General features: G+C 46.7%; 2 protein-coding genes and 1 non-coding gene across 3 annotated transcripts in view; 2 read left to right on the top strand and 1 right to left on the bottom strand.

Moving 5' to 3' along the window:
* BBS1 (Bardet-Biedl syndrome 1) overlaps window positions 1–90,723 on the top strand; it is a 591,426-nt gene extending 500,703 nt beyond the window's left edge. The window contains exons 16-17 of the mRNA XM_086938512.1: window positions 39,985–40,071; window positions 87,420–90,723. Coding sequence (XP_086794638.1) covers window positions 39,985–40,071; window positions 87,420–87,506 — 174 coding nt within the window. The 3' untranslated portion in view covers window positions 87,507–90,723. The remainder of the gene's footprint in view (window positions 1–39,984; window positions 40,072–87,419) is intronic.
* Window positions 90,724–286,739: 196,016 nt separating this feature from the next.
* CTSW (cathepsin W) lies at window positions 286,740–822,811 on the bottom strand. The gene is made up of 11 exons (XM_086938511.1): window positions 822,677–822,811; window positions 747,455–747,518; window positions 618,883–618,996; window positions 602,124–602,263; window positions 601,152–601,245; window positions 530,800–530,886; window positions 397,841–397,960; window positions 348,454–348,518; window positions 312,161–312,248; window positions 311,273–311,346; window positions 286,740–287,606 (listed from the first exon to the last, which is right to left on the bottom strand). The coding sequence occupies exons 1-11, from the start codon at window positions 822,767–822,769 to the stop codon at window positions 287,505–287,507; spliced, it is 1,041 nt and encodes a 346-aa protein (XP_086794637.1). The 5' UTR covers window positions 822,770–822,811; the 3' UTR covers window positions 286,740–287,504.
* Window positions 780,135–780,248, top strand: LOC147692259 (U5 spliceosomal RNA). Its single transcript, XR_015300206.1, has one exon. It is a non-coding gene; the product is annotated as a U5 spliceosomal RNA (small nuclear RNA).
* Window positions 822,812–1,153,433: the final 330,622 nt, after the last annotated feature.

The raw sequence follows: 1,153,433 nt of genomic DNA, 5'->3' as shown, positions 1-1,153,433 counted from the left end.
GCATGCTGCGCAAGGTTTTACCCCTCCTCCCTGAGCAAGCCAGACCCGAAGTAGTGCGAAGTACCATCCTAAGTCGACTCGACTACTGTAACGCACTACTTCTGGAGGCCCCGGTAACACTTCTGGGCAAGCTCCAAAGGGTGCAAAATATGGCTGCCAAACTCGCCCTCTCCCGCCCCTACCACAGCTCTTCCACGGCAGCGTTACAGGAACTCCACTGGCTGCCGGTCCATCTACGCGTTCGCTACAAAGCAGCGTGCATTGTGTTCAGGGCTATCCATGGCCTGGGCCCAATCCCTTTGCGGAGAATGTTTGCCTCGTACCTTCCATCCCGAGCTTTACGTTCCTCTTCATCCAGGCTACTAATAGTTCCGCGCTTCCAGAGAGTGAGGATGGGTGGCCGATCGTTCAGAGTAGCGGCGGCCAAACTCTGGAACTCCCTGCCAATATCCCTGAGAAGTCTTGAGGATCTCTTAGCCTTCAGAAAGGCGCTGAAAACCTACCTCTTCCCTAGGACAGGCTAAGCTGCTGAACTTGCTGGATCATGTGTCAAAGCGCCAGGATGCCCTTGGTGGTGACAGGTTTGCGCTATATAAGTATACCACAGTACAATATGTATTGACCCCAACACTCGATGGGCCATTGCACAGTGCCAGCGACACGTTCAAAGTTGGTGAAGAAAAAGTCTGAGTTTTCTCCTGGCTGATACTTTTGTAGCACGGAACTCAGTACGTTGGGGTGTACCTTGCTTCTGGTGATGGTATCCGTGAAACGTTGGATAGCGATGTCGTGTACCACTTCGTTCTGGGCAATGAGACTGGCTTGTGCCTGAAGGGCTCCCGTAGATGTTCCCGGTTTTTTTGCGCCTCTGTGGTCTGCCCTTCTACCACCAGTTGGAGATGGCGCTGCTTTGCGGCTAGCTGTTTCAGCATGTCTCACGACTAATTGTTTTGGTCATGGTGTTGTCAGGTGACGGGATAGTAAGGTAAATCCCACTTCTGACACCACTTGTCACGTAACAAACAACACAGGGGGAAAGGTATGTCTTTAATGTACTATGGCTGGTAAGGTAGTCTTACAACTAAGGGGAGGGTCTGCTCCGACCTTCTCTCCGGCTGCCTTGGCTCTGTTCGTCGGTTTGTCTCTGCCGTCTGTCTTCCCCTCAGGTAAAACACATGGGAGAGGTGATTTAATATCTTATTCGGCACTAGCAATTCCTACTAGTTTTCATCTGCTCCTTCCCTGTGCAATTCTGCTCCCTCCCTGTTATTGCACTAGGGGTGTCCTTGTGGGCTAACTGTGTTACCTCACGCGGTATGTGGTAGTGCGGTACCGGGCAGTGGGGTTGTGCGTGGAGGGGAAAACAACGGGTGTACATGTGGCGTACTATCAGGGCCTCTAACCTGCCCTGATAGTCTATATCAATTCTCTGGCCTGTAAAAGGCTTTCTAAACACACCCGTTTTATGGGGAAACAACAAAGCGACCAGTACTTTACCCTGGAGTTTGTGGGCCGCTTATTTGCCCAAAAGGAACACCTGGGTCAACACCCACCCTCTCAACAGTCTCCCTGTCACACGGGTCACTTGCCTGTAGCTGTGGCCCTGTGAAAGAGACACGGCTGCCTCGTCCAAAAAGACTTCCCTTGGGTCAACCTCGGTCTCTGCATGGTGGTTCCGGCCCTCCTTCTCTCCTGGGATTAGGGTCTGCGTCTCCCGGTCCTTAGCTCCTGTCTCGCTGTTGGTTTCTGCGTACGCTTCCTCCTTGTCTCTGACTACCTCTGCTGGTCTTGACCTCCCTTCCTCCCCTCCTTCGCTTACGTCCGTCTCTTCTTCCAGGTCCGGGCTCTGCCCTTCGGTGGACGCAAAGAGGATCTCTGCGGTGCCCCCGGGGCTTCTGAGGCCGGCCTCCGGAAAAGGTGTCCTGCCCAAAGCCGGCACAAGCTGTTCAGCCTCTGCGTGGCCAGGGACGGGGGAACCAGTGCCGTGGTTCTGGGGGCCAGAAGGCAGGCCAGTCCACCACAGCCCCCTCTGCAGCAGCCTCCAAACCCTCCTAGTCCACCTTTCAGGGCCACCAAATGCCCGTGGGTGGCAGGACTTGTCATCACCTTCACCACAGACGCACCATCACATCGGACAGGTGGGTTTTGAAAATAATCCGAAGGGGCTACTCCCTCCCCTTCGAGACTACCCCTCCATCCATGCCACCTCAGTACCATTGCATGTCGGAGGATCATCTAGCCCGTCTCCAACAGGAAATTTCGGCACTCTTGGCCAAGAGCGCATTCTGTCCCAGAAGTAGGTCGAGGTTGCTATTCCCATTACTTTCTGGTGCCCAAGAAGGACAAAGGCCTGCGTCCTATCTTGGATCTCGGTAACGTCAACCGTTTCCTCCGGAAGGAGAAGTTCAAAATGTTGATGCTCGCTCAGGTCCTTTCTGCCCTCGACCCTGGAGACTGGATGGTAGCGTTGGACTTGCAGGACGCTTACTTTCACAGCCTCATCCGGCCGGCCCACCGGCGTTACCTGCGGTTCACCGTAGGCCACGAGGACTTTTGATTTACCCAGCTCCCCTTTGGCCTTACCAGTGCCCATTGGGTGTTCACGAAAGTGATGGGTATGGTCGCGGCTCATCTGTGCTTATCAGGGGTTCCAGTCTTCCCCTGTCTCGACAACTGGCTGTTGAAGGCAGGCTCGCCCCAGGCTGTTGTCTCCCACCTACAGGCTATGGCTGACCTTCTGCATTCACAGGTTTCTCCATCAACGTGCCAAAATCACACCTGACTCCCTCTTAGAAGCTCCTCTTCATCGGAGCAGTTCTGGACACAACACAGTTTTGGGTCTATCCTCCTGAACAGCGAGTCCGGGATATTCGGGCTATGATTCCGATCTTTCAGCTCCTATCCCGGGTTTCGTCAGGATGACCCTCAGGCTACTGGGCCTGACGGCCTTCTGCATCTTGCTGGTGGACCATGCCAGATGGCATATGCGGGCTCTGCAGTGGGACGTGATGTTCCAGTGGGCACAACATCAGGAGAACCTGTCTGATTGCGTCCAGATCTCGGAAGGCACTGCACGCCAATTGCAGTGGTGGCTAACAAACCAGGATTGGGTCGTCGAAAGATCCCTCTCCCTTCCCCAACCAGAGTTCCCAGTGGTGACCGATGCATCACTTCTGGGATGAGGCGGCAACATGGGGGAGATGGAGATCAGAGGCCTCTGGTCTCCGGCGGAGTCAGGGCCCCACATCAACATTCTGGAGCTTCGGGCGATTCATCTTGCACTCAAAGCATTCCTTCCCTCTGTCCGGGGAAGAGTAGTGCAGGTGTTCGCGGACAACACCACCGCCATGTGGTACTGCGACAAACAAGGCGGGTGAGATCGTGGACCCTATGTCAGGAGGCCGTCTGCCTCAGGACATGGCTGGAACATCAGGGCATATCCCTGGTGGTTTAACACCTGGCAGATTCACTGAATGCCAGGGCGGACGAACTCAGCCGCAGGTGCATGATGGATCACGAATGGCGTCTCCACTCGGAGGTGGTGCAAGGTCTCTTTCAGCAGTGGGGAGAGCCTTGGTTAGATCTATTCGCCACCAAAGAGACGACTCAATATCAGAAATTCACCGCATTGGAATTTCCAAGGCGGCACTCACTAAGTCACGCTTTTCGTTGCAAGTGGAGTTGTGGTCTTCTATACGCCTTTCCGCTAATACCACTCCTGCCCAGAGTGCTGAAGAAGATCAAGCGCGGCCGGGCCAAAGTCATTCTTGTGGCTCCGTATTGGGCACAAAATATTCTGGTATCCCAAGGTGCTATACATGGCCATCGATCTTGTGATCAGACTGCCTCTTCTGTAGGATCTTCTGTCGCAGCAGCAAGGGACTGTCCTCCACCTCTTTGCGTGGAGATTGAACAACAGCAGTTGATGTCGTTTGACCTGCCTCCCGTAGACTGTGATGTTATCTTGGCAGCCAGGCGTCCTTCGGTATATGCCTGCAGATGGAAGAAATTTGTGGCATGGTGCGCAGGAAAGGCTGTGGATCCACTTTCCGCCCCTCTTTCTGAGGTTCTCTTGTTCCTACTTTCTTTGGCCCAGCAGGGCTCTGCTCTGGACACTCTAACGGGTTACCTCTCAGCATTTCAGCCTTTCTTAGGCTTCCTTAGATCGTTTGCCTAAGGACATTACTCATCTTTTTCCTCCTGTTCCTTTCGTAATGCCCCAATGGGTCTTGAACTTGGTTCTTACATATCTTATGTATGCTCCCTTTGAGCCGCTACATAACTGTCCACTCAGGCTTCTAACTTTGAAAACTGCTGTCCTGGGGGCCATCACCTCTGCGCGCAGTGTGAGTGAGCTACAAGCTCTTTCTTCCAAGCATCCCTTTCTGGCTGTTCATCCGGAAAAGGTCGTCCTCAGAACTAGACCTTCCTTTCTTCTCAAAGTGGCTACTTCTTTCCACATTTGTCTAGCCTTCACTTTGCCCACCTTCTTTACGCCTCCGCATCCCTCAAAAGAGGAAGAGAGGCTCCACCGTCTGGATTCAAAACGTGTGCTTTCTTTCTACTTGGATTGCACCAAACAATTCTGGGTGGACGACCAGCTATTTGTTGGTTACGTGGGCGCTAAGAAAGGTAGGGCCATGCACAAAGGGACCATCTCCAGGTGGGTCGTTTTGTGCATCAAAACCTGCTATTCTTTGGCTAAGAAGGAGCCTCAAGTGGGACTGCGCCCCCATTCCACCAGGGCGACGGCAGCTACCACTGCTTAGGGACGGGGAGTCCCCCTTAATGACATCTGTCAGGCAGCTACGTGGGCATCGCTGCACACGTTCACCAAACACTACTGCCTGGACAGCCAAGTCCAGAGAGACGGCTTCTTTGGCCGTTCTGTTCTCTGGGGACTTCCTGGTGTGAACTTAGTTCGCAGACCCACCTCCGCGGTTGGTATTGCTAGGGTATCTATTCTAAGGTAAGGAATCTATAACTGTATCTTTCAGATGAGGAAGTTACTTACTTTCGGTAACAATATATCTGTAAGAAACATAGGTTAGTTATAGATTCCTTACCGCCCCTCCCATTCTCCCCGTTCTGCGAGCTGACTTCTAGGGTTAAGGACTTCCTTTCAGGGCCCTAGTTTTGTGCACCAGTGGTCAGTGTCTTGCTTGGCTCCGCGCTTCTGGCGTGGAAAGTCGTTTACAGAACTGATGTCAGCGCGCAAGGGCGGCGTCTATGCAGCTACCGCGACGTCATCCCGGTGATCAAGACGCCAACGACGAACGCGGAGGCGACCAACGCCAAACTTTCCGGATCCAGTCTGACGCCAGGGGTAATTCTAAGGTAAGGAATCTATAACTAACCTATGTTTCTTACAGATAGATCATTACCGAAAGTAAGTAACTTGTTCATTATGAGTGCTGGTTTATATGTGTTCTGAGCATTTGCCACAACTGGCATTATACTGGTGACCCAGAAGCTTCTTTTGGTGGCAGTAATTTATTTTGGATGGGCAGATAAGCTGTAGTTGACATCCACTGTGGAATATTGTACAGTATTGCACCGTGAGAAAATGTTTGGATCACTCTATCTGACTATCTACCATATGCTCTGTGCTTTCGTTTAGGTTAGAAAAATAAAACACAGTCTCTCATTTGTTTAAAAATAGTCACCTTCCTTGCGATTGGTGAATGGGTGGCCAATGGAGGAGCTGCAATCCCGGTACCTCCTTCTGTAGTTTAGTTGGCAATAATGGATACCACTTTCCGCATATTAGCTTGGATGCTTTGCTTTGATCTAATGATTGAAAAGTTTCAGTTTGAGGCATATGGGCTGAAGATTACACACTAGTGCATAGATCGCCATCTGGTGGTGGGCCCGGATGATTACACTTTGTTGTTGTCCTGGAAGAGTCTTTGGTAGATGACTCCTCCTGTGGAGCATAGTGCGCATGGGCATCGACTCCATCTTCAGATTGTTTTTTTCCACCATCGGGCTCGGATGTGTTGATCAATCTCCTTTCGACCACCATTCCTTGATTCTACCATTGGTATCGTCTTACTCGCGTCAAAAAAGCTTGCACTTCTTGAATCCGGCGATCATCGGGCCGTTGGGCCCAGATGCGCCATTGGGCCTTTGGCTCATGGAAAGAACACCCTTCAAGAAGTGCCCTCAATGTGGACACAAATTTCCCCACACTGATCTACATGAGGTGTGCAATCTGTGCTTGTCCCCAGAGCAGGAAAGCCGAGATTGCCAGGCCTGTGCTTCGTTCCGGTCTAAGAAAATGATCAGAGACCATCGAGCTCGAAGAGCCATGGCACAATCCTCTTCAACGGCACCAGACATCATCGTCGAAGTTTGTCCAGTCGATCTAGAGTCCAAAGAAGAACAGCAGGAAGAAGTTGTTGTTTCCGGAGCAGAGGATTCAGCTTCCAGAGCCGAAGGACAATCAGACGATGACGATTCTCTTTCAGCTGGTCAACAGGTCGTGAGTACAAGCGTCGACCCTGTTCACACCCTCATACCGGGCCAGGCTTCAGTTCCACCTCCACCTTCGGGTCCAGGTGCACAGCGACCGCAAACTTCCGACGCCCCGCCTTCCAGCTCAGCAACGAAGACTACCAAAAAGCCTCTAGGCGACTCGGGCTCGAGTCAGCCTGCCGGTCCAGATAAACAAAAAGTCCTTAAACCAAAACTAACTCCGGCACCGAAGCAAACCTTGGTACCCAAACCGGTCGAGCCGAAAACAAGCTCGGCACCGAAGACAATTTCCACACCAAGGACTATCGAACCGAAGCCAACTCCGGTACTGAAACAAGTCAAACCAAAGTCCACTTCGGCTTCAAAAGACACTTCAGCACCTAAAGTTGTCGAACCGAAACGTGCCTCGGAACCAAAAACTCTGGATCTGAAAACATCCGATCCGAAGAAAAAACGCAACACGAAGAAAGCTTCTGACCACATGTCTTCGGAACCGAAACCAAAATCTGCTCCAAAGACTGTAATAGACACTGCTAAACCTTCAAAGCAACTCGGCCCAAAGCAAGAAAAGTCGGTGCCGGAAAAGGAAACTTCCACAGAACAGATTTTCCATCTAGACCCAAAACAAAAGACTCTTCTTATTCATCCAAAGACTGGACATGTCATTACTGTGCCTGAAAAAAAGAAGCTGGACCCTCCCACCACACCTCCAGTCCCTCTCAAAAAACATGCTCAGACTTCTCCTATAAGGGTACCTTCACCACTTCCAGAAGTACCAGACCTTGACATTTCCCCTGCACATTCACCATTCATCCCACACAGCCCTGCACCAGCATTTGATGGTGAGGATGATTATTCAGGGGGGATAGAAGAGGAGTAACCCGTAGATGACCCAGAAGATATTCCTGGACCATCAGTTGATCCTTGGGATGATTATAATGTGCCAGATGCCCCAGATCTGCCACAAGATGATGCATACCCTTCTAGGCCATCTCCTCCAGATGAAACTATAGGGTTTACACAACTCCATCACAGAGCAGCAACCTTTCATGGGGTCGATCTACACACTGACCCAGTAGAAGACGACTTCCTTATGGACACACTATTACCATCACATAAAAACCACAACCACATTACCAATGCTTAAAGGGGTTGTAAAGCATGCACGAGAGGTATTCAAAGACCCCGTCAGGGTAATTAATCCCAGATTGGAGAAAAAGTATAAAGCAGCTCCAACTGACCTAGCCTACATCATAGGCCAGTTACCTTAGACTCATTGGTAGTCTCAAACGCCAGGAAAAGAGCTAATTCACAGACCACAGGGGATGCTCCACCCCCTGATAAAGAGTCCAAACTTTTAGATGCTTCAGGCAAACGCACCATCTCACAGGCAGCCAATGTTTGGAGAATTGCTAACACCCAAGCTCTATTGGCAAGGTATGATAGAGCTCACTACGATGAGCTTGAAACCCTTATGCAACATTTGCCAGACAAATATAAGACCAGGGCTTCTGACTTAATACAGGAAGGTAAGGTCATTACTAATACTTCCATTCGTTGTGCTTTGGATACTGCTGATACAGCCTCAAGGGCAATAAATACAGGCCTAGCTGCGCATATCTGGTTTCAAACCAGAGGTACAAACCAGTATTACTAATCAAATTTTTGACCAGCAACATCTTTTAGGTCCTACAGTTGAAAATGCTCTAGAAAAAATGAAAAAGTATACTTACACTGCAAAGCCCATGGGAGCTTTACAAACTCAGACTCCCAGAGCGTCCTTTCGTCACTCCTCTTACACTGGTGCCTCCGAAAAATTTCCAATAGATAACGCCTCCTCTTCTTACAAAGCACCCACCCAATCCTCACCCAATAGAGGTCATTACAGAGGAGGATATAGAGGTAACAACACTAAAGGTAGAGGCAGAGGTAAGAACAACCGCAATGCCTCCACTCCCAAGTAGTGACTTCCCTCCCCTCCCCCCACACCATTCCACTCCTGTCGGGGGGAGATTACAACAGTTCCTACTTGTCTGGAACTCCATCACAACAGACAGGTGGGTACAACAAATAGTTCAGCCAGGTTATTGCCTGGAGCTCACTTCCACTCCTCCAACAATACCACCCAGACAGCGTCCAATATGACAAGAGCAAGAAGTTGCCTCTCTACTGCAGAAGAATGCAATAGAACCAGTTCCAGTACACCATCAAAACACAGGAGTTTAGGAGTTTACTCCCTATATATTCTTATCCCCAAAAAGGACGGCTCCCTCAGGCCTATACTAGACCTGAGACCCCTAAGTCTTTACATACAATCCGACCACTTCCATATGGTCCATCCTCTGTTAAAACAGGGCGACTTCCTTGCTACCCTAGATCTCAAGGACGCCTACTTCCACATTCCCATCCACCAAGCTCACAGAAAGTACTTTCGGTTCGTACTGGACGGTCAGCATTACCAGTTCAAAGTCCTCCCTTTCGGTGTGACTACGGCACCTCGAGTTTTCACTAAGTGTCTTGCAGTAGTGGCGGCACACTTGAGAAGAGACTACATACATGTCTTCCCATATCTTGACGACTGGCTAATAAAAGCCAAATCATACCACCAGTGTGTGCAGCACACACACCAGACCATTCACCTGGTACACAAGCTCGGGTTCACTATAAATCAAACAAAGTCACAACTCCAACCATAACTATTTCAACAGTATCTGGGTCCCACAATAGATACCTCCAAAGCATTTGTATCCACCAATCCAGCAAGAATACAAAGTATGCAAGCTCTTATACAAAAATTACAACCGCAACACTCACTACCAGCTCGAGTGTTCATGCAATTAATTGGAGTGATGTCATCTTGCATGTTCATAGTACCACACACAAAACTCCAAATGCGCCCCCTGCAAGAGTGCTTAGCAAGCCAATGGAACCAGGCTCAACAACAATTAACAGATCTGGTGGTGGTGGACAGCCGGCCCCATCGCTCTCTGCAGTGGTGGAACACCAAAAACCTTTCCAAAGGACGGCTGTTCATAGACCCAGTTCCACAGGTGGTGCTAACCACGTACGCATCCCTTACCGGCTGGGGAGCTCATTTAGCAGAGTACTCAGTACAGGGCACATGGATATCACAGCAAGCTAGCCATTTTTCTAGCTCTAAAGTAATTTCAACATTACCTATCAGGCAAGGCTATATTAGTCTGCACCGACAATATGACAGCCATCTAACTACATCTAAAAACAGGGCGGAACACACTCCTTGCAGCTCTCCCAGCTGGCGCAGAGCATATGGAGGTGGGCCATTCCTCAAAAAATCTTCCTGTTAGCAGAACATCTACCAGGAGTTCATAATCCGGTTGCGGATCTGTTAAGTCATCCGAGACAACAGATACACAAGTGGGAACTTCATCCTCAAGTTCTTCAACCTTTCTTTCTCAAGTGGGGCCAATCAGAGATAGATCTGTTCGCCACACACCTCAACTCCAAATACCCATGCTTCGCCGCCAGGTATCCACGCCCATTGTCCAAAGGCAATGTGATATGGATGAGTTGGTCAGACAGATTTGCGTACGCTTTTCTGCTTCTCCCACTCATTCCGTTAGTGATGCGCAAGTTACAGCAACACTCCCTCACATTAATTCTCATTGCACCAACGTGGGCAAGACAACTGTGGTACACCACACTACTAGAGCTCTCAGTGGTACCACGTCAGAAACTAAAACTCTCTCCACACCTGCTAACACCGAACCGTGGAGAGATCATTTTTCCAGACCACATGCAGCTCAACCTGAAGTGTGTGGCTCACTGGTTAGAGACGGCAGACCCGAGAGCAGAGGACGGCCCGGGACCAGGGTTCGATTCCCGGCGCGGCAGGTTTCTGGACCAGGGTCAGCGGACTCGATAATTCTCTCGCCTCGGTGCCCACTCTGATCAGCGATCACACTCGGCAACTCTGGGCATTAGCTTGCCTCATCTTCACTAACGGCCCCACCAGACCGCCGGGGATGCCTGGTCTCACCCTGGAGATACCCATTAAGGGACCATCTCTCAGGGAAGCCAGGAAGGGTTTCGCAGTGGTCGAAGCGCCTTGGGACCCTACGGGTAAGTAGTGCGCTATATAAATGCCTATACATTTACATTTACAACCTAGCGATGTGGCTCCTGAGGTCTTAGAATTTGGATACCTCAATCTCCCGCATGATTGCATGAATGTTATAAAAGAAGCTAGGCGTCCCACCACTAGGGAATGCTATGCAGCCAAGTGGAAAAGGTTTGTTATGTAACAACATTAACCCACTAGATGTTTCCATCCAAAACATCATATGTTACCTGCTCCATCTACAAAGATGTAGTTCGGCATACTCCTCAATCAGGTTACATCTTGCTGCTATAGCAGCTTACCTTCAAAACAGACAACATCTGTCATTATTCAGAGTACCTGCCATCAAAGCATTCATGGAAGGCCTCAAAAGAATAATTCCCCCCAGAGTACCACCCTCCCCTGGATGGAATTTAAACATTGTTCTCACTAGGCTTATGGGTCCTCCATTTGAACCCTTGCATAAGTGTGACCTATAATTTCTTTCATGGAAAGTTGCTTTTTTAATTGCTATTACTTCACTCAGAAGAGTAAGTGAGATCCAGGCATTAACAATTCAAGAACCATTCTTGCAACTCCATCGCAACAAAGTGGTCCTAAAGACAAATCCCAAATTCCTTCCAAAAGTCATTTCACCATTCCATCTCAATCAGTCTATTGAGTTGCCAGTATTCTTCTCCCAACCTCAAACAGTTGCTGAGGGAGCTCTCCATATATTAGATGTCAAGAGAGCTCTCCTCTACTACATTGATAGGACAAAGCCATTTCGTAAAACAAAACAGCTTTTTGTGTCCTTTTCTCCTCCACATAAAGGTAATCCCATCTCAAAAACTGGCATTGCAAGGTGGATTGTCAAAGGCATTCAAGTTACCAGAAAGCAAAACGCCCTCTATCCATTCCCCTAGGGCTCATTCCACCCGTAAACGAAGGGCATTTATGGCATTTTTAGGGAACATACCCTTCGATATCTTACTTGGAATGGTGGTATAGGCAATAGGGTATAGGCGCCAATAGGTAATTCCACTAAAATGTATATGGCTTTGTTCTGAGTAGTGACGGAGCTGAAGGGTTGAGAGAACCACTTGCCTCCCTAAACCTTGTGGCCTAGGCAACAAAACAACATAGTAAACATTCCCCAGCACACGTGATATTAAAAAAATGGCAGTTTCCAATGTTATTCACTTATAGCTCAATACACGAAAAATTGGTCAGTTGTTTCTTTTGTCTTTTTATTCTTTCTTAAAGCCTTTTAGAGAGTGAACTGTTCTCAAGCCAACACGTGTTTCCTCGCCTCAGTAGAGTTGTACATGCGACTTGTTCACGGCTCAAATAGGTTCACTGATTAGCAGTATCTAATGTGGCGATAATTCCAGGCCACACTAATCCTGTGGCGCAAGGTGGAATATAAAATCTCCTGGGCTTATGATTCTTTTTTTACCGATTCTCCGGTGTTCTTTTCTCCCGAATCCTAATGCCAAGTCGCCGATCCGCATCCTCGCTCCTCACGCCGCTTCTCCTCAAATGCGCAAGTCGCATGTACAACTATACTGAGGCGACGAAACACATGTGGGGCATCCTCCGCGAGGATGCCCAGCTTCAGTTCAGCGGACCTGCTGTGTCGGGAAGGCCCGGCACGCACAGAGGACTTCAATGCTCGCCAGTGAGTATTCATGGCATTACGGCTGGCATTATGCTTCAGGCAGACATTGACTCACTCAGGGATTTATTTATTCAACTTTCAACGAAGACAGCGCCCACATGGGTTTGATGTAATGTTCGGACCGCTGATACCATAATGCTTTGCAGCTTACGCCGGAGAGGGCATGAGATCTTGCCCACATGGGTGGGACCCTATTTAATCAATAGCAGGTGTTCTGAACTACGCTGTGTTTGTTGCATGATTGAAAGGCTTTGGAAGAAGGATTTACATCCGAAATGAGTCAGCCAATTTCAATGTCAGCATGAAAAGCAGAACCCTGTTGTTGACCTCACTGCATGAGGTAACGTTGTCGAGTGGGCATTCTCACAATGGGAAACCTATGTTTGTTGAATTAGTTGCGGGTTGCCCAAGCCGCGAGGATGCCACGCCGCAGTTCAGCGGACCTGCTGTGTCGGGAAGGCCCGGCACGCACAGAGGACTTCAACACTCGCCAGTGAGTATTCATGGCATTGCGGCGGGCATTATTCTTCAGGCAGACATTGACTCACTCGAGGTTTTATTTATTCAACTTTCAACGAAGACAGCGCCCACATGGGTTTGATGTAATGTTCGAACTGCTGATACCATAATGCTCTGCAGCTTACGCCGGAGAGGGCGTGTGATCTTGCCCACATGGGTGGGACCCATTTAATAAATAGCAGGAGTTCTGAACTACGCTGTGTTTGTTGCATGATTGAAAGGCTTTAGAAGAAGAATTTACATCCGAAACGCGTCAGCCAATTTCAATGTCAGCATGAAAAGCAGGAGCCTGTTGTTAACCTCACTGCACGAGGTAACATTGTCAGGTGGGCATTCTCACAATGAGCAACCTGTGTTTGTTGGATTAGTTGCGGCATGGCCCAAGCCGCGAGGATGCTCCGCCACAGTTCAGCGGACCAGCTGTGTTAGGAAGGCCTGGCACGCACAGAGGACTTCAACGCTCGCCAGTGAGTATTCATGGCATTGCGGTGGGCATTATGCTTCAGGCAGACATAGACTCACTCGAGGGTTTATTTATTCAACTTTCAACGAAGACAGCGCCCACATGGGTTTGATGTAATGTCCGTACTGCTGATGCCATAATGCTTGCCAGCTTACGCCGGAGCGGGCGTGAGATCTTGCCCACATGGGCGGGACCCCATTTAATAAATAGCAGGTGTTCTGAACTACGCTGTGTTTGTTGCATGATTGACAGGCTTTGAAAGAAGGATTTATATCCGAAATGCGTCAGCCAATTTCAATGTCCGCATGAAAAGCAGAAGCCTGATGTTGACCTCACTGCATGAGGTAACGTTGTCGAGTGGGCATTCTCACAATGGGCAACCTGTTTGTCGGAGATATATATATATATATATATATATATATATATATATATATATATATATATATATATATATATATATATATATGTATATATATATATATATTAATGAAAGCACCCTATTGAGAACTGTACTGCACAAATGGAAGAAAACACGCTATTAAGCATAACTTTAATTCCCGAGGCACGTTCACAAATGACTCTCAAGGTGCGTTCTGTGGCCTGTGGTATACTTCTGCAGGCATGTGACCACTAGGTTTGAAAATAAGTACGCTCACCTGTGATCAAGGCGATTAGACGCCGAAACGCGTAAGGATGAATTGAGCGTGATGTGTTCATGTGCAGAGGAATAAAGTCAGCAGCGCCATAAACCGATGTTGGGCTCGTTTTCTTTTCGGTGGCTTTCCCGCATTTACCAGGATCTCCATTCCTGGTTATGAGCCCGCCCTGCAGGACCGGGGGCCCCCAGCAAAGTGGAGGTGTTGTTGTGATATATATATCACACACTGACGAAGGCTAAGAGCCGAAACGCGTCTGTGGCACGCTTGTGGTGAATAAAACTACTGTGTGAATTTGGTACCCCCCCCGAGTGCTGTCTTTTCTTCCTTGGATTCGCAAGGTTGTTTGAGCGCAATATATATATATATATATATATCAAATCCAGTCTCCCATGTGGGGGAGTTAGTTCCTCGTGCACTCTCGAGATTCTCTTTCGGAAATATACCACACGTTTTGTAAATCAATCCAGTTTATTTTCTTATTTTCAGCAAGCCAGCAACACCTTACGCGTTTCGGTCTCTACGGAGACCTTGCTCACAGGTGAGCATGACCAAGCCGTAATGGCGAAACGCGTCGTGGAACTTTTCTCATCTGCCAAATAAACTCCTGTATAACTGCAGCTCTGGGTGTCCTGTCTTCATCATAATTTTGATGTGTTGCGGAACGAATTTACACAGCCAGCTGGTGGCTGCAACAGGACCGCCCACGCCAGCTTTTCTCCTAACCAGCGGTGGTGGGAAGAAATATATATATATATATATATATATATATATGCGGAAACTCCAAACACCACTTCCGAGTCAGACAGGAGTCAGACCGGCGAGGAAACATAGGAGACGGACCACCAAATGCGCTTCACAGGTTCTTTATTGCAAGGAAGTCGGTAGGCAAGAGGGCACTACGCGTTTCGGGCTTGAAAAGCCCTTGTTCACATGCAAGTGAGCCAGTTAGAATTTTTTAATTTTATAATGCAGTGCACACCCAATCAGCCCGCCCAGTCACATGATGTCAGAATGTCACAGAAATGAAAGACATACTACTCCTGTCTGTGGGAGTGTAGTGCTACATACGGGCTTTTTACATTTCGCAAATAGTGTGTAAATCAAAATAGACAAACATTCTAGATGCAATGAAATACAACACTATGCAATAAAAGTGCAATATAGTTCCACAAGTATTATTTGTGATGATTTCATATAATCAATTCCAGGATAAATCCATTTAGAAAAAACCGTAAAATTCACACATAATGTATTTAAAGTGACTGGAGGAATTAAGGCTGATTTATAAGTGCAAATATATACAAATTAGACTGGTTCCAAGCCTGCGTCAAGTGGAGTATATTAAAGTGCATAGGGAAATAAGGGGAATGGGGATAAAGTGCTAAACCCACATATTGCAAAGTATCCTGTGTATTTAGTGCATAAATGCAAACAGTAATAGATAGGGCACTGTCCTTCTATATATCTCATAAAATACTGTAAAAACATTTGATACTAGATAAAACTACAATATGTAAAATTCATTATAACTAAAAACACCCAGTGTAAAAACAGTGCTGGTAAATATCATACAAAATTTGATAAAAGGTGTATACAAAATATTAAATAACAATATTTACAAAATTGGAGAAGGTAAGGAGTTACTTCTATCGATGGAAAAATGGCCAACAAGGAACTTGACTGGCCAAGCAAATGGCTGACTACACAAGTACTATTTCTGGTCACCTAGAAAAGAGTATTTGGCCCACTAGATAACAGGGAACCTGACTATCTAGAGGGAAGGACAACACGATTCAATAAGTATATCAAAAACTCAGTATTAAAGACAAAAAGCATATCACAAAAAATGACGAAGATCCTCTGTAATGTTAAGCCCATTCGGCCATTTGCTGTCAAATTCGAGGATCATTCGTGACTCTAATTGTCGAAGTTTGAGCTCACGATTGCCACCTCGCCTCAGTTTGGGGACTGAGGCTAATACATAGTAAGATAAGCAATTGATATCCTTGTTGTGTGAGCTCAAAAAGTGGCGTGCCACCGGATATGCAGGATCTGAATGCAAAATGGCCCGAATATGCTGCAAAATTCTGACATGTACTGGCTGTTTGGTACTGCCTACATAATTGAGGCCACAAGTACATGTCAGTACATATACTGCATATTCCGTTTTGCATGTATGCTGGCCTTTAATGGGAAACTCAGTGTCGCTGAAGGGGGTTTTATAGTGTGTCTTATTAATTCCGAAATTACATGCTCTACAGGTAGAGCATTTCCGGAATCCCTCCTTGATTAGCCAGTTTGGTTTACATTTGAGCTCCGGAGTACTCTGATCGAGCACAGCACCCATACTCAGTGCCCGACGAAAGGTGACCAGGGGTTTATCAGGAAGCATATTACCCAATACATTATTAGTTAGTATAGTGGGCCAATGATGGTTGATAATTTGCCTTATCCTGTTTTGTTGGCTGCTGTAATTGGTGATAAATCTGGGACATTCCTGTTTGGTGATATCTACTGTTTCATCAGGTAATTCAGTATTCTCAGGAGCTTGACTTAGCAGACTGGCCCGTGTTCTGCCCTGGGATTTTGCTAACGCTAGGTTAAACATTTTTTCTGTGTATCCTCGGGCTTTCATGCGACTACGCAGGTCATTAACACACATCTCAAAGTCAGTAGCAGTACTACATATTCTTTTCAACCTGAGAATTTCTCCATAGGGAATACTTTGGATCGTGTGCCTGGGGTGTAAACTAGAGGCATGGAGGGTAGTGTTACCTGCAGTGCTTTTACGATGGAGAGTAGTCTGCACCCTGCTGTGATCATCAATATACACAGTGACATCCAAAAATTACGCTTGTTTGGTACTTATTTTAGAAGTGAATCTAAGGTTAAATGGATTGTCATTAATTGCATCGATAAAAGCACAAGCTTCTGTTTCATCACCTTGCCAAACTATAAAAATATCATCAATATAGCGAAGGTATCGAACAATTTTTTCTCGTACCCACACTTGATGCGTAACGTTGAGGACCCGCTCCTCCCATCAGCCAACGTGCAAGCACGCATAGCTGGGGGAGAAGCAGGCCCCCATCGCCACGCCCCTCAGTTGCCTCCAAATCTCTTTACCAAATAGAAAATAGTTGTTATATAAACACCATTCAATTAGGCCCAGAATCACTTTGTTATGCTCATAAAAGTCAATTGGCCGACGGCCCAGAAAATGAGAAACTGCATTCATACCATCAGTGTGTGAAATGCTAGTGTATAGCTGTTCAACATCCAAAGTAATAAGCAGCATGTCATTTGCCATTCTAGATCCTCTATTTTAGCTAGAAAATCTCCAGTGTCACGTACAAAGCTAGGCAGGCTGCTTACCCATTTTTGCAGAAAAAAATCCACATATTGGCCTACTCTTTCTCCACAGCTGTTTATCGCAGAGATGATCGGCCTGCCTGGCACCGGTGATTGTCCTTTGTGTACTTTAGGGATTAAATACATAATTGACAAAGTGGAATGTTCATTGAGCATGAATTGATACTCCTCCTCCGAGATTAGGCCCACTCTGCGATGTTTCTGTAGGAGTTTGCTTAAGTTTTCATTAGCCTTGGTATATTCCTTGTTTGTAGATTTTTTGTAACAAACTGGATCCGATAGCTGTCTTTGGGCTTCCAGAATGTACGCTGCTTTAGGCCAAATAACGATGTTTCCACCCTTATCCGCCGTTTTAACTACGATGTCTGGATTGTTCTTTAGTTTCTTCATCAGTGCATAGTATTGCGCCTGTTTCACATCATATTTCTTTCTTTTTTTGTGGATGTTGCTAGTTTTATGCAGTTTTTTCATTTCTGTAATGACACAATCCTGGAAAACATCAACTGCATCGCGAGTCATAATTGGTACAAAATCAGATTTTCTCTTAAATGGAGTAATGCCCGCTCCTAATTTGGATATATTGATTCTTTCGAGTCGGTTTCGTGTGCTTACCACTTCACTTTCATTAATTGTTCCGCTGCTATCTTCATTCGCTAAATCATGGATGGCAAGAAGCGCCGGTGCATCTGACACTGATAAAAGCTGTTCCGTGTCAGTGATATTCAGACTAGCAGAATTGTTGGTGCCAGCAGTGGCTTTAAGACGTTGTAAGGCGAAGAATTTGCGTAGCTTTAATTTGCGGATGTAACAATAAACATCCACTCTGGTAGAAGCATAGTTGAAGTTTTGGTTGGGGCAGTAGTTTAAGCCTAAAGCAAGAAGTTGTTGCTCCGCTTTAGTAAGGACCACATCAGATAGATTAATAATGGATCTATCCATTATTGTTTCTTTCTTGTGTGGCAGTGCTTCTGTTAAGGCTACCTGTTTGGAATATGAATATGAATATATATATATATATGTTTATATATATATATATATATATATATATATATATATATATATCCGTAGAGACCGAAACGCGTAAGGTGTTGCTGGCTTGCTGAAAATAAGAAAATAAACTGGATTGATTTAGAAAACGTGTGGTATATTTCCGAAAGAGAATCTCGAGAGTGCACGAGGAACTAACTCCCCCACACGGGAGACTGGAATTGATTGATATATATATATATATATATTTATTTATTTTCTCCAATCCTGTCGTTTACATCAGTAAACAGGCGCTGACTCCGTGGGGTCTTATTTCAGAAACAAGTTTATTTTCTTAAGTGCTCAGATTGACGCGTTTCGACGGATACAACCGTCTTGCTCACAATATATATATATATATATATATATATATATATATATATATATATATATATATATATACATATACAGAACTTCGTTGTCCACCCCAAGGAAACTGGAAACAGAATAACGAAACGGACCCAATCAAGTTAGTTTCAGCGCTTATTTTATTCTTTGTGCACCCTCTTGTCCGCCATGACGCGTTTCGGGCCCTGGAGCCCTTGATCACATGACATGGTCGCAATTCACCTCGTGATTTGTAGTGCAGGAAAAGTCACATGCTCCCAAGCCTATAGAAATAAACAACATACTTCAGCCTAATCCAAAGTTTTTAAAAGCATTCAAAGAATTATTTACAGTTGCATTTTCGTTTGCTTTTCCCATTATTTTCTTAACCATTTCCTCATTAATTACTACTCCACAGACGTGCAAAATTCACAATAAATAGGGTAAATATTTAAAATATATATAAATGTGCAAAATTGCAGTCATAATATAATAAATATTTATCACCGTATCAGTTATGACATCTATATACACCAACATCAATTATAATATTTCATCATATATACACACCCTTAAAATATTATGGAAATTAATTTTGTATGAAAAGATAATTTTTGTGCAAAGTTGGCAAAATAAAGTGCATATTTGGTCACTGAACTCTCTTCAATGTGGAATTTAGTATAGTAAGAGGATTTAGATATATAGCCCCAGTGGGCATTGTTAACTTTAGGATTACTGCTTCTATACTGCTTGGGAATTTTTGTGTTGTTCCTGTACATCTAAAAAAGAATTATGTGGTTTCCCCATAATGTGTAATTAAACTAATGATTGTTAAAAACCTGGCAGTGCTAGATGGTTTATCCGTTTGACGACTTTGGTACCCCAGAATTTCTTATTGGGCATATGCATCTCTTGACAATTTCATACCACTTGTCTTCTTATGTTTTTCTAGTTACAGACATGTGTATAAATCTTCCGTCGCATTGAGGCCATATGGTGTCTTGGTATCGAGCTCTAAAATATAACGGGTTTCCAGTAATCTTAAACGTGCTTCCCTGTTGCCCCCTCTTCGTAGTGGCTGTACCATATCAATTGCATAATATTTGAGGCAGTTCACATCCCCCCTGTGGCATAAGTTCACATGTCTCGCCACAGGGTAGGCTTCATCTTTGTTGGTTACTGCTCTCATATGCTGCAATATACACTTATGAACTTGCAGCTTGGTGCTACCCACGTAACACAGCCCACAAACGCATTCCAGTACATAGATAACATGGTCAGATTTGCATGTTATCTTTTTAGTGATAGGAATTTCAGTTTCACTAAATGGAGAACTGTATGTTGTTTTATTTTTACCTATGGTACAAGCCTTGCACACGGCACACTTTAGGAAACCCTTGCTTTTTCCTAGCCAGTTATCCCTGATTGATACTTCTGGACTGCTCTTTACCAGCATGTCATTCATGGATCGGGCGCGACTATATGTTATTGCTGGATAATCCGCCACCGTTTTTCCAATCACAGGGTCCCCTGTGATTATACGCCAATTCTTCTTGACAATATTTTGTAATTGCCTGTGTTGGCGACTATATTCTATAATGAGTCTTGGTTGGCAACCAGCATTTTTTGTCGCTATATGTTCTGCCTCCACATCTGCCTCCGCAGGGGGGGTCATTTTTACTTTATTGGCCCTTTCCATTGCTTTTAGCACCAAACTCTCTGTATAGCCTCTTTGTAAGAACCTTGTTTTGCTCTCATTTTGTGCTGTTAGGCAGGCAGCATCTGTACTACAGATTCTTCTAATCCTCAGCATCTCCCCGTAGGGGATGCTTCGGATTAAATGGTTGGGGTGCTGGCTAGACGCATGGAGGATTGTATTGTCCGCAGTTTCCTTACGGTGTAATTTGGTCTGCAGTTCCCCTCCTTCTATATATACCTCTACGTCTAGAAAGTTGACTTTGTTCTTACTTATGGCCCCAGTGAAGTTTAAGTTTAATTCATTGTTGTTGATGTCACTAATGAATTGTTCTGCTTCACTCGTTGACCCCTTCCATATTACAAAAAGATCGTCTATGAATATGTACCATGCTACCACTTTGTTGGACATGATCTCTTCAAAGGCATTGCTCAGGACCTGCTCCTCCCACAGCCCCATGTGTAGACATGAGTAACTGGGGGAGAAGCAGGCCCCCATTGCCACTCCCCTCAGCTGCTGGAACATTTGATTTTGGAAAAGAAAATAGTTGTTATTCAAACACATTTCCAACATCTCTTACAACATTTTGTTATGCTCCAACATACACACCGGTCTCTTGCTGAGAAAATATTTAACTGCCCTCACCCCATCAACATGGTTAATGCTCGTATAGAGAGCAGTTACATCTAGTGTGATCAATAGATATTCAGTTTTCCACACTATTGTTTTAATTTTCTGCAAAAAGTCCATAGTGTCTCTGATGTAGGACGGCAGGGATTTTACAAACTCTTGAAGGAAATGATCAATATATCGGGACACATTTTCAAATGTCCCACCGCGTGCCGAAATAATGGGCCTGCCCGGTGGTTTAATACTATCCTTATGGATCTTTGGGATCAGATAGAACACCGGGATTATCGGATCGTTAGTCTTTAAAAATTTAAATTCATCTCCACTCAAGAGTCCTTGGCCTCTCCATGAGTAAAGTTTTGTATTGAGTTTTTCCCATGCCAGTTTAAATGCCTGTCCATCACTCCTGCTATAGCACAATCTGTCGCTTAGTTGTTTAAGTGCTTCCTCCAGATATAAGTGCATTGGCCAGAGGACAATGTTGCCCCCTTTGTCTGATTGCCTAATTCCTGTCTTCTCATCCTCTTGCAGTTTTTTCATTAGGCTGCCAAAAGAATTGTTATACTTTGTTGTTCTTTTGTTTTCCATCATAGTTTTTTTATGTAATTTCTTAATCTCAGTTGTTATCATGTCACTGAACACATCAATATTATCATGTGCCATCACCGGGTTAAATGTCGATTTGGGCTTGAATGGGGTGTTCCCTGGATTATTCGTTACAGTTGTGTTCACCGTTTCTTGAATATTATCCAAATCCCCTTCATTTAAAAGGTCTTGTAAGTCGCATTGCAACTCATATTCCCTTACCGACAAGTTTGTTCCCTCCACTGTATTTATGTCTGGAGGCTTACGTGTCTTTTGTTTATTGACCAGAAATAGCTTCCTAAGTTTTAATTTTCTAACAAATTAAAAAATGTCCATTCTGGTCTTTGCATAGTCAAAAGTACATGGTGGACAAAAAGATAACCCCAGTGATAGTATTCTCTGTTCTTTGGGACTTAATCGCGTATTAGTTAAATTCACAATAGTCATATTTTCACTTACTTGTGAATTTAGCGGCGATTCCATCTTTTGTAAGTTTTCTTTTTTGCTCCTTGATTTGGCTGTCCTGCATTTTCTCCGTTGGTTGCGCTTGGCATTGTTCCTTTGGTTGCGCCGGAGTTGGAGGCATGGGATCTTAGCGATTTCTTGCGGTCGTGTTGCAGGCACTCCACCTCCTGACCTAACGACCGCTTTGTAAACCCCAACTGCTCCACTGTTGATCTCTGTTCTGCCTCGGAGTCACTGCTGGGAACCGTACTGATGTCTGTGGAGGATATTGAAAGCTGTTTCTGACTGGTTATCGCTTGTGCTTGTTTCAGCATTTTATTCGTTGCTGGGGGATCAAACTTCCTTGAAAATGTGTAAATACGCCCATTTTGATAGTCCAGTTTGTCCCTTTGAAATTTAAAAGTTTTTCTTTTTAATTATATCTTCTTCCTTAGCCAGTCTCTTTGTCATGTCATCTCTTAGTTTTTTCTCCAAATCCCCCCCTCATTCAGTGCTTTAATTTGATCATTTAATTCTCTGATCTGTATCTGGAGTTTGGCACCATCACTTTCAGCGTACTGTACAAGTATCCGAATTAGGCGACTTGAATTGTCCAGATTGCATTGCGCCCATTCATGGAGCATTTTCGGGTCGGGGTTTTCAAAGCTGGGAGCCAGCATAATCCGCAAACCGCGCGGAACTCTCCCCACCTCCAAATATCTGGTGAGGGATTTCTGTTTTGAAAACAAAAAGAGAGAAAGGAGTTGCGTCCGTGGTAGCCGGACGGGGAATACTCCTGATTCCCTGGTCAAGGTATCAAAAGAACAGATGGAGGAGTATTACCCGATGAGGGTAAATGAAGGCTTTTGTCCAAACTAAGGAAACACTGTTCCTTTGTTAGTAAACCCCTCACTCACCACCTAGTGGTGACTTGCTTCATCATCGGGGCCCACCCAAGTGGCCTAGCGTCACTTGGGTGTGCTTCAACACCTGAGTTACAGTGGAGCAGGTAGTGAAGTGTGGGATGCGAACAAAAAAAGGTGTGAGTGTTAAAATTGTCCTGGTTAATGCTTTTATACAATTTTTAATAAAAAAGTAACTGGACAATATTAAAAATGTGGACGAGATAGTAGTAGGGAAGTTACGGCCTACATATCTCAGTTTATGTGTTGGTCGACATGTTTCTACCATATGGGGAAATCCCCGGTATTCCTCAGGACCAAAACAAGGAAGTGGGTGGTGTGCGCCCCCTAAAAGACGCACCCAGTCCTAATTCCTTGGTCATCCAGAAGAAAAATATACTTCTGGGTAAGCACTCCTTAAGATATAGGGTGCAGATGAAAACTGGGGTGGAGCTCTAGTTGAGCTGCATCAAGCAGGAGGTGGGCGCTTCGCCGGTTACAACATGTTAGTTGGATGTGGCGAGCAAAGGCGGATCACCTACGTCTCCCTGTTCGCTGCTTGGTTGCAACCAATATATATATATATTGTCGCTCCAGGTTGTCCACCTTTTGAGTAGCACAAGAACAGCAGCTTGATATATGTGTAGGTGAGGACGGGGATCCGCTTGTAGATGCCGCTCCGTAATGGATCTGCCCGACGCGTTTCGAAGCTCCATCTGCTTCTCTTCAGGGGCTTTAACAGAAGCGGTGTGCGCACCCGTTGACACACTTCTCCAATTTCATATGACTCACCCGCCGATGGGAGGCTCCAATGAGACTGTGCATTCTGGGAAGTGTGGTGCGGAAAGCACACAATCAAGTCCTGTATGGACCCCACAAGTGGGCCAGTCCTCGATCCCATGTATGGCTGCTGTTTCACTTCCGTGACCCCCAAGGGTAACGGGGTGGTGCATACTCCGCGGCTGGACTGCCGCGTGTAAATTGTCGCTCCAGGTTGTCCACCTTTTGAGTAGCACACAAACAGTAGCTTGATATATGTGTAGGTGAGGACAGGGATCCGCTTGTAGATGCCGCTCCGTAATGGATCTGCCCGACGCGTTTCAAAGCTCCATCTGCTTCTCTTCAGGGGCTTTAACGGAAGCAGTGTGCACACCCGCTGACACACTTCTCCAATTTCATATGACTCACCCGCCGATGGGAGGCTCCAATGAGACTGTGCATTCTGGGAAGTGTGGTGCGGAAAGCACACAATCAAGTCCTGTATGGACCCCACAAGTGGGCCCGTCCTCGAATATTATATATATATATATATATATATATTCAATCCAAACAGGTAGCCTTAACAGAAGCACTGCCACACAAAGTTTTTCAATGAGCATGTTTATTTGAATCCATTTCACTGCTCGCTTCCCAGCAGATTTCAGAGTCTCCTTCGAACATAAAAGCCTGACGCGTTTCAGGGATGACCCTTTCCTCAGAGGCAATGTTCGTGAAGGTCAATCAAACAGTTTCTGGTAGTGTCTACTCAAATAGCTCTCACCTGCCTCTATGGGCGTGTCTCAGGCGCACGGCATCCTGGGCTGTGTAGTACACTGTCCTTTAACCCACAGTGGGGCTGCTTCTTCAACCTTGCAATTGGAACCAATGTTCTCCCAGTGGAGCGAGGAGGGCACTGGAACCTGACTGGAAGCGCACTTGCAGCAATGAATTTGTGTCCAAGGCAGCACCACCTGCGTTGGCGCTGCGCCTGCCTTCGTTCCATGACTGCAAGCTCCTACCACAAGCCTGCATGGACCCTCATTCAAGGTGGGACTTGCTTCCCGACTGGGCAACAGCCGAAAATATTCAATCCAAATAGGTAGCCTTAACAGAAGCACTGCCACACGAAGTTTTTCAATGAGCACGTTTATTTGAATCCATTTCACTGCTCGCTTCCCAGCAGATTTCAGAGTCTCCTTCGAACATAAAAGCCTGACGCATTTCAGGGATGACCCTTTCCTCAGAGGCAATGTTCGTGAAGGTCAATCAAACAGTTTCTGGTAGTGTCTACTCAAATAGCTCTCACCTGCCTCTATGGGCGTGTCTCAGGCGCACTGCATCCTGGGCTTTGTAGTACACTGTCCTTTAACCCACAGTGGGGCTGCTTCTTCAACCTTGCAATTGGAACCAATGTTCTCCCAGTGGAGTGAGGAGGGCAATGGAACCTGACTGGAAGCGCACTTGTAGCAGTAAATTCGTGTCCAAGGCAGCACCACCTGCGTTGGCGCTGCGCCTGCCTTCGTTCCATGACTGCAAGCTCCTACCAAAAGCCTGCATGGACCGTCATTCAAGGTGGGACTTGCTTCCCGACTGGGCAACAGCCGAAAATATTCGATCCATCGATCCAAACAGGTAGCCTTAACAGAAGCACTGCCACACAAAGTTTTTCAATGAGCACGTTTATTTGAATCCATTTCACTGCTCGCTTCCCAGCAGATTTCAGAGTCTCCTTCGAACATAAAAGCCTGACGCGTTTCAAGGATGACTCTTTCCTCAGAGGCAATGTTCGTGAAGGTCAATCAAACAGTTTCTGGTAATGTCTACTCAAATAGCTCTCATCTGCCTCTATGGGCGTGTCTCAGGCGCACTGCATCCTGGGCTTTGTAGTACACTGTCCTTTAACCCACAGTGGGGCTGCTTCTTCAACCTTGCAATTGGAACCAATGTTCTCCCAGTGGAGCGAGGAGGGCACTGGAACCTGACTGGAAGCGCACTTGCAGCAGTGAATTCGTGTTTAAGGCAGCACCACCTGCGTTGGCGCTGCGCCTGCCTTCGTTCCATGACTGCAAGCTCCTACCAAAAGCCTGCATGGACCCTCATTCAAGGTGGGACTTGCTTCCCGACTGGGCAACAACCGAAAATATTCAATCCAAACAGGTAGCCTTAACAGAAGCACTGCCACACGAAGTTTTTCAATGAGCACGTTTATTTGAATCCATTTCACTGCTCGCTTCCCAGCAGATTTCAGAGTTTCCTTCGAACATAAAAGCCTGACGCATTTCAGGGATGACCCTTTCCTCAGAGGCAATGTTCGTGAAGGTCAATCAAACAGTTTCTGGTAGTGTCTACTCAAATAGCTCTCACCTGCCTCTATGGGCGTGTCTCAGGCGCACTGCATCCTGGGCTTTGTAGTACACTGTCCTTTAACCAGGAACTGTTTGATTGACCTTCTGACTACGGGAACCGTCCAAGAAGGATCGCTTTTGGATTAAGGATATATATATATGCTGGTTCTGTGGGATTTGTTAAATAAATAACATCTTGCTGACTTTTGCTGGTCCGTCCCTCTTTTTGCTGGCGTGGAAGCGGTGTCTGCGAGTGCAGAGCGTGCTGAGGAGGAGCCTTGTTTCCATATATATATATATATATATATATATATTCACTGAAAAAAACATAGGTTTCAGGGCTGTTATAGTTAGGTGGACATTTCACTCGTACAAAACCATTGAAATTCCTCGGTTATAGTTAGTTCTGCTAACTATAACTCGCGCGGCCACAATGCGCTGCTGATGATGTCCCATATTACATCATTCATGACATGGTCAGTGACATCACTATTGACATCACTGATGACATCATCCAGTGAATGTGGTTTGGTTCGATAGTTAAATATGTATTATATTTATAGCAGTCTGCATTGAAGAATGAGTGGATGTATAAGTGTCTGGATGGAGGATTTAGTAGCAGTGTGATTGACTGTTTAAGTGACTAATTTAAGTGTCTCACTAAATATATGGGTTCATGACTAAACTGTGTGAATGTTTGTATCACTCTGTTGTTGTGTAAACTGCTGCATCAGTTGGTTACTAGCTACATGAAAGTCTATATTAGTTATTGAATTGTTAGCTGAGTATTTGTATGGGAGAGTGAATGTGTGTGTAGTTGGGTGGGGGTGTGTGACTGTGCAAAGATGTGCGAATAGTTGATTCAGTAGGTATATGAGGTTAAGAGTGCATGTGGAAACAGTTGTTTGGGTGAGTGAGTGTCTTTATGGGTGTGGTGATGAGCAAATATATCTCTCAGTGGTACATGTCCAACAAAGTAGAAAAATAAAAGGCAGTGTATGTGACAGTTGTTGTATATAAATAACTATACATAAGACTCAGTGATTGTGTGAGGGACTGAATGGATGACTGTATACTTGTAATAGTGATTTTATAAGACACTAAGGGGCACATTAGTATGGCGGGCGGACTTTGTCCGCCCATCATACCAGTGGGAAATGGGACCGCCCTCCATCGGTGCGGGGGTCCCGTTGGTGGTATTAGGATACGCCCACAGCAGTGGTGGGCGTATCCTGCATTCCTAACATTGTGGCGGGCGGTGCACTCAGCACCGCCCGCCATAATGCCAGGAAGGCATGTTGTGCACTTCCATGAACAACATGGCAGGCACCGCAATGTGCCTGCCATGTTGTGCATGTAACTGATGTGGGGTACCAAAGGTAACCCCCATGTGCACCCCCACCCCCCAGAGTCCCTGGGGGCCTGCAACAGGCCCTCAATGTCAAACACTGCATGCCTAACACCGCCACGGAAAGGCATGTCCCTGCCTGCATAGTAATATGGATGGCGGTGCCTACCAGACACCACCACCATATAAACTGCTTTTCCGCCCGGTAGGCAGAATTCCCCCCCGCCATGGTAATGTGGCGGGGGGAATTCAGTAGCAGGTGGAGGTTTTTTGGCCATCCACTCATTATGTTAATGTGCCCCTAAGTATGAGTTACTATCTGTATGAATAAATGAAGTGGTGTTTGTATAAGTGTGTAGCTGAGGAAATGTAAGTATGATCGATTGTTGGCATAAGTGAGTAGGATGCCTGCATAAGTGAGTAGAATGTGTGCTGGTGTGTAATGTTGATATAGGTGTATAAGTGCATTTGATAGTGTTCTATTGATCAGTGACGGTACAAAAGGGGGTGGTGATGGACGGAGCATCTGAACCAATCTAACACTCACACCCAACAGATATGGGTTTAATCCATCACCGTATGCAAATCAGTCTGATGTTCCCATGAGGCACAGGGTCAGACTGATTTGCATATGGCCATGTCTGAACTGGGGTGGCAGAGTGGGCTAAAGAACGGTGATGGATTAAACCCAGATCCGTTGACTGGGTGTTTGATCGGTTCAGATGCTCCGTCCATCACCACCCCCCTTTTGTACCGCTTTGTTCGCCATACGTTGGCAGGGTATGCTCAGACGTGAGTCCCTTGCTCACTTTGCCACTGGATTCAAGCAAGCCTGGCTGAAGTCGGCTGTAATGCCAGAAACCGTGCCTAGTAAGCTTGTTCTCGGTCCAGGGAAGGCATGGCTTGGCAATTCGGGCTAGACTGTTCCCATGAGGCACAGGGTCAGACTGATTTGCATATGGCCATGTCTGAACTGGGGTGGAAAGTGGGATAAAGAACGGTGATGGATTCACCTTCATTTACCTACCATCTTCTGCCTCGCATCTACCGAGGCACAAGATGGCTCTCAACATTTCCTGGTTTAGAGTGTTCACAGCCAATTAGAATACAGCTCATGATCGGCAGGGTGCGCGGATCCTAATTTGCAGGGTGCGCGGATCCTAATCTGTAGGGTGCGCGGATCCTCCGCGGCCATCGATATCGAAACTTTTTTAATTTTCATTTTCTCAGCAACTACTGAACGAATTTATACCATTTAACAACAAGCATTTGCAATGCAATAGGCCTTTGCAAGAGTTGAAGCTATTGGCATTGTAAATGACAATGCCTTTTATTCACCTGTTTTAAAACCCAACACAAACATAAGGCATTGTCATTTACAATGCAAATGGTTTGTTTTTTTATGCAGCTGAGTGATGAAATTTGCACATTGTTACTGCCATTTGTACGGGCAAGCAAGCTGACAAAAAAATAATCTTACTGTGTGTAATGAAACTTTGTAACTCGTTGTGAAGAGGGAGCCCCGGCGCCAAAGAGGAAGTGCCGGAACTGAAGTCCCGGGTCCCAGGAGGGGTCCGGGTGAAGAGCGGCCGATAGCACTGCGGGGCTCCCATGCCTGCGGAGAGAGCCCAGCGTCGGGCTGGCAGAAGGATAGAGGAGCTGGAGTGCTCTGGAAAAGCGCCGCAACCAGCCTCCACACTGGGTGAGTGGGGGATTGTCCATTTGCCTAGTGGTTGTGCCGATGAAGGCACAGAGTACAGATTTAATTCCTGAGCAGACCCGCCGTTGCGGGCCGCTCCAACGAAGGGGCGAGATTTTTTTTAAATAAGAAAAAGTGGTGAAAGTGAAACTAAACTGCATGCTGGCTTGAAGGAAGGGGGACAGGAGATGTGCATGGCGCGTGGCTGTACGTGTGCGTACACCAACTGAAATCGGCGAAAGCTCTGCGCGTGCCCATCTCCTGTCCCACTTCCGAGGCCACTCCCTAACAATAGAGCTCGCTGGCGACAGCAGTGCTTCGCACATCTTATGCCAGGCTCGACCTAAAAAGGGTTCTTTTTGAACCAAGGGCTTCCTTTTTGCCAAATTTGGTGTAATTCTGTTCAGCTGTTCGGGCTATAGCCGTGTCTAAAGTTTCCTATTGGAAATTGCATGGGGAAAACACGTTTTTCTCAGCCCCCGCTTGCTGAATCACCCCAAAACTTTCAAGATAGGAGCAGACCGGAGCGGGCCACGAGTTTTGAAAATTTCCTGAAGATTCATCAACTAGCCCCAAAGTTATTGGGAAAAGAATGTTGCGAATTTCCTATGGAAAATAGATCTTCAGGAAACAAGGGAGCTTGACTCCCGAAACGCATAGATGTATCTCGTCATTAAATAAAAAGGACTTTCGTAATCTACCCTGGAGTGCCGGATGATTTATTGTTTTGGAAATAAATCTCATATCGCTAATATATATATATATATATATATCCCAACACGAAGTTGAGCCCTCTGTAGGAAGCAGCAACTGATCGGAAATTTGCATCCATTTAATTTTGGAGCAGATGCAGCAGGAGACGCATTCGGGCACAGTCATCTCTCCTTTCTCATGCCACACCGGTTTCGGGATCATCCTCCCTTTTTCAATGGCAGCTGGTCACTCTGCAAACGTTACGTGCATTTCCTTATTAAGAACCTGCCCCAGTGGGCGTGTCCGAAAGACGGCATTCTGGTTCTTGTGGTGCTTCTAATCATTACTCAGGTGTGTTGGTTTCAAGTGGCAGCGAAATAAAAGTTTGTAAAAACCCCTGTGGGCTGATGCACTGTGGCGTTAGGCATCCAGTTGTAATTATTCATCTGCTCACAGGACTCCGACCTCCCGTAAAAATGACGCCGGTTGGCGCCATCCCAGGTCCGCCCTGAAGCGGCTTACATGCTCCCCGCAGCTGGACTCGAGCCACAAAACATCCCAACACGAAGTTGAGCCCTCTGTAGGAAGCAGCAACTGATCGGAAATTTGCATCCATTTCATTTTGGAGCAGATGCAGCAGGAGACGCATTCGGGCACAGTCATCTCTCCTTTCTCATGCCAGACCGGTTTCGGGATCATCCTCCCTTTTTCAATGGCAGCTGGTCACTCTGAAAACATTACGTGCATTTCCTTATTAAGAACCTGCCCCAGTGGGCGTGTCCGAAAGACGGCATTCTGGTTCTTGTGGTGCAGGGAGGTCGGAGTCCTGTGAGCAGATGAATAATTACAACAGGATGCCCAACGCCACAGTGCATCAGCCCACAGGGGTTTTTACAAACTTTTATTTCGCTGCTTCCTACAGAGGGCTCAACTTCGTGTTGGGATTATATACATATATATATATATATATATATATATATATATATATATATATATATATATATATATATATATATATATATATTTTCACACTCACAGCCACTGCCCGACAACATTTCCAACCAGACCACCTCAGACAACTCCGGAAGATGGCACACATGGAGGTAATCGGAGTCTTCAGCCATAGTCTTTCATTTTGATTTTTTTCGTTAATTATACAAAGTGCATAATTGAATTACGGCTATCTGGCATTCCTTATGTTCCTGTATTCCAACTGGGTATCATCTTGGAATGCCGTTGTTGGACTGTACTTCATTTGACTTAACGGACCAACTGTGGTCGTAAGTGTTGCTGTCACCAAGGTGTTCTTCGCTGCGTTTTCTTTTGACAGGAGATTTTTGGCAGTTGGCATTATCTTAATGCTAAGTCACTCAGGATGGGTTATGGAAGGTGTACCCTTCTCTCTTTGTTCTGTTGGTATACACACAGGTATAATGGATCTGTACTGCACATCCTCAGATTTTGCTTGCTATATGCAACAGCGCAGGATGTTTAATATGTATTTTTGGGCAACCTGACTATGGGGCCCAGTTTCCTCCTCTAGGCACTTAGGACGAGCATGTGAACAAAGCCAATAGAGATGTGATACAAGTGTGTGTCTCCGCGTTTGTTTGGAGCAGCCCAGGAAGAAGCGGTGTGAAGCCGTGAAACGCGTTGGCAATGTTAATTAAAGTTGGAAGCTGAAAAGCAAGCTGCACCTTACTGCTGGATGGCGGAGCATTGTGTTTGCCCTCTCACTGCTTAGGGCACTTTGTTGGATAATATATATATATATATATATATATACATACACACACAAGTATTGTGGGTATGACTATATGTAACCCACATTATGAGTATGAGCTATGGAAATTTGTACATTCTTACTCATTGTTTTTGGCATTTATCTAGATACCTGCCATCTTTCTGTCTCTAGTGGTTCTATGCGGTGTGGATCCTTGCATTGCTCTTTTATCTAATGACATGAGTTATTTTTCAAGTATAGGGACCCTAGTAATTATCCTAGGATATAGTGTTTTGTTCCCAAGGACAGGTTGGAGTTTTTTCTTCAATCTTGTTCTTTTTTTCCCCTTCCTGCTCTTGCGGTGAATACGTTATTCCCCCTACTTCTAGTGCAGATGTGTTTTGAGAGCCCTCGTTTCTGGTTCTCAGGACGTTTGTCCCTCGATTATTCTTGCAAAGAAAGAGACTGTAGAGTTCAGGACATTCGCTAGCGCTCTCTGCCCCTTGGGCAATAGGCTGCTTCACCCTTTTGGGGTCAGATATTGTGCTCATGCTATTGACTGTTGCCTTCTGGCATGGTGTTATTCCGCCACTTGATCCATACCTTAGGGTTGTTTTCATTGGCGTTGCCTGTGGTCCTTAACGCAGTTTTTATAAGGAGCTCTTGCTCTTTTTCCTCTAATTTCTGCTCCCAAGAGGGTCTGTTACTAATTTCGACCGACTGATGCTTTCTAAGAATTTTTGTAGAATTAGTTTGCAGACCCTCCTCTGGGTATGTATAGCTATGGTATCTGATTCAAACTTAAGGAATCTGCGACTAGCTGTCTGTATCAGATGGACAAGTTACTTACCTTTGGCGATTTTATCTGTTAAAGACAGCCTAGCCGCAGCTTCCTTAACGCCCTTCCTTCCTCCCCACTCTGCAAACTATTTGCAGTGCAAGAGGTATTCCTTTTACAACCCTGGTTTATATACCAGTGGCCAGTGTCTCAAGTAGCTCAGTGCTACCTTTTACAACCCCAGTTATTCACCGGTGGTTAGTGCCTCTAGTACCTAAGTGCTTTCTCGATCTATTTGATCTTGGCTTATAGACTCTTGTTTGAGTATAAAGGTTTTACCCTCTTTCAGCACTGGTTTATTCACCAGTGATCAATCTTTCATGTAGTTGTGTGATACACCTACCCTTTGGTCTTATCTTGAAGATCTTGGCTAGGTATTGCCATTGTATACAATTCTGTTTTCTACGTATTGTTTCAAGGATACATTAATATTTTGGCACACTATTTCCACAGATAGTTTCTATGGTGGCTCCGCATTGTTGCATGGAAGATTTCACAAAAGAAACTGATGTCACGCGCGCCAGAGGGGACTTATATGACTCCACTTATGTCACATCCATAGTCGACATGGTTTCCGGATCCAGTCTGGCGCCTGGAGAGGATACAAAGTTAGGGAATCTGGGACTAGACTATGTCTTTACCAGATAATGTGTTACAGAAGGCAAGTAACTTGTTCACCAGGATGGCTGGCTAAGACAGGTTGCCAGAGGTGGTATCACGCCATCTGCAGTCAGCAGTATCCCTGTAGTTTGAACTGGGCTTTTTGATCAACGAGTCCAATCTCACTTGTGACCCTCTCAACAGCTATAGTTCATAGGATCCGTACTTAGTGCCTCTCCATAGCCACAGATGATTGCCTACAACAAGTTCCTCCTTCCAACAATGCATGCGAGTTTCATTTGTGAGGATGCTGAAATTCCTAGGTCTGCTGGTCTCCTGCATTCTCCTAGTCATTTACTCACGTTGATACATGAGGGTCTGGCAGGGGTGTCTGCGTAATCATTGGCTACAGTACGAAGGAGGCCTGTTAGACTCCACAATGATTTCCTCCAGCCTTGTGGCAGAAGTGGTTTGGGGGAAGGACAATGTAGTGAGCTTTTCTTGCGGGCTAGCCTTCTCTCCGCCACAAACCATGGCTATGATAGTGATGGATGATCCACCTCATGTATCAGTCTGAGCTCATCTGGGGATCAGAGGCCTCTTGTCTCCAGAAGAACAGATTCTTCACATCAACCTTTGGAACTGCGAGTGGCTTGCTTAAGATCAAGGCCTTCCTCCCATCTATACAACGTCAGTTCATCACATCTTGATGGCCAACTCAAAGCGATGTGGAATATATGTGTTCAACAAGCAAGAGGGAGTACGGTCTCACCTCCTTTGACTGGAAGTGTTGAGACTGTAGTCTGTGGAACACCTCCAAGGGATCTGGCTTACCGCCAATCTCTGAATGCCGAGCCGGTGTTATATTGCTGATCACGAGTGGTGCCTTCTACCAGAGGTAGCCCAGGACATCTTCACCTAGTGAGGCACTCCCCAGGTTGACTTGTTCACCTTATTGGAAAATTCTCAAAGCAAGCAGTTTTGTGTCCTCCAGTTGAGAGGAGCCTTTGGGGATGCGTTTTAGTTAAGGTGGAACATTTGGCTGCATTATGCCCCCCCATACTCTTGGTTTCTCAAATTCCGAGGAAGATTCGCCAAGACCGAGCCCAAGTCATTCTCATTGCTCGGGATTGTCTAAAGAGGGTGTGGTAAACAGGTCTTCTGTACTCTCCACTTGTCCTGCACTCAAGCTGCCATTCAAACTGGACCTTCTCTCCCAGTCAGGGGGAATGGTTCTGCAGCAAAATTTCGGAGGCCTCCACCTGCATGCCTGGCGATTGAGTGGGGATATCAGAGTTCCTTTCAGTTGCCACCATATGTGGTTTACGTCCTCCTATCCATGCGTCGACCCTCCACCAAATCTGCTTACTCTGGCAGATGGATTAACTTTGTTGCATTGGGTGCCGACAATAACATAGACTCCTTGCAGGCCAAGTTGTCACAGGTCCTACAATTCACACTTCAGCTTTCCCAGAGGGGTTGTGAGACTGGCAATGTCAAAGCGTATTTGGCGGCACTCCTGTCAGCTAGATCAGTCATACCTTTTTAAATCCCCCATAGTAATGGAATTTCTGTTGGTGTTAACGTATATGTATCCTCCAACCCCCTTTGCTGTGCCCAATGGGACCTTAATTTGGTTTTAACTTTTCTCATAGGGACTCCATTTGAGCCCCTGCATAGTGGTCCTTTAATGTTGACTCTAACAACAGTGTTGTTGGTGGCTATAAATTCAACCAGACAGGTGTGAGTGGGTTACAAACTCACAGTTCCCGTCCTCTTTTTACCTCCTTTTCTCCCAAAAGATTGGTGTTGCAAACCAGGGATGCTTTTCTACCAAAGGTGGTGACTCTTCCACCTGAATCTTTCGGTCACCCTTCTGCCCTTATATCTCCCACCCCGTCTCACTAAAGAAGGGGTGCAGTTGCAAAAGGTAGATCTCAGGCAGGTGGTAAACTACTGCCTAGATCACACCAATGACACACAGATGCAGTACCAGCTCTGTGTGGGATACTTTGGTCCAAGAAAGGTAAAGCAGTGCAGAAAAGGACCGTATCCAGGTGGGTCATCCTCTGCACCAGTGAAGTAGTGTGGCTCACTGGTTAGAGGCGGCAGACCCGAGAGCAGAGGACGGCCCGGGACCAGGGTTCGATTCCCGGCGCGGCAGGTTTCTGGACCAGGGTCAGCGGACTCGATAATTCTCTGGCCTCGGTGCCCACTCTGATCAGCGATCACACTCGGCAACTCTGGGCATTAGCTTGCCTCATCTTCACTAACGGCCCCACCAGACCGCCGGGGATGCCTGGTCTCACCCTGGAGATACCCATTAAGGGACCATCTCTCAGGGAAGCCAGGAAGGGTTTTGCAGCGGTCGAAGCGCCTTGGGACCCTACGGGTAAGTAGTGCGCTATATAAATGCCTATACATACACCAAGACCTGCTAAACTGTGGCCAGGGAGGAACCTCCAGAAGAGACCAGAGCCCATTCCACCAGTGCCAAATCCACCATTTCTGCCCTTGCACGAGAAATACCAATTTCAGACTGTATGAGGCTTGCTGGGTATATGGTTATCACTTATGTAAGTGTTGCACCCTGAACTAATCCAGACAACCCTTATGGTGATTTTAGTGGTCTTAGACAACCTTAGAAAGCTCTTTAAGTGGTAGCTGTGGAGAGCAGCCTTCAGGCTTAGTCCAGAAGGAGTGAAAAGCAGCTTTTTTTAACAGCACTTAATCTTATGGTATGGGTTAAGTGAAAAAGAACCACACAGTGTAGTTATAAAAAATATGTATTTATTATTAACACTCACTAACACAATACAATATCTTTTAACCAGAGATATATGCACAATACACACAATACTTTGTCAATAGAATACGTAAATAGCACAGCATACACAGTGGTCTCCAGGGGGAGACCAAACCTTATACTAAATTAGTGGAATGCGAACCACAACTCAAATCAGGAAGGGACCCAGAAGACATAAAAGAGTCAGGGACCCAAGGAACCACCCAAGTTGAGATCTAGGAACCCCACAGAGTTTGTGTGCAAAGTGGGAACACAACGCATACTCAATGGAAGTCAATGGGTAAGTTGCGGTTGCAATTTTAAAGAAGGACCCTTCCCAGCGGAGGACCCTGAATTAACCCTGTGGAAGAAGGAAGGTTGAAGAGCCACCCCACCAGTGGATACATCAGGAACCGGGATACCTACACCAGGGAAGCCGGGTGCATAGGTGCAAAGTGGCATCGGAATCCCTGTAGACCACAATGGAAGATTTCAGGAAGATGCAGCTGACGAAGAAGGTGAAAGTGTCCAGTGGAACCCAAAGGCTGATTCAAGATGAGAGGTGCGGGCAAGCAGAGGGGACAGAGTCAATGCCACTCCGAAGTGAACAGGAGGCACGTTAGACGAATGCCTACCGATGTAGGAGATACAGGAGAGTTTGACTGTGCCCTTGAAGTTACAGCTGTACAGACCAGGCAATGCACAGGAAGACCAGGAGCAGGTCACAAGCTGTCCCATGTCGGATGTCGAGAGCTAAGGGGTCAGTGTCCGGCAGGGGCACCAACAAGCCTTGGCAGAGGCAAACAACATAGTCGTCGAAAAGGGTGCAGTGTCGGGACCAGCAAGGTCCAAGTGACTCACCATGAGCAGGTAAGTCAGACCAGGCAAAGAGAAAGCAGGGGAACCCACTGGAACCAAAAAAGACCCTCAAGAGGACCCACAGGAGTCGCAAGAGGACTCGAGCAGCTCACCAAAGGATGAAGGCCCACGGTGCAAAGGATGCGGTGCAGGCGAAGTTCTTGGCGGCAGGAGATGCTTGAGGCTGGAGCTCTTTGGAGCCTTAAGATCTCTTGAGGAGAGTCAACAAGCCGTGGGGAACGGCATGTCGATGCGGTGCACCGAGGTACTGCTGCAGCGGTTCCGACGAGGGATACTGACCTCCAACTTGCTAGGAAGACAGTGCAGGCCTCAAGGTAGTTGCAGAACCACCACCTGTGTTGTTGAACCTTTTAGAGTCTGTGGGAGCTCAGGAACAGCAGACCAGTCAGCTTTGTTGCGGTGCCTGCAGATGCAGAGAAGTGACTCCTTCACTCCAAGGGAGAATCCTTCGGATGTCTTGGATGTCCACAGGCCTTGTGAAGAACCTGTATGGAGCACAGATACGGACGTTGCAGGAGACTTGCAGGATGAAGAGACCAAGAGCAGCAGGAGTCTTCCCAGTTGCAGCCTTGGTTCGAAACATGAAGCCCAGCGATGTCCAGAGTGCCCAGACGTTCGAAGTTGAAGTGGTGTTGGATCTGAATCTTGTTCCACAACGAATCTAGAGACCCACTCACAGGTAAGCCCTTACGTATCCTAAGGAAAGAGTTGGAGCAATTCAGGGGTACCACCCAGAGGAGGGGCTGGACAGTGGGGTGGATACTCCCATGTCCTTTATCCAGTTTCACGCCAGAGTGGGAACCAAAGGTTCCCTGAACTGGTCTGAACTGGAATATGCACGGAGGGCACTAAATGTGCGCTTCAAGTAGTCTGAGTGGTGCCGGCAAGTGCTCCCATCCTGTACCAATACACTAAGGCCTGAGTGGTAAGTGGTCACTACCTCCCTGTGACAGGATACCTATTGTCCTGCCTTCCTCTGCTCGAGCTTGGCTCAGCAGCAGGAGGGCAGAATCAGGTTTCTGGTCAGCAGCAGCCATAGTTTGCTGTCCGGGTCTCTAAAAGACTGGTACCAGGAGCACTGAGGGCCTCCCTGAGAAACTTTACAGTGTATGGAATCATACCTCCCACACCGTTTCTGGTGTGGGGGTATGATTCCAAAATGATTGATACCTAACATGAAAGGGTTCATTACAGCCAGTTTAGAGGTAGCCATCACGTGATGATCCATGGCCACTCTATGTATCTTAATAGCTGCTGCACTTACAACCTGGGAGAATGTGCTCCTAACGTTGTAGGACTGTCTTGCTCGTGCAGGGGCACTGTCACACTTAGAACCGAGCACCCTATCTTTCGATTGAAAGGCCTGCCTTAGGGATCACTTCTAGGTTTTAAGTGCAGTGACCTCAGATATAAGGAAACATATGTGTTGTAAGTGGTGCTAGCACCAGCTTACACAGGCTGCAATGGCAGGCATGTAGTCACAATCTGAGTGGTCTCTCACGGGTGGCATAATACATGCTTCATCCCCTGGGAGACCCCTGTGTACATATGCCCTGAGTACCATATAATAGGGGCTTACAAGGGTATACCAGTAGCCACTCCGGAGTGTACCTAACCATGTCCAATTTAGGGAAGAAGCACAGATACTGGGGTCCTGATTAGCAGGATCCTAGTCAGACTAGTCAGTAAAACATAATGACACCAGCAGAAAGTGGGGGTGACCATGAAAGCAGATCCTACTTTCCTACAGTCATGCAAGGCAACTATTTGTGCATCTCTCACACCTTCGACTAGCTATACTGCATAAATTCCAGAGGCAGTCACTTCGCCAGATCCGTCTTGTAGGATCTCCTTGTATAACCACCCATCAACCTACCTCCTAGGTAGGGCATTGCTCTGAAACGCTGGTGAGCGACCTGCAGATAGAGGCATCATCTGAAGAAAAAGTAACTTACATGCAGTAACAATCTTTCAGGTGGATACTCTTCATCACCTGCAGACTCCTCACTCGCCTGCCCACCACCCCATTTGATGGATTCTTACTGAGATAGTTAATAAGACACCAAATGATGTTTTGGTACTGGACTACTCTATCAGTGTCAATCAATCCGCTCGCCTCAAAGGGTGGTAATAAATAGATGGAAATCAATGTTGTTGCACCAGGGCCAGTGCTATGTGACTTTGGTGATGTCATTTGATTCCACTTTCAACGTTAACACGAAGCCCGTGCCACTTCCTGGTGATGTGAGAGCTTTGAAGGTCCCGGATACAGTCTGATGCCTGGGATTATTCTGCAGATGAGGAGTCTGCAGGTATATAGAATATCCAGGGGAAAGATTCTTACCACAGGTGAGTAACTTTTCTGTAAATTCCTTGTCGAGGCGGGTGATATATGGTACAAGGGGTTTCACCCTGGCATCTCTTCTGGTGCAGAGACCAAGCCAACACCCCCTACCAGTATGGAAAAGCTATGGAAAGTTTAGGGACCTAATCAGGTGCTTTTGGATATGCAGAGTTTGAACAACCAGCAGGTAGATAAGAGTATCCACCAGAAAGATAGTTACAGTAGGTAAGTAACTTTTTCATCACCTCTAATAAGCACCAGTGCTTTGTGTATTGCAGACAGCACTCGATATACCCAAGTATTATGTACTGGGAGTCCTTCACACTTCGCACTCTCATCCTGGATTTTTGGGAAATCTGTAGGACATGCAGATTATAGCAAGCCTACTACAGGAGTTTAGGGAAGAGTCAACAAAGAGCTCTGTTGCATATGAACTGTTAGATTGGTCCTTCACCTTTAGCACTTGCTTGTATCTACATTATTCACTAAGAATGCATTTCCTCTTCCCATGGGGAATCTTTTCTTCTATGGGTGGAAGACATATTGAAGAATTTGGTGTGTTAAATTCTTGTAATAATCTGCAATGCTCATCTTTCCATTCCCATTTCTTTTAACTTGCATCTTGTGTTCTAACTCTTCATCTCACTTTTTCCCTTTTATCATTCTCATCTTTGTTCTTCATTTCCCTCCTCATGACACTCTCAATCTTTTTCCAATTTACTGCTTCTGATCCAACCCTCAATGTCACTCATCCTTTCGCCAATTGTCTCCTCGCTTTGCCACATGTTCTTTGCTGCCTCTTCTGTTACTTTCTCTTTGTATATACCCTTCCCTCTTTCCTTTCCTTTGCACTCTCATTCTATTTTTGCCATCATTCTCTCTTTCTGTGCTCCGGTCCCTTCCTATTTACCTGTATCATGATCTGCCTCTCTCCCCCTTCATCCCTGCCTCTTTCACTTGCTCCTCAACATACTCAATAAACTTGTTACCGTTATCTTTTTTTAACACTCTCATTATTTGATTTCCTCTCTTGGTCATTCCTTTATTCTTATGACTATTTATTTCCCTTCCCTTTCTCTCCACCCCTTGTTCTCCTTTCAATTTCCTTTCAGGTGCCATTACTGGTTCCAGGACTCAATTATCCTATTGAAACATTTGTGGATTGCCTCAGCGACAAAGGGGTCTCCGACATTATCAAGGTTTGTGCACAAGACCACATATATGGCGCATATCTCTGGTACAAAACTTTCAACCTTCTTTGCATTGAAATACATTTATGCTCTGAACTAAAAAACAAATGCTCAATGTTGGGTCTCGGTAATCACTGGTCCTAGCTTCAACTTCTGCTATTACTCACATTATGTAGCATGTGGGGAGGGCTTTTTTCAATTAGCGCCATGAATGGTACCATATAAGATTTTGATATGTTCGAGATCTCATGATAATAGAGGGAAAGATCTTGCATCCAGCCAAGTGTTGTGAGTGAGGATTACATGACATGCGCTCATCAGTAGCAGGAAAGAACGTGAGATCTCTTCATCATCTACCAGTGTTTAAGAGTGGCTTTAATTGACCCGGCATAGGTTATCGCAGAATAATTATAACCTATAAATTAGTTGAGGACCTTATCTGTCTTGGTAGGGATTGCTGAGAGACCTCATAATCCTTGTAAAAGTCTTTCCAAGGGTTCGATCTGGGGTGGCAGGGATGAAGGAGAGCCTGGGTTTGCCTTCCACAGAGTTGCTGAATGCTAAGTATCACTAGATTGTGTGGTCCACACTTATTTATAATTGTATAATATATAAATACTTTAACCATAACCTTAAGGAAATGCCTATTTTTGTACGGTCACCCAAAAGTTTTTGGATTGGTGCTACTGGGTTTTCTACTCTGAGGCCTGCTAACCAGACCTCAGTGCACTGACCCCAAAACGTGTATATTACATTGGTTATACGCATTCCGCATAGGCTAACTTAGCTATAAATCCGTAGTATATGGTATCCAGGGCATTTAAGTTAGAGAGTCACCCCAACGTTTGCAGTACTGGTTGTGCCACTCTGGTTGTGACACCGGTAAAATGAGCCTTCCCGTTGGCCACTGCAGACTGGAAGACAACTATAAGCAGCCAGCTGACTTTGCCATTTAAAGCAACAGAAAAGCCAAACCTTCTTCTGCAGTATGTATAAGTCACCCCTATGGCAGACCTACCAAGCCCTAAGTCAGGATGCAGCATACTTCACAGGCAGAACATGTATTTTGCATCTTTTCAATGTTCATGGGGGCGCACCAAAATAGAAGTCCAAGAGAATATATAAGTAGAAAAATGTTCTTTATTTATCTTTGTCCGTTTAAAATACACATCAGTAAAATATGCAACGAGTTCAGCCAACGCGTTTCACTCCCAACCAAGGAGTTTCTTCAGGGCACTGCAATTCTTTAAGGTATGTTGCGGTCAGGTATTTCCCCTGTTTCACGTTAGTTTTTTATGTCATTCATTTGTTCACTTCTATGTAGTTCTTTAGTTCACGCAGTTTATGTCTTCCCTTATTTTTTCGTTTTCAAAGACTCGGTATGTCTTGCCCATAAATAGATTCAGGTGATCCACTGTTTTTCATCCCTGGCCGTATTCGTGCAAGGTTGTTGTGGTACTGTGTTGTCAGACGTTCAATGTCAGCATATCGGCATGGCTGGTTCAAAAAAAAAAAAAAAAAATATTGACTTATTGGAACTGGAGTTTAGGTGCGGCAATCTAAGGTCCGCTGTTGTTTTTTCGTACAAATGTATTTTGCATCTTCTACCAGTAAAAACAAGAAACTGTCGTTTTTTTTTTACTGTGGAAAGACCTGGTTGCCCCTTTGGCAAGTACAGGGTTATAGGCTGACCCCTCATCTTGGCATTTTCTGAATATAAAAGGGTACCTTTGGTACCTAAAGCTCAGAGATGGACTGGACTGGACTGGAAAATGGACAAAAGAAGGACTTGGTGCACCAAGGACCCAGCAAAGGGAAACTACACCGGCGTGGAGTGCACCTGCTGAACCTGATGGCTAGCAAAGGCGAAGGGACTCTGCCTGCAGTGCCCTGCTAATGGAGAAGTCGTCTTCGGAGCCAAGCCGAAGCAAGAGACTCCAAGCTTCAGTTGGCCGACTTTCCGTTTGCCGCACAGGGCTCCAACCCTGAAGATGGCTGCTGGGTCAAGCTAGTAGGCCAGAATCTTCACATCACTACTAACCAGAGACCAGGACTCAATGCTCAAAGTTGCACCCGAGTCCGATGGACACAGGAGAGTCATCTGAGTGTAGTTTGGTCGCCCAGAAGATGAGTTATGAACCAGGCAAGTATTTTGCTTTGACTGCGATACCGGGCGACTGGACTTCTACCAGGACAGAGAGGACTAAGGGACATCGACCCTGTGACCAGGACCGCCTCACTTCCTCCAGGGACTGAGAACTAGCCCCAGGATCACCCCCATCACATCCACAGCATTCTTGAGCGACTTGAGCTGCCTGTATCCTTTGCATCAGGATCACTTCCATAGGAACCTACAGCAAGGTGATAAAAGTGCCTTGAACTAACTGAGGACTCCTACCCAGACAAAGAAACAGTTTCTGAGGACTTTGCTGGTACCCCTGACTGTCTCCCTGTCAGAGTTGGCTGCCTAAAGTAATTCTAACCGGCCACAATACAACTAGCCAATGTTTTTGCTTGAAAAGTTTTGAAGTGTCAAATTAATTGAATTTGACAATGCTTGCTCAAGGTTGTGTTGTCTAAAACTACACATTACTTTTATAAATGTCCTTAGCGTCTCAGTCATTTCTTCTTCAATTGTTTTGTTGCTGTTTAATGATTAACGCTTGTTCCTTTGTGTAAGCCTTGCTGCTCAGAACCACAGCTACCCAGGGTTGAGCTAAAAGTTTAACAAATGAAACCTACCGTGTAATGTATTACATGGAAAGGGCAAATTGTCACACCATAAAATATACCCTATTTCCTCACATTAACTAACACGAAAGGATGACTCAGTCACCAGTGAAAAAGATTTTGAATGTTGAATTTCCTTTAGTAGCTGAATGCATTGAAGTAGTTGTATTCTGACCCATACTTCTACCCACATATTCCTTGCCTTTAGAATACTTCCCAGGCACCAGACTTGATCAGGACATGTTCTCAGCAGTGCGCCTGCAAGCCTCTGGAAAGCACTGTGTGGCTAAGCATTGACCCCATATCTTCCTGGAACTGATGGAGAGGAGCCACATATAAGTACCTCCCCAGCATGTTAACATCAGTTCTTCTTTCTGCGTAAATCCAGAGCTGCTTGAATCCAGAGCTCCTCTCTCACCCTCATCGATCAAACAATGACTTCCAAAGAAATCCAGGGACTTATTTACAAGCTCCGTGTGCCACCGGTCCCTCACTTTTAACATGAGAAAAACTGATGTACTGGCTTCGCAAGGGGCTTGTAAATAAACCCCCCAGTATGCAAGGGAACAATGTACCCTCCTCAAATCACAGACTTTAAACCATGTGGTGTTTGGGTTCACGGAACGACTCCAAGTCATGCAAGGGGTACGTCCTCCGGCACTCGAAGTGGAACCCGGACCTGAAAAGCGAAGCTTTATGTCACCAAACAAAAAACAATGTCACATGCTTTGCATATATCCTGCTCCCACTCAAAGTCGAGGGCACGGACCCACTTGCTCTCATTCCTTCGCAGTCGAAGTCAACTGATAATTCTGATATATACTTCTAATTGCAGATTCCCCACTATTTGAATATTCTCCACGGAGTCAGACTGGATCTGGAAATTTCCAAGCAGTATTCCTATGCACCTGTAAGTGGCATCATGTGTTGCTGCCCCATTGTTATTCTGCTCCGGTAATGTCATGCGGAGATGCATCTAAAAGCCACCCAAGCGTGCTGACATCAGTACCTTTCTATGAGAGATCCCCACCAGATTTGTCTTTGGTGATTGGGACATACCAAAACTCCAAGGCCTGTTCTGACTGGGCTTTGACAAATCTAAAGACCATCTGGAACTGTCAGATGAAGCTGCATGCTGCCAAACACAGGAAAACTCCTCTCTGTGACTGGTCAAAGGAAAGGCCTCTTTTCTGCGGCTAAACTTAATCAAAGCCAGTCTAAAAAGAAACTCATGAAGTTCATGCGGGATTCGGTCCTTTCCACCACTCGCTAACTTCTGAGAAGGCTCTAGAGGGTAAACACGCCACTCGGGGCCAGATGTACGACCATTTTCTTTTGCGACTCGCAAATTGTGAAAAATTGCATGTTGCAATTTGCGAGTCACAAAAGCACATGTACAATAGTGTCAGAGACACTGTTAGCGAATCCCAGTGGGGTCGCAAAATGCCAGTCATGAATATTAATGAGCCACTAGCAATTTGCGTCCCCATTGGGTATGGCTGGCCCTCCCAGGGATGGTGGCCCGCTGGGCTCAGCAGACCTCCATGTCTGGGACTGCTTTTAAATAAAGCAGTTTTTTTAATGCCTACTATGGAGGTTAAAATTAATGTACTTACTGATGTCCTCCATACCCGACAGAACACTAGAGTTCCTATTACCTTTTAACAAAGCCCTTAATGACACCTTTCTATAGCTGTGGCAAAGCAATGTTCCGGACTGCTGGTAAATAGGCAAATAACAAGGCACACCGCCCTGCCCTGGTTGATATGGCTTTCCTGACTCAGCACCCGACTGCACTAAGTTTAGTGGTGCAAGCTTCCACAAGCAAATTAAACCTAAACGCCTTCCCAACCACCTCACCAGATAGGGATAGAGAATTAAAGCACCTTGAAACATTTAGGAAACACATGTTCTTCTCCACCAGTCTGCTGATCAAGTGCTGTTGGGCCATACGCTCCTGCCATTTGGGACTCTGCTGTTCAGGCACTACAATACCGGATGACTTGGGCCCCACCTTTACTCTAGCCATTAACAATGGTTGTGATACAGCAGAGTTCACAATTTGCTTTAGGCTAGATACCATGGATGCCTTGGTCAGGCAATAGGCACCATTTTGACACATCAGAGACCAGCATGGATGAGATCTACAGGCTTCTCTGGTGATGTCCAATCTCCCCTAATAGACTTACCCTTCAATGGCTTTGCCTATTAGGTGAAAAAGCAAATTCTGCCCTAAAGTGCCCCAACACGTCAGTTCTGCCAGAAGTTTAGTCCCCTCGCTGGCTGTGGTGCCAGCTTTTAATACTGCCAACAAATGCCCATACAGCCCCTGTTTGGCCGCTGCCTTGGCACCCACATGCAACGTGGACTTCATGGACACTGAGTAGCCCAATCCCCATCCCTTCCACCTACCACAGTTACAAAACCACTTCCAGACACACAGCCACCGTTAGAGGCAGGATCCAATATTTTCTCTCAGGGTGGCAAGCAATCGTTTCTGACAAGTGGGTCCTGCAAATTGTCCAGAGGGGCTATGCCCTTCAGTTTATTTCTACTCCACCACACCTTTCACCTCCCTCAGGACAACTGATGGAGGACCATGTACTTTTTAGTACAGGTCCTTAAGGTAAAAAAAACCATAGAGTGGGTGCCAGCATCAGAAATGGGAGCTGACTGTTAATGTCAATACTTTCTGGTGCTGAAGAGGGACTGAGCCCTTTGTCCTGTTTTAGAACTTCCCCCTCTCAGTGCCTTTCTGGGCAAGCACTTTGGATGTGCAGGACACTCATTTCCACATCCCCGCCCTGCAGGCCCACAGGCATTACCTGCGGTTCATGGTGGGAAAAGACAACTTTTAGTTAATTGTGCTCCCCTTTAGTCTCAGCATTGCCCCTTGCTTGTTAACAAAAGTGATGGTGGTTGCACCACATCTGTGGAGATCAGTGTTCCAGTTTTCCCCTACCTTGACAACTGGCTGTTGAAAGCCGGCTCACCCAGGGTAATAGGCACTCACCTCCAGACTACAGCAAACCTCTTGACATCCTTGGGGTTCACTGTCAACATGCCGTAGTCACACCTGACTACTTCACAGGTACTCCTTTCAACAGAGCTATTCTAGACACAGTGCAGTGACAGTAACATACTTTTTCCCCAGGGCGTAGACATTCGAGCTATGATCCCGATGATTCAGTCTCTGTCCTGGATACCAGGGAGGATGATGTTGAAGCTATTGGCTTCTGTAGAATCTGAAGTCCTAGTGGTCACAGCATCAGCTTGATCTCTCTGACTATGTGGAGATTTCGGAGGAGACCTGCAGTGGTGACTGTTGGATGTGATTGGGTCAGTGGCAGACCCCTGTCCTTTCACCACCCAGAGATCACAGCGGTGACCGATGCATTGCTCCTGTGTTGGGGAGGCCATCTGGCTGAGGTGGCGATCAGAGTCGTCCGATCTCCGGTGGAGGCCTCGCTTCACATGAGTCTTCTGGAGTTGGGGGCTGTTTGCTTCGTGTTGAAAACCTTCCTGACATCAATTAAAGAGAGGATGGTACAGGTGCTCTGGGAAAAACACCATCACTATGTGGTACTGCACCAAGCAGGGAATCAGGTGATACTATGCCTCTGGAGCACCAGGGAATTTTCCAGGTGGGACCACACATTGCGGGATCTTTGAATGCTAGGGCGGACAAACTCAGCTGTCGAACAGAATTAGTGGCATCTAATGGCAGCTAAACCCAGAGGTGGTGTGTGGTCTATTCAACGAATGGGGTGAACCCTGGCTCACTCTCTTCGCCACCACAGAGAACGTAAAATGTGAGCATTATGTTAAAGTTCCCAAGACAGGGGCGTGGCTTAGACGGCTGCGAGATGGCCGCACTCTGAGTGGGCTCCGCCGGCCAAGCCGTACATCCGTTACGATCCTTCAGACCTGGGGCATCTCTGACCCCTTCCACCTCAGCATGAGACTGCCTATACCTTTGGAAACTGGATTGCGACCCTGTTTCACCCATTTTAACGCATCAGTTCAGTCATCGGTATTGGAGGCCGCGAGGACAAGGTTTCAAGGTGGCGCCCCCTGCCCTTTAAGATACTGCAACAGAGCTGGGGGCCCCACGGTGCAGACACTGTGTAAGACCGCATAGTAACTGTCGCCATCGGGAGAAGATCGGGCAGAGCTGGCCTCCACCCAGGCTGCTGCGACACCTGTGAGCGGCGGACCCAGGGGCGCACTGGGACTCGCCTTGCATCCTCAATCACGGCTGGGCCCAGGTGAGCAACGCTGCCGGCTCCTGCGGTGGCGAGTTGTGGGCTGGGTTGGGGTGCGGTTGCTGTACCACGGGTCCTAGCAGACGCAACCTGGTGAGGGGAGGGCACTCCTCTCCTAGGGGTTTGTTTGTCTGTGACAGCCCTGTGACGGGGATACTGCGGCCTCCTTGCCTCTCTGCTTGCGGCTCCCCCCGTGGTGCAGTGCAGCACCTTACCAGGCATACCGAGCCTCTGGCTTGCCTGCGTGCACGGGGCGGCTTTTGAAGCCTGAACCTCCCACCTAGCGCTGTCTGTGGCACAAATCTCATCACCGGACTGCTGGGCCAGCCCAGCGCCTGCAACGCTGATTCCTGCACACACTGTCTCCTGCTGCTTCGTGATTGGGGCCGCCTCGCGACCTTTGCTCCCCGCTCCTGGTGTGGACTGGGGAACATCTGCCACCGGCCACCTTCACGCTGCTGTGCCCGCTGGGCATAGAATCCTCCTTGTCTTTGCTTTGTGGGGCTCGATTGCTGCACTTGCGGCCCACGATACCTGCGGGCCCATCAACCATTCATTGGGATAGTGGCTCTTGCCCCTAAGGACTCTCGTTGACACTGCACCGCCTCGGGCCTGAATTTGGCTACTGGTGTGCTCCTGTTGGGTTTCTCGGCTCCTGAAGTACTGGGCATTGATCATCCGCATGTTGGCACCAGCTCCACCTGGTCAGCGACATGGGGAAGGCCGACCCGAAACACTCCAAGATCTCCTTTGAGGGCAGGCGACAGGCAAGACATGATAAGCCTGCCCACGACGCGGCGGACCACTCCACTTAAACCAATACTACTGAGTCTAGAGACGATGACTGGAAAGCACTCCTGCTTGACGGCAAGTCCAGTCTTGGGGCGATCAACTCCAAACTTGACCGGCCTTAATGAGGTGAAGGCCAGAGTGGACACAACACTCAGATAACGCAGCTGCAGGCGCACGTTTCCGAGATTGAGGACTCAGCTGTAGCTGACAAGCAGCAGCTGCTCAAGATGGATAAGGTGCAGGACTTGATCATGGCCAAAAACGAGGTCTTGGAGGCGCGCTCCAGGAGGGGCAATATCCTTATTACCGGCCTGCCCGAGTCCACAAAAAAAAGGATGGAGGACTATGTTGAGACACTCTTGCGGGACCTCTTTGGTAATGTTCTTTCCCCTGTTTTTATTGTGGAACGTGCTCATGGGTCCTTGGGGCTGCGTCCACCCCCACCCGGGGCTCCTGCTCTCTCAATCGTCGCCAAGCTGTTGGATTACCGTGACCGCAACGCTGTACTGAGAGCGGCACGGGAGATGGGCGAGGTGCGTTACCAGGAGAATCTCCTATCGGTCTATCCAGATTTCACCTTGGCAGTGCAGGCCGCCCGTCGAGAATTCCTCCCCACTAAAAAAATCCTTCAAAAACTTGAGGTTCAATACGCTCTGAACACAGATTATAAAATTACTACTAAATTATTATCCACTCGTTTTAATTCTTTTTCCGCAGATTTGATTCATGGAGATCAGAATGGTTTTGTTGCCGGAAGGCAATTGTTGACCAATGCTCATTTTCTAACGGAGGCTCTTGATTTCTTTGAAGCACGAAAGATTCCAGCATTAATTCTATTATTTGATGCTGAAAAAGCTTTTGATTTGGTGGTATGGGAGACACTTTTTGTTATTTTACAGCACTTCGGCATTCCAGATGCAATAATAGATCTGATACGGAATCTTTATTCAGGGGCCTGGGCCAATATCATTATCAATACGGAATCAGTGGGACTAGTTTCGGTGAAACGTGGCACTAGACAAGGCTGCCCACTGTCTCCGATATTATTTGCTTTTTTCATAGAACCATTAGCTACTGCAATTAGGAAAGCTCCACTGTTACTTCCCTCTATTAACTCGATGCCTAAAATTAAACTTTAGGCAGACGATATAATCCTGCTAATTAGGCCAGAAATACAATGTCAAGCTCAGGCCCTACAAATATTCGAAGCCACTGCACCTAGGTTGTTGTCGCGACACTGGGGCGGTTCTTATTCCTCCTTCTATTCTAATTATTCCTGTGGAGTATCCATTCTTTTTCGCAGAGGCCTTCCTTGGCAAATCACCCAATCTCTCATTGATACCAAAGGAAGATATGTGATCCTCTCTGGCACCCTGTACATTCAGCCACTGATTCTAGCAGCAATATATGGCCCCAACTCCGATGATCCTGACTTTTTTTGCACGCATCTGGCGGCTTATTTCCTCCCTGGGGCCCCACTCTCTTATATGGGGAGGTGATTTTAATCTAGCTCCAGCGCCGTCGCTTGACCTCTCCGGTGGTCGCACCCACCACCCACACCCTTGCTCCATTCTATAGCTTTTGATGGATGCCTGGCGGCACGTGCATCCTCACAGTTGCGAGGGCACCTGTGTTTCGGGCTCCCAGGGCTCATGGTCTTGTCTTGATCTGTGGTTCACCACATGTGATGTATCCTCCTGGCCCACTTCAGTGGATCACATGGCCCTCACCCTCTCTGACCATACCCCTGTACACCTGCGTTTTTCGCTCACACTGCATCCCATGTTCGCTTGGCGTCTGCCCCCAATGCCCTTCAGTACGCTGCTTTCCGCGAAGAGATTCACTCTCTGGAAGGGTTTTAAGGCTGTCATCCGGGAGAGTGTATTGCCAAGCAATCTGGGGTTCTAAGATCTATCTGGGGCACTCTCGACCGTTTGGAAAACAAGATTAAAACTCTGGATCTTCAGCACTAAGCTTTCTGAATTTCACGAGGAGTCTGACAGGGAGATCGCATTTTTGGGTAGGGAGACCCGCGCCCGATGCTATGGTGAGGGAGAGCAGCCTGGAAAGACTCTTGCGAACTTCCTCAGACAACCGCGCGCTTCCTTTTACATAACGGCGCTTAACGACAAATCCGCTGGCAGAACTACCTCCCCTACCGAAATCATTGCCTTAATCTCCACTTTCTACTCCCAGCTATACTCTGCTGGCGAGGCAGCTCCCCGGGAGGTTATGGATCAATATTTTGATACCATTGAGCTTCTCTGGCTCAGTAACGGTCACCGGGACTATCTCGACGAGCCGTTTACCCAGGAGGAAATCTCCACTGTTATCGCAGGCCTTCCGGGTTACATGGCTTCCGAGTCCGACGATCTCACCCCTACTTTTTATAAACAATACGTGCCTCTCCTTGTCCCGCACTTAGCTGCCATGTATAACGACTCCCTTGAACGGGGTTGCTTTCCGCCAACTCTGCGTGAGGCCCTGCTCACTCTTCTCTTGAAGCCTGATCAACCCCCAGACTCTTGTGATTCCTACCGCCCCTTATTCCTCATCCATACTGACAATAAAATCTTTGCCAAACTGCTGGCCACTCGCCTCTTCCCTTTCATGGTCCTAATTGCCCGCCCGGATCAATCCAGTTTCATCCCGGGCCTCGCCACCTCTCAAAATTTGCAAACTTTTTTTTCGGTACTGCATCAGATCAACCCGCCTGCCGGCAGTGGCAGCCTTACTCGACGCCACTAAGGCCTTTGATACCTTGGAGTGGCCCTTCGTCTTCTACCTTCTCCCTCGTCTGGGATTTAGTCCAAACTTTGTCCGTAAAACACAGTTATTATACACACAATCATCTGCCCGCATCAGGGTGAATGGGCAGGTAACTCGCCCTATTGTCATCTCGAGAGGTACCAGGTACGGGAGTCCCCTTTCCCGAATGGTCTTCGCCATTGCCATGGAGCCACTCTCTGCAAGCCTGCACCAGCATCACACTCAACGGGCATTGGCTTCTTGGCGCGCCAATACTGTGGAGTAATAGGGAGCGGCGCTGGCGGGAGATGGCCTGCAGCGCTGGGGACTCGCGTAAACTGACACCGTGAGGGTCCCTGGAGATGATGCTGGCCTCGGCATAGTGAGAAGGTGGCAGGGACACCCCCCGAGCGACCGGCCCGGTCGGGCAGACATGAAGCAGACAAAAGTCAGCGTGTTATGGGCAGCAAGGCACGGCAAAGACCTCGGAGCCCACTTCAGTGCCCCACAGCTATGATGGACCAGCAATATTAAATGTGGACACGGCTTGCCCATAAAGACACCACTTTGTATAATGGAGCGGAGGATGCAGCAGTCGCAATAAGTGCGTGTACAACTAGCCTTCTTTCATTAGTCTGTCTAAACCTGCCATTGTGTGCCATCAATGCTGCAGCAGTCCTGGAGAAATGTGTCGTGTGAGTGCTTTTGTGTGTGCATCTGTGCCTGTATGAGGGGGTGTGTGTGTGCCTGTGCGTGTATGAAAGACTATGTTCACATTTGTTTGTGCTTGTGCATGTCTGTGCATGTGATGGTGTGGACATGTATTTGGGTGTTTTTGTATTAGAGCATGTGATTCTATGTGTGCTTGTGTTTGTGCGCGCAGATGTTTCTGTATGTGTGCTTATGTCTGTGCGTGAGATGGTGTGTGCATGTATTTGAGTATTTTTGTATTAGAGCATGGGATTGTGTGTGTGCTTGTGCATTTGGATGTTTCTGTATGCGTGTTTGTGTGCGCCCTCTGTTCACGTATGAGAGTGTGTGCACATTTGTGTGTGTTTGTGCATGTCTGTGTTGTGATGGTGTGTGTGTGTGCATGTATTTGTGTGTACGTCCTTGGGTATTTTTCTTCTGTAGAATGTGATTGTATGTGTGCTTGTGTTTTTGATAGTTTCTGTATATGTGTTTGTGTGTGTCTGCGTGTATGAGAGTGAGCGCATTTGTGTTTGCGTGTGCATGTATTTGGGTGTTTTTGTATTAGGGCATGGGATTTTATGTGTGCTTGTGTTTTTGGAAGTTTTTGTATTTGTGCTTGTGTGTGTGCGTCTGTGCGCATATGAGAGTGTGTGCTCACATTTGTGTGAGCTTGTTCATGCCTGTGCGTGTGATGGTGTGTGCACGCTGGATTTCTTATTCTCTGGCGGCCGCTGTCCTGGATATTGACTTTAACTGCCAGATGCTTGACCTTAGGATGGCCACCAGTGTACAGTACAGTCCCCTGCCTGACCCCAATGATGGCTTACGTAGTGGTCCCCTACATGTTGTTTTACTTCCCTGGGACAAAAATTGGACCTTGACCAGACCTTGAACCTATCCCCTAACCCACCTACACATCAGGACTTGGAACCTGCGGAACTTACCCCAGACTGTGGAGACTTAGCGATTTGGCTGATGCCCGGTGGAGCTACCATATAGCTAAAGAGGAGATGGGTTGTGGACTTGTCCCCCTCCCCAACCCTTCCCTGCCGTCACCTACCCAGATGGACCTTGGCAGATTTTCCCCTTCGTCTCTATGACGTCCTATTTTCCTCCTACCCCTTTACCCCTTACCCTTCATTGTTCCATTCACCTTGTCCCCTATGTTCTTTAAATGCTTTTCTTGATACTTATGTAACTTTTAACTGATGTAAATTGCAACATTATTGTTCTTCTCGTAAATCGCTCTGATCTCTTCGGGTCTAGCCAGCGCTATATAATAACTCATTAATTATATTTGTTCCCATTTAGTACTCTTTCTCTCTTTGTCTACCTCGCTAGCTCCTAGCTCCTGTCCCCTCTCCCCTGAATCTCTCACCTTGCCTGCTAGTCTTCCTAGCCCCCTGCCCATTGTGCCCTTTGACTAAGCACTCCTTCTCCCCTTGTTGGGGAAAGATCCAATATTTATACGCTGGAGTCTCAGAGAACCAGCTGAGAGAGTCCACTGCACCAAGGGAGCCACTCACAGCTGAGGTATGGTATGGCACCCCTTGCCAAAGCACTCCCTCTCCCCTTTTGGGGGAAGAATCCAGTATGTAGGCCTTGGAGTCTCAGAGACCCCTCTGAGAGAGTCCACAGCATAAAGGGAGCCTCCCGCAACAGAGATAGGGAAGTGATACCACTTCCCCTGGGATCACAGCTTACTGGACTTTGGACGTTGCTTTGACTCGTCTACCGGTTTGTGTCCCCGTCGCCCTTCCCCTCCTCTTTCCATGCGGTGTCCTTCACCCTCCCCTTCTCTTTCCCGCCTTTATTACATGTCTACTTCCCCAGTTACGTCCCCTAAATCTTTCCCCTTGCCTGCTTTTCCCCTTACGTATGATTGTTTATCTCGACCTTACAAGTAACTATGTTGCCATGCTCTAATAACTGTGTAACCTTTGTAACGATGTAACCTGTAACTATGATCTGATGCTCAAGTAAAGCACTCTGATACCTCCGGGTCTAGCCAGCGCTATATAAAAACTTTTAAAATAAAAAAAAATCCATGTATGCGGATGATGTTACCTTGTATGTCTTCGATCCCCAAGAAAATCTCGCTCCTATGACCAGAGAGGTTGTGTGTTTTGTGTGCCTCTCTGGAATCCAGGTCAACTGGAGCAAACTGGTTCTTTTCCCCCTCACGAATGCTACACAGCCATTCACTCCTGACTATCCCATTCTTTGGGCAACCGGTCCTATTCAGTACCTCGGAGTTTGGTTGAGCAGGGATGTTGACGAACTCTGGAGGTCTAATTTTGGCCGGGCGATGGACTGGCTGGAGACTAAAGTATGCATGTGGCAAAAACTCCCACTGTCGTTAGCTGGACCCATTGCCATTGCCAAGATGGTGGTACTCCAGAAATGTCTCTATCTCTTTTTAAATATCCTTATCCATCTCACATCGCATATTTTTCGCATGCTCCGCTCCGCCATTATCTCTCTAATTTGGGCTGGACATCATCCCAGAATTGCTTATGATATACTTACTCTGCCCTGAGTCCGCGGCGGTATGAGAGCGCCAGATTTCAAGCTCTATGTGCTATGTGCCCAAGCCAGTTTTCTCCACTTCTGACTGCATCCCATGCCTTTTCTGCCCCCCACTGCGGCCGAGGCTGACCTTGCTGCCCCATGGCCGCTTCAAAGAGCATTATTCCTTCCACCTAAGCCCCCCCGAGGCGAGATTGACATGGTTGAATGCCTGGGACAGGCTGTGTGAATACATTGGTGCTGTTACTCTGCACACACACTCCATGAGACTCGCTGATAACACTACGCTTCTCCTGTTACAGACAGCGGGCATGGCCCACCGTACTGCTCAACTGGGCCTCAGCACTCACTGCAACAGACCTCTACCCTGACAACAAATTCTTCTCCCTCCCTGATGGCACGACTCCACTTGACAAATTGTTATTCTACCAAATTAATGCAACATGTAGGGACCCTAACTCCGTGTCCCGCAGGCTCCCCAAGCTAACGCTGCCCTCGAGTTTGTTCACTCATCCTGCCCCCGGCAGAAGTTAATCACTAGATTATACGCCCTAACCTTGGCCATTTCTTCTATCGGCACCGCGCGAGATTCGAAGATTGTGGACATCTACCTGAATCTTGAAGCATAAAGATCTGTTACCCCTCCCCTGCATGTCCCCCTCTCTCCGCTCCCGAAGGAGGTCTCTTCCACCGCCTCCAAGAGTCTGTTAGAGTTTCCGCCTTTATCCTATCAGGAGCTTGACCTGTTTTTAAGTGTCCCCTTAAAGTCCTGAAGGAGTGTAGAGACTCCCTGCTCCCTTTTCTACTTGACATCATGAATAGGGCCATGAGAGAGGGCATTTTTCCATCTGAATGGAAGAATGCGGTGGTCAAGCCCCTCCTAAAGAAGCCCACACTTGATCCAGAGGTGCTCAAGAATTATCGCCCCATTTCTTTTCTCCCAGCACCCGCAAAGATCCTTGAGACGTATCTCAATCAACATCTGGCGGCATTTCTTGACTCCTCAGATCTCTTGGATCAATCCCAGCACGGCTTCAGGAAACATCATAGTACCGAGTCAGCCCTTACGGTCGTATTGAACAACATCCGCATAGAGGTAGACCAGGGACATTCCACCGGGGCGGCCTTGAGTCTGCTGGCCTCCTTTCTCAACCAGAGGGTACAGAGGGTTAAGCTGGGAGATTTTCTCTCTCCATCCCTACCTGTGCAATGTGGGGTCCCACAGGGGTCGGCATTAAGTCCGACCCTGTTTAATATCTACGTGACCCCACTTGCCAAGTTGCTTCAATCTTTTGTGATGGAGGTAGTCTCCTATGCAGATGACACACAGATCTTGTTGTCCCTCTCTCACCCTGATGGCTCGTCCCGCTCAACTTTAGGAACTGCATGGAAGCAGTGTCACAATGGATGATTTACAATTCATTAAAGTTGAACGGGGAGAAGACGGAGATCCTGGTGTTCGGCCCTAACAATAACATCTGGTCACCTGAATGGTGGCCGCCCTCGCTGGGGTCTTGTCCCACCCCCACAGAGTCAGAGCGGAATCTGGGAGTATTGATTGAACCTGCCCTCTCCATGACTTTGCAGGTAAATAGAACTGTTGCTACCTGCTGGGGGATCATCAAAATACTCAGGAAAATAAAACATTACCTGTCCCCCCCAGGCGCGGAAGCAAGTGGTGGTAGCACTTGTCGCCTCGCGACTCGATTACTGTAACGCCCTATACATCGGTATGAATAAGAGCCTAACACAGCGTCTTCAGACCTCCCAAAATACGGCTGCCAAATTCGTTCTGGACGCTCCCAGACTAGCGTCATCAACAGCAGCTAGGAAAGCCTTACATTGGCTTCCTATTGAAGCGAGGATCACCTTTAAAGTGCTCTGCCTGACTCATAGTGTATTTTCTGGCAATGGTGCAGGAGGGGTCAAGAAACTGCTGGCCCCCTATGTCTCGGGCAGACTCTTACGCTCCTCCTCAAAGAACCTGCTTGTGGTACCTCGCTTCCGTAAGAGCAGATGGTGCGGTAGGGCCTTTTCTTCAATCGCCCCTAAGCTATGGAATACCATTCCATGTGAAATTAAAGCTCAGCCTTCTGTTCTGCGTTTCCGTAAAGCACTAAAAACATGGCTGTTTGCAAGGGCGTACCTGTAGTTACTTTTCTATTGCTTCCTTGTTTTTTTCTGTTAGGCGCCTTGATGCCTTCGGGCTAAGTCGCGCGTTATAAGATTCTTTTCATTTCATTTCATTTCATTCATTCAGAAAGAGGCAAGAGAACTGCAGAAAGAGGAAGAAAGGTGCAGAAAGAAGCGAGAGGTGCAGAAAGAAGCAAGAGAGGAGCTGAAAAAAGCAAGAGAAGTGCAGAAAGAGGCAAGAGAGGTACAGAAAGAAGCACGAGGGGTACAGAAAGAGGCAAGAGATGTGCAAAAAGAGGCAAGAAATGTACAGAAAGAAGCAAGAGATCTACAGAAAGAGGAAGAAAGGTACAGAAAGGAGAAAAAAAATTCTGCAAGAGAGGTGCAGATAGAGGCAAACGAGTTGCAGAAAGATGCAAGAGAGGTGCAGAAAGAGGCAAGAAACGTGCAGAAAGAAGAAGAAACTGCAGATGAAGGAAGAATGGCACAACTGAGGAAGAAAGGAAGAGAAGCCCATAAAAAAGCAAGAGAGGTGCAAAAAGAAGAGTGAGATGCAGAGAGAGGAAGCAAGGCGCAGAAAAAAGCAAGAGAAGTACAGAAAGAAGCAAGAGAAGTGCAGATAGAGGCAACATAGGTACAGAAAGAAGCAAGATAGATGCAGAAAGAGGCAAGAGATGTGCAGAAAGAAGCAAGAGAACTGCAGAAAGAGGAAGAAAGGTACAGAAAGAAGCAAGAGGGGTGCAGAAAGAAGCAAGAGAGGTACAGAAAAAAAGCAAGGGAAAAGCAGAAAGGCAAGAGAGGTACAGAAAGAAGCAAGAGGGGTGCAGAAAGAGGAAAGAGATGTGCAAAAAGAGGCAAGAGATGTGCAGAAAGAAGCAAGAGATCTACAGAAAGAGGAAGGAAGGTACAGAAAGAAGAAAAAATGTTCCGCAAGAGAGGTGCAGATAGAGGCAAGCAAAATGCTGAAAGAGGCAAGAGAGGTGCAGAAAGGAGAGGCCTGCAAGAGGCAAGAGAGGTGCAAAAAGAAGCAAGAGAACTTCTGAAAGAGGAAGAAAGGTGCAAAAAGAGGCAAGAGAGGCGCAGAGAGAGGAAGAAAGGTGCAGAAAGAGGCAAGAGAAGTACAGAAACAGGCAAGAGAGGTGCAAAAAGAAGAGAGTGAAGTGCAGAAAGAAGCAAAAAAAGTACAGAAAGAACTAATGTCATCCATACCCCACCTTTCTCGTCCAAACCATACTCCACAAAAGCAGGGGTCCCTCAAGGCTATATCATCTAGCCCATGCTTTTCAACATCTACATGAAGTCATTAACGGAACTGATCAATCAATTTTACCTCACGTGCTAGAACTATGCAGATGACACGCAAATACTCCTTCAACTGGAATGCCCCAAAGACATTGGAAAATCTCCAATTTTCAGTTGTCTCAGAGCTGTGGATCAGTGGATGACTTGGAGCCATCTCAAATTGAATGCTTCTAAAACTGAAATACTCACGTGTGGCGATTGGAAACATTATGGCCCACTTGCCGCCAGGCCTGATGAACTGGGATCCACGCCTATTGTACCGAAGGAAGTAAGAAACCACTGAATGACCATGGACTGTCGATGAATGCCCCGTGGACAAACCAGCAAGATCAAGCTTCTGATGGATACATCTGCCAGTGGATTTCTCGCCTTGTGAATATCCCCTGCGCTAGCAACATTCAGAAAATTGTTTAGCTCTCCACGCCGACGAGCACGTAGACGACGTCACAGTGGCACAACTCCGCTCGCGACCTCGCTGACGTCACTGGATCCATAATAGAGCCTCGTCGGCGTGATGACGTCAGTTTCCTTTTTTCCGCGCCGTTGACGCCAACGGTTTTTGGGACTCTCTGTAGCTTGTTACTTTGAGAACTGCAGAAAGAAGCAAGAGAGGTGCAGAAAGAAGCAAGAGAGGAGCAGAAAGAAGCAAGAGAGGTACAGAAAAAAGCAAGGAAAGTGCAGAAAGAGGCAAGGGAGGTACAGAAAGAAGCAAAAGGGGTACAGAAAGAGGCAAGAGATGTGCAAAAAGAGGCAAGAAATGTGCAGAAAGAAGCAAGAGATCTACAGAAAGATAAAGAAAGGTACAGAAAGAAGAAAAACATTTCTGCAAGAGAGGTGCAGATAGAGGCAAATGAGATGCTGAAAGAGGCAAGAGAGATGCAGAAAGAGGCAAGAAAAGTGTAGAAAGAAGAAAGAGAACAGCAGATGAAGGAAGAATGGCACAACCGAGGACAAAAGGAAGAGAAGCCCATACAAAAAGCAAGAGAGGTGCAAAAAGAAGAGTGAGATGCAGAAAGAGGAAGAAAGGCGCAGAAAAAAGCAAGAGAAGTACAGAAAGAAGCAAGAGAATTGCAGATAGAGGCAACAGAGGTACAGAAAAAAAGCAAGATAGATGCAGAAAGAGGCAAGAGATGTGCAGAAAGAAGGAAGAGAACTGCAGAAAGAGGAGGAAAGGTGCAGAAATAAGCAAGAGGGGTGCAGAAAGAAGCAAGAGAGGAGCAGAAAGAAGCAAGAGAGGTATAAAAAAAGCAAGGGAAAAGCAGAAAGAGGCAAGAGAGGTACAGAAAGAAGCAAGAGGGGTGCAGAAAAAGGCAAGAGATGTGCAGAAATAAGCAAGAGATCTACAGAAAGAGGAAGAAGGGTACAGAAAGAAGAAAAAATGTTCCGCAAGAGAGGTGCAGATAGAGGCAAGCAAAATGCTGAAAGAGGCAAGAGAGGTGCAGAAAGGAGAGGCCTGCAAGAGGCAAGAGAGGTGCAAAAAGAAGCAAGAGAACTTCTGAAAGAGGAAGAAAGGTGCAAAAAGAGGCAAGAGAGGCGCAGAGAGAGGAAGAAAGGTGCAGAAAGAGGCAAGAGAAGTACAGAAACAGGCAAGAGAGGTGCAAAAAGAAGAGAGTGAAGTGCAGAAAGAAGCAAAAAAAGTACAGAAAGAAGCAAGAAAAGTCCAGAAAGAGGTAAAAGAGGTACAGAAAGAAGCAAGAGAGGTGCAGAAAGAAGCAAAAGAGGTGCTGAAAGAGGCAAGAGATGTGCAGAAAGAAACAAGAGAACTGCAGAAAGATGCAAGAGAGGTGCAGAAAGAAGCAAGAGTTACGGAAAAAAGCAAGGGAAGTGCAAAAAGAGGCAAGAGAGGTACAGAAAAAAGCAAGAGAGGTGCAGAAAGAGGCAAGAGATGTGCAAAAAGAGGCAAGAGATGTGCAGAAAGAAGCAAGAGACTTGCAGAAAGGAGAGGTGCTGCAAGAGAGGTGCAGAAAGAAGCAAGAGAACTGCTGAAAGAGGAAGAAAGGTGCAAAAGATGCAAGAGAGGCGCAGAAAAAGGAAGAAAAGTGCAGAAAGAGGCAAGAGAAGTGCAGAAAGAGACAAGAGAGGTATGGAAAGAGGCAAGAGGAGGGCAGAAAGAGGCAAGAGAAGTGCAAAAAGAAGAGTGAGGTGCAGAAAGAAGCAAAAGAAGTACAGAAAGAAACAAGAGAGGTGCAGATAGAGGCAAACGAGATGCTGAAAGAGGCAAGAGAGGTGCAGAAAGAGGCAAGAAAAGTGCAGAAGGAAGAAAGAGAACTGCAGATGAAGGAAGAATTGCACAACTGAGGAAGAAAGGAAGAGATGCCCATAAAAAAGCAAGAGAGGTGCAAAAAGAAGAGTGAGATGCAGAAAGAGGTAGAAAGGCGCAGAAAAAAGCAAGAGAAGTACAGAAAGAAGCAAGAGAAGTGCAGATAGAGGCGACAGAGGTGCAGAAAGAAGCAAGAGAGGAGCAGAAAGAAGCAAGAGAGGTACAGAAAAAAGCAAGGGGAGTGCAGAAAGAGGCAAGAGATGTGCAAAAAGAGGCCAGAGATGAGCAGAAAGAAGCAAGAGATCTACAGAAAGAGGAAGAAATTTACAGAAGGAAGAAAAAATGTTCCGCAAGAGAGGTGCAGATAGAGGCAAACAAAATGCTGAATGAGGCAAGAGAGGTGCAGAAAGAATCAAGAGACGTGCGGAAAGGAGAGGGCGGCAAGAGAGGTGCAAAAAGAAGCAAGAGAACTTCTGAAAGAGGAAGAAAGGTGCAGAAAGAGGCAAGAGAAGTACAGAAACAGGCAAGAGAGGTGTAAAAAGAAGAGCGTGAAGTGCAGAAAGAAGCAAAAAAAAGTACAGAAAGAAGCAAGAAAAGTCCAGAAAGAGGTAAAAGAGGTACAGAAAAAAGCAAGAGAGTTGCAGAAATAGGCACAAGAGGTGCTAAAAGAGGCAAGAGAGGTGCAGAAAGACGGAAGAGAGGTGCAGAAAGGCAAGAGAGGTGCAGAAAGAGGCAAAAGAGGTGCAGAAAAAAGCAATAGAGGTGTAGAAAGAAGCAATAGAGGTGCAGAAAGAGGCAAGAGATGTGCAGAAAGAGGAAAGAGGTGCAGAAAGAAGTGCAGAAAGCGGCAAGAGAGGTGCATAAAGAGGCAAGAGGAGTGCAGAAAGAAGCAAGAGACCTGCAGAAAATGGAAGAACAGCACAGAAAGAGGAAGAAAGGCACAGAAAAAAACCAAGAGGAAGAAAGGTGCCAAAAGAGGGATAAAGGTTCAGGAAGAGGAAGAAAGGTGCAGAAAGGAGCAAGAGAGAGGCAGAGAGAAGCAAGAGTGGTGTTGAAAGAGGCAAGAGAGGTACAGAAAGAGGCAAGAGAGGTGGAGAAAGAGGCAAGAGTAGTGCTGAAAGAAGAGACCTGCAGAAAGAAGCAAGAGAGGTGCAGAAAGAGGAAGAAAGGTGCAGAAGGAGGAAGAAAGGTACAGAAAGAAGCAAGAGAGGTGCAGAAAGAAGCAAGAGAGGTGCAGAAAGAGAGAATAGAAGTGCAGAAAGGGGCAGGAGAGGTGCAGAAAGTAGCAAGTGAGATGCAGAAAGAAGCTAGAGAGGAACATAAAATAGATAGTTAGGTGCAGAAAGAGGCAAGAGAGGTGCTGAAAGAGGAAGAAAGATGCAGAAAGTGGCAAGGGAGGTTCAGAAAGAAGGGAGGTGTAGAAAGAGGAAAAGGTGTGCCGAAAGAGGCAAGAGAAGTGCAGAAAGAGGAAGAAGAATGCTGAAAGAAGCAAGAGAAATGCAGAAAGAGGAAAGAGAGGCGAAGAAAGAAACAAGAGTAGTTTGCGCACCATTATTACCAATTTATGACCAACATTTAGCAATAAGTACCAGGCGAACATTCTAGCTTTGCAAAGGGCCTTTCACCGTGCATTAACACATATTGCTGCATTTTTGGTAACATTTGAGCCGTTTGAGCTAGAAACAAGTTTTTATTTGTTCAAATCTGCAGATTATGTGGCAGATGATGGATTATGTGGCAAATGCGGAAAATGTATAAGTGTGCGAAAATCAGTGCCGCCGAACAGTCGCGTAATTCCATTGGCCCTGCTCATACCTCTGACTAGGTCCAGAAGTTCTCCTCAGTGGTTGCTTCTATTTTTTTTCTCTCATTGAGTTCATAGTTTAGGTTCTATGGAAACGAGGAAGACCACTCCACACCACAGACTACCATATCACATAATTATTCTCCATAAAACATAATCCCACTCTACATAATTCTCAAACACTAAATACCATACTTTCTATCTACATAGTTTCACTGCACAACATACTTCATAATTTCACAACAACATACTTCATAATTTCACTACACAAAACATACATCCACTCCACTCCAGAAAACATTGGTAAAAAACTTTCACATTTACAAAGCCAATAGTTCTAACTCTCGCATATGCGAGACCTATTGCACTGCAAATACTTCTCAACTAGTAGTCGCTTTTGCAGAGTGCTGAAGAAAGGGGGCTCAGCCTCCGACCAGCGCTCAGGAATTCCACTGCATAGGACTTACAGGAGGTACCAGGAGGGCTTCTTGGCCCCCCAAAGTCCCTCAGGAGTAAAGTGGACTTCATCCTCCAACCAGTAGTGTGCCAGGAGGCGCGTTTGCAGAGTGGTGGACAAAGGGGGCAAGGCCTCTGAAGACCTCTAAGCAATCCCACAGTGTGGGACTTACTGAGGGTAACAGATGGGGTAGTTGGCCCCAAGGAAATCCTAGGGGGCCAACTACTCCTCCTATTACCTCCAGTAAGTCTCACGCAGGAGGATTGCTAAATTCTGATAGCAGGCCACACCCCCTTTGCCCACCACTCTCCAAACGCGATTCCTGGCGCACACTTGGTTGCGGAATGAAGACCCCTTCGCTGCTGGGGGTCCTTAAGGGCCATCTAGCCTACCTCTTACCTCCAGTAAGCCCCACACAGTGGGATTCCTATGAGGTGGTCGCAGGCCACATCCCCTTTCTCCACCACTCTGCAAACACGCCTCCTGGCACACTCTGGGTTGGGGGATGAAGTTCCTTTGCCTCTTGAGGGTCTCTGGGGGCCAACTAGCCCTCCTGTTGCCTCCAGTAAGGCGCACACAGCTAGATTGCTGAGAGGTAGTCTGAGGCCACGCCCCTTTTTACACCATTCTGTAAATGTGCCTTTTAGCGCACTGGTGGTGGGGCGATGAAGTCCACTTTAGTCCTGAGGTCCTCGGGACACAAGGGGACCTCATCGCCACACCACCAAGAGGCGTGTTTACAGAGTGGTGTAAAAAGGGGCATGGCCTCCGACCACCTCTCAGCAATCCAGCTGTGTGGTGTTTACTGGAGGTATCTGGTGGGTTAGTTGGCCCCCAGAGACCCTCAGTAGCGACGATGACTTCATCCCCAACCCGGAGCACACCAGGAGGCATGTTTGCAGAGTAGTGCAAAGAGGGGTCGAGCCTTTTGCGAGTTGCTGGCTTTGTTTTTTTTCTATGTTAGTAAGAGGGGCTGTGTGGCATACCTTCCCTTGATCTTTTTTGGGCCCTGGGGACCCCATCCCCCAAGACCTGACTTAAGATTTTTTTTTAAATAAAAACTGAGAGGGGCCTCGTGGTCCCCCTCCTGAGGCCGATTTTGGCCCTGGAGACCCCATCCCACGGGGATAGACATTGTTTTCTTTTTTTTTTAAAGGGGAGGGGGGCTATAAGGCCCCCCTCCTGAGGTCTATTTCGGCCCTGGGACCCCATCTCTGGGGCTTGGCCATTAAAAAAAAAAAGTTCTAAAGGAGAGGGGCCACGTGCCATTTCCTTTTTTTTTTAAAGGGAGTGGCTGGGGGGGGGGGCTCCTCCCGTGCCAATTTCAGCCCTGGGGACCCCATCCCCCAGGGCTTGGCATCTGTGTCAGGGACCGTGGGGGAGCCTCAAGGCCCCCGCAGTCCCTGCCGGCTCCCTGCCTCCTGCGGGAGCCGGCATTGATTTAGGACTTCCCGTTTTAACGGTCTCGCATTCTAGTGCACCAGTTAAGTTCAGTCCTTATGGTTTCATTCCACCTCGTGCTGATGCTGATCTGGCCGCCAGTCTCAACCATTAATTAGCTCAGTTTGACGCATTCGTTGGAGTGATGTGCAGAGATCAGTGCTAACAGATGCGGTCGTGATGAGGCTTTTGGGCGAGGCAGACTTTGCTGCACATCCTTCTCTTTGACGTATTATCACCGACTTGTGACCTCTCAGTACAGTGCTTTGAGATGTGTACTGAAGTGCCTCAAATTCTACTAGATTACTCTTCTTAGAAAGCACATTTTTTGTTATTGAAAGATTGTTCTTTCGGCTTTCTCTTTTCTTGATTTTTTTAAGGCTTTTTACTATTCAACTTTTGTTTTTGTGAAGCCTATAGTTTTTCCTAATATAACATCTGTTATTCCCGGTGTTATTCATTCTGTCGTATGATTACCTCAGTGATGTTACCGCTCGAAGCCTGGCCCCTGCGCTTTGCCAGCAGCTCTGATTCCTGGTTCACAAAGAGATGTCACAATTCGATAACTAGCTTTTAGAGTGACGTCACAGTCGGATATTTTGAAGTTAGGCTTCCGGTGTAATGCCATCATTGGAAGGCTGCTTTGCTCGAATGATATCAGGGCTACGGTTTCTGCAGGGGTGTTAATGTCTGACATTCTGTTCGTGGAGCTGCCAGTTTTCTTCATGTATTCTTTTAACAACCTCTGCTGCCACTCCAATAAGAAGAATCATCGACGATTCCTTAACTACCAGAATATTTCCAGAAGAACTCAAAAAGTCACACCTAGGCCCTTTACTGAAGAAAACAAACTTGGACCCGCTGAACCCTGACAACTACAGACCCATTACAAATGGACCTTTCCTGGGCAAACTGATAGAAAGAGCAGCGTTCGCCCAGATGTCATAATTCATTGAAGATAATGACATAATTTCAGACTTCTAAACAGGATTCCGTCTGGGAAGAGGCACTCAATCTGCCCTCCTTGCCATCTGGGATGACCTGAAGAATACAACAGACCGCAACATTGTTGCTGTGCTACTCCTCTTGGACTTCTCGGCTGCCTTTGACACGGTTGACCATGACACTCTGAAACAAAGACTTTATGAAGCCGGCATAGAGAGAACTGTTCTAGACTTGATTGTGTCCTATCTTCGAAACAGAACTAATGTCATCCATACCCCACCTTTCTCGTCCAAACCATACTCCACAAAAGCAGGGGTCCCTCAAGGCTATATCATCTAGCCCATGCTTTTCAACATCTACATGAAGTCATTAACGGAACTGATCAATCAATTTTACCTCACGTGCTAGAACTATGCAGATGACACGCAAATACTCCTTCAACTGGAATGCCCCAAAGACATTGGAAAATCTCCAATTTTCAGTTGTCTCAGAGCTGTGGATCAGTGGATGACTTGGAGCCATCTCAAATTGAATGCTTCTAAAACTGAAATACTCACGTGTGGCGATTGGAAACATTATGGCCCACTTGCCGCCAGGCCTGATGAACTGGGATCCACGCCTATTGTACCGAAGGAAGTAAGAAACCACTGAATGACCATGGACTGTCGATGAATGCCCCGTGGACAAACCAGCAAGATCAAGCTTCTGATGGATACATCTGCCAGTGGATTTCTCGCCTTGTGAATATCCCCTGCGCTAGCAACATTCAGAAAATTGTTTAGCTCTCCACGCCGACGAGCACGTAGACGACGTCACAGTGGCACAACTCCGCTCGCGACCTCGCTGACGTCACTGGATCCATAATAGAGCCTCGTCGGCGTGATGACGTCAGTTCCCTTTTTTCCGCGCCGTTGACGCCAACGGTTTTTGGGACTCTCTGTAGCTTGTTACTTTGTGTTTTCCCGTTTGTGTCCTGTTCTATCTTTTACTCTTTTCAAGGATGTCGTCGAGAAAATCAGGATTCAAGCAATGCAGGGAGTGCGGTGGACACATGTCCATAACAGATCCTCACGACGATTGCGTATGGTATCATCGGACCATGACGTAGAGGAGTGTCCTTCCTGCAGGAAAATGAACCTGAAGGCTCTGAAAGAAAGGGAAGCAAAGCTGTTTATGGCGAAGATGCGTAAAGAAAAGAGAGGTCGGAGGAGATCAAAGAACAGGTCGAGGTCGAGATCGGACTCGAAGTCGACGTCGGGTCAAGCGTCAAAATCCCAGAAGCATTAGAAAAGAAGAGGCCTGGTTCTCGACGCTGTTCGGATAAAGAGGAGGCTCAGTTGTCGGCTTAGAAAGCTCATCGACATCAAAAGGACTATGTATCTCCTTCTCCTTCCCCGGTGAGAGTATCTTCTCCTGAGGATTCACCGGCGCCGAATCCTTCTCCATCTCCGGAGCTCTGAAAGGCCATCGAGTCCAGTGGATCCACCGTCAGCGCCGGCAGGCCTGAGTCCGGTGACGCCTATGCCTGAGCGTATTCCAGGCGAGTACCCTCCTTTTCCTGGTCCAGGGCAAGACCCAACGCATTATCTTAATGCGATGTACGGTATCTTTGCGAGGGCAATGTACCCCTCTGGTGCACCTTCGGGTCCCATGGGTCCCATGGCATTCAATTTGGGAGTACCTCAAGTGTATGCTCCAGCTCCCTTCATACCATTTATGCCTTTGGCTCCATCTTGGCATTTCCCGGCGCCGAGAACGTCGACGCCGGTGTCGATTCCTCTATCTCCGGCGCCGTCAGCTTGACCTCGGTCGATTTCGAATGTGCCTCTGGATCCGAGTTCCACGCTGGTTCCGACTCCGTTGAATCCGTGTGCTACTCCATTGGCCCCGAAGATCAGGTCCAGACGGGAGGCAATAAGATTGCTGGAGGAGCAGCGTTATAGGGAGGATGAGATGGAAGAAGGAGAACTTCAAGAGTCAGAGGACTTTTTTGAAGACCTAAGAGAGGCAAGTGGTTTGGAACTATCACTAGAATGGCAACTCTCTCCTCCTTCAGAGGTTCCCTCCAAAGATGTGGTTCCTTACCACACTGTGATTCGTAAGGTGGCTGATCTTTTGGATTTGCAACTCCCGACAACGGAACTTAAATCTAATATTCTGACAGAAGTGCTTCATTCTCCTTCTGCAGTAATTGAACCTTTACTTCCATTTAATGAAGCTATCACTGAGCCAATTATGGAAGTTTGGCAAAAACCCTTTTCGGCTCCTGCAGTTTCGAGGTCAGTTGCCAGAAGATATAGGACGGCTCCAGGCGATCCAGAGTTTTTATCCTCCCATCCTGCACCTGAGAGTTTAGTTATTCAAGCCGCCTGCTCAAAGAAATCTTCTGGAGCTTTTCCACAGACTCCAGGTGACAGAGAGTCTAAGAGACTGGATCAGGCTGCTAAAAAGGTGTTTTCATCGGTTTCTACGGCTCTTAAGTCCACCAATGCCACTTGCCACTTGCCTTTTTGCCTTTTGGGCAGGTATATCCATGCACTGGCTGAAGGTGGAGAGCCGAGTGAAATTTAAGGCGCTCAGTTATATGCACAAAATTAGGATGAGAAATGCTCCCAGCTATCTGCAATCTCTTGTCAATGTCTACTCTCCTTCTCGCTCCCTCCGTTCCTCTTCTCAATTTCTTTTCACTCTGCCCAAGTTTAGACTGTCCAGAATAGGCGTAAGGTCTTTTTCTTTTTTGGGACCCAAGTTATGGAACTCTCTTCCTCTCGACATTCGCTCAGAAGAATGTTATGCCAGTTTTCGCAAAGCCGTCAAGACCTGGCTTTTCAATCAATAACTGTGTTTCTTCTTGTGCCTACTGCTTGTTGCCATTTCTTAGTGCCGGGAAACCCTTTCGGGTAGCTGTCGCGCTTTATAAGCTGAATAAATAAATGCTTTAATGGGTTCTGCTAGACAACTGGCCCCAAAGTTATCGAAGGGGGACAGAAAGAACTTTGATGAGGTCTTGTCTGACACTCAGGCAGCTGCAAAACAGGTGATCCAGAGTGGCCTTGATACAGCGGACTCTGTAGCCAGGATAATGGGGTCGTCGGTTACGTCTAGGAGGAGTGCCTGGCTTAAGTCTTCAGAATTTTCTCAGGATGTCCAGGTAACTCTTTTGGACCTCCCATTTGATGGTTCTGGACTTTTTGGGAAGAAGGCAGATGCAGCTTTGGAAAGGTTTAAAGAAAGCAAGGCTACAGCCAAGTCCCTGGGTCTGCAGACACAGCCTAGGCGTTCTTCTTATAGGAAGTTCAGGGGCTTTGGAAGGTCGTCCTTTCGGACCTACAGACAACCTCAGCAGCAGCACACCCTATATAAGTCATATAGGGGCAGGAACAGATGTCGCCCACAAGGTCAACAACCCCCTTCCTCCTCTTCCTCTACCTCTCCCCCTCTCACCACAGCAAAGCAGCCCTAGATCCCTCATTCTGGATCATGTTGGTCCTGTGGGGGGTCGGCTTACTCATTTTCTACAAGATTGGGAATTGGTCACTACAGACCGTTGGGTTCTCAATCTTGTAGAAAATGGGTATGCTCTTTCCTTTTGGGAATTCCCTCCAGATTACACTCCTTGCCAAGGTGCTTGCTCGGGGGACCATCTTCTTCTCCTGCAGTAGGAAGTTCTAACCTTACTAAAAAATGGTGCAATAGAGGTGATTCCAGAGCAGGAAAAGGGTCAGGGATACTACTCCCGGTATTTCCTGATACCCAAGAAGGATGGCAGGTTAGGTCCAATCCTGGATCTCAGGGTCTTGAATCTTTTTCTGAAGCAAGAAAAGTTCAAGATGCTCACCCTAGCGCAAGTTCTTCAAGCACTGCAGCAAGAGGACTGGATGGTGTTGATCGACTTGCAGGACGCGTATTTTCATATCCCGATCCTGAAGTCGCACAGGAAGTATCTCCGTTTCACGGGAGGGTCGCAACATTATCAGTTTGCGGTCCTCCTGTTTGGACTTACTACTGCACCTCGAGTCTTCAGCAAGGTGATGGCAGTGGTGGCAGCCCATCTCAGAAGATAGGGGATTCCAGTTTTCCCCTATCTGGACGACTGGCTGATCAAAGCACAGTCGCCAGAGAAGGTGTGTCATCATCTGCAGGTAACAACCCAGCTGTTGTACAAATTGGGTTTTTTGATAAACGTACCCAATCACACCTGGAGCCCTCACAGCGTAACCTGTTTATAGGGGCGGTACTGGACACTACTGTCTGTCGAGCATTCCCTCCTCCTCAAAGGATTCTCGGTATTCAGGAAATGATTCCCTTGTTTTACAATGGAGCGGTCGTTCCAGTCCTGAAGGTCATTCGTCTGCTTGGTCTGTTTTCTTCCTGCATCCTGTTGGTCAACCATGCACGCTGGCACATGAGTACGCTCCAGTGGTGCCTCCGCAGGCAGTAGAATCAGAACATAGGAGATCTCAGGGAGTCTTTGAGGATCTCCAGAGAAGCTGCAGCGGATCTGTCTTGGTGAAGCGTGGAGGGCAATCTGTCTCAAGGAAAGCCCTTCCATCTCTCTCCATCGGTGGCCACAGTGATAACGGATGCATCCACTCTAGGGTGGGGTGCTCATTTGGGAGATCTGGAGATCAAAGGTCTTTGGTCTCCAGAGGAAAGGTTGCTTCACATCAACCTTCTGGAATTACGGGCGATACGTTTGGCGCTCAAGGCCTTATTCCCTTCCCTTTGCGGTCAGTCGATTCAAGTACTAACGGACAACACAACTGCAATGTGGTATGTCAACAAACAAGGGGGAGTAGGGTCGCATTGTCTCTGCAGAGAGGCTCTACGTCTCTGGTCCTGGGTTTGGGATCATCAGATTTGTCTGATGGCAAATCATCTGGCCGGAGTTCTAAACATACGTGCAGACAGTCTCAGTCGGCAGTTCTCAGCCGACCACGAGTGGAGGCTTCATCCGGAGGTGGTTCGTCACGTCTTCCGGACGTGGGGAACTCCTCGGGTGGACCTGTTTTCCACTCACGAGAACGCTCACTGCCCCGTCATTCTGCAGTCTCCAGTATCCGATGCAGGGGGCACTGGGGGACGCGTTTCAGTTGAGTTGGGGTTCTCAACTCCTTTATTCGTTTCCTCCAATACCCTTGATTCCTCGGGTTCTGAGGAAGCTTCGCCAAGACCGGGCCCAAGTCATATTGATCGCTCCGGATTGGCCAAGAAGGGTGTGGTACACAGATCTTCTCCACCTCTCCTCGTGCCCTCCGCTCCGTCTCCCTTTCAGGGCAGATCTCCTCTTGCAGTCGCAGGGGCAGGTTCTACAGCCCCGCCTCCAGAGCTTACAACTTCATGCCATTCTGAACGAGGCAATCTGAATTCTTTCTCTCTCCCGTCTGACATGGTGGATGTTATTCTTTCGGCCAGGCGGCATTCCACCAAGTCTATTTATTCCTATAGGTGCTCCAAATTTTTTTCATGGTGTGGAGAGAAGTCTATTGAACCTTTAAGGGCTCGTTTATCCAACATCCTTCAGTTTGCTCTTTCTTTAGCCCAGCATGGCTTTGCAGTGGCTACTGTGAAGGGGTATTTGTCGGCTTTGTCGGCATTCCTTTGTTTGCCGGATCAGTCGTCATTATTTAAATCTCCTATTGTGTTACGTTTTATTAAGGGCCTTACCAACAAATTTCCGCCCACTCCATTTATTGTACCTCAATGGGACTTAAATCTTGTCTTAACCTACTTGATGGGTTCTCCCTTTGAGCCCTTGCACCAGTGTCCCTTGAGACTGGTGTCTTTTAAAATGGTCTTTCTAGTTGCTATTACCTCGGCAAGGAGGGTAAGTGCGCTTCAAGCTCTGAGTTCGAAACCCCCATTTTTGAACAATCATGCTGAATAGATGGTACTCAGGACCAGGGCTGCTTTTCTGCCTAAGGTGGTAACTCCCTTCCATCTGGGGCAGTCCATTACCCTTCCTACCTTCTAGCCTTCCCCTCACCCTTCCAAGGAGGAGAATCGGCTTCACCGCTTGGACCCAAAGAGGGGGGTGAGCTTCTACCTTGACAGAACTAAGGACTATCGTGTGGATGACTAGCTCTTCGTGGGCTTTGCTGGCTGCAGAAAAGGCAGAGCGGTGCACAAGCGCACAATTTCCAGATGGATTGTCTTGTGCATCGAAATGTGTTACTCTTTGGCCGGTAAGGAACCTCCAGAGGGTTTAAGAGCTCATTCTACCAGGGCAAAGTCTTCTACATCTGCCTTATCTAGAGGTGTTCCTGTCGAGGACATTTATAGAGCGGCAACTTGGGCCTCTCTCCACACGTTCGCGAAGCATTACTGCTTAGATTCCGAAGTGAGGAGGGATGGCCATTTTGCGCATTCTGTCCTTCAGGATTTCTTGGTATAGAGGAGTGGAAACCCTCCTCCGGGAGTGGGGACAGCTGTGGAATTCTATTCACAAGGTGAGTAATCCACTGGCAGATTTATCCATCAGAAGAACAAGTTACTTACCTTCGGTAACGCTTTTTCTGGTGGATACAGTATCTGCCTGTGGATTCCTCACTGACCCACCCGCCTCCCCGTTGTCCACCCTTCTATACCTGCAAACTGTTTATTTTATGATTATATCTTTCAATGGAAATGTTTAATTGTTCTTACTTTTTGCATTGATTTCACACTGTGTGTGTTAGTTTGAATACTGTGTACTTTGTATACTATACCTATTTATGTCGGTCCGTCCGTGTGCCTCGGGGGCACGGAAAAAAGGGCGGAACTGACGTCCTCACGCCGACGAGGCTCTATTATGGATCCAGTGACGTCAGCGAGGTCGCGAGCGGAGTCGTGCCTCTGTGACGTCGTCTATGTCCTCGTCGGCGCGGAGAGCTACAAAAATTTCTGCATGTTGCTGGCGCAGGCGATATTGACAAGGTGAGGAATCCACAGGCAGATACTGTATCTACCAGAAAAAGCGTTACCGAAGGTAAGTAACTTGTTCTTTGTCACTATAAAAACGCTGCGATTAATTTTCCCTCATTTGGGATTTCAACACAAAGTCCAAGATACCATCTCCCTTGTTCTGTTCAAACTCGATTATGCCAATAGCCTCTACCATGGATCACCTTTAACAACCATGATAAGACTACAACGGATTCAGAACTCTGCTGCCAGACTACTCTTGCATTTCAATTCTCGAGACCACATCTCACCTGCCTTGAAAGCCCTGCATTGGTTACAGATTGCCAGAAGATCCACGTTCAGGCTACTTTGTATTGCCCACAAAGCAATACATGGAATGGGACCACTCTTCATCAGGAATAAAATCACCAAACAAATTCAACAAAGGAACTTCAACTCTAAAGGGGCATCTCCCCTCAAATCCCAAGATACAAGAAAAAAAACATGAGGGCCACATCCTTCTCTGTTCAAGCAGCCAAACTATGGAACTCTTTACCCCCAACATAAGATCCACCGACAACCACCTTATCTTCAGAAAACTACTCAAGAATTGGCTCTTCCCCACATAAGCACCATACGAAACAGAAATTTACAGCATATCCCTCCGTATATAAGCATTTATTATCACTATAGATATGTACCTATCTTTGTGTTTTGCTTTGTATAAACATGTCGAATAATTATGTTGTAATAAATAAATTAATGAATAAAAAAATATATATATCTTTGATTTACATGTACTTGCTTCCATTGTGCATCTATGTACCTCCATGTACTTGGATCTGTGTGTCTGTTACTTTTCCCCTGAAAAAGCATATCCAATGAACTACCCTATGTCTCATCCTGTACCACTATCATATATACTTACCTCCTTTATGCATCTATATACTTTTAATGTACTTACGGATCTATATATTAATCACTTTCTTCTAATTTAGCATTTCCAATGCACTACCCTATTTCACAGCCTATACTTCTCTCAATATATCTTGTAGCCCAACTTTCTGACTCATCTCAAACTTCTTTCTACTACTGTTTTCATTGCACTACCATATCTCTCACTCTATACATCTATCAATATATCCTCTACATCCAGATTTATCCCAAATCCCATACCACTACTATGGTCCCCAAAATAACCCTTTCTAGACTCTCTCCTACTCTACCCCTCCTTGCTTCATCTGACACCTCTTTTACTATACCGACCCCCAAACCAATCCTTTCTAAACTCTGCCCTCTGACTCTTCCCCACCAAAAACCCTTTTTACTCATCCAAAAGCCTCCTCCTACTGCTATGACCTAAAGAAAATCGGGGGGGGGGGGGGGGGGGGAAATCCTTCACACTTCTATCCCTCCACTATCCTTTTCACTCAAAATAACAGACTAACATGTTCACTTCTCAAATTCCATATTCCACTATACTAATTCACCACTGATCCTTTATGTGTTCCAGAGTAGCGTGCTACTCGCCAATAAAGCATTTCAACAACCCATCAGGGTTACAAGCGCTATAGATATAGAAATTCAAACCTTTTTCCCTTTTCTATCCCTCCCCAACCCTTCTCAATCCAAATAACTGACTAACATATCCACCACTCAAATTAATTTCATGTTTCACCATACTAATTCAACACTAATCCCTATGGGTTTCAGAGTAGCATGCTACTCGCTAAAAAAGCACTTCAAAACCCCATCAGGGGTAGCAAGAGCTATATAAGCACAAACCTCTTTCCCTCTTCTATCCCGCCACCTACTCTTCTTTATGAAATGAAATGAAATGAAATGAAATGAAAACGGGATTTATAAAGCGCATGGCTGCCCGGGGGCGTCCCAGCGCTGGGATTGTACTAACAACTGAGGAGGGAAACGGAAAAGGAAACAAAACAAAGAAAAAAGGAAAGGTGTGCACAATTATTGTGGGAAAAGGTGAGTTTTGAGTAGCTTGCGGAATTTATTGTGCTTAAGTTCGGCGCGTAGATGGATTGGTAGGGTGTTCCAAGATATTGCAGCTGCAACTGAGAAACGGCGTCCTCCAGTTCGAGCTTTCTTGATTCTGTGAACCGTGGCCAGGTTGCCATGGGAGGATCGCAGAGACCTATTTGGTTTGTATGGGAAGAGCATGATTTTAAGCAACGAGGGACCTTGGTCTTGTAGAGCCTTGTGTGTTATGCACAAGGCCTTAAACTTGACCCTTTCACGGATCGGCAGCCAGTGAAGTGCCCTCAAGGCAGGTTTGGCTGATGTTCTACGGGGGGTGCCTGTCAGGAGCCTTGCGGCGGCATTTTGAGTTCTCTGCAGAATGTTCATAGTTGCTTCAGGGGCTGACAGAAAGAGGGCATTGCCGTAGTCTAGCCGCGATAATATCAGACCTTGTATGAGAAGTTTTTGAGAAGGTGCTGGGAGCAGCGGGAGGATTTGCCTGGCCGAACGGAGTAGGCCTACGCAAGTACCCGATGTTTTTTTGGCCTGGGTTTTCAGTGAAAGGTCCCGTTCCAGCCAAAAACCCAGACTTTTAAGCTCAGTCTTGGGTTGCGGAAGGGTACCCAGGCAGGATGGCCACATAGCGCTAGGGAGAGGTGATGTTTGATGTCCCAGTAGCATAAGCTCGGTTTTAGAGCCATTTAATTTCAGCCTTGAGTCACACATCCACTGGAAGATCCCTTCGAGACAGTCGTGAAGGTTTTTGAGTTGGGCATTTTCTAGCGAGAATGAGACCACCATTTGGGTATCATCAGCGTATGTGATGGTTTTTATCCCAAAGGGGGTAACCACTTCCTCCAGGGGGGCCATATAGGTGTTAAATAGTGTAGGGCTCAATGAAGAGCCCTGAGGGACCCCACACTGGAGGGGGAAAAAATCAGATCGCTCGTTACCTTCGCAAACCTGAAAGGTTCTGTCTCTAAGGAAGGAGGCGAGCCAACAAAGCGCCATGTTTCTTACTCCTAAGTTGGACAATCGCTGGATCAGGATCTCATGGTCAACCGTATCAAATGCAGCGCTTAGATCCAGGAGGATCAGTAACACTAATCCCCCTGAATCCAAGATGCATCTGGCTTCCTCCACCACTTGTAAAAGGGCGGTCTCGGTCCCCTGACCAGGGCGAAACCCAGTTTGGGAAGGGCGAAGAAGGTTGTTGGCTTCGAGAAAAGCTGATAACTGCTGGTTAACAACCTTCTCTGTGATCTTGCTTATCCCTGGCAGGAGGGAAATTGGCCGAAAATCGGAGAAGTCATGTGGGTCAAGGCCTGGTTTTTTCTGCAGGGCCTTGACCACTGCATGCTTCCAGCTATGGGGGACCACTCCTTGGCTAAGAGAAGCGTTAATAAGGTTGGTGGCCAGGTGTGAGATGGTAGGTCCCACTTGTTTAAGGATGTGAATGGGGGCTGGATCGTTTGGAGAGCCACTTTTCATACATGAAGAGAATCAGAAGTTTGCTATGGCATCGGAAACTGCAGTGTCCCGGGGTGGGCACCCCAGGACATTGCTGGAACCGGCCTGGTGGTTGGCAGTTCCTAGGGTCATTATTGGGTCCTGGAGGGTGGCCGCGCGGCCCCCCTCTCAACTTGTGTGCAGCCCCAGGAGGTGGTGGTCCCCGGGGCCAGGGGTCTGCAACGGACCCCACATTTAAATAATTAGTGGCTCAGAGAGGTAGTGGTCCCCGGGGCAGTGTGCGGGGGCTCAAGCCCCTCCACACTTCATTGTTAAAATAAGCCCAGGGTCGGTGGTGGTCCCCGGGGCTGTGGAGGGGCTGCTTGCCCCTGCAGTTAAATGAGTATCACCCTAGGGAGCTGGTGGTCCGTTCGTCAGCGGGGGCACCTGAATCGCAATGTGGCATTGCCCCCGGGACCTGGCTTCCCCGGGGTCTCAAAGAAAACGAATTGCGGGAGACAGTGATAAAAAATTTTTTTTAACATTTTGGCGGGATTTGCTGACCCTACATGACTCACCAAATTGTTTTCTACCCCGCCCCCTTTTCTTGTTTTTTATCGTTTTTCTTGTGACTCGGTTCAACTGAGTCACAAGATGGCTGCCAACACTTCCTGATTTAAAGTGTTGGCAGCCAATCAGATCTCAGGCTCGAGATCGGGAGGGTTTGCGGATCCTTCGCGTCCCTAGATATACAATTTGGTATATCTTTAATTATCTCACAAGTCCTTTGGGGTAGACCTGGTCAACTATGCGGATGACACTCAACTGATATTCTCCCTGGAGGGAAAACAAGCGGTGTCTATGGACACCTTCCAGGAGTGTATGTGCCAAACTGCAAGTTGGCTCAGGAAAAACTCCCTACAGCTGAATGGGGTAAAGACTGAGGTGGTGTACTGTCCAGCTACCAGAGTGTCACGACATCTGCCAATAGAATTTAAACTCACTCCGGAGAATGAATCTTTGGTTCCGGCTAAAGTGGTACGTAATCTGGGAGTTATGGTTGATGAAAATCTTCAAATGGACACACAAGCCGATAAAACTGCCAGTGTGTGCTCTTCTCTGATGCGTGTATTGCGTAAGATGCTTCCTCTACTCCCGGAGACTCTCAACCACTTGTGGTGAGAGGTGTAATATTGAGTAGGTTGGATTATTGTAACTCCCTATATTTGGGAGCACCACTATACGTTGTACAAAGGCTACAGAGGGTGCAGACAGTGGCAGCAAAGCTGGCGCTTAACAGACAACGTGGGTCCTCCACGACATGGCGTTAAAAGATCTCCATTGGCTGCCCATTAAGGAGAGAAATAATTTTAAATCTCTCTGCATTGTATATAAGGCAGCACATGGACAGGGTCCCATCCCTGTGAAGGAAATGTTTACTTGGTATAACCCAAGGAGGCAGCTCCGATCGTCAAATACTAATCTGATTACAACCATCAATTTTAAGAAATCCCGGAAGGGAGGTAGAGCGTTCGGAATACTTGCCTCACACATCTGGAATGGGCTGCCTCGGACTCTTAGGCAGGAAAGTTTATTGACAGGGTTTAGGAAGAGCCAAGCTTTTTCCAAGGAATACCTGTTAGCTTTTTGGACAGTGACAATTGAGCTTGCTGTGTTGACGTTACTTCTAACCAAGTGCCAGGATACCCGTAGGGTGGCAGTTTTGCGCTATATAAATTCTCATTCCATTCCAATCATTCCATTCCAAACCACTGAACATATTTACACGATTTTACAAAAAGAACGCTTTCTGAACCAAGAGCTACCTTTTTGCCAAATTCAGTGTAAATTCAGTGTAATTCCGTTCAGCAGTTCGGGCTGTAGCCTTGTCTAAAGTTTCCTCTGGAAGTTAACATGGAGAAAACGTGTTTTGGGACCCCCCTGTTTTCTCGGCCCCTGTTGATAAATCACCTCAAAACTTTCAACACAGCAGCTGAAATGAGCAGGCCATTAATTTTGAAAAAATTGCCAAATGGAGCCAAAGATATTGGCAAATCAAATAACGCTTTACCTATGGAAACTAGGTCCTAACTATAACTACCTACTGCCGACTGCCAATAGATATTAATATATATTTAATATGTGCTTCGGAGTCCCCGCACATAGGCAGGAATATTCTAATGCTTATGACTTTGATGAGGATTCCCGAAGAAGAGAACTAGGATTACACGTATGCAACTAATCCTTCTCTGCAGCTACCTTAGCGCTGAGGTCAGGCAGTATTATTTGTTTATTGGGCTGATATTAGTATACCTTTTTTATACTTACCCAAATCTGGATTCTGTCCTGAGTGTGTGTAATCAGTCATTGATTGAGTGAATACAATAAATGCTTAACACACACTCCTGATAAGCCTAACTGCTTGCCCACACTACCACAAAGAGCGCTGTTAGTGATTATCTAATTTAGCCTCTGCTATACCTCTGGGGATCCCCGGGACTGTGTACACTATATCTTACTTTGGTATAGTATATACAGAGCCAGCTTCCGACAGCCTCCTAGGCTTAAACCTTTCAAGATTGTCAGGATGCACCAAAATACATGATTTGTGCTGACCTTGATACTGTTAATTGTCAGGGACCTGCAGTTGGCACCATTGTGGTGTGCTGCTGCCAAGTGTTCCATAGGTTTTTCAGGAGACATACAAGATTTCCTTGTGGATATGCCTTTCGATGACTCACAGCTATTTAGTGAGAAAACTGATTCTGCCTTGGAAGGTTTAAGGAGAGTGGAGCCGGAGCACATTCCCAGGGCCTTTTGGCCCCTTCCAAAGTTTCCTGACCAGGGGGTTGGAGTGAAGGTAACACCAGTCTCCCCAGGCTACCTTAGTCACCCCTGTCCTTTCTAATTGTATGACGTGGATCTGGCTGGCAACACACAGGTAATCTTGGGAATCAATCCTCCCAGTCCCCCACTCCTGTGCCAATAGTCGCCAAGCAAGTTTAGCTTGCTGTTAGCAGTGCACAGCTACCATGAGGGAGGTAGAATCCAGTACTTTCTCTCAGGATGGTGATCCATCAAATCCAACCGATGTGTCCTCCAGATCATTCAGCAGAATTGTGCCCTTCTCTGTCTTTGTGCACCACAGCACCTCCTCCAACACCAAAATGGTTCTCTGAGGAGCATCTGTCCATTCTAATGTGGGAGGTGCAAGCTTTTCTCTCCAAAAAAGAAATGGAGAGGGTTCTGTACTAGGAAATAGGGACAGGTTGTTACACTCGCTATTTCCTTGTGCTGAAGAAGGATAGAGGGTTTCAGCCGGTCATACATCTTCACCCTCTGAATGCATTCCTACTGAAAGGCAGATTCAAAATGTTCAGATTCTGGGCCTAATTTAGAGTTTGGCAAACAGGTTTCTCCATCATAAATGTGATGGATTTCCTGTCTGCTGTATTACAAGAACCACTGGATATAATGCACTTGTAATACGGTTGTGACAGAGTAACCCGCTTTCCGAACTGTAAATCAGGCCCTTAGTCTGCCTTGTATCCGGGCTGGGTGACTGAATGGTAGCCTACATTGTAAAAAGGCAAAATCATAGAGAATTGCCTGCAATCTTTTTATGGTTTGGATAATTTTATTTCAATTTTAGGTGACCAATTTAAACACAACACCCACCTACAACCAATGGCTGGTGGGTAATAGCAAGAATTATACGTGTATTGTGAAAGATAGAAAAAGAAGAGAGAGAAAGTAAGAGAAAAAAAACAAAGGTATAGAAAAGAAGACAGTCGAGCGATGAGAAATGTGTAAGCCTCTGACTGAGTAGGGCTCTAGCCAATGGGAAGCACCACCTCTTCCTGGGCGGGTTGCTCGCCAGCTGGGAGGAGTAGTGGGGAACTGGAGTACCCATAAATACCTTGGCCATGTGAGCTCTACAAACTCAGAGGATAAATAGGCCACAGTGGAGCCTCAAGTCTCATAAAAAGTGGGCAGTGTGCGGTTAATCCCAGCTGTGTTCCTTTCCATACCCACAACCTCCCAGACTATGAAGCCAGTCTAATTTTGTTGGGATGTCTTCCTTGCCCCACCTTGATAGTTGCACTTGTTTAGCCACCCCTAGTGCCAAAATAAATTATCCAGTATTGGGGTATCTTTCATAGATTCACATGCCTGAATCATTCCCCGTCGTCGAGGCGGGAGTCCCACGGTAAATAAAAAGCAGTGCCAAAAGCACTTTGCAGTAGTAGGCCCTAGAAAAAAGGCCTGAGGCCTATATTATAGTAGCCTATCTACCTCATTATGCTAAAAGACCCAAAGTCTTTGCTCCAACCAATCAGCTCACAGCACCCTCTAGAACCTTCCCTGCAGAGCCAGCTCTCCTCAGATTTTCACCGCACGTCGTGTGGAAGGGAGTCTCCCTGAGTCTTGACTCAGTTTTTCTTCAAGAGCTTCAAGATGTCTGACAAGAAGGCCTTGTTCAGACCCTGCAGAACATGCGAGAAGAAGAGGGTCCATGTGGATGACTTACACAAGGACTGTATTTATTGCCTGTATCCCAAGCATGAGGCAAAAACCTGTAAGATCTGCACTACCTTCCCTGCCAAGACCTTAAGGGATAGGGAGGCCAGAGTCCTTTTGTGGCTTAAATCCTCTTCCAAGGATGATGATGACAGAGCCTCTACCTCTAGCAAGAGGGCAAGGTCTCACGAGGATAAGATAAGTGAGGGGAGAAAGCATATTAAGACCTCCCACTCTACTTCAGGCTCTTCTCAGAGATCCAAACATTCTGTCTCTGGAGCCTCAGCCACCAACGATCCGGCAAAGAAAACTGTGAGTAAGACTTCTACTGTCTCCTCTCCAGTGACCACTGTCTCTACTTCGACCTCTTCTTCTATGAATATGATATCCACTACATCTATTACTACTCCGATTGTGTCTACTAAAATTAGTATTGTGACAAAGAAAACTCTTGTGGACGACTCGTCGACGAAGACGCCGTCATCATCAAAAAATTTGTCGTCTAAGAAGAGCCCGTCGACGAAGTCGTCGACGCCGCCGTCGACGACTGCCTCGTCGACGAAGAATGCATCGACGTCTATCCCGTCGACGACGAGCCCGTCCCTGGTTACCCCGTCGACGACAGTCCCGTCGACGGTGGCTCCGTCGACGACGAGTCCGTCGACGACTGTCCCGTTGACGTCGAGCCCGTCGACGACAGTCCCGTCGACGGCAAGTCTATCGTCGACGATGCCCTCGTCGTCGATCTCGTCGACGATAAATCCGTCGACGACGGCATCTTTTCAGCAAATAGATGCACCTTGGTCTCCTGGGTCATCAAGGTCGATGGGATCAGCTTTACTAAGACCTGCCACTGGGAATCAGGCCTTTTGTACGCCAATAGCGACAAAGAATTTTCAACTAGTGTCTTATAAGAGACAACAGGGTGCATATATATCTCCACTTATGCCTTCTCATCTTCTAGAAACTTTTGCCGATGATGAAGAAGATGACTTTGAAGATGATGACGATGAGGGTGCTTTTGGTGTGGCACGTCACCCATCCGAACTTGTCATCAAGTGCCAAGATGATGATGAAGAGGATTCATACGCGGAGCACTACTACCAAGAGGATATCATAGTGCCTCATTCATTGGAACATCAGAGAAGGCCTAGAGTCCCGGAAGTCACTCAGTTGCCGCCTAATCTGATACAGGATTTACAGGCTATGCTGGCGGACTACAAGCAGCGTTTTCCTCCGCAAGTACCTCAATCTGATACGGTAGCTCCTCCTCGGCAGCCACTGGTCTCTCCAGTTGTGGAAACTCCGCAACCGGTCTTGCCTCCACAAACTCCGGATACATCATCAGAAGAGGAGGTAGAGGATGGAGAGTTGCCTAACATACCTTCATCGGACCCATGGGATGAGTATGTTATACCCATGCCGTCCCCTCCAACTCCACAACCTTCAGATTCACCGCCTGAAGATGTAGGTGGTTTTCACAACTTGATGCAGAGGGCATCAACCAGGTTTAAGCTCCCGGTTACAGTGGAGCAAACGGAGTGTTTTCTCCATGACTTTAAAGAGGAAACAAGGAAGATATCTAGAGCCATTCCCATGATTGATTTTATTTGGAAGGAAGGCATAAAGATAATGAAAAACCCTGCATCCGTGCCTGCTGTGTTACCCAGAATAGAAAAGAAATATCGTGCTCCGCTCTCTAGTCCGGCGTGCCTTATTGGTCATCCACGCCCGGATTCGGTAATCTCTCAGGCGGCGCAGCAAAGGTCAAAGAACCCAGCTACCCCTATTTCTACTCCACCAGATAAAGAGGGGCGACGATTAGACCTTATTGGGAAGAAGTTTTCCACTATGGCTGCAGCATCCATCAGGATAGCAAATTCAATGGCGATTATTGGACGCTACGATCGCCAGATGTGGTCGGAGATGGCTAGATTCATAGAGCTATTGCCAGAGGACTCAAGACAAGAAGCCAGGAAAGTTTTAATGGAAGGAGAGCGGGCAGCGGAAGAATCCATCGACTGCGCTCTAGATATGGCGAATACGAATTTCAGGCAGTTGGCTGGGGCAGCTGTCCTGAGACGTCAGGGGTGGTTAAAAGCCACTACGTTTCGTCCGGAGGTTCAGTTGAAAATACTGGACATGGCTTATGACGGAGAGTCCCTCTTTGGAAAACATGTCAATGAGGCTCTCCAGACGATTAAAACTGACACAGATACTGCAAAGTCGCTAGGATCCTTGCAATATAAAAGAGGTTCATTCAGAGGAGCTAGGGGACGAGGTTATTCTTCCAGAGGAAGTTATTACCAGCAAGGCAGACAGTATCAACCACAATACCGTCAAAACTACCAGTCCTCTTACAGACAATCTGGATCGGCTGGTTTCTCTCGTCAAGGAGGAAGAAGGCGCGCAAGCAACCAAGGACGAGACAGTCACAAGAAACAGTGAGAGCAATTGGGCGCCACCTCCAATCCCTTACCTTCCCGTGGGCGCGAAAATATCTGCTTTCCAACAACAATGGCAGAATATAACATCGGATCGGTGGGTGCTAGACTTGATCCATCATGGTCACACCCTAGAGTTCATCACCAAACCTCCACCAACTCCGCCCAGGGGTCCCCCTCCCCCTCGTCTTCACTTATTGTTCAAGGAGGTGCAAGCTATGCTACTCAAGAACGCAGTAGAGAAGGTTCCATTCCATCAGAGAGGGACAGGTTTCTATTCCCGTTTTTTCCTCATAAAAAAGAAAACAGGGGAATGGCGACCGATCCTAGACCTGCGCAATCTGAACAAATATCTCAAGAAGCAGGGATTTCGAATGGTCACCCTCTCGGACATTCTCAGTTGCCTCAACGAGGGAGATTACATGGCTTCCTTGGACATGGAAGACGCATACTTCCACATCCCAATCCACCCAAACCATCGGAGGTACCTCCGTTTCACTGTGGCCGGCGCCCATTATCAATTCAAAGTTCTCCCATTTGGCCTCAAGTCGGCCCCAAGAATTTTCACGAAGTGCCTGGCCCCGGTGGCAGCAGCTCTCCGGGCAGCAAAAGTGCAGGTCTTCCCGTATTTGGACGACTGGCTAGTCAAAGGTCCATCAGAAGACAAAGTGAGAGCCGACATTACGGCATGCCGCAATCTCTTCGCATCGCTAGGCCTCACAATCAACAAAACCAAATCTCAGATGCATCCAAAACAAAGCCTGTTGTTCCTAGGAGCTTGCTTGGACACGGTGGAATGCAAGGCATCCTTATCTCGAGAGAGACAACTCCGTCTGCAAGCGTTGGCCAGAAAACTGGCAGGAAGAAAGTCACTTTCAGTTCGCCTATTTGCATCACTTCTGGGGATGTGTTCTTCAGCCATCAACCTCATTGCATTGGTGCGTCTAAAGATGCGACCACTGCAAGAGGAGCTAAACTGTCAATGGCATCAAGCGACAGGTTCATTCGAGGACACCATCACAATCACCAACAGGATGGTGCATGCACTCCAATGGTGGTCTCAGATCAGCAATCTGGAACAGGGGCTTTCATTCTTGCAGAATCCTCCGGATTTTATTCTGACAACGGATGCGTCCATGGAGGGTTGGGGTGGTCACCTCCAGGAACTGCAAGTGCAGGGAAGATGGTCTCAGCAAGACAAGAGATGCCACATCAACAGCCTAGAGTTGAAAGCCATTTGTCTGTCTCTTCAAGCGTTCCTCCCCAGGATAGTGGGATCCTCGGTTCTAGTCAGAACGGACAACACCACAAGCATGTTTTATATCAACAAGCAGGGGGAACGAGATCAGCAACGCTATCCAAACAAGCCCAAGAGTTATGGAAATGGTTAACAGTTCACAACATAACCCTCAAAGTGGAGCATGTCAGAGGCCTCTACAACACTTTGGCAGACAAACTGAGCAGAACATTGTCAGATTGCCACGAGTGGGAACTGGACAACGGCCAGTTGAACTATGTGTTTCAGAGATGGGGCAAACCCAGGTTGGACCTATTTGCGACCCAACAGAACAAGAAATGCCGGTACTACGCCAGCAGATATCCTCAACAGGGGTCAAGGGGGAATGCCCTTTCGATGCGATGGTCAGGGACTTATGCATACGCTTTTCCTCCGATCCCTCTGATTCCACGAGTGGTGCGCAAAATGAAAGTGGAGAGTTGTCGCCTTCTCCTCATTGCTCCCAAGTGGCCTCGCCAGTATTGGTTTCAGGAACTCATGCTACTTTCTCAGGAGCCACCGATCAAGCTGCGGGTAATTCCGAAGCTACTGTCACGCAACGAGGGTCAAGTACTTCACCCAGATCCTCAGTCACTGAAATTGCACGCATGGCTCCTAACTTCTTAGAATTCGAGCATCTTCAAATTCCTCAGGAATGCCGGGACATTTTAGAGAAGGCAAGAGCCCAGAGTACATTAAAGACTTATCGTCTCAAGTGGAAGCGTTTTTGCGCATGGTGCATCTCTAGTGCTTTGCACCCTATAGAGGCACCGGCAGAAAAGATATTGCCCTATTTGTTACATTTAGCGCAATCTGGCCTTTCTTTTTCATCAATAAAGGTCCACTTAGCGGCCTTATCCAGGTACAGAAAGAGGACCAACTCTCAGTCACTCTGCTCTTCATCGCTAATCAAGCAATTTATGAGGGGTCTGTTCCGGGCTTATCCCCCAGTCAAGCCCTCACCACCGGAATGGGAGCTCAACACGGTTCTATCACAACTGATGAAGCATCCGTTCGAGCCTATCCATAGAGCCGACCTAAAGTTCTTAACATGGAAGATTGCTTTATTATTGGCGCTAACTTCCGCAAGAAGAGTGGGAGAAATTCAAGCTTTCACTATAAAGGAGCCCTTTTTACATTTCTCCCAGGACTATGTCACTTTACGAACGAATCCAACGTTCATACCGAAAGTGCCTTCCCAGTTTCATTTAAATGAACCTGTCAAGCTGAAAGTTTTCTTTCCAAACCCGTCAACCCCGGCTGAAAAGACATTGCATTCTTTAGACATCAAACGATGCTTAAAATTCTATCTTCAGAGAACCAAGACTTTGAGAAAATCAGATCAACTGTTTGTAGCTTATGGTCAAAATACTTTGGGGAAAGCGGTCACTAAAGCCACAATTTCAAGATGGATCGCATCCGCGATTCAATTCTGCCACGTCAAGGCTAATCGACCATTGACAAGGTCTGTTCGATCTCACTCCACAAGAGCTGTAGCAGCGTCTGCGGCTTTGTTTGCAGGAGTGACGCTTGAGAACATTTGCCGTGCTGCGACATGGAAGAATGTCCACACGTTTACAAGACACTACTGCCTACAATCAGCAAATCAGGATGATGCGGCAGTGGGCCAAGCTGTTTTACGTCACCTGTTTCCATAAGGAGTATGTTCAGGTACTGATGTTCACTTATTTCATATAAAGTACATGCAATTTAATAGATTGTGTTTATATATGCAGACACATGTTAACATGTTGTGTATTTTTGTATGATGCCTAAGATTTCTTTCCAGAAAGAAAATGCATAATTTCAATGTTGAACTTGAACATGATTTATTAATAGTTCAATCTCTAAGCGTTTGTTGGTTGTTGACGATACATTCATGGGGGTGCACTGCAATAAGTCTCCCACCATCCGCAACCGACTTTGCCTGGCTTACTGCTTGCTATTCTGATTCAGGCATGTGAATCTATGAAAGATACCCCAATACTGGATAAGAAAACAAGTTACTTACCTGTAACTTCAGTTATCCAGTATTGGTATCTTTCATAGATTCACATGCAACCCACCCTCCTCCCCGGAGAGTCAGTTCTCTAAGTTTGGGATACTTGTTCCCACTTGTGCTACGAAAATCTGAGGAGAGCTGGCTCTGCAGGGAAGGTTCTAGAGGGTGCTGTGAGCTGATTGGTTGGAGCAAAGACTTTGGGTCTTTTAGCATAATGAGGTAGATAGGCTACTATAATATAGGCCTCAGGCCTTTTTTCTAGGGCCTACTACTGCAAAGTGCTTTTGGCACTGCTTTTTATTTACCGTGGGACTCCCGCCTCGACGACGGGGAATGATTCAGGCATGTGAATCTATGAAAGATACCAATACTGGATAACTGAAGTTACAGGTAAGTAACTTGTTTTCTTCTCTCTCTGCCCCTATAGGACTTAAGGGGATATGTAAGAGGGTTGGGTAGTCCCAATAGGATGTAACTAAGAAATCTAGGGAGTTCCGTATGGTATTTGGTATCAATATCAAATAGGCTAGAGTCCCAAAAGGCTTGTATCTTAGGACATTGCCATAGAATGTGCGTCAGTGTGCCTGTCTACCCACACCGGTGCCAACAGAGATCGTCGCTGCGTGGTTTCCACCGGGCGATGCGTACCGGGGTATAGTACCAATAATGCGCAATTTCAATAACATTTCTTTATCCGTGATACTCCAGGAGGAGGCCCTGGGCCTATGGATAATGTACGCATACACCTTCAGGGAAAATTCATGCTCCAATTCTGATTCCCACCTGCGCTGCGCTGGGGATTTAGAGGGGTTCTTAGCTTTGTTCAGAAAGTTGTAGATATCTGATAAGAGACGTTTATTTGAGGTATGGGTGATGAACCAGAGCTCAAACTTTGTAAGAGGGCGACCTGCATGTGGACGTACCTTTGACTAGGTGACCCAGTGACGCAGCACCAAGTGCTGCCAATACACTTCTTTGCGGGATCCCAAAGCCCGACACTAATTCAGGGGAAGTCCATAACTCCCTGTGTATTAAAAAAGTCCCCATGGCATTTGCAATTGGCTTCCTGCCATTTCAAGTACGCATTCCCTGTATTAGCAGGGCATAAATTCGGGTTACCTATAAAAGGGGTCAAAGAGGACATGACAGTCGAGAGCTCACATCTCCCTTGTACTCTGTCCCATACCTTCATGGGCCTCAAGACCGGAGAGATGTACTTGCCCTGTGGACGGTGTTGTTTGGGAAGTCAGGGAACCTTCCAGATGTGTATACCGGCTACCCAGCGGTCGATAAAACACCAATGTTTTTCTGATTCTAGTTTATACCACTCTATCATATAGCATAATTGCGCTGTCTTTAATAACGCCCCAGATGCGGGACCCCGAGTCCCCCCTCCTCTTGCCTCAGATACATCAGGTGACGAGCTATGCGTGCCCTCTTCCCAACCCATATGAAACCCTCAACGAGCTGCTTTGGCTGGGCCAATATATTGGGCGGCGGGCATAGTGGGAGCGTCTGCATTATATAAAGAATACAGGGTAAAATCGTCATCTTGATTGCAGAGATCTTGCCAAACCATGAGAGGACGTGTTTCTTCCAGCTGAACAGCTCCTTGCGTACTTTGGTCAGGATCTCCAAGTAGTTCACCAAAGCAATCAACTGTTGGGAAAACCCGGATCCCCAGATACGTAATTCCACTAGGGGCCCATGAGAATGGGAAATGTGCCGCTACTTGTTGCTGGCCTATTTTGGGCAATGTTAGGCTGAGGGCCTGCGTCTTTCGCAGGTTGATTTTAAAACATGAGGCCACGCTAAATGCCTCTATCTCTTCTAACAGGGGAGAGAGAGAGAATAGCGGTTGAGTCAAAAATAACACCACGTCATCTGCATAGAGCCAAATCTGATGCTCTCTAGCTCCCATCCGAATCCCGGTGATGGTAGAGAGTTGTCTAACTCTTTCGGCAAATGGCTCCATATAGAGCGCAAATAGGAGAGGTGAGAGTGGGCACCCCTGTCTCGTGCCCCGCCCAAACTGAAAAAGACGAGAGGTGACCCTATTCACTCTGATGCGTGTCTGTGGGCTATGGTATATACAGTTCACCCACTGCATAAATTGTTCCCCAATACCAAATCTGCTTAGTACCTGTCGGAGATAGGGCCGATGAACCCGGTCAAACGCCTGTGCAATCTTTTTAGAAGGTGAACATAATCAACGTGCATGTTTATATTAGAATTGGTTACACAATCTTTAAAATAATTTAAGAAGAGCAAAAGGTATACTTTCATGGCTGCTGTTCAGTGCATGTTCCTTGCTCGGGGTGATGACCATAGCAGCATGTGACAGGTTGGCATTCATTCTGGATTACTGTATTCGTGTCTGTTGGGCACTGGTGTTTGATTGTTACTGAAATTATGTTATGGTGACAGATTTACATGCCGACCAGGATTAATTTTAGCACATGGAGCTTCTCAGCAATCACACACTACATAAATACATTGTGGCATCTGCTACCATTGCATGAAGAAAGAGAAGTAGCAGAGTTCTAGTTCCACCTGATTCCAGAGCTTGGGAGAAGGAAATAAATGAGGTGTGGTGCTACCGGGAGTCAAAGCAGTAGAAAGGGACTACAGTTAGAGGCATTAATATGCAGCCATGGAGGACCATATTATGAAGTTGGTTAATTGTATCTTTTAATTTTTTGCAGGTATTTGTCCTGAGAGAAGGAAAGAGTACCCCTCTTCTCACCGCCCACATTAGCATGCCAGTGAGTGAAGGACTCATCGCAGCATGATTAAGTAAAGTCCAAGTGGAATCCGGCGTAGAACACCAGAGAAAGCCAGTTGGATCACACAGAGCTGTTATACTGGCAGCAACCAGACGTTTCCAGTCTCTTTCAGGCTTAAGAGCAAACCTTACTATCCATATAGCACTGTGGCTCAGTTGAGGCTAGTCTGGCCTGTTTTGAAGCACTTAATTTAATACAGCGAGCTGGAAGGGACAGATATGCCATTTAGCCTGTATAAGGAGATCAAAGGTATAGAAATGTTTAAACTCACTCTTTCGTTTACTCTGTCATGTACTGGCTCCAAATGAACAGAAATACTTTGATTAAAGTGCATTACCAAAATAGGAAGAACTGTAGCAGGTCAAGATAGAGCAGGATTTTTAAAGTTGTGGATTACTAAAACTGAAGGGAGAGACAAGAATACTGCTTACTGTAGGTTTACGTGTTGTAGGTACAGTGGCAGATGTGTTCATTTTGCATGCAGGAGCGCTTGTGCGGGGAGCAAGGAGGGTCGGTTGCTGGAACAGCAGATGTTGTTGAATATTAGGACTTGAGAAGATTACCGGATTTACACATATGTGTGCACTTTCTTAATTCCAGATTAGCAAGTGAAACTGTAAGTTTCTTGCATTGGCAAGGCAATGTCAAGACCATTCAGGCAGTAAAAAGAATAGTAACAGTGAAAGTGGTAGTGGACAGGACAGGATTTTTGTCAACTTGTGACTGAACTAGGTATTGTGCAGCTCAGAATTTAGAACATCATCAAAAATATGTTGGTGCTGTTCGATAATTTATATTGAATTATTGAGGGGGACTAGCAAAGCCGTTGACAAGTAACAGTTGTAAAATCATAGTTTCTGCGACAAAGCAAGGGTCTTGGAGGGATCTCCACTGCCAGTGGGAGAAATTGCTTACAGTTATTGGGTTCTCCTGGACTCCTGACTGGCATCCCCAAGAGATTCCAATAGTTGCAAGAACTTTAGAGCAGATGTTAGGCACCCAAACAGAAAATGCGCTGCCGAAATTGCCTGCTGGAGAACTTCCCTAGGAAGAGGACCAGATACTAGCATCATAGCACATACATGTGCCAAAGCAGCCAAAGAGTGACATGAATATGGGAGAAATAATGGTCATGCAGGATTAGGAAAACTGTTAAAAAAAACATATGGTCCAAAAATGTTAGCACAACATAGTGTATCTCTTTACACTCTAGCAATGGAGTTGTCCCCAGGAAGTATGTGGATCCTTGAACCATCAACCAAAAAGTACCAATTAACCGTGTCTGTTCTACCCTATGGAGCCATACAGAAAGACCAAACTATACCAATACAGTCAGTAATGCATGGGCAGGGTCACTGGGCCAATGGTATATTGAGTCGTCTGTAATCTTGACCCTCAAGCAATATACAGCATACACGCCCAAAGGTAAGCTCTAGATTCTGAGACAGCTAGCAGACTAGGCATCAAACTTCTGTGCACAAACTGTCCCTTCAGATCTAGTGATGTTAGAAATAGTGACCAGAATTCCTGTAAGAGGTACCAAGAACTGTTACCTGGAGAGCAGAAAAACAGCCAACCTCAGGCAGAACACAGTAGTCTCTGGATAGTGTATGGACGTACCTTAACTTTGTTGTCCAGCTTCCCCTCATAGGCCGGGAACATCTTTCCTGGACTACTACACCAGATGCCACTCTGGAAGAATAGGATATCCGATAAAATCCGGCATAACACGGATCACACCACTAAGTGAGGAGGCCACCAAAGGAGAGCAGATGTTCTCTGGAGGGAAGTCATGGGCAGCTGGTGCAGACCATTACTGAAAATGACTTGAAGAGCAATGCACTTGTGCGACCTACCGACTAGGCAACCGTCCTGAAACCCTGCCATCTGTAAACCATAATGAAGAGAACTGCACTGGCAGAGCTTTGGGCCGCATGTACAAAACGTTTTAGGGATTGGAAATGGAAATTCAGGCCATGTGCAACTGCTAAATAGCCTTTTGACCTGTAGTAACTTCATTTTGCGAGTCTGTAACCTATTACCAACTTGCAAAATAGGGTTTGGGAGTCGGTATTAGGAATGGGCATCCCTTCCTTATAGCGAGTCGCAAGGGGATATATGAGTGTTTTTCGACAGGAATGTGGTCGCAAAACATTTGCAGTTTACTGCCTACTTCAAGTAGGTGGTGCGCCAGTCGCAAACAGGAAGGGGTCCCCATAGGACCTCTTACTCTTTGTGAATGGTTGAGAAAATGTTTTTTACAGCAGTCCCATGAACCTTTGCCTACTCTTAAAAATTACACTGAAACGTTTAATTTCTCTTTTTTGATCCTTTAAGAAAAACCGGGTGCATTTAAAAAAAAAGTTGCTTTATTTAAATGCAAACACAGACATAGTGGTCTGCTGTTTCCTACAGGCCACCATGTCTGTATTTTAGAGATTCCTAATGAGTCTGAAATTGCAACCTACCTCATGAATATTGATGAGGTAGGTCAATTGCGACCTCATTAGGAATCGGTAAATGTGTATGTGACACATGAGTACATCTAATTTTGCAACTTCCTAATTGCGAGACGCAAAAAGTCACAATTAGGAACACACAACATGAAGCAGTCGTACATGTGCCTCTATATGTGTTATCCCAGTACTGAAACAGGTGGGTGTTGAGAGAGGTGCTAAATGTCAGAAATAGTGCATAAATAAAATATATGGGAGTTACCAGTACAGGAACAGTGGGGTGGAGCAGAATTAAGATACTGAGGCAAGGTTTTGTCCAAAGTACCAAAGTTGAAATGGAAGGGATTATTGTAAGTAAACCCAGATTTCTACTGGTGAATCAAGTGTGCTACATGGCAAGGCATGATTTGTGACAGGAAGCTACCGGTGTCACAGAATAGCTTGCTTTATTTCATCTCTGCTTTCACAAGAACCTGCAACTTTCTTAACCACACCGATTAAGTCAAAAACAAAAATTCCATGGAAGGAACAATCCCCATGTTCTAGTTAGAAGAAACTTAGTAAATGTTTAAAATTAAATTCATCAAGTGTATCAATTGTATCCGTTTTCTGTGTCTGTATCAATCATTTTAGCATCCAGTGAAACCAGTCCATATTTATATCTATGACAATCAGAGTCCAGGCTTCTGAATCCGAAGAAATGGTACTCTGGGCTTTCTGGGTGAAACCTACAGAAATAAACAGGGTTGTTCCCCGTCTCATTTCAATACTCGTAGAATACTTTTCTCTGGGGCGCATGGACATCAGAGTGTTTCTCTATGACCACTAACATTGATAAAGCTTTTAAGGCCATAAACGTCATGCTTGGACTACTGCTTCATGCTACTGCCTGTGCCCCTATGCAAAACACATTGTCTAGAGGAAGATCAAAGCACTGCAAGAACTCTATAAGAGCTAACAGGGTTCGTCTATTGACAATGCTCATTAAACAGTTATCGGTTTGTGAAAGCCGATTTCTACACTCAAGACTCTTGGACTCAATCATAGAGCCTTTCATCAACAAGGGTGTGCTGTTTGGAGATTTAGCCACCAACATGCAGTAGACATACTAAGTTTAGGGAGGATCAGTTCTGAAACTCTGGCAGGTGACTAAGCTGTAAGAGCTGCAGGGTATTTTTTAAGGACAACAAAGGAACCCAAAGGAGTCAGTAAGGGACCTTGGGAGTCAATACTATTAAGGCAACAGTGGTCCCTTACAAGCATTAATATTTAATCAGTAAATATAGACGAAGTCGTTACTATATTGCAAATGACATACCCAGCCGGGCAGAGGTCTTGGTATTTACTTTTCAGTCAATGTAAAACTTAATTCACACACAATATACAAGACAGGGCACAAGCCTGCGCCCAGTTTATCACACAGAAAAAAGGGAAACAATTAAAAGGAAAGAAACAAAAGGGCTTATAGGCAAAAGCTTAGCGTTCTGTAAACTTGTTAATCGCACAGTTTAGATTATGAAACAGAACAATATTGACACCTTCACACTTTTAGAGGGCATATAAGTAATTCCATGTGTAAGGTGCACATAGTTGTTGACGGCGTTTCGATCCGTTTACAACATTGTACGGATCTCATCAGGACATGTAATGTATGCCTAATAGTAAAACAGCCTCATTTGCCATTGTGCAAGCCAGCGAGATCGAGGCTTGGTGGTATGCCGGTTCAAGGAGTATTCGAATAATTAACTGTTGAGACAAGGTGGTGTCAATCCGAAAGGAGTGCTTCGGTGAGACGGAGCATGGAGTGGGCGTGGGTGGCGATTGAGCAGCACCGGGATTACTCCCTATCGGTCACTGAACCTGGTAACCCGAACGCCCTTATTCCTTCTTCCGACTGTAGTTCATTTGACCTTCCCTAGCTGGCATTTAGCTCATGGCTCTCCAGTGCCCACTCATGCTCCGGTCTCACCAAAGCACTCCTTTCTGACTGACACCACCTTGTCTCAACCGGTTAATTATTCGAATACTCCTTGAACCGGCAAACCACCAAGCCTCGATCTCGCTGGCTTGCACAATGGCAAATGAGGCTGTTTTACTATTAGGCATACATTACATGTCTTGATGAGATCCGTACAATGTGGTAAACGGATCGAAACGCCGTCGACAACTATGTGCACCTTATACACATGGAATTACTTATATGCCCTCTAAAAGTGTGAAGGTGTCAATATTGTTCTGTTTCATAATCTAAACTGTGCGATTAACAAGTTTACAGAACGCTAAGCTTTTGCCTATAAGCCCTTTTGTTTGTTTCCTTTTAATTGTTTCCCTTTTTTCTGTGTGATGAACTGGGTGCAGGTATGTTCCCTGTCTTGTATATTGTGTGTGAATTATGTTTTACATTGACTGAAAAGTAAATACCAAGACCTCTGCCCGGCTGGGTATGTCATTTGCAATATAGCAACGACTTTGTCTATATTTACTGATTAATTATCAATGCTTGTAAGGGACCACTGTTGCCTTAATTGTAAGAGCTGTAGGAGCTTAGACCAAGAAGCCCCATGCGTGGTAAACATCTAGGGCCGTGGTTCCCAAACTGTGCGCCGCGGCGCCCCGGTGCGCCGTTATCAGTTGCCAGGGGCGCCGCGGCACGATGTGTGAAATTGCAGTGGCAGCGCTAGCAATTTAGAAATGACACCTGCATTATAGTGTCAAACCCGCCGCTTTAAGGAAACAGGGATGGAAAGAAAGGGTGAGCAGCAGGGGCTCTTGGAAGGGGTGAAACAACAGCAAGGCCTCATTAACATGCAAATGGTCTTTTAACGACCTGTGAAGTGCTGGGGTGTGGCTGTGTGTGCGCTCTAACAAGAAGAACAGTGTGTGTGTGTGTGCACCGTTACCGGTGTGCACGAGGCATTCAGTCTCACACCAGGATGCATGCTCTTCAGAGTGCATGTCTAGTGCACTGTTACAGCACATTCCTTTCACCATCACAGTGGATAAATGCTACCTGGTTCTGCTCACTACTGCTGTCTGAGAAGATGTAGGCATGCACATTTATCTGGCATGTGTTTGAAGAACGTGCCCCTCACAGTGAAGTGTGGTCTCCTGCCTCAGCTGTGCGCCGCCTGAAATCACAGACCCGAGCGGACAGCCGTCTGTCTCCGGACAACCAGGAACCATTGTGCTGGTGGAGCACACGCCAGGTCCCCTCACTGCTTCGCGAGCACAGACCTCTCTTGACGTGTAAGGAGCTGAGGGGCTGCTGAGGGTCAGCGTTGTCCCCTTACTGGTCGCCACATCGGTGGCTGGCTGTGCTTGCAGCACCGGCTGTGAAAGGAACGAGGTCGGTCCTCAGAAGGAGATGCTGATGACTGTCTGAATCACAGCTGCTTTGAAGAGCTGTATGCTGGGATATGTAGTGAGGTACAACTGCTGTAGGGTGCGCAGCTCGTGTAATTAGATGCTTAACATGCTGTCCAGAGCGGTTAGCTGCACATTATTGAAGCAGGTTTTCTCAAGTGATTTGTCTGCTAATCTTCTATAGTCCTTCGAATAGAATATCTCAGTGCCTATATTCAACCATAAATCCAAGCAGAGGCTTTTTTTCTTTCATGGACATGTCTACTTGATTATCTGAATAAGAAAAAATGGTTCGCCCCCACTGACACCTGGAGTCTGCTTCATGCTGTTCTGTCTAATATAATCTTGGTAATTCAGCTTCTCCTTCTGCTGTATTTCTAATAATATCCCCTCAAGCATCAAGGAGGAAGCCTCTCTGGCCTGGGACCCCAGGATCCAGTCACGGCTGAAGGGCCCAAGGCTTCTGGGGGGAAATGAGTGAAGCTCCTCTGATTTACTTACATTGTGACATCACAGACAATGACATCACAGGAGGTGCCAGCGATTAACGATTGCCGAAGCTCCTTTGCAAGAAGCAACCTTATTGATGAAGATAGCAGAAAAACATAAAAAGTCTAAATCATAACCTTGATAAAATAGGTACATATATTTTGAAGTTCTATTTAGAGGAAATACTTCATTATACACAGAGTGGGCAGAAGGGTTTGGCCAAGGTCTCTCCAAGTCTTCTATATTTAAGAAAATTCCCCAATTTTGTTTGATTAGTGTATTATGCCTGTATGTATGTGGTATTAATACAGCACAAACTTAGCCAAATGTCTGCAGACCTCTGTACAGGGCCAAAGCCAAAGACTCAGTCAACATTTGATAGGAGGGGTAGATGGTTGGTGGTCTGTTACTGCATGACGATGTAGTGTGCGGGCTGTCCAGATGGATATGGGGATATTGTTCCAAATCCTTGGTGCATTACCAGCTTTTCATTCCACACCTAAGTATAACATACATGAGCCCTGGTGCCACTTCATCTGCTGCACTACTGATAGCTATGCCCGTGGCATGAATTGATGAACAGAACCATTGTACAGTGTGGGGTACCCATTGACATTAAAAAAAATGGACTGATGTTACTTGGGGAGGGGCGAGGTTGGTATATTCACCTATACGCAGGAGTAAATGTATATAGCAGTCTCAGGGCGCGAAGGGAGCAGGCATGGAGGGAAGGGGGAGTCTCAGGGCACGAAGGGAGCAGACATGGAGGGAAGGGGCAGTCTCAGGGCACAAAGGGAGGAAGCATGGAGGGAAGGGGCTGTCTCAGGGCACGAAGGGCGCAGGCATGGAGGAAAGGGGCAGTCTCAGGGCACAAAGGGAGAAGGCATGGAGGGAAGGGGCAGTCTCATGGCACGAAGGGTGCAGGCATGGATAGAAGGGGGAGTCTCAGGGCACAAAGGGAGAAGGCATGGAGGGAAGGGGCAGTCTCAGGGCACAAAGGGAGCAGGCATGGAGGGAAGGGGCAGTCTCAGGGCACGAAGGGAGCAGGCATGGATAGAAGGGGGAGTCTCAGGGCACAAAGGGAGAAGGCATGGAGGGAAGGGACAGTCTCAGGGCACAAAGGGAGGAGGCATGGAGGGAAGGGGCAGTCTCAGGGCACGAAGGGAGCAGGCATGGATAGAAGGGGGAGTCTCAGGGCACGAAGAAAGGAGGCATGGAGGGAAGGGGCAGTCTGAGGGCGTGGGGACAGGCATGGACAGAGGGGGCAGTCAGAGTGCAACAGGAAGTACTCCCGAGGTCGGGCTTACATCCCCACCCACCCGTCCACCGGTAAAAAAATGGGGGGGAGCCACGGCCAACTGCGAATTAGGGCAAGGGAGCCACGGGTCAAAAAAGTTTGGGAACCACTGATCTAGGGTATAATCCAGATGAATAAGAGAATCAATTCCATACAAGTGCGTGTTTTAAATCCTTTCATTTTCAGTACACAGTATTTGCAGACGGTCCTGCATGTTTTCATACTTGCAGCCAACACATGTTTTACCCCTTACAATGTCTATGTTACCAGGGCTTTCTCAAGGGGAAAGTAGATAGGGACGACAGACCAGCATGGCCAGGCTTTGCTCTTTTTGAAACTCCCTGAGCAGCCTATACAACTCAGCAGCACTGATTTGAGCCTTACCACACAGTGACCGTAGTGGGCAAGTTCCTGCAGGGTTACACAGATACCATGGGGAAATCTGACCACAGGCAGTCAAAACAGCACTTTGAGTCTAAGTCCAGATGGCAGAACGAATGCAGCAAGACTACGCCGATTAGCTAACTACTTCGAGTGTCCTCAAGGATGTCTCTCCAGACCTCAAACACTGCTACACACCATGCAGCAAAGCCTGTCTGCTAACACCAAACTAGATGCAGTCACCTTCAGAATGGATAATATGGCTCAATGGATGGACAAAAGATAACTACGGTCACAGCTGTAGATCAACACATTTTGGATGCTGAGAATGAAGTTTTTTTTAAGATGTGCAGACTGGACGATGTTGAAAAGGAACTGGCTTTACATAAGACAATCAGAGGACCTGGGGGCCAGGTCATGGTGAAACAATGCGCATATTCCAGGAATACTGCAAATGAGTAACACAGCAAAGCTGGAAACCTTTGTGGGGAACCTCCTCCAGGCAATGTTTGGAGTGAACAAGTTTACGCGTCTCTTCGCGGTAGAAAGAGTGCACTGATAGCTGGCCCTGCAGCCCTCGCCCAACCCATAATAGCACATTTCATGAACTTTCAAGACAGGGCAAGATCCTCAGACTCACACAAGAAAAAAGGGCCCTAATGCACAAAGGCAACTGCATCAAATTCTTCCCCGACTTCACGCTGACAGTGCAAGAGGCACAACGGGAGTTCTTGCCAGTGAATAAATTGCTATAGCAGGCTGGAATAGAATGTGCAATGCTAGATCCGGCTACGGTCAAGTTCTCATTGGAGGGCAAGCACACATTTTTAAGACCCAAAGAAGGCCGCTAATCTCCTGAGAAAAGGTTGCACCCGCAGAAAGTTCCCTATACCTGAGCCTGCGATGTCAGAGAGGTCTTCAAATTTCGGCGACTGAGACTAACACAACACCAAGCCCTTTCTTTATTGAAACATTTACCTACCTTCACCAAGAGAAGGCCTAAGTACTCAGAAATACCCGTGAAGCCCTATACTGTACATCCCACCAACTCTGCCTCTGCAGAGGATACCCACCGGTAATCTGATTGCCCCACTGGGTGTTTCTGATAAACTTTTTAGCTTTCATGATCATTCGATGTTTAGTTATTGTTGTTTATTTTGTTCTCAATGTATTTATGTGTGCAGACAAGGGAATGTCGGCATGTTTTGGATGCTGATGCGGGTGGGGAGAGAGGTAAGGAATGTTCCACAAAATATACCAACACTAACAGAAGTACACATTTTGACATGCAACAATCCCAACTCCTAAACTAGGAGCACAGCACACACATACTCTCACCAAATAACACATGGTAAAGGGAATGTAGGGGGGGCGTGGCCATGAAGCGGATGAGGGAAGACGTGTGAGCGCTGAGATCCGCGCCGACCCCGACAATTATCCTGGTTCGGGACATTGCAAGAAGCCCCCGAGCGTCTGGGGGGCGGCGGTGGGGGGCCGGAGGCTCCCGCAGTGTAACTGGGGAGATTTGGTGCATCGTTGCCTGAGGAATTGCAAAACAGATCGGACGCCTACTGGATGCCTAAGATGGCGGCATAGTGGAGCTGCGAACCAACCAGGCAGCGGCGCTGAAGGACGGCCCTGAGAGTTTTAGCTGGAGCTGCGGAGGGGAGCGGAGGCCGCCTGCTGGGGTCCCGAACTGGCGATGCCGCACGGAGGTCTGGGGGACTCGGAGGGCCTGATACCAACTTACGCCACAGACCTGAGAAAGTGATCTGGCCAATGCGGGGAACCTAAGATGATGGCGATGCTGCAAATCAAACAGCGTTGCTGCAGGACGGCCTGAAGATCGTCAGGCAGAGCTGCGGGGGGTGGCGGGTCCCAACCGCAAGCGCCTGAGCGGGCGGTGACACTGCGGTGAAGGTGGGTGAAGTCTGGGGGCCCGGGACTGCCCACTGCTGCCGTGGAGTTAGGAGGACTGCTGCTACGGAGTGCTGAGATCGGAGGGGCAGACGCAACCGGGAGCCGGTTACAGGGAGGTATATTGGAAGGCAATGAACGAGATGTAGGAGTGCCGATTGCTTTGCTGGAGCGCCTGCAGGGCGGACGGTGTCTTGCTGCTGGGGCTGCCATATTTGGAATTCGGCAAGCTGGAAGAGGTGACTGGAAGAAGAACAGCGGTGTGAGCGAGTGCTCGCAGCCCCCCTGGAGAACCTGCAGCCTGTGTGATCCTGGGTGGGGGAACAGCGAAAAAAGGGACATCCGAAGACCGCGTTGGGCAGCGGTGGCCAAGGCCTGGGGAAGTGAGTGGACGCTGGCGGAGGCTGTGAGGTACGGTGGCACTGGAGGGTGCTGTGCATGGGATTTGGCCTCATTAACTGCCCCACTGTAATGCCGCGGCGGAGGATGAGCAGGGGCTGAGCAGCTGTGTGGTGAGGAGACCTGCCATCTTGCACTCCTGAGGCGGCGTGACCATTGAAAAAGGGGATCAGGCAGGGCAGCACGGCTGAGCATCGCCGGGGCTCTGTGGCCGGACTGGGTTGGAACCCCACTGAGGCACAGCTGTATGCCTAGCCAGCGAAAGTGAGGAATAATTGGAGAGTCGGTGCATCGCTCCAGCGGTGACCAGGTGCGCCTGGAGGACCGCGCCTATGAAGCGGCAGGGCACGTGCAGAGGGGCAAAAGCGGAGACAGTGGGGACAGCGTGACTGCCTGAGGCATGGGCATACTACTGGTGGTCGATACGGGAAAGGTGGGGCACTGGAGGAAAACCTGCCTGAAAGACAGATCTCACGTGCCGAGTAGGCATGGGGAAGCCCAGAGGGAAGCAGGCAGGTGCGACCACAGAGCAGGAAGAAGACGCAGGTGCCCCGGACATGCAGGAGGGGCTACCGCTTCGTTCGGAAGGGATGCTCCAGCGGCAACTAGATCAAATCCTCAAAGCTATCACAGACACCAGGGAGGCCCTACAACTGGATATTGCGCATGTGACGCAGGGACTAGGATTGCTCCGAGCCGACCACACCAAACTGGCCGACAGGGTGAAGCAAATGGAGGTCGTCCTAGAATTCTTGGAACCGGCCCAAAAGATGATGGCAGCTTAGAGTACGGATTTCCAACACTGGCTACAAACCTTGGAGCCGAGGACAGAGGATGCTGAATGGAGGAATCGAAGAAACCATATCCGGGTCGTGGGGCTGCCGGAGGGAGTGGAGGGGGCCAATATGGTGGATTACTTGGAAGACTGGCTGAGACACCTTTCTTCACCCTGGAAAGAGCCCATAGGGTACCGGCCTGGCTGCTGGTCCCCGGGAGACCGCCCGACCGGTGGTGGCCAGGCTGCTCCATTACAAAGAAAGAGACCTCTTGTTATACAAGGCCCGGACTGCGGGTCCATATACAGTGGGCAACAGTAAGGTGACACTATTCCCGGATTACACACTCGAGGCACAGGGCCTTTTGTGGCAGTCAAAAGAGCACTCTGGAGTGAGGGCCTCCAATACTCCTTGATGTACCCGGCATGCCTAAAGATAACTGTGGAGGATAAGACGTTTTTCCACAGCAGCCCTGAGGGGGCCTGGTACTGGCAGGCGCCGGGGAAGCAGGGCGTGGCGCGAGCACTCTCACGGAGGGACCACAACCATGCAGATCGCGGCGCATCCGCCAGCCTGCAGCTCAGATGCCTACGGTGACACAGACGGAGAGAGAACGCACTGCCGCCTTGCAGGCTGTCATGGCCATCTCGCGAGAGGATAGGACTGCATCTCTGGAGTAGACCGAGTCGGAAAAGGGATATCTGGAAACAGACAATGAACAATCGGACACAGGAAGCGTGCAATTGCCACACATGACGGATGGGACTGTGGGTGAGATTGTGGATGGGTAGCACTGCGGCTCGCCAAGCATGGGCTGAGAAGTGGGCAGGGAGTTGGTTCCGGCCTGGGGGTGATTCCCCTAGACTTGGTTGATTGGTGACTGGCCACTGATGGTTGGAGGGACCGGCAAGGTTGGCTGCGTACACTCTTAGGTTATCCCGCTACACTCTAGCCTTGAAGGGGGCAGGCTAGCTATCATGGGGGTTGAGCGCAGGATGATGGCACGCTGGGAAATCGACCCTCTGAAGCTTAGGGCACACCCCCCTAATTTTGTGTGGGTATAGCTCCTTGGGATTTTTCTTGAAGGAGCAGTTTGAGCATATGTTTGGATGGGTACTAGCATTGTAGCGCCTGTTATGGGGGGGGGGAGCTTGGGGGGGGGTTGATTGGTGTAGTTAGAACCACCTGTGTGTTCCAATGTGAGGAGTGTGCTTGGGGGGAATTGGTCACCAAATGGGGACGTTACATGATCTGAAATGTGTTACCTGGAATGTATGGGGGCTCCATACAATGCAGCGGCGACACAAGGTGCATGCTTACCTGGTGCGGAGGGGGGCACATATAGCCTTTCTCCAAGAAACTCATATTAACCGATCTGAGGGATTAGCACTGAAACGTAGATGGAGGGGACAATTATTCTACACAACTTATTCAGCTTTTGCCTTGGGTGCTTTGATATGGGTCAGAGCGGGTGTCCCTTTCCAGCCGACACAACAATTGGTGGAACCATAGGGAAGGTTTGTAGTGGTGTTGGGGCGCCTCAGTGGGGTGGAGGTGATGCTATGTCGCATATATGCCCCCAATGTGGACCAGATCTCTTTCTTTGACCGTTTATCAGGGAGCTTAGCACCATACCTGACTAGTTCGATAATAATGGAAGGGGACTTTAACTCAATTGTAGATGTGGAGAAGGATAGGTCCCACCCCCGCTTTCTGACGCCCGGTACATAGACTCTCCAAGGTGAGACGCGCGTGGCAGAATAATTGGGGGTTGGTTGATACATGGCGTGCGCATCACTTAGAGTAGCGGGATTACTCTTATTATTCTGGCACCATGACCTGCATGTGCGGCTTGATGTGATATTGTGTACCTCTGAAGTCCACCCCAAGGTAATAGACAGTGAATACTTTTATTTATTTATTTATTTTTAATGTATCTATTGACAATTTCAAAAAAGAAAGACATCATAAGAATCAATTAGCGACAATGTAGTGTAGAAACACCGATCAGGAAGAGTGATCGCATCCTAGCAACAATAACCTATACATTCACATAATAAAAGCACAGGCTCCCTTTGTGTGCCCAGTTATAGATCACCATATACATAGCTTTCCAGGTACGTATCCCCGTCCAGGGTCCCCGTGACCAGTCTCCCGCAGTATCCCAACTACTCTGTCATGAGGCAATGAATCTCCATTCAACTCCCCCTCTAACCCAGTCGCTTCGACTTCAGGTATGTGTAAATTGACTCGATTGGGCCCCTTCTCCAGGAATTCGGCCCTGAAATTCTTGGGCCGACTGCGGGGGGGAGGGGGGGGGGGCAGTAAGTCATTATATAATTTAGTTTGTGTATAGCAGTATAGCATTTCTTTAGACCATTGGGAGAGGGTTGGAACTGGGCCGCGCATCCAAGAGAGCGCCACGCATCTCCTGGCCACCAGAAAGGCCATATCCACCAGATGCCTGTGTTCAATCTTTAGGGGCTTGGAATAACCCAGAAGGGCGAGTAAGGGAGTTGGAAGCAGTATAAGTTCCGTAACTCTATTCACTTTCCCATATACTGCGCTCCAGAAGACTGAGATGCCCGGACAGGATCAGGCCACATGTAAAAAGTCTGCCACTTGTTCCCCACATCTCTAACAGCGCGGGCTCTCTCGGAGCCCATATCGGTGTAGCCTTTTGGGGGTGTAATAAACCCGATTTAAAAACTTAAAGTGCAACAGCCGGTGGCGGCCATTGAGGGATATCCTTTTAGTATTAGTACAACAATATTGCCACATTTCGTCCGGTAGCTCTATAGCCAAGTTGTTCTGCCAAGCAAGGCGGGGTTTAGTGTACTCCTTCGTTTTCTCAGAGAGGGCAATACGATACAAGTTAGTTATCAACTTGGCCGGAGTCTTAGCATTGAATACGTAATCGTATGTCGTGACCGTCGGGTGTTCTGCCATGTCCTCCCCTAGTAAGTCTTTAAGAGCTTGTCGTACCCTGTGAAACTGAAAGCGGGAGAGAGGAGAGTGAGAGGATCTGCCATACTCCAACTCATCCCAGGTGCGAGCCTTGCCACCCGAAAATAAGTCTCCCATATGATTTATAGTCAGTACGGATAAAGCCGCCAACACCCCCTTATCCTTACATGGGGCGAGCCAAGAGCACCAGGCGAGGGACGCCTTCGGGGCATACAGGAGTGAGCAGGCCTGCACATCCATCATATGATGCAAGGCGTGGGTGACTGAGTTCAATGAGTCGAGGAGACCCGTCCGGCAATCCCGAGGGTTAGACATCAGTGCTGGCAGTGGGATCGGGTCAGCGACAATCAACTCAACCCGTATGTGTGGAATATCCGCTGGACCATGTATCCAGTGGTATGCGTGGGCGCTTTGCGCGGCTCTGTAATAGAGTTCCAGATCCGGAGCATTCAGACCCCCCTCCGCATACGGACGGGTGAGGATTTTCCAAGCAACTCTGGGTTGCTTGCCGGCCCAAGCCAGCCGGATCATAAGTGAGTGTAGGTGCTGAAAAAAACAGGCTCGATAGGACATGGGTATATTGCTAAACAGGAACAGAAAACGGGGCAACACTATCATTTTCATGAGGGAGATTCGGCCCATCAGCGACAGAGGTAGGCCTATCCATCTGGAAATATCATCCTCCAGTTTGTAAACGGCCACCCCGTAGTTCTCTCTGAGAACTACTTCCGAGTCTGTGTGTAGCTGTATCCCTAAATACTGCACCGCGCCCGTAGTCCACTGCAACGGGTATTCTGGGTTGAACCTCTTTGTGGCAGGTGTAAGTGGGAACATGAGTGATTTTCCCCAGTTTACGTGTATACCCGAGAGGGAACTGAATAAGACCACCTCACGTAGCACAGCCGGTAGATTTTCCGCAGGGTCACATACGTATAGTAGCGTGTCGTCCGCGTATGTGGAGACAATTAGTTTGTATGTGGGAAAACGTATACCTCGGTGTCCATGATATTTGAATAAGGCGCACGCCAGGGGCTCAGCTACTAGTGCATAAAGTATAGGGGAGAGGGGGCATCCCTGCCTCGTGCAGCGGCCTATGCAGATCGGATCCGTTGTCAGCTACCCAATACGGACACGCGCTGTCGGAGATGCATATAACGTGTTCAGAAGTTGGAGAAATAGTTCCCCTACCCCCATGCGTCTCAGAACTTGCCTCAGGAAAGGCCACTCGACAGAGTCGAAGGCCTTTTCCGTGTCTAAAAAGACCGCGACAGCAGAAACCTCTGGGCGGGTATGCTGGAACGCAGCAAACACTGTGCGTAAATTGTAAGTAAGGTTGCGACTGGGCACAAAGCCTGACTGCTCTGGGGCAACCAGCGTAGTGACCATAGGGCTGAGGCGGTTAGCGATTTTTTTTTGCGAATATCTTCGCATCTACGTTTAATAATGACAATGGACGATACGAGGAACAATTCCCCAGGAGGCTTCGCTGGTCTGCGAATCGCAATGAGTATTGCTTCTCGCATCGTGGGGGGCATCTCGCCTGACTCTGCCTTTTCCTCAAAGAGTGTCAGTAGTCGAGGAATTAGGAGATCGGAGTATGTTTTATAGAATTCCACAGTTAGACCATCGCAACCCGGAGCGCTCCCAGCTCTCATGGCCGAAAGAGCCCAGACAATTTCCTCGCGCTCAAACGACCGCACCAGGAACTCACGATGCAAATTAGATAACTAAGGTAACTCAATATGCGTCCGGTCATCAAGAATACGCTCCTCAGCTATGGGGCCTCGGGAGGCATAGAGCGCTGTATAATATTCACGGAAGCGATCCGCCACCTGTTCCTTGGTTAACGGTTCGTCAGTAAGTGGAGATCTCATGTCGACCCAAATAGGCCGCAGTCGTCCCCCCAACCCACCCATCCTCGCCTTACGTTCAACCCCATATCTCAAAAATTAGAAAGGGCTTAGAAACAAAACAAAACCTTTCTCAGGGGAGTGTGATTCACGCAGGGGCACAGGTAGCCAACAAAACAGCAAATAACTCTAAATAGCATGCTGTCACTCGGTACCCCCCGTGCCGTAGAACAAAAATAGCAAGCGTGTGGGCCCAGGCCCCACCCATCCACTAGCATACTACAGCAAGGCTGAGTGTCCCTCCAGGTATACTCGTCGTCAGACAGAGCAGACCCAGCTCGAAACACCATGCTACAAAGCGCATAAGAGCGCCCAACTACCAGACAATATTACAGAATAGTGCACTGTGCGGTCGAGCGTCCAGATTATGGCCACAATAGCTCCAGGAGCACACTTCAGAAGGGGTCAAAAATCAATGCAGCCCAGAATTCAGCACAACAAGCCGCCTCCCCCCCTAACCCGTATAAGAGCAAGAACCTACACAACAAGCAATGTTTCTCAAAAAGAAGACACCATCACAACTTTTTAGGCAACTCTTAAGGCCCCGTCCCCTGACTCCCAACAGTAATAGGCCACAGTACATTGCACTGTACACAGTGCCACCTTTCAGTCCTGTTCGTTCAGAGAGCCTTACGTAGCTGCTACTTGCTGCTCTCTATCCGGGGATTGTCTTGCATCCTTGCGCCATTCTTTGAGGGCCTTCTGGAGAGCCCGGGGATCATTGAAGATCATGGACTTCCCCTGTCTGTTGACCCGCAGCTTTGCAGGGTATAACATTGCGTAGTCCGTACCCAGTTCTCAGAACTGGCGTTTTATTGGCACAAACTGTCTACGCGGCTCTTGCACCTTAGCAGTAAAATCTGGGAAAAGGCTTCTCTCTGGCAAGCCTCAGTGCCACGTCCCGATCCCTGTAATTAAGCAGTTTAGCGATTATTGGGCGCGGGGGCACCCCAGGATTTGGTCTAGGACCCAGGGATCAGTGCGCCCTCTCAACCACGAACATCCCTGAGAAGGCCTCATCGCCCAGGAGCTTCTTCAGTAGATTCTCCACAAATAGCTCCATGTTCCCGGTCTGGGTTGTTTCCGGCAGACCCGTGATGCGGAGGTTGCATCTTCGGGAACGGGCCCTTTAAGTCCTCTGTCTTATCTTGCAGGGTCTGGAGCGCTCTGCCCAGTTGTTTGTGCTCCCAATCTAGGGACGTTTCTGCTTCCTCCACTTCCGTGAGGCGGCGCTCAGACATGTCGATTCGCTCCGCCTGCTTATCCAGCCTCTCCGCCATTCGGTCCATGCGGTAGGTGAGTGCGTCCATCTTAGATCCCAGAGAGGCGATCCCTCCCTGCAAGCTCTTCTGCATGGCCAGAAGGATGCTACGGATATCCTGCTGAGACGATTCGCCTGTCGGTTCCATCTCCGCGGGTTCCCCGCCCGATGGGAGATCATTAGACTTGGGTCTTCTGTTATCAAAGGACAGTTTGGGTTGGCTCCTGTCCGTACGTCCCATTTCAACCCCAGTAAGTGCTCCTCAGTCGCAAGAAGAAAACACTCAGGGAGCAGGATCCACGGGCCGCCCTCTCAAAGGTCGTAATCTCTTCTTCCTTCTCTAGAACAAGCAACAGTCACCAGGCACAGGCTCCACTGGACGGGGCAATCTCAACAAGGCCCTACAATGGATAGTCAGCAGGGTCCATACTGAAGTAAAGAGACCAAGCCTCGCTGGGCACCGCACCACCCTAGACATAGGGCACAGTCCAGCTCCAGTCACACCATCCAATACAGGACGTGAGCCACAGCAGCGTAGAGCCCAGAAGCCGCCCGTCAGGCGCCAGGCAGGGCAACTAGGCGCTCCACTTGGCGAGATCTTCAAATCTCAACGTCCATCCAGCATTAGATGTGCATGCGCGAGGCCACCAGTCACCAAGGAGGGGGGGAGCTGCTCAATGGGGGGGACCCTCCAATCGGGTCCGTACTCTCACTGTCCGCACACGTACCTCATTCACCCCCTCGCACCGCACCCTCTCACCTCTCAGCAGTCACGTCGCTCCTCAGGATGGCTCACCAAGCGCCCCGGTGGAGACCAAGGTGTAGCGAAGGTCCACAGGGCCCAATCGTCACGAAAAGAGTGCGCGTAGATCCTGGCCGCTGTCTCTGTAGTATTCCCCAGGAATGCGGCGGGACAGTCTCTCCCCCACAGGGCCAGATGTCGCGGGAGGGGGCCGAGAGGGGGTCAATCAGCACACTCTGCTATCCCCGCAGCGGCACCGCAGCTCGCCGCAGTCACCCCCGGGGCCGCCAGCTCCAGTCACGCCCCGTTCGCCGCAGGCGGCCCGCTTCACTCCGCGGAGCCCCACGGAGGGCCCAGGCGCAGCGTGTGGAGTCAGCTGGGCCGCAAGGACTCGCAGGCACTTCCAGGCAGCAGGCCCACCTTCAGGAGACCGCCGCCAACAGGGGAACCAGCGCAGTCCGCAGCCCCCTCCTCCCGATCAGCGCACCCTCCGCTGAGGGTCCTCTCAAGGGGACGGGACCCAGCAGTAGGCAGCAGTCAGGTCTCCAGTCCGCACAGGCACCTTCGCGTGCCCGGCCCGCCCTCAGTTAGGTGCTGCCACCGGGGGAAGCCACTCAGACCGCGGTCTCCTCCGCGTCAGAAGGCTCCTCCTCTCACCAAGTGCCGGCCCAGCTAGGCCTCACAGCCCGCCACCGTCAAGTCTGGGGGGGGGCTGGAGGCCAGAATTGCATCAGGTGCAGGCTGTGTCCTCAGAGGGACACTGTTCCGTCGGGAGGGCTGTCCAAGGCACTGGAACACGCAGGATCTTGGCCGGATAGTGACAGGGATGGGGGAGCTCTCGGCTTAGGCAGCCATCTCGGTTGCTGGCTAGCTCCGCCCCCCAGATAGTGAATACTTGACTAGGATGATATCGGATCATAACCCACTCTTAGTGCGGATAGGATGGGTCAGAGAGAGAGAGCTGCAATTCCGACCTGGTGGCTCCGACCGGAGGCGCTGGAGGACCCGGTCTTCCGCTAAGACATGGGGCTGGGCGTTAGTCAGTATTTTTATGAGAACGAGGGGACGGCAACGTCAGCGGCAGTTGAGTGGGATGCATTTAAGGTAGTAGTTCGGGGTTTCTGTATTGGCAAAATGATGGGGGTAAGGAAAACATTGTTGACAGATCTAGAGACGGCAGAGCGCCGGTTGCGAGGAGCTGATTGAGCCCGCCCTGGGGACCCAGGAGCGCAGAGTGAAGTCTTGGAGGCTAGAGAGGCAATGGCAGTACAGGTGGAAAAACTGTGCTCCTTTGACCACAGGTCCTACAGAGCGAGGATGCACGCAGAGGGGGATAAATCAAGCGCTCTGCTGGCGTGGTTGGCTAATCTGAATCCCAGGGGGACACCAATGCTGGGACTGACAGCCCGAAAGGAGATATGGTATTCACGCAACAAGGGATAAATAGTTCATTTTTGGAGTATTATACTGAGCTCTACCACAGCAAATTGAGTCAGGGTGCCGACGACATAGGGGAGTACCTCACAGACTTGGCCCTGCCGCGCTTGGAGAAAGAGCAGGAAGATTCGCTAGGGCGTGAGATCACGATCGGATAAATCAGGAGTGCAATCAAGCATATGGCGCGTAATAAAATGCCTGGGGTGGATGGCCTACTGTTATATCCTAAGTGGCTTTTAGAACTATTTTGCAGCAGTCATGAAGTTTGCTCAAATTTTCTACTTGCGCAATGGAATACTGAGCGCTGGTCCAGGATCGAACGGCTTTGGTGGCAAGCTTGCTGTGTATCTTCTGTTGATAAGAAGTGGTTTGTGAGTTCGATTATACCATCTGTAACATGTATGTTGATCGATTATACCATTTGTAACAAGTATTTTGATTCTCGAATAGTTTCGTGCATAAATGTTCAAGTAAAGTCGATTGCAAAATGTTGAATTCTTGGTCAGGGTGCCATCTAGTGCCTCAAGTTAGTATTTATTCTTCATATTTGAGACTTTATTTTTACACAAGAGTTTTGTGTATTTATTCTAATTCAAACAGAACTCGGGTGAGAGATCGCTCACCGGCGTTGGGCACAGTTCACTAGTTCTAGTGTTAGTGGATTTGTTTCAGGAATTATTCAATTTTTCTGTTTAGCATGTAGTGATGTCACAGGTAAATATGCCACAGTTTTACGCAGTGTAAGCCATGTGGTCGTCTTGGTGTTTGGTGGGTGGCATCACAGTTGTTCCTTAGGTGTGGGATAGGTTTTTGACATGGGGTATTCCTACATGTGCGATGGGCTTGTGTATAGGCTCATCACAGATGATCCTTTTCATGGAATTGAGTTAGGTTTGATTCCCAGTTAGTGACCTCCATATGAGGTTTGGGTTTTGGGTCTGTTCCCATACAAAATCTTTTGGTTTAACCTTTACTCAGGGTTAATAGATGGGTTCTTATCCCATCGTCAGTTGTGCGCAGTACTAATGTACAACCCGGGTATACACCACACTTACAGTTGCGCGCAGTACAATTGTACAACTAGGTTGTGTATTTTGGGTGCTAGCCCCTCACACAGGGTCATGGGTCTTTGTCCCATATCGTACAAGTTCCCTTCTATTTGGGATAGATCTTGCTGTGTATTTACCTTTGATTTTACAGTACAGTGTTTTACGCAAAGTATCATATTGATTCTTGTACTTGTTTCTCAACACTACGCTTCTTAATGTTTTACAATTTTTATGGGGGAGGATGGAGTATATTGTTGCACATGTATATTGATGTTGCATTATTTCCATCTTGTTTGGTTTTGTATTGTTCATTTTTCTGAGATGTTTTTCTATATGTTGCATCCCGGAGTTATGAATTTTACTGCTTACGTGTGTATAGTTTTTATTCCTTTATTTGCTATTGTTGTTTTGTTTGTAAAAGAAAGGGATAATGTTATATCCTAAGTATTGCACTTATGTGTAATCAGCCTAGGTCCTCCTAGCTGCCCAGCCAGTGTGAGAGATGGTAATACAATGTTGGTGTGCCTGTGATGAATGGAATGCCTGGGTGCCTGAGTGGATGTGTGGATGACCGTTGGAGATGGGCTGAGCAGCTAGGCAGGCTGCTCCTGGTGGGGCTGGTGTATGGCTGGTACATGACTTGTACCCATCTAGAGCTGGCTGGACTAAGATGGTTAATATCCTGATGTGAGACAATAAAGAAGACTTGAAACTACCGATTCAGAAAAGGGGGTGGTGATGAACAGAGTGTCTGAATTAAGCAGACCACTCTTACCCAGTCCAAAGATCAGGGCTTGATCCATCACCGTTATTTATCTCACTGCACCATCCCAGCTCAGAACCTGGCTATATGCAAATCAGTCTGTCCCTGGCCCAGTGCATCATGGGAACAGGGCAGACTAAACTACCAAGCCAATTCTTCACCAGAAAGGAGACAAGCTACCGGGGACCGGTTTCTGGCATTTCAGCCGTCTTCGGCCCGGCTTGCTTGAATCCTGATGGTGCAGTGAGAAAGGGACTCATGTCTGAGTTTACCCTGCCACACCTATAGTGGCCAAAAACGATTCAGAAAAGGGGTGGTGATGAACAGAGTGTCTGAATTAAGCAGACCACTCTTACCCAGTCCAAAGATCAGGGCTTGATCCATCGCCGTTATTTATCTCACTGCACCATCCCAGCTCAGAACCTGGCTATATGCAAATCAGTCTGTCCCTGGCCCAGTGCATCATTGAAACTACCAACATGGCTACCAGAGTCTCTATGCAGGATACAACATCTCCCAATCCCTAAGATTAAAAGGCAGGTGTGGGTGCGGGTTTTAAATAATAACCGCACTTTATAGTGGTCAACATGTTTCTGCATTACAAAGAAAAGAGTTTCTAATGCATTCTTCAGGACCTAGTTGGAAATACACTACTGCTTGTGAATAATGATGAAAAAATATCACCTGGAAATCCCAGGCATGCTCAACCGTATACTGTTAATGCATAGTGGCATTGGATCCAAAACGAAAGACAAACGAACAAATAAACAAATAAATGAGCATGAATAATTACTCAAGTAGTTCTTATTTCAAAACATACTGAAATTGCAATATGTTCACTCATACCAGGACACAGTCTCCAGTAAACACTCACCCATGTATGTTGGTTGAGAGGCTTCACCCCACCTGGCTGCAGCGCAGGTAAAAGGAGCACCGCTCTAAAGATAATCATAAAACATTTACAGCGCGGTTTCATTGAGAGAAAGGAAATAAAATAGAGTTTACTTGGAGACAGGAGGTAGTATGAACCTCCAATGCATCGTTTGATGGTTAAATTGTAGACACCCCGCCGTGATATAGCAAGTACAGAGAAGGCAGGTACCAGATGTTAGCGCATATAAGGTCTGCCAAATTATACAGTGACCAATGCGTTGAGTTAAACAAGAACTGCGTGGCTTAATGATGAAACTCAGGAACGAGTTAGCACTGTAATAAAATGCCGTGATTGTATACTGGTAGATGGGTATCGTCTCTGCTACTACCAGATGTTAGCGCATATAAGGTCTGCCAAGTTATACAGTGACCAATGCGTTGAGTTAAACAAGAACTGCGTGGCTTAATGATGAAACTCAGGAACGAGTTAGCACTGTAATAAAATGCCGTGATTGTATACTGGTAGATGAGTATCGTCTCTGCTACTACCATATGATATGCAACACCCTTTGTCTCAGAAAAACGGAGAGCCCATTAGGAGCGGTAACTTCTCCGTGTGAGTATTAGCAAGCTTGTCAGTAAGCGCCGCGATGAGCGCAAAGCCCTTTGTCTCAGAAAAATGGAGAGCCCATTAGGAGCGGTAACTACTTCATGTGAGTATTGGCAGGCTTGTCAGTAAGCGCAGCGAGGAGCGCGATGACACGCTTACCTTTCCGTCGGTGTCTCCGGGCAGTCCTCGGTACTGCTTGGGGGGGCACCGGCGAAGATTCACAGAGCTTCTTTGTAAGCTCGTATTTTGCTCCGCTGGGCGTCACGTGACCAGGTGCGGTCACGTGGTGCAAAGAGTTCTGGGATTTGTAGTTCAAAGCGCAATTGCGCTTGATAGTAATTTGAATAGGTGATATTTTTTCATCATTATTCACAAGCAGTAGTGTATTTCCAACTAGGTCCTGAAGAATGCATTAGAAACTCTTTTCTTTGTAATGCAGAAACATGTTGACCACTATAAAGTGCGGTTATTATTTAAAACCCGCACCCACACCTGCCTTTTAATCTTAGGGATTGGGAGATATTAATAAATTTCTTTTTTCTACCCAGTTCACCTAATTTTACTATTACCCCTCACTTTTCACTTTAACCACCATACACTGCTTTTTCATTAGCCACTTACATTCTTTTCTGTACTTCCCGCATACCACATTCTGGTCACGGTAACAACTAACTGGCCGTTTTGTCTCCTGGGTAAGGAGAACACAAATGATGACAATGAGGGCGGTACAGTGTGGCTTCTGATGGGAACTATATTCTCCATATAGTCTTGAGCCTTGACTAGGCCTGTAGTTACCAACTTTCTCTCACTGGTGTTATTTTGCGTAGTCTTGGTATAGTGATCCGATTTGTCTGACTCACTTATATGTTCTTAGACCCCCAGGTATTAATTGTTGTTGTATATTGTGTTCGGGGCACATATCTGGTCGGTCGGTAAACTTGCCCTTAGACCCTTCTCAAGTGTTTGTTGGATGTGTGTTATGTACAGCCAAGGCTGTGGGTCTTTTTAACACTGGTTGATCATTTTGGTCGCCAGCACAATAGAGTTTACTGCGAGAATTTTCCTTTGTAGTGTGCCTTTGCTGTGTTTGGCATTCAGACGATGGCTACCAATTGGGGCTTAGCTTTTGAGAGTGCGGAGGTACAAAATATTCTGGATGAAAACCCTAGTCTGCTAGATAGTGTTCCGGCTCCACCTCAGGTAACAAATAACGATGATGGTTGGATTAAAGTCTTAATCCTAAAAAAATCCCACTCTAGAACATCTGTCCATGGTATGATCATGGCCCAATACCTTCGAGGCAATTGTGCACCCTCAGGCCTCATTGTCAATAATACTTTTGTCGATTATTTTCTGAACCCAATGGTTAAAGCAATGCCAACATTCCTACAGGACACGAAAGATGTCTTAAGACTCCTTCCAACAATACAATATAACATCGAAACTGACATCTTAGTATCGTTTGATGTTGAGTCTTTATATACATCAATCCCGCAAACCGAGACCCTAGAGGTAGTAGGCACATTGTTGGAGCAAAATAACCACCAATCCATTACTCCAACACACTTCATCATGCATCTAGCGGAGATTGCTATGAAAGAGAACTACTTTTGCTTTGAGGATACCATTTACCTGCAAACATCTGGGACCAGTATGGGCAGTGTTTTTGCGCCGAGCCTGGCGAACCTGTACGTCCACAACTTTGAGCAACAAGATGTCCTAGTATCCACCAATCCATACTTACCATCACTACATGTATGGAAACGTTATATTGACGACATCCTGGTGGTGTGGCGTGGCACGGAAAAAGATCTAGTGTCATTTCACAGATGGTTGAATAGTAAGAACACCTACCTCAAGTTCACCATTGAATACAGCAGAACATCGTTGGCCTTTCTGGACCTTAGGCTACATGCTACTCCGACTGGTATCGAATCGGAGTTATATCGCAAACCAATGGCTAAGAATGCACTATTGCGATATGATAGTTGCCATCCGCGAGCCCTGAGGGACAACTTACCTTTTGGTCAGTTCCTCAGGGTTCAGAGAAACTGCTCCAACAAGGAATCTTTTGAGACCCACTCGAAGAATCTGGAGGCCCAATTGAAAGAGAAAAACTATCCCAAGAAAATCATCCGCCGGTCCAAAAAGAGGGCGTCCAACAACAACAGGGAGTCCCTACTGGAAATCCTCCCACCTAAAGAAAAGACCGATCGCATTGCTTTCGTAAACACCTTCAACAGTCGATCGAACCAGATGCAAAAGATCATAAAAAAACACTGGTCTATCCTAAAAACCGGAGGTGATGATATCGCCTTGCCCATTTTTGCCTACAAGAGAGGACCAAATCTAAAAGACCAGCTAGTCCACACACGCCCACACAACAAGGAAGTGAGGCAAGTGGGTACCCTATGGGACTTACCACCTGTGGTCGGACACCATCCGTGTGGGACTTGCACCGTCTGTCCCCAGACCTGCAAGTCCACCGAGGTCGACATAGGCACCAACCGCCCATGGACACAAAACAAGTTCACGAACTGCAACAGCAGTAATCTTATCTATTTGATAACGTGTCCATGTCCATTACGATACGTTGGCATGACGACCAGGAGAATACGGACGCGCATCCAAGAACACAAAAGTACAGTGCGCTGTCGGAAACAAGCTACTCGCCTAACAGCACATTTTTTGGAGAAGGGTCATGGTCCTGAGGACTTCTGCTGGACTGTCCTAGAACAACCGCACATTCCTGACTCATGTGCAGATGTCAGTCGTTTCCTGTTTAAAATTGAACAAAAATGGGTGTACCGCCTGAATAGCGACAAGGAGGGCCTCAACGAGCCAATACCCTGGATGTCCCTCTGATTGGTGCTCTGAATAGTGTCATTTCTCACCACTCAAAAACATCTAAATGAGTGTGGTTGCTAGCTGCCTATCGTACTATTGTCTCTACCTTTTAATAACCTCCTCAACACCAATGTGTATTAGTAACACACATGGGAGGGGCTTGCACCTAACCACATAGACACATTTTGCCTTAATTAGGTAGTGCCCCCCTGCGCCAATTTTTCGAACTATGCACCTTGTTCGAACCCTGGTCTTCAAATTACTATCAAGCGCAATTGCGCTTTGAACTACAAATCCCAGAACTCTTTGCACCACGTGACCGCACCTGGTCACGTGACGCCCAGCGGAGCAAAATACGAGCTTACAAAGAAGCTCTGTGATTCTTCGCCGGTGCCCCCCCCCAAGAAGTACCGAGGACTGCCCGGAGACACCGACGGAAAGGTAAGCGTGTCATCGCGCTCCTCGCTGCGCTTACTGACAAGCCTGCCAATACTCACATGGAGTAGTTACCGCTCCTAATGGGCTCTCCGTTTTTCTGAGACAAAGGGCTTTGCGCTCATCGCGGCGCTTACTGACAAGCTTGCTAATACTCACACGGAGAAGTTACCGCTCCTAATGGGCTCTCCGTTTTTCGGAGACAAAGGGTGTTGCATATCATATGGTAGTAGCAGAGACGATACTCATCTACCAGTATACAATCACGGCATTTTATTACAGTGCTAACTCGTTCCTGAGTTTCATCATTAAGCCACGCAGTTCTTGTTTAACTCAACGCATTGGTCACTGTATAACTTGGCAGACCTTATATGCGCTAACATCTGGTAGTAGCAGAGACGATACCCATCTACCAGTATACAATCACGGCATTTTATTCCAGTGCTAATTCGTTCCTGAGTTTCATCATTAAGCCACGCATTTCTTGTTTAACTCAACGCATTGGTCACTGTATAATTTGGCAGACCTTATATGCGCTAACATCTGGTACCTGCCTTCTCTGTACTTGCTATATCACGGCGGGGTGTCTACAATTTAACCATCAAACGATGCATTGGAGGTTCATACTACCTCCTGTCTCCAAGTAAACTCTATTTTATTTCCTTTCTCTCAATGAAACCGCGCTGTAAATGTTTTATGATTATCTTTAGAGCGGTGCTCCTTTTACCTGCGCTGCAGCCAGGTGGGGTGAAGCCTCTCAACCAACATACATGGGTGAGTGTTTACTGGAGACTGTGTCCTGGTATGAGTGAACATATTGAAATTTCAGTATGTTTTGAAATAAGAACTACTTGAGTAATTATTCATGCTCATTTCTTTGTTTATTTGTTCGCTTGTCTTTCGTTTTGGATCCAATGCCACTATGCATTAACAGTATACGGTTGAGCACGCCTGGGATTTCCAGGTGATATTTTTTCATCATTATTCACAAGCAGTAGTGTATTTCCAACTAGGTCCTGAAGAATGCATTAGAAACTCTTTTCTTTGTAATGCAGAAACATGTTGACCACTATAAAGTGCGGTTATTATTTAAAACCCGCACCCACACCTGCCTTTTAATCTTAGGGATTGGGAGATATTAATAAATTTCTTTTTTCTACCCAGTTCACCTAATTTTACTATTACCCCTCACTTTTCACTTTAACCACCATACACTGCTTTTTCATTAGCCACTTACATTCTTTTCTGTACTTCCCGCATACCACATTCTGGTCACGGTAACAACTTACTGGCCGTTTTGTCTCCTGGGTAAGGAGAACCCAAATGATGACAATGAGGGCGGTACAGTGTGGCTTCTGATGGGAACTATATTCTCCATATATTCTTGAGCCTTGACTAGGCCTGTAGTTACCAACTTTCTCTCACTGGTGTTATTTTGCGTAGTCTTGGTATAGTGATCCGATTTGTCTGACTCACTTATATGTTCTTAGACCCCCAGGTATTAATTGTTGTTGTATATTGTGTTCGGGGCACATATCTGGTCGGTCGGTAAACTTGCCCTTAGACCCTTCTCAAGTGTTTGTTGGATGTGTAGATATTCACCTTGCCCTATGCAAAAGGTGGTTCAGCCCACATGCCTACATCCCATCTGTTGTGGTGAAATCAGATAGTGTATGCCCAATTCCATTAAGCACCATTTTGACTCATCGGGTGAATAGTGAAATAAGAGAGAAATCAACACGGTGTGCGCATGGCAGCGATTACAAGCACGGGCACTCAGGAACTTCTCTATGCCCAAAACTCGTGCTACGGTACCACCCCCTTATATCGGCAACACATGTGGAAAAAAAAATTGAGATCCTAGACAAAGTGTCACTATGCTATATACCGAGTAGGGGAGGTCATTAAATTAGAAGATTTCCCTCCCCGCACTATCAACTCCTCTGCTAATTTTCGCAAACTGTTGCCCTTGTGCTGCAGTTCGAGCTGCGTTCTCTCATGACCCTCCGACTCTACATGCACTGTACTGTTGATCACTTCTACGCGCTGGAGACTGATAACCATGTTCTACAACAGTACTCAAACAGAGAGCCAAACAAGCATTTACAATGCAATGGTCTCTGCATTATTAAAGGTAGAGCTATTGGCATTGCTCAGGACATTTCTTTTCATTATTTTTAAAAAAAACATAAATAAATGCTATTGTCATTTACAATGGCAATAGGTGAGCCTTAGAGAGTAGTAGAGAGTATTCGCGAACACAGCCACACACACACACACACACAGACAGAGCCGCGCACACACACAGAGACAGAGCCGCGCACACACACACAGACAGAGCCGCGCACACACACACAGACAGAGCCACGCACACACACACAGACAGAGCCACGCACACACACACAGACAGAGCCCCGCACACACAGACAGAGCCACGCAAACACACACTTAGAGCCACGCACACACACACACACACAGACAGAGCCATGCACACACACAGAGCCAGGCACACACACAGACAGAGCCACGCACACACACACAGACAGAGCCACACACACACAGACAGAGCCACGCACACACACACACACAGACAGAGCCACGCACGCACACAGACAGAGCCACGCACACCGGGATTACAAGCAGGGAACAGAGGCACAGAAAAACCGGGATGACAAGCAGGGAACAGAGGCACAGAAAAACTGGAATGACAAGCAGGGAACAGAGGCACAGAAAACCGGGGGAACAGAGGCACAGAAAAACCGGGATGGTTCAAGGGGAAGACATCGAATGTTCTCAGTCTGCCAATGGAGTGGAGTGGCATATGCCAATACAATGCAAGCTTTAGACTCTATACACAACAAAAACTGCTCTAGCTTTTGACAGGGTTGCCTGCCTGGTAATCTGTGATGCCATCTTCAGTTCCCGGCTTGCACCACAAGCTCTGCGAAGCACATTTTACCAAAAACAAAGCAGCGAGCCCAAGAGCCAGTGGAGTCAGAGGCCCTGAACTTCAGGATTATCGGCACCACGTCCTGGTGGGCATGGTGCCTTTGAGAGAGAGTCAGGTGCTCTGGGTTGGCACCGATCACCGGGTGGAGCCCGGCAGCCCCACCCCTCCGCTATTACGACACATTTAATGGGAGGTGAGCGTCCTGGTACCACCCTGCCCCTGTACAGCGCCCCATGTGACCCACGCTGGTGGCACCATACTGTGCCCCCACCCCCAAGTGTCTACACCGCCCCCGCAAGCACTGACTCATAACGGTGATGCCGACCCCGTGCCCCCTGGCCCCCAGTACTCACGATGGTGACGCTGGCCTTGCGCAGGTCGCGGTTCTCTTCCTGCAGGGCTTTGCACTTAAGCTTGTAGGTTTCTAGCTCGATCTTGAGCACCTTGTTCTCCTGCTGCAGAGACGCCAGCCGGTTGCTGAGCTGCTCCGGGCGGAAGGGCGAGATGACGATGCCGGACTTGCTAGAGGAGGAGGAGGACGAGCTCTGCATGGCGGTGGAGCCCGCACCGTCTGTGTCGCTCTCGCTGTGAGGGGAGGAGCATAGACGGCGGCAGAGCGTGCGCATGTGCACCTACCCTCAGTCGTTGGGACAGAGCGTCTCCCAACCTGCGTTCTGCAGTGGTTGAGCACAGCGCCATTGCCGGGTCTGCGAAGCGCCCGCGAGGCGCCGATCAGGGAGATTCCGGACTGTGGCAGGCCCTGACGAGGGGAGGGGGAGGGAGGAAGGAAGGGGGAGGCTCCAGAGGGAAAGAGAAGAGGTGGGAAGAGACGGGGCAGGAGGAGGACACCAGGGGAGGGATCGTGAAGAGAAGCGCCCGCCATTTGCATTTAAGCCCCATCCTTTTCAGACTGGGTTTCATGATGACGTCACAGCGAGAAAAAACCGAAAAAACACGCCCCGAATCTGGAAAAGACTGGGCTTAAAGGGAGTGACGCCCCTCTCCTCCAATGGCTGGCCAGCATTTACGAGGCCAGCCAATGGGGAAGAGGGGCAGGTTAATGCCCGCTACTAAGAAACATTAAATATTAGGACCGAACTGCGCAAGTGCAGCCTACGGTCCTCGACCTAAAAATGACAGAGAAAGCATCGAGCAGATGGAATGAAGCACTGAAGCCATCACTGACACAAGTAGAATGGGTTTTTTGTTGTACACAAACAGGCATGTTATCCCATAATGGTAAACTGGCCATAATACACTTTAAGAGTTTGCACCAACTCTACCATACTCCTGTCATACTCCACAGATCTGGACTAAAGGAAGACTCACACTGTGTGAGATGCAGGGAGGTGGATGCTGACTTTGTCCACCTGGCCTGGATGTGTCTCGCAGTATTCAGCTACTGGACACAAAAAACGGACGTACTATCAAACATGTTAATGTAACAGATAAAATAGAAACCCCAAAACGGACTCTTGGGCTTCGTTAAATATGTGTCACAGGTGGTGTGGAGACTGACAGCAATGGCCTTACTGCTGGCAAAACGAAAAATAGCAATATGCTGGGGTAAACGCTCAGTACTGACGAAACAGCAATGGATAGCGGATCTTGTCTACTACGGACACCAACTTGAAAAGTACGCAGAACAGCTGCCGGTGGCATCCTGCCCTAAGGATATATGGGCCCCTCTAACGGCCTGACTGCTGACAGAAGGAGATAAGGCTTCATAGAGACAGTGAACGTGGTCACACTAACGAGGTATTTGGTCCAATTTCGAATCTGTACTGTTCTCAACTCCTATATTGTTGCGTGGTAGCTTTCTCCTTCAACTGTAGCTCATATACTGGTATCAAACTTCTGTTTTTTCTAATTTCACGGATTCGTGATGTACTAGACTCTCAACTAATAAAATGTATAATAATAAATAAACTTCTGCTTAAGATGTAAAGTAAAGCATTCTCCTAAATAAGACCCCTATTAGGATGGCGGACAGACTTTGTCTGTCCGCCATCCTGTCGTAGGAAGGGAACGTCCGCCACAGTGGCGGAGGTCCCGTGCGTAGAATTAGGATGCACCCGCCACAGTGGTGGGTGCATCCCGCATTTTTAACACTGCGGCGGGCGGTGCTGAAAGCACCGCCCGCCGCAATGCTAAAAATGCATGTTGTGCGTTTCAAAGCACAACATGACAGGCACCGTGCGGTGCCTGCCATGTTGTACTTTGAAACGCAGGGGGATACCATAGGTACCCCTCATGTGCACCCCCGCTGCCCCCTTCACCCTGGGGGCCCGCAGTGGGCCCCCAAAGCAAAGACCGTACGCCTTTCCAGGGCGGCATCGTAATATGGTGGGCGGTGTCAGACACCGCTACCATATGTAAGCACTTTTTACGCCGTTCGCCTTCGCGACCGGCGGAAAAGCGGAGGACGGTCTTGCCGTCCGCCACGGACTCCACCGCCATCCTAATGTGGGGGGGTCATTTCTGTGAGGATGGCGGACGGATTGCCCCCGCCGACCCGGCTGTGGCTACCGCCAGCCCGGCGGGGGCAATCCGTCCGCCATTGTAATCGACCCCTTAGTTTCCCTTTGGTGGTAGGCATATAAATTTATAATAGACCAAGCATGTAACCATTTTGCCAAACACTGTTTTGTCTTTTAAGAATAATAAAAGTTTGAGCAATTTATCTACAATTGTTTTCGAGTAGGGAAACTTGTAGTGTAGTATCCCATTGCTTCGGAACATCAAGTAAGTCTGTTGTTGTTTGAAAGTACCTATTCCAAGAGTTGGTTTTACTGTCTCTTTTTGAATTTATTTCCTTCAATATATAGCATTTAAATGACTGCTTTGTTTAAAGTATAACACATTTTAACAAACGCTGCTTGTGGCGAAAGTACTTGTTTAGCTAGGCCGTATTCTTGACAGATACGGGTTTGGGATATGGCTTTCAGTAAGCAATGTAATATTCTAGGTATAATGTTGGACCAATTAAAAAACGTTTGCAAATTTCGTTAGTGTTGCCCTGCAGCATAGTTTACTGATGGCAATAATTTCCTTTCATCTACTCACAGTAGTGATCCTAAAGAATAGAAGCTGAAGATGGACAGTAGTAAACCCTGTCACTGTCACTGCTCAAGTGCTAAAAGAAGCAAGCATTTGCTATGCAATAGGTCTCACATTACTGAAAGTTTGAGCTATTGGCGTTGCTAATAATAATACAACGCCAATAGTTCAAATTTTCAGTAATGCGAGACCTATTGTAGTGCAAATGTTGGTTTTTCTATGTGTTTACTTTTGAAGCAATCGTGCCACCCGTGCTTTAGCTTAAGATATTTTAAGCTAAAGAGCGGGTGCTGTGATTGTAACAAAAGTCAATAAATAGAAAAAAAATGCGGCCCGCGGCACCCACACTCTAGCTTAAGTGGCGTGTGCCGCAATTGTAACAAAAGTATAGAAGTAGAAAAAAAAGGCATGCAGCCGAGTTTGGCGAGCCGCAAATTAGAGAAAGAATGGCACTCCCGCCGCAATTGTAGCTGCAGCGTGCCGTGCTGTTAAAAAAAATAGTGCTCACTGGGTGTAATTAAAACATCGAGGTGCCAATTCCGATCTCGGCTGGAAAGCACTCCCACCGAGCCGGATCCGGGGTGTTTTCCGACCGATCCAGGCTCCTGCAGTCCGACCGAGCGAGTACGATGCGGCCGTATGCTGTCGGACTTAGTTCGGTCGGACTCCCATAGAAGTCAATGGGAGCCGATCATACGATGCATACATGGGCTCCCATTGACTGAATGGGTACGTTGCGGACAAGTGCGCCCCCTACAGTGGCTACGCTTTGGTGCCATCTGCACCGTACATGCCTGTGTTGGGGAGACCCATGGGTCTTCCCCTGTGTCTGAGTTGTAAGGCTGCGGCTAACTGGGGGTCCGGCGCAGACCCCCAAAGTCCACCTCGGGGAGATATTTTGAGCCGGACGCTCCGACTCGATCCGGCTGTCTGAATCCAGCATCGTAAAGGCTCGGTCGAAATTCGCCTCTATTGCGCGCCACGGTTAGCTTACGGCTGAGACGTACGGAGCGGTTCGGACCTGGAAACAAGTCGGACGGAGATTCCGTGCTTCTTCGCATTGTACTACGTCGTCCGGACCCGTGTACAAACCGGACAGAAATTAAGCCTCCGAATCGGATCCGCTGATGCCGTTTCGGTGCCCTTCCGACCGAGATCGGAATCGGCCCCCTAGAGTAACAATATATGTATAACAGGCAGTCCTCATGGGAGATTACAACAGGAGAAAATGATGTACTAAAGTGGGACTACTAAGCCTATTGATGAATCAAAAGCCACCATTTACAAAGGACAGTAACCAAAGCCAATTGAAAAGATGGGCAGAAAATAGGCAGAGCTTAAAGTCAATACCTGAATACAGCATATATTGAAGAGACAGCACAAGCGCTGCCTAGGCGACACCTAAAACAAAATTAAAAGCAACTTGCATGACACAATTAAATCCCTATGTTGGAAGAATAAGATTACAAAGAGAACCCCTAGTAGGCCGGAAGATGGCTTCTTCAGGTGACCCAATTACTAGGATTCCAGCAATGGGACACCATTTATGTTGCCAGAGTGGGCAACATTATGGCCAGGACAAGTCTAAAATCCACTCAACTTTCAGACAGGATTTGAACTACACCACAGCTAGTTTTTCTGATACCTGCAACTTTGAAACTCCCTTAGGCCCTACATTGTGGGACAAACAGAGCTCCCATATTTTAGTCAGTTGGAGGCACAAGTATGGATGGAAGAACTCCAGAAACATCTCAAATATATATGCCATTGGGTAATAACACACTTGACTCATTTGCCTGCCTGCGTGAGGCTTGGGAAGGGGTCTTGGGTCCACAAACGGACTATGCCTGCCTTGGGGGGGCGCACCACTCCTCAAGATGGGCTACCGTGGCATCAAAATTTGGGCTCATCCAGTTGAATTATTTGCACTGCACATACTTTACGCTATATAGATTGTTGAGACGAGGACAGGGGTATTCTCCACTTTGCCTTTGGTGCTTAATACATTTTGGAAACTTGGTTCACATGGTCTACATTTGTGCATTGATTTACCTTCTGTTTTAACCACTGACAAAATATCAATGGACGAAATATTGTGTTCCCAAAATATCAAGACATAAATGTTGATGTCAAAAATATCGACATCATATCTTAAAATTATAAATACATATATATATATATATATATATGTGACCAAGGCCTCTGGGAGGCCGAAACGTTATGCTGTCCGTGTGTTGCAGAATAAACTAATTTACTCATGGAAACCTCTGGGTCTGCTGTTTTCTGATGGCGTTGCTGTGGTACTGATACTTCGGCGCTGTTTTATGAGAACCCGTGTGTGTATATATATATATATATATATATATATATATATATATATATATATATATATATATATATATATATATTATAAATTAATGTATTACTCGGGTCATAAATGTCGATGTCAAAAATATCGACATCCTATCTACTTAATGGTAAGTACTAAAATATATAGAAAAAAATATAGTTGTTAAAAATATTGAAGTAAAAACTATCGTTTTTTTAAAATGTACAAAAAATAATGTACATATAGCTTAAAAAAATATTTCGAATTATTAGAAAATGTTAGCAATTAATAGTAATACATGTAATGTCCAAATAAATTAAACATACATATATAAAATGTAATATATATCTTTGCTTAATAATTAATCAATAATTATTTTAATAAATTATACAATTTTAGAAATATATAAAAAAATTATAAATACATATATATATATATATATATATATATATATATATACACCTGTAACATAAAAAAACAAATATATATATATATTATAAATTAAATTATTAAAATATTTATTACTTTTTAAAACTACATTTTACACTACATTAACTGCAACAGTAGGAAAAGTGTTGGATAGCGGAGGTGAATAAATTACTATTCCCACTCCAGCGAGTGCAACAGTAGGTAAAGTGTTGGATAGCGGAGGGTAATAATTTACTATTCCCACTCCAATAAGTGCAACAGTAGGGAAAGTGTTGGCTAGCGTAGGGGAATAAATGACTATTCCCACTCCAGGGAGTGCAACAGTAGGGAAAATGTTGGATAGCGGAGGGATAAAAAGTACTATTCCCACTCAAATGAGTGCAACAGTAGGGAAAATGTTGGATAGCCTATGGGTAAAAATTACTATTCCCACTCCAGCAAGTGCAACAGTAGGGATAGCGGAGGAGAATAATTTACTGTTCCCACTCCAATAAATGCAACAGTAGGGAAAGTGTTGGATAGCGGAGGGATAAAAATTACTATTCGCACTTTAGCAGGTGCAACAGTAGGGAAAGTGTTGGATAGCGGAGGGGATAAAACCAAAGATTACAGCTATTGAACCTAAAATCACAAAAAACTATTACCAAAAATATGTATACATTAAAATATGAATATTAATGATCAACTATTGATTAATTTATTTAAACTAAATTACTTTCCACCCTCTACCCCAATAAACACCAAAACACACACCTAAAAATATTTACACAATTTTCATAACTAATTTTACATTAATAAATTATTCACAAATAACAACAAATCATTTTTTAAATTCTTCCCAACATTTACAACTATAAACCTCACAACTCAAATCAAAATTTTCCACAATTAGCATATTTAATATTTTATTAATTAATTAGCATTAATTAACAAATAATGTACCTACCACCATATTCCCCAATAAATTACACCACCAATGTTGTAAAACATGGCACAATTAACATAATTAACAATTAATTAATTAATTGATAACAAGCAAAATAAAAACAATGAATAATAAATAAATTCACACAGTAAACACTATAAAATAACATAAAATAAATAGTATATTAAACAATGTATTAAAATGAAATTACTTCCCACCCTACTGCCCTATCAACCCACAACCCGCTCCTAAAACAAATTACACAATTAACACAATTACCAATTATTATTAAACAACCAATTAATAAATAATTAATAATAAATTAAATTACCACAATTGACAATACAAAAATATTAAATACATAATATGAATAAAAAATAATTAATTACAATTAAATTACTTCCTACCCTATTTCCCTATAAACCCACAACCCGCTACAGAACTAAAACGCAAATTTAATGAAAAAAAATTAATAACTTCTAAAATTATTAATACATTTATTATAATTAAAATTCTTCCCTCCCTAATCCTCTATAAACCCACAACCCGCTACGGACCTAAAACGCAAAATTTACTTAAAATTAAAGTAATACCTTCTAAAAATGTATTTCATATATTAAAATGCATACTAAAATACATAACACTAACTAAAAAAACGATATTTTTAACTATATTTTTGCTAACGATATTAATGACTTCGATATTGTTAAAAATGATATTACTTACCTTAGACTCGATATTCTGTACCACGATATTCTGACAGTCGATATTTTTGTATGCCAACATTTTGCACTCGATATTAGTGCTAGTTGACAATAAAAACTCGATATCCTGGATGTTTACCTTCTGTTTGGGAGGAGGTGCTCTCCGCGCTGGGGAATGGGCTGGGATGGGAGCTCCCTCAGGATCCCAAGATGGCCCTCCGACATATTAATGTGGATATTGAAAATAACAAATCGAAGATGGCGGTGTTGAGGATTGGTCTTTTGACCACCAAGAGAGACATGGCCCAGGGAAGGAAAGATTCAGGGTTCCCACCTCTGAGGGTTGAAAGAATGGTTTGGACCACTGCATAGACCTGGACGGCCCAATCTATATAGCCAGGGATGTCCATGTAAACCTTATAAGTTATGGATAGACTAGACCATATACAGATGTATCATACTGGAGCTGTGTACTCGAGGGCCTTGGTCCATGGAAGCAGAAATGTGGATCTTTTCTGCAAAAAAATGATCTGTATTATATGCCATCCTGAAACATTAAGCAGGGTTTGGCGCAAACGTATAGTTGTCATGTTGTTAAGGATTGGCCAGAAAAAATGGCTAATGTAGTTAAATGTCCCTGTTTCCTTGTTAGTACAACATTTTTTAAAAAAATTAACACAATCCAAGAGATTAAAATGCGGAATGAATCCCAGTTCTGTTACGGTACATAAAAATGTTACTGTTACATATTCCAGGCTCATCCGTCCCTTGAAGCATTTTCAAACTGTAGAACTCTGAATAAAAAAAAGAATAGGGCCGCTGGGCTGCAATCTTTGGGACTCTATGGTGGCTCGGTGCGGACTGCAGAGAGGACCACGCTGATAACCACAAGAGACGTCTGCGTCATGAAAAGATGAGTGGAAGAAAATCCTGGCAAGAGACCCGCGGCCGGGGTGAGTAAATGCTGGTACGCCCCAGTCCGGGTCACTGCAGTGGGCTTTGTTGAACAATATATTTACCTTTGGTAATGATTTTTCTGATGGAGACAATCTAACTGCATATTCCTGCCGTAGAATGTTCCACAGCCATCAGACTGGATCTGAAAAATCTTGAGCAGTACCTCTGTGTTGAAAGGTGGCACTCTCTACGTCAGAAGTGACAGCATAGTGCCTAATTAGGCGCCACCCCTGCAAGTTGACATCAGTTTCTTTTCGTCACTAGTTCTGTGCTAAAAACAAGAAGCCTTGTAAAAATCAATGTTACTGTGTTGACCAGTTTGAAGAGTCTAAAAGGATCTTTTGGATAAATAGCCCAGTTTGGAGAGTAAGAGTAAGGAGGATGGGAGGGTCTGAGAGGAATCTATGGTTCGATAGAGTTTCTACCAGAAAAAGCCTTATCGCAGATAAGTACCTTATGATAGAGACATCTAACTGCAGATTCCCCAACTTAGAATAGATACCCATTCTATATAGCCTTGCAGGTGGGTCTGCGACTGGCTTAGACCAAAGAGTCCTGGAGGACGGAACAGGTGAAATGCTAATCATGAGGGGCCTGACTGTCCAAGCAGTCGTGTTTTGTGAACTCTATGGAGGAACATCCACATGCAGCTTGGCAGATGTTGAGGACAGGTACCCAGCGTGCCAACATCGAAGTTGAGGCTTTGACCTTGGTGGAGGAAGCCTGCAAGCCCTCAGGGGGTCGCTTCCTCACCAGTGCATTGCAGATTTGTATGCAGAGTATTATCCATCTGGGGATGGTTTGTTTCTGCAGAGCCTTTTTCTTTGCACTGGTGAACCCAATGAAAAGCTGTTCGTCCACCCAATGGTCTTTGGTGCGTTCAGTATAGAATGACGGAGCTCTTTTAGGGTCCAAAGGATGGAGTCACTCTTCCTCCTTGGACGGATGAGGTGGAGCGTAGAATTCAGGCACAGTGATGCTCTGGCCAATGTAAAAAGGCGTGACCATCTTCAGAGGAAAGAGGCACCCGTTCAAAGAACCAGTTTGTCAGGGAAGAATTGGGTGTATGGAGGCAGGACAAACAAAGCCTGAAGCTCACTGACCTTCCTAGCTGATGTAATTGCCATCAGGAAGACAGTTTTCAGAGTCAAAAGCAGCTTGATTCGGGCTCAAATGAGGAAAGTAAGGACCAAATTAAGGTCCCATTGGGGTAACACAAAAGGAGTAGGTGGGAACAAGTGTTGTAAACCTTCAAAAAATCAAGTCATGAAGGGTGACTTAAATAGGGAGGGCTTATCTGGTAGCCGCAAGAAAGCCAAGATTGCTGACAACCTATAAAAGCGCCCAGAACAAGGTCTTGTCTGGCTAAAGAAAGACCAAACAACAAAACCTCAAAAAGAGGTGCAGAAATAGGGTCCACATGTTGTAAGGAACACCAAGCCATATCAAGGCAGTTTTAGTGGAAGGACGCTTGGCTGCCAAGATGAAATCCAAAGCTTCGAGAGGGAGATAGAAAACTCTCAACTGTTGCTACTTAATCTCCATGCGCGAAGGTGGGTCGTGCGCAGGTTCAGTTGCAGGACCCTGCCCTTGTGTGACAGGAGGTCCTCCAAATGGGGCAGCCAGATCCAAGGACATATGCTCAGGAGTTCTGGATATCATATTAACAATGCCCAATTCAGTGCTACTAGGATGACTTGGGCCTGGTCGGTCCTGTTATTCTTGGGAACTCTGAGTAGGAGTGGTATCAACAGAAAGGAACACAGGAGTCCTGAGTTCCACTAGTGACGGAAGGCAAACTCCTAGCAAGAGCTGCTTTGGAAACTCAAGGACACAGAAGTGTTGACATTGTGCATTCTTGTCAATCAATCAATCAATCAATCAATCATGGGCATTTGTATAGCGTGCTACTCACCCGGAAGGTTCTCAAGGTGCTGGGGGGGAGGGGTCCGTTACTGCTGGAAGAGCCAGGTCTTGAGGAGCTTCCTGAAGGAGAGATGATCCTGGGTCAGCCGGAGGTAGATCGGGAGGGAGTTCCATGTCTTGGCTGCCAGGTAGGAGAAGGATCTTCCCCCGGCGGTGGCTTTGCGGATGTGTGGTACGGCGGCAAGGGTGAGGCTGGTCGATCGTAGCTGGCGGGTGGGTGCGTAGAAGGTCAGGCGGTGGTTGAAGTACTTGGGGCCGAGGTCGTGGAGGGCCTTGTGTGCGTGGGTGAGGAGCCTGAACGTGATCCTCTTGCTGACGGGGAGCCAGTGCAGGTCTCTCAGATGGCCGGAGATGTGGCTGTGTCGGGGGATGTCCAGGACGCGTCGTGCTGAGGCGTTCTGGAAGCGCTGGAGTCTTTTCTGAAGTTTGGCTGTGGTTCCGGCGTAGAGGGTGTTTCCGTAGTCCAGTCGGCTGGTGACGAGTGCCTGGGTGACCGTCTTCCTGGTTTCGGTGGGGATCCATCGGAAGATCTTACAGAGCATGCGCAGGGTGTTGAAGCATGATGACGAGACGGCGTTGACTTGTCTGGTCATCGAGAGGGAGGAGTCCAGGATGAAGCCCAGGTTGCGTGCATGGTCCGTTGGTTTGGGGGTGGTGCCCAGGGCAGGGGGCCACCAGACGTCATCCCAGGCGGAGGGCGATGGTCCAAGGATGAGGACTTCCGTCTTGTCTGAGTTCAGCTTCAGGCGGCTGTTCTTCATCCATTCGGCGACGTCTTTCGTCCCTTCGTGTAGGCTGGTTCTGGTGGTGGCGGGGTCGTTGGTAAGGGAGAGGATGAGCTGGGTGTTGTCGGCGTAGGAGATGATGTTGAGGTTGTTTTTGCGTGCGATGGCTGCGAGAGGGCACATGTAGACGTTGAAGAGGGTTGGGCTGAGTGATGACCCTTGTGGTACGCCGCAGATGACTTCGGTGGCCTCGGATCTGAACGGGGGGAGGCGGACTCTCTGGGTTCTTCCGGCGAGGAACTAGATGATCCACTCCAGTGCCTTCTCTCGGATTCCGATGTTGCTGAGGCGCTGTACTAGGGTGCGGTGGCAGACAGCGTCGAACGCTGCAGAGAGGTCCAGGAGGATGAGGGCCGCTGTTTCCCCGTTGTCGAGCAGGGATCTGATGTCGTCAGTGGCTGCGATAAGGACGGTCTCGGTGCTGTGGTTGGCTCGGAAACCGGACTGCGAAGGGTCGAGAGATCCGTTCTTCTCGAGGAAGGCGGTAAGCTGTCTGTTGACGGTCTTTTCGATGACTTTGGCAGGAAAAGGGAGGAGCGAGATGGGGCGGCAGTTCTTGAGGTCGGTGGTGTCCGCTGTTGGTTTCTTCAGGAGTGCGCTGAGCTCGGCGTGCTTCCAGGTCTCCGGGAAGGTGGCGGTGTTGAAGGAGGTGTTGATGATGTCCCGGAGTTGGGGTGCGATGATGGAGTCAGCCTTGTTGAAGACGTGGTGGGGGCATGGGTCGGTTGGTGATCCGTAGTGGATGGTGTTCATCGTGTAGGTGGTGTCTTCTGTGCTGATCGGGGTCCAGGCGCATAGGGTGGTGGTGAGGGGTGTTTGTTCGGTGGTTGGGTGCGTGGTTTGTGCGCCGAAGCTGTTGTGTATATCGGCGATCTTGCGGTGGAAGAACGAGGCGATTGAGTCGCAGAGGTCTTGCGAGGGAGTGATGTAGTTGTTTTCTGCGCTGGGGTTGGAGAACTCTTTGACGATGCTGAAGAGTTCCTTGCTGTTGTGGGCGTTGTTATCCAGTCGCTCTTTGAATGCTGTCTTCTTGGTGGTGCGGATCAGCTGATGGTGTTTGCGGGTGGCGTGCTTGAGGGCCGTCATGTTGTCCGTGGTCTGGTCGTGGCGCCAGGCTTTCTTGAGGGTGCGGCAGTTCTTCTTGGAGGTCTTGAGTTCGTCGGTGAACCAGGGGGCTTTCTTGCTGCCGGGTCTGCTGGGAGGGTCCTTCAGTGATGCGAGGTCATCTGAGCAGTTGGTGAGCCACTGTGTGAGGTTGCTGGCTGCTTCGTTGGGGTCCGTTGTGCTGGCGGGGGGGTTCTGGAGGAGGGAGGTGGTGAGCTGCTCGGCGGTGATCTTGTTCCAGCTCCTGCGAGGACCCTGTTGCGGGTGGTGGTGGGTCATGGTTTTTCTGAAGCTGAAGTGGATGCAGCTGTGGTCCGTCCACTGGAGTCCGGTGGAGGGGCTGAAGGAGATGTGCTTGCTGGAGGAGAAGACGGGGTCAAGCGTGTGTCCGGCGTAGTGGGTGGGGGTGTTCACCAGTTGCTTAAGTCCGAGGTTAGCGAGGTTGTCCAGCAGGGTGGCCGTGTTACAGTCCTTGTTGTTCTCCAGGTGGAAGTTGAGGTCCCCTAGGAGGATGTAGCCGGCGGAGGGGAGGGCGTGCGGGCTGATGAAGTCGGCGATGTCTTCGCTGAATTGGGTGCGTGGTCCCGGGGGTCTCTAGATGAGGGTGCCTCTGAGGGTGGTCTTGGGGTCGGTGTGTATCTGGAAGTGGAGGTGTTCGGCGGCGGTGAAGGTATCGTCGGGGTTGGTCGTGATGCGGATGGTATTCTTGTGTACAATGGCGATGCCTCCTCCAGTCTGGTTGACGCGATCCTTCCGGGTGATCTTGTATCCGTCCGGGATGGCTAAGGCGATGTGAGGAAGGCGACGTCAGGTGATGTTGTGTCGAGCAGGTTTCAGAGTTCAACGGCGTGTCTGTGGATGGAGCGGGTGTTGAGCAGGATGCACTTGAGGTGGTTGTTGTTGGTGCTCCGCTTGTCGGGTGCGGTGCAGGTCCGGAGGCAGGTGAATTTGCAGGTTTGGCAGGTGAAGGGTCCATGGGTGCGAATCGGGGTGGCTCGGTAGCAGGCGAGGTTTCGGCTGGCGTTGAGTGCTTGGAGGGTGTCGGCGTCGTAGGTCTGGCGTCGTCGGGGGCCAGGGGTCCTGGCACTGGGCACGGTCCAGGCGCAGACGGGTTTGCCTTTGGCGCACCCGCTGCGCGTACGCGCGGGTTCCATTTAAGGCGAAGTGGGAGGGAGGAGCAGCTGGGAGGCGGGAGCGGGGGGGCCAATGGGGTTGACAGAAATAAAAAGGGACGGGCCGCGAGGGAGCAGCGGCAGGGAGCGGAGGGGGGGATCACACAGGGGGAAACCGTGACAAAATAACAAGGCGCAATAATTCTACTTACAGAAAAAAAGAAGCACTAAACAGTAATAATAGTTGAAATACAGGCACAGAGGGCAAAACGCGGAAGAAAACGGGTGAAATCGCGAGCAGCAACGAGGGGGCACCTGAGGGCAGGGATGGACCTGTGGCGCTGGGGGAGAGCCGCGCCAACAGCTGGTGGGCCGTGCGGCGTGGGGGTGTCCTGGAACATCGATGGCGAAGATATCTAACCAAGGTTCCCTCCAATCTCGAAAGAGACCTTGCACCACCACCAGATGTAGATGCCTTTTGTGATCCGTGAGGCATAGACGGCTGCATTTATCTGCCCTGGCGTTCAGAGATCCTATCAGGTGTTGTACGACCAGGAAATTGTTCTGCTGTTCCACCTATGTCCAGAGGTGCAGAGCTTGCTAGCACAGGGTCCACGATCCCACCCCGCCTAGTTTATTGCAGGACCACATGGCGGTGGTGTTGTCTGTGAATACCTGAACCAGCCCTCCTTTGATGGAAGGAAGGATTTCAATGACAAGTGAATAGCTCCTAACTCTTAACAGATTGATGTGGAGCTGAGATTCTGCCGGAGAACAAAGTATTCTGACCTCGTTCTCTCCCAGATGGCCGCTCCAACCTAGGAATGATACATCTGTCACAACTGTGAGCTCAGGGTGGGGAAGGGAGAGGGGTCTACTGCTGACCCAATCGCGGTTCATCAGACACCACTTCAGATCTTTTGCAGTTCCTTCTGATATCTGGACTAGGTCAGAAAGATACCCCTGATACTGCTCCCACTGAGATATGTCCCACTGCAGGACCCACATATGCCATCGGTCATGTTGTACCAGTAAGTTGACGAAGGCAATGAGATCCCACAGCCTCACCGAAATTCAGGATAGAGGCCGAAACAGAATGACTCTGATAAAAGGGAGCATTTGAGAGGGAGTTAGATGTGACTTTGCTTATGTTGATAGTAGCAAAAACCACAGTTGATGGACAGAATGCAGAACAATGTCATACATTCACCCCAGTACAGAGATCTGGGCCTAAATCCATCATTTTGTTGCACCACACCACCCCAGTTCAGACATGGCCATATGCAAATCAGCGTTGACCCTGTGCCTCATGGGAACAGTCCAGCCCGAACTGCCAAGCCATGTCTTTCCTGGACCGGAATCAAGCATCCTAGGACCGGTTTCTGGCTATCAGCCGTCTTCAGCCAGGATAGCTTGACTCCAGTGGTGTGGAGAGCATGGGTCTCACGTCTGAGCATACCCATCCCACTCGGGGTGCCAATGCAAAAACCACAGTTGATGGACAGAATGCAGAACAATGTCATACATTCACCCCAGTACAGAGATCTGGGCCTAAATCCATCATTTTTTTGCACTCCACACCACCCCAGTTCCGACATGGCCATATGCTTGTATTGTCAACGCTCCGTCCATCATTTCCTTTGGTTTTTCTTTGTTCGCCATAAGTTGGCAGGGTATGCTTAGAAGTGAGACCCTTGCTCACTTTGCCACTGGATTCAAGCACGCCGGGCTGAAGACGGCTGAATTGCCAGAAACCGGTCCTCGGTAGCTTGTTTCCAGTCCAGGGAACGCATGGCTTGGCAGTTCGGGCTGGACTGTTCCCATGAGGCACAGGGTCAGACTGATTTGCATACGCCCATGTCTGAACTGGGGTGGCAGAGTGGGCTAAAGAACGGTGATGGATTAAACCCAGATCAGTTGACTGGGGGTGAGTGCTTGTATTATCAACGCTCCGTCCATCATTTCCTTTGGTTTTTCTATGATGATAGTAACCAGCAGCAAATGCAGAAGGTTTGTCGTAGTCTGGAAGTGGAAGTCGACAGCCTTTGGTGAGCACTCCTTCAACAGCCAGTCGTCGAGATAGGGGGATGCCTGAAATCCCTAAACTCCGCAAATGGGCTGCATCCATCACCATCACTTTTGTGAACATCTAAAAGGCACTAGTGAGGCCAGAGGGAAACACAGCGAACTGGAAATGTTCTTTGCCCACTGTGAAGTGCAGGTAACACATGTGGGCTGGAAGGACAGGGATATGTAAATTGGCATCCTGTAGGCCCAGTGCCACCATACTGTCTCCAGGATCCACAGCAGACAGAACCTGAGCCAGTGTGAGCATCTTCATTTTTTTTCCTTTTCAGTAAGGCATTGAGAGGTTGCAGATCTAGTATAGGGCGGGGGGCCCTTCTTTTTATGGCAGCAGAAAGTAGCGGGAATAACAACCACACCCTACATCTGGAGCAGGTCCCTCTCAATGATTCCTTTGCCCAAAAGAACCTGCACTTCCTGACAGAGTAAAGAGAGATGGTCCCCTGTCAGACCTTCTGGGATGGTGGAAGAGGCTGGGGTGTTTCCTCAAATGGTTGGGCATACCCTTTCTGAACAATCTGAAGCACCCATTTGTCTGAGGGAATGGTTGACCATTGCGGCAGGTGGTGCCTGACTCTGCTGCCAAAATGGTGGCTGTGCTGGATGGAGGGCATGCTAAATGGTTTTGGAAGCTGCGGTGCCAGAGAAGCGGGGGTTGGCAGTACACTGGGAATGGCTTCTGCATCCTTTTTGGGCTACGCAGCCCCGTCCTTGAAAGACTTGGCTAGGCTGCTCAAACAAGTATGATGATACTGCAGATGCCCACAATTGCCCCTTCCATGTCTGTGGTAGGAGTGAAAGGACTGCTGTTGGGGCCAGGTCGAAAAGGAAAGGTCAAGCGATTTGGCAGTGATCCTGCTCTTGGGAAAGCACTCAAGCGCATCAACCTTGTTGCCAAATAGGTGAAGTAATCGATGGGCGTGTCAATCAGCGAAGACTAAATATCCCTTGAGAACCCAGTGAACTGTAACTAGGTGTAGTGACGCAGCACTACAGTAGAAGCCCTGGCTGTATCCAGGAAGTTCATGGTGTTCAGTCCAACCAGATAGTGAACTTCGCCACATGCCTGCCGTCCAACAAAGCCTGGTTGATGATTGTGCTGCCTTCTATGGGCAGCATAGGAAGCAGCTGTGCAACTGAATCCCACAATGTGTAGGGATATGAGCCCAAGAGGCATGTGATGTTCACCGACCAAAAGGCAAAGCTAGTGGAAGAAAAGATTTGCTTCCCAAAGACATCAAGCCTCTAGGAATCCTTATCTGGTGGTGTGGTAGTAAATGCACACTTGGGGTAACCATTGCAGTTGAAGCCTGCACCAACAGGCTTTCAGGAGAGGGATGTTGGGAGAGGAAGGCTGGCTCTCCTGGGGTGGGGGTTGGGGCAGTGCACAGGAGCTCCTGTGCAAGGTTTTATCCAATCCCCCAGGTGCATGTCGGTGAGGGCTTCCTTAAAGGTGAGAATGGGTTCCGCAGAGCCCGCTCCAGGGGAAAGCACTTCTGTCAAGACATTGGTGGCTGGCAGCTGGAAAACAGGAACCATTGCAGCCCTGCGCATCACAGTTGCAAAAGATGAGCCTTCCTCCAAAACCTGACCCACAGGAGAAATCATGCAATAGTCTGGGGCGGTATCCAGGCCACTGGCTTCACCCAGCTCCTCCTAATAGTTCTCATTATCGTCAGGGTCCTCTAGGAAACCATGCATTTCCTACTCAACTCCCCCTTCTGGAGGATAGGCCCTGTGAATGGGTGGAAAGTGCAAGAGATGTCGATGCCTAGTTGGCGCTGGCACCAGGGTCACTCTTGGTGCGTGGGGGCCTAGTGGCCTCCAGAGGGAGTTGGTGGCCCAGAGATGGCACGCATGGCATCATAAAATTCTTTCATTTGAGCGGGCGTCCCTCTGGCCAGGAAACTTGGTGTAGCGCAGAGTGGGCTCTGACAGTGGCTCCTCAGGTGGAGATATGGAATCAGGGCCTAGAAACACGATATAGAGAAGTAGAAATCGAAGAGCACTTTGTCTTTTTCTTTGGGGAAGACAATCAACTGTGAGAAGAGCCTCGTGATCTTTAGCTGGACATGAACAGGGCCAGCAGTAGCATGGACCCTTCTTTTGCAACGGCACCAGAAGCTTCATCATCCGCTCTCGAATCGCCTTCGGGTGCATCGACTTGCACTTGACACAGGCCTGGGGTCGTGTCCTGACCCCAGGTACCAGAGACAAACCAAATGGAAATCTGTCACAGACATCTGCCTGTGGCAGTCCCAGCAAGGCTTGAACCCTGAGATTTTTGTGTGGGACATGATCTTCTAGCACACTGTAGAAAACCTAAAAAAGATTGACAAAGTGGAAAAAAGATGGTAAAAAATGACCGAAGTAGCTCTCCAGACCCGCGCTGCAGATGCAAAATGAAAGGAACTGATGTCAGTGCGCTGGGGTGGCGTCTGTATAGGCACCGCAACGTCACTTCTGATGAAGACAGTGCGTAGCTGAATGATGACACCCACAGGGCACGCAGAAGTACTGCTCAACATTTTTCAGATCCAGCCTGATGCTTCGGTAATATTCTAAGTTGAGGAATCTGCGGTTAGAGGTTTCCCTCAGAAGAGGTGGGTGCGGCAGGTGTGTGAAGGCTTGGGGATGCCACCACTGCTGGCGGAACTTGGCCCAGAAACCCAGAGGTCGCAGTTGGTGTGTGATTTGACTGGGGGCAGCGCTTCTAGGAATGCTGTGTGGGGGGGCTTGAATGCGGTGGCCCTCTTTCCCCCACCCTCTGGAACATTGCAGGGCCTGGCTACAACCACTACAATGTAAACGGAAAGCCCTACAGGCAGGTAATCATGTCTCACAGCCAGCTCTATTAGCAGGCCAGCTCTGAACCTCTTTGGGAGTTTGTGATCTGCATGTGTCACCCTAATCAGCAAGTGTACTTGCTCTGCAGGCTCTGGGGATGAGGCAATACCCATGCACTACCTAAGGCACTTGGGGCCAGATGTAGGTAAATCCCATTTACCGATTTTGAAATACCGAATTGTACCGATTCGGTATTTCAAAATCGGTAAATGGGATGTAGGTCCCAACATCTGGATTTGTTACCGAATCCTTAACAATTCATTAATTACCGATTCGGTAAATACCGAATCGGTAATGCCCATTCATTCCTATGGGCTTTGAAGCCCATAGGAATGATTAGGCATTACCGATTCGGTATTTACCGAATCGGTAATTAATGAATTCACAAGGGTGCAGGGGGTGTCACTTTGACACCCTCTGGCACCCCCAAAACAGGCACAGGTGCCATGTGGCAGGCATACCTGCCCTAAGGGCAGGTCTGCCTGTCACATGACATAGGTGTGCATGCACACATGTGCATGCACACCGGAATCGGTATTTTACCATCAAATTGGTTTTGATGGTAAAATACCGATTCGTAAAGGCTCCTGGGACTCTGAAGAGTCCCACCTACATATGGGTGGCTTCAAATCAGTAAATTTACCGATGTTTTATTTTACCGAATCGGTAAAATTACCGAATCGGTAATTTTACTGATTCGGTAAAATATTGCCCACTACATGCCAAATCTTGTAAACCGGTCGGTAACGGATGAAAATACCGATTTTCGGCCGTTACCGACCGACCTACATCTGGCCCTTGGTGAGAAGCCTTAAGCCAACCCTTTACTGTGAACGTATCTAGGACCCTAATTAAATATTCCCGATTCATGCCCTTATGTGGTTATAACAAATCATATCCTTATAAAGGCATAAGAATCATATCCATATTTGTTCATAGCCAATGCAGTCCAAATACGGCAAGGCTACTTCCCTAGACTCCTAGAAAGTACAACGCGTTCTTTAAACAAACCAAGCCTCCAGCAGCCCGGGAATTCCCCCTGCTTCTGTTTTGATTTGTCCTAGAACTCCTGAGAATCCTGATAGAACTGCAAGTTCTTAGTGACGTCTTATGTCCAACCTTACGTCAAACTCGGCACCTTCCAGGTATAAATATACCAACATCTGCCTTAAGCAACGCACAGTGGTTTGGAGCAGAGCGGCTATCTACTTACCCAAAGCCCAGCTGATGCGAGTGCCGAAGGAAGCCGACCCTCCCATTTGACGCACTGAGAGAGACGCTGTCTTTTCTCCTGCTGAGAAATCCAGCTCCAGTGTTTCCAGTCACCCTAGCGGGTTGCTGGGAGATCGAGTCCTGAGAAAGAGATACAAGACCTCCTTCATTCTAAAACCAAGGTACGGAGCTGATTAAAATCCTTAGAGAATTCTTGATTCAGATTCTTGGCAAAACTAACTTAACTTAAACTGCAGCTCACTTACTCCTTCCCACGTACTAGGCTTAGGTTAGGTACACCGGGGTAGGCGTATTTTAGAAGCACCAGTTGAGTACGTCAACTTTTATCATTGTATGTATTGTATATATTTTATCAGTTTTAAGTATCATATGGCTCAGAAACCATATAAATGCTTTTACAGTATTATTTCATAATACTCATTTTACTGTACGCACTTTACTTTATGACAAGTATTGCAATTGTGGCAATTCACTTCTCTTGCATGAGAAAGAAGACCGCTCAATAAATAACAACTTTTATTGAAAACGCCCGTCTCTCTATTTCGCTGCACTCTGGTGAAACTAAGCTTGCACAATTGACTGAGTGAAATAGCTATCTATTGTTTTCACACAACTCTGGAGATATACTCCTTATTCTGGAGGGAGCAAAGTTGTCATGTTTATGCGGTTGTCAGAAGCTAATCCCTTCTTGTCTATTCAGGAAAGTTAACTCATTCCTGTTCACTCGAGAAAGTTTCTAGTGACCTCTGAGCTAGCTGGCATTCATAATTAAGTCTAACATATTCAATAGAGACCTAGTGACCTCAGTCCTACGTCTTAACTTTAGTTTATGGTATTCCAATGCGCAGAGCCTATGGGGAATATAGGAACTACACTACATGGCGCCCAACGTTTGGTAAGGCGATAATCTAACGCAAGATACTAGAGTAACTCAGTCGTGCTTTTCACACGGACCCCTTTTCCTGTAAAAACTCCAATAGACGTCTGGAGTGGGTAAAAGGTTAATATCCGCCAAAACTTAGTAGGAAGAGATTCCTATGTATTAGTTTTTGGTTTAATCAACGTAGAAGGATACAGTGTTCCAAAATGTTGTGCACCTAATCTTTGTTTCCTTGAAACTTGCTCTGCAAACTTTCATTAAACAATGTCAACTAACGGCGACAACAACGGAACCGGTGGAGCTGCAGTAGATGCGAATCAACCGGGTTCAGACGTTACAGGGTTTAATGAAGACGACCCGAATGCTATAATCATCCCGGTCAATATAAGAAAAACAATAACTATGAAACTTATAAAAAATATCAGTATCATCAAGAGGTGGTTCGGTCATATTTGTGGTAGAGGCCCATGAATATCGGCAGACAGAGGTATTCTATTCCTGGATACATTTTCCAGCAGCACACGCTGTGACACGCGAATTCCACTACTACAAAATAGAGGAATTTCCATAGGAATACGCCCCTTTCGAGGACGTTGAAATTCCACTAACATACCAAAAGCACCTGTGGAGAAGTGTGGCTCACTGGTTAGAGGAGGCATACCCTGAAGCAGAGCTCAGACCTGGGACCAGGGTTCAATTCCCGACGCGGCAGGGTGTTGAGACCAATTGTCCACGGACTCGATAATTCTCGCTTCGGTGCACACTCTAATCACGGGTTCACACTCTGCAACTCTGGGCATTAAGCTTGCTTAATCTCCACAACGGCCCCCCGCGGCGGGATGCCTGGCTTTCACCTTGGGGATGCCCAGTACGGGTTATCTCACAGGGAAAAGCCAGGACGGGTTCCCAATGCAAGCGCCGAGATGCCCTAGGGTGAGTCGAGCGCTATATAAGAACACACATACATACATACATACATGCTCTGGTTTAATGGCGCCCTAAAACATCAAAATCACATTACCAGGCTCGGTCCACTAGGTAGACCAGGAGCCACATGGCCGGTTCTAGCCAGCTATACACCACATCCCGACATTTAAAAAATGTCACACGAAGAACTCTTAGTTAAAATAAAAGACTTAATAAAAGCATATAGAGATTTAGTTCAATTAACAGTTGACGGTACAACCTACCGACTAAATACACGAACTGAAAATCCTGAAAAGACTTTCATAAAAAATAATTTAATTACTCAAAAGAGTGGGAGGGCAATAAACAAACCTCTCCCAGAGAAAAACAGTTTCAGTCCAGAGGGAGGTCTCCTCAACGAAGGGATAGATCTCCAGAAGGAGGAGGCAAGTCTCCCCAAAGGGAGCCCTCTGAAAAAAGATACAACCTTAGAAATAGGGACAATTTGAGAAAACCTGACAGATATCGAGATATTGATACACGTCCCTCTCGATCTTTTCAGACTTCCTCACAGAAATCGGAAAGAAGAGGATGGTCAGAACGTAAAGAAGAGCACGTCAAGTCCAAAGACAAGGAACCTGCTCATCAAAGTAAAAAAATTACAATTTCCCAGAAAGAAGGTAGTCAGTATTAAAGTAAAACATGCTAAGAATTCTGTGGACACAACTGAAAAATGGAGAGTGGGCCCAGACAATGCTAGACAGCGCAGCAGAAGTGAACATAGCTCGCAAGATCCTGATGAATCTTCTGGAGACAGTGGACACGAATGAATATATTCAAGTGGAAACTGCAGACACCAGAGTTAGCTTGCCCCATAAACTATATGAAATTACATTGCGTATAGAGGGGGACAAAACTAGGAAAATAAGAGGTCTCTTTTGGGAGAATCTATCTAAAGGCTATGATATCCTTCTAGCAGAGAAAGACTGGCCACCAGAGTTTGTCAGGGAGTGCCCACATGGCAAAGAAATGATTATGCCTGCCTTCTCAAATCACATTCCAATTCATAAAAAATACACATTTGCTAGGAAATGGGCAGTGGCCCAAGCACCTGCATTATATAAAAATCATGTAGGATGGGATGAGGATTCTCCTCACCATAAAATCCAGTTAAAAAATACACCTACTGCACAGAGGCAATATCCTGTTAAGCAAGAAGCTAAAAACAAGTCAGAGAAATCTTAGATCAACTTGAATATCAGGGGGTGATTGAAACATGCACCTCACAAACGAACAATCCTTTGTTTCCTGTCTCCAAGCCAGACGATTCATATCGTCTAGTTTTGGACTACAGACACCTAAACTCTTGTTGCAAAACATTTGCAGTACAAAACTCACACAGTGCAGCACTAATGAATAACATTCTGCGTAAGAAATATAAAACGACATTAGATATTTCAAATGGTTTCTTCTGTCAAAACATAGCACCAGAAAGCAGACATTTGACCGCTTTCTCCAGCATGGGGACCCAAAAACAATTTTGTCGTCTCCCACAGGAGAATAGCCTAGGATTATTTTCAGCCAGGGTAACAGAGTTACTACAGATATATGATGATGAGGCATTATCTTATGTCGACGACATCTATCTTACAGATGACCTGGAGACACACTTGAAAAGAGTGAACACCATCATACTTGGGTTCGCATCTGAAGGGTACAAATTTAACTTTAAAAAGTCACGAATTGCCCACCACACTGTCCTATTTTTAGGATATGAATTATCAAGTGAGGGTAAAAGCCTAGCAGACAACTTCTTAGAAAAGTGTGCAGTACTCCAAGCTCCAAAAACGCTGAAAACTTACAATCAATTCTAGGTTTTCTGAATTTCGGAAGAACATACATTCTAAATTATGCAGAGAGGGTTAAACCTCTCTACGAACTAATAAAACCTGATTTTAAACCAATTAATTGGATTCAGAAACACACATAAATTTTACGATCATTACAAACAGACATGTTAACTAAAACAAAACTGCAAACACGCGCAAACGAACGCAACCTTGTAATCAGAGTCATCCCAGGAAGATGCAGATTCACATACCTGACCTCTAATGAGGGAGAAACGGTACCAATAGCTTATAAATCACACTTGTACACACAAGCTGAAATGAAATTCAGTTCTACTGAAAAAATTCTGACTGCAGTTCAAACTGCTGTAGCAAAAGAAAGAGCCCTCGCACAAGGTAAACGTATAATAATCATTACACCGGTATCTGCCGTAGAAGCGGTAACAAGAGCAAGCATTCCCAATGCTAAAGCTTTACTGGTTGAAAGCTTTTATTCGATATGCAAGATATCTTGAAAGCATACATACACATAAAACACATTTTTAAAACAGTAGTATGTACATCAACATTTAAATACTAAGACAATAAAATGGAAAATGTCCCAAGATAAATTAACTAAAAAGTGAATTAAATTGAAATTGACAGTCTCTTGCAGCGAATCAACCATGAATGTTTTAAAAAATTTAGAAACACCACAAAGTATTAGAGGGGCGGTATCAGTCAATAAAATGCGTAGTGCAACCAAATGCCTACGTGTTCCCAGGCGTTTAAAAAGAGGTTTAAGCCAGTACCTCCTGGGTTTAATGTAGTCCGGGCATTCAAAAAATATGTGTGCTACCGTTTCTGGCCTAGATGGACAATGGGCGCAGAAAGACGATAGGTGAGTACCATTCCATTTTGACACGAAGGCCTCAATCGGAAGGGTGCCTACCCTGAGTTTAAAATACAGGGCCCTATCAGCTGGCAAGGTGATTAAGTCCAGGAAGGGTTCGTAGACAGCCACGTCCTTTATTTCCAAAAATGATGTAGTCAGATTGCAATGGTTTTGGTTCCTGATGAGTTTGCCAGAGACCCAGTCCCAATAAAGTTTTTTGAGGTCAGCCTTTGGTGGAGCAGATTTTGTAGACCAGCAGTCCCCCAGGCCCAACTCCCCCAAAAGATTTTTGGTGTCCCTCAGCCACTTGATCTTGGCCCAGCCTCCCATGCTCATTACCTCTGCCAGGCCGTCAGCATAGGACTTTAGCTCCGGGACCCTCCATATGCGGCACCAGAGAAGCAGTGGTCGAAGGCGAGCCTGGTCTTTGACGCTCTTACAGCCCATGTCCAGGAGCACCGGGACTGTCGGGGTGCTCGAGGGGAGGGCTAAGAGATCCTTCAAAAATTTATTCTCAGCCTTAGTTAGGGACTCCAGGTTGCAGTGGCCCCACAGCTCTGCCCCATACAAAGCTGATGTTACGCCTCTGGCCTTATAGATCTCAATTGCAGGACTCACCACTTGCCTGGGTGATGCTCGAAATTCCCTCAGCAGAGCACCCCCTACCTTTTTGTGGTTCAAGACCATCTTATCAATATGGGCGGACAAATTCATATTGTCAGTTATGCGAAGCCCTAGGTAGTCAAATTCTGAGACTTTCTCCAAGGGGACGGTGTTCAAAACAGGCAGACTTCCTAATTTCCTTGGAGGGTGCAAAATCAGATATTTAGTTTTGTCCACGTTGATGGCCAGACCTCTGGATACACAAAAGTCCTGGAAGCGGGTCAATAGCTTCTGTAGCCCCTGGGGAGTTTTTGAAATAAGCAGAGTATCATCTGCGAACAGCAGAGTAGGGATACGTACTCCCCCCAGACAAGGTGCGTCCGCTGGATCTTGTTGGAGATGCTCAACCACACCATTGACGTACAACGAAAAAAGTGTAGGAGCTAGCACGCAACCCTGTCTGACGCCCCTACATACCGGTATCCTGTCCGTTGTTTCCCTATTTTTCCCCCTGCGGACCTGGGCATAGTTACCGGTGTGAAGTTTAATGAGTAGGGATAAAATGTAGGGGGGCAGCCCCAATCCCTGTAGCACCCTCCAGAGTTCCTCCCTAGGGACCAGGTCAAAGGCAGTCTTCAGGTCAATAAAGGCCAAATAAAGACTGCCCTTGCCTAGTTCCACGATCTTCCACCAGACGCGCTGATACAGAGATGATGGGAGCACTCTCCCGATACATTTATAATCTACTTATTTAACTACAATGAATATTGACCTATGGAGCCTGTTTGAGTATTTAAAAATTATCCTGTGAAGAGTGACAATATATTGGATGAAATTGGGACATTTGTGAGAAAATTGAATTTAATGCCCTGAGGAAGTCATTGGGAGACTGTTCCCGTGACGAAACACGTGTTGGCTTTGTTTTCATTGGCTACGCTTGCTGTACATTGTACTCTTGAAGAACTATGGAATGATGAAACTTTGAAGAAGGCTTTGTTTTCATTGGCTACGCTTGCTGTATATTGTACTCTTGATGAACTATGGAATGATGAAACTTTGAAGAAGAAGATAAAACAAGATAAAGAAAATAAAAAAGACTGTCGAATAGCTTGAAAAACGGATACGTTGATTCTTTCTTCATAGTTTTGTGTGATTGTGCTCGGGGACTGTACTATTTCACCCTCCAGAGTTCCTCCCTAGGGACCAGGTCAAAGGCAGTCTTCAGGTCAATAAAGGCCAAATAAAGACTGCCCTTGCCTAGTTCCACGATCTTCCAGTTTAAGAGTGCTAACCTGAAAACCTGCTCAATGGTCCCCGTTCCTGAGCGGAACCCAGCCTGGAAGTCAGATAGCACTCTATTCTCTTCCACCCAGTTGAGAATCCTTCCCAAAATTACCTTTCCTGCCACCTTTTGCGTGGAGTCGATCAGGCTAATTGGCCTATGGTTCCCTGGGCTATTTCTACAACCCTTTTTATAAATGAGGACGACCACCGCCCCTCTCCATGAATCCGGTACAGGGCCACCCTTCAAGATGTCGTTAAGAAGGGCAGCGATTACTATGCCCCATTCAGATGGATATGCACGCAGAAGATCCCCCGGAAGCCCATCCGGACCTGCTGCTTTCCGTGGTGCCGCCCACTTTATAACCTCCTCTACCTCCCTACCTGTAAACAGATCGAAAGTAACGTCCCCTAGCGAGACGGGAACGGGGGCAGGGTCATTTAAGGGGCCTTCTACAGGAGCATATAGGGACCCGAAGTGTTTCGACCAGTTCTGGGGAGGGATATTACATGTCCTCAGAGTGTCGTCAGGTCTATTACGGGCACCCACCAGATTCCAAAACCCTGTTGCATCCTTGCTTTTACTGGCGGCCAGTAGATTCGCCCAGAATGTTTCTTCCCAGTCCTTCTTCGCAATTAGGAGGGTCCTGGAGTAAGCCTTTCTAGCCTCTCTGATCTTAATTTGTGATTTAGATTTGACTGCTTCTACCAGTCTAGTCTTTGTCACCCTACATGTGTGGGTATACCAACCCTTAACTCTTGCCTGTCTTTCTTTGGTCCCTCGTCTACTTGGAGGAGCAATGAACAAGTTAGTTAGGGCTTCAGTAAGCTCGCTGAAAACCCCACAAGCCATCCCCATCCTTCCCGTAGAGGTCCCCAAATTACATTGTGCTTGGGCTAGCAGGTGCGTTATTGCTGCAACCTTCTCCTCCGAGAGGATGAGTTTTGTCCACTTTATTCTCCTCCCACACAGTGCTACTTGAGACTCGCCCAGTTCTGCTATGGAGGAGGGAACCAAGCTTCCCCTATCGGCTAACCACCAAAAGTCTAGGGTGAGGGAAAGTAAATTATGATCACTTTCTACTGAGGGGACCACGACCATATCCTTCACCGAGTTCCACAAACACACATCAAGCAAGATGTAGTCAATTCTTGATGGGTGGTTGGGCCTATTGTAAGTGTGGGCCCCCCCCTTATCCGACTCTGACCTCCCGTTAAGAGCCCTCAAGTTAAGCTCCATACTGAGGGTGTACACCTGCAGGGCCACCTCAGTCCACCTCTTAATGGGGGCTATTTCTAGAGCGGGAATTCCCCTCCTAGCGTCCTCCTCATCCTGGTCCAGGGAGACATCCGAGCCTAAAGGCTCGAATGTACAGTTGATATCGCCGGCAACCAGGGTGCAAGCCTTGTGTGGGGTTGATCTTAAGAGGCCCTCCAGAAGAGCAATTGTAGGGGACTGCCTTCCCCCCTTGGTGCCTCGTGCATAAATATTATAAATATTTAGAATGGCACGACCCCTGGAGTCCTTCAAAATGATATTAAGGAGGTCCGGACAGCCAATCTGGTGCTCCACTATCCTACAATTCAATGAGGCAGCAACCCAGATAAGGAGGCCTCCAGAGGGGCGTCCCCTCCCTGATTCTGAGCAGACTGCTGGGATAAAAAAGGCAGAGTAACCCGCCCTATAAGAGGGTTCCGTGCTCCATGTCTCCTGGAAAATGCATATCGAATGCTCATCCACCACTGCATTCCAGTCAGGCAATGTCAATTTCCTTGAAATTCCAGCTACGTTCCAGCTGAGGACCTTAAAGACTGGGTCCGTCACAGCTGGGACGCTACAGGATACAAGGTCGTGACAAGGGGGCACCTCTTGTAAATCCACCGGTGTTCCAGATATGTCGGGTGTCTCTATCATTCCCCCTACATCTATTAATATAGAATTGATTTTAGTTGGGGGCTGGGTTAAGGGCTGTACCATGGGAGGGGGCGAAGGCTCTCTCATCCCCCCTACCGTCGTCCCACCCCCACCTTCAAGTCAGTATCCCCTGGAGCCCCAGCTCATCTCCGGCCATCCGGCTTGGGGAAAGAAGAGGGGCGCCACAGGGTGTCGCGGGCCTCCACTAGGGCCGACGCAAATCTCCCCATTAACAGGCCTAAAACGATTAACAGCAGGCCTAGGGTAGAAGTAAGTCAGATCCACTGCTCTAACGCCAGGGCCATCCCCCTCTTGGTTTTGGCCACAGATTATATTGGCCACTCTGTTATCCTGGAAGTTAATAATAATACAGTCACCCTCAAATTGCTTTTTGCCCTGTCCCACCCAACCTACCCTTCGGACACTAAGAATTAATCCATCCACGCCTATTGGTAGTGGTTTGTTTGATTTTAGCCAATGAAGACACTTGTTTTTTAGAGCCTGGTGAGTCTCAAGCTGATTAACCTTCAATGGTGGGACATTAACAAGCACTACCACGTAGGGATGGCAATCAGGGGGAAGGTTAACCGGAGGAATCCGAATGGTGGCCTTTGGGGGAGCTATTGCGGTAGCATCAGGTGCCAAGTTGGATTTGTCAACCTTAGCTAACGGAACTGCCCCAACCCCCTTGGTGTTAGCACTCGGGTGAGCAGTTTGACTGCTCTTAAGCAACCCCAGGGGTGCCGGTGTTTTTGCTTGAGATGTTTTCTTGGGCTGCTTTTTAGAGACCGTGGGGGGCTTTGTTTTTATGTGAGAAGTATGGGAGGCAGGGCCTGGCTTAAGTGGAGGAGGGACCGGGGGGACTATAGATGAATCCCTGCCAGATGTTGCATCGGAGAGAAGGGTTGAGCTCGGAACAGCCTGCCCTAGGACAGGAATTGCAGACAATCTTTTTCCCGTGTTCCTACCCGCAGGATCCTCACTTGCTCTAGACTGATGTTTAATAAGAGTCTTAAGTGAGAAAAAGTTATCGAGGGTGGATTGTTCGAATTTGTCTACTCTCACCCCCAGACCCTTAAGTTGATCAATCAACGGGACAATTAGACTTTTAATCAGGTCCGTAATTGGTTTGAGGGAATCAGATTCAGGGGGGACGGCTACCCTATCATGGGGTTTAGAAGGTACTCTGAGCGTGTCAGACGTTGTTCCCACACCAGGAGGCTCCCCTGCCCTCCCATTGAGAGTTAGAACTAAGACATTTTCTACTTTTGACCCAGATCCCGTTTGCCCCTGCTTTCTTGGACGCTTGTAAAGTGCGGTGTAAAGCTTTACATCCAAGATGGATACAATCGGTTAATTCTCTTGCTGTATCAGACGTAGTTTATGAATTTGATCCTAACTTAAAAACACAAAGGGGGTGGTGATGGACGGACCATCTGAATCAATCACACCCAGTCAAAAGATCTGGGTTTAATCCATCATCGTTCTTTAGCCCACTCTGCCTCCCTGGACCGGAAACAAGCTTCCGAGGACCGGTTTCTGGCATTCCAGACGTCTTCAGTCCGGCTTGCTTGAATCCAGTGGCAAAGTGAGCAAGGGACTCACGTCTGAGCATACCCTGCCACACTTATGACCGCCAAAAGCGGTACAAAAGGGGGTGGTGATGGACGAAGCCTCTGAATTAATCAAACACTCACACCCAGTCAAAAGATCTGGGTTTAATCCATCACCGTTCTTTAGCCAACTCTGCCACCCCAGTTCAGACATGGCTATATGCAAATCAGTCTGACCCTGTGCCTCATGGGAACAGTCCAGCCCGAACTGCCAAGCCATGTCTTCCCTGGATCGGAAACAAGCTTCCGAGGACCGGTTTCTGGCATTCCAGCCGTCTTCAGTCCGGCTTGCTTGAATCCAGTGGCAAAGTGAGCAAGGGACCCACGTCTGAGCATACCCTGCCACACTTATGGCGGCCAAAAGCGGTACAAAAGGGGGTGGTGATGGACGGGGCATCTGAATCAATCAAACACTCACACCCAGTCAAAAGATCTGGGTTTAATCCATCACCGTTCTTTAGCCCACTCTGCCACCCCAGTTCAGACATGGCTATATGCAAATCAGTCTGACCCTGTGCCTCATGGGAACAGTCCAGCCCGAACCGCCAAGCCATGTCTTCCCTGGACCGGAAACAAGCTTCCGAGGACCGGTTTCTGGCATTCCAGCCGTCTTCAGCCCGGCTTGCTTGAATCCAGTGGCAAAGTGAGCAAGGGACTCACGTCTGAGCATACCCTGCCACACTTATGACGGCCAAAAGTGGTACAAAAGGGGGTGGTGATGGACGGAGCCTCTGAATCAATCAAACACTCACACCCAGTCAAAAGATCTGGGTTTAATCCATCACCGTTCTTTAGCCCACTCTGCCACCCCAGTTCAGACATGGCTATATGCAAATCAGTCTGACCCTGTGCCTCATGGGAACAGTCCAGCCCGAACTGCCAAGCCATGTCTTCCCTGGACCGGAAACAAGCTTCTGAGGACCGGTTTCTGGCATTCCAGCCGTCTTCAGCCCGGCTTGCTTGAATCCAGTGGCAAAGTGAGCAAGGGACTCACGTCTGAGCTGTCACAATGCACCCTGGGTTGTCTGTATGAATGAGAATGTTGGCAACACTACATCACCCAGAATGCTTAGGGGTGCTGTCCTTTCTCTCTTTTCCTTTCCTGACTTATACTCCTCCTTGATCAGCAGACCAGTGCTTGTCACCTGACCCTAGGAGTAAGCTGTGTTTGTTTGCAGCTCGTAAAGCGCCTTGAATATATTGAAGGATAACCTTCGTTTTTTGGCTCCTGTTATCTCGCTTTTTTGGAACTGTTTGACGCTGGTAAGCCAAGTGTTCTTTATATGCCTCGATCGCGCACTGAACGCGCTGGGATCTGAGGCGGGCGCAGCGGGTAATTGAAAAAAGAACCGACGATCATGCACGCATTTACCAGCCTTGCGGTAAGGCGTCTTTGTTTTATTTAGAAGCGCGTTTCTTTAAGCGCGAATCCCAGCAGAAGAGCGGATGCTCTAACGACTATTGGATTTGGAGAAACAACATTTTTAAGTAACTGTATTTTAGGGGAATTTATCTATAAGATATGAACTTGCCAAGGACACTGGATTATTGTTATGTTTTTTAATAGAAGATTGCATAATTTCTCGTTCCTAAGGAGTGAGACTGTGGAAATTCCCTTTTGCTGGTCATCGAATCCTTTTGTGAATTAACAGAAGATTCCTGCAACGATAATTGAACTGCTTGCTTGCATAGGTCTAAAGGAGTATATTGTTCAAGTTGCAAAAGGATCTAAGGAACTGCACTCAAAGTATCTTGAGTGTCTCGCTACTTATAGGATCTTTTTTCTTTACTTTTATGCTTTATTTTTCCTGTTTTTGAATGAGTTACTGGGGATTCTTGCTGCTATATAAACTGTAAGTTATATCCACTCACATAGTGCATTGATCTAATCAGAGGTCTGGAATGTATGATTGATACCTTGTCTCTCCCTCTGCAGGGTCTACCATCAGAGATCAGAGAGTTTATACTTCGCACAGATATCCAAAGTTATCTGCTACTTTCTTTCGAACAGCTGCACTTTATTGTTTCCTTTGTCCCTTTTTTCCCCTTCCCTTGCGGTGTTACTCTCTGAGGTGTTTGTTCACTACACCCTGGGTGTGCCATTGCAGGGGATAGGGAGATTTGGCGTCAGAGATCGCTCCCGCTGTACCTGGCTACAGGTTAGTGTATCTGTACGAATCCTGACATGAGCATTCCCCGCCACACTTATGGCGGCCAAAAGCGGTACAAAAGGGGGTGGTGATGGACGGAGCATCTGAATCAATCAAACACTCACACCCAGTCAAAAGATCTGGGTTTAATCCATCACCGTTCTTTAGCCCACTCTGCCACCCCAGTTCAGACATGGCTATATGCAAATCAGTCTGACCCTGTGCCTCATGGGAACAGTCCAGCCTGAACTGCCAAGCCATGTCTTCCCTGGACCGGAAACAAGCTTCCGAGGACCGGTTTCTGGCATTCCAGCCGTCTTCAGCCTGGCTTGCTTGAATCCGGTGGCAAAGTGAGCAAGGGACTCACGTCTGAGCATACCCTGCCACACTTATGGCGGCCAAAAGCGGTAAAAAAGAGGGTGGTGATGGACGGAGCATCTGAATCAATCAAACAGTCAAACCCAGTCAAAAGATCTGGGTTTAATCCATCACCGTTCTTTAGCCCACTCTGGCACCCCAGTTCAGACATGGCTATATGCAAATCAGTCTGACCCTGTGCCTCAGGGGAACAGTCCAGCCCGAACTGCCAAGCCATGTCTTCCCTGGACCGGAAACAAGCTTTCGAGGACCGGTTTCTGGCATTCCAGCCGTCTTCAGCCCAGCTTGCTTGAATCCAGTGGCAAAGTGAGCAAGGGACTCATGTCTGAGCATACCCTGCCACACTTATGGCGGCCAAAAGCGGTACAAAAGGGTGTGGTGATGGACGAAGCATCTGATTCAATCAAACACTCACACCCAGTCAAAAGATCTGGGTTTAATCCATAACCGTTCTTTAGCCCACTCTGCCACCCCAGTTCAGACATGGCTATATGCAAATCATTCTGACCCTGTGCCTCATGGGAACAGTCCAGCCCGAACTGCCAAGCCATGTCTTCCCTGGACCGGAAGCAAGGTTCCGAGGACCGGTTTCTGGCATTCCGGCCGTCTTCAGCCCGGCTTGCTTGAATCCAGTGGCAAAGTGAGCAAGGGACTCACGTTTGAGCATACCCTGCCACACTTATGGCAGCCACAAGCGGTACAAAAGGGGCTGGTGATGGACGGGCATCTGAATTAATCAAACACTCACACCCAGTCAAAAGATCTGGGTTTAATCCGTCACCGTTCTTTAGCCCACTCTGCCACCCCAGTTCAGACATGGCTATATGCAAATCAGTCTGACCCTGTGCCTCATGGGAACAGTCCAGCCCGAACTGCCAAGCCATGTCTTCCCTGGACCGGAAACAAGCTTCCGAGGACCGGTTTCTGGCATTCCAGCCGTCTTTAGCCCGGCTTGCTTGAATCCAGTGGCAAAGTGAGCAAGTGACTCACGCCTAGCATACCCTGCCACACTTATGGCGGCCAAAAGCGGTACAAAAGGGGGTGGTGATGGACCGAGCATCTGAATCAATCAAACACTCACTCCCAGTCAAAAGATCTTGGTTTAATCCATCACCGTTCTTTAGCCCACTCTGCCACCCCAGTTCAGACATGGCTATATGCAAATCAGTCTGACCCTGTGCCTCATGGGAACAGTCCAGCCCGAACTGGCCAGCCATGTCTTCCCTGGACCGGAAACAAGCTTCCGAGGACCGGTTTCTGGCATTCCAGTTGTCTTCAGCCCGGCTTGCTTGAATCCAGTGGCAAAGTGAGCAAGGGACTCACGTCTGAGCATACCCTGCCACACTTATGGCGGCCAAAAACGGTACAAAAGGGGGTGGTGATGGACGGAGCATCTGAATCAATCAAACACTCACACCCAGTCAAAAGATCTGGGTTTAATCCATCACCGTTCTTTAGCCCACTCTGCCACCCCAGTTCAGACATGGCTATATGCAAATCAGTCTGACCCTGTGCCTCATGGGAACAGTCCAGCCCGAACTGCCAAGCCATGTCTTCCCTGGACCGGAAACAAGCTTCCGAGCACTGGTTTCTTGCATTCCAGCCGTCTTCAGCCCGGCTTGCTTGAATCCAGTGGCAAAGTGAGCAAGGGACTCACGTCTGATCATACCCTGCCACACTTATGGCGGCCAAAAGCGGTACAAAAGGGGGTGGTGATGGACGGAGCATCTGAATCAATCAAACACTCACACCCAGTCAAAAGATCTGGGTTTAATCCATTACAGTTCTTTAGCCCACTCTGCCATCCCAGTTCAGACATGGCTATATGCAAATCAGTCTGACCCTGTGCCTCATGGGAACAGTCCAGCCCGAACTGCCAAGCCATGTCTTCCCTGGACCGGAAACAAGCTTCCGTCCATCACCACCCCCTTTTGTACCTCGTGAACATTACGGCTGTATAATATATACAGACGGTTCAGCACAACCCGCAGTCGGGGGTAAACAAGCCTATAGTGCTGCTTGCGTGATTGTTAAAGGTCGCTGGTGCTTAGGTAAATTCAGACCGATGGTCACTAAAACTGAATCAATCAGAAAATGTACAGCTCAGCGAGCTGAACTACTAACTTTGAAGATGGCGCTTGAAAATGCTGATCGCGAATTCCCCACACTACTAGTGTGCGATTCGTATTACTGCGTCGAATCTTACCATAATTCCATGCAGACCTGGATTGAAAACGGTTACAAAGATGAGACAGGTGCCACAATAACATATAAAAAACTATGGGAACAAGTAGCTCTTTTGCCGAAAAAACTACGAAAGACTCACGTGATACATACGCAGAGTCTTCAACGTGATGGCGTTCACGTTGCAGGGAATTCATTGGCTAACAAAGCCTCGGCGGCAGCTGTTCAATCGGCTTCCGTAGCTAAATAAAAGCGTACGAAAAAAGAAATAGACGGTGAAACGCTGCTAGCAGTAAAAGCCTCATTGAAAGGCAACTATGCAACATTACCTCTAAATTATCCACTCGGAAATACATACATAATTGATGCGAACTCCGTGCCTTTTTCTCAAATCCCTGGAGTGGAGGATAGAGTAATTCCAAACACGAACTGGAGACTCTTCTTGATTCAAGAAGCACAAATGGGATTGGGTCTGAGGCACCAAGAGATCCTGAAATCTCTAATAGAATTACAATCACGATACTGGTGGCCGGGAATGAGCGTGCAAGTTTATAACTTTGCAATGGAGTGCTAGGACTGCAATAGAGATCGCAGTTATGAACCGGACCAGATATCTGAATCTAACACAGTAAGACCAGCCCAGACACCTTTATTAGACAGCATTAGACTATCTACACGCAGGTGTCAGACCGGACAAATGCAGTCCCATAAATATTAAGACGAGATTCATTTGGATGTGGCCCCAGCGCTCGGCTGACGCCAGAACTGTTATAAAAGATTTGCGAGTCTTTATCCGCACATACGCAATTGGCATGCTACATTCTGACCAGGGTCCTGCGTTTAGCTCTCGGGCTTACAAGGAGGCCATGGCCAGCATGGGCATTGCATTGCAGTATTCTAGTCCATTCCATCCCGAGGGAAATGCGGTAGTGGAGAGAAAAAAACGTGACATAAAGCAATCTATAACAGCGAGAGTATTAGGTTCGGGTGACGGGTGAGTCAAACATCTAATAAGTGCCCAACGTAGTCTTAATAATCTGCCAAGAAATTCTCTAGGAGGTATCACTCCATACAAACTTTTGTTTGGTACAAGAATGATCATTCATGATCTCGATTGTCACACTACAGTGGTGAAACAAAAAACCTTTGATATCAAAGATCGTTTGGCTGTTTTACAGGACTTGAATGAAACAAGGAGTCTAAGTAACACTAAGCTAAAGCCAAAGACCACTGAAGAAAAACCACCAGTCCCAGCAAGACCTGTCTGGATTCCAAAGATTGGGGATCTGGTCAGAGAAAAGATTGCGGTAAAGAAGGAATTTGGGCCTTCTAAGCAGTACCTGTCTTAGCTGTCAGCGGAACAAGATCAGTAGTACTACTGCCCCTTGCTGGTAAAAAGGAGAACCGAGTTGTATGAATCGACCTGGTAAAACCACAATCATGTGGCCAATGATAAGTAGTAGGCCCAGTGGACTCCCAAGAAATAGCAGAGGACCAAATCTTGCTACAATCCAAGAGGTTCAAACTGAAAGACTAATCACTTTTGATAAACCTGCAGTGAATAAAAAAGGACTATGCAACAAAGCCATGGAACTTGTGCCTCTTGAAACCCAAATTGCAACAGTTCGTCAAGAAACACCTGTCTACAATGATGTAGCCTCGGACTATGCTAATATGAAAAAGGAAGAAGCAACTACAAAGATTAATAACAATCCTGATGCCATCCAAACAATTGACAGAACTGCATCTGGCTAATTCATCAATTTCGATGACTTTTCTGATGATCCAAGTGAACATGGAGACAAGCCAGCAAACTAAACTTTCGAAAAGAAAATGACAGAGCTCTTTCATCAACTCAGAGAAACATATCGGATTTCACCATGGATTGAACTATGGATTGTGTTAGGCGTACTTTTCCTCCTTCTATGGCTCATCTTGGTTTTAAGTTTGGATAGATTTATTGATGGGAAATATAGTACAATGGACACAGCAAGTCAGAACATCAACTTGGTCCTGAAACCACACAGATCTTCTCACATCGAAAAAAGAGAACTATCATCAGTGAACATCACAGCAAATCCTATATCTGGTGGTATAGCATGGGACAAAACTAATTACGAAATCTATGCACCGGTTGAACTCTTGAAATATCCACATCAATTCAAGATCTCTTTAAGTGACTTTGTATCACCTAGTACTTTCTCTGATGATTGGGACTTTGAAAATATTAATAATATGATGTCAGATTTGGAAATGTCAGCAAAATTTACAGAACATGATTATTTACAGGGTTCTTCGAATTATGAAGTAATGTATTGCTTCAATCACTTTGGGCATCATTATCTGCATAAATCTGCTAATCCTAGAAATGTTTTCAGTTATAATCAGTGGGAACATTGTCCAACTCCGCCAAAAGGCAGTTCAAAAACATTTTATGAAAAATTCCCATACTTCTCAGGGTTTAATATCACTAATCCAGAAACGTTTAATTTCAAAATGTTAAATAAGACAGGAATGAAAAACATGTTGACAAATACTAAACTGATTTATTCTGAAAAATGTTATGAAAAAATTTCTACATTTGGTTTTGAATTTTGGAAAAATAACATTGAGACAAAAACCATCTGGGGTACAAAGAGTGGCAGGTACAAGGTTTAAAATCATTATTTAGAGCCTGTATGATCCCAGAACAAATAATGTTCCTGAATGACACCATTCAACAAACAACCTGTCTTGGCCTAGCCAAGATAAAAGATTTAAACAACCCGTCTATACCAAAGCCTATGCCTGATAGAAATAAAATTACAGATGAGAGGTTAGACGTGTCCAATATTTTACAACAAAACAGAACTATTCCTGATTGGAACAAATGGTTGATCTGGCCCACAGACACTAATAACTGTCAAGATAGATTCCTGAACAAAACACAGGGGTTCAAACAGAACAGGCCAGCCCCAAGATATTCTCAGAGACAACATCCAGGGATAATTACAACATGAAGGGCCAGATGTAGGTCGCCAATTACCGGTCGGTAACGGCCGAATTCGGCCGTTACCGACCGGTAATTGGTGATTGAGATGTAGGGGCCATTATTTTACAGAATCAGTAAATTTACCGAATCGGTAAATTTACCGATTCTGTAAAATACCGAATCGGTAATTTTACCGAATTCGGTAAATCAAGATGTAGATGGCACTCCACAGAGTGCCACAGGCCCTTAAGAGTCGGTATTTTACCACCCAATCCTATTGGGTGGTAAAATACCGAATTCAGGTGTGCATGCATTTCTGTGCATGCACACCTGTGCCATGTGACACACAGACATGCCCTTAGGGCATGTATGTGTGCCACATGGCACACAAGCCTGCACTTGGGGTGCTAGAGGGTGTCAAAGTGACACCCCCTGCACCCTTGCTGGATTCGATATTTACCGATTCGGTAAATACCGAATCGGTATTTTCCATTGATTCCTATGGGCTCCAAAGCCCATAGGAATCAATGGGGAATACCGATTCGGTATTTACCGAATCGGTAAATACCGAATCTTACAGATTCGGTAATTCAAAATAAAAAATTACCTACATCTCCCTCCTTCTAATTCCCCGATTCATAAATACCGATTCTGTATGATTCGGTATTTATGAGTCGGTAAATTAGATTTACCTAAATCTGGCCCATAGTGTAGGAAAACTATGCCTCGAATGGCTACAGAAATCCACACTACCTGAAATTAAGCAACACTTAACTTTACTTAAAGAAGGTGCTGACTTGCGAGATTTCATAATGGGACCTCGCAAACAGCGTCAAAAACGTTTCGTATACGCCGGTATATACGCAGCTTACAATGAAGCTTGGAAAATAACACAAATTGAAACTGCAGCAAAAATACGAGAAATTGATCGTATTAATTTGGAAAAATCACTTTCTGTAGTGGACAATGGGTTAACGACTCTGTCCTCCAGAATTTATTCACTGGACAGCAATGTATCATCTGCTATTGATATAATAGAACAGGATATGCTAATGTTACAACATGGTCAATCCCAATTGCGTTCTATTGTACAGCTAGGCTGGACGTTACAAAACTTCTGTTCAGGCTACATGCCATGGCGTCTAATCAACACAACATCATTATTTTCTATCTTTAACCTTACTGATAGACAAATCTCGTTGGCACAAAAAGGAGAAGACTATACGGTACTGAGCATTGAAAAACTACAAACATTACCATTGACAATGTCAGAACGACCGGTCATTGAATGGATAATACATGGCACCATTACAATCCCGATAACAACTTTTCAGTTTCAATACTGCCAAAAGTATATACCAGCAGGCCTGTATGAAAGGTTGGGTAAAGGATACATCAAGTCAACCTGGAATTTGCCTTATACACATAGATGTTATAGTGAGGGGAAAAAAGAGGTATTTCCTAGTGGTAACAATTGTAAAAAATCACTAAGCGGTACACTTCTGTGTCAAGGAATTAACTTGCATGGAGCCTGCGAAGGTTCATCAAACATCCTTTCATGTCATCTGCACAGCACCCCTGCTACACAGATAGAGCCCTTTTTCAGACAACTTTCCAACGGTAGCTACGTTATAATAAGTGACCACAGCTGTTGTGGCATGATGCGAGGAAAAGCCTATCTCGTGAGCGTTACTTCCAGGGTCATTTGTTGTATGCAGGTATTGTATCCAAACAGTAATCCAGACATGGAGGCAGCAATATGGCCTTCTGTGAATATCTCTTCTATTCGAATTGATACTTTAAGCAGAATGAAGTCTATTATTTTACAGACAACTGTGCCTTTAACCTCGTCCAAAGAGACGTATGATCTGCAAGTTGCAAGGACAGCGGCAGAGATACATACCCTATTATCGACAAATTGCCCCGTGCATTTCGTAGAAATGTTAAGCCAAATCTTAAACATGTCAGATACCAGTGGCATCGCACATGTATTTAAGACAATTTTTTCGGGACTGTTAGCACCCTTTGAAACAGTTCTGGGCATCTTCCCGAATTTTGTGCATTCTTTATTCGGTGGCCGGCCTCTTATTTTGAGACTCGTAGCAGGTATTTTATTTTTGTTCCTCCTGCTCCGATATGTCAAGCCAAGTCACAGACAAAACTCAGGCTCCGATGGAAGAAACGATCTTAGCGATACAATACCGAGAATGGATCACTAAAGTCCTCGGATTGGCCCAACTAAGAGATCTGAATACTACCTGGTTTCTTTCGTTCTGACCAATCTGGCAAGATTGCATCTTACCTGTGCTTCGATGTCTGCTATGCGGAGAAGAATGCGTGTTGGACGTCTGTCTTACACTACCATCAGCAGTACCAATGGATATCAATGCTTTGCTTGGTTCGGTAACGGCTCATGCAACGTGTTGTCCCCAGCGGCTACCTAGTCTGATGACGGCATTCGTTGAGACTTCACCATTACGATTAGGTGACGGTGAAGTACGAGATGAAAGCGGCACCACACAGGTACAACCTTCTGTGACCATTGCTGATCTAAACACCGATGATGGCAATGCATCGCATGTATGCACTATTTCCACTTTTTCGGAGTTGGCCCAACTTTCACCTACTGTTGTAGACAAATTTTTTGCCGGCCTATCTGAGGTAATGTTCTCTCCTAACAACGGGAATAATATTTGAAAAAGCGAGCACACAGCGTCCCCTGAACTTTGAATTCGGCCTTCAGTTTTGATAAACAGAACTTCTAAAAAACATTGGGACTATTTTCTTCCCGAAAGCGAAATTATTTTTCTCCAGTTCCCAAAATATTTACCTTTTTTTTGGCACATGGTACTATGCTTAAAGTAGAACTATTCTTAGAGAACAGAACTTCTATTTTTAGAGACAAAATTTTGAATCAGCCTCTAGCACATGTACGAGCTTGTATAATTATGTGATGAAATGGTCTCGACCTTCTCTTCTGTATTAAGAGCCATTTCATAAATGTAACTTTCGTGATTCATTCAGTGAAGATTAGAATGCACTACAAGAAAATATTATCTGAATGATACCACTGCTTGAAAAACGTACAGTATAATACTAATTTTTTCGTGTATCTATACCATTTCAAATGTATTTTATGTATTTTGGGGTGGGCTGGAAAACACATGCATACTTATATGTTTATATATTGCTTAGTATTTAGTATTGATGGGCATTATACGTGGAGTGGGTGTTTTGAACGTATCTAGGACCCTAATTAAATATTCCCGATTCATGCCCTTATGTGGTTATAACAAATCATATCCTTATAAAGGCATAAGAATCATATCCATATTTAGTCATAGCCAATGCAGTCGAAATACGGCAAGGCTACTTCCCTAGACTCCTAGAAAGTACAAAGCGTTCTTTAAACAAACCAAGCTTCCAGCAGCCCGGGAATTCCCCCTGCTTCTGTTTTGATTTGTCCTAGAACTCCTGAGAGTCCTGATAGAACTGCCAGTTCTTAGTGACGTCTTATGTCCAACCTTACGTCAAACTCGGCACCTTCCAGGTATAAATATACCAACATCTGCCTTAAGCAACACACAGTGGTTTGGAGCAGAGCGGCTATCTACTTACCCAAAGCCCAGCTGATGCGAGTGCCGAAGGAAGCCGACCCTCCCATTTGACGCACTGAGAGAGACGCTGTCTTTTCTCCTGCTGAGAAATCCAGCTCCAGTGTTTCCAGTCACCCTTGCAGGTTGCTGGGAGATCGAGTCCTGAGAAAGAGATACAAGACCTCCTTCATTCTAAAACCAAGGTATGGAGCTGATTAAAATCCTTAGAGAATTCTTGATTCAGATTCTTGGCAAAACTAACTTAACTTAAACTGCAGCTCACTTACTCCTTTCCACGTACTGACTTAGGTTAGGTACACCGGGGTAGGCATATTTTAGAAGCACCAGTTGAGTACGAATAGTCAACTTTTATCATTGTATGTATTGTAAATATTTTACCAGTTTTAAGTATCATGTGGCTCAGAAACCATATAAATGCTTTTACAGTATTATTTCATAATACTCCTTTTATGACAAGTATTGCAATTGTGGCAATTCACTTCTCTTGCATGAGAAAGAAGACTGCTCAATAAATAACAACTTTTATTGAAAACTCCCGTCTCTCTATTTCTCTGCCCTCTGGTGAAACTAAGCATGCACGATTGACTGAGTGAAATAGCTATCTATTGTTTTCACACGACTCTGGAGATATACTCCTTATTCAGGAGGGAGCAAAGTTGTCATGTTTATGCGGTTGTCAGAAGCTAATCCCTTCTTGTCTATTCAGGAAAGTTAACTCATTCCTGTTCACTCGAGAAAGTTTCTAGTGACCTCTGAGCTAGCTGGCATTCATAATTAAGTCTAACATATTCAATAGAGACCTAGTCGACCTCAGTCCTACGTCTAAACTATTGTTTATGTTATTCCAATGCGCAGAGCCTATTGGGAATATAGGAACTATACTACAATGCCCTGGCCTAAGCATTTCATTTATGCGCAGAAGGGATGTTAGGATTGCTGATACTGAAGCAAGATACAAGTTGTCTGAAAGAGTTGGGATGAGACATCACTTCCCCTCCGCCACCTCCCCCCCCCCCATGCAGGCGGGTCACCAATGAAACTACACTATGGGCAAAACAGATGGAAAGCAATCCAAGCTACACTTTGAGGCCCGGAGAAATATGAGGTGCTCCGTAAGAAACCTCTTGGTTCTGGCGCACAAGGTGCCTCGCAGATGGATTACAGTGAGAACATGACAGCCTTACTAAATGCTAAGCAGAGCAGTCTAGTATCCACAGAATCAAAAATTGACGCAGAAACAGCCAGGGATGACTAAATATCCGGAAAATTAGAAAAGCACAATAGCAGATTACAGGATCAGGAGCAGCACATTTCTATTACTGAAGACGACCTAGTGTGGAAGGGCGAAACACTACTAAACATGTAAAAAGTGCTCACGGTTATTGATCCTACAAATAAAGCCATGGAGTTGCGCACTCAACCTAATAAGATACACATACTTGGAATACCAGGGTCCATCCTCAGCTAGTCTGATTTGCCAGTAGGCAGCAGTCGGGTCAAAGTTATCCCGAAAATTAGGTGAGGCTACGGTATCTATGAGCTCATCTGCCCTTGGAATAGGATACAAGGGGTCCCAGAACAAAAGAACACATTTTTGAAAACATGCAAAATACTCTATTTTTCATTTGAGGACACCATGTTGTTTAATCACATATTGTTATGAACATTTTACTGTACATTATATTTAATAAGTCATTTTCAATTGTTATAGTGCCCAGAGGTAGGATGGGGGAAAGGTAGTGAAGTGGTTGGAGGTTGTGAAAATAAAGAAATGTGACAGAGTCAAACATACAATCTCGGTACACGGAGCATAATTACTGCTGGCTTCGCCGGGGAGCCAGATGGGAATACATCATATGTTGCATTTGTTTACATGTCCATACTTCTATTGATCAGTGTTACAAATCACACTTGTATTAGAAGGTGGCGATGAGGTAGTAGTCTATGTTTCGACCCGGAATAAGTATGATTGATGTCCCTTACAGGGCTGGTCTTCTTCAGGACAGGGGGATGGGTGGTGGGAGGGCAAGCTTCCTAAGGGGAACAGATATAGCACATAATTAAAAGTGTCCCGTATAAGGATCCAAACTGTCAAGTAGCAAGAGAGGTTATATAAAAAAAAAACACAGGAACACCTGATGTGTGCCTTTCTGAATTAAGACCATTGGCACAAGTTCATTCTTATCTATAAATAATTTAGAAAGGATTATAAAGGAGAAAACACCTATTTACATAGTTTTGTCATATTGGACCAGAAGAGAAAAGAAAGGACCGAAACTCACATGTGCGGCAGGGCAAGGAGTTAACTAGACACAATGGACCTCTAACTGGATGTCCAAACAGAAGTTCAAATGGGCTGTAGCCAACCGCGTCCTGAGGAGCCTCTCTGTAGGCAAAGAGAAGGCAGGGTAGTAAGACATCCCAATTTCACCTGAGTTTTCCTGGGAGTCCCATGATCATACCCTTTAAGGTGGTGGTTCCCAATCTGTGCGCCGTGGAGCCCTGGTGCGCCCTCCAAACTAGCCAGGGGCGCCGCGCTCCAAAGTTTTAAGATTTTCAAATTCAACTCATAAATTGCAGGTAACAGCTTAGAAATGTTTGTTATTTAGTGTAAAACAATAAAACCTCTTTGTCCACCAGATGGCAGCAGAGCATTCTTTATTGAGAGTGCAGCACTGAATGTTACTAATGGAGATGAGGATTAGATAGACATGTACTGAGAGTGGAGAGCCTAAGTGAGGACTGGGACACATGCAGTCAGAGTTAAATTGCTAGTACCCTGCATCTGATTGTGTGCTGTACAATTGTCAGGCCCTTGCAGTTTTAGTCCGGAACTTTTGACAGGCATGAAGTCCTTACACTAAAGTTTCCAGGGGCTTACAAACTTGAATGTTTTCATTGATAGCAGGGCGAACTAACTTGTCCAGTGGCCCCTAACGAAGGAGGAGCCGTTATTAATTAATACTTTGGTGATTATTTTATCAACGTTAGAAAGGTGAATAGTGCATGGGGATTCAGACCCTAGCGTGCTTGCAGACTGTTGGGCTGGCCTGTAGATGATTCATTTCAAACAAATGCTGTATTAGAAAATCGTCATTCCCTCAAGTGCTGTGAAGTGCTCATTGATTGTTCATATTCTGTATAAAAACACCCATACTGTAACGTAGCCGCTACGATGCTCATGCGGTGGTGTTAAATTTTGTCCCAGTTGTAACTGCTGGAGGATGTTTTCTGCCTAAGGTGCGTGGACCCAGACGGATGCAGATAATGACTCGAGTAAGACAGAGGCTGCTACTTTGTGTTTCAGAAAGATTGGATGGGGGTGGGGGGTGGTGAGGGGTAGTGCCGTTGCTAACTGTAAAATAAATACTTCCCATTAGTTTTAATTTTGGGATTTAGTGCACAATCTGCCACACGTTCTCTGCCTGCCATTCATAATTTGACTGCATGTACTATACGTAATCCAGACGTCTAAATATTTTGAGTCTCCCCGGAGACCCTTTTCTGTGATTTCAGATTGCAGACATTTCCATAAACGCGGAACATGCGATAATTTGAACTGTATTCATTGTTTCTATCACTGTTAAGTGTGGAAGTTAATGTATCCAGTGCTTCTACAAAGAGGCGTTACACTGATGTTTTTACTAACCTTAAGTAGTCCATTGCATGTGAAATACGAGGGGTGCTATTGAATCTTTTCAAACCCCCCAAACAAATACCCTCTACTTTAAGTCGTACAACAAGTTGAAAGAAGCGCCTAGTGCACGTGCATCACATTTTAAAGTATTCAGATTTACAACGGCATTAAAGTCTCCCCTTGTGCACCTGACAAAGTCCTCGGACTAATCTATCACCTCTACAGCACTGCAGAACACATCTACTCATCATATTTTCAAGGAGAAAAGTGTAAGTACCCCCGTGGATGGACTTCCATCCACACGCAACAAAGTGTCACATAATATGGAGCCGCGGCCAGCAACCAATAAGCCAAGGGAGCCATGGGTTGAAAAAGTTTGGGAACCACTGCCTTAAAGGTCTTGTTGAACCTTTCAACAAGCCCATTACACTGTGGGTGGTAGGATGTGGTAAACCTATAGTTTACTCCACACTCTTTCCACATTACAGTTATGTAACTACACCTGAAATTGGTACCTCTGTCTGCTAAGACCTCCTTAGGAACGCCCATTCTGGAAAAGGTTTCCAGGAGGGCACTGGCCATTACAGGAGCTGTCGTGGTTCTAAGATGAAGTGCTTCCGGATACCTAGTGGCATGGTCTACCACCACTAGGATAAACAGTGTCCAGATGCAGTTGGAGGGTTCAAGGGAGCAACATTATCAATCCCTACCCTCTCAAAGGGAAGCCCAACTACTGGAAGTGGAATTAAGGGGCCTTTGTAGGGCCACCTGACTTACCACTGACTTGGCAAGTGACACAGGAGCGACATAACTCCTTGGTGTCCAACATATGGGGCCATTGAAAATGAGGGACAATCCTATCCCACGTCTTACTTCGCCCAAGGTGTCCTGCAAGGGGGAATATCATGTGCCAGGTAGAGATGAAAACCTCTGAACTTCTGAGGTATTACCAACCTTCTAGTAAAATCAGGCTTGGGTTCTCTACCTTTAGAAAATAGAAGCCCATCTTCCGAATAGATCCTATGGAACCCACTGACATTCCCTGCCCCCTTCCCCTGAGAACTCTGCCTGGTCAGGCCCAAGTTCCTCTGGGACAGTTCCTTAACAGGGACTGAGATCATCTCCCTCAAATGACTGCTCCTCACTGGGAGATTGGGAGGAAGCAATTCCTTGCCCTTGCTGCTCATTCTCTTAGGAGCAAGCTGGTCCTTTTTTCCCTGGATTCAGTGCTCCCTCAGTGCAAAGCCTGAGCCCTGGTTACAGCAAAGACACTGGCAGAGATGGCCATTATCTCTGTATGAGTCCTGAACTCTACTTCAGATCAGGCTGAAGTCTCTAAATCATTGCCCAAAAGACAATCTAAAGGTGGGTCTGGAGATAACACAACTCTATTAGGTCCAGAGACCCCTCCCCAGCTGAGATTCACAACAGCCAAGGAATGATCAGTCCTGACATTGCTAACGTTGGTTACTTGGTACATCTGTCCAAGTATGATTTGTTCAGGGGACACAAGTTTCTCTGTCACCATGGTGACACAGGCCCCTTTGTCCCTGAAAGCTATTGCCTCCTTGTCATTTGTCAAAGGCAGTTGTCTGTACTTTACAAGAGAAAGGGAATTAAAGCATAGGAAGTCCCTGGTTGGGACGAAACGCGTTGGCGGTTCCAAAAGTGATGCTGTCAAAAGTTTTTAAAGATTGAAAAATAAAGAACATTTGAAACTGAAAACATCGGCTTACTCGTGAAATCAAACTTTCTTTGACTTATTGATTGTAATAGATTGTGCTTAAAGTGTGCTGGGCTACTTTGTTTTGCTAAGTTGTCTGTACTTTGCCAGGTTAATGAGACTTACCAGTAAGGTGGCAAGATCAATGCCACCATCACAGGACAGACCAGCTGGATCTGGAGTTCTGACTAAGTCAGAACCCATCTCAAAACCTAAGGTTAACCCAACTAATCCCTTGGTTGCTGTATTACCACTTGTACTGGTGCGAGGGTTGCAGTTGCCTTAGGGGAAGTGGTAGTAGGTTCCTTGACCTTAGGACAATCAGCATCTCTTGTCCAATGGGTTTTTACTTTACACAAATAACACCAAGGTTTCTTTTTGCCTTTTTGGACTTTTGGGACTCCCCCCCAGATGCAAGTTTTGGGGGTACTTGAGAAGACTCCTTTTTGTCTTTGCCTTTCTCTCCTCCCTTCTTCTGGGGTTTCGAAGAATCTTGCTTCTTCTGGTCACCTCCACCGCCATGGTTTTTCTGCTTGACCCTGATGCGGACCCATTTGTCATTCTTCTTTCCCAATTCTTGGGGAGAGGTCAGATCAGAGTCCACCGGTACTGGTGCAAAAGTTGGTTCTGACGGTTATTAAGGATGTACTCCCTCATTAACAAATTGTACAATCCTTAATAGTCCTGTACCTTATTTCCATGAAGTCAGCCTTCCAGAGCCTAAAAATCAGTTTAATCTACTCAGTCCTGGGTGTGTGCTTTCTGGGTGTCTCTGAATTTAATCCTGTATTGCTCAGTGGTTAAGCCAAACCCATCTGAGGGCTCTCTTCTGGACTGAATAATTGTCAGCATCCTCTTCTCTAGCAGTGAGGAGCTTATCTCTACCTTTGTTAGCAAAGGAGAGCAACAGGATAGCTGCCCACTGCCCTTGAAGGACCTTCTGAACTTTACAGTCCCTCACTAAAGCAGTGATCCATTTATGGATGTCATCCCCCTTCTGGTAAGGAGGGAATATCCTGCTCAGGTTCCTAGTGTCAAAGGATGTTTCCTTGATTCTAGGAACACTATTGCTGCCACCATGGGACTCTAGTCCCAGTTTCTTCCTAGTTCTCTGCACTTCTAGTAAGTAAGTAAGTAAGTAAGTAATATTTTTATTTGTATATGATTATTTAAAATCTTTACAAAAATATAACACGCCATATGACAGTACAAATGATTTAAAATACAGCAGTTACTATTGTCAATTCAAGTTTGTCATTAAGTCCCGATAAGTCTTTCAAGTGTGCTTGAATCTTTCCTTCATTAAATCGAAGAACTTCACAACCTGACAATTCAATTTAGTATCGCTGGAGGAAAAACACAGTTTAACTGCCTGCCTACAGGTCCGAACGGCATATAATCTAAAAAAAGTAGCAACAACTTATGTCTCAGATCCATTAGTCTCGGGCAAATGCATATCACATGGACAATGTCCTCCTTGCCAGATTTACATAGGCGACATAGGGCCGAGGCGTGAGTTCTCTCTCATGGCGGCGGGTGCGGTAATATCGGGATGGCTCCAAGGCGCAATTTTAGGAACTTTTCTTTAATTTTTATTTTCATCCCGATATTAAGATATGCTTGTGGCCGTATTTTGCCGTAATCTCCCACTGTTATCCAGCCATGCGCCCTGCTGGCTAGGTATTTCTTATCTTCTATTGCCGAAATTATTCGGGCAGATTTTTTTGCCAATTTTTTGAAGGACTGGTGGTCTATGGCGGTTTCCCAAATATCGGATAAGCCAAGCACATCAAGAGATCCAAATAGGTAGTCCCTAGGCAGTGAAGTGCGACATCTAAGTAGCTCTTCCCAGACCCTGGTATTTAAAGAGTCAGGGTCTGCATCGCGAATCTTGCGCCAATTAATTACATATGCGCTCCGTCTTTCTAGTGTTTGTTTGACCACCCCAAATTCTAAACGAATTTGGGCCGGAGACGCATATTTGGGAAGATTGAAGATGGCCCTGTAACAATTGGCTAAGACTGTGTCTAATAGTGCAGCGTCCTTCCCATGCAACGATTCACTCCCTGCACTTCTAGGGATTCCTTGTCAAGGTCCAACTGATCTCACCTGATCATAAGTCTTACTTTCTCAAGTTTGATCATTTTGTACTCCCTTTCTAAGGAGTTCTCCCTCTGTGAGAAGCTGGCCTGGTATATGGTGTACAATTATGTAAGAGGGCACCTTACACCAATCCAGACGACCCTTATGGTGATTTTAATGGTCTTAGACAACCTTAGAAAGCTCTCTAAGTAGTAGCTGTGGAGAGCAGCCTTCAGGCGTCGTCCAGAAGGAGTGAGGAGTGTAAAGCAGCTTGTGTCACCAGAACGTAATCTTATAGGTATAAAATAAGTCAAAAAGAACCACACAGTTTCTTTATACAAATATGTATTTATTATAATATACTCACTAACATTCAGGTATCTCCTAGCCAGAGATATACACAATATTTTTCAATAAAAACAGGTAAGTACCACACAATACACAGTGGTTGCCAGGGGAGACCAAACCATATACTAATATTAAGGTATGCGAACCATGACTCAAGGCAAGACTATACCCAGAAGACGTAGAAGTGCTGAGGACCCACGAACCACCCGAGGTAAGTAACCAGGAGCCCCACGGAGGCCGTGTGCAGAGTGGGAACATGACTGCAGGATCAATGCAAGTCAATGGGTAAGTTGCGGTTGCAATTTTAAAGAAGAAGGACCCTTCCCAATGAAACCTGAAGAAACCCAGTGGAAGACAGAAGGTTGGAGCCCCCCCCAGTGGATAACTTAGGAACCAGGATAATTGCACCAGGGAAGCCAGGTGCAAAAGTGTGAATTGGCATCAGAAACCGCTGTCGAACTCAATGGAAGGGGCTGCTACTGGAGAAGGTGAAAGTGTCTGGTGGAACCCAAAGGTGGATTCAAGATGTGAAGAACCTGCAAGCAGAGGGGACAGAGTCTATGCCACTCAGGAGTGACCAGGAGGCATTGAAAACGAATGCCCACCGAAGTCGAGTGTTGATGAGAGCTGACGGTGACCTTGAAACTGCAGCTGTGTGGACCAGGCACCGCTGTGGAAGACAAGGAGCCGTACACAAGCTGTCCCACGACGGATGTCAAGAGTTGAGGGTTTGGTGTGCGGCAGGAGCACCAACAAGCCTTTACAACCAACGTGGAAGTAGAAGACGGTGCAATGTCGGGACCAGCAAGGTCCAGGAGACTCACCACAAGCAGGGGAGTAAGGTCAGGCCCCGAGCAATCAGAGGAGCCTGCGGAATTCAAGGATGACCTTCAAGAGGACCCACAGGCCAGAGGCACTGGAGTCGCGAGAGGATCTCAAGCAGTTCACTAAAGATGCTGCCACAAAGCAAGAGTTTTGGTGAGGAAGAAGATCTTGGTCACGGGAGATGCTTGAGGTGGGGGCTATTTGGAGCATGAAGATCTTGGTGAAAGGAAGCCAACAAGCCTTTGCAACGGCAAGTCGACGCAGTGCACAGGGGTTCATTTCCTGCTGCTCTGACGAGGGACACTGGACTTAAACTTGATGAGAGGACAGGGCAGGCCTTGAGAGATGTGAAGAACCACCACCTGTTTGTTGAGACTTTCGGAGTCCATGGGAGCCCAGGATCAGCAGACAGGTCAGTTTAAAAGTGGTGCCTGCAGATGCAGCGTAGTGACTCCTTCACTTCACAGGAGATTCCTTTGGGTGTCTTGGATGCCCACAGGCCTTGGAAGGTTCCTGTATGGTGCACAGGCATGGACGTTGCAGCAGACGAGCAGGGCGACGAGATCAGGAGCAGCAGGAGTCTTCCCAGTTGCAGCCTTGATGCCCAGAGCGATGTCCAGAGTGCCCAGACGGTTAAAGAAGTGGTGTCTGAAATGAATCTTGTCCCACGACGAATCTAATGACCCAACCACAGATAAGCCCTTAAATACCCTAAGGAAAGAGTTGGGTTGATTCAGGGTCCCTCCCTAAGGAGGGTCTGGACAAGGGGGAGGATACTTCCCTGTCCTTTTTCCAGTTTTGTACCAGAGCGGGAACCAACGGCTCCCTGAACTGGACTATGCACGGAGGGCACCAAGTGTGCCCTGAACACAGACCATGTGGCGCTGGCAAGCGCCTGATCTGCCCCAATGCACTAAACCCTGTCTGGGAGGTGGTCACACCTCCCTGTGACAGGATTCCTATTGTTCTGCCTTCCCCTGCCTGAGCTTGGCTCAGCATCAGGAGGGCAGGAATGTGTCTCTGGCTGGCAGCAGCCCTAGCTTGCTGTCCGGGTCTGGAAGACTGGTACCGGGAGCACCAGGGGCCTCCCAAAGGAGCTTTACGGTGCATGGAAACATACCTCCCACACCGTTTACGGTGTCGGGGTATGATTCCAACATGTTTGATACTAAACATGACAGGGTTTATTACAGCCAGTTTATAGATAGGTATCGCGTAATGACGCCTTGCCCTTCTATATGTTATATGGCTGTCTCACTTACAACCCGGGAGAATGGACTCCGTAGGCTGTAGGGGTGTCCTGCAGGGCACCCTCACACTTAAAAGCGAGCACCCTGCTTTCAGGATTAAAAAGGCCTACTTTAGGGGCTCCTTATAGGTTTTAAGTGCAGTGGCTTTAGATATAGGGAAACCTATATCTTTCGTAAGTAGTGCTAGCACCAGCTTACACAGGCTGCAGTGGCAGGCCTGTAAGTACAATTTGGTGGTCTCCCATGGGTGGCATAATAAATGTTTCTGCCCATGGGGGACCCTTGGTGTACCTATGCCCGGGGTACCTTAGTACCATATACTAGGGACTGGTAAGCTTATACCAGTGTCCAATCTGCGATGTACCTAAGTACTTACCAAAACAATTTAGGAGAGGAAGCACAGAGACAGGGATCCTGGTTAGCAGGAGCCCAGTCAGAAACCAAAGGCAAAAGAGGGGGTAACCATGCAGAAGGATCCTACCTTCCTACACCCTTTTATTAGATATGAATGTCCCTAATGAAGTGTCTGAAGCACTAGAATCAATAGAAGTAGAGCTAGACCTCCTCTGCCTACTCTGAACCCTCCCTGAAGGTATAAAGGGGGGCACCCTCTGTGCCATCTACACCATTCCCTAGGGGATCAGAGTACACCAATGTAGAGACCTCAGACTCCTCTTCGTCATGCTCAGAATTAGGGCCAGTATAAGTAACCCCTCCTGCCCCTTCTTCTGGAACATCCCCACCCACGTTATCTTGACTCTCTGACCGGTCAGGGTTCTGGAGATCACCTATGATAAGCGGCTCTAAGAGATGCTTAGTGGTTAGGTTTCTACCGGTCTTTAATTTCCTGGAGGTACCCAGTGTCCTTTGATCCTGGAACGTAAGGCCACTGTATCTAGAAGACTGAGGTACACTAATATCCCTAACTAAAGACATGGTCACTAGGTGTAGTGTGGTGTTGCACCTACCCAACCTAGTGTAAATTAAACTTCCTAAGATTGGAGAATGGGTTGTGCTAGACCCTTAACAACCAATCTAAAAGTTCAGTAGAACTTACTTATTCTATAAAAGATTATTTGTGCCTAATGCTAATGATGGTTTTTCAATTAATCCACACCTAGATGAGCTGGTAAAACAATGCAAGCTTGAATCCCAACAGCAGCACACCAATGTGAGAGGCTGGCTTAGTGTATGGGGCTCACTTATGTAAGTGTAGCACCGTGCACTAATCCAGACAGCCCTTATGGTGATATTAGTGGTCTTAGACAACCTTAGAAAGTTCTGTAAGTGGTAGCTGTGGAGAGCAGCCTTCAGGCTATGTCCAGAAGGAGTGTAAAGCAGCTTGTTTTACCAGTACTTAATCTTATGGTATAGGTTAAGTGAAAAAGAACCACGCAGCCTAGTTATAAAAATAGGTATTTATTATAAACACTCACTAACACATTGCAATATCTCCTACCCGGAAATACAACACAATACACACAATACTTTGTCAACAGAATTTGTAAATAGCACAGAATACTCAGTGGTCCCCAGCGGTAGACCAAACCATTTAGTAAAATAGTGTAATGCGAACTACAACCTAAGTCGAAAAAGGACCTCAAAGATGTAGAAGAGCTGGGGACCCATGGAACCACCCAGGGTGAGTATCTAGGAGCCCCACGGATGTCATGTGCAGAGTGGAAACCAGACTGCGTGCTCAATGTTAGTCAATAGGTAAGTCACATTTGCAATTTTTAAGAAGAAGGACCCTTCCTGGTAGACGCTGAAGAAACCCTGTGGAAGATGGAAGGTTGGAGATTCACCCCACGCGTGGATACCCCAGGAACCAGGATACCTACACCAGGGATGCCGGGTGAATAGGTGTGAAGTGACGTCGGAATCCGCCGTAGACCACAATGGAGGATTTTGGAAAAGATGCCACTGGCGAAGAAGGTGAAAGTGTATGCAAAGGTGGATTCAAGATGAGAGGTACCTGCAAGCATAGGGGACAGAGTCTTAGCCACTCAGGAGATACCAGCAGGCACGGAAAACGAATGCCCACTGATATCGGAGATGCAGGAGAGTTGACGGTGCCCTTGAAGTTGCTGCTGTACGGACCAGGCGATGCAGAGGAGGACCAGGAGCCATGCAAAAGCTGTCTCACATCAGATGTGAAGAGCTAAGGTAAAGGTCTCCTGCAGGGGCACTAACAAGCCTTTGCAACGGCAACCGACATAGTTGAAGAAAAAGGTGCAGTGTTGGGACCAGCAAGGTCCAAGTGCCTCACCACGAGCAGGTAAGTCAGAGCAGGCCCGAGCATGCAGGGGAGCACACTGTTGCCAAAGAAGACCCTCGAGAGGACCCATGGGCCGAAAACACAGGAGTCGCAAGAGGAGCTTGAGCAGCTCACTAAAATATTAAGGCACACGGTGCAGAGGTTGCGATGCAGGCGAAGATCTTGGTAGTAGGAGATGTTTGAGGTAGGAGCGTCTTGGAGGCCGAAGATCTGTCGGGGAAAGTCAACAAGCCTTGGTAACGACAAGTCGACGAGGTGCACAGGGGTTCTGTTCCAGCGGTTCTGACGAGGAATACTGGCCTCAAACTCGGTGAGAAGACAGTGCGGGCCTCGAGGGAGTTGCAGAACCACCACCTGTGTTGCTGAGCCTTTTGGCAGATGCAGGGGAGTGACTCCTTCACTCCAAGGGAGATTCCTTTTGATTGTCTTGGATGTCCACAGGCCCTGTGAAGAACCTGTATGGAGCACAGACGTTGCAGCAGACTTGCAGGACGATGAGACTAGGAGCAGCAGGAGTCTTTCCAGTTGTAGTCCTGGTTCCCAACGCGAGCTCCAGGGTGCCCAGATGGTCAAAGTTTAAGTGGTATGTGATCTGAATCTTGTTCCACACCTAATCTACAGACCCACTCACAGGCAAGCCCTTAAGTACCCTAAGGAAAGGGTCCCTCCCAGAGGAGGTGCTGGACAATGGGGAGGATACTTCCATGTCCTTTGTCCAGTTTCGTGCCAGAGCGGGAGCCTACGGCTCCCTGAACTGGTTTGGACTGCAGTATGCAAGGAGGGCACCAAATGTTCCCTCCAACCAGTCTGAGAGCCACTGGCGAGCGCCCCCACCCTGTCCCAATACACTAAGTCCTGTCTGGGAGGTGGTCAGGATACCTATTGTCCTGCCTTCCTCTGCTCAGCTTGGCTCAGCAGCAGGAGGGAAGAATTGTGTCTCTGCCATGGTTTGCTGTCCGGGTTTAGAAGCCTGGTACTGAGAGCACTGAAGGCCTGGGGGTATGATTCCAACATGCTTTATACCAAACACAACAGGGTTCGTTACAGCCAGTTTAGAAATGGTCATTGCATAATGATGCATGGTCACTCTTTGTATCTTAATGGCTGATGCACTTAATGGCTGATGCACTTGTAACCCAGGAGAATGGACTCCGAAGGTTGTAGGGGTGTCCTGCTCATACAGGGGCACCCTCACTCAATTCAATTCAATTTCAATTCAAAGACCTTTATTCGGTTTCAATTTTTTTAAAACCATAAAAACTCGTAAATACAAACATGAATAAAAACTTTAAATTTGATAAAAATACATTAAAAACAATGTGCTAAGACAAATATACAATACAGTATAAATTCCAGTAAGAGACACAGTTGAATTGTTCAGTTAGTAAAATGAATTAATTGTATAAACAGGCTTAAAGTTTAACTTAAATTTGCTCTATACCTCAGGCAAAATTTGAGAAAATAAGCACCCTCACTCTTAGAACAGGATTGAAAGGTCTGCCTTAGGGGTGACTTATAGGTTTTAAGTGCAGTGACCTCATATATAAAGAAACATATATCTGTCATAAGTGGTGCTAGCACCAGCTTACACAGGCTGCAATGGCAGGCCTTTAGTCACAATTTGAGTGGTCTCTGATGGGTGGCATAATACATGCTTCAGCCCATGGAAGTCCCTTGGTGTACCTATGCCATGGGTACCTTCGTACCATATACTAGGGACTTATCCGGGACCTAGCCAATCTGGAGTGTGCCCAAGTAATCACCATGTCCGATTTAGGGAAGAAGCACAGAGACTGTGGTCCTGATTAGCAGGATCCCAGTCAGATTAGTCAGTAAAACATAATGACACCAGCAAAAAGTGGGGGTGATCATGAAAGCAAATCCTAATTTCCAACAGTACTCTTCTAAAATGGTTATTTCATTAAAGGCGAAACAAGTTAGCGTTGTAAGGCAGAACTGTGTAGGAGATTGCACCAACACTTTACAGCCCTCTCCTTGGGAGGAAACCTTAGCCCACCACAGGAACTTACATCAGATATGTGTGGAAGAGTGGGAATGCACATCTGATCTGTATTACTTGGAACATCAGAGGTCTCAATAATCCCTGCAAGGTACAAAATCTCCTTTTGCATCGGAACTGGCATAGTGTCAACACAGCCCTTTTACAAGAAATCCATTTAGTCACATGCGTGCCATGCAGGGGTACCCAAAGCTTGTTATCCTCATACTTATCTTATGCACGCAGATAGCTATTCTAAATAATAAGGAATTGCCATTCTGTCCCAAGATTCTCACACAGACGACCAGGGGCATTATGCCATTACTTGGTGAAAGGAAGGTTCACAAAAATTCATGATAGTCAATTGCTACGGCCCCAATTTAGACAACCTTGTATTCTTTGCCGCCCTATGGGGTAAAATATTTGCAACCAACCTGCAGTCGTTTTTAATTGTACTCTATAGGGGAAGACAAATGGAACTCCCAAATATAAGGGACAACTTTGGAGCATCTGATTGCACTACAGAAAAGGCATGACTTGGTGGGTATTGGGGAGAGATAGACACCTGCTGGTCGGAAAGGGCACATATTATTCAAGGGCACATAACAGCCGGTCGAGGCTAGATTAGATTCAGAGATGTAGGCATCTGTCCCGATTAGAATATGAATTGAAAACTCTGGAACGGGGGTTGGCGCGGGGAGAGGAAGGTTACATACTAGACCGAATCAAAACTGAGCTTATCCAATACAATGAGGTATCTGAAAGGGATTGTACATTTAGGGGCAAATATGCATGTGTGTACGCTTTGAGGAGAAAATGAGACTAGGAAAATCTGTGGCATTCATCATCAAGTGACCTTGGGCAGCCAATAATATAATTGAAATAGAAAATGCACAGATCAAAAGGTGCAATGAAACTGTAAACATACTCAGAGTTCTATCAGTCGGCATATTCCTCTGGGTGTGCTGATGTGACAAACAATATTCTAACTTACACTGATGACATTTTACTGCGATGGCTAAGAGATGCACAAAGAGCATTTTCTAGATCACAAGGGAGGCGTGGCTAACAATCCAAGATGGCAGACGTTCTATAATATGGCTCCGTGTCTATCCCCTATTATCCTGTCAAATCCCGTATAAGAATAAACAATGCAGTCACCGGAGAGTGCGGGATCACTCCTGGTACCCAGTACCCTGGAAACTGGAAGGCAGTGTGGCTGTGGGCAGGCTGCCCGTGGCGAGGCTGGAAGAGTGGCCGTGGCCAGTGCAGAGTGGCCGGGGCCTGAGCCAAGTGTGGGGCGGTTCTGCCGAGCCAGCCACTGCATCCTGTAACGGCCAGAGAGAGGAGGTGAAGGTCCCGTCTGGCCCAACGCAACAGTGAAGAAAAGCGGGCAAGTGATCTGTGACAATACTGGCAGCCCAGGCAAAAGGTTGCATCCGAGGAGAGGTGAGCCGGCAGAGGCCCAGACCCTGAGCGAGCGGATGTGGGTGGGGCAGGCCTGTCAACCTGGCCCATCAACCAAAAGAGGGTCTGGCTGACACCAGAGTGGCGGAGCGAAGAGGAGTGGCCGGCCCGGCCCGTGCCGCTAGTGAGGAACACTAGGGTGACAGCGGAGACCCTGAGCCTCAGCCATTACCCTATACCGGAGTGGGAGGGGCGACATCGACAACATCTGCCTGCAGTTCGTTGACAATTGAAGCCGGCCGAGGGGAAAGTGGTGGGCATGTACTGTAGAGCAGGGGAAGGTCTAGAGAGCAGAGTATGAGCCCCAATCTGACTGATTGGTCGCTAAGACCCAATGAAAGCGCCCGGTGGGTTCCATAGGTCAGATCGGGCCTGGGCCTGGGCCCCAGCACGACGGTGCGCCAACAACTAAAAGGCACCAAGGCTGCATGAGGACCTTCCCCTCCTGCTGTAGGAATGAAGAGGGGCCCAAAGAGTGCGGGTGGCCGCAGACTGTAAAGTGAGGAGGGACCCAGGATGCAGCGGTGAGCCCTGAGCTATGAGGTCGGCCACTCGGGCCCAATAATGCTTGTAGGAGTCCGGAGGTCAATTCGTGCCTAAGACCCCCTGCAGTGGTGTGCCTTCAGTGAAGAAGTGCCAAGAACGCATGAGGCCCTTCCCCTGCTATGGGAATGATGAGGGACCCAAGAACACAAGCTGCAACATACACCCATAGCCCAAACGAGTGCAGCTCGGACCCAATTGGTGTACATAATGTGTAAGACAGACCAGTCAACGGACCAGGGTGCACCCAGAACATACAGCGAACTGCTCCTGTGCTAGTCAAGCTTCACTGGTGACCCACTGTGGGAGCTGGAGCAGCGGACACCTCACTACAGGGAACAGGTGCCAAGATAGAGATCGCCCATTGCCAAACAACAGAGACGAGGGTGGGCAGACAATAACCCAAGCCAGTGACTGGAGCGGTCACAACTAGCGACTGGAAACAAACTCATATGGATAGCAGTCAAGAATAGAATAGGCAACGCTTGCTAACGATACACTAATCAAGGCCTCTACATGCCTACTGTGCAAAAACTGTCCATGGATCGCTTTGGATAGGACGCTTCATAGTCTGCAGTACACTAAGATGTGTACATATAGAAGGCGGTCCCAGTTACATCAAGTTGTTAAATAAACATATGGAAAAACATATGCAAAAAATAAAAAACACAAAACTTATCTGAAATCTTGCCACACTTGTTTATACTCACAGTGTGAAAGAGAAACATAAGTTGCAAAGATTACGAAGCATTTAAACATCATCATCATCATCGAAAAGTGTGCCCCAAGAAGTGAAGGAAACGAAAGTTAGTGCGACGTGAGGATAGGTATTTTTTGGTACAGTCTAAAGTGCGTTAGAAACTTCCTTATTCGCAAGGCAGTACATAGTTCTTCCTGGCTTCAAGCGTGAGCCAGCTCTGAAAGAAGACAAACAAATGAACAAAACATTCCTATGTTACAACGTGCTCATAGCGCTTCAGCATATACCAGATTCATTTGTTGCCCAAGCCGTTGTTATGGTGGAGACAAAGTCGACATTTCGACTCGAAAGTGATGGTATGCGACAATTACAGCCTTAGGATGGGGTCTTCATCAGGACGTGGGGGGGAGTGTTTGTGCGAAGGGGCAATGGAGTCTAAAAGGAAATAAACAAGCACAAATAAACTACTCAAGAAAAGCCTGAATCACACAGAAAACTATTTGTAAACGACCACAAGCTTTATACCATGGGGCGGATATCAGGAAAGTTTGGGCCGGGAGGCTCCAAATCCAGGGAAGCGCGGGAGATCTAAAACGATAAGGATACTCATGTAGTCTCAAAACAACACTGATAAGCACAAATGCCAACCATAACAGCATCAAGCAAGCGTGTAACTCACTATTTAGTTTGGGATCATCAAGAACATGAATTACTTGGGTGATATCTGTTGTGTTCCTGGTTCTGGCACGCCTGTGACGCCACGGGCGTGCAACGTTGGGTCATGTGACCTCCTATAATAAAGAGGGGCCCCGCATGCACGTACGCCAGTCAGGCGCGAATGCGGAGAGCCATAACGAGATCCCAGTTGTCCGACTCTCTTATTTCTAAGGCCACGTGTTAGGCCTAAGTCACATTAGGTGCCCCCGAGTGTAGGGTCCGAGCTGCTGTCCCTAGGGCTGTCACTACCCCCTAACGACACAACAACTGGCGACGAGGGTGGCTGCCGAGCCCTCGCCGAGCGTGCGTTTGCGCCTGCTTTCTCCTGCGGCGGCCGCGAGCGTGGTTCCCTGCTCGCGGTGCTCGTGCCTCACGTCCGCACACGCACTCGCTGTGCGAGCACAAGGACATCGCTCGGAGCCCGGTGGGCGTACAGGTGAGACGTTCGCCCCCATCCTACGCCTGCTGCCCAGCTGTGCCATCCTGCGACCCCGAGAGGCGTCCTGCTGCAATCGCCTGCTGGCCGGTGGCCGTGAGCGCCCCACCCGGAGGATCCCTGGCCAGCGCCGCACCAGGCTTCCCTGCCCGTGCGTAAAGCGAGCTTCCGCCCGAGCCGCACGGCCAAAGCTGCCGCGCCCTGCTGCCTCCCACGCATCCCGCGGACGCGGTGTCTGCCGATCCCGTAGCAGGCCCCACTCGCACGTGGTGGGTGCGCTGGTCGCACGCGCCTCGCCACTCTCCTGTCTCCGGCAAGGGAGGGAACGTCTCCTCACTGGTGGTGCCTTCTCCCCATCTACCTTCTAAGCCGCCTCGACAAGGGAGCGAGCCCCAGCAGAAGGGCGGTCACGCCAGTAGCGGCGGCCTACGTCAGGCCCCGGTGGACACCGTCATCACTGTTCACCCCGCCAACCACGGGCTCGACACGACGCCTGCAGTGCAATGGCCACAATTCCGCCCATTGAACCCTTTGTGGTGGAAGGATCACCATCATCACTGGCTCCCAAATGGAAAGAGTGGGTGGACAGGCTCCTAGTATTTTTCGAGGCCACAAAAGTACACAAGGAACAAAAGAGAGCCATGGTGCTCCACTTGGGAGGCAAGGACATACACTCCATCGCCAGGACGCTCACTGAGGTGACCCCCAAAACGCATCACACACTGATCAATGCCCTGAATGCACACTTTGAACCCATGGCCAACCAGCACTATGAACGATTCATATTCAGGCAAGCGCGACAATTGTCAGAGGAGTCTTTGGACACATACCACACAAGGCTCAAGAAGCTAGCGCTATCATGTGGATTTGCTGATGCTACAGAGGAAATACGAGGACAAATAATCCAGGGCTGCGCCTCCGCAAAATTGAGGGAACGTATACTGGAGGAATCAGGCAAACCACTAGCTGACATACTGACCCTCGGTCGCACGAAAGAGCTGTCCAAAGCTCGGGCTGCCCACATGGAAGCAGCGCTACAAGCGACGGTCAAAGCAGAACCGGTCAACAAAATCCAGGTCCACTCACCGACCAAATGGAACAAGAAACCGGCCCGGCCACCGAAAGGAGCATCCGGACACCCGTGTGGATACTGTGGAGGCCCGAATCACCCAGCGCCAGAGTGTCCAGCTCGAGGGAAGCGATGCTCAGGATGCGGTAAGCTCAATCACTTCGAGAAGGTGTGCAGCTCGAAGAAATTCCGCAGGCCCCGCCAGGTGGTAAACGCAGTGCCGGAAGGTGACCCGAGTCAAAGCGACATGGATGATGACGAAGAAGAAGAACGGACGGTGCACAAGGTGCACATGATTGGTACTGCCACTCGACGCACCAGAAAACTCCCGCAATGCCCTTTCAGAATGGCAGAACAAGATATCATGGCCGTAGTAGACACGGGAGCTACCATCAATATCATGAGTGCAGCACTCTATAGGACAATGACTCAACCCCCTGCTCTGAGCTCCATGCCCATCACCGTATTCGCATATGGTCAAGATACCCCTCTCAAGATCCGGGGAAAATTCCGAGCCGCCATTCACCATGGTGACAGAACGATCAACGCCAATATCTTCGTATCAGAAGATGGGCAGGGCATGCTGCTGGGTTGTCGAGCAGCTGAAGACCTAGGGGTCGTCACCTTTGCTTTCGGCGTTCACGAAGAATCCGTGCAGCAGCTCATAATGGAGTTCTCGGACATATTCAAGGGGATTGGACGATTCACAGGCCGAGAAATACATCTACACATAGATCAAACGGTACAGCCTGTAGCCCTGAGACACCGACGCATCGCGTTTCATCTCAGACCCCTGGTAGAGGAAGAACTCCGGAAGCTAAAGGCGGCTGGCATCACCCCTGGGTGTCGCCCATTGTGGTCACCAGGAAGCCAAAACAGCCAGGAGCGGTCAGGATATGCGTAGACATGCGCTTCCCCAATGCAGCCATAAAGCGGGAACGTCACATCACGCCCACCATTGACGACCTAATTGGAGAAATGGCCAGAGCCTGTTGGTTCTCGAAGCTGGACCTACGGTCGGGATACCACCAGTTGGTACTGCACAAGAAGTCGCGAAACATAACAATGTTCTCGACTCACATAGGCCTCAGGAGATACACCCGACTCAGCTTTGGCGTCTCCAGCGCAGCGGAGGTGTTCCAGAACATGATCCAAGAGTTGATAGCGGACATACCGGGCGTGATCAACGTCAGTGATGACATCATGATACATGCCCGTACCATCACAGAGCACAACCAACGGTTAGCACAGGTATTCCGAAGACTAAGAGAGGCTGGCCTCACTTTGCACAGAGAAAAATGTGAGTTCCTGCAAAGAAAGATAGGATTCTTCGGATACACATTCTCTGCAGAAGGAGTCAACCCAGACCCGGAAAAGGTCAAGGACGTCAAGGACGCAACACCCCCCACCACAGTCACTGAAGTTCGGAGTTTCCTCGGTATGGTCAATTACTGTGGGAGGTTCATCAGAGACCTTGCCAACCTCACACTTCCCCTGCGAGAGCTCACGAAGGACTCCACGCCATGGACCTGGGGACCGGAGCAAGAAAAGGCCTTTGAGGAAATCAAAGCATCTCTCTCAGATAACACTACCCTGGCATTCTTCGATCCCAGAAACCTCACCATGATAGCAGTAGATGCTGGCCCAGCCGGGCTAGGTGCAGTCCTGATGCAAAAACAGCGGGATGAACTGGACTGGGTGCCGATTGCATTCGCCAGTCGCTCACTCACGGACACGGAGCAACGATATTCTCAAATCGAAAAGGAAGCCATAGCCATTCACTGGGGATGCCGACATTTTCACCTCTACGTGTATGGCAAGCCCTTCACGGTCGTGACCGATCACAAACCATTGGTAGCTCTATTCTCGGGAACCTCGACAAAGCCACCACCCCGCATAGAAAAATGGATGCTACAACTACAAGAGTACAACTGCAACATTGAATATCAACCAGGGGCAAGGAATCCAGCTGACTACCTGTCACGGCACCCCCGGTCCTGCTACTCTGGAAGAAATGGAAGAAGCGGAAGACACGGAAGCCTACGTCAAGTGCGTGACCGCACGGTCATGTCCACGACCCCTCTCAGTAAGTGACATAGTGGAGGCCACGGAACAAGATGTCTGCATACAAAGAGCTCGAGAAGCTCTTCGGAAAGGAAATTGGCACCGTGCCAAAGAAAGCTGGAAAGCACTCACACCAGAAGCCCAAAGGATAATGGAAAGTCTGCACCACGTAAAAGAGGAACTAAATGAGGACAGCACCGGATGCCTGCTGCGAGGGCACCGGCTGGTAATACCCTCCGCACTGACTGAACAAGTAGTACAACTGGCACACGTCGGCCACCAAGGCATGGTCAAGACTAAAGCACGATTAAGAAACAAAGTGTGGTTCCCTCTCATGGATGAAATGGTGGAAAGAATGGTGAGATCATGCACGGCCTGTCAAGTCACGGGTGATGTCCCGCGTGAAGCCCCAGTCATAGTAGAACCGCGGCCGCAGCAACCATGGGAACGAGTCAGTATGGACTTTGGCAGCCTACCGGATGGAAGACACACCCTAGTGGTAATTGACGACCAGTCCAAATATCCAGAGGTTGAAATAATAACGAGCACCAGTGCCGGAGATGTCATACCCAAGCTGGAAAAGATCGTTTCTCTCACAGACCATCATACACAGCTCCTAATACACACAGAGGTTGGCAACGCTACGTATGAACGCCTTTGCCCTCATGTTTGAGAGGCACGCGTTTTTTCGTGCGGAAAGGACCATACAGACAGTACAAAAGCTGGCGCCTTTACCCCCGTATCAGGGAGGTACGCGTTTTTCTTAATATGATAACTGAATATGCTGTATTTTGCATCCCTCACTAATGTTGGCGTTTTTTACCCCCGTGTCGGGGAGGTATGCGCTCTTTTGACTGCATATGTAATATACATGTACCTATAGGAATGTAAGTAGGATGACCAGCCTGTCTTCTGGATCACACACTCGTCCGATACACATTGGTTGTTCATCCAATTTTAACTGCTGTATGCTTTCTTACCTAGTACGCTGGGGCTTTGGCAGACACTTATATACATTACATGCCCCCTATGAATACTAAGGATTATGAATTATGTTTTATCTATAATGTCATAACCAAGCCTTTTCCACTGTTCGGGCCACTAACGAGGGATTTAGTCTTTTCTCCCTGGCTTCTCACGTATCCTGCGTGATTACGTGCACGCTTCCCCGACAGCGGTTGTTTAATACTGGTCCGAACCGCTCCGCCGGGTTAAGCGCATTTGGAAGGTGAACACTAATACAGACAGGCCGGGCTGCGGCCGACCTAGTAGCAAATATGAGTGTGTGTTTTTCGCCCAACAGTACCCATTCAGGGCTAGTCCCCTTGTGTAAAGTTCTTGTTTCGAGACCTATTTAGCTGAGTGGTGGCTGTAGCTTTTTCCATTTTATTTTTCAGTGGATGCCGACTTTGTCAGCGGCCCATGTTCACCAATTTGACAGATTCTACCAACTATTATGTGAGTAACATTGCGATTGTATACATTAATTTTAGATCTCACTTGTACGACTGAGTTTATCTCACATAGTTCTGACGTTGTTGCTGGCTTCTATTTTATCTCTCCGTTTCCCACAGTTTTCATTTATCGCTCTTGATGATATCACCTGAGTAATTCATGTTCTTGGTGATCCCAAACTAAATAGTGAGTTACACGCTTGCTTAACGCTGTTATGGTTGCCATTTGTGCTTATCAGTGTTGTTTTGAGACTACATGAGTATCCTTATCGTTTTAGATCTCCCGCGCTTCCCTGGATTTGGAGCCTCCCGGCCCAAACTTTCCTGATATCCGCCCCATGGTAAAAAGCTTGTGGTCGTTTACAAATAGTTTTCTGTGTGATTCAGGCATTTCTTGTGTAGTTTATTCATGGTTGTTTATTTCCTTTTAGACTCCAATTCCCCTTTGCACAAACACTCCCCCCACGTCCTGATGAAGACCCCGTCCTAAGGCTGTAATTGTCGCCTACCATCACTTTGGGGTCGAAACGCCGACTTTGTCTCCACCATAACAACGGCTTGCGCAACAAATGAACTGATATATGCTGAAGCGCTATGAGCACGTTGTAACATAGGAATTTTTTGTTCATTTGTTTGTCTTCTTTCAGAGCTGGCTCACGCTTGAAGCCAGGAGGAACTATGTACCGCCTTGCAAATTAGGAATTTTCAAACGCACTTTAGACTGTACCAAAAAATACCTATCCTCACGTCGCACTACCTTTCCTTTCCTTCACTTCTTGGGGCACACTTTTCTATGATGATGATGTTTAAATGCTTTGTAATCTTTGCAATTTATGTTTCTCTTTCACACTGTGAGTAATAACAAGTGTGACAAGATTTCAGACAAGTTTTGTGTTTATTATTTTTTGCATATGTTTTTCCATATATTTATTTAACAACTTGATGTAACTGGGACCCCCTTCTATATGTACCATTGTAGCACTCAGGTCCCAGTGACTATGTTGGGTTAACCCGTCTTTCTGTGCCATACACTAAGATGTGGGCGAGGCATCACATACAGATGGTGGCAGAACCTGCAGCCCCCACACTCAGCTCTGTCCAATAAACTGGACATGGTCCTACCACCAGTTGAGAAAATAGGAACCACCCTGGACCAAACACGTACATTCTTAAGAGTCGAAAATTGACAAAGTCACATCCGACTTTACACTACTGGGGCCAATCACAGCAAACTAGCTGACAAAGTTCATGCCAATGAACTCGAGCTGAAGAACCTGAAGCCAAAGGCCCACTCCCATGCTGCGGCACTTCAGGAACTGTTGGACCGAGTGAACACCTTGTTAGGCAATCTGGAAGATGCAGAAGCCCGATCATGCTGCAACAATGTTAGGGAGGAACTTAATCCAGGACCGGGAGTGGTATTGAGTAATTCCCCAGAGAATTTAACTTTCCATAATAAATAACATGGACATCGCTCCAGGATAGACTATTTTTTGACGTCCACAAGTTTAATTAACTCAGTTAGAAAGATCATCCACCTCTCAGAACATCTATCTGATCATTCAGCAATTCTGTTACATCTAGAATTTAGAAACAACCCCTTGGAGAGGCGATGGACGCTAAATCGGTCCCTCCTTTCTGACCAGACAGTTATCGAGAAAATTAAGAATCAATCCAAAGAGTTTTTTCTTTTTAACTTAGACTCGGCACCTCTAAATATGGTCTGGGATACTTATAAGGCCTTTCGTAGAGGTATGCTGACTAGCCTCAATGCCATAGAACACAAGAAAAGGAAAAGAGACTTCTCAATATTAGAAGAACAGATAAAAACAGTTCAAGGGAGCTATCCCACATTATTGAGGTTGACACAAAGTTACTTTTAGAAGCAGAATTTGTTAAGGCAAAAGCAAATCTAACTGATTTTCTGGAAACCAGAATAAAAAAGAGATGGGAGGCAAGCAAATTGGCAAATTATGAATATGGGGAGGGCAGCGGCAAACTTTTGGCCTGGAAAGCGAAAGTAGAGAGAACTAGAAATAATATAACTGACCTAAAGAACTCGGTCACAGGTGATATCATCACGAATGATGCAGATATAGAACGGGTATTTGTTCGCTTCTTCCAGGACCTCTATACAGAGGATATATCTCTTAATAAAGACCAGCTAGATGCCTTTTTCAGCGGCATAGATATGCCCGTTCTTTCAGATAAAAATAAAGAGGATTTAGCCGCTCCCATACGCTTAGATGAAGTTTATAGCGTAATTAAAGGTTTGAAAAGGGGTAAGGCGGCGGGCCCGGATGCCATCTCCAAGGAGATCTATATTCTATTAAAGGAAGTCCTGTCTCTAATTTTGTTAGACCTCTTTAATTCTACCTATATTTTAAAACAAGTCTCCCCCCCCCTTCTTGGGATGTGGCAACTATTACTATTATACTTAAACCTAATAAGAACCCTAGAGCATGTGAGTCTTATAGACCAATATCGCTGCTCAACTGCGATTACAAAATCTATTAGCAGATTCTTAATAAAAGGTTGGAGTGTATGGTTGATTCTATCATTCACGACGACCAAAAGGGTTTTATGAAGGGGAGGCACCTAGACGACTTGACACATGACCTAATCTGAGTCATCGACCTAGCCATAGAGTATAAAAAACCCCTATCTGTAATAATGTGCGACGCAGCAAAGGCCTTCAAAGTTGGCACTTTCTCTAATAGGTAATCAAGCGTTTTAATATGGGGGAAGTATTTGAAGCAGCCAGTAGGAGGCTGTATAGAAATCCTATGGCCTGTATATTGGTAAACGGCTCTCTCTCTAAGATAGTGCAAATTGGAAGAGGAACCAGGCAAGGCTGCCCACTTTCCCCTATTCTTTTTAATTTATATATTGAACCTCTCGCCATCAAATTAAGAACATGGAAAGATATAAATCAATTTATTTGTAATAACTGGGAGAAAAAGATAGGGCTTTACGCTGAGACCTGATGATGTTTACAACTCATATGAATCCAGTAATCTCCATTATATGGGAAAAGTTAGCTGAATTTGGTAAACTTTCTGGTTTCGCCGTAAATCCATCAAAACAGAGGTCATGCAGTGGAACACCAGCTGGAATAGTGACCTTATTAAGGTCAAAATAAGATACTTGGGGATCAAACTGGTCCATAATTTAGATTCAGTGGCAAAAGTTAATTTTGACTCAGTAACTTCCAAAGTCAAAAAACAATTGCAGAAGTGGGATTCACTTCCACTTTCCTTTTTAGGGAAATCTAACTTACTTAAGATGTCCATCCTCCCCAAGTACATCTTCATCTTCAATGCAATACCGTTAGAATTTAAACCCGATTGGGTTAAGAAAGTTCAAGGCCTTTTTTAATAGTTTTATATGGGGAAACAAAAGGCAGAGAATTGCATCGAAGAAATGCAGGGAGAAAAAGGAAAATGGCGGTATAGCAAGCCCAGACCTTCTATGCTAATTGAGAGCGTTTCATTTAAAAAAATGTCGGCAGCTACTTAGGAGCTCAAACTATATTTCCCCATTATTTTGCGCCTTGACATTTGGCCCACCTGATATATACAATCATTTCCTCTATAAGTTTAGAGATCCTAATTTTTTTAAAGATTAGATTAAAGACACGAAAATGTGCTTGCATTATATGGCACCATATTAGAAAGATACTTCAGATCCCATATTATAGCCATCATGCTCCAATATGGAACTCTCCAGGCACCCCGGAGTGCCTCCAAAATTTTCTCGCAATTCCGATTAGGGAAAATGGGATATGTCAATGGGGCCATCTATTGGAAGGCTCTCAACTAATACCTTGGCAGGATTTCCATCAAATTTCGGAAGGGGCAGTTTCTCGTTTTAAGTACTGCTAGCTATTTGGCTGGGCTAAATCCTTGAGTAAAACTGTGAGCAACGCTGGCAGTCAAAACAAACTTTATGAGGCCAAAATAGCCCTACAACCGGGTTTCCAGAAAGAGGTCTCGGCATGTGATTGGATAATAGTACAATCTTTAGAAGATCCGGCTACGTGGTACGTGGAGACGTGGAGGAGGGAACTACCGGAGATCGACCTTGAGTCACTTTGGCAAGTATCCACATCGTTATTATGGTATTCTGTGAAATCTGCTCCTCTCAAGAAAAATCATCTCTTTACGATCCACAAGGCTTACTGGACACCGCGAAGACTGGCAAAGATGGGACAACAACTGGTGAAATACTGTCAGAATTGCGGCGAACCCAATGTCAATGAAGCGCACATGTTCCGGTGGTGCCCCTCCATCTAGTCTTCCTGGCAGAAAGTGGGTAACGTTTTGTCAGAGTTGGCGCACCAAGAAGTAAAGGTTAGTCTTTCTTTGGTAATCTTTGGTGTCATTCCGGAGGAAGGATCACTCTTTAGTGTTTCTAAATCATTAAAAGCTTTCATATTTGTTTTAACTCTTCTAGCTAGAAGAGAACTTTGTATCAAGTGGATTCTCCCTATCCCTCCCCTAGAACATGAATGGTTAAATTCAATTCACAGATTTGCAAAAATGGATAGAGCAATTCACATTAACAAGAGAATGAAATTCTGGAGTATCTGGGATAACTGGGTCAAAAATTATCGTCCTCCTTAAATCTTCCTATTTCTTTCTTCGCTGTCTTCATTAGTTGAAATCCTCTCCTAACTCTGGATCCAGGAACCCAAATAGTTTCATAATATATGTAATTTTGATGCATTTAATTATGAATATTATTTTTGGTTAAATGTCTCTCTTCTTTTTGTTATTCTTTGTTATTCTTTGGTTGTATTAATCCAATGATTAAGCAGCAGTAAATACAGGATTCTTTTACATAACTAGTGTCTTCGCCAAGATGGATTGGCAATACTAGTTTGGAAATCAAATAAGAACCTGTAACTACTAAGGAGGAAAGAGTAAAAGCTATATAGATGAGGATCCTGTGATGGTTTCCATCCCCTCCCAAGTAGAGAGTCCGGGTTTCCTCCTGGCTGGAAAGTGAGAATATAGCTACCTCTTCTTTCTCCATTTATATACTGATCAGACATATGAGGATAAAAAAATAAAATAAAAAAAACAATGTGAGGGTGGTGGGCCTTTCAGAGGGAGAGGAGGGGTATGACCCAGTGGCTTATGCCAAGTGCTGGGTGAAAGATCTGCTACCGGACTGTGCCTTTACGCCCCAATTCCTGGTGGAGCAAGCGCACAGGGTGCCGAACCGCAGACTGCCTACGGGAGCCAACCCCCGACCACTATTATTCAGACTGCTGAACTACAGAGATAGGGATACCATCTTGAGAGAAACAAGCAAGCTAAATTACAACAGGATTCAAAACACCCAGATTATGCTGTTTCCCGACTATACAACTCAGGTACAGAAATGGCAGAGTTCTTTCAGTGCTGTGAAGCGGGAACTTCGAGAATTTGACATATGCAACTCCCTGCTGTTCCCGGCCAGACTGCGGGTGGTGGCGAAAGGCGCCACTCGCTTTTTTGACACACTATCGGTGGTCTTGGACTGGCTAGAGGGGGCTGGCCTAGCGACTAGAGAAGCAACAGCACCACATCGAGAAAGAGGAGGCCGATGCAGGGGTAGCGGTGTGGGCCGCTCTGCCCTGCCGTCGTCCGCCGCTGACCTAGAGCAAAAAATAATGGAGAGACGAGAAGCCCTCCACGTTGCAGAGGCATATCGCTCGGACCACGAGGCAGAGTCAGCCAGGTCACAGAAAGACTACTCCACCACCATATGGTCTGAGGACTCGCCATGCTTGCCTGTTGTCGCACTGCAAACTTCGGATGACATAATATGAGTGGGCGCAGAAAGACGGACAGTTGAAATGTTCCTTCTAATTCACAACCACAGCAATGAAGTTGTCCAAAGCTAGGCACCCTATATGTCACATACCACAAAGGTGGTGGGTTGTTCTCTGGGGAGACTGGGGAGAGGCATCTCCAGAGCATAACAATTCCTCCTGCATGACGGCTCACATGCTAACACTCAAACCTATGGGAAATACTTGGAAATTAGTACAGAACACTATGGGTGTAGCCTAGAATTGGCATCACATAGCGCGCAACCCCCTTATATAGACACCGGTACACACAGTAGTTGCCATGGTTGGTCAATGTAGTTTGGGCAAACTCCTGTTGCGAGTTTGCCCTTATAAGGTTGTGCGAGTGGCAATTCTAACCCCAGTTTTTCTTTTGAAACCCTACAGAGCACCAAGTCAATGCCTGGTTCCCCACTACACATTCATACTTCTCTGCTGTAGTTATACCACACCCCCAACATGACGCATATGAACATCATCACATGGAACGTGAGAGGCATACATATGCCTGCACGCCGATACTCCATATACTCATACTTACAGCGTATATCCCCCAGCATAGCGCTCCTACAAGAAACACACGACCCAGACAGAGTGGATCATCTTCGCCAGCAATGGAAGGTTTACTACACTTACTACTCCTCTCAACCTAGGGCGGGGGGTCTTGGTATGGGTGAGAGCAGGGGTTCCCTGTGTAGTGGAGGCTTACAAAGGGGGCAGGTATGTGATCACGAAAGGCAGACTAAATGTTTGACCATTTAGTCTGCCTTTCGTGATCACCTATTTGCCAGTTAAGTTTATGCCCTCGATATAGAGCAAAACGTATTCCTACGCACACTGACCGAGGTCTTGGCCCGTGTGAGTGGAATCCCCTTGGCTGATAGATGGCGACTTCAACTCAGTACTCGATGTGGCGCTAGATCGATCATTCCTGCCCCTAATGCGCACCACAGCCAAGCTGAGCGCTACAGCGGTGACCACATGGCTGGTCCACTGGTCCCTGGTAGACATATGGCATACTCGCAAACCAGGTACATGCATATACTCTTTGTATTCCCGCTTGCATGAGCTGCATGTAAGGCTGAACCGCATAGTGGGGTTACCTACCTTGCTCGCTCTTGTTGGAGAGACAGATTACTTGGGGTGCACACATTCCGATCACCACCCCCAACTTATACAACTCAAGTGGGATGCAGGCCCCCCACCTGTCCCCACTTTGCGCCTCCAACCGTCGACGTTAGAGGACAAGGCATTCCGTGCATCCTTGGGGGCTGTGACTGTGATTACGTTGAAGTAAATGACGGCTCCACAGGTGACACACTTCTAGAATGGGATGCTTTCAACGTAACCATCAGAGGGCATAGTCTAGGACTCGCCTGGACCATCCGTAACAGTTCTGTGAATCTATAAGTGGAATAGAATGCGAACTCTTGCGGGATGAGACTAACGCAGCTTCAAACATGGGGGACACGTGACAAGTAGACAAACTGCGCAGCGGGCATATAGTATTATTGGAGAGGCTTAGATGCCTAAATTACACGGTGGGGTCTACACGCATGCATGCAACATCAGATAGAGCAGATCGGATGCTGGCATGGTTGTTGTGCCAAGAACAGACTCGCCAACCTATACACGCAACATCACCGGGCACATGCTATATATGCAGCTTGAAATACATGCAGAAATGACGCGACACTATGCAGCTCTCTATCAATCTGCAGTGCAATGTGACCGGGAGCAATTGGAAGCCTTCTTAGACTCAGTGATCCTGCTTAAGATTACACCTGAACAGTGCACGATGCTGGCCACACCAATTGCTCTGGAAGAAATTTGTGAAGCTATCGCGGCACTGGCAACAGGCAAAACCCCAGGGCCAGACAGGATGCCTGCCGAATACTACAAGGCGTATGCTACGAAACTGGTCCCGTGCCTGCACACCCTCTATATGCGGCGCTAAATGAGTTGATACGCCCCCGTCGCTACGTGAAGTGTGCCTAGGATGGCTGCCAAAACCTGAGAAATACCCCACTGACATGGGCTCCTACCAGCCGTTGGCCCTAATGAACACGGACTATGTGGTTCTAGCGAAAGTCCTAGTGGACCGACTGGCGCCCACAGTCCCAACCCTAGTCCATGCGGATCAGAATGGGTTTGTCTCCTCTTGGAACACCTTCTTAAACTTGAGGCTTTTTCTTAGAGTCTCTGCATATTCGGCGAGTCACTGGCCATACTCTGGATGCTTTTTATTCACCACGTTAACCCACTATGGCCTTGATAAAACCTTCATCTGCATTAAGTGGTGCGGGTGAGAACAGGCCCATATATATCTGCTCCATTCTTGGTAGGAAGGGTAATTAGGCAAGGATGCCCGCTGTCTCCGCTGCTTTTTTCATTAGCCATAGAGCCCCTGGTGGGGGTCATTTGCGCTGGAGGAGTGGACTGGGGCATCCCGCTCAGGAATGGCACACACACTGTCTCATTGTACGCGGAACGATATCTTTGTGTATGTGAGAGATATCTGATCGATTCACCCTCTACTAGCACCCCTTTTGGGAGACTTCAGTGCCCCGTTGGGATTGAGAGTTAACGCAGCGAAGTCATGCCTGTACCCATATGACAGTGCATGTCCAGACCCGATGTATATGCTTAATAGGAGGGTGCACACAGTGGAAGACCGATGCCTTCCGCGACCTGGGCATAGGGATATACCGTCTGCAGGCGGACCTACAAAAAGGTAACCTAGGTAGAGCGCGGACGGCTATCCGCTCCCAAATGTCCTTCTGGGGCACGCTCCCATTATCCGTGGCGGGCCGGGTGGCTCTCACTAAAATGATGATCCTACCGCGACTCCTCTACTATGTTGCAAACTTGCCCTTTTATATCCCTCTACCCTTCTTTCACACTCTCGAGAAAGCAATCGGAGACCTCCTCTGGGGCAGGTCCCACCACTGGGTAGCTATCAAGAAACTCTACCTGCCGACAGATGAAGGAGGCCTAGCGGTGCCAAATATGGGACAATATAATCTTGCGGCGCTGCAGCAATGGGTGGCCAGGTGGCTGGCCAACCGCCATCTACGTGACACAGCCACCACCTCGCCACCCTGGTCTCTAACTGCCCTGGTTAACCTGTTCCACCCCTGTGAGAAGACAAAGCCACTGGCACCCCTACTGCTCAATACAGCATCCAGATACTATCAAAGGTGCTTGTACATCACCCGGAGCGTGAAACCATATGCACCTGCTGTAGGACGGTAGGTTCCTTCTGTATGGTTGACCCCACTTTTTGCCTGGTGTTGTAATGGTTTCTGACTCGTCTGACTGGGATCCTGCTGACAGGGATCCTGCTAACCAGGACCCCAGTCTCTGTGCTTTCTCCCCTAAATTGGTATGGTAAGTACTTAGGTACATCCCAGATTGGACACTGGTGTACACTTATCAGTCCCTAGTATATGGTACTGAGGTACCCAGGGCATAGGTACACCAGGGGTCCCCCAGGGGCTGAAGCACTGGGACTTCAAACTTGTAGGGCAGTGCCCCATTTTGCATGGTTACCCCTCAATTTTTGCCTGACATCTGATGTATTTTGACTTGATATGCTCTGAGGCCTTGCCAATCAGGTTCCCAAGACCTGGGTCCTTTCCCAAAACTTACCTTTGTACCCACAATTGGCACATCTCTGGCCACAGGTAGCCCCTTGCAAAAGGTACCATGGGTACCAAGGGCACTGTGGCCAGTGAAGGCCTTTAAGTGCTGCAGCACCTGTTGTGCCACCCTTAGGGACCCTGCACCCCAACACCCACTCACTGCCATTGCAGGCTGCATGTTATGGTGCAGATGCCCCCTGAAAAACGACCAGCCCTGGTGTGGTTCCTGAATGGCTACCCGCCATTTGCTACCACTAGACAGGCTTCTGGACCTGGGCAGAGAGCCTCAGCTCTCTGGGCCCAGAAACAAAGCCCATCCTGGGCAGAGGTGTCATGCCTCCTCCCCCAAGATGGGCTGGGTCAACAGAAGGGGAAGCTTAAAAGGCCTGCCACCTTTTTAAGCTGCCCCTGCCTTTTGCTGCCCCCAGCAACTGGCTCCCATTGGTACTGCCCCCTACTTTGGGTGGGGGAATCAACAGGAAAACTAAGTTAGGAGGAGAGGTTTGTCCAACTTTGCCAACCCCATCACTCAGGTGGGGGAGGCGAGGTGAAGCACACATTTCACTCCCCTCCATCTTGAAGATGAGGGAACCCAGCCATTTAGAAAGAGGCTCATGTCCCCCTCCCACTGAAAGGTGGCACAATAGGATAGGAGGTGTACCCACCCCAAGGAAGGGACCCATTGGTCCCGACCTACACAGCCCTGTAAACTCCCTTAAATTTAGTACTTAGGGGCGACCTTAAACCTTGCCTCTTCAGATTAGAGGAAGAAAGAAAAAGGACCGAAGAGCCATGCTGACCCAGGAAGAAGAGGACACCAACTGCTTTGTCCCTAGCCCTACTAGCCTGTCCCAACTCCGACCTGACTACAGCAAGAACCCCTTCGTGTCCCGCAGCCCCCTCCAGAGCCGGGAGGACCTGCCCTGCACTTAACTTAAACACTCAGTCTCCAGAGAGCACCGGATTTGCTCAAGCAAAGACTTCCAACGCAAAACATGGATCCGCGGTTCTGCCTCACGATGCACCTGACACCCAAGGCCCGAGTTTGAGTGGCCTAACACCCCGAGGAGGTCTCCCCAGTGATCCTGACCTGGGATGTCGTGATCCCAACCTACCTCAAGCTTCATGCGGACGCTTGCAGCCTCAACCTGTGTCCCCCCGACCGAGACCGAAGCTGGTAAGAAGACCTGACACCAAAAGACACCCAGGCACCGATGCTCCGCGGCCTTGAGTGGCCCATCCGACAGTGTCCAGGGACCCCCCAAGTACCCATCTTACCTCTCCAGCGAGTGGTCGCCTTCAGGAAGCCTCCCTATCCGAGCCTGCAGCATCTTTTCCAAACCAGAGATCTCCGTTGAAATCCACAGGGCGCTTGACTTCTACTTGGCACACTGCACCAGCCCGCCTCCGTGTCACTGGTGGTGTAGCTCCCATGCTGATTGTTGGCCTCTGCAGTGCTGATCCCAACACCAGGAGCTTTGCTTCCAAAACTGATTGGTCTGCTCGTGAGCAGTCTCTGACCGAAGGCCCCCTTAGCCCCACTGGCTAACATTGGGCCCCTGCACTCTGCACCCCGCCGTCCCAGTGCCGCTGTTGGTGCAATTTGAGTGCTTAACTGGACCTTGGGGAACCTTGGTCCTAACCCCCAAAACTCATACTTGTAAGTTGTTCACTTACCTGTGAATCATTAACACTTTTTCCCAGAGGAACCAATGTTATGCATTTTCTGTTCCTAAAAACGTCTTTGTTGACAGGTGTTTTGTATGAGAGAAAGGTAACTGTAATCTTAAACTTGAAAAAAGTCTTTTTTACCTTGTATTGTAGGATTCATGGTGTGATATCTAGGCATATCACCCGAGTAGTTGATGTAATGCAAAAGTAATCACAAGTAATTTCTATGCCATTTAAACTGTTTTAAAGCAAATACAAACCTGTAACGATTACAAAACCATTCCCAAATGCATTTCTGTGTAAGGTTTTAAAATTGAAAGTACATTTACCTAACTGCACCAAGTCCTTCTTAGTTCTAGAAATAAAACCTAAGTATACCTTTTTTAATACTTACCCAATTGATCTGGAGTCTGTCTCTGAGTGTGTGTAATCAGTCCTTTATTGAGTGAATATAATAAATGCTTATCACAACCTCCTGATAAGCCTAACTGCTCGCCCACACTACCACAAAGAGAGCTGTTAGTCATTATCTAATTCAGCCTCTGTGATACCTCTGGGGATCCCCTGGACTCGACGCACAGTACACCTTACTTTGGTATAGTAAATAAAGAACCAGCTTCCTACATTGGTGGCTCAGCGATGGGGTCTAAGACTTTGCATTTGTTGGACTAACTTAGTCAGCACCTGATCACATAACAAGAATAAAAACAATTACTTTAGTACAACTCATTTTTTTAATTGCCTATTTTCCAAATTTCTGAAAGTCTGGTTAGGGCCTTGTATTAAGTGTCTGTGGTACATTTCTTTAGAAACGTTAAACTGTGACTAAATTTAGGGGAGTAGTACGTAGACCGTTTTCTTAGGTCTTCTAAAAAGAACCCAACTTTAATAAAATAATGAACACCACAGAGGAGATGGCTGAGGAGCTCAACCTCACCCCTTACTCCACCCTAGAGGTTAGAGAGTTAAGGTTTCTCTGAAAAGTTAAAAAATAAAAACTGGGTCCCACCCTACCACAGCACAACTCATTGAGTTTCTGGCAGGGCATGCAAGGTACCACCACACTACTGAAAGAGGAGATCTCCAGGTAGATGGGGGAAATAGTGAGGATAATTGGGTCTTAAACCACCCACCTCAACTACTTAGGTAGGATGGAAACTATGTGTCCTACCCTCTAAACCCCAAGAGTACAGGGTCTAGATCCTACAGAGGTAGGGCTAGCTCTATACCAGACAGTGAGGACAACTTCACTAAGGGGAACCTCCTTTTAGCAAGGATGTCCAAAAGACTAGAGCTAGAGACTAAGCTCCTAGCTCTAGAGAAAGGGAGAACAGAGATCGGCTTAGGACCCATCAATGGTGGCAGCAATTTAAAAAGTCAAGAGAGGAAGGATCTTATGATCCTAAAATCCCCAAAGGGATTGTCCGTAAATATGAGGATGGTGATATTATCGCCAAGGGGTTCACAGCCTTTGAGAGGGCTTGCACACAGAAGTTACACTAGTCTCCATGGGTGGGGTGATGTGGCAACACATGCAGCAATGCTAAACGTCCCTGAGATAGTGTATGTGAAAACAAGAGCACAATGCCTAGCACAGGGTGAAAAAGGAGAGTTGGAGCCGGAAATGATGACTCAACCTCCCAAGAGAAAATGTACGAAGACTGGTGAAACAGTTTCAGCACAGCAAAAAGATCAGGAGACCTCTCCTCAGAGAGAGGACTTTTCAGCCCCAGAGGGAACTGAGCCAATGAAACTTGAGCCTTACGAGGTAGAGCTCCTGGGTCGAGGGGGACCCTCTAGGGAACAGCTGTTCCTTGGGCAGCTTGTCTACCCTACCTTTGAAGGCCTAAGGTAGCAAGCTGCTGCACATGAACAGGGAGATGTTAGTGGCTCCCACAGGGTCCATTTGAAGGAGGGACTCCTGAACACTGAGGCCAGAGACCCCAAACCTGGTGCCACTAGGTAGTGCTTCAGTAGTATAGAGAGTTTCCGCTCACATTGGCCAATAACATCCCCCCTAGCTGGACATTTGGCCCAGACAAAAACATTCGAAAGACTTGTCAAACACTTTTATTGGCCTCAGATGTCCCAAACATGAAGGAGTTTGTAAGCTCCTGTGTCACATGTCAAGACAGTCGTAAAACAGGTGGGCACCCAAAGGACCCTTTAATACCACTACCAGTTGTTGGGGTAGCCTTTGAGGGAATAGGTACGAATATAGTGGATAAACTTGAACCTCCCACAACCTCAGGAAACAAATACATACTGGTAGTAGTGGATCATGGCAGAAGATATCCTGAAGACATCCTCCTTAGGTCTACTACAGCCCTTGTGGTAGCTAAGGCCCTCATTGGTGTCTTCACCAGGGTAGGGTTTCCTAAGGAAGTAGTGGCACACCGAGATTCAAAGTTCATGTCTGCATACTTGACACACATGTGGGATGAGTGTGGAGTAGTCTATAAGTTCACCACACCCTATCACCCACAAACCAATAGCATTGTTGAAAGATTGAACAATACATTGAAAGGCATGGTAAAGGAACTCCCTGAAAAACTCAAAAGAAGATGGGATGTTCTGTAACCTTGCCTGCTTTTTGCCTACAGATGGCTTCTGTTTGGCCACCCTGTAAGGGGACCACTCTCCCATGTGAGGGAAGGATGGGAAAAAACCCACAATGTACCAAAGCAGAATGTGGTGGACTATGTACTAAGCCTTCGTTCCAGGATGGCAGAGTGCATGCAGAAAGCATCCAAAAATCTTGAAGTCAGAGAGGACCTTGAGAAGTTCTGGTATGACCAGAAAGCTGCACTGGTGAAATTCCAACCGGGCAACGGGTGTGGGGTTTGGAGCCAGTGACACCTAGAGCCCTTCACGACAAATGGAGTGTCTCTTACCCTATCCTAGAAAAGAAGGGTGAGGTCACTTACTTGGTATACCTGGGCACTAGCAGGTCCCCAAAAAGAGTGATACATGTGAACCGCCTGAAACTCCTCTGTGACCGGGCTGATGTGGCCATGTTGATGGTTACTGACGAGGATCAGTAGACAGAGTGAACCTCTTTCTGACTTCCTCTCTTCCAGCCCCCCAAGATGGGCCAGTGGATTGAGTTGTCTGTTCAGACACACTCTCTGCCCAACAGCAGTCTGACTGCAGACAGGTCCTGCAGCAGTATGCACAGCTCTTCTCCTTAACCCCTGGTCAGACTCACTGATGTACCCATGATGTGGACACTGTTGACAGCTTGTCTTTCAAAAACCAAAATCTATTGCCAATCTGACCAAGTTAAGGAGCATCCAGGCTGAGATCAGCAAGATGCTGGAGTTTGGGGTCATTGTGCCTTCTGAGAGCCCCAGGGTCTGCCCAGTAGTCATAGTCTCCAAACCTCATCCACAGGGTGGAAATAGAGAAATGAGGTTTGTGTGCATTGCAGAGGCCTTAAAACTGTCACCAAGACAGATGCACACCTCATCCCCAGAGCTGATGAATTAATAGATAAGTTAGGGGTTGACAAATTTCTCAGTACCTTTGACTTGACTGCAGGGTACTGGCAGATTGGCATGGCCCCTGGAGCAAATGAGAAAACAGCTGTCTCCACACCTGATGGGCATTATCTAATCCCTGTTATGTCCTTTGGTTTAAAGAATGCCCCTGCCCCCCTCTAAAGGTTAGTGAATCAAGTCATTGCTGGGTTGGAAGGCTTTAGTGCAGCTTACCTTGATTATATTGCTCTGTTTAGCTCTTCCTGACAGGATCATCTGGTCCAGCTGGGGAAGGGGTTTCAGGCCATGCAGACTGCAGGCCTAACTATCATGGCAGCCAAATGCCAGTTAGGACAAAGAACTGTTATATGGGGAGGCCAAGTTCCACCACTACAGCCCAATATCTAGACAATTCTGGACTAGGAAGCTCCAACTACACAGACCAAGGTCCGAGCATTCCTTGGCTTGACTGGGTACAACAGGAGGTTTGTGAAGGGTATGGATCCATTGTGTTACCCCTCACCGGACTCACCTCCAACAAAATGCCAAAGAAAGTAAACTGGGCAGGTGGATTCAAAAAGGCTTTTGACACCCTAAAAGAGGCAATGTGCTCAGAACCAATTCTCAAGGCTCCAGTTTACTCCAATCAGTTCATTTTGCAGATTGATTCCTCTGAGCTAGGGATAGGGGCTTTCCTATCCCAGACCAATGATGATGGACAAGACCAACCAGTTGCTTTTATAAGTAGAAGGCTACTCCCCAGGGAACAGCGTTGGGAGTACCATTAAGAGGGAGGTCTTTGTTCTGGTTTGGTCCCTGAAGAAGCTGAGATCATACGTGTTTTGTACTCACTTCTTAGTTCAAACTGACCAAAGACCTCTAAGATTGCTAATGCAGATGAAAGGGGAAAATCCAAAACGTTTGAGGTGGTCCATCTCCCTACAGGGAATGGACTTTACAGTGCAACATAGATCTGGGATTGCCCATGCCAATTCAGATGGCCTTACCAGATTTTCTCATCCTCTCGTTTGGGGGGCGGGGGGAGGGGAGGCTGTGTAGGAAAGTGCCCTTTTTGCATGGTTATCCCCCACTTTTTGCCTGACATCTGATGCCCTTTGACTTGATGTGCCCTGGGTCTCTATCAATCAGGTTTTCACGCCCTGGGTCCTTCCCCAAAACGTACTCTTGTACTCACAATAGGCACATATCTAGCCACAGATAAGCCCCTTGTAAAAGGTACCATGGGTACCAAGGCCACTATGACCAGGGAAGGCCTCTAAGGGCTGCAGCATCTGTTGTGCCACCCTTAGGGACCCTAACACCCACCCACTGCCATTGCAGGCTGCATGTTTTGGTGCCGAGAATCCAATACTGGATAACTGCAGTTACAGGTAAGTAACGCATTTCTTATCCAGTATTATGGGTGTCTTTCATAGATTCACATGCCTGAATCAGAGTAGCAAGCAATGCAAAAAGCACATTTCGGATGGGACAGTATATGCAAGTCATTAGATAATAACATATCAAGCGACTAATAGGAGCATATAGTTGCAAACAATGAATACCATCAAATTACACAATAGAGAAATGTGCGTACATGAGAAGGATGGAGGGATGAAAGAAGGCTCACCTCTAGTGAAATAGATGATGAAGCACTGCTTGTCCCACCGCAGCATCCTTCATAAGCTCTGTGTCCAGGCAGTAACGCCTAGTGATGGTATGTGGCGACTTCCATGTTGCCGCTCTGCAAATGTCAATGACAGGCACACCTGCAAAAAGTGCCATTGATGTGGACATCGCCCTAGTAGAATGAGCTTGTACTTTAGAGTGCAGGGGATGTCCTGCTTGTTCATGACAAAAAGAAATAGCTGCCGAAATCCAGCGGGAAATGCTCTGTTTAGTGAGCGGAAGACCTCTCCTGGGAGAGCTGTAAGCCACAAATAGCTGATTTGACTTCCTGAAAGCCTTTGTCTTGTAGATATAACATTTTAAGCACCGCTTGAGATCCAATGAATGCAACGACCTTTCCGCTACAGTACCGGGATTTGGAAAGAAGGAACGCAAAACCACAGGCTCATTGAGATGGAAATCCGATGGGACTTTTGGAATAAACTCTGTCCTGTTTAAATTGCAGAAAGGGATCCTGAATCGAAAAAGCTTGCAGCTCACTCACCCGCCTCGCGGATGTGAGCGAAAGTAGGAGAGCTGTCTTCCAAGAGAGATATTTCAGGTCAGCCCTGTGCACCGGCTCAAAGGATGCTTCATGAGCTGATTAAGGACTGTATTAAGGTGCCAGGTAGGTGGCAACGTTTTCACCGGAGGGAAAGTCCTGTATAATCCTTTCAAAAATTGTTTGATCAGTCTGTGAGACCAGAGAGAAGGACCCGCTAAAGATCTCTTGTAGCGGGATATTGCAGCCAAGTGGACCCTGATGGAGGAGTGAGCTAAGCCCGCCTTTGCCAAGTGGAGAAGATAAGGCAAAACTTGTTCCGGAGAGGAAGAGAAAGGGTGTATTCCTCGATCTTTACACCAGATGCAAAACCTCTTCCATTTCAAAGAGTATGTTTTATTGATGCTATCCACTCGTGCTCGAGCTATGATGGCTCTACAGTCTGGTGGAATATTCAAATTCTGAAGCTCTCTGAACTCAGGAGCCAGGCGGCTAACCTGAGAGATGCCAGATTCGGATGCTGGACTTGCTGGTTGCTCATCATGAGCAGAGATGGACACTGTTTCAGGCGGATCGGTGGATCCAAAGATAGGCGGTGGAGTTCCGTGAACCAATGTTGTCGTGGCCAAGTTGGGGCTATTAAAATGAGAGTACAAGGCTCCGCCTTCAATTTCCTGAGGACTCTGGGAAGCATCGGGAATAGCTGAAAGGCGTACACAAAGACGTTGCACCATGCAATCAAAAATGCATTCCCTAGAGACCCTGACTGGGGATGCCAACTTGCGAAGTGTGGGCATTTGGTGTTGGATCTTGTGGCGAAGAGGTTGATCTGTGGAGTGCCCCATCGCAAGAAGATTTGGTTGAGGATCTGCTGATCCAGTTCCCACTCGTGAGATGTTGTCTTCTGTCTGCTCAATGAGTCGGCGAGTACATTGTCCATGCCTGGGACGTACTCCGCCCGTAGAGATACCTTGTTTGTGATTAGCCAGTTCCAGATTCTCTGCGACTCGTGAGAGAGTGTCAGTGAGCCCGTCCCTCCCTGCTTGTTGAGGTAGTGCATCGTCGTAGTGTTGTCTGTGCGGACGAGCACAAGGGAATTCTTAATTCTTGGAAGGAAAGCCTGAAGGTCCAGGAAGACTGCCCGCAGTTCAATGAGATTGATATGAAGCCCTTTCTCCAAGGGAGACAACTTCCCGCTTATCCGCAGCTCTTGCAGAAAAGCTCCCCAACCTTCCAAGGAGGCGTCTGTTGTGATAATATGAGGAGCAGCTGGAAGTAGGAATGTCAAGCCTTGAGAGAGGTTCCAAATGACATCCACCATTGCAGGGCTTTGACTATCTGGGGAGTCACTTTTTTTTTAGGTCGTCGAATGACCCTGTGCATAGGACCCACTGCTTCAAGAGTGCCTCCTGTAGAGGTCGCATCCGTAGACGACAGTGAGGAATCAGGAGGATACACAATGACATCATCCCCAGGAGGGACTTGGAAAGGCGGACCGTCAAGGCCTTCTTTGAAGCCACTAGAACAGCTAGTGCCAGAAGCTTGTTCTTCCTCTCTTGGGATGGGCAAGCTTTCTTCGAACGCGTGTCCATGGTTGCACCTAGGACATTGATGCACTGAGAAGGTTGCAAGACTGATTTTTCCTGATTGAGTGTGAGACTCAAACAATCGAAAAGCCGTAGACAGGCGTCGGAAGACCTGGACGCGTCTTCTAAGGATGGAGCCTTGATCAGCCAGTCGTCCAGATACAGAAAGACTTGGTAATGGCGCTGCCTGAGATATGTCGCCACTGGGGAAAGACATTTCGTGAATATGCGAGGTGCAGACTTGAGCCCGAAGGGCAGGACGCGAAATTGAAAGTGTCTGCCTGCTACTGCAAATCTTAAATATTTTTTGTGATTCCTGTGAATCGGGATATGGAAGTAAGCGTCCTGAAGATCTAGGGACGTCATAAAATCTTCCTCTTCCAGTAGTTGTAAGACCTCCTGGATCGTCACCATGCGAAACGACTGCTTCTTTAGGAATTTGTTGAAGGCCCTGAGGTCCAAAATCAGTCTCCACTTCTTCTCTTTTTCTGGATCAAAAAGAAGCGAGAATAAAATCCCTTTGCCCTTTGAGATGGAGGTACCTTCTCTATTGCTCCTTTCTGGAGCATAATAGAGATCTCTTGCAGAAGCAGCCGTAGATTTTTGTGATGCATTGGGCGGGGAGGAGTTTGGGGAGGGATTTGCATGAATTCCATAGAATGGCTGAATTGCACTAATTGAAGGACCCAACGGTCCGTGGTAATCTTTTTCCAATTTTTTAAGAAGTGGGAAATCTTTCCTCCAATTTTTAATGAGTGAAATGAAGTCTAGACTGGCTGAAGAAACATGTCATTGTCTACGTCCGTTGTTCTTTCGCTGTCCTTTACCACGAAAGGACGACTTGCCATAAGAAGATTGCTGACTCTGTTGTTGGCGCTGTTGATATTGGGGTCGACTCTGGCCTGAAGAGTATGAAGACCTGTATTGGAAATTTCCTCTACAGGAAGACTGCCCTCTTCCTCAAGTTCCACGAAAGGACTGGTTCTTGTACTGGAGAGAGCCCAAAGCTCTCGCAGTGTCTGTGTCTTTTTTTATATTCTGTAGTGCTTCATCAATTTTGAAGCCGAAGAGTAACTGGCCATCATAGAGCATGTCATATATCTTCGTTTGCACCTCAGGACCGAATGAAGTTGCTTTCAGCCACCCCTGGCGTCGCAAGACTGCTGCTCCAGCCAACTGGCGGAACCCTGTCGCAGCGATATCCATTGCACAGTCTATTATTTCTGACGCCGATGTTTCACCATCTAGCAAAATCTTCTTCACCTCCTCTTTGGATGTATCTGGTAACTCTGACAGATATGGGGCTATATCCGCCCATAATTGCCTATTATAGCGTCCCAAAAGCGCTAAGGCATTTGCGGCCTTCACCGTCATCGCAGACATTGAGGAAAACCTTTTCCCAATGTTGTCCAATCTTCTTCCTTCCTTATCAGGAGGAGCTGATAAAGGGGCCAAAGGATTCCTGGAGTTCTTATGGGCCGCCTGCGTTACCACTAAATCTGGTTTGGGATAACCTCTCAAACAGGATGGTGCAGTATCAGATGCTCTATACTTCTTGTCCAACCGAGGTATCACTGAAGGTACAGAGGAGGAGTTCTGCATGGGCTCCATAGATAATCGATAATAGGTATTGACCTAACTGATTTTTTGAGAGGTTCTTTGAAGTTATACCAGAAGCTGTCTTGTTCTTGAGTGACCATCAACATCTTAAAACGTTGAGCAGCCCTCTCAACCACATTATGGAACCCTCCAATGTCGCCTGGTGGTGAATCCGCGGGCACGGGCACTGGATGCGGGGGAGGGAATGACATAGTCATCCCAGTCATCATGTACGGATTGAGTATCCTGCAGCTCTCCCTCTTCCTGTTGGTCTTCCTCTTCTCCTTCCTCATCAGAAGTTGGAGGATGTGGTAAATCAAATCTCTCCGGCTGAATATTCAAGGGTGAAGGCCCTGATCTTGGAGACGGAGTTACTGTGGCAGGCGGAGGAGCCGGAGACTTTGGAAACCTCTGTTTATAATCTTGAATGAGGTACTGCAAAGCCGTAACTAAAGATGCGGGAAGACAAACCATAGGAGTAGGTGGCGAATGATATACCTCCTCCTGATCTTCCTCTTCATCTGAACTCTGACATTTCACATGAAGCTCCGAAGGGCTTGTCGCCATCTGGAACATGTCACCCTCGTCCGAATCCTCCTCCTGGAGGAGACATGCTGGAGGAATTGGCTCAGTGATGTTAACGCCAGCGGCAGCTCCTTTTTTGTGATTTTTAGGCGTACGCATGTCGCTTGTATGACAGAATCCATCATCGTCGATGAGCCCGTCCACGGTGTGATCATCGGCGGTGGAGCGTCGACAGTTGTCATAGTCGGTGGAGTCATCGTAGATGGGGCCGCCTTCGACTGCAGAGATATTCCTGTCGTCGATGATGTCTTCGTTGACGGTTCCTTCGTCAACGGTGTTTTCGTCAACGAGCCCTTCGTCGACGATGCTTTCGTCGATGGTGTCGATGTCGACGATATTGGCTTCGTCGTCAATGTCGTCGCCGATGCTGTCGTCGGCGAGGTCAGCATCGATGGGGTCTTTAATGTCGACTGTGTTTTCCTGATGGCTATCGTCGACGACAAAGCCTTACCTGCCGTCGACGATGGGTCGTAGTCATTGACGAGGATCATGACGACGATGCAGTCGATGTAGAAACAGTCGTTGTCGACGTAGATACATATGAAGCTGCAGACACAGCTTTCTTCGACGATGAAGATGTCGTCAACGATGTCGAAACTGGCTTCTTGAAGGTGTGAACTTCCTTCACAGAAGTTGTCTTAGCCAGAACCTCTGAAGACTTCTTTGATGTCTTCTTTTGAGGAGGAGCCGTAGGGCTAGGAGAAGCCACCCTTGGTCTCTTCAGAGATAATTTTGAAGAGACTGAAGAACCTTCACTTTCCTCAGAGAAATCAAGGTGGTCTCTGTCTTTCAGCCTCTGGAGCCAAATTAAAAGGCGTCCTTCATGGTCCTTGAGGGTTTCAGTGGAAAAGGTACGACATACCTTGCAGTCCTTAGCAGAATGGTCTGGATACAGACAATACAGGCAGTCTTTATGCTGGTCATCAATATGTAGCCTTTTCTTTCCACAAAAACCACAGGATCTAAAAAGACCCTTTTTTGGTGTGTCAGCCATATTATATAGCAGTCACTGAAGAAAACAGGAGAAAAATATCCCAGAACACTGGAAACCAGTTGTGAAGAAACAAACCTGAGCAGAGCTCAGAGGAGACTCCCTTAGCACAACGTGCGGTAGAAAATCTGAGGGACTGAAGCTCCTTCCAGGAGGGTTCTAGAGAGAGGTGACGGCTGATTGGCTCTTTTCTAGAGTTTGGTCCTTTTTACAAAAGGACATAGATATGTTACTAATGTGAGGTCTATAGGCCTATTTCTCTATATGTCTACAGGACATTACTTTATTTATGTACTGGGGACTCCCATTCCGACGACGGGGAATGATTCAGGCATGTGAATCTATGAAAGACACCCATAATACTGGATAAACCTTTTTTAACCCCTTCGCTGCTCATGACGAGCTCAGCTCGTCATGCAGTACACTGGTCGTGTGCTCATGACGAGCTGAGCTCGTCATGAACAATGGAAAATCAGAGAATGCAGCCCCACGGGGGAAAACCTCTAGCAGCCAAGGTGTTAATGCTCCCCCAATTGGTCTGGATTGTCTCTGAGTGTGTGTAATCAGTCCTTGATTGAGTGAATACAATAAATGATTAACACACCCTCCTGATAAGCTTAACTGCTTGCCCACACTACCACAAAGAGATCTGTTAGTGATGATCTAATCTGAAAGAGACAGTTAGTTATAGATTCCTTACCTTAGAATTACCCCCATGCGTTGGACTGGATCCAGAGAATGTTTTCTTAGCAGTACCCCTGCGCGTCGGGAGGTGTCGTCGGTCGACTCCGCATCCGTCTGTTTCGTGTTCCCCGGTATAAGGTTGCAGTGCCTATTTAGACGCCACCCCTGCACGCTGATGTCAGTTCCTTATTTTTCCGCACCAGCCTAACGCAGATCCAGAGAGAGCTTCTCCTTTAGTCACTTTTTGACTAAGCTTTTTTCGAATTTTGTCCACTACATTTTTGTTTTCGAGTTCTGGTGCGTGAGGGATGTCCCATTATCGGACCGGCTTCAAGCCCTGCGAGGCCTGTCACAAACTAATGTCTGTGACCAAACCGTACCTTGTGTGCCTCTGGTGCCGGGAGCGTGACCACAACCAAAATTTGTGCTCTGATTGTTGGGCCATGAATAACAAGTCTTTGTGGGAGCGGTCCCAAAAGCTCTTGGATGCCCCATAGTCGGCTTTGCGTTGTTCCTGGTCTCTTTGAGAGGAAGGTCTCAAGACTGGTTGGGGAGCCACCACACCTCGTCGCGCTCCCAGTCCTCACAGAAGTGACCCTGCACACTTCAAATATTGGTACAGTACTTAATACAATTTATAACATTGTTCGTCTCATTAGTGGTTCCAAATGTTTTCCCAAGAAGTTCAAATGAAGTCTCTTCAATTTAAAATGGATTATTTATTCAAAAACTTTCTTTAAAATTGATAGCCAACACGCTTCTTCAGGGCTATAGAAATACAAAACACAGAAATTGCTATTTACAAAAGTGTTACACACATATTAGAAAAAGTATATTTACAAAAAAGAAAAAAAAAGATTTTCATACAATGATGTATAGCTAACATGTCCTATATACATTTTGAGCCTTCTCCTGGGAAAACAAACGAAACAAACAAGATTTATGGATACATGATGTTAATAAACAAACAGCAGCACATGTGTTTTACTTTACTTGTAACAATCTCACCCACGGCCAATACCGAATCAAAATTGATCCGATTCAGAAACCATTTAAGGTGAGTTACTAATCTCATATATGCTTTATTCCAGCGTCAACACAACTTAGTAAGAAGGTTTTTTATATGCATTAAATACCTTTTGTGGCTTCCTTATAGGATTCAATTCAAAAAGATCCTCACACATTGATGAAGGTCAAACAATCTGTAAATGGAATAACATCCATAATTCACACCAAAGTTGAAACCGTTTTCAAAGAAAGGTAACACAATTTTTGTAGTCTAAGACCCAACTATATCTCTTCCGGTCAAGAATATACGGCCAATTTAACAGGATCTATATAATTTCTATCAAGTATTTGCATTTAGTCCTGTCTTCAAACAGCTAATCAAGTTTCTAATGTTTCATCATTTCTTTAAATTCAAAATCTCAGTCAAAAAGCCACACCCTATATTCCGACACCCTCAGATTATTCAATCCAGAGTGACATGATGTTATCCTTTTGTTCTATTATCTCCAATAGTTAATAACAGAAATAGATGGTCCCTGAATGGGATTCATTACAGTCTTAATATTTACTTCAAAGAACATTGGTCAATGTGCTCCCATAGGGTTTAGGGTTCAGAAGTAAGGTTCACAAAGAAAGATGTAAGCCTAAACAAAGATAGACAAATGTCAATGTATAAGACAATATAGCCAACCTTTTTATTGATCATTCTCATTTCACAATAATTCTTGGCAGTATATGTGCCAATATATACAGAAATATGTAGGAGTAAAGTGACGCCAAGATCAAAAAAAATGGCATTAGCATTTATTACAATAAGGTCACACTAAAAATTGTTCCGTAAAGTCACAGCCTATCATTGAGAATATTTCGTAATCAACAGGTATGGAGGAGGATTTCTGGTCCATTCAGTTCCCAAGTTTCAGTAATCAAATAATCATGTGAGAGAATGGACACTTGTAACTATATAACCATAAGTTAGATTGAATCACCCTTATAAACGCTATGTTAATTGTGCGGTTGTGACGGGGTCAAGAGGAATCGGCAGTAGGCGGGTCTTAGTTTTAACGGGTTTTATTATACTGTACAGGTGATCAGTACACGTTTTCCTTAAGGATGTATTCCGTCGTGGAGATCTACTTCTACTGGGCCGCCTGGAATGACATTCAGATGGGTTGAGTCGGCGAAACCCTTCTGGACTCCGTTGGGGCTTTCCGTCTGGGCCCGTTTTGACTCTCAGATTTAAACAGACAGAAATAGTCTCTCGTGAGATGGGTCCTTTACATATATATACGTGAAGGGAAAAGGAGTGAGGACACAATAACCCGTGTAACAATCTTTGCTACGGACTCCTAAATGTGCAAGGTAGTGCTCGGGGAAGAGTACACCGGGACAAGGAGGTATCGGGATAAATTAGGCGAACCGCCCTTACGTCCCACCCAGTTCCGGATAGTTTTGCGTACCTGAGTTAGCCACACACCTCCCCTGGATGTGTGGCTGGGCGACTCGTAAAGACGTTGGCCTCCTGGCTTCTCGTCCGTTCTTGATGCCGCAGCTTCGCCGCACTCCGATCCTTCCGTTCTTTCTGTTTCCACGTCCGTTGTCCTCCGCTCCTCGACAGGTTCTCTTCGTACGTCCTCTTCTCTCCGGGTGAACAAGCACACCTGGTTCTGGCGTTCCTTCGTATAAGACGTCTACGCATCATCATACAACCCCGCCCATTCCTCTGCTGTCTCCTCGTTAAAGGGCCAGTGTATCTCCTCGTTCTCCTGTGTGCTGGCTTTGGCATCGATGTTCTGTGAAGGGTAGAAGAGGGGTGTTGAAGGTGGAAAAACAACCTGCAATGTCCCTTGATTATTAACGGGGTTATCCTGTACTGCTACTCCGTTACACACCTCCCCCCTTAGACACTCACGATCGGGGAGTGGGTGACGGGATAGGAAATCTGCCCAGATATTGTCCGAACCTTTGCGATGATGGATAGTGAATTTGTAGGGCTGTAGGGACAAAAACCACCTCAGAACCCTGGCATTGTTCGATTTGTTGCGAGCCATCCACAACAGGGGGGCATGGTCAGTATATAGTGCAAATTTGTGTCCTTCAAGATAGTATGCGAGTTTCTCTACTGCCCATTTAATGGCAAGGCATTCTTTTTCTATTGTTGCATACTTCAGCTCACGGGGGAAAAGTTTTCTGCTTATGTATAATATGGAATGTTCATGATTGTCTGACTCCATCTGAGAAAGTACCGCGCCAATACCATAGTCTGAGGCGTCGGTGTGTAAAATAAAAGGTTATTATTATTATTATAATTACATTTGTTAAGAGCACAGCTACCCGGAGGTTTCCCGGCGCTAAGGCAAACAGAAAGGTAGACAGGGTGAGAGGAACATCGGAACAGAAATTAAGTATTGAAAAGCCAGGTCTTAATTCCTTTACGGAATGTCAAGTAGCACAATTCAGAACGCAAAAATTGGGGTAAGGAATTCCATAAGGAAGGTGCTAGCAGGGAGAACGAGCGCCCTCCCATTTTGGCTCTGTTAACCCGCGGTATCCTAAACTTGTTCTGAGTGGATGACCTAAGTGTGCGGGGGGGAACATATTGCTGCACCAAAGCGGATAGATAGTTCGGGGCTTTACCAGTCTTGATCCGGTGCATTAAACAAAGTGCTTTGAATTTGACTCGGCTCTCAATTCGCAACCAATGCAGTTTACGCATATGAGACGCGGCCGAGGCTCTGGCAGGCAGGTTACATATAAGGCGAACTGCCATATTCTGTACCACCTGATACTTCCTGGTTACCTCCTTGCATGCACCCAGGAGTTGAGGTTCCGTGACGATTTGAACCCGTGTTTTCAATATTGTCGGAATTACACAATATTGGTATCAGCGAACCGCAAATGATCCATTTAACATATCCTGGTGTTTTCGCTACGCTACGAGCAAGAGTACTCCTGTAACAGACACATTTCTGATCTACCCACGGCATCCATCTTAGATCATGGCCGCCATTTTGTGTTTCTTGCCCTCACATACGCAATAACCTCTGATCACTTCATTTCGATTAAGGACACGTAGCCTTAGCCGGAGATTCACCTCTTTCATGACACGTGCACCTTAGACCAGATCACGCTGTAGCTGCATGACTCGACAAAGACTGCCTCCTCTGCCTGAGGCTAGTCCTGCTAAACTGGTCTTCGTGTCCATTGTCCTGATCACGATTAGGCGGCCGAAGCCGGTAGCCTTGCCCATTTACAACCCACAAGCATCCCTTATCCCACTTTTCTATCTTCTGCACCTGGCTCTGCTCCTTTCCTTCTGGGCCTTTATTAGGGGGAGGTAACGAAATTTACGATGAGGCGGTCCGGGTCCTGAATGAAAAGTTGACATGAGATTATGATGGAAAAGTGGGAACCTCTCATTCGTAATGTTGTATCATCAGATATTGTCGACGATTCCTGTGCAACGCCAAATATTTATTGTTTAGGACACAAAGGTTTGAGAATGTAGTAACATGTGAAGAATTTGCCCGAAGCCCAATTTTCTGTATATAAGGAGCAACCCTCTTTGTACGAATCGAACAGGCTCCTAGTTACTGCCCATGTGTAGTTTCTGTGACTTCTGTGTCCCTGCAGTAATAAACCTTTGGTCTTTGACGCCACCTTCGAGAAGCCCGTGTTTCTGTTCATTTGTGCACCAAGGCAGGTGGAACTCCGGGGTCTTTGGGTGTTGTTCCCTGACACCTCTGGACGGAACCAAAAAGTCCAGAACTCCAATTGGCGCCCAACGTGGGGCGACGTCATTCGGTACCGGTCCAAAAGCCTGAAGAGTTCGAGAAGCTTCGTGTGAAGATTCCTGAGGGAGGCGCCCCACTTCATCGATCCCGGCATATCGCAAAAGTGGCCCGAAGTTCTCTTCCACGAGGGTTCCCGTTCAGGACGGCTGCAGTGGGCCGTTGCCTTGACCGTCGCCCTGTCTTGGACCCGAGGTGCAGTCCTTAATACAGCGAAACGTGACGGGTTTCTCCTTGGTGACGTCTTCAGTGCCTCAGTTAAGTATTTAGTGATAGCTAGCTAGTTACTTTGTGAGGATTGTTAAAATCCTTGATCGGTTCTTGGTTTGGTTTGGTTTCGTGAGATTATCACTGGTTGCTCTAGTTACGATAATCTATTCGGTTTAGTTTGGGTATCGATACATCAGTTTGTTTTGGTAGGCCTAAGTTCTTGGTTCGAGTGCACATATCTGTTTTGTGTTTTGTTTGTTTTGTGTTCCGGACTAAAAAAATGGTAAGTCGGAAAATGTTGTCTTGCTTTGGTTGCAACCGTGACTCACGATTGGAGGACTCCTGTCTGGTTCCTCCGATTGGGACTCCCCTATATGATTTATATTGTAAACATGGTGTGGGTCCTATATCTTATAATGAGGTATGGGTCCGTTACACTGCGAAGGATGGTGTCCTTAGCTGGCCATTGCATGGTAGTTTTGAACCCGAAATCCTTGATAATTTAGAAGCGAAATTGTTTAGGAAGAAAGCCCGGCCGGCAATGTTTGATTCTTTTCGTTTCTGGCGAAAAGAATCCAAACAGAGAGAAATGAAAAGGTTAAAGAAAGAACAGAAAGAACAAGAAGAGTTGACTCTAGAGCAAGCAACTAAGCAGTTGCAGGCTAACGAGTGTGAGAAAGCCATAGAGGTGGCCATTAGAGAGCACAATTTAGCGATTGACAAGTGCTATCCTGCCTTGCCATCGAAAACAGCTAAGATACTAGAGGACTCTGAAAACGATCCTCTGCTATCTTATTTGTTACGGTCACCTCCACCGTATGCACAAGGTGCTACGGCTCCACCTTTACCAAATGTACAATTGCCGGTTGCTGGACAACCTGGTGTTCCTGCTCCTGCCCCTCAGAATCAGGCTCCCGTACCTCCTGTGGTCAATGTGAATGTTCCTACGGCTCCTCCTCCTCCGGGATTGCCGACTTCTATACCTGTATCTGTCCCGCTTACACCTACTGTTCCACAAACTATTTTTCTCGATACTTCTACTGTTCCACTATCTGTTCCTACCTCTACTGTGTTTTCTGCTTCTGCGAGTATGTTGACTCCACTTTCTGTTCGTCGGAGAATCACTGATTCTGTGTCTAACATTCTGTCTCCTTTCTATAAAACTTTAATCAAGACTCCTACTTCTGACTCTGTTCAAAGACGTAGTCAGCTTCCAAGTACTGAGGAACGGGGAATTTTAGATTCCACGGCTCTCAGATGGATTTCGAAGAGTAGGAGATATAGTACGAGAGATGTGCTAGACACGTTTATGCAGTGGAAAGAACCAACGCAACGGTACGTCTTTGACGAGATGTGCTCGTTGTTGCGTGAGGAGATAGAAGAAGATGATGTTGAATCTAATCTAGAAGATTTAATTAAGGTTCAGAAAGAGTTTGCTGCTGGAATGATAGTGGGTGATAATATAGAAGAAGCGATGGAACTGATTTTAAGTTATAGGAATGATCCATCACTTCGTTCACCAAGAGATTTAGAAAAAAGTAAGACGAAGCTAAGTCGCCAATATCCAATGAGGGAGGTTCCTCCAATTTGGCGCGATGCTGTGCAAGCTGATGCAGTCAATGGTATTGTAGCCGCTCCAGCGCAATTCCAAAGAGTGTGGATACACATTCCATGGAAACGAGCAGAAGTGCTAGCAGTAAAGCAGGCCTTGCCAGATCCGCGTAAGAATCCTGCTGGATACTATAAGGAATTAACACAGACAGTTGAGGCTTGTATAATGAACTTAGCAGACATCGATATGTTATTTGGCAATGTAGTTCCGCAACCAGTGTGGGCTAAAATTCGTAGAGAGGATCATCAAGTTGCCTTAGGTGGTGATTGGGCAGCTATCACTGCAGCGGATGGTCAGCAAGTAGGTGGTGCAAAACCCAAACCTCTAATTGCTAACCTTCCAGGTAGAATAATCGATCTAATGAAGACTCTTATGCCCGCATTGCGTGTTAATTGGGACAAGTTATCCGCATGCAAGCAGAAGAAAGACGAAAGCGTCTCCGACTTCTTCACGAGGTTCGAAGAGACTTTTGTAGATCATAGTGGTCAGGACATGAGCACAGAAGGAGGGCAAAGACTGTTTGTCGATAAATTTGTGCATAATTTGTTACCTGAATTATGCAATAAAATAAAGGATTCAGAGAGTGCGTGGGCTGTTTCCACAACTGCGCAAATACTTGCGACTGCACAGTACTACGAAAACAGGGATAAAGAGGAAAAGGAGAAATCAGAGAAAAAACGAAGGATTTAAAGACTAAAGTTCTTTTGCAACAGGCGTATCCGCCTCGCACGAATCAGACTAATATGCAACAGGGTTCGTATCAAAGGACAGATTATAGTACATCGAGACCTCAATATCAGTGAATCAGTGTGCGTACTGTAAGAAAGAGGGTCACTATAAAAATGAATGTCCGATCTTAGCGCAAAATAATGCAGCAGCAGCTCAGAGAGGTCGTGGTGGTTTTGTGCAGAACTCTAGAGGTCGAGGGCGAGGTGCTATGCCTCCACAAACGAATGATCGTCCTTCCAATCACTTTGATCAACGAAATGGACAGTCTACTCAGCAAAATAGATCTCAACAATATCTTGTTGAAGATTATTGTGAAATGGATGAGGGATTTCAGCAAAATGGGTACTAGGACAGCCATGGACAGAGAGAGGGAGTAGTATCAGTTCCAGTGGATCAGAGTGGGCCTTATGTCGCAGTAGCAACATCAGGTGTAGTCGAACCGTTTCTGTTGGATACTGGTGCCGCAAAAAGTTCTATCATTCATGCGAAACTCCCTGGCGCACCTTTGTCCGGCTCAACAAATGTTTCTGTAGGTTTTTCAGGCGCCCCTGTTTACAACCCGATATCTGGTCCTTTGTCTATTTCTGTTGGACCATGTCACTTGAAAGCACCCCTGATTTTGACGACAGGTTGTAATGAAAATCTGCTTGGTTTAGATTTGTTAAAACGACTATATGCGACATTGTACTGTTCTCCGGAAGGAGTACAACTAACGTTGGGTAAAAATATCACCTCTCCGATGTACTTGTCAATGGATGCACTCCCGCCAGAGCTACGTTCACTCCCTGATTCTCTTTGGGCGACTGGTCCTAACGATGTAGGCCTTTTAGAAATACCACCGTATGTGGTAACTTTGAAAGCAAATGTAAAATTTCCAAGAATTCCCCAATATAAAATATCTAGTGAAGGTGAGCGTGCACTTTTATTGATTGTGCAAGATTTGATTAAGAAAGGCGTGGTTGAAGAAACGAGAGGAAATGTCTGTAACAGTCCTGTACTACCGATTTTGAAACGAACTGATCCTACAAAACCTCCAGTGTACAGGTTTGTCATAGACCTCAGAGAAGTTAATAAGATTGTGGTTCCGCAGTTTCCTGTGGTTCCGGACATTACTGCCTTGCTAACATTGATTCCTGCTACAGCCACGTGGTTCTCAGTTATCGACTTAAAGAATGCCTTTTTCAGCATTCCGATAGCCGAAGAGAGTAGAGATATTTTCGGCTTCTGTTTAGGAGGCCGAAGTTTCAGATTTAAACGAGCTCCACAAGGCTATTGTGAAAGTCCATCTATTTATAGTCAAGCATTAAAAAGCCAGTTAGACTCCTTTGTCCTTCCTCCAGGTTCTGCCCTAGTACAGTACGTAGATGATCTTCTAGTGGCTGCTGATGACAAGGAAACTTGCAAAGCAGCTACGATTTCGTTATTGCATCATTTGTCTAATTTGAATCATAAGGTCTCACCTTCGAAAATGCAATACTGCTGCCAAGAAGTGACCTACCTAGGTCATCTCTTGTCAAAGGAGGGAAGGAAGTTGACCCCAGAAAGAATAAAAGCAATTACACAGATAAGTGTTCCACGCACACAGAGAGAAGTACGTGCCTTTCTAGGTATTACCTCTTATTGTAGGCAGTGGATCCCAAATTTTTCTCTTTTAGCGAAACCATTGGTCGCCTTGACTGGGAAAAATGTTCCGAGTCCGGTACCATGGTCTGATGAATGTCAGGAGAGTTTTACTGAATTACGAAAAGCATTGTGTTCAGCTCCTGTATTAGGTACACCCGATTACAGTAAGCCATTCACGCTCTACGTTCACGAGAAAGACGGTTGCGCGTTGAGTGTTCTGACACAGAAGTTTGGTGATAAACAACGCCCTTGTGCGTATTTCTCATCAACATTAGATCCGGTAGCCAGAGCGCTGCCTAGTTGTTTGAGAGCTACAGCGGCAGCTGCGGCTTCCATTCGACAATCAGCTGGTTTGGTGATGAACAACATGCTAGTGGTCATGGTTCCTCATGCAGTGGATACACTCATGAACCGAACGAAGACACAACACCTTACCAGTGCGAGACTATCTGGTTACGAGCTGACATTACTAGCGAGTCATATTCAGATCAAAAGATGTAATGTATTGAATCCAGCAACACTGTTGCCGACTGATCAAGAGTCGAGTGATTCCGAGCCACATGATTGCTGTTTTAAAACGGAGGAAGAGACAAAAGGACGTATTGACTTGAAGGATACTCCGTTATCCGATCCAGATGGTACGCTGTATGTGGACGGGTCATGTTTTAAATTGGAGAATGGTGATGTGACTGCTGCTTACGCAGTAACTACTTTGAAGACGATTGTGGAGACTGCAAGAGTGAATCAGAATTCTGCCCAAGCTGCAGAATTAATAGCTTTAACTCGAGCGTGTGTTTTAGCTGAGGGAAAGAGAGTGAATGTGTTTACAGACAGTCAGTACGCATTTGGCGTGGCCCATAGTTTTGGCCGTTTGTGGAGAGAAAGAGGTTTCATTACGTCCCATGGGACCAAGATCCAACATGGTCAACTAGTTAACGACTTGTTGGAATCTCTAACCTTGCCGACTGAAGTTGCGATTGTAAAGTGCAGTGCTCATAAAGCAATCACGGATGATGTTGGTCGTGGGAATGCTTTTGCTGATGAAATTGCTAAACAGACAGCTAGAGACACGATGAGCAGAATGTATGTTGCTACGTCTGCAAGATGGATTGCTGAGTCTGGAATGTGTGAGGATACTATGGAAAGTGTGAAAGAGATTCAGAAAGAAGCAACTGAGGAAGAGAAACGTGTATGGAGAGAAAGTACGGGCAAATTGGACTCGAATGGATGTTGGATTGATTTGACAGAACAGCAGCGTTGGATGTTGCCTGATGCGTATGTGCTTGCAGTAGTGACAATGGCGCATGGAGTAGCGCATATAAGTTCTAAAGGAATCTGTAAAATGTTGGCTCCGGTCTGGAAAAATGAGGGAATCAGTAAGTGTGCAGAGAGAGTGGTGAAAAATTGCATGGTGTGCTTGATGCATAATCCTGGCAAGGGAACTCCAACTCCAGCTGGTCATTTTGCTCTTCCTTCCTGCCCTTTTGAAGTGATTCAATTAGATTTTATTCACATGGACCGCTGTAATAATTTAAAATATGTCCTAGTGGTGGTTTGTGCTTTTTCCAGGTGGATAGAAGCATACCCACTAAAGGACAACACTGCCCTGTCAACTGCCAAAATTCTTCTCAAAGAATATTTCCCTAGATACGGAATGCCACGGATTGTATGGTCAGATAATGGAAGTGAATTTATAGGGAAAGTTATGCAGAGTGTGTGTGCCGGCCTAGGGCTGAAACAGAAGTTCCACAGTGCGAACCATCCCCAGTCTGCTGGTTTAGTGGAGGGTTACAATGGCACCCTCAAGCTGAAAATAGCTAAAATACAAGCATCCACAGGTTTGGCCTGGCCAGACGCACTTCCTTTGGCCTTGTTATCAACGAGAGCAACTGTACATTCTAGAGTGGGGCTTAGCCCCTACGAAATTGTTTTTGGCCGTCCGGCAAATATTTGGGGTGTGCCGAGGCCTAAAAAGTTTTGTTCTCTAGAATATCCTATGTTGATAGACTACCTTTACGACTTGACTGCTAAATTGAGTCTTATTCACCAACAGGTTTTCGATGCTTTGCCAAAGCCTCCGGAGAGTCCAGGGCATCAGCTGAAACCGGGAGACCTCGTCGTCATCAAAAACTTCGCGAGGACGAAGAACCTACAGCCGAGATTTGTCGGCCCCTTCCGAATCCTACTCTCAACGAGGACAGCAGTTCGTGTGGCCGGACGCAAGCACTGGGTGCACGCGTCACATGTAAAGCGTGTACCCCTGCCACTTCCTTATGACGACTGGGTGAAGAAGGGAATTGGTTCCTCCGAATTCGAAAGTACACCGAAGTTCATCCCTTTCAGCGATGCCGAATTGATTTCTGACTCTCCTTCTAAAAAACCTCCTTTGAACACTGAACATTTGTCACCTGCATCAGAAAAGACTCTGTCATCTGCGAACCTGAACACTGCAACAATTACCAGTGAAACGCTTTTTGCCGATCAGACAGTACCTGCGAAGCAGAGATATAACTTACGAAGCCGTAAAATGGACAAATAAAGCAGGCAACTGCCTATTGCGATATTTTAAAAATTTTTTTGAACTTTTGCCTTCAGCCAGGAAGTTTGCTATTGTTTTGTTATTTTTAAAATTGCCTTGCCGTCTGGGTAGCCGTAGGGTCGTGGCTGTGTGCCTAGTTGAATCTGCAGGGGTCTGACACAAGGTCGATCTTTCTGTTGGTTCTGGGAACTCCCAGGGCTAATAGAGGCATTTTCATCTACGTACACATCATCAGTGGTCGCGAGCGGATTGTAGAAGATGGAGCTTCCTGCGCTGCAACGAGAAAATGTGATTTATGTTCGCAGAAACAGACTTTATAGAATTCTTCATAGCAAATACTTTTTGATGCAATGTACCATTACATTCTTGATTGTTTTGATAACGTTGGTGGGTGGAATCGTTTTTAGTATAAATTTGATTTTTGTGCCAGTTACTACAGTACCTCCCCTTGATCCTGCTACTTCTACTGTTTCTTCTATACACTCTTTTCACTCGTTTCCGGAACATGAGCAAGCCCGACGCTCAGAGTTCATTAACAACACTTTTGTACAGCTCTTGCACCAACACCAACTGGTAGTTAACACTACAGACTGCTGGGTGTGTGGCTTGATACCCCACACTATGGATAAAGGTATTCCCTATCTGGTTTTGCCTTTCAGTTACAATGGATCATTTCAGGCCCTTCAAACCATCTTTGCTTATGCCCTTGAAACCTATCCTCCACGTCCACCACGTTCCACTAAATATAACTCTGCCAACAAAGCCTTAGTCCAGGGAATTATTGACATGGTCAAGGACGTCAATAATACTCCATCATACCCTAGAGACGAATTGCGAGTATATTTAAGTTGGAATACTTCAGAGTATCGCCTTAGTTTGGGAGAAAGCAAGCGTAAAAGCTCAACTCCAATCTGGGTCGTACCTCACCGAGGTCAGGTCTGTTTGCAAGGGAATGGGAGAAATCCGAGAGCTCAGCTAGGGAGGAGTGAGTGCGTAGAGACTTATGTGTTTCCGGCTAACTCTTCCCCTGCCTTTCTTACTGCTAGGGGTACCTACTTCATCTGTCGAGACCGAGCCTATACATGGTTGCCTACCGACTTTTCAGGATCATGCTATATTGCTCGATTGTTGCCTCCTACATACACTGCTTCGTCTGATTATCACAAAACCAGAGTAGCGAGAGGTGTCTTCAGCAAGGAAGATACTGCTGGTCAGGAAGCTGGAGACTTCTTCAAAGGCTTCCTTCCGTTCTGGGGGCCTATGGCCAATAGTAGAAACATACGTCAGCTAACACGGGTAGTTGAATCTACTATTACCGAAACTGCTGGTGCCCTTAGCAACCTGACAGCTGAGCTTCAGGCGGATAGACTCATGACGTTGCAGAACCGTATGGTTCTAGACGTTATTCTTGCAGACCGAGGTGGGGTATGCAGAATGATCCAATCGAGCTGCTGTGTCTTTATTCCTAATAATGCTCCAACAGTCTATGAGGCGATCTCAAAGCTACACAAGATTTCAGACTCTATTCATGTAGACAAGGGAAACTGGTCCTTCATGGAGTGGTTTTGGACTCTGATATCAGCGTGGGGATGGAAGGTTCTGATGGTCATTGGTGTCATCTTAGTATTCCTCTTCTCATGCTGCCTGATTATCCAGTGTGGTCCAGCTCTGTGTAGTCTTTGTGCTGCAACCTGTTACAGAAAACCACCTGCGTTTGGAGAAAAGGCACGAGAAAGGATGATGATACAACAGCATGTCACTGACCTGATGAGCATAGAATTAGACTCTGACATAGACTGAGTAATTGCCTATGTAAGGGCAAAAGGAGGGTCTGAGGTTCCGTGACGATTTGAACCCGTGTTTTCAATATTGTCGGAATTACACAATATTGGTATCAGCGAACCGCAAATGATCCATTTAACATATCCTGGTGTTTTCGCTACGCTACGAGCAAGAGTACTCCTGTAACAGACACATTTCTGATCTACCCACGGCATCCATCTTAGATCATGGCCGCCATTTTGTGTTTCTTGCCCTCACATACGCAATAACCTCTGATCACTTCATTTCGATTAAGGACACGTAGCCTTAGCCGGAGATTCACCTCTTTCATGACACGTGCACCTTAGACCAGATCACGCTGTAGCTGCATGACTCGACAAAGACTGCCTCCTCTGCCTGAGGCTAGTCCTGCTAAACTGGTCTTCGTGTCCATTGTCCTGATCACGATTAGGCGGCCGAAGCCGGTAGCCTTGCCCATTTACAACCCACAAGCATCCCTTATCCCACTTTTCTATCTTCTGCACCTGGCTCTGCTCCTTTCCTTCTGGGCCTTTATTAGGGGGAGGTAACGAAATTTACGATGAGGCGGTCCGGGTCCTGAATGAAAAGTTGACATGAGATTATGATGGAAAAGTGGGAACCTCTCATTCGTAATGTTGTATCATCAGATATTGTCGACGATTCCTGTGCAACGCCAAATATTTATTGTTTAGGACACAAAGGTTTGAGAATGTAGTAACATGTGAAGAATTTGCCCGAAGCCCAATTTTCTGTATATAAGGAGCAACCCTCTTTGTACGAATCGAACAGGCTCCTAGTTACTGCCCATGTGTAGTTTCTGTGACTTCTGTGTCCCTGCAGTAATAAACCTTTGGTCTTTGACGCCACCTTCGAGAAGCCCGTGTTTCTGTTCATTTGTGCACCAAGGCAGGTGGAACTCCGGGGTCTTTGGGTGTTGTTCCCTGACACCTCTGGACGGAACCAAAAAGTCCAGAACTCCAGAGTAAAATGTTCCCATAGTCCAGGCGTGAGGTGACAAGAGCTTGGACTACAGTCCTTAGGGTGTCGGCAGGTAGCATCCACGTGATTTTCCTCAGCCACCTGATGATGGTGGTACAGGTGGCGGAGACTTTCACCACGTGTTGCTTGAAAGATAGTTGATTATCAAGGAGGACCCCAAGATTACGGGCTGTCACAGTTGGGGTAGGTAGAGGACCCATCTCCGGAGGCCAATGTTGTGGGCCCCAGAGCGAGGTGTCTGAACCAAACAGGAGCAGTTCGGTTTTATCCCCGTTTAATTTCAATTTGTGCTTGAGCATCCAATCAGATATCTGTTTCAGTCCGGACTGTAGGGAGGAAGAAGGAAGATTTTTATTGGTAGAAAGTGAGTAGATGACTTGAGTGTCATCAGCATAGGAATAAATTGTGAGACCAGCCTGTTCAGCCAAAAAAGCAAGAGGTCTCACATACAAATTAAAAAAAAGAGGGCTAAGGATAGACCCTTGGGGAACACCGTGAGTGGAGGGGAGTATTGACGAAACAGATGTAGAGGAAAAAACTTGAAACGTGCGATCAGAGAGAAAATTAGCAATCCAGGCCAGGGCGGAACCACCAACACCCACAGATTTCAAGGTGGACAACAAGATGGAATGGGAGACAGTATCGAATGCGGCACTCAAATCAAGCAAGATGAGTGCCACTGTCTCCCCATTGTCCACCTGTCTTCTGATGGTCTCTGACACACCAAGGAGAGTGGTTTCAGTGGAGAAACCAGCCCTGAACCCGGATTGAGAGCCATGAAGAAGATTAGAAGTATCAACATAGGAATTGAGCAAGGAATTGACATGTTTCTCAAGAATCTTAGAGAAACATGAAAGCAAAGAAATAGGGCGAAAATTGGATGGGTTGTTGGGATCAGCGTTGGCCTTTTTTAATAATGGGACCACCATCGCGTGCTTCCATTCACTGGGAACAATAGCTTCAGTTAGTGAAGCATTCAAGACCTCCAAAATAATATGGAGTAAGGCTGGGTCCAAGGTACTCAGAATTTGAGGGGGCATCAGGTCAAGGGGAGAACCAGATTTTATGTCTTGAAGATACTTTTTTAGAAGCAAAGGGGAGATAGGTTCCCAAGCATGGAGTAGGGGAGCAGCGGGCGTTGAGCTGGCGATAGCAACAGGAGGGGAAGTGAGTGAAACTTGATCAGGGTGAGTGGAAGCAGCGGGAGTAGCATTAAAAATATCATAGATCCTATCAATTTTCTCAAGAAAGAAGTTAGCTAGGGCATTACACTGTGCAGTGTCCAGACAGGGGTCCTTAGGTACAGAGGACGCACCGTAGAGCTCTTTGACTATTTTAAACTGGGCCTTCGGCCTATTTTGAGCCGTGAGTATGGTGCTATTAGCAAACTTGGCTCTGGCGATGTCACAGGCAGAATGATAAGCTTTAAGGGCAGCCTTGTATTTTACTTTATGATCTGGGCCGTAATTGGAACGCCATATGCGTTCCAGTTTTTTACAGTTGGATTTTTCTTGGCGAAGGGAGTCATTAAACCAGGGTGCCGGCGGGTGATGGATTTGTGATTTATTTCTTTGAGTTGGAAGACAGGAATCCAAGGCTGTTGTCAGCCAAGATCTGACCACGGGTAACTCTTTAATAGTCACACTGGAAAACGTAGGTTTCGAGTTGGCGAGAAAAGAGTTTAATTTGTCTATATCTAGACGTTTCCAGTTCCTACTAGCTTTATGAGGGAGAGCAGGGTTAGAGGAGTTAGCCACAGTCATCTTAATTGAGAAGTTAACAATAAAATGATCAGACCAGGTGACCGGAGATGAAGATTGATAGGAAATGCCAGTGAGGTTAGAAATGATGGGGTCTAATAGATTGCCGGCCTTATGTGTAGGGCCGGAGTTATGAAGGTGAAGATCTAAGGCTGCAAGATCCTGTAAAAGACGCGTAGTGGTGGCACACGAAACAGAGTTAAAATGGATATTTAGGTCACCAACGACAAGAAAATTAGTCGATTGTGCTATTAAAGGGGCGATAAGTTCAGGGAAGGAAGAAGCCCAACCACCAGCCGAGCCCGGTGGGCGATAGATCAGTGTACCAGTTAAAGTAAAGTGGGGAGAAAGAAGAAGTTTAAACAAACCAGCTTCGCAGTTTGGAAAATCAAGGTCTTCCCATTTACAAGAGAATTCTCTCTTAAAGATAATGGCAATTCCCCCGCCCTCTTTGAGAACCCGGTTTCGCCCCACATAGGTGTAATCATTGGGGAGAGCCATGGCGATGTCAGGGCCAGAGTTATCATTTAACCATGTTTCAGTGACAAACATGGCTGCTGGGCTAGCTGTCTCCAGAAGGTCAAATATATCTCTCTTGTGTTTCGAGAGAGATCGACAGTTAATGCTGATAAACTTCAAAGGGGAACATGGTTTGAGCGGGATAGAAGGGGAGGTGTGCATAGGAGGAGGAATAGTCCAGAAAGTAGAAGACATGCAATCTATGATTGAGGTGAAAGAGTCCAATGCAAGGGAGCAGATTGGGCAAGTAGTGGGCGCATCTTGACAATTAAGGACAGTGTCCGAGGAGCAAGACGACCCCCGCAACCGCAGTAAGGTGGTGCGAGAATATGTTATGGGATCATGGACAGGGGGACTGGTCCCTGGGCCCGTGCTTGCGCGGACGGGCGCAGACGGGCAGGACTTTGGCACGACTTTGGCACGACTTTGGCGCGAAGTCGGCGCTCCCGCTGCGCTCGTCCGCTGCACTTCCGCCATTGTGTCATTAAGTACGCAGGGGGAGAGATACACTAGACCGCTAACCTGCCAATTGGCCAGCAGGGCGGAAGTGAGGATGTAGGGCGGAAATGAGGGTGCGCTCGTGTGGCCACCGCCGCTGCAAACGGCACAAGCCGTGGCGGATCGGTGGCAGGAGCCAAGTACAGCGTAGTGCAAAGAAAACAATGATAGCACTAATGAAGGGACGTTGCGCCAAGAGCGGCGATCAAGTACAGATAAGTATGCTCTTAAAATCAGCAATAGTACCAAGATGACAAAGCGCTGAAAAGCGCTCACTACAAATGTGAAATAACAATTTAAAAGTTTTAAAAATATCCAGTAGTACACAAAGCCTCTGCAGCCTCTCTTACCAGCAGTTAGCCCCGAATTGACGATAATGCTGGATTTAAGTAGTTCCCGCTATTCCATTCACTAGACCGCTAACCTGCCAATTGGCCAGCAGGGCGGAAGTGAGGATGTAGGGCGGAAATGAGGGTGCGCTCGTGTGGCCACCGCCGCTGCAAACGGCACAAGCCATGGCGGATCGGTGCCAGGAGCCAAGTACAGCGTAGTGCAAAGAAAACAATGATAGCACTAATGAAGGGACATTGCGCCAAGAGCGGCGATCAAGTACAGATAAGTATGCTCTTAAAATCAGCAATAGTACCAAGATGACAAAGCGCTGAAAAGCGCTCACTACAAATGTAAAATAACAATTTAAAAGTTTTAAAAATATCCAGTAGTACACAAAGCCTCTGCAGCCTCTCTTACCAGCAGTTAGCCCCGAACTGACGATAATGCTGGATTTAAGTAGTTCCCGCTATTCCATTCACTAGACAGCTAACCTGCCAATTGGCCAGCAGGGCGGAAGTGAGGATGTAGGGCGGAAATGAGGGTGCGCTCGTGTGGCCACCGCCGCTGCAAACGGCACAAGCCGTGGCGGATCGCTGCCAGGAGCCAAGTACAGCGTAGTGCAAAGAAAACAATGATAGCACTAATGAAGGGACGTTGTGCCAAGAGCGGCGATCAAGTACAGATAAGTATGCTCTTAAAATCAGCAATTGTACCAAGATGACAAAGCGCTGAAAAGCGCTCACTACAAATGTGAAAAAACAATTTAAAAGTTTTAAAAATATCCAGTAGTACACGAAGCCTCTGCAGCCTCTCTTACCAGCAGGTTTGGAGAAGTCCGGAGATGTAAGGACCGGGGTAGATGTGATAATCGATTTCAATCTATGGAATGCGTCCTGCATGCTAGTCGTGGGTTTAATGGGGGTCGTGGATTTTCCTTGGTGTTTCAGTGAGTCTGTAAAGGGGGGCAGCCACGTGAGCAAACTGTGGTATAAAGCGCCGGTAATATCCAACCAACCCTCGGAAGGCCCTCATTTCCTTTCTGTTCGTAGGGAATGGGGTGTCAGCTATGGCCCGTATTTTCTCTATCTACGGCTCAATAACTCCATGTCCGAGCAAATAGCCCAGGTACTTCACCTTCTGAAAGGCCATTTTAGATTTTTTTGCATTGATTTTAATCCAGCGTTCTCCAACACTTTGAAGACAGTGTGTAAGTGGGATACATGTGTGGACCAATCTGGGCTATAGATGAGAATGTTGTCAAGATATGCCGAGGTGAAGTCCGTCAAACCTTTCAAAACAGTATTCATGAGACGCTGAAACGTGGCGGGAGCCCAGTGCAGGCCAAAGGGAAGTACTGTAAATTCAAAGTGCCCATCTTCAGTGGAAAAAGCAGTTTTCTTCATGTCGTCCTCTTTGAGGGGCACTTGCCAATACCCCTTTCGTGAGGTCCAGCGTGGTGATGTATTGGGCATCACCCAGTTTCTCAATAAGTTTGTCTACCCGTGGAATTGGGTATGCATCAAATGTTGAAATTTCATTGAGGGCACGAAAATCCATGCAAAAGTGTCGACTCCCGTCGGGCTTTGGAACCATGACAATGGGGCTCGACCAGTCGCTCTTTGAGGGACGGATAACCCCCATGTCCAACATGTCGGTGATTTCCTTTCTGATGGCAGCCCGTCTCGCCTCTGGAATTCTATAAGGGCGTATCTTCACTCTCTTACCGGGAGGCGTGTCTATACAATGTTCTGCCAGTGTTGTCCTACCTGACGTGTTTGAAAATAAGGAATCATGTCTTAACAGTATGTCCTGAAGGATTTTTTGTTGCTGTTCATTAAGTTCATCGTTCAGGATCAGTTGATCACGAGTGGAGGAGTGTTTGCGGATCTGATACCATGTGTACCCCTGCAGGCAGTGGGCCCAACCATTTCTTGAGCAAATTGATGTGGTATGTTTGCTGCTTGTGTGGGGTCACCTGCAGTTTGTAGCTTGTTCTTCCAATCGTTTCAACCACTTTATAGGGTCCGACCCATTCAGCTCAAAATTTCTGTGTGGAGGAGGGAAGAAGAACCAGGGCCCAGTCGTTTACGTTAAGTTGTCTCCATTTCTTTCCTTTATCATAGGCCGTTTTCTGACGTTTCTGACTCTCCTCCAGTTGAGTCGAAGCCAAGTCTCTAAGTTTCCCCAGTCTGGCTCTCAGGTTTCTGGCATAGTCTAGTGTGGCGGCTGTTTCCTCTGGAGTCTCATTCTCCCATGCATCTCTGGTCATCTCCAAGAGAGAGCGTGGAAGCCGTCCATACAGGAGTTCGAAGGGGGATATTCCCATACTGCTATGTTTCTGACCCCTTATGGTATACAATGCTAGGGGCAGCATTTGGTCCCAGTCGGATCCGCTGACTTCCATCATCTTCCTGAGGGTCGATTTCAGAGTGCGATTATAACGCTCCACCAGACCGTCTGTCTGAAGGTGGTAAACAGAGGTACGAATCTGGTGGATATTCAGGTTGTGGCAAATTTCTTTCATCAATTTCGACACAAACGGCGTGCCCTGATCCGGTAGGATCTCCTTGGGGAATCCCACTCGACTGAATAACTCAATCATTTTTTCACCAACTTGTTTAGACGTAGCGGTTGTTAAAGGAAAAGCCTCGGGAAACCGTGTGGCATAATCGACTATCACGAGTATGTGTTGGAAACCTTTTCTGGTCCTGGGCAACGGTCCAATAAGATCCATTCCGACTCTCTTGAATGGTTTACCTATAATAGGCAATGGCTGTAACGAGACCAATGGTGGTTTGGTCATGTTTTTCTTCTGACATATCCCGCATTCCTTGCAATATAGGGAGGTGTCCTTATATATTCCTGGCCCAAAAAAAGTTTTGTGGATGTTTTGTGTAGTTTTCTCTGTTCGGCTATTAAATGACTGTGGCCGAAAAATAATACTTGTTCCCGAAAGGATACGGGTACTAGGAGTTGGAGAGGATCGTCTGTTTTTCCTTGTCTATAAAGTAGATCGTTGCGTATCACGAATTTGGTATATACATTGATATTCTTATCCTGATTTTCATGAGCCTGTTCCCAGGCATTGTATAGGGTAGGATCGTTGAATTGTGCGAAACGAAAACTTTTATCCATGACCTATGGATCTGGGGAGAGTAATGCTGGAAATGGACCATGTTGCTTGTCTGTGGACCCAAAACCTCCTGAACCCCGTTCAGTGTCATCCAGAACGTTTAGTTCCTCCAAGGTAGGGTATGATATGCGCTCACAAATCAGTTGTGCTACTTAATCACCTTTTTTTACTTGAAACTCTTTTTTTCCAAAGTTAAAAAGGATGATTCCAATATTTCCTCTGTAGTCTTCATCAATGACTCCAGGTCCTACATCAATGAAATAGTTCGCCGCCAATCCAGACCGTGGCACGAGTCTTCCGTAACAGCCTGTGGGAACAGCAATTTGAATGTCGGTTTTTATCAATGCTTTTTCTTGTGCAGGAATTATATAATCATAGGCACTGTATAAATCATAACCGGCTGCTTTACTGGAGCCTTTTGTTGGAGTAGTGGCATTTTTGGACAATTTTACGAAGCGTAAGACAACAGCATTTGTTTCTTTGTAGTTAATTCCTTTTGAGTCCAGTTCTTTACAAAGAATATCTTGGTGTTGAACGTATGAATCCTGTTCCAAAGTCTTTTTAAACATTTGCATAAATCTCGGGTTATCTGTCCCTATAATTAAATCTTCTGGGAGAGTAGCGAGGACTCCCACCCTAATAGTATGAGGTTTTCCCAGGGTGGGTTGGATTGGTACGTTGGCCAAGGGGTACCAATATCCCAGTGTACACACCTGATATTTACTTTTTCTTGGGGAATATACTGATCAAGAGGCACGTGCTGGGATTGGATAACTGATTGCCGACAGCCTGAATCTAAGAGTGCTTGTATAGATGAAGCATTCACGTTAATACTTACTCTGTATGAACCTCCCATTTCTGCAGAAAATTGTACAGCTCGGGCAGATATCCCACCTCCATCGGCTCTTCTGAATTTCTCCTTTTTGGGCATAGACGGGCGATATGTCCCCAGTTACCGCAGTCGAAGCACTGTGGTTCTGATGGTCCCGCATGTTCGGTTCTCCATGTGCGAGATCGTTGAGGGTCCACTGGTCGCGTTAAGCGTTTTTCTGGTTTTGGATTTGGTTTATAAGATTTTTCATAATCCCAACTGGTATTCTTAGGTTGAGCTCGGGAAAATGTGGAAGCCATCTCGACGGCTTGGTTGGTTGTCAGATTATGGTGTTGTCTAAGCCATTTCTGAGTGGCATAGGGGAGAGCCTCCAGGAATTGTTCAAGGTAGATGCGATCTAGTATTTCGTCTTTACTACTGGTTGCTGGAGTGAGCCACTTATCGGCTGTCATTTTTAGTCTAACAAAAAGAGTTTGGGGATTTTCTCTGGCGTTCCCTCTCTCTTTTCGGAACCGCAGTCGATAGGCCTCTGCGTCGAGACCTAGGTGGTCTAATATTATTTTCTTTATGTCATTATAAGGAGTATCTCCGGTGGGGTTGGCTACTTGGTATGCGGCCTGTGCTTCACCTCCTAGTAACGGTGCTAGGAAGAAGGGCCATTTACTGGTGGGCCACCCGCATGCTCTAGCGGCTCCTTCAAAGTTCAATAAGAACGAGTCGGGGTCTTCTCCAGGTTGGTATTTTTGGAGGGAAACTGCTGGAGCTTCATGTGTAATGGGTCTTTCCCCACTCCCAGTTCGCTGACTGGGTCAGCCCATGGGGGAAGAACTTCGGTTCGTACTTCTAATGCTTTCTTCCAGATCTCTCCGTCAGCTTGTGCAGATGATAGCTGTTGTTCTACAACCCACTCAAGTCTCTCTTGCCCCTTCACTAGTTGCTGGACGACTGTTTCCATCTTTTCTATACAGATGTGTCGCTGCCCGCATTCTCCACCACTGTGACGGGGTCAAGAGGAATCGGCAGTAGGCGGGTCTTAGTTTTAACAGGTTTTATTATACTCTACAGGTGATCAGTTCACGTTTTCCTTAAGGATGTATTCCTTCGTGGAGATCTACTTCTACTGGGCCGCCAGTGATGACGTTCAGATGGATCGAGTCGGCGAAACCCTTCTGGACTCCGTCGGGGCTTTCCGTCTGGGTCCGTTTTGACTCTCGGATTTAAACAGACAGAAATAGTGTGAGATGGGTGCTTTACATATATATATTTGAAGGGAAAAGGAGTGAGGACACAATAACCTGTGTAACACTCTTTGCTACGGACTGCTAAATGTGCAAGGTAGTGCTCGGGGAAGGGTACACCGGGACAAGGAGGTATCGGGATTAATTAGGCGAACCGCCCTTACCTCCCACCCAGTTCCGGATAGTTTTGCGTACCTGAGTTAGCCACACACCTCCCCTGGATGTGTGGCTGGGCGACTCGTAAAGACGTTGGCCTCCTGGCTTCTCGTCCGTTCTTGATGCCGCAGCTTCGCCGCACTCTGATCCTTCCGTTCTTTCTGATTCCACGTCCGTAGTCCTCCGCTCCTCGACAGGTTCTCTTCGTACGTCCTCTTCTCTCCGGGTGAACAAGCACACCTGATTCTGGCGTTCCTTCGTATAAGACGTCTCCGCCTCATCATACATCCCCGCCCATTCCTCTGCTGTCTCCTCGTTAAAGGGCCAGTGTATCTCCTCGTTCTCCTGTGTGCTGGCTTTGGCATCGATGTTCTGTGAAGGGTAGAAGAGGGGTGTTGAAGGTGGAAAAACGTCCTGCAACGTCCCTTGATTATTAACGGGGTTATCCTGCACTGCTACTCCGTTACAGCGGTGTATATCTTTTTTCCGCCCCACATACGCGTTAAGGCATTATCATTGGGTGTCCAAATTTGTGCTATATGCTAGCCTCAACTCGAGGCAACTTCTGGTTTAGATAGTAGTGTCCAGAGACAGAGCGGCACCCCCAAAAGAAAAAGGAGGTAAAAAGGGAGTTGTGTCTAAAAACAAAAACAAAATACCACCACAAAAAAAAATTTAATATAATAAGATGAGGTTTAGTGATTAAAAGATGGTGGGTATAACTAAGGATTGAGTTAATGGATCTCTTTATACCACATGGTTGATAAGGTCGACATGTTTCTGCTCCATTCTGCCCAGCCGGGTCTACGGAGCATTCGTCAGGACAGACAAGACAAACAACAAGTTAATTACTTACACAACTTGTGAAGTATTCATTAGTGATAAATTTAACACTTAAATTCTAGCTTGTTCAGGTTTCCTAGAGTAAAAGAAACACAACATACATATATATATATGAGGGGGTGCAGATTCAGCACTATATAAAATCTACATTTTGAGATTTTGCAAAAGGGGGTTCCAGTATTAAGCACTACATTCAGAAGGGTGGTCACACTAAGGACCAACAAAGTCTGCGCTACAACCGAAACAAAATCTCTTAATTAAAAACAATGCACACAGGTCGCATGGTCTCACTGCGTGTTTTGGTCCGAATAGTTAAGTCTATGTCAATTGCACCATAAAGTTAGGCTCTATTATGTTGCAACGGTAGTCTGGCATGCTATTGAGAATAAATTCTATGTTTATAAAGAATAGCCTCGCACTCTCTATTCTGTGGCCTATTGTGTGGTGGTTGAGGCTCGTTGAGCTTCGTCATGGTAACAAATGCTGTTTGAATTAGCGTTCCGTGCACAACGTTGTGAAATATGCTAACACGTTCACAGTTTTTTTTAAACCTCAGCACAGTAATAGAGGCTGTTTGTATCAGCGTATGTTTGGTGTGAAGCGTTATAAATAACGCTAAATCATTATTACTTTATTAAGCCTCCATTGTAATGAGAGTTGTTCACAAGGGACACATAAAGTATTACCTGGTTATGGAAAACTTCCAGCTTCAACAGGGGCGTTGGGACTCTCTGGTCCCGAGCTGGTGGAAGCGAGAAAACCAACGGTTACAAGGGCATTCATCTTACCGCTCAATGAAGCCACTGGAAGTGTTTACGGAGGGCGCCATTCTTACCCGCATATGGAATGTCTCCGCGTCTTGTGCTGGCTCTACCCCCGGACGTCAGAGACCCGTTTCTTGTTCCTATTTGAAATGTCAAGAGTAGAAAGGGGACTCTGTATAGTTTTTCATTGAAATGCAAAAAAACTTTATTGTGTGTCAAATTTAAAAAGCTGTATTTCTCTAAGATTAGGATCTTTATTTGGCCACATATACGTAACAGGGATTAACCTCTCCTATGTACGGAGTTCAGTAGATGACAATTTAAAAAAAAATCAGTTAACACTCAATATGTGGCTGTAAGTTGGTATTGGTGTCACTGAGTGTGGTTTGGCTTACGTTATTCCAAACTCTAGATCTACGTGTAATTGCATATTTGTGGAGGAGGTTAATCAACATACGTTATGTATAGTCGTAGTAAAAGTGATAGTGCGTGCATGCTTCGAGTCTATACAATTTAGCGATATTAATAGTAATGCTACCTTACTCCCTAAGGAGGTGGTGAAGTAGCCCCTCGGTAAAGGTAACATAATAAAGTAGTGAATGTTGACACACGTTCGTAATAAACAGTCATGGTCACATGGCCAGCAGGGAATGTGCTACAGTTAGTTATTCCCATGGTCAGGAGGGGAATAGACTACAGTTAGTGGTTCCCATATTATTCATTCTCAGAGTTGAGATAAATTTCCATCGAAATAATAAAGCTATTAGGTGGTCATCCATTTCATTAATCTTTATTTCGGCAATTGCCATAAAAGATAAACATAAAATTACAAACACCAAGATTAGACATCCATGTTGCAACAGTAGCGGAATAGCATACAAATAAAAGAAAAAAGTGCCCCAATACATAGCAACCTATGGTATAAAAACAATCAATAGATCAATAGTTTAGTTATTTGGACAATCTATTTAAGTAAAAAACAGGTCAATTCTATATAAAATTTAAATTCTAATTAAAAAAGTGTCCAATACAAAAGGGTTGCACACTGATTAGTACATGATCTGGTCAAGGAAGGGGTATCCTGGAAATTAAAAGCCGTCTCTTGTGCCATACTGCTTCAAGGAATTTGGCCATCGCAAAAACAGTTGCTTTTGAGAGATCAGTCTTGAGAATTCTAAAGGCCTCAGAGCATTTAACAAACCCTAGGTTTTTGCATAGTGGAATTATCCAGAACCTTCTAGCCGCACTGTGGGCGGGGCAGAAGAAGACTAAATGCAATTCGTCTTCAAGCCCACAATTGCAGCCAGGACAATTTTCCAGGGTGTGGAACTTCCATTTACTTGTAAATGCTCTAAGCGGAAGAGTGCCATACCGCCATTGGAAATATAATTTCCTGGCCAAATTCGGAAAAATATCATCAAAGACTGGTTCAAACTTGTAAGAGTCTTTCACCCCAAGAAAGGTGTTAACCAGGGAGTCTGGGCATATACCCTGAGTATGGGATGCAAGATTGCAAGCATAAAAGGTTGCCACCAGGTCTTTACGAGACAAACCCTGGCAGGCCATTTCAGGGTCACTCCAGAGGGTAGGGAGCCCCAGCCGGGCAAACTCAGTTTTTAAATATTTAAACCACGGGATGTTCTGTATCGTAGGCAGAGCAAGAATTTCCTTCAATTCCTGCCTATAAATGGCTAGCTCAGGAGTAGACCATAGTCTTCTCCAAAAGGTTAGGGGCTTTACACCCACCACTTCGTCCAGGGGTTTTAGGCCCAGATCCAACCTGAGAGGCAGGAGTGGGTGCTAGCCGGTAACTTTAAAAGTTGTCTGAGGAACTTGTTTTCAACTGTGACCAACTCTTTCTTGCAAGTGTGTCCCCAAAGTTCGCTGCCGTAAAGGATCGCACCTCTGGCCTGGAGTCTATAAATCTCCAAGGGGGGGGGCTAACGGTCTGATAGAGGATTTGTTGGCATTGGCTAGCCTAATTATTCCCCCTGCTTTTTGGGCCAATCTGAGTTGGGACTTGACTTGATGTTCACCCCATTCCAGTTTGTCATTCAAAGTCACACCCAGATACTCGAATGTGAGGACTCTTTCAAGCCTTTTCTGGCCTATGGTGGGATTGGGGCGTGTTTTTTGGGGGGGATTAAAAATCATGTACTTAGTCTTCAGGGCATTTATTTCGAGACCGTGATCTTGGCAGAATGCCTCAAAGCCCTCAAGAATGCGCTGAATCCCCATCGGGGATTTCGACAGCAGTAGGGTGTCATCCGCAAACATGATTGCGGGCACCCTCCTACCGCCAAGTCTTGGTGCATCTGTATTGGGGACATTATTTAGGCGATCGATTACCCCGTTGACAAAGAGGCAAAACAGGGTTGGTGCAAGAACGCACCCCTGCCTTACCCCTCTGCCAAGGGGAAATCTTTGTGAGAGGGTACCCGACCTTCCGCACCTGACCTGTGCATAGTTATGTGTATGCAAACGAACAATGATGTCTAAAAGAGCAGGAGGGATACCTAGATTGGTGAGTACTGCCCATAATTTGCTCCGCGGAACCAAATCAAAGGCTGCGCGGAGATCAACGAAAACGGTGTACAACGTACCCCCCTCCACCCGCACCGTCTTCCAAAACAAAAGGGCCAAACGGAAAATTTGGTCCATCGTCGAGACCTTGCTCCTAAACCCTGCCTGGAATGTGCTTAAAACAGAGTTGTCCGTCATCCATTCCTGCAGGCGGTCAAGTATCAGCCTCGCAAAAGTTTTTTGTGCTACATCAATGAGGCTGATTGGCCTATAGTTGGCTGGGAGCAGAGGAGAGCCCTTCTTGAAGATAGGTACAATCTCTGCTCCCAGCCAAGTACTAGGGACCGCCATTCCCCTGAGAATTGCATAAAAAACTTCCAAGAGATACGGGGCCCAGACCCTGGGTTGGTGCTTAAATAAGTCTCCCGGGATTTTATCTAACCCAGGGGCTTTACCCGAGGGCAGTTTGGCTATTATATTAAGGACCTCCCCCAAGGTAAATTGCAGTTTCTCAGCGGCCTCCACAATTTCTAATTGCGCAGTAGACCCGCCAGAGGGTAAATGGTGTTCGGGCATCAGGTCATCTCGAAGTATGGGGGGGCCAGGGCTAATCTCTTCGTAGAGGCTGCGGAAGTGGTCCTCCCAGACTGAGGCCGCTATTTTGGCTTCCACAGCCTGCGTTGGCTCGGCAGACCCTGTTTTCACTATCTGCCAGAATTTGCGGGCATCTCTGGATATTAATAGTAATGCTACCTTACTCCCTAAGGAGGTGGTGAAGTAGCCCCTTGGTAAAGGTAACATAATAAAGTAGTGAATGTTGACACACGTTCGTAGTAAACAGTCATGGTCACATGGCCAGCAGGGAATGTGCTACAGTTAGTTATTCCCATGGTCAGGAGGGGAATAGACAACAGTTAGTGGTTCCCATATTATTCATTCTCAGAGTTGAGATAAATTTCCATCGAAATAATAAAGCTATTAGGTGGTGTTAAGTGATCTTTCTCTAGTGACTGGTGGATCTCAAAGCTAATGTGGCTAACACCTGAGGTTGTAATGGTGTGTGAGTACTTGAAAATGGTTAATTGTTTTTGAAGTTCTCAGATTTTTATGCAAATTGATGCCACGGTATATTGTCATTTAATCCCGACAGGTGTGTTTGTAGACGGTTCACCCATCTCTGGTCTTTCTCAAACAGTATCTTCTCAGCATTCATGGTCTTGTCCGTGAGCATTTCTAATACTGTCCACCTCAAGTCTTCACATTTATGGCCAACTTCGATGAAGTGGGAACATAATTTTGTGGTGTTCTTCTTCAATCTGATATTACTTTTATGTTCTCCAATTCTCGTTTTTATTTTCCTACAAGTCATTCCTATGTACTTTTTGTCACATGGGCAACATATCATATACACTACATCGGTAGAGTTACAGTTTGTGGAATTAAGGAACTGTTTGTCAACTAATAGTGAACACATTCCGCATTGGGAGACAAGTTATATGAGACGAACATTTAAGATTTTATAGAAGGGACTTACTATGTCCGTGTTTGGTGAAAGAATTATATTACTAGAATATGTCATCCATAAGCGTCTGATGCCGTGACTAAAGTTTCGCTTTTTAACATGATAGAATCATAGAGCAAGAATATACTTAGAGCATAGAGACTCGCGGCTCAATGAGTTTGAAATGGTATTAATGGTGAAGATACATGTGCTTTTAATTTAATTTTGGAAGTTAACTCGCACGTTCACGATGGCCCAATGAACAAAATTTCCATCCTACTTTAACAGAGTACGGTATCATAGGTTACATAGCAGGCTAATTTTAAATATTTTTGACTTATTAGATGGACGCACTGTCTGGTATAGATTTTAGCTTACATTCTCTACTCTTTGTGAAGGTAGCTAACCATTTTAAGATGGCGGGCAACACAACGCCACAAATAGGTTATATAGCGGGTGAACTTTAAATATTTTCGACTTATTAGATGGACGCACTGTCCGGTATAGATTTTAGCTTACATTCTCTACTTTTTGTGAAAGTAGCTAACCATTCCAAGATGGCGCGTATAACAACGCCACGGATAAATTATATATCGACCGTCTTAAAATGGCGGCGATCGTCGGGTTGGTAGACACGTCATCTAATGAGCGACGCGACCCAGGCCTAATGAGCAATTAATTAGAGTTAATTGTCTCGTAATTGCTCTCTTACGCGTATAAAAGTCAGTGGTTTAATGTGGAACATTCACTACCAGATGACCACATGCAGGACTGGACGCGGATACTTTTGCGGTGAGTGCTAGCCTAACTACGGGCTTTTGCCGGTTCTTGAGGGTTTAACTTGCCACTTCTTTAAATCATATTTGTTAGATGTTTAAATACATTTTAACACCATGGTAACGAAGGATCGAGTCGATTAAATAGGATGTGTTTGTATCTGTGTATCGGCATTGTGAGGTTTGACCAGTTTAAGATGGCCGCCGCATGTATGGGAACGCATTAACATTAAAACGCGAGTCGTAGGAAAGCAGTAGTCCGCTTTGGAGTGGATATGCACAATATGAATGGAATGGGCTTTCCTTTAACCCATAGGTGTTGGGGTAGAAATAACATATACTGAGTAAAATGGGGCTCGGAATAATTAGTTGTCCACGCCTGAAGAGAGATACATAAAATCAGTATAATGAATTTAGTTTGACTCGTTTGCTATAGGTAATCAATAATACAGTCTTGCATTTGAATTATGCATTGACATAAAGGAATGTCTATTCTCAGTGATAGGCTGGGACTTTAAGGAACAGTTTTTAGTGTGACCTTATTGTAATAAATGCTAATGCAAATTTTTTTTGATCTTGGCGTCACTTTACTCCTACATATTTCTGTATATATTGGCACATATACTGCCAAGAATTATTGTGAAATGGGAATGATCAATAAAAAGGTTGGCTATATTGTCTTATACATCAACATGTGTCTATCTATCTTTGTTTAGGCTTACATCTTTCTTTGTGAACCTTACTTCTGAACCCTAAACGCTATGGGAGCACGTTGACCATTGTTCTTTGAAGTAAGTATTGAGACTGTAATGAATCCCATTCGGGGACCATCTATTTCTGTTATTAACTAATGGGGATAATAGAACAAAAGGATAACCTCATGTCACTATGGATTGAATAATCTGAGGGTATCGGAATATAGGGTGTGTGCTTTTTGACTGAGATTTTGAATTTAAAGAAATGATGCTAACATTAGAAACTTGATTAGCTGTTCGAAGACAGGACTAAATGCAAATACTTGATAGAAAATATATAGATCCTGTTAAATTGGTTGTATATTCTGGACAGGAAGGGATATAGTTGGGTCTTAGACCACAAAAATTGTGTTACCTTTCTTCGAAAACTGTTTCAACTTTGGTGTGAATTATGGATGTTATTCCATTTACAGATTGTTTGAACTTCATCAATGTGTGAGGATCTTTTTGAATTGAATCCTATAAGGAAGCCTCAAAAGGTATTTAATGCATATAAAAAACCTTCTTACTAAGTTGTGTTGACGCTAGAATAAAGCATATATGAGATTGGTAACTAACCTTAAATGGTTTCTGAATCAGATCAATTTTGATTCGGTATTGGCCATGGGTGAGATTGTTACAAGTAAAGTAAAACACATGTGCTGCTGTTTGTTTATTAACGATTCAGAAAAGGGGGTGGTGATGAACAGAGTGTCTGAATTAAGCAGACCACTCTTACCCAGTCCAAAGATCAGGGCTTGACCCATCACCGTTTTTTAGCTCACTGCACCATCCCAGCTCAGAACCTGGCTACATGCAAATTAGTCTGTCCCTGGTCCAGTGCATCATGGGAACAGGGCAGACCAGACTACCAAGCCAATTCTTCACTGGAAAGGAGACAAGCTTCCGGGGACCGGTTTCTGGCATTTCAGCCGTTGTCGGCCCGGCTTGCTTGAATCCTGATGGTGCAGTGAGCAAGGGACTCATGTCTGAGTATACCCTGCCACACCTATAGTGGCCAAAAACGATTCAGAAAAGGGGGTGGTGATGAACAGAGTGTCTGATTTAAGCAGACCACTCTTACCCAGTCCAAAGATCAGGGCTTGATCCATCACCGTTTTTTAGCTGACTGCACCATCCCAGCTCAGAACCTGGCTACATGCAAATTAGTCTGTCCCTGGCCCAGTGCATCATGGGAACAGGGCAGACCAGACTACCAAGCCAATTCTTCACTGGAAAGGAGACAAGCTTCCGGGGACCGGTTTCTGGCATTTCAGCCGTCGTCGGCCCGGCTTGCTTGAATCCTGATGGTGCAGTGAGCAAGGGACTCATGTCTGAGTATACCCTGCCACACCTATAGTGGCCAAAAACGATTCAGAAAAGGGGGTGGTGATGAACAGAGTGTCTGAATTAAGCAGACCACTCTTACCCAGTATTAACATCATGTATCCATAAATCTTGTTTGTTTAGATTGTTTTCCCAGGAGAAGGCTCACAATGTATATAGGACATGTTCGCTATACATCATTGTATGAAAAACTGTTTTTTTCTTTTTTGTAAATATGCTTTTTCTAATATGTGTGTAACACTTTTGTAAATAGCAATTTCTGTGTTTTTCTATTTCTATAGCCCTGAAGAAGCGTGTTGGCTATCAATTTTAAAGAACGTTTTTGAATAAATAATCCATTTTAAATTGAAGAGACTTCATTTGAACTTCTTGGGAAAACATTTGGAACCACTAATGAGACGAACAATGTTATAAATTGTATTAAGTACTGTAACAATATTTGAAGGGTACAGGGTCATTTCTGTGCAGATTTCGGGTGAAGAAGTAGGGTCTCTTACTTCATTTAACCAATGGGACCTAGGGGATTGTGTCTCAGACCATTTGCAGACAAAGGGGTGGTGATGAACAGAGTGTCTGAATTAAGCAGACCACTCTTACCCAGTCCAAAGATCAGGGCTTGATCCATCACCGTTTTTCAGCTCACTGCACCATCCCAGCTCAGAAATTGGCTATATGCAAATTAGTCTAACCCTGGCCCAGTGCATCATGGGAACAGGGTAGACCAAACAACCAAGCCAATTCTTATACTGGGAAGGAAACAAGCTACCGGGGACCGGTTTCTGGCATTTCAGCCGTCTTCGGCCCGGCTTGCTTGAATCCTGATGGTGCAATGAGCTAGGGACTCACATCTGAGTATACCCTTCCACGCTTATGGTGGACAAAAATTATTCAGAAAAAGGGGTGGTGATGAACAGAGTGTCTGAATTAAGCAGACCACTCTTACCCAGTCCAAAGATCAGGGCTTGGCAGGGTATACTCAGACATGAGTCCCTTTCTCACTGCTCCATCAGGATTCAAGCAAGCCGGGCCGAAGACGGCTGAAATGCCAGAAACCGGTCCCCGGTAGCTTGTCTCCTTTCTGGTGAAGAATTGGCTTGGTAGTTTAGTCTGCCCTGTTCCCATGATGCACTGGGCCAGGGACAGACTGATTTGCATATAGCCAGGTTCTGAGCTGGGATGGGGCAGTGAGATAAATAACGGTGATGGATCAAGCCCTGATCTTTGGACTGGGTAAGAGTGGTCTGCTTAATTCAGACACTCTGTTCATCACCACCCTCTTTTCTGAATCGTTTTTGGCCACCATAGGTGTGGCAGGGTATACTCAGACATGAGTCCCTTTCTCACTGCTCCATCAGGATTCAAGCAAGCCGGGCCGAAGACGGCTGAAATGCCAGAAACCGGTCCCCGGTAGCTTGTCTCCTTTCTGGTGAAGAATTAGCTTGGTAGTTTAGTCTGCCCTGTTCCCATGATGCACTGGGCCAGGGACAGACTGATTTGCATATAGCCAGGTTCTGAGCTGGGATGGGGCAGTGAGATAAATAATGGTGATGGATCAAGCCCTGATCTTTGGACTGGGTAAGAGTGGTCTGCTTAATTCAGACACTCTGTTCATCACCACCCCCTTTTCTGAATCGTTTTTGGCCACCATAGGTGTGGCAGGGTATACTCAGACATGAGTCCCTTTCTCACTGCTCCATCAGGATTCAAGCAAGCCGGGCCGAAGACGGCTGAAATGCCAGAAACCGGTCCCCGGTAGCTTGTCTCCTTTCTGGTGAAGAATTGGCTTGGTAGTTTAGTCTGCCCTGTTCCCATGATGCACTGGGCCAGGGACAGACTGATTTGCATATAGCCAGGTTCTGAGCTGGGATGGGGCAGTGAGATAAATAACGGTGATGGATCAAGCCCTGATCTTTGGACTGGGTAAGAGTGGTCTGCTTAATTCAGACACTCTGTTCATCACCACCCCCTTTTCTGAATCAGACCATTTGCATCTTCATTTGCACCTTCAACATAGTCGATTCTCACATTAAGGACTTCAGTACGGGTGCAGGCAAAGCAGCCTTGATCCCTGTTGTTGTTATTATTGCACTCCCAGTCCTCTAAGTCTTCGGGTAAGCCAAGGCACAAGAAGAAGGCAAAGAAGCACTGGCTTTCTTCGCCTTCTCCCCGTCGGTCGGGTGACACGACCCGGAACCCAGAACGTTGTTGGTGCCTCCTTCCTGGACGACTCCGAGCTTCCCTCTGACTTTGGCATGGTTTTTCCTCCTACCGTGGCTATGGAGGAGGGAGCATCTTATGCTGTGGTGGTGCGAAGGGCGGCTGAGGCCCTGGTTCTGGAGCTCCCTTCCGTGACAGTCAGGAGTAACCTCCTTGAAAGGTGCTTCAACCAGCGGCAACCTCCCCCGAACCCCTTTTGCCGTTCAGTCGTTCAGTCAAATATTCTTTATTCAGTTCTTTTTACAACCATAAAAGAAGACCTCGAGAGTCAAAACAAGCAACAGAGGATATTTAATAAAATTCATAGTAGTAAAATTCATAGTTCACAATATATACAACAACAAAAAATAGGATGGTACTTCATCACATAGCAGCAAATCACGAGTTTCCATATAAGAAGAAAGATTACAATTTTGTAACAGCAATCATAGGTCAATACAGAAACAAAACACATATAAATGCTAAAAACATACACTGTATCCCCACAAACCATAGTATTCAGGGGCAATTGATTTTGAATTAAAAAAAAAATATAGGAGATGTGACCGGACATTTGCAAATAAATAAGATCATTTCCCAACTAAATTCTGTAAACGGACTGCTGCAGAAATATAGCTATACACCATTGAACATCTATATTCGACATTCAAGAGTTGGAGATGATACAAGGCTGGCCAACACTTTCTGATATTTAAAAATCTTTAAGAAGGGATAATAAAATGCCTCCTCGTTCAGTGCAGAGTCAACAGAAGAACAAAAAGTGCAGCATGTTCTTAGTTGATTTAGAGTCACACGGGCATGATCTAAGTTCTGCATCACAATAGATTTTGAGAGGAAATGAGACCAAGAAATATGCGATGCTGAACCTAAATCTAATGAGGTAAAACATTCTTGAGTGACCAAAAAAAAGGAGAGATAGGGCTCTACACATGGGAAATGTACTAGAGGCAAATATTCCAGAACTCTATTTCTCCCAGTCTCCAGACGCTCACTAGTCGCCTTAAAGAAAGATTATAGATCCCCTCTCAACTGTGTTTTTGAAACCTTGGCAATTCGTTTAGGGTTATAAAAACTATCCACCCTCCCCACTGTTTCCAGCTGCCTTTTTATGCAATCAAGCCATGGTATCTTCTGTATTTGATCAAGGCTGAGGCAGTCCAGTATTATTGCACGATTGAAGGCTGGCTCATCTTTTGCCCATACTGAGTGCCATAGCAAAGTTGGAGCAATTTGTATACGATGATTTAAAGGGATCAGACCAAGTTCATTATGACAAAAAATAATTGGGAAGCTACTTGGGACTGTTAGTAATTGTCTCAGAAAGTTGTTCTCCACAACCTGGAGGCGTGTCGGATTACAAAAGCCCCACACTTCAGCCCCATACAAAGTTACAGTGCAGGAGCGAGCCTTATAGATGTTATTGAGTCAATTGGTCTGGAGCCTAATTTCTTAGTAAACCTAAACAATGCCTCTAAATTTTAGCTGCAACTACTAAACCTAGTTTCAACAAAATGATGCCAAGTACCTTTCTGGTCAAAGGGGATACCTAAGTATGAAAAGGTTGGGCCATAGGACAACCTCTCGTTATTGATAAAACATGATTTTAAAGGGGGGGGCTATTTACCTACCACTGTAGGAGAGTAGGATCTGCTTCCTATAGTTACCCCCACTTTTTGCTGATGTTTCACTGTTTTTCGACTTTAGTCTGGCTGGGACCCTGCTATCCAGGACCCCAGCCTAGCTGCTTCCTCTCTAAAATGATACAATGTACTTCTGATAGATACATCTGCCGTGTGGATTCCTCACCTTGTGAATATCCCCCTTGCGTCAGCAACATTCGGAAATTCTTTTCGTAGCCTCGTGCCGACGTGGACTTGGACGTCATAGAGACACGGTTCCGCTCGCGACTCCGCTGACGTCACCGACGCCTACAATAGGCCCACTCCGGCGTGATGACATCAGTTCCCTTTTTTCCGCATCGTCGACGCTAACGGTTATCGGGAATCTCTGTAGCCTACTGGTACTTTGTTGCCTTTTTGTTGCAAATTTCTGCTTCTTTGTATCCTGTCTCTTCGACGATGTCATCTAAGAAGACCGGCTTCAAGCCTTGCAGGGAGTGCGGTGAAATGATGTCTATTACCGACCCGCATGATGACTGCATCTGGTGTTTGAGTTCCGACCATGATGTGGAAGATTGTTCTTCATGTCGGAAGATGAACCCGAAGGCCCTGAGGGAGAGAGAGGCCAAACTCCTGGTTGCGAAGATGAAGGCTGGGAGAGAGAAATCGTCGAGATCCCGTTCTCGAAGGGCTTGGTCGAGGTCGAGGACGAAGTCGAGGTCTTGTTTTCGAGAGGGGTCGTCTTCAAGGTCGGCTTCGGGTCATGTTTCGAAGTCGAAGAAGAAACATAAGAAGAGGAGACATGAGTCCCGACGTCGTTCCGGTAAGGAGTCGGGCTCGAGGTCGAGGTCACCGAAGAAGGTACGTTCGAAGGTGGTTACTCTGGATGTCTCTGAGCCTGAAGGTGAGGCCTCACCTTCGGAGTCGCATGCGCGGTCTCCTACTCCGGCTCCGAATCCTTCTCCGGCTTCGAATCCGTCTCCGGCGCCGTCCCCGGCCCGAGAAGAGGAAGAGGCTCGGGAGGATGTGGATTCTGCGCCTGTTGAAGAGCCGAATCCGATCCCTCCTCAGGTCCGGCCTGAGGGTTTTCAACCGCCCTTTCCTGCCCCAGGCCAGGACCCTTCAGCGTTTCTTAACGCTATGTATGGCGTCTTCTCATGGGCGTGGTACCCCTCTGGTGCACCTTCGGGTCCCATGGGTCCTTTGGCTTACAGCTTGGGAGTTCCTCACTCCTATCCTCCGGCTCCGTTTATGCCTTACATGCCGGCTCCGACGCCGCATTGGCAATTCCCGGCTCCGCCGAAGTCGTTGACGCCGATTCCGGCGTCGCCCGCTCCTGATCATCCTCAAGGGCATTCCTCTGTGCCATCGGATTCGATACCGGCGTCGGCCCCGAATCCGACGGAGCCGCTGGTGGATCCGGCTGCGAGGCGTGTGAAGGAGAGGTCCAGAAGGGAAGCTCAACGCCTTTTGGAAGAGCAAAGGTACTTGGATTCACATTCTGATGTGGAGGAAGGTGAATTGGAGGAGAACTGTTTTGAGGAGCTGGCTGATTCAGGAAGCCTTGATTTCTCTCCAGAGTGGGAGTTGCCCTCAGGCTCTGGTGCTCCTTCCAAGGATATCCAACCTTACCATTTGGTTATGAGGAAGGGTTCTGAACTTCTTCAATTGACTTTGCCAACGGTGGAGTTTAAATTCAATATCCTCACTGAGGTTTTGCATTCTACAAGTTCCGTGGTGGAGCCTTTGCTTCCATTTAATGATGCCTTGACGGATCCAATTATGGAGGTGTGGAAGAAACCGTTGTCGGCTCCTGCGGTTTTTAAGAGTGTTGCGAGAAGGTACAGGGTTGCACCTGAGGACCCTGCTTTTTTTGTCGTCTCATCCTTCGCCTGAGAGCCTGGTCATTCAAGCAGCCTGTTCTAAAAGGAGTGTTAGTGCCTTTCCACAGGTTCCTTGTGAGAAGGAAGCGAAGAAACAAGACCAGGTTGCAAAAAAGACCTTCATCGGCGAGCATGGCGTTGAAGTCAACTAATGCCACTTGTCTGATGGGGAGATATGTGCATGCCCTGATGGATTCTTTGCGTGTCCTGGTTCCTAAAGTTCCTGATGTCAGCAGGAAGGATTTTGAGGAAGTAATCTCTGATACTCAGGCCGCTGCTTGCCAGGTTATTCAAAGTGGTCTGGACACTGCCGATTCTGTGGCTCGTATTATGGGCACTGCTGTCGCCACTAGGAGGTCAGCATGGCTAAAATCCTCGGTCTTTTCGGCTGATGTTCAGGCGACTTTGCTGGATCTTCCTTTTGATGGTTCTGGTCTCTTTGGGAAGAAAGCTGATGCGGCCCTTGAGAGATTTAAAGACAGCAGAGCGACAGCTAAGTCTTTAGGTCTCCAGATCAGAGGCTCTTCGTCCAACAGGAGGTTCAGGGGCTTTGGTCGCTCTTCCTTTCGGAAATTCCGGCAAGGTCAACAGCAGCAGCAGCAACAGCAAAATTCTATGTACAGATCGTACAGGGGAAAGCAAAGAGCGCGTCCTCGTGGACGTCAGGCCTCCTCCTCCCCCTCCTCCTCTTCCAACCCCCCTGCCTCAGAAAAGCAGCCCTAGATCCGCTATTCAGGATCATGTGGGTCCGGTGGGGGCCGGCTTACCCATTTTCTACAGGATTGGGAATCGGTTACATCAGATCTTTGGGTTCTCAATCTTGTAGAAAATGGGTATGCCCTTCCCTTTCGGGAATTCCCTCCCAATTACCCTCCTTGTCAAGGCTTTTGCACCGAGGAACATCTGTCTCTTCTGCAGGAGGAGGTGCTAACTCTGTTACGAAAGGGTGCGATAGAGGTGGTCCCAGAGCAGGAAAGGGGTCAGGGATGCTACTCCCGGTATTTCCTGATTCCCAAGAAGTATGGCAGACTGCGTCCAATCCTGGATCTCAGGATCTTGAATCTCTATCTGAAACAGGAGAAATTCAAGATGCTCACCCTTGTTCAGGTTCTTCAAGCGCTGCTGGAAGGAGACTGGATGATGTCGCTCGACTTGCAGGATGCGTATTTCCACATCCCAATCCTGAAGTCGCACAGGAAGTATCTCCGTTTTACGGTGGGATCGCAACACTACCAGTTTGCGGTCCTTCCGTTTGGTCTTACTACTGCGCCTCGAGTCTTCACCAAGGTGATGGCGGTGGTGGCAGCTCATCTCAGAAGGTCGGGGATACCTGTGTTCCCTTATTTGGACGACTGGCTGATCAAAGCGGAGTCGTCAGAGAAGGTGCTCCATCATCTGCAAGAGACAACTCAGTTGTTGTTCAGGTTGGGTTTTTCGATAAATGTACCCAAGTCTCACCTGGTGCCCTTTCCGCGCAACCTGTTCATAGGTGCTGTACTGGACGCTTCTGTTTGTCTCCAGAGGAAAGGTTGCTTCACATCAACCTTCTAGAGTTGCGGGCGATACGTCTGGCGCTCAAGGCCTTCCTCCCCTCCCTTCGCGGTCGGTCGATCCAAGTCCTGACGGACAACACGACCGCGATGTGGTACATCAACAAGCAGGGAGGAGTGGGGTCGCAGTGTCTCTGCAGAGAGGCTCTGCGTCTCTGGTCCTGGGCTCAGGACCACCAGATTTGTCTGATGGCAAATCATCTGGCCGGAGTCCTGAACGTGCGTGCAGACAGTCTCAGTCGGCAGTTCTCTGCCGACCACGAGTGGAGGCTTCACCCGTAGGTGGTTCGTCACGTCTTTCGGACGTGGGGGACTCCTCGGGTGGACCTGTTTGCCACTCGCGAGAATGCTCACTGCCCGTCATTCTGCAGTCTCCAGTATCCGATGCAAGGAGCCTTGGGGGACGCGTTTCAGTTGGGTTGGGAAAATCAACTCCTTTACGCGTTTCCTCCCATACCCTTGATTCCTCGGGTTCTGAGGAAGATTCGCCAAGACCGGGCCCAAGTTATTTTGGTCGCCCCGGACTGGCCAAGAAGGGTGTGGTATACAGATCTACTCCACCTCTCCTCTCACCCGCCGCTCCGTCTCCCTCTCAGGGCAGACCTCCTCTCTCAGATGGAGGGGCAGGTTCTACACCCCCACCTCCAGACATTGCACCTTCATGCCTGGAGATTGAGCGGGGCAACCTGATTTCCTTTTCTCTTACGCCTGACGTGGTGGATGTCATCTTGTCAGCCAGGCGTGACTCCACTAAAACTGTCTATTCATATAGATGGTCAAGATTTGTCACTTGGTGTGGTGAGAATGCTATTGACCCATTGAGAGCCCGGTTGTCTGATGTTCTCCAGTTTGCTCTTTCTCTGGCGCAGCAAGGGCTTGCTGTTGCCACGGTTAAGGGCTATCTTTCGGCGCTGTCGGCTTTTCTTTGTTTGCCTGACCAGCCCTCTCTTTTTAAGTCTCCTGTAGTTTTAAGGTTTTTGAAGGGTCTCACAAATAAGTTCCCTCCTACTCCTTTTATTGTGCCTCAGTGGGACTTAAATCTTGTCTTGACCTTTCTGATGGGTGCTCCCTTTGAGCCTCTTCATAAATGTCCTATGAGGCTTTTAACCCTTAAGGCAGTCTTCTTCGTTGCAATAACCTCGGTAACGAGGGTGAGTGAGCTTCAAGCTCTTAGTTCCAAGCCCCCTTTCTTGACCATTCATGCTGATCGAATGGTTCTAAGGACCAGGGCGGCTTTTCTTCCTAAGGTGGTGACTCCTTTCCACCTTGGTCAATCCATTACCCTCCCTACCTTTTATCCTCCCCAACACCTTTCCAAGGAGGAGGAGAGGTTACACCGTCTGGACCCCAAGAGGGCGGTGCCTTTTTATCTGGACAGAACTAAAGACTGTCGTTTTGATGACCAGCTCTTCGTTGGGTTTGCTGGCTGCAAAAGAGGAAGAGCGGTCCATAAGAGAACCTTGTCAAGATGGATCGTTCTGTGTATAAAGATCTGCTATTCTTTGGCCGGTAAGGAACCTCCAGAGGGTATTAGGGCTCATTCTACTAGAGCTAAGTCGTCAACCTCAGCATTAGCTAGAGGTGTTCCTGTTGAGGACATTTGTAGGGCGGCAACTTGGTCTTCCCTCCACACTTTCGCGAAGCACTACTGCTTAGATACCGAAGTGAGGTGGGACGGCCATTTTGCGCGCTCTGTCCTTCAGGATTTGCTGGTTTAGAAGAGTGGACACCCTCCTCCGGGAGTGGGGACTGCTGTGGGACTCTATTCACAAGGTGAGGAATCCACATGGCAGATGTATCTATCAGAAGAACAAGTTACTTACCTTCGGTAACGTTTTTTCTGGTAGATACTAGATCTGCCTGTGGATTCCTCACTGACCCACCCGCCTCCCCGTTGTCCACTCTTCTTTACCAGAGTTTCTATCATGTATTGTTTATATATTGTAATGTTCAGGAGTTGTTTCCATTGCTTTCTTGTAATTGCTTCACACTATGTGCGTTTCTCCTTGACTATTGTGTACTGTGTATACTGTGTATATTTCTAATGTCATTGGTCCGTCCGTGTGCCTCGATGGCACGGAAAAAAGGGCGGAACTGATGTCATCACGCCGGCGTGGGCCTATTGTAGGCGCCGGAGACGTCAGCGGAGTCGCGAGCGGAGCCGTGTCGCTATGACGTCCAAGTCCACTTCGGGGCGAGGCTACGAAAAGAATTTCCGAATGTTGCTGACGCAAGGGGGATATTTACAAGGTGAGGAATCCACAGGCAGATATAGTATCTACCAGAAAAAGCGTTACCGAAGGTAAGTAACTTGTTCTTTAGGTACACCACAGATTGGATTCTGGGGTACCCTTATAAGTTCCGAGTATATGGTATCCTATATACCCAGGGCAGAGGTACCCCAGGAGATACTACTCAAATTGACACCACATGTCTGCTACAGCAGCATGTGTAAGTTGGTGTATGCACTCCTTACTTAGATATAGGTTCCCTATGTCTACCTTATATCATTACACATATAAACCTATCAGTCACCCCTATGGCAGGCCTTAGTAATCCTGAAGGCAGGATGCTGGGGTTTGTGTGAAAGGGTGGTAATGCATGAGCAGGGCCCCTCTGCAGCCTTCGGAATCTATACTCTGGGGTTGTTCTGTGATGCAGCCAGACCATATACTCTTGAGTACATTATAACTGTGCGGTAAATTCTAACATTGGAATGGCTGCAAGAAAACATTTCATGTTTGGTGTCAAACACCTTGGAATCATCCCTCCCGCAAGTTCTGGCGGCGGAGGTATGATTCCACCCTCCTAGAGGGAGAAACGGGACTACACCAGTACACCCGGTAACAGCTTAACAGAACCCTGGCATCACAAAATGAATGCTGCAGCCACAGACATGAGTCTGGCCTCCTGCTGCTAGAGGAAACTCCGGGACAAAAGGGGGTGGTGATGGACGGAGCATCTGAATCAATCAAACACTCACAACCAGTCAAAAGATCTGGGTTTAATCCATCACCGTTCTTTAGCCCACTCTGCCACCCTAGTTCAGACATGGCCATATGCAAATCAGTCTGACCCTGTGCCTCATGGGAACAGTCCAGCCCGAACTGCCAAGCCATGTCTTCCCTGGACCGGAAACAAGCTTCCGAGGACCGGTTTCTGGCATTCCAGCCGTCTTCAGCCCGGCTTGCTTGAATCCAGTGGCAAAGTGAGCAAGGGACTCACGTCTGAGCATACCCTGCCACACTTATGGTGGCCAAAAGAGGTACAAAAGGGGGTGGTGATGGACGGAGCATCTGAATCAATCAAACACTCACAACCAGTCAAAAGATCTGGGTTTAATCCATCACCGTTCTTTAGCCCACTCTGCCACCCCAGTTCAGACATGGCCATATGCAAATCAGTCTCACCCTGTGCCTCATGAGAACAGTCCAGCCCGAACTGCCAAGCCATGTCTTCCCTGGACCGGAAACAAGCTTCCGAGGACCGGTTTCTGGCATTCCAGCCGTCTTCAGCCCGGCTTGCTTGAATCCAGTGGCAAAGTGAGCAAGGGACTCACGTCTGAGCATACCCTGACACACTTATGGCGGCCAAAAGCGGTACAAAAGGGGGTGGTGATGGACGGAGCATCTGAATCAATCAAACACTCACACCCAGTCAAAAGATCTGGGTTTAATCCATCACCGTTCTTTAGCCCACTCTGCCACCCCAGTTCAGACATGGCCATATGCAAATCAGTCTGACCCTGTGCCTCATGGGAACAGTCCAGCCCGAACTGCCAAGCCATGTCTTCCCTGGACCGGAAACAAGCTTCTGAGGACCGGTTTCTGGCATTCCAGCTGTCTTCAGCCCGGCTTGCTTGAATCCAGTGGCAAAGTGAGCAAGGGACTCACGTCTGAGCATACCCTGCCACACTTATGGCGCCCAAAAGCGGTACAAAAGGGGGGGGTGATGGACGGAGCATCTGAATCAATCAAACACTCACACCCAGTCAAAAGATCTGGGTTTAATCCATCACCATTCTTTAGCCCACTCTGCCACCCCAGTTCAGACATGGCCATATGCAAATCAGTCTGACCCTGTGCCTCATGGGAACAGTCCAGCCCGAACTGCCAAGCCATGTCTTCCCTGGACCGGAAACAAGCTTCCGAGGACCGGTTTCTGGCATTCCAGCCGTCTTCAGCCCGGCTTGCTTGAATCCAGTGGCAAAGTGAGCAAGGGACTCACGTCTGAGCATACCCTGCCACACTTATGGCAGCCAAAAGCGGTACAAAAGGGGGTGGTGATGGACGGAGCATCTGAATCAATCAAACACTCACACCCAGTCAAAAGATCTGGGTTTAATCCATCACCGTTCTTTAGCCCACTCTGCCACCCCAGTTCAGACATGGCCATATGCAAATCAGTCTGACCCTGTGCCTCATGGGAACAGTCCAGCCCGAACTGCCAAGCCATGTCTTCCCTGGACCGGAAACAAGCTTCCGAGGACCGGTTTCTGGCATTCCAGCCGTCTTCAGCCCGGCTTGCTTGAATCCAGTGGCAAAGTGAGCAAGGGACTCACGTCTGAGCATACCCTGCCACAATTATGGCGGCCAAAAGCGGTACAAAAGGGGGTGGTGATGGACGGAGCATCTGAATCAATCTAACACTCACACCCAGTCAAAAGATCTGGGTTTAATCCATCACCGTTCTTTAGCCCACTCTGCCACCCCAGTTCAGACATGGCCATATGCAAATCAGTCTGACCCTGTGCCTCATGGGAACAGTCCAGCCCGAACTGCCAAGCCATGTCTTCCCTGGACGGGAAACAAGCTTCCGAGGACCGGTTTCTGGCATTCCAGCCGTCTTCAGCCCGGCTTGCTTGAATCCAGTGGCAAAGTGAGCAAGGGACTCACGTCTGAGCATACCCTGCTCCGGCAGGGGAGGCTGGACAATAAGATTCCTGTCACAAGGAGTTGTAACCACCTCCCAGACAGGCTTTAGTGTATTGGGGCTGGGTGGGTGCACTCCAAGAGTGCTTTGAAGTCTGCACTGGGGGCACATTTGGTGTCCCTGTACATAGTCCAGCTCAAACCCGTTGCAGGGGCCCCTGCTCTGGTGCGAAACTGGACAAAGGATATGGGTGTAACCACCCCTCTATCCTGACCCTCCCACAGGTGGGTCCCCAGAGTTTGTCCACCCCTGTATCATGGAGCGCATGATCTGTTTTTTATTTTGTGTATTGCACTGTGCTCTTGCACACTGTACTGTGTCTTCCTTGATCTTTCCCAATAAAGGTTTTTGAAAACAAAACAAAAAAAAAAGAGTTTGTCCCACCCCTTCCTTGAGTATAAAGTAGGAACCCCTGAATACAGGACTTTAGATTTACCTGGATGAAACTCTGACACATAATCCTGGAACTTTGACGATCTACAAGGCGCTAGATAACTGAAGAATCTACCTTGGAGTAAAGAAGATAAAGATAGATTCATGAAAGGAAATTGCGCTCGCAAAGGGCCAGATTCTGAGAATCTGGCCCTTTGCGAGCGCAATTTTTGCATTTGGGATTCATCATCCCAAATGCAAAAATCGGTAATTGCGAAATCGCATATTTGTGAGGAATTGCATTTAAGGAATCTCTATTTGAGATTCCTTAAATGCAATTCATCAACCATTTTAAATTTGCGAATTCGCAATATTTTGCCGCTATTTACCGCGAGGTCAAACCTCGTGGTAAATAGCGAAAACTTAGAAAAAAAAATGTAAATGCATTTTTCTAAGTTGCATGTTACACACACACATGTCCTTTGGACATGTGTGTGCGCAACACCAATGTAGATTACATTTCAGGGGTGCTACAGGGTGTTCTTTGGACACCCCTGGCACCCTTGAAATCGCATCCTTATTTGCGATTAGCAAATTGCTAATCGCAAATAAGGAATAACTCCCCATTCATTCCTATGGGCCTTATGGCCCATAGGAATGAATGGGGAGTTATTCCTTATTTGCGATTAGCAATTTGCTAATCGCAAATAAGGAATGTGTAGGAATCGCAATTTATTTAGCGATTCCTAAATGAATCCCGTTTTGCGAGTCTGTAATAGCAATTCCTTATTATTCCCTATTACAGACTCGCAAAACATGCCAATGATGAATCGGGCTGTTATTACCCTGATTGGCAGGCACCTAAGACGCATCTGACCGGTTTGCATCTCGAATTTCCCGCCGGACTCCGAAGAATTTGCAACACAGGAGGTGGGTTCCCAGACTTTCCAGAGGCCGACCCGAGCGCCCAGCAAAGCTAAGACCCGTAGCCCTCGTGGGGACCGTGGAACCGGAACCCCTAAACACGTGCACATTTGCAAGTGCATATGCTTCTTAGCGATCTTTGAGGCTGTACTTTGGGCTACTTGTAGTCCAAGCCCCGAGCTGCTTTTCCACCGAAGATTACTGGCCTACACTCACCAAGTGTCCCGTGGGCTGGTATTATGTGATTCCTCTTGAGGTCCCTTCGCGATCCATGGTCCGTCGACTGGTGGGTCCCTCTGAAGGCAACTCTAACTTTCAACAGGCTTCCCTGGTTGCTCCAGATGTGCCCTGACTCTCCACCACTTGGGGAGTTGCCCGGACCTTGCTGGTCCGCACCGAAGCATCTTTTCACTTCCTGCATGGGTTGCTGTTGCCAATGCTTGTTGTATTCAATCCGAGCACCGACACCGCAACACTAGACATCCTTCATGGGACTGCTCGAATCCAGCTCCTGGTCGTCGCCAACACCTCCTGGTCCTCGTGGCTGCAGAGTCAATCTTCACCTCTTCACACCTGAAGCACCTGATATCGGTGGGCATTTGTCTATCGTGCCCCTGGTCACTGGCAAGTGACCCAGACTCTGTCCCCTCTGCTTTCAGGTTCTTCACATCTTTGATCCAGGCTAGGATCCCTCTGGACACTTTCCTTCTTCCCGGCAGCAGCACTTTGCAGCAGGTCGCCATTGAAAATGACGACGCGACCCAACACCATTTGACACCTATGCACCTGGCTTCCCTGGGTGAGATAACTCGAGTACTCCGTTGCTGCCGTGGGTGTTGGCCCTAGAACCCCCTAAGTCTAAAGGGGTTTGCACAAAGTCCTCTCCTAAGTGTCCATAAACTTTAAAATTCCAACTGCGACTTTCCCCATAGAAGCTAACGGAGCTCGCGTCTGTCTTCTCACACTGCACACGTCCCCAATGGGTCCCCTATGTCATTACCTTGAGTGGTTCCTTGGGGTCCCAGTGATTCTACGTGCTCTAGGCACTGTGTCTAGTCAAGTCGTTGTCTTATACCACTTTCTTAATATATGGTTTGGTCTCCCCCAGGGGCCCATTGTATATTGTGCTATTTACTGAAGTTCTAAAGTGTTGATATTGTGTATCTTGTTCTCTAATCTCAAAGAGGCTAGTAGAGAGTGTTTAGTAATAAATACATATATTTTATATATACCTGGTGTGGTTCTCCTTTCATTTGGTCATTCAAGAGGTTATTATCTGGTAAACCAAGCTGCTTTACACTCCTTCAAGACTTAGCCTGAAGACTGCTCTCCATAGCTATCACTAGGATAGCTTTCAATAAAGCTTGTCTTTAAACCTATCATTAATAAGGGTTGTTTGGACCTGTGCAAAGTGCCCACTAGAATTAGTGGATAGCATATGCCAGGCCAACTTCTCACAACCACCATGGTATAAGACTTGGCCATATCGGTCTTTAGATCCAAATCAGACATGAAATCGCTAAATCTAGTGACAAGCATTTGCAGGCCCACACCGGTTCTAGACATCAACACACAATCATCGGCTTAGAGTAACGCTGGCAGATTTCTGGTGCCTATCTTGGGAACATCAACATGACCTTGATTTATATAACTTTCAAAGTCATGAATGTAAGGACAGAATAAAAAGGGCGCCAGCACGCAACCTTGACGTACCCCACTGTTTATTTTGATAGGAGGGGTGAGTTCCCCATCGGCCCCATACCTAACCCTCCCAGTCACATCCTGATGCATCTGTGCTAAGAAATGAACTAAATATGTGTCTAAGCCAACATCCACCATTTTTTTCCATACTTTTTCTCTCTCCACACAGTCAAATGCCGATGTAAGGTCCATAACACCCAAACAGATGGGACCATTCTTAACTATTGTGTACTTGCTTATGATCAGGAGGGGGTTGTAACCCTGCTCAACAGTTCCCAGGCCCCTCCTGAAGCCATACTGTATATCGGGAGGATTTCCAACATTCTGTTACCCAGGTTTCCAGGCGATCTAAAATGACCCTGCCCATCAATTTACATGTGCAATCAATTAACAAAATTGGGTGGTAGCACCTCGGGCAGACCTGTCCCCTTTTTAGGGCTCGACCTCTGCCAATGCGCAAGCATTGCAGATGTCGAGACATATTGGCGCTTATCCAGAGCTTACCTAAATGGGCGATTTGATGCTGTGTCCGTGAAAAAGCGCGTGCACAGCATCAAAGCCACCAGCCTCCCTCCACAAGCTTACCCCAGCGTGCGCTCTGTCATTTCTCCTCCCCTAAGTAATTACTGCCCACTGTCGGCCGGCACATCAAAGGCTGCTGCTCCCCATGCGTCAGGCATGTACTTCTGCTGCCTTTCAAGGCAACGCCTCGCTGCCCCGGTGCCATACAGAGCACCGTGAGCCTGTTCTGCTGTTCCAGGTGTCCACGTTGTAAATGTTTATTTGCTTCATTTTATTCGATAAACAGCGCAATGCTGCTTTCGAAGGGAAAAGCCACAACAGACCACAATTTAAAGCTCAGCTGTCATCACTGGCAAGGGAATTCTGAGCGAGAGTTCTCATTATGGGCTAAAAATACACTTAAGCTACGTAAACTGGAGCACATTCGAGTATTAAAGAGACACATTCTGACATGGTTAAATCTCTTAAAATGTGTTACACTGCTCACAAATTCATCAAGAACCGATAGGGTACTCTGGCTTTAGAGTCAAATTAGTGTATATGTTGTCGGTTTTCACCAGTTAGTCAGTTACAATTGCAAACCACTAATTATATACCATTTTAAATCATACACCTTAAAGGGGTCTTTCAATGAGTCATGTCACAAGACATTGCACAGCTTCAGTTCGCAAACGTACCAAACAAAGCAACATCAGAGAGTGGTTACTGATGGTGGCTGACGCCTAAAGAACTACCTGTCTTTTTATCTGACTCCATGGCCTTTTTAAAGAATTCCTATTTTATATAATAAGTCTCGTTTGAATCAGCATTACGTAATAATCCGAGAGTCTAATGGAGTACCCAAGAACTATGATTTTAAAAACAATTGTAGAATTTCACAGTTGAGGTCCATCAAAGCTGGGAAATGGCCAGCAAATGTACCAAATTTTTAACTAAGTCTGTGCGCAATCTTAAAACCAAGAATAATCGTCATGTCGCTCTTGGTTTCTATCAGCAATTTACTCAAAGTCTGTTTACTGCTTCTACAGTGTACACATCCTATTTTTGGTATAAATGTGATCTGTAGTCTGCCTTCAAAGCACCGTTATATATGTAGTTGCATGTTGTGTGGTAAAAAAAAAAAAAAATATATATATATATATATATATATATATATATATATATATATATATATATATATATATCAAGCGAGTGTAACCTCCCAGGCTCCGACCGCAGCGACCCAGGAAATCACGCAGATCCAGTAACTTACTTTAAGCACAGATTTTATTGAAAGCTGAACCAAGCAATCTGACGCGTTTCGGGCATCCGCCCTTGCTCACAGACAATCAGAGTTGGAAATGCTTGCGTTTAAATACTGAATGCTTAACAGTGAAAAGTGCATTTTTTTCATTTTTTTGTCATACACCTCGTGATAGTAGAAAGAGAGGACAAACTACTGGTAATGCATAGAGTAGTCTGTTTTCCAAACATTTCAATTTTAAAACAATCGGAAATAGAATTGATTTTCTGGTTAAAATCCACATATTGTAGTGACAATATTAAAAACCCGTGATACATAGGATAATAGTACAAAAGACATAAAAAGCTTAAAATGCCTATACATATAATACCAAATATTAATGGTAAAAGCCCTCGCATACACAAAATATTCATAGTGCAAAAATGCGTAGAAAAGTGCCAAGTGCATCATTAAAAAATAATAAATGTCCTGATAGATGCAATAAAAAATTATTAGTCATACTAATAATTTTGTGCAAAATAGGCCATATTGTAAAAATTGTAATGTTGCATCTATACCTATCATTGTGCAAATCAACGCAATATGTAAACATACGACTGTAGCAGCATGTTTATGGGGCAAGGACTATTTGATATAGATACCACAGGAATGTCATTGTCACAAATCCGATTGTTTAAAAAAAACATATTCATCAGGAAACATAGAGAATGCCTATTGTCTATGTCCTCAAAGAATAGGTGTTGTCCAAAAATTCATACAAGAACACAATTTGTGAATCACCGTGAAAACATGTATAAGAATACTAAATATTACGTGCAAAAACCCAACAAGGAGACATTGTATAGATCACATGGGGGTAGGCGGCAGCCTATCAGGACTCCAATACCCAAAGCAAGACAGAACGGGGCGGCCAGTGCAAAACTAATTTACAGAAACACATGTAGGTCCTCCGTGTTGTTGAGGCCATTGGGAGATCTACTGTCCAGCTCAAGAATAAAATGGGATTCCATTCTTCTGAGCATCTTGACCCTATCTCCGCCTCTTCTAGGTTTGTCAATTGCAGAGATGACAAAATAGGATAGGCACTCCAGGTTGTTGTTGTGTACGGCCTTAAAGTGCCTGGCCACCGGATAGGCTGGGTCATTGTTGACGATGGCTCGTAAATGCTGGAGGATCCTAACATGCACAGGCTGTCGTGTACTGCCGACATACCTTAGTGCACATGTGCAAGTTAAAACATAAATGGCAAATTCAGTTTTACAATTGTATTGACCCCTGATCTGAATTGGGTCAGGACTGAATGGCGTGTGGTACTGCCGAGTACTTTTGCCAAATTTGCAGGCCCTGCAAGAGGTACAGCGTATAAAACCTGACCTGGTTTTCATCCATTCCTGCTTTCTTCTAAGTTCAGGAAAGTCATGGCAAATATGAGACCTGAGTGAGGGACCTTTTCTGAAGGTGACAATGGGAGCTTCCGCGAGTTGGGGTTTCAGGACAGGATCCGTAGTAAGGACCGGCCATCTTTTAGACAAAATCGATCTTATTTGCCTGGCCTGTTTACTATAGGACGTTACGAACCTAGGATCCGTAGTGTTATCATCAGATGTAATAGATGTATCAGCAGTGTTTTTAGTCTCTAATAGAGAGGCACGAGATCTGCTCTTAGCTTTTTCCACTGCTGTTTTTAACACTGATTCACGGTAACCTCTAGCACGAAACCTGGCCAAAGCTTCATTAGTACAAGATTCTAAATCAGAGTCAGTACTGCAGATTCTCTTGATTCTCAAGAGTTCACCCAAAGGGATATTATCAACTACATGGCGCGGATGTGCACTACTGGCGTGGAGAATGCTATTGCCAGCAGTGCTTTTCCGATGTAGCTTGGTTGTAAGCTGGCCATTGCGGATAAGGATTTTTACATCTAAGAACTCCCGCCTCACAATCACTGATGGAACTAGTGAATTTCAGGTTTTCATTGTTGTTATTGATGGAGTCAATGAACATTTGTGCACTGTTCCTATCACCTTGCCATAACAAAAAAACGTCATCAATATAACGAAGCCAAAGCAAAACATGACTGGAAAAAACTGAGGCGTGTTGCCGCCTGAGGACCTGTTCCTCCCACCAACCCACGTGCAAGCACGCGTAGCTGGGAGAGAAACAGGCCCCCATTGCGACCCCACGCTTTTGCAGATACAGATCACTCCCAAAAAGAAAGAAATTATTATTAAGACACCATGATGTTAGCTCAATTAATACTTTGTTATGATGGTAACAATTCATAGGCCTTTTCCCAAGGAAAAAATCTAATGCTTTTAAGCCTGACATATGCTCTATGCTCGTGTAGAGCGATTCAATGTCCAAAGTATTCATGAGCATTCCATCATTCCACTGGATATCCTGAATTTTGGCAAGAAAATCGCCCGTGTCTCTCACATACGTTGGCAAATCCTGGACAAGGCCTTGCAGGAAATAATCGATGTATTCTGTGACATGTTCTGCCACCCCTGCAATAGCCGAAATAATCGGTCGGCCAGGTACCGGTCTAGTCAACTTGTGAATTTTAGGGAGTAAATAAAGTTTAGGCAAAACAGGAAATTCAACATGGAGGAACTCAAACTCTTGTGAGGAAATCATGCCCTCCCTTTTGTACTTGAAAAGTAATTTCTTAAGCACATCTTTGGAGGTTTCAAAATGTCTCATGTTGGTAATAGAGTAGCATGTATTGTCACTTAGCTGTCTCTTTGCTTCTTTGATGTAATCCTCCTGGGGCCAGATGACCACATTGCCCCCCTTGTCAGCCGTAGTTACAATAATATTGTGATCATTGCCCAGCTTTTTAACCAAGGAATGGTAATCAATTTCCTGTTTGCTCCTGTATCGCTTTTTGTGTTTGATCCGATGATGCAAATGCTTTAAGTCTTCCACTACCACGTCCTGAAAGACATCAATAGAGTCTCTGGGCATGGTAGGATTGAATTTGGACGCTTGTTTAAAAGGACTGATATTAGCTCCTATTTGGGGAATGGCTGCTGCTCTCAATTCATCTTGTGTGGATGCGAGGTCATTAGTAGGTGCATCGTTCCCCAAAAGATTCAAAACTGTAAGTACTGTTCGTGTATCACTGGCCGGAAGTGTGGGCACATTGGGAAGAATGTTAATAGTAGCTCCAATTCCTTGTGGTGTCTTGTTACTAAGACCCTCCTTAATTTCAAAGAATTTTTTGAGCTTAAGTTTCCTTATATACATGTAAACATCTATGCGAGTCTTAGCATAGTTGAAGTCAGTAGCTGGACAGTATGAAAGTCCAAGGCTTAAAAGTTGTTTTTCAGCCAAGGTAAGGTCAATGGAAGACAAATTGACTATAGTGTTGTCACTTACTTGTTTTTGCGCCAGTATTGCCGCTTTGGTTTTTTGGGCGCTTTTGTGCTTTTTCCGGCGCTGGCCCCGTCTTCTGTTGTTCCTGGCGCGCTTTGCTGCTGTTGCTGCCCCTTTGTCTGTTGTTTGTTCCGGGGCCTCAGTGACTGTAGTCTCTCGTTGGATAAAAAATCCACTTCTTCCCCTAGGTCCAAAATGACTGAGCTTGCTTCCCAGGTGCTACTGGCATCATCATCCGAGGTAGGCGCACTCGTCAGTGACTCATTGTCGCTGTGCACTTGACTGGCACTGCTTGTTGTAGAGCCCAGAGCTGGCGCCGAGGTAGATATTTGTCTATCAGATTTGCCCTGCTTGGCTAGCTGTGCTTGTTGGGCAAATTTAGAGCGCTTAGCATTGTCAAACTTGCGCGCAAAGGTAAATATTCTACCTTGTGCATAATCTTCTTTATCGCGCGCAAATTTGAAAATCTTGCAAGCTTTGATTTTTTCTTCCTGTTTGGATAGGCGCTCGTTAATTTCTTTACGAGTTTTGGTTATGAGATCATGCGGTTCGAATTTTAGCAGCTCCTCATTAATTTCAGTGATTTCTTGCATAAGCTGCTCACGATCAATCACAGCATATTTGACCAAAATTTGCATCAATTTGGCAGATGACTCAAGGTTAGCTTGACCCCACTCCTTGAGCATACTGGGATTTGGTCTATCGTAACTCGGTGCCAGCAAAATGCGCAATCCTCTAGGGACTCGATTTTCCTCCAAATACATGGTCAAAGATTTGTGCTCCCACCACTTAGACATCTCGGAATACATGCATTTTTCTAATCTTCTCAATGCAGCACGTATTTGATTTTCAATTGTACTGGAGCTGTCAGTTTGGTCAGTTTTACTGCTGCCTCCTCCTGCACCCGATGTTACCTTGGGCAGGTTAGAGTACAAGGCGGCCGCCGCCGCTTCCCTGCCACGGAGGGTCTCCTCTGACATGGCGCCTGGTTCAAATTGCTTAAAGATGTTATTTGCACTGAATTACCCGAGCTCGACAATCCTGCTCCCAGGGTAACGTGCAAGTGCTAAATGTTCCTCCCCACCGTGCCGCTAATTAGCAGAGTGCTCACCGTTAGAGTCCGAGTCGTCAGGCGATTTGGCGCCTCCGCGCCCTTTTGGTTTTCGAAAACGCCGCAGATATTCCCAACGTGAGCCTGATGCCTCCGCAGACACAGGGGCTGTCGTCGACGAATTTCCTGACAGGAAAGGCTTGAGGGATGATTGCACACGACAGCCAACTTCAGGGGAGTGGATCCGCCTCGGAAGCAATCACCTTCCGAAAATTACATCAAGCGAGTGTAACCTCCCAGGCTCCGACCGCAGCGACCCAGGAAATCACGCAGATCCAGTAACTTACTTTAAGCACAGATTTTATTGAAAGCTGAACCAAGCAATCTGACGCGTTTCGGGCAGATATATATATATTTTTTTTTTCCTTCTGTTCTTATACTAACTTCTGCATCTGAATCCCCGGTGCCACATGCATAAATCTAATCAGACACGTTCATTTCGATACAAGCATTGTTTATACATAGCTTCATTTTTTTGTCATTATTCCCTGCTGCTATGGTGGGTTTTTTCATGTAAGGCTCTCTAATTATCAGCGGGTGAGTGTGGTACTTGTAACATAAATCTATTAATAAAGCGAATATAAAACTGCAATTAACCAAATTAAAAAAATATTTTTGTTCGACACACCCATTGTAGTCTTGTTTTGGATATACAGAAAGCAGGATCAGTATCATAACTTGCTAACCTGGTTCAGTCTTTCCGTTGTTTTTACTCACCACACAGCTCCACAGATGCACCCACCACCCAGCTCCACCCACCACACAGCTCCACTGATGCACCCACCACACAGCTCCACTGATGCACCCACCACCCAGCTCCACCGATGCACCCACCACACAGCTCCACCGACACAGCTCCACCGATGCACCCACCACCCAGCTCCACTGATGCAACCACCACACAGCTCCACCGACACAGCTCCACCGCTGCACCCACCACACAGCTCCACTGATGCACCCACCACAGAGCTCCACTGATGCACCCACCACAGAGCTCCACCGATGCACCCACCACAGAGCTCCACCGATGCCCCACCACAGAGCTCCACCTATGCCCCCACCACAGAGCTCCACCTATGCCCCACCACAGAGCTCCACCGATGTACTCACCACAGAGCTCCACCTATGCCCCGACCACAGAACTCCACTGATGCACCCACCACAGAGCTCCACAGATGCCCCCACCGCACAGCTCCACCGATGCACCCACCACACAGCTCCACCGAGGCACCTACCACACAGCTCCTCCGAGGCACCTACCACACAGCTCCACTGATGCACCCACCACACAGCTCCACCGAGTCACCCACCACACAGCTCCACCGAGGCACTCACCACACAGCTCCACCGAGGCACCCACCACACAGCTGAACAGATGCACCCACCACACAGCTCCACGAAGCACCCACCACACAGCTCCACCGATGCACCCACCACACAGCTCCGCCGAGGCACCCACCACACAGCTCTACCGATGCACCCACCACACAGCTCCACCGATGCACCCACCACACAGCTCAGCCGAGGCACCCACCACACAGCTCTACCGATGCTCCAACTAAGCTCCACCAATGCACCCACCACACAGCTCCACCAATGCACCTACTAAGCTCCACCGATGCACCCACCACACAGCTTCACCGATGCACCCACCACAGAGCTCCACCGAGGCACCCACCACACAGCTCCACAGATGCACCCACCACACAGCTCCACAGATGCACCCACCACACAGCTCCACTGATGCACCCACCACACAGCTCCACCGATGCACCCACCACACAGCTCCACCGATGCACCCACCACAGCTCCACCGATGCTGCCACCACACAGCTCCACCGACACAGCTCCACCGATGCACCCACCACCCAGCTCCACCGATGCACCCACCACACAGCTCCACTGACACAGCTCCATCGATGCTCCACCGATGCTCCACCAATGCACCCACCACACAGCTCCACCAATGCACCCACTAAGCTCCACCGATGCACCCACCACACAGCTTCACCGATACACCCACCACAGAGCCCTACCATTGCACCCACCACACAGCTCCACCGATGCACCCACCACACAGCTCCACCGATGCACCCACCACACAGCTCCACCGACACAGCTCCACCGATGCACCCACCACACAGCTCCACCGATGTACCCACCACACAGCTCCACCGATGCACCCACCACAGCTCCACCGATGCAGCCACCACACAGCTCCACTGACACAGCTCCACCGATGCACCCACCACCCAGCTCCACCGATGCACCCACCACACAGCTCCACCGACACAGCTCCACCGATGCTCCAACTAAGCTCCACCAATGCACCCACTAAGCTCCACCGATGCACCCACCACACAGCTTCACCGAGGTACCCACCACACAGCTCCACCGAGGCACCCACCACACAGCTCCACCGATGCACCCACCACACAGCTCCACCGAGGCACCCACCACACAGCTCCACCGATAACACCCACCACACAGCTCCACTGATGCACCCACCAAACAGCTCCACCGAGGCACCCACCACACAGCTCCACCAATGCACCCACCACACAGCTCCACCAATGCACCCACCACACAGCTCCACCGATGCACCCACCACACAGCTCCACCGATGCACCCACCACACAGCTCCACCGACACAGCTCCACCGATGCACCCACCACCCAGCTCCACCGATGCACCCACCACAAAGCTCCACCGACACAGCTCCACCGATGTACCCACAACACAGCTCCACCGATGCACCCACCACACAGCTCCACCGAGGCACCCACCATACAGCTCCACCAAGGCACTTACCACACAGCTCCACCGATGCACCCACCACACAGCTCCACCGATGTACCCACCACACAGCTCCACAGATGCACCCACCACACAGCTCCACAGATGCACCCACCACAAAGCTCCACAGATGCACCCACCACACAGCTCCACCGAAGCACCCACCACACAGCTCCACCGATGCACCCACCACACAGCTCCACCGACACAGCTCCACCGAAGCACCCACCACCCAGCTCCACCGATGCACCCACCACACAGCTCCACCGACACAGCTCCACTGATGCACCCACAACACAGCTCCACCGATGCACCCACCACACAGCTCCACCGAGCCACCCACCATACAGCTCCACCAAGGCACCCACCACACAGCTCCCACCGAGGCACCCACCACACAGCTCCACCGAGGCACCCACCACACAGCTCCACAGATGCACCCACCACACAGCTCCACAGATGCACCCACCACACAGCTCCACAGATGCACCCACCACACAGCTCCACAGATGCACCCACCACACAGCTCCACAGATGCACCCACCACACAGCTCCACCGAAGCACCCACCACACAGCCCCACCGATGCACCCACCATACAGCTCCGCCGATGCACACAGCTCTGCCGATGCACTCACCACACAGCTCCACCGATGCACCCACCACACAGCTCCGCCGAGGCACCCACCACACAGCTCCACCGATGCACCCACCACACAGCTCCACCGATGCTCCAACTAAGCTGCACCAATGCACCCACCACACAGCTCCACCGATGCACCCACCACACAGCTCCACCTACACAGCTCCACCGATGCACCCACCACACAGCTCCACCTACACAGCTCCGCCGATGCACCCACCACACAGCTCCACCGATGCACCCACCACACAGCTCCACCGATGCACCCACCACACAGCTCCACCGATGCACCCACCACACAGCTCCACCGATGCACCCACCACCCAGCTCCACCGATGCACCCACCACCCAGCTCCACCGATGCACCCACCACACAGCTCCACCAATGCACCCACCACACAGCTCCACCGACACAGCTCCACCGATGCACCCACCACACAGCTCCACCGATGCACCCACCACACAGCTCCACCGAGGCACCCACCAAACAGCTCCACAAAGGCACCCACCACACAGCTCCACCGATGCACCCACCACACAGCTCCACCGAGGCACCCAACACACAGCTCCACAGATGCACCCACCACACAGCTCCACAGATGCACCCACCACACAGCTCCACAGATGCACCCACCACACAGCTCCACAGATGCACCCACCACACAGCTCCACAGATGCACCCACCACACAGCTCCACCGAAGAACCCACCACACAGCTCCGCCGATGCCCCACCACACAGCTCCGCCGATGCCCCACCACACAGCTCCGCCGAGGCACCCACCACACAGCTCCGCCGAGGCACCCACCACACAGCTCCACCGAGGCACCCACCACACAGCTCCACCGATGCACCCACCACACAGCTCCACCGATGCTCCAACTAAGCTCCACAGATGCACCCACCACACAGCTCCACCGAAGCACCCACCACACAGCCCCACCGATGCACCCACCATACAGCTCCGCCGATGCACACAGCTCCGCCGAGGCACTCACCACACAGCTCCACCGATGCACCCACCACACAGCTCCGCCGAGGCACCCACCACACAGCTCCACCGATGCACCCACCACACAGCTCCACCGATGCTCCAACTAAGCTGCACCAATGCACCCACCACACAGCTCCACCGATGCACCCACCACACAGCTCCACCTACACAGCTCCACCGATGCACCCACCACACAGCTCCACCGATGCACCCACCACACAGCTCCACCGATGCACCCACCACACAGCTCCACCGATGCACCCACCACACAGCTCCACCGACACAGCTCCACCGATGCACCCACCACCCAGCTCCACCGATGCACCCACCACACAGCTCCACCGATGCACCCACCACACAGCTCCACAGATGCACCCACCACACAGCTCCACAGATGCACCCACCACACAGCTCCACAGATGCACCCACCACACAGCTCCACAGATGCACCCACCACACAGCTCCACCGAAGAACCCACCACACAGCTCCGCCGATGCACCCACCACACAGCTCCGCCGAGGCACCCACCACACAGCTCCGCCGAGGCACCCACCACACAGCTCCACCGAGGCACCCACCACACAGCTCCACCGATGCACCCACCACACAGCTCCACCGATGCTCCAACTAAGCTCCACCAATGCACCCACCACACAGCTCCACCAATGCACCCACTAAGCTCCACCGATGCACACACCACTCAGCGCAACCACAGCATCACTCAGCGCAACCACAGCATCACTCAGCATCACCACAGCATCACTCAGCGCAACCACAGCATTACTCAGCGCAACCACAGAATCACTGGTTCAAATATGTTCTTTCAATGTTTCAAACTGTTTTCAAGCTTTCACGCTTTATTACAAATCACAAAAAGATGTTAATATTTCACTTCTGTTCTTGGATTTTCGTCACAATAAAAAACACTGTACATAATCTTCACAAAAGTTATTTACAAAAGTTTAAGCTATTGCCATTACAAATTAAATCAATTATTTAAATATTAATTCTTTAAAAAAATTAAAAGCCATTGTTATCTGTAATATCAATACATCTAAGTCACGTAAATACAAAACATGTTGCATTACAAATGCTGTAGGTGTCACATTTGCGAAAGTTATAACTATTGGCATTGTAAATGACAAAGCTATTAATTTAGCTATTTTAAAAAATAACACATAAATAAAAAGAAATTCATTTATAAGACCAATAGCTCAAACTTTCCTAATGCGAGCCCTATTGCATTTCCAATGCTTGTTTAAAGATAGGCACTATTATCACAGTGGCCCATGATTCTGGGAGGCCCTGGGAAGCTATACAGATTAAAATGTTAGCCAATAGTGGGAGTCAAAGGACAGGATTGTCCAGAAAAAGGTCAGCGGGGACACCGTCTGGGCCTGATTCTTTATTGTTTGATTTAAGTTTTTTTTAACTTCCTCAAAAGTCGGAGGTGCCATCTCTAAGGGCCCAGAAGCAATTTGCTTGTCGCTATATTTTAAAGTGCAATAGTGCTCATCCTCGTTACTGTATAAGCTAGAGAAATGTTGGATCCATGCATCGGGCATAATTGTAGCATCAGTGCTGCTATCATGGGAGTTTTCAAAAAAAAGTTTAATTGACAATTTTCCAGAAAAGTCTAGGGTCTTTGGGCTAGATGTAGGTAGGCTATTACCGGTTGGTAACAGCCGAATTCGGCTGTTACCAACGGTAATAGACTTTTCCGATGTAGGAGGCTTTTTTACCGATTCGGTAAATAACGAATCGGTATTTACCGATTCAGTATTTACCGAATCATCATTTATCGATTCGGTATTTACCGAATCAGTAAATGAAATGTAGGTAGCACTGTAAACAGTGCTTCTGTGCTTATAGGATTCGTTATTTACCACCAACTATTGGTTGATGGTAAATAAGGAATTCCTGTGTAAATGCAAATGTGTGCATTTACACTTGTGCCATGTGACAGCCATACATGCCCTTAGGGCATGTATGTATGCCACATGTGCACACCAGCGCTATTCAGGGGTGCAACAGGGTGTCAAAGTGACACCCTGCCACCCATGACTATTTCCCTATTTTACCGAATCGGTAAATACCGATTCGGTAATTACCGAATCTTAAGATTCAGTCATTTTTACCGAATATTTACCTACATAGGATTTACCGATTCTAAAATACCGAATCGGTAAAATTCGGTATTTTAGAATCGGTAAAACCTAATTACCTACATCTAGGGCCAGATGTAGGAGTCCTAATAACGGTCGGTAACGGCCGAATTCGGCCATTACCGACCGGTATTAGGGTTTCCAGATGTAGGGGGCCTATATTTTACCGATTCTGTAAAGTTACAGAATCGGTAAATTTACAGAATCGGTAAAATACCGAATCGGTATATTTACCGATTCGGAAAAACCACACGTAGGTGGCACTCCTAAGAGTGCCACAGGCCCTTAAAAATCGGTATTTTACCACCCAATCCTAATGGGTGGTAAAATACCGAAATCAGGTGTGCATGCACATCTGTGCTTGCACACCTGTGCAATGTGACACACAGACATGCCCTTAGGGCATGTCTGTGTGCCACATGGCACACAAGTCCGGAATTGGGGTGCAAGAGGGTGTCAAAGTGACACCCCCTGCACCCTTGCAGGATTCGGTATTTACCGATTCTGCAAATACCGAATCTGTATTTCCCATTGATTCCTATGGGCTTCAAGGCCCATAGGAATCAATGGGAAATACAGATTCGGTATTTACAGAATCGGTAAATACCGACTCTTACAGATTCGGTAATGAGTCGGTATTTAAGAGTCGGTAAATCGGATTTACCTACATCTGGCCCCTAGCCCTTAGCCCTTAGTTGAGACTAGCTTCAAGCAGTTGTTCCCATGCCTCTTTTCTTACGTCTATTTTATGTTTCAATATAGCCTCTTTATATTCATTTCGAAGGTGCCTCGCTGCTAAACTATCCCGGTTTTATTTTTCAATGCCTCGATGAGGTTACTGCGATATCGTAAGCAATCACTGTTGAACCATTTGTGGGACCTATGGGGTCTCTGTTTCCTATCAACTCGTAATACAACATTAATTGTCTCCGATATTTCAGCAAAAGCCCTTAGCATAGACGGCGGATTTATTGTACTTTCTAGACACTCCAGAATGTGTACCTTCTTTGCAAACCGAATCTGCTGAAGAACAGAGTCCACTAAGGCCCACTTACGCAGGTGGCCCTTATTTTTGTCATAAATTATGGGATGTAGTTTTGATATCCCAGAGGAATAACCAATCTGGGTCTTGAAACGAATGGCTAAAGGGAAGTGATCGCTAAATCAGATCTTTAAGATGGAAAATGAAACGGAGTGGGGATTATAATATTCAGAAAGGGCAATAAAATCAATGACCTTGACCTCTGCCCGTATAAAAAACATGATCTGAACCCACTAATTTAATAAGATCTATTGTTAAAAACAGAAAATTTGGACAGTAAAGAGTTACAAATGTTCCCACAAGGGTTATGTTCAAAATGACAACCACCCTCATTATTCCCACTTACGAGGCTGTCATTATTCCCACCTACCAGGCTGCAAGCGGACTGCTTAGACACAGGACATAATCTACAGTTAACCTCCCCCCCCCCGCCCACATGTAGTATAAAATCTGTGTTGAGTTCCTGTAAATGTCTACTGAGTGAATTTTCTAACTCCTCAGCAATATCACTGTTTTTTTGTGATCAAAACAAAAAACAATGTTACACTCTGTTCATATAAAATATTAATAATTTGAAAATGGGTTGATTCGAGCTGCATCCTACCAACCTAGTCTGCTAAAGTGGTTGCCAATAAGGTAAGCAAGCCCCCCTTGAGGTGACCACCCAGTGCAGCGGCTGCCGGGGTATGAATGTAAACATAACCATCAATATGGACTATTTCCCTTGCCCAGGTTTCTTAGAGGCATACGATACTAAAATCTTTCACACGTTTAAGCCAGGCCTCATTCCTCACCCCTCACCTTGTTTAATAAGCCCACAATGTTCCAAAACAGACCTCCACGAACAATAGAATTATTGTTGATAGAACCATCCCGGCTACTTGTAAGGCCATCTACCTGGCATTCAACAGGGGACTTCTGAACTGTGTTTGGTGGTATAATTTTCCGACCTATTTCCAGTACTGAAGTGTTCTAAGTTTCCACAGGCCCTGCGTTGCTAAATCCAACGTGAATGGTTTTTCCACATATACAGAACCATTGGTCACAGGCATATCCGTGCTACTTTTAGCATCTACATCACAAGTAATGTCCAGTATAGATCCCATCCCCCAGAGATGTATTCAAATCCACCTGTTCCAGGGGAGAAAAGTGGTTAGTGGTTCGAATGGCAACATGCTGGTGAGAGCTATGGTTAACAAAATGTAACTGCGCATGTGCCTGTGTTCTAGGTTTATAGAAATAGCTGAGGGGTAGTGCCATAATGGAGCCCCTTGGATTTGTAAGCCTAGAAAGCCTTTCCATGACAGAGTGTACCAGGAGCATATTTTTTAAATTAATAACACAGTCGCCAGCATCTGTTTTATATTGTAAGTCCACCCATGATACTCGCTCTACATTATTATATTCCTAAATAGATCCTCAAAGTTTAACTAATTTGTGGCTCTCGCTAACCAGTGCACAGGTTTGTTTTTTAGTGGTAACATGTCTTCTTACTTATCAGGAGGTAGGGGTGGAACGTTTTTTTAGGACAATGACCAATGGAGTTGCTTCTGGTGGAAGATGAAATTATTGATGATCCCCTACCGCCTTCTGGAAATTGGGCTGCATTTGCTATAATCTGAGATGGTTGGGACAAAATATTATTAATGGCTGAGGTGTTCAGCTGCTGGCTGGGTATGGGCTGATGAGCTGACATAGCCGACGTCTGAAGGGGCAAAGAGGTATGGCGCATAGACAGCGTCTCAGAGTCCTTGTTAGTCCCACTGGTTAAGCTGAACAGATTTCAGCCAATCGACATTTTTAGAGAGGTATAAATACTATTGAGGATACTAAAAAAAGGATCGAGGAGCGTTTTCACAGTAGTTTCCAGACAAACTGAGCATAGGATAAAGTCCCACCCTGGCCCTGGGTTCCTGATTCTACACCCAAGTTAGTCTTTCTTGTGCTCTTCCTTGCAGTGACTGCAAAGTTTTTTCATACTGCTGCTGGCATGGGGTCGCTTTTACGATTGATTAAACCCAGATCAGTTGACTGGGGGTGAGTGTTTGATTTGCTCAAACGCTCCGTCCATCATCCCCTTTTGTATCACCTGGTAACATTGTCAGAGAAAAGAGTTCACCTTAATAAGCACCAATTTAACACTCAAATACAACAATAAGCAACAGGAAGCTGGCCAGCCAACCTTTGCAAAACGCCTTCTGGTGCGCAGGAACCCAAGTTGCCATATGTTTTGTAACTTTTGATCCTTCTGATGGATACATTTGCCTGTGGTTTCCTCACCTTTTGCATTACACCATGTGCAGAATTCAACTGAAACTTATGTTCACATCTCTCCTACGTCAACGAGGACGTCACAATGGAGTGGCTCTGCACGCAATTCCACGTGAAGTCATCTAAGCCATAAGAAGATCTCGTCATCGTGTTGACATTAGTTCCCTTTTTTCACGCCGTCGACACGTAATGCTTTTTTCCCCAGGGCTCTCCATTTCTGGGCGCTTTTTTGTTGCAAGTCTCCGGGTCTTTGTAGCAGCAACCATGGCTACACAGACAGAGGAAATCCAGATTCAAGCCATCCAGGGAATTTGGGGGTCATATGTTTATTACTGACCCTCATGATAACTGTGGTGTTTGTCGTCGGACCACGATGTCGGGGAGTGTTCGCCATGCAGGCGCATGAACCCCAAGGAGTTGAAGAAGAGGGAAACCAAGCTGTTTATGGCAATGGCCAAAAAACAGATTACAGGTCGAAGGAGGTTGAGGTCCTGGTCCAAGTGGCCAACTCTGCATACCTCAAAGTCGTCGAGGAAGCATAAAAAGAAGTGGTTCCATGGATCTCAACTTGGATTGTCAAAGGATGAGACGCCAAAGTCGGAGGTTCTGGCTCCCCGGCGTTATCGCAAAGACGAAGTCTCTCCGTCTCCATCTCCTTAGGTGAATCCAGCTCCATCTCCGGCTCCGAGAGCGGTTATTTCACTGGCGTCGAGAGTAGTGATACCTCCGCTGCCGGCCACGCCACCTCTGGCTCCAGGGTCTCCGGCGCCACAACTGGAGCCCATTGTGCTGCCTCCTCTAGCGATTTCAGAACCCTCTGTACCGGAACCAGGGTATCCTGCCTTCTCGACTCCAGGTACAGATGCGTCGCATTTCCTCAATGCGATGTTTGGTTTGTTTGCCAGAGCGGTTAACCCTTCTAGTGCATCGGTAGGCCCCATGGGTCGGCTGGCATACTCCCTGGGAGACTTGCCACCTCACTTCCTTCAGGCACCTCTCATGCCTAGTATGCCTAGTATGCCTATGGCTTCGGGGAGTTGGCCTCTCCGGATGCCAAGATTCTCGATGCCGGTGCAATCCCTAAATGGATTTTCGCCAACCCGTCTGGCTCCGGTTCTGCGCCATCTCGACCTCGTCCAGCGTTGTCTACTATACCCATGGACCTTCCTTTTACGCCTATCCCAAAGTCTCTGGCGCCACATCCGGGGCCACCGCCGCCAATCCCGAGTATGAGGTCTAGAAAGTAAGCAATGAGGTTAATCGAAGAGGAGAAGTATCAAGATCAGCATGAGAAGGCTGGAGAGGGGGAGACTGTATGACCTGAACAATAATTTGAGGGTCTACAGGAGACTAGTGGACTAGATACATCTCCTGAATGGGAACTATGCTTTGCAAAAGGTCTTCCAACACAAGAGGTTACTTCATATCACTCTGTGATTAGGAAGGCAGCGGATCTGCTGGATTTGCCATTGCCACAGCAAAGCTGAGGGCTAAAACCTTGGCGGAAGTACTCCATTCCCCTTCTTCTGTCTCAGAGCCTTTGCTTCCTTTCAATGAGGCTTTGACTGAGCCTATCCTGGAGGTGTGGCAGAAATTGATGACTGCTCTTGCGGTATCCAGGTCTGTAGTGAGAAGGTATAAGTTGGCTCCGGGGGATACTGCCTTTCTATCCACCCATCCGTCACTGGAAAGTCTAGTGGTCCAAGTGACATGCTCCTCTAAGCAGTCTGCAGGATCATTGCCATCTACACCTGCAGATAGGGAATCCACACGTATAGAGCAATCCTCAAAGAAGGTGCTCTCTACGGGTAGTATGGCTCTGAAGTCGACTAATGCTACTTGCCTGTTGGGTCGCTATATTCATGCTCTGATAGACTCGGCAAGGGAAGTGCTCCAGAAACTTCCGGAGAACGTTCAAGGCAATTTTTCTGAGGTGCTTTCTGATGCTCAAGCTGCGGCCCGACAGGTCATACAATCGGGTCTGGACATGGTTGCCTCTGTTGCCAGGGCAATGGGTTCCTCTGTTGCGACCAGAAGCCTCGCCTGGCTACAGGAGTCGGGGTACTCACCAGATGTCCAAACTACCCTGTTAGACCTGCCTTTCGATGGTGTTCATCTTTTTGGGGCCAAAGCGGACTCGCACTTTAAAGACAGCAGAGCCACAGCAAAATCGTTGGGTCTCCAGTCTCGATCTAGGGGCTTTAAATATCGCAAGTTTCGTTATTTTGGCAGGACTTTATCCTTTCGTGCCAAGCAGCAGCCTTAACAGCAGCAGCAGGTGAACCCCCTGTACAGGTCATACAGGAGAAAGGACAGAGGTTGTCTGCGAGGTTCAGCTTGGCAGCAAGTCTCCTCCTCTTCTGCCCTTCCAACTGGTTTAGCAAGGAAGCAGCTCTAGCTCCTCCATCCTAGAGCATGTTTCTCCCATGGCAGGACAAGTGGCCCATTTTACACATAACTGGAGATCTGTTACTTCAGATCTCTGAGTATTGAACCTTGTAGAGAATAGGTATGCCATACAGGTCCAGGACTACCCCCCTCCTTTCCCTCCCCATCAGGGTTGGTGCTCAGAGGAGCATCTCCTCCTTCTCCAGCAGGAAGTTCTATCTTTGCTACAAAAGGTGCGATCGAGGTGGTGCCGGAGTAGGAAAGGGGTCAGGGATGTTACTCCCAATATTTCCTGATTCCCAAAAAGGACAGTCGCTTGAAGCCGTTCCTAGATCCTCAGGGTCTTGAATTTGTACCTCAAGCAGGAGAAATTCAAGACATTGACCCTTGCTCAGGTTCTTCTAGTGCTGCAGGAGGAAGACTGGATGGTGTCGATCGATTTACAGGATGAGTATGTTTACATTCCCATCCTGAAGTCGCATCGCAAGTATCTCCGTTTTATGCTCGGGTCTCCACATTACCAGTTTGCGGTCCTTCCGTTCGGTCTTACTTTTGCTGCTCGGGTCTCCACAAAGGTAATGGCAGTGGTAGCAGCACATCTCAGAAGGTCAGGGATTCCTGTTTTCCCCTATCTGGACGACTGGCTGCTCAAAGCAAAGTCGCTAGAGATGGTGCCTCATCATTTTCAAGTAACAACACAGCTGTTGTTCGACTTGGGGTTTTCGATAAATGTACCCAAATCTCATCAGGTGCCCTCTCAGTGCAACCTGTTCATAGAGGCAGTACTGGGACACTACTGTGAGTCATGCCTTTTCGCCTCGGAAGAGGATTGAAGACACCCAGGCTATGATTCGAATTGTTCAGAATGGAGCGGCTGTTCCAGTCCTGAAAGTCTTGTGCCTGCTCGGTCTGTTTGCTTCCTGCATTCTGTTGGTCAACCATGCACGCTGGCATATGAGTGCCCTCCAGTGGTGCCTCCATAGGCAGTGGTTTCAACACACCGGAGATCTCACAAAGGCGATCAGGATTTCCAGAGACACTGCAGCGGATGTGTTATGGTGGCATGTTTCGGGCAACCTATCTCAAGGGAGGCCGTTTTATTCTCCGGTGGCCACAGTGATGACCGATGCCTCCACTCTAGGGTGGGGAGTTCATCTGGGGATCAAAGGTCTTTAATCTCTAGAAGAAAGACTGTTTCACATCAATCTTCTAGAATTGCGAGCAATATGTTTAGCTCTCAAGGCCTTTCTTCCCTCCCTTCATGAAGAAGTGAGGAGTGGTTTCGACACGTTAATAGCCTGCATCAATGATGTCAGGAGTTTCACCGTTGTCTGGGATTCCTGACCTCCGAAGATGCTCAGCAACATCACATTTGTGAATACCAGAGGGGCACTGGTGGGGCCAAAGGGAAGAATAGCAAACCGGAAATGCTTCTGGCCCACCGTGAACTGCAGATAGCGCCTGTAGCCTGAAGGGCATGGATGTGAAAGTAAGTGTACTGCAGTTCCAATGCTGCTAATCAGTCCCCAGGGTCGAGAACAGACAAGGCCAGGGCGAGTATTCTAAATTTGTCCTTCCACAGGACGGCATTGAGTGGGCAAAGGTCTAAAACAGTCTGAAAGGCCTCCATCCTTTCTCAGCTCCAAAGTGTAGCAGGGATAACAACCACAGCCTACTTCCTGATACTGGCACCCTCACTATGGCCGCTTGGCCATGAGGGCTTTCACTTCCTGCTCCAAAAGGGTTGGGCGGTCCTACGGAAACTGATTTGGGGATTTTGGTAGATGCAATGGGGCAGCAATAAATGGTAGGGTGTAGGCCCACTGAAGGACTGTAGGTCCCACTTGACCAAAGTCACCACCTGCCACCCTGGAAGAAATTGGTGGATCCTGCCTCCAATACTGTGGCTGTGAGTCATAAAGTACACACTAAAGAGGTTCTGAGGCTGCAGCATCTCAGGGGGTGTAGGGGGTAGAGGGCTCGGATGCATGCTGCTCCTGTTGTCTACGAGGTCTGTGGGTACCGCTGCCACGGAACGGGTGAGACGTTTGCTCTACTGGCGGTATTGAAAAACCGTACTGTAGTGACAGAGGGAATGAAAGTGGTGAAGTGGCTTATGTGAAGGAGTAGATGGAACTAACAAGCACACTGTGGTCCTACTATCTTTAAAGCGCTTGAGGGGAAAGTCTGATTTCCCCCCCCCCCCCCCCCCCCCCCCCCCCCCAAACAGACGAGACCCATCGAAAGGCATGTCCATCAAGGTAGACTAGACATTACCGGAGAAGCGAGAACCCCATGGACCTCATCTAGGCATGTTGTCTAACAGCCACTACGGTACCCTTTGCCATCAGGAGGCAATCTGTGGTGTCTAAAGCCACATCAAATAGTAAATAAAGCCTCACCCCAGCAGTCTTGAGTGACTTGCGTGACAGTGGGATGCACATCTTCTGGGACACCGGGTAAGATTTGGGCGACAAAATCCCAAAGGGCGTGGGTATAATGCCCCAAAAGGCAGCTGGCATTCCCCGGCCACAGATCAAGCAAGTGAAAGAAAACATGCGCTTCCCAAATGTTTCCAATTGCTTTCATTCAAGGTCTTGTAGAGTGATATGGAAGGCATTTAGGTTGCCCGTACTCGCTGAGGTCTAGACAAATAGGCTTTCTGGGGTGGTGTGCAGAGTCAAAAAATCTGCATACCCGGGGTGGGTGATCACATCAGTTCACTGGAGGTCCAGAAGAGGGTTTCACCCAGGCCCCAAGAAGTGTGTGTTTGAGGGTTCTGCATTGGTTTGCCAGCTTGGAGCTCCTCAGTGAGAACACTGGTCTTCACCTCCATTGTGGGCCACTGTAGGTCAGGGACCTTGGCTGCCCTCCGCATGACCAGTGTGAAGGAGGCACTATCTTCTGTAGCGGGGTCTTGTGAAAAAACTAGTCTAGTGTCTGGTGAGGTATCCAGGCCTCTGTCAACATGGAGGTCTCCATACCAGTTATCGTTGGTATATGGTTGAGCAATTTCGTCCCCAGAATTATAGGGGTCATTATCAGAATCCATTCCGAATAAGGTAAGTAGTTTGTGGGCCATTCTATGAGGCAAGGAGAGTATATCGGAGTCTGATGGGACATGAAAAGGCTGCAAACTAGTTGATCAGGGCGTGGCCTTGGTTCAGGTCAAACTGACACAGGCGAAGAGAGCAAAATGGTCTGCGCTTCTTCATATATGGTTGACGGCGTAAGTATCAGCTTTGATGGTCCATGTTTCGGTATGGGTTGTGGCGCCAGGGTCAGTGTCAACATCAAAACCGCAACAGAACCCGTAGTAGGTCCAGAGGGCCAAACTGGTGCTGAGGGTGGACCATCTGGTGGAGTCCCGGATGGATGCCCTTGTGGTTCCTTGAGGTGTGTCAGACGGAGCCGGTAGCAAGCTAAATAGGCATAGCTTGGCTTCAGGAAGCTCTTGGATTTGCTGTAGCATCGCTGATTCACCCAGGAACTCGGGTTGGCTTGCAACAAGGATCAGAATTGGCTCCAAAGAAGAACGGCTTTGGAAATAAGATCAATAACACTAATGTTGGAGTTCAAGAGTGGTGGGAAGAGGTTAAAGCTGGCTTGGACTTTTATGTTTCTTATTCGACTTACCCGACGACTTTGAGTGAGATGAAGACTGGCCATGGGAATAACATCAGGAGAAGGACCAGGTCCGGGACCTTCCCTTCAGCCTCAACCGGTCACGTTGTGGAGTATTACGGTGCTTGCCAGTGTAGAATTTGATTTTAAGTTTTTAAATAGCCTTGAGATTTATCGAGACACAGTTGCTTCAGGCCGTAGAGTTGTATTCCAACCACAGGCAAACCTGACTGGATCTGTCACAGACATTTTCTTGTGACAGTTCCTACAAGGTTTAAACCCTGTAGGTTTAGGGTTGAACATTGTCCCTAGTGCACTGGTATTTTGAGAAACAAATTGGCAAGGAGAGTCTGAAAAAGTTAAGTTCTTTCTCCAGATTCACGTTTGGTGGCGTCATATGGGTTGTGCTTATATGAGACTTGGAACGTCACTTCTGGAGCGGACCGACATCTGTGCAGAGCCGGATGACGCTACCTGCTGGGGTGCAGGGATACTGCACCTGGGTAATATTCAAAAGGTGAGGAAGGATTAGTTACTTACCTGTAATCCTAGTTCTCTTCCAGGGGTATCCTCATCAAAGTCATAAGCATTAGAATATTCCCGCCCATGCGCGAGACCCCGGACCCCGGAAACACTATATTATATGTGCCCCACATATATATATATATATATATATCCAGTTCCCACCTCCTCCAAAGACAAAGTGCGAGGCCACAGCAGGGGAACACGAAAAAACACTTTTAATCCTTCACAGAGGCAAGAGGAACAGATACCACCTCCCACTCTCAGCGGATGCATTTCGACATTGTTTTTAGCCTTCTTCCGCGCCAGTGGTGAGTTGTTTAAGGTTTAGGGCGCGTTTATAAGTATATTATATATATATATATATATATATATATATATATATATATATATATATATATATATATATATATATATTCGAAAAACAAAGGTTGCCCTTTAGAGGATGCCACCTACATCAGGGTTACAGCACTCGGCGCCGCAGGCAGCAATATAGACAGCAGGCCGCCTCCCCACTCTTGCAGCCAAACGCGTTTCGGGCTCCCATGAGCCCTTGATCACTGGCGAAAAAGGAAACAGGATGCGGAAGGATGGAACATAATTTATTTGCATTCAGAGTCCCGCCCAGGTGGGCCAAAGGCATGCTGGAAATTGTAGTTCAAAGTGCTGCCCTTTGACTCGCAGTTCCTCTCACCAAGTGGAAACCGCTCCTGCTCCTCTAATTATTGAATGTTAGTTCCTTGTCAGGAGAGAAGTGAAGGCAGCGCCGCCTCCAACTGCCAATGTGTTCCTGCGGCTCAGGCCCCCGATGTCCTAGACGCACCTGTGGTAACAAGTGCCAGGGTCCGCTAATCAGCGTCAGGGCATCCTCGCGACCGAGCATGGCCGCATTTTATTCGAAAAACAAAGGTTGCCCTTTAGAGGATGCCACCTACATCAGGGTTACAGCACTCGGCGCCACAGGCAGCAATATAGACAGCAGGCCGCCTCCCCACTCTTGCAGCCAAACGCGTTTCGGGCTCCCATGAGCCCTTGATCACTGGCGAAAAAGGAAACAGGATGCGGAAGGATGGAACATAATTTATTTGCATTCAGAGTCCCGCCCAGGTGGGCCAAAGGCATGCTGGAAATTGTAGTTCAAAGTGCTGCCCTTTGACTCGCAGTTCCTCTCATCAAGTGGAAACCGCTCCTGCTCCTCAAATTATTGAATGTTAGTTCCTTGTCAGGAGAGAAGTGAAGGCAGCGCCGCCTCCAACTGCCAATGTGTTCCTGCGGCTCAGGCCCCCGATGTCCTAGACGCACCTGTGGTAACAAGTGCCAGGGTCCGCTAATCAGCGTCAGGGCATCCTCGCGATCGGGCATGGCCGCATTTTATTCGAAAAACAAAGGTTGCCCTTTAGAGGATGCCACCTACATCAGGGTTACAGCACTCGGCGCCGCAGGCAGCAATATAGACAGCAGGCCGCCTCCCCACTCTTGCAGCCAAACGCGTTTCGGGCTCCCATGAGCCCTTGATCACTGGCGAAAAAGGAAACAGGATGCGGAAGGATGGAACATAATTTATTTGCATTCAGAGTCCCGCCCAGGTGAGCCAAAGGCATGCTGGAAATTGTAGTTCAAAGTGCTGCCCTTTGACTCGCAGTTCCTCTCACCAAGTGGAAACCGCTCCTGCTCCTCTAATTATTGAATGTTAGTTCCTTGTCAGGAGAGAAGTGACAAGGTCCGCTAATCAGCGTCAGGGCATCCTGGGCGGGACTCTGAATGCAAATAAATTATGTTCCATCCTTCCGCATCCTGTTTCCTTTTTCGCCAGTGATCAAGGGCTCATGGGAGCCCGAAACGCGTTTGGCTGCAAGAGTGGGGAGGCGGCCTGCTGTCTATATTGCTGCCTGCGGCGCCGAGTGCTGTAACCCTGATGTAGGTGGCATCCTCTAAAGGGCAACCTTTGTTTTTCGAATAAAATGCGGCCATGCTCGGTCGCGAGGATGCCCTGACGCTGATTAGCGGACCCTGGCACTTGTTACCACAGGTGCGTCTAGGACATCGGGGGCCTGAGCCGCAGGAACACATTGGCAGTTGGAGGCGGCGCTGCCTTCACTTCTCTCCTGACAAGGAACTAACATTCAATAATTAGAGGAGCAGGAGCGGTTTCCACTTGGTGAGAGGAACTGCGAGTCAAAGGGCAGCACTTTGAACTACAATTTCCAGCATGCCTTTGGCCCACCTGGGCGGGACTCTGAATGCAAATAAATTATGTTCCATCCTTCCGCATCCTGTTTCCTTTTTCGCCAGTGATCAAGGGCTCATGGGAGCCCGAAACACGTTTGGCTGCAAGAGTGGGGAGGCGGCCTGCTGTCTATATTGCTGCCTGCGGCGCCGAGTGCTGTAACCCTGATGTAGGTGGCATCCTCTAAAGGGCAACCTTTGTTTTTCGAATAAAATGCGGCCATGCTCGGTCGCGAGGATGCCCTGACGCTGATTAGCGGACCCTGGCACTTGTTACCACAGGTGCGTCTAGGACATCGGGGGCCTGAGCCGCAGGAACACATTGGCAGTTGGAGGCGGCGCTGCCTTCACTTCTCTCCTGACAAGGAACTAACATTCAATAATTAGAGGAGCAGGAGCGGTTTCCACTTGGTGAGAGGAACTGCGAGTCAAAGGGCAGCACTTTGAACTACAATTTCCAGCATGCCTTTGGCCCACCTGGGCGTGACTCTGAATGCAAATAAATTATGTTCCATCCTTCCGCATCCTGTTTCCTTTTTCGCCAGTGATCAAGGGCTCATGGGAGCCCGAAACGCGTTTGGCTGCAAGAGTGGGGAGGCGGCCTGCTGTCTATATTGCTGCCTGCGGCGCCGAGTGCTGTAACCCTGATGTAGGTGGCATCCTCTAAAGGGCAACCTTTGTTTTTCGAATATATATATATATATATATATATATATATATATATATATATATATATATATATATATATATATATATATATATATATATATATCGTGGAAGGCCGCTTTTCTAGTTGCAATTACATCAGCGCGCAGAGTAAGCGAGATACAAGCGCTGTGTACAAAAGAACCCTACACTGTTTTCCATCACAACAGAGTACTCTTAAGGGCACATCCATCCTTTTTACCTAAGGTTGTCTCTGATTTTCCTATAAATCAGTCTATTTCTCTTCATTCTTTTTTTCCAAACCCTACGACCCCGGCTGAGCGGTCGCTGCACTCTTTAGATCTCAAAAGAGTCCTTACATTTTATTTGGAAAAGACCAAAGAGAGTAGGAAGACGGACCAATTGTTTATCAACTATGGTCCACTGAGAAAGAGCTTTCCAGCTGCCAAGAGATCCATCTCCAGATGGATTGTCTCCTGTATTAAATTGGCTTATCAGCTTGCAGGCAAGCCCTTACTTTTGTCACCTAAAGCACACTCTATTAGGGGGAAAGCGGCCACAGTAGCTTTCCTGCATGATGTCCCTATGTCAGAGATTTGCAAGGCTGCAACCTGGAGATCAGTTCATACCTTTACAAGGCATTACTGTCTAGAATCTGATTCCAGGACTGATACTCAAGTAGGACAAGCCTCTTTGAGGAATCTATTTGGGTAGCCTGCGGCCTGTACAAGCTTAGTTTTTCTAGGCTTAGTAATGTTATTACTGTATTGTCCTTTGCCCGCAGGGAGATGAGGTGAGGCTCACTATTCTATTCTAATGCTTATGACTATTGATGAGGATCCCCTGGAAGAGAAGGATTAGTTACTTACCTGTAATCCTAGTTCTCTTCCAGGGGTATCCTCATAAAAGTCATAAGCAACCCTCCCGCCTCCCCGGGCAAAGGATCTTTATTAATTTGGAGATATTGTTAACCTATTTTTTTTCCATGGTTTTTCAGTCTCCGAAAAGAACAACTGACCCAACTGTCACCCCTGAGGCATTATGGGATACTGGGGGTCGTGAGTGCCTTAAAGGCACGGTGTCAGTTTTTTGTAGCATGCAGCTACAGGTTATCTTTTCAGTCTTTTTAGACTGTGTGTTTGCAATGCAGCCTGGGAGCTTTCTATGCTTTCAGAATATAATAAGAATTTCTACTGCTTTTTCAGCATTAAAACAGTTTCAAAACAATCTTTGGTGTTGTTTTTCATGTTTCGAATGCATATGTTTCATGTATGGTGGAAATTCTTTACAGCATAATCCAGCTCTATTGGGAATTTGGCTGCAATTGCTTGTTTTTATGTAAATAAATATATATATATAAATATATATATATATATATATATATATATATATATATATTTATATATATATATATTTATATATATATATGTATATATATATGTATATTTATATATGAGTATATATATGTGGGGCACATATAATATAGTGTTTCCGGGGTCCTGCGCATGGGTGGGAATATTCTAATGCTTATGACTTTGATGAGGATCCCCTGGAAGAGAACCTGTGGTTAGAAGCATCTGTCAAACTCCACACTTGTGTCCTTCACAACGACTTCCAAAAGTTGGGGACTCAAACAATAGACCTGTTTGCTACCTCTGAAAACACAAAACCCCAAAAAGGCACATACTCCTGGCACACACTATAGCCAATAAAACAGTCATAAAAGGGACAACACTAGCACTTTTAGGTAATAACCCTTTAACCTATATCTGCAAAACTGTTCTTGATCAATGCCACATATTTCACCAACAATTATTGTGTTGACGTTCAACACCAATAGACTTTGGTTTGCCAAGCAATCTTATGAACACTCTTTAAAACATCTGCTCGCAAGCTACTGCTTTGGAGAGGGACTGCTTTGTAATCTAATACAGAGCATGTGTATCTATGGCCACACATGTTACGTACAGAAAATGTTCCTTGCCATGTAACCATCTGTTCATAACGTGTAATGCTGTAGATTCACCTCCAGGCCCCATACCAGTGGTTCATGGACAATGCACGATGGATGAACTGGTCATGGATATTTGCCTTTGCTTTCCAGACTCCCGCGCTTGTTCCTTACATGGTAAGCAAGATAAAGCAGGTGTCTATGACCCTTACCCTAATGGCTCAAACCTGGACCATACAATCCTGGTATTTGATGCTCCTGGAAAGATCAGCTAACCCTCACAAGAAGCTACTGCATGTACCAGACTTTCTGACTTAACATCTGCTTCAGCTCACACACCAATTTCCCAAAGAGCTGAACCTCGCAATGTGGCACCAGAGTTCGAGCTACCTCAACCTTCCAGAGGGATGAATGGCCATCCTTCAAACAGGTACCACTATTGGCTGCTACGCCACAAGATGAAAATGTTTAAATATTACTGCATTTCCAAACACTTCGATCCTCTTAAAGTTCGATGCAGGACAATGCTTCCTACAAATACACAAGGTAGGCCTCGAGTATACTTCTACTTGCTTGCACTTAACATCAGTTGCAGCATGCCTCCAAAACAGAGAACACTCTTCCCTGTTTAGAATACCAGTCATTAAAGACTTCATGGAAGGTCTAAAAAAGGTTATACCTCTAAATACACCTCCGGCACCTGCCTGTTACCTCAATGTAGTTATCACATAAATTATGGGTCCTTCTTTTAAACTCCTACACTCGTCAATTACAGTTCTTGTTTTAGAATGTTGGTTTGTTAATTGCAGTCATTTCATTAGTGAACTCCAGGCTCTTACATTTAAAGAACCGTTTATTCAGGTTCATAAAAACAGGGTCATTTATTGTACGATAAATGTCTGCCGAAGGCTGTTTCCCTTCCCATGTGAACCAAACCATTTAGCCACCTGTCGTATTACCTCCACCAGAGTCTGTAGCACATAAGCGCTTTCTTAATATCCGTCAATAGGAAGATGCCTTTTAACAGGCCACTCAACTTTTTGTGGCCTTTGCCAAACCCCACAGAGGCTGTGAAATGTCTAAAACTGGCATTGCCAGATGGATAGTTAAGTATATTCAAACTTGCTATGCCAAGGCTAGGCACATACTCCAGGCACCCACTACAGCCCATTCTACAGACAAAAAGAGGACAACACTAGCATCGACTGCAAGACTGTACTTGGTCAATGCCACATATTTCACCAACAATTATAGTGTTAACATTGAACACCAATAGACTTTACTTGGCCAAGCAATCTTAAGAAAACTCTTTTAAACATCTGCTTACTAGCTACTGCTTTGGAGAGGGACTGCTTTGTAATCTAATACAGAGCATGTGTATCTATGGCCACACATGCTAAGAATGGAAAATGTTACTTACCATGTAGCCATCTTTTCATAATGTCTAATGCTGTAGATTCACAGGCATTCATCCTCTTCCTTGGAAGCAAGTGATGATTACAAATATTTTTAATGTACTTTAACGTCCTTTGGTACACACAGCACACTCGGTCTTCAACACTACACTACACTACACGCACGGGACGCGGAAAATAATCTGAGTTGGAGCCAGTGTGCTGTTGCATTGCTGACAAAGGGTGGAGTCACAACAGGTCTTGTGACTCGAACTTCTTTGAAGAAAAAAACAAGTTGCAAACATCATGGCCCAACACTAGATGTCAGGAGTATGGAAAGCATGTGAATCTTCAGCACTACATTTTATATACAAATATATCTTAAGACAGTAACCATTCAGACTTAGAGTGACGCATAAATTATGCAAAAAAGGATGCAGGGAACTCTGGGTAGTTCCCAAGTTTAGGAGCGAGGCTCCTATGTATGGACCACCCTACACCACCACGAACACTGAATCTTGTTTTTCTAGGAGTTTTTAAGCAAAGGATTAGAACAGTCATCCACACTAAGCTAGAAAGTGGAAAAGCATTTTTCTATTTTTACAGCAAATTCTTTAAGCATAGGATTAGCACGGTGCCATTCACACCTGAGCTCACGAAGGACAAAAGCCCTTTTTCCCCTCCAGGCACAGTATTACAGCTCTGGAGTGGTGAAATACCATCCAAACCAACTTGGAATTAATAAAAGCAACTCCTGGGGTAAACGGGTCAAAGAGATGTGAACAATAGTTGTGGCATACAGCGGGTAATTGATACATAACCCTCTGGGGGAATGGGACAGTCGGTTTGATTTCCAACCCTATGCTACCAAAAAGCCACATATCCTAAAAAGGGTTGCCTTTTTCGGTGGAGTATAAAAGGGTACCCAGATGAAGAAACTTTACCACAATATACTAGTAATGGTACCATAAAGAGCACATGTATCCATGGCTCCAAGTTATTGTACTAGCTTTTACTGACAGTTTTTTTAGACAGTCTTCTCACAAACAGCTGGTTTAAGATACCTATCCTCACATGCACATTCTGGTGGTGAAACTATGTGCCGACTCGGTGGGTATCATGCAAATAACTAAAGCTCATATATTTTGAGACTGTTTAAGGTTTGATTTCCAGGCGACGGAGAGACACTAGGTCGACGTGCTCGCACAAAGGGTTGGTGGTATATACAAAAAACGTTTGAAAATAAAAGCATTAGCAAACATTATGCACATTTAAAAACATCTGACAACATAGACATGCATAGAGTGCCAAGACACTGGTGAAGGCAGTGTGTGATGAGTGTTTAATGAGCATGCGTGTGAAATTGCATGAAGATCTCTCTCACGTCATTTGAGACTTCTGTGTTTTTTTAATGATGTACATTTTGAGTACACTGAAATTGCCAAGATGGCGGCAGAGTCAGATCCACGATCACTCACCTCCACCGCGCTCCGCGCTCGGCCGCACCATCCACGCCGTCCTGGGTAAAAGAATAGGTTCCTGCAGAGGGAGGTTCCCCCGAGATAAGGCGATCAAATCCAGCCCCCTGCAAAGCATCAGTGAGGCATTCCAGCAACCGGCGACCGGCAAGAGAAATACATTGACCTCTAGAGACGGAGCTGGCCCCTCGAGAGATGCGGATCTCAGGATCAGCTGCTTGGGTTTGGAGGCTGGTCACACGGTGCTGCACCCGCTGAGGTTTCCACGAGTTAACAAGCCACACGCACTGGCAATCCATCACTCAGCATCTACTGTCAGCCGGCCGGAGAAGGATTGACTCGAGCAGCAGGCTGGGGTTGCCTAGCAACGGCAAGACGGCAGTGAATCCCTGCACAGCGGTATTGGCTGCACGAGCAGGACGTGGCAGGACAAGGGGGAATACATCTTCCGATCCTCGGAGGGAGATGGACATTAAGGACAGAAACAAGATTTACGAATTACAAGTTTGTTTTCACCCCGTGAGGCTAATAAGGAACTCGGGCTCAGGAGACTGCAGGGGTTAGTCACGACCCTCTGTGCCCAGCGAGCTCCCAAATTTCACTAGACCCCTTCCCAGGACAAACGCTGGAAGGAAGTCCCTCCTGGGGTCTTGCAACGAAAAGACTATGATAGAAACCCCCAAAGCTCTCCTTACTGACCCCCAAACCCACACCCAGGCTTTCCCTGATATGGAAGAATCAGAGGCAGATTTAGGAGCCCTAGAGACTCACGGCAAAGTACCAGATGCAACCACACAGTCTGGTAGGGAAATGGAAGGAGCAATCCCCAAAAAAAGGACCCACGACTCAGGGTATCTATCCCCCGACTCTATGGAACATTTTTACTCCTTGAATGAGGAGTCTGCCGACTCTGGGTGGAGCTATCTACCAACAGTGAAGAATTGGAGGATGGTAACACATCCACGAGTAATTGCAGTCAGCAGGAAGAGAAGAGAACACAAAAAAGAACTAAGAAAGGGTCAGACCAGAGAGGGGGGAAAAACAAAAGCAGGAGGAACATAGATGAGCCAGACAACGAAGATGAACTGGGATGGGACTACTCGGCCACACAGCTCGTGGGTTCCGGGGGTCAAAACCCAGCAGGCAAAACACCCAAAATCCCTCAGGGGGGTCAAGAAGAACCAAGCAAACACCACGAGCAGCACCTGAGCCCTCCCTGGCTTTGATATTCCAATCATTAAAAATCATCCAGGATGACATCAAAAGTGAAAATCGACAAACCAGACAGGCCACAAAAAAACTTCAGCGCACCATGCGGAAAATAGGCAAAACCTGCACAGAAATTGCGGATAGATTAGGTATGGAGGAGAAACACACGGAGGACTTAGAGACCACAGTGGACACACTAAAAGAGCAAGCATCCTCCCAAGACAAGACTCTAAAGGACGTCATGTGGAAGCTGGAGGAGGTAGAAAATAGGCAAAGGCGGAACAACTTAAGACTGCTCGGAATCCCAGAGAACATCGAGGGAGACAACATAAGGAAGTTCACATTAAATCTCCTGAAAAACTAATTACCGGAATTAACACACTGGGACTGGGATAAGGAAGTACAATGGGTACACAGATTCCCTCTCTCAATGCCAAAGTGACAAACAAATACACAAAGCTACCCACGGGTTGTGTTAATCTATTTTGGGAACTTCCTGCTCCGACAGGCCGTCTATGATATGGCCAGACCCAACATGAAAGAAAAGGCGAAAACTTTACCTACTTTGCCAAGCCGGACTTTGCGCATGCAACAGTCGAAAGAAGGTGGAGGCTCAGGCAACTTATCACCCCCTTCCAAAAAGCCAGGGCAGCGGCTTAGCTACAAAACCCTGCAAAACTGAAAATTATCCATCAGAGGTGGACTTTGTACTTTACTTCAGAAATACAAGCCCAGAAACTGCTCGACGAAATTCTAGCAGGAGGGTATAAACCCAGCTAGACTTTTAGCCCTGGGAAATATGACTCATCTATGAAGGTGGGTGGGAGAGAATAGGGGTGACTTCTCGATCTGGACAAATCGAAGGGTCTAGTAATCTCAATTAATGGTTAGAGTGATTATGGGTAATATCAGAACAAGAGTGTTGCTGGTAACCAAGGATGTTATACTGTGTACCGATAACTATATTTTTGATAATGACCACAACGACCTGTTCTTTTTCCTACTAATGATTCTATAATTTTTTTCTTTTCTTCTCTTTTCACTGTGTATTTCTATGTATTCAAAAATTCACCAGGGGGTCTAGAAACAGGATGGGGGTCGGGGCGGCCGGGGGACGGGGTGCGGGGGGTGGCGCAGGGAGAGTGGATGATCCAGACCCTGTCACACAGGCTCAGGATTGAGCCTGATTGCCATAGTAGGAAGGGGGGGAGGGGGTGGGCATACAGGCACGGAATCAGGGCAGAGGCCATAGTTAGGGCCACATTTTTGAATTATAACCACGTAACGGATGGGACATTCAAAAAAGGAGGTCTATCAGAATGGGTAAAGCACTAAAAACAAGTGGGGCAGGATCTAACCTCATGAATGGCTAAGTTAAGAATATTAACCATTGGATGTATGACGTTACAACGCATGCTTTTACCACGCATGCGTTTACAACGCGGTTTTTACAACGCATGCCTTTACAACGCATAGTGCTTTGGGGCGCTGTATAGTGAACAATTTAATTTACTATTCCAACTCCAGTCCCCGTGGATAGTAGGGAAGGTGTTGGATAGTACATTAAACCTATTCCCTATCCTAGAGCGCCCCCCAGCGCAATGCGTTGTAATGGTTTGCGTTGTAAAAGTTGTGTCGTAAAGGCACTGCGTGGTAAAAGTTGCGTTGTAAAGGATGTTCCCCTTAACCATTAATATCTGTGGCCTCAACAATCCGAAGAAAAGACAGAGAACAGCAATAGGTCTCAGATCAATTGGGGCTAATATTGTATGCCTCCAGGAGACCCATGTGGAGGGGTCCAAAGTGCATCTCCTGAAAACTCTCGGATACAGATTGGTCACAGCCACAACACAGGCAAGTAAAACACGAGGGGTGGCTATTTTGGCAGGTGGAGAGGGGATTCAATTCACGAGATCAGTCGCCGACAAGTTCGGGCGGTGGGCAGTCACTGAGTGCCAATACAGCGCTGGGAAAAAAGTAACTATTTGCTCTTTGTATGGGTGCATCATGGATGATCCAGACCTCCTGGAATTTATTTCTAATAAACTAGTACACTGGTCGCTCCCAATGATCGTATTTTGTGGTGATTTTAATCTGAATCTGCCATCTGACTGGTCGTCGGGGCACAATTTTGTATACCAGGGTAGGAAACCAAAAGTATTTAGAGCACTCCAGGAATTATGCAATACACACAGGATATCCGATTGCTGGCAGTCAAAACACTTCAATAATCCAGGCTTTACTTTCTTCTCTCACCCACATTCTAAGCTCGCTAGGCTGGATTACATATTTGCCTCCCACTCTATCATAACCAAGTGTTTTATAGATAGATTGCCCAGGGTTGTATCAGATCACAATCCCCTAATTTTAAGTATTGACACCGGGAAGATACAACAGGACCACAATAGATGGACAATTGAAAGGGCTCTATTAGTAAACGAAAAATATTGCCAACTTATGGATAACTGGATACCAGAACTTCTAGGGGATAATTTGGGTAGTGCACCACTGGACCTGGTATGGGACACACTTAAGGCGGGAATTAGGGGAGAAACCCTCAAATTCTCAATCAAAAGTAACCAAGAGTCGAAACAAAACTTAAAAATATTGCAGGAGAAACTAGCAACAGCGGAGGAAGATCTTATACGAAGCAGTCCGGGGGGGGGGGGGCTTGGATATTGAAGGGGCAGTACGAGATGTAGCCATCGCAAGGAACAAAATAGTGGAGATCTTCACTGGAAAAGCAATATGCAAAGCCACATTGAATAAGGAGAAAGTTTACGAATTAAGCAAGCAGGTACGACATCAATTAGCAGTCCGAACGAGACAGCAGAGTATGGCAAATATGATTAAAGAGATCAGAGATCCTAATAACGGCCTTAGACAAGACCCCAAAGAGATAAGGGAAGCGTTTCAGAATTACTGCTAGGACCTATATACAGACTAACAAAAGCCAGGTTAAAATTGAGGAATACCTAGATTTGGTCATGGGAATCAGCTCCCACAAGCCGATCAAGACAGCCTGGCAGAAATACCTCAATGGGTAGAAATTCTTCTATCAATAAACAGCCTATCCCCCGGAAAAGCAGCCGGCTTAGATGGAATACCCACAGATTTTTATGCTAGATTTCATAAGCCATTGAAAGGAATTTTAACTGATTTAATGACTCATGTTTACCAAGGAGGGCGGCCACTGGGATCTTGGGCTCGTGCCAAAATGTTTGTATTCCCAAAGAAGAATAAAGACCCTACAGAGTTAGGGGCCTACCGCCTAATCACGTTAATAAATAGCAACTCTAAATTATTAGCTAGTAGACTCGCACCAGTAATACATAAGATTATCTCAACCCGGCAACATGGATTCGTTCCAGGCAGATCTACCACTGATCATGTTCAGAGGGTAATCACACTCTTTGACATAGCAGAAGTAACAGGAGACCCTATGGCGCTCATATTATTAGACTCAGAGAAGGCCTTGGATAGGGTCTCCTGGCAATATCTATGGACTGCTATGTCAAAGAGTGGGATTGGGGAACAATTTATTAATGCTGTTCGCATGTTATATGTCAATCCGGAAGCCGTGGTTATGATCAACGGGGAAATGTCAGATAGCATCAAAGTGACTAGAGGGACAAGGCAGGGGTGCCCATGTTCCCCCCTATTATTCGCTATATTTATAGACCGGTTTATCCGCAGGCTAGTAACCAACTTAGCCATAACACCTATGAAGACCCCAAACGGAGGAACTAAGACTTTAGTGTACGCCGACGACATTGCAATTGTCACAAGCAACCCAAGCGAAGCAGTTAATGTAATGGAAGAGGAAGCTAGTTATTTTGGAGAGATCTCCTGCTATAAATTAAATCAAGATAAAACCCAGATAATAATTTGTAATAAAAGCACCTATAATGACGCTAGGATAGTGGATAACGCATCATATTTAGAAGTAAACATTACCTCAAATTTAGATAATCTGGTTAAAATTAATATGAACCCACTCATGAAACAGACTAAAAGAAGTCTTAGTAGATTGCATAATCTACATCTAACTATTATTGGGAGAGGCAATCTTATTAAAATGTTATTTTTTCCCAAATTTCTATATTTTTTTTAGAACCATATGTTTAAACTTTGACCCACAGATCTTTAAAGAAATAGATAATATATTCTCTTGTTTTATTTGGGGGTATAGTAGGTCACGAAGAGCCTACAGATACATTGCTCTCCCGAAGGAAAGAGGAGGTCTCACGGTTCCCAATTTTAAAGCTTACTGGTGGGCTACAATACTTAAATATAGCAGGGTACTTCTAAGCCCAAATAGGGATCCTGATCAAGAGAGGGGAGTTCCAACTCCACAGGAACTTATCCTCGGTAACGAAGCGGGAGAACATCTGTGGCGACAGACATACAATTGTAATTTCAAGAAAGTTCGTTTTAAAACCTTAAAAGACATCTATACCGCAAGGAATCATGTACGTAAACTCCTCGGGATCGGAAGGTTCTCTTACTATACGACTCTCCTTAGAAATAATAACCTCCCAGAGATTTTCACCGATGCATGTATGAAGAGATGGGTCAGGTTGGGCATCACTCGATGTGGCTCCTTTTATACCCCAATAGGCTTCAGTTCATTTGAAGAGTTAAAAAGCGAATTTGGTCTAGAACATCGAGATTTCTTTAAATATCTACAAATGAGAGATTTTATCATGAAAAAGGGGGGGCGGTAGAGCCGCATTCCAGAGAATCCAGACAATCGAACTAGCTGTCCAAAACACTAGAGTTAAAATTGGGGAAATATATATTAACCTAATTGCCGAATTTCCTGATGATCTGGACAAACATACTCAAAAATGGCAGAACAATTTAGGTACACCAGAAAGCTCAATCCAGAGGGCATTCGAACTCTCCCAAATATTATTAATGTCAACCAAATTGCAAGCCCAGTTTTATAAAACATACTTTCAATTGTATTTTACGCCCAATAGAATAGCCAAATGGAGTAGGGGCAAAGGCATGCAGTGCCCACGATGCGCGCTACCTGAAGCAGATTTAATACACATGTTCGCTACATGCGGTACACTTAGCCCCATCAGACGGGAAATCTCTATCTTTTTATCAGGAATCTTTGAATCAAGAATAGAGATCTCAACAGTGGAAACAATGCTAGGTGCAGACGGGGACACTCGACCGAACAGAATGAAAGGACTTTTGTTTGTCTCAATGGCAGTGCTTAGAATATGTCTGGCATCGGCCTGGCTAGACCCAAACCCACCAACATTCCAACAATGGCGGGCACGACTGCTAACAACACATAGCCTAGAGATAGCTATTTACAGTAGGAGGGGAAGGAAAAAGGAAAGGAAGGGATTAGAAATATGGGATCCCCTCACACGGTGGATAGAACGTCCTGATTAAAATGTTTACCTAGGATAGCGTGTTTAATATTTTGTTTGCACCTGACTATGTATTTATAAAGTGATTTGCCTGTATGGGGGGGGGGGGGGGGGCAGGGGGGTTGGTTGGTTAAAATGTGAAAATATCTCAATAAAGAATTGTTTAAAAGAAAAAAGAAATTGCCAATAGTGTAATAAATCGCATTAGAGTGACTAAAGGGACACTCGATTGCCGTCCGTCCATCCTGGGATGTCAAATTCAGTACCTATCTCCATGCCACTGAACCAGTTTTTCCGTCATCCGTTATCACAAAACAAGAGAGTTATATCATTTGATTCCTGCCATTCGTAACCCATGCACTAGACATAGCAGGACTAGAATTAAGCAGGAAGGTCAGATAGACCAAGTGCTGAAGAGTGCCCATTACCCTGTTGGTTTGAGTAAGGCTGAAACATGTAGGCACAATAGACAAGGTGGGTTTAGGACCTTTCTCTTTTAATTTTTGTGTGAAACTGAGGTATGATCACAACAGGCTGGTTCCCTATTCAATTCAGCTGTGGCTGAAGTGGTCTCCATCGTTGAGATCTGTTGGCCAGCTACATGGAACGCTAATTCCTCTCGTGTTTAGATACACGTTTTATGTGGGGGAATAGGACTGAATGTCATTTGTTGAAGGATTTTAACTGATCACTTGCCATTAAAAGTGCCTGGGTATTCAGCATTGCAGGTTCATTCTGTGCATTCTTGTTTAATTCTTAGAGATGGTCCACAGGTGTCCTCAACTGAAAGAACAAGGAAGGATGATACCTAGATTTATTGCCAGTATTTTCCTTATTCCAGTTTTCATTTCTCATCCCAGGCCTTATTTCCCCCCTTTGTATGCATCTTTCGAAGTGGGCTCGCATACAACCAGGCGGTTTTATGGATTAAGCAGGTTTTTATAGGCCCTGCCAATGTGGGTTTAAGAAAGAAGGTTTCACAGAAAGATCTGTGATCAGGAAGGGAGAATCGCAGTAATCGGATTACTGGGAAATCACCAATGCATTAACATTGTTGGCTCTATGGACTTTGCAAAATGAGTTGGTAGCCACACATTGTTGTAAAAAAGAATGAGAACACAAACACACACTCCAACACAATTCCCACCCCAAAAATAGTTACCTATGCTCCCAAACCTGCTCTCCATTTTTCTATTAAATAAACACGCCAATATTCATGCAAATGTAAAAAAAAAAACAATTCACAGTGTGTATGTTAGGAAATGAAAAGAAATTAAGTTAAAGGAGAAAAAAATGTTTATTATTTGGCAACAGTAATGTGTCACATGCGCAGACACGGCTGGGCAGATAGCCAGGAGCAGCCATGGAACATATTTTTTGTACAAGACTCACTGCAGAGTGCTAGCAAGCATAGCAAAGTGTGGCAAACAACCCTGGCACAGGGTTTCCTTCAAACCTCTTAAGAATTAAGGGTGGCAAATGTTTGATTTAACAGTTGAATTGAGGGCCTTCTAGTGCACACAGGAGCATTATTTCGCCGTAACTCTTTGTAAACTGAGGATGCATCGACCACTCGTGCCTTGAGCACCGCCCAAAGTCCTTCAGTCTATCATGGCGTCTCTTTCCAGTGTCCCAAATGTCCATTCTTGCCTTGTTGTCACCCAAAATCATGGTGGGTTGGGTGGAGTGAGTATTTCATACAAGTGTGTGTACCCACATCTACTTGTGCCGTAATTCTACACTGAAACTCATTCATAAAGAACAGTTTTACGATTGGAGCAGACAGCCATTTACACTGCATGTTACAATGAATGATTTTTGTTTCCTTCACCACTAGATCATTGTAATAGTTCAATTTGGAAATCTATATTTAAGATATTTGTTAAAACCCAACCTAACAACGGATCAGACTGATGGATTATTTCGCCTCCCCAGATTCGATTGGTCATCAGTCATGGGTTGCAGAATGTATGGATTTGGTCCTTTGTCTTCGATGAGCGTTTGAGTGGAAGCAGGAATAGAAGTGAAGTGTTGTGCAGATGCTCAGGAGGGACAGCGAACGTTTTTACTGTTGGTCAAGATGGCAGTTACCGGGTATTTGGTGATGCCGCACATGTTGGTTCCCCGGTAAAGGCGGAAATAACCCTACAGAAAAGAAAGCGAAGGAAAGATTATGAAATTCAATGTCCTTTTTTTTTTTTACACATTTAATAGAGTTCCTTTGCACATACTAAGTCAAGGCCATCTTAGTATGTGCTAAGCATTTTTGCGGTTGCAAATAGACCAAATCGCAGAATCTGCTCGTTTGCGAACGCAAACAACTATTTTGGTATGTATGAATCCCAAATTTTGCTTTGCATAAGACGTTTCGAATCGTAATTTGAAATTGTGAATGCATTCCGATTCTGTATTTGGAAGGGGCCTGTTTAGGACGTCCCTTCCAAATATTGAATCTCAATGGGATGTATTAATGTTTTGCAACTGAATTACAGTCGCAAAACTATTCCTATGGGACCCCTTCGCCTTGTAGAATTTTATAATAAACTTTTTTTAAGAGCAGGCAGTGGTCCTACGGCCGACTGTTAGCTCTTAAAAAATTAAACAAACGTTTAATTTTCTTTTTTGAAACGCATTCCATTTTCCTATAAGGCTTGCTGACATCAGTTTCCTTCACAGGGTTTTCTGTGCCCTCAAACGCAGAGCATATTAGCAAATTGGTATGACTATTGTGCAATGCAGGACTTTTTTTTTTAGATAGAAAAGAAGAGACCATTCCGCAGAACAGGGAGGTGGGAAGGTAGTGAGCAATTAGATAGACAGTTAGATAGAATATTCACCAGAAAGAGCATTAAGCAGGTAAGTAGCATGCTCACCTGATAAAGCCTTCTAGCCACAGATTCCTTATCTTAGAATAGATACCAAAGCAATACGTTCCCGGAGGTGGGCCTCCAAAATTGTTCAGACTAAAAAGTTCTGGAGGACTAAACAGGTAAAGTGCATGTTGCAACATATTGATTATCAATGGAGTAGTGTTCAGTAAACAAGCAGAGAGATGCCCATGTAGCAGCTTGACCGATGTCCAGGACAGGGACTCCGGAAACTAGCACAGTTGCCGCAGCCTTGGCTCTGGTGGAGTGAAACCACAAGCCCTCAGGAGGCTGCTTCTTGGCCAATGAATTGCAGATTTTAATGCAGAGTACAATCCATCTGGAGATGGTCTGTTTCTGCAAAGGCTTGCCTTTGTTTGCTCTGGCAGACCCAATGAAGAATTGATCGTCCATTCAGTGTACTTTGGTACAACTGATGTAGAACGATAAAGCTCCTTTTGGGTCCAAGCAATGGAGTCTCTCCTCCTTTGAAGGGTGAGACGGAGTGAATGAAGATCGGCAGTGGGATACTATGGCTCACGTGGAACTGAGTCGCCACTTTTAGTTGGAAAGAGGCACAAGTGTTAAAAACCAATTTGTCTGGAAAGAGTGCCCAGAAAGAACCTGAATCTCGCTAACCCTCTTGGCCAATGAGATGGCCACTAAGAAGACAATTTTTATTGTCAAGAGACGTAAAGAGCAGCTATGTACAGGCTTGGAGTGCGAGCACATCAAAAATGTTAAAACCAAATTATGGTCCCATTGGGGCATAATGAAGGGTTTTGAAGGGAACAAATGCTGAAGTCCTTTCAGTAAACAAGTCACAACAGGTGACTTGAAGAGGGAGGGCTGAGTCGGCAACCATAAGAAGGCAGATATGCGTGAAAGATGCTCTTTAACTGTGCCGAAAGCTAAGCCTTGCCAGGCTAATGATCAACAACAGTACATCTGACAAAGGTGCAGAAAAGGGGATCAACGTGCTTGTCACTGCACCAAGCCACAAACGTATCCTAACAACTGGCCAATACAGTCTTTGTTGATGGATGTCTGACTGCCAGAATGACTTTGCAAGCTTCCAAAGGGAGGTCAAAACTGTCAGCTATCACAACTCAATCTCAATGCACGAAGGCAGAGCATGTGCAGGTTCGGTTGCAGAACCCTGCCCTATTGCTGTGACAGGAGATCCTCCTGAAGAGGTAGCCAGATCAGAGGACCGCTGTTCAAGCTCAGGAGTTTGGGATTCTATACACTCCATTCCCAATCCGGAGCCCCAAGGAGGACTTGGGACCGATCGTTCCTGATCTTCTTGAGAATTCTTTGCAGAAGAGGTATAGGCAGGAAGGAGTAAAGGAGGCCTGAGTACCATTCAAGATAAAATGTTTCTCCAAGTGAGAGCGGCCTTAGAAACTCCAGCCCACAGAAGTGCTGACATTGTGTGTTCTTGGCAATGGTGAATAGATCTAATGAAGGTTCTCAGCAGTCGCGGACAAGACCTTACAGCTCCTCTGGATGTTTATGCCATTCATGACCAATGACGCATCGACAGCTAAGTTCGTCCACTCTGGTATTCAGAGAGCCCGCCAGGTGTTGTACATCTAGGAAGATGTCCAGGTATGTCTAGAGACGCTGGGCCTCTCCACCCAACCTCACTCCACCCTGTTTATGCAATAAAACATCCAGAGGTGTTGTCTGTGAACATCTGAACCAGCCTTGCCTTGATGGAAGTAAGAAAGGCTTTCAATGCCAGATGATCTAGACGAATTGAAGCAGTATTTTTTGGGAAATAATTATTACAAATGTAATTTCAGCAGTGAAAATGTAAATTAGTCACTAGTGATGTACTTGATTATACAAAGCATTATTTATTCAGATTTTTTAACAAGCATGGGAATCTTTCCTCCGGGTACAGGTACCTGAAGTGTGCATAGTAAAACACTCTTGACAAACAGTTGTACATATATCACAGAAGATGAAAGAGAAAAAGAACAAGAAAAGAAATACTGTGCTGTACAAGTTCTGAATTTACAATTTGCGTAGCAACTAGAAACTTTCTTCATTCTTACATTTGTTCTTACATACTATGGCTGTGTTTCTTAAATATTGCCCAGTCCATACAGGAGGTAGTCTATAATTGGAACACACACGAGGACACATTTGCCCTCTGTTTCCTAGTGTGTGTCCACAAATTATATTTGGAAAGATTTACAGATTGAAAAAGTTAGACTCCTCCAACCAGTGGTGTCGACGCGTTTTGGCTCTTTATGATTCACAGCCTCTTAAGGACAGTGGAAGAATGAACAATCTATAGAGAACCATATGTACTTCAACATAGTATCAGGTACACAATACATTAAAGGTGCACCACAAGAAGACTGAAACAGGTCCTGTTAGTAAGAGAAATAGATATAGAGCATGCAGTGCTTAAAAACATATGTACATGAAAGTAATCGTTGCCCGCTTGTCAGTTGCACCATACATTCTATTATGCCATGCATACTTTTGTGTGAGTGACATCATAATTGTGTCTAGGTAAGAAGTTATGCCTATCTCTTACAGCATACTAGAGAGTAGCTTGTGCATGTGGTGCAAAGAATAGAAAAAGACTAATGTAACGAGCAATGTTTTTGATGAGACACCTTGCGAGCGACGCGCACAGCGTCAACATGCATGTCAAAGAGTGTGCTCCGTTGGAATGCAGGCACTAACATACGAGCATTACCAGAGTGAAATTGGGGTAGGCTGATGAATAAGTTAAGGCACCTCCCCTGGCCGGGGGTCAGATCGGGGAGGAATCGGCTCCCGGTGATAGATGACTGCCTGAATGCTGTATGGGTCCCAAGGTGGACGGAGGAAGTCCTGTTGAAAAAGGAGCGGATTGGAATGCTGGAGGTCCTGAGCTAATCTGGGATCGACCACATGGGGTATTCCAGTGCATGAGGATTATTAAGTTAAAGAAGTACCATGTGCCTAAAAGGTTGCTAGGGACGCTAGATGAGTAGGACCCTGGAGGACGCAGGCCACCCCCAATGGGCCAGATAACTTGGTCAGAGTCCATGGCTTCTACTGAGAAGGAGAGGAATTCTCAGTGTGCCTGCTGAGGCACGGGTGTGCTAGCGAGGTCATCCTTCCAAACCGTTACTAGGAAGAGACAGCACTCTGGAGGTGTGGGACATGACCGACAGAGAAGGAAACTGGCTGACAGCTATGGTTTTGCCATAGCGCAGGGTGAACGGCTGTACAGCCAGAGTGAGATCGACCAGTGATTTGCGTACTATTACACCGCCCTTTATGCTCCGCCCTTGCTCCACCTCAAGAATCCCTTACTGATTTGCTGGGAACCGGGGAACTCCCCCGCCTTGATGCAGGAGGTGCTAAAGATCTGGGTGGACCCATTACGTTGCAGGAGATACAAGTTGCCGTCAAGAGTATGGCAAGAGGTAAATACCTGGTTCCGACGACGTCCCAATAACATTTTACGATATCTGTATTGAGGAGCCTGCCCCTAAACTAGTGGAGTTGAATGCTGCAGCACGAGAGGTGGGGCATTTGCCAACCACCATGGGTGAGTCCCTTATCAATCCCTCAGCTCAAGTCTGGTCGGCCCTCCCAGGATATTTGAGCATCCATGTTGAACGTGGACTATAAAATAGTGAGCCGGATACTGGCATCATTCCTCCTCCCCTACATGTCCAGGCTTATTCGTTCTGTTCATCCCAGGGAGGAACATGGCTATAAACATTCATAGACTCCTCTCCCTCATTGACACTGCTGATCCAGAGGATGATGATGCAGTGGTTGTATCCATCAATATAGAAAAAGCTTTTGACAGCCTGCGATGTGACTATTTATATGTGGTAATGAGACAACTGGGGCTGGGGGAGGGCTTCCTAAAATGAACCCAATTCTTATATGCATCCCTGACTGCACGGGTTTGCACAGGTAAGAGGATTTCTCAGTCCTACATAGTGGGCATGGGAACCAGGCAGGGCTGCCCCTTTTCACTGCTTTTGTTTACCATTGCACTTGAACTGCTGGCCAGCAGAGCTAACCAGGGGTTGGCGTATCAGGGATTGCGCAGTGGAGAGCTGGCGTACACCACAGCGTTGTACTTTGATGATATGCTGTTGTTTCTTGATGGGGCGGGAGAGAGACACACCTGGAGCAATAACATTATTAGAACACTTTGGTGACTGTTCAGGACTCCGGATAAAATGCCAGAAATCCTTTCTCTTCCCCCTTACTCGTGGTGGTCGCCCGCCTAGGAATCAATATGGCCTAGTATGGGAGATAACCTGCTTGAAATATCTGGGAGTCAAGGTGTTTCATAACCGCAGAGATATCCTTGATGTGAATTGGGTGTACCTGTGTGGGCGCTTTGAGCCAATGTAGCTTTTTGGAGAATCCACCCCTTGTCCGAGGGGGGCCCCATAGCGATCGCTACAATGGTGGCTCTCCTCCATTTACTATATTTTTTTACCACCCTACAAATTTTCACCTCTCGCATGTTTTTTTGAGGAATTTGACTACTTACTGGTTGATCTCACCTGGAGTGCTGGTAGACGAAGAGTGTCCATGGCTATCAGAAAAGGGGGCTTGGTCGTGCCTGATTAGGAAACATATTACTTATCAGCTCAGCTCCAATGGTTTACTAGGGGGTTACATGCCCGACTGAATAGTGAAGGGGGGGTGCGTACTGGGAATCTGCCTTTGCATAGTCTGCTCCGTATCCTTCTAACCCACAGGTGCCCAGCAGTGGGTGGTTCACTGGCCTTGCATGTTGTCTGAGGCTGCTGGCAGCGCTGCCTACAGCCCAGCCGCACCCCACACCCATATGCACCGGACATGCCCTTGCGATGCCTCACAGTACTCAACATGACGTGGGCGCTGAGGGGCATAACGGAGTGGCACAGTTATGGCATTGATCGTTGGTAGAACTGTTGAAATTTGCAGACTTCTCAGAGTCCTTCGAAATACCTGCAGGTAATTTCCTGTTGCATCATGCAGTAGTGTTGGCAATACATGATCCCTGGGGTGGTGGTGAGGCAGAACCACTGCTTCACTGTAGAAGCCAGGTTGTCTGTACGACCATGGGTAGAGTACAGGCGGCCACCCTCATGTATCAGGCACTCAGAGCAGGTATTATGTTGCCCTCAGAAGGCCTACATTTGAAGTGGGAGAAGGAACTGGCGGTTCCATTTCTGGAAGAACAGTGGGTGTTTATATTGGCATACACTTATAAGGTCTAACACAATCTTAGCTTTAAGCTCATAAATCTTTATTTACTCCAAAGAGCATATCTCACGCCCCAAAAAATCATACAGATATTTGGAGAGCAAGAGGTGAGATGCCCCAGGTGTTAGTTAAGGGGGAGCCGAGATGCCAGACATGGTCCGGAGTTGCCCTAGGTTAAGAGACTTTTGGGAGGGAGTCATGGATTGTATGACGGAGATCACAGAGAGGCAGATCCCCTGATCCCCTATTGCATGCTTGCTGGGTGGCCTACCCTGTCCCAATAAACTTAAAATAATGACTAAATTAATAGATTTAGCAATGATCCTTGCCAAGAGGGAGATCACCCTGAAGTGGAAAGCAATGGCAAGTCTCTGGTAGATATGTGGAGGGAGGTTTTGATTCAATGGGCGTTGTACGAAGGTACAGTACTATTCCAGGAGGTCCGGAAGGGACGCAATGCGATTGAGAACGCTAGGGCTTGGGATATGATGGTTGAATGCCTGAAACATTCAGACACTGATTCCCATGAGAACTCCATACTTTTCAGAGCAAGGGCAAGATGAAGACCAAGTATGACCATGTTCTTCAGCGGTGCTTGGACAATACTGTTTACTACTGTTGGGCTGAATATTGCATACAGAAAGAACAAGTTATTTACCTTCGATAACGATATATCTGTAAGATTCCTTACCTCAGAATTACCCCCAGGCATCAGACTGGATCCGGAAAGTTTTCTCATCAGCAGTACCTCTGCATGTCGGAAGGTGGCGTTGGTCGGCTCTGCGTCCGTCGTTGACGTCATGTCGCCGGGATGACGTTGCGGTAGCTACATAGATGCCGCACTCGCGTGCTGATGTCAGTTCTGTACACGACTTTCCACGCCAGAAGAGCAGAGCCATGCAAGACACTGACCACTGGTGCACAAAACTAGGGCCTTAAAAGGATAACCTTAACCCTTGAAATCATTTCGCAGAACGGGGAGGATGGGTGGAGTGGTAAGGAATTTATAACTAACTAATGTTTCTTACAGATATATCGTTACTGAAGGTAAGTAACTTGTTCATATGAAAGAAACACGTTAGTTATTGATTCCTTACCTTCGAATAGATACCTCAGCAATACTAACCCCGGTGGTGGGTCTGCAAACCAATCTCACAACAGAATGTCCTGGAGAACAGACTGGCCAAAGAAGCAGTCTCTCCGGACCTGACCGTTAAGACAGTAGTGTTTTGTAAACGTGTGCAGCGAGGCCCACTTAGCAGCCTGAAAGATGTCACTTATAGGAGAAATGCCTCGTCCCAGAGCAATAGTTGCTGCCGTCGCCCTAGTAGAATGGGCACGCAGCCCCACTGGAGACTCCTTCTTCTTCAGAGAATAGCATGCTTTGATACACAAAACGACCCATCGGGAGATAGTTCGCTTCTGTACGGCCCGACCTTTCTTTGCACCCACATACCCAACAAAGAGCTGGTCATCCACCCGGAACTGTTTTGTGCAATCCAGATAGAAGGAAAGCGCACGTTTTGGGTCCAGACGGTGGAGCCTCTCCCCTCTTCTTTCGAAGGATGTGGAGGCTGGAAGAAGGTGGGCAAAGTGATGGTCTGCCCGATGTGAAAGGCAGTGACAACATTTGGCAAGAAGGATGGACGGGTCTAAGGACTACTTTGTCCGAATGGACAGGCAAAAAGAGAGGTTTTAATAAAAGAGCCTGGAGCTCACTCACTCTCCTAGCAGAGGTGATGGCAACCAGGAAAACCGTCTTAAGCGTGAGAAGCCTTAAAGGACAGTTGTGGAGAGGGTCAAAGGTAGCACACATTAAAAAGGACAAAACCAGATTCAAGTCCCACTGCGGCATAATGAAAGGAGTAGGAGGAAAGAGGCGAGTTATGCCTTTTAGAAAACGATTAACAACTAGGGACTTGAAAGAGAAGGTTGATCTGGAAGCCGAAAAAAGGCAGAAATGGCCGAGAGATAGCCCATGATAGTGTCCAGAGCAGAACCCTGCTGGGCCAAAGAAAGTAGGAACAGGAGAACCTCAGAAAGAGGAGCAGAGAGGAGATCCACAGCCTTTGCTGTGCACTATGCCAAAAATGTGTTCCACCGATAGGCCTATACTATCTTAGTGGAGGGACGCCTGGCTGCCAAGATTACATCGCTGACTTCAGGAGGCAGGTCAAACGATGTCAACTGCTGCCGCTCAATCTCAACGCAAAAAGGTGGAGACTGGACAGGTTTGGATAGAGGACTGTCCCCTGCTGCTGCGACAGAAGATCCTCCGAAGAGGCAGTCGGATCGGAGGATCCATGGCCATGTTGAGCAGCTCGGGATACCAGAATCTTCGTGCCCAATCTGGAGCCACAGGAATGACTTGGGCCCGGTCGCGCTTGATCTTCTTCAGCACTCTAGGCAGAAGTGGTCTAGGCGATAAGGCGTACAACAGACTGCAACTCCACACGCGACGAAAAGCGTCAACTAGCGAGTGCCGCCTTGGAAATTCCAACACACAGAATTGCTGACATTGCGTGTTCTCTTCGTGGCAAACAGATCTAACCAAGGCTCTCCCCACTGCTGAAAGAGACCTTGCACCACCTCCGAGTAAAGACGCTATTCGCGATCCATTGTGCACCTGCGGCTGAGTTTGTCTGCCCTGGCATTCAGGAAACCAGCCAGGTGATAAACCACCAGGGATATGCGCTGATGTTCCAGCCATGTCCAGAGGTGGAGAGCCTCCTGGCATAGGGTCCCCGACCACACCCCGCCCGGTTTGTTGCAGTACCACATCACGGTGGTGTTGTCCGTGAACACCTGCACTACTCTTCTGGGGACAGAGGGAAGGAATGCTTTTAGTGCAAGATGAATCGCCCGAAGGCCTCTGAGGTACCTGTACCTGGAGTGAAGATTTCCATACTTGTTAAAAAAAAATCAGATTAAATAATGCTTTGTATAATCAAATACATCCCCAGTGACCAATTAAAATTTTCACTGAGGAAATTACATTTGTAAGAATTAATTCACATAAGATTCCATTTCTGCTTGTCTAAAGGTTCCCTGCCCAGGTATTGTGGGATAATTTGGGCAAACCCCTATATGGAAATTCAATACCAGATGAATCACTCTCAACTGCAACAGGTTTATATAGAGCTGAGATGCTGCCAGAAACCAGAGTCCTCTGATATTCACCTCTCCCAGATGACCCCCCAACCTAGGAGTGGAGCATCTGTCACCACTGTGAGCTCTGGGTGGGGAAGGGAGAGAGGTGAGCAGCTGACCTAATCCTAGTTCATCAGCCACCACTGCAGATCTTTTGCAGTTCCCTCCTATACCCACACCAGGTCATAGAGATTCCCCCGATGATGTGCTCACTGGGACTTCAGGTCGCACTGCAGAGCCTGCATATGCCAGCGGGCATGTGTTACCAGGCTCAGCAGCCTCAGAGACAGTCTCACTGAAATCCAGGTTAGAGGGTGAAGCATCAGATTCATAACCTGAATATCCTGGAATCGTCACTCCGGAGGATAAGCCCAAAACTGCACTGTGTCCAGAATGGCTCTAATGAAATGGAGCATCCGAGAGGGAGTCATGTGTGACTTTGGCATACCAATAGTGAACCCAAGCAGGAATGGGGACCTATGTAAAGGGGGCAACAGTAGAGTGTTTATGATGAATGTATCTAAATTGTCACACAATTCAGCAGAATCAAGGGAAGCACTGGTAAACAAAGTCATCCACTGGATACTGCAGGTAAGACAATGTCGCTCAATTATAAGATCTGATGTAGTGAAGGCCAAACGTTGCTCCACAGATAAAGATTTAGACCACGTTATATTGGAGCTGGTAACGTGGGGACCTGGTAGAGGGTTTACTTAATCTAGACCCGCGTACATTTCCACCTAATAGATCCTTGGTCCAGTTCAAACCTTCTCTTTTACCTAAACCCTCGCCCACAGGCCTAAAGACTTTGGAATTGCCAGACACTACTACAGAAAACTTTTCTCAGGGCCAGGTCCAGACAGATCATGCGCATAAGCACATTTGACATGTAAAGGGACTGTCTTCTCATAGAGGTACAACAACTGCAACACGGGAAGGTTATCATGATTACACCCCAAAAAGAGAAGATCATCTATTGGAGATTAGTATGAGCAGGGTGAATGAGGGGCAGTCCCATACTCAAATGAGCGTACTACCAGCCTTACTTTCCCAGTTGTCCAATACACAATCAAACACTGAGCCCACTAAGAAATTAAGATTGTTGTCATGGAATCTAGCAGGCCTCAGGTCAAAGGTCACATGTGAAGAATGGGAGAACTTGATTGACAGCTACGATATATGCCTCTTTCAAGAGACATGGGATGTTGACAAAATACATAGAGTGGGCTTTACCAATTATAGTGTAGAAGCTACACCGTCAAAAAAGGGTCACCCTGTTGGAGGTCAAATAATCTGGATTAAATTTAATTTATTGGCACATATTGAAAGATACGCTATAAATTCCCCCGACAAACTGGCTGTGAACATCAAAGATACATCAAGTAATAGCTCAGTCCTATTAGCAAACATCTATAATAGATTCCCTTTCCAACATCATAATTCCCCAACCATCGTACTCTTAGATGAGTTCCTATAGAGGGAAGGGGTATTACATCATATAGGGCCAGATGTACAACCAGCCAATTAGCAAGTTGCAAATTGCATAGCATTTGCGATTCACTAATTGGAATGCACAACAGTGTCTCAGACACTGTTTGCGATTCCTAATGGGGTCGCAAATTGCATGCCTCATTATTATTAATGAGGCAGGCGCAATTTGCGACCCGATTAGGAATGGCTAGCACTCACAGCAGGCCACCATATCTGCGACTGCTTTTTTAATAAATCAGTTTATTTTTTTTTTAATGCGACCCGTTTTCCTTAAAGGAAAACAGGATGCATTTAAAAAAGAAAAATTAAACTTTTCGGTTTAATTTTTTTAAGGGCAGGCAATGGTCTCTGGGACCACTGCTGCTGCTGTAACTTTCGATTCAGAAAAGGGGGTGGTGATGAACAGAGTGTCTGAATTAAGCAGACCACTCTTACCCAGTCCAAAGATCAGGGCTTGATCCATCACCGTTATTTAGCTCACTGCACCATCCCAGCTCAGAACCTGGCTATATGCAAATTAGTCTGTCCCTGGCCCAGTGCATCATGGGAACAGGTCAGACCAAACTACCAATCCAATTCTTCACCGGAAAGGAGACAAGCTTCCGGGGACCGGTTTCTGGCATTTCAGCCGTTGTCGGCCCGGCTTGCTTGAATCCTGATGGTGCAGTGAGCAAGGGACTCATGTCTGAGTATACCCTGCCACACCTATAGTGGCTGCTGTAACTTTGGCGCAAATTTACACATTAGTTGCCAACTCATTGGTCAATATGGGTGGTAGAAGATTGGAGATACAACCCCTGGTCGAAATATTTGCAAATTTACTTAACAATATCAAAATATTTTTCTATAAAGCTAGTACTAGTAATAAAAATTAAGGAACACCTAGAATGAATGATTTGACAAGACTGTTTTTCCAGCTCGGAAATCTTTGATGGGGATGATCAAACCTGGCCACAAAAGACTGGTAGCTTTAAAAAGGAAATAATATAGGAAAGTCCATCACGAGGCACAAAGGAATTGGCACATAAGGTACTGGCAAGATTTTCTAACGGCAGTCCAAACTAAAAATACTAAGGAATTTTGGCATCTGATTAAGAATGGTACAAAAAATCCAGTTGAGGAGGAATATTTTCATATCCTTCCACAGATCTGGGGAGATAATTTCTCTAAACTATATGCAGGACCAAAAAATAGTGGAGGAGTAATCTACGAGTATTTTGATTTAGAATCAGGTACAGCCCACCTTGCCTTAACTATGGAAGAAACTTTAGATATAATAGCAAATTTTCAGTGGGGGAAAGCCCCTGGCATTGATAAAGTTCCAGGCTATCTCTACGGATCAGAACAAAAAAATATGGATCGTAATTTTAAATTGTACCTTTAATGCCATATTAAAAGGAGCTGAAATCCTGGACAGATGGTTAGGCGTCGATGTAGTGCCCATATTTAAAAGGGGGGACAAAAGTGATCCGGCAAATTACGTAATGTAGTGTTTGTAGACCTCTTTGCTGCATTTGATTTAGTTCCCAGAGAACATTTGTGGGCAGCACTTGGGGCTATTCCTATGTGACTCACATTGGAAAAAAACATAGTTATGAGATCAGTCTTGGAGCTCCCTAGAAATACCCCACTAATACCAATGCGATTGGACATGGGCATGAAGATTGTAGCTCATGTAATTGCCCTTAGGCCTTTCACATTTTGGATTCGCATTTGGTCAAAGGACTCACCACTCCCCATGAAGTTATCACTTTTGAATGTACTATCATTAGATACCAGAGGGTGTGTGCAGTGGTTCAACTATGTAAAGAGATGGTTGGTCAAATTGAGCATGAGTGACTTGTGGCTCAACCCTGATAGTATTCAGAAAAGATCATTAAATCTACTCAAAAAGAGATATTGGAGTTACGTGGATGATAGCTGGTTATGTAATAGAATAGCAGGGACATTGACAAACAGGTTTTTAAGCTTTAAGGATAATATGCAACAGGAAGACTTTTTGAATCGCTCAGAACCACTACCTGCGAGATCCTTATACCTTAAATGTAGGTATAGTATCCTCCCGATCAACAGTCTCTGCTCTAATGGTTCGCACAGTTGTTTAATATGTGAAGGTGTACCTGAGACAGAAGCACATTTCATATTGTACCGATATGTCAGATAATGGCCACCAATCGATTAACTGAGGTCGCCAGGATTTTAAAAAGTGATTGTACAGAATTTTTAATCTTTGGATTGTCAATATATTGGTTACATATGCATGGCGATCAAGAAATAGGATATTGCTGGGGGGCTAGGGGGTTGCACACGCAAGATGGCCGCATTCCAGTGGGGCTCTCGCGGCCCGAGTTCACAATCCTGCAATATCCTATCCATAGACCCATGATCGGTAGCACAAACGGTGGTGGAGGAGTGCAGTGACTGTCCTTCTGGACGGGACAGCCATCGAAATACAACTGGCCCCTTGACGGTCAGAGAAACAACGAGAGCCTGTGGTGAGGCCTGGTGCCGAGAGATTGCCTACCCTACCGAGCCGGTGAACGGACCGCGGGTGAAGAGCCCGGCGGTGAATGAGAGCTGTCACTTGGATACCCAGAAGAGAGGATTGGCCGTGGGGGCCCAGTGAGTGACACAACGGCTAAGAGCGGACTCCTGCGGGGAACGTCTCGTCATGAGGAAGCCGGAGACGCTGGACAGGAGCAGTGCGGTGCTCGGCTGGCGGGGCCTCCCGCACTCGAGACTGCGGGGAGCAGTGGCGGTGAGATACCCCCCGTGCGGAGGCAGAAGGGAGAAGCAGCTGCGCACCAGCCAACTACCAGGAGGTGAGACTAGGGAGCGGAGGGCCCCGGGAGAGGGAGGTGCCCTGGGAACTGGGAGAGTGCCCCAGCACTATGGCAGTCGAAGCAAGAGCTCCCCCCAGTGGATATAAGAGAGCGGAGGCTGTTGAAAAACCGAAGAAATTCGTAGGAATAACGGCTATAACAGCACACACGTAATTCCACAAGCAAGTAAGACCGGCGGGCGGGCCGGTCTGACGCACACAGAATACTGGCACTGGTGCAAGCTGTGTATAGGAGCAACCAGAAAAGATGAATTGAGAGACAGGGGCTGTAGGAAGGTGGATATCTGACTATGGTTACCCCCAAACTTTTTGCCTGGTGTTTAGCTGGTTTTTGACTTAGTTGGCCTGGGATCCTGCTATTCAGGGCCCCAGGCTGATTGCTCTCTCCTTAAAATGGACTCCATGTACCCTAGGTGCATAACATAATTGGAACTGGTTCACCTTATAGGACCCTGTAACAGTGTACCATAGGTACCCAGGGCATAGGTGCATCCAAGGCCTACCAGGGGCTGCAGCATGTATTGTGCCACCCCTGGCCTGGCCTCCATATTTGACACAACTGGCTGATCACTCAGCTGGGGTAAGTTGGTGTAATCACCTCTTACTTAGATATAGTATCCCTATATCTAACCTTAAACTGGACACATATGTACCTTTCAGCCACTCCTATGGAAGGCCTCATCAATCCTGGAGGCAGAGTGCTTGGAAATATGTGAGATGGTGCTCTAGCATGAGCTGAGCCTGTCTGCAGCTGTCGGGAACCACTCCCTAAGCTGTTCCGGGATATTGCCATACCATATGCTCTTAAGTGCATTATAATCCTCGCGGTTAAATGCTATCTTTGGTTTGGCTTTATCAAAACATGTCGAGTAAGGTGTCATACGAATTGGAATACTATCCCCTCGACAGTTCTGTCGACGGGGATAGCATTCCACCCTAATAGAGGGACACGACATGTGTGTAGCCTTAACCCCGGTTAAAGTTAACCAGAGCCTCAGCATCACAAAATGGATGCTGCCACCACAGACACGAGTCTGGCCTCCTGCTGCTGACCGAAACTCGGCAGATGGTGGCCTGGACAAAGGGTTTCCTGCCTTGGGAGGTGCGAGCACCACCCCAGACAGGGTTTTGTGTATTGGGTAGGACAGGGCTGAATAGAATCAGACATGCCCGGGGCACACAAGGTGTCCCCGTGCATAGGCCAGTCCAAACCGGTCCTGGGACTTTCCAGACCCAGGGCTGGCGAGGAGCTGGACAAAGGAAAGGGGGTGTAACCGCCCCCCTTCCTGGTTCCTCCCAGAGGAGGGACCTAGTAGGTGATCCACCCCTCAGATTGGGAATAAGAGTGGGAGCAGTGCCATTGCACAGCAGATCATCCTGAAATCAACTTTAAACAAGAAGAAGACTGGACTTCGACATTCTGCTGCACAGAAGACTGAAGAGAATCTCCCTTGTGGCCTAGGAGTGGCCACCCTGTGAACACAGGCACCAACCAGCAACTCGACGTCTGCTTTGCCGCCGCCTCTCGCCGGAGCCCGAGCCCAGAGCCTGACAAGAACCAGACTCCCAGACCTCTCAGAGCCCGATCCACAGTCCCTGCAAAGAAGGGACCCGTGGAGGCACCGAGTGACGTGGGACCGGACCTCTTGGAAGACACTCGAAAAGCTGACTGCGCAGCTTCTGAGGTATCCTCGACGTTGTGCTTTGGGGACTGAGAACCCCCACCATCGAGCAGCCCTTGCACCGAAGATCAGCCCCCCAGCATCTCCACGATCTGCGTGGGGCCCTTTTGCATTGTGCCACTCGACGCGCCATCCCGGCCACTAGCCACGTGGTCAGCGGCCATCTTGGCGACGAAACCGACTAACTACACAGCGGGTCTGGTTGCTCCAGACTCACCCAAGCTCCTGTGAAAAGGAGCACTCGCTCTGACCTTGCGGGTCCGAGTGTTAAGCATCTTTCGATTCCTGTGTGGCTTGCATTAGCCAAGGCCTGTTTGCTCCGATCAGGTCGCCGACACCGCCAACAGCGAGAAGCCTGCGTGGGACAGCTCGTGACCGACTCCTGGACGTCCTCGACCCCCGGTGTCCACGTGGCTGCAGAGAGAAGCTACCCGACAACGCCTGTTTGCACCCGACATCGCCTGGTTCCAATCTGGTTCCACGGTAGTCACTGGCTAGTGACTTTGAACATTGTCCCCTCTGCTTTCAGGTCTTCACAACTTCAGATCCACCCTTGGATCCACCGGAACTCTTCACATCGAGCCGCCTGCAGCATCTTCAGCTCCAAGCACCATCGACCAGCGTGACGAAACCCGACACTACTTCGACCCTGTGCACCCGCTTCCTGTGGGTGAGGTAACTCAGCTCCGCCAGTGTTCCTACACTGGTACACATCTCAAGGGCCTGTGTCTTAAGTTTCAGCGTTCTAGGTCACTCAGAAGGTTCCTAACTCTTTAACTTTGTACTTTTTACGCACCATAGACTTTACATTGGAAAGTGCGTGCACTTTGAACATTGCACCCGAGTCCCGCGGGCCTTTCCCGACTTAATCATTGATAGTCTCGAATAGCTCCAGCGATTCCCAAGGCCCTAGGCCTGTTCCCATTCCGATTGGTATCTCTTATACCACTTTCTTAGTATATGGTTTAGGTGGCCCCTAGGGCTCATCCATATTGTGCAACTTTTGTGTATTTTAAACTGTCTTGTGGTTTAACGCTTGTGCTTCTGTGCTCATAAAGAGTCTAGGGGATTTTATAGTTAATAAATCAATATATATTTTCAATATATATCTGTGTGGTGTCCCTTTCATTTGGTATTCAAGGGGGTTGTGTATGGTATTACAGCTGGCTTCACATGCCTTTCAGAGTTTAGCCTAAGACTGCTTTGTCCACGTTACCACTAGGATAACTGGTCTACAAGGTTGAATTACAACCAATCATCATAAGGGTTGCTTGGCATGGTACAAAGTGATCACTAAGAATTAGTGAGCATTATATACCAGGCCAACTTCTCACAGGGGCCCTAAGCAAAGAGGGATTATCACCCCGGCAGGAGAGTGGGTCGGGAGAACGGATGGCAGGCAGTCCAAGCATCCGTTTGAGGCCCTAAAAACGGCACGATCACAATCTAGAGATAAAGAAGGTGAAATGTCAGAGAATGCCTCTGACACCACGAGTACTGCAGGCGAAGAGGTGAAGTTTCTTTTATTAACGATAAAACAGAGTCTGGCATCTATTAAAACCAAGATGGACTCAGTGTGTACACAAGTTGATATACTAGCGCAAAGGTTTCAGAAGCATGACAACAGGATTCAAAAGGCGGAACAACGAATATGGGACTTGGAGGGCACAGCAGAAGAGAGAAAGGAAAAATTGAAGCTGTTGGACCACCTACTCAAGTCATAGTGGCAAAGAGCGAGGACTTGGAGGCGTGCTTATGACGTAATAACGTGCGCATAATGGGAGTACCAGAAAGCACTACCATCGGGAAGATGGAGGATTATGTGGAGCGCATGTTAACATCCCTGTTCGGGGCAGCGGCCTTCTGCACACAGTTCATAGTGGAAAGGGTACACCGCACTCTGGGGCCGAGATACCGCTGTAGCCTCAATCCCCCTACCCCCCCCCCCTCCCCCCTCTCCGCCCCCCTGAGACCAATAGTGGCTTGCATCTTGAACTATCAGTACCGGGACTTGGCTCTTAGGTTGTCAAGGGATACGGAACAACTGAATTTTGAAGGGAATAGTATTGCCCTGTATCTTAACTTCACAATGGCGGTGCAAGAGGCCAGGAAAAAGTCCTTGCCCGTGAAAAAGAAGCTGAGGCAACACAAATTGACTATGCCATGCTATACCCTGCGCGCCGGTGGATCACGCATCAGGGAAAGCAATACTTCTGCACTAACCCAAAGCAGGCAGAGGAGTTCTGGAAGCGAATTAATCAAGGAGCACAGAAGATGGAAGAAGCGCGATCTCTGAGGCGTTCCAGATCACCGATGAGGGAGCAGGGCTAGGCACCATATCTCCCTGAGATGTTGGACCGGACCCTGAAATCAAAGAGGAAAAAGTGGTTGATGCACGAAGTGGGGGAAAAGGTCCCTGGATAGGTCTCCCCCTGACGTGGGGGCTGTGCAAAGAGAGCATGTTTAGGGTACCATACCAGCACCATCCACCTATGCACTGGACTACTTCATGGGTTCCTCCCTCACAGCGGCCCACAAACTGGCATTTAAGTTGCAATTGGTCTGAACAGAGGCAAAACTCAGGCACCCCCCCCCCCCCTCCAATGGTTTGGAGGAAGGTTGGCTGTGATGCCCCCTGGAGGCTGTTAACCCGGAAGTAGAAACCTACTGCATTGTTCAGAGTTTTCTTTCTTTTTGGTTTCTTCTTTATCTCTTTCCTTTGATTGATTGATTGATTTTAGAGCTTATATAGCGCATACTGTCACCCTATGGGTATCCTGACGCTTCAGACTAGTATGATATGACCAGAGTGGAAGCAGGTCACAGCAGAGAGAAAAAAGAAGAACAGGGAGTTAGGCCTTGGGATAGAGCCAGGTTTTTAGGTTCCTGCGAAACTCTAGCAGGGAGTTGAATTGTCTAAGGCTCAGGGGGAGTTCGTTCCACAAACAGGCACCAACCATGCTGAAAGCCCTTCCTCCTAACCTAGACCGTTTGAATCTGGGGATTGTCAATAGGCCGGCACAAGAAGGGCGAAGCTGCCTTATGGGACGGTACCATCATAGCCTTTCCTGCAGAGGGACAGGGCCTAGCTCGTGCACTGCTCTAAAAACCAGACAAAGGGATTTAAAGTGGACCCTTTCCCTTATAGGCAACCAGTGTAGCTCTCTCAGAGCCAGAGTTGTGGAAGAACTCCGTTGCCTACCAAGGGACATATTTAGCTGCTGCAGACTGGATTCTTTACAACCCCTGGAAGATGTACAGAGGGGCCCCCAAATACAGGGAATTGCAATAGTCCAGCCTGCTTCCCACTGTGCTTCTTACCACCAGTGAGCGTGACTCTTAAGGTAATAAAGGGAGTATTTTATGTAACATGCGTATTAAGGCAAAGCATACACTGGCAGTCTTATTTGCCTGTGATTCCATCTGGAGGTCGTCATCAATCATCACGCCCAGATTACGTACCTTCCCGGCCGGGGTTAGAGGTTCCCCCTCTGGTGTAAGTCTAAACTCAGATGGAAATTGTCTAGGAATCCTACCAGAGGAGCAGTAAACCACCTCAGTCTTTCCACTATTAAATTGCAACGAATTTCTTCTAAGCCAGTCAGTCGTCCGCCGCATGCATTGCTGGAACATGTCCAGAGATAATGCATGGTCACCGTCTAAAGAGAATGGCAGTTGCGTGCCATCGGCGTAATTGACTAGGCAGACTCCAGATGACTTTATAATGGGGAGCAGGGATTGCAGATAGACATTAAATAGGATAGGCTAATCGCAGATCCCTGCGGCACCCCATGGTTGACTAGAGATTTACTAGAGGAGTACGGTGCTAAGGTTACCACCTGCTGTTGTCCTGCTAGATAAGATTGGAGCCATTGCAATGCCCGGCCTTTCACTCCTATCTTCTTCAGTCTTTCCACTAAGATGGGATGGTTCACCGTGTCGAATGCGGCTGACATATCGAGAAGCACTAAGACAGTGGCATTCCCGTTGTCGGCTTGCATGCGCACATTATCCAGCATGGTGGCCAGAGCCGTCTCGGTCCCGTGCCCTGGGCGAAAACCAAAATGATCTTTATCAAGTAGGTGATTCTCCTCCAAAAAGCACGACAGGGACCTACTGACTGCTTTTTCAAACATTTTCGACGGATAAGGTAGGAGAGAGATGGGCCTAAAGTTTGCCGGTGTTGACGGGTCCAAAGAAGGCTTTTTAATCAGAGCAGTCACCACCGCCAGTTTCCAGCATTCCGGGGCCATTCCTTCTTCCAGGGACTGGTTGCATATCTGCCTCAGCCATGGAAAGGTATTTCGCCCAAATGACTTCCACATTTTATGGGGGAAAGAAAATTGTCCAAGAATACAGGCTGTTGTTGAACTTCCTCTAACCGTTGTTCAGGATTAAGTTGTTCAGCATTATTATTAACGTATAGAGTATCCACGATTATCCTGAAAATGTAGAGCAATTTCATCACATAATTTTTGGGATGCTGCCACTTTATTTTCCATACATGTACGGGAGGAAAGATCCTTGATAATTTTAAAAAGTGCTTTAGTCTTGATTGGCGCTTGTATGATCGAACTGGCATAAAAATCTGCCTTAGCCTTGAGGATACACTCTTTATATTGCAGTTGTATCAATCTTAGGTCTTTTTTCTCTTCCTCACCGTAGCCCTTTCTCCATTTCCTTTCCGCCTTCTTGCGGAGCATGCGGAGCTGTTTCAGCTCCTCGTTATACCAAGGAGCCGAGATTATGCTCCTGTTTTTTATTTCCTTTATAGGGATTACCTGGTCCAGGATATCAGTTATATGGTTAGTATACACTTTATAATTCACATATATTTCACTTTGTTCCTTGAGAGATTTGAGGGCTCACAATAGACTTTAATATGAGAACATTGTAAAGAAATGTTCTGGGGGAGGGTGGAATTCTCTACTTTGACAAGTTAGGGAGGTCGTTGTGGGTGGGGGTGGGATGGGAGATGCATGCTTCATTCTGCAGTTCAGAGGTAATGTTGAATGGGGGGGGACCTGTTAACCGACCTGTTTGGGGGGGGGGGGGGGGGGGGGGGGGGGTCAGGGAAGGGAAGGTGCATCTTTGACCTCGCATGGTAAAAGATCCCGGATGGAAATACACATGACAGAGGCAGACATAACCTGTAAGGCAACTTTTGGTGCCTGGCAATAGGGATACACAAACATACCTATGGCAAACTTGCAAAGACTAACGGGCTTTAACTTCCTAACATGTAACCTAAGAGGGCTGGGAAACCCGCAAACAAAGGCAGAAGCTGGCTTATCTGGAGAGGCATGATCGCCTATCCAGGTCACTATGCTTCAAAAGACACACTTTGGGAAGGGAGCTGGGACACGGTTCACTTCTCGTTGGGCGCAACACAAAAGCCTATCTAACTACTCCGTGTATACTAGGGGTACAGCAATACTTATTAGAAAAGGCACGCCATATGATGCAGCAGGGGCGGGAAGGTTAGCTTCATACTCAGTTATGCTCGTCTGCTGTTACAACCCAAATGTGGATGACCCCTCGTTCGTTAATGTCCTATGGGGCAAAATACAGGATATATGTTCCACTTATGCTATCTGGAGGGACACAAATGCAGCATCTAACCCGCAGCCATCCACATCACTACACTGCTACTCAGCTGCAGCTACACAACATAGTTCAAGAACATAATTTGTGTGATGCATGGCGGCACGTACACCCGAACTTAAAGGAAGGGACACACTATTCTGCAGTATACACATCGTGGGCTTGGCTGGATTTCTGGTTGGTCTCAATGGGGATGGGTCCCAGAGTGACACAAGCCCAACATTTAGCACGCACTTTTTCAGACCATTCCCGGGTGCGCATAATGCTGGTCCCGCCTATATACGATAGACCGAGGGCAGCCAGGCGCCTCCAGCCAACAACACTATTGGATGCTCCCTTTAGGGATGAGGTGGGACAAGAAATTAGAGATTTTGCCAAAGGACTATGAAGTCGGTCCCCCGCATAACAACTGTGTGGGAGGCCTTTAAGGTCACCACACGGGGCATATGTATGGCAAAGGGAGGAAGCATGTTAAGAGATTAACTAACTGAATATGGTGAGGCTGGTGGAAGAGAAATTCCTCTTCTCTATTCAGTAGTGTTATTTATGCACACATGAAGTTATTTATGCACAATGGATTAAAGGTTGCTCCAAAAAGTGGGATTAAGGACACAAGTGCCCATGTGGAGTGCACATATGAGGGATAAAGTGACTCTACAAGTAAAATGAGATAAAACATGTGACGCAGTGCTACAGCAGCCTGCTAGTGGAGTACCCAAATTAAAATGAAAGAATTCTCCTCCAGGAGGAGTTCAAGAAGTTTCTTAGAAGTCCAAAGGGGATTATTGCTTTGGTGCAGGCAAGGATTATTGTCGATGTTTCGACCCAAATATTAGTGTGAGTTTGAAATCATCTCAAAGGGTCTTCATCAGGACATGGGGTAGGGGCAACCTTGAGTCGCATGAAAAAAGGCCTTCATTGGATTTCTTATAGAGGGAGAAAAGATGGCAACCCAGCTTGATTTTAGGGTGCTCAGAAACAATAATTCAATATTGTGACCTTAATATAAGCCCTTCAAAACACTCAAGGTAATGGAATGGGCTAATAGAGATGAATCAGTCCTTCCAAAATGTTTTATAGAACTATCACTGTCCGGTCTGATGAGGACAGCTTAGTAGCGCGTCTTTTGAAGGGACTGTCCAATGTCGATTAAGTCTGTCTCTTTTTGGGACTTGTCGTGGTGTTGAAGTTCTTGATGTCTGCACTGTTTGAGCCACTGGAGGAGATTGATTTACAATTCCTCGCGTTTAAAACCCTCTTTTTGGTTGCTATTACATTGGCCAGGAGGTTAGGGGAGTTGGGGGCTTTGTCCTTTAAGTTTCCTTTTTGAAGGATGTTTCCTGACAGGGTTATGCTGGTGCCGGCTTTTACTCCTAAGGTTGACATTTCTTTTCATTTGCAGCAGGAAGTGGTTCTTCCGGACTTTTTACCATCCCCAGGCCCCATGGAAGAGGAGAGGTTGCATTGCTTCTATGTCAGATAGGCAATCCGGATCAATTTGCCGAAGTATCAGCCCTTTCGGAAAGTGGAGTCATTGTTTGGCTCTGCTAGGAAGTGGGAGAAATCTGCAACTGCTACATTGAGCAGATGGGTCAGGTTGTTGGTCTCTAAAGCTTATGAGGTTCAGGGTCAGATTCCACCTTTTTCGGTTCAGGGTAGGTCTACCTGGAGTGTGGCTTCTACTGTGGTGGAGCTGCAAGGAGAATCCATCGGGGAAATTTGCTGGGCTGCGAATTGTAAATGTAAATGTAAATGTACTTACTGGTAATTGCATTTCTTGGAGTCCAATTCCCTCTCTTGCAGCCATGGAACCTTACACCCTCACTACCTTACAACGAACAATGGTCGTTGTTTGGAGCTTTTTTACTGACAGGAAGTGTGGCGCTGGAGGACATTTTATTCAATGAAACTACATGGGATTGGTGTCTGCGGAGGCCTCACATGTAATGGCTGCAAGAGAGGGAAATGAACTCAGAGTAATGTAATTACCGGTAAGTAATTTAGACAGGTTGGTACGCCCAGGTACTGAGGATGAGTGAGCTCGAGCAGTGGTGCTTCAACTGTAAGAGGTGAACATTTCTTGGTAAATTCACGTCTGTTTAATCAGCATGCAGGGGGCATATAAAAGCCTTATTTGATGATCTAGGTCGGAAGGGTTAAGTAAACGGAGGTAGGAGAGGAGGGCAAACAGTAGACTCAACTGCTTGAAGGGCCTCTGTGGTGGTAGAGTTACAGCCGGGAGGTGTTTGAAAGGGGTGAGGACAGGTAGATGATACCAGTCTTCAACAGTTCTCTAAAGGGAAGGGGTGGGTCAGATATGTTGGAGTTTAGTGTTGCAAAGGTTGGGATATCAACCACCAAAGAGCAGCCACTAATTTGTTGAGAGCTTCAGGTTGGGCATGATGAAGAGGGGTATTGTTGTGGGTTCTATTAGTTCATGATTGACTGAGGAGCGAAATTGATGGGGCTATAACTTTAAGAATGATGAAGAGGCCCTACAACTGGGAGGGCTCTACTTGCTCTCCTAAAACCATCAACTGGACCATCCACATTATCACATCTCATGTGGAAGTGAATCTGCATAGCAGAGGGGCTTGTCCACATTAGCTGAGTTGCTAATAAGAGTGGGCTGAGAGATCTCTAGAAGAGATTCATTCAGAGATGCCAAAAATTGAGTTTGTGTGACAGGTAAATTGCTTTTAGCTGGATCCGGCTCTTAGTAGGTGACAAATTCCTAAACAGTCATACATCTCTAACACATCCAGGAGCTTTGCCAGTAACCTGCAGAGAGTTAAGTAATTGTGTGAGGATTTTCATGATATGTGAGTGGTCTGTCGCAGACTACAACTCCTGCTGTCAATTTGCGTGTGCAAAGCTTAATCACACCAGATTCCCCATTTTCGAAAGGAAAGTGCTTAAATGGACTACATTTGTGGCTCTTACCTCTTCTCCAAATGTATTCCCCCAGCTGTTCTGTAGGATCCAGTACCGTTGCTGTTTTTTCTTTATTTTTAAAACTAAGGAGGAAACAAATCATAAATGCGTTTGTTACATTTAAATTATGGACTGCAAACCCTCCCCAAAAGTCACTAACCTTCTCAAAGTCCCCATCTCTCCTTCAATTATTAAACAAAGTACCTACAGCTATTTTGTGCGAAAGTTTCTCCCTTACTTTATACCGTGCTCTTTTTCTGAAAGTATGGAATTGCACATTTACTCATATAAATGCGCAAAGATCAGAAATGCCCCATCATATTCAGTGCCACGAATCCCCCAGCTCTGCCATTTGAGCGTTTCCTAAAAAAGCTTTCATTTGGTACTCTACCCCATTACCAATGCTTCATTTGTGCCGCTGGTTGCAGGTGATGGGTACCTACATTCCGTTTTGGTTACAGAGACTTACTTTTCATCGTCAGAATATGATCTCTGTCAAGAGAGACGAAGGTAGAAAAAGAAACAGAGAGAGCAATTTAGGAATAACCATGAGCAAGAGAAAATCAGTGGTGAAAAGAATCTATAAGAATGAAATAGTGGGACAGAGGCATGAAGTGCAATCAAGCATAGAGGGTTTTGGTATTGAATAACCCTGGCATTCGATGGTGGGCTCATAAGAAAAGCTTTGGCCTCTGGTCCTATTTTTTGTTATTTTTACATATGAAGCACAGGTGTTAAGTATTCTCCATTCACTTTTAGAGAGCAAGGCTTACACTAACCCTCTAAAAAAAAAAAGCAAGTCTGCCATAGTGCATGCCTGCCCACCCCCAAAAAAAGGTTTAGGTATAGAACTGCAGGGTAACTCATTAATTTCTGCTACGGGTTTCAAAGACTAACCTCCATAGCCAACAAGAAGAACTGAGTGGTCCACATGCATAGGGTCGCATTCTTTCTTTTCAAGTTTGATGATCCCATTCTTATAAGCCTAAATACACAAACACAGAACAAAACTTAGCGATCAATGGAAAGAATTCTAGCAAGGCTTCGACTTCTCAATTCAAACGCATGACATGTTCGAGCACAGACAGAGATACTTCCTACATTATTATGGATTACAACCAATATAATTGATTTTTAAATATCCACTTCACCCAATAACGTTGCTAAACATTCACGGCTTGAATTGTGATCTCCTGGTAATTCTTGGTAAACTGTTTTTTCCACAATTTTAGCACATATTTTCTTTTTTAGATTATGGGCCATCCACATGACAAGAGTGACTACTTGTTGCATATAACGTTGTAAACCAAACATATCTCCCACAAAGCACCAACTCTAGGAAAGAACCAGCGGTAGTAAGGTGGAGGAATTCACACACTGGTATAGATTTCAATATAATAATCAGATTTTGGAGACTGAATATGCTTTCCAGTGAACAGAACCTGATCGGACCAATTCAATTTGGGGGGCCAGAAACACTGCACGGGGGTAAACCTACCTGTGGACCGGAGGCTGCAATCGCTTCCACATCAGACGCTCCTGGGGCCGTGACGCTGTTGGTCTCCCCTGCCGCCGCAGCAAGCACCACCACGCGGCCGCAGAGGTGGGAGACTACAGCTCCCAGGCTCCTTTGCCCGCACCGCCCACTTCCGCCTGACAGCGCGCCCGGAGGCGCATAAAGAACAGGAGCTCCCACTGAGGAGCGGGGGCCACAAACGCTGCACTGGGGTAAACCTACCTGTGGACCGGAGGCTGCAATCGCTTGCCACATCAGACGCTCCTGGGGCCCTGACGCTGTTGGTCTCCCCTGACGCCGCAGCAAGCACCACCGCGCGGCCGCAGAGGGGGGAGACTACAGCTCCCAGGTTCCTTTGCCCGCAACGCCCACTTCCGCCTGACAGCGCGCCCGGAGGCGCATAAAGAACAGGAGCTCTCTCTGCCCCGCAGACGTGCGCGGGCGGCGCCGGGAGAAGCCCGGGACAAGGGCGGGACCATCTGTGGCCATCAGGGTCCAGCAGAGGCCGGGCCGGGCCACCCCCTTTGGCCGTAGAAATGGGAAAACGCAAGCTCAATAACGTTGAAGGCGAAGGTAAGAAAGCTAAAGTCCCTCGGAAGTCTGAGTCTATAATTTCTTACCTAACATCGGCAGTAGGGGGTCTTAGTGCAGAAATTGCCAATGCTAAGAAATAACTGGGCCTGGATGTCGCCCTTACCACTCATGATGTCTCTGGTCCTGCACGAAAATTGGATTTTGTTCCCTCTATTCCACTTGAGCCCACTGTAGTGATTGTGAATACACCCCAGGCCCCTCAAATCGACCAAGATCGGACTGAGGCTCCCATCCAGGATACTGAGGAGCTTATTCAGGGTCAAGACTTTTTAGGACTTAAGGGTCCGAAGGGGAAACAAAGGCACTCTAAAAAAACCCGCAAACAAAATAAACCTAGTTTGGCCTCCGAAAATGCTTCAATTGACTCAAGGCTCCCGGCTCAGCTGGCAGCTCTGGTGGAAGGGCTGTTTGAATCTCGGCTAGAGTCGGCCCTCGTGAACATTGCCAAAGACATTGTGGACACTCTAAACTCTTGTGTGGCTAGTCTATTAAATAAATGCGAGCACATTGATCGTTTTATAAAGGAATATAGGGCACAACATCCTAGGCCAATAGTGTCACGGGAGGTACGGGAGAACACCAAATCACAGATCGCTCACTTTGTAGCATCTGAAACTCCACCCTGTGAAAATTTCGTAAGTAAGACTCCAAACCAAGAGAAGCTGAGACCCAGGAGTGAGGTTAATTTCAGTGGGCGGCTGACCAGCTCTGCAGAACTCACATCAAAGAAAGGAGCTGGGTTAGCACAATCTAAACCCGTTTTAGGCCATGCAAAGTCTACCTTCCACAGGGGCCTTACATTAAATCTTCCACCTGATGCTGCGCCTTTAGTAGCAGTTCTAACTGGGGTTCCTCCTATAAATATTGGTGCAGTGGAAACCGAGTCTGATCTCTTGAGGAAGGCTCAATTGTGGTGTTCCCAACTTAGCAGTGGAGGAGCTGACATCACCTCGCATATTATTTTTGCTAGACGAGTTGCGTGGGTAGGGAGGAGAAGTAAAAGTATACCCGGTGATTGTGTGGTTGTAAATTTTAACAGACCAAATGTGGCTGACAGATTGCTTTGGGGCGGATCTGAAATTGTGGGCTCTGGTATTAGGCCGCTTCCCTTGGTTTATTTTTATCCCCCGGTATTCCATACATACAGAGACTTCTCTAGATTAGACGTTCAAACAACTAGATGCCGTCACTCTGAAATGGCTGTCATCAACAACAACAAATACTAAGCTCAGCAGACATCATTGAGGAAGGAGAGACGGAGCTCACTCTCCCAATGCACGATGGGTACTCATCCTACTCAAAGGCCCACAGATCTAATTTTGTCAAATAGGTTCACACCTCTCTCAAATATGGAAGTTAATGATTGACTAAACAAGACAGAATCAGCCCTTTTAGGTTGTAATAAGGCGGTAGTCCATTCCTCTTCCCGTAAATTCCTTAGTTGGAATATAGCAGGATTAAAGAATAAATGCGCTGATGAGAGATGGAAAATGTTTGTGAAGCAACATGACATCATTGCATTACAAGAGACCTGGGACACAGAAAATAGCTTTTGTCTAGATGGGTATTCCAGTTTTGTTGTGAAGGCAGTTCCGGGGCTAGGGGGAGACCCAAAGGAGGATTGCTTATGTTTATTTCACTAGAGCTAGGTGGCTCTTTTAAACAGCTGGAGCTGTCCTCAGATAATATACTAATCCTGGAATGGGCAGGCCCCAATCACTCAACTACCCTTCTGATTAATTTCTGTAATGCTATGGAGAAGGACCTGTGTAACCTACACCTTAATTCCCTGGTGGGTTTTTTAGAGGACTATAAATCCTTACATAAAACTTTATTAGAAATCATATTGATGGGAGATTTTAACATTCATCCGTGTAGCTGGGATTGCCTGGCAGAACAGCAATTAGGCCCCACTGGATCCATTACCACACACTTTGAACATAGCCCACAGGGGGAAGCTCTTGCGGACTTATTGGCTAGTATGAATTTGTTTGAAGTAGACGGTTTTAGGGGGGAGGATAGGGCCCCGACATTCAAAGGAAGAGACTCAGACACGGTAATAGATTTTATTTTTGTTTCGGTAGGATTGGTAACCAAGGCCACCTCATATGAAGTAGTAGTCTCTGTTTTCAGTGATCACAATCCTCTTGTTCTGGCTCTGGACTTGGGGGATGTAACAATTAGACGGGAGCTGAGTACGACAATCACCAACACTCTGATTCCAAAGGATCAGGCCAGGAGGCTTAACTGGACTAAGGTAGTTCTAGACACTTTTATGTCGGATCTTCTTCTTAAGGCAGAGGTGGACTTCGTAGTCTGCCTAGATAGCACAGCCACTGGCAACGATATCATTGGCACCTATGTCGCCATCTGCACTAGAATCAATCAGGATTTAAAAACCAAATCTAGGCAGAAAGAGTCTAACCATCCTAGGTGGCTTGATGCCAAATGCTCTAAAGCACACAAGGACATTTTACAAGCCCTAAAACTGAAACCACGGAATAGTGAACTCATTGCCAGGATGAGAAAGACCTATAAACTGGCTATGTCCTGTAGGAAAAAGACCATTAAAAACGAGGCCTGGAATAATCTTATTTCTTCAGATATCCTAAAGGATAGCAGTAAATTTTGGGCCACAATTAATCACCCTTTTTTCTCCGGGGTCGATAACTCGGTTTTGGACTGTGTGATCCCTGACGATCTATGGGTATCACACTTCAGTAAGATCTATGATATCGAGGAGTGTTCACCCGTCGTAGCTACGGGTAATACTTCATCACTTTCAGCCCCTCCGTTACACTTTGAGATGGCCGAGGTTCAAAGGGCGATAGAGGAGACGTCTAAAAATAAGGCTCCAGGCCCAGATGGAGTCCAAGCAGATCTTTATAGGACTCTTCCAAAATTCTGGGCAAAGATACTTACAAACGTCTTCAACTCTTCAAGTTTCAGCGGATTCTCCCTATCCTGGGCAACATCGATTATAATCCGTGTTTAAAAAAGGTCTGAGGAGTGACCCCTCTTGCTACAAGCCCATCTCCCTGATTGACTCTGCCGTTAAAATCTTGGGCAGAGTCATTCTGCACAAACTGGAAGATTACTTGAAGGAAAGGGAAACCTCCAATACGGGTTCAGGGCAAAAAGAGGAACTTTAGATCAGTGTCTAAACCTGCAGATGCTTATAAGCAAATACACCCAGGCGAAGGAAGGTATGCTCTATATGGGTTTTATGGACCTCTCATCGGCCTTCGACCTGGTAAACCGGGTGAAACTTTGGCTGATTTTATCCAATTTAGGCTTGGATCCCTCCTTGGTTAACTTCCTAGCGACCCTTCACCAAGGACTCCTGGCGACTATCAGAGTTAACAAGGAGGGGGGTTGTACTAGCTATTTTAACTCCAAGCGAGGTGTCAGGCAGGGGTGTATCCTGGCTCCCCTCTTGTTTACCATATATATAAATTCCTTGGACAAACATCTAGAGGGGGTCACCCTGGATGTTCCGCGTGTGGGAGACTCTGCAGTCCCAGTCCTTCTCTATGCGGATGATGCGGTTCTACTAGCCTGCACTGGACTGGGGCTGCAGAGACTCTTGGATGCCTTTGGTGGCTTTGTGAGGTCGCTAGACCTACAGGTGAACAGTAAAAAGTCCCATGTTATGGTGGCAGGCAGACGTTCTAAGGCCCAAAAAATAAAACGTTTTACCTGCAATGGGGCAGAGATATCCAGGGTGCAGGTTTTCCCATATTTAGGCGTCATTTTTGACGAAAAGGGCAACTGGGCCCCCCAACTTAATGCTAAAAGTATAGCTGTCGCAAGATCAACCTCTGCATTATTAGGCTTTGCAAAACGTCTGGGATCAAGGCCCATAGAAGCTCTATTAACAGTCTATAAATCCAAATGCTTATCCATAGCACTGTATGGTGCCTCACTTTGGGGCTATTTACCGCTAGGCAAATTGCAGATCACGGAGAATAAGTTTCTAAGGTCATTATTAGCAGTACCTCAATCCACTCCTGTATTTTCCCTGCACTCGGAGTTAGGTCTGGGATATATCACGGATCTCTTACAGTTGGCCCCAATGTCCTGTTGGATTAAAACCTGGCGAGATCACATTGAATCACTCCATTTTAAAAGACTGTATGGCGTTAGACAAGGCTAACAAAATACCCTGGCTAGTTTATATCAGAAACACATTTTGTAAATTGGTTCAACCTGAACTGCACTCGTCCCCAAATCTGCTGCAAAAGGGTGACCTAGAGTGGATTAAGAAATTCTTTTTGAGTCTAGCGGAGCAAGAACGTGAGAAAATGGAATTGATAAAACCATCTGTCGGAGCAAATTATGTTCTGACGACTTCGCCACTTCTTGAACCATATCTAAAGATTGTGACAATTCCTTTTCACCGTCATCTTTTATTCCGATTTAGATTCAACATTGTTCATTTTTCCCTCGGTCACTTTCCAGTATGGGGCAGACCCGAGTCATCAATTCCTTGCAGCTGCGATAACTTTTCTAGCCGAACCCTCATGCACTTTATTATGTTTTGTGACCACTATGCCGACATCAGGAAACAGTTCTTAGTACCACTTCTTAGAGAGGCGGGGTTCGTTCAAGTAAGGTCTGCACTCATGTACTTACAACTTTTAGGCAGTCCCCGGGTGATTTACGGGGTTGCCTGTTTCCTGGTGGCTGCGGTTCGAAATAAAGCCAAAAGATTAGCGGCAATAGAGACTGTGGTGTGATTATACTTCTCCTATTACTGAATTTCTATCTTTTGTACTTTAACTTTTTATGACATTTATGTACATTATTGACGAAATTGGTTTTAATGTATTTTTAACACATGTATGCACTATTGTTATCGCTTTATGGTATTAACTAATCAAATAAAGTGCTACTTGACTTGAATTTGCAATTTAGTGAAATTCGTCCTATATCAGAATATTGTATACAGAAATTTCGTTTGACAAATATGATGTCCTCAAAATCGTTTACAAAAATGTGGTGTAGGTTTTCTGTTAAGTCCAATGGAATAATATATATATATATATATATATATATATATATATATATATATATATATATATATATATATATATATATATAAACATTTTTTACATCAGCTGGGGAACGCCAGGGTGTTTTTGTGATGAAAAACCTGCAAAGAACAAAGTTGTGGGGTCAGAGTCCAAGAGGAGGCAGAGTGAGGAAGTGGTGGGTAGGGGGTAGAGTTGGTTTGTTCCAATTTAGTGTTCTGTATACCCCTTCAAGCAGCCCCTTTCTCCGTGGGTGATAGGATGCCCAGTACAGCAAATCAGTCATGAGAATCACCTTTTGCAAGTATATAACTCAGTAATGGTTAAAGCATAGGCACATGTGTGGTCCCACTGAGCCTTAAAGCAGTCCAAAAATGCCTGCTTCCTTCAATAATGCGATTCAGAAAAGGGGGTGGTGATGAACAGAGTGTCTGAATTAAGCAGACCACTGTTACCCAGTCCAAAGATCAGGGCTTGATCCATCACCGTTTTTTAGCTCACTGCACCATCCCAGCTCAGAACCTGGCTACATGCAAATTAGTCTGTCCCTGGCCCAGTGCATCATGGGAACAGGGCAGCCCAAACTACCAAGCCAATTGTTATACTGGGAAGGAAACAAGCTTCCGGGGACCGGTTTCTGGCATTTCAGCCGTCTTCGGCCCGGCTTGCTTGAATCCTGATGGTGCAATGAGCAAGGGACTCACATCTGAGTATACCCTTCCACGCTTATGGTGGACAAAAACGATTCCGAAAAGAGGGTGGTGATGAACAGAGTGTCTGAATTAAGCAGACCACTCTTACCCAGTCCAAAGATCAGGGCTTAATCCATCACCGTTTTTTAGCTCACTGCACCATCCCAGCTCAGAACCTGGCTACATGCAAATTAGTCTGTCCCTGGCCCAGTGCATCATGGGAACAGGGCAGACCAAACTACCAAGCCAATTCTTATACTGGGAAGGAAACAAGCTTCCGGGGACCGATTTCTGGCATTTCAGCCGTCTTCGGCCCGGCTTGCTTGAATCCTGATGGTGCAATGAGCAAGTGACTCACAACTGAGTATACCCTTCCACGCTTATGGTGGACAAAAACGATTCAGAAAAGGGGGTGATGATGAACAGAGTGTCTGAATTAAGCAGACCACTCTTCATCACCACCCCCTTTTCTGAATCCTTCAATAATGCAGTCGTTAGGTCTGCTGCAGGAGTTCCCTTGATGGCTGCTCAGCGCACGTATTTGGCTCTCAAGACACTTGTTTTAGTGTTCTTTGGCAACCTTTTTCTCCAGCCAGAGAGTCCTACCTATCACTTTCCTAGTGCTGGTCCCAGATCTCATCTGATTGGTTACAGTCACTGTCTTCAAGGAATGCAGGCATGTAACTGCAGATTGTGCTCAGAGTGCATGCGAGTCTCAACATCTCATGCAGTCATGCTGCCTGTAGAATTAACCCCGAGTTTCGCCCATCAAGATTTGACTGAACTAGAATGATTTTTTCTGCAAAACCCCAAATTCCAACAAGAGAATGTGGAAGGGGGAGCTTACTCTCAACCCATATAACACTAACTAACCTTAACTAGAAACTAGACATCCCTGGTCTAAAGAAATTGTGAGCATCTTTCCCAGCCCTTGCATTGAAGGTAAGTTTCCTTGGAAAAACTGAAATAAGGCAAACAAAAGGAATCTACCTTGACCTAATATCTTTAGCAAATGATAAAAAGATATCCATGTGCATCAGGATGAAAATCCTATCAAAGCAGAAGAAGTTCATGAAGCCCAATCAGAGTGACTATTCCAGCGATTCAATGATCTGGTTCCTGCTTGTGTGTGGTGCTTATCATCAAATCACTAAACGAACCATCTTGGCTTTGATGTAAAAGACAGTAAGGTGGAGGATACAATGCAGATAATGGCACTCTGGGGTGCATGCACGAGGAAGCCATTCCAAGAGTTACAAGCTTTTTTGGAAGATGCATGCTTTTAAACTACAAAACATAGACTATCAAGGCTATTGATATAATTTGAGGCATTTTTTCATTGACCGGCTGCATTTTACACATATATTGTGCACATGAGTTAATCTCGGTCAAAAACTTGGTGGAAGCCCAAATTCCAATTTACATTATAGTGTGTACTATATTTTGTCAACAATATGACCTTCTAGAGCTTTAATCCATTTCATAAGGGAATGGATCCATGGATGAGATTGGATTGGATTGGATTGGATTGCAGGCTTCTGATCTTTAAATCTTTGCTGTTTTAAACTCAAGGTTTTCCTGTTTCTCCTCCTCCACTTGTTTACCCCAACCAATGATTATACATTTTTTACCCCCTTGCTTCATGGTACTAAATGTAAATTATTTTTACCTGCACTTTTTTGTTTGTTTTTAAATAGTTACGAGGCTGGGAAATCTCAAAAGAAAACTGAAACTGGTAGAACCAATTTGCACCTATCAGGGTTATTATTCCTCACACCACGCCTAGGACTCCCAAAACAAAAAACAATGGAAAAAGGAGGGTCTTTCAATCCCTTTTTCATGGCCTTTTTAACCAGGTGATGTGATCTTTCTGAAAAGGGTTCCCAAGTTAGCAAACCCACATGAGTAGTTTTGGCTCTTGTAGTATTGGGTTTTCTCCATGCGTCCTAATGCCAATGTTCACTTTGGCGTGGTTCAAAAAAAGGGATACCTCCAAGAGGTGACATTACTTTTCTTGAAGTGTCATTTTCACCTCCTGTAACACAAAGGACTCCTCCAAGGTGTATGCTGATACTCCAAGTTTGGTCAAGGTTTTTCAAATTCAAGAAGTTATACAACAAGCAGAGTGATAAAACCATGATGAGTTATCGTGTTCTGATAACACGATAACTGTTTCACACAGGAGAAGTGTGGCTCAGTGGTTAGAGGCGGCAGACCCGGAAGCTGGGATCGACCGTGGACCAGGGTTCGATTCCCCGCCTTAGCGGGTCTCGGGCTCAAAATTCCACGGCCTCGATAATTCTCGCTCCGGTGCCTACTCGACTCACGGGGTCTCACTCTGCAACTCTGGGCAATAGCTTGCTTAATCTCCACGTCGGCCCCTCGCAGCGGGATGCCTGGCTTTCACCCTGTGGACACCCCGCCGGGGCCTCTCACAGGGGAATACCAGGACGGGTTCCCAAGGCAAGCGCCAGGATGCCCTTTGGGTGACAGGTTGCGCTATATAAATACACCTACATTTACATTTACACGCTTTGATGGATTCCACAAATTGACTTTCCATTTTCGTGTCATCACCACCTCTCTCTCTCTCAGGAACTTTGTGACTCAAGTTCCTGGTGGTTCCAATCACCCATTCAAACTGACACCCAAAAGAGGATATTATGTCTATTGCATGACAAACCTTACATTTCATCTTTGGCCCATATGAAAAAGATATTTACTTGTGGTAATGAACTTTCTGGTGGATACTCCATCTAACCTGCAGATTCCTCACTTGTAGAACAGCCCCAGGTGTCAGACTGGATCCGGAAACTTCAATGCTTCAAGGTCGCCAGTAGAGAGCAGTGGACTTTGTTGGAACCAGAAATGACATCAGATAATGCCACCGAGCCCATAAGCACCCGCTCTGGCGTACCAATGTCCGTTACCATTCATTTTTTCCAAGCCTTCAAGGCAAGAGGGCAGAATGACATCAGTGGAAACCTTTTGCAGTACCAAAAAAATGCATAAAGTGATCTTATTAACTGGTTTGTGTAGATCATTCATCAAATGGGGAAGTGGGTGGATTGGTGAGGAATCTGCGGGTAGATAGACTATCTTCCAGAAAGATTGTTACCACAGGTAAGTACCTTTTTCTTCTGATGGATACTTCGACCTGCATATTCCTCAGCTGTATAACAGATTCTTCAGCAATGGCCAATCTAGGAGGAGGATATTTGGGTGATTATATTGGGAAGTCCTGTAGGACACACCTAGTTAAGTGGCCATCTTTCCTCACTGCAGAGTTGAGACAATAGTGTTTAGAAAATATGTGCAGATATTCCCAAGTTGTTGCCTTACAAGTATCTGCTATTGGAACGCCCCACCCAAGAGCAGAAGTGGTAGATTTGGCTCTGATGGAATGAGCACGGAACCCTTCAGGCAGCTCTTTCTTGGCCAAGGTATAGCAAGTTTTAATGAAGCAATTATCTATCTAAATAGCGTCCTTTTCTCAACTGCCTTCCCCAATTTTGGCACCACTGTGGCTGATGAAGAGCTGATCATCTAAACAGTGTTCCTTGGTGTGCTCTAGATAGTAGTTGACAGCTCAATTAGGACCACACCAATGCAACTGCTTTTCTTTTTTGTGGGATGATGGGGACAGTAAAAAATCAGAAGGGTGATGGACTGGGCAAGATGGTAGAGATGACCACTTTGGGAAGGAAAGTAACCCTGTACCACGACACCAATTTGTCTGGTATAAATGTTGTGAAAGGAGGATGACAGCTAAAGGCTTGAAACTCACTGACACTACTAGCAGACATTATTGCAACCAAAACACAGTCTTGACAGTTAACATATGAATAGTACAACTGTGACGGGGATCAAACGGAGTCCCTATGAAAAATGTAAAACAAATTTAATCCCCATAGAGGTACTACAAACAAACAAAAAAAGGAAAAAAGCTGGTCAGGCCTTTGAGAAAATGCATGAGAACCGGGGACCATATGGGAAAGGCTGACCCGGGTAACAGAGGAGAGGTGGCTAAATTACCCTTCACAGTGCCAACGGTGCATCCCTTCCGAGCCAAGTAAAATGCAAAATGTAACATGTGAGATAACTTTGACTGCAAGGAATTCACACCATTATCTGCACACAAAGCAACAAAGTTGCCTCATCTGCTGGAATAGATGACTTTGTGGAGGGTGACGTGCAGATAAGATGGCATCCACCACCATCCAGCTGAAGTGGGCTCAGTTGTTCCCGCTCAATCTCCAAGCACGTAATTGGAGGTCCCGGAGATTGGAGTGCAGAACCATTCCCCCTGACTGGGAAAGAAGGTCCGGCCTGGATTGAAGACGTAGCGGGGGGACACGTAGAGAATCTCAGGGGGTTTACATACCACACCCTTCTCAGCCAATCTGGAGCAATGAGAATAAGCTGAGACCAGTCTTGGCATAACTTCCTCAGAACCCGAGGAATCAAGGTTATGGGTGAAGGTTGCTTGTTAACAGACCACATCACTGTTGTGTTGTCCGTCAAGATCTGGGTGTACCGACTGATAATGGAGGGGAGGGAGGCCTTGGGCGCCAGACAAACTGCCCGCTATTCAAGCAGATTGATGTGAAGCAGATGCTCTTCTGGAGACCAGTCTACTGATCTCCAGATGAGCACCCCAACCCAGGGTAGAGGCATTCATCACTACCGTAGCCACAGCTGGCAAAGGAGTGAAAGCCATCCTGTACATCAGGTTCACCTTGTTCCCACACCAAGCCACTTCTGCCGCAGCGCTGGGGGAGATTACAATGGAGTCTGCTAGATCCCCCCCATATAATAGCCAATGCTTGCAGATAAGCCACTGCGGGGCCTTCATGTGCCAATGTGCACGTGTGACTTGGAGAATGCAGGAAGGCAGCAGAGCTAGGAATCACATAACTCAAGAATGGGATTGCTGCGCCTGGTTGGAAGAAAGGAATAATTTCCAGGATGTCTTGGACTCTCTGCAAAGGTGTAAAGGAACGCAGAGGGTTGGTGTCCACTACTGCCCCGATGAACTGGATTTGTTGGGAGGGCCACAGATGATATTTGGGCTCTTTGATCATAAAGCCCAGGTTGAACAGCAGAGATGCTGTTGACTGCTGACGACGCAACACCAACTGTGGAGAATTGGCTTTGAGGAGCCAGTTGTCCAGGCATTGAAAGAGGGGGATATCCGACCATATGTGATGGGCCACCACCACAGTCATCATCTTTGTGAAGGTGCCAACATCAAACCAAAGGGCAGTACAGCAAATTGGCCGTGTACAGAGCCAACAACAAATATGAAGTTGTGGAAGTACCCATCCTGCAATTCTAGGCACATCATCCAGTCTTCAAGCTCCAACGCCAGTAGCCCACACTTTATACCAAAGCTCTTATGGCTCACCGGTTAGAGGAGGCAGGCCCAGAAGCAGAGGTCGGCCCGGGACCAGGGTTCAATTCCCGACGCGGCAGGGTTTGGAGCCCAAATGTCCACGGACCTGATAATTCTCGCTTCGGTGCCTACTTGAATCAGGGGTTTACGCTCTGCAACTCTGGGCAATAGCTTGCTCAATCTCCACTACGGCCCCCGCGGCGGGATGCCTGGCTTTCACTTGGGGGTGCCCAGCTGGGCTATCCCACAGGGAAAAACCAGGACGGGTTCCCAAAGCAAGCGCCGAGATACCCTTTGTGGTGATACGTGCGCTATATAAGAAACTACATTACCATTACCATTACCAAGCAAGCAAAGAAAGTCATTGCGAACCTCTCCAGATGAGCTTGGTTGCCTCTTCCATTCAATGATCTATCCATTCACCTTTTCATCCTTCCATCCACCTGCTGATATCCACCACTTCACATTTGCATTGTCATCCAATCAGTCTTTCATCCAATATTCAGTCTGTCACCATTCCGTCGATCCGTTCGCCCATTCATATCCAAGCCTATCCATCTATCTTCAAAACCTATCTATGAAACATATTCATCTTTTCACTCAGTCACTCATCCATCTACCTTCCATCACTCCTCCATCCATCATTTCACTCACTTATCAATCCACCCAGTCTATCACTCATTCATCCATCTATTCAGCCTTTTACACATCCATCTGTCCATCCTTTCATCCAGTCATCCATCTACCCTCCCTTTCACTCACTCACCCATCAACTTTTTCACTCTTTCCATCCTTACATCCATCCTTTCACTCATCGATCATCCTTTCACTTAGTCCATCCATCCATTTACCATTTTACTCATTGATCCGTCATTTCACTCACTCATCCATCCTTTCTCTAATCATCCATCCACCTTTTCACTCATCCATCCAACCATTCACCCTTTCACTCACCCATCCATCTATCCTTCCTCCCCTTCACTCATCCATCCTTACATCTATCCTTCAATTAATGCAGCCATGCATCTATCCATCCACCTTTTCACTCACCCATTTTACTCACACATACATACATTTACCCTTTCACTCATCCATCCAACCATTTGCCCTTTCACTCATCCATCCATCTACCTTCCTCCCTTTCACCCATCCATCCTTAAATTCATTCAGCCATGCATCTGTTCATCCATCTTTTCACTCACCCAGCCATCCATTTTACTCACACATACACACAGTTAACCTTTCACTCATCCATCCATTCACTCTTCCCCCAACCATCCGTCCACCCTTTCATCCATCCATTTACCCTCCCTTTCACTCATTCATACGTTCTTTCATTCTTCCGTCCTTACATCCCTCCTTTCACTCACTCATCCATCATTTTGCTCATCCATCCACCATTTCAACCCATCCATCCAGTCTTTCACTCAATCCATCCATCCATCTATCCATTTACTCTTTCACTCATTCATTCGTACATCCATCCTCGCTCATCACCCAACCATCTACCCTTCCACACATCCATCTTCCCTTTCACTCATTCATTCCTACATCCATCCTTTCACTCATTCATCCATGCCTCTATCCATCCACCCCTCCAGTAACCCACTCAGTCCATACATTCTTTCCATCTCTCACCTTCCCACCCTTTCGAGTTAATTATGAGTGTTTCTATGCCGAGTTGCAAACAGAAGCCCAACGAAACCCCACCCCCACTGTAGCTGCTAAAGATGGGGGTTGACAATGCCCATGGTCAGTATCTTCAACTTTTCCTTCTTGAGGAAGAAGTTCAGTCTCCTGAGATCCAGGATAGGGGGGGGGGCTGCCATCCTTCTTGAGCACCAGGAAGTAACATGCCTAACAACCATGGCCCTTTTCCATCTCAGGCACTAATTCCACTGCTCCTTTGAGGCGAAGAACTGCCACCTCCTGTTGCAGAATGTTCAGGGAGAATGGGAAGATGGGGTGGGGAGGAGGAATGGTACAAGGAACCTGTAGGACAGGGAGGAGTAACCCTTTTCTACAATTTGTAAGACCCATTGCTCGAAGTGATGGCCTTCCAGACCTTCAGAAAATGGGACACCTTTCCTCCCATCGGCTTCGTGTGGAGTTGAGTGAACTAGGCCTGTTCTCTTTGTGGCATTGGGAAGGAAGAGGAGGAGGACTGCAGGATAGATCCTCAACTTTTTGCCCTGACAAGCGAGTTCTGCTGCAGTTGTTGCTGCAGGAGCGACGGTGGGTACATGCAGGACAAAAGCAGAATTCTCTTGCAAAGGTTTAAAAACTCCAAACGTTTCTGTAGCCCCTAGCAGGCGGAGACTGCAAGCCTAAGGATCGTGCAGTGGCCTTGCAGGTCTTTAACCTCTCCAGTGCAGTGTTGACTTTATCACCAAAAAGTCAAACACAGTCAAAAGGAAGATTCGTGAGACTGGCTTGAACATGAGAAGAGAAATTCTGTGTCCAGAGACAAGCACGTCGTCGCACTAAGATGGAGTGCCCATTGCTCTGGCAACCGAAACTGTGGTATCCAGTCCAGATTTTATGATGTGCCGTGAAGCATTCTGGCCATCAGCTATTACTACCTGGGAAGTGTTCCTTCATGTTACACAGTACATGAGGGAGTATAATTTGCTCCATGTCCCACAATGCATGATTGTAGTGAGCAGGCAATTATCATTTAGGGATTTGAGGACCATGCTCGATGTTGAAAAGACTTTCTACCCTCAAGCCTCCATTCATTTTGGTTCCCTGTCAGAAGGAACTGTCGGAAAGGTGCCACCACATTGTGCCCTTGAACAGGACGCTTGTATGACCAGGCTTTCCAGGGATGGACGGAAAGTCAAGAAGGCTGGGTTGCTAGATCCCGAATGATACAGACAGGCCAAAAGGCGATTCACTGCTGGCAATAAGGAGAGTTTTTCTCATGCTGCTAGTACTGAGTCCAACAGAGCATTGTTAAACAAGAGAAGTGGCTCAGCTGAAGTCACCTTAGGAGAAGTACCTTGTTTTTGTCTCTGTAGCTAGCAATTTCAGGTCCAACACCTCAGCAGGCTTCAGCATCACTTTGAGATAGGTGACAATCTCTAGTGTAGGTGGGCCTGTGGGATAGTCCATTGTCAGTTCAGGCGAGGTGTCCAACCTGCTTGCAGAGGACAGTCCTTGAAAATCCAGGGGGTCTTGGTTGGGGTTGTCCTTAGAAAAGGGCTCCACCGGGTCTGAATCAGTGCCAAGGATTTAATTGAGGCATGCTCTGTAGGCCTCCTCTTCCAGAATCCTCTGGGCCTCTCTACGAGAATGAACTCGCAGTTTGACCTCAGATTGCGGAGTCAGTGACTCCATATCTAGAGCCAGAGGAGGTCGTGGAAGCGGTATTGGCGCCGTGAGGTGCAGGGTTTAAGCAGCATGGTGTTGGCATTGACTCAGAAAGAAAAACGGCCCCCAATGGGCATGAAGAGTGGGAAGCTTTTCACTCCATTTGGCCCAAAGGGGCACCTGATGGCGTAGATGCCTTTGCGAAGATGGCATACATGGCATTAAGAAACACTGCCGGATCCGGATCAGGTGCAGGGAAGTCGGAAAGCGCCGGGACTGGTGCCGAAGGAGGTCATTGGCTTCGGGATTGGAGGACGAGCCTACCTACTTTAACATAACATTTCTTAATCAAAATTTCATAAAATGCGGTTTTCCAGAAATGGAACCTGGCTGCTTCTAGCTTATGACTGCCTTTTGTATGGATGCCTCACAGTAATACACCCAGGGCACAGAAGGACCTATCAGAACCATCATCATACTTAACTTTATTTTAATCAGAGATCTTAAAAAGTACACAGTACAAGAGGAATAAAAACATAATAAAAAAAACAGTTTCTTGATTTTCTTTTTTTTTTTAAAGACATTGGTACCATAAAATAGTTTAAAAACAAAGGGATTAAAAACAAGTGGAAAAACCAGTACTTCATACAATACATTTAGAACGCTTAATCAAAGTGCCAGGCCAAAAACGAATATGCTACTTACCAGTATGCATCTGTTCTTGGCATGTAGGGCTGCTGACATTCATATCTGTGCATAGATCGCTGCCTAGTGTTGGGTCAGGATGATCGCACATTGTTGTCCTGGAAGAGTCTTCGAAGTATCACGAGATAGGTGGCTCCTCCCCTGGACTACAGTGCGCATGGGCATCGACTCCATCCTCAGATTGTTTTTAGCCATTGTGGCAAAGATGGAGTGAAACTTCGTGAATGATGACCATGTTAAGAGTATTTCTGAGTGCTGCAGCCGCTACAGGTGCCGGGGATGAGGGCGGGCGATATGAATGTCAGCAGCCCTACATGCCAAGAACAGATGCATACTGGTAAGTAGCATATTCGGTTCGAGGCATGTGGGCTGCTGAATTCATATCTGTACATAGCAGTCCCTCCATTAGCGGCGGCCGCCTGTGCCAGCTGCAGCAGTTTGGAAAAGTGTTTTTAGAACAGCCTTCCCTACAGCTGCCTGCTGTTTGGAGTGCACATCTACACAGTAGTGTTTTGTAAATGTGTGTGTGGTAGACCATGTGGCTGCTCTACATATGTCTTCTAAAGGAATATTTCCAAGGAAAGCCATGGAGGCCCCCAACTTCCGGGTGGAGTGGGCCCGCGGGGGGATCGTTAGAGTGTGCTTGGCTTTCTGATAGCAGATCTGAATACACTTAACGATCCACCTGGCTTAACCAGCCTTGGAAATGGGATTGCCTTTGTGTTGTGGCGAAAAGGCAACAAATAGTTGTTTCGTCTTCCGAAAATCTTTGGTCCTATCAATGTAGTACATCAAGGCTCTCTTGACGTCAAGCGTGTGGAGCATTCTCTCCGCAACTGATTCAGGATTTTGGAAGAACACAGGCAGTTCTATAGTCTGGTTGATATGGAACTGTGAAACCACCTTAGGAAGGAACTTAGGGTTAGTGCGAAGCACCACCCTGTTGGAATGAATCTGTATGAATGGCTCTTGGATAGTTAGTGCCTGGAGTTCACTAACGCGTCGTAGCGACGTAATCGCTATAAGGAAAGCCACTTTCCATGTTAAGAACTGAATCTCACATGAATGCAGTGGCTCAAAAGGCGGACCTATCAGTCTTGTGAGGACCACATTTAGGTTCCATTCAGGAGCTGGTGGGGTCCGGGGAGGAATGACTCGTTTGAGTCCTTCCAGAAAAGCTTTGATGGCAGGCACTCTGAAAAGGGAGAGATGCTGCCTGTTTTGGAGATAAGCAGGCATTGCTGATAAATGTATACGAATGGAAGCATAGGCCAGATTACATTTGTATAGATGTAACAGATAACAAATGATGTTTTGAATAGATGCGTCCAGCGGGTTGATGTTGTGGTCTGCAGAATAAATGACAAACCGCTTCCATTTCACCACATAGCATGCTCTGGTGGTGGGCTTCCTTGCTTCCCTGATGATGTCCATACATGCAGGAGGCAAGTTGAGGTAGCCAAACTCTAAGACCTTAGGAGCCAGATCGCCAGGTTGAGCTGGATGCTGAATGTCGCCATGGCTCTGCGTCAAAAGCCTGGGTGTGAGGCGCAGCCTTTGATGCGGTACCACGGATAGTTCTAGAAACGTGGTGTACCATGGTTGGCATGCCCACGTCGGAGCAACCAGGATGAGAGTCATCGAGTGTTGCTTCAGCTTGCGTGCCACCAGCGGTATTAGAGGTGCTGGGGGAAAAGCGTACGCAAAGATGCCTGACCAGTTCATCCATATCGCATTGCCCTGCGACTGTGGGTGTGGAAACCTGGCGGCAAAGCTTCGGCATTTGGCATTTTCCTTTGTGGCGAACAGGTCTATCTCTGGATGACCCCACCGTTGGAAGTACGGGTGGAGTACTGATGGATGTATCTCCCACTCGTGCATTTGGTGGCTGTACCTGCTGAGCAGGTCCGCCATCTGATTGTCCTTGCCCGGGAGGTGTTCCGCCATGAGGAAGATGTTCCTTTGAATGGCCCACTTCCACATGCTCTGAGCCAGATGAGACAACTGTGGAGAGTGTGTACCTCCCTGCTTCTGAATGTAGTACATGGCCATCATGTTGTCCTTCCGGATCAACACGACCTTGTTGCACAGATGTACTTTGAATGCTTTCATCGCCATGAAGATAGCCATCAGTTCTAGAACGTTGATGTGCATCTTCTTCTGCTGCGTTGTCCATAGTCCCTGCACCGTGTACTGGAGAACATGAGCTCCCCAACCCTGGAGAGATGCGTCCGTTGTCAGAATGATCTGTGGCACAGGCTCCTGGAACGGTCGTCCCTTGCAAAGGTTTTGTGGATTCCACCAATGCAGAGAGTTGTATGCACGACCGGTTACCAACACTAGGTCTTTCAACTGTCTGTGAGCCTGATTCCACTGACGTGCTAAGCACTCCTGAAGCGGACGCATATGTAGTCTCGGGTGCGGGACTATGAAAATGCAGGAGGCCATCATGCCTATCAACTGCATGAACACTCGGGCCTGAAGCGAATGTTGAGGTCTGAATTTTTGTATCAGCGATTGAATGCTGCTGATCCTCACTGAATTTGGCTGTGCTTTGGCTGCCAGAGTGTCGATGGTCGCACCCAGATACTGCCGTATGTGGGCGGGTTGCAGGTGGGACTTTGGGTAATTCAGTGAGAATCCCAGATCGTGAAGAAGGTGAATGGTGTGGGACATGTGGGCGGCACACTGCTGGGCCGACCTTGCCTGGATAAGCCAGTCGTCCAGATAAGGGTAGACGTGAATGTTCTGTCTCCGTAAGTGTGCCGCCACCGTCGCCAGGCACTTTGTAAACACCCTGGGTGCCGTGGTGACTCCGAAAGGTAGGACCTTGAACTGGTAATGTTGATTTTGGATGGTGAACCTGAGGTATTTTCTGTGTGACGGGTGCAGTGGAATATGAAAATACGCATCCTTCAGATCTAATGTTGGGAGAAAATTTCCCTGACTGAGCAACGGTAGGACTTGCTGCAGTGTTAGCATGTGAAAGTGCTCTGATAGAATGTACTGATTGAGGGGTCTGAGGTCCAGTATGGGTCTGAGGGACCCGTCCTTTTTTGGGATCAAGAAGTACAGTGAGTAAACTCCTATGTCTCTTTCTTCCACAGGCACAAGCTCGATTGCTCCTTTTTGCAGCATGACGAGTACCTCCTGCTGCAATAAGTGCAAATGCTCTGTGGACATAGGACGGTGTCTTGGGGGTATGTTGGGTGGAGTGGATGTTAACTCCAGACAATAACCGTACTGGATAAGCTTTGTGACCCACCTGTCTGTGGTGATGGACCTCGAGACTGGCAGGAACTGTTGAAGTCTCCCCCCCGACCAGTGTTGTATGGTCGGGGGGCAGTGACAAGGCGTCACTGTTTGTTAGTGGTGGAGGACCTGGAGCTGTTGTTTCCACGACCTCTGCCCTTGGCGCTGTTTCCACGATAGCCACCTCTACTTTGTTTGGTGTATGTGGTTTGCGCGCACCTTTATTGTACTGTGTTTGCTGGGACAGCTGGCCTCTGGAAACACCTCTATTGCCTGAGCGACGAAAAGAACCACCCCTGAACTGCTGCGACTGTAGAGCCCCCATAGACTTTGCAGTCTCAGTGTCTTTCTTGATTTTCTCCAAGGTGGTGTCCACCTCTGGGCCAAATAGATGATCAGGGTTTACTGGCTGATTCAGAATGGTGGTCTGTATCTCTGGCTTGAACCCGGAGATTCTGAGCCAGGCATGTCGTCTCAACATGACACTAGTGTTAACGGCTCTGGCCGCGGTGTCTGCTGCGTCCAGTGCACATTTTATAGAAGCATTGGATATGAGCTTCCCTTCCTGTATGAGCATCTCAGCTGCCTCCTTATATTCATCTGGCAGGTGCTGTAACAGGGTCTCCAGTGTGTCGTAATGGGCCCTGTCATACCTGGCTAAGAGTGCCTGAGTGTTTGAAATGCGCCAGATATTGGCCGCTTGAGCTGCCACCCTTTTCCCTGATATTATAAAGAACAGTGGTCCCTATAACAAGAATTATTGTGAGCAATGATCATACACTAAATAGGTTGTATGTCTTCTGTCCATCCGGACAGGTTTTTATTTTGAGTCAGAAAGATAATTTTGATTATTAAAAAATGTCAAGCGGGCACAGCCGTGACCTTCAACATTTACAGGACAACAACAAAAAGGACAGAAATGGAAAAAGCAAAAATTTGTCTGTACATTAGCTTTTCAATGGGACAGACATCGAATTTTAGACCGCACCATTGCAATTATCCATATTACATACACTATTTGCATATGGGGTTTATGTGTCGACGTTTCGATGCCTATTAGAATGAGGGCATCATCATCAGGACATTGGATGACATTATTGTTGTCTTAAATATTAGAACCATATCAATTGGCCTTTCCATCACATTTACATCATCAACATTATTTACAAATGGGAAGAAAAGAAAGGGGAAAAAAGGTAAAAAGAAATAGCATAAATAACAGGCATATAGTTTAAATCCTCATTGGTTCTTTTGATCAACTCCATTGGGTGAAAGGTGGCATGCATAAAAAGGGCATTTGTCTGTGCGTGAATGGGCGAGAACTTGATTAAATCAGCTTTGTTATGGCTGTGAGCTGGTGGTCCGAGTGCCGCAGTGAGGTTGTTTGTTGGTGATTTAAGTGCAACATCAACGGCGAGCATTGAGTGAGGACGGCGAGTGAGCGGGGATCGACAAGTTTTAATTGTGGCTATACAAATAACATGCTTTTAAAATACAGCTGGATTCACCTATAGATTTAGAACAGCCGGCGAACCTATGTTTCCGTAGTTAGCCTGGCGTTGTGCGCAGAGTGATCTGTCAAAAAAAATGACTATCGGTTAAAGGGAAGGAGGCGGGTGGTGACTGTGAGCAGTGGCTCGTGGTGGGTGAGCTATTTACCTGCAGCTTCGCGGTTCGTTATATGAAACACGCGTCGGTTTAGTCACAGCATTATATGCGGGGAACCGCCGGGATCTACTGTGGTCACCTGGCGGTATGTGCAGAAAGATCTGTCGAGAAATTAACTACTAATTAGAGAAATGAGTCAGGCAGTGGCTGCGGACAGTGACCTGTGGTGGTTAAACTGTTTACCTGCAGTTTGGCGGTTCGTTAAATAAAGAGCGAGCCGGTTTTATCACAGCATAATTTGAGGGGTCCGCCGAAAGGCACAATGGCTCTCTGTAAGTTGGACAAAAAGATGCCACAGAGATTACATAGTATACGCTGCAGTTTTGGCGTTACCAGGGGTTGAGGACTAGTACTTACTTCGGGATAACTTGGAGGCAGCCGCAGGTCTGGCGATCTGGTGCTCGACAACGGTGCACGTGAAAGTGATTTTTAAGGAAGGGGAGGAGTGATAGTGAACATCGTAGAAGGACTATCGTGAGTTGAACGAGAGGGGATTTTTGGCGGCCATTTTACAGTGGTGACAAGTGCTTAAGTGTCATGCATATGAGCATGTTAAAACATTACATGAACACAGTCATTTCAAGGAGGCCATTTTACAGTGGTAACAATCGTGAGTTGAACGAGAGTGGATTTTTGGCGGCCATTTTACAGTGGTGACTAGTGCTCGAGTGTCATGAATAATGAGCATGTTAAAACATTACAAGAACACAGTCATTTCAAGGAGGCCATTTTACAGTGGTAACAACTGCTCAGGTGTCATGCTTATGAGCATGTTAAAACGGTACAGCACAGTAATTTCTAGGTGGAATCATTTCCGCAGAATCAGAGGAGGGATGTCCAGTCTTCTAGTCGGTTTAACCCAATCCGAATACTGTTAGTGCGTAGGATCCAATGTAACTCTTCTTTGTTTAGTAGCTGAGTCATGTCTGCTCCTCTTGGTGGTGGTTTGATGACTGTAATTACTGTCCAAAGAAAATCCTTCTCAGTATGTCCTTTTGCGGTAAAATGTTCCACCAATGGGGCATTAGCTGTTTGGCATTTTATCCTGCTTTTATGTTGTCCAATCCTTAGCTTTATTTTCTGGCTGGTTTGTCCTATATAAATGAGCTTACATGGACACAGAATAGCATACACCAAGTTCGCAGAATTACAATTAGAAAAATAATTCCTGTCAAATTTTATGTCACCAAATTCAAACGTTTTTCCCTCTATGGTAGTGTCACAGCATATGCACCCACCACACTTAACATGGCCTAGAACCGGTGGTAGACCCCAGGCATCAGTTATGGTTGTTTTTTGTGTTTTTGAAGGGAGGGCTGCTCTAACGAGATGATCTTTTACATTTTTGGACCGTTTGAAAGCGAACATTGGTTTCTCCAGTGTCAAAAGGCCTGTATTAATAACTGGCCAGTGTTTGAGTATGCTTTTCCTGATAGCATTGGACGCCGGTGAGAATGTAGTCACACAGATGAGTTTATCTTGTGCATTTTTTTCTTTTGGTTCTAGAAGATTCTCTCTTGGGCAGTACCAAGCTCTTTTTAGGGAATTGCGTACCAATTTCCGTGGATAACCTCTATTTCTCAATTTTCTGCTGAGTATTTTTGCCTCAGCAAAATAGTCGTCCTTAAAGTAGCAATTGCGCCTAATGCGGAGGAATTGGGAAAAAGGTAGAGAATCGCGTAGGGCCCTTGGGTGATGGCTGTTATATTCGAGCAAGGTGTTGCGCTCAGTTGGCTTACGATGTAGTGTGGTTGTAAGCCGGCCTTCTGTATGTCTTATTTGAAGGTCAAGGAAAGGAATGGAGTCCTTGCTTGTGGACAGGGTATAGCTGAGTCCACCGCTGTTGTTATTAAGCCAGTGTTGGAAGCCTGTAAGGTTTTCAGGGGAGTCATTCCATAGTAGGAAAATATCATCGATATATCTTTTCCACAAGGCGATGCCTTTTCCCTGATGGCTCTAGCACCTTAGATTCTTTATCTGGGGGAGGAGCATCACCCGTTGTTTGTGAATTAGCCCTCTTCCGGGCATTAGAAACAACAAGAGAGTCCAACGGCAACTGTCCCTTAATGTAGGTAGGGTCCCCAGGCGTCGGTTTGTACTTCTTTTCAATCCTGGGGTTTATCACCCTGGCTCTTGTAGGCTCCTTAAATATTTCCCCAGCATGTTTCAAGACACCCTTCAACATAGGCAGAGTCTTGACAGTCTTCTCTGTGGTGGAAAAGGTGTCGAACAGAAAGTCCACTTCAATAGGGTCAGCATGGAGCTGGACGTCATGATTCTTGGCTGCCCTTTCAATGAGTGCATTAAACGCCGCCGAATCCTCAGTAGGCGATGTTTTTACAGCATACACATGAGTGTCTGGAGCAGTGTGTGGATCTCCAGGGTCAGCAGCATCTGCCCAAGGTTCATTAGTATCATCTGGATCAGTGTCCACAGGATAGCTGTATTCGTCATTATCACCTTCCCCAGTTTCCACATCTGAATAAGTGGGCGAGACATCATGGCCACGTAGAGATACAGGTTCTACAAGAACAGGTGTTGTAGTAGAATCCTTCTTCTTTTTTAGTGGGATTTTATAGGACTCCATTGGCTGTTCCGGGGCGATCTTTCATTTATAAATAGAAAGTCTGCCTGTCTCGGCATCGATAAACTGTTCCTGTTGCTCTTCAAGCGAGGACTGTCGATGCTTTGTGGCTGGGACCACAGTTGTTGGCTTCGGCACCGTGGACCCCTTCTTGGGCAAGTCGACGGCCATTTTAGGAACGAAAGCCTTCGGCACCACTTTCGGTGGCAGCGTGAAGTGGATGGGCGCCGACGTCTTTTGAGGCTTATCGGCAGGCTTCGAAGGTGGAGGATCCTTAGGCCCGACAGCCTTGTCCTTGTCCTTGATGCACTTCAGGGATTCTGCCACCTGCTTCGAGAAGGAGGTGGACGGCTGCGTCGACTCGACGGAATCCTTCGAGGCACCACCAGGCGTGGACTCGGGGGTTGTACCGCTTTTAGCCTTATCCGGCCGACGCGGAGGCTCGAGAACCTTCTGATCACTGAGTCCTTTGTCGGTGTTGACTGTCTTCGGCGCCGATTTTTTTGGGTCGACGTCCTTGACCTTTGCCTTCGGCGTGCCAGACTTTGGCTCAACGCCCTTTAGCGGCCTCTTCGGGTCGATAACGCTTTTCTGCTTCGTCGGTGCCGATAGATCCGAGGACTTTCAGCCGACCAAAGCAATACGCACTTTTGGTTTCGATTTAGCCTCAAGTGCTTTTGGTTGCGTAGACACCGGAGCTTTCACTTTCGGTTTCGATTTCGCAACTTGCGGCTCCTTAGACATGTCCGAAGCCGAGCCCGAAGGCGGGGCCATAGAACTTATTGGAAGATCTTGGGTAAGGCCTTGTGGCGATCCCTCGACCTGAGCCTCATGAAGTGTTTTGGCCCCAGTATCAGTTTGTCGGCCTAGCTCCTCGCTCGAGCTATCTTCCATGGCCCCAAAGGCCCCATCGTCGTCTCCTACCTCGTCGACGACGTCTTCCGCATCGAGCATCTCAACATCAGCGTCGTAGCTGGAGTTGACCTCCGATGCAGGATCCGACAGGTTTTCTCAAACCTCCCGCTCCGCTCCTTCATCATCCCCGGCATCGAAGATGTCCACCGGTTCAGGTGCCGTCTGCTGGGCTTCCTTGCGCGCAGCGCGCCGATGCAGAACTGTCTTCTTGGATCGAAAACGGGAACAAGCCATACAGCTGGCTTCATCATGATCCGGCGACAGGCACTTGTTGCACACCGGGTGGACGTCGATGTGGGGATATTTCGAGTTGCACACGGGACATCTCTTGAACGGGCTCCGTTCCATGATGGATCGTCGATAAGGCCTCTGGCGTCGACCGGGCCTTCAGCGTCAAAAAGCACGCGCCTTTTCCGGATATCCGGCTCGGGAACTGAGCTGGAACAGAACTGGGCACCGATCGCAAGACAATACCGACGAAAAAACTAAAGGCCTTTTGGCCTAAAGAAACTTTATCGATTCAGACTTGAGTGAACCAATATGCATCCGAACCCAATGGCGGAAAAAAACAATCTGAGGATGGAGTCGATGCCCATGCGCACTGTAGTCCAGGGGAGGAGCCACCTATCTCGTGATACTTCGAAGACTCTTCCAGGACAACAATATGCGATCATCCGGACCCAACACTAGGCGGCGATCTATGCACAGATATGAATTCAGCAGCCCACATGCCTCGAACCTACTATCCTGCGTGTATCAGTATACAAGATTCTCAACACCTCTAAGTAATGGCCGGGACCAACCAATCTACATAAAGGAATTATCCACTTTTTCCTCAGAGCTATGTAGTTTAGACAAAAAAATAGTAAATGCACAAAGGATTCTGGGCTGACTTTGCATAAGGGACCAAGGTTATCATTATAAGCATTACAGCGCCACTTAAAACAAAACAGTTTAGTGGGCAGAGTCTTGTAACGGAACTGTATAAAAAGGTTGCGTGCCAGAGGAGGTACAATCTCGTCGATGGTGTCCTCAAAGCGAGAAACAAATTTGAAATTAAGGAGCTCTTGGGCCAAATTACCCTCTGACTTTGCCATCTCCTTTTCGGGTATTGATTCGCAGAGCATTGCTTTAACCCTGGCCCTCAGAATGAGAGCCATACTTTACGGATTGGACCAGAACGCCTCCATCCCAAGCCTCCATAATAAATTCCTCAATGAGCTGAACCATGGAATCGAGGTAACCTGGGAACATTTCAAAAGACCAGACAAAGCCTCCCGGTAGGAGGTAGGCTCCTCAACAGACCACAGCCGATACAAAAACATAAGTAATTTATAGTCTATCTTATGGGCCAGCTGTCTAAGGGCAAAATCCAAATAAAGAGGAGTCAGAGGGGTACTGGAAGGTAGGTCTAACAGGGATCTAAGAAAACGATTTTCTATACTAGACAAACAATTTGTATTGCCAGTACCCCAAGGTTCTGCTCCAAAAAAGGCCGCCAAGAACCTTAATGTTGTAGATTTCGAGAGCCAGTGCCACTTGCCTAGACAGTGTTTTTCTACGGATTTTACCAATGTGAGTGGTCTGTTGAGTTAGTAACAGTTTTACTTTCTCAATGTGGGGAGCCCAGTGTGTGTTTGGAGTCAGTCGGATACCTAGATAATCAAAAACATCAACTTGCTCAAAATGGCTGCTTCCAACAAGCGCAGGTCTTGTGGATGGTTTGGCAGTTCCTCTAGTAAAAAAATCATATATTTTGTTTTGGCCTCATTTAATACCAGGCCCGCTTGTTGCAGAACCGAGTGAAATCATTCAGAAGTTGTTGGCGACCTTGCAGGGATTTTGAAATAAGGAGGATGTCATCAGCGAAGAGAAGGGCAGGTGCTCTTCATACGCCAATTGTGGGGGCATTACACCCATCTCAATATAAAAAAATCAGACACCCCATTGATAAAAAGAGTAAAAAGTGTGGGAGCTAACACACATCCCTGTCTCATTCCACGTTGAACTGGGAAGGTCTGCGTTACTTGATTGTTCTCCCCCCACCTAACTTGAGCTGTGTTTCATGAGTGCAATCTAATTAAAATATCTAAAAGATTCCCCAGTATACCCATCTCTTTTAAGACTCTCCATAGACTGGGCGGGGGGACTAGTTGAAATGCAGACCGTAAATCAAGAAAGGCCACATACAGCTTCCCTCCCTTTATGACAACTTCCTTCCAATAGATAAAAGGAGGCAAAAGGTCTGATCCCGGGTACTAGTTTTTGCGCGAAAGCCTGATTGATAACCACTCAAGATTCGGGACTCTAGGATCCAGTCCTGGCTCCTAGCCAAAATCTATTTACAATCTATTTACAAAAGATTTCCTGCAGGGAGTCAATATGGCCTATGGGTCTTTAACTAGCCGGCTTGGATCAGTCCTCCTTCTTGTAGATGGGGATTATTACAGCTATTTTCCAGGAAGGGGGGATAGATGTAATAGTGTTAGTAAGCAAATTTATGTAGGAGCCCTAAATGAATATATCCTCTCTATACAGATCGTTTGGGATTCTATCAGGGCCAGGGGCACGGGCTGGACACACGAGCGAATCGCTGTTTGAGTTTTTACAATGGAAAAAAACAGAGCTTCACTTTCCCCTTTCGGGACCAACCCTCTCCTGTTGCTAACTTCCTCCTTTTCTGTGGTGCCTGATTCATAAAGGGATACATAGTGAGAAACCCACTCCTCTGGCTGGACTGTGAATTCCAGAGCAGGCTTGCTACCCTTGAGCCAATACGCTGCTTTGCTCCAGAAAGTCTTAGGACCTTAGGGCTTTCTTTTGTCCCCCATTGCAACATTAACAGATTTGAACTCTTCAAAGACCTCATGACTTTCTTCAGAAAGATCAGACTCCAAAACTTCTTTGAATCGATTAACCTAGAAGTAGAAGATACCATTAATCTATCAGGTCTTAAACCAGCATCCACCTTTTTACCAACTCTAGAACAAGTATCGCCAGAAATTGCCACATTTGAGCATGTAGTGTACAATAAACTCACAGCTGCCACCAAATACATACCCCCTCCCAGTTTTAACATTTCACATGAGGAACATCAAGCCCTTGCGGCATTAAAAGCCGACAAAGACATCACGATCAAATGTTGCGACAAAGGGGGAGGCATAGTTGTAATAGACACTAACCAATACATACTGAACATGGAGACACTACTACATAATACCAACCATTATATCCCAGTTCAGAAAGATCCCACAAAAAGAGTTCAATCTGCAATTCTGTCTCTGACAACTAAAGCTCTTGACGACAATGTGATCTGTGAAAAGGAGTGGCAATTTCTTAATGTTCGCCAACCCAAAATGGCAGCAATATATGGAGTCCCGAAGATACACAAAAACAGTCATGATCCACCGTACAGACCCATAGTCTCCACTATTGGATCCATCACCGAGCCCTTATCCAAATACATCGATACCATCTTAAGGCCTCATATTCCAAGAACCCAATCCCACGTCAAGGATACCAGAGATATTATTAACATCGTGGAATCTCTCACATTTGACCCTGAAAGACAATGGCTAGCCACTATGGATATAGAGGCCCTATACTCCAACATTCCCCAACCGGGAGCCATCAAAGCTGTCTCCTGGTTCATTGACGCCTACCAAATTGACTGCCCCAAAGATTTCATCCTGGACTGCTTAAAAATAGTCCTATCAGAAAATACGTTTGACTTTAATGGTTCTCTTTATCAACAAACCATGGGTGTCAGCATGGGGGCTTCGTGTGCGCCCACCGTGGCCAATATATATATGGCTGAATTTGAGTCCAAATTCATTTACAACGAAATTGCCCCCTTTAGCGAGTCCATTTCATCATGGGCTTGCTATATTGATGATATTTTTTTCATCTGGACCTCGGAAACAGAACCATTGTCTACCTTTGTGTCTTGGCTTAATTTATGTGATAAGAACATACATTTCACTGCTACATCCAGCCAGACGCATGTGGAGTTTTTAGACATTAACATCATCAATAACAACAACCACCTCAGTGTAGATTTGTATGTGAAGCCAACTGCTCGCAATACACTTCTACACTACACCAGCTATCACCCGAAAACTCAAAAATCCAGCATCCCTTTCAGTCAGTTCCTTCGAGTACGAAGGAACTGCACTTCTGCGACAGACTTTGATAAAAGAGCAGCCGAAATGAAACTCAAATTCATATCTCGTGGATATCCCAAGCGTCTAGTCCGTGATTCATATAAAAGAGCAAGGTTCTTTGACAGACAGCACCTTTTAACACCTCAAATTAAAGAACCTCAATCCAAGATGGTCTTTGTAACCAGACATTCTACCATGAATGCAAAGCTCCAATATATTGTATTCTCAAATTGGCACATCCTCAATGCAACAAAACCCAAAGAAAGCCAGCTCCCTAAGCCAGTGTTTGCATACAGGAAAAATAAAAACCTTAAAGACCTGGTTGTAAGATCGAGAATGGAACCTAATAAAAACGCCCCCACACAAAGAGCCCTCACTGACATGACACCAGTGGTAGGCAACTACAAGTGCCTTGACTGTACTGCCTGTGAATTTGCAATTGAAACTAAAGAACTGAGTTTCAATAATAACACTGTTCGTTCTCAAACCCTAACTAACTGCAAAACCACCAATGTGGTTTATCTCCTACTATGCCCATGCAATATGGGTTATGTAGGCGAAACAGCAAGGATAATGTCAACTCGCCTATCGGAGCACAGATCGGCTATCCGCACTGGCAAAACGCAAGCCCCCCTGGTCAAACACTACCTAGAGGCCAAACATAATCCCAACGACATCCGTTGGTTCATCCTGGAAAAAATCCGAAAATCATCCGGTACACTTAGCACACAGGTGCGTAAATGTCGCGAGGTATATTGGATTTTCACCCTGGACACTTACACTAAGGGGATGAATAACGAAATACCGTGGGACCAAGTCCTTAAATACAATTACGGTTAAAAATAGGTTCCAATGTTTTTCCATTTCAGACACTTCTGATACCTAACACCACTGACACAAAGGCACATTGTGCTCCTGTTGATCGCCCCCTATAGTCATCTGTACCCCCCATGTCTGGATAAACTGACATACATTCCGCCAATATCCAGCACATAAGGGCTTGTTTCACCCTTTTTTTTGCCCCCATTCCAATATGTCTGCCCATTTCTAATACTGCCCATTGACGCTATCCCACACAGTCCGTCATTGATTTCTATGCCGAACCAAACTCGGACACGTATTGGTCTTCTCGTGTGAGTACCGCTGTTAAAACACACCCGGCGCCATTCAGTTACCCTCATACCTGGCTCTATCCGCAAAGACGCTGGCAGATCCCCTCATTGGAAGGCGAACGGAATCCTTTTATCAGGTAAGCACTGGCCCCCGTATTCCTGCGCTTTGCCCTATTAAACAGCGTCCATGGCCGTTCTCTAACATACCATGAATATAATCTTCGGCTTTGTCGTTTTTCTGCCGTCTAGAACTTTTCCGCATAACTACCACCATGACGGCACGCGTCCGTTAATTATCAGCGCTCGTGAAGACGCCCACAGACCCCCATTGGAGGACTAGTGGACACAACCTAAAGGTATCTATCTGTTGCCTGCTATGCTCATGGCTGCTTTTACAAACTAGGAGAGCAGTTACTAGAATAGCCTTCGCCAACCTTGCCGCCGTTTATGTCTCCCGACATGTAGATTGTCAGCGCTTGCAGAGCCGTCCACAGACCCCCATTTGGAGAACTATTGGACATAACCTAAAGGTATTTATCTGTTCCTCAATGTCACGGTTATGACCGCTTTCACAAGCAAGGAGAGCAGTCGCTAGAATAGTCTTTGCTAATCCTGTCGTTATTCATGTCTCCCGACATGTAGATTATCTGCACATTACCTCATTGGCGACAGGAGCTCGTAGCCCTACAACTGTGTAGGACCAATTCCACAGGTACTTTTTCTGCCCTACTCTACCTATTAGACTTGATTGGACCTTAGTATGATCTGTATAATTTTACCATATGTCCTTCTGTACCCAACAGCCCTCAAATCCCACTGGATATATAAATACCAGAAAAACCAATCAAAAGGAAAAACGAGTAAAACATTAAATAAAGGTACTCATCCACCCCCTAGCTTCCTTGTCACATTCTCTGAACATTTTTTCGATCTGGACCACTAATATCTTTATATTTGCCATCATGTCATCATCTAGTACCTACATTCCAAGACAGACAGTTCTGCATTTCAGATAAATTTGACTCCCTTTCCTGTGAGAATCTGCACCATTTTTCATCCAGGTATAATGCTGGTTCTCTAATAACATCCGAACCTCTCTCTTCCTCCCCTCTTTTTTCTCCCCCTCTCTTTTTCTCCCCTGTTCTCTTTTCTCCAAACACTTTTCCCGCCTGCCCTCCCTAACCTTCCCTTTTCCTCCCCTTCCTTTCCTCCTTGTTCTCTGGTCTTCACCCTCTTCCCTCTTTTCTCTTTTCATTCTCTTTTTCCGTTTTCTCTTCCCTTCCCCTCTCTTCTCCCTCCCAACAACATCAGTTGTTTGTGTTCACAGTTGGTCAGTATCAATATTATAGAATGTTGTATAGATAATTACTATGTGTGCCCCCTCCTTTTCCACCTCCCCCATTCTGAAATGTACTGCAATATAGCATTTCATGTAGCTAAGCCTGTATACAGACAGTTAGGATTAATGCTATATGTATATAATCACGCATGTACCAGCCTGAATGGGCAATACATTGTACATAATTGTAAATATTAGGACAGGTTTGAGCACCTATAGGACACTATTGTTTCGTTTTTCATTACTGTATAAATGTACCATAACTTTCTGTGTTTTTTAATATGTAAATACTTAGGACAATATACAGACACTGACAAGCTTTTGCTATTATTTGTATTTCTTTATGTGCATAGGTTCACTTGGACATTCACATGGCTCCCTGATGAAGGCCCTCAGCCGAAACGCGCGTAGATGTCATATTTAGCCATGTTTTTATGTATAGTGTGTTGAAACAAACTTCCATACAGTTCTCAAATCACAATTTCTTTTGAAATGTACTGAACTAATGATGTGTATATATATGTAGATCAACCATCACATGTATAGTGGAGGCACGCACACAGCAAAATTTGCAACAAAGTAAAAATGTTTTTATAATAACTATAAAGAAATTGCCATAACTTAATAAAATAAAGTCTATATTTTTGTACCATGCACTTTGTTTCCCTATAGTTATTGCTGTCACTTGTCAGGTTTTGTCCTTTAGTTAAACCAGTTCCTAATTACCCTTTTTTTTCAAACATTGTACCCATCCCGAATTAGGAACTCTAGTCGGGGATACCCCTTCCTTTTTGCATATATATATTAGGACCTTTAGCTGTCAACAACCTCTGTAGAGAGGACCAAAGGGAGCCTTCCCCAATCTTCTTGGCTGTCTCCATTACCTGCCTGTACTTAAATCTACATGCCACTACATTTGGGCGTGCTTTTGATTTTACTGCACGTACAAGCACCCCCTTCGCTTCCCTACAGTCCTGATTGTACCAAGCAACCTAGGGATCACACCTCAAATTTGTACAATTAGCCGCTTTTGTTTTCGCCTTACGCGGTTCACTTAGCATGCCCCTGATCTCATTATATAACGACTCATGGCGGGAACCCAAGATCTTCATTACAACATTTGTGGGGTATTTGGCCAGTTCTGCTAGTTCCAGGCAAACTTTGCCTTTGACTGCATCAAGAACCCCCGAATGTTTTTCCACCAAGTCCCATCTGATTAATCTCTGATTGTTCGTAATGGATAGGGCACCCAAATCAGGTCTACCCGTTGAGTCAGGTTCCGGAATTCCCTGCTTAGTAAGGGAAAGAACAAGGGCATTATGGCCACTATCAGTTCTTTTGGTTACTGCCATGTCATGGACTAGGGGACAAAGTTTGAGGGCAACCAGACAATCGTTGATTCTGCTAGCATGTACAGTTCTATTGAAGGTGAAACCTCCATTTGGGTCAGAGTTCGTTCTCCCACTAGTAGCTCTCAGGTCATGCTGCAAAGTAAGGGCCCAAAACAAAAGACACACAATTGTATTGCACCTGGCCTCCTCCCTTTGTCCACCTAGCTGTGGGAAGGTCTAACTGTGGGATTTGCCACTCACAGTCTCACTCCTCAGTCAGATCTGGCGGGTGAGGGCGAGAGGTTCAAAGGTGCAGTTGAAGTCAGCTGCTACTAACATGGGAACGTTGTCAGAGAGTTTGGACAGGGCGTGGTCTAGGATGCGGATCATGATGGTTTCCTCAGAGCCCTTCACCACTCTATTGTATACATTAAAAATCCTGATTTTCTAGCCACTCTAAAGTACCAGTTCTAATGCTAAAATATCTTGAGATTCGATATCGAGGAGCTTGACTTTGGACCCTAGTGCAGTTTTGACCCAGACTGCTAAACCTCCCGAGGGTCTGCCCATCTCTTTCCTAGTGGTATTAATGCCATAAGCAGAAAATCCACTTCTCTGGGGGTGCACAGGCTCCAAGTTTCCTGAAATAAAATCACATAATGTGAGTCCACAAAGGTACACCATTCTGGGTCGGCTAATAGCTTGGAAATCCCTGCCACATTCCATACAAGGAACCTTAGATAACGATCACAAGCTCTACAGAGGCTGGGGTCACTACAGCGATCCATGGTTCCCCCTTTCCACAGTATTGAGAGTGATGGGAACCCTACCCCTCCTTGTGCCCACAACAGTTGTCTTACAATAAGCTACAAAATTAGATGCCAGCCCTGATGGGGAAGGGACTTCCGACTGGAGTGAGTTTGAGGATGGCCCCTGAGACCCTGGGATTTTATCTAGAGACATCAGAGCATCAGCCCGAAGTCATCTTTGCCCTTTGAGATCACCTGTGCTACATGATGAGTCTGGGGAGAGCACTGAATCTAGCCTAGCTGGGGGGTCTATATCTAATGGAGATGGAGGAATTCACTGAGGGAATGGTGCGGGAGTCAGTAGACATTAATCCAACAACCGTATCCTTATCAAAAAAACGAACTTGGATCATATCCCATGATGACCCTGGAAGGGGTAGTCTTTCAACATGCTTAATATCGTCTCTAATAATTGAGTAGCAGTGTCAAGTAGACCTTGTTTTTATTGACTCCTGGTCTTGCTACCCAACCTTGGAGAGTTTAGGAATCTCTGTGAGGTATACCGCTGCTTGATTGCCCTGATCAAGGGATCTAGTGCAGACACCATCCCTCACTACCTCCTTTCCACATAACCTCTGTGGTCTAACTTGGAGAGGCACCCTTCATCCAAAATACCCTCACCTCTATCTGTGATCCTTCCCCCTCCCCTACCTTGGCCAACACCTCGCAGGTATTCTGACGATTTAATATAACCTCACCTCTATCTGTGATTCTTCCCCCTCTCCTACCTTGGCCAAGTAGTGGTGTGGGCCTAGTGATGGCAGCACTAAGTGCTGGACAATCATCAGCCGACCTGCAGAGTCCCAGACACTTATCTTCACTTCCCTTTGCGACAGTGAACAGGAAAGCTTAGGGGGCCTCTATTGAAGCAACCTTCTTGCAGTTTGTTTACCCTCTCTGTTAAACTAGCAACTTCCATTCTCAGTGCTACAACCTCATCTCTTAAGGACTCAATGTATCTAGGGCCTGTTTCTCACTTGCAGGAGGTTTACCAATCTCCTCATAGGGATCCTTCCCACCCCGATACCCCAATCTCTTCATTTACAAGGACCTCAAGTCTGTTGTGACACTCTACTTGTGTAGCAAACGCTACAACCGGAGGATCCCTTGTCTCGTTACAGGGTACGTTGGAGGCTAGACCAGGCTCTGGGACAGATGGCCTACTTCACAGACCTTTGTTCCGACCGTTAGTATGATTTTTGAACATCTGTGGGATTTGTCTAACAGATTTTTTTGCTGATGGTAGTTCGGGGGAGGTGGCCGTCAGGACTCCAGAGTTAATATCAGGGTTAGGGGAACACCCTGCAGGGTGGGTGGATAAGTGTCCCAGAATGGACTATTTTGTGACATTCGGTCAATTTCAACTCTATCCTATCCATTGTCTTGTAGCAAACAGCACTGAGGCCTTTTTTTGGATGGTCCATGCCATGAGCCCTATCCTGACCTTTTCTTTTACCCATCTCTCGGTGTGCCCTCTCTATGCAGCCTTGAAGCCCTAGGGAAAACTGACCTTAAGGGACACACAACCACCCACTCAAAGCCCACACACAAGTTAAATGAGTGACAATGTCCCAAAGTAGTTTGGGATTATAGTTGGGAAGTGCAATGGGAGACAGCAACAAAGTGAAGGAGGCCTGTGCCAAAAAGTTATTACAGTACCTTTCTCCAACAGGAGACAGTTCAGAGCACTCTGTAATGGCTTTCGTATGGTGAAATCAACCTGCTCCAAACAACTGGCAGCAGCGACCAAGGGGGGTGGCCCCGCCCCACCTCTTCCTGGCGCTGACGGGCCCACCCTTGGCCCGAGCTGTGCCCGGGCACGCCCACGCATGTCCCGTGCTGCGGGAGCCCCAAGCAGCTTTTATGCCCCTCCTGGCGCGAGTCAGTCGCGCTGGCGGCACCTGCCGCGAAGCCTAATGGGGGGTGGAGTCCCAGAAGAGTGCAGGAAGGTGCTCAGTACGATGAGGGCTCCCGCGCTGGGTGAGCCCAGAGCATCCTTTATGCACTTCCTGGCGGCAAGTCAGTCGCGTTGGCGGCAACTGCTGTGAAGCCTGATGGAGAATGGAGTCTCCGAAGAGTGCAAGAAAGTGCTGAGTGCGATGAAGGGCTCCTGCGCTATCAGAACAAACCTGTCAAGTCCAGCTTGACGGAACCTATACCCTCCTAAGCACACCAACAGCCTATGATGGCTACGCTTGGAGCTCCTCCCACAAAAACAATCACTGTGCCTACCACGTATAACAAACTGTGTAGCCTCTGACTCCTCTACAGAGAAGGGCTTTTGTGGCCTAAACCTAGGTCTGGGAGGGAGCTTAACAGTACAATATTGTTTGGCAAAGCTCTGCCAAGATTTGACGACCAGGATGGTAGCCGCAACCTACCCTGTGCCTAATGTGTGATGGTGGTTTCCTGTGCTAGGCATCAGCGCTCAATTTTGGGGACTTAAGATTTATTTTTCATAATCGGACTTTGACCAACAGCAAGAGAAAGAAAAGTGAGAAAGAAGAAGGAAAACAGTAAAAAAGAGAAATGGCAGGGATAAAAAAGAACCTGCGAGAGTGTGGCTAAGAGACAGTAAGTGCATTGGGTGGGGGAACAAGGAGGCGTTAGATAAAATCAAGCTTTGGCATTTGGCAACACAAGCATTCATTCGGCGGCAAATACCCAAGAAAAACTGTAGCCAGAGCACTTTTTACATAAAACATTGAGCCTAGAGCTCCCTTTAACCACATGTAACAAGAAGGAAGTTGAGGGATCTTGGAGCTCTTACCTTCAGCGCCTTTATATTAATAGTAACTGTTATGGGACCCTTTGAAGACACATATTCAGCCATTTCTTCCCAGAACAAAGCAGCAAGCATGAAAAAGAACAAAGAGAAAAGAAAATGTTAAAAACAGAAGTCGGTTCCATTGAATAGATAGTAGTTGTTTCATATCTGTGGTCACCTGTGCCATGCTGCCAATCTCAGATTCAAGGTCAAACCTCTCAACTTTTCTGGCCGAACATTGATTTACTTTTGTGGCCTGGAGGCCTATCTGTATTGTATCAAGACACCAGTGGCAGGCTTTTCTGAACCCCAAGGTGCTCTCTAATGGTCTAGTGAGGACAGAACCTATCCTCCAATGCACCGACGAGGAACAGTTGTTGGTTGGCAGTGTCATCTACCAGTGTGGAGTTTTGGTGTATTAAGTGTTCTGCATATTTGGCGCGCCTGTGTCTATCAGCTTCATATGCGCTAATGAGTCTTGGGGGCTGGTCCATGGGATGACAGTGCTGGTGGGGGAGTAAGGGCCCTGTTAAAGTACACATGATGGTTTGGCCAGCCGTCTCAGGCCGGTCAAACCGTCATGCACACTGAAGCTCTCTCCAGCCCCAGATGTGATGCTGGGGCTGAAGAGAGCAGGAACAGGCTCCCAGTCTGCCTGAGAGCACAAGTTGATAACGCTCAGGCCAAACCCGACGCTGCTTTCATGCAGTACCAGAATTGGCTGCAGTGGAGTCTCTGAGCCTGTGCCCAGAAGAAGACTGAAAGAGTGTGGCAGCGTTCAGTAATTTATTTTTTTTGTCCCCGAATCCCCCACCTCCCTCCTCCGGCCCGCCCTGCCACTTTGGCAGAGGACGGGTTGCTACTGCAGGCCAGGCCTTCCCTGAACCAGAACCCAAGCAACACAAGACTGGTTTCTGTCTTATTAGGGCTCATCAATCAGGTATAGCTAGGTTCCAGTGGTACAGTGTGCAACGCAAGGGAATCCCCAAACCCCTGGTGGCAAAGTAAAGCCTTCAGATGAGATACTATGGCCCAATTACAAGTTAGGACAGAGCATGCAAAGAAACTTCTGGTGGCCAGAATTATAGTATCCAACCGGTATCTCCACACATGTACTCCTATTACTGGTTAAATACCATAGAATGCTGCACCCTTGCTGTTTAAAAATATCAAGGTGGCACAGGGGACGAGGCATAGCTACTGTTGCAGCCAAAGCCTTATGCAATTTACACCAGTAAGCAAAATTGGATCGGGGGTACCCTTATCCAAGAAAACCGGGTTTGGCAACAACACAGCAGTAGCAATCAGACAGAGAGGTATCCTACCTGGCTCCTCGTCAGGCCCTATATGGAATTCAAACCCAGCACCAATTCAGTTCAAAGTAAAGACAATTGGTTCAAGTTTGGAACAGTGGTTTGTAAGGAGATCAAGAGAGGAAATCAAATATGGTATGATAAGAGAGAAGTGTAAAAAGAATTAGAAATGATCAGCAGTAGTATCGCTGGCAATTGTTCAACAAGTATACCATGGACTGCGACCTCAAATTGTCTGTGACAGGCTTTGGTCTGTGAGCACATGCTAGATTAACACAATGCCAGGGCCAAAAATAAAAACCAGGATACCCGATACAGATTTTGTATGTATTCCCCTTTTATATATGTTACTCCTTTGACTCTTTAGGGGACACATCCTACAAAAGACCCTAGCATTTTCATTTTGGTGGCCCAAGATGCTGTCAATCATCGACCCAATATGATGTAACCTGGCAAGCAGGCATACAGTCAGCTTTAAATAACACAGCACATATTATCAATTAATACATACATCTTCAAAGACTTTGGACTAATGAGATAGAGATTGTGGAACGGGAATGTCCCCTGCATGTGCATCAAGCATATACCCCTGCCCCTGCCTGAGCGCCTGGCAGTGTGTATATCTGGTATCCTGTTTTTTATTTTTTTCTGGCCCTGGCATTGTGCTAATCTAGCATGTGCTCAGAGACAGAAGCCTGTCCCAGACAATTCGTGGTCCAGGTCCTGTCCTGTGACTTGGACCTGTAAGTGTGCCCCCAGAGTAGACCACAGACTGCTGCCCATGTCCTGGTTTCAGCACATAAAGCAGTGAAGGAGAACATCTTTATTTGTTTTTTTACAACAATAAAATGTAACACTTTAAAATTGACTACAAGGTATGCTAAAAAACAATTTCACAATAAAATATATATCATTAAATCTTAATAAATACAAAAGGAAAAAATGATTCCACTCATCTAGTAACCGTATTCACGATAAAGTGCATCATGGTGTCTGGATAAATACGAGATTTTACAATTCATTAGTAACCGTATTTCCTGATTCAATGTCCGCTTTTTTTTTAAAGTGAGTCAATCATGTTTAAAAGCTTTACCCCTCTACAGATTAAGATATTTGATGACCCCCCTGCCCAACAGGTAACGGTATGCCTGCAGGTACGTATATTAGGTTCTGTTAAGATGATTTTTAAGAGCATTTTTCTTACTTCACCAACTGCTGGACAGACACACATCATGTGACAAAGGGACTCCTTGTGATATCCACATAATCTGCAAGTTGCATTATCGTATTTCCCTTTCCAACTTGGTTGCAAATCCTTTGTTTCGGATCCCCAAACCGATACAGCATAAACTTCTTTTTCAGGAATAAATTAAAATGAGCTGCTAGATAGGCTTGAGGTTTTAAATTTACATATGAATTTATCACTGTCCAGGAATGTTGCCTTTTTACCATTGTGTTTTTGTCTTCTAAAAAAGATAATTGTTTTGCGAAGCCGTTGCACACTTTGTTGAACGCCACCCTCTCCATCTTGCTACCCCATGCCTCTTGAATGCCCAGTTCTTCGAGAGCTATTCTTAGGTATTCACCCCATGAACACAGGATTTTTTCATCAAACTGGGCCTTTATTACTGACCAGCATAGATTATTCAGGGTGCCTTGTTCCGAAGAGCGAAATTTCCAACATAATTTCACAAAGACAGAGTGCCTCTGGAATTTCTGATTTTGGAGTCCAAATTCCAGGCGAATCTGTGCTGGTGACGCTGCTCTTGGGAGATGAAAGACGGCTTTGTACACTTTTGTTTGTAATTCGTTTAAAATTCCGGATTCCCGACCATGCCATATTGCAAGTCTGTAAGCCAATGAAGGAAGTGATTGCGCTGCCATTATTTTTAAAAGATGACTGTAAAATGGGCAACTCAATTTATTATTTTATTTTTTTGGGAACGTAAGACTTTTATTAACATCTGCTCAATATACTCAGCATTTTACCTACAACCCTGAGGCCGGCTGCCACGCATTTCGGTAATTCGTCAAATTAAATACACAGCTATTCAGTCGACAACCTTCGGTCCGGCAGCAATTTAGTGACAATACAGTAGAAAGCGTAACATTTATACTTGAAAGAATCAGAGTTCGTCTCACTTTTATGTTTTATAACCATAATCAAACATGTGACTCAATAGGTTCGATAAGCAATATACATGTTAGTGACCATGTTGCCAGTCTCCCTCATCAGCAAATCAACCCAAGCACTCATTGTATCCCCCTCAATCCCAGGGGTCCCTTAATAGAACTGGCTGATTGGCCTGTCGATCCCCCGCTACACCACAGTATCAGTACGTGCAGCCATCCACTGAGCTACTTAGTCCACATCTTCCTCATCCTCTGAGCTATCAATGTCTTCCTCTGGTAAAGGTTTACACAGGTCTCCCCGGTAGCTATTCCAGGGCATCCAGATCTGATTCCACTTGCGAGGATTAGCTCTCATTTTATACACTGCTCGCTCAATCATCAAAAGCATATCCATGTTTCTGCACCACTGCGCCAAGGTCGGTGCCTCTGCCGCCCCCCATTTCTGCGCTATATCTCGCTTGGCGACCATAATGCCCACAGCGGCCCACTGTTGTCCCTGGCGCGTCAGGTCATTCAGTCCCTATACATTCAGCAGGCATGTGCGTGGATCAGGTGTAAGGGATACCTCTAGGGTTTGGGAAATGGTACGTAGTACCTGTCGCCAATAGTCAGCAATAGTCGGACATTCCCAAAGTGTATGCAATAGTGTACCTTCCCCCCCACAGCCCCTGAGACAATACGGGTGGTCAGTCCTTTGCATTTTGTGTAAAGTAGTCCTCGTGAAGTAAATCCGGTACAGTATCTTAAATTGCACCAGCCTGAATCGAGCCGAGATGTCCGCTTCCTTCGGGGATGCCATCCCAGCGTTCCAGTCCGTCTCATCCATGTCGCCCAGTTCACCCTCCCATTTCTCCCTCAGTTTAAGTAAGGGGTCTGGCATGTTATTCAGTAGCTTCCGATATGTGAGGGAAGAGGCGCTAGTCTGCATATAATCAGTTAGCAGGCGATCCTCCAGCGGGGAGGATTCTGGGACCTCCGCACCCGCCTCGGTTGTACTGTTGTGGAGGTGCTCAAATGGGATAACCCCATCTTTTGTCCACATGTCTCCTACCGTGGAGATTCCTATGTTGTCCCATTGAGTGAATCCCCTACTATGTCGTAAACGACCCAGAGCTAGATTCATCATTGTCCCGTTTTGCGAGTCCTTAATAACGATTATTAAGGAATCGCTATTAAGGACTTGCAAAACGGGATTCATGTAGGAATCGCTAAATAAATTGCGATTCCTACACATTCCTTATTTGCGATTAGCAATTTGCTAATCGCAAATAAGGATGCGATTTCAAGGGTGCCAGGGGTGTCCAAGGGACACCCTGTAGCACCCCTGAAATGTAATCTACATTGGTGTTGCGCACACACATGTCCAAAGGACATGTGTGTGTGTAACATGCAACTTGAAAAATGCATTTAAAAGCATTTTTCTAAGTTTTCGCCATTTACCACGAGGTTTGACCTTGCGGTAAATAGCGGCCCGAAATTGCGATTTCGCAATTTAAAAATGATTAATGAATTGCATTTAAGGAATCTCAAATAGAGATTCCTTAAATGCAATTCCTCGCAATTTAGCGATTTCGCAATTACCGATTTTTGCATTTGGGATGATGAATCCCAAATGCAAAAATTGCGCTTGCAAAGGGCCAGATTCTCAGAATCTGGCCCTCTGCGAGCCCATTTTTCAATGATGAATCTGTCTGCCAGTGCCTTGGTGTCCCATAGAGGTGTAAGTTTTGTTATGGCACCCCCCCATTTAAGCCTCGCCTGTGCTTTGTGCCATAGTGCCACTGCGTGCCTGGTCGGACCTGTTAGTTTCGCTGCTAGACCCTTGTGGTACAGCGGGGCCAGCAAACTGTGCGTGCCCAGCTGCGCTCTGTCCGCGAGGTAGGCCGGATCGTCCTGCGGGGTATGTAGCCATTGGTTAAGGACCTTAAGGTGCGCCGCCCAGTAGTACAATTGTACATTCATCAGGGCTATCCCACCGTCGTACCAGCCTCGGATGAGCTTCATGTGTGCTACACGAAATGGGTGGTCGCCCCATAGCAAGCCAGTTACCTCAGCCGTCACTTTTCGGGCATAAGAGGGCGGCACCAGGGTTGGCGTATTTTCCAATACATAAAGAAAACGTGGCAGCGCCATCATTTTAAACAGCGCTGCCCGCTCCAGCCATGTCAGAGGAAGGGCCTTCCAGTGTCTCACGTCAGTCCTCAGTCGAGTGAGCGGTGGTAGCAAATTCAGCTCATAATAGACCTTGTCATCGCGGGTGACGTGGATCCCCAGGTATCGGAGGGAGGTGCCCGCCACTGCCAACGGGCATCCGACGGAAGATTCGGCAAGGGACCCCGAAGCTCGTAAATGACCGACTTCGTCCAATTAATCGTGTATCCAGAAGTCTGCCCGTGCGCATCACACAGTGTCAGGAGTACCGGAATACCCCTCTCTGGGTCCGACAAGTAAATTAGCATGTCGTCAGCATAAAGGGAGACTCTGTCCTCCCAGTTGTCTCCCCAGTGAATTCCTCTCAATAACGGGGAAGCATTAATGATAGTGGCCAGCGGTTCCAGGACTAAGGCAAATAATAAAGGCGAGAGCGGGCATCCCTGCCTCGTCCCCCTAGCTAATGATATCTCGCGGGAGATATGGCCGTTCGCTGCCACGTGCGCTACCGGACTCGCATATTGGAGCCGTATCCAGGAGATAAATTTGGGGTCGAAGCCCATGTTGGCCAGCACTGCGAATAGGTATTGCCATTCCACCATGTCGAACGCCATCCTGGCATCCAACGACAGGATGGCTGCCGGTTCAGTCAATAATCGGGCACGAGCCATCGCTTCGTGTAATCGTCGAAGGTTTAGCGCCGTACTTCTGTGTGGCATAAAGCCCGATTGATCCGGGTGGATCAAGTGCGTGAGGTGAGGCATCAGTCTATTAGCCAATAATTTCGCTAGGATTTTGGCCTCGGCATTAAGGAGCGATATTGGGCGATATGATGCACACTCCGTGGGTGGCTTGCCCGGTTTCGGGATCGCCACAATGGTTGCCATCCGCTGATCGAGGGGCAGGATCTCCCGCTCCAAGCTTTTTGTGTACATGGCCAGTAGGGGTTTACTTAGTGTTTCAGACATTGCCTTATACCACTCAATAGGGATCCCGTTGGGGCCCAGGGCTTTGCCGGAGTGGAGCGCATTGATGGCTAACTGTATCTCATCCGGCGATAGGTCAGCTTCCAGCTCACTCACTGCTTCTTGCAATAGGGTCTGAGTCGGTACACCGTGGAGAGCCGCCGTTGCCGCCTCTGGTGTTATTTCGACACCCGGGGTTTATACCTCCTGGTAGTGGTCGGCTAAGGCCTCTATTATCATCGACGGGCGCATGTGCAGCACCCCGTCGGAACCCCGTAGCTGCAGGATATTCCTACTACCTCCCTTCTTTTTGTCCAACCAGGCCAAGAGTTTACTCGCCTTATCCCCAATGTCGTAGACTCTATGCGCTGTCTCCGCAATGTTCTCGACTGCCCGTCACCTTAGGTGGTCATCATGGAGCTGCTGGCAGAGTTGAAGCGAGTGCAGCCTGTCCACCGTAGGATCTGCCATGTGAGCTGCATTTGCCCTATTAAGTTCTAGTTCTAGGTCTAGTAGTTCCCTTTTTTGCGTTCGCTTGTGTCCCTCTATGGTCGTGATGGCCTGCCCTCTCAATACCGTTTTGTAGGCTTCCCACAAGATCGTAGGTGACGCTACCGAGGCCGTGTTTTCCGCGAAGTATAATTGGGTCCCCTTTTTCAGTTCTTTACGTATGTGCGGTATCTTTAGATAGCCTTGAAAAATCGGGTATATTCCTTTGCGAGCCCTTTCTGGGCACGACAAATTCAGTGTGAGCGGAGAGTGATCAGATATGCCCCTAGGTCTAATCTGTACGTCACCTATGGTGAGAAGGCCTTCGCCCAGGGCAAGAAAATAGTCGATACGAGACAGACTATTATGAACAGTGGAGTAGTAGGTGTACTGTTGGTCCTCAGGGTGTAACTGCCGCCAGACGTCTACCAGTCCCTGCACCTCTAGGAATTCACTGAATCGAGAGGGACTCGGGGTCTGCGTTCGGACCGGGAATCTATCCTGCATGTTATGTGCCACTGCGTTAAAGTCACCTCCTATAATAAGGTCGCCCTCCGGGAGTTCAAGAAGGAATTTTCCCAGGTCAGGAAGGGCAACTATATGGAGTGCTGGCGGAATGTAAACAGACACTATGCTTAGTGGCCTGCCCTCCCATTGTCCGGGGGCCGCCGCAAAGCGGCCTTGGTTGTCTGTTTTAGTGGCCTATAGTATGAACGGGGATGACCTCCGCATCAGTATACCTATCCCGCGTGACACTGAGGTGAAATCTGAATGCACTATCATGTGATAGCCCCGTCTGTCTAGTGCCTGACTAGCCGTGCCCACCAAGTGTGTCTCTTGTAAAAGAACTAAAGCGGGACCCAACCGTCTAACTCCCTGCAGAACCAGTCCCCTCTTAATCTTGTCCCCCAACCCCCGCACATTCCAAGACATCAATTGTAGTGGTGCTACCGGCCCAGTGTGAGGTCCCCCATCCAGGGTATCAGCCTCCAAGCCGTGTGCCATTTCTATCCTCTAGTGGAAGACATGTTCGCGTTACGGACTGATACCTTCATGTCATTCGTGTGCTGACCAATGTGTTGTTTCCTTTGTGCCATATCCAACCTCCATGAGTCAAACATTTTAAAAAACTGAAAACAACCCCTCCCTGAACACCCCCCCTCCCTGCCCCCCTGCTATACGGACCTGGAACTGCCCGCCCCCCCAACTTAGCAGAGTGCATAACCCATCCCACACACAAAATACTTGCTCGCTGGGGTGAAGAACTCTCCGGAGTCGGCGGCCTCTCTTGCCCTCCTCAGATGTCCTCAGTCCAGTGTCCAGCGGCAGTCCATCAGGCAGTCAGCGTAGTCGATTTAATGTCTTGCATTCCCCGTGTGGTTAGTGTTCCGTGTCAGCATTTTCGTCCACACTGTCTCGTACTGGCGAGCGTTCCTCCATTTCATGCCCTGAAGCTGGAGAGTTCGGATGGTTCCCTGTCCCCCGATTCCTTGGTGTTCTATTTGAATGGCGAGGTTGAGTGGCCGGCCTCCATCCTTCCAGCCAATCCTGGGCGATCTCAGGAGTGTCAAAGAACCAGGTCCTGTTGTCTGCCACTATTCGTAATCTAGCTGGGAATGGCATCGAGTATGGAATCTCTCTTGCTCTCAGTTCCTTCTTCACATCTAAGAACGTCCTCCTGCGGCGAGCGACCTCCGCCGTATAGTCCGGAAAAAAGGCCAGCGTGGAGTTTTGGATTTTAACAGGTGGGGATACTCGCGCCGCTTGCAGAATGGCGTCTCTGTCCCGAAAATTGAACAGCCGGGCCAGGATTGGTCGTGGGGCCGCGCCCGGTTTCAGCCGTCCCCCCGGGACTCGATGTGCTCTCTCAACGGAGAAGAAGGTGGACAGGCCCTTAGGTTGGAGTTCCGTTTTTATTAGATCTTCTACATAGAGGTCCATTGCCCTAGTGCCCTCAGATTCCGGAACACCAAGGATCCTGATGTTGCCTGATGTTGTTTCTCCTGGAGCGCCCTTCCTGATCATCCAGTCTCTCCCGCAGCGTCTTGTTCTCCGCCGACATCCGCTCCATTGCCGTCTGCAGCTCCGAGACGTCTTCCACCAACGATTTCGTAACCACCTCCATGGAGCTCACCTTCTCGGACATTTTGTGGAAGTGTGCCCTGATAAGAGTGATTTCAGTAGAGATGGAGCCCACGGTTGCCTGCACTTGCGTCAAGGCCTTCATGATGTCGTCCAGTGTTGCCTTCTTCCCACCCGCTCCATCAGAAGATTTACCGGCAGGTGTTCTCCCTTCCGCTGGGGAAGAGATGCCTTTGTCACAAGCGTATTTATCAATGCGGGTCTGCGTGGTGCCACCTTTTGAGCCCTTGCCCGCCATGTTGGCCGCCTCAGTACCCTGTTCCACTCATCTTCGTGCTCGGCCCCTGTGTGGCAATGTGAAGGAGGACACGCGAGGAGCTGAAAGCAATCTTTTGCGTATCCGGGATGTAACCCACTACTCCCCTGCGTCTCCAGCAACCAAGTCGCACACGCTGCGCAGTAAGCTGCTGTCTGGCAGGCGTTGCAGTGTCACACTTCAGCCCCTGTGCTGGTGCTGTGCCGTATCTCCAGTCTGGCGGGGAATCTCACCGCTGTGGTCTGCGTTTTATGGGCAATCCGAAACTGCCAGTTCATGCATTCAGTGCCGGGCGTACTGTCACCTCTTTAGCTACTGTTTCTCCTTGCATCACCCATAGGAGAGGTCTCTCAGCGCACCTTATGCCTCCTATTGATCGTGGGGATCTGTGGTAGAGTCAGCCCCGTCTCCGGGCCGGGATCTAAACCTCACCGTTAGAGGGCCAGGCGTAGGGACCGCCTGCCCCTCCAATGCTTGTGTCAGACTCAGTTCGTGCTGCCACCCCGCACGCCGGTGTCTCTACTAGCTTCACTCATCGGGTGGGACCCTGCTTGAGCTATGCCGCCTGCGATGCACTTGGGAGATGCACAAACCCACTACTGTCCTCCGAGTTATGCCGCCGCTCAGGTGTCCTTTCCACACCTTCTCAGGTATCAGAAGCGGTGTCTTAACTGCGCTTCACGCTGGCGTCTGTTTCTTGTTTTTTTTTTTTTTTCATTTACTGGCATCTAAAACGTGTCTCCAATTTACTGGCGGTTCCCCAATTATGGTCAGCACCATGGGCGTTGCACGGCCGCCGCACCGCTCCCCGTTAGTATCCCTGAAGGCAGCAGGAACCCCCGCTGCGGCCCTCACTCCCCACCGGTCTCTGAAGGCTGTGTCTCGCACCGTTGCGTGAAGGTGCCTGGCAGGTCCCGATATTAGTCAGAGGATCGGAGCTTCCCGCTGCTCTTAATAGGCCGCCGGTGTTATGTGCCACTGTTTAATCATGCTGCCGAGTGTCCGTGGGAACACCGCGGCGAGGAGTTGGCCGAGGCAGGCTGAGCCCTGTGTAGCCGTGTAGTGCAGCGCTCCTCCCCACGCATGCCGCTAGTAAAGTTTTGCCGGTCACTGGAGGCGTTCCGGTATTGAAAGCCTGCACCGGGGGCCACCCGTTCAGTGTCACGGCAGTCCTCACTGTTTCTGCGCCCCCTCCGCTGCCATAGTGCGCTGTCCACCAGTGCCGCGGCGATGTATCGCTTCCTCTTCAGGCTGATCGTTTTGCCCCAAGATGGCGGCGCTGGCTCTCGCGGCGGCCCCTTTGTCTGGATTCTGTAACCTGCAGTCCGGCTTTTGCGTGTAAAATTGACACCGCTTCTCCCTGGTCACACAGTAGGCTGCCCTGGTCGTTCGTGCCGATCTGCAGGTTGCCGCGACCTCCACTCCTCAGCCGCAGGGCGCTTCCGGCGGGTCTCTCCCGGACTAAGGGCACTTCCTGTCGGCTTGCTGGAGTACCGCAGTCCCCGGACCCTGGTCACTCTTTAGGCCTCCTGATCGTCCGGCCGGAACTTGCGCACCCGGAGTCGGTTTACTGCCGGAGTTGCAGTCTTAGGTCCTGCCCGGTCCTGGGCGTCGGGTCCCTTTTTTGGAGACCTGTAAGTAGACGGATCGTGCTCGGATCTTAGGAGAGGCCGCTTGTCTCAAGGAGCTCTTTTCTTAGGCTGCCGTCATGATCGGCTGCTAGCCACGCCCCCCCGGGCAACTCAATTTTAATTGGAGCGGTTTATAGGCAAAAACTAAAGTTTGGGCTTTTGCTCTTATTGCACTTTTTTGATCTTTAAAGGACATGCAGCGCCGTAAATTGAAACCCAGATACTTGTAGCTACCAACTTCCTCTATTTCTTTACAATTGGCGAACCACTTGAATTTTCTTTTAGGTCTTGGGCCGACTAAATGCACCACCTTCATTTTTTTCCTGTTTAGCTCCAGCCCCTGTTGGTCTAGGTAGATAATCAGATGGTCGATGACTCTTTGCAAACCAATAGGGGTTTGGCTTAAGACCACTATATCATCCGTATATTGCAGATACTGTATGTGATTCTCTGCCAATTTTGGAGGATGGCCATTTACTTTTGACAAGTGGTTATCTAGGTCTTCAAGGTACAAATTAAAAAGGCTTGGGGCCAGGACACACCCCTGTTTCAGCCCATTTGTTATATTTATCTTGGCTGATGCTATGCTACCATCTCCCAGCTTCACCTGGGCCCAGGTTTCACTATGGAGGGATATTATAGAGTTTATTAGTTGTTGCGGTATTCCCCATCCTTTCAATTTTGACCATAGTCGTTCTCGTGAAACCCTGTCAAAAGCCGATTTTAAATCTATATAACATACAAATTGACCCGATTTCCTTAAAATTGCTTTCTCTGTAAGGAGTGCAATCGCTGACAGGTTTGTGCTTGTGCCCATTCCTTGCCTAAAACCATTTTGATATTTGGGAATTAAACCTTTCCCCTCCATCCAGTCCACCGAAGTCATCTGCAGCGTACCACAAGGATCATCACTCAGTCCCACCCTCTTCAACGTATACATGAGTCCCCTCGCATCCATCGCGCGCCAGCACAACCTCAACATCATCTCCTACGCAGACGACACCCAGCTGATCCTCTCCCTCACCAAAGACCCAAACACTGCCAAAACCAACTTACACGAAGGAATGAAAGATGTAGCCGAGTATATGAAGAACAGCCGTTTAAAACTGAACTCGAACAAAACGGAAGTCCTCATCTTAGGCTCATCCCCATCTGCTTGGGACGACTCATGGTGGCCACCGGCCCTGGAAACCGCACCCATACCTACGGACCACGCACGCAACCTAGGCTTCATCCTAGACTCCTCCCTCTCGATGACCAGACAAGTCAACGCCGCCTCTTCATCATGCTTCAACATCCTACGCATGCTCAAAAAAATCTTCAGTTGGATCCCCGCCGAAACAAGAAAAACGGTCATCCACGCTCTGGTCACAAGCCGACTGGATTACGGAAACACCCTCTACGCTGGAACCACAGCCAAACTACAGAAAAAACTCCAACGCATCCAAAACGCCTCAGCTAGACTCATACTAGACCTCCCCCGCCAAGCTCACATTTCCGGTCACCTGAAAGACCTCCACTGGCTCCCCGTCAACAAGAGAATAACGTTCCGTCTCCTCACCCACGCACACAAAGCCCTCTACGACCTAGGACCCGAATGCCTCAACACGCGTCTGTCCTTTTACACCCCCACCCGCCAACTACGATCGTCCAATCAAGCCCTCGCCGCAATTCCGCGTATCCATAGATCCACCATGGGGGGAAGATCCTTCTCCTACTTAGCGGCCAAAACCTGGAACTCTCTCCCCACCCACCTCCGCCTTATACAGAACCACCTCTCCTTCAGAAAGCAACTAAAAACTTGAATATTCGATAAGTAAACTACCCCCCCTCCCTCAAGCGCCTTGAGACCCCTGGGTGAGTAGTGCGCTATACAAATGTTAAACTTGAACTTGTTTTTATATATAGGATGAAAAATTCTCCCTTTCCACGAATGAATGATCTTATTTTGTATGTACAAGTAATTAAAAAGTGGAGTGAAAAGATTTGCCCAAAATTCTACATCGTGTTTGAAGATTGCATTCGGAAGTCCATTAGGCCCTGCTGCTCCTTCTGTTTTCAATTTTGAAATTATTTCTTTTAGTCGGTTATTGTCAATTAAAATGTTTGAGTCGTTATAAATTGAATCCTGTAAACTATTTTCATATAGAACCTTATTGAGCTGAACTAAAGTTTCTTCATGTTGTGATATTTTCCCTGAAAAGGGGTCAAAGCAAATTTTTGTATTTTTATCCTCCTGCGGAGTGTCTGGCCCAGGTTCCGATTTCTTCAACACCTCGTGAATTATATTATTATATACATTGTGTATATGTGATTCCCAACTTGTCACACTTATTCCCGCTTTTTGTGACATTCCTGTTCCCTTAGTTAGCTTATTTATTATGCCCCAGAAGTCACAACTGTTAGGTAATTTACTGGCCCAGAGTAATTTTTCCCAGATCTTTTCCTTACGTTTCTTTTTTGCCACTCTACATTTCTCTTTAAAGTTTTTCTTCATTTCTTCAATATTGTTGTTTATAACGGATTTTCCAGATCTTACTGCCATAAATACTTTTCTCGATTCTCTTGTAATTTCCCTCTTCAGGTTTCGCAGCTTGATATCGAACCATGGTTCATATATTTCATTTTGTTTGCCTCGACATCCCGGTATGACGGGACATTTATTTAGAAGAAACTTTCCTAATTGTTCCCAAGAATCTTCTGGTGACTTAGTACACTGCTCCCCACCATTGGTTATAAATTGTTGAGCAGCATCCATTATTTGTGTAACATTCGTACCACGCCATTTTAATTTCTTCAGATTGTATGTTACCGGGATTGCTGTTAGAGCAGATATATTCTCTTTTGCAAGCAGCTTTGCATTGATGGTCAATATTTGCGGCAAATGGACACTTTCCGGGCGGGATTGTATGAAAAATGAGTCCACTGAGGTGAAAAGTTCATTACTGACCATAGTATAGTCAATAATTGATTGATTCTTCCCACTTAAAAAAGTGATCCTTGCCGGTTGATCATCCTTTCTTGTCCCATTAAGAATATGTAATCCTAAGGTGTCCAAATCGCTTTTAAATTCATTAGCCTCTGTTTCCTTTGGCGCAAACTCTTATTTGACTTGTTCCATATTAAGTTGGAATTAAAATCACCTGTGATTATCAACTCCCAATTTTGATAACTTTTCTGTAAGACCTTGATTAAGTTGATCAGGCATACAAACTTTTCTTTTTTCAGCTTTTTATTTGGGTGAACATATATTTTACCATCAAAAGCTGCCAGGGCATTTTATTTCCAGAGTTCTTGCTTTCCATGTTCACAACCTGTATCCAGCATTCACCCGTATCGAGTTCTTCCATTTGCCAATCTAATTTTTCTGTTACAAAGGTGGACAACCCACCTCTCGGATGCCCATATTTATACATTTGTTCTGCCAGAACATGGAATTCTACATATCCAATGATAGGTGTAGGATTCAAGTTCCAAGTTCCTGTAAAAGGATGATGTCAAAACTTTGTAAAAACAACTGAGTATCCAGATCTTGGATTGTTTCATTAAACCCGCGGATATTCCATGATCAGATTTTTATTTTGTATTCCTTTGGCGTATCCAGGTATGTCACTGAGGGATTTAACCTATAAAGCAGTGATGGCAGCATACCATGTTTTGTGATCTTACAATGATCTGACTTTGTATCTGTGTCAGTGAGATTGTTACTTGCCCGTCCCATTTGTGTAATATTCAGCTGCTATGTGAAACCAAGAACCTTGCACTGACATCCTATATGTTGAGAGAGAGGGTGTGTGTGTGTTTGTGTGTGTGCGCGCGCAGTATGCATGTAGTACGTGTGGTAGACAGACTGTGTGTGTATGAGTCCGAGTACTGGAAGTCAGAGGGATACATTTTGGACGCCCATGATTTGGCAAAGCAAAAGATGAAGTATAAAGGTTACTTCACCAGACAATGGAAGTGTATTTCCGGCATTCCTGTAACTGGAGGGTGGAGATCCAGACACTGAACTGAGAAGGATGGAGACTTGGCTACTTTTAGAAATTCAATGAAGACTTTGTTAGTAAGGGTTGGTGATTAGTTCTTACTGATCACAGCCATTTGGGTGATAGTAGGGGATGAAGGGTAGGACTACATGGTGTAGTGTCCTACTCATGTAGGCAAGTGCTTCAGCGCCCCACACAGGGGTAATAGGTGCTATACAAACGCTGCAATACAATACAGTTTACATTGTGCAAAGTGAGGATGTTTCTAGGTCAGATGTGCCCTTTTGTGTGTCTGATTACTGCTCCATGGAGGCTGATGACAGCCAGGTGCTGAAACTTCACACTTCTTTGTGCCCATGTTGTAGATGCTTCGGTCTTGGATACAGCCCCAAGGCTACCTGCTGTGAGAACCATCACTTTACTCAAAGGCAGCGCCCGGAGGACAAACTGATGTGGATACTTGAAAGAGAACAACCCATAACCAGTTATGGAAGTTTGAGACGGTGGATTCATATCACCAGTCTATAAAGTGAGCATCAAAGTGGGATTGAAAGTGTGTGTGAGGACTCAAGACTGTTTCCCACCACTACAACAACATAGTTTAAGTGACTGATTATATATTTACAAAAGACACACAGACTGAATGTAGAGCAAATCAACCATCCACCCCCAGTTAAGAGATCTGGGTTAAAGCCATTGTTTTTTTTCTCACCATGCCACCCCAGTTTAGACCCATTGGGAACAGGGTCAAGGTTGATTTGCGTTTGGCTGGGTCTGAGCTGAAATGGCATGGGAAGCAAAAATAAATGCTGGATTTATGCCCAGATCTCTGTACTGGGCTGCATGTTTGACATTGTGCAGCATTCTGTCCATCAATTGTACTTTTTGCATTTGTCACCCCGAGTGGGACTGGTATGCCCAGACGTGGGTACCGTGCTCTCCGTGCCACTGGAGTCAAGTTAGACTGGCTGATGAGGGGGTGATGCTCCGAAACCGGTCCCAGGATGCCTGTTTCCAGTCCAGGGAGGACCTGGCCTGGTAGTTCAGGATGGACTGTTCCAATGGGGAACAGGGTCAAGACTGATTTGCATATGGCTGGGTCTGATCTGGAATGGCATGAAGAGCAAAAAAACGATGGATTTAGGCCCAGATCTCCGTACTGTCGTGAATGTTTGACATTGTGCAGCATTCAGTCCTTCAAATTTCTTTTGTATAATTATATATTTGAACATGCGGGTAACAAAATCTGCACTTGCACTTGACAATTTAATTGTATTTTTAAATTTAGACTGTTCTTGCTTTTATGAGTGAAATCTCGAATAAAGCATATTTTGACTTGACTTGACTTGATATTAGCCTGTACCCTTAAATTTGGTTGTGTAGTATTTAGTATTGCTAAGTGATAAAAAGTACTTCCCTTTACAAAAATGCAAGCTTTGAGTTGGAAATGGAATTTTCTGTCTGCTGGTTGATCGTAGCGTTCTGAGCTTGTGCCCCACACACTACCTTCTTGAGAAGCCTGTGATTGAGATGTGATTGAGATGTGTGGTCAAGATTAAAAGTGACATCATCTTGACTTAATTGTCGCTAGGTCCATGTAAGAAAAAGGACCGGAAAAAGGCTCATAATCGTAATTGAGTCGGTCAAAGGGAAGAAGGCTAAAGACAGAAGTACATTATTGGCAAGGAGAGGTAATAGAATAACCCAGTAAATAAAAACTTTGAGCATATCTGGATGCAAGTAATGGAGAAACAGCAGAAGTTGTTCAGTAATGACACAGTTACTTGTAGATCGTCCTGCATATACGGCAAACGATACATGCCAATACATCAATGCAACAATTAAACATTGATCTTGGAGAAGACTAAATTCACTTATGAAAAAGAGGACAACAGTACAAGCGAAATGACTAAAACATGATCCTGTGAGCGGCGAGGTACCGTACGTGACACGCTATCCGTGAGCATGCGAAATAAACTGGTGGTGTGAAGTAGAAACCACGCGTAGGGATGTGAGGGAAAACGGAAGGGTTACCTGTAAGGGCGAGTTGCTCTAATCTGGTAGGGACAAAAACGAGAGGGAACGTGAAGCCTAGGTGAGAGGCGCATCGGTTAAAATAGGGTAGTAAAACACAATGATGAGGCAGACAGAAATCTGGGGGAACTCACCTAGTATTATGGTGATGATTCCATCTAATCATTTTAGGGACCCGTTACCAGCGTCCATCTTCAAAGAACTGAAGGAGGTTGTCACCCCCATCTGGACAAAGATTGTCAATGCGTCTCTCTCACAAGGTACGATCCCAGATTGTCTAAAAGCTACTCAGGTAACACCTATCCTAAAAAAGCCTACAGCTGATAGTACGGACCTTAACAACTTCCGTTCTTTTTCTAACATCCCCAACCTTGCCTAACTCCTAGAAAAATGCGTCCAATCTCAACTCTGTGCCCACATCGAGAATTTCCATCTCCTGGACCAACACCAATCTAGCTTCCGGAGTGAGCACAGCACCGAATCAGCTCTCACGCACGTTATGGATGACATTTTTAAAATTCTCGACTAAAATGAATCCTGCCTCCTTATCCTCCTGGATCTTTCCTCAGCGTTTGACACTGTTAATCACGACAACCTCCTATCCATTTTGAAGCACAGGATGGGCCTTTCTGGTTCGGTGCAGCAATGGTTCTCCTCCACCACAGATCCCAAAGAGTTAAGGTGAACCACTCTCTCTCCCAGCCATCACTAGTATCAATGGGGGTCCCCCAAGGGTCCACCCTATCCCCTATACTTTTCAATTTATTCTTGGAACCTTTAGCTAATGCCCTAAATTCCGCTGACATTCTCTTCCATATGTATGCGGATGATACGCAACTCTATCTGAAAATCTCCTCCCCGAATAACCTCAAAGCACTCAACTCTACCCTAATAAATACTCAAAACTGGTTGACAGAGAACCACCTCCTGCTCAACACCTCCAAAACAGAATCCCTTCTCATTTCTCCCCAGAATAACATCCCCAAGATAGACCTTTGGATGAACCACCTCACTGCCTTCAACTGTTCCCCCCTCATTGTTGACTCAGCCAAATCTCTCGGACTCTCCCTAGACAAGCATCTGAACATGAAAACTCATATCAGCAATGTGTGTAAGGGAGTGAATCACCTTATGAGTATACTCAGGAATCTCAAACCTTTCCTCCCACAAGCTGACTTCAAGCAAGTGGTCCAAGCTCTTGTTTTGCCGAGGCCAGACTATGGCAGTGCTACACTCTGTGGCCTCCCAAAATATACCTCGGCCTCACTGAGGGCTTCACTTAATGCAGCGGCCAGACTGGTCACGGGGACCAAAAGAAACAAGCACATCTCCCCAGTCTTAAACTCCCTAAATTGGTTGCCCTATGAAGCAAGAATTCAGCTAAAGATTACCTGTCTATCTCACAAAGCCCTCCATTTCAAACCCCCAGTTATCTAGCGCAAAAGCTAGAATTATCCAGAGGGGGCAGACCTTCTCGGAGAGATAAATCTCTCCTCCTGAAACCTCAGATCTTCCGCAAAAAGAGAACGTGTCACTGAGCTTTCTCCGGCTCTGTGCCAAAGATCTGGAACTCTCTCCCACCGGAAATATGCAGAATCTACTCCAAGGTTGCCTTCAAATTGGAAGTAAAAAGATTCCTCATGAACAAGTTCCTACCTTAAAAGGTTCTCGGATCCTCTGCTATAATGCTTTGGACCTACACCTTAAGTCCTGCGTTTGGTGTTATTCTGCTTTACTAGTCACTTGCTCCCCTCCCAGTTCGCTATGTTCCAGTTTTTATCTTACCCTTTATTATCCCTTTTGATTGTAAACTTTTGTTTGATATGCATATGTGATTTGTTTAGGTTGGTACCCTTCTGATGATTGTACTGGTACTATTACCTTCCTTTCCCTTAAATTGTAAAGCGCTCTGATATCCTTCGGGATCATGTTTGCGCTGTATAAAAGTTTATAAATAAGTAAATAAATGAATATATATACATTAAACCAAATGAATATACTGTTACTATGTATTTTTATTTACACCACATGTAACTTGTGAAGTTTCTGCTGCTAGCCAGATGCAGAGGTATCAGAGTACCCCACAAGTATGGCACCCGATCCAGCTACAAGACGAACAAATGACCCTTTCAGGCTCCTATTCTTTCCCCGATTAAATTCCTCAATGCATTAGTTGTGTTATTATTATTATTCTGAGTTCAATATATAGCTCTAGCTAGACCCAAAGATATCCAAGCACTTCACGTTTTTGACTATTGAGTTTTTTATGGCGCTAGCTAGACCCGAAGGCATCAGAGCGCCCCACATGCCACGAGACAAAGTCCACAAGAGGCATACGAGGGGACCCACAAGAGTCACAGTCGAACAAAACAGCTCAAAGTTTCTTCTCTTTCCTTTTGTTGTATCTCCCACTGTCTTCTTTTTCTCTCACATCACTCATGACATATTCCATGACATCATTTATAACACCACTGATGACATATCAAATTGCATCATTGCTGACATCACTGATGACATCATCCAATAAGTGTGTTAGTGTAATAAGTGTGATATTTTGTATTATAGTTTCGATAGTGGCGGGTACCTACCATATCACTTTTCTACCTAATTTCCTGTGCCCAGCTAACGGGTGTAACTGTTTACAAAAAGCATGTGCTTCTAATGCATCATAGGTGTTTTAGGTTTTGAACATGTTATAAATCTTTGTTTTGCAGGCTAACTTTGTGTGCAGGTGACAGCTGATGACTTATGTCCAGTATGTTCGACACAAGTTTTTGGGTACTTCAGGAAAATATTCCAGCCAAGCAAAGATTCTATGTACTATATACTAAGTACTGTAAGCAATCTTGAGTTATTAGACTGAATCGTCTTTTCATGACAATTTCTACATGACATAGAAGACTTTTTGTTTGATTGTATATTTGTGTGACTTTATAACCACTTAATGCTGTATTGTTCAACTATATGAAGAAGGAAAGAAGCACCTTTGCTCTTTGCGTTCTTCACGTTTGTCGGCCGTGGCGACATGGGATGCGCCTGGTAGTCGCCAGGCTCTGCCAGCAGAGCCTGTTGCCTCGACCCGGAGCCTCCCTCCCTTTCCTGGAGCCGTGGTGACCCCTTCCCAACTTTGTAGCTTTTACGAAGCTCTTCGTTCTATTTTGGGGCAGCCCGACTCTACTGGCGCGCCTTCTGGCCACGCGGACTCGGCTGGGCGTTCTAGGCCTGGGATGCTGGCGGCTTGGGCCCCGGCACTGCAGGGCCCCCTGGGTTCCAGGTCTGGATCCGGATCGGCGCCAGTCGACCTCGTGACACCTCCTCCGACGCCGAATGCACTGGCGACATCTCCGCCCCCTCCGATGCCAGTTGTGTCTCCAGCTGACGTCAACCCTGGCCTCCCCCTCAATGGGGACATGGAGCAGGATAGACGCCGGGACTGGCACCACCAGGTACTTTTGTACCCCTGTTCTCCCCTGGTGTTCCTTATCGCCCTGAGTGGCTACCAGAGGAGGGTGAAGAGGACGGAGGGGTCTGTGGACACTCTGGCAGACTAGTTGGAAGAACCGGACTGGAGAGAGGAGTTGTGTGAGACTTCCTCAGACCATGGCATGCTTTCTCTCCCTACCGTGGCTACGGAGGAGGGTGTGTCATATGCAGTGGTGTTACGTAGGGCAGCTAAGGCCTTAAATCTGGAGCTTCCTACGTTGGCGGTTAGGACTAACCTTCTGCTTCAACCGGCAGCAGCCTCTTCGGAGCCAGCTTAGGACTGCGGTCGGTGAACACAGCATGTCTCTGGGGCCATTACTCCCACTCTGTCTGGGATTTGGTTGCGCTAGTGGTGGCACAATGCCCAGGGGAGGCCTGGGCTGTACTCTCCTGTGCAATGGCAGAAGGGAAAGACGCAGCAAAGTTCACCATCCGATTTGGGCTGGACACTGCCGACTCGCTAGGCATACCAATTTCCACATTAGTAGCCCTTAGACCCTACACCTGGATGAAGTCCACTGGCTTTTTGGGCGATGTCCAAGCTACTCTTTTGAACATGCCCTTTGAGTGCCGTAGCCTGTTCGGTGACAAAGTAGACAACGGGCTCAATCGCTTTAAGGACTCTAGGGCTACATCCAGGTCCTTGGGCCTCGCTTCCACCTCTAGCCCTGCGCAGTCTGCTTTTTGCCCCTTTCGTGGCTATGGAAGGGGTGCCCCGCCACGTTCCATCCAGAGCCACAGGCCTGCGCAAGCTTTCCAGCCTCTGAGCTGCTGGGGACGTGGGACCCAAAGTTGTGAGTCTGGGACCCAGATGGCGGGCCAGTCCATCAGCACCCCCTCTGCAGCAGCCTCCAAGCCCTCCTACTCCGACCTTTCAGGGTCACCAAGCGCCAGTGGGCGGCAGGATTCGCCATCACCTCCCCCACTGGCGCACGTCGGACAGGTGGGTTTTGCAGATAGTCCGAAGGGGCTACTCCCTCCCCCTCAAGACTACCCCTCTATCCATGTCACCTCAATTCCAAAGCATGTCGAAGGATCACCTGGCCCTTCTCCAACAGGAAGTTACGGCTCTATTGGCCAAGGGAGTCATCAAGCTATTTTGTGCCCCAGAAGTAGGTTGTGGTTGTTATTCCCACTACTTTCTGGTGCCCAAGAAGGACAAAGACCTATGTCCTATCTTGGATCTCAGGAAGATCAACCACTTCCTCTGGCAGGATAAGTTCAAAATGTTGATTCTGGCTCAGGTCCTGTCTCCCCTCGACCCTGGAGACTGGATGGTAGCATTGGACTTGCAGGACTCTTATTTTCACAACCCCGTCCTTCCAGCCCATCGGCGTTACCTATGGTTCACAGTATGCCACGAACACGTACAGTGTACCGTGCTCCTCTTTGGTCTTACCAGCACCCCTCAGGGGTTCACGAAGGTGATGGCGGTGGTCGCCGCTCATCTGATCAGATCAGGGGTTCCAGTCTTCCCCTATCTTGACGACTGGCAGTTGAAGGCGGGCTCGCCCCAAGCTGTCGTCACTCACCCCCAGACTACAGCTGACCTCCTGCATTAGCTGGGGTTCACCATCAATGTGCCGAAGTCACACCTGATTCCCTCTCAGAAGCTCTTTTTCATTGGAGTGGTTCTGGACACAGCGCGGTTTCAAGCTTATCCTCCAGAGCACCGAGTCCGAGATATTCAGGCTATGATTCCAATCTTTCAGCCTCTATCCCGGGTTTCAGTCAGAATGACCCTGAGGCTGCATGGCCTCCTGCATCCTGCTGGTTGACTATGCCCGGTGGCATATGCGGGCTCTGCAGTGGAACCTGAAGTTCCAGTGGGCACAGCATCAGGTGAATCTTTCCGATTGCGTCCAGATCTCAGAGGGCACTGCACACCAATTGCAGTGGTAGCTAACAAACCAGGATTGGGTCAACAGCAGATCTCTTTCCCTTTCCCAACCAGAGTTCACAGTGGTGACAGATGCATCACTTCTGGGGTAGGGTGGCCACATGGGAGAGGCGGAGATCAGAGGCCTCTGGTCTCTGGCAGAGTTCGGGCTTCACATCAACCTTCTGGAGCTTTGGGAGATCCATCTTGCACTGAAGGCATTCCTTCCTTCTGTCAAAGGGAGAGTAGTGCAGGTGTTCACGGACAACACCACGCCATGTGGTACTGCAACAAACAGGGTGGAGGGGGTTGTGAACCTAATGCCAGGAGGCACTTCGTCTCTGGAAGTAGCTGGAACATCAGGGCATGTCTCTGGTGGTTCAACACCTGGCAGGTTCTCTGAACGCCAGGGCAGATGTACTCAGTCGCCTGTGCATGATAGATCACAAATGCAGTGGTGCAAGATCTCTTTCACCGGTGCGGAGAGCCTTTATTTGATCTATTCGCCACCAAAGAGAACGCACAATGTCAGCAGTTCAGCGTGTTGGAATTTCCAAGGCGGAACTCGCTCGGCGACGCTTTTCGTCGCAGGTGGAGTTGCGGTCTATACGCCTTTCCGCCTATACCACTTCTACCCAGAGTGGTGAAGAAAATCAAGCACGACTGAGTCCAAGTCATTCTTGTGGCCCCGAACTGGGAACGAAGAGTCTGGTATCCCGTGCTCTTGCACATGGCCCTCGATTCTCCGATCAGACTGCCCCTTCGGGAGTATCTTCTGTCGAAGCAGCGGGGATGGTTCTCCATCCGAACCTGTCCAGCCTCCACCTCCTTGCGTGGAGATTGAGCGGCGACATTTGACAGCTTTTGACCTTCCTCCCGAAGCCTGAAACGTTATCTTGGCAGCCAGGCGTCCATCTCCACCAAAACGGTATATGCCTGTAGATGGAACAAGTATGTGGCATGGTGCACAGCAAAGGCTGTATATCCCCTTTCTGCCCCCCTTTCAGAGGTTCTCCTCTTTATTCTTTCTTTGGCCCAGCAGGGCTCTGCTCATGGCACTCTAAAAGGCTATCTTTCAGCCGTGTTGGGCTTTCTTTGGCTTACCGACCAGCCTTCTTTTTTCAAGTCACCCATTGTAAATCGTTTCCTTAAGGGGATGACTCACTTGTATCCTCCAATTCCTTTTGTAATGCCTCGGTGGGACTTGAACCTAGTTTATGCCGCTACATAACTGTCCTCTCAGACTTCTGACACTTAAAACTGCTTTTCTGGTCGCCATCACCTCTGCTTGCAGGGTGAGTGAGCTTTAGGCTCTTTCTTCAAAGCCTTCTTTTCTGGCTGTTCATCCGGACAAAGTTGTCCTTCGCACTAGGCCTTCTTTCCTTCCCAAAGTGGTTACCTCTTTCCACCTAGGAAAGACCATCACTTTGCCCACCTTCTTCCCGCCCGCATCCTTCTAAAGAGGAAGGCAGGCTCCACTGTCTGGATCCAAAACGTGTGCTTTCCTTCTATCAGGATCGCACAAAACAATTCCGCGTGGAAGACCAGCTCTTTGTTAGATATGTGGGTGCCAAGAAAGGTCGGCCATGCAAAAGAGAACCAACTCCTGATGGGTCGTTCTTTACATCAAAATCTGCTATTCCTTAGTGAAAAAGTAACCTCCAGTGGGGTTGCGCACCCATTCCACCAGGGTGAAGGCTGTCACTACTGCTTTGGGACGTGGGGTCCCCCTTCTTTAATTCTGCCAGGCAGCTACGTGGGCTTCTTTGCACACGTTTACTAAACACCATAAATTCAGAGACACAGCTTCTTTGGCCATTCTGTTCTCCAGGACTTCCTGGTCTGAACTTGGTTCGCAGACCCACCTCCAGGGTTGGTATTGCTGGTATATCTATTCTAAGACGAGGAATCCATAATTAATTGTTTCTATCAGATGAACAAGTTACTTACCTTTGGTAATCTGTAAGAGAAATAGATTAATTATGGATTCCTCCCCGTCCCACCCATCTTCCCCGTTCTGCGAACTGACTTCTATGGTAAGGGATTCCCTTTCAGGGCCCTAGTTTTTGTGCACCAGTGGTCAGTGTCTTGCATGGCTCTGCACTTCTGGCGTAGAATGTTGTGTAAAGAACTGGCGTCAGCCCGCAGGGGCGTCTAAGTAGGTACCACAACGTTATTCTGGCGATCACAATGCCAACGATGAACATGGAGGTGACCAACTCCACCTACCCACGCGCAGGGGTACTGCTGAAGAAAAAAATCTCCACATCCGGTCTGACACCTGGGGGTAATTCTAAGGTAAGGAATCCATAACTAAGGTGAGGAATACATAAATAATCTATGTGTCTTACAGATATATTGTTGTTGAAGGTAAGTAACTTGTTCATTAACGTAAAACATGTGTACTTTGGTTTGAATGGAAGATGAAAACGTTTCAATAAAAACATCTATGAAAAATGAAGTAGCTTCTCGCATGTTCTTTGACTTAAATATATTGTTTGAGATTCATCAACTTGGGCTCACTGGTAGAATCATGAGGTGCTGAAACACAGGTTGATTATATGCGGATGGTGTGAATGCAAATTTTGTTTAAAAATACAAACGCAAAACCATATGCCATTTGAAATGCGGTTCAATGTAGGGATCAATTATTCACTTTTTTCAGGATCAAACATATCATCCAGCTGGGTTTCTGCCACAGGTACCTTACTGAGTCACGGCAATGGAGTGGCGAAAGGCCTTAGGTCTCAATTATTCCAAAATGAATCACCATAATATCCCCATCCTTGCACTGATGGTGACACAATGAAAGCAAGACCTGCTGCACACTTATGTATAAGTTCAAGCAAAAAAGATGTTACAATGGACATAAAGTTCAAAATCCATGGGCGAAGATGTGGAACATCAGTATTTCGGTTCCTCTTTTATTATTCAAGTAAGTCGGCTGACAGACTTTTTTCGACTTTTTGTCATCTTTGCTACTGTGTAGGTGTATCATGATGAGTAAGAAGACTTAAAGGTTCAAGCTTTGCAGCGCCTGTCACCGCGCTATGTTGGTCACGGTCCCCCATTTGGTCTGTCTTTGGTGCCTGGAGCATGATCAAAGCTCTAAATCGTGCTCTGACTGCCGGGTAATGGCGCCGAAGGCTTTGAGAGAGCAGTCCTTAAAGCTTCCAGTGGCCCGGCGTCCTGCACCGCTGCGGTTGCCTCGTTGGTCTCAGTCACTGTCCAGGTCTCGGTCGAGAGGAAGGTCTAAGCACTGATGTGGCAAATCGAAATCCTCTTTGTCGAAGCCTGGTAAGAGGCACCACAAAAAGCACAAGAAGTCGAGGCGTGCTTCGACTTCGCCCCGCCCGTCTCTCAACGCGGCGGAGGCACCTCTGCATTCAAAGCCCTGCTCCGCAGAGTGGGTGCCTGGGTCAGCTCCGCATTTCCCTCACTTTACGGGGCCGGAGCGAACCCCGCCCAACTGAAAGAATTTTATGACACCATGTGCGCCATATTCGGGCGGAGTGACACTGCTGGCGCGCCCTCAGGCCCTGCATGTTCAGGAGATGGAGGGGGCCCGTGGTTCCCATGCCAGCAACTCGGTCCCGGTGCCACAGCCTCCGAGTGGACCCATTCCTGGGTCTCGACCGACGCAGATAGCACCTTACAGCGACCTTACCCAGCAGTGCCTCGTCTATCCTCTTTCCCGACGGCACAGAGCCGGTCGGGCAACCTCCAATGCCAAGACCGGCGCTGATGGAGCCATATGGCTCCATGCTGTTTTTTCTGCTCTATTCTGAAGGGTTAGGAATGGAGGAAGAGGATTGGGAGGGGTGATCCCTTTGAAATTCCGCAACAGTAAGACATGAACTGGTTTAAGGAACTGGGTGAGGCTAGTGGTCTGGACCACTCCCCAGACTCTGGCATGCTTTGTCCTCTTACCCTGGCTACGGAGGAGGGGGCATCTTTTGACATGGAGGTGAGTAGGGCTGCGGAGGTCCTCGACCTGCAGCTTCCTACAATGGCAGTCAAGATGAATGTCTTGACAGAGGTCCTGCAGCCTGGGTCTCAAGTTCAGAACTGCTAATGACCCGCACCGGGTGACCCACTTTTTGTCACCGCCCACCCCTCCCCCCAAAGCTTGGTGGTCCAAGCTTCCACTTCTCCTGGCACATTCCCTTCTGCTCCCCCAGATTTCGAATCCAAGAGGCTGGAAAACTTATGGAAAAAACTGTTTTCTTATGCCATCCTAGCAATGCGGTTGGGCCGTTACTCACATTCCATATGGGATACGGTAGAGCAGGTGCTACCCAGAGTCTTGGAGGAGGACTGAACTCTACTCTCCCAAGCTATATCAGGCGGGAGGGACGCAGCTAAGTTCGCCATCAGATGTGGCTTGGACATGACAGACTCGATAGGCAGAGCGATTTCCACGACAGTGGCAGTTGGGCGCCATGCCTGGCTGAGGACAACTGTTTTTTTCAGGGGATGCCGAGGCTAACCTCATGGACATGTCCTTTGATGGCTCCCATCTCCTCAGTGACAATGCGGATGCTGCCCTTGAGCACTTTAAGGACTCGTGGGCCACGATCAAGTCCTTGGGCCTCACTACCACTCCCAGGGCTTCATCCAGCTTTCGCTATTTTCGTTGCTAAGGAAGGGGCTACCAGCCGCGCCAACCCTACTCTGGCCAGAGGGCCTGCAATTGCAGCAACCTCTGCGGGCCGTGGACGCGGTTCACCCAGCCTCGTGGGTTGGGGAACCAGAAGTCGAGCCAAGCCACCATCTGACAGTTTTGACAGGAGGAGTCCATTCTGAATACAAGAATTATGATTGTATTTGAGTAAAGGCACACCTAATAGATGGACGAAGAGGTAGTATTACCTCGTGTGCAAAGAGGACTACCTCCCAGTGTATTGCTCAGACTAAGGGCCCGATGTAGGTAAATCCCATTTACCGAATTTGAAATACCGAATTTTACCGATTCGGTATTTCAAAATCGGTAAATGGGATGTAGGTCCCAACATCTGGAATCGTTACCGATTCCTTACAAATTCGGTATTTACCGATTCGGTAAATACCGAATCGGTATTTGCTATTGAATCCTATGGGCCTTTGAAGCCCATAGGATTAAAGTCAAATACCGAATCGGTATTTACCGATTCGGTAAATACCGAATTTGGCAAGGGTGCAGGGGGTGTCACTTTGACACCCTCTAGCACCCCCAAAACGGGCATGTGTGCAATGTGGCACACAGACATGCCCTAAGGGCACATCTGTCTGTCACATGGCACATGTGTACATGCACAGATGTGCATGTACACAGGAATCGGTATTTTACCATGGATTTGTATTCCATGGTAAAATACCGATTCTGTAAGCCATGTGCTAATGGAACATTGGCTACCTACATTACATTTTCGGTAATTTTACCGAATCGTTATCATTACCGAATCGGTAAATATTACCGATTCGGTAAATTTACCGAATCGGTAATGATAACGATTCGGTAAAATTACCGAAAATGTGCCCCTACATCTCGATAGCCCTTTACCGATCGGAAACGGCCGAAAATCTGTATTTTCGGCCGATTCCGATCGGTAAAGGGCTACCTACATCGGGCCCCAAATGTGTGAACAATGATTATTAGAACAAACGTTTGGGTGACAGTACCGCAGATTTTTTGGTAACACAAGTCTGGTTACCTGTGTCCGTGCGTTTGTTATTTCATTTTTTGTTGTATAAGTGCTGGTGTTGTAACTATCAAGATATATGTATTTGTACGTATATTCTTTGTCAAAACATCTACGAAAATAATGATTTGATATTAATTTTTCAAAGATTGCCTCTGTGGTATGTGTATTCGTGGAATGAGCTCTTCATATACTGTAATAGGACTTTGGACTATTGATAGGGAAATTTGAGTCCCCTATGAACAAGTAAAGAGAGATATTAGTTCCTCCATGCCATTATTTCCTTATTGTATGTACCATCTCCTCATCCAGCGCAAAACCTTCCTAGTCCGATCCCCCAGGATCACTCTCGGCAAGTAGGTGGCAGAATACACCATCATCTCCACCACTCGCAAAACATTTAATCAGACAGGTGGGTGTTGCAAATTGTCCGAAGGGGCTACTCCCTCCCCTTCGAGACTACCCCTCCATCTATGCCTTCAACGTACGATTGGCTGACGGAGGATCACCTTGCTTTGCTCTGCAAGGAAGTCTCAACTCTCTTGTCCAAGGGAGCTATAGAGAGGGTTCTCGGGCCCGAAGTAGGCAGTGGTTGCTATTCCTGCTACGTCCTGGTCCCAAAGAAGGATGGAGGCCTTAATCCTATCCTAGACCTCAGAGCCCTCAATTACTTCCTCTAAAAGGAGAAATTCAAGATGCTCACTCTTGCTCAGGTCAGGTCTGCCTTGGACCCAGGAGACTGGATGGTAGTGCTGGACTTGCAGGATGCCTATTTCCATATTCCCATCCTGCCTGCCCATCGGCGCTACCTGTGGTTCACGGTGGGTCACAAGCATTTTCAGTTTGGGTTGCTCCACCTTTGGCCTCATCAGCGCCCATTGGGTTTTCACAAAGGTGTTGGCGGTGGTTGCAGCCCAAATGTTGATATCAGGGGTTCCAGTCTTCCTCTATCTCGCCGATTGGTTGTTGAAAGCGGCTCGCCCCAGGCAGTTGTCTCCCACTTCCAGGCTACGGCGAACCTCCTGCATTTGCTGGGGTTCACTATCAACATGCCGAAGTCACAACTGACTCCCTCTCAGACGCTCCTTTTCATTGGGGCGGTTCTGGACACGGAGCAGTTTCGGGCCTATCCTCCTGAACAGCGAGTCCAAGAGATTCAGGCTATGAAACTAATGGTTCAGCCTCTCTCTTGGATTTCGGTGAGAATGACTCTGAAGCTGTTGGGCCTCATGGCTTCCTGCATCCTGCTAGTGACCCATGCAAGGTGGCACATGTGGGCTCTGCAGTGGGACCTAAAGTTCCAATGGGCACAGCATCAAGGGAATCTCACCAACCTGGTTCATATTTCAGAGGGCACTGCGAACGACCTGCATTGGTGGCTAATGAACCGCGATTAGTTCAAGGGCAGACCCCTCTCCCTTCCCTACCCAGATCTTACAGTAGTGACTGATGCGTCCCTTCTGGGATAGGTTGGCCATCTGGGGGAGGTGGAGAGCAGAGAACTCTGGTCTCTGATGGAAGCTTTGCTCCATAACACTCTGTTGGAGCTTCGGGCAATCCAGCTGGCACTAAAAGCCTTCTTCCCATCAATAAAGGGAAGGCTCATAGAGATGTTCATAGACAACACTACTGCCATGTGGTACTGCAACAAACAGGGTGGAGTGGTGTTGTGGACTCTTTGTCAAGCGGTCCTGCATCTCTGGACTTGGCTGGGACATCAGGGCATTTCCCTGGTGGTTCAATACCTGGCCGGTTCTCTGAGCGCCAGGGTGGACAAGCTTAACTGAAGGTGCCTTGCGGATCATGATTGGCTTCTCCATCCGGAGGTGGCACAAGGTCTCTTTCAGCAGTGGGGAAAGTCTTGGTTAGATCTGCTTGCCTCCGAAGAGAACGCAAAATGTCAGCTGTTTTGTGCGTTGGCGTTTCCAAGGCGGCACTCGCTCAGCTACACTTTTCGTAGGGAGTGGAGCTCAGGCCTCCTATACGCCTTTCCGCCCATACCGCTCCCCCCCAGAGTGCTCAAGAAGATCAGGAAAGACCAGGCAAAAGTTATTCTGGTGTCTCCGGACTGGGCACTGGAAGAAATGTGTTACTTACCTGTAACTGCAGTTATCCAGTATTGGTATCTTTCATAGATTCACATGCCTGAATCATTCCCCGTCGGCGGGGTGGGAGTCCCCGGTACATAAAAGAGTAATGTCATAAAGACATATACATGGTAATAGGCCAGAGGCCTCTCATTAGTAACATATCCATGTCCTTTTGAAAAAAGGACCAAACTTTGGCGAAGAGCCAATCAAATATCACCACTCTCTAGAACCTTCCTGGAAGGAGCCCTAGTCCCTCAGATTTTCGTAAGCACAGTGCTAAGTAGTACCTACTGAGAGAACCAAGATGAGCCCTTCCAGGGGAGGTGGGTGGGTTGCATGTGAATCCATGAAAGATACCAATACTGGATAACTGCAGTTACAGGTAAGTAACGCATTTCTTATCCAGTATTAGGGGTATCTTTCATAGATTCACATGCCTGAATCAGAGTAGCAAGCAATCCTCAGCACATTTCGTATGGTACAACATGTAAAATCACTGGATGATAGAATACCAATTGTGAAATATAACAAGTACCAAAATACCATATAAAAAAGAAATGTGCGAATATACAGTAGGATGGAGGGATGAAAGAGAGAAGGCTCACCTCTAGTGAAATAGATGACGGAGCACAGCTTGTCCTACTGCTGCATCTTTCATAAGTTCTGAATCCAAGCAGTAGTGCCTGGTGAACGTATGTGGTGTCTTCCATGTCGCCGCTCTGCATATGTCGATAATGGGCACTCCCGCAAAGAGCGCCATTGAAGTGGAGACAGCTTTGGTTGAATGAGCTCGAACTTTAGAATGCAGAGGATGACCTGCTTGGTGATGGCAAAAGGTAATGGCTGCAGAGATCCAGCGAGAAATGCTCTGCTTAGTTAAAGGAAGACCCTTTCTGGGCCTGCTGAAGGCAACAAAAAGCTGGTTGGATTTCCGAAACTGTTCTGTTCGGTGGATGTAGAACTTTAAACAGCGTTTGAGGTCTAAAGAGTGGAGAGACCTCTCTGCTGCTGAAAGTGGATATGGGAAGAAAGTCCGCAAGACAATAGGTTCATTCAGGTGGAAAGTAGACGGAACCTTCGGGATGAATTTAGGGTTGGTCCGTAGAATAACTCTGTCCTGTTTGAACTGCAGGAAAGGATCCTGAATAGAGAAGGCTTGCAGCTCACTTACACGCCTTGCTGATGTTAGCGCTAGTAAGAGAGCGGTTTTCCAAGACAGATATTTGATGTCAGCTCTGTGTATTGGCTCAAAGGGATGCTTCATCAGTTGAGCATTGCAAAAAACACAGTTGATGGACAGAATGTAGAACAATGTCATACATTCAACCCAGTACAAGGATCTGGGCCTAAATCCATCGTTTTTTTGCACTCCACACCACCCTGGGTCAGACACTGGCTATATGCAAATCAGCTCTGACCCTGTGCCTCATGGGAACAGTCCAGTCCGAACTACCAAGCCATGTCTTTCCCAGACCGGAATCAAGCATCCAAGGACCGGTTTCTGGCTATCAGCCTTCTTCAGCCTGGATAGCTTGACTCCAGTGGTGTGGAGAGCCTGGGACTCACGTCTGAGTATACCCAGCACACTTGGGGTGAAAATTGCAAAAAACACAGTTGGACAGAATGTAGAACAATGTCATACATTCAACCCAGTACAAGGATCTGGGCCTAAATCCATCGTTTTTTTGTACTCCACACCACCCTGGGTCAGACAGACCCTGTGCCTCATGGGAACAGTCCAGTCCGAACTACCAAGCCATGTCTTTCCCAGACCGGAATCAAGCATCCAAGGACCGGTTTCTGGCTATCAGCCTTCTTCAGCCTGGATAGCTTGACTCCAGTGGTGTGGAGAGCCTGGGACTCACGTCTGAGTATACCTAGCACACTAGGGGTGAAAATTGCAAAAAACAGAGTTGATGGACAAAATGTAGAACAATGTCATACATTCAACCCAGTACAAGGATCTGGGCCTAAATCCATCGTTTTTTTGCACTCCACACCACCCTGGGTCAGACACTGGCTATATTCAAATCAGCTCTGACCCTGTGCCTCATGGGAACAGTCCAGTCCGAACTACCAAGCCATGTCTTTCCCAGACCGGAATCAAGCATCCAAGGACCGGTTTCTGGCTATCAGCCTTCTTCAGCCTGGATAGCTTGACTCCAGTGGTGTGGAGAGCCTGGGACTCACGTCTGAGTATACCCAGCACACTCGGGGTGAAAATTGCAAAAAACACAGTTGATGGACAGAATGTAGAACAATGTCAGCTGTTTTGTGCGTTGGCGTTTCCAAGGCGGCACTCGCTCAGCTACGCTTTTCGTAGGGAGTGGAGCTCAGGCCTCCTATACGCCTTTCCGCCCATACCGCTCCCCCCCAGAGTGCTCAAGAAGATCAGGAAAGACCAGGCAAAAGTTATTCTGGTGTCTCCGGACTGGGCACTGGAAGAAATGCGTTACTTACCTGTAACTGCAGTTATCCAGTATTGGTATCTTTCATAGATTCACATGCCTGAATCATTCCCCGTCGTCGGGGTGGGAGTCCCCGGTACATAAAAGAGTAATGTCATAAAGACATATACATAGTAATAGGCCAGAGGCCTCTCATTAGTAACATATCCATGTCCTTTTGAAAAAAGGACCAAACTTTGGCGAAGAGCCAATCAAATATCACCACTCTCTAGAACCTTCCTGGAAGGAGCCCTAGTCCCTCAGATTTTCGTAAGCACAGTGCTAAGTAGTACCTACTGAGAGAACCAAGATGAGCCCTTCCAGGGGAGGTGGGTGGGTTGCATGTGAATCAATGAAAGATACCAATACTGGATAACTGCAGTTACAGGTAAGTAACGCATTTCTTATCCATTATTAGGGGTATCTTTTACAGATTCACATGCCTGAATCAGAGTAGCAAGCAATCCTCAGCACATTTCGTATGGTACAACATGTAAAATCACTGGATGATAGAATACCAATTGTGAAATATAACAAGTACCAAAATACCATATAAAAAAGAAATGTGCGAATATACAGTAGGATGGAGGGATGAAAGAGAGAAGGCTCACCTCTAGTGAAATAGATGACGGAGCACAGCTTGTCCTACTGCTGCATCTTTCATAAGTTCTGAATCCAAGCAGTAGTGCCTGGTGAACGTATGTGGTGTCTTCCATGTCGCCGCTCTGCATATGTCGATAATGGGCACTCCCGCAAAGAGCGCCATTGAAGTGGAGACAGCTTTGGTTGAATGAGCTCGAACTTTAGAATGCAGAGGATGACCTGCCTGGTGATGGCAAAAGGTAATGGCTGCAGAGATCCAGCGAGAAATGTTCTGCTTAGTTAAAGGAAGACCCTTTCTGGGCCTGCTGAAGGCAACAAAAAGCTGGTTGGATTTCCGAAACTGTTCTGTTCGGTGGATGTAGAACTTTAAACAGCGTTTGAGGTCTAAAGAGTGGAGAGACCTCTCTGCTGCTGAAAGTGGATATGGGAAGAAAGTCCGCAAGACAATAGGTTCATTCAGGTGGAAAGTAGACGGAACCTTCGGGATGAATTTAGGGTTGGTCCGTAGATAACTCTGTCCTGTTTGAACTGCAGGAAAGGATCCAGAATAGAGAAGGCTTGCAGCTCACTTACACGCCTTGCTGATGTTAGCGCTAGTAAGAGAGCGGTTTTCCAAGACAGATATTTGATGTCAGCTCTGTGTATTGGCTCAAAGGGATGCTTCATCAGTTTAGCAAGCACAATGTTTAGCTGCCAGGTGGGTGGTAAAGCTCTCACCGGAGGGAATGTCCTGAACAGGCCTTTTAGGAATTGTTTAACCATCCTATTGGACCAGAGGGAAGTACCAGATGACGAACGCCTGAACCGAGATATGGCCGCTAGATGGACTTTAATAGAGGCATGGGCCAAGCCAGAGTGCGCCACATGGAGCAGGTAAGGTAGAATTTGTGAAGGTGTTGAAGAAAACGGGTGTATTTTGTTTGCCTTACACCATACGCAGAACCTTTTCCACTTTAGAGAATACGTCTTGTTGGTACTGTCGGCCCGAGCCCGGGCTAAGACTGCCCTGCATTCTTGAGGAATGTCTAGGTTCTGAAACTCTCTGAACTCAGGAGCCAAGCCGACAATCTGAGAGATGCTGGATCCGGATGCTGGACTTGTCCCTGGTTCATTGTGAGGAGATTCGGGCAAGGCTTGAATAGAATCGGCGGTTCTAGCGACAGGAGATAAGGCTCTTTGAACCAGTGCTGGCGTGGCCATGCTGGGGCTACCAAGATCAGGGTGCACCGCTCTGCCTTCAGTTTCCGGAGGACCCTGGGAATTAGGGGAAACGGAGGAAATGCGCATGCAAAGACGTTGCACCATGCGATCGAAAATGCATCCCCTAGCGATCCCTTTTGGGGATGCCAGCTTGCGTAATGTTGGCATTTTGCATTGTGCTGTATCGCAAACAGGTCCAGGCGAGGCCTGCCCCATCGGGCGAATATAGAACTGAGAAGTTGATGATCCAGCTCCCACTCGTGGCACACAGAGCGTTGTCTGCTTAGAGAGTCCGCCAGGACATTGTCCATCCCTGGGACATACTCTGCCCGAAGGGAAATGTGGTGTTGAAGTAGCCATTTCCAAATTCGTTGAGATTCTAGAGACAACGTCAAAGAGTGAGTTCCCCCTTGTTTGTTTAGATAGTGCATTGTGGTGGTGTTGTCCGTTCTCACAAGCACTGGGGAATCTTTGATCCTGGGCAGGAACGCTTTTAATGCCAGGAAGACTGCCCTTAACTCGAGGAGGTTTATATGCAGTTGCTTCTCCGCAAGGTACCACTGCCCGTTGATTTGAAGGTCCTGAAGGAACCCCATCCTTCCAAAGACGCATCTGTAGTTATCACATGTGGCGAAATTGGAAGTATGAACGACAGACCCTGCCTCAGATTCTGGGGGTGAAGCCACCAGTTAAGAGCATGGACAATGGTAGGAGTTATCCGGATTATGTCGTCGAAAGATCACCTGGATTGAATCCACTGAGCATATAGCGCCTCCTGAAGTGGACACATACGAAGGCGGCAGTGTGGAATCAGCAGAATGTTTGAGGACATCATTCCTAACAGGGATTTGTACAGGCGCACCATGATGGACTTTTTGGATTGAATCCGGGCGGCCGAGGTCCTCAATTTCAATTGACGTTCTCGTGAAGGGAAAGCCTTTCTCTGAACGGTATCCAGGACAGCTCCTAGGAAAGTGAGACACTGGGATGGCTGAAGGATGGATTTCTCTTCGTTGAGAGTAAGCCCCAGATTGTTGAAGAGCTGAAAACAGGCGTTGTAGGACTTGGTCACGCCTGCGAAAATAGGTGCCTTGACGAGCCAGTCGTCTAAGTACGGGAAGACTTGGTGATGTTGTTGGCGGAGGTACGCGGCTACTGGAGAGAGACATTTGGTAAAAATGCGTGGCGCTGACTTCAGGCCGAAAGGCAATACCCGAAACTGGTAGTGCTTGCCCGCCACAGCGAACCTGAGGAATTGTTTGTGGTTCCTGTGGATTGGTATATGAAAATATGCGTCTTGAAGGTCTAAAGACACCATGAAGTCGTTGGCATTTAGGAGTTGCAGCACCTCCTGGATGGACACCATACGGAATGACTGTTTTTTGAGGTATTGATTGAGGTCTCTTAAGTCCAATATAGGTCTCTATTTTTTCTCCTTCTTTCGAATGAGGAAGAATCAGGAGTAGAATCCCTTGCCCTTCTGATTCCGGGGGACTCTTTCTATCGCTCCTTTTTTGAGCATGAGGGAGAGTTCCAATTGCAGAAGATGCAAATTTTTGTGCCGCATTGGTACTGGCGGCTTTTGAGGAGGAGTTTCCACGAACTACAGAGAGTGACTGAATTGAACAAGTTGGAGGACCCATCGATCTGTTGTAATTTGTTGCCAATTGCGAAGGAAGGATGAAATTCTCCCGACAACTTTGCAAGGTGGAGAGGAAATGGAGACCTGTGGCTGAGAGAAGTCATTGCCTTCTGGCTGTGTCCTTCTTCCCTCCTCATCCGCAAAAGGAAGACTTGTTGTAGGACGACTGGTTTTGCTGCTGTCTTTGTTGGACTGGGGTTTGTATTGCTGATTGGAGCCATACGTGGATTTGTACCCCTGATAGGCGCCTCTAGAGGACTGACCTCTTCCTCTGGAGCCCCGAAAGGAAGCCCGCGATCAACTTTGCTTTCAGAATGCTAACTACTCGCCCAAATAGACCTACCCTAATACCCCTTTGATTTTTCACTTCAGCGGACCAGTCATCCTCTGGCGCTAATAAAGATTACCTGTACCATTGCCAACGCTGCAATTGAATTGCTTCAATCAGAAGAATTCATGATGGTCAAGTATTGCTGACTCTCGCGCCTCCCCTAAAATCATGGTTTTAGCATCACTTTAATGTCGTTTTCTCTCACCCCCTTAGCGTTAAACTCTTTGAACTGGCAGTGACCGAGACGGCCAACTTGCTTAACATAGACTCGATTTTCGAGATCCAACGGTAACACGAGACCGAACGGTAATATATCCCGTGATTTATAGTACCAGCAGACATCTCGCCCAAACTCAACTCAGCTGATCACTATCCTTTCCCTCCCCGTAGTTGTGTGTGAACCAGACGCCCGACAACTGAAACCCATTGAGATCCCCAGCGCAAGCTCCTTTGAAAACGTGCCAATACAGGATAGCATTCCTGACTACACGTGCAGACCGATTGGTAAAACCCCTTCTGAAACTTGGCATCTTTCGACATTGTAACTCAGAAAAGACGCCTGTTTCATCTAATTTACCCTTGTTTCTGCAGAAAAGCCACAATTGCATATAGCACTGTGTTAAACCTGACGCGAGCCTGATCCCTGTTGCGCAGGATATAAGCCTCCATATCTGAGAAAAACCTCAACATGGTAAATGTGAAAGGAATTTCCATTCTCTATCTAGTGGGCAATACCCCAATACCATGATAAGATACTGATTCACCCTTTCCTAACAGGGCAACGGGAGGCATTCCAGACAGTGAGGAATTCCACTAAGACTAAACCTCAATTACAGACCACGTCTCGGTAGGTTCTCACTAAATAAAAACGCGGTTCATCTAATGCACCTCCCATGCGCTAACTATCACTCACCCCCAATACCTAACCCTCAGAATTTATTCGAGATCATCGCCCCATCACGTTTATTCACGCCAATACTACTATAGTCCCTGTTCACTCGCAGCGCACAAAACTTTAGAAACACCTGTAAATACTGGAAAATGCTCACAAAGGTTTTCATAGAACTGCATGGAATGCCCACGCCTCTGTGGCTGCACCTATCACCGCGATTCCGAATACTGTAATTGAATAGCGAGTGCTGTACATTGCTTTAACTATTCAAGTATTGACTGTATTTGTGTCTTGTTTTTTTCCCCCTTTTTTTGCTTTTCTAAACAGGCGCTTGCATGATAAAGGGTTTATTCAGGCAAAAGTAAATTTTGAAAGTCCTGAAGATGATCCCCTAACAACCGAGCTTGGGATCGAAACGTCGACTCCTCTAAGAGTGACCCATACTTACTAACTCAATATATTACTGTATGGCTGACTCACTCCAGGATACACTGTTCATTTAAATTTATGTCAGTGACCTGTAAGCTCTCTATGTTTGTCTGATATCTCTTGCACTTACTGTCCTCCTCACTTTTTTCTTACGTACGGCACAGGACTGTGCCCCACTGTAACCCCTACTGTTTTGGTTACTTGTTTTATCTCTATACTGTACAAATTTATTAAACAAATAAATATTCCCTGTCCGGCTGGACAAGGGAATGAGAACTATATAGTAGCCCATTGTGGTCTATATATTATCTTTTGCCTATTTGTATCCCTATATGCTAAGGACCACTTGTTCCCCTCAAAATACTTGATACCCATGGTCCTGAGCTATTAACTGGGTTCCCCTTGTCTATTCTCAAAGAACTGAGTACAATCGCATGATTGTAGGGTGTTCTTTAAACCTTAATCCCCATCTCACGGGGTTGGCCATTCTAGTGCCACCGTACTTTTACCTTTATAATTTTTCTTTCACAACTTTATATTTCCTAAATCTTAAAAGTAATGTCAACCCATGCTCCTCTATACACTGCAGAATACCTCAAGCAATTATGTTCTGGGCCCTCCCTTCTGTCTGACACTCCTGATGTACCATCAGTTACCAACTCTTCATTACCTGAGCAATTAGAGAAACTGAAAAAGAAACAGGTCCGACTACAGCTTATGGTGTTGATGTTGACAGACTATTTAAAGGCTGACGTCATCCCAGTTGGACTGCAAGTCCGCAATATTCCTGGTATTTTCACGGATAACCCCAAATACATTTCTAATTTCAGTTACATAGGGACCACATGTTCTAGACACTGGCTGGCACTGGGCATTGATATAGCTAGCAAAACTCTGAAATCACTGAAAAAAGAAATCAATGAGCTATTAAAGCAAATTAATGACTCAGACCCCACTGCAGAGTGTAAAAAGTTATTGGATCAGGTAGAAAAAACAGTAGCAGAATTCCACCGAATCGAACAAAACAAAAAATCCAATAAAATTAAAAAAGATATCAAAATTTATAACGTTGAAAATACCTAGCCATACCTCCAAAAAGACTTTTACACCAACAGGCCACAATTTAATCCCAACAGTAGACCCTGGGGCAGATATAATAGACGTCAACATATAGTTGGCTTCTCAGACACTTCAGAAGAATCATCTGACAGTTCCGACCCAGGGGAAGGAGCGAGCAACCAGAGACGTGGAGGAGGGGCCCAGTCTAATTTTTTAGCCAGGGGCCAACCAGGAACTCCCCAAAGGGGGCGCGTAAAGAAACCACAACGATGGTTCAATGCCCCAGGAGAGCGCAAGACCCGGAACAACTTTTATCAGTGGTAGATCACCCTGATGTAACTGCACCTTTGCTTTACCCCTCCCCCTCAAATAGTTCTTCTGAGTTGATACCCATTTTCAATCTATCCCAACATCTATTACAGGACCCAGAAATAGCCCTTTTAAAGAAAGGCCTTTCTTTTGTACCTACCATTCGCCCAAATTTTATGGAGTTACAAACAGAATTACTCAGATTCTTCAGACTAATTCGTCTCAAAGCCTTTTTTCAACTCCATCCTTCCACCATATCCAATGTCAACACCCCCTTCCGACCTCCCTCAACATTCCTTCCATCTGCCAGCATGGTCCCATCAGAAGTAAGAACCTTTAAAAAACTGGTACACAAATACCTCTGTGCTCTAGAAAAGAAAAAACTTTATGTTCCCTATAACATCTCGAGAGTTGAAAAAGACGCCATAAATTCCCTTAAGAACAATCCAGGACTGGTTATAAAAAGTGCCGACAAAGGCGGAGGAATTGTTCTCCAGGACGTTGAGTCGTACAAAACAGAAATTAAACAACAACTGGGAAATACTAATCACTATCAAAGATTACCTGGTAACCCAACCAAAAGCATCCAAGAGACTATATTAAAACTTACAACAAATGCTGTCTCAGAAGGCTTTTTGAGTAAAAAGGAACATCTATTCCTTAATGTTAAAAGCCCATGCCAGCCAGTAATCTATACCCTCCCTAAGGTCCATAAAAACATTGACACCCCCCCTGGCAGACCAATAGTCTCTGCCTGTGGCTCCATTCTCGAACCTCTGGGAGCATATGTAGATTTCTTTATAAAGGAATTTGTACCATCCACATCCTGCTATGTGAGGGACAGTATGGAAATGATCAATTTAGTAGAACATTTCCCATTTGACCCGTCATCTAACACCCTATGCACTATGGACGTAGAGTCGCTTTATACTAACATCCCCCAGACAGCGGCTCTTCTTGTCATCCAGAAAATCTTAGACTCACGACCACGTCCACACAGGGTCCCTACTATCTTCATCCTCCAGCTCTTGGAACTGTGCCTTACTCGCAACTACTTTTTGTTTGATAACATCTATTACCAACAAATAAAGGGCACGTCCATGGGGGCCATTTTTGCCCCCAACCTGGCAGTCCTGTTTATGGATGCCCTGGAAACTGGGGTCATCCTAGCAGAGACTAACCCTTTCCACGCAGGCATTGTTCTATGGCGTCGTTACATTGACGACATTTTCCTCATTTGGAATCTTGACATCCCGGAACTGCACTCATTCAATCACTGGCTAAACAACAATTGTGCTGATCTTAACTTCACTCTTGTTTATGATAAACAGCAAATAGCCTTCCTAGATTTGACAATTTTCCATCATGACAATGAACTACTAACTCGTCTCTATAGGAAACCCACGGAACGTAACACCCTCCTGAGTTATGACAGCAATCATCCCAAAGCCTTGAAAGATTCACTACCATACTCCCAATTCTTGAGAATTAGGAGGAATTGCTCAATAAAAGCAGATTACTTCAGGGAAGCTGGTACCCTTGCCAATAAACTCCAAGCACGAGGTTATCCAAGAAGACTAATTAAAACGGCCTCCAAAAGGGCTTGGTATTGCCCTCGTGAAGCACTCCTAACACCAAAGGCAAAGGACAAAACTGAAAGAATAGCATGTGTAACTACTTTTTCCCCCATATCCAACAAAATTCGCAAATCCATTCTCAGACACTGGCCCACACTAAACGCAGGCCCAATACATCTAGAAAGGCCCGTTTTTGCATTTAAGAAAAGCAAGAACTTAAGGGACCATCTGGTCAGAGCTGCCCTCCCTTCCACTCCGACCTCCACCACAATTGAAGCCAACTGGGGTCTTCCACCAATTCTAGGGCACGTTAAGTGTGGATGCTGCACAGTATGCGAGTTCACGATTGAATCAAGGACTTTCAGTCATAATGGAGTGACAGTATCAATGAAAAGTTTCACCCATTGCAACAGTCACAATGTCATTTATGCGATCCTCTGTCCTTGCCCAAAAATGTATGTGGGTCAGACCACCCAGAAAGCGAAGACCCGCATATGCCAACATCGCAGTCGCATCCGATGTGGAACTTTGAATGCACCTCTTGTCGACCATTTTGCTGAACTGAAACACTCCGCGGATGACATCAAGTGGACAATCCTAAAGACAGTCAAACTCCCACAGAGGGGTGGCAATTTGGCCCAACTTCTCAACCGCAAGGAATTAAAGACTATCATCCAATTTGACACTATCCACACAGGTTTGAACAGGAGCGAGGACTGGACGGCCCTCCTTTAGCCCGCAGAAAGAACAAACATTGAATTGATTTATTTCCCCATGTAAAGTCACGAAACAAAACTGTGACCCAAACATAATTGCAACACCCTGAAATTTCCTATTGTGATAGCGATGTATTCTCTATATGCTGTGCAAGCTGCTGAATTTTATTTGTAAATTGGGGTTTCTAAACCCAAATGTCACTGTTTTTTGCACTTAACAATCAACCCACTAACACCCCTTTAATTCTGCAAATGATGACCACTGTAATATGGCGCCCAAGTAACAACCCTAATCCTAATTTGCCCTTCTATACACCTGAATGCATTGTCGACATTTCATTGCTCTCGCTCATTTAAATTTGTATAAGTAGACATTATACAAAACAAGTTCCTAACCATTCCACTAATGTGGCACGCTTTAACCACTCCAAAATGGCGGCCATATATGAACCTGAAGCCATTGTGGACAGCGTTGGTCCACCGACACGTGACTACCCAATGCCCAATAAGCAGCCTCTTGTTTCCTAATACGGAAGCGATCCAGCAAATTGCAACGCGACATCGGCTTATCAACAGCCTCGCCAACCTCGAGGTAAGCCCGCGATCAACTTTGCTTTCAGAATGCTAACTACTCGCCCAAATAGACCTACCCTAATACCCCTTTGATTTTTCACTTCAGCGGACCAGTCATCCTCTGGCGCTAATAAAGATTACCTGTACCATTGCCAACGCTGCAATTGAATTGCTTCAATCAGAAGAATTCATGATGGTCAAGTATTGCTGACTCTCGCGCCTCCCCTAAAATCATGGTTTTAGCATCACTTTAATGTCGTTTTCTCTCACCCCCTTAGCGTTAAACTCTTTGAACTGGCAGTGACCGAGACGGCCAACTTGCTTAACATAGACTCGATTTTCGAGATCCAACGGTAACACGAGACCGAACGGTAATATATCCCGTGATTTATAGTACCAGCAGACATCTCGCCCAAACTCAACTCAGCTGATCACTATCCTTTCCCTCCCCGTAGTTGTGTGTGAACCAGACGCCCGACAACTGAAACCCATTGAGATCCCCAGCGCAAGCTCCTTTGAAAACGTGCCAATACAGGATAGCATTCCTGACTACACGTGCAGACCGAATGGTAAAACCCCTTCTGAAAGTTGGCATCTTTCGACATTGTAACTCAGAAAAGACGCCTGTTTCATCTAATTTACCCTTGTTTCTGCAGAAAAGCCACGATTGCATATAGCACTGTGTTAAACCTGACGCGAGCCTGATCCCTGTTGCGCAGGATATAAGCCTCCATATCTGAGAAAAACCTCAACATGGTAAATGTGAAAGGAATTTCCATTCTCTATCTAGTGGGCAATACCCCAATACCATGATAAGATACTGATTCACCCTTTCCTAACAGGGCAATGGGAGGCATTCCAGACAGTGAGGAATTCCACTAAGACTAAACCTCAATTACAGACCACGCCTCGGTAGGTTCTCACTAAATAAAAACACGGTTCATCTAATGCACCTCCCATGCGCTAACTATCACTCACCCCCAATACCTAACCCTCAGAATTTATTCGAGATCATCGCCCCATCACGTTTATTCACGCCAATACTACTATAGTCCCTGTTCACTCGCAGCGCACAAAACTTTAGAAACACCTGTAAACACTGGAAAATGCTCACAAAGGTTTTCATAGAACTGCATGGAATGCCCACGCCTCTGTGGCTGCACCTATCACCGCGATTCCGAATACTGTAATTGATTAGCATGTGCTGTACATTGCTTTAACTATTCAAGTATTGACTGTCTTTGTGTCTTGTTTTTTCCCCCCTTTTTTTGCTTTTCTAAACAGGTGTTTGCATGATAAAGGGTTTATTCAGGCAAAAGTAAATTTTGAAAGTCCTGAAGATGATCCCCTAACAACCGAGCTTGGGATCGAAACGTCGACTCCTCTAAGAGTGACCCATACTAACTAACTCAATATATTACTGTATGGCTGACTCACTCCAGGATACACTGTTAATTTAAATTTATGTCAGTGACCTGTAAGCTCTCTATGTTTGCCTGATATCTCTTGCACTTACTGTCCTCCTCAATTTTTTCTTACGTACGGCACAGGACTGTGCCCCACTGTAACCCCTACTGTTTTGGTTACTTGTTTTATCTCTATACTGTACAAATTTATCAAACAAATAAATATTCCCTGTCCGGCTGGACAAGGGAATGAGAACTATATAGTAGCCCATTGTGGTCTATATATTATCTTTTGCCTATTTGTATCCCTATATGCTAAGGACCACTTGTTCCCCTCAAAATATGTGGCTGAGAGAAGTCATTGCCTTCTGGCTGTGTCCTTCTTCCCTCCTCACCCACGAAAGGAAGGCTTGTTGTAGGACGACTGGTTTTGCTGCTGTCTTTGTTGGACTGGGGTTTGTATTGCTGATTGGAGCCATACGTGGATTTGTACCCCTGATAGGCGCCTCTAGAGGACTGACCTCTTCCTCTGGAGCCCCGAAAGGAAGGATTTTTGTATTGGAGAGTACCTAGAGCCTTTGCGGTATCAGTATCTTTTTTGATACCCTGGAGCATCTCATCGATGTGTTGGCCAAAAAAAAGTTGACAGTCATACGGCATGTCCAATACTTCGGTCTGAACTTCAGGCCGGAAAGATGTTGCTTTAAGCCAACCTTGGTGCCTCAGTACTGCTGCTCCTGCCAGCTGACGGAACCCCGTGGATGCGATATCCATCGCCGCATCAATCATCTCCGAAGCATAACGCTCGCCTTCAAGGAGAATCTTTTTCGCCTCTTCTTTCTGCTCTTCTGGAAGCGAATTCAAATATGGAGCGATATCTGCCCACATTTGGCGGTTGTAGCGTCCCAACAGTGCTAAAGAGTTTGCTGCACGCACCGTTAGAGCTGACATGGACGAAAACCTCTTCCCTATGTTATCTATTTTTCGACCCTCCTTATCTGGCGACGCAGCCAATGCAGCCAATGTATTTTTTGACTTGCGCTGCCTGGGTAATGACAGAGTCCGGCTTTGGATGGCCAGTAAGCAAGCTGGAGCTGTGTCAGGAGCTTTATATTTTTTGTCCAGTCTGGGCAGCACTGGAGCCAGAGATGAAGGGTTTTGCATTATTTTCTCCCCTTGTTCCCAGATGTCATCAATGATGGGAATGGACCGTACAGCTTTTTGGAACGGTTCCTTAAAATCATAAAGGAAGCAATCCTGTTGTGTTGCCGTTACCTTGAGTTTGATTCGCAACGCAGCTCTCTCTAGGATGTTGTGGAATCCCCCAATGTCTTCCGGTGGTGAATCCGCTTGTGCCTGTACAAGGATGCTGGATCTGGAATCACATAGTCATCCCATTCGTCTTGTGTGTCCTGGAGCTCCCCTTCCTCCCGATGTTGCTCCTCTTCTTCGTCTTCCTCATCAGAGAATGGCTGAGGACGCGAAGGAGCCGGGTCTTGATGAAGGACTAAAGGAGTAGGCCGAGGCCTAGGTGGCGGTGTCACAACTGGCGGTGTCACAACTGGCAGAGGCGGAGCAGTGGACGGAAACCTCTGCTTGTAGTCCGCAATTAGAAACTGCAGATCTGTCACTATGGATGCTGGGAGACACACCATAGGCTGTAGAGGAGGCGGAGCAGGTTGGAATTCCTCCTGGTACTCCACATCATCCTGTCCTTGTTCCTCATAATCCGAGCTTTCATGAAGTTTTACGTGTAGCTCAGAGGGGCTTGTCGCTTGTCGGAACATAGAGCCCTCATCAGAGTCCTCAGTATCCAGAAGATGAGCAGGGGGGAATGGCTGGACCCTGCTCGGAGAGGTCAATTCCGGCGTGAGAGTACGCGTGGTCATCCTGAAGTGCGTATAAGTACACTTCAAGGGAGGCGACTCTACCGTCGTCGAACCCGTCGACGGGGTGGTCGTCGACGGGGGAACGTCGACAATCAACCCAGATTCCGTCGTTGACGGTGTCTTCTTCGATGACGACGTCATCGACGGCAGCGTCGTCGACGATGGTTGCTTCGTCGATGACTTCGTCGACGCCGATGTCGCCGACTTCGTCAACGCTGGTGTCGCCATCGACGGCTTTATCGATGCTGGTGTCGACGACGATGATTTCGTCGACGATGAACCTGTCGTCGTCGATGGCGCCTTTATCGCCGATGACGATTTCGCCGACGATGATGAAGTTTTCGTCGACGATGACGATTTGGACTTCATTGACGATGAGGCACTTGTCGACGGTGCCGTCGTCGACGACTTTTTGATAATATTCAGAGATGGAACAGACCTACCCGTCGACGACGAGGATGTAGTAGTCGTCGACGTTGATTTTAAAGATGACGCCATCGACATTGAAATCGTGGCTGTCGACGTTGTCACAGGCAGAGCTGAAGACATCACCAAGGTTTCTTGAAGGCAGGGTCTTGTTGAGAAACCTTCACAGCAACGGCCTTAGAACGAACCTCTGAAGACTTGGGCGTCTTCTTTTGAGGTGGCTGCAAAGATGGTCCTGGGGATGACATTCTAGGCCTTTTGGGAGAAGTGTGTATACTCCTAATGGAACACTCACTCTCACCTGAAGAGACTGTTTGATCCCTGTCCTTGAGTCTCTGAAGCCATATCAGCAGGCGGCCCTCTCTATCCTTGAGTGTTTTGGCTGAAAAAGTGCGGCAGACTTTACAATCTTTTGCTGAATGGTCAGGGTAGAGACAGTAAAGGCAGTCCTCATGCCTGTCATCCACATGAAGCCTTTTTTTGCCACAAGAGGCACAAGGTCTGAAGAGCCACTTTTTTGGAGTGTCAGCCATGGCTAAATTGAAAATTCCTCACAGAAAGATAATTCTGAGACAAATATGTGGAAAAAATCCAAAAATACAAAGAAGCTGAGCAGAGCTCAGAGGAGACTCCCTTAGCACGACGTGCGGTAGAAAATTTGAGGGACTAGGGCTCCTTCCAGGAAGGTTCTAGAGGGTGGTGATATCTGATTGGCTCTTCGCCAAAGTTTGGTCCTTTTTACAAAAGGACATGGATATGTTAATAATGAGAGGCCTCTGGCCTATTACTATGTATATGTCTTGATAACATTACTCTTTTATGTACTGGGGACTCCCACCCCGACGACGGGGAATGATTCAGGCATGTGAATCTATGAAAGATACCCCTAATACTGGATAACTTTGGTATCCAGAACTACTAGACATGAGCATCGATCCTCTGGTCAGGCTGCCTCTTCGGGAGGATCTTTTGTCGCAGCAGCAGGGGAGGGTTCTCCACCCGAACCTGTCCACTCTCTGCCTTCTTGCGTGGAGATTGAGCGGTGACAGTTGACAGCTTTTGACCTCCCTCCTGAAGTCAGTGAGGTTATTCTGGCAGCCAGGCGTCCCTCCACAAAATCAGAATATTCCTGCCAATTGAACAGGTTTTCTAAATACTGTACAGGCGGGTAAATGGACCCCCTTATCTGCTCCCTTATCTCAAGTCCTTCTGTCTATACTTTCCTAGGCCCAGCAGGGCTCTGCCATGGGCACCTTGAAGGGCTACCTTTCAGCCCTTTTTTCTTATCTTCGCCTACCAGATTAGCCCTCTCTATTCGAATTTCCTATAGTGCATAGGCTTTTGAAGGGGTTAACCCAGTGGTTCCGAAACTGTGCGCTGTGGCTCCCTGGGGAATCATCAACCCTAGCCAGGGGAGCGGCGCACCAAGCACTTTAATGCATTTAATGTTGAAGGGTCAGTTGGCTTCAGTTAAACTAATTAGACTTAAACACATGCTGTCGATGATTTGTACGTGACATGCCTAAAACTGTAAACGTAGTGCTTAATTGATAGCACGTCGAGGGAATTGACCTGCATATTTCACTTGATACCCACATTCCAACACTTCCAAAGTAAGCAGAAGATGCCCGATTAATTTTGTTAGACTTTTTAATCGTTTTTTTTTTCAAAATGCATTTTACACTAATGCAAGTTATCAGGAAAGTACAGTTGTCCACTCTATTAAACACACTAAGTATTATTAAGTATTGGCATTTGTACTTGAATCATAGGTACTTCCAGTACACATTTCTTTCAGTACACAGGTATTTTGTCAGGAACCCCCCCCCCCCCCCCCCCTTCACCCCGGCAGCTCAGTGACAACAGCGCAAACCAGTCACAGGAATATCGTAACCAGCCGGCGTGCAAAGACTACAAGCACCAGCATGCCTAGCACGATCAGCGCGAGGACCGGAAACGCCCATAAATAGCGTACACGACCAAGGAAAGGCGTCGGATATTGAGATCCTTGCCGGCCTTCCTGGTATCCTGAGACTCGTGCCATTTCGCTTTCGCTACCGCGGACCCTGTTTAGAGCTTAGCGACATTGTAGAGGTAAGACAGAGCGGCTGCGCTCTTCACCCCCGGTTTTGCCTAGTCTTGGTCGAGTGTCAGGTCACACACTCCCGAGTTGGGAACGGGCAGAGACGCACACGGCGGAGGTGTTTCCCGCGTCTCTGCTTGGGTTTTACTGTGACTTTGCCCTGAGTGGAATCGGAGAGTGTAGTGTGGCGGACACCACGTACGCTACACAGGACCTATCTTCTGGCGTCCTTCTTCCTGGGATAAAGGGCATTGAAGGTCAAGCAGCTGCTCCCTTAGACGCTCACACGAAGAGAGCGGTAGAGTGCCCGGCTGGGCATTCCCTAGTTCGTATTAACAGCGCTAGAGCCTCGTCCACAAGCGCTGTACACAGGCCATAGAGTTAAGACCCATTTGCCACATTCGAACTGCATTTTCGGCCGTTGCTTTGCACGATGCCCTATGGTGGGGAATACCAGGACAGGTATTCATGCAGAGGACGGTTGGAGCAAAAGCCCTACCAGTGGACCAGGGCTGCTAATGGGTATCGTTGCATTTACTTTATTGTTTCTTTCTTAGTGAACAATTGGTCGTGGGGTCACCACGAAGCAGCGGGACTGTTTATTTCTTGTTTGCCGTATCTTTCCGCTTGCCTTCATACCAATAAATCTCTATTGAGAAAGCAACATGTGGTGGAGCCTTATTGTTGTGTTTCCTCCTGTCCTTCCTCGATCCTGAGAACACCTGGTAGATTACACTTTTCTAGACAGGTCTGCACTCTCCTTGTGCACAGGGAAGTAAAACACCATATACAGCATAATGCCAACATTTGGAAGTAAGAAAGAGCGATGTTTAAAAAACAAAACTGAGAAATGTATTTAACTTGCATTGATTTCGAGGCAATTTTAGGGAGCAGAAAGCAAAAATAAAGCTGTTGTGGTTTAAAAAAATGGTGAGTCACCCTGCTGAGACAGGCGTGTCAGCACGTTTGACATGGGTAGATATGGAAGTGCATGCAAATATTCTTCAAGCGCACAAACACTTTGGCAATGGGGCCTACGTGCATAGGGGTGCTATCTAGCATTGTAAGTGGGATAAAAAGTTTGAGAGGGTACTCTAAAAAAAGGCATGGGCAAAGAAGTGTAACTAGGAATATTTGATTAGAGGCACCGCCTTAGTAATACGTAACACTCTGCGTATATGATTTTAATACCTTCATCAACTTCATGCAAATTATTTCCATGGAGAAAAATGTAAGTACTCCCAAGGCCGGGCTTACATCCACCTCACCATCCGAAAAAAAACAGTGGGGAGCCACGGGCAATGGCCAATGGGTCAAGGGAGCCGAGGGTCAAAATAGTTTGGTAACCACTGCAGTAGGCTACTGGTATCTACACTATGTCTAAGAAGGGCTCAACGTTTCACTTCTGCTTTGCTTTCCTGTAGCCCCTTTCTTATGCTTTGTTGGTTAAGCTAGTCTCAGCTGATCGCTAAGATGACTGGGGAGGTAATGGGTCTGACAGTGGTTCAGGTTTGTCTAGAAATTACCTTGGATTACAATGCCTAATATACATTTCTATGCCCCCGTGATACTCACTTTTTTCATCTTTCTCAACCATTACAAAATCATGGATCCAGGCAACCAGACTCCCTTTTCTTCTTTGGCAATGCCCTTTTTTCCCCTTGTATGGATATTCTTCTTCACTAGATAATCCACCTGTATGACGAGAACAAGATAGGTAAATTCATGAATTGAAATCTTTATAAGATAACCTCTTCATAAACATAACATAACATGCATATTTGTAAAGCGCACGTTCACCTGTATGCATCTTAGCGCTGAATTTAAGAAGTTTTATTTCATGGAGTCCCATTAAGTGTCCAATGCCACAATGCGTGGTTGCAGTAGACTTTACTGTTATAAGACCATCCCTCTGATAGCCAATCATCAAGGCTCTACCATGTTCCTCTATGTGGACATAATTTAATGCATACATTTCTTAAGCCTTAAAAAAGGATGCAGTTTAAAAGTACTTTTTTTTTTTGATAATCAAGTTTTTTTTTTTTTTTTTTGCGTAAGACCTTTATTAACATAAAGCAAATTACACAGCATGAGCCTACAACCCTGAGGCCGGCTCGCCACGTGACGATGTTTATCCAATTAGCAGTAAGTTAGCCATAAAAAGCAGTGTAAAAACTTCAGGCTGAGCCGCCTTGCATACCCTTCGTAGGACTCTTAGCAAACAATCGATATGAGTCTTACATTTTGTCATTTTTAGAAAAAGGAAAGTTCAACATTCCCCAACTTAAGACCTTACATTGCCCTCATACACAACCTATACAGTGAGTGGAACAGTATTCCGGCATTTCCTTGGTGCAACCTCCACCCGACTCCAACTCGCACACCAAACATCACACACGACAGTATAGCCAGAGGACGAGCTAGTCCTCCTCATCTTCCTGCAATGAGTTTAGGTAATCTGATAAGAAACACCATATGTCCTTCGGCCTCGATGTCGCTGGTAAGTGCTCCTCATACGTTTGTAGTTTATCCCGGCAGATGGACATGTCATGCAGCCACACTTTTGTAGTCGGTACCCTACGGCTGTGCCAACATTGCGCCACCTGTCTTTTCGCTAATAACAGGGCGATCGCACAGAATTTGCGTTTCAGCGCTCTGAATTGGGGTATAATACCTAGCAAACAGACCTGTGGCGTGCACTGCACCTCATCCTCTAACATGACAGTGAGTGTGGCAGTAACCTCTTCCCAGTAACCCGCTACCCTCGCGCAATTCCAGGCCAGATGTACAAAGTCCGCACCCTCCCTGCCACAACGCTTGCATTTGTCTTCCTCTTGCAACCCAAATTTACGCAGTTTCGTCGGTGTGTAGTAGGCCTGGTGAATGAACTTGAAATGAATAATTCTCAGATTTCCGTTTGGTGTCAGTATCTGCGTTAGCGCGCAGGAGCTGTGCCATTCCTCATCTGTTAGTGGAGTATCTAGTAGCGCATCCCACCGCCCCTTAGCCTTAAGTGTGTGGCCCGCTATTTCTGATTGTGCAGCAGTGTACAGTCTGGACACTAAGTGTGATAGATCCCTTGTAGTGATCAGCATTTGCAGAGGTGCCAGGCTTTCCGGTTCCGCAGGGAAGGACGGGTAATGTTCCCTCAACGCCCTTGTTAACCTATAGTATGTGAATCGAAACATAGGAGTGTGGTTTTGGATATAGCTCAGTTGGTCGATGTCCCTAAATGTGCCTCCCTGAAACACGTCACCCATCTTGTCGATCCCAGCTCTAGTCAGCAAAGACATCCCCACTTTTTCGTTAGTGACTGACAGCGCCTGATGATACTGCAATGGCATGTCCGGTGCATATAACGGGGTTTTGCGAGCCAACTGCCCTAGCTTGTTCCATGCTTTAATCGTGGTGTCTACAGTGTTGATATCCTTTGCATGTAGTGGTGGTCTGGTGTGTGACAATATCGCAGCCAGGGGGACAGGATGTGCATCTCCCTCCTCAATGGCCGCGTGAGTGAGATAGGGGACCTCATGGTACCAGTATGCTGCATACTGTGCCTGGGCACAGAGGTAATATAGGAGAAAATCAGGCACCCCGAAGCCGCCCTGTGCAATCGGGAGTGTCCGTGTCTGCAGATCAATACGAGCTTGTTTACCCGCCCATATCAGGGTTAGTACCAGGGACTTTATACGGCGGAAGACCTCTTGTGTTGGCGTGATGGGTACGTTATTAAAGAGATATAGTAACTTGGGCAAAATGTTCATTTTGACGATCGCTATTCGATCAGCTAGTGATAGAGGTAAGTGGATCCAACGATGGATCTTTTCGTCCAGTTTGGAGAGTACCACCCCATAGTTTGCTCGCATGACCTCGTCCGGATCTCTGTGAAACATGACCCCTAGGTAGCGAATCCGATCTTGCTGCCACTCTAGCGGGTAATCAACCTCAAAGGGATTTGTGGCGTCGGTGAGGGGTATGAGTGAGGATTTGGACCAATTAATCGCTAACCCCGAGTGTCCCCCAAATCGGATGTACTCTCTAAGTAGCGGGTTTAGATGAACCTCCGGATCGCGAACGTATAGCAGCATATCGTCTGCGTAGAGCGATATGTGCAGTGGCCTAGCCACAAATTGCAACGCCGATTCCTTGTAATTTTGTCGCACTATGCATGCTAGTGGCTCTAACGCCAGCGCAAAGAGCAGGGGTGACAGGGGGCAGCCCTGCCTCGTTCCCCGCCCAATGTCAAACGGAGCTGAAACATAGCCATTGATCCGGACCCTTGCACATGGTTGAGTATATAGCAAGGAAATCCACTGGGCAAACCTTTTAGGGAAACCCATCCTATTGAGGACAGTTAGCATATAACGCCATTCAATAGAATCGAATGCTTTCGTGGCGTCTAGCATGACAGCCACCGCTTTAACCGAGGGCTTCAGGTAGTGTGCTAGTGCAAACAGGGATCTGGTATTATGCGAGGTGGATCTGGTGGGAACAAACCCCGCTTGGTCCGGAAGGACCAGGCGAGTCATCAAAGGGGACAGCCTAACAGCTAGCAATTTAGCGAGTATCTTCGAGTCTACGTTTATCAGGGACAGGGGTCTGTAGGAATCGCAGTGCTCCGGATCCTTGGACGGTTTTAGGAGTGCAATGACCATTGCTTCTCGCAGTGTGGGGGGGAGCAACGATTTCTCAAAGGAGGTCCCATACATGTCCACCAGATAGGGGGCGATGATATCTACAAACTTCTTATAAAATTCGGATGTGTACCCGTCAGGGCCCGGTGCCTTTCCATTTGGGAGTGAAGCGATCACCTCAGTGACCTCCTCCACCGTGATTGGCCGAGCCAAATATTCCCTATGGGCGTCCGATAGCCATCCAATCGCCACATCATGCAAGTAATCATATGTTTCTTCCGCTGTCGCTGTTGGTTGAGATTGATATAGTGTGCTGTAGGAGTCCACAAAGCATTTCAATATATCCGTTGAATGTGTTTGTAATACCCCCTCCCCAGATTTGACTCGGAGTATCGCTGATTGTCCCCGTCCCTCACATATTTTCCGCGCCAGTACTCTCCCTGGTCTACCCCCCTCTCCAAAGGCCCTAGCCACATGTTTGCGATCTAAGTATTTAATTTCTGATGTTAAAAAATCAGCATGTTCGGTGTGTAAGTCGCGCAATTTGGGTAACAACAATACGTCCTGTGTCGTTTCATACTGCAGTTCCAAGTCCCTCATTTGACTTTCGCAGCAGCGAATCTGGCCCCTGATGTCCTTTAGTACTCCTATGGTAGTGCCAATGCAGACACCTCTGATCGTGGCCTTAAAGGCTTCCCAGAGGAGACATGGGTCCTCAGTAGTCTGGGAATTATTATCGAAGTAGTCTTTGATCGCCTTTGTCAAAGTGTCAACATATATTGGATCTGTGAGGGCCTGGGAGTTAAATCGCCATTGGAATGGGGGGGTGCGTAATGTGGAATGTCCATCTGCAACAGGACCGGGTTGTGGTCCGATAATGTGCGTGGCAGTACTTGTAGCTTACGAACCCACAGAGCCACGTCTTTGGAACCCAACCAGTAGTCCAGTCTGGACCAACTGTTGAGAGATGCGGTGATGTGTGTGGCGCCTGGCGCGTCAGTGTGTTGTAGTCTCCAGAGATCTGCTAAGGCCAGATCCCCCATCATGTGACCCACCATCAGTCTTGACTGCTTGTGTTGTTCTACTGACTGTGAGGAGCGATCCAGTCCGTCCCGTAATGTCACGTTCCAGTCCCCCCCACATAACATGTGCGTGTTAGCATGCTTCTGCATGTGTCCCCAAACTTCCCGATAAAATTCCGGTGCGTCAGTATTCGGGCCATATACATTAAGGAGTGTCATATGTTGGCCTCTTAGTGTACCTGTCACCAGCACATATCTGCCAGCAGGGTCCTGTGTCACATGCTTCGCCTCAAAGTTGATCCCTTTCTTAATCAATATAAGCACCCCCCGGGAGTAAGAGGAGTATGATGCCCTGTATGACGCTCCCGCCCATCTCGACCCCAATGTAGCGTGAGTGTGCGGTGCGAGGTGTGATTCCTGCAGGAATGCTATATCAATGTTCCACCTGGTAAGGCTAGCAAATACCTGTCTAATTTTCTGAGGGCGTGAGAACCCCCGTATGTTCCAAGTAAGAACGTTCAGGCCAATTCTGCTTTCACTTCTAGAACCTGGTGACCGTAAATAATGCAATACAACTCATTCCCGCACACTCAGGTGTCATACCTGGAGCCCGTCCACACTCAGAACACTTTTCATAAGTTGCAATGACAATCTCTCTCCGTGGAGAATCCAATAATGTGTACATTTGCAATGCCTTCGGTCTTTGTAAACAGTCAAACATCCCCCCTCCCCAAGTCCCACCCACTCCAGCATCCCCAACCTGCCGAAGCCATATCCCTTCAGAGCACAACTCCCTGAACCACATAACCATCAACTCAGTGCTCATGTTAAGAACTTGTGTTGGGTATTACCCTCATGGAGGACCGCCAGGAGCACAACCCTTCACCCGGTGGACGGGTGCGGGCGATACTAGAAAACTTGAACATATTCGCAAAATACGTGTCCATTAATCCACAGTCCCCACTTCCCCATTACCACCCCTCACATGGGTGCAATTAGTGGCGCAGCCATAGAGGAAATGTGGCTTCATCCCACATCGATCAGACGCATATGGTAGGAACTAGGCCCAGATTAGCCAGTCTTCAGCCTGCCCCTCACACAGCCACCACCTGAGCACACGCAGTTAGGTAAACAGCGGCGGGCAGGGACGATCTCACCTCTGTTAGTCTATACACCGCAACGTGATATGTATCGCAGTGTTCAGTGGTCTGCCGCCTCCTTCTCTACCCCACTCCAGACCAGAGGGTCTACGAGCACAGTTACGTGAAAGGTCCTGACCCACCGCCCACAGTAGCAGCAATAGGTACAGTTTAACGTGGCTGCGTGACTAGTTATCCAGTGGGGAGAGTGCGGCAGCAAGGGCTAGTCATGGGTATCTGTTGCAGTTCAGGACAGGAGTGTATTACAGCCCTCGTCATCCCAACGGTTCCCCACCTTTTCAATGCCCAGCGTCGGATTAAAGCGCCAACATCTCACCTCTAGGAGTCTCATATCGGTCGGCGCTGCTCAGTACAGCCGAGGATGGCCATGCAGCAGTCCATTGTAGCCATCTGTGCAGCAACACTCACCGCTGTTTAATGATGAATACCACCAGTTGCATCATTCCGAGTCTCTGTTCTGATCGTTCTGGGCCTCTGATCTCGCCTCCCGCTGTATTTTCTTAACAAAGTCAAGGGCCGCTTTGGGTGTCGCCAGCATGGTCGTCTGCTCCTTCCACACCACTCGAAGTTGGGCAGGATATAACATAGAATAGCCAACGTTCAACTCTCGTAACTTAGCCTTCACTGTGGTGTATTCCTTACGTGCCTGTTGAACAGCGACCGTGTGATCAGTGTAAAATTCCAGAGAGTTGCCTTGATGGGTAATTTTTCCCTTCTCCCTTGCGAGCCTGAGGATCGTTTCCCTGTCCCGGTAATTGAGGATCCGCGCCACAATCGGCCTAGGCTTAGCTCCAGGCGGTGGTTTGGGGCCTAAGGACCTATGGGCTCTTTCCACAATGAAGATCTGCGACAGGGCCTCCACACCAAAGATATCCTTACATAGACCCTCGACGTAATGCTCCATTCGTCCTGTGTTGGTCGATTCTGGCAGGCCCGCGATTCGTACGTTATTGCGCCTCGAGCGCGCTTCCAAATCCTCCTCCTTCGCTTTTATCACCTCCAGAATTCGTTCCATTCCCGCGCATTTAGTGGTGGACGTTCGCGCTTCATCTTCAACGGCCGAGATTCTCGTTTCCGCTTCATCCAAACGTTCGCCATGCTTTTCTTGACGAGCAGCCATGCCATCCATCCTGCATGTCAGATTGTCCAGCTTACCATTTATATCTTGCAGATTCGATTGAATTGCCATCAGGATCTTCTCTATGTTGTTAGTTGGCGGTGATTCTGTAGATCCGCCGGCCTCCGCCATATCTTCTGCAGACTTTGTCGCCTTCCTGTTGTCAAAGGAGAGTTTTGGTTGCTGCTTATCTGGCTTCCCCATTGTGGCGGCCGGTGAACGCACTTTCCGCAATGTGGGTCCAGATGCCCTTGTTACCCTGACCGTCGTCGCCGTGTTTCCTCGGCAGTGGTAGCCAGCAGCTGCACGTGGTGGTAACTCCGCGTCTGATAAGGCCACCGCCAGTAGTCTCTCACCAGGGTGTGTGGGCTATGGGTGGGATGTGGTCAGATTATGCCAGCAGCACCTTGATGTAAGGCGGAGGGACCCGCCCGTGTCTGCAGGGGGGGCCCCACTGCAACAAGCCAGGCAAACGGAACGCTACCTCTGTCGTGGGATTCCACGCTTCTGATGTCTCTCGGCAGTGCAGGAATTCTCTCCCCGGTTAGCCAGCTCGGGTGGCGCCAAGTCGCCGGTGGCAGGCCGTCCCCAGACTCACATGCCACGCAATGGTATTTCTAGCCGCCTCTCACGCCGATCCGCCGGCCAGTGAGCACAGCACAGCCGATTTCGAGTTCACCGGCGCGAGTCTGAAGTGCCCGCCACCCCAGCCTTAGGCGCCGCCATATTGTCAGGCACTCGGACGGGACGTCGACGGATTCAGCCGGCACCGCACGGGGCGAGAACAGCGCAAATCCGTCACTCTGGGCCTGGCAGCAGGAGCTTACCCCCGGGCTGTGTGTGCTGGGTTATCTGGGCAGTCCTCCGCCGAATCCGCTGTGCTCGCGCAAGGTCCGTCATCTGCCGCCGGCCTTCTTGTCAGGCAGTCCGATTCTCGCCGCGATTATCACGGCATTTCTCTGCAAGGCGGGGGTAGAGACCGCATCTGTCCAGGTCCGCTTATGCCCCTCATCTTCCCCCACCGGTAGATGGTCGCGAAATGTGGGTTGGTGGGGTTTCAGCGACAATGGATCACATCGTGTGTGATCGCCCGGCGGAGCTGCAGTTCAGGCAGCCATTCCGCTGTGCGCCCCCTAGCGCCTTTCCGATAATCAAGTTTATTGGTTTTTAAAGAACAAATCACAAAATACATTGAAAGCGAAATCAAGCACATTATTTGGCTAAAATACATTCAAAAGCGAGACGACAGAGACTTGTAGGGCACTCTTTGGGATGAATAAAAACACTTGCTTATGGGTATTCTTGTGCAAGACCCACACGCTCCCCTTAGGGCAGTAGATTCAAGCATTTGCCCAATATCTTACCAAAAAGCTTGGGCAGTCCCAGGCCTCAAAGAGCGGCTCCTCCTGATTTCTACACTAATCCACTCCATGTCTCCATTTCCGTATAGTAGGGGGTTTGGCCTGAGACCAGAGTGCTGCTATATCGCGCTTTGCCGCCGCCACCACTGTTCCTAGGAAGCGCTTATCGGCCCGAGAGCCATCGAGGCCATCAAACACACCTAGGACCAAGCGTAGTGGGTCGTGAGGAACCATTCACCCCAGGGTCTGTGTGAGGTCCAGTTACACCCCCGCCCAGAATGGCGCAGGGAAAGGGCGTTGCCAAATCATGTGGTAGAAGTCCGAAGGGGCGTGATTGCATCACGTGCAGGTCGGGGAGGGCCGCATATGGGCGCTGTGTAGGCACGCAGGAGTAAGGTAAGCCGTATGGAGGTAATAGAGTTGGACTAGACGCAACTTGGAGGAGGTCGTCAAGGTCTTGGGGGCCATGAGAGCATCTCTCTAGTCCATGTCCTCCAGAGGACCCAACCAACCCTCCCAGTGGGCACGTGGCAAGTCTAGGCATGTGGAAGATTGTTCACTAGGGAGCGGTAAATCTGTGACACACCCCCTTTACCCAGGTTCCCCATCATCACTTGGGCCACAAGGGGGCTGAATTCCGGGAAGGAGGTGGGAGAAGGAATATGTCCTCGGAGGGCATGCTTTAGCTGTAGGTATCTATAAAATTGGGAGGAATGGAGGGAATAGCCCTGCTGTAAATCTCCAAAGGATCTGATGTGGTCCCCAACCCAGACGTCTCCTAACAGCAAGATCCCGATGTAGTCCCACCGACGGAAGTCCCAGAGAGACGAGGTCTCTTCCAGTCAAACACCACTCCACAAAGGCGTCTGCCTGGCGAGTTTCCAGTCCCATTTCGTGTGGTGCATGGCTGTGCGCCAGGCCAAGAGCCCCGTCCGGGTGACGGGGGGAAGGACCTGCGGTATGGGGGCCCATACAGGTAGGCCTGGATGTGGGAAGTCCAATGATCGGAATTCCACCCAGTACACCGGGTCAGATCAGCCACCTGCGAACCAGTCATGGATCATGATGAGTCTTGTGGCCAGGTAGTAGAGGTGGAGGTTGGTTACCCCCACCGTAGGGAGGTATGCAACAGTGTGCCAGGGACAGGGCCGGTCTCCCCCCCCCCCCACCCCCCCGCCCACAGAACGAGCTCAATGGGAGGTGAAGGGTAATATTTTTTAAGACATATAAAAAACGGGGGAGAACCATCATTTTAAAAAGGACACTTCAGCCAAGGGGGTTGAGAGGGAGTGATTGCCATTTCCTGAGGTCCGCCTTGGCCTTGGTAACCAAGGGCGTAATGTTCAGGGCCCATTCGAGTTCTGGAAGGAGGGTGACCCACACTCCCAAGTACTTTAATGACTGCCTGCGCAGGGGAATGGCCATTTGCCAGTCGAAGCAAGCCTAGGACGGGTGTAGGGGAACCAGGGTGAATTTTGTCCGGTTGAGCCGGAGGCCGGAGACCCGTTCAAAGGCTGAGAAGGCGTCCAAGCACCTTGGGCCGGAGCTCTCTGGGGGCCGCAAGGAAGAGCAGGACTTTGTCGACATATAGGGCAATCTTATCGACCTGATACGGGTCCCAAGCCCATCCTCAGATGTGGGGGTCCTGATGTACGAGAGAGGCCTGAGGCTCCATCACTAACACGAATAAGAGCGGCGAGAGCGGGAAGCCCTGGCGAGTGCCCCTCTGAATGGGGAACGTCTCCGAAAGCTTTAAATGTACTTTTAACCCGTTAACCGCGCCCGTTTTTTACGGCAGTGCGGCCGTTTTAAAGAACGGGTGGGGCTGCGTCGGCCGTTGAACGTGCGCAGCACCAGCCAGGAAGTGCTCCGAACGTTCAACGGCCGACGCCAGCACTTAACGGGTTAAAGAGGTAAACTTCAAAAAGAAAACAAATTCTTGCCCATGACTGAAATGAGGAAAAACACTGAAACATCAAGTCAAGTTTAATAAACAATGAATTCAAGAAAGAGTATAGGTGAATAGGTGGGCTGGGTACTAAGGTTTCCAACCTTCAGAGTGCGCAAAGAAAGCAGGAAAATCACATTCATGGGAGTAGTGAGGAGAATGGTCATATGGGGAATTGCGCTGGTTAAAAGAGAATGAGATGCTGTCATTGGTTTGATTATGCACGAAGATGTAGAGGCTGACAATATAATGGTAGTAGGTGGATGGATGGTGTAGAGTTGGGGTACAGCAGGGTGGGTTGTCATAATTCCTGCCATATCTTCTGGAGCTCTGCTGTCATCAAAATATTAAAAAAATTATAAACAAATATAAAAAGCAGATGAAAGTATCTAAAACAAATTTCTTCTCAGATAAAATAAAAACAGCTAGCAACTCCTCTAGGGAGCTATTTAGAGCAGTGAGAGTCCTCTCAACCTTTGAATACAGAAACAAGGTGACACCTAGTCAGGAATGTTGTGGCCAAGTAGCCAGTTTCTTCTTTAGCAAAGTCAAGACCATTTTTCAAGACTTCCAATGTCAACCCACCAGTCAAGGTCATACTCCAGTTACTATCCTGGATAATGAAATTTCAGACAAAAATTGCTGTTTCTTCTCCGGTTTTATCCTCATTTTCTCATCTTACCGTAGAACAAACTACTTCCCTTTTAAAAACAAGTCAGGATCTCCGACTGATCCCTGTCCTATGGAGTTACTCTATCCTGTCTCAAATACAATTGCTGTCTACCTTACCAGCATCATTAATTAGATACTGGATTAGGGTTATTTCCCAACAACATGGAAAAAAGCATCCATTCTACCGTTGACTAAAAATGATCTCTTGATTTCTCCGATGTAAAATACTATAGGCCCATCTCTCGCCTATAGTTTCTGACAAAAATATTGGAGAAAGCGACGTATAAAGAGGTTATTTCTTTTCTGGACTCTGATAACCTTTTTTAATTCAACTCAACACAGTTTTATGCCAAGACATAGCACAGTCAGACCTTTTGGCAGCTACAGAAAGGATCAGATCTATAATTGATAAAGGAGATTATTATACATATTGCCCGCATTCGACACAGTGAACCACCTTGCACTAATTAATCGCCTTGAGAAAAAAGAAGTGGCTCTCAAACTGATCTCATCCTTTCTCACCAATAGAGAGCAAGCAGTGATGCTCAAAGGATACACCTGCATTTCATTTTAAACTTCCCTGTGGGGTCCCGCAAGGGTCCTCTTTTAGTCCAACTCTTTTTAATTCATACGTCACCCCACTTATTCAGTTAATCAGAGCATATGGGGTTTCAGTCTGTTCATATGCAGATGATGCTAGTGGTGGCAGTCTCATCTAATCCAGAAAGAGTAGTTTTGCAGTTCTGCACATGCATGAGCAGAATTGCGCAGTGGATGCAACTGAACTCTCTTAAGCTTAACTCCGATAAACAAAGGTGCTAATATTTGGCAACAACAGTATCTTCTGGAGTACTGCCTGGTGGCCATCTACCCTTGGTTCGCTGCCAATTCCAGTAAAGAAGGCCCTTATCTGGGTATCATTTTTGACGACAGATTAACCTTCACCGAACATTCAAATCAAGTGACCTCCTTCTACTTCTTTATGTTGAAACCCTTAAAAAATGTTTTGACATTTTTACCAATAGAGCACAGGAAAGCAGTAATCATTGCCTTTGGTAATATCACAAATTTATTATTGCAATGCATTATTTGTAGGCTGTTAAGCATGTCTTCTCAATAAACTTCAGATTCTGTACAATGTGGCAGCAAGAGGTTTTTTTTTTTGAGAGAGAAACTCTGTTTATTTAGACCATAGTCTTTAAACACAATGGGAACCAGAATAATAATGACAATATAGTTCTTTCACAAATACATTACCAAAAATACACTTAATAAAAGATGCAACACGGCATCCTATCCACAATAACACCAACATACAATCACAAATCAATACAATCTTTTTAAAATTTATAAATTAATCTAATTTTTTTTATTTTTTATTTTTTTTATATAAGAGGAAAAAAGGGAAGACTAAAAGCAGAAATAAATTCACTACCCCTCCTTCAATTTCTCCCTTCCGAAGCTTTTTATGGCTTTCATATATTTTCCCAGAGCAATGGCCACATCAAGATTTGGCATTTCTGTGAGTAAGAACACTGCTTGGGTGCGTGACCTTATTTCGTATTTTAAAAAGATTGGACCTAAGAACAATTTCTGCAAGGCTAGAAACGAGATGCAATCAACCAATATGTGCAAAATATAATTTCTAGTTCCTAACCCACATTTACAGATTCCATCTGGCTTTATTATTTCTGCTTTTATTTTTTCCTCCATCAGCCAGGGATTGATACCGATTCGTACTCTTAGAATTTCACACCTTAGCCCTTGATTAGGCAGGGTGTCCAAGTACGGGTATCAAGATTCGTTTGCCCATGAGTTTCTTATACATTGTACCGATTTTTTCAAACTCAGGTATTCTAAATCCATCTTCCTTGAATATTCCTGACCTTAGAGCCTGAGGATACTCTTAGTACAATCTACTTCCAGTGAATGCTGTGATAGTCTCACCATTAAGCGCTCCCTTATTATCAGGAGTTTTCTTCTAACTTCCTTAGCCCATTTTAGGCTACTAAATTGAATCTCCCTACTGCACCATTGTGAGACCTTCTGAACTCCACCTGGGTCCTGGTGTTTCCAAAATCTTAACAGAGACATTTGGATCTGAATTCTCCATGCTATTGCACCTAACTCCATTCTAATAGCCTGAATCATTGTGGACCTCGATAGTGACAGTTACATTTTTAAAATCTTCCCTTCTTCTTTGTCCCACCCGCATTTACCACTTAGGTAGAGAACTTCTGCCCCATACAATACTTGCTCAGGTATCATTGCTTAATTTGCCTTTAGCATAGGTCTATGGGACATGTCTCCGTATTCTTTATTACATTTTTTCAGCCTGCAGATTGATGAGAAGGCTTTTGCTTTTTGGCCTTTTAGGTGGGTATACCACTTTAGAGCACTGTCGAACCAGAGACCCAAGTATCTGTATTCCTTTACAATCTTCAATTTATTTTGTCCTAAAAGCCAACTGAAATTCTTATCTCTTTTCCCAAAACAGAACATCTTTGTTTTTTCCATATTTACAACTAAAAAATTTGCCTCACAATAGTCCTTAAAAGCATTTAATTTCCTTTGGAGCCCTAGCTCCGTTTGATCAAGTATCACTAGGTCGTCTGCATATAGAAGGCATGACACTTTATTACTACTCATTCTGGGGCTTGCACTTCTTTCCACTTCTAGTGCTGCAGGTAGATCGGCTAGGAATATGGCAAAGAGCAGAGGGGCCAATACGCACCCCTGTCTAAGGCCATTCCCTACAGCTATTTTTCGAGTCAGTGACTCTTGCATGTCTCTAATTACCTGGGTCCAATTTCCTCTATGTAAGTCCTTTAAAATAGCCAATATGCCCTCCGGTATACCATACTTTGTCAAGGCCTCCCATAAACAATTGCAATCCACTGAGTCAAACGCTGCTCGAAAGTCAACAAAACAACAGTATATTTTTCCCTTTTGCTCTATCGACTTCCGGGCCAGAGGGCGAAACAGTGATCTATGGTGGAGTGTCCTTCTTTAAATCCACCCTGTTCTACCGGCAAGATTGAACTCTGCTCCACCCAATCTTTTAGCTTACCTAATATTATTTTTGAAAAGATATTTTCCCCGATATCTAACAAATTAATTAGTCTGTAATTCTTTGGGGAGCGCATATCGCCTTTCTTGTTCACCGGCCTAAATATTGCTCCCTTCCAATTTTTGGGGATCTTCGCAGTTTCTAAAATGACTAGAAACATATGCGAGAAGAATTCTGCCCACCAGTTCAGCTGTGACTTTATTATCAGGGCTGGGAGGATATCAGGTCCTGCTGCTCTAGTTAACTTCAACATTTTTATTGTGTTTGTCACGTTTAAGACTGAGAAGTAGGGTTTAAGATCTTCTACAAGACCACTCCACTCCTGTGGCTCCCCCTCTTCAATTTCCCTGCCCGGGCTATACAATTCCAGCAGATATTCCTCCCATGCAGCCTCTTCCACGACACAGTTCATTGAGGCCACTGGAAGTTCTGCTGCTGATTGTATCAGCTTCCAGAACTGGTGTGTGTTCTTTGTTTCAATTTTCTCCAGCAATTTTCCCCAGCAGCTTTCTTTATAGGCCATTTTCGTGCTACGAATTAACATATTATATTCTCTCTTTAACTTAATGAGCTTATCGGCCCTATCCTGTTCATATTTTACACTGAGTCTGCGTGCTTCTCTCCTTATCTCCCTCTTTTTTTTAAAAACAATCATTGGAGAACCACTTTCCTTCTCTAGCTGGTGCATTTTGTTGACTCTTTGCATTCTTTGCGTCATTTCTAAGTTCTACACGAAGACTTTGGACCACTTGTTCAATTTTTTCTACATACCAATCCAAACTCAGCCCTCTCGCCCTTCCCAGGTCAATCATCTGTTGCAACCTTGCCAACCTTACTCTATAGTCTTCTGTTAAGGTTGTTGTAATACGCCTGGGGTAGTCCACCTGTTGTTCAAGTACATTGTCGCAGGGATTCAGGAAAAGATCTGAGAGCTCTAACTCCATGAGGTTATGGTCACTCCCTTCTCTATGGCAGATCCTAAATCCTTTAGCTAATACAAAGTTCCAGGCTGGCATGAAAACGTAATCTATTGGGCAATTTTGTATGCCCAATTTAAATGTTTTCTGCGCAGGGCAGTCTAAAGCTGTCCTACCATTTAAAAACAGAAGAGACTTTTAGACCCCAAATAATTTGCCAAGTTTGTATCATGAGTTGTAGAGATACACTCTGGGAAAATCGCTTGATTTATATCATAAGCCTCCAATATTTCTGAATACCAACAATCTAATTTGTTTGGGTTTAATTTGTGGTTAAAATCCCCCATCAATAAAATGATATCCGTGGCATACCTTTCACATATTAAGTCCATATGATCTTTACAATGTCCCATTTCTACACCATATTCCTCCTGGCTTCCCCATTGCATATACACATTTAAAAGCATCACATTTCATACTTTTTATCAGCAATCATTAGGAATATTCTGCATGCAAGCAACCATTTACATTTTACAGTAACTTGGATCACATTCTTCACTATTCTGGTAGATAACAGTGTCATGATACCACCCGCGGGATGGCCGAACCTTTGTTTCTTTGCCGGGCGATGGAGTTGGCGGAAGCCATCAAATATTGGGGTCTTGCCGCATAACCAGGTTTCTTGAATATAAACGATCTTGGTACTTTTTGCTAACTCCTTGATATTTTCATGTTTTGTTTGATCTCCCAGACTGTTTATATTCCATGAAACAATCTTAATGCTATGCGGCGTCCCCATTACCTATTCAACATCATCAAGGTAACCTTCTTCACCAGACTCCTCAATATACCTCTGGGAGGGGCCTGCAGGGCTAGTACTATGACTCCAGTTCCCCCAAAAATTCTCAACATCTAAGTTGTTTGCTACTACATTGAGATTTCTCATTCCTACTCCTGCTTCTTCCTTTATTAACCTCACCTGTCTCCTCCCTAACTCTGCATGACACCTTAAGAAGTATTTCCCTTGCAGCTCATTACCTTCTACATCTACTTCTTCTTCAGGTACTATCCGTATACCTTCCTTTAATAGCTCTCTCTCCGCCTTCTCCTTTCTTACCGCAGTAAGAGCCATATATGGCTGGCAACTATACTTTCTGGGTCCTTCCTCGATTTTATTACAAATCTATGGCCCCACTCCATGATAAGGGATGTTACTGGAGTTTTTAGCAATGGTACGTACTGTATATCTTGCTTGCTTCTCCTTTAGAGTTAGCTTTCTAATATGATGCACCTTTTTACCTTTTTCCTCTTTACTTCTCTTGGGGACTTAATGGGCATTGGTATTGGCTCTTGACTGGCTAATCTTAAACTTGCCTCAGTGATCCTGCTTCTTTTCACTAGCCTGCCTTTACCTTTTTTTGTACCCTTCTTCCTGCTTGTCTCCCAAGGTTAAGTAACCCATATCTAGAATAATCACCCCCTTATTTACCATCATCGGCCATTTCGAGATGTAAACCTCGTGAATGGCCTTTGGTGGTTTTACAGTCGCATCCTCCGCCTCGACCAGGGCTGGGGGCTGAGGATCTGGCACAGATCTCAACATAGACGGCATTTGTCCCCTGATACCTTGTAACTCCCCCTCTTTCTTAGATAGGTGCGTTTTTGTGTTTTTAAGATATCATTATTAAGCATTGTGACTTCTAAAAGCCCTTGAAGAGTTTTTTTTAGCATTAGCATCAATTCCAACATTGAAGAGGCTGGCATTGCAGAGATTTCTAGGTTCAGCTCAGAGGTTTGTTTACATCCGTCATTTTCTCTTAACGCCGCAGTCTGGTTGCCATACTGTACTTGGCTTTCGTTTCCTTTCTGCCTTATTCCTGTGCCCGATACATCCTCCCCTTCCGTCCTTAAGTCCTCACTGTTAAAGTCCGGAAAGTCCTGGACCAAGCCCTGAGAGAACATCCCCCACCGGTCTGAGGAGAGCCGTGGAGACATTAATAAATCCTTTTGGCATAATAAAGACTGAAAGGATTGATTTGCCAAAATACCGACTCCATTGTATGATCATCAAAAATTAATGATGTATTCCCATACCGCTGTTCAGCCTATACGTCCTCTGTGTCTGGTGGCTTTGCTGGTGAGAAAATGTTTCCCCACAAAATCTTTTAACGGATTTGAGGCTAAACCGCCCCTTCTTCCACTTAACGTTGCCTCCTTGTTTCCTTTTCCTTTTTTCTTTGTTCCTTTATTTACTCTTGTCCCTGGGCTCTCCATACTTTCTCCTGAGTCTCTCTCTGAGGGATCTCTTTGTGCCTGCTTTTATTCCTGGGTACTTTTATTCTTCCTGGGGGCCATAACTGGTGCCTTTACTCAATAAAGCAACCTCTCTGGGTCCAAATTCAGTAGCCCCCCTATTACTGACCCCATGATTCAATATCAAACTTTAAAAACAGTCCAAGCGATCTACAGCTTTCACACTTAACTCTGTTGTGCTTTCCAGCTGTATACTCGTGCCATACCCGTGCCCTTGCCCTTCCTGCGCTGATAGTTCTCCTCCACTGAGTCTAATTACTCGTGCTCGCCTTCTTCACACGTTACACAATACACAATACCATTTGCCTTCTTTGCCTTCTTAACCCAGACTGAGGACAGTTATGCGCTTTGAGAGGAAGGTCCCTTCACGATATTTACAATCTTCACTGAATTGCTTTAAAAAAAACTATTTTGTGCTTATGGTGTTCACTGCAAAAACGTTTTTTAAGGCTCTTTAATACATTAGTCCTACCTGTTCAGGTCCGCTTACCCGCACTTAAAACATTTACTGCACATCTCGCTGCTTTAGCAAGAATCCTTGGCCCCCACGCTCCCGGTTGCCATCTTGTGTGAGGGACCAGGGGCTTCTTGCACGATCTGGAGAGCCATCTTGGGTCACGTGCTAGTGTTTCATGAAATTGCTTCTGCGTGCCTACTTAAGGCAAGGGATGCAAGCGCGCGCAGCGGGAGCGCCATAGGCAAACCCGTCTGCGCCTGTCGGCGCACCGGGCGCGCCCAGCACCAGCCACGCTGCCCAACAGGGTGCAGATCGGGGCAGGATAGTATATTCCAAGGAGAGTCTACTTACTATCGGTAAGAGGAGAAAGGAGGGGATGTCTCAACAAGCTATGGCCACGGGAGGTAACAACAGTTTCTCAACTGTGGGTTGGTAAACTGCAGGTCTCTAATAAAACATCACTTGGAGATCACCAATATGGTAGAGGATATGGACTTAGATGTTCTATTCCTAACAGAGATATGGACACGCACGGACTCTTTGGTGGAATTAGGCCTGGCATGCCCAAAAGGCTATAAAATTACCCATAAACCAAGGGCTGTGGGGAGAGGAGGAAGGGTTGGGGTGTTATATAAGGAGAAGTGAGACTTTGCGTCCCTAGAGATAGAGATGATTACAGGAATAGAGATAATGGGTTCCTCTCTACAGGATGCTAGAGGGAGGTTAATTACAGGGATGGTCTGTTACAGGCCCCCAGGATCGGATACCCATTATCAAACACTACTTGATGCTATTTCTGATCTGGCCCTTACCCACTCTATAATCATTATAATTGGTGACTTCAATCTGTGGGAGAAACGAACTATTGGCAATCATTTAAGAGACCTAAAGCAAACGTGCGAGAACTGTAATCTACTTCAATTGGTCCAGAGACCGACGCACCAAGGAGGACATGTGTTAGATCTCCTATTTGCCGGTCAGTTGGACACTAAGATAGTGGATATACTACCTCTATGCTGGTCGGACCACTTTCTAGTTCACTTTCATATATCAATACCGCAGCAGGAGGTTAATAATAACTGTCGGACGACTTTCCGACATGGAAGAGAATGGGCAAAGCTAGAAAAAAATAAGATACACCTGACAATCCCGAATCAAAATCTGTTTGTCCCCACGAATTCCGTCGATGAAAACTATCAAGTATTCTGTAGCTCTATAACTAGCTCTCTGGACAACATAATCCCTATAAAGAGACTTAAAAACAGAAAAAAGCCTCAGTTTCATGGTTCAGTGAGGAACTGAAATCACTAAGACTGAGTTGTAAGCAGGCGGAGAGAAAATGGAGAAAGGCCTACTTAGAGATGGATAGAAAGGAACTGAAATTAATACAGACCAGATATAAAGAGTCCATGGCTAGGGCCAAAGCAGATTTTTATGCCAACTCCATCTTGACAGCTTCAAATAGTACTAAAGCTCTATTCAACACCGTTAGGGAGCTATCCCATCCAGCTTGCACTGGCAGCAAGGTGACTGCTTCACAGAAACTCTGCGATGCAATTGCCGTACACTTTGAAGAAAAGATCACCAGAATAGTGGGCGAACTCCGTCCTAATAATACTGACAACCAGACTGACCCATTGGAGAGACCAGGAGAAGGGCTTAGAGCAACGCCTTGCTTGGAAAACTTTCAAGTCCTCACAGAGAACCTTTTTGACAAACTTGCCCAAAGCATTACCTCGGGCTCTCCCCGGGATCCGCTCCCACATAGAATTTGGAAAGCCTCAGGAAAAGAAACTCTTCCCTGGCTGCGATTAATTTGCAACCAATCTCTGGAAGAAGGAGGGGTTCCGGAGGCCTGGAAACAGGCAGTAGTCACCCCTTTGCTTAAGACGCCTTCCCTAGATCCCCTGATCCTGGCCAACTTTCGACCTATATCCCTGCTGCCTTACGCAGTTAAAATCCTTAAGAAACTGGCCAGTAAAACGCTGTCAGGTTATCTAGAGGATAACAAGCTACTAGACAGTGATCAATTTGGCTTTCGCCCAGGCCACAGTACTGAGACTGCGCTGGTCACCGTAATGGATAATCTACGGATGCATGCCAACAGGGGGGATCTTTCTGTTTTAGTGTTGCTAGATATGTCGTCCGCATTTGATACGGTGAGCCATACAGTACTGTTGGAAAGACTAACTCATCTGGGAATAAAAGGTCGTGCTCTGCAATGGGTACAGTCCTATCTCTCAGGGAGGCAACAGACGTTTACTATGCCACCGTTTGATGCCAGTCGGGCTCCTGTACTCCTCGAAGTTCCACAAGGGTCTGCAATTAGTCCCATCCTCTTCAATATCTACTTGCGCCCTCTACTCTTGTTAATTAAGTCCTATGGAATCGACCTGATTAACTAAGCAGATGACACCCAACTGGTGTTCTCCCTCGAAGGAAAACAGGCGGTGTCCATGGACAAAGTTCAAGAGTGTATGCTCCAGACAGTAGGCTTGCTTAGGCAAAACGTGCTGCAATTTAACAGCGGAAAAACAGAAGTTATATTTTGCCCGCCCACCAGCCTGCAGCAGTCCCCTAGGCTGGAGTTTCAGTTCATCCCAGAGGAAGATCCTCTAGCTCCTGCCAAAACGGTGCGCAATTTGGGGGTATTAGTGGATGGTGGTCTCCAAATGGAGTCCCAAGCAAACAAAACTGCTATGGTTTGCTTCTCTCTGTTACGGATGCTACGCCAGATCTTCCCGCTTCTGCCCAAAGATACCCGCTCGCTTGTGGTAAGGAGCGTAATCCTTAGTAGATTGGACTACTGCAATGCCCTGTATTTGGGTGCACCGCAGTACATTCTACAGAGATTGCAGAGAGTCGAGTCGATGGCAGCAAAGCTGGCACTGAACAGGCATCACAGGGCCTTCACGACCGATGCCCTGAGAGACTTACACTGACTGCCTGTTAAAAAGAGAGTGTGTTTTAAATCTCTCTGTATTGTGTATAGAGCAGCGCATGGCTTGGGTCCCATCCCACTACAGGAAAGATTTACTTGGCATAACCCAAAAAGACAGCTCCTTTCCTCCAATGCGAGCCTAATAAGAACGACAAGATTCAAGAAAACCAGAATGGGGGGCAGAGCCTTCGGTGTGGCAGCCACACGTCTTTGGAACGACCTGCCCCAGACCATCAGGCAGGTCAACTCATTGTCATGTTTCAGAAAGAGTCTGAAAACCTGGTTATTTCCAAGGGCGGCATAGTAGACCTTCCCTACCAGTTCAGGTTAATCTTCATGTTGACTAGTCTGTAGTCTAAGTGCCAGGATACCCGCAGGGTTGCAGTTTTGCGCTATATAAATGTTTTATATACAATACAATTCTGATTATTTCTGGATATTTCCTCAGACACCGGTGTGGCTCAATTTCATCACCCTTCCGCTTTTAGAAGGCTAATAGAGTGGCTCTGGAGTTATTCTTAGCCAAGCCGAGCCGAGTTTCAAGCTGATTTTCGGCATTTCTGCGTTGTCCTCCTTTCCGCGTCTGAGACCAAACTCTGTCGGCTCACCTGCAGCACTGCGTCACGTCGGCGTCTTTGTGTGAGAGCGCGAGGGCGTATCCACAGGGCTACGGGACCACAGGAGTAACTGCAATACGCAATACGCACAACAGAGCTAACTAACCTAGAATAGGTTAGGCAGCAAGAGTTCTGTTGAACCTACCAAAATTCTGTTCAGTCTCCAATTTCATTAGAAAACTTCACTGGCTCCCAATCAGGGAGCGTATTCAATTCAAAGCGCTTTGTTGGGTTCACAAGGGACTACATCAAGATGGCCTATTTTTGTAGCAGGACAATTTTAATGGTACACCCCCATACCTTACAATCTAGTACTGCCAACAAAGTACAAGTACCCAGAATAAGAAAAGCCCACTGGAGTGGGAGAAGCGTTACCTACACAGCAGGAAAATGGTGGAATTTACTGCGAGAACATCTACGAGTTCAATCAAACATCTTGCCATTTAGGAAGGATATAAAAACATGTTTTTTTTCTTTATAACAAACGGCCTGTATGCCTTAAAAGTCTGGATTGCTTTTGTATTTGATTATTGACAATGCTTAGAGTTCTTGCCAAGATGCCTATTTTGGTATAAGCGCACTTTACAAGTTCTTTAACATAACATTCCTTAGTTACAGTGGCACATCAGATCTGTGTGGGCAGAGATGCTTTTAATAGCCCTAAAAGCCAGCTACATAACAGGAAATGACAAGGTATTAGCAGACACACTGAGCAAACCCTTACTACAGTTCTCAAAATACTCCCTGAATAGGAATCTATTTGGGCAGATATGTCTCGGGGTTGGACTCCTGGAGGCCCAGGCTCCTGGAAGTTGCCCTTTTTTGTGGGCTTTTCCAATTCAAACTGCCCGTTTTCTTTTACAAAGGAAGGAATCCTCAGGATCTCTGGGTGGATGTCGTGATATCTACCTGGCCCTGAAAACTGCTCTTTGCCTTTCCTCTTTTTTCCCTTCACCGATTACTCTTGAGAATCATGCGGGGGAGAACTTATATAATTCTAGTTGCCCCAGCTTGGCCCAAGATGAATTGGTTTCCCCTTCTCAGTAGCATGTCAGTATGTAAGGAATGGTAACTTTCCCTCTCCCAGTCTCCTCTTCACTGGCCATTCTTACTTGTGCAGATGTCTAAATCTAGCAGTATAGCTTCTGTGAGGCCTCGTTTATGTACATTGGACCTGTCACAAGAGGTCACAATTTCAATTAGAACTCAAATATGCCCTCAACATTACCTTCTTGCGACCACCTTTGGAACTCAATTGTGTAAGTGGTGTTCTAAGAACCTACAGTATCATTTAGAGCCAGGTGTGCTGTACTTCTTTCCACAAGTGCAGTGGAGGAATGTACTCAGCTGCCTGGTAGACTACAGCTTGCCATATCTAATAATCGCCACCTGCCTGGCGGCAGCATCATGCCACCTCCTCTGAAGGTACTTAAAGTTTGCTGAGCAGTCGCCATGTTTCACATGGATGTTCAGCTTACGTTATTTTTTCTGCTTGGGATGGCCAGGCTTTTCCTGGTTGGTGAAAGGTTTTGGTGGCTCAGCCAGTCGGACTCTGCCTCGGAAAAATGACTGTCCATCTGACTGTAAATACAGCAGGCAGACCCTCACTTTGGTGCACATGGTACGCCGCCACATTTGTGGAGAAGTAACCTATCCACCAAACTCTAAACAACGTCATTAGTTCAACTTTCTTGTTTCACTATGAGCCTTGGTGCTCCTTTTCTGAGGTGTCAGTAAGCAGCCTATTGGGCATTTGTTCACCATAGGGAGGAACAGATACCATGCTTTCCTTGGAAGCATACCTCCAACATAGTTGGGTGGGGGTTGGTGTCAGTACTACCTCTGTTGGCCACCAGGTGGAGACCCACATTGAAGTGCACTTCCTGAAGATCCATATTTTGGTCTTGTTGGTGTTCAGGTTCGGATAGTTGGTCTTCATCCAGTGTGTAATTTCAGTCATGCAGGCATTAAACTTGATCCATGCACTAGGTGTTTTGTTTGTGAAAGATAGAATGAGTTGTGGTTCATCGCATGGGCGTCCGGAGAAATTTTTCCAGGGAGGGCAAAATGTTAACGTCATCAACATCCTCCGACATGATGTGTGCCAGGTGGGCCACAAGGAAAACTGGGGCGCAGGAGGAGCCATGGGGGGCAGGAAGCAGGCCGTATATGATCTCATACACGATAGGGTTATTGTGCCACAGCCATCTCTTTCTTTTGTGGCATTTGGTAGATATCATTCACCCCTTCTAGCAGTTAGCAAAGAAAAAAGCAGAGCTCAGCTGCAGACAGGAGCGGCTCTTGGCCAAAAGTGAAAAAACACAGGCATGCAAAGGGTTTAGAAACCTGATGCAAAGGCTTAATGGAAGGATCAAGCTGCCATTGTCTGATTAACAATTTCTAATTTGTTTTGATGTCACCACTATTGAATACACCACAATATTCATATACACATGAACAAGGCAGTGAAGACACTATAACTGCATTATAAAAAAAACATGTAGAGTCAGTCTGCATTTGCTGTTAACGTGCACAAACGAATGAGAATTAAAATGTATGAGAAATATATTTATTTTGGAAATGTATTAACTTAAATAACTTAAAATAAATAAATCAAATTAAATATATTACCATAAATTGGAAAATAAAACATATACAGGCACATGCATCAATATTGCATTTTGCGATTCCTTAATTGCGAAAAATAAGGAATCGCAATTAAGGAATTGCAAACTGCAATGCATCAAGAAATCGCTATAAAAATAGCGATTTCTTAAAATTCCTGAATTGCGATTCTCTAATTGAGAATCCCAATTAAGGAAGGTCCATAGGAATGAATGGTAAGACATTCTTAATTTGCAATTCACCATTAAAAATTCGCAAATTAAGAATGCAATTTCAAGGGTGCAGGGGTGTCCAAAGGACACCCTGTTGCACCCCTGAAATCTGCTTAGGAGTACATTTTGCACACTCACATGCCCCAAGGGCATGTGTGTGTGTAAAATGGAACTTTGAAAAATGCACTTTAGTGCATTTTTCAAAGTTTTCGCAAATTACCATGAAGGTTAACTTCATGGTAATTTGCTCCCCTTATTTGCGAATTCGCTAATTTTAAAAGTTTGATGCATTGCATTTAAGGAATCTCAATTTGAGATTCCTTAAATGCAATCGCAATTTAAGAAATTGCAATTTTGCGATTTCTTAAATTGCGAAAATAACAAAAATGTTAATGCATCACAAAAATGGGAATTGCATTCGCAAACGGCCGAATTTTGCGATTGGCACCGTTTGCGAATGCAATTTCCTTTGATGCATGTGGCTGATAAACTTAACCTGGATAACTGTTGCAGGAATTGCAAACGTACAGTCTTGCTGAAATTTAACAGTCACATTTTTCAATGAGCAGTAGTTTCATACAGTTTTTGATCACTGGTTAGTGTACTGATCTCGAAAAAGGAACTGTAAACGTCTGTAGTCTTATGCAAATTTATCAATTACTTTGTCAATCAGCTGTTGTTTGTTTTCATCAATTTTTGCTCGATGTATGCTCATCATGCACAAACTCGATAAGCGATCATCTTCCATTGTCGACCTCAACCAGGTTTTCACCCTTCTCATTGTGCTGAAAGACCTTTCCACAGAACAAGTGGTCACTGGTACTGTGAGAGCAATGAGCGGGGTGCCGCTCGCAGTCGTGTTTTGCTGCTGGTAGCGTGGGGAGTCCTTCACTCAGCTGTTGCCTTACCGGACTTGGGACCCCTGCACCTTGAGGCTGCGTGCTCCGCTGTGTTTTCTCCGTCAGCGCCTGATTCAGGACTGTGCCTGTGCCCGTGTGCTCTGTTTCTTTACTGCAGCTGCCCAGGGGGAATTGGTCCTAGTACTCTGCACAGGTTGGCCGCCGCATTCCAGGCCAGATCTTTCCACCTGCTGAGGGAGTGATTTTGGGAGCGGGACTGCGAGGCAACGAAAGGTGCTAGCGCCAGGCAATCGCGCGCACCTGGGCCTCTTCCCGCTCACTCCTCCTCCTACTTAGCCCAACTTTCGCACGCGCACGCGGGACGCGCGCGGGCGAAGACCGGGCAAAGAGCGGGCCGTTGTGTGGCCGTTAGGTGGCTGGTGAGGCTGGGCTGGGCCCTGTCCCTTTTGTCGTGCTCCCTACGTAGACCTGGGCTCTTTGTGACCTCCACTGTTTGTATATACGGTTTATGTGTTACTATAGTTGTTTCAGTTTTGCTGGTTTAGTATTTCTAGCTATAGTCACCCTTGTATAACTTCATAGCTGTGTTTCCTCTTCCCATTATGGATACGGCTTCACCTGGGACTTCGGGGGTTAACCTTAACAAGGGCACTCTAGATAACTACTTCAAGAAATCCATCTCTGATATTGAAAGGGAAGAAGCCTTAGCAGAGAAAAGGGTGGAGCGTCGACGCTCCATAGAGGGTTACAAGGCAAGAACTCCCTTGGTTATGTCCCCGCATACTTTAGTACTCAGTACAGAGGTGTCCCCCATTACTGAGGACCCCTTTACATCTCAGGGAATCCCAGAACTTTTAAGGGATATTACCTCCACACCTCCCTCTTACTCAGGGGATCCCTCTAGTTTGCCTACCGTCGTTCCCTCACCACCTTGCAATCCTGATGTAGCCCAGAAATCTATGCAAGCTCCCACCCCTATGGCAAAAACTACTGCTAAAAATCAATTGAGGAAGATATAGGCCCAGATAATCCCTGGCCCTCCGCCCAAAAAAAGGATGAGGAAAGGGGGTACTATACATAAGGGCAAAATTAGTCACTCTGATATTTGGTAAGGGGAAAGGGGGGGGTTCAGTCTCCGTCTCCACACCAGATGTGGGTATTAGACCTACTACATCTACAGCGACTGCACAAGAAATACCACCCCCTATACTAGCTACTACCCCTCCATGTGCATTTCCGGAGGTGACTCCTTCGCTTGCCCCTACCTTAGAGTCAATTGCGCAAATGCTCAGGACACTGACTTCCCCTATTGTAGATAGACTATTGGCCATAGAACAACGGTTAGGGAACTTGGAACAGGCTATTTTAAATAGACCGACCAATCAGAAGGTCCCCATAACATCTAGTATAGCTCAGACTGCAGTCAGTTCACTTAACAGCTCAAAACCTTGTACTTCCAAGATGCTCTATTCAACATCTAACAATCTAGCCAAGGAGGCCAATACGATTTCTACCACCACCACCACAACAGCCTCATTCCCTTTGCCTAACCCTCCTACTAAAACATTGTCCCACATTCCTCAAGGCATTTTAAGCTCCGCCACTCCTTCTACAGTTGCCATTAATAAGAATGGTACCATCTCGCAGGGTGGAAGCAGTATTGCCGCAAGATCAAGCCAACTGGTGGGAGAGAGGGCACCATCTACCAACGCACCTAAACGCAGGATCCCCCAGGTTGAACTTCCTCCAGAATCACTACCCTATGTAGTGGTGCTTACGGGTGTGCCCACTCTAGACCCAGATAAGCGAGAAGGCCCAGAGCAACTTAAAAACAAAACTATGTACTGGTTGTCCAAAAATAGACCTCTCCCGGTGAATGTTAATGGAGACATAGTGCATGTGCGCCGACTCTCCTGGTTAGGGGGACGGGAGAAAGACATTGAGGGCGATTTGATTGTGATTAACTTCAGGGACCCTGAAGCTGTTAGGCATATTCTGAGTTGGATGCCGGGGAACCTAGGCAAATCAATTATGCCGTGTGACCTCACTTATTTCTATCCCAGAGCCCTAGTAGCTCCTCTGTCATGCCCATGGCCCCCCATGCCCCCGATAGGGATTAATGGCCCAAAACAAACTAACCATTACCTCCCCTCACACCCAGGTTCCATGATCCCAAAGAATGTTCTTGGGTGGGAACATGTTCCACCAAGGGGCTATGGAACTAATTACAGGAGTATGGAACATTTTTCTCATCCGGGGGGGATGGACCATTTGCTTCCATTTACACCTTTGGAAGTTAACAACAGATTTGAAGCTCTTTCTGGCTTGGACTCTTGTGATTGACGCCTGGGGTGCCTTCTTGGTTGTTCTGCTGATGAAAGAGCGTCAAATGGACTGAATGAAAATTCTCACGCTCCCGGTGCCAACTCCCTCTGCCAATTGTCAGCAGACCCTCATGGTACGATCCCAAGCCTTCCAGTCACATCTAACTTTAGTCTACCCTCTTTACAAGGGGTTCCCATCCCAAAAGTCTGCAGTGGTAGAAACACTTTAGGGGGGCATGGACCAATCCTGCACACTCCCTCTAGTGTCCTGCGGGTACTATCTTGGAATGTTGCAGGTATTTCCAATAAAATTCACACGGATGAATGGGATTCCCTCATAACAAATAGTGATATCTGCCTCTTTCAAGAGACATGGGCGAGGGTGCCGGTTCTCAAAACTGGCTATGCCATATTTGAGATCCATGCCACCTGGAACGGCAAGGGGAGGCCCTCGGGTGGTTTGGCGGTGTGGATAGCTTCGCATATTGGCTGCAAAGCGGAATCCCTACCTACGTCTTCCCAAGACATCCAGTGTGTCCTTCTAAACTGGAAGGGGGCTCCAACGTTAGCAATTATAAATGTTTATTCCCGCCCAGTAGGACCAACGGCAGAGTCCACCACACTTGAAGATCTTGTGTCCTTTCTGGGCCAGCTGCCGGCAGACTTCAAGGTGGTAATGGGCGGTGACTTTAATTGCCACTTCGAGCCCCTAGAGGGCTTGAGGGAAGGGGCCCTTACTGCAGAAGACGACTTCTGGGGCATACCAGTGTGCCACTCGCCGCATCCTAAATCCTGGTCCCCACTTGCGGTCCAAATTATGTCTTTAACTCTTAATTTCGCCTTAAGAGCTTGTAATGGACGGACTCCCTCAGACACCCCTTCAAAGTGCACTTTCAATAGACTCAATCACGAGTCACGACTGGACTATGTTTTTGTTGACATCAGCCTCTGGCCTAAGGTGGAGGACTTCTATATAATTCCTCGCACTGATAGTGACCATAATGCCCTCCTCCTCTCCCTGGCCTACCTCCCCGAACCTATAGGACCCTCTCGCCCAGAGGAAAGAGATGAAAGGGGAAATTTGGTATTAACTTCAAATAGGCGTAGGGTGAGGTGGCAGAATTTCTCCAAATCGGAAGAAAATATGGGGAAAATTTATAATCTGGTCCTGCCCAAATTTGAGGCCTTGGAAGAATTAATTAGTCTACCCAGCACCCAGGCCCTGCAGGAATCCTTACCTTCTATTCACGAAGAGTTAGTGGCTGCATTGGGAGAGGTCCTCTACCCAGAGGTGCCGAAGTCCAAGCCCAAGACCAGAACATCTACTTGGAATAACTCTGAGTGTAGAAAGGCTAAAGCTGACCTTATCACTGCAGTCAAAGAGGGGGAATCCCGGACCAGGGTGTCCGCTTTGCGGCGATAGTACAAAGATACAATGGCTCGTGTGAGGTCAGACTGGGACTGGGATAGATGGCAGGATCTGTCTGCAGCCCTAACAGCCAAGGACTCAAGAAGATTTTGGTCCTTGGTTACTACTGGCTCAGGGGAACCAAAAGCCGCAGTAGAACCCAATATAGCAGCACAAATATGGGAAGATCACTTCGGGAAACTCTATGCAGACGTCCATGAGAATACTGATGCCACTGTTGCAACACTCCTCTCCCTTCCTGGTGACACTCTGGAGTTTACGTTAGGGGAAGTGGACAGTGCAATTGATGGCTTAGCGTTGGGTAAGGCACCTGGCCTTGATAAATTACCTGGTGACCTTTTTAGGTCCCATTCAGAGATCTGGGCGCCTTACCTCCACATCCTCTTTAACTCACTTGCACGTGGTATGGCGATCCCCTGTACTTGGCTGGGGGCAGAGATAGTCCCTATCTTCAAGAAGGGCTGTCCTCTGCTCCCATCCAACTACAGGCCAATCAGCCTGATAGATGTCCCCCAGAAGATCTACTCGCGAATCCTACTAGACCATCTGTTGGTCTGGATGGAGGATAATGAAATCCTAAGTCCTCTCCAGGCTGGCTTCAGGAAAAATACGTCCACCATGGACCAAATCTTCCGCCTAGTTCTCCTCTTTTGGAAAACGGTGACCATCGAGGGCGGGAGATTGTACATGGTGTTCGTGGACCTGAAGTCAGCGTTCGATCTGGTACCACGAGGAAAACTCTGGGAGGTCCTGAAGGAGTTAGGAGTGCCCACTAACTTACTCCAGGCTATAATTAGACTGCACCAGGGCAACTTCGCTCAGGTACGCTGCGGACGGGGCGGAGCACTGACAAATAGGTTTCCTGTCTCCCGGGGGGTTAGGCAGGGCTGTGTCCTTGCCCCTACTCTTTTCTGTTTATATGTGAACAGCGTCATCTCACATTTAGCTAATGTTGAGGATAATGACGCCCCAGTATTGGCAGGCAGGAGGGTACCAGCGATTATGTTTGCTGATGATACCCTCCTGCTTTCCAAATCACCCATGGGAATTCAGAGAATCCTTGATGGCTTCGACCTTTTCTGTAGGCAGCATGGCCTTGAAATAAACGCAGGGAAGACCAAATACATGATTTTTAACCCCTCCTCTACAACTAGACCCAACCCAACCTTAAATTCTACGGTCCTAGAGAGGGTCAAAACATTTCAGTATTTGGGTGTAACCCTTCAGGAGAACCTCTCATGGGGCCCACAGATTGCAAGCTCGCGATTGAGGCTATCCCAACTGTCTGGGGCTATCTTAAAGGTTACCAACACCTCAACCTATAAACCTATAGCTCCTGCAGTTGAGATGTATAAAGTGCAAGCGAAACCAGCCGCACTCTATGGAAGCGAGCTATGGGGGCACCAAGCGGCAATAGAGCTGGTTGGTGTTGAAAATAACTTTATGAGGCGTCTCCTGGCCCTCCCAACTGCAACTCCCCTACTTCCCATACGTCTGGATCTGGGTCTACCTTCCATCAGAGAGGATCTTAATTCCAAACCCATTAGATTTTGGCATAGACTGTGGTCAACAAAGGAGCTTAGCCATTACAGGCAAGATCTGGTAAATGTCATGAACCTGAACCACAATGGCAAGATACCTTGGCTAGCCTTTGTAAAAAAAGAATTGTTTAGGCTTGGTTTTAGCGAGCTTTGGGTGACTCCAGAATTAGGATGTAGCAAGGTACCCCGGAAAAGACTAATGGAAGTGTACAAGGAACAAAAACTCACATCTCACATGACTGCACTTAGCACCGGCACCCTTACTCACTGTTTTACTCAATCCAAAAATTTATATAAGTTTGAAACTTTCTTGGATTTTATATACCCAACCTTGGCAAGGAAGTTGTTTTTACAGTGGCGGTTTGGCTCCCTGCCAATCAAATCCTTTACTAGTAAATGGACCAATGGGGGGGATAAGTTATGCCCTGGTTGCAATCTGTGCGATGAGGACGAAATCCATGTTCTGTTTTTCTGCCCCACCTATAAATCCTCAAGGAAATATTGGTTGGTGCCCTTATGCAGGAACATGGCTATAAGGAACTGTCTGTCATCCTACAGAATACTGAAATCTGACTCTTCCCCCCATATTGTATTTGCAGTTTCCAAATTTCTCCTTGCCATGTGGCGTAAGAGGTCCAAGCTGATTAAGGATAATCTAACATAGATTGAATTTCCTGCCACTGTCTTATTGTTATTTACGGCTTCCGTTGTTAACGTCCTTACCATAATGTCAATTTTACTCCCATGTAATGAATTGTGCTGTTCCCTTTTTTATGTATTTTATCTATTCGATTTTAAAAATGGATAAGAAGTCTCGTTACTTGTATTTTTGTACATTCCAATGATATTTTTATACTGTTGTATGTACTTGTATGCTTCTTTTATGGCCTAAAAGGCCGAAATAAAGATTTTTGGATTGGATTGGATTGGCAATGAGAATTGCTTGCTGTGCTTGCTGGACTGATGGAAATAAATCTGTGTGGTTTAGCAAATCCAGAAATCCATTGTCAAACTGCTCATCCTTAGTTGACCAGGTCTGAAACCAGGTGACTGCTTCGGCTTCCAGGTTTTCAATGTCGTAAATTTCTCTGATGTTTGCAATATGGCATTTGTATTGCTCTAGTGTCATTTTTGGGTACAGTTAGAACAAACTCAAATTGTTCTTGTTTTCATTGCTAAACCAGCTTTCTAATGATGCGATGATAGAGTCCATGTATGGCACATAGATAGACTGGCGATAGTATTCTTCCACAGAGGAGGAACCAAAATTAGAACAAAATACTTGCCGGCCACACTGTCTGGGAACACAAAGTTCGATGTTTAGTTTTATACCAGTGTTTGAACTTTTGTAAAAATGTCCTTAAATTGCTCTTCTGCTTTTTGTCTGTGATCATGGAACACAGTCGGAAGGTCTTGCACGTGATTACACACCTTGAGGATATCAAGCTGAACAGCTTGGAGAGCCAGGCTTACAGATTCCAATCTTGATGAGTAATCTGAAATTATGGACAAGCAAAAGAGAAAGCTCACTGTGCTGGAGGAACATTGCAATTGATATGCATCCTGACGTGTTTTCCCTGATGCTGCTGTAGTGCCCAATAAGCTTTATTGCTTAAAAATCTCTTCAAAGTGTGAGCTAAAAATTCGAATGCTCTTATATTTTGCTGTCCATCGTGTTTCACTCAGCAATGCCGGATTAGGAATAAGAGATCTTCTTTTTGGACTCTCACGGAAAAACTTGACGACGGTTTTCACTGTGCCAATAGAACTCCGTATATCAGGAACAGCATTCAGGTAATTAACAACCAAATAAAGTTTATGTGCAGCGCAGTGAGCAAAAGCAGCTTTAGGATATTTTCTCTTTATTATGGCTTGAACGCCACCTTCCTTTCCTGCCATTGTAGAGCAACCATCATATCCTTGGTAATGGAGTTTTTCTAAGTTTAATCCAAACATGTCTCCATAATCATATTTGCAATTGAGATAGCATCCATTTCTTTTAAGGTTGCAAATCCAAGGAATTCTTCTCTGATGACAGCTACGGTGCTACTTGTCGTGTCTAAGAAATTTACTCCAAGTGACATCTGTTCTTTTCCGGATCATCAGAAATGATTGAAAATCCATTTGACCTATTGACTAAGGATACTGGATATTTTCTTAATGTTTCTTCACGTAATGTAATCAGTTCATGTTCAATGTGAACAGATGTATAACGGGCATTAACCGGTGCCTTTTCCAGATGGTTCTTTAGGGTGACATCTCCTGATTCAATGCGAAATTGATACAGACTTTGCACGTTTCCGTATGTACTTTTTTCCCACGTAAAGCAATGTCATGTGTGCCACAAAATAAGATAGTAGACAAAATTGGAAATAACTTTTTTCGATTTTCTTCAACATGCCTTTTCACAGCGTTGTCTATTTGGCAAACAATACTTGTTTACAGTTTCTTTCTGATCTCCAAAAAGTGAGGTGCATCCACTTGTGCGTTTTTATGCCAAGACGTTAAGACATGCTTGTGTGCACTTTCATGGAAGTCTTTAAATTTAGTGAAAGGCATAGTTATGAATGCTCCTTGTATCCCACGATGAACTGGCTGTGGAAAAACCGTGCAGAACTTGCAAATTGCACCTTTCAGTTGGGGAGAGTAGCTAAGCCATGGTAAATATTGATTAATCCACACATGACGGAAACAGCGTGTTCCTCCTGAATCTTTCTTGAAGTCATACATTTCTGGTGGAGTATACGTATTTATCAAAATTGTATTTTACTTCGTCTGTTAGTTTTTTTGCTAAATTAAAATACAATCCAATATCATTTACAGGAGCATCAACATCATGGCTACATTCTGTTGGAGCTGAAAGTGGACCTACAGAACTGCTTGTGCTTGGCTCTTCTGCCGCCTCCTGTTCATCATGTCTAGATTCATTTCTTGCTTCCGTAATATCAGATTCTTCATCATCCAATTTTCGTTTTGAAAAGAATTTTCGGATGACCATTTCTAAAAAGAAATGAGGATCATTAAATACTCTGCTCATCACCAGGCTGGCTGTATTGAATAAACCGAGTTGTAGATGAGCTACAAGGAGTTGAAAATTCCCTTTGAATTTCTCCAGCAAGGGGAACCAGGTTGCCTTGCATAATAATATAGGTAAGATGAGATTTGTGAACGTTAAATAACTCACCTAAAATGCACTATTTATTGAATACATACAGCCCTGTATGCCGAAACAAAGTTGAAAAACGAAAGTGTGTGTAGATATATGTACACACACTGAGGCATCTACACATAATACAGACAATGTCAGCACAAAAAAATTCTGGTGGTTTACAGAATTCTGACATTTGTGATGCACACAAACACACACACACACACACACACCCACACACACACACACACACACACACACACCTTGCCCCTCAAATGCATGTATTAACTTATTTATGTAAACTTACAAAAGCCAATTCTAAATTGTACATATATTTCCCATCTTCCTAGATTCAGCCAGGTCTGACTTCTTTGTAGATATTGCTAGCTGTGTGCCACTGAAAAAGACTGTTGCAAAAAACACAGTTGATGGACAGAATGCAGAACAATGTCTTACATTCACCCCAGTACAAAGATCTGGGCCTAAATCCATCGTTTTTTTGCCCTCCACACCACCCTAGGTCAGACAATGGCTATATGCAAATCAGCCTTGACCCTGTGCCTCATGGGAACAGTCCAGCCCGAACTACCGAGCCATGTCTTTCCTAGACCGGAATCAAGCATCCAAGGACCGTTTTCTGGCTATCAGCCTTCTTCAGCCTGGATAGCTTGACTCCAGTGATGTGGAGTGCCTGGGACTGACGTCTGAGCATACCCAGCCCATTCCGTGGTGAAAATTGCAAAAAACACAGTTGATGGACAGAATGCAGAGCAATGTCTTACATTCACCCCAGTACAAAGATCTGGGCCTAAATCCATTGTTTTTTGCACTCCACACCACCCTAGGTCAGACAATGGCTATATGCAAATCAGCCTTGACCCTGTGCCTCATGGGAACAGTCCAGCCCGAACTACCAAGCCATGTCTTTCCTAGACCGAAATCAAGCATCCAAGGACCGGTTTCTGGCTATCAGCCTTCTTCAGCCTGGATAGCTTGGCTCCAGTGATGTGGAGTGCCTGGGACTCACGTCTGAGCATACCCAGCCCACTCGGGGTGAAAATTGCAAAAAACACAGTTGATGGACAGAATGCAGAACAATGTCTTACATTCACCCCAGTACAAAGATCTGGGCCTAAATCCATTGTTTCTTTGCACTCCACACCACCCTAGGTCAGACAATGGCTATATGCAAATCAGCCTTGACCCTGTGCCTCATGGGAACAGTCCAGCTCGAACTACCAAGCCATGTCTTTCCTAGACCGGAATCAAGCATCCAAGGACCGGTTTCTGGCTATCAGCCTTCTTCAGCCTGGATAGCTTGACTCCAGTGATGTGGAGTGCCTGGGACTCACGTCTGAGGATACCCAGCCCACTCCGGGTGAAAATTGCAAAAAACACAGTTGATGGACAGAATGCAGAACAATGTCTTACATTCACCCCAGTACAAAGATCTGGGCCTAAATCCATCGTTTTTTTTGCACTCCACACCACCCTAGGTCAGACAATGGCTATATGCAAATCAGCCTTGACCCTGTGCCTCATGGGAACAGTCCAGCCCGAACTACCAAGCCATGTCTTTCCTAGACCGGAATCAAGCATCCAAGGACCGGTCTCTGGCTATCAGCCTTCTTCAGCCTGGATAGCTTGACTCCAGTGATGTGGAGTGCCTGGGACTCACGTCTGAGCATACACAGCCCGGGGTGAAAATTGCAAACAAGCACTGGCGTTGCCAATAGGTCTCGCAGTAGGAAAGTTGGAGCTATTGGTTTTGTAAATGACATTTTATATTTATGTTTTGTGATTCACAATGCCAATACTTTTAACTTTAGCATATGTGACACTTTTAGTATTTGTAATGTCACATGTTTTGTATTGACGTGACTTAGATGTATTGATATTACAATTAACAATGGCTTTTAATTTTTTTAAATAATTAATACTTAAATAAAAGTGATTGTAATTTTTAATGGCAATAGCTTAAACTTTTGTAAATAACTTTTGTGAAGATTATGTTCAGTGACGAAAATCCAAGAACAGAAGTGAAATATTAACATTTTTTTGTGACATTTGTAATAAAGTTTGAAACATTGAGAGAACATATTTGAACCAGTGATGCTGTGGTGGTGCTGAGTGATGCTGTGGTGGTGCTGAGTGATGCTGTGGTTGCGCTGAGTGATGAGGGCTGTGTGCACTGAGTGAGGCCTGTGTGCAATGTGAGTGAGGCCTGTGTGCAGTGTGAGTGAGGCCTGGGTGCAGTGTGAGTGAGTCCTGTGTGCAGGGCGAGTGAGAGCTGTGTGCACTGAGTGAGTGCTGTGTGCACTGAGTGAGTGCTGTGTGCACTGTGAGTTAGAGCAGTGTGCACTGAGTGTGTGCAGTATGCACTGAGTGCGGACTGTATGCTGTGTGATTGAAGGCTGTGTGCACTGAGTGAGGCCTGTGTGCAGTGTGAGTGAGGCCTGTGTGCAGTGTGAGTGATCCCTGTGTGCAGTGCGAGTGAGAGCTGTGTGCACTGAGTGAGTGATGTGTGCAGTGTGATTGAGGGCTGTGTGCACTGAGTGAGGCCTGTGTGCAGTGTGAGTGAAGCCTGTGTGCAGTGTGAGTTAGGGCTGTGTGCACTGAGTGACGGCTGTATGCACTGAGTGAGGCCTGTATGCAGTGCGATCAAAGACTTTGTGCAGTGTGAGTGAGGCCTGTGTGCAGTGTGAGTGAGGCCTGTGTGCAGTGTGAGTGAGGGCTGTGTGCACTGTGAGTGAGGCCTGTGTGGAGTGTGAGTGAGGCCTGTATGGAGTGTGAGTGAGGCCTGTGTGCAGTGTGAGTGAGACCTGTGCGCAGTGTGAGTGAGACCTGTGCGCAGTGTGAGTGAGGGCTGTGTGCGCTGTGAGTGCGGCCTATGTGCAGTGTGAGTGAGGGCTGTGTGCACTGAGTGAGGGCTGTTTGCACTGAGTAACACCTGTGTGCAGTGTGAGTGATCACTGTGTGCAGTGCGAGTGAGTGAGTGCTGTGTGCACTGAGTGAGTGCTGCGTGCACTGTGAGTTAGGGCAGTGTGCACTGAGTGTGTGCAGTATGCACTGAGTGAGGCCTGTGTGCAGTGTGAGTGAAGCCTGTGTGCAGTGTGAGTTAGGGCTGTGTGCACTGAGTGACGGCTGTATGCACTGAGTGAGGCCTGTATGCAGTGCAATCAAAGACTTTGTGCAGTGTGAGTGAGGCCTGTGTGCAATGTGAGTGAGGCCTGTGTGCAGTGAGAGTGAGGCCTGGGTGCAGTGTGAGTGAGTCCTGTGTGCAGGGCGAGTGAGAGCTGTGGGCACTGAGTGAGTGCTGTGTGCACTGTGAGTTAGGGCAGTGTGCACTGAGTGTGTGCAGTACGCACTGAGTGCGGACTGTATGCAGTGTGATTGAAGGATGTGTGCACAAAGTGAGGCCTGTATGCAGTGTGAGTGATCCCTGTGTGCAGTGCGAGTGAGAGCTGTGTGCACTGAGTGAGTGCTGTTGTGTTGTTAGTGCTTACAGTTACGTAGTCAGGAGTTTAAGCAGTGCAATGCTAATTAGTTTACTTCTCTGTCTAGGTCCGTGGGAGACTTGACTCCATAGCTTATCTTGAAACCGATACCAGTGTTGTGCTGCAGGCAGTGTCTTATTAATATTATCTGTGCACCCTCTAGCGCCCACCTTCTAAACAAGCATTTACAATGCAATAGGTCTCGCAGCATTAAAGTTTGAGTTATTGGCATTGTGTATGACAATGCGTTGCATAACTTTTTTAGCAAACTTTGAATTGGTGAGCAGTCAGAGTGTGTGCAAGAGTATGCTGTTCTTGAAAGCAGTATGGTACAGAGTGCAGGAATTTGGATGACCTGAGCATTAAAAATAACACATGAATAAAAGGCATTGTCATTTACAATGTCAATAGCTCAATCTGTTGTAAATGCAAGACCTATTGCATTGCAAATGCTTGTCTCATGGCCAGCTGAGATTCGGTTCTCTCAGGACTTTAAGTGGCCCGGTACGTCTGGATCTCAGACCAGTAAGAGTCAACAACGGATATTGAAACGGAAATATTGAAATATTGTGTGTGCGCGCGTGTGTGTATGTGTGAGGGGGGGTGTCTCTGTATGTATGTATGTGCGTGCGTGCATGGGCGCTTGTGTGTGTGTCTGTGTGTATGCGCATGCGTGTGTGGTGCTTGAGCTTCCCAGGAGACAGCGCCTGGCCACAGCGCGCGTTCGCATGCGCGTGGCAGTTTCAAATCGCCTCCAAGGCGATGCGCGCGGCCGGTACTGTCTCCTGGGAAGCACAGTCAGCAACAAAAGATCTCTGGCAAGACACAGTGCTTACGCGCTGTGTTTTCGCTACGAGACCTAAAAAGGGGATTCTCAAAACATGTTCTGTGGATAGCAGGTCTGACTTATCAGTAAATTGACATGTTTTATAATACAACATTTTCTGACCTATGTCAGCCGTCCCTGAATCTTGGTAGGTCGAATAAACAGATAACAATATTGTAACTGTGATGTCTGTCCCACAGGAGTATGGCTTTCAGATTATCCAGAAGAAACATTATTATGGGCTGGAAATACTGCTGATTCCTTGATGTCAGAGCTAAAGTGGGGTTCCAAAAGTCCTTTCTGGATTCTCCAGGAAGGGAGAAAGAAATACATCATATACATGCACATACATCATTCACACTGTATTGCAGAGCGTGCGAGCACAGAGTGCTTTGCAGCACTCAGTAAATAAATACATAAAAAGGGGATTCCCAAAGAACGGTCTATGGACAGCAGATCTGCACTTACCAGTAAATTGACATGTTTTATAATACAACATTTCTGACCTATGTCTTTTATGAACAGAATTGACCAGATGTACAAAGCTGTTTTGCTATCTTAAAGCCAATCTGTAAGCCAATGTAGCATGTATTCGTAGACTTTGGGATCACGAAAACATATTTCGTAATGTACAAAAGTGACAATGGCTTTGCAACTTGCATTGTACAGATTGTGTTTCCTTACAAGCCACCAAGGGTGATAATGCAACATTACTCCTCAATGCAACTCCTTAAGAAATGTATCTATGATCTGCAATTTCTGCAACTGTTGAAAACATTGTATGGCTATCAACTGCTGAGGAAAGTTCCTTAACTAAACAAGCTTTTTGCCAATCCTTACAAATACACTGAGCTTTGACCGACCAGTATAGGGGGCACTGCACAAACAATTGACTGGTAACCTTGGTCTTCTAATAACCTTTGTGCTACTGGTGGTAGCCATCCTGCAGTTGCTGACCAAAATGCCAGCCTTACCCAGACCCGCTATTGCCTACAGACTCTGAACATGGTCTTTCAACTGATGTTGTCTAAATGACATGATAAGTCAAGTGCTATTGACAGAGATGTGCAATGCCAATTATCCACTGCTGACCGTGTCACCATATTTGGTCAGTCTGCCAGTGATGACCAAGAAACAACATGTAGTCATTCCATAAATAATGACCAAGATTTGCAGCAACCCATCTACCACTTTTAATGTACACATGGCTAATATATACAAAATACCCTTCCCTCTTTGGCTGCAAGCTATGGATAAATCCGACTAGATGTCCTTGCAAGGTATCTTGGCTTACGTTAAAAGAACATGGGGTGGATGCCGACCTGGAGCCATTGCTATCCGACACCAAACATGCTTATGGATAAGGGTGATGTGGTGCATCTGCTAGCACCAGCTTCTACACTGGTTTAAGGACCATGTTCTTTGACAAAATACACTCTCAAGGGTATTACTGCTCCAGTTCCAGGATCATTATAAGGTGGACCGGACTGCTATTAAAATGCCCCCGGAATCCCGCCGCGGCCGCCCCGGAAGTCAGGCACGGTCGCCTGTGACGGGGGCGGGGCCACGTCCAGACCGGAAGAGGAGGCAGGCGGAGTCAATGCGTCTCGCGGCCCGGGGTTCCTGTGAGCGGTGTAGAGCCCCGGGGCCGCGCCAGCAGGAGGTTGGGCGCCGCGTGCTGAGAGCAGAGTCCCCGACATTGGCCAGGTAAGTTCCAAAAGGCTGGGGGGGCTTGGTGCACTTGTGTGTGTGTGTGTGTGTGTGTGTGTATGCTCGTGTGTGTATGTATGTGTGCGACGGTGACGGCGGGGGAGGGGGGGCCTCGGTGCACTTGTGTGTGTGTGCGCGCGTGTGTGTATGTGTGAGGGGGGGTGTCTCTGTATGTATGTATGTGCGGGCGTGCATGGGTGCTTGTGTGTGTGTCTGTGTGTATGCGCATGCGTGTGTGGTGCTTGAGCTTCCCAGGAGACAGCGCCTGGCCACAGCGCGCGTTCGCGTGCGGGTGGCAGTTTCAAATCGCCTCCAAGGCGATGCGCGCGGCCGGCACTGTCTCCTGGGAAGCACAGTCAGCAACAAAAGATCTCTGGCGAGACACAGCGCTGACGCGCTGTGTTTTCGCTAGGAGACCTAAAAATGCATCGCAGAATCGATGAAAGTGACGTACAAAATGAGTATCAGCAGCAGACCCGGAGGTTATCGGCGCTTGGTTCGGTCTCTCTCGCTGACAGCACAGACATTGTGCCTTAAGTGCCCGGTGAAAATCCTGATTTGGTTTACTGAAAGCGGAAGCAAAAACACAGGTGTTTCTAGATACTCAACAGATCAGTGACTCAGGGGCAGGAAGTCACCTCGAAACCAACGCCGAAACAAAACCGAGTGCACGCGGTCGGCTTCTGCGTACTCATGCAGACCTCCCGCACCGGCCTGCCTGAGTCCTCAATTATTCAGTGCCCTCAGATCCGAAGGCATTCAACCCGAGTGCCGCCGCCGTGGCCGACAGAATGAGAAGTGGCGTGACTGAGCGCGGAGAGACGACTGACTCATTTGATGTTTACCTTTAAAAAGCCAAAACGAAAATTGCTTCCATAATATAATTCCTGCATTGGACCGTTTTAAAGCCGCACATCAAAGTAGAGCCTGGATGGTCAGTTAATAACCAAACCACATTAGCATTTGAGCAAGTTTAAAATCGCCGCAGGCTTTTTGTTTGCCCCACTTCACTCCCGTCATGACGCCTGTTTTATCTCTCTTTAGCGCTGCTTAAGTGCCTCCGCTGTTGCACGAATGAGAGCTTAATCCGGCACTCACAGTTCACTCCTCAAACAGTAACATTAAACTCGATTCAAATAATACTCACAGCTCGACTGGAAGAAAAATGCTGCAGTTTATTTTAATCAAACTTTACCGGCACGCAGGCGGTCACAAACCAAGGCACATTGCTAAGCCAATCAATGCCTAGCGTGCTAATCGCCCCAAACAACGTTACATTTATTTATTTATACACACACTTATAAATAGCGCAGCAACCCAACAGGGTCTCCTGGCGCTTAAAATGTGGAGGCAGAAACAACTTAGAAGACGAAAGAAAGCAAATGTTGTGATGTACACAATAATAAACTGTAGGAAACTGAAATTAATGACAAGTTGTGAATGAAAGAAGGGACAGAGAGGAGGAAAGGTGTGAGGGAACATGGTCTGGGGGAAGCTGGCTGGGGAGGGGGAGGAGAAATCCAAGTAAGGCTGTGTGCGGGGAGAGAGAGGGGAGGTGCTGGAGCTGGGGAACAGATGGCCGTGAAAGTTTATGGCCCAAAAGCGCGTGCCTGTGGCCACGTGAACTCGAACACCGCACCAAAAAACCCTTGGTTTGACGAGTATTTTGAGCACTTGAATTCTCTCCATTTTCCATTCCTTTGGAATGGAAAAGGCGAGACCTAAAAACACAGTTGATGGACAGAATGCAGAACAATGTCTTACATTCACCCTAGTACAAAGATCTGGGCCTAAATCCATCGTCTTTTTGCACTCCACACCACCCCAGTTCAGACATGGCCATATGCAAATTAGTCTGACCCTGCCAAGCCATGCCTTCCCTGGACCGGAAACAAGCTTCCGAGGACCGGTTTCTGGCATTCCAGCTGTCTTCAGCCCGGCTTGCTTGAATCCAGTGGTGTGGAGTGCATGGGACTCACGTCTGAGCATACCCATCCCACTCGGGGTGACAAATGCAAAAACCACAGTTGATGGACAGAATGCAGAACAATGTCTTACATTCACCCCAGTACAAAGATCTGGGCCTAAATCCATCGTTTTTTTGCACTCCACACCACCCCAGTTCAGACATGGCCATATCCAAATTAGTCTGACCCTGCCAAGCCATGCCTTCCCTGGACCGGAAACAAGCTTCCGAGGACCGGTTTCTGGCTTCCAGCCATCTTCAGCCCGGCTTGCTTGAATCCAGTGGTGTGGAGTGCATGGGACTCATGTCTGAGCATACCCATCCCACTCGGGGTGACAAATACAAAAACCACAGGTGATGGACAGAATGCAGAACAATCTCATACATTCACCCTAGTACAGAGATCTGTGCCTAAATCCATCGTTTTTTTGCACTCCACACCACCCCAGTTCAGACATGGCCATATGCAAATCAGTCTGACCCTGTGCCTCATGGGAACAGTCCAGCCCGAACTGCCAAGCCATGCCTTCCCTGGACCGGAATCAAGCTTACGAGGACAGATCCTTTGATTGGGTGTGAGTGTTTGATTGATTCAAATGCTCTGTCCGTCGCCACCCCCTTTTGTACCGCTTTTGGCCGCCATAAGTGTGGCAGGGTATGCTCAGACGTGAGTCCCTTGCTCACTTTGCCACTGGATTCAAGCAAGCCGGGCTGAAGACGGCTGGAATGCCAGAAACCGGTCCTCGGAAGCTTGTTTCCGGTCCAGGGAAGACATGGCTTGGCAGTTCGGGCTGGACTGTTCCCATGAGGCACAGGGTCAGACTGATTTGCATATAGCCATGTCTGAACTGGGGTGGCAGAGTGGGCTAAAGAACGGTGATGGATTCAACCCAGATCTTTTGACTGGGTGTGAGTGTTTGATTGATTCAGATGCTCCGTCCATCACCACCCCCTTTTGTACCACATGTTCTGTGAGCGTCATCAAAGCTTGAGATACATTTTCCAGTACACACACAATGGGCACAGGTCTGGACTAGGTTGGACCAGGTTGGGGTCGAGATCTTCCGCTAGGCCAACAGACTAATGACCTCCCCTCCCCAGCCTTCATGCGCTGTACCCGGCCCAGGGGGTTAGGGAACAAAGACAACCAAAAGACTAATGAGGCCCACCGCGGCCTGGGATAAGTCGGGAAGCAGAAGAAGCAGCAGGGGTAAGGTGGTTAATGCTCATGGATCCAAGGCAGAGTTCAACCGCCTGCATCACATCGTCGCCACTATACTCCGCACTTCACCCCCTTCATCCGCTCCAAAACGGGTGTCCCGGAACAGGGTTGCAAAACAAAGGAGCAATATAGGAGCTACCAAGGACATGAGGATGGGTGCTATTCAATAAGGGCCACAAGGCGCATAGACCAGAGGGGAGGCCATGAACTGTGGATACCAGTGTATCCCTCACCAGGGAGTCCGCCCTCTACACAACTCCCCAGCTCCACCCCAACCCCTAAGAAGTTCCCCATTCTTAGGTAAGATTCCACCGAAAGGAACCAAACAATGCAACAGAGCAGCTGCAACAGCCCCCGCCTACAAGTGGAAAGGTGATCGTCACAGTCTCAAAAGGAGAAGTGCAAAAGAAAGACAAAAAAGATGTTTTTTTTTAAATAGTACACACAAATAACAAAAATGCAACATGAGATCGGGAAGGATTACAACAGACCCACGGGCAGAAGAACCTTAATCAGAAACGCGTAAACAAAAGACCAAAAAGCAGGAAACAAACCACCACAAACAAGGCCAATCAGACAAGAAATGCAAGAGCCATTTAAAGCAGCCCGCTCATATTGCCAGTTTTCACTCTGTTTGGGAAACTGAACACAAGTTCGAAGTTCAGCTTTTTAAAAGACCCAGGAGCAGCTATTTACACCATGCCAGGAAACGTGGCAGGGCTGCTAACACCCTTGGCCCCTCAGAAAATAAATCACCTGGGGAAACAACTTAATTAAGTCTCCTAGGGGCATATCAACAAGGCAGCGATAAAAAATGATCGCCCCTATTGCGGCCGTTTTCAGCCGAAAAGCAGCGATAGTTTTATCGCAATATTAGCAAGGTCACGCTACCGCGTAAATCCTTGCTTTAGCACCCTTTCCTTTAACACCCACCTTTGCATCTCTAATGAGATGCAAAGTAGGCGATCCATCTGAAATAAAACTGGAGAAATGTCGCTAACCGATATTTCTCCAATTATCAATGGGCACACTAACAAGCATAGCAATAAGAAAAGTAGCGCTAACCTTGGTTATCGCTACTTTCCTTACGCCTGCTTTTCCTTTGACTAAACAATGTTAGTCAATGGGTGGTGGATTATAGGGCTGAGACCACCCAGCCCTATCAACAAGAATATCGCCGTTTTCCATGGAACATCCCTGGAAAACCAGCGATGGTCCATGGAAAACATTGCTATCTCAGGAATAATTATCGCCATTGCGCTATGCGTTGGTAATACGGCTCTAGCATGGCGATAATTATCTGAGATAGCAGGCGATAAAATTCCTCACAATAAGGGCGGCCTGCAATAATTATTGCTGCCGCTTGTTGATATGCCCCCATATTTGTACTGCCAAAAGGCACTCCATGAAAGGAAAACAACAACGGGTAGAGCCGACTGACAGTGCTAACCCTCCAGAGATAGCAAAGGGGGTCACGGAAGCCAGAAGCAAAACAAGCTACAAGTAGGCCACATAATGTGAGATGTTTCTGTAGTTCACCTTCTGATGCGACAAGGCCTAGCAGTGAAAACATCCCACAAGCCATTTTACTGTGACAGAAGACGGAGCGTAAATATTTAGTTGTCGAACAATGCTGTACTTTGGAAAAATACAGTTCTTGGAGTCACGGTTTTCAGTGAGGAGCTAGACAGAAACAGAAAAAAGAGAGGTTATGACTTTCTTCAACTTCAAGCTGTGGGAGCAGGCAAGCCCAGGCCTTCCATCTCTGTAATCTTGCCGGTCAGCAGCAGTTTTCCCGAATTCCCGCTCCTAATATTGACGGTGTCACGGCCCTGGAAACAAACACCACTGTGGGGGCTGTGTGACCTTACGCGCGGCTGCGGTTCTTTGCAGCGTAAGATAGGTGGCGCAGCACTCCGTCCTGATGTCAAGATAGGGATTTAGGCTCACATGCATCATTGCATCCGTTTGCGATTCCTAAATTGCGAAAATTAAGGAATCGCAATTTAGAAATCGCAAACAGCAATGCATGAACAAATCGCATTTATTTTTGCGATTCAGTATTTTTCCTTAATTGTGATTCACAATTTGCGAATCGCAATTAAGGAAAACCCTTCCCATTGATTCCTATGGGCCAAAAGGCCTGGAGAAAAGCATAAACACCTTAGATGCCCAAATATTAACAGAAATAGACCTAGATAAGAAAGACTACCTACTAAAAGAAAGACAAAAACAGAAAGATTCCATAAGTGATATTCTTGAGGATAGAGTATGTACAAAGTGGGAAGCAAGCAAGCTGGCAAACCACGAGTATGGAGAAGGCTGTGGAAAATGGCTTGCATGGAAGCTAAAAACTGACATTGCAAGAAACAAAGTGAAGGGCCTACACCAACAAGACCAACCAAGTTTGATCAGAGACGAAGAGGCAATCAGAAGAGAATTTGCAACTTTCTTCTCAGAATTATATACTGAAGATATTAACCCATCCAATGAACAGATAGAGGAGTATTTAAGAGAAATATCGTTTTTAGCCTTAACTGAAGAAGAGAAAGACGAGTTAAACAAGGAAATCTCCATCACCGAGGTAGAGAATGCAATAAGATATTTGAAGAAAGGTAAAGCCGCAGGCCCCAACGCATTGCCAAACGAGCTTTACATGACTCTGATGGAAACTCTATCCCCATACATAACGGAGTTGATAAATCAGTCTTTCAAACAACATCACAAACTGCCTGATTCCTGGAACGACGCAGTAATAACAATAATTCTAAAACCAGGGAAAGACCCAACTAAATGTGAATCCTACCGCCCGATATCTCTGCTCAACGCAGACTATAAAATATTCACAAAGATAATGGCAGCTAGATTGGGTAGATTCATGCCCCAGCTCATACACCCAAATCAGAAAGGTTTTATAAAAGGAAGGCAACTACATGAACTCACACACGAACTCTTGAGTGCCATAGATATCGCCACACTAAAAAAAGATCCCTCTAACGATATTGACTGTCGATGCTGCTAAGGCATTTAACAGAGTAAACTGGGCTTTTCTGAAAACAATCATGATCAAAAATAACCTAGGTAACTCCTTCCTACATGCTGTAGAAGAAATTTATAAAACTCCAAGATCAAAAATATTGGTAAATGGCAATCTCACAAATGACATTAAAATACAGAGAGGTACTAGACAGGGATGCCCTCTTTCTCCCTTGCTTTTTAATTTATATATTGAGCCCTTAGCAAATAAACGCAGAATCAACAAGGAAATAACCCCCTTCAATCATCAAGGCTGGGAAAAAAAGATTGCACTTTATGCAGATGACCTGATGCTATTTACAGAAAACTACGCCAGCTCAAAGTTAACCATAGAAAAAATCTTAAACAGCTTTGGGAAAGTTTCAGGATATCTAGTTAACCATACCAAAACTGAAATTATGACATGGAACACAAATTTTAATAGCCCAAACGTTAAACAAGAGATAAAATATTTGGGTATTTTAGTGAGTCAAAACTTAGAAAAAAATCCACAGAACAACCTAAACAGAGTGGCACATGAGGTAAGGAAATTACTAAAAGTATGGTCTAGCCTTCCCTTAAGTTTTATAGGGAGATCTAACATCATAAAAATGACTGTACTGCCTAAATATACATACCTCTTTAATAACATTCCGTTAGAATTTAAAAAAGATTCACTAAGAAAATTGCAAGGAGAAATCACCAGCTTTATATGGGCCTCTAAAGGAATAAGAATATCAAGGAAAAAACTTAGGAGAAAAAAAAGAATACGGGGGGATAGCAAGCCCAGACCTGATAGAATATCACAGGGCATTTCACTTCAAAAATATGAGAACACTCCTTAAAATTCACCAATACTACCCTGAGCATTTACAGGCAATGACAGAAGCTGAAGATCATTTTCTTTTCAAGTTCGGACATCAAAAGTACTTCAAAAAAATCAAACTAAAGATATTAAAGGAGGCAGCTAAATTATGGCTTCAAATCAGAACAATTCTAAATATCTCATATTACAGCTCATTGGCACCGGTATGGGATTCACCAGGGACCCTGGATTGTTTAAAAGATGCTATGGCTAATCCTCTGAAACAAGCCGACATCAAATACTGGGGCCAACTTTTAAACGGATCAACACTAATCTCCTGGGAAGAACTACATAAGATTTCCAATGGAACGGTCTCAAAATTCAAATTCTACCAACTAAGTAGCTGGGCAAAAACATTACCGGCACATGATAAAGATAGAACAAATCTTGAAAAAGAAATGATAAAAATCTTACCCATAAATAAGGAAATTGCAAAGTGGTACTGGACCTTTATAACGGCAGGAGACGAAAACACTCAGACTGAAGACCAAATTTGGGGGAGAGATCTGCCTATGTTAGACCTAGGCAGAATATGGGAAAAGTCTCTAAAGTTGTGTTGGTCAACACTAAAAACAGCTGCCTTGAAAAGAAATCATCTTTACACACTGCACAGGGCATACTGGATGCCAAAAAGACTAGCAAATTTTAAAAATGCAGGAGTGAAAAAGTGCCCTAAATGTGGAGAAGAGAGAGCAGACGACATCCATATGTTCTGGAATTGTCCATCTTTGGATACATTGGAAAGAAGTTGGTAAGACTCTAAGCTTGATCCTCCAAAGACAACTGAATGTAAGTACAAGTCTTATTCTTTTTGGGATTGGTAACTTAAGAGAGGGGCATGAACTAACAGTAAGCAAGACAAATTTACTTTTTGTACTAATGGTGATAGCAAGGAGGGAGATTTGTATTAAATGGATTGGGCAATTGCCTCCAACACATGAAGTGTGACTGAATTCAGTCATTAAGATCAATAGACTAGATAGAAGAGGGAAAGCTAGTAAAAGATACAAATACTGGGAAATCATGGAAAACTACCTGACCTCCAATAAAAGAATAGAACATGCGGTCCCATGATTAATCCGAAAACATTTTCTGGTTGATGAGTATTTTATTTTTATTTATTTATTTTGAAAGTTTTATATAGCGCGAACAAGATCTTTGCAGATATCAGAGCGCTTTACAATGGCACGGGGGTGATAGTCAAGGTACATGTGCATAGTTACATAGTTGAGGTAGATAGGTGCAAGGTGCATAGTTACATAGGTAGGTCAAAAAAACAAACAGGAGGTAGGTCGCAGGTGTACTACTCATAGAGTAGCCAAGATGGCTAGCTCCCCTCCCTCCGACAACAGAAATGTCAATATGTAAATGGCTTAAAAAGCTCCTCTGATACAACCAACTAAGGGAAACTCCCCAACCAAGAAAGACCGAGGGGCAGTGAAAGCACAAAAGTACAGAGGTAGAGACCTGAAATTCCATACACATAGAATTTTCGCAATATGAGGATTTAAAAAAAAAAAAAAAAGCAATTGACCCTATTTTCCTCCATGAAACATTCCCTGCAGCAAGGTGCCTTTGCCGCCAAAATGCCCATAGGCTGTACAGGTGTTTCGACAGGGGTTGGGTACAGTTGAGAAAGTGTTTGGGACTGCACAAATTGTATGTCCCAGCGATCCCCGTCTGCTTCTTCTGAGACCCTATGCACTGCTGGTTTACCATAATCACCGGGTGTGTATCGAGCCTGGGATAGTAACAGCTGCAGGCCTGTTCTCTAATGGCACTCTATAACCCATGACACCCTGTATTGATAAATGAGAACTGGGCCCGAGTCAAGTCCTCATGCATGAAGCCTCAGGACTGCTGTCAGGTTCATGTATGGAGAGGGCCACATTGAGCCGCCTAAGTGTGACATCCTCTACATCATTCTTACCCACTGGAAATACCCGGGAGTGGGTAATGATCTTGCAGTATACTACGGAAGCTAGTAGAAATCTATGTTTTGAATTCACACAGTTTTAATTATTTGCACTAGGTCTTCGTGACCACACTAAGGATAGCTAAGATATACCTAGAATCTACTAACACCTGCCCTTGATGTCATTGGGCTGCCTTTTTTCATTTGGTGTGGACCTGCCCGGTGAGCATGAACTATTGGGCATAAATAGATTTGACTCTTGCCAAGGGGTCGGGCAAGATTGTACACCAAGAAATATTTACCTGCTTATTAAGACCGTCCCCTGCTCATGTCCAAACAACCACAACCATAAGGTTTCTCAAGTTAGACTATGTGCTGGCCAAGCAGGCCATAGCGATGTCTTGAAAGGCTGGTCACTTGCTAGAGAGCAAGCAATGGTTATTGACTATCCAGAGATCAGTTATGGCTGAGCTCACAGTCCTGAAGGCCATAGATAGAGGTTAAAGGGGTGAGCTAGTATAGTGCACCAGTAGTCCTTTCTGGCAGCAATACAAGCTAAGACTGATGAACTTCCCATTAGACACATAACTGGAATGCCATGTAGGGCGGCTGCTGGAGGACTGAATTTCCCTCCAAGACAGAAAGCTCTCTAGGTCTGACATGCTATTGTACTACTTGATACAACCCTAGGCCTCTCTCCTGCTAATTGGAACTCCTATATGGAACTTTGTGATCTGCCAGACAAAGGTATAAATGTGTACCTACCACTTGCCCTAAAATGCCAGAGCGAACCCAGCCCAACTAAAATAATTCTTGGAGGTTATGCACCTTACTTTTGGGCGAGACAATCTTTAAGAGCTTTTGGCTGAGAATAACTGGCTGAGGAACTGGCTGGTACCAGTGGTCTGGACACTTCACCAGACACTGGCCTCCTCTCTCCTAGTGTGTCTATGGAAGGGGCCTTATTTTGCTATGGAAGGTATAGAGGGTGGCTGAGGTCTTGGAATTTTCGCTGTCCTCTGTGACAGTCAAGACCAATGTCTTGACAGAGGTGTTACAACCTGGAGTATCCTCCATTGAACCTCTTCTCCCCTTTAAAGAAGCCCTCACTGATGTCCTGCTTGGAGCCTGGACCAACCCTGTATAGGCAGTCCTGTGCACAGGACAATCACTTGCTGCCAGCGACCTGCTCCAGGGGATCCTGCTTTCCTCACCCGGCACACCACCACTGAGAGCCTGTCAAGCCTGCCTCAACATCCAAGGTTAACACTGGCACATTCCCTACCACTCCTTCGGATAGGTGATCCAAGAGATTGGACATCTTCAGTAAGAGGATTTTCTCTTCCATCAGTCTTGCGCTGCGATTAATGAACACTGCGTGCCTTTTGGGCCAGTACACCCAAATAGTGTGGCACTCAGTGGTGATAGTGCTGCCCATGGTCTTGGAGGAGGCCCACGCCATGCTGAACCAGGCTATTGCTGATGGAAGGGACACTGCAAAGTTTATGATATACCGGATTGAACACAATAAACTCACTATGCAGATTGATTGCTTTGTCGGTGGTGCCTGGCTGAGTTCAAGTGGTTTCTCGGAGGATGTCCAGTCAACCCTCATGGACATGCCCTTCGATGGCACTCGCCTGTTCAGGGACAAGCAGGCTCAATGATCGAGCACTTCAAGGACAGCAGGTCCACTGATCAGTCGTTGGAACTTTCCATGGCCCCACGCCAGCCTCATTCTGCCTTCTGCTCTTTCCAAGGCCATGGTAGGGGCTACCAGTCATGTCAATTTCCATCCAGCCAACAAGCTCCACAGTCTTTTTGTAGCTACAGACATGGTTCTCAGAAGCCTCATGGCACCCAAAGCAGTCCACCACACCCCTGGCAGTCTCCGAATCTCTTTAATATGCCCTGGCAACAACATGAGCAACTGGTTGGTTATAGGATCCAGTACCACCTGCCACGCTGGTAGTCTAAATTCGGACAAGTGGGTGCTCTAATTTATTCAGTGGGGTTATGCCCTTCCATTCATGGAAACTCCACCATTCATGTCACTGTCCTCAGATCCGTTGATGGAGAATCATCTCTCCCTGTTGCGTCAGAAAGTACAGGCTTTTTTGGTCAAGAGGGCCATCAAGAGTGTGGAGACACCAGAAGCAGGTCATGGTTGTCATTCATGCTACCTTCTGGTGCGGAGACCTTTGCCCTATTCTAAATCTGCACCCTCTTAACTGCTTATTGAGAAAAGAGAAATTTAAGATGCTCATGTTAGCTCATGTCAGGTACTGCTTGCCCCGATCCAGGAGACTGAATGGTTGCGTTGGACTTGCAGGACACTGATAGCTGTGGTTGGAGCCCATCTGTGGATGTCAGGGATTCTAGTATTCCCCTACCTTGACAATGGGCTGTTGAAGTCAACACCCGCCTTCAGACTACAGTGGACCTTCTGCTTTTGCTGGGGTTCGCTATATTCTTGCTGAAGTCACACCTGACTCCCTCTCATGTGCTCCCTTTCAACTGAGCCATCTAGGCACAGTGCAATTCCGTACCTATCCTCTGGAGTGGTGAGTCCAGGGTAATAAGCTGATGTTTCAGCCTCTATCCTGGATTTTAATGAGACGGACTCTGAGGATGCTGAGTCTCTTGGCCTTTGCATTCTGCTGGTAAAGCATGCCCACTGTCATATTCATATGCAGGCTCTACAGTGGAACCTGAAATCCCAATGGGTGCAACATTAGGGGAATCTATCAGAGCTGGGCCAGTTATTGGAGGACACTGCAAAAAGACCTGCAGTGGTGGCCAACAAACTGCAATTGGGTCAGCAAGAAACCCCTCTCCCTTCCCCACACAGATCTCACAGTAGTGATAGATTCATCACTTGTGTGCTGGGGTTGTCGTCTAAGAGAGATTGCGATCTAGGGACACTGGTCTATGACAGAGTTTCAGTTCTACATGAACTTGTTGGAGTTGGGAGTGATTCACTTGGCACTGAAAGCCTTTCTACCCTCCATCAAGAGAATGCTGGTTCTGGTGTTCATGGACATCACCACTGCCATGTGGTACTGCAACAAATAGGGAGGGTGAGCTCTGTCCCTTTGGACATTGCTGGAACATCAGGACATTGTCCTGGTTGTACAACACCTAGAGGGGCCTTTGAACTCAGTCTTTAATGCTTTGTGTATCACAAATGGCATCAACATTCAGAGGTGGTGCAAGATCTCTTACACAACCGGGTGAAAACCTTGGTTAGATCAATTTGCCACGGCCAAGAGCGCAATGTCAGCATGTCTGACCATTGATGTTTCCAAGGTGGCTCTCGTGTGGAACTCAGGACTCCGGTACGCCTTACTGCTGATACCATTCCTGCCCAGAGTACTGACGAAGATCAGCATGGACTGGGCCCAAGTCATCCTTGTGGCTCCGGACTGGGCACAGAGAGTATGGTATGCGGAACCCCTGAGCATGAGCATCTGCCCTCCGATCAGGCTGCCACTTAGGGAGAATCTCCTGCTGCAGCAACAGGGTGGGGTTTTGCTCCCGAACCGGCACACTCTCCGCTTTCATGCATGGAGCCTGAAATGCAGCTAAGGAGAGTCTTTTCATTTTCCCACCTGAAGTCTGTGAGGTCATCTTTCAGTCAAGCGTCCCTCAACAAAGATTGTAAATGCCTCCCATTGCGAAAAGTTTGTGGTGTGTGCACAGCAACACATGTTGAACTTCTTTGTGCACGCTTGTAAAAAGTGTTGGTGTTTGTGTTATTGTTAGCCAGGCAAGGCTAAGTGGTATCTGACAGCCATCTCTGCTTTTTTGCTTCTGCTGGATCAACCCTCCCTGCTCAAATAACCTATTGTGACACGCTTTTTGAAAGGTGGTCAACACCTGTTTTCCCTCAAACCTTTTATTATGCCTCAATGGGACCTTAACTTGGTTTTAACTTTTTTTATGTATTCACACTTTGAACCCATGCATAATTGCCCCCTCAGACTTCTCATGATCAAGGCAGTCTTCTTGGTGGTCATCACATTGGCCAGGAGGGTAAGCGAGCTGCATGCGCACTCTGTTAACCCTCAGTAAATCAACTTCTTCCCAGACAAATTGGTTCCCTGCATCTGACCCTCTTTTGTTTTGCAAAAGGTGATTACACCTCTCCATGTTGGCCAAAGCATGAGGCTGCTTATCATCATCATCATCATGACCTTTATTTCGGCACTATATGCCAAAAAAAGTACAGATAACATACATTAGAAACATTATTACTAAAATATTAAGATGTTAAAACATGTAAAACCGATATACAGAAATAGAAGCCAGCCTTTACCATATAGACATTGTCGATGTAATAAATTTATAATTGACAGTTGTCATACATCTCCAACTAGAAAATATCTTCTCTTTTGCCAAACTATCCTCAAATATTTAGCTAATGCGAAGACTATATGCCCAGATAAATCGGTCTTAAAGACCCTATATGCATGCAAGCAGCGAGAGAACCCCAGGTTTTTGCACACTGGGACAATCCATTTCCTCCTCGCCTGTGCGTATGCATTGCAAAAAAACAATATGTGCAAATCAGTTTCCTGTTCGGACTTGCAACCTGGGCAATGGGTCGGGGAAGATTCAGCCCATTTACTGGTATAGGCCCGTATCGGCAAACTGCCATACCTCCATTGAAGATACAGTTTCCTGATGGTAGTTGGGAATATAACATCTAAAACAGTTTCAAACCTGTAGATGTCCTTAGTTATTAAAAATGATACCGTTAAAGTTTCTAGGCCGGTGCTTTGTAAATGTGTGGCAAGTTTGCTATCATGAAAGTGAGTAGTGAGCTGCCTCTGTGTGACCCTAGAACATGATAACAATGGGTCAGACCATAAAGTGGATAACCCTAGTTTCCCTAGTTCTATCTTTATGTAATTTAACCAGGGAATTTTGCCAACATTTGGTAGAGTATGAATTTCCTGGAGTTCTTGCCTATAGTTATCTAACTCTGGTACAGTCCATATCCTGCGCCAGAATATTAACGGCCGTAGTCCCATATCTTCGTCGAGGGGTCTCAAGCCCAAGTCCAGTCTCATTGGCAACAGGGGAGTGCTAGGGGGAAGTGATAAGAGCTGTCTAATAAATGTATTCTCTATTGCTACTAGATCATGGTTGAACATGTAGCCCCAGAGTTCACTACCATACATGACAGCACCCCTAGCCTGTGCTCTGTAGATCTCTAATGGGGGACCAACCGGCTTAGAAGAAGATTTATTTTTAGTAACAAGCTTAATAATTCCGCCAGCTATTTGGGCCAGTTTTAGCTGTGATTTCTCTCGTTGGTGCCCCCACGACATTTTTTCGTTTAGGGTAATCCCCAAGTACTCAAAGGTTCGAACCCTCTCTAGCCTATTGGCGCCAATATACAGATTAGGGCGAGTTTTAGATGGAGGGTTGAAGACCATATATTTTGTCTTCAATGCATTGATCTCGTTGCCATGATCTTTACAAAATGCCTCGAAACCATTGAGGACTCGCTGTATCCCCATTGGCGACTTGGACAGCAGCAGGGTGTCGTCTGCGAACATAATCGCCGGCACCCTGCTGCCTCCAAGCTTGGGGGCATCTCTGTTTTCAACCCCATTCAGGTGGGCAATTACCCCGTTGACGTAGAGGCAAAACAGGGTCGGTGCAAGCACACAACCCTGTCTTACCCCCCTGCCAACGGGGAATCTGTTGGACAATGTTCCCTCCCTGCCACATCTAACCTGAGCCTAGTTGTCAGTGTGTAATCTGACGACCATGTTTAAAAGATGTTGCGGGATCCCCAGGCCAGAAAGCACAGACCAAAGTTTCCTACGAGGTACAAGATCAAAAGCCGCTCGTAGGTCAACGAATACAGTGTAGAGGCTGCCACCCTCCAACTGTACCGTTTTCCAAAACAAGATGGTAAGACGAAAGACTTGATCTATAGTGGATACTTTATTCCTGAACTCGGCTTGGTAGGGGCTCAGGACTGAGGGTTCTAGCATCCATTCTAACAGGCGATCCAAGATCAGCCTAGCAAAAATCTTTTGGGGGACGTCAATTAGACTGATGGGCCTATAATTGACTGGGAGCAGAGGTGAACCCTTCTTGAAGATGGGAACAATCCCCGCCCCCAGCCAAGTAGTAGGCACCGGCATCCCTCCAAGAATTGCATTAAATAAGACCTGTAGGTAAGGAGCCCAAACTGTGGGTTCATTTTTAAATAAGTCACCAGGGAATTTGTCCAGCCCTGGGGCTTTTTCTGCAGCAAGTCTGGCAATAGCTGCCCCAACCTCTGCCAGGGTGAATTTATCCGTTTCCAGAAATGGCGTAGGGGTCAGACCTGCCACCGAATCTTCTTGGTAGCCAGAGAGATCTACGTTGGCTGGGGCATACAAAGATCTAAAGTGATCCTCCCATGCACTAGGTGCGATATTTTCCTCTACTGCCGGAGTGGGATCGGCCGAGCCATTTTTGACAATCTGCCAGAATTTCCGGGCGTCTCGAAACTTGAGAGCGCCCGTCATATCTGTCCAGTTGTCGTCATCCCATTCAATCCTGGCATTAGAGATAAGGTATTTATACTCCTTCCTCTTAGCTCTAACCAGTGGAATATTATCATGTTGCTTCATGGCCTCTAGTAGGTCGGTTTTAGCCTTCCTACAAGCGGCATTATACCATGAGGCACGCGTCCCCTTCCCTTTATTTGCCCTCTGCACAGGATTCAGCACCTCAGCTAGGGTGCTACACATCTCCAGATGAATTGCACCAAGTTCTATATGGCTCTCCTCAGACGGGAGTTGGTGAATAAGATTTTCAACTTTTTGCAAGACTGGAACACTCTTAGCATAGAGCCTCTGGATGTCCCTAGGGCTTCCTACAATTGTGGGCCATCGAACTCTGCGCCGATTACTAGATGAAATCATACTCGAGTTCATGAGGTCATCACAACCCTGCATAGAAAAAGTAACACCAGGGACAGAGATTTTTAGAATCAGCGCATTATGGTCGCTATCATCTCGCGGGGTTACCTTAAAATCTACAACTCTGGCCCATTCAGACATTTCCACCAGTATATAATCCAGGCGGAATTGTGCCCCGGTTTGTTGAAGGTTGGTTTAGGAGGAATATCTCCACTTACCCGGCCATTGCAGGCCCTAAAAGAATTTGCTAAGGTTAGGCACATTATCTGCGTCGCTAGTGGTGTCCAAGACTTCACTGGCGGGCCAGCTAGTTTAGGAATTCCCCATTGGTCATCCTCCTCAATGGTTGCACCTTCTAAAAATAATGGGAGAGGCTCAAATTGGCAATTGAAGTCTCCCCCAACCACAGAAACAGTGCTAGTTCTTCGATGGTACTAGAAACTTTTGCTATGCCCACTGGTCTTGAGTAGACATTGATCAGTGCCTATTTTACGGCATTGGGCCATTCCAGGAGTACGCACTGAACGTCTGGAGAATTAGTTACAAGAGCCCTCGCTTAACAGCCCAAATGGGAGCCCACCCAGATGAGTAGTCCACCAGACGGGCGTCTCTTCCCCTTCCAGTTCGCCCAGATTTAAAATGTATCAAACCCTGCACGCCGATGGTCTTCTCTTACCCATGTCTCCCGGAAGAGGCAGACGTCATATAAATCTATAAATGCTCCCCAATCCAGGGAGTCTAGTTTATTCACCAGACCCGCCAAGTTCCAGGAGACAATGGAGATGTAGCCCCTATTACACAGGTCTACATTGAGACTATTGTTTGGCCCGTTTGTAACTGGATCTGCTAAAACCCGAGTGGCCTGCAGGCAATTCCGGTCACAGGGGATGGAACTCCTCTTGTTAATGTTGGGGGAAGATTTCTTAGTTGACCGGGGTGCGGTAAGCGGTCCAACACCAGTGGGCAGCTCACCGTGCCCATCAACTCCCCCCCTCGGGCTGCAAGATCCACCCTCTCACCCTCAAATAGGCTAGTGGGATTTAACTGTCAGTCGACCATCTCGAGTCAACTGAATCTATTAGCTGTCGGGAAGCCACCCCAGTTGTCCCTATATGCCTGGTGTCTAAAGCCCTGTGCCCCCCAAGTCCCCCAGTCTCCACCCCTTACGCGACGCCCTACTGTATGCCAATCACTGTCATTGTACCATTCACGTATCGGACCACTCCTTGGGGGATAAAAAAGGAAAGGCGTCTGGTTGCGATCCCCTCATGTCTGTCCTGTGTGTTCCATGCACACACATGGTCAGCTGTATGAGGGTCCGCAAAATTAACCAGGATGCAATCACCCTGGACTGATTTTCGCTCTTGACCCACCCACCTTACCCTACGTACCGTCAGAATCTTGCTTACTCGGTTAGGTGGTAAGGGCCGATTTATGTTAAGCCAATGTTGGACTTTGTTTTTTAGGGACCAATTGGCTTCCTCATCGCCCTCACCCAATTCTGGGACCCCTGTCATAACTACAACATAGGGACTTGCCCCCGGGGGCAGATTCACAGCTCGTCTCCTAAGTGAGCTTCCGTCAATGTTAATCTTATTTAGCTGCGTCGTGTGTTCCCTAGGTGGAATATGCCCCTCTCGAGGAGGGGTAGCACAGGGTTTAGTTTTTGATGCAGTTGTCTTCGCGGGGGCCAAAACAGGCTTTGATTTTGGGTTAGTCGCTGGTACTGGTGGTTTTTTATTGACAGGATCAGTGGATTTATCGGTATTTAGTTTAGTTCCCCCTGTTTTATGAGTCCCCTGCAGGTTTGGTTTTTTTGGGACGGCACACAGATCAGCTATCTGTTTCTCAATGGGGGCTAATCTTGTCTCAATAGGGGTGAGGTAGAGTTTAAAAAGTTCAGATATCCTAGGTAGGAGTGAAATGTTAACCTCATCGTCCCTAACACTAATCCTATCTAGATTATCCAGGACCTCTACATTCACACTACACGATGCCTCATTTGTAGGGACATTACAAGAGGGATCATGGTCTGTACTCGTGTTTGAAAAAAGAGTCCCAGAAGACTTTCTGGATTGTTTACCCCACTCCCTTACTGTTTTTGGCTTGAGTTTTTTGGGGATGGCTCCCTCCCTCTTGCCCTTCAGCTGGCTGGCACTCTAGGTCAACGGGTGAAGTAATAGCGTCTATATCCGGGGTTTTTTCAAGGTCTGCACTTAATTGTGATTCTAGTGAAAGGTGGGACACTGATAGGTCTACCGTGCCGGGCAGACTCTGTCTGTGGGCATGTATATCCGCATTGGTTGTTACAGGGGTTTCTAGAGGGACCGGACCCTTTGATTGTTCGGGGGTTTTGGCTGTAGCAAAGTGGCCCATAGAAGATCTTTTAGCTAAGGCAAGATCTTGGGACACTCTGCGCTCCATCGAAGAAATGTCATGCTCTATAAAGGAGTTAGCCCTTATGATGAAATTATCCAGAGTGCCCAGTTGTGGTAACCCCCCCGCAGCTGTTTTACTTCTAGACACTCTTGTGCACATGGTTATCAAATGTTTTTAACTGACAACAGTCTATACGGGGTATACCCAAATACAAACAAAGGAATATATATAAGTACGAGCATCTAGTTTAAGTCTGATCTCAGAGTCAGAAGTTATAGGGGTAACAGGCTACAACGGGCCCGCCCTTTGCCCGGGCTGGGTCCCGCGCGCGTCCCGCGATGCGCGGTGGGAACATCAGTTAAGTACAGAAAAAGGGGCGGGGCACGCCCGGGAAGAGGCACCAGCTGTAGATGTTAGAGGGAATGCTGGTCCTCGCAGTCTCGGGCTCCCGCTGTGGGTGCTAGTTGTCAGGGTCCTCCACAAACTATCAGCCTCCACAACGGGCACGGCAAGGAAAACAGCAGAGGGATGAACCAGCACCGGGGAAGGAAGCAAACGCCAAAGTCCTGCTGCGAGCAGCTCCCGCGGAGCGGGGGCCGCGAGCAGTAATGAAGCGGTGAAAGGAGGCGGGGCACGCCCGGGAAGAGGCACCAGCTGTAGATGTTAGAGGGAATGCTGGTCCTCTCAGTCCCAGGCTTCCGCTGTGGGTCCTAGTTGGCAGGGTCCTCCACAAACTATCAGCCTCCACAACGGCCACGGCAAGGAAAACAGCAGAGGGATGAACCAGCACCGGGGAAGGAAGCAAACGCCAAAGTCCTGCTGCGAGCGGCACCATCTGCCTTGCTCTGCCTCATCTCTCCAAAGAAGAGGAGCGACTCCAATGTTTGGACAAAAAATAGCTGTGGTTCTACATCGTTATTACAAAAGGACACCGGGTGGACGATCAGCTTTTGTTTGGTTCACTAGAGAAAAGAAGAGGAAACCAGTGCAGAAATGGACCTTCTCCAGATGGATTGTACTCTGCATTAAGATGCTACACATTAGCTAAGAAGTAACACCCCTGAGGGCTTGCGAGCTCATCCCACCAGAGCCAAAGCTGCGACCACTGCATTAGCTCTCAGATTCCCCATTCTGAACATCGGTCAGGATGTTACGCAGGCATCCTTGCACATGTTCACCAAACACTATTGCCTTGACAGTCAGGTCTGTACTGACAGGCACTTTGCCGGTTCGGACCGCTAGTACTTTCCGGTCTGAACCAGTTTGCAACTGTTTGTGTCCATTCTAAAGTAGGAAATCGGCGGCTAGAAATCTCTATCAGAAGAACAAGTTACCTACCCTCAGTAACGCCTTATCTGGTACAACCTGAATAGCCACAGATTCCTTATTGACCCTCCCAGCCTCCCTATATCTGCGAACCGGTCAGGGAAATGGTCCCTCTAGATCCTTAGTTTCTGCACACTGGTCAATCAGCCTTCTGACGTGGTTCTGTGCTTCTGGTGCAAAAAGAGGCATGTAAAGAAGAAACTGATGTCAGTGTGCTGGGTGGCGCCTGTATAGACAGCATGCAACTCACATCAGGTGCCGACAATGTGAACCCAATCAGCGTCACCTATCAACATGCAGAGGCACTACTCAAGATTTTTCGAATCTAATCTGATGCCTGGGGAATATTCTAATGTAAGGAATATGCGTTTCGATAGACTCTACCAGATAAGGCGTTAGCAAAACTAAGTAACTTGTGCATTATGGATAAGCCAATCTACATGTGTTTATGGGTCAGAGTACATACACTAGTAGCTGGACGTTTTTCCCCTAGTTTTCAGAGTCCACATGCCAGCAATAAAGGGGGTGGTGAACACACAAAAAGACCACTTTCTCACTAGCGCCATGAAACTTTCGGATGTACAAGTGTTTTATGAACTACATTACATAATATACTCAAGGCCTTCTATATCTGCCAAATATATCTGCTTTAGTCAATAAAGGGACGAGGTGGAGGGACAAACTGGTAAAGGGTGGATTACTTAGTGGTTATCTTCATTATGCTGCTTCTTCCTCATCCCATTTTGGCTTCCATCCTCCCCCACTTTCTCCCTGGGTAAGTAAGCTGTGGCTGTTTATTACTGCCCGATTAAATGAAAAGTATAGTGTGTCCTCCTACTCCCACTGGGAATAGGAAGATTTTAAATTAAATTCAAACAGGGGCTTACAGGTATCCTTCTGTGGGATGGACCATTCTCACTGGTTAGGGACTGGACAAGATATAGCAGGACTCAGAGTAATGAAGATTACCAGCATATATTCCAACCATAGTGTCTAGTAGTATGTGGTGATGGTTGATCATGCTTGTGGCATGAACTTTCTTGAGAGTGAATTAATGAACATGAGGCGTAGTGTCTTTGCTCAGGACATGGTTTTGATAAGTGGGATGGGGTTTGCGGTGTTGAATACTCATTAGTGCTATATGTCCGTGCTAGTTGGTAGGTATGCAGACACATTTTGATTCTAAGGGCAGGAGTAACCTGTACACCTGTGAAAACCTGCTCATATAATTCGATCATGGAACAATGGTTATCACAATATATTCATTAGACGTAGAGCCAAATCACTATATGCAAAGAAAGCTCAGTCTGATTATATATATATATTCTGTAAACAAATTTTGTTAAGTTCTTCCATATCTTCTTACAGTTAGATTATACAATAGAGCCTTGCAAGCCTTTCATAATTACAGTGTATACAGGGTATCAATAGCTTTAGTCGGTCATAGTATCATACAATTTAGCATGTATATATATAAGTATATTATTGTGTTATTACAATCTCTGGGATACCTGGCGTGATAACCCAAGTATTTCCTCTTTATAACCATTAGCCTGGCTAGTACCATCCTTCTGAGTCATGACACATCTCCTTCAGCCATGCCACTGGACTCCACTGGACCGACCACAGCTGCGTCCACTTCAGCTTCAGAAGAACTACGACCCACCACCACCCGCAACGGGCCCCCCGCCGAAGCTGGAGCAAGATCACCTCCGAGTAGCTCACCGCCTCCCTCAGCCAGAACACTCCGACCAGCACAACGGACCCCAACGAAGCAGCCAGCAACCTCACCAAGTGGCTGACCGCCTGCGCCGATGACCTCTCACCACTAAAGAACCCTCCCAGCAGACCCGGCAGCAAGAAAACCCCCTGGTTCACCGACGAACTCAAGGAATCCAAGAAGAACTGCCGCACCCTCGAGAAAACCTGGCGGCTCGACCACACCACAGACAACAGGACCGCCCTCAAGCACGCCATCCGCAAACACCATCAGCTGATCCGTGCCACCAAGAAGACGGCACTCAAAGAACGACTGGACAACAACACCCATGACAGCAAGGAACTTTTCAGCATCGTCAAAGAGTTCTCCAACCCCAGCGCCGGAAACAATGACATCACTCCCTCGCAAGACCTCTGCAACTCACTCGCCTTGTTCCTCCACCGCAAGATCGCCGACATACAAAACAGCTTCGACGCACAGACCACGCACCCTACCACCGAACCAGGGCCCGCCACCACCACCCTCTGCAACTGGACCCCGATCAGCACCGAAGACACCACCCGCACGATGAACTCCATCCACTCCGGATCACCAACCGACCCGTGCCCACACCACGCCTTCAACAAAGCCAACGCCATCATCGCATCCCATCTCAGAGACATCATCAACTCCTCCGTCCACACCGCCACCTTCCCGGAGAGCTGGAAGCACGCCGAGCTGACCGCCCTCCTGAAGAAACCAACGGCGGACCCCACCGACCTCAAGAACTACATTCCCATCTCACTCCTTCCTTTTCCGGCCAAAGTCATCGAGAAGACCGTCAACAAACAGCTTGCCGCCTTCCTCAAGACGAACGGATCCCTCGACCCCTCGCAGTCCGGGTTTCGGGCCAACCACAGTACCGAGACCGCCCTCATCGTCGCCACCGACGACATCAGAACCCTGATCGACAACGGGAAAACAGAGGCCCTCATCCTCCTGGACCTCTCTGCAGCATTCGACACCGTCTGCCACCGCACCCTAGTGAAGCGCCTCAGCAACGTCGGAATCCGAGAGAAAGCGCAGGAGTGGATCATCTCGTTCCTCACCGGAAGAACCCAGAGAGTCCGCCTCCCTCCGTTCAGATCCGAGGCCACCGAAGTCATCTGCGGCGTACCACAAGGATCTTCACTCAGCCCAACCCTCTTCAACGTCTACATGAGCCCCCTCGCTGCCATCGCACGCCAGCACAACCTCAACATCATCTCCTACGCCGACGACACCCAGCTCATCCTCTCCCTCACCAACGACCCCACCACCGCCAGAGCCAACCTACACGAAGGGATGAAAAACGTCGCCGACTGGATGAGAAACAGCCGCCTTAAACTGAACTCAGACAAGACGGAAGTCCTCATCCTGGGATCATCACCCTCCACCTGGGACGACTCCTGCTGGCCCCCGGCCCTGGGCACCGCTCCAAAACCAACGGACCACGCACGAAACCTGGGCTTCATCCTGGACTTCTCCCTGTCAATGAACAGACAAGTCAACGCCGTCTCATCCTCGTGCTTCAACACCCTGCGCATGCTCCGCAAGATCTTCAGATGGATCCCCACGGAAACCAGGAAGACCGTCACCCAGGCACTCGTCACCAGCCGACTAGACTACGTGAACACCCTCTACGCCGGAACCACAGCCAAACTTCAAGAAAGTCTCCAACGCATCCAGAATGCCTCCTCATGATTCATCCTCGACATCCCCCGACACAGCCACATCACCGGACACCTGAGAGAACTGCACTGGCTCCCCGTCACCAAGAGAATCACGTTCAGACTCCTCACCCACGCACACAAGGCTCTCCACAACCTGGGCCCCAAGTACCTCAACAACCGCAAGACCTTCTACACGCCCACCCGCCAGCTACGATCGACCAGCCACGCACTCGCCACCGTACCACGCATCCGCAGAGCCCCCGCCGGAGGAAGATCCTTCTCCTACCTGGCAGCCAAGACTTGGAACTCCCTCCCCACCCACCTTCGGCGAACCCAAGACCATCTCTCCTTCAGGAAGCAGCTCAAGACCTGGCTGTTCGAGCAGTAACCTACCCCTCCCCCAGCGCCTTGAGACCCTCCCGGGTGAGTAGCGCGCTATACAAATGCCTTGATTGATTGATTGATTGACTTCTTGTTCGTGTAAATTCAATCAACTACCCAACTCCCTCCCCACCCCCTTCCTCCCCCAGGCGTGACTTAGAATAATGTGTCTAAATACTTCTTGCCCTATGCAGGTTTATTCCGTGTATTCGTTAGATAATTGTCTAATGTTGGCTGTGTTGGGGTAGTATATTCGTGCTCACCCACGATCTCCTTTCTCCCAAGGTCCCTTCCTGTCCTTCCTCATCAGCTTCGCTAGGTGGGTGCTTCAGTAGCGTCACCAATGCTTCCCATGCTCTGGCTGTTGCTAGGGATCCCCTGCCCCGCCTGGCCTCGCCTAACCTCTCCCTCGCATGTTGCCCATCTCGTGAGTTCCTTCTTCCACCTTTCCACCCTGGGTTCCCCCTGGGCCTTCCAATTCCTAGTTTTTTCTCTTTTGGCTATCAGGAGCACTAGATCTTGGAACTTACTTGTTACTTTGACCCCAGAGGTGTGAGGGAACCAGTTTAAGAGACAGTATCCTGGTGTTACTTGTACCTCTTTCTCTGTTGTCTCTGCTATCAATGTAGTCACTTCTCTCCTATCTTCGGGCAGTCCCAGAACATGTGCAAAAATGCTGCATGGGCTTCCCCACATCGGGGGCACAGAGCTGCTCCTGTCCCAAAGTGTTTGTTGATGCATACTGGTGTGAGGTAAGCTCTATAGAGCACGTAAAAATGTATTAATTGGAACCTCCCGTTTCTAGTAACCCCTGTTGCCCTTTCCACTAATATGACCCATGTTTTCTCCTCGATATCTGTTCCAAAATCCTCTTCCCATCTTTCCCATAACTGGGTGAGTGCAGGCAGTATTTCATTCCGGAGGCGTCTGTATAAACAGGTAACCACTTTAAACGACCCAGACCCTGACACCACATATTGGTATCCTCCGGATGTCGGTGCTTCTGAGAGACCCTCTCCAGTGTTTTCATATTGCCTTCATGAAGGCAATATAGAGTAAAATATGACCTTGGGTATGTCATATATCTCTCTAAATGTGTTGAATGGAAGTAGGGATCTGTCCTCGTATAACATGCCCCTGGTGATCACTCCTGCCTTCGCCCAAATTTCTAGACATCACCAGTCCCCTCAGTGTGGAAGTGCAATGCAGATGGTCAGTGGTATCTCTGGGGCGTATGGTTTTTTAGTTTTAGATCTCTGGTGAATCCTAACTTAACATTTATGTATTACTTTAACTTAATTGGTTTCATCCCGCGTCCGTGAGGGTAATCGGAACACTATGTTAGACAATACTCTCAGACTAGGTACTGCGTCATCTGGCTGATTTGTACCTCTCTCCCTTCCAGCTATCCATTTTATGAGCCACTGCATCCATTTGTGCTGCAGGATAGTAGTATTTGAAGTCCGGTAGTGCTAGGCCTCCTGCGCCCTTTGGCCTCGTTAGCGTAGCCTACGCCACCCTTCGCCTACCCTTTCCCCATATAAAGTAAATCACTAGCGATTTCAGATAGCGGAACGTTCCCGCTGGGATCCAGACAAGCAACACCCCCAAGTAGATATAGCAGTCTCTGCAGGTTCAGCATTTTCAACAAAGATATCCTTCCCATGACTGAGGGCAGTGACCCCCAGAAGGTGAGACTCAACTTAACTCCGCTGAGTGCTGTCTCTATGTTACCTTCCAATAAATCTGCCCTTTCATGGTAGATGGTAACTCCCAAATAGGGGAGACATCTGTTCTCCCAAGACACTTACACTTCCATTTGCGGTTTTATCGTGCCCTGCTTTTGCTGGGAGAAGGCACGACTTCCTCCAATTAAGTCTAAGGCCTGATACTCTTGCCAGTGATGCAAGCAGTTCACCTGCTCCTTCAAGGTCGTTCCTTGTGTTCCAAAGGAATAATAATAAGTTGCCAGCAGATATATGACATACCCAAGGTCATATTTTACTCCATAATGTTGGGTTCGGCCCATCGCCTCCAGACCCCTATAGTGAAGATCCGTTCCTGCCCTGGCTGTGAGGGGCTTCATAGCTAGAGCAAATAACAGCGGGGAGAGCAAGCACCCCGTCACGTTACTCCCCCCACCTGATAGGCATTAGAGATCATGCTCCCAGTCTTGATTCGAGCCCTAGAGTCCGAGTATAGCAGGGACATCTACTTTACAAAATCTGGTCCTAGTCCAAATCTCTCCATTACCCTGAATAGGTAAGGCCATTCTAGGCTTTAAGGCATTTTCAATATTGACTGCGAATATGACTGCCTCGTCCTTATCGTAGGATATTGCCTCTATGATACACACTAATATCCTAATGTTCATTGCCATGCTCCGTGTTGGAATGAATCCCGCCTGGTCTATATGTATTAGGTCTGCCATATGCGAGAGAAACCTCGTGGCCAGGATTTTACTTAAGATCTTATAGTCTAGATTCAGCATGGAGAGCGGTCTATATGTTGTCTTGTCCGTTTCTGGCTTGCCTGGTTTTAGCAGAGGGATAATCTTTGCTTCTCTTGTGGAACCCAGTAGTGTCCCCCCTCGTTTTGCTTGATTATAAACTTCCACCAGCCGTGGTCCTAAGACATCTACATACGTAGAGTAAAACTCAACCGGGAGGCCATCTGTGCCTGGTGTCTTATCCTGGCCAGAGCTTGAATAGCTGCCCTAACCTCTTGTAGCTCGATATCCCTTCCCAGCATTTCAGCAGCTCCCTCATCTATGGTTGGCAAGGCCTGGGACCCTAGAAAGTTGTGGATATCTGCTTCTGAACACACCGTTCTACTCCTATACAATTCAGTATAGTATTTAAAGAACACCTTATTAATATCTTGTTGTTTATAGGATTCCCCTTCCAGTTCGTCCCTGATTGCGAGTATAGTCAATCCTCTCTTAGCTGGGTTAGCTAACCATGCTAGCATCGCCCCAGACTTGTCCCTCTCAAAATGAGTTTGGATCATGTAGTTCTTATAATCGAAACAGCAAAGCCTTTCAACATGTTCCCCTACTGCCTCTTTGGCTGTCAGTAGTTGTTCTTGCGGCTCCCTGTGTTCTGGTCTTGCTTTCTCAAGTTCCCTAAGGTGCTGTTTAGCTTTCAGTGTGACTCTTAGGAGCATCCTTCTAGTTCCCACCACCTCAGGGATGCATTTCCCCCACTTTAAAGGCATCCCACTCCACCATTGGGTTAGAGGTGGTCCCTACATTAGCCTCAAAGTATTGCTTTATCGCCATCCTTATTGGTGCCTGAAAGACCTGGTCTTCCAAGGCTTCCGGTCTTAGTCGCCAGGTGGGGATGCTCGGCCTTTCTCTTGTCCACTGAACCCCTACCAACAGGGGATTGTGATCGGAAATCATCAGGGCTAGGTACTCGCTTAGCTTCACATCTTCATGTATGTCTGGGGAGCAAAGTATGGCATCTAGCCTAACATGGAAATCATGCAGATATGAAAAAAAGAGTAGTCCCTGTCTCTTGGGTGTAATGCCCTCCAAGTATCTATCCGTCCCCACTGGTGTTGCCACGCTCTACGCGATTCGGCCACTCGGACAATGGGGCAATCCCTCAGGGGTGGATGGGAGTGATCTAATTCAACATCTGGGACACAGATAAAGTCCCTACCCAGAATCACCGATCCAGTCATGTGTGGGGAAAACTTTCAGGAAATAACCGCTAGGATAGAGGGTTGATCCGTATTCGGCCCATATATACTCCCAACTGTTATGTCTCTGCTGTCTAATTTGCCTATTAGGACTGCATATCGCCCTTCTGGGTCTACTATGTGTCCGGTACACTGTAATGGGACCCCTGCTTTCACCCATATAAGCACCCCCCTCGCGAACACTGAATAATTCATATAGTACACCTGCCCTCTCCACCTTCTCTATAGGGCCTCCCCCTCCTTAGCAGAAATATGTGTTTCTTGCAACAGCGCTATGAATACGCCCTTTCTAGTCAGGTGTGCATGAATCTTATTGAGCTTAGTCATGGTGTGCATTCCTCTCACATTCCACGAGAGGCATTAAAAGTCTATGGGGATGGTGTCAGCATTGACCTAATATTTATTCTAGTCCAGGCACGCCCAGCCCCAACTTGAAAACCCCTTGAGAAACAACCTCCCCAACATCCCTTCCCCAGGATAGGTGAAAGTCCAATACCCATCCAAACTCAATACCAGAAGGTATCGTTCCGCAGAGAACATGCACAGTTGTATCTGGGGTACAGTTTTGACCTATTATCTCTGGGCCCCCCATCACTCGGCTCTCCCCCTCACAAAATGTTGAAGTGTTACCACCCATCAGCCTCACTGTATTGTTAATTGCCCCGTATTTGAGAAGTAACAACCTAGGCAATTTGACACATTGAATCACATATAAATCAAAAATATATAGCAATGGACTACAGCTAGCTTAAAAACAAGTTTTTATTAATCAATTAACACAAGTAAAAAAGGTTCATTTATATGACATTAAAATAGCAGTAAAAAATTCATAGGGTATAATTGACATTCACACGTTAACAATTAACAAACAATAAAAAATGGGAGTAGGTGACATGAAAATTCAATCTCTACGCGCGTTTCGGCGGCCAGCGCCTTCTTCCTGGAGCAGCCACACAATATTAATTGGTAATTTTAGCAAGAAGTTGTTTAAAATAGATATTCAATTTCTTTTTGGAATCCTTTCAATGTCAGATATGATAAAACTGATTGTTTAGATGGTTAAGTATTTAAGCCCGCCAACCGGAACCCTTTAGCGTGGATGAGTACTTGATAAGATTCGGTCCTGGATATTCTAGATTTCAGATCTACTACACTATATTTGATTCTTTTAAGATCTTGGAATGGACTTGCTGTTTGTTGATATATTCTTTTGGTACAGTTCTGAGCCCTAAAATGGTAGGTACTTGTCTTTTACAGTTCTCAGGAATGTAAGAAGTTTCTTGATCCTCAGTGGTGCTGAGTTTAGGAAGTTAAAAGATCTCCCTGCCTAACGGTGGTCGGCAGGGCTCCCTATGTCCGGTGGCGGGCGGTACGTCTCGTTGAACGGTAAGCGCGGCAAGCGCCACCGGACATAGGGAGCCCTGCCGACCACCGTTAGGCAGGGAGATCTTTTAACTTCTTAAACTCAGCACCACTGAGGATCAAGAAACTTCTTACATTCCTGAGAACTGTAAAAGACAAGTACCTACCATTTTAGGGCTCAGAACTGTACCAAAAGAATATATCAACAAACAGCAAGTCCATTCCAAGATCTTAAAAGAATCAAATATAGTGTAGTAGATCTGAAATCTAGAATATCCAGGACCGAATCTTATCAAGTACTCATCCACGCTAAAGGGTTCCGGTTGGCGGGCTTAAATACTTAACCATCTAAACAATCAGTTTTATCATATCTGACATTGAAAGGATTCCAAAAAGAAATTGAATATCTATTTTAAACAACTTCTTGCTAAAATTACCAATTAATATTGTGTGGCTGCTCCAGGAAGAAGGCGCTGGCCGCCGAAACGCGCGTAGAGATTGAATTTTCATGCCACCTACTCCCATTTTTTATTGTTTGTTAATTGTTAACGTGTGAATGTCAATTATACCCTATGAATTTTTTACTGCTATTTTAATGTCATATAAATGAACCTTTTTTACTTGTGTTAATTGATTAATAAAAACTTGTTTTTAAGCTAGCTGTAGTCCATTGCTATATATTTTTGATTTATATGTGATTCAATGTGTCAAATTGCCTAGGTTGTTACTTCTCAAATATGCTTTTTCCCTGACCTAGGAATTACAAAATTCGTCTATTCAGGGGGTCCTTGTTACATACACAATTGTTAATTGCCCCGCCCAGTGTCTTCGTTTACCCCTTATACAGGGTCAAAAGGATACAAGAGATAAGGGTTATTGTCCAGTTTCACATGTCGTTCTTGTGTTCCTTTCTTCAGATAAGCTGGTCTATCAACTTGGGGGTGACTTTAGGAAGGTCCGTGTCAGAGTCCCTCGCTGAGCTAGAGCTTCAGGAACCGTCTGGTGTTCTCTCGTCATTGTCATTCCGCATGGATTTAGGACTGGAGTCCACCTGACTTAGTTCTGCGGCCTCTCGAAGGATTCAGCGTCTGGCTTTATTCCAGGGCTCTTTGATTCTTTCGGGAGGTTGACCCTGGGGAGTTCTCCAGTGATCTCCTTGTCTGGACTGTATCAAGCCAGTTCCAGGCATCTTAGGGAGTTTGAAAGAATTGAGGCCACATCGGTGAGACCACTCTCAGTCGGTCCGGAAACATCATTGCGTAGGGAATCTGTAGTTGCCTGAGTCGCCTTTTCACCGCAGGAAGGAGATGCGTTGTCTTTGTACCTCCTTCGTAAAGTCCGGAAATATTAGTATGTTAATATTTCCAATTTGTAGGGTTTGTTTGCCGGGCTTTTTACAGAATATGGTCACGATCCCTGAAGTGGAGCATGCGAGCCACAACTGGGAGCGGGGGAGCACCCGACTTTGGGGGGTCGCGCCGGGACCATGTGCGCCCTCTCCAGTCCATAGAATGGAGATAGGCCCTCTGGAGCTACTTTTGTCTTCAGCCATTTTTCTAGGTACTGCACCATGTTGCTACCCTCTTCGCATACAGGTGCCCCATAAATGTTTAAGTTATTCCTATGGGATCTTCCTTCGCTGTCTTCTGCTCTCATTTCCAGGGTCCTGATCATCACTTCTGACAGGGATTTAGTCATCTGTTCGACCTCCGATGGGATGTCCGCCATTGTGCGCTCCGTGTTGGTCACCCTTTCTGTTAGGCGGCGATGATCATCCTTTAGTAGGCTCAGGTCCATACATATAGCATCCATCGTGGCCTCAAGGGCTTCCCGGGATGCTGTGATTGCTTGCATGATATGATGTCTGTCAACAATGGATGGTTCTGGGTAGTCTCCTTTGTTGCTCCCCCAGCGTATTCTTCCTTGTCCGTCTGTTCCTGCCTCTTGCCGGGATCCATGTTGTCCTGCACTAGTCGTTTAGATATCCTCCCCATTGCCAGCAGGTGAAAGCCTGTCCCTACTGCAGTGGGCATCTGACTGGTGGGGGCAGTGGGACCTTCGCAGTTTCTGTCGTTGACCTCTGACTGTGTGGCTCCTCAGCCCTGAGGCACACTAACCTTGGTTGGTGGTGGTGTTTTCACTGTAAGTAGCTCACTGCTGTGCCCCCAGATTCTTAGGCCACCTCCCTGAGTGCGTCTTCCCGCCTGTGGTTGATTGACAGTGTTTGGTCGAGGTTCTCTTGGCCTACCATTTATCAGGCCCGCTCCACTTGTTCCACTACGAAAGGGCCTGGTTTCCATACTGCTTGTTAGGTGAGGACTCGCTGCCTCCTCAAGCGTGGTTGGTGGTCTTCACCTAAAGTTTTGACAAATGCAGGCCTATGTGAATTTCATGCTCTTTGTATAGGGCATCAACTCCTTACTAAGCTGCCCTTCTGCTGCGGCTCCACTCAGGGGTTTGTGTCTTGCTCGCACCTCCTCTCTTCTCTGAGACGGTTTGGCTCCTCAGGCAAGGGCGTCAGAAGTTCTTGCGGCCTCCTTCCCTGCAGCAGCAGGCCTCCACTCTTCAGTCGTATCTCCTCCCCGGCTGCTAGGGTCCCACCACTGCTTCTTCCCCCCTCTCAGCTCCTGTTCAGCTGAGGGAACCTCTGCGCTTCATTTTGCAGGTGAGCGCTCCTCTCTCAAGCCACACCGCTTCTCCTCACCTCGCGGGCTGCATACTCCATCGCACAGGCTCACATCGTCGTCAGGCTGCCTTCCAGCTGCCTCCGCCCGGTGGTGGTGTCCGCCGGCTCCAGATATCCCTGTCCTGTATTGCTTCAGGGGAGTGCTTCTTAGTGCTGGCTCTTCTCTGCCCCCCAGCCTTCTCAATGTCTTCAGGGCCAGCGACACTCTCCGGTGGCCTCTGCTGTGGCTCACCTTTGACCTCTGGTGGTGGATCAGTTCTGCTGTAGCTGTCTCTTCATGGGTCTCCCATCCGCTCCCTCGAGTCCGGAATGCCATCTGGTTTCTGCCGCAAATCACTCCCGCGAGGTCCCGTCAATAACATAACATGTGTATTTGTAAAGCGCACGTTCACCCCTGACGCAGTATATTGGCGGTGAATAACAGATGTTTATTGTTACCCAACTCAATGGCACTCATTTTATCGACCTCAGGTGGATGAAAGGCTGAGTGGACCCGCCGGGATTTCGATATATTTCGTGGGGGTGTTGAGTTTCAGGATGGTTTTGGTTGGGGGATCACCGTGCGGTAGCACCGCGAGTCTTACTTCATTGGCGTCAAGCCACTCCCCCCCAGCTTAGTCTGATTATATGGCCAACAAATACCAATTTCTTATTCATAGACATTCATGTCATTAAATAATTAAATTTACAGAACAATATTTGAAAATTGTTTGATCATTTTTAAAAAGCAGTGAAGGGTGTCCCACATGAAAGGAAAGAAACCACATGAGAAAAATGAGTGAACAGTGATAGACAAATTAAATTGTGTGTTTATAAACAAAACAACCAAAAAACCTTCTCACTAAAACAACAGCATGTTCTGTCTGACGTAAATCGAATTTAGGACAAAAAAGCTCAGGGTCTTAAAATGACTAACTGAATGTAGGAACACCTAAAACAAGTAATAGGTACAATTAGAAAAGTACTAATGTGGCCAGCTAGTGTGGCCAGAAGGTGAAACATGTATATTCACCTTTTCCAGAATTTGGTCATCCAAAATTGGATATGGGCCTTTCCTGGTATGCAAGGAGTAGGGAGAGTAAGGTAATATCAAGTGATACTGACGGGCACTATGTATATATATAAAAAATATATAGACAGTGATAAGTAATGTGTGACGTATAGTTGTTAAGGGACTCCTTCACATAATCAATTTATGAACCTGGTCAAAGCAAGAAGGCCTGCCAGCAGCCCTCCTGACCTGTGTCCACCACAAACCTTTAAGAGAACTGTTTTAACAACCTCTGCTGTCACACCAGTTAGAAGAATCATCAACAATTGCCTAACTACAGGAAAAAGTCCAGAAGAACTCAAAAAGTCATACATATGCCCATTACTGAAGAAAACAAGCATTTGCAATGCAATAGGTCTCGCAGCATTAAAGTTTGAGTTATTGGCATTGTGTATGACAATGCGTTGCATAAATTTTTTAGCAAACTTTGAATTGGTGAGCAGTGAGAGTGTGTGCAAGAATATGCTGTTGCTCACAGCTGTTATTATTCACACAGCTCTGATGATGCACCTCACGCACAGGCTTACAGCTGTTATTATTCACACAGCTCGGATGATGCACCTCAGGCACGGGGCTGCCTGCAGTTATTATTCACACAGCTCTGATGATGCACCTCAGGCTAGGGGCTGACGCAGTTATTATTCACACAGCTCTGATGATGCACCTCAGGCATGGGGCTGCCTGCAGTTATTTTTAACACAGCTCTGATGATGCACCTCAGGCTAGGGGCTGACGCAGTTATTATTCACACAGCTCTGATGATGCACCTCAGGCACGGGGCTGCCTGCAGTTATTATTCACACAGCTCTGATGATGCACATCAGGCACGGGGCTGATGCAGTTATTATTCACACAGCTCTGATGATGCACCTCAGGCATGGGGCTGCCGGCAGTTATTATTCACACAGCTCTGATGATGCACCTCAGTCACGGGGCTGACGCAGTTATTATTCACACAGCTCTGATGATGCACCTCAGGCACGGGGCTGCCTGCAGTTATTATTCACACAGCTCTGATGATGCTGTTTGTTGTGGAGGGAGGCAAGCGATACCACTTCCTGGTTGCTCCATTTTAGGCGGCCATCTTAGGAGGGTTGGCACGCTAGTCTCCCCCTTCGCCCTCACTACTTAAGGGTCTGAACCAGTCGTGCTCGATAGTTGACCTGATAACATCGCTGCGCTAGCGCTTGGCAGTGATTAAGGACTGCTACAAGCGCTTTCATTGTTTTATCCTGTTTTTTAAAACTTGTGTTGTATTACCTGCATTTAGCTCGCTTACTCCCCAGTCCACCACAGCAACCAGTGCTGTTTGTTGTGGAGGTAGGCAAGCGGTACCACTTCCTGGTTGCTCCATTTTAGGCGGCCATCTTAGGAGGGTTGACGCGCTAGTCTCCCCCTTCGCCCTCACTACTTAAGGGTCTGAACCAGTCGCGCTCGATAGTTGACCTGATAACATCGCTGCACTAGCGCTTGGCAGTGATTAAGGACTGCTACAAGCGCTTTCATTGTTTTATCCTGTTTTTTAAAACTTGTGTTGTATTACCTGCATTTAGCTTGCTTACTCCCCGGTCCACCACAGCAACCAGTGCTGTTTGTTGTGGAGGGAGGCAAGCGGTACCACTTCCTGGTTGCTCCATTTTAGGCGGCCATCTTAGGAGGGTTGATGCGCTAGTCTCCCCCTTCGCCTAATCTATATAGCCTCTTATTCTCCCGCGCAGCGGTAGCGCCGTAGACGCGCCGAAGAGGCGCCAAAGAGAAGCCAGTCTGCGCCAGTCCGCGTCCAGACGCTTCCTGCTTGCTCGCGGTCAGGATCCTTCACCATGGTAGGGCTCACGCTTTCATATAACTCCTCAACGCTCCTCGCCCTACGTCCTCCTACGATTTTGCCTTGTCGTCACTCGTTCCTCCCATCTCTTACCGAGTATCATTGTAAAAATTGTAACTGGAGCCCACTCCCCCTACGCATCTGTCACTCGCCCCCTGTTCAGGATTGGAGAATGTTTCTCCTCAACTGTCGGTCCTTACCCAAACATCACACCGAACTGCACATATTGATCAAAGAGCTCAATCCCGATGCTCTTTTTCTAACAGAAACGTGGCTTAAGGCAGATAACGACCCGACTATTGTATGGGTCACCCCCCCAAGGATACACGCTAAAAAGACTGGATCGCCAGTCCGGGAGAGGGGGTGGACTGGCCATCATATATCGAGACAGCTATAAATGCCGTATCACCCCTACCACCTCACCAACCTGCGAGAGTCTTCATTTCTTGCTAGAATTCTCCCCCACTACCACGTTTTCTGGCATCCTAGCCTATCGTCCACCTGGCACCTTCAACAATTTTATCACTAAAATTACAGACCTTACTGCAAGTGTCGTGTTGTCCTCGCCTAACTTTACTTTGCTGGGGGATCTTAATTTACATCTAGATGATCCCCACGACACCCCAGCTAATAATCTTCGCTCCAATCTACAAGCCATGGATCTATACCAAAAGGGCTTTCATGTAACCCACAATAGGGGTCACCTTCTTGATCACATCTACAGTAATGTAGACGATCTTACGGTGGAGACCCCTATACCATTACCCTGGACCGACCACTTTTTAATACCTTTTACTTGGCGCACTAACCCCCCTTCCTCCTCCCACCACCTCGCTAGGCATCGAGGAAGGAAGTGGCCCTCACTTCCCCTCCCTGCATGGGAAGCCGCCCTCGCCAGTGACCCACCCAGGAAGGTAACGAACCCCAATATGGCCACCAACAATTTTGACAATTGGATCTCCAGCACCCTTGACTTGGTCCTTTCCAAACACTCTTGTAACCCCGTAAAAAGACCCAAAGCCGCCCCATGGTATACACCCGCCCTCAGAATTATGAAATTAGCTTGCCGTAAACGTCAGAGAGCCTGGAGGCAGGACCACTCTCAACTCAGAAAGGCCGAGTACAGAGCTGCTATAAAGCTCTATAACAGGAGATAAAGGCGGCACAAGCCTCCTTTTATGGAGGGAAAATTAACGCGGCCGCGAATGCCCCAAAGGAAATCTTTAAAATTGTTAAATCCCTCATTTCACCCCCTGCGGAGCGTCCCTCTGCTGAAGGCGCCCAAAATCGCTGCAATGACTTGGCCGTCTTCTTTTCCCAAAAAATCCAGGCTATATATTCCTCATTCAGGGACGCTAATAACGATACGGAACCCCTCGTGCCCACAACCTCTGACCCCTGTGCTTCTTGTACACTTGATATAATTCCACTCTTGGACTCTCCTGGCTTGGATAGACTAATCCCCAAGATCACATCTGGCTCCCCCAACGACCCAGCACCCCCTCAGACCCTCACTAAGGTTATGAACGTTATTCGCCCGGTCATATTGGACGTTCTCAATACATCCATCACCTCCAAATCCGTACCACCTCCATGGAAGTGTGCGATGGTGAGGGCTCTATTGAAGAAGCCCAATCTCGACCAGAACAACTTGGCGAATTACCGTCCCATCTCCTTACTCCTCTGGCTGAGCAAATTGCTTGAGAGGCACGTAAATAACACCTTGGTGGACTACTTGGAGTCCAACAGCCTGCTGCGTGCCTCTCAGACAGGGTTTCGCCCTCTGCACGGGACCGAAACCGCCCTTTTAGCGGTAACGGAAGAGGCGAGAGCCGTGTTGGACCGGGGTGGAAAAGTCGCCATTATCTTACTTGATCTCAGCGCCGCGTTCGACACGGTCAACCATGTCACGCTATTACAACGACTGGCGGGCATGGGCGTGTCGGGCGCGGCCCTGGAATGGCTGACATCCTTCCTGGCTGACCGTTTCTTCCAGGTCTTTGAGGGTGAGACGGTGTCTCCCAAACACCCACTCAGGTGTGGGGTCCCCGAGGGCTCCTCCCTGAGCCCCACCCTTTTTAATGCCTACATGGAACCCCTAGACAAGATAGTCCACCCCTTCGGTGTGTGTATTGTCACCTACGCGGACGATACCCAACTGGTGGTCTCCTTAGACCACTCTGAGGGATCGTCCCACACCTTAGGCCCCTGTCTAGAGGCTGTCGCTAGATGGATGCAATCTTCCTGCCTAAAACTCAATGGGGAGAAGACAGACATCATCCTACTGGGCAACCCTTCTCCTTCGGCCCTTGCATCCATCTGGCCACCATGTCTGGGCCCGTCCCCAAGCCCCAAAAAAAGAGCCTCGGGATCTGGCTCGACAAAGCTTTGGACTTCTCGGTCCAAGCTACTAAGACCGCCACCACCTGCTTCGGGCTTATGAGGATGTTGCGTAAGGTGCTCCCGCTGCTCCCATTTCAGGCAAGAAGGGTCTTGGTCCAGGCCCTTATACTCTCTCGCCTGGACTACGGGAATGCTCTTTATATGGTAGCCCCGATTTTCGTCACCCAGAAGCTCCAAGTCACACAAAACATGCGGCCCGCCTACTCTATAACCTTCCTCGCTGGCAGTCAGCGAGAAATGCCCTAAAGGAGCTTTACTGGCTCCCTGTAGTGGCAAGAGTACAATTCAAGGCCATGTGTATCTTACACAAAGCCTTCTATCGTACAGGTCCTGCAATCCTACATCCCTTGGCTACTCCTTATGTCCCGTCCCGCTCCCTTCGTTCCTGCACCCTCCAGCTGGCCACTTCCATCAGAGTCAGGAAAGCCCGCTGGGGAGGTCGCTCTTTCTCCCACACTGCGACTAAACTCTGGAACTCCCTCCCTCCATCTCTTCGAGGAAACAGTAACCACATGTCCTTCAGGAAAGCCCTGAAAACGCACCTGTATGTTAAAACCTGCTGAACTACCTTGAGTTCGCACTAAGCAATCAGTCACAAGCGCTGCGAGGCCTCCGGGTAGTTAGCGCTATACAAGTGCAATTTTCATTCATTCATTCATTCATGCACCTCAGGCACGGGGCTGCCTGCAGTTATTATTCACACAGCTCTGATGATGCACCTCAGGCACGGGGCTCACAGCTGTTATTATTCACACAGCTCTGATGATGTACCTCACGCACGGGCTGCCTGCAGTTATTATTCACACAGCTCTGATGATGCACCTCAGGCACCAGGCTGATGCAGTTATTATTCACACAGCTCTGATGATGCACCTCAGGCACGGGGCTTGCTGCAGTTATTATTCACACAGCTCTGATGATGCACCTCAGGCACGGGGCTCACAGCTGTTATTATTCACACAGCTCTGATGATGCACCTCAGGCACGGGGCTCACAGCTGTTATTATTCACACAGCTGTGATGATGCACCTCAGTCATGGGGCTGCCTGCAGTTATTATTCACACAGCTCTGATGATGCACCTCAGGCACGGGGCTCACAGCTGTTATTATTCACACAGCTGTGATGATGCACCTCAGTCACGGGGCTGCCTGCAGTTATTATTCACACAGCTCTGATGATGCACCTCAGGCACGGGGCTGCCTGTAGTTATTATTCAAACAGCTCTGATGATGCACCTCACGCACGGGCCAGTTTAGCAGCAATGGCCAGGATTTCCCCTAAATCTAGCTGGAACTCTGGCTCTTCAAATGTTGTTAGTAGAATAATTAAGTAATAATTGGTTTGGTAGAAGCACCGCTCCCAAAAAAAAGCTTCGCCCTTGTATTCTTTCTTGGAAAAGGTAAAGCAGAAATGTCTCCATCCAATCGAATTGTTTCACAAAAGAGCTTATTTCTTTGAAGTAGGGGGTCACCTCTTCACACGGTTCCAAGAAGACGTCTCACAGTCAGAGCAGATCAAAGGATGTACTATATTTAACAAAGAAGGGAGGTAGAGTACAACATAGGATTCCTACTCCACGGGCACTGATAAATAAACAAGAAGAATCCTACTACCAGTGTGTAAAAAAGGGAAAGAGGGGGGAACACTCAGTGTTGTGTAAAATACCCCTCACACACCAACAGGCCCCTTGGTGTCATGCTTCATCATCGGGGTCTTCGCACCCCGCTAAAGGGATGCGGCACGCTGCGACCTGCGACTACGCGGGAGCGTTGACAAATTAGACTATGTGTGGTGTGTGTTGAGTGTAAGTGAAAGAGGGATAGATGTGAGTGGGAGGTGTGGTGAAAAATTTAAAAAGTACCTGGCTAGTGGGTAAAATGAAAAAAACTTTATTTCGTACCCCTGGCTGGTGCTGTTAAAAAGTGTGCAAAAGAACGAGGTTTTTTTGTCTTAATTAGGGACAGAACCTCTGGTGTGCGTCGACATGTTTCGGTACTGGTGTACCTTCTTCAGGACGGGGCACAACTTCCCAACCCTACTCACGTTTTTCTAAGAAAAATCGGGGTTATTTTAATTTTTCTAAAAAGTGATAACACTCATTAAAGACGGCTACAATGTGCCTACAGCGGTTATTTGGATCATGTAATCACATGTCCTGAAAAAGAAGAAAAAACCATTAGGTTTGGTTACCATATAGGAATGGCTCAGACAGGTGCAGTCACCTGGAGCCCCAAACAGTTAATTAAACCTGTAAAGGAAAAAGACAAAAGACATACAACACACACAACATATAAGACACACTTAGGGTTTTTTGTACTTATTTTCTTTGGACATACTCATGGTCTTTGCTGTCTATTGCCTCATGAGCAAGTCCTGAGCATCAAGGTAGGTAGGTGGATCCACAATCTATTGGGATAGAGAAGTGGATTCAGTGTTGTTGCTTTTACTCACTGCTTAACTCCGCCGTGCACCTAGACAGGCTGGGCTTTGTTTGAATAAATACTCACGAAATCCGCCTATATTGGCCTCCTTCTACCACCTTGTGCTGCTCCGCCGTGAATGAAATGCAGATGCGCTAGGCGGTATATAAAGGAGGATTGGGTGTGTTTCCATTGGTTGATTAGCGGAAATGGCAAGTGACCTTGTAAGGAAAATATCCATGTTGCCGCCTCCTCTGTGCATGTGGTCTAGCCACATGTAACATGTAACCCTCTGTCATTCGTTCATTGCCGGGTTTGTGAATGTCCAAATATGGACTTTCCGCTCGTCAGCCACTCACCGGCTATTGCTGTGACTCGCGCTAATAGGGAATCCTTGAAAACAGCTGCCGCTCGGCTGTCTCTCGTGCGCGCATGCGCACAAGTAGTTTCTCCGCGCTTCCTTCGAGCATGCGCGATGCTGAATGTCCGCAGCGCATGCGCGGTGGTGTTTTGTTGGCAGCGCTGATCACTAAGGGTGCCTGGTTTTGCAGTTTTACCAAGATTTTGTCATCATTTAGGATGCATCAGGGTGCATCAGGGTGCCGATTGCCATTCGTTTCTCTTCATATAAACGGGGCATTTGTTCAAGCATGAAATGTCCCTGTTCCATTCAATGTTTAGTTTTTGGTTAGTTTTTTCGGGGATTCGGTGCACTATAATAGCTGTTTTAGGGGGAGATGTCAATTGGATATATTCAATCCGGTGGCAAACTTCTCCCTGATATATATACAGTGGGTGATACATCAATTGGCTTAATGATTAACGATTTGGCCACTGATATTGGTTCCCAGATTCACATTTAAACTGGAGGTTGGTGTTGATCCTGTTATATCCCGAGGGTGATCAGGTGATTTGGCTCCACGGTATATCATCATTTAGTCCTGTGATATGGGTTCCCAGGCGGAACACCCAACGTTGTTCCTTCTGGAACAGGCCTGCTTCCGAGGGTAGTCGTTCGATGATAGTCCAACGTAGATCATTGATGCAATGTTGGTGTGACAGAAAATGTGATGCCATCTTGGTTGTCGTTTTCTTGCAGCGTATATTGCTTTTATGTTCCCCTATCCTTATTTTGACGGGTCAGGTGGTCATGCCCACATATTCCAGTCCACATGGGCAAGTTATTATGTAGACCACGTTCTTTGTGTTGCAGTTGGAAAATTGGCGTTGTTCCCATGTTGTGCCATTTCTGAAGGTGAGATTTCTGCTTTTCTGGGTTTGGTGACAGCAGCTGCAATCTCCACACGGAAAGTGACCCTGTATACCAGTCGTATTTTGTCTTATAGTGTGGTTTTCCCGTGGTCTAGTGTGAACCACGATGTCCTTTATATTTTTGCCCCTCCGATGTGCATGCATCGGTTTCTCAAAATTTAGGTCTCCACAGTTCAATATACCCCAGTGCTTATTGATGACCTTTGATACCTGGTTTGATATGGTGGAGTAAGTTGTCACACAGATAGGCCTCTTGTTTGTTTCTTTTTCTTGGGGGTTTTCTTCTATGAGTGCCTCCCTGTGATTGTTTTTTGCACGTTTCATCGCTTTGTCGATGGTTCTGGTGGGGTACTGTCTTTGTATAAGTTTGGTTTTTAGATCTTTTGCTTGTCGATTGAATTCGCTCAATTCTGTGCAGTTCCTCCGTAGTCTTAAAAACTGACCATACGGCAGATTTTCCCTTAAATGCCTGGGATGAAAACTGTCGTAGCGTAACAGACAATTCCTGGAGGTGGGCTTAAAGTGGGTAGAGCTTTTTAGCCTTCCGTCCTCACTGTAAATATTCAGATCCAAAAAAACCATCGATGTATTTGAAACAGTGCTGGTGAATTTCAGGTACTCGTTCTGGTTGTTAAGCCAGGTCACAAAATCCGTGGCGCTATTGACGTCACCGTTCCATATGATGAAAATGTCATCTATGTACCGTTTCCAGGTGCCAATCTGGGAACGGTAAGGGTTACTTTCATGTAGAATTTTTTGTTCCTCTAGGTGGTGGACGTATAGTCCCGCTAGGCTTGGAGCAAAAGTACTGCCCATGCTCGTTCCGTGGGTTTGTAGGTATAGTGTCTCTTTGTACTGGAAAAAGTTGTCTTTTAGGGCCATGGTGATACACTCTAAGACCAGGTTTCTTGGTGTCTGGTATTTCCAAGTACGGCTGAAGAGTACTTCTTCAATGATCTCTAGTGTCTCTTCATGGGGCAAGCTCGTATATAGGCTCTCCACGTCGAGGCTTACTAAGAGCTGTGTGGTTGGATCAAAAGTTTTATCTTCCAGGAGTTGTAGGACTGACTTGGTGTCCTTCAGGTACGTATTTGTTGCTTGTACCATTGGTCTGAGGAAAGCGTCAGAGAATTTTGATAAAGGCTCCAGAATGGACCCAATCCCAGAGACTATTGGTCTTCCTGGTGGGTTGTCGATGTTCTTATGTATCTTGGGGATACAATAAAAGTATGGTATCTTGGGGGTGGGTTGTTGTAGGAAATCAGCTTCCTTCTTGCTGAGCCAATCATGGGCTAGCCCTTCCTCAAAGATCAAAGGATGAGCATCGATAGATCATTTGTCAAACGTATCTTTCCTTTTTCCAGCACACCCACCCGTAGGCGTCTGTTGTTCTAGAGGGCTTTCCATCCTATCATTGTTGCAGTGGCCTGAGTTACTGCGGCCAATTCACCAGCCTTGTTCTCGTGTCACTGTTAGCAGTGAGCAATAAATGGGACTCGAGGTGAGACACCCTTGCGATTCCAGAGTCCGACCAGTAGGAGAATAGCATCCAAAGAGTGGATTCCCCAAGATGGTAGTCAGTAGTAAAGCTGTACATCATACAGGAAAAGGTGCAAAGAGAAAGAAAGTGATTTGACTACGACCTTACAAAGGCAGGCAAGCAGAGAATCTACAAACAGAACTCAGGCCTTCTGGTCCCACAGCAGGAAATGTATCCACGAGAAAAAGCAAATGGACACTTCCTTTGCGTTGTTAGAAGCACTCATTGAGTGCACTATCTAACATTAAATGGCACCTTAGTGCTAGTGGAAGCCTGTCGTGGCCTTTCCATTTAGTACATAGCTGATTCCGCTTGTAAAGATGTGTTGTTGGTATTGGTTTAGGTAGATTAGTGCTGCCCCCCGCTCTTCCCCCCCCCCCCCCCCCACCACCCCCGTGTCCCCCAATGCCTTTCCATACGTTTCTTCGAATCACCTTTATCACGTGATTAAAACCCCTGCACGTGCCCACTTGTGCACCTAATGCTTAGTACTTGTTAATATGGTTTCAAAGCACGGACACGTTGCCACATCCCCCGACTGCACAATTTGGAAAAATTGGATTAAAATACACACCACCTGGCTCCACTGGCTGCAGCGCAATATTTTGATTTATGCTGCGAGAAGCCTCAAAGAGTCTCACAGCTTCTCACAGTGAAAAGGGACTTTTCAGAAAGTTGCTAAGCACCCTCCTCATTAATAGTGATGGCACGGGGCTCTGCTTGAGATACGGTGCGAGAATTAGCAACTGTTGACATGTCACATGCGTCCACCGTAAGGCAGAACTCCAGTACTCCACTTGGAATATGGCGGGCAACGAGAGCCAAATTCCGGGGGGGGGGGACTGGGCTGAAAAAGATTAGGGGGGGCTAATTCTTCAGAGTGGCTGTAAGAAGGGGTGCGCACACAACAAAAGCCTCATTTACATGTAAATGGTCGTTTAAAGACCTGTTAAGTGCTCGGGTGTGGCTGCAATTAGATGCTCGCCAGTCCACGAAGCTGTCTTCGCCCGGGCTGACACACACGAGGGGGGGTGGGGGGGGGGGTGGGGGGCTGAAGCCCCCTGAGCCCAATGGGTGTTGCGCGCCTGCGTCACACTGTGCGAGGAACCACTGGGTTGCCACCTTTGGATGTCAACGTGCGGTCTGCAATTCATATGGTTAATTACGAAGGGCAAAGCACTTTGGTGAACTTTGCAATGTACAAAAGTCAGTGGCGCTATGCTTGCGAATGAGAAGTGTTTTGCACACGAAGCACCTTCTATGAAGTCTAAGTGCAGCTTCATTAAAGCCTTTGCCCCTGGGCAAGTGGGCATCCTTCTATCAGAGTGCCAAACGCTCAGCTGTTTTTAACCAAAAAGGAAAGCTGCAACAGGCGAACTGAACAGAGAACAGCAGGACATTACGCCACGCCAGACACTGCACAACGTGAATCTTGGCTGCAATGCAAATACTCGGCAACCATGTTTAATACCATTCCGCCACAATCCTTCTTTGTAGTGGTTACGTGAAACACACTCCTGTGCATTTTCTGGCCTCCAAAACACAGCTCGAGTCTACAACCTCGCAAGACAGTAGCGCGACTAGTGTGGGAGGTTTGACCAGGGTCACACCTGCAAGGACGCAGACAAATGTACTGTGCTTATGAAACTTCTGCACCAGCAATGTTATTAGCCTTAAAATAAAATAAAAACTAGGAAATGAAAAGAGCAAGGGAGAAAAAAGGGAGGGACATAGGCCAGGAGTTGGAAGAGAAAGTGAGGCGGGGAAACAGGACCAGAGACAAAAGTGCCCTTCATCTGCACCGGGACACCTGTGCTGTCGCAAAAATACACGTTACAGGACAAACATTAACTGCTACCCACGTGTCTGATATGCACACCTAAAAAGGCACAACTGCACTGCTAACTCCAAAGTGACAGCCGATACATAAATCACGCATAGATGCGCCATTTCAGGTACATGTAGTAGCCTTTTCTTAACGCCGCCACACCTTCACAGTTGTGCAAATCTCCATGCGGGGACCAACCCTTGCTCACTTCGTGTAGATTTGCTTGTGGAAAATTGAGAAATACAAATCGTATGTACTGGCACCAAGTTCGCACCTGTGGTGAAAGTGCACGAGGTACACTTCACGTGAGCTATGTAATAACAAACAGGGCAGTATGTGTGCACTAAATACAGTCAGAGAAGGCCCAGCAACGGCGTCAAGCTGCATGTAAATACAAAAAGTGCACTGCGTGAAGGGTTTTTGTTCCAGTCCCTCTGCAGTATGTGTAATGGGAAAAGTGCACTTTGTACGTACCATCTGCGGCCACGAAAGTTACAGCTACCTGTGTCTTTGTTGAAGTTTTGTAGACACGTTTAGGAGAGATAGTACCACTGGGCGCTAGTGTCTAGATATGATTTAATCTTGCATTTTAACTGATTTGTACATATGTTACCATGTCACTGTATTGTAATTTTGATAAAACAATCACTAAAAAATGAGAAAAAATTAAACTGTTATGAAAATGGTATAAAATAAATGAAAGAAATAAAATATCAATACTAAGTCTAAGTGAATGTATTCATGTTTCTTGCAGCATCCTGTATGTAATTTTGAAGTAACTTTAATGCTCATGTATAAAGAAATATAGGTCCTTATAGAGGTTTCCCCTTTGCTTGCTGTTGGCTTGCCACTCCCTCCTCTAGACCTGACATAACTTTAGGGAGTACCCTTTTTCCCATGCTTCTATAACTATGCAGATGCCATGCAAATACTCCTTCAACAGGAATGCCCCAAAGACATTGGAAAGTCGCCAATATTCAGTTGTCTCAGAGCCATGGATCAATGGATGATGTGGAGCCATCTCAAATTGAATGCTTTCAAATCAGAAAAACTCATGTGTGATGACTGGAAAAATTATGCCCCCCCCCTTTCCCTGCCTGGCCTGATGAGCTGGTAACACTGCCTAAAGTATCGAAGGAAGTAAGAAACCTCGGATGACCATGGACTCCAAGCTATCATTGAATGTACAAGAGGACAAACTAGTAAGATCAAGCTTTGTTACTATAAAAACTCTGCGAAGAATCTTCCTCCGTCTGGGTTTTCTAAACAAGGTCCAGGCTACCATCTCTCTTGTGCTGTCCAAACTCAATTACGCCAATAGCCTCTACCATGGATCACCATTAACAACTATTAAAAGACTACAACTGTTTCAGAACTCGGCTGCCAGACTACTCTTACATATAAAGCTGCGTGACCACATCTCCCCGGCCTTGACAGCCCTACATTGGTTACTGGTTGCCAGAAGATCTATGTTCAAGCTGCTTTGTATCACCCACAAACTGATACATGGAACAGGACTGCTCTTCATCAAGAATAAAATCACCAAACACATTCAACAAAGGACCCCCGTTCTAGAGTGGCACATCGCCTCAAAATCCCAACGTACAAGATTAAAACATGGGCGGCACAGCCTTCTCTGTTCAAGCAGCCAAACAATGGAACTCTTTAACCCTCCAACATAAGATCCACGGATAACCACCTTATCTTCAGAAAACTACTCAAGAATTGACTCTTCCTCACATAACCACCATATTCAAACAGAAATATACAGCATCTCCCTCTGTATATACGCCTTTATTGGAAGTTTAGATATGTTCCTATGTATATATACATTGCTCTGAATAAACATGTATAATAATAATGTTTTTAAAAATATAGGCATTCGTTCTGCTTAACAAATGTACATATTACTGATGGGGAACAGCCATTACAACGCGGGTTTTACCATGCGTTGCTTTTACATCGCATGCATTACAATGCATGCGATGTTACAACGCGTGGTAAAACCACGCATACCATTACATCGCAGGCGCTTTTACAGCGCATTCAATGTAATGTGTAATGGCGCGGCGGGGCGGCTATCCAAGTCGTTCTGAGGAAACTTAGGCTGTTTCCTCACAACGACATGAACCAAGCAGGAAGGAGGAAGCAGGATCCGACAGCGACGCTGGAGAGGAGAGAGGTAAGGGGGTTTGCGCATGGGGTGGGGGTTACTTTTGTAGTGTTTAGGGTAGTGTAAAAGTAGTGTGGTAATGTTTGTTTTGTGTGTGTTCTAAAAAAAAACTTTTTGGTTGTGTTGAAGTGTTTGTTTAGTGTAGTGTATTAGGGAGGGTAGTGTAATAGTGTTTATGTAGTGTAGTGATTTAGGTTTTAGTGTAGTGTTGTAGTGTTTGTTTAGTGTAGTGTATTAGGGTTTAGGGTAGTATAGTAGTGTTTATGTAGTGCAGTGATTTAGGTTTTAGGGTAGTGTTGTAGTGTTTGTTTAGTGTTGTGTATTAGGGTTTAGGGTAGTGTAGTAGTGTTTATGTAGTGTAGCGATTTAGGTTTTAGGGTAATGTAGTGTTGTAGTGTTTGTTTAGTGTAGTGTATTAGGGTTTAGGGTAGTGTAGTAGTGTTTATGTAGTGTAGTGATTTAAGTTTTAGGGAAGTGTAGTGTTGTAGTATTTGTTTAGTGTAGTGTATTAGGGTTTAGGATAGTGTAGTAGTGTTTATGTAGTGTGGTGATTTAGGTTTTAGGACAGTGTAGTGTTGTAGTGTTTGTTTAGTGTAGAGTATTAGGGTTTAGGGTAGTGTAGTAGTGTTTATGTAGTGTAGTGATTTAGGTTTTAGGGTAGAGTAGTAGTGTTTGTGTAGTGTAGTGTTTTAGGGTTTAGCGTAGTGTAGTGTTTTAGGGTTTAGGGTAGTGTAGTGTTTTAGGGTTTAGGGTAGTGTAGTGTAGTAGTGTTTATGTAGTGTAGTGATTTAAGTTTTAGGGTAGTATAGTAGTGTTTGTGTAGTGATTTAGGTTTTAGGGTAGGGGTAGGGGTAGTGTTGTAGGGTGGTAGTGTTTTTGGGTTGGGGTAGTGTAGGGGTGCGAGTAGTGTGTTGTGTAGGTATAAGGGTAGGGGTAGTGTTGTAGTGTTTTTAGGTTAGGGCTAGTGTAGGGGTGGGAGAAGTGTGTTGTGTAGGTGTAGGGATTTTACTGACCTTGCAAACTTTTACTGTGAGTATGGTTTTACCACGCATGCCTTTGCGTTGTAAATGCATACGTGGTAAAGGCATACTCGTAAAAGTATGTGATGTAATGGTAAACGATGTCATTGACATCGCGTAGTAATACCTGCGTTGTAATGGCACGCGTGGTATTAGTATGCGATGTATTAACATACATCCATTACTGATAGTTAGATTATTCTATGTTTTTAACAAGTATATTAGTGACTGCATAAATAAGAAAATCTTTTATCATAACTACTTAGCTACAATTGCTTCACTATTGAATTACAAAAACAATTACAAAAATTAAAAAACATTCATTTAAAGTACAACTCTTGGGGGCGTGGCCAAGATAGTGGCATGGTAGGACGCGGAACTCTGCTACTCCGGCCCCGCCATACCATTAGCCTTGTATTTGCCCCATTCCCCGCAATGCAACCGATGGGAAATTGAAGGGCACGGACTCCTGATTACTCCGGTGCCTCGGCAAGGCGGAATCCAGATCGCCGGAGCGCTCCTGCAGGATTCTGCTATAGACTGCACTGGGACTTCCGCGGCCGGGACGGAGGCCGCAAGACCGTTGCCTGGAGGAACTCCGCTCCCAGCGTCACAGCTCAGGCCCTGAAGGCGCCGGAGCTCCCGCTCCACATCGGCGACTGCCCGCACCGCTACGTGGAGGTCCCGGGAGCCAGGGCCTTCCGCCACTCGAGATGGTGAGCCAGGTCTTGGACACGGCCTGTCGAGAGGCCGCCATTCTGCCGTTGTCCACGTTTTTGCCTGTGGTGGCGCCAGCCGGCCCCATCAACCCAGCGGCAGCTACCCCCTACCTGACGAGACGTCTGGCGGTGCCCGCGCCTGTCAGAAGTTCCAACGGATGCGCTCTTTACCAGGCGCACAACGACACGGAGCCCAGCTCGAGCAGAGAGTGGGCCCTGAGCCGCCATTTTGCACCGCGGCGGACCGCGGAGACACTGGGACGCAATGCCGGAGCCTCCCCTCCACGACACGAAGGGGAGAGACCAGCAGTGGGCCCGCCCCGGCTACAGCGGGACCCGGTCACCCGGCCACTATGGACGATTCACCCCACGGCCAGCAGGTGGAGGCTCTCCAGGGTGCTGTGCAATGCCCAGGCACTAGAAGTTGGCCCCTCAGACGCACCCACGCAGCTCTTGGGTGGTGGTCCCAGGTGCTCGCATAACAGCAGATTGTAGAGACTCCGGGGGGTGACATAAAAGTGAGCGGCCCACCTGTATACCGCAAAACCTAGTCGCCCGGCCACGACGGATAGCTCGTCCCGCAGCTGACGGCTGATAGACACCCGGTGAGTTGCGAGACGACCAGGCGCTAGAACTTTTGCCCTTTAACGCACCCACGCTGTTCTTCCTTAATCGAACCGGGGGCTGGAGAACTTTGCAGAATCGCTTCCTGACAGGCCACTGCTCCCCTACTTCCCAGGCTTAACAGCTTTGCAACCCAGAGGCTCATTATCTGACCAGCTCCCCACATAGAACAGCACGCAGGACCCAGATCGGGCGCAGAGGGGGGGTACTTCGGTTGCTGCAGCTGGCCCATGACACGCTTCAGCACAGCGCTCAGCTGAACGCCTCAAACTGCGGTGTGGGGTTTCCCTGTGACAGGCGCCACTGGGAGATACAACAAGGCCTCCTAAAGGGACCACAAGACTAGACAGCCCCCCACACACTCCACGCCACAGTGCCTAAGGACCGGACCCAGACTGCAGGTGGGGCACCATAACGAGGTCTGCGGTGACACTCTTGGCCGGCACACACTCTCATACCGCCTCCCGGACCTTGGTGTGCAACGATGGATTCAGCCCGTGCAAGAAAGGAGAAATCCCTCAAGGATCTCTTGCTCAAGCAGCCTGGGAGTACAGAGACATCCCAAGGACTCTCCAAAAATCTGGGGCACGCAGACTCGATTGCAGAGGCAGATAGCCCAGCAAAGAAGGCCTTCATGCTGGAGCTTTTCTCCGCCATTAACCCCTTCGCAGTGGGGATAATTCCCCCGCTGTGCTGGGGGGCAGGGGGGCACGCACAGCGCCCCCGTGCTCATGACAAGCTCAGATTGCCATAAGGCACAGTGCTCGTGTGCTCATGACGAGCTTAGCTCGTCATGACCACACCCGTTCCTGTGGAACGTTCAGCACAGCAGGGGAATTATCCTTGCGTGTGAGCGTTCCACGGCTCGCACCGGAGCACCGTGCCTCATGACAAGCTGAGCTCGTCATGAGCACGGATGGGGTTAAGGAAGATATACTGGAACTGAAGAGTCAGCAAGCATCGGATCTCAAGGAGGTGCGCTGAGATGTCAATGAAGTAGGCGAAAGAGTAGCCGTCCTGTAAGAGCATGAACTGGCGAGAGAGGATGATGTGCACCAACTCCAGCGGGAGGTCCTCCCCCTACGGGACCCATCTACTTGCTAAAGATACTCCCTGCATGCGTTCCCAACGCATTCCATGCCAATTCTGGTCACCCGTCTCCCGAAGGCGGAAGCAGACCCTTCAGAAAACCCTATTCGAGTAGAGGTGGTTTTCTCCGCCATCGCTAAACTAAAGCTAGATAAATCGCCTGGCCCCATCGGCTACCCAGCCCTTTTTATAAAACATTTTGTCACGATCTGGCCCCCCTCCTCACACGTCTATTCAACTCCTTCCAAGACAGTGGAGCGATGACGGAATTTATGGGAGAGGCAGCGATTTCCGTCATCCTTAAGCCCAATAAAGACCCAAGCCAATGCGGTTTGTACCGCCCAATTTCACTACTCAACATCAAGGCGAAACTGTTCACAGGCATTCTAGCGGCGTAGCTGAATCCTCTCATTGCTGGTCTCATTGATCCTGACCAAGCGGGTTTCATCCCCACCCGGCAGGTGAGTGACAACACCAAACACCTTCTACACCTCATTGATAGTGTTCATCGCTCTCAGGTGGGTGCAGTGCTTTTCTCGGTCGATGCAGAGAAGGCGTTCAACAGAGTGTGCTGGCCATACTTGTTCGACGTCCTTCGAAGCTTTGGGTTCAGCCCTCGTTTTCTCACTAGGGTACAATGAATATACCAAGCCCATCGAGTGTTTGTCAGAGCTAACGGGGTCTCTTCATCTCTTTTTAAGATTGCTCGGGGCACCAGGCAAGGATACCCTCTTTCGCCCCTTTTATTTGCCCTCTACATGGAACCCCTTGCACAGAAAATCCGGGACCATCCAGATATCCAGGGCCTCAAATTTGGGGGTGACTACCATAAGGTCAGCCTCTATGCCGATGACATCATTCTCTCTCTCGCATGGCCACTTACCTCCCTTCCCGCGCTGGTAGATGAGCTTGAGACTTTTGGCCGGATATCGGGCTTTAAAGTGAACCTTAACAAGTCTCAGGTCCTTAACCTATCCCTACCGCAGCCACAGGCCGAGGCCCTTCAACAGTCTCTCCTTCTGCACTGGTCCCGCGACCCTATTCCTTACCTTGGCATCCTGCTGACCCCCTCACTTCCAAGCACGCTGGAAGTGAAGTACACGGCCCTGGTGACACAGACGCGAAGAGCCCTGGATGTGTGGGCTTAACACACACTGTTGTGGTTCGGATGCATTGCGGCGGTTAAGATGATGGTCTTGCCACTCATTCTGTATTTATTCCAGACCCTCCCGTTAACACAGCCACCTGGCACTGTACGGTCATTGCAACTAGCGTTAAATAACTTCCTCTGGGGAAATAAGAAGGCACGCCTCTCTGTGGCACAACACTCGCGCTCCACAGACGACGGAGGGGTGAGGCTACCTCTCATTCATAGGTACTTGCAGGTGGCGCATCTACGATATGTGCTGGAGTGGAATCGCATGCTGTCAGAGAAGCATTGGACCTTCATGGACAAAGAGGTGGCGGGCACGAACATCTGGCATGAAATCTGGCTCCCCCGCCGCCTTCGCGCCTGGGGCCTGTATTCTTCTCCGGTTACCGCGGCCACCATGACAGTCTGGGACAAAGTAGCACTAGCAAAAGGCCTCACTACATTCCCCTCCCTGATGACGCCCCTAGTAGACAACTCGGACTTCCCTCAGGTGTCAAGTCCGTTGTCTCACAGAGATGGAGAGAAGTGGGCTGCAAGCACTTAGGTCACCTTTTTGATCTCAAGGGCATCATTCCGTTTAGTCGCATATGCCTCGATCTTGACCTCCCCCGCTCAGATGAATATTATATTTACAACTGCGACACTGGGCCACTTCTCAGGCCTACCTCCCGCAGGCCTTGCGCAAACTTACCCCTTTTGAACAATGGGTGGCCAAGAAAACAGATGACAAACACCTCATAACGGAATTGTACACGCTTCTTACACCACGCCAGATAGGAACTTGCACTCGTGGGCAACTCAGATGGGAGACGGAACTGGGTAGGGCCCTCACAGACAAGGAATGGGATAACATCCACTACAGAGCGCATCACACAGCCTATAATATGGCAGGGACTGAATCCGCGTTTAAAGTTGCTGCTTATTGGTATCTCACTCATGCTAGGATACGCCAATCGAACAAAAACCACACCGAAGAACTCTGGTGCGGCTGCAGGATGTCAGGCTCCCTAGCGCATCTACTATGGCACTGCCCGAGGCTGGAGCAATTCTGGGAATTGGTTCTAAATGATATTGATGAGGCTTTCGACACCGAGATTCCCCGCTTCCCAGCTTACACCCTACTAGGTCCATCAAACCCCCTTACCTTCCCTCTGCGGTCACTGCGCGGAAGGCAGATAGCATTGGCCCTTCTTGCAGTGCGTCAGGCGATCATACTACACTGGGGTACTGCCACAGTTCCAGATCACTCAGCTTGGCTCCATAGGCTTTGGATGACCTTGGCAATGGAACGGCTTTCATTAATCCAAACTCAGAAAAGCGAGAAATATGCTGAACTTTGGTCTCCATTCATTACCTTACTATCGAAAGATCTCCGTGAGGTCACCTGCCCCAAACTTCTGCAAGTACTTCATTTGATACCCCCTACTGAGAACTGTACTGACCCCAGATAGAGAGAATGGGTGCGGGTGGGCCTGCGGAATAGGGTCCTTCTACAGCCCTTGACGCTTAGATATGGAATACCCCCCTTTTTTTTGTTCTTCTCTCTTTTTTTGTTTCTCTGTTATGGGAGGTGGGTGGTAGGGAGGGAGGGTTTTTTTTTTCATTGTTGTTTCTTCTTTCACGTAGAATCTTGTTTTGTGCCACTCGGTCTCTCAGAAGGTACAGGCCGCTTGGACTCCCTAGCCTTGATTCTACTAGTTGCCTGCCATCGGGATGTTGGCCTTATTAAGGAAACTCTTGTACACCTTTAAAAGTGTAGTCGTGCGCGTAATAAATACCCATATAACATAACATAACATAACAAAGCATTGTTTGTAGCCGCCGGCCAATGTGGTTGTAGGCAGAAGGCTGTGTGCAACTAAAGAGTTGCTTTTCAAATGTCTAATAAAAAAGATTTGTTTCATAAAGTACAACTCTTGCAAGCCGAAGTTTATTAAAGACATCTTTAATCTACATGTACTACCTTCCTTATGTATATATATATAAAAATATATATATATATATATATATATTAAAGCTCCAAGTTTGCCCCCAAGGCATAGAAGCACTCCACACCAGGTAACAGTGAGCCATTTATTGGTAGAGAACAGCAACAGCACACCAATGCGTAATTCCAGCTTCTTGTCGTCGAATAGCCTGACGCGTTTCAGTGCCTTTAGCACTTTCCTCAGAGGCTCGACAGTCTTTGCAGGCACAGCTGAACCACCGCCCTGGCTCACTGTTACCTGGTGTGGAGTGCTTCTAAGCCTTGGGGGCAAACTTGGAGCTTTAATATATATATATATATATATATATATATATATATATATATATATATATATATATATATATATATATATATATTGCATACAACTTGTCCTGTCGCAGCGGGAGCGCCGTTACAGCCGGTGCTTGCGATGGGACCAGGGCAGTGTCCCAGATTTGTATGTTAGCCAAAAAATCGCCGCACTCGCCTTGGTTTTCAGTTTGCAGTTTTATTATTCAAAACGTGACAAAACACCTACGCGTTTCGAACCGTAGTTCGTGTTCACGGTAGCCAGTTTGTGTTGTCCCTTCTTTGTTTTAATGCACATATGCCTGTAAGGCACGCCCCTAAGTTATGGGGCATGCTGGGACATGTAGTTTTTCATTGTTTAAGCCAGCACAAATTACAGTGTTAGTCATGAGGATTCGCTGCATTGGGGCGATTTTTAGTGCTACAGCATCTTAAAGCGGGCCCTCTGTTAACCAGGGCAAGTTACGCTTCGTGACGCACATGATAACACGTGCGTGTTGAGTCGGCTACCCGAATTGCGGGGGGCTGGCTCACATGATGTGTAGCTACTATGGAGATGCTCCATATTAAATAAAGGGCTGAGTGCCCTACGTCCCCAATGTTGGCGTCCACCCATGACTATTTTTATGTAAAATTAATTTGGCAAAAGTTAAAGAATCAAATAAGTGCATAACGAATAGCATACTGCAACTCAGTTTCAGTGTCAGTGATAAGTATCAATAAACATACGAGTTACTTATTATAAGGAGGAGAAACAAGGTGAAAGAAGAAAGAAAAAGAAGAGTCCCAATTTGGCTGATCATCAAGATCCTACATAATGTCCTTCACAAGTGTACATAAAGTTCCTCATCGCCATTGAGGCCTCCAGGTTGTTTGGTCTTAAACCTCATGATCAATTTTGATTCGAGTCTTCTCAGTTGTTGAATGCGGTTACCACCTCTTTCATTTGGTGCGATCATGGCTAAACCAAAGTATCTCACATCCTGCCAAGTTTTGTTGTCATGATGGGCAAGATGTTTCGCGATGGCGTATGAATTGTCATGATTCTGGATTGCACGGATATGCTGCAAAATCCGTAATTTCAGGGAGCAAGTGGTGCTGCCAATGTAGGCTTTTCCACAGAAGCATTGGATCATGTACACTACGAAGGAAGAGTCACAGTTGATGTTGCCTTTGATTATAAAGTTCTTACTTTTTGCATCTTGAAGGCTTTTCATGTTTCGGCCTATTTTGCATGCTTTGCAATTTGGGCATTTGCTAAAGCCCTGTTTTCTCATTTCCAACCATGATGGTACTTTTTTATATTCAAAATGACTGTGGGTCAGCTCGTCTGCAAGATTGCGTGCCCTTCTATAGGAGACCAATGGGTAATCTCCTATCGTTGGCCCAATGTCCGGATCTTTTTTGAGTACTGACCAGTACTTTTTCATTGCATTTTGAATTTTGTGACTTTCTTTACTGAATGTCATTATCATTCTTGGTTGGTTGGAACAGTCATGTTCAACTTGTTGCGGTGGTGCTGGATGTTCCTTGGGTATCAATGTTTCTGCCCTGGTTTTGCTTCTTGCTCTTGTTTCACAGTTACTTAAGTCCGCTTGTTTATACCCTCTTTGTCTGAAGCGTTCTTTTGTTTCTTTGAATTTTGATTCCATCTCCTTTTCTTCCGAACAATTTCTTTTCATCCGTAGAAGTTCTCCATACGGAATACTTTTCACAAGTTTTTGAGGGTGAAAACTTAATCCGTGCAGGATGCTGTTTGTGGCTGTCTCTTTCCTGTGGACAGTTGTTTGGATTTTGTTTCCTGCAATGTATACTTTGGTGTCAAGAAATACAATTTCTTTTGAATTGATGGTATACGTGAACTTCAGTCCTTCTGAATTTTGATTGAGGATATTGAAGAAGGTGACAAATTCATTTTCACTGCCCTTCCACAAGAGGAACAAGTCGTCTATAAACCGTAGCCAGAGTGCTACTTTGGCCATATGCTGTTCGTTTTCTTCCCTCCAAGCCACGCATTTCTCCCACCAACCCATGGTGAGATTGGCGTAGCTTGGAGAAAATGAAACTCCCATTGCTGTTCCGCAACATTGTTGGTAGATGGTTTTATTGAATGTGAAGATGTTGTTATATAAGCAGAGGCTTATCATTTCTGTGATCATTTTTGAATGTTCTCTTTGGGAGATCGGTTGCTGGTCCAGAAAGTATTTCATAGCTGCAAGACCAATGTTGTGGTCTATTGACGTGTAAAGTGAGACCACATCGATCGTCACCAATAAATAGTCTGGTTGCCATTCGGTTTCCATTAACGTACGGATGAAGTCGCCAGTATCTTTTATGTGTGAGCTGAGGGTAGGTACTATCGGAGCAATGAAAAAATCAACGTAGCTGGACATGTTCTCGTACAGGCCTCCACAGCTGGAAATTATTGGCCTCCCAGGAGGATTATTCAGAGTCTTGTGTACTTTAGGTAAAAAGTAGATTGTCGGGAGGATCGGACTGTCAACCATCAAAAATTTCTTTTCACTATCTGTGATGAGGCCCTTTGAGAACCATCCATCTAGCTTGGTTTGTAGTTCAAGTTTCATGTCTTCTGTTGGATTTTTCTTGAGTACTGTGTAATTCTTTTTGTCGGTTAGTTGACGCATGGCTTCTTCTACATATTTTGCTTTATCCAAGATCACTATATTCCCGCCCTTGTCCGCAGGTTTTATTTCGATTTGGACATTGTTTTTGAGACTCGAAATGGCTTGGCGTTCTCCAATCGTTAAGTTTTCTTTCTTGTTTTTGTTGATGTTTTTCGGCATTTCTTCTATCTCATTGATCACTAGTTCGTGAAAAGTATCAATTTTGTTGCCGGGATAGAGGATTGGGCAAAATTTAGATTTTGGTTTAAAAGCCGTGGGTTGTCTTGCGTTGGTTCGAATGTTCATTTCATCCAGTACTTGTGTATCAGAGATATTTGGTTGTTCCATCTCATTTGCCAGTTCATGAGCTACTCTTAGACATGGGATTTCTGAGATTGAGAATTCAGTGTTTGTGATACTCTGTTCTCTGTCTCGTGGCACAGTGGGTCTGTTTGTATTTCGTTTGGAAAAGAATTTTTTCAACTTTAATTTTCTCGTATATTTATATAGATCTATTTTAGTTTCTATTGCATCATGATGAGTCTCTGGACAGAAAGAAAGCCCCTTATTTAGTAATTTAGTTTCTGAAACTGTTGGGTTGTATTTGGAAAGATTAATTACCAAGTTGGGGGTCTGGTTGCCTTGTGATTCTATTTCCTCCTGGTTGTCCGAGCTCTGAGGTTGTAACGGCTTCCATCCACGTTTGCCGCGTCTGGTTTTGCGCTGGCGTTTCCTGGGGCCTGAGTTTTTCTTCCTCTTTGCCCTGGTTAACAGAGGGCCCGCTTTAAGATGCTGTAGCACTAAAAATCGCCCCAATGCAGCGAATCCTCATGACTAACACTGTAATTTGTGCTGGCTTAAACAATGAAAAACTACATGTCCCAGCATGCCCCATAACTTAGGGGCGTGCCTTACAGGCATATGTGCATTAAAACAAAGAAGGGACAACACAAACTGGCTACCGTGAACACGAACTACGGTTCGAAACGCGTAGGTGTTTTGTCACGTTTTGAATAATAAAACTGCAAACTGAAAACCAAGGCGAGTGCGGCGATTTTTTGGCTAATATATATATATATATATATATATATATATATATATATATATATATATATATATATATATATATATATATATATATTCTGCCTGAAAAGTTCCTCAAATTTGCCTTGCGGAGCTCCGGTCCTTCCCTGAAAGTTTCGGGGGGATTCGTCAAGCGGGGGCAGAGATAAAAGGGGGGCCCCAAAACGTGTTTTCCCCATGTTAATTTCGATAGGGCGGTCAACCTCACTTTTAGCCCGAACGGCTGAATGGATTTCCACCAAACTTGGCAAAATTGTAGGGACTGGTAGCCCGATGTGCCTTTGCTATGTCTCAAGATATGTGCTCCAGTGGTTTTTACAAAAATTAACGTTGAAAAAATATATATTGGGCTACATTGGTCTATATATATGTTAGAGCCCAAATGTAGCCCAATTTAGCCCAATGTAGCCCAAAGATGGCCACCAGAGACAAAAAAAACAAATGTAGCCCAAATATCAGCCGAATGTAGCCCAACTATAGCCCAATGACAGAATGCCCCAGAGTGTTCTAAAAAACAACTAGAGCGCTAACAGTCTTACTTATGACAAAAGTATGGCACACCTGAAGTCATCTGATTGGAATAAAGAATTAACACTTAAAACATTTAATTTGCAAAGGAACAACATGAGGGGGTTCATTTTGCCATAGAAATTATGATTAGTGCTGAAGAAAGAAAAATTAGGGCACGTTTTGAGTGACTTCTCAAATGCTCTTATATTTCATTAAAAAAATTCTGATATGCAGTCTCCCAAGATGGCCACCAGAGACAAAAGAGCCCAAATGTAGCCCAAATATCAGCCAGATGTAGCCCAACTATAGCCCAATGACAGAATGTCCCAGAGTGTTCTAAAGAACAACTAGAACGCTAACAGTCTTACTTATGACAAAAGTATGGCACACCTGAAGTCATCTTGATTGGAATAAAGTGGTAACACTTAATACATTTAATTTGAAAAGGAACAAAATGAGGGGTTTCATTTTGCCATAGAAATGTTATATATATATATATATATATATATATATATATATATATATATATATTCACTGAAAAAAACATAGGTTTCACACCAGTTATAGTTAGGAATTAGCATTTAAAAAACCTATTAAATTCACTGAAAAAACCATAGGTTTCACACCATGAGTGATGTCACTGACCATGTCATGAGTGATGTAATATGTGACGTCATCAGCAGTGCATTGCATGCGCAAGTTATAGTGAGTCCAACTAACTATAACATGGGAATTTCAATGGTTTTATGCGAGTAAAATTTCCACCTAACTATAACTGGTGTGAAACCTATGGTTTTTTCAGTGAATATATATATATATATATATATATATATATATATATATATATATATATATATATATATATATATATATATATATATATATATATATATATATATATATATATATATATTATATTGACGAGGGTGCCGACATGCTTTTCGCCCTGATGGAAGCGAGCAAACCACTTGGTGAGAGAACAATACAAAGTCTTTGGTGGCAATATGGGGACTACATTAACCACAATGCCTATGACGACGCCCACTGGGGCGGGACTTTATACTCAACTAAAAACAGGTTCTGCAAAGAACCGCTTCTTGCCTCATTCCCTGCCAGTGATCAAGAGCTCAAGAAGCTCGAAACGCGTATGGCTCAGTGAACGCGTGTGGCATGCTGTCGATGTTGCCTCCTGAGATTCAGTGTGCGGAAACCCTGAGGTGCGTGACATCCTAAAGGGCAACCTTGTGGCATGATGTTAAGCGGCTGGTCCGGTCGCGTGGATGTCCTGACGCCGCAGAGGCGTTCCCTGGTGTTTACATTTCAAGCGCCGCTGTGGGACCGAAGGGGCCTTGAACTTAAGAAAGACTTTGGCAGCATTGACGAGGGTGCCGACATGCTTTTCACCCTGATGGAATTTATTTTGAATGTGGCAGAAGCGAGCAAACCACTTGCTGAGAGAACAATACAAAGTCTTTGGTGGCAATATGGGGACTACATTAACCACAATGCCTATGACGACGCCCACTGGGGTGGGACTTTATACTCAATTAAAAACAGGTTCTGCAAAGTACCGCTTCTTGCCTCATTCCCTGCCAGTGATCAAGAGCTCAAGAAGCTCGAAACGCGTATGGCTCAGTGAACGCGTGTGGCATGCTGTCGATGTTGCCTCCTGAGATTCAGTGTGCGGAAACCCTGAGGTGCGTGACATCCTAAAGGGCAACCTTGTGGCATGAAATATATATATATATATACACATTCCAGGTACTTATGCATCTATATATTTATTACTTTGCTCCTAATTCAGCATATCCAATCCACTACCCTATTTCTCACCCTATACCTCTATCAATATAACCTCTCCCACCACTCTCTCATTTATCCCTTACTACTACTATGATCCCCAAAATAACCCTTTCTAGACTCTTCCCTCCTCTATCCCTCCTTGCATCATCTCATGCCTCTTTTACTATTCAGATCTCCCAAAAAAGTCTTTCTAAACCCTTACCTCTGACTCTTCTCCCCTCCACCTCCCTTTTACTCATCCCAAACGCCCTACTACTGCTATGAACTAAAAAAAAAAAAGATTCTAGGCCCTTCACTCTTCTATCCCTCCTTCACTCTTTTATCCCTCCACTATTCCTTTTTAATCCAAAAAAAGAACAACTTGTCCACTACTCAATTTAATATTTCCCTATACTAACTACCCTCCACCTCCCTTTACTCACCCCAAACACCCTCCTACGGCTACAAACTACCCCCAAAAATTCTAGACTCTTCCTTCTCAATCCAAATAACTGACTAACATATCCACCACCCAAATTGCTTTCATATTTCCCTATACTGATTCACCACTATTCCTTTATGGGTTCCGGAGTAGCTTGCTACGCGCCAAAAAAGTGATACAACACCTCATCAGGGGTACCAAGCACTATATAAAGGCTAACCTTTTTCCTTCTATCCCTCCACCATCCTTGTCAATCCAAATAACTGACTAACATATCCACCACTCAACTTACTTTCATATTTCACTATACTAATTCACCACTATTCCTTTATGGGTACTCGCCGAAAAAGCGCTTCAACACCTCGTATAGGGTATTAAGCGCTATATAAATGCAATTACAAATGCAATCAAATATTTTACCTAGAAGGCAGGGTACACAAGTATTAATAAGGATAACTCTTTACCTGTTGGGACCGCCTCTCCTGCCCTCTATTTGCTGCCTGACCAGACCGCATTGTGTGTAGCTCTCCCCCCGTTGCCGCCGCCGCTCCCTGGACATCGCAGCGCGGACGCCGGGAAGAGTGGACTACAGCCCCCAAGATCCTTTGCGGCCGGACGCCGCCGCCCACACTCATCATTGTGCGCCCGGAGGCGCTTAAAACAAAGGACAATCCTCGGGGGAGAGGGAGCTCTTTACCTGTTGGGACCGCATCTCCTGCCCTTTATTTGTTGCCTCACCAGACCACATAGCGTGTAGCTCTCCCCCCGTTGCCGCCGCTGCTGCCTGGACATCGCAGCGCAGCCGCCGGGAAGAGGGGACCACAGCCCACAAGATCCTTTGCGGCTGGACGCCGCCGCCCACACTCATCATTGTGCGCCCGGAGGCGCTTAAAACAAAGGACAGTCCTCGGGGGAGCGGGAGCTCTTTACCTGTTGGGACCGCATCTCCTGCGAAAATTGACTGGACATTAGTTGTGCTACGGAATTCTCCACTGTAACTGCTGATTGCTCTACAGTGGCTCCTATTGTTTCAAAATTTCTACCAGAGCAGAGTTCTGTAAAAGCCTCAGCTACACTGGCCAAACGTGGGAAAAGAAAGCGAGGGGGAGGTATGCAGAAGGTTAGGCGTCCAAAAGTATGTATAACAACTATCCCAGGAAAGGCTTCTGCTACGGTGCCTCATGAGGGAATTGCCAACATGCCGCTTAAGTCTATAGCTTCAGGGAATATGATACCTGATAAGTTGCCAGCACAGTCCCCTGATAGTCTATTGGGCCAAATAGAGCATCTCATGAAGTCCTTGATGCTCCCCCTTTTCGAGAGAATCAAATGGATTCTCGAAATCTTGGGGAAATTGGAAGAAATTGTTACGGCCAATACGACACCCCTAGAAAAGGGTGTGGGTGGTTGTACGGTCCCCAATTGCTCAGTTGTAGAAGGTCTATTGTTAGACTCGGGTACAAATGTATTAACTAGTTCTATTAAACCCCCCCTACAGCTTCCACTTGCTCAAGTCAGTTTGACAGGAAGGGCAATACAGGGGTTGATAGGTCTAGTTCCTCTAACAGTAGGAGAGTTGAAGTGCCAGGGTGTGAGGGCAGGAAGGAGCTAGAAAAGACTGTAGTGGTGGTAGAAGTTCCCCACAAAGAGAAGGAGGTTGTTGAAACTGCCGGTAGGATGATGAAACATCCCATTATTGACCTCCCGCCGGATTCGGCCGCCTTTATTGTGATCCTGTCAGGTGTACCAGAGATCCCACAGGGTAAATTGGAAAACCACAGGGAACTGAAGAATAAAGTAATCTTCTGGCTCAGTAATTATAGACCTCTTCCCGGTCATATCAACTGTGAAATTCTGCTTGTAAGGAGGGTAAGCTGGCTGGGCAGTAGACGTAAGGACCTGGTAGGGGACTGCATAATTGTAAATTTTAGAGATCCCAGAGCTGTAAAGTTTATCTGTGAAGGATGGGAAGGTTGCAGGGAGGGTGGGATCCATTCGCACAACTTATGCTACTTCTATCCTAGATCAACCTTGGGTATTCCACTGCTCTCGAGGAATTGGTTTGATCTCCCTCTCAGCCTCCCGAACATGGCATTCAGGGCTGAGTGCCATCGACCCAGGACCAATCAATTTAATACCCTGTTCAATCACCCTACTCCCACTTTTAATCGATTTGCCCCCTTGTCGACCTTAGGGGAAATCGACTGACTTGGGGTAGGGAAGGATGGGTATAGGCCTCAGTTATCCGGGTGCCATTCTTATATCTCGGGGGGTTTAGGTTGTAGTTCTGATCCACCGTTGCCTGACTATGTTCTCTCACATTCCACTTCTTCTATTAATCCTAATACCTGTATAAGCAATCCCACTCCTGTCCTTGCCTTGGATTGCGGGGCGGTGATCCCTTGCCCCGTTATTCCCACGTTGAAGGTTTCTTCTTGGAATATAACGGGCCTAGAATCTAAAATAAATTCACTTGATTGGGCTAGCTTTATTGATGAGTCCGATATATGTTCTTTTCAGGACACTTGGGCAACATCCCCCGTTTTTCGTACAGGCTTCCTGAATTTTTACAAACCAGCAATTAAGGGTACCAGAGGTAGACCGGTGGGAGGCCTGTCGATCTGGGTACGCCAACGAGAGGGTGTGACCGTGGTGGAGATCCCGATTGATAGCCCGGATATTATGGCTATTCGGGTTAGCTCAACGAAGGGGCTAAACGTTATCATTATTAATATTTATTTAAGGGGCCTTCCAGGCGGGAAATGTTCTCCGATTGCTCTTTTACTGGAGAGTTTTTTAAGTTCCTTAACTAATAATGTAAACAGTGTAGTGGTGGGGGATTTCAACACCTGTTTCGAGCCCCTGGGCACGGACGACGGAAAGCTCTCAGCGGTTTAGGACTCTCTGTGGGGGATCCCCCGGTTAGAGCTTGCACCCATCAAGAAATGGACGCAAGCTGCTCTGTTTATGAAGGGGTTGTGCCTTGGCAAGGGCATGCGGGCTGCTAATGGCAGAATGAAGTCTGACAGGTCAGAGGCAGTGACATATGACAACGGAAGATCTGGGTCCCGTATAGATTATATACTGGTTAATCTAGAGATGTGGTCTGTTCTTGTTGACATGGTGGTCACGTGTAGATCTGAAAGCGACCACAATCCCTTAGTCCTGTCTTTAAAAGACAATAGCTTTTCCGACTCTATTAGGGCCGATGTCCCTATAGTTCAGGCAGAAGTAATCTTAGCAAATGATGAAAGAAGGGTACGTTGGCCAAAAATAGCTATGAATGAGGACTCGCTGACTTCGATTAGGAACATGCTTACCACCACACTCGAAAAACTTAATAGTTTTGGGTCGCAAGCTGAGCTTAATGATAATATTCCTGACATTCATAGTGACTTATTTTTAAAGCTTAAATCAATTTTTGTCAAAAGCTTACCACCCAATTCTAAGAATAAAGAGTTGAGACCCTGCTAATGGTATGATAATGGATGTAGACAGGCTCATAGAGCCTTGCTTTCTGCCATAAAATCAAGAGCACCAGATGCTATTCGTAGTTGTAGGGCTACATATAAGGTTGCCCAGTGAACTGCTAAGAGGAACTGAGATGAGGATCGCTGGCGGGGGTTACTTCAGGCTTGTGAAGGGCGAAATATGATACAGTCGCTTTTTGCGGCCTTCGTGGATCTTATGTCCGCATTTGATCTAGTACCTAGGACCAAGCTGTGGGAAGTTTTATTGGGGATGGGTAGGCTTAAGTTCGATGGGGCAAGCAAGGGGAGGTGACCGCTAGGTTTAAGGTCTCTAAAGAGGTTAGACAGGGGTGAGTGTTAACTCCTACCCGGTTTTCCCCGTTTATTAACGGGGTGATGAATTATTTTTCCAACCACCCAACCGATGCACCCTCCCTTGCTGGAAAGAAAGTTCCCACCCTTATGTTCGCGGATGACACGGTCATAATTTCCAAAACGAGGCAGGGTTCACAGCATGCTCTGTCTCGTTTTGAGCTTTTCTGCAGCGAACATGAGTTGGAAGTGAACGTAGCAAAGACCAAATTTACGGTCCTTCGTGGCCCAAGATCAGTTAAAGCAAGGGTTAAAATGGGTGGGGTCATTCTTGATCAAACTGCTGTCTTTACTTATTTGGGTGTTACCCTTAGTGAAAACCTAAGTTGGAAACCTCAGATAGACCTCCTCACCCTTAAGCATGTTCAACTTGGGGGAGCCCTACTGAAGGAACACACTAATTCCTTAACAAAGCCCTTGGACTCCTTGATTAAAATCTATGGCTCAAAAATTCTTCCCGCTATTATGTATGGAGCGGAACTGTGGGGTTTTAGTGATATCTCCCAATTGAAGGTTGCTCAGAACAAATTCCTTAGATCAGTAATAGGGTTACCCCAATCTTCACCTCGTCTTCCCTTATTATTTGACCTAGGTTGCAACCCCGTGGAGGATATGGTACGGTATAGACCTCTGGCGTTTTGGCGGCGTCTGTGGACTACACCGGAACTGTCCATGTACGCTGAGGCTCTCCTGGAAATAAAAGGGTTACGGGGCTCATCTAGGGTTCCCTGGTTATCCGCAATTAAAGCATCTCTGATGGATATGGGGCTTGGGTCCTTATGGACCAACCCTGTTTCTGCTGTTTTTCCATCAAAAAAGGATTTTAAGGGAATGTATTGGGGAAGGATCAAGGAAAAGAGATTAGCAACCGAGCTGGGTAATTCTATGACATCACTATTCCTCGTTATCAAGGATGCTCCTAGTTATGAAGATAATTGGGATATTATAACAAAGCCACTGGATCGAAAACTGTTTCACTAGCTAAGAGTGGGCTCTCTCCCTCTTCGTGGGTTAACAAGCTCCTGGAATCCACATAGCAGCGACAAATGTCCCATTTGTGTGAAGGAGGTAGAATCTATTGACCACTTTCTATTCTGCTGCCAATGTATTCATTACCCAGACGCGTTTGGCTAAGGCCGGTATGTTGCTCACTGGGAACTAGATCTGCAATTACCGCTAGTAGAATCTTGAAAACTGACACCTCAAAATATATTGTTATAGGTGTATCTAAATTTGTCAGCTGGGCTTGGTTGATACGAACTCGGAACCTGAGCTCTTAAAACATCACTTCACTATTGTATATGACGCTGTCGGAGATTTTAGCAAGATTGAGTATTTTATATGGATTCAGTCGTGTGTCTTTGATCTAAACATTTAATAACTTTTTAAATCCCTGGTTTTTAGTATGTACAGTATTTATTGATTTTATGGATTATTATGAACTTGTTAATGTATTATGCTGTGTATGTATTCTATGTCTTTTATGATGTAAATCGAAATAAAGACCTTTTTGACTGACTGACTGAGACAATAAATAAAAATAAGGATAACTATTATTTATGCAAGGAAGTAAACAGATGGCCTTAGGACTCACCCTGAGTAGATATGTTGAAGTATATGCTGTAATGGAATGAACAGCCCTGGTCAAGGAGGAGCATTAGCTAATTTGGGAAGGTACTGCAGGGTGTGCAGAAGCAACCACATACTGGTAACTTACTTGAGGAGGTAGGTGCAACGATTGCCTTTGGCTTTTCGCTTTATCTTAAAAGGACCAAACACCAGGAAAATGGCCCACTATTTGCTTTAGATGCCTTTAGAAGGATGCTGAGAAAGCCCTTCTCAGAAACAAAGAGAAAAGAGGAGCCTGGCACACTTTTGGTGGCTGCTTAGGAGGTAGCCTCATGTGCCCCAGCTCAAAGAGAAGTTATAAGGCTTATTGGCTGCCTGGGTGGGTGTTCCTTCCTGGTTTAAAAGCTTATTATTTGAGGGAAGAGATAGCCGAGCCCCCTATTGGTTGATTCCTGTGGGCTCATTTTCATTACAACACACTAAGTAACATTTAGTATATTCAATGCCCAGTAAGTTTGCTTTAACTTTCAAGATAAAAATGACTTTTATTTACAAATCGGCAGATAGAACAGTTGAGAATATGATCTACAAAGAAAAGGAAAATGTGCTAACTTCTTGAGCAAAGATGTACAAATTACTCAACGTCAGTAACGCTCCTCCTGGTAAAGACTATCTAGCCGCAGATTCCTCATCTTTTAATTCTTCCCCAGACATCCAACTGAATCCGGAAACTTTTCAGTAGTACCTCTGTGTGCTGGAAGGTGGCATTTTGCCGCTCCACACTGATGCCGTTCTCCTTCGGAAAAGACGTGCGGAACCTGTATATGTGCCACATCACCACACTGATGTCAGTTACTTTGGAGACTGTCCACATCCTCAGAGTTCCTTCGGAGGCTGCCCGCATCCCAGACATGGAGCCCCAAAAGCAAAGAGGTACAGCATTCAGATTCCTAGACGGGTCCTTATTAATGGATGAGTCCACTCATAGAACAGGCAGGATGGGAGCATCAGTGAGGAATCTGTGACTATACCAGAAAGAGTCTATACAGGATGAACATTACAGAAGGTAAGTAACTTGCACTTCTGATAGAGACTTCTAGCCGCAGATTCCTTAACTTTTGAATATATACCACAGTAATACTTAATCAAAGGTGGGTCTGTAAATGGAATCAAACCAGAAAGCCCTGCAGGACCAAGTGGGCAAATTGCTCCACCCGGCGAACCTGACTATCCAGGCAATAATGCTTCATGAACATGTTGAGGGATGCCCAGGGAGCCACCTGGCAAATGTCTAGAGCAGGGAATTTGGTGCCAACGCAATGGTATCTGCTTTGGCCCTGGTATTATGAGCAAACCATCTTTATGGAGGCTGCTTTTTGGCTAATGTTTAGCAGATCTTAAAGCAAAGCACTCTTCAATGGGAGATGGTTCTCTTCTGAACTGTCTTGGGTTTTTTTTTGCTCCAAAGAACCCCACAAAGAGTTTATAGCCCATCCGGGGGTCTTTGGTGAGATTTAGGGAGAAACTCAGGGCTCTTTTGGGGTCCAAGTAACAAAGTCTCTTCTTCTCCTTAGAGGTGGGTGCTGGAGGGTAGCATGCCAACAGGGTGATGGTTTTACCAACGTGGAACAGCGTAACAACTTTAGGCAGAGAGGATGCCCGTTTCTGCAGACTCAGTTTGTCTGGGAAGAATGAAGTGTAAGATGGATTGACGCGGAGCCTGAAACTCGCTTACACGCTGTGCTGAGGTGATAGCAATGAGGAACATAGTCTTGATGGTTAAAGAGACCCTAAGGGACAGCTGTGTAGCAATTTTAGCAACGTGCACGTCATAAAGGTCAGGATGGGATTAACATCTGCACTGGGGCTTGACAAAAGGAGAAGACGTAAAAACGTGTTGCAGCCCTTTCAAAAATCGCATCACAATCGGTGACTTAGACAACTAGTGCTGAACTGGCAACAGTAAGAAGGAGGGAAGGGCTGAAAGGTAACCCTTAACTGTGCCCAAAGCAAAGACTTGAACTTCTGATAACTTGACCTGGAGGGGATCAACCTGGCAAGTGGAGCACCAAGTTCCACATTTTCCCCAGTGACACGAGTATACATTTGTTGTTGAGGAAAGCCTGGCTGCCAAGTTGACATCAGCCACCTTCAAGGAAGGTCAAAGGTGTTCAGCTGCCGCCGCTCAAACTCCAAGATGAATGTGGATATCGCAAAGACCCGGGTGCAGAACCCTGCCCTACTGCAGGCCCTCCCGGAGGGGCTGCCTGATTGGAGGACATGTGGTCAAGCCCAGGAGTCTTAGATACCATACTCTCTGTGCCCAATCCAGAGCCACCAGGGTGACTCAGGGCAGGAGTAATATTGGCAAAAAGACATGCAGGAGTCTCGAGTTCCACTTAAGGCTGAACTTATCTCAGAACGGGAGACACCTTGGAAACTCCAATGCGCAGAAGTGGTGACGTTGCTCGTTCTCAGCGGTGGTGAATATATCAAGCCAAGGTTCTTCCCATCTTCAGGTGTAGCTGCCACTTGTGATCCACCAGGCATCAACTGCTGAGCTCATCTGCCCTGACATTCAATAATCCTGCCAGTTAGTTCAACACCAGGAAAATTCTTTGCTGTTCCATTCATTTCCAGAGGCGTAAGGCCTCCTGGCACAGGGACCGTGATCCCACCCCGCCCTGTTTGCTGCAGTACCACATGATGGTTGGGTGTCCGTGAGCACCTGTACCAGCCTCCCATTGATTGTCAGCTTTCAACACCAAACAGATGGCCCTCAGCTCCAGAAGGCTGATGTGCAGCTGGGACTCCACCGGAGACCAGGGCCATCTGATCTCCACCGCTCACCAAGATGGCCACCCCTATCCCAGAAAGAGACGCGTCTGCCACCATTGTCAGGTCTGAGTGAGGAAGGAGAGGGATCTGTCACTGACACAATTGTTGTTCAGTAATGGCCACTGCAGATCTTTTGCAGTTTCCTACAAAATCAGAATGAGTTCAGAGAGGTCCCCTTGATGTTGGAGCCCATTGGGACTTCAGATCCCACTGCAGTATCCACATTTGCTACCTGGCATGCTCGGCCAGCAGGATGTAGAAGACAATCAGTCCAAGAAGCCTCAGAGTCAACCTCACTGTAATTCAGGAACTTGAGATCATAGCTTGAATGTCCTGGAACCTCTTTCCCGGGGAAAAGGCATGAAACCAAACTGTGTTCAGAATGGCTCCAATGAAGGGGAGCATCTGAGAGGAATGATGGGTGTGACTTTGGCACATTAAAGGTGAACCCTAAAAATGACAAAAGATTTGCCATATCTGGAGGTAGTTGATGTCTGCCAAGGACGAACCCACCTTCAACAGCCAGTCATTGATGTAGGGGAAGACAGTCACCCCTAGACTCCGAAGGTGAGCTGCACTCTGACATCACTTTCCTGAATAACCGAGGGGTGTTGGTAAGACCAAAGGGGAGCATAGCAAACTGAAAATGCTCCACCCAAACCAGAAACCAGAGGCAGCAGTGATGGGCTGCAGGATAGTTATAGGAAAATAGGCACCCTGTAGGTCATATTTGCAGAATGTTTCCACTTGTCTAGATCCCTAATCAGGGGGGGTGATAGAAAATGTGATGGGATTAGAACACATTTTGGAAGCTTGCAGCACTAGGCTTTCTGGCAAAAGATGCTGTGAAAGAAAAGTCAGGTCACCAGGGGCAGGAAGATGGTGCCTGGAAACTTGTCTAGTAACTGGGGGGCCAGCGCACGGATTGGCCCAAGCACCCAACGTTATATATGTTCGTGCCTTGTTAAAGGGGCGATGTCTGCCCCAGTTGGAGAACTTCAGTTTAGATATTGGTTTTAACCTCCAAGGTGGGGAGGTGGAGGTCAAGAACTTCAGCCATGCTATGCATTACCATGGCGCAGGAAGAGGACTCCTCTATGGCTGGTCAGAGAGCAGAAAAAAGAGCTGTCTACAGATGTCACAGCCTCCTGTAAGTCCTTGTATCATCTGCCACCTAGGAAGGGTGAACTCATCACCCAAGTCATAATCATTATTAGAGTCAGTCCCAAAAAGGAAACGGAGAGAGTGTTGTCTGGCCTGCGGTAACTCAAGGTGGGAGACATGGTGTGGATTCAGTGTAGTGACAGCGGTCTAGGTCAGACAGGCATCGGAAAGGAAAATCTGCGCCACTACTTCAGGCTGCGAAGTCGCCATTGGGGTCGTTGTGTCCGGGGCTGGCGTGAGTTGTGGCACCTCCATTGGAGTCGGAACACAAGCCAGAGGTAAGGCAAGTGTGGAAGATACAACTGGCGCTGAGTGCAAACCCGCTGGCAGTATGCCAGGTGGAAGGCCTTTCAGCTTCTTGGAGTTTTAAGGTGTGCCAGAGGGAGTCAACATGGATCCAAAGAGCCAGAGCATGGCTGTGCAAACTCATTGATGAGACACAGACTGGGTGAAGGCCCCAGAAACTAGGTTGTGTCAGAGCTAACTGCAGAATCGGCTCCAAAGTCAGCCAACTTTGGGAGCAAGTTTGAGAAGGAATGCGCTTTCCCCACGCCTTTTCAGGCAAATGTTTGTGGCGTGAGGGAGCGGAATCCCACTTCGACTTCTTGTGTTTCTTACCCTTACCTGAAGACTGAGAGCATGCCGAAGACCGACTTCTGTAGCAGCTCTATCGGTTCCGCTGTCCATCCCATTCCTGAATCTTGGACGCAGAGTGGGGCTGTCACAAGGTTTTCTTATGCATCTGCAGTGCATGTGTCACTAATGCCCCACTGTGATTATTAGAGGCCTGGTCACAAATTGCACTTAGGAGCACGTTTAGCAGTACACCTCACATACAGCAAAATGCTATTCACAAACCTACATGCAAAAACCCCAGTCTCTCCTCTCTTTTCTATAAGGAGATCTACTCCCGGTTGTGGAGGACTCTGCACATATAGGTATACATTTTAGTAGTAAATGTGGGAGGAACATGGGGAGTAACTAGTAAATAGGGAACAGTTACTATTTAATAAGATGGGCTTGGAGAGTGGTCACCCACAAAAGAGTAAGCCCATTGCTATTCACAAACTGCACTTCTAAAGTTACTACAGGCTAAAAGGATCCAAACCTGTATTAAATGTACTCTAGTACAGCCTCAGAGTAAGACCAGCACTCACAGGTACTGCAACACACACTCATTGAAAAAAACAGAGAGGGTCTTAAAAGAACAGCACACTGAAAAGAATATTTAATATCAATTAGTTCGAATTTTAAAATACAATTTTTTTGGTGCGAAATGTTATATACAATTTAAAAGTATTTTTTTACTAAAATAAATTTTAAAAAAATTAATAAAAATTAAACAAATATGTTTTCATAAAAATTACTGAATAAGTATTAAATAAAAAATTATATCAATGGTGTGTTTTAAAAAACTGTTTTAATAATTATACATTCTAATAATATATTTTCTTTATTTCTTACACATTTAGTTTGATGAGCTAACGTATGGTAACATTTTATTTTTTGAGTTCTAGGTTAATAATTATTTTAAGTTAATATACATTTTTATTTCGCTTTAAACCATTTGCAATATGTTTTTAATAACCATTGAACTTTATTATTTTTCCCTATATTTTACCATAGGATATCTCTACCCTGATGGTGGATAACTCTTCCTACGTGTGAAAAGTTACATTTGTAAACCCTGTTCCAGAAGGCTGCACTCCATGTTTTGAGATGGTGAAGACATATAAGTCTACACCTAGTGGTACATTCACATTTAGAAATGGTAAAAAGCAAGAAGGAGAGTGTGGCTTGGCCTGGATACAAGATGGCTTGCTTTACTTTTTAGCTCCACAAGCCTGCAAGCTCCAGCAACAGTAAAATGTAGAGTCGCCACTATTCTAGATTTCCAAACCCGATCCAGACGTGCCCGGAACACAGTGATCACGATGGAGGCCGACCTGTCGTGCAGTATTCTCCCGCTGCTGGGGGCGGATTGGTGATGGAGGGGGCCTGAGAGAGCATCGCCCTCTCTTTTCATGGGTGACCTTGAAAAGGAATGAGAACCTATGGTGGAAGTCACGCCCCCTTGTGCGAGGCACGACTAGAAGAGAGCGAGGTTGATCTGCTGACTGATGGTTTGCTAGTGGGGAGCATTACTGGATGTGTTGGGGTAGGGAGTCTGTGTCACCCTCCAGGGAGCAGATGGCAGCACATGGTAATTGCTCCAGAGAGAATGGAAGAATTCATTACTAAGACGGAGATAGCAAGTTGATGGTAAATTGCATTATATGCAAGCCTGGAGCAGAAGGGAAACTGCTATTGGGCTGAGAAGGTGATAGACCCGAGAGGGGTTGTAAAATATGTTCCCTTGTTGACCCATTATAACGTGGATGCATTTTTTGCTTGCTCATAATAAAGTTGGCAGCCTGCAATTACTGGAAGGTCTGTGCACACCTGGGAGGAGGCTAACTCTGGTCTTATGTCCTGGTGGCCAATGAGTGGAAAGAGGACGGGGATCGAGACTGCTCATGCCCCCTGCTCACTAGTGGGGTGAAGCGACTCTCTGGCCTGTAAATCTCCTACAGGCCAGGGGGCCCTAATCGGCTGCTGTAGTGCTTCGGCAGGTGAGGTCCCACCTCTGTGCATTACCCTACCACGCATGTAGACACTCGGGAACTTTCAGTCTGCACCTGTCATACCCCAAAACGGGCAAAACAGTGAACCAGAGGCAGTCAAATATCATGTTTGAGGCTCGGCGGTTGTTGAACATGTGTAGGGCCTATGAAACCATTCAGGAGAAGCTAGTGATGAGTGGACACAAACTTGCTGAGGGGATTGGCATGAAAGCACTCTTTAGTAAGATACAACTCACTCTGATGAATATTGACCAATGATAGACTCTGTGACTATGCGAATGGACGCCATAACTCAAAACTACAAAAGCATGAAGCTGGAACAAAGAATCTCCAATGAGGAAGAGGATCAAAGACAGGCAACAAAAAACGTATTCAGATCCATAATAAAAGCCAACAATGAAGATCTTAAAGCACACTCTCGAAGAAAAACTCTATGCATAATGAAAGTTGTTGAGTCTACAGCAACTGAGGAAATTGAACTCTTTGTAGAGGAAATGCCAGTGTAACTATTTGGGGTGGTAAGCTTTTCCAAACTGTTAATTGTGGAGAAAGCCCATCACTCGCTCACACCCCGTCCTCCTGCAGTTATCTCATTTCTACTAGAGACTAACCTCACACCTCAAACCAACAAATGATCGTTTCAGAAATGGACAGCACTAACCATTATAGGGGAGAGGCTATCTTTATCAGACATGTCATTCCATTCCGACTGATACGCTCAGTGTGAGATGACATGGGCAAATATGTCATAGTGCAGGGTGTGTTATGCTTCAGACATGTTATCTTGGTGAACATTTACGGCCCAAATGCTTTTGGAGAAAGGTCCAAGAGTTGTCATGCAAGTTACTTATATGGGGAGGGGACTTACATTACACTTGACCCTCAAGTAGACAGATTGCATACATCATCTAGGAATCACTCTGCAGCCCGTAAAACCATCAACAACATTATTAGAAGCTATGAATTCGTAGATGTGTACCATATCAGGCATCATGGTACAGGGGAGAGAACGTTTTATTCAGATGTTCACAAAATTTAATCTAAACTACATTAATTGCTCACACCCAGAGAAATTAGTACCAGGGTGAGGCGCGTGGAACACCATGCCCACACACTTCCGACCACTCATCTGTGGCGCTTGAAGTCTCATTTTAAGATGTGTCTCCAGTGGCAAGATTATGGCGCCTGCCACTGTGGGTTTTCCTGATAGCTATTTTCAGTACAAAATATAAACAGACATTCAGAACTATTCTACTGAAACTTGAGGGTAAGTCACAACAATAGCTACACTTTGGGAGGCTTTTAAAGTACTTTAGGAGGCTTTTAAAGTGGTGCTAAGTGGCCACTGTCTGACTAGCACAAAGGGGTGCACAACGCATTATAGCAACATATGGCGAACTTGGAGAGGGACATCAACGAAATAGAGCAGCAGTTGACTATGAGAAAAGTGGTAATTGTAGGGAGGAGCTCAAATGCAAAATCACCTAACATAACAAACTTGGCGAATGAGATGTCAACTATTTTGGCAACTACACGGAAGCCTGCGTGTATGGAGAAAGTGAGAGACCCTGAAAAACACTGGCCGCTATCATAAGGAAACATTGGGTTATGAATTATGTACCTCTACTCATGCATGACGATGCTCAATTGTTCCATGTCTACTCTAGCAACCTTTATGCATCTAAATGCATGGGTGCTCCTGGGAAAGTACACATCTACTTTGAAAACACGAATAATGCCAGAATGATTCTGCCAGGAAAAATAAGAAAAAGGATTTTTAACAACAAGTTAATTTAGTAAAGGGTCAAAGAATACCTTTTGTACAAGTATGTTCAAAGATAGTCTGCATCAAACTCTTAATTTATTTCATTGTCAGTGTTTTGACCCATGTATGCTTTGAAACCAGGCCTTCTTCAAGACAAGGAAGGAATACAACCTTGGAAACCACTCAATTGTTAGCGGAGGTACTCAAATAAGTCCTTTGTCCTGGTAGGCATGCAGAACAGGACCCATCTGCTGTACTGGTATACGGGTCACTAGACCTCTAAGATACATGCAAGCAAAGCATATATGTGGGCTGAAACAGCAACACTGAAATAAATTATGAGCCTGATGCAAAACAATTGTCACAGGGCAAAATAAGGAGTTGACAAATTGTCCCATTTTTACTAACTTTAAACATAGTAGTTCATAGGATCTTATTGGTGTAATATATGTTGTGCATTGTCTTGTTGTTATCGCACTTTTCAAGCACTGTGCTGATCTCCCCGTGTGGCACATATAATGTTATTGTCTTACAATTCTTGAATATAGTGTGTTTAGATAAATGGTATGTCGTTGTAAGTCAATAAACAATCCACTAAGGAGGATGTTTGGAGTCCCGTGCTAAATTATTTGTTATTAAAAATCATTTTTGTTACTTTTTCGGCAGAATAATTCTCGAATTATATATGTAACAGACCCAAATTCTGATGGTTATTTGGTCCACCTGTGTATATTTTAACTACTTTCAAAACATGAAACTCGCATGTTTGAGTGTATCTCAATGTGAGCTCTTAGCTCACCCTCTCAAGCTCGAAGAAATAAAATATGTTATCTTTGGACTGCCCAAGGGAAGGGCCCCCGGGTCTGAAGCTTACCTGCTGAAATATACAAGACCAACATTGACCTGTTAGTGCTAGTTTCCTTACACTGGTTTTCGTTGCTGCGCTGCGTTGCACCAGATCTTAGTAAATGTGCCCCAATGTGTAAGGGCTTGCTAAGAGTAATAAGGCAGGACAAAACATCAAAATATTGCATTATGCAAAGATTAGATGGTTAAACTGTTTTAGAACATTTTAGGACCCTAGTGTAATTTTCCCGATTCATGCCCTTATATAGGTATAAAGCACCTTATCCTTATATAGGCATAGAAATCATCACCACATTTAGACATAGCTCATGCAGTCCAAATAAGACATGGGTACTTCCACTAGTTCCGAAAATCCACAACGAATTCTTGGAAAACTCCTTCAGCAGCTAGGGACTTCCCCCTGCTTGAATATTGATTTATCCAAGAACTCAAGGAGTTTTCAAAGAACTGAGACTCTTTGATGACGTTATTTTGTCCAACATTACGTCAAACTCGGCACCTTCAAGGTATAAATATGCCCACACTTGCCCTAGCAAAGACACAGTGGTTTGGAGCAGTTCGACTATCTACTTCCCCGACGCATCTCGCTGCAGCAAGTGCTGAAGGAAGCTGACTCTCCAGCAGACGCACTGAGAGAGACGCTGTCTTTTCTCTTGCCGAGAAATCCAGCTCCAGTGTTTCCAAGCTCCCCTTGCGGGGTGTTTGGAAATCATGTCCTGAGACAGAGAGATACCAGACCTCCTTCATTCTAAACCAAGGTACGGAGCTGATTAGACCCTAAGAGAAATCTTGGATAGCTTCTTGGCAAAGAATACTAAACCAAAGCTACACCTCACTTACTTCTTCCCTCGTACTAGACTCAGGTTAGGTACATCGGGGTAGGCGTATTTTAGAAGCACCAGTTGAGTACTTTTAGTCCTTATTTATTTAATATATGTATTCTATGTATTTTATGGCTTAGAAACCATACCATGATTTTACAGTATTATTTTATAATACTCTTCTTGCTGTACCATTATATTTTGCAACCAGTATTACCATTGTAGCAGTTCACTTTACTTGCAAGAGAAAGAAGACTGTTCAATAAATCCTTTTTATTGATAACGCCCGTCTCCCTATTTCTCTGCAACTCTGGTGAAACGAAGCATGCACGATTGACTAGGTGAAATATCTATCTATTGTTTCCATGACTCTGAAGATAAGTTTTATCTTGGGGAAACAAAGTTGTCATGTTTATGCGGTTGTCAGAAACTAATCCCTTCTTGTTTATTCGAGAAAGTTTCTAGTGACCTCTGAGCTAGCTGGCACTGACAATTAAGTCGAATATATTCGATAGAGACCTAGTAGACATAAGTCCTAAGTCAATTCTATAGGATATATGATTCCAATGCGCAGAGCCTATTAGGAATATAGAAACTACACTACATGGCGCCCAACGTTTGGTAAGGCACTAATTTAACGCTAGATACTAGAGTAACTCAGTTGTGCTTTTCACACAAACCCCTTTTTCCCGTAAAATACTCCAATAGACGTCTGCAGTGGGTGAAAGGATAAAATCCGCCATGACTGAGTAGGATGACAAATCCTATCTATTCGTTTTCTGGATTTTTCAAAGTTGAAGGATACAGTGTTCCAAAATATTGTGCACCTTATCTTTGTTTCCTTGAAACTTGCTCTGCAAACTTTCATTAAACAATGTCGAATAACGACAACAACGCAACCGGTGGAGCCGAAGTAACAGACCAACCAGTTTTAGACGTTACAGGGTTTAATGAAGATGACATGGATGCTATAATCATCCCAATAAATGTAAGGAAAGCCATCACTATTAAGCTCATGACAAATGGCGTATCATCGAGAGGTGGTAGGGTAATCTTTGTTATAGAGGCACATGAATATCGGCAGACAGAGGTATTCTACTCATGTTATGTTAATATGCTATGTTATGTTAATATTATTTTTATAGCGCGCAGCTGCCCCAGCCAAGGGGCGTCCTGGCGCTTAGACAGGTACTATAACATAACACACAAAAGAAAAAAGAAGGGGGGGCGGCTACTCGGAAGCGGGGAACAAGAAAGTTTTAATAGAGCGCCTGAAGGTGGACAAATCATTCAGAGCTCGGATGTGCACCGGGAGCGAGTTCCACAGCCCCGCAGCAAGCACCCGGTAGGAGCGGCCACCCATTCTGCTAAGTTTCCATGTGCAAAACAGCTGGTAACCATGATCCACATTCAGAAAAGCGCTCAGGGGTTTCTGCTCCAGTAGCCTATAGAACTCTTCAAGTTTAAGCTTGTGCCAATGTCTTTTAAAAATTGGCCTATCCACAGGTTTAAATGGCTTATCGTGAATAGGGCAAAAGACTTCCACCAGCAAGTGATCCGTCCATCCCATCAACATCGGGTCAGACACCTTCACCCTCACGAGAGTGGAAAAAAAGGGATCAAGAATATGACCTCCAGTGTGAGTGGGAAGAGTAACAAGCTGGACAAGTTGAAGAGCTTCAAGATCCGCGAGCAAGGTGTTAACGGCTGTGGACGACCTGTTGTCAAAATGAATATTAAGGTCACCCATGATGTTAAAATTCGCACAACCGAGAGCTAAGGAGCTTGCCATGTCGGCAAGAGCGGACTTGAAGACTAAGTCATTGCCAGGTGGGCGGTAGATGAGCATACCGCTGAACGTAAAATGATGACTGAAAGCAACTTTGAAGAGGGCGCTTTCACAAGCAGGCAGCCCGAGAACTTTCCATTCAGCAGGAAAGCAGGATTTAACTGCCATGGCGATGCCGCCTCCTCTCGTAGTCCGATTCAACGTAAAGATCGTATAATTCGATGGGAAATTAAGATTCAGGATAGCGGCATCCGAGTCCTGAAGCCAGGTTTCGGTAAGAAGAAAAAGATCAGGATCGTCTTTTTCAATGAGGTCCTATATAAACTGGTGATGTTTGACCAGGGACCTCACATTCAAACTCCAGATCCGGAGACCCCGGTCTGTGTTGATATTGCGCTTGATCGGGGTGATATCTTCCAGAGAGCGGATCTTAGTCGGGCTATCTAGAGACCAGCCCTTACAGGCGCAGACATATGGGTCAGATATGGGGTCCACAGGGTCACAGAAGCAGACCCTAACCCTGTTCCCAATAGATATCAAATCTGCCCGAGTGTAATTAGGCATTGGTTAGGCGTGCCAGATAAAAGTAACAAAAAAAAGAAGAACAGAGCCCTACCACGTCTCGCGCTTCCTCGTCGCTGACGGGCGCAGACGGGCAGGACTCTGGCACGACTCAGGCTAAACGAGGGCGCCCCACCTGCGCGTCCCGCTGCGCGGGAGAGGAAAGCTTTAAATAGGCGATCCAATCCCAGCGCGAGCGCGAGGACGCTCCAAGATGGCGCCCGTAGATGGAATTCTGAGCCCAAAGCAAGATGGCGCCCACACAGGACCACCCTCTGGACCCGGACCCGCCAAAACGGCGGTGATGCAGCCTTTTAAATGCGGTGAGAGGGAGGGGGGCGAAACCCAGCCAAATCACGCTAAAAGCAGGGGAAAAGTGAAGAAATGAACAATCAAATTAAATACAAAACCAGGGCGATTTAAAATGCAAAAGCGCCAGCAGCAGCGCGTGCGCAGCAGTGCTAGTACCTGTCAAGGTTGCATGAAAGGTGAATCCGCCTTAAATAGGCGATCCAATCCCAGCGCGAGGACGCTCCAAGATGGCGCCCGTAGATGGAATTCTGAGCCCAAAGCAAGATGGCGCCCACACAGGACCACCCTCGGGACCCGGACCCGCCAAAGCGGCGGTGATACAACCTTTTAAATGCGGTGAGAGGGAGGGGGGTGAAACCCAGCCAAATCATGCTAAAAGCAGGGGAAAAGTGAAGAAATGAACAATCAAATTAAATACAAAACCAGGGCAATTTAAAATGCAAAAGCGCCAGCAGCAGCGCGTGCGCAGCAGTGCTAGTACCTGTCTCATGGATTCTGTTTCCTACAGCAAATCCAGTAACACATGAGTTAGACTACTACAAGGTAGAGGAACCTCCAGTGGAATACGTTCCTTTCGAGGACGTTGAAATTCCAATAACTTACCAAGAGCATCAGCTCTGGTTTAAAGGCTTCCTACAACATCAAAATCACATTATCAGGCTCGGTCCACTAGGTAGACCAGGAGCAAGATAGCCGGTACTAGCCAGCTATACACCACATCCTGACATTGAAAGAATGACAGGCCCAGAACTATTAGCTCAGCTAAAACAATTAATTAAAATACATAGACAATTGGTTCAATATGTCATGCGGACTTCAACAGTCCAACTTGCTATAAGGATTCCACAGTATTAATCGTCTACAGGTCATCTTGAATGACGCAGCCCGATTAATTTTCGGATTACCCAGGCGGACCCATGCCTCCCCTCTACTTTATAGGCTACACTGGCTCCCTATAAAGCAGAGGGTTGAATTCAAGAGCATGTGTATTTGCCATAAAGCTATCTATGGACAGGAGCCAGCCTATATAAAAGATAGGCTTGTAGTGTATGAACCCAAGCGCGCCCTGCGATCCTCTGACTCCCTTCTGCTATCCTGCCCACGTTTTAAACTGGCAACCAAAGGTGGCAGATCCTTTTCAGTCCAAGCCCCTACCATCTGGAACAAGCTACCAGAGGTGCTTCGTAGAGAATCCAATCTTCTCCGCTTTAGGAAATCACTGAAGACTTTACTTTTTAAGGACGCGTTTACATCCCCGTAAGATAGGTCGGTATTTCCATACTCCTCTACCTTGTTTCTTGTTGCTGTACTTGGTCAGAAGCGCTTTGAGACCTGTCGGTGAGCTGGCGCGATATAAAACCCAGATACAAATACAAATACAGTACACCCCTCAACAGGGGAACACCAATAAAAATTATACCACAGACTATATGTTATGTTATGTTATTATTATTTGTTGTGCGCACAGCTACTCCAGCCACATAGACAAGGACGAACATAACACAACAGGAAAAGACAAGACTTAAAAGTGGCAGCTAAAACCAAAAGGTTTTTATTGCTCTCCGGAAGGTCATAAGGTCCTCCAGCAAACGGATTTCAGCCGGGAGAGAATTCCAGGTTAGGGCAGCTTTTACGCTGAAGGAGCGACCCCCCATACGGCTGAGCCTAAATCTAGGGACTACAGCAAGGGCCTGGCCTTGAGAACGGAGGGTGCGTGTGGGGACATAGAAAGAAAGACAGCTGGACATGATTTCAGGGCCTATACCTCTCAAGATCTTAAAGGTCAGACAGAGGACCTTAAAGAGAATATGCTTCCTCACTGGAAGCCAGTGTAGGGAGCGAAGAACACTCGCCACCGGGCAAAATCTGGGCAGGCCGACAATCGCTCTGGCCGCAGCATTTTTAACCCGTTGCAGGCGAGTTAACTCAGCCTGGTTGGCCCCGACCAGAAGAGAGCTAGCGTAATCCAGGCGAGAGATGATAGTGGCCTGGATTACCAGCTGTCTGGTTGGGGCATCGAAAAATTTGAGTACTGGTCTTAAGCCTCTCAACAGACCAAAGCAACAGGCTGCTGTTTTTTTAGTATGTCCTACAAAGGTACGGCCAGCGTCCAGCCAGACCCCCAGATTTTTCAACTCCGACACCGGGGTCGGAGTAGGTCCCAGCTCTGGTGGCCACCATTGGTCACCCCACAGCTCCACTCCCCTTCCGACAATCATTACCTCAGTTTTAGTGGCATTGAGCTGGAGACTGTTTCCCGTCAACCAGCTGGCCACCGCCTTCAGTCCATCCTGGAACCTGGGGGCATCTTGTTCCGCGTCCCCGCTGAGAGTAACCGCCAGCTGTGTGTCGTCGGCATATGAGACCAAAGTTAGGCCCCACTGCCTAGCGACATCAGCCAACGGTCTCACGTAAAGATTAAACAACGTGGGGCTCAGCGAGGAACCCTGCGGAACCCCCATGGCCAGAGGCTGGAAGTTGGACTTGAAGGGAGGGATGGCAACACAGAAGGAACGATTTCCGAGGAAGGAGCGGAACCATTGCAGCGCCTGACCACCAACACCAATCTCCTCGAGCCGATGCAGGAGGATGCTGTGGGATACCGTGTCGAAGGCGGCGCTGAGATCTAACAATATCAGCGCCGCCGTTTGACCAGCATCCAGCCTCGCACGAAGATGTTCCACCATCACGAGAAGAGCGGTCTCCGTGCTGTGCCCAGCTCGGAAGCCATTTTGTGTGGGGTCGAGGGCGTTGGTCCGGGCTAGATGTTCTGACAGGGCCAGATTGACATGAGCCTCTGTTATCTTTGCCGGCCAGGGTAGCAGCGAGATGGGACGGTAACTTTCAGGCTTAGACGGGTCCAGAGAGGGTTTTTTAATGATCGGGGACACCACCGCCTGCTTCCACTTAGTTGGAACTACACCCGACTCCAGGGAGAGGTTGACAAGGGAACACACAGCAGAGCGTCCCATAAAGGTCTGATCTCTGAAGAGAGCAGGTCTTACTGGATCAGATGGAGAACCAGATTTAACTTGCAACGCAAGTTTGTCAAACCCATCCGAGGTGAGAGGGGGAAATGAAGGCAGGGTAGTCTGATGAGGTGTCCCATTGGAACTTCCCAGGCCGATCCCTATGCTGGGGAATGTCCGATAGATTGCTTGGACTTTTCCCAGGAAGTAAGAAGCAAGGGATTCGCAATGGGAGATGGAGCTCACGGCCTCAGGGGTAGTCCGCTTCGCCATGAGATCTTTCACAGCCTTGAAGATGGCCTTCGACGGGTTAGTGCTGTTTCGAAATTCTACGGCATAAAATGCCGCTCGAGCTCGACAGATAGCCCGATGATAGAGCTTGACGGACGCGGCGTATGCAGCTTTTAAATCAGCCCCATACGTCTTCCGCCATGCCCTCTCCGCCCGTCTACAGGCTCCCTTCAGGGCACGTAAGGCGCCGTCGTACCAGGGACTCGACTCTCTGGTATTGATTTTACTCGATACGATGGGTATCAGAGTGCCCAGAGCCCTGGTAAGCCAAGAGCAGAAGAGGTCATACCCCTCTTCTACGCCATTCAATGGACCCAGCGGCTCCTCTGACAGAAGACGATGGAAGTCTTCAAGCCTGAGTTTGTTCCAAAACCTCCTGGGTACCCGTCTAGCTGAAGAGGTAGGGGGAGTGACAGATATAGGACAAAGAATGGACACCAGGAAATGGTCAGTCCACTCTAACGGAGAAATAGATGTAATTTTAATCTCCGGCAGATTGGTAAAAAAGAGGTCAAGGATATGTCCCCCAATGTGGGTAGACTGGGAAACCAGCTGGGAGAGTTGAAAGGCCTCTAAGTCTGAGGAAATGCTGCGTACCGTCAGATTGGAAGGGGTGTCGAAATGAAGGTTCAGATCACCCATGATGGAATAGTTGGCGCAGTCAGTGACCAAAGTGCCAACGACGTCGGGGAAAGCATTTCTGAACACCACATCGCTACCCGGCGGACGATACGCAACCATCCCGGAGAGCGTAAACTCAGGGCTGACAGAGACCTTGAAAGAAGCACTTTCACACCCGGCAATGTTGAGGCCACTCCACACACAGGAGAAACTGGACCTGACTATGAGAGCTATACCCCCACCTCTAGAAGATCTATTCAAGGTGAACATAGAATAGCCAGGGGGGCATGCTAGATTGAAAATAGCAGCGTCCGCTTCCTGGAGCCAGGTTTCAGTGATGGCAAAAATATCAGGGGCTTCATCCTCAATTAGATCGTAGATGTTTTGATGATGTTTCATTCAGGTTTAAAATCCGCAAAAAGGGAAGAGAGCCCCTGATGCGGTGGGCATCTGAAGGGTTTTTCCGGAGGATGGACCCCGGAGGGTCAAGCACCCAACCGTTGCAAAGGCAACGGTACGGACCGCAGAGCGGATGAACAGGCGGGAGATTACATCTATGGCTCACCTGACCGATGGAATATAAACTCTCTCTAGAGTATGTCAGCATTGCGACACGAAATGATGAAATACCTGCCACAGCCCAGCTACCCGCAGCGTCCCGCACGGCCTTAGCGCGGACGGGCGCAGACGGGCAGGACTCTGGCACGACTCCGGCCACGCGGAGGCGCGCCCGCTACGCATCCCGCTACGCTAGGGGAGGAGCATTAAATAGTTGTTCCCCCGCTGGCGCATGCGCAATGAAGCGCTGTCAGATAGAATGCCTCTACCCCAAACCAAGATGGCCGCCCACCCCAGGCACCGGACCCGCCAAGCGGCGATGATGTCACAATTTAAATGCGAGTGAGGGGAGATGGAAAGCGAGGGTCTGAATAGACCTAAAAGAAAAGAAAAAGTAATTAAAATGCTTCTCAGCGAGCGCGGAAACGCTCCTGTCAGCTGTGCGCTCCTTGTCAGGGGGAGGGAGACCAGGGACTCGCCTTAAATAGGCGTTCCCCCGCTGGCGCATGCGGGGGAACGCCTATATACAAGCAGTCATTGGAAAATTGCCTGCAAAAAGGGAACAAATTCCATTTTGGTTAGCTCAAGAAATAACTCAAATAGAGGCCGTATTTCCCGATAGTACACCTCATGAGAAAAACAGAATTCTAACAATCTGTTTACCAATGGGGATAGAACCACACGTGGAGGACTGTGACACTTGGGGTACAGTCTTTGCTTCAATCTACACAAAAACACATGGTGTTCTGTCTATTGCGGTAATACCAGACTTCCTGAAACCGATTCAAAATAAATACGGACCAGAACCTGCCTTGAATCTTGGTATGAAATTACTAAAAGATTACAAACAGGTCTCGGCTATATTATTAGCTAACATTAAAGTTGAAGCAGCATCCGTGGCAATCCGCCAAAAATTAAAAGAACTTGATATTTCTGAGCAACTATATGAACTTGCTAGAATTATTGAAAAATCCTATGAAGAACTAGGAAGAGATAGTTTGGGTGGGAAACCAGTAAAACCTGAACTGACATAAAATCCTGAATTTTTTTAATCAAAACCAATCTCACTACTCCTAAAAAGAAGTGGGAAAATACTAGACACTTCCTAAAGAGAAGCGTTCTCAATCAAGAGGTAGGTCTCCTCAAAAGGAGCACTCTGAAAAGAGATATCAACTCAGAAATAGGGATAATTTGAGAAAACCTGATATATATCAAGATACTGATACACGTTCCTCTTGTACCTTTCAGACTTCCTCGCAGAAATCCGAAAGCAGAGGACGATCAGAACACAAAGAAGAACGCGTAAAGAACAAAGACAAACAGCACGTTCAGAAAAATAAGAAAACACAATTCTCAAAAAAGAAGGTAGCAAATCTAAAAATCAGCCCTGCCGAGGATCTTGAGGATACAACTCAAGAACGGGGAGTGGGCCCAGACAATGCTGGACAGCGCTGCAGAAGTTACCATAGCTCGCAAGATCCTGATGGATCATCTGGAGACAGTGGACTTGAATGAATGCATTCAAGTTGAAACTGCCGACACCAGGGTTAGTGTACCCCATAGGTTATATGAAATAACACTCCGGATGGAAGGGGGCATACCAAGAAAAATAAAAGCACTCTTTTGGGAGAAGCTCTCTAAGGGTTATGACATTCTTCTAGCTGAAAAAGACTGGCCACCTCAATTTGTCAGGGAGTCCCCACATGGCGAAGACATCATTATGCCAGCATTCTCCAATCATATTCCTACTCATAAAAAATACACCTATGCCAGAAAATGGGCTGTAGCCCAAGCTCCAGCATTATATAAAAATCATTTGGGATGGGATGAGGATTCACCTCACCATAAAATCCAGTTAAAAAATCAACCTACTGCTCAGAGGCAGTATCCAGTTAAGCAGGAAGCTAAAAAACAGGTCAGGGAGATCTTAGATCAACTTGACTACCAAGGGGTGATTGAAACATGCACCTCCTCAATGAACAATCTTTTGTTTCCTGTCTCCAAACCAGACAATACATATTGTCTAGTTTTGGACTACAGACATTTAAACTCTTGTTGCAAAACCTTTGCAGTACAAAGTGCACACAGTGCAGCACTGATGAATAACATTGTGCGCAAAATAATATAAAACTACATTAGATATTTCTAACGGCTTCTTATGTCAAAACATTGCACCAGAAAGCAGGTACTTGACCGCTTTCTCAATCATGGGGACACAGCGTCATTTTTGCCATCTCCCCCAAGGATTCAAGAATAGTCCAGGGTTATTTTCAGCCAGCGTAACAGAGTTACTACAAACGTATGATGATGATGCATTACCTTATGTCGACGACATCTATCTTACAGACAATGACTTGGATGTGCACTTGAAAAGAGTGAACAACATAATACTTGGGTTCACTTTTGAAGTGTACAAATTCAATTTTAGGAAATCACGAATTGCCCACCTCAACGTCCTATTCTTAGGATACAAACTTTCAAGTGAAGGCAAAAGCCTGGCAGCTAACTATCTAGAGAAATGTGCGCTGCTCCAACCTCCAAAAACGCTGAAAAACTTACAGTTGATTCTAGGTTTCCTGAATTTCAGAAGAACGTACGTTCTAAATTACGCAGAAAGGGTTAAACCTCTCTACGAACTGATAAAAATAGATTTCAAATCAACAAATTGGACTCAAAAACACACAGAAATTTTGCGTTCAGTGCAAACAGACATGTTAGCAAAAACACAGTTACAGACACGCGCCAACGTACGCAACCTTGTAATCCGAATCATCCCAGGGAGATGCGGATTCACGTACCTAACCTTTAATGAAGGTGAAAAGGTGCCAATAGCTTACAAATCACACTTGTACACACAAGCTGAAATGAAATTCACTTCAACAGAAAAAATTCTGACAGCGGTTCAAACTGCAGTAGCAAAAGATAGAGCTCTCGCGCAGGGTAAAGGCATAATGATTGTTACACCTGTACCTGCCTTAGAGGCAGTGACAAAAGCGAGCATACCAAATGCTAAAGCTTTACATCCGAGATGGATACAATGGGTTAACTCTCTTGCTGCAACAGACGTTGAATACGTTTTTGACCCTTACTTGAAAACACAAGAATTTCTCCAATACGAAAATGAATGTCCTCTGCCCACTGAGATTCTGCCTCTAGAACGTTATGGATGTATAATATATACAGACGGATCAGCACAGCCCGCAATTGGGGGTAAACAAGCTTATAGTGCTGCATGCACGATTGGTAAAGGTCGCTGGCGCGATGGTAAATTCCGACCTATGGAAAAACCAAAGGTGGTGATGGACGGATCGTTGACAATACAAACACTCACCCCCAGTCAACTGATCTGGGTTTAATCCATCACAGTTCTTTAGCTCACTCGCCACCCCAGTGCAGACATGGCCATATGCAAATCAGTCTGACCCTGTGCCTCATGGGAACAGTCCAGCCCGAACTGCCAAGCCATGTCTTCCCTGGACCGGAATCAAGCTTCCCAGGAAAGGTTTCTGGCAGTACAGCCGTCTTCAGCCGGGCTTGCTTGACTCCACTGACAAAGTGAGCAAGGGACTCACGTCTGAGCATACCCTGCCAACTTAGGGCGAACAAAGAAAAACTAAAGGTGGTGATGGACGGAGCGTTGACAATACAAACACTCACCCCCAGTCAACTGATCTGGGTTTAATCCATCACCGTTATTTAGCTCACTCCGCCACCCCAGTTCAGACTTGGCCATATGCAAATCAGTCTGACCCTGTGTCTCATGGGAACAGTCCAGCCCAAACTGCCAAGCCATGTCTTCCCTGGACGGAATCAAGCTTCCCAGGTCCGGTTTCTGGCATTACAGCCGTCTTCAGCCAGGCTTGCTTGACTCCAGTGGCAAAGTGAGCAAGGGACTCACGTCTGAGCATACCCTGCCAACTTAGGGCGAACAAAGAAAAACAAAAGGTGCTGATGGACGGAGCGTTGACAATACAAACACTCACCCCCAGTCAACTGATCTGGGTTTAATTCATCACCATTCTTTAGCTCACTCCGCCACCCCAGTTCAGACATGGCCATATGCAAATCATTCTGACCCTGTGCCTCATGGGAACAGTCCAGCCCGAACTGCCAAGCCATGTCTTCCCTGGACCGGAATCAAGCTTCCCAGGACCGGTTTCTGGCATTAAAGCCATCTTCAGCCGGGCTTGCTTGACTCCAGTGGCAAAGTGAGCAAGGGACTCACGTCTGAGCATACCCTGCCAACTTAGGGCGAACAAAGAAAAAACAAAGGTGCTGATGGACGGAGCGTTGACAATACAAACACTCACCCCCAGTCAACTGATCTGGGTTTAATCCATCACCGTTCTTTAGCTCACTCCACCACCCCAGTTCAGACATGGCCATATGCAAATCAGTCTGACCCTGTGCCTCATGGGAACAGTCCAGCCCGAACTGCCAAGCCATGTCTTCCCTGGACCGGAATCAAGCTTCCCAGGACCTATGGTAACAAAAACTCAATCTCTCGGAGACTGTACAGCTCAGCGAGATGAATTACAGGCTTTCAAGATGGTGCTTGAAAATACCAATCACGAATTCCCCACACTCATAGTGTGCGCTTCATATTACTGCGTCCAATCTCACAACTAATATTTGCAGAACTGGGGTCAAAACGGTTTCAAAGATGCGAAAGGTGGCACAATCAAGCATAAGTTGCTTTGGGAACAAGTAGTTCAATTACAGAAAGAACTACAAAAGACTCACCTGATCCATACACTGAGTCATCAGCGGGATAGTGTTCACATTGCAGGGAATTCATTGGCTGATGAAGCCGCGAAGGCAGCTGTGCAAATGGCTTCCGTAGCTGCAATCACTCGTTCAAAAACAAAAATAGAAGGCAAACAATGCTAGCTGTCAATGCCACAAGCAAAGGCAAGGGAGCTGCGTCACCTCTAAACTATCCACTCGAATATACATACATAATTGATGCCAACTCCGTTCCTTTTGCTCGAGTCCCTGGAGTGGGAGATAGGGTAATTCCAAACAGGAATCGGAGAGGTGCTTTGATACAAGAAACACATATGGGAGAGGGTCTGATACATCAAGGGATCTCCAAATCTCTAGTGGAATTAAAAGAGACGTACTGGTGGCCAGGGATGAATGCCCACATTTATGAATTTGGGATTAATTACAATGTCTGTTACAGAGATCATAGCTTTGAAAGCCACCAGATACCTGACTACAGTGTAGCCAGCCCAGTTCAGACACCATTGTTAGACAAGCATTAGACTTTCTACACGCAGAAGTCCCTATGAACAAATGCGGTCCCACAACTATTAGGACAGATTCATTTGGATGTGACCTCAGTGCTCGGCTGACGCGCAAACTGTTATAGAAGATTTGCAAGTCTTTATCAGCACATACGCAAGCGGCATGCTACATTCTGACCTGGGTCCTGCGTTTAGCTCTCGAGCTTACAAGGAGGCCATGGACAGATTGGGCGTTGCATTGCGGTACTCAAGTCCACTCCATCGTGAGGGAAATGTGGTAGTAGAAAGAAAAAACCGAGACATAAAGCAATCTATAACAGCTAGAGTATTAGTTCAGGTGACGGGTGGGTCAAACATCTAATAAGTGTCCAACGTAGTCTTAATATTCTGCCAAGAAATTCTCTGGGTGGAATCACTCCATATGAAATACTATTTGGTACTGGAATGCTTATCCAGGATCTCGATTGTCGCATTTCAGTGGTAGAACAAAAATCCGTTGATATCAAAGATCGTTTGGCTGTTTTGCCGGACTTAAATGAAACACGAAGAAGTCTGAGCAACACAATACAGAACCCAACGACCACTGAAGAAAAACCACCTGTCCCAGCAAGACCTGTCTGGATTCCAAAGATTGGGGATCTAGTCAGGGAAAATATCGCGGTCAAGAAGGAATTTGGGCCTTATTAGAGAAAACCAGTACCTGTCTTAGCAATCCACGGAACAAGATTAGTGTTACTACCGCCCCTTGCTGGAAGAAAGGAGAACAGAGTTGTGTCCATCGACCTGGTCAAACCACATCATGTGGCTGATAATAAGTAGTAGGCCCAGTGGGTTGAATTTTGGATTGTGTTAGGTGTACTTTTTCTCCTACTTTGGCTCATTCTTGTTTTAAGTTTGGGAAACTGATAGATGGAAAATACAATAAAAAGGACACGGCAAGTAAGAACATCAACTTGCTCCTGAAGCCACACAAATCATCTCACCGTGAGCAAAGAGACCTGTCATCAGTAAACATCACAGCCGTTCCTATACCTGGTGGTATAGCATGGGACACAACTGATTATGACATTTATGGCTCGGTGGAGCTGTTGAAGATTCCACACCAGTTAAAGGTTTCTTTGAGTGACTTTGTTTCACCCAGCACATTTTCTGATGATTGGGACTTTAATAACATGATGGCAAACTTAAAAATGTCAGCAAAATTCGAAAAACATGAATACTTAGAAGGTTTATCAGATTATGAAGAAATGTACTGTTTTCATCATTTTGGTCATCATTATTTGCACAAATCTACAAACCCTAGAAATGTTTTAACTTATAATCAATGGGAACATTGTCCAAGGCCACCAAAGGGTAGCTCAAAAACATTCTATGAAACATTTACATACTTCTCAGGTTTCAATGTCTCAAATCCAGAAACATTTTACTTTAAAAATGTTAATAAGACAGGAATGGAAATTATGTTGACTCATACTAAGCAAATTTATTCTGCAGCCTTTTTTGCTCAATTGTCCACATTAGGTTTTGTCTTTTGGAAAGACAACATCGAGACAAAAACTGTCTGGGGCACAAAAGACTGGCAGGTGCAGGGTTTAGACACATTTTTTAGAGCCTGCATCATCTCGGAACAAATGATGTTTTTAAATGACACTGTTCAACAGACATCTTGTCTTGGCCTGGCTAAGATAAAAGATTTAAACAAACCGTCCATACCTAAGCCCAAACGTGATAGTAATAGAACTACAGATGAGGAGGTAGACGTAAACTATATTTTACAACAAAATAGAACTAATCCTGATTGGAAAAAATGGTTAACCTGGCCCACAGACACGAATAACTGTCAAGATAGATTTCTGAACAAGACACAAGGGTTTACAGTAACTAGGCCAGATCCAAGATATGTCCAGAGACAACATCCATGGATAATGTAATGTAATGTAATGTAATGTGTCTTGTAAAGCGCAATGCTGCCCTGAGGCGTTGTGGCGCTGTAGACCGCAGGGGAACCCGTCCTGGCTATCCCTGTGAGATGGTCCCTACTGGGTATCTCCAAGGTGAAACCAGGCATCCGCGGCGAATGTGGGGGGCCGTTGTAGAGATGAGGCAAGCTATTGCCCAGAGTTGCAGTGTTATCCCTGGTTAGAGTAGGCACCGAGGCGAGAATTATCGAGTCCGCTGACCCTGGTCCACGCAGGGTCTGGAATTGAACCCTGGTCCCGGGCCGTTCTCTGCTTCCAGGTCTGCCGCCTCTAACCAGTGAGCCACTCCATAATAACAACATACAGTGTAGGAAAATTATGCCTTGAGTGCCTACAGAAATCCACACTTCCAGAAATAAAACAACACTTAACTTTACTTAAAGAAGGCGTTGTTTTTTGAGACTTCTTACTAGGACCTAGCAAACCACGTCAAAAACGTTTCATATACGCCGGTATATACACTGCTTATAATGAAGCATGGAAAGTCACGCAAATGGAAACTGCAGAACGAATACGAGAAATTGATCGTATTCATTTAGAGAAAGCTCTCTCTGTAGTGGACAATGGGTTAACGACTCTGTCCTCCAGAAGGTATTCTTGGGACAGCATTGTATCCTCTGCCATAGACATAATGGAATAGGACTTGCTAATGTTACAACATGGCCAGTCTCAATTGCGTTCTATAATGCTGCTAGGCTGGATGTTACAAAATCTTTGTTCAGGCTACGTGCCATAGCGTCGAATCAACACCACGTCATTGTTTACTGGATTTAACCTTACATATAAACAAATCTCTTTGGCACAGAGGGGAGCAGACTATACGGTGCTGTGCATAGAAAAACTGGAAAGATTACCATTAACCGTTTCTGAGAAACCAGCAATAGAATGGATAATAAATGGCACCATCACAATACCAGTGACGATTTTCCAGTTTCAGTATTGCTTGAACATATACCAGCAGGTCTGTATGAAAGGTTGGGTAAAGAATACATAAAGTCGACCTGGAATTTACCATACACACACATGTTGGAGTGGGGGAAAGGAAATATTTCTTAGTGGTAATAATTGCAAACATTCACTAAGCGGTACACTTTTGTGTCAAGGTATTAATTTACACGAAGCCTGCAAGGGTTCTTCAAATAACCTTTCTTGCCACCCGCAGGGTTCCCCGGCAGCAGTGATAGATCCAGTTTTTAGGCAGCTATCCAACGGTAGCTACATAATGTTGAATGATCTCAGCTGTTGTGGAATGATGCCAGGAATAGCCTATCTAGTTAGTGTGTCAGTCAGGGTCACTTGTTGTATGAAAGTATTGTTTCCTAAAAGCAAGACAGACGGGGAGTCGCTGCTATGGCCTTCACTGAACATCTCTTCTATACGAATTGATACTTTAAGCAGTATGAAAGCCATTCTTTTACAAAAACGATGCCACTGACCTCGTCCAAAGATCTGCAGGTTGCAAGGTCCTCTGCAGAGATACATGCCCTATTATCAACAAACTGTCCAATACATTTCGCAGAAATGTTAGGTCGTATCTTAAACATGTCTGATACCAGTGGTATTGTACATGTATTTAAGGCAGTTTTTTCGGGACAGTTAGCATCCTTTGAAGCAATCCTAGGCATTTTTCCAAATTTCCTGCACTCTGTGTTCGGCGGCCTGCCTCTCATCTTGGGACTCGTAGCAGGGATACTATTCTTATTTCTTCTGCTCCGATATGGCAAGTCCAGACTACAGCGATACCCAGATTACCATGGAAAATGCTCTTCTGGCGATGCAGTATTGTGACCGAATAACACAGATTCTTGGCTTGGCTCGTTTTAGAGATCTGAATACCACTAGTTCCTTTCGTTCAGACCAATCTGGCAAGATTGCATCTTACCTGTTCTACGATGCCTACTTTGTGGAGAGGAATGCGTGTTAGATATCTGTCTGACACTTCCATCAGCACTGCCAACGGATGTTGACGCTTTGCTTGGTTCGGTAACGGCTCATGTATTGTGTTGCCCCCAACGGCTACCAATCCCGATGACGGCATTCATTGAGGTCTCACAGACGCAACCTGCTGCCAGTGAGATGAGTGGACCAATAGGCGCACAGGTACTATCTACTATGAACATTGCTAATGTGGTTGACACTGACGACGATTTTTCTCATCTGTGTACGATTGATCTACTTAATAAAGGGGTTCAACTTTCACCTACAGTGGTAGACGATTTGTTTGCCAGTTTAGACGATTTTATGTTTTCTCCGAACAGCGAGAATAACTTTTGAAATTAGCACACAGCGTTCCATGAACTCTGAATTTGACCTTCAATTTCCAAAACAAATCTTCTAACTTTGGAATTCTATTTTTCTACGATTGATTTGACTTTTCCACAACTGAATATTTTTTTTTGGGGCACAAAGTAATCTTTTTAAAGTAGAACTATTCTTAGAGAACAAGAAATTCTTTTGAGCACTTCCTAGAGACAATATTTAGCCTTGTCCTTAATACAATAACAGTTTATATATTCTGCTATGGAATGGTCTCGAATTTTTCTTCTGGAACTAAGAGCCATTTGATAAATATAATTTCATGATGCATTCAGTTAGCATTGCCAACATCATAACATAGGCTTTGAATGACGACTATTGCTTTTAATGCGTACTGCACAAATGCTCATTTTATGTGTAAAAAAAAATTTCAAATGCATTTTTATGTATTTTGGGGTGGGACTGTAAGCACATGCTTTAGATATGTTTTAGAGCTTATATTTTAGTAATGTCGAACATAATAAAGTGGAGTGGGTGTTGTATAACTTTTTAGGACCCTAGTGTAATTTTCCAGATTCATGCCCTTATATAGGTATAAATCACCCTATACTTATATAGGCATAGAAATCATAACCATATTTAGACATAACTCATGCAGTCCAAATATGGCATGGCTACTTCCACTAGTTCTGAAAATCCACAACAATTTCTTGGAAAACTCACCTTCAGCAGCTAGGGACTTCCCCCTGTTTGAATATTGATTTATCCAAGAACTCAAGGAGTTTTCAAAGAACTAAGACTCTTTGATAACGTTATTATGTCCAACCTTACGTCAAACTCGGCACCTTCAAGGTATAAATATGCCCACACTTGCCCTAGCAAAGACACAGTGGTTTGGAGCAGTTCGACTATCTACTTCCCCGACGCATCTCACTGCAGCAAGTGCCGAAGGAAGCCGACCCTCCAGCAGACGCACTGAGAGAGATGCTGTCTTTTCTCTTGCCGAGAAATCCAGCTCCAGTGTTTCCAAGCTCCCCTTGCAGGGTGTTGGGAAATCAAGTCCTGAGACAGAGAGATACCAGACCTCCTTCATTCTAAACCAAGGTAGGGAGCTGATTAAGCCCTAAGAGAATTCTTGGATAGATTCTTGGCAAAGAATACTAAACCTAAGCTACACCTCATTTACTTCTTCCCTCGTACTAGACTCAGGTTAGGTACACCGGGGTAAGCGTATTTTAGAAGCACTAGTTGAGTACTTTTAGTCCTTATTTATTTAATGTATTTATTCTATGGCTTGGAAACCATACCATGCTTTTACAGTATTATTTTATAATACTCTTCTTGCTGTACGCATTATATTTTGCAACCAGTATTACGATTGTAGCAGTTCACTTTACTTGGAAGAGAAAGAAGACTGTTCAATAAATACTTTTTATTGAAAACGCCCGTCTCTCTATTTCTCTGCATCTCTGGTGAAACGAAGCATGCACGATTGACGGAGTGAAATATCTATCTATTGTTTCTACGACTCTGAAGATCAGTTTTATCTTGCGGAAACAAAGTTGTCATGTTTATGCAGTTGTCAGAAACGAATCCCTTCCTGTTTATTCGAGAAAGTTTCTAGTGACCTCTGAGCTAGCTGGCACTCACAATTAAGTCTAATATATTCGATAGAGACCTAGTAGACATAAGTCCTACGTCAATTCTATAGGATATATTATTCCAATATAGGAACTACACTACAAGAAATAACAAAGTTAGAACAAGTTTAAAAAATGTGAAACAATTGTGATATAGACATAACCTTATTGGGAAATGTGTACATATGCAGTGAGTGGGGCTAGTGGTAGAAGTGGGCTGCAACAGTACTGAAAGTGGGGGGTACCTCTCAAGAAAAACTTGGGCATTGGCAACTATGCTTTTTTTTATACCAATTAAACACACAGATTTACCAGAGAGGGCCAGCAGACAGCCTCCCCAACTAGGTGCAGGCAAATAGACCATTACCCCCAACTGTCCTAACTGAGGCCCCAACCCTTAGTCAAATCATGGCCAAAGCATGGAAACATAAGGCAACCCTCCTAAAACGAGTGTCTCAAAGGGTGGATCGCTTTTCCTGCAGAGTATGTCCCAACTTCAGCATATTCAAAAATTGTTCTGGTGAATAACTAACTTGCCCACTTTTTGTTCAGTACCTACATCTCATGGTCAGGAAACAGAATAAAGAGATCAGGATAGCACTGTGAAAAAGGCACAAGGGACTTTTGGCCTTGCTGTGTTTAGGGTGGCAGGCGTAACTCAAAAATCTAGAGTTATATGTATGTTAGACTCTTCATTACATCTTTATTCAAGATAGAGTATGTGTTTATCTCACTTTGCTGACGGTGGTGGTGTAATGGTATTTTTGGTGTTTTTTTTAGCCCTACAGATTATTTAAGTTTATTTTATTAATTGAAATAAATACAATGATTCATTTTCCAGTCTACTGATGGAGGTAAAGCTGTTTATCAGCTGTCTACTTGAAAATTCAAGAAATTATTCCAGATCTTACAGGTTTGGTTAAATTGGGTAGCTAGGATTAGCACTTTGGCCTCTTGGTCCACAGTCCGCAACTCAGCAATGTCATTGTCCAATGTGAATGTATGTTAGGGCCATTGAGCTTCCCAGCCCCCAAAGAGGTGGATAAAGTACTGCATTCATAGGTAGTAGCTGCTCACAGAACAGATGCAGGCTCAAGATATTTCTTTTAGGACAGTGCTGTGAACCTCACAATACATACTAAGGAGCAGTTCTGCATTACAGATATTGAGGCGTAGAAAGAGCTTTAGAGAATTCAACATTAGAATCCCATTATTTCTGATAAGGCTTAAGCATGTACAACAATCCTAAAATAACCAATTCTGAAAGGATGCAGAGGAGCGGGTGCCTTTTTGAAAGATGGGCGTCTTAATACAGAGAAGGCCTACAGTGGACCGACAGGAGATGGCCAGTACTCATGACTTCTCAATGTAACCAATGCATGGTATCAATCAGGAATTCTTTCATTTGCAGTTATTACGTACCTTGTTGCAGAACTGTCATGAAGGCGTCCCACACCCATCCTCCTTTACAGCCATCCCTATTGGTGCAACTGTCACAATCAATGAGCTCTGAAATTATAAATGTAATTTGTGATTACCTGTATGTCCATGCAAGAAGAAACTCAAGTCAAGCAGATGATTAAAATACATAGGCCCACCATCCCTTAGGCCCATGAAGGCACTGGCCTCCACTCCATTGTGGGGGAACCACCAGCCTTATTAAGAGAACCCCATCTGCCTGATTGACATTTCTCTGGTAGAAGGGCTGATGCACTGAAGGTACAAATGAATGCTGAGTGGTCACCATAAACTTGGAGTTCATTTTGTTTTAAAAAAACTTCCAAAGCAGGTCTTTGTATGGTTGAAAAAATCAATGGCCTAGGCAATCCAGGATATCTCTTCCCATGTTACAAAGTTGCTGATTGATTTTTCCTCCTAAATCTGCGTAATGGTTGCCACGCCCTAAATAGGTTGGGGGCAACCATCAAGGCGACTTGGCAGCCCAGTGCTGTGTCGTCCATCAGGTTAAAGTTTTATAACAGCCGAGCCAGACAAGGGTCTACTGTGGGAAACCCTGCTGTCCCGGTCTCAAAATGGAAACCCAAAGGTTGGCGGGTTGGACATCTGCTGCTTTTGGTGGATGTTCTACATCCGCCAACCTCTAAATGAATCATATAATATTTTAGCTGTTTTCTAAATAGCCCATCATATCAATGAAAGCAAAGCAGATCTGTATATTAAGTTGCCTTTCATGCCTATACCCTGTCCAAACATGACAGCAACAACATAGACTAACCATCCATGTTAAACCACACAGACAACAGACCTAATAAGTAGCACTTGAGTAGCAAAGAACAGGCAGAAAACTCTCCCATGACTAGAGTCTTTTTTTGTTTTTTCTAGAATAAGGCTAAAAACAATGGTCATATCCAAAAGTTATTGTACAGTAACTAGAGTTAAAATTGTTTATTGAGGAACCCAAAAACAGCTAGGGAGTGCACACCATTTATTTTCTACCTGTTTTATTATTTAAGTGCGAACAATCCCATAAAAACTATTTCAGTGCGCTGACATAATAATGCAAGTTGTATCATGAACGGGACATGGGGCGTTTTTGCAAATCTTCTTAGGGGCATTGAAAACTTACCTTGGCAGCCACAAACTCCCTGACCTCCTGATTTTGGTGCCGGTCATCTTGTTCCCCTTCCACCGCCGCTGTTTCCTACTCTGCGGCCGCAGTGAGGAGGGGAACTACACCCCCCAGGTTCCTTTGCAGCCGAAGCCACTGCCACTGTCATTTTTTTGCGCCCAGAGGCGCTTAAAAACATTGGCCAGCCCCCGCGTCGCGGGACCACCGTCCGTGCTGGCCGAGTGTGGGCTGGGCCACCTCCCTAACGCATATACTCGGACATAAAGTAAGCTCTACAAAACACATTGAACTTGAGACATATAGACCTTGTTGACTATGGTATATGTAAGTCGTAAGTGCCTAGAGGAGATAGTGAAAATCGCACTCCAGATGGGAGTGTGGGTACTAGCAATAGCCTTGACAATTGCACAATTAATGCCCTGTAGTGATTAGTGTACTACAAAAGTTTTTTGAAGATTGCAATATTTCATTTTGTCTGTTAAGGCTATGACGTCCAATTTGAGCAGAGTAGGGCAGAAGGCATGTACGGGAAGAAGTGTGGTAGGTACCTTGGACGCCTTTTTTGTAAGAGCTGGCTCGGTGCTTAATCATGAAATAATGTTAACAGAAAAAAGGCTGTCACTAGGTCTATACGCAGCAAAGAAAAGATCTTCAATGGGTAGCATCCAAACTGCAAAATCACCAGTAATAATGGCACAACCCACAAGCCTCTTAAGTACCGATTCTACTGATCGAGTACAGGGGGATATGGAGGAAGCATTGCAAAGTCCAATTATGGACTCAGAACTAAGGCATCACCCTCGGCCATTGGAGTTAACCACTTCCTAGGAAGGTTCCATAACCAATATAAGAGAGGATAGGATTTCAGTTCCCTCTACTGTACAAAATTCAGTCAGCCTCCCGACCCAATCCACAAGCGTAGCTACGGACAAAATATCTACGCTCGTGGACAAAGGGGAATCATGCGATACGAGGTCAACTAGACCAAAAAGGCAGGCCTGGGAATGTGCAGGTGAAAGTAGAGGGTTGAGTGAACCTTTAGCAAAGTGCATGCACATGTGTGCATGCACACCTATGCCATGTGACAGGCAGACCTGCCCTTAGGGCATGTATGCCTGCCACATGGCACCCGAGCCTGTTTTGGGGGTGCCAGAGTGACACCCCCTGCACCCTTGTGAAAATCGGTATTTACCGATTCGGTAAATACCGAATCGGTAATGCCCATTCATTCCTATGGGCTTCAAAGCCCATAGGAATGAATGGGCATTACCGATTCGGTATTTACCGAATCGGTAAATACCGAATTTATCCGATTCGTTATTCCAGGACATCTGGAATACCTACATATCCACCCCTCAGATTTACCGATTCTTAATTACCGAATCGGTAAAATTCGGTAATTTTCGGTAATTAAGAATCGGTAAATCTATTTTACCTACATCTGGCCCTTGGTGCCTTTGACCGCATTACAAAACAGGTTGCGACAAACTTAACCCGGCAAGGTAACCCAAGGCCCAAAAAATTTACAAATTGGTATGACCAAGCTTGTATCACTGCACACAAGGCACTTTTGGCGGCGCTAAAGGGGCCTGGCAAGGCTACAAGTAAGATGGTAGAGGCAAGAAGGGACTACAAAAAAGCAATAAAAGTAAGAAAAACTCAGCTAAAGGAAATGACCTGGGATGAACTGAACCAAGCGAGTGTACTGACTAATAGTTCCCACTTCTGGAAGGTGATTAATAGCCCACTATTTGATGAGGCAGATAACACAACTAAAGACTGCCTCATCTCCTCGGAAAGGTGGGTGGAACATTTCAGCTGCCTGTATTCTGAGATTAGTCAGACACTGCCCGGTCCTGTTGGGGAATGCTCACCGGTCCCAAAAATTGTATTTACAGAGGAAGAAGTATTGGAGGCAATTATGGGCACGTCCAAGGGAAAGCCGCCAGGACCAGATGGGGTCCCGGCCCATATATATAGGGCTAACCCTAGTCTCTGGGCGAAGATTTTAACTTCTGTTTTAATGCAGCTTCTAAAGCTGGACTGCCAACGTCTTGGGGTAAAGCAGTCATAGTCCCAATATTTAAAAAAGGCTCAATACAAGATCCGACCTGTTATAGACCTATCTCGCTCTTGGATTCTGCTGCAAAAATTATGGGAAAAGCTGTACTGGCCCGCCTGACAGATTGGCTGGATAAAAACTCTGTTGTCTCGGGCCTACAGTATGGGTTCAGACAGGGAAGGGGTACAATGGGCCAATGCCTTAATTTACACCTGGTGATAGAGAAATACACGGTCGCAAAGCAGGGGAATATCCATCTAGCTTTTATGGATTTGCTCACTGCTTTCGACCTTGTGAATAGGGATAAGCTTTGGGTTTCCCTATATGGCCTAGGTTTCGACCCTATACTGATATCTTTCTTGGCTCATATTCATGAAAATACCACGGCAGCGGTCCGATATAACGAGAACGGGAGCTTGACAGATGCTTGGCCAGTTAAGAGAGGGGTAAGGCAAGGATGTATTCTTGCACCCTTGCTGTTTACCCTTTATATTAACAAGTTGGGAGATCAATTAATTGCATCTTGTAAAGACATCCCAAGAGCTGTCTCAAAAATGATCCCCGCATTGTTATACGCAGACAATGCAGTTTTAGTGGCTAGAACTGCAAGAGGGTTACAATTGCTTTTAGATTGTTTTATTAATTTTATGGATTCTCTAGACTTGGTCACTCATTTTAAAAAGTCACACTCAATGTCATTAGGTGGAGGACGGGCAAAAAAGGCAACATTTTTCTGCAAAGGACAGGAGCTTATTAATGTCCCAGCCTTCCCTGGTTTAGGGATTCTTTTTGATGACAGAAGGTCATGGGTTATGCAGCGCGCCCATAAAAAGAATACCCTTGCCAGGGCAACAGGGGCTTTGTTAGGGTTTGCAAAGCGATTAGGCTGCAAACCACTCCCGGCCCTCATGAAAATTTATAATGCAAAATGTGTTCCAATGGTACTATATGGGAGTGAGGTTTGGGGCTATGCAGATGTGAGCAAAATGCAAATACCAGAAAATGTTTTCCTAAGAAAAGTGTTGTCGCTCCCCCCTTCTGCTGCTACTTTTAATATTCACGAGGACCTTGGGGCGGGTTATATTTCAGACCAGATTGCTGTTGCCCCTTTATTGGGTTGGTTGAGAATTTGGGCACAGCAGCCTCCAAATTTAAACCAACTAATTATTCAAGACTGTATGTCTTTAGATAGGGCCCTTGCTATCCTGTGGATCCGTTATGTCAAGAACCAAATGGATTCACTTGGCAACCCTGATTTGTTTACAAATCCTAGTGCTCTAGGTAAGACGGCTATCAAGGCTGTGAAGTCTCAGTTCCTGAACATGGCAATGTTAAAAAGGGAGGAAGCGGAATTGGTAAAACCCTCAGTTAGGAGTTTTGAATGTTGAGCATAGGAAGAGGAATCCAGCCATACCTGACCTATATAAACAAGCCATACCATCTGTTTGTTTTATTGAGGTTCAAGTATAACATGTTCCCAAAGTTATTATCATTCCCGAAAGATTTTTCTAAAGAAGGGGCTTTGGGGCCTTGCCCCTGTGATAACTTTTCTGGGCAGAATACGCTACACATGTTTTTTTTCTGTGACTTTTATGTTACCATGCGTAAGAAATTTATTTTGCCATTTTTTTTTGTGAAGAATTTTTATTGAACCTTAATCGCAGCAAGCATTGTCACAGTTATGGGCCTACAACCTTCACGGCCGGCCGCTAGTCAAATCCAAAACATTGCATTCAAGAGGTATAAGTAAAGCAATACGAAGTCCAGGATAGTATAACAACAGCACATGATTCGGAAGTAGACACAATAATATGGAATCAGAATGAGAGAGGTTCATTTTCCAAATAAGGAGACAAAAAGAAACAAATAAAGGCAAAGAGAGGTATAGTCGCGCCCAGTCTCGTGGCAGCGGGCAAATCAGGATATTTGATTCAGTAGCAACACGGGGGGCACCAGGAAATAAGTCATATAGATCAGGGGAAGTAGAAGCACGATCCCATCATGAACGGGCCCAAACCCCACCCCTGGCCTCGAACACCCCACAAGGACAAGGACGACGACGACATGAAAAGAGAAGAAAGACTAAAGGGCCACAGAAACAAGTACTAAACTATCACCCATCCCACAACCCCCCACCCTGCACACCCGCAGAAGGCCATGGCCTACCCCCTCGCCGTGTGCCTGTCGCCCTAGTGGAACCCGAAAGAAAGGAAAGAAAAGAAAGGAAAGAAAAGAAGTAAATAGGCAGGAGGAGGGCCCTCATCTCGCCGCCCGGCCCCGCTCAGCATCTCACACACCATGAAGTCCCAGAAAGGCATCAACACCATAGAAAGTACAACCAGTCCCAAACGCTAAAGCAATGGAATATCAACAAGAACACCTGCTGATTCATTCGGCAACGATGAAACAATTAGAATGGGGGCCACTTCAGCCCTGACCTGGTCTTGTAGTAGTCCCACCGGAAGGTCTCTTATGAACCAACGTAAAACAGAGTTCCAAGGGTCCGAGCAGAGTGAAGGAGCTCAGACGTGGCAACGCAATAAAGCAGTGCGATAATACGACTCCACGCAAAAATAGATAGCGAAGAGTAGGGAACAGCAACTCCGGTGTCACGAACATAACAAGGCTGGTAGTAAATAACAGCTTCCAGAAGAGAAGATACGAACAGCCCGGCCACCCCCTCGATACATCCCGGCCAGTCCAAGGAGTAGAACAGTGCTCCGTCCCCAACCACCAGCAAAGTACGTGTCTCAAGGATGCAGTCAGACGAGCAGTCAAAACGGTCCGCACGGACACGGGGACCTGATTTCCAAACGGCCCAAGATGCACACGAGGATCCAGGACCTCCCCATGGGAACAGCCGCAAGTACATCAGCCGGATCCTGGGATAGGACCGCAGCCCCCATAGACGACGAAACAACAATAGCATCCAGCCTTGCACCCAGGTCACAGCCAACGCGGCCAATGTTTTCGTGCAGATCCATTAGGGCAGCCAACACATCCCATGGCATAAGCTCTGTCGTGTAGTCCGGCCCCATCTCTGGAACAATCTCCCGAACTGGATGCGAACCGTGAAGAAGGGCACCAGCCGCCATCTTGGACCTAGCGGTCACGCCCTCCGGCTCCACAATCTAGGACAAGACCTCACCGCAGGAGACACCGCAGGAGTTTCCCCAGGGCAAACTAACTGTGGGGCAGGGTCCAGAAGGGAGAGCCACCAAAAGGCTAAAGCCCCGCAGGGCCCCGGGGCTGCCCGCCAATGCCAGGGGCGATCCTTGGCTATATTCGGGTGGCACAGCCTGGGGAAGGGGGGGCGGAAGGCAAGTCCCCCCTCCGATTCCACACCACCACACAGCCCTTCACAGGTCCCCGTCAAGCGGCTCAGGATGTTACCGCGGGCAGCGGTCTTTCAGGTCATCGGCCCCCACAGGCGTGTTCCCGGCCGCCATCAATGGCCGTCGGCGCCGCTTCTGTTGCCGGAGGCCCCGCCTAGTCAACGCCCCAGTCTCAGCTCCGCGCAGGCCGCGGAATGGCCGGGGACAATTCTCAGGATCGGCGGCACGGAGGAGCTCCAGACTTAGATGGTAAGTGTTCTGTTTCTTTCTTTCATCGAAATATGCCGTCATGAGTCAGGATATGTAGCAGGATAGACGTGCTGGGCGAAAGGGCTCACGGGGCCGAGCGGCTATGCGGCCATTTCGGATGCCGGCTTGGCTCCTCCCCTATTTTGCCATTGTTAAGGGGCTGTAACTTCGAGCAAGTTAGACCAGCGTTGGCCTACTTGCAAATGCTTGGATCATCAGTGGTCTGCTTTGGGGTAGCCAGTTACATCACCGGGGCCAAAAGGCAAAGAAACAAAGTACAGTCATACTTGCAACCGTCCCCGTCCCTTTTATCGTTTGTGATTTTGATTTTGTGGTGTGACTACTTATATGGTGAATTACTGGATTTTAAAAGGAGCCCTCGAAAGGCGACAAACTTTTTAAATTGTATATTTATATGCCAAGTGAAACAACAGAAGTGCAGAATTAAGTGTTACATAAAAATAATTTATAGCACTTAAAAACGACATAAGTGCTGAATGAAGGTGTATATTTAAGCAAATTATTTTTGTTGCTGTTACTGAATGGAGGTGGCTATAATTGCTTAGACTTTAAAATGGCTTGTGCACAGACTGAGTCTGCACAGTTTGACTGGCCAGTTACAAGCACAAGCCTACTGGCCTTTCAAAGGGCACAAACCTAATATGTGTCTAACCTGTAATCCGTACCTGTCACCTTATTAGTGGCATTCACTTCAGAAGTTACTGAGAGTTTCACCAAGAAAACAACAAGCTACTTACCTGTATATTGTAGTTATCTAGTATTGGTATTTTTTACAGATTAACATTCTTGAATTATTCCTGTTGCTGAGGCAGGAGTCTAACAGGATTATAATAACAAGCAGTACAAAACCTAAACTAGGCTTTAATAGCTTGGAGAGGTTACACAGTTAGCCTATCAATATCATTAGAAAATAACCAAACTTAAGCCATTGAGAGCACAATACCTCACCCGTCAAGGCCCACCTATACCTCAGATGTCTTCCAAGGAGTAATTTGGTAATGGTGCTTCCCATATGGGAATAACCACACCTACACTTGTTATGTTCAAATACACAGTAATCCTGGGTTTACAATATAAGATAAAGCATCAGGTCGAGATGGAGTGCTACATGGACCACTGTCACTCACTACCAGGGGTGACTGTGGCCAATCAAGAGGTTGGCAAATCTAAATATGCAAAATAGGGGGTCAAGAAGAGCACAATCCTAAGAACAAATAAAAATAAGTGACTTATTGATCACAACAATTTGTGCACCAAATAGTAACATAAGTCCAGTTCCAAATGTCGTGGAGTCTTTATGCTTGGACAGGATAACAGACCAAAAAGTTCATATTATAATTCCATTTATTCAAAAGGAAGTCATGAAAATAGTTAGAGCATCAGACAGAACCAGCCAAGATGTGTTTCGTCGGTACAACCAATCAGTACCACGACTTTCTCAAGGCTAAACAAATAAGGGACCATAATAAGTCGAGGCCTTCTATGTAGACTAAAGTTATGACTCTGGTGTCATAAACCAAAATTGTATATAGTAAAGATGAGCATCGGAACACTGTCTCCTACGGGTATTCAGAACTCGGACACAGTTGTCTTGAAAGGAGACAGTCCCACCCCGCCTGGTGTAACCGACTAAATTGTTGATGTGGACTGGTAATAATCCACAAAATACTACATGATTGAAGTACCAAAAACGAAGTGTGGTATTATGAGACCAGAGAAGTGATAAAACATGAGCCCCGACAAGGAATAGAAAGGACAACAGCCACAGATAGGGAGCTGATGTCAGTCTAAGTCAATACTTTGAAAGAAACAAGCCGCAGAGTATCTACGGACCGAAGCAAAGCCACAGGGTATCTAAGGGCTGGAGACAAACACAAGGGTCCGCATCATAAGTCACTTATTTTTATTTGTTCTTAGGATTGTGCTCTTCTTGACCCCCTATTTTGCGTCTTCCAAGGAGTATTTATATCATGACCGAGATGAGCTGGTACGAGGGAGGGGAAACATCCTTTACCCTGCAGGCAGAACCACAACCTGCTTTACTCGGCAGTCACTACCCAGACTGCAACGTTACCACATGTTCCTTTACCAAGCAAGTCATTACAATGACTTGCTTTAGGAGGCATGTTGTTGGGCTGGTGTTGGACTTTAAATCCAATACCTTCCCCTACTCATGCACTGACTAGTGTTGGAATATTAATGTATACTATTCCAGAGTCCAGCACCCCCCTAAGGCAACTATTTAAATTGGCTTGCTTGGTAAAGAAACGCGTGGTAACATCACAGTTGGGGTAGTGAATGTGGGGTAAAGGCATGTGTGGGAAATGCATGCAGGGTTCCGTCATGCATCCACGAGGGAGGAGGCTGTAGAACTATAATATACACATAAGTAACTTAAATATGACTTGTATACCAAATTAGGAGTGGTTGGAGGGAATCTGGTGAATACATTTACATTTGATACACAGCTCACATTACGAAAAAAAAGATGGAGAAAGACGCTTGCCCAACTGCAGCATCATTGTAAATCATTGACTAAAGACAGTGAGGTTGAGTAAACGCATGGGTGTTCTTCCATGTAGCATGCTATGCAAATCTTTTACAGAGGGACACCAGCAAATAATGCAGTAAAAGTTGCAATTGTCCTCGTGGAATGAGCTGTTACAGCACCTTGTAGTGGACAATCTGCTTTTAGATGACAGAAGAGTATAGTAGTTGAAACACAACGTGCTACAGATTATTTGAAAATAGCATACAGCTTTCTAGGGGGACAGTATGTAATTCAGGTTGATCGGATTTTCAAAAAATCCGTCAAAAAAGTTCTATTGAAGTAGAATTTGAGACAACGATGTACATCCAGAGTGTAGAGAATTATTCCCGCTGCAGTCTTAAGATGTTTGGAAAAGGTACTGAGTACCACTTGTTCAGTAAAGTAAAATTCCGAAGGCAACTTAGGGATAAAATGGAGATTTGTTCTTAGTATGACTCTGTCGTCCCTATACTGCAAATTGGCTTGCATCCCGGTAGCCACATTTTAAGCCCAAACGAGACCATTGCGGTGGGAGCCTACAAACATCACGTTATTATTGTCCAAAGGATAGCGGGTACGACTGGCATATGGTCCGAGATCCGAGGCACCACCACAGACCTAGAGATGGCTGTATATATATCAGAATTGCCTTGTGCTTTACGCCTAGATGTTAATAGTTGGCTGATATAGGATTGATAGCGGACTAAGACACTACGACAATCTTTGCATTATGATGTGACATTATGATCTTGGATATCTCTTGTTTTTTAACCTCACACATACATTCTGATGATAGCGTTAATGGGTTACCTCAAGACGAAATTGGATATTTATCTCTAAACTTATCATGCTCTTAAATGTCACTTATATATGGAGGCAGCAGCACCGTACATAACGTATAAGCACCCCGAACATCATATATAATTGTAGTGCAATGGACGATGACCTGATGAAGGCAGCAATGCCGAAACGCTCGTAGTCCACATCTACAGCATTGCCCCCATCAATTTCTCATCTAATATATTTATCCATTTTTTTAATATGTTGTTAGTACATTAATTATATGTAAAGAAGGGGGGCGTGGCCAAGCAGCATGGCCGACAGGACGTGAGCTCCGCCAGCTCCCGTCCCGAAGACCCAGATATCTTGAAAATAGATCCTGCCTGGGCTGTTATTCCCCGGATTTAAGAGCCTGAAGCTTCCCTCGTACTAGGGGGGCCCTCGCGCTGGAGGGGCGGCTCGAGGAAACCTTGTAAACCGCATCGGAGATGCTGCGGGCGCTCTGAGGGCTCCGGCGTGAACTACGCAAGGCCGAGGTCTGGCCTGCGCCGGAGAGCCGCAGCGGAAGCGACCCGTCCATTCGCAGCTCCCGACTAACCCAGAGTCGGACCCAGCCTCGGAGACGCCTGTTCTCATCTGGGGCTACATCTTGCAGGCGTTGGTGTGCGGCCCACGTATCACCGGGCTGCCTCGGCTCCCTGGCAGGCCTTGTTCCCGGGAGGCAGAATCGCAGCGTCCACCCCTCCCCCTGATGCTACATCGGAGCGGAGCCTCCCGCCGGGTGAGCGCCCCTACGGAGGGCTTCTATCTAATTTCTGGGACCCCGGGGGGCTGCCGTGCGGCCTGAAGCGGCTCGGGGTGTTGGACATCGGGGGCTGCGCACGATCGGATCGGCGCCCTTCCCCCACTGGGCCGCCATCTTGCCCTTGCACCGAGGCGCTTGTCCCCCTACGCCGTAGCGACACACCACCTGGAGGCCCGCTGACCCGCGCTGCACTACCATCGGGCGCTCCTTCTGGAGGGGTGCCCCTGGGGCCTGAGAGATCGTGCCACTGGTTGTGGGGGTGAGTGACGGCGAACCGGACACCCCAATCGTCGCGAGAGCCCTGCCACCTACATCGGCCTGATTACATGAGCTCCCACTGCCTGTTCCGGCGGGTGGTTTGTACGCCACTGAACGCTTCTCCATTGGGCGCTGTCTGGGGAAACAGACTCCTGCATCTGCGGTCAAGGCTGTACTGGGAGAAATAAACGGCCCTCCGCCCTTGTTTGACACAACTGAAACTCTGATTTGTCTGGATGCCTCCCAGGTCGCCGCTGCCTGGAGCTGCCTGGAGGAGAGCCATAACATCTGACATTCCCATCTCCAGGGCGTCCCACCACTGTATACCTGACTGGTGGTGGATGGGGGGAACGCTTTGCGACACATTGAAAGGGGTGCGTGACTTTCTCTTCCTAATGGCGACCCGCAAGGATAGGACCTCGAGGTCTTTCCAGCCCAACACCATTGTACAGTATACTACTCCGCGCCTGCCATCACAGAGGATTACGCGGCAGACGGGTCTGGAAGACGGTGGGGATGGTCCAGCAGAGCCTTCCTGAGCGGAGATATTAAAGGCTATACAGGGATCCCATTCTGCCTTGGAGAGGCAGATAGAGACTGTATTGATAGATGTCAATCTGCTGCGAACAGATCTCCGAAAAGTGGCGGACAAGGTCTCGGATGCTGAGGGTAATATCACCCAACTGCAGGGGGAGGTGGCCTCCTTGCAGAAAACGGTCACACACCTTACGGCCACTACACGAGCATTGGAGAGAAGGGCTGAGGACGCGGAAGGTAGGGCCCGTCGCAGCAACATCAGGGTCCTGGGAGTGCCGGAACAACTGGTGGCGGGAAATGCTGAGCGCTTCTTAGAGACCTGGATCCGCACCAAACTGTGCCCACACGGCATGTCCAGTGCATTCGTCATCGAACGTGCGCATAGGGCCCTGGCCCACCCTCCGCGCCCAGGTGAACCCCCTAGAGCTTAAATCGCAAAGATCCTGAACTATAAAGACCGTCATTGTATCTTGAAGGCTGCAAGGGAAGCGGAGTCTCTCACAATAGAGAACAGTCGAGTGTCCATCTATCCTGATTATACCCAACAAGTACAGGAGCAGCGGAAGTCCTACCTGGGAGTTAAGCAAAAACTCCGGGAGATGAAGCTCCAATACATGCTCCTATACCCAACCAAGCTCAAGGTGCTCTCACAAGGCCGTGCACACTTCTTTGAATCCCCGGCGGAGGTGTGGGAGTGGCTGGAGATAAGGGGGGACGACCTACCCCCTGGTGAACGTGGTGGTCCCCGTGAGTCGTGAGGGACCCGTCCACAGCGACGACGTCGGGGTAGAGGGAGACGCCGATCTAGATCACGTGGTTCCGAGGAGCATCGAGTTACAGTGGGAGCTGATGGTGCTCTCCTTATGAGATTGTCCTCGACGGAGGCCGCTCCGGAGTCCCCCGGAGCATCCGCCCCTGGGGAAATTTTGGTCCCGGATACCCTGCAAGACACTATCCCAGATGCGAACTCTAGGGCTCCAGTGATCCCAGAAACTGGCCTTTCCGAGCCACAGCTGGAGAAGGCACCAGCTTGAGGTACTGTCTTCTTTATGTTTTGATGTCCTCCGCTTTGAAGGGCCTTTTGTTCAACTATCGATGGCTCACTGATACTCCCAACTTGTGCTGGGAGTCCTTGGATGGCTGGGTGGAACGGAGGACTTGCACCCCATTGAACAGAAGTATGCAGGGTGGGGTCCACATGTCCTGGACGGATGACCGGCCCGACCTGAGGCTGATATCTGCAGACATGCCTAGGGACTGTCCTGGAAAGCTGGGTCCTATGGGTAGCTGAGAGGGGGGGGTGGGTGGAATTGGTTTGGTTGTGTGTGAGTGTGTGTTGAGTGGGTTGAATGGGGTGGCTGTGTACGTCCTGGCACTGGCAGGGGAAGGGCGGGGTAGCATTTCTGGTTGTTGCTGTCATCCTGCTCGTGGGTGGGGGTGGGGGAGTATTTCTGAGGGGGTTCTGAGTTTGAGGGCTTCTGGAGGGTGGGATGGGCTCAGTACAGAAAGTGTTACTGGCATTCAATGTATTGTGATTCAGGTTTCTATGTGGCTGGCTGGGTGGGCTGGGGGTTATGTAGGAGAGTGGGGTCTGCAATCCTATGGTCACCCCCGATTTTTGCTTTTTGCTTCACTGGTTTACGACTTTCCCTGGCTGTGGGCCTGCTAATCAGACCCACAGCCTAGCTGTCTCTCTCTAAATTGACAACCATGTACCTTAGGAGCATATCTAATTGGATACTGAGTCACCTTATCAGTCCCTGTACAGTGTACCCTAGGTACCCAGGGCATAGGTGCACTCAGGGCCTACCAGGAGCTGCAGCATGTATTGTGCCACCCCTGGCTGGCCATCCAAATCTGACACAACTGGCTGATCGATCAGCTGGGGCAAGGTGGTGTAATCACCCTTTGCTTTCGATATAGTATCCCTATATCTAACCCTAAAATGGACACATATCCTCCTATCAGTCACTCCTATGGCAGGCCTTATCAATCCTGAAGGCAGAGTGCTTGGAATTATGTGAGATGGTGCTCGAGCATGAGCTGAGCCTGTCTGCAGCTTTCGGAACCAAGTCCTTTAGCTGTTTCCATGATAACGCTATACCATATACTCTTAAGTGCATTATAATCCTCGCGGTTATTGCCAACTTTGGTATAGCATTATCAAAACATGTCGAGTAAGGTGTCATACGAATTGGAATACTACCCCCTCGCCAATTCTGGCGACGGGGGTAGCATTCCACCCTTCTAGAGGGACACGACATGTATGTAACTGTGAACCCCGGTTAAAGTTAACTCGAGCCTCAGCATCACAAAATGGATGCTGCCACCAGAGACACAAGTCTGACCTCCTGCTGCTGGGAGTCCTTCCAGTGAGGGAGGCTTGGACAAAGGGTTTCCTGCCTTGGGAGGTGCTAGCACCACCCCAGACAGGATTTAGTGTATTAGGTAGGACAGGGCTGAAAGGAATGAGACATGCCTGGGGCACACAAGGTGTCCCTGTGCATACACCGGTCTAAACCAGTTCCTGGGGCACTTCAGCCCCAGAGCTGGCGCAAGACCGGACAAAGGATAGGGGGTGTAACCACCCCCCTTCCTGGTCCCACCCAGAGGAGGGACCTAGTCGTAGTACAGCCCCCTTTAGCCGGATAAAGGTAGGAGCTGGTCCCATTCCAAATTAGATTATCCTGAACAACTTTACAAGAAGAAACTCTGGACTTCGACGTTCTGCTCCACAGAAGACTGAAGAAATCTCCCTTGTGGGCAAGGAGTGTCCACCCTGCACAAGCAGGCACCATCAGCGTCCAGCGGCTTCCCTTTGTCGTCTTCCCTCAAGGATCCAGACTTCAGAGCCCGACGAGACCCGGACTCCAAGACCTCTCCGACCTCTACCTACATCTGCAGCACAGCTGAGATCCGAGGGGGCGACGAGACACGTGGGACCGGCCATCTTGAAAGAAGCAGCACTTTGCTCCAGCACGACTTCTGAGGTAACCTCGTCCAAGTGCTTTGGGGATTGAGAAGCCCCGACCCCGAGCAGCTCCTGCACCGAAGACCAGCCCTACAGCATCCACGAGATTTGCGTGGGGCCCTTCTGCCTGTTTGCTGCTCGACGCGTTGCTGGTCACTTGCCGGCTGGCTAGTGACCTCCTAGACGACGAACCTTGAAATCTTCACTGCTGGTCTGGTTGCTCCAGACTGGCCCTTGCTCCCTTCTAAAAGAGGAGCATCCCGGACCCTCCTGGTCCACTCCAGACACCGTTTCCACTCACCGCGTGGGTTGCCTTTGCCAAGGCCTGTTGACTCCGAATCCGAAGCCGACACCGCCGACAGCGAGAGCCTGCGTGGGACAGCTCGTGCCTCCACCCTGGTCATCGAAGACACCACCTGGTCCACGTGGCTGCAGAGACAAGCGTCCACCCTCACCTGATCGCGACGACGACATCTGGTTCCACTCCTGGTTCCACTCCAGTCACTGGCTAGTGACTTTGATCATTGTCCCCTCTGCTTTCAGCTTCTTCTCTTCACTGATCCACCCTTGGATCACACCGGACATCTTCCTCCTGATCGCCTGCAGCATCTTTTCTTCCAGGCTCCATAGACTTCAACGCCGGAACCCGACACGACTTGGCACCTATGCACCCGCAGCCTGTGGGTGAGGTAACACGAGCATTTCGGTGCTCAAGGGTAGCTTGACTCTCCTAGTGTCCAGTTCCACAGTCGTTTTAGTTCTACCTAGTCAGGATTGTCAGTACTCACCTTTTTCTTGAACTGTACTGTCCATAGACACTGTTACGCATCTCGCGTGTGAGTTCACACTCTGCACACGCGTTCCGTGGGCCTCCTATTACCAACCTAGGGTTAGTATAGCGTGGTCCCAGCGATCCTACAGCCTCTGGACAGCTCCATTCCTTTTATCGACTTTCACATTCCACTTACTTAGTATATGGTTTGTCGTGCCCCTAGGGCACCATTGTAATTTGTGCAACTGAAACGTATTTTTCCTAAGAGATTGTCATGTGCTTAGCCCTCTGATCTCATAAAGAGTTCAGAGGTGTATGTTAGTTAATAAATATCTTGTTTATTTTCATAACAACCTTTGTGGTGTCCTTTCACTTGGTATTCAAGGGGTTATATGTGGTAAAACAGCTGGCTTCACATGCCAAAAGAGTTTAGCCTAAGACTGCTTTGTCCCTGCTACCATTAGGATAGCTGGTCTATAAGGTTGACTTACAACCAATCACCATAAGGGTTGTTTGGACTGATACAAGGTGATCACTAGAACTAGTGAGCATCATATATCAGGCCAACTTCTCACAGGCTGGTCCTTCCGGTCTGGCTAGTGTCTGGGCCCGGAGGTGGCAGGTCACAATGTCTGTATCAAACGGCCCGGTTGGCCACAATCATCGACCATGGGTTTTAAATTCTTAACTTGGAACGTGCGCGGTTTGGGTACTTGCACCAAGAGACACAGGGTCCTTTCCTTCCTTAAGCGGCACGGGGTCTCCGTCGCATGCCTTCAGGAGACCCATTTGGATGAGGAGGGTGCTCAGCAGCTGTCCAAGAAATGGAGAGGCCAGATGTTCCATTCCTCCCTCTCCACGTATGCCATGGGGGTCCTTATCTGGGTGGCACCTGGGATTCCCTGTGCTGTTCATTATGTTGAAGCAGACGTTGAAGGCAGGTACCTGCTTTTACGGATCAGGCTGGATGACAGGGAATTCTTACTCTTGAACTCCTATACACCAAATATCGATGACCCAAACTTTTTCTCCCGCCTTCAGGATCTCATTGTTTCAGACTTAGATGCTCCCTTCCTCTGGCTTGGGGACTTCAATTGCGTATTGGATCCTGATGTGGACGAACATCCTCCTCGCTCTGGCACGAAGCCGCGTATGACGGCGCGCCTCAAGGAAGTAATGCATAATTTGGGGGCTGTGGATGTGTGGCGAATGAGCCACCCCACTCACAGACTATATACTTGTTATACTCCGACACATGGAACCCATAGTAGATTGAACCGCGTCCTTGCGGCCAATATTGCTCCGTCTCTCACTTTGACGGTTACACACCAGGCCCGCTTTCTGTCAGACCATGCCCCGGTGACATGCATGGCACAATGGGCTGATCAGGCCGCCCGTCCCTGTACTTGGCGGATGCCAATAGACATCCTCCAGGACCAGGTGGGAAGAGACCATGGGGCGACTGCCCTATCGGATTACATAGATTTGAATTGGGAGACTGGTGACCTACCCTACTCCACTAGATGGGAGGCCCTGAAGGCAGTGATAAGCGGGGCCTGTATGGGCCTCACATATGGGGTCCGGAAACAACTGCTCTCTGACTTACGTGATGCAGAGGATGTACTCCGGCACTGTCAGAATCGACCGGATCCTGACACCGCGGATCAGGAGGCGGAGAGGGCGGCCCAGGTGTCTGTACATGACATTCTCACCCGCCTTGATAAGTACACTTTGGGCCAGTACAGACAGCGTCTCCACCGTGAGGGTGACAAATCTGGCCGGCTACTGGCCTGGATTCTTCGACGGGAGTTCGCACCTGAGAGGATAGTTGCCCTACGGGCTCCAACTGGCAATATGGTGCACTCGGAGTCTGCTATTCTTGAGGTCCTCCGATCCCACCTGCAGACCGTGTATACGGCTGACCCCTCGATCACGGAGGCTTCCTATCGGCCCTATCTTCAAGACTTGGTTCTCGAGACCCTTTCGAGGGAAGCGGCAGAGGAACAAGATGCAGGGTTGACGCTTCGGGAGATCAGCGTTGCGTTGGCCGCCCTGTCGCGGGCTAAGACCCCAGGCGGGGACGGTTTCCCACCTGAATTTTATCATTCGTTCGGTGAAGTCCTGGCCCCCCTCTTGTTGCAGGTTTATAATGAAGCCCTGGAGTCTGGCGTTCTTCCGCCCACCATGAACCAGGGAGAGGTCTGTATGATCTTGAAACCGGGTGGGGACAGCTGTGACCCCGCGGCGTTCCGGCCTATCACCCTGATCAATACGGACGCAAAGATCCTCACTAAACTGTTGGCCACTCGTCTAGCCCCGCATATGGCCCACTTGATCCACCCAGACCAGTGTGGGTTTATCCCTGGCCGCAACACAGCGATGAACCTGCGGCGCCTGAATCATATCTTCCATGAGGTACACGGGAGGGAGGATCCCCATGTACTGGTGTCGATCGACCTGGCTAAGGCTTTTGACACGGTTAACTGGGGATATCTACTGGAGATGCTCCAGAGGACGGGGTTCGGGCCGGTGTTCTGTAATTGGATCCGAGTGCTGTATGGGGCACCCCGGGCTAGAGTTCGGCTTGGGTCGGCCCGCTCTGAGGAGTGGTCCCTGGAGAGGGGCACTCGCCAGGGGTGCCCCCTCTCCCCGCTCCTATTTGCCCTAGTAATAGAGCCCTTGGCGGTTTCCGTTCGCACCGAGTTGGAGCAATGGGGCATTAAGGTGGGCGACACCGTGAACGTGATCTCGCTCTATGCCGACGGCGCTCTATTCTATTTGATGTCCCCCAGCGACTCGCTTCCCGCCTTGATGCGGATTCTGGACCGCTTTGGCGCAGCCTCTGGACTGCGCATCAACCCTGAAAAATCTTTGATTTTCCCGCTGGCGGGCTGTGCTGCCGACCCGGGCGTAGATCCCCCGTGTCTAGGACTGAGGTGGGAGCGAGAGGCATTCCGCTATCTCGGCATTCAGGTGGCCTCGACCGACGAACACCTGCTGGCCCGCAACGCCGACCGAGTGCTCCGGACTCTACACCAGTCTGTGTCCTTCTGGAACACGCTTCCTCTCACCCTTATGGGACGATTGGCGGTTGCCAAGACGATGATGCTCCCTAGGATGTTATATATCTTGGAAAATACCCTGTGCCCGCTTCCCTCTCGAATATTTCGCACGCTCGATTCGCTGCTCACATCTTTACTCTTGGCGGGCGGGCGTAGCAGAGTTGCTCTGCGCACAGTGGTCCGGAGTTGGAAGGAGGGAGGCCCCGAGGTTTGACCTCTATTACTATGCGGCACAGCTCCTGCCAGCTGCACGGTGGTTCGCTGATGAGGATAACTGGGAGCTGCAACTACTGATGGGCAGAGCAAACGAGAAGGCTTTGAGAGAGGCTTTGATGCAGGGAAGGGGAGCAGACGAGACTTTGCCCTATGTGGTACGACACACGGCGGGAGTTTGGCAGCGATTTGTCGAGAGATTATTGAGACGGGCCCCCTTCCATAGGGAGCTGCCGGTGTGGATTTTGGCCCCGGTGCTCCGGATGGAGGAGAACGTGTCCTACCGGGAATGGCGGGACGGAGGATGTGAGACCCTGGCGGACCTCTATCCGGATGACTCCTTTGTGTCCTTTGAATGTGCCACAGAGTCCTTTGACTTGGGCAGGGGGCAATACCTGCACTACAGAAGGCTCCAGGATGTAGCTAGAACGACGTGGCCTCAGTTCCCGGAGGCGCCTCCGCTGACTCACACCCTCGACACCCTCTTATCATGTGGTAGAGGAAGGAGGCTGGTCTCCCTATTGTACTCAGCCATGCAACAGGATTCAACCCCACCGACCGCACCGTCCTGGGCGGCTTGGGAGGTAGACTTGAGGATGGCTCTGGAGCTGGGACAACGCAAGCGTATTGGGCTCCTGACCCGGAAAGTTTTGTGTAAAGCACGGTTCAAGCTGATCCACTTTATCTTTGTCCACCGCACTTATATGACCCCGGTCTCTCTGAATCGCATTTCTGCGGATAGGCGACACAACTGCCCTAGGTGTGGGGCGGAGAGAGCTGGATTCTTCCATCTGGCCTGGGAGTGCCCACAGGTCGGCAACTTCTGGAGGGAGGTGGTGGACCATATTGGTCGTGCTACAAAGCTCCGGATTACTCTGGATCCGCTCCATTGTCTCTTGGCCCTGGTACCCAAGCCCAAAAAGAGGAACCTATCCTACAAGTTTCTAAAATTACTACTAGTGTTGGCAAGGCGGCGTGTGGTCATAACTTCAATGGGACAGAGGGCTCCCGAGATATCCCTCTGGCTGAGGGATGCTAGAGAGTGGTCCCTAGCTGAGGAGACGCATATGCAGTGCACACACCGTGATGGGAAACTTCAGGATGACCTGCTTGCCTGGAGGATGATGTGTGCAGAGGGGTTGACGGATGATGATTCAGATGCCACTAGTGCCAAATTGTTCACCCCTAGGGGGTCTGGCTCTGAGGGAGACGGGGAGGGAGACGGGTTGGAGGGCCCTGGTTCGGGGTAATGCCCTGCTAAACGCGCACTAATGTTCCCTGTTGTATACATCTGTGATTTGAGCGGATTCCCGAATGTCTACTTCTGGATTTGATATCTGCACCTTTTCGGGCCTCACATGGATAGCCTGACTTTTCCACATACTTTATTACGAATGCCACGCACGGGGGCTTTGTTTTTTGTTCTATGTTAAAACTGTGTTCTATTGAACAGTATATCTGTCCACAGGGATAGAAGTAGGATTACATGGAGGACATAGGAGAGAGTGTATATATATATATAAATCAGCAGATACAACAATATATGCATACTGTTCATGTACGGCGATGATTACTTGTGACATGCTCTGACTCTACGCCGCCCAACCTCCGGGATGTGGGCCCATATGGCTGTGTTTTACCCTGAACGTTGCATGTAGCTAATCTTTGCCCTCGGTCTGTCTGAGAGGCTATGAGGACCTATGCCTTCTATGTTTCCGCAGTAAAAATATTTTTCAAAAAAAATAAATAATAATAATAAATAAATAAAATTATATGTAAAGGAATGAAATATTGTTTATATAATGAGAAAAAACAAAGAAACATTTCAATATACTTTCCTGATAAGCTTGTTTTGAAGAATAAAATATATATATTTTTTGGAGATACGCTAGTGTCCTTGTATGTAATAGTGGTTACAGTCTACAGGTTTATATATATAATTGGTTGATTGACTCAGTTTACAAGCTATAGACCTTTACCTACTGTACCTATACTGCAAATACAGCTCCTTTATAGTGAAGGCTTGTCACTCTCGTACACGCATTAGTGTTTAGACCAAGTAGCAGAGATTTCTTCCAGGACAGGTATTTTATATTTAAATTATTTATTAATAAATTTTAATTATGAATAGGTTCAAATGGATATTTCATTAGCTCTGTTAAAGCTGTATTAACTGGCCATAGAATAAGAGGTTTACTGACGCGAAGGAAAACCCTAAAAATACCTTTAATGAATCCTTGATAATTCTTTGAGATCATAGGGATGCTCAGTTGTTTGCTCTTCTGAAACGACAGACTGCGGCTAAATGGTTCATGATTGAAGAGTGAGAGAGACCTGATTGTACCAAATTAAGCAGATGAGGAAGAATATGTCCTGGAGATGATGACATAGGATGGACATTCTGAGCAGAGCATCCAACTCAAAACTGTTTCCATTTTGCTTTGTAATTTTGTTTGTAGCATCTGATGTGACCTTTGCAAGTATTTCTCTGCAATCCTCTGTGATGTCTAGGAGATGGTATTCATTGTGCTCAGGAGCCAGGCTGATAAATTGAGTGACCTCAGGTTTGGATGTAACACTTGGCCTTTGTGCATTGTCAGGTGTGCTGTAATCATCTTGAGAGGAATGTAAGCATACTCTGGAAGAGGAAGTAGCACTTTGTACCAGTATTGTCAGGGCCATGTCGGGACTATCAGAATGAGTTTGCATGGTTCTTGTTTAATTTTGTTTGTTAGCTTCGGCAGCAAAGAATTGGAGGGAAACCATAGGCATCAACTCCAGTCTATGCCATGTGATATGCATTTCCCAATTATCTGTTTTGAGAGAAATTGCTGACATAAAACTGTCATTTGCAGTTCTTGGTGGTCGCAAACAGATCCATTCCTCATCTTTGAAAGATGGTTTTTAATTTGCAATCGTCCAATTACCAGTTGTAACACTCCTTTGCAGTTCAAGTCATGCTGTCAGCATATTGGTTGCTGGTACCTGGAACAAGTTCTGCTTTGAAAGAGATCCTGTGGTTGATAGTCCACATACAAAATGTAATGCCTCTCAGGGCAGTATTTTTGACATTGTTTCTCCCTGCTGGTTTACATAGTACATGATTGTTGTGTTGTTAGTGCATACTAGTACTGAGGATCCTGAAATCCTTGTAAGGAAGGCCCGAAGTTCTATGGCCATGACTCATAGTTCCAAGAGATTTATATGCATCTGAGATTCCTGAAATAACCATTTTCCGTTGACTCTTAAGTCCTGAAAGTGACCTTCCGAGCTCATCTGAGGTCATTATGAGGGGACTAGAGAATGGTTGGTCCTGTTCACAAATTGTTTTCTTTTGTCTTCCTTCATCCTTTTTTGTGATCTTTACAAAGTCCTCCGAGAATCTTTGGTCTTAAGGCCATTTTGTTTATTTATTTATTTATTTGTTTACTGTATTCGTGAAGTATTTATAAAATGCAAAGCTTATCCCCTTGGGGATGTCACTGGGCTAGGAATCATCCTATCATATCAACTGAGAAAACTCCACTGAGTAAGAACATATAAAGAAAAATATTCGTCCGAGAAAAGCCAGGTTTTTAATTTCTTTCTAAACCAAGTATGGTTATCAGTGAGGCGAATATACAGAGGTAAAGAATTCCACTGGACTGCAGCCAAGTACAAAAACGATTGGCTGCCTGATCTAACTTTTCTGACTTGTTTTGTTTTAGTAAGATCTAGATTACAGGATCTAAGATCGCGACTAGGCTTCTAAAATTCCACTTGCGTGGAGGATCTCAGGTCCCGAGTTGTACAGGAACTTGTGAGCATTGCATAGAAGTTTTTCACATAGGTAGTCAATGTAGCATAGCCATGAAAGCTGATGCCGAACTAAATCTGTCCATGTTACAGATTAGCTTGGCGGCAGAATTTTGAATTACCTGTAATCTTGTGAATAGGTAATCAGCCATGTCTACAAATACGGTGTTGCCATAGTACGGTATACTTGCTATAAGACCCTGGACTATGTTTTTATGCCAAGCTATTGGAATCCCTTTAAACAGTCCTCTCAAAAGCTTAATAATGCCAAATCATTTACCATGAGTAGCCCTGACATGTTCTTGCATGGAAAGGCAGTAATCAATAATGACCCCCAGGGTTGTGGTCAATTTCTTGGGAGTAGGCATATCGTCGGCTCAATAAGTCTGCCCACCATGAGGCATCCCAAATCAGATGCACCCCACCGAATAGCAGGATCTCTGTTTTATCTGCACATAGTTCTAGACAATGATTTGTCATCCATGCTGCAACTTCGATGAGGTACTCTCGTAATTAGCCTCTAGTCTCATCATATTTCTACCCCAGTGATATAATCAGCTGGGTGTCGTCTGCATATGAGTCTACCTCAAAACACCATTTTCTTACAGTTTTTGCTAATAGAGAAACATGGGCATTGAAAAGGGCGGGGCTCAATAAGGAGCCTTGGAAGGCTACACAATTGGGCGAAAAGGAGCAAGCTCTGCCAGCTGAACTGTCTGCGTTCCTTTCTTTAGGAAAGAGCTCAAGCACAGAATGGTCTATGAGTGTAAGCCAATTTCATGGAGTTTGCTAATCATCAAACTGTGGGAGACGATATCGGTAGCTACAGACAGGTCAGGGCTGTGTCCTTGGCCTAATCAACTACTGACCTGGTATCCTCCAATACAGCTAACAATGTGGACTTAGTGCTGTTGATAGCATGACAAGCAGTCTGGAAGGGTTCCAATAGCTTGCCGTTTTCTAAAAAATTAGTTAATTGGCTGTTCACTAGTTTTTCCAGACTTTTTTTCATGTATAGGAGGAGCGATATAGGCTGGTAATTGGAAAGGGGAGATGCATCAATTCCAGGTTTTTTCGGCCAGGGGTAGAAGTACAGCTTCCTTCCAAATCTCTGGATAAATTGCCTCTGTAAGGGATTAATTTAAAAAATCGAGTAAAATGGGGACATAGTATAGTAGCGAATTGAGAAAGAATAAAATGAGGGCAGGGGTTGAAAGGGAGCCAGATTTGACCTCTGTCATCAGCTTTAAAACCTGTATTTCTGCAAGTTGTTTGAAGAGTATGGGTGAGGGGGGTCCATAAGGATTAGTTACTTACCTGTAATCCTAGTTCTCATCCAGGGTATACTCATCAAAGTCATAATCTGTGAATAATCCCCGCCCATGTGCGGGATCCAGGAGCATTTAGAAAATATATATATATATATATATATATATATATATATATATATATATATATATATATATATATATATATATATATATATATATATATATATATATATATATATATATAAATAAAAGCATATATATACATGCAGCCTAAAATGTTTCCAACATGGCAAAAATGCAGAAATTACAAAGGTTTGCATTGTAAGAACAAAAATACCCTCCTAACCTATAAGGAAAAGAGGACATGCACTGAAAAGTTGTCATACAACAATGCTTTATTGCCACAAGGAAAACTTGTAATTGCAGGCAGTTGCCTGTAGGCTGCATAGCAGAGCAATAATGAAACAAAGAAAACTAACACCTTGCCTTTAAGGCTTCTCAGGGTTAGGATAACGTGCCTTTAAGGCCTGCAGTACCTCACGGACGAGCAGCAGAGTATACAGAACATGAAAACCATTACATTCAAATTGCAATTATGCAAACAAATTCCTCGAAGAGGCCTGCCCAACCTGAGCATGGGCCTGTGCATCAGATTCTAGACAGTAATGGAGTGTCAAGGTATACACCGATCGCCATGTGGCTGCCTTACAGATTTCAGACATTGGAACATTGCGAAGGAGAGCTGTGGTAGAAGCTTTTCCCTCTGGTAGAGTGTGCTTTAGGTTTGCCTTGTAAGGTCTTGTTAGCTAACTGGTAGGATAAAGCTATACAAGAGATAATCCATTGAGAAATAGATCTTTTAGATGCAGATAGACCGATGTTAGTGGAACCGTAGTTAATGAAGAGCCGGTCAGATTTCCTAAGTGAGTGAGTTTTGGCAAGGTTAAACTTCAATACTCTCCGGAGATCTAGAGAGTGTAATGATCTCTTAGGGGGAGTCGATGGTTTAGGAAAGAAGGTGGGTAGAGTAATAATCTGATTGATGTGAAAATAACTACTACCTTAGGAAGGAAGCTCGGATGTGTACGTAACACCACCCTATTGGCATGAAACACAGTATAAGGCTCCTTACAGCACAGGGCCTGAATCTCGCTCACCCTGCGGGCTGAAGTAATGGCTACTAAAAAAGTAGCCTTCCAGGTCAAATGCTGCAAAGACGCTTTATGAATAGGCTCAAAAGGAGCACCCATCAGTTTAGTAAGAAAAATGTTAAGTTCCGAAGGCGGAGAAGGGCATCTCACTGGGGGATAAACCTCCCTGAGTCCCTCCAGAAAGTCCTTGACCACTGGCATTTGAAAGAATGACCTCTGTTTCGGAGACTTCCTGTAAGCTGTAATTGCAGCCAGGTGAACCCTGATGAAGGAATATTGCAGGTCGGACTTTGCCAAGTATAACAAGCATGGAAGGATCACTTGCTCCTGACCCTTGATCGGATCATAAGCGTTTTCTTTAAACCACAGGTAAAATCTCTTCCATTTGAAAGCATAAGATTTCCTGGTGGAGGGTCTTTTTGCTTCCTTGAGAATACTCATACAGTCCACTGAAAGGTCTAAGTGCCCGTACTGGATGACCTCAGGAGCCATGCTGTCAAACGTAGGTACGAGAGACTGGGATGAAATACCATCCCTTCGTTCTGGGCCAGCAGGTCCGGCAGCAGGGAAGCCTCCGGTGGGGCCTCGGATAGCTGCAGAAAATCCGGATAGCACCACTGGCGCAGCCACTCTAGAGCTATCAGGATAATTTTGGTGTTGGTCCTGTAAAACTTCTGTATGACCACCGGGATCAGAGGGAGTGGTGGAAAAGCGTACAGCAATGTCTGCGACCATCTGATCAAATGTGCATTCCCCCGTGATACTTGTTGTGGGAATCTGGACGCGAAGACGGGCATTTTTTATTTGCCGCATCTGCGAACAGATCGATGTCTGGAACTCCCCAATGCCGAAAAATGTCCTGAGCGACCTCGTCGTTTAGCACCCAATCGTGCGCTTCTACGAAGTCTCTGCAGAGATCATCTGCCTGCACGTTCAAGGTCCCCAGAAAGTGGACAGCTACGATCGTGAGACTCCTTGCCATAAGCCACTTCCATATGGCCGGCTGCAGAGGCTGCATGTGAAGTTTGGCATTGGGCACAATGAATATGCATGAGGCCATCGATCCCAGCAGCGATGACACCTGCCTGGCTGTAGGATGTGGAGCGCTGAGAAGAGCGCAGCACTGGATTAACATTGATGACAACCTCTCCTCCGAAGGACACACGCTTGCCCTTGCGGTTTCCAGGGAAGCGCCCAAGTAATGTACCTTCTGTGTCGGGTTGAGGACTGACTTCTTGTAGTTGACTTGCAACCCCAGGGAGTGAAGAAGTTAGAGACAGTAGGTGAGATGGCTCTGGAGTAGTGAAGGTGTGGAACTCTTTAGGAGCCAGTCATCTAGGTAGGAATAGATGAAGATTTTCTGCTTGCGGAGGAACACAGCTACCACCACCATACACTTGGAGAACGTTCGGGGGTGGATTTGAGCCCGAACGGAAGTACTCGGTACTGATAGTGCTGTTGAGACACCTGGAACCTGAGGAATTTGCGATGCTTCACTGATACAGGAATGTGAATGTAGGCGTCCTGCAGGTCGATGGCACACATCCAGTCCCCTTGGTGAAGATGTGGTAAAATCTGGTGCAGGGCTAGCATCTGAAATTTCTCTTTCCTTATAAACCTGTTCAGCAAGCGCAGGTCGAGGATAGGTCTGTACTCTTTGGCTGCTCTTTGCTTTTGGACCAGGAAGTACCATGAGTATACTCCTTGGTTTTGCTGGAAGAGAGGGACCTCTTCTATGGCTTTCTTGGAGAGAAGGGTATACACCTCTACTTGTAACAGTAGCTTGTGTTGTTGCGGAAGGCACTTCAGTTGTGGAGGAACTTGCGGGGAAGGGGACTTGTACCTCAGCAAGTAACCTTGCTGCACAATATTCAGCACCCATTTGTCTCTCGTTATGGTTTCCCACTCTTTTAGATGAAATACAATACTCCCTCCTACCGGAGTGGCGAACAGGTGCAGAGTAAGCAATGCCTCACTGCTTTGGAGGCTGCTTGGAGGATGACTGCTGTTGTTTATTGCTCACCCTTCCTCTGCCAGGATGCTTCCTCTGGAATTGAGACCTCTGCTGGTTTTGGGAGGACCATTGAGGGGTTTGAACCCTCATCTGGAAGGGGCGCTTGTCGTATTGACGAAAGCGTTTACGAAACTCCTTCCGCTTCTCTAGTCCAACTGCTTTGACCGTGTCCAGCTCGGTCTTCATCTTTGTCATCTCCTCATCATCGTGAGATCTGAATAAGGAGGAGCCGTTGGAAGGCAGGTTGAGAATCCTCTTCTGGGCATCCGGTTTAAGACCTGCGAGGCGCAACCATGCTGAGCGCCGCGAGCAGATGCCGTGTGCAAAGCCATGCGCTGCAAGGTCTGAGGCGTCTGCAGCAACGCTGATGACCTAGTTTGCTACTAAACCACCCTCCTGCAGGATCTCTTGGAAGTCCTGTCGATCTTCTTTGGGAAGCTTGTCAGTAAACCTTGCCAGGGAGTCCTAAAGAGACCTGTCGTAGCGCCCTAGAAGGGCCGATGCACTTGCTACTTTCATAGACGATGCAGACGTATTACAAATCTTCCTGCCACAAGAGTCCATTTGCTTACTGTCCTCTTCTGGAGGAACTGAAGCTGATAAGGCTGTGGAGTGCGCTTTCCTGGTGGCTGCCACAATGACTGAATCCGCAGGCGGATCAGACCTAAGGAACACAGGATCTTGAGACCTAAGGAACAGAGGATCTTGGTCTGGAGCCTTGTACTTCTTTGCGATCCTTGACGGAACTGGCCCGACTGTAGCAGGGGTGAGGAACGTAGCCATAGCTGGTTCGAAAAAAGCCTGGTAGCAGAGGTCTGGGAGCTGTACAATGGTGCAATGTCTCAAAAATGACTGATGTAGGGACCACGGGAGTATACAAACTGATATTCAGTTTCTTAGCTCCTCTGCCAAGACCGTCAGAGAAAGTCCCAATGTCATCAATGGGAGACACCCTTGAAGGTGGCGTAGATGAAAGGGTTGGTGTGTAGTCCCAAACAGAAGACCTAGTGGAAGAAGACCAGGTGGATGATATTCTGCGCCTCCTCTTGTGTGCAGGTTTGTGGCACAAGCTGTGATGACCCCTTGACCGTGATTGGTGTGTGGAAGGCGACCTTGGTCGTTTTGAAGGCGACTTTGAACTTTTCTCAGGAGTGCCTCTCTCAGGGTCTCTTGAGGCTCTAGAGGGTGAGTATGTCTGCGAGTAGTCCGAGCCCGGACTTCTGCGGTCGCCTCTCCCTCTGAAGTCCTTCAGCCACCGTGGCGATAGACCGAAAACCTCCTTTTCTCCAGTCCTAGGAGATCTCTCCGGAGAAATTTGCACAATGTTCAGCCCTGGGGATGATGAATGGGCTCTTGAAGTCAATCGGGATCTCAACGTTGATTTGACCCGGGGCTCTTCAGTGGCCGCTGCAGTCTTGTCCCTCGACATCGAACGCCTCGACGTCCATAAGGTTTGCGCCACCTTCGCAGTCTATCTGTTCGGCGATCTGCTGTGAGAACACCGTCCTGTCCTTGACGTTGGTCTCAACGCCGACCGCCCGCGGTGATGGGGGGATCTGGACCTCACATGGCGCCTTGCTGACATCGATCTCCTCGAATGCCTTGACCTTGACGACTGTCCACTCGCGGCATGGTCTTCACCGGCGAGTATCTCAATGCCGACCCTCTCGAGGGTGGTGGGGAATGCCTCGCCATCGACGGAAGCCTCGCCGTCGACGGGGCGTTAACAGGTCTCTCTGGACCCACAGCCTTCGAGCCCGAAGTGCTGTGCCTCAACGCAGACTTACTGGTATGCGACGGAGGGTCTCGACGTCTAGACGATGACTTGTCCCTCGGCGCTGAACAGTTCCTCAGCCTCTTTGACGGCGATCTCGACGCCAAACATTCTGTCACCTGCTTCTTCCTGGAATCAGGGGAGGTGGAACAATGCTGTTTTCGATGCTGCTTGCTGGAAGAGGGGGCTCTGATGTCTCCATGGTCACCACCATGATGGCTTCTATCCCTCTCCAGCTGGGCATGAAGCTTGATGCGTTCTTTGTCACGCAGAGTCCTTTTAGAATACTTCTGGCAATGATAACACTGGTCAGGGTTGTGTGAAGAAGGAAGACACACAATACACACCGAGTGTGGGTCTGACAGACTCATAAAGCAGGCATTCTGACTGGAATAAATTGGAAAAAAGTCAGAAAACCTGTAGAATATACTTCTAGGAATCAAGAAATGTCGAATTTTGAAAGAAAATTTGGAATATATCAATTTCAGTCAAGAAACTGAAGAGCTCAAACTCCAGGATCCTCACAGAAGGAGCCGGAAAAAAGAACTGACCTAACTGTCACCTGTGGTGCAAAATGGGAGCAGAGGGTCTTCTGCAGGCCTCAAAGACACGGTACCATAACCCTGGGAAGCCTTAAAGGTGTCCATTTTCTTTGTTTCCTTATTGCTCTGCTATGCAGCCTACAGGCAACCACCTGCAATTACAAGTTTTCCTTGTGGCAATAAAGCATTGTTGTATGACAACTTTTCAGTGCATGTCTTTTTTTCCTTATAGGTTAGGAGGGTATTACAATGCAAACCTATGTAATTTCGGCATTTTTGCCATGTTGGAAACATTTCAGGTTGCATGTATATGTTTTCACATATGTATATCTATCATATGTATATCTATATATATAAAAACGAAAGTATGTCTGTCTGTTTGTCCTTTATGCATTACTACACCATTCATCCGATCGGCATGAAACTTTGGGAAGTTGATGAGTACACTCCAGCAAAGGTTTCTGGCAAAAAAACCTAATGTCCTTCCAGTGTGCTTCAACGCCCGTTTACAGCGGAGCTGGTTGTTTTGTGTGTTGATATGGTGAGAAAAACCCAATTGTGCTAAGTGAGTGTGAAAAAGTTAAAAAATGCGTAGTTGTGACTGTCAACTACTTTATTAATAGTCCAACCCGCATTAGTTAAAAACTGGTGATAATTGGACTCAAAAGATGGTTTCTTTATTTGGAAACCCTAAGTCCTAAATAGATTTGGTCAACATGTTTTAGCTATCAGAGCCAAAATCGCTCAGCATTCGTCAGGACCATCGGTGTAATCATCCGGCGGTGTGCACGCACTAAGGCGCACCCAACTGTGAGGATATTAGTGTGAAAAAATGTAATAGATTACTCATGGCTTTAACCGTATAGGCATGCTCAGTAATTTACTGGGGCCAAAAACCTGTAAAGAAAAAACAGAAATTGATCACTCAGATTGTTCTGTTTAGACCTTTAAAGATTCTTAGTGCAATATTTCCAAACTTGTTAACTTCACCAAGTAACACCCATATCAGTGATATGACGTTCAAGCAGGCATATATCGTACTCTGAATGCCATGATTTGACTATAATTATACATCACATATTGGCTTTATATTATTTAGAACCAAGACTAATTGTTGGCAAAATCATTTGCCGTGTTCCACAAGACTCTTATTGTCAAGAAAACTGCATAAGGCTCGGAATAATCATTTGGACCGAACCATGCCTTAATGTAAAAAGATATATAAAATAACTGACAAGCATATGCACTTTGTTTAAAAAGCCCATAGAAATGGCCTTAACGGAACCCGAATAGACTCCGTTGTGTTAAAACACAGGAAGATACATAAACAACTCCAAAACACTCACAATTGGCGCTTAATTTCCGCGCGGCATGGGCGGACACGGTAGGGTTTTTTTTCTTCACACCGTGCAAACTACAAACAATTAGAGGAGAGCATAATCAATGCCTCCCCATCGTATATAATAATGTTATCTACTTCTTTCCCAATATTAGTGCTTTTCGAGTAAAAAGCGCTACAATCCTCCACTTACTGTATAGCAGGCAACTCCCCTCCGGCACCTATCCTTTCGCTGCCGTGGCCCGAATGAACACCGCGTTCAAACGCGATAGTTTGAAATGTGACTAACGCCACGTGACTCGCTGCTCAGGACGTTTCCTTCATACTGTTTAAAGGGACCCGAACTCCTTTACGCTAAAAAACGAATCACAAAACTTTATTGTCCTGACAATAACACAAACACCAGGCAGAGCATAATTAATAAAGATTAAAGAATCTCAAGTCATTCAGGGTAATGTAATGAGAATTCTCATTAGCGTGCGTTCCTTATAATGCTCATGTACTGATATGGCGTGTAAACGGCGGACACTGCATTAATCCTTTTCCTAAAATGCAAAGGATATTTTGTGATAATAATGCGAGCACCGTTTTCGTTAAAGCCCCTTACGAAATTAACAGCGAAGAAAAGGCTGTCAATGCTCCATAATAGTGCTAAAATGGCCTTAATCCTTATTATTATAAGTGTTCTCACAACTATAAATTGATAACAATAGTCGTATATGCCCTAACTCGTAGGAAATCTTTTATAATAATAACTAAGCGCTATGTTGGTATTTTAAACACCATATGGTATTGGTATCTCGCACTTGGGCCCCTGAAGTAAGTGTGCTATAATCCTGTTTGATTGCTGGCAAGAATACTTCAACATTTAAGGGCCACAGTAAATTCTGACCCTACGTACCCTGTGGCTAGACACGTTAAAGCAGAACACGGGAGCAACTTGAACGTGCTCAGCTACTTTGTCATTGATAGCGTTCCGAGTAATAAAAGGGGAGGCGACAGAGAAAAACAACTTTGTCGCCTAGAAACCAGTTATATAGTGGACCTGGATACCAAGAGCCCGCGGGGCCTTAATATCTGTGAAGACCTGTACAATTTCCCGTAATTAGCCAACACAACACATATATTTAAAATAAGTCAATATACTGCAATAATCACGCCGTGATAGGATATTGATTAGAAGAAAGTATAGCTTGAAGCACTAATTTTTAGCATTGTGGAACTTTAGGCAAATTGTATAATCTGGATGTTATATGTAGTGAATGTTTTTATGTCTTTTTAGGTTTCGCCTATTACCATTCGCTTGCGAATGGAATGGCGAAAATTCATGGGCTTGATCGAATAGTCAAACCACTGCCGTTTCCACTGCGGTTTCTTTACAGTGCATGTGAGGTCACGTGACCACAAAAGCGGGTCACGTGACCACACACGCACGAGCATCTCCCTAATCCGCCTGCCCCCACCAGGCTCTCCCGCCCCCATCCGTAAAACTTACCCGCCCCCTTTGCTTGCCTACTTGTGTTTACATGCTTTAGAAACAAGCATCTCGCTAATCCGCCTCCCGCCCCCCCACCAGGCTCTCCCGCCCCCATCCGTAAAACTTACCCGCCCCCTTTGCTTGCCTACTTGTGTTTACATGCTTTAGAAACGAGCATCTCGCTAATCCGCCTCCCGCCCCCCCACCAGGCTCTCCCGCCCCCATCCGTAAAACTTACCCGCCCCCTTTGCTTGCCTACTTGTCTTTACATGCTTTAGAAACGAGCATCTCGCTAATCCGCATCCCGCCCCCCCACCAGGCTCTCCCGCACCCATCCGTAAGACTTACCCGCCCCCTTTGCTTGCCTACTTGTCTTTACATGCTTTAGAACATTGTACTCAGACGTACTTCCTTTGACATTGTTTGTTTGTTTTTGTTGTTTTATTCTTGGTTTCATTTTAGTTCATCGGTAGCCTTTATCCGTGGTGCTTTTGTCGTCCTTCTTTTGTGTTCATAAACGCCTCCTACCTTCCACTTCCTGTATGTGTTCAGCTGGAGTGACTGCGGTGTGCAAACTCTCGCGAGAGCAGTTCGTTTTGGTGAGAGCTGTAGCTGTGCCGAATCGGATGTTTCAAGCTCAGTGTTGCTGCTCGGCAGCAGCGTGTGTGCATCGCCTATGAAGTGCTAGCGGCAAATGCAGAATAACAGGAAGACAGGGGTTCTTTTAGACGCACTAGTGTGCTCAGTTCGTAGCAACTTGGGTGACCGCTATTGTGTTGAGAGGGACATTTAGTACCCTTCCGCCTGCCCCCACCAGGCTCTCCCGCCCCCATCCGTAAAACTTACCCGCCCCCTTTGCTTGCCTACTTGTGTTTACATGCTTTAGAAACAAGCATCTCGCTAATCCGCCTCCCGCCCCCCCACCAGGCTCTCCCGCCCCCATCCGTAAAACTTACCCGCCCCCTTTGCTTGCCTACTTGTGTTTACATGCTTTAGAAACGAGCATCTCGCTAATCCGCCTCCCGCCCCCCCACCAGGCTCTCCCGCCCCCATCCGTAAAACTTACCCGCCCCCTTTGCTTGCCTACTTGTCTTTACATGCTTTAGAAACGAGCATCTCGCTAATCCGCATCCCGCCCCCCCCACCAGGCTCTCCCGCACCCATCCGTAAGACTTACCCGCCCCCTTTGCTTGCCTACTTGTCTTTACATGCTTTAGAACATTGTACTCAGACGTACTTCCTTTGACATTGTTTGTTTGTTTTTGTTGTTTTATTCTTGGTTTCATTTTAGTTCATCGGTAGCCTTTATCCGTGGTGCTTTTGTCGTCCTTCTTTTGTGTTCATAAACGCCTCCTACCTTCCACTTCCTGTATGTGTTCAGCTGGAGTGACTGCGGTGTGCAAACTCTCGCGAGAGCAGTTCGTTTTGGTGAGAGCTGTAGCTGTGCCGAGTCGGATGTTTCAAGCTCAGTGTTGCTGCTCGGCAGCAGCGTGTGTGCATCGCCTATGAAGTGCTAGCGGCAAATGCAGAATAACAGGAAGACAGGGGTTCTTTTAGACGCACTAGTGTGCTCAGTTCGTAGCAACTTGGGTGACCGCTATTGTGTTGAGAGGGACATTTAGTACCCTAGAGGTGCCCCGTCCCCGGTGCGCCGCCACCATGAGGGGTCTTTATAGGCGTGTCATGTGGGACTCGCAGGAGATTGGAATAATCATGTACTAAGGGCAGGCACCCACTTCAGGCTGTATTAGACACGTTATTTGGATTCAAAACAAAGAACTCATTCCTATTTTCCTACTAACAACAAATCTCATGATGTTTTCCCTTTGCATACTGGTAGTTGTAGTCCTCAATCAATCAAATGCTTGTAAAGCGCTCACCCGTAAGAGTCTCCAGGTGCTGGGTTCAATTTGTAATGGCTCCATTGTACAATCATCATAGTACAAGTCGAAAACAGGACTGCCAGAACTACTTACACCTGACACAGTTCAACTTGACGCCCTATGGCAGATCCTAAGTTTTCTTTCCAAAACCGTAAAATGTTATGTAGCGCGAACTCGACCGGAAGATATTGAAGCGCTTTACCTGAGCACCAATTACGTTACACCAGAACAAATTCATTTTTGATAGGCACTGGGAAATTAACTGATTTGCCCAGAATCACAGGGTGCAGAGCCAACGCCAGACACACACCTGCTTCCCCAGTTCCAAAATCGGAAGGTCTGGCCGTTAAGCCACATCAATCTCTTTTTTCCACAACTGCAACTCCCGAAGAAAAGAGAGCTTTATTTGTCTGTTTGCAAAGGCAATAAAGGGCAGGAATCCATGTCAAATTTCCTCCTAAACAGTCTTCAGAAAAGCTCTTGCAATTAGTTGAATGACTTCTAATTAGGCTTTCAAAAGCACATCAGGTCTTTACTTCTGAGAGTCGAGGACGGGAGAAGAGGTGGAGCAGGGGAGGGGGCAGTGCCCCACCCATGCATCTCGCTAATCCGCCTCCCGCCCCCCCCACCAGGCTCTCCCGCCCCCATCCGTAAAACTTACCCGCCCCCTTTGCTTGCCTACTTGTGTTTACATGCTTTAGAAACGAGAATCTCGCTAATCCGCCTCCCGCCCCCCCACCAGGCTCTCCCGCCCCCATCCGTAAAACTTACCCGCCCCCTTTGCTTGCCTACTTGTCTTTACATGCTTTATTTTTTTTGCGGTGTACCAGGCTTACTGGTGACTGTGTTGAAAATGGATGGGTTGAACACAACACATTAATATATCTGTTAAGCATGTCCAACTAAATAAAAGTTCCTATGTAACCAATGTTTTGGCTAGGTTATTTATTCCGGGAATTGTGGAAAACTGATCCTAATTGTACCATGTCACAAGATCAATCACAAGTTGGGTTCAACATAATAGACAGAGATTTGTGAACGTTAAGTCCTAGTCCCATGAGTTGTAAAAAGTATTTGTACAGGTATTAATCTTGTAATAATGAAATCAGTCGTCTGCCCGAAATCCCTGATCACCTCTCTTTTGTGTAAATATATTAATTTTGACTCAGTGTAAGGCTGTTTTAAAACTCCCGGCTGGGAGATCAACCCTTTGCACTACGTGAGGAAATGTTTACTGTTAGCACTTTAGAAACTGCACTTTGCACTGTTTACGGTGAGTGCCATTTGTTTAGTTTTAACATAATGATGAAATGCTGAAACGATAGCACTGCATCTTTGATTTAAGGGGTGAAGTTACACACACGCGTATTTGCACAGGAAACGAAATGGCTTAATTTATTATAGCTTGATGTATATATAATTTATTATATACAAATCTATTTATTATGTGGATTGTTTACAGAATATTTCAGAAACTGTAAGGCAGAGACAGCATCCTTATATCGGAGTCTGTCTTCTTCAAAGATACCCCTACATGGTTTATGCTAGTTTTCAAGTATGTCATCTATGTCTATTATGTGGTCGCGACCAATCACTGGGTTGTATGTAATTTAAATAAGAGGAGGGTTTTGAACACAAACTACCAGCGAGCAAGGTGACTGGGATCGCCAAAACGCGTTTGGTTAAGGACACAGAAATGCACGAACAAAAATGAAATAAAATTACCAGCGGCTGCTGATAGAAACAAAGAGTCCGTTTCTCTCATCTTTTACGAGCGCTAGGAAATATGGCGTGGAGAGTGGAATCCTGATATATATATATATATATATATATATATATATATATATATATTTTCTATATGCTCCGGGATCCCGCATATGGGCGGGGATTATTCACATATTATGACTATTGATTATTGATGAGTATCCCCTGGATGAGAAACATCTATGAAAAATCATTTAGAGATGTTTGGGTCTCAAAGGACAAATATTTTTTTCAATTTTATCCATGAAATAATTTCCAATTTCCTCACAGTAGGGCTCTGTAGGAGGTATTGACTGAGAGAGACAGGTCGGCTGGACGAACTCTTTCACAATTTCAAATAATTCTTTTGAAGAACTACTGTTCTAATCAATCAATTATTTGAATAAAATAATCCTTCTTAGCTCTCCTCAGCACCCTGTGGTATTTTTTCAGTTTTTCTTTGTGTTTTGAGTGATCTATTTTGTTTCTTGAAAACCTTTACTTCTGTGCGAGGTTTTTACTTTTTCTTTTTGTTGCTCTTTATTCTGCCGAATACCACTTTTCTTGAGTTCATAGCGTATTTACTGATTGTCAACGGTGCACATTTGTCAAATTAGTTTGAAATAGCAGCATTCAAAGATTCAATTTGGATTGTCATTATTCTTCAGCAAAATAAAATGACTGGAAAATGTCACCTCCGTCATATGACTCCGTGAGCTCTTAGAACTCGAGGAGCAAGCTGCAAAATGTATTAAGTCTGCTGTAAGCATGGCCGAAAACATAATTAAACAAACGATCTGTCCATGTTAGAGGAGCAATGTCAATGACTTTAGTATCCTCAATATTAGAGAAGAGAAGATCTAGAGAATGCCCTGCTCTATAGGTTGGACGAATGATCCATAAGGTGTAATATATCATCACACAATGGGGAGAGAGAGAAGGGGGAAGAAAACTCATTCACCTTCCCAAAGGTGAATGATAATAATAATAGTTAAAAAAAAATAATAATAATAATAATAAAAAAAAACTGTTACATACCTACTCAGCTATGAATAGAAAGATGGCTTTCATAAGTCTTAAGGCTTGAATGCCTTGGAACCCAAAGGGTGTTTTTAAAGAATCCTCACTCACCAACCTAGTTTGTGACATCACCAACCTAGTTTGTGACATGCTTCATCATTGGGTTCCCTACCTGGTCGCCAAATGCTTCCAGGGTGTGCTATGACGCCCGATTACAGCAGAGCTGGCTTTCGTTGTGATTGCGTAATTGTGTGTGTAATTTGTGGTTATTTTAAAATTGGCTCAGGTACTCCTACCACAATTAGTGATTTAAATAATGGAGGTCCTGGTCAAATTATAAAAGCAGTGGTGGATATTTGTGGAACTTGAGTTGATCCCAATTATCAAAATATGTGGTCAATATGTTTCAGTCATCTGTATCGGTGCCTCTAAAGGTCAATGTGGCTTTTGTCAGGACCAAAAAATCAAACAAGCATTCACGCTAAGGCATGCGGTTTGAAGGTTTGTACTTTCAAACCTGTTCAGTTATGGAGAAAGTCACTTCCTGCTACTAATCCTGAAAAGATAAGAATATGAGAAACAGATAAGCAACATTACTGTGTAGGTAATCATAAAAATGTAAAGGGCTTTATGCATAATTCTTTACGCCGCTCTGATCCCTGAATGACAATATTTCATTGTAGCAAGGATATTTTATAAATGTTTAGTTACATTTCTTTTGTAAAGATAAATTGAGAGCAATGTCTTTGAAGGATTTAAATGAGGTAAAGGTTGAATTTCACAATACTTCTACATGTTTCTCTGAAGACGAGTGGAAGCTTTTGCCGGAGTGGCAGAAGGAACTTTACAGGAACGTAATGAATAAAATCCACTATGCATTGATTTCGCTAGATTCCCCTGATGAAGTGCCATTGGCACGAAATGCATTGGGATCATGATATATTGAAACAAGAATGCATTTGATGTGATGAACAACATTAAAATGGATCTCATATACGTTTGAAATAAAAACGTTTAAGGAACTATCATGGAACTGTTCAAGCTATTAACTTCATGAAAAAGGAGTGAAGTATACATTTTTGTTGATTGGGAAAATTTCGCTGTAGCGATTGACACAACTGCGCCCAGAGGGTCGCCCCTTAAATCTTTAAGGGACGCATTTGTCATTGTTTTGTAAAAAAAAGATAAAACAAAGAACAGGCCCACATTTTTAGAAGATGAAGTGTACGTATACTGTTTAGCTTGCGTGGTTGTGACAAGTACAACACACGACAGACATGTAATGTAGAAACTGAGGGAAAATCCCTAGTTTTTTAACAAGCATTTATGCATCCATAAAACAGCCGATGGCACTGTGCACCTTAGCATGCAAGTGTGAAAATTCACTTGCATGCAATAATGTGAATATGTCGAAAAACTGACTCATGATGCTGTAGTTGATCACTATATGGGATGCTCCGAGAGGGTGGACCCTGTTGTCACACTCTGTAAATCATGAACCAGTGTTTAGTTATTGCAGAATTAAAAATTGGAGGAAATATCTATTGTTTATGTAAACGTTAGCAGGCTTCACCCACTGGCGTACCGAAAGTTAAGTGGGCCCCCCTTCAAGGTACATGAAGGGGCCCCCCTCCGTTTTTAATATGGAGCTCCCAGGCCTGAGTACTGTGCTAAGGGGATCCCCTTCAGATCGAGGCACCCCCGCACCGCAGGGGCTGCGGGGGCCTGTGTTATGCCACTGACTTCACCCTTAAAAATGACCCCACTTACTTCCTCTAGGTGCCTGGCCCTCTGACACACCTACCAATGGATGTACGTTGTTACAACGCATGCTTTTACCACGCATGCCTTTACAACGCAGGTTTTTCAACGCAAGTCGTTACAACGACTTGCATTAGGGGGTGCTGGATAGTGAATAGTTTAATTTACTATTCCAACTCCAGTCCCCGTGGATAGTAGGGAAGGTGTTGGATAGTAGATTAAACTATTACCTATCCTAGAGCGCCCCCAGCGCAAGTCGTTGTAATGACTTGCGTTGAATAACCTGCGTTGTAAATGTACGGTGTGGTAAAAGTTCTATCGTAAAGGATGTTTCCCCCTACCAATCCTCCTCGTGAGTCCCGCATCTTGTATGGTACAGAGGGTTTTTATTTTAGATTCTTCCGTTTACGTGCGGGCTTTCGTGGAGGCCACTGATTGGATGAAGCCGAACCGTAATGGTTTTCATTGATTCAGCGCTCACCTATGTGGTGATATCAGTTGCGCCCTCGTGATTTTTGAGTACTGACCTCAGATTGCCATTGTGAGGTCAAAGCATGCCTGTCATCAGTCACCATGGTAACTGCTGTGGTGTGCGCTTTCTTCATCACCTTGAGAGGGGTATGTATAAGCACCAATGTTGGGATTTTGAGAGATATTTGTGGACAACTAGCACGCTGTGAGGTCAAGCTGAAGGCGCTTGAAAGTATGAGTGCACACAAAACCCGTCACTAATGGGGGAAATTAGACAGGGGCTGTCTGAATATCAGTCCTTTGCTGAGGATGAACTTAAATATCTGTTCAGGCGTCCCGCCGTCAGGGCCTTTGGTGAAGGAGGTAGACCGGGCAAAGTATTAGCATCAAAAATTTGTGAAGGCCTTAGCTCCCAAACAGTGTCGCAGATACGGGGGAGGATGGCTGCCTAAAAAGAGATGCAAATGGCATCTTATAAGGTTTTGTAAAAATATATAGCACGCTGTATGAATCACAGCCGGTAGCGTTATCAACGGAGGTTTTGGACTACTTAGCAGACGTGGCCATTGCATGGCTATCGGACACGCAGTGGGCCTACCTTTCGATGCCAATCATGGTAGAAGAAGTCACAGACGTTATTAAATTGTTACCAAACTGTAAAGCCCCGGACCCCGACGGGTTCACCTGTGAATTTTACAAAACTTTTGCTGACCTGCTAGCTCCTCATTTGGTTGAGATGTACGGGGATGCCTTTGATAAGATGATACTCCCACCATCACTCAGAGAAGCGGTGATGATTGCCCTCCTGAAGCCTGCAAAGGAGCCTGAAACCTGTGACTCTTACAGGCCACTCTCGTTAATCAATGTAGATTCTAAGATCTTAGCCAAGCTGCTTGCTACAAGGTTGCAACCCCTCATGCTCAACTTAGTCCTCCCAGACTAGTCTGGTTTTATACCATCTAGGGCTACTATGCACAACACCCGGACGTTATTCGCCCTCTCACACTATTTGATACCAAGTACGAAGGCAGTGGCTGTCATGTTAGATGCCGCCAAGGCTTTTGATTCCATCGAATGGTCATATCTACTGACGGTGCTCCGGAGGATGGGTTTCCCCCATGTATATTCAGTGGGTTTAATTATTGTATACACAGCCTGTAGCTAGGATCCGGCTGAATGGTTATATCTCTGACCCGATACCTATAGCGCGGGGGACGAGGCAGGGATGCCCTTTGTCCCCCTTGTTATTTGCATTGGCACTTGAGCGGCTAGCATGTAAAGTTAGGCAGAGACATCGATCTTCAGCCTTACAGTTCCCAAGTAGGCCCTTACACATTTCTTTATATGCGGACGGTATGTTACTCTATGTCCGTGACCCTGAACAGAAGTTAGCCCCATTATTGTGCGAATATATCAAATTTGGGAGACAGTCTGGGCTCCAAATTAATTGAGCGAAATCTTCTATTATCCCACTGACCGACACCACACTCCCACACCCCACAGAATTCCCGTTAGAGTGGCAAATTGACCCCATAAAATACCTAGGTATCCGGTACCACCGGGATCCTGAGATCGTTATTAGAACCAACTATGGTAGAGTGCTCTCCTCATTTTTTTTGTCAAATCTGTTTATCAGCATTTTATGGTTTTCGAAATACAGTATAAAGAATGATAAGTTTATCATGACATTCCGGTCTCGCCGGTCCAACATACAAATAGCTCAGATCAATACAGAATGAAATCAAGTCGCCGCGCTGACAGTGCCACATAGGTGAAGATCATGTGCGCAGATCTGACTAGCACGTGCGGGCCATAGTTCGGTGCCTTCTGTAATTGTTCATGACACCACCAATCCCAGAACTAAGAAGCGGGAAGACGCCTTATCCTTGGGCGACCTCTTGAATTGATGTAAGACATACTCAGGCCAGTTAAAGGGGATGGTTCGACCCGTGCACACCCCAAGCATTTCACAGATCGCAGTCCAGTAAGCACCCAATCTAGGGCAGTTCCATAAGAGATGGATAAAACGTACGTATAGTTCATCGCATCTGGGGCAGGACGCGTCGGAGCGGTGAAAATACCTATTGATTAGTTCCGGAGTGAGATAGGCTCTTTGAACGAGGAAGAGTTGTATCTGGCGGAAGCGCATGTTTCGGGGGATGCGCACCAGGCTCTTGAGAACTCTCTCCCAGTCCTTATCCGTCAGCGCTCGTTCCATATCGCGTTCCCACTTGCCTCTAAGCGGAGCCGAATTAATCTCCGTGTGGGCTCTTAGCGACGCGGCAAACCAACGGACCAGGTGCCTGCCTTCCCCATAACGTGTAGGTATTGTATGGTTAGGTGTTGTTCAGGCTCTGCCGCCATGTCACCCCATTTGGCCGCCATTTTCGCTACTAATGAGCGATGCAGCAGGAACCCCCCAGGAGGTAGCCCGTCCTCGGATACCAGCGACTCATAGGCCACTAGTGCTCCATCTCTAAAGAGATCGCCCAGTGTTTGGATGTCAGCGTCGCTCCAATGCTCCAACATGGGGTGTGTGATTGCCCCCCCACTCCCTGGAGAGCCCTTTAAGGGTATAGCAGGTGTGTATGGTGTCACCTTTTGAGTGAGGAACAGGGCTCTGCGGAAACATTTGTACGCCACCGCCAGCAGTAGCGGGGCGGGCTTCTCAGGCGCCGTCAGCGGGTGAAAGAGCCTGGTGACACGGCTCAAGGAGTACGATGGCTCGATCGTAGCAGGGTCTTCACTCCCTTTATCTGCCAGCCAGCGGGCAATCCATTGTAGCTGTGCAGCCAGGTAGTAGTGCTCATATCAAGGGGCGGCTAGTCCTCCCCTGTCCGTTGGCAGAAATAGTTTCGCCAGTGCTAGCCAATGCCGGGATGTGCCCCAGATGAAGTCCCATAGGACCACGTTGAGTTCGGAGAAAAAGGGGGTCGGGATGAATAGTGGCAGATTGACAAAATAGTAGAGGAGCCTGGAACGCATGACCATTTTAACAAGGGCTACTCTGCCCGTGATTGTCAACGGAAGCGTGGCCCAAAAGTTTATCTGAAATCTGAGCGCTGTCCCCGCCCGCCCCAGATTTCCATCAAACAGGTTGGCTGGCTGGCGATAGATCTGGATCCCCAGATACTTAAAAGTGTCAGCCTTCCACTGGACTCTCGTGTCCCCCAGGCAGTACTCTGGATCTTCCACCCTGCTGTCGAACGCATATAGGCAGGACTTGGCCACATTTACCCTAAGCCCCGAGATTTCTGCGAACTGATTCAGTAATTGGCCAGCTGCTCCGGTATGCAGTTCACGTCCCGCACAAATACCAGTAGGTCGTCAGCGTAGAGAGAAACCGGATGCGTTGCGTCCCCCAGGGGGATTCCCGCGCCCAAGGTCTGCAGCAGCACCGCCGCCAGAGGCTCTATCGCCAGTGCAAACAGCAGGGACGACAGGGGATAGCCTTGCCTAGTGCCCTTGCCCACCGCTACCGCTTCGGAGATATACGGGCCCAGTCGCACGCGGACTACAGAGTTTTTGTAGAGGAGGTCGACCAGATACCCCCATTCCAGGCAGTCGAAAGCCTTTTTCAGGTCAAGCATTAGGCATCCCGCTCTGGGCCATTTCTTTGTTGCCTCAGCCCCTATTCGAAAGAACCACCTAAGGTTCAAGGATGTGGACCGTGCCGGCACAAACCCATTTTGATCAGTATGTATAAGATGCAGAACCACTAGAGCTAGCCTGTCAGCAAGCAGCTTTGCTAGGATTTTGTAGTCTACATTGAGCATTGCCAATGGCCTGCAGGAGCCCAGGTTTGTCGGATCTCTATCCGGCTTAGGTAATGAGACCAGGAAAGCCTCCCGCATGGACGGGGGTAGTGAGCCCTCATCTATTGCTTCATTATACAGGTGAAGGAGTAAGGGCGCCAAGGTGTCTCTGTAGGCCTTATAGTATTCAGCAGGTAGACCATCGGGCCCCGGCGTCTTCCCACTCGCCAGGGCCTGGATCGCATCCCCCACTTCTTCCAGCGTGAGGGGCACGTTAAGGGTGCCCTGATGTTCCTCCGAGACCGCGGGTAAGGTGACAGTCTAGAAAGTTTTCTAACGCATGCCTGGGACCAACTCCGCGAGCCCTGTACAGCTGTGTGTAGTGTCCAACCAGGGTACTGTGTATCTCACGCTGCGTGTATACCATTGTTCCCTCCGCCGTGTGAAGAGCACCTATTGGGGCACCTCGGCCTTCTCTTTGTATCAACCATGCCAATAGCCTGCCAGCCCTATCTGCCCTGGCGTGTGTTCGAGCTGTGTGCGCCGTGTGGTTATGACACCTCAGCTGCTCCATAAGGGTTGCATGTTTAGCAAGTAGGTCTCTTAGCGTGTGTGCATGTTCCCCAGTCCCTTCGCCCTCCCTCTCGTGCTGTACGAGCTAATTTTCCAGGCGCGTGAGTGTGGTGGATAGTGTTTTGCGTATGTTTCATGAGGCTCCCATGCAGTGCCCCCGAATGGCTACTTTGTGCGCGTCCCAGTCCATCGCAGCGCTGCTCGCAGACCCCTCATTGATCTCAAAGTAGTCAAGGACAGCAGTGCCCAGCAAAGATCGGAACTCAGGGTCCTCAAGCGCAGCAGGCTGCAGCCTCCACGTGGGCACAGGTGAGCGGTCCGCCTCCCAGCTGAGACTGAACCTCAGTGGGTTATGATCGGAATGTGTTCTCCCCAAGTATTCCGACTCGGTAAGTAAGGGGATCAGCGACTGGGTGCCAACTACCCAGTCTAACCTGACATGCAAGTCATGCACTGAGGAGTAATAGAGTATACTCATGTCTGTGGGGTGTTGCACACGCCATAAGTCCTGTATCTCCCAGTGTGCAAGCCAGTCTCAAAACGCCTGCGCATTGGACGTCACTGTCATAGCTCGAAGTGGGGGGAAAGAGCGGTTAGCCGCACGTCCAGTAATATGTTGATGTCCCCACCCAACAGCCAGGAGAGACCAGCATAAGGATGCAGGACCTGGTTCAGTGTCGCTAGGAAGGAGGGCTGGTCTGAGTTCGGGGCATAAAGTGACCCTAACAGGATTTCCTGGCCATTTACCTTTCTCCGCAGTAGGCAATACCTTCCCTCTGGGTCTACCTTCACGTCTTTGCAAATGAGTGGGACGCCTGCTCTCACCCATATTAGTGTGCCGCGCGTGTGCGCAGAGAAGGTGGTACCATGGATTTGACCCCGCCAGCGCCTACGGAGCTTATCAAGCACGGCCTGTGTCATGTGCGTCTCCTGGAGAAGGGCGATCCCCACCCCATGCCTCTGTAGGTAGAAGACTGAGTACCGCCGTGATGGTGTGTGCATACCGCGGATATTCCATGTCAGTTTATTAGTGTGCGTTATGTGTCTGTGTAAGATGTGTCCTCACGTTGCCAGGGGAGTGCCTCTCGAGGGGCAACGGACAACATCTGGGAGAGGGAAAAGGTCAATGTGCCATATTCTAAACAAGAAACAATTGAAAAGAACATTGTAACTAAAAGGGCGAGGCCTCAGTGGGCGTACATCCAAACTTTAACAAGATCCACCCTTTGGGAAGGTGGGAGGTCAGCGCAGTGGCTGTCTGGGTGAATGTGTTGCCAACAACCCAATCAATACCCACCCCAGTCGCGGACCCCTGGTCTATCAAAAAAAGCATAGAAGGGATCTAGTGTGGGTAAGCGCATAGGGCCGGTGTGGGTCAGCGGGAGCGGAGCCCAGGGGCTGGGTAAGTGTCTAGCGCTTCCGCTACGGGTCGGTAGCCGTACTCACATATGCCTGGCTAATGATCAACGTGCAACCACATGCGCATACATGTCAGGTAACCCTCCTTCCCCTATCTGAAACAACATCAGGTACATCACTGGTACGCAAAGGATACAATGAACAGTGTACTCAGGGGTGGGGGGCCCCTATTGGGCCTTCGGGGAACATTAGTCTGTCACATGAGTTGGTCAGCTGTTTGGGGCGTCACCACCGGCATGTTCATGTTTTCGGAGATCACCGTGGACGGGGATGAGGGGCTACTGGTATCAAGATGTCTGCGCAGCTGGGATTTCATGCGGCCAGCGTCGTTCACCACTCCCAGGGGCGCCACCGCATCGAGTGAGTCTTGCCTTTCCATTCTCCGTTTCTCCGGGCTCGGCGCAGCAGGACCTGGGTCACCGCGGCCTCCTCTCCTCCAACACTTCCTTAATCGCTGCTCCTGCCATCCGCCGTCTTCCGAGCCCGTGGGCTGCGCTCCCATCGATTGACCTGTCTCCTCTAGCCAGTCCCAGACGTCCAATAGGGTGTTGAAGAATCGGGCGCCATCTTTCGAAATCACGCGGAGGCGGGAGGGAAATAGCAAGGAGTAAGGCAACTCGAGTTCCCGGAGTTTCTTTTTCACCGCCATGTATGTGTTCCTCTGCCTCTGCACTGTTGCCGTGTTGTCTGGAAAGAGCATCATGCGGCTCTTTCGCACTGTAAGTTCTTCCAGTTTCCTAGTCTCACGCAGTACCACATCTCGGTCGCGGTAGTTTAGGAGCCTGAAGAGAAACGGGCAGGGTCGGGTCCCTGGCTTGGGCATCTGCGTTGGCACCCTGTGCGCTCTTTCGACTGCGAAGTGCGGGGGCAGCACTCCCGGGGGTAGGATCTCCTGTAACCATTTCTCTGTAAATCGCTCCGGGTCTTTCCCCTCTTCGTCCTCCGGCAGGCCCACCACCCCTACATTATTGCGCCGGGAGCGCCCTTCCGCATCCTCGATGCGATCTTCCAGCGCATGCATTCTGTCCATGATGTCCTGAAGTGCTGAGGTATGTGTTTGCACCACCGGTTTCAGCTCCTGAAGTGACTGGTGATGTGTGGCAACCGACTCCGACAGCTTGCGATGGTCAGCGTGCAGGAGGGTAAAGTCTGAGGTTACCTTATCGATCGGGCCTCCAGCGACGTTTTGGTTTGTTCCAGTGTGTTTCCAATGCGTTCCACCGCCGCCAGCACAGTATCCATCTTGGTGGCCAGGACTGCAGTCGGTCCCATGCTCCGGCTCTGGTGTCTGCGAGGCGAGCCAGGGTCTTCAGCCGTGTGCTGCCGTTGCTGGGATTTGTCTTTAAGTCTGCCCATTGCCAGTTGTTGCGCGGTAGGCATCCGCCCTGAGCACCAATAGTTAGTTCCCTTGTGTCAGGCCACCACGTAAGGGCCAGGAAGGCGGCTTCCTCGCCTGTTCTGGCGGAGCTCCAATCGCAGTGTGATGTCCCTGATCCCCGCTAGGCGTCTTCGCAGCGGAGCTTATTTGGCTGGCGCCGCTTGCCAGCGTATCAGTTGTCTCACTCGCGGCAGCTCTGTTGCAACCCCCTGTCACGAGGAGGGACTCCCCTGGCCCCCGTTCCTATGACCACCTCACATATGTCACCGTGGCCGTAAACTTTGTGCTTTCCATGCCAGTATCTCTGTGCTGTGCGGCCATGCAGTCCCAGACGTGAGGAGCCGGGTCAGATCTCAAGCTCCTGGTCGTTCCTTTGCGCCCGACTTGGGCCGCGTTACGAGGGGGGCTGGCTAACTGTAAAGGCGGGGCGGTAGCCTGTATCTTAGGATGGCGCCTAGCTCTCCACAGGTCCGAAGGTGGTATCTCAACCGTCTTGTCTGAGCGCTCAGGGGGCCCCCGAGCGTGTCGCAGACTCAGTTCCCTTCGCCGAATTAACTTTCTTGCCGGCGTATGTTCCCGACAGTAGCGTGGCCTCCAGAGCCTCCCTGCCAGTAGGTTGTCAGAGGCGGTGCCTTTATACTGCCTCAACAGACAGCGATGTGCATACCCAGTCTCTAGCGAGGCTACTCCTCCATTGCAGGGGCCCAGCGATAGGAGATTCTGCCAGTATGTGGACGCTGCATAGGTAGGCCTGTCTGCGAGTATCCAGCAGCAGTTAGGGCTCCAGGGGGGCCCCCCCTCTCGGCATCAAAGTTCCAGCAGCGCTTCGCCCACTACCACCTGCCTTGCCTCTATAAATCGCCCGGCTCTGTCACAGTCACTCAAGGCACTACATGGCTGTCTTTGCGCCCTCTTGTGCCAGCGCCGCCTCGGGCATCCCCAGTCCGCCCCGGGTCCCGCTCCTCACCAGACCTCCATGGTGCCCCGCAGTCCTCCGTCTCCAGCAGCAGTGCGATCAGGCAAGCCCTCTGAGTCCCGCAAGCCTCGGGTGCTAAGGGGCGGCGTTTCAGGACTCCAGGCGCTTCTTGTGCTGTCTTTGCGCCCTTCTTGTGCCAGTGCCGCCTCAGGGCCTCCCCAGTCCGCCCGGGTCCCGCTCCTCACCAGGCCTCCGCAGTGTCCCGCAGTCCTCCGTCTCCGGCAGCAGCGCGATCAGGCGAGCTCTCCGTGTCCCGCAAGCCTCGGGTGTTAAGGGGGACGCCTCAGGACTCCGGATCACTCCACCTCCAGTACGCCCTCTCGTGGATGCCGACCTCGATTTTCAGCCCCTCCGGCCCCAGCCGCCTCGTCACCGGCTCCGCGCTAGGCCTCGCTCCAGGCCCAGCGTTCCTCCAGCGGCCGCCAGCAGCAGCGGACCTCGGGACTCACCAGTCTCGCAAGCGCCTCTCTGTCACCAGGCTTGGCGGGCGCCCGGGGTGTAAGTTATGCCCAGTACCTCAGTAACAGCTACGGGCCTCTCAACTCAAAGGAGTTGCGCGTTTTTCGCCAGGTAGCCGCCTCTCAGTTGCACTCCGCCAGTCTTTGCCTCTGCAGTTCCGTTTTCTGGGCTGCGGGTCTTCTCAGGTTCCACACCGCTTCCCACACTCGCTCAGTAGGTCACAGGCGCAGGGTCGCTTTTAAGGCTGACAGACAGGATAATGAAGGGGTCTCGGCGACGGAGCTCTAGCAGGGCACGTCCGCCATGTTGGCTAGTTGGCCACGCCCCCCTAGAGTGCTCTCCTCATTAGATGACAAAATAAGTCGTTGGATACAATTGCCTTTATTGCTAGCAGATCGAATAGCAATTGCGAAAATGGTCATTCTACCAAAAATCCTCAACCTTTTTAATAATATCTCGATCCCCCCCCCTACCACCAAAGTTTTCCGACGATTGTTCTCTTTAGTGCTCAAGTTGATATGGGCAGGTAAGCAGGCTCGTATAGAGTTGCGAACTTTAACACTACCGTACTCTAAAGTCGGTTTATGCGTGCCTGATTTCCTGCTATATTATCTCTGTGCCCAGGCACAGTATACCACCTATTGGTATCATCCGATTCAGTATTTGACGCACACTGCCATAGAAGAAGGTGATGCACTGCCAATACCTTTGACTGCTGTTGCAACGCATCATCGACCACCGCTACATGCTAAGGACATTAATACCATTGATGCCACAAATGCGGCGTGGCATAAACTAGGTAGTCTAGCAAGTAAATTACCCCTTTATGCCCCAGCCTTACCACTACATCACCATCCGGAACTTTCTGTTACGGGTGAGGAAGGTGGTATGCGCTTGTTACATCAAGTAGGGATAGACACCATGGGAGATCTATATCATAATGGGATATTCAAAACAACGCAAGATTTATCATACATTAAAAATCAGACATTATTTCACTTATCACAGACTTCAAGGGGCGATTAAGAAGTTATACCCCAGCTACCCAGCTGAACCACCACAGTTGAACACGTTGCAGCTCATTTTATCCTCCCAAAATACCACGCATTTAGTTTCACGACTATATACCATGGCGCAAAGTGAAATAGCTCACAACACAAACAAGGCGCTGACGAGATGGAATGAGGCACTAGATATTCCCCTTACTGAGGTGGAGTGGCAGACTGCCTGTTCCCTCACTCAAATGTTAACGCCAAACGGCAATTTAAGGATTTTACATTTTAAATATTTACATCAAATTAATTACACACCTGCAAGACTTTATAGATATGGCCTCCGTCAGGAAGCGGGTTGTAAACGATGTGGTGCTGACATGGCAGACTTTATACACCTTGCATGGCACTGCCCAAAAGTGCGTGAATATTGAGCGAAGGTCACCTCGCTGTTGGGGGAGATGGTGGAGATTGACATTGATTGCACTGTCCGTACTTGTTTACTGGGGCTTTTAAGTAATGTGCGTGCTATTAAGCGCAGCAAGTTCTGCATGGTGGCTCTATTACTTGCCAAACAGAGGGTTTCCCTATGTTGGGCGAGTAAGAACGCACCCCAAATCAAGCAATGGCTTCATGACATGTCCTACTGTCAAGATACGTTGAAAACCTATGAAGAAGAATTTCCTGTTCGATCCCGGCCTAGAGACTATTGGAAATACTTGACAGCATATTTATTTGCGAATCCGACTATTTAAATGTATTATCTGAATATGTCCTCTTCCTACTTCATGTAATGTGTGGTAATTTGCAGTATCTCTGTTATTGTGTACTTTTTATACCTGGATGAGGAATACAGTAGTGCAATGGTTCGTACTGTTACTTGATATTGAGCTATTTGCTTTTTGAAATGTCAATAAAAAGATTTTTTTTTAAATAAATGATCTGTGAATTTTGTTGTACTTATTTTACACCTTATATATCTCTGGTGTTCACTGATCCCAGTTTTCATCTTCCTTGTGGTCATCCCTACGTATAGGAGACCATAGGTGCATGTGATCAGATAGACCACATTCATGGAGTTGCAGTTAGTATGTTTTTGTAGTGTCAAAGTTCTTTCAGGTTTGAGTTCCAGAATGTAGATTTTCCTTTTAGACCAGTGTTGCCTTTAGAAGGCTTTGACTTTCGATTTTCTGAAAAATTCCGCCAATTCACAATGAAGGCGGAATATGTCCAGATGAGCTGTGGGTACAAAGCCAAGTCCTTTATGAAGTACTTGTTTTTGTGTATCTTTCAGGACCCATCTTAAAAGACTAGTAGCTATGTTGAGCCTCTGCTAGTCCCCAGTTTGTTGTCTTTTGACATGCTCCCATTGTTCACTCTCATATGCTCATATCATTCTTCACTTGCTTAAATGTTTCATCCTCTTTTTTTATCAAAATGCTAATTGAAATCAACAATAAAGTAATTTTTGTGCTTTACACTTAACTCATTTAGATGGGTGGGAAGGTTAGTAGTCCAATGAGAATCATGACAAGGAGATCTATAAAGGTCCATGCCTCCAAGCAGCTTTAATTTTTTATGGAACAAGCTGGAAAGCTAAAATCTCACAGACAATCATTACTTGTCTAGTTCTTCCTGGAATGGTCTCGTTCGCAATTTGGACTCACAGGGCTGCAACTGAAGTAGACTCTTTGTTTTAGTAATTTGTGAGCAAGATATTCTTCTTTGTAGGAAAAATCTTTCTCTGGTTGCTGTTTAGTATTGCTCCCAGAGAGGTTATCTTCCCTTTTAGTGTTAGGGAAGAATTTGCCCTGCTGAGGATTAAACCTAGATTGTTGAAAAGTTGAAGACAAACCTTCATCGAGACTCTTGTCTTCTGGAAGGATTGGGCCTTGACAAGCCAATTTTCAATGTAATGAAAAATGTGGTGACCCAATCTTCCGAGATATGTTGCCACTGGGAACACGCATTTTGTGAAAATGAGTGAACCAGATTTGAGGCCGAAAGGGAGGAATTTGAATTGGTAAAAGTGACCAGCCACTTAGATTCTTGAGTACTTTCTGTGCGCAAAGTGCTTTGGAGTGTGCAAGTAAGCATTTTGGAGGTCTAGGAATATCATGTAATTTCCCTTTTTAATAGTTGTCGAATTTCCTGGAGAGTGACCATCTGAAATTATTGTTTCTTTAGGAATTTGTTTAACTGTCTTAGATCTAGCATTGGTCTCCATTTGACTGATTTATTTCTTATAAGGAAAAAATGTGAGTAGAAACATAAGTATCGCTTTGAGTAGGGCACAATCTATAATACTAATTTTTTATGTCATTGTCTTATTTCCAAGTGTGGTAGATGTTGCATTGATCTCTTTTGAGGGTAATGGTGTAGCTAGCATGGTTAGATATTCTATGGTGTGCCCATTTAGAACTAATTCCATGACTCAGCAGTCCGTTGTGATAGCCCTTCAATGCTCATATAAGTTTAATATTTTCCCTCTGTCAGTTGGAATACCATCAAAGGCGTCTAGAATGTCTGATCATTGTTTTTCTCTGAGGACCTGTCTCGAATAGGCTGATGGTGCAAGTTGTCTATATTGTTAATGGCGGTATTGCTGGCTGTAACTTTACTGAATCAACAGGTGGTGTTGGCATCAATAACGCTGGTATCTGCCTCTATAGGAGAATGGACCTCTCCCTATGGTGCCTCGAAATGGCTGGATTCATCCTTGTTGTAGGACACCTAAGGATCTTGTGTGTTTGTGTCTGCTTTGATAGATTGTAAAGCATTGTCAACATGCTTTCCAAGCAAAACCTAGCCATCATAACAAATGTTGATAATCTTGGTCTTGACATCAGAGGGGAAATATTTTGCTTTGAGCCATCCCGGGTGTCTAAGTACTGCCGCTTGTGCTAACTGCTGGAAGCCAGCGGAAGCTGCATCCATTGTTGTGTAAATGATCTTAGAAGATACTTTATCTCCCTCTTGGTTAATAGCCTTTCCCTCATTTCTCTTATCTTCTGGGAGGGAAAGAGCTTAAGTCTAACCATATTTGTCTGTCATATCATCCCCCTATGGCTAGAGCATTAGAGGCTCTGACAGTAGCCGTCATAGCAGAGAAACATTTTCTCACATTGTCTAGTCTCCTTACTTCTGGGCAGAGCTAGGATAGAATGATTCCTCAATCTTGTTTGAGCTGCATGCATGACTACAGATTCAGGTCTTGAGTGACCTATGAGACCAGATGGACGGTATTATGCAGTCTTTGATTTCTTATTGTGGAGGGGAATAATAGCTGCAACTGTTGTTGGGAAGTGGGGCCAACACAAAAAAACACCAGTGGGCGGGCGGAGGGGGAAGGGGAGATGAGGCCAGCTGAAAGCACGTGGGAGGTTGGACGCGGTAGGGGGGGGAATGATAAAAATAAAAACTTACCTGGTGCTGCAGTCCGCCTTACACTCCTTTGCTGCAGTTCCTGTCACAGGAGTCCCTGGGGAAGCATCAAGACTCCCATCCAATTCCTGGGCTGCTCTCATAGGAGAGCAGCATGGTGATTAGCCTGAGCGAAAGGACACTCCGCTCAGGACAGGGAGTCTTTGGGGTTTCTCAAGCTCGGCTGTTCAAAACAGCCAGGCTAGAGAAACCTAAGTGGACATGTGTGTTTGGCCAGCCTGAGAGAGAAGGCCAAACATACATGCCCACTTAAAAGTGCACAAAGCACTCCACGTACCCCCACCCATGCCCCGGCTCCACCCCTACCTGCACAAGCTGGCTCAGAGCCAGCAATTGAAAAATCAAACAATACTAAGATATTGTCTTATTTTTCACTTGCTGTCTTTGAACCAGTGAGGCGATTCTCCTCCGCCATTGTGGAGGAGCCGCCACTGCTGCTGGGTTCTCCATAATCTTTAAACCATCTGCCCAGACATAGTCAATGATAGGGATAGATCCTCAAGACTTTATAATTGTTTATTTGAACTCATACAAGTAACATCTAGTAGGTATGGCAAGCAAAGGAAGGTCAAAACGTTTTGAGACTCTCTAAAGCAATGCATGAAATCCACCTATGTTATCTGGTGGTGAGTTAGCCTGAGGGTAGGGGGGAGCAGATAAAGGCGCTACATAGTCAACCCAAACTGTAACTCTGTCAACTGGAGGTCCATCCCCAATTTCACCCTCTTCCTGTTCCTTATCAGGTTAAATGTCCTCATGTGGGGGTGGATGATAGGTCTTTTAGTAGGAGGTTTTACTATTTTATTACGTAACCTTGAACTAGTAAAAGATGGGATCATCTTTGCTGTATGGGGTGTCGAAGGGTGAGAAAGCATTTGTACCCCTGGTGATTTGGGTTGTTCAGGAAATTGTTTATAATAATCTGTTAACATTAGGCGAAAGGCCTAAACCTTAGCTGTGGGCACCTGAATCATGGGTTTATCATAATAGTGGTCCCTTTCTTCTATAGAGTCATTCTCATGATGTTCCTGAAAAGATTCTATGTCTTTCATTTGCTTTCTTTAAAAATCTTTTTATTCACAATTTTTCATAATATACACAACCCCTCCCCCCCCACCCCCCACCCCCAAGACCAAGATCTTACCATAAATGAGAAAGACTTATTACAATCATCAATCTGACTGCAGGGCGGGTCGCTCCACACACCACGCAGCTCCCCCCGTGAGTGACCCCTCCGCTTCTGCCTCGCTACAGCCGTGTACCTGGAGTGCTGCAGCCAGTATCTTCAGCCTGCGCCTTAGCCTGTGCCCTTGTGTTTAGTAAAGTATTTTGTATTTTGTTTCTCTGTGTGCCATAGCCTGTGCCCCTGTTCCTTCCATCTACTGTTCTGTTTTCGCCGTCTTCGTGTTTTTCCCGCCGCTTCTCCCCCTCCCCGCCGCTGCTCCCCTGCGGCCCCGCCCACTTTTCTTTTGTATCCCGCCCATTGGACACCCCGCTCCTGCCTCCCAGCTGCTCCTCCCTCCCACTTCGCCATTAATGGAGGTCGCCACACGGGAGCGCAGCGGACGTGCGCAGCGGGCGCGCCGATTGTGCGCTGAAGGCGTGCCAAAGGCAAGCCTGTCTGCGCCCGTCCGCGCCTGGACCGCGCCCAGCGCCAGGACCCCTGGCCCCGAGGACGCCAGCCCACACGACGGACCTATGACGCCACCACCCTCAACGCACTCAACCCCGCCTGCTAGCGAGCCGCCCCAGGCTCGCTTCACCTGCCAAGCCTGCAAGTTCACCTGCTCCCGGACAAGCCAAGTACCAGCAGCAACCACCTCAAGTGCATCCTGATCAACACCCGCTCCATCCACAGACACGCCATCGAACTCTGGAACCTGCTCGACACAACATCACCAGACGTCGCCTTCCTTACAGAAACCTGGATGAACGCCTCCTCAGCACCTGACATCGCCATAGCCATCCCGGACGGATACAAGATCACCCGGAAGGACCGTGTCAACCAGACTGGAGGAGGCATCGCCATCGTACACAACACCATCATCCACATCACGACCAACCCCGACGACACCTTCACCGCCGCCGAACACCTCCACTTCCAGATACACACCGACCCCAAGACCACCCTCAGAGGCACCCTCATCTACAGACCCCCGGGACCTCATCAGCCCGCACGCACTCCCCTCCGCTGTCTACATCCTCCTAGGGGACCTCAACTTCCACCTGGAGAACAACAAGGACAGCAACACCACCACTCTATTGGACAACCTCGCCAACCTCGGACTCAAGCAACTGGTAAACACCCCCACCCACTACCCCGGCGACACGCTTGACCCAGTCTTCTCCTCCAGCGAGCACATCTCCTTCAGCCACTCTACCGGACTCCACTGGACTGACCACAGCTGCATCCACTTCAGCTTCAGAAGAACCACGACCCATCACCACCCGCAACAGATTCCTCGCAGAAGCTGGAGCAAGATCACCACCGAGCAGCTCACCACCTACCTCCGCCAGAACCCTCCCGCCAGCACAACGGACCCCAACGAAGCAGCCAGCAACCTCACACCGTGGCTCACCAACTGCGCAAATGACCTCGCACCACTGAAGAATCCTCCCAGCAGACCCGGCAGCAGGAAAGCCTCCTGGTTCACCGACGAACTCAAGAACTCCAAGAAGAACTGCCGCACCCTTGAGAAAGCCTGGCGCCACGACCAGACCACAGACAACATGACTGCCCTCAAGCACGCCACCCGCAAACACCACCAGCTGATCCGCACAACCAAGAAGACAGCATTCACAGAACGACTGGACAACAACGCCCACAACAGCAGGGAACTCTTCAACATCGTCAAAGAGTTCTCCAACCCCAGCGCTGGAAACAATGACATCAGACCCTTGCAAGACCTCTGCGACTCACTCGCCTCGTTCTTCCACCGCAAGATCGCCGATATACACAACAGCTTCGGCGCACCTACCACGCACCCAACCACAGAACCAACGCCGCCCACCACCACCCTCTGCGCCTGGACCCCGGTCAGCACCTAAGACACCACCCGCACGATGAACACCATCCACACCGGATCACCAACCAACCCCTGACCCCAACACGTCTTCAACAAGGCCGACTCCATCATCGCACCCCACCTCCGGGACGTCATCAACACCTCCTTCAACACCGCCACCTTCCCGGAGACCTGGAAGCACGCCGAGCTCAGCGCCCTCCTGAAGAAACCAACTGCAGACCCCACCGACCTCAAGAACTACCGCCCCATCTCGCTCCTCCCTTTTCCTGCCAAAGTCATCGAGAAGACCGTCAACAGACAGCTTGCTGCCTTCCTCGAGACGAACGGATCCCTCGACCCCTCTCAGTCCGGTTTCCGAGCCAACCACAACACCGAGATCGCCCTCACCGCAGCCACTGACGACATCAACAGCGGCCCTCATCCTCCTGGACCTCTCTGCAGCGTTCGACACTGTCTGCCATCGCACCCTAGTGCAGCGCCTCAACAACATCGGAGTCCAAGAGAAGTCACTGGAGTGGATCATCTCGTTCCTCGCCGGAAGAACCCAGAGAGTCCGCCTACCCCCGTTCAGATCCGAGGCCACCGAAGTCATCTGCGGCATACCACAAGGATCAGCACTCAGCCCAACACTCTTCAACGTCTACATGAGCCCTCTCGCAGCCATCGCACGAAAACACAACCTCAACATCATCTCGTACGCCGACGACACCCAGCTGATCCTCTCCCTCACCAACGACCCCGTCACCGCCAGAACCAGCCTGCACGAAGGGATGAAAGACGTCGCCGAGTGAATGAAGAACAGCCGCCTGAAACTGAACTCAGACAAGACGGAAGTCCTCATCCTGGGATCATCACCCTCCGCCTGGGACGACTCCTGGTGGCCCCCCTGCCCTGGGCACCACTCCCAAACCAACGGCCCACGCACGCAACCTGGCCTTCATCCTGGACTCCCCCCTCTCGATGACCAGACAAGTCAACGCCGTCTCATCATCATGCTTCAACACCCTGCGCATGCTCCGTAAGATCTTCAGATGGATCCCCACTGAAACCAGGAAGACGGTCACCCAAGCACTCGTCACCAGCCGACTGGACTACGGAAACACCCTCTACGCCGGAACCACAGCCAAACTTCAGAAAAGGCTCCAGCGCATTCAAAATGCCTCCACACGACTCGTCCTGGACATCCCCGGACACAGCCACATCTCCGGCCACCTGAGAAACCTGCACTGGCTCCCCGTCAGCAAGAGGATCACGTTCAGGCTCCTCACCCACACACACAAGGCCCTCCACGACCTGGGCCCCAAGTACCTCAACAACCGCCTGACCTTCTACACGCCCACCCGACAGCTCCGGTCGACCAGCCACGCCCTCACCACCGTACCTCGCATCCGCAAAGCCACTGCTGGGGGAAGATCCTTCTCCTACCTAGCAGCCAAGACATGGAACGCCCTCCCCATCCACCTTCGGCTGATCCAGGATCACCTTTCCTTCAGGAAGCTCCTCAAGACCTGGCTCTTCGAGCAGTAGCGGACCCCTCCCCCCCAGCGCCTCGAGACCCTACCGGGTGAGTAGCGCGCTATAAAAATGCCCATGATTGATTGATTGATTGATCTGTAGTTAATCCATTACAGTTTGTTCAACACATAAAAAATCAGAGGTGTGCCCCAAATATACATTGCATTAGTTATACGTGTTTTAGAAAGAAATAGAAGGGCACAACAAAAACAACAAAAAATACTAGATCATAATAAATGAATAGCAACCTATGTATTTCTCTGAATCCACTGCAGCAGTGGTGCCAAGGTCAGCATACCCCTTCTTCTTTTGTTAGAACCTTTATTTTTATAGATTGCCACCTCAAGGCTGCAGGTCGCAAGTAGTCTAGCCCTCCATTGTTGGAAGGCAGGTGGATTAGGATCGAGCCAGGCTGAGGCAATACAGAGTCGCAAGATTGCCATAGGCACAAAAATCAACCCCTGTATGTTTGTCGGCCGCCCACAGTTTGCTACGCCCAAGACAATTTCCTCAGGTGAAACATCCACTCTTATTTGGCACACTTCTGATAAAAATTCAGATGTATCTTTGATCAGGATATTAAGCTTGTTACATATGGCAAACATATGTATAATATCAGCCCCGAACAATGCACACCGTGGGCACGTAGTTCCCTTCCCTGTCCCCCATTTGGCGATTTTATTTGGTGTATAATATAGAGAAAAGAATGTTTTATAGCATTGTGCTTGTAGCTTTATGGACATTAGCGATGTTTGGGCTAAATCATAGGCACGGCGGGGGATTGTAGGATGAACTCCCAGCTTGACCTGCCAAACAGAAGACTGTTTGTCCATATCATCTGGAAAAGCTGAGTTCAGGGTTTCATATATTTCCCTAATCTTAGGTGTGTTTTTTTTTACAAAGATTATAAATCAGTTGATTATTCTGAAAATTGCACCGCCCGCCACATTACTTTGCTAAAAAATCTCTAACCTGAAAAAACTTTAAAAAATCCCTGTAGCTAATATTATATTCAACATGTAGATCTTCAAACATCTTAAAGCCACCTGGTGCATAAAAACAGCCCAGCTGCGCCACTCCGGCCGAGACCCATCTATTTATGCAGCTATCCTGGAACATTTTGGGTAGATCATTATTAAGGCTCACTGGAGTATAATATGAGCATCGCCCGAACCCCAAGAGCTTACTCACATTACACCACACTTTGTACACCCTGCGATAGTTTTAAACTTAACTTTCTTAAAGTAGCTATCATTGACGTGCAGCCAAAAGCAACCAGCACATTCTTCTCCTAGTAGGATTTCTTGAGGGGTCGGGATCGTTTGACTGATAGGATCGTGAGAGATCAGTTTAGGACAATATTTTAAAACGGTGGCCCAATAGTAAAGTTTAAAATTAGGCAGAGATAACCCTCCTCTTTCCTTTGGTAGGACAATCCATTTAAAGGCACTTCGGGGTTTCTTGTAACCCAAAATAAAACTTGAAAACATGGAAGCTATAGTTCTAAAAATTTGGGGAGAAAACTCAAGACATATAGTCCGGAAAAAATATAAAAAACGGGGCAAAAAAAACATCTTAATCACATTACATCGACCACCGACAGTCAGATGTAAATTATTCACTCGAACCAGCTCTTTCTTAGTACGTGATATCAGTGGGTTCAAATTATTATTAACGATATTTTCTATTTTGGCACTTATGTTAACACCTAAATAAACGGCCTCCCCAGTCACTCTTGAGTCTCTCATCACAATTTTGTTGTTGAGAACAATCTGGGTTTTGCTAGAGTTCAGTTTGTAGCCAGACACTAACCCAAACCGATGCGCCTCTTCTTCTTCAAAGGTTCAGCTCTATTGGGGTTGTTAATGACGAGCGCGATATCATCGGCGTATGCTAAGATTTTGGTGTTGTGATTACGTATTTGAATCAGTGGTATTGATACAAGCCTATCCAGCCACCGGATGAATGGGTCAATATATATCACGAAAAGAAGAGGGGAGCAAGGGCACCCCTGCCTGGTCCCTCTCGAAATCGCTAAATTCTCTGATAAGAGCCCATTGACCAAAACTCTGGTGCTTGGCTTATCGTATTACCTTTGAGTAGCCGTGATAAATCTATTAGTAATTCCACAATGAGACATTGCAGCCCATAAAAATCTCCAAGAGACCTTATCAATTGCTTTCTCCGCGTCGAGCAGGATAAGTGCCGCGCCATAGTGTCTCCTGTTGACTCCGTATAATCGAATCGAGAGATTACCCTTTGTACATGGTCAATTGTTGACCTTCCTGGTATAAACCCATGCTGGTAATTTGATACTACTTTGTTTATATTTGGAGCAAGTCTAGCTGCTAAGAGTTTCGAATACATTTTAGAATCCCCATTGATCAGAGTAATAGGGCGGTATGATCCTAAATCGAGAGGGTTTTTATTTTTTTTCAAGAAAACCACAATCTTAGCTTCTGACCATGAGGTGGGTGGGGTCCCCCTCTGAAATATATGAAGAAAAAGTTCTACCATTATCGTTTTTAGTTGGTCAACAAATTTCGTATAGAACTCTGTTGGGATCCCGTCCAGGCCTGCTGCCTTTCCGCTGGATAACAAATTTAAAGAGAGGAGAATCTCCTCCCAGTAAGGCAAATCATCCAGCATATCCTGATCTTCCTTCTTAAATCTAGTCCCTGGGATTACATCTAGATATGAATCAGGGACCCCCGGCCCCACTGCAGGTTCTGTGTATAGGTCTTGATAAAATTTCTGAAACGATGCCCTTACTTCAGATGGTTCAGATCTTAAACCTAATCTGGGATCCTGAATTTCTTTTATAGTACTAGCTGATATCTCTTCTCTTGTACTTAGTGTCAGCTGATGCCCAACCTGTTCACTTAGCTTGTATACTTTCTCCTTATATATCGATGCTTTGATGATAGCTTTTTCAACTAATATTTCTGAGATAAGATTTCTAGCGACGGATACCTGAGCCAAAACGTTATCTAGCACCTGGCCCTGTTGTGCTGCTTTAATCAGGTCCTCCTCGGCTTTACCCAGATTGTGTTGTAGTGCTGCCAGATGGAGTTTTCCTTCCCTGTTTGACCTAAGTGAAAATTGCAGTGTCTCACCCCTTATGCCCGCCTTCAAGGCGTCACACACTATCGCAATAGGCGCACTACCCAGATTGTCCCCTATAAACCCCGGAATCCACCCCCTCATATGTTGACAGTAGTTTTTACTCTTCAATAAAGCCCTCTCAAATGTCCAAGTTGTAATCGGACGACTATTCTGAGTGCATAGTAAGTTTAATATTAGTGGACTATGGTCTGAAAATATGCCAGGAGTTTTTCTATTGTGCACAAAGATTTCAATGAGTTCGACATGAGCATATAGTCTAACCGTGCATGTCGGGAGTGTGGATATGAATTAAAAGTGAATCCAGGATCTCCTATATGATTATGTTGCCACCCATCTATTAGGCCATGTACTATGCACATGTCTTTTAGCACTTGGGAGACTCTTGGTTTTCTACCATGATATTTGAATTCAGGACCAATTGCCCAGTCCCCTGGAAGATGTAGGTTGAGATCCCCGCATACGATCAGGGGTAGGGGCCAGTGTGTTAGTTCAAGGGAGATATCAGTCAGCATCTCAGGCTCATCGCAGACACTACCATAGATGGTGCAAAGTGTCATCTTATTTAGCCCATTATTATACTGGCACTCAGCGATTGCCCATCTACCGAATTTATCAGCCAACACTCTGCTGAATTGGAGCCCCCCACCTTTTGCTAGAATCGCCACCCCCTTAGCTCGGACACCCTGTGTTGAAGCAATGATAAGTTTATACCCCAGCGTTTTGTGCAAATATTGCTGAGAGCCTTCAATATGCGTCTCTTGCATACAAACGATGTTAGTTTCCATTAATTGCAGCCCCACTGCAATCTTCTGCCTTTTTTTGATATCATTGAGGCCACAGATATTAAGTGAAACAATTTTTAGCTTGGCCATGTTATCATTAGAGCTGTTACCGGTTGCCTAGTGCCATGTCCCTGTCCTATTCTCCTGATCATTACATATTTTTCTATATGCCCCACAACAATGTCTTTTCCACCCCTCCTGTACTCGAAATCTCTTGGTCTTGAGCTCCCACCAGCCCCCCCACCCCCTCCAAAATAGGGAGATAGCAAGACGGGGCTGAGACTGAATTACTTCACAGTCCCCCCTCATGAGAACCTAAGGAGTGTCTGTCTCAGTGCAAAATCCGGCTCTCCCAGAGACCCTGCTCCACCTAAGGTGATGGGGGAAAGCTTGGAGATTCTTGAGCCCTATATCAGACATGTCCTAGATATCTCATTCTCCTCACATACGCTGCCAGATAATTGGAAAAGAGCTGAGGTTCTGCCCATTAGGAAGAAACCGAATGCCAGTCAGGATATCCTAGAAAATCTTCGACCCATCTCGCTTCTACCATATCTGGCTACGGTAGCAGAGAAGGTGGCCAATAAACAACTTATGATGCATTTGGAAGACGCTAGTCTTCTACACCTCTCTCAATTGGGATTTCGAGCAGGCTATTCCACGGAAACTGCCCTACTAAGGGCCACGGAAACCATCAGGCAGGGAGCTGATGCGGGACACACCATGGCACTGATAATGTTAGATCTCAGGGCAGCGTTCAACACTGTGGCTCATCACACCTTGCTGCAGTGTCTGAACAGAGGGGGTGTCTCAGATCCAGCCCTGAGATGGCTAAAATCTTTTTTAGTAGGCCGCAGCTTCCAGGTCCGACAAGGGGCTCACTACTCCGAGGACATTAAACTGGAGCAAGGGGTACCTCAGGGCTCGGCCCGGAGCCCCACCCTGTTTAATCTATACATGTCTCCGCTGGCAGAGATAGTACAGGCCTTTGGGGTAGATGTAGTTTCCTATGCTGACAACAGCCAGCTACTGATCTCCCTATCCCAGGCACCTACGGCTGTGGCATCCAATTTTAGAGCATGTATGCAGGAGCTTGCCTCCTGGATGGATAAGAACTGCCTAAAGTTGAATGGTAGCAAGACTGAGGTGCTGGTGGTAGGTGGTGATAAGTCTAGCTGGACCTCAGAATGGTGGCCTCCGAGTCTGGGTCCTACCCCCACACCTTGCACCGAAGCAAAAAATCTGGGGATCTGGGTGGACCCCACTCTCTCTTACGACGGACATATCCGTCGCGTAGTGGGGAAATGTTTTGGAGTCTTAAAAACTTTGCGGAAAACATTGGATCTCTTCCCTTTGGGTGCCAGAAAGACGATGATACATGCTCTCATTACATCCCGTCTTGACTACGGTAATTTACTCTACCTGGTAGCCTCAGCTAAGGGCCTGGGGAGGTTACAGATTCTTCAGAACACGACCGCACGGCTGGCTCCGATGCTACCCAGAAGAGCGGCGTCAAAGCCAGCCCTTGAGTCTCTGCATTGGCTTCCAGTCAAGAAAAGAGTGATGTTTAAGACACAACTTACATGTCATTGTATCTCTCAGAATGCGGCCCGTCATATCTGAGAAATTTGGTCACCAGGTATGTGCCAGGAAGGTCCCTTAGATCCTGTGGGACCACTTTGCTGGTGATTCCAAACATAAAGAAGGCGAAAATGGGTGGCCGTTCGTTCCGCTTTCTGGCAGCACAAAACTGGAATAAACTCCCTTTATCACTCAGGCTAGAAAGTTCGGAACCTAAATTTAGGAAACTGCTTAAAACATATCTGTTTACTGCCTAGTCTCAATCTGCCGGCTAACTGCTCCTCTACTATCCCTCTCACTCAGCGCGGGGACGCGCCGTGATGGCGTAACCAGGCGCTTTACAAACTTCCTTATTATTATTTTTATTATGATTAATAAATATAAGCCTCCAGGCTCAATCCTGAGCCTGTGCGATGGCGTCTAACCGACCTCACCCATTCTCCGCAGCCCTTTTACCTCCATTTTGACTAACAATATTCATGCACCCCAAATGTATAAAGGACCACGAAAAAGCAAGAAGAGAAAAAAAAAAAAGAGGTAGACTTAGCAAAAGTGCCCCAAAGAAATCAAAGAAAAAGGAAACATATCACAGAATAACCATGCATCATTATCAATGTCTTTGCTAATGTCATCATATTAACTTATTACATTTAGGCCATACAAAGGAACACCCCACAAGTGTCCCCCCCAAAAAAAGCGAAAAATATCATAGAAGAAGCATACATCATTATTAATGTCTTTGCCATTGTCATGTTTTTTTTTCCCCCTTCCCTCTCTCTCTTTCCTTTTTCCTCCCCCATTAGCCATTGTTCCCAATACCGTTCCCAGCACCCCTAGTTGAACCCACAATAATATCTTTCAGTGCCTGCTCCGCCTGTATTTCGGAGGTAAAAAACCAGGTTCGGCCCTGTGATACCACTTTCAATTTGGCTGGGTTCTGAAGGAAAGCAAGGGCCCCTGCTTTCTGAAAAGGTGTAATCAGCTGACGAAGCCTCCATCGCCGTTCGACCGTAGCATGTGCAAAAACCTGTTTTGCAAAAAATGTGTACGCTTCCCAGGAACCTTTTTTGTGCAGACGAGCTAGGTCATATATTGCTTGTCTGAGTAGGAAGTTCCCGAAAAATATCAGGATGGCTCTAGGACAATTCTGCTCTGAGCGTGATTTTTTAGGTGGTGAGAGTGGAAATCTATGTACACGCTGGATTTCTCTGTCCCATTAGCAACATTGTCATGCAAATTCCTGCCAGGGTGCACAGACATAATATCGACTCCAAAATATCGTTTGGACAGAATATCGAGTTTTAAATATCGTTTGGACAAAATATCGACTAGACAGAATATAGACAGCCAAAATATCGTTTTTAAGGTAAGTGAAGTAATATCGACTGTAAATAATATAGACAGTGAAAATATCCAAGTATATAATCTAGATAGTAAAAAATATAGTTTTTAAAATAATATTTAATTATTTATAGTGTTTTTATGTTATAATATGTGTGAAAAGTGTCATTTTATTTTATAATTATTTTTTATTAATGATTTTTTTAATTATTGTGTAATTTTATTCTGTAGCGGGTTGTGGGTTTATAGGGGAATAGGGTGGGAAGTAATTTAATTATAATTAATTAAATATGTAAATGTATTAATTGGTAGTAATAATTAATTAATTGGTAATTAAATAATATATGTTAATTATTTAAAATGTAATTGGTAATTAATTTAATTTAATTGATTAATTGCTAATTATGTAAATTAAAATAATGTATTTTCTGTAGCGGGTTGTGGGTTTATAGGGGAATAGGGTGGGAAGTAATTTAATTATAATTAATTAAATATGTAAATGTATTAATTGGTAGTAATAATTAATTAATTGGTAATTAAATAATATATGTTATTTAATTAAAATGTAATTGGTAATTAATTTAATTTAATTGATTAATTGCTAATTATGTTAAATTAAAGGGGTATTTTTAGGGTTCAGGGTCAGTTTTTAGTTTTTGGGTGAAGGGGTATTTTTAGGGTTCAGGGTCAGTTTTTAGTTTTTGGGTAAAGGGGTATTTTTAGGGTTCAGGGTCAGTTTTCAGTTTTTGGGTAAAGGGGTATTTTTAGGGTTCAGGGTCATTTTTTAGTTTTTGGGTAAAGGGGTATTTTTAGGGTTCAGGGTCAGTTTTTAGTTTTTGGGTAAAGGGGTATTTTTTAGGGTTCAGGGTCATTTTTTAGTTTTTGGGTAAAGGGGTATTTTTAGGGTTCAGGGTCAGTTTTCAGTTTTTGGGTAAAGGGGTATTTTTAGGGTTCAGGGTCAGTTTTTAGTTTTTGGGTAAAGGGGTATTTTTAGGGTTCAGGGTCAGTTTTTAGTTTTTGGGTAAAGGGGTATTTTTAGGGCTCAGGGTCAGTTTTCAGTTTTTGGGTAAAGGGGTATTTTTAGGGTTCAGGGTCAGTTTTTAGTTTTTGGGTAAAGGGGTATTTTTAGGGTTCAGGGTCATTTTTGGGTTTTTGGGGTACATATACAATATTGCCTATTATTTAATTAAATTTTGTTACTATATATATATATATGTTTTAAGAAATATGATTAAAAAATATTATTTTTTTACTTTCATTAATTATTTAATTATTTAAAGTTATTTTAAGTATTGTTAATTATATTTTAGTAATTATTTTTTTATATTAATGTAATTAAACATTGTTTTTAGTAAAGTCGATATTTTTTACAACGATATTTTTGTAAACGATATTTTGTACTCGATATTTTTGTACTTACCTGTTTGTACATACAAACTCGATATTTTGGTTGTAGATATTTTTTCCTCCATATTTTGGGTAGTCGATATTTTGGTAGTCGATATTATTTCAGTGATCCCCTGCCAGCCTTCCCGGAATTCCAGCCGGGTTTTGGTTTCACAATCTCCTTTTTTTCTCTGCTTTCCCCGTTTTCTCATCAGGCTTGTTCCCGGATTGCAGCGAAGTCACCAAGAGCAGGGCCGGACTGGCATTTGCGGGCACCGGGAATTTCCCCGGTGGGCTGGAGGGGTGGGGGCCGGTTTTGTGGCAGCAGGGGGCCGCTTTTCTTACAGAGTGCCGATTTTGTAGCAGCGCTGCAAAATCGGCCCTCTGTAAGAAAAGCTGTAGCAGCGCTTTGCGGGTAACAGGGCCGGTGGAGAAGCAACCTGCCAGGGCTGGTTGCTGGTCTCAGTCCGGCCCTGACCAAGAGGAAAAGAGGCACAGTGGAGCGAGCTTTGCTCCTTGCTCATCCGCGCGCTGCCATTGCCTGCCTCGTGTGAGCTTCCTCCTTCGCCTTGGCATCGTGGTTGCTAGGCGTCCCACTGCTGGCTCCCTTCGAGTCAATCTCGCTTCTGCCGGCAAGCGCGGTGAGAAGCAGCCGAGCCAGCGTCTCCCAAGGAAGGATGCGATCGTGGCTTCCACGGCGATCAGCCTGGATAATCCCTGCACCGACAGTCCACCGGGGCCAACATCAATTGCTGGAGCGCATTATCAACGGGTGTGCATTCCTTGGAGGAGCCGAGCAATGCGGAGGTGAGTGCTGAGGTCTCACTCAGCCGCCATCTTAGCTCCCTATATCTTTCATTTGCATGCTCAGCCGAGAGGGTGGCTGTTTGGAGAATGAATATTCTGCTTCCCTATATTGGTTGTAATCATCGTCATCATAGCCTTCTTGATACTTAACTTTGAACTGTGATGGGCTGTAAGCAGCTCTGAAGGGAACATCACCATTAGAGTATTCTGAGCGCAGTAAATGCCTTGGTGGATAAGGCAACACTTTACTAGGAAACATGTGTCCTGGGAGATTTGGCACTGGAATGTTCTTGTCTGAAATGTATATGGCCTTTGAAGGTCTTGTGGTAGGGTCTGTCATTGATGGTGACTTGATGCATTGATGAAGACGTATGTGCCGATCTTTCCATCGGCTGTACTAGCGTCATTGACACTGTCGCTGTCAACACTGTCACCATCAACGTTGTTGTCATTCTAGTCATTGAGGTAGTAGATCCATGCCTCGTCTGCATTTTCTTCGTCTATGTTTCTTTTGTAAAGTGTGACAGATCTTGCACTCTTTAGGTTTCTGGGAGGGGTGCAGACAATAAATACACTCCTTATGGGGATTTTCAGAAAGTGGACTTAGCTTTCCATGGGATCCACAAGGCCTGAAGAGATATTTTTTTAAGACAGTCTGGCATGATCTCTGACAGGAGAATTTACTTAGAGGTGAATCAGGTTGTTGTTGAAAGTTGTTGAAGGATCAAAATTAAGGAAAATGTTTGAAAAAAGATCTTCCTGAGGAAAGCTCACAATATTTTTAATACTACCAATTGAAACATGCTTTTAAGGGAAGGATTGCACCATATGAGGACACTAGGGGGGAGACTCCCATAGAGCGACGACCCCTAGATGACCATATGACAATCAAAGCAATCGCATTAACCTTTAAGACCCTCATGAACAACACACAGGAGGAACTGGCACATCTGCCAGTGGAATTACAGATGGATGTGCACAGCTTGGAGGATGAGTGTCAGAAGGCGCTACAGTTTCCGAGGGAGGTGGCAATACAGGCGCGATTCAGTTTAATTTAATTTAACATTCTCATTGAATATACTATACTAGAGTACTCTTGCACAAGATCGGTAGGGCAGTGAGTGATGAATGCCCGCGTGCTTGTGGTCAGGGAGGGTGCTTCCTGCATATACTATGGAGTTCCCCAGGATTCACATGTTTTTGGAGGGCGTAAAGGTTCATCTGGAAATGGCGATTGGGGAGCCAATCAAATTTCAAGCTCCATTGACATTGTTGGGGGTGTGAGGGACTTAGATCTCAACTCTTTTCAGAAGACCCTGGGGTATTTGGGGTTTCTATTAGCAAAAAAAGAGATCACACGGAAGTGGGGGAGTGCGGCAAGCCCAAGATTACAGGGTTGGGCCCGGGAAATGGATATCAGTTGTGACTGGAAAAATTGGTCTAGGAGGGAATGGGTTGCCTGAAGAAGTTTGAGATGTGGGAGAGGGGTGGACCACAACAGAAATAGGTGGGTGTATCTGTGGGATGGGGTGGTGGCTCGCTAATGGACAATGGTCACCAGGAAGCAATAATGGGGTTGGAATACCTGGCAGTGCAATAGACCTGCATCGACATGGTGTCATATGGTGAGATATTTCATTTGGATAACTAGAATACTGTGTTTTTCTTATCATGGAGGGTGATAGGGGGTGTCACTGCATGTTTTGCTTTATCTTATTGTGTTGTTTTATTATAAGCTGAAAAAAACAATAAATATATTTTAAAAAATTATTAATATTTATTTTAGAGAGTTAATGTGCTGTACCATTTTATTTTCTTAGTTGTGGGTTAAACATTATTATTTTAAATTATTTTACATTTTCTTAAAATATTTACATTTTTATAAAAATGAATACATTAATTTTCCCTATACTTTCCCACAGGGAGATCTCAGCCACTGTAGCAATGTTTTCCAGCTAAGTGTGAAAAGTTACTAAAGGTAACTGTACACTCTTAAATTCGGTCTTAGATGTTTCCATCCCATGAACTAAGGGGGTTAAAATATATAAGTCTACACTTCAGTGTGAATCTGCAATCGGAAAAGGTGGACAGCAAAAAAGTGTATACTTGCACCTAGATGTTTATTTATTTATTTTGAAGGTTTTATATAGCGCGAACAAGACCCTTTCGGGTATCAGAGCACTTTACAAGGAAAGAAAGATGAACAAAAAAACACTGTATGGCATAGTTATGTTCTGCTATACAAACATCCGTTATGAGGGTTAGATACATTGTTCATGCGAATTTACTCATGAGTAGAGTCTTTACTTCTTTCTTAAAGAGACAGTAGAAGGATTCAGTCTGGTTTCTGGGGGGCAATGCATTCTAGAACCTTGGCGCGATTCCAGAGAAGGCCCGGGTGTAGGTTTGCTTTTTAGCAAATCGTTGTGGTGTCAGAAGAAGAGTGCTGGAACTTCTGGAGGATCTGTTACCACAGGAGAGCAACAGTTTCTCAGCCAGGTAACTTGGGGTATTGTGATGAAGGGCTTTGTGAGTCATTCAAACGATTTTTAGTTGAATTCTTGCTTCGAATGGTAGCCAATTGAGGGCTCTAAGGTCGGGGGAAATGAGGCAGTTTCTTTTAGAACCCATGATGAGCCTGGCCGCTGACTTGAGTGAAGCTCTTAAAGGGGCTGTTGTAGATATGGGAATTCTGCAGAGAGTTGTACTCCAGTAGTCTAGTCTGGGGAATACTAGTGCTTGTACTGCCAATCTGAAGTCATTTGCGGGAAGGAAGGGTTTTAATTTTCTCAAAATGTTCATCTGTATGTTTGCTCCTTCAGAAGTAATTTACTTAGTGAATACGGCACAGGCTGACAAAAGATTGTGACAACTAAAGAATGCAAGATTTTGAAGCACTACCAAAGCCAACGAGCCATGCTTGCATTTCGAGTCTTGATTCAAATATCTTTTAAAAACCTGCTGCAGTGAAAAAAAAAATGTTTTCTAAGTACAAAGTATTGTTGCACCGAGCGCCACCAAAGCTAAAGCCAGCCTGAAGGTAACACATTACTTTGCATCCAGGGTGTATTCCATGCGTGATACGCGTTTCCATATCTACTAACAATGTAAGGAGTATGGACCCAAAAATGACACTTGCTTGAGGCAGGTGCAAATTAGGACCTTCTTCAAGTGTTTCATATGTGCTGTACTGTAAAGCACGCATACAAAGTAGTAAAAGTGACCCTATATGTCTGACTGTGAGTGTAGTGTTTGGTACTGGAAGGCTATCCTTCCAGTACAAAATCTATCCTAGAACTCATGCACTCGCCTTTGCACTATCTTCCTGGGTATGGCTCTGTCCTGCTCTCTTCTCACTGAACGCAGCACAGTAATTTGGTTTGCCGTGCTGCGTTGCGTGAAATATTAGTAAATGTTCCCCAAGAAGTAGCTAGACCATAAAACAGTTGCCAAGTCTGACTTTTTGAGTATGTCGCTGTGTTTTTTTTCTTCGAATCATTGTGGCAACCCTGGAGTACGGAAATGTTTCTCAGATGTCGAGGAACGCCGGCTGGCTCACCCCCACCCCCATCATGCGACTGACACAGTTTCTGTCAGGTGCACTCGTGATGACATTTTTTTCCCGCCTCGCAGAAAAATGAAAACACATTCCCCGCCTGCTCCTTTCCGCGAGTTGGGGTGGGAAACAAAACTCCTTTGGCCTGACCACAGCTGGCAGAGGATGGGAACCAGACCTGCAGTCCCAGAGTTGGCAAGAGAGGGTAAGCAACGTCGCAGAGAGTTCTAGGGCGTGGTGGACTGTTTCAGGAGGACCGGACTGTACATTTCCTAAATAAGGTGTTGCATGAGAAGCTCTGGCAACGAGGTTGGTGGCGATCAGAGTTGGGTAAGTTCTCTTTGGGTCATCCACATAAACTGGAAACGAAAAAACACATGAAAGCTGCTTGACATCTGCGGTCCTTTGTGGTACACGTTATGTAGCCTATGCTACACGCTGTCTGCGATTTCCTACAGACAGAACGGGCTCTACCAACACGAGGAATACTGCAGACGACTGGCAGGGTGCCTGCTTTGTAGTGAAACAGCTGTTACCAACGACTCGGGGCCCGGGGGGGCCATCCCGACCCAACACAATCTATGTTGTTGTCTTATTTGCTGAAAAAGACACCGTGTCATATTTAATGACTATGTAAGCAGTAGCTTTTACTTTAGTTTATACGCCGGAAGTTTGTGTCACGAACAATGTATCGAATGTTATGCACATTTTACAGTAATAAAAACATTATACGATTTTATTTTGTATGAGATTTTTCTTAAAATCACATTCCACCAATCTCTAGTAAGGATAGCAAGCGGGCCAAAAGACAGACTTGATAGGTGGATATTTTAGGGGGTCCCTCAAGGTCCTTCCACATAGCAACCTTCTGCTTAAGGTTTGAGGAGGAGATGAATTAGTCCAAGGGTCACGAGAAGCCATGAAAGAGACCGAATGAAGTCTGCCTCCATGCAACCAATCATTATTCGTACCTCAGCGTCCCCTTGCTGACTGGCTATACAATCATCACATGCATACAAAGGCTCGAGTACCCCTGGGATGCCCTATTCTATATAAGGTGGACATAGACACCTTTGTGCCCTACTGCACACAGGCCTAGCTAGATAGGACCTTTGTAAGTTTGGGCAGGAACAATAAATGGCGACGCCGAAGAAATATGGGAATTAAAAGTGAACAGGGGGTCTATAAAGTGTACTTTGAGTCACAAGGGTACTGCAACCGAGAAGACATACCTTGCACTGAGACGGTCCTTGGCGCTCCACTTATTCCCCAGAGGTATTCAATATTGGAAGCAGCAGAGAAAGCCCAGCATGAAGCGCACTGGCCCTGGAAGAAATGAACACAGAGCAGGGTTCATGGTTACGGGAAAGCAGTGCGTGCTCATGGGATCTTAATAGTGGATCATAAATTCGACATCAGCACCAACACTGCGACTGTTTCTGGTCTTATCCCCTTCCCACAGTTATGGCAATTCAGTCCACCATAGCAGAACTGTCGGCAATAGTGTGCTTAAGGATTTACACCCTTGAGCAATGCTGTGCCCGCTTAGTATGAGAAGAGGACGGGAGTGCTTACAACTTCCCAGAAGGTGGTGGGCTATTTCCTCAAAATCTTTAAACCAAAAATGTTACACTTAGACTTCAAAACAATAATTTTTGCAATTTGGATGCGTTTCTTTCTTATGGGATGTTTGGTGGTGCATTCCCTTTTGTACGGCAGAAGCACCCCTTTGCTTCCTCTTCCATTCCCTTGTGTATCCTCCTTACTTGATCTGCCTTCTAGCCACTGTTGCTTTGCACCTCTTACTCAAACCACCCATTTGTACCAATCCCTTTGCAGCCACGCCCGCATAGTCCAGCAAAATAATCACCATTAAAAGTGGTATCTTTTTTCCTTACTTTGACCATAAACCCACATGGCCTTCTTGTGAGGAGAAATGACTGTCCAGCCTAAAAGTGTCAAGAGTGGTATCTCTCCCAGTGTGTCCACAGCCCGCTAGACTGCAGTATGAGGCCTGGGGTTTCCGCCGCAAGGCAATGAAGGCAAAGAGAGAATCACAGGTGTGTGAAGAGGTAAGCGAGAGAAACGAGTGAGTGGGAAGGAAGGAGTTGGAAGAAGAAAAAGAAATGAAGAGGGAGAGAACAAAAATGGCAGCCAGAGGGATCCAATAAAGAGGATAAAGCAGTCATGGACTTACTCCATACCTGTTGTTTTATAGTACTGGCCACTCCAAGCTTCCTCCAGTCGCAGTTCTTCCGTTGACTGCGGCTCTCATTAAGGGCTACGCGTACAGTCTGAGCAGGCATGGTCTTTGGGAGGCGGCGGAGGCCCAGGAACTCTTCCTCTGCAATGGCGATTGCAGTCAATGTACAAACAGATGTGATACAAAAGTACAGACAAATGTAATGTATAAGGAATAGTTTCACTTATGTATTAGGACATTTTTTTTTTTTTTTACTATTAAAGACAATCAGCTGGCTTGAGGTCACACAAGGCGATCCCAGATGTGGTCACCTTCATCAGACCCGGCTTAAGAGGACACATCTTGTACTCCGACAGCATGCAGCAAGTTCACGGAAGGACGGATACCCAAGAAGAGCAAGTGTTTTTTAGGGGGCACAGCTTTATCGTTATTTAAGATTATGAAACTTGAAAGTCATTAGATACCTCTTTTAGAGTTTGAATGTGTTTCATCACTATTTGCGAGGTTTACTACTCTTATTGGGGAGATCGTCTAGTGGATTTTGTTTTTATCTCTTGATGAGGGCTGCAGTATGGAAGATCGTCTTCAAATGGAGGAAGGAGCTAGGGAGTGCAGGGACGGGGCCCTTCTCCTGTCTTCATGGAATAAGGCAAGAGATTGCATGATTCCAGGAAGTTATCTGCTGGGAATTTTATGATTACATGTTAGCCCCCTCCTTCACCATTACATCACGGTTACAAATAAGTCTTAATCAAGCCCAGCACACAGCGCTTAATTTGCAAAAATGTAAGTGCTAGAGCCCTTCTCACATGGCCGCTGTACCTTCCACCACCCACTGCCAACACACCTACCAGTGCTGCCCATGACAGAACCAACACAACTACTAACCATCAAACTCCTACAAGTGGGACAATTCAGACGATTCCAGGTCTCCCAAAGTGATAAGAATGGCGTGGGCTGCAGGTGTTATTAATTTTTAATGCATAATGAATTATGAAATACACTGTTGTTCTCATGTTAAAATTAGACAGACAGCACCACCATGTGGTGGGCTGTCAAAAGTGCTGGTGCTAAGCCCCGGAAACCACCAGCCCAAATTAAGGACTGCCCGCACACCACGCCCTTCTAGGTAGAGCACTTCAAGTTTGGGATGCTACAATACAAATGAGGAATGAGGTCCTCCCTAAAGGGCTCTTGTATCTTGGTTCTATCTATCTATCTATCTATCTATCTATCTATCTATCTATCTATCTATCTATCTATCTATCTCTGTCGGTCTGTCGGTCTGTCTGTCTATCTATATTTGTTGTGTGTGGTCATAAGCTGCATGCAACAAGGGTGAGAGATATGCTTGTTTAGCAAACCACAAATGGGAACATTTAGTGGATTTTGTATTGTAACCATAATACAAATTTAACTGTGCTTTTTTATGGAATTCTTAAAGTTTTTATGAATGCATGTTAATTTCATCTGAGTACAGAGAGCCATTACATACTTTCTGCAAAGTTGTTCAGTGTTTAATTTATGGTATACAGCACTCATTCCCATCCTTCCCAAGTCAGCTGTACGTACATTCTGTTGTGTGCAGCAGCCTCTGGATGAATCTTATGGCTGTACGATGTGCCAGCCTTCATACACCCTAAACCAGCTGTGTGAGGCCTATGACCATGCGCAACAATATCAGATCCAGTGGTCAGGCCCCATCCCACTGAAGTAACTGTGAATGACCAGAGCCGCGCACAGCTGGCTCTGGGTATAGGGTCAGATCCCACCTAAATTAGCTGTCTGTGTGCAGTGACTCTGGGCGCTTGGGTAGGTAGGCCTATAAACTGGGTCCAGGACCCATCCTATAAACTAGCGACGATGCCCTTTGGCTATGCAGAGCAAATTTTAGGTTTTTCCTGTTTACTCTTTAATCTGTCGATCAGGATCCTTGAATTCAGGATCTGGGCCTGGATTCAAGCATATAGATTCTTGTATCCAGGCTTGGATTCGAAGACCTGGGTCTGTGCACCCAGAATGGCAGATTGACAAAAGCAACTACAAATATAAGGGGCATGGGCGTCCGCAGAATTTATTTGAGGGTGGGGCATCATTTTAACTTCATCCATTCTCTGTCCCTTTTTGACAATGTCAAAGGGCAGGGACATAATCATTATCACATAAAGTAAAGGCATGCAAAGAGTTGAGAAACCTGATGCAAAAGCTTAATAGAAGGATCAAGCTGCCATTGTCTGATTAACAATTTCTAATCTGTTTTTATGTTAACACTATTGAATTCATCACATTATTCACACACACATGCTCAAGGCACTATAACTGAATTGTAAAAAAAAATGTAGCATCTGCATTTGGTGTTAACGAGTACAAACTAATGACAATTAAAATATAAGACAAATGTATTTATTTTGAAAATGTATTAACTTAAAAATATTAAAATAAATAACATTGGGGGCGTGGTTAGGAGCCGCATGTAATGGCCGCACTTGAGTGAAGCTCCGTACACTGATCCGGACCTGCATAGGAGTTGAAAAGCCAAAATACAACCCCAGAGCCCCCGACTCCCATGTGTATCGGCCAGAAACCGGAGAAAAGGTGGCAGAAAGGAGCGGAAGTGGCGCTCTATACACTGTGTGGACGACGGGGCAGGTTGCCAGGCAGAAAGGAAGACCGCGTACACATCGTCGAAGACCAAGACCGGGCTACGAGACGAGCGGCCGAGGGGAGGCAACTGGTGACAAAATGCTCCAGTGAAGGAACCATTGATGGACCCACAGAGGCCGGTGAGACTGCTGTCCCTGTTTGAGGAAGCAACGCTGGTTGCAGGTGAGATCGAGCAGACGCAGCAGCACTGGGCCCGGCGGTGGAACACGGCCGAATAGAGAGACGGGTGGAATTAAAGCTGAGTGCCGGAGCAGAAGCGGACCACCACAGGCTCACAATAAATTAAGTGAAATTGCACGTGCCCAGCAGAGACTAGTCAACATGCTGGTGAGAGAAACGGGGAAATACAGCTACACCCCACCCTGCAGACTATAAAGCCAGGCAGGCCAGAACAGGCCAATGATTGTGAAACCAGACAAAGTGCCAGCAGGAACCGGGGGAACACTGCACGAGGGCCCGGGCTGGTGGATCGTTCATCCAAAGAGAGACAGAGACACCCCAAAAGGGCCTGGAGCTTAACAAGGGAGGCACCCTGAATAGTAAGGGATAATATACAGGGGTGAAGAGACCACACACGTTAGTAGAATACTTCCTGGATTCCCAGACAACAAGAAATGGTGAAACCAAAGGCCTCATCCATCATACAAACCAACAAGATGGACAACAGCTTGGTCACAAAGCCCCCGGCAGTGGTTCCAGGAGCACAGATGGTGAAAGTGGGGTCAGCGGAACCCTCGCTGACTGCCATTATGGCAGCCATAACAGATCTCAGAGGTATTATTGAACCCAAGTTGACACGGTTGCTGTTAAAGTAAATTTACTGAGGGCAAATTTCCGAAAATAACTGAAAAATTAACAGCAGAGGGAAACATAGCACAGTTGCAAACCACTACACAGAAAATGGAGGAACAAATGAAACATCTAAAGCAGCAACATGGTGCTATGGCAGCAATGCTCGAAGATCAGGAGGGGTGCGCAAGACACAACAACATAAGGGGAGTGGACGTTCCGGAGGGATTGGAGCGCCAGAGTGTCACACTATTTTACTGTTGAACGTGTGCACAGAGCTTCAATACAAAAACCGAGACCGTGAGCATTGCCTTGAACGATAATTGCAAGGATCCCGAATTATAGGGACAGGGATGCGATCCTACAAGCGAGCACGTGTTCATGAAGACCTCCTGTACGAAAATGTGACGATACACTTCTTCCCTGACTTTACTCTTCAGGTACAAAAGTTGCTTCCTAACTTTGAAACAGTAAAGCGAGAATTATGGGAAAAGGACATTAAGTAAATGATGCTGTATCCGGCGAGGCCGAAAATAATGGCTGAGGGGAAGTCCTGGCTTTTTCCCACACCAGAAGAGGCCTGGGAGTGGATGGAGGGGTGGAGAGTCATAAAGCAGAAGTCTCCCAAGGCTAAAGAACAGCGGAAACCCACGGGCTCGGAAGGGGTTGACAGAATGGAAAGAAATGGATTGGAGATATTGGGAGTGGAATGAGGACACTCCGACAAAGAGATTGAACTGGACTCAGATATGGACAGACGGGAAACAACCTTTACAACGCAACTTTTACAACGCACTACCATTACAACAAAACTTTTACAACGCAACATCCATTACATTGCATGACATTACACGCAACCATTACAATGCATGACACTACAACGCGTACCACTACAACGCATGTAATTACAACGCAGTCATTACAACGCATACCATTACAACGCATAGTACCCTTACACTATCCAACACTTACCCTACTGTTGCACCCCCTGGAGTTAGAATAGTAATTGTTACCCCTACACTATCCAACACTTACCCTACTGTTGCACCCCCTGGAGTTAGAATAGTAATTTTTACCCCTACACTATCCAACACTTACCATACATGCAATGTAATGTTTTGCGTTGTAATGATATGGGTTGTAAAGGTAGTATGCGTTGTAATGGAATGCGTTGTAAAGGTACTTTTTAAAAATTCGTTGTAATGGCATGCGTTGTAATGGAATGCGTTGTAATGGATGTTGCGTTGTAAAAAATGCGTTGTAAAGGTATGCATTGTAAAAGTATGCGTTGTAACGTCATACATCCGGACAGACTGGATGGGCTAGCTCTGCTTCTGTGAAACTGGTGAGAGGGTTCAGTGGGGGATGGGAAGATGGAAAGTAAAACTAAGAAACACGACCTCTATGCAAGGGAGTGATGGCAGAGGACGACTGGGCAAGCTGTAATATTGTTTTTGCAGACTAGTAGTGGCTCTAGCTCACCCAAGCATGGTGCAGTTTTGCATGGGACGACATGCTTTCTGCAAGTTGGGGTGGCGGGTGGTTCTGGACCTGTCAAGAAGGGTGGGGGTTTGGGGAAAATAAATAGCCACCTGGGGTGAATTTAAGCTGTTTTTTTCTCACCATCGGACATTGCAGAGAAACCTTGTACCACCTCCGAGTAAAGACGCCATTCGTGATCCATCATGCACCTGTGGCTGAGTTTGTCCGCCCTGTCGTTCAGTGAACCTGCCAGGTGTTGAACCACCAGGTATATGCCCTGATGTCAAGGCATGTCCAGAGGCACAGGGCCTCCTGACATAGGTTCCACTACCCCACCCTGCCCTTTTTGTTGCAGTACCACATGGCGGTGATGTTGTCTGTGAACACCTGCACTACTCTTCCCTGGGCAGAGGGAAGGAATGCCTTTAGTTCAAGACAGATCGCGCAAAGCTCCAGAAGGTTGATATGGAGTTCATACTCCGCCGGAGACCAGAGGCCTCTGATCTGCACCTCTACCATGTGGCCGCTCCATCCCAGAAGGGTTGCGTCTGTTACCGCTGTGAGTTCTGGTTGGGGAAGGAAGAGGGGTCTGCTGTTGACCCAATCCTGGTTTGTGAGCCACCACTGCAATTGTCGTGCAGTGCCCTCCGAGATCTGGACGCAATCGGGATAGATTCCCCTGATGCTGCGCCCACTGGTACTTCAGGTCCCACTTCAGAGCCCGGATATGCCACCTAGCATGATCAACTAGCAGGATGCAGGAGGCCATGAGGCCCAGCAGCCTCAGGGTCATCCTGACTGAAACCCAGGATAGAGGTTGAAAGATCAGAATCATAGCCCGAATATCCTGGACTCGCTGTTCGGTACGATAAACCAGAAACTGCGCTGTGTCCAGAACCTCTCCGATAAAAAGGAGCTTCTGAGAGGGAATCAGGTGCGACTTCGGCACGTTGATGGAGAACCCCAGCAAATGCAGGAGGACGGCCGTAGTCTGGAGGTGGGAGACGACTGCCTGGGGCAAGCCCACCTTCAACAACCAGTCGTTGAGATGGGGGAAGACTGGAACCCCTGATCTGCGCAGATGAGCTGCGACCACCGCCATCATTTTCGTGAACGCCCGAAGGGTGCTGGTAAGGCCAAAGGGGAGCATGGTAAACTGAAAGTGCTCGTGGCCTACCTTGAACTGCAGGTAACGCCGGTGGGCCGGGGATGTGAAAATAAGCGCCCTGCAACTCTAACGCTACCAACTAGTCTCCAGGGTCGAGGGCAGACCAGACCTGAGCGAGCGTCAACATTTTGAACGTCTCCTTCCGGAGGAAGCGGTTGACGTTCCTGAGATCCAAGATAGGACGAAGGCCTTTGTCCTTCTTGGGCACCAGAAAGTAGTGGGAATAGCAACCACGACCTATTTCTGGGGCAGGAACGCACTCGATGGCCCCCTTGGCCAAGAAGGATGACACTTCCTGTTGCAATGGTACTGAGGTGGCATGGAGGGAGGGGTAGTCTTTAAGGGGAGGGAGTAGCCTTTTCGGACTATCTGCAGACGCCACCTGTCTGACATGATGGTGCGCCAGTGGGGGAGGTGATGGCGGATCATGCCGCCCACTGGTTTTTGGTGGCACTGGAAGGTCGGACTAGGAGGGTTTGGAGGCTGATTCAGAGGGGTTTGTGGTGGACTAGCCCGCTCGCTGGCCCCCAGAACCCCACCGGTGGTGCCCACGTCCCCAGCCGCGCTGGGACTGAACAGCCTGTGTGGCCTGTGGCTCTGGGCGGGACATAGTGGGGCACCCCTTCCGTAACCACGAAAGGGGCGAAAGGCAGACTGCGCAGGGCGGGTGGTGGTGAGGCAAAAGGACCTGGCCGTAGCCCGAGAGTCCTTAAAGTGCGTTGTCTGCCTTGTCGCTGAAAAGGCGATGGCCATCAAAGGGCAGGTCCATAAGTGTGGATTGGAAATCCCCGGAAAAACCAGTCTAACGCAACCAGGCGTAGCCGCGAAGGGCTACTGACATAGCAATCATCCTGGCAAGTGCGTTGGCAGTATCCAGCCCACAGCGGATGGTAAACTTTGCTGCATCTCTCCCCTCGGCGACTGCACGGGAGAGCACGGCCCGGGCCTCCTCTGGGCACTGAGGCAGCACTTGCGCCACTGTATCCCACACAGAGTGGGAATAATGGCCCAACAGACAAGCAGTGTTTACCGACCACAGGCCTAAGCTGGAGGAAGAAAACATGTTCTTCCCAAGTTGGTCCAGCTTCTTGGATTCCCTATCAGATGGAGCTGTAGGGAAGGCGCCTTTGGACATAGAGGCTTGGGCCACCAAGCTCTCAGGGGTAGGGTGTTGGGAGGGGAGAGGAAAGTGGAGTTGCCCGGGGCAGGGCAGTGGCGTTGGGCAACCATCCTATCCACAGGAGACCCTGTGTTGGGCCTGGACCAGGTGCCCAAAAGGATGTCCGTTAGGGCTTCAATGAACAGCAGCAGGGGCTCCGAAGAGCTCGCTGCCGGCTGAAGCACCTCTGTCAGGAGGTTAGTCATGACTGCCATCGTAGGAAGCTTGAGGTGGAGAGCCTCAGCTGCCTTACACAACACCACTGCATATGACGCTCCCTCCTCCGTAACAACGGTAAGAGGAGACAACATGCCTAGGTCTGGGGAGGTATCCAGACCACTGGCATCCCCCAGTTCCTCTCTCCAGTCCGGCTCGTACTCCAGCTAGTCTATCAAAGGGTCACCAGACCACTCCCAGTCTTCCTCATCCTCCTGCAACTGCCAATCTGGCTGAAAATGGCCAGGGTATAACACAGGGACAAAAGTACCCATCGGCGCCGGATCCGGCGTCGGTTGACCCCGGTCTGGCTCCATGTCCACATCGGGGTGGAAGCCGGGGTCAACGCCGGGTGGGGGTCCAGCTGGTGTTGTCTGCGGACGTGGTGCCGGTGGAATCGGCGCCAGTGGAAGTGTAACGAGGTTGACCGGCCCAATCCTGATCCAGGCCTGGATACAAGGGGGCCCTGCAGTGCCGAGGCTGGAGCCACCGGCGTCGAAGGCCTAGGGCCTCCAGCCGAGTCTGCGGGGCCCGAAGGCGTGCCAGCAGAGTCGGGCTGCCCAATGATGGCATGCATTGTTTTATAAAATTGACGAAGCTGGGCAGGGGTCTATCCCGGTCACGGGAAGGCTGTAGTCGACCCTGAAGGCTCCGCACGTAGAGCCGCGGGAGGGGCACCACCCGTACCCTGCGTTGCGTCAGCTGAAGGAAAAGGGGAAGTCAAATAGTGACGATGCTACTTTGACTTCTTCTTGTGCTTCGACTTATCTGACCCAGAGTGCGAAAACTTAGACGACGAGTGCTGGTGATGGCTCTGCGATCGGTCCTGCGACCACCCTCATGACCAAAACCTTGAGCAACACAGAGCTGACTGCCGGGCCTTGAGGAGCTTTCGGGACCGCTCCAGCAAAGACTTCGGGCCATGGTTCGGCAGTCGGAGCACGACTTGGGGTTGTGGTCGGGCTCCAGGCAATAGAGGCACACGCAGTGCGGATCCGTTACTGACATCATCGGGTACAGGAACCGCAGGCCTTGAAACCGGGCATCCTTCGTGCACCAGGAGTCAATGAAGACTCAAAAACAAAATCGACAAAAGTCGCAAAAACTCAGTCAAAAAGTGACTGGGGGCACTGTTCTTTCCGGATCTGCGCTTGCCGGTGCGGAAAAAGAAAGAACTGACATCAGCGCGTGAGGGCGGCTTCTAAGTAACTTCCGCAATGTCATCCCGGCGACCACGACGAGGGACGTGGAGTCGACCAACTCAATCTACCGACGCGCAGGGGTACTGCTGACGAAAAACTTTCCGGATCCAGTCTGACGCCTGGGGGAAATTCTAAGCTAGGGAATCTATAACTAACTGTTTCTTTCAGATTGGCAATACATGTTTGAAACGCTGCACAGACTGGTCTTAGGACATAAGTTTTGCAAGTGGGTAAAGCTTTTGTATCAGGACCCGCAAGCCAGGGTACGGGTTAATTGAGTAATCTCACACCCCTTCTCACTCAGGAAGGGCACAAGGCAAGGATGTCCACTCTCACCACTGATCTTTGCACTGGCACTGGAGCCTTTGGCAGAATGGGTGCGAAATGATCCAATCCTATCAGGTATAAGGGGTGGAGGTGACTGGGAGGACAAAATATCTCTCTATGCGGATGATGTGCACCTGTATCTGACTAACCCACATAGATTGGTGCACAGGGTCCTACACATATTCCAGCTGTTTGGCAGCTACTCTGGGTATACGATCAACTGGAATAAGTCCCTGATCTTCCCATTGTAGGGTGCCATCCCTCTGAGACTGATTGAGACAATACCGCTAACTGTCAAACATACTTTTACATACTTAGGTACACGAATTTCAGAAAGAGAAGAATACTTCCTGGAAGGTAACCTACACCCTCAGATACAGCAATTAAAGAGTGAAATGGAATGTTGGTGGATGTTGCAAATATCAATGATGGGCAGGGCAGTGATTTTTAAAATGATGTCACGACCCAGACTAATCTATATTTTACAAAATACCCCATTGAAAAAAACAAAGTTTGTGTTCTAGGGTATAGATAGAGTTGGGAAAGCTTTTGTGAGATAGAGGCTGCTCCAGAATTGCACTTTGTAAGTTACAAAGAAGAATATACGAGGGAGGGTTTACAGACCAAAACATTAGAAAGTCCTATTGGGCCTCGCAATTGGTAGTGGTGAATGATTGATCATTCACGGATCACAATGATCTGGCCTTTCAGGGAGACCACTCGCTTTGGGAGAGAGGGGCTATTTAGAAACTCTACCGCAGAGGTAAGGAAAGACAGCTTCCACCACACACAGACAGTGGTGCGTGCCTAGCGTGAAACTTCCATACACCTAGGATGGGAAGGGAAGTTGACGGGGAGGACTCCTCTATGGAACAGCAACCTGCTATGAGAGGTGGGGACCTTGTCAGGATAAAAAAAATGGGAATTGTTGCGGATTGAAAGTCTGGGCGATATCTGGAGGGGACATGCACAGTTAAAGTTTGAAACTTTGCAAAAAGAATATGAATTGGTGAGTGCGGAAAGATACAGATACCTCCAACTGGAACATGCCCCACGCCAACATATCAGGGTAGAGAAAACTGACAGAATACTCGTCACTGGAGGACGAGAGAGAATTTGGCGCACTGGCGGCACGCGTATTGTCGGCATTCTATCGAGTGGGTTTACATTTTTTCGTGAGGAATTGGTGAAACTACAGATTGAGCATTACTGAGGTAATCATAATACGAATCTGGTGATTGATTAGGTCCTCATTACATCGGGCTATGGTTTTTAAGCACACGCTTTCATGTTTCATATCTAGGATTAAGAGAGCGAGCAGAACATTGGGGCATATTACCAAGGGCCTTATCGCCGCTTTAGCGGGAATTTCGTCCCGCTAAAGCGGCGATAATTTTATCGCCCTATTACCTAGCTGTCGCTAACACCAGTTAGCGACAGCTAGTAGGAGATAGCGATCATCTTGGGGCCTGCTTTGCATGTCAGCGATATTTATCACTAATGACATGCAAAGTGGGCGTGCCAAGATTTTAGCGACTGGAAACAGTCGCTAACATCGCTATCTCCTATTACCTACTTTTGGAAATATTCGCGCTAAGCGCGAATATCTCCAAAAGCTAGCGCCTGCCCAGAGCAGTTCTTAGCCATGTTATCCAATGGTAGGTGGATAACATGGCTAAGAGCATTATCTCGGTAATGCATGAATATCGCTGACTTTTCAGCGATATTCATGCATTTCGGCCGATTTTTATCGCTTTTGAGATAAACCTTGATAATAGCAAGGTTTATCTGCGATAAAAATCGGCGGAGCTCGGCGATAATAATATTGCCACTAAGCCAACATAGCGATAATTATCGCTAGTTGTTGGTAATATGCCCCATTGTTCTTTAAGAGCGTGCTTAAGGATCATCCGTGCCAGGTAAGTCGACATAGTACTCATACCTTGCAGTACTTGTCTGTTTTTTTAAGAGTCACAATTACATCCACATGTTGTTTCCCTTAGGGAGTTTGGTTCCATATGTCTTCAGAAACAGTTTCTCAACCGTACTTTTTTTTGACCTGCACGGCCGCAGAGTAAGTTTAGTTTATTTACGCGATCCCCAGTTCAGCATGAACTGAATTCTCTCCTAAGCGCGCAGAACTCAAAACTCGAGTGAATGACAAGACACATTCTTACTCACCTTTATTTTTCTTTTCTTATCACCTCTCCATTCTGTTCTTTGCATAATTAGCGACTAATAGACACGGAGTGTTCACTATTTTCACTGGGTGATTCTTCTTCGTATTGCCTCTAGCAAGATGCATATAAGGATCTATATATAGTTTTTTCACCTAAACCATGCATTGTTTGCAGCATGATGGTGCCCACTCATAGTTTTTCGTAAGCATGATTATTCATTACAGTTATTATTGTTCTCTGTTTTTTACAGTGTTCCCTGAAGAAGGGATTCCATATAATCCTGAAATGCATTGGGCAAGGCAGTGAATATTTGAATTTTGTTCACGTAGTTATTGATGTTGAAGAATTTTGTATTTTCTCACAATTATTATTTAATGTCAAGCTTTGATTATCATGTATGTTATTGGATTTTGAACATACAGAAAATATTACTGCAATTTAAATGAGTAAAGCAATTGAAACTCATGTCAAATCTGATTGATTGAGCACATGATTCTTTGATAACAAGAATTTAAATTGTTGATACATTAGCTCTTGCTGTGCACCCGGCAAACTGGTGGTTTTACACCAGACACTGTTCTTCATTATTAGGCTGGCAGCCTCACAACTGGGTTGCACGCATCTTTGTTCAATAGTAGATTTTAATACATGATTTTGATTACGTTAGGGTGTGCGAAGACAGACTAATCACTTTTGTATATCAAGTGTCATTTTTGCTATTTGTTTTGGGTAAAGTGATAACAGACTGAACATTTTCTTGTTTTCATTGCCAAACCGGCTTTCTATTGATGTGATGATAGAGTCCATGTATGGCACATAGAGAAACAGTGACAGGAAGAAGAAGCAGGGCAGGACCACCCTCCTTGGTTCTGCTTGCCTAATGGTTTACTGCCAATGCGTTCTTCCTGAGTCCTTTGTGTGTCATTGAACTGCATTGAATTGGACAAGAGCGCATCGACAGGTGCTGTATTAACCTAAAACGTGTTGTCTTACTGCCCTGGTTTCCGACGTAGTTTTCTTTTTGTCTTACTCATTTAACATCTGGACTGTGATATTAATAATTCGGCAAAGAACAAGTGAATGATATTTTACTTTCCTTTTTTAAATTTTGTCATCTGCCTTGTTTGAAATGGGGAAAAGAAAGGCTGTAAATACACTAAGGAACAAATCACCAGGGAAGGCATGTGCACCGTTAATGAATTACCGAAGGAGGGTGGGAGCACTAGAAAACAAATATTAACTGTTGAAGAGACTCTGCACTCTGGTGGGGAGGGCTCCATAGTACCATCTGTGCAGGTGCAAGGAGTAGAGCTCATTTCTTAATTAGAGAATGGTGCTGAGAATAGATCGAAAAGTCAAAATAGGTGTGTCCAAATTGTTTCTGAATCTATCTCTATGAATGAGCTTGACCTGCAACCAACATCAAAACGCCCCAGAAACCCAGAGATTAGCCCTAAAGTGGGTTTGACTGGGGTAAGAAACACTTGCTCCAAAATCTCTAAACCAAAGCCAAGCCCCTCTGCTAAAATGCTCCCCAAAATTCAACCAGGCGATATAAAAAAAATTGACCTCCTTTGTAGAATCAATTTATGAGATCAACGCCTTAACTTCTAGAGTCAATCAAGCAGAGCATTTGTTTACTGCCTGTATAGATATGATGAAGGCGAAACAGGTGCAGCTGGCAGCGCAAAAGCACGTGGAAGCATCTGGGGTTTCTAGAGGGGAGGAACTGATGGAACAAGGATGAAAACAAAAAATGTTGTATACCCCTCGTGAAATCACTTCCCCATAACAGTAGTATGTATTAATCGTGTGGTTTTGAAAATAACCAACAAAGAATAGAATGCACACACACAAATACACGTGGGATACTAATTTGCTTATGTTGCAAATCATAAACCTACTAATTTAGTGAAGCTGTTACACTAATCCAATATGCTAATGTCGTAATCCAATCAAAATCTGTATGTACTAACAGGGTTATCTTAGTATGGGAGAAGGTAAACAGAAGGGCTATACTTTGAAATGTAATGTTTAATTGTGTTTGTTTCTATAATAGTTCCAAATCTGGCCCATGCAGCCTATAAAAAGATGGAGGTTTTCGTGACTCCGAGATTTTGATGTTGTAGGCATACGCGACTGAACTCGAGAGCAGTGCAAGCAGCCTGTGCCTGTACAGCGTGGGTCAAGGTTAACGTGGCCTGAAAGTTCGAGTCGGTGCCAACAATTTGAATGTCCGCATTGTGAACATGGGAAAAATACGTGAAATAACCATTTAAAGGACACAAGCGAAAGAACTGCTAAAAGACAATTGAGACTTTATGTTTTTTTAATTATAACAATGACTAGATAGAAATATGGACAATGAGGAGATGAGGTTATGCTCATCCACCCCTTGATTCGACCAATGAAAATGAATAAGGACCCTAAAAAGTTTCTTTCTTAGATAGATAAGTTAGGGGAAAAGGGTATAAAAGAGGACGTTTGGAAGTAAGAAAAAGCTTGCTTTTCGAATTTATTACGCACCACAACATGCTGTCGGACTGATGAATTTTATGGAGCAAAGACTTTGAAATTTTTCTGAACTTTAACTTTCGAATGAGTGCGGAGTCCTGATGGGAAGTGAACATCAAGAAAGACTAGAGAGGTGGTTTTTGGGGACTGTTCTGTCCTTATGCTGATGTCCGTGTCCTGGAATCTTGGTAATATGATTTTACTTATTTTCCTGAATACTAATGCTAATAAAATAAATGTTTGAACTTAACTTATCTTTCTCTCTAGGTTATTTAGGGCCCCATGCATCAAACCAAAAACCGATTGCAAACGGGCAGATTCTCAGAATCCGCCCCTTTGCCACCGGTATTTTTGCATTTGGGGTGCATCATCCCAAATGCAAAAATCGCAATTTAAGAAATCTCTAAATTGCGATTCCTTGATTTGCGGTTGCATTTGAGGAATCCCAAATTGAGATTCCTTAAATGCAATGCATGAAAGTTAAAAAATTAGCGATTTCGCTAATAGGAGTAGCAAATTACCATGAAATTGAACTTCATGGTAATTTGCTAAAACTTTGAAAAAGGCACTTTTGTGCGAGCATTTTTCAAAGTTTCATGTTGCGCACACACATGCCCTTAGGGCATGTGTGTGTACAACATATGTGCAGAGATCAATTTCAGGGGTACAACAGGGTGTCATTTTGAAACCCTTGCACCCTTGAAATTGCATGTACCTACTTGTACTCGCAAATTGCTCATGCAATCTCCAATTCTGAATGGGACAGCATTCCTTAATTGCGACTAGCAATTTGCGAGTAGCAATTAAGGAATGTTTAGGAATCGCTATTTTTATAGCTATTGCTACATGCAAAGGCTTTTGCAAACTCTTAATCGATTCCTTAAAAATCGCTATTTAGGAATCGCAAAAGCCTACGTTGATGCATGTGCCAGTAAATGTTTTAAATAATTATTAAATAGAGCGAATAAATTAAGGTCATGCTAGGAGATTTAAATCTTTAAATAAAAATTAAATAAATGGAGAATTAAGCTGGCCTTGTTATCCATTAGTTAACTTTTACTAGCAGATCCATTGACAATAATGGTGGGGTGTTTTAATGTTTGTTGAAATAAAACCATGGTAATATTGACAAAAACTGCAGATGTATATACTGTATAAAATTTTAGTAAGAAATAAGACATTCCGCTTAAATCCAGCAGCTCTCCTCTAGTCTTCACCAATCCTGGGAGCAGGGTAAATGTGTGTATAAATGACTCACGGTGTTATGGGCCCCACTGACGAGTAATATGTGAATAGTTCCTAGGGAGTACGGTGATGGTTTATAGGTGTATCTCTGGAGCCGCGCTCGATCAGAACTAACCGGGAATATTAGTCAGATGGGCCACACCAGAGATATATCGATTTTCAAAGAGTGTACTGCAAAAAATGTATTAACCTGTAACGCTGGACCCTCATTACACTTTAAACCTGCAGTATCGATGGGGAAAAATAACAACAAGGTTGGAGAACCATGTGCTATCGGGAATACGCACTCTACTACAGACAAGTTTATACAGACCAGTTACACACATATTATCGATCGTTTGGATCTGCCACCAGCTGTAACTCTATATGTGGTGGTACTATTGAATGTCCCTACCTTGGCAGATCTAGAAAGTGAATTTTGGGACACTTTGGGGAACAAAGCTCTGCACAGGGTGGGAAATAAAACGGGGTGAACACAGGCCCTTATTTAATGACATAAAAATGGTCAGAAGAGTGAGCTATGTTGAGAGGGCCTTAAAACTCTACAAGGAGACTGCGTGGTTCTCTCATTCAAAACCTACGCCTGGTAGAAACTATTATTAAAAGAGCTAGCACTCCCATGGTCTTCTGTCAAAGTGTTAATCTGCTACCGCTGGGATATTTATAACAGCCACCAAGCAATGTGGAACCAACATGAGGGCTATAAATAAGGGACATCCACATGGGGTTTGATTCAATCTACTAGTTGATAACCGTTTTGAGTGTTTGCCAATGTTATATGGTGTAGATTGACTCACTTTAGACCCCTCTATGTCCCCTGAATATAATGGACACAAACCAGATAAGAGTTTCCTGCCAACCAGCAAAGGGATTAGAACTTGTGAGAAAATGTATAAAATATTATCTATCGATACTTCACCACCATTGACACTTAATCCTCTCTTGCCCTCAAATGTTAACTCAGATATAAATAATAGAATAGATGTCCCAACAAAGGTCATATACAGTGTAAATGGGATTTATATTACAGTTATGTATTCTACATTACAGTTATTCTTGTGTGTGATAGGTTTACGGTTTTATGGTTCTTGTTTGTTGAGAAGTTATGTTGGGAATGCAGTCCCTTCTGTGATGCCATTCCAGGATAGAACGGTCTAACCACAGAATATCAGCAATGTTCAAGTTTCCCAGATGGATATTGGCTGGCTGTGCCCTAAATAAACTATAGCTATATGTTCCTGATGACTCTTTAGTTGCCAACATTTTGGAGGCCTTGTCACTCCAGCTCCAAATACTGAAAGCTTTTCTTGTGATCTTGAAAAGCTGTTGTAGTGGAAGGCAGGACCTGAGGTCCATTGTTGACAGCTCTCAAATTAAAACACAGAGCTTTGCCTGCCTCTGTGTTGTGTTTTGCATACAAGCATCCACTAGCAGTTCCTGTGATGATGAAGAATGAGAATGGAGTAATGAGGGTGTGGTATTCAACTCCACAGGTACACAAGCAAGTGTCCTGTACACTCGGGGTTCTGTTATATTGCTACCAATTGGGCTTCATAGGTCTCATGAACATTGTCTGTCCATGGTTTGGGTTTTTGGTCCATCATGCACTGTCCTCTGGTGAATGTAGAACTGTAATATAAAAGGTGACTGAAATACCTGCTTCATCAATAATCAATGAAACCTCAATTATGATTAACTGCCAACGGGGTGCAGCTCCATATCAATCACTGGACCATAGTCCAGAGTGTGGCTTGGTTCTCTAAGGAAGGCCCCATCTCGCTTTGGAATAGGTAATGCTGCTGAAATGGAAATACCTGTGAGGTCGCTGAATTGGGTCACTCCGTATTCAGCAGTCCCCTGATCCAACACCTGTAGCCGCCTCGCCTCTTCCAGGTTCTGCTGAAAGATCTGAAATCGCTGCTGTAGTTCTGTAAAGAAACATAACCAGAAATAAAATTTAGGCTGAGTGGAAAGTAGGGGTAGCATCCAATCAAAGGCTTTAAAATCCTAGTGTCTAGTTCACTTTAAACCTAAACCAGTCTACTACCCATTGCAATCAAGTGTACAACTCTTCCAATACAACGGAATCCTGACTTGCAACATTACCTCTCATTCTAACACTCACAAATATATATCATGACATTCTTTTATATACAATGACCGGTCACTGACCGCAATTGAATATGTATTTATTATTCTATCTCCACATGCGCCTTGATACAGAGATATGTTATAAAGCGAACCAAATCAACTATAACTGTGCTTTTAGTTTCCTGATACGCTCTCTCAAATGTACCTACCTGCACCACAGCGTGATGGTCCTTACAGAGAGGGTTTCTATCCTGTTTTTTTGAGTTCATCAATACCATGATCATAATACTCTTTATTTCGGTAATATACCATAAAAGAGATGCACAGTACAAAAAACACAATCGTTAAAATAGGTTAAAATTAGCATCAGGTAAAAAGGTTCAGTTCAGTAAATCTTTATTTCGAAGAATAAAATTCCTCATAAAAACACATTACATAATAAAATTTCATTATATATCATTCCTGAACTTTTAGTAAATAAAAACTTTAAAAAAGAGAGGGTACAATTCATAAAGAGAGTCTGATTATTTACAAAGATAAATTAATTTCTTGTGTTCCTCAATCTTACGGCTACTTTTAAAAAGCTTAAAATGGCACATAAAGTATGGGTATCACTAGCTTTCTGTAGGAACAACAATGCAGCTCTTGCATGGCGAAATTTCTGTTTCCTAAGAATGTCTACCAAGAACAAACGTCTAGTGTTTCTATAAAATGAACATAAAAGTACAAAATGAAGGGAGTCCTGCAGAGACCTATTGTCGCAGCCGCAGGCACCCTTCTGCTCAATTGTTACAGTAAAACCAGCAGGATAGGCTAAAATGTTGGGTAACCAATTGAGCCTAAAACGGCACATTCAAAATCGGTCATTTTGGCTGTACATCAGAAACAGACATGGTTCCATTCCCACCCCATTTCTTACAAGGTCGTGAGCTGCTATTGATTTCTTTACAGAGCCAAGACCACTTCTGTCAGATTCAAATTTTTCTAAGAGCATTTTTTTCACCCTTGGTTTACAACTATATGAGATCGAGGATGGATCATTAAAAAGTTGGCACTGGTCAATGTTCACTAAGAGTCTTTCACATATTTTAGCCAAGGAATTTGTAGCCACTTGTCCCTCTGCAAGCAGTCTAACACGATTTCCCTGCTCAGGGCTGCCTCCGCGTTGGTCTTTCTTCTAGTCCATGCCATGATTGGCCTCAGCTTAGCATTGTCTGAAATGTATGGCATCCCCAGTTCGGCATGGGCAATTTCAGCAGGGATGGTATGTGGGATTTTCAGGATTCTACAGAAAAATGTATCTTCCTGTTGTTGCAGTTGCTTGCAGTCCCTGAAACCCCATACCTCAGCACCATACAAGGCCTTTGCTGTACTGATTGAGCCATATAGTGCCATTATCTGTTCTGGACACCAACGCCCCAACCTTCGGGCAAAGCTTAATATGGCACCAGTCGAAGAGATAAGCTTGGTACAATGTTCCTCGAGCAGCTGGCTAAACTGAATGTTACCATCAAATAGCAAGCCCAGGTAGGGAAGAGTCCTTACTTTACCCAAGGTATGTGACCCTATCTTGAACACACACTTATTGGCGGGTTTTTTGCCAGCCACCATGACAAACGATTTATTTAAATTGACAGATAGGTCCAAGTCAGCCATAAATTTAACAAATCCATCCACCAAAAGTTGTAAAGCCCTCGGGGTCCGGGCCAGCAGGACCGCGTCATCCGCGTACAATAGTACTGGGATTTGACGCGGTCCTACTTTGGGGCAATCCACATCTAGGGCGGTGAGGGCACTCTCTAAGGCATTGATGTAGAGTGAAAAGAGAAAAGGGGCTAGTATGCACCCTTGCCTTACTCCTCCTGAGCATGGGAATTGGTCAGTTCGCCCCCCCTCTGGGCTAAAACAGACCCTGGCAGTAGTGTTCCAATGCAACTCTTTCAGGATATTTATCAACCCCTCTTCAATACCTAGCTTATCATCATGGACCACAGTTTAGTCCTATTGACATTGTCAAAGGCCGCGGCCAGGTCCATGAATGCAATATAGACCGTGCCTTTACTGGCTTTTGTATATTTAGCTGTTAAAAGATACAAATTTAGGCACTGGTCACTGGTCGATTTGCCGGCTCTGAACCCGTACTGTATGTCAACTATAATTTGATGTTCTTCAGTCCACTCCATGAGCCGATTTAAGATCACTCGACCCAAAATTTTGGCGGAGACATCTATGAGCGAAATCGGCCTGTAGCATTTAGGATCATCCCTGGACCCTTTCTTGAAAATGGGTACGATCAATGCAGTGGACCAGGAGCGTGGTAGCCCTGATTTAATGGCCGCATTTAAGACCCTGGTTAGGATCGGGGCCCATAGGTCTATATTACTTCTATATAGGTCCGGTGGGGTACCATCTGGACCATGGGCCTTATTAGGGGTCAACCCACTGATCGCTTTTGTTATCTCCCCTAGTGAGGAAATTATTTTATCACTCCGGGTGCCCTGCCACTCACCCTCCTGAATTTCTAGTTTTGACCTATTGTATAAACCTTGGAAGTGATTGACCCATTGATCTGGGAGGATGTTGCTACTAATCACCGGGGCGGAGTCATCATTGAAACAGGGCCTATTTACAATTCTCCAGAATTCTGCAAAGTCCCTGTTTTCTCCCGCCTCTCTCAAGTCTGCCCAAACTTCTGCTTGTAGCACCTTCTTCCTCTCCTTTACTTTGGTTCTATAGATTAATCTACAGTTGGCCACTTCTGTCTTATTCCTTGGTTTAATTTTGAGGCAAGCTTTTAGGTCCCTTAAAGCTTTGGAGCAGCTCTTATCGAACCACCGTGGGTTCTTGGAATCCTTCCTCGGACCTTTAGCTTCCAACAATTTATCCACTAGATTTGTCAGCGATGCAAATGACGCCACTAATTCTAATCCTTCTTTTAGGGGGTCTAGACAGTCTTCTACCTGTTTTCTTCCTTTTTGGATTAGTGTTTTATAGAACTCGTGGGGATTTATCCTTGCCCACTTTAGTCGCCTCCCCTGGTCTGTTGGTTGAAGGCTAGTGTCCCCCCCTTTAAACTTGCCCCCCCGCGCAAGTATGTATAATTTCCATAACAAGGGGGTTATGGTCACTAAAGGTGCTCCATTTAGTTTTGACCTTGGCAATTTTATTTTTGCCAAAGGAGGATATCAATATATAATCTATGATAGTGGAGCACCCCTCTTCCTTTGAACGTTGGAACATATGTGCCCTCTACCTCCGGGACTATTAAGTCGATAGTGTGTGCTAGTGAGTGGGTTTCAATTGTATGCCCTCCTGCTTGTGTTCCAAATGTGACCCAACATTAAGAGGGCAGGTATCCCAGTCTAGAAGGTCCGGGGGCAAATTTGGGCAGAGGTGACAGTTAAAGTCGCCCATTACTAATGTCATTGGAACCCCCCCCCCTTTCTTCTGCTCTGCCTCTTGCATGAGTCTTTCATCTAGCTCACATAATGCGGCATTTTTCCCACTACTCTGAAACATTACAGATTGCAGGGTATGTGACGTCCAGGTTGGTACAGTCCATCTGCCTTCTAGAGTTACATCAACGTAGAGCACCAACCCTCCTCTCGCTCTTCCTACTCTACCTTCTTGTGCTGGCACAAAAAAGCACTTGTAGCCCTCTATTTGGTATGGTGTAGAGTTGACTGCCCATGTCTCATGAAACGCCAAAATATGGAACCCTTGGAGTTCATTCCTCCAGTCGGGATCATCAAATTTTCCTGATAAGCCCGGTATGTTCCTTGACATAATATTCAGCTTTCCTATCCGCTCTTCCCCCCTTCTCATATCTCGCACAGATGGGCATAAACCAGTTAGCCTCTCTGTCCTAGCCTTCTCTTTTTCTTTAACTTTATTGTTTGAGTATTCTACAGTGTTTTGCCTATCTTCACTTTCCTCCGCCACCACCCCTCTATCATGCATTATAGTTTTTTCTCCCTTAACCTCATCTCCTAGCCCTAGTCATTCATTTTCGTCCAGGGACTGTAAGGGGCTATATCTATTTGTCCACTGCTCCTTCCTGGCTGTTGGAAATTTAATTGGTGTGTAACCAATTTCCTGGGGTAGAAATATGCTAGTGGCATGGTCCTTATCGTGCTAGTGGTATTTCTGTTGTCATTAGCTAATATATAATCCACTAGGTTCGGGTCTCTGAAGTTGGCAATAATACAATTCCCCTCTATTTCTTTCCTTCTGGTTCCCACCCAGTGTGCCCTTCTTAGATGTAGAATTCCCCCCCCTCTCCTTCCCTGCAAGGGTCTGTGGATGTTTAGCCAGGTAGTGATCTTTTGTTTGAGTTCGATATAGGGTTCTCTCTGCCCCCGTCTGAGCCCGGGTACCCCAGTGAAAATAACAACAAAGGGGCTTGCTTCTGGGGGTAGATTTATACATAAAAGGGGACCTTGAGCTCTAGCATTTTGCTCACTATTTGGTTGATGATTGTATGTCTGATGTGGGGAGGCGGTATTGTCTGGCTGCCTTTGCGCTCCTGGACCCTGTCTTTGAGTTTTATTTCTATCCTTATTTCCATGTGTGTTTGTTCTCCCCCCCCCCTCCCCCCTTTAGTTACCCCTTCGGGCGCAACATGCACCTGGGCGATGGTGCATTGGTCATAGCTTACACAGTTGTTAGGTGCTAAGGGTTGTTGGACTGGGAGATTATTTGTTGGTACCACCTTATCCAAGTGTTTGACTGTTGGAATTTCCCTTGCCTTGCTCTGTCTCTGTAATTCGTTATCTATTTTATCTATTTTGCTCACTAATGGTTTAATTTGACTAGTTATAAATGCCTCCAGGTGCTTTTGCAGATCTATAATTATGGAATCAAGCCACCTCGAGGGGATTGGGGGGGCTTTAGGTTCTATTATTAGGACTTCATCCTCTATGTCTTTTGGCTTACTACCCTTATTAGTCTTTTTCCTGGTCCTTGTTTGCAAGTTCTTATGGCGACGCTTTTTGGTTAATAGTTTAGGTGTAGTGTTTGTGTCTATATTTGTAGATACTTCTTCCTCTATTGCTAGTTGGGCACAAGGGACAGCGTCTAATGAGTTTTCCCGGCTACCTATATCTAGCGTGTCAGTGGGGCTTAGATCCTTAGTTTGTGTGGGAGTCAGTGGCAGGGAGGTTAGGGTCATTGATATACGTCTCTCTGCACGCTCTATATCCCCAGCAACCTTGCGTAACATTAAGTCAATGACCGTTGGAGTGGCTTTATGGGCTGCTATATCACTAGGCTCTGGGCCAGAGTTTTTTGGTTTGACGGGGGTTCCTAGTTTGCTCTTTTTCGAGCGGGTTTTAGGTTTAGTAGCCATAGTTTACAGTTCGCAATATAGATTATTCCCTCTCTCTTCCTGTTGTGCTTGGGACAATTAAGACCAATATGATAAAAACAGTTTCCGCTGATATGTCCACATTAACACCTAGCGATTTTCAATGTCCTTTTTACAGTATTTTTAATCAATACCTAAATCTTTCAGTATATAGTCTTCAGGGATGCGGATAACAGTTACCAACAGTACCTTTAAGCAGGTCCAAGGGGGGTGGCCCGTCCCGTCCCTGGTCGTCCCCGGACCGCCACAGACGGCCCGCCCTCTGCCCGGGCTCCACCCGCGCACGTCCCGCGACGCAGGAGAAGCGTCGCGGCTTTATGCGCCTCCGGGCGCGGCTAAGTGACGCTGCAGGCGGCGTCCCCCGAGTCCCAGCAAGGGATCCTGGGAAATGTGGTCTCTGTTTGGCTGGTGCTCCCCCCTCTCGGCGGCCGCGGTGGTTGGTGCGGCGGCGGGGGAGAGCAAGGCAGGTGAGCGAGATTTCCGGGCTTTCAGGCGAGGTCCTTTGACGATGCCCCAGTTGATTTTAGGGCTGTAAGAAGGACGTTGGTGGTGCTATTACTGCCTGGTTCTGGAGCACAAATGGTGGTACTTTACTGAGTTCACTTGGTTAAAGAATTGCAAAAAGGTAAAAAGGTAAAGACAGCGCCTGCTCATTAAGATACAAATAAAAATACACGCTCTACGAACACCGAGTGACCCTTTCATGCTCCATAAGCAAAAAAAAAAGCTAAGGGTTAGAACTGCTGAATAAGAAGTAGAGACAGGATTTATAACATTCAATTAGACGGGCTACTGTGATTAAGTACAGTTTATCAACACAGTGAGGAGTGGTAGAGGCCCTCTACCTGTGCTAAACATGACCCACCCGCTCACACAAACTCCCATATATTGAGGCACCCCAAACTTTAGGTGCAGCCCCTTCCACAATTCAGAAATATAAAGCCACAGATATAATTGCTAATGCGCCATATTTCACATCCTCATCTCATTTTTTAGTGATCTTTTTAATGTTCTTTTTATTCTGTTATTTTGCGCACCACATGTAGCGTAGGAGATAGGACCCGGCAGAGACGTCGCAGGTTGGAGGTCATTCGACCCCTTTGTATAGTCATTGCCTCCTGGGAAGCCGACAGCGAGGAATTGTATGGGAACAAAGGACTCGCTTGGAGGCAGGGGGGCGATATTATGCACCGGTGTCGGATTGCTCACACGTTTGAGTTTAAACAAATGCTAGAGAGGAATGTCTAAAAGTTCTAATTAGTACCATTTGACACTGTTGTGACTCCTGTGGTGCGTTCTTAATCACTGCTTTGTTGTGTGTTGCTCCAACAGGACACCACAGAGAAAAGAGCAAGAGCCCTCTGCATTATTTGACCAAGATTAATAGAAGCACACGATTTTCTAACATAATCATCCACAAAGCAATCAGGCTGCCATTCATCCATAATATCTGGTTTACCATTTTTTTTTAGCTTAAACTGGACCTCATTCGCCCAAATAGTGCAGCGCTTGAGGTATCCTTTGTAAGATAGGGCGACTGCCTAACTGCAGGTCACTAGGCACACTGACGCAAGGGCTAAACGTTTCACCTACAAGCCAATTTTTCAGGTGTAGTAATCTAATTAGTTCAATGGAAGCCAAACAAGACTACAGCATCTTACAATGTATTAGTACCCCCTCAAGTAATCATCACAATCCTCAACCCTCTTGTAGATATGGCACAGAGCAGACAGGCTAAACGTATAGGGAATGTGTAACATACTCATTCAGTACTAAAACAATAATGCATTCGAAATGCAAACCAAAAAAAATTGCAAAATGAATTAATAAAATATATTACAATTTTAATAAATAAAATTACAAAAATCCGATAAGAGACTGGAGATATATATTTTTTTAAGTTTTAAGTACAAATAGCACCAAGAAGCAAAACGTGCCAATGCTAGTCAATGGTAGCAATAGAACAGGACCTAGGCACAATTTGCCACTGACGATGAAGGAGCCCAGGTTGGATACACTTACCAGGTTTGTTCTAGTCAAAGATTTTACCGTCTGAATTTAACCCATTAAGTCCCAATTCACCCCAGGAGAGGCACTTAGTGGCTCATATGGTGGCAGGCAGGGGTGGACAGGAGGGTCCAGTTCCTTTAGGTTTCAGCAAAGGGGCAGGAAACATCTGCTGCAACCCTCCAGAAAGGGGGCATTTTCAACACTTAGGTTATCACATGAAAAGCCAGGACAGGAACTAGAATCCTGAATGACCTAGAGGGGAGGGGTTACCCTAATGTAACAAAAGGTTCTTAGAAGGCACGTTTAATAAACCTCCCTTCTAGTTGAGAAGATGCTCACTTAAAAGAAAGGGAAATGTTAGATGAACTGAGTTTTTTGTGAGGTGGGGAGAGAGGGGTAAAAGGAAAGGAAGAAACCAGGGTTGAAAACAAGGGGGCATAATGACAGAAGAAATAACATACGGGCATCGAAACTGCAAACAGTTGTACAAATTCACCCTAATCCTACATTGCAGAACCTGCTGAAGTTCCGCATCTGGTCTCAGGAGCTCCGTCAATGTATCATTCTTCTACAACTCATACTATTTTGAAATGCCCAGAGGTCTTCCCAGGCCTATACAATTATTGCCCTTCTCTACCACTCTAAACTCTGTCAGTCCGCCTCCTTCTTTACCTGTAGCGCACTATATTTCTGTCACTGGATTTGTATTTAATTTGGAGCAATGTTAACCTGAAGATGTCGGAGTATCGTAGAGTGCCGTCTACTTTCGTTGAACCACGGATGTTGTTAAAAAAAAAAAATATATATATATATATATATATATATATCAAAGCTCCGAGTTTGTCCCAAACTTGAAAATGCAGACCAACTCCCACTAATCAAGGGTAAAAACAGAGGCGGCATGCGGCAAGTTGCAGCGGCATTAGAGTCTTTCTGCCTGCTCAGTTCTTAACGCCTGACGCGTTTCAGTGCTTCCGCACTTCATCAAAGGCGTGGTCATCATACTTCACATGCCCATCCATTTGAATGTTCTGCAGCCAATGAGTGGCTCGGTTGAGCCCAAATGGAATTCTGGGACATGTGGTTTCTGTTGCGGCATGTTGTTCTGTTAGCTATCCCTTGTGGCAGTTCCCATATCGAGGCTCTGTAATATCAGGAGTCCCATGGCCCCCACTTTAGCAGGGTGGTGCATTTTCTGCGGCTGGACCACCGCAATTTATTAACGCTCCGAGTTTGTCCCAAACTTGAAAAAACACATCAACTCCCACTAATCACGGGTAAAAACAGAGGCGGCATGCGGCAAGTTGCAGCGGCATTAGAGTCTTTCTGTTTGCTCAGTTCTTAACGCCTGACGTGTTTCAGTGCTTCCGCACTTCATCAGAGGCGTGGTCATCATACTTCACATGCCCATCCATTTGAATGTTCTGCATCCAATGAGCGGCTCGGTTGAGCCCAGATGGAATTCTGGGACATGTGGTTTCTGTTGCGGCATGTGGTTCTGTTAGTTATCCCTTGTGGCAGTTCCCATATCGAGGCTCTGTAACATCAGGAGTCCCATGGCCCCCACTTTAGCAGGGTGTTGCATTTTCTGCGGCTGGACCACCCCAATTTATCAACGCTCCGAGTTTGTCCCAAACTTGAAAACGCACACCAACTCCCACTAATCACGGGTAAAAACAGAGCCGGCATGCGGCAAGTTGCAGCGGCATTAGAGTCTTTCTGTCTGCTCAGTTCTTAACGCCTGACGCGTTTCATTGCTTCCACACTTCATCAGAGGCGTGGTCATCATACTTCACATGCCCATCCATTTGAATGTTCTGCATCCAATGAGCGGCTTGGTTGAGCCCAGATGGAATTCTGGGACATGTGGTTTCTGTTGCGGCATGTTGTTCTGTTAGATATCCCTTGTGGCAGTTCCCATATCGAGGCTCTGTAATATCAGGAGTCCCATGGCCCCCACTTTAGCAGGGTGGTGCCTTTTCTGCGGCTGGATCACCGCAATTTATCAACGCTCCGAGTTTGTCCCAAACTTGAAAACGCACACCAACTCCCACTAATCACAGGTAAAAACAGAGGCGGCAAATCCCACAAGACATTGCGTGCCCATCTGAGGGCCATTAAGTATAAATGGTGGGAGTGTCAGTACGAATGCACTCATGTCGAGCCTCTGATGACGAGCGATAGGCTCAGAAACGCGTCAGGCTGAAGAACCCCAGACTTGAGAGCTGAAGACAATAACCAGAGTGTTGAGGTGTGCTTTTCCCACCGAGAGACGCTGCTGCAGTGCTGCCTCGCCTGAGGGCACCCTAGAGCTTGAATATTTACGCGGAAGCCCAGCCACGGAGGCTTGCACCACCCCATAATGGAGGTCACGGGCTCGAATGCTGCCGAGCCCACCTGTGAAGCAGCGGCTTAAGGGATCAATGGACGCTTCACATCCTGGGGCCCATCCGGGGCTTTTGCATTGTATTGTATAAGCTGTAATTCAAGCACCCATCCAGGGAACAAACACGGACTGCAAATCCCACAAGACATTGCGTGCCCATCTGAGGGCCATTAAGTATAAATGGTGGGAGTGTCAGTACGAATGCACTCATGTCGAGCCTCTGATGACGAGCGATAGGCTCAGAAACGCGTCAGGCTGAAGAACCCCAGACTTGAGAGCTGAAGACAATTACCGGAGTGTTGAGGTGTGCTTTACCCGCTGAGAGCCACTGCTGCAGTGCTGCCTCGCCTGAGGGCACCCTAGAGCTTGAATATTTACGCGGCAGCCCAGCCACGGAGGCTTGCACCACCCTATAATGGAGGGCACGGGCTCGAATGCTGCCGAGCCCACCTGTGAAGCAGCGGCTTAAGGGATCAATGGACGCTTCACATCCTGGGGCCCATCCGGGGCTTTTGCATTGTATTGTATCAGCTGTAATTCAAGCACCCATCCAGGGAACAAACACGGACTGCAAATCCCACAAGACATTGCGTGCCCATCTGAGGGCCATTAAGTATAAATGGTGGGAGTGTCAGTACGAATGCACTCATGTCGAGCCTCTGATGACGAGCGATAGGCTCAGAAACGCGTCAGGCTGAAGAACCCCAGACTTGAGAGCTGAAGACAATTACCGGAGTGTTGAGGTGTGCTTTACCCGCCGAGAGCCACTGCTGCAGTGCTGCCTCGCCTGAGGGCACCCTAGAGCTTGAATATTTACGCGGAAGCCCAGCCGCGGAGGCTTGCACCACCCCATAATGGAGGTCACGGGCTCGAATGCTGCAGAGCCCACCTGTGAAGCAGCGGCTTAAGGGATCAATGGACGCTTCACATCCTGGGGCCCATCCGGGGCTTTTGCAGTGTATTGTATCAGCTGTAATTCAAGCACCCATCCAGGTAACAAACATGGACTGCAAATCCCACCAGACATTGCGTGCCCATCTGAGGGCCATTAAGTATAAATGGTGGGAGTGTCAGTACGAATGCACACATGTCGAGCCTCTGATGATGAACGATAGGCTCAGAAACGCGTCAGGCTGGAGAACCCCAGACTTGAGAGCTGAAGACAATTACCGGAGGGTTGAGGTGTGCTTTACCCGCCGAGAGCCACTGCTGCAGTGCTGCCTCGCCTGAGGGCACCATAGAGCTTGAATATAGCATTATTTAAAAGTGACCATTACTGCATGTCCGCTATGTGATCAAGGGCTGTTCCTGCCCGAAACGCGTCGTGCCTGATTTAACCTGAAAATGGATAATAAACTTCTGTGACACTCGATGAGCTGCGTGGTGGTCCGTAATTTCCTGTGGTCAAAACCGTTCTAAGCAAGAGACCTACCTATATATATATATATATATATCTATACTACTATTATAAAGAGAGAACTGTGCCCTTTGAGCCAGGTAAACTCGAAAAGTACACCACCAATCAAAACACCCAATACATGTTTGAAAACGTCAGGGCAAGCAGAAGGACATAGGCTATATAAATTTAAAAAATAAACGTTATTTAGAAAATTTATATATAAAAAAAAGTAGTCCCTCCAAAGTAGCGCCGGCGGTGACGTGCGTGCTCACGTCAGGAGCACTGGGAGGAGCGGTGTCCGAGGAGCGGCGGACATGTCGCGGGGGAGGAGCAGTGACCTGAGGAGCAGCGGACAGGCCAGCGGCGGTGCGAGCAGCGGAGAGGCGGACATGGCGCGGGGGAGGAGCGGCGGCGGACAGGCGGTAAGGAGCAGTGAGGAGAGGAGCGGTAAACTGAGGAGCGGCAGATCAGGTAAGCCTCCGGGGACAATGTCGGGCCAGGCGGGTGTCGAGCCGCGGTGAGGAGCAGAGAGGCGAGGAGCGGTGAACTGAGGAGTGGTGGATCAGGTAAGCCGCTGGGGCCAATGTCAGGGCAGGCGGGTGTCGGGCCAGGCCGGGGACGGGGATCGGCTGAGGAAAGTTCACAAGATGCACAGATACTCCTGCTACCATTTGGGGTTACTGCAACACGCTGTAGTATGTCGGGCCAGGCGGGGAACGAGATGTTTCGATGCACAGATACTCCTGCTACCATTTGGGGTTACTGCAACACGCTTTAATAATGAATAGATGCATGTGTGTCTTTATGGAGCACAGAGGCGAAAGTCAGAGTCTCGGGGGCATAACAATCACCACCTCATCTGTCTTCCCATTCACTGTCAGAATTTACTTGGTAGTAGACCCCACCACGAAGACAGGTGAACGCATCTTACACTGGGGCAGCCGGGGGTCGGGGCAGGCAGGGGACGGGGCGTGCGGGGGAACGGGCTGCTGGGCAATGTCGGGGCAGGCGGGGGTAGGGGAAGCCTGAATGCTCCCGGACAAGGTCGGGACGGGCTGCTAGTATATATATATATATATATATATATATATATATATATATATATATATATATATATACATACATACATACATACATACATACATACATACATACATACATACAGGGGCTATTTGGTCCAATATCTTCATTCATTGGCCTATTTAATTGTCAGTTTGATTCTGGCCACCACAGCATATAAAACGGGCGTCAATGCGTCAGCTCACATAAACAACTAGATTTTTTGCACTTTGAGTGGCAACAGTTCAATGGTCATAAACACACTGTCTCCTAAAAAAGAAAGCACTTCAGAATTGAAGCTGGTGGGTCAATATTGAACTTTGACAATTATTTTTTGTACCATTCTTTTTTTTTTCTTTTTTTTTTAAAGTAATTTTTATTGTCGTCATACAAAGATCAGGCCAAAGCACATACATGTTTCACAGTAATCATTGTGCCGTTACGTATCATTTCCTGTTCCGTTATACACAGCCTTTGAGCCCACAACTCGAGGGTTGGGCGGCGATAGGTTCTTGGCCCCTCCGTGCCTGATGCTAGTGTTTCAGGAGTATCGCGCTGCAGAAGTGTGCATGACTACTTTTATCCCTCACCTAACTAGTGCAATGATCCCCATCCCCTCCCCCCATGAACCAAAAGGAAACTCCCCTGCCCCCCCCCCCCCATCACCTGCCCGAGGGCCTCCAGCATTGTCTGTTGCTGCTCATCTAGGGCACGTACCTTGGCTTCTAGTGTCCCATGCTTACTCGCCGGCTATTCAGCTGCACCTGCCTTCCCTGCCCGTGTCGGGGGTCTCATCTTCCTCGTCTTCCCCACTATCTCTGAGGGCCTGTACCATCACCTCCCACGCTGTCGCTGCCTCCATTGCCCCCAGGTTAGGAGTCCTACTCGCCAGCTGGTATCTATGTGTGCTGTCGGTGGTCGCCCACTTCAAGAATTCGTTGAGCCACCGTCTAGGGGTCGGGCCAACCCTTGCCTTCCAGTGCCTGGTAATCTCCCGCTTAGCCACTATCAACCCCATATCGATGAACTTGCTCGTGAGTTTGTTTTTGGGGGTGTGAGGGAACCAGTGCAATATACACTCCGGCGGGCCAAAATCCACGGTTCTGTCAGTCACCCCGTTCAAAGTTTCCCCTATGGCCTGCCAGTACTCTCGGAGGGCCGGGCACGCCCATAACATGTGCACTAGTTCAGCCCCCTCCTCCAGACAGCGAGGGCATGCCGCCTCCACCGACCCAAAGTACCTCTTTATCCTCCCCGGGGTCATATATGCCCTATGCAGTATGTAGTAGTGGATAAGCTGAAACCTCGTGTTCCTCGTACTGTTGCGGGCCCGGCGCACTAGCTGTGCCCACGTCGTGTCAGGAATATCTTTACCTAGGTCGGCTTCCCACTTGGCTTTCAATGACACGAGGGGAGGGAGATTTTCTCGCAGCATTCTATTGTATAGGCACATCACTGCTTTGACTGTACCCGCCGCCATCATAGTGTACTGGCATGCCGCTGCCGTCTCGGGTTCCGCCAGCCCCGTTCCCCAATGTGTCTGAATTGCTCCGCTCACCGCCGCGTGGAGCAGATATCCCCCCCTCGGAAGGTCGAAGTGTTCTAGCAGGTCTTGGAACGGGAGTAGCGTTCCATTTTCGTAGAGGTCCCCGACAACCTGCACGCCCGCGTCCTCCCATCGCTGTGGGGGTGACCAGTCACCTCCATGCGGCAACGCCGTCAACATGCCCAGCGGGATCTCGGGGGCGTACGGGCGTCGAATTCCCGCCCTCTTCTGCACTCGATTCCAGCACTGACGGAACGTGCGTTGTTCTAGTGACAAATCTCGCCCCTCAAGCAGCTGTTGTAGGGTGATGTAGGCCAAAATGTGGCGGGGCGTGCCTTTCAGCCTCCCATCTTCCGGGCCCCTGAATACCCGGGCCACCTCCTGCGTAAAGACCTGCAGTTGGGCCGCTAAATAGTAAAGCTCATAGTCCGGCACCGCCAGTCCCCCTTCGTCCTTCGGACGGGCAAGCGTTGTCAGCGCCACCCTGCATCGTCCAGCTCCCCATATAAACGCTGTCATCTGGGACTGAAGCTGCCGGAAGAAAGAGCTAGGTATCCAGATTGGGAGCGTGCGTAAGTAGTATAACAGTCGCGGCAGGGCGACCATCTTCAATAAGGATATCCTGCCGGCCACAGAGCGGTAGCGTGGCCCAGAAGGACATGCAGCCCTTCAATCCTCGCACGCAGCGCCCTAGATTACCCTCGAGCAAGTCCACCGCCGTGTGATAAATGTGAACCCCCAGGTATTTAATGCAGGTGGGTTCCCAGGCCAGCGACGACCGGTGGCACGGCTGAGCAGTGCCCTCCCGCAGCGCAAATAGGCTTTTCTTGGTCCAGTTGACCCTCAACCCCGACAGTACTCCGAACCTCTCCAGCAGCGCCTCTGCGCCCTCTAACTCCGCGGCCTCGTTGTTCAGGAAGAGCAGCAGATCGTCGGCATACAGTGAGATAAACTGCTGCCCATCTCTGGCGCGCACCCCAGCGAAGTGCCGTCCCGTTCGGGCCTCAGCCGCCAGGGGCTCAATGGCCAACGCAAACAAAAGGGGGGATAGGGAGCAACCTTGTCGGGTGCCCCTTTCCACCGGATAGCGGTGAGATATCGTCGTCCCGACTGTAGGAAGGTAGATACCTGACTATGGTTACCCCCAACTTTTTTCCTGGTGTTTTGCTGGTTTTCTGACTTAGTTGACCTGGGGCCCTGCTATTCAGGACCCCAGGCCCACGGCTCTCTCTCTAAAATGGATTCCATGTACCTTAGGTACATTTCCAATTGGTACTGGGCCGCCTTATCAGACCCTGCAACTCAGGGCATAGGTGTACCCAGGGCCTACCAGGGGCTGAAGCATGTATTATGCCACCCCTGGATGGCCATCTAAATCTGACAACTGGCTGCACGACAGCTGGGGCAAGGTGGTGTAATCACCCTTTGCTTTAGATATAGTATACCTATATCTAACCCTAGAAAATGGACACACAGATTCCTATCAGTCACTCCTATGGCAGGCCTTGACAATCCTGAAGGCATAGTGCTTGGAATCGTGTGAAATGGTGCTCTGGCATGAGCTGAGCCCGTTTGCAGCTTGCGGAACCAAGTCCTAATAGCTGTTCCATGATAACGCATACCATATACTCTTAAGTGCATTATAATCCTCGCAGTTAAATGCTATCTCTGGTATTGCTTTATCAAAACATGTCGAGTAAGGTGTCATACGAATTGGAATACTAAACCCTCGCCAATTCTGGCGACGGGGTTAGCATTCCACCCTTCTAGAGGGACATGACATGTATGTAACTGTGAACCCCGGTTAAAGTTAACTCAAGCCTCAGCATCACAAAATGGATGCTGCCAGCACAGACACAAGTCTGACCTCCTGCTGCTGGGAGTCCTTCCAGCCAGGAGAGCTTGGACAAAGGGTTTCCTGTCAGGGGCGGTGCTAGCACCATCCCAGACAGGGTTTTGTGTATCCTGGGTAGGCAGGGCTTTACAGGAAGGTGACTGCAGAGTGGCACCCCGGTGCTCACTACGCATCTGACGGCTAGAACCAGTTCCAGGGGCACACCAGCCCCTGGCCTGGGGAAAGTCCGGCATGGGAGAGGGGTGTAACTACCCCCCTTCCTGGTCCCACCCCTAGGGCAGGACCTAGTCGCGTACCCACCCCTTTCTTTAGGATAAAGGCAGGAGCGGGGACCCTTCCAAATTAGATCATCTTTGAATCAAGAACTACTTTCTACGAAAGGAAACTCAAGACTCTTCTCAAGATTTCTCCCTTGTGGCTAAGGAGTAGTCACCCTGCATCCGCAGGCACCATCTAAGAACTCTGCGGTTTGCTGCACGTCCTTCCTCAGGAATCCGACCGACCAGCACGACGAGACCCGGCTTCCCTGGCACCTCTGACCTCTACCTACCTCTACAGCTAAGCTGAGAACCGTAGGTGCGACGAGACCTTGAGGGACCGGCCATCATCAGAACTGCACGACTTCTATCCAGCACGACCGCCGAGGGATCCTCTGGTGAGTGCTTTGGGGTCCGAGAAGCCCCGACCCTGAGCAGCTCCAGCACCGAAGTCCAGCCTCCCAGCATCTTCACGATCTGCGTGGGGCCCTTCTGCTTTTTGCTGCTCACTGCGTTGTTTGGCTACTAGCCCGCTGGCTTGTGGCCTTCTGAACGACGCCCGACGACATCACTGCTGCTGGTCTGGTTGCTCCAGACTGGCCCTTGCTCCCTTCCAAAAGAGGAGCACCCCGGACCCTCCTGGTCCACTCAAGACGCCATTTTGAATCCACCGCGTGGGCTTGAATTTGCCAAGACTTGTTGCCCCAATCCTGGGTCCAGCGACGTCGACAGCATCATCCATCGTGGGACAGCTCGCACCTCCATCCTGGTCGCCGACAACGCCTCCTGGTCCGTGAGATCTGCAGAGCACAACGTCGCCCACTCACCTAGTCGAGGTGACTACCATCCGGTGCCCTCCTGGTGCCACCTGACTACTGGCTAGTAGTCACGAACTTGGCCCCCTCTGCTTTCAGGTGTCATCCATCTTCGATCCAGGCTTGGATCAACTCGAACTATCTTCACTGGTCGCCTGCCATTAACTTCCTTTCTTCAGGCTCCTGGTACGTCTATGAGGATTCCCGACGTCTTTTGAGACATATGCAGCTGCAGCCCCTGGGCTAGGTAAACTCGGCATTTCGGTGCCCCAGCATAGCCTCACTATCCAAGGGTCAGGATCCACTGTCGTTTTCGACCTACCTTATCGGGTTTGCCCGAGAACACTAACTTTGTCTTTACTAGCTCCCATAGACTTTGTCCCGCATCCCGCGTGAGAGTGCACACTCTGCACCCGAGTCCCCTAGGCCTCCTACTTCCTAGCGATTCCAAATCCTATTAGTACAGTACTTACCTGCTAGTAATTTCGCATTCCACTTTTAGAGTATATGGTTTTTCGTGCCCCTCGGGCATTTGTGTAAATTGTGCAACTTAAAGTATTTTCGTAAGAGTTTTGTTGTGTGCTTAGTACCCTGTCCTCATAAAGAGTACAGGGCTGCTGTGATCTAAATAAATACACTGTTTATTTTCATAACACTTGTGTGGTGTCCTTTCACTTGGTGTTCAAGGGGTATATGTGATGGTATAACAGCTGGCTTAACACGCCCTCTAGAGTTTAGCCCGAAGACTGCTCGTATCCACGCTACTAGGATAGCTGGTCTATAAGGTTGACTTACAACCAATCACCATAAGGGTTGTTTGGACTGATACAAAGTGCTCACTAGAATAGTGAACATTATATATCAGGCCAACTTCTCACACCGACCCTCACTCTTGCCACTGCCTCCGCATAAAGAACCCGCATCCACTGGATGTAGCCGGCGCCTAAACCGAAACGTCCCATAACCGTGAATAGGTACTCCCATTCTAGACTGTCGAAAGCCTTTTCGATGTCGATAGAGAGTACCAACGCAGACCCTTCTTCCTCGCCCTGATCATCCATGAGGCGGAGAAGTCGCCTAATATTAATCGTGGTGTTTCGGGCCGGTATGAACCCGTTCTGGTCTTCGTGTATTAAACCCGACATGTGTGGCAAGAGCCTCGCCGCCAGTATGGAACTCAAGATTTTATAGTCGGTGGTGAGCATAGAAAGCGGCCGGTAAGATGCGGGGCTGCTGCCCTCTCTGCCCGATTTTAGGAGCGGCACTACCATCGCTTCACGCATAGACTGCGGTAAGCGGCCCGCTTTCATGGCCTCTTTATAAACTATTTGGAGCCGCAGCGCTAAAATATCCAAATATTTACTGTAGAATTCGATGGGTAGCCCATCCATCCCCGGCGACTTATTGCGTGCCATTTTCTTCACAGCCCTCCTAATCTCACCCAGCTCAATATCCGACCCCAGCTCCTTCGCCTGCTCCTCCTCTAGCTGCGGCAGGGGTAAGCCGTCCAAAAAGGCCTCGGCCGCTCCCCCCCGGTCACCTGGGGTACTTTTATATAAGCCCTCATAATACTTCTGGAACCCATCAACTATTCCTGATTGAGTGTATCGCAAGAGGCCGGCCTCATCCCGTAGCTGTAGTATGGGAGAGCAGCGTTTATTGGGTTCGAGAGCCAGGCCAAGAGGGTGCCTGATTTATCCCCATCGACATGGGATCGCAGCATATACCGTCTGTAATCAAATGCGCGGAGCCGCTCCATCTCGGTCGCCACCGCCTTCCTAGCCGAACTGACCTCCCCCTGTAGATCCGGGCGACCGGGCCGCCTCCTTTCTGCTTCCCGCAGTCTGGCATCCGCCTCATCCAGATCGCCCAACAGCACCTTCCTCGTGCCTACATATTTCGTAATGCATAGGCCTCTCATCACTACTTTAAAAGCATCCCACTCCGTAGCCCTAGTGGTCGCCGACCCCTCATTCTCCGCGAAGTACTGGGTCATCCCCTCCTCCAGGGCTGCACCAAGTAGGGGGTCCTCCAGAGTCTCTGGCCTAAGTTTCCAGGTAGGTACCCTGGGCGCCTCGGCCACCCAGGCCAGTCGAACCAAGAGTGGGTTGTGGTCCGATATCGTTCTCGATAGGTACTCCGACCCGGTAATGGCCGGCAGCTCACTCCCAGAGCACAGCACCACATCCAATCGGACATGCAGGTCGTGGAGCCCAGAGTAAAAGGAAAAATCCCGGTCAGTCGGGTGCTGCGCTCTCCACATCCGTCAGTTTCCAGCTCTCTTGCCATTCCCGTCTACCCCTAGACAGTTGGTGTACCGGGGAATCCTGCAGTGGGGGGTGGGATCGATCTAGGGAAGCATCCGCTATGGAGTTAAAGTCCCCCCCAGTAGAATCGGGCCCGCTAGGGAGTGTGCCAGTGTCCCTGATAGTTTCGCAAAGAAAGCCAGTTGGTCGATGTTCGGGGCATATATACTAGCCAGTACAATGTCTCTGCCCCTAAGCTTCCCTTCCACTACCACATATCTCCCCTCCTGATCTATCAGCTGACGTGTGAGTTGGAATGGTGTGCCTGCCCTGATCCAAATCAATACTCCCCTAGCATAGGCTGAATAACAGGTGTGAAAGAGCTGGCCCCTCCACCTCCTCTGCAGCGCCGCTCCTTCCTGCTTCGTGAGATGCGTTTCCTGCAACAGTGTAATATGTACCCCCCTCCGCAATAAATAGGCATGCACTTTGTGTCTACGCTGCATAGTGTGTAGCCCCCTTACGTTCCAGGTTATGCAGTTCAGACCGTTCACATTAGCCATTGTCCCATTGAGCATGTCGACATTTACTCTTCCGTGCCAGCCCCTCGTCGGTGATGGTTCCCCCCCCAAACCAACCAAGACCTCCCAACCACCCATCCCTCGGTGAGCCCAGGGTCAATGGGGGTAAAGAGATCAAACATACCCCGACTGTGGTACCCCCCACCCCCCCAGAACAGGCCCCAATACCAAGATATCAGCTCCCATCCAAACTCCCGCACCTGAATGACCCAGGTTGGTGCTACACAGCCGTAGCCGTGGGTGCCTTAAGGGCCTACGGAGCGCGACCATGGCCAGAAGGGAGTTGCGCTGCCCGCCCCCCCCCCGCCCCTTCCCCAATCCCCCATGGATGTATCTGGCTACGAGCCCGGTAACCTTCCCCAGCCCCATGTCTTCCGGGTCATGGGCCCCCGCCCCAATTGTTACCCCTCGCCTACTGTGTGCAGTTTAAACATTCAGGATCTCCTCCGCCGTCTGTGGTGTCACCAATGGGCCCTTGGCATGATGGATGCCAGAAAGGTCCGATTCCGACCCCGAGGCCGACACGTGCATGTTCGTGTCCGTGCCTTATTTGGAGCCGGGCCCCCAGCCCGCGCCAGCTTCTCCACCTCCAGCAACGCGGCCTTCCGTTCAGCTTCAGTTTGGGAGGCCGTTGGCTTACGCGACCCCTGCTTCCGTTTACGCAGCCTTTTCGATTTCCGTGGGCCTGCAAACGAGCGCTCCCGCTCCTTTTCCCTTGCCTCCTGTACCTTGGCGCCATCCGTCCCTGCCTTGTATGTTTCCCACCAGTCCCAAGCGTCCGCTGCCGCACTGAAGAAGAGCGTCTTGTCATCCACCACTATCCGGAGCCTGGCCGGAAAGAGCAAGGAGTAGGGTATGCCCTCGGTGCGCAATTCCCTCTTAATCGTCAGGAAGGAGGCGCGTTGCTTTTGCGTTTCGAAGGTGAAATCAGGAAAGAGCGTGACCTTACTGTTCGCAATCTGAAACGGGCCAGCGTCCCGGGCTTTTTGCAAGAGCAGGTCTCTGTCCTTGTAATGTAGCAGCTTGGCTATGATCGGCCTGGGTGGGAGCCCCGGCTTAGGAGGTCCAGACGGGACCCTATGGGCTCGCTCCAGCGTGAAGAATGGCGATAACCCCTCTGGCGCTACAACCGTCTTTAGCCACTCATCAAGATAGGCCACCATGTCCTTCACCCCTTCAGTCTCCGGCACGCCTACTATCCGGACATTGCTGCGCCGGCTCCTATTTTCCGCGTCTTCCGCTCTCCTCTCCAGGGCTTGAATGTGGTCCAGGGCCTCCGTAAGCTTGCTCTCCAGCACTTTTTGAGCGGGCTCTAGGTCTTTTATCGTGGTCTCATTATCCTTGACCCTGTCCTTCAGCTTGTCGTGGTCCGCCCGGAGCAGGCCTAGCCCCGACGCCACTTGTGCAATGTCATTGTGGAGCGTGTCGCGCGTGGCCGTTATAGCCTCTAAAATGCGATCCTGCAAGCGCTGCAGGTCCGTGGGCTCCGCAGGGTCCCCCTCCGCAGTATCCGAGGTCGCCGCCCCATCCGCTTTGGCTCTCGGCTTCCCCATTATGGCAGGGCCCTGTCCCAGGCGTCTATCCAATGTCCGGCGCCACCCCCCAGGCCACCGCCGTTTCTTAGGCCCCCAACCGGCTATGCAGCCCTGTTGCGCGGCTGCTGCTGCCCCTCCTGCGCTTGTTGCTGTGGCCTCTGGGGGGGATATCGGGGTTCTCGTCCGGCCCCCTCCGTTCTGCGCCCTGTGGCGTGGCCTCTGCTGTCTCTCCTGCGCCCATTGTTGTAGCCTCTGGGGGGGATATTGGGGCTCCCGACCGGCCCTCTCCGTCCTGCACCCTCAGGGGCCTCTCGCTGCACACTCCTCTCCGCTGGTTTGCCAGATGCGCTTTCCCACCTCAGGGAGCCTGGCACCCTCGGGGCTCCTCCGCCGCTCTATTGGGCTTGACCGCCCGGTCCCCCCAGTGGTACAGGCCCTTCACGGTGGATCGCGGGGGGGGGGGGATGCGCCTGCACCTTCCGTCCGATTACGTCCCCCCCCGTCCGCTGCGCGGTCTCTGCCCCTCACCTCCTGTCACGCTTGTGACTCCCGGGTCGGCTCACTGCTCTTTGCTCCCGCCTGCAGAGTCGCGTCCGGGTGGCCATCTCCTCTAGCGCGGCCGCCCGCGTCTCAACAGCGGCCGGTCCCTCCTGCTGTGATAGCTGCAGCTATCAGGGTCGTCGAGTCCTCCGGGTTCAAGGAAGCCTACCACCGGATGCTTTGTGGTCCGTGGCCGTCGCCGATCGCCTGCCAAGCCGCATCGCTGTGGCCGGCCCGGTCTGTTTCAGCGCTCCCAGCACCTCGTCGCGGCCGCCATCTTAGACGCCTCCGTCCCTCGGCTCCGGCCGCTCCGGAGTTCGGCGGCCTCACACGGTTGAGCAGCCCCCACAGGCGTTCTCCTCCCGCCTCGCCAGCCACCGCGGCCCGATCTTCCAGCGCCGGAGCTTACGCGGGCTCTCTGCCGGTGTTATCAGGATAGATAAGGGGCAGAGGCACGGAGCTCTGGGCTCACGCCGCCATCACCCTCGGCGCTCAATCCACGCCCCTCTTTTTGTACCATTCTTTATGCTTTGTTATTTTTTAGTCTTTAAACCAGTGACATAGCATAACATAAGCCCCACGGTGCGGGAGGGGGCTCAGAGCTCCAGCGGGCCCCTCAGCAAAAGTGTTAGGTGGTGACCTGGGAGAGGTGGCCCCCTACGTGTACTTTGTAGGGGGGCCCTCAAGTTTTGTTACGCCACTGCTTTAATTTATGTCTTCAGGACACATTACTTCAATGTAAATATTTTCTTTGTGACAATAAGGACCATATTTTCTAATGGTGTGCATTAAAACTATAAAGGGTGTCTATACCTGTTCTTTGTACACTGCCAGCTACGATGTACCCGTAGTGTTTTATTAAGTGTATATGTAATGGTAATCTTTTTAATTTACAAATTTTTTGCAAGCACATGGTCATCACGTTTAGACATCAAATGTTTTCTTTTATTTTTAGGACATATACCTGCGGTGAAAAATAAAATCAAAAATGTATCACTGCATCAACTAGAGAAGGCGAGACCTATTGACTTTTTCAGTGATTGTTTGCGGATTAAATATTATTTCTCGTATCCAGCGCTAGAAAGATCGTTTTAAGGTTTCAGTCACCTCAGGGTTTCACGTAGCAGAGTCACCCTGCTACAATTGTCACTTGAATTGGTATATATACATATATATATATATATATACACATATATATATACACATATATATTTATATATATTAATATATATATTACCTACTGGCGGTCGCCAGTAGGTACATATAGTTACGACCTAGTTACCATAGGAAATTCCAAACATTCTATTGGGGATAACTTTGGCGCCGATTGAGGGATCTGCCTTGAATTTTCCTTAAATTTGCCTCACTGCGCTCTTCTCCTTCCCTGAAAGTTTCGGGGGGATTCATCAAGCGGGGGCCAATAAAAAAGGGGGGGATCCCAAAACGTGTTTTCCCCATGTTAATTTCCATAGGGACATTCTGACAAGGCTACAGCTCGAACGGCTGAACGGAATTATACCAGATTTGGCAAAATGGTAGGGATTGGTATGCAGCAGTGCCTTTTGTATGTTTGGTGTAAATCCCTTCAGTAGTTCTTAAGAAAATTGAATTTGAAATTTTTCAAATGGCATTTTCTATGGGACCTTTAGACACGGCTACAGCCCGAACGGCTGAACGGAATTACACCAAACTTGGCAAAATGGTAGGGACAGGTATGCAGTAGTGCCTTTTCTATATTTGGTGAAAATCCATCCAGTAGTTGTTGAGAAAATTGAATTTCGTCAAATTATATATCTATATGCACTCACTGTACGCGTACGTGCGCGTACCCTTACGTGCGCGAGCGAGTTTCTGATTGGCTGGCAGCCGTCTGTCAACATTCCAAACTGTCCAAACCAGGAAGTGTTGGCCACCATCTTGTTTTTCAGGAGAACTGAGGCACAAGAGAGCCCAAAACAAGAGTGGAAAACACGAAAAGGGGGCAGGATAGAGACCCCCCAACCCTCTAGCCCTTCTCAGGGGGTCCCAAAAGGACCCCCAAGGGCAAACATTTTTTTTTAAAAAAATTAAAATTGCGGGGTACGCGCACCGTATGCGTAGGGTACGCGTACCGTGCGCGTACCCCGCAATTTAAAAAAGTTCAACCCTGCCCCCTTTTCGCGTTTTCCACTCTTGTTTTGTGCTCTCTTGTGCCTCACTTCTCCTGAGAAACAAGATGGGTGCTCAGGTGGTCCCAGAAGGATAATAACATATATAAACGTTATCCGCTAATAGAATTAGCATTTACAAAACCTTTGAAATTTATTGAAAACAAATATAGGTTTCACGCCTGATATAGTTAGGAATTAGCATTTAAAAAACCTTGCAAATTCATTGAAAAAACCATAGGTTTCAAGCCTTATATAGTTAGGAATTAGCATTTAAAAAACCTTGCAAATTCACTTAAAAAACCATAGGTTTCAGGACTTATATAGTTAGGAATTAGCATTTAAAAAACCTTGCAAATCCACTTAAAAAACCATAGGTTTCAGGCCTTATATAGTTAGGAATTAGCATTTTAAATACCTTGCAAATTCACTTAAAAAACCATAGGTTTCAGGCCTTATATAGTTAGAAATTAGCATTTAAAAAACCATTGAAATTGCTCCTATATAGTTAGTTGTACTAACTATATTTCGCGCACCCGCAATCCACTGCTGATGATGTCACATATTACATCATTCATGACATGGTCAGTGACATCACTGATGACATCTCAAATGACATTACTGATGACATCACTGATGACATCTCATTTGACATCACTGATCACATCACTGATGATATAATTCATGTGATAACACGATGCACCTCCTCACACTCTAATATAACCTTTCCCTGGTTCATCATCTCGCCACCTCTGACCGCACCAGCACCAGTCTTGTCCCTACCCAGACCCTCTGCCTCTCACTTAATGATTATTTTATTGACAAGATCGCCAATATAAAGGCCAATATTCCCTTGGCACAACATACTGGTGTTCCCTGTTCCCTTCCCCTGCCTTCCTCGTCAATGGACCATTTTTCTCCTATTTCTATAGATTGCTTTCTTAATCTGCTTTCTAAAGTCAAATCCGGCTCGCCAGCGGACTGTGCCCCGGCACGGATCCTTAAAGCTCTTTTCACCAACTGTCCCGCCCCTCCTCTTGCCCTTCTTAATGCTTCCTTGACCTTGGGTTCTGTTCCTTCCTCTTTTAAAAACGCAAGGGTTCTTCCCATTCTTAAGAAACCCGCACTAGATTCTTCTCTCCCCTCTAACTTCCGGCCTATTTCTCTTCTCCCCTACTTGGGGAAGATCCTTGAAAGCCAAGTTACTTCTTGCCTGTCCTCTTATGTCAAGGAGAACCACCTCCTGGCTTCCCATCAGGCAGGCTTTCGACCAGGACACTCTACGGAGACAGTTATCATCGCCGTCCTGGACGAACTCAAGGGGAAAGCGGACACCCATCTTCCCCAAGCCCTGGTTCTCCTCGACCTGTCCGCTGCGTTTGACACGGTCGACCATGCCACCCTTCTCGACCGTGTCAGCGCAGCGGGCATCTGTGGCGCAGCCTTTTCTTGGCTGGCGTCCTTTCTTTCGGGCAGGTCCCAAGCGGTTCACCTCTCGAGTTTCTCCGCTCCCCCTCGTCCAGTCCCCTGTGGGGTCCCTCAAGGCTCTTCCCTCTCCCCTCTTCTTTTTAACCTCTATATCCACCCTCTCATCATTTCCCTTCGCGAGCTGGGGGTCTCTGTGTACAATTACGCGGATGACCTCCAGCTCGTCTTTGATCTTTCTTCTCCCTCGATTTCTCTTCCTAAATTCTGCTCCACTTTAGTTTTTATTTCTGATTGGATGAGCACCAATCATTTAAAGCTCAATCCTGACAAAACGGAGCTCGTCCTCACGGGTGGTCCCTCCAACCCTTGGTCCTCGATTCACTGGCCCCCCTCCTTTGGCTCCCCCCCTTCTCCGGTCCCCTCTGTTCGGACCTTGGGCATTAAGGTCAGCCATGACCTTACCATGCATGCCCAAGTCAGCTCCGTTGTATCCTCTTGTTTTTTGTTCCTTCGTCTCATCCGGAAGATCTCCCGGTATTTCTCAGCGGACGCCCTTAAAACCATAGTCCTGGCCCTTATCACCTCTCGCCTTGACTATGGGAATGGTCTGTATGTAGGCATTCCTGCTTATGAAATCCGCCGCCTACAGGCCATCCAAAATCAGGCTGCCCGTCTCATCCTCCGCCTCCCCAAATCATCCCATATCACGCCTGCACTTAAGTCCCTCCATTGGCTCCCCGTGCACCTCAGATCATTTTTCAAATTGGGCTGTTTGACCTTTCGGGCCTATACACACTCAGCCCCCCTCTTCATTAGTTCTTTGATTACTCCTTACACTCCCACCCGTACTCTTCGTTCCTCTTCTCTCTCCCTCCTGCATGTCCCCCGTTTTCGTAAATCTAGAACGGGGGGCACTCGCTTTTCGGTTCTGGCCCCCTGGTTCTGGAATACCCTTCCTCTCTCTATTCGTTCTATTCCCACCTATGCTCACTTCCGTAAAGCTTTGAAAACATTTCTGTTCTCCCAGGCATTCCCCTGTTAAACTCCCTTGGTCTCCTCCTTAGAGTCTAGTTTGGTCTCAGCGCCAGGAAGCCGCTTGGTCGCAGTGCGCTTTATTAAGTTTCTTTTTCATTTCATTTCATTTCATTTCATAACCTTTGATACACCCAGTGTTAAATACAAACTACCATTCTTGAAACCATTGACACACCAATACCAGTTACTACATACGCACTCACTGATTCCTAGGTCTACACACACATTCACTCATTCACCCATAGAATCACTCATACATACAGTCAGTCACTCATCAATACAACACTATCATATGCACTCATACACCTATACAGACACTCACACACTGACACTCATCCATGGAGTTACTCACACATCTAGTCAGTCATGCAAAGAATTAATCACACTTTCATTTCCTCAACTATACAGTTATACACACACAACACCTTACTTATTCAAACATATACTAACACATACTTACTCTCTTATACAATCACTGATACAAGTACACAATGATCCATACAGCCACTTGCACATTCACTGGCTCTCATGTATAGTCATTTATATATGCCAACTCTCACATGCACTGTGTTTTACATATGTACTTACTTGCACATGTAGCACTGAGATATCCATTCCCTCACCAACACACCCATGCACACAGTCAACCGCCCATATAGCTGTTTCCACATGCACTCTTAAACTCATACACCTAGTGAATCAACTGCTCACACATCTATGCAGAGTCACACACCTCCCAGCCACCCACACACACACTCAGTCTCCCATTCAGATACTTGGGCAACCAATCAATAACCCATATAGCCACTCATATAGCTACCTACTGGCGACCGTTTGTCTGTGACCTTCCTGAATAAACAAACCGGTATTTAACAAGAATCCTGTGGTCCGTGCTCTTTCCGTTCGGCTGTGGAGGTACGAGTAAAAAGAGTGGTTTGGTGTATATATATATATATATATATATATATATATATATATATTCACTGAAAAACCCATAGGTTATAGACCATATATAGTTAGGAATTAGCATTTACAAAACCTTGAAAATTCACTGAAAAAACCATAGGTTATAGACCATATATAATTAGGGATTAGCATTTTCAAAACCTTATTTTACTCGCACAAAACCATTGAAATTCGCATATATAGTTAGATGCACTAACTATATATCGCGCACCCGCAATCCACTGCTGATGATGTCACATATTACATCATTCATGACATGCTCAGTGACATCACTGATGACATCACTGATGACATCTCAAATGACATCACTGATGACATCACTGAAGACATCTCAAATGACATCACTGATGACATCTCATTTGACATTACTTCTCACATCACTGATGACATCATTCATGTGATAATACGATGAACCTCTTCAGACTCTAATATAACGTTAGATACAATTAGTGTAAACAGACACTCACAGACTGTCACTCATCCATGGAGTTACTCACACACCTAGTCAGTCATGCAAAGAATCAATCACACCTCCATTTCCTCAACTATACAGTTATACACACTTTACTTATTCAAACATATTCTAACACATATTTACTCTCTTATATAATCCCTGATACAAGTTCACAATGATTTATACAGCTACTCTCACATTCACTGGCTCTTATGCACAGTTATTTATATATGTCAACTCTCACATGTACTGTGTTTTACATATGTACTTACTTTGACATGTAGCACTGAGATATCCATTCACTCACCAATACACTCATGCACACAGTCAACTGTCCATACAGCTGTTTCCACATGCACGTTTGAACCCATACATCTAGTGAATCAACTGCTCACACATCTATGCACAGAGTCACACACCTCCCAGCCACCCCCACACACACACTCACTCTCCCAAACAAATACTTGGGCAACCAATCAATAACCTATATAGTTACTCATATAGCTACTGATCAACACATGCAGCAGTTTACAGAACAACAGATATAATGATGCACAAATTAAGACAGTTTAGTCACTAACCCATGCACTCAGTGAGACACATTTAATCACTCACTCATTCAGTCAGTCATGCACCTACTAAATCCTTCATCCAGACACTTATACATCCACTCATTCTTCAATATGTAAGACATATTTCAACTTTACAGAAACATACAGTCACTGGATGTTGTCATCAGTGATGTCATTTGAGATGTCATCAGTGATGTCATCAGTGATGTCACTGAGCATGTCATTGTTCTGACCGACTTTTTCGGCCCTCTTTGGAGGGAGAATGATGGAAGATGCCTTCAGCTTATTACCCTTCTAGTACAGGGATTAGAACTATAAACAGGACTTATCCATAAGGCACAGTAGTGCATTTTCGTACCCTTTTCCTTAGATCAGGGCTTATAAACTTAAGTTAGGGGATAGATTCATTAGTATTAGTGATGATCCGTTCTTTTGCAAGAGTGTTAGTATACCTTCTATGGAGTTATGCTTATTTCGGGCCTTGTAGGCCTCAAACGGGAGAAACTCCATCTTGCTTTCTGCCCGGCAGCTTGAGAGGCTTTCTAGGTCAAGTGTAATGTTTTAGCTTCGAAGTGTTGTTCGCTTGGAGAGAACCGGCTCAGGCTGGCCCTTATCGAAAGACTGTATTTTTCTCCACTCCGAAGACACAACTTCAGGCCGGCCGGCTGGGAACGTGTCCTTGGTACGGGGAGGTACAAGAATTTGGTGGGCGGCAGGTTACTGGCCGTAACTTTCCATGAAAGGACAAGCTTCCATATTAGCGAAAGTGTTAGGCAGTGAGTCAGTCAGTCCGTAGGCGGCAGCTAGCCGTTAGCATCTATGCCATTAATTATTTTCAGGCAGACAGTCGCCATTTTGAAGTCTGAGACAGATCATGAAACTGAGACTCTCTGAGAAAGACTGAAGGAGAAGGAGAAGTAGCGCAGAGCGATCAGAGACAGAGAGAGACAGCAGCTAATAACGAGAGAGGTTCCAGTGACTTGGAGGGAAGCAGAGGAGATCGAGCATAGCGGTGCAGACGTGTACTCGTGACTGCTAAGGTGTGATTCGAGACGAGCCAAGGCACAGAGACGAGAAGGGAACCTAGATGACTGCCGAACCCCGACTTCACGTTAATAAGGTGACCTCCGCCCTTTCCCCTATAGTATGCACGTTCTAACCTTTCACTTTTCTTTGCAGAATATATATATTATCGTATAGTATTGTGTTTATAATCATTATAATAAAATACCCCAGTTCTTAGTGAACCGACATGTGCCTTGTATTCTTGTTCAATCAGGGTAACCTGGTCTTCTAGTCAGACATTGTTTGCATGAACGGATGTGAATCCCGGTCAGGTAAGAGGTGACTGAGCAATGAGGGAGAAGGGGAACATTTGATGCCAAGAGCAGAAGGTACATATTTCAATTTGGAAAGCCGCACTAACTTTTATTATTGTAGTATTATCCTGAGTAGACAATGAGAGATCTCTTCCATAGGTGTTCATAGGAAAGTGATCGTCGTTGGTACGCGGCGTTAATGAGAGCACCGGGAGGACACGGTGTGTAGATCCGCCGGATTGTGGATCGTATTGGAAGTAAGTGAGAGCACCGGGAGGACACGGTGTGTAGGTCTGCCAGATTGTGGACCGGATGAGAGAGAGAGCACTGGGACTGCAGGCCCTTGTGTAGACACGCCGGATTGCGTGTTGAGTGAGCACTGAGAGTGATCAGTGTGTAATGGTACATAATCAGACCTGCCCTAGGGTAGATTAGTCTGGGCCTAAGTGGCCGCGAGACTAGTTGATATGAATAGGATATTGTAGAAAAACCAATGCGTGTTTATTGCTATTTTCCCCATCCTTAGGTACGAAATGTACATACATATATCTATACCCATTGTAAATACGTTCTAAGGAGGGAGGTGAGTACGTTCCGACTGGGTTAGAGGGGCTCCTAGGAGCTGATTCCATCTGGTCCGAAAATCCGGTCGTTACATCTGGCGTCACGAACTGTTTACGAAGCCTGTGTGCGCTGTATTGTTTTGATCTTGTTGGTTTGCGCTCGGCTCGTATGTATTTTCTTTGTTGATAATTGTGTATATATTTTTTGTGTGTCAAAATGTTTTCGAAAAAATCGAAATCTACTTTTAAATTGCCTGCTGAAATTCCCGGCTGGGAATTAACGCCTTACGAGGCCTTGGCCCGTGAGTGGGCCGATTCTACTGGTTTGAGTGAGAATTGGACTTCTTGTTTGGAGCAGGCGGAGCCTGCTGATGTGGTTTCTTGCTTGCAAAAAGCTCCAATAGTGAAGGGTGATGAGCTTCCTATTTTAGGACGCAGAGGTTGGATTGTGCTGACTGCATACAGAATGCTTCATGAGAGGTTTGTTAAATTGCAGAAGCGGTTTGTGGATATGGAAGAAAAGTTTGTTGAGGTGCAGAATGCGCATACTCTTTTGCGATGCCAGAATAAATTGCTTGCCGACAAACTTGAGACTTATCAAACTATAGCCGAAAGGGCTGCTGTGCGCATTGCGAAATACAAATACAGACACCGTCGTGGTCGTGTTTCTACACAGAAAGTGCGTCTGGTCGTGGCGAAAGCCGGACTGGATTGGAACCCTGATGAGTGGGATGGTAATATCTGGGATTCGAATGATTCTGGCTCCTCGGCTGAGGAGGGTGATAAGCGCGAGTCTTCTCGCTCCGGACGTGACTGTAAATCTGCTTCTTGTGACAAAGACGATATTTCTAGCGACTGTGGTCGCTTTTCCCGTTCTGATGACGTATCTCGCCCTGATTGTACATCTAAATCTGAGGACCGGGCTTCTTCGGAGGCTCTTCCGGAGGTTTCCGCTCACCCTGTTTTTCGACGCAAATTGCAACAGGCTCCTGGTATGCCGAATGGTATTCATTTGGATAGTATTGAAGATTTTACTCAACAGGAGGTTAGTGACATTTTACAACGACAACGGCCCGGTGAAACTTTGCTTACATGGATGGTACGCCTATATGAATTGGGTGCTGCTGGTATCATGCTTGATGCTGGTGATTGTTTGCGATTTTGCTCTTTGAGTTCCGATTCTACTGTACAAGATCATTTTCGGAATTATAATGGTGCTGGCCAAATTAGTCTGCTCCAACTTGCGAATGATGGCTGTAACCATAAATACCCTACTGAATCTGACTGGCCTGTCAATGACAAGCCGTGGTGATGCGTCGCAACGTTTGAAAGAGGAAGTGATGAAGACTGCGATTTTTCTCAGTACTTCTGACAGGTTGTTGGATGGTCTATTAACATCTTCCGTCCGCAATCGCATTATCCGTTCTTCCCCTGTTGCTTATAAACAGGTTATGATGACTTTATTGCTCAATCAGACTGGCAATCCTTTGTCTATGGTGCTTGAATCTGTTCGTCAGCTTGGTGAGTTGGGTGAATGGTTTAAACCTGAGAGACAATCTCGACCTGAGGGTCGTACCGCTGGGGATTATAAATTCTCTAGACGTGATATGTTTCTTGCACTATTGGCTGATGGTGTGAAGAGGGAGGACATTGATGGTGAACCTAATAATCGCTTATGGGACATGTTTCGCAAGCGTGGTTTGGATCGGAAGGAGGGTGCCCGTCGTGTGCGAAAGAATGATTGTGACCGTGGTTCTGATGACAGTGGTGATGAGAGGCGTCGTCTGGATGCTGTGGGTTTTGAGTTCGCCTAAATCCCATCGAATTGGACATGCTCATGAGGCGAGCGTGATTAAATGGAAATGGTACATTCAGGACAGGGGCAGGCGCCATCGAACGAAACTGGAAGTGATTGCTCCGTACCTGTGGTGCAGGAATCTCCTGTCAAGTGGGGTAAGCCGTTTGATGATTTGTCCGCGGAGGACAGAAAACATGTGTGGTTTACGGATGGATCAGCGAGGTTCATTGGTGAGAAACGGCATTGGAAAGCAGTGTCCTATAACCCGATCACGCAGAAATTATTGAGTACTACTGGTGATGGCAAGGGTAGTCAATATGCTGAATTGTATGCAGTTTACCAAGTTTTGAAACAAGAACTACCTGGCACATGTCATATTTTTACTGATTTCTGGTCCACGGCTAATGGACTGGCGGTATGGTTACCAACTTGGCATTCTCATAATTGGGAATTGCATTCAAAAGAATTGTGGGGAAAAGAATTATGGCAAGAGATTTGGGAAATGCTCCCACAGAGTACTGTGACAATCTTTCATGTGGATGCTCATACTCCGATAGACTCCCTTGACAAATTCTTTCATAACATTGCAGATGAAAAGTCTAAAATTGCTGAGGCAGTGGTGGACATGCAAGATTCTGATTTGGCAGGATTGGCGAAATGGGCCCACCAGAAAGCAGGACATTTTGGAGAGAGAGCCACTAGCAGGTGGGCTGCCGATCGAGGAATTCATATTCCTTTAAATTACATTAAATATATCATTCTGCATTGCCCCATCTGTCAACATTCTAGAAAGAGAAAAGTGCCTCATATTGTTAAAGGCCATTTACATCGAGGAAAATTGCCCGCTCAGATTTGGCAAATTGATTATATTGGCCCGCTCCCTATGAGCAAAAATTGTCAGTATGTTTGCACAGCTGTTGATACCTTTAGTGACCTGTTGGTGGCCTTCCCTTGTAAACAAGCTACCGAAATCAATACCATTAAAACATTGGAATTACTCATATTATATTATGGTGTTCCATTTCAAATTCAATCTGATAATACATCCCATTTTCGTGGAAGATTGGTGCAGGAATTCTGTGTGGAAAATAACATTGAATGGGTGTTTCACATTCCATATTATCCGCAGGCTTCGGGCCTCATTGAGAGAATGAATGGTTTGCTAAAGGACCAATTACGAAAGTTGACTGATGAACACTACCGGAACTGGAGGGACTTTTTACTCCAGGCATTGCTGATTCTGAATAATCGTCCCTTGTTGCATGCTAAATCTCCTTTAATGCGTTTGTTTCCTCCAAATGTTGATGCAAAGCCCAACACCATTGGTAATACTGTTATGTATTGGGAAATTACCCCCGGAGCTTTGGCTCCATGCAGAGCAACCCCAGGTTCCGCAGGCTTGGACCTGCATGCTATGAATGATGCTGTCCTAAAGAGCAGGGACCGAATAATTGTTGAAACAGGCGTTGGTGTCTGTATACTAGCTGGAAGTTTTGGACTGATTGCCCCTAGATCAGGCCTTGCCTTAAAAGGTGTTCAAGTACTCGGAGGAGTGATTGACAGTGATTATCAGGGAGAGATTAAGGTTCTCCTGCTGAATAGCAGTGAGAGTGACTTATTGATTAAAAAATCTGACTGTGTTGCTCAGTTGCTAATTATGCCTGTCTTCAGTGGTGAGATTAAGAAAGGCGTTGCTCCGACTTTGCTAACTGTACGAGGCCAAAAAGGATTCGGCTCCTCTGATAATCCTGGAGCAAGAATATGGGTGCAATCGCCTAAACATCCCCCTGAACAGGCTGAAGTCATTGCGACCGGTCATGACAATACCATTTTGGTGATGAGACCAGGGAAAGATAGCTGGGAAGCTGTCCCGGCTGACAAATGTTATTTACGAGAATGAATAATGCCTGTATTTGATTTTCTTTCAGATCATTCTCTGGACTGCTGCTGCAGGATGTGCCGGCGTTGGACTCCTTTTGGTCTGCTACGCCGGGAGAGGAGAGGACCCACAGACTTCGGTTGATTGGAGAACCCGAGTTCCGCGTTCCTTCGCTGCGTGGGATTCCTCATCGAACTTTTGGATCACCCTTGCTAAAAGGGTTACTAACTCTCCGCATTTCTGCCTTACCCCTATGCGTTCTGTGACTGACATCTTAGCGACCTGCTTGGTTGCCGTCCCTGCCTCCACTGAAACGTTGCGGCACATTTTCAATATATCGAGTGCCCGAACCAATATTATTCTGGGCGATTTCGCGGCCCACAAATTCTGCCCTTTGTGTACAGTTCTTTCAGACTCCATTCCCCCGATTCATTCCCAAATTACTACCTACAATATCACGCAGGGTGATTTATGCTTTATTTTGACCTGTGATCCTAAAGCAATTACTGAATGTGTCAGATTGAAGTTAAATGCTGCCACTTCTTTTTCAGCTCATCAACGTTTACTATGCTTACAAAGACTCCCGTCTTCATGTATTTCTGTTAAAAATAATATGACATGCAAACGTATCTTAGTTGCTCCTAGCCATTACCGTACGATGTTGTTACCCTCTGGTTGGTTATTTTCCTGCGGGAATTCCTCCTGGCCCTATATTCCTGCAAATATTTCCGGCGGCCCATGTGCTATCACCAGACTGAGTTTATTGATGTTTTCTTCACATCCCAATACCCATTCCCGTGTAGTCCGTGATTTTATGATGTTACATGAGGACTGTGATTCTTCCCTTCATCTTTATTCTAAATCTGAATATCTGAGTTTAGCTATTTCTATTATTGGTGTCCCGGCGTTGGCAGTTTACAACGCCAAGTCCATTGGTAAAATGGCTTGTTGGATGGTAAAATCGATTAATCATACCTCTACCATTCTATCTGACATGTTATTAGATGCACAGGGTGAACGTAGAGCAATTCTGCAGAACCGCGCAGCCATCGACTTCCTCTTGTTAAAGCATGGACATGATTGTTCTGACTTTGAGGGTGTTTGCTGCTTCAACTTATCCGACCACACTAAATCTATTCAAGCCCTTATTGATAAACTTCACGACTTGACTGCAGAAGTTAGAAAACATATTGATCAGGGTTGGTTTGACTGGCTCTTCAATTGGTTACCTGACTTACATTCTCTACGACAGATATTAGGGGGTATTGTGATTTCTATTTGTATTTTAGTAGCCGTTTGCTGCTTTATTCAGTGCATTCCTTCTCTACTCCATTATTGTAGATTTGGCAAGAGAAATAGATCAGTTAATTTCGTTTCTTAGTATTCTTCCACAGATGTTAGTTCCATATAGAACATGGTTAATAGACTGGAGTCAAGGGTGAAGTGTTCTGACCGACTTTTTCGGCCCTCTTTGGAGGGAGAATGATGGAAGATGCCTCCAGCCTATTACCCTTCTAGTACAGGGATTAGAACTATAAACAGGACTTATCCATAAGGCACAGTAGTGCATTTTCGTACCCTTTTCCTTAGATCAGGGCTTATAAACTTAAGTTAGGGGATAGATTCATTAGTATTAGTGATGATCCGCCCTTTTGCAAGAGTGTTAGTATACCTTCTATGGAGTTATGCTTATTTCGGGCCTTGTAGGCCTCAAACGGGAGAAACTCCATCTTGCTTTCTGCCCGGCAGCTTGAGAGGCTTTCTAGGTCAAGTGTAATGTTTTAGTTTCGAAGTGTTGTTCGCTTGGAGAGAACCGGCTCAGGCTGGCCCTTATCGAAAGACTGTATTTTTCTCCACTCCGAAGACACAACTTCAGGCCGGCCGGCTGGGAACGTGTCCTTGGTACGGGGAGGTACAAGAATTTGGTGGGCGGCAGGTTACTGGCCGTAACTTTCCATGAAAGGACAAGCTTCCATATTAGCGAAAGTGTTAGGCAGTGAGTCAGTCAGTCCGTAGGCGTCAGCTAGCCGTTAGCATCTATGCCATTAATTATTTTCAGGCAGACAGTCGCCATTTTGAAGTCTGAGACAGATAATGAAACTGAGACTCTCTGAGAAAGACTGAAGGAGAAGGACAAGTAGCGCAGAGCGATCAGAGACAGAGAGAGACAGCAGCTAATTTATTTTATTTATTTATTTATTTTATGTTTTTATAGAGCGCGTAGTCACCCAAGAGTATCCCAGCGCTAAACCTCACGTTCCTGATGGCTGAAAGTAGGGGATGTCGAAGATTTAAGGGAAGAGAAGGGTTTTGAGAGACTTCCTGAATCGCAGGAGGTTAGGTTCAGATCTAAGACTCAAGGGGAGTGCGTTCCATTTTTTCGCTGTATTGACTGAGAAGCGGCGGCCACCTGCGCGGGCCTGCTTCACCCTGGGAACCATGATAAGGTTTCCATGGTCTGATCGAAGCGTTCTCGTGGGTCTGTAGGGTGTGATCCAGTTGTTGAGGATTGGTGGACCTGCGTTGTGCAGTACCTTGTGGGCCAGGCAAAGGGCCTTGAATATCACTCTTTCCCTGATCGGGAGCCAGTGTAGTTTTTTCAGTGCAGGTTTGGCTGATGTTCTGGCTGGAGTATTCGTAAGCAGTCGGGCTGCGGCATTCTGGGTTTTTTGTAAAATTTGGAGAGTGGTTTCCGGGGCTCCTAGGTAAATGGCATTGCTGTAGTCCAGCCTGGACACAATTAGGCCTTGGATCAGCAGTAGTCGGGACTGGAATGGGAGTAGGGAGAGCACCTTTCTGCATGATCTTAATAAGCCATAGCAAATGCCGGCTGTTTTTCTTGCCTGTGTTCTGAAGGTGAGATCTTTCTCTAACCATACTCCCAGACTCTTAACTTCCGTCTTGGGGGTAGGGGGATCACCCATACAGGCGGGCCAGATGTTTGGGGGTAGATTCAGAGTTTTGTGCCCTAGGAGCAGGATCTCCGTTTTTGACCCATTTAATTTTAGGGCTGAGTCGCTCATCCATTGATGGATATTGGAGAGGCAATCATGGAGATTGGAGGGCTCTAGCTTGGGGTGAGAGAGAGTTACCACCAGCTGAGTGTCGTCAGCATAACTGACGATGGTGACTCCAAATGGAGAGACCAGCTCCTCCAGTGGGGCCATGTACAAGTTAAACAACGTGGGGCTTAGTGATGAGCCCTGTGGCACACCACACCGGAGGGGGATGGAGGGGGAGCGACTTTCACCTTCCCAGACTTGGAAGGAGCGTTGGGAAAGAAAGGACGTGAGCCATTTCAGCGCTGTGTCTTTCACTCCGATGTTTTCTAGGCGTTGGGTTAAGACCTGGTGGCTGACAATGTCGAAGGCCGCGCTCAAGTCTAGGAGGACCACTGCCACTGATCCTCCTGTATCGAGAATTTCTCTGGTTTTCTCTACTGCGGCGAGGAGAGCGGTGTCAGTGCCCTGACCTGGTCGGAAGCCTGTCTGTGAGTTCTTGAGGAGGTGGTTGGTTTCCAGGAAATGTGACAGCCTTTTATTCGCCAGTTTCTCGGCGACCTTACCTATCCAGGGGAGGAGAGAGATTGGTCTATAATTAGATAGATCCGCAGGGTCCAGTGATGGTTTCTTGAGAAGGCCTTTCACGACTGCCTCCTTCCAGCTTAAAGGGACTTCTCCTTGGGTTAACGAGATGTTGATGAGGGCGGTCAGCTGGGGCACTATAGTGCGGGTGATATCTTTGAGGAACCTTATGGGTACTGGGTCACTGGGGGCGCCACTCTTGGTTGATGCAAATGTAGCTGCAACTTCCTCAGTAGTGACTGGGCCGAATGACGCCAGATGGGGCGTATCGGATTTCACGGGGGAATTCCACTGTAAGGGGGGTAGGTCCTTGACTTTCCCCGTGGGATCGGCTTTGGCAGCAGGAAGAGAGGCAAGGATTTTTTAAATTTTTTCGTCGAAAAAGGTGGCTAGATTGACGCATTTTTCTTCTGCTGCTTTGGGGTCCATAGGTTTCTGCGGGGGGTCAGGGACATGGAGGAGCTCTTTAAGGATAGTGAAGGTCTCCTTAGCTGAGCATGAGGAATTCTTTATTTTTTCCTCGTAGAAGGCACTTTTAGCATTGTGGAGAGCTTGTTTGTACGCTTTCATAGATAATTGATAGGCGTCTTTCTCCTTCGCCGACTTATTTTTTCTCCAAATGCGTTCTGTCCTTTTGCACTCCTTCCTTAATGCATTAAGGGAGGGTGTGTACCATGGAGCAGGGTTGATCCTTTTGATGTGTTTAAGAGTGCTAATAACGAGAGAGGTTCCAGTGACTTGGAGGGAAGCAGAGGAGATCGAGCATAGCGGTGCAGACATCTACTCGTGACTGCTAAGGTGTGATTCGAGACGAGCCAAGGCACAGAGACGAGAAGGGAACCTAGATGACTGCCGAACCCCGACTTCACGTTAATAAGGTGACCTCCGCCCTTTCCCCTATAGTATGCACGTTCTAACCTTTCACTTTTCTTTGCAGAATATATATATTATCGTATAGTATTGTGTTTATAATCATTGTAATAAAATACCCCAGTTCTTAGTGAACCGACATGTGCCTTGTATTCTTGTTCAATCAGGGTAACCTGGTCTTCTAGTCAGACATTGTTTGCATGAACGGATGTGAATCCCGGTCAGGTAAGAGGTGACTGAGCAATGAGGGAGAAGGGGAACGTTTGATGCCAAGAGCAGAAGGTACATATTTCAATTTGGAAAGCCGCACTAACTTTTATTATTGTAGTATTATCCTGAGTAGACAATAAGAGATCTCTTCCATAGGTGTTCATAGGAAAGTGATCGTCGTTGGTACGCGGCGTTAATGAGAGCACCGGGAGGACACGGTGTGTAGACCCGCCGGATTGTGGATCGTATTGGAAGTAAGTGAGAGCACCGGGAGGACACGGTGTGTAGGTCCGCCAGATTGTGGACCGGATGAGAGAGAGAGCACTGGGACTGCAGGCCCGTGTGTAGACACGCCGGATTGCCTGTCGAGTGAGCACTGAGAGTGATCAGTGTGTAATGGTACATAATCAGACCTGCCCTGGGGTAGATTAGTCTGGGCCTAAGTGGCCGCGAGACTAGTTGGTATGAATAGGATATTGTAGAAAAACCTATGCGTGTTTATTGCTATTTTCCCCATCCTTAGGTACGAAATGTACATACATATATCTATACCCATTGTAAATACGTTCTAAGGAGGGAGGTGAGTACGTTCCGACTGGGTTAGAGGGGCTCCTAGGAGCGGATTCCATCTGGTCCGAAAATCCGGTCGTTACAGTCATGAATGATGTAATATGTGACATCATCAGCAGTGGATTGCGGGTGCGCTATATATAGTTAGTGCATCTAACTATATATGCGAATTTCAATGGTTTTGTGCGAGTAAAATAAGGTTTTGAAAACGCTAATCCCTAACTATATATGGTCTATAACCTATGGTTTTTTCAGTGAATTTTCAAGGTTTTGTAAATGCTAATTCCTAACTATATATGGTCTATAACCTATGGTTTTTTCAGTGAATTTCAATGTTTTTTTAATAGCAAATATCAAAAGCTGTCAAATGTCAAGTACGTGATAGGTGAAAACATTTTCGTGTTTATGCACGCTGATGTGCTTTGAACGCTGCCCCCCCCTCCCCCCCCTCTTTTCTCTTAGGAGTACTCTCTCTTTGCAGATAGTGAAGGGTAGTTAACGCAGGCCTTTGCCCCCGTTGTAATCCGTCGTGTCTGCTTCTCTCTCTATTTGATTGATTGTTATCCAAGCATTTACTGTTTTAGAATTGGTTTTCTTTGGTTCATTCTCTATTTACAAACAAGCACAGAGTCGCAATACTCTGTTTAGTCTTTGCAGATAGTGAAAAATCGTTTTAAAAAACAAAAGGAATCGAGCAAAATCAGTAGGCCACTAAGGGGATCTCTTTTTGACCTCGCTAAAATAGAAACATTAAGAACAACCCCTCATGAGAAATACGAAACTAGTGAGATGAACTGAGCTCCACACCATGATGGCTGCAAGACAGCTCGGCTCCACCACCCACCCCACCCAAAATAACGACAAACCCTATGCAAATATTATAAATATATACAACACACCAGCAAAGTAACAGGGTAAAACATTTTATTAAATAACTATTTACATAACTATTTTATACTTTTTGTTGCCCGATCCGGGTAGCTCAATCGATCGAGCATGAGACTCATGCACTCTGATCTCCTTGGCCTCAGTCAAGCATTATTAGTAAGATTTTCATACATGAGTGTACTTTTTGCCTTTTGGTGACTCTTCCATTCTGAACATTTTTCAACAATCCGTTTGACCTGAAACGATAACACAAATAAAACATTTGTGAGTTCTAAATTTCCGGAGAAGTATAATTCACCAATAGCTTTCTCTGTAGATATTTTTCCATTAACAATCCCAGTTCCATCACCCGCCCAGGATATCACTACTGTTAGTTGTCATTGTTGCTTCTGTTTTAATAAAAAATGTTTTAAGGTGTTTACTGTTTTTGTTGCGATGTATATATTTATAAGTTATTAAAGTGTTATAATCCTACAAATTTTTTATCGATTATTGCTCTTTGAGATATTCCCGGTCTACAAACAGAGAAGAATAGGAATATTCTGTCTCCCTTTGCAGATAGTGAAGGATAGGTAATGCGGACTTTTGTCCCCCGTTGTAATCCGTCATGCCTGTTTTTCTCCCCACTGATTGATTGATTGGCTGGACATTTATTGTTCAAGGAATAGTTCTTTCGAGGTATTCTCTGTTTACAAATAACGTGGAATAGAAATATTCTGTCTAGTCTTTGCAAGTAGTGAAGGGTGGGTAATGCGGACCTTTGTCCCCTGTTGTAATCTGTCATGCCCATCTACTCCCCACTGATTGAGAAACTAGTTCCACCCGGACCATTGACATCATCTGGCTCAACCGGAGAGTACCCCTAATAAAGAAGACATATGTAAAATACGAAGTAATCACTGTATCCTGTTAAACAGAAACTTTAACATGAAACACACTTGAAAAGGAAGGGAAAGAAATCGAACAAAATCAGTAGGCCACTGATGAGTTTTTGACTTCGCTAGAAATAAGAAACATAGAAGTGGTGAAAGAAGCCACGCTTGACGTTACGGCAGCCACGAGGTCGCTAGGCTCAGCCACCCCCCCACTGCTCCAAGCATATCTGTCCCACCGCCCACCACGCCCATTAACGGTAACATGAAATAGATACAAATCAGCAGATACCTACCCCCATTCCTGAAACTCCCGAAGTGCAACACGGCCACGGTTACGCCCATCCGGAAGATGAGGCCTCGACACGTGCAGGGCGGGGCCCAGCTAACCGCCATCAGCCGTGGGGTGGATGGCCCGAAATGTACTGGTCTCCCGATTCCCTTCTTCTGCCGCCTTGCAGGCCACGGGGGCGGGATGTGTTGCCTCTGCCTCCGACCCCCCCCCCCTCTTATCGCCTGGTCCGGACATCACGGATATCAACGCCAGATGTCGGCGTGGGGTGCGCTGGGAGGGAGAGGCGGCGCGAACGAGCCTCTCCCACCCCCACAGGTGGGGGCCCCTCAGCTGCACCCCCAACGCTCCACTCACCCGACAAGGGTTCCTCCACTCTTGCGATGCAGCGGCGCTGCACTCACCCGACAAAAGGTCTTGTCCACTATTGCAAGGCAATGATGCTCCGCTCACCCAGCGGGGGTCTCGTCCACTGTTGCGGTGCAACGGCGCTTCTGAGTTCAACTAGAAAATGAGTCCTGCATCCAGAAACGTTCTCCTCAACTTTGAAGATTCTATAAGAGCCACGGGGGCCCCCGACCCCCGCAGACACCCCCGATGGGGAATGACTGCCATGATCACCCACGGAACGACCACGACGTAGCCGCTGGATGTCGGCGCGCTCATGCCGACGCCGGCCTCAGTCTTGAAATGACCAAAATCCTGCAAGACTACCAACTTGATCAGTTCCGGTGGGACACCAGTATGACCCGGTAGGAGAGATTGTTGCCTCCCACCCCACTTTGACTGATGGTTCATGTCGGCAGTCCCCTCTGCTACCCTTCAACGAAAACTTTTGGACTGCCGAAAGAGGTCCCGGTCCAACCACGAGTTGGTGGAGACATTTTGACTATACTTGGACCTTCCTGACCTCACCCAAAATGGCGCCGGTACAAATGAAACTCTCAACTCCTTGTTGTGCCCGAGTGCTCAGCCTTGATATCATGAGATATGTATGCAGTTTTTAGCACATGAATTGATATGGGATAAGACTGATTATATGTTCGGACAATGAATTGATCCAGGATGGGTATTGATTATACGTTCGAACAATGAATTGACATGGGACGGGTACTGATTACACGTTCGAACAATGAATTGATATTAAGTTCTAATGCATCATTCATTACTGTATTTATTATTGAAGGTTCGAATTGTAGACACTTTTGGTACTTGCTCACAATGAATTATCGATATGATTTTGTTGCACTTGTCGCACTTTTTACTATGAAATCAACGACCACTGACTCTCTGTTATGTTTTCCACAAATAAATACCCCCCCCATTTACAGTTCCAGCCTGCTCCGTGGCCGGCCCACGGGGTTGTAGGCCCGTATTTGGGCACCAACATTTTTAATAAAGGTTTTTGAAAAAGCAAACGTAGTTGTAACGCGTAGATTGGTAAGTTTCGAATAAATGGCCACTGTTTCGGATTTTTCTTTTTTTTTTTAAAAAGCAGGTGAAATGAAGCAGCTCAATTAGTTAAGGGTTAAAAAGTATAGTATGCAGAAAAATTGAAAATATGAATGGTCCAGATTTGTTGTATGTGTTTTTCATTTTTGTACAGCATAAAGCAATCGATAAAGATCCTGGTATTTAGCCTCTACTTTATATGCTACCTGTATCAGGAAAGTTGTTTTAAATGCCCCTAAGCCACCCCGAAGGAATGTCACCTGGCCCCCCTAGTACGAACGAAAACGACCCCGTACCACTGTAGGTTATCTCTCTTCCTCAAAAATGACAAAAATTACTTTCTAGGACGTTTTGGACATTGATGATTTTCATATGATCTATTTATTAAAGTAATACTCATCTCTCCGCATGAAATTAATTTTCCACATGCTACACAAGTCAATCTCATCTGCCCAAAGTTCTTTTGCAGATTTGGGACCGTTTCCCTTGCCTCTGACTCACTTATTGCTAAGTCATTGGTGGATGTTTTTGCCGGGGGGGGGGGGTTATCCACCAAATCTCGAAGTTGTGCTTTAGAATAATTAAGAGGGTGCCACCTCTCCATGTGCCGATGCATGGTATGATTACCATAGCTATATTTTTTTCGGTCCCTCTCGAGAGTTTTTTTTTTGCAGATGAGGCAGGTAACGAACCTGGCTTTAACTTTCTTTTCATGAGAAGGAAAAGAAAAAAATTGCCAGATAAAATTCACTTTCACATGGGACGTTCTTGGCATTTCTTTCAGAAACTTTTACATCACTGTGTCATTTCTTTGTCTATCCTGGTTAAAGCAATGTCATGTAAATAGTTGTTTAAAAAGTTTTTTTTTAACGTGTTTACTTTGTTGGAGCGTTGTATATATTTATAAGTTATTAAAGTGTTATAATCCTACTACTTTGTTGGAGTGCTATATATTTTTAATGTGACACATAATTGTGAAGACTTTGAAGTACAAAAAGGCATCCCTGGAATCTTCCGCTTCAGGCTCGGTCCCACACACCCTTACAGTGAGAATCCCCTCCCCAATCACAATACAGGATCGTTATCAGATAGTAGGAACGCGTGTGGTGTGATGGATCTCATGAGGTGGGGGCCTTGATCTACTGTAACTCCTTTGAACAGGGGTGATTCTTTACAGTTGGGGCCATAAACTACATCCGCAGAGCTAGGTGATAGCCTGGGACCGGCCTGGACAATCAGACACAGAGGAAGAGGAGTGTCAGAGGGTGCGGTAGTGAATAGGGTGAAAGGGAGGTTTCGGGCGGGCACAGGGTGTGATACTCAGGGAAGAGCAGCGCAGATGGGGGGAGGTTTATGGCCCATGCATGAGAGAGAGAGCAGGGGTGACCAGTGCGTGGGGGAGATGCTTGCCAGGGTGGGAAGCCATGCTGAGGATCGGCGGCGTGCAGAGAGTGGGTCTGGTCAAGGCATCTAAAATGGCTGCCGTGCACGACAAAAGTGTGGCATTGGAAAAAAAGCAAGATGGCGCAGACAATGTTTATCAATACAAATTAATTTATAACAATTATTTTTAACAATACATTTACTCGCAGTGTCAAAATGGCGGTCAACACTTCCTGATTTCCTTCGAATCAAACGTTAACAGAAGTCAAGCGGCAAAAAAAAAAAAAAAACGCTCACGCGCAACCGCTGGAAGACAAGTATCAACATATATGAGCCTCCTCAACCACCCTCAGAAAACATAGGGGGTCAGGATACGTCTCCCATACCCCCTTATACCCAATACTCACTTTGCTTTTCCTCCATCTTGTAATTTAATTAAATCGAAACACAAAATGTCAAAATTCCCGTTTCGCTACCAGTTTGCGACCCGGTTCGCGAACCAAGAAGCGCTTCTACCGCGAAAAATCAAATTTTTTTTATTTGGCCCACGGGACCCTTTATTAACCCCAACATCATTCCGAGGGGGTCAAGAGGACTCTACCTTGCCCCCTTTCATTAAATTCCCCCTTCGTTTTTCTCCTCCTCTTGTCTCTCGATCCTACCGAGAGACAAGATGGCGGCCGCACCGGACTGTTTAGAATGTTGACAGACACCGGAGAGCCAATCAGCTTCGCTTTGCAAAGCTCCGTTACGCGAAAAGTACGCGATCTGGAGCGCAATCCGGGACGCTGTCACAGATATATCTGTTTTTTTAAACGTTAATTTCTCAAAATCCACTGGAGCACATATATTGAGACCCAGCAAAGGCACATCGGGCTAACAGTCCCTACAATTTTGCCAAGTTTCGTGTAAATCCATTCAGCCGTTCGAGCTAAAAGTGAGGCCAAATGCCCTATGGAAAAATGAATGGGAAAAACGCGTTTTGGGACCCCCCTTTTGTCTCGGCCCCCCCCCTTGACGGAACCCCCCCAAATTTTCAGGGGCTGCTCGGAAACAAAATGTGCCATTTTCCTGAAAATTTCAGCCGATTCCGTCCACAAACGCCAAAGTTATTAGACATAGAATTTTCAAAAGTTCCATAGAGAAAAAATCCTAACTATATATACCTACTGGCGACCCCCAGTAGGTAATATATATTGCAAATATTCACGCGTAACTTCCCTTTCTCACGGAAAGATGAATGGGGACTCAAAAAGTTCTTCGTGCCAGGTAATTATTTATTACTGATCACCCTGCATTGCCGCCATGACGCGTTTCAGCCCCACCTGGGCCTTGATCATATATATATATTCACTGAAAAAACCATAGGTTATAGACCATATATAGTTAGGAATTCGCATTTACAAAACCTTATTTTACTCACACAAAACCATTGAAATTCCATATATAGAGTTGCCCTAACTATATATCGCGCACCCGCAATCCACTGCTGATGATGTCACATATTACATCATTCATGACATGGTCAGTGACATCACTGATGACATCACTGATGACATCTCAAATGACATCACTGATGACATCACTGATGACAACATCCAGTGACTGTATGTTTCTGTAAAGTTAAAATATGTCTTACATATTGAAGAATGAGTGGATGTATAAGTGTCTGGATGAAGGATTTAGTAGGTGCATGACTGACTGTATGAGTGAGTGATTAAATGTGTCTCACTAGGTGCATGGGTTAGTGACTAAACTGTCTTAATTTGTGCATAATTATGTCTGTTGTTCTGTAAACTGTTGCATGTGTTGATAAGTAGCTATATGAGTAACTATATGGGTTATTGATTGGTTGCCCAAGTATTTGTATGGGAGACTGAGTGTGTGTGTGGGTGGCTGGGAGGTGTATGACTCTGTGCATAGATGTGTGAGCAGTTGATTCACTAGATGTATGGTTTCAAAAGTGCATGTGGAAACAGCTGTATGGGCGGTTGACTGTGTGCATGAGTGTATTGGTGAGTGAATGGATATCTCAGTGCTACATGTCAAAGTAAGTACATATGTAAAACACAGTACATGTGAGAGTTGACATATATAAATAACTGTGCATAAGAGCCAGTGAATGTGTGAGTGGCTGTATGGATCATTGTGAACTTGTATCAGGGATTGTATAAGAGAGTAAATATGTGTTAGTATATGTTTGAATAAGTAAAGTTTGTATAACTGTATAGTTGAGGAAATGGAGGTGTGATTGATTCTTTGCATGACTGACTAGGTGTGTGAGTAACTCCATGGATGAGTGACAGTCTGTGAGTGTCTGTTTACACTGATTGTATCTAAGGTTATATTAGAGTCTGAAGAGGTTCATCGTATTATCACATGAATGATATCATCAGTGATGTGATCAGTAATGTCAAATGAGATGTCATCAGTGATGTCATCAGTGATGTCATTTGAGATGTCATCAGTGATGTCATCAGTGATGTCACTGACCATGTCATGAATGATGTAATATGTGACATCATCAGCAGTGGATTGCGGGTGCGCGATATATAGTTAGGGCAACTCTATATATGGAATTTCAATGGTTTTGTGTGAGTAAAATAAGGTTTTGTAAATGCGAATTCCTAACTATATATGGTCTATAACCTATGGTTTTTTCAGTGAATTTTCAAGGTTTTGTAAATGCTAATTCCTAACTATATATGGTCTATAACCTATGGTTTTTTCAGTGAATTTTCAAGGTTTTGTAAATGCTAATTCCTAACTATATATGGTCTATAGCCTATGGTTTTGTCAGTGAATATATATATATACATACATATATAAACATATATCATCTGTATATCTATATAAATACAAACATAAATGCATGCATACATATACTTATATGCATACAGATGCAAGTTATTTACATGAAAGTTGAAAAAACACTAATAAAAGCAAAGCTAAAAAGCCACCTCATTACAAACAGAATGGCTTTAACTTAAACGAGGGCGAGATCTATTGCATTTTCAATGCTTGTTTACTTTGGTTCCATCAAGAAGGCATTCAGATGTGTCACACATTTGCCATAAATTCTGAATGTTAGCACTCTAGTTGCACATTAGATCACTGTAGTAAAGCTACTGCTCACCAGGGACGTCTGCTGCTGGTATTCAAAGTGCATGTTTCAGTCTGCATGTCAGAATTTTTTTAATGAAATAGAAGAGGATTTGAGAAGTCACTCAAAATGATCCCTAATTTTTCTTTCTGAAGCACTAATCATACTTTCTATGGCAAAATTAACCCCCTCATGTTGTTCCTTTTTAAATTGAGTGTTTTCAGACTTACCACTTCATTCCAATCAAGATGGCTTCTGGTGTGCCATACTTTTGTCATAAGTAAGACTGTTAGCGCTCTAGTTGTTCTTTAGAACACTCTGGGACATTCTGTCATTGGGCTATACTTGGGGTACATCTGGGTGATATTTGGGCTACATTTAGGCTCTTTTGTCTCTGGTGGCCATCTTGGGAGACTGTATGTCAGAATTTTTTAATGAAATTGAAGAGGGTTTGAGAAGTCACTCAAAATGTGCCCTAATTTTTCTTTCTGCAGCACTAATCATAATTCATATGGCAAAATATACCCCCTCATTTTGTTCCTTTTTAAATTAAATGTTTTAAGAGTTACCACTTTATTCCCATCACGATGGCTCCAGGTGTGCTATATCTTTGTAATAAGTAGGACTGTTAGCGCTCTAGTTGTTCTTTAGAACACTCTGGGACATTCTGTCATTGGGCTATACTTGGGCTACATCTGGGTGATATTTGGGCTACATTTGGGCTCTTTTGTCTCTGGTGGCCATTTTGGGAAACTGCATGTCAGAATGTTTTAATGAAATAGAAAAGGATTTGAGAAGTCACTCAAAATGTGCCCTAATTTTTCATTCTGCAGCACTAATCATACGTTCTATGGCAAAATATACCCCCTCATGTTGTTTCTTTTTAAATTAAATGTTTTAAGAGTTACCACTTTATTCCAATCAAGATGGCTTCAGGTGTGCCATACCTTTGTAATAAGTAGGACTGTTAGCGCTCTAGTTGTTCTTTAGAACACTCTAGGAGGCTGCAGTAGAACACAAAGGAATCAACTGACAGTCTCTGTCCTTGTTGGATGTACATGTTTTACTGAGAATGTCAGACTTCATTTTCACATGACTGAGAAAGATAATGTGAATTTACAGAAAATATGCTTTCAGTTTAGCTTATAGATCCCCTTCCAAACCACTGTGGGAAAATCATGAGATATTAGTTTTCTTTCAAACAATATTCATGATATCACAGCAGAAGGTTTTTTCACATGGTAAAATCACCTTAGAACCCACCACAATTCCTAAAACGAGTATGGTACCATCAACAAATGATTTATAATGTAACTAAAGTCCTAAAACCCTCTATTAACTACAATGCTTTTTAATGAGGTGCTATCATGTATATTGGTCCCAAGATGGCTGCCAACACTTCTTGGATGAAGTGCTGACAGCCAATCAGATCAGATGTGTGGATATATATCTTTTTTTGAACCTAAATTACTCAAAATCCACTGGAGCACATATATTGAGACCTAGCAAAGGCACATCGGGCTAACAGTCCCTACAATTTTGCCAAGTTTCGTGCAAATCCATTCAGCCGTTCGAGCTAAAAGTGAGGCCAACCGCCCTATGGAAATTAACATGGGAAAAACGCGTTTTGGGACCCCCCTTTTTTCTCGGCCCCCCCTTGATGAAACCCCCCCAAATTGTCAGGGGCTGCTCAGAAACAAAATGTTCCATTTTCCTGAAAATGTCAGCCAATTCCGTCCACAAACGGCAAAGTTATTAGACATAGAATTTTCAAAAATCCCATAGAGAAGAAATCCTAACTATATATACCTACTGGCGACCGCCAGTAGGTAATATATATATATATATATATATATATATATATATATATATATATATTCACAAGTTGCTCCTTGTAGGGGGGCCTCCGACCCTGGCAGGGCAGTCTCGGCAGGCAGGGCAGAGCAGCCTGCTTGATGTACACTAGCACAGTAACACGCCAAGACAAACATCAGGGGTAGAGCGCTTTTTAATAGAAACAGGGCGGCAAAATGCAACCACTTCCAGATGCGTTTCAGCATCAGCCTTAATCATTTGGAGGGTCCGTTTTCAAACCATGTGGTTAATTTAAAGGAACATGTCTCTGAGTCTTGTAACACAAAGTCCTTCAATGCCCATAATGCACTCTGAGCAAATTAACGTGGATACAGCGCTATGCAAGTAAAATACTTCCTCTAGGCGGAATGCCTCAAATGTGCTCACTGTTAACAAATACGTGCTCCTTGGTGCTTTTGATTCATTCTGCCACAAAATTATCAGTCTCAAAAGCGCTTCTGTCCCCGATGTTATCAGGGAGAGGTAGAATACCCTTCTTGACTTCCCTTACTCGCCTTGCAGTTATCAAGAAAATCCTTCATCCATTTCATATATATATATATATATGTGGATCACTGAAATAATATCGAGCCCATTAATATCGACTTGCAAAAATATCGATGAAAAAATATCGAGGGACAAAATATCGACTTTCTATCTTTATACAGGTAAGTACAAAAATATCGACTCTAAAATATCGACTGTAAATATTATAGACTGTCAAAATATTGTTTTTTTTATATGTCTTTAAATTAAGTTAAAACTAATATAAAAATAAATATATTTAATATAAACTTAGTTAAAATGATTAAATAAATGTAATATTAATAAATAATTAATGTAAATTACAACAAAAAATTAATAAAACTATATATATATAAATACATATTATTAACTAAACATATATAATATTTTTACCGTAGCATAGCAAATTGGTTAAAATTTATTGTAACAACTATAGTGAATTCAACAGTAGCAAAATGCTGGATAGCGTAGGGGTAAAAATTACTATTCCCACTCCAATGGGTGCAACAGTAGGGAAAGTGTTGGATAGCGTAGGGGTTAAAATTACTATTCCCACTCCAGTGGGTGCAACAGTAGGGAAAACATTGAATAGCGTAAGGGTTAAAATTACTTTTCCCACTCCAGTGGGTGCAACAGTAGGGAAAGCATTGGATAGCGTAAGGGTTAAAATTACTTTTCCCACTCCAGTGGGTGCAACAGTAGGGAAAGCATTGGATAGCGTAGGGGTAAAAATTACTATTCCCACTCCAGTGGGTGCAACAGTAGGGAAAGTGTTGGATAGCGTAGGGGTTAAAATTACTATTCCCACTCCAGTGGGTGCAACAGTAGGGAAAACAGTGAATAGCGTAAGGGTTAAAATTACTTTTCCCACTCCAGTGGGTGCAACAGTAGGGAAAGCATTGGATAGCGTAGGGGTAAAAATTACTATTCCCACTCCAGTGGGTGCAACAGTAGGGAAAGCGTTGGATAGCGTAGGGGTTAAAATTACTATTCCCACTCCAGTGGGTGCAACAGTAGGGAAAACATTGGATAGTGTAAGGGTTAAAATTACTATTCCCACTCCAGTGGGTGCAACAGTAGGGAAAGCGTTGGATAGCGTAGGGGTAAAAATTACTATTCCCACTCCAGTGGGTGCAACAGTAGGGAAAGCGTTGGATAGCGTAGGGGTTAAAATTACTATTCCCACTCCAGTGGGTGCAACAGTAGGGAAAGCGCTGGATAGCGTAGGGGTTAAGAAGACTATTAATTAATTAACAATTAACAATTTTAATTAATTTACATAATTAATTAATTATTATTACATAACTTCCCACCCTATCCCCCTATAAACTCACAACCCACTACAGAAAATAAATTGCTAAATATTAATTTTTTATCAATTAAATATTTATAATTAATGTCAATTATATTTTAATTAATTACCTATTAATAATGAATTAACAATTATTAATAATTTACATAATTAATTAATTATAATAAAATTACTTCCCACCCTATTCCCCTATAAACCCACAACCCGCTACAGAAAATAATTTACTAAAAATTAATTATTAATTATGTATTATTTTTTACCAATTATATTTTAATTATTTACCAATTAATAATTAATTAACAATTAATAATAATTTACATAATTAATTAATTATAATTAAATTACTTCCCACCCTATTCCCCTATAAACCCACAACCCGCTACAGATTTATATTACACAATTATTAAAAATTATTAATAACTAACTTATTTTCGATTTTATTTTTACTATATTCTATCTAGTCGATATTATGTCTAGTCTATATTTTTGTTTCGATATTTTGGCTATTAATATCGATATTACTCGATATTTTTGTAGTCTATATTATGTCTGGTCGATATTTTGGCTAGTCTATATTTTTTACTCGATATTTTGTCCAAACGATATTTTGGATTCGCAATTATGTCTGTTTACCATATATATATATCAGTGATGTCAAATAAGATGTCATCAGTGATGTCATCAGTGATGTCATTTGAGATGTCATCAGTGATGTCATCAGTGATGTCACTGACCATGTCATGAATGATGTAATATGTGACACTAAAGCATCGATAATTTTAACGCTGTCCTTGTAAATATGTCCCCAATATAGCGAGAAATACAGTAATAATTCATGTTCGAAGTGAAAAGCTTGTTAATATAAGACTGTGGACTTAACATATCAATCCACCTCGCATATTAAATGTGCTTAAGTTTACTTCAGAACAGATGTTAGGATCCGGCATAAACCGCAATTAGCGAGACTTTTGCTATCAGTCCCAAAATCGAGGGCCGCCTTGTAAATACAACGCTGTTGTCGTACCTCCCTCTTCCATGTTATATTGTCATAGGAACACCTACCTTGCCTCTGGGAATGCCTACATTGCAACTCATTGGAGATGCGAGGCGAGCCGTTAGCAAACCGGCTGCTAACATGCATTGATGCATCTTAGAGTCGCCTAATAAATAGGGCAATATAATTTTCACCACATTTTTTTTAAATTGCAGCGAAATGGCCCTTGTTAATATGTCCTCAAGTTTGCTTTGACAGAGCAGGAACCTCGACTCCCGCCCTGCCATAGCAAACAGCAGTGTCCCAGGGGTAGTCACCCAAAGACACAGCAGGAGCCGGTCCTGAGGGGTGGTGTTACCCAGGGCTTTTGACTGCTCCAGAATGGGGGCCACGCGGCCCCCCTTCCAAAATATAAAAGGACCCAGAGGGTGGTAATCCCCGGGGCTTAGACGGACCTTTGAACCTCCCCCATCCATTTTTTTAAGCCCCAGAGAGTAGCGCTCCCTGGGGCTGGAGGAGACCTTAAAGCCCCCCCCCCCCCAAGTATTTTACTGGGGTAGTACCTTTGAGCCCCCCCCACCTGTTTACTTTGTAGCACTGAGGAATGGTGGTCCCCGGGCTACAGCGCCCCTCTGGACCCCATCAAATGTAATATTTTAGACCCCAGGATTTGGCCCTCCCAGGTAGCTAATTTTTAAACAAGCACAAGAGCCCGCGCTTCGTTTTTATTTTTTTACTGCAGATCCTTGCACCCAGTGCACATTTCTCAGTTTAGAGGGTCAAGATATTTCTAACCTGCCCCCTTTATACGTTTTGAACACTTGTTCCACTGATTTCTAGACCCTCACTTCTACCGAGGCACAAAATGGCTGCCAACACTTCCTGGTTTCGAATGTTGACAACCACTTGACAGCCAATTAGCATTTAGCACGTGATCAGGACGGTGCGCTTAGTGTGTGCTCAGGATGCGCGAATCCACCGCGCCCATAGATATATATGTACTTTTAATTCTGATTTTCTCAGGAACTACTAAACGAATTTACACCATTTAAGCAAAAGGCATGAGTCTGAACCAAGGACTACCTCTTTGCCAAATTTGGTGATATTCCGTTCAGCAGTTCGGGCTGTAGCCGCGATGAACGGTTGCTATGGAAAATTGCATGGGGAAAACACGTTTTGGGGCCCCCTTTTTTCTCTGCCCCCACTCCACGAATCATCCCAAGACTTTCAGGATAGGAGCGGACCGGAGTGCCCCACTAGTTTTGAAAATTTTGCGAAGATTCGTCAACCGGCGCCAACGTTATTCTAAATAGAATGTTGAGGATTTCCTCTGGAAAATAGGTCCTAACTATAACTACCTACTGGCGACCGTTTGTCTGTGACCATCCTGAATAAACAAACCGGTATTTAACAAGAATCCTGTGGTCCGTGCTCTTTCCGTTCGGCTGTGGAGGCACGAGTAAAAAGAGTGGTTTGGTGTATGTATATATATATATATATATATATATATATATATTTTGCAAAGGTTCACGAGTAACTTCCCTTTCTCACGGAAAGATGAATGGGGACCCAAAAAGTTCTTTGTGCCAGGTAATTATTTATCACTGATCACCCTGCATCGCCGCCATGACGCGTTTCAGCCCCACCTGGGCCTTGATCATATATATATATATATATATATATATATATATATATATATATATATATATATATATATATATATATATATATATATATATATATATATATATATATATATATATATATATATATATATATATATATATATATATATATATATATATATATATATATATATATATATATATATATATATATATATATATATATATATATATTACCTACTGGCGGTCGCCAGTAGGTATATATAGTTAGGATTTTTTCTCTATGGAACTTTTGAAAATTCTATGTCTAATAACTTTGGCGTTTGTGGACGGAATCGGCTGAAATTTTCAGGAAAATGGCACATTTTGTTTCTGAGCAGCCCCTAAAAATTTGGGGGGGTTCGTCAAGGGGGGGCCGAGAAAAAAGGGGGGTCCCAAAACGCGTTTTTCCCATTCATTTTTCCATAGGGCGGTTGGCCTCACTTTTAGCTCGAACGGCTGAATGGATTTACACGAAACTTGGCAAAATTGTAGGGACTGTTAGCCCGATGTGCCTTTGCTGGGTCTCAATATATGTGCTCCAGTGGATTTTGAGAAATTAACGTTTAAAAAAACAGATATATCTGTGACAGCGTCCCGGATAGCGCTCCAGATCGCGTACTTTTCGCGTAACGGAGCTTTGCGAAGCGAAGCTGATTGGCTCTCCGGTGTCTGTCAACATTCTAAACAGTCCGGTGCGGCCGCCATCTTGTCTCTCGGTAGGATCGAGAGACAAGAGGAGGAGAAAAACGAAGGGGGAATTTAATGAAAGGGGGCAAGGTAGACTCCTCTTGATCCCCTAGGAATGATGTTGGGGTTATTAAAGGGTCCCGTGGGGCAAATAAAAAAAATTAGATTTTTCGCGGTAGAAGCGCTTCTCGGTTCGCGAACCGGGTCGCAAACTGGTAGCGAAACGGGAATTCGCCATTTTGTGTTTCGATTTAATTAAATTACAAGATGGAGGAAAAGCAATGTGAGTATTGGGTATAAGGGGGTATGTGAGACGTATCCTGACTCCCTATGTTTTCTGAGGGTGGTTGAGGAGGCTCATATATGTTGATACTTGTCTTCCAGCGGTTGCGCGTGAGCGTTTTTTTTTTTTTTTTGCTGCGTGATTTCTGTTAACGTTCGATTCGAAGGAAATCAGGAAGTGTTGACCGCCATTTTGACACTGCGAGTAAATATATTGTTAAAAATAATTGTTATAAATTAATCCGTATTGATAAACATTGTCTGCGTCATCTTGCTTTTTTTCCAATGCCACACTTTTGTCGTGCACGGCAGCCATTTTAGATGCCTTGACCAGACCCACTCTCTGCACGCCGCCGATCCTCAGTATGGCTCCCCACCCTCGCAAGCATCTCCCCCATGCACTGGTCACCCATGCTCTCTCTCCCATGTATGGGCCATAAACCTCCTCCCATATGCGCTGCTCTTCCCTTAGAATCACACCCTGTGCTGAGGAAAATTCAGCCCAGATTACAACCGATGCCCAGGCTGCTGGCACAAGACGCCACTTAGTTCCCATCTTGAACGGTTACCAAATAAAGAGACGGGCGCTGGCAGCAGGAACACAAGAACAGAGTTTTATTTCTCATGAGGAGAGCCTGTCATTTCACTCTACATATCATACAAGTACCACTCAGCCCCCCGGCCCCCTAATCCTGAGGCAGAAGTGCCACTGCAACAAAGGACTTAAACTCCTGCAAAGAACACCATGTAACATTTAATATCATTTACCACCAATGTTTTCATATATCAGTGTTGCTGAACTCACTCAGTGAAATGTCGCTCATTTCATTAAATCACTTTTAAAGCATGCCTTATAACAATGCACCCAATCCTATGTGGAAGTGCTTATATTAAACATGACATTGCTTTAACCAGGATAGACAAAGAAATGACACAGTGATGTAAACGTTTCTGAAAGAAATGCCAAGAACGTCCCATGTGAAAGTGAATTTTATCTGGCAATTTTTTTCTTTTCCTTCTCATGAAAAGAAAGTTAATGCCAGGTTCGTTACCTGCCTCATCTGCAAAAAAAAAAACTCTCGAGAGGGACCGAAAAAAAATATAGCTATGGTAATCATACCATGCATTGGCACATGGAGAGGTGGCACCCTCTTAATTATTCTAAAGCACAACTTCGAGATTTGGTGGATAACCCCCGACCGGCAAAAACATCCACCAATGACTTAGCAATAAGTGAGTCAGAGACAAGGGAAACGGTCCCAAATCTGCAAAAGAACTTTGGGCAGATGAGATTGACTTGTGTAGCATGTGGAAAATTAATTTCATGCGGAGAGATGAGTATTACTTTAATAAATAGATCATATGAAAATCATCAATGTCCAAAACGTCCTAGAAAGTAATTTTTGTCATTTTTGAGGAAGAGAGATAACCTACAGTGGTACGGGGTCGTTTTCGCTCGTACTAGGGGGGCCAGGTGACATTCCTTCGGGGTGGCTTAGGGGCATTTAAAACAACTTCCCTGATACAGGTAGCATATAAAGTAGAGGCTAAATACCAGGATCTTTATCGATTGCTTTATGCTGTAAAAAAATGAAAAACACATACAACAAACCTGGACCATTCATATTTTTAATGTTTCTGCGTACTATACTTTTTAACCCTTAACTAATTGCGCTGCTTCATTTCACCTGCTTTTAAAAAAAAAAAAAAAAAAAAAATCGGAAACAGTGGCCATTTATTTGAAACTTACCAATCTACGCCTTACAACTACGTTTGCTTTTTCAAAAACCTTTAATAAAAATGTTGGTGCCCAAATACGGGCCTACAACCCCGTGGGCCGGCCACGGAGCAGGCTGGAACTGTAAATGGGGAGGGGGGGGGGGGGTATTTATTTGTGGAAAACATAACAGAGAGCCAGTGGTCGTTGATTTCATAGTAAAAAGTGCGACAAGTGCAACAAAATCATATCGATAATTCATTGTGAGCATGTACCAAAAGTGTCGACAATTCGAACCTTCAATAATAAATACAGTAATCAATGATGCATTAGAACTTAATATCAATTCATTGTTCGAACGTGTAATCAGTACCCGTCCCATGTCAATTCATTGTTCGAACGTATAATCAATACCCATCCCGGATCAATTCATTGTCCGAACATATAATCAGTCTTATCCCATATCAATTCATGTGCTAAAAACTGCATACATATCTCTTGATATCAAGGCTGAGCAATCGGGGCACAACAAGGAGTTGAGAGTTTCATTTGTACCGGCGCCATTTTGGGTGAGGTCAGGAAGGTCCAAGTATAGTCAAAATGTCTCCACCAACTCGTGGTTGGACCGGGACCTCTTTCGGCAGTCCAAAAATTTTCGTTGAAGGGTAGCAGAGGGTTCTGGCGACATGAACCATCAGTCAAAGTGGGGTGGGAGGCAACAATCTCTCCTACCGGGTCATACTGGTGTCCCACCGGAATTGATCAAGTTGGTAGTCTTGCAGGATTTTGATCATTTCAAGACTGAGGCCGGCGTCGGCATGAGCGCGCCGACGTTCCTCGGCTACGTCGTGGTCGTTCCGTGGGTGATCATGGCAGTCATTCCCCATCGGGGGTCAGGGGCCCCCGTGGCTCTTATAGAATCTTCAAAGTTGAGGAGAACGTTTCTGGACGCAGGACTCATTTTCTAGCTGAACTCAAAAGCGTTGTTGTACCGCAAAAGTAAACGAGACCCCCACTGGGTGAGCGGAGCATCATTGCCTCGCAATAGTGGACGAGACCTTTTGTTGGGTGAGTGGAGCGTTAGGGGTGCAGCTGAGGGTGGGAGAGGCTCGTTCGCGCCGCCTCTCCCTCCCAGCGCACCCCACGCCGACACCTGGCGTTGATATCCGTGATGTCCGGACCAGGCGATAAGAGTGTGGGGGGGGGGGGGGGGTCGGAGGCAGAGGCAAGACATCCCCCCCCCCCCGTGGCCTGTAGGGCGCCGCTTCAGGACCTTTTGTTGGGTGAGTGGAGCGTTGGGGGTGCAGCTGAGGGGCCCCCACCTGGGGGGGTGGGAGAGGCTTGTTTGCGCCGCCTCTCCCTCCCAGCGCACCCCACGCCGACACCTGGCGTTGATATCCGTGATGTCCGGACCAGGGGATAAGAGGGGGGGGGGGTCTGAGGCAGAGGCAAGACATCCCCCCCGTGGCCTGCAGGGCGCCAGAAGAGAATGGGAGGACCAGTACATTCCGGGCCGACCATCCCACGACTTCTCCGGCTGATGGCAGATAGTCGGGCCCCGCCCTGCACGTGTCGAGGCCTCGTCTTCCGGATGGGCGTAACCGTGGACCTGTTGCACTTCGGGAGTTTCCGGAATGGGGGTAGGTATCTGCTGATTTGTATCTATTTCATGTTACCGTTATTGGGCGTGGTGGGCGGTGGAACAGACATGCTTGGAGCAGTGGGGGGGGGTGGCGGAGGTTAGCTACCTCGTGGCTGCCGTAACGTCAAGCTTGGCTTCTCTCACCACTTTCATGTTTCTTATTTCTAGCGAAGTCAAAAACTCATCAGTGGACTACTGATTTTGTTCGATTTCTTTCCCTTCCTTTTCTAGTGTGTTTCATGCTAAAGTTTCTGTTTAACAGGATACAGTGATTACTTCGTATTTTACATATGTCTTCTTTATTAGGGGTACCCTCCGGTTCAGCCAGATAATGTACCTCTAATAAATGGTCCGGGTGGAACTAGTTTATCAATCAGTGGGGAGTAGATGGGCATGACAGATTACAACGGGGGACAAAAGTCCGCATTACCTATCCTTCACTATCTGCAAAGGGAGACAGAATATTCCTATTCTTCTCTGTTTGTAGACAGGGAATATCTCAAAGAGCAATAATCGATAAAAAATGAGTAGGATTATAACACTTTAATAACTTATAAATATATACATCGCAACAAAAACAGTAAACACCTTAAAACATTTTTTATTAAAACAGAAGCAACAATGACAACTAACAGTAGTGATATCCTGGGCGGGTGATGGAACTGGGATTGTTAATGGAAAAAGATCTACAGAGAAAGCTATTGGTGAATTATACTTCTCCGGAAATTTTAAACTCACAAATGTTTCATTTGTGTAATCGTTTCAGGTCAAACGGATTGTGGGACAATGTTCAGAATGGAAGAGTCACCAAAAGGCAAAAAGTTCCGCTTGACCCCGGGAGCCGGCCGCCTATGTCGGGGGCGATCTCAGGCCACACCAGGGCAACAAGACTTGGGGAGGGGGTCGGAGCCAAGCGCCCCCTCCGAGTCCGCGCCATCACACCGCCCCTCGGGGGCCTCCGACAAGCGGTTTAGGGAGGCACCGTATCACATTGTTTTCAAATGCAGTCAGGTCCACAAACGGCCCCCACTTACTTTGAGAATAGTGAAGCTGCAGCAGGTGCAAATAAGCTTCAGACAGTGTTATAAGTGCTGCTCAGAACTCTGAACTATGGCTCCCAACATCCAGGACTTATGCCATTTGTGCAAGGCAGTGACATCGAAGCAACTCAGGGACCAAAACCATGAACGTACACTCATGTATGAAAATCTTACTATTGATGCTTGACTGAGGCCAAGGAGATCAGAGTGCATGAGTCTCATGCTCGATCGATTGAGCTAGCCGGATCGGGCAACAAAAAGTATAAAATAGTTATGTAAATAGTTATTTAATAAAATGTTTTACCCTGTTACTTTGCTGGTGTGTTGTATATATTTATAATATTTGCATAGGGTTTGTCGTTATTTTGGGTGGGGTGGGTGGCGGAGCCGAACTGTCTTGCAGCCATCATCGAGTGGAGCTCAGTTCATCTCACTAGTTTCGTATTTCTCATGAGGGGTTGTTCTTAATGTTTCTATTTTAGCGAGGTCAAAAAGAGATCCCATTAGTGGCCTACTGATTTTGCTTGATTCCTTTTGTTTTTTTTAAACAATTTTTCACTATCTGCAAAGACTAAACAGAGTATTGCGACTCTGTGCTTGTTTGTAAATAGAGAATGAACCAAAGAGAACCAATTCTAAAACAGTAAATGCTTGGATAACAATCAATCAAATGGAGAGAGAAGCAGGCACGATGGATTACAACGGGGGCAAAGGCCTGCGTTAACTACCCTTCACTATCTGCAAAGAGAGAGTACTCCTAAGAGAAAAGAGGGGGGGGGAGGGGGGGGGCAACGTTCAAAGCACATCAGCGTGCATAAACACGAAAATGTTTTTACCTATCACGTACTTGACATTTGACAGCTTTTGATATTTGCTATTAAAAAACCATTGAAATTCACTGAAAAAACCATAGGTTATAGACCATATATAGTTAGGAATTAGCATTTACAAAACCTAGAAAATTCACTGAAAAAACCATAGGTTATAGACCATATATAGTTAGGAATTAGCATTTACAAAACCTTAATTTACTCGCACAAAACCATAGAAATTCGCATATATAGTTAAATGCAATAACTATATATCGCGCACCCGCAATCCACTGCTGATGATGTCACATATTACATCATTCATGACATGGTCAGTGACATCACTGATGACATCACTGATGACAACTCAAATGACATTACTGATGACAACTCAAATGACATCACTGACAACATCACTGATGACATCAATCATGTGATAATACGATCAACCTCTTCAGACTCTAATATAACCTTAGATACACTCAGAGTAAACAGACACTCACAGACTGTCACTCATCCATGGAGTTACTCACACACCTAGTCAGTCATGCACTGAATCAATCACACCTTCATTTCCTCAACTATACAGTTATACACACCTTACTTATTCAAACATATACTAACACATATTTACTCTCTTATACAATCCATGATACAAGTTTTCAATGATCCATTCAGCCACTCACACATTCACTGGCTCTTATACACAGTAATTTATATATGTGAACTCTCACATGTATTGTGTTTTACATATGTACTTACTTTGACATGTAGCACTGAGATATCCATTCACTCACCAATACACTCGTACACAGTCAACCACCCATACAGCTGTTTCCACATGCAGTTTTGAACCCATAGATCTAGTGAATCAACTGTTCACACATGTATGCACAGAGTCACACACCTCCCAGCCACCCCCACACACACACTCACTCTCCCATACAAATACTTGGGCAACCAATCAATAACCCATATAGTTACTCATATAGCTACTGATCAACACATGCAGCAGTTTACAGAACAACAGATATAATGATGCACAAATTAAGACAGTTTAGTCACTAACCCATGCACTCAGTGAGACACATTAAATCACTCACTCATACAGTCAGTCATGCACCTACTAAATCCTTCATCCAGACACTTATACATCCACTCATTCTTCAATATGTGAGACATATTTTAACTTTACAGAAACATACAGTCACTGGATGATGTCATCAGTGATGTCATCAGTGATGTCACTGACCATGTCATGAATGATGTAATATGTGACATCATCAGCAGTGGATTGCGGGTGCGCGATATATAGTTATTGCATTTAACTATATATGCGAATTTCTATGGTTTTGTGCGAGTAAATTAAGGTTTTGTAAATGCTAATTCCTAACTATATATGGTCTATAACCTATGGTTTTTTCAGTGAATATATATATATATATATATATATATTTATATATATATATATATGGATCACTGAAATAATATTGAGCCCATTAATATCGACTTGCAAAAATATCGATGAAAAAATATCGAGGGACAAAATATCGACTTTCTATCTTTATACAGGTAAGTACAAGAATATCGACTCTAAAATATCGACTGTAAATAATATAGACTGTCAAAATATCGTTTTTTTTATATGTCTTTAAATTAAGTTAAAACTAATATAAAAATAAATATATTTAATATAAACTTAGTTAAAATGTTTAAATAAATGTAATATTAATAAATAATTAATGTAAATTACAACAAAAAAATTAATAAAAAATATATATATATATAAATACATATTATTAACTAAACATATATAATATTTTTACTGTAGCATAGCAAATTGGTTAAAATTTATTGTAACAACTATAGTGAATTCAACAGTAGCAAAACGCTGGATAGCGTAGGGGTAAAAATTACTATTCCCACTCCAGTGGGTGCAACAGTAGGGAAAGTGTTGGATAGCGTAGGGGTTAAAATTACTATTCCCACTCCAGTGGGTGCAACAGTAGGGAAAACATTGAATAGCGTAAGGGTTAAAATTACTTTTCCCACTCCAGTGGGTGCAACAGTAGGGAAAGCGTTGGATAGCGTAGGGGTAAAAATTACTATTCCCACTCCAGTGGGTTCAACAGTAGGGAAAGCGTTGGATAGCGTAGGGGTTAAAATTACTATTCCCACTCCAGTGGGTGCAACAGTAGGGAAAACATTGGATAGCGTAAGGGTTAAAATTACTATTCCCACTCCAGTGGGTGCAACAGTAGGGAAAGGGTTGGATAGCGTAGGGGTAAAAATTACTATTCCCACTCCAGTGGGTGCAACAGTAGGGAAAGCTTTGGATAGCGTAGGGGTTAAAATTACTATTCCCACTCCAGTGGGTGCAACAGTAGGGAAAACATTGAATAGCGTAAGGGTTAAAATTACTTTTCCCACTCCAGTGGGTGCAACAGTAGGGAAAGCGTTGGATAGCGTAGGGGTAAAAATTACTATTCCCACTCCAGTGGGTGCAACAGTAGGGAAAGCGTTGGATAGCGTAGGGGTTAAAATTACTATTCCCACTCCAGTGGGTGCAACAGTAGGGAAAACATTGGATAGCGTAAGGGTTAAAATTACTATTCCCACTCCAGTGGGTGCAACAGTAGGGAAAGCGTTGGATAGCGTAGGGGTAAAAATTACTGTTCCCACTCCAGTGGGTGCAACAGTAGTGAAAGCGTTGGATAGCGTAGGGGTTAAAATTACTATTCCCACTCCAGTGGGTGCAACAGTAGGGAAAGCGTTGGATAGCGTAGGGGTTAAAATTACTATTCCCACTCCAGTGGGTGCAACAGTAGGGAAAGCGTTGGATAGCGTAGGGGTTAAAATTACTATTCCCACTCCAGTGGGTGCAACAGTAGGGAAAGCGCTGGATAGCGTAGGGGTTAAAAAGACTATTAATTAATTAACAATTTTAATTAATTTACATAATTAATTAATTATTATTACATAACTTCCCACCCTATCCCCCTATAAACTCACAACCCACTACAGAAAATAAATTACTAAATATTAAGTTTTTATCAATTAAATATTTATAATTAATTACAAATTATATTTTAATTAATTACCTATTAATAATGAATTAACAATTAATATTAATTTACATAATTAATTAATTATAATAAAATTACTTCCCACCCTATTCCCCTATAAACCCACAAACCGCTACAGAAAAAAATTTACTAAAAATTAATTATTAATTATTTATTATTTTTTACCAATTATATTTTAATTATTTACCAATTAATAATTAATTAACAATTAATAATAATTTACATAATTAATTAATTATAATTAAATTACTTCCCACCCTATTCCCCTATAAACCCACAACCCGCTACAGATTTATATTACACAATTATTAAATATTATTAATAACTAACTTATTTTCGATTTTTTTTTTACTATATTCTATCTAGTCGATATTATGTCTAGTCTATATTTTTGTTTCGATATTTTGGCTATTAATATCGATATTACTCGATATTTTTGTAGTCTATATTATGTCTGGTCTATATTTTGGCTAGTCTATATTTTTTACTCGATATTTTGTCTTAACGATATTTTGGATTCGATATTATGTCTGTTTACCATATATATATATATATCAGTGATGTCAAATGAGATGTCATCAGTGATGTCATTTGAGATGTCATCAGTGATGTCACTGACCATGTCATGAATGATGTAATATGTGACACTAAAGCAACGATAATTTTAACGCTGTCCTTGTAAATATGTCCCCAATATTGCGAGAAATACAGTAATAATTCATGTTCGAAGTGAAAAGCTTATTAATATAAGACTGTGGACTTAACATATCAATCCACCTCGCATATTAAATGTGCTTAAGTTTACTTCAGAACAGATGTTAGGATCCGGCATAAACCGCAATTAGCGAGACTTTTGCTATCAGTCCCAAAATCGAGGGCCGCCTTGTAAATACAACGCTGTTGTCGTACCTCCCTCTTCCATGTTATATTGTCATAGGAACGCCTACCTTGCCTCTGGGAATGCCTACATTGCAACTCATTGGAGATGCGAGGCGAGCCGTTAGCAAACCGGCTGCTAACATGCATTGATGCATCTTAGAGTCGCCTAATAAATAGGGCAATATAATTTTCACCGCATTTTTTTTAAATTGCAGCGAAATGGCCCTTGTTAATATGTCCTCAAGTTTGCTTTGACAGAGCAGGAACCTCGACTCCCGCCCTGCCATAGCAAACAGCAGTGTCCCAGGGGTAGTCACCCAAAGACACAGCAGGAGCCAATCGATGCTTTAACTGCTGGTATTTATTTTACAACATGTGGATTAAAAGCTGCCATCAGACGCGTTTCGGGCACGTCCTTGCTTATATATATATATAAATAAACAAAGGTTGCCCCATTGGAAGGCCTCATTCGAGGGGGTTACACATAATTTATTTATTCCCTATTGTTGAAAATGTCAAGCCCCAGTGGGCAGAGTACAACGTGGTAGGAGCCGCAATGACACCAATATTTACCCGCAGCTCAGGCCCCCCTCGTTCAATTCACTGCTCAGAGTCCCGGGAAATGTAGACCTGCTTTATCAAAGCGGCGGAACCTTCCGCGAACGGACCAGCCACATATCACATCAAAACAAATGTTGCCCTATTGGAAGGCCTCACTCGAGGGGGTTACACACTCGTTTGCCACTGGTTGTGGCACTGCAGCCTGCCATGCTCTACTCCATCTCATGCCAAACGCGTTTCAGGCGTATCTCCCGCCCTTGATCACTAGCTGAAACAACAGGAGGCGCAGGCTGATTACTTGCACATAATTTAGTTTGAAAATTAAATCCCACCCATTTAGGCATCTTCAGGGAGCATTATGGTCTTTGCAGTTCCCTGTTGGACAATGTGCAAATCCCCAGTGGTTGCCAGTATTCCCCGTTGTTGAAAATGTCAAGCCCCAGTGGGCGGAGTACAACGTGGTAGGAGACGCAATGACACCAATATTTACCCGCGGCCCAGGCCCCCCTCGTTCAATTCACTGCTCAGAGTCCTGGGCAATGTAGATCCGCTTTATCAAAGCTGCGGGGCATTCCGCGACCGGACCAGCCACATATCACATCAAAACAAAGGTTGCCCCATTGAAAGGCCTCACTCGAGGGGGTTATACACTCGTTTGCTGCAGGTAGTGGCACTGCACCCCGCCATGCTCTACTCCATCTTGTGCCAAATGTGTTTCGGGCGTACCTCCCCCCCTTGATCACTGGCTGAAACAACCGGAGACGCAGGCTGATTACTTGCATATAATTTAGTTTGAAAATTAATTCCTGACCATTTAGGCGTCATCAGGGAGCATTATGGTCTTTGCAGTTCCCCGTTGGACAAAGTGCAAATTCCCAGTTGTTGCCAGTATTCCCCGTTGTTGAAAATGTCAAGCCCCAGTGGGCAGAGTTCAACGAGGTAGGAGCCGCAAGGACACCAATATATTTACCCGCGGCTCAGGCCCCCCTTGTTCAATTCACTACTCCGAGTCCTGGGAAATGTAGACCCGCTGTATCAAAGCGGAGGGCCTTCCGTGACCGGACCAGCTGCATATCACATCAAAACAAAATTTGCCCCATTGGAAGGCCTCACTCGAGGGGGTTACACACTCGTTTGTCGCTGGTAGTGGCACTGCAGCCCGCCATGCTTTCCTCCATCTCATGCCAAACACGTTTTGGGCGTACCTCCCGCACTTGATCACTGGCTGACACAACAGGAATCGCAGACAATCATTACTTGCACATAATTTATTTTGAAAATTAAGTCCCGCCCATTTAGGGGTCATCAAGGAGCATTATGGTCTTTGCAGTTCCTCGTTGGACAAAGTACAACCTTTGTTTTGATATATATACACACACATATACCTTTTCTATCAGGGACGGCAACACAGTATATAAACATATCTGAGCCAATGAAGCTCTTTCAGACATCACTGAAGAGGTCCACCTTTCCAGCTGCATAGGTTAATCTTGATTCACCAAGGAAACTAGATATGGGAATCATAGTTTGCGCATATTGAATTGTACAGGTTCAAGTGCAAATATGCACTTTGCAACAAGAATATCATACATGTAAATGTAAATGTACAGGAATTTATATAGCGCAAATCACCGAGCGGTTTCTAAGCGCTTGCTTAGGAAACCCGTCCTGGTATTCCCCTGCGAGATAACCCCGGCAGGGTACCCGCAAGGTGAAAGCCAGGCATCCCGCCGCAAGGGGCCGTTGTGGAGATTAAGCAAGCTATTGCCCAGAGTCGCAGAGTGTGAACCCGTGAATCGAGTAGGCACCGGAGCGAGAATTGTCGAGTCCATGGACATTTTAGGACTCAAGACCCCGCCGAGCCGGGAATTGAACCCTGGTCCCGGGCTGACCTCTGCTTCCAGATCTGCCTCCTCTAACCAGTGAGCCACACTTCTCATACACATGAACACAATTCCTTATTAACAGTCGGAAGGCACAGACACTTGACACATTAAGCAGGAAACAAGAACATTGGTAAAAATTGACAAATTGATGGAACAAGAACTCATGGAAATCACACAATAAGTGAACAGAAAGAAGTAGGAGGAAACAGATATATGAAACAAGGTGACACATAAAACAATCACAGGAACATGTGGACACCTGGGGAATACAAGGATCAATGGCCACACAACCACCCCTCCAGAGATTCCCACCATTGAGAGGACCCACAACGAGGAAGCAGTCTGCACATTTTGGACAGGGACGCTCTCATACTGAGACGGTGTGACCCTGGCACCCACATAAACTGAAGCACAAGACTCCATCATAACCAAGGTAAATGGTTTAAAAAAAATGTTTGTATTGTTTTTACATATTGACAACCAAGACGCAGCACATCATTCAGAAGGGACAGGAAAAGGAGACATAGTTACATCACCAGCAGTTTGAGTGGTTAAATATTCCAAAGTCAGCTGAAGATCTCAAATATACATGTGTTACCAGGTCATAGTAGTGGTAGTAGTCTGGGAACATGCAGGTACATCTCACATAGAGCATTAGTCAGGTTATTGTGGTCATCGAGTAGCACTTCACTCAGTAGTTTCTGGCTCTATAGACCGTAGACAGGCACAAAAGGGTGACCAAATATCCTTGGGGTGCGAGACGAGAGGTTGGAGATGTGCATAATCGTCTCCAACTCTCTCACATCGGCTCATGCTCCCAAGCCAGTCCATGACAGCAGGCGGGCAAGGTCGTCCCCAATGCAGTGCTATCTCCCGCTTACCCAGTAGCAGTGCTAGGGAGACGAGCCGGCGGTTAGAACGTGGTATATTAAGGGTGTAGCCCAGCAGTGCCACCAGTGGATCGGGCACAATTTCAATGTCAGTCATGGCAGAGATATGTTTGAACACTGCTACCCAAAAGTCATGTACAACCGGGCAAGTCCAAGTCAGGTGCGCAAAGTCAGCTCCCCTCCACTTGCACTTCATGCACTTGTCAGATCTAGTGTGATTGAATGCTGTAATAGCAGTTGGCGAAAGGTAGTAGCGGTGCAAGAATTTAATGTGTGAGAGTTTGTGTATTTTACTAATTGATATGTGCTTTGTTTGTGTGCAACAGTATGTCCTCATTTTGACTGTTATTATCACCACCCGTCCAGTAGTGTCAGGCCTCAGTGCGATACAAGCGCAATATAATCTTGCGGTCATATGGGCTCCCCCAGTACTTACTATGGTCAGTGTTAAGTTCAGTTAGTAATAGGTAGGTGGGTACCAACGATCTCAAAGTGTTGCAAAGGTGTCTGAGGATGAAACGGTCCGAACAACTCCCCAGACTGTATGGGTCCCCTAAGGAAGGCCTGGGAATCCGATGATGGGCTACTGTAGGGCAATGACTGGGCTGAAACCTTACAGAGCCCCAGAGAAATAGCTATCAGAGCGTGTTTAGGCTTGTTCAGCTCCGCATTCGCCATAGATCGTATGCCTCACAAACGGTACAATTCCGCATTGGCAATTGTGGTCCAAATAGTGCGCAAGAGGCTGTGGTGAGAAAGGGTCCTTCTTTCACATACTGTGGTCTTGCCCCAAGATTCAAATGTACTGGGAGGGTCTGGCGCACATAATGGAGACAGTGGTGGGAGAGAGGGTCCGCTGGAGTATAGATGGTACATTCTGGGAGTAACAGAGAGATCACATGGCCACAGTGGGTAAAAAACCTGGCTGACCTTGGCGGAGGTAGCCAAGAGGAATACTGGCCGGGCGAGGGGGCAGCAGAGGCCCTAACACTGGAACCCTGGAAGAGTGACATGGATTGGTGCCATAGGGCGGAACAAGTGGTCTACCAAAGCCGGGGCTGCCCACACAAATAGGAAATGATTTGGGGACATGGGAAAAGTATAGAGGCCAATGGGTAGGGCCATGAGGTGCATCTTAAAGTTTTGCTAAGAGAAAAGTGAGGATAACACCACCCTGAACTGTAATGGTGCTAGCAGCAAGCAATTGGGATCGGTACCAGATGCGCTATGGCGTATATGTGACATTAGTTTACCCACAAAATGTATGACGTCCAGCTGAAGCTTGTTCTTATGTTTAATAAAAAGAATACAAAACAAAAATAATTAAACCCTTCCATATATGACACGTTCCCTTCCCATGGGTACTCCACCAAAGGCCTTTGTGGGAACAGGTCCCTCATAGTGTATAAGTTATGACGTTGTAGTGTACGTTGGACTAGTTTTTCCAGGGTGAGTGGGAGCCAAGGATTGCCGGGTATCGGAATAGCACTGGAGTATAGGGGGCCCAGCACGCAGTGGATACCGTCTGTATGTCTTCAGTGTCTAGTGGTATGCCCTTGGGTAAGATCTGAGAGGGTAATATTCCCTCCAGCATCACCCGCTCTGGGAACAGGTATGGTGTCTGGGCATCCGATTGGTACCAGTAATGCATGTAGTGGCACTGGAATGCCAAGTAGTAAAGGTGTAAACCCGTGACTCCAAGTCCTCCACGTTCCAGGGGAAGTGCGTGTATCACACCAACTATGTGGGTGCGATCCCGCCCCCAGATCAGTCGTATTAGGGTGCTGTGGAGTGTACGGAAGAAGGTTTGTGACAGTGGCACAGGGATGTTAGTAAATAGGTAAAGGAAACAGGGCAGGACAATCATTTTTAGGTCGAGCTGGAGAAAGCAATGCGAAGCATTGCATCCAGCAAAGTATCTAATGTCGTCCGCCTCCTGGGGATCTGAGACAGGGGTCGGGCACGCGCGGCGATTGGTGTCTGTGGACGCGCACGTCCAGGCTGGCGTCGTGCATGCCTCCTGCCTCACATTCCCTGAAGTGCGCAAACACACACATACACACACACATGCACATGCACACACGCAGCCACGCATGCACCCCCCACCACTTACATGCTCACGCGCACCCCCCCCACCACTCACAGGCTCACACGCACACACACAGCCCCCCCCCACTCACCGGGTCTCTCAGGCACCTCTCGTCCCGCGGTGGTGGCGGCATTACACATGGACACATTCATTTTTGGTAGGCACCGGGGGATTAAACGATTTGCCCACAATTACAGGATAAAGAGCAGACGCACTACACCGCATTCAAGGTCTCTCTAGCACAACAGGGATTTACTGGAAGTCCGCCTTACGCCACAGAACGTACTCGCTTTCCCATTGGGCGTCCTCTCTGTCACGTGACATTGTTCAAGACCTATCCTTAGCCCCTTAGCCCTGTTCTCGTAGGCAGTTGAAACTGGCTGGGACTGCTCCAGTAGGACGGCGAAGCCCGGGCGGCGCTGTGACCACTGCCCGGCATGGAGACTTCTCTTCCCCCACCTCGCTGAGAGCGGCCATTTTCCCTCACTCCCCCCATCCCCGACACCGAGTACTGGCTGGGAGAGAGGAGGCATTATCCCACCCAGGCCAAGAACGTAGTGAGATGACTGGCTCCTTTGGAACCTTGGGAGGGGAAGTTAGATGTACTGGGGTGCTGTAGTGCGTGTACATGTTCGTGCGTAGCCTCTTTTTCCTCCTGTAATGCACCGTTTGCTCCTCTTGTATTTTGTTTGCTCAAGATTGTCAGTATTGCCTCATGTAACTTAAAGTTTGCTTTTGTAATTTGTTCACTTGTAATGTTCTCTTGTATCAGTTCTGTTCCTATTGTGAAGACGGACGCCTTCGGGTAAAGTCAGCGCTATAGAAAAACGCATAAATATATAAATAAGTGATAAACCAGGAAACGCCACTCCCAGGACTACTCACTACACTGCGCTTGTATGCAGTGGGCAGCTCTGAGCAAAAGCCGGTCCCGTCCTTGACTGCACAGGGAAGGAGCAGGATGGAGATCACAAACGTGGGAGCCGTGAAATTTCAGGTAAGAATTGGGGAGAGTGCGCCCTCACCGCCCTTCACCTTCTGTGGAGAGGATGTCCTGTATTTAACATTCTGCCTCAGTGCACCCGGCGTCTTATAGGTGAGGGGAAACCTGCTTGGAAAGGGGTTGAGTTCTGAAAAGCCTTGTTATCTTATAGGCAGGTAGGGCTGGTGCACAGTGATTCGTGTCAGTATAAATGTGGCACTCCACATACATTTCACCAGATTCGACCGGCCTTGGAGGCACTGGCCTGCTGGGTAATTTCTTACATTCACCATTGCCTGTATATGTCCCCACTGTGTGTGCTAATCTTTACTTTTGACAGGATGTCTTCGGGTTTGTGTCTCTGTTCTGTTATAGACTGCCCTCTACTGCTCCACTGATTGTATTCCCCGTGCCCGACCCCTGGTGTCTCTCTATTCTGAATGTCTCCTCCCTGCCAGTCTGTTTCCCAAGTTGTCCCCCTTCTCTTCTTCGTCACCTTTCTCCCATGTGTGCCCCATGTCGCGCTGTGTTGTCTTCTGCCCCACTGCATAATCTCCCTCTCTCTGACCCCTTGTATCCCTCTGTCTCTATGGTAGGGCTCCTGGTGTCGCTGTTCTTTTTCATGTCCCTTTGTTTTACTGTCTCTATTAGTCACTTAGCCCAGGTGCGTCACTCTCTGTCCCAGGTGACTTAAATCTCCTTTCCCAGGTTACGTGCGACTGTTCTGTGACACTGTCTGCCCCCAATTTGACTCCGGCCTCCTATCTTCTCGGTCTGTCCTGTCACTGTTACCAGGTCTCGTTTCTCCTCTCGGCAAAGTGACCCATTTCTTATGTATACTTCTAACCACAGATTAGTAATTTTGGGGAATATTCCATAGAGGTGAGACTGTATTGGGAAACTTTAAAGCAGTGCTCGTGCGCACCTGTAGGTGGTGTCACACAGCTCCAGCCTGTCATTTCGGTAAACATCTCCTGCCCCATTAACCCCTTCACTGCTGCGGCTATTCTGCTGCAGTGCTAAGGGGGCGGGGGGCCGCGCGGCGGTCCCGTGCTGGTGACGAAACCGCTCCATCACCAGCCGCGGTTGCGCTGTGCTCATGACGGAGCGGTTCCGTCACGCCCCGCCCGCTCAATAGAACACTCAGCGCAGGCACGGAATCCGCGCCGCGCAGGCGTGCCGAGCGAGCTGTGACGGAACCGCTCCGTCATCAGCACAGCGCGACCGCGGCTGATGACGGAGTGGTTCCGTCACCAGCAGGGGAGAGGTTAAAGTACAGCCGCCCTTCAGACATGCTCGGATGTAAGCGGTGCGGGGGCTGCCCATTTGGTGCGTGGCACGCCTGTCTAGAACTCCACCTTCTGTCCTGACGTCATTTATTTTAAGGCTATGGAGTTTAGGCCTTGTTCTATTTACAGAAATGCAGACTTTGCCCCATTAAATGTACTGCAGCCCTACCTGGCAGATTTGTAGCGCGCAGATACCCTGGATGGTATCTTGTAGCCGAGGTGTGAGTCTAGCCAAGCCCTTGTTTATTTATGTTTTTATACTCAACATTTGTACAGCGCGCTGCTGCCACTTTTGCATTCTCAAATCGCTCAATCAGGTTTCGTTTTACACACTGGAGCAACCTTGCACGGTTGAAAGTGTGCGTGGTTGCAATGTGGCTAGGCAGCATGGGAAGGTTACGGTGGCCTGTAGAACATTCTATGTGCTATGTCAACGCGTGCAGATTGATCGTGCTCTTAAGCGTCATGGGCTACTCAAGGCTTTATCAGTTCTGCAATATGAACGTTACGGGCTCGATTACAGCAGGCGGCATGCACATTGAATGTGTACATCGTGCACCCACTCTTTAGATTAGCACGAGGAGAGCAGAGATCATCTAATACCCCATTCCTTAGAATACAGAATAACATGCTATAGCCATTCCCATGTCTGCAAAAGCTCATGTTTACTCTTTTCTCCTGTCATTTTTACAAGGTTGACGTGTTGTTAGTTACGAGAGCAAATTTGCACCTGAATTGTAATCTTTTTTGAGGGCATACAGAAGTTGTGCCCAGAACAGGATTGGCAGGGGTGTCTAAAAGGCGTGCACACCACATAATTACACTGCACTCAATGCAACATACACTCCAAATAACACTCAGTACCACATAATTACACGCCACATAATTACACTGCACTCAATGCAACATACACTCCAAACAATACCACTCAGTGCCACATAATTACACACCACATAATTACACTCTACTGAATACAACAAACACTCCAGACAATACCACTCAGTGCCACATAATTATATGCTACATAATTACACTGCGTTCAACTAAGCATGGGCGAATTTTGCGAATCTGGCGTCCGCGAATTTGCGGATTTGCGAACTCGCAATCCGCAAAATCCGCGAATTCTCGCGAATTTTTTTTTGTGTTCGCAAGGATTTCTGCTAGTTCGCGAGGGTTTTGTACCAGTTCGCAATTGCGAACTTACATGTCGGCTCGCAACGGTCGCAATTATGTTGTTTCTACGTCTGGTTCATCATCACAGGTTCCCATCACCCTCTGTTTCACCACTGCCACCCTCTTTTTCACCCATGCCACCCTCTGGTACATCAATGCCACCCTCTGGTTCATCATCACTGTAGATTATGGGGGGGAAAAGCAAGCACCCCTGCCCTGCTTCAACTGACATGAATTAATTTGGGGTTGATTTATTAATGTGTCACTGTTTTAAAATTCCAGTCTGGCACCTGCTTCCTTATCTGTAATTTGCTTTCTGTTGCAGTGCAATTTTTTTTCCAGGACCTTTGTGGCCTACTTGTACCTATTCTATGAGCCTGCTGTGAGGGTCAGAGCAGGGTCATACAATTGTTGCAACTAGTAACTGAACTCTGGAGGGGCCTCAGTCAGGAAGCACTACAGGGAATGGTTACTAATGATGAGTTTGAACTTTTGCACCTGCTGAATGCTTTCACTTTTGCAAAACTCGTTTTTTCTGCAGAACAGCATTACAGCAACTGTAATGCCCCAAACAAACTTACTTGTGAAAGTTGATTTTTAATCCAAAAGTGATCCAAAGAAAGTCAAAAGGACTCAAATCCAAAAAAGTGCAGGCAAATGGCAACCTGAGGAGTTATTCTGATAAAAATCATCATTTTCAGAAGGTCTATGCTGCTTGCTAGTGGATTTCTTGTGCAGAATTGCAAATTTTGTAATTTCGCGAGTGCGAGATTGTTGCTGCCCGCCGCACCTACATGTTCGCAATTGTATCACCAAGAAAAAAAAATCCGCTGCGTGCGAATTGGCGGATTTTCGGTAAATTCGCGAGCGTTCGCAGATCGTGAATTTACCGAAAATCCGCAAAATTCGCGAGCGGAACGGATTTTCCGCCCATGCTTACGCTCAACGCAATATACACTCCAAATACCACTCAGTGCCACAATTACACGCCACATAATTACACTGCACACAATGCAACATATACTCCAAATACCACTCAGTGCCACATAATTTCCCTCCACATAATTACACTGCACTCAATGCAACATACACTCCAAATACCACTCAGTGCCACATAATTACACGCCACAGAATTACACTGCATTCAATGCAACAAACACTCCAAATACCACTCAGTGCCACAGAATTACACGCCACATAATACACTGTACTCAATGCAATATACACTCCAAATACCACTCAGTGTCACATAGTTACACGCCACATAATTACACTGCACTCAATGCAACATACAGTCCAAATACCACTCAGTGCCACATAATTACACGCCACATATTTACACTCCACTGAATGAAACACACGCCACACAATACCGCTCAGTGCCATATAATTATATGCTACATATTTACACTACGCTCAATGCAACATACACTCCAAATACCACTTAGTGCCACATAATTACACCCCACATAATTACACTGCACTCAATGCAACATACACTCTAAATGTAAATGTAAAATGTAAATCCAGTATTTGTAAAGCGCACAGATACCCATGGGTGTCCCGGCGCTGGGGGCCGTTGGGAAGATTAAGCGAGCTATTGCCCAGAGTCACATGGTGCTGGGCAGACTCCTGCCGCCGGCGCCGGGGATCGAACCGTGATCCCCAGTGTCCGGCGTCAGCCGCCCTGGCCGTTGCGCCACACCTCTTCCCTATACCACTCAGTGCTACATAATTACATGCCACATAATTACGCTCTACTGAATGCAACACACACTCCACACAATACCACTCAGTGCAACATAAGTATATGCTACATAATTACACTGCACTCAATGCAACATACACTCCAAAAAATACCACTCAGTGCCACATAATTACACACCACATAATTACACTCTACTGAATACAACATACACGCCACACAATACCCTCACTCTATCTATCGCCCTCACTCTATCTATCTATCGCCCTCACTCTATCTATCTATCGCCCTCACTCTATCTATCTATTGCCATCACTCTATCGCCCTCACTCTATCTATCGCCATCACTCTATCTATCGCCCTCACTCTATCGCCCTCACTCTATCTATCACCCTCACTCTATCTATCTATCGCCCTCACTCTATCTGTCTATCTATCGCACTCACTCTATCTGTCTATCTATAGCGCTCACTCTATCTATCGCCATCACTCTATCTATCTATCGATTGCCCTCACTCTATCTATCTATCGCATCACCACAGCATCACTCAGCACCACCACAGCATCAGTCAGGGGCATAACAACATCACTTTGCGCTACCATAGCATCACTGAACGCCACAGCATCACTCGATGCCACCACAACATCACTCAGCGCCACCACAGTATCAATCTGTGCAACCATTCAACAACAACTGGTTCAAATATGTTCTATCAATGTTTCAAGCTTTATAACAAATGTTACAAAAAGATGTTAATATTTCACTTCTGTTTTTGGATTTTCGTCACAATAAAATACACTGAACATAATCTTCACAAAAGTTATTTACAAAAGTTTAAGCTATTGCCATTATAAATTACAATAACTTATATTTAAGTATTAATTATTTAAAAAAATTAAAAGCCATTGTTATTTGTAATATCAATACTTCTAAGTCACGTAAATAGAACACATATTGCATTACAAATGCTATAGGTGTCACATTTGCGAAAGTTATAACTATTGGCATTGTAAATGACAAAGCTATTAATTTTGCTATTTTCAAAACCAACACATAATAAAAAATGTGTCATTTACAATACCAATAGCTCAAACTTTCCTAATGCGAGACCTATTGCATTGCAAATGCTTGTTATTATGGCCACTCATTCAGCCATGGATAGAGGGAGTCGGATCCAACGATCCACTTGCGCATTAGGATCTGCTATTGCCAGGCGATAATTGCGCTGGTAAATTTGTTCTTTGTCACTATGGATATGCATACCCAAGTATTTTGCACCACCCAAGGCCCACTTAAGAGGAAATTCCGCCTGTGGTGGGCGAGTAGTCTCCATCAGTGGAAACAGTTCCAATTCAGCCCAGTTTATGCGGAGGCCACAGAGTTCACCAAATCACCCTAAGTGGGGAGATGTTGAGGTGAGGGTCCCGGATAAATAAGAGGATGTCGTCCGCATATAGCGACATAAGGAGAGGCCCATGAGTAAGCTGTAGTCCACGATGCAGATGGCATTCCTGCACTGCCCGAACCAGGGGGTTCATCGCCATAATGAACATAAGTGGAGACAATGGGCATCTTTGTCTAGTGCTGCGCATAATCGGAAATGCATCTGACAAGGCGTCGTTAACCTGTATCCTAGCCATTGGGTTGGTATATAATAGCATGATCAGTGCAGTGAACGGGGGAGGGGGGATACAAAGTTTACACAGAACGGCCCTCAGAAAGGGCCATTCAAGAGAATCAAAGGCCTTTTCTGCATCTAACAGGGCCACTACTGCAGGGTTGGGAGGGAGATTTTATTGAGTACCGCAAAGACGATTCTAGGGCTAAGGAAGGTGGATCTATGTGGGACAAAGCCCGACTGGGCTGGGACGATCAGTTGTTCCATCAACAGCACCAGTTGAGTTGCTAGAACTTTTGCCAGTTGTAGGAAAGTAGGATCTGTTTCTTATGGTTACGACCACTTTTTGCTTGATGTCTCACTATTTTTGACTAGTCTGACTGGGATCCTGCTAATCAGAAACCCAGTCTATCTGCTTTCTCCTTTAAATTGACATACATGTACTTTGGTACACTCCAGAATGGATACTGGGGTACCGTTATCAGTCCCTAGTATATGGTACCCATGTACCCAGGGCATAGGTACCCCAGAGGCCTCCCAAGGGCTGAAGCATGTATTATGCCACCATGAGAGGCCATGCAAAATGGAACTACAGGTCTGCTACTGCAACCTGTGTAAGCTGGTGCTTGCACCACTTACTTTAGATATAGGGTCACTATATCTATTGGTCACTACACTTAAAACTTATATGTCACCTCTACAGCAGGCCTTATCAATCCGGAAGGCAGGGTGCTGGGTTTTATGTGAGAGGGTGCTCCTGCATGAGCAGAAGCTCTCTGCAGCCTTCAGAGATCATTCTCCTGGGTTGTCTGTGACGCAGCCGGACATATAGGTAGGGGTGCATTATAACCTCGCGGTAAATGCTATCTTGAAAATGGCTGCATAGAAACACATCATGTTTGCCATCAAACACCTTGGAATCATACATCAACAAAGGTAACCGGTGTGGGAGGTATGATTCCACCCTCTCGAAGCGAACTTCGTGGGGTCACTTGTCTAGCCGGTGCCAGCCTTCTAGACCCAGACACGGGAGGTGTGACCACCTCCCAGACAGGGTTTAGTGTATTGGGGCTGGGTGGGTGCACTCAGAGTGGGGGACAGGCAGGTTTTTTTTTGTGATGTCCTCACACACCCCGGGGGATGTCATGCTTCATCATAGGGCATTTGCCCTTCGTCAGGCCGGCGATGCAATGCCTGACGAGCTCCCGTAATCAGGGCTCTTTATCGGAGATCTTTTTTAAGAAGCTGTTAGGTGCGTGCAGGTGTGGGGGCTGGGTAGTGCACAGGAGAGTGAGATAAAGTAAATTAGGTCTGGAGCAGTCCTACTTAGGTCACGTTTTAATGGTTTAGGTAGCTCTAGCCTGGTTAAAAACGATGCGAGTGCCACTATGTGGGAGTGATATTCCTAAGGGGCCCGGAGCAAGGGTAGGACGAATGCAAGTCAGCTGTCTACACCTCTCCCGGAGCAAAGACGTGCTCCGTTTCCCCGTCAGCCTTAGACTGTGTATCTAGGGGTCTACAGTACTCCCCAGTACAAGTCTACTAGGGTACTCTCTACCGCATCTGGTAATTAACTCTAAGATTTTCATTACCAGACGGTAGTGCACCAGTCACATTTGGTTACTTCGGTCCTGATGAAGTGCCAACTGACCCGTTAGGGGCATCCTGGGCATGAAACATGTTGACCAACTTCACCTTGACAGCCCCTTAGGAACATCACACCATTTACGGGAGCCCGTCAGGCATTGCAGCGCCCGCCTGACGAGGGGCAAACGGCCTATGATGAAACATGACATCCCCCGGGGTGTGTGAGGGCATCACGAAGAAAGACCTGCCTGTCCCCCATGCCTAGCCAGGAACTGCAAACCCCCTTCAGACTCGGCTACCTGTCCCTCTTTTGTTAAAATATACTCTGAGAGAGCCTCAAAGTCTGCACCCAAAGAATAATTCAACTTTCATGTCCCTGTGCATAGTCCAGTTCAAACCAGTTCTGGGAGCCATTGGCTCCTGCTCTGGCACAAAACTAGACATAGGACATGGGAGTTACCTCCCTTCTGAACAGCCCTTCCCCTAGGAGGGTCCCCTGAATCTGTCCAACCCTCTTCAGTGGGTACAAAAGGGCTTACCTGGCTTTAAGTCTTTAGATTTTAAGTGGAGAAGATTCTACAAGAAGAAACCATTGACCTTCGACTGTCTGGAACCCTGGACTTCACTGGACTTCGACTGGGCTCGACGTCACCCCCCCCTTTCCATCCAAAGCTTAGTTTGTGCCCTTGCTCCATACAGGCTCTGTGCAGGACCTGTGGTGCACTAAAGACAACTGAAGAATCTCCCTTGGAGTGAAGCAGTCACCCCCCTGCCCTAGCAGGCAACTGACCAGTCTGCTGCTCCTAAGCTCCTGCGGACTCCGAAGATTTCAGCTACACAGGAGATGGGTTTCTGAAGGTCCCTGAGGTCGATCTACCATCTCAACAAGTTTGAGGCCAGTATCCCTCGTGGGTACTGCATAACCTGAATCCCTGTACACCGCGTCCATTTGCAGTTGAATACACTTATTGGCGATTTCCGAGCTTGTGCATTGGACTCCGTGTAGTCCTGACCCTGAGCAGTATTTGCACCAAAGAACTCTGGCCTCCTCGCACCAAGTGCTCCGTGGGCTGGTACTTTGTAATCTTGCTCGAGGTCCCCTTGCGACTACTGGTCCTTCGGCCTGTGGGTCACCCTGAGGGTCATCTTGATTTCTCTTGTGCTTTCCTGGTTGCTCCAGACCTCATTGCTTGGTGAGTCCCCTGAACCTTGCTGGTCCACACCATAACCTGTTTGACCTTCCTGTGTGGGTTTCTTTTGCCAAAGCTTGTCAGTGCTCCCGCCGGACAACGACCCCTCAGCATTCAACATCCTTCGTGGGACAGCTTGCATCTGGCTCCTGGTTGTCCTCGACGTCTCTTGGTCCTCATGGCTGCAGAGTCAAGCATCCCTTATTCGCACCTGAAGCACTCAGCATCGGTGGGCATTCGTCTACCGAGCCCCTGGTCACTCTGAAGTGAACCAGACTGTGTCCCCTCTGCTTTCAAGTTCCGTCCTTCCAGAATCCAGGCTTGGATTCCACTGGACCCTTTTCAACTTCACGGCAGCAGTACTTCTTCTTAGCCCTCCATTGAGAACAACAGCCGTTTCCAACACCATTCCAGACCTATGCACCCGGCTCCTCTGTGATAGGTAACTCGGGTACTATGGTATCCACGGGTGGGGTGGTTCTCCAACCTCTTATGTTCCAAAGGGTTTGCTCGAAGTCCTCCTACAAGGGTCCTTAAACTTTAACTTTCCAACCGCGACTTTCCCATAGAGTTGCACAGAGCACGCAGTCGTGTTTCCTCACTGCACCTGTCCTCCGTGGGGTCCCTGTGTCATCACCTTGGGTGGCTCCTTGGGGTCCCAACGATTCTACGTGCACTAGGCACTGTCTCTAGTCAAGTCCTGATTGCAATACCACTATTTTAGAATATGGTCTGGTTTCCCCATGGAGCCCACCGTGTATTGTTCCACTTACAACTGTTCTGTTGATCTAGTATTGTGTGCTTTGTGTTCTATCCTCGTGTAAAGGGTAGTAGAGAGTGTTATATTAATAAATACATACTTTTATATAACTACTGTGTGGTTCCCCTTCATTTAGTCATTCAGGAAGTGATACTCTGGTAAAACAAGATGCTTTACATTCCTTCCAGATTAAGTCTGAAGGCTGCTCTCCACAGCTAACCACTAGGATAGCCTTCTAAAGGTTATCTTTCACCTCATACATCATAAGGGTCATTTGGACTGGTGCAAGGTGCCCATTTTAATTAGTGGACAGCATATACTAGGCCAACTTCTCACACCAGTATCTTATTGTCTAAGTTCAGCAGTGATAGGGGGCGGTATGATGCGCACTCGCTGGGATCTTTGCCAGGCTTCAACAGCAGGGGACCGCCTCGCGAAGTGTGGGAAGCAGGGTACCCATTGTTATGGCCTCATTGTACAATGCCAGAAGGTGTGGAGCGATCTGTTGTTTAAAAGCTTAATAAAAGGCACCAGTTAAACCATCAAGGCCAGGGACCTTGGAGCCATCTAAGTCATCAATTGCTTATGTTACTTCCTCCAAGTTAGTGGTTCACACAGGAATTGCCTCTGGGCTTCTGGCAGCCATACCACTGCAATGTCTGTGAGATAAGAAGCTACTGCATCGGGGTCAGAGGAGGCATGTGGAGCAATTAATTCCTGGTAATATGACCGAAATCTAGCCATGATGCGTTCTCCGCCTGTGATAGTCTCTTCGTTGGTAGTTTGGAGCTCCGCTACGTAATTAAGTGATCTATTGGGGCGCAGTATGCATGCAAGAGTGCGACCAGGATTCTCCCCTCTCATTGCGAAGCGCTTCAGCGTGTTTGCCCATGTATACGATTTCTCTGTCTGCTAAATCCTGATATTCAGCCAGTTGCTTCGCTCGTTTATGCAACAAGTGATCCCTATCGGCTATTGCCTTAAGAGCCAGATCTCGTATTTCCCTCTCAACTCTGCCAAGTTGTGTGCGGATGTCCCTAAGACTACCCACATGCTTGAAGATACATATCCTCAGAACATATGCCTTAAAGGTCTCCCACAGGATGGCCTGTGTAGACACAGATCCAGCGTTAATCTCGAAGTATTCATGGATGGACTTTGCAGTTTGTTACAGAACACCTGGTTCCGTAGTGCATCTCCATGGAATGGCCAGTTGTATTCGAGGTCACATCCATGTGGGATCCAAAGTTTGAAAAGGACAGGATTGTAGTCTGAGAGTGTCCGTGGGAACACAGTGATCTCAGTCACCCACATGTGGGTGGTGGCCGACGAAAACCAGTAATCTAATCATGACCAAACCAAGTGGTGCGCCGAGTAAAGTGTTAAGCCGTGGGTGGTGGGGGCGATGGGTTCGCCATGTGTCATATAGTGCATAGCTATCAATGATATGTCAAAATAGCTCATTAACCCGGGGTTTATCTATTGGATGTGTGATCATGGAGTCAGTTCGCAGGCAGTGTAGCATGTTAAGGTCCCTCCAAATTATTTGATGGTCCACTTCAAAACCATCAAGTCAGGAATAAAGGTCTCTGAAGAAATCAGGGTCATCAGTGTTTGGAGCATAAATGTTTACGAACAGGATGCTTTAGTCCCAGAGGGTTTCGTGCAGTAGCGGATATCTGCCACTGGGTCTGAGTATGAATGAATGAATAAAAAACTTTATTTGGTTACTCAAAACCATTAAAGAAGACGTCAAACTTTAAATAGGCATTTTTCCTTATCAGAGATAAAATAAAGAGAAAAAAAAAGTTTTAAAAATGAATAAAAACATGATTAAAAGACCTAAGTTCATTAGTCCATTTCTACGTAAGCTGAAATGTCTCATTGATGTGGTAGTTAGCGGCCGCTGGCCTAATTGTGCTGGACCATCAGCTTCCGGCGTGTCTGTTGAATGAATTTGCTGAACACGGCCATGTCTTTCACTGTTTCCCTTGTGAATAGATAGTTGACCGCCTCCTTTATCGTTCTAATTCCTTGTCTGAGTAGAATTGGCTTTAAATAGCGGTTACGCTCAGCGGACAGCCCCGGGCAGCAAAACAGGATGTGAGAGAAGCTCTCTTGTTTATACTTACATAAGCGGCATTCACAGTGCGTTATCTCAAGTCTGCTCATGGAGTAAAGCTCTTTAAGGGGCAGAGGGTGTAGTCAAAGCGCTAAAATTCTGTTAACTGCCACCTTGCCCACTGCTTGGATAAGGTGCGGGTTCGAGGTCTGTGCCAGCTGTGGGAGTATTAGCGATTCATGGATTCCTCTTAATTTCAATGCTTCCAGGTCAGTGGTGCGTGAGCAGAGCCGGACTTGTCGTTTCGTTGCGCTTTTAATGGCAGCGTAATTGAGTAACTCGGGGTCCCAGTTATCCACGGTAAGATTCAGAGTTTCTTCAGCGGAAGAGAGAATATTTGACCATGGATTCTTTTCTTCCAGAAAAATGCTCTTTATGCTAGATTTCAGCGAGTTTCCTGGGGCCGCGGTTGTGAGGTAAAAGTATTTGCTAATTGCGGCCAGTTCCTCAAGCTTTTGTTGTGTCAAGCCGAATTTGAGCCGCACCAGCGTGTTTCTGGTGCAAGAGGGTAGATGAAATAGTTTTTTATAGGTCGAGCAGTGGATTTTTTCAAGGGTGCTTGATAGTTTACCTGGAAAGGCCTGCTGATCATAATTTAATGATGGTATTAGCTTCGCCCTTAATACTCTTTGAATTGCTGTTGTCGTAGGGCTATGTAGAGTTGTATGCAGCTTACCCAGGGCGTACGAGATACTTTTCCCTTTTGTCCATATTTTCTCTAGGTGTATTCCTGGCCACCCTGTCTCGCAAAGCCAAACTCCCAAGTAGTTGTATTGTCGTGTGCAGTCCAACGTCCGTTGTCCTATCTTCCATTTTATTGTTTTTTTTTTCGGAAAAGGACCAAATATTATTATTTTTGATTTGGCTGCATTCACGGTCAGTTTGTTTTTTGCATTGTAAGTGCCCAAGGCCGTTAAGGCTTTTTGTAGCCCAATTTTGGTATTTTCTAGTAATACCAAATCGTCAGCGTACTGCAGTAATTGAATCTTGGTATGCCCAAGACGGGGAGTTGCTAGCGATGCTCCCATCAAGGCTTTGCCCATGTCTGCGGTGTATAAGTTAAATAACATCGGGGCAAGTACGCATCCTTGCTTCAAGCCGCGATTTGTGTCAATTTTCTCTGAATCTGACGTAGTTGACAGTTTAATTCTGACCCATGTGTTTGAGTATAGGGATATAATTGATTTTAGTAAATGTGGGTCGATATTCCAGGTTGCCAGTTTCTGCCAAAGAATAGAGCGGTCGACACCGTCAAAGGCCGCAGTATAGTCAATAAAGCAGGCAAAAATAGGGAGAGATTTTTGTGCCACTGCCTTGTATGTTAGATATGAGAGCGCTATGATGTTATCCACTGTTGAAGCTCCTGGTCTGAACCCTGTTTGGTAGAATGGCAGGAGGCCTTCCTTACTGACCCAATTTGAGAGTTCCATAAATAGGGTGCTGGCGTAGGCCTTTCCCTCGATATCGAGGAGTGCAATCATCCGGTAATTTTGTGGATTTGATTTCGACCCTTTCTTATAGATGGGGTGCAGAAGCGACCCGCGCCAAGAATCCGGTACGTTCCCTGCTAATTGACGTTCCGCGTATAACACGGACAGATTTTCGGACCAAAAGTCTGTGTCTTGCCTGAACAGGGAGCCCGGCAAGCCGTTGAGTCCTGGCGCTCCATTGGGTCTGATTTTTTTTAATATTGTGTTGACTAACTTTTTTTCCACTGTGTATGAATTTTTTGGGTTAGACAGTTGTGTTACCTTGTCTAAATCTATGTTTGAATGATTTAGGATGCCTTCCTCTTTATATAAAGATGTCACGTGGGCTATCCAGATGTCAGAGTCAATTGAGTTTTCTCTCTGCGTATTCCCTTGATCTAGAGTATTAAGGTATTGCCAGAACTCTTGCGTTTTACTGGGACTCAACAGTCCGAAGATTTTTAGCCACTTTGCTTCAGTTTGTTTCCGTTTTTCTGCCCAAACTTGCTTTGAATGTGATTTTACTGTTTCCCGCAAGAGTTGTTTATCTTTAGTTAAACCGTTTTTCAGGTAAGTCTTTCGTTTAATGCGCACTAGTTTCGCGCTTTCTTGAATTGCAAGTATGTCACCAAGGTTGTGCCTCGGGTAGTAGTTGGTTTTTCTTATTTCCCCTTCTTGTAGGAGTGTTACTAGATTGTGGGCGAGCTGGTCCCATTCTTTAATTATGCTCCTGTTTGTTTCCTTTAATGTGCCGTCCACCCATGCTTTTTTTCATTCCTCAAACTTATGTATAGGGGCTGCATCCCATTTAATCCTTCTTACCAATATGTGCTGTTCAATACCGGTTGTCGATCCCAGTTGTTTAAGTATGTGGTGGTTGTCAGCTGTCAGGTTTAAGGTTGTTATTAGAGCATGAGCCGCATGATCACTTTCCTTCCGCTGTGCGACTTTATACCCCGTCATAACACTCTGTAGCCGAGAACTTTAAAAGATATAGTCAATGGACAGGGGGCGTGGCCAAGATGGCGACCGGGAAGGACGTTCCTGAGTGAGGCTCCCGGCCTGAACCCCCTACCCTGACCACCTCATAGCCTCCACCCCCGGCGGGCGCCCTGCAGATCGTGGGCGCTTGCACACCGGGGCACAGACCAACGTTTCCCGTTGCTTCCTGACCGGCAGGTACCTCGCACCCGCCCTGAACGGGGCTTTCCTGCGGCGAAGTCTGGCCCGCCATTTTCCAGAGAAGACGAGGCGGCGGTCGCGGGCAGCGGCTGCGGTCTCCTCCAAACGGGGCAAACGGGCCCCGGTGTTGCGAGCTACTGAACTAGTCGGTGGGGCTGTGTGCAAACGCCCGGATCCTGAAGACTCTCTGGCCATCGAGGAGATCTCCGCGAGCAATCAGAATCAGCGCCGGCTTGTGGGACTAATCGAGCCCCCGGCTGCTGGGCCTACGCCCGGGGTCCTACCGCCCCTTGAGCTACCCAGCTGGACGTGGTGATTGCCGATGGGAACGGCGGGGCCTTTCCAGCACGGAGGTTAGTGAACACTGGCGCCGCGGCTGGCTTGGGGCTCCGGCGGGAGACCCAACACCTGGGGACCTCAACCGCCGGGGGGAGTGGCTGCGGACGGGACGCATCAAATCGAGCCCCCGGCTTTCGGGCCTGAGCCCAGATCTGACCCAGGAGTGAAGCGCCCTATCTATTGACACCGTGGGGGCCCCTGAGCAGCAGCGTGAGACGAGCAGCGACGCCCAGCGGGTGAGGACAGGTCTGGGACGGCGCGCTGACTGCTGCGCATCACCTGGGCCCGGGCCTGCGGGCCCCTGCGCCATAGCTGCAAAGAGACGTAGTGGAGCCCCCCAAACCACCGCATAGTGACGCTGCAACGCCGCAACATCGATGGCACAATATCCTGGTGCCCCCCCTGAGTGGTGACCGTGGCTTGGATCACATGCACTTACACCACGTGGCCCGGCACAGACACCTGGCACCGGCGACAGCTGCGATGCGACACCTGGATATAGTGGTCACGCAGGGAGTGGAGGAACACGGCTGATCGCCCGACCACGGTGCTAGGGGCTCTGACACCGCGTGCCCGTGCCGAAAGACACACAAGGTAACCTATACTGACCCAGACTTTGGCTGTCCTGCAGCGTGATATTGTGGCACTGCCTCCCCCCTGCAGAAGACAGGGTTTTGCGACCCCCCCCCCGGACGCCCTTGCTGGGTGAGATGGCCACGGGGCAGCGCAGAACGGGACGCACAATCCCGGATATGCTAGGGAAAAGTGCTCCCAAAGGAGACAAGAGCCCATTGCCTTCTGTGACCCCGAAGGTCACTGCGGGACAGGAAGATGAAGGCGCCCCCATCACTAAATCCTTCCTGGAGACTCTGTTCAACACCCTGAGAGAGGACTTCCAAGCTTTGAAACAGGATGTGGCTGGGGAAGTCAGAGAACTGCGCAGGGATGTGGATGGTCTGGGGGAGCGAGTGGCTGCGGTGGAAGAAGCCGACCTGTCCAAGGGCGAGGAAATAGCGCAACTGCAGCAGGAGGTGGTACGCCTCAAGAAGCACCAGGTGGAACTTCAAGCCCATGCAGAAGACCTGGAAAACAGATCTCGAAGAAATAACATACGGGTCCGGGGCGTGCCACTCAAAACGGAGGGATCGGATGTCACTCTCTTTCTACAGGGCCTCTTCAGGGACATTCTGGACGATGGAGAGGACTTCGAGATACGCATTGACAGAGCACACAGGGTGGGCCTGGCACGGCGCGCATCGGCCCCCCCACCGGATATACTGGCATTCCTCCCCGACTTCCAGTTGAAAGAGCGCATCCTACAGGCGGCCCACAGGAAACAGCCTCTTCAATGCCAAGGTCACGCGGTGTCACTGTTTCAAGATCTCTCGGCCATAACCCTGCAGAAACGGAAATCTTTCAGGCCAGTCACTGCCTTTTTGCGGGACAAGGGTGTCCCATACTCATGGGGCCACCCTTTCCGAATAATCTTTAAATGGAACGGGACCCTGCAGCAACTCAGATCCCTACAGGACACGTGTGCGGTTTTGGGGATCACCCTGGACGATGATGCCGAAGAAGGAACTGCTGGAAGGGGATTCTCACCCAGGTCCCCATCACGGACCTCGGACGACGGTTGGCACCGAGTAAAACACCGGAAAGGGCCTAAGAAGCCCCTGAAGCCGGACCCTCAACAGGTGGCACAGGAACAAGCAGCGGCTATCCAGGAGGTATCCAAGGACACGGCAACGGCTGAATTACACGGCAAGGCACGAAAGACGCTTTGTGACATTGGTTCTGCTATATTTCCGCATGGGGGCTCATTTGCTTCAGGATGAGCGAGTCGGGGGGGGAAGGGGGGAGCTGATGGGATCGCCATCACCACACACTCCACGCGGAGAAGACTCTGTGGGCCTGAACTGCACCTGGATAGGCCCAGGACTATGGTAAAACTGAAGTTCCTGTTGTTGTTGGGATTGTGGGAGGGGGGCGAAAGGGAGGGTCGGGAGGGAGACCACAGTCGGGGTGAAAAGGTGGTCTTGGGGGAGTGGGGGACACGGGGATGTTTGCAGGGGGCTCGTTGGGGTGGGGGTACGGGGAGGGGACAGAGGGGGGGACTCGGTGTGCCAGGGGATTTTTATGGGGCTGTACCGCTTCTTGATTCAGGGTTCGAAACACCAGGGGTAGACACTTCTGCTGTTGACAATGGGCTTGTCCTGCTGCGCTTCTCCAGTGCCTGTGGCGCGCTTGACCCCTGGGGATGGAGTCTAGTTTAAAGATACTGACCCTTAATGTGAAGGGTCTGAACAATCCGATTAAACGCAGGGCCGTGCTTTCATATTTGGAGAATTCTGAGGCGGACATATGCCTCTTACAAGAGACACACCTCCTACCCAAAGATTGGCACAGGATGCGTTTGCGCGCCTTTCCCCAACAGTTTTTCTCCTCACTTCCCACGAAGAGAGCAGGGGTGGCCATTCTAGTTTCCAAGCGCTTCCGTGGCAGTGCAGGGGACAGGGTGGGGGAGATCAAGGGCAGTGACTTGCATACACCTTTCTTTTGGGGAACCAGAACTTCACAATAGTCTCCCTCTACGCCCCGAACTCAGGACAAGAAGCCTTCTTGAAAAATGCTATCTCTGAATCACTTCATTCTCCCACCTCTCTCCTGCTCGTGGGGGGCGACCTTAACATTGTAATGGACACAACCATGGATAGGTCAGGTCATAGATACGGGGATACCGGTGCCATAACCGTTGCCGGTGCAGACTGGCTGAAGGAAAGAGGGCTATTTGATCTATGGAGAATCACCCATCCCAACATCTCACATTTTACATTTTATTCACATGTCCATTGCACATACGCCAGACTAGACCACTACTTAGGCTCTAACGAACTCCTATTTTTTTCTGGGAAAAATGGGGCCCCTGTTTAATAGGATAAACCCTAGCAAGGTAAAGTATATTTTGGAAAAAGAAGCGTGCACACCGGGTTATGTGTACTAATAATTTATGAGTAACTTAGACATGCATATTATAATAAATCATTCTCCACCCATGAAATTCTGATCAAGGTTATTTGTTTTTTATATATATTTGATATTTATTCTCTGTTGTTTTGTTTCTTTTTTATCCTTTTTTTTCTTATCTTTTTTTACATCTATATACTCTTACTTATTTTGTTACAAAAGACATTTTTACATACAAAACATTAGGATGGTTTCACATTAAAACTGTTTTTTTAAAACAACATCATCACTATTTGAGACTTAATATAAACGCAGAATTAATTCCTTCAACACAGACCGCGCTGAATTCGCTGCATTACGTCTCCGTCACTCATACTACACAGGTGGCAACAAGACGGGCCGCTTACTAGCCAGTGCCCTGAAAGCGAAGATTCAGCGCTCTAAAATTACCAGTCTCACGGATGATAATGGCCTGGACATTACAGGTGACCCTCAAATTTCAGACGCATTTAAGACATTTTATGCCACTCTGTATAGTGCCGATTCGGTATCATCGGAGGAGGCCCGCGCCTACTTGGATTCAACAAACGTCACAGAGCTGTCTCAGGACAACACAGACGCCCTGGACGCCCCATCAGCGTGGATGAGGTTCTCGCCGCTATCTCTCGCCTTCGCCCCCTTAAATCCCCGGGTCCGGATGGTTTCTCAGCCGGTTTCTACAAGATCTTTGGCCGGATGCTAGCCCCAATTCTCACTCGGCTTTTCAACTCCTTCGAGGGCCCGAGCTCCATCCCTCTGGATATGCTTGCAGCGGAGATAGTCGTACTGCCCAAACCGGGTAAAAAAGCTACGTGCTGCTCGGCGTTTCGGCCTATATCCCTACTCAACGTAGATCTGAAAATCTTTACGGGAGTCTTGGCGGTGCGCCTGGGCCCATGCTTGCCCGGGATTCTGGAACCTGACCAGTCGGGCTTCGTTCAGAACCGCCAGTGTAGCGATAATACTAAGCGAATTCTTCACTTGATCGACAAAGCTCACTTTCAAGGTTCAGACTCTGCATTACTAGCGATCGACGCGGAGAAAGCGTTCGATCGGGTGGACTGGACCTACCTCCAACAGGTCCTACAACGCTTCCGTGTTGGGGATCGATTTCAGGCCTGGATCGCGAGCTGCTATCACCGTCCTCAGGCCAGAGTCCGTCTGAGGGGTCTGCGCTCGACCCCTTTTGAGATTCAGCGGGGCACTAGACAAGGGTGCCCTTTATCTCCCCTCCTATTTGCCCTGTATATAGAACCTCTGGCACAAAGAATTCGCGATAACCCTGCCATTCAGGGCATGTCCTTCGGCAGGGAGCCTCACGTGGGGGGCTTATATGCCGATGACATCATAGCGGCTCTAGAACGACCGGACCGCTCGATCCCCGCCCTTTTGACGGAGCTGGAATCCTTTGGGACTGTCTCCGGATTCAAGATTAACAGGGAGAAATCCCTTATCCTGCCTCTAGGCAGCAACGCCCAGCAGCAATCATCTTTACCTACCTACCGGGGGGGGGACTGTCATCGACAGAGCGCCTCCCATACTTGGGAGTCACCCTTACTGCGACCACGGAGTCTACGTTGGCTCACAACTATGCAACCCTATCCTCCCAGATTCAAGCAGATCTTACGCGCTGGTCCAAACAACCTCTAACACTGCTGGGACGCATCGCGGCGGTGAAGATGTCGGCCCTACCTAAAATACTGTACACGTTTCAGACTCTCCCGATGCTCCCACCGGCCGGCACCATCGCAGCTCTACAGGCCGCCTTCCACCGTTTCATATGGGGGGGTAAGCGAGCGCATTTACACAAACGACTGTCGTACAGAAGCACAGATGAAGGAGGCCTCGGGATCCCAAACCTGCTCCAATACTTTCAGGCTGTCCAACTTCGTTACCTGGTAGAATGGTTCAGACCAGAGTACGAGAAGCGCTGGCTTTTTCAGGATAGAGCAATGGCCCGCACATCCCTCTGGAAACTTCCATTCATGCTCCGACAGCATAGACCTCGCTATCTCTTACACTCCCCAATCACCCGCACTGTCCTGCGGATCTGGGACACGGTAGCGACCAAGAAAGGGTTTACCACATTCCCCTCCCCACTCACCCCTGTTTTAGATAATCCTGACTTCCCACCTGGTAATGACACCAGAGCATTCCCGCAATGGTGCGGCGTAAGCTGCCTCTCTGCTGGTCATTTCTTTGACCTGCAAGGCTTTCTTACTCTGCCGGACATAATTCAGGGCTACGACGTCACATCCCCGCACCTATTCCAATATTTCCAAATAAGACACTGGCTCACGCACCCAGATATTGCTCCTCTAGTTGGCAGACCCATGACGGTCTTTGAAAAGTGGTTGGTAACGAAGGAATCGGACAAACATCTTATTACAGAATTATACAAAATGCTCACACCTCCGGCCCCTTCAGGTAAAATAGCAGGTCAGAGACGATGGGAGGCAGAACTAGGAAGGACCCTATCACCTAAAGAATGGAGCTCTGTGTACTACAGAGCCTCTCACACCAGCCGCAATACTGCAAGTAGGGAAGCAGCGACGAAACTTGCCATATACTGGCATCTCACTCCGGCCCGGCTCCATAAAGGTAACCGCTCACGTAGTGCGCTATGCTGGAGGGGCTGCGGGGACACAGGCACGCTAACTCACCTCCTCTGGGAATGTAGGGAAGTCCAGAAATACTGGAAGGCGGTCCTGGACGACATAGACTCTACATTTGACACTGAAGTCCCGAGGTTACCGGCTTACACCATCCTGGGTCTACCCAATGCACTCACCTTTCCCCTCAAATCCCCAAGAGGCCGCCAAATGGGGATTGCCATGCAAGCTGCTACACAGCACGTGCTGTCCCTTTGGGGCTCTACCACCAAGCCCACCCACACGGGATGGCTACATAAAATATGGTTCACTTTGGGGATGGAGCGCATCCAGGCTACACTCACACACACTCTACAGCCGCCTTTCGGAAGGTATGGCTTCCACTATTGTCTCTGTTATCCAAGGAATTCAATGAGGTCACATGTCATAGATACCTCCGCATACTGCGAATCACAGAAAGCACACATGATTCACTGAGCCCATCTGAGTGATTACACCCTTTGCTATTTTATCACAGCGATGTTGGTCTCATGGTTCTGGCACACTGAGTGGGGTGGGATAGGGGAGGGGACGTGGGAGTTTTGTTTGGGTTTTCTTTTACTTATACAACTTAAAATCCTCATCATGAGAGACATTCGCAACTCTGGCAACACGCTTTGGCTAAGTCAAGCATCATCTGTCATCTGTTTGATCTACAACATCTATGTACATGCCTATTTCAATGACCTCTCTTGTACGATGTGCCTCTTGTATGCTGTCAATAAAACAAATTTAAAACTAAAAGATATAGTCAATTGTGGTGAGATTGTTGTAAGTTGGCGGACAGAGGTTTCCTGGAGAGTGCTTTAAGAGTAGGGAGTGGGCAGATGCCAACTGGTAGGCATGCAAGAGGGCGTTAAATGCTTCTGTCGCGGGGTAACTGTAGCTTTCCACTAATTTATCTCCAATGTTATGTGTATTGAAATCCCCGTGAATTATTGAGTCCATGTGGGCAAATTGTAAGAGGAGATTTTCAATGTCTTGTAATAACTCGGAGAGTTTTTCCTTTTTCCCCCGTCCATTGGGGTTATAGTAAACATTGATCACAATTTCCACAGTCTGCAGGTCCCTGGCTTAGCAGCTACTTGTTCATACCAATGTGTAAGGGCCTCCGCAAACCACACATAGGGAACCGCAGAGCTGGAGCCTCACAAGTGTGCGGCCATCATGGTGGCAGTCAAGGCCATGCCCCTCCCCCCCACCCCAAAGTAAAAGTTAAAGTCCTGGGAATATCACAATAATCAGATACCAACTGAAAGATATAGCCCAGCACACAGAGCTGAAAATACAAAGTAAAAAAACACAATCATGGAAGTTAAAGGACGTTTACAAGACTCGCTCTCATGCAGACCCCACCACTGGAAAAAACAATAAGAAGAAGACAACAGTCAGCATTTGGAGGACAGGCTGTACAGCACCCTAACTGAAGAAAACAAGTTACTTACCTGTAACTGTTGTTTTCCAGTATAGAAAGCTTTCATAGATTCACATGCCTGAACCATTCCCCGTCGTCGAGACGGGAGTCTCCCATATATAAAAAAGCAATGCTTAGTTGGATAGCAAACTGAAAAGAGGCGTAGGCCCATTTCCCTTTTGCAACCCATAACCTTTATTATGTAAAAGAGACCAAACTTGTCCCAGAACCAATCCGAACCCCTCATCCTCTAGAACACTCCTGAGAGAACCTTTTGCCCCTCAGATTTTCGTGGACTTGTGCCTTAGACACCTTTCGTGCTAAATCCAAGGTGGGCCTCTAAGGGGGGGAGGGTGGGTCGCATGTGAATCTATGAAAGCTTCCAATACTGGAGAACTACAGTTACAGGTAAGTAACTTGTTTTCTTACTCCAGTATTGGAGCTTTCATAGATTCACATGCCTGAACCATTCCCCGTCGTCGAGACGGGAGTCTCCCGTATATAAAAAAGCAATGCTTAGTTGGATAGCAAACTGAAAAGAGGCGTAGGCCCATTTCCCTTTTGCAACCCATAACCTTTATTATGTAAAAGAGACCAAACTTGTCCCAGAACCAATCCGAACCCCTCATCCTCTAGAACACTCCTGAGAGAACCTTTTGCCCCTCAGATTTTCGTGGACTTGTGCCTTAGACACCTTTCGTGCTAAATCCAAGGTGGGCCTCTAAGGGGGGGAGGGTGGGTCGCATGTGAATCTATGAAAGCTTCCAATACTGGCGAACTACAGTTACAGGTAAGTAACTTGTTTTCTTACTCCAGTATTGGAGCTTTCATAGATTCACATGCCTGAATCAGAATAGCGAGCAGTAAATCATAGCACATTTTTTATTACCTAAGACCTGGAACTATGCAACGTATGTAGTTTGATAATAGCAGTGTTCATATATAAATATATAGAGAGAAAAAACTTCAAACATTGCACATAATACAACATACAACAATATCATGTTCATATGGCACCAACAAAGGAAGGAAGGATGGTAAAGAGGGCTCACTGTCACTGGAAAGGTTCCTCAGTACTGCTTGTCCTACTGCCACATCCTTCTCTGCAGGTGCATCGAGGCAGTAATGTCTGGTGAAGGTATGTGTACTCTTCCAGGTAGCAGCTCTGCAGATATACTGGATAGGTACTCTCGCAAATAAAGCAGTGAAGATGGACACTGCTCTTGTAGAATGAGCACGAACATGTGCATTCAACGGCTTCCCGGCCGCCTGATGACAATACTGTATTGCACTTGAAATCCATCGGGCAATTCCCCTTTTTGACAAAGGAAACCCCTTCCTGGGGGCACTATAAGCAACTTGCTTGCGGAAAGGCCTTGTTCTTTGCAAATAGAACTTCAGACAGCATTGAACATCTAATGAATGAAGTGCTTTTTTCCCTGCTGTTAACGGTTGAGGGAAAAACCTCTTAAGGATCAGCGGTTCATTCAGATGAAAATCTGTTGGCACTTTCGGAATGAATTTCGGATTAGTCTGGAGAACAATCCTGTTATCTTTGAACTGCAAAAACGTTTCTTGTATCGTGAGAGCCTGTATTTCCCCAACTCTTCTGGCTGAAGTGAGAGCTATTAGAAGAGCTACTTTCCAGGATAAGAATTTGAGATCCGCCCTGTGAATTGGTTCGAAGGGCTGCTTCATCAATTGAGACAGAACAAAGTTCAACTGCCAGAGAGGTGGAGGAGGTCTTATGGGAGGAAAAGTCTGAAATAATCCTTTCATGAACTGTTTGATCATTCTTTCAGACCACAGTGATGGACACGAGGAAGTTCTTCTATATTGAGAAACCGCAGCCAGATGTTCTTTAATAGAAACATGGGCCAAACCAGATTTTGCTAACATTAGAATATATGGAATAATTTCATGTGCCACTGACTTTATAGGATGAATATTACATTCATGGCATCACAAACAGAATCTCTTCCATTTCACCCTATATGTCCCTTTTTGTACTCTCCGCTCTGGCATTTGCTAGTATATCTCTGCATTCTGCAGAAATATCTAGGTTGTGAAATTCGCAGTATTCAGGAGCCAGACGGCTAAGCACAGCGATTTCAGGTCTGCATGAAGTACTTGTTCCCGGGACATTGTCGAGTGATGGTATTGGTTGTAGACGAATCAGGTGATCCTCCAACAGTAGGAGCAAAGCTGTGAACCAGTGTTGCCTGGGCCACCACTGAGCTATCAGTATTACTTTGCATGGTCCCTTCTTTATTTTTGTGAGAACGCGTGGCAGGAGGGGAATCGGAGGAAAGGCGTAGGAAAAAACGCCTGATCATGCCATCAACAACGCATTCCCCCAAGATCCCCGTTGGTGATGCCAACTTGCGAAGAACCAATATTTTTTGTTCTGAGCTGTCGCAAACAGATCCACTGTCGGATTTCCCCATTTGAAGAAGATGCTTTGCAATATGTCCAGATTGATCTCCCACTCATGGCAAGTCGACTTCAGTCTGCTGAGAGCGTCCGCTTTGACATTCTGATCTCCAGGAAGATGTTTCGCCTTTAGAGATACTCCGTGTTGAACAGCCCACTTCCATATCTTTTGGGTTTCCTGCGACAGGGAGAGTGATCTTGTACCTCCCTGCTTGTTGAGATAATAAATCACAGTTGTGTTGTCTGTTCTCACCAGAACAGACGCTCCCTGAATTCTTGGTAGGAAAGCCATCAATGCCAAGCCTACCGCTTTGAGTTCCAGAAAGTTGATGTGAAGCTGTTGTTCCTGCAATTTCCACTGACCGGTGACATGCAGGTCCTGAAGGAATGCCCCCATCCTTCCAGAGATGCATTGGTGGTAATTACCAATGGAGCCGGTTCGGTCAGGAAGGAAAGACCCACCAAAATGTTCCTTTTGTGGGTCCACCATGCTACTGCTTGCACCATAGCCGGCGTGATCTTCACCTTGTCGTCAAAGGATCCCTCTGCCTGGTGCCAGTGCCGATCCAGTTCTTCCTGTAATGGGTGCATTTTTAGTCAGCATTAAGGAATGAGAGGTATGCAAGAGGACATTGTCCCTAGTAGCGACTTGTAGCTGCGTACTGAAAGACACTTTTTTCTTGTGAAATTATTGGCAAGAGACATGAGACCCAGTTGCCTCTCTATGGAGGGAAATGCCTTGTTTACTGAGGTGTCCAGAATCCCTCCCAGGAACGTGATCTTCCTTGAAGGTTGAAGGGATGATTTCCCTATATTCAAAGTCAGTCCCAGTTCGGCAAACAATTGTATGCATGCCATAGTTGACACCTGGGCTGAAGTTTCTGATGGCGCTTTTACCAACCAGTCGTCCAGGTATGGAAATACCTGGGGCCCGATGTAGGTGGCCAATACCGGTCGGAAACGGCCGAATTCGGCCGTTTCCGACCGGTATTTGGCCTTTTGAGATGTAGGGGACCTTTTTTTCTCCGATTCGGTATTTTACCGAGTCGGTAAAATTACCGAATCGGAAAAATACTGAATCGGTAAGTTTACCGATTTTAAAAAATCGGGATGTAGGTGGGACTACTTTCAGTCCCACAGGCCCTTCAGATTCGGTATTTTAACACCCAATCCAATTGGGTGTTAAAATACCGAATCCAGGTGTGCATGCACATGTGTGCATGCACACCTATACCATGTGACAGACAGACATGCCCTTAGAGCATGTCTGTGTGCCACATGGCACACAAGCCAGTATTGGGGGTGCTAGAGGGTGTCAAAGTGACACCCCCTGCACCCTTGCAGAAATCGGTAATTACCGAATCGGTAAATACGATTCGGTAATACACATTGATTCCTATGGGCTTCAAGGCCCATAGGAATCAATGGGGGATACCGATTCGGTATTTACAGAATCAGTAAATACCGAATCTGTAAGATTCTGTATTTACCGATTCTAAAATACCCACATCTCCCCCCCTCCAATTTACCACTTCTTAAATACCGAATCGGTATGATTCGGTATTTAAGAAGTGGTAAATTGGAGTTTACCTACATCGGGCCCCTGGTGTCTTTGCTTTCTGAGAAAAGCTGCCACTGGCGCCAGACACTTTGTAAAAATTCTCGGGCTGATTTGAGGCCAAATGGTAGTACGTTGAACTAGTAATGGTCTCCGGCTACTGCAAACCGAAGATACCGTCTGTGAGAAGGATGAATGGGGATGTGAAAATATGCATCTTGTAAGTCTAGAGTGGCCATATGATCCCCTAGGTTTAAGAGCAGCAAAATGTCTTGGAGCGTCACCATTCGGAAAGACTGCTTCTTGATATAAGTATTCAGAGATCTCAGGTCTAGAATAGGACGCCATTGGAAAGCATTCTTCCGGACTAGGCAGAAACAGGAATAAAACCCTTTTCCTTTTTGGGAGATCGGCACCGGTTCTATTGCTCCCTTTCGGAGCATTGTCCGAATCTACCAAAGCATCTGAGATAGATGTTTGATCTCTTGACCTGTTGGTGGAGTCCAAGGGGGGAATTAAAGGAATTCTAGAGTATGTTCGAATTGTATCTGTCCGTCGTTATTTTCTGCGAATGATGCAGATGGGAAGCAACTCTTCCACCCAGGGGAATTTGTGGAGGGGAAGAAATACATGTAGCCGGATTCAGAAGGTTGTCATTGTCTTCTACCAGTCTTTTCCTTGACTACCTCCTCGTCCTCTAGGAGCAGACTTTGCATAGCTCCCTGATTGTTTTTGACCATATTGTTGACGGTATGGTTGTGATGATGAGGAATAAGAGGGGTATCTTCCCTGTTGGTAACCCCCTCTATAGGATGATTGGCCTCTACCTCGGGCACCCTGAAAGGGCACTTTACGGTACTGTAGTGTACCTAGAGCCTTCGCAGTATCTGTATCTTTCTTGATACCCTGAAGTGTCTCATCCACTTGTTTCCCAAATAAATCTTCTCCATCGAAAGGAAGATCCAGAAAATTATTTTGGACCTCTGGTCTAAAGGCAGTTGCCCTTAACCATACCTGACGCCGTAGCACCGCCGCTCCCTCAAGCGACCGGAAGGCTGTGGTCGCAATATCAATCGCACAGTCAATGACTTCAGCCGAAGCCCTTTCTCCCTCCTGAAGAATCTTTTTCGCCTTCCACCTATTGTCTTCTGGGATGAGGTCCATTAATGCTGCCATATCGCACCACATCTGCCTATTGTATCTGCCTAGAATGGCAAGGGCATTGGCTGCTTTAACTAGGAGAGCAAACATGACTGAAAACCTTTTTTCTGCATTGTCTAAGCGTCTCCCCTCTCTGTCAGGAGGCGCTGATATAGGCGCAGAGGGATTCTTAGATTTCTGTTGCGCCCCTTGAGAAATCACGGAATCTGGCTTAGGATGGCCCAGTAAACACGCTGGTGGGTCTAAAGGAGCTTTATATTTCTTCTCTAATCTAGCGAGCACAGGTGTAACTTTCGCCGGTGTCTTCATGACTTTTAAACCTTCTTCCCACACATGGCTAACAATCGGGATAGCCCAAACTCACTTGTAGTATGGCTCCTCAAAATCATATAGGAAACACTCCGTTTGTGTTTTAGACATTGGAAGCTGGAACCTCTCCGCAGCTCTTTCCATTAAATTATGGAATCCGCCGATGTCCACCGGCGAAGAATCAACAGGTACTGGTGAGGGAGATGCCGGTGATGGAATCAGGTAATCATCCCATTCTTTGTTTGGATCTGCTATTTCTCCTTCCTCCTGATCATCATCGTCAGTGGTGACAGGATCCTGGTGGTGTACTGTTTGAGGAGTTGTAGGTGTAATGTCTTGTAGTGACTCCCTGCTTCTAACTGGAGTAGTAGGGATGGAACGTGGATGCGAGACAGGGATTTCCCGAGAAGCTGGTGTTGGTGGAAATCTCTTTTTATAGTCTGCCAGCCTAAACTGTAGATCAATCATCATGGACGATGGCATGCCAACCATCTCTTCCTGTTACCCATGGTGATAGTGTTGTTAATGGAGGATATTGATACTTCCCGTATCCCTCCTCATAATCATCGTCTTGACTTTTCACATGTAGCTGTGAGGGACTACTGGCGTATCCAAATGGTCCGTCGTCCTCCTCTTCCTCTGAATCCTGCTCCTCTAGTAGGTGTGATGGCACTAGAAGAGTAATCTTGCTTGGGGAGGTGCTCTCTGGTGTGATTCTCCTCTTCCTGACAATTTCCAGATTTTCTGGTTTTTCCGTCGACGAGATCGCTGTCGACACCACTGTCATTGATGCCGTCGTCGACACCAGGAGTAGAGATTTATCCATCGTCGACGACATAGTCACCGTTGTCGATGTTCCCGTCGACTGCACTGTTGTTGTTTCCGTTGACGACGATCCCGTCGTCGACATTGTCGTTGTCACTGTTGCAGTCGTCGCCGATGCCGCCGTCGATGTAACCGGCGTCGACACCACCGTCGTCGGCGAAAAGGCAACTATTATAGGCAATGATGGTGTCTTTGATATTAGCTTTACCTCAATCTTCGTCATCGACGATGATGGTTTCTTCGTCGACGATCCCTTTGACAATGCAGGTGTTTTAGATTTTACCTCAGGAGGAATAAAAGACGGCTTCCTGAAGGGTTCTTTGACCTGAGGAGGTGATTTTGATGACTCAGAACTCGTCTTTTTCGGTGCTTTTTCTCCAGAAGCATGTCCTTTACTCTCCTTTTCCACAGATTGAAGAGATTTTGAAGGACTGCGCCCAGAAGAACCAGGAGTGGTCTTTTTTAGGACCTTCTCAGGACGTTCTTCTGAGGAATGAGTATGAGGAGATTTTCTTCTCTTTTGAAATCTCCTAGATGTTGAGGAGGAAGCCTCATCACTATCACTGGAGATAACCTCCTTTCTGGCCTTTAGCTTTTGAAGCCATATCAAAAGGTGCCCTTCACGATCTCTCAGAGTCTTACATGAAAAAGTGCAACATACCTTACAGTCTTTGGCCTGGTGATCCGGGTATGGACAGTAAATGCAGTCATTATGAGGGTAATCATTATAGAGCCTCTTCTTTTAACAAGTGGCACAGGCTCTAAATAAACCTTTTTTCTCCTTTCCAGACATTCTCTAAAGAATGTATTTGAATACAGTCCAGAGTAGTAAAAAATCCAGATGAATTTCTAAGAACAAAGTTCTTCAATGAGGTTGAAAAAAGGAGAGTTTGAGCAGAGCTCAAAGGAGACTCCCTAGCAGTGCAGTAGAAAATCTGAGGGGCAAAGGTTCTCTCAGGAGTGTTCTATAGGGTGAGGGGCTCTGATTGGTTCAGGGACAAGTTTGGTCTCTTTTACATAACAAAGGTTATGGGTTGCAAAAGGGAAATGGGCCTAGGCCTCTTTTCAGTTTGCTATCCAACTAAGCATTGCTTTTTAATATACCGGAGACTCACGTCTCGACAACGGAGAATGATTCAGGCATGTGAATCTATGAAAGCTCCAATACTGGAGTAAATACAAAGTCTACCCCGCACACTGATTCAGGTCAGTAGAGAGTCTCCTATTCAGAACACCTGCCTTAGGGCATGCCACAATCATCAGACAACAATCTTAGCATAAAGTCACCCCTCAGTGCCAGGAAGGCCAAAGGACTGATGAATGTTACACCATACAAAAACCATGCAACATAACATAACATGATCATTGACTATACCACAATTATAAGTGTCTTTTTTTCCGCAAAAGGCTATAGCACTCAAAAAAGGTGAGGAGTATGTCAGAATATCATCTGATATAAATATCACGTCCTAAATATTGCTTATAAAACTATCATCCACTTCGGTGTAGATTCCAGTATTTCCTCTAATAGGGGGAGCAGACCTTCAATTTTTCTACATTTACAAAAAAAACTCTTTCATTGCTGGATTAAGTATGGAGCCATCCAACACCGGATACTTATCATGGCCTGTTTAATAAGTAGGATTTCCTACATGGGTGGGATCTGGGTAATAAAATTACTGGTACACATAGATGTCTTTACGGCTCAATAAGTCTTGAAGACTCAATATTCATATTGCATACAAAATGGGTACAGTAGTGCTTAGGGAAACCTCTCCGGACATAGGAATCAGGGCTGACTGCTTTGACTCAATTCTAATGTGCTATGACGGGACAGTTCCTTCCCTAGGGTGTTGGAGCATCGCCCCTCGCCCCCTAGTGTCAGGCCCGTGCCATGCATAATTTCTTTTAATGGTGTGTGCCTCTCGCTCCAAACTAATATGGTGCATCCTTCAGGGAGGGATGGCCAATCCAGGTGCCTGGCAATGCTGACAGGCAGCATCAGCTAACGTTAATGCACATGACGGGTTGGACAGCTCTCAGATCCCAGCCAATTTGACCTGCACACTTCAGGCATCGAACCCATGGTCTGTTAAGGAGCCAAAGCAAACACAAGGAGATGACGGACGGAGCACTGAAACATTTCACTCGCCCCCAGTCACAGACCTGGGTTAAATCCATCCTCATTCTTTATTTCACTTCGCCACCTCAGTTCAGACCCAGCTATATGCAAATCAATCTTGAGCCTGTGCCTCATGGGAACAGTCCGGTACAAAAGGGGGTGGTGATGGACGGAGCATCTGAACCAATCAAACACTCACACCCAGTCAACAGATCTGGGTTTAATCCATCACCGTTCTTTAGCCCATTCTGCCACCCCAGTTCAGACATGGCCATATGCAAATCAGTCTGACCCTGTGCCTCATGGGAACAGTCCAGCCCGAACTGCCAAGGCATGCCTTCCCTGGACCGGATTCAAGCTTCCTAGGACCGGTTTCTTGCATTACAGCTGTCTTCAGCCAGGCTTGCTTGAAACCAGTGGCAAAGTGAGCAAGGGACTCACGTCTGAGCATACCCTGCCAACTTATGGCAAACAAAGTGGTACAAAAGGGGGTGGTGATGGACGGAGCATCTGAACCAAGCAAACACTCACACCCAGTCAACAGATCTGGGTTTAATCCATCACTGTTCTTTAGCCCACTCTGCCACCCCAGTTCAGACATGGCCATATGCAGATCAGTCTGACCCTGTGCCTCATGGGAACAGTCCAGCCCTAACTGCCAAGCCATGCCTTCCCTGGACCGAATCCAACCTTCCTAGGAGCGGTTTCTGGCATTACAGCCGTCTTCAGCCAGGCTTGCTTGAAACCAATGGCAAAGTGAGCAAAGGACTCACGTCTGAGCATACTCTGCCAACCTATGGTGAACAAAGTGGTACAAAAGGGGGTCGGAATGGACGGAGCATCTGAACCAATCAAACACTCACACCCAGTCAACAGGTGGTATGGCATGAGAACCTGTGCGCAGCACCACATCCTCACCTCCTTCTCCCAGCCCAGCCTGCAATGCTCAATGCACCAAACGTTGTTAAACCAAACTCCACAGTGCAGAGGCAGTGCCCCGGCTCTCCCTCGCCCTCCCCTGGCCCTCCCCTCATAACTCGAGCTGTGCTTAAATATCGGCCTCAAAGTGCGGAACAGAAATTAGTTGTGTGCTTGTTCCTCCTGAGGGCTAGCAGGCAGGACATCACTGCAGGGCGGAAATGATTGAGGGTTACCCTGGACCTGATTCTTTGTGACTGCCCCTGTGCTTGCATCTAAGAGTCGGTGTAAAGCATGGTAAACCTGTGAGCACTTCAACACTAGCGATTCGGGGCACCTGGTTTCTGGCCAATGCAGACTTGTCAGGATAACCTACATTGTCCTTTTTGTTCAGGTGCTCTTATATCGCAGCTGTAAAACTAACACATGTCTAACACTATAGAGTGGGCTTTGAGTTCACCCCCTTCAACCACTGTCTTTCTTCGACTAGCCTCTTTGAGTCATGGGCTTGAGACTTTATAAACCACATCTTGCCTCAATCCTGCTGAGTAAACATCTCTCACCCAATGTTATTGGCTGCCTCATTGTACCCCCGCGCCTCTGCTTCAGTTCTTGCATTGAGTTGCATAAAGGACTACATTACAACTGTTACCCTCTCTGCCTGCTCCCACTGGAATATTCCCAAGTATCCCTCTTTAATGTAGTAATGCCCCTTGTGTAAGCAAATTAAACCCAGATCTACTGCCTTTGCTAATGTTTGTGGTACTTCACAGTAGTTTCCGAGTGCACCAATGTGGCCTTCTTAGCAAAGAGCAAAGCTAGCATCTGGCCATACATGGAAAGGAGCTGATCTCTCTAGCAAGACAGTGACGGGAACAGGTGTCGCCACTGTGCAAGATGATCTTGCCACCGTGATGTTCTCAATGTGATGTGGGGTAGGTAGGCGTGGCTTATCAGATCAAGGAGGGGATGAGTGTCTTTAGTAATAGGAAACTATAGGACATGGGAAAGGCACCATTGTAATGTGGAGAGGAGTCAGTATGTGATGGAGGGTAGTCACTTACTTGGTATGAAGTGTGAAGTGAACTGATACGGAGGCCTTGTCTCTCAGTGGAGAGTTTCATTTGCCAGGTAGTGAAATCCTTCTGCTCTCGTCGCAGTTCACCATTCCCTCAGTGACAAAGACACCCTCCGCATAGCTGTCAAGGTTTCAGATTCCTATGAGTGCCATTTTCATTATTTGTCATTTTAGTGTAATTATGAGTGACATTTCAACGACTATGATTGACACTTTCTGGAGAGCAAAATAAAGCAATGAAGATGAGAGAAACTTGTAAATATCAGACATTGCACCCATTTGTGCATAGAGATTGTCTGACTCTTATGTTTTGAGCTAAATCATCACCCTTTATTAAAGCATCCGCTACATTATGCTCCCAAACAGGGAGGTTTTTTTTTCTTTTTTTTTTTTTAAACCTTTATTTGGAGACAAGCAGGGAAAAGGGAAGTGCATACACAATACATACAGTCACATATGGCCATTACAGTGATACGTCAGAACCAAAAAATGAGATACAAGCAAGGGCAAGATCGCAGACCAGCCAAGACACGGAGCAAAAACGGAATGTACAGTGCAAATTAGAGAGCAATGATCCAGCATGTACAGGCTAGCCAATTAGACAATACAGTATGGACACATTCTGTTAGCGTATAGCATATAAAACAAAGGAGACTCAGACAAAAGGGACACATAAAATAAAGATACCTTACAGGGACACGATCTCATTTCCTAGCCACACACTTGTCGTAAAGGGAACCCCAACCCCCAAGAGCTCGCATGTAGAGGAGACAACCCAGCCTCTCCCCCGATACTAGGAGATCAGCAGGTGTAACATAAAATCCCAGCCCACAATGTTGCCATTAACCAATCCCTTCACGGTCCCCAAGTTCAGAATCAGAGTCCTGCACAGCTCTGGTCAGGAGGTACACCTGGAGCGGACTCCAAAAGTCCTTCGGTCTGCATCGGACAGGCATCAAGTCAGCGTAGACATTGTATTGATCCTGACAGTATATGAGGTCAGTCACCCAATCCTGAAAGCGCGGCACTCTGCCACGACCCCAGCAACAAGCAACCCTACGCTTAGCCAGCAGCAAGGCCACATCAACAAATCTACGGTGAGAGGCAGGCACGTCCTTAGAGTAGCCCAGCAACATCACTAAGGGGCCAAATGCCACCCCATCCTCCGCCATAATCTGCAGGGCTTCATGAACCTGAGTCCAATATTCCAGCACCCCCGCGCAGCTCCAAGCCAAGTGCAGGAAGTCAGCGCCTTCCGCACGACACCTAGCACACCTGTCATCCTCCGCTAAATGAAACCGTAGTTTCCTCGCCGGGGTATAATAGTACCTCTGAACAAACTTGTAATGGATAATTTTAAGGCGACAACTAGAGGAAACATTGGCCGTGAGCCCACAGCAGTACTTCCATTGCTCATCGGTAATAGGGGTTCCCAACTCAGCAACCCATTGCTCGCGCACCCGATTGGCTGGGACCGAACGCTGTCTGCGAATAGCCCCGTATAATTTCGACACCAGGTGTCGCCCATCTGAAACCAAAAGCACGTGGAGGGGGAGGGTAACCCCAGGCTCCGAAGGGAAATCCGGTAGCAGAGCACGCATGCCCTGCCGTAAGCGGATAAAGTAGAACAGCTCCAGAGGGGAGCAAGCAGCCACTCCGAAGAAATGAGCCTGCGTGCGGAAGGCACCTTCATGAAACAAGTCGCCCCACGTGAGGATACCGAGCCGTCGACACATTCGTTGAAACCCCGTTTCCAACAACAGCGACAAATCAGGATGATAAGACAGAGGCAAGGTCGGCGAATAGAGAAAGGAAACGCCCAGCAATTGAGCCACCCGTTTCCAAGCATCCACCGTGCACGTCACCGTCGTGCGAGGCGTCTCCACATCTGACACCTTGCCCAATACCATCCCCTCCAGAGGGAGCGGGTGGGCAACCCAATGTTCAGCAGCAAGTTGGGGCATAAACGGCGTGGGGCGCATCCAGTGATAAGCGTAATGCGCCTGAGCGCTAAGATAATAAAGCTCAAAGTCAGGGACGTCGAAACCGCCATCAGCATAGGGCAACGTAAGGGTAGCCCAAGCCACCCGCGGCTGCTTGCCCCCCCAGAACAATCGTATGAGCTCGGAGCGAAGTCTGCGAAAAAAATAAGCACCAGGATGATACGGAAGGTTTTGAAAGAGGTAAAGAAAGCGGGGCAAAACTACCATCTTGATAAGGGACGCCCTACCGGCCATGGAGAGAGGCAAGGACATCCACCTAGTGACGTCATCTGCAAGCTTAGTAATAGCCACTCCATAATTAAGCCGAACCGATTCTTCTCTATCCAAGGACACGACAATGCCGAGATATCGCAACTCCGAATCACACCATTCCAGAGGATAGTCAAGGGGAAACCTAGCTACAGCAGCAGTGAGGGGGAAAAGCCGAGACTTCCGCCAGTTGATATGGACACCGGAGACACCTCCAAAAGCGACCAGCTCCCGTAAGAGCGAATTAAGGTTGTTCTCAGGGTCTTTAACATAGAGTGTTAGATCGTCGGCGTATAAAGAAATACCGACCTGCCGCTGAAGACAATTAAAGGCGCTCTGCTGGTGAAATTGACGAATCCTGCAGGCCAGCGGCTCAATGGCTATCGCAAACAAGAGGGGCGAGAGGGGGCATCCCTGTCGGGTCCCTCTCGTGAGAGGGAACGAGGGGGACAACACCCCATTCACCACCACCCTCGCCATCGGATCAGTATATAAGAGCTTAACCCATGAGATGAAGATCCTGGGGAAGCCCATCCGACAGAGAACATCAATAAGATAGCCCCACTCAACAGAGTCAAACGCCTTAGTGGCATCAAGAAAGATAGCGGCAACCGGGACAGTAGGAGCAATGGTCGACACAAGCGAAAACAAGGTGCGAAGATTTTGGGAGGTAGCACGGCCGGGCACAAATCCCGACTGATCGGGCAAGACAATAACGGGCATGAGCTCGGCTAGTCTGACTGCCAAGACCTTCGCGAGAATTTTAACATCACAATTGAGCAATGAGAGGGGCCTATAGGAACCCACATCCAGCGGATCCTTACCCGGCTTGAGCAGCGACGTAATGGCGACCTCACGCATGGAGCCCGGCAGACGCCCCTCCTCCAGGGACTCCTCAAAAACCTCACGGAGAACAGGGGCCATGGTGTCCACGTAACACTTGTAAAATTCAGCAGGAAGGCCATCCAGACCGGCGGCCTTCCCATTAGACAAAGACATGATGGCATTCCTGACCTCCTCCACCTCCAGGGGCCTGCCTAAGAACTCTCGATGGCCATCCGATAACCAACAAAGTGCCAGCTCATCAAGAAATCCACCATACCGAGTCTCACCCGTCTGCTGTGTCGTGTAAAGGTGCGCATAATGGTCAATAAAAGTACGCTGAATCTCCGAAGTGTCCCGACAGCGAGTGCCATCCGGTGACACCAATCCCAACACGTCCGACCCATGCCTTGGATGTCTAGTAAGGGCAGCGAGGACCTTACCGGGCCTCTCCCCTTCACAGTATCGCCTCGCCGTCCAGTATTTCCCCATATGCTTAGCCTCTCTAGCAGCCTCCTCCTCGTACTCGGAGAGTTTAGTACGGAACTGCACCAGAAGATCGGGATCAGAGTCAACCTGCATTCTGCGTTCTAAATCCCACAAGTCAGCTTCCAAGGTCTCGAGGGTCCGAACAATCAGACGAAGTACTCCACAGCTTTTAGAAATAGTGACACCCCGGATCGTAACCTTGAACGCCTCCCATATAACCTCGATGCTGTCCACAGAGCCCTTGTTTCTAGGGAAGAACGCCTCTACCTCCACACCAAGCTCCTCCTTGAACACCGGATCAAGCAAAGCAGTTGGAAATAGACGCCAAGGTGGGCGCGGCCTATGCAGCCCGGGGACGGATAAAACAACCTTCACCGGACAGTGATCAGAGTACGTCCGAGCCAGATGTGTAGCCTCCCGTAGGCCAGCTACCAACCCTCTAGAGAGAAACACATAGTCCAGTCTCGCCCATGAACGAGCATGTGTGGTATAATGAGTGCCCTCCTTGGTGGCAGGGTGGGTGTACCTACAGCTGTCGACCAACCCAGCCTCCTCCACAATTCCACGCAACACTTCTCTAGCCTGTACATTATACTGAGGACTCCCCTCCGATCTGTCCGACTGGGCATGGAATGCAAAATTGAAATCCCCCCCCCACACAATGTAAGTGGCATCCACAGCAAGAACATGACCCCACAAAGTGACAAAAAAGATTGGCGTATCGACATTAGGAGCATAGCAATTAACAAACAGTACAGTGTTCTGCCCAAGCCGCCCCCACAATAGCACATAGCGCCCCTCAGGGTCCCCCACAAATCCCAGTTCCTGAAATGCGAGCGATCTTTTAACAAGGATGACAACCCCTCGAGCATAGGAAGAATAGGAAGCAAACCTCCTGGCCGCAGCCCACCGCCCGCCAAAATTGGGGGAAGGAGCGGGACGCAGATGCGTCTCCTGGAGGAGAGCAACATGAATAGCATGCCTGTCCAGATATTGGATCACACTGCGACATTTCCTGGCATCATTAAGTCCCCGTACATTCCAGGACAGAATCGATATCTGATCTATAACAGCAGTCGACATTACCCAGTGTCAGGGCCCCACGGGACCCAATAAGCAAATACAGGACATCCAACTACCAGCAACAGCCAGCGACAGGTCCACACCCCAGGGCGCGGACACCCCCCCACATACACTCCACACATTCCCCAGCCATCTCCGAACCGATCAACCAAAACCTCAACGACCCCCCCCAGCCAAACCACCCATGCAACAAGCACTCAAAACATACTGCGCGCCGCACGCTGCCAATCCAGCTTACGCGACCCACACCTCGCATACGCGCTACTCTCGCAAAGCGCCCTACGTCACGTGGCAGCCTAAGATGGCGGCCGGTGCACTCGGGCCCACAGCGGACGGGAGCACAGGCCCCAGGATCAGTACCGTCAGATAAAGAAGTGGACCAGCCCAAACAGCGGGCACGATGCCACACCTGTGCACACAGACAACAGCAGCACCTCTCATACCGACCCACGAGTCCCGGGCAAACAAACATGGACAGCTTCATTCCCGCCCCACCCACCCACCTGATACCACCCCAACTATCAGGCCATACGCACCCCCGCCCCCCCCCGTTCCCCAACACACATCCAGTCAAACAACAAAGGACCAGACTCCAAACCAAAGGTACAAATGGGGCACACCCTCCGGGGAACCTTCCAGAGGTGCACGATACCACTCCCTCACGCCACGCCAGTGTCCGAGCCAACGAGCGTCAAACGGCCCCAGGCGCAGCGCGGGGGGTGGGTGCCCAGAGCGCGACACCAGATAGCACCAACCTGCAGTGCCATACCGACCCCAAGAAACAAAAAAACGCACCCGCTCATCTCAATAAGGACATGACCCCAGCCCCAGCAAAAGTAAAAGCGGGCAATAGGTAGGCCGCAAATGCGGAGAAAGAAGGCAGTAGAAGTCAATATAAAAGGAAACCGTCCAGAATACTCCAAAAATAATAAAAGGAGAGACAAAGACCAAAGTCACCACAATCAGGCGACCTCCTCCTCAGCCGCCGAATGCTCATCCTCAGGATCTCGATCGCCTCCACGATCCGCAGCAGCTCGCTCGCGCTGGAGGCGCTTCGCAAAGTCCTCAGCATGCTGTGGGTTGGTGAAAAAATGTTGTTTAGCCTGGTGCGTCACCCTAAGTTTGGCAGGATACAGCAAGGCGTAGTCCACTTGTAGATCCCGAAGTTTCCTTTTCACCCCCAGGAACTTACGACGCTGGTCCTGTACCATCGGCGTGAAGTCGGGGTACATGGTAAAAGACACCCCTTCGAAGGAGAGGGCCCTATTAGTGCGGGCAGCCTGCAGGGCGGCGTCGCGGTCACGATAGTTCAAAAGGCGCGCAATGATGGGGCGCGGTGCAGCCCCAGAGGCCGGCCGGGGTCCCAGTGTCCGATGCGCTCTCTCAACGATGAACTGAGATGAAAACGCTGCCGCCCCAATGGCGCCCACCAGTAGCCTCTCCACATAAGTCTCCATTTTGCCCACATTTGTGGACTCCGGCACACCTACGATGCGGACGTTATTGCGCCTACTCCTCGCCTCCAACTCCTCATTCTTAGCGGCAATGACGCGCAAGATATTGTCCATTCTCGCCAGTTGGGTGGTATGGGTGGCCGCCGTGTCGTCGTGGTCCGAAATGCGCTGTTCCGCCCCAGTCAATCGCTCCTCATGCACGTCCAGCTTCTGGACGACCGCATCCATGCGCGACGATATTTTGTCCACCTTGTCCACTATCGTGGCAAACCCCTGCCTCATCTCCTGCATCATTTGGGTAAAGTCCGGTGGCGGTGGTTGCGGGACACTATCAGCGGCATTCGGGGGGGGGGGACCGCGAAGTCCCGGCTTCCTGGACCAAACGCGTCCCCCGCCTAGCCCCTCCAGAGTCAAAGGACAATTTGGATTGTTTAGTGTCCGGCTTCCCCATAGTGGTGCGCTAGCGATGCAATGGGGGACCAAGGCAAATAGGAGTCAGGATACAGTTCGGACAAAGGGTACGGCCAAAAAAGCCCGAATCGTGGGGGCACGAGCAGGCCAGCGCGCCCCGCCACTCCCAACGACGAGAAAATGGCCGTCTCCGCTTCCAGATCAAAGGGGCGAGCCCCCAAAAGGCAAGAAGAGGATCCGCTGCGGCTCCGTGAGCAATGGTACCCGGGCAGGCAGATGTAGGATCCAAGGGATCAGTCCGACAGCAAGGGAAAACCAAACGGTCTGCCCGGGTAGCGAGCAGGCCCGGTGGAGAGGGGCGGAGCAAGGCCTACACCCCACGTGCAGAGCCCCGGACTGGCATGAACGATGATACCGGGCCAAGGGGCATCAGACCTCCAGAGCGCAAGTCGGGGAAACTTGGGATCCTCGTAACTTCGGCCAGCAACCTCCGAATGGCCCAGGAGTTGGACCGTGGGTGGTCAGTCGATATCCCAGTAGATCTGTGGGGTCAGATCAGGGCGCAGCGATGGTAATCAGGATCCCTAGGTGGATAATAGCTCCGGGCAGCGGGAGCCTCACGACAGTGCGGCCTTTCCGCAGTGCGCCCTCTAGCGCCCCCTCCCAAACAGGGAGTTGCATGTCCATGATTGTTCAACACCTTTGAGCGATGTTTGTAATTTTTAGGACAAGGTTATGCTGAAAATATACTCTATATTGCTCCGGAGCTAAACTATTTCTCTAGTGTGGCCTGCAACAAAACCGGAGTCCAAAATATCTATAATACTTTAGGCCTCCTATTCTTAATCCCTAAATTCATTACATTAAAGTTTCTTTTCAAATGTGTATGTCTGGATCCGCCTATCAAAACCTTACTATGAGGAAGGCTCCCTTGCTGAAATTCAGATCTGTTATTACATCTGACTTTTACCAGTCCCAGTTGCGGATGTGGGTTGGGACCAATAGAGTAAGTGGGTGGAGCCAGTGGAGGAAGTGGGTGGAGCCGGGAAAAGTAGGTGGGGCTTCCGACAAACATTTGAGCACCTGCACTTCATATTTTACAAATTAAGCACTGAAAGCAACACAGTAATTCATCAGGTGACATGATTCAACTGCTTTTTCCCCCCTCATGCCCATCGCCTGTGATAGCATTGTGCACGAGGGGAGAGTAGAAAGCAGTTGTGTACCTGAATGACGCGTCTGGCAACAGCCCATGCAGCAGGTGGTGATTGCTTGTTGTTTTTATACACCTGTATACTGGCCGGGGCTAGCTATTGTAGGAAACTGTGTTGACCAGTGTGAATAAACATCAAGAAACTATAGGAATGGTTAATGAATATAAAAAAGATTTTGCAGTTGGCCTAACTTACGAGATCACTACAATGTGTTCGAAACTGCCACAAATATTTTTATTTGAGTCCATTGCTGATGAAGCTCACTGATTGTTAATACGGTGCACCAAATCAAGTATATATAATTTAGTATCCAGAGTTTAAAAAAGGTAAGACGAAAGTGTAGGCAGTAGTTTAAATTCTAAATGTACGCCTCCTTAAATCTGCACAGTTTACTCGTCAACGCAGAAAATTAATCTGGAAACGCGCAATCTATAGAACAACCTATCAATTTCTAAAAACAGTTAACTCGGTATAACACAGTTATGTAATACCAACTAAACCTATTGGTCAAATGTTTAATTCAAAAGAGAGTTTCTATTTCATCCTGCATTTTCCTCTCAATAGCAGCACTTTGTAAACTGACGATCAGAACAATTATAGGCAATGAATTTGTATATGGGACAATGTGTTTGAGCCAGAATTAAAGGCTGCTTAATGAGTAGTTTTTGTTTTCTCTAATCAGGGTTCCGGATGTGGTATTATGGCCAGAGCCGCCGACTTTAGAACTGGGAAACCAGCTTCCAGTCTTTGCGTCAGCACAACATCCTCTGATTCTGGGCACATCACATAATCTCCTGTGTCAATTAAAATGTATGTGTTCTTGTGTAATGTAAATGGTACTCAAGTAAATCCCGCCACTACCTTCAGGCCAATTTGTGCTCTACAAAACTGCAGATAAAAAACAGAATCTGTAGAATGAACATTTACTGGGAAGAACTTAATTTGAGGGGCGCAGGTCAGATATGTTCAAGAAAAAGTTGAAAATAATTTACTACAGCATCTTCCTAAGTGATCTTTACAGAAAATGTTCAAACTAAAAGAATATGAAAAATTCAGCTTTTTACCAAGTCAAATGTGAGACGTGCTTGTTTAGGTCTAGCCTAAAGGCATCGCGCATGCACTGCTCGGTGTGCGAGGCATGCTGTATTAAGGTATACACTAGCAGCCCCACCCACTCTCCACCCACATTTGTTATAGTCCTTCCTAAATAGCGCCTTCTGATACGTAAATAGGCTTGTTAGTCCCGCCTTTATACCACCTTGTCTGCATTTGTTACCGCCCATAACGACTGGACCTTTTACTTGGCTTGTTACATGGTTGGCTTTATCTCGTGGGTGAGCACTATTTTATTTTAGGACACTGATGGGGACAATGGCAGTTGCTTTTTTTTTGTTTTTGTATTTGCCTGTTGAGCGCGGCTCCTGCTTTAGGGACACCGTGCTCCGTTTATAACCGAGCGTGGCGCCCGCTTCAGGGACACTGCGCTCTTTTTTTAAAAATGTAATACCGAGCGTGGCACCCGCTTCAGGGACACCACGCTTAGCTTTTTTTTTTCTTTTTTTTAATTTAATACCAAGCGCGGCACCCGTTTTAGGAACACTGAGCTCTGTTTTTTTTTTTTTTTTATTTAATACAGAGTACGGCGGCCGCTTCAGGGACACCGTGCTCTGTTCGTTGTTCTTTTATTAACTTTAGTAATGAGCGCAGCGCCAGCTTCAAGGACACCCCACTCTTTCTTTTTTTTTTATTTTAATGAGCGCAGCGCCTGCTTCACGGACACCACGCTCTACAATACAATGGGTGTAGCTTTTGGTATTGTAAATGACAATTACTTTTAATTTTTTATAAAAAGCATTGCAATTTGTAATGCCAATAGCTCAAAATCTCACAATTGCGAGACCTATTGCATTGTAAATGCTTGTTATATCTTGGAACAAAAAATGTTTGTAAGAAAATGGCTCTCTCTGTTGAAATTATCAGCCGAAAGCGCACATCTGACTGGCTGTGCTTGGTTCACCACATTAATCAAGTATCTACCTGTGTGCTACGGTTTTTAAAACATTTCTATTTTCGTATATTATAAGAACATTGTAGGTTGCACTTAGTGAGCCCACATAGTGTAGTAAGATTTCGAAAGACCTTCTGAAGTAATCATCTGTATTATGTGTGCATTTAGACCTTAATCCTCTTCTTGAAAGCACCAAGTATACATACCCATTGGGTTTTTTCTCAGTGTGTTACCATTACCTTAAAAAATGAAATATTGACTTCTAATGGGATCAGCGGTTTGAATTCAGTTTAAAGGATGCGATCAGAGCAAGCATCACTTAGGACTACAGTCTACGCATGTTCAGAAATGTATGTAATTATGCATATATGTGGTTTTGCATTTCACAAATGTAGCTTGAAGGAAGCAGAGCTATGTATACTCAATCTGTGGCTGGGTGATAATTATTATTATTATTATTATTATTATTATATTCTTATATAGCGCCAGAATCGACCCCCGAAGGGGTATCTCCGCGCTTGCCTTGGGAACCCGTCCTGGTTTTTCCCTGTGAGATAGCCCCTACAGGGCATCCCCAAAGTGAAAGCCAGGCATCCCGCCGCGGGGGGGCCGTTGTGGAGATTAAGCAAGCTTAATGCCCAGAGTTGCAGAGTGTGAACCCATGACTAGGTCAGGCACCGAAGCGAGAATTATCGAGTCCATGGACATTTGAGCTCAAGACCCTGCCGCGTCGGGAATTGAACCCTGGTCCAGGGTCTGACCTCTGCTTCAGGGTCTGCCTGCTCTAACCAGTGAGCCACACTTCTCTATAATGTTTATAATTAAGATAATTTTTATCTGCAAACAATGACTTTCCCAATGTTACTCTTCCAAACTAAATAAATGGTATTTCCCTCAGCTTCGCATGAACATTTAAGAAAGAAAACAATTTTTTTAATTTAGCCAAAACAAGTAGCATAAACAATTGGACGTTCCAATTGCTGCTGCGATGCAAAAGTTTCTACGACTTTAGACCTGGGTGATTGAATGTAGAGACTAGGTCACTGGTGTTTTTGTTGTTATGAAGAGAGTGCGAGTAAACTGGTTCATGTGGCCTTGTATGATTGGGGTAACTGACTGACAGCTTCTCTCTATGATCTGAAGGGTAGTCTAATGATCAGCTAGGGCAGGTGGTGTGCATGGTGTGGGCTGACTATCCATGCGATGAGCTTAATTTGTAAACTAATAAGTGCCAGGGGCCTGACATGGAGACCACTGCAGCTTGCACCACCCACTGTCCCGGTCACTGCTATTAATGACAGTACCAGAACAACTACTAGCCATCTATCTCCGGCAAGTGTGACGGTTCAGACTATTCCAGGTTCCCACAGCTATAGGAAGAGCTAGGGAGGCCGGTATTAGTAATCTTTAATGTTCATAAACATCTCTGTTGTGTTTATCTATAAATTAGGTGAGCAGCATCACCATGTGGCAGACTGTCATAAGTGACAGTGATGAAATTAAGTACCGTTGCCGAGCACTGGAAACCACTGTCTCAAATTAAGCACTGCATGAGTTTGGCTGAAGTTTGCCTTTGTTACAAGTGCTAAGCTGAAGTTTAGAGTCTTCAAGTTGGGAGGTTAAAGTGACAGACTGCAGCTTGGGGCACCTGAAGGTGACCGCTCTGAGGTGATTTTCAGCCACACTACACATTATGAGTGAGAAATTAGAGAGGGGTCCTCTACAGTGGCCTAACTAGGCCGAAGCTATGGTTCACACACAGCCACACACAGCCAGAACTGAAGTAGAACCGGAGGAGAGAAGGAAAAAATATTGTTTTTTTGCTTGTCTGCCCTGAAGAAGTTGTGTGGGTTATTGCAAACGACGAAACACGTGCTGACTGGGCATTTTCGTGTGGAATAAAGAAACAACTGAACATCCAACGACTTATTAAGAAAGCATCAACAAGAACTGATCAGATTGTATTGTGTGCGTCATATGAATTTAAAAAGGACATATGATATATGAAAAGATACTTATCTTCTTGACACCAGCGTGTGCATAGGACAAGCATTCTAGTTTTATGGTGGATCTGGCAAACGATCCAGTAGGAGGGTTCAGGGTGTGTACTTCCCTCAACTTTTCGCAAGACACAGATTGTGAACAACAAATTACGCACACTTGGGAGGTGCCATATCCACACTTATACACAAAACCACCCCACCTGTGAGCTTATTAGTATTCAGGTAGGTACTTGAAGCTCCGCCCAATCTCTGCCCATATTTTTCATTGGCGTGTGTCATTGTACACTGTAAACTGTGGCTGTTCATTGGTCAATAGGCTTAGTAGTCCCTTCTTAGTACCGCCCTGTCTCATTTTGTTAACTCCCATCACCTGTAACTAGTGTTGTTACTCTGTAGGCTTTATTTACAGCCTCCGAGCGCTCTTTTCTCAAATACCTTTGTCCTGCCTGCTGTTGCTGGCAGGACACGCTCTCTCTCCTAACACTTTTTCTTTAATTTTGATAGCATGAACGCTTTTGCAATGCAATAGGTCTCGTATTTGTGAGTTTAAGCTACTGGCATTGTAAACAATGGCGGCTCCTCTGCTATGCATGTGGAGCATCGCCCTACAAGAAAAATAAAATGATAACGGCAGGTTATTATCATTTTATTTTTCCCTAGCGATCTCCAAGTGCAGGGCGGGGCAGGGCTAGGCTGCCCACCGAGCAGGGTAGGAGTGGTGGCACTCCTCAAGTTTGCATAACTGCTTGGCCGGCTGTCTTGGGCCGGCCAAACAGTCCTGCGCACTGTGCATGTTCCCCACCATGCTGTAATACACAGCCTGGTGAGGAACATGCCGAGCCTCCCATTCTCCATCTCAGCGCCAAGCCATGGTGCTCAGACCAATCACCACGCTGCTATCAGCAGCGTCATGATTGGCTAGAGGAGTCTGGTAGCCTAGGTACTTCCTGCTCCTGCATCTGCAAGAAGGATGGAGGAGATGCAGGCGTTGGTAATGCATGTTTTATTTTTTTCTTTGTTTTTTCATTTCTCTCTCTTTTTAATTACCCCGGCCCCGCCCCAATACCGATGCCTGGTAACAGCCTCTACTGATTGTAAATGAAAATGCCTTTTATTTATCTGTTTTTAAAACAACCCATAAATAAAAAGGCATTGTCATTTACAATGCCAATAGCTCAAACTCTCGTAAATGCGAGACCGATTGCATTGCAAATGCTTGTTATTCAAGCAGTGCATGTTATTCATTCAACCAGGAAGGTTTGTTGCCTTATATTGATGATGGAATGACTCTTTCGTCACTGATTTGTATATGGCTCGATCCAAACTGAGATAGCATGGTTAAGTAACTAGAATCAATTCATTTATGTCCCACCTGGGTACAGGACCCTCTCAACACAGAAAAAAATCTAATAATACCTCTGGGATCGTCCACTTAATTTTATTTCGAACTTCCCTGCAGGATTAAAAATAGTTTTGGGCGGGGGTATTCCTGGATCCTTAGTATCTGGGCCCCCTAATGTATTTTTGTGTTATTCTATTGCTGATGGATGAGATGACAGAGGGATTACTTCTAGTTCCTCAACGTTTTGATAACACAAAAATGTGTCTTTTTGCTCCATTCTGGACGTTGGTCTGCGTCAGGATGTTGATGCATGCCCTATGAGGAAGCATGACACTATCTAGTGTGTGAGGGTAGTATTTATTTTAACACAATCTCGCCTCCCTGTGTTTTGTGTGTGTTGATATATGATAATAAATTATATATAGGGCTCCCGGTTTTCCGTTTAAATGATTTTTACATATAAATATAGATAGAAAACAAGTTTTCCTTTGTCTGTATTTATATGTAAAAAAGGGAAAATACTAGCACATTTTGTCGCGCTGCTGTGCTCCAGCAGAGTTGCCTCGCCACGTCCTCTTGCTGATTCTAGGGTTGTGGCTGCCTTCAGGAACGCAAAACACCAGCTTCAGTTTTGCTGGAAATTTGAGAGTCTACAGACCCAACACTGATCGGCTAGCTGAAACAACACAAGCCCAGTAATCTAGGCAGCACCACCCCCTTCTCTATGTAGAAATAGGTAGCGCATGAAGCTGAGCCCGAGGCACTTAGATTCGAGTGTAATCACAGGGGCCACTTCTAAATATTTCACTCTGGCGATGCTGTTGTTTGTCCCGTTCAGCTAGTTGGATTTGTGTTGTGTGCAGCCCCCCTCCCTCCGTCTCACCCTCACAATGCCTGCTACTCCTGTTCATTGTTTTCGCGCTCACTAAGTGCCTGCACAATGGTGGGTCGTGGCAGGAGGTGCGGTGCCCTGAGCTCCGGGATGATCTGCGGCTGCCAGCGCCAGGAGACCTGCATTGTTCTCAGCGCCCCACCTCCGCAAGGTAAATCACTCTCTCAGCAGGGCCGGACTGACTACCGGGCAGTTTGGAATGCTGCCGAGCTGGGGGCTGCTTTTACTGCGGTGGGGGCTGATTTCGTTCATGGAGACCTGCGTGTGCTTCGAAATATTTAATGCAAAACGAATTTCGTTTAGCACACGCAGGTCTCCATGAACGAAATCACTCCTCTGCTCAGCAGCATTCCAAACTGCCCGGTAGCCAGTCTGGCCCTGTCTCTCAGCCGTCCTCCCTTCCCTTGGCTCGAGCTGCGCTCTAACTCTCTCGCAGACATGCCTGCGGTGGACAGGGAGGAGTGGGCAGCGGAGAGAAGAAACCTAATCCTTGTATTTTCAGCCCAGGGCAGCTGCGCTGGAAGGCAGGGCTCAGTCAGACACACACAGGGAAGAGGGTGTAAGTGAGGCTCAGAAACAGAATATTTGCAGAGTTTGTGACTGGACTGCATAGCCCATAACCATTATTGTCTCTTCCTTCTGCCTGGACAAGACAAGGACAGTGTCCAATTCTGCTGCCCCCCTCTCCCCTTCTTACTCTTCCTCCCTCTCTTTGTCACGCTCCTCCTCACTTGCAGAAAACCGTGATTGTTCTTTGGGAGGGATGAAGGGGGCAATCAAGACCGACTACCATTTTGTGTGTGTAAAAGGCCGCTTTATTTGAAACAGGTGCACATCACATACATTAAAACTGGCAACTGCCTCACAAAACTAAACATCGAGTTACCTGCTCCCTTAGGTTTTTCTCTCCCCCACCCCTATGATCCCCACATGATACAATCCCCCCACCCTGAATATACAAATATACAATTCAATTACATCCTCATAGTATCCAATTTTCTCCCCTACATCCTAACTCCAAAACCTGCCAAGACCTACAGACCTATCTGCCTTCTTGCAACTGTAACTAAGTACCCTCTAATGTAACTCCAAAACTGTTTACTCTTTCCCCGCTCCCGTTCCCCAAATCCCCAAACATAAGGATAAAGAACCGAACTCCAGCCAAACTTGGCCAACATCAACACAACTCCGCCGGCACCTGTTCAAAGCGACAAATACATACAAAATCCCCCCATGTGCACCTGTCCCAAACGCCACCTCCCTAACAGAAATTACCCTGAAATTAAAACCCTCCACCACCCAAATCCCAGGGGTGGGGTGAGCGGGACAAGCTAATTTGCGCTCCCAGCCACCAGGTTTCAATACCTAAAATGGTAGCTGGGAGGAAGCGGAACCCCGGCTATATAGCCTAACTGGGCTGTTTAGTTCTAGATTGGGCTGCCTTTGGGCTATTCCCAGGCAGCCCAAAGCGACAAAATGGCCGCTCCCATCTTGCCCACTTCCCCCTCCCAAACCTGCCCGGGGGCAGACCTCACGGCTCGGCTGCCCCCCAAATCCCCCTTGGGAGGGATGAAGGGGGCAATCAAGACCGACTACCATTTTGTGTGTGTAAAAGGTCGCTTTATTTGAAACAGGTGCACATCACATACATTAAAACTGGCAACTGCCTCACAAAACTGAAACCTCTCTAAACATCGAGTTACCTGACCCCTTAGGTTTTTCTCTCCCCCACCCCTACGATCCCCACATGATACAATCTCCCCACCCTGAATATACAAATATACAATTCAATTACATCTTCATAGTATCCAATTTTCTCCCCTACATCCTAACTCCAAAACCTGCCAAGACCTACAGACCTATCTGCCTTCTTGCAACTGTAACTAAGTACCCTCTAATGTAACTCCAAAACTGTTTACCCTTTCCCCGCTCCCGTTCCCCAAATCCCCAAACATAAGGATAAAGAACCGAACTCCAGCCAAACTTGGCCAACATCAACACAACTCCGCCACCCAGGGAAAGTGGGGTAGGTGATTGCACCTCCTCCCCCCTGTCCCTGTATCCCCAACCCCCCCCCAGCCCCGGCACAGCCGCTCGTCCATGAAGATCCCTTACTCCCGGCGAACACCCAACAACTTCGCCAACACTTCCCGAAGCTCCAACAGATATAAATCCATTCCAATGCGGAAAAGGTGTACCCCGTCCCCCCTGAACATCTCCAGCACATCGTACTTGATGTCCCTGTGCCATATGCACGCAAAGCCCAAATGCCGACAGAAACGCACCATCTCCACATTTAATTTCCGCCTTGCCTTGTCCACCGCCTGCGGCTTCACCGCCCCCGCCACACTCTACGCAGCACCAGCTCGGTCCATACCACCGCACAACCTGCCCAACACCTGCGCAGCTCCGCCAAATCCCGCCGCATTGCTCTCATCAGCACCAAACCCGACTCCTGCACGAGGTCGTTCTCCCCTAGGTGGAGGACCAACACGTCCGGGCAACGCCCCCCGCACACCAATCCATTCAATGTCGTGACCAACTCCTTCCATCTCATGCCCCCCCTCCCCGACCAAACCACCTGAAACAAAGCCGGATTGAAACCCAGGTTGTCCCCAATATAGCTATCCTGGGCCTGCAACTTCGCCCTCTTCACAAAGGAATGTCTCACAATCCAGACCAACATGTCCCAGGACGTGGGGCCCGCCACCGAACCTGAAATGAAAAACAAATGGCAATCAACACTGTCCCCCCAACTCCAACTCGCGCGCTCCTGTTAGGTCTGCGCTGCGCACATAACGGCGATAACAATCTGAGGTCCATCTCCCCAACCGCATGATGGCCCCCCTCCCGCACCCCCGACGATGCGCCTCGGACACCGCCCCTATCCGAAAAGAGTGCGTGCCAAATTGGCTTCCATCCACTCCCAGTCTGGCCAAGGTCTTCCGAAACACTCCCAACCGCTGTGACCAGGTTGCTCCTTTTCCATTTGCGTGCTGAAACACCAAACCACTAGCGGTGCCTTCACCCCTCCATTTCCTGCACCGGGCACTCCCTTCCTTCCTTCCTCTCCCCATTTCAGGACCACCCAGGCCCCAACACCCCTCTGATCCGTCTTGGACGTACGCAACCACAGGCGCACCTCCGACTGTTCCGCTTGCACCTCCGACCACTCCACCACCCGGCCGGCCTTAGAACGCAACAGCTCAGACACCCAGAATGCCCCCGCGAACATCCACACCATCAGAGTCCCGAACAGGCACGCTCCCTTCCGTCCCTGCACACTCGCGGCAGCATTCCCACCACTCTGCCCAACAGCTCCTTCGACACCGGCCGCCGCACCGCCCCCCCCGCCCGCATTCCCGTGCCCAACGCTCCAACATCCTAGTACTCAGTTCACCTGCGGACGGGGCGTATCCCCAAAACAGCTTCCCCATGAAACTTATCCCCGCCAGCTTACCCGCTATCGTTACTCTCGACAAACCCCTGCCAATCAGGTCCAGTAGGAACTGTACCACCTCCTCCTGCCTGTCCCTGCCCGGCGGCTGCCAACGCGCCCCGGCCGCCACAAACTCCCCCCAGGCTGCCACATACGCTGTTCTGGTCGACTCTGCCAAGGATTGTAGAACCAGCTGCAACATCCGGTGTTGCCAATGTCCCACATCCGCACCGGCAGTGGTGTTGGGTCCCGTTCCGCGTCCTCGGCTAACCCACGGAATCTCCCCCACTGCGAACGAGACAGAGCGTCCGCAATGTCATTGTCAATTCCTGGGACATGCACCGCGCGAAAAGCAATGTCATGGCGCAAACAGCCCAACACAAACACTCTCAACAGTTTCAACACTTGCTCATCTCTGGCGGACTGGTGATTCACCACTTGCACCACCGCCATGTTGTCCACATTGAAAGTCACCCGTCGATGGGCCAGCACTTCACCCCACAGCCAGATCGCCACCACCAAAGGAAAAAGCTCAAGGAAGGCAATGCTCCTCCCGCCCCCTGACCACTCTGGGGGCCACCTCTCTGCGCACCACTTCCCGTTCCAGTAGAGACCGAAACCCTGCTGCCCGCCGCATCCGAGAAGATCTGCACATCCCAAACCAAGTCCTCGTCCCGCTGTAAGGGCACTCCGTTGAACTGGTTCAGGAAAAACCGCCACATCCGCAAATCCTCCCGCACACACGCCGACACGCGCACATGGTGGTGTGGAGGCCTCCGCCCAGCCATTGCCCGGGCCTAGCCGTCTACAGAACGTCCTTCCGACCCGCACCACCCTGCACGCAAAGTTGAGATGTCCCAACAGCACTTGCACCTCCAACACTGTCACCTTTTGTCTGGCCACCATCAACTCCAGTAGCCCCAGCATCTGTTGCTGCTTGTCCGCCGGCAGCCGTGCTTCCATCAACCTTGAGTCAATCTCAATACCCAAAAATGACACCGCCGTGCCTGGCCCCACTGTCTTCTCTGGTGCCAACTGCACCCCTAGGTCCTCCATGATCTCCTGAAACCTGTCCAGAGCCACCTGGCAGTTCGTGAAGTCCGGGGCCCCGACCAAGAAAAAGTCATCCAGGTAGTGCGTGACTCCTTGGTGACCCGTGCGTTCCATAAAAAACCACTGCAGGAACGTACTAAAACATTCAAAAAGAGCGCAGGACATCGAGCAGCCCATCGGCAGCGCCTTGTCCACATACCAGCGGCCGTGAAACTGGATCCCCAGCAGGTACCAGTCGTCTGGGTGAACAGGGAGCAACCGGAAAGCCGACTTGATGTCGCACTTGGCCATTACTGCACCTCGTCCCTCCGTCACCACCAAAGCCATTGCCGCCTCCACGGAGGAGTACACCACCGTGGCCTCGCTCTCGTTGATATAGTCATTCACCGACCCGCCATCCGGCCATGACAAATGCTGTATGAGCCGGAACTGCCCTGCCTCCTTCTTGGGCACCACGCCTATTGGGGACACTATCAGTTCGGCCATCGGCCAGTCCCCAAAAGGCCCCGCATTGCGACCTTCCTGCACTTCCTTGTCCAGCTTACTCTGTACCACATCCGGGTGCTCCCGCGCCGACCGCAAGTTGTCCGCCCAACGCCGCACCCGAGGACCCTCGTATCCTAACCGAAACCCGTCTCGAAACCCGGCCTGCAGACGATCCGCAGCCCCCGCATCCGGGTAAATGCGCAGGGCCGCCGTCAACCTGTCCAGTCTAACCGGCGTACGAGCCCTTTGGCCCAGGCCCTTTTTTCCCCCAGCCGCTGCCTGACGGTTGACCGCTCTCGGGGCGCGCTGCTCCCGCTGCTGCATGTGGACCCCCATGCTGCTGCCCAGTAGGGTCCCAACAGCGCAGCACTGGGTGCCCATATCTGCCGCACCCAGAGCACTCGTGTCTAAAACAGCAATGCTCTCTGGCGCATGCCCCCTTATTAAAATTACAGCAGGGCCCCACGGTTCCGGACTGGCTCTTAGCTCCGGCCTCCACCCCCCTTGGGTGGGGCGCCCTTGAAGGGCTGATATATGATCGGGAGCCCGCTGGCGGTAAAAATAGTCTTGCCCGACCCCGCCAAGCCCATTGTGTGCTGCCAAAGATCGCAATCCAGCTCGCCCCACTTCGCCTCCGGATCCCACACCATCCTTGCCCTGAACTCCTCGTCATATTGCGCCCACGCAAACCCCCCCCGTAATCTGCGCCTTCCAGATGACGTCCATGTACTTAAAAAGGGACACCGATCTATCCGGGAATTTCTCACAATATACACTCGCGAAAATCAAAAACGCCGCCGTCCAATTCTCTATTGTCAGCGGCACCCTCAGGCGCTTCTGCAGCTCATACTCCTCCTCTTTCGACCCTTCCTTTGACCGAACCTCGCGGTGCAACAATTTCAACAACTCCACATACTCTCCCTTCCATATCTTCTCCTTAGTAGCCGCCATCAAATGCGCCCCTAGCGGCTTCGTGACCCCCATGTAAGGGAGCCGCTTAAACTTCAATTCCTTACTCTCAGGCTTCGTCGCACCCCCGTCATCCGCTGCTGCGCTGCCCGCACTCCCCTCAGCCTCTGGCTTTGCAACCTTGCCTGCCGCCGACATCCCCTCTGGGCCCCCGCACCCAGGGCCCCCTGCATCCTTCCCTCCAGGCGCCAGCGCAGCCACATCCGTCCCCACACCCCGATCTACCACATACCACCCCTTGCATAACCGATCCTCCCCCCCACCTCCCCTCCCCCCACCCCTACCGACACCATCCGCGGCGCCTCCTTGCTTTTACCTGTAACCAAAGTATCCCCTCGCCGCTCCTTGCCTCTCCTTTCCGGCGCCGACCTGTCTCCCGACTGTGTCCGGGCCGCCGCAGCACCCGTGACACCTGCAAAAAAGAACTGACACCATTACCGGACCCCCGTCCGCCCGGCCCATCCCTCAATTCCCCTTCCTCCGGACTGTCCTCCTCTCCTTCCGTCAACTCAACACCTCCCCACCAATACTTCCGGCGCGCCGGTGGCGGCGCCGACTGAACACTGCCAGAGGCCCTCCTTCCGCCTCTGCCCCCACTCAAAATAAAATAGTCCTCTTTGCCGGTGCTCCAGGATCTCTGCTGGTCCCCAAGCTGCTGGGGCCCAGTGGGTGCGGGGCCGGCGAGCCCGCCGGGGGCCTTCTTGAGCCAGCCGTGCCGTGATTCCTCATGACCTCCAGGCTCGCCGCAGGAAGCTCCGCCCTCCCTTCTCCTTGGTGTCGCTGGGCCGCCCCAAGCCTTACCAAGTCTGCTCCCCCGCGCCGGCCTTCCCCCTGCAAGAAAAAAGGTACTGCTGGTGTGCCGGGTCCCTCAATCCCCCCAGCCGTCCCCCGCACCACCCTCATCTTCCTCCTCACTCCAGCTAAGCCCCCCTACCCCTGCTCCCATGTCCACCGCCAATCCCAGCCCCTCCCCGGCCCACCCGGCTCCCAGCCGCCACCCTGCCCAGCCCCCTCCCCCCCCCCCGACGGACCCGCCTTGTCCCCCCCTGCTCCGCCCCATCCACCGCCACCATTCGCGCCTCCCGGAGACCCTCCTCCCAAGATGCGAACACATCCAGCCCCTCCCACTCTCTCTCACTGCCTTCCGAGTCAAACAACAATGGGGACCCTCCCCCCCGCCCCTGCTCCACGTCCAGCTCTACCCCCCCCCCCAAGACCATCCCCCCTCTCCCCCCTGCCTGCTGCCCCACCCCTCCCCGCGCCCCCCCTCTCACACCCCCCTTAGCTCCCTTTTTGCCTGTGCTCCTGCCCCTCCCCTTCATCTCCTCTGCCTCCTGCCGGGCCGGCGAGGAGCTCTCATACTGCCTCCTAAGTGCCTGCCCCCCTCTGTCATTCCCTCCGTTTCCCCCCCCCCCTGCCCGGGCCTCTCTCCTGCTGCATTCCCCCCGCTCCGCCCCTCCCCCGCTTCTGCTCACCCTGCCTCCCTGGCGCACCCGATGCCTCTTTTCTCGGCCGGGCCCCCCCACCGACCTCCACAATGTCCGCGTGGTCGCGCGACTCCACACGCGGCCGCTCGGGTTCGCTGCACTGCTTCCCGTCCCCCGCCGCCACAGAGAATTGCGGCGAGGCGCCCCTGGTCACACGCCTCGCCCGCTCTCCACCAGCCCGCTCTTCCCCGTCTCCCGGGGCCGCGCTCCTGGCATCGGCGCTGCCCCGGAGACTCACCTGCAAACTCGGTGCCTTTCTCGGCGGCGAGCAGGCCATGACCGCTGCCGCCACGCCGAAAGAGGCCTGGCGCACCGGCCGCGCCGCCTTCGGCCCCACCAAGAGGCCCATCCGCCCCGCCTCGCTCAGCAGGCTGATGGCCTCCAACACCCGAAAATCCTCCGAAACTGCCATTGAAAACACAGAAAAACCGCCACACTATCACGCCAGACAAGCTAATTTGCGCTCCCAGCCACCAGGTTTCAATACCTAAAATGGTGGCTGGGAGGAAGCGGAACCCCGGCTATATAGCCTAATTGGGCTGTTTAGTTCTAGATTGGGCTGCCTTTGGGCTATTCCTAGGCAGCCCAAAGCGACAAAATGGCCACTCCCATCTTGCCCACTTCCCCCTCCCAAACCTGCCCGGGGGGCAGACCTCGCGGCTCGGCTGCCCCCCAGATCCCCCTTCCTCTCCTTTCTGTTATTTGTTTCCCAGTGAAATGGATCCAAAAAAAGAGCTCACTTTTCTTACAAAAGTCTTTTTCTGACATTTTTCTATTCCAAAACGCGGCCTCAGGAGAAGTGAAAAAAGGTTTTAAAATACAAACAATAAATACATAACTAAATAAAACAAGACAGAGTAGTCGCAAAGTGGCCAGATTGGTTTTATTCACACCCAAACACAATAGCGCCACCTTACAGAGTTTGCCAGTCAAACGCTACTTTTCTTTTCATGTCCTTAGTTCTCTGAATAATGAGTGTAAAAGCTTTAAGTTGTATTCCCTATGAGTGTTTAATTTTGCCAGAATTATTTTACTTTTTTCAGGCAGCAAATTACTCTTCTCTAGTGCATAGTTTGAATTGAGTTGCTTCTAGCTGTTTATAGCTGGGCACAATTGGGTTGGAGCTGAAGGGAGTGTGAGTTTCTCTCAGTGGGGCAGGATGGTGTTCAGTGGGGGAGAGGATGTAGCACTCTGTGCAGATGACAGAAACTGCAAGGCTCTTAGACAAATGTCTTGTGATAGCACTTTTAAGCGAATGGCAAAGTTTTACGATGAATGTATTGTGTTGACCAATAATACCGAATGCATCCGTGCATTGTCAATTTAAATAAATGTGGAAAAATGCTAGCTGCAGCATTGCCTTCTGCTTGTGCCAAAAATATATGTGGATAAATACAGATAAAATGCTCAAAAAATAAATATGGATAAATACAGACAGAAATGCCAAAAAAATAAATACCATAAAACCGGGAGCCCGAATTATATATACTTGATTTGGAGCACTGCATGAACTCTCAGTTAGCTTCATCAGCAATGGACTCAAATTAAAATATTTGTGGCAGGTTTAAACACATTGTAGTAACCTCGCAAGTTAGGCCAACTGCTAAATATTTTTATATTCATTAGCCATTCCTATATTTTCTTCATGTTTATTTTCGCTGTTCAACACGATTGCCTACAATAGCATGCAAAGGCCAGTATACATGTTCATAAAAACAAGAAACAATCACTGCCTACTCACAACCACCAGGCCTGCTGCATGTGCTCTTTCTCGGGCTGTTGTTGGACGCCTCATCCAAGAGCACGACTGCTTTCTCCTCTCCCCTCGTGGACAATGCCATCACAGTGAAATCACGTCACATGACTAATAACTGTGTAGCTTTAAAATAAAGCCACACAGTGATTGGTCCTGTCCTTTCATTGCACTCCCACGCTGCCTTGAATGTTTGGACCCACGGGGACAGGCTGGCCTGCCTAGATCCAATCCAGGCTTTGCTCGCAAGTTTTTAAATAATTAAAGCAGCAGGAGAGCAAAGCAAGGATTTGTCTGAGCAGGTGAACCCACCGTTCCAAAGGAGACCGGGAAGGGAGTATGTTCCCCCTGGATCCTTAACAGAGCCTGGGTTCAAGTTTTTCAAAGTCAGAAAGCGGAGGTCTACATAAGTGTTCAAAGCACCTCATATTCAAAGCAGTTTTAATACAAAAATAATGCTAAAATGCATCTTAAGTGATAATCCGAAGACTAAAAATAGCAAAACTAAAAATGGTAATGTCATCTAAAACCAACAAAGATACGAGTTTAAAGACAGGTCAAATGTGTTTATTTCCCAAACTAGTCTAAGAAAAAATGACCTGCCTATCAGCATAACCACTACACTGTGTTCTTCCCCAGTTAGATATTTGAGTATCTTTCTGAAGGACTGTGGGATTGTATTAGGGGTTGGTGGACCGAGTAAAAGCAGACAGGGTTGCGGAGTACTTTACATCCTCCCTTTTCTTTGCCCATCAAATTTAGAGCTGTCCGCCAGCCCCACGGACATATCTACACATTGTATATCTACACATTGGCAGGAATCGCCGTCATGGCGGTTCCTGTGATTGCAGGAAAAGTTTGACAACTGCTCCATCAAACATGATGAGCTGTGCCATAGTTTTTTATTTGTGAAAAACCGACTCCCATAGTGGAAAAATAATGACCTTTACACCTTGGGAGTTTTCTCCATTGGTGTTGGGGTAATTTTTCCTTTTTTACTCTGCCTCACTGCCAGGATATAACAAGCAGTGACAGACAAATAACAAAAAGTCATCTGACTGTCTGCCCTAAAATGCCATCCGACTGCCCACTTTAAATAGGGCGGAGAGTAGGGTGCCTTACCTCATGTGCCCATCTCGCTAGACTGGCTGAGGAAGATTCATGCCAACAGAGTACATTTTACACAGCGTAAACCTGGCAGTCCGACCTGTAAATCAGACAGGCTATCCGAGAGTTTGTTGGAGAGGGTAATCTGTCATTGTTGTGATGGAGTACCATCACTGCCAAACTCTAAATCGTCCACTGTAGCTTATACCAGGCTCCTTTTGTACCACTTGTGTATCGACAGTCTCCATTCAGTCTGTACCTTTATGGAGAGAATGCATCCAGGTACGGGCTCAAAAAGCTCCAAAAAACTGAACACAGTATTGCTAAAAGGGCACTCAGTACTTGAAACAGTACTGCAAATATGACCGCCAGAACTACATAAAATACGCCAGGGGAGCCTTCCAGAAAACATCACAATACATCAACATAAGAGACTTTTATTATTGGGCACCACTCTTGTTGAGTAATCTTGATTCAGGCACAATACTCCCAAAGACACAACACAAGTGATGTCTACAGTCGTAACACAACCTACCTTTGTCTTTAGGTTAGATATCTCGAAATTATGAAACTTGTTTGGCATGAATTCTTAAAGCCCATAGTTATCTGAGGTCTGGAAACAATACATGCTCCATTTGACATTCTTCTGCTATCGAGGGATAATTGTTTCCAAATGGAAGCATTGTAGGTGTTGTGGGTGGAAACTATAAGCAAACTCAATGCAAATGTGAACTATTCTTTGGATAACTTACATGCTCTTTACTGTCAACATCCATACAAACCCTCTCTAACAAAAGAGAGGGACCCAAACAAACCAAAGGGGTAGGGTACCAAAAGACACAACTGTCAATAAAGTTTTCCCCTTTGGGTGAACTTGAAAACAAACCACAGTTTTACACAAGACTCAAAAAGAATTAACCCACATTCACAAATGAGGAGCAGATAATAAAAAACATGCAGTAGTCATACAGAAAAGAATGTACATTTTATTTCAGTAATTTAAAAATCAGATTTAAATAAACACATTGTAATACATCAAAAGTTCATTACACAAAAAATGGGACAATATAAAAGGAAAACAATTCCAATTAAAAAGGAGAAAAGGAACACCAGTTTCAATGGTTCAATAAGATATGCTCCATGAAGGTATGTCAGATTTCACCGTCACATGAGCTTCTTATTTCTATTACTTAATGTTTCTCCACAAAAAAGTGCATCGACGCGTTTCGGTTATGGCACACAGATATTCGAGGCCAAAAACCTTCCTCAGGATTAAAATAATGATATCCCACTTTAAAACAATATCTTGACAAATATCAAGCAATGTTGCTTACAGTCAACTGCTTACAATAGTCGGCCACCTTCTAAGTGTACCTTTAAATGCGTTTTCTTGTGCATATAAATGTATACTGCACATTTCAAGGGACGTCCTCAGTCACGTCTTACAAACAATACGGCCGACGGACTGAAATTATTTCCGTTTTCTAGTCAGACCGCCCGCAGCCTGCTAGTATAGCGCAAATGGCCGTAGCGTGGGGTTCTATTTTCTCTGTCCTCCAAAGATGAGAAATAATTTCAGTCCGTCGGCCGTATTGTTTGTAAGACGTGACTGAGGACGTCCCTTGAAATGTGCAGTATACATTTATACGCACAAGAAAACGCATTTAAAGGTACACTTTGAAGGTGGCCGACTATTGTAAGCAGTTGACTGTAAGCAACATTGCTTGATATTTGTCAAGATATTGTTTTAAAGTGGGATATCATTATTTTAATCCTGAGGAAGGTTTTTGGCCTTGAATATCTGTGTGCCATAACCGAAACGCGTCGATGCACTTTTTTGTGGAGAAACATTAAGTAATAGAAATAAGAAGCTCATGTGACTGTGAAATCTGACATACCTTCATGGAGCATATCTTATTGAACCATTGAAACTGGTGTTCCTTTTCTCCTTTTTAATTGGAATTATTTTCCTTTTATATTGTCCCATATTTTGTGTAATGAACTTTTGATGTATTACAATGTGTTTATTTAAATCTGATTTTTAAATTACTGAAATAAAATGTACATTCTTTTCTGTATGACTACTGCATGTTTTTTATTATCTGCTCCTCATTTGTGAATGTGGGTTAATTCTTTTTGAGTCTTGTGTAAAACTGTGGTTTGTTTTCAAGTTCAGCCAAAGGGGAAAACTTTATTGACAGTTTTAACATCCATACAAAGTCTCCTATCCATCAAAGCCTTACCATTGTGACTTCCGTAACTCTTGTTGAAGGTAACCATAAAGTTCTTGAACATTCCCATCTCCACCTAGGAAAATCGTAAACGTGGGAAATCGAGTTATTAGTTATGTGCAGTACCTATTAGAACTACTTATAACATTGAAATTGGTGCATTACATTTTCCATTTAACTCTCCAGCGGTCCAATTAATGACCTGCTATGACATTCGTTTACAGAAAGAGAATGGTCACAACCTTCAGAACATAAAATAACTCAAGTACTCCAAGGTAAAATTACATTTCCATTTCTTGAAAATTACACCATTCTGTATTTTTTTATTTTATTTTATTTTTCCTTTTTATTAATACAACACAAAATAATCATAAATACACACGACATACCAAGAACTGTGAAATACAAAATCATACGAAATTATAATACACACTTAGAAATAATCAAATAATAGCAGACACTTAACTAAAATCAAGAGGCTGTACACAAAGCAGCATCAAATGACATTTAACAATTAAAGGGCTAAGGATCACATCAATGTGGAGGCAGCATCACACCATGTCTGATTCATAGGCCTGCCATAGGTTTTCCGATACCAGTAGGAGCTATCACGGCTATCATGACCCTTCTATGGTTGTAGGTGGGGGGAGGCGACTCTTGAGCCCGAGCCTAGTGTATAAGCATAAACAAATGAAGGAGTCTACCCTGAAGACACAAAGTTGGTGACATGCTTCATCATAGGGGTCCCACCCGAATAGCCGAATGCTATCCGGGTGTGCTTCAACACCTGATTACAGTGGTGCAGGTTAGTCGCAACAGTGGTGCAGGTGAGTGAAAAGGTGAATTTTAAATTTGTCTTTAACTCCCTAAGACTTTAATATGGAGCAACAAGACAAAGTTAAAAGCAACGTGAGATACCTAACTCGGCTAAATTGACCTATGGATCTATGTGAGAATATAAAGTGATTGTGGTCTACATGTTTCAACCTATTGGTGATATTACCAGGTTTCTTCAGGACCTATCTCAGCGACCCGAGTGGTATACACACGCTAAGGTGTACCTTACACTGGGTCAATCATATACCACACGTATACTTACAGTATGGTGACCTCTCAGCAGTCTGTGAAAGGGAAAAATTAGAGACTCGATTCAGTCGTGCTTCAGGTGTTGAAGCACACCCGGATAACATTCAGCTATTCGGGTGGGACCCCTATGATGAAGCATGTCACCAACTAGGTTGGTGAGTGAGAGGTCTTCTTAAAAAAGGAAAACCTTTTCCTTTTTGTATCCTCCTCTATACAACATCGACACTTTGTGTCTTCAGGGTAGACTCCATTTGTTTAATATGAATACCTCAAGGGGACTAGGAGTATTCCCTTTGTTATAAAAACCCTTTCTCTCTTCTTTGTTAGTTATGGTAGTGTATAAGCTCCAAAAGGTCTTTGTTTGGTTCCGAGGTGGTAGTAGTTCACTATACGCTTCTGTTTGAGTGTTACAGTACATCATGTCTGTAGTCCATTGCGGTAGTGAGGGGGGGGGGGCACAGGACAAGTGCATTGCAAGGACGAGTTTAGCAACTAGTAGGGCCATGTCAACTAAGCATCTGATGGGTTTCTGCAATTTGTTCGAATAGCTGAGAAGGGCTAGTAGCGGGTTGGGGCTGAGCACTTCTTGTGTGATTGCACCTATTTTGGCAAAGACTTGTAGCCAAAAGATCGCAATAGCGGGGCAAAGCCACGCCAGGTGTATAAAGTCGGCCTCACTCCTCCCACATCTCTCACAGTCGACCGTATCACGGAGCCCCAATCTGCGCAAATGCACAGGTGTATGATAGGTTCTTTTTTTTTTTAAATATCTTTATTAGGTTTTTTCCCAAATTTACAAACCCCTCTCTTCCCCCCCCCCCAGTCAGACAAGTTCAACAATAATATTTCAAATATAAACACAGAGAAATTATGAATTTTAGGTAAGTTCATAAATCATACATTAATAGCTAAATAGGTAAATAGGTTAATCAACCAGCCAAAACATTTCCAGTCTGTTTGGGTAGATACAAACAGCATCTAAATAATTATTATTTACACAAAAAAAAAAAAAAAAAAAATTACAGCCATAACAAATTCAATTTTGGCAGTTCTTAGATCACGCTGGTTATGGCCTTATGTTACAGAGAATTGCCTTGGGATTGAGACCACTCAATTAAGGGATTCCAGATTTTTAATCCCCGGACCCTCCGTCTTCTGCCTTTTCTTTTATATATAGCCATTTCTAAGTTAAATATAGCTAACAATCTAGAAAACCACTGTTGAAAAGATGGTGGGTTAGGGTCTAGCCAGGCGGTGGCGATACAGATTCTTAAGACCGCCATTGCGATAAATATTAATTCGTGTCCAGGAGATAGTTCTGCGAGACTAGTCGCCCCAAGCAAAATCATTTCATTAGAAAGGGTTATTTCTGTTTTTAGAACATCAGTTAGAAACCGTTCAATGTTCAATTTTAAAGAGGATAAGTTTGCACAGGAGGAAAATATATGTATGCTGTCTGCATTAGATAAAGTACATCTAAAACAACATGTACCCCTCCCACTTCCCCATTTGGCGATTCTATCAGGGGTATAATACATAAAAAAGCAGGTTTTATAAAACTGAGTTTGCAGTTTAGTTGACATGAGGATAGTTTGAGATAAATCATATGCATAATTAAATTCTTCTATGCTGATTGCTAATTTCCCCTGCCACTTCTGTGCTGTTTTCTCAAGATTGTTTGGAAGGAGGAATAGCAGGTGAGAATATATCTCACCAATTGTGAATTTTTTGGTTCTTTTTAAGATTTCTGCTGTCGGTATTTTATCAAATGGGGTATTTTCCCTAATCCTTCGTGTTAAAAAATCTCTGATTTGCAGATATTTAAAAAAATCCCTCCATTCCAAGTGATATATTTCCCTCAAGGTTTCAAAAGAGTATAACCCTTCATTTGAAATAAGACATCCAAAATGTGTAATTCCTGCCATATTCCATCTATCAATACAGGCATCTCTGAATATTTCGGGGAGGGCCGGATTGTTGCTTAGAGGAGAGTAAAGCGAGAGTCGTCCTATACCCAGTAATTTCCTCACAGCTTTCCATGCTTTAAATCCTCCCAATAAGGTTTTTAGGCGGACCTTTTTGTGGTAGCTATCGTAGAGAAATCGCCACATATAGCCTTTGCTCTTATTACCTAATACCAGCTGGTGAATCGATGGTTGGTCTTCCCCTGAGACTATCTCATTATCGTCTAATAGAAAGAAGAGTTCATGATTATATGAAAGCATACAAGCCCAATAATATAGCTTAAGGTTAGGAAGGGCTAAGCCTCCTTTTTCTTTAGGGAGAGTCAAGAGCTTGTAGGCTCTTCGAGGTTGTGAATAAGACCAAATAAAACTGGAGAAAGTACGCTCCATCAGTTTAAACCAATATTCAGAAATTTCCAGATTAATTGCTCTGAACATATAGAGCAATTTAGGGAAGTAAACCATTTTTAGTGCATTTACACGGCCAATCAGAGATAGTTGCAGGTTATTCAAACAGTGAAGATCTTTCTGCATTTTATCTAGCAGGGGGCTGAAGTTTAATTTGACCACTGTATCGAGTTTAGAGGAGATACATACCCCTAAGTAGGTCGCTTTTGTTGTCACACGAGGATCCGCCATAGTGCATTTGTCGTTTAGGATTACTTGGGTTTTGTTCTGGTTGAGGGCATAGCCGGCCATTTTGCCAAAGTTTTTTGCCTCAGTTTCAGTTATAGGTAAGGCTAATGTCGGATCTGATGTCACTATGGCGATGTCATCGGCATAGGCAAGAGTTTTAGTCATATAACCTTGGGTCAGAATAGGGATAATCCCAACATTAGATTCTAGACTGCGAATAAAGGGATCAATGTAGATAGCAAATAGCAATGGGGAGCATGGGCATCCCTGGCGAGTTCCCCTTGATATTTTAAATTCTTTAGAGAGATTGCCATTTACCATCACTACAGCTTTAGGGTCAGTATATAGTTTTTGTACAGCCTGAATGAATCGGTGTTTAAAGCCCAGATGACCCATTGCCAGCCACAGAAATGACCAGGAGACCCGATCAAATGCTTTTTCAGCGTCTAAAAGGATAAGCGCCATTGGGTCTCCCGTCACTTCTGTACTGTCAAACAGGGTAATCACTCTATGAATGTGGTCTGTAGTTCCTCTTCCTGGTACAAACCCGTGCTGGGAATTTGAGATAAGTTTATGTATTAATGATGCTATTCGATTCGCTATTAATTTGGAATATATTTTTGAGTCCACGTTGATTAAAGTGATAGGGCGGTAGGAGCCCATCTGATCTGGTGGTTTATCTTTCTTCAAGAATATGACTATTTTGGCTTTTGACCAGGACTTTGGTGGTTGTCCCTTGTTAAATATATGAACACATAGATTTAAAAAAATCTCTTTGATTTGATCTAGGAAAGTAATATAAAACTCTAGAGGGATAGAGTCCAGGCCAGTTGCCTTTCCTCTAGGCAAAGCCTTCACTGCCTCTAAAATTTCTTCCATATCTGGTATCTCTTCTAGATCATCCTGATCTTCTTCGGTAAGTCTACTAGATGGTCCCTGATTTAGGTATTCTCTCATACTGTCTGTATCGGCCCCTGTTTCCTCTGAGTATAAAATACTATAAAAGTGCCAGAAAGCCTCTCTAATTTTATCACTTTCTGTGATTAAGCCTTCCACTGGGTCTGATATTTCCCGTATGAGATTCTGAGAGGTTTGTTGCCTCATACGTATGGCTAATTGATGGCCAACTGATTCACTTACTTCATAAGTTTTTTCACTATGAGCTGTGGCTTTTTTCACCGCTTTGGTGATAAATGTGTTCATGATAGCAGCCTTATCTATTGTCACTTGATATTGAATTTTGGTGAGTTCTTCTACCGTTAAAGAATCGCGTGTTGCCCTAATGAGTTCTTTTTCTGAGTCCTGTAATTTCCCTAATAGCGCTTTATATTGGTCCCTTGCAAATTTATTGACCCTTATTGAGTATTGTGTAGTTTCTCCTCGGATTCCGGCTTTTAGTGCGTCCCATACTATCTCTATAGAGGTACTCCCTACATTATTTTCCAGAAAATTGGGAATCCATGCTCGCATGTGATTGCAATAATCTTCTTCAAGGAGCAGGGATTTCTCGAAGGTCCAATTTCTTGGCTTCTGGCCCCATTGTCTCTGCTCTAGGGTGCATATTAGAGGATTGTGGTCAGAGAGTACTCGGGGCAGCTTTTCTATTTGTATAATATGGCTTAATGTTTGTGATAAAAGAAAATAGTCAAGCCTTGCATGAACCCGGTGTGGATTTGAAAAAAAGGTGTAGCCAGGATCCTCAGAGTTAGAGATCTGCCACCCATCCAGAAGTCCATGCATATGACATAAATGTTTTAGGGCCTTAAACACTTTAGGTTTCCTCCCATGATATACCCAATTATCATTCATTGACCAGTCGGAGGGTAAATTAATATTGAGATCCCCACAGATGAGTACTGGTAGTGGCCAATGTGCAAGTTCAGTAGAAATTTCATTTATCAGGGTGGGATCATCACAATTGCTCCCATAGATTGAACATATAGTAATTAATTGTGATTGTTCAAGTTGACATTCCGTGATTGCCCACCTGCCGAATTTATCTGTTTTGCATCGGTTGAAACTTAGGCCCCCGCCTCTAGCTAAGATTGCCACCCCCCTAACACGAGCTCCCTGAGTAGTAGCGCAGATTAATTTGTATCCCAATGTTTTTAAAAGATGTAGCTGTGAACCTTCGATATGCGTCTCCTGAATACATACTATATTGGGACCCGAGGTTTGTAGGCCTACCGCTACAGCCTGTCTCTTCTTAATATCATTTAGGCCGCAGATATTAAGTGACATAATCTTTACTGCACCCATTTATTTGTACTAAGTATTTTATAAAGATGTTTACCCATAAGTAATGTATTAACTGTAATTATATACTTATCTTTTTCTCTGTGGTTTGTAAAATTTCTGTCTGACCTTCCCCCTAGACCCCCCACCCTCATTCCCTCCCCCCACCCTCCACCACCTTTGAAGGTTACCTGACCCTCGCTGGACCAGGGGTGTGACATCCGTGAAAGCGGGCCCCGCGGGCTGGGCTAGTTTAATAATATGTATTATACACTCATCTAATCCCCACTTAACAGAAACCTAAATAATATGATAACATTTCACACTTAACTTTATAAACTAAATATATTTTCCAGCCTGCTTATTCATTCTATTTAACTCTTAACGCTTCAGTAGGGGATGGTTCCTAATTAATACATATTGGAATAGTTAATTCAGCTTATCTATTCCTTGTATAAGTCCCTTTATGTGGTTTTGCGTTATTTCCCTGAGTTTAGTGATCCAGTCCCTGAGATTTCTCGTAAATAGTCTTCTGCCTGTACTTCGCTATTAAAGTATCTTGTTGTGCCTTTGAATATGATTTTCAGGCATGCCGGGTTTTGCAAAAATACTTTTGCTCCAATTTTTTCAAAAGGTCCAAATAGCTGGCGCATTTTCCATCTTCGCTCGACAGTAGAGTGGGCGAAGTCCGGTCTAACAAAAAATTTGAATCCCCTATGTTCTCTTTGAGTGGTAGGTCTAGCTAGGTCATAGATTGCTTCTCGGAGAAGAAAGTTGCCAAAGTAGACCAGCATTGCCCTGGGATATTGATGATGTTTATTAGAATGTTTTGATGGCCTTAGAGGAAACCGATGAGCCCGCTGTATCTCCCTTTCCATATCCCAGGCTTCCAGCTCCGGAAATGAAGTTTTAAGAATGTTAATCATTGCTCCTCTGGCGTCGTCCCCTTCAAAGTTTTCTGGAATTCCAAGGAACCTTAAATTGTTCCTTCTAGATCTATTTTCATGATTTTCCACTTTCGCCATGAGATCCTTTATTATTCCATCTTGTTCTTTTTCGTTTTTTTTTTGGAGCTTCACAATATCTGTCTCGAGATTCTCGGTGCGAGTTTCCACCATGACCATTCGCTCAGACATCTCAGAGCAAATGTTACCCACTTTTTTTACTGCGCCTTGTAATTTTCCAATAGCCATGCGATTGTATGATAGGTTCTGTTGAGGAATTTGAAGTGTATGAGGCGGTGACGACCGTTAAGAGAAATGCGCTTGGTGGTCTCGCAGCAATATGTCCACATGCTATCATCTATGGTGAGCTCCAAGTCAGTCTGCCACTCAAGCCTGGCTTTGACATAGTGGTTTCGGCTCAGTTCCTTTGTCTTAGAGTATATTTGTGATACCAGTCTCTTCGGCGAGTTTGCTCGTAGCAGAGCAGAAAAAGAATGTACATCCGGGGGTTCCTGTAAATCGTCCCCAGGTAAATCCTGCAGTGCACTTCGGGCCCTAAAATAGTGAAATGTGGTTAAAGCAGTTGATGGAGGTTCGACCAATAAGAAGCCGTCCCCGTCCCTACCCACCCAGTCATCAAAGAAATCGCCTATTGTGTCCAATCCCAGGGAGTGTAGTGCCGCTATCATTTCTGGAGTGGTAAGGGTCGGGAGCCACTCACACCAATCTATGGTGGTGATGGGAGAATATAATATGGAAAGCATCTGCGGTGGCGTTGGTGGAGTCCAGGACCTCAGTGGTGCGTGGAACAAAACCGTCGCCAAATGAGCAGGGGCCTGCGACAGTCGCTCTATGTGTAGGTGCAGAGGAGGCGACTGCTGATGCAACCAGTAATATGCGTGCAAGGCCTGGGCAGCCCGGTAGTATAGGTCGAGGTCGAGAGCTCCAAGCCCCCCCATGGAGTTCGGTAAGACTAGGATCTTCCAGCTCGCACATGGCTGTTTGTCGGCCCAGGCCAACTTAATCAGGAGCGTTCTTAGAGATTTGAAGAAGTGTGCCGGTAATACCATAGGAATATTGAGAAACAAAAATAAGAATCTGGGGAGGACCACCATTTTCATGAGAGATATTCTGCCTAATAGGGAAAAGGGGAGACGGATCCACCTCGCAATATCTTCCTCAAGTTTAGTGATGGCATAGCCGTAATTTTCTCTGAACACTAGCTAGGGTCTGTGTGGATCTGAATTCCCAGATAATGTACTGGGTCTGTGGACCACTGTAGGGGAAAGTCCAATTCCTCAGGGAGCGTCACCGGGGTGAGAGGGAATATAACCGACTTCTCCCAGTTAATTTTCAACCCTGAAAATTCACCAAATCTCACCACTTCACGCAGGACGGGGGACACATTTTGGGCTGGATCACGAATATATAGAAGGGTATTGTCCGCATATGCCGAAATTATTAGGTTGTACCCAGGAAACCGGATCCCCCTGTGGCTATGGTATTTCTGCAGCGTGCAGGCTAATGGTTCAGCTACCAGTGCGTGTAGGAGCGGGGAGAGCGGACAACCCTGTTGAGTGCCTCTGGATATGGCAGACAGTATCTCCCACCCGCACCCGGACCACATGGTCCGTATATAATGTGCTGATCAGACGTAGGAAGACTTCTCCCAACCCCATGCGCTCTAGGGTCAATAGCATAAAGTTCCACTCAATGGAGTCAAATGCTTTTTCGGCATCCAGGAAAACTGCAGAGGCCTTAATGTCTGGTTCAGTATGCTGGATTGTTCCTGAAGACTGTGTGTGAATTGTGCGTAAGTGTGCGTCCTGGTATGAAACCAGCCTGTTCCACTCCTACAAGAATTTGCATCAGGGGGCTAAGTCTATTCGCTAGTACTTTAGCAAAGATTTTCGTGTCCACGTTCAATAATGAAAGTGGTCGATAAGAGGAGCAGTGTTGCGGTGGTTTCCCGGGCTTCAGGAAGACAACCAAGAGTGCCTGTCTCATCGAGGGAGGCATAGAGCTTCCCTCGGCCATCTCCTCAAATACAATTAATAGATGTGCGGTTAGGAGTTCCTTTAATTCCTTATAGAATCCCACCGTGAGCCCATCCTGTGCCGGCGCACTGCCAGAGCACATAGTGGACAGGGCCGAGTGTATTTCCCATGCCTCCAGGGGACGCATCAAGTATTCTCTGTGGGAGTCTAACAACCAGGGCAGTTTAATGTACTCTAGGTATGTCTGCATGTCTGATGGTGCAGAGTGAGACCTACCTTTGTATAGGTAGGCATAGTACCGCCAGAACTGCTCCACAACACCGTCAGTGTCCTCAATGTTTTCCCCCTCAACAGTAGTCAACTTTATGGGGTGAGAAGCTGCTCGGCGCCCTTTCATGAGGTTTGCCAGGGTCGTGCCTGGTCGGCCCCCCTCTCCGTATACCCTTGCAACTGTGTATTTACCCATTAGCCTGATCTCTCTGTCCGCCTCTGTGTGGTATTCTTCTAGTGTTTCCTTAAGGGTGGTCAGAATTGAAGGGTCGTTGGTTTCTAGCGTGTCTCTCTCTAATTTAACCAGTTTTTGTTCTAAGAGGGGCAGCCTTATCCTAATTGATTTCAGAACCCCTGAATGTTTAGAAATGCCAATTCCCCGGATATACACCTTGAAAGTCTCCCAGATTGTGGCGAAGTGCGGAACAGAACCCAGGTTGGTGACGAAAAAGCTTTCCATTGCCTCCAGCATTTCCGCCCTGAAGGCCTCATCTAATAATGTGTATGGGGGAAAGCACCACATGAATGGGGGGGTGCGCTTGGTGGAAGCAGTCAATGTCAGCAGCAAAGGGGAGTGGTCCGAGTAAGTGCGGGAAAAGACTTCGCATTCACGCATGTTGCCTCTAAGCGATCCCGCCAGGAACCAATAGCCTATCCTGGTATGGAGAATATGAGGTGCTGAATAATGCGGAAAGCAGCCGGCTGCCACTGAGTGCGAGCGCCATACATCTACCATGTTCATCTCCATCAGAGTGTCTAAAATAGCCTCCGCTGCCTGTGAACGGCACTGCGACGGGCCCACGGACCGATCTATATTAGGGTTGAGAGTGCAATTAAACCCCCCCCCCCCCATATCTGCGGAATATCAGGCAGTCGCCGTGTTAGGGTTAACAGATCGTGCAAGAACTGCAGACAGTCATGATTAGGGCCATATACAGTGATGATTTTGCAATCCAAACCGTTCCCCCTGCATCTAGACACCACGTATCTACCATTGCCATCTGTGTGTAACTCTTCGAGAGTGAGGCGGGCCGTCAGCACTTAACCACGTAATACTAAACGTAACTAGGCAATCAGTTATTAGAGAAGGTCAACTGGAAAAGCCAAGCATATAAAGTGTACAGTACAATTAACAATGTCCATTGAATCATAGACTGCCTTCCAGTAGTTATCGCCAAGACACAAAAAGGAACTACACTAATAAAGCAATAAAGCATATCCTGCTCCCCAAAAGCCATGCAGAACACAAGTTCTTGCAGAGTGTTCGATGGGTGTCTTCACCGGGCGATCATTCAGGAGGACCCTAGGTGCATTAATGGAGAGCGGTCACAGCGCCTCAAGGGGAAACAGGCAAATATCACAGTCAAGGAGGAGCTGTGGAACGAGTCTTAACTGAGAGGAAGCACCCCTTATCTGGATGTTCTAATCATTGTTTTTGAGGGAGCTTTCCTGTGATCCCCCTGTCTCCTCCACTGAGTCCTCCTGTGCCGCCTCCCGCTTCAAATTCTTGAGTATGTCTTTCAGAGCCTTTTGCAGAGCTATCACCTCTGTGAAGATGTGTGAGGAACCCTCCAGATTCACCCTCAGTTTGGCCGGGTTCAGCATGGCGTAAGTGACGTTATGGTTGCGGAGTTGTCGCTTGAGGGGATTAAAGAGGTGCCGTGCCTTCTGTACCTTTGCAGTAAAATCTGGGTAGAGTGAGATAGCTGAGTCCTCATATCGGAGTTCCCCAAGTTCTCTGGCTCGTCGCAGGGATGGGTCCCGATCCCGATCCCGATAGTTCAGAAGCTTGGCTATCACTGGGCGCGATTGGGCACCTGGAGGTGGCCGCGGGCCCAACGTCCGATCTGCTCTTTCGATCACAAACATGTTCGGGAAGGTGTCACAGCCCAGTAAGGAGATGAGTAGCTTCTCTGTGAATTGCTCCGCGTTGCCCAGTGGGGTGGACTCCTGTAAGCTCGTTATATGAATGTTGCTGCGGCGGGATCAGGCTCCCAAATCCTCTGCTTTGTCTTGGAGTATAGTGATGGTTTTAGCCATTTGTTTCTGTACCTGGTCCGCTTCGGTCTGGGCCTCCTCGACCTCCGTAATCCAGCGTTTGGCCATGTCTGTGCTTTCTGCTTGTTTATCTAGGCGCTCCGACATCTGTCCATTCGGTATACCAGAGAGTCGATCTTCCTGTCCACCGCAACAGGCTTTTCTGTATGGTTGCAAACATTCGCTTGACCTCATTCGGATCATCTTCTGAGTGGTCCGCTCCAGAGTCTGCAGAGCGCGCCCTCTCCGCCTCTTTAGATTTGGTACTGTTAGCGTCAAATGGAAGTCTGGTTTGGGTCTTGTCTACCCTACCCATGGTGCCTGACCAGGAAGAGGTGAGGCAGTCCTCACAGGATGTAGGTGGTGAGCGAGGCGTCCAAACACAATGCACGCCCCTGTCTTCCCAGCACGCCGATCAGGCCAGGGGCCCGCCACTCAATGGGCAGCGTTCAGGAAACAAGCAGGCAGGAAACCATCAGAGGGAATCGCAGAGTCGTCCAGAACTACAAACCCTTCCATACCTGATGACAATGGAGAGGCGGGGCACAGGGGGACCTGCCGTAGCGGGAGCTCGCCCCGCCATCAAGGGGCGGCTTATTTACGTAGAAGCCGGGGTGTTGCAGTGGCCCCCACATCCAGGTGCGCGCTCTGGGCCTCCTCGCCCAGCCAGGTGCCACAGGGAATCCAGGGAAGTCCTCCACCAACCCTGTCGACCTAGAATTGTGGGGAAAATGAGGGGCCTTGATGTCTCCTACCGCGTCACCGCGGTCCAATTATAGGGCCTCTCCCTCTAGCTACGCGGATCTTATTCCGCATTGCAGGCCACAGTAGGGGCAGGCATCACCCTTCAAGCACATATTGTCAGGAGGGCAGATTGTACAACGCAGAAGGCCCAGCTCCGGCGATCTGTGCGCCCCAGGGGGTCCGCTCTCCTCCCCCGATCGCTCGCCCGCGTGGGGCCCGCCCTACCAGGAGCGAGGCGCACGGCCTCCCCGCATATGGCAGATGGGGTGGTCAGACCAGCGCCCGGGGCACAAGGGGTCCCAGTACCGCCTTCCAGGGATCTCCGCTCAGTGCCCGTCGGGCCCCGCAAAAGCGCAATGTTCCTGCGCAGCACGTTCAGGCCTCCAGGCCGCAGGATTTTGCGTCGGCAGCAAAGGACTGCCCGTGACAGCCGGGGGCAGGCGTCTCGGATGACCGGTGGCATCGTAAGATCTCCGAAGCCCTCCGGTCTCAGTTTCAGGTAGCGATGCCTCGGTCCTGCCTCCGGTGCCACAAGTAGCTGTTCAGCGGGTGTGCGGCCGCCGTCTCACTTCGCTCTCTCGGCCCAGGCCAGTGGCGGTTTCCGATGTTTCACGGCTGACATCGATTGGCGTCTTTATATTAGCGGCATCAGATGTGTGTGCAAGAGGGCAGTTTAGTGTCGGGACTGCCAGGATTCGTGCATCTTGTTGCCGATGGCTCACAGACCTCTTTCTCTACGCAGACATCTTGCGCTGCGGCAAGCTCCCCCCCCCCACCATTCTGTGTTCTTTCCCAGTAACTTCCCAAAGTTAAATGTGGTGAACGCAAGTAACACATGCTAACTCGCCTACCATACACCCTCGCTGCACATGCACCTGTATCTGAGACTTTGTTAATGTTTTCTCATGCCCCTTTTTTGACATTCCTTCTTCGGACACATAATTGCTGTAGGAAAAGACCACTTTTTTATGATCACCCCCTAGGTTTTTGGGATTGATACTGCTGTTTTTTTCGACTCTGTAGTACACTGGGCCCTGTTGTCTAGGTCAAGTGCATGTACTGTGACCACCAAACTACATGTAAAATTAGCTAATATCTTATTGGCTCATTTGCCGTATTTGAAAGACCCTAGAATATGGTACAAGAGGCACCCAGGGCCAGGTTCAGACTAGGACAGAAAATAGACCCGGGCACCAGAATAAAAGTGACCTCCATTAGCTGATCAGATAGCTATTGTGCAACATTCCGTCCATCTTGTGTGTTTTGCTGTTCACCCTATGTGGGAAGGGTATGCCCAGACGTGGGTCCCGTGCTCACTACGCCACTGTAGTCAAGCTATCCTGGCTGAAGACCGCTGATAGCCAGAAACCGGTCCTAGGATGCTTGATTCCGGTCCAGGGAAGACATGGCTTGCCAGTTCGGGCTGGACTGTTCCCATGAGGCACAGGGTCAGACTGATTTGCATATGGCCATGTCTGAACTGGGTTGGCTTGGTGAGCAAAATAATGATGGATTAAACCCAGATATGTGACTGGGGGTGAATGTTTTGCCATTGTGCAACATTCCCTCCATCATCTTGTGTGTTTTGCTGTTCACCCTATGTGGGAAGGGTATGCCCAGACGTGGGTCCCGTGCTCACTACGCCACTGGAGTCAAGCTATCCTGGCTGAAGACGGCTGATAGCCAGAAACCCGTCCTAGAATGCTTGATTCCGGTCCAGGGAAGACATGGCTTGGCAGTTCGGGCTGGACTGTTCCCATGAGGCACAGGGTCAGACTGATCTGCATATTGCCATGTCTGAACTGGGGTGGCTTGGTGAGCAAAATAACGATGGACTAAACCCAGATCTGTGACTGGGGGTGAATGTTTTGCCATTGTGCAACATTCCGTCCATCATCTTGTGTGTTTTGCTGTTCACCCTATGTGGGAAGGGTATGCCCAGACGTGGGTCCCGTGCTCACTACGCCACTGGAGTCAAGCTATCCTGGCTGAAGACGGCTGATAGCCAGAAACCGGTCCTAGAATGCTTGAGTCCGGTCCAGGGAAGACATGGCTTGGCAGTTCGGGCTGGACTGTTCCCATGAGGCACAGGGTCAGACTGATTTGCATATGGCCATATCTGAACTGGGGTGGCTTGGTGAGCAAAATAACGATGGATTAAACCCAGATCTGTGACTGGGGGTGAATATTTTGCCATTGTGCAACATTCCGTCCATCATCTTGTGTGTTTTGCTGTTAACCCTATGTGGGAAGGGTATAGCCAGACGTGGGTCCCGTGCTCACTACGCCACTGGAGACAAGCTATCCTGGCTGAAGACGACTGTGAGAAGTTCGCCTCGTATATGATGCTCACTAGTTCTAGTGATCACCTTGTACCATGCCAAGCAACTCTTATGATGATTGGTTGTAAGTCAACCTTATAGACCAGCTATCCTAGTAGCGTGGACAAAGCAGTCTTAGGCTAAACTCTGTAAAGGCATGTGAAGCAAGCTGTTTTACCATACACAATCCCCTTGAATACCAAATGAAAGGACACCACACAGATATATATTGAAAATATATATATATTTATTTACTACAAAATCCCCTATACTCTTTATGAGCACAGAAGCAAATGCGTTAAAACAAAACACAGTTTAAATATACAAAAGTTGCACAATATTAATGAGCCCTAGGGGCCACCTAAACCATATACTAAAATAGTGGTATAAGAACCACCTAGCTGAAAGGAAGTAGGCCTAGGGCCTTGGGAATCGCTGGAGCTGTTCGGGACTAACAGTGAAGAAGTCGGGAAAGGCCCGCGGGACTCGGGTGCAGTGTGGAAAGTGCACGCATATACCTATGTAATGTCAATGGTGCGTAAAAGTTACAAAGTTAGTGTTTAAGGAACCTTCCGGCTGACCTAGAAGGACAAAACTTTAGACCTAGGCACTAGAGGTGTGTACCAGTGTAGGAACACCGGCATTGCTGAGTTACCTCACCCACAGGAAGCGGGTGCACAGGTGCGAAGTAGTGTCGAGTTTCGTCACGCAGGTCGATGGTGCTTGGAGCTGAAGATGCTGCAGGCGTCGAGACGAGAAGAGTTCCGGTGGATCCAAGGGTGGATCTGAAGTGGTGAAGACCTGAAAGCAGAGGGGACAATGTTCAAAGTCACTAGCCAGTGAATACCGTGGAACCAGGATGGAACCTGGCGATGTTGGGTGCAAACAAGCGATGAAGGGCAGCTTGTCTCCTCAGCCACGTGGACACGAAGAGGTCGAGGACGTCCAGGAGTCGATCATGAGCTGTCCCACGAAGGCTCTAGCTGATGGCGGTGTCGGCAACTTGATTGGAGCAAACAGGCCTTGGCTAATGCAAGCCACACAGGAAGTGGAAAAAGCTTATCACTCGGACCAGCAAGGTCAGAGCGGGTGCTCCTTTTCACAGGAGCGAGGGCAAGTCTATAGCAACCAGACCCGCAGTGTAAATTGTAGGTTTTGTCGCCAAGAAGGCCGCTGACCACGTGGCAAGTGGCCGGGATGGCACGTCGAGTTGCACGATGCAAAAGGGCCCCACGCAGATCGTGGAGATGCTGGGGGGCTGACCTTCGGTGCAAGGGCTGCTCGGTTGTGGGGCTTCTCAAACCCCAAAGCACAGCGTTGAGGGTGCCTCGGGTGCTGTGCAGTCAGCTTCTCGGGGGTCTTTCGAGATGTCCGGTCCCACGTCTCTCGGTGCCTCCACGGGTCCCTTCTTTGCAGGGACTGTGGATCGGGCTGTGAGAAGTCTGGGAGACTGGGTCTCGTCAGGCTCTGGGCTCGGGCTCCGGCAGGAGGCGGCGGCAAAGCAAACGTCGGGTTGCTGGATGGTGCCTGTGTTCACAGGGTGGCCACTCCTAGGCCACAAGGGAGATGCTCTTCAGTCTTCTGTGCAGCAGAATGACGAAGTCCAGTCGTCTTCTTAGTTTCAAGTTGATTCAGGATGATCTGAGGTGCTATGGCACTGCTCCCACTCTTATTCCCAATCTGAGGGGTGGATCACCTGCTAGGTCCCTCCTCTGGGTGGGACCAGGAAGGGGGGCGGTTACACCCCCTTTCCTTTGTCCAGCTCTTCGCCAGGTCTGGGGCTGGAAACCCCCAGGACCGGTTTGGACTGGCTTATGCACGAGGACACCTTGTGTGCCCCGGGCATGTCTGATTCTATTCAGCCCTGTCCTACCCAATACACAAAATCCTGTCTGGGGTGGTGCTCGCACCTCCCAAGGCAGGAAACCCTTTGTCCAAGCCTCCCTCGCTGGAAGGACTCCCAGCAGCAGGAGGTCAGACTTGTGTCTGTGGTGGCAGCATCCATTTTGTGATGCTGAGGCTCTGGGGTTCAGGTTATGTACATGTTGTGTCCCTCTAGAAGGGTGGAATGCTATCCCCATCGACAGAACTGTCAAGGGGATAGTATTCCAAATCGTATGACACCTTACTCGACATGTTTTGATAAAGCCAAACTAAAGTTAGCATATAACCGCGAGGATTATAATGCACTTAAGAGTATATGGTATGGCAATATCCCGGAATAGCTAAGGGAGTTGTTCCCGACAGCTGCAGGCAGGCTCAGCTCATGCTAGAGCACCACCTCACATGAAATCACGCACTCTGCCTCCAGGATTGCAGAGGCCTTCCATAGGAGTGGCTTATAGGTTAACATGTGTCCAGTGAAGGTTAGATATAGGGATACTATATCTAAGTAAGAGGTGATTACACCAACTTACCCCAGCTGAGTGATCAGCCAGTTGTGTCAAATATGGAGGCCAGGCCAGGGGTGGCACAATACATGCTGCAGCCCCTCGTAGGCCTTGGCTACACCTATGCCCTGGGTACCTATGGTACACTGTTACAGGGGCCTATAAGGTGAACCAATTCCAATTCGTAATGCACCTAGAGTGCATTCGCAGTAATTTAGAGAGAGAACAGCAGGCTGTGGGTCGGATTAGCAGGCCCACAGCCACATTAAGTCATAAACCATTGAAGCAAAAAGCAAATATGTGGGGTGACCATAGGATAGCAGACCCTACTCTCCTACACCCCCCCCCCCCAAATGCAGGGACATTAGACTAACCTTGACCAGTTGTGTCTTCATGTTCTAAGTGGAAGTACCTGGAGAGACCATCTGCGTTGCCATGGTCAGTCCCTGGGCGGTGCTCCACTGTAAAGTCCATCCCCTGTAGGGAAATGGACCACCTGAGTAGTTTGGGGTTTTCACCCTTCATCTGATTAAGTCATAAGAGGGGCTTATGGTCGGTCTGAATCTTGAAGTGAGTGCCAAACAAGTAAGGTCTCAACTTCTTCAGGGCCCACACCACAGCAAAGGCCTCCCTCTCAATGGCTGACCAACGTTTCTCTCTGGGGGTCAGCCTTCTGCTAATAAAAGCAATGGGCTGGTCTTGACCATCTACATTAAGTTGTGAAAGCACAGATCCCACTCCCAACTCAGAAGCATCTGTTTGGACAATGAACTCTCTTGAGTAGTCAGGACTCTTCAGGATAGGTGCAGAGCACATGGCCTTCTTCAGGTCATCAAATGCCTTTTGACAGTTTTCTGTCCACTGAACCTTTTTGGGCATCTTCTTGGATGTCAGATCATTAAGAGGAGTCACAATGGACCCATAGTTCTTAACAAACTTCCTGTAGTATCCAGTCAGGCTCAAGAAAGCTCTGACCTGAGTCTGGGTAGTTGGAGGGGACCAGTCCTTTATGGTCTGGATCTTACTCTCCAGTGGCTGAACTTGGCCTCCACCTACAAGGTGGCCCAAGTACACAACCTTCCTCTGCCCTATCTGGCACTTTGTGGCCTTGATAGTGAGGCCTGCCTTTTGCAGAGCCTCTAGCACTTCCTTCAGGTGGACCAGGTGATCCTCCCAGGTGGAGCTGAAGACAGCAATATCATCAAGATATGCTGCGCAAAAGTCATCCAACCCAGTAAGGACTTGATTCACCAACCTTTGGAAGGTGGCAGGTACATTTTTCAAACCAAAGGGCATCACCGCAAATGGGTAATGTCCTCCTGGGGTAGAAAATGCTGTCTTGGCTTTGGAGTCCTCAGATAATCTGATTTGCCAATAGCCAGCTGTCAAATCAAATGTGCTCAAATATTTGGCAGAAGCCAACTTGTCAATGAGATCATCTGCCCTTGGAATAGGGTGTGCATCTGTCCTAGTGACAGGATTGAGTCCTCTGTAATCCACGCAGAACTTCATCTCTCTCTTGCCATCTTTGGGGTGAGGTTTGGGGACCAGAACCACTGGGCTAGCCCAGGGGCTCTCTGAAGGCTCAATAACACCTAATTCCAGCATCTCTTGCACCTCAGTCTTTATACAGTCCCTGACGTGGCCAGGTTGCCTGTAAATCTTGCTTTTTACAGGAAGACTGTCACCAGTGTCCACCACATGGGTACACCAGTTAGTCTGACTGGGTGTCAATGAGAACATATGTCTGTATGACTGCAAAACTTGTCTACAGTCATGTTGCTGATGTTCAGACCACGCACCCAACAACCGAACGCCCCCCCTCCACCACCCTCCACGCCTGGACCCCGGTCAGCACCGAAGACACCATCCACACGATGAACACCATTCACTCCGGATCACCAACCGACCCATGCCCCCACCACATCTTCAACAAGGCCGACTCCGTCATCGCACCCCAACTCCGGGACATCATCAACTGCTCCTTCGACACCGCCACCTTCCCGGAGAGCTGGAAGCATGCCGAACTCAGCGCCCTCCTGAAGAAACCATCAGCAGAACGCTCCGACCTCAAGAACTACCGCCCCATCTCGCTCCTCCCTTTCCCTGCCAAAGTCATCGAGAAGACCGTAAACAGACAGCTTGCCGCCTTCCTCGAGATGAACGGATCCCTCGACCACTCGCAGTCCGGCTTCCGAGCCAACCACAGCACCGAGACCGCCCTCATCGCAGCCACAGACGACATCCCTGCCCTGCTTGACAACGGGGAAACAGCGGCCCTCATCCTCCTGGACCTCTCCGCAGCGTTCAACACCGTCTGCCATCGCACCCTAGTACAGCGCCTCAGCAACACCGGAATCCAAGATAAGGCACTAAAGTGGATCATCTCGTTCCTCGCCGGTAGAACCCAGAGAGTCTGCCTTCCCCCGTTCAGATCCAAGGCCACCGAAGTCATCTGCGGAGTACCTCAAGGATCATCACTCAGCCACACCCTCTTCAACGTCTACATGAGCCCCCTCGCAGCCATCGCTCGCCAACACAACCTCAACATCATCTCCTACGCCGACGACACCCAGCTGATCCTCTCCCTCACCAACGACCCAGCCACCGCCAGAACCAACCTACACGAAGGGATGAAAGACGTAGCCGAGTGGATGATGAACAGCCACCTGAAACTGAACTCAGACAAGACGGAAGTCCTCATCCTCGGATCATCACCCTCTGCCTGAGACGACTCCTGGTGGCCCCCCGCCCCGGGCAGCGCACCCAAACCAACGGACCACGCACGAAACTTGGGCTTCATCCTGGACTCCTCCCTCTCTATGACCAGACAAGTCAACGCCGTCTCATCTTCATGTTTCAACATCCTACGCATGCTCCGTAACATCTTCCGATGGATCCCCACCGACACCAGGAAGACGGTGACCCAGGCACTCGTCACCAGCAGACTGGACTACGGAAACACCCTCTACACTGGAACCACAGCCAAACTACAGAAAAGACTCCAACGCATCCAAAACGCCTCCGCACGACTCATCTTGGACATCCCCAGACACAGCCTCATCTCCGGACATCTGAGAGACCTACACTGGCTCCCCGTCAGCAAGAGAATCACGTTCTGACTCCTCACCCACGCACACAAGGCCCTCCACGACCAGGGCCCCAAGTACCTCAACAACCGCCTGACCTTCTACACTCCCAACCGCCAGCTACGATCTACCAGCCACGCCCTCGCCGCCGTCCCACGCATCCGAAGAGCCACCATGGGAGGAAGATCCTTCTCCTACCTGGCAGCTAAGACGTGGAACACCCTCCCCATCCACCTCCGCCTGACCCAAGATCACCTCTCCTTCAGGAAGCAACTCAAGACCTGGCTGTTCGAGCAGTAGCAGACCCCCCTCCCCAAGCGCCTTGAGACCCTCCGGGTGAGTAGCGCGCTATATAAATGCCTTGATTGATTGATTGATTCAGTGAGGCTGCCATCTAAGGCCACACCATCAACTGAGCCATCTTCAGGGTTCTGAGTTAACAGGTCTGGGAGAGGGTCACTCTCTTCCTCCTGCCCCTCATCTGTAGCCATGAGCAAGCCCATGTCTGCCCTGTCAACATATGCCTTCAGTCTGTTGACATGGAGCACCCTGTGGGGGCTCCTGGGAGTTCCTAGGTCCACCAAGTAGGTAACCTCTCCCTTTTTCTCAACAATTGTATGGGGTCCAGACCATTTGTCTTGGAGTGCTGCTGGGGCCACTGGCTCCAACACCCATACCTTCTGTCCAGGCTGATACTCAGTCAAGACAGCCTTTTGGTCATGCCAAGCTTTCTGTAATTCTTGGCTAGCCTCAGGGTTTTTGGATGCCCTCTCCATATACTCAGCCATCCTGGAGCGGAGACCAAGTACATAGTCCACTATGTCTTGTTTAGGCTTTTTGAGAGTTAACTCCCATCCTTTCCTCACTAGACATAGGGGTCCTCTTACAGGGTGCCAAAACAACAATTCAAAGGGGCTAAAGCCAACCCCCTTTGTGGGACCTCTCTGTAAGCAAACAGAAGGCAGGGTAGAAGGATGTCCCATCTTCGCCTGAGCTTTTCAAGTAATCCTTTGACCATAACCTTTAGGGTCTTGTTAAATCTCTCAACAAGCCCATTACACTGTGGATGATAAGGAGTGGTGAACTTGTAGTTGACACCACATTCCTTCCACATAGCTGTCAAGTATCCTGACATGAAGTTGGCACCTCTGTCAGATACTACCTCCTTAGGAAACCCCAGTCTGGAGAAAACTCCAAGTAAGGCCCTGGCCACAACAGGAGCTGTTGTGGGCCTAAGTGGAATTGCCTCTGGGTACCTGGTGGCATGGTCCACCACCACCAGTATGAATCTGTGCCCAGATGCTGTAGGGGGATCCATTGGACCTACAATATCAATCCCCACTCTTTCAAAGGGAACCCCCACCACAGGTAGTGGTATCAGGGGGGGCCTTTGTTGTGCCACCTCCTTTACCACTGGCTTGGCAGGTTACACAGGAGCGACAAAACTCCTTGGTGTCTTCAGACATGTGAGGCCAGTGAAAGTGAGGGACAAGCCTGTCCCAAGTCTTATTCTGGCCTAGGTGTCCTGCTAAAGGAATATCATGGGCCAAGGTAAGAAGGAAGCCCCTAAATTGCAGAGGTATAACCAACCTCCTGGTTGTATCAGGCTTGGGGTCTCTACCCTCTGAATAAAGGAGCCCATCATCCCAATATACTTTATGGGTACCTTGAGCATTCCCAGCAGCCTCAGCAGCAGCCTGCTGTCTGAGGGGTTCAAGAGAAGGACAGGTTAACTGAGCCTGCCCCAAGTCTGCCCTAGAAGGTCCCCCTGTCCCCAGAAACTCAACCTGATCAGGTTCAAGTTCTTCAGGGACAGTTCCTTCAGGGGTCTCAAGATCATCTTCCTGTGAAGGCTGATCCTCACTTGTAGGCAGTTGGGAAGGCACAGCCTTTACCCCCCTGTTCTTCTTCTTGGAAGGTGCTTGGTCCATTGTTCCAGGATCCAAGACCTGAGGTTCAGAGAGGCACTTTTTGGCCTGTGACCTGGTCACAGCAAGGACATGTGATGATATCCCTAACACCTCTGCATGAGTCCTGTACTCAACTTCTGACCATAGAGAGTTCTCCAGGTCATTGCCCAACAAACATTCAACTGGGAGATCAGCACTAACCACAACTCTTTATAGGCCAGTTACCCCTCCCCAGGAAAAGTTAACAATTGCCACACTATGTGTAGTGGTGACATTGTTGGCATTGGTCACCAGGTAATTATCACCTGGCAGGTATTGTCCAGGGTCCACAAAGCTAGGTGTCACCATAGAGACACTGGCACATGTGTCCCTGTATGCTTTAGCCACTTTTTCATTAATCAAAGGTGTCTGCCTGTACTTGCCCAGATTACTGGGGCTGACAGTAGGGGTCCAATCTAGTTCCCCATCACAAATCAGAACAGCCTGTGTAGGGGTTCTGACTAAGCCAGAATCTCCCTCAGTTCCCAAGGTGATACCCACTACCCCCTTAGTTTGTGGACCAACACTGCTAACTGTACTAGTGGGTGCAGGTGCCTTGGGGGCTGCAGTGTTGGGGGCTCCACCCTTTTTACACTCACTTGTCTAGTGAGAGGTGTTTTTACATGTACTACTCCAGGGTTTTCTTTGACCTTCTTTCTTCTTCTTCTTGGAAGTTTGGGACCCACCCTCAGTATTAGTTTGGGGCCTTGTTGAAGACTTCTGGTCTTTAGCTTTCTGCTCCGCACCCTTCTGGTCTGTTTTCTTTTGGTCACCACCCTGGTTCTGGTTCTGGTTCTTTTGCTTAACTCTGGTTCTAACCCATTTGTCTGCCCTCTTTCCCAATTCTTGGGGAGAGGTCAGATCTGAGTCAACCAAATGTTGATGCAACTGCTGGTTCTGACAATTATTTAAAATGTGTTCTCTCATAAGCAAATTGTACAATCCTGTATAATCTGTAACCTTACTTCCCAGCAACCATCCCTCCAGAGCCTTAGTGGCACATTCAACAAATTCAGACCAGTCCTGAGTCTGTGTCTTCTGGGTATCTCTGAACATTAACCTGTACTGTTCAGTGGTTAAGCCCAACCCATCAATCAGAGCACTCTTCAGGACCAGGTAGTTTCTAGAATCCACATCACTAACTGTGAGGAGTCTGTCTCGGCCTCTACCTTCAAAGGAGAGCCACAAGATTGCTGCGCACTGCTTCTGAGGGATCCGTTGTACTTTGCAGGCTCTCTCAAGTGCAGTCATCCATTTGTGGATATCATCCCCTGCTTTGTAGGGGGGCACAATCTTACTCAGGTTTCTGTTATCAAAAGACCTGTCTTTATCCTTTGGGATAATGCTGCCACCAGTGGGTACTAACCCACTCTCTCTAGGCTGTCTTGCTCTAGCAAGTTTCTCTTGGGCCAGGGCAACCTCTAGTTCCCTCTTCTGGATCCTAAGCTCAGCCTCTCTCATGTTGGCCTCATGTTCCCTTCTCTGAGGGCTAGTCATCCCCCTTCTGGAGTGACCATGAGAGCCTCTAGAAGCCTGGGAGGTATTGGATTCACCTGAGTGATTCCTCCTCCTCCTATGCTCCTGGTTAAGTCAACTTGGGGGCCTGGGTAAGGTCATCCTTAGCTCAGTCCCAAATACACTTAAGGTAGCCTGTTTAAGCCTGCTGGCTGGCACCTGACTATTTCTACCATCATCAGAGTAACTGCTCCCCCCTTCTGTCTCCTCTTCTTCCTCCTCCTCATCAGGCTGAATATCTCCAGTGACTTGGTCATCCTCATCTACCTGGACTATAGGGACAGGGGTATCAGTATTGTCATCGTCAGTGGGAGAGCCTCCTTCAGCATTCCCTGTGGGGTCTGCTTTAGAGGTCTTTAGAGCTTCAGACTGGTCTAAAAGCTCTCTAAGGTGGTCTGTAGTAGGGGTTGGCCCTGTCTTGAGACCTTTTGAGGCACAAAGCTGCCTCAATTCCTTAAAATTAAGCATAGCAAATTTGGATGGTGCCCTTGGAGGGTCACTCTCAACAGAGACAGTCTCAGCGGACCCCTCTGCTCCAGACATTGCTCTAGTGTGGGTGGATATGTTGCAATCTACCTACACTGGTGTTTACCTACTAAACCTATCTTGTAGTTGTAGTCAGGGTGTGCTACTCCCTATCCTCTACAACAACTAAGTTCAGTAGAACTTAAGTATACTAGTCTTGTTTTATATGTACCTAGCAGGTACCTGTATGATCTTTCAAATGATTATCTCAAAGATTGTAATGGTAAAACAACAGCAAGCTCAAATCCCAACCGCTGCTCACCAATGTGAGAAGTTGCCCTGGTATATGATGCTCACTGGTTCTAGTGATCACCTTGTACCATGCCAAGCAACCCTTATGATGATTGGTTGTAAGTCAACCTTATAGACCAGCTATCCTAGTAGCGTGGACAAAGCAGTCTTAGGCTAAACTCTGTAAAGGCATGTGAATCAAGCTGTTATACCATACACAATCCCCTTGAATACCAAATGAAAGGACACCACACAGATATATATTGAAAATATATATATATTTATTTACTACAAAATCCCCTATACTCTTTATGAGCACAGAAGCAAATGCGTTAAAACAAAACACAGTTTAAATATACAAAAGTTGCACAATATGGATGAGCCCTAGGGGCCACCTAAACCATATACTAAAATAGTGGTATAAGAGCCACCTAGCTGAAAGGAAGTAGGCCTACGGAATTGGGAATCGCTGGAGCTGTTCGGGACTAACAGTGAAGAAGTTGGGAAAGGCCCGCGGGACTCGGGTACAGTGCGGAAAGTGCACGCATATACCAATGTAATGTCAATGGTGCGTAAAAGTTACAAAGTTACTGTTTAAGGAACCTTCCGGCTGATCTAGAAGGAAAAAACTTTAGACATAGGCACTAGAGGTGTGTACCAGTGTAGGAACACCGGCATTGCTGAGTTACCTCACCCACAGGAAGCGGGTGCACAGGTGCGAAGTAGTGTCGGGTTTCGTCACGCAGGTCGATGGTGCTAGGAGCTATAGATGCTGCAGGCGTCGAGACGAGAAGAGTTCCGGTGGATCCAAGGGTGGATCTGAAGTGGTGAAGACCTGAAAGCAGAGGGGATAATGTTCAAAGTCACTAGCCAGTGACTACCGTGGAACCAGGATGGAACCAGGCAATGTCGGGTGCAAACAGGCGATGAGGTGCAGCTTGTCTCCTCAGCCACGTGGACACGAAAAGGTCGAGGACGTCCAGGAGTCGATCACAAGCTGTCCCACAAAGGCTCTAGCTGATGGCGGTGTCGGCAACTTGATTGGAGCAAACAGGCCTTGGCTAATGCAAGCCACGCAGGAAGTGAAAATAGCTTATCACTTGGACCAGCAAGGTCAGAGTGGGTGCTCCTTTTTACAGGAGCGAGGGCAAGTGTGGAGCAACCAGACCCGCAGTGTAAATTGTAAGTTTCGTCGCCAAGATGGCCGCTGACCACATGGCAAGTGGCCGGGATGGCGTGTCGAGTGGCACGATGCAAAAGGGCCCCACGCAGATCGTGGAGATGCTGGGGGGCTGATCTTCGGTGCAAGGGCTGCTCGGTTGTGGGGCTTCTCAAACCCTAAAGCACAGTGTTGAGGGTGCCTCGGGTGCTGCGCAGTCAGCTTCTCGGGGGTCTTTCGAGATGTCCGGTCCCACGTCTCTCGGTGCCTCCACGGGTCCCTTCTTTGCAGGGACTGTGGATCGGGCTGTGAGAAGTCTGGGAGTCTGTATCTCGTCAGGCTCTGGGCTCGGGCTCCGGCAGGAGGCGGCGGCAAGGCAGATGTCGAGTTGCTGGATGGTGCCTGTGTTCACAGGTTGGCCACTCCTAGGCCACAAGAGAGATGCTCTTCAGTCTTCTGTGCAGCAGAATGTCGAAGTCCAGTCGTCTTCTTAGTTTCAAGTTGATTCAGGATGATCTGAGGTGCTATGGCACTGCTCCCACTCTTATTCCCAATCTGAGGGGTGGATCACCTGCTAGGTCCCTCCTTTGGGTGGGACCAGGAAAGGGGGCGGTTACACCCCCTTTCCTTTGTCCAGCTCCTCGCCAAGACTGGGGCTGGAAAGCCCCAGGACCGGTTTGGACTGGCTTATGCACGAGGACACCTTGTGTGCCCCGGGCATGTCTGATTCTAGTCAGCCCTGTCCTACCCAATACACAGAATCCTGTCTGGGGTGGTGCTCGCACCTCCCAAGGCAGGAAACCCTTTGTCCAAGCCTCCCTCGCTGGAAGGACTCCCAGCAGCAGGAGTTCAGACTTGTGTCCGTGATGGCAGTATCCATTTTGTGATGCTGAGGCTCGAGTTTAACTTTAACCGGGGTTCAGGTTATGTACATGTCGTGTCCCTCTAGAAGGGTGGAATGCTATCCCCGTCGACAGAACTGTCGAGGGGATAGTATTGCAAATCGTATGACACCTTACTCGACATGTTTTGATGAAGCCAAACCAAAGTTAGCATATAACCGCGAGGATTATAATGCACTTAAGAGTATATGGTATGGCAATATCCCGGAACAGCTAAGGGAGTTGTTCTCGACAGGTGCAGGCAGGCTCAGCTCATGCTAAAGCACCACCTCACATGAAACCACGCACTCTGCCTCCAGGATTGCAGAGGCCTTCCATAGGAGTGGCTTATAGGTTAACATGTGTCCAGTTAAGGTTAGATATAGGGATACTATATCTAAGTAAGAGGTGATTACACCAACGTACCCCAGCTGAGTGATCAGCCAGTTGTGTCAAATATGGAGGCCAGGCCAGGGGTGGCACAATACATGCTGCAGCCTCTGGTAGGCCTTGGCTACACCTATGCCCTATGCTACACCTATGCTATGGTACACTGTTACAGGGGCCTATAAGGTGAACCAATTCCAATTGGTAATGCACCTAGAGTGCATTGACAGTAATTTAGAGAGAGAACCGCAGGCTGTGCGTCTGATTAGCAGGCCCATAGCCACATTAAGTCATAAACCAGTGAAGCAAAAAGCAAAAATTTGGGGTGACCATAGGATAGCAGACCCTACTCTCCTACAACGACTGATAGCTAGAAACCGGTCCTAGGATGCTTGATTCCGGTCCAGGGAAGACATGGCTTGGCAGTTCGGGCTGGACTGTTCCCATGAGGCACAGGGTCAGACTGATTTGCATATGGCCATGTCTGAACTGGGGTAGCTTGGTGAGCAAAATAACGATGGATTAAACCCAGATCTGTGACTGGGGGTGAATGTTTTGCCATTGTGCAACATTCTGTCCATCATCTTGTGTGTGCTTTGCTGTTCACCCAATGTGGGAAGGGTATGCCCAGACGTGGGTCCCGTGCTCACTACCCCACTGGAGTCAAGCTATCCTGGCTGAAGACGGCTGATAGCCAGAAAAAGGGTCCTAGGATGCTTGATTCAGGTCCATTGAAGACATGGCATGGCAGTTCGGGCTGGACTGTTCCCATGAGGCAAAGGGTCAGACTGATTTGGATATGGCCATGTCTGAACTGGGGTGGCTTGGTGAGCAAAATAACGATGGATTAAACGCAGATCTGTGACTGGGGGTGAATGTTTTGCCATTGTGCAACATTCCGTCTATGATCTTGTGTGTTTTGCTGTTCACCCTATGTGGGAAGGGTATGCCCAGACGTGGGTCCCGTGCTCACTACCCCACTGGAGTCAAGCTATCCTGGCTGAAGACGGCTGATAGCCAGAAACCGGTCCTAGGATGCTTGATTCAGGTCCAGGGAAGACATGGCTTGGCAGTTCGGGCTGGACTGTTCCCATGAGGCACAGGATCAGACTGATTTGCATATGGCCATGTTTGAACTGGGATGGCTTGGTGAGCAAAATAACAATGGATTAAACCCAGATCTGTGACTGGGGGTGAATGTGTTGCCATTGTGCAACATTCCGTCCATCATCTTGTATGTTTTGCTGTTCACCCTATGTGGGAAGGGTATGCCCAGACGTGGGTTCCGTGCTCACTACGCCACTGGAGTCAAGCTATCCTAGCTGAAGACGACTGATAGCTAGAAACCGGTCCTAGGATGCTTGATTCCGGTCCAGGGAAGACATGGCTTGGCAGTTCAGGCTGGACTGTTCACATGAGGCACAGGGTCAGACTGATTTGCATGTGGCCATGTCTGAAGTGGGGTGGCTTGGTGAGCAAAATTACAATTGATTAAACCCAGATCTGTGACTGGGGGTGAATGTTTTGCCATTGTGCAACATTCCGTCCATCATCTTGTGTGTTTTGCGATTCACCCTGTGTGGGAAGGGTATGCCCAGACGTGGGTCCCGTGCTCACTACGCCACTGGAGTCAAGCTATCCTGGCTGAAGACGGCTGATAGCCAGAAACCGAACCTAGGATGCTTGATTCCGGTCCAGGGAAGACATGGCTTAGCAGTTCGTGCTGGACTGTTCCCATGAGGCACAAGGTCAGACTGATTTGCATCTGGCCATGTCTGAACTGGGGTGGCTTACTGAGCAAAATAACGATGGATTAAACCCAGATCTGTGACTGGGGGTGAATGTTTTGCCATTGTGCAACATTCCGTCCATCATCTTGTGTGTTTTGCGATTCACCCTATGTGGGAAGGGTATGCCCAGACGTGGGTCCCGTGCTCACTACGCCACTAGAGTCAAGCTATCCTGGCTGAATACGGCTGATAGCCAGAAACTGGTCCTAGGATGCTTGATTCCGGCCCAAGGAAGACATGGCTTGGCAGTTCGGGCTGGACTGTTCCCAAGAGGCACAGGGTCAGACTGATTTGCATATGGCCATGTCTGAACTGGGGTGGCTTGGTGAGCAAAATAACGATGGACTAAAATCAGATCTGTGACTGGGGGTAAATGTTTTGCCATTGTGCAACATTCCGTCCATCATCTTGTGTGTTTTGCTGTTCACCCTATGTGGGAAGGGTATGCCCAGACGTGGGTCCCATGCTCACTACGCCACTGGAGTCAAGCTATCCTGGCTGAAGACGGCTGATAGCCAGAAACCGGTCCTAGGATGCTTGATTCCGGTCCAGGGAAGACATGGCTTGGCAGTTCGGGCTGGACTGTTCCCATGAGGCACAGGGTCAGACTGATTTGCATATGGCCATGTCTTAACTGGGGTGGCTGAGTGAGCTAAAGAATCATCCCCTTTTGTTTCGCTTTGTTCGCCCTAAGTTGGCAGGGTATGCTCAGACGTGAGTCCCTTGCTCACATGGCCACAGGATTCAAGATAGCCTGGCTGATGAGGATTATGAATCCGAAACCGGTCCCAGGATGAGTGAAAAGGCCATGCCACACACGTAGATGAGCTCTAATGCACTCCACTGTAAAAAGTGAAACACTTTGAGGAAAACAGGTGAGCGTTCCAATATGCACTGCAAAACAGTGTTCGAAATACATGACTATTGGAAAGGGGAGGCCGCTTGGCCCCCCCGCACGTATGGCGGGGCACCGGCCCCCTCAACCCCCCACCGTGCATCCTCGGTGGTGGGTCGTGCCCCTCCGCCGCGTCGTGATGATGCGGCGGGCGCGCCCCACCACCGATTGGTGCTGGCTCCCGCTTTGACCCGGAAGCGAACCTAATTGCTTCCGGGTCAACAGGAGGGGAGCCAGAGGGTGTTAAAAGGCCAGGGGAGTGCGGGAGGCACCCTCTTGTTCCCGCACTCCCACCAGGATTGCCTCCTTGCCACCGAGGCTCTAGCCGGATTTATTTCCGTGCCTCAGCGAGGAGCCTACTAATTTGTTTTTATATCTTGCAGGCAGCGTCAGGACCCTTGCACCGCGTGGATGATTGGATCATCCGCAGCGCTACTTGTGGCTGATTTGTTTTTATTATTGTAGGAAGGTGGATATCTGACTATGGTTACCCCCAAACTTTTTGCCTGGTGTTTAGCTGGTTTTTGACATAGTTGGCCTGGGATCCTGCTATTCAGGGCCCCAGGCTGATTGCTCTCTCCTTAAAATGGACTCCATGTACCCTAGGTGCATAACATAATTGGAACTGGTTCACCTTATAGGCCCTTGTAACAGTGTACCCTAGGTACCCAGGGCATAGGTGCATCCAAGGCCTACCAGGGGCTGCAGCACGTATTGTGCCACCCCTGGCCTGGCCTCCAGATTTGACACAACTGGCTGATCACTCAGCTGGGGTAAGTTGGTGTAATCACCTCTTACTTAGATATAGTATCCCTATATCTAACCTTAAACTGGACACATGTTAACCTGTAAGCCATTCCTATGGAAGGCCCCTGCAATCCTGGGGGCAGAGTGCGTGGTTACATGTGAGATGGTGCTCTAGCATGAGCTGAGCCTGTCTGCAGCTGTCGGGAACCACGCCCTAAGCTGTTCTGGGATATTGCCATACCATATACTCTTAAGTGCATTATAATCCGCGCGGTTATATGCTATCTTTGGTTTGGCTTTATCAAAACATGTCGAGTAAGGTGTCATACGAATTGGAATACTATCCCCTCGACAGTTCAGTCGACGGGGATAGCATTCCACCCTTCTAGAGGGACACGACATGTGTGTAGCCTTAACCCCGGTTAAAGTTAACCAGAGCCTCAGCATCACAAAATGGATGCTGCCACCACAGACACAAGTCTGACCTCCTGCTGCTGGGAGTCCTTCCAGCGAGGGAGGCTTGGACAAAGGGTTTCCTGCCTTGGGAGGTGCGAGCACCACCCCAGACAGGGTTTTGTGTATTGGGTAGGACAGGGCTGAATAGAAACAGACATGCCCGGGGCACACAAGGTGTCCCCATGCATAAGCCAGTCCAAACCGGTCCTGGGACTTTCCAGACCCAGGCCTGGCGAGGAGCTGGACAAAGGAAAGGGGGTGTAACCGCCCCCCTTCCTGGTTCCTCCCAGAGGAGGGACCTAGTAGGTGATCCACCCCTCAGATTGGGAATAAGAGTGGGAGCAGTGCCATTGCACAGCAGATCATCCTGAATCAACTTGAAACTAAGAAGACGACTGGACTTCGACATTCTGCTGCTCAGAAGACTGAAGAGAATCTCCCTTGTGGCCTAGGAGTGGCCACCCTGTGAACACAGGCACCAACCAGCAACTCGACGTCTGCTTTGCCGCCGCCTCCCGCCGGAGCCCGAGCCCAGAGCCCGACAAGAACCAGACTCCCAGACCTCTCAGAGCCCGATCCACAGTCCCTGCAAAGAAGGGACCCGTGGAGGCACCGAGTGACGTGGGACCGGACCTCTTGGAAGACACTCGAAAAGCTGACTGCGCAGCTTCTGAGGTATCCTCGACGTTGTGCTTTGGGGACTGAGAACCCCCACCATCGAGCAGCCCTTGCACCGAAGATCAGCCCCCCAGCATCTCCACGATCTGCGTGGGGCCCTTTTGCATTGTGCCACTCGACGCGCCATCCCGGCCACTAGCCACGTGGTCAGCGGCCATCTTGGCGACGAATCCGACTAACTACACAGCAGGTCTGGTTGCTCCAGACCTACCCAAGCTCCTGTGAAAAGGAGCACTCGCTCTGACCTTGCTGGTCCGAGTGTTAAGCATCTTTCGATTCCTGCGTGGCTTGCATTAGCCAAGGCCTGTTTGCTCCGATCAGGTCGCCGACCCCGCCAACAGCGAGAAGCCTGCGTGGGACAGCTCGTGACCGACTCCTGGACATCCTCGACCCCCGGTGTCCACGTGGCTGCAGAGAGAAGCTACCCGACAACGCCTGTTTGCACCCGACATCGCCTGGTTCCAATCTGGTTCCACGGTAGTCACTGGCTAGTGACTTTGAACATTGTCCCCTCTGCTTTCAGGTCTTCACAACTTCAGATCCACCCTTGGATCCACCGGAACTCTTCACATCGAGCCGCCTGCAGCATCTTCAGCTCCAAGCACCATCGGCCAGCGTGACGAAACCCGACACTACTTCGACCCTGTGCACCCGCTTCCTGTGGGTGAGGTAACTCAGCTCCGCCAGTGTTCCTACACTGGTACACATCTCAAGGGCCTGTGTCTTAAGTTTCAGCTCCATAGGTCACTCGGAAGGTTCCTAACTTTGTACTTTTTACGCACCATAGACTTTGCATTGGAAAGTGCATGCACTTTGAACACTGCACCCGAGTCCCGCGGGCCTTTCCCGACTTAGTCACTGCTAGTCTCGAATAGCTCCAGCGATTCCCAAGGCCCTAGGCCTGTTCCCTTTCCTATTGGTATCTCTTATACCACTTTCTTAGTATATGGTTTAGGTGGCCCCTAGGGCTCATCCATATTGTGCAACTTATGTGTATTTTAAACTGTCTTGTGATTTAACGCTTGTGCTTCTGTGCTCATAAAGAGTCCAGGGGATTTTATAGTTAATAAATCAATAAATATTTTCAATATATATCTGTGTGGTGTCCCTTTCATTTGGTATTCAAGGGGGTTGTGTATGGTATTACAGCTGGCTTCACATGCCTTTCAGAGTTTAGCCTAAGACTGCTTTGTCCACGTTACCACTAGGATAACTGGTCTACAAGGTTGAATTACAACCAATCATCATAAGGGTTGCTTGGCATGGTACAAAGTGATCACTAAGAATTAGTGAGCATTATATACCAGGCCAACTTCTCACAATTATCTTTCAGGCAGCGTCGGGGACCCTTGCACCGCGTGGACGAGTGGATTCTCGTCCGCAGCGCTACTTTCGACGGAGCGGCAGCGTCGGGGACCCTTGCACCGCGTGGAAGATCGGCAGCGCTACTTTCACTGAACGGTAGCGCAGAGTGTGGGTAGCGCTCCTTCTAGGGCGCTGGGTCCGAGGTGGGAGAACTTGGTGCACACACGAGTTGTTGAGCGCGCTGTAGGGAGTGTTTTTTAATTTTGAGCGCGCGCGGGGGGACCAGCGTTTTAATCTGCAAGCCTCTCTTGATTAAGGAGCGGTAACGGTATTTGTCAGGAAGCGCGTGTGGCTCGACTGGGGGCTGACAGAAACTACACGGTGAAGGCATTTTTTGGAAACGAAGCAGGGTCGAGCCTGGTTAGTAGTTGGATGGGAGACCGTATGGGAGGTCATTACTCATACGCTGGTTTCTCTTCAAACCGAATAAATCTCTCGCGTTTTACTGAAGATTTCAGTGAGAAGGGTTTATGAGTTTTACTCAATTTTGAAATGGCATGTTACCAGAGTAGGATTACTATTTTCAGTGAGAAATATGAAGGGGAGGGGTGGAAGGAGTATGACATCACCTTCAGGAAGGCTAAAGAGTTTGACCATGTGTTATCCTGGGATAGGGTGGACTCCATTTCTTGGTATGGCCAGTTCACGGCCGGGCAACCAGGGAGTGCGGGCTCGAGCTGGAACAAAAGCTACCCCTCCAAACCCCAGCAGCCCTTTCGGCCAGCAGAGGGGGGTTACACGGCCACTAAGACGGGGAGCAGTGGTGGGCGGAAAGGGGTGTGCTGGGATTTTAACAAGCATTCATGCACCAGGGCACAAGGCACTTGTAATTTCAAAAATGCATGTTCCATATGTGGACACCCTTCCCACCCAGAAACAACCTGCCGCTCTAAAGGTAACACCTCTGAAAACAGGGGAAGAAAGAAACAAGATTAAGGTGGGAGGCGGCTGGTAGCTCATTCACCCATTGACGTTCTGGCTATGACTCCTTGGCTGAACAGGTACCCAGACCATTCCTCTGCGAGGATGTTGCAAGAAGGTTTTTTGCAGGGCTTTAGGATTCCAGCGGGGGGATATACCGGGACACCAGAATGTAGGAATCAACTCTCAGTTAGGCGCAACCCAGATGTAGTGGCGACAAAAATTGCTAAAGAGCTGCGCTTGGGTAGGATAGCGGGTCCTTTTAATGACATCCCTGTACCGAATTTTGTTTGCTCACCCCTCGGCGCGGTCCCAAAGAAGGAGGAGGGCGAGTACAGGCTCATCCATAACCTATCAGCACCTAGGGGCACCTCTTTAAACGATGCTATAAATGAAGACATTTGTAGTGTTAAGTATGCATCTTTTGACCAGGCAGTGGAGATGTTGAGGACTCTCGGACCTGGGGCCTTGTTGGCTAATTCAGACATTGAATCTGCTTTTCGGCTATTGCCGGTCCATCTCCTAGATCAGCACCTGCTAGGTTTTGCTTTCCAAGGCAAATTCTATATGGACATGTGTATGCCCATGGGTTGCTCTGTGTCATGCGCCGACTTTGAGAAATTTAGTTCCTTTCTGGAATTAGGCAAGCAACAGGACATACCATGTCATGCACTACCTTGATGACTTTCTCTTTCTTGGCTCGGCGGGCTCGCAGGAGTGTGCGTGGACATTGCAAAATTTTGCGTGCTCATGCGGGCTTTTGGGGTCCCGCTGGCACCTGGAAAAACGGTGGGTCTGGCTACCAACTTGGAATTTTTAGGAATAGAATTGGACCCAATGGATGGTTGTTTTTGGTTACCCTAGGACAAAATCACGAAGTTTAGAGCAGCTCTCCAGCAATGTTTGGTTAAAGAAAGAGTGACACTCCAGCAGTTGCAGCAGACTACGGGCGAGCTGAACTTCGCGCTAAGAGTAATACCCATGGCACTCCCCTTCTCACGCTCAATCTCGCAGGCCATGACGGGCCTGAGGGAGAAACACCATTGCACTAGATTGTCGGCTGAGGTTCGCCAGGACATGCGGATATGGATTGCATTTCTGTAGGATTTTAACGGCAGAGTAGTGTGGTGCGGTCCCCCCACTACGTCTGCAGAGTTAGGCCTATGGACTGGCGCTGCAGGCAGTGTGGGGTTTGGCGCCATCCTTGTGAACAAGTGGGTGGCCCAACGGTGGCCGGTTTGGTGGCAGGAGAGCGGCTTGACAGCTAACATCGGCTTCTTGGAGCTATTTCTAATCTGGGTTGCGTTAACATTTTGGCCTGACCAGTTGTGTAATCATTCTGTGATCTTCTGGCCAGATAACATGACTGTAGTTGAATGTATCAACCAGCAGGTGGCGCGGTGTAAGTTTGTACTACACCTTCTGAAAGAGATTGTACTGGTTTGTATGAAATTGAATGTACAATTTAGGGCCAAACATGTCCCAGGGGTGTTGAATAACGCAGCTGACGCACTTTCTCGCTTTAAGATGCATGTATTCAGGGAACACCTACCATCCGCAGAGGCGAAGCTGGCACATCTCCCAACTACACTCTGGCAGATTGGTGCCCCCTACAGAACCTCATGGCAGCTAGCCTAGCGCCCAGAACCAGAACAGCTTACCAAGGGGCGTTTTTGTCTTATTGCTCCTTTTTGGGACAGGATTGGGCAGAGAAATGTGATCAGGTGGGTAGTTTCGCTAAGTACATGGATGCATTGCATAAGGAGGGGAGTTCAGCAGCGACAGCTAGCAGACACATGGCAGCCGTATCTTTCTTTGCGCAGCTTAAGGGGGCAAAGATCCCACAAATAGTTTCCTTGTGCGGAAGGCACTGAGGGGGTGGCGGCGCCTGCAAGCAATTGCCACAGATTCCAGACAACCGATAGGTTTAGAACGGCTGGCATCGTTATTGAAGGCCTTGCCTGATACCTGTAGTTCACCAGGGGAGGTACTCCTATTCGGGCAGCCTTTTCATTGGCCTTTTATGGGGCGTTACGGGTGGGTGAGCTGGTGGCTAGCAGCAAGCAGGACATTCTAGGAGGTCTTCGGCTGGAACACACAAAGATACTGGGCGACACGCTGTTGATCACCATACGTAAATCCAAAACTGATCAGGAAGGACTGGGGGATAGTCTGGTACTTCATTGTGCACGGACTAATCCTTGCTCCCCAGTGTTCCATGTAGAGGCCTTTCTCAAACAACGTGCTGGCGCAGCGAAGGGAGCATTGTTAATGCATGCAGACGGTACCCCATTGACCAGGTTTCAGTTCCAAAGAGTGCTGGCAATGACTATTAGCAAGGCGGGTCTGAATGCAAATGATTTTGGGACACATTCATTCAGGATAGGGGCAGCCACTGAAGCGACGGCTAGAGGGTTGCATGTGAACAGTGTAAAAAGGATTAGGAGATGGTCTTCCAATTGTTACAAGCATTATGTGCTGCACATGTTGTAAGGTGCCAAGTAAGTGACGCTGACGCCTGTCTTGTTGTTTGCTTGTATTTCAGTTTTTCGATCCTGTCACGCAGGGAAGAAACTAGTACCAGATCACCGGCAGCAAGTATCTTCATCACGGCGAAACCAGGAACATAGGAAGGAGACACAAGTGGTATGGGTGGTTGGTCACTCATATGTGAAACGCATTAAATCTGTCTTCTTTTCAGGCGAATACAGACAGAGGGCGGAACAGGGAGGTTTCAAGGTTTCCTTTCATGGAAGGGGGGGTCTTTCCCTCAGTAAGTTTAGGGATTTTTTTACAGAATTACTCTAGAAACACACCCCACCTCCCTCAGTGGTTATTTTACATCTGGGTGACAACGATTTGGTAATTCTGGGCAGGAGGGTCCTGATGGAAGAGATAATCTCAGTAGTGAACTAGTTAGCCAAGATGCGCCGGGGCTGCACCATAGTGTGGTCTCAGATGATCCCTAGGCTGAGTTGGAGGGGGGGCTCTGTCAGGGGGTTGAATCACTCAGTAAAGAGGACCAACAACAAGATAGAGAAATTATTCCGGTCACCTCAACTGCAGAATATACCACATGGGTGCATCTGGGGGGAGCATCTCTTCTTACAAGACGGGGTCCACCTCACTAGGGCAGGCAACGAGCTGTTTATGGAGAATATTTTTGCATGGCTGGTAGGGTTCTAAGTAGGCATGACCTTTCAGGAGAGGAGGATTGGGGGGGCCAGATAGTCGGGCAACTATGCTGGCCTGTGGCGGTAAGGTCATGATCGGTGAGCAGTCAACTTAAGGTCCTTAGGGGGCGTCACCATTCTTGAATGGGGTCGCCCAGGGGGAGGGGCAAGTTGTCTCTCCGAGAACTCCAGGGGCGGTACATCCGCTTGGTTGGATGGGTGCGGGGGAGGGCGTAGTCACGCTTTCTTTGGGCTGGTTAGCCACCCCACACGTGCAATATGACGTCATTAAACGGCGCAGAGTGCAAGGGCCCTCCCTTTTGGGTAATGGAGTTCATGGAGCGTACGGAGGTAACCGGGGGGGGGGGAGGTACCCTCTCGGTAAACGGGCCCTCTGCGCATGCCCACTCATACGTGAGGGTGCAGCTGGTTAACAAGGACCTGACTCAGGTTAGCGACCTTGCCGTAAAAGCCCAAAATTAGGATATGCAGAAAAATTATAAGTATGATGTTAGATTCGGTTAGGAAACACGCTGTATTAGACATTTGTTAAGGTTAGCCCTTTGATACCTGTCTACATTGATTGTAATCTAATGTCAATTATTTTATCTGCATAAATGCTTGTGTGTAAATATTGTTTATTTCAATTTTAATTTGATTTCATGTTTTAATAAATACGGGGGGGTCGCGAGACCCCCCGCCTTCCAAAGAAACTCTTCTCATGTCCAATTGCTTTAACTGTAATTCAATTCGTGTTGGTGTCCAAGTGGGGGGAGGGGGATGGGCGGTAGTCCCTGACCATATGGAATGGGGGGGGGGGGGCGCTCACCCCCCGCACGTATGGCGGGGCACCGGCCCCCTCAAACCCCCCACTGTGCATCCTCGGTGGTGGGGCGTGCCCGCCGCGTCATCACGACGCGGCGGGCACGCCCCACCACCGATAGGTGCTGGCTCCCGCTTTGACCTGGAAGCGAACTTAATTGCTTCCGGGTCAAGAGGGGGGGAGTCAGAAGGGGTTAAAAGGACGGGGGAGCACGGGAAGCGCCCTCTTGTTCCCGCGCTCCCACCAGGATTGCCCCCTCCCAACGAGGATCTAGCCGGATTTATTTCCCACCCACCAGCCCCTGAAGCAGACTTTTGTGTGGGTGTTTTGATTGGTGGTAACAATGTTTGGGGTCGTAACTTTCACAGTAATTGTGTTGAAGTTAGTTTTTTTTTTCCCCATAGGCCTTTTTCCCGTTTACAGGCGTTAGTATTGAGTGATGTCATGTTGTACAGTAATCATTTTCGTAAGTTCTTTTTTCTTTAGGCCTTTTTTCCCGTTTACAGGAACATAACTGTCGTATTTATTACATGTCATTGGTCAGGCGGTAAGGTCATGATCGGTGAGCAATCAATTTAAGGTCCTTAGGGGGCGTCACCATTCTTTTTTTTTTTCAAAACCAGGTTTTATTGACAGTTCAGAAAGAGATTGCAGAAACATCTACAGCACTCCAGACACTGGAGAGGCTGCAAGCAAATAATCATGAATCACAGTTGCAGCAATCAGCACAAAAATCAGGATAAAATAGGGACATTAACTACCCGGATCCCCCCCTCCAATCCCGTAACAACCCCCACCCGGTTCCCACCCCCACCCCGTTCACGATGGTCACCAGGATCTAAACAAAGTAATCTGCACAAAGATGTTAAAGCGCTCCCACTCCCGTCCCGGCACTCATGATAGTTGATCCGCCATTGTATCCTGCTGCGGCTCCAGCCACAACCCCCTGTATTCTGCCCACCTCTTCCAGATTTTATAGTGTTTGCTGGGGCATCCACGGGCCTCAAACACAGGGCGTTCTAGTCCCATACAATAGTCCAAGCCCCTTTTCCAAACCTCAATCGGGGGGGGCCCCAGGGTTTTTCCAGGCACGGGCCACATCCCGCTTGGCAAACGTAAGACCCAGGAGCAAGAGATGCCTCTTATAGATGTTACCGCCCACTTGCTCCAAGACATGCAGAAAACCCAGTTGCGACGTACGCGGGAGCTGCCAGCCCAGAACCTCATCTAAGCAGTCCCAAATACGCTTCCAATATCGTACCATTGCCCCACAGGTCCACACAGTATGCAGGAACGTACCCATTTCCCTACCACACCTCAGACAGTCGGGGGAGGCAATCAAACCAGCTCGCCACAGCCTCTCTCTCGTATAGTAAGCCCTGTGTAGGTATTTAAATTGGATAAAACGCAGCCGCACGGCGACAGCCGCCTCTCTCGGAGCCGCAAGAGCCTCCCTCCATCCTTCCTCATCTATGTCACCAACGTCTCTCTGCCATTTGGCCCGCAGGCCATCGAGGGAGGGCGCACAGTGAGTGACTAGGGATTGGTATACGCATGAAATTTTCTTCTCCGTCAATTCTCCCATGAATAATTTAGCCTCTATGGGACTGAATTCTGGTAGGGAGTCCAACCCCTCCAGGGCGGGGGAGATGGCATGGCGGAACTGTAGGTATTTGAAGAACTGGGTACTCGGCATATCGTACTCATCCCTCAACTCCTGGAAGGATTTAAGGGTCGTGCCCCTCATAACATGCCCCAACGTCGAGATCCCTATTGAGTCCCAGCCATGAAACCCCGGCAGGGTCGACAAGGCCGGTCGCGACCATTCTGCCACAACGGGGTCTCCCCAGTCAGCTTATTCCACCACCCCATGCGACCAAGTGCCCGACTCCAGACCTGAAAGACAGTCTGTGTAACCACCGGGAGCCTCCTTCTTTTCCCGGCTGAGTATAGTAGCGTGTGCAAGGTATCGGGTTCCATTAGATATCTTTCCAGAGTGTATGCCGGGTCGCCCCGGCATCCATACCACCATTCGTTAAGTACCACGAGATGGGACGCCTGATAGTAGGAGAGGATGTCCGAAGACGCCAGGCCACCGCAGTATGTAGAGAGGAAGCAGGTGCGAAGAGCCACACGCACCGCCCCCCCAGCCCAGAGGAAACGGCCCAGCGCCGAATCAACTTGGCGGAACCATTGTGGCAAGATAGGGTAGGGATGATTCTGCAGTTGGTAGAGCAGGCGAGGAAGAGCGACCATCTTAAAGATGGCCGACCGGCCATACAGGTTCAAGGGCATGCGGGACCACGTCTTCATGTCCGATCTGACTCTGTCCCAAACCGGAATAATATTACGTTCCCACGAGACTCCAGGAATGTCAGTCAAAAACACCCCCAGGTATTTAAGGCCTCCCGTCGCCTGTTGTAGGGCTGACGCCCAGGCACCAAGAGCCACCCCGCTGGCTAGGGTCCACAAAACAGACTTCCTCACATTGAGATTCAGCCCTGATACTTCTCCAAACACTCTCATTATCTCAAGTACTCTGGGGCCTGACCTGTCGAGGTCCATAAGAAAGAACAGTACGTCGTCCGCGTAGAGCGCAATGCGGTCTGACGGCCCAGTCTCCCACTCGAACCCCTTCATCTGTGCATCTATTCGCACCCACCCCGCAAGGGGTTCCATTGCGAGAGCGAATAAGTATGGCGAGAGCGGGCATCCCTGTCGGGTGCCTCGCCCGATGGGAAAGGCGTCTGAAATTGCACCCGCACTGACGCCGTCAGGCCGGTATACAGCAGCCGCACATACGATAGGAATCGAGGGCCTAGATTCAAACGGGGTAGGAGCGCCTGCAAGTATGTCCAACTCAGCGAGTCGAAGGCTCTATCGATGTCGGCCAATAGGAGCACCGCCTGGGAGCCGGTGGCTTTCATCATCTCCAGAGCTACCTGGGCCCGCCTAATATTGTGTCTCGTGGCCCTGTGTGGCATAAAACCAGCCTGGTCCGAGTGGACCATAGCGGTAATAAGAGGCAGGAGGCGATTGGCCAGCGCCTTCGCCAGTAACTTCGCCTCGATGTTTAGGAGAGAGATAGGGCGGTATGATTCATGTCTATCTGGTGGTCTCCCCGGCTTACAGAACACCACGATCTCGGCATGCCTCCAATCCGATGGTAGCTGACCACGTTCCCAGGCAGCATCCAATGCCTTCTTGAAATGGGGCCCTAACTGGAGATGGAATTTCCGTAGAAACTCGCACGGGAAGCCGTTTGGCCCAGGGGCCTTTCCGGCATTCAGCTCGCCCAATGCTGTGCCCAGTTCTTCCGCGGACAAAGGAAGCTCCAGAGCATCACGCTCCTCGTCAGAAATCCCCCGCGGCGGGAGATCCGCCAGGAATTTGTCTACAGCCTCCGGAGGAAGGGAGTCCCTGGGGGCGTATTGCGCCTCGTAGTAGCGCGCAAAGCTGGCAGCTATAATCCCTGGGTCAGTTATGGGGGTCCCGGCCTCATCTTTCAGCGCCGGCAGCGTCTGAGCCTGGAACGCGTTCTGGCACAGCCTGTACAGCATAGAGCCGGATTTGTCCCCCCATTGGTATACTCTGCTCTGCGTTGCAAGCCATATGTGGCGCGACTCTTCAAGTAATAGGGAAGCGGAATCAGTCTGCGCCTGCAGGAGCCGCCGCGTATCCTCCTCTGCCCCTGTCTCAATAGAGCGCGCCTCCAGAGAGCGGACACGTTCTTCCGCCTTCTCCAGTTCCTCCTTTCGAGTCCTATGGGCCCTCGCACACCAGGCTATGTCTACACCTCTGAGTGTCGGCTTCATGGCCTCCCAGAGGGTCACCACGTCCGAGTCCGGCCCCTCATTCTCCTCCCAGTAATGAGCAATGGCCTCACGCATGTGGGACTGGTAGTCATCCCGTAGCAGATGCCAAGTAGAGAGGCGCCATCGAAACGGTTGTCGCCGTCTGTCAAGGAGGATATCGATCGTAACGGGGGAATGATCAGAAAGCCCCCGGGGCAGAATGGCGGTCGACACCACCCTTCCGAAGGTGGCGCACGGGATGAACAAGTAGTCCAACCGCGAGAATGAACGATGGACCGCAGACACATAAGTAAATTCCCTACTGTGTGGGTGTTAACAGCGCCAGGCATCCGTCCATCCCATACCTCTCACCATCTCACTCAGTTTCGTAGGGGCAACCGCCATTTGTCCGCCATCAGGCCTGTAGCGATCCGCAGATCCATCCATGACATCGTTCCAGTCGCCACCTATCACTGACAAGACGTCCGGCACCTCTGCCCAGACCGCAAACAGCTTCTCCGCCAGAGACCATTGCAAAGGGGGGGGGAGCATACACACTACCAAATACCACTTGTTCCTCTCCAATCATTCCTTTGATAAAGACATACCTGCCCTGGGCATCAATCCACTGCGAGGAATGAATATAGGACACCCTTCGGTGGACCAAGACCGCCACCCCCCGTGATCCCTGGGCAAATCCTGCATGGTACACCTGATGATAACCATACCGTTGTAGACTCAAAGTCTTCGTACCTAGGAGATGAGTCTCTTGTAACAATAGAACATCAGCCTTTTCCCTTTTCCCCTGTCGCAGTACCGCCCCTCTCTTAATTTTATCGAGCATACCCCTCACGTTCCAACTCACAATTCTCAGTGGAGCCCTGGGAAGTTCCGAGGCAGGACCCCTAGCCTCCATCAAATGTAAGGGGGTGAAACTGCCCGGGCGTAGGAGAGCGCAACTGCTCATAGTACATAAATTGAACTTGGCGGACCATCGTGTGTGAACAAGTTACCCCTGTGGACCCAAACACCGTGAACCCCCCTACCCCAGCCCCCAGACCCAACCCCGACCCAACTCCCAGCAAACTGGCCACCCCCCACCCCTATACCTCAACAACATTGAAGTACCTGTCGCGGTGCAGGAGCACCCTAACCCCCAACGGCAGGTCAGCGGCCACCCCCTCCAATGGATCCCCAAGAACCCCTCTTTCAACAGTCCCAACTACCCACCCAGCCAACCGACTCCCCCCTAGCATCTCCCACTTGAGTAGGAGGCAAAGCCCCTGTAGAAGAGCTACCGATGAAGGCCGCAACGCCCTCCGATCTTTCCTTCAGCCCAGGCCGGCGCCCCCACTGCTGCGGGCATGGCCGCGGACACAACCACTGCTCCGCCTCCAAGGGGGGGGGCGCAGGCCCAGGAGAAATGATGGCCCAGCCGGCCGGCGCGGAGACCCCCGGACCGGGAGGCGCCAAAATCGAGGTCCCGGCTTCTCCTCGGGGACCAGGCCGCAACCTGCCGCTGCTGCTGTCGTGGCTGTAAAGGGTCCGGGAGCACCGAAAAGTGCACCGGACAACACCTCCTGTCTTCCGCCACTATCACCGCACGTGTGGGCTAGGTAGCGGGTTCAGGAGCCAGGATAAATTGCCGGATAAAAGACGGGCCGGTGGGAGCTCTAGCAAGCTGCGTCCACCATCGTTGCCCGCTAAGCCACACCCCGGCGTCACCATTCTTGAATGGGGTCGCCCAGGGGTAGGGGCAAGTTGTCTCTCCTAGAACTCCAGGGGCGGTACATCCGCTTGGTTGGATGGGTGCGGGGGAGGGCGGAGTCACGCTTTCTTTGGGCTGGTTATCCACCCCGCACGTGCACTATGACGTCATTAAACGGCGCAGAGTGCAAGGGCCCTCCCTTTTGGGTAATGTAGTTCATGGAGCGTACGGGGGTAACCGGGAGGGGGGGAAGTACCCTCTCGGTAAACGGGCCCTCTGCGCATGCGCACTCAAACGTGAGGGCGTAGCTGGTTAATAAGGACCTGACTCAGGTTAGCGACCTTGCCGTAGGCCCAAAATTAGGATTTGCAGAAAAATTATAAGTATGATGTTAGATTCGGTTAGGAAAGATGCTGTATTAGACATTTGTTAAGGTTAGCCCTTTGATACCTGTCTACATTGATTGTAATCTAATGTCAATTATTTTATCTGCATAAATGCTTGTGTGTAAATATTGTTTATTTCAATTTTTATTTGATTTCATGTTTTAATAAATACGGCCGGGGGGTCACGAGACCCCCCGCCTTCCAAAGAAACTCTTCTCATGTCCAATTGCTTTAATTGTAATTCAATTCGTGTTGGTGCCCAAGTGGGGGGAGGGGGATGGGCGGTAGTCCCTGACCATATGGTTGCACACATTCCTGCGAATCCTGTGGCACACTGGCTCATGAACATACCCTGTACTAAACTAGGGAATACCTCTTGGAGGACGTAAACAAGGGTGACCTTGTAGTCACACACTGAAAGTGAGAGATGTTAGGGAAAATGAAAAACTCATCAAGTAATCATAAACATAGTTGAAATGCCCATTACTGAATCTCATATCTACTCAATTTATCAAAGGTTACAGCCTGCGGATTCACCTATTGCGGTGTCTAGTCTCCTTCCACCAAAGCAGGAAATGGAGGTTCCCCGAACTGTAAGGGAGAAATAGGGTGTATGTCGGGGCCACTTGGGCGCATGTACCACATGATTGAGCGTGAGGACTTTAGCCTATACGTTTTCACATGGCACACAGGGCACCTGGGAATTGAAGTTCTGCGCTGTTCCAATAGGATTGAATGAAGACCTACAGAACACATTGCTGTTGTCGAATGGGTGAGTTATTTTTCAAGCACATGCACCAAGGTCAGTACAAAAAAAATATGTGTGGGAAAACGTATTTCTTTAGTGGATTCCTTTTGGGCAAATCTCAGAGTCTCTAGCCTCACCTTGGACTTCTGGTGAATTCTGCTCCCTGCTGCCGCTGTTGCCGCTACGCCTGGCCGGACCCGCTTCGCGGGTCCCGCTGCGCGGCTATCAGCTTCGCCATTCTCGACTTCCAGCAAAGGTTTGGGCGTTTCTGCTGACCGGCAGGGCTGCGAGCTCCTAGCGGGGGACTCCGAGGACCAGGAGTCCCCGCGCGCCCGTTACCACCTGGGCTGCTCTCCCTGCCGGCTCCACCCCCATCCTTCCTTCTTAACCGGCGGCTCAACTCCTGCCAAGTGGATTCCTTTTGGGCAAATCTCAGAGTCTCTAGCCTCACCTTGGACTTCTGGTGAATTCTGCTCCCTGCTGCCGCTGTTGCCGCTACGCCTGGCCGGACCCGCTTCGCGGGTCCCGCTGCGCGGCTATCAGCTTCGCCATTCTCGACTTCCAGCAAAGGTTTGAGCGTTTCTGCTGACCGGCAGGGCTGCGAGCTCCTAGCGGGGGACTCCGAGGACCAGGAGTCCCCGCGCGCCCGTTACCACCTGGGCTGCTCTCCCTGCCGGCTCCACCCCCATCCTTCCTTCTTAACCGGCGGCTCAACTCCTGCCAAGTGGATTCCTTTTGGGCAAATCTCAGAGTCTCTAGCCTCACCTTGGACTTCTGGTGAATTCTGCTCCCTGCTGCCGCTGTTGCCGCTACGCCTGGCCGGACACCCTCGCGGGTCCCGCTGCGCGGCTATCAGCTTCGCCATTCTCGACTTCCAGCAAAGGTTTGGGCGTTTCTGCTGACCGGCAGGGCTGCGAGCTCCTAGCGGGGGACTCCGAGGACCAGGAGTCCCCGCGCGCCCGTTACCACCTGGGCTGCTCTCCCTGCCGGCTCCACCCCCATCCTTCCTTCTTAACCGGCGGCTCAACTCCTGCCAAGTGGATTCCTTTTGGGCAAATCTCAGAGTCTCTAGCCTCACCTTGGACTTCTGGTGAATTCTGCTCCCTGCTGCCGCTGTTGCCGCTACGCCTGGCCGGACCCGCTTCGCGGGTCCCGCTGCGCGGCTATCAGCTTCGCCATTCTCGACTTCCAGCAAAGGTTTGGGCGTTTCTGCTGACCGGCAGGGCTGCGAGCTCCTAGCGGGGGACTCCGAGGACCAGGAGTCCCCGCGCGCCCGTTACCACCTGGGCTGCTCTCCCTGCCGGCTCCACCCCCATCCTTCCTTCTTAACCGGCGGCTCAACTCCTGCCAAGTGGATTCCTTTTGGGCAAATCTCAGAGTCTCTAGCCTCACCTTGGACTTCTGGTGAATTCTGCTCCCTGCTGCCGCTGTTGCCGCTACGCCTGGCCGGACCCGCTTCGCGGGTCCCGCTGCGCGGCTATCAGCTTCGCCATTCTCGACTTCCAGCAAAGGTTTGGGCGTTTCTGCTGACCGGCAGGGCTGCGAGCTCCTAGCGGGGGACTCCGAGGACCAGGAGTCCCCGCGCGCCCGTTACCACCTGGGCTGCTCTCCCTGCCGGCTCCACCCCCTTATCCACCAGTTTCATAGACATAAAAGCCAAGTAACTTCCCCGCTGCGCGGGAGCGCGCGGGAGAAGCCCGGGACAAGGGCGGGACCGTCTGTGGCCGTCCGGGGCCGGAAGAGGCCGGGCCGGGCTACATCCCTTGGCTCCGTAAAGTGGGCACCCAGCCAACTGGACAATGGCTTCAGGTACTCGATCCTGTAAGACAAAGAAATCTGCTGGAGAGGTTGTTTTAGGCACTATGGACCAGTTTATAACCCGAGCAGTTTCCATAGTCGAAAAGGAGATAATTCTGGCAGAACGAAGGTTATCCCGGGATTCTACGAGTATGTCTAACAAGCGCTCATCTTTGGGCGCCATTGCCCTAGCTGCTAGCCCTGGACATATTCCCCTAACCCCATTGTTGACAAATGATTCCCCAACAATTGACGAGAGAGTGACCCGGATTAGGGCTAGTTTAGAAAGGGTAACTACCACCGCACCTAGCATTGTACTTGACCCGACACACTCCAATTCCTCCGTCCAAAGTATTCCATCGCCAGGGGGTCATACTTTGGATTGCAATTCTGAAACCCATGTAGTCTCTAGCCCCCCTATGCCTTCTAGGGAAGCTGTGAACTCCCCACCTATTGTAGGACACACCGAAGCCTGTACTCCCAGAGTAGTAGTTCCCCAAACTACACCTGCAGGGAATCTAGCTTTAGGCTCAGTCTTACAAAAGAAGAGAAAGCGTCCCGCTAGCCCCCGCAGGGGAGGCTCTCTAAAGCCCCACAGTAAAGTAAGTAGGAACATTGTACCCAAAGGGGGCACTAGTTCGAATCAGGTTCCTCACCCAAATTCACACGCGACCCATACCGGAGATTCTTCATTGGAGGGCACTCCGGGTCAAATGGCTCCTATAGATATTAGCATTTTCCCTCAAGTTGAGAGCATAATTAAGTCTGTGGTGATGCCTCTCGTAGATAAGATTGACGGCCTCACTCGCAAACTAGCCTCACTTGAATAGTCAATGCTGGACAACTTTTACGCGGTGAAATCATTAGTCAAATTTCACGCCAAGGCCCAGGTTGAAGAAAACGGAGGGCTAAGGAGTGGTGTTGTCCCCTTAGTCCCCTCTACTACTATAGCCCACCCTGAGCCCACATTTTGCCAAAAGACGCCTGTCTTGGGAAAGGCTCCCCAATTGCAGCAACCTAACACCGGAACCATACCCCCACCACCAACTCCTACTCCTGAGCCTAGTCTGGCCCGACCAAGGAACAAAGCTAGTACCCAGGCTCCCAAGGCACTTAAGGTTAACTTTGCTGTAAATTCCAAGCCTATAGTGCCTAACACCAAGGTACCTGGAAACACAGTGATCGCAACGAAGGGTGATAACAACCCCATCCCCTCCAACTCCTGCCAAACAGGCCGTGCCCAAACCTCCAGCAAAAACCACGGTAAAATCTCCGGCTAATGACAGGGTAAGAAGGCACACGCCAAATGCTAGCCTTCCCCCTGGCTGTAAGCCTTATGTGGTAATTTTAACGGGGATCCCTGAGCTTGAAGAGGGTTCTTGTGAGTCATACTCTGACCTTAAACACAAGACGCTCTCCTGGCTCAAAGCTAATAGACCCCTTCCAGGGCATATCGATGGTAGAATAGCCTTCGTCCGACGCGTGGGTTGGATTAGCAACAGACGTAAGGAAATTAGCGGGGACTGTGTGTTGATCAATTTCAACGACCCAAGAGCAGCAGGTATGATCTGTAGTCAGCAGTCGCATTACAATTTCTGCGACATACAAACTAGGGATTTGGGGTACTTCTATCACCCCCCTCCTCTAATGGGGCTTAAAAAATCCCTTCAAGATGGGGGCAGAGGAGCATGGTTCCCTCATTATCCAACTTTGGACCCCAGAGCAAGGGCATGGACACCTACTCAAGCAGCCCCTCCACAGGGTTGGGGTTGGTGACTTGATAATTTAGTGGCAACTAATGCCTCCCCTCCTAGGGTCAATACAATACGTATAGTTGGGGAGGAACCCTTGTCCAATAATGTTGTGCCCCAATCCCCGCCTAACTCAATTATGCCCTCTCTCTCAGGCGACGGGGCAGAGAATATTGAGTTAGTGGATGGAGCTCAAACTCCCGGCCCACAGGGTGGGAATGCCGGATGCGATGAGCCCCTGCATCATGCATCCCTGAAAGCCATTAGTTGGAATGTGGCAGGCTTAAACAGCAAGCTAGATGTCCCGGACTGGGTGGCGCTCATTGAACCCCACTCAGTCTGTGCATTCCAAGAGACGTGGTGCGTAGAACCAAGGCACCGAGTGGGCCATGCCTCCTTTTTTGTCCCGGCAGATATTCCAACATCGGGAAGAGGTCGCCCCTATGGAGGTCTCTTAGTTTGGGTAGATATTTCCTTGGGATGGAGGGTATACCATCATCCCCAAAAATCTCCAGACTTGATGCGCCTCACTGTAACATGCCCGAGGAGAGCCGAAAAACTGGAGATTATTAACATCTACACACGAGGGGCCTCTGGGAGAGCCTTATCACCAACGCTCTCGGACCTGGAGGTAGTCTTGGGTGAGTGTAGTAGCGATTCATTAATTATGGTCATGGGGGACTTTAATTGTACATTTGAGCCCTTGTTGCCCGATGAATCCCTGGACTTATATGACGAAGATTCAAGGAGAGGTGTCCCGTCACTTGATCTTCCAATCATAAACAGTTGGACCCCCAGAATCATCCAGCTAAATTCCCTCACACTGGAGCACGGCCTGAGAGCAGCCAACGGGAGGACACCCTCAGACTTAGCGGGGGCACACACATATAATAGGGTTGGCCATTCATCCCGGATTGATTATATCCTTTTAAACTTTTCTTTGTGGGCTCACATGAAGGATATGATAGTCCTACCTTCTCTGGATAGTGACCATAACGCTCTCTCTTTGACCCTATCATACTGGTGGAGGGAGATTCACCCAGCTTGTGGAAACCATGATACACTAGCTACAGGGCCATTGGGAGGGGTGGTCCCATCAAACTGCTTAAGACGCCTGAAATGGGACAAAGTGGCAATAGATGAAGAGAAACTGTCATGTATCAGAGCTGTTACTTCTACAGCCTGCGCCATTTTAGAAAGCGAGCCTGTCAGCCCAAATCGGATTACAGCGTTGTTCTGCGAGGTCTCGCTGTCAATTGGGGACCTATTCAAGGCTAAAGTAAAAAAGGGAAACACTAACCGCGATAAGCGGCAGGGCAAACCCGGATGGTACTCGAAGGAGTGTCGTGCTAGAAAGAGAGCACTGATATCGGCTGTAAAAAGTGGAGATGTGACCTTAATAGCCACCAAACGAAAGAGCTACAAAGCGGAGCTTAAAACAGCAAGGAGAGACTGGGAAGACGAATTTTGGCAGGAACTCCGAATCGCCAGTGTTGGAAAAAACGCAAAAGGTTTCTGGGACTTATTACGCAAGAAAAACAGACCCCTAGACACAGTCATCACCTGCAACATAACTGAGGATCTATGGTACTCACATTTTTCGAAATTGTATACAGCAACTGCAGCTGAAGCGATGGATTTCGCATTACCACAGTTCTCTCGAGTTGAGGAGAGACCAGAGGAAAGTCTGTTTACCAAGAAAGAAGCGGAAGGTGCAATAAAATCTCTTGTCCCGCGCAAAGCGGCTGGCCCCGATGGACTCCCGGGCGACCTGCTTCGTGCAGACCTAGGCGATTGGAGTATGTTAATTACATCTGTATTGAACGCTGCCATGGCAGGTGCTCCTCTGCCCGCCTCCTGGATGGCCGCAGAAGTGGTCCCTCTGCACAAAAAAGGCTCAAGAGAAGACCCAGCCAACTACAGGCCGATTAGCCTGATAGACTGTTCGCAAAAAGTAGCAGGCAAGGTCCTCCTAACCAGAATACAGCAGTGGGCAGATGAAAACAGGATACTGTCGGATCTCCAGGCAGGGTTCCGAACTGGCACAGGAACAATTGAACAATCGTTAAGGCTACTTATGATTCACTGGAAGGTCGTCACGATTGGGAAGGGCACTTTATATCTTGCCTTTATCGACCTCCGGACGGCCTTCGATTTGGTCCCCAGAAACAACTTATGGAAGGTTCTTAGTGATCTTGGCCTGCCACCGTATCTGCTTCACTTGATCATGAAGTTCCACGAAAACAATTATGCCCAAATTCGCTGGGGTCCGAATGGACAAAAGACCCGAAGAATAGATGTGAATAGAGGAGTGCGGCAAGGGTGTGTTCTTGCCCCAACACTCTTTTCGCTCTATGTCAATGGGGTGGTGGACCACTTGTCAAGGATACCAGCAGATGCCCCTCGCCTGGCAGGTCGTTTAATTCCCACCCTGCTTTTTGCGGATGATACTTTGCTCCTGTCAAAATCGCCAATGGGCCTCCAACAGCTTCTCTCTGGCTTTGACGATTTTTGTAAACAAAGAGGACTCTGTATAAACACAGACAAAACAAAGTATCTCATCTTGAATCCTCCGCAAAAACATGGCCCTCCACCAACATTGGGCTCCGTTGCACTGGACAGGACCAAGACCTTCGACTATCTGGGTATCCGGCTGGTGGATTCCATGAAATGGGACCAGCATCTGACCAAAATGTTGCTTAATTTGAAAAGAGTAACCGGGACCCTGCTGAAAGAGCAGAGAGCAGCCTCAACCAAACCTATACCTGCAGTTTTGGACATTTACTCGGCCAGAGGAGTAAGCGCCGCTTTGTACGGGGCGGAACTGTGGGGAATGTCGAATTTGAAAGATCTTACTCGAGCTGAGAACACCTTCTTGAGAAGCTTGATGTCCCTCGGCCCTTCTGTCCCCATCTTGCCTCTGCAACTGGACATGGGCTGTCGGGCGATTGAAGATCTAGCAAAGCTACGCCCATTGCTTCTGTGGGCCCGCATCTGGAGAGTCCCTGAGCTCTCAAGTTATGCGGATGGACTGCGGGAGATATTAAGTTCGACAGGTTGGGCGAAAATAAAGTGGCTAACGGATATCAAAGCATTACTCACCAATCTGGGGCTGGAAGAAGCATGGTACCAACAGACATCCCCGCCCAAATCAACGATAAAACAGCTTTACTGGAACTGGGTGGCAAATAGAAGGAATTCTTCTACCTCGATTTGTAAGTCGACCAGAAATTTTATGGAGTCCAAAGATGTCCACATTAGAGAACTGTATTTGGACATTATCTCAGCCCCTTGGGAAAGATCTTTGTATTTCAAATTTAGAATTGGTCTTCTCCCCGTAATGGAATTTACTAGTCATTGGAAAATTCCCTACCAGACTGCTCCGTGGTGCCCCTTCTGCCCACAGTGCCATGAATCTGTCCCTCACCTTTTATTCGAGTGTCCTGCCTATAAAGTCCCACGGTCAAAATGGCTAAAACCCATGTGTCGCACACTGGGAACTAGACACTGTAATGTGGCACTAAGGATTCTCCTTTCAGACACTCGTACTTTTTATGCATGCGCCACCTCAAAGTATCTTGGGTGGGCATGGCGGATTCGGTCAAAAAGACTCAGACAAATTGTTTAATTATGCTTTTACTCTTATGGTCTGCTTTAAAACCATGCTTACTTTAGGTAATTTAATTATTCTTCCCCTAAATGATAACAGTAAAAATTGCAGTCATAGATCATGCAAGGGTTTTTTTTTTAAAAAAAAAACTTGTTTTTATCTTTAAATGCTTTGAAATGAATTTTACTTGTATGTACGCTTTTTAAGATATTTTATATGTCGAAATAAAGCCTTTTTGACATTGACTTTGACTTTGTATTTACATTTTTGTGAAACTCAGTATAGATGTTTGCAGTCATGGAGAATGACTGAGGACCCAGACAAAGTATATTTATGGTCCACAAGGTATATTTAAGATCCAGGTTTAAAATGAACTATGTCACAGACTCAATTTTCAAAAAAGGTCATATGACATTAATAAAAGCTTAGTAAACCTGCATGGTTATTAATGTGTCATTATTGCATAGCATAATTAGTGGCTCTGAGCCTACATGAAATCTGGCCTTTCCTGATATCCAAGTCCTTGATGTGTCCTTACAGGAACTATCCCAATACAAACAGAGGGTCAGGGTGGTAAATCTGCAATACGTAATATTGAAATATCATGAACTGTTATTATGTGACTTGTAACCATGGAATTTCATCCTTTAGTCCCTTTATGTGTTCCAAGGCGGTACACCAAATGTTGTTTCCTATTGAAAAGTAATTGTATTACATTTTCCTTGGTGTATGAACTTTCTCCAGCACAACCCAGCTAATGTCATTCTCACTATGTTTGGGTAACAATAACATCTAATATTCAGCACCAAGATACCTGTTGCTGTGAACATGTGCATTAGAAATACACATGTTCATCATCTTCCTGGTGTTCTTCCTGCATCTTATGTTGATTCTATGCTCATTAAACCTGATACAAACTTTACCTGGTATCATACTACTTCCATATTTTATTATGCTTATTCACCACTAATCCTTTAAGGGTTCCGGAGTAGCGTGCTACTCTCCGAAAAAGCTCTTTGACGCCTCGTCAGGAGTTGTAAGCGCTATATTAATGCAATTACAATACACTAGCGACATATCTTAACCCACACTGGTATGTGATTATAGTTACCACTGTAGGGAGTGGGGTGCTCGGGCGACAAGCGGGACCAAAGGACGCTGAAGTGTGATACACTTGTTTTTATTATGTTCAGAGTCTTGCCCTTTTCTGTGGAGATAGTAGACCACTCAATAGTGTCAGTGCTCAGTTTTCTGAATAAGGGAACCAAAACAAAAACTAGTGGGAGACAGCCTCTTCCTTTTTTTATTTTCAGGAGTCGTCTTCGGCTCCTCGGGGTCTTGCTGTTTTCCGGGCTTTTGGGGTTTCTCGCTCTCTCTTGGGCGTTGGTGCAGGAAAGGAAAGAAAATTAACAGGTTGGGGTGAAAACCGGGCTTCGGTTCTCCTTTGTTCTCTCAGTGCTACCATCACCAATGTTCACGTAGTGGCAGGGAAGGGGACCCATGAGGGATTGTATCAGTGCTCGGGTGGAACCACATCCGCGTGCTATAGTTCCCCGTGCCTCCCCACCACACCAACCAAATCGATCCCCTGGGTGGTTCTCGCCTTAAGCCACGACCCGTATCTAGGGCCGTGGCGTACGGACCTGGGGCATCATCTCCCTCCTGCAGCCCACCGGGTTTGGTCGCCGTATACAAGATACTCTGTGTTAGGAACGCCCAAGCCGTTTCACGTTACAAGTTTCTTTATTATTTAGCCAAAACATTTGCTCCTACATCCGTCGGAGCGGAACTGCCATCAGCTTGGCGATCAGCTGTGAAATGTCAAACGGCACAGTATCCCAGCTGATGACCTCACTGCGGACGGTGTCCTCGCAGGGACACAGCGCAAGCATGCATGTACGGTGTCCAGTGATGGACACTAGTATGTTAAACACAACACATCCTCCTCCTATAGGAAGAAACAGAACAAAACACTGAAACAAAGAAAGCTTCCTTAACCACATATATAGTCCTTTAGATTTACAGGCGGTCCTAATAGTCTGCCAGCCCTGCTCCTGACGATGGGTTGCCCAGGTTCGCACACCGGGGTGGGGGGTAACCTGCGTCTAGTACCTACAGGCAAGGTCGGAACGATCCTGCCGTCCTCAGGTGGTTTGTCTCCATGCTCCCCTTCATCACTCCGTTCACCTTGGTGGGCTGGAATGTCAAGGTCGGATTCATTGTCTGAAAAATACTGTGGGGCAGAGCCACCTTTCCACGTTCATGAACTCTCAGGCTCAGGTGCTGAAGTCGTGTTGTCTTCCAACTCTTCCACCGAATGTTTGTGGGGGGACAATGCTGAGAAATGCCAAACTTTTCCGTCACTTAGGTGCGCCGAATTGCAAAATACCTCTAGCACGACCAGTGGTTTGGTGTATCTCTCTAGACCTTTGCCGATGTGACCACTTTTCCTTACCTTCACTGTGTCTCCTGCCTTGATCATCACTTCCTTGCATCCGTGTTTGCTGTCGTAGGTACTCTTGCTCCTTAATTGCGCTTTGGTTAGTTTCTCCATCACAGTTTTGGATGACCAGTGTACTCTGCGGGCTGCCTTGACCCAGCCCACATTGTCCTTCGTAAGTGGAGTACGTCCACGCATCAGTTCGAAAGGACTGTAGCCCGTAGACTCACAAGGTGTAATCCTGTTGGCCCACACAGTTTTCATTATTTCTTTCTTCCAGTCCAGTTGGTTAGTTTTGGCTATCTGAATGATACCCTTCAGTACTCTATTAAACCTTTCTACTGCTCCATTGCCAGCTGGGTGGTACAGTGACATTGTTTTATGTTCAATGTTGTGCTTCTTCATGTAATCCCTGAACAAATCAGAGCTGAATTGTACGCCGTTGTCACTTACTACTTTTTTCGGTAGTCCCTCTTGTGTAAAGGTGTCCTCTAAAAACTGGACAACGTGTTTGAATCGGCCTTGCTGGTGACCCTTATTTCTGGCCACTTCGTGTAGTGGTCGATTAGGACTATGATGTACTATTGTTAGTAATCATCGGACACAGGTCCCATTATGTTGGCCCCAATCCTTTCCCAAAGCATGGACGGGCACTGAATAGGCTGCAGAGGAGGTCTGAAAGTTACTTGAGTCTTGTCCGCCTCCACACATAACCTACAATTTCTCACTGTTCTTTCTACATCCCGGCTGACACCTGGCCACCAATACATGTTCTTAACTCTATTCTTGCTTTTTGCTATGCCCAAGTGTCCCTCATGGCATATTTTCAATATTTTTCTCCGGATATCCATCGGCGGTACATATCGCCCGCTTCTCATAAGTAGTCTGTTCTCCATGGACAATTCATCCTTCACTTCCCAGAAAGGTTTAATTTCTTCTCTCAAGTTATTTTTACTGGACCAACCTTCTTTGGTCATTTGAATTACCTTTCCAATGTCTTCGTCCTTCATTTGTTCTTCCAACCATTCATCATTCGATATTCCACTCGAGCATTCCCACAGATTTGCTATGCACAACTCATCCGTTTCATTTGTCACAGTCTGGTTGCTTGTCTTGATGGGTATCCTGCTTAAAAAGTCAGCCACCATGTTCTGTACTCCAGGAACATATTGTATGTCGTACATGTACTCGAAAAGTCGCATTGAGATTCTCGCAAGACGTGGTGAAGCTGTGTGTAGGCCTTTTGTTGTGAGCACCTTCGTTAGGGGTTTGTGATCTGTGCATAGTTTTATTTTTCTTCCCCAGATGTACTGCCTGAAGTGTTCGAGTGCCCAGACACAGGCTAATGCTTCGCGTTCAATTACAGCATATTTTTCTTCGGCTGGTGTCAAGGAACGTGAAGGAAATGTGATTGTGTATTCCTTTCCCCTTGCATCTTTCTGTGTTAATACTGCTCCTATGCCCTTGTTACTTGCGTCTGTAGTGACGTAGTTCTCTAGAGCAGGATCAAATCCCTGTAGGGGTAGTGTCTTGCACATATCACTCTTAAGGTCCTGGAATGTTCACTCACATTCGTCTGTCCATTCAAATTTGTTTTTGATCTTCAGTTGTTGTCTTAAAGTGTATGTTTTAGCGGAAAAGTTTCTAATGAATTTGGAGTAGTACTCCACTAATCCGAGCAATGACCTTACCTCATCTCTGTTTGAGGGTACCGGTGCATCTTTAATGGCCTGGATTAATTCATTTTTTGGCCTAATTCCTTCACCCGTTATCTGGTGGCCCAGATAACTGACAGACCTGCATGCGAATTTGCATTTTGAATGTTCAGCCGTTAGTCCCTTCTTGTTCAAAATGTCAAGGACTTGCTCAACCCGTCTGTCATGTTCCTCTTTCGTTTTTCCCCATTACCAGTATATCGTCCTGGAATAACAATAACCCTGTGACACCTTCAAACATGTTGGTCATCAACCTCTGAAACATGGCAGCTGCTGAGGCTAACCTAAAAGGAACATGGGTGAACCTGAAACAGCCGAAGGGTGTCACAAACGTGGTCAATGATTTGCTCTCCCGGTGTAGTTGGACCTGGTGATATGCTGATTTCAGGTCGATGGTGGTAAACCATTTTACTCCTTTTGTGGAGGACATTATTTCATTTATTTTTGGGAGCGGGTATTGCTCTACCACAATGTTCTGGTTTAAATCACGTAGATCAATGCAGAGTATTAGCTTTCCATTGGGCCGTTTCGCTATGACGAGTGGTGCGACTTATTCAGATGCCTTCACCCTCTCTATTATTCCGACAGCAAGTAATTTCTCAAGTTGATTCTTAACTTCCTCCTTTATTGCGAATGGTATATTCCTTGCTTTGTGCACGGTGGGTGTGGAGATAGCTTTCAATTTTATCTTATGCTCGTATCATTTTAGTACCCCCACACCGCCACTGAACACCTTGGGGTATTTTGCAAGTATTTTGCCAGCATAATCATCGTCATCTGACATGCTAAGCACTGGTTCTCTGCTGTTGGGATCGAGTTTGATTCCCAGACTTCCGTGGTCCATCCAACCGTTTACATTGGGCCTCTCTACTTTTGAATATGAACCTTAGGCTTCTATACCCCAGTATTTCTATTGGTGTCTCATTGTACGATTTAATACAAATGTCTGGTTTATTGAGTCTTTCACATATTACCTCTTTAAATTTTGCTTGCCAGACTTTCTCATTCACAATAGTGTACGGTGAACCAGAATCCGCCACTATGTTTATTTCCACCCCGCCAATCGTCATTGTACATACCGGTTTTTTCGTTTTAGCTCTTTTTTCTGTCTCCTTGTCTTCCTCTTGTTCATCATTTATGTTAAGGATGTACATGTTGATGTCTTCATCCGTGTCATCATTCAACTCATCTTCCTCATCTACCACTGCCTTTACTTTCTGTGGTTTTCTCCGATTGCATGCCTTGCTAAAGTGTCCTATTAGACCACAGTATGTGCATTTTGCTTCACGGGCGGGGCATTTAAAGTCATACGCCATGTGTGCAGTACTTAGGCATCGGTAACAATATCTTTTCCCCCACCTCTCATGTCTTCTTTCTTGTTGCATAGTGTCTTCCTTTCTTTCAGTTTGTTTGCTACTTTTCCAGTTTTTCTACTCGGACACTTTGCTGACGTTGTCAATTTCCTTCTTTACTTTCTCTTCTTTTAACACTGCTTTTGCGCATCTCCCTGTGAGTTCAGCCTTCCTAGCTATATCTATTATGTTTTGCAAAGGGTACTCCCCCTTGGCCCACAGTTTATCTTGAATATTTTCATTGGATCCTTGCATAACGATTTGATCCCTAATAAGTTCATTGTGTCGTTGGCCAAAACGACAATTTATGGCTAAGCTTTTTAGAGCTGAAACGTAGTCATCGATAGACTCTTCCTTACCTTGCCTCCTTTTGAAAAATGTATACCTGTCCACACCGACGCAGACCGTTGGTTTATAATATGTGTTTAGGTCATCTATTGCGTTAGTGAACGCATACCCCTCATTTTCTCCTCTTACCTTCTTGTTTATTGATTTATACACCTTTATTCCTCCTGCTCCTAAGCTATGCATGAGTATTTTGTATTTTTTCTCTGGCTTTATCTCAGCATCTTCCTCTAGAGTGGAGATGTAGTTAAGGAAGTATTCTCTCCACTCCTCCCATTTTAATACTGGTTCACCACCAGCTCGAAGGAATGTCTCAGGGGGAAATAGGTTCCAAATACAGCCTGTGGCCAAATCACTCATTTTATTCTTTATTTTTAGTGTCTCTGGGTTAATTTACTGCAATATCCTGCTGATTTTTCCTTAAATTCCCTGTGTGTCAATTTATTTCTTAGTCACTATTACACTTCTGTTATCCTTTTTATTGTATTTTATTCCAAAGTGTTATTTTTCATACAGTTAGGCGTTTTTTTAATTATAAATACCGTTCTTTTCCTGGTTTTCCTTCCTTGGTTGAGCCTTCTGCCGCGCAGCATGTCACTCACTTTCCGGTGCGTCTGCCGTTCAGGGCGTCTCACACTTTCCTATGTGTTCGTGAGCGTCCTTTCTTGCTTTTTACTTTGTAGACTAGACTGCTCTTACCTTTGCTTTCTTTCTCCACCAAAATGACCGCCAACGTCGTTCACGCGAGGACGCGATGACGTAGAGACCGGCTGTTTCTCCTCAGCTGTTGCGCTGCCGGCAAGTTGACAGTTGGAGCTTGACAGTTGATTCTGTTTGTATTGCTCAAATTTTCTCACAAGCCGTTTCTTTTCTGATTCCACCAACCGTTCGTTTCATCTTTTATTCCTTTAATACTTCAACAGTTCGCTTCCCTGCCGAATTTATTCTTTTACTCATTCACCACGTGTGAACATGCTCGCACATTTCTAATTTTCTTAGCTTACTTCACTTACTTTTCTTTTTTTTTTCTTCAGTTTCTGAATGTAGCCTTTCACTTCTACTCCTGGTTGTCTATTTTTCTTCTTTCATTTTTCTTCGTTTTTCTTCGCCGCTAGAGTTGATTCGCAGTCATTTTACTTTTCACTGACAGTTTTTTTTTTTCTTCGTCGTGGGTTCTGTGCTGGCTCGTCGTCGCCAATGTTAGGAACGCCTAAGCCGTTTCACGTTACAAGTTTCTTTATTATTGAGCCAACACATTTGCTCCTACATCCGTCGGAGCGGAACTGCCATCAGCTCGGCGATCAGCTGGGAACTGTCAAACGGCACAGTATCCCAGCTGATGACCTCACTGCGGACGGTGTCCTCGCAGGGACACAGCGCAATCATGCATGTACGGTGTCCAGTGATGGACACTAGTATATTAAACACAAAACTCTGCTGGCTCCACGTCTTCCCGCTTTGCTCGTCTTCTTCCTTGTCCTTTGCACACCACCCCGTCTCCTGCGCCTCCCTCCTTCCGCTCTCGCCGCCTATGAAATCCGCCAGTACACTTCCTGGGTCCTCCTCTTCCAATGTTGTCTGCAGCCCCTCCTCGCACGCTTCGGTCGAGACTAGACCGCTGTTTGTTTCTGGCTGGGTAGGAGGGTTTGGCTCGCCCGTTGGCCACTTCCGGTCCGCAGCGCTGCAGTCCTTCTCACAACCACGTTCTCCATATTGCAGTTGGAGTGACTGAAACAGAGCTACAAGTACTAAACAAAGGGCTAGATTTGTACCCACCCTCAACCCATTTAAATTCCGATGCAAATGGGCAATTTTTGTTTTTTTTTATTTCGAAAATTCACTTGAAATAATGTTCCCAAAATAAGGCTGAAACAATAAAAAAAGACTCTGAAATAAAACATTTAGTTGACATCTAACTTCACGTTCCAACCTCCCCTTTCATTTGTATCGGTAGAGGTATATCATATTTGAAAAACAGTCACCCAGGAAATAGAATCCATGGACATCCGCGGTGAGCTCATCTTTGATAACTTCTCTAAAATAGAAAAGAATACACTTAAGAGATTTGAAAGATAACCAGGCAATTGTAATAATACCAGCTGATAAGCGAGAAGCCATTGCTGTCATGAGGAGCGAGATGTATGAAGCTGAATGTATTCGCCTCCTATCCGAAACCATTAAGCTATGAAATTCTAAACAATGACCCGACCGGAAGGCTCAGGAATATGAATGTCAACATCACTGAGAAAGCATCCTTTGGGTTTATTACAAAACAAGAGGGTGAGTTCAACAAGGAACCTTGCATTGCACAACTCTATATCCTCCCCAAGATACAGAATAATACATTTACCCTGCCCGGGCGATCAATAGTATTGGTTCAATCTTAGAGCCCCTTTCACAATTCTGTGATTGGTTTCTTAGTCCTTTGGTCAAGAAAATGCCACCAAGGAAGTCCTGGTTCAATTGAGGGATCTGAATATTGATATGACTAACACTTTCCTCATTACTATGGACATAGATGCTCTTTACAACAGTATCCTGCAATAACGTACACTATAAGAAGTGGAGGCCATTCTTAGACAAACTGAGGTAAATAGCATCACCCCCATAGAATTTGCGATGGAATGTGCACCTATTCCCCCTACTGAACAGTATTTTGAATACAATGGAACAGTCTATCACCAGATACAAGGGACATCGATGGGCAGTACCTACATGCCTAGCCTGTCTACACAAATGTACATCAGGTTGAAACATACCACATGTACCCTTCGACCAATCCTTTTTTCTGAGCACATTGTAACCTTGCGGATATAGATTGATGATGTCATCATTATCTGGAAGGGAGATGAGGATTCGTCCCTATAATCAATACCACTGATCCCTATCTTCGAATGACACTTATCATTGGACATAGAGACATTGCTTTTCTCAATCTGAATATGCAAGTGAGGGATGACTAGTTTGTTACTGAGGTGTTCAAGAAACCAACAGACAAATATGGTTTATTACGTTTTGACAGCTTCCACCCCAGGGATTTCAGAGAAAATCTCCCTTTGGACAGTTTCCCCGAATTTGGCACAGTTGCTGTGAGTTGGCAACTTTTGATTAACAGGGAATGGCCATGAGAGGTAAGCTAAAGATTAGACAATACCCTACAAAAATTCTAAAGAAGGCAAAAAAAATTGCTTGAAACAACAATAGGGATTCCTTACTTGAAACTATCCTTAAATCCACAGCAGATAGGCTCACGTCGGTTACAACTTCTTATACTCTCTCTAACAGAGTGAAAAGGATAATTCAAAAAAATTAGAGAATCTTATGCAGTACAGGTAATGACTTAGCCCCCCATTTTCTTTCAAAAAAGGTACTACATTGGTGCACACTCAACATAGGAAACAGGATACTACCTAGTAACAACATTTAGGGGTTCAAGGGCACTAATTATGCTATGCACTAAGGACACATTAATAACCATGAAGCTTTGCTCTGTTTTTGTTTTATAGTGTTATGTGTTTTTTTCTTTTAATTGATACAGTGACATAGTTAATTTTAATCTTTGACCTTAAATATACCTTGTGGATCTTAAAATATACTTAGTTTGGGCCCTAAGTCAATATCTATTACTGCATACATCTCACTTTCGTTGTGTGATTACAAAGCCACACTCGTTTACCTCCTCCATGAGGTGCACCCTAGTTTAGTACAGGGTATTACAGACAGTGTGCCACAGGATTTGCATGCATGCGCAACCAGTAGTCACGTATATCAACACTGTGTTGCAGTGCATATTGGAACGCTCACCTGTTTTCCTCACGGATTGTTTCACGTTTTACAGTGGAGTACATTTGACCTCATCAACAAGTGCAAATTTACCTTTTCACAATCAGCTGAATTCAGCATTTCACAAGGAGCAGGTTTTCCTGGTTACATGTTCTGGGTTTTTTATATTACATTTGCCATTTGATTTTCAGTCTGTTTTTTTTATTAGTTTATTTATGTTTACTTTTCTTTGCAGGAACTCTTCAAATTCACGCTGATTAAGCGGAGCTCCAATTAGCAAAAGAAAAAGACTTATAGCAGTGGGTATGGAAAGTATGTGTGCCTGCCTAAACTGTAAGATGTAGGATCTAAGAATATAGGGAATGAGGATATCTGGTCCTGAAGGAAGTTGCAGACCCCAGGGAACCAATTGGCTGAAACTTGTCTACCTAATAAATGCAAGTGTTATAATGACTCCTAGGCATTGCTCGATTTTGTAATCATGCCATCACCCTCCTAATCAAACTAAGGTAGCTCCTTAGTGAAGGTTCCTGGGGTTTGTAATCATTGTGGATCCCACCCAAACCCTCATCCATATAGGCTCCCAATTATCTCATTGGTGAAGTTGACCTGCCACTAGAGAATACAGTGGCATGGTAGGATGGCTGATGATGAAGCACGACACCTAGGAGGTGTGTGAGGCAATACCTTCCAATTTTTTTGTTGATTTCCAAGTAGTTTGGATTAAGGTCCTACTTTGACTTTTGAAATATTGCTAAAGTCCATACGGTCTCCCGGAATTGGGGAATCTCCCAGTGGTGACCTGTGTATGTCTCATTCACATTTTTGTGAAAGGTATTATGTGAGGGAGGATGCAAATGCAGACAGCCCACTTTTTTCCTCTTGGCCACCTGGTCCCCTATTGGGTTTGAGAGTCATTTGTTTAGAACCAAACCTTCAACAGCCTTTGCTGTGTATCTGCAGCGGTTGTCATCCAAAACAACATGCTGTCCTCTGCCATTAAGTGTGAATCGCTCCGAGGAAAAGAGAACAAACAGAACTGCTGAAGTGTGCAGGTGTGTAAAGAAGGAAATGGTATGGAGGGATTAATCGCTCATTTATTTTCAGTCAAGGCACCATCAACCCTGACGTTTTCAATATATCTCATAAATCATTATAAACAATTCAGTAAGATACACATACTATTCATCGGGACAATGGGACAAAAACAATTATTCATAACAAAGACATGAAACATACTATACGTACAACATAAACACACAAATCATTATTACAGCATCAATATAATACATATACACAATATATTCAACCTATACACAACCCTAAAATATACAACTACTGATGCACACTCCTTAATCTAAGTCATACACTGTGAGGAAGTCCTCTTAGCACCAAAGTTATCAAACCTCTCTCTTATTTCCTAATATGCGCCTAAAATGTCATGCCAAAAATATATTTCATTGGACTCCTCATATATCTGACGACGCGGTCCCGTTTCAGCCCACAATTTCTTTTGGCCTCTTCAGGACAAGGGTACAAAATATCTACAATAACAATCGAAGTTACACAATTACATAATATTCGTCAAATCCACCTACAGAGTCCTATCCCTTATATGCCCATACAGTACTCAAGAACCATAAGGGTGAAACTGTTCAAAAACAGTGTGCAAAGTAATCTAAACAACACCTAGTGGAGGTGAAAGGCCAACATCTGAAAGGCTCCAAAAGAAAGATCCCCATTCTCCATAAAAACGAGTCTGAGATATATACATCACATCATATCTGTGTTGCACCTAAAACACCAACCAACTCTAAAGAAGAGAGGAAAATTTACCTTAAGTGATTCAATCTGCTGTGCTTGACAAAAAGTGGTCACCCTCCGTTCACTGGCTTTTCAATCGCCTAATCCATTTTTCCTCAAATGAAGATGTATAGAGTATCAATAACTAATAAATTGTGTGCCCCGCTTGCCGAGTTCGGAACGGAATCTCTAGTCTACGCTGGTGAATACCTGCCATAAAGGTCCTCTAGTGTCTCCAAACACTCCTTGTAACTCCTGCCGCGTTGGTAGCTCAAAAGACGCTATCCGGCATTATTAAGAAATGTGCAGGATGACTACTGGGCGGTGGCCACAGATGGCCCAGGGTCAGAGAGTCTACAGCCTCAATGAAGCAAATGGCTTTCATATCTTCGCTTGCCCCCTCATTTGAGTAGGCAGTCCAACGGGCATCTCCTCCAGAGGAGGAAAGCCAGTTACCAATCCAGTCTCTCATTATGCTGGGTACACTCTCGGGTGTGCCCAGGGCTCCTCACAGGGAAAGGCCACTTGTACCATCTTGGTTTAGAGTACAAGTGATGTAAAGTGGGAACAATTAGAGTACAGAAGGGTGTCCTGGGATCCAAATCCCCCGGAAGTGATGTAAAGTGGGAACAATTGCCCCATTGACTGGTGAGTCCTCCCCTCCCTCAAACAAGCAGAGGGCATACAAATGGCCCCTCTGAACCATAGTCCTCAGATCACTGCTGGTCTGGAAAGAAGAAAGAAGAAGTACTACCCTGCTGCTTTCTGGACCCAGAAATGAGAGGCTCGACCAAGGAAGAACTGCTCTTGCTGAACTCAAGGGACTGGCAAATAGGGCTTAACCTGCTGTGCCCACTTGTGGAGGAAACACTACACTTATGCCCAGAACTGAAGGAAGACTGCCCGGCTGCTCCCTGATCAATGAAAAGAGGGCTGCACCAAAAACTGGACTGCACCTTCTGAACCCGAGGGACTTGCAAAGAAGACTGTCTCTGCAATCGCCACTTGTTGAAAAAAACGATCCACTTGTGCCAGGTCATAAGAAGTGACTTCAAAGGCTAGGTGGCTAGCCCCTTGTTCAACACCAGGAACCCAAGAACTGAAGGGGGCCTGCATCTGTGTAAGCCAAGCTACTCATGACTGCCTTCCCACCAGTGGATAAAAGAAGTGCCTGGTGGGAGACTGAGTCCTGACCTGTCGGGGTGTCTCAAAGTCTGTGAGACCTGTGGCCATCGTTGAAGTGGACCCTGATTCTCCTGCTTGAAAGACAATCGCTGACGACTGTTGTAACCAGAGACCACTCGACCTGTGGCAGCTGGACCTGCACTGCACTCTACTGGGGCATCGTGAAAGATCGAGTCCTGAGGTCAGAGATAACTCATGAAATATGTGGACCCTGTGGTGGCCCAGGAATACTCATGGTATCTCTTCCACAGCTACCGCATCCTCAGCATCTTCTCAGGATCCTGCATCCCTAACATCAGGACTACTTCTTGGTTGGAACTGCGTTCCAGGAGAAATCTTCTGTCAGGATCCTGAGACTGATTGACCTGATATTGTACATACCGTTTTTTTCGTTTTAGCTCTTTTTTCTGTCTCCTTGTCTTCCTCTTGTTCATCATTTATGTCAAGAATGTACATGTTGATGTCTTCATCCGTGTCATCATTCAACTCATCTTCCTCATCTACCACTGCCTTTACTTTCTGTGGTTTTCTTCGATTGCATGCCTTGCTAAAGTGTCCTATTAGTCCACAGTATGTGCATTTTGCTTCACGGGCGGGGCATTTAAAGTCATACGCCATGTGTGCAGTACTTAGGCATCGGTAACAATATCTTTTCCCCCACTTCTCATGTCTTCTTTCTTGTTGCATAGTGTCTTTCTTTCTTTCAGTTTGTTTGCTACTTTTCCAGTTTTTCTGCTCGGACACTTTGCTGACATTGTCAATTTCCTTCTTTACTTTCTCTTCTTTTAACACTGCTTTTGCGCATCTCCCTGTGAGTTCAGCCTTCCTAGCTATATCTATTCTCTTTTGAAAAGGGTACTCCCCCTTGGCCCACAGGTTATCTTGAATATTTTCATTGGATCCTTGCATAACGATTTGATCCCTAATAAGTTCATCGTGTAGTTGGCCAAAACGACAATTTATGGCTAAGTTTTTTAGAGCTGAAACGTAGTCATCAATAGACTCTTCCTTACCTTGCCTCCTTTTGAAAAATGTATACCTGTCCACACCGACGCAGACCGTCGGTTTATAATATGTGTTTAGGTCATCTATTGCGTTAGTGAACGCATCCCCCTCATTTTCTCCTCTTACCTTCTTGTTTATTGATTTATACACCTTTATTCCTCCTGCTCCTAAGCTATGCATGAGCATTTTGTATTTTTTCTCTGGCTTTATCTCAGCATCTTCCTCTAGAGTGGAGATGTAGTTAAGGAAGTATTCTCTCCACTCCTCCCATTTTAATACTGGGTCACCACCAGCTCGAGGGAATGTCTCAGGGGGAGATAGGTTCCAAATACAGCCTGTGGCCAAATCACTCATTTTATTCTTTATTTTTAGTGTCTCTGGGTTAATTTACTGCAATATCCTGCGGATTTTTCCATAAATTCCCTGTGTGTCAATTTATTTCTTAGTCACTATTACACTTCTGTTATCCTTTTTATTTTATTTTATTCCAAAGTGTTATTTTTCATACAGTTGTGCGTTTTTTTTATTATAAATACCGTTCTTTTCCTGGTTTTCCTTCCTTGGTTGAGCCTTCTGCCTCGCAGCGTGTCACTCACTTTCCGGTGCGTCTGCCGTTCAGCGCGCCTCACACTTTCCGATGTGTTCGTGAGCGTCCTTTCTTGCTTTTTACTTTGTAGACTAGACTGCTCTTACCTTTGCTTTCGTTCTCCACCAAAATTGCCGACAACGTCGTTCACGCGAGGACGCGATGACGTAGAGACCGGCTGTTTCTCCTCAGCTGTTGCGCTGCCGGCAAGTTGACAGTTGGAGCTTGACAGTTGATTCTGTTTGTATTGCTCAAATTTTCTCACACAACGTTTCTTTTCTGATTCCACCAACCGTTCGTTTCATCTTTTATTCCTTTAATACTTCAACAGTTTGCTTCCCTGCCGAATTTATTCTTTTACTCATTCACCACGTGTGAACATGCTCGCACATTTCTTATTTTCTTAGCTTACTTCTCTTTTTTTTTTCTTCAGTTTCTGAATGTAGCCTTTCACTTCTACTCCTGGTTGTCTACTTTTCTTCTTTCATTTTTCTTCGTTTTTCTTCGCCGCTAGAGTTGATTCGCAGTCATTTTACTTTTCAGTGACAGTTTTTTTTTTCTTCGTCGTGGGTTCTGTGCTGGCTCGTCGTCGCCAATGTTAGGAACGCCCAAGCCGTTTCACGTTACAAGTTTCTTTATTATTGAGCCAACACATTTGCTCCTACATCCGTCGGAGCGGAACTGCCATCAGCTCGGCGATCAGCTGGGAACTGTCAAACGGCACAGTATCCCAGCTGATGACCTCACTGCGGACGGTGTCCTCGCAGGGACACAGCGCAATCATGAATGTACGGTGTCCAGTGATGGACACTAGTATGTTAAACACAACACTCTGCTGGCTCCACGTCTTCCCGCTTTGTTCGTCTTCTTCCTTGTCCTTTGCACACCACCCCATCTCCTGCGCCTCCCTCCTTCTGCTCTCGCCGCCTTTGAAATCCGCCCGTACACTTCCTGGGTCCTCCTCTTCCAATGTTGTCTGCAGCCCCTCCTCGCTCACTTCGGTCGAGACTAGACCGCTGTTTGTTTCTGGCTGGGTAGGAGGGTTTGGCTCGCCCGTTGGCCACTTCCGGTCCGCATCGCTGCAGTCCTTCTCACAACCACGTTCTCCATATTGCAGTTGGAGTGACTGAAACAGAGCTACAAGTACTAAACAAAGAGCTAGATTTGTACCCACCCTCAACCCATTTAAATTCCGATGCGAATTGGCAATTTTTGTTTTTTTTTATTTCGAAAATTCACTTGAAATAATGTTCCCAAAATAAGGCTGTAACAATAAAAAAAGACTCTGAAATAAAACATTTGGTTGACATCTAAGTTCACGTTCCAACCTCCCCTTTCATTTGTATCAGTAGAGGTATATCATATTTGAAAAACAGTCACCCAGGAAATAGAATCCACGGACATCCGCGGTGAGCTCATCTTTGATAACTTCTCTAAAATAGAAAAGAATACACTTAAGAGATTTGAAAGATAACCAGGCAATTGTAATAATACCAGCTGATAAGCGAGAAGCCATTGCTGTCATGAGGAGCGAGATGTATGAAGCTGAATGTATTCGCCTCCTATCCGAAACCATTAAGCTATGAAATTTTAAACAATGACCCGACCGGAAGGCTCAGGAATATGATTGTCAACATCACTGAGAAAGCATCCTTTGGGTTTATTACAAACCAAGAGGGTGAGTTCAACAAGGAACCTTGCATTGCACAACTCTATATCCTCCCCAAGATACAGAATAATTCATTTACCCTGCCCGGGCGATCAATAGTATTGGTTCAATCTTAGAGCCCCTTTCACAATTCTGTGATTGGTTTCTTTGTCCTGTGGTCAAGAAAATGCCGCCAAGGAAGTCCTGGTTCAATTGAGGGATCTGAATATTGATATGACTAACACTTTCCTCATTACTATGGACATAGATGCTCTTTACAACAGTATCCAGCAAGAACGTACACTATAAGAAGTGGAGGCCATTCTTAGACAAACTGAGGTAAATAGCATCACCCCCATAGAATTTGCAATGGAATGTGCACCTATTCCCCCTACTGAACAGTATTTTGAATACAATGGAACAGTCTATCACCAGATACAAGGGACATCGATGGGCAGTACCTAAATGCCTAGCCTGTCTACGCAAATGTACATCAGGTTGAAACATACCACATGTACCCTTCAACCAATCCTTTTTTCTGAGAACATTGTAACCTCGCGCATATAGATTGATGATGTCATTATTATCTGGAAGGGAGATGAGGATTCGGACCTATAATCAATACCACTGATCCCTATCTTCGAATGACACTTATCATTGGACATAGTGACATTGCTTTTCTCAATCTGAATATGCAAGTGAGGGAAGACTAGTTTGTTACTGAGGTGTTCAAGAAACCAACAGACAAATATGGTTTATTACGTTTCGACAGCTTCCACCCCAGGGATTTCAGAGAAAATCTCCCTTTAGACAGTTTCCCCGAATTTGGCACAGTTGCTGTGAGTTGGCAACTTTTGATTAACAGGGAATGGCCCTGAGAGGTAAGCTAAAGACTAGACTATACCCTACAAAAATTCTAAAGAAGGCAAAAAAAAATTGCTTGAAAGAACAATAGGGATTCCTTACTTGAAACTATCCCTAAATCCACAGCGGATAGGCTCACGTGGGTTACAACGTCTTATACTCTCTCTAACAGAGTGAAAAGGATAATTCAAAAAAATTAGAGAATCTTATGCAGTACAGGTAATGACTGAGCCCCCCATTTTCTTCCAAAAAAGGTACTACATTGGTGCACACTCAACATAGGAAACAGGATACTACCTAGTAACAACATTTAGGGGTTCAGGGGCACTAATTATGATATGCACTAAGGACACTTTAATAACCATGAAGCTTTGCTCTGTTTTTGCTTTATAGTGTTATGTGGCTTTTTTTTTAATTGATACAGTGACATAGTTAATTTTAATCTTTGACCTTAAATATACCTTGTGGATCTTAAAATATACTTAGTTTGGGCCCTAAGTCAATATCTATGACTGCATACATCTCACTTTCGTTGTGTGATTACAAAGCCACCCTCGTTTACCTCCTCCATGAGGTGTTCCCTAGTTTAGTACAGGGTATTACAGACAGTGTGCCACAGGATTTGCATGCATGCGCAACCAGTAGTCACGTATATCAACACTGTGTTGCAGTGCATATTGGAACGCTCACCTGTTTTCCTCACGGATTGTTTCACGTTTTACAGTGGAGTGCATTTGACCTCATCAACAAGTGCAAATTTACCTTTTCACAATCAGCTGAATTCAGCATTTCACAAGGAGCAAGTTTTCCTGGTTACATGTTCTGAGTTTTTTATATTACATTTGACATTTGATTTTCAGTCTGTTTTTTTTATTAGTTTATTTATGTTTACTTTTCTTTGCAGGAACTCTTCAAATTTACGCTGATTAAGCGGAGCTCCAATTAGCAAAAGAAAAAGACTTATAGCAGTGGGTATGGAAAGTATGTGTGCCTGCCTAAACTGTAAGATGTAGGATCTAAGAATATAGGGAATGGGGATACCTGGTCCTGAAGGAAGTTGCAGACCCCAGGGAACCAATTGGCTGAAACTTGTCTACGTAATAAATGCAAGTGTTATAATGACTCCTAGGCATTGCTCGATTTTGTAATCATGCCATCACCCTCCTAATCAAACTAAGGTAGCTCCTTAGTGAAGGTTCCTGGGGTTTGTAATCATTGCGGATCCCACCCAAACCCTCATCCATATAGGCTCCCAATTATCTCATTGGTGAAGTTGACCTGCCACTAGAGAATACAGTGGCATGGTAGGATGGCTGATGATGAAGCACGACACCTAGGAGGTGTGTGAGGCAATACCTTCCAATTTTTTTGTTGATTTCCAAGTAGTTTGGATTAAGGTCCTACTTTGACTTTTGAAATATTGCTAAAGTCCATACGGTCTCCCGGAATTGGGGAATCTCCCAGTGGTGACCTGTGTATGTCTCATTCACATTTTTGTGAAAGGTATTATGTGAGGGAGGATGCAAATGCAGACAGCCCACTTTTTTCCTCTTGGCCACCTGGTCCCCTATTGGGTTTGAGAGTCATTTGTTTAGAACCAAACCTTCAACAGCCTTTGCTGTGTATCTGCAGCGGTTGTCATCCAAAACAACATGCTGTCCTCTGCCATTAAGTGTGAATCGCTCCGAGGAAAAGAGAACAAACAGAACTGCTGAAGTGTGCAGGTGTGTAAAGAAGGAAATGGTATGGAGGGATTAATCGCTCATTTATTTTCAGTCAAGGCACCATCAACCCTGACGTTTTCAATATATCTCATAAATCATTATAAACAATTCAGTAAGATACACATACTATTCATCGGGACAATGGGACAAAAACAATTATTCATAACAAAGACATGAAACATACTATACGTACAACATAAACACACAAATCATTATTACAGCATCAATATAATACATATACACAATATATTCAACCTATACACAGCCCTAAAATATACAACTACTGATGCACACTCCTTAATCTAAGTCATACACTGTGAGGAAGTCCTCTTAGCACCAAAGTTATCAAACCTCTCTCTTATTTCCTAATATGCGCCTAAAATGTCATGCCAAAAATATATTTCATTGGACTCCTCATATATCTGACGACGCGGTCCCGTTTCAGCCCACAATTTCTTTTGGCCTCTTCAGGACAAGGGTACAAAATATCTACAATAACAATCGAAGTTACAAAATTACATAATATTCGTCAAATCCACCTACAGAGTCCTATCCCTTATATGCCCATACAGTACTCAAGAACCATAATGGTGAAACTGTTCAAAAACAGTGTGCAAAGTAATCTAAAGAACACCTAGTGGAGGTGAAAGGCCAACATCTGAAAGGCTCCAAAAGAAAGATCCCCATTCTCCATAAAAACGAGTCTGAGATATATACATCACATCATATCTGTGTTGCACCTAAAACACCAACCAACTCTAAAGAAGAGAGGAAAATTTACCTTAAGTGATTCAATCTGCTGTGCTTGACAAAAAGTGGTCACCCTCCGTTCACTGGCTTTTCAATCGCCTAATCCATTTTTCCTAAAATGAAGATGTATAGAGTATCAATAACTAATAAATTGTGTGCCCCGCTTGCCGAGTTCGGAACGGAATCTCTAGCCTACGCTGGTAAATACCTGCCATAAAGGTCCTCTAGTGTCTCCAAACACTCCTTGTAACTCCCGCCGCGTTGGTAGCTCAAAAGACGCTATCCGGCATTATTAAGCAATGTGCAGGATGACTACTGGGCAGTGGCCACAGATGGCCCAGGGTCAAAGAGTCTACAGCCTCAATGAAGCATATGGCGTTCATATCTTCGCTTGCCCCCTCATTTGAGTAGGCAGTCCAACGGGCATCTCCTCCAGAGGAGGAAAGCCAGTTACCAATCCAGTCTCTCATTATGCTGGGTACACTCTCGGGTGTGCCCAGGGCTCCTCACAGGGAAAGGCCACTTGTACCATCTTGGTTTAGAGTACAAGTGATGTAGAGTGGGAACAATTAGAGTACAGAAGGGTGTCCTGGGATCCAAATCCCCCGGAAGTGATGTAAAGTGGGAACAATTGCCCTATTGATTGGTGAGTCCTCCCCTCCCTCAAACAAGCAGATGGCATAAAAATGGCCCCTCTGAACCATAGTCCTCAGATCACTGCTGGTCTGGAAAGAGGAAAGAAGAAGTACTACCCTGCTGCTTTCTGGACCCAGAAAAGAGAGGCTCGACCAAGGAAGAACTGCTCCTGCTGAACTCAAGGGACTGGAAAATAGGGCTTAACCTGCTGTGCCCACTTGTGGAGGAAACACTCCACTTATGCCCAGAACTGAAGGAAGACTGCCCGGCTGCTCCCTGATCACAGAAAAGAGGGCTGCACCAAAACCTGGACTGCACCTGCTGAACCCGAGGGACTTGCAAAGAGGACTGTCTCTGCAATCGCCACTTGTTGAAAAAAACGATCCACTTGTGCCATATAAGAAGTGACTTCAAAGGCTAGGTGACTAGCCACTTGTTCAACACCAGGAACCCAAGAATTGAAGGGGGCCTGCATCTGTGTAAGCCAAGCTACTCATGATTGCCTTCCCACCAGTGGACGCCGAAGTGCCTGGTGGGAGACTGAGTCCTGACCTGTCGGGGTGTCTCAAAGTCTGTGAGACCTGTGGCCATCGTTGAAGTGGACCCTGATTCTCTTGCTTGAAAGACAATCGCTGACGACTGTTGTAACCAGAGACCACTCGACCTGTGGCAGCTGGACCTGCACTGCACTCTACTGGGGCATCGTGAAAGATCGAGTCCTGAGGTCAGAGATAACTCATGAAATATGTGGATGCCGCGGTGGCCCAGGAATACTCATGGCATCTCTTCCACAGCTCCTGCATCCTCAGCATCTTCTCAGGATCCTGCATCCCTAACATCAGGACTACTTCTTGGTTGGAACTGCGTTCCAGGAGAAATCTTCTGTCAGGATCCTGAGACTGATTGACCTGATAGGTAACTGTCTCCTTGGATCTTAGTGGTCCTTGTAACTGGCTCCTAACTCGTTGTGGTCAGTCCAAGAGAGGATTCGAAGTCATACTAGACCGTTGGTTCATAAACGGAGATGCTGATTACAAAGATTTACTGGAACTTAAAAGAATTTACTTATATTTCAAAAAATCATATCTCTGGTTCCCCTCAATAGATTTTTGTCGTTTTAGTGTCTAATTTAAGATAAAAAGACATTATATTTTTATAAATTGGTTTGGAATTTTTATTATGTTATGTTTCTTACTTACATATTGTTTTGGTACTTGCAAATGTTTGACACTTGTTCCGTTGACTAAGTCTGATTGCTCTGTGCCACAGCTACAAAGGTCTGAGCAAAGGGTTTCTATAAAAATATCTAGCTGGACCTGATAGAGGTTGTGATATATTAGCTGGTGAGGTCTCACAACCACGACACATAATAATCCACCTTCCTACAGTTGAAAAATAAATCAGTATATCAAGCAATATGGCTATTATACAGATGGTCAGAGGACTTGATTCTATCTGAAAAGGAAGGCCCCTCTCCTCGCCTGCTCAATAAAAATCACATTTTGTTCGGTGGTGTTTTGAAGTGTCCCTTTTGATCCAATGGTCACAAAGAAAGTTCTCACCATTTAATCAAATAATTACTTTTTAGGTTGTTATTAACTCTACTTGCCTATTCAACCTATGGATAAAGTGTTACATAATTCCCTCCAAAATTTAAGAAAAGCAACTAAAACTGCACACTATCCACATTTCACCTTCTGGGCTTTTGTTGGAAGCAGTCTGAAGAGCAAACCAATGATAACGTGAGTGTGTGTATATATGACAACTAAAGCACAAGTGTCACCATCGCATATTTCAGGGATCACATTGCATAAACTTGTTTGCGTCCTGCGATTTTGCACTGAGGTTTACGCGGACACAGTGGTGCAAAAACAGAATTTTTAAACCAATGGTTTTGTATAAACGCTCAATTTGATCGCCCTTGTAATGAAGCATATTTGAAGCTCAAATTACAGTTGTATTCTGCTACGTTTTCTCTTTTGTGTTACATAGTTTTTGAAAGCCATTATGTCCTCAAGTTATGACCCAGCCACTTGTCAGATAAGCAATACACTGGCCTCTTTTACTCTATGCAATCAGCCACACTGTCCGCGCCCCATCCACAAAAAAAAACTTGGCAAAGCTAATATGATTTGTCTTAAAAGGGCGTTGGCTGTTTTTTTGGTTTTGCAGAATGCTTGTTGCTTATGCTAGACAGCATCAGTAAAGAGAGAAAACGTAAGGCGTGTTATCAATGGTGAACATGAACAAAAATAAAACAAAAAAATATCTAAAATCAAAAATTGTCAGCCCATGCATAATGATATATGCATAGGCATGCATCAGTCACTGGACATGCGTCCTCTGAAAAAAATTTTTTTAAGTTAATGTGGAGTGGCAGGGAAGAATTGAGATGGGGTGAGGAGCTCAGAGGATGTGCCAAGCAACAATGGAAGGTGGGATGAAGGAGGTGGCAGGAGAGGGATGTAAAAGATGAAGAAAAAAACTAAAAAAAGCAACCAGAAGAGGAGACGTGAGACAAGCAACAGACACACTCAGGAGGAAGCAACATGGAAAGCGTCGAGGGCGGGGCTGTAGGGGTAAGCAAATATATATTGGAGAGCAAGACAGCATACCTACTCCCAAAGTGTTGAAAGAAAATGAAAAGAAATAGATTCCCAATGTCTGCTACGGAAGTAAACAAGTCATCGAATCAAAAGGTTGGTAAAGACGCTATGCACCAGGAGAGGGCAAACACAAGAAGAGGCCAGTCTGCAGGAGTTCATAGCTACAGACAGCTAATAGAGGTCTGTAGAAGAGAGCTGCAATGGACAGTCACAGATACACACAGCTCAACCCAAGCTTCCAACCCACACTGTCCTCGTAATGTGCCCAGGTCAGTGACTTTCCCCAAGACGACGTTCTGCTGCTGTTGCCTGATCTGAAGAACGACTTTCAGATGACAAATGCATCATGTAACTTATGCAATTACCCATCTACAACTAAAGCAAGGGTAGCATAACATAAATATGAGGTGTAAACATAAAAGCATATTTTAAAATGTTTTACCTCCTTAAAATTAAACCTATCTGGAAACAGAATTTCTTTTTAAATACTTATGATTATTAATTTGTTTTACTCCTAACCCCGAAAAACAGTGAGTAAAATATTCCTTCTTCAAACCTTATCTGAAAAGTCAGGAATAGTTTTACAAGTGAATACTCAGCACTTTCAATATCACAATACTCTTTAATTAGGAATCCATGGTCCTCGAGCCATGCCTCCCCTGTTTCCCAAAAATGCTTTTCAAATTTGACATGAGCCAGAGATCAGCTTTCCTGTCTTCTGTTATCCACATGCTACCTGCACACTTAGCAGGAGAGCATTGGTAGCTATCTTGTATGCACAAAATAATCTTTTCACATGCTTTGTGTCACACAAGGAAGGGTGTCGTTGATTGCTGGCTAGTTTCCGGCATAAGTACAGGCTGTTCCATCCACTCAGGATGCCCATCAGGCCACCCCATTCAGATCAACAACCATGGATGTCTGGGGCATATGGGAGTCTCAGGGCCTCTTCACCACACTGTGCAGCCAGGCCCCTGAATTTTGTTATGAAAATAAATTCAATAAGCCCTCGTTTTGGAGAGCATCTTGTACCTTTAATAAAAGAAATCAAAATGAGAGTTGATTGCTTCTCAGAAACTTGCAAACCTCTTCACATGAATCTACTCCGTCTTACATGGGAGTGGGGTTGGTCTTACCCATTCTTGTACTATTTAATTACAAGGTCCTCCCGTTCAGGAGGACCACACTTCATCTTCGTAGCTGCAGTCCAGTGACGTCACTTGCCTGTCACAATAAGCCATGCCTGGGGGTAAAAGAGTGCTTTAGCTCAAACTGTTATTTCATATGGGCAAGTCCTGCACCACTGAGTGCATAGTAACACAAATCTCACATACAAAAGGGTTGAAAGTGAGCGGCCTGTCTTTCTCACCTTAGACAAGCTCTCAGTCTCGAGATCTTTCTCTCTCAATACCTATCATATAAAATGTAAGTTTAGGCCCTAATTCCGAGTGTTGAGAAGAATTCAGAGTTGAATGATAATTATAGAACTGTGCTGTTTTTTTCTCGACAGATCTTGGCAGGTCAAACTGCCAGAATGTATCAAGATAAAAAGTGGCGTAAAAAGGCAAAATGTGAATGTTTCAGCGTGACAAATAACGAATCCACTGGTTATGCCTCAATTCACCCTACAAAACACAGAATCGGAAGAATTTTCTACACCCAGTAAACAGCTCGCCTTGTGGAATCAGTATTTACTGTGCTTGCTAAACAGCGCCTCCTTTTCTGAAGCCTAAACGCTCACAGTAAGGGAGGGAGAGCAGACACACCTCCACTTCTCTGCCAGTACTCACCGTGTACAGGTCCCGCCTGACGTTGGTAGCCTCCGCCTTGCCGGAAGTGGCCCAGGCTGCGAGCAGCGCCAGGAGCACAGCGTGTGCTTCCATGCTCTATACGTGCTTTGTGCAACCCTCGGGTCTTTATTTATGGGTGGCCTCAAACAAAAGTCCACGATGTGGTGGGCGAGGGTGTGAAAGCCACCGGCGGAGGAACAGCACATGGTCATCTACCTGACACCCACAAGGGGAAAAACATGCAGGGCGAGAAGGTGCAGGCGCCCCACAGCATCTGTTGTGTGATACCTCAGCCCACTGCATGCAGCCACACTCACAACTTTACTAAAAACGGCGATAACTACAGTGCTTCATATTTTCCATTCTCCTTTCATACCTAGGTATTTTATTAAACATCATTAACAAGCAACATTAATTACTACTTTTTAAACTAATCAGGGCAAGTCTTTTTCACATCCCCAGGTGTATATAATGTATTGCTGATTGTTCGATAAACATCTTAAATAAACAACAGCTCAGTTAAAAGGGCCTGCGAAGAGGCGTGCCACTGCACAAGCACCTTCGTGACGACAGATGGAGTAAAGGCAAGCCAATGCCATTTTTTGCGAAATTCCAACATACTAAGGTGAGACGAATAAAAACCGCGTTTTTCACTTATTTATGCGTTCAAAGAGACTTCTGTATCTAGCTTCTTTCTCTCCCCCTTCCCCTTCCTTCTCTGTCTTTTCCCTCTTTCCTCTCTTCTCTCTTCTTCTTTTCTTTACTTTTATTTCTTCTCCTCATTGGTGTTTCTGGATTTTTTTTTTTTATTATTAACTTGAATGCCTCCTGTCTTAAATTATTATAATCACTTACATTATTGTATGGCTTTGTTTGTGTTTTTGCTAAAACTCAATAAAAATTTCTTAAACAAAAAAAAAGAGACTTCTGTAATGTGGAGAGCCATTGACCCTGCTAGAGCCCCATTACGAGTTGAACAAAGCGTTAATCCCACCGAGGAGGCAGCTCTGGGAAACTATTGCTTTCCTGGTGTGGCCTGGGCTGGTATTATTGGGGCTGCAAACTCCAGACCCTTTGATTTCAGGCCCGAATGTCCATGTTAAACTCCAGGGGCTGTGGGCAGCTTCTGAGCCCGGCCTCTCAGCCTGCAGCCTTCATATGGGGGAGCAGAAGAACACCCCTCACCCCCTCAGCTGAAGTAGAACACCTGTGGCCCCCTGCCTGCCCCACACGCAAAACCACTTGGTCCAAGCAGGTAGTAAATGTACCTTGTACACTCTTACATGCCTTTCCGAACAACCTGAAGCGTCCAAAACTCTATTAGTAAAAGAGCATGGAGAGCACAGCTCTTTACTAATTGTATATGAATACTCAATGATCATTACCGTTTTAATCCCATTTTGGGTGTTTAGGGGTCTATTCACAAAGGCGAGTAAAAGTAAATTATAGAATATTACAGGAGTGTTAACGTACTCTATCTGGTGTGGACAACCGGGGCCGGACTAGGAACCAAAAGCAGCCCAGCCATTACCTTTCAAAGCAGCGCTTCTCACTTTTTTTGTCTTTAATTTTAGGCTGAAGCCTACCAGACAGTGCAGCTGTCTGGTTTGTTAACGACTTCTTGTGGGCATTCTGGAAGCTACCCTGGGAATGAATTAAGCCCATTGCTTACCATTGGCTTTGGGGTTTGTAACTCACAGTTGCTTGTTTTCTATTTGCTGGCATTATTTGCTTTAGTGTGTCCAGCTTCAGTTGGTCTCTCCCTTTGCCCATACCATGTTTACTGTATTCTTCCACAAACTCACTTTCTGTAAACAGGCCTTTAAATCGTGTTCTTAATCTGATCACATTTGCTGCACATTTAAAGACAGCAGTCAAATAGAAGGCTCTGTCTTCTGGGTTACTTGGTGTCTACTTTTCTTTCTCCGACTTCAAAATGAGGCAATTTATGTGACAATCTTGCTGCAGAATGGATTTATCTAGCAAAATGTAAATGTCTGTAAAGGAACTGTGCTGATATTTCAGAGTATATCAGAATTACCAAAGAACAAATAAAGCACATTTTTTAAATACTTTTGAAGTGTGCTGAAAACAAATATTTGAATACGATCAAAAGACATCAATACAATAGGTGATGACATTTCCACACATTATTGTTTGTGGGTAGTAAAACTGTATGTCTATGCAAATGTAATGGTAATTTCAAAATAAAAATGTGTTGTCTGTAATGGCATTGTGCTACTACACCATGCATACTCCACACTACTCCAGGCTACTCTACACCACTTTACTTTAAAACACTACTCCACTCTATGCCCCTCTACTCTGCACCACGCCATTCTGCCATGCTCCACTCCACCTACAACAAGCCACTCCACTCTACGAAACTCCACTCCACGGATGTATGACGGTACAACGCGTACCGTCACAATGCATCCCTTTACACCGCATCCCTTACAACGCAAGTCGTTACCACGACTTGCGTTGGGGGCGCGGATTTCGAATAGTATAATTTACTATTCTAACACCAGTCCCCGTGGACCCTAGGGAAGGTGTTGGGATAGTAAATTTACTATTTTTAATCCTTTAGCGCCCTCCAGCGCAAGTCGTGGTAACGACTTGCGTTGTAACGGCCGCGTGGTAAAGGTACCGCGTGGTAAAAACTTCGTGGTAAAGGATGTTTACCCCACTCCACTCTAGGACATGCTCCCTCCACTCTAAGCTCAACTACTCGAAGACACTCTACGACATCACACTCTACTCCATTCCACAACACTTGCCCCAGCCCCCCACTCCAATCTATCCCACTCCACTCCAATCTTCACTCCACTCTATCTCACTCCACTCTACCCTAATATATCCCACTCCAATCTACCCCACTCCAATCTCCAAAATATACCCCACTCCAGCCTACCCCACTACACTCCAATATGCCCACGCCACTCCAATCTACCCAACTCAACTCTGCCCCATCTCAATCTTCCTCACTTCATTCCAGTCCAATCTACCCCATTCAACTCACATTTACAACACTCAACTCAAATCTACCCCACTCCACCACAAACTACTCCACTCATGTCCAGTCTACCCTGGTCCACTCCAATCTACCCCAGTCCAATCCAATGTACCCCAGTCCAATGTACCCCATGCCACTAACTTTTAGCCATGCTGAACAGCAGCTACACTGTTGTACAACATGGCTGAAACCCTTGGCCAAATCCAAAAGCTCTTATCTCCCTTTTGCTGTATTCTCGTACTCTTTCTATTGCCTTCCACATTTCCCCCCCACACCCCCTCTCTCTTAACCCACTGTGTCCACTGCAAATAACCCTGGGGAGCTAGAGATGGTGACAGAGTTACCATAGGGGCCATCAACCTTCTAAACCCGGCCTCCAATGGCTCCAGCCCCTAAAAAAATGCCTGGAGAGACAGAAAATATGATGTAAACAACAAAGGCGTTGTCTTTCAAATGTTATAGTCAACTTCCCACAGTTTTTTTAGGATAAGAGTCTGTCAATTGGTATCTGAGTTTTTAGCATTCCAACTCTTAAAGAGTAATTGTTCCATCGTGCTAGACATTTAGTGGACTGTGGGGCATATTACCAAGCAATAGCGATAATTATCAAGTCAAGTCAAAAAGCTTTATTTCGATAAAATTTCATTATCATAAAAGCAAGTTAAAAAAGAGTTGATGATTAATAAAATTAATAAGACATATCCAGTTAATAGCAACAATTATAACATTTGCTAGAATTAATATAATTTAAGAAAGAATTAAACAGAGTTTTTAAGCTTTCTGGCTCGAATAGCCCAAGCCCAGAATAAAAATTTAGCTAAGGCACAGGCATAGGGTACATAACTGTCCGAAACAAGTATCCTGATTGCCACATCATGGCTCCTGGTTCCCAGTTGCCGACACAAATTCTTCAGCCACACCCTTCTTGGATTGGCATATTCACTACAAACAAATAGGAAATGTGCCAATGTCTCTGGGTGGGCTAGACATGAAGGACACAGGTCAGTTTTATGTGGACAGAATTTCCATGTTTTAGTAAAAGTGTTCAATGGCAAAGTACCCGTTCTGAATTTAAAATACAAAGACCGGGCAAACGGTTTCCCGATGATATCTAAGTAGGATTCTCGCCTGGGAATGTCTTTAAACTTCAGAAAATCCTCAGTAAGCCTGCCAATGGATGTGCTAGAATGCCTTTGAGAGCAAATCCAATCCCGATAAAGGTTTTTGAGTACTTGTTTTGGTGGAGAGGTTCTGCTTGACTAAAAGTCCAATAGGCCCAAGTTCGACAATAAGGATTTCATGTCTGCTAGCCATTTGACTCTGGCCCAATGTGGTGATGCCATTATTTCTTCCAGGCCTCTGGCATAGGCACTAAGTTCCTCAACCCGCCAAATACGGGCCCATAATAAGAGAGGACGAAATTTCGCGATTTCGCCAATCTGAGTACAGCCAAAGTCCATAAATAGGGGTAAAAGTGGGGTACTTTGAGGGAGGGACATTATTTGTCTGCAGAAGTTATTCTCAGATTTTTGAAGAGCTAGTGAAGATGCAAAGCCCCAAAGTTCAGCTCCATAAAGTGCAGAGCTGACACCCTTGGCGGCATAGATCTCTAGGACTGTTCCTATTGGTTTCAACGAACTGGAACGTTGCTCCCTCAATAGGGCACCTGTGATCCTTTTGTGATTCAGCAGCATCTTATCTAGATGAGGAGTCCAATCCATTTTGTCCGAAATGCGTATTCCTAGGTAGTCAAATACTTTCACCCTTTCCAGGGATTCAGTGTTTAAGATAGGGGGACGCACTTGCTGTTTGGGGGGGTTAAGAACAAGGTATTTTGTTTTATTGGTGTTTATAACCAAGCCCCGATCAGTACAAAAGGATTGGAAATTGTCCAAGAGTTTCTGTAGACCCATAGGGGTTTTAGAGATTAGGAGCGTGTCGTCCGCAAAGAGAAGGGTCGGTATACGAACCCCCGCCAGGGATGGTTCATCAGATGGAAATTTAAGTAAGTGCTCGACCACCCCATTGATGTACAAAGAGAAAAGGGTGGGAGCCAGAACACATCCCTGGCGGACCCCTCTCTCGACCGGAATACAGCCCGTTTTCTCCCCTCCTGAACCCCACCTAATTTGGGCAAAGCTGTCCTGATGAAGCCTAACTAGTAGGGATAGTAGATAATGTGGGAGCCCCATATTAGCCAGGACCTTCCATAGCAAGTCCCGGGGGACAAGGTCAAAGGCAGTCTTTAAATCGATAAATGCGAGATAAAGACTGCCCTTGCCTATCACTACCACCTTCCAGTAAATCATCATAAGTCTGAAAGCCTGCTCTATCGTTCCAGTACCTACTCGAAAACCGGCCTGGAAGTCGGTAAGTATTTTATTTTCATCTACCCAGTTAAGTATCCTGAGTAGAATAACTTTACCAACAACTTTTTGGCTTACATCTAGCAAGCTAATCGGCCTATAATTGGACGGGTCATCCCTTGGGCCTTTCTTATGGATCGGAACCACCTCTGCCCCCTTCCATGACGCTGGAATGGGGGCACCCCTACAAATGGCGAGAAGGAGGGAGTGGATTAGTTTGCCCCAAGTAACACCATCAGATTTTAACAGGTCCCCCGGAATACCATCGGGTCCTGCTGCTTTTTGTGGAATGATGGAATTAATAGCATATTCTACTTCCTTCTGTGTGAATTCAGGAACTGGGGAGAAGAATATAATTAATATAAAGAGATGTTTGAACAGACCCTCTCCTCTTCGGATCATTATGGCAGGAATAAAGTTTGGCAAAATGGGCTTCCCATACCTGCCCCGAAATGCTGCAGGTTACGAGGTCACTATCCGGTCTGTTTCGTGCCCTTATGGCATCCCAGAAGGATTTAGAGTCTTTTTTCATACTGGCTTCCTTAAGGGTTAGCCAGTAGGCATCCTCCCACTCCCTTTTAGCTACCTGTAGGGCCTTTTTATGGTCTCTTCTAGCAATTTGGATTAGTGGAGGGGACTTCCCTTTGACTGCCTCTATTAGGCGAGATTTGGCCCTTCTACACGTTGCCGAATACCAATCGTGTTTACCTTTAGTTTTTAATAGAGATTTTTGTTTCCCTGAGGGCAATTGGGCCCAAAAGAGGTCCCCTATAATTTTTACAGCAGCTTCAAATGTAGCGGTGGCCTTGTCTGCTGCTATAGTTAGGTCAATCGAGCCAATTTCGGCTTGCATCCCCTTAACCACTTCATCTATTGCAGATATTTTATCGGTGTTGCACATAATCTTACTCCACTTTAGACGCCTGCCACAGGTGGCAACAGTAATCCCCTGTTGGCGGCTTAGAGGGACTGACAATGCTTCAGTGGGCCAAAGATTTTTTAGAGATAGAGAGAGTGGATTGTGGTCACTCTCTATGGTGTTGGTGATGACCATATCGTTAACATGACTCCAGAGGCCCCTATCCAGCAGAATATAGTCAATCCGTGTGCATTGACCAACTCTGTTGAATGTGGGAGCACCCTGCAGATCAGATTGAGTGCGACCGTTGGCAGCTCTTAAGCCAAACTCTAATGTGAGTGCATTTAGGTGGATTGCACTGCGAGTCCAGCGTTTGATGGGTGGGATAGAGAGGGTAGGGATACCCCATCTACTATCCTCTTCTCCTAGATCTGGTACTCCTTCCAGGGGAAGTGGTTCATATGTACAGTTAAAATCCCCTGCTACTAGGATATGCCCAAGTCCACTCTGCTCTCCTAACTGAGCCTCAAGCTCCAACATTGTGGGTGAAATACACCCGTTTTTAGTTCCCCTGATATAAACATTATAAAGATCAACAATCATGCTTCCCCGTAGGCCCAATAGTGAGACACCAAGAATATCCGGGGTTCTTGGCTTCTTTGTGATTATCCTGCAATTAAGGAGGATACTTATCCAAATAATAAGCCCCCCCGATGGCCGCCCCTTCCCTGCCTTGGATTTTACTGCTGGTATAAAAATAGTGACAAACCCCACCCGATGTAATGGTTCAATGGCCCATGTTTCTTGGAATATACAAATTGTATGGGCATCGACCAGGGCATTCCACTCCGGAAGACCTAGTTTCCTTGAGATCCCAGCAAGGTTCCAACTAAGGATTTTTAACTTGCCCTGTGCTAAGTTTCCGTCTGAGATCACAGTGCATTGGCGGTTAGATGGGTCAACGCTGTCCCTAATTAATGTAGGTGATAGCACCTCTAAGTTTGTAGGGAGAGATGTGTCCAGCACTGGATCCTTCGTACTGATGTTAACACTAGGGAGGTCAATATCTAATCCTCCCTTAGGAGAAAGTCAATCAACCTCATCCAATACACAGTACCTATTTGGATGGGCAAACTGCGTATAGGAAGGGTTGAAAGACAGAGATGGAGACGGATCCTGCCATGGCTGTTGCCATTGCAGATTAGTAAGTGATGGCTGGGGAAGTTGTTGCCACTGCTGGGTAGGTTGGAAAAAAAGGAGGTAAGGGGTGGAAAGGTTGTTGCCACTGGGGACCAGCATGATGCGGGACAAAAGATGGAAAGTTAGGCGGTTGCTGCCAATGGTTAGAGGCATAATGGTGAGGGGGACGTACAGGCCCTTGATTACTTGGCCAATGGAAGTTGGGTCTTGTCGAATTGGGGAGGAAGTAAGATAGGGGGAGTGGTTTGATCTGGGTGGCTGGACCGCTGTTAGGTGCATTACAAATGAAAGTCGCAGCCCCCACATCCCTAAAATTGACAGTAATTACATCCCCTGGTATTGTTTTCTTACTCCTACCCACCCAATCTCCTCTACGCACAGTGAGAATTTCCCCACTCATACTACTGGGTAGTGGTCTGTGTAAATGGAGCCACTGGGCACATTTATTTCTTAGCTCTACATAAGTCTCTCTAACTCCTTCCTTCAGTGGGGGGACAGCAGTCAACACAACCACAAAAGGAGAAACTTCTGCTGGCAGACTAATAGACTTAAAACGAGTCTGCCTTGGTTTGGGGGCTTCAGAGTTATTGGTAGAGTGAGGGGCTGGGATATTCGTGGGTTTCCCTTTGGGGTCCGTGGCTTTGGGAGTGGTGGATTTCAATCCAGCAGCTGGTTGCTGGACGGGTGGAGAGTTGCTCACCGCTTTTGGTAGTGGTTGAGCAAGATTAATCACTGAGTGGGGAGGATGTGAAGCAGATTGTTTTTTAAAAGGTGTAAAATTCTTCACTTTATCAGCTGTAGACTTAGTGACCTTAGCTGGTGGTTGGGGATTGGGTGGTGGTTCTCTGTACCCTTGTTGCTGAACGGGCCCAGGCTCATTGATCTTATTGGGCCATTTAGTATTAATGAGCGATGTTAGTCTGTCCAATTTAGAAATCAAGGGTTTAATTTGGGCCACTATTGTGGTTTCAAGGTCATGCTTAAGGTCCGTGACCATGTTTTCGACCCAGCATGGGATGCCAGGCGTTGTATGTGGAGTAGGTGTCACCAAATTATGGTTGCTAGCTTTGGCTTTAATCTTCTCCTTAGATTTAGACTCCTTGATTTTGGGCTTAGTTACTGCTTTTGAAGGGATAACAGTAACCTTTCCCCTGGAATCGCAGGGCACATAAGGGGTCGACTTGGCAGTTAACCCATCCAGGCCCGGCTCCATCTCTCCGGGTGTCCGACAGGCTTCTAGATCTGGGGTCGCCTCCAGATCCACAAAGGACGGGTCCGATTCTGAGCAGGTAACTGACAAGTCGACAGCACTCGGTACTGTAACAGTGCCCATAGTGGTCAAGGGCAGGGGCAAGGAGCAATTGTTCGAAGCTTGCTGAGAGGGTGAATTTGCATTTACAAGGGAACCCAGGGAAGAACGCTTAGCATTCATGAGGTCGAGAGAAACTCTTTTCTCTAGGAGTACAATGCTCTTGTCGATTGTCTCTGTTACCCGTGAGATAAAGAGGTCAATAGGGCCAGTCACTTGAGCTACCTCCGCAGCTTTTTTGGTACAGCTTCTAGTTTTGTGCCGCATGGTTGGCGTTAGCAAAAAACAGGCTATACCAGGTATTAGGTAGCTGTGGCCTCAAGGAAGGCTGAGCAACAACGATCTACCTGGTTGATGGTCTCAGGGCGATGAGACAGGGATTCAGGGCCTGGGCCGTCCTCTGCCATCCTTGAACGGCCTTCGCCCCGAGCTGCGTCCCGCGCTGCGGGAGAACACACACTGTTTATGGTAGTTTGAAAGGGCGGGGGCGGAGCTAGAGGGAGAGCGGACCGGAAGATGGAATCGGTCTCGCAGGGACACCTGGATCTGGTAGTCCCTGCACGCTCGCAGCCCTCAAGCCTTCCAATGCCCAAAGTTCGCCCTGGAGTGCCCCAACAGAGAGCAAGCAGAGTCAGCAGCAGGACCCTCGGCGAAGCGGCACCCGCGGAGCGGGTGCGGCGAGCTGCAACGTTGATGTCAGGAGATGAGCGCAGGTCCAAAGATGCGCTGGTAGCAAGGCAGGCAAACAGGCAAAGTGTCCCAGGGGTCGAGGGCAGCACAGGTGATTTTATCGGCCCTCCGATGGGCGGGGGGCGGAGCTAGAGGGAGAGCGGACCGGAAGATGGAATCGGTCTCGCAGGGACACCTGGATCTGGTAGTCCCTGCACGCTCGCAGCCCTCAAGCCTTCCAATGCCCAAAGTTCGCCCTGGAGTGCCCCAACAGAGAGCAAGCAGAGTCAGCAGCAGGACCCTCGGCGAAGCGGCACCCGCGGGGCGGGTGCGGCGAGCTGCAACGTTGATGTCAGGAGATGAGCGCAGGTCCAAAGATGCGCTGGTAGCAAGGCAGGCAAACAGGCAAAGTGTCCCAGGGGTCGAGGGCAGCACAGGTGATTTTATCGGCCCTCCGATGGGCGGGGGGCGGAGCTAGAGGGAGAGCGGACCGGAAGATGGAATCGGTCTCGCAGGGACACCTGGATCTGGTAGTCCCTGCACGCTCGCAGCCCTCAAGCCTTCCAATGCCCAAAGTTCGCCCTGGAGTGCCCCAACAGAGAGCAAGCAGAGTCAGCAGCAGGACCCTCGGCGAGCTGCAACGTTGATGTCAGGAGATGAGCGCAGGTCCAAAGATGCGCTGGTAGCAAGGCAGGCAAACAGGCAAAGTTTTTTTAATTATCGCTATTGCTTGGTTAGCGAGAAAAAATTATCGCCGAGCTGCAGCGATTTTTATCGCAGATAAACCTTGGTATTACCAAGGTTTATCGCAAATGCGTTAAAATCGGCCGCAATGCATGAATATCGCTGAAAAGTCCGCGATATTCAGGCATTACCGAGCTAATGCTCTTAGCCATGTTATCCACCTACCATTGGATAACATGGCTAAGAACTGCTCAGGGGCAGGAGTTAGCTTTTGGAGATATTCGCGCTAAGCGCGAATATCTCCAAAAGTTGGTAATAGGAGATAGCGATGTTAGCGACTGTTTCCAGTCGCTAACATCTTGGCATGCCCACTTTGCATGTCATTAGTGATAAATATCACTGACATGCAAAGCGGGGCCCAAGATGGTTGCTATCTACTACTAGCTGTCGCTAACTGGTGTTAGCGACAGCTAGGTAATAGGGAGATAATTTTATCTCTGCTTTCTTGGCTTTTAAAGCCAAAAAAGCGGAGATAAACCTCCTTGATAATATGGCCCTGTACCTTTTCTTATTCCGTCATGGTTTCTTTGAAACTATTTCTTACTCTTTGTGGCTCATCTCGCCACCACATTAATGATTCATATTGTTCTGCAGTTCTTTGTCAGCATCAAGATACCGCGTTGTCAATAGTACTACTATGCATCCTGGTACCTCATCTATAATCCTGTACTTGCAGGCTTTGTCTCAGTCAAGCTTCTCACTGACAAAGGGGATTGTCTCTAGCAGCTCGGCATGGGGAGAACACGGACAAGCCTTAAACAAGTTACCTTCAATTAGACTGGCCTCTTTCGATACCCTGCATGGCTGTTAGCCTTTTGCAACCTCTTGCTTAGCGATCCGAATTTGAATTGATACTTTCACCCTCAAATCAGCAAACATGTTTACAACCCTCAGTGGTGTACAGAAAAACGACGGGGTCCCCTGCAGAATGTGACGAGGGGCCGAGTCTCCCATACCTTAAAAGTATTTATTTATTTATTTATTTAAAGAGTTTTATATAGCGCTGGCTAGACCTGAAGGTATCAGAGCGCTTTACATTAGGTTCCACAATGTAACAGAAAATTATAATGACACATTATGTAAAAAAATAAGCAGGGTTGGAGGCCTGGATTATACTTGCTTGATGCTTTTCTAACTGGGGGCCGATAATGCGGCACCGCAGCAAAACCTGCCTCCAGCCTTCTGAGGAAAACGTCTGATTCCCGGTATGACCAGTCCGGCCATGCCTACAGCCCTATTATAGAAAGTGTCACAGAGATACATCCAGTGCTTGCACCCCTCTCTTTTTTTTGCAGTTTTATATAGCGCTATCTCAGCCTGAAGGTATCACAGCGCTTTACAAGACCACCAGTTGCATTACAAAGGGACACATTCATTTCTAGGCACGGGATATTTAGTGATTTGCTCAGAATCACAGGAAGTTTTAGCCTCCTGCCAGGCTTGGAACTGGCTCCCTAGCTTCAAATGCGACTCCTCTGGCCATTAGCCACAACCTAAGAAGGGGCCACAGATGCCTGTGCTCTATATATGATATGGATGGCGCAGACACATGTTTTGTACTCAATGCTTTAAATGGGCCGGTACTGTCTGGTACCGATATCTGCACTTTTTTTATTTTGAGAGGGAGAGAACCTGCACTTCTCAAGAGAACCATGATTCTTTTAATCGGAGAGTACCGGCACTTCTCAGAAATAAGCAGGTACACTGTTACAGGGTACCTGCACTTCTATTTTTCCCTTTCAAGCACTGGCTGTACTGGTGCAAATACAATGGGGTGTTCCCTCATTTCCAGAGGGAGTGGCCCAGTGCAAATGAGCACTTTTTGCCTTGTTTGCCTTTGCACCCCCGCCATATTAAAGAGGCGCATAGAGGCAAAGTAGCTTCATGGTAGGAATTGACTGCACCATATAGAGGTGAGAGACAGGCACCCCCGCCTCCCTCCACAGAGCACACCTGGCGGGTGAACCTGGGTATCCCCTAGATATCCCCTGCAGGTGGATTCAGGGAATACCTTTGCCCCTTTACAAACATAAGCCGATCTGTCTCCAGTGAAATCCCGAGACGAGGTCTCTTTCACTAAAGCTCTCCCCTCACTGCAGGGTCAAACAATGAGAAAAACATTTTTGATACAATCAGTCGCACTTAGGGGCATATTATCAAGGGGGTTTATGTCCGCTTTTTTGGCTTTAAAAGCCAAGAAAGCGGAGATAAAATTATCTCCCTATTACCTAGCTGTCGCTAACACCAGTTAGCGACAGCTAGTAGGAGATAGCGACCATCTTGGGCCCCGCTTTGCATGTCAGTGATATTTATCACTAATGACATGCAAAGTGGGCGTGCCAAGATGTTAGCGACTGGAAACAGTCGCTAACATCGCTATCTCCTATTACCCACTTTTGGAGATATTCGCGCTAAGCGCAAATATCTCCAAAAGCTAACACCTGCCCCTGAGCAGTTCTTAGCCATGTTATCCAATGGTAGGTGGATAACATGGCTAAGAGCATTAGCTCGATAATGCATGAATATCGCGGACTTTTTAGCGATATTCATGCATTTCGGCCGATTTTTTTTGCTTAGCGGATATACCTTGATAATAGCAAAGTTCCTAAGCGATAAAAATCGCCGCTAAACCAACATAGCGATAATTATCGCTAGTTGTTGGTAATATGCCCCACAGTCCCTCTGCACTGGGTGCATCTAGTGAGGGACGCACAGAGGCTCAAACACACGATATTGTATTCGGGCCTAGGCGTCATGTACACAGCAGGCACACACCTTGGCACAAACACATTCACCACTAAATGAAATACAATTCGAAAAGAAAAAAAATCAACAGTGAACGTTTTACCTATTGACTCTGCAATGCCATAAAGGGCATAAGCAGAAAAGCGGTCTGACAGCCAGAAACACGAAGCGTGGGCGGGAACCGGAGTTGTTCTCACCTTCTCAAATGAACAGGCAATAGGGTACTGAAATGTATGTGCAAGTGGCTTCCGCCTCCCACGGCCTGCCAGCATCACGTCTGAATTTATTGCCCTTAAATGTATTCTAGAGAACTGCATTCTGGGGGTGGATTCACAACAGGGACGACAACAGTGCTTCATAACAAGTCTGAGACAAATCTGCTTAACGATCGTTCATGCTTTTCGGTAAGTAGCAGGGCAGCTCTCAAAGTCCTTGAAGTGTAATTACTTTACTACGATTCATCCTCCAGTCTGATTTATTTCGTGCTTATGAGTGAGCTCTGATGGAATGGATGAGGTGTAATCATTTTGTAGATGTCAACTAAAAGCTTGGTGCTGTGTGCTCTGCAAGTCATGAGTGCTATTGTATGTGGTTCTTTTATCAGTAGGGTTTGTGCATAGGGTGTTTGAGCTTGGGTTCTGATTGGTTATTGGGTCTAGGGTTTCCTATTGGATTAGGGCTTTGGTTTTGATTGGCTGTTAGGGCTAGGGCTGTGAATGGTTAATAGGACCAGGTCTCCCATTGGCTCTAGGATTTAAGGTTAGGGTACTAATTGGCTAGGGTTCCATTGGCCAATAGGGCAATTTTAAGCGTAGAGATCAGGGTGTCTCAGTCTGGGCATCAAGGCTAAGGGTGGAGAGGACAAGTGCAGTTGCCTGTTTTGGGCTGGGCGGAGAGAACAAGGGCAGTTGCCTGTTTGGCTGGGCAGAGAGGACAAGGGCAATTGCTTGTTTGGTCTGGGCGGAGAGGACAAGGGAAGTTGCCTGCTTGGGTCTGTTCGGGTTAGGCCTAGGGTCCGAGATGCTGCCCAGTTTTCACTTACGAGCTACCACCTTAAGCCCTCTACATCTGCCAACTTCCAATTACAATATCAGCAAAAGCATTCTGGTCATGCAATACACACAAACCTCATCCAGAGTTCAATGTGTATTGAACCATACACAACCCCTACAAACCCCCACAAACCACACCTACACACAATTCTACCCCAAATACAACACTATGGTACCTGCATTCTCAAACAAAACACAACTCTGTCCCATACCACTAACACATCCACACGTTAACAACACAACACTACGCCACATTATACATAACTTTTATGCATCCAAACACACACTTCCTCTTCAACCAAACACTCGCTCTATCCTCTACTTGCTCCAAACAGATCCTCTTTTATCATGACAAAACCTGTACTCAGCCTTCCATCACCCCATCCACCAATACCGCCTCCCTTTTTTTTACCAGTTACACACAACCATACAATCCTTACACAGCACTCCAGCACACACATGACTTATTCCAGTGATAAAACTTAACACAAACAGTCATAACTCTTGTCCATCCCCTCTTACACAAAAAACAAAAGGGAGGAGGTAGAGGAAATAGACCAAAGGACTCATCCTATTAATCGTTTTGTAAACAAAAAGAGCCCATCCATCTCTTGAGACTTTCATTCCATTCCAGGTATGCTGAAAAACAGAAAGTTTTTCTTCCCAACCAGTGTTTCCCCTTGGTGGCATGCTTCATCATTGGGTTCTTCCTGTTCCACTGCAGAATGGGGCGTTCTGCGATCTCTGAGTTACGTGGGAGCACTTTTGGTGTTAGTCTATATAGTAGATGAAGGAAAAATAGGAGTGGGGGTGGAATTGTGGAAGATTAAAAATACCGATCTAGTACTAAAAATGTTTTATTTGTACCTCTATCCGTTATGGTTAAAAGATGGGGAAAGTGCAAACTCAATGGACATATGTTCATGAGTTTCACAGGGCTACATGTTTCAAGCCCTACCCCAAAGCTATTCATCAGGACCAAGGGTTGCTTCTCCCTGATACCACTCCTGTCAACACTCATTTGAAAAGCCCCTGCATGCTGAGAAAAATAAAACACATATACATGCAGCAACAATTGGTGTTCAGAACTGGAAAATCTGTGAAGATATATTAAGGGAAAGAGATTAGTCTTACGTGGCTTTTGGCCATGTTACAAATATTATGCTTATATAATGGAAAACACATTACCTAAGTGGAAAACGTGATATTTTTTTTTTATCAATGTGAACACTTCTAGTGCAACCAAATAAAACAGCTTTTTTGTTTAATTTTCACCATTCACACTTGGCATATATGTGTGTATATCAAAACTTGTGCCGTTTTTAAACATTGTTTCATTTGGTAGCGCTAGATGGGTTCAAATTGATTGAAAGAATGGCCGCCCCAGTCCTGAAAACAAACCTGACCCACCCTTAAAAATACCCTAGCCCCCTACCTTGAGACCTAAAAGTGTAACCCAGCCCTAAAAATGACCCGTCCTCAGCCCTAAAAACTCACCAGCCCTAAAAACACCCTAGCCCTCTGCCCTGAGCACTAAAGCCGGCCCAAGCCCTAGAAAACAATGTTCCCCGTCGCCCTGAGCTCTAAAACCTGGTCCGAGCCCTGAAAACGACCCTGTCCCAGCCCTAAAACTGACCTCACTGCCCTAAGTCCTAAAACCAGCCCCCAGCCTTAGAATTGACCACATCCACCTGCCCTGAGCCCCATCACCCGGCCCCAGCCCTAAAAACTACCCCAACCCAGGCCGGAAAACTATTTACCAAGCCGCGTCCCGATCCTTTCCATTCCTCGCAATCTCATCCGGGCAGTAAGTCCTTCCAAGTCTCCATCACCTTCCACCTCCACTCATATGCCTTTACAACGAAAGTCGTAATAAAGGCATGCGTAGTAAAGGCATAAATGTGGTAAATGCAAGCGTGGAAACAGTTGCATTGTAACGACATGCGTGGTTCAGACAACATGGTTAATGCCGTTTCCCTACGGACCAGTTATGAAGAAATTTCTTTTAGCTAACTACCAGCAACCCAATGCCAAAATTTAAATAAATAGCAAATTTTTAACAGAAATAACCAGACAGGATTGTCCCCGTTCCCACTTTTGTTCACCCAGTCTCTGGAACCTCCCATAAACAAAACCCTGACATAAGCCGTTTACCATAAGGGTGTTATTTTCTGATGATATGCTCATACTTTCCCAAAATTATTAGAAGAAATCTAGCAGTTTTCATAAGTGTTGTGGGTTTAAAATTACCTGCTACATATTGATAGGTACGAACATGTCTTACTCCCAGCTGGTTTCAGTTGTTTAAAGGTCCCAAATAAATATCTGTAAATCTATCTCACCCCTTTAACTTGCACATTATATGAGAATAATGTCCCACATCTACTGGACACTCCTAATCATCTTTATGTTTTTTACTGTCCCTCACAGGTATGTTTTACCTGGTGGTGAGGGACTGCAGAAAAACACATAGCACCGTACATTCCAGGTAAAACCATGATATGTGTAAATAGACTATCCGGAGAAGAATGGAGGCAGCACCAAGCGCGAAGTAAATCAACAGACCAGAGTTGTATCAAAAAATATATTTTTCTTTTATTTTCATAATTTCAAAGTGCACAGGACAGCACTTTGAAAATATGAAAATAAAAGAAAAATATATTTTTTGATACAACTCTGGTCTGTTGATTTACTTCGCGCTTGGTGCTGCCTCCATTCTTCTCCGAATTATCTATCTGGAATTCCAGTGGGACCGAACCGCAGCAGGTCCTGGAGGTTGTCAGCACAACAAGACTGAATACTTAAGGGACGTTGGAAATTTGAGGTGCTGTTCGTTTGATCCGCTGTGGAACATTTTTCTTTGTGTAAATAGACTAGTCAATTTGTTGCGGAACCTAGAACTAATTGCAATACAATTTCTGTGAGTGGATTGTTATTGAAATTTTTCCGTAGAAAACAATGGTGAAAAGTCTACCACTCTATCATGACGCGGTAATCCAATATGGCGGATTTTTCAAAATGGCTGCCCATTATTTGAGATATAGGGTATAACTGTTTATATGCCCATGTGTGGTATCATTTTATATGTTTTTAGGGACGGGAAAGTCAAAAATAACATCACAAATTGTTTCCGATGACCATAATATCAAATAATCGCAGAATATGTCAGATAGAAAAAAGTTTGTATAATTTTTCGTTGACTTATATGACAAAGTGTGAAGGAACGTAAATATTACAATTAACTTTTGAAATAAAAAGTTTGCTATTGTTTGTGTTTTGTTTTGTAACTTTGTTGTTATTGTTTGTTTTGTTGTTAATCAAAAATGTTTCATTTATGTGTTACAGGTTCTTGCGAGTTGCTGTGAGATACAGTGAAAATGGACGTAGAAAAGTGTTTCATTTGTGATGTGGTGTTTCAAGAAGATGATGATGTATCTGTACTCACTGAAAGAGGAGTGACTAGAATTCAAAAAACATGCAAGGAGAGAAAAATATCTAAATTTCACGTTTGTGTTGGGCAGAAAGTTCACAAGAAATGTAGACCGCGTTTTGTTAACTTGAAAACTCCGTTCCAGGAGACAGAATCAGATCCCACAACTTCTCGTGTTCTACGGTCGTGTGAAACCCTGTTTGATTTTAGAAAAAAAAAAAATTCTGTGGTACTGAGTTAAGTTTATACTCCAGGGAGAGGAAAAAAATGTGTGGTTTAATGCACGAACAGTTGAATTCAAATCATCAGTTTTACAAAAATGCAACAAACGCAATGATGACTGGGCAGACAAAGTTAAGAGACGTATCCATAATGTGTCTGATTTACATGCTGTAGATGCATGCTACCACAAACAGTGTTACGTCAATTTTTATACTGGAAAATTCATTCCTGGACAGTTCGCTGATAACCCTTCAATATCTCCAGGTCGACCAGAGGACTCTGTTCGCCAGGAAACTTTTCTTCAAGTAGTTAAATACATGGAGGAAAATGATGAAGAACAAACTACTGTTAAATAACTTGTTAATAAAATGCGAGAATTACTGCCAGAAGATAGCGAACCATACAGTTCGAAGTATATGAAACAAAAACTCAAAGAGCATTTTGAAGATGAAATTTTCATAGGAACAGTTGTAGGGACTGCTGATGTCGTTACTTTTGAAAGTACAGCTGCTCATGTATTGCAAGAGTACCACAGTCATAGCCTATTCAGAAGTTCTTCGTTTTGAACGTTCAGCTGCAGCAGAAAGAGGAAATACTCTACCTGTGCTTGTGGAACCTTCTGAAAGTCCTCCAAAATTCGTTCAATATGCAGCTGATAATATTGATCACAATAATATTACAATAGATGGCCATGGTACTTTTCATCCAAACCATTTGGATTAGGAAAACGTGACTCCATAAAATTGCTATGAAAATCAGGCAGCTTCAAAGAAAGTGCTGCCGTATTCCAAACTTCACAAAAATCAACAGAAGAAATTGAAAATGCTGGTGTTAATGCTAATATATCCTTGTATGGAGGAATAACAGGAGACAGCACACTACATGATATGAGACTTCGAACTTTCACTTCAAAGGCAACAAAATCAACAATACATGTGAAACTGAAAGTCTTGCCTCCAACAGAAGATGCCTTCAAATTTCATTCGCTCAGAGTATATCATCAGGTGCAGCAGTGGATGGGTATTCGTATGGATCCATTACAGTGGGGATTTGAACTAAAAAGATGGAAGATTGGCTCCCATTACAACGAGTCAAGAGTCAAGCACCAGCACCAGATCATTTATTACAATTTGTGAAATGTGGCTGTATCAAGAGTAAATATGCAACTCTGCAATGTATATGCAAAAGACAGGGAATAGTGTGCACAGATGCGTGAACGGATTGTCGAGGAATAAGCTGTTGCAATTCCATGGAAGTGGACATGGACAATGATTGAAATCATACTATTCTTATACTAAGGAGTGCTGTTTGAATTTATCTCTTTAACAATTTTCATTTGTCAGTGTCATATTGAGAAGTGCTATATTATCTAGTTGAAATTTGTTTATCCTTTCAAATTATGTTAAAAAAATGTAAATAAAAAATAATGTCAAAACTATGTTTGGCATATTAACATTGTTGTTGTTTATTGTATTAATCCCAATGTGATGTTATAGTCAACAGAAACAATTTTTAATGTTATTTTTGACTTTCCTGTCCCTAAAAACATATAAAATGATACCACACATGGGCATATAAACAGTTATACCCTATATCTCAAATAATGGGCAGCCATTTTGAAAAATCCACCATATTGGATTAACGCGTCATGATAGAGTGGTAGACTTTTCACCATCGTTTTCTACTGAACATTTTCAATAAGAATCCACTCACAGAAATTGAATTGCAATTAGTTCTAGGTTAGCCAATTTTTTAAACTAATTTGACTAGACTAAAACCTCCAATGGGCCGTACTTGGTGGGGTTTTGGAGGAGTATGTCTGCGGCAGAGATAGAGTAGGCTCTGTTGTTAGCTCACTTAAGATCTGCTCGCCTCTAAATCAGGTGGGTGGACCGACAGCTTGGTGGAGGTGTACTCCCTTGAAGGTGCAACAAGGTACCCTCTCTGCCAAACTCTAAAAGATGACCTTAGTGACCAGTTTACAAAAAGAGTGGTAGATCTGTACCTATAGAAGTAATCCTTGGATGGGTGCAGACTTACTACTTGTTGGAATCCACAAAGATTGGTAGTAGGCTTGAGAAGCTGCACCAGTTTAAGTTTTCCAGGCCTACAACTGGCAACTAAACATAAAAAACTATGGGCTGTTGTTGTGTAGTTTCCACCATTCAGTACCAACTGCGCGTTTGCAGAGGACATAAACTTAGGATAGTGCTAAACTGAGTCTATGCACCCCAATAGGATATGTTTTCCCCTGGACCAGCTAGCTCGCACTGCCACTGTTAGCCCCCTTAAACCTGAACAGGGAGCGAACAGTTCTGGCAACCACTGAGCATGACAGCTCTGTTCCCACAGGAACTGTGGTGACAGACTTCAAACCTTTGCTCAGTCACTCATGCTTTGCTCAGTCACTCATACTCAAAGGTGTGTTTTCAATATTTATTGAACCAGAGTGATTCTTATAAAGAATATATGGGCTGCGATGATTAAGACACAGAAGCAGATAAAAGTTATGAGTGTCAACTCAGAGAATAAGACAAGGAGCTCCGCCATCTCTTTATCATGGCTTGTGGCCTTGGGTACTTTTATGATGCTTTGTGCTCCCTGACTCTCACTATCAGCTGCAAAACATTATCCCACGCAGCAGGATTGCTGGGAGAGCTTTGAGCGCATTTGTGAGGACATGGGGGTAAATGAATGACTCTGCACACCCAGGCGCGCAACACTCATAGGGCTAAATGCCCCGCCCCCCGTCATATGTCTCAGCCCGGGCAGCTGCAGCTTGAGCTGCTGTGGGCTCAGCTGGGCAGTGTCTGGAGTCTTATCTATGGCACGCCCGAGCTTTTCACAGGTCTTTAAAAACCATTTGCATATTTACATACCTTTGTTAACTGGTTACCGAGGTTGCTTTTTTTTCTGATCTCCAGTATGCCCTGGGCCCCCACTCTCGTCCTATTCCTTACATTTCCATTTTAAATTTACTGCCGTAGTTTGAGAATGCATTTCATGAAAATAAATGTAAAGTAGGGTTGCCAAAAGAAAAGTGCCAGCCATGTGTTGTTTAAAGAGCTTGCAAAGACCTCGACTTGACACTAAATAGGGTTATAAATAAAAAAGTATGTATTCATTTGTAATGTGACTTTTCTCTCTTTGTTTTAAAAAAAACTTTATTTAGCATTTTTTAGTAACAACAGCATTGCATTGAGGATATATGATTAACAGCACCAGTATTATGCATAATGATTCCGTACACATTCCATACATGTTCTAACAAGCACATTAAGGAGATCTACCATGTACGCTTTTCTTAGTGGCCCATGTCAAGCGTCTGACCATTTGCCCACCCCCAGAACTCCCACCATCCCCCCTCTCCCATGCCTATCGCTGTTACCTATGTGTAATCATCATGCAATGTGTAGGAGCCACGGGAGAAAATGTCGCCACACCATTTTATCCTATCCCTGTTGGAACTATACCCTGCTCTTGTTGGGTTGGGGAGTCTTGCTGCTGTGCCGCCAGGAAGGCCCGGAAGGGGCCCCAGATATCCTTGGGCCTAGATGTAGGTGGGATTGTGTTGGCATATAGTTCGCTTTTCATGGAGCAGGAAGCCAAGCTATGGAGCCAGTCCTTTTCTGTGGGTGCACGTTTACTGATCCAACGTATAGCCACTTCTCTTTTGGCCAATAATAAACAAATAGCAACAAATCTATGAATTTCCTGTGGAAGCTGCACAATATAGCCCAGCAAGGCAATCTCCGGCAGGGGTTCCATTGATATACCTATCATATTACTAATTGTTTTGTGCATACCTATCCAGAAATTGTGAATGTTGGGGCATGTCCAGGCGAGGTGAGAAAAATCTGCATACGGGGAGTTGCATCGCCGACAGCAATGCGACCTGGTGGGGTCTATTCTGTGCATTTTGGCTGGGGTGATATACATCCTGCGCAGGAATTTAAAATTAATCAGTTTATGACGGCTATTAAGGGAAACAGATTTCGTAACTGCACAACAGGCCAGCCACTGCTCATCCGTTATCTGGTTCCCCAGGTCTGCCTCCCAAGCCCCAAGTATCTTGTCAGCTTGAACTGGAAGGATGTCGGCACACGCTCTATAGAGCTGGGACATGAGATGGACTCCCCTGCTGCTGTTAATCACTATAGTGAGACGGGGTAAGGATGCAGGCTCTAGTGGATACTCCGGGAACTTGACCCTCAAGGCGGAACGTAGTTTCATCAGGATAAATCTGTCCATGAAGGTGGTGTCAGGAAACAGGGCCTCGTCATCTGGGTCGAAAATGTGGCCACCAGGATAAAAGTCCCCCATTCTTAAGGATGTTAAATTTAGTACAAGTCTTCTGAACTAGCTTTTCGCCTGCAATGGGTAACCATCTGGTGTTAGGGAGCGGTAGGGCGGAGGAGTACAATGATGAAGCGTTCAATATGCGTCCCAGTTTGGTCCAGGCCCAGCTAGTCTTTGAGACCGGCTGAATATGCATGGTGTCCCTGGGGATACCCAAAGGCAGGACTGTGGCTAAAGTGTTCGGAAGCACAAAGTCTGATTCGGGACGCAGGAATGGTATCCTAGTATCTGGGTGGTACCAAGCTTGTGCAAAGCTGCATTGTGCTGCCAGATAATATATTTGAAGATCGGGGACTCCAAACTCTCCTCTATTGCAGGGAAGTGTCATGACTTGCCAGCGTACTCTGGGTTTTCTGTTACCCCAGACCAATTTGATTAAGTGTGAGCGAAGAGTGCCAAAAAAACATTTTGTGAGTGGGATCGGTATGTTCTGAAAGAGATATAAAAACTTCGGAAGCACATTCCTTTTTATGAGGGCTACCCGTCCAGCCATGGAGAGTGGGAGTTTCAGCCATGTATCTATTTGTGATTCCAACTTGAAGATCGCCACCCCATAGTTACGGCGGATGATCTGATCCGTCTCAAGGTGGATGTGAGCCCCCAGATATCTTACTGTGTATGATCCCCACTCCAATGGAAATTCAGTGTCCCATTTTGAGGTGCTAGCGGTGAGGGGGAAAAATCACCGACTTTTGCCAGTTTATACCCAGTCCGGAAAACGTACCGAATCGGAGAATATCCCGAATAAGGGGATCCAAATTTAGTCGGGGTTCTCGAACGTATAATATTGTGTCATCTGCATATAGTGAAACTACCAATGGCCCAGTGGAAAATTGTAATCCTCTATGCAGATGCTTCTCCTGAAATTGCCTAATCAAGGGGTCCATTGCCAAAAAAAAGAGCAAGGGGGACAAGGGACAGCCCTGCCTTGTGCCACGTGATAAGGCAAAAAGGTCCGATAGAGTGCCGTTTAACCGGAGTCTGGCAGTGGGTTGGGTGTACAGTAGGGCTGTTGTGGCAATGAAACCAGCAGGCATCCTCATACGTTGCATAATGGACAAGAAAAAGAGCCACTCTAACGAGTCAAAGGCCTTCTCCGTGTCCAGTAATATCGCTGCGGCTGGGATTTCCGGGTCTATCCTGTGCAGGGTGTTAAATAATGTACGGAGATTGAGGGCTGTGGAGCGATGCGACACAAAACCGGACTGTGCTGGGGAGATTATAGATTCCATCAGCAAGGAGAGACGAAAAGAGAGAGCCTTAGAAAGTATCTTAGAGTCAAGGTTTAAAAGGGACAAAGGTCTATAGGAGCAGCACAATCGGGGGTCTTTTCCGGGCTTGGGGAGCTAAATAATAACCTCTTCACGGAGAGTGGGAGGTAATACCTGCCTCTCCAGTACTTTGGCATATACCCCTTACAGCCAGGGGATCAGAAGGTCTTTGTAGGCCTTGTATAATTAGCCCGTGAATCTGTCTAGGCCAGGGTGAGGTTCCGTGAATTCTGAACCCGTTTCATAAAGGTCATGGTTTCGTTACGAATTTGATAGTAGCGAACCGTAACTAGTGAGTGCGACAAGTACGAGTGTTTTCGCCATGTTAGACCGATGGATTCACTACGTATTTAGGGATTTCGTTCTGAACCCTTGGGTTACATTTTGTGTATGGCAGCCATTTTGTGGTTGCCCTCACATAGGCCGATGACTACGGCCGAACGAGTCTTTAGTACACGTACACTTTAGCTGACTCCTAGGTGACCTGAACGAACTGATCCTGTTGCCTGAAGCAGACCTTGTTAAGCCAGTTCCTTGTCCGGTAATTGATCGAGATTAGGGATCAAAGAACAGGACAGTTTATTGCACAAGCACACACCCCTTATCCTACTTCTCATCTGTTTCTGTTCCTTCCTTTATGGCCTGTTTATGGTATGGGTTGTGGTCTTTTATTATGGGGTTGTCCGGCCTGTTCAAGAAAGAATGTTGGGCTTTCCCGTGTAATTGATGGTGGGCCAGACAAATGAAAAGTGGGTTTGTCGTCATGCGATACCTTTTGTAATGTTACCTTTGATTGGACAATTCGTAAATAGTGGGTGTTTGTTCGGAATGTGATTTTTAGCATAAAAGACGATGTCTCGCAATACGAAAATTGAGCAGTCTCTGACGAACCTACTTGTGTCGTACTTCGTAGACTTCTGTTCCTGGTTGCAGCCAATAAATTTGATCTTTGACGTCACCGAGAAGTATCCTGTGTCTCTGTATTCTAAGACAGGTGAACCCGAAGACTTTGGGCGTGCCCCTGGCGCCGCTGGGTTCTAAAACCCGGTTCTTCAAGGGGCTGTGGAGGAGTTGAGAGCAGTGATGGCTTCATCTATACTGTCTTCAGATATTGGAATCGCCAAAAAATCCTGCATAAAGCGCTCTAAATATACCAGCGCAATTTCCGATAAATAAGTCTCCTGGTCTGTCCGGTCATGATCTAGTCTTGTGGTGTATAACTTTTTAAAATAAGACAGGAATTCACCCTAGATGTCAAGTGGGTCGGTGAGTTGCTGCCCTGTCGCTTTTTGGAGATCTGAGATGTACGTTTTTGTGTATGGGGGCCTAATCATCTGGGCTAACACCCTCCAAATAGCGGCCTCAATGATAATAAAACTGGGGAGTGATCAGAGTAGGTCCTGGGGAGAGTACGAATTCCTTGGAACCAATGGGATATCTCCGGGGTCGTGAGCCAGTAATCAATCCTTGTCCATGTGTTATGTGGGCTGGTGTAATGTGTGTAGGTGGTGTTGCCAGAATCCCGTGAGCGGCCCAGGTCTAGCAGTGAAAACTGGTCGCACAAGGCCTCTAAGGCTCTACGTGCCCGAGGCTTGGGGTCTGGGGTGGTCGAGGTGCTGTCCACTGTCCGGCTGAGGGTAATCTTAAAGTCTCCCCCCAGTACCAGTGGCATGGGGCCCAAAAGCATCAGTTTAGAGAGTAATGAATATTAAAAGTCTGGGGAGTCTGAATTTGGGCCATAGATATATATCAGTGCTACCCTGTCACCCAAAAGTATACCCACGAGAATCACAAACCTGCCCCCTTCATCGTATGTTACAGAGTGACATTTAAAGGGGATGCGCTTGTGTACAAGGATGGCCGTACCTCTGGCATAATTGCTGTAATTCGCAAAGTACCTATTCGTGCCCAAACTCGCGGCAAAACGGGAGGGATCGCTGATGGGGAGATGAGTCTCCTGTAAAAAAGCTATGTCGACCCTGTGTCTGAGCAAATAATGGACTACCTGCCTCCGCTTGTGTGTATTATTCAAGCCCCGTACATTCCACGTGGCAGAGGTGACGCTCGAAGGGCCAGAATTAAAACCTATCTGCGCCATGTAGCTGTCAAGTGGCGCGAGCCAGTGAACAGGACTCGTGCATATCTGTGAAATATATCTATGTACATGTCAACTTTTGTTTCAATGCAAAGCAACAAGAACCAAAGCCCTCCCACCACCCCCCATCCAGCCTTCCCGCCCATCCGGAGAGGCAATACCAAGTGTAATAAACTACCACATAGTACCAATAATAACATCAGTGTAATGAAAACAGGCATCTTGGGTACCTTTTGTACCCGCAACAAGTATTAGTGGGTGAACACCAAACAGGGGGAGATTACTCTCCCACCGCTAAGTGACTCATGTAATATAAAGAAGTATGTAAACCATTTCCCAATGTTAACAGCAGAATCTTATATGTAAAGCCTATCCATGCAGTAAAACAGATCCGGGCCGTCAACCAAGCCCAGAACCCGAAAACAGTTCCATGCTGGCGTCCGAACTGCTGTGCGGGGGTGAAAGCTGGCCTTTGTCTAAGGAGTGTTTTGAGTTAACTTTATAAGTGAGGCAGAATTCTTGTACTGCTGTAGGATTCTCAAAAATGCGGGCACGGCCGTTGACCTCCACCTGTAATCTTGCTGGGTAGAGCATGCCATACTTCAGGCCCAGGTTCCTGAGTGTCGCCTTGACTCCTGTGTATTTCCTCCTAGCATCCTGGACCATAGCTGTAAAGTCAGGGTACAATTAAATTTTGGAACACGGCCATATCGTTTCACCCCTCTGACGCGCTAGCCTCAGTGCAATGTCCCTGTCCCTACAGTTCATCACTCTGGCGATGATGGGTCTAGGAGGGCAAACTGGATTGGGCCGAGGGCCAAGCGATCTGTGGGCAAGTTACACCACAAAGCCTGCTGTAAACGCTTTCCTCCCAAACAGGTCAGTTAGAATCGTCTCCACCAAGGTATCCATTCAACCAGTAGCTGTAGACTCAGGCACTCCCAGTAAGCGAACGTTATTGCGCCGGCTGCGCGCTTCTTAATCTTCACTCTTGACCGCGACCTCCTTAAGATTACGTTCCATACGATCAAGCCTCTTCAAGGAATTTGCCATCCCATCCTCCAGGTCCGTCGTGCGGGATTCCACTACATTAAAGCGCCTGTCAAGCACCGTAATCTTGGAACCCAATTCCGCCATATGCTTGTCTAAAGTGTCAAATCGGACATCCAGAGCTTTAAATCCTGCCCTCATTTCCTGCAGTATTGGCCCAATTGTGTAACATGTCGGCGAGGCAATTTTCGGCTAACCCCTCTACTAAATGCCGGATCTTCTCGGATATGTCCGCCGCGGCGGCTAGAAGGAGGAAGGAATTCGTAAAAATGCTACAATTGTTCAAGGACAGGGGAGCGCAAGCTATGATTGCTCAGCAATTGAAACTGAAAGTTCTGGTTAAGGGCAAATTTCATTTATTTACGGACATTGACGAAGCACAGGGGCTGTAAGACTGCCCTTTGAACTCTGGTATAGAAGTTTCTACGTGAATTTTGGTTTTTTGGTGGCTTTTTCGAATTATGGAAGTCTGCCGGTTGGCAGAGGAGATTGCTTATCTCGCTGAATACTTCAATTTATTTTTTGTGCGAGGGGGGAGGAGGATGGGACTGGACTCCGAGAAAGGTTAAGGGGTGCTAATTCAAGGCACCTTATGGGTGGGGGTGGGACTGAATGGCTGGCGTGGGGAAAGAGCCATAAAGGATGGGGGGACTAGAGGGGGAGGGGGAGGGTGGCAGGGGGTAAGAAATCAAAAAAAGAAGTCTTGGATGATTCTATATATCTACTTGTACACAGCCGGAAGTTTAAGAATGTCATTAATTCTGAAGTGTGGTATTCCTAGCAATGTTGGGTTTAATAATGGTCTATTTTCAGATTTGGAGATCAGCTATGTGGTGATTTTTCTTTGTTTTGATTCTCTAGTATGGGGGTGAAAATTATTTCCTTTAACGTAAATGGTCTAAATAATAGGAAAAAAATTAGAGCAATAGAACTATGGGTTAAAACGCAACAGCCGGATGTGATTCTGTTACAGGAAACCCACATACCCAGGTCGAAAAATGAGGAATTTTCTATGTTTAAAAGTTGGGCATATTGTAGAGTATTATCTGCATGTTCAGAGTCACAGAAGGGAGTTGCGCTATTTTTGAGTAAAAAACTAGAAGCCCAGGTGGGTCAGGTGGAGTATGATGGAATGGGCCGATGGTGCTGGGCCACCTGTGTTATTCCTAATAGAAATAACCCCGTGACGTTTGTTAGTTTTTACGCTCCAACGGAGGATAGACCAGAGATATATGAGGAGCTTTTTCATTCCTTGTAAATGGTCAAGGGGGAAATTATTATAGGCGGGGATTTTAATATTATGATGAATAAAGTGCTGGATTCATCCAGCAAGTCGATGGTTCAATCTAAGCCCAAATCCCTTAGATCGATTAGGAGTAATATGGCGATTTTTAATTTATGGGACCCCTGGCGCAATCAAAACCCAGATAAAAGGGAATATACCTGTTGGTCCGGCAGGTACAAATCCTCCTCCCGAATTGATTTCTTTTTAATCTTTTTTAATCTCACGTCAAATTATTTTCTCCAAACAGAAGATGCTCTACAATGGATTCTCAGATCACGCTGTGATTATTATGGAAGTAGGATCGGTAGATAGGGTAAGAATCCTGAAGTGCTGGGTCTTTAATAAGAAACATCTGACTGATGAGACTTGGGTGGAGGCTATTAAAACAGAAATTTCAGATTTTCTCGCACGGAATGCGGGAACAGCCCCCCTTAACTATGTTTGGGACTCTCTGAAGGCATATATTCGAGGGCTGGTTATTGGGAGAGATGCGGTCGATTCATTGGCCGCCAAGAACAGGAATAAAGCGCTTCAACAGAAAATACAGGATCTGACTATACGTATGCAACATAACTCAGATAGATTGGTCTATGGCCAACTAATTGCGGCCAAAAGAGAGTTCTCTCAGGAGCTCTATACTCAGAGTGAGGAGATTTTTCATAAGAGCTCTCAAAAAATCTATGAAGAGAGTAATTTTACTGGCAAACTCTTGGCGTGGCAGGCCAGAGAACAAGCCTCGTCGAATTTAATACATTCTTTGAACTCTCCTGAGACTCTTAGAGACACTTCGGCTCCAATCGAAATTGGCGATATTATGGTCGCACATTATAAGAAAATCTATGATACTCAAGCGATGATAGACCATCAAAATTTATTGAAGTATTTGGAAAAACAATCTCTTCCTATTCTTTCTCCATTTGATCAAGCGAGTATGATTATCCCCTTCTCGCGAGAGGAAGTAGAGAAAGTAGTTCAACAGCTCCCACTTGGGAAAGCTGCTGGCCCTGATGGGTTCCCCTCAGAATTTTTTTACGTTTTTTTCAGTGCCTTTTCGGATTTTTTTATACAACTATTAAATTTCATGTTGATGGGCGGATATGTTCCGGATTCATTTCGGGAAGGAACAGTAGTAAGCTTTCTTAAAAAGGGTAAACCCCCGACAGACCCGAACTCTTATAGACCCATTACGTTTCTGAACACAGATTATAAAATTACTACTAAATTATTATCCACTCGTTTTAATTCTTTTTCCGCAGATTTGATTCATGGAGATCAGAATGGTTTTGTTGCCGGAAGGCAATTGTTGACCAATGCTCATTTTCTAACGGAGGCTCTTGATTTCTTTGAAGCACGAAAGATTCCAGCATTAATTCTATTATTTGATGCTGAAAAAGCTTTTGATTTGGTGGTATGGGAGACACTTTTTGTTATTTTACAGCACTTCGGCATTCCAGATGCAATAATAGATCTGATACGGAATCTTTATTCAGGGGCCCGGGCCAATATCATTATCAATACGGAATCAGTGGGACTAGTTTCGGTGAAACGTGGCACTAGACAAGGCTGCCCACTGTCTCCGATATTATTTGCTTTTTTCATAGAACCATTAGCTACTGCAATTAGGAAAGCTCCACTGTTACTTCCCTCTATTAACTCGATGCCTAAAATTAAACTTTAGGCAGACGATATAATCCTGCTAATTAGGCCAGAAATACAATGTCAAGCTCAGGCCCTACAAATATTCGAAGAGTTTGAGTTTCTGGGGGGATATTGGATAAATTAAAAAAAAAACGAAATTCTAGTGTGCGGGGGTATTAAGCCCGTAATACATCCCGATTTAAAGTCATGCATTAATAATAAACCGAAAAGATACTTGGGGGTTTGGTTTTCATCCTCAGTTGCTGATCTTTATAGTTTGAATTTTGTACCAATGCTGCAGAAAATCCGAGTAATGTTTGAAAGATGGAATTCCCTACCATTAACTATTATGGGACGTATTGCTCTAATTTAGATGTCGGTTCTTCCGTTATTCAATTTTCTATTTTCAACTATCTCTTGTGCTCTGCCTGGCTCATTCTTCTCTAAGGCTGAATCTTTGTTTTCTTCCTTTATATGGGCTAAAAAACGCCACGCATTGCCTTGCACACTTTATTTGAGGATAAGGAACAAGGAGGGCTTGCTCTTCCCAATCTGAAAGACTATTATAACGCTTATTTGGCTCAATTTATGACTAGATTTAAGGACAATACCCAACAACTTTTTATCAATTTTTTCTTTGATTTGATTTGTAAAGAAGCTCAGATTCCCTCAACGCTTCAAGTTTTCAAATCAGCAAAAACAGTTAGGTACAAGGTTTTGCACTGGTTTGTTAAAAGACGTACAGCACTCCCAAAGAGGCACTCTCTTTCATTTCTCAATATATTCTCTCCCATTAGCTCCGTTTTTTCATTCTTTGGGGTGGATATTAATTTGGAGTTATTAGAAAAATGGCAGAAAATAGGGTTCAGGAAACTGAATGATTTTTTGAAAAATGACACCTGGATTAGGATGTCAGATTTGACAGCCCGGGTTCAGGGTAATTTTATATTACTGGGCTCATATAAGCTGATTCATGGTGTTTTGCTTCAATTAGATCCCACACATCTTTCCCCCCCTGATTCACTATTCAATGAACTTTTTCTGTCAATACAAGAAAGAAAGACAGGGGAGTGGAAACGCCGTTTAACCATGAACAGGGATCCGAATCTATGTGGCAAAGCACGTAATAAATGGCTAGACCAGGAAAACATGGTATTAATGCCCGCCGTATGGAAGAGAATTAATGTGTTGAATTTCTCTGCATTAAGAGAGGCCAATTGGCGCATAATGCTGTATTTTTTATTTTTTTTATTATTTTTTTTGCAGGTTTTCGAGATCTGCCTCAAGTGTTGTGACCTGTCTGCGTTGCTCCTTCCGTCTAATCGAGATGGTTGAGAGCGTGACGGGGGAGTCAACTGATCCCACATTGTTGTCAAAGTACTGTGTGATGGAGTTTGATATGTCCTTCCTGGTGTCCTCGTGTTTTAACTGCCGTGCAGGTATTGGCGCTACGCAGCCCTCACAACTGTTCCCGATTGTTACGTGTGTTAGGACCGGTGAGTGGTCTGAGATGCCCCTGGGCAAAAGTGTCGCCTCCCGTAATGTCATGCCACGGTGTAGCATAGTAAGGATGTAATCTCAGCGCGAAAAGGAATGGTGCGACCCGGAGAAGAATGTAAAGTCTCTGCCTGCAGGATGGAGCAGGCGCCAGACGTCCGTGAGCCCGAAGGCCTCGAGGAAGTTTGGTAGCCACCCCTGTCCCTGGGGTTGATCTCTAGGGGGCTGCCGATCTAGGGTCCCTGACACCACTGCGTTAAAGTCCCCACCTAGCACCAATAGGCCATCAGGAAGGGAGAGGAGTAGTGTGCCCAGGTCCGTGAAGGCCTGAGTCTGGAGGCCTGGCGGGATGTAGACAGAAAGTAGGTTAAGTGTGCGGCCCTCCCACCATCCAGACATGGCTGTGAAGCGTCCCTGTGGGTCAGATTTAGTGAGGTCTATTTGGAGGGGCAGTGAGCGACGCAGGAGGATCCCCACCCCACGGGAGCCGGAGGTGAAGCCGGAGTGAGCTGCTAGAGTGTATCCCCACCTGTTTAAGGCCTGACAAGCGTTCCCCAGCAGATGAGTTTCTTGAACTAGTACCACGTCCGGCTGGTGTCGTTTGATGAACTGTAGGACAATGGTGCGTTTGAGTTTGTCTCCTAACCCGTTTACATTCTAGCTAAGGACTTTAAGACTCTTTTCCCACCTCCTAGCCATAGCCGTTATTGTGTAGGGTGCCACGTCCCACCACCCCGGCGCTGCGGCTGACTACCTGGCAACATCTTCCGTGGGAACGTAAAGGACCCCCAACTCTCCACCCCTCCCTGGTACCCCTTTGGTAGGTGTATGCAGTGCAGTTGATCAAGGATCTGCTAGACAATTGACTCCACTTTAGCGAGGCATTGTTCGCCTGTACTTTGGTGCCAGATCTGTACCTGACAGTGCGGACTACTCGTGACCGTGAAACTTCTTCAACACCCCCACCCTCCCAACATCCCCCCCCAACATGAGCAATTCAGGCAAACGGTGCATAGCATTACAGTTGTAGAATCCACTAGCCCCTCCCTCCCCCCAAAGGCTCTAACAGTGCAAACAGTAACCTGAACATCCGACAGTTCCCCTGTTCTCCTCCCTGTATGGACCCCCACCATCCCGCCCACCTCTGCAAAAACAAACCCCTCCCTCCCTGCCCCCTGCTCCGTGGGTTTCAAACTACCCACCACCCCAATTAGCAGAGCGCCTGTCGCCCAACCCTACCCCGGTGAGACACCGAGGAACTTCTAACTCGGGATTACGTGGCCAGCTCCGTCCCGGCCGCCCTCCCGCAGCGTCCCAGGTCCCTCAGTCCCTCAGGCCATGGGTGTGCGAGTACTGTAGGGGAGCCCGACCCTTAATCCATGGGCAGGCCTCGCTCTGTCCCCTCGGAGCGTCCAGGCGTACAGACAATCACACTTTATACATTACTGTCCAGCTTCTTCCGAGTCCTGTGCGCGTCGCATCATCGCGCTGTGTTTCCACCGGGTGAGTCCCAACGGGGACTGTTTGACCTCGAACGCCAGGATCGTTGACTCTGCCCACCAGCCTCAGCTCCCCCCGTCGCCGATCCCGGAGAGGGGTGCCCAGTGTCTCTCTTCTGTCCGCCATTTTGAAGAGGGTGGGCCACTGCCAACGTTGCGTCAATCCACTCCTGTACCGTTGCTGGCGAGGTGAAGAAATGGGACTTGCCATCATGTATAACCTTTAGTTTTGCGGGAAAGAACATCATGTATCGAACTCCATGGTTACGGAGCGCCGCCTTGAGCCCCTGGAAAGAGCGCCGCTCCTGTTGCACTTGGAGCGTAAAGTCAGGGAAAAAACGTACTATGGACCCCTCGTATTGCAGGTCCCCGTGTTGTCTGGCAGCCTGTAGTATCGCATCCCGGTCTCTGTAATTAAGAATTTTGGCGATAATTGTGCGCGGTGGGGCTCCAGGCTTGGGTTTCGGAATCGGGGCCCGGTGGGCCCGCTCAACCGTAAATATCTTGGAAAGCCTCTTGGGTTTAAGGTGGCGGAGTATCAGGTCCTCGAGAAATAGCTCCGTGCTGTCACCCTCCAGTCCTTCCTCTACGCCCACCATGCGTATGTTGCTCCTTCGAGCCCTACCTTCCTGGTCATCGAGCCGAAGTGCCATCTGTCGGTGTTGGTGGACAAGCTCGCTGACCCTGCTTTCGAGCTTCTTTTCCGACTCCTGGAGGGCATTAATGTCCACCTCGTTGGTTTTCGAGCGGTCCGTGGTCTTCCCCAAGTCGGTGCGGAGCAGATTCACTTCGATAGTGATCTTGTCCATCTTCGTTTCAAGGCTAGTGCCGAGGGTCTGGATTGCCGCCATGATGGACATTAGAGAGGGTTCCGCCTTCCCCGTGACTTCCCTCGTCTCACCCCCGGACTGCGTCTGAGTCTTATGCACTGTATATTGATCCAGTTTATTTGTTTGGGACACTACACCCCCTTTAGGTCTCATGGTCGATCTGGTGCCCCTGGGGTCAGACGGTCCGTCGCCCACCTTCTTCCGGGCCGCAGCCAGTTCAGATCAGCTCCCCGGCTCCAACTGACCTCACCTAGAGACAGAGACTCTATCTTACTGCAACTACCGTCCAGGCGCTATAATAGCCCGGGGCCCGCCGCCAGGGGTGTGCCCCGAGACTCTCCGTCGCGATCCACGGCTTCCCAGGTCCGCTATCACTCCCAGCCGGTCCACCTGTTGCCAATGTCCTGGGACCAGCCTCTTCAACAGCCGTGGGTATGTGTCCAGCCTCCAGGGGGTGTCTGAATGTAGCGCTCAGGGGCAGCTGCTCCCTGGAAGGCTGTGAGCAGCAAAGGCCGGTCGTTTTTCCCTCACTCCCTGTGGTAGCAACGCTGTGTGCGGCAGCCCCCCTTACCGCTTGGGTAGGTGTTCACAGGAGTCCTCAAGTCCCTCTAGGTCCGGGGGGTCTCGCTGGCCGCCCTGCCAGCCGACCCCGGCGCCTCGATGTTTTCGCGCCGGTGCGGAGGCCACGCCCCCCGCCTTCGCGCCTCTCAGCCGCGGGCCGCGGCAGGCCGAAAGCCGGGACCTCAGGTGGCAGAGGCGGCCACTCCAGGGCTCCAGGGGTGAGACGCAGGGTCGCCCCGCTGCCAGTCGCGGCCGCATTACGGAGCCTTCGAGGGTCCGCCCAGCCCGGGATCCGCACCGAGGGGTCACTCGACCTGAGGGAGCTGGGGGCTGCCTTCAGAGAGCCTCCCAGCCAGGATTTCGTCCGGATTTAGAAGGGGACACTGACGGTCCCGGCAGAGCTAGGGATTCAGGCGGCCATTTCCTTCGGCGCCTGGCCACGCCCCCCCCCCCCCCCCCAGAATGCTGTTTTTCAGTAAATTGCTTCTGTATTTAACTCCGGTCAAAATTAACAAGATGTATCCTGAGTGCTCTTCGAATTGTTATAGGTGTTTGCAGCATGACTCTGCTAATTGGTCTCATGTGGTTGCTAAATGTTCCAAAATTGTTCCTTTCTGGGAAGATATATTCACGTTTCTGCAAAACTAGTGCGAAATCTCAATCTCTGTTAATTATAAAATGATTTTGTATGGATTCGATCCTGAAATGATGCTAGAAGGGCAACTAGTTAAATTCACATATATCGCTATGGCTGTGGCGAGGTCATTAATTCTTCAAAATTGGCGATCGCAATACTGCCCCAACGTACATGAATGGCGTTATAAAATGCAAAAAGTTAGAAACAGCGAACAAGTGTATGCTCAAAGAGTGGGGTCGATTCGGAAGTTTGAGAAAATCTGGGGTTCGTTTTATTTTGATGTTAATTGAGCCTAAGTGTATATATGGTTGTTTTTTTCTGTTTATCTTTCTCCCCTCAGTATTTATCTTCATTGTTCAAATTTACTGTCATGGTGATATGTGTGTTTACTGATTTTTGGTGTTTTGTGTACATTTGGGTCAATTAACGTTATGCTTTTCTGTGTCCAAGACTTCAATAAAAAAAAAAAAAAAAAAAAAAAGTGTACCATGTTGGCGGAGGTGGCGGAGGACTGACCACCTTCTGCCATATTGGTGGCGGGGTCGGTGGCGATCTCAGAGACTTTTTCAAATGGGAGTAAACGTTGTTTAGGGTCCTTGCGGCCCATGCTGTAACAGCGATGGAAAGCATGTGGAGGGAGTGGACTTGCTGGCCCTAGTCCTGAGGCCGTGGAATCCACAGAGGCAGGGCGTCAATGAAACTGATTGAGGCCAGGGAGGCCCGCCTGAAACTTTGGGGATGCACAACTGGGGGATCGTCCGTTCTGCCTGCTGTGAGTTTCCAGTCCAGGGAAGACATGGCTTGGCAGTTTGGGCTGGACTGTTCCCATGAGGCACAGGGTCAGACTGATTTGCATATGGCCATGTCTGAACTGGGGTGGTGGAGTGAGCTAAAGAATGATGATGGATTAAACCTAGATCAGTTGACTGGGGATGAGTGTTTGATTTGCTCAAGCGCTTCGTCCATCATCCCCTTTGGTATCGCTTTGTTCGCCCTAAGTTGGCTGGGTATGCCCAGGAGTGGGTCCCTTGCTCACTTTGCCACTGGATTTAAGCTAGCCTGGCTGATGACGGCTAATTAGCCAGAAACCTGTCCCAGGATGCTTGTTTCCGGTCCAGGGATGACATTGCTTGGCAGTTTGAGCTGGACGGTTCCCATGAGGCACAGGGTCAGACTGATTTGCATATGGCCATGTCTGAACTGGGTTGGTGGAGTGAGCTAAAGAATGATGATGGATTAAACCTAGATCAGTTGACTGGGGGTGAGTGTTTGATTTGCTCAAGCGCTCCGTCCATCATCCCCTTTGGTATCGCTTTGTTTGCCCTAAGTTGGCAGGGTATGCCCAGACGTGGGTCCCTTGCTCACTTTGCCACTGGATTCAAGTTAGCCTGGCTGATGACGGCTGATTAGCAAGAAAGCGGTCCCAGGATGCTTGTTTCCGGTCCAGGGAAGACATGGCTTGGCAGTTCGGGCTGGACTGTTCCCATGAGGCACAGGGTCAGACTGATTTGCATATGGCCATTTCTGAATGGGGGTGGTGGAGTGAGCTAAAGAATGATGATGGAATAAACCTAGATCAGTTGACTGGGGGTGAGTGTTTGATTTGCTGAAGCGCTCGGTCCATCATCCCCTTTGGTGTTGAGTTACTTTAAGTGTCTAGGAATACACACTGCCCTCAGACAACTCACTCCTCATTCTTGCCCTTCACTTTCACGCTCACCCTGTACTGCGATCACAATGCACTCACACCATTCACCCGCTCACCCTGCACTCACAGCGATCATTCTGCACTCACAATGCACATGCGCTTTTCACCCTGTACCTCATCCTGCAGTCACACAAGCACACTACTCACCCTGCACTCATCTGCCACTTCACTCACCTGTTCACCTCACTGCTCAATCTCCAATCTCACTCAAACAAGCCCATCACTAACCATGCATTCATTCATCCCACTTTGCACTTGAACCCGCACCCAAATTCATATGGTCACCTCACTCACCCTGCAGTAATTTCTCTTACCCTTCTCTCACACTATTGCATTGCTCGCCGTGCACTCACATGGGCACTCCTGCCACCCACACAGTGCAGAGGGTTAATGGGCCTGCTACAAAGAATGTGTACCATGCAGATAACAGAACAGAGTGTGAGTAAACTATGAGTAGCGCTATAAAAGAAAGAAATGTTTGTCAGAAAGGTGCTATAGAGCTCTACTCCCACCATCGTGCCAGGAATAGGGTAGACAACCTCGCACACGATGCAGCTCTGGCTGGGAGGGAACACCTAATGGGCAGCGGCTGCTTACATCTGGCCCTGCCTCTGACCACTGGGTGCCACGGCGCTGCAGGAGCGTTAGCGCCATCACTGCGTGTGCGGGAGGCAGTGCATGAGCCGCAGCAGCTTTACCAGGCGGTGCTCGGCGCACCGCGTAGATCTGACTGCAGGCTGAAAAGCTTGACTGACCACGTCTGGCGGGTGCGTGGAGCATGCAGGCCGGCCCTCCTTGTCGCCACTTGAGAGGCCTTGTCAGCGGACTACGGGGGTAAATAACGACGCTACACACACTGGCTCAAACTGCCATCAGGAACTCCGGGCGGCTTCTTCATTATTGTCCTAAAGTCACGTTAGATTAAACCACAATCCCGCAACATGGGGGGGAATCAGCTTCTGAGGAATGCTAATCACCCGGGGAGTACACTTTTGAACGTTGCACCTGACCCGCAATGACGGCAGGAGCGTGTGATATGCCTCCTGCAACTCAAGGCAGAGTCGCCTTCACTCTGCAGAAGCACAAAGAGGTGTGAGCTGTCAGCACCTAGCTGTCAACAGCTACACTTCAGCTACACTTCACAGTGATCATCAAAAGAGATAGAAGGCTCAGGCTGGTGTTGCAACTGGCACTTTAATGTTGGCTGAGGCAATGCCCTAGCCAGGCAGAACCTACCTCTGCCATCAGGGTCGGGTGATTACACGCACTGTATAACCTGTGCTCACCCTTGGGTAGCTTGGCACTGAGCAGTCAGGCTTATCAGAGAGGCAATTTGTAAAGCATTGGTACAGCACTCTCGCGATAAATACACTTGAGCGTCACAGAAGAGACTTCACATGTGATGTATGTAAATAAAATTTGTATTCCACACAACAATAGTCAACACAACATAAACATCATGTGTTTCGGGGCATAAATCACACTGGGAAATATTACTAGCAGTACTAGGCCCAACCATGTTAAAATTACATCAATAATGTGCACACTTGGGGCAGATCCTATTCTAACCCTCCAGCACCCTTATACGGTGCTACAAGTTGTCAACCTCAGGGCCATCCTAGCGATTCTTATAAGTCAATACCACACAGTTCTATGGTGCACCCCGGGTCACAACGATATCAGAAATATGTACATATAATAAATGATAACACCTTTGAAAAGCACCGCGGGCCGAGGCCGCGTGGGTAAACCAAATGTAAAACATAGAGTTCTTCTAGCATGGAATCACAGGCGGTCCGCAGACTGTCACTCCCACACACACACTCACTCACTCCGCACTGATACACGGTACGAAGGATATCAGACAGGTCTGTACATAATGGGTTCTCACACATAAGCACTGAGCGCCATAATGCGGTGAAACTGATACCCAGCAGTTCAATTGATAGCACACTGCAGACTCTGTGCCCCAAGCGTTCCTCCAGCTCACCCAGAGTGTCCAACGCCCACAGATGGAAGATAACCAGCCCTCCCCAGGATATTAGGCTACATGTGGCCGAAGTCACACTTACTCAGGGTTCCAGGGAAGCAGTGAGGATAGGTAGCAGGACAAATTAGGAGGCAGTCATCAAAGGGGGATTTCGAGGCCACTCGGGAAGTTCACCCACAGAATGAGGATCAGAAGTGGGCTGAGGGCAACAATCAGTCACTCAAAGGGTTCCTCAAGGGCCTTCCGGCACCCGCTCAGTTCAGCGAAGCATAGGAGGTTGTCACACAGTCTCTTTAACTGCTTCTGGTCACTCTCAGGAGAACTCCTCTAGCCTAGTCAATCGCTCTCACAACCCAAGCCCGAGCTGGGCAATACTAACTGGCAACACAATGTTGTTGGGGGCCAGGTGAGGAGAAGGCAGTTGGTCTGCAGCGCTGAGTGCCAAAATGGGAATGATTGATGAATGGAGAATGAAGCAGGGGAGCCTCTCGGAAGAAGGAGCAACCCGTCTGACACAAGTCGATCAGAGTTGCACCCAGCAGTCTGGGGACATCTGGTATGCGCTGATACATGTCACACCAGCCAGTTCCGGTAACACACACAACTAAAAGTTGCAAATTCTGTACGTCCTTGGAAATGAGGCACAATCCCTGGTGTGTGTTGATATGGGTTGCACCAGGCAATTGCAGTCACACGCGTAGGTGCATGTTTAACAATGATTCATGGGGTAGAATGAGGTACTTCTACCGTATGGCCCCAACCTACATGGGTCGCAACCAGTGAAACACACACTGCACTCAATAAGCATGAGGTCAGCATGTCGCACGAGAGAGATGCGGCACGATCCACAAAGCAGGTCATGCTGGATCCCGCAACCAGTGAATCTGCTCACCACCAACAAGATGCTTAGGTGTGCCGGGTTCCCCGCGATGCAGGGGCCATATGCCTTTGATCCCGGCAAGACTTCTGGGGCTCTGAATAAGGCAATCTGGTCTCCAGACACAATTCTAACATCTGCGCTCATGCCGCACTGCTAGTTGGTATCCAGCAGACAATGTTGGCACTTACGAGGGCATCACTCTCCAGACATAATAAGTAGACATGTGGGTCCCTCGTGGGAGATCTTCAATGTCCCTGAGACCTCCAAAAGAATGTGGGAGAGCCAACAAGCCCTTGGAGAGCACACTTCAGGTTGCACACAGCAGAATCTAGTCAGCCCAGGACAGCCACTATTCAGGAAGGGTGCATGGTGCCTTTCAATGGCAGTAATCCGCCTTGTGGACAACAGATTCCTCTGGCAGTGTGCACCATGCAGTTCAAGGTTCTCCAGTCCCACAACTGAATCTCTCCCCTGCTAAAGTATGGCACCAGTAGTTATAATGTAGTGTGTCTTAGAAGTAGGGGGTGGTTCCACAGATGTTGTCCCTAAATTTCAGTCTGGTCAGCCAGGAGGCCATGGAATGCAGATCTTTAGTGCCGCCAGAATATGGCTCCAGAGGCCAAGTCAATGAATAACAAGTTCACTGACTTGGGTGCGTTGCGCACTGTTCACACTAATATTTACTCAAAATGTAACAAGCTATAATTATGATTCCATAAGAACATTTGTTTTTATTCAAATGAATATTTTGTTGCAATTATTATTCCAACATACACAATATGTGAGCCATTATGTTCAATTTCATATCTTTTCATGATAATACAATATAACATCTATGTGATCTTCATCATACAAATGTGCACAACATATACAATATTTATATAAACACTCAATGCTGTGCCCGATGCTTTTCGGGACGTAAGTGTCCCTTCTCAGGGGCACATCTGTAAAGAGTCCTGTAGAGGCCATGTACCATGCACTCAGTTCTCTAGAAAATGTATCTTCTTTGTAAATGAGACTCGTGGGTAGGTAACTTTATAGCCGGTCTTGTGAATCAGGTATCAATGTTTTTAAAAATATTTCACAAGAGACCTGGCAAGTGATTGGGAAGTTATCCCTACATAATAAAATTGCCCCTTCTCTTATTCAATCTAATTTTTTTTACTTTAAATCTCCTTCAATGGACCCCTGCTCGTTTATATAAATTGAAACTAAGGGATAGTGAATTTTGGTTGGAATTGTAATTTGCAACCAGGTACTCATCAACATATGTTTTTTTAATGTACGTTACTACAATCCTATTGGGCCTTAGTACCTAAACATTTATCACTAATTTTTAATATTTTGTTGGAACTTTCTTTTCCTTTGATCTTATTGGGTCCTTGGGCTTCAACTATTCCTTAACCCCTTGACAATAGGGATATGCAACTCAAGTGTATTTATCGTGAGAGTGCTGTACCAATGCTTTACACATTGCCTCTCTGATAAGCCTGACTGCTCAGTGCCAAGCTACCCAAGGGTGAGCGCAGGTTATACAGTGCGTGTAATCACCTGACCCTGATGGCAGTGGTAGGTTCTGTCTGACTAGGACACAAAGCATACTGTTGATAGAAGTGGATGGTTGAAAGGATAGGCAGAGCACTCTCAGGCTAGTTGGACACTGGACTGGCACACAGATACAGAGCCTGGCGTTTCCAGAGTACATGAGTGATAGGTCTGGCAGAGGGATGCAGATTCTGTTACTGCTTCGTGTGGATGACTGAGCTGAATTACTACACTAGGCACTTCCTGTGCTGAATTATAACATGGAATACCACCCAGTAGATATAGCCTGTGACTTCTAGGCTTCTAGATACGTTTGTCAGGGAGCCATGGGCTGCAGCACAGCTACTTGCTCTGTTACTGCAAAGTCATTTAGTCACTTCCCTTCACATCAAAGTGTAGATTGGAAAATAAGTTTTATTTTTTGAAGCAGAGAGGGTGGGGTGTTAGGGTTGGTAGAAAGCAATTACTGGAAAGGAAGTTAGGCAGCTCTGCTGTGTGTTAGTCACACAAAGGTGTGAAGTGACCACAAGAGGACGTTCCATTGCGGCAGAGGTGCTCAGCTAACTGCAGACCAAAGCTGCACACACCTCCCCCTCACCTTCGCGGTGTACGTTCTTTCCTGTCGACACACAGTGGATCTAATGCCCCTCTGTTAAAGAAAAGTAAATACTTCTCCTCTTTTGGTTGTATATAAACTTCAGCAGTTGATGTGCAGTTAAATTATAAAATGGATTAAACCTGCGGTCAGTAGCTCACAAAGTTCTGCAATTGAGGCTGTCAGTTCTCCGGAAGTATACACTACTGATATTTGAAATGAATTGTTATAGATAAAAATGAATTTCCTTTCAAATTCAGACTCATTAGACCATCTTGGTTTCCTACTTTGACATACTGATGGATAGCGTGAAACATGTGTGAGGTGACTCTAAGAATGCGGATAGAAACGGACAATGTGCTGTCAGAAAGTGTCACACTAAACAAGGTCCCACTTGCAGCTATATGATCGTGACAACCCTGCTCACGTTTCATCTTGTAATTAAATAATCAAAATAGTGCACGAGTGCATTAACTCTATTTAATGGCGAATAGCAAGAGGTGAGCAGCAGACTGTGTGGCATCGCGCTCCTGGACCAATGAAAAGCTGCTGCAGATTGAGAGACACATGGTAAAGTACAATTATCACCACAACAATGGCCCTTCTTGGATCCCCTTCCTCACCCCATTACGATCACCAACAACCTGTATTTCCTATTTCGCAGTGTTTGTGCTTCTGTTATCTAACCGTCTAAATACCCCGTTCTACAGTCCAGGGCCCTTATTTATGAGGCCTTGCGTCAGTTTTGCGCTGCCGGTGCGTCACTTTTTGTGACGCACCAGCGGCGTAAAATATGCGCCTTGTTGCGCCATATTTAAAAAGTGACGCATCTAGGTAGATGCGTCAATTTTTAAACCCTTGCGCCACATTATACCTGCGTCAGGTATAATGTATGCAGAGGGGGCGTTCCCCCGCAAAAAGCCTCGTAATAGTGACGCAGTGAAATCTATGAGATTTCACTGCGTCACTTTTAGGATGCTGTTGCGTCAAAATATTGCGCCTGCCTCACAGCAGCCGTAAGACTGACGCAAGCCCTTTCACATGGGGCTTTCCCCATGTGAAAGGACGCATTGCTGCAGTTGCGTCACTTTTGTGACACACTCCAGCAATGCGTCACTTTTGCGCTTACAGATACGTCAGAAATACTGACATATCTGTAAGTCCTTGCGACATGATGCGTCATACATTTAATATGACGCATCATTGGTGTCACAAGGAGTGCGCAGTGAAAAGTGACGCATCGCTGTTTTCACGCAGCGATGCATCACTTTTCATAAATGAGGCCCCAGAAGCGGGGTGAGATCATGAGAGGAGATTGAGAAGGAATGTCTATATTAACATCTGACATTCAAGGGACAAAAACATACTCTGGAACATGCATCCTTCCATCTCTCCAGTCCCGTGCATTAGCAGCCTATGACGCCTTGCCGCACCCGCAAATAGCCAAGAGGTGCCCATAGCCGCTCCTTGTGAATGGAGCAGGAGTCCACATCCCTTATGGGGAATCGTCATTTCCTGCCATTCTATGTCCCCTAGTGTGGAAGCCCAGTACAAAGTTGCATCCAGTACCGTATTTATTGCAGACGCACGGTACCTGCCGTGCAACCCAAAAAAGAGAACACAGATCATAACTCCGAGCGATACTATCCGTAGTCCAGCCCAAATACAACATACAGCTGCCCCTACACACACAATTATAAACCCGAACAATGTATACAAAATGTACAAACACAAAATACTGATATTACAGTGAACACAGCAGAATTGGCGCACAAAAGGCCTTATTCGCAAATAAAGCTTTCCAAAATGTTTGGTTGAACAATCTTGCACCAACTATCCGCATACATTGGCAGCAGCACCTTCTTCTGTCCACCTCGGATTACAATCCGCCATGGGATGAACATGCCACTGGAGTCAAGTTATCCTGGCTGATGAGGGCTGAAAGCCCGAAAAGGGTCCTAGGATGCTTGTTTCCAGTCCAGGGAGGACCTGGCCTGGCAGTTCAGGCTGGACTCTTGCGATGGGGCGCAGAGTCAAGACTGATTTGCATATGGCTGGGTCCAAACTGGAATGGGGAGCAAAAAAACGATGGATGTAGGCCCAGATCTCTGTACTGGGGTGAATGTATGACATTGTTCTGCATTCTGTCCATCAATTGTTCTTTTTGCATTTGTCACCCCAGGTGACAGGTATGCCCAGACGTGGGTCCCGTGCCCTCCATGCCACTGGAGTCAAGCTATCCTGGCTGATGAGGGCTGAAAGCTCGAAACTGGTCCTAGGATGCTTGTTTCCGGTCCAGGCAGGACCTGGCCTGGCAATTTGGGCTGGACTGTTCTCATTGGGCTTAGGGTCAAGACTGATTTGCATATAGCTGGGTCCAAACTGGAATGGCATGGTGAGCAACAAACCATGGATTTAGGCCCAGATCTCTGTACTGGGGTGAATGTACGAAAATGTTCTGCATTCTGTCTATCAATTGTTCTTTTTGCATTATTCGCAAATAAAGCTTTCCAAAACGTCTGCTTTAACAATCCTGCAACAACCACCCACATACATTGGCAGCAGCACCTTCTCCCGTCCACCTCTGATTACAATACCCCATGGGATGAACAGGTTCATGCACTCCACTCCACTCATCTCGCTCCTCCATATCAAATTCCACAGCCTTTCCATCCAGTCAATGAAAACGCCTTTTCATTTTTTCCCTTCAGCATTTATTCCTTCAACCTCTTACCTGCACAACGACCAACGGTTCTTATTCGACGATCTTTCATCACACAATATGGCAAAATTACAAAGTATCCCTCTCAACTTTTAACAAACCATGCAATTTACCTTCTACTTTTTTCATGATTGGGCTTTCTGAAGGATTTACAAAATTATTCGGCAAGAAAAGGCAATTAATACAGCATAATGTGGCTCATTTTGTGGCAGAAATACATCACTATTTGTCATGTTTAGGATTGGCATGAGCCTGTTCATGTAGTGTCTCTTGCAGCGATCTATTGCTTCTTCAAAAAGAAAAAAAAAAGAAACCCTAAAGTAGGGTTTTTAGTTCACCCATTACTTATCATTGGTTGGCTTCATTGTCAATCTCATTTACTTCCTTTTCATTAGTAAGCGCGGGTCAGTGGCTGTGTGGCGTCACTTTGTCTTCATGTGTTTGTATTCTTCTCAGGAGCATGGACCGGGTACTGATTGATTTCTTGATTTGTTTTCTTCCATGCTGCTGGTGCTCGGATTGTGGTACTTCTTTTGTTTTGTGTGCAATTCAACTTTAATTTTAAATCTAAACAATGGTTCTGTCGGGTATGAACCTAGTTGCCTTAAGCCATGTACATATCTGAAATCTCTTAAAACCAGTGCATCATCATATTTTGCATCAGATGAGATTATTTACATAAATTAATACATACAAAACCAAACGAGCAGAAGAGGGTCAATGAGGTTTTAATCACCTAGTCTACTTATTCGTGGCTTATTTCTTGTCCTGACCCAAACATGGATGCATAGAAAAGTCAATCTTTACATATTATTTTACAACTAACGGCGCAACAGAGCAAGTGAGTGAATTGTGACAATTCGTGCATAGGTGACAAAAAAGTGCTTTATATACAAGTGAGTAGAAAATGGGAGTGAGGGGAGAAATCAATTCAATAGGCCAGCTATTTCTTAAGTTCAAAGATCATGTAGTCCAGTGTGCTAAAATATTTAGCTTTTGTATCCTGGATTCAATAAACTGATCCTATAGTCTAATGTTGTCGACGTTTCGACCCTAATAACGCCTGATTTGCAGGTCTGTACGGGTCTTCCTCAGGACAGGAACATAGGTAAGGGTGTAGGCGCCTATTAATCCAGTGGTGGATTAATATTCAGACAGTGTCAATTGTAACCGAAGACCTCGTTGGACTGTGATCGCGAGCGGGCTCATCAACGGACCATAATTTACCTTTATCGATCGCCGAACGCTGTGCGGCTGATCGTCAAATTAAAGATACACTAACAGACACCGAGAGGGATTCGACGGCTGGAGAAAAAGAGAATCCCCAAAAATTCCAAGTGCCCACGTATATGGCGAATCATGCAAGCTAACGCGAGCCTGATTCTTTGGAATTAATCATCCAGGATTAATCTGATTGGATGACAACCTGACAGACACTGTCGAAACTTCGACGACTATAGGATCAGTTGATTGAATCCAGGATACAAAAGCTAAATAATTTAGCACACTGGACTACATGATCTTTCAACTTAAGAAATAGCTGGCCTATTGAATTGATTTCTACCCTCACTCCCATTTTCTACTCACTTGAATATAAAGCACTTTTTTGTCACCTATGCACAAATTGTCACAATTCACTCACTTGCTCTGTTGCGCTGTTAGTTGTAAAATAATATGTAAAGATTGACTTTTCTATGCATCCATGTTTGGGTCAGGACAAGAAATAGGCAACGAATAAGTAGACTAGGTGATTAAAACCTCATTGACCCTCTTCTGCTCGTTTGGTTTTGTATGTATTAATTTATGTAAATAATCTCATTTGATGCAAAATATGATGATGCACTGGTTTTAAGAGATTTCAGATATGTACATGGCTTAAGGGAACTAGGTTCATACCCGACAGAACCATTGTTTAGATTTAAAATATACTGCCCAGGTTCTGAGGGATACTGGGTGACCCCATAAGAGACTTATACAATTCAACTTTAAACCACCAGAGTTGAAGCTCACGTTTCCCGGTATTTGCAAGAAATGATCACAAACAACTAGCAAAAACAAAACTTTGTGTCATATAATCAATTTCCGAAATACACATTTCGGCCGCTTGTGGCTTTTATTGATGATGAAGTTCTAAACATACTCCCTTAGTTTACTACTGTTGCAATACAGTATGGATTTTTCTGAATTAAACGTTTGCCACTGTGCCACATTTAATTATTTGTGGGATAACTTAGAATTTAGAGGATGTTTTATTCATCATCAAACCAGGGTGGTTTAAAAAAGTTTATGTTTCACCATTGCCTCTCTCCACCTCTAACTCCTAAATACATCCCTACCTCCTTTAACCCGTCCCCAAACCCTAATTTCATCATTACCTCCCTTTATCCACACCAGAACCCTCAAGTCACCAACACCTCCTTTTATCTCTACCCAACCATTAAACCAAGTCAACCTACTTCCCTTTACCTCTAACCACCCCTGAGCCCTCAAGTCACCCTCACCTCATGTCACCTCTACCCACACCTGATCCTTAACTCCCTTTACCTCTGCCTACCCCTGAATATTCAAGTCAACGTTCCCTCCCTTTACCTCCAACCACACCTTCACCCTCAAGTCACCTTTACCTCTCTTTACCTCTACTCACCCCTGACCCCTAAAGTTTCCCTTTATCTCTGCCCATCCCTAAAATCCTTTTTTTAAATAACATAAAAAGTGTGTTATTTAAAAAAATACAAAAAACACTCACGTGTGTGATACTGTGTGGCAAAAGTACAAATATTTATCTGCATGGTAAAGATTGAGTGGTAAAGGTCCTGCCAGGTAAAGGCTGTTTCCCTACAGGCAGTACACATCCCCACCCGTTCCTTAAACACTCTCCTGCCTTCAACCTTATGCCTCTAAATGTTTATGTGGTGCAGTCGGTTGTTTTATGCCCTTCATTATGTTTAGCGGACACCTCCACCTCTTTGAAAGTTTGTCCCCTCCCCATTCCTATATTTTAGATCTCACTTGAGACAGCGCATGCATTGTTGAGAACGTTGACAAAAACGTGTTTTAGGAGTAGGCAGTGGTCCATGAGACCACGGTCTACTCCTAAAAACAGGGATAACTTTTCGTTTAAAAAAAATTCAACCGCCTCCCATTTTCCTTCTAAAAAATAGGTTACACGTACAAAAAAATAAGAGAAAAAAAATTGCTCTATTTAAAAGCAAATTGTAGACAAAGTGGTCTGCTGATCCCAGTAGGCCACCATGCCTGTAATTCTAGCCAAGCAATTTTCAGCCTGCCTCATTCATATTAATGAGGTAGGTCAAATTGTGACGCACTACCATTCAGAATTTCATGAACCGACCCATTAGTACACAGGTTAGTTTGCAAAATTTATTTCCATTTGCAAAAAGTCAGCTCACAATTTATGACCACTTTTTGCAAATGCAAAATCCACACATCAGGCCCATAATCCTACGGATTATCAATGTGAGTTTGGTTTGCCTGCCTTGAAAAATCCTGAAATTTACCCTCACTGCCATGTAAATTGGTTCAGCTAGGAATCCAGAGATTCCCACGAGTCCAAGTGTCGCCTAAAGGCAGGCGCGGTGCGTCCATAGGGGCGTGGGGCATAGCCCCCACCCGCCCGCAGCCACCCACAGCCGCCCGCAGGAGACACCGAGGGAGAACTGACAATGCATGCCAGTCAGCATGACGTCGGGAGGCGTCATGTTGATTGACATGATTGTCACCAGGCAGGCAGCAACACGAGTGCGCATGCGTGGGTACGGAGGGTGATTTTTTTACCCATGCCCACGCATGCGCACTTGTGTTCGTGCTTTTTTGCGCATGCCCATTAGGAGCCCTTCGGACTCCTAATGGGCGTGCTGTGGGCGTAGAGTAACCTGTGCCCCTGCAGCACCAGGATTGGCTGCAAGGGGCTGCCAGTGCCATTCGATGACGTGAAGGTGCCAAGGGGTTGAGGAGAAGAGGAGGTGCGGACCTGGACTTGTCATCATTCTGTGTTACACTGGTACTAATAATGTTGAAACCTACGCCCGACTGTGTTAACAAGTGTTAAAATGACAACATAATGCATTAATACTTTCACAAAATGACATCCATTATGGCACATAATTTGCCATTTCTTGCTACATAATTTAGTCCTCCCTTGCCGCGTATTTAAAGTCACCCTGGCAATAGTTGTTCCTGTACATAGTCACAAATTTAAAAGTATCTAGAACAATACACAAATGACTGTGACACTCTAGAATATAAGGTCTGAGCTGTACTAATGTGTATTCGGGATTGGAGGACTCAGGTTTGAATTCCAGCTAGATAGATCAGGGAGTAATGTACCTACAGCAGTGATCTTTCTGTAACCTGCAGGTCACATAACTGATGAATGAATGATGTATGGATGCAGGATGGGTGGGTGGGTGGATGGATGGGTGGATGCATGAATGATGTATGGGTGGATGCATGGATGCATGCATGATGGGTGGATGCATGATGGATGGATGGGTGGATGCATGAATGAATGATGTATGGATGCAGGATGGGTGGGTGGGTGGATGGATGGGTGGATGCATGAATGATGTATGGATGGATGCAAGGTGGTTCGGGCTCGCTCGCTGCGGTGCAATTTGCGAATTAGTTTACACCGCACCACTTTCAGATGTCACCAGCCGCCCCTGCAAAGGTTTGCTTTGGATATAAAGAGGGAGCGTGCTAGTGTGAAAGCTTAGGCGTCCATATCTATAGTGTAGTCGGATAAAACAGAAAGTGAATAGCTTGGAAGGTTGCCATGAGGTGCAGTAGGAACAAGGCCGCTCAACCACCTGCAACGCTGGAGAACAAAAGACTGCCTTAGAGATATATTGGGTGTTTTCTGTTCCTCTGGCAGGTGCAAATGCCAGACTGTGAGTGGGCGCGGTACCTACAAATTTAGAAGTGCTACCGCAGGTGTTGATCTTGGGTTACAAGTGATTATGCTATGGTTGGTTGGCTTTTTCAGATTTCCAAACTGGCAGAGGGGTCTTTTGCCTGCTGCCTTAAGGAAGATGGCAGGGCTTACTCAGTGAGGGGAGTCAAGAATTTCAAGCAGGTTGTGCCGAGGTCATTACAGTTTTGATACTGGCCTTTTTGGAATGCCTGAGCTGAGGGCCTGAGCTGGGTGGAGGACGCAAAGGCTACTGTGACCATTAAGAGTGATGAATTCTAAACAGCAAGTAGTGCAAAGATAACAGTTTGAATTAAATATGTGGAAGAGTAAATATGCATGAAATGTCCAGAACACGAGAAAAAAAATGAAAACGTTATAACTTCATGCCTACGTACTTTAAAGATCTATATACTGTCATGGTGCATATATGTGGACTTGAGAATAGTAAATCTATACTTACCTATTTATACTTCATTTCACGATATAGTGGAAGGGGATGTTTTGTCCACAACACTTTGACGTCTCAATATTAAAATTTCGATTTTATGGCAGAGTACACACAGTATGATGGATTTTCCATACTCATCTGTGAATTCTAATAATGGAGTACGTTCCACGAAATCATAAACTCTAAATTTAATATACTGCGGCAGTCAAGACACACTGTAAAATGTTTTACTCTCAGCAGAATCAAAGTAATTCAGGGAATGAATGGAAGAATGTCTGGTTATTATCAATATTTGAGTCACTCTATCAATTAATGGTAACCAAGTGAGCCTGCCTGCTCACAAAGATGAGTCTGGGTGGGCATTAATGGTAACCGAGTGAGCCTGCCTGCTCATGAATATGAGTCTGGGTGGGCATTAATGGTAACCGAGTGAGCCTGCCTGCTCACGAAGATGAGTCTGGGTGGGCATTAATGGTAACCGAGTGAGCCTGCCTGCTCACAAAGATGAGTCTAGGGGGGCATTAATGGTAACCGAGTGAGCCTGCCTGCTCACAAAGATGAGTCTGGGTGGGCATTAATGGTAACCGAGTGAGCCTGCCTGCTCATGAATATGAGTCTGGGTGGGCATTAATGGTAACCGAGTGAGCCTGCCTGCTCACGAAGATGAGTCTGGGTGGGCATTAATGGTAACTGAGTGAGCCTGCCTGCTCACAAAGATGAGTCTAGGGGGGCATTAATGGTAACCGAGTGAGCCTGCCTGCTCACAAAGATGAGTCTGGGTGGGCATTAATGGTAACCGAGTGAGCCTGCCTGCTCATGAATATGAGTCTGGGTGGGCATTAATGGTAACCGAGTGAGCCTGCCTGCTCACAAAGATGAGTCTGGGTGGGCCTTAATGGTAACCGAGTGAGCCTGCCTGCTCATGAATATGAGTCTGGGTGGGCATTAATGGTAACCGAGTGAGCCTGCCTGCTCACAAAGATGAGTCTAGGGGGGCATTAATGGTAACCAAGTGAACCTGCCTGCTCACAAAGATGAGTCTAGGGGGGCATTAACGGTACTCGAGTGAGCCTGCCTGCTCACGAAGATGAGGCTGGGTGGGCATTAACGGTAACCGAGTGAGCCTGCCTGCTCATGAATATGAGTCTGGGTGGGCATTAACGGTAACCGAGTGAACCTGCCTGCTCACGAAGATGAATCTGGGTGGGCATTAACGGTAACCGAGTGAACCTGCCTGCTCACGAAGATGAGTCTGGGTGGGCATTAATGGTAACCGAGTGAGCCTGCCTGCTCATGAATATGAGTCTGGGTGGGCATTAATGGTAACCGAGTGAGCCTGCCTGCTCACAAAGATGAGTCTAGGGGGGCATTACTGGTAACCAAGTGAACCTGCCTGCTCACAAAGATGAGTCTAGGGGGGCATTAACGGTAACCGAGTGAGCCTGCCTGCTCACGAATATGAGTCTGGGTGGGCATTAACGGTACTCGAGTGAGCCTGCCTGCTCACGAAGATGAGTCTGGGTGGGCATTAACGGTAACCGAGTGAGCCTGCCTGCTCATGAATATGAGTCTGGGTGGGCATTAACGGTAACCGAGTGAACCTGCCTGCTCACGAAGATGAATCTGGGTGGGCATTAACGGTAACCGAGTGAGCCTGCCTGCTCATGAATATGAGTCTGGGTGGGCATTAATGGTAACCAAGTGAACCTGCCTGCACACGAAGATGAGTCTGGGTGGGCATTAACGGTACCCGAGTGAGCCTGCCTGCTCATGAATATGAGTCTGGATGGGCATTAATGTCCGAGTCAGTCTGTACACGTGTGAAAAGCAGTCTGGCTGTTACCAAACCTGGGAAGATCTAGGATTTCTCGGCATCTCCGAGTGTCACCGTTTATGAGGAGTCGTTTCTTATGACCGTTATTCTGAGGAGCATTCTTTACTGTCATCACATAACTGTGGGACTGTGTTTTGAGAGGGTGCACCGTTTTTTTCTGGTGATGGTAATCTTCATGCCACAGCACTGCTTTTTTATAGTATCATAGGATTCAGACAGACACAATATTGGCATAACACAGATATTTTCCTATTGAGCATTGATTGTTCTAACTGGTGGCAACAATTTCTGATTAGCATAACATTTTTCTGTAACGCCAGCGTTCACAAATGGCGCTTCATGATATCTTTAAAACGTATTACACTATGAGATATATATTTGGGAACGGAAAGATAGCACATTTCCTCCAACCCTTCCCATCCCCAAAGTTAAAAAGGTTTGACTCGTTTGCAACACTCGCTCAAATGTGTCCAGGAACCTCGAAACCACGTCCAAGAGCCGTGATTAATTAGTGGGGAAAAAAAGTGCAGGGGCCAAAACATTTTCGGAGACTGCCACCAGTGCTGCTGAATGGTGGGGTTGGCTAATCTGGATTCCACCTTCGAGTTTATTTTCTCCATCATTTCACACTTCCTACATCTTTATCTTACTCTTGCAAGAACTTTTCCATCCTTGCTTCCTCCCTTTCTTTTTTTGCAGTTTTATATAGCGTGAGCTCGACCGGAAGGTATCAAAGTGCTTTTTACATGAGCACCAGTTGCATTAAAGATGGAGACATTAATTTTTAGGCATGGGGATTTAAGTGATTTGCCCTGAATCACAGAATGTTTGAGCCTCCCACCAGACTCAACCCTGGCTCCCCAGCTTCAAGGTCGGCCGCTCTAGCCGTTAAGCCACACCCTCTCCTTAGTCTTCCCATTTCTAGGTCTTGCCTGCACAGCGTTTATGATGTGCTTGAGAAGTCTATTGTTTTTAACATAAACTTAAAAGGGACTTACATCCGGCCTCCTCTCTTTACTGGCTTCTCATTGGTTCCTGTGTGCTGCTACTTACTTTTCCTACATTTCTGTTGGCTGTAACATATTTTCCTGCATTTAATAATGCTTGTTCCTCATCTGCTTCTCTTATTAGTTTCTCGTAGCCTAAATACTGTTAACATCGGTTTTGTTCGAACTATTTTTTCATAAAGTTTTGCCTCTTTTAGCTTTTTACTTTTGCAGCATATTTATATAGCACTTTATCACTCGAGAGATTAGGTGATTTGCATTGTCACAGGATATTGCGCCGCCGAGACTCGAACCGGGATCCCCAACTCTGGAGTCAGCAGCTCTGGCCACTGCGCCACATTCACTCCACTCCCGTGTTGTCAGGTAGCTCAGTCCTTCTCTGGACGATGATTGCTAAAAACAGCTATTTATTCATCAAACAGTTGAAACCGATACGTTACCAATGCTTGTTTCCTTCCCTCCTGCTTTGTCCGTTTTCTGCCTTGCTTTGGGTCAAAGTCTAATAATGAAAATAAGACCAAGTCCCCAAAAATATGTGCTGGTGCCCAGCACCAGCAACCACTGGCACACATAAGTACTGCCTATGGTTGCACGATGGTCAATCCATAGGCCAGCATCGTCTAGCTGGAGATGCATGTCCTGTAGAAGGAGCATTTATTTCATTATGGACAGTATATCTTGGGAGAGGTCAACAACCTCTACAGAGTTGGAGCCTTCGCCATTTTTTTTGGGATGGATAGTAGAAGGGGACACAGAGGAAAGATTAGGCTGGAGAATCCACCATTGTTTATCTAGACCAGAGGTCTTCAATCCGTGGGGCACGACCTGCCAGGGGGCCATGGAGTCCTGGGAAGGGGGTTGCGCATTCCCCAGCCTCACTTGTCCCTGCAATCTAAAACCTTTGTTTTCTTTTTGTAAAAAGACAGCCGTCCTAGGACAATCGTTCTCAGCTGCTTGCGTGAATGAAATGCAAATGTGCCTATCAGTTAAACTCTAAGTGTAAAGAATGCTTTAATTGATCAAATCACTCCAAGTTTTGTGATTTGGTTTTTTGAGTGGAAGTGCAAAGTGTTAACAACTGGGCTGGGAAGTGCTTGCTTTTAATTTGAACTGCATTTACACAGCCCTTGGTACCCCTAAAGATGTGTTGTAGGGGCAGTTATGTGTAAACAAAATTGCATTAAATACGCTCTGGTATTACTAAAATCTACATTTTGGAAGCACCATTTGATCATAAAACTATTTGCACATTTTGCAGCATCCTATCTTACACTGTGTGTAATGCGAGTATAAAATAGTGACTGACATTTTTCACAGTGCCTTCTGTCACAGGCTGGAACTTTGTAGCACTAAAAATACACATCACAATTCTCCACTGCCCCAATCACGATTGAATTCTGTGGATCTCTGGTGACACACAGATCGCTGCAGTGAATTAACTAATAGAGGTTTCATAATGTAGTACAGTGCATTTCCCACTGAGTAACAACTTTTTAAATATATTTTTCATGTACGCTGACCATCATTTTATATGATGGACAGAATGTTTTGGGGCTTATTTATGAGAGGCTTGCATCGCAAGAGCATCAGCTTTTTTTTTTACGCTCTGGTGGTGCCAGCATCTCAACCATACCTATGAAGTGGTGCAAAGTCCCCCTGCATGGCTTTGCATGGCCTCACAGATATGGAGTAATACATAGCAGCGCAAAGCACTGCGTTCCCTTACTCTGCATCAAGGAGGTGTGCCATGGGCTTTGCGTGGGGTTCCTGCGCAACACCCATGGACTTTGATGATGCCCCATAGTTACAAAATCAAGTAAACCTGGGGCAGCTCCAAAAATGGACGCCTCCCCCGTGGAGGCGTAACGAGGAGAAATGTTTTAAATTCTCCTCGTTTTTTCCTCTTTCCATGGGTGCTGCATTCTGCAGCTCACATAGAAAGAGGAAAAAGCCTCTCTGGATTGTTTTTGTGAAGGAAGGTACCCCTTCCTGTACAAAAACCATCCTTTCTGTGTTGGTGCTAGGCAGCAATTTGTGCGACGACGCAAGGGAAAAGGACAGGAATGCACTGTATTTCATACATATGGTGCATTCTTGCCCTTTCACATTGGCCTAGGGCAGCGCAGCAAAAAGACTTGCAACACTGCCCTACGCCAATTTCTCATAAATGAGGCCCTTTGTTTTTAGCTACACCTTTGACTACACCCCCACGCTCACTGACCTTTGGTTTGCTAATCACTGTTTAACATTATTTCCCCACCGTAAAAATCCTTTGCTGTGGGAATTGAGTGTGTATTATGGTTGTAGATAGCTGTCGATGATGAGAATTACCAGGTTCTAGAACTTTTTGTCAGAAGGGGGTCTTTACGCCTAAAAAAGTTTGACAAGGGGGTCTCGGTATCAAAAAGTTTGAAGACCTTTGATCCAGACTATCCAAGAATTTGCAGGAACGAGTGATGGAGCAGAGGGCAGTTATTCCTCCCCTCATGGCTATATCCATTCATCTTCCTCTCGTGGAAATGTAACACTCCGTCCTAGCCGCGTGAAACAATACACTGCTTTACAGCTAGCTTCAGAGTAAATTAGTGATCCTTTGGAATTTACAGACAATTGCAGGAGTGCTAGTAGGAAATGCCCTTTCCCCATAGCCCACTATTGTCCCCATTCCTACCATAAACAGTGGTGCCCTTGACAGATGGAAATCTCCAACTGCATCCAGATTAGTAACTTGCTTGTCATAAGTTTGTGACCTTTTGATATATATATATATATATATATATATATATATATATATATATATATATATATATATATATATATATATATATATATAAAAATCCACAACAAGGGTAGAAACCCTGGAAGGTCTCCGGAGCTCCAGCAGGCATGGAGTGCATACACCTAACATTAGACCATATTGGGTTAACATTCTGCGTGCCCAAATCCATTTACCAGGACCGGACTGAGAACCAAAACCCGGTCCTGGCAAAGTGCTCGGTCGGCCCCCTGGGGGTGCGACCGAGCTTTTTGTCAGGCCGGTTTTCGGCCGATTTTGTTACAGGGCCGCTTGCTGCAAAAACGGCCCTGTAACAAAAACGGCCCCCTGGGACCAAAACCGGCCCCCACCCTTGCGGCGCACCGGGAGATTGCCCTGGATGGGAGGAGAGCAGGGGGTTGATGGGGTGCTAACAACCATGCTGAGGTACATACAGGGTTGATTACAAAGCATTTAACAGAACCCGATTGAGACAAAGTGGGATTGATGAGCTGCTGTTTGCATGACGTTAAGTCAGGCAGCTTCCTTCTGCGTCCCTCGGATATTGGCGCCCCTGGCCTGGGACCAGCACGCCCATGCCCAAGGCCAAACCTGCCTCTATTCATATACCAAAAAGATCGATTGATGGACAGAATGCTGAGCTATATCAAACATTCACCCTATTACAGAGATCTAGGCCTAAATGCATTGATTTGTTTTGCTTCCCATGCCATTCCAGTTTATACCCAGTCATATGCAAATCAGTCTAGGCACAGCTCCCCATGGGAACAATCCAGCCCGAACTAAAACGACAGGTCCTCCCTGGACCAGAAACAAACAGCCTGGGATCGGTTTCGGGGTATCGCCCCTCATCAACCAGGCTAGCTTGACTCCAGTGGCATGGAGATTAAGAGACCCATGTCTGGGCATACCATTCCCTCTCGAGGTGACAAATACAAAAATAACAATTGATGGACAGAATGCAGGACAATGGCAAACATTCACCCCAGTACAGAGATCTGAGCTAAAATCCATCATTTTTTTACTCCCCATGCCATTCCAGTTTAAACCCAGCGATATGCAAATTAGTCTAAACTGGGGGTGAGCGTATGAAAAGTTTCAGCACTCTGTCCATCCTCTTGTTGCGTATGCTATGTTCACTCTAAGTGGCCAAGGGTATGCCCAGACGTGGGTCCCTTGCTCCTTGTGCCACTGGATTTAACCGGTCCAGGGAAGACATGGCCTGGCAGTTCAGGCTGAGCTGTTCCCAAGAGAAGGGTCAAGACTGATTTGCATATGGCTGGGTGCAGACTGGGGTAGCATTATTTAGCTCAGATCTGTTGACTTGGTGACTGAAAAGTTTCAGCACTCCGTCTATCATCTTATTGTGTTTGCTGTGGTCGAATAAGTGGCCACGGGTATGCCCAGACGTGGGTCCCTTGCTCCTTGTGCCACTGGATTTAACCGGTCCAGGGAAGACATGGCCTGGCAGTTCAGGCTGAGCTGTTCCCAAGAGAAGGGTCAAGACTGATTTGCATATGGCTGGGTGCAGACTGGGGTAGCATTATTTAGCTCAGATCTGTTGACTTGGTGACTGAAAAGTTTCAGCACTCCGTCTATCATCTTATTGTGTTTGCTGTGGTCGAATAAGTGGCCACGGGTATGCCCAGACGTGCAGCCCTTGCTTGCTGTGCCACTGGATTAAAGCTAGCCTGGCTGATGAGGGGTGATACCCTGAAAATGGTCACGGAATGCTTGTTTCCGGTCCAGGGAGGACCTGGCCTGGCAGTTCAGACTGGACTGTTCCCATGAGGAGCAGAGTCAAGACTGATTAACATATTTCTGGGTCCAAACCGGGGAGGCATGGTGAGCAAAAGGGCAATGGCTTTAACCCCGATCACTTGATATACTACCATTTACAAGGTTAAACCTAGTTAGTATTCAGGAAATGTACATTGTTAACTGGATTTGGAGACACAGAGTGCACCTGGGTCTCCGTACTGCTGGGAGGTACACTTTCTCTTGACCCAGATACTTTCTAGAAGCGGTTGTGGATTCCCGACCACTTCCTGCCACTCACGCATTTGTCTGAAACACATAGCATGAACTTGTGCGAGCAGACCACAACATTCTGAGAAGCACTGTACGGGCTTGTGTCTCAGGATGTTGGAGTCTATTAGCCTATATTGCTCTAATGTACAACAACCTCTGTACATCTAATCATTCTGTAGTGATGGTGCCATGTACATTGATCCCAAATATCTTCAAAAATCCTCACTGGAGGAGGGATGAATATGATGCGCTGAAAAGTACAGCTCATAAGTACAATGCAATTACTATAGGAGCACCGTAGGCCAATACACAGTTTGCAGTCCTTATAAGAGCAATATAAACCAAAGTGCAGATTTTATTGAAGCAATAGAGATCTGTTTTATACTGCCTCTGTGAGAGAGCACATGACCATTGCACAGAGTGAAGTCACTGTGGGAGAGAGAGAATGTAATGCACAGGGTGCGGTCTCTGCAGGAGGGAGAGAAAGTAACGCACAGGGTGAAGCCTCTAGAGGAGGGAGAGAAAGTAATACACAGGGTGCGGTGCCTAGAGGAGGGAGAGAAAGTAATACACAGGGTGCGGTGCCTAGAGGAGGGAGAGAAAGTAATGCACAGGGTGAAGTCTCTAAAGGAGGGAGAGGAAGTAATGCCCAGGGTGCGGTCTCTGCAGGAGGGAGAGAAAGTAATGCACAGGGCACTGTCACCGTAGGAGGGACGAAGTAATGCGCATGGTGCGGTCTCTATAGGAGGGAGGAAGTAATGCATAGTGTGGAGTGTTTATAGGAGGGAAGAAGTAATGCGCAGGGTGTAGTCTCTATAGGAGGGAGGAAGTAATGCATAGTGTGGAGTGTCTATAGGAGGGAAGAAGTAATGCGCAGGGTGCAGTCTCTATAGGAGGGAGGAAGTAATGCATAGTGTGGAGTGTCTATAGGAGGGAAGAAGTAATGCGCAGGGTGCAGTCTCTATAGGGGAGAGAGAAAGTAACTCACATGGTGCGGTCTCTATAGGAGGGAGAGAAAGTAATACACATGATGCAGTCTCTATAGCTGGGAGGAAGTAATGCATAGTGTGGAGTGTCTATAGGAGGGAAGAAGTAATGCGCAGGGTGTAGTCTCTATAGGAGGGAGGAAGTAATGCATAGTGTGGAGTGTCTATAGGAGGGAAGAAGTAATGCCCAGGGTGCAGTCTCTATAGCTGGGAGGAAGTAATGCATAGTGTGGAGTGTCTATAGGAGGGAAGAAGTAATGCGCAGGGTGCAGTCTCTATAGGAGGGAGGAAGTAATCCATAGTGTGGAGTGTCTATAGGAGGGAAGAAGTAATGCGCAGGGTGCAGTCTCTATAGGACGAAGGAAGTAATGCATAGTGTGGAGTGTCTATAGGGGGGAAGAAGTAATGCGCAGGGTGCAGTCTCTATAGGAGGGAGGAAGTAATGCATAGTGTGGCGTGTCTATAGGAGGGAAGAAGTAATGCGCAGGGTGCAGTCTCTATAGGGGAGAGAGAAAGTAACTCACATGGTGCGGTCTCTATAGGAGGGAGAGAAAATAGGGCACAGTCACCGTAGGAGGGACGAAGTAATGCACAGGGTGCAGTCTCTATAGGAGGGAGAAAGTAATGCACAGGGTGCAGTCTCTATAGGAGGGAGAGAAAGTAATACACATGATGCATTCTCTATAGGTTTGAGAGGAAGTAATGCACAGGGTGCAGTCTCTATAGGAGGGAGGAAGTAATGCATAGTGTGGAGTGTCTATAGGAGGAAGAAGTAATGCGCAGGGTGCAGTCTCTATAGGAGGGAGGAAGTAATGCATAGTGTGGAGTGTCTATAGGAGGGAAGAAGTAATGCACAGGGTGCAGTCTCTATAGGAGGGAGGAAGTAATGCATAGTGTGGAGTGTCTATAGGAGGGAAGAAGTAATGCACAGGGTGCAGCCTCTATAGGAGGGAGGAAGTAATGCATAGTGTGGAGTGTCTATAGGAGGAAGAAGTAATGCGCAGGGTGCAGTCTCTATAGGAGGGAGGAAGTAATGCATAGTGTGGAGTGTCTATAGGAGGGAAGAAGTAATGCGCAGGGTGCAGTCTCTATAGGAGGGAGGAAGTAATGCATAGTGTGGAGTGTCTATAGGAGGGAAGAAGTAATGCGCAGGGTGCAGTCTCTATAGGTTTGAGAGGAAGTAATGCCCAGGGTGCGGTCTCTAAAGGAGGGAGAGAAAATAATGCACAGGGCACAGTCACCGTAGGAGGGACGAAGTAATGCACAGGGTGCAGTCTCTATAGGAGGGAGAAAGTAATGCACAGGGTGCAGTCTCTATAGGAGGGAGAGAAAGTAATGCACAGGGTGCAGTCTCTATAGGAGGGAGAGAAAGTAATACACATGATGCAGTCTCTATAGGTTTGAGAGGAAGTAATGCACAGGGTGCAGTCTCTATAGGAGGGAGGAAGTAATGCATAGTGTGGAGTGTCTATAGGAGGGAAGAAGTAATGCGCAGGGTGCAGTCTCTGTAGGAGGAAGGAAGTAATGCATAGTGTCGAGTGTCTATAGGAGGGAAGAAGTAATGCGCAGGGTGCAGTCTCTATAGGGGAGAGAGAAAGTAACTCACATGGTGCGGTCTCTATAGGAGGGAGAGAAAGTAATGCACAGGGTGCAGTCTCTATAGGAGGGAGGAAGTAACGCATCGTGTGGAGTGTCTATAGGTGGGAAGAAGTATTGCACAGGGTGCAGTCTCTATAGGAGGGAGAGAAAGTAATGCACAGGGTGCAGTCTCTATAGGAGGGATTGAAAGTAATACACATGATGCAGTCTCCATAGGTTTGAGAGGAAGTAATGCACAGGGTGCAGTCGCTATAGGAGGGAGGAAGTAACGCATCGTGTGGAGTGTCTATAGGAGGGAAGAAGTAATGCACAGGGTGCAGTCTCTATAGGAGGGAGAGAAAGTAATGCCCAGGGTGCAGTCTCTATAGGAGGGATTGAAAGTAATACACATGATGCAGTCTCTATAGGTTTGAGAGGAAGTAATGCACAGGGTGCGGTCTCTAAAGGAGGGAGAGAAAATAATGCACAGGGCACAGTCACCGTAGGAGGGACGAAGTAATGCACAGGGTGCAGTCTCTATAGGAGGGAGAAAGTAATGCACAGGGTGCAGTCTCTATAGGAGGGAGAAATTAATGCACAGGGTGCAGTCTCTATAGGAGGGAGGAAGTAATGCATCGTGTGGAGTGTCTATAGGAGGGAAGAAGTAATGCACAGGGTGCAGTCTCTATAGGAGGGAGGAAGTAATGCACAGGGTGCAGTCTCTATAGGAGGGAGGAAGTAATGCATAGTGTGGAGTGTCTATAGGGGGGAAGAAGTAATGCGCAGGGTGCAGTCTCTATAGGAGGGAGGAAGTAATGCATAGTGTGGCGTGTCTATAGGAGGGAAGAAGTAATGCGCAGGGTGCAGTCTCTATAGGGGAGAGAGAAAGTAACTCACATGGTGCGGTCTCTATAGGAGGGAGAGAAAATAGGGCACAGTCACCGTAGGAGGGACGAAGTAATGCACAGGGTGCAGTCTCTATAGGAGGGAGAAAGTAATGCACAGGGTGCAGTCTCTATAGGAGGGAGAGAAAGTAATACACATGATGCATTCTCTATAGGTTTGAGAGGAAGTAATGCACAGGGTGCAGTCTCTATAGGAGGGAGGAAGTAATGCATAGTGTGGAGTGTCTATAGGAGGAAGAAGTAATGCGCAGGGTGCAGTCTCTATAGGAGGGAGGAAGTAATGCATAGTGTGGAGTGTCTATAGGAGGGAAGAAGTAATGCACAGGGTGCAGTCTCTATAGGAGGGAGGAAGTAATGCATAGTGTGGAGTGTCTATAGGAGGAAGAAGTAATGCGCAGGGTGCAGTCTCTATAGGAGGGAGGAAGTAATGCATAGTGTGGAGTGTCTATAGGAGGGAAGAAGTAATGCGCAGGGTGCAGTCTCTATAGGAGGGAGGAAGTAATGCATAGTGTGGAGTGTCTATAGGAGGGAAGAAGTAATGCGCAGGGTGCAGTCTCTATAGGTTTGAGAGGAAGTAATGCCCAGGGTGCGGTCTCTAAAGGAGGGAGAGAAAATAATGCACAGGGCACAGTCACCGTAGGAGGGACGAAGTAATGCACAGGGTGCAGTCTCTATAGGAGGGAGAAAGTAATGCACAGGGTGCAGTCTCTATAGGAGGGAGAGAAAGTAATGCACAGGGTGCAGTCTCTATAGGAGGGAGAGAAAGTAATACACATGATGCAGTCTCTATAGGTTTGAGAGGAAGTAATGCACAGGGTGCAGTCTCTATAGGAGGGAGGAAGTAATGCATAGTGTGGAGTGTCTATAGGAGGGAAGAAGTAATGCGCAGGGTGCAGTCTCTGTAGGAGGAAGGAAGTAATGCATAGTGTGGAGTGTCTATAGGAGGGAAGAAGTAATGCGCAGGGTGCAGTCTCTATAGGGGAGAGAGAAAGTAACTCACATGGTGCGGTCTCTATAGGAGGGAGAGAAAGTAATGCACAGGGTGCAGTCTCTATAGGAGGGAGGAAGTAACGCTTCGTGTGGAGTGTCTATAGGTGGGAAGAAGTAATGCACAGGGTGCAGTCTCTATAGGAGGGAGAGAAAGTAATGCACAGGGTGCAGTCTCTATAGGAGGGATTGAAAGTAATACACATGATGCAGTCTCCATAGGTTTGAGAGGAAGTAATGCACAGGGTGCAGTCGCTATAGGAGGGAGGAAGTAACGCATCGTGTGGAGTGTCTATAGGAGGGAAGAAGTAATGCACAGGGTGCAGTCTCTATAGGAGGGAGAGAAAGTAATGCACAGGGTGCAGTCTCTATAGGAGGGATTGAAAGTAATACACATGATGCAGTCTCTATAGGTTTGAGAGGAAGTAATGCACAGGGTGCGGTCTCTAAAGGAGGGAGAGAAAATAATGCACAGGGCACAGTCACCGTAGGAGGGACGAAGTAATGCACAGGGTGCAGTCTCTATAGGAGGGAGAAAGTAATGCACAGGGTGCAGTCTCTATAGGAGGGAGAAAGTAATGCACAGGGTGCAGTCTCTATAGGAGGGAGGAAGTAACGCATCGTGTGGAGTGTCTATAGGAGGGAAGAAGTAATGCACAGGGTGCAGTCTCTATAGGAGGGAGGAAGTAATGCACAGGGTGCAGTCTCTATAGGAGGGAGGAAGTAATACACACGGTGCGGGCTCTATAGGAGGGAGAGGAAGTAATGCACAGGGTGCAGTCACCGTAAGAGTAAGGAAGTAATGTACAGGGTGCAGTCACCGTAGGAGGGAGGAAGTAGTGCACAGAGTGAAGTCACCATAGGAGGGAGAGAAAGTAAAACATAGGATGAGCATAAACTGATGTACACAGGCCAGTCACTAAAAGAGAAAGCACGACAAATGCACACGGTGGGTGCATAGAAACTGATGCACAGAGTGCAGTCATTATTGGAGGAATAAAGAGCGAGAGAGAAATGGCGTTGCCACTATTGTAAGGAGAGAACTCAGCGGTCAGTAAGCAGTGCTAGATGAAGAAAAGTGACCAATGGTGGGAAGAGTGATTGCATATAGAAGACCAGAGACCAGTGTGGAGCGTGAACTCACTGTAAGCTAAGCAGGGGTTGATGCACAGAATGCCGCCGCTCAAGTCACAGAAAAAGAGGAAATTTACGTCTGTAATTTTCCTTCTATGCTGGGAGTAAACATGCATTTTTTTTAAATTCACAAATATTTCAGGACTACGCATGGCAAACCGCGACAGTTACAAGTTCCCTAGAGTACTTCTGTAAAACGTTTGTCAATACCTATTTACTCACATTTATGTGAAGGATTTACGCCTGGGTAAATGTACAGTCTAAAGTAGGTATGAAGAAAAGTTTTGCTGAAGTGCAACAATAATTTTTTACCTTTTTTATAAAGAGTAAAACATTTTTCCTCCTGGAGAAACCCCTGCTCATAAACCCTTGTACCCCCACCAATATTGAGGGGTTGACAGGAGTAAGTCGCCAACCTTTTTTCAGGATGAAAATGAGTACAAGAATAGTATGCGATAAACCCGTGGGCAAAATGCAGTCACTTTCGAAAGCACAGAGACTGATTTACAGGGCGCTGTCACAAGAGAAAAGAGACTAAGGGAAAGGGTACGGTCACTACTGGATGGACAGAGACCAACAATGCACAGTGTGCGGGCAGTAAAGGAGTAAAAAGACTAACGATCTGGTGCAGCTGCTAACAAAGACGCGACAGGATGCAGTCGCTGTAAGAAGCCGAACAATGCAGATCGCGAAGTGACAATGGGGGAGGGGGTCCAATTGTTAGGAGCTCATGACAGGTGGAGAGACATAAGAGCACAGGAAGGGGACACTATAAGATGAGCAGGGTCCTCGATGCAACGTGCTGTACAAATGGTGGAGTTTTAACTTAAGTATTTGGTAATTGTATATAGCGCTGGGAGTCGCCTCACTGATACTTAAGAGAGCTGAATTGTTCAAACTCCGATGCAGCGTTACAGGAGTGTCATCGAAGACATGAGAGTAGTGCTTAATTTGAGCCGGTGGTTACAAGTGGGGCCTACCGGCGCTCACTTCTGGGGCCGGCCCTTTTTTTCTCAATAGGTTTCGATCTACAGCTAGAGAGAGAAAAACAAAATCGGATAAGAAGGCGTAAGAGGAAGGCAGAAAAAACATTACAGAGGGGAGAACGAAGGGAGCCAAAATAACTTCTAAGAGTTATATAAATAGTCACAGAGTGTCTGTGCTGGATTAAAGAGGCATGAGGTGGACCGTGGAATTAAAATTAAACATCCTTGGTATTCAGCACCCCGACCTTCGATAGCACCGGCCCCTGGCACTCTTCATTTTACAAATTAAGCATTGCCTAAGAGCCAACCCCCTCTGAGAACATTGAGCATGGCACCTTCTTCCTTCCGGCTTCCTTTTCTGCTCCTGGCCTTGGGAGCAGGTGCTCTGGCAAAATATTTGCGTTCAGCTAATCAGGGCGAGATTCCAGAGCCAGGTCCGTCCTCGCCCCCTTCTCTGCTCGCATTCCTACCGTTTCCAGCCGCAGACCCGGTGTCTGTTGAGGCATTGCGCGCCCAAAAGCCGAGTGGTCTGGAAAAAAATGCCACTAATGCTGTCTGTCTCAGGTGGACACCGAGCTCGAGGAATTCAAGGAGAGTGGCTTTATTAAAGGGCCCTTCGCGGAGAAACCACTTTTCTGGAAAATCCTCTTATAAAATAGATGCCTTATTATTTTACTCCAATTACTTCAACTGAAATTAACTTCGACTGCAACTCACAGAACACATGTTATGGGAAGGAAAAACGTCCAATATAGGAAATGCGTATGAAAATACGATCGGCTCATCTCGTCAGTGTGCCAATGCGGCCCTCTTCCTCTATGACACATTTGAGTTGACCTATGTTTGAGGTGGGTGCTGCCACTTTGCCAGTGCTCCATTGCGTTGCACCAGTTCAAAACAGGGCACATCCCAGTGGTTTTGCAGCCTCGCCTCCCAAACCACTTCAACCAGTCTAGGCCGAGGACTGGCTCGGGTAGAGGGGTGCTAGCATAAGGTTTTTTTAGCATCTTGGTTTTGGCATAAAGTCAGACACTGAGTTTTACTTTGCATTTCACATGTATGCTATGGGATGCATTAATCAATATGTATGCATCAAGGAATATGATACCATCAGCCTGTACAGATTTTTATGGCAACAACACGTGGCATTGTGGGTCTTGTAGTTTTGGTTTTAACACTTTGCATGCTGGGGCTTTGAGACCATCATGAACGTGCTATTGGATAAAAAGCACGAATTGACTGAAGGTGTTAAACTTGCTATGGAACCATTTGGCAGCTATATTTTGAAAATGTACAATGCCAACTAGTACATTAAAAATGTGCTTGTTTCGCATATAAATTAAAAGTAAACTCGTCTTCCATATTTTGTGAGGGATCACTTTTTCAATCACATCAATTATTTAAACAAGCATTGTAAGGAAAACCGTTTTGCCTTTTGTGCAGATGAAAGTTTTATTCAGACCTGCATTCAGTAACATGCATCACCATTCCCTGTATGAATAAGCGGGTGTCTGAAATGCTGAACTTGAATGGTGTAATAGAATGTAAGCTAAGATACTGCGGCCATTAAAGGTCCGATCCCAAAGGCCTTCACCCTTGGCTTGGGTCTTTAACACTGGAGCAGGACTTTAATGGCCGTTAGAGCCCTCTACGGCGGGCTCTAGGGTCATAGTGGAACACCTTGGCAAAGTCACAGAGCATTATTTCAAAGAAAACCCAGAGACAGAGATGGACACATTGATCAGGTTGAGAGGCTTACAAACATCCAGGGGGTAATCATGGCACACGAGATAGGAGAATATAGGGAAAAATCCCGACGCAGACTAGACCTAGAACAGGAATTTATTGCCTTGGAGGCAGAGTACCATTCAAAGCCGTCTTCCGCTCTCTTGTCACAGAAGGTAAATGGGCATGTATTGCCAAGTAGAAACTTATATATGAAATAAAGTATAAGGCGGAGAAACTTGTGGCATGGCTGAGTACAGGCAACCAGGAAAGGAGTCATAGTGGAGGCATTATTGCACCAAATGGCTCGACAGTCACAGGCAGTGAGGAGATCGCGGGCCCAATGGCCCAATATATGCAGAACTTCTATGACAGTCAGTTGGCAGTCTTTGAATCAGAACTGGGGACATTTGGAATGGACTAAGCTTGTAGGCAGCTAGAGAGTACAGCTGCCCTAGAACTAGAGACCAACCTCATACAAGACTAAATACTCCTGGGACTCATGCAGCTCCACTACGGGAGGACCCCAGGTCCAAATGGGCTAGCAGCAGGGTTTTTCAAGAGAATAGAAGGTAAAATAGCATGCCCACTACATCAGATGGATACCGCAGCATATGGGGAGAAGCTACCAGAGATCTCTGAACCGCAATTATTGTTTTGATCCCCAATATAGGCAAATCTCAAGAAGTCAAGTCAAGTCAAATGATCTTTATTCGGATTGTAAAAACATCCATAAAAGTACAGCATAAAATTCATCAATAATATAAAACACAGATTCCATCCCACATGTCCAAACTCATAGCCACATACAATTTAATCATGTGCAAAAATACAATTCTTAGTGCAAAGATATGCATTGTGCAATAAGCAGAAGTGCAAAGAATAAGCATAGTGCAAATGTTTCAATCAATTAGCAGAGAAGCACGTGATCGTACAGCTGCTTTGAGAAAGCTGCTCACTCTGAAGATGGCTTCATCAGTCTTTAACATTAAAATATCGTTAAAAGCTATATTAAAATCAGTCAGAGCATTTTTCCTACAATACGGCATTATAAAGTGCAAAGTGTGCAATCTGTAAAAACCACAAAAGAAAATGAAATGGAGCAAACTTTGTGTACCACCGAGATTACAAGTACATTTTATGCTTTCCACACATTTGTTAAAACCTAGCGGAAAACAAAGTAAATTTATAATGCTTCCGTCTCTGAATCGGAATAGCAGACTCCTGTTCCATCTGCCTAATTTTAGGCGTAAATAACTCTGAGGCGGGCCAGATGGTTTCTCACATGGCTCCATAAAGGCGGTATATCTAATTGTAGAGGGTTTTGTCAGGTCACGCCTTAGCCTTTCCTTGCGATAGCTTTCATAAAGAGCCCTTTTTGTTAAGTTCTTATGTATTTGATCAATCAGTTGTGGGGATGTAAAAAGGTGACCCAGGCCCACACTTGATAAACTGTTTTCTACAGCCCTAAACCAGGGTATACGGTTAGCCTTCTCACATTTTAGACAGTCCTTGATAATATCACGTGACAAGGAAGCGGCAGAATTACACCAAATTTTTATCCAAAACAGTGCGGGTCTAGATCTTATAAAATCTTCAATATAAGGGAGGTTTAGTTCCCTGTGACAAATATAAGTTGGTGCACTTATGACCCCCCCCTAGAATCTTCCGACAGAATCTATTTTCTTCGGACTGTAATTGTGTGCTGCTGGAGTAACCCCATATCTCGGCACCATAGGTGCCCACAGGCAGACATTGTGTTCTGTAGATTTGTAAAAGTGACACAATCACGTCTGCTTGTTTGGGTTGGCGAAGGGAGGTTAATGAATTAATAGCCTTGCTCATTTTATTCCTACCCAGGGCGACATGGGGTTGCCAAGAGCCAGTGTTGGAAAATAGCAGACCGAGATATGGGAAAGTGCAAGTGCATTTTAAAATATCATCCCCTGATTGGATATGGCTTATTTATAACTTTTCGGGCCGCAAGACATTATGAATGATTTTTTAAAATTAGTACAAAGGCCCAAATCTGCCATGAATTTAACAAAGCCAGAAATTAAGATTCGCAAGGCATTGGGGGTGCGGCCCATAAGGACCGCATCGTCCGCATAGAGCAATGCGGGAACTGAATTGCCGTTGACTTGCGGAACATCATTAGTTAATTTGCTCAGACAGATACTCAGATCATTAATATACAAAATAAAAAGTAGGGGGGCCAGGACACAACCTTGTCTTACCCCCCTACCAATTAAAATATCATTGGAGACTTTGCTATCATTATTTATACGAACACGGGCTTTCAAATCGCTATGAAGGTATGCCAGAAAATAAACTAAAGATTCATCTAAACCATAAGTTAACAAAACTGACCATAAACGGGAACGATTAACAAAATCAAACGCAGAACTTAAATCCATAAAACCAAAATATATGGGTGATTTTTTGGCAATAGTATATTTAGCCATAAGTAGGTTAAGGTTCAAACACTGTTGCACCGTGCCCACTTTACTCCTGAACCCTAGCTGGCAGGGATGTAGGATGGTATGTTCTTCTGCCCAAGTGCTAATTCTATTAAAGAGAACCCTGCCTAAAACTTTTAGAGTATTATCAATTAATGATATCGGGCGATAACAGCCAGGGTCAAGTCTATCGCCTTTTTTAAATATGGGCACGATGGTGCTACAAGACCATGTTGTCGGCACAACAGTGGTGGTTAGGTTGTTAAAGACATTGCATAACAAGGGTGCCCAGAAGTCAAGTTCGCATTTGATTTGATCGATGGATAAGCCATCTGGGCCAGGAGCTTTGTTACCGGTGCTTTCAGTGATTGCATCTTCAACTTCAGACAACAAAATATTTAGTGGCTGTATGACAGGGATGGTTATAATTGGATTGCCAGTCGCAGGGGCGTCATAGATCTTAGAAAAATGGTCAACCCACGCATCCCCCGTGATGTTGCAATTAATGGGACAGATGTTAGAGCCCAATGACCTGAGATTCTTGACAGCCCTCCAGAATCCTCCAGTGTCTCGTAGGGCTGCAGTACGGACAAGGGAGTCCCAGTGATCTTTTAGTAGTTCGTCTGATCTAGTTTTTAAACAAAGTTTGTACCTGAGTCTCAAAGTCCTTACCAGAGATGGGTCTCGTGGTGCTGCAGTTAGGGCAGCCCTGAGTTCCCGGTTGGCTTTGGAGCAAGCGGTGTCGAACCACCTAGGATTATTATTAGTGTGGGCTGGAACTGGTTTAGAAATTTCTCCTTTTATCACCTTGCATAGCTCACAAAAGGAATTGATAATGTCAGGCCCCGTGTTGGTGGTTGATAGGCATACCGAGACTAGAGTAGGATGTTTTTTGATGACACTCGCCAAGACTCCTCGGTTGTCTATCCCCCTCCATGCCACCCTTAGCCTATCTGTTGATGCTATTAAGTTTTTGCCCCAATTTCTATTTTGTTTATTGAAGTTTTGAAAGATTTGAGGCAAATTAAAATTGGATAGTGGTCGCTATATGGAGATGTGATGACCTTGGATTTCAAAAGGAGATCCTCAAGGAAAGATGAAATAAAAACATAATCAATAGTAGTAGAGCTCCCTCGGCCGATGTACGTAGGGGCAGGTACATAGATCACACCCATAGCCAGTTTCTCCATAGCATCAACTAAGTCACGTGTTGCTAACAGGTCTAATAGTTCCTCACCTCTCCTACAAGGCATGGAGCTATGGTAAATGTGTGCGTTGAAATCGCCTCCTAGGCAAATGCCATCATAGCTTCCATATTTTTGACCATCAACTACGTCATCAATAAATGTGAACAAATCCAAAAAATTAATATTGGGATGGGTTGTAAAATCATTGTTATAAAAATTAATAAAACATAACTTTAAACGTCCATGATATTTCAAAGCCATAACATTTTTGTTGTTGGTTGGCAATAGTTCGGTTTTGACACCAGCTGTAATTTTCACCCAGATTGATAAGCCTCCACTTGGGCGCCCAGTAGCAGGAGATGGAACGATCAAGTTATGGCAGCTGTATCCCTCAAGGAGTAAAGATCTTGTACACCAAGTTTCCTGCAGCATTAGGACATCAAAACCTATTACCCAGTCAATCCAAGACTTAATGTTCATTTTGGCATTGAGGCCGGCAATATTCCAGCTCAAAACGGAGAATTCATCCAGGTCCATAGTAGGGGTTTGGCCAGGAGCGCCTTTTTTGAGGCAAGATGACATCCTACACCTGTCTGGGGAATTCAACAGTATTTCACTAGGACTGGTGGGGATAATGCCAACAGGGGCCTCGTTGTTGGTATAGTCATTAGCTGGGGTGTGTGAAAGAGTATCTAGTGGTCAATCCAAACTCCATGTTTCTGCCAGTGCGGAAAATCTGTTAAAAAGTGGGAAAGGCGACTGTGCTGGAAAAGGTTGGAAAGGATAAGGGGCAGAGAAGGCTTGCATGGGTGGGGGCCTGTAAAAATAACCCAGAGGCAAGAGAGTGACAACTGTTGAGGGTCCGGTGTTAGTGCTATTGTGATTAAGTATGTATTTAGCAGTGCCAGGGTTCCTAAAATTTAGGACGATACAGTCCCCATTGAAATCTTTGCGTAAGGGACCAATCCAACTCACGCGACGGGCAGACAAAATTTCGTTCCTAATGTCATAGCCTACCCCCTTATGTTTGGTCAGCCAATCAATGCACTTGTTGTTCAGCTGGACCCAAGATTCCCCCTGTCCTTCTTTTAGAGGTGGGACGCCTGCCAATACTAAGACGTAAGGGCAGGCGTCAGGTGGTAAATGGAGGGTGGATTCTTGAGATTTTCTGGGTCTATTAACTATTGGTTGGGCGTTCTTGGCATTATTGCTATTTTGTGCCACATGGTTTACAGAGGGGATGGTTGTGTTGTGACCCTCTTGTCTAGTGCTGTTAGAGGTGATAGTAGGGTTGGATGAGCCTGCGACTGCAGGAGGGATTGGCTTCGCTTTAGTAGCAGGTTTAGTCTGCCCTGAGTTAGTAGACCGGGGCGTGTTATTGACTGTTGCGGTACTGCTAGCAGGTTTGGGAACCTCCTTCGTGCTGCTACTGCTGGTACTGGGCGCATTACACAGAATAGCCTTACTAACAGACTCCAGGTCCTTCAAAAGACGCTCGCCCCTAAGCTGGTCAAGGCTAATCACCCCTTTCCTTTTTACCTCTTCCTTTTTAACTAAATTTTCTAATTTATCTAACCTTTTAAAAACGATATTAAATTGCTTTATCATTTGACATTCTAATTGTTTAAAAACAGTATCAACTATTGTCTCGATCAAGTTCCCATTGGGCTTAGGTTGAATAGTACTGTCAGTAAAAAACTCAGTCTGTGTGCCCAAGGAATTGTGATCATCACTAAGAATGATTATGGACGGGGCTAGTGCATCAGGTTGCGGTGAATCACTAGTGTCAATTTGGTCCCCAGTTCGTTGATGTTTCCCTCTGGTCCACATACTCTGTGGAGTAGGCTGGTTCTTACTACGGACAGGTTGCTTCCTTTTATTGACAATCGATTTCAAGGGGCCCCTTTTCCTTTTACCTTCGCCAGCTTTATTGCTCATAGGCGTTGGCGGGGGTGGGGTGATGAGCTGTGCGGAACAGTTCGGCTGTGAGTCAATGGTTATGACCGAGCTGCTCTCCCCAGGCTGCCGTTCCGATGATGTTAATGTGGTGGAAGGTTTCACGATGGTAATTACAGGAGATAGCGGAAGGTTGTTGGGAGGCCTTGCTTGTGGTGAGTGTAAAGCAGTGTTGTTATGACCCAATGACATCCTCCTTTCTGTATTGGCTATTTCCTCCTGAACCAGTGTTAAAGCGTTTTCAAGAAGACATTCGAAGGAGGGAGGGGTGGTAGGAGAAGACGTGGGAGCAGACACCGTAGACGTATTATTTCGCTTCCCCATGTTGGATTGTACCCCCGCTCACCTCCTGGAGTAGATGTTAGGGCTATGGCCCAGCCCAGCCTCCTCCGGCCTCTGAGGGCCACAGAGGGCCCGCCCTTTGCCCGGGCTTCGCCCCGCGCGCTCCCGCGCGCTCCTGCGACGCGGGGGATGGCAGTGTTTTAATTGCGCCTCCGGGCGCTCCGATGACGGCGTCAGGGTGCGCCGCCGCAGGTGGTGCTGGGAAAGCGAGTCCTCCGCTCGGCGGCCGCTAGAGTGGAAGAGCGGCGGCGGGAGGACTCGCAGTGCTGTGCACAGGGCGCTGGTCAGGGTGTAGCAGGGGCTGACGCCGTCTCAAACCCCAAGGATACCGGTTGCAGAAAGACCCCGCTTCCGCCGGGGATGGCAGTGTTTTAATTGCGCCTCCGGGCGCTCCGATGACGGCGATAGGGTGCGCCGCCGCAGGTGGTGCTGGGAAAGCAAGTCCTCCACTCGGCGACCGCTAGAGTGGAAGAGCGGCGGCGGGAGGACTCGCAGTGCTGTGCACAGGGCGCTGGTCAGGGTGTAGCAGGGGCTGACGCCGTCTCAAACCCCAAGGATACCGGTTGCAGAAAGACCCCGCTTCCGCCGGGGATGGCAGTGTTTTAATTGCGCCTCCGGGCGCTCCGATGACGGCGTCAGGGTGCGCCGCCGCAGGTGGTGCTGGGAAAGCGAGTCCTCCGCTCGGCGGCCGCTAGAGTGGAAGAGCGGCAGCGGGAGGACTCGCAGTGCTGTGCACAGTGCGCTGGTCAGGGTGTAGCAGGGGCTGACGCTGTCTCAAACCCCAAGGATACCGGTTGCAGAAAGACCCCGCTTCCGCCGGGGATGGCAGTGTTTTAATTGCGCCTCCGGGCGCTCCGATGACGGCGTCAGGGTGCGCCACCGCAGGTGGTGCTGGGAAAGCGAGTCCTCCGCTCGGCGGCCGCTAGAGTGGAAGAGCGGCGGCGGGAGGACTCGCAGTGCTGTGCACAGGGCGCTGGTCAGGGTGTAGCAGGGGCTGACGCTGTCTCAAACCCCAAGGATACCGGTTGCAGAAAGACCCCGCTTCCGCCGGGGATGGCAGTGTTTTAATTGCGCCTCCGGGCGCTACGATGACGGCGTCAGGGTGCGCCGCCGCAGGTGGTGCTGGGAAAGCGAGTCCTCCGCTCGGCGGCCGCTAGAGTGGAAGAGCGGCGGCGGGAGGACTCGCAGTGCTGTGCACAGGGCGCTGGTCAGGGTGTAGCAGGGGCTGACGCGGTCTCAAACCCCAAGGATACCGGTTGCAGAAAGACCCCGCTTCCGCCGGGGATGGCAGTGTTTTAAATTGCGCCTCCGGGCGCTCCGATGACGGCGTCAGGGTGCGCCGCCGCAGGTGGTGCTGGGAAAGCGAGTCCTCCGCTCGGCGACCGCTAGAGTGGAAGAGCGGCGGCGGGAGGACTCGCAGTGCTGTGCACAGGGCGCTGGTCAGGGTGTAGCAGGGGCTGACGCTGTCTCAAACCCCAAGGATACCGGTTGCAGAAAGACCCTGCTTCCGCCGGGGATGGCAGTGTTTTAATTGCGCCTCCGGGCGCTCCGATGACGGCGTCAGGGTGCGCCGCCGCAGGTGGTGCTGGGAAAGCGAGTCCTCCGCTCGGCGGCCGCTAGAGTGGAAGAGCGGCGGCAGGAGGACTCGCAGTGCTGTGCACAGGGCGCTGGTCAGGGTGTAGCAGGGGCTGACGCTGTCTCAAACCCCAAGGATACCGGTTGCAGAAAGACCCCGCTTCCGCCGGGGATGGCAGTGTTTTAATTGCGCCTCCGGGCGCTCCGATGACGGCGTCAGGGTGCGCCGCTGCAGGTGGTGCTGGGAAACCGAGTCCTCCGCTCGGCGGCTGCTAGAGTGGAAGAGCGGCGGCGGGAGGACTCGCAGTGCTGTGCACAGGGCGCTGGTCAGGGTGTAGCAGGGGCTGACGCTGTCTCAAACCCCAAGGATACCGGTTGCAGAAAGACCCCGCTTCCGCCGGGGATGGCAGTGTTTTAATTGCGCCTCCGGGCGCTCCGATGACGGCGTCAGGGTGCGCCGCCGCAGGTGGTGCTGGGAAAGCGAGTCCTCCGCTCGGCGGCCGCTAGAGTGGAAGAACGGCGGCGGGAGGACTCGCAGTGCTGTGCACAGGGCGCTGGTCAGGGTGTAGCAGGGGCTGACGCTGTCTCAAACCCCAAGGATACCGGTTGCAGAAAGACCCCGCTTCCGCCGGGGATGGCAGTGTTTTAATTGCGCCTCCGGGCGCTCCGATGACGGCGTCAGGGTGCGCCGCTGCAGGTGGTGCTGGGAAACCGAGTCCTCCGCTCGGCGGCTGCTAGAGTGGAAGAGCGGCGGCGGGAGGACTCGCAGTGCTGTGCACAGGGCGCTGGTCAGGGTGTAGCAGGGGCTGACGCCGTCTCAAACCCCAAGGATACCAGTTGCAGAAAGAACATAATACAGTGGGGGGAAAAAAGGGCCGACGCGCGTTTCGGAAGTAAAGAATAATTTAAGAAAGTCCTTTATCAGGGCGCATATGTTCAATCCAGAGATCTACGCGGTCCTTAAGATCAAATTTGATAAATCAAAATCAGTGTAGGTTTTTACTCACATTCTCTATTTAGGGCTGACGAAGCATATCAGGCCTCACAGCCCTTCGAGATAGAGCCCCTTGCTTCGGAGCGCCCCTGGAGCTGCAGCTGAACTGTCTGCAGTAACAGAAGACGTCACTTCCGGACTGCAAATCTCAAGAAAGCTGGGACTTGTACAGACCAATCATTCTCCTTAACGCAGATACCAAAATTCTAGCCAAGGCTTTGATGAACAGACTAGAGGGTGTTATTTTGGACATGGTCCACCCAGACCAGGCAGGGTTCATACCCCACAGGTCTATCAAACCGAATCTCCGACGCCTGTACAATGGCATAGCAGCAGCGGATAACTTGGAGATCCCACAGGCAATCATGTCCCTGGATGCAAACAAAGCATTGAACTCCATATTTATTTTGAAAGTTTTATATAGCGCGAACAAGATCTTTGCAGATATCAGAGCGCTTTACAAAGCAGGGAATACCAACAAGAGAGTGAAAAGCAGGTCATTAGGGAGTAAAGTCGAACAGGTACAACAATAATGCAAGTATTACAGATAAATGTGTGCATAGATAGTCAGGTAAGTCAATAATACAGGTAAAACACATAGTCGTAGGGATCGAGCAGAATAATACATTTCGGTGCAGAGTCTTTACAGATCCACATTAATAGGTCAAGTGTATTTGGCCATGAGAATAGCTTTCACTTCTTTCTTAAAAAGTGTCATGGAGGAGATGAGCCTGGTTTCAGGAGGGAGTGAGTTCCAGATCCTGGGTGCCATTTCTGAGAAAGAGCGTTTATACGTTTTTTCCTTCCGGAATCTTTTTGGTCGCCGTTATGGAGAAAATAGGATTCGGGCCCAAATACCTATAAAGGGTCAGATTTCTATATACATAGCCCAGGGCCAGACTCAAGGTGAACAGAATCCTATTCCAAGAATTCTCCATCAGGAATGTCCCCTGTCACTGATGCTGTCTGCCATAGCCATACAGGCACTCACCAAGTAGATACAGGTCGGTCATCAGGTATGGAGCGAATCGTAGGAGGACCAGATTTCGCTGTATGGAGACCATATCCTGCTTTCTATTGCGGAACCAGACATCTCATTAAGCGCCTTGAGGAAATATTCACTATCTATGGCACTTACTCTGGGTTAGGGATTAACTGGGAGAAGTCCATGGCATTCCAGATAGGAAGCTTGTCTGTGAGGGACACATTACCCCTTCCGCTGAAAGTGGTAACTCAACACTTTAAATACCTAGGTATGTGGATGCACGTATTACGAGGATAACACATCCGCACTGCTTTGGAGGCTGGAAACTGACATAAAATATTGAAGGACCCCGCCACTCTCACTCATGAGAAGAGCAATTTTATTCAAGATGATTGCACTTCCTAGATTTACCTATATCTTGCAAAACAGCCCCTTTGCAATCCTTGACACCGTCTTTGAGCCTACAAACAACCTACTATGGTCGTTCATCTGGTTAGATGGCCCTGAACGAATTGCACTCTCCATAATCTACAGATTGGTGTATGAGGGGAGCATCACACTCCTGAAAATTCGGAATACCATGAGGCAGCAAAGGTACATATTATAAACGAGTGGGCATATGCCCTGCTGACAGACCCTGCATTAAGGATGGACTGGAAGATACTCGGACAGAGGGGATACCTCCACTTACTATACAGGTGGAAAATACTACAGAATGCCCAGGACTCTGCCAGTGACATATCCATATGTCATAGACTGACGAAAGAAATGGGGTGAGAAAAGCGACTAACACCAAGCTACCCGCTATGGGTGGGCACAAGACTCCGCCCAGTACCACACTTATAAGGCTTTAAACAATGGGACCATATCTTTTTTTTAAATATAGTAATTTCTATAGTGCACGACTCACCCGGGGGCATCTCGGCGCTCGCCTAGAAATTTTGACCTGAAAAACTGGAAATCAGGAACACAGTTAAAATAGGAATGCTTTTAGTTGTTTCCTAAAGGTGCTGTATATAAAGATTTTGCGTAGGGGCACCGGTAGATTATTCCAGTATCTTGGAGCCAGATACGAGAATGCTTTTCCCCCGGTGCGACTCAAACGTATACGTGGCACTCATAGAAGGCCAAGTGCGCCGGATCTGAGGTTTCTGATAGGTATATGTTTAATAAGTTTCTTTTGAAGATAGTAGGTGCCTCTGTCATTCAGCTCATTGTGGGTGAGACAGCAGATCTTAAAAAAAGATCTCTTTCTCACCGAAAGCCAATGCAGCTCTCTCAGCAGGGGAGCCGAGGGGGAGCCTGCTGGGCGGTTCAGTATCATTCAGGCCGCCGTGTTCTGAATCACTTGCAGTTTGCTTAGCATGGTCTCTCCCACTTCTGCCAACAGAGCATTGCCGTAGTTCAAGCGGCTGATGACCATGGCTTGGACTAGGGTTCTGCGATGATTCGTGGGCATGTAAGGAAGAATTTTGCGGAGTAGACGCAAACTATGAATGCAAAGTCCAGAGCACACGTAAAGTTAATAACTGTGTCAGTAACCGGGTCCTCAATATGCAAGAACATAAGTAAGAAACAAGATCGACAAAACATTAGTTAATGCTTTAAAGTTTTATAGGTGGTTGTGGTCCTCCTTCAAGAGGAGATCCAAAGAGAAAACCAGTCGACACGTGTTTCGTCAGAGAGGCAGTTACCCGTGACTCTTCAGGGCTGAAGACCTCACATGAGATCGAACGAGTGTTGCAGTAACCGGATACGGATTTCCGTATCCGGTTACTGCAACACTCCTTCAATCTCATGCTGGTCTACAGCTCCGGCCCTTAGCTACTATTACAACATCACCCGGTCGTCCTTTCTAATATTCCTTATACTTGACTCAACTACTAGATTTCAGCGAACCCGCCGTTGTCGTAATCCACATACCCCGATTAGGACCGGTTTGGAATTATCACCGGTCCCCCGATACTGCTCCACTGTGAGGTCTTCAGCCCTGAAGAGACACGGGTAACTGCCCCTCTGTCGAAAACACGTGCCGGCTGGTTTTCTCTTTGAATCTCCTCTTGAAGGAGGACCACAACCACCTATAAAACTTTAAAACATTAACAAATGTTTTGTCGATCTTGTTTCTTACTTATGTTCTTACATATTGAGGACCCTGTAACTGACACAGTTATTAGCTTTACGTGTGCTCTGGACTTTGCATTCACGTTTTATAGCGTGGGTCTCTGAGCCACTCTGTTTCAGGGGTTTTTGGGTTTCCCCTGACCAAGCAGCACCGTTCCTACTTCAGCATCTTAAAATTACTTTTACCGTTACCCGGTCTGGGCCACACACTTCTGAACACTAAAACCCCTTGCAGAAATCTTTGACGCAAACTATAGTAGCAGGAGCTGGTAGTGGCAGCAATGTGGTCTTACGTTGTTAGTGACTGATCAAATTTTTCGCCTAGATTTTTAACACACTGTTTTGGAACAGGAGCTGCTCCCAATTGTGAGGGCCACCATTCATCCGACCAACTGCCTGTGGCTTTTCCCATTAGCATTACCTCTGTTTTCCCGGGATTCAACTGGAGACAATTCTCCGTCATCCAGCTAGAGAGTACAAGCATTCCTCTGGAAAACCACACATTCTCTGCTTCTATATTAGGGCCAATAGTGAACATAAGCTGAGTATCATCAGCATACGAGATGATCTCAAAGCCTAGCTGTTCTACTACTTTTGCCGACGGAGCCATATAAATGTTAAATAAAGTCGGGCTTAGGCAGGAGCCCTGGGGTACTCCTCTGTCTAAACTAATTGTTTCTGACAAGTAGGCCCTAGCATGATAGTTTGCGTTCTGCCTGACAAAGTTCTGCAGCCATTTCAAGGCAGTCCCTTGAATGCCACAGGAAGCTAGTCTCTCCACAAGCACTACATGTGAGATGCTATCAAATGCCACAGAGAGATCTAGTAGGATCAGTATTACTGATCCACCTTTGTCTATTTCCTGTCTAAGCGAATCCGTTATGCTGAAATAGCAGTTTCAGTACTGAAGCCAGGTCGAAAACCGGATTGTGATGGATCAAGAATTTCATTTGACTCCAGGTATCGACTTAGTTGCCTATTAATTATACTTTCCAGCAACTTGCCCAATTACGGTAGTAAAAAAATAGACCGGAAGTTGCAGAGTTCTCTGGGATCTGCAGTCGGTTTCTTCAATATTGGGCGTACAAATGCTTCCTTCCATGTTCTTGGGATGATGCCAGATTGTATTGAATAATTATACATCTTGAGAATGGCTGGAGCACAACTAGTGGCTAGGAGAGCCATTGTCTTTGGAGGACAAAGATCTTGGGGTGAGCCGAATTTTGCAGAGGAAAGTGCATTAGAGACTTCCTCAAGCGTAGTTAGTTCGAAGCAGTCTAAGGTATTTCCTGCCATTTTTTCTAAGTCCTCTAGTCTAATAGGGGCTTCAGGATCTTGCAAGATTATCGATGAAAAGTTAGCGTAAATTTAAATATCTTTTCTTCAAAATAGCTTGCTAACAAGTTGCAAAAATCTTGGGTTTCCATAAGCGATTGTCTACAGACTTGAGAAGATACAAAGTCTCTTACAATATTGAAGAAGGCCTTTGGGGCATTACTGGCATGTTCAATTTGGTTAATATAAATTGACGTCTAGGTGATTTTAAATTCAAATGATAGGTAGACAGGGATTGTTTATACCGTAGTCTGTCTTGCAGATCTTTACTGGTCGACGTTGGATAGAGGCATAGTTTTTATTGGGGATCACAGAATCCACAGCTGTGACAAAGGCAATATTAAATTCTTCCAGCGTCATGTAGTCTTCTGTATCCTTCTTTGATATTTCCAATTGAAAAGCCTCCTTAAAGGCTTCAACAGAAAGATTACGCCAAGGACTGTGCCCTACTTGTTTTTTTCCTACACTTATGTCCAAACTCTTTCGGCAGGGCTGTTGAATAGAAAACCTAATCATTGAATGGTCAGACCAAGTGAGAGGCTCTGGGAGGTTGCATGTTAAGGAAAATGCTACTTACCAGTATGCATCTGTTCTTGCCATGTAGAGCTGCAGAGTTACACACTGTGCATAGATCGCCACCTAGTGTTGGGCCCGGATGTTTGCAGTTTGTTTTTGTCCTGAAAAATTCTTTGGAAGTCACGAGATAGGTGACTCCTCCTTTGGACCATATTGCGCATGAGCATCAGCTCAATCCTCAGATTGTTTTTCGCCATCAGGGAAATGATGGAGCTTTGCAAGAAAAGGAAGGATGTCCATGTAAGCTGTATCTAATTAGGATAATACTGGAACAGATAAGGGTAGCCAGGGAGGCGGGTGGGCGTGTGTAACTCTACAGCTCTACATGCCAAGAACAGATGCATACTGGTAAGTATAATTTTCCGTTCGAGGCATATGAGCTGCAGATTACACACTGTGCATAGATTGTATAGCAGTACCCACTCTTAGGGGCCACCAGCCCTATCTGTTGCAGCAGTTTGAAATAGTGTTTTGAGAACAACCTCGCCCATATTAGCTTGTAGTTTGCATATCTACACAATAGTGTTTTGTGAATGTGTGCGGTGTAGACCATGTAGCTGCTCTGCAGATGTCATCTAGGGGAATGTTCCCTAAAAATGCCATCAAAGCCCCTATTTTCCTTGTAGAGTGGGCTTTAGGAGGAACTGATAACGTACGCTTAGCTTTGTGGTAGCAAATCTGTATGCATTTGACAATCCATCTAGCTAACCCTAATTTTGACATGGGGTTGCCCTTGTGTGGTGGTGAGAAAGACACAAAAAGTTGTTTGGTCTTACGAAAGGGTTGTGTTCTCCCGATGTAGTATAACAATGCTCTTTTGACATCTAGGGTATGAAGAGCTCTTTCTGCTACTGTCTGTGGATGCGAGAAGAAAACAGGCAGTTCCACAGATTGATTGAGGTGGAAGGGAGAAATGACTTTGGATTATAGCACGGAGAACACCCTGATTGTGATGCATTTGCAAGAAAGGTTCCTGAATGGTTAGTGCTTGTAATTCACTAACTCTCCATAGCGAACGAATAGCCACTAGGAACGCAACCTTCCACGTTAAAAATTGTAGTTCACATTTATGTTACGATTCGAAGGGAGGTCTCATTAGTCATGTGAGAACAATGCTCAAATTCCACACTGGTGAAGGTGGTGCTCTAGGAGGAATTCTTCTCTTGAGGCCTTCCATGAAAGCTTTAATAGCAGGTACTCTGAACAGAGATAGATGCTGTCTGTTTTGAAGATATGCTGCTATGGCAGCAAGATGCAGTCTAATAGACGTGTAGTCTAAGTTACATCTTTGGAGGTGTAGTAAGTATCCTATGAAGTGTTGAATAGACACGTCAAGGGGATTAATATTGTTGTAACAATATATTACAAAGCGTTTCCACTTAGCTGCATAGCATGCTCTAGTGGTTGGATGTCTAGCTTCTTTTATGTCGTTCATGCAGTCAGGAGGAAGGTTAAGATATCCGAATTATAGGATTTCAGGAGCCAGATCGCAAGGTTGAGCTGAGCTGGGTCCGGGCGTCTGATCTCTCACCGGTTCTGTGTTAAAAGGCGTGGAGATAGGTATAGTTTTTGGTGTGGTACTACAGACAGTTATAGTAGTGTGGTGTATCACGGCTGTCTGGCCCACGTTAGAGCAACTAGGATGAGGGTTAGAGAATGCTGCTGTAGTTTGGGTACTACTAGTGGCATGAGTGGTAGAGGCGGAAAAGCATACGCAAATCTGCCTGACCAGTTCATCCATATCGCATTGCCTTTGGACAGTGGGTGTGGATATCTGGCGGCGAAGCTTGGGCGTTTTCATGGGTGGCAAAGAGGTCTATCTGAGGTTGTCCCCACATCCGAAAGAATGGATGAAGAACTTGCGGATGAAGTTCCCACCCGTGGGTCTGTTCTGTCTGACGGCTTAACAGATCTGCTATGGTATTTTGTACTCCTGGAACATGCTGGGCTAAGAGAAATATGTTTTGAGGTATAGCCCACCACCATATGTTCTGTGCTAGTTGAGAGAGTCGCAGGGAGTTTGTTCCGCCCTGTTTCTGTATGTAATACATGGCTGTCATGTTGTCCGCGCGGACTAACACAGCTTTGTTTGATACTTGCTTTTGGAAAGCTTCAATGCTAGGAATATGGGTAGTAACTCCAGATGATTGATACGGAGTAACTTTTGTTGTGGTATCCACCAGCCTTGCATGGTGTGTTGCAGTAGGTGGGCTCCCCAGGTGGAGAGCGATGCGTCCGCTGTCAAGACTATTCGAGGAACTGGCTCTAGGAACGGTCGACCTTTGGAAAGGTTTTTGGTGTTCCACCACTGCAGAGTGTGATGAGTCCGACCATCCACCAACACTAGGTCTGTTAATTGACCTTGAGCCTGGTTCCATTGGTGTGCTAAGCACTCTTGGAGAGGACGCATTCGAAGTCTTGCATGGGGCACCTGAAAATGCAAGAGGCCATCATCCCTATGAGCTGCATGAGCACTCGTGCCGGAAGGGAGTGTTGTGGCGGAAACATTGTGAGAAGAGCTTGCATGCTGGCTATCTTTACTGGAGTGGGATAAGCTAGCGCTGTTGAGGTGTTTATTGTGGCACCGAGGTATTGTTGTACTTTGAATGGTTGCAAATTGGATTTGATGGTAAAATACCAATTCCGGTGTGCATGCACATGTGTGCATGCACACCTATGCCATGTGACAGGCAGACCTGCCCTTAGGGCATGTATGCCTGCCACATGGCACCCGAGCCTGTTTTGGGGGTGCCAGAGGGTGTCAAAGTGACACCCCCTGCACCCTTGTGAAAATCGGTATTTACCGATTCGGTAAATACCGAATCGGTAATGCCCATTCATTCCTATGGGCTTCAAAGCCCATAGGAATGAATGGGCATTACCGATTCGGTATTTACCGAATCGGTAAATACCGAAATCATCCGATTCGGTATTCCAGCACATCTGGAATACCTACATGTCGACCCCATAGATTTACCGATTTTTAATTACCGAATCGGTAAAATTTGGTAATTTAAAATCGGTAAATCTACTTCACCTACATCTGGCCCTTGGTGAATACTCTTGGTGCTGTTGTGACTCCGAATGGGAGTACTTTGAATTGATAGTGCTGCCCGTCTATTACAAATCTGAGATACTTCCTGTGAGCTTTGTGAATGGGAATGTGGAAGTATGCGTCCTTGAGATCTAGAGTTGCAAGGAAGTCGTTTTGTAACAGAGGAGGAAGGACTTGTTGGAGTGTGACCATGTGAAAATGGTCTGACTGTATGTATATGTTTAGAGGTCTGAGGTCTAGAATAGGCCTTGGAGAGCCATCCTTCTTTAGGATAAGAAAGTATAGGGAGTAGGCTCCCTTGTTTTGTTGGTGCAGAGGAACTGGTTCTATTGCACCTTTTTCCAGCAGATATATTACTTCTTGCTTTAGCAGTGATAGATGCTCTTGTGACATTGGACGCTGTTTGGGTGGTATTTTGGGGGGGTAGATGTTAGTTCTAGACAGTAACCTGATTGAATAATTTGTCGCACCCACCTGTCTGATGTGATGTTGGTCCAGGCAGGAAGGAATTGTTGTAGTCTTCCCCCCACAGGAGTGGAATGGTGGGGGGAAGTGGAGGAAAGTCATTGGGTAGGGGTGGAGGCAGAAGTTGATGGTTTTAGCTCTGCCTTTGTTGTTGTTACCCCAGTAACCCCCTATTTGGTAGCCCTTAGTGAATGTGGATTGGCTAGGGGTCTTATAGGAAGTGGAGGGGCTTTCGGAGGAGTAGCCTCTTGTGTTGCCTCTATATGATGAACGATGAAAAGAACGTCTGGGAGCTTACAATTGCAAGGCTCCTATAGATTTAGCTGTGTCGGTATCTTTTTTCATTTTCCCTAAAGATACATCGACATTAGGGCCAAATAGGTGTTTCTCATCAAATGGCTGATTGAGGATGGAATTTTGTACTTCAGGTTTAAAACCTGAAATACGTAGCCAGGCATGCCTACGTAAAAGGACACTGATGTTAATTGCCCTTGAGGCAGTATCTGCGGCTTCTAGGGCACAACGAATGGAAGTATTGGTGACATTTTTACCTTCCTGTAAGAGTTCATTGGCCCTGTTTTTATATTTATCTGGTAGATGCTGCATTATGGATTCCAGTTCATCATAATGTACCCTGTCATGGGGCGTGGCTAAGCATGCAATGGCGGCGGACTTGCCCGGGTAGAGCTCCGTGCAAAGCTCCCCTGCCACAGGGAGTTTCTCCGCAACAATTGCCCGCTTTTGGCCCATAACATCAGCAAAGACGCCTGAGACGATCCTCGACACTCCTGTGGCGTTTGGGGTTGATCGGACGCCGCTAACTGCTGTGACGGCGGTGGAGAACAAGTACCCCTCCGGCAGGCTCCCCCGGCCGGCGAGCGTGTTCACGCGAGACCGGGTTTGAGCCTCGCCCTCAGGGCCCGAATGCCGGAAGCTGCGGCGCGAGGCCTCCAGCCCTCGCGCACTGAGACGCTGCCCAAATCATCGTAGTGTCTACGCCGGATCAGAAGTGGAGCCCCTGCCGCCGCTGGGACACGACGGGAAAGGCGGATGCTCCTGGATGGGGTGACGCTGTGTACACCTGCAGTCGGTCCCCCCCCGGCAGGCGAGGGATTGTGCTGTGATCGAGGGGTTTGGCGGTGAGTCACCTGCGGCGTGGGATCCGTTGGCCTGGCTACCTCATTAAAAACTTTAGCCCCTTCCGGCGCTGGCGTTCCTGGGGGGCGGCCTTTCACGATCGGACACCCCCAGAGGGAGACACGCTGCCCGCTTGATCCAGGGCGAAGTGGGCCGCGCTCCGGATTGCCGCCTCTGGTTGGCGGGCCCACTGGTGCGCGAACAAAGACGAGTAGAGCTGTGAGACTCCCGAGGGGCCCTGCTGCCGTCACTCTACCCTGGGGTCCCTTGATCCGGGCACTGGAGCGGAGGCCCACGGGTGTCCAATACCGTTCGCCCCACTGGGGTTCTAGACCTGCCTGCTCCGCTATTCAGAGGGCCACCCCATCTTTGGAGAAAACCGGAGGAAAGGATGTGAGACACGGAGGTGAGCTGCAGCAGCTGCCGTCCGCTCTGGTCCACGAGCTAAGGGGACTTGCACCGGTCACACTGACGGCTGTCCGGAGGAGGCCACTGTTGTCGAACTGCGCCTCCTCGTCCTGCACCCCCACAACAGGAATCTGCCTGCCACATGGACACATGCGGACAGACGTTGACAGCGGGTGGGATCTGTGCATTTCATTCCCTTTTTTAGTGTCCCCCCAGATGTGACAGGCAGCTCTGGTATACAACGGGGACGTCCAAACGAATTGGTGAGGCAGTCGTCCTAGGCCCTCCCTGCAGTTGGACTTTATCGACCTCGCAACGCACTATACCCTACTTGAAACTTTAGGGGTATTTCCCGACCGCGCTGGTGCTTCGACCATATTGTGCCGCCCATGTCTGGGGGACCCAAGACGAGAGCTGGTGCTAGTGGCGCACAGGTGAAGGGGAGGATGGCGAAATCAACTGAGCCGGACCAGACTGCCTCTAAGCTGGATACGATGCTGGCGGCAATGGAGCGTTTGGAGGAGTCGATGCAATTGACTCGCACCTCTTTAGAGACGAAAATAGACAGTGGGCCATAGACCTAACGCACCTCCGAGCTAACCATAAAAAACTGTCGGGCGGACAACTACTGTAGAAGCCGCCATAAATGATGTCACGCCCAAGATCACAGAGATGGATAGACATGTCCAGGATCTCCTTAACTGAGTGGAGTTCTTAGAAGATTGTGCGGAGGATGCGGAAGGGCGGGCCAGGAGAAATAACGTCTGCATCGTAGGACTGCCGGAACGATGGGAGGGAAGAGAGCCGACGGTACGGATGGAGTGCTGGCTCATGGACTTACTTCCAGACGGTACCCTCTCGCAAAACTTTGTCGTGGAACGGGCCCACCGTGTGCTGACGCGGCCTCCTCCTGCGGGCTCTAATCCGAGGCCCATCGTAATTCGTGTCTTGAACTACCGGGACCGCGATGCCATATTGCGAGAAGCTAGGAAACTGTCAGACATCAGAGTTGAGAAGGCCAAGATTATGTTATTCCCCGATTACACAGTGCAAGTTCAACGCCAACGCCACTCTTTCCTGGCGGTGAAACAGCGACTCCGCCACCTGGCTCTGAAATATTCCCTTCTTTTCCCGGCTCGCCTTCGTGTGGTGGCCCAGGACAAAACACACTTTTTAAACACCCCTGAGGCAGTTGAGGCCTGGCTCGACTCGGGCATTGATAAGGAACCCAGAGAGATGCCACAGATGATGCGACGCGACCGGGGGCCCCAGCGACGCCGTCGGCGGAGACCCTCACCAACTAAATCGACACACACGGAAACAGAGGTGGTCCCAACACCCAAACTCATACATGGCGAACAACAGGAAGCCCTTCGGATGGTGGCGGAGATCAGTGGTTCGCTGGAAGCGGATCCGGAAATGGAGGCTAGCCCCCGAGACATCACCAGTGATGACGAGCACATCTATGGTTTGACCGATTCCCAAATATCGACGGATCTACCGGATGTTACCCCGCAGACTGCCGATTTTATCCAGTGAACGCGTCCTGGGGCACTTGGCCCTCTTGTCTGACACTGACAAGTTTTGAATCCAACGGAATTTTGCTTCAAAGAGACATGACTGTGACGCTGGTGAGTCTACCCAGACCACGGGGAGACACCTGGTTCTTGACACTACGCTGTTGGGAGCCTGGCCCATTGCTCTGGGTGTGACATGAGGGTATCCTGTGCTGGTGAGTCGTGAGACAGCACAACAGGGGTGGACGGACCCCCGGAGGTGAGTGACGCAATGGGACCTGTCCCGAGGCGCCGCCAGGTGGCCGTGCTCCGGACCTGAGGGACCTGGGGCCCTATGCTGCAGCCATCTCCACTAGAACTGGGCCAAAAGACACTAACTGCCTGTGGAGGGGATAGCACCCTCGCCCAGATCGCATGATACCACCATAAGGACAGAGCCAAGTGCTCAGCGACCCCCCCTTGAACTTACGGATTTTTTTGAGCTCGTGAGAGCCTTTGGACGACAACATGTTCTGCTGTCGACCTTTTGGTATTATGTTTTTGTTTCCCTTGTTTACAGGGTTGGTTAACTTTTCTCCCTCCCCTCATATATTCTTACGAGATCACGGGTGTTTGCGAAAGACTTTCAGAAAAGCAAGTGGGTGTACATTCTACGGCGCGACAGTGTTAAATACTGGTAGCAGCTGGTTGGGGGGAGCCATTAGAAACCAGATGTGTAATGACTACGGTTAAATTCTGCACCTGGAACGTGCGTGGTATGCACACACCTTCACGCCGTTACCAGATTTATTCATATCTTAAGCGACACCAGGTGCACATAGCATTATTGCAAGAGACTCATTTGACTGGCCCAAAGATGATCACGGTGCGCCGCAGGTGGAGAGGACAACTACACGCTACAGGCTTCTCGTCATATGCGCGAGGGGCTTTGATTTGGGTACGCCCTGGGGTCCCCTTTGCACTCACTCATTGTAAGGTAGACACGGAGGGCAGGTATTTAGTGCTCTATGGACAATTGGATGGGCAGCACATTGTTCTTGCTTCAATATATGCCCCTAATAGAGAACTAGGCCAATTCCTTTCACAGTTGTCAACAGCGATAACTCCATGGCCTGGGGTACCGCTTTTCCTCGGAGGAGACTATAACTGTGTATTGGATATTGCCCTGGATCGATCATTTCCCCCCCTGGCTGGTGCACCAGTAGGAGGAGCAATGAGGGCGCTCACGGACTGGGTGACCCAGTGGGATCTACATGATGCCTGGCGCAGACGCAACCCTAACGCGAAGGTTTATTTGTATTATTCAGGTGCCCATACACTGCACGTTTGACTAGATAGATTTATGCTGTCGAGCGATCTACTTCCTCATGTCACAGACACCTGTTACCTGGGCCGCACTCACTCTGACCACAACCCTCATACCCTAGACTTTGCATGGGAACGCCCCCACCCGCCGGTTCCCCACATTGAGACTCCAACCGGATGTCTTATTGGATGCCCCATATAGGGAAGCGCTCTCAACCCGCCTTTTACAGTATTTTGACGAAAATAACAATTCCGCGTCCGCCCTGCAATGGGAATGGGATGCGTTTAAGGTTGTCACAAGGGGCCACTGCCTGGGAACGCAGGTGGGTACGCAGAAACAGATAGAAGGAGAACTGACGCGGGTCGAATCCACCTTATTGGCTGGGGAACTGGAGGCGGTGGGTGGAGACGATGAGACGCTGATAGCAGCCCGGGAGCAACACATACAACTTTTAGACAGGCTGAAGAATTTAAACTACGCTGCCCATTCGGCACGCACACACCATCATGGAGACAAGCCGGGTAAGCTACTATCGTGGCTGATACGGCGCGACACCCAAACAACACCAGTAATGTCCATCTGTACTGCTCAGGGTGCCACTGTCTACACGCAGAGGGATATTCACAACGCCTTCACGAAACATTATGAGGGCCTGTACCGATCTCGTTTGCGGGTCACTGCAGCTGACATTTTAGAGTATTTATCGACCTTGCCCCTACCGGTAATTACCAATGCGCAACAGGAAGATTTAGGAGCGCCGTTCACGTCAGAGGAGCTCCGGAAGGTTATCTTTTCCCTCTCCAACGGTAAAACCCCGGGGCCTGACGGACTGCCCGCGGAGTTCTACAAGGCCTACTCTATTATTCTTATTCCTGAGCTATTACGAGTGTACGGGGCAGCAATAACAGACTCTGCTCCCCCGCCTACGCGGCGAATTTCATATCTCTCCTGAAGCCGGGCAGGGACGAACTCAATATGGGATCATATAGGCTGCTTGCCCTCCTCAACACAGATTATAAGATCCTAGCTTCCACACTAGCCCAGTGGCTGGCGCCCTTGGTACCTGCTCTGGTGCACACCGACCAGAACGGTTTTGTACCGACCCGCAGTACGTCCTATAACATCAGGCGCCTGTTCAGGGTGCAGAGTCTGGCTACACCCCAATGGCCTCACCCAGGATGCCTGGTGCTCGATCTTGAAAATGCATTCGACTCTGTGGAGTGGCCCTACCTGATGCTAGTGCTGGAGAAATTTGGCTTGGGAGATGCCTTTCTCCAGATGGTGAGACTCTTGTACCAAGAGCCCGTGGTGCGCGTCCGCACAGGCAGGCTCCTTTCGAACCCGATTCGGGTGCGCAGGGGCACTAGACAAGGGTGCCCCCTATCCCCCTTAATCTTTGCTCTCATGATGGAGCCTCTGGCGGGGCAGCTCCGCGCATCTGGCGCGGACTGGGGCATCCCTCTGGCTGATGGGATACACGCTGTGTCACTGTACGCAGATGACCTACTCCTTTACATCAGGGACCTGACTTGTTTCTCGCGTGTGATCACCGACATATTCCGAGCATTCTGCGAGGTGTTGGGTCTCCAGGTTAACTGGGTGAAATCAGGGGTATATTCTTTTGCTGCTGACACGCCGGAGTGTGATATTGTGGTCCTGGGTGAGCGACTCCTTTCGTATCCAACCACCTTTCGCTATTTAGGAATTTATATATATCGTGATCCCACTGACTTGTTAGAGGGCAACCTCACGAGAGCAATCTCGTCGTTCACGGCTCATGTACATTTTTGGAACTCCCTCCCACTCAATGTCCCAAGTAGAATTACGTTGACAAAAATGATAGCACTGCCTAAATTGCTGTATTTCTATGCCAACCTTCCGGTTTATGTCCCAGCCCGTACTTTTCGAGAGTTGGAAACTTTAACCAGACGTTTGATATGGAATACGGGGTGGCCCCGAATTGCGCTGAGGACATTATATGCTTCAGCTGAAACTGGAGGGTTGGCTGTTCCTAATCAGGAGCTCTATTATTTAGCGGCGCAGCTGCAGTGGGTTGCCTACTGGCTGAGTGGGAAGAACCAAGGTGACACTGCCACGACCGACACTGTCATGACGAATGCACAGATCCACGCTCTATTTCATCCCTTGGCTAAGGTCCTCAGCCCTGAACAACTACACCTTGCAGTGGCGCGCAAGTGCTACGTGAGGAGCCTGAAACTCACAAGTTCCACCAAACCATATGCTCCAAATCTACCATTGCTTGGGACACCCTGGGAAGGTGGCGCACTCTCAGAAACGGCATTAAGCAGTTGGACACGAGTTGAACTGGGGGGATTGGGTGACCTATTTGCAGAGGGTGCCTTACTTCCATTTGAGACCCTAGCGGCCAACACGGGGTTACCGGTTGGTCAATTCCTCACACACGTAGCGATCACACACTTATTAACGCAAGCCTGGGGTGATCTAGCGGAAGAACTGCCGACCCACCTGCTGGTACAGTACTTACAGTGATGGGGAATGGCTCCCACATGTACACTGGCTCGCACAAGCCCTCTACACGCATACTCAATTCTCCTCACAGCGCTTGCGAGACAAATGGACCGCAGATAGAGGTCGAGACTGGACTGATAAAGAATGGGCGAAGGTGCTGGCTGGTGCGCTGAATGTTCCCCGCAACTCCAGTTTTAAGATCATCCAATACTATATTGTGCATCGCGCGTATTTATCCCCGGATAAAATAAACCGCTATTTTGGCCTTGACACAACAGCATGCCTCAGGTGTGGATTAGTAGATGCGCAATTTCTGCATATGCTCTGGTCGTGCCCTCTCCTACATGTTTACTGGAAGGCAGTATCGGCCTCTCTAGGGGCGGGAACGGGAAGCAGCCTACCGCACACGTGGGAAGCTTGTTTGTTGGGATTATTTAAGTGGACAAAACAGACGAAGGTCCCGGCTAGATTTTGGGATCTTGGTCTAGTAAAGGCGAAACGGTTAATTACAAGCGTTGGAAGAATGGCGAAGCTCCCCAAGCCATACACTGGAGAGTGGCGACATTCGTTTGACAATTGGGCTAAGGCGGAGAGTGTAGCCTTGCACAGGGAAGAGACAGCGGGGCTCTGAGTGTATCCCATAGCCCAGGATTGGGATAACACCCTGGCTACTTTTCACCAAGCGTGTCTGCAAGGAGGTATTATTTAGCCTCTCTTTCACCTCTGGACCGTATTCCGACACCCTCCTTCCCTCCCCCCCTACTTACCCACCACGCTCCCCTTCTGGCTCTAGGTCGGGATTTTTGCCGAATTTCCCCAGCTTTCCCCCCCTCCACCTGACTTCGGCTGTTGCGCACCGTGCCATATGACACCCACTACTGATACAGTGACACACACACCCACCCTTACTCGTACCCCCCCTCTCTTTGTATGACTTCACTCGGTTCCCAGTCCCCTCATTTTTAGGTTCTTCCCCACAGTTTAATGTTATGCATAAACGGTTTTGAATATAGATTGCATTACAAACCACTTTGAACTTAGCTCGCTAACTGTAGAAGTGGCAGTAAGTGCGCAGCCACAACTTTTCTTTTGGGAACAAAGCAGGGGATACACCCTGGAACTGGGCGATGCTGTTGACCGATGCACACAACCTCACATGCTGTTGCATATCGATAGTCCTGTCCTCCCCTTTCGCGCAGTTCCTCTTGATCAGGACGTCGCTCGCTGACTGTAATGCACCAGACCAGGCTGGCTGGCAGTGCTTTTAACACACTCCCAGCACGCCAGTTTCCTCTTGATTCATCAGTTACTTAACATAAGGTGCCTTAAGCTAACCATTTAACCTGTGGGATGAAGGTGGGAGGATAGAATATGCTGGCAAACTATTGTCGTTGTTATGTATTCTCATACAGCTATATTCAACAATCTTGTCATGTTGTGCTTAATGCTTTGTGTTTATTTCACTATCTAGTATGTAAAACTGATATGACATGCCATGTATATCCTGCAATACCGCTGTGCTACCTGTTTTCTTGTATCTTCATAAAAGAAATGCAATAAAAGATATTCAACAAAAAAAAATAATAATAATAATAATGTACCCTGTCATATCTTGCCAATAGCGCTTGAGTATTGGCAATGCGCCATATGTTAGCTGCCTGTGACTCTGTTCGTTTGCCGGAGGCGTCAAGGAGTTTAGATTCCTTATCTGGTGGTGAGGCCTCACCTGGTGTTTGTGAAGTGGCACGTTTAGGTGCGTTAGAGACTACTAGGGAATCTAGTGGTGCTGGACCTCTAATGTAAACTGGATCTGTGGGGGCAGCTTTGTATTTTTTTTTTTTTTTTTTTTTTATTGAGAGTACGTGTATACATTATACAAAACAAAATCTATTTGTTTCCAGATTTGAACATACAATAAAACGAAAAATAGCAAACCTAAACCAATTATAAACATGTATAAATAAAACATGAAGTCCAATGGGAGAAGAACTTTCAAATTTAAGTCATTTTAAATCTTAACCAGTACTTATATTAGCTCTCATTCCCCTGACCACTCATCCTTATAGTTCTCCATCTGGCCACTGGTGCCCACAATCGTAACCCCATCTCTCTTGTTTTTGAACCCTTATGCTCATATAGAGCACCCTCGATGTTGTGGATGCCCAACAGCCTACATATCCACATTTGAAATGTTCGGGCCTCTAGATCTTTCCAGGCAGCTGTTATTAATATCCGAATACTGCTACTGCTATAAAAATTAAAGCTTCCTCCTCAATCCTTAATTTTAAATTAATATTGCATCCAAAAATAAATAGGGTTGGGGATAAAGTTATTTTGACTTCTAGGAGCCCCTCTAAGAAAGCCAATATCTCCATTTTAATAGGGTTGAGTTTCTCGCAACCATAGAACATATGAACAATATCTGCAGGACCTTTGCCACATTTAGGGCAATCATTATCAGCCCTCATCCCCCACTCAAACAACTTGGATGGGGTATAATACAAATTAAATAGGGTTTTAAAATGTTGAGCTTTAAGGTTAGAGGAGCGCAGAAATCTCTTATCGAAAGTAAGAGCTCTATCCAAATCAATCTCTGGGTCCACCAATTTCTCAGCCCAGGCTGCCTCGGTCTTAAGCATATCGTCTGGAGAACTTTCCATAAGGATTTTATAGAGTCCATTAATTTTCCGCCCACCTCCCTTCAAATAATCCAATAAATTACTCCTTTTCCCCAGAATAATTTGTGGTCTTACTGATCTGATTGTGTTTACCACCTGAAGGTATTTATATTCTTGCCCTTCCTGTAATGTATATCGCAGCCTTAAATCAGACAGTGATCTGCATGCATCCTTCACCATTATTTGCCCAAGTGTTACAATGCCTTGCTGTTCCCAGTGTCTCCAGGATCCATCCATGCACAGATTTGGAAAAAGACCAGAGTTCCATAAAGGAGTATGGTGGTTATACCTTGGAATACCCATTACTTTCTACACAGATGCCCAGACCCCAGCTATACCTTCGAGTATTTTATACCGTGATTTCTTATAATACCTTCTTTCCGTTTTTCTCAAGAGTATCCCAAATGCTTGATCACCCAATGCCAGTTGAAATATCGATGGAATATCATCAGGGCCCCCTTCCTGAGTCGCCCTTTCCTGATCGAAAAGGATTGCCATTTCTGTAAGGAGGCAGGACCAGTGGTAATTCCTGATATTAGGCATACCTAACCCTCCCCTTTCCTGAGGTAAAGACATATACTTGTTTGATCTTCTAATCTTGCCATATTGCCACAGGAATTTCATAAAGATTGCTTCAATTTCCTTTATTATTTTATCTTCCAGTTTAAATGGGATAGATCTAAGTTTATACAGAATCTTGGGGAACATAGTCATTTTAATGACGTTAGCCCTGCCTATTATTGATAAATGGAGTGTATTCAATCTCCTTAGCTCTTGTTCCATTGATTTCAGGAGGGGTGTAAAATTATCTCCAATTATGTTCCCTGGTTGTGAATTAAGTGTTATACCAAGATACACCACTGAATTGACATACCTAGCATCCTTTTTTATTATATTCTTAGAACACAGAATTTGGGTCTTAGCTTCATTCAGACGATATCCTGAAAATTTCCCAAACAAATTTGTCATGCTCACGATTTCCCTCATAGCAGATTCCGGATCGTTCGTGATAACGGCTAGGTCATCTGCATATACAAGCAATTTTGTTTGAAATCCTTTTATAATTACTGGTTGTATCTTTATGTTGGATAATATCTGTGTAATTAGTGGGTCTATGTACAGGGCAAATAAGATAGGAGAGCAGGGGCAACCCTGCCGAGTGCCTCTCGTTATATTAATTTTCCCAGAGCTCCCGCCCATCAACTGAATCTTGGCTGAGGGAGTAGAATACATTGCCTGTAAGGCCTGTCGGAACCTTGGCCCAAATCCCCTCTCCTCTAAAACCTTCCATAGGAAAGACCACCTCAAATGCTTTTTCTGCGTCTAGGAGGACCATCGCGGCCCCCTCCCCCCCGGCAGCGCAGATGTCAAATATGGTAATCGCTCTTTTGATATGATTCGTCGTACCTCTTCCTGGGATGAACCCATGCTGCCAGGGTGAAACCAGGGCCGCGATGATCCTCCCAAGCCGAGTAGCCAATATCTTATCAGCATTGATCAGGGAGATAGGCCTGTAGGACCCTGGATTTTCTTTGGGCTTGCCCTTTTTGTGGAACACCACAATATTGGTGCTCTTCCATGACTCGGGTATCTTGCCAGTGATCATAATCCCGTTAAATAAGTCCAATAGAAGAGGGGATATTTCCTCCCGCAAGCATTTATATATTTCGAGTGGTAACCCATCCGGGCCCACAGCCTTCCCTGCTGCCAGACCTTGCAATCCACCTATTACCTCCTCGATGATTATAGCCTGTTCCAACTCCTCCCTCTCCTGCTGACCCAATTTTTGACCTATACTTTCCCAGCTGTTAATTGGGGTATCTGTTACCACCTCCTCCTGGTATAGATCTTGATAAAACCTTCTGAAAACCTCCAAAATTTCGGCAGGCTCCTCATATACTCTCCCTTGTTCCTCTATTTTTGTAATTATATTTTTTGACGTAACTTGTTTGATACGGAGCGCTAATGCCCTTCCAGCCTGTTCCCCAGTCTCATACAGCCGAGTTCTGTTTGTATGATATTCCGCCGCGGATTTTTTAGCCAGTTGAGTCTGTATACCCGCTTTTATTGCATTAATCCTCCCAAGAGTTGTATTTTTTCTCAATACGGGGTTTGAGGACTCGAGCCCTGACAGGATCTTTAAAGACCTCTGTTGCATGCTTAATGACCCCCTTAAGCATTGGCAAGATGGAAGTATACCTTTGTGCTTCCTCCACAGTGTCTGTGTGCAAGTCGACCCCATGGTATTGGGCAGCCCTATGGACTAGTAGGTTAAAACGTACAGTGTCATCTGGGGTGGAAGGCCTGGAGGGATATACATAATCTTGAGGGACGTAAGGCACATCAGGGGTGGTATAATCATCCCATGGATTAGGTGACTGAGGGGACTATTGGTCCCTACTGGGTCATGTGCACCCCCACTTATGTCATCATAGTCTGTATCTACATCATCATCTGGATTAGCTGATGGTGTAGGAGAATAATGTGGTGGAGGAGGAAGAGTATGGGGAGGTGGTGGAGAAGGGACCCTTAATGGAGAGGTTGCAATGTCTCTCTTCTTTGGAGGAGGAGGAGGTGCAGGCGCCTCTAGTGGTCCCACCATCGGAGAGCGGGAACTACTGGCCATAAAGCTCGCCTTTCAAGAATGGCGACATTACTTATTGGGGTCCCCTCACACTGTTACCATATACACTGACCACAGGAACCTGCAGTTTTTTAGATCTGCCAAGGCGTTAACTCCCAGACAAATGAGATGGGTTCTGTTTTTTAGCAAATTCGACTTTGTCATTACATAGCCCCCAGGGCTTCAACACGGGAAAGCTGACGCTTTGTCTAGATTGGGTTTGGATAAAAGAATATAGTTAGATGAGCATCCTCCTCTCATTCCTTGTCACAAAATTGTCGGAGTCGGGGAAATGGGAGATCAAACCACTCCCTTCTTGACTCAGTTAATGACCGCCTTTTCTGAATGATCTCCTCTTGAATGGGTAATAGAACCATTACACACTATCAAAGATGGGTTGTATCTCCATGACCATAAGATATATGTGCCTCTTGCGGAATTGCAGCAGCAAATTAATAAATGGTGTCACAACACCTCTCTGACTGGTCATCTTGGTGGAGAAAAAACAGTGCAACTATGTAAAAGATGGTTTTGGTGGAAGGGCTTGAATAAAGACGTGCTGTCTTATGTAGCGGGATGACCTGTTTGTGCGAGACAAAAATCACTACACACTGCACCTGCAGGATTACTTCGACCCACAGAGATTCCCTCAGTCCCTGGCACACCATCAGTATGGATTTCATTACAGACCTACCTAGAGCACAAGGTTGCAATACTATATTAATAGTGGTAGACCTTTTCACGAATATGGCTCACTTTATCCCATTGAACAAACTACCCTCATCTAAAGAATTAGCCCAAGTGTTCATAGAGCAAATCATTCAGTTACATGGTATTCCATCAGTAATTATTACCAATAGAGGAATCCAGTTTACGTCACGTTTTTGGCAGGGATTGTGTACCTCACTGGGGATAGACCATAGGTTATCTACGGCATACCATTCGCAGACAGATGAGAAAACAGAAAGGACCAATCAAACTTTGGAACAGTATCTTAGGTGCTGCTCGTAGTCGTAGACTTTGGCTGATTCAAGACTCTACCTGATACTGTGGGATTACCCTGTGCTTACCTGCAACTCCTGCCAACTTGGGGCTGACTTTTGGTAAAACCCTCCGGGCACAGGACTGCGAGGACCAGGATTCTTAGCGGGTTGCCATCTGCCGCACCTGGGGCCTCTTCCCGCCCCCACCTCCCAGCACTGCATCAATCTTCTTTGGGTCCATATGTATGTCGTCTGGTGATATAACGAAACCCAAGAATTCCACTATATTAGTGTGGAAGGTGCTTTTGTCTAATTTGGCAAATAATTTGTGGTCTTTCAGCTTTTGCAAAATCTTTTTTACATGCTCTACATGTTCTTGTTCAGTATTGGAGTATATTAGAATGTCGTCGATGTAGACAATTACGAATAAATGTAAATACTCCCGTAGAATGTCATTGATAGAAAAATTGAAAAGCCGCAGGGGCATTGCAGAGACCAAATGGCATGACGCAATATTCGTATAAACCGAATTTAGTTCTGAATGCCGTCTTCCATTCATCTCCTTCCTTGACTCTTATAAGATGGTACGCCCCTCGAAGGTCTAATTTTGTAAATACCTTAGCCCCACGCACTTGGTCAAGAAATACTGAAATGAGCGGAAGGGGATATTTATTTGTTATGGTCACTTTATTTACAGCGCAGTAGTCTATACAATATCTTAAGCCACCTTCACGTTTCGGAATGAAGAAGATGGGAGAAGACACAGGAGAGGTGGAATGCCTTATGAACCCTTTAATCAGCATCTCGTCAATATATTTCTGAAGATATTCCGTCTCTGGCTTTGTTAACGCATACACTTGACTCACAGGTAATTCGGCTCCAGGAATTAAATCAATTCAACAATCATAACTCCTGTGAGGAGGTAAAGCAGACGCCTTTTCTTCATCAAACACTTCTCTGTAGTCATTATAAAGGGGAGGAAGGTTATCCTCTAACCCATCCATGGCACAACATAATAGAGTTTCCCATTTTTGAACGTCTTTGTAGCAATGCAACATGCAATATGGAGATTTCAGGGTAACCTTACGAGTATTCCAGTCAATATGAGGGTTATGCACTTGTAACCATGGAACACCAAGTATTGCCCCAAAATTAGGAGTATCAATTAAATCGAACATTATCTTCTCAGAGTGTCCATTGCTACAATCCATAGTTAATACCGGTGTATGATACATTATCAAACCGGAAGACAACTCTGTGCCGTCCACCGCTCTAACGGGCTCTGGCTTAGCTTTGGGTAAGAAGGGAATTCCGAGATGTTTAGCAAGGTGAATGTCTAGGAAATTACCCGTGGCCCCAGAATCTAACAGAATAGACAAGGCTTTTCGACACTGAACAGAGACAATAAGAGTAATGGCAAGTGTAAATTGCCGCGCCACAGGAACCGTTATATATGGCTACTTCAGGAGAGACCTTAAAAGCCTGGCTACTTGAAGAAACGGTCTCCTCATTCTTCAAGTTCTCTAGTTTCCCGTCAGAGGAACATAATCTTGACACATAGCTACCGTTTTGGTGGGCATAGTGTTTTTAGCAGGACATCCTCGAGCGTAATTCCCTCATTGGCCACAATATAGGCAAAGAATATTCTTTCTACGTTTTTCTTTTTTCTTCTGGTGTCAAAGGGGATCTCATGCCCCCTATTTGCATTGGTTCACTAGTGCCTTTAGTGTCTTTGGAATCTTTCTTATCCCCTCTGACCACAAGGAAATGAGCCACATTTCCACAAGATTTTTCACCTTTTCTCTCCGTTAGTCTATGATTTAATTTTACTACTAGGTCAATAAAGGCATGACAATCTTCAGGTGGGTCAACGATTTGTGAGAGAAGATCCTTTAACTCGTCATTCAGTCCTCGATAAAACAAGGACGTCCTCTTTTCTTCAGGCCTTTGTGTCTCAACTATCAATCGGTTACATTCTGTGATATAATAAAGGAGATCCTTGTTCTCTTGTTTGAGACTCACTAGTTCACTGTCACTAGCCTGTACAAAAGTATGACGGGCAAATAAGCTTTTCAATTTGTCCTTGAACAAGGCATAGTCATATAAGTGGGGGTCATTACTTTCGATTAACGGTACGGCCCAATGAGCAGAATTACCCCCTAAATACGAGATTACAAAAGCCACCTTGGCTGCATCATCAGGAAAAGCGGATGCTTTACACAGGAAATGTAATTGGCATTGATTTATGAATACACAAAGATTTGCACTATCCCCATAAAACCTCTTGGGTACTGCTAGAGGGACAGGGTTCTGTGTATGTACTGACACCTGAATAGCCTGTGGATTAACTGAACTTGAGGTAGAGGTTTCTGTTGATAAAGAGGGAACTGTGAAACGGGCTGGTTGTATGTAAGTGCGTTTATTCCATTGCAGGGTTTCCCCTGTAGGATTAATAGAGGCCTGTTGAACTCGTTGTAACTGTGAATGTAATTGCTTGTTTTCTGCTCTAAGCCTCCTTACTTCCCGTTGAAGGTCCATGAGAGCCGCTGCCAACTCTTCTACAGTGGGGCTCTGAAGAGAGTCCTCCATTAAGGAGCTAGCCCCTTCTGTATTCATCGTCGCTCGGGTGGACTTAATACGTGGGCTTGGCTTTCTGTTGCGGATACCACTAACCTGGGATATGTCTCTAGGCTCAATCCACAGGAGCGACGAGGATCTCCACAGTCTCCTAAAGCCTGTCTATGTGTGGAAAGAAGAGGAACTCCCACACCCCCAAGCTGACTCTCGGAGATGTGGGGATTAGAAGCCAGGACCTATTGCCTCAAATCCCCCAGCAGAACCCCTCTCAATGACAAATGAAGATGAGTGGTGAACCTACAGGAAAAATAAACAAAATACAAGATTAGGATATACGCCTCCCTCCCTATGGAACAATACAAGTAATAAGGTAATATCATGCAAGCTTTATGAATACACACACGATCCCTTACCAGCTGGACATCTCCAGATGCTTAAATGAAAATCTGAATGGGAAGCAGTGCAGTAACATGACTCTGTCAGTTTACAGGTAGAGCTATAATTAAATCACCTTAGATCCTGGAAAGACTAAAGGTGAATATACATGATATTGAGGAAGGTTAGTTCCTATTGCCACTTGTAACAGAATGAGGATTTAAGGCGAGGAACTTGCAAAAAATAAAAGGGAAGGCACAGCAAGGCTTTTAAAACCCCCGACAAGGCAACTACCAATGGCATTGGTGCAAATTCAGGACGGTGAGTGTACAAATTCAGGACAAAGGGTCGAAATTCAGGACACAAATTCAGGACAGGAGGTCAAAATTCAGGACAAAACTTCAGGACAATTGGATACGTTTTACAGACACATCAGAGGTCGCGCAATAGTATAGAAGTAAGCCCAGCCATATCCAAACATATTCAACAATTTGCAAACCTATCCACCATGCATCCTTCCATCTATCATTTCACTCATCCATCCCTCCATCCACCCTTTCACTCATCCATCCATTATCCATCCATCCACGCTTTCACCCTATCCATCTGTACACTCATCCATCCACTCTTCCACCCATCCATCCATTCACTCATCCATCCAGCTATTTACCCTTTCACCCATCCAGCCATCCTTTCACTTACTCATCCATGCACTCACCCTTCACCCATTCACCCTTTTAGTCGTCCATCCATCCTCCCTTTCTCTCTCCATCAACCCTTTCACTTAGCCATCCTTCCTTCTATCCTTCCACCCACTCATCCATCTACTAATCCACTCATGAATCCATCCATTGCCCTTATCACTCATCCATCCTTTCTCTCATCCATTTATCCTTTCACTCCTTCCCTCATCTGTTTATCCTTTTGTCCATCTACCCTCCCTTTCACTCACTCATCCATCCTTGCATCCACCCTTTCACTCATTCGTCCATCCATTCACCCTTGCATTTATCAATTCATCAACCCATCCATCATGTCACTCATCCATCCACCCACTCACTCACTCATCATCCACCTTTTCACTCATTCATGCTTTCACTCACCCATCCACCCTTTTACCCATCCAGCTACCCTTCCACCTATACATCCAGCTATTTCCCTTTTCTCTCTTCCATCCTTCCACTCACTCATCAATCCATCCATCCTCTCTCATTATCCATCTATTCAATCTTTCATTCATCCATTCACCCTTTCACTAATTCATCCAGCCATCCGCCCATCCCTTCACTTACTCACTCGCCCACCTTTTCATATCAATTTTGAGCTGAGCCTTTTTGACAAGAGGCCCATCAAGAACTTCACCTGCACTGTTTGAGCCATTCCAGGACTGGGACAGAAGCCACCCAGGGCAGAGACAGGATCCACCACCGGGGGAGGGGGGGGGGGGTGGACAGGAGCCATCACAGGCGGGGGCAGGTGGGGGGGACAGGAGCCATCACAGGAGGGGGAACAGGATCCACCAGGGTGGGCACAGGGGTGGGCATGCAGTATTCTAGTATAATCTTGGTCTCGTTCAGGGTGGGGGAGGGCTCCTCACTGCCTCCTGGTCAAGACAACGAGACATCAGGCTCTTTCCAAAATGTTAGTTTTGCCATCCCTCACTGTGATGTACAGTACTTACAGGAGGTATTCCAGGAGACTGATTATCCTCCATACTTTGTTAATCTGTGTGGGTGCGATTGTGCAATTTCTTTATTTTATTAAATTAAGACTGCATGTTTGAAGAACCGAGGTTTGTTCATAATGTAGTGACAATATTTAAGCTGCGCCGTCGTGTAATCAGGGCCGGTTCTAGGATGTTTGGGGCCCTGGGCTGAAAGGAAATGTGTGAAGCCCTCCTAAATCGCAGAGACATGGCGCATTCAGGGCTGTTTGCATCTGAATAGATGCCCCTGCTCCTGAAGCTGCAGCCCCTCCCTCTCAGTCACCTTCAAGCACCACTTAACGGGTCATCATGGGCTGAAGGTGTGAGGGTTGCCATCCCGCTGTGTCTCTCCAATAATGCTGGTTTCTGAGCTTTGGAACAGAGTCAAGAAGGGAGGTGGGTGGAAGCTGTGCCGGCTGTAGGGTGGTGCGACCGGTGCCTGGGGTTCAAATTACGGACAAATGGCGTCCGTTAAAGAATCCTTCACGGACAACGGACAGACGGCCGAAATTACGGACTGTCCGTGAAATTTACGGACGGTTGGTCACCCTACTACCAATGCTTATTGAATGGCTGACAGGGTCAACAGAAAACAAACTCCTGCGCACCTCGCTCTACAAAGTGACAGCAAACCTGCTCTCAAAAAGAATGACTAGAAACGTGCACCACGCGTGTGAATAAATGCCAAAGCCTTTCTTGCTACAAGGATTGGTTACAACGTAACCGCGAATAAACGAAACAAAGAGAAACACGGCCGCGTCTAATTAAAGGACCGAGGCGCAGCCGCGTTAACAGGGCGGAAAAATGTGGTGTGCACTTCTAAATGCTCTCCGGGCAACAAAATAACTAACTCGAAAATGCCTGAGCCGACAATTCTACACCGACAAGGCTGCAAAGGGAATGAGGAAGGGACGAGGGCTGAGAAGCAGGATAGCGGGAAAATAGGGATACCAGGATACTGGAACCAATCAGAATGGGAAGGAAAGGGGCGTGGAGTCCCGAGGACGAAAGCCAAGCACCGGCTTCCTGGCAATGCAAGGTATTTAAAGGGAGGGAGCGTCCCTAAACTCCACCTCCATCATCCGGTTAGGGACCGTCTAACAATGTGCATTCATAAAGCAAGCATTCACCCCCTCCAAAACCCCAAGGGAATACACAGGAAGCCTGATGCCTAACATCTGCGAGGGAGGTGAAGTGGGAGGTTCTGGATTACGTATAGAAACCGAGGAAGCAACATCATTTTTAACAGGGCGGTCTTACCGAATGGGTTAAGGGGGAGAGATTGCCATCTGCGGAGGTCCGCGTTTGTTTTCTTAGTTAGGGGTTGATACTGAGTGACCAGGTAAGTTCTGGGAGGAGGGTGCCCCAGATGCCTAGATATTCAAAAGTGAGGTGTCGTATGGGGATATTTGTTTGCCATTCACACATTCCCGTGACATGTGGAGATGCACCAGAGTAGATTTGGCCGGATTTAGGCGTAGGCCTGATGAGGCTCCGAATAGCCAGAGGATGTGGAGGCACGGGGACCAGAGTGTGCCAGGTCTGCAAGGAAGAGTAGAACATCATCTGTGTATAGGGCGTTGTAATCTTCTTGGGATCCATGCCATCGCCATCCGTGTATTTGCGCATCAGCACGGATGAGTCGGGCGAGCGGCTCTATTGCTAGAGCAAGGAGGAGGGGAGATAGAGGGCAGAACTCAATCAATCACTGGTTTATTAAGCGCGACTACTCACCTGTAGGGGTCTCAAGGCGCTGGAGAGGAGGTGCAGCTTCCAGTTCATCAAGGTCTGTTGAAGAGGCAGGTTTTGAGGTTTCTCGTGAAAATGGGAAGTGATGTTGTCTGCCTGAGGTGGCGCAGTAGGGCGTTCCATGCTCCGGCTGCGAGGAAGGAGCGGCCTCCTGATCTGCTCTTTCTGGTGCGGGGAACTACGGCGTAGGAGAGCTGGGTTGATCGTAGGATTCTGTGGGGTGCATGGAAGTTGATTAGGCCGTTGAGATATGCTGGTCCGGTGTTGTGGAGGGTATTGTGTGCGTGGGTGAGGATCTTGAAGGTGATTCTAGCCTCATTGGGGAGCCAGTGGAGTGTGCACAAGTGTTGGGAGATGTGGCAGTGTCGTGGTAGATTGAGGACAAGTCTTGCGGCGGCGTTCTGGATGTTTTGTAGCTTACTAGTGAGGTGTAGAGTGCATTGCCGTAGTCGATCTGCTGGTGACGAGGGTGTGGGTGACGTATTTTTCTGTGCTCAAGAGGATCCATTTGAAGGTCTTCCGTAGGAGGCGGAGGATGTGGAAGAAGGAGGATGTTTTTTAGAAACGAAAACGAACAGCACCGGGTTTTGTGCATGGTTCAAATCATCAACTAGACGTTAAACAATTGTATAATTCATACCACATGATGACCTGATATGTATTTTCATTTTCTTTTTTATTGCATTTTTATTTTTTGATTTTTCATGAAGTCATTGCCTTTTTTTTCTTCTATAAATATCCAATAAATAAACTTTCATACAAATATTATGTTCCACATACATAAAATACAAAAAAGTAAGTATGGTACAAATTTCCTTAGATTACAATACAGTAGTTCATGATTGTATACAGAACCAAAATTCCATTCAACGTGTCTCGCAATTTGAAACAAATCGGTCTTCCTGGCTTGTACTTCTATTTTACGGCTTCTTGAATTAATCTTTAGGCCATGTATCCGTTCTGTTGGTGAATTTAAGCGTTCTGGCATCAAGGCTCTCCGATATGTGGCCTCTGAAGACCGATTCGTTTCAAATTGCGAGTTTCAGGAAATAATGAAACCACTGAAAATGTTGGGAATATAAGAAAATTGATACAATTTATGCAGGAAGAGACAAGGCTACGGCATCAAAATTTATCAGTGAACTATAGAGGAAACATATCCCCTAAGCCGAATTCTTTGCACCTTTGATACAGTTCACATCTGGATTTATTACACTGAGAATCACACTACAGTTAACGATCATGAGACATATACAGAATTCCTGAGGAAGGCATAGCCGAAACACGTTGAATGGAATTTTGGTTCTGTATACAATCATGAACTACTGTATTGTAATCTAAGGAAATTTGTACCATACTTACTTTTTTGTATTTTATGTATGTGGAACATATTTGTATGAAAGTTTATTTATTGGATATTTATAGAAGAAAAAAAGGCAATGAATTCATGGAAAATAAAAAAATAATAATGCAATAAAAAAGAAAATGAAAATACATATCAGGTCATCATGTGGTATGAATAATACAATTGTTTAACGTCTAGATGATGATTTGAACCATGCACAAAACCCGGTGCTGATCGTTTGCGTTTCTAAAAAATAGTTTCCTTACCAGGGTTAATCCTTTTAGGTAGGGGCCCCACTCTTCCTTATGAAGCAGGAGGATGTGACAGAGTGTATCTGCTAGTTTATATTGAGCTCAGAGTCTAGGATGATTCCAAGGTTGCGTGCGTGGTCTTTGGGGGCGGGTGGGCTAGCGAGGGCGGGGAGCCACCAGGTGTCATTCCAGGCATTGGGGTGTGGGTGGGCCCATGATGAGTACTTCTGTTTTGTCGGTGTTGAGTTGTAGGCAGCTGCTTCTCATCCACTTGGCGACAGCTTCCATGCCTTCTTGGAAGTTGTGTTTGACTGCGTTGGCTTCGTTGGATAGGGAGAGGATGAGTTGGGTGTCGTCTGCATATGAAACAATGTTGAGTCCGTAGGTTCTGACGATGGGGGCGAGAGGAGCTGTGTAGACGTTGAAAAGCGTTTGGCTGAGACGCAGGTGGTTGGTGTAGGGTCCGAGAGGAAAGGGGGAAGTCTGCTGGAGAGGAAAGAGTATATTCAGTCGAGGGCCTTGTCTCGGATACATGACTTCGTGGAGTCTGTGCATTAGGGTGCAGTGGGATACAGTGTTGAAGGCCGCTGAGAGGTCAAGGAGGATGAGGGCTACTGTTTCGCCTTTGTCCAGTAGGGAGCCGATGTCATCTGTTGAGGTGAGGAGGGAGGTTTCTGTGCTGTGTTTTTTTCTGAAGACGGATTGTGACGGGTCGAGGATGTTGTGCTCTTCAATGAAGGTGGCGGGTTAGCTGTTGACGGCTTTCTCAATGACTTTCGCTGTGAACTGGAGCAGGGAGATGGGTCTGTAGTTTTTGAGGTCGGTGGGGTCCCCCGAGGGCTTCTTGAGGAGGGGGTTGATCTCGGCATGTTTCCAGTCGTTGGGGAAGGAGGCGTTTACCAGGGAGCGGTTGATGGTGTGGCAAAGTATGGGTGCAATGGTGTCGGCGGCTCTGTTGAGGATGTGGCGAGGGCAGGGGTCCGTGGGGGCCCTGGAGTGGATTGACTTCATCGTCTTCAGTGTGTCTTCAGAGGTGAGGGCTGTCCAGCTGTCAATCGTCGATTTTAGGGTGTCAGGCATGGCTGGTGGGGGTTCCGTGTGTTGTGTGTCTTCATCAAAATTGGTGTAGATGTTCTTGAGTTTACAGTGGAAGAAAGTGCTGAGGTTGTTGCAGAGGTCTAGTGAGGGGGGAATGTCCGTAGACTCGCTGGTGGGTTGGGCGAACTCCTTGATGATGTTGAAGAGTTCTTTGATGTTGTGTGCGTGTGTGGAATTCTGTCTTCAACTGAAGCATTTCTCATGTTTCTGATGAGCTGGTGGTAGGTGGTGGTGATGGCTTTGAAGTTGTTGTGGGCTTCTATGGATTTGGCGTTTCTCCACGTCTTCTCGAGGCGACGGCAAGTGCGCCTGGACTCTTGGAGTTCAGGGGTGAACCATATGGTCTTCTTGGTGTGTGCGTTGTTGTTCTTCTTGAGGGGAGGCTATGAGTGGTGCGGAGTTGTAGTATGTGGTTGCTGTCAGAGGGTAGATTTGCCCTGGCCGTCTCCATAGTTCCACCTGGGCTGCCGGAGCCATCTCACTCCTCATTTCACGGCTGCAGCTGCAGTTCCACTGAGGTCCTTGGATCATGCAGGGAGAACCCAGGAGCCCTGCCAGCATCAACACACCCCTGGCCTGCCAGAGTGGTGGCCCATCCAGCCCCGGGCTTATGGGGTTCTTGGATACAGGTCTCAACCGTATGTCGTGTACCACCAGCACTCGCTTGGACCAGGTCTACCACATCCAGGAGCAGCAGGCTTATGTAGGTGTGGCTGCTCAAGGTTTCCTTTCTGGGTGTCTCAGAAGTTGTTGACAGGGGCGCATTGATTGTATTACAGGGGGTCGCTATGGCCCTGCATCTGCCCTCCCGGGGTCTCCTTGTGCTTCCCGGGGGGCAGGATAATGCAGGCGCTGCCGTTCCCCTGGTCTCTGATGGAGGCAAGCAGCACCTATCTGAGAGGCCGATGCGCAGCCACCAGGGTCCGAGGGGGTCTTGGTGCTCGCCACAGCCGTCTCCGCGTTTCGTGGTAGAATCCCAGTGGCCCTGCCCTCTTTGTACCCAGAGGCACCCAGGGGAACGGCGGCCTCGACTGACTCTCTCCTCCGCTCCATTGAGTCTGGTGAAGCCTCCCGGGGGGATCTGCAGTGCCGTCAAATCGCCGGCTTTCGTACTGGTTCCATTATGACTGAGGATTGGGCATTAACGCGGCCTAGGGCAGGGCAGTGCTAAATACTGGGTGCCAGTCTGGGTGGTTCAGGCCTTCAGAGCTGAGTCTGTCTCTGGCAGGAGCCTGGGGCGTTGTGCTGTGACAGATGGGGCCCCAGGGACCGTGGATACTGCTGGTGCATCCCCGAGGTCCCGAAGACCCAGCACAGTCTCCTTCTCACACAGGGATGGGAGCCCCCGCTTTGTTGGCAAGGATCAGGCCTTCGAGGTGTGCCGAGGGGGTGGGTGGGGTAATTAGGCCACGCCGTGGGATTGTGTCTGCGGGCCCTGACACTACTACAAGCCCGCCTGACTGAATGGTAATCCCTTTAGGCCGCCCCCCCCCTGCCAGGATGCTGTCTGTGAAGAGATCCCGCTGGGCGCTACCTTCACCACCCAGGAGCTCCAGTGAGCTGCTTGGAAAGTCCCAGTGAGTCAGTTGCCGCTGCAATTCCTGCCTCTGTCCTACTGATATGCAGGCCGTGTGCATGCTCCTCTCCTGTGCCACTGCAAGCATTATAGACCACACCGTATCTAACCTTGTTCTGCCAGGTCTGCAGGGAAGGTCTCCGGAGTCCCGGTATGTCTACCCCTCCTCCTGGGGGTTGCAGCTTGCGGATAGCGAACCTCGCAGGTCCAAGCTAGGACGCCACCATCTTGTCTTCTCCCTGTCAGTATTCGCTTCAGAGGCCGCCTCCGCTGTGTATCTGAGTGCGTTTCAGGCGCAGTTTGAGTCTCAGTGATCGCCGTTTTACTTGCATTCTGCTGTTAACGTTTCCTGCTCCTGGAGGAATGATGGGTTGCGAGTGGATGGCAAAGGATCCGGAGCACTCTTAGAGTGCGACCACCATCTTGACACTTGTAGCCACATCCCCCTCCCTCACATATTTTACATTGAAGAAAAACACACAAGGAGAGCTAACACAACTATGGAAAAGATGGCAAAGAGATGGGGGAAGGTGAAAGACAATGACTGGAGGGACAAGCTACAATTTACAAAGTAAGTGGCCATCAAGCCAGCTTCCATCTTATACAATTAAAGATCCTGCACAGAACCTACACACTCACGTACCGCTACACAAGATAGGTAGGGCCCAAGATGACCAACGCCCTACAGTGTGGACATCAGGGTACCTTTTATCACACCCTATGGGATTGCCCACAATTTCAACCCATCTGGGAGATAGTGACGAAACCCCTGGCAGAGGCTAAGGGGGTACCCTTGCCACTGTCTATATTGAGGGCACTGCTGGGGGTATGGATAGACTCTGAGGCTACATCATATAATAAACAACCGGGGCTAGATGGTAGCAAAGAGAGATACTCCCCAAACTGGGGCAGCCTACACTGCCCGAGACTCCTGTAGTGGAGAGAGGGAATGGAATTATGCAGAATCCTAGAAAAACTGACCTATTTGTATTTGTATTTTTTGTATTTATTTTATTTGTAAAGCGCTAACATTCATCCTGAAAGGACATCACGGCGCTGAAAAAAAGTTTGCAGGTGATTTTAACGGCAGCACTAGTTGAGAATTATTGATCTGACCTGGGGAAGAGGAATGTCTTTAGTTGTTTCCTAAATGAGAGGAAGCAGTCAGTTGTTCTGAGTTTGGGGGGTAACTCATTCCACTTTGTTGCGGCAATGTGAGAGAAGGCCCGTTCTCCCATCTTGACAGTCCGAGCTCGGGTGATGGATGCTCTACCTGACGTCATAGATCGTAGGTTTCTAGAGGGTTTATGAAATCTGATCATGTCATGTAGGATGATGGGGCCTGGATCGTGGAGTACTTTGTGTGAAATACACAACAGTTTAAAAATGGCTCGTTGTCGCATTGGAAGCCAATGAAGCTCACGCATACAGTTTTTGGCTGAGTCGTATTTTCTTTTATTACAGATGGCTTTGGCAGCGGCATTCTGAACCATCTGTAATTTGGAGAAGAGGTAATCTGCCATTCCCACAAACAGGGAATTGCCGTAGTCCAACCTACTCATCAATAGTGATTGGACTAGTGTTTTCCTGCAATCTGTCGGAACCCAAGGAAAGACTCGTCTAAGCATCTTCAGAAGGCCGAAGCCTCTGCCGCAAACTATGGAAACATGGGATTTCATGGATAAGTCCCTATCCAGTGTTATTCCTAGATTTTTGGCTTTTGCAGTAGGGTTGGGAGGCAAGCCCAAGTCGCTCGGCCACCAGCTGTTGTCCCAGGCCTGTGTGCCTCTGCCGAACAATAGAATTTCAGATTTGTCAGCATTTAGTCTGAGACAGTGGTCCTGCATCCAAATTGCCAACTCAGTCAAGCAGTTCGTCAGTCTGGTTTTAGAGTCATCTTTTTCATCAATGGTGACCATCAGCTGGGTGTCATCCGCATAGGAGCACATTTCGACACCCCACTTTTTGCTGATGGTTGCCAATGAGGAGACGAACACGTTGAACAGGGTTGGGCTCAACGACGCCCCCTGGGGAACTCCGTATTTTATAGGTCGCGGAGGGGATGTGTAGTCACCCAAGCGAACTGATTGGGTTCGATCCGCTAGGAACGATTGTAACCAACCTAGTGCTTTGTCTTGGATTCCTTTCTCTGCCAGGGTGTTCAATAATTGATCGTGAGGTACGGTATCAAAAGCCGCTGATAAATCAAGGAGTATCAGAGCGACTGTTTTACCTTGATCCACCTTGGTTCTAATACTGTCTGTCATCGCTAGGAGTGTGGTTTCGGTGCTATTGTTTGTCCGGAACCCTGTCTGTGAAGCGTCCAGCAAGCCGTTGACTTCCAAAAATGTGGAAAGTCGTCTGTTGACCAACTTCTCCAGGACCTTTGATAAATAAGGTAACTGGGATATTGGTCTGTAATTGGCCGGATTGTTTACATCTGCCCCAGCCTTCTTTACTAAAGGGGTAACTAGGGCCTGTTTCCATGATTTTGGGAATTGGGCAGAACTAAGGGAGAGATTAAGTGCTCTAGTGACTTCTGGACATATTACAGGGGTTAGCTGGGAAAAAATGTAATGTGGGCATGGGTCAAGTGGTGAACCCGACTTGACCTCAAGCATGACTTTTTCTACCTCCTCTTCTGTAAAAGGGCCAAAACTGTGACAGATGGTATGTGCAACGGTTGGTACATGTTGTTCGTTTTTTACCGTCCCTGGTTTTGGAAAGGAGGCATAGATGGTATCAATTTTTTCACATAAAAAGTCATTAAGTTTGTTACAGTTCTCCTGTGAAGGAGTAAGATGTAAGGAGAGATTGGTTGGGTTGCATAATTCTCTGACAATTTAAAAAAGTTCTTTTGAGGAATTTTTATTCTCGGATACTCTGCGTGTGAAGTAATCCTTTTTTGCATTTCTGATCGCTCTATGATAGAGTGTTTGTGCTTTCCTGAAGCTGTCTTTGGTTTCATCTGTCTTGGATACTCTCCATTTATGCTCAAGGGAGGTGCAATTTCTTTTTAAGAGTTTAAGCTCAGGTCCGTACCATCTCTCTGATTTTTTTGTTGCCAGGTTTGTGACGGGATTGGGTGGTCGAACAATGTTCAAGTGCATTTTTAATGTTTTTGTGAAGGAGGTCTATTTCCTCATGGATATTAGTACTTGTACAGGAGGGATGTGAGAAATGATTTCTGAATTTATCAGGTGTGAAGGATTTCCAATTTCTCGTGTTTGCTGTAAGTGCACTGTGTTTTTTGGTCTGGGGGATGGGGAGGTTAATGCGGAAGGTGATCATATAATCGGTCCATAACAATGGTGTTAGAGGGTCAATGTCAATGGATTCGATATTAGAAAATATCAAATCTAATGTATGTCCTGCAATGTGTGTTGGTTGGTGGACTCTCTGAGATAACTGCAAGATAGCCATATCTTCCACTAATAGGTTCGTCAAAGAGCTGCTGCTGTTGTCCAGATGTATATTAAAATATCCAAGAAGGAGGATGTTCTTGTTCTTTAAACAGACAGGCATGATTTGTGTGAGTATCTGTGAGCTAAAATTTAGTGTGCAGCCTGGGGGATTGTAGATTAAAATGCCTCCGAATAGCACATTGGTGTTTATGGACACCGTAAATGCCAGAACTTCATAGTTTTCCACTGGCACGATACTCTCTTGCCTGCATGAAAGGTGGTCTCTGAACAGTAGAGCTACACCTCCACCCTTTTTCTTAACTCTATTAACATTCAATATCTTATAGTCTGGGGGAAGGGCTGTGACTATGTCTGGGATATTGTGGTCATCAAGCCATGTTTCAGATAAACACACTAAATCAGGTTGATGTTCATTAAGACGGTCCCAGATGTACGTAGAATGTTTGGGTAGTGATCTTACATTCATATAGATGCATTTAAGAGGAAATGTGGGTAGATTTAATTTCACAGGGTTCAGTTTAAGGGTACTTTCCCATCTACAATTGTGACAGCTAAATGGGCCGAAAGTGTCCATCGGACCCATGTGAGCACAATCAAATGTATTAGTGGTCGTCTTACCAATCAAATCCAGCAGTTCGCGGCTTGTATAGGTAATGTTTCCACCCGAGTCTGGTGCCTCACTAATAGTTTGGGCAGGGGTCATGGCCCCTGGCCCCGGTCGGCCGCGGACGGGCGCAGACGGGCTTGCCTTAGGCGCGCCTTCGGCGCGCAAACGACGCGCCCGCTGCGCTCGTCCACTGCGCTTCCTGGGATTGCACATTTATATATGTGTGCCGGAAGATGGATAGGTGGGGGGCGTGGCCTAAAAAGTGGGCGTGGCTAGCGGCCTCGCCGCTGATGGCGGCGGCAAGATTTCCAGGTGGACACAGGTCACCTATGAGGGAAGGAGCTGCACCAGCAAGAATGATAAAGAATGGGGAGGCGGGGACCTAGACAACTACCATGGGTAAGGGCTGCAAGGTGTTATGCACTGGTTGAACAGGGAACTGTAAGGATAATCTCCAAAGAGTGCGGTACAACCTACCGAACTCCAGAGGGCTATTGTCACAATTATATGCTAATACCCTATGGGGGATATTCTCAAGAACGTGTGATAATCAGCGCAAATTAAGATTAATGCAACATTGCATCTCGCAGTCTATGGTGACAAAATAACACTGTTTTAGCATTCTATTCCTAACCCAACTGCACCATGCGATAGTAGCAGGATAACGTGCCAAATGACCGCGTAAAAATCAACACAACGCAAAAAAAATGCAAAACATGAATACCAAAAAAGATGTGATGCCCCAAATCGCAATACAAAAATCAGCGACAACCAGCGGCAGTCCTGCAATTTCCACGCGTCATGGGGGAAAATGCACTATAAAAGCACCTAAAAAAAAAACAACCAAACCCAAAGCAAACTGCATAGCACCATGGATGCACACGGACCGAATACAGAGGACAACCCGAACCCCACAGGCCCCACGGAGGACCAGCCAGGAACCCCGTGTTCAGGGAAGGGCAAGGAGAAGAGTAAGAGAAAGAGGAAGACAGGGTTCAGTCCTCAGGAAGACCGAATTATCGTCACAGAGGTGATAGAACACTACCAATAATTGTTCGTCACCTCCACTGCGTCATTAGCAACACGAACGAAAATATGGCAGTCCATCGTCAACAATGTAAATGCAGTCGGAGTATCGAGGAGGTCAATTGAGGAGGTCAAGAGGCGCATGCATGATGTGCAAAGCCAGACCAAACAGAAACTTGCTGCCAACAGGAAGGCAGCAACGAAGACTGGAGGTGGGAGTCCTGCGCCACAGGAAGAGCTGAAGGGGCAGGAAGAAATGGTGGCTACAGTCATCAGTGTGGAGATGGTGCAAGGAGTTGGGGGTCTGGACACAGCTTGATATGACCTGACCCGACAGCAAGATGGTGAGTAACCACCAGGGACTGGGGAGACGGGGGAAATGGGCAAAATGGCACACATGCACAATCATGTGTAGCACACTGCACTCGCACAGTGATAGTGGAACATGTCCCTGATACCCATGGCACACTGCAGCACACATCGAAAGACCAATTAAGCCCCCATCCACAATGTGCACAAATGGGCCCCCTCCATATCACCAATGCCACAACCTACCCATGCACATGTGCAGAATACAGAAAAGCAGTGGCTCTGTGAGCCACACTGACAATGCAAGTGACACTGCATGACCGATAGCATGGCTGCAGTCAAAATAATTGACATGGTGCACGATTCAACATTGATGTGGCCCAGTGTGGCTCACATCCGTAAAGGAGCAGGTCACATTCTGACACATCCACATGCACCTACAACCCATGACGTCAATAACACATCAGCAGACAAACAATGCACAAGACCACAAAATCTGTCCAAGACCACAAATTACCCTGATCACAAACATCCCAGCCGCCGAAAAGCACACAAGTCAAAGGCACACCGCCTCAAAGGGTTAAGGGTCACCTAAATCAGAGCTGCAGGCGCAAATCTCCCACAATGCAGCACACACACACAGCAATCACAGCTTATCAACATTAAGGCAATGTGGTACAAAGTGCAATAACTACACCACAGAACAGAGGACACAACTGGTACAGCTTGTGCGTAGTAACTGGCCACTCGCATCTGGCATTGCATGACACTGTGAGATGATAATGTACGAGTAAGACCACACATCCGTCATGTAGTCGAAATGTCCACTGTCTGCCATCAAATAGCCAGCTCCACCAAAACAGTCACGATGTACATTGTCATGCAGTCTGTATGTAAACATCTACAAAGCGCCAACATACATGGGACACTCTGTTAACCTGCATCTCCCCTTTACATTGCAGAGGGACAATCGACATCTCCTGCAGAGCAGACCACACATCTCATCAGTGATGATGAAGAGGACAACCTGCACAAAAGCTCAGACACCCTCCAACGGCTGATGGACAGCCTCAGCACCCTACCCTTAGGAGCAGGGCAGCCCTGCTGCCTGAAGGTGACCCCATTCCCTGCACATACCACACAGCAGGAAGCACACACCACCACGGATGTCTCTTAGGAACCCCCAACCAACACATGGAATTCCAAAGCCGTGTGTTGGGTTTCCAGGAGATGGCTGATCAGCTGCAGGTGGGTTTCGAGGTCATGGCAGCCAAAATCGATGCCATACATGGGTGTCTGAGTCCCATCAGGAACCACTTACAGTCCCTGCTGGACACCCACTGTCCGCACCATGCTCTCCGACAATCCTTGGCTGACATCGCTAGGGCCATTACTCGGATACAAGAATTGTCTAGTCAGACAGGCACCAGCGATGACAGCACAGAGTTGGCACAGATGCGAAGGACAATGGAGACAATGGAGACGATTCAGGCAGGAAGTATGGCTGCCACGGCTGAACAGCAGCGAGATGTAGCTGGGATCTTCCATGCCTTACAGTTCCTCATCTTGCCATTGCTGCTACTGAGCCTGTCCCAGATAACTGCTATGGGAACTTCGACACACTCATCTCCGACCCCTGATGTAGCACACAGTGATGCAGCCATAAAACCACCACACACACCTGACACACCGGATACAGAAGACGTATCAGAGGAATAAAATGTGGATGGTAATGACTGTGTGAGGAAGGAGGTAGTAGCACCCATCTCCGCCATATGGCCTGTCCCTGCCTGGTTCAGCCCTATGCATCATGCCCTGGGACAACATCCACCACTGTACCCGGAACACTCCTCGACATTCACCCGGACCCCGAAATGGACTGCCATATGTGCTGTGGTTACCAATGACACAGCAATCCGGCTGCAGACTGATCTCTCCCTCTTCCAATTCACTTTTCATTCCCCAAAGGACTCTGGTTTGCCCACTACTGGGCTACGATGTAAAGTCGGCTTGGCATGAGCATGCACATCTCCAGCTTCGGCATTCACCAGAATGTGAATAAAACATTCGAAATCACACAGATGTGTCATGTCTATGTTCACTCAAGTATAAAAGTATGGATGGATGTAGGGACATTGATTGTACAAGAAGGTACACCCTGGAAAATGACATCAATGCGCATGTTTGACCCTGAGCTACATGGCCAATTAGATGACTGTGAAGGTGTGAACTAGTTGTGGCCTCATTGCACATGAACAACAATCTTGCAACCCCCCCCAACGTAGGCACACGTCCATGTATGAAATAGGGATGTGTGTAGATATGACAAAATCAGTAGCAGGCCAGAAGTGGTGTTCTCCATCACATTTGACAACAGAACGTCTCTTCGCATACCTGCTCACACACTTCTGTGTGGATACAGTCTGTTTTGATGTATGACATTGCTCTACATGGCCAGACGTTGGACCCCATACTCACATTGCTGAAGAAACGTAAGTGCACAGTTCTGCCAGCAACTATCCCAAACACAATGTCTGGCTCACAGAGGTGTAGCTGTCAAAAGGGACCCACTCCCATTGTACAGGCATCAGTCAGTCCCTCCCTCTGTACGGACAATGCTCATTGAGGCCCAAGGTTTGTCATTCTAATCAACACTCATCACAGTTGAACCCTAGTGAAGTTGTGTAGACTTTATTAGCATGTGAGTGTCAGTACTGGCAAGGGAAGGGCCACAACATGCAGGGAAATGCTTAAGATACTTACACGCATCATGGGAACATGTCGAGATGCAAGAAATGGGGAGGAAAAAATGTGCACAAATCAATATGGATGGCAACGCACTCAGCCCACCTTGCCTTGCTGGATGAGTCATGTGATGTTTGGCGTTTGCTCATTGCCCCGTGTCAGGGGACACGACTCACAGCCCATGGGATCGGCATAGTGCTGTACCAACAGACTGCGCCAACTGTCTGCTCTTCTGACAGTGAGCAGGTTAAAGGGTCCTACAAGGTCACATGTTGTACTACATTGCCATGTGTGTACTCTACCCCAAGCAGTATGTTCGAATTGGGAACATTGCCAAATGACGCTGTTCAGCTCCGCCCATGGGACTGCATCACCTTGCACAGGTGTGTGTACACACGAACGCAGACATGTCCACTGTTGTGGTGGGATATGTGAGCATTCCCCATGATGCAACAAGGTGTGGGGACCTGTGCTGTGGGTGACAATTAGATGTGGCTGCAGGAACGTAGTTACTCGTCCATGAATGCGAGCACAGATTCATGGGCAATCTGTTCCAGGAGTACATCGTTGTCGAGTTCAAGGAACACCAGGGAGAGCCAATCCATTAACTGGTCCGGACAGATGTGCTCCATCCACACCGTTTCACCAATCCGCAACACAGACCAATAGGGGAGCGCCTCGATGTGGTCACTGCACACGAGGAGTTGTGCAATCTCACATGCACAATTGTCAGCACATGCGCCATAGTTCAAGGCATCCCTTGCACAGGTATCCCGGTGACACTCCTGTTCGTGGGCCAACAGGGGGCACACTGTCAAGTCATAATCCAATACAGCTCCCGTTGTGTTAGATAGGCAGACATCCATGGGCCACTTGAATGTGCATGATTGACAGTGGAACCAGGGCTGGACGCAGGTGACGTAGGCTAGACGGAAACTCAGATGGTAACTGATTCACAACACTGCCATTGGCAGTGATCCCAACAGATGCAGCATTCGTGCACAGTACAGTTCCATGTGACAGGGGTTGTGCATGTGCCCGGGATTGCCTGCCATTGAGTTTGTTGGTCTCGTATCACCGGCAATCCTCAGACCGGCAGCTGTTCGGTGGATGATATGCCACAGCTCTGGGCAATGAGTCGTATGTGTGTGCACCGTTTGGACATATGGGTTGTTTTTGACCAATGTGTCAAGGGCATCCATTGCAGGTGTAGCTCAAGCAGGGACAAGTGAGTGTGGGGTGAGGACACGTTGGTTTTTCACGCAGAGTGTGCCAGCCGAATTCAGGACCAAGGTCGGAGGTTCGGTTGTCCTTGTGTATTGAGAAAAAGGAGCTTTCATAACTAATTTTAGTCTGACTACTGCTTGCATTTCTTAAATGTGATGTGGTCTTCGTGCTGACTTTGATGCCAAGCCTTAGATTGGGGTGCACCAATTGCGAAAAACATGCTGCAGCTCCTAGTTCAGTCTTGCTCTTTCTCTCTCTCTCTCTGTCCTTTGATGAGTGCCTTACACACCTTCTTATCTTGGATATTGTGTAGCAGGCTGCGACTCACAGAATGTCCAGGGATGCCCCGCCATGACTCTTCCAAATAGTTGTTTGGAGACAAATTTGATTGTGAAATTTTGTTTGGACTTTCAATGGTGAATGAATGAATCAGATTTTCTGTACTCACATGTATGTTGATTGTTGTAAAGGTGCGACATTAGGCAAATGCTTTTGTTCATGATTTTGTGACGCTGATGTGCAATATCTTGCTCCAGGGGAGGTGCCCGGGGTAGGGCCGAGTGGGTGGGGTGGGGGTGGTCCTGGGGGTGGTGGCGATGGGTGTTGTGGCCCTCTTGGGTGTCCACTCTGCATGATTGTTGGCTCCATGGCATCTGTTGTTCTTCAGGTGTGGCTCTGGGCTGGGCTCACTTTTCTGGTGCAGGTTGTAGTCCGACTTTACACCAGGTCAGAGCAGGTGTTTATTTCCTGCTGCTAATGCGCCTTATTGCCTGTTTTGTGATCTTATATCGCCGATCTGGCTGGTCTTTGAGAATGTTGAGACTTGGGGTTGTTGTGGCTTTTTGCACGGGAAACACCTACTCTGCATCACATTAGCCATAGTTGTCGGGCTCATCTGTGGCAATGTTTTTTGTGGCTACTATCGCAGGTAAACTGGTGATGTGGGGTGTTAGCACCAGCTTGTAAATGGGGAGATCATTTTATCGTAACTTAAAAAAAAAAAACACATTTTATTGAATGAAAATGACACAGTACATTGTGAAGCATTGCACCATACATTGCATATCTAGGCGACGCACACCCCCACCCGAAAGTATAACACAACCGGGATACATCTACCAATAATAGCCGTTGGGACATCCTGTGATGCAGGTGCACATTGTTCATTCGAAGAGTACTGCGTCCTTGGTACATAAAGCTGTCGTTTACATGGCACAGAGATTAAATGAAACACATATCAAACCAAACCCCTTTCCCCCTCCCCCACCCCCTTGGCTCTATAACCCAGACAGTATGCAGCATTGTGCATCATTAAGCTTAGCATCCCCCTTTCGGTGTCAAGTATATAGTTATTCATCACCCTCGGTCTGCACCACAACTATCTAGCGCTGCCCATCATATATGCTCTTTATTAAGACAAACTTCCATCACATAGGACCCCTAAAAGATAGCACTCCGCATATGCAGGGTTCTGAAACCCAGAGACCACTGCCGCAACCCATAACGAGCACGGATGGGCGCATAGCCGGAAGTGATATATTCAAGGGCACCAGGGAGCTGGATCAATAGCGCCATTCAAAAACAACACCCCCCCCCCAACTTGCGCAACATTCCATTGGGTTCCGGTCACCGAATAGCGTAGGGTCATAATACAAGAATAACAAACAAGTACATAGACAAAGCCATAGAAATGCATTCACCCCAAGATCCCACCTACCCCTGGCCCTCCCCTCCCACCTTTGCCAGCCTCCTACACATAGGTCCCTACGGTCAACCCCCAGGGAGATCAGTAGGCGCAGCCGGGGCTTCCAACCACAATCCCCTATAATCAGCCCACCTCTTCCATATTTTATAATGCTTGCAGGGGCATCCACCGGCCCGGAAGATGAGTTGCTCCAGCCCCATATTAAAATCAAGGGCATTTTTCCAGTCTGATAGTGGTGGAGCCTGGGCATCCTTCCATTTCCTCGCAATATCGCGCTTCGCCAAGGTGAGCCCTAGGAGTAACAAGTGGCGCTTGTAGGCATTGCCCCCGACCCCTTCCATGACATGCATGAGAGCGAGCTGGGGTGTGCGCGGGAGCTCCCGCCCCAGGACCTCCGCCAGGCAGGAGAACACCCCCCTCCAAAATTGATCTAACACAAGGCAGGACCACACAGTATGCAAGAACGTTCCTTACTCCCTACCACACCGAAGGCATTCCGGGGAGGTCACCATACCTGCCCGCCACAGCTGGACCCTTGTAAAATAGACCCGATGTAGGTACTTAAACTGTATCAGTCGATGACGCATGGCTATTGCCGCCCCCCCGCGGAGCCGCCAGAGCCTCTCTCCAGTCTTCCACTTCTAAAGTGCTTCTGGCCATTGCAGATGTGTACCTCATATGCAATTAATGTTTTGTTTCTTTGTGCTGGTGCAATAAACATGATTTAAACCTAAAGTGCCCACGCCTTCCTCCCACTTCTTTCTCAGCCCATCCAAAGTCGGCGCACTGTGGGTGACTAGCGATTGATAGATCTTTGTTATCTTCTTGGTCTCCAGACCGCCCATGAAGACCTTGGCCTCCAGGGGGCTAAACTCTGGAAGCGTGGCAACACCCTTCAGATAGGGGGACAACGCATGGCGGAGCTGTAGGTAGCGGAAGAGTCCTCGGCATGCCAAACTCCCTCTGGAGCTCCGTGAAGGACTTAAGGGTCCCGTGGCTGAGCACGTCACCCAGGATCGAGACCCCATTGGCATCCCATCCCTTAAAACCTTGCAGGGCCACCAGCTCAGGCAGGCGCCCATTATGCCACAGCGGGGTATCCCCCGTAAGGGTATTCCACCATCCCATGCGCTTCAGCGATTGTCTCCAAATGCGGAACATCAGCGGTGTGACCGGTGGTAGCTCTCTTAACAGAAGTGCCGAGTATAGCATGGTATGTAGGGAGTGTGGATCCATCAGGTAGCGCTCCAGGGCGTACGCCGGGTCCCCCCTGTCCCCATACCACCAGTCATTCAGCACAAGGAAGTGGGAGGCATGGTAGTAGGACAGGATATCGGAGGTCGCCAGCCCTCTACAGTCGGTGGAGAGGAAGCATTTTATCGTAACTTTGGCTGCGATAAAGTGCTGTTAACTCGGCTATAATTTCTTGAGAATATGCCCCTATGTGCACGATGGGAGTGGGGGAGGGATGGGCCATAATGGCTCCATGGTGGCTGCTGATTTTGATTATGTTGAAATGTTTGATGACTTTGAAGTAAAAAAAACAAAAAAACAAAAACTTTGACAGCTCCCAAAAAGTGCTATGGTTCAAGCTATTAGGGTGGAAGCCCACTTAAAAATCGAAGAATTGCATTACAAAAATTCATAGTATTCGCTTCTGGTACAGACAGACGCCCCAATAGTGCTGTGTTTTGAATACAAAGTAGCCCAGGCAATTTTGTCATCACCCCCCCACCCCCACCTCTTGGTGCAAGTGTGAAGTACAGATGCTTTTTTGACTGGAGCCCAATACTGGAGCACCAATGCAAAACCAGCTCCCGCTAACAAAACCAGCCCCCACCAGTGCAGACTGACACCCGTTGCTCGTTAAAGTCAGTCCAGCCCTAGTCCCCAATATTAAAAGTTGCAAGTCTCTGTGTAAATTAAATTATGGTTAGAGAATTAAGGTGGGTAAGTTCATTAAAGGAAAATCTAGGGCAGATCGCTAATTATCTTAAATTGGAGAATTATAATATTGAGAAATCACTATTACCACCTACGAAGGAATTAAATGCTACAAGCTCAGCAGAGTCAAGGATTTTTTAGATATGTCCTTAAAAATATCTACTGTACACTTCAGAGCCTGGCAGAATCTAGCCGCTTTCGAATACTTATTGGAGTTACTTAACTCAATGTCCCACTAAAATTAAGAATAGGGCTAAACCTGCTCTACTCCTGTGGGATGGAGCAAATAGGTTTTTGGACAAGAATGGAAATTGTAGCTGAAGCCTTATGGTGTGATGATCTTGTGTGACTGTTTACACTTTTTATTACTTAGGCTTAATTATTATGGAACAAAGAGATGCCATAAGGTTTTTTTACGTGCAATTTGTAGATGTTACATGCACAGTGGGCAGATTTGTAATGATTTTAACCTCATTGGATGTTTTAAAATGTTTTAAAGGGCTATGATGATCTATGTTTGTAACAAGTAAGTAAGTAAGTAAGTAAAATTATTATTGTATATGGTTAATAAAAACCTTTACAAAAAAGGAGAGAATTTCAAAGAACTTATTCCAATAAAATAAATAAAAATGCATCTGCTGACAGGTGACCATTTTAGAGTAAAAACAGTCTATCTTTCATTATCTAGCTTCAAAGTCTTTTGTTTCAGTGAGACTTTGTATTTTGTCCCATTGGTCACCTCTTTTTCGTTTTTCATCAATAGGAGGCTCACTTTCTGAAAAAAACGGGTGGCCCTGCAGGCTGTCTGCAGCTGTTCGCTGTTCAGTACTAGCATGACTGCCAACCGACAAGTTCTGATGTGGAAAAGGCGGAATATTTGAAGGAGATAATACCGTCTCAGGTTGCTCAGAGCGGGACAGATGCACAAGACGTGGATCAGGGATTCTTCAGCCAGACCACAAAGTCTGCACAATGATGTTGGCCATGTTTGCTGCCATGCCGGGATCTGGTCTTTTGTGGTATAGGTTCCCAGCCGCAGTCGTAATAGTATTTGTTGCGTTGATGGTGTTATGTAATTGACTAGGTACGGTTGTGGAATGCTTCTGTCGTACGTGGCCAGTACCATCCATCCGTGTTTTTTCTTGGCCAATGTTGCTTTGTCAGCAATCCTGGATTTATGTTTCGCCGCACCATTGGCAGCTTTTTTAAAGGCCGTGAAGGTATGTTCATTGTTCCACGTCTGTTGCATGTCAAGATTTTCCAACGCTTCTTCCAGTGTTTTTTTCCATGCCTTTTTTCCTTTGGTTTGATTGTTGATTTCAGTCCAACAGTGACCCATCAGCGTGTCCTCTTGTGCTGCTCTTAGTTTCCAGCACGTTTTTATTAAGGCGGTTTGTCTTGCGTGAATCTGGTTAAGTAATCCGAATTCAAGGCGTACCTGCGCCTGTGATGCAAACTTCGGAATTTGGTAGAGGTATTTGAACAACGCTGACTGTTGGAGATTCAGGAAATTCGCATCTTTGCCTCTGTATAGGTCGGAGCCATACGTGAGTGAGGGTAAAAATTTAGCAGCGATCACTTTGAGCAAGTATTCGTTAGATGGACATGTTAATTTTGTTTTTAGTATGTTTAGGGCAAACCGCAATTTGATTGCCTGAGATTTTCTGTACAAGGTGTGTTCTTTTAGTGACCATCTTGATTTAACAAGTACTCCCAGATACTTATAGGTGAGACATTGCTCTATGTTATTTCCCGCGATGAGCCATCTGAATGTTTGCTGCCCTTGGTGAGACGCGAAGCAAACCACTTTTGTTTTTTTATAGTTGAATTGCAGCCCATGCGTGCAAGTATATTTGTGCAACCTTGTTATAGCGCGTTGGAGACCCAGCGGGGTCTGGCTGCACAGGACAATGTCGTCGGCATACTGCATACGCCTTATTTTGTGTTGGGCTAGTTTTGGTGGGTCGCTTTGAATCTCTGAGATGCTCTTGTCAAGGTCCGCAGTGAAGATGTTGAAGAGGGTGGGGGCTAATACGCATCCCTGCTTGAGGCCAATTCGGGTGGGGATTTTTGATGTTGTCCTGTCCCCATTACCGAGTTTTATCTTGACCCAGGTGGATGAGTATAGATTTATGATGGCCCGTAACAACTTCGGGGGGGTACCCCAGTTGGCCATCTTTTCCCATAGTATCTCCCTTGGCACTGTGTCGAACGCCGCTTTTAGGTCAACAAAACAGGTGTACAGTTTTGTTGATTTGGCCTTTGCTCTCTCGACAAGAAGGTTGAGTGCTGTCAGATTGCATAACGTGTTGGTTCCAGGCCTGAACCCTGTTTGGGTGATTGGAAGGATGTTGTTGCGACTGATCCAGTCTTCCAGCGCAATCAGGAGATTTGATGCGTATACCTTGGCCTCTACGTCAATGAGCACGATCAGTCTGTAATTCGCTGGATCTGTACGCGCTCCTGCTTTGAAGATTGGGTGCAAAATACTCCCTCTCCATGAGGAGGGAATGCTTCCTGATTGGAATGCATGATTGTACAATGGGGAGAGATATTCTGCCCAGAACGAGTGATCTTGTTTGAAGAGCCCATTGGGCAAGCCATTCGGACCTGGGGCACCTTTTGGCCTCAATTTGTTCAGGACCGTTTGGACTTGGCATTTCGTTATCCAGGTTCCTTCAAAGCTTTGATCTTCTTCGTGCTTTTCTGTCAGCGGGATGGTGAGAGAGTGTTCGTTCCTTACTTGCGCGTCGGTCATTTGAGACTGCTCTAGATGGTGTATCCAGTCTTCCTGTAGTATATTTGCATTAAAAACGAGGGCTGCTCCATTGACTACTTTGTTGATTTCTGCCCAGAATTTCCTGTTGTTGTTGGATTTGCTGGCTTCTATTAATTGTTGCCAGATTTCTGTCTGATGTTTTTTCTTTAGAGTCCATACTTCTTTTTTGTATATTTGCCTTAGATTATGTATTTGCTGCCTAATGTGGTCACCAGTCTTGGGGTCTTTTCCTTTGAGTTTTCTAAGTTCCTGATTGAATAACCTTTTTTTTTTCCCTATTGAACCCGAGTGAGCTTGTTGTGACTGACAGGGTTTTCTTTTGTTAGTTTGTTTTTGTTGACCAAATTTGTCAGTTAGGAGTACAGTCATTTTTTCCCAGTTTTCTTGATATGCAAATGGGTTTTTTGCCTTGTCTTCTACCGACATTAGTTTCACATGAACCATGATTTCACCTGCATTCTTTCCGTTCTATGCTAATCGCTTAAGATTATAAAGGGTCGGAGTTATCATCAGGTCTTTTGTTGCTGGGGCCTTTGAGTGTTGCAATCTGAGCTCTATTGCTTGTAGACTGTGATCGCTCTCCAGTTTGTGGAGTATTCTGTAGGTAACTACTATTTGGAATACCTCAGAGTCCACCATGGTATAAACCAGAATTGATTGGGCCTTTTTGACAATTCTAGTTGAGGATGCCGGCTGATCCTGCGAGAATCGGCCATTCAAAGTGATCAGTCCGATATCGGCCAACATTTGGGCACACATCTGGCCGTGTTTGTCTTTTTTCCGATGGTTTGTTATTGTTGGAGGTATTATTTTCCCGTACCACTTTGTACGTTGGATGTCATGGACGGGGTCTCTTTCTAGTAGAAACATGTTTAGATCGCCAGAAACCACCAAACCGGCCTGTTGGTAAGTGGCTTGCAAGGATTTGAGAAATGCTTTTAGGGACAGAATTTTCTGTAGTTTGTTCTTTGATGCCGGATGAATATAGATATTACATATAACCAATGAGCGACACTCTATGGTAACATGTTGTCCTGAACTGGTGTCAGTCGGGAGCATGATTTTAATACATTGAATCCATGATTGACCTGACTCAATTGGCTCAACTGACCATGGGATGCTGGTGTTTAGATAAATCGATAGGCCTCCCGCTGCCCTGCCTGTTAAACCTCTTTTGATGGCGTGTTGTTGTATTTCTTTAAAGCCATTTATGTGGTCCGATGCAATTGACCAAGTCTCTTGGAATAATATGATGTTGAATTGTTTAAGGAATGCTATTAGTTCAGAGTCATTTGTTTTGCCTGCCAGTCCATTTATATTCCAAGAGCATACCTTCAGGTTCGGCTTTCATGCTTCATCCCTCTTGATGTCCACTGGGGTTGCCATTGGAGTTAGGACTTTCCGCACCTGGCTGGCGACTCCCGTCCCTCCTTGACGGATGACCCGTAGGTTGGACCATCCTCCCTTGCTGCTGTCCGAACGGCCTACCGCGCCCCGGAGTATTCCACTATTAAACTCTGGGCTTGCGTCTCCCAACGTGGATAACGGGCCCGGGTATCTTTCAATTTCGACCGGTCTAATCTCGATTCCCCATTTTGCAAACACTTCCCACTGTTGCCAGAATTCTTTGGCCTTTAAATGATCATTCCAAGTTACCACTGTCATCTCTCTTCCGTTTGCGTTTGGGATTATTTTGAATTCGATGCTTTCGATGTGGATGGTCTTCAGATGTTTCAATGTTTCTATTGAGTTAGTAAGTTTTAAAATGGCGCTCCGGTTAAGAATGTCGTGCTTACCCCTGGAGCTATAGTGTGGAATAAGTTCGTGAGCAAGTACTTCAGCTGGATATGATACCTCTGACTCTTCTTTTGGCCCCACCCGCCTGATTTGGCTGGTTTTTTGGGTGTGCTCTCTATGGCCCTGATATAGAATATTTGTGTGAGCTACTGGTTCGTTCTCAAATCCTGGTTGGAAGGGACTTGGTTTCTCTGATCCTTCTGTTGGAGTGCTTTGTTTCGACCCTTTATCCAGAGGATTTTCTTTTTGTAACGGGTTCATCTTTGTAAAATAGTGTGTGATGGTTTTTTGTTCTGTTTGCGGAGAGGGACCAGCCACCCGATTCATTTTTGTCTTTTCTTGCGCTTGATGGGAAACTTTATGATTGCTTTGGATTTCATTTTGGGTTATTGACTGTGGCGGTGTTTGTGGGGAAGGGCGCGGACATAATTTCCCTTGGTCGTCCTCTGCATTGGACACTGATTCTTTACCCTTATTTCCGTTCTCTATTAGTTCTGTTGTGTGGTTTTGAATTGTGTTGTTGACCAGTGGGGTCTCTTGGTAGTGGTGCCTTTTCAGTAATGTTTTTTTTTTTTAAACTTTATTTTTGGTGCAGGTACAGACACATATATCCTCCGCCCGTGGGCTGCATTTCCAAACTAACAATTGTGCGCTGATCTAGGATATAGTTATGGACACGGCCCATCAGCCCACATCCCGGAGGCCGGGCGGCGCAACTGTAATCAGTCAATCAGACATTATATAGCCAGCATCAGTGCGTGTCATCCATGTCGAGTCGGTACCTTGCATTTTTCATACAATAATCCCCCCCCTCCCTCAACTATGTTCAGTGTGACTGAATAACACACCCCCAACAAGTTCGTTGCCACATCATTTCCTTTTGCCGCATAACCATCGGTGCGACTTCCCTACAGCCACAATTGTACCCTCCACCACCTCCCCCCATCCCCGCACTTCCCCCCGAACAGCACCTTTTCAGTCTTTGCTTTTAAAATTTCGTCACAATGTTGCAGACCTCCCCACTCATGTCTTCGCAGGTGCAAGATCAATCCCACTCCTATTGTAGGCCCTCCATGTCCGACCTAGTACACCTCATTGCCCTCCCTCTAAACCATGGTATTGTCTCCATTTCGCCTAGACCCTCTGAAACTTTTTGGGGCACCCCCTCGCCTTATATGTCACCCTTTCTGCCGCCATGTAGAGATCTAGGCCCCTTCTCCATTCCTCTATGTCTGGTGTCTCCGCGGCCCCCCAATGTTTTGCGATGTCCCTCTTGGCCACCACTAGCGCCAGGACCAGAAATATAAGGTGGTTGCGTGGTAAATCTATGTCATTGGTCATGCCCAGCAACGCCAGTTTCGGGTCACGCTCTAATTCTATTCCCAGGACCTCCCCCAGCTCCGCGAAAATGTGTGTCCAGTATATGCTTATATTATCGCATGACCATATTGTGTGGTAGAAGTCACCTGGGTGTTGTTGACATCTGAGACACCGTGGGTCTGTTATTTTCCCTGTCTTGAGGAGACGTACTCTATCAAAGTAAGTCCTGTGGAGTACGTTCAGCTGAATGAGTCGCAACCGTGACTTAATAGCTACCTCTCGTGGGTGCATCAAGACCATTTCCCAATCCAAGTCCTCCAGCTCGCCTACCTCCGCCTCCCATACTCTTCTAAGTTTCGTTAGGTCCCCCAGCATATTGTTAGTGAGTGTCTTGTATGTGAGCGAGACCGCCTGGTGTGTTATCTGTTCCTGCAGGAGCCTACCTTCCAGTGGAGCGTATTCTGGCAAATCTGCGGGTATGATGTTTTGGGTTCTCCATGCATGGGCTAATTGTGTATGTTTAAATAGTTGTGATCGGTGTAGTCTGTATTCCATTTGTAGCCTGTCAAACGACTTCAATTCCCCCCTATATATGACATCGCCGATATGTGAAATACCTATATCGTCCCATCGTTGGAAACCTTTCAGCTTTTTAAATTCAGTCAGCCAATGGCATTGCCATAACGGCGTCTGTCCAGTCGGTCTCTTATCCCACCCCATACGTTTTGTCGCTCGCGTCCACGCCTGTAGTGTGAGCAGTGTTGCCGGTAGAAGCGATCTTCGTGTCTTACCCCCGTATAGATAGTGATACACACTGTGGGGTGACCGTTTCTGTTGTTCCAGTGCGTATGTCGGGTGGTCGGCCGGGGCATGGATCCACTCGTTGATTGGCGTCAGGTGCTCTGCCCAGTAGTACGCTTCTAGATTAGGCAGGGAAATCCCCCCACTATACTGGTGCCGCTGGAGCGTCTGAAGTGCAATGCGCGGTTGTTTCCCCAGCCATAGAAAAGAGCGTAGGTCTGCGTGGACTTTGGGGAGCGTGGCGGCCGGGAGCTGTTAGTATTCGTTTTGGAGGGCATAGAGGAACTTGGGGAGGGTAATCATTTTGTACATTGCGGCCCTTCCTAACAGGGTGAGCGGCAATTGTCTCCATCTATTCATGTCCTCTACCGCCTCAGTCATGACTCGTTCCACATTTCTGTGGAACGAGAGTGCCTTGTCCAGAGTGATATATACTCCCAGGTATTGAAACCCCTCAGCAGTGGTGAGCAGTTGGTCAGGTAGGGTCCCCCACCTATCCGATCCCCGTGGGTCATAGAGTATAGATTTATTCCAATTTATCGTATGTCCCGCTCTTGCGCCAAAGCCCTCCAGTTCCCTGAATAACTCCGGGACCGAAACCTCCGGTTCTGTTATGTATAGCAGCACGTCGTCTGCATACAACGATATTTTTTCCTGTGTTTCCCCGGCTGTTTCCCCAAAGAAGCCGTGTATTTCGGGGTTTTGTCTAATCTTGGCGGCCAGGACCTCGATCGTGAGCGTGAATAGTAAGGGGGACAACAGGCATCCCTGTCTCGTGCCTCTGGACACCCGAAATTCTCTGGACAGTCTGCCATTGACGCGAACACGTGCTGTCGGGGCTGTATACATTAACTCTATCCATCCCCGAAATTTTGGGCCAAGGCCTAACCGTTGCAGTGTTGCCAGAAGGAATGGCCAATGTACAGCATCGAACGCTTTTTCTGCGTCCAGGTACAAAAACCAGTGGGGTTCTTTTCTGTCTCTGACTTCCTGCAACCAATTGTGTGTGCGTCTCAAATTTAGTTTAGTTGCTCTGTCTGGCAGGAAACCTGACTGGTCTGTGTGAATGAGATCTGGGATCACCGACCTCAGACGCGTCGCCAATATTGTAGCCAGGATCTTCACCTCAATGTTAAGGAGGGAAATGGGGTGGTATGAAGCACAGTCATCAGGGGGTTTGCCCTGTTTGTGGATCGGTACTATGGTGGCCAGAGCGAGGTCGGGTGGGAGTCGTCCCTCCTGATACGATTCAGTGTAGAGGGCTTTCAGATGGCGCGTCAACAAATCTGCTGTACGTTTAAAAAATTCCGCGGGGAAACCATTGGGACCCGGCGTTTTCCCTGTTTTGAGCTTATTTATGGCCTCGGAGATCTCATCTAACGAGATATCTGTCTCCAGCGCCGAACTGGACTCAGCGGCTAGAGCAGGCAGGTCTACACCCTCCATATAGCGCAGTGCGTCCCCCACCGTCCCGAGGTCTCTCGCAGCATAGAATCCTGCATAGTGTGACGCAAAGGTATCGGCTATCTCGTGTTCGGTGCTCACCATGACGCCATCTGTCCGCCTAATCCGTTCCACCCATCTGGCTGCCCTCTCCTTCCTACTAAGCCATGCCAGGAGCTTGCCTGATTTGTCGCCCATGTCATAGAGCCGATGCAGGGTGGCTAGCGCCTGCGTCCGCGCCTCATTCAATGCTATTTCTCTAGCCTTTTCAGTAATGTTGCTCCTTTTTTTCCTTGTTGTTTGTTTTGTCTAGCTTTCCTCAAACGTTTTCGCTCACGTTTTGTTAAGGGGTTAGTTTGTTTTGGTTGCTCGTTTACTTGAGGCCCTAAGTTTTGGCTGCCTTGATTGGCCGGGTCGTCAGTGCCAGTTGAGTAAGCTTTTAGAAGTTGCTGTCTCGGTGTTTACGATGGTTACTGTGATGGTTTCTCCCGATGGATCCTCTGATTTTTCCTCACTTTTTGGAGTATCCCCGCCGATGATTGCGTAGTTAACTTGGGTGCTTCCTCCCGTTTGGGCCGCAGTTGAGTCCTCGCTGGTTGGGGTATCCCTGCTGATAGCACTTGTCGGGGGCTTAAGGACGTTTCCTGCACCTGGATCTTCACGCATTGTGTGGGGCTTATTCGTGTTTTTTCTAACCTCTGACAGAATGTCTGATAGTATATTTGGCAGCGCTGCGAGATGAACCGTTGTTTCAAGGCACTGGCATTCATGGAACCTTGTGTGCGGGTCTTTCTGCACCCGTTCGATAAGGGAGATAAACTCATTAATTTTTCTGTCTATTCCTGCTACATGGGAAGCCAGGAGTTGCAAGAGTTCGACCTGTAACTCTAATTTCACTGAGTGTTGTAGTAGCGCTGTCGAAATGGTTTCCATGATGCTTATAAATGGAGGCCATAATGGAGCCTGTTGTGGGGGGAAAAGGTCTGAATGGTTACCGCTGGTTTGAGGACTGTAGCGAGCTTTAACCTCTGGATTGTTCCGATCGGAATCTAGTGAAACACTTTCCGGGCCTGGTCCCAGTGTTGGTGCTTGTTTGTGTGCTGGGTTCTGGGACTCTGTTCCTTTTGATGAAAATGCTGTGTTTTGTGAGATGGTGAGGTGATGGAGATAGACATCTCCTAATGTTCCTTTTGATGAGAATGCTGTGTTTTGTGAGATGATGGGATGATGGAGGTGGACATCTCCTAGTGGACTTTTTGGTGGTTTTGCTATCACCTCACTGCAAGTTAATTGGCTGGTCTCACTAGAGCTGTCGAGAGCTGGCGATGATCCGGAGCCTGCTGGGGATGTTGGTGTGTTGTCAGACTTGGTTGGCTCCTTAGTGCGAGTTGTTGGGCTATCCTGTGCCCTGCGATTTACCAAGTTTGTGTGGGCGTAGCCAGTCGATGGTGCTCCCTTTGACCTTTCTGAAGAATCTGTGCTTGTGATACCCCTGTCCCACAAGTCACTGATGGCCGTTCCTGTGGGTATAGGAAGGGCGGCCCCTAGATCGGGGGCCGCGGTGCTAAAAAAAGGACCCTGGTTTGTTGAGCCCTGCTTTACTGACGGGTTTATGGTTTTTTTCTCTGGTGAGACTGATGTGTCTGTGTGCCTGTACCTTTGGGCGTTTCGGTTGTTTGACGGTTCTCTATTGATTTGAGCTGTTACTGTTACTTTGTCAGTCGTTTTTTGGGGGGTAGGGGTAGGCCATATGTTATGGCTGTTGTCTTTTGGAGAGTTACTCTGTGGCTGCAGGACTGTTGTTGTGATGCCAACTGCCAGAGAGAGTCTTTTGTTGCTGGTGGTGAGCTTGGGTGTATGTGCTTGCTGCAACGAGGAAGTCAGGAGCGTCGGGGATACTGGGGATGCAGAAAGTATAGACGGTGGGGAGGGCGAAGAGGAAATTAAAAAATCGGTGATCTTGGCGTTTTTGAGGCCAAGGCGTGTTTTTTGGATCTTGTTAGGGGGGGGGGGGGGGGGTAACACTCGAATCTAGACCATCTGTTGGATCCTCATCGAATGGATCACTAGATCCTTCACTCATATTTCTGCGATGCTGTTGGCGTCTTTTGTGTTTGATTGGCTCTGTTAGAACTCTGCCCGATCTCATGTTGGGGGGTTGAAAGCGAGGTGAAGCAGGCCTGGCGCAGATGGAATCGGGGGTTGTTGGATTGAAGTGCCAGCGCCCCCTTCTAGCTTCTCCTTTTTCCTTCTTGCCGCCTCGCTGCCTGGGAGTTGGGCGTCCCCCCTTACACCCAAGGCTTCCCCCTTCCCCCTGGTGCTGCTTGTGTCCTTTTCCTCTAAAGCACCACCCAGTGCCACTGCACTCTATGGGCGGCGTGCTGCGGTCTCAGGCACAGCAAGTCGGGCGTTGACGAAGTTCAGGCGTGTGTGAAATAATTACCTCAAAGTAATGTGGCCTTTTTTTACTTTGCTGTGGATGCCAATCACTGACCTGACCGGACTCCTCCTGAGCTCTCCTGTGTTCGGCGGTGCGGTCCTTTCCTCTGCAGGAAGAGCCTTGGGGTAGATGCCGCGGCTCACCGCTCCTCCTCTGCCTCCGCCTTCGCTGCTCTCGCTGCTCTCACCGCCTCGATGCTTCCCTTCGGTGTTTCGCCGCGTCGGTAGGAGCGGTCGATCCTCTTGACCTGAGCCTGAGACTGAGGGGGCTGAGGGGGCTGAGAGGGCTGAGAGGGCCGGCAGGGCAAACTCCTCTCACTGCCGCCGCAGGGATGTCTTTCAATCGTTCGGCTCCATGGTTCGGTTCAGATTTGCAGTTTTGCAGTTGTGGCTCGGTGTAGTTTGTCACTGGAGCAGGGGCGATGGGGAGTACTGTAGGGGGCACTGTGGGTGTAAGCGCGGGAGCGGGCTTCTGCTCTTACAGTCTCATGGTCTGCTCGCGGGCTAGGGCTAATGCCGCGCTGACCGCTGACTGCTGCTGCTCCGCTCCTCTCGCCACTCTCCTTGCTGCTAGCTGCTCGTTGCTTGTAACGTGACTCCTCCTCCTAGTGCTGTGGAGTACTCTCTGCAGCTGACATGTTCGCCTTTTTAATGCCTTGTGCAGTTTCTATTGTGGCTGCGCCAATCTTCTGGGAACGTCAGTGGGACCGAAGTCTGTAACAATCTTATTATGACTGTGAAAGTGTTTATATGGCCATGGTCTAAAACAAAGTTATGTATGTACTGTACTGCTCTAATGTTTGATTGGTGTGTTATGTCAATAACTTTTCAGTATCCGTCTACTGGAGGGTCATAACTGCGTTCATAAGACATCTCAACTTTTTCTTGTGTGGTACTGGGTGCAGATTAAATACTTTCTTAGGCCTAGCCCTTGGTCATGTTGGTTTAGCCAACTAGTTTGACTAGGTGTTGAAAATTGTGGAGTGCTTGGCTGCATTGGTGTGTGTGTGTGGTACAGTGTGTGAGGGGGATATGTGTGTTGCTGCTGGAAGATGCAGGTGTGAGTTTTTTGTGCTCCGTAGTTTAGTAATGTGACGCGAATGGCTGGACACACGTAGGAGTGTTGTTATGATCGCTATTTTTGTGCTGAAGTCTGGTCAAGGGAGTTTTCAGTTGAGGTGATGTATGGTTAAGCGTATTGTTTTGTGTCATTTGTGCCTTCAATGAGTTTATTTGAGATTAAGGCAAGTCCTTTTATTGAAGGAAGACTGTGCGTTCTGTGCCCTGGCTATCTCATGAGCAGGCATCCAGGACTACTTGTCCTACATAAATACATGGTGTGTGGCATCATTGTGAGTGTGCAGACTCACAATGGTAATGCGGCCTACTGTCTTAAGAGGTGAAAGCACTTCTTGAACCCTTGTGCAATCATGATCACAACCTAATTGCTGTCTTGTTTCTTTGTTTGGGAAAGGGTGTGGAGAGCCCTATTTCTTGACATGAGAAGAGTTTCTAGGACTGCTATTTGTTGTAATTGTGTTGGTATTGGAGAGTTTGACAGGTTGCTGGTGGATGAATGTGTAAGCTAGACATGTTGAAGATGGTGTGATTGTGAATGACCGTCCCTGTACTTCAAAGTCAAAGTCAAAAAGGCTTTATTTCGACATATAAACAATATCTTAAAAAGCGTACATACAATTAAAATTCATTTCAATGCATTTAAAGATAAAAACTGCAAGTTTATACTATAAATAAATTTCCTAAAATAAGCATGGTTTTTAAGCAGACTGTAATAAAAAACGTAATTAATCAATTTGTCTGAGTCTTTTTGACCGAATTCGCCATGCCCACCCAAGGTACTTCGAGGTGGCGCATGCGTAAAAGGTACGAGTGTCTAATAGAAGAATCCTTAGAGCCACATTACAATGTCTAGTGCCCAGTGTGCGACACATGGGTTTTAGCCATTTTGACCGTGGGACTTTATATGCAGGACACTCAAATAAAAGGTGAGGGACAGATTCTTGGCGCTGTGGGCAGAAGGGACACCACGGAGCAGTCTGGTATGGAATTTTCCAATGACTAGTAAATTCCATTACGGGGAGAAGACCAGTTCTAAATTTAAAATACAGGGACCTTTCCCAAGGGGCTGAGATAATGTCCAAATACAGTTCTCTAATGGGGATATCTTTGGACTCCATGAAGTTTCTGGTCGACTTGCAAATCGAGGTGGAAGAATTCCTTCTATTTGTCACCCAGTTCCAATAAAGCTGTTTTATCGTTGATTTGGGCGGGGCTGTCTGTTGGTACCATGCTTCTTCCAGCCCCAGATTGGTGAGTAATGCTTTGATATCCGTTAGCCACTTTATTTTCGCCCAACCTGTCGATCTTAATATCTCCCGCAGTCCATCCGCATAACTTGAGAGTTCGGGGACTCTCCAGATGCGGGCCCACAGAAGCAAAGGGCGTAACTTTGCTAGATCTTCAATCGCCCGACAGCCCATGTCCAATTGCAGAGGCAAGATGGGGACAGAAGGGCCGAGGGACATCAAGCTTATCAAGAAGATGTTCTCAGCTCGAGTAAGGTCTTTCAAGTTCGACATTCCCCACAGTTCCGCCCCGTACAAAGCGGCACTTACTCCTCTAGCCGAGTAGATGTCCAAAACTGCAGCTATAGGTTTGGTTGAGGCTGCTCTCTGCTCTTTCAGCAGGATCCCGGTTACTCTTTTTAGGTTTAACAACATTTTAGTCAGATGCTGGTCCCATTTCATGGAATCCACCAGCCTGATACCCAGATAATCGAAGGTCTTAGTCCTGTCCAGTGCCACAGAGCCCAATGTTGGCGGAGGGCCATGTTTTTGCGGAGGATTCAGGATGAGATACTTTGTTTTGTCTGTGTTTATACAGAGTCCTCTTTGTTTACAAAAATCGTCAAAGCCACAAAGAAGCTGTTGTAGGCCCATTGGCGACTTTGACAAGAGCAAAGTATCGTCCGCAAAAAGCAGGGTGGGAATAGAACGACCTGCCAGGCGAGGGGCATCTGCTGGTATCCTTGACAAGTGGTCCACCACCCCATTAACATAGAGCGAAAAGAGTGTTGGGGCAAGAACACACCCTTGCCGCACTCCTCTATTCACATCTATTCTTCGGGTCTTTTGACCATTAGGACCCCAGCGAATTTGGGCATAGTTGTTTTCGTGAAACTTCATGATCAAGTGAAGCAGGTAAGGTGGCAGGCCAAGATCACTAAGGACCTTCCATAAATTATTTCTAGGGACCAAATCGAAGGCCGTCCGGAGGTCGATAAAAGCAAGATATAATGTGCCCTTCCCAATCGTGACGACCTTCCAGTGAATCATAAATAGCCTTAACGATTGTTCAATTGTTCCTGTGCCAGTTCGGAACCCTGCCTGGAGATCCGAGAGTATCCTGTTTTCATCTGCCCATTGCTGTATTCTAGTTAGAAGGACCTTGCCTGCTACTTTTTGCGAACAGTCTATCAGGCTAATTGGCCTGTAGTTCGCTGGGTCTTCTCTTGAGCCTTTTTTGTGCAAGGGGACCACTTCGGCGGCCATCCAGGAGGCGGGCAGAGGAGCACCCGCCATGGCAGCGTTCAATACAGATGAAATCAACATACTCCAATCATCCAGGTCAACACGGAGCAGATCACCCGGAAGACCATCGGGGCCAGCCGCCTTGCGCGGGACGAGAGATTTTATTGCACCTTCCGCTTCTTTCTTAGTAAACAGACTTTCCTCAGGTCTCTCCTCAACTCGAGAAAGCTGTGGTAATACGAAATCCATCGCTTCAGCTGCAGTTGCTGTATACAATTTCGAAAAGTGTGTGTACCATAGGTCCTCGGTTATGTTACAGGTGATGACTGTATCAAGGGGTCTGTTTTTCTTGCGTACTAAGTCCCAGAAACCTTTTGCGTTTTTTCCGGCGCTGGCAATTCGGAGATCCTGCCAAAATTTATCTTCCCGGTCTCTCCTTGCTGTTTTAAGCTCCGTTTTATAGCTCTTCCGTTTAGTGGCTATTAGGGTTGCATCTCCACTTTTTACAGCCAATATCAGTGCTCTCTTCCTAGCACGACACTCCTTCGAGTACCATCCTGGTTTGCCCTGCCGGTTATCGCGGTTAGTGTTTCCCTTTTTTACTTTAGCCTTGAAAAGGTCCCCAATTGACAGCGAGACCTCACAGAACAACGCTGTAATCTGATTTGGGCAAATAGGCTCGCTATCTAAAATGGCACAGGCTGTAGAAGTAACGGCTCTGATACATGCCAGTTTCTCTTCATCTATTGCCACTTTGTCCCATTTCAGACGTCTTAAGCAGTTTGATGGAACCACCCCTCCCGATGGCCCTATCGCTAGTGTATCATGGTTTCCACTTGCTGGGGTAATCTCTTTCCACCAGTTTGATAGGGTCAAAGAAAGAGCATTATGGTCACTATCCAGGGAGGGTAGGACTATCATATCCTTCATGTGAGCCCACAAAGAAAAATTTAAAAGGATATAATCAATCCGGGATGAATGACCGACCCTATTATATGTGTGAGCCCCCGCTAAGTCTGATGGTGTCCTCCCATTGGCTGCTCTCAAGCCGTACTCCAGGGTGAGGGAATTTAGCTGGATGATTCTGGGGGTCCAACTGTTTATGATGGGAAGATCAAGTGACGGGACACCTCTCCTAGAATCTTCATCATATAAATCCAGGGATTCATCGGGCAACAAAGGCTCGAATGTACAATTGAAGTCCCCCATAACCAAAATTAAAGAATCGCTGCTACACTCCCCAAGGGCTACCTCCAGGTCCGAGAGCGTTGGTGACAAGGCTCTCCCAGAGGCCCCTCGTGTGTAGATGTTAATCATCTCCAGTTTTTCAGCTCTCCTCAGACAAGTTACAGTGAGGCGCATCAAATCTGGAGATTTTTGGGGGTGATGGCGTACCCTCCATCCCAAAGAAATGTCTACCCAAACTAAGAGACCTCCATAAGGGCGACCTCTTCCCGAAGTTGGGGTTTCTGCCGGGACAAAAAAGGAGGCATGGCCCACTCGGTACCTTGGTTCTACGCACCACGTCTCTTGGAATGCACAGACTGAGTGGGGTTCGATGAGCGCCACCCAGTCCGGGACATCTAGGTTGCTGTTTAAGCCTGCCACGTTCCAACTAATGGTTTTCAAGAATACATGATGCTGGGGCTCATTGCAACCGCCATTCCCACCCTGTGGACCAGGAGTTTGAGCTCCAACCACTAACTCAATTTTATCTGACCCGTCGCCTAAAATAACGGGCAGAATTGAGTTAGGCGGGGATTGGGGCACAACATTATTGGACAAGGGTACCTCCCCAACTATGCATATTGTGTTGACCCTGGGGGGGGAGACATTGATTGCCACTAAATTATCAAGTCACCAGCCCCAACCCTGTGGAGTGGCTGCTTGAGTAGGAGTCCATACCCTTGCTCTGGGGTCCAAAGTTGGATAATGAGGGAACCATGCTCCTCTGCCCCCATCTTGAAGGGATTTGTTAGGCCCCATTAAAGGAGGGGGGTGATAGAAGTACCCCAAATCCCTAGTTTGTATGTCGCAGAAATTGTGATGCGACTGCTGGCTACAGATCATACCAGCTGCTCTGGGATCGTTGAAGTTGATCAACACACAGTCCCCGGTAATAACCTTACGTCTGTTGCCAATCCAACCCACGCGTCGGACGAAGGCTATTCTGCCATCAATGTGCCCTGGGAGGGGTCTATTAGCTTTTAGCCAGGAGAGCGTCTTGTGTTTAAGGTCAGAATATGACTCACAAGAACCCTCTTCAAGCTCGGGGACCCCTGTTAAAATAACCACATAAGGCTTACAGCCAGGGGGAAGGCTAGCATTTGGCGTGGGCCGTTTTACCCTGTCTTTAGCCGGAGATTTTACCGTGGTTTTTGCTGGAGGTTTGGGCACGGCCTGAGTAACGGGGGTTAGAGGAGATGGGGTTGTAACACCCTTACTTGCGGTCACTGTGTTTCCAGGTTCCTTAGTGTTAGGGACTATAAGCTTGGGATTCGCAGCAAATTTGACCTTAAGTGCCTTGGGAGCCTGGGTACTAGATTTGTTCATTGGACGGGCCAAACTAGACTCAGGAGTAGAAGTAGGTGGGGGGGTATGGTTCCAGTGTTGGGTTGCTGCGATTGGGGAACCTTTACCATGGCGAGCGTTTTTTGGCAAGATGTGGGCTCAGGGAGGGCTGTAGAAATAGAGGGAACTAATGGGACAGCACCACTCCTTAGCCCTCCATTTTCTTCAACCTGGGACTTAGCGTGAAATTTGACTAATGATTTCACCGCATAAAAGTTGTCCAGCATTGACTGCTCAAGTGAGGCTAGTTTGCGAGTGAGGCCGTCAATCTTATCTACGAGAGGCATCACCACAGACTTAATAATGCTCTCAACTTGAGGGAAAATGCTAGTATCTATAGGAGCCATTTGACCGGGAATGCCCTCCAATGCAGGATCTCCGGTGTGGGATGCGTGAGGTTTTGGGTAAGGAACCTGATTCGAAATGGTGCCCCCTTTTGATACAATGTTCCTACTTACTTTACTGTGGGGCTTTAGAGAGCCTCCCCTGCGGGGGCTAGCGGGACGCTTTCTCTTCTTTTGTGGGACTGTGCCTAAAGCTGGGTTCCCTGCAGGTGCAGTTTGGGGGGCTACTACTCTAAGAGTGTTGATATCAGTATGTCCTACAGTGGATGGGGAATTCACAGCTTCACTAGAAGGCACAAGGGGGCTAGGGACTTCATGGATTTCGGGATTGCAATCTGGAGTTTGACCCCCTGGTGATGGGATACTAGGAACGGAGGAAATGGAGTGTGTCGGGTCAAGTACAATACTTGGTGCTGTGGTAGTTACCCTTTCTAGACTAGCCCTAATCCGACTCACTCTCTCGTCGATAGTTGGGGAATCAATTATCAACAAAGGGGTTAAGGGAATATGACCAGGGCTATCAGCTAGGGCAATGGCGCCCAGAGATGAGCGCTTGTTAGACATACTCAAAGAATCCCGGGATAACCTTCGTTCTGCCAAGATTATCTCCTTCTCAACTATGGAAACTGCTCGGGTTATGAACTGGTCCATAGTACCTAAAACAACGTCTCCTGCAGATTTCTTTGTCTTACAGGATCGAGTACCTGAAGCCATTGTCCTGGTTGCAGGGTATCCGCTTTACAGAGCCAAGGGATGTAGCCCAGCCCGGCCTCCTCCGGCCCCGGACGGCCACAGACGGTCCCGCCCTTGTCCCGGGCTTCTCCCGGCGCGCTCCCGCGCAGCGGGGGCGACTCTCTCCTTTTGAGTCTACAACTGTTAGTACGTGAGGTGATAGGCGGGGGGCGTGGCCAGCGGGGAGAGCAGCCCAGGTGTTGCAGGTTGGGCGCGCAGGGGCTCCTGGATGCTGGAGTCCCTGCCTATGCTCGCGGCCCCGCTGGTCGGCTCGCCTTTCCCCGCGCTCCTCCTCAGCAACCAGCAGTCACCAGCAGCAGATGGCGCGATGCGGGACCCGCGAAGCGGGTCCGGCGAGGTGTTGGTCGGGAGGTGATGAGGGTCCGTTTCCCGCAAAGGACAGCAGAGAGTCCACACTCCTTCAAAATCCGGGTGAGATTAGGAAAAGGAACAGCTTCCAAGGGTCCCACAGGGGCGAGAGTGAAGCCCGGTTTTCACTCTGTTGGCGGGGGGCGTGGCCAGCGGGGAGAGCAGCCCAGGTGTTGCAGGTTGGGCGCGCAGGGGCTCCTGGATGCTGGAGTCCCTGCCTATGCTCGCAGCCCCGCTGGTCGGCTCGCCTTTCCCCGCGCTCCTCCTCAGCAACCAGCAGTCACCAGCAGCAGATGGCGCGCTGCGGGACCCGCGAAGCGGGTCCGGCGAGGTGTTGGTCGGGAGGTGATGAGGGTCCGTTTCCCGCAAAGGACAGCAGAGAGTCCACACTCCTTCAAAATCCGGGTGAGATTAGGAAAAGGAACAGCTTCCAAGGGTCCCACAGGGGCGAGAGTGAAGCCCGGTTTTCACTCTGTTGGCGGGGGGCGTGGCCAGCGGGGAGAGCAGCCCAGGTGTTGCAGGTTGGGCGCGCAGGGGCTCCTGGATGCTGGAGTCCCTGCCTATGCTCGCAGCCCCGCTGGTCGGCTCGCCTTTCCCCGCGCTCCTCCTCAGCAACCAGCAGTCACCAGCAGCAGATGGCGCGCTGCGGGACCCGCGAAGCGGGTCCGGCGAGGTGTTGGTCGGGAGGTGATGAGGGTCCGTTTCCCGCAAAGGACAGCAGAGAGTCCACACTCCTTCAAAATCCGGGTGAGATTAGGAAAAGGAACAGCTTCCAAGGGTCCCACAGGGGCGAGAGTGAAGCCCGGTTTTCACTCTGTTGGCGGGGGGCGTGGCCAGCGGGGAGAGCAGCCCAGGTGTTGCAGGTTGGGCGCGCAGGGGCTCCTGGATGCTGGAGTCCCTGCCTATGCTCGCAGCCCCGCTGGTCGGCTCGCCTTTCCCCGCGCTCCTCCTCAGCAACCAGCAGTCACCAGCAGCAGATGGCGCGCTGCGGGACCCGCGAAGCGGGTCCGGCGAGGTGTTGGTCGGGAGGTGATGAGGGTCCGTTTCCCGCAAAGGACAGCAGAGAGTCCACACTCCTTCAAAATCCGGGTGAGATTAGGAAAAGGAACAGCTTCCAAGGGTCCCCTTAATATGCAAGGGAAGAGATTATCTTTGTTTTGTGGTTTGTAAGAAAGGAAATGTGCAGTGCTCTGTGTCCCATTCCCTGTTTGTCTGAGCTGGTGTCTGGAACCCGAGCGTGACTGATGTAATAGAATGTTGAAGTGTACTGTGGAGTTAGGAGATAGGGGCAGCTGGAGGAAGGATGGAGCACCGACAGGACCGACATGTAGCTGGAACACCCCACAAGAGAATGACAGTAGTTGAAATATGAAGCTCTTGAAAGAAATAGCCACCCTCTTATGGAATTACTATATATTAATGCACTCCTACAGGAAGATGATTGTTCGCCTACCTATTGTGGTATGCATCATCAGTGGTTTCCATATCCATCACGGGGAAGAATCCAAAAGTATTACTGCTCATTCGTAGTACAGTCTCATTGCTATGGGTTCCATAATTTTAGTGAGGTTAAGTCCATTATAATGAAATTTAGGTTCTTCTTTTGTTAATCCGTCAGACCTATATTAAAAATATGAGGGAGTAAACTAAGTATGTTTTTATGGTGTCCCTCTGCCACAAGATTAAAAACAAGAGGGTTGCACAACCAATTCTGCTTCTCTTTTCCATAAACATGTTTCTGCACTCGCATAGTGGCCCAATGGTCTGGGGCCTTACTCAGGACTACAGATCTCAAATCAAATTTTGAGAAACAGTCCCTGGTTCATAGAGCGTGTTAGATAGGTGCATTCGATTTTATCCTTTGTTTTTTCATGATTCGGTGTAGCAGTAGTAGAAACACTGCTGTGTACTAGAACAGGTACACTTTGGGCAAAATAGTACAACTTTCCCTCTTTCAGAGGAAATGCACAGCTAGGGTGGCAGCAGCACAAGCTTTCACCATCACAGGACAGGTACAAATTGAGCAACAGCAAGCTTTCTCCAGAGAGAGGTACAGCATAGCAGTCACAACGCAAGCTTCCTTTTCTCACAGAACATGTTAAGAGCAGTCTCCCATTTCCTGCAAAATAGACTCAGTAGGCAGGTTTTTCATCGCTCACTGAACATTTACGTTTAAAGCGAGAGTGACATGTGGATTAAAGATAGGCCCATGGTACTTAACTGACTGAGAGGAATGTATAGGTGAATGAGATAGTGATTATGTGAGATTTGACACCATTTTTATGTAGGTGTCATTCCACACCATCTTTCTGAAAGTCCTGCTACTGTCACTCGGAGAGTTGCAGTGTGTGTTGATGGTTTGGTTTTCCACTTATCGAGAAGTAGCCATTAGCTATCAGGTCAGTATTTGGAAGAGCTCAGCCAAAGCCAAAATAACTGAGTTCTAGACAGGCACCTAGGTGGCAACCTCTGTGAAAAGGTTTTGAATCTTCACACACTAGGCTCTGTGCGATTCCAGCATTGGTGCAGCACCTGTTCAAAATACAGGCCTGCCACTGCATCGCTTCACATGTTATTTGTGCTGCAGCTGTTTGACCTCTCCACATGCCGCTAGCCAATGGTTACTGTAATTTAGTCCACCACTGCTGGTCCCAAGAAACTACATGCTAGTATTGCTTTTTGATAGTTGACAATAACAATCAGACATGGGACGATATTGATAATGTCCACCCCAGCAGATCTCTCCGCCATTTCTCCCTCCAACCTGTGTCTGTTCAGAATTGTAAACTTTCAACAAAATATCTCAGAACGGACAACCCAGTTAAGTAACCTACTAAGTGGGAAATGATCATAAAAACCATATAGCAGCTTGCAGAGCTGTTCAAAGCTGCCAGCTAACTGAAAACCATAAATTGTGAACCTCTCTCTCACACAACTCTTCATCCTTGGCATGATAATTGCACCTCGGTGGTCACCATGCACAGTATGGAAACACTTACCACATGAGATCAAAACAAAGGCAACACATTTCCAACCATACACCTTACATGGTGTAGCATGCTACTCAAGTAGGCATGGGCTTCAGCGCCTCACATATGTGCAATACAGTACAATACAATACGAGGACAATGCAAATTTAAAGTCTGTGCTTCACACCACAAACTCCCCATTCTCTCCCAGGTTTTCACTTGTGGAAGAGCTGCCAGTCAGTAGAAAGGGAGAGCAGCAAATCCTTCTTATTTTAATATGGTCAGTAACTCTGGATTGGAATTAAGGGGCAATGGAGGAAATTATTTGGCAGAGTTGACTAAAGTATGCAAGAAAAGGCAAATTATGCAGCGTAAAGAGGCACATTTCGAGGTAGTATTATTTTCGCTATTTTATCTTTTTAACAGACTGAACTGCTTAGGAGAAGTTTCACCTCATTAGTACCAGTTAAACACTGAATCCAGCAGTAAGCAACTGAACGTGGGCTCCTACGGGAGCTTTTCCCTTCTGTGGGAGCGAGACTTCTGATAGGAAAAGAGGCCCTGCCGTAAAATCACATCGCTCTAACATTTAAAACTGCGGGGCATATTATCAAGGGGGTTTATCTCCGCTTTTTTCGCTTTAAAAGCCAAGAAAGCGGAGATAAAATTATCTCCCTATTACCTAGCTGTCGCTAACACCAGTTAGCGACAGTTAGTAGGAGATAGCGACCATCTTGGGCCCCGCTTTGCATGTCAGTGATATTTATCACTAATGACATGCAAAGTGGGCGTGCCAAGATGTTAGCGACTGGAAACAGTCGCTAACATCACTATCTCCTATTACCAACTTTTGGAGATATTCGCGCTAAGCGCGAATATCTCCAAAAGCTAACACCTGCCCCTGAGCAATTCTTAGCCATGTTATCCAATGTAAGGTGGATAACATGGCTAAGAGCATTAGCTCAGTAATGCATGAATATCGCTGACTTTTCAGCGATATTCATGCATTTCGGCCGATTTTTATCGCTTAGGAGATAAACCTTGATAATAGCCAGGTTCCTAAGCGATAAAAATTGCAGCAGCTCGCCTTGATAATAGCAAGGTTCCTAAGCGATAAAAATTGCCGCTGCTCGGCGATAAAAATATCGCCGCTAAACCAACATAGCGATATTTTTATCGCTAGTTGTTGGTAATATGCCCCTGCATGATTATGGGGTTCTAGCAAAAGTCCAGCGAGTCCAACCTTCCAGATATACAATATTTTGAACCTTAATTTCTCAAAAACTACTGAACAAATTTAGACAAAGTCACAAAATGCACACCTTCTGGGTCAAGAACTGGCTTTCATCCTCTCCCGATTTTACTACATGCTACAAATTGACGAGCAGGCAGGAGACTTGTAGGACCAGTATTTTCTAACTAAAATGCCCACAAAGAGATTTACTGAGTATCAATTTTCATCAGATTTAAATCATGGAGGTGAGTATTTCTAAACAGTGCATTGTATATTCACCAATTTACTTTGTGATTTCAAGATGTTAACAGTAGGAGCAATCAGCATGTTCTCTTTTGGCTGTATCTCCTGACTGGGACACATACAATCTCACGTGTGTTTGACAAAGGTCAATGTTGGATCATTGTATGTATAGAAGTGACTCTTCAGTTTAGAAACACTGCTGTGTACTAGAACAGGTACCCTTTGGGTAAAATAGTACAACTTTCCCTCTTTCAGAGGAAATGCACAGCTAGGGTGGCAGCAGCACAAGCTTTTACCATCACAGGACAGGTACAAATTGAGCAACAGCAAGCTTTCTCCAGAGAGAGGTACAGCATAGCAGTCACAAAGCAAGCTTCCTTTTCTCACAGAACATGTTAGGAGCAGTCTCCCATTTCCTGCAAAATAGACTCAGTAGGCAGGTTTTTCATCGCTCACTGAACATTTACGTTTAAAGCGAGAGTGACATGTGGATTAAAGATAGGCCCATGGTACTTAACTCACTGAGAGGAATGTATAGGTGAATGAGATAGTGATTATGTGAGATTAGACACCATTTTTATGTAGGTGTCATTCCACACCATCTTTCTGAAAGTCCTGCTACTGTCACTCAGAGAGTTGCAGTGTGTGTTGATGGTTTGGTTTTCCACTTATCGAGAAGTAGCCATTAGCTATCAGGTCGGTATTCGGAAGAGCTCAGCCAAAGCCAAAATAACTGAGGTCTAGACAGGCACCTAGGTGGCAACCTTCGTGAAAAGGTTTTGAATGTTCACACAGTAGGCTCTGTGCGATTCCAGCATTGGTGCAGCACCTGTTCAAAATACAGGCCTGCCACTGCATCGCTTTACATGTTATTTGTGCTGCAGCTGTTTGACCTCTCCACATGCCGCTAGCCAATGGTTACTGTAATTTAGTCCACCACTGCTGGTCCCAAGAAACTACATGCTAGTATTGCTTTTTGATAGTTGACAATAACAATCAGACATGGGACGATATTGATAATGTCCACCCCAGCAGATCTCTCCGCCATTTCTCCCTCCAACCTGTGTCTGTTCAGAATTGTAAACGTTCAACAAAATATCTCAGAACGGACAACCCAGTTAAGTAACCTACTAAGTGGGAAATTATCATAAATACCATACAGCAGCTTGCAGAGCTGTTCAAAGCTGCCAGCTAACTGAAAACCATAAATTGTGAACCTCTCTCTCTCACAACTCTTCATCCTTGGCAAGATTATTGCACCTCGGTGGTCACCATGCACAGTATGGAAACACTTACCACATGAGATCAAAACAAAGACAACACATTTCCAACCATACACCTTACATGGTGTAGCATGCTACTCAAGTAGACATGGGCTTCAGCGCCCCACATATGTGCAATAAAGTACAATACAATATGAGGACAATGCAAATTTAAAGTCTGTGCTTCACACCACAAACTCCCCATTCTCTCCCAGGTTTTCACTTGTGGAAGAGCTGCCAGTCAGTAGAAAGGGAGAGCAGCAAATCCTTCTTATTTCAATATGGTCAGTAACTCTGGATTGGAATTAAGGGTCAATGGAGGAAATTATTTGGCAGAGTTGACTAAAGTATGCAAGAAAAGGCAAATTATGCAGCGTAAAGAGGCACATTTCGAGGTAGTATTATTTTCGCTATTTTATATTTTTAACAGACTGAACTGAGTACTGCTTAGGAAAAGTTTCACCTCATTAGTACCAGTTAAACACTGAATACAGCAGTAAGCAACTGAACGTGGGCTCCTACGGGAGTTTTTCCCTTCTGTGGAAGCGAGACTTCTGATAGGAAAAGAGGCCCTGCCGTAAAATCACATCGCTCTAACATTTAAAACTGCATGATTGTGGGGTTCTAGCAAAAGTCCAGCGAGTCCAACCTTCCAGATATACAATATTTTGAACCTTAATTTCTCAAAAACTACTGAACAAATTTAGACAAAGTCACAAAATGCACACCTTCTGGGTCAAGAACTGGCTTTCATCCTCTCCCGATTTTACTACATGCTACAAATTGACGAGCAGGCAGGAGACTTGTAGGACCAGTATTTTCTAACTAAAATGCCCACAAAGAGATTTACTGAGTATCAATTTTCATCAGATTTAAATCATGGAGGTGAGTATTTCTAAACAGTGCATTGTATATTCACCAATTTACTTTGTGATTTCAAGATGTTAACAGTAGGAGCAATCAGCATGTTCTCTTTTGGCTGTATCTCCTGACTGGGACACATACAATCTCACGTGTGTTTGACAAAGGTCAATGTTGGATCATTGTATGTATAGAAGTGACTCTTCAGCGTGCTCATGAGATAATGTGCTACACCCTCTGAGGATCTGTAATGCTGACAACAGGCGCACTTATCATAACCTGCGCACAATGTGAAATCCTGGAACGCTAAACTGCAAAAAAATTTCTTTGCATTGCAGTTAAAGGCCTCTACAGAATGCATTCCACTACGCACATCCTATATCTCTGCTTTAAAAATTCTTGCAGCCACTTGTGTGTTTGAGGAAAACATGGATACCTGCATTAGATCAATTTGTTTCTAATTGCCACTCAAAGAAAATACAAGAAACATTACTAGCCTACAGGAATTCTCCACTGTACGCAGTTATTGACATGGCAAAGGGTATAGATAAGTCAATGGTCTCTGTAAAAGTATTAGCTAATGATGAGATTACTCAATGCCTGTATTTTCTGTCAATGATAAGCATGCTAAGCCTAAAGTTAACAAACAATTAATATGTTATACATATGGTTCTAAAACCCACCTCGTTTAACCGCGTGGATGGCAGAGATGTTTAAGTGGTCCACCGCCTATGGTAACATCCTGATATCCATGCAGCATCGTTCTAGGAAATTTCCAACTGTGAATGTGTGGTATGTAATGTAGGTGGCATTGCAAAATGACAATGTCTATCTGCCACTGTGGGTGAATACTGAATCTGCGCTGCTTGATCCACCTGTTGATTATGAACTCAGCACTGTGCTGAGGCCTCCATGAGCATGGATTGTCATTTGAGTTGGGGACCACTTTCATCCAATGTTGGGTGAAACTTGAAGCAGTTTAGAAAGACAACTGCAAGCAGTACTGGTTAGAATTTTTGCTTTGTGCCATGGAACCATGAGGGTGGTGGAGGGGGTTTGAGTCACATCTTGATTAGGGGATTCTATGTGTTATATGAACACGATATCTGAGAGAATTTAGTATTAACACTAGAAATTGAAAAGGGTAAAGGATACATGGCTAGGGTACATATTAGGGATATTTCAAAGTCTCCCATCACATTCAAAGAAATATCTCCAATAACCAACCATGCATTAAGATTTGACATATGGAGTGCTGTGGAAAAAATTGAAACTTTAAAAAAATTGATGTAAATCCAAAAGCTTTTGGGGATTTTGAAATTTCCATGGTTGGCTATTTTGTAGACACCCATGAGTTCAGGGAACACTCCATTGTAATGAAAATATATGTACTAAGATAGGAATGAATATTGAGGGATGGTGTGATTTAGGTAAGTTTGGAGTTATTTTGAGGCCAAGTACTGACAATCCCATTACTCTTGATAAAATGTTCCTATTTTGCAGGTAAGCATCGACAGGGATTTGTTGGGTATTAATACTATAATTGACCAGCATAAAAAAAGCTTTTGCACAAGATAAGGGGTTGTGTCAAATGCTTTAAGCCTAAAGTCAAACTTAAAAAAGAAGCTTACACTAAAAGATATGACATTTGCCGGTTAGATAACAACAACAGAGTCAAGGCAGTTAGGAGTTGCTCTTTAACCTTCACGGGTAGCAGTAGGTAACAGAGATGTTACTCACTGTTTGACTACACTGAATATATTAAAATAGTGTTAGGGCCTTGGCTAAGTCAACCACTGAATAACAAATTAAAAAGTCTGTAAAGACTTTAGGCCTTAGTAGTTTTTTCGCATTTTTTAAAATCTCTAATAAGTCCCCAACTACTTTAAAAACCATGTCTAAAATCCAGGGGCCAGCTAGGAGATCAACCTGGCCCCCTATGCAAGTCGGAAGGTTTCCCAACTTAAAGAATTCTGCAAAGCATGGAAAATTGCTGTGGGCCCTAAACCCACAAAAGGACAAGTCTAGCAGTTGCTGGCAGAAAATGACAAGGAACTGGCAAATCAAACTTCCCCCAACGAGGAAGAGAAGAATGAGTCCCAAGAAGTAGAGGAAGGAGACTTTGAGTCCATCACTACCCCCTCAGATAGTAACACCACTGGGAGGGACCCCAGTAGTATCTCAGATGAGGTAGAAACTGAAGATGCAGAGCTTCAGAAACTAACCAGGCAAATATCCTTAGAGGCTAAACTCCTGGCCATGGAAAAAGAAAGAGCTGAGATGGTGGCAGCAAAATAATAAATAGAAAAAGAAAGAGAAAAAGAAAGAGCTAAAATGATGACAGCAAAATAATAAATAGCAAGTTAACCTTTTTTGACTTCCGTGTAATACGTATCTTTATATTTATTACTATTCTCCGAATTCAGCATCTCCAATACACTACCTAATTTCTCACCCTATACCTCTCTCAATATATTCTCTACCTATATACCTTTTATGTTCTTATGCATCTTTAATTTATTACTTTACTCCTAATTCAGCATTTCCAATGCACTACCTTATACCTTATATCTTACCCTATATCTCTCTCAATATACCCTATACCTCAACTCTGAATCATCGCAAACCTAATTCTATTACTCTCTCCAATGCACTACCCTATTTCTCACCCTATAGGTCTTTCAATATATCCTCTACCTCAACTCTCTGACTCATCCCAAACTTCGTTCTACTACTATGATCTCAAAACAACCCTTTCAGGACTCTTCTCTTCTCTACTGCTCCCTGCATAATCTGAAACTTCTTTTACTATTCAGATCTCCCAAACAAGCCTTTCTAAACCCTTCCCTCATGTATTCTTCCATGGCTCATCTGATACCTCATCTTTCTCTCTAATCCACGTCTCGAAACTCTTTCCCCTACATCTCTGCTTTACTCATCCCAAACCTCCTCCTGCTATGATCTTCAAATAAACACTTTCTACACCCTTCCCTCCTCTATCCCGCCACTATCTTTTTGAATACACCTAACAGAATCACATGTCTAACACTCAAATTCATTTCATATTTCCCTATACTAATTCTCCACTAATTGAGCAGTACAAAGCGCTGTGACACCTCGTCAGGGGTAGTAAGCACTATATAAATGCAATTACAATTAATGATTGAATTGAACAGAGACATAACTGCCATAGCTACTTCTTCGAAGACGCGCCTAAGGCAAGCCTGTCTGCGCCCGTCCGCGACGGGCCGGGACCAGGGGCCACAACCCCTACATCTCCCTTCACAAACACCCGGGAATATACCTCTAAAGAACTACGAACTATTAACTCCCAGGTAATTCTGCCTTGTGCTCATAAATACTATCCGCTTGACCTACCTAACCAATGTAGGGACTGCAAGACTCATTTCAGGCCCAAACTCCACAAACATAAACAACAACTGTTTAGATTGTTTTTGTTAAACTGTAGGTCTTTGCCAAGACACTGCACAGAGCTATCTCTGTTAATTGACGAGAGAAAACCTGATGCCCTTTTTTTAACTGAGACATGGCTAACCCCTCATTCCGATCCTGAGTTGGTCCAAACCCTGGGTCAAGGATACCAAATCGTGAGACAGGACCGTGAAAATGAAAGAGGGGGTGGCTTAGCCATTATCTTCAGAGACTGTTTCACCTGCCGTTGTACCCCCAACCCCTTCCCGGAATGCGAAAGCATGTCTTTCACCTTGGAATTTTCCCCTAATATAAGTTTCTCTGGAACACTTATATATCGCCCACCGGGCTCACCCAAACAGTTCTATGAATCTCTGCCCCCGCTAGTCGCTTATTTAGCCCTATCACCCTCTAACTTTACGCTATTGGGTGATCTCAATATACACTTTGATGACCCTAACAACTCTACTGCCAATAAACTAATCAGGGATTTCTCCGCTCTGCAGCTGCTTCAGCTGGTCTCATTACCTACGCACACTAAAGGTCACCTGCTGGATCCAGTATTCAGCAACTGTCCGAATTTGAAAGCATGCTCCCCCATAGTACTTCCTCGGACAGACCATGCATTAGTCCCGCTACTATGGATAACTGAGAAATCTATACCCCTCACACCCATAATTCAAGAAACACGCAATTGGTCCAAAATCCCGCTGGCCCAGTGGATTCAGGAGCTACAAAAATCAACTCCTATAGTTGGTCAAACTCCTTCACAGGCCAATGAAATATTCATTGAATGGATATATAACTCTTTAAATGTCATACTCCCCTCGAAGAAAACTGTTTTTAAAAGATCTAGAATCTCAGCTCCCTGGTACTCTAATGAACTTCGGGAGAAAAAGCGATACTGTAAGAGACTAGAACGCAAATGGCGACTAGGATACGCTGAAGCAGACAAAACCATCTATAGAGAGGCCATTAGGGTGTACAAAAAAGACATAAAAAGTGCGCAATCCCTTTACTATTCAAACCAAATCGCAGAGGCCAGCTCCAGCTCTAAAGAGATCTACAAAATAGTAAAAAGTCTTACCACCCTCCCTACACCTCCACTTATAAATGAGAATCCTCAGCTCCGTTGTGAAGATCTGGCCAACTTTTTCTCCCAGAAAATAAATCTCATTTACTCCTCCTTTCCATCCTCAGAGCAGACTACTCTGACAAAAGCATCTCTAGGTCTCCCTCAAGAAAATATATCTAACTGCCCCCCGGTGCTGGCGGAATTTCCCCGGTTAGAGGTGGATCACCTTACCTCCCTCATGCATCAAATAAAGTCAGGCTCCCCTAGAGACCCAGCACCCCCACATATTCTAGTCTCGGCTACACAGACCATCCTTCCCATACTGCTCGGAGTACTCAACACCTCGATCTCCGCCAGTATAGTCCCTGTAGCTTGGAAACAGGCTATGGTGAGGGCTCTTGTCAAAAAACCTAACCTGGATACCAAGAATCTCAACAACTTCCGTCCGATCTCCTTGTTGCCTTGGGCAGCTAAAATATTGGAGAAATATATAAACAGCTTACTAACAACCGTTCTCGAGCAAAACCAGCTGCTCGATCCCTCCAAGACGGGCTTTCGTCCCAAGCACGGGACCGAGACGGCACTACTGGCAGTCACAGAGGAGTCCAGGAGAATCTTGGATCGGGGAGGATTGGTGGCAGTCATCCTCCTCGATCTAAGCGCGGCATTTGATACCGTTAACCACGGTATCCTTTTGCAGCGTCTCCTGGACACCGGAATATCTGACAAAGCTCTGGAATGGTTCAGGTCCTACCTGAGTGACAGATCTTTCCAGGTGTATGAGGGCAATGTCACCTCCTCTAGCAAGCCTTTGGGTTGCGGAGTCCCGCAGGGATCATCATTGAGCCGACGCTATTTAACGTCTACATGAGGCCACTAGCTGAGATCGTCCGTCCGTATGGTATTAAGATCGTTACCTACGCGGACGATACTCAGCTGGTGGTCTCCTTGGCACAGGCAGGGGGATCTTCGGCGTGTGTAGATCTTGCTGGTTGCCTGGAGATGGTCAAGAGCTAGATGACCAAGTTGTAGTAAAGAGTCACCACTCCAAGTAGGTTCTGTGAATATTTTTATTAGTTGTAAGAGAACAGGTGCTTCCAGCTTGGCGGTTAATCTTTCAACACGAACGTTCTATCTCGCACTCTAAGGAGCAGCGCGGACCATACCAAGGAGAGGGGAGGGAGAGGGGTGGATGCAGGAGGGTCCAGCAGGTGAAGTTACAACACACCTTCCCCCCTAAGGAGAACAGAGGGAATGAGATCCCGGAGTCCCGGGAAAGAGGGAAGAAAGATAGAGAGATCGGAGGGCAAGACCAGAATGGAAAGATAATAAGAGAAAAGAAAAGAGAACACGGGGGAAGGAAGGGCTGGGCCAGAGACCAGAGCAGGAAGGACTGAAAGGTGAAAGAAGGAGTCAAGATAAGGCGACCCCCTTAAACTTGCAAATGAAGAACAACTTTGACGCTGAGACCTGAACCCCCCAAAAACAGGAGACAAGTGGCTCCTTACACATTTCCCTGAAGGACAAAAAAAAAAAAAAGATCCAACTAAGCGCCTGTCTAGTAAGATAGGTTGTTGTTGTAATAGCTTTATTCGATAAAAACATATTATAAAAGCACATGTTACATCATAAAAACATTTTTTCAGCAATCCTCAACATGAAAACATTTTTACAAAGAGACCAGATTTAAAATAACATATTAAGCAGGGGGACTCATTCACTGAATTAATAATTTTTTCGCAGTTCTTAAACGCCAAGCCCAGCCTAAAAATTTTGCCAAACAGATGGCAAAAAGGGGTCTTGCATCTGTACGTAATATACGTAGGGCTTCCAGATGAGAACGAGTTCCCAAGCTCCTGCAGAGGGGCTTCAACCACCTCCGTCTGGGGGCTGCGTAGACACTGCACTCAAACAACAGGTGGGGCACAGACTCTACCCTTAGATCGCAAAAGGGGCAGTAAGGTACGGTTTGGGTGGGTGGTTTCCAGGTAGAAGTAAACTGGCACAAGGGAAGCACCCCCACCCTGAACTTAATGTACAATGATCTGTCCCACGAGCTCTGGATAATGTCCAAATAAGGTTCCCTATAAGGGGTCTCTTTGGTTAACAGAAACAGGGCTACTGATTTACAATGATTTGTGCTACAAACCCTCTCATTGTCTACCCATGACCAGTAAGCCTTCTTTAGTAGTTGTTTTGAAGGTGCAGATTTATTAGCCCAAGCGTCTCCTAGGCCTAGTTTATAAAGCAGCCTTTTAACCTCCCTAAGCCAGATGATCCTATGGGAGCCCGGTAGAGACATGATGTCACTTAAAGCTTCTGCGTAGCTACTAAGTTTTTGCACATTCCAAATTCTGGACCATAGAATAAGAGGGCGTAATTTGGCTTGGTCACAAATTGGCCGGGTACCTGCATCTAGCAGCAGTGGGATTGTTGGTGTACTGTGGGGCAAGCCCATAAGGTCTTTGTGAAAGTTGTTCTCAAGATGAGCCAGAGTATCAGCTCTCTGAGTGCCCTACAGTTCGGCACCATATAGTGCCGCACTCACAACCCTTGCCCTATAGATATCTAAGGGAGCCCCAATTGGTTTTAAAGATGAGGCACGCTGTTCCTTGAGCAGTGCACCTGCCACCCTCTTGTGAGTCAGATACACCTTTTGGTGGTGTGCCTTCCAACTCATATTGTCACTGATACGTATACCCAGGTAGTCAAATTCTTTGACTCGATCGAGTGGAACAGAATCTAGGGCAGGTGGAATAACAGATTTTTTTGGCGGGTTAAGGACTAAGAACTTGGTTTTTCCTATGTTTATAGCCAAACCCCTTATATCACAGAAGGCCTTGAAGCTAGAAAGCAGTGTTTGGATGCCCATTGGTGATTTCGAAATTAGAAGGGTATCGTCCGCGAATAGGAGCGTCGGTATTTTCCTTCCAGCCAGGGTGGGTGCATCTGATGGCAACTGGAGAAGGTGCTCCACCACTCCGTTAATATAAAGAGAAAACAGAGTGGGGGCAAGCACACACCCTTGGCGGACGCCCCTATCCACGGGGATACAAGGTGTTTTCTCCCCCTGGGCACCCCATCTAATTTGGGCAAAGTTGCTGTCGTGGAATTTTACAAGCAAGGACAACAAGTAAGGGGGAAGTCCTAACCCATCGAGGACGTTCCATAATAGTGTTCGTGGTACCAGGTCGAAGGCCGTCCGTAAGTCAATAAAGACTAAGTATAGACTGCCCCCTCCCAGCACCACCACTTTCCAATAAATCATTAGAAGGCGGAACGTCTGCTCGATTGTACCTGTCCCTGTCCTGAAGCCTGCTTGAAGATCCGACAAAATCCGGTTTTCATCAGCCCACTGGATAATCCTGCCCAGTACCACCTTGCCTGCTACCTTTTGAGATGAGTCCAGTAAACTAATAGGTCGATAATTCGCTGGGTCGTCCCTGGAGCCTTTTTTAAAAATCGGTACGACTTCAGCGCCCCTCCATGAGTCAGGGAATACCCCTCCCAACAGTACCTCGTTCAGGAGAGAGGCAATTAACCTGCTCCAAAAAGAAGGGTGATTCTTGATTAGATCTCCTGGAATTCCATCGGGTCCTGCCGCCTTATTTGTGACAATACACCTAATTGCCCTCTCTACTTCCAGGCTAGTAAATAGACCATCGTGACATGGGAGGTCAATTATAGGATTGGGCAGTGGACCCAGAGGTGGGCAGACTAAATAAGATACCCCCGAAGGAGCAGAATACAGTTTCAAAAAATGGGCAAGCCATGCATCACCGGGGGTGTTACAAGTTAACTGCTGGTCAGTAGGCTTTTCCCTAGCTCTTAGTAGGTCCCAGAACCTCTTAGCATCCTTCCCATTGCTTGCCTCTACTAGGTCCCCCCAGAAATTGGAATCGTAGGTCTCCTTGGCTTCTGTTATGGTTTTTTTATAAAATTTTCTCGCGGCCCTAATATTAGCTGAGTCTTTAGTCTTTAATGTGGCGATAAATTCCCTCTTAGCTACACGGCATTTAGCAGTGTACCACTTATCTGTCACTTTAGGGAAAGTTTTTGAGGGACCCCTACGGGTGGATTGGGGGACGATGAACAAGTCACTCAGTGCCACTATAGTCTCAGTGAATAGGGGTAGAACCTTTTTGCTAGTGGGACTTAAGGTGTCCAGCCGAGGCTCCACTCCTGCCAAAATAGTCCCGGCTTGCGCCATCCTTGCTTCATCTGCTGAGACTTTGGCCCACTTCAGGCGCCTGCTACAGTTTGTGGGAACTAATTCGTGTGAAGATTTCCACTTGTGATCAAATGTGCCTTGGTTTCCAGCCTGCCAAGGAGGGGTAATGGATAGCGAAAGGGGATTATGATCACTATCACCCGACACTATAACCTCCATGTCTTGATGGTGTGACCAAAGGTTGTAGTTAAGCATGATAAAGTCGATTCTAGAGGAATGACCCAGTCTGTTGTATGTGTGAGCACCCATACAGTCAGATTTGGATCGGCCATTTGTTGATCTCAAATTGTGCTCCATGCAAAGTGCGTTGATCTCTATTGCCCTTTGTGACCATTTAGGGATCGGGTCAAGATTCAGAATCGGGATACCTCTCCTGGTGTCCTCCTCAAATGTGTCAAGAATGTCCTCTCTGGCCAGTGGCTCAAAACAGCAATTGAAGTCGCCTGCAAGAAGTACATAGGAGTCAGCATTGCAGGCAGCTAGATTGCGGTTTAAGCCTGTTGAGGGTAAATGAGATACACCGCCTTTAGCACCCCTTAGATAAATATTAAATACTTCCATGTTTCTTCCCCCTTTGTGATTTATTGTTATCCACTGGAGATCTGGTGACTGGGTGGTCCTTTGTTTTACACTGAAGCCTAGTGCAATACTGACCCATATGATAAGGCCGCCAGAAGGGCGACCTTTAGCTCCTTGATGTTGGACGGCGGGGACAAAGAAGGTTGAAAAACCCACTCTGTGTCTCGGTTCTAGACACCAGGTTTCCTGGAAAAGACAAATATGATAATGTTCCAGGAAAGCATTCCATTCAGGGATGTCAAAGTTGCGTCCAAGCCCAGCCGTATTCCAACATAGGATTTTTAGGACGGGATCACCGGACGAGGAAACCTTGGAAGAAACAGTGAGCAAGGGAGATTTTGTCTTAACCCCCGATCTAGAAGACCTCGCAGGTAGCTCAGTTTGTTGGTGATTAGAGGTCGCATCAGGGCCAGACCAGTTAGACCCTGGTATTTCGGAAGAGATGGGTAAAGGGGGAGTCATACAGGGTAAGTCTGACCAATCATCCTTACCGCAATTTTCTTGTGTGTTGGGTATAAATGCCTCCCCCTTAAGCGATAGGCTGTTTGGTGTTCCTGTTCGGCTTGCTGTAGACTCAGGAGCAAGACATGTGTTATGACGTTGTCCCTGTGATGGCAGTGTTTCCCTCCGATGTTGTTTGGCCAATTGCACAGGAAGTCAATCTACCTCCTCTAAACTGCCAAATCTATTGTAGGTAGAGAGACCATTCCAGTGTAGGAGGGTATCTTTATGACTCCGGGAGTTGTTCAGCCATGGATGGTGTTGTACCAATGTCCAGTCATCCACCTGTTTGCGTCTTGGTCGAGGAGGGTAGAAGAAGGACAACGGTCTAGGTATAACTGCGGAGTCGTCATTGCCGGGCCAAGAACAAATGTGATGCGCCGTGTGTGGGTCCTCGAAGGTCACCACTATGCAATCCCCGGGACTGGATTTCTTCGTTGGACCTACCCAAGGAGTTCTACGAACCATCAGTACACGACTTCTTCTGCCATTAGGGATCGGTCTGTTTACGTTTAACCAATGCATTATCTTGTTTTTCAATGACCAATGGTTCTCAAATTGGCCATTGCCGATCGTAGGAACACCCGTTAGCACAACTACATAGTCATTGGCCTCTGGGGGAAGATCGATATAACCCCCTCTAAAGTTGTCCTTAACTGGGGGGCCCTGGGTTTCGCTAGGAATGGGTCTGTGGGGCACTTCTGGTTTGGGATTTGCTGGGTGTCGCGTGGAGCCCCGTAAGGGAGCTTTGGGTTTAGCGCGAGCTTGCTCCACCGTGACAGTCCTTGGTTTAGGGACAGGCTTTGTAGTGGGTGGTACTGGGAGGGGGGTTTGCTGGGTTTGGGATACGGGAGGTTGTGGCATTGGGTCAGCTACTATAATGCCCTGGTTTTCAAGACTTTTCAACCCAAGGGTAGCCAGAGCAATGATGCTCTTCTCCATTTCAAGCAAGTTATTTTCTATCCTTGATAGTCTGAGGTCTAGGGGTGATAGAAGTTTTTTGAGTGTATCCCAAACCACCTCTATAAATTCTTTGTTGTTATTACCTAGCCCCTCTACCTGTGGGCCCTCAACCTCTAAGGTATTAGTAGGGGGAATAACTAGACCCTCTCTCTGTCCCTCACTTGGTGGCTGTGTACTAAGAGTACGCTCTGCGCCAGCATTAGTTGCTGTGACACTAGTCATCGACAGGTGTTGGGGAACAGCAATTTTTGCTTTTTTGCGAAAATAGGCAGAGCGAGAATGGCGTTTTCTTTTTGGTTGTTTGCCACTAGTAGTGGTAGTAGTCGAAGTTGTCTGAGGGAATAGAGTAGGGATGGAGTTATGCGTGCTGAGGGGTGTGGATGGGGTTACCTCATCTTTACTTCCTAGGGTTGAAGGGAAAGTGGCAGGGATCGGGGACTGATGGACATCTACCTGAGTGACTATACAGTGAGGGCGGGCAGGTCGCTCAGGAGTAACTGAAGTAGCTATGTGGCCTAAGGAGGATTTTTTGGAAAGTGCGATGACTTGAGACACTCTTCTAGCAGCTTCTAATTCTAACGAGACCCGGGTTTGGAGTTTAGTTATCTCTTCGTCTATGGCTATGTTAGTGCGGGTAATAAAGTCATCCATGGGGCCACTGATTTGTGACCCACCTTTAGAGGTCTTACTACGAGTTACCCTTGTATTCATAGCGCTTGAGGCACGTGGACAACGCTGGATAGGCAAACAGAGTGAGAAGGTTAGGATGAGTGTTTGCCTTTATGTTATTAATGTAGTTTATAAGGATATTGAGTGAAAGGGGGTGGGCCAGTCCAGTCCTCTCCGTCCTCGAACGGCCTCAAACGGCCCGCTCTTAGCCCGGTCTTCGCCCCGGCCGTTGCCCCGCGCGCGTCCCGCGTGCGCGTTGCTGTGACTGCTTATCAGGCAAAAGGATAGATGAAGGGGGCGGGAAGAGGACCAGCTGCGGCCGATCAGCGCCGCTGGGCACGCTGGTCCTCGCAGTCCCGCCTCAGTGCTTGCAGTCCTGTGGAGCGGTCCCTGAGTTGGCGTTGGTGCTCCTAGCACGTCCTGGACCGGGGCAGGATCCCCAGCAAAGTCTCTCGCCTTTGAGCGGCACCCGCGGAGCGGGGGCCGCGAGGCGTGGCGGCGAAGTGGCAGGAAAAGGCGCTCTGCACCCAGGCAGACGAAAGAAAGCAGCACTCCCGCAGGGTCAGCAAAGAATCCCAGGCAGCACTCACACCGCAATGGTTTTACGGTGGAGGGGGCGGGAAGAGGACCAGCTGCGGCCGATCAGCGCCGCTGGGCACGCTGGTCCTCGCAGTCCCGCCTCAGTGCTTGCAGTCCTGTGGAGCGGTCCCTGAGTTGGCGTTGGTGCTCCTAGCACGTCCTGGACCGGGGCAGGATCCCCAGCAAAGTCTCTCGCCTTCGAGCGGCACCCGCGGAGCGGGGGCCGCAAGGCGTGGCAGCGAAGTGGCAGGAAAAGGCGCTCTGCACCCAGGCAGACGAAAGAAAGCAGCACTCCCGCAGGGTCAGCAAAGAATCCCTAGATAGGTGATACAAGCACTTCAAAAGTTAGTTACTCAGTTGTCCCGGGAGACGGTGACAACTACCCAATTCTCTTCTGCATATGGTTAACTCCGCCGTCGTGGTGAAGACCACCACCGCTTCCGGCGGTGGAGTTGCTGAGAGATAGGGTTGATAGTTCCGCGTGGTCCCTAGCCACGCTTTATCCCCTACACGGAATGGGTGACTGTTCTGTACACTAAGATGCTTTTGAACGAAATGAGAGCATAACTTTGCCCTTCCTTCTGTTCCCTTTAGCTTTGGTCACATCCATGTTTGGTTTAAGTTGAGGGATTAGGGAGGGAACTGATGCCTGATGGTACTCTGTATTCAAGTCGTCAGGAACCGCTCGGCCAAAAGGTACTCTGCTGACATGCTCAAATCCTCAGTTCCACGTACCACCTCACCCTGCTGGCAAGCATAGATCCCTTTGAACAGTTTATTCATTTGTATATTTATTTATTTATTATTATTTTTTTTTTTTCTTCGGTAGTTTCCTGGACCATATTTCACTGCTTCTGACCCTGCCCCTGTGTCCGGTTTCCTTCTCATTGGTCTCCTTGGCGTTATGTCCCGCATAGTTTCTCTTGTGGCACGCCGTGCTTGTGCTTCTCGTACTTTCACCTGTACAAGCCTCCTCGGGGACTAGACTTCCCTCCAACTTCGCCCCCAGGATCAACCTTGTGATTCTAGCCTTGTCCCTTGTAAACCCTAACACAACTTCTTCCCAGCCTTCAGGGAGACACCAGACTCTTCCAACCGGACTTTTAGGGTACTGGCTTGGTACGTTTTTGAGTGAATTCTCACACCCTCCTTGACGATTTCCTCTTCCCAGGTTCGTGGGAAGATCAGATCTCTTATACAGTCTGAGTTTGAATTCAACCCTAGCAGAAAAGCTCCATGTTTTCTTAATCCTGCGGCGGATTGGTTTGGAAAGTTCGTCCACTACTATCGTGGAATGTGTTACTCTGTACGTTTCCACCTTAACCCCCTCTTTTACTTCCAAAATATCAAGTTCCCTGATCATTCTCACAAAGTTTTTCCTCATCTTGTTTCCAACATCCTTTACCTCATACATATTCTGCTTTATTTTGCGCTTGACCATAGCTGTTTCTGTTTTCTTTTTGTTCCTCCAGACTTTTCTTCTTCTTACTTCAATGTCTAAGGATGGATACGTGTTTACCTTCAAATTCACCAACCTGGTAAATGGGATACTGTTATTTACAGCCAACCTTATCCTGGACTCAGAACCTTTGGGATTTTTAATTCTACTTAATTTCCCACGTTCCATCCCTTCCGGTACTGCAACCACCTCTTCTGCATTATTCTCCTTAACTTTCCTACTTCTCTTCATGTAATACCACTCTGTCTCTTCTTTTCCTTTCAATATCAAGTTTTCACCTACGTCGGCTGCTTCCACTTCATTTCCTATTCTCAAAGACCACTCACTCTTCCTCCGGTATTTGTCCATTGCTGTACTTTGTGACTCTGAATCTGCGATAGATCCCTCAAATACTCCACCACTATTGATGGTATGCATCAGTTTAGCTTCGCTTTTGTTCCTCACCGCTTCGATATCTCCCCTCTCTCGGCATATATTTCTCCTTTGTACTTTGGCACTTCTTCCTCGCTTATTTTGTGCATTTACATCATTCAAGTCCTTTTGCCGACCTTTTCTTTCTGCGCCCTTACCGTCTCTCCCTTCACTGTTAATATTAGCTATCCCTTCTCCACTTTCCCAACTGTTTGTCCATTCTTCTTCCACTTTCTCTTTATCCACGGGTTCCTCCTTCTCCTCAGAAATGGTTATGACGAATGCTATGCGTTTTTTCTCATCCCATCTTCCTCTCCTCCTTATCCGCGGTACCAATCTTTTTTTTTCCTCCATTAATAGCTTAGGATGCAATAGTTTTCCCATTTTGCCTTTTCTGATGACTTCTCTTTGCTTTACTTCTGATATTCTCCTTATGTTTCGTACTTCTCTTTTGGGGCTCCAATGGTAAGGTCTAGTTTCATGCACTACACTGAGATCCCTTAAAATGCTTTGCTCACGACTCCTGTAGCTTACTGATCCTTGTCCATCTCAAGTTAAAGATCCTCAAAAGATATAGTATCTCAAAAGAGATGCTCTGCCTCAAATCTGAGTCAGACACCACCCTTATAGTTCACTGCGCACATTGCCCTTCAGAGATTTCCTCACGTAGCTTCACCACGCTGCCTCAGTTCAGTTTCCGGCATAGGACACGAGGTTTGCCACACTCCCTTTGTTCCTCTGAAATCTCCACACACAGCTTAAAAGCGCTGCCTCAGCTCCTTTTCACGAGTGGCACCTTGGGTTACTTGCCTTCCCTGATCTTCACAGATACTTCATACGACTCACTGTGTTGCTTCCGTTTAATTTCAAACACGGAAATCAAGGTTCACCACAGACTTTGTTCCTCATATATCTCCTCACGCAGCTGCTGCACGCTGTTTAAAAGCGCTGCCTAAGTTCCTTATCGCACAGGGATCGACTGCCTTCCCTGATCTTCACAGATACTTCATACAGCTCACAGTGCTGCCTCCGTTTAATTTCAAACGCGGAAACAAAGGTTCGCCACACTCTTTGTTCCTCACTTAACTCCTCACACAGCTGCTGCACGCTGTCTCCAAGCGCTGCCTCAGTTCCTTTTCGCGCGTTGCCACAGGGATCGACTGCCTTCCCTGATCTTCACAGATACTTCACACAGCTCACAGTGCTGCCTCAGTTTAATTTCAAACGCGGAAACAAAGGTTCGCCACACTCTTTGTTCCTCACTTATCTCCTCATACACCTGCTGCACGCTGTCTCCAAGCGCTGCCTCAGTTCCTTTTCGCGCGTTGCCACAGGGATCGACTGCCTTCCCTGATCTTCACAGATACTTCACACCGCTCACAGTGCTGCCTCAGTTTAATTTCAACCGCGGAAACAAAGGTTCGCCACACTCTTTGTTCCTCACTTATCTCCTCATACACCTGCTGCACGCTGTTTCAAAGCGCTGCCTCAGTTCCTTTTCGCGCGTTGCCACAGGGATCTACTACCTTCCCTGATCTTCACCGATTCTCCATACAACTCACGGTGCTGCCTCAATTTAATTTCGATTTCAAACATGGGAACAAAGGTTCGCTACGCTCTATGTTCCTCATTAATCTCTTCACACTGCTGTTACGCTCTGCCACCGTCCCGTCTCTTAAGTTTACTAATACACTGTGTTCCACTTAACGCTCCTCACCGTGTATTAAAAAGCTCCCTTCGCTTCAGCGTTATTCATCTTGGGTCCCCTTCGGAAGATCTTCCTCCCAAATGTTACATGAGAACTCCCCAATGCTCTGAGGTTATAATTCACTCTCCTGGGATAATACTGAGAGTAGGAGCTCTCCGCTTCCCCGTGCTGTCATTCACTCCAGTCACGAACACCAAGCGCTCTGCCTCGGATCAGTATCTATTAGGCTCCTTTATTTACACGAAGATTCTTAAGCTCACCTCATGTACTTGAATGAATTCCTCTGTTACTTTTCTGAGTCTTGCCTCCCCACTCCGTGACCGTTTCCCGGAGGCACCAGAGGGGAAAAGCGTTAACTTTCTCCTTTCTTCCTTTTCTCCCTCAGGCCACCAGAAAGGGAAGTAGGCTGCGAAGTCCTCTTTCGTTTTCCTGGATCAAGTAACAGGAACTTCCTGTCGTCGACTCAGCAGTTCCTCTGAGCAAGATCTGCAACGTCTTCTCCCTGAAAAACGGCCTGCACACAAATCCCTTTGAAACACGGAAGGGATACAGCGCTGTCCGGGAATTCACCTCATCGATGCCAGGAACGGAACAGTGCCTCCTTTAGTCGTGCGTCTATTACTCTCAACAGCTTCACTCTTAGCCTCACGTTCTTTAACGACGACGCATCGGGTTGTAGACTGCGTGAATTCCAGATTGCAGTGTCCAGATTTCTTTTCTAAAACCCACACTGACACCGGCTCAGCTCCGATTCCTGTCCATAGACCTTTGATCTTCTTTTATCATCTGGGCGAGCCTCCTTTTTTACTTCAGTTCTCCGCACAAGCATCAGATTCATCCAGGGGGAATGCATCTTACTGACCCTGGCTCAGCTCCACGTCCTCGTCGCCAAGAATGTAGTAAAGAGTCACCACTCCAAGTAGGTTCTGTGAATATTTTTATTAGTTATAAGAGAACAGGTGCTTCCAGCTTGGCGGTTAATCTTTCAACACGAACGTTCTATCTCGCACTCTAAGGAGCAGTGCGGACCATACCAAGGAGAGGGGAGGGAGAGGGGTGGATGCGGGAGGGTCCAGCAGGTGAAGTTACAACACAAGTCTTGTCTCAAACTCAATGGAGACAAGACTGAGCTCATGCTCTTAGGTCACACTGCACCATCTACCATAGACACTCTTTGGCCATCCAGTTTAGGTCCTGCCCCTGCTCCCAAAGACGCCATTAAGAGTCTCGGTGTCTGGCTGGACAGGTCCCTGTCATTCGATCAACAGGCAATAAAACTTTCTGCCATCTGTTTCGGCATCCTGAGAGTCATCAGGAAGATTCTACCTTTACTCCCTTTCGAAGCGAGAAAAACCGTGGTTCTGGGCCTGATCCAATCACGGCTGGATTATGGGAACGCGTTATATCTCGGAGCTCCTGACTTTACTCTGCGCAAACTGCAACTGATACAGAACTGCACAGCACGAACGCTTCTACAAATCCCCCGCAGATCCTCAGTAAAGTCCGGACTGAGGAATCTGCATTGGCTGCCCGTAAGGGAAAGAGTAAAATTCAAATCACTATGCATTGCACACCAGGCCTTCTGGTCTTTAGGTCCGGCAATTAATCTCCCTCTTATCACACCCTATCTTCCCACCAGACAGCTGCGCTCTACCTCTGCTAACCTAGCCATTGAGCCGCAGGTAAAGAAAGCAAGATCTGGAGGCCGCTCCTTTTCTTATAATATAGCCAAGTTGTGGAATGCCCTTCCCCAGCATCTAAGATCTAATCCCGACATCCTCTCCTTTCGCAAACAACTGAAAACGCTCCTGTTCACCACGTAAATAGTGGAGCTGACACTCCTCCTTCCTTATTTTTAGCTTCACTTGGTATTCTTAGCGCTTGGACGCCTCAGGGCAGCTATGTGCGCTCTAGAAATCTAAATTCATTCAAATTCATTCAGTTGTCTCTTTTACATGTTCGCATTCTTGTTTTCTTATCTAATCAATACCGGGGATCTGCAGAGATACAATTATGGGTTCAGACTCCAGGAATCCAGCTCTTATCATCCCTGTGATCAAGAACCAAGAAAAGCACACAAAGAAGGGAAAACTAGTGAAGGGAGATAGGAAATAGGCTAGAGCAGTGTTTCCCAAACTGTGGTCCGCGGACCCCCAGGGGTCCGTGACACATTCCCAGGGGGTCCGTAGGCAACAGTTTTAAAAGCACAGAAACATTTATTATATAATTAGCAACTTTCCAGCAACAATAAAAGTGTCAAGAGAATGCCAGTGATTAATGTTCCTGCTGGAGAGCAAGGAGAGTTTTGTTCAGTGGCAGCTTTGATTTAACTAATGTAGCACAGAGGGTTAATGTGCCTACTGCAAAGAACGTGTAACATGCATCTTAAAAAGCAGCATTTTATGTGCCTAGGTTCGTGGTTACTGCTTTTGTCACAGAGATTCCTTTATTACTGTGCACTTCATAAGTGACAATCGTAATCTAGCAGAGGGACCTATAAACTGTCATCAAAGAGCTCCTTGCAAACTACATGGTACCAGTAAGTAACTTATATTTTGTCCCAGTTATTGATTATCCTGATGCTGCTAAAATATATATTTGGGTGGGATTAAATCTTTAATGTTAAAGTCAATGCTAGCCACTGTGTTATGCTCTGAAGCCTTAGTTTGTGCTTTTCCAGACCAAGCACTCTTTAAACATTTTATATACACACTGATTTACATGTATGATTCAATGTCTCTATATGTGTGTGATGTAAAGAGCTCTGACATCCTACAATGGTATGAGAGATGCTACAAAACAAATGAAATACATGTGACAGAGGTGCTATTACTACAATATAAAATACTAAGGGCCAGATGTAGGATCTGTTTTTATATGCGCGAACGGGTTCGCTAACCAGTTTGCGCATGCAAAAACCTATTGGGCCATGTACATAGCCTATTTCGCGAGTCGCAATTTGTTTGCGACTCTCTAAATAGGTTTTGCAACTTGCTATTTGGAAGGGGCATTCCCTTCCAAATAGCGAGCCTCAAAACCATGTACAAATGTTTTGCGGTCGCAAAACAGTCACAACTGCCACCTACTTCAAGTAGATGGTAATGCATTCGCAAATGGGAAGGGGTCCCCAGGGGACCCCTTCCCCTTTGCAAATGCATGCAAAATAATATTTTAAGGTCAGGCAGTGGTCCCAGGGACCTCTGCCTGCCCTTAGAAAATGAAACGAAAACGTTTCATTTTCTTTTTTTTTTAAATGCATGGTAAACAGGCTGCATTTTAGTTTTTTAAACTGCTTTATTTAAAAGCAGTCCGAGACATGGTGGCCTGCAGAGCCCAGCAGGCCACCATCGCTGGGAGGGCTGGCATTCCCAATGGGCTCGCAAATTGCGAGAGGCTCATTAATATTAATGAACCTCGCAATTTGCGACCCCATTGGGAATCCCAAACAGTGTTAAACACACTGTTGTACATTTCATTTAGCGACTCGCAATTTGCCACTCGCAATGTGTCGCCAATTGCGAGGCGCTAAATGAAATGGTCGTACATCTGGCACCAAAATCCTTAGAACTTTGAGTATTTGTTTTCTGTGCACATGTGTGTATTTTTTTCGAAATACTGTTTTAATGTTTGAAATTTAACTCATACAAATTGCTTGGGGGTCCCCGGCTTCCAGTGGTGACTCAATGGGGGTCCTCAGGAGTCAAAAGTTTGGGAACCGCTGGGCTAGAGTATTAAACCTTAGCGTAGCTAACCCGTTTTCCTTTTGTTGTACTGAAAAATGTTTTCTAGTCGCCATGAAATTTCGGTTCCATTCTGTACAAGATGGTTCTGGTATAGTAAGGTGGTTGAAGTGACAACCTGTTTTAAAATCTTGTATTTCCATGTAACCTCTATATGTGATCCTGGGCAGATGACTTAATATCCCATTGCCCTATTTACTACATTTGCATCAATTACAAACAGACGGATATTACCAGCATTATAATTAATAGGGCATTTTCATTGACAGTCTCAACAGAGCGGAAAAATGAATGGATGCTTGATGAGTGTCATAGTCAAATAAGCTTTATTCGGTTGAAAATCATTTAAGCATAAAAAACTAAGACATTCAGTGCAATAATAAAAATTGAAAACTTCCTGAGTACATGCGCAAGTCTGTATTACAGTCACACAGCACCACTCGTGTATCAGAAGCACAACTAAAATGTGCAAATGTGGCCAAAAATATAAAAAGTCAGCGCGCTTACAATATTACAGTATAAACCAATGATAACAATACTTCTGCACCAGTTTCCTCAATCTAACAGCAGCAGAGATGAAGTTATAGACCATAATCCAAGTATGCTTTGTTTGCCATTATTGTAGTTGGAGAAAAGCAGATCTACATCTTCTGATGTTTAAGGTCCTCAACAGGGTAAGTAAAATCTGGATAACATGAATAAAGTTTTTTAAAAAGAAAAGGAGGGTAAGTAATGGGTATAGCATATAATTTGCAGAAACAAAAGAGGTGAAATGTGGACTGGGCAGAAATCAAGCTGAAAGGACAGTGTGTAAGGTCAGATTCATGAAATACTTTCCTGGGGAACAACACCAGAAGATGCATTATGTTCAGCAGCTCAGGTAAGCGCGGTGAGGCGGTGGGAAGGGGGATGAAGTCGACAGACAACGGAATAGGTATAATAAATAAATAATACCTATTCCGTCGTCCATTGGCTTACCCATATGCTGCGCTCTGCCATGCCCCGCTCCACCGCGCTTACGTGAGCCGGCCGCTGCTGACTGTTGAATCTGAGCCATATCAGATAAAATCTCAGGGAGTGCTGAAAAGAAATTATCTGTCTTTGTCAGATACCCAGGCCTCAAATAGATCCAAAAAAAATCCTTCCCAAGACTTTGCTAGTAGGATCAAGGAAAGAAAAAAGGGCAAAAGCAGCGGGGATCTGCTCTAGGGCCCTTTTTAAAAATGGGGACGATGATGGAGTTTGATCATGATTTAAGTGGACCAATGGTAACAGCGCTCCTTAGCACATTAGTAATAAGTGGAGCCCAAAGATCAATATTATTAAATAGGTCCACTGCACTCTATTAGGTCGAGTGCCCTTATTCATCACACTCCGCTTGATCGCTCATCTGACCTCTTCTACTGTGAAAAGTTGCATATCTTTGAAAGAGCCTTGGGGGTCCACTCCAATATCCCAACAACTGTCGGAGTCAGCGTGGTTATCGTATAGCCTGGAAAAAATCCTCCACCCATTTATTAGGTGGTATGACTATGTCTAAGGGTACATTATGACTATCGCAAAAGTAAGGAGCATTGACAATTTTCCAGAATAAACTAGCGTCATTCTTTATGCTGGCTTGATGCAGGTTCTCCCAGGCTTCTTGCCTTATTGGTGTGTTCCTTTTCAGGATAGCTTGCTTGTAATTCCATTAGCAAGCTATTATCACCTCTCTCTCCTGGATACCTGTTTAAGGGCAGAAATTAGGTCTTTATGGGCTGTAGAGCAAACATTGTCAAACCATTTATAGGGCCTATCATTGCTAACCTTTTTGTCTAGCGTCAAAAGCCCTTTGATGCTTTGGGAAATCCCATTAAACGCTCACAGAATACAATTAGGGTACTTAGGTTTAAGCAGACCGATAACTGGGTTCCATTTTTCAAGATAAGGTCTTCTTACAGACGCCAAGTCCACCGTGCCCCACTTTTGAAGAAGCCCCTTGTTTTTATTTAAAATAATTTGGGAGGTGACGAGTTTAAAGTGATGCATTACCTTGTCCAAGTCTAGGAGAATCGTCAAAGGAATAGGATCACTCAAACAATTCTGTTGAATTTGATAGTCAATTACCTAATGCTTATAATGTAAAGAGAGAGCAATAAAGTCAGTAAGACTGCCCTGACCTCTACCAATAGAGGTGACAAGACCGTGTGTAGGAGTAGAAATCAGGTCAATGGCAAGGACAAGTGGATACTTTGTCAGAATTGAATAGAAAATATCCCCACACAGGTTATTTTCAAAATGTGAATATTCATCAATATCACAACTTGGTACCCCAATAACAGTTACTAAGATGTGGTCACAACCTACAATTAAAATCACCCCACCCCCCCAAAAAAAAGAAACCGCAACGTAATCCTTGTCTAGGTCATTAAAGACTTTTCTAAAAGTTTGGTCAAGGGAGTGTGCTAGCTCTGTGCTACTGACAGCAAAATTATTATGATAAAAGTTGGCCACAATAATGTTATGTTATGTTAAAATTTGGTAGAGCGCAAAACAGCTGCCCCAGCAAAGGGGAGTCCCGGCGCTAAGAACCACAGAATCTTCACAGAGAACAGAAACAAGGGGTCAGAAACCTAAAGGGGAGGAAATAGGAGGGTGTTGACAGCTCTCCGGAAGGCAGACAGATTGTCCATTGAGCGAATGTTCACCGGCAGGTTGTTCCAAAGTTTAGCTCCTAGTACTCTGAAGGAGCGCCCTCCTGTGCGAGCTAACTTTGTGAGAGGAACTGTCAGTAGATGTTGGCCAAGTGAGCGCAGATTGCGCTGTGGCACATAAGGTATAAGGAGTGGCCGGAGAAGTTTTGGGCGTCCAGTTTTAAGAATTTTAAAGATCATAACAAGAGCTTTAAACTGGATACGGGACTCAATCGGAAGCCAATGCAGCTTTCGTATTGTGGCTTTAGCCGAGCACCTACGGGGAAGTCCGACCAAGGTTCTTGCCGCGTTGTTCTGCATGCGTTGCAGACGCGCAATCTCTGCTTTGTTAGCGCCCAGGAGTAAGACGTTAGCATAGTCTAGGAGGGACAGAATTGTGGCTTGAATGATCATTTGACGAACCTTGGAATCAAAAAAGCCAAGTATGGGATTAAGGCTCCTCATCAGGCCCACACACGTGGCCGCTACTCTTTTTGTGTGGGTCTGAAAGTTGAGTGATGAGTCCATCCAAACGCCCAAGTTTTTGACCAGGGATTTGGGGGGAGGAATGGTGCCTAGAGACAGTGGCCACCAGTGTTGGTTCCAGTAACTAGTGTTCTTTCCGAGGAGCAGTACCTCCGTCTTGCCTGCGTTAAGCTGCAGGCCATTATCCGTCATCCATTGGGCTACGGCAGCCAGCCCATCCCTGAACCTCGCTGCAGAGATGGAGGGGCCCTCTGTGAGAGTGATAACTAGCTGCGTGTCATCAGCGTATGACACCAGCGAGAGATCCCATTCTCTGGCTACAGCCGCAACCGGCTGTACATATAGGTTAAAAAGGGATGGGCTGAGTGCAGAGCCCTGAGGAACTCCCTGTCCGATGGAGTGGGACTGGGAGAGGAATGGAGGGGCTGACACCCGGAAAGACCTGTCCTCCAGAAAAGAACGGAACCAGTCCAATGCACGGTCCGAGATACCTGCCATGGTCAGACGATACAGTAGAATGTTATGTGATACAGTGTCAAAGGCCGCGCTGAGATCTAATAGGATTCATAGAAAAATTGCGCCTTGAGGTATTATTTTATCTCATTAAATCTTTTTGTCTGTCATATATATGTACATTAGCTCAAAAGAACATCAGAAAACGTGGTATTTTCAAGTCTTTTATGTCATATCTGTGATCAGTATATTATTTAGAATCTTAATACATGAGGCAACACGAAAACACTACTACATTCAGTACATTCCTAGTAGTGTGTTACACCGTTGGTACAATATGTACAAACCATATATACATATAGAGTGCCACTGCAAGTACAGTCAGCTCAATCCATCAATCTCTTTTTTACAAATCCTGTTGTTGGTGATTCCTAACCCAAAACGGTGCCTGGGCGTCGACGTTTCGGTCTCTACTGTACAAATCACACCAAGACCATCATCAGGACTACTGTTGCACAAACCATTGAACCAGTATATTCTCTCAGGAATATTCTCTCTGAAGTATTCAGATTCCACTGTGGTATTACCACTATTGTAATTTTAGTCCAACTATCGCCCTTGAATTGAATCCTCAGAGCGTATTAGAACAACGCGAGTCCACAATTCGACTCCGTGTGCAGACAACTATTACTCATATGTACTGCAAACGACGGGACCCATCCTCGTCAGTTTCACTTCGCGTCTTGACGAGGATGGGTCCCGTCGTTTGCAGTACATATGAGTAATAGTTGTCTGCACACGGAGTCGAATTGTGGACTCGCGTTGTTCTAATACGCTCTGAGGATTCAATTCAAGGGCGATAGTTGGACTAAAATTACAATAGTGGTAATACCACAGTGGAATCTGAATACTTCAGAGAGAATATTCCTGAGAGAATATACTGGTTCAATGGTTTGTGCAACAGTAGTCCTGATGATGGTCTTGGTGTGATTTGTACAGTAGAGACCGAAACGTCGACACCCAGGCACCGTTTTGGGTTAGGAATCACCAACAACAGGATTTGTAAAAAAGAGATTGATGGATTGAGCTGACTGTACTTGCAGTGGCACTCTATATGTATATATGGTTTGTACATATTGTACCAACGGTGTAACACACTACTAGGAATGTACTGAATGTAGTAGTGTTTTCGTGTTGCCTCATGTATTAAGATTCTAAATAATATACTGATCACAGATATGACATAAAAGACTTGAAAATACCACGTTTTCTGATGTTCTTTTGAGCTAATGTACATATATATGACAGACAAAAAGATTTAATGAGATAAAATAATACCTCAAGGCGCAATTTTTCTATGAATGTTAATTACCCAGTTCCTTGGGGAGTATTGGGTTGCCCTCTTCTAGTAAATGAGATCTAATAGGATCAGCGCAGCACTTTGGCCGGCATCAAGTATCGTCCGGAGATGTTCTGACGTAGCTAGGAGAGCAGACTCGGTGCTATGGCCTGGCCTAAACCCGTTTTGAGATGGATCTAAGGTGTTATTTAGATCCATGTGCTTGGACAGGATGATGTTAACGTGAGCCTCTGTGAGTTTGGAAATCCATGGTAGCAATGAAATGGGTCTATAGTTCTCCGGTTTAGAGGGGTCGAGGGTCGGTTTTTTAATGATGGGAGAGACCCATGCTTGCTTCCAAGCAGTCGGGACAGTGGCCGAGGAGAAGGACATATTTAGTATAGATGCTAGGGAGGGTAAAAAGAAATCCAGAGATTCTAAGAAGTGGGCCGGTCTCATGGGGTCTGCTGGAGAACCAGACTTGACCTTTTTGCAAAGTACAGCTAGGTCTTCATGAGAGATTTCAGGTATAAACTCCATCCTGGTGCATTTATTAATGGGTAGAGGGGAGCTGAGAGCTGTAGCAGAGTGGCGTGGAAAAGATTTGTAGATGTTTTGTACTTTGTCCACAAAAAAAGAGGCAAGATCCTCACATTGCTGTGCTGACAAGGTATTAGAGGAAGAAGATCTATTTTTCTGCAGCTCATCAACTAGTTTAAACACAACTTTGGAGGGGTTAGTGCTAGAATTAATTTCTTCAGCATAGAAAGTGGCCCTAGCGGAACGAATAGCTTTGTGATAAAGCTTTTGTTTAAGTCGATACGCAGATTTGTCTTTGTTGTTGTATTCTCGTCTCCATGTTCTTTCGGCTGTCTTGCAGTCCTTACGCATGGTTTTCAAGGTGTTATTATACCAAGGGTTTGCCTTGGTACATCTATTGATAATATTGTGGCATGGGTGACTCCGATTTTAGTCCATTTAAGAGGTATAAGGGTATCTAATCCCTGATTAATCCAGTTATAAAAAGCAGTATATGTGGTGTCTATGTTTGTATCTGCTTCTTGATGGAATTCTCCTAAGGTGGCATGCAGGTCATTGATTGAAAGTTTGTGCCATGCTCTTTTGAGATGACGAGAGGGTTCATCTCTGTTAAACACTTCCTTAATTAGTATCGTAAATTTGTTTAAGTGGTGGTCAGACCAATCCATGGGTTTGGGCGTCTCAGTTGTAATCTCCGAGAGGTTAGTAAAAACAGGGTCTAGAATGTGGCCAGCCGAGTGGGTAGCATCCTGGATCAGGGGGCAAAGTTGTAGGGCTGACAGGTCGGCTAGAAGATTTTTAATAGTAGGATCTTGATTCCGGTCGAAATGGAGATTCAGATCTCCTAGTACAGTGAAGTTAGCAGAGTTCACCACCAGGGAACTGGCCACTTCAAGGAGAGCTTCTATAAATTTGGATGAGGGACCGGGGGCCGATAGATATAGAGGCCAGATAAAGAGAAATGAGGGCCCGCTGTGATCTTAAAACGAGCGCTTTCACAATTCGAAATAAGTTCTTTAGTGAAGGAGCAAAGAAATTGCTTTCTATAGATGACAGCAATGCCACCTCCTCTAGTATCTCTATTTATCGACTTCATATGATAGCTTTCTGGTAGCGCTAGATTGATGATACTGGTCATGTCATCATGTAGCCATGTTTCGCAGATAAAAAGAATATCAGGGGTTTCTCCAAGTAGGAGGGTGTTCACCTCTTGATGGTGCTTACATAGTGATCTCACATTGAGTTGTAAAATAGTGAGATGAGTGGATTTGTACGCAGCTGAGAGACGCTTGGAAGAGCGGGGGTTGGGTGTGGAAAAGTGGCACGACTTACAGTGTAGGTATGTCTGTCTAACATTTCCTGTTATCCTCTCGCAGTTTCTTCCCGGATTCAGAGCGAGAAGGCAGCCTCTATCGTAGCGATAGACTTCCCGGGTAATTTGACATGGGAAGCATTTCTTTCGTCTTATGCTGCAAAGCAATAATTTGAAAATGTGGTGAGCCAGGGTATGTCTGATGGCTCTTCCAATGTAAAAATGTAGAAAAAACTGTGAGCAGACCACCTTTATGATGACCTCCACTAGAATAATCAGCTGAAGTGTGAATAGACATAAAGCCATTGATGTAAACAAATCAGTCCAAACGCTGTTTTTCAGTTTAGACCGTAGACCAGCGACGTTTCAAAACTGGCATTTAAAATTAAAATCGGAGTCACCCATGCCACAATATTATCAATAGATGTACCAAGGCAAACACCTACATTTATTGATTACGGGGATATTTCATTTGGTAGCCAAGGATAGCTCCTTGGCTACCAAAGGTATCAACTCCAAATCTTTACCAACTGAAGTTTCTGCCAGATTAAAGATGTCTGATTAATCATTGACTTGTCAACCAGACACCAGGGCAAATCGATTTTCGCAGATGTATGGGTCATGAGTAGGACTGGCCAAGAAAGGTCCTTGCCTAGACTTTGAAACAGCAATGGAGGGCAGACGGTAAAAGAAGCCCAGTGGTAATGTGCTTATCTTGTTCAATTGTTTGAAGATTTAAGCCATGGGCTTATGTCATGAAACCTTACAGGTTTCATGACATAACTTAACCATCCTACCCTCCGTACCATAAGAATCTCTTCTTCTACCAGGTCATCCTGCCAGCCTGATTTTCTTTTAATCCTGTGTGCAGCTTTGTTTTTTAAACCCCTTTAGTCTTCAAATGAGCCCTTATCCATAAGAGGGACACGAGTAGGAACGATCACGTAGGATGTGCATTCATGGTGCCGTTGGAGGCAGGCTAATCGCCTACTGCTAACAGATTCATATCAACTAGCTGGTAGAGATCCTTAGTGTTGTGCGTCTGACGTCTATCACTATTTTGCTAAGTGATTATATGTCTCAGCATAGGCAGAGTGAAAATATCAGAAGCTAAACCTGGATTCACCACTGCAGTCACAGGCACAGGAGGGGCTTCTTCGCACAATGTGGGTTGTAATGGGGGGCCGAGCACTAATGCGCTGATTATCTAACAAAATGTGTACTTTGTCCTCTACATGCCTTAGTTTGAAGGTTACATCTTGGTGGAAAACTTTTAGTAGAGACTCTAGACTGTCAAAAATATGTTTGCAAATATTAAAGTAGTTCAGACCTAAGATCAAATGATGGCAGGTTGGTAGAATCAATGGGAGGGGCATTAGGTTTTGGCTTAGGAGTCTTGTAAACACTGTTTTGTGATTTTCTGTTCCCCGTTTTCGCTTATGAGGTAGGGATTTATGACCACTTGAGTGGGTGCTACTTGGTCCAGTGCTGGATATCTCGTTCAATAAGTTGGGTAGGAGCTAGGTTTCGATGGCCAGACGTGGAGTCCCTTCAGTGGGTAGCATTTGATGGTATATTATGGGGGGGTTGATTACCCGTGTGCCTATAGGGGCCTTAATATGTTTCTGGACAGCGTCTCCACTTGCTGTACCTCTGTGGATATTGCCCCCATAGCACGAGATAAATATGTTGTTGAATAGGCTTTTTCTTTCCCATCCTCTTGCATGGAGGTGGACAGGTAAACCAGCAAACAGAAGGCAACAAGGCAATTGGAGGAGTGAATGAAAAGGTCCTACCTTGAACTATGGCCAAAGACCAAGGGAGGTGGACCGGCTCAGCCTCCTTCATGCGTGGACGGGCCCGCGTTTATCCTGGGCGAGGCCCAAGCATGTCCTGCACCACTGGTGCGCCGGGAGGTGTCGGCCACCCCTCCTCTCCAGGGGAGTGATGGACTCTGGAACAATAAGCCCCCAACAGTGCGGCAAAGTCTCCTGCTGATGAATCGCAACTCTCCCTTTGCCATACCAAGCAGTTTTAATACCATCTTTGGGTTGTGTGGCATATCTTCGCATGGTTGTCATTTATTTACAGACCCAAAAGAAGCACTTTTGGTTGTTTGTCACAATATCGACTACAAAAACATTGTGGCATAAAAATATTGATGTAAAAATATAAATACAAAAATATTGACTTTATGTACCTTAATTGTAAGCCTCAATGTCGACAACAAAAATATTGACACCAAATAGTAAGTGCAAAAATATATATAGTATCTAAACAATAATAATAAACGTAACAAAAATATCTAATACAATACCCTGACATTGAATTCTATAACTTTTTGAAAATCAGAATGACCTTGACCAAAATTAAACTATCCTCCATACAACCGTCAATCTCCCGGTACATGGCAAACATTAATAAACTAGAACACCAGGTCTCACACCTCTACAAACTCCTACGTCCGAAATCCTCCAAACTTAATGACAAGACAAATAACTACTGGGAAAAACAAACCAAAAACATACTTAACGAACAAGAACTGGCCACACTATGGGCCTCTGCCTCACGCAATAAAATCTCCCCAGTGCTTTCACAAACACAGTTCTGGCTACTACATAAGGCTTTTTGGACCCCTGCACGCTTATTCTCATTAGGTCTCAGGGAAGATGCACTCTTCTGGAATAGTAGCAAGGAAAAGGGGGACCTAGCACACCTTATCTACCAATGCCCAACACTCAAAACATTCTGGGAAAAAATCTTTGGTTTTATAAGTAAGGTACTGGGCTGTACGCTAACAAATGAATTTTCCTCCCTCACCACCGCATTTATGACCGCAGAACTAAGATCAGAGCACGATAAAGACCTACTAGACCTGCTGCTGACCGAAGCGATGAAAATGGTCCTAGTCAATTGGAAAGACACAAGACATCATACAAAGGCTGGTTCAACTGGATTGCGCATCTCAGCGGTGCGGACAACATTGCACTACAGAACTCACCCTGGAGACCAGCAACCAGAGGGATGTGGAAATTACTCGACACGTACCTAGACTTTTACGAAAACAATTCTTCCCGGCGACACACCCCTTCATCCCCTCCTTTACGTGCTGTAAAGTGAATGTAACTGAGAGCAACTATTATGGCCCCACGGGTCGGTAGGTGAACCAACATGTCTCCCAATCTCTCCACAAGTAAGCCAGTCGTATGGCAGCTCTGTCAGGCAATTAAAAGTCTTATAACTGCAGAGCCTGCCTTTGTGCTCTTCTTTCACCCCTTTCTCTCCTGTTCTTTTCTATCACCCTTTTTCTTGTTCTCAGTAAATTACGTCATGTGGGGTTGGGTAAGTGTTGTAATCTCATCTAGTTTATGTGTGTTAGGATATGTTGTTATCCTTCTTGTTGACATATGCAAATGGTATGTTCCTTCCCCCCTCCTCCCTACAACCTGCATTGTTTGTCCCATGGAATGTTGGCAGGGCGTTTGACATAGAACGTTCACTGAGGTGAGCGGAGTGCGAGAGACCAGACGTGAATAAACTCAGCTCTTCTGATGAAGCTTGTGGCTGTTTATTATTCTAACAAATTGGCGACGGGGCTGCGCGGGGGGCAGATCTGGTCTTCCCCCGTTTATTCAGCACTGCCGTGAACCACAACGCCAAGTTCAAGTAACCGTGAGTCTTCTGTGGAATTGCGAACTGCGTTTGCTGACGAGTTGTTTATTGAGCCCAGCGTTCTTTTCCTTCCCGCGGGGCTCTTTACTCGTTCCTGAAGAGGTTACGCATTTATAAATTCTAGGCGTTTATTGACTTTTGGCTGGCGCTTTTGACATTTGCGCGTAAATTTAGCCAAGCATTTCATCGCATCTCGCTGTGCTGTGAAGCGGTTTCCCGAGGGTTCCTTCCATCTGTTAGGGGCGGATGATTAATTGAGGTCGGCGCTTTTGATAACGGCGCACCGACCACTCAGTGACTGTTAAGGAAGCTGTTGATTAAGGAGCACCGTGTGTGTCATTGCTGTTCATCTGTTCACGGCGCCGTTGTTACAATTCAGTCAGCTGTTCCGCTCTCAGCTTCCCCGCTTGACAGAACAGTCAGCAGAGCGTTTATCCCTGACGACACCCGGAGTCCACAGCTGTTACTCAGGGCGTGTGTTTTGACTTTTGTGAAGCTGTCGGTTCCGCCTTCATCGTTGGTAGTCCGCGTGTCGATGTGGTTTCTACAAATCTGGAAGGTGCTGGCACAAAGTTGGGTGTGTGAGGAACACCATAGCACCTGTGTTAATTTTGGCAGATCCGGTGGGGAAGCCAAGGAGAACGACAGCCCAGCATCACACGTGTCGTTGGAAGCACATGTAGAGGAGTTTGATTCCTGTGGTTTAGAGTTGTTGTTTTCTCACGCTGACAAGCACAGCTTTACATCTAAAAGCTTGTCAGAGGGTGCTGTTGCGCTTCACGCTGATAAGCACAGCTAATTATTTTCAACGTTACAGGGCACCTAACCACCTCAATATTCAGGAGCTTGTTGTGCGATCACGCTGACAGGCACAGCATTCATCTAAGTCACTGTTCGGTGCATGTCACGCTGATGGGCACAGCTTATTGAGACTGAAACTGTTTCTGTTGACATTGTTGGTGCTATTTTCAACATATATATGCTAAGAGCAATCTTAAAAGAGTATTGCATATTAAGGTGTTAGCACTTGTATTGTTAAATTGCATCTTTAATAGCCATTCCCACGGGGGTGTAGAGTGTTTTAGATTGTGAAATGGCTACTGCAATGTCAATGTCGCAACCCCCTCCATTTCTCAATGATGATGGAGAACCTCTCACTCCATGGAAGAATTGGGAGAAGATATTTGAATCTTATTTGATAGCTATTGGAGGCAACAGGTTTTCATCAGAAAGGAAATTGCACATATTGTTACACAATTTGGGTAAGCATGCTAGAGAAATGTATGATAATCTACCTGAAGTTGAGTTAGAAAATAGAGGTGGAGGAGGAGAAGGGGATGCTCCACCAGATGTTTACCGTATTGCCTTGAAAAAATTAGAAGTTCAGTTTGGAAAAAAAATTTATGTGGTATTGGAGCGACACAAATTTTTTTCAAGGAATCAAGGGAAACAAGAAAGGGTGGTGAATTACATAGCAGTCCTTAGAGGGTTGTCTTCCACCTGTGATTTTGGAAACCTCACAGATTCGCTTATCAGAGACCAATTGGTCAGGTGCACTTCTGATAGGAAAATACAAGAAAAATTACTTGCTGATGCCCCTGAATTGAAGCAAGCTATCGACATAGCTAAAAGCATTGAACACACAGCATTCTGTATGAATGAAATGAAAGAGGCGGTTGAGGTGAAACAAGTGTGTGAGGATGAAGTCCTGAAAGTGTCCAATAAGTATGACAAGGGCAAATATATGCATAAAGGTAGTACTATCCTAAAGGAAGAGTCCCAAAAGATGAAATGTTTCCGTTGTGGTAATCCTAATCACCTTGCGAATAGTGTAAAATGTCCAGCAAGGGGTGCCATGTGCAGGAAATGCAACAAGAGGGGACACTTCACCAAGGTGTGTCATGATATAAAGAAGGAAATGACCCATATGATTTGGGATGATGAAGAGCCAAGGGAGGACATTGTATTTATGGTTAATGAATTACTTGAAAATACAGGATGTAGCTATCCAGAATGTGAGATTATGCTTGATGGTGTGGCGTATAGAGTATATGCGGATTCGTGTTCACCATACACTCTTATAGATGAAACCATGTTTAAGACCAGGTCTGTTGACAAAGTTTATGAAGTATTGCCTCCTGACATCAACCCGGGTGGTTACAACCATGACACTATACCTGTTGTGGGAATGATCACTATGCACATCAGATTTAAAGAAAGAGCTACTGTGGGTAAAGTGTATCTAACTAAGAAAGGATTGTGCTTACTGGGATGGAGGCATCAAAAGGACCTAGGTATAAGATTAGACCCCAATGCCTCGGAACCTGTCTATTTGATTGATCAACCCAATATTGGTAATGAGGTGTGTGAGGAGTTCCCTGAGGTATTTTCTAGTGAGTTAGGATTGTTAAAAGGATTCCTTCATAAAATAAAACTTAAAAAACATTGCAAGCCCACAGTACACAGAGCTAGATCAGTGCCATTGGTAGGGAGAGATTCCCTGCAAAAAGAGTTGGAAAAATTGGAGTCCATGGGGGTGATTGAAAAAATTGAGAGTTCAGAATGGTTAGCCCCCATTGTGGTCGCTTCTAAAGGTGGTGGCAAAGGGATTCGTTTGTGTGTGGATCTTAGGGATCTTAATGCCAATATCTGGGTAGAGAGGCATCCTCTCCCTAGAATAAATGAGATGCTCAGTGTGATAAAGGGGGCTACATTTTTCAGTGTATTGGATCTCTCGGCGGCATACCACCAGGTTGCCCTTCATCCGGAGTCCAAAAACCTTACTTCTTTCATTACGCCATTCGGAGCATACCAGTATAATCGTATGCCTTTCGGGTTGGCGTCCGCGGCGGCGGTTTTCCAACGCATAATGCAACACATCCTGGAAGACCTCAGTAAGGTTCTATGCTTCCAGGACGATATATTGATTTATGGAGACTCAGAGTGCGAACATAACTCTATTCTAAGAGTAGTTTTATGTAAATTGAGTAAAGCTGGTTTTACTACACAAAAGGACAAATGTAAGATAGGAGTCAAATCTGTGACCTACCTTGGGCATACCATATCCGGCGAAGGGATAAAACCAAAAACCAGTTTGGTAGACGCTGTATCCCTTGCACCCCCTCCGTCTACTAAAGAGGAGGTCAGATCCTTCCTGGGATTGGTTGAGTACATGAGCAAGTTTGTGGAGAATTTTTCTAGTCACACAAGCAACATGAGGGAACTTTTAAAAAAAAATAGCACTTTTAGGTGGAGTGAGGAGTGCGATAAGGAATTCAAGTATATTAAGTCAGCTATCGCAAAAGCACCCACATTGGGGATGTTTGATCCAAATGAAAAAACCACTCTTACTACAGATGCTAGCAGCAAGGGCCTAGGGGCATCCCTCACCCAAACTAATGGTGGATGCGAGAGGGTCATTGCATTCGCTTCCAGGACACTGAAGGACCCTGAATCCAATTACTCTACCATTGAAAGGGAAGCCTTAGCGTGCTATTGGGCTATAATCCACTTTAAATTCTTCCTGTGGGGTATCCCTTTCACTCTAAGGTCTGACCATAAACCGTTGATTCCCCTATTTTCAACTAAGAACTTGGAGAGGGCCACTCCACGTATCGCCAAATGGGTACTGGCATTACAAGGGTACAATTTCACAATGTGTTATGTGGCTGGAGAGAAAAATACCATTGCAGATTGTATGTCTAGGTTGCCCATAAAAGGAGAAGACAGTGTGAGTGAGCCACCAGATGAAACTATACTTGCAGTGGAACTTCCAGCCATCAGTAAAGAGGAATGGGAGAATGATTCTCAAGGTGACCCAGAATTAAAGGAACTGATGAAGTTGGTTGAGAATGGGTGGCCTTAGCACAATAGAGAGTTAGCTGAGAACCTCAAGCCTTATTGGTCTGTGAAGGATGAAATCTCCAGCATGAATGGTCAGCTTTGGAGAGGAAACAAGGTCATTCCCCCGGCTGGCATGAGAAACAGGATCATTGTGCTAGCACACGATGGTCACCCAGGAAGGAGTATGACAAAGAGTAAAGTGAGACAACACTATTGGATCCCAGGCATGGATGGGTTGGTGGAAAGCATGGTAAAAGATTGTGAAGCGTGTGGCAGAAGTGACAAATCCAAAGTTGTACACAAAGCCCCCCTCATTCCAATAGATGTTCCCAGTAAACCATGGGACAAGCTGGGAATTGACATAAAAGGGCCCATGAATTTCCTCAGTGCCAACCAGAAATTCATGTTTGTAATTATAGATTACCATTCTCATTGGATCAGCACCAAGTTTGTCCACTCTATAACCACTCAGGATATGATAGAATTCCTGAAGGAAGTATTCGCTACAGAAGGTATCCCCAGTTCCTTAGTGACAGACAACGGGGTCCAATTTACGTCAGAAGTCATGAAAAGGTTCTTGTCAGAATTAGCCATCTCACACATAAGAACACCTCTTTACTGTCCCAAAGCTAATGGTATGGTGGAGAGGGCAAACAGGATGGTGAAGAATTCTATTCAAATGGCTGTTACTATGTGCGAACCAGTAGAGGAGGCCGTTAGAAAAACACTATGGTCATATCATTCTGCCCCCAATGCAGTGACAGGGGTGTCCCCATTTGTTTCCCTCAAAGGGAGAAACCCAGGGTCTAAGCTTAACCCCAATTGGTTGAATGGGAGCAGTCCTGTGTGGGTGGACAGGCGGTCTGTGAAGAACAAGGTGGAGCTACATCAAAAGGAGTATAAAACCAAGTACGACCAGAAATGGGGAACATCTTCCAGGAAGTTCTATGTTGGTCAATGGGTGGTGATCAAAAGACCTGCTGTGGGTCGAGCTAAAGTGTCCTCCTTCTCAAAACCTGCAAGGATACAGAGAGTGAACAATAACTCGCTGGTGCTGGAGGATGGAAGTACATGGAGTATAGACAATGTGAGTGCATGCCCAGATGTGTGTGTACCAACGGCCGTTGGTGAGCAAACCCCAGATGATAATTCATCGGACACGCAGGAAACCAGAGTGACCAGGATGCGTCAGCCACCTGGTTGGCAAAAAGACTATGTAACCTAAGCGTTTTAATCCTTCCTCCTGGTGGACCTTTCACTTGAGTTGTCCCTGTACAAGGGGAGATGTGTTGTAATCTCATCTAGTTTATGTGTGTTAGGATATGTTGTTATCCTTCTTGTTGACATATGCAAATGGTATGTTCCTTCCCCCCTCCTCCCTACAACCTGCATTGTTTGTCCCATGGAATGTTGGCAGGGCGTTTGACATAGAACGTTCACTGAGGTGAGAGGAGTGCGAGAGACCAGACGTGAATAAACTCAGCTCTTCTGATGAAGCTTGTGGCTGTTTATTATTCTAACAGTAAGTATATGTGTCGAAGTGCCTGAAGACACTGTTGTACAAACACCGAATGGCTAACCTTGTAACAGAAATGCTAATGTCTTTGCTCATAAAAATTAATAATGAAATACTCTGAAATCAAAAAACAAAAATATAGTGTACAAAATATTGCAAACATATTTCAGAAAAAATATATGTTCCTAAACAATATTTAATTAAAATTGCAAAATATTAAATAGATATATCACATAATGCTAGGATGGCCAACCTACACATTCTCCTTACATTTCTAATCATATAAACAATATCTGTACATTAAAATACATTTATCATATTTGAATGAAATATTTAGTAAAACAGTTTACCAAATGCAAAAATACTTAATAAAAGCTTTATTTCTAATAACAGAAATGATTTTCTTTTAAACTTTTGTGAGATGTATAAATATCTGAAACAAAAATTTAGATTCTGTTATTAGAAATAAAGCTTTTATGAAATGTATATAATATAGAAATATGTTTATACACAGACGTTTATGCAGTATTTATTCATACCGTACAACTATTTGAAGCATTTAATACAACTGTTTATCCAAGCAAGTTTAAGCATCTGGCTAGAGAAATGCGTCATATTAGAGACCACATGATGAGCCAGATTCATGTGGAGAAGAGAAGTTGTTCAAGTTTCCTCTGTGTTTGGGCCCTCTTTAACATTTCTATTGAGATACACTCTGTCCACGAAGGACATCCTGGTCTTTGCACGCTTGCTACTGTGAATACCTGCTTGGTCTAAGATCAAGGACTCTGTATTCGCTTAATCATAAATGTAATCTTACAGAAGTATCATGCAGCACATATCCTGTGGTCAGGCTCGTACATGGAACAGCTGCTACCTGCATCTCACTCCAGTCATTAAGGACACTGTCTCAATTCCGAAACTTCCACTAACAAATCATTGTTTTCAGGTGTGTTCGTCTATTTCAGTGGAAGCAAAACAAGACTACAACGCCCAGAATGCGGATATGACACAAAAGTCCAGGTCTGGAAACCGTGTCTAGAATGAACCGGAGGGAGGGTGTCATTCTAATGTGGCTTTTTATACCATCCAATTTCAGGATAGGCTGTGCATTAAAGAACGGCTTATTGATCAAGAAGAAATGATTGAAATTCACTTTGAGATCATACTTTCCCACTGAAAATGCCCTAGATGCAAGAATACTTTTTTGAAAGTGACTAAAACCTCCAAACAAATTGCACTTACCTGATTCAGGGTGCTATTTCAGGGGTGGGGTATTCCTATTGCGCCACGGCGCAGGCGTGTTGGCTTGGCTGGAGGTCTAGAAGTAATGTCTATTTTGTCTTAAGGACAAATAGGCAATACAATTAAGTAACAAGCATTTATAATGCAATGGTCTCGGCATTATTAAAGGTAAAGCTATTGGCATTGCTCATGACTTTTTTTTTTTTTAATCATAAATAAATGGCATTGTTATTTACAATGCCAATAGCTTAATCGTTAAATAAATAGCATTGTCATTTACAATGCCAATGGCTTAATCGCTCGCAAATGCATGACCTATTAAATTTACACCCACACAGAGCCACACACAAAAAGCCACCCACACACACATACAGAGCCACCCACACAGAGTCATTCACATAGAGCCACCTACACAGAGCCACCCTCACACAGACAGAGCCACCCACACATAGAGCCACCTACAAAAAAAGCTATCCACACAGAGCCACACACACACACACAGAGCCACACACACACACAGAGCCACACACACACACAGCCACCATTCCCCAGTACTTGGTGGCTCCCCCTCCCCCACGGTAATCCATCTGACTTCTTGCCAATAGGCCCAAATCTTAGTGTGTTCATTGTGGCAGCTTTTGGACTTACAGATCAGTAGTTGGATAACTATGCAATGACCAATCCCTTCCTTAGGCCACTTCAGGAACCAACATCCAGAGTAATATGTCTACTTCTGGAGAGTGGCTCTGGTGGTATGATGACCAGATTTGGATATCACCTGTGACGTTTTGTGTTCAGTTCTGGGAGCCACCTCTGGCATTTTGCATCCAGTTTTGAGGGCTACCCTGAAGTACTGCCTTCAGTTCTATGGGCTACTTCTAGAATATTATCTCAAGATTCTGGGGGCCTTTTTGGCGTATCACCACAACTTCTGGAGTCCACATTTTAAGTGCTTTGTTTAATTGTTAGTTTGGTTATTGATTGGTAAATGTGGGTGAGGTTGTGAGGATGTGTTAATTGGTGGATGCACAGGGAAATAGGTGGATGGAGGAGTATGGATGGATGAGTGGGTAGCTGAATATGTAAGAGTCAACCGTAATTAAGGACATGGTCAACAAGTGCATTGATGAGTGAGTGCATTGCTGTGCTAGTGGATGGACAGATGTGTATGTGAATAAACGGATGAATTTGTGAGTGAGTGTGTGAGTGAACAAGTGAGTGAAAGAATGAATGAGTGATATATTGTAGGGCAAGATGGTGAGTGTAACCTTATGGGTTCACAAGGAGGGAAGGAGCCAACACTGAAGTGCAGTTTTAAGTGGTTTATTAAACGGTTTCTACAAAGTCAAAGATAGTCCGAAAAACAAACAGTAATCATAGGGCAAAGGTCCTTGCGGGATGGGGTTGGCTTCCGTTCTAGGCTGGTAAAGTCCTCCTCTTCGGCCCGTCTCGCTCAAACCCAAAACAAAAGGAAAAGAAACGTGGCTGTTAATTCACAGCACGGTATCACACAGAGCTTGGGAAAGGGTAGTGAGGGTAAAACTCGTGAGGAGGCAAAAGACCGTCACCAGATGCCTGAGAGATAAATCCGGAAAGTGCAGAGTGCTGTTCTCAATAGATCAACTGCCCGTTCAGGTTCCTCCCTCCTCCCTCGGTTACCCAGTTCCCGCCGTTTTTTAAACTCAGTAAAGTACGCTAGCGTTCCCGTACCTGGTGTAGCCACCAGTCTTTCTGTGCGTGGCTGGGCGAAGCGTGGGGACGTTGGCCTCCTGGCTTCTCCTGAGATAACGCCTTCGGATCGTCCTCTCTGTCCAGAGCTCGGGTCCCGGTTTCCCCGACTACAGCTTCTCCTGGGAACGTTGCTCCACGGGCGAATCTCCCTCCTCCGGCGTCCTCCACGTCCAGTCCTGTGGATGTGGTGGACAGATGTTTAGGTGTATGAGTGAGTGAGTCGGTAGATGAGTGAACAGATGGATAAGGCAGTGAGTGGATTAATGTGTGAGTAAATGAATGAATGGATGAATGATAGGGTGAGCAGGTGGGTAAATCGGTTAGTGGGTAGATGCATTTGTGCATCAGACTGTTTCCAGTTTGTGTATTAAGCTCACAACACCAAATGTCGCCACAGTAGCTGACAGATGTGCGCTTCCATGAAACGCAGGTTATCAGGAACAGTGAACACCCCAAAACACAGAAACCTGAGTATCCATCTATTTTGTTAGGTCCCACATGCTTAGTGGCTTTAATGTGAAAAGACATAATTCATGCTAGATCAGAACTCTATGTCCGGCCCTTGCCATTGCAGTGCATCGCATTCTAGCTATTGTGAAAGAGGGAGGCGGTTCCACGTCTGTGTACAACTGCATTTGCAAGAGAAAGTCTCAAATCAAAGGCCATTACTGCATCTGCACCAGCCGCTTTCAAGGCACACATGCAACTGTAGGCTTTGAGCCAGCACAACATGTATCCATGTGTAGTGGGCCTGTGATAGGCCAGGGCCTCCACCTCTCCTAATTCTTGTCCACAGAACCACAGCAGAGGCCCATGTCTTCCACAACCTTCATCATGTGTGAGCATCAAAGACAGCTCTCCTTAACGTGTACGGGTGGAGCTCCAGGCAAGAGTCAGAATGGCCCTCTCATCTCCAGGACCATCCTTCTGACCTTCCCTTCACAGAAACATCTAAGATCCCTGGATCCCCCTGAGTCCTTCAAAAAAATCACTAAAAACGCATCTCTTCTAAGTGAACTAAGACTCGTTCTAAGAACCATTGAGAATGGATGACATAGGAAATGTAATCAATAATTGTTCTGGATCCATCAGACTGAATATCTTGTATTCTCTCACTACAAGAATTGTTGCAAATTTAAAAAAAAAAAGAAATTTATAAAAAGACCTGCAATGGGAGAGCTTCTGTTCCAACATGAGCAACATGTTTCTTTCTTCCTGTGACGCGTGGATTTGCAGGAATTAAGGATCAGCGCGCAATTCTTATGGGGATGTGCACCGCGTAGCTGAAATGGTGAACTATATTGTAACTTCCTTCCCAGGGCTCACTCCTGTGATGCCAGTGCAATAGCAATAATAATTCATGACTATTCCAAAGCTATTCTTCACTTATCCTATTAAATCCAATTAGCTGTTTTAAAAAAATAATCTGTGTGTGTATTTTGCATTTGTGCTTTTATGGTGTCTTTTTAAGAACCGAATAAAGATTATAAATTGAAATCCAATTAACAGACTCACATGTCCACCGTTGGAGTTAATAACTTATATTTCCCTAAACCAATCCACCACTTTGGGTTCTGGAGTAGCGTGCTACTCGCCAAAAAGCGCTTCAACGCTTCGTCAGAGGTAAGCGCTATGTAAATCGAATTATAATTACAACCGGGTACCACAGAAGAACGGACATCCATTCCAATTTTTGGCATCAGCTTTTTGTTCATTTCTCCACGCCACATATTTTTGATATTTCACAAGAAAGGTTCTTGCTTCTATTTGGTAAATGGCGAATGTGCTGAGTCAAAAGTGTGAACAAGGACTCTGAAAGTTTTGCTTCCAGTAACAATATCGAGTAAAATCCCTTCAAAATGCTAGTCATCGGGTTGTGGGTGCTCCCTGCGGGATCGGAGAGGACAGCCCTCTTTCTGTTTTGTAACAAAGCCGATACTGCACACATTTATCGACATTTCGGAAAGGTAACGTGACATTTCACACGGGCTGAGTAATTAGTTGAATGAAACAAACACCCTTTCCTTCTAAAAATACAGCACGCCGGTCTTCTTTCACGGATCCGTTGTGTTTCCTCCGAAGCCGCGCTGAACATGACTTTAATGAAATCTTTGCCACACGCGTTCGAGAGGGGGGGAACAAACACTGTTGCACTTAGGGTGACCAACTGGCATTGGTGCCAATTCAGGACGGTGAGTGTAAAAATTCAGGACAAAGGGTCAAAATTCAGGACAATAGGTACGTTTTACAGACACATCAGAAGTCGCGCAATAGTATATAAGTAAGCCCAGCCATTTCCAAACATATTCAACCATTTGCAAACCTATCCATCATGTATCCTTCCATCTATCATTTCACTCATCCATCCCTTCATCCATCCCCTCATCCATCCTTTCACTCATCCTCCATTATCCATCCATCCATCCACCCTTTCACCCTATCCATCTGTACACTTATCCATCCACTCTTCATCCCATCCATCCATTCAGCCATTTACCCTTTCAACAATCCAGCCATCCTTTCACTTACTAATCCTTTCACCCATCCACTCTTTTAGTCATCCATCCATCCTCCCTTTCTCTCTCCATCGACCCTTTCACTTAGCCTTCCTTCCATCCATCCATCCACCCACCCATCCATCCATCTACTCATCCACTCATGAATCCATCCATTGCCCCTATCACTCATCCATCTATCATTTCACTCCTTCACACATCTATTCATCCTTTTGTCCATCTACCCTCCCTTTCACTCACTCATCCATCCTTACACCCACCCTTTCACTCATATGTCCATTCATTCACCCTTGCACTTATCAATCCATCAATTCATCCATCATTTCACTCATCCACCTACCCCCCATCATCCACCCACCCACCATCCACCCACCCACTCATCCATCCTTTCACCCACCCACCATCCAATCCACTGATCCATCCTTTCACCCACCCACCATCCACCCACCCACTCATCCATCCATCCTTTCACCCACCCACTCATCATCCATCCATCCTTTCACCCACCCACATCCTTTCACCCACCCATCATTCATCCATCCTTTCACCCACCCACTCATCACCCATCCATCCTTTCACCCACTCTCCATCCATCCATTCTTTCACCCACCCATCATCCATTCATCCTTCCTTCCCCTCATCATCCATCCATCCTTTTCCCTCATCATCCATCCATCCTTTTCCCTCATCATCCATCTTTTCCCTCATCATCCATCCATCCTTTTCCCTCATCATCCATCCATCCATCTGTCCTTCCCCTCATCATCCATCCATCCTTCCCCTCATCATCCATCCATCCTTTTCCCTCATCATCCATCCATCCATCCTTCCCCTCATCATCCATCCATCCTTCCCCTCATCACCCATCCATCCTTTCACCCACCCCCTCATCATCCATCCATTCCCTCATCATCCATCCATCCTTTCACCCACCCCCTCATCATCCATCCTTTCACCCACCCCCTCATCATCCATCCATCCATCCATCCATCCTTCCCCTCATCATCCATCCTTCCCCTCATCCATCCATCCTTCCCCTCATCCATCCTTCCTTTCATCCATCCATCCCATCCATTTATCCTGCCCCTCATCCATCCATCCTTCCCCTCCATCCATCCATCCATCCTTCTCCTCATCCATCATCCTTCCCCTCACCCATCCATCCCATCCATTTTTCCTGCCCCTCATCCATCCATCCTTCATCCATCATCCTTCCCCTCATCCATCCTTCCTTTCATCCATCCTTCCCCTCACCCATCGATCCATCCCATCCATTTATCCTGCCCCAAATCCATCCATCCTTCCCCTCCATCCATCCATCAATCCTTCCCCTCATCCAGTTATCCTTCCCCTCATCCATCCATCCTTCTTCTCCATCCATCATCCTTCCCCTCATCCATCTTTCCCCTCATCAATCATCCAGCTACCCTTCCACCCATACATCCAGCTATTTACATTTTCTCTCCATCCTTCCCCTCATTCATCAATCCATCCATCCTCTCTCATTAGCCATTTATTCAATCTTTCATTCATCCATTCACCCTTTCACTAATTCATCCAGCCATTCACCCATCCCTTCACTTACTTACTCGCCCACCTTTCCATATTAATTTTGAGCTGAGCCCTTTTGAGAAGAGGCCCATCAAGAACTTCACCCTCGCTGCAGGGGCCGTTCCAGGACAGGGACAGTAGCCACCCAGGGCTGAGACAGGATCCACCACAGGGGGGGGACAAGAGCCATCACAGGCGGGGGTGGACATGGGGGACAGGAGCAGGAGTCATCACAGGAGAGGGAACGTGATCCACCAGTGTAGGCACAGGGGTGGGCATGCAGTATTCTAGTATCATCTTGGGCTTCTCGCTACCTCCTGCACAAGACAACGAGAAGACAGGCTCTCTGTCCAAAATGCCATCCCCCACTGTGATACACAGTACTTACAGGAGATACTCTAAGAGAACTGATTGTCCTCCATAAAATTGCTAATCAGTGTGGGTGCGATTGTGCCATTTCTTTACTGTATTACATTATGCATGTTTGAAGAACCGAGGTTTGCCTACAAATTAGTGACAGTAATTAAGCTCGGTGAAGAGAAACAGGTGCTGCCTCGGTGTAATCAGAATCAGAAAAGGGGGTGTAATCTGGCCGAGTCTAGGATGTTTGGGGCCCTGGGTAGAAATGGAATGTGTGAGCCCCCCTCTAAATAGCAGATACAAGACGCATTCAGGGCTGTTTGCATCTGAATAGATGCCCCTGCTCCTGAACCTGCAGCCCCTCCCTCTGTCACCTTCAAGCACCTCTTAACAGCTCATTAAGGGCTGGAGGTGTGAGGGTTGCCATCCCGCTGTGCCTCTACAGTGCTGCTGGGGGTCTGAGCTTTCATACAGCATCGAAGTCAAGAAGAGAGGTGGGGGCAAGCTGTGCCCGGTTAAAATTACGGACAAATGGCGTCCGTTAAAGAATCCTTCACGGACAACGGACAGACAGCCAAAATTACGGACTGTCCGTGAAATTTACGAACGGTTGGTCACCCTAGTTGCACTGCCCCCCATGGACGTTACTAAACAACCAGTAGCTCGGTGGGTGGCGGGCTGGCACCCCTGCCGTGCCACTGTTGTTACGGCTTCACATCCATTAACCTAGAAGGCTATACACACAAGTCTTATCTAACATTTTCCAAGCGATCACGTGTTTCGATGACGAAAGCATATAAACATTGGAAATGTAAAGAATGTAGGTCAATCCGATCCCCGGGAGAACGTGGGAACTCAGCATTTCTTAACCTCCTCCATCGGCGCTCACTCTCCGCCTCCCCGGGCCATGTGATATAATGATCTTTAAGAGAGAGATTTAATTTCACGTTATTCGCTTATTAGAAAGACATCACCGCGTTTGCAAGCTGTCCCGTGGTGTTGGCACTGCTGTGATGCCACTATAAAGCATGGGGCGCCATGCAATGCCACTCAGAGAGGGTACAGGGCAGGAAGCAGGAGCTCTTGACGGACTTGGGACAGAATCCTGTTCTTCTGGGGACTGCGGGGGAAACACGGCCCCGTTTCTAGGCATATCGACCGATAGATAACACGTTCCTCCTGCATGCCCAAAAGCACCTGTTTGTCTGAATTGCCCACAGAACCCGCTGGTGACACCGGTGCCTGCCCGCAGCAGTCATGGCTAACGTACCTCCCTTGGAGCCGTTCGCTGTTACCGGCACACCCCCGTCGCAAGCGGCTTACGAAAGATTCCTACTCCGCCAAGCCCGCCAGCTCCCGGAGGAGTCTGTAGACGTCTTCTACACGAGACTGAAGAAGCTGGCCAGCACATGCACCCTCCCCGATGTGGACGGCGAGATCCGCGCCCAGTTTATTCAGGGCTGCGCGTCTTCAAAGCTGCACGAGAGGGTATTGGAAATGGACAACATGCCCATGCGCGACATCCTGGCACTAGGGCGGTCTAAGGAATTATCGAAGGCCAGAGCCGCGCACATGGAGCCAAAGCCGACGGTCGCAGTCAAAACGGAGCCTTTGTGCACCCACAAGACCGTTTCCACGGAGAACCGCATGAATCAGTCCCGGCGAGGGAGACCAAGACCAGCTCAGTCCTCCCACGACCACGCCTGTGCGTTGTGCGGAGGTGCAACGCCCCACAACGGAGTATGTCCGGCACAAGGCAAGATCTGCAGCGCTTGCGGAAAAGCCAACCACTTCGCAAGTGTATGTCTGTCGACACAGAGGAAGAAGCAGGGTGGACCACCCAGAAGGTAAGACAGCTAGAGCCGCTGCCAAACACTTCCACCAGCAGCGACATGGACGACGACGACGCAGATGCGGCTTCCGTCCACATGGTGCGGATGCTCAACATTCTGGCAGCCACGACGTCTGCAGAACTGTGAGACGACGTCCCGGCGACCCCAACATGAACACCGCCCTCCCCCGAACATACCTCCTTCGTTACCACCAGGACTGCATCCCCGGCACCAAAACGCCATAGCAAGGACAAAACTCGAAGCACCAGCCATAACCCAGGGAACCCCGCCCTTCTTTCTCCCACAGGGACCAACCAGAGCACCGAGTCTGACGGAATCAAATCTCGCGGACCCCGGAAGCTCCGCCCCTGTGGCAGCGGCAGAACAGGATAAAACCAAGAACCAGGAACAGAACGCCGTCGGAGATTCGTGGCAGGACCCTTGGACTGGAGGTGGTGAAGGAGAAGGAGCTGGAGACGGAGAGCAGACGTGCGACGCAGACGTGTGGACCGAAGAGTGGTGGAGTCCACAGGAGGTGGCTGAAGAGCGGCCGTAACTCACTGGAGAGTTACGGCGGACGCGTGAGTGCCTTAAAAACCTTCCTATTTCCTGCTCGCTAGGAGCCCCTGTAAAGTCCCTGTACATTCTCCCCTATCTCTTTAGTGTCGCGTCCCCTGCACTGTAGTATAGTTGTATAGCACCCCACTGCATGCCCCAACCATTCCCTTCACGTCCCGCCTAAGCACCCTTTCTTTCAACCGACCTGTGTTCCTACCTCCCGATACCTCCCTTCCCTCACTGTCTCTTTCCGTCCCTTTCAATACACGTCCCGGGTGACGGTGAGCGGTACATAGTATCCTGAGACTAGGATAGGACTAACGGTCCCTTGTTTTCTCTTTCTCTTACTGCCCTCCGTGGATCCTCCGCGTCACCGGAGCCGTCGTTGGAGTACCCGAAGTCCGGGAGCTGTACCGAAGACCCGGAGCGGATCCCGTACCCTGGAGCCTTCTCTGTTTCCCCTGTGACATTCCTCTTTGACTCTCTACAATAAACAACCAGTATAGCACACTATATACGGCCTCCTCGCCTGCTTTTCCGGCCCGCTGCACACCCACCCTCACAGGAACCCATGTGCACCGTCAATGTGCAGGATCAAGCAGTAGCGGCTCTGATCGACACCGACGCAACAATCAACTTAATGGCAGCCAGCGTGTACCGAACATTAGAGAACGCACCTGCACTCCATCTAACGAGAGTGCAAGTATACACCTACGGCACCAGTCACCCATTACGCCTGTGCGGGATGTTCCGGACGGCCCTGTCCCACAGCTTCACTCGCTTACAAACCAAAATTTACGTGTCACAAGATGCATCGGGATTCCTGCTCGGTTGCAGAACTGCCCAAGATATCGGATTGATACATTTCGCACTCACAGTCCAAGCCCACAGCCTCGACCATCTCGTATTAGGACACGCCTCGCTGTTTGAAGGAATCAGCTGTTTGAAGGGACCTGCCATTCGTCTCCACATAGACCAGTCAGTCGCCCCAGTGGCTCTCCGGCACCGACGTATTGCGTTCCACCTACGACCCAAGGTAGAAGTGGAACTACGCCTACTTGAGCGAGCAGGAATCATTGAAAGGGTGAGCAGACCCACCGACGCCGTGCGAATCTGCGTTGACATGCGTATCCCCCACCTTGCTATCAAGCGGGAGCGCCACCTGACACCCACCATAGATGACATCATTGGAGAACTGTCAGGCTCGAAGTGGTTCTCGAAAATGGACCTGAGGTCAGGGTACCACCAAATTCCCTTACACCCAGAGTCACGCCCGATAACCACCTTCTCCACTCACGCCGGCCTTTGGCGATATACCCGGCTCAACTTTGGGATATCGAGTGCTGAAGAGGTGTTCTAAAACATCATTCAGAACGTCCTGCAATGGCTAGACGGCGTGTTGAATGTCAGCGACGACATCTTGATCCATGCACCAACCCTAGAGGAGCACATCCAACGCCTCCAGGCAGTGTATACCCGGCTTCAAGAAAGAGGTCTTACCCTCCACAGGGAAAAGTGCGATTTCCTACGCAAAGACATTAGTTTCTTTGGCTACAGGTTCTCCGACCAAGGAGTAGGACCGGACCCGAAAAGGTCAAGGATATCCACGAAGCCCCCGCTCCAACATCGGTGACAGCAGTCTGCAGTTTCCTCAGGATGGTCACTTACTGCGGGCGGTTCATCAAGGACCTGTCTGACCTCACTGGCCCTCTCCGCGACCTCACGAAGGCCACCGCCACCTCGGAATGGGGGCCAGAACAGCAAGAGTCATTCCAGAAGACCAAGGCAGCACTCGCAGCTGACACGACCCTAGCCTACTTCGACCCCCGGAACGAGTCACAACTCGTCGTGGACGCCAGCCAGACAGGCCTAGGGGCCGTGCTGACCCAGCAACAAGCGTGTGGAGAATGGGCCCCCATTACATATGCGAGCAGAACCCTCACGCCGACAGAACAGCGGTACTCGCAGATTGAGAGGGAGGCCATCGCCATATTGTGGGGGTGCCGGCACTTCCACATCTACTTGTACGGACACCCATTTGTGGTAATCACAGATCACAAACCCCTTATTCCGCTATTCCAGGGGTCCTCCTCACGCCCCCCCCCCCTCAGATTGAGAAGTGGGTCCTCCAGCTCCAGGAGTTCCAGTTCACCGTGGAGTATCGACCTGGCACCCGAAACCCAGCCGACTACTTGTCGAGACATGCCCGCCTAGTCACTGACTCAGAAGTTGCCGCCACAGAGGAATATGTCAGGATGATCGTGGAAAGGTCAAGACCCCTGCCAATCTCCCTGGAGGAAGTGGCGCAGGCCACTAAGGACGACAACTGCCTACAGATCGCCATCCAGGCTATTGCATCGGGTAACTGGAAGCCACTCCAAAGCCCAGCATCATTCCGCACGCCTGGGGCTCAAGCAACGCTGAAGGCACTCCACCAAGTCCGAAACGAACTGTCTATATCTCCGGAAGGGTGTCTCCTGAGAGGCCCTCGCCTGGTACTACCCGACAGTCTCACCCAGCAAGCAGCGCTCCTAGCACATGGCGCGCACCAGGGCATCGTAAAGTTAAAAAAACGGCTTCAGAGCAAACTCTGGTTCCCGGGCTTGACAAGGTGGTCGAAGATATGGTCCAGCGATGTCCCGTGTGTTTGGTGACTAGCCTACCCAACCCTCCGGCGCCAGTGATTATGGAGGAAGGACCAACGTCTCCGTGGGTGCGAGCCAGTGCGGATTTTGGCAGCCTTCCCGGAGGAAAATACATGTTCGTGGTGATAGACGACTTCTCACGGTACCCCGAAGTGGAGATCCTGTCCTCGACTGCTGCAACCGAGGTAATTCCCAAGCTGGGAAAGATAATCGCCACCCATGGCCTCATTGGAGAACTACGCACGGACAATGGTCCCCCCTTCAACGGCGGCGAACTGGCAGCGTACTTACAGTCCCACCACATCAAACACCGACGCATAACCCCGAGATGGCCTAAAGCCAACGGGGAAGTCGGTAGACTAATGAGAACTCTGAACAAGACCATCCAAATCGTGTTAGCGGACAGCCAGAGCCTAGAGCTGGCCCTATATCAGTTCCTACGTGAATACAGGCTGACACCCCACTGCACCACAGGAATCCCTCCAAGCCGCCTTTGTTTCGGCAGAGCAGTCACTGACACTATCCCGCACCACCCCACATGGGCGTCATCACCAACCCCGCCTAATCGATCCATGGAACAGCGAACAAAGACCAATCGCGAGGCGTCCCGAAAGAGAAGAGCTGCTGACAGCCCCATTCAAGTTGGCGACCGAGTGCTAGTGAAGGACCGCCATCCAGGAGGGAAGTTCCGCCTTCCGTTTGAATTAGACCCTTGGACTGTCACCCATGTTAAAGGCACCCTAGTCACGGCGACCAGGGGTGGCGAAGAAGTCACATGGACCGTGTCATTCTTTAAGAAGGTCCCGAGTGGAGAGGAGGAAGGATTCTCGGATTCCGGAGAACACCACCCTGTGCCGTCTCAAGGTCCACAGGAAGCTGTGGAAGAAGAGACCACCGGCGAAACGGGGAGCTCCGAAGACGACTCGGCCACACCAACCCAAAGGGACGTTGGGTCACAAGGAGCACAGAGCCATCCAGGTGTCATCGAGGCAGACGGCTCTGAGGACATGTTTCAAACCCCTTCCGACGAGCGCAGCCAGGGCAGGTACCATCTGCGCCCTTATCCGAACCCATCCCAGAGGTACCGGGATTTTGTGGCCCGATGTCAACGCTGAAGGAGCATGGACTGTACCTTCGCCAGGCCAAAGTAAGACTGTTCTTTTTTTGTGTTTAACGCAACTCACAGAGACTGTATTTAAGACTTCGAGATGTTCATGTTAGGCTTGATGGGTTTTGTTTGTTTTTCACTTCTGGGTAAAGGAGGAATGTAGTGTTTGCATAATTGGGCCCAACTATGACACGGAGGTCCCTGAGATGTTCCCCGGCTCCACCCCCCCTCGGGGCGTGGGGATAATGGTTCAGCCCGACGTCCTCACGAAGGGCACGCACAAGAGTGAATAAATAACCCAGGGCACTGGGCGTGGGCAAGCATAAAGCTGACCACCAGCACTACGTGTGGTCCACAATAATTTCTAGGCCTTAGTCAGAACACGACACCGATCATCGCGCTGTGCACCCACCCCACCTGCCTTTAGAACCGGTGCGGGGTCCGCCCCGCGCCGACCCCGGACTACGGTGGTGAGGCAAAGCTGGCAGCCCTCGGCCCTGTTGTAATCAAGGGGAGGGCCCAAGCCTTGAACTGTGGGTGGCTCGTTAGTGTGGCAAGAACACTTTCAGAGGTAAACAAACACATGTGGTAGTGTTCGGAGGCACAGGGCGACAAAGACCCACTAAACCCCGTTCCTCTCCACCATAGCTGTCACAATTTTATTTTAATCTATTTATTTTATGCGTTTTTATATAGCGCAGACTTTACCCGAAGGTGTCAGAGCGCTTCACAATAGGAACATCAGTGTTACATGAGGAGAAAATTACTAGTGGGCATGTTACAAAAGAAAAAGTTCCCTTACATAAGGGAATAGTGACAATTGTGCATGTATCAAGAGAAAACAAAAAACAAGAATTAGCAAAATATAAAAGTATTGGGAGGAACTAAAAACCGATGTTACCGCCACACAATAAATTTGGAAAACCACAACAGATCTAAAAATAGTGTTTCTTTTTGTAATCTGCATTTGGATGCGCACCTGTCAAAGTAATCTATAGCTCCGCATATATACAATGCGAGAGGTCCGGGCCTCCTGCGATGACATGACGTACAGTGCCCACGAGAGGCGCTGGCGAGCGCCTGTGCTTGCACCTTTCACTGAGACCCAGAACTCCGGTGACAACTGCAGCCCTCACCAGCCCGTACGAAGGATCCCACAGCGAAGACGCTGCGGGCCCTGGTTACCAGACCTCTCCTGTCATTCAATCACAATTACCAGTGTCTATCTACCCATCCACCACACCGTTCTAGGTATAGAACCACATCCTCAACCTGTCTCTAGAGCAAATCAAATGTTTCCAGTAATTCACTTCGTAGCTCCTCGAAGTTACGTCTGCGCTACATCAAAATGAGAAGATCACCCAATTCGCAAAACATCTATGTGGTAGCGATGGCTGACTGTCTATTTGGTGCCAAGTTTTTAAAGACACATTCGCCTGTGTTGCATATTGGGATGTGTAGTTCTGCTTTGCCCGGCGTAACTGAGTGTCTGCAGTAAATCACTGCTGTGGTGGCTAAAATGCCAAGACCAGGTGCAGGTGTTGTACATGGCAGAGGGGGGCATGGCAGGGGGCCTTGGTAGTTATGCCCAATCATCGAAGCCAGAAGCGGACCCAGGTGCAATTTAGTTCGCTTATCTCCATTGATCGAATGGTCATGGTAAACGTGGAAATGCACAGTCCCGGCGCTGTCACCCCTCAGGCCCGGTGTATGCTAAAGTGCTAAAATGAGATACGGAAATAATAAAGCATGCAACCTCATCTCTGCTGCAGACGTCAGTTTCCCACCACCGTATGCTGCTGCTGCCGGGGGCGCGGTTTGGACACCCCATTTCCGTGATGGGGCAGCTTCTGTCCTTCCTAGCGGGATACGCCGAGGTGATTGCCGACTCGCCACACAGGGAGTCGTGCCCTCTGTCAGGGAGGCCCTGCTGGTTCCTCATGGCTGCAGTCCGTGAGCGCTGACGGCTTCAAGTGGAACTGGCGTACCGAGTGACACAGCTTCAGCGCCTCCTGGAGCGGGTCTCCGCGCTTTCAATGCATACTCCATGAGAGCACTTAGACACCGGTTTTACATTTCCAATTTATTGTTTTATTCTTATTAAAAACTTCTAACACCATTAACATACATCAATCCATACACAGCAACAAACAAGAGGCCAAGTAATAGAACAAGACACAGGCTGAATTTACAGGTTATGAGCATCGCGGGCACTGCGAGGTTTATTTCCACACGACGCCCGCACCAACTCCCCTCGGCCCACCCCACAGACAGTTACAGGCACAGCTGTGACACCGGGCAGGGCAGCGGAAATTAGACAACAGCTGAATCTGGCTGGCGATGTTTACTTAGAAACAGACGACGGACCGAATGAGTCTTTCAGCAGGCAAGAGACACAGGAAGTAGCTTTCATGAGGAAAAAGTGACAATCGTGAGCAAACAAAATACGAGAGGTAGCAAAAGGTACATTACATGAGGAATAGACTGGGATCTCTATGAGAGGGAGGGTGTCCCTGAACACCACCACCTTTCTCCGAGGCGAAGCAGAAATGCCTCAGAGAAATGCAGCCTCTTTTTCGGATTCGGGGGCGTGTTTTTCTTCTCTCCTCTTCCCATTGGCTGGAAGGTAAAATTCCAGCCAATGGAAAGAGGAGAGAAAGTAAATAGAAAGAAGCTTAAAAAACGCCCCCGAATCCGAAAAAGACGGGGCTTGAAACGAGTGACGCCCCTCTCCTCCAATGGCTGGCCTCCGTTTAGGAAGCCAGCCAATGGAGAAGAGGGGAGGGTTCCAAGCCCCCTCTAAGAACATTAAATCTTCGGGCTCCGCCCACACTGCTTACAGAAGTGCGACAGAGTCCTCGACCTAAAAAGGGGAAGAACGTTGGAGTCTTTGTCTAACTGGATCATTACTCTGCAGCAATCTTTGTGAGGAGCTTACATTTACGAGTTGATTGGAAGAGAAGCCTTGAACAGAAAGTGTCAGCTCAACGAAAGCGCATTTAAATATGTTCACCTTATTTACATTGTCCTAATTGGAAGGGCCAGTCGTGAGAAAATGTACACTGAAGCGGCCTAAACCAGAAAACTGCACACACCCGCAGGATAACATCTCAAAGATTTCAGTGCAGCTTGCCAAATTAGGTTTATTAAGTTGGTGGTCAGGCCATTCCAAAGAACAGAGTCTGTATGGAACTTGACCCTTCAACCTTTCCCAAATTTCCTTTTTTGTAGCTGCATTTGTATGAATGAATATTAAATATATTACCTCATGCACAGCCCTTCAAGCACTTACATGGGCTATGATTTTTCAGCTTGCCATTCCATTCTCTCAGCTGTTACGTCATCATGGCTGAATTGTGAAATTTACCGATCCAGGAAGGCTGCCCTAGTAGGGAGGTTGTATTTGCTGGAGTATGCAGTGGGTGTGTTCTGTCAGAATGTTTGTGTTTGAGATGGTGGAGTACGAGTCATTTATATATATCCTACTGGTGGTTGCCAGTAGGTAGGTATAGTTAGGGCCATGTTTCCATAAGAAAAGCTTTTTTTTTTGTCAATAACATTGGCGCCGCTTCACGAATCTTCATGACATTTTCAAAACGTTTCCCCTTTTTAGGTCTCGCCTAGCGATGCAGTGCAGCTGCTCGCTTGGCGAGATCTATTGGCTTCGATTTTTCTTTGGAAGGGGGACAGGAGATGTGCATGTGTGGGACAGGAGATGTGCACACGTACATGCACGCGTCGGCGTTTCAGCAGTAACGCGCGTTTGGCGCGTTTTCACTTTTCCTCCCTCCCCCGTCGGCTTCAGATCACCTTACTGCCTGTCACTCGCTTTCTGTCTTACAAGGACCAGAAGGATGGGTTCTTACAGTCAACAGTTACCTGTCATGTTTTTAAACTCTGCTACAAACTGCTCGGAAGCCATACTTGTGTGTTTTTAGATGTTATGTTGTGTTATGTTAGTGTATATTTATACAGCGCACAGCTACTCCCTGGAGTGTCCCGGTGCTAAAACATCCGTACGTCACGTAACATAGAGCAGAACCAATCCACTGCCAAACGACTCACAACTGGAAGACCCACGTTTTAAGACTTTTCCTGAAGGTAAGGAGATCAGGACTCTGTCTGATAGAAAAAGAAAGACTGTTCCACAGCCGTGAGGCAACTGCATGAAAAATCTAACCCCCATCCGGGCCAGTAGCACTCTGGGAGTGATGATCAAAAGTTGGGGTTAAGATCTCAGGGTGCGCTGAGGAAGATAAGGATGGAATCTGTCCCTATGATAAGTGGCTCTAATCTTATGGAAGGCTTTAAAAACCAAAACCAGGGCTTTAAACTGAATTCTTTTCCGTACCAGAAGCCAATGAAGTGTAGACAGGAGCTGGGTGGTATGGGTTCTATATCCTGTAACACAAATGACTCTGGCCGCTGCGTTCTGGATCACTTGTAGTCGGCTCAGAAGATATTCAGGAAGGCCGAGATACAAGGAATTAACATAGTCCAATCTAGACATTATCAACGCCTGAACCACTGTCTTCCTGTAGGGGATAGAGAACAATGGGAGGAAATTTCACAATATTCTCAACAACCCAAAGCAAACCCCAGCTACTGAGTGTACTTGGGCCTTCATAGAAAGAGTTGAATCCAGCTTGATTCCCAGATTTTCCACCGTGGAAACGGCCGACACAGGGGCGTAACACAGGCCCCTGCAGCTCCCGTGGTGCGGGAGGCCCTAAGCTCCAGGGGGCCCGGCACACTAAACTCTGGACAGAGAGCTCCTGATAGAGCCCGGAGGGGGAACCCTCTTCACACCGTGCAGGGAGGCCCCCTCAATCTTCGTTACGCCAGTGGGCCGACACAGGGGGATACATATCCTTGGGGCACCATTCATGCCAGATATCAGGTAGCTGAGGCCCAAAGAAGATAATCTCAGACTTCTCGGAGTTACATTTGAGATGGTTATGCGTAACCAGGAGAAGACTTTAGAAACACAGGTGTTGATTAAGTTGCCAACAATCTCAGCTCCTTTCTCGCAGGTGAACAGCAGCTGAGTGTCATCAGCATATGACACTATTTTGGCATCAAATTTTTCAGCGTGGAGAGCCGGGGGCCATGTACAAATTAAATAGTGTAGGGCTCAAAATAGAGCCCTGGGGTACCCCTACATTCAAAAGAGGAATCGCCACAGAGAAAGGAAGAAACCAGATGGTTTGAGAGTGGTTGGCGAGAAAGGATGCAAACCAGCTCAACACCGTGCCTCCAATACCGCTATCGCTGAGTCTTTTCAGTAATCTCGAATGAGGCACAATGTCAAAGGCTGCAGAAAGGTCCAGTAAAACCAAAACGGCACTACCTCCTCTGTCCAATGTAGCATTAATAGGTACTGCGACTTCCAATAGAGCCATTTCAGTACTTAAATTGGCTCTAAAGCCTGACTGGCTAGAGTGCAGCAAATCATTGGTCTCCACATAATTTGTTAGGACTTTGTTTACAAATTTTTCCAAAACCTTCGAAAAGAAAGGCAGGAGAGAAATAGGTCTATAATCACATGCTGCCTCAGGGTCTGCCTACGGTTTCTTCAGCATGTTTCCACATTTGTGGTATCAGCCCTTGCTGAAAAGCGATGTTCAAAATAGAATTCACACAGGGGTTGATCACATCTGCCAAAGAGGACAAAACCTTTGCTGGGCAGGGATCAGTGGGCGAGCCAGATTTCAAAGCTTTCATGAACACCAAAGATTGCTCTAGAGTAAACTCTGGGAACTCCCTAAAGGAGGCACTAGGGCTGGAGCAAGCAGTTAGGTGGGAGCCCTCAATGCCCTCCAAATCCAGTGATTGAGCTTCGAAGGAATCAGTTTAATTTTGTCATTAAAAAAGAGGGCCATTCATTCCGTCCAGTCGCTTGTAGGAACAAATGGTTGGCTTATAGATGCAGAGGAGGGAAAGCTTTTTACAACATTGAAAAGGGTTTTACTTTTATTAGCTGCCAAATCTATTTTTGTTGACTTAAAGAGTTTCTTTCCCTCACGTACTTTCTTGTAATGATTTTTCAAAGCAAGTTTGTAAATCAGTTTATCTGAGGGATTATAATTCCTCTGCCACTCTCTTTCAAGATGTTTACAGGCCCTTTGACTATCCCTTAAGGCCTCAGAGAATCAAGGGGCCGAAGCTAGAGTGGATTTGACAGGCCTCACAAAAGAGGGGGCCACTTTAGTGGCTTGTTGCTATAACCAATCTTCTAAGGTCTTCACATCTTGTTCCAGGACGCCATTTAAGAGAATCCGCTGTTGTTGCAGCGCACGCTGAATGGCCTCAGGGGTCATCAGGTGAAATGGCCTAGAGCAGTGACTAGCCTTGGCTGTATCCAGAGGTTGGGGCCTTGCAGCATCTCTACAGATTTTAACATTGATCAGATGGTGGTCAGACCAGGTTAAGGCTAAAGGGGCATCCATATAAATTTGGTTAGAAGAAAAAACCTGATCCAGTATATACTCTTTATCATGCGTGGGGAGATATACGAAAGGGGTCAAATTAAGAATATCCAAGAATTCATGCAATCTTAAAGGGTCAGGCTCCAAAGATTTATCCATATGGATGTTAAAATCACCCAGTACAGTACAATGGCTATATTTAGCTGCAATGGGGGAAATGGAAGGGCTGATAGAATCCAGGAAGTCTTCGCCAGACCAGGTGGACGGTAGATTACTACTCCTGCCATAGATTAATGTGCCAAGAGTGCCAGGAGAAAACCCAAACTCTCCACCCCTCTATCTTCACATTCGCTAGAGGAGCACAAGTGAAGGAGCTCCTATATACAATCGCTAGCCCACCGCCTCTCCCCGCAGGGCGATCCTTCCTCAGAATCTGATAGTCCAGAGGAATCGCATTGGCAATAGTATGATTTGAAGCATCCGTTAGCCAAGTTTCTGTAAGAAACAAGGCAGCATGGACGGCCCGGACCCTTCCGGGACTCTGACAGGCGCAGACGGGTTTGCCTTAGGCTTGCCCGCTGCGCACTCGCGCAGCGTCCCGTTTTGAAGGGGCCAGCATTCAACCTCTAGACCGCGCCGAAGTGGAAAAATGGCGGCTAGCGGTCACGGAGCTCTAAAAGACTAGGTCAATTCCCCCTCCCTCCAGATTCAAATTCCCAAATTACAATTCCCACACAACAAGAGTTAATACAGCAGAGCAGATTAAAAAACAGGTAAAGTGCAAAGTGCTTTCGTTTTAGCAGCGAGTGAGGGCGAGATGGCAAGCAGTGCTCAGATTACCCGTTCTGAGGAACCACTAGACCGCGCGGAAGTGGAAAAATGGCGGCTAGAGGTCACGGAGCTCTAAAAGACCGGTTCAATTCCCCCTCCCTCCAGATTTCCTGAGTAATGGCGCTTGTTGGCTCTGCTCTGTCCATCCCTGTACTGTTGCACTGAAACACGGCGCAGCAGCACTAGTGAACCAACACGGAAGAACACCATCTATTGTGCGCCTTCAATTAGCTGCTAAAAGCAGCTTGTTAAATGATGTGCAATTTAATTTCAGAGCAATTGAGTATCGGGGACTCCCTGCAGCCTTGTTCAGGGCTGCCTCACTGACTCACAAGTTTCTTTAGCCTCACTCACCACAGCTGCTAAAACTGGCTGCACGATTTATTTTCCCTATGGAACGTAGGCCATGTAACACAAGATATTAAGCGAAACATTACGCCACAAAGTGTCATAGAAAGATTATATCGATTCTTTGAGTACAGTTTGTTTGTTATAAGCACTACGTGATGCCATATAATTATTTTAAAGTAAGCTCCTGTGTATGTTGAGTAAAATAATTATGCCGCTACCTACACATTGATCGTGGAGTACATGTCAGCTATTGTAATTTCACCTGGAGAACTTCGACAGACTAGGGCCCTGTGACAGAAATTTCCACTTTAATGGCATTTTTCGGTATTAAAAAGTAACTATACCAAAACTGCTCATCTGCAGCTTGGCTTTGTTTGGGGCTGTTGAGAGTGAAGTAGTGTGGCTCACTGGTTAGAGGCGGCAGACCCGAGAGCAGAGGACGGCCCGGGACCAGGGTTCGATTCCCGGCGCGGCAGGTTTCTGGACCAGGGTCAGCGGACTCGATAATTCTCTCGCCTCGGTGCCCACTCTGATCAGCGATCACACTCGGCAACTCTGGGCATTAGCTTGCCTCATCTTCACTAATGGCCCCACCAGACCGCCGGGGATGCCTGGTCTCACCCTGGAGATTCCCAGTAAGGGACCATCTCTCAGGGAAGCCAGGAAGGGTTTCGCAGCGGTCTAAGCGCCAGGACGCCCACGGGTAGCAGTGCGCTATATAAATGCCTACACATTTACATTTACATTTGGTACTGCAAGACTTATCCACATCTGAGCTGGTGGAGACAGCATGGGGGGGTGATATATTACCTTACTCCGGCGACTGTGCACCACTCTCAGGTACGGAAATTTTAAAAATATTACTAAAATGATACAAAAACTGTCACATTTTGAGGTTGAACCTGGGCAGTGCATGCGCTGCGAGCCATGCTGTATTGGAGTATGTTAATGGAGCCCCACCTACTCTTCGCCCATATTTGTCATTGGCTTGTGTCATTGTCCTTCGTAAACCATGCATTGTAGCAAATTTCCGAAAACCCATCTGTTTGTCAACTTGACATGCTGTGTTTGCACTTAGTTGTTGGCCATGGTCCCTTCTTTAGATGCAGCTTGTCTAAAGAAAAGGGTGTGCCAGGGACATTCAGGAAGCCCCACAAGCCCGCCACGTACACCAGGGACAGGGCATGGTCCAGACTCTCTGCAGAGGACTGGGCCAGAGCCTTGAACGCTATGACCCCTAGCCCATCGGAGGACCCTGTCACAGCGGACAGAAAGTTCAGGGAGTGGATCTCCACCTCCCTCGATTCTATCCTCCCCATAAAAACCCGTGAGGATAAAAACGGGAAGATAGGATCAGCCCCATGGTTCAGCCCAGAACTCAGAACTCTCTGCAAAGAATGCAAAAAAGCGGAGCGATTGTGGAGAAAGGACTGGCTTCACGCCAGCAAGGACGCCTATCGTAGGTCGGTGAGAACCTATAAAACCACCCTGAAACTCACTAAAGCCTCATACTACGATGCCAGAATAAAAAATGCCACCAATTTGGCGAGAGAATCCTACCTCATCGCCAAAGAGCTTCTGAAAATACCAGCACCCCCCTCTTCCAATATGTCCCCTCCGGACAGAAGTGATGAACTGGCAACCTACTTTGACTCCAAAATCTCCCGTATCCTAGCCTCACTCCCACCTCCCAGTCTGTCTAACTATACGGACACTGATGCACCTGTTAACCACACAGGAAACACCCCACATCCACAGTTGACCGCATTTAGGGCGGTATCTCTGGACGAAGTAGGAAGTACTCTGGCCAAGATGAAAAGCGGCTCCCCCGTGACCCAGCTCCCATCAGATTCCTGAAAACAGTGGCCCCTGCCATCGTGCCCACTATCACGGAGCTGATCAACATCTCGCTGTCCCAAGGCTCTGTCCCTCCGAGCTGGAAGAGTGCAGTAGTCAAAGCTCTTCTTAAGAAACCTCAACTGGACCCCACCGATCTGGCAAACTACAGGCCGATCTCGCTCCTCCCAGGCATTAGCAAAATGGCCGAGAAACTGGTCAATGTACAACTGTCCCAGTTCCTCGAATCCAACAACCTTCTGCGTCGGTCCCAAACTGGGTTTCGTCCCGGCCACGGCATGGACACCGCCCTCCTCGCTGTCATCGAGGAGGCAAGGTGCATTTTAGATTCAGGAGGGTCAGTGGCAGTGATCCTCGTGGACCTTAGTGCAGCCTTTGACACGGTGAACCACCGTGTTTTACTTCACCGGTTGGCCAGGGCAGGACTCGGGGGCACCGCGCTCGCCTGGATAGACTCTTTTCTATCAGGCCGCTCGTTCCAGGTATGGGACGGCAACTCCCGCTCAGCCCCTCTCCCCCTCTCTAGCGGAGTCCCCCAAGGGTCTTCGCTAAGTCCCACTTTGTTTAACGCATATATGGCCCCTCTGGAGGATGTAGTTGCCCCATTCGGGATCAAGATAGTGAGCTACGCGGACGACACGCAATTGGTCGTCTCACTCTCACATCTTGATAACCACCCAGACAATCTGTTGAACTGCCTCCAGGAAATCCATCACTGGATGTGCGAGTCATCACTTAAGCTCAACGGATCTAAAACCGAAGTCATGCTCTTGGGCAAGAAATGGACTACTATCCCTCCATCGGTTTGGCCCGATGTTTTCGGCGAGGTGCCCACCCCGAAGAAGGAAATCAAGACTCTGGGAGTCTGGCTTGAACCTGAGCTGTCCATGAAGACCCAGGCAGCCAAAACAGCAGGAACCTGCTGCGGACTCATGCGTTCCATCCGCAAGATCCTTCCTCTACTCCCTCTCCCATCAAGGAAACTCTTGGTTCAAGGTCTGAACCTTGCTCGGCTAGACTATAGCAACGCTGTCTATTTAGGAGCCCCCGAATCTACCCTGGCAAAACTTCAGCGCACCCAAAATGCGGCTGCCCGGCTCCTTATGAATCTCCCCTCCAGAGCCTCTGCCAGACCAACGCTCAAGGCCCTACACTGGCTTCCAGTGCGACAGAGGATAGAATTCAAGGCTTTGTGTACCGCCCACAAACTCCTCAACGGCCTAGGCCCTTCTATCTTGAGAGACATGGTCACCCCATACAAGGCCCCCAGACTCTTGCGCTCGGATAATGAGCGTTTGGCCAATGTCCCTAGATTCAGGAAGGTGCGCACTGGCGGTCGACGCTTCGCAGTAAAAGCCTCCTCAGGATGGAACTCGCTCCCCCGCTGCCTGCGGCTGGAACCCTGCCACCTCCTCTTCCGCAAAAAACTGAAAACTCTCCTTTTCCCTAAATAGTTCCTCTTTCCTCCCTTGGTCACTACAAGTTCTTATAGCGCGGGGATGCCTCCGGGTCAGCAGGTGCTCTACAAATCGTTAAATAAATAAATAAATAAATAAATGAATGTGAAAGTGCTGCATCTGCGCTAGTAATTTGCAATGCTATAGATCGCATTAATGAGAGTTTAAGTTATTTCATTGCCAATAGCTCAAACTCTCGTAAATGCGAGACCTATTGCATTGCAAATGCTTGTTGGTTCAGCTGCTGTGTTGAACGTTTTAGTTAATACGTCAAGTGGGACCTGAGTAAAAAGGGAGGTCTATACAGGCAAATTCCCCATACATTTTTCCATAGGGATTTTGATCACAGATACATCCTGAGCCGCTGAACGGAATTACACTAAATCTGGCAGAAAGCTAGATGTTGGTCCAGAAAACGCGCTTTTTGTAATTTGGTGTATATCCGTTCAGTAGTTTTACAGATATTTAAGGTTAAAAAATATAGACATCTTGGTACACAGATCCTTGTGATAGGATTACTTAAGTTTCCTCAGGAACGTCATGCAAATGAGGAAAAAAATCCTCAACTTCACCTGGTCATCTATTGTACCCAACTTAGTCAAAGTACGACCAGTAACCTGGGGAAGAAGGGAAGAAAACAAGGAGAAAGCACACAAAGGTTCCACATTGCACCCCAATCTGAGATAGTGTCACTGTGGAAAGAATAGGGAAAATAAGTAGTATGAACTCTGTTTCAACCCTTGGGTATAGCTAATCTCTGGTCTAGTATGTATATACCTAATATATTCCCTTCTTCTGTGTATGTCCTGGTTGCTGGGGTGAGTCTTAGAGAATACAAACCTGGATAGAGGAAGAAAATGTAAGCACATATATTATAAACAGTCTTAAAATATTTGTATGTCTGATATTAGGGAAATGTGGTAATGGTGTGGTAAATTAAATTACCGGACAATTTTTGATTACATTAAATGACAATAAGGATAGCTCTATCAAATGAGAGGCAGAGTCCGTGGTATCTGAGTCATACGGGCTTTAATGAAATGCCTCGAGGCATGGGACATCGGGTTCCATCACCACTAAGGTTCAGGAAGGGACATTCAACATTTTATTAACATCACACATTATATATAGTAAAACAGTATAATTGAAATAAATACAGTAGGCGTAACAGGTGAAAAGAGAGAGATAAGAACACATGTGCGTAACAGGAGGCGTGTAAGAAGGCGTACACATGGGCGTGCACTGGACATGTCAGAGAATCGTCACAAGAAACGTCACATGTGGGTGGATGCTTAAAGAAAGTTTGCAGAATCAGCAGAAACTTTTGGCATACATGCACGCGCAACTGAGCATGACTTGTAACTGGGGAGAGCTGGGGGCTTTGACTTTAGCACTAGTAGAGGAGACTAATGTCTGGGATGTCAGAACGACCTGCACTTAAAGCATATCTGATATCTTATGTTTGGAGGATGTAGTGTCAGAAGTAAAAGATCTCTCGGGCAGAGGCCGTTCATCACTGAATGCTAGTGCGTGCATTTGGATCTTCATGTGAAGTGCGGGGGCCATGGGCCTACCATGGTAATGGGAGCAGTAAATTACTTGCATGGAGACAGGAAGGCAGGGCCCTTTGCTCTGCAGCCGGGAATATGTTTACCTATTTCACTAGACTGGAATGTGTTTTCGAGGAGGCTGAGCAGATAACTTGTAGGTAAAACATCGTCTTGGCAAGCAGACCAGGCCGAGCCGGGCACCGCTCATCTGAGCAGGATGTAAGGCAGAGGTCAGGGATGCATACCTAAACTGTAGCTTTCAGAGGCAGAAAAGAACTCGGAGCCTCGATTAAGGGTCTGGCTCGACTGGGCCAGAAAACATGGAGAAAACGTGTGCTTTACTCAAAAGTGTACCATGTAAAGACGTTGGCACCATAGGCCTAGAAGCCTATTTAACGTGATTTTCTTGGGGGACTGTATAACTGACATGTTAACGTTGGACGCAAATGCATATGCGTCTTTCTAGCAGACACGGAAAGGGAATTACATGACATACATGGGACACGTGTGTATGGATGGGGTGCGAGTGGGGGACACATAGGTTTACCTAAAAATTTCTATTTCCTCATTCCCTCCTTGGCCCCTACTTCACCCTTTAGGATATATCTATTTTCATGAGACCATCTATCTGTTCATACAACATCATTTGTTCATCTTTTATCATTCGGGAACGGGAACTTGGACTGGGAATACAAGCTGTGGCGCACAAGCCGCAAATCGCTGGCCCACATTGCAGACAGAGACAACAGCTGAATAGGATAAGCAGTATTATTCCTAGGAATGATAGCAATTTCCATCCCCAGGCAGACACTACACTCCAGAGCCAACCGGACCAAGTCCAGGTGCCTGGATTCTGGTGTATCAGGTGAGCAATTTCGTGGAGCCGTGTTATGGCCTTATACACGGATGGCGCGTTATTAGGAATAAACATGCAACAACTGGATCCGATCACTCTACAAGCCCCGCCCCTATCGGCCAGGATGACGTCAAGGACAAGACGATTTTGAAGAACAACAAGTCTCATAGCAGACTGCTCTTCAGTCAGGTTACCTAAAGCAAAAGTAGTTTCGTTCACTACTACTTCAAGGGTTCTTGTTAACCTGCGTATTATCTTACTGTTCTGGACAGGACCTATGAACCAGAAGTATCCTTTAACATAATCCTTATACTGGTCCCATGCTGATTCGGAATCATCAATAACAGGAGGAAGGTCTCTTCTGTGTCTGACATGCATAAGGCGTGTATTTCGATGATAATCAGGTGGGGCTAGGAAAACAGGTGGTAATAGGAACGCAATATAGCACGTCCCATCCCAATCGGGGGGCAGATGTACATAAGCGGTGTGACCACAAATAAAATAAGAATGGCGAGAGGCTTTGAAAGTAGACTTTCCTTTATCGCTGAATTCGACCACAGTATTACAATCACTGTGTCCTAGATGCACTGAACCATTCTTTCTAACGCATAATTCGCCTTTCACTGGCAAAACTGTTATAAACGGCAAGTTCGAATTAGTCTCGGACTGGACGTTCAGGATCATGAGATTGAGGGAAAAGTTACCTAATTCATACACTTCATTTTCTAGGTCGGTCCCTTTCCTTTGGGGAAGACCGTCTGCGTCTGGGAAACATGCTTTATTCATGACTGTATTCAGGTTCCCCCATATCCAATTGCCTTGGGAAACTTTGGACTCACTGTCTAAAGAAGACATCAAAGCAAACCATGCTCCACATGAACCATTATGTGTAAACGGGTAGGGAAAGAGGGGCAGAGCTCCCTTGTATTTCTGATAAGGTGGGAGTAGGCCACATACCCAGCAATTTGTGGCTTTGCTGGTCTGGTGAGTGTGATGTAACATTCAAATGAATGTATTGTTGCGCATTGCTAGTCGATATGATAATTCATGAGGGGGCAGGTCACTGAAAGTGTGCTCTACAGAGTCATTAAAGGAATTATGTGCAGGTGAACCAAAAGAAGGAAAGAATTCATGTAACATGAAGCTTATTCATATAATCGAAATGCTCAGAATAAACATGAAAATTAACGTTATGATGCATCTGCTATGCAAGTGTTTGCAATATTGTTCTCTCTTTTCGATTCGCCTATCTCTCCGACTACTTGGGTCTATCTTATTCATGTCAGAAACCTGTCTAACCGCTTCACCCGAGGGGGACTTAAACAATTAAACGCTGTCTGACTTACTAGACCTCAATTTGGCTCGGTACTCCTGCTGCGGAGTTTTCTCCAACAGGGGGAGTTTAGAGTCAGTGTCTGAAACGGGGCAGTCTTTGATTACAGTCTCTGGACACAATCCATAAAACCGCTTCACGTGGCTAGAGTGGAGCCACCCCTTGCGACCTTCCGGTTTCACTGCGGTCCTCGTGGTCATCAACACCAGCTTTGGCTGCTTCCACCTTGGCTCCAGAGGGCTTGTGCGATCGAAGTTGCGGACGTAGACATAATTCCCTGGAACGATTTCATGCGGTTTTACTTGGGTGTTGTCCGGAAAGGCAACCGCAACCTGTGAACGACAAGATAGTAGTGCAGACATCAAGGAAGCTAGGTAATCTCTCAGCATATTACTGTCGACATCCGTGATTTTACGAGGCATAGGCGTTCTCCACATATTGGGAGGTCTGCCGAAGACTACCTCATAGGGAGATAGTCCGGTTCTGGAATGAGCTACCATACGCATATAGAAGAGGGCAACTGGCAGGGCTACTATCCAATCTACACCTTTTTCTGCACAGACCTTTGCTAATCGTGTTTTCAGAGTTTGGTTGTGACGTTCGACTAAACCAGCTGCTTCGGGGTGTCGTACACAGTGAAATTTCCACTGGTAACCTAACAGGAGTGATACCTGTTTCATAAGCTCGGACGAGAATGGCTGTCCATTATCTGAGTACACGACACGGGGCAAACCGTATCGCGGAAAGAATTCACGAACCAACTGCTTGGCAGTGGTCGCGGCAGTGTAATCTGGGACTGGATATGCTTCTGTCCATCTGGAAAGGGCACATACAACTACGAGGACATATTTGAATCCTCTACATCGGTCCATCTGGATATAATCCATCTGGAGGACTTCAAAAGGATGGTCAGGAGGATGGAATCCACCTTGTTCCACGGGAATGCCTTTGCCTGGATTGAACTGACAACAGATCATGCAGGTACGCACTTTCTGTTTTGCTGCTGCACGTAAATGCTTGTTGAACCAGAGGTTTTGAATGCTGTCTAACATGGCTTTTTCTCCTAAGTGTGCTGGACTATGTGCTGTATTAATGATAACTTGAACCATAGAGTCGGGGAGGAACCATGTGGCTCTACCCTTCGTCATCCATCCCTGATCTGTCTGGATCCCTCCTTGTTCAGTCCATTTCTTGATTTCGTCTGGAGTGGCATGTGTCTGTATGTCGAGTACATCTAGAGTGGGATCCTTCACTGTCATACAATGTGTCTGTGATAATACTTCAGTCTTTGTCGTGTCCGTCGGAATGTCTGTTTGAGTCTGAGCTGTGAGTTTAGCTGTTCGATCTGCCAGGTCGTTACCCTGGGAAACGGTGTCAGTGACTTTCGTATGTGCCTTGCACTTCATGATAGCAATGGATGCAGGTAAGTGTATCGCTTCTAATAGAGCTTGAATGAGGGGACCATGCTGTATCTTGGCACCATGAGAAGTTAAAAAACCTCTCTCTTGCCAGAGGACGCCGAAGTTGTGAACGACTCCGAATGCGTACTGTGAATCTGTATATATGTTTACTTTCAGGTTCTTGGCTCGGATGCAGGCTTGGGTCAGAGCAATGAGCTCTGCTGCTTGGGCAGACAATGTGTCAATACGATGTGTTTCTATGACTTCAGTTTCAGTGGTCCCTGCATAGGCGGCCACTAACTCTCCTGTGCTTGTTCTCATACATGAACCATCCACATAAAGTGTCAGGTCTGGGTCTGGTAATGCAATGTCTGTCAAGTCTTGTCTGGGTTTCGTTACTGTATTGATGACTTCCACGCAGTCATGTGGTGTTGGGTCAATTGTGCTAGAGGGTAACAATGTGGCAGGGTTTAATGTATTGCAACGTCTGATCTCTATGTGTGGCTGAAACAACGTCAATTCATATCCTGTCAGTCTTGCTATGGTCAAGTGTTGTGTCTGGGTTCGGTTCAGAAGTACTTCCACGGAGTGTGGAACTTGTACTGTCAGGGGATGTCCTAACACTATTGAGTCGCTTTGTCTGATTGCTAGAGCTGTTGCTGCAACTGATTTGAGGCATGCAGGCAGAGCCTGGGCCACTGGATCTAATGTACTAGAAAAATAAGCACAAGGCTTATGGTGTCCTGCTTGATCTTGTGTAAGCACAGATAATGCTGTGCCATCGCGTTCAGTGACAAAAAGTGTAAAAGGTTTGCTGTAACATGGTGTCGCTAAAACAGGTGCTTGACATAAGGCTTTCTTCAAGTCGTCAAAAGCTTGTGTGTGTTCCTGAGTCCAAGGGAGGACAGTCGAAGTCGCTGCCTCCTGTGTTGTCAACTGTATGAGTGGCTTGGCTAGATATGCATACTGAGGGATCCATTGTCTACAGTAAGAAGTGAGGCCAATGAAGGCCCGTACCTCCTTTTGTGTTTTGGGTTGTGGCAGATGTGCAATTAACTGGATACGATCTGGTGTCAACTGTCTCCCCCACTTGGACAGCAAGTGCCCAAGGTATACCACTTGCTGGGCACAGAATTGTAGCTTCGAAGGGGACACTTTATGCCCCTTTTCGGCCAAGAAATACAAGACAGTCAGTGACGCGCGCTCGCAGTCATGTTCGGTCCGTGCTGTTATTAACAGGTCATCAACGTATTGCAGCAGAGCAGTGTCAGTAGGCATGTGAATACCATCTAGTTGTCGTTTTAGGGCTTGACTGTAAATACTAGGACTTTCCGTGAACCCTTGAGGTGCACGTGCAAATTTGAAGCTTCGGCCATTTAAAGAGAATCCGAAGAGATATTGGCTCTCAGGATGAATGGGGACACTAAAGAAGGCGTTCTTGAGGTCAATTACAGTAAAGAACGCTGCTTCGGAATCAATAGCCGTCAATAAGGAAGAGATGTCTGGCACTACTGGGGACTGGGGAATAATGCATTTATTCAATTCTCGAAGGTCAATCACCAATCGGTAGACTGGTGGTGCATTTGGATCAGTTCGTTTAAGAATCGGAATGATTGGAGAATTACATACATTGGAGTCAGTTTCTATAACTACTCCTTGGGCAATCAGTTCGTCAATAATTTTCAGTAAGGCTGTTACAGCCTCGGGGGGCAATTTATATTGTCGGATTCTAGGTAGTACAACTCCTTGCTTGAGTGTAACACGATAAGGTGTAATGTGCATACAACCTACATCAGTCGGACCTTGTGCCCATAAATGTTGTGGTACATTTTGCAATCTTGGATCAAAATCTCTCAACACATAATGACCTTTGAAATCACGTAAAAACAATCTCACTCCTTCCGGAGAACAACATATTACTGCTCCTAATGCTTTCAACGTTTTAATACCAAGCAGATTTTCAGGACATGCTTTTGTAAGTAACAAGTCTGTAGTACGGGACAATGGACCAACTTCTAGGGAAACTGGCTTTGACACTTCGTTAACAATAGGCTTTCCTGAAAAACCCAGGGAAACATTCTGTGAGCCTGAGAGGGGTGCCCCTGGAACCTCGTCATGACTGATGGTAGTTCTGCTCGCCTCTGTGTCAATCAAAACTTTTCTGTCTTTCCCTAATACCTGACTATGTACATAGGGACCCTCTTGATCTACAGGAACCTCAATAAGAGGCAAGCCAACCTCCCTCTCTAGGCTGTTTCATGAGTACTGTTGATAATCAGGGTAATCTGACTGTGCGTACTGGTACATTTGCTGTGTGACATGTTGCGTGGCAGCAATAGGTTGGGGTTGGGGTACGGCTACTGTCTGTTGTGTATTCTGTGGAGGTTGCATATTCTGCGGAATATTCTGGGGAACATGTTCTTGTCTAGGAGGACGCGGTCTTTCTTTCGTCCTGCCTGTAGCAATGTTGTATTTCAGAACGGTACATTTGTTTATATAATGACCTGGCTGTTTACAATAGTTGCAATTCCCTTTAACGGGAGCTGCAAAATGACCTGGCGGTGCTGTACCCTTTTTCTGACCGTCAGCTGGAACAGACTGAGCAACTAGTACTTTCATTTTCGTGTCTTTCATACGTCTCTGTTCGTGATCGTGTTCCTCTCTAATTCGGTTCTGGTGGTACTGTAGCATTTGTAACATTTGAGAAGGGGTATTTGCTTGCCATGTACTCTCGACTTTCAGTACTCTATTTTTAACTTGTGGTAAAGAATTCTCAACTAATTTGGTTACAAAAAGATGTGGGTATGATTCACTACTTGTTTTCAGGCCGCTATTAATAATGAAACATTTCTCGAATCTGGAATAAAAATCACTAGTGTCTTCGTCTTGTTTCTGTTTGCAGGGTGAGATTGCATCCCAGTCTTCCTTTTTTATTGCCAATAACCTCGGCAAGACCTGAACTAATAATCCTGGTAATGCTTTAGCTTTGTCCCCAAGACCCGTACCTGGGACTCGTCTATTTTCTTCGTCTTCTAATTCAGTCCAACTAATCTTTGTATCTCCCACCTCCCATTCTTTTTCTTTGAGTTTTTCGTAAATGCCGGCAGGCAACAATACCTTTAACATTTTAATAATATCGGAATACGTATAATCTCCCATGAGTAGCATGTCTTTTAACTCACGGTGGAACCCTGCTGGATCTTTATCATAACAGGGCACTAATTTCTTCATTTCCAATAGTTCCATTTTAGTCAAGGGTGTGTATACGAATACTCGTTGAAGCTCACCCCCTGCGGTCTGGACGGGATGAACTTCTCGTAAGGGATTCTGTCTGTCTATGTAAAATGGTTGTCTTACTGGGGGTGGAACAGGAACGAAATGTGGAGTCAGGAAAGTTCTGTATTTATGGCGTTGTTCTAGAATGATGTTAATTAAATCGGTACCTAGGCCTCTCCATCTTTTTAGGAGTAATTCTTCCAATATATTATATAGGGGACCTGGATCAGAATGCTGACTCTCATATAGTGTAATGAGATGCTGGATCATGTACATACCAGCTAGTCGCTGTTCGTCTGGGGAAAGAGTCAAAATTGTTTGCGCTACGGAATCATCTTTATATACGTTGTTATTTCCAGCCCATTGTACTGCCGATCGTGCTAGTTCTTGTTCACGCATGGTACTAAGTTCACTGTAACCTATTCGTTGTTTCAGTACTTTATCAGTGTCTTGAAATAAATGTTCAAGAGAACATTGTTCTGGTATGGGAGAAAGAAAACGTTTCTTACTTTCTGGGCGTATGGGTCTGTCAAAAGGTCTTGCTCTACCTACGTACGCTATTCTACCTGTGTCTTCTTCTGTATCATCTATATCTTCATCCTCTGTGATTTCATCCTCCTCTTTCTCGGCTTCCCTAGCTGCTTTTTCTTTTTCGTGTATTACTACAATTTCTTTACGGATCTTTCTGTACATGGATTCTACACAACTTTGTTTATTATGTTTACCATCAGCTATATTGTTACTCCAATTAATCAGGATGTCCATCTCTTCTTGGCTTGTACCTGGTCGATCTCGTTCCCTTATCAAACAATTTATCAAAAACTGTAAGATCATTCTCTGTGTCTCAACCTTATGATGTGCCATGGCCTCGTGAATGCATTCTGATCTCTCCCCTGTTCTAATGAAATTATATATGTTATCTAAATGTTGTTTCATATGTGGTAGTAGAGACAGATAGTTTGTGACTCGTCGTAAACGTATTGAGAATAGCATCATCTCGTCTTCGCCTGGTACTGGATCATATCTGCAATCTGTAAGGTACTGTCTAAGGGTTGCGAATGATGCCGCTTTTGGTGTACGTTGTCATTCGTTTTACTTGAGGTGGGGTGACAGGTTGACCTCCTGCTGCGCCTCCTGAAGTGGAAGCGTAACCATCAACTAACTGTGCTATCGGTGGTAGTAATGGAACTGGTCGAGTAGGTGAAGTAGTAATAGGTGCAGGTAATGTAAGGTGGCCATGTGTTGCTGTCGAAAAAGGATTGTTAGGACCAGTGGCAGGAGGAACAGTAGCAGGTGGGACAGTGGGAGGGGTTGTGTCATCCTGAACAGGCTGTTGTGGAACATTATTAGGAACATTATTAGCAGGTGGTACGCGTACATTGGTATATTCTGGAGCTACATCATCTAAATAAGAGGAAAGGAAAATGTCCGCTGCGGTCTGTTTATGACGTAATTTAGTCGGGACCAATGGTGGTGGCAAGTTACGGGGTACTTCCGGGGTCGCCTTGGGCAGGCCCTCGGCGAGAACAGGATACATGCCTGTAATAAGGGCATTTCTTTGTCTGTCTTGTTGTTCTATTCTGACTCGTTCTCCTTCTTCGAGTAACTCTTTTTCTCTAGCTTTTTCAGATTCTTCTCTACTTCTCTCTGCTTTCCTGATTTCTTTCTCTGTTCTTCTATGCGCTTCTTTACGCCATAATTCTATGGCATCTTTCTGGGATTGTCTGGCTTCCTTTTTCCATAATGCTTCTTCTACTCTCATGATGCAATCAGCATCCCATGTCCCTGAGACAGGCCATCTATATTTCTCTTCCAGATCTTTTGTGTACTCCACCCACAAATCTAAGTACAGTATGGCATCTAAGCCATGTTTGTGGTACATAAAATGTCCTGGAGTGTCCCTAGGCGGGACGGGAACTGCTTCTTCGAGTATCCCTTTCCTAGTTCCTATCTGACGTAATTTCGAGAACAGCGGCATTTCTGAACTGACTTGAACGTGAACACAATAAACACAATAATGAATAGCAAACAATCATTCATACCACGACATTAAACACATTAAAACATTTCAGACTGATATTACCTGGTACATAGAAAAACATGAATACTGAAATCTCGAGATACAATACTAGAATACTGAATCACTAGATGCACTGCTAAACAGTACAGACAATACCGGTCCCATGAAGAGACACGTCATTACCGTGTTCACCTAAGTGAACACGTCTGGACTGGACCGGATCTGTGTACCCAGACCCGTCTTGACCCGGCACAAATTAATGAACCCGTCTAGATGCGTTCCCAACAACGGTACTCACCGGGAAGCAAAAACTGAAGGCCTCGGAAACTGGACTGGACTGCTACGACGTCTGGCTGCTACTACGCATGCGCTTCGGAACAGGTGGGCCTCCGGATACCTCGGACCTTGCTCTCTCGACTTGGGGCTCTGGTCGGGATCCTCCGCATTCCTCACCGCCTCGTCTGGATGCCGGACCGCAGTCTCCGTCTCCTCCGTGGGCCTGAGGGAGATAGCAGGAAAACCAGCAGGTGTGCACTGGATCCGTCACAGCTGTAGAAGGGGTCAGGGGCCTGCGTTACATCGCCGGCGAGTGGGGAAGGGGGGGTCCCTATTCGGGCGCCAGAATTATGTGGTAAATTAAATTACCGGACAATTTTTGATTACATTAAATGACAATAAGGATAGCTCAATCAAATGAGAGGCAGAGTCCGTGGTATCTGAGTCATACGGGCTTTAATGAAATGCCTCGAGGCATGGGACATCGGGTTCCATCACCACTAAGGTTCAGGAAGGGACATTCAACATTTTATTAACATCACACATTATATATAGTAAAACAGTATAATTGAAATAAATACAGTAGGCGTAACAGGTGAAAAGAGAGAGATAAGAACACATGTGCGTAACAGGAGGCGTGTAAGAAGGCGTACACATGGGCGTGCACTGGACATGTCAGAGAATCGTCACAAGAAACGTCACATGTGGGTGGATGCTTAAAGAAAGTTTGCAGAATCAGCAGAAACTTTTGGCATACATGCGCGCGCAACTGAGCATGACGTGTAACTGGGGAGAGCTGGGGGCTTTGACTTTAGCACTAGTAGAGGAGACTAATGTCTGGGATGTCAGAACGACCTGCACTTAAAGCATATCTGATATCTTATGTTTGGAGGATGTAGTGTCAGAAGTAAAAGGTCTCTTGGGCAGAGGCCGTTCATCACTGAATGCTAGTGCGTGCATATGGATCTTCATGTGAAGTGCGGGGGCCATGGGCCTACCATGGTAACGGGAGCAGTAAATTACTTGCATGGAGACAGGAAGGCAGGGCCCTTTGCTCTGCAGCCGGGAATATGTTTACCTATTTCACTAGACTGGAATGTGTTTTCGAGGAGGCTGAGCAGATAACTTGTAGGTAAAACATCGTCTTGGCAAGCAGACCAGGCCGAGCCGGGCACCGCTCGTCTGAGCAGGATGTAAGGCAGAGGTCAGGGATGCATACCTAAACTGTAGCTTTCAGAGGCAGAAAAGAACTCGGAGCCTCGATTAAGGGTCTGGCTCGACTGGGCCAGAAAACATGGAGAAAACGTGTGCTTTACTCAAAAGTGTACCATGTAAAGACGTTGGCACCATAGGCCTAGAAGCCTATTTAACGTGATTTTCTTGGGGGACTGTATAACTGACATGTTAACGTTGGACGCAAATGCATATGCGTCTTTCTAGCAGACACGGAAAAGGAATTACATGACATACATGGGACACGTGTGTATGGATGGGGTGCGAGTGGGGGACACATAGGTTTACCTAAAAATTTCTATTTCCTCTATTTTATAAGGACTGGTCCAAATATATATGTTGGTTATCCGTAATGTCCATAATAGAAATTCCCTTGGCTGCAGGTAAGTAATCCATTCCTTAATCTTTTCAGGAACAAACAAGAAGTAAATAAAAATCAAACCTCCATCAACTCGGAGCATAAATCAGATAAGTAAATAAGCTTGCTAATAAAAGATTGCGAGCAACACCAATTTCATTAATGAAAGTATTCAGCTGTCCTTTTGTATTGTCCCTTTTTCTTTTCATTAATCATTAGATAAGCAGGAGCCTGAAGCCTACCGCGGTCGAAGACGTGAGTCAGAAAAGCTTTCCAAAGGGTTAATCGCCAACCATGGAGAGGAGATGAAGTATCGTGTCAGAAACAAGGTAATCCGACTACAAGGATGCCGAGATGAGGAGCGGGGAGACACGACAACCCGGAAGCACAGGTGAGTGAACCGGAAACGACTGCACAATCTCGAAGCTAGAACGCGTAGCGTTATTTAAGCGTTCTTGCTAAGTATGGGCCGAAAATTCGTTCCGCTCGCGGAATTTGCGGATTTTCCGCAATTTCGCGATCCGCAAATCTCGCAAAATTGCGAATAAATCCTCGAATTCGCGAGCGGGACAAATTTTTCCAGGAAGCACTTACAGGGTTACAGCAGGTGCCCAAGTTGAAGCTAATTTCTTTGTAAAATGGTTACAAAGAAATTAACTTCAACTTGGGCACCTGCTGTAACCCTGTAAGTGCTTCCTGAGTGGTGCCTCCAGAGTTCGTTGCCTACTTGCAACTATTCTCTGACCCTGCTCTGACCCTCGAAGCAGGGTCAGAGAATAGTTACAAGTATGGCACAATGCTCCTGTCACAAAAATTAAACCGCAACAGGAAGCACTTACAGACAAGGAAGCAGGTGCCAGACTTGAAGCTCAAATTCAATAACACATTAATCAGCCCCAAATTAATTTGTCTCGGTTGAGGCTGGCTGGGCAGGTGTGCTTTCTCCCCATAATCTAAAGTGGTGAACTAGAGGGTGCTGTGATGAACCAGAGGGTGGCAGTGGTGAACCAAAGGGTGGCAGTGGTGAACCAGAGGGTGGCAGTGGTGAACCAGAGGGTGGCAGTGGTGAACCAGAGGGTGGCAGTGATGAACCAGAGGGTGGCAGTGAGGAACCAGAGGGTGGCAGTGGTGAACTAGAGGGTGGTAGTGGTGAAGCAGAGGGTGGCAGTGATGAACCAGAGGGTGGCAGTGGTGAACCAGATGGTGCTGTGATGAACCAGAGGGTGGAAGTGATGAACCAGAGGGTGGAAGTGGTGAACTAGAGGGTGGCGGTGGTGAACCAGAGGGTGGCAGTGGTGAACCAGAGGGTGCTGTGATGAACCAGAGGGTGGCAGTGATGAACTAGAGGGTGGCAGTGGTGAACCAGAGGGTGGCAGTGATGAACCAGAGGGTGGCAGTGGTGAACCAGAGGGTGCTGTGATGAACCAGAGGGTGGCAGTGGTGAACCAGAGGGTGGATCTGGTGAACCAGAGGGTGGCAGTGGTGAACCAGAGGACGGCAGTGATGAACCAGTGGGTGACAGTGATGAACCAGAGGGTGGCAGTGGTGAACCAGAGGATGGCAGTGGTGAACCAGAGGGTGCTGTGATGAACCAGAGGTTGGCAGTGATGAACCAGAGGGTGACAGTGATGAACCAGAGGGTGACAGTGATGAACAAGAGGGTGGCAGTGGTGAACCAGAGGGTGGCAGTGATGAACCAGAGGGTGGCAGTGGTGAACCAGAGGGTGGCAGTGGTGAACCAGAGGGTGGCAGTGATGAACCAGTGGGTGGCAGTGGTGAACCAGAGGGTGCTGTGATGAACCAGAGGATGGCAGTGATGAACCAGAGGGTGACAGTGATGAACCAGAGGGTGGCAGTGGTGAACCAGAGGATGGCAGTGGTGAACCAGAGGGTGCTGTGTTGAACCAGAGGTTGGCAGTGATGAACCAGAGGGTGACAGTGATGAACCAGAGGGTGGCAGTGAAGAACCAGAGGGTGGCAGTGAAGAACCAGAGGGTGACAGTGATGAAGCAGAGGGTGGCAGTGAAGAACTAGAGGGTGACAGTGATGAACCAGAGGGTGGCATTGATGAACCAGAGTGTGGCAGTGATGAACCAGAGTGTGGCAGTGATGAACCAGAGGGTGGCAGTGATGAACCAGAGGGTGGCAGTGATGAGTCAGAGGGTGGCAGTGATGAGCCAGAGGGTGGCAGTGGTGGACCAGAGGGTGCTGTGAAAAACTAAAGGGTGGCAGGGATGAACCAGAGGGTGGCAGGGATGAACCAGAGGGTGGCAGTGGTGAACCAGAGTGTGACAGTGGTGACCCAAAGGGTGGCAGTGGTGAAACAGAGGGTGCTGGTATGAACCAGAGGATGGCAGTAATGAACCAGAGGCTGGCAGTAATGAACCGGAGGGTGGCAGTGGTGAACCGGAGGGTGCTGTGATGAACCAGAGGGTGGCAGTGATGAACCAGAGGGTGGCAGTGGTGAGCCAGAGGGTGGCTTCGATGAACCAGAGGGTGGCAGTGGTGAGCCAGAGGGTAGCTTTGATGAACCAGAGGGTGGCTGTGATGAACCAGAGGGTGGCAGTGATGAACCAGAGGGTGGCAGTGGTGAACCAGGGGGTGCTGTGATCACCCAGAGGGTGGCAGTGGTGAACTAGAGGGTGGCAGTGGTAAAGCAGAGGGTGGCAGTGGTGAACCAGAGGGTGGCTGTGATGAACCAGAGGGTGGCAGTGGTGAACCAGAGGGTGGCAGTGGTGAACCAGAGGGTGGCAGTGATGAACCAGAGGGTGGCAGTGATGAGCCAGAGGGTGGCAGTGGTGGACCAGAGGGTGCTGTGATGAACCAGAGGGTGGCAGTGATGAACCGCAGGGTGGCAGTGGTGAACCAGAGTGTGACAGTGGTGACCCAGAGGTTGGCAGTGGTGAAACAGAGGGTGCTGTTATGAACCAGAGGATGGCAGTGGTGAAACAGAGGTTGGCAGTGATGAACCAAAGGGTGCCAGTGGTGAACCAGAGGGTCCTGTGATGAACTAGAGGGTGGCAGTGATGAACCAGAGGGTGGCAGTGGTGAACCAGAGGGTGGCAGTGATGAACCAGAGGGTGACAGGACAGTGATGAACCAGAGGGTGACAGTAATAAACCAGAGGGTGGCAGTGATGAACCAGAGGGTGGCAGAGATGAGCCAGAGGGTGGCAGTGGTGGACCAGAGGGTGCTGTGATGAACCAGAGGGTGGCCGTGGTGAAACAGAGGGTGGCAGTGGTGAGCCAGAGGGTGGCTTTGATGAACCAGAGGGTGGCCGTGATGAACCAGAGGGTGGCAGTGATGAACCAGAGGGTGCTGTGATACACCAGAGGGTGGAAGTGATGAACCAGAGGGTGCTGTGATACACCAGAGGGTGGAAGTGATGAACCAGAGGGTGACAGTGATGAACCAGAGGGTGGCAGTGGTGAACCAGAGGGTGGCAGTGGTGAAACAGAAGGTGCTGTGATGAACCAGAGGGTGGCAGTGATGAACCAGTGGGTGGCAGTGGTGAACCAGAGGGTGGCAGTAATGAACCAGAGGGTGGCAGTGGTGAACCAGAGGGTGCTGTGATGAACCAGAGGATGGCAGTGAATAAACCAGTGGGTGACAGTGATGAACCAGAGGGTGGCAGTGGTGAACCAGAGGATGGCAGTGGTGTACCAGAGGGTGCTGTGATGAACCAGAGGTTGGCAGTGATGAACCAGAGGGTGACAGTGATGAACCAGAGGGTGGCAGTGGTGAACCAGAGGGTGGCAGTGAAGAACCAGAGGGTGGCAGTGATTAACCCGAGGGTGACAGTGATGAACCAGAGGGTGGCAGTGATGAGCCAGAGGGTGGCAGTGGTGGACCAGAGGATGCTGTGATGAACCAGAGGGTGGCAGTGATGAACCGGAGGGTGGCAGTGGTGAACCAGAGTGTGACAGTGGTGACCCAGAGGATGGCAGTGGTGAAACAGAGGGTGCTGTTATGAACCAGAGGATGGCAGTGGTGAAACAGAGGTTGGCAGTGATGAACCAAAGGGTGCCAGTGGTGAACCAGAGGGTCCTGTGATGAACTAGAGGGTGGCAGTGATGAACCAGAGGGTGGCAGTGATGAACCAGAGGGTGGCAGTGGTGAACCAGAGGGTGGCAGTGATGAACCAGAGGGTGACAGGACAGTGATGAACCAGAGGGTGGCAGTGGTGAACCAGAGGGTGGCAGTGATGAACCAGAGGGTGGCAGTGATGAACCAGAGGGTGGCAGTGGTGAACCAGAGGGTGGCAGTGATGAACCAGAGGGTGGCAATGATGAACCAGAGGGTGACAGTAATGAACCAGAGGGTGGCAGTGATGAACCAGAGGGTGGCAGTGATGAACCAGAGGGTGGCAGAGATGAACCAGAGGGTGGCAGAGATGAGCCAGAGGGTGGCAGTGGTGGACCAGAGGGTGCTGTGATGAATCAGAGGGTGGCAGTGGTGAAACAGAGGGTGGCAGTGGTGAACCAGAGGGTGGCAGTGATGAACCAGAGGGTGACAGGACAGTGATGAACCAGAGGGTGACAGTGATGAACCAGAGGGTGGCAGTGGTGAACCAGCGGGTGCTGTGATGATCCAGAGGGTGGCAGTGATGAACCAGAGGGTGACAGTGATGAACCAGAGGGTGGCAGTGATGAACCAGAGGGTGGCAGTGGTGAACCAGATGGTGCAGTGATGAACCAGAGGGTGACAGTGATGAACCAGAGGGTGACAGTGATGAACAAGAGGGTGGCAGTGGTGAACCAGAGGGTGGCAGTGATGAACCAGAGGATGGCAGTGATGAACCAGATGGTGGCAGTAATGAACCAGAGAGTGGCAGTGATGAACCAGAGGGTGGCAGAGATGAGCCAGAGGGTGGCAGTGGTGGACCAGAGGGTGCTGTGATGAACCAGAGGGTGGCAGTGGTGAAACAGAGGGTGGCAGTGGTGAGCCAGAGGGTGGCTTTGATGAACCAGAGGGTGGCAGTGGTGAACCAGAAGGTGGCAGTGGTTAACCAGAGTGTGCTGTGATGAACCAGAGGATGGCAGTGATGAACCAGAGGGTGACAATGATGACCCAGAGGGTGGCAGTGATGAACCAGAGGGTGGCAGTGGTGAACCAGAGGGTGGCAGTGGTGAACTAGAGGGTGCTGTGATAAACCAGAGGATGGCAGTGATGAACCAGAGGGTGACAGTGATGAACCAGAGGGTGGCAGTGGTGAAGCAGTGGTGAACCAGTTGCTGCAGTGATGAACCAGAGGGTGGCAGTGATGAACCAGAGGGTGGCAGTGATGAATCAGAGGGTGCTGTGATGAACCAGAGGGTGGCAGTGATGAACCAGAGGGTGACAGTGATGAACCTGAGGGTGGCATGGGTGAACCAGAGGGTGGCATGGGTGAACCAGAGGGTGCTGTGATGAACCAGAGGGTGAAAGTGGTTAACCAGAGAGTGGCAGTGGTGAACCAGAGGGTGTCAGTGATGAACCAGAGGGTGGCAGTGGTGAACCAGAGGGTGGCAGTGATGAACCAGAGGGTGGCAGTGATGAACCAGAGGGTGGCGCTGCTAAACTGCCCGGGAGCCCTGTGGGTGTGAGCCCCCACGCTGCTGAGCTGCCCAGGGGTTGTGAGCCCCTGCGCTACTGAACTGCCCGTTGGCCCAGTGGGTGTGAGCCCCCGTGCTGCTGAACTGCCCCGGAGCCCTCTCAGTGTGAAAATCATTCATGCTCAATTGCCTGGGAGCCCTCTGGGTCTGAGCACACATTGTGCTAAGTGCCCCCCTGCCCCCAGTACATATATTCCCGTACCGCACAGCACCATTATGCTCTTGCACCATGAAGTCTGGTGCCTGGATGCTCCTGATCCGTGTAGGTGGTACCACCATCAGGTGCAGTCAAAATGTTAAGTCATAACTTGCTACACAGCACCAATAAACACGTTTCCCCCCTGGCACCTGTATACGCATGTACCAGGCGTGCAGCACCCGCATGCCACTGCACCCTAGTGCCCAGTGCCAGCATATGCCTGTACGGGGCAGTTTAGTATGAGATGGGACATTGTCCAGCAGCTGCATGCGCCTGAACCCACAGAGCAGGATCAGAATGGCTTTGTACCAAAATGCGCAGCAGCGCTATCTTGGACATCTGAAGGATTCTGGGGTCCTGTGCCAAACGTATTTTTGCATCCATGAGTTTCCCGAGCACCATCCCCGTGTAGCTCCTGTGACCAGGAGGCTGCTGTCTCCTCATTTGCTGCTCTGCTCTGTCCCTGACCCTTTATAAACAAGATGCATGTGAACTCGCATAGAAGCCTCGCACGTTTGGCCCCGTCCACCACACACTAGCGATATGAAACGTCTTCCCGCCAGTCCCCACTATAATGGCTAGCTCACTCAAGGGACCTCGGCGCCTTTTGGCACGCTGGCAAAGTTACAGGCACACGTGGTCACATATTTGTGCAAATGGCATCAAAATCCATGCGTTCGCGGGAAAATTCACGAACTTGCGGATTTTTTTGATATTTTGCGTGAATTCGCGGACCGCGAATTCGCAAATTTCCCCCATACTTAGTTCCAATGGGAACAGGAAAGGTTCTCCCTGAACCGAAACACAAGCAACTGAGGACTTGTTTCGCCCTAGTTAAGGCTCATCAGACAGGTATAGCTTGATTCCCATGACATAGAGAATGTCCAGATAGGGTTTCTGTGACACTTTGTAACTGGAACAAACCTTTACCTGTATTGGAAAGGTTCTTGGCAGTCCCTTATTGAGGAACTATGACCTCTTCTGCATTTTATTTAAGGCTAATCCTGCTTCTTTTGTTTGTTGGAATTTCCCACACACCAGGATTCTCAACCTAGTCTTCCACCCCATACAGATTCTGTGTCTGTGACATCATCAGACATTGCCAGGTAGCAGAAATGGAAACATAACAAGCAGATGGTTGTTGACACTGGCATGATGGCTCCATTGCTGTTGCCTAGGACACTGGGGATGAGGGTTCTAGATCTCAGGCACAGTGGTCACTTTCCTTGGAAACTTGGAAAGAGGCGGTTGGAGCTGTGTTAGCTTGTGAGAACTGCAATTTCTTTCAACTCTGACATTTATTAGTGTGCTTGAATACTACTACTACTGGTAAGTTTATTTGTGTATTAGATTGCTTGACTGAGGATCCTATTAAGAGTACGTGGAAGATATACTCAATCAAAACGGGACAGATACTTCTTCCACCATATTACATGTGCCTTAGACTACAATACACTTGGAATATGATGGCTGGGACTTCTGTTACATTTTGACTCAAAATCATTATGTTCGTGTTTAACTAAAATAGAATTTAGACACTGTTAAACTTCTGAAGGCCTATGTATTTTAAGAATCCATGCACACTTACACACACACATACTGGGGACAAAAGATGGGATGAGGGATTATGCAATAGGGGAATAGATGTGAGGGTATGGGGTTTGAAATTTGTGGTTTTAGGTTAAGGGTATAACAGTTAAGTTTCTGAGGTGCAGGTTTAAGTTTTAAGGGCTTTGGGTATAATGTTAAGGAGTTAAAGGGTTAGGAGTTAGAGTGATGACAGTTACAGACAATAGTTTGATATTGTTTGATGTATGGTATAGGTATTGACAATTCTGGGTGTAGAGTTAGTGGGTTAAGGGAATAGAGTTGAAAAAAATGAAAAATAAGGTATAGGGACAGAAGTATGGCTTGAGTATTTAGGGGATCTTTTTAAGGTTATCTGGGAGAGGATTCAGGGTGTGGGTTACAGGATTAAAGAAACTCTGCTTTTATATTTCTTTAATAATACAGATGGAAATGTTTTAGATATGAAGTACGCTATTGAGTGTTTCGTGAATTTATTGCCCATCTGTAAGAAAAATATGCAGGTTCACTATTCACAAGTAACCTTGCACTCAATTCATCTCAATGTGAAAAACTTTGACTTTACCAGTAATTCAATTAGAAGTGTTGCAAAATAACTGGACCTATTTCTCAGTAAACAATGTGAATATCAAGGTACAAACACTCACACACACACCCCTTGAGTACATAGTAATATTGTTATCTATAATAATTTCTATGACAAATGTGTATGTCTCTCCAATCTTCTTCTTTCTCAGCTTTCAATTAAGTACCCAAAGATATTTGTGCACCATATGCCAGTTTAGAGGATTTCTCACTTCGTGAAAAGATTATGATTTATGTTTTCATGTTTCATTTTCTTTTGTGATTGATTATATATATTCTTTTGTATTTTTAAAACATCTAAACATGCGTTAATTGAGCATGAAGTGTTTTAAGTGTTAGGGGCTGAAGGCTGTAAATGGTATGCCTTACCTAATTTGGGAAATTCTTTTATCATCAAACATTCCCTTAGTGGTTTAGAGATGTTGTATTTTTTAAATGAAAACATATTTTGTGTGATTTATTGCCCACGAAATTCTATAGGCATTTATTTTCGCTTTGCTATTGCACACATTTAGGTTTTCTGATGAGTTTTGGTTGTTGCTGCTCAGTTGGGCTGGGATTGTTGTTAATAAACTCTGCTCCTCCTTCTGTTCATGTGAGTCTTGTCCTTGAGGACTCCCAAGTTGTACATACTTGTTATGAACCTGGGTAGTGGTACAGAACAAGAGGAAAACCTACAGGCTGTGGTGGAGTGGAAGAAGGATTACTTGTGTTCTGTTCAAATACTATTTACCATCTAGAGATATCTAATAAATGTTTACATTAGAGCTGGGCTTGTATACCTATCAAAGAGAAAAAAGAATAGATGCTTTTGAGGTATTTTTGCTGCTAATCAATGTCAATGGTGATGGTTTCATATCTGTTGTTCAGCCTTACAACCTGCCAAAATATTAATATTCAGTGAGCCGGCAATATTCGTTCTAGATGTTATGACCAGGAACAGAAGGAGGTGGTGTTCAACTTGACACTGTATGTAAGGTCACCCCAGATTTTTTCCTTCATTTGCTGAACCCGTTTTTTGTTAGCTTTTAGGACTCTGTGCACTTTGCTCCTGCTAATCAGTGGTAAAGTGATTTTGCTCTCACATCAAAACAGGGTAAAATTGGCCTAAGCCTGATTGATTACATTTACTTTACATTTAGGACCCACGTTTATTGGACTAAATGTATACAGGGCTTGGATATTATATGCTACTAGTGGGCTGTAGCAGTTTTTGTGCCCACCCCCCACTGAAGAAGCGCTGCAAAACATATCTTAGGCCCCCTACTGAAATCTGTACTCCCGATTTAAACTGCTATTCACCCTCCGGGGAAAACAAACCTTTTGCCAAGCCTGAACCTCCTTGCTTAATGCTTATAAGTCACCCCTAAGTCCGACCCGAAAGGTTCATAGGGCAGTGTGCATTGTATTTAAAAAGTAGGCCATGTTTATTTCAGTTTTACATGACTGATCAAAGAAAAAATCCTAGAGGCAGTTTTCAATGTTGTAAAGCTAGCTCTCCCATAGACTAACACTGGGTTAACCTATTACCCCATAACTTACATTTTGGACCTGAGAAAGAAACACTGTCCCACTCAAATAAATTGTAATTTGAAATACTCTTTAATGGTAAAGCCGGATTTAAAATTGTTTTCAGAAAAAGCCAATTTTAAACAGTGTGCATTCTTCTGCCAAGGTGCAGGATCACATGCTGTGAATGCCTCTCCTGTGGTGTTTTGTGTATTACTTCCCGATACGGGGGCAACTGGGCCTTCTGACCAGGTAATCCTAGCAAGTTGTTCTCAGCCTTCTTGAGCTTCAAAGCATCAAAAACATTTTTGGATAGGCAATGTTGATGTTGCCTCAACACGTTTTGTGCCTTTGCATGTCACAGGTACTTGGGCCTCCCACACAAGTGAGGCACCATTTTTATCATGAAACCTGGGGGAACGCTGGGTGGTAGGAAATGTGTGTGAGCCCGGTGATGCCACGCTTTCCCACACAAAAATGTGTGAAAAAACAGATTTTTTCAGCTAAAATTGGGGTTTGCAAGGGATTCTGGGTAAGGGAACGTTGGGGGATCCACGCAAGCCATATCTTCTTGGAAGCCCCCGGGTGTCTAGTTTTCAAAAATGTGTGGGCTTGTTAGGTTTCCCTAGATGGCCGCAGAGCACAGGCCCAAAAACCTAGGTGACCCCCTTTGCAAAAGCAGGTGGTTTTGAGATAGGCATTTTTGATGTCATCTCACTACGGTTGGGGCCCTTGCCTGTCGCGGGTACTAGGGCCTCCCACACAAGTGAGCACCATTTTTATGGGAAGGCCTGGGGGAACGCTGGGTGGTAGGAGATTTGTGTGAGCCTGGTGATGTCACACTTTCCCACACAAAAAGTGTGAAAAAGCTGATTTTTTCAGTTAAAATTGAGGTTTGCAAAGGATTCTGGGTAAGGGAACATTGGGGGATTCACGCAAGCCATACCTCATCGGACTCCCCCAGGTGTCTAGTTATCAAACATTTTTGGGTTTGGTACTTTCCTAAGATGGCAGACGAGCCTGGGGGAAAAATCTCACATGCTCCCCCCAAAAACCAGGTAGTTTTGCTGTGGGTAATTTTGAAGTCTCCACATTACGATTTGGGCCATCTCCTGCTGTAGCCACTATGCCTACCCACACAAGTGAGGTACAATTTATATCGGCAGACCTGGGGAAACACTAGGTGGGAGGAAATTTGTGGATCCACGCAGATTCCAGAACTTTCCCACACAGAAATGTGAGAAAAAAAGTAAACTTTTTGGCAAAATGTGTGGTTTGCAGGGGATTCTGGGTAGGAGAATGATGGGGACCCATGCAAGCCTTACCTCGCTGGACTCACTAGGGTGTCTAGTTTCAAGAAATGTGCGGGTTAGGTAGGTTTCCCTAGATGGCCACCGAGCCCCGGACCAAAAAATCATGGGACCCCCCCTTGCAAAACCAGGTTGGTTTGTGATAGATAATTTTGATGTTGCCTCAATAGGTTTTGGGCCCCTGCCTGTTGCGGACACTAGACCTACCCATGCAAGTGAGGTACCATTTGTCTCTGAAGACTTTGGAAAACGCGGGGTAGGTGGAATTTTGTGGACCCACGCAGATTCCAGAACTTTCCACCACAGAAATGTGAGGAAACTGTGTTTTTTTGACAATTTTCTAAGTTTTGCAGGGGATTCTGGGTAACAGAACCTGGTGAGAGCCAGTCAAGTCACCCCATCCTGGATTCTACTGGGTGTCTACTTTTCAAAAATGTACAGGTTTGCTAGGTTTCCCTATGTGCCGCTAGGGACCAAAATCCTCAGGTAGGCATATTGCTATAAACAACTCCATGCCTAGTCTGCTTTCTGCTGCCCGGGAGGGGATATCGGAGGGGGGTTGCCCCATTATGCCCCCAAGGGCGGCAGAAAGATTGTGTTTTTTTGGGGGGGGGGGCATTGGTATGCCCATTCTGGGCAGCCACCACTCCCATGCACAAAAAAGCCAGGATAATTGTTTGGGACTAGTGGGCTTTTTGCCCCCCCCCCAGATGGGGCGAATTTGGGGCTAATGCCCCCATCTGCCCCCCAGGGGGGCAGAAAGCCTACTAGATGCAAGGGATTTTTTGGGGCAAATTTTAATTAGGGTGGGGGCTGCCCAAAACAGCATGCAAATGCCCCCACCCTAATTTAAATTTGCCCAAAAAAATGCCTGGTGTCTAGTGGGCTTTCCCCCACGGGAGGCAGATTGGGGTCTACTGCCCCATCTGCCCCCCAGGGGGGGGGGCAGGAAGGCTGTAATTTTTGCGGGTGAGGGGGTGGGGGCATCGGCAAGCCCGTTTTGGGCAGCCTCCCCCTAATTAAAATTTGCCCCCAAAAAATCCCTAGCAACTAGTGTGCTTTCCCACCCCCCTGGGGGGGGGCAAATTGGGGGCTAATAGCCCCATCTGTCCCTCAGGGGGGCAGAAAGCCCACTAAATGCCAGGGATTTTTTTGATCAAATTTCAATTAGGGTGGGGGCTGCCCAAAACTGGCATGCCAATGCCCCCACCTTAATTAAAAGTTGCCCTAAACAATCCCTGGCGTCTGGTGGGCTTTTTGTCCCCCCGGGGGGCAGATTGGGGGCTGCTGCCCCATCTGCCTCCCAGGGGGGGAAGAAAGGCTGTAATTTTTTCAGGGGAGGTGGTGGGGCATCGGCATGCCTGTTTTGGCCAGCCCCCACCCTAATTAAAAATTGCCCCCGAAAAATCCCTGGTGACTAGTGAGCTTTTCCCCCCACCCCGGGGGTGCGGATTGGGGTCTACTGCCCCATATGCCCCCCAGGAGGGGGCAGGAAGGCTGTCATTTTTGCAGGGAGGGGGGCATGGGAATGCCCGTTTTGGGCAGCCCCACGCTAATTCAAAATTACCCCGAATAATCACTGGCTTTCTGTCCCCCCAAAGGAGCAGGTTCGGGGCCAATGCCCCATCTGTCCCCCGGTGGGGGGGGGCAGAAAGGTTGTAATGGTGGCGGGGGTGGGGGCCTTGGCCTGGGCAGCCCCAACCTAAAAAAAATGGCACCCTAAAAAATCCCTGGCGTCAAGTGGGCTTTCTGCCCTCCCAGGGGCAGATTGGGGGCTACTGCCCTATCTACCCCCCAGGGGGGGCAGAAAGGATGTAATGGTGGTGGATGGGTGGGGGCATTGGTGTGCCCGTTTCAGGCAGCCAGCCCCCACCCTACAAAAAAACTTCAAAAAACAAGTCCCTGGTGTTCAGTGGGCTTTCTGCCCCCCGAAGGGCCAGATTAGGGGCTGATGCTCCACCTGCCCCCTGGGGGGCAGAAAGACTGTAATAATTGTGAGGGTGTTTGCATGGGCATGTCCGTTTTGAGCAGCCCCCACCCTTATTTTAAATATATTTTAAAATCCCTGGTGTCTAGTGGGCTTTTTGCCCCCCCGGGGGGGGGGGCAAATTCGGGGCTACTACCCCATCTGCCCCCCAGGGGGGGGGCAAAAAGACTAAATTGTACCAAATAACATTGGGGGAGCAAAGGCCCTCGCACAAGGGGCCGCTCCCCTCTCCCTGGTGTCTAGTGGGTGGATCCCTGCTTGCGGATTGCCCTCCTGTGGTGATCCCCAAGGAGGGATACACTAGGGAGGGGTACCATTGGAAAGGGGAGATTCTCCCCTTTCCAGCAATACCTCTCCTGTCTTTCTATGTGCTCAGGGGGCTGAGATAGCCCCCTGAGCACGTAGAAATGGAAACTGAAATGAGACTCTTGGCTCATTTAAGTTTCGGTTTCACTGAAATTACATCAGCGTCACGTGCGCGCTGATCGTCATTTCTGGGAAACCGGGGGGCCTCGGGAGCCAGGGAAGCTCTTCCCCAACTCCTGAGGCTTTTGGAGAGAAAAAGAAATCTCTCTGGTGCCCGCACCAGAGGGATTTCCATGGGTGGGTGTGATGACGAGCTGAGCTCGTCATCAGCACACGAGCACTGTGTGCCATGACAAGCTCAGTTCGTCATCAGCAGGGAAGGGGCTAACTAGACGTGTCCACCCTTTGTTACCTTAGACAGTTTGGAGCCAAACACAGGAAAGAGGGACGTTTAGACAAAGGAGGCATGGCACTGAGGATAATAGTGGCACTTTCAAAACCTCTCATCAAAACACTGCTGGACCTGTGGAAGATTCAGGAAAAGGACTACCCTGCTATCTGAAGAAGGCGAATGGGACCTGCTTCTCTTAAACTAAGGCTCTGCAGAACTGATTCCAAGAGTCAGTTGACTAACCTCCTGTTTGAGATACAGGGAAGAAACAAGCTTCCACAGGCCTCCCTGCAACTATCAAACTGACCGGCACCAAATGGAACTGGTTGAGCCTTGGGGCTGGCCTCTGCTGAAGTGAGCGCTGATCCTCGAGAGGTGCCCATCCAGGTCCTGGACCTCTAGCTGGCATCAGAGTATTCTCTTTTTGCCTGAAAACCACAAGTCCTGAGTCCCAAGTGATGATTCTAAGGTTTTTGGTCCATGTGCAACTGGATGATATGTCACATAGATGACCTCAGAATGAATCTATCCTTTGTGGCATGGGGGCCAGTGATGCAGTGTTTTCAAGGATCTTTATTCAGACCTTTTCTAACTGATTCCCACTAATAATGATTTGATCAGACATTTTAACAGAACACTCCTTTGCAAGACAAGACCATTGGAATTTCATGTGCACCTTGCAACAGAAAGTTATTGTCACAGTGTGCTATCATCAATTGTATATTTTCCCCAAAATGATTTAGCTATAAAGGACACTGTTCTTCAAGTTTAAGCTGAACCACAAAGGACCATCATCCTTTACAGGTTGTATTATTCCTATTGACTGAATAATATTTATGGTCAAATGAATCGTGTAATCCACAAATAAATGCTAACGCTGATTATTGAATTAGATCCATTGAAATTTCTCATGGATCAATGAACATTATGACTAGCAAGCATTTAACTCAACTGCCAAGTTTTGCACCCAGGTATCCCAGGTAGTATCAAATAGACAAGATCAAAGCTTGAGTTGTCTATAATGTATCTCAGTCCCCTGATATAAAAACCATTGCCTTACTCAATGATAAGCTTGGTATTTTGCCTCCCACCGCATCTCTCTTCAAATCTTTATACTGCCTAAATATAATAAAATATTACCTGGCCTCCAACCACTCTACCACACCTCTCTCTACAGCTTTCCTTCCCCTCCACACTCGAAGCTGTGCTCTCCGCTCTCCATCCAAGGCTGACAGGTTCTCTGAGACACCTGTCAGAATAGCCTGGAATGGATATCTCAGTTTGCAACAGTGTGAAACAACTTTTGTTTCCCAGGTTTCCCATGTCATACCAATAACAGAAGTTGGAATCTGGTATTCATGCTAATGACTCTCTGTGATAGTCAAACAAAAAATATTGATGGCTGGTGAGCAAGTCACAGAACAGTCTAGAGATTTCAGTTTCAGGTCAGCAGTAAAATGTTTGAGTCTGGTGAGCAAGGCAACAATGTTCATCAATATTATGCACTTTCTATTTCAATTCAAAAATGTGAAAAATCCCTTCTTCGGGGTAAAAAGTTTATGCTACTTGTAGGAGAGTAGGGTCTGCTATCCTATGGTCACCCCAATTTTTGCTTTTTGCTTCACTGGTTTTCAACTTAATGTGGCTGTGGGCCTTCAAATCAGACCCACAGCCTGCTGTTCTCTCTCTAAATTCACATACATGTACTATAGGTACATAACCAATCTGTTACTTGACACCTTATCAGCCCCTGTACAGTGCACTATAGGTGCCCAGGGCATAGGTGCATCCAAGGCCTAACGAGGGGCTGCAGCATATCTTTTGCCACCCCTGGCTAGTCCTTAAATTGACACAACTGGCTGATCACTCAGCTGGGGCAAGGTGGTGTAATCACCCCTTGCTTAGATATAGTATACCTATATCTAAACCTATATCTGAACACATATATACCTATAAGTCACTCCTATGGCAGGCCTTATGAATCCTGGAGGCAGAGTGCTTGGTTTTATGTGAGATGGTGCTCTAGCATGAGCTGAGCCTGTCTGCAGCTGTCAGGACCAACTCCCTTAGCTGTTCCGGGATAATGCCATACCATATACTCTTAAGTGCATTATAATCCATCGCGGTTATGTGCTAACTTTGGTTTGGCTTTATCAAAACATGTTGTGTAAGGTGTGATACGATTTGGAATACTACCCCCTCGCCATTCCTGGCGACGGGGGTAGCATTCCACCCTTCTAGAGGGAGAAGACATGTTACTTTACTGAAACGCGGTTAATCCTAACCAGAGCCTCAGCATCACAAAATGGATGCTGCTGCCACCGACACGAGTCTGACCTCCTGCTGCTGACTGAAACTTGGCAGAGGAGGCCTGGACAAAGGGTTTCCTGTCGCAGTGAGGTGCTACACCTTCCCAGACAGGAGATAGTGGATTGGGGCAGGGAGGGCTGAAAGAAACTAGACACTGCCTGGGGAGCACAAGGGCTTCCCCTTGCATAATCCGGTAAAACCGGTTCTGGGGCACTCCAGCCCCAGTCCAAGCGCAACCTGGACAAAGGGAAAGGGGTGTAACCACCCCCTTCCTGGGTCCCACCCACAGAAGGGACCTAGCAGGTAATCCAGCCCACAAGTTTGGAATAAATGTGGGAGCAGTGCCAGCGCACATCAGATTATCCTAACTGAAACTTATGAAACAAAACTCTGGACCCTTCAACATCCTACTCGACGTAGAAGACTGAAGAATCTTCCTTGTGGTCAAGGAGTGACCACCCTGTGCAAACAGGCACCATCCAGCACCTTGCGGTTTGCTTTGTTGCAGTTCCCGCTGGAACTCAAGCAACAGAGATCTACAAGACCCAGCGTTCCTGCCTTCCAACAGCCCGATCCACAGTCCCAGCGAATCTGAGACCCGTGGAGGCGACCTGAAGCGTGGGGCCGGCCATCTTGGAAAAACCACGAAGTGCTGACCGTGCAGCTCCCAAGGCTCCCTCGATGCTGTGCATTGGAGTCTGAGAAGCCCCAGCCCTGAACAGCTTTTGCACCAAAGCTACCCCCTTCCACACTCTCCAAGTGCTGCGTGGGGCCCTTCTGCATTTTGCTGCTCAACGCGTTGGTCCGGTCGCTTGCCCGTTGGCTAGCGGCCCCAGTACTGACAAACCTTTGAATTTGCTCTGCCAGTCTGGTTGCTCTGGACTGGCCCTCGCTCCCCTGAAAAGGAGAACCCGCTCTGACCTTCCTGGTCCGAGTAAGAAGCGATCTTCGAATCCTGCGTGGGTTGCGCTTGCCAAGGTTTTTTTTGCTCCAATCCGGAAGTCGACACCGCCGACAGCGAGAGCCTTCGTGAGACAGCTCGTGGTCCACTCCTGGACATCCTCGGTGCCCCAGAGTCCACGTGGCAGCGGAGACAAGCATCTCAACAACCACCTGATTGCGCCCGGCATTCCCTGGTTCCTTCCTGGTTCCACCCTGGTCACTGCTGAGTGACCCAGACTCTGTCCCCTCTGCTTTCAGGTTCCCATCAGCTTCGATCCACCCTTGGATCGCACCGGACACTTCTCCTCTGGCCGCCTGCAGCATCATCCTCTACAGGCTCCATAGATCTACACGACGAAAGCCAACACGACTTTGCACCTGTGCACCCGCTTCCTGTGGGTGAGGTAACTCTTGAACGCCGGTGCTCCTGTATAGGTATACACCTCTAGTGTCTAAGTCTAAAGTTTTGTCCTTCTAGGTCAGTCGGAAGACTCTTAAAACAGTAACTCGATAACTTTTACGCACTATTGACTTTGCATTGGTGCATATGTGTGCTTTCAGCGCTGCACCCGAATCCCGCGGGCTTTTCCCGACTTCAGCATTGCTAGTCCCGATTGGTCCCAGCGATTCCCCAGGCCCTAGGCCTGACCACTGTTCGATTAGTGATAACTATACCACTATTTTAGTATATGGTTTGAGTGGCCCCTGGGCCTCATCTATAATTGTGCAACTTTCATATGTTTTACTGTGCTTTTGTTTAAACACTTGTGCTTATAGACTCAAAGAGTATAGAGGATTATTCTAGTAATAAATACATATATTTTTATAATATATAACTTGTGTGGTGTCCTTTCATTTGATATTACAGGATTGTGATTGGTAAAACAGCTGGCTTCACATGCCCTCGAGTTAAGCCTTTAAGGCTGCTTAGTCCATGCTACCCTTAGGATAGCTTGTCTATAAGGTTGACTTACAACCATCACCATAAGGGATTGTTTGGACTGATACAAGGTGCCCCCAGAACTGGAGACAATATATATCAGGCCAACTTCTCACACTACTTAACTGAACATCCCACAAACACTAGGTATCTGTGTCAGTGACATCATTAAGCATTGCCAGGCTGCAGAGATAGAAACATAAAAAGCCTGGAATTGCTAATGATGTCACAATGGCTCCATTACTGGAGCATAGAACACTGAGGCTGAGGCTTCCGGATTTTAGGTGCAGTAGTTACCTCCCTTGGATACTTGGGGAGCGAAGGTTAAAGCTGTGTTAGCTTGAGAGAAACTGAGATTTTCTTCAGCACGGATATTGTGAGTCTGAAATACATGCGAGTCAGATGACTTATTACTTCACATGCAGTGAAATTTAACTAGAATAGAAGTGAAAAGATATCCCCTCCAAATGTATGTGGCTTTTGGCATTTATATTCTTATGAGGGTTTTCACTACAAGCAGCATGATTAAAACAACACAGGCACCATAATTGATTGAACAAAGGGCATCATCCTTGAAAAAATAGCATGACTCGTAATGAAGGATGAATACAGATAAATATATAAATAGTCAAACTGAATTTTCAATTAAAATGTCATGAAGTTATACAAGTCATTGATGTTATTACTCTGAACAACGGGTCCCTAGTCCTCTGAATGATCAGCCCGCAGCAAACTTGTGAACTACAATTACGAACCTCTTTCAGTGACCTGTTATAATCTGAGAAATCAGTGCTTGCTCGCACTGTGCCATCACCCCTGCTGACTGTGCTGCAAGAACCTTTGTGACTTGTGACTCTTTGAGAAATCAATATTTGAGATCATCTACTCTGACTATATGGTTAAATTCTGCCTTAGAACCTCAGCAAATCCACTACTTCTGAACAAACAGTGATTTGCGAAATTTTCAAAACTAATGGTTAGCTTAGATCAGCTCCTGTCAAAAAAAGTTTCAGGGTAATTCATCAGGTGGGGGCTGAGAAAAATGGGCGGGTCCCGAAACACGTTTTCCCCATGTTAAATTCCATAGGAACTTTAGACAAAGCTACAGCCCGAACTGCTGAAAGGAATTTCACCAAATCTGGCAAAAGGGTAGGTCTTGGTTCAGAAAGCGTGCTTTTTGTAAATGGTGTAAATCCGTTCAGTAGTTGCTGAGAAATTGAAAAAATAAAATATCGACACCTAAGCACGAGGAGTAATTGCGACTCCTCCCGAGCATAAGCTTCATTCTAATTGGCTGCCAACACTCCAAACCAGGAAGTGTTGGTAGCCATCTTGTGACTCAGTAACTGAGTCACAAGAAAACAGTAAAAAAAACAAAAAAGGTAAAAAACAAGAAAAGGGGCAGGGTAGAAACACCCTGGCCCCCTAGGCCTGCTCAGGGCGTCCAGGGCCCAAAAAAGCATTTTTAAAATTAAATCGGCAGAATTCGCACTAGGGGCAGGAATCAGGCCGAAATAAAAAAAAATAAGAAAGGTCTCCTGCGCTTCGTTTAATTGAGCCCCTGCGTGGGCCAGGTCCCGAGGGCAATCACAAAATATAATAAAGGGGCACGTGGGAGCCCCCGCAGCCCCAGGGTCCGCCGCCTCACTTGGGCCATGCGATTATCTACGGGGGCACGCAGCCCCCCTGCGGTACCGGGGACAGCCAGCACCCAGGGCTTTATTATAGTTAATAGGCACAGAGGGGATTATGCCTCCCCTTGCAGCCCCAGGGGCTACCACCTCCCTGGGGTTTCATTAATTAAATGCGGGGCGCACGTAGCCCCTGCAGCCCTGGGTACTGCCACCTCCCTGGGGCTCTGATTATAAAAAAAATATGTGGGGGGTTTCAAGCACCCCCACATGGCCCCAGGGACCACCACCTCCCGGGGCAAACTTCATTTACATATGGGGGTCTGTTACAGGCCCTGGGGACCACCACCTTGCTGGGACTGTGCAAATGATGGGAGGGGGGCCACACGACCCCTCTCCTGGAGCCCTTGATGGCCCTGGGGACCGACACCCCCCCCAGGGCCAGCTCCTGCAATGTCCCGGGGTACCCACCCCCGGGACATTGCCGTTTGCTATGGCAGGGTGGGAGCACGGCTCCCCCTCTGCCATAACAAACACTGCTTTGCTTCTTGGAAGCAAGAGCAGGAAACCTGCTCTTGCTTCCAAGAAACAAAGCGGAAATGCTTTAGGACAAGGGAAGCTGCATGTCAGGAGCTCCCCTGTCCAAAAGCAATGTCAGCTCCCACAGGAGGTGGGAAGCTCGCAGGGACCATGGGGGCATTGGGGCTCCCCCCATGGTCCCCATCAAAGAGGCCATGCCCCAGGGGATGGAATCCCTGGGGCCATGGAAGGGGGGCCACACGGCCCCCCTCCCTTTTGTATTTAAAAATAAAATAAAAAATAAGGCTGTGTCCCAAGTTTGGGTCCCCGGGGCCTAAACTGGCCTCAGGATTGGGGCCACAAGGCGCCTCTCCTTAAAAATATTTTTTTAACAAAAGTAAATATGTGGCAATGCCCCTGAGGATGGAGTCCTTGGGGCTGAAATCGGCCATGGGAAAAGGGCCCGCGGCTCTCTTCCCATTTTTTAAAAACAAGGGGAAAATGCTCAGGCTCTGGTGGACAGGGCTCCCAGGGCCCAAAATTAATTAAGGGAAGGGGGGCCACACAGCCCCCTTCCAAAAAGCAAATTTAAAAAAAGCTGTTGTCTCGCAATAGGCCGCCTCCTCCCTGCACCACTGTATAAACACACCTCCTGGCGCAATCTAAGTTGGTGGATTAAGTCTCCATGAATCCTGAGGGTCCCTGGGGGCCAACTAGCTCACCAGGTACCTCCAGTAAGCCACACACAGTGGGATTGTTGAGAGGTGGTCTGAGGCCATGCCTCTTTTTATACCTCTCTGCAAACCAGCCTCTTGGCACACTGCTGGTGGGATAATGAGGCCTTCTTGTGTCCTGAGGACCTCACGACTAAAGTGGACCTCATCCCAGAGACAAAAAAATAAGGAATCACTGAAGAGCACTTCTGGACCTAGTCAGAGGTATGAGCAGGGCCACTGGAATTATGCGACTGTTTGGCTGCACCAATTTAGCCACATAATTCATCATCTGCTGCCTAATCTGCAGATTTGAACAAAAAAGTTTCTAGCTCAAACATATCAAACATTACCAAAAATGCAGGGGCAGGTGTTACAGGATGGCGGAAGGTCCTTTGTAAACCTAGAATGGTCACCTGATACTTATTGCTAAATGTGGGTGTTAAATTTGTACTAATGGTGTGCAAGCTACTCTTACTTCTTTCTGTACCTCTCTTGCCTCTTTCTGCATTTCTGTTGCATCTTTCTGTACCTTTCTTTCTTTTTCTGCGCTTCTCTTGCCGCTTTCTGCATGTCTCTTTTACTTTATGCACCTTTTTTGCCTTCTTCTGCATGTATGTTGCTTCTTTTTGCACCTCACTTGCTTCTTTGTGCACCCCTCTTGTCCCTTTCTGCACCTCTCTTGCCTCTTTCTGTACCCCTCTTCCTTCTTTCTGCACTCCTCCTGCCTCTTTCTGTACCTCTGTTCCTTCTTTCTGCACTTCTTTTGTTTCTTTCTGTACCCTTTCTTGCTTCTTTCTGCACCCCTTTCCCTTTCTGCATGTCTGTTGCTTTTTTCTGTACTTCTCTTGTCTCTTTTTCCACCCCTCTTCCCTCTTTCTGCATCTGTTGCTTCTTTCTGCATTTATCTTGCGTCTTTCTGTACCTCTCTTTCTTCTTTCTGCATCCATTGTGCCTCTTTCTCCACCCCTCTTCTCTTTCTGCACTCCTCTTGCCTATTTCGGCACCTCTGTTCCTTCTTTCTGCACACCTTGAACCTCTTTCTGCACCCCTCTTCTCTCTTTTGGCACACCTCTTGCCTCTATCTGTACCTCTGTTGCTTCTTTCTGTACCTCTCTTGATGGTTTCTGCACCTCTGTTGCTTCTTTCTGTACTTCTTTTGTTTCTTTATGCAACTTTCTTGATTCTTTCAGCATACCTCTTGCCTCTTTCTGCACCCCTCTTCCCTCTTTCTGGACTCCTCTTGCCTCTTCCTACACCTCTGTTCCTTTTCTGCACTTCTTTTGCTTCTTTCTGCACCTCTCTTGCTTCTTTCTGCACCCCTCTTGCCTCTTTCTGCACACATGTTCCCTCTTTCTGCACCCCTTTGCCCTTTTCTGCAACTCTCTTGCCTCTTTTGCAGTTCTCTTGCCTCCTTCTGTACCTCACTTGCCTCTTTCTGCCCATCTCTTAGTCTTTCAGCACCTCTGTTGCTTCTTTCTGTACTTTTCTTCCTTCTTTCTGAACCCCTACTGCCTCTTTCTGTACCTCTCCTGTCCCTGTGTGCACCTCTCTTCCCTTTTTCTGCACCCCTCTTGTATTTTTTTGCACCTCTGTTGGCTCTTTCGGCACTGCTGTTGCTTCTTTCTGTACCTCACTTGCCTCTTTCTGCACTTCTCTTGCTTCTTTCTACACCTCTGTTGCTTCTTTCGTAAATTCTCTTGCCTCTTTCTGCAATTCTCTTGCTTATTTCTACACCTCTGTTGCTTCTTTCATAAATTCTCTTGCCTCTTCTGCACCCCTGCCTCTTTCTGTACCTCTCTTGCCTTTTTGTGTACCTCACCTACCTCTTTCTGCTCCCCTCTTGCCTTTTTTAGCACCTCTCTTGGTTCATTCTGCACTGCTCTTGCTTCTTTCTGCACCTCACTTGCCTCTTTCTACACTTCTTTTGCTTCTTTCTGCACCTCTGTTGGCTCTTTCTGTACTTCACTTTCTTCTTTCTGCACCTCTTGTGCCTCCCTAGTGCTTGGGGATTGATCCAGGAGAGCGATCCCCAAGCAGGAAGCCACCCACTAGGCCCCAGGGAGGGGGGAACGGCCCCTTGGGCAAGGGCCTTTGCTCCCCCATATGTATTTGGGCAAAGTTAGTCTTTCTGCACCCCTGGGGGGCAGATGGGGCAGTAGCCCCCAATCTGCTGCCCTGGGAGGGCAGAAAGCCCACTATATACCAGGGATATTTGTTTGCATTTTAATTAGGGATGGGGCTGCCTAATATGGGCATGCCAATGCATCCACCCCCTGCCACAAAATCACAGTCTTTTTGCCCTATGGCCCCCAATCTGCCCCCGGGGGAAGAAAGCACCCTAGATGCCAGGGATTCTTTTTTTTCTAGGCCCGGGGTGGGGGCTGCCCAGAATGGGCATGCAAATGCCCCGACCCTACCACCCAAAGAAAACAAAAGACTTTCTACCCCCCCCCGAGGAGGCAGATGGGGCAATAGACCTCGATCTGATCCCGGGGGGCAGAAAGCCCACTAAGCACCAGGGATTTTTTTATATATATAAGTAGGGGTGGAAGCTACCCAGAATGGGCATGTCAATCCCCCCACTCAAATACAAAATGCTTCAGTCTTTCTGCACCCACTGGGAGGCATATGGGGCAATAGCACCTTATCTGCAGGGGTGAAAAGCCCACTAGCCACTAGGGATTTTCTGTTTTTCCAAAGTTCGGGGTGGGGTCCTGCCAAGAATGGATATGCCAATGCCCCATCCACTTCTAAAATATGCCACAGACTTTCTGCAGGAGGTTCTAGGTAGGGAAACGTTGGGGGATCCACGCAAGCCTTAGTTCATTGGACTCCCCCTGGTGTCTAGTTTTCAGAAATGTGTGGGTTTGGTGGGTTTCCCTAGATGGCCGCCGAGCCCGGGGCCAAAAACCCAGGTGACCCCCTTTCAAAACCAGGTTGTTTTGTGATAGGTCATTTTGATGTCTCATCAATCATCTTAGGCCCTTGCCTGTTGCGGGTACTAGACCAACCATTTTTATTGAGAGACCTCGGTAAATACTGTGTCGAAGGAAATTTGTGGATCCAAGCAGATTCCAGAACTTTTCCACACATAAATTTGAGAAAAAATGATTTCTTCAGCTAAATTTGAGGTTTGCAACTGATTCTGTGTAGGGAAATGTTGGGAGACCCACGCAAGCCATACCCTGCTAGACACCCCCGGCAGTCTAGTTTTCAGAAATGTGTGGGTTTGGTAGGTTTCTCTGAATGGCTGCGGAGCCCGGGGCCAAAAGCTCATGGTACTCCCCTTGTAAAACTGGGGTGTTTTGTGATAGGTAATTTTGATGTTGCCTCAATAGGTTTTGGGCCCTTGTCTGTCGCTGGTACTTGACCCACCCACACACATGAGGTACCATTTTTCTCAGAAGACTTTGCGGAATGCGGAGTGAGTGGAATTTTGTGGATCTACACACATTCCAGAACTTTCAACCACAGAAATATGAGGAAAATGTGTTTTTTTGTGTGCAAATTTTGAGGTTTGCAAGGGATTCTGGGTATCAGACCCTAGTGAGAGCCAGACAAGTCACCCAATCCTGAATTCCCTTGGGTTTCAATTTTTCAAAAATGTATAGGTTTGCTAGGTTTCTCTAGGTGCTGGCAGAGCTAGAGTTCAAAATCTACAGCTAGCAAAATCTTTGCAAAATAGTGTCCGCTTTCATTGGAAAATGTGCTGTGTCCACGTTGTGTTGGGCCATTTCCTGTTGCGGGCACTAGACCTACCCACACAAGTGAGGTATCATTTTGTTCTTAAGACTTTGGGGAATGCGGGTGAGTGGACCCACCCACACAAGTGAGGTACCATTTTTCTCGGACGACTTTGGGGAATGCGGGGTGGGTGGAATTTTATGGATCCACGCACATTCCAGAACTTTCCACCACAGAAATGTGAGAAAAATGTGCTTTTTAAAAAAAAATGAATTTTGAGGTTTGCAAGGGATTCTGGGTAACAGAACCAGGTGAGAGCCAGTCAAGTCACCCCATCCTGAATTCCCCTGGGTGTCTAGTTTTCAGAAATGTATAGGTTTGCTAGGTTTCCCTCGGTGCCGGCAGAGCTAGGGTTCAAAATATGCAGCTAGGCACTTTGCCAAAAAATGGTCCATTTTCACTGGGAAAATGTGGCGTGTCCACGTTGCGTTTGGGCCATTTCGTGCTGCGTGCACTAGGCCTGCCAACACAAGTGAGGTACCATTTTTCTTGGAAGACTTTAGGGAACGCAGGGTGGGTGGAATTTTGTGGATCCACACAGATTCCAGAACTTTCCACCACAGAAATGTGAGGAAAATGTGTTTTTTACAAAGTTTTAAGTTTGCAAGGGATTCTGCGTAATAGAACCTGGTGGGAGCCAATCAAGTTACTCCATCCTGGATTTCCCTGGGTGTCTAGTTTTCAAAAATATATACGTTTGCTAGGTTTCCCTAGGTGCCGGCAGAGCTAGGGTTCAAAATCTACAGCTAGGCACTTTGCAAAAAAAGGGTCAGTTTTCACTGTAAAAATAAAGCGTAAAAATAAAGTGTATCCACGTTGCGTTTTGAGCTGTTTCCTGTCATGGGCACTAGGCCTACCCACACAAGTGAGGTATCATTTTTCTCAGGAGACCTAGGGTAGCTCAAAATTGTAGAGCAACTGTTATTACCTATTGACTTTTGATGCATTACTGTCTTGAAATTTGAAAGACAATGTGTAAAAAATAAGTCATTTGGAAAAATTAGCTACAATTCTCATGCTAGTATGGGTATTCACAATTTCGAAAATGTGCAAATATCTACTGTTTCTAAACTCTATATTTTGTTCCAATTTCAGAAATTCATAGGTGTTTCTCATACTGATTTTTTAATATATATATTTTCCCAAATTAATTGCCATATACCCAGTACATAATAAAAAACTATTGCAAGACGCTGCTCAGTTATTGGCTCTGGGTTCGTTGGGTTCTTGGTGAACCTACAAGTCCCATATATCCCCACAACCAGAAAGGTCCAGCGGATGTAACATTATATTGTTTTCAAACAGCTGTCATAATTAGAAGAAGTTATAGGTGAAAATGTTGACAAATGGCTGCTTTTTTCAACTAATTTCCAATTTTTCATATATTCAACTGTTAGTTTCTATAAAGAAACCTGGAAGGATCTACACACATGACCCCTTGCTGAATTCAGATTGTTGTCTACTTTTCTAAAATGTATAGCTTTCCAGGATCCATTATTGATTTCATACCCATTTCTACCATTAACTGGAAGGAGGTTGAAAGCACAACAATAGCAAAAATAGGCCATGTCCCAGAAAAATGCCAAAACTGTGTAAAAAATGTTGGCTTTCTGACAAAAGTCTGCTTGTGCCTAAAAGCTGAGAAGATGGTAATTTCAATTGAGAAGTGGCGCTAGTGGACCACTAGCGTCATCCCTTTGGGCACACAATTTCCTCGCCCTTTTGCTTTGAAAAAGACTTCCATAGATTCTTCCTTTAGTTCATAGGTATTTTATTAGTTCATTTAGATTTCCTTGTAACGTTTTTCTATCATGTTTTTAAGTTTTCAACATATCTTAATTTCAGACCATGTCTTAAAACCAAATCCAATGCATTTCGGGCATTTGGTGTATGCCCTTCATCAGGGAACAGACACTGAAGCTCGACCTCCCACGTAGACCAACTCGTCAACAGATGGTAATTTCAGCATCATGCCCCCTTTTTTAATACCATTTGCAGGGGAAAAAACAGACACTTTCATCTGTAGCCCTTTTTTCCCACTTTTCCCCCAAAAAACAAATTTAGCTGTATTTGGCTAATTTCTGGGTCTCCTCCAAAGGAATCCACACACCACGTGTACCTTTAGAATTGACATGTTGGCGGAAGAAAAGGACGTAAATTTGGCGTGTGTACCTTATGTGGTCAAAAAGTTACAGGGACCTAAGCGCAAACTACCCCAAATAGCCCAAAAAAGGCTTAGCATAGGGGAGGAAAAGGCCAAGCAGTAAAGGGATTAATGTATATACATACATATATATATTTCTTCGCATTGCTTGTGTAGCAGCCACTGCAAACTCCTTTCAGAGGGCGCGTCATCACGGCAGACCACCCAAGCTTGGTCCGTATTTATCAAATTTACACTCCTCTGCAAACAAGGATTGACGACAGGCTAATACAGGCGAAACATGTCCAGTCAGCCGACAAATTAAACCTTATATTTGTCAAAATACGGCGTTGTCAATCCTTGTTTGCAGAGGAGAGTAAATTTCATGCATATAAATATATATATATATATATATATATATACAAATATATACATATATATACATTATATATGTATATATATATATATATATATATATGTGTGTGTGTGTGTATATATATATATATGATCCTCCTCGACCTGAGTGCGGCCTTCGATACCGTCAATCACCAACTTCTCATTAAACGGCTCAAAAGAGTCGGTGTGGAAGGCTCCGCCCTATCCTGGCTCTCATCCTTCTTAGACCAGCGTACCTTTCAGATCTGGGAAAATAACACCTGCTCCTCCGAAACTCCCCTCCAATGTGACGTGCCTCAGGGCTCCTCCCTGAGCCCGACATTATTTAATATCTACATGTCCCCATTGGAGGAGGTTATCACTCCGTTCGGAGTGAGCGTCGTCAGCTATGCTGACGACACACAATTAGTTGTGTCATTATCTCATCCCAGCCAAAAACCTGCAGATTTATTCAACTGTCTTACGCAGGTTCAACACTGGATGAACAGCTCAGCCTTAAAACTGAACGGAGCAAAGACCGACGTTCTCCTACTTGGTCAGAAAGGAATCACCCTTTCCCCAAACATCTGGCCAGGATGTCTGGGTCCCCCCCTGAACCAAAACAAGAAGTAAAAAGCTTGGGCGTATGGCTCGATACAGCTCTGTCGTTCTCTACGCAAGCAAAAAAAGTAGCCGGGACTTGCTTCGGGCTCTTGAAATCACTGAGGAATATCCTGCCCCTCTTGCCCCCCAATTCGCAAAAACTTTTAATTCAAGGCCTGATAATCTCTAGGCTTGACTATAGCAATGTGATCTACCTGGGCGCCCCCGAGGCAACGATGAACAAGCTTCAGAGAATTCAGAACGTTGCCGCCCGGATCCTCACTAAGACTCCCCCCAGAGCCCCAATAAGGGAGAGAGTCAAATTTAAGGCCCTGTGCCTAGCCCACAAACTGCTACAAAGTCAAGGCCCCCCTATTCTCAGGAAATTTATCAAATCCTATAAATCCTGTAGATCCCTCCGCTCGGATAAGGAGAACCTCATCACCACCCCCAGATTCAAGAAGGCGCGTTCAGGCGGAAGACGTTTCTCAGTTCACACCGCACGCCTTTGGAACGCACTCCCCCGCGACCTGAGAACTGAACCACATTATCTGCGCTTTAGGAAGCGGCTGAAAACGTATCTTTTTCCTCAATGAAACTTGCTTGTCCGGAACGCCGAACTCCCCCCCTTCCCCTCCCTTACTCCCTCTCCCTTTCTGGCCCACTGACCTGTAGGGGTAGGGTTCTTAGCGCTGGGATACCCCCGGGTGACTACGCGCTCTATAAATATTTTTAATAATAATAATAATAATATCCTACTGGGGGTCGCTAGTAGGTAGTTATAGTTAGGACCTAGTTTCCATGGGAAATTCGCAACATTCTATTTGGAATACCTTTGGCGCCAGTTGATGAATCATCACGAAATTCTCAAAGAAGATGGGGCGCTCCGCTCCACTCCTTCCCTGAAAGTTTCGGGGTGATTCGTGAAGCGGGGGCCAAGAAAAATGGGGGTCCCAAAACGTGTTTTCCCCATGCCATTTTCCATAGGGTTCTTTAGGTGAGGCTACAGCTCGAACTGCTGAACGGAATTACACCAAATTTGGCAAAAAGGTAGTTTGGTTTGCAGATGACACTTTTTGTTAAATGGTGTAAATCCATTCAGTAGTTCCTTAGATAATCAAAAGTAAAATCATAGATATATCTATAGACGAAGTACCGTACGCGTACCGTCCAAGGACAGTACGCGTTCCATTACGAGCACGAGCTGCATGTTAATTGGCTAAAACTGTCTGTCAACACTTCAAACCAGGAAGTGTTAGCAGCCATCTTGTGCCTCGGTAGAACCGAGGCACAAGAAAACAGAAAAAGAAATGTGAAAAACGCGAAAAGGAGGCAGGGAAGAAACACCCTGACCCCCTAGGCCTGCTTAGGGAGGTGCCAAAGGGACCCCTAAAGCCTCAAAACATTTAAAAAAAATTTTTTTTTAAATCTCCGGATACGGGTATGGTACGCATACCCTGCCGATCCCCCCCAAAAAAGGCACCACTCTGCAAATGCGCCCCCTGGCGGGAAATAATTCCCCTTGAATACTGGGGGTCCCTGGGGGCCAAGTAGCCCACCAGGAACCTCCAGTATGTGCCAGGGGGCTGCCTTGCTGAGACGTGTAAAGAGGCCACGCCCCTTTTTACACCTCTCTTCAACGCTGCCCCCTGCTGCATACTGGAGGATGTATGACGTTACAACGCATACTTTTACAACGCATGCCTTTACAACACATTTTTTACAACACAACATCCTTTACAACGCATTCCATTACAATGCATGCCATTACAACAAATTGTCTGAAAAAACTACCTTTACAATGCATTCCATTACAACGCATACTACCTTTACAATGCATACCATTACATTGCATGCATGGTAAGTATTGGATAGTATAGGGGTAAAAATTACTATTCTAACACCAGGGGGTGCAACAGTAGGGTAAGTGTTGGATAGTGTAGGGGTAAAAAATACTATTCTAACTCCAGGTGGTGCAACAGTAGGGTAAGTGTTGCATAGTGTAGGGGTAAAAATTACTATTCTAACTCCAGGGGGTGCAAGAGAAAGGGTAAGTTTTGGATAGTGTAAGGGTACTATGCATTGTAATGGTATGCGTTGTAATGGTATGCATTGTAATGACTGAGTTGTAATGAAATGCGTTGTAATGGTATGCGTTGCAGTGTCATGCGTTGTAATGGTTGCGTTGTAATGGCATGCGATGTAATGGATCTTGCCTTGTAAAAGTTTTGTTGTAATGGTAGTGTGTTGTAAAATTGCGTTGTAAAGGTTGTTTCCCATACTGGAGGTTCCTGGTGGGCTAGTTGGCCCCCAGGGATCCCCAGTATTCAAGGGTTATTAGTTCCCCTCTGCAAACGCACCAGGGGGCTGCCTTGCAGAGACTTGTGAAGAGGCCACACCCCTTTTTACAGCTCTCTGCAACGCAGCCCCCTGGCGCATACTGGAGGTTCCTGGTGGGCTAGTTGGCCCCCAAGGACCCCCAGTATGCAAGGGGAATTAGTTCCCCCTCTGAAAACGCACCAGGGGTCTGCGTTGCAGAGAGGTGTACTGAGGCTACACCCCTTTTTATACCTCTCTGCAACACAGCCCCCTGGCGCATACTGGAGGTTCCTGGTGGGCTAGTTGGCCCCCAGGGACCCCCAATATGCAAGAGGAATTAGTTCCCCCTCTGCAAACGCGCCAGGGGGCTGCATTGCAGAGAGGTGTAAAAAGGGGCATGGCCTCAGAACACCTCTCTGCAACACAGCCCCCTGGTGCATACTGGAGGTTCCTGGTGGGCTAATTGGCCCCCAGGGACCCCAAGTATGCAAGGGGAATTATTTCCCCCTCTGCAAACGCGCCAGGGTGCTGCGTTGCAGAGAGGTGTTAAAAGGAGCAAGCCTCATTACACTTCTCTGCAACACATATTTATGGTCAGTGACATCACACATGACATCACTGATGACATCTCAAATGACATCACTGATGACATCATCCTTGTGAAAGAGTGGCAGACCTCCTCTCAGCGTAATATAACCTTTGATTCACACATTAAAAAATAGAAACTAAAATGTTCAAAAAAATGGATACCAATACCAGTTACAACAACCTATTCAGTAATTCCACCATCTACATCCACATCCACTCATTCATCAACAGTTCTATATAGTCACTCATCATGTACTCACTCATCATGTGCTCATACACCTATACATCCTATTACACACCGACACTCATCCATAGAGTTACTCATACACATACTCACACATGCAAATAAACTCAAATCAAACATCCATTTATTTGCATATACAGCTATACTCTCACAACTACACTTACTTTTAAAGAAACGTACACATACTTACTCTCTTAAACAATCACTTATAGAAACACATACTTATTTATATAGGAACTCTTCTAATCTCTCACTCTCACATATATTCACTTATTTACATCAATACTCACATATACTAGATTAAAACATATGTAGTTACTCATAAAGATACTATTGAGACAGTCATTCACTCACTAACACACCCATACACACACCCATTCACCCACACAGTACTGCACATATGCTGTCTTCAAAACACATCCACAAAATCAATCAAGGGCTGTCCCTGGATAGATACAACAAAAATTCTAATTCCAGCACGAGGGGGGTATTATAACCTCATCCACAACTCCCTCTAGGACCTACTGGTCGCTATGCTGTGGTGTATCCTAATTCAAGAATAAACTACCGTCAAAGACCCACCCATAAACTGAAAAAAGTGTGGGAAGGAAAGAAAGCACCTCATGGTTGCAACACCAAGGGGGATGCTGACTGGTACTCGCCAGCAAACCCACAGACTGAGTGAGGAATTGCTCACTGAGATACTTGAACTCGAGAGACTATTGAAAGAGACAGCACGATCACAGACGCTAAAGAACAACTAGTGAGAATACAGGGTGATTTACTGGAATATAAGACATACATGGTAAACCATTAAATCAAAGGTTTAACAAGGAATTTGGACCGTTTCACACACAAGTGGGCATACCCGTATGTAGAAGACAGATACTACCAGACAACAACTGAGCAGGTTCACCATCAGAACCAACAGAGGGGTGGTCGTAGACGGACAAGAAGAACCCTGTCCAATTGGACATTTGACAATACCAGTAGCGAAGAGGAAGAGCAAGGAGAACAAGAGGCTACAACATCCAATCAGAATAGAGTCAGATTGACCCCGGACACAAGATCTAATGAGGACAGTGGCGCTTTGTTGAGGTATTTTTTAGGGCAACCCCACAGAGGGAATCGGGGTGGCGGGGGCCCAGCTCTGAGAGGCAGAGGCAGGTGCAGAGCAACCCACATACCAACATGGCAGACGTACTCTTCCCGCATCACAGGCAGCCGAGGAAGAAGACATCAGTAGAACCTTCTGGAGCTGCTGCGCGCTGTGCCCAGCACAATGACAATGATATTGTGGTGAATCTGTCTAGTTACACACTGTCCCGGGATGAATCTAGAGTGTTGAACAAGGGTCTGGGCTTTGTTCCGACTCCACGCCATGATTTGTTTAAATGTCGGACAGAAATTTATGAGTTAATGAGAAAGATTAAAATTCATAAATTTTTCAGTGCCATAGACAAGGAAACCCAGTCCGTGTTTTCCACTCATTTGCGGAGACCGTCGAGCTTTTGTCCGCCCAGTACTTCAGTTGGCCCTGAGGTCGCTGTGTTTGAGCAGCGGGTACTACGTGACAAAGAGGACCTTGAGCAGTCTTCGGCACAGGCCCGTCAAAATAATATGACCAAAGATGATTAGTTAGCTATAAAATCTCTACAGGACAATAAGCTCATTAGAATTAAATCAGCTGATAAGGGCGGTGATGTAGTGGTACTTAACACCAGTGACTACGAGGCAGAGGTGCTTAGGTTGTTGGGGTCCGCACTAACTACCATCCATTGATGAGGGACCCCACACCAGGTTTACAAGAGACCATCAAGGCCTGGGTGGTGGACAAGTTGGAGAAAAAGTGGATTACACATAAGGAGGTGTATTTCTTCATCAATCAGAAACCGAGGGTACCAGCCTTCTACATCTTGCCGAAGATTCACAAACCCCAACGCCCACCCCGGGCCGCCCGATTGTCTCGGGTATTCAGTCAGTATTGGAGCCTCTGTACTGATTTTCTGATTTTTTTCTGAGGGAATCAGTTATTAATCAGCCTTCATTTGTGCAAGACACGACTGATGAACTGAATATCTTAAAAACAGTGGAATTTGATCCTAGGAATCAGTATCTAGTGACGATAGATATTGAATCGTTGTACACCAGCATACCCTAAGATGCCACGCTGGTGGCAGCAGCGCGGGCACTTGGGGCTATGGATTGGTATTATGACACCCCCCAGTCGTTTGTCTTAAAATGCATCGAGTTAGCCCTCACTAAAACCTTTTTTGAATACCAGAACCAGCTGTATCTTCAGGTGTCTGGTACTTCAATGGGGGCTACATTCGCCTCGAGTCTGTCCTGCATTTATGTGGGCCAGTTCGAGGAAAATGTCATCTATCATCCTGCTAATCCCTTCAAAGAGAATATTTCTCTTTGGAGGCGATATATTGATGATGTCCTCTGCATCTGGACTGGATCAGAGGATCGTCTGACTGCATTTTTTACGTGGCTCAATCAGGCTGATGGCAGCTTGCGCTTCACTTGGGCTTACAGTAATACAACGGCTGTGTATCTGGATGTAGATATCACAGCTCCCGATTAAGGTTTGGTTACTAATGTCCATCAGAAGCCAAGTGACAGGAACTCTCTGTTACATTACCATTCCTTTCACCCCAGGTCCCTCTGGGACAATCTCCCGGTGGGGCAGTTTTTGCGTTATCGATGCAATTGTTCCACGACGGAGTTTGTGGAACAGTCTGAGGAACTAGTGGGGAAGTTGCAAGCCAGAGGGTATCCTGGTAAAACCATCTAACAAGCATGTAAATGGGCATTGAACACCCCGTGATGCCCTTCTGCAAAGAAATGTAAAAACTAAGTCTGAGTGTCTTCCAGTTGTCACTACATTTGATCCCTTTTCAATGAGAGTGAGGCAAATAGTAAGAAAACATTGGTCTAATTTAGATACTCCAACCAATAAAATGCCGCCGCCTCATTTTGCATTCAAAAGGGCTCCCAGTCTTAAAGACAAATTGGTGCATACACGTACACGGAGTACACCTCTTGGTTCTAAACTTCCCTCCGGCCATTACCCCCGTAGGGGGGTGCACAGTATGTGGCTTGACGAAAGCTACGAAAAGTGTGGTGCTGGAAGGTGGGCGTGAATGGTTTTTAACGAATTTCAGTAATTGCAACACCGATAATGTTATATATAGACTGACGAGCAACTGTGGCTTGCATTACATTGCTTTATCTTCAAGAAAAGTCAAAATCCGAATACAAGAACATCTGAGTACCTTAAAAGCCAAAAAACGAACCACCCGGCTGGTTAAGCACTTCCAAGAAAAACAGCATGACCCCAGGGATCTGAGGTGGACTGTTCTTGAAAGGATCTTGGGTGACACCCATAATATTGAATCAATTCTGGCGAGAAAAGAGGCCAAATGGATATTTTCTGAAAAGACAGATAAAGTGGGATTGAACAACCTAATCAAGTGGAACAAGGTCACCAGGCATTAGAGTCGTCAATTTTGCTTTGGGTTTAATTCTGTTAGCTCATACTCCACATGCATTTGATTACAATTGTGCCTTTTTCTGAGAACAAGTAGGGCCCCCGCTATTTCATGAGGATACCCGGGCACTTGTATACCTTTTCGAACTAGGGTCCTTGAATTACCTCGGGAACATGCATCACAATGGTGATGAGTACTACACATGCTGAAAACATGCTGCCCCGTGGAAGTAGATACACCAGGGGCAAACTTGCATGACTATCTGCCTTTCTCCCTTTTGTAAAATGAATAAGTTCTTCACAAATAAGGAATATAATACCTTGTGAAATTGTTTTTGAATTATATACAATTCTGGATATGTCCTTGTTGTTAATTTCGGTGTTTAACTTTGTTTATAAACTGGTTACTGAAGTAGTAGGGCAATACTGAATTATGAATTAAAATCGTGTGCCCATTCCAAAATAGCGCCCATGTGGGAACCGTCCCGCGTGAATCACGTTTCTCACGTGATCAGGGGCGTGCAGGAACATCTATTTCTATCCTTGCCTGTTGTAACTGTGGCGGGATGATATTGGACGCTGCCAAATCCCGATTGCGGTAAGTGGTGAGACTAACCGGCGGGCATTGTGACGCTATGCTAGAAGCAGTTGATTGTGGTAAAAGACATGTATACCACATTTAAAATAGATGGAATACTGGTTGGCATTGCTTTCGTTAACATTAGAGCGATGGGGAAAATACATGGTGTGAAGTTGGCAACATGTGTGATACGGATAAAAGTGTCGCGATGACACTAGATGAAGTAACGTTGCTTTCGTTAACATTAGAGTGATTGGGCTACGACATGGTGTGAAGCTGCCAGCATTTGTGATACGGATAAATGCGTTGCAATGACACTAGTTGTATTAACATTACCGAGTACTCACTATTTAAAAATGCGTGATGCGGAGAGAGAGTGCAGTGCTCCTATGGGGGCTATGTGGGCTAACATTGAACTCCGAGGTTGCTCTGTCTCTTTAATTCTTACAGGTGACAAGACCCTTTGGCGGTCACTAAGCGGGTACGCGATCAGCTGACGCGTGTCCCCCGCTTTTTAAGGTTCCAGGTATGCAGTCTTGATGCAACCAAACGGTACGGGCATTTTTAATTCCCTGTGTGAAGAATCATGCCACTACTGGGTTGTAATGTGTTTTACAGATGGCGCTTTCTTTTGTTTTGTCTTTTACTACCATCGTAGGTTTGATGTGAACCCCCCATGAAATTCTAACTTGGAACCCCACTAGCCCTGAAGAAGTTGCTTGAAATTTGTTACAGCAATGTAACATGTTGGCTAATGATGATTGACTATGGCTCTACATAAGCCATTTTTAATTTGGAAGAGCTTACAGCACTGAATAAAAGTTATCATAAGCAAGTTAGCTTTACCAATTTTTAACGGTGAGGAATATTTGTGTATATTCTCATGGGGTCCATACTTTGTGCATTTTTATAGCATGTATAGGAAGTACATTCACATTTAGGTTTCTTCCATCCTGTTTGGTTTCATTGGGTTTTGGTCTATATTTCAAGTGCACACACATTTCTTTTCTGGAAAGAAAGCAACCTATGATGAAAAGTGGGTTTGCTGGCGAGTACCAGTCAGCATCCCCCTTGGTGTTGCATCCGTGAGGGGCTTTTTTTCCTTCCCACACTTTTTTCAGTTTATGGGTGGATCTTTGATGGTAGTTTATTCTTAAATTAGGATACAGTACAGCATAGCGACCAGTATGTCCTAGAGGGAGTCGTGGATGAGGTTATAATACCCCCCCCATGCTGGAATTAGAATTTTTGTTGTATCTATCCAGGGACAGCCCTTTGATTGATTTTGAGTGCAGTGAGTGGGGGGCTGGCTGTCCTTTTGTTCCCCCTTTAGCTCCTATTGTGTTGATGGTTCAAAACACATACAAACAGTGAGTCACTCTTTCATGCATCTATGCGCTAAGTAATACTCCCCACCGAACCATACAGACACTCATACTGATACTCAAAAAACCAACTAATAACCCATATAGACACTCAAGTAGTTACTCACCAACCCATGCAGCCACTTATAGACAAAGTGAGACACTGATACAGATATTTACATATTTAAACATTACTCGCTTATAAATGTATTCACTAAGATACACTGAATAAGTTATGTTACGTTATGTCAATTTGAATTTGTTGAGCGCTTAATACCAAAGGTCTCTAAGTGCTATAAGAAGATTGGCGATGGAACCAGGCAGATTATCAGGACGATTATGTCCAAGCTTCTGTGAACAGGATGGTTTTCAGTTGTTTTCTGAAGGGAAGAAGGCGGCTTCCGCATGGAGATGGCTCGGCAGCTTGTTCCAGAGAGTGGGTTTGAGGCTAGAGAAGGCTCGTCCTCCTTGGGTGACGTAGTTGGAGCGTGGCGATTTAAAAAGGCTCTTGTGGAGGACCTTAGCGAGCGGCCTGGTACATATTTCTGAAGACGTTGTTTAATATACATGGGAGCCTGACCGTGAGTAGCTTTGTGAACGATGCAGAGGCCCTTAAATTTTGCTCTTTGTTTAAGAGGCAACCAGTGGAGGCGTTGAAGGAGGGGTGATGCTCGTGTGGGCCTCAATTGTTTGAAGATGAGTCTGGCGGTATCGTTCATAACTCAGTTATGCAATAAGTCAGTTATGCAACCATTTTTACAAATAAAACATCCATTTAGACACTTATTTACCCATTTATTCTTCCATCCACCTTTAGATATACATATATAAAAAATATGTATTTTTCAGAAAGACACACATTCACTGACCATGTCATGAGTGATGTCATGAGTGATGTCATTTGAGATGTCATGAGTGATGTCATGAGTGATGTCACTGACCATGTCATGAGTGATGTAATATGTGACGTAATCAGCAGTGCATTGCGGGCGCGCAAGTTATAGTTAGCTGAACTAACTATAACAGGGGAATTTCAATGGTTGTGTATGAGTGAAATGTCCAGCTAACTATAACGTGGCTGCAACCTATGGTTTTTTCAGTAAATATATATATATATATATACATATGTGCGGTCTCAAGCTTCTGGGCCTTTTTGGATATATATATATATATATATATATATATATATATATATATATATATATATATATATATATATATATATATATATATATATATATATATATATATATATATATATATATATATATATATATATATATATATATATATATATATATATATATATATATATATATATATATATATATATATATATATATATATATATATATATATATATATATATATATATATATATATATATATATATATATATATATATATATATATATATATATATATATAGACACGGTTACGGTGTTGTTTTAGTCAGGCTTAGATTGCACTTGTACAAAACCAGCACAGGTTTTGCAGAGCTTTTTAAAGATCTTTTACATTTTATTTCCCAAACATAACGTCCCTCTAACCTGGTTGTGTGGGTGTGTAAGTAGGTGTTAGAGTTCATGTGTGATTGGATGTGTGGATCTGTGAGTGGGTATGTAAGTGGCTATTTGGGTGATTGAGTATGTGTGTGTGTGGCTGTGTGGGTGTGTCAGTGGGTTTGTGGGTCTGTGAGGGAATGTGCTAGTGGCTGTATGGGTGTGTGAGTAGGTGTATGAGTGGTTGTGTGCATGTGCAAGTGAGTGTGTGAGTGGCTGTATGGGCCTTTGAGTGGGTATGTGAGTGGTTTTGTGAGTGGGTGTGGGAGTGTTTTTTGGGTTTTGAAGTAGGTCTGTGAGTGGTTAGGTGGGTGTGTAAGTGAGTTTGTGGGTGTGTGAGTGTGTGAGTGAGTGTGTGAGTAGGAGTGTGGATCTGTGATAGGGATGGGTGAAAAATTCCCCTCCGCCAGTGGAGTTCAGAGTGTTGCCCAAATAAACTTGCAAAGTGATGTGGAGCAGAGTTTTTACTCTTGAGCGGTTCACTCACATTAAATGTTTGTGTGCTAGACCTCCGCCTGGCGAGATTTCTCAACATGGGTGGTCGACACCATGTTAATAGAAAATCTTTAACCACAGATATCTCTATTATAGTTCACACAAACCTTTCCCTATGTATATATTTTAAGAAATGTCACAATTTTATGGGATTTTTTGTAATATAGTGTACAGCACAAAAATCAAACTAGAGGATGAGAGAGTGTATGTTTGATCAGTCCACTTATAATAAATGAAAGCAGCGGTGTTCAAGCACATTGTTTCAAGCCATGGACCCAGAATTACCACTGTTTGTACATGGAGTTGACATTTTGATATATATATGTAATCAATGCGCTTTAACTCTAGATCATTTATTTTTCTTGCTTCGTAGAATTCACTGGTAAAAGAAAAATCCTGAAGAAGGCATTTGCCGAAACTCGTTGGTGGTATTCTGCAAATCACTACCAGTGTCTTTTTGTCTTTTTTTGTTTCTATGTTCACAATATGTTCACATTTACTGTATAAAATGAGATCAAATGCGAAAAATCTGTCATATAATCCTAATTGTGTTATCTAAATCAAATTTGTGTTTGAACTTATTGAAGTAATATATGCAACAATGTGTATTTATTCATGTGCATAATAGAAAAGTGAATGTATGTTTTTGATACTAAACAAAAAACAAAGATTAATAAAACTAAAATTATTTTCTTAACTGGATTCATACAAAGTTTATTGTGTTAGAAAGTATCTACAGTTAGCACGCAGATTCTTTGTATAAACAGCACTGAGCCCTGTGCTATTGTTTTTTTCTAAAAACAGTTTATTTCCCTGTTAGGGTTTATCCTTGTTTCAGGGGCCCGTGTGTTTGTCATAGCAAATTTGGTGTAACACCACGCTCCACCATTGTTTTGTAAATATGCCCCTTATCTTATACTGTTTCCTAATTGGGAGGATATGTCATTGATCTCAGAATTTCAAAACTTATAGATAGTGTGGCAACTGAAGTTCTTTTATTTCACACACTAACTTTTTTTTAAATTCCTAGCTGTTTGCCTACCGTCCAGTTGGGTGAGCACCAACAACCACAGCTGACATTTGGATTTTACTCAATTCAAGATGTCCATCAATGTGAGTTTTTATTTCATGTCTTTAAGTGTAAATAAGGTATCATGCTTAGTTGTCATTATCAGGGTTTGAGTTCCTGAAATACAAAAGCGTACTCTTAATTAGTGTGAAAGTTTAAGGCTTAAGGGACCAAGACAATAGCAGCAAATATAGCAGAAAGAGCTAAAGGAAGCTGCAAGTGAGCAAGGGAAAAGCATTAGACATGTACGTGTTTTTTAATTAGGAGAGGTATACCATGTAGTGTCACTAAAACACAGGGATCAGTAACAGATTTTGGAGTAACCTTTGAACTTTGTTTTTGTTTGGTAACTGAGAAATGATTGGAGCTAGACGTATGGTTCCTTCCCAACTCACAGCATGAGTTTAAAGGATTGGGAGAATAAGTAGTGAGTAAATTATAGTGCTCACTTTAAAGTTAACCCCTTAATGAAAAGAGTTTGTCGATTGGGATGTTCTAAGATTTGTTCACAATTGATTCAGTGTCTCCAAAAAAGTGTGGGAGATTGATCTTTTTACCAAAGTTGCACAAACATCATGTTTAGTTCTCACCCCACTACAGGTCTTCAATGGGAAGTGAAGGAGTTACACAGAACTAAATCATTTACTTCCCCTTCAAGGCATGGGTGAAATATAGGGCAACCCACCAAGGAGGCTCAAAGAATGTGGTGAGGCCAGTAACATGGAGACCATGGCAGTTGAATATGTAGGTGTTCCTTTGAGTAGTTAGCTACTACATTTCAACAAGAAGGTGGCTGCACAGGGCATAACACTGTATAACTACATGACTTAATGGCGAAATCTAGTTTTAGAGAGAATGAGCTCATGATTTTTTCTGCTTCTCCTGTAGTTGCAAATACGAGCCCGCCTGGGGTCAGTAATCCGCTGCTTTAGACCATATGCAGTGCCTGAGGGAGGTAAGTGGTCAAAAACAAAACCCCTCATTACCTCATGCTACTAGACATAAATGTACTCTGGGTGGTCTCCTTCTGTGTGCCCTTTTTGATTGTTCATAGTTGCATGTAAACAAATGAATGCAGTTGTGAAACAAGTACAATTTCAGCACAGTACAAGCTGCCCTTGAAGCTATTGTGTAATATTATAGTACATGAAATGCAGGGGGAATCAACCACTCAATTTTGAAGTACATGAGGGTATGGAGGCAGCAGTTCCTCAATATGTATGGTGGATGTAGTGGCGGCATCAATCATTCAGTATATCAACTTTGGATTGCAGTCAACCCTGGGAGAACCATACGACTGCTAATGTTTACAATTGTACTGCATTCTCCCTTCCCAACTGGTTTTTCATGATGCCCATTCGGCTTTTAGAAAACCAATTAAAGTCTGTTTTTTTAAAAAAAATCAATCATTCAGTATTTCAGTTCTGGGCATATGGGGCCATCAATCATTGAGGTGGGAGGTACTTACTGGGTTTCAAATCCTGGCACCACCCCAGCAGAATGCTCAAAAGACAACCAAATGCAGCACTGACAAATTATTAGAGCCCTGTGGCATGTGGGTGGTGGACTTGAAGGCCACAGGTTTGATAGGCAAGATGGCCCCCCTCCCTCCCAAGAGACCCCATGGGAAAGTGAAATTTCTCTCTATTTGATCTCTGGCTATTCTAGTTCTGTATCTATACTCTTTGCCTACTGCTACATCTGACTATTTTAACCCTGTGTCATTTTAAAGACTTTTGACATCCTGGTCAAGACATGTTTCAACTAGTTATGTGAAGCTGTTAACATATAATTAAGTACTGTTTTGCATCATGTGGGCTTGAATTACCAGGAAATGGGTAATGCAATTCAAATTTGTACCGTACAGGGGCCTTTATAATATGTTTTGCCCAGCACCCACAAAATCCTTAAGATGACACTGAAAATGATCACAGGTAGTGTGGCCTTTGAATGCATGCTGCCAAATGTTGGTGATGGCCGCAGAGCTACGTTACACAACAGGGGTCCTTTGGAAGTACCTAGTCTACAGAGTCCAGAGGGACAATGTATGCTGATGGGAAATGGTGAAGTCTGCTCACCTCAGCAATCCGCACTCTCAAATTACACTTTTCTTCAGTGTGGCAAAATTAGCACAGCACTCTCGTATTTGGATAGGAGTTCCATGGCCCTAGAATTCCAAAGCAAAATTACCAATTGTAGATGTAGCAGTTTCAGGGTTGCAGTAAGTAGATTCATTAGTGCCTGCCCAAAACAGTGACCAAGAGACAATACATTTGGGAAACTGCTACTACAACGCAGCCGTTTCCATGTGTAACCATAACCACGCATGCATTACAACGCATTAGTGGTTACAACGACTAGCCTTTACCACGCATACCTTTGCTAGGAGATACATAGTAAAGGCATGTGTGCAAAAGGTACCAAAAAAAGGGGGGCTTGGAGGGGTCTCCCCCCTAAAAAGATACAACAACATGGGTTTAGAAAAAGGGGGCTTGGAGGGTCTCCACCCTCCCCCAAAAAAAAGAAACACACCTGATTCCGTAAAATTATGAATCTGAAGAAAAAAAATGGGGAAGGAATAGGCGTCGTTAGAGGAAACAGAAAGACACTTCTGTTTCCTCCTAACAATGTGAAACATCACCTCGGAAGTGCTTGGAGTGGAGAGGATGTGGAGAGGTAAGGGGAATGAGGGGGTGGTGTTGCTAAGGGGAAAATTATAAGGGCTAATTTTTAGGGTTCATAAATAGTGATCGGAGATATCCTTTAACATAAAAATGCCGTTAACATGCATACAACGAAAATCGTAGTAAAAGTGTGCGTGTTAAAGGCATCTTCGTGGTAAAGGATATGGTGGGGAAGGCAATCGTGTTGTAAAGCACGCGTGGCAAAGGCATGCGTTGCAACAAATGCGCTGTAACATCATACTAAAGAATTCCAATGGGGTGCATGAAAACAGGCACGCCACTTGTAAACCTCTCTCAAAAAATGTGATACTTCGCTGTAGAGGCAACTTAGAAGAACCTTCTAAATTAATATATAATCATTGCAACAATCAGAAATATGTATTGTGTTTTGTTGTGTTATGTTATAATTCGGTATGCCATGTTGTTATGTTTTGTTATGTTGTGTTATGCCATGTTATGTTATGTTACATGTTGTTATGGTATGTCATGTTATGTTATTGTTTTAAGCACCAGCAACTTGGGCCATGAAAAGAGGACCATCTGTGATCTACTATCTTTAGGTTGTGCAGTTATATGGGACTCTGTAATCGAAATTCACATTGAATCTAGTGATACTCATGCCCTTAACCCCTCCCCTGCTGATGACGGAACCGCTCCGTCATCAGCTGCGGTGGCGCTGTGCTGATGACGGAGCAATTCCGTCATGGCCCGCCCGACGCTCATGCGCGGCGCGAATTCTGCGCCTGCGCCGAGCGTTCTATTGAGCGGGCGGGCCATGACGGAACCACTCCGTCATAAGCACAGCGCAACCGACGCTGGTGACGGAGCGGTTCCGTCACTAGCATGCGCCTGCCGTATTTCCGCCCCGCCCCCTTAGCACTGGGGCGGAATAGTCGCCGCAGTGAAGGGGTTAATCTAACCCTAATTTTTGACCATAGGCTCTTTGTGATTAACAAATACCAAAGGTGTCCAATATGATGAACTCCAATCAAGGCCCTTTTATATAGGTTAGAGAGCTCATGGGGTCTGTTGTCTTGTATGCTGGAGGGCTTTTGCATAACATAACAATTGAGGAGTCTGACTATAGAAATTAAGAGTACCAGTGCCAAAACCTCTTGAAGAGGGCCACAGGGCATGAAGGGACTATTGGAGTCAACTGTTGTGGTTGAGGTCTTCTTCTACTGATCTCCCAGGGTCCAACCTACTATGGGTCCTGAGCAAATGGACCTAGTACCTCTGCTACACTTGACTCATTGATAGCTGTGGATAACCAGTTAAAGGCTCCCTCGTGGGGGAAGTGTAGATAAACACGACTCATAACTCGAAGTGCACTCAGTAATGTCAATAAATCAATGATGAGTGAAGTATTTGTTTTTATATTAAAACAAGTATTTTAGTATTTCAGCATTCGAAAGCAGTAACACAATCCCCTTGAGGTCAGGGCTCTAGTGTTTAACTGGCAAATCCCGGTCTCACACTTTTTCTTGTAATGTGGTTGGAGGTGTCCACCATTCACTGGTGGCCACTCTTTGGGAGCAGTCAAAAGTGTCTATGGTGACACATCACCTTATCAGCAAGTGACCCTGAGCCTGGAAGGCCTGTATTAATATACAGCAGCACAGAAACATTCCGCACTACAGAGGGTGCCTTGACTTCGGGTGCTTCCAATGCTCCGCTCCTGCTCAGTCAAGTTGAACTGCACTCTGGATGCTTGGCAGCACCGAACAGGTGCAGGTTCTATTCTCAGGAGCAGAGCCGGCTTCAACAGCAATCGGAGGTGCTCTGACTTCCACTGGTGTGGTAAATTCAGCTTTTCCTAATCAAGGGGAGGGGGTTGATCCTTGTGCCCCGACACCGTACCAGAGATGGGGCGAAGTCCTCTCAACCTACTCTGGAGTCCAAGGGTCAGGTCGAAGGGCTGGTCTTAGTGCTTCTTACTGAAGCTGCAGGTCGCAGCTTCAGTATACTCAGGTGACATCCCCAACATTTATAGTACTGGGTACTGGTAATCCCTCCTGGCACACAGGGTTGCTGCAGTAATTGCTGGCAAGACATCAGTCTGTATTTCGCAGGAACATATACCACAACACCCCCTCCTGGCTAAGGCCAGCACAGATCTTGGCACTTTGTTGGCAACAATTACTGACATGGTGGCCCCTCCTGACATACAGAGTCCTTGCAACCAAGTGTGCAGGCTGGGTTTAACGCTCTTGACACAGCTCTTGATTCACTGCTGAGTCCACGGTGGCCCTATCTTGGCATCCGGGGGTCGCTGATTTGATCCTGCACATAGACAAGGACCCATCCAGTGCACAGCTGTCTCCTCAAATCTCACACTGGCAGTTTTAGTCAGAGCTCCCTTCTGGGCCTCGCTCCCTTCAACGCGCTCCTCTTCCTCACAGGGCACACTGATCTTGACAAGCAGGCAGGCGATGATGCTCTAGGCTCCAGAGCAGCTGGCCTTGGTTTCAATGGGTGATGCCCTCCTTTTACCCAGCAGGAAAACTAGCAGGCCTTGGCCCCCAGTCCAGGTCACAGGCAGAAGTCTTGCAGAGCTTCCCTTCCTCACGCAGCCAGACGGGCAGCTTGGCAGAAGACACATTTGGTGTCTCAACCAACCTTTCTTATATTCTTTTTCCAGACGCCAAATGTCATTTAGGGTCTGAGTCTTTTAAGTTTTATGATGGAGTTCTGCTTCTTTTAGAATGGTACTCTTTCCTCTCTGTTTTCTCTTGAAAGGCTGTCTATTATAGGAGGAGAGACTCTGAAGCTCATAGTCACACAACAGAGGTCATAGGAGTGACTAGAGTTCACACCTCGATGCCAACCACAGCAACATGTGCATCAAAAGGTTAATCCCAGGCTCCCAGCTCTAGTCTTTCTGAGACATTCCCTTAGCCCCATCGCCTTCCTGATATGTGTCCCGGCCCTTTCCTTTGTGATCTATTACTGAACGAAAGAGCACCCATTGAAGTGTACTGGGGGTCTCTTTCTCTCCCTTCTCCAGTGTGTCCCACCCAGCTCACAGGAATGCAGCCATACACAAAGCTCTCTGAGGGGAATCCCCAACTCCTAATGTCTTCATTAGGCAGGCCAGAGCTTCCCAAAATGGAACACAGGGTCTTCTATATAATGTAACATTGCGGGCACATTTGCACTCAGTGTATGGACACAGTACACACTCTATGCAGTACTGTTACTTTCATGCATAGTGCCCTCATAGGCACACATGCATTCAGCACACTCCTTCACTCTACTCACTGTTCATTACTGTAGCGTTTCTGTGTTGTGCCATGATGCGCTACTTGAAAACACACACACTTCCAGTACACATATTCATCAGGCACATATTGCACAACACTTAACCTTTCATGTATTGTACTTTTCGCAAGCATCTATATATCCAGTACATGCTTCCACTGTGCTCAAACTGAACAACACTACATCTCTCATATCCTGTATTCCTCACAGGCATACATACAGCCAGTACTGCACTCACCATGCATGTACTGCACACTACTGCTCTACTATTCCCGGGCACACATACAACCAGTGCTTAGTCACCACTTCTGTGCAGCACTTTAGGCATGAAGGCCAAGGGTGAGCTAGGCACACAGCAGTGAAACTTTTGAAATGGTGAGTGAGCCTTTAGGCCAAACTCCAGTGACACAGGGTAAAAGGGACCTGTACACTCATATAATCACTACACAGTATGCTGCCACCACAGCACTCGTGCTGCTTAATGTCGGGTGAGGCAGTGGCCTTCCAGCACTTTTATGTTCCATATAGACACTCAATATAGACTCAGGTAGCAACCTAACCCCTCACCTATATTTCCATGCCATTACACTACAAAACAGTTCTTGGGACTGACCTTTTACCTAGTTATGGTGCTGCTAACAGGTTGTGGGGTTTTCCCTGAAACCTAGCCTCATTTATTATGAATAAGGATTCTTGGAAAGTCAGCAGGACTACCATCTCCTGCATAATAACTATGTAAAAGGACCATTCCTTCCGTCATCCTAAGTCTGACATGACAGCAAGGTAGATCCCCTGAGGGTACCACGTTGGGTATATAAACACCATATCTTTGCAGAGGAACGCAGAGGATAAAATGGACTTCCATGCTGACACACTGACACAAGACGCTGAGATTCCTGCACGCAGACACTCCAGCTCACAGCGGTCTAACATCTCTAGCGGGGTTTCCATCTCGAGACCAAGGAGGGGTCCCACAGCGTCCCACTTCATGTAATGGGGTTGTTTTTATTCAAGCAGGATTCTTGGCTTTACACCTGCATGCATGCTAGGTACACTTAGGTACATCTAGTTACGGTTGCATCGTAGGAGTACGCATTATTACTGTGATGTATTTTTATACCTGCCTGTATTCATTGTTTTAGCACTATGGTAGAAATCTACCATCCTTTTACTCAGTTGGTGCCTATAATCATGTATATCTGTTTCTGTCAAATGGTTGTTTCAGCATACTTATTTTACACTAGAATGACGCTGGTTCAATAAATGCTTATTGAAAATGTTCCCACCGTTTATTCTGTGTATCTCTCTGAGACAAAGTGAGCACGAGTGACTGAGCAAAAAGTACTGTAGCCACGATCCCCGATGGGACAGAGTTGTCATGTTCGATAGTTGCCAAGAACTATTCTCTCCTTGGTAAGAGGAGTTTACAGTGGAACTGTGAGCAATCTGGTATACAGGGTAGCATACCCGGTGGGGGTGTCTGGAATCAGTCTGGATACCAATCCCACATTCTATGTCGTCTAAACGCGCAGACCCTATATAAGTTTATAGGAACCACACACCAGCACTATGAGGGTAGTGCTTTGGGCGCCCCTCCCGGCCCAACAAGTACGCAATGTGTGAGTCAGGTCTATGTCATGGAGCAAATGCATGATATGCAATTGCTGATAGCAACCAGCATTAAGGATCCAGGCAACAGTACAGTTGGGCACTCAGAGCAGGGGTACAGGTCCTTTACCATACAGAGGACTTTCCCGTTCCAACAAACAGTTCTAGCAGTATACCCTTATGGGTACTTTCAGTACATCTGCATATTTATGGAAGTTTTGTTGTAGTTATGTTATGTTATATGGGGTTTTGTAGCGCGCTCAATTACTACTGGAGTATCCTGGCGCGAGGGGAGCGATGCAAGAGGCAAAAGTTAGAGGAGGGAAGGCCGAGAGCTAAGGTACCAATTTAAACAGGTGGGTCTTAAGTGCTTTTTTAAAAAGCGCATAGTTCTGAGTGGAACGGAGGGCCAGAGGGAGGGAATTCCAAGCAATTGCTGCTTTCACAGCAATGGATTGACCTCCAAAATGGGAGCGCTTAAAGCGAGGAACTGCCAGCCGGTGTTGGGTGGCAGAAGGCAGGGGGCGATTGGGAAGATATAGAGAGAACAGTTTCCTCAGATAAAGTGGGCCCTGATCATGGATGGCTCTGTGGGCGAAAGTAAGGGTCTTAAAAATAATCAGTTGAGACACCGGAAGCCAGTGCAGAGTGCGCAGATGGTATCGGACCCTAGTCCTTCTTGAGATGTTAAAGAGGAGTCTGGCAGTCGCATTTTGGATTATCTGGAGACGATTGGTCAAGTATGCCGGGGTGCCGCTGAACAGGGCATTAGCATAGTCAAGGCGAGAGAGAATAAGCGCTCTAGCCACTGTTTCTCTTGCTGTTCTGGGAAGAATAGGAACATTTTTTCGGAGAGCCTTAAGAGTGCCAATTACAAAGTAAAGTTGTCTACAAGGGATTTGTTTAACCACCATCATTCATACTATTTGTTGAAACCTAAATCAATGAGATTGTCATACACGAACTATCTCACAGGAGTCCACAGAAATATCTTTGTGAATATCTGAAAGCAAAAGTAACACACGGAAGAACCTAGTTATATCAAAAATATATTCTGTAATTTATTACTGAATTGCAAATTGATTAAAGAGGATTCATAAAATCTTGAATCTAATGCAACAATGTAATGAAAGGATGTATAAATGAATTCAACAAAACAATTCATCACATAATAACCACTCCTATTAGTCAAGTGAGAGCAACTAGAAAACATAGATTATTATTGCTCTTCCAGACATGGATGCCTTAGGAGATGGTGTGCAGGTCGATGTTTCGGTCTTTGTAGCTGTAGTCTCTAAGACCATCATCAGGAAAAAGGGTTTAATAGCAAAAAGGAGTGCCCCAGGGTATTTTGGAAGAACGAATCTCCCAGGTACAGTAGGAAGACTTGTCTCAAAATCTCTTCTTAGCTTTGGTGCTAGTGTCAACCAGTAAGACCTCAATATCCGAACAGCAGTTTCTGGATAGATTCCTGTAGATTGATGAACGTATCCTCAATTTCCGCTTGTTCAAAACGCAGCCAACCCACTCGGCAAATAACGGTCCGTGAAATGGAGCATGGGACCGTTATTTGCCGAGACTACAACTACAAAGACCGAAACGTCGACCTGCACACCATCTCCTTGGGCATCAATGTCTGGAAGAGCAATAATAATCTATGTTTTCTAGTTGCTCTCACTTGACTAATAGGAGTGGCTATTATGTGATGAATTGTTTTGTTGAATTCATTTATACATCCTTTCATTACATTGTTGCATTAGATTCAAGATTTTATGTATCCCCTTTAATCAATTTGCAATTCAGTAATACATTACAGAATATATTTTTGATATAACTAGGTTCTTCCGTGTGGTACTTTTGCTTTCAGATATTCACAAAGATTGTTCTGTGGACTCCTGTGAGATAGTTCGTGTATGACAATCTCATTGATTTAGGTTTCAACAAATAGTATGAATAATAGTGATTAAACAAATCCCTTGTAGACAACTTTACTTTGTACTGAACATTGCCCAAACCTACAAGGGTCTATTGGGTTACCCTTTTTAGAATTAAGAGTGCCAAAGCAGCCGCAGGTGAGTTTCTTAATGTGAGCCTCAAATTTGTAGTCTTCCCCAAACCAAACCCCCAGATTGTTTGCTGGGATGCCCACAGAGCTAGGGAATGAGAAGCCTGCAGGCCACAGGGATTCTCTAAAATGTGGGGGGAACTGCCCATAAAGTAAAGTTTCAGTTTTAACTTCATTACATTTTAACTGGGCAGAAGCCAACAGATTGAAGACTGAAGAGAGACAGGTCTGGGTGGAAGCAGTGTCCAGGTCCGTAGCAGGCCAGGTAAACAGCAGCTGTGTGTCATTGGCGTAAGCTATTATTTTGGCGCCCAGTTGTTCGGCAAGGCAATATGAGGGGTCATTTATATATTAAACAACAGCGGGCTTAAAGTTGACCCTTGAGGCACCCCGGTGGAAAGAAGCTTAGCCGATGACAAGAAAGGGGGTAGCCAGACCTGCTGAGTCCAGAGAAGAAGAAAAGAAGTCAACCACTCTAAAGCCAAACCAGTGATGCCAATGGCTGACAGACGGGAAAGAAGGAGCTGATGGGGAACCGTGTTGATCGCGGCAGAGAGGTCCAACAATATTAAAGCTGCTCTGCCGCCTGCTTCCAAACAGTTCCTAATGGCCTCCGAAATTTCCACCAATGCCGATTCCGTGCTGTGAGCAGCGGGGAATCCGGACTGGGCAGGGTGGAGGGCGTGAGATGTTTCCACAAAGGTGTTCAATTGACGGAAGGCAATCTTTTCGCAGACCTTGGCCATCACTGGCAGTAGAGAAATTGACCGGTAGTTGGCTGGAGCTGCCGGGTCCAAACCCACTTTCTTCAACAGTGGCAAAAGTTTGGCCTGCTTCCAGCATTCCGGGAAAGTCGCCGACCTGAAGGAGAGGCTAACAATTTCGGTAACCTCATGACACAGCACCTCAGCCACCCCACCAAGAACGCACGTGGGACAGGGGTCAGTAGGTGATCCTGATTTCAAGGATTTAAAGACTGCTAATCTGTCAGCTCCAGAAGGTGGAGAAAATTCCTCGAAGGCGTAAGCCCTGGAAGAAGGAGGAGAGGAGATCACAGGAGCTGAGAAGCTCTGACTAAGACAGGTAGTCCGCAGGCTAGCCTGGATCCCTGCTATTTTATTTTCAGAAAATGAGGACAAATCCTCACACCAGCGCGCAGAAGATGGCACTATTGGTTGCTCAGCGCAAGGGGAAAGAAAGCTGTTGACAATGGCAAAAATTTCCCTGCAGTTATTGTTGGCCTTAGAGATCCTACCCGCAAAATATTCGCTCTTAGCCATCCTGATACTAGCATAATACTCCCTCTGAGCTGTATGTAATACCCCTTTAGTGGTAAGGCAATAGGAGAGCAGCCAACAGTTTTCCAGTCCTTTACAGCCGAGCTTAAGCTCTCTCAATGCCGGTGAGAACCAGGGTTTCGAGGGGGTGGAGCGGATTTTGGATCTAACACTCCCTTTAGAGGAGGACTCAACCCCCGAGCAGATCCAGGTGTTAAAGGTCTGCACAGCAGTGGTCATCTCCGGGCCTAACGCTGGATGGCCCATACGAAGGGCATTGGACAGGGCAGACAGATTCAATCAATCAAGAAATTTGTATAGTGCGCTACTCACCCGGAGGGTCTCAAGGTGCTGGGGGGGGCGCTACTGCTCGAACAGCCAGGTCTTCAGTTGCTTCCTGAAGGAGAGGTGGTCTTGGGTGAGGCGGAGGTGGATGGGGAGGGTGTTCCAGGTCTTGGCTGCCAGGTAGGAGAAGGATCTTCCTCCCATGGTGGTTCTTCGGATGCGTGGAACGGCGGCAAGGGCGTGGTTGGTCGATCGTAGTTGGCGAGTGGGAGTGTAGAAGGTCAGGCGGTTGTTGAGGTACCTGGGGCCCAGGTCGTGGAGGGCTTTTTGTGCGTGGGTGAGGAGGCGGAACGTGATTCTTTTGCTGACGGGGAGCCAGTGCAGGTCTCTCAGGTGTCTGGAGGTGTGGCTGTGGCGGGGAATGTCCAGGATGAGTCGTGCGGAGGCGTTCTGGATGCGTTGGAGTCTTTTCTGCAGTTTGGCTGTGGTTCCGGTGTAGAGGGTGTTTCCGTAGTCTAGTCGGCTGGTGACAAGAGCCTGGGTGACCGTCTTCCTGGTTTCGGTGGGGATCCATCTGAAGATCTTTCGGAGCATGCGTAGGATGTTGAAGCATGAAGACGAGACGGCGTTGACTTGTCTGGTCATTGACAGGGAAGAGTCCAGGATGAAGCCCAGGTTGCGTGAGTGGTCCGTTGGTTTGGGTGCGCTGCCTAGGGACGGGGGCCACCAGGAGTCGTCCCAGGCAGAAGGTGTTGGTCCAAGGATGAGGACTTCCGTCTTGTATGAGTTCAGTTTCAGGCGGCTGTTCTTCTGGGGAGAAGTAATAGGTTTGCAATTGAACGGGGGGTTTTCTGAGGACCAGGAAAACCTGATCAGCCTATGATCCGACCAGGTAAGGATTTCTGATAGATACATCTGCCGTGTGGATTCCTCACCTTGTGAATATCCCCCTTGCGCCAGCAACGATCGGAAAATTCTTCGTAGCACGCCGGCGTGGACGACGTCATAGGAGCACGGCATCGCGCGCGACTCCGTCTGACGTCACCGACTCCATATAAGGCCCACGTCGGCGTGATGACGTCAGTTCCCTTTTTTCCGCGTCGTCGACGCTAACGGTTTCTGGGATCTTCTGCGATACTTTTGTATCTTATCACTGTTTAACTGTTACAGTTTCTCTGTTGGAATTCACTTCTTCGCCGAGGATGTCGTCGAGGAAGATGGGTTTCAAACAATGTGGTTCCTGTACCCGAATGATGTCGATCACCGATCCGCATTCCGACTGTCTGTGGTGTCTTGGTTCGGGTCACGATGTTAAGAACTGTTGTTCCTGTGACAAGATGAACCCCAAAGCTTTGCGAGAGTGGGAGGCGAAGCTTCTGCTTGCAAAGGTGAAGGAAAGAGAAGCCGGAAGGTCTTCGAGGTCGGTGTCCAGGCGCTCGAAGTCGAGACAGCTGTCGCGGTCGAAGTCGAGGTCGGCTTCGAGGGCCAAGGCGAGGTCGAGGTCGAGAGAGAGATCAAGGTCCGGAGAGAGGTCGAGGTCCAGAGGGAGGTCGAGGTCCGGATCCAAGTCGGCCTCGGGCCATGCTTCGAGCTCCTCAAGGAAGAAGCATAAGAGGAGTAAACATCAATCCAGACATCACTCTGGCAAGGAGTCTTCGGATTCGAGGAAGAAGTCACGTAAACATCACAAGGACTTCGTGTCTCCTTCTCCGGCTCGATCTCACGTTGGTTCTCCAGTTCAGGAGCCGGAACAGGATCTGGAGTCGCACCATTCATCGGTGCATGAAGATGAGGTTCCTCGAGCACCGACTCCGGTTGTGGAGCCTGAAGAACAAGAGGGCCAGGGTGCGCCTTTGCCGGATCAGCCTCCTTCGGAGCGGCCGTTGGGTTCGTACCCTCCCTTTCCAGGTCCAGGTCAGGATCCCTCGCAGTTTTTAAACGCCATGTTTGGAGTTTACTCGAGGGCAATGTACCCCACTGGTGCGCCTATTGGTCCCATGGGTCCCTTGTCTTTTAATTTAGGTGTGCCCCAGGCTTATGCCCCGGCCCCTTTTATGCCGTTTATGCCGACGCCTTGTCCTTGGCTCGGTTCGGCGCCGCCGAGGTCGTCGACTTCGCATGCGGCTTCGCCGACTCCGGATCGGCCTCGTGGTGATTCGGATCGTGGTGCTTCCCATCCTCAAGTTCCTCGCTCGACGTTGGTTCCGGCGCCGGCGGAGTCGTTGCCGGATCCGTCGACGTCGGTCCGCATGGAATGGTCGAGGCGCAGGGCACAACGCCTCTTGGAGGAGAAGGAGTATATGGACTCTGATGTTGAGGAAGGAGAGTTGCAAGATCAGGGGAATTGTTTTGAGGACCTCCAAAGTGCAAGTGGCCTGGAGCTTTCTCCTGAGTGGGGTTTGCCATCCGTTTCGGATACTCCATCTAAGGACATAGCACCCTATCATGTTGTTATTAGGAAGGCTGCAGATTTGCTAGGCTTGACCTTGCCCACAGTTGAGTACAAGCCCAACATCCTTACAGAAGTTTTGCATTCGCCTTCTTCAATTGTGGAGCCTACACTCCCTTTTACGGATGCATTGACTGAGCCAATAAAGGAGGTATGGAAGAGACCTCTGACTGCGCCTGCGGTTTCCAGGTCGGTGGCAAGGCGTTACAGGGTGGCCCCTGATGACCCTGAATTTCTTTCCTCGCATCCAGCACCGGAAAGTCTGGTGGTGCAGGCCGCCTGTTCCAGCAGGGCTGCGGGCTCTTTCCCTCAGGTGCCGGGCAGACAAGGACTCTAAGAAATTGGACCAGTCTGCTAAAAAGATTTTCTCCTCGGGTAGCATGGCCTTGAAATCCACCAATGCTACTTGCTTATTGGGAAGGTATGTTCATGCGTTAATGGACTCTGTGAAACAACTTTCATCTAAGCTTCCAGAGGACGATAGGAAGAACTTTAACGAGGTGATCTCTGATACTCAGGCTGCAGCTCGTATGGTTATACAGAGTGGTATGAACACGGTGGACTCTGTTGCCAGGATTATGGGCTCTTCTGTTGCAACAAGGAGGGCCGCATGGCTTAAGTCCTCCGATTTTTCTACTGATGTTCAGTCAACCTTGTTGGACTTGCCATTTGATGGGACAGGCCTCTTTGGTAAGAAGGCTGACGTAGCTCTGGAGAGGTTCAAGGACAGCCGGGCTACGGCGAGGTCTTTGGGCCTTCTGACAAGGGGCTCTGCGGCTAGGAAGTTCAGGGGATTTGGTAGATCCACTTTTCGTCCCTACAACCAAGGTCAGCAGCAGCAGCGACAGAATCCTCTGTATAAAACCTACAGAGGAAAGCAAAGGGGCCGTGGTCGTGGACGCCAGGCCTCCTCCTCCTCCTCTTCCTCTAATAATCAACCCCCTCCCTCTGCAGCAAAGCAGCCCTAGATCCGCCATTCTGGATCATGTGGCTCCGGTGGGGGGTCGGCTTACTCATTTTCTACGGGATTGGGAATAGGTTACATCAGATCTTTGGGTTCTCAATCTCGTAGAAAATGGGTATGCTCTCCCTTTCCAGGAGTTCCCTCCCAATTACCCTCCTTGCCAGGGTTTTTGTTCGGAGGACCACCTAGTTCGCCTGCAGGAAGAAGTCCTGGCTTTGTTCAAGAAAGGTGCGATAGAGGTGGTCCCAGAGCAGGAGAGGGGTCAGGGGTGCTACTCCCGGTATTTCCTGATTCCCAAGAAGGATGGCAGGTTACGTCCAATCCTGGACCTCAGGATTTTGAATCTCTATCTCAGGCAGGAGAAATTCAAAATGCTCACTCTTGCGCAGGTTCTTCAAGCGCTGTTGGAAGAAGACTGGATGGTGTCGATCGACTTGCAGGATGCGTATTTTCACATCCCGATCCTGAAGTCGCACAGGAAGTATCTCCGTTTTACGGTGGGTTCGCAACACTACCAGTTTGCGGTCCTTCCGTTTGGACTTACTACTGCGCCTCGAGTTTTCACCAAGGTGATGGCAGTGGTGGCGGCACATCTCAGGAGGTCGGGGATTCCTGTATTTCCGTATCTGGACGACTGGCTGATCAAAGCGGAGTCGCCCGAGAAGGTGCTTCATCACCTGCAAGAGACATCGCAGCTGTTGTTCAGGTTGGGTTTTTCGATAAACGTGCCCAAATCTCACCTTGTGCCCTCCCAGCGCAACCTGTTCATAGGTGCGGTACTGGACACTACTGTATGTCGTGCATTCCCTCCACCTCAAAGGATTCGCGACATTCAGGAAATGATTCCTTTATTTCACAATGGAGCGGTTGTTCCGGTCCTGAAGGTCCTTCGCCTGCTCGGTCTGATGGCTTCTTGCATTCTCCTGGTCAACCATGCACGCTGGCACATGAGGGCACTCCAGTGGTGCCTCCGCAGGCAGTGGTATCAGCACAACGGAGATCTCGGGGAGTCAGTGAAGATCTCCAGAGAAACTGCAGCGGATCTGTCTTGGTGGGGCGTGGAAGGCAATCTGTCACAAGGAAAGCCTTTTCATCTACCTCCATCGGTGGCCACAGTGATAACGGATGCATCCACTCCAGGGTGGGGTGCTCATCTGGGGGATCTGGAGGTCAAGGGTCTTTGGTCTCCGGAGGAAAGGTTGCTTCACATCAACCTTCTAGAATTGCGGGCCATACGTCTGGCGCTCAAGGCCTTCCTCCCTTCCCTTCGCGGTCGGTCGGTCCATGTCCTGACGGACAACACGACCGCGATGTGGTACATCAACAAGCAGGGAGGAGTAGGGTTGTGGTGTCTTTGCAAAGAGGCTCTGCGTCTCTGGTCCTGGGTTCAGGACCACCAGATTTGTCTGATGGCAAATCATCTGGCCGGAGTCCTGAACGTACGTGCGGACATTCTCAGTCGGCAGTTCTCTGCCGACCACGAGTGGAGGCTTCACCCGGAGGTTGTTCGCAACATCTTTCAGATGTGGGGGACTCCTCGGGTGGATCTGTTCGCCACTTGCGAGAATGCTCACTGCCCGTCATTCTGCAGTCTCCAGTATCCGATGCAAGGAGCATTGGGGGACGCGTTTCAGTTGAGCTGGGGAGGTCAGCTCCTTTATGCGTTTCCTCCCATACCCTTGATTCCTCGGGTTCTGAGGAAGATTCGCCAAGACCGGGCCCAAGTCATATTGGTCGCCCCGGATTGGCCAAGAAGGGTGTGGTACACAGATCTTCTCCACCTCTCCTCTCACCCGCCGCTCCGTCTCCCTCTCAGGGCAGACCTCCTCTCTCAGATGGAGGGGCAGGTTCTACACCCCCACCTCCAGACATTACACCTTCATGCCTGGAGATTGAACGGGGCAATCTGAATTCTTTCTCTCTCCCTCACGATGTGGTGGATGTCATTCTTTCTGCCAGGCGCGACTCCACCAAGTCCATCTATTCGTATAGGTGGTCTAAGTTTGTTTCTTGGTGTAGGGAGAGGGATGTTGACCCGTTAAAGGCTCATTTGTCTGATATCTTGTTGTTTGCTCTTTCTCTGGCACGGCAAGGGTTTGCTGTTGCCACTGTCAAAGGTTACCTTTCGGCCTTATCGGCATTTCTCTGTTTGCCGGATCAGCCCTCTCTTTTTAAATCTCCTGTGGTATTGAGGTTTTTGAAGGGACTCACTAATAGGTTCCCTCCTTCTCCCTTCATTGTGCCTCATTGGGACTTGAATCTTGTGTTAACCTATCTGATGGGTTCGCCGTTTGAATCCTTACACAAGTGTCCAATGAGGCTTCTTTCTTTTAAGACGGTCTTCTTGGTTGCAATTACCTCGGCAAGGAGGGTAAGTGAGCTTCAGGCTCTTGGTTCCAAGCCCCCGTTTTTGTCCATCCATGCAGAAAGAATGGTTCTCAGGACCAGGGCTGCTTTTCTGCCTAAGGTGGTTACTCCCTTCCACCTAGGTCAATCCATTACCCTTCCTACCTTTTATCCTCCCCCACACCCTTCCAAGGAGGAGGAGAGGCTTCATCGCCTGGACCCGAAGAGAGCGGTTAGTTTCTATCTTGATAGGACAAAAGACTATCGTGTAGACGATCAGCTCTTCGTGGGTTTTGCTGGCTGCAAGAAGGGCAGAGCGGTGCACAAGCGCACACTTTCCAGATGGATTATCCTGTGCATCAAGATTTGCTACTATCTGGCAGGTAAGGACCCTCCTGAGGGTATTAGAGCTCATTCAACTAGAGCAAAGTCTGCAACATCTGCTTTGTCTAGAGGTGTTCCTGTTGAAGACATTTGCAGGGCCGTGACTTGGGCCTCCCTCCACACTTTTGCGAAGCACTACTGCTTGGATGCTGAGGTGAGGAGGGACGGCCACTTCGCGCGCTCTGTACTCCAGGATTTCCTGGTATAGCGGAGTGGTCACCCTCCTCCGGGAGTGGGGACTGCTGTGGGACTCTATTCACAAGGTGAGGAATCCACACAGCAGATGTATCTATCAGAAGAACAAGTTACTTACCTTCGGTAACGCTTTTTCTGGTAGATACAATATCTGCCTGTGGATTCCTCACTGACCCACCCGCCTCCCCGTTGTCCACTCTGCTATACCTGGGTTTATGTGCAAATGTAATTATGGTTTTGTATATCTGAATTTGTATAGTTTTGCACTTTCATTGCTTTTGATTTGCATGTACTGTGTACATTGTGTATATATATATATGTACTCGTTGGTCCGTCCGGGTGCCTCGAAGGCACGGAAAAAAGGGTGGAACTGACGTCATCACGCCGACGTGGGCCTTATATGGAGTCGGTGACGTCAGACGGAGTCGCGCGCGATGCCGTACTCCTATGACGTCGTCCACGCCGGCGTGCTACGAAGAATTTTCCGAACGTTGCTGGCGCAAGGGGGATATTCACAAGGTGAGGAATCCACAGGCAGATATTGTATCTACCAGAAAAAGCGTTACCGAAGGGAAGTAACTTGTTCTTCAGGGTCAGATACAGATAAGGGAAAATTAGAGCTAACAACATCCAGGATATGGCCCCCGGAGTGTGTGGGCAGCGTGACCCATTGAGTTAGTTGGGCTAGGCTAAGTGACTCCAACAAATTTTTGGAGTCTGGTAGCTTGCCCACCTCAGTATGGATGTTAAAATCGCCCAAGAGGAGAAATCTAGAGAACCTCAGGGCGCGGGGCACAATGACATCCGCCAACGCCTTAAGGAATGGTCCGGCGGGACGGTAGACCAGCGTGCCTACCAATGTAAAATGAGGTGAGAGGGTGAGAGAAAAGTGAAGGACTTCGCCATCGCCTAGCTCATCAGAGGAGTCACTGTGAAAGGACCATGTATCTTTAAGTACAATGGCCGACCCCCCCTCTACCTAATTCTCGATCCGCCCTAATGATTTTAAAGCCTCTAGGGATGGCAAGCTCAATAACAGGGGCACTAGAGTTATTAAGCCATGTTTCTGTTATAAACAGAATATCAAGTTGGCCGTCAGACAAGAGTTCAAATATGTCAGTGCATGTTTGCTCATGGAGCGAGCCTTTATAAGAGCAGCAACAATTACTTGTGAGTGGTTGGTGACATGTGTGGAAGCAGCCATGGTTTGTGAGGTGCTAAAATCTCACGTGGGGCAGGGGTTAGGGATGCCGTCTGCCAAAGCCCATGGTAAAAAGCCCATGCACTCGACGGTTTTAAGTGCAAATAGTTCCTCTTGTGAATACCTTATTGGGGCATCTATTAGAGTGGTAGGATTTCGGGCAGCGTGACCAGCGCTGGTCGCGCCCGGGTCACGGACGGGCGCAGACCTTTGGCTTACCTTCGGCGTGCCAGCGGCGTGCCCGCTGCACGCGACCGCTGGCGCCAATTAAACAAATACATAAATAATGTGTAGTTTGGTTAAAAAGCCATGACTGAAAATGCAAAGGAATACATGATCACATTTATGGGTTCTTAGATGCCAACACCATGGAGGAGCAATTCTCATTGCAATTCTCTTCGTTGGCTTCCTCAGGTGAAAGTTATAGTTCAACCAATCAGCTGTAAACAAAAGTAAGATAAGGGAATTATCCAAAGTTGAGCATTTACCATCTGTATTTCTCCCAAAGAATGCTCCAAAGTAAAATCAAATACTCTAGACAGAACATATCACATAAATACAACACACACTCAAGATGAATCTATGGTGAGCTATCATGGAGGTCACAACTGCACTTAAGAAACACCTTACACAATTCCAACACAACACATAAGAACATATTTCACAAACCCAACTCATACAAGATATGTAAATTAGCTTGCTAGCATGTGACTCACAGCAGCACTACTGATTATGAAACACACCAAGTTCCAGAACATAATAAATAGATTACTACAAACATATTCAACATTCAAAGTAGTACAGGTATGCAGTATAGATGGCTATCACAATAGCCATTCAACAGAAAACATTAATACTCTTAACCTTTTCGGTGTGTCGGACGGCCCCCGGCCATATGATGTCGCAGTGGGCGGCATTTATTTTCCGCACGGCGGTAGAATGTCCGCCGCTGCGAAGCGGTTAGCATACATTGAGCACAGATTCAGATACACTATATAGTAGGCTAATGAAGTACCAGTGGAGAAGTGTGGCTCAATGGTTAGAGCGGCAGACCCTGATGCAGAGATCTGGCCCGGGACCAGGGTTCAATTCCCACCTCGGCGGGTCTTGGGCTCAATTTCTGCGGACCTGTTAATTCTCGCCTTGGTGCCTATTCCAATCATGGGTCCCACTCTGCAACTCTGGGCAATAGCTTGCTTAATCTCCACAACGGCCCCAACAGTGCTGGGATGCCTGGCTTCACCTTGGGGGTGCCCAGGGGTGGACATTTCACAGGGAAAAGCCAGGAAGGATTTCACAGCGGTATGCGTAGAGCACACCAGGAAACCCCAGCTGGGGTATAAGTGCGCGTTACAAGCACAAATGTATTTCATTTCATTACCCAAAAGCACCAATGTTAAAAAATACTACACGCACAAGGCATACACAGGATTCAAACTCATGCACATGTATGTTTAGCAATGCAGATAATGTATGAACAGTTGGGGATGACTTACAACCTTAACTATCCAGCTAACCAAAAGCATGACCAGCACACAAATGCAATAACTTATCTTAATTTTTGGTAAATGACACAGGTCTGCGTTATTACCACCAGCACCATGTAGAAAGCCACCAAACTGTGGAAAGCCCCATAAGACCAGCCAAAGGCAAAATGTGCACTATACAAATGACTGAAATATAGTTAAAAATGCAGATACATTCAGCAGTAGCTGATGCTTTTACTTAAATGAGACAACCTACAGTTGCAATTAAAAATATAAATTATTTAGCTTTGTACCCCAATATTTAGGTTTTGAGTTTAGAAAAGGTTGATATATGAAATATATGATGAGATGCTTTTAAGTCAATCATTGGAGTATTCACAAGTTTTTCATCAAAATATATATTGAAGTGAAGAAATCATTCCACCATTATTTTGCTATAACATTCTCTCCCCTTCCCACACTTATGTTTAATTTTTTACGCATTTCCTCATTATTTTGGTGCCGGTCCTCTGTTATGTTAAGCAGCTACATTTTGTTCTGTGGCCTAATGTTCAGTTTTCAGACAGGAACTACTGTCCCCCTGCCTGACCTACTTGTTGCTTCCTTCTTAATGAAATATTGGTCATTTGTAAACATGGGTATGCATGATCCTCAGGGAGCCACACCTACCTGCACATTGTCTAATGCTGCTTAATCTAACTGGTCCTATTTACAGCATCTATTACATCTTTCACTGCTTATCTTAAGTTCTGAAAATGTAACTCAACTTTTCTTCAGGATAAATTATCACACCACTTTCATCTTGCGATCCTACTCTAAATGTACCCTTTAAACTTCATGTTAAGTTACCAAGACAAAAGGAGCACTGTGCACAACCTTCCAAACAGATTGAAGAGAGGGTCAATTGCCAAACACCACATGCAAGACTAAAGGCTCCACAGCATCTATATTTATTTATTTATTTGTTTTGTGTTTTATATAGCACGAACGTGACCCTTTAGTGTGTCGGTCCTGAATGCGACCAATTGAAAGCAACATAAACTTACGCATACAGGTAACATAAAACTATAAAACCAGTAGACGGTAAAAGTTCTCAGGACTTACAATATTATCTGAGACTGAACGAATACGTCAAATTACAAATGATCTTTTACCATCAAAAGACCCTCTGATTTATAAATCTGTAGTGAACGGAAGGTGATTCGATCGACAGATGAATTAGTTGATTCTTTGTATAGAGCTATGGCAGGTATTTCCCCATTAGGAAGATCTTAGCTTCCTTCTTGAATTTTGAATAGAATGGTATTCTTCTAATGTTTGGCGGGAGAGAGTTCCAGATTCTAGGTGCGGTGCCTGAGATAGCTCTGTTGTATGTTTTCTTTTACTGGAAGCACAGCGGTTCCAGCACAAGATCTTTTGCGCCTCTGGATTACCTGCCTCTTCTGAATATCATCACTATGTGGGCAAAGTATGCCGTTTTTTTGAGTGTAGCGCCTTATGTGTGATACAGGCTAGTTTGAGTTGTACTCTGGCATCGTATGGTAGACAGTTCAGAGCTTTTAAGTGTGGAGAGATGTGATTACAATTTCTAGATCCAGTTATGAGTCTTGTGGCTGCGTTGAGACAAGCTTTTAGCGGCGCTGTTGAGGTCTTGGGCAGGCAAGATAAAGTTGAACAACTGTATTCGATACTCGTGATGACCAATACCTGAACCGCCATTTTGAGGTCTGACGTTAATAGCAATGGTTTTAGTTTTCTAAGACAACTCAGGTGTTACCAGGCGTTTTTAGCCATCAAGTTGATTTGGCTTTTCATGTTCAGTTTCTTGTCCAACAGGATTTCTAGTGATTTGGCTGAGTCCATTAAGGTCTGGGTGCAGTTAAGCACGGTGATCAGTGTGGTCCATTCCTTTATTTCAGAAGAGATTTTGCGGGGGATTTATTAGAATTCAGTTCTTTGCTCGTTTTGTTTACGTTAATTACTTGTTTGTAATTGAATGGCCATTGTTAGCGCTTCATTCATTGACTTGATCTCCTCCAGTGATGAGACTTTAATGTAGATCTGTGTGTCGTCAGCATAAAGATGAAACAAGATGTTGGCTGTCATAGAATCTCAGCCAGCGGTTCCATGTAGAGGTTAAAAAGACTTGGGGAAAGAGTTAATCCCTGTGGTACACCAATTGTAATAGGGGATGGCGATGATAGCTTTCGATTACCTAAAAATCTTTGTGATGTATTCTCCAAGAATCTATATGATAACATGCCATATGCCAGCCACTGACTGGTACATCTCTCAAAAATTCAATCGTTTGTTCCACCTGCCCCAATATCCTAGAAAACGAAGTCTGTCTGACTCTCTTGTTTTGGGGCTGTTTTTAGGCCTCTTTAGTTTTAGATGTCTATTGTTGAAGACCTATTTAACAATACAAAACAAAAAGTAGTCTTTGTGTTTTTTTGTCAGTTCTTTGCTCATGATTGGGTGGTTTTCTTGTCTCTCTCACTTCTCTGCTACTGTTTTGATGGCTTTCCGCCCTATTCTTGTGCTTGTCGCTCATTTGAGCCTTTTCTACTAACTCAGTTTTGATTGTATGGCATGACTCCTTCCACTACAGGCATTAGATATTGCACTGAAGTGCATATGAAGTAATATTTTCTCTTCTTTTCTCCTGCTGCCAGATGTTCTGCCACCACCCTCTCTTTGTTAAGACTGCCCCCTCAACATTTCCTTGACCCTCCAGAGCCTTTGGGCTCTTAGCTCAGCAAACTGTTGTATTGGGAGACAGTAATCATAAAATGTTTTTTAAACATTCCAAGATGTCTGCCAGTGCTTCCACCTGCACAAGTAGACATGACAGACATTTCCCAATGCATTTTTATCAGCTTTAAGAAAATCCATTCTAAGATGGCTGACATGGATGTATGTTCATGTGCAGAGATCATCTTTGAATGGATTTTCTTAAAGCATAAGAAAATCCATTCAAAGCTGACAACTGTGAATGTGTGTACATCCTCTATCAAGGATATACCATCCGTCCCCGCAGGTTCTCAAATTGTAAAACCAAGAACGTTATTTATCTTTTCGTTTGTCCCTGCGGTTTAGGTTATGTGGGTGAGACAGCTAGATCTTTTTGCACCAGGTTAACTGAACACCGATCAGCGATAAATACTTCGAAAATCAATGCTCCCCTAGTAAAACACTATCTAGACTGCCAACACAAACCAAACAACATACCTTGGTTTATTATTGAGAATTTTGAGAATGATAGCAGTATCAAAACAGAAGACTACCATAAAAAACTGGAGGTCTTTTGGATCTTTGGCAGCAAACATTAAGGGATTAAATAACAAAATTCCTTGGGAAAATGCAATTAAGTATAATACCTGACATATGAGCCACTAATTATTTCAACATAGCAGAATCTTTTTTTGAATTTTCCAATTATTGAACCCTTAGTCACATGATGACATAGTAGTACTCTGTTCTGACTTTTCCTAGCAATCACATTTATATTGGCATCCTCTTTTCTTTTCGTATTATTAATTTTAGTATCTGTTGTAATCTTTTTATTCAGTATTATTCCCTTTAATATATTAACATCGATACATTTTTGATCTCAGCCGATACTTGAAATATTAATTATGAATAATTCCTCTATTGCCTATTTTCATCATTATGCGCTTCTGTTTGTTTAAATTCTTTTGGTTAAATCCCTTTTCTTATTTTTATTATTACATTGGTCGGCGCTAGTCCTTCCTTAGGCCGGCGCACCAGTTATTTTATGTTTGTATCCTCTATCCGCTTTTTTAAGTCTTTCTTTTCTTTTTATTATTATATTTGATTGGCGCCAGTCTTTCAGTAGGTTAGCGTACCAGTCATCCTTCACTCGTATCCTTAATCACGTGTTTTCACATTGCGCCTAATATTCGCGCGCTTTCTTCTCAGATGCCCAAAAAGATTTGTGGCTTTAAATACCGTCCTACTAAGAACTGCACACCATTTATCCTGGCAGCCGATTCCAGGCTGGTCCACATACGTGAGGCTCTAAGTAAGTACTACGTGATTGCTGTTTGAAGTCTGACTGCATTGGGTAATTTTTGGAAATTGAATTAGGACCCGTTCAAATATCATGTTTTTGGCAACTTTAAGTTATTATTTCCGGCCTTGCCCCTTCTGTGCGATACCCTGCCAATAATTTCGGCAGCTGACTTCAGGCAGGTCCAATTTTGCGAGGTCCTTCTTTAATATTCCTGCTATGTGGTCTACTGTTTCTTCCACTGGGTCCTCTCTGACATTTTAAGGGGACTCTCTGTAGGTTGTTTTGACATCGTTCTGTGGTTGTACATAACTGACACCACCACAGAACATTCGACCTAAGATAGATATATTTGGAGGAATCGCGACCCGTATTCATCTTCTTTAGATTAGAGTCGGCCCACCCTCATTCAAGTTATTTTCCACATGGGGTGAGCAAAAATAGTCTCTACTCACCCTGCACATTATAATTTTGTTATTAATTGGCAACTTAATGACAACGCATTATCCTTTATTGCAGATTTTCATAAGTAGGTGCCTTTGACGTCTGTTCATATTTAACCAATCCACTGACGAGTTATCCAAGACTCAGAATTTTCATTTGGTCTGTCGTCATACAGGTAATCTCAGCATAGTACATATAGGATGGCAGTCTACTTTAGACATCTAAATGCAAGTGCTTATGTGGTTTTAATTATTCACTGCAGCTCCTTTGTGCCCGATCATCGGGCTATCTAGTCTTTTTACTTGAAATCTACCATACTGAATATCTTGTTGGAGTACCTCAGAACAGAACAGGTATTTATATGACTCTGCCTGTCCCTTCCTCCACTTTGATATCCTTTTTTTGGGCAATTGGAGTGACCAATTCATATCATTTTATAGAGGTTCCAGGTTGCTTTATTGAGATCCATCTGGTGCGTCGACGTCTATCTTCGACTTCGCACCTTCATTGCCATTATTAGGTACCTTTGCATGATCTTTTTTATTCATCACAGTTGGTACTGCGGTAGTACACCTCAGTGAATCATTATCTCTTTCTCTGTTTTAATAGCGGCCTATATCAGTCAGAGTACGCTGCCCAGCACTTTCTAGTACATAGACTGCGATCATTGTTAGGTAAAGCTCCATGCCTTCCTGTTTCTTGGGTATCTGGGGTGCTCCTCACTTCTTTGCCCTTTTTGTGCACGACTCACTATTTCACGTATCTTTTTTCTTTCTGAACACAACCTATACTCCAACCTTGTCAGTGGTAATTCTTTCCTCCTTCTAAATTCAACTTCTATTGCACATGTATAACTTTAATGTCACTTATTTCATTGTGTTGTTAACACTACATGTTGCAATGTTAATTTATAGTCACTTTTTAGTCCATCACCTCGCTCTCTTGCACCAAGTTTATCCTAACAGCCTCAGTATACTGCATTGTGTTATACAATTATGTATGTTCATGTGTATATATTTTTGTTTATATTTAGAATCTCAAGAGTTTCTCCTGGAGAAGGCGTTGTTACGCCAAAACGCGCGTAGAGTGTCATCGTATCTACTTTAATTCTTGAAAAACCCTTGTCTTTTTTATCTTTAGATACACACGTTTTTTAATGTATTATTGATATGTGTATTATTTGGTATGATTGTATGCTGATGTTGCTTTAGTTTTAATAATTGATTTTTATGCACTGAAATAAAAAAATATATATATATTTTCTTTAAAATGTTTTTGCTGTGCTAGTATACTGAGGCTTTGTTTATTAACTGTTTGTGTGAAACCTTATCTTTAATAGGTATTTTGTTGATTATTGAATTTACTGTTGCCCTGTCCTAGGAACATTATCCAGACTCAGGGGGTCCCTTTTTATTACATTGAATGTACATCCACAGAAGTCATCTAAAAAATTTGGCCAAACAAATATGGTTCAGGGGTAGGGTTGCCAACTAACTTCTTTCCTATCAGCACCACTGTCATTTTAATGTTTCAGTCGGAACATAAATAAGCTAAATCACCTAATGCAGGAATTTTTAGGCCTCATCTGTGTATACTTCAAAGAGCAAATATAAATTGAAGACCAATTTAAATGTGTTCTATGCATGAGTTAATGATCCATGACAAATGATTAAAGTAAACAAAGACAGAAGAGTTATTTTGCTAATTATTACATACAATTGTGTTTAAAGTTCTATTTTGGGCCTCTGCAGACTCTTAAAACATCAACATATTACTGCATTTTTCTCTTGGAATGAAAGGTGGCAACCCAATTTAGGGGTTGAGATCTATTGCCTATGCCAATGCTAGTTTTACCAGTAGTTCATAAGCACATATAAATAGAGAGCATAACACTTACATTCCATATGTAATCAAGCCGTAAATAAAATAACACACAACATAAATTGCAAGCACAAATGAATCTTGGACATCTGTCCTACCTCTAAAAATTCATGCAGATTGCGCTGCGAGTTACAAATGTCTTGTGATACGTTTTTCTAAATGACTAAAGAGCAACATCTGCCTAGACATTATTCGTACATGTGTCTGTTTCTTGGGGTTGTCATTACAGTTCGACTGATGGAATCGGTTCGGCGCTTGGACATAGAAAGCCTTATGGGCTTTTTGGATACGTCTGCTTCTGTCAAACCAGATGAGACCATTTTATTGTGTTGTAAAATCATGGAACATCGAAAAAAGGTATCTGTGAGTCTCCATTGCTTTACATGACACTCAAGGCAATGAGAGGCAGTGAGCTTTAGCTACCTATGTGGTTGTCTAACATTGTGTTATATTGTGTAGTGCTGTCGTGTGACATTCTAGGCTTCACTGTACTGTGAATGACTGTGTGGTGTGAAGTACAGCTGTAATAGGTTAGGTTGTATTGGGTTGTAGTGCAGTGTGTTGCTATAATGTGCAGTATAAATAAGTTATTGTGCGATATTGCAGTGTTATATCACATTTCTGCAAACACAAGGAGATGACAAACAGAGCGCTGAAACCCTCAGTCACTCAGTCCAGTCACAGATTTGGGTTGAATCCTTCATAGTTCTTTAGCTCACTTCGCAAACTCAGTTCAGACCCAGCCATATGCAAACTAGTCTTGACCCTGTGCCTCATAGTAACAGTCCAGCCCAAACTGCCAAGCAAGGTCTTCCCTGCACCCGAAACAAGCATCCTGTGAACCGTTAATGTTGAGTGTCATATAAAGGAGAGATTTCTGAGAGAGCAATCATTCATGGCTTGTTCCTCCTCCGGGTATGGATAGTTGAGAAAAATGAAGCACCAGAAAAAGGTCAATGATTACCAGTGCAAAAGGACACACACACACGTGTACATTTGCTCTTAGACTTTGTAGTAACTTTACTGCTTTTGACACTTCACCATTTCCAATCATATATACATTTACAACAAGTTTCCAAACATTGGCCTGAGTCAGTGTTATTGCTTAAAATCTGCTGACATGGTTTACTATAACTTAGGTTCAATTGGACAACACGGAGCACTCAAGGCATCACAGTTTGTTCTTAAATTAACAAGTAGACGCATTTCGGCATTGCTTGTTTTAGGCCTTGCTTAACAGTGAAAGGTACATCTTAAAAGAGTGTATTTTTATATGTGAACACCATCATACATCCCGATAGAGGGATTTGAAAATAGCAAAGGGGGAAAGAGGGCTGCTCCGAAAGAATAACCCGGGAAGGCACTCCGTGAAACAAAATTAAATGTAATGAAACGTAGCACGTGGCAGACAAAACGTCTATGCGTTTGGCTTGTGAAGCCTTGATATATATATATATATATATATATATATATATATATATATATCTTTTTTAAAATTCAAAATAAGTTCATGTATTTCTAACATGTATTTCTATTGTGTTTTATTTTCCGTCCTTATCTCCATTATTTGTTATGGAATGGTGTTGCAATTTCAGTGGTTTGACATGTGTGATTCTGCACTTACTCCAGATCTGGGCTGAAAAACATTTGTAACTGTTTTATGACCTTTATGGCTTAAGTAATAAAGTAAGTATAGTTTGTGAATATCAACAAGCTTACCTTTTTGTGGGTAGGTGTTTGTCCCTCCCTAAATACCTCTTTAATCCTCCCTATACCCCCTTACCTTTTCCAAAATCCCTCCCATTTTATAATAAATGTTCCCCATTTTCCAGCCAATCACCCCTATCCTTCCTACAGATAGAAAAAAACGGTACATTTTACATGAGGGGCATAGATCTCCTCATAGAATAGATAAGAGAGTTGGAGGCAGAAGTCTTCAGATATAGGTTTTGTGAAAAGCATTCTATAGTATGTTACAGTTTGTGAATAAGTCCCTGATTGACCCTGTTGTTCAGATGCATAAAATGTGCTTTTTACCCAGTTAACACCCCTGCAGGAACTAGCTATTGTACGTTGTATGTACACTACCATCACTCAAAGGGAATTGACCGAGAGCAACATGTTGGTGACTTCTGACACTCTGGACAGCATCCTGAAGTACTCGGTAAGCAGATGGTAATTATTCACTCAATCTTGGGAAACCTCAGGAGCTTCAGGGCAGGAGCTGCAAAATACTGCATCTTTACTGGTGTGGCAAAGCAGAATTACTACTGATCATCCAGTCAGACCTTTGGTATCCCAAATAGTTCTGTTGTGATCTGTAGTCAGTATGGAAACCAGCAGATGTGCCATTGTATTGTTAAAAGGGTTATATAGATGGCTCTCCCAGAGGTTCTGAAATAATATACACAGGATGATTATCTTGATGCAACCATGGATGTGAGTAGAGAGCCCAGCTGAAGAAATGCATGGGAGTGCCAATGGGGCACTAACAAATAGCAAGATATTCCTGGCATGAAAAAGTTAAATTAATTACCCAGTGGCAATAGAAGGGGTTTTGCAGGATGTACCACAGGATTGGTGATATCGTGGGAGCTGCAAGAAATATAACAGCTCTTGAAAAGAGAGCACCAACTTAGTTTTACAGTGGGTGGGAATGTAATAATTAATAGGATTATATATCGGAATATTACATATAGAATATCATTTGACATCAATATCCTGACCTAAATGTGGTGATAACTTCTATCAACAATGTTTAGTACAGAGTATTTATGGCAGACAATATACTGATAAAGATATTCTAGTACCAGACCTTAAAGGAATGTGGCACAGGATGTCAGATTCAAGAAAATAAGTGGTGATAGCGGGTAAATCAGTAGTGCTCGTCAGGCACCATATGAAAATCCAGTATGTATGGCCATATGTTGATCTTGCGCATGGGCCCATTTTTGAAGGCAGAGGGGAATAACTCTATGTAAAATACCGCATTGACACCAGCTGCTACTGCTTCATTAGATTTTGTCAGGAGGAGCTATATAATATATTAGGTGCTAGTCCAGAATTAAGTGCAGCAAGAAAGTATAACTTGTTTCACACTGTGTGAAATGCGGTCGTAGTATTTCATTTTCAATAAAAATATAAAAACTTAATATGACACTGTATCCACACAAATTATTTAAACAATGGCCTTTTTAACTAAGTAAGCTTAAGCAAGTAAGTTTGATTTGTAAAATGTATGGTTAATTAAAACCATTGCACGGATAATAAAATCAGAAAAATTATTAACTATAAAATATGGCATTTTTTAAACAGTTTTTTCATTTACTCACCAGTTTCTCATTTATTTCCATTAAGAAGTCTTTAAGTAGGAATATAATACAAGTGCTGGATTTTTTTAACTACCATCACTGATACTTTTATTCAGTAGTGACTGCTGCTGAATAGTGGTGGTGAGGCACAGAGGGAGATGGTGGGAAATAATAAAAATAATTAAAAAACACTTACTTTTACCACCGACTGCAGGCTGCCACCTCTTCTTCCTCCCTCCTCCTTCCACTGGAAGCACATAGCCTCCCAGAATCCCCTGACCAATCACAAGGCGGCCTTACAGCAGCATTGTGATTGGTTGGATCGCCGTGGTTCAGCGCTCAGACAGGGACTGGTAGGCTGTGCATGTTCTCCACGCAGGCTGTAATACAGCTTCCGTGGAGAACATGCAGTGTGCACATGACGCTTTGGCTGGCCTGAGATGGCCGGCCAAACCATCATGCGCACTTAAGGTGCTGCCGCGACTCCTCCCCCTGTGACACGTGGAGCCCAGCCCCACCCTCCTGGCTTCAGCTGCAAGCTGAATACAGAAAACAAAATGATAATAACAAACATTATTAGAATTTTATTTTTTGTATTCAGCTTGCAATTCAAACAGTGGGGCGATGCTCATCCACCTTAACGGAGGAGCCGCCAATGCTATTGTGGGTTCAATATTCAATTATTCCCTTTTAAGGGTTTTAGTTACGAGTCTCTCTACTGTTAGCACTCAAAAGACAACAGTAAAAAATTTTGTTACCTAGTGTTTGCACGTTATTTGTTTTACCATTCCGGGCCATTTAGTTTGGTGTAGTGGTATTTTAGAGTTCAAAGGGATTAATTATTTTATTGATATTAAAGAGTGTCCCTAGGAAGGACCATGGAGAATGGTCTGCCTCTATAAAATTAGTGTACTGACCACCATGATGCAATGCAAATTAGTCTAAGCATGCCACACTGATACATTTTAGGGACATTTGGCACCACCAGGTAAACTCTAACCTGCACCAACACTGCACTTACATACCGCACCTTCAATACCTACAACATACATGAAACCTACATCCCAATGTTTGCTGTTCTACACACCTGCAACACAAACTAGATCAGGTACGACTAGCTAGCATATAGTTCCTTCACCACCACATGCAGTCTACACTGCCATCAACACTCACTAATTCAGGGGACTTCACCCTTTTCTGAGCTTCTGTCTAATATAGGAGTGATAAAGGCACACAGAGGCCAAATAACGTAAACACTGCACCTAGATACCCTAGAGTAACTCATTCCAGATACAGGGACCATAAAGGGTTAATAGAATAGGAGATGTATCACAAAGGTTTACATTTGGGGTCCCTGTGGGTAAGTTGTGTCCCTTTGCTCTTGAAAATCCAAAAGTGTGAAATAGAGAGAGAGGGATAAAAGAGAAGAACTACTCTGGATGTATCTAAACCAGAAAACATTCATCCCATGTCCCTTCTTCCCTTCCTGGCTAAAACAATTGAATTTTACATAAATTCTATTTTAACCAAATTTGTGGAGTCCATCGAAATCTTGGACTCCCAATGGTTTTAGATCCCATCACAATACCGAATATGCCCTGTTAGGGGGTACTGAACATCTGCGAGACTCCCTAGATGAAGGCAACACTTCTACTCTGTTCCTTCTTGATTTAAGTGCCACGTTTGACACAGTATTACTTGAGATCCTTTTGCTGTACTTACAAGAGAGCATTTCAAGTTTTTTCTTCCCCTTATTGCTTTCAGGTGCACACTGTATGTCATGGAGTACACCCCGGGGACAGCTCTGAGCCCCAGGCTATTTAACATTTATAAACAGCCTCATGTGGTGGTAGCAAAATACAGTATCCTATGCTGGTGTTACTCAGCTTGTGATCTCCTTCTCCTTCTCCAACAACTCTAATTAGAGTCTGATCAAATTCCATGATGATATGGTGGTCGTTGCGGATTGGATGTCGGCCAACTGTCTGCAGCTAAATGCTAACGAATCAGAGATTCTTCTTTTAGGAAGAGATACCCACATATGGGGGCGATCATTGGTGGCACACCTCGCTAGGGTCCCCCATTTGCCCAAGGAGGCTGTAAAACAATCTGAGTGTCTGGGTAGATGGTGCATTGTCCTTCGAAGCAAAGAAGAAATCAGTGGCAGCTGTCTGCTTTAGACTTTCAAGAGGACTTAAGCCTTTGCTTGGGTTCTTTGACTCACAGACATGCCAGATCATTATCTAGTCTACTTTACTCTCTAGACTGGACTATTGCAACTCTCTCTATCTGGGCTCTAATAAAACAGGTATCAAACAAATTTAGAGGGCTCAAAATGCCGCAGTGCGAACTGTATTCGCACTCCCTAAATTCTGCCCAGTTGCTACATTTATTCACATACTGCACTGGCTCCCAGTGCATAAGAGAATCCACTTCAAGACACTGTGCTTTGCACACAGAATCCTTACTCCCCCTATCCTATTAAATGTATTATTTCCGTAAGTCCCACGTTGTAAGCTGTGTTCTGCAGAGCGAAACTTGGCATCTGTTCCCCCGAGTCAGAAGAGCAAGAGCAGGAGGGCGTTCGTTCCGAGATAAGCCACAGGCCTTCTCAGACATGCTCCCAGTGACCATCAGGAGTATCCAGAATCATTGGGCTTTAATAAAGGCAGTGAAGACTTGGGAATTTCCGGCCTATTTCTCAACCCCTTCTCTCCTACCATGATATGACCTGGAACTAACGCTGGGACACCCTATTGCTGGGGCAGCAATACTGCTTCACAAATTCATTAACATACCATAACATTACAGGGAAGAGAAAAGAAAAAAACAAATGGAAAGAATGATAGAATGAGGGAAAAAGAAAAGAAAGAAAGAAAGAAAGAAAGAAAGAAAGAAAGAAAGAAAGAAAGAAAGAAAGAAAGCAAGAAAGAAAGAAAGAAAGAAAGAAAGAAAAATAAAAAAGAATGAAGCAGCGAAATATAGGAAATGAAAATGGAACAAAATTAAGGAGAAAACCAATGAGGACAAAATAATCAGAGAAAAGAGCACAAGACAGGAAATTAAGGAAGAAAATAAATGAAAGATAAAGAAACCAACCTTGAAAGAAATGATTGAAAAGAAGGGAAGAAAGAAGGTATGGCAAAGGAGGAAGTAGAAAGAATGAAGAGCACAACGAAGAAAGTGAAAAGAAAGAAGGTAAGAGAAAAAAGACAACAAGAAAACTATGGAAAGGAATTAAAAGAAACAAATTAGAGAAAGAAATTAGAAGAAAACAGAAAGAAAGTGATAAGGTCAGTAGTAGATGAAGAAATGGCCAGTAGTTGACGAATAAAAATAAAGAATGTAGGAAAGAAAAAAGAACAATAAGTAAATACAACAAAAGGAAAAAGACAGAAAAAGAATAACAGACGAGGAAAGATGAAAGCAGAGAAAAAAGATAAGACTGAACGAAAGGAGGGAGAAAAAGAAACAATAACAGAAAAAAGAGGAGAAGGAAAGACATTGAAAAAGACAGAGTTAGGGCAAATGAAAAGAAGGAGCAAAAGCAAGTAAGAGTGGAAGATAGAAAAATTAACAGAGCAAAACAGACATGGGAGAAAAAAGAAAGAATGAAAGAACAAAGAAAATAATTACTGAGAGAAACATGGAGAGAAAGAAAGGTGAAGAAGAAAGAATTAGCATGGAAAAGAAATAAGCAGAGAAAAAGAGGGAAACAATTAAGAGATTGAAATAGGAGAAGAAAGAACAAATATGAAAGAAACATGGAAATGGAAGAAAAGGAAAAACTAGAGGTAGAAATTAAAAAAGAAAGAAATATAGCAATCGGAAACCTTTGCCAAAAAGAATGAGAACTGAAAAAGAATGCACAATAAAAGAGGGACAGGAAGAAATAATGTAAACAAATATTAAGAAAGTGAGAAAGAAGGAGAAATTAAGAGAAAGCAAGAAAGAGGGAATAAAATACATTAAGACAGGAACAAGAGACATGAAAGCAAGGAAAAAAGAAAGAAAACGAAAGAAAGGCTAGAATTAAAGTAGAAAAAGAAGAAATTATTTTGCATCATCCAGCACTCTCAGCTTTTGAGTAAATCATCGAAACGGGTACAGTGTTTTAAAATAGCTTTGTCATATGTATAGCACCTGCATATCCACAAGCTTGTTGACAGACAATTATCATAAGTGAGCTACTCAATAGCAGCCTGCGAGCTACTAGTAACTTGCGATCAACCAGTTGGAGACCCCTGTTTTTAATCCACCAATAAGAAACATGCCTTTGTAAACTTTTAAATAGCCCAGATTCCATCACCTACAATTGTTCTCCTTCTATGCCTTACACTAACACCTACACCAGACATCCTATAGATCTTACACTATTTTCTCCTTATCAACCAATGCCACCAAAATTTCAAACTCACATTATTTAACTCACATTATTACCTTTACCCCACATACTGACTAACAACCGTTGCACCAACACAGTCATTCTCACCACCCTCCAAATCACATGTTTCACAAAATTTGGTAAACGGCTGTCAAACCGAGGATGGCCACCAACCAACCATTTTGTACCTAGAAGGAAACTCTAGGTACCAAAATAAATGTAACCACTCAAGTAACGTCCACTGCCATCCTGGTGAACCAAAATGAGTAAGTGCCTTCTGTGAATACCAAAATGGTAGTAAGTTTAGGATTTTGCCTTAAGTTAGTTCTGTGAATCGGGCCCTAAGTGTTTGGTAGTCAGCGATATTCTGTTACAAACGTGAGGGACATCTTGTCCTCCATATGCAAATTCCATTATATCCTATGGAACTTGTAATATGGCGGACGGCATATCCATCACATTTATGATGGAGTATCCCATCCGCCAAACTCATAATCAGGCCCTTGATGTGTTTAGGCATCTCCTGTTTCACAATATTGTCTGCATACCTGATACTTTGTACTTAATTCTTGTTTTGGATTTGTTTATCTCGTCTTGTTTGTCATAAATCATTTAAATTACCAATATTTCATATTTCTACTTATTTAGGAGAATTCTGCTGAACTTGAAAGGATGGCTTTAATGTGTCAAATTGCGCTTACCAAGGGAATACCAATGTCAATATCTTCTAGGATTGTAAATCTATTTATGGTGCCATCTATTCAAGAGGAGATTGTGTTTTGGGCCATCCATCAAATGGCAATTTAATACGGTAATTTCAAAAATGCTATGTTGTTGTGGAACACTGTGATCTGTGGCAATCTAACGGATTCTACATTGCTTTTAGGTCTGGCTGCAGATAGTATTATCTGACTTTGGCTCATGTTATCACTCTACTCAAATACACAGATAGTGGGATTTGAAGCCAACTATCTGCTCCCTTAATAAAGTGTTTCACATTTTGTATTAGCCCATAGTGGTTTAATACATTTTACAGTGGTGTTTGAAAGTGGAGCAATCACTAGCATTGCATTTCTATGCAAATTGAAAGTGGAAAGAAACCACACAGGGTATATTTCAGTTATTTTCTACATATGTTTCAAACAAATAGTGGCATTAAGAATAGAAGCCCATGACTTTGTCTTTTCAACCCACATAGTTGAAACACTTAATTTGTGAGGAAATTGACAATGAACAGGAAAAAAATATAACAGCAACACTATCTGTTGCGACCCCATGTCATAATGGTTATGCAAATCAACTATAAGATGATTACTTTCCAGAGAGTTCTCATTAAAGAAACAAACATCTCAATGCTAATTCTATCAAGAGGCTTCAAATATGGAGCTCCAGCAATAGGCCTTTGAAGTGAATGGTTGCATCTTAAATATAGGTCCACCAACAGCAATTCTTGTAGGACAAACCTGTATTGCTGCTATTTTGGGTATTATGTTAAAATAATACATATTGTTTTAGATTTGTTGTCGTCCGTAGTCCTTTCACTTTGCAGATTCACATTTAAGCACCATATACCAGCACCAGATGTTCCTTACAGGTGTTGTTTCATTATGTCTCTTGCTAAAAAACAGTTTAAAACTAAACAGCTCTACACCAACTAACTACTTAACTATGAAGCCTTTCTTCGTACAAGGATTTTGGATTTCTGTAAAAATACAGCAACCCTGCTATAATTCCGCTCTCCTTCATCACCATTATAAAAAGGTGCAAGTGAATTCAGGGAATCCAATGTAAAGACAATGTGAAACTTTCTTTTCTGCTTACTGATGGAGGCTGATTGCCTTACATGAGCTGTAAAAAGTCGCTTTGACTGTAGCATGTTTTGTCTAAACGCCCTACTTGCTTTGTCCTGAAAAGTTAGTATAAACTTTGCTGTAGATGCAGAAATACATCAACTGCACCAAGATGCAAAAATTGTAGTTAGGTCTTACTTGTGGGAGCCATGTTAAAAAGGAGTTACAGTCATTTTGTAAAAAAAGAAAGGCGCCCATTTTCCTATATCAAATCTGGTGAAATTTGGTTCCCCTTTACCTCAGAGGTTTGAAGTTTCATTTACTGCTGAGCGGAAAATTTAGAAAGCCATGCATCAAGTTATTTTTCAATATGTATGATAACAAACACATGAGCTTTGTAGGACACTCATCATTTTAAGTTAGTATTCGTCTTTCTTTTCATTAATAATGTTTTTTTATTTTCTCTTGCAGGACCAGAAATTGAATCACACCTGGGTCTGATTCTCAGAACCTTCTATCCTGTAATGAAGACTGCTTCTACAGTCAACCAGAAATATTGGTTTAGCCTTGGTATGTACCTGCGCTGGTGGAAGGGTGAGGTTCTGTATGATGGTTGGGGGAGTGTGGGGAAAGGACACCTTTATTAAGTTTCCTTTTGTAACATTTGCAGAGAGCACCCTTCATGCAAAGAGATGCAATTTCTTATGTCTGATTGGTGCAGAGAATAATAATCCATATTCATCCCATAGTTTTCAACAACTGCTAACTTATCTGCATTGAAGTCTCATTTATGGCCCAAATCAGAATTCAACTGCAACATTGGTCTGCATAAAGTGTAACTCCACTACTTTCTAGTACATCTGCCAATTGAACATGCATGTTGAGCTGCTGTGTCATGTTTGCCATGTCAGAAGGGGAACACATCTCATGTCTGAAGAGCACATCTCCAGGAAAAACCTATTATTTTTAGTAACAAAAATATAAGGGCCTGATTTAGAGTTTGGTGGACAAATTGCTCCATTGCAAACTGTACGTCTGTTCCCGCGGACTTATTACAAGTCCTTTATATCCTATTGTACCTGTAATTAGACGGACCGGTTCTCCATCACGTGTGTGACGGGATACCCATCTGACAAACCCAGAATCCGGTCTTAAGTTATGAAATTACCTCCATAGGAAGAGGAGCAATAAAACCTGTAGAAACCGTGCATCATTTTCAAGAGGTATTTGTTAATTTCATTGGCACAGGCATCTCACTGCAACCTACAGCTCACATAATTGCAAAGTAAGCACCATATTAAGTAAAAGTTTTGACTGGTGCAAATCATGGAGTTAATATATTTTAACCATTTTACCACTTAAAAAATAGAGAATGCAGGAAGCAAGTTTTGCTCCCAACTAAACATTTACAAAAATAGGACAGGAAAGGGGGAAATTTGAGTCCATACTTTTTGTTATGTTTAATATAGAAAATTGAGTGAATCAGTATTTATTCAGATGTATGAGATTAAATTGGTTCAGTTTCTTCCTTCCTGAAGAGCAAAATAGAGCAAAATCATTACACCACTTTTTTTACTCTGGTGATACCAGAACCAGCACTTCTTTGTTGACCACATAGAATTTTGAGTAGAAACCACCCTGGTGATACATATTCGTCCTTTCATTCTTTTGAGTTCAATACAGTGAGTTGCAGTAATGTGGAATTATTATCATGTAATGTCTAGAGTCTAGAATGCTACAAAAGTACAATAGGATGTAGGATTGAAATGGATGCCATTACATGACCCATTAGAGTCAGAGAAAACCTATGTGAATTGAGTCTAATTCATGCAAAAAATAATTTGCTGTCAGCAAACACATTGCCTTGTTTTTGTTCAGTATGTCCTACCAGGCAAGGTGATGAATGTGCAGAAAAATGCAACACTTAAGCCATTGATCTTTAACTGTGATTTTTTAATGTTTCTGCAGTCATTGAGATGTTAGCAGGCCAGTTTGCTTCCACTGTAGATGCTCCTCTAGTCACACTTTTCTTTGAAGCCTACTCAGCCTGCAAGGTCTTTCTTTTTGAAACCATCCCCAGTCTGCAGGAGGTGAGTTGGAAAAGTGGGGAAATAACAGAGCGCAGAGGATGATTGATTAGAGCTGTACCGTTTTGTGAGAAGACTGATTCATACACAAGACTTCCTCTGCCTTTGCATACGCCCTTCATTTGATGAAATACAAACAAAATGTAATTCCTTCTCTTGATCCAGACTTGCGATCTCTATTCTTGTAGATTACTAAAATGTGTAAAAATCTGTATTGTACCATACCAAGTATCCAATGCATATCAGTCAGCTATATAAAATAAAATTAAAGCTAAACCATGTTATAATACTAAAGTACTAAGGAACAGTAAGTGCGATAAGTATTTTTGAAAAAGGAAGGGACAAAGTGAGATTCTAGGGTAATTTAATAAAATCGGAGTTGCAGGAGTCTCTGTTTTACGTCTACCACAATCTTAACAGGTAGAGGAAGCAAGGAGAACAATGGGTATTGGGATAAAATGATGGTACAGATTTAAAATGGTATTGAGGATTAATGGCAGGAGTGGTAGAGAGGGGCTTCAGGGAAGAGAGAACTTAAGTAGGGGAGTAGGAATTGTTGAAAACAGGTGAGAGACGTGATGGGTGGCAGGGAAAACATATAAAATACAAAAGTGGAGGAGGGGAGTAAACAGAGAGAGTGAATGTAGAACTCTCATCCAAATAACACAAGAGAGGGTTGTGAGGGATACGGAATAGGAAGGGTATGGCGGCGAACCCAAGGGTCTATGCAATTTTAAAAATGGAATTGGAGGTAATTACTCCGATATTAAATTCATTAATCAGGATAAATATAACAACTTGGGATTATAATATATTTGAAGTATTTGTGGAAACAAATTCATGGATAAGATTTTTATTTTCCAGAATCAGTCTTGTCTAGTTTTTTATCCTGCCAGTAAAAACAAAGTACAAGCCTCTGCCTTTGTATGGCAAAACTACTTCCTGGAGAACAGGTGTCAGGTGCAGCTGCCTCTACAGGACACCACCTACTTCCACATGTGGCTCATGTATTTTAGTAGTTAATGTCTAGTGTGGGGTAGGGAAAACTAGGTGTAATTTAGGTGTAATGCTTGCCAATGATTCTACCCTCACTTACGCTAATAACCACTGCCCCCAAACTCATAACACCCAAACCACCTGTGCCCTCCATATTGCTCTTCCCTCTATTTGTCCATTTCCCCCTACTCTTCATCCTTTTAAACACACTTCTCTCCCAAACTCTGATGGTACTCCTCCTCACACCCCTCTCGTCCTCTCCTCTCCTCCTCTTCCCCTTTTCAAGCCTCTACTTCTAATCAATCGCTCTCTCCTGAATCCTCCCTTGACATCCCCAACTCACTCTGCATCTCCCCAAATCTCTTGCTCATGAACAAACCAAATCCCATGCCCTCTAATAACACTCCCACCAACTCCCATTCTCACCTCTCCAACTCCCATCCCCACCTCCTGCCCCTTCTCCGACCCTCCCTTTTTTTAACTACACTCCTTCTCCCAACATTGATGTTATTTCTCCGCACACTCATCTCAACCTCTTTCCCTCTACTCAAAACTTTCTCCTTCCTCTCTCAGTGCCCCGCCCTCCTCCACACCCCGCCATCCCTCAACATGATTTTTCGTCCCTCACCTACTCCCGACACCCTTCCCTCCCTGAACATTAACTCCCTCCTACCAACCAATACTGAAAATACACCCTTCCCCACCCCTGCCCCCTCTATTCCCCCGCTCACCCTCCTTACCCAAACACTCATCAACATTGATCGAAATATTACTACCTTAGTGACCAAACTCTCTCTACTTAGAGAGGATTATAAACAACTTATATCCCTCAACCCCAGGGCCCCCCACTTTACTTCTACTTCTCCCTACTCTGGATTTTCAAAAGGTCACTAATCCCAAACACTGGAGAACTACTCCCCTCCGTTGCCGTACACATAGGCCTCATCGCACATTGAACGGTCTCTCGAACTCCGACCTCTCTGCCCTTTGCAAATCTTACCTCCCTTCAACACCGCCTAAGGATCTCTCCCCCCTCACTCTCTCATCCCAGTTATCCTAGGGACTAGTGGAATACCCCCTCTCCCTGCTCCCCCAGACTCCCGCCTCAACGTACCACCATCCACTTCCGCTCTCCCCCCAAAACGTACCCTAACCCCCTCACCTGTATGCCTGCAAATGGCCACTCGACCATTTGCCATACATCTGAAATCTCTCACCTTCCTTCAACACCGCCTAAAGATCTCTCCCCCCTCACTCTCTCATTCCAGTTATCCTGGGGGCTAGTAGAATCCCCCTCTCTCCTAGCTCCCCCAGACTCCCTCGCAACATACCACCATCCACTCCCACCCCCTCAAAACTAACCCTTATCCCCTAAACTGTATGCCGTTCGCCTGGTTGCCATGCATCCGAAATCTCTGAAAATATCTTGAGTGAAGCTATTGATATCGCCTTTCTCACTGAAACATGGCTGAATGATCACTCATCACCCATCCTTGAACTACTCTGCCCCCCTGGCTACTCTATCATCAGAAAGGACAGACCAGTGGGGAAAGGAGGGGGAATAGCTATAATCTTTAAAAACCAACTCCAATTCTCTCTTGCCAAGAATACTGACTACTCAACTTTCGAATACTTCGGTGCTGAACTCAAAGTCCAAGGTGCTCCCCCGAATCGCTTACACAATATTTACCAACCTCTTGGTGACACTCCTCACTTTGTAGACAAATTATCCAACCTTCTTACTCAATCCTCTCTGTCTAACTCCAAAAGAAAATCTCTTCCTTGGAGATCTCAATCTCCACTGGAATGAACAAGATAACCCCTCAGTTACACTTCTTTCCAATCTCCTAGAGATTAACAACCTCAAACAACTCTGCCTCTCCCCAACTCACTCTAAAGGCACCATTCTTGATGTCATCATCTCTAATAATGACCTGGCTTCCTTTTCCAACATCATCCCTATTGACTGGTCAGACCACCAGCTCATTCGTTTCACAATATCCCCCTCAGCCCCGATCCCCCCCCACCGAAAAACACCATAACTGTGAAATGAATTCGAAACTTTGATCTCATCCCCCCAGGAGTATTAGAGTCCAAACTCCAAGCTCCACTTCGCCTCACCCCTCTTTCTCTTAACACCAATGAGCTCACCGAGCATTTCAATAAATCGGTCTCTGAGGTTCTAGACCAAATAGCTCAGTCTAAACTTAAAACTAAAACAAAATCCCTTCTAAATCTTGGTTTAACTCAGACCTCAACATAGAAAGACGTGCTCTCGTAATGACTGAAAGAACCTGAAAACTAGACCCTTCTCCCTCACATCTTGCTCTCCTCAGAGCTCCAAGATCCTCCTACAAGAAACACATCTTTAATGAAAACGCTTCTTTTTTCTGTTCGCAACTCTCAAGTGCCAAAAATAGACCCAGAGAACTGTTCAACATTGTTAGAAAACAAACCTCCGCTACCCCCCTTAAGCTTACGGCCTCCACTACCAAATGTAAAGAAATCGCCAACTACTTCTCTGAAAAAATTGGCAAGATTGAAAGAGAGCTAAGATGAAGACTAAAGCAAGATGGCGGCCGCCTAGTTGTGGCCGTTTACAGCGGAGCAGTGAGGATGAGGGCAGAGCCTTAAGGAACCGCTTTTAACACAGCCATGCAACCTCACATATCGGAAAGTAAACTGAAATTAATTTGATGATGCCCTGACGATGATGATTTCTGCCCTTACCTGCCGAGGATCAGCAAGACAATTGATGCGAGCGTTGGTGCTGGCCGTGGCTGTTCTCTCTCCCTGCCGCAGGCTTCTTGTGAACGCAGGAGGACGGAGCTATCGCACAAGGAAGCGGAGCTCAGTGCAGAGTCCAGAGGAGGCGGTGGGAATCACGGCTTGCAAAGCCTTTGGTGCCGCAGGAACGAGAGGCGAAGGGGAGCCATGGCCCCAAAAGTGAATACGGGGGCAAAAGCGGCATTATCTAAAAAGAAAGCGGAGATGGAAGGGGCGGCGGTGGCGGCTGAAGAAGGCGAAATGCTGCGAAAAACTCGATTGCCCACAGCGGAGCCGGGGAAGAAGAAGCAACAGGTAGCGGCTAGAACCAGCCAGGCTACCGCGTCAATTGCTGACATGTTTTCAAAAGGCGGTAAGGAGAAGGAGAAGGGTGCTAAGGATGCCTTGTTGCCTGGTGGTGATGCGACAATCCAGGAGGTGGAGGATCTGGAGAAGGGGTCCACAGATATTGTTGTGGGGAGGTTACCCCCCCGCACTGTCCAAAGAAATAGATTACACCTCAGCCATCCCCCCAGTAAAGGCAATTACTCAGCGAGCCCCCCAAAGGGAAAACAGACACAAATACATCCACAAACAAGGGAACCGCTGGTGAAATCAACGGTACTCAAGAGCAGCATGAGTTGGCTGCAACAGCTTTCATGGCTCAAGAGGTTAAGCCAGCCCTAGAAACTCCCAAAGTAAGGGGTTCATTCTGACTGAGGAGGGAGCCTTTATCAATGTAGGCGGTCCGGATGTAGAAATCAGCAATGCAACCCTAGGAGTAGAAAAGGATAAGGAGAAAGTCCCCAGTGAATGCTTCTTTTCAGTATCTGAGGGGGCCGAGTGGTCATATGAGGACGATGATCGCAGCTCCTACCTGGAGGATAGCAATCTGGATTCTGAGAGTGACCCCGAGCATGAATTTCCAGCGACGGCAGTTAGACCTATTGCTGTATCAAAGGGACATGACCCTCCGCAACGTGAGTTAAGCTGGGACCATTCATCCGCAATGCCATTGCAGGGTAGCCCTAGCGTTTAATCAATTCAAATCTCGCTCTTGGGGGGGATGTATGACATCACAACGCATGCTTTTACTCCGCATGCCATTACAACGCAGTTTTTACAACGCAAGTCGTTACACGACTTGCGTTGGGGGGTGCTGGATAGTGGAATAGTTTAATTCTCTATTCCAACTCCAGTCCCCGTGGATAGTAGGGAAGGTGTTGGATACAAAATTAAACTATTCCCTATCCTACAGCGCCCTCCAGCGCAAGTCATTGTAACGACTTGCGTTGTAATAGCTGCGTCGTAATGGTAGTGCAAAGTAAAAGTTGCGTTGTAAAGGATGTTCCCCCTTGGAGGTAATCCATCAAGAAATTATCGCACACAGGGAGGAAACAACCCAGGACAATTGTAAATCTCAAGCAGCGATGAGAAAGATGCAGGGCGTGGTGAGGATGTTCCCCCTTGGAGGTAATCCATCAAGAAATTATCGCACACCGGGAGGAAACACGCCAGGACAATTGTAAATCTCAAGCAGCGATGAGAAAGATGCAGGGCGTGGTGAGAAAGCTGTCTAAAGCCCGCACTAATATGGGGGATAGAGTATCAAATCTCGAGGAGATAGTTGTGTCAACGGAAGCCAAGGTTGATGCTGCCACGAGCAAGGTCGATGCTCAATTCTCTCAAGTAGCAGATATCCAGTGGAAGCTCGAAGATATGGAGAACAGGCTCAGGCAGAACAATCTCAGGATCCTAGGAATACCTGCAGGGGCAGAAAGATCGGATGTCAGAGTGTACATTATCAAGCTCTTCGAGCTGGCATTTCCCGAGCTTTCAAGCTGGAACTGGTCTGGAGAAATCCAGCGAGCACATCGTACCACCTTTAAAATACGCAGAAACGCGAGGGAAGGAGATAAACCCAGGGCGATTTTAATCTTCCTGGGTAACTTTGTTCTGAGGCAGACCATCTCAGAAAAGGCAAGACCAGACGCGAAGAGGACCAGCGAAGGGGTGTCATTCTTTGCTCGCCCAGACTTTTGCCATAACAACTGTTGAGAGACGCTGGAGATTGAGGCAAATGATTAAGCCCTTTCAGCAGAAGAAGATGCAGGCCTACCTGATAAATCCATCTCAACTAAAGATAATAAACAATGGGAGGACTCAATACTTCGCATCAGAAATCAGCGCAGGAGTATCTTGACTCTCTGGGCAATTAGTTAATCATTGTATACATATTTTCAGTATATTTAAGCATGTCACAGCAAGGTGGGGGATAGGACGGCTGCAGGTATAGATGAAGTTCATAAGGGGCAACGAGCTTATGTGTATTAGGTTTTCTTAAACAGTCCTCACTGCTTCTACTGTAAACCATCATGTGCACAGACTTGGTAGGAGAGCTTCACAAGAGAGGGTGCAGAGTTGGTTACAGAGGGGGGCAGGGGGTTGAGGGGGGTGGAGAGGGTGGGAACGGGGGGTGGGAGGAGTGGGGAGGGAGGCAAGGGGGGAAAACTACAAAATTTGATAATATGGTGCTTTGTAGATTCTCTTTGTTTCTTGTTCGGTCTGGGTATTGGTCCAGCTAAGGCCCGGACACAAATGTTTCAGAAAAATGAAGGTGGTAACTTAGATCAACAAAATGCTGAATATTAGAATTTGTACAGTCAATGTGGGCGGGTTGAATGACTGGAGGAAGCGTCAAAGGCTGGCTCATTTCGTCAAATATAATGGAATTGATGTACTTTGTCTTCAAGAGACCCACCTACCATGGACAAAAAGGAACCTGATGTATATTAGAGGTTTTGAGTTGATGGCATGTTCGTCGCAAACTTCGTCAATCAGGGGAGTTGCAATTTTAGCAAGATCCTCCTTAGAGGGGCCAAGTGGTTTAAATCTGATTGTCTGGGGAGATGGTCTATAGCTGAGCTTTGTATAGGTTACACACTGTGTGTAGTCTATGGGTCAAATCAAGACGGAGGTTTATGATATTTTGGAAGGAGAGCTAGCCAGCTGGCCCACCCCAACTATAGTCTGTGGCGACCTAAACATCTTTGCTGATTGGTATAATCAGTCTGTATATGTAGGACGGAAGCCTAGAGTGTTCCGTGCATTGAAGGCTCTCATCAGCTCGCATGGGCTGAAGGGTGTTTGGGGAGATAAGGAGCCGCACAACCCCGGCTTTACATATTTTTTGAATCCTTTCCAGAAATATACCAAACTAGACTATTTATTAATATCCTCTTCCAAAATAAATAAGGCCAGTATTAGGAAACTCCCAAAAGCAATCTCTGATCATAATCCGTTGACTCTGTCCTGTGAATTGTATAAGGTAGAGAGGAAAAAAACTAGATGGACATTTGAAAGGAGGCTATTAGCGGATAATAGATTCATAGAACATCTCAGGAAATGGACAGGGGAATTCTTTGATGCAAACCAGTATAGTACGTAGCGAAATGGTGTATGGGAAGCATTTAAAGCTGCCCTAAGGGGATAAACCATAAGCTGTTAGGCAAGGTTAAGGAGAGAGGATAGGAGAGAGGTAGATAGACTCATGGGGGAACTAGCTGAAGCAGAAGAGCAGCATATCAGTGATATTGGACACGGAGTGGATGGTGTTGAGAGCCAAAGAAAACTGATGATTATTAAAGCAGACCTTCAGAAATTGGTAACGCAGAAGGCAATTAGTGAGTATCAAACCTCTAGGGCAAAGCGGTATGAAACGGGGGAGCAGGCGCTACAAATTAGACAAGACAAGGTCAAGAATATAATCTCTAGTATACATGGGGATGGCAAAGATTATACGGAATCAAAGGATATACTACAGGTTTTTAAGAATTTTTATCAATCATTGTATGATGAGGAGGGCTATTCTAGCTGCCAGAGTGAGGAGAGTGGTGATGAAGGCCCAATTTTGGATGAACAGGGGAGAGAAGAGTTGGACAGAGATTTGACAACGAGTGAGATTTAAGTCGCATTACAGGAGTTAGCAGCCAGTAAAGCTGCAGGTCCTGACGGAATCCCCTTGGAGGCGTACAAAAGCATTGAAACCGAGATCGCCCCATTGCTGTTGGATCTTTTCAACGGTATATTGTGTTCAGGTGTAATTCCAGATTCCTGGAAGGAAACAAACATAATCGTATTTCACAAGAAGGGGAAACAAAAGGAAAACCCAGGGTCATACCGCCCAATTTAACTTATCAACGCGGATATAAAGCTGTATTCTAAAATTTGGGCTACAAGATTGGGTAGGATCATTGGCGGTCTTGTCTCCCCGTGGCAGCATGGGTTTGTTCCTGGGCAAGGTACGACGGACCATACTGGACGAGCTATAGCGCTGTTCGATGCTCATGGTGCAGCGGGGGGAGATGGCCATGATCCTCCTTGACGCCGAGAAAGCTTTTGACCGCGTGGTCTGGGATTATCTATGGGGTATTCTGGCTGGTAGAGGCTGGGAAACAGCCACTACAACGCAGCCGTTTCCACGCTATACTTAACCACGCATGCTTTACAACGCATGCGTGGTTACCATGTATAGCCATTACCACGCATTCCTTTACTACGAAATACGTAGTAAAGGAATGCGAGTAAAAGAAAGAAATAAAAAAGGGGGCTTGAAGGGGGGCTTGGGGGGTCTCCCCCCCAATTAAAACAAACACGAGTGGGTTTATTTAAAAGGAATAAAATCTTACCTATAAAAAGCTCTTCTGTGTGTCCGTCTTTCAATGAGCCTCAATACCTACGTAATAACGTACGTGAGTCTACGTACTGAATTAACAAAAAAATAGAAGAAGGACCACATAAACAGAGAATGAAGAAGGAGAAGTCAGTCGATAGAAAAATAAGGAAAACTGTGAGTAATTTTATTTGTTATAATAATTTTTAATATTAGGCATATTTAAAAATAGATTTATAGTTATAAACAAAAAAAAAGCAGGCGGTAAAGGTGTGGAAGGATTGGGGGCTGAGGGCGGAGGGAACATATAAGGTATTGGGGCAGGGATCGGAGAAAGCATTTAGCATGAAAATACCATTATCATGCATAGTTATACAACAAAAATCGTTGTATAACTATGCGTGGTAAAGGTATTTTCGTGGTAAAGGCATATTCGTGGTAATTGCATTCTGTTGTAACGCATGCGTGGAATGCGATGTAACGACATACAACCGTAGAGGCTTTCGTTCTAAAGCTATGAGAGCTCTTAAAGCAATGTATAAAGATCCGTTAGCCCGAGTTTTAGTAATGGGAGAGCGCTCTGATAAGATATTAATTAAAAGGGGGATGCGTCAAGGATGTCCCTGCTCCCCGATTCTTTTTTCATTATATATTGATCCCCGGATTCAGAAGATCTTAGGCTGTCCACAGATCAGCCCAGTGGTGCTTAATGGCTATGTAAACAAACTCCTAGCCTATGCCGACGATCTGGCGGTAATAACCACCGATCCTCAGCAACCGATGCCAATTTTGGCCCAACTGGCAAAGGACTTTGGTAGCCGGTCAGGGTACTTACTAAATGAAGGGAAAACACAAATAATCTGTACTAAAAACATAATTAAGGCAAATGCTAGATTTGTAGACTCAGCTGTATTATTTATTTATTTGTTTTAATTTGTAGAGCGCACGTATACCCGTAGGTATATCTCGGGGTGAGAGTCAATGCCTCAGTCGATAAGATTATCGCAGATAATTATCTGCCACTTATTAAAACGATAAAAGCTGATTTGAAAATAATAGATGTATTACATCTCTCTATGATAGGGAGGGTAAACGTTTTAAAAATGAGAATGTTCCCCACAGTTTTGTATTTGTTTCGGGCTATACCACTTCTGTTAGAGGAAAGAGTAATCAAAAACTTAGAATCAATTTTTATAAGGTTTATTTGGCAGTATGGTAAGGTCAGGCGCTCCACTAATCTTATGTCACTCCCACGGGAAAGGGGTGGGTTGGCCATGCCAAATCTTAGGCTATATCATTTGACATGCCTCTTGACACAAATGACTATCCTTTTTCAATCAGATATAAGTCCGGCTGTTGGTAACAGAGATAATCAGTGTCCCCCTTCCATTTTTGAGCTACTATTGGGGAGAAAAGCAATTGTACTATTGATGTGTGAAGTTGAACGCAGATACTATAAGAGGTCCCGGTATAAGATCTTGGAAGGGGTTTGGGGGACTTGGAAGGCGGCCGGAAAGTTCTTGAATATTCCAAAGATAAACACATACCTCCATCTGTGAAACTCTAGCCTTTTTCCCCATTTTGGCACGGATAGGAATTGTTTGTTCTGGAAGGAGCATGGTGTGAAGATTATAGGGCATATTATGATAGGGGACGATATCCTTGGGTTTGAAACAATTCAGCAGAAGTAGGGTATCCCTCCCAATCATTGGTTTTTGTATGGCCAGATTGGACGTACCCTGTCGCCTTTCAGGCCTAGGATTTCTCTGATAACAGGTAATCCAACGATTAATTATTTATTAAAAGGGGGCAAGAAGATCAAAATAGTATACAATTATCTTCTGATGGGAATTCAAGAGGATCTAGAGAAATCCGAATCAGCACTGGCGTCGAAGTTGGGTGACCCAGACGCCGACCTTAATCTAGCCCTACTTTTAAATAAGAAAGTATTTCGGTCCTCAAACTTGAGGGCACAGCACTATAAAACACTGTTTAATCTTTATCACACCCCTGCAAAGCTGTTTGTTTGGGGGGTTAGGGAGGATGATAGGTGCCCCAAGTGCAATATTGGTCCTGGAGATCTATTACATATGTTCTACCATTGTGATATGCTAGCCCCAATTCGTAGGGAGATTATGAAATTCTGGGAGGGGTTGCTAGATTATAAAATCAATCTATCCCCTACCCTGATGTTATTAGGCACGGATGGTAAGCTGAAGCTGGGAAAGGAAGCAGAAGCCTTGGTTTTTATCTCGGTGGCTGTCATTCGGATTCTTATCTCCACGGGATGGAAAGATGCCACTGCTTCCTCTTTTCAAATGTTGTTCGCTACATTATTGGAAATGCATAATATAGAGTCTTGTTTATATGAACAAAAGGGTAAAAAGACTCGGGAAATGGGTAGAAGTATCTGGGCACCACTTAAAAAGTGGAGGGATTCAAGACTTTAAAAGAAGGTTATATCAACGAAGGTCAATCTTTTGCTCAAATTCAGACCCCTCCCAACCGACAGAGTACCCCGGACGCCACCCCTGTACTCCCTGCCTTAGCCACACTGTTTCATCCCCACTCCTGCCTGCCGCAATTATACCAGAAACCAACCCCGCCCACCAACAACTTAAAAACAAAGCCTTGAGGCATAATTTCCTCCCTGTCACCGAACTTGAAGCCTCTAATATCTTGTCTAAACTAAAACCGTCTTCTCATACAAAAGACCCTCTCCTTTCTAACCTTGTCCAAGATCTTAAACATGTCATTGTCCCATACTGGACCAATATCATCAACTCCTCCCTTACCTCCCTTACCTCGGGGTGTGTCGTAGTCTCCCTCCAACTTGGTGAAATAACCCCCATTCTCAATAACCCTAAAGCTGATCCTGATGATCCTAACAACCTCCACCCTATCTCCAACATCCCCCTCTTCTCCAAAGCCCTTGATAAATATGCCCTACTCCAACTGGACAAACACATTGACACTTTCAACCTTCTTGACCCTCTACAATCCGGCTTTCATAAAGGCTGTAGCACTGAAGCCACATTGCTAAAAATCGTTGATGACATCCACCACGCCCTGGATATGGGTGTGTCCTCCCTACTCATTCTCTTCGACCTCTCTGCTGCATTTAACACTGTCAACCACACAACCCTACTTAACACACTCAAATGTCAGTTTGGCCTTAATGACCCTGTCCTAAACTGGTTCACTTCCTATTTTCAACATAGAACTCAACAAGTCAAAATCAAATATTGTCTCTCAAACCCATTTCAAGTCTCTCGTGGTGTTACCCAAGGTTCTATTCTCTCTCCAGCACTTTTCAACCTCTTTATGGAACCCCTCACTGCCATACTAAAACAAGCCAGAATTAACTACCACCTATTCGCCGATGACACTCAACTATACTGTAAAATTAAATCCCATTCTGATGTCCTGCACCTAAATAACACCTTGATTTCAAGAGATTCACGAGAAGAAACATCAGGTTGACTAGGTACAGGAGTAGCAAAGGTAGAATCAGGATTTGAAAAAAGGAAAGGGAGACCAACAAAACTGATTAGTGTCATCAAGACCAGCATGAGGACCAGGAACAGGAAGACCAAGACCAGGGAGGAAGGGACTAAGATGGCTAAGTGGATCTAGAAAACAGTACCATAAGAAGCGGGAACAGCAGACAACCAAGAGAACTCAAACCACCAAGAGAATTAGGACAACAGAAACAAGGGCCATCAGCAAGAGTGGCTAGGAATACAGGGCCTACAATGACAAGTAGTGATTCTAAGCTACATGTTAGGGCATGCCCCAGTTAAATGCTGCATATATTTGGTTGTGGTTCCTTGATAGACCACAATCGCAACATCTGATGCCAACAGAGAACAATACTATGTGAAGCACAGTGAGTCAAGAAAACAGACAAACCAGTAAAGAAATAATTAAACCTATGAATGGTTATTAGTCAACATGTACTTGTGGTAATGTCTATTTAGAATTAGAACACATGAGAGCGCATTCACACACAAACTCACTCTGGCATTCATACAGAATTTACACTTTAAAGTTTGTAACTCACCACTGACCATCACCATTTCCTCAAATTGACCATTAGCCTCATCCTAATTTTCTTATCTCCTTACAGACCCTTGAGTTATGCATGCAGGCAGCTGTTACTAAGAGTTGCAGAGGCCTGAATGGAACTGTGCCAAATGTTCTTGCAGCCCTGCATCACCTGGTAAGTATATACATGAGGATATACAAAGCATCTCAGTGGGAAACTACAGTCATTTCCTATGTAATATATTGTAACAAATAAAAGAACCACATTGTTCCCATTTATAGCAAGAGTGTTTTTAAAGGAGAACATTTGGGGAAAAATATTAAATTATAATCCATAAAAAGCCTTAAATGCAATCTCAGCATCTAAAAAAAGAGCATGTGCCATTTGCATTTTTCGATGTAACCAGGGCAGGAGTCATGCCTCTCGAAAGCAATCAGAGCAGGTTTTCTTCACACCGCTACTTGGTAGTGTGGGATCTTTACTTATTCACCCCCAGGTATAACCTACTATGACCTAGATCCCCACACGTAGACAACGGATCACCAAATGGTAGCAAATGTCCAAACCGAAACATGAAAATCTGATCAGGGGTACAACCCAGATGTGAGCTTCCATATTATATTGGTTTGGGTCATCCTGGAGTCAGAGATGATGAAAGTTCTCATGGCCTTGTACTTTTCCTTCCCACTATATCATTTTTTTAAATCAAATTTATTTTTATTGGGTTCAGCCAAGCAATATAACACAATTGGTAACACAATATGACCTTGCGCTCTGTCCCCCTCTCGACGTAGCTCACGTACCCCGGAGTTCTGAGCTTCGGGGTTGGGTGTCTTGTGTCCATGTAAGCTTGAATGATGAGGGCCTGTGGAAACCTTGCAAGCTGGAACCCTTATATCCGCACCTCTCCCTCGCCCCTCCCTAACCCCAACTGCCCCAAGTCTCCCCAAACCATCCACCCCCCACCCCCACCCCTCGGTGTGTCCAACCATCGCCAGCTCTCGAGGGGACTCAGTCTAGGCCTTGTGTGTTCCCTCCTTTGTTCCATTGCAGAATTCATCAGAGAGTCTGAGGACCCGCAGGTACTTCGGGCATGTGAGCTCTGTGAATTCTTGGGTGAGTAGGGTGAGAATCGGCTGCCATGTTTCTTTAAACGTGTCAGATGTTTGTGTGAGCGAAGCTTGGATCCTCTCCATCCCCATGATGTACCACAGTCGGTGCAGCCACCCTGTGTGTGGGTTTCCTGGCCGTTCCCCAGAGGGAGAGGATGTGTTGTGTTGCTGCCCCAATTGCCAGACCCATCTGCTTCCCTCTGATGGATTTGAGTGGGAACATGAGTCTGTTGGGGAGGCTGAGGATTGTGTATGCCGGGAAACGTGGAAGTTCCGTCTCAAAATATACATCTATGTCTTTGAGCACCCCCTCCCAGTATTCCTGCACTTCCACACATTCCCACAGTATATGTGTCATGGTCCCTGTTTGTCCACACCCCCTCCAACATGCGGGATCTCTCCGCGGGTTACTTTGATGTAGGCGTTCCGCTGTCAGGTGCCAGTAATAGGCCACTTTCACCGCCGATTCTTTGCTGGCTGTGTTCCTAGCCGTGTGGTGCGCTCTGTAGTATATATATCCTGCCACTCTTTGTCAGTGAGTGTTCGTCCTAATTCTTTCTCCCACCTCTTTTGACCTGCAGATCTCATCGTGGGTGGAGGGGGGGCTAAAAGTTTGTAAAGCTCTGTGATGGCTTTCGAGTCTGTAGTTTTAGTGAGGAGCCATTTCTCGTATGGAGTGAGGGGTCGGCCTACTAGGGGTTCCACGTCTTTGTGTGTGCGCCAGTGCCTTAGCTGAAAGTATTGGAATCGGTGTGGCCGGTCAATTCCATACTTTGCCTTTATCATGTCCAGCGTCATAAAGCCCTGCAGGTCAAATAAGTGTCCTGCCGAGCCGCATTCGATTTGCCGCCACTGGGGGAATGAGCCGGGGAGTACCCCCGGGGGAAACGCCGGGTTGTCCAACAGGGGCGTCATTGGTGATGGAAATGATGTCAGGCCTCTGGGGACCGTTACCGGGTCCCACACCTGGAGAAGTGTTCTGGTGATGGGCGATTTTTTGAGATAGGCTGGTCTGTGCGCCCGTGTCAGAAAGGGGACCCTCCACAGCGGCATTCCAGCCATCGCTCTATCTTGAAAAAGCCAACGCTTCTCGGAGAGCGTGCAGGACCATTCCAGAAGGTATCTCATCTGTGCCACTTGGAAGTAGCGCTTCAGGTCAGGTACCCCCAGTCCACCCTCCTCCGTCGGTCTTGTGACCAAATCGCGGCGTAGCCTGGGACGTTTGTTTGCCCAGATAAACCGTTGTATGGTGTCTTGTAATTTTTTGAGCATGCCCAAGGGGGGAGTGACCGGAATGGTTTGGAACAGGTAGAGCACCTTCGGTAACAGGGTCATCTTGACAGCGGCCACGCGGCCCAACCACGAGAGCGGCTGTTGCCGCCATCTTGAAATGTCTCCCTGTATGCGGGTCAGGAGGTTGGAGTAATTAAGCTCTACCGTTTGGGCCGTGGAGGGAGTCAATTCAATTCCGAGGTATGGTAATGCTGTTTGCACTGCCAGCCCCCCTATGTGGAGCGTGCTTCTGTGGGCCTGTCGGGTGTTGCTACCCAGGGGGAGAATAACGGACTTCCCCACATTCATCTTAAATCCAGAGACCGCCCCAAATCGCTCCATCTCCGTCAGGAATGCCGGTATAGACAGTCTAGGGTTTTCCACCGCGACCAGAATGTCGTCAGCATAAAGGCTAATGGTCTGCTCCTCCCCTCCAAATTTGATGCCCGAGATATCTTTGTTATTCCGAATGTGTTGAGCGAATGGCTCTATATATAAGGCAAACAGCAGTGGTGACAGCGGGCAACCCTGCCGAGTGCCTCGCTGAATTTCGAACAGCTTGGAGCATGCCCCATTGACTTTAATCATCGCCGGGGAGAGGCGTAGCAGCTGGCCACCAAGGCTCGAAACCTATCCCCTGGTCCGAATCTCGCCAGGGTGTTGTCCATGTAATGCCAGTACACCCTGTCAAACGCTTTTTCAGCGTCAACTGAAAGCAAGGCCGCATCTGAAGCGTTAAAGTGTGCCTTATCTATTGTGTGTAGTAGGCGTTTAGTATTGTCCGCGCATTGCCTGGTGGGCACGAAGCCCGCTTGGTCTGGTTCTATTACCCCCGGCAAGCAAGGGCCGAGGCGCGCCACCAGAATCCCGGTGAACAACTTCAGGAGTGATATTGGTCTATAGGCCGCAAACTGAGTTGGATCTTTACCAGGCTTCGGCAAGACTATAACGTCCGCTTCCAACATCTCCCTCGGGATCGAGCCCGGGCCCTGGAAGGAATTGAATAAGTTCGTCAATACCGGCGCTAGCAAGGAGCAGAATGTTTTATAGAAGCCAGCGGAAAAGCCGTCTGGTCCCGGTGCTTTCAGTGGTTTGAGTCTTGCTATTGCCGATATTACCTCCTCTTGGCGGATTGGAGCCTCCAGTGCCAGTACACTAGCTTCGTTTATGGCCGTCACGTCAGCGGTCTCTAGGTATGCGGTGCCTGCTTCATGCTCCAAGTCCGGGTCTGCCGCGTACAGTTTGGCATAAAAGGCCCGAAAGGCCTCCGCGATGCGATCGTCCTCTCTAGCTTCCACCCCATCCTCTACAATAATAAGGGGAATCTTTGAGCGGACCGTTTTTGCCTTCAGCTTGCTGGCCAACAGGCGACCGGTCTTGTCTCCCCCCACATAATATGTATGGCGAAGGCGGAGTGCAGCATATTCCGCCCGGTCCAAATCTAAGCTCGCGAGATGCGCCCTGGCCGCCTTCAGTTGCGCCAGATTCTCGGGGCCCCCATCCGGCAGTGAACCCTCTCTAGTTCCAGCACCTGTTCCGCCAGGTCCTTACGTCTTTCTTTTCGCTCTTTGTTATCGGCTGCCGTGATCACCATTATCTCCCCACGGAGGACCGCCTTTAGTGCTCCCCAGACGGTCGCTTGAGTCACCTCCCCTGTGTCATTTCGGCTCAGGTAGTCAGTGATACTTTGGGACAATTGCTTCGTGACCTCTTTGCGGGTAAGTATGTTTTCCTTAAGGCGCCATCTGCCTCTATGACAACGTGTATGTGGGACATTCAGGTGAAGGATCACTGCATCGTGGTCTGATAGTGCTGCTGGGGGGACTTCTACAGCTTTCACCATGGGGGACATGTCAGCGGACCCATTGAAGTGGTCTATTCTGGCGTATGTGCGGTGCACGTGGGAATAGAAAGTGTACCCCGGGGCTGTATGGTGTTGTTCTCGCCATTCGTCCACCAACCCCCTGTCGGCTAGCCATTGTTTTCCCGCTGTGGATAGGGCCCCCGAGTCGCCAGCTCTCCTTCCCGATCTATCTAGCCCATTATCCTAGATATCCTCGTCTCTCATCTGTTGCGAGGAGTTTTGGCGGGAGAATCGTTGACTGAATTCATCGTCCGGTGCTTCTTCTTCGTGGGGGATCCCCAGAACTTTGCAAGTGTCCTTTAATGACCTGAGTTGGTAGAGGGCCCCTTTCCACTTGAAAATCAGTCTGAAGGGGTGGCCCCAGGAGTATGGAACCCCATTGTCTCTCAAAAAGGTAGTCGCCACCTTGAATGTCCGTCGCTTCTGCAGTGTAATCGTGGACAGGTCTTGGAAGAGCTCCGGCGTGTGATCCCGAAAGTTAATGGGCCGAATTTGTCTCGCTGCCTTTAAAATGCGTTCTTTCAGGGGGTAGTCCGGCAGGAAAGCCAAAATGTCCGGTGGGGGGTGCGGGCGATCGGCGCGCAAGCCCACCCTGTGGGCTCTGTCAATGCGAATGTCTACGTCCTCGCCCTCCCCTAGAATCTCGCGGAACAGATCCTGCAGGTACGCCGTGATGTCCCCCCCTTCCGCTTTAGAAGGCACATTGCGAACCCTTATGTTATTTCGCCTAGAGCGGTTTTCCAGGTCCTCCATGTGTGCCTGCAGGTCTGTTTGGTGTTCATGGAGCCTGATGATTTCCTGTTGCAGGAGTTCCACCTTCCCACTCCTGGATTGCTCTGAATTCTCAACCGCCGCTATCCTTTCTCCTATGTCATCTATATCCCGCCGAGGTTCCTTGTAGCCGCCTGCCATGTCTTGTCTTAGGGTCTGAATGTCCTCTCTCAGAGACGCAAACAGGTTCTCCATGAACGATTTCGTTGTGGGAGCTTCTCCTTTGTCTTTGTCTTTGTCTTGCGGTTGAGACTGTGGCGCCGGTTTATCTGGGCTTTTCTCCCCCTTGTGTGATCCCTTGGATAGCATTTCGAGGATAGTGCGCCCCCTCTTCGATTCGTGGAGGACATTGTTGGTGCTCACTCGTATGATAGCGCAACCGGAGGGAGCAGCTAATCTTCTGCAAATGGCGGCAGTGAGGTGGATAACTCGTCGTGATGCTGTGTAGGTTCTGGCCCCAGCGAGGTATTCTGGCGTATGTGCGGTGCACGTGGGAATAGAAAGTGTACCCCGGGGCTGTATGGTGTTGTTCTCGCCATTCGTCCACCACCCCCTGTCGGCTAGCCATTGTTTTCCCGCTGTGGATAGGGCCCCCGAGTCGCCAGCTCTCCTTCCCGATCTATCTAGCCCATTATCCATGACCAGGTTGAGGTCTGCCCCAATCAGTATGTGTCTGGTGTCCCCTGTAAGCGTGTCAGATAGGGCTCCCTTTAGAAAGGCTTCCTGTTTGGAGTTTGGTGCGTAGAGTGACCCCACTGTGAATGACAAAGCCCCCAGCTGTACCGTGTGGGCCAGTAGCCTGGCCTTGATTTCGGCCACTTTGTCTCCTATTCGCCCCTTAAAGTGCCGCGCTACCAGGACGGCCACCCCTGCTTTTTTCTCTGTCGTGGAGGAGTAGTATTGGTGTGGGAATGCCCTGGATTTCATGCGGTGCCAATCTTTGGACAGCAAGTGCGTCTCTTGAAAGAGACATATATCCGCCCCAGAATGCTCCAGGAAAGAAATAAGTGCCCTTCTTTTGATCGGATTGTTTAGCCCTTTGACATGAAGGGTGAGAATTTGGATGGGCTTCTCAGCCATTGGGAGGTGTATGCACTACCTGCTGAAGTCCTGACCTAGCTCTGCCCCATACTGCCCTGCTTTTCTCCTGATCTGGTCGAACACACCGAGTCCCCCGTCCACCCACCCCTCCCTCCTTGCCCCAACCCCAACTTTGAAACCCCAACTGGTGAACATTGTCCCAGGCCTCTTCAACAACAGTCCAGGCCTGTGGTATATTGTCTGGTAGTGGGAAAGCGTGTCCATGGTGAGCCCAAGGACCCCCGCCCCGCCCCCCCTGGCATTGCTACTGAACAGCAAATATGCACCTCCGAACCTGTGTGCCTATGAATCGGCATTGGTGTCTTTGGAGACCTTCAGTATAGCTGCTTCATGTTCTTGTGCCACGGTCTCGGGCACAAGAACATGAAGAACCCTTTCTTGGGTGAGTGTCTGCGTCTCACTTGCTGCCATTCGTCTCTCATCTGTTGCGAGGAGTTTTGGCGGGAGAATCGTTGACTGAATTCATCGTCCGGTGCTTCTTCTTCGTGGGGGATCCCCAGAACTTTGCAAGTGTCCTTTAATGACCTGAGTTGGTAGAGGGCCCCTTTCCACTTGAAAATCAGTCTGAAGGGGTGGCCCCAGGAGTATGGAACCCCATTGTCTCTCAAAAAGGTAGTCGCCACCTTGAATGCCCGTCGCTTCTGCAGTGTAATCGTGGACAGGTCTTGGAAGAGCTCCGGCGTGTGATCCCGAAAGTTAATGGGCCGAATTTGTCTCGCTGCCTTTAAAATGCGTTCTTTCAGGGGGTAGTCCGGCAGGAAAGCCAAAATGTCCGGTGGGGGGTGCGGGCGATCGGCGCGCAAGCCCACCCTGTGGGCTCTGTCAATGCGAATGTCTACGTCCTCGCCCTCCCCTAGAATCTCGCGGAACAGATCCTGCAGGTACGCCGTGATGTCCCCCCCTTCCGCTTTAGAAGGCACATTGCGAACCCTTATGTTATTTCGCCTAGAGCGGTTTTCCAGGTCCTCCATGTGTGCCTGCAGGTCTGTTTGGTGTTCATGGAGCCTGATGATTTCCTGTTGCAGGAGTTCCACCTTCCCACTCCTGGATTGCTCTGAATTCTCAACCGCCGCTATCCTTTCTCCTATGTCATCTATATCCCGCCGAGGTTCCTTGTAGCCGCCTGCCATGTCTTGTCTTAGGGTCTGAATGTCCTCTCTCAGAGACGCAAACAGGTTCTCCATGAACGATTTCGTTGTGGGAGCTTCTCCTTTGTCTTTGTCTTTGTCTTGCGGTTGAGACTGTGGCGCCGGTTTATCTGGGCTTTTCTCCCCCTTGTGTGATCCCTTGGATAGCATTTCGAGGATAGTGCGCCCCCTCTTCGATTCGTGGAGGACATTGTTGGTGCTCACTCGTATGATAGCGCAACCGGAGGGAGCAGCTAATCTTCTGCAAATGGCGGCAGTGAGGTGGATAACTCGTCGTGATGCTGTGTAGGTTCTGGCCCCAGCGAGGTGTTCTGCGTTATGTCGGGTGTCCGTGTGGGGGACTGCTTTCGAAGCGGGTTACTGCCGCGGTCGATGGCGTGGCCGCTCTCGCTTTTCGGTGTCCCCGGCACACCTGCCCCGGTCCCACCGCCTTATGTCTTCGTTGGCATTTTGATGGGGTGTACTCGGCTCCCCTCGGGTCGCGTCGCCTTGGAGTCCCCCGCCGGGGGCTCGATGTATGCCCCCCGGAGCCGGTCACTTCGTGTCCGGGTCGCCTGGCTTCGTCGCCGCGTTTTCCCGATTCCGTCTGCCTGAAAGCCGCTCAGGCCCTCACCTTCACCTCCGGCGCCCCACGTGGCGTAGGCCGCTATCTCTCCCTGCAATCACCGTTCTCATCCGTGGGGGCCTCGCCACTCCACCACCGACCGCTGAGGTCTCAGCGTGTGTGTCTGACTCGCATCCGTCGGAGCCTCCAAAGTGTTCCCGCCCTCGCCTTGCAGTCGTAGCCGTTGGCCGCCAGGGCCTCCGTCGCCCTCTTCTGCCTGCCTCTGCTATGCCGTTCAGTCGACCTTGGCCGGGCCTCGTGGTGTGCCACTATCGCTGGGCTGGCCGCCCCCCGATGTGCCTCCCGCACGTGCCCAGGCAGCCCGTCTCTCACCTCGCTTTCTCTGGGCTGGCAGCGGGCTGCGGTGGGCGTCTCGTTCTGGGCCTCCGGCGTGTGTCACGCAACCAGGCGCTGTCCTTTGCTCCGCAGGTCACCGGGCCGGCCGTCTCAGATCTCGGGCCCCGGTCTCAGCTCAGCTCCCATGACTCGCCCCGGCCGTCGCTCTCTGGCCTGACCCTCGGCCGGCCGTTGGTTGGGATCTCGGCTGCTCACGCGGGAGGGCCTCGCCTACTCCGTTCCTCCAGCTGCCAATGGCGGCGGTCGGAGCTCGCGGGAAAGTATTGCAGCCCCCTGCTCCCGCCGTTCTGGTCTAGGTCGATACCGGGTCTCCCCCGCTGCTTTTGATCGCCTACAGAGGCGGGGAAGTGCTTCGAAAATATCACCTTGGGCGTTTGGGACGAGGAGCCTCCGCGGGTTGCGACTGCTCAGGCCGCCATCTTGGCCACGCCCCCCACTATATCATTTTTAAGCAATTTTCCCGACACATGACAAATTTCAGTGTGATTCATGCCAGACCAACACACAGAGTCTCATCAACATGAATAAATTATCATCAAAGATGCAAAGAAAGAAGATTATGTTAAACACTATGGGCCATATGTATAATTGAAATTCGCATTCGCAAAGGCCGAAATGCGAATTCGCAAAATGATATGTATGAAGGAAAATCCAATGCAAAATAAGGAATCGCAAAATTTGCGATTCCTTATTTTGCGATTGCATTTAAGGAATAGCAAATTTTGCAATTCCTTAAATGCAATGTAAGAAGGCAAAAAAATTTGGTAAATGGCCTTAAGGAATCGCAAATTACCACCAACCTCTAGTTGGTGGTAAGTTGCGAATTCCTTGAAAAATGCAAATTTTTGCCTTTTTCAAAGTGCCATGTGACGCACATGTGCACCACATGTGCACCTATGCTTATTTCAGGGGTGCAACAGGGTGTCCTTTGGACACCCCTGCACCCTTGAAATTATTCTCAATTTGCGATTTGCAAATTGCGAATCGCAAATTGAGAAAAAATTCCCATTCCTTCCTATGGGGCTCCTGGCCCATAGAAATGAATGCGAAAGTATTCCTTGATTGCGAATTTGCAATTTGCGAATTCGCAATCAAGAAATCGCTAATAAAATGCGTTTTTCTTGATACGTACCATTTTGCGATTCTGAAATAGCGATTTCTTAAAAATCGCTATTACAGAATCGCAAATTGGTTCCTTGATACATATGGCCCATAGTCAGAACTGTCAGGGTAGAGAGGTACTAGGCAGGAACCACCCATAAATCCACCTCTCTGCAACTATGGCTCTTATAATAGGTAACAGAGAAGGATGGCGGCCTGAAAGAGAAACGTCTTGTAAAAGGAGCAAAAAGTGCACAAAAGATGCCCGCTCTGAAAAGCATGCAACCCACCTTGCTTGCCAGACACCTCGGGATGGAAAAGGGGAACTCACTTACTGTCCCCAAAGATAAACAAAGTTGAAGTGCAACAGCAGTGTCCTCCTTTATTTCCTTGAATAGCTGACACCATCCCTAGTGCCAGCTGTGTTAAATAGCAGTCTGTATGAATGCCTGCTGCAATCTCGTGAGACTTCAGAGTCTCCAAACCATACAAAAAACCATTTGAAACTAAGGAGCCCATCTTAGAGTGGTAACTGAGGATTTGCAATTCCACCAATATTGGGCTGCCAGATAATGCTGTTTTCCACGCAATGAATTCGCTGTAGCGCTGTATAGATCATGGCCCCACAATGCCTGACAAACTCTTATGCTGTCATTACCCCACTGAAAGTTATTTGCTGTCTGGATGTAGGGGATTGGCTTTCAGATAGCCTAGCTTCAATTATTGTTTCATATTGCTTTGTTATTGACAGATCTGCACACCCTCAAGGGAAGTTTCCGATGAAAGGGAAGAGCCACTCAAGGTGTCCACAGCCATTATCCTGTCACTGGGTAAGTTGGTCAAAAATGCATGTATGTATATATTTGTGATACTGCAAGTATATTATGGTCTTTACTAGGGATCAGGTCCTCAGAAACATTAATTTTTGTTCACTGCCCTGCATATACCTTGATCTTCCTAAAAACTACTATTGCTTCAGTGTTTATCTCCCTTCCCAGTGCATTGGTTGGCTTTTTACTGGAACATGGAGTCCACTTTACTATATACAGTTATAGTAATCACGTGAGTACTATGTGCTCCTCAGATCATATTTAAATGTTGTAGACCATTGATATTGTACCTCCTGGATATGAGTTGAAGAATTTCCGTATATTTGGCCTTGATGACCTGCTCCCCTGCATTGAGTTTCTCCTTGCATGATTTTACATTGTGTTATTTTTCATTTAAGTCTATTTTTTCTCTTCACTTTACTCTTGCAGCCCATTCTCACTCTAGTGAGGTCCTTAAATATCTTGAAATAGCTTGATCCAGATGGGTGCAGAGTCCCGTGCCGTAACAATACAGCTGCTCTGCAAGCTTCTTGCAAAAACTGGTAAGACTGTCAGTGGATAGGTGGCAGTGTGTGATTTAGGTAGACATGTAGAATAGTTAAAGGACTAAAATTCTTGTCATGGAATCTGGAGCCCTAAATTATAGTCCCAACGTAGTCCCTTACTTAACCAATATGGTGCAGCTCTGAGCAAATCAGTTCAATTTCATATTCCTCAGCTATATTAACTGTGAATTGTTTCTGGTGGAGCACTGTAATTTAAGATCAAGCCTCCCTTCCATCATCTTCAATAACATGAATTGTGGTGAAAAAATAAAGTAGTGGTCAAACAATGTCACCTCTGTCTTTTCCATTAATTGTCCCTATTGTGAGCCATTAATGGGACAGGGACACTGTGAACAGAGATCCTGACAGACACTGGACAGGAATAAAAAGGGACATAAAATGTTGAGCAGGAAGACACAGACACGCTCAGTGGGACATGATGACACAGACATGTACAGTGGAACAGGAAAGCATTGATAGGCCCATGGGACTCACAGTCACAGACTCGCAAATCAAAACTAAAAGACAGCACAGTTGATAGCAGAAACTTCATCTACTTATCTATGAATCTTGATCTTACTAGACAAAGACAATATCTATGTGTTATGAACATTTGGTGTATGGCTTTATTTCATAGATTCAGAAGGTGCCTCTTATCTGGATGCTGTCTGTCACGTGCTTGATGATGACAATCGCAAGGTACCATCAAGCTATTATGTGTGAATCAATCTGTGGTAAAACAGTTTCATACCCAACAAATCAATCTAATTAAAGTTTTGCACTTTTTGGATAGTGCAGTATTCTCTACTTAAATGGACCCATAGCAGTGGTATGCATACCACAGTCTGTTGATTTTCTCCAAGGTAAATCTTCCTGGAGGTGTTGGGTCATGGAACCTCTATTCATGTGTGTCTGTTCAGTGCATCCTGTGTTCCATTGTTTCCCTGTCCAAGTGGACATATCCCTGTTTTCCTGTCCTACGCGCTGTTCCCTAATTGTTGAATAAATGTGTGTTAAGAAACAATTCTTGTGTGCTGTCCACGTGTTTGGTCTGTATTTCACACTGAGTTGGTCTGTAGTACCCTTCACTGAGGAGGAGAGTGTTGATGATCAAATCAGGGGGTTTGAAGTTTAGAATAATAATTTCTGCCCAAACCTTTAACAACCGGGGAGTAAGATATTTTGTTGATGAGTCAAAGGTCTCTTCCAAGAATGATATTTGGGCTATGTCTCAGCGAAATCTCACCAAACGTGGATCAATTGTGCAGAATAATATTCAGTGTGCACATTTGAAAAGTCAAATTGTGATATAAAAGATGTATTGTCTGTAGAGATTGGAATATATGTGACTTTCTTGATGCCATATACGTCCACAATGTGCCCAACTTCAGTGACATTGAGAAAGCAGGTAACTTCAATAACAGCATCACCATGGTCAGCATGTAAGAAAGTACAGGACATAGGCATAAAGGAAAATCGAAAAAGTAATTTTCTTTTGATAATCAAACAAAACCTGTATTTACATAATTGGGTCTCTAGTGTTTTTTCTTTGGGGGGTGTAATGGGTTTGTCATTTTTAACCTCATGATATAAACCCAGTTGACTTTAGATACTTGACAGACTGAACCAGAAACATGAGAGACAGGACTCTACGAGGAACGTTAGAATCACAGAAATCAAACATGGATGTATTCTTTGGTGGTTGAAGCCATTGGGGTCAGCTTGTGCAAATATACAGCATACAGAGCCATATTAGGGACGTGAATTTTAACCCTGCTACGTGGATATAGGAGACTGTGACTATTTACGGTCTTGAGACCAAATTACTTCTTGAAAGTGATATGGACCAACCAAACATCAAGGTGTGGGATAATGGACTTTTAGTTCTTTAACCCATTTGTTAACTGTAGGCAGAGTACGGATGGTGTAGGGTTGCTATATCCAGTGGGTGGAGTTAGACAGAGGCCATCATTCTTCCCACAGACTACTATAGGTTGTTTTCATTCCCACAGTAGTGGAATCCACAGCCTATTTTTCAGTCTCATTTTATGTAATCAATACCAGGTCCTGAGAAGTTCTTTGTTGGTTGTAACCTACCTGGACATATTTTGCAATCTTTTACCAAGTCCCAGGCACATATTAAAGGTGTAATCTACCTGGAATGTTTGAATAGTCCCTCAATTGCATTTCGGTCAGACATTCTGTAAAAACCGTTTATTTAAATTGACTCCAGTTTCATTCTCAGAGTGTCTAATAACCTTTTTCCAATATTTTTTAAAAGGTTGAACCAGGTACTAGCTTTCCACACATAACAAAACGTGTATTTCTATCCTCTGTGAACAAAAGGGAAGGAGAGATTGTATGGTTTCCTCACACTCCCTTGCTGCTCCCTCACCAGAATGTGGGATTTGATCCTATTTATATGCCAAAAGGGTTTCTCACTAAACATGCTTACCATTTTTTTTATTGTAGGTTATTCTTGCTACTTTAAGGTTAATATCCAGTTTAACATCCAAAGGTTATTATGATATGAACGGAAGAGCTGTGATTGAATATGTGCTCAAAAAGTACAACCTCCTCACCAAAGAGAAAGTAAGCGGTAGATGTACATATTTGTTTAAGTGAATGTGTTAGGGAACAGCAACCGTAGTCAGTCAAAAATAAATAAGGGGGCCTTTTAGCCCCCTTGTGCCCAGATGAAGCTCCTATGCCATATAATATAGATTTGCAGTGTTCCATATTTGCCTCGGGTGGTGGAATATAGACATTGTGTCCCTCTATTTAGTTCCCATAGGTCCGCCTTGGCATTCCATGTTCTCCATTTGAGCCTAATGTTCCCCCACTACCACTCCAGTGTGTCTTTCTCCCTTCCTCGCTTTAAAGGTCCCCCTTGCTCCATCTATCTGCTTACATTTGCAGCTGAAATAAAATGCTCAGACACCATGGGAATGGCACAGGATCCACAGCAGTGCTCTCAGGCAGTGCAGAGGCCTACCACACAATCCAGCCTATGAGAGGCAACTGACCATTAGACTTTACCAGAGCTTCTAGGGTGATTGGGCAAGGCTCAAAGGCATTCCGCTACTGCACTGAAATTATGTCACTGACAGTGCATTATCCTGTTACATACCCTTCTTTGCCGTTCAAATGCCTGACAGGGAAAACTACCAAATCCTGCACAAAGTAGCACAAATATACTTCAAATCATTATTTTATATCAACATTGTCTCCCAAAATGTAGTTCCTGGTATTCTTTTGTCCTTATTACGAGTAAAAAGTCCCATTATATAGCACATACTTCCCCATCAAGCGGTGGGGGCAGGGTGCATGAGCAGCCCAATCCGTGTGTTAAGGATGAGAGACTACCTTGGGGTGCCAGAGGTGCAATGTCTCAGGTGTAGTGTCCCATGTATCAGACGCTTACATATTATAAGTGAGTCCACCAATATATCTGCAGTATATGAATGCTATACCCTTCCCTGCCAAATTACTGAATAATTTATACTCTACAGAGCAAGGCATGAGAGCATAACCTCATTTATACAGTTCTATTTACATATTTGAGGTAATTGTTTTTGCTTTCACATTTGAATTTAAGCCAATAGATTTTCTTTGTGCTTGCAACTTGGATTAGGAAGTTAAAATGTTTTGAATCTCACATCTCTTGTCCCTCCATAAGGAGAGAAAACAGTGAAAATGATGTGAAAATACATGTTACTTTACTTCTCTTGCTTTCCACATTTTCACAGTGTACTAGTCACATGGATCATGGATCTGATGTTGAGGAAGAGACAATCTGCATCCAAATCTCTCAGCTACTCAATAAAATTGCATTACGCCATAGAAATACTGATGAGGTAAGTGAGAATGATGTGGAACAAGGTGGGATATTTAACTAGGAGTGTAGAAAATATAAATTGCAGAATATCCAGAAAGTCCTTATTTCCCAGGTGAGCTTAATTATCCTCCCCCTCACATACAAGCATGTTTTAGTAAAGCTCCCTATGCTGCAGGGTTGTATATGGGAAGCATGCAGGCATTTATCATGCCTGCCTTAACAACGTGGTCTGAACCACGAATGTGTGTTTAAAATGCATTCCTTTACCACACAGGTTGTTACAATGACTTGCCTTAGGGAAAGCGTAGACTTTGGAATAGTACAATTTACTATTCCAACTCCAGTCTGCGCAAAAGTAGGGAAAGTGTTAGATTTAAAGTCCAAGACTTGTTGTAATGACTTCCATTTTTAAAAGGATGCGTTGTAAAGATGCATTCGTGGTTAGGACCACGTTTTTAAGCACAGCGTGGTTCGAGAGGCGATGTAAAGGCTGTTTCCTCTGCTGCTGGGATAGAGGTCCGCTGTCCCATGCGGTCCTCATTCCCAGTGTTTGCAGTATTCGGGGAATATTGCTATTCAAATCCTATCTCATTCATGGCCCCTGGCAGGAGGTTTTGTATCTTCTTCTAAATAACCAGTTTGAAATGAGACTGAATGGTACATGAGTGGTATTGCAAAACATTGCTAATCAATTGGCATCTAATATTTGCTATCTGCCCCATGATACATCAGGCACCAATATTTCACACCAACAGGGTCTTGCATTCCCAGCAATGGCTTTGCATACTCTGGCACATTGATAAAGATAATTCTATGAAGATAACAGCAGATAATGAAATCATTTGCAAAGTTCAGCTCACTTGCAGGGTTTTTGGAGAGTAAATGTTGCACACATTTTCTGCAAATAATATCTTAATTCTCCTTGGATGCAGAGCCACAGATTGTAGCATTAAACAAGGTTGGTGCTACATGAGTGTAATACTAGGCGTCTGCCTTGGATACCATCAGCAAGGAATGGTATAAGGAAGGGGAATAATCAAATGTAGCCCCATCTCCAGAAGAGGTGGACTTAGAAAATGGCACATGACCTTAGGTGCCAAAAACCCTCCCACCGGGAATGACTGTTTATTAGCCTTATTAAATGCTAATGATACAAATAACGCTTTTGACGGATTTTCTTGCAGGAATTTTGGAAAGAGATTTTGAGCTACATGCTGGAAGAGGATTATATAGGGAACAGGGGTCCTAAGGATTCACAATATCACATGCAGATAATAATATAGACTACAATCAGTACTATATTTTTGAAAAACGTCCAGCCGGACGTAAGTTTATTCATAGGATAACATAGAGTTGTGTTGGCCCATGGAGGGGCCAAAGATAGTGGCAAGATAGGGTACAGTCCTGTACCTATCCCGAGAGGTTTAGAAGAGATAAACCAGGAAGAAGGAGATAGAGCAAGGAAAAAGTTTTTCAGGCAAGCAAGAAGTTTTTGAGCCAAAAGGTGACTTGTAGTTATAGTAAATACAGTTACAACAAATTCACCCTGCAGTGTCAACAATTTCAAATAAACATATTAAGTAATATGCTACACTGCATTGTGCGTCGACGTTTCGATCCCTAAGGGCTCATAATACAATGGGATCATCATCAGGACAATTTTTACAGTTAGTGCCTGCAGTAAATATAGCCTGTAAAAAAAGGGGGGGAGAAATAATGACAATTTTTAGGCCTAGGCCCACAGAAAGAAAAATGTTCAAGAAAGCTTAATACTCGACAGGGCACAATTATAAGTTTTTAAAAAGGCCATTTCAGTACTTGGACTCGCCGGTTCTAGGCTAGTGTGATTGTGAATTTTAAAAGAGATTGCTTACAAGTGAAAAAGTGCTGAAAAAACGGCGCAGTGACATGGGTGTCATTTATAGTTGTGATATATGCGTGGTGACATGGGGGATGCTACTATTGCATTCTAGTGCTCTGTGATGATGTGACTTGGTGAGTGAAACAGTGCCTAGGGGCAGTCACCTTCCAATGAGGGCAGGAGTCATGCCTTGCAGAAGCCAGGATTTCAGGGTAAATCTCCCTGTTCTGGGAGATAGGTACTACCAGGTAGTGAGTGGTGCTCACTGGTCGTGCCATGAGTGTACTGTTTCCATGTCTCATTGGCACTCAATAGTAAGGCTTACCTGGCGCTACTGCTAGTCGCCTATAATTGGAATAGCTCTTCTTACCGGTGGAAGAGATTTCAGCCGGTTTTCAACATCAATTGCTGTGAATTAATTATAATGTTGCCGTTAGGCTGGGGCTTACATTGGATCAATAACAGGATTTCACAGAGGAATGGAGGCTTACCTGGCCACATGTAGTATGGGCCGTGTAGCGGTGGGGAAAATATCCGTGTTGGTCGAGGTTTCCTTCAGATGGGTCCTCGTGGTTGCTGGGGATTACCTGGCTGCGTGTGCTGCAGCCGGGAGCGTGCAGTTGCTATGGGGGAAAGATAGCCTAATGAGAGACCGGGCTCTTTGGGTGACGGAGTGTTTAGTTAACCGGCGCTTTACACAAGGGCTTACCTTGCTTCTGGGATGAAGCAACGGCGGGTTGGAGGCTTGGAGTTAATCCGGCCAAATGCTGGGGAGGGAAAAAGTAACTTAATAAATGACCGGGCTCCGTGAATGACGGAGTGTTACATTTATCGGCGTTCTGAGCGCGAGCTTACCTTGCTTCAAGGTGGAAGCAGCGGCGGGTTGGGCGAAGCTCGATCGGCTTCTGCCCTTTCACAGTGGCAGCGCGGGTCCGCTGTGCGGCGCTCTACACAAGGGCTTACCTTGCTTCTGGGATGAAGCAACGGCGGGTTGGAGGCTTGGAGTTAATCCGGCCAATTGCTGGGGAGGGAAAAAGTAACTTAATAAATGACCGGGCTCCGTGAATGACGGAGTGTTCCATTTATCGGCGTTCTGAGCGCGAGCTTACCTTGCTTCAAGGTGGAAGCAGCGGCGGGTTGGGCGAAGCTCGATCGGCTTCTGCCCTTTCACAGTGGCAGCACGGGTCCGCTGTGTGTGAAGTCCTCGTGGGTTAGGCTTATGTTGTTGAATAATAAAAATAGAAAAGGAACTAATTCCATTATGGTGATGGCAGACATCTTGGAACGGTCGGTGAGCTACTCTCAAGTGGCTGTAGTTTGGCAGACATCTTGTAATGATAAACTCGGCCGGTTACTCAATACTTTCGAAGTGCACAGTATTTATGCCTCTAATATAAAGGCTCTATAGATTGTGAAATGGGTATTAGTTAGGTGATGTGACGTATTGTATTGTAGCGTGAGGTGCTGCTACACGGGGGTGAGTAAAATTTGTGCAGATACGGCGAGTAGTGCTGGCCAGCCATGCTCTACATACATACAATTTCGGTTGATAGGGTAAACCATCGTTTTCAGATCTCTGGTGTTCACATCATATTATTCCACAAGGAGCACAATAAATACAGTGAAGGGCTGCATACAGTTGTTTTAGAGGAGTGATGTCCAGTCCTCTGTTCGATTAAGTCCCTTATGAATAGAGTCCAGTAATATTATACATTTGAGCTCTTCTTTATTCAGTAGTTGGGACATGCTGCCCCCTCTTGGTGGAAGCTTCAATGGCTTCAGGATAGTCCAACGAATGTCATCCTCATTGTGGTTGAATTCCTCGAAGTGTTCAACCAAAGGAGCGTTTGGTGTGCGGCATCTGATGCGGCTCCTGTGTTGACAAATCCTGGTTTTGATTTTCTGAGCGGTCTGCCCTACATAGTTTTTCTTACAAGGACATTGGATCAAATAAATCACGTTGGTGGTGTTACAATTTGTAAGTGTATTGCATTTAAAGGTGACGTTATCAAATACAAAACTTTTTCCTTCAATTGTGAAATTACAGACTACACACCCACCACATTTCACGTGTCCAACTGTGGGGGACAGACCCCAAGCGGATTCAAGAGTGGATGCGTTGGTAGGACTAGGGAGAGCAGCCCGGACTAAGTGGTCCTTAAGATTTTTGCTCTTTTTGAATGCAAAGAGTGGGCGTTCCAAATCCAGAATTCCTGCATTTATTATTGGCCAGTGTTTCAGAATCATTTTTCTCACATTATTGGAGATGGGAGAAAATGTTGTAACACAAGCTATTTTGTCCTGCTTAGTTTTCTGATTAGGGACAAGGAGTGTCTCTCTTGGGCGATACCACGCTCTTTTGAGAGCATTTTTAACAATCTTTCCCGGGTATCCCCTATTTTTTAGCTTGTTCGACAGAATGGTGCTTTCGCGGAAGTAATCTTCCTTGCGAGAGCAATTGCGCCTAATGCGTAAAAATTGGGAGAAAGGTAGGGAGTCCCTCAATGCCCTAGGATGGTTACTTGAGTATTCTAACAGAGTATTTCTCTCTGTGGGCTTTCTGTAAAGTTTCGTGAACAGCTCACCCTCCTGATGTAATATTGTCAGATCAAGGAAATTGATGGAGTTTTTGTCAGAGGTGAGGGTGAATTGGAGACCCAGGCAGTTGTTGTTCATCCAGTGTAAGAAGTGGGAAAGCACATCGATGCCTAATCTCCATATCATGAAGATGTCATCGATGTACCTTCGCCACATAATTACACCGGAGAAAAAAGGGTTGGAAGGTACAAGGATTGTTAGTCTCTCCAACTCGTCCATAAACAATATGGCCAGGTTTGGAGCAAAAATAGCCCCCATGGAGGTCCCCTTGATTTGTTGGTAAAATAGGCCTTGAAAGGTGAAACAATTCTTGGTTAGACATACTTCCAGAAGCTTACAGATAAAAGATGTTGGAATGGCATGTGGACGCGGACGGTTGTCCAACGTGCGTTGTATAACAAGTAGGGCTGCTGTTTGCGGGATATTCGTGTACAACGACTCCACGTCCATGGTACAAAGTGTGTCAGTGATTGGATTGAAGGGATGGTGTTCAATCAGATTGATCATGGCCATGGAGTCGCGCACATAGCAAAATGTTTGGGGGACAAATTCTTTGATAAAGAAGTCAACAAATGCACCTAGGGGTTCCAATATTGAGCCGCAAGCTGACACAATCGGGCGGCCAGGGGGAGCATTTAGATTTTTGTGAATCTTTGGCAAGGTGTATATTACTGGTAGTCTTGGGTTTTTTACATTAAGGTAGTTAAATTCTTTCTTAGTCAAAAAACCTTCCTGTACTGCCTCGGTTGTTATTTTTAGTATTATTTCCTGAATGACTTTGGTTGGATTTGATGCAAGTCTGAGGTAGTGATCTTTATTTCCTAGCTGCCTCTGGATTTCAGCTGTGTAGGAGTCCAACTCCTGAATGACAATGCCTCCCCCTTTATCAGCACTTTTTATCACGATGGCGTCATTATTTTTTAGGGAGACAATAGACTCTTTCTCCTTAAGAGTGATGTTATACGGTACAAACTTTTTTTGCCCTTTCATGTGCGAGAGGTCCTTTAGAACTAATTTCTCAAATGTGGAGACCTCAGGCGGGATCATATTGGCCAATGATAGAAAGGTAGATGGTGGCCGGAAGGGAGTTTGAGCATTTGTCTCGGGGGAGGGATGAAGTTGGAAAAATGCTTTTAGTCGTATTCTTCTGAAGAATTTTAGGAGTTCGGTGTGCAATTCCATAAAATTCGGGGCCACAGTTGGGACAAACGTCAGACCCTTTTTCAAGAGGGAGAGTTCGTCTTGTGCCAGCACGTGAGTGGAAAGGTTAAAGATAGGAATGGTCTCTATTGTGGGGCCAGGTTGTATTACCACTGGTAATAATTGTTCCTGGTCCTCCTTTCTCCCGGTGGGTTTACCCATCTCTGAGGCTTTTTGACTTTCCCTCGCTGTGGTGGTTCTTGCTGGCCTCTGGCTAAAAAAGGATTCGAATTCTGATGTGCTCCACCACGTCTTGATGTACTTGACCCCTCGCCGGCGTCTGAATTATCAGAAGATTCGGCTGAAGTATCGGAAAAGCCAACAAGGTTCTGTCTCCTGTTGAACCTTCCCCAAGGTCTATTCTGTTGGGGGTTGCTGTATGCCTTGGTGGTGTAAAAATCCTTTTGTAGATAAGGATATGTTGTTTCAATGTTGTAGGTTTTTTTTTTTTTTTTTTTGAAAACCTTTATTTTTGTGAACACAGTACACAGCGTCAGCCTACAACCACTGCGGGCCGGCCGCTATGACAACATACAACCATTCCAGGGAACCTTGCGCTGCAACAAATAAAAGGTAAGAACACTACGATGGATTGCAAGGAGTCACAGGAAAAGGATAAAGAGGGTTTCATTTTATGTTTTTGACGAATCATCCTAAAGTCAGACAGGGTAGCTGAGTGGGCGAGCCACATGAAGGAGATCTACAAGTTATACATCGCTAACAAAGGATTGGCGTGAATCTTTAACCATAAGGACACACAAGCACAGGAATAGACGTCGCCCCAATTGGCGCCCGCCCAATCAATATATCACATCAGGAGTTACAATCTAGATGTCTACAGTATGATAGGATATGGAAGGGTTCAGTATATAGCAACAAGAAAGGATCCAATGACACATAAGAAGGACACTCGTTACATGGGAAAAATCATGACAGGATATGCGCCCTCAAGCGATAATAGAAAAGGAAGGAAAAGCAAGTTCTGTAAGCATTCAATGAAGATGCAGTAAATCAAAATCTTAATAATGGAATCAATAAACCATGTGATACAGACTTAGACGCAAACCACAAAGAACGTCCCGTGAGGAACCAAACCCAACCTCCCGTCTGACCCGGGATATATAGGAAGAGAGAGAAAATAAGAATAAAGATAAGAAGAAGGCCATAGAAACAAAAAGAGAGAGTAAAAACCCAAACCCCCCACCCTGCACGTCGAAGAGGCTACGGCCCACCCCCCCCTACTAACGTGCCTGTCGCCCCAAGAGAACCCACATAAGGAATTAGAGAGTAAGAAAAGACTAATCTAATCTAAAACTCTCATAGAGAAAGAAAAAGGGAAGGGAAAGTGGGGAGGAGCCCACCAAATACCAAATCTCCCGAACTCCGCCAGCCGAAGAACATCTCCCTCCCCATACACAGTAGCAAGGATAGATTCATGATTACCGGAGGGGGGCCAAATCCAATGTCCCCAAAACTCCCCAACCAACATTACACTATTCCACCCCGTACATGAATAATCACAATAGGCTTGAATCACAAATCGAGATGGGAAGGGATATTACTGTAGCACGTGCAGAGGAAGCGCCAAAGTCCGAGACTCCACCAGACAGTCCAACACAGTGCAGAATATAGAGACTCCTAGCCCTGGCCCGATCGCAAATGTCCGCCCAGCCATGGATCCCGGCCAGAGCCCACCGCAGATAAAACAAAGGAGCAAGATGGCCGCCCTCGGCAGAATCGAGTTATCAAAGGGCAAAATGTATTCCGCCAAGCACATTCAGTCTCACTGTCCCAAGAGAGTGGCAAATTCAGGGCAGACAGGCATTCCAGAGTGAGATACAAAAGTAACGGAGCCTGCGGGTAGCAAATCTGCAGGAAAGACAGTCGCTGCACTGACGGCTCTGTGAACAATAGTTGCACTGCCCCGGATGATATCTTGATATCCAGCAAGGATGGAAACAGTGTAGCGTCGCCAAAAGAAACATCTCCCATGTGTTCGGGCGGTAACATCGTAGCACAGTTGGAGCCAAATGAAAGCAGATCAGTACTGCGTGGGGAAGAAGTCGGTGGTAGAAGCGCCATTGTTAGTAACACATCGTCAAGCCTCCTGCCCAGCAAATAGGAGCTTTCACACCACGCAGCCCTCAAGTCGGCGAGCGCTAACATAACAGAGCCGCAGGTCGGCTCAGGCGAAGGTTCCACTTCATCCACAGCGTAATGTGCGGCTCGCGCCCCGGCACACCGATCAAAAGCCCCCCCGACAGCACATTTGTGGGTCATAGCAGAGCCGTCACGCGCTACAACAGCGCCATCCATTTCCATCCCTCTGCTGGGAAAGCACGGGGTTAAGTCGGCAAGGTCCGCAAAACGAAACAGGGTCTCAGGTCACCGAGACAGTGCCGGGCAGTCGGTAACGGAGGCACAGCAGGATGAGACACCCTCGATCGACCCAGAGCGAGGACGGGTCAGAGGCAGGCACCGTCAGCTGGCCACAGCCCAATGCGGGGAGTGCGCGGCGTTTCTCACCTGAGCATCCTCCGCAGCAGATCGGCGGGGTAAATTCCAGGCAACCAAAGGAAAGCCCTGTGAGAGGGGCCGATGGTTAAAGGCATTTGCGTGTTGCAAGGCAGGTCGTCAGCATTGCCCCGTCTCGACCGGGTCACGGAGCTCCAGCAGGCGCCATCTTGGCGGGCCAGCCCGGGTCTCAGCTCAATGTCCAGGAGCGGCCGCCGAAGCAGCTCGGCGATATCTCCAGTTGGGGGGCTGGCAGGGACCTCGGAGAAACGGCAACAGCCTCCGTTTACTTTCGCCGTTCTCCCGCAGCCACTCAGTGACAGGATGGATGGCAAAATTTACCTGCGGGAGACAAAGGCTCGCGGAGCCGGGAGACTACACGTCTGTCTCCCAATGTTGTAGGTTTTTATGTCTTTTTTAATTTTATTTGATTTCTTATTTTGCTCAATCCTATAGAACTCTGCTACAGTTTTGTCTACCTGTTCTATTAATTTCTTGCTATCGGCAATATTTTCAGGAGCCTCAAGTTGTTTCAAAATCTCTGCAATTTCTGTTTCCAGTGTTTTTAGGGTTTCGGAGGCTGTGTCTATCCCTAATGCCAGCCAATGCCGGGAGCAGGTGGTACCTATGTAACTAAAACCTGTTATATATTTTGGATTGTCCGTGAAGATACCTGGTACATTCCGGACTTGTAAGCCCAGAGGGATAACTTCCGCCTTGAGATAGTCAGTTAACATCAGAATCATCAACTGTAGGCGGACCTGCTTTTTTCTCAGTTTTTCAAGCTGTTCTGGAAGTGAGTTACTAACTTGGTTGGAAATGTCTGCATTCTCAGAAAGTAATGATGGTCTAGAGCATAAATGTTTTAAGTAGTCATCTGTATATAGCGGAGCATGATTAGACATAATAGCCCTGTCAAAATAATAAGGGGGCGGGGTAAAGAAGGGGAGAGTGGGAATCGCCCGTGTGGGATCAGTATAGAAACAGTGGGGTAAAAAGTACTAGGTACTAGGGGACCCAAACTAATTAGTTTGGACAAGATTGGAGACCTTGCAAACCAGCGTTTGCGCTCAAATCGTTTTTGGACACAAGGGAACCCAGTAAGGGACCTTCGGACCGTGGGTTACTTAACTTGTTATAGGGAACAGGGGTCCTAAGGATTCACAATATCACATGCAGATAATAATATAGACTACAATCAGTACTATATTTTTGAAAAACGTCCAGCCGGACGTAAGTTTATTCATAGGATAACATAGAGTTGTGTTGGCCCATGGAGGGGCCAAAGATAGTGGCAAGATAGGGTACAGTCCTGTACCTATCCCGAGAGGTTTAGAAGAGATAAACCAGGAAGAAGGAGATAGAGCAAGGAAAAAGTTTTTCAGGCAAGCAAGAAGTTTTTGAGCCAAAAGGTGACTTGTAGTTATAGTAAATACAGTTACAACAAATTCACCCTGCAGTGTCAACAATTTCAAATAAACATATTAAGTAATATGCTACACTGCATTGTGCGTCGATGTTTCGATCCCTAAGGGCTCATAATACAATGGGATCATCATCAGGACAATTTTTACAGTTAGTGCCTGCAGTAAATATAGCCTGTAAAAAAAGGGGGGGAGAAATAATGACAATTTTTAGGCCTAGGCCCACAGAAAGAAAAATGTTCAAGAAAGCTTAATACTCGACAGGGCACAATTATAAGTTTTTAAAAAGGCCATTTCAGTACTTGGACTCGCCGGTTCTAGGCTAGTGTGATTGTGAATTTTAAAAGAGATTGCTTACAAGTGAAAAAGTGCTGAAAAAACGGCGCAGTGACATGGGTGTCATTTATAGTTGTGATATATGCGTGGTGACATGGGGGATGCTACTATTGCATTCTAGTGCTCTGTGATGATGTGACTTGGTGAGTGAAACAGTGCCTAGGGGCAGTCACCTTCCAATGAGGGCAGGAGTCATGCCTTGCAGAAGCCAGGATTTCAGGGTAAATCTCCCTGTTCTGGGAGATAGGTACTACCAGGTAGTGAGTGGTGCTCACTGGTCGTGCCATGAGTGTACTGTTTCCATGTCTCATTGGCACTCAATAGTAAGGCTTACCTGGCGCTACTGCTAGTCGCCTATAATTGGAATAGCTCTTCTTACCGGTGGAAGAGATTTCAGCCGGTTTTCAACATCAATTGCTGTGAATTAATTATAATGTTGCCGTTAGGCTGGGGCTTACATTGGATCAATAACAGGATTTCACAGAGGAATGGAGGCTTACCTGGCCACATGTAGTATGGGCCGTGTAGCGGTGGGGAAAATATCCGTGTTGGTCGAGGTTTCCTTCAGATGGGTCCTCGTGGTTGCTGGGGATTACCTGGCTGCGTGTGCTGCAGCCGGGAGCGTGCAGTTGCTATGGGGGAAAGATAGCCTAATGAGAGACCGGGCTCTTTGGGTGACGGAGTGTTTAGTTAACCGGCGCTTTACACAAGGGCTTACCTTGCTTCTGGGATGAAGCAACGGCGGGTTGGAGGCTTGGAGTTAATCCGGCCAAATGCTGGGGAGGGAAAAAGTAACTTAATAAATGACCGGGCTCCGTGAATGACGGAGTGTTACATTTATCGGCGTTCTGAGCGCGAGCTTACCTTGCTTCAAGGTGGAAGCAGCGGCGGGTTGGGCGAAGCTCGATCGGCTTCTGCCCTTTCA

The sequence above is a fragment of the Lissotriton vulgaris genome, chromosome 9 (assembly GCF_964263255.1).
Source record: "Lissotriton vulgaris chromosome 9, aLisVul1.2, whole genome shotgun sequence".
Taxonomy (NCBI): domain Eukaryota; kingdom Metazoa; phylum Chordata; class Amphibia; order Caudata; family Salamandridae; genus Lissotriton; species Lissotriton vulgaris.
The sequence above is the reverse complement of the archived record's forward strand: the minus strand, read 5'-3'. Positions and strand labels throughout refer to the sequence as shown.

What these genes read in the sequence shown, in the direction of transcription:
- CTSW (XM_086938511.1), bottom strand. Translation starts at nt 822,769, where the DNA reads ATGGAAGCACACGCTGTGCTCCTGGCGCTGCTCGCAGCCTGGGCCACT. An exon ending in GAGTTACGGAAGTCACAATG is followed by an intron (nt 618,997 to 747,454) that starts GTAAGGCTTTGA and finishes GTTTCTTTACAG; the next exon opens with AACTACAGCAGCGATTTCAG. An exon ending in CCAGTACTATAAAACAACAG is followed by an intron (nt 601,246 to 602,123) that starts GTATGGAGTAAG and finishes CATTTCTTCCAG; the next exon opens with GGCCAGTGCGCTTCATGCTG.